Here is a 1,153,433-nt window from a genome sequence, read left to right on the forward strand (position 1 = left end):
CCTGTACGTAGGGAAAACAGAGAGAAAAGCTAAAATACGTATTTCAGAGCACAAGAGCACCATTCGCAATAAGAATGTAAATAGCAGCCTGGCAGTGCATTGGGACAGAAACAGACATACTATTGCCCAACTAAAATTCCAGATCTTAGAAATGGTGACCCCAACACCCGGAAAGAGTCTGACCAGAACTCTATTACAAAGAGAAATTTACTGGATCAAGAGGTTGCAGACACAAGATCCCAAAGGGATCAATGATCGAGTGGACTTTAGTTGTTATTTGTGATATTGCACTGATGAGTTCGCACAGAGGCCGATTGTTATGTGTCATTTATTATCATGTACCCCTATAACCTGTATTTCATATATCATACAGTATCATTTTCATTTTGTGATCGTAATAACACCACATTTTACACCACGTCAACATGGCGCCCACTGGGTTCTCACTGGAGGATCTTCACAGTTTCCCAGTCCATCGTCAGTTTTCACTTGCGCGCGTGATTGGCCCGTCAATTCTGTAGGTGGGTTTAATAGTCGCGGAGTAGGATTGTTTGGTTTACCGACTGCCGGGATTGTCACGAAGGAGTTGCGACCGACGGAAGAATTCAGAAGTTATAACGGAGTGGAGTATAGGTAGATACCTTTTCGAAACGAGGCCAGTAGGAAGATTTGTCTTTCGGTGTCATGTCTTAGTTTGAACCAGTTTTCTTTCACTTTTTGTAGCGGACTACGAGCGAGTCCGACGATACTGGCGATAGACTGTGTGTAACGTTAAAGCCTGCAGCGGCAGTAAAAGAGGTGCGTCTGTCATTGTGTAGTTGGTAACGCTTGGGTAATGTTGGAACGTTAATGCAATGGTGCACGTTTTTCGTCAAGTAGAGGTCAGAGTCACAGATTTTAAGTACGTGTTTCCTTATCCTTTGTAGTTTCATTGAGTGTACCCTTCGTGGCAAGTGGTTGATAACTCAAGTTCGGTGTGACCCGTTGCTATTCGTTACTTTGAAGCCGGCATCACCATCCGTGCGTTGACGAGTAAGTGATGAGGGACCCCCCATGCAGTTTCTGTCAATCTTTTCCCAAATGCTGTAACATGCCACTAAAGCGAACCATTCTTATTTTGTAGAAACGGAGGGAAGCTTCTACATTTACACACTCGAATTGCTTCGTCCTTTTCACCTTTATACTTTTGGGCTAAAGTGAGTATGATCACACAATACTGTTAAGAGATTTACAGGACATTCTAAAACCAGTGTATTAGTATGTTTAATGAATGCACACAGTGACTTGCGGTGTACTTTGCATATTTAAAGAACCTATTGCATTAGACTAAAAGCATTTATTTTTTCTGTTTTTTTAGGCATTGCCCCTGACGAAGGGCCGGGAGGCCCGAAATGCATTGGGCAGGGAATATATGACTAGTATCCCATTGATGAATTATTTCTTATTTCGAAATGAAGTTGTTTGAAATTTATTATTTTTTGTACTAATGAGAGTTGTACACTAAAAGAACGTCATGAGTTGATGTAAATGACATGTCAGTAAAATCAAAAATCAAACACATTTAACTTGCAGCGTGTTTTTGCACTTAAAATGTTTAGCATTTACATACATTTTATTCATTAATTCCACTTTGGGGAATTGCAACAGTGCGCAGAGGGCAAGCGGTTCTGCTTGATTTCTTTGTTTCAGTATTCAATTGATGGAGTTTGGACTATCCATCTCCTTCTGCAGCACGCATAGATATATTGGTGAATTAATTAACTGTGAATATTGTTAGCAACGGAGTGCCTTTCCCATCATTAACCTTTTATATGACTGTGAGCTGCCAGGTGGAAGTGAATGCTAGCCCAGGCACCGCTCGTTGCTCTGAATACACCGAGCAGCATGTGACAGAGATAGCAGCATCACTTCCTGGGTAAGGGATATATATGTCATGTGTATCCGGCCGCACAGCGGGCGAGCGCAGCGGAAGTTGCGCCAAAGTTAAGCCCGTCTGCGCCCGTCCGCGGCCGGGCGCGGTCCAGGGCCCTAACCCCTGCCCTTTCTCCTGCTGACCCAATAACCTATAATAGACAGGACCTATGGGACTTATGCCCGTCGATAAATGAGTGTTGCAGGCACAAAATGGAGGCTATATCTTCTATCAAATGCCGGCATTGCCCATTTAAAACCAGTAAACAGATAGGCAACAAAGAGCGAACAAGGGACCTCAGGGGAGGCTTGTTGAATTGTCGATCCCTCCCGAGACACGCCTTGCAAATTTGGGACCTGCTCTTAGAGGAGAGCCTTGATCTACTCTTTCTGACGGAACATGGCTGGGGGCAGATTCCGACCCCGAGATTATCGAAGCCCTTCCACCAGGCTATAGTATAGCCAGGGGGGATCGGCCGTCAGGCAGAGGAGGCGGGATTGTAGTGATCAGCAAGGCCCCCCTGGTGTGCTCCCTCGAACCTCTTGGGGTAGAGAATTGCGAGGCAGGCAAATTTGCATTGAAACTTGGCCCTCGGGACCATATGTCGGGTGTCCTCCTGTATAGACCTCCTGGGACCCTGGGAAATTTTAGGCAGAGTCTGCAAGAACACCTTGCTCACCTGGCGCTTAGGCATAGGAAGGTCCTGCTTCTGGGTGATCTAAATATTCATTTTGATGACATCCAGTTAAAGGAAGCTACGGAGATGAGGCAGGAATTACGAAATACTGATTTGGAAATGATAAATCAAACACCCACACATACTCATGGCCATTTATTGGACCCGGTGTTTGCCAACTGGGAGGGCATAACCACGAGTATTCCTAACCCACTTCCCTGGACAGACCATTTTCTAGTCCCTTTTGAAATTAGCACTTCAGGTAGCATTGACCCCCAGTTGGGAGGCAACAATAGTTACCCATACCGTAAATGGAAACATTTCTCACAACCTATCTTTAGCGAGATGCTAAGTTTAGGGGGGATGCCGGGAGGCACGGATAGTGAAAGTGCTAATCGAAACTTAGAAACCCGGATCCTTGATGCCTTGAACAGGGTAGCACCTTTATCTAAGGCCAAACAGGGGAACAGAGCTAGGAGATCGGCCCTATGGTACACGATAGATCTGCAGTCAATCAGATCAGAATGTAAAAAGCTGGAAAGACTTTGGCGCAGGGATATGAATGAGCGCAGTAAATTTCAGTATAGAACAGCCCAGAGAAGTTACCAAAAGCAGGTTAGAGCTGCTAAAGCCACATATTATGGAAACAGAATTAGTGAGGCGGATTGTTCGTCTAGAGAACTGTTTAAAATTTACAAAGAAATCTCAGCCTTGTCAAATTCCAATGTTCCGGAGACTGACTCCGTCTTGGAATGCAATAAGGTGGCAGAATATTTTGCCAACAAGGTTAAAAAAATCTACAGTTCTTTCTCCAGATGTCCTGCTGATGGAGAAACCTTCGTAGAACTGAAGGAAGTGGCACGGCTGAATTCTGAGCTGAGGTTAGAGTGTTTTACCGTACCGCCCAGTAAAGAACTTGAAACCATTTGCACCAGTATAAAATCGGGTTCTCCACGAGACCCCGCTCCCCCGAGGGTCCTGGGTGCAAGCATAGTGGCTCTAGAACCTTACATCCGCCATGTCCTTGTAACATCCTTTGACTCCCAGACCCTTCCGGTAAACTGGAAAAAGGCCATTGTGTTACCTATTAGGAAAAAACCTAATGTAAGCCCTGATGTCCTGGAGTACCTACGACCCATTTCTCTGCTACCCTATACTGCGAAAATTGCAGAGAAAATTGCAAATGTGCAATTGATGGCATTTGCGGAGAAGACTAATCTCCTGCACTCCTCCCAATCGGGGTTCCGAAGGGGTTTCTCTACTGAGACGGCCTTATTACGAGCCACCGAAACTCTACGTCAAGGGGCTGACGCAGGCCTAACCATGGCACTGGTTATGCTAGACCTTAGTGCAGCGTTCGACACTGTAGCACATATCACCTTGCTACAGTGTCTGAACAGAGGAGGTGTGACTGATAGAGCACTCGGTTGGCTAAAATCGTTTCTGACGGGCAGAAGCTTTCAGGTCCAGCGGGGCTCGTTTCAGTCTGAGGAGATGGTATTGGAACAGGGGGTGCCACAGGGCTCAGCTCAGAGTCCTACCCTTTTTAATCTATATATGGCCCCCCTGGCTGAGGTAGTCCAATCGTTCGGCGTAGAGATTGTTTCCTACGCCGACGATACGCAGCTACTACTCACCCTCACCCAAACACCTGCAGCTGGAGCCAATAACTTCCGAGCCTGCATGCAAGCATTGGCTACTTGGATGGATAATCACTGTCTAAAACTGAACGGCTCCAAGACAGTAGTCCTGGTGGTTGGTGGTTATCAACAGCTCTGGACATGTGACTGGTGGCCAAGCTGTCTAGGCTCTATGCCTACACCCTGTCCTGAAGCTAAGAACTTAGGGATATGGGTGGATCCCACACTCTCTTACGAGACACACATTAGTCGATTAGTGGGCAAGTGCTTTGGAGTCCTAAAGACTCTCAATAAAACCCTGGACCTCCTCCCCTTGGAGGCTCGGCGCAAAATGACCCAGGCACTGATTACGTCACGCCTCGACTATGGAAATGTCCTCTTCTTGGGAGCTTCTAGTAAAAGTATAGGACGACTCCAGATACTGCAAAACGCTGCAGCTTGCCTAGTACTTAGACTCCCAAGAAGAGCCAGGGCCGCACTGGAGACCCTCCACTGGCTCCCAGTGAAAAAATAAATAATGTACAAAGCCCTCCTAATATGTCATCGGATCCTTTGGCATAAAGCTCCCAGGTATCTGGCGGGTCTGGTTACCTGGTATGAGCCACGCAGACCGCTTAGGTCGGGCGGAATGGGCACGCTTGTGACCCACCGCTATAGGAGAGTAAAAATGGGAGGTCGGTCCTTTAGAGTGGAGGCGGCGATAGGCTGGAAAAAACTTCCCACCAGTCTCCGCCTGGAGCCATCTGAAACCAAATTCCGCCGTCAACTGAAAACACACCTGTTCTCCTTGTAAGTCTACATTAGTGTTTCTGGCCATGTACTGACCTCTCCTCTGGCGAGCTCCTTCTCTCATTAGTGCGGGGACACGCCGGGATGGCGTAACCATAGCGCTTTATAAATGTCTTTATTGTTATTATAGCCGCGGGATGCCATCAGATTAAACGTTAGGGGAAAAGGCGGGATGCCATCAGAATAAACATGAGGGGAAAAGGCAGGGACTAATGTAAAATGAACACAGAAAAGCACTCTAGAGAATAGAACTCAGTACCTCAGGTTTGAAACTGACGCTTTGCCCACTGTGCTATGAAGGCCGCACAAGCGAAAGCGGTATTCGTTGCATACCAAGGATGGTTCTGTAGTGCATTCTTTGACACCATTGACATTCCTTTTACATTTTCCTCAGTGCAACAAATATTACCTTAAACAGCGCCACAGCCTTGGCAACTGGTACATTGAGCAGAACTTTGTACGCCTGAGTGCTGTCAAAGCCAAGCTCACCTGAGTTTCTGTTCAGTTCTGATGGAGGTTAAAGACACTCCGACCCCACCCTGAAACTGCTTGTTCCAGCACACTAGTTTTAAAACAGTGCACTAAGAACCAGAAGCTCAAGGAAGGGGGGAAGTGGATAAAATAAAAAAAATTAAAAAAAGAGACAACACCGTTCTTGCGTTTCCACTGTAGAAGAGCTGCTAAAATCTGCGGCCCTCTCTGACTTCTGTAGAAACTGGTGCCTAATGAAACATAAACAAAGAACAGATAAGTGCAACCTATCCCTAAATGTGTTCCTGACTAAACCTTAATCTTATTAGAAATTCTCTTCTAAAAGTACCTCTTGGATCCTGGTCTCAAGCTTCTAGGTTTTGAATGTGTTACTGTTCTGGGATGTGCTTTCTATTACTGTAAAACTTCTGTAAAATCAAACGAATATCATTATCAGAACTACCAATGTCTAACATTCACCTTAATATAACTAAAGCCTAAATTCTTAATAGCAAACTCACTTTTCACACATTTCCAGACTTTTTATAAAACAAATACTGTACTTTTACATCAAAATATAGCAGGTAATTTGTGCAAGTCCTTGATTTACTGTTTGCCTTGCTGTCAATGGTTTCCTCTGTTCGATTCTTTAAAAAGTTCAATGTAAAACAATGTTTATTTCACAAAGTTCCACAAAGTATTCTTGTAACAAAGGGTTTGAACCACAAAGTTTGTGGGAGATATCTTGTTCCAAATTGTCTTTACATAAATCCAGAAATCGCCGATAAAGTTCTTTCAGGTAATAAAAGGTTTTGCACTTACTTGTTGCTGAAAAGGGATACTGATCAGTCTAACATTGACCTCTTTCTCTTTTGCAGGTCGATTACAGTGGACAGAAGAGGGGCTGAGGCAAGAAGTAGCCGGAAACCAGAAGAAGGAAGAGCCAGAAGCCGCGCCCGTTGAAGTCAATGAAGGTCTGGAGAGAGCAGGAGTGCCAGCGCCGAAGGATCTGTTCTCAGGTAAGTGGGAGGTAGACAAGCACAAGCATTGGGTGAGGCTCAGGGGCTGCCTTTTATAGACAGGGCTGGGTGTGGTTCGAAAAGCTGGATGTGGTTCGAAGAACTGGGTGTGGTTCTCACAAGCAGGTGTGCAGAGCTTCAGTTATTATGCTAATGAGTTGAAGTAACACATGGCCTAGGGAGGAGTGTTCTAAATAAGCCTTGGTAAAATCAAGGTCCAATGTTTTCTAAATAAGCCTTGGTAAAAACAAGGTCCAATGTGCAAACAAGACAGCAATGTCCAAACTTGTGAATACATTGAGCAACATACACAGAAGTCTTAGGGAGGGGCTGAGATAACAAGAAAGGCTTTCAGTAGTATGTTTAAAGAGAGCTATTACAGAGATCACTAGTGAAATGAGAGGGGACATGCTCTTTGCTGTGCACAAACCCTAACAGTCGCCTCCCTCAAAGGCCCTCCTACTGGACGGGGTTTCCCTGGATTTTTTAGATAAAACTGTCTAATCAACCGTGGGGCATGTACATAGGATGCTGGTTCCCATGAATTCTCAGTTTCGTCATATCCTTTCCATTCTACTAAATAAAACAGACGTCCTTGAATTTTTTTTGCGTCTTTTATGCTTTTCACTTCTTATTCTAGATTTTCCTTAATTGGTATGGGTGTAGGTGGTGGTTCGGGTCGGGTATTTGGGTTGTACGGCTTAAGCAAGGACACATGGAATGTAGCATGTACTGGGTATTCTTTTGGTAAGTCCAATTTTACTGTTACCGGGTTTACTATGGCAGTTATACTAAAGGGTCCAATGAAACGTGGTTGCAGCTTTCGGGATCCCTCTATATTTTGGTTCTTTGTGGAGAGCCATACTTTGTCACTGATTTTATACATTGGGGCCTCAGATCTGTGTTTGTCTGCTTGTCTTTTCATGCTTTCTTTGTACTTTAATAAATGTTTCCTGGCCTTGTCTTGTATGTCACCTAATCTCGTTAGTCTATCTGTTACTGTAGGCAACAGAGAATCTTCTAATAAAATGGGTATAGCTCTCGGATGATACCCCTGCATGAAATAGAATGGTGAGCAAAGTAGAGCTGCATGCACAGTATTATTATAAACAAACTCCGCTAACCATTCACTAGAATAATCAGCCAATAAACAACGTAGCGTTTGAAGTAAAGTTTAGTTCAGTCGTTCAGTTTGTCCATCTGTTTCTGGATGGAAAGCAGTGGATAATGCCACATCTATTTTCAGTTTTTCGCATAATTTTTTCCAAAATCTAGAGTTGAACTGGCTACCTCGGTCTGACACCACTTTACTTGGCAAACCATGTAAATGCACAATTTCTCTTATAAAAATATCAGCAAATTCTGCCGCAGTTGGCAATTTCCTTAATGGTGCAAAATGTGCCATTTTAGACAAACAATCCAGTATCACTAATACTGTTGTGAAGGATTATACTGATGGTAAACCTACAATAAAGTCTATACTCACAGTGTGCCAAGGTTGTTTGGGTGATGGCATTGGTATTAACAAACTGTCAGGGGCCTTATGAGAAGATTTATGTCTTGCACAAACTGGACAGGTAGTGAAAAATTGCTTATTGTCCTGACTCATAGTGTCCCACCAAAAGTGTTTTCGCACATTTTCCAGGGTTTTTACCCAGCCAGGATGACCTGCCAACGATGAGGCGTGATGCCAAATTATCACCTGTGTTTGTAATTCTGTGGTGGGCACTAACAGCATGTTGTCGTGATACAATAAACCTCGTTGTATTGAGTTATGGGAATCCTTTAACCAATCTTGAGGTGCCATTTGCATGTGTGCATTATATAGATCTGTGATGAAATCCTTCTGTTGTACTGGTGCCAAAAGTTTTTGGGGAGGAATAATGGGTTCTCCTATTTTGCCTTGTTTCATGTCTGAGGTATGTCCGTATCTGGATAACACATCAGATTGAATTTGTTGTGCACCTGGTCTATAGGTTATAACGAAGTCAAATGTACTAAAAAAAAATTACCAGCGCATCTGACGTGCAGTTAATGCTTTTAGTGATCCAAAGAACTGTAGGTTCTTATGGTCAGAAAAGATGGTAACAGGGTACTTGGCTCCCATTAAATGTGCCTCCATTCAGAAAAGGCTACTTTGATAGCTCATAGTTCTCTTTCAGCCACAGTGTAATTTTGTTCAGCTGGTAATAACTTTTTGGAATAGAAGGCTATAGGATGTAATTGGCCATCTACTGCATCTCGTTGAGCGAGAACTCCTCCTAAAGCTACTTGTGAAGCATCCGCTTCGACAAAAAATGGCAAGTCAGGATCAGGATGTTTCAAAATTGGGGCTGAAGTGAACTTTTGTTTCAGGAGTTGAAAGGCGTGAGCCGCCTCATCAGACCAAAGAAATCGTTGCCCTTTCCGCAACAAGATGGTTATTGGGGCCGCAATGTCTGCAAAATGAGAAATAAACCTCCTATAAAAATTGGCCAAACCCAGAAATTTCTGAATATCCTTCACAGGTGATGCTTCTGGCCAATCAGTAATATCACTAATTTTCTTTTTATCCATAATTATTCCTTGAGGTGACAGGCAGTATCCTAAAAAGTCCACTTTGCTGACATTAAAGGTACATTTTTCTAATTTAGCAAAGAGATGATTTTCTTTGAACTTTGATAATACTGCACAAACATGTTGGGTATGTTCTTCCGGGTTCTTAGAGTAAATGAGGATGTCGTCTATGTATACTATGACAAAAACTTCCAGGAATTCGTGTAGGACCTCATTTATAACGAATTGAAAGGCCGCAGGGGCATTACACAACCCAAAGGGCATTACTGTGTACTCAAATAGACCAAACATTGTCTTGAAAGCTGTCTTCCACTCATCCCCCTCTTTTATTTGGACCAGGTGGTAAGTTCCCCGCAGATCTAGTTTAGTGTATACAGTAGAATGTCTTATTTGATCCAACAACACAGGTATTAGAGGAAGAGGATATTTATTTTTTATTGTAGCCTTATTTAGTCCTCTATAGTTGATACACGCGTGCAGAGATTTATCCGGCTTCGGGATAAAAAAAAGTGGAGATGACACCGGAGATGTGGAATGTCGGATGAATCCAGACTGTAGTAGGTCATCTAGGTAGGTTTTTAAATATTTGGTCTCTTCGTCAGTCAAAGCATATACTCTGTTATTAGGTAAAGGGGCCCCTGGGATGAGATCTATACGGCAGTCATATGACCGATGTGGGGGTGACACACTAGCCTTCACTGGATCAAAAACGTCTTTAAAGTCAAAATATTCAGGAGGGAGACTTGGTTCGTCTTGTATAACACTAGCACAGTGTATTACTGAGCTCTGTTTTATACCTGCTTCTTGATAGCAATTGGTTTTACAGAATGAGGAATCCAAAGTAACTGTTCTGTTCACCCAATCAATTTTTGGGTTATGAGTTGTTAACCAGGGTACCCCGAGAATCAAGCCAAAATTAGGGGTATCTATCAGATCAAAGCTAATCATCTCTGTGTGCCCGTTTTGACAGACCATGACAAGGGGACTTGTTTGTTTTGTGATTAATCCAGAGGTCAATTCTGACCCATCCACTGCACATACTGCTTCTGGACAAGGCTTTAGGCAAATAGGAACACCTAATGTGTTAGCTAACTTATTATCCACAAACTTTCCTGTTGCTCCTGAGTCCAGTAGGACAGGGAGAGAATGTCTAACTTGGGTAGTAACAGTTAAAAAGATCTGAATTATGAAATGTCTAGGTATGTGCGGTACCATGAAGGCTGCAGAGTTAGAGGTTTGATTAAGATGTTTTCTCGAACAAGTAACCTCCCCCCTTGTCGAGCTTAATCGTTTCCCGACTCAGTTGTGGAGATAGAGGAAACAGTACCCTTTTGTGAAGTTTTAGGTTTTACTGGACATTCTCGGGCAAAATGTCCTGCCTTGCCACAATATAAACATAATTGAAGTTTTCTCCCTCTTTCTTTTTCCTCTGACGTGAGTGGACCTCTAAGTGTCCTTATTTGCATAGGCTCCGGTTCAGGGAGTTTATTATATGTGTCTTTCTTCTCATGTCTAATAAAAGTTAACCGCGATTCCAGTTTGGATTTATCTCCCTTTCTTTCTCCTAGTCTGTGTTCCAATTTCACGACTAAATCCTAAATCTACAAAGTCAGAATAGTCTTCTGGCAAATCAACTATATGAGCCAGCGTGTCTTTTAACTCGTCTCTCAAACCTTTATAAACAAGCATTGGAAATGCAATAGGTCTCACATTAGAAAAGTTGGAGATATTGGTCTTGTAAATGACAAATATTTTATTTATTTGTTGGTTTTTAAAATAGCTAAATTGATAGCTTTGACATTTACAATACCAATAGTTATAACTTTCGCGAAAGTGACACGTATAGCATTAGGAATACAACATGTTTTGAATTTACGTGACTTAGATGGCAGCTCTGGTCGTTAGGCCACATCTCTAGAGAGCAGGAGAGTGCAGCAGGGGAGAGAAGCACAGCAATGCAATAGGTCTCGCATTAGGAAAGTTTGAGCTATTGGTATTGTAAAGGACACATTTTTTATTTATGTGCTTGTTTTGAAAATAGCGAAATTAATAGCTTTGTTATTTACAATGCCAATAGTTTTATTTTTCGCAAATGTGACACCTATTGTAACACAATATGTGTTGTAGCGGTGAGGGTGTGAGGGTGAGGGGGTGTGAGGGTGTGAGGGTGTGTGGGGGTGTGAGGGTGTGTGGGGGTGTGAGGGGGGTGTGGGTGTGCGAGGGTGAGGGTGAAAGGGGGTGGTGAGGGTGAGAGGGGGTGTGAGGGTGAGGGGGTGTGAGGGTGAGAGGGGGTGAGAGGGTGAGAGGGGATGTGAGGGTGAGAGGGGGTGAAAGGGTGAGAGGGGGTGAGAGGGGATGAGGGGGTGTGAGGGTGAGGGGGTGTCAGGGTGAGGGGGTGTCAGGGTGTCAGGGTGTGTGTGGGGTTGAGAGGGTGTGTGGGGGTGAGAGGGTGTATGGGGGTGTGAGGGTGAGAGGGTGTGAGGGTGCTTTGTTTAGTTTTAACTAATCAGTCACGGATCATTAAAGCAGATTTAGACCACATTTTATACTGCTTTCACCTTACATTTACAGTTTTAAGTATTTATGAATCTGAGGCGAAAATACCAGCTTTGTGTGATTTTCTTCATTTTTGTACCAGACTGCATATTAAAAAACCGGCAATGCCAATTAAAAAAAGGCCAGGTGGCAAACACAGCCAGATCAAGAGTTGTGACCTCTGGGACCCTTTATTTCAACTAGCTCGCCTAGCGAAAATGTAGTGATTCTAGTTTTCAGCTGTTTGTTATGATATGAGCATTAAAAAACAATTTATCAAAAAGGTATCTGCAAATGAGCCCAATTGAAAGCACCACACTGCATATGGATACCAAAACAGATTTAAAAAAACAAAACTTATTTGCAGTGAAGGTGGGATACAACTCTCATTTTACTCATCAGAAATAAAACGGGTGGTGAGGCTGATCCACCTAATCCTCCCCACCAACTGCTTTACTAGTATCAGAAAACGAGTGAGAACAGAACAGATTTTAGATTTTGAGTGACAAGTTCTTGGACTAGCGGAGATTATACACAGTTGAAGTAAATCAGATCTGATTAGAATGTCGATTTTACCACTATTCCATTTTTTTATAGATACATATTCTGTACTTCGATGTTTTTTGCACACAATATTTTTTTAAGCAAAATAGTGGGGTACATTTTCCTGCATTTATCTGGGCCAATAAAGCACCATGGTTGGCACTTAACATACTGTATAGACCAACAACGGGAGGGGGTTTACCCTTGCCAGATGTGAAACATTATAATTTTGCACATTCATACTATCTTCTTCAAAACGTCATTCAAAATTCAATTATTTTAGAAGCCCGATGTTAGAGGAATATGAAATCAAGGATTTCTTGCGCTTGACTAAATCCCAAAATACGTTAGATACAAACCCCGCATTCTTAAATGATAATTATGACTGTTACTGAGGAATGTAAACCAGTTGCGAAACCACTGATAAGTAACCAGGCATGAGCACCGTAAGTAAAATGTTGCAACAAGTTCCATTGCAGATCATAATGTACCAAATGTGCTGATATAAAGTTTGCTATATGATGCAAGACCCAAAAAGTTGGGGGGGGGGGATACTGGACTGTTGCTGAACAGAAACCACAACCCAACATTAAACCGTACATCGGTGTGACATACACGTGCACAAACAACTACCTGAAACAGGCTTAGTGACCATAAATGTCTGATGAAACAACTAACAGTTACTCGGCAAAGCAATTGTGTGCATTCTCTGTAATGGGGGCCCGATCTCCTGTCCTATCCGAAGAGTAGGAATCAGAGATGCATGTTTTCTGCAGCTGATGGAAATTAAAAATATGCGTCCCCGTCAAAAAAAAACACAAGAACAGTTTTACAGCACCCAAAGAAAACATATGAAAAAAAGCGTCGCTGCATGTTAATGTATGGCGACATTTCGTTTCGACCACCTCGATCAAAGATTGCTGTCAGGTGAGAAATCGTGACTACCAAGCATTATGTGGCTGGTGTGAGGTACTTCGTCTTTATATGCGCTGATGCGTAGATGGACCTGTTGCCATTCGTAGTCCGTTTCCGAGTCTTTCAGTATAATGTACTAGGGACCTCCCTCCACATCAATACTTCATCTCCTAGCTACCTTTTCTCTATTTTAAGTCACTATCTAGCTCACGTGTACGTATACACACTGGCTTACAGGACCACAAAAAAGCCCCACGACCTATAGACACGATACACAACTAGTATCTTCTTTAGTGTATATCGAAATAATGGACACATAAGTAGTGTAAACATGTTGCCAATTCATATAGGATAAGTCACGCAAATAAATCATTGTCATAGTACATTGCAAATATAACCAGAGTACTTACGTTATTAAAGTATACGTTCTTTCCTCAATTACCACCTAATGTGCGAGAAACTCCTGCGCTTATATTAACCCATTTACCCTACAATTTTAAATCCGTTTCTGCTTTCTGTGCAGGAGTAGGCTCAATGTAAGTAAGGCGCTCTAGCACCTTTAGTGATGTCTGCGCAATATAACAAGAGTTACCAGTGTCAGGAGTGTTAATGCGGGCCCCTGGAGGGGGGAAGGCAGGCCTCTGTGGCCCCTGGGGGGCAGGTGTGCGGAATGGCAATAGCAGGGCAAGGGCTGTGCCCCTCCGGAGGAGAGACCTTAAAAAGAGACCACAAGAAGCACAGGTGGAGAAACCAAGGGGGCAGGGAGAGAACAGACGAGTGGAGGGAGGGAAGGGGTGTGCGGTGAGAGAAAGGGGAGAGCGGATAACTCAGAGGTAAGGGACATAGAGAAGTAGAGAACGGAAAAAATAGATAAAGGAGAGAAAGAAAGGAGTGAGACATATAGTGAAGAGAGTGAGGCGGGGGAATGGAGGACACACGGGGAATCGAGAGGGAAAAAAGAGATGGCGAGGCAGAGGGAAGGGGAGAGAAAGAGGTGAAGTAAGAGGGATAGAGAGAGAAAAAAGGAAGACAGACTGCAACAAATAAGACGGAGGGCATTGCTGTGGGGAGGGGGGAGGAGAAATCCGACACGGCCGCAGCAGGGGCGGAGCGGGGAGAGTGGCGATGAGGAAGAGACACTGCCGAGTGTGAAGCAGCAGGGGCCTTTGAAGTGAAGCTAAGCTTCACTTCAAAGGAGTGGGAGGAGTGCTGCTGGGGAACAGATGGCGATTTGATGATGTGCACGCGCATTTTAGGTCAATGCGCTTGCGCATTGACCTAAAAGTGCACGGGCACAGCATCAAATCGCCAGTCTAGGTAAACCTTGTTTAAGCGCCTATAGTCTCGCTCAATGCGCATGCGCATTGAGAGGCGAGACCTAAAAAGGGAGACACGCTTTTCTTCTGGCCAACGTGTCTCGTGAGTAAACGATTAAAACTAGTGAGATAGTCAATAAATCCTTGTTACCTTGTTTAAGATTTAAAAGCTCATTATCGCTTGCCTGCATAGAAGTGTGTTTTGCAAAAAGGCTGGTCATAGTACGTTTAAATTGATTCCAATTATGGAGGATGGGATCATCTCTATCCACGAAAGGAATTGACCAATTGGCTGCTGTACCACCCAAATAAGACAAGACGAATGCAACTTTCGTAGCATCAATAGGGAACTGTTGTGGTTTACAAACGAAGTGTAATTGACATTGATTGATAAAAACATGGAATTTGTTACTCTCTCCATGAAAACATTCAGGTGCTGCTAAAGGCACAGCATTAGGAACATTAACAGTAACCTCAACTGGGGGGGGGGGGAGTTGCATGTTTTGATCGCAACCCTGTCTCTGAGGTTTTAAACAAAGGCGTAAAAGCTGCGTTCCACTGAGATTCCCTAGGTTTATATCTGCTTAAATCCTGTTTTAAAAAGGTGTTTTCCAACTTTAATTTCTCTATTTCCTCTTGCATATGTTGCAAGATGCCAGACACTGATTCATTATGGGCCAAGTCCTCGTTTAGGGCCTGCCCCATATCCATGGCGTCAATGCCCTCTGTTTCTTCCCCGGCATTCATCGTCCAACAGAACTGAATATTTTAAAGGCTTGTGCTGCTGTCAAAGCCCAGCTCACCTGAGTTTCTGTTCAGTTCTGATGGAGGTTGAAGACAGTCCGACCCCACCCTGAAACTGCTTGTTCCAGCACACTAGTTTTAAAACAGTGCACTAAGAACCAGAAGCTCAAGGGAAGGGGGGAAGTGGACAAAATAAAAAATAAAAAAAAAGAGACAACACCATTCTTGCATTTCCACTGTAGAAGAGCTGTTAAAATCTGCGGCCCTCTCTGACTTCTGTAGAAACTGGTGCCTAATGAAACATAAACAAAGAACAGATAAGTGCAACCTATCCCTAAATGTGTTCTTGACTAAACCTTACTCTTATTAGAAATTCTCTTCTAAAAGTACCTCTTGGATCCTGGCCTCAAGCTTCCAGGTTTGGAATGTGTTACTGTTCTGGGATGTGCTTTCTATTACTGTAAAACTTCGGTAAAATCAAACGAATATCATTATCAGAATTACCAACGTCTAACATTCACCTTAATATAACTAAAGCCTAAATTCTTAATAGAAAACTCACTTTTCACACATTTCCAGACTTTTTATAAAACAAATACTGTACTTTTACAGCAAAATACAGCAGGTAATTTGGGCAAGTCCTTGATTTACTGTTTGCCTTGCTGTCAATGGGTTCCTCTGTTCAATTCTTTAAAAAGTTCCATGTAAAACAATGTTTATTTCACAAAGTTCCACAAAGTATTCTTGTAACAAAGGGTTTGAACCACAAAGTTCATGGGAGATATCTTGTTCCAAATTGTCTTTACATGAATCCAGAAATCGCCGATAAAGTTCTTTCAGGTAATAAAAGGTTTTGCACTTACTTGTTGCTGAAAAGGGATACTGATCAGTCTAACCTTGACCTCTTTCTCTTTTGCAGGTCGATTGCAGTGGACAGAAGAGGGGCTGAGGCAAGAAGTAGCCGGAAACCAGAAGAAGGAAGAGCCAGAAGCCGCGCCGGTTGAAGTCAAAGAAGGTCTGGAGAGAGCAGGAGTGCCAGCGCCGAAGGATCTGTTCTCAGGTAAGTGGGAGGTAGACGAGTACAAGCACTGGGTGAGGCTCAGGGGCTGCCTTTTATAGACAGGGCTGGGTGTGGTTCGAAGAGCTGGGTGTGGTTCGAAGAACTTGGTGTGGTTCTCACAAGCAGGTGTGCAGAGCTTCAGTTATTATGCTAATGAGTTGAAGTAACACACGGTCTAGGGAGGAGTGTTCTAAATAAGCCTTGGTATAAGCAAGGTCCAATGTTTTCTAAATAAGCCTTGGTAAAAACAAGGTCCAATGTGCAAACAAGACAGCAATGTCCAAACTTGTGAATACATTGAGCAACATACACAGAATTCATAGGGAGGGGCTGAGATAACAAGAAAGGCTTTCAGTAGTATGTTTAAAGAGAGCTATTACAGAGACCACTAGTGCAATGAGAGCGGACATGCTCTTTGCTGTGCACAAACCCTAACAAGGGCCCCACGCGATAAATGCCATTCCACGCAACGCAGCACTCGACAGCCCCACACCCGTGTTCTAACAGCCGTCCGCCTGTCCATACCAAGGCTAATCCGACTTCGCCTAATGTGAATTATTAAAATGTGCAAAAAAGAATTTAGAATGGAAAAAAGGCCCCCAAGGTCTTCCCTGCCCCTGGGACTCACCGTGCACGACGCCCGTCTGGTACCAGGTACTCGATAACCAAGGTGCGCTGCCAACACAGCGTGTACCGCAGGTGCAAAAGAGACTGCAACAATGCCACAACCGCCCGAGTAGGGACAACACTGCCCGAGTAGGGATTTGGCAGCATTGTTCTCTGAGGCAGGGGGCAATTTTTGCAAATGAGGTGTCCAGTGGCTGCTTTATTACTAATACAACTCCTACACCCCTTATCTCCCGTCCGCTAAGCGCCTCCCTGCTCGGAAGTGACGCATGCCTGAGGGACCCTCAAGGTTCCCCAACACTGGGAGGCTAACAGTGTGCCATCCTGTGGCACTAAGTGGGGCCGCCCTCTTAGAAGGGCCCCCTGCGCGGGCCCGGGGCAGCCCTGCAAATAACACCAGTTCTTATTTGATGAAAATAACCAGGATGAGATGTGTTCTAATGCTCAGTCTGGCAGTCCTGCCAAGTGCCACGCATAAGGCAGTAGACTAACACATTCTAGTACTGGTGTGTGCATCACTTCACTAGAATGCATTAGTCACACTAGTAGAGCTTCCTGGTACCCTCTGTGGTTCATAAGAAGCTTCAAAGGGCAGCCATGTGCACAGCACTTATTCTGTGCATTGCCACTCTGCCTGGGAAGCAATTTAACCTTCTGGTGGGCCTGGGAAACAGACTAATATGGTGACCCAGCCCGCACAGTGAGACACATTGTTTCAATTCTGTGTCAAAAAACAAATGATGTTCCTTCTGTCAGCCCCTCCCAGCCTCGTGTGGTTGCTGGACCATCCGGCACTGGTGGGGCTGCGAAACTCTAGACACTCAATGAGGGTGTGCTTTCTCTGGTCTTTGGCTTTTGTGTGAGGCTGCAGAGTGCAAAAAATCTATTGCGAAGTGACAAAGTGAGACACTGCTGAGCGAGGAGAGCTGCCTGTGACTTCCTCCGCTCGGACACAGCCTTGAACTGCTGCTGCAAGATGAGTTTCAGCTCGCGAGAAAGCAAGCAAACAAAGAGTTTAGCCTGGAAGACACACTCCCCAGGCACTTGTGGACTATCAGCCCTTGGGTGAGTCATGCAGTGTGTCAATCTGTCTCTCCAACATGTGCTAAACCTAAGCATACTAGGCCACAATAAAGTGTAATGGCCTTCGGGTTGACTGAGACATTTTTTATGATTTACGTTTTTACTTGTTTATCTTTTGCTGGAACAGAAATCTTCAATGCTGCATGCCTAACGTTTCACTCACTGTACTGGACTTGTTCCTATTTGTTTTGGAAACTTGTAATTTTAATAATGGCAGGGGAAACCTAAGAAAAGAAACCCTGGTGTCAAGAGCATGGCACTTTTACAGTGTTTCTGAATGTTCTACGACGGGCACCATCGAAAAGCATTAGAAAATGTGAGATTTCCCTTTCTGATTTAAAAAAAGGTTTATTCACAGAATATGAAGTAGAGGCTTTTTAAAGGAGGTTGGTATTTCTGAACTTGTTAAATAAATAATATCTTTTTGAAGTGCAGTTCTTCAATGCGCTTAAAAATAATAAAGTCGACTTCATATCAGCGCTTCTTCTCTTCTGCTGTGCAGTTCGGTAGAGCACCCTATGGTGCAGGGTGAATTGACGGTACTATCTAATAAACACGCTATTTCATAATTTATGCAAGGGCCCATAAGAGGTTGGGTAGGAAAGCACACTGTGTATAATGAACTGCTCTTGTGAGTAAAATCCTTAGCGAGTAGTGTAGGACAGCGTACATTTAGGAGAAGGCAATAGTAGAGTCAGCAATGGATATGAAAATATCAGAGGCATCCGAGATCTGAATAAGTAACCATTGCTAAGGCTTAGCGCACTGCGACAAGTGTAATAAGGCCAACTCGGGGTATATATGTGCACCAACTGAGTGGTGGAAGCATTTATCTACCTATGTAGTATTGAGGCCAATAAACTATAAGGATATCACCTTATCAGCGGAAATATGCATAAACACATTTGTCTTTTTTAACTGTTTCAAGGTCTACAACACGTGGTACATACATCTAACTTTAAACAATAAACAGTTCTGTACTTCTTAAATAAATATCTTTCATGCAGGATTAAAAGCACTGCACTGAATACAGCTATGCCAATGAGAGGCCAAATCATCAATGTGTCAATAGATTTGCCAATATTGGGGTGCACGCACATTCTATCAAGAAAGGAGGTAGTACGGGGCATGGCGTGGACGGCAGAGTTCATGGCTGCCTGATCCCATCGCTCTGGGCTACGAGGAGATAATTGACCTCATTTCTGGAGTTTAGCATGAGCAGAGAGGGAATGAATAATGAGCTGATCCTTATTAAGTGAAATGACATCAGCTTTTACACTCACAGGCAGAAGAAAACCGCTGTTTCACCACATAATCGGTCCCGACCCTGACGTGAATCGAGTAAGGCAACCACACAAAATGGCGAGGTAGGAACCCTAGCCACGGTGCTGGAGACGCCGCACTTCCTTCAGTACATCTACATGTTGGTCCGTCAGACAAGCGGAATGCTCTACCACCCATTGACCGAATACCGTACAGTAAGACTCACCAGCATTTTGTTTTAAAAAAGGTATAAAGTACCGCAACGCTAACTTCGTCACGAGCTGCTTGACCCCAAAATGGCGATTACATCACTCGTTACGGAGCAACTACCATAATTTCTTTCTCAAGTGGCGAAGCGAATTGTTTCAATGATATTTATCGATGTTTGTTCCTCAGCTCAAAGTCGATTTCTGACCTGCAATAACTTTGTTTATGTTTCTGGAGCGTCTATGCAGAGATTGCCACATTAGCACTGGCCTGACCTTAAAATGGCGGTGGCTCCAATCTTTTCTATGGAATCCGAGCGCGCCGATACTCTGTGCTGACCAGCAGATACTTGTATTGAGATACATACTTATGCTCCCCAAGGTCAGGTCAGAAAAATTGGGCTTAGGGGCTGCCATGCTATATTGATAAATTAGATTGCCAGCCCTCCTAGATGCTGCCAGAGCTACAATAGTTGCACAGCCATTTGAGTCTGGCACCAGCCTCGTGATCAACAATATACAATCTTTATGTCTCAACAACACCTCAACTGAAAATGATGCCCTCCATGGTGCTGTATAACTTCATAAGTGGTAAATAAAAATCTGGTACACTGCTGCCAGAGCTAGAACACTTGTACTGCCATCTAAGTCTAACACCAGCCTTTTGATCAACAGTATACAATTCTGATGCCTCAACAGTACCTCAACTGAGAATGATGTCCTACATTGTGCTTATATAGCTCCATAGGTGGTAAATTATTAGTTAGACATAAACACAGCCATAAAGTTGTAAAACACATGGAGACCACATTACTCAACACCCATTCTGACTTAGGGTGGGAATTGACACAGGGCCGCTTTGCCATACATCTTAGCTAGTGTCCCTGTATGCACCATATATCACTACACTGTATAGAATCTTCCAGGTTCTTAAATAACAGACAGATACCCAACAATAGGCATGTAATAGTCAATACTCTGTGCCACTAAACTGAAACCCTGATTACTGTGAGGGTTTGTCACTCTCACAGTTGAGTCCCCTCTAGGCACTATGGTGATAGGGTTATCGATCTAAACCTGTACCATCTCAAACGTAGTTATAGACCATTATAGAAAGAATATTACCCAAACGTACCTCTATCTAGTAACTACTATCTATCTAGGCACCCTATCTATTCACGTGGGCTGATTAGAGTCAAGATGGCGGATAAAGAACCCAGAGCGCAATACAAAAAAATCTAAGGCTGAGCCGTCACTATCAGATTCACCAATCAAGGCTAAAACAGATATAAATAGTACAATGGAAATGATCCTCAAGAAATTAGACGATGTCCATGATCTGTCAAAATCAACAAAACACAGACACCATGCAACTAGAGCTAACCGCCCGCCACACCTGCAGACATGAGCACAATTAACTCTAAAATCAATGACGCCGGACAAAGAATAAGTGACATGGAAGACACCGCCTTTCAGGCCAAAAAAAAATCAAGTCCCTTTTAGATATCACCAGCAGCCTTAAAAGACACATTGCCGACTTGGAAGACCTCAATAGGAGAGGTAAAATGTGAATTTTTGGTATTCCAGAGGGCTCGGAGGACTCCGCTGAGTCTTGTGTAGTGTTTCTGGAATCCTGGATAACCATAGTCATGGGCATAAAATTTCAGCAACATCTTGAACTGGACTGGGCACATAGAGTACCAACATTTAGCTCTTCTACAAGGAAAATGACCCATCCTATCATTTGTAAACCTCTGTGTTACCAACACACGGAAGCCCTCCTTAACTTTGCCTGGAAAAATCGCCAGGTCTCCTGGGAAGATCAAAAAATAACATTTCTGCAGGACGACTCAAAAAGCACCGTGGATATGAGGAAATTATTTCTTCTATTAAGGGATAAACTAAGGGATAAAAACATTCAATTTTCCTTTGCAAGTCCTGCAAAATTTAGAATTTTTGAAAATGGAAGACCACATTTCTTCACAAACCCAAATGATTTAGCAAAACACCTCGAAGCAACGACAACTCAGGACATGGATTTATCCACATCAGCCTCAAATAATAGAAAGTAATGATATCCTTTTTGATGGTCTAGACCCACATACAATGTACTATAAACTCTCAGGTTTATTAAAGTTCACGTGTGGTAACCAATAATACTTTTTTGGACATTATATTTTACTAAAAACCGATAGCTATGCAGACTAAAAAGTAATCACATGTGTAAGAGGACCCACTTCTCAGAGAACAGTTAAACAGTAGTACTTTCAGTAACATGCTTCCTGCCATCCTGAGTAAGTTCATATCTTAAGTTTTGGGTTCCAGTTGCATTGTGTGACACTCTGTCTTATGTATCACAGTAGCTCTAATAGTTCAGTTTATTTTGGTTAGGTGGAGGTTTTCTGATAGCCACAATAAGTTGAATTCAATAATACTACCGTTCATTAGGCTGTAATCTCTGTATTTTTCTTGTTCAAAATTAGGCGCTGACTGTTCCTATATGCAATTGCCTATATGCTTATACGTTATAGTTATAGCTTTCTACTGGCCACAGTAATGGTAGAAGTATAAAGAGCGCCTATTACCTTTGATCTACTGCAGATTGTTACTTACATTGGTATATCCCTCCATGCTGTCAGACTGAAGCTCCTGTAGTCGCACCTCCAATATTCGAATCCTTCAGGTAGGGGAGGGGGAAGAGGGGTTTGGGTAAGATTAGTTCTAGTTGTTTTTAATCTTCTTTGCTTTCTTTTTGCTCCTTCTTTTATTTTCCTTCTCGATGGTCCAGAGATCATATGTACTGCTTACTATACATATACTAGCAGTGCCATTGTCTGGTCTACTTTCAACACGAGGCACCCTTGTGTGTCTGGCACTCATATGGAGCTAAGCGCCCTGGTGTGTGGTTGATTATCAGACTATACTTATGCTATATGAGATCATTCATTACTATCTTCGCTAGTTTTATCAATGTCTTATAATAAGAGTTATAACATTACAGAGGACCTAAACTTTGTTTCCCTAAAAGTGAAAGGACTCAATCACCCAATTAAACACTGGAAAATCACATGACGATGAGGGAAGAGTAGTGGTTACATATCTGAAAAAAGGTGAAGACCTAATACACGTGATAAAGATATATGACCCTAATACTGACAAATCCAATTTCTGGGAAAGTATCTAAAAAATCATAGAAATTCTTCCCCAAGACGATCTTATCATAGTCAGTAGCGATTTTAATATTCCATTGGACCCTATAATTGACCGCCGATCCACTTGCAAGAACGATGTTACTAGGTCTCATGGAATCATTCAGAAAATATGCTCTAAGTTTAACCTCAAAGATTCTTGGCACCTTCAACACCCAGCCTCTCGGGACTATACTTTTTAGTCTGCCCACATAACTCATAAACTAGGACAGACTATATACTTATAGGTGGCTCATTTACACATCTAATTGACCAACAGACATTTCACCCAAGTTAGTATCAGACCACCTATGCATCAGTACCAAGGGGCAGATGTATCAAGAGTGTGCTTTGCGAATCTGTAATTGCGATATTTTGCAATTCGCAAATGCAGAATCGCAAAACGCGATGTATGTAGGTTTTTGCAAATAATTTGCGGATTGTTAAAAATAGCAAATCATTCTCAGAATATTTCGCGATTTCTTAATTTGCGAAATTCGCAAATTAAGAAATCGTAAAAAACGGGAATCTGCAATGCAGGAACAGGGTGATGACATCACAGTGAGGAAGTGGGAGTGATTACCTGCACCTGCTTGCCTGAGCCACACCCAGTGGCAGTTGGAAGACTGTTTGGAAGCTGAGCAGACATGCTTGAACTGACATGGAGTCTCAAAACCCACAGGAGGGAATGGCAGGAGAGAAAAGGAAGAGGAAGCACAAGTTCTCAGAAAAAGAACAGGAAATATTGATAGAAGAGATGGCCTGCAGCCATGAGTTGCTTTTTGGCAAAAAAGCACTGAAAGTGCCAGAAGCACAAAAAAGGAAAATTTGGCTGGACATACAGCAGAAAGTAAATTCAGTTGGTGTGACCAACCGTTCCATCGAGGAATTGCGCAAAAGATGGTATGATATGCGCCAGAGGTCCAAAGAAAGGGTTGCCGAAAGACTGAAGGAGGTAAACAAGACAGGAGGTGGTACATCATCTGCAGCGCAGCCTACTCCACATGAGGAGCTGGTGGAGGCCACTCTCTTGCCTGAGAGTGTGAGTGGTGTGGCTGAGATAGACAGCTCAGACCATTCACAGACTGCAAAAGGTAAGCTGCATGATTGTATGTGTCGAAAGTAGTGGGAAATGCATGTGCTTTATACTAGTACAAGTACACTGTGGTATGAATGTTCAAGTTCTGGTACACAGATGCACATACAGGTAGCAATGCATCATGGGAGTTGTAGTTTCCCTTTTACATGTTGATTTTGACATCAATGAAACACAGATTCACATAGTGCTGTTGAAAGGAAGACAGAAATATACTACCAGAGATGTTTAATTTAAAGTAGAAACACTTTATTATGTTCATAAAGCACTTCATACAACAAACTCATATGTCTCAATCTACATCCACAGCACATGCAAGACATTCCAGAGATGGAATTGAGGGAAATGAATCTCCACTGCAAGATGTTTCAGCTGCAGAAGGCGGTAGCAGTGATGAGACTGTGTCAACTCCCTTTGTCCGCAAAAAGCGCAGATATGTGGCCCCTCTGCCTCCATTAGAAGATGATGTAATTGATGAAGGTGGTGCAAGAGAGAGTGTTCTGGACACAGTGGTCCCTCATGTACCTGAAGAGCAAGGACATGCACAAAGGAGGCCACGTGTCTATAGTTTGGAGAGATCTAGGAGCAGCAGTGGACATGTGGAAACTCCTACTGTCTTTGCTGGGTTAGAACAAAACATGCTCCATGTGCAGCGCCAACAACACAAGGCCCTCCATTCCATCAATAGGCAGCTGTGCAAATTGAGTAAAAATCAAGAAAGCAATGGGAGATGGCATGAGAATAATGGCAGCATCTATGGACAGACTATGTTTGGCTATAGAAAACAGTGAAACATCACGCAACAGGGCAGCTCAATGTGCCCATGTTAGAATGCATGGGTACACAAAAGCCATAAACAGGTTATGCACTGTGACATGCAATTTCACAAGGCGCAGCATTAATATGCAAAGGGAAATTAGTGACTGCACGCAGAACATAGCCAAAGGACTAGACAAGGTCACATCTGCTGTAGAAATTCTCCAAACAGCAAACTCTGGCGCAAGCGCACTATTTGAAGGAGCAGACAGCCAGGATACCTCCAGGAGGAGTAGTAGGAACCCCACTCCTACATCACAGCTAACACAGCGCAGGAGTGGTAGGAATGCCGGAACTTCTGCAGCCATTGGGAGCATGGAATCTGTGCAGCACTCTGCTCAAAGCCGCAAGCGCAAAAAATCATATTTTGCTGTTAATAGTTTGTAGTTACACATTTACCAATTCTATTGTTTTTTTTCTGTTGATAACATTAACAGGTCATGTTACACTACATTAGTAACCTCAATGTTTTGGAATAAAAACATTTTCTTCCAAAGCCGATACATGTTTTGAAATACATTGTCTCACCTAAAAGTAATTGTGTGTTATCTCAGTACGTCTTAGACAGCCAGCAGCAGCTCCTACTCCTGCAGTAGCCCTTCTAGGTGGAGGTATGTCATCATCATCAGATGTGTCAGAGTCACTCACTTCAATTTCAGTCCCTTTTCTCATAGCCATGTTATGTAGCATTGCACAGCTACTTACAATTTTACAACATGTTCCAGGATTATATTGTAATGCCCCACCACTTTTGTGTATGCAACGAAAATGGCTTTTTAAAATTCCAAATGTGCGTTCAATGACGCCACGGGTTGACCGGTGTGCCCTATTATACCTTCTTTCATTGGCATTTGATAGATTCAAATATGGTGTCAGAATAAAATCACGCACTGCATAGGCACTGTCACCTGCATGATGAAAAAGAAGGAGTTACATCAAAGGTTAACTGTTGTGTGAATGACTGTAAGTTTCTGGTACATTTACCTAGTAGATATCCCTCTCCAAACTGTCCAGCACTTAGACGTCTATGAATTCCACTATGGCGAAAGATAAAGGAATCATGTGTGCTGCCTGAGTACTTTGCCACAATATCAGTGATAATATACTTTGAATTGCACACCATCTGAATGTTCAGCGAATGATAACTTTTCCTATTTCTATACACATATTCTGTGGCTGATGGTGGAGTGATGACAATATGGGTGCCATCAATACAATCAATCAAATGCGGGAAACGTGCAATTTGATAGAAATCCAGTTTAGTCTCTTGTATGGCTTGTTGGGTATTTGATAAGTAGATGTGATGTTGTAACCTGTTCATCATTGCATCCAGAAAGGCATGAAAGAAGCGTGACAGAGCACTCTGGGACACCCCACCAACCTCTGCAATAACACTTTGGAAAGATCCAGAAGCCAAAAGGTGCAGTGAGCACAATACCTGCACATGAGTAGGAATTGATTGTGTCTTGCCTGTTTGATGCTCCAAAAAAGGTTTCAATTCTGCAATGAGGTCCAAAATAGTGTGTGGGTGAAGTCTGTATTTGTCATAGATGTCCTCTTCTGTCTGCTGGAACAGCGTAATGCGCAGTCTGAATATTCTCTCCTGTCTCTGTCTCCTCTGTGCAAGGGCTTGGATACGCAGCCTCCTGGCTATCAGGTAAAGTCCCGCCATATTGGAAGTAAACATTGCATTGTGGGTTTCTTTTTATACTTTCAAATTAGTTACCACCTGCATGTAGTTGGTGGTAATTGCGATTTCTTAATGTGCGATTTTCATGTTTTCGCAATTTGCAAATTTTTCATACATGTCTTTGCGATTTCTTATTTTGCGATTTCTAGATTGCAAAATTCGCAAAAGTAGAACCATGCAAAATAAGGAATCGCAAGAAAATTCGCAGACTGTGAAATTTCGCAAAATAAGTAATTGCAAAAATAGCGATTACTTATTTTGCGATGCGATTTCCTACGTACATACCATTTTCCCATTTTTTGTCACCAACGCTGTTTTTTAGCGATTCGCAGCGTTTGCGACTAAAAAATTGCTTTATACATCTGCCCCCAAATTAGCTGGTAGCCATACTACACCTTCGCCCAAAAGATGGCGATTTAATAACGATGTCCTTTCAGATCTGGTTGACAAAAAGAAAATTGAAGAAGCAATCACGAATTATCTTAAGCATAACGATCTCCCTGAGACAGATGTATACACCCTCTGGGACGCATTAAAAGCAACCATTTGGAGAGTTCTAATGGGGATTAAAACAAAAATCAATAAAAAACGTAATTCTGAGCTTATTAATTTAGAACGTGAGAATAAACTCCTAGAAACCTCCCATGCCAATTCATTGGACAACAATGATATTCTTAACCAACTATCGGAAAAGAAATATGAATATAATAAAGTTTTAAGTAATCACACAGGAGTATGGATTAATAAATTCAAGGCCCTTACTTAAACTCTGCGAAGCTAACAGAGCAGGTAAATTACCAGCTTCATATCTTAAACTCAAACAGAGACAAAACACCATCTCATCAACCAAAGATACTAACAATAAAATGCAAACTAAATAAAAGGGAATTTTAAACACCTTTGAATCCTTTTAGGAAGAACTGTATAAGAGCAAACAAGATTTTAATTTAGAAGAGTACGCCACTTACGTGAACACATTGAACCTCCCTCGTCTGACTGAAGCAGATAAACAAGCCCTAGGGAAACCTATAAGTGAATTGGAAGTGGCAAACTCTATTAAATCCCTGAAAGACAATAAGGCCCTGGGTCCTGGTGGCTTCTCAGCAGCATTTTATAAGATATTTGCAGTGTCAATTCAACTGACCATGCTAAAAGTATTTAATACTAGAGCTCAGAAGGGATGAATAACTAACTCAATGAAAGAAACCAACATTATAGTTATACCCAAGGAAGGGAAAGATCCACTAGTGGCAAAAAATTATAGACCAATATCGCTCATTAATGTTGATTGCAAAATGTATGCAAAAATACTAGCCACCAGACTTAATGTAGTTCTCCCACACTTGATAAGTAATTCACAAGTAGGTTTTCTTAAGAATCGTATGTCAAATGACAACACCCGCCTGTTATGCCATGTGCTAGAAAACTCAACGTCGAAACCAGACCCGTCTATAGCAATCACCCTGGACGCAGAAAAGACGTTCGACAGAGTATCTTGGCCGTTTTAAAACAATGCATGCATTCATTTGATTTGGGGAACTCTACATTAATATGGTTATGGCACTTTACTCTGCTCCTACTTCCCATATTGCAATTAATGGAACACTCTCTGAATCTTTTAGTCTCCAACAAGGCACAAGGCAAGGATGCCCACTCTCTCCATCGCTCTTCCTACTTGCCCTTGAACCCTTATTACAGGACATCAAACAAAACCCAGATATAAAAGGAATAAGGTTCAATGACACTCAAGTTAAATTAGCCCCCTATGCGGATGATATCCTCATAGTGACGGAAGACTCGAGACCCTCAATTAGTGCTCTGATACTAACCATAGGGAAATATTCTATACACTCTGGATACAAATTAAACAGGGATAAATCAGAGGTAAAGCCCCTAAATGTCCACAGTACCAGAGCTATTTTAGGTAACGTAGGTCTTGCGTGGCAACCAGGCTATATAAAATATTTAGGCATAGAATTTGGTAGTATTATAATAGACACTCTACTCCATAATGAAAATCCACACTGGGAAAAATAAAGACACTCTAGACACATGATCCCCAAAATGTATGACTTGGTGGGGAAGAATTGAAACAATAAAGATAATGACCACGCCCCTAGTTAAATATTTTATTACCATGCTCCCTCTCATATTAATTGAAGACTTTCATCGTAGACGTCCTTCTATCCAAATTTATATGGCAAGGCAAGAAGGCTAGAATTGGTCTAAAAAAACTACGGTTGGACAAACCATAGCTGGAGTCATTTTAGCCGAGTCATTTAGCTTTCCTGGCGAAACAGGGCTCGTACTGGATTTCACCTCCTATCAATTACACCCCAGTGTGGCTTGAAGTAGAAAAATTCATCCTTAATAATCTTGAACCTGTTGCCCTGCTTACCTCTAACCACACAAATCTAATTAGATCAAAATCTATTCTTAAAAATAAAGACAGCTTTTCTAAAATTAGATAAGAAACTTGACTCCAATATAAGGCGTTCTAAATCGAAATCCTTATGGGACAACCGCACATTTTATACATAGGGAAAACAATGCATTATGATACCTGGATTGATAAAGGGATCTTCTTCCCCCATCAACTAGAAAAATCATCCTACCTGATTACTTTTAAAGAACTCCAATCTAAATATAATTTGGACGACATAGAGTTTTATAATTTTCTAAAAGTTAGGGAAGCACTGACAAAAGCCAACTTACATAATTCAACTCCATCCTTACCAGATTTCGTAATGAAGATTAATAAGTTAGGTCACAAAGTCTCTATGGTCTGTTTTAGACCTGGCACCATTGGCGTGGGTCTCCCTTCCATTTTTCACTTTTTGTCTCCTCTGTGTTTGCTGGTGTTAGACGCTCTGGGCGCTTTGCTACTGCCATTCAGTGCCACAGCGCAAATGCTCCCTAAGGTAAATTGACTGTATGAATTGGTATAATCCTAATTGACCCAAGGAACATGAAAGTGCATCTTTTAGTGACAATTATTTTTATATTCTGTGATTGAAAATACCACTTTTAGGAAGTAGGTATTTTCTTGCCTAAAGCTTCCACTGTGCTCTGCTGTTATGTGTATTGGTTGTCTGGGTTTGGAGGGTCAGGGCAGGCTGAGCCTGACCGGCATTGAATAGAGAGATCTGCAGTGGAGTATGGGAAGGGGTGACCCTTTGATCTGAGCAGGGCTGTGCCTGGCAAGGTGAATGATGGCTCCACTTCCCACTGTGCGTCTGATGACAGACCCCCTCTTCCTGAAAGGCAGGATGCAGCCTTGTGAACAAAGTGCTCCAGGGCGACACCAAACTGGTTCTAGCTGGGTTCAATGATTTGTAACTTTGTGAGAACAAAGACTTTGGGGGTATTAAGATCTGTGCTAAAACCCCTAAACGGTGTGTTATTTCTGGATGTCAAGATGAACCTCTGTCCGTGTAACTTGAGGGAAAAGACTCTGAAACTTTCATCCATCTTGCTGAAGCAATTACCCAAGGGCCTGATTTGAGATTGCCTCCTGCTGAAGTCTCAGGGACATTAGACTTCACCCATCAGCCATCCGGATTCCTATTTGAGGGGGATTCTACTAGCAGGTGAGGCCTCTGTTGAGAATTCCAGAGCCTCTGGTTCTACTGTGGGGAACGCGGGCTGAAAGTCATTGCATCGCTAATGTGGGCCGCCGCAGCTGAGGAGCTGTTGCTGCTGAGAGCCCGCATTTGCCTGTGTTACCAAAGTCATTGTTATCGCTGTTGAGGGCCGCTGCAGCTGAGATTCTGTTGCCGCTGAGAGCCTGCATTTGTCTGTGTTACCAAAGTCATCGTTATCGCTATTGAGGACCGCTGCAGCTGAGGAGCTGTGCCGCTGAGTGCCCACATTTGCCGTCCTACAAAAATCATCATTATCGCTATTGTGGGCCGCAGCAGCTGAGGAGCTGTGCCGCTGAGTGCCCACACTTGCCGTCCTACGAGAATCATCGCTATTGCTATTGTGGGCTGCTGCAGGTGAGGAGCTGTGCCGCTGAGTGCCCGCATTGGCCGTCCTGTGAGAATCATCGCTATCGCTATTGTGGGCTGCTGCAGCTGAGGAGCTGTGCCTCTGAGTGCCCGCACTAGTCCCCACTTTGAGGTTCTTGTTACCACCTGCGTGTGCTGCTGGGTGCCCGCCTTTAAGCCCCGTCCCAGGATTATCGTGAGCGCACGCCGCGGACCGCTACAGCTGGGAGCTGTGGCCTCTGCGAGTCCGCCTATCATCACCGCGGCTTCCTTGTGAGGCAGCGTGCAGTGCCCCTTTAAATCTCAGGTACATTGTGCACCACCGGTTCGCGTTGACGCCAATCTCGAACTAAGTTCGTTCCACACACTTTTTGAGTGCCTTTATTGCTTTTGAAGTTAATCTGTAAATATTTGCATTGTGGCTCCTTGAGCGCTTTTAATCCTTGTGTTCAGTCTATAAAAAGATAACTATTTTTCTATTACTGCTTCTGGTGTCCGGTTGCAGTGTCTTCCCTGCGTTATTGTGTATGGCCATAAATGCTCACACACTGCCTCTGAGATAGGCCTGTCTGCTCGTGCTACGTTACCACAGGGTTGAGAAGGGGTTATCAAACGTTATAGCCCCCTTACTCTGACTTAGGAAGAAGGATCCCTATTGGACCTCAGCGCCAGCCGCTGCCAACTAGAGATCCCCATTTCTAACAAGCTGTAAACGAATTTGCCCAAAATATTCAACTCTTAATAAAAACCTTATAGCCTTCTGGGAATCAGACTCCTCTAATCCGATACCCGAACCTAATTGGTCTCAAATATGGAGCTCTACCACCAGAAATAAAATATCTCCGGTCCTATCTCAAACAGAATTATGGCTCCTACACAAGGCCTTCTTGACACCGGCCTGATTCTATTTACAACACCTCCGCAATGACCCTATTTGCTGGAATTGTAAGGAGGAAACAGGCGACTTAGCCCATCTTATTCTGCACTGCAGAGCTGTAGCGTCATTTTGGGATAAGGTATTTGATTTTATTTCCAAACTATTTTCTTGTAATCTAAAAAGAGAACTATCCACTTTAAGAACCAGCTTTCTTGGCGTTGATGCAATAAATGATGCAGACAAAGCCCTACTAGACCTAATATTCATATCTGCAGTAAAAACTATCTCGAATAACAGGAGATACACTCACAAGGCATTATTTAAATGCTGGATGAACTGGATAATTCACCTTAGGGGCGCAGATATCGCTCTTCAAAACTCCCCTTGGAAACCCTCCACTAGACATATGTGAGATAATATCGCTCTTCAAAACTCCCCTTGGAAATCCTCGACTAGACATATGTGAGATAGTCTAGATGAATATACCTCAATATCCTGCATTCTTTTACACCGCAGGGAATCACAACACGGTTGTTACAACAACCGCGTTGAGATTCCGCATATCTTTACTCCGCAAGTCGGAACAACGACTTGCGGAGGGGGTGCTGGAAGTTGGAATAGTATAATTTACTATTCAAACTCCAGTAAGTGCGGACACTAGGGAAGGTGTTGGATTTTAAATCCAACACCTCCCCCCTCAGCAAGTCGTTGTTCTGACTTGCGGAGTAAAGGTATGCGGAATCACAACGCTGTCGTTATAACGACCGCCTTGTGATTCTATGCGTGGTAAAAGATTTGTTGTAAACGTCCATCACCAGTCTAGATACATATTTCAGTACATATACACATCTATAATTGACCTTGGGAAACTTCTCTACCATAGGCCCTTTTCTCTGACACACTTATTGGACAATTATCTGATATTAACAGATGTAAGCCTCTTAATTGTTCTGACCGCAATATTTTCTCTTCTCCTAGCCTTCTATCTGGTTCTTATTAGTCTTCTCTATTTTTCATCTTATATCTTTTCTCTTTTCTTATTTCTTGATTGTATGAAAATTAGCTATTAATGTACAGCTTGTTTTATCAATATACTTCATATTTTTCCCGTGACCTATATAGTAATGAGGTAAATAATCATTGCTTATTAGACAAACTGGAAATGTTATATACCGCCTCAATTGATGTATCAAGATAATGTTATCTTGCTCTACACCATATATCATTGCTGTTTTTTTCCTCTTTCTGTTTCTTTATTGAAAATAACTAATAAAAAATATTTGAAATAAAAAAAGAAAGGAGGTAGTACTTAATTTGACTTGCATCGGAGTGTGACAAATAACGTTTGGTTGCGGGACACTCTGCCTGTACTAGTGAGGCATTCCATATATCAAAGGGACCCTATGGCGTTTGTATACTTGTTATTTGAGAGCGCAGTGATTGTGCCTTCATCTGAAGCAGAGTAGCAGACCCTAGGATACCCTCTGCCCTATACTCACAGCTGTGTGAAAACACCACCCCTACTCCTTGCCTGGGCTCTAGATGTCAGGGGCTGTCTACAATGCTACGTGGTCCATCACTCTGTAATGCAGGTTTCTTAAAGGGTGCCTATGGTTTGACAGCAATTAACCAGGTGACAGAGGATTTGGAGAACTGTACAGCTGCTCCAGAACACGGCAGCAGTGTATGTCTTTGTGTGAAAACTGGGAGCGGTGCAATCTGTCATAATTCACATGTTTTTCACTGAGATGACGTAGATGTTCGCAAGGGCTCTGAAGGCATGGTGGCTGTGGAAGGCATGAGCTTTGACGTTCCAGGAAGGGGGATATTGAGGTGAGAGTATCTAAAGGGCTCTCTGAAATGTGCAGGACATAGAGGTGGCCGGGCAAGCCAAAAAAAAGCGTGCAAGATGCCTTACTCTGGCTCAGGTTGTAGTCTTCTTGAAACTTTGGACCTCATATCCCTACTGTATGATTACGAACCGGACGTTTTTGCAGAACTGCGTATTCTATTAGGATCGCTGTGAGATACTGCTTTTCTCACTCAGATGATATCCGTTTTGTTTACTTGTGGAACTTCTCTCACACACTGCACCTGCCACTCACCTGAGGGGTGAAATGTGCTTTGTTTAAATAACATGGGTTTAAAACCAACAGGCAGTGAGGCTGAATTCTTTGTGCCCAGTTTCCAAGCAACAATAAAAATGTCAAGATAACTCAGTTTAATAATGAAATGCTGCAAGATCAGTTTTTTGTATAGTGACAGTTCTCACAAAAGAACATGAATCACGCATATTTGCAAAACTGTATTTAATAAGGATTAGTTGTGAATTACTGCTTTTTACCAGGTTAGACCCCTTCCATTTCTGATACTTTGCGGCAGTTTTAAAATCTCCATGGAATTTCTTGTTGCTCAAATGCGTGTAATTTCTGATATTTATATGAGTGTCTGCACAGGCCTTACTCTGATGCGACTTCTCCGGGAAGAGAATCCAGCGAGGGCTAAGATGGTGGCCGGAGTCCACCTTTGACGAGAGACGGCTCGACCCCTCTGAACAACGTGACTTCCACAGACGCTTTGGACACACCGGAACCTGGAGGAACGCAGCGGTGAGCCCTGCAAAGCGTGCTCGGGGTTTCTGGAGGCAGTGGAGTCTGGGCGCTGTACATCCTCAATGCCTGACTTCAACAATCCAGCGAGGGACAAGATGGCGGCCGGACCCCGCCCATGATGAGAGACAGCCCGACCCCTCTGAGAAACGTTGCAACTACAGACACACCGGAATCTTGAGGATCACAGAGGTGAGCCCCGCGAAGCACGCTCTGGGTTCCTGGAGGCGGTGGAGTCTGCGGCGCTCTACATCCTTAATACCTGACTTTAACATGGCGGCCGAAATTGCCCTCAAATGTGCCTGGAGCTGAAGCTCCGTGTCGACCCTGCTCTCCAGGCTACAGAAGGGATCTTTGCAGCACCACACTCCGGAATAGAGAGCGTGTTCCAGCACCGGAATTTGGTTGGAGGTGCAGGTGCATGGGCATAATATCACTGCCCTAACTTGTATAGCTGGCCCCGAAATTTGAGTTTCCGGTTGCAAACACCGGTGAGCATGATAGCGACTGCCCCAAACTGTCTGGTTGCGGATTACCCTAAATTTCAATTTGTGACTTTGCCAGCGGCTGGTAGCTGAACCTTTACAAGCACCCTTACAAGCAGGCATCAGGCCTGACAGGGCACTCCTATAAGACGCTTTGGAGAATCGTATGACCACAATTACAGCTCTCGGTACGGGAAACTCCTGAGGCATTGCAATTGTGGACCACAGTCTCTCATGGACTTCTTTACTTTTCCCTTTGTCCTGCCCGCCATTTTGCTGCTGTTCTCGGACGTTTTTTCCCTGGTCCCCGACCCGTCATCTTGTCCATTCCCTCGTCTTTTTACCCTTTTCCCCTTTTTCCCCCTTGAGGATCCTCAAATGTTTCTTCCCCTCTCTGTTTTGCCTTTTCTCCATACCCTCGAATCCCTCCCACCCTCCATTGGTGTTGTGACTACGTCCCCCCTCCGACCCCACTTAATGGAACTCTGCCTGAGGAAATCAACTATGTTTGTATATATATGTATATAGGGATAACTCTAATCACTAGTATAGGCAGTAGACCTTTGTACCATCTACCATTCCTATGTGACTCTTAAAGTATATCCATTCATATCCCTTCCCTATGTATATAGAGATAACTCTAATCACTAGTATATGCAGTAGACCTTTGTACTCTCTACCATTCCTATGTGACTCTTAGAGTATATCCAGTCATATACCTTCCCTTTGTATATAGAGATAACTCTAATCACTAGTATATGCAGTAGACCTTTGTACCATCTACCATTCCTAAGTGACTCTTAGAGTATATCCAGTCATATCCCTTCCCTATGTATATAGAGATAACTCTAATCACTAGTATATGCAGTAGACCTTTGTACTCTCTACCATTCCTATGTGACTCTCAGAGTATATCCAGTCATATCCCATCCCTATGTATAGATAACTCTAATCACTAGTATATGCAGTAGACCGCTGGGCTCTCTACCATTCCTATGTGACCCTTAGAGTATATCCAGTCATATCCCTTCCCTATGTATATAGAGATAACTCTAATCACTAGTATATGCAGTAGACAGTTGTGCTCTCTACCATTCCTATGTGACTATTAGAGTATATCCATTTGTATCCCTTCCCTATGTATATAGAGATAACACTAAGCACTAGTATATGCGGTTGACCTTTGTACTACCTACCATTCCTATGTGACTCTTAGAGTATATCTAGTCATATCCCTTCTTTATGTATATAGAGATAACTCTAATCACTAGTATATGCAGTAGACCTTTGTACTATCTACCATTCCTATGTGACTCTTAGAGTATATCCATTTGTATCTCCTCCTTGTGTGACTTTACATCTTGTACATTTGCAATTTTTTCTGTTTGTATCATTTATGTAACGCATGTAATCCTAAATCCTTATGTTTCTCAACTGGTTCTTATGTAAAGCGCTCTGACAGCTTCGGGTAAAGTTCGCGCTATATAAAATCGCAGAAATACATAAATTAATAAAGATTATGATTTAACATCGTTTTTGTTTTGGGGTTGGAAAGGGGGGAGGTGTGTAGTATGGGGCTTGGTGGTTATTGCTTGTGTACTGCACTTGATGTTTATATTTGTTTATTATGTCATCATGCACATAGAAGTTCTGGAAGGGGAACGATGTGAAAACTCGGATCCCAAGGGAGCATTCTTTGCCTGGTCTTACTTGGATCGGATGTCCTTCACTTCAATCTCCTTCGTCGTAGGTTTTTGGCTGAAACTTGGAAGAATACATATTTCATTGAATATATCTTTCATGTTTGCACACCCAGCGCTGATTGGAAACAAACTAGTCCAATGTAATCATTTACTTTGTTCTGGAACAGTGTTGGTTTAAAAACAGCCGAAAACCATCAAATAAAGACATTGAAATAAATAAGGGACTAACCGTACCCAAAAACTATCGGGAATGTACACTAGTGGTGTACGAAAAAAGGCTTCAGATGAAACCAAAAAAGATAGAACTGTTGTAAAGGAGAACATAACAAATGTAAACGAGGGTGCTGCGGAAATGTAAATATCGTATGAGAACAACAAATAGTTTAAAAAAAAATAACCTATATCAAAATTAACAACAGCATTCATATTGTCATATTCTCACATTTCTGGATATTAGAATACATATGATGTTTTGTATTCCAAAGGTTTTCGTTCTTCCTATTTGGAAAAACGCTGTTCACAAAAAGCTACTTCGACTAAGTGAGTGGGTGCGTGTTGCCAGTTATATCTATTTCTATTCAAGGGACAATTTGTAGTCCTTCCTCCATCTCAGCAGTAGAAACCGTGATCCGAGGCACAGGCAACTTGCCGTAAAGCGTTTCTATTTGCGACAATTGTCTTGAATTGGTTTCTGTACTCCAGGAAAATTGACCTTTGAGAGTGGCTGACAGGGGTATGATCTGTTCTAGGGGCTCAATGTACGACAGAGCCCCCTCCTACGTTTTACTCTACGGGACACCACTGCTCTGCTAGCCTTACAATGGTAAGTCGGGTCAATGGATTTAGCTGCAACTTATCAGACCAAGGAATGCATGGTCTGTCAGCCTAGCATGTGGACTTGGCAAGAGACGAAGCATATACTTCTTTAAACACGTTAGTTTAATTACCACTGTGATTATTATTTTTTTTTTTTAGAATTAAACACACGATAATCGGTTTTCAGGCGTTAACCGCTTCTAGTACATAACTGTATGCGAGACGTTTAAACGAATCCTGGATTTCCCTCCCAAGGCAAACCATGCAGTCTGTGGCAAGTGCTTTTAGTTGACAACACAGATACCTTCCAAAGCATGAACAGTGTTTGCTTAAATACTAACACTTGCACAGAGATCAGTGTTCACGTGCAATTTTGAATCGCAAAAGTAAGTAAATAGTACCCTGGAATTCAAGTAGAAATGATTCAGTCGTGTTCTAGACCCGTCAGTAATTAATTAATGACTTTAAAGCGGATCAATTTATTACTGACTTTAAAGCGGTTCTCTATTCTGCCCTATATTCTCGTGACTAAAACTCGTTGAGACAACAGATTATCGAAAGTGCCGTTAAGGTTGCATTCTGTTGGAGTGTTGTTTTTTCCCCCGATGTTTATTTACTTTATCTTGCATTCTATAGGAGTGTTGTTTTTTTCCCCCGATGTTGTGTTTCTCAAATTTTTTCGTGCAACATATGACTCGTGAATGAGTGGCCTCAAGGTATCTGGGTAAATTCAGGCTGTGGCTGACATTTCAGGGCAAAAAAATGTTATTGGTGGAGCCGGGTGGTAGATGTTCAGCTCATCTATTAAACATCTTAGGGGCAGATTTAAAGACCCTTGGGACACTTTGCGCTGCCGTTGCGTCACTATTGTGACGCATCGGCAGCGTAAAAAATGCGCCACGTTACGACACATTTACATCGTGGGAGATGCGTCACGTTATGAAGCCCTGAACCACATTATACCTGCATCAGGCGTTCTGACGCAGGTAAGCCTCGTAAAAGTCTACAATCTACAAGATTTCACTGCGCCACTTCTACGACGCCACTGCATCAAAACCTTACACCTGCTTGAAGAGATGCGTCAGTTTCTTGTAAATCTGCCTCTGTTTCACGTTTTCAAGGTATTTGTGGTATAATTCTTGCAAGGTTTAGAAAGTCAGAGGGCACTGTGGTATCTTCCTGTTTATCACACGTGGGCTTCCTAGTTTACATGGATTAGTCTAGAATGTTATGGTTGAAACGGTCTGATTCGCTACTGGTCAGTTACTCCAGTGTTGCAGGCAGGCACTGGTCTTTGGTAATTGTTCTTCTTGACTTATGTAGACAGGAATTATTTTCCAGCAGTTGTGGCTTGCATGCCCGTACTGCAGATTATGTAGTGGCAGCGACAGTACCAGTCCTTTGGAATCAGCAATGGGAATGCCCAACAATTTGGTGCACTACGTCTTAGGTAGTTCACAGCAAGAACTGCAGCCGGATACAGAGGAACTGCTCACGCTTTGCATTAGTACCTGCTTCACTCTCTGTCGGCAGACACTCTTCACTATTTGGTTAGGCCGGCCAGATTTTTATGTGTTTAGTCCTCTTGAATTTCAAAAGTCAGCCCTGTCTCCATCTTCCCTCATTTCAGTTTCAGGATCTCTGCCATCCAGACACAGTAATGCAGGCAATACACATGCACTGTTTGTGATACTTCTGTCCTCGCTACTTCTTGTTCCAGGTGCTACCGAAAAGGGATATCACTGGTCCTAGTATTGTGATTCTTTCTATACAGAACCCTCGTACTTCTTAGCAGGTGTCTTACACATGACATATTTACACACTTGACATGCTTATGCAATGTCAAAGCAAGCCCTGGGTTTACATACAGAGCTGACTTTACACGAGCAGATTAGGTAGACTACGCTCTCTTTTGACAGAAAGAAAGGGTTCTGATCACACTAAAGATTCACAATACGTTGGTACACTTTCCCCAACACAACACCACACCACCACTCTATGGGATTTACCTATGCCCACTTTGAGAACTTGCTTTGGTGCCCCTTGAGGTCACGGAATCCGTTCTGGACTTCACGGTACCAGGGACAGGCCTAGGCCTCTGCACACACAGTAGAATAGCGTGCTGCCAGGGCAAAAATGTCACAGGGAAAGAAGTCAGCTTAAAAAGTGCCTGACCGGCACAAATACAAAGCATCTCTTCTGCCTTCTCTTTGAAGGGCTTTATGGGCAATGGAGTCTGCTCTGCTCCGTACAGCGAGAGGAGAGCGATGACAATCCCCTGATACTTAAACTAAAACAGTTGACTTTATTGTCCTTTGAGGCTTAAGTGGAGGGACATCAGAACCAGCTAGAAGTCACGAAGAATAGGAGAAATGTTAAGTGGGAGGTAGAGGTAGTAAGCACTTAACCCAATGCAGTTCCGGCCTTATAATTAATCCTTGCCACCCAAATAGAGACTGTGCTTGCTAACTGGGGACATAAAGCAACAATCTTGACTGATACTGTGTTCTTAAAATTGAGTGATCTTTTTACCTAGGGAGTCTTGGGGCAACTTAAATCGATTTCCTCAAAATGGTAGTTCAGTATGCCATGCAGAACATCAAAGACCAAGCTGCTGGAAGCAATATAAAATGGAGTCGCCCGGGACATCAGGGAAATCTGGGCCCTATACCGGTCCACTTCAAAGCAAGTCAAAGCAGAATGGGGAATTGAAATTTGATTAGACCTCTTGAATGCCTCAACTACTAGCAACCAGAAGAATTTCAGGTATTTAGTCAGGCTAGGCAGGGGGGAATTGAGAAAACCAGCTGAGTCTTTAATCCTACTCTGCAAATGGGCATTCTATTTCGGAAACCTGCACTCTACCCCGTAAGAAACAAAGCAGGTTGTCTCCCCTAGGGATGGCTAATTCTCACTTGCCCCCAGTAGTCTTCTCCCTAGAGGAAACTGCATGTGCTGTGGCCTCTTTCAGACATGGGAAACCACCAGGGTTTGATAAGATGCATGCAGACCTCTTTAAATCGGATAATTCTGTTTGGATCCCCTACATCTTCTCCAATGCAATTGTGGCGGTGGACGCAATTTCTACATCATGGAGGGGTGCTTGGATTGTGCCAATTTTTAAGAAAAGGAACCTCCGCATCCCTTCTAATTATCGCCCAATCAATCTTTTAGATAATTTACACAAAAGGTCTTCTGTAAGCAGGTTTTGGAGCGACTCTTAGATTGGTATGAGGCAAATCATATCCTCTCGAACATGCAAGCAGGTTTTGGGTATAAAACTAGTGTGCTTGACCAGGCCTTCCGATTTCTGTTGGCCAAATGGAAAATGGTAGACCTGAGAATGGGTGACATCCGTGCTGCATTTGACTAAGTGCCCCGGGGAAAGTTGTGGGGGGTTCTTCGGGGGATGGGGTCCCTACTAACTAATTGCACATAGTCATGCTCTTCCACGAGGGACGTTTTGCCAAGGTCTGGTGTGGTATGAGTTGGGAATTGGCTGAGGCTTTCCCAGTTGAACAAGGTGTATGTCAAGGTTGCATTCTAGCACCAACACTTTTCCTCTTATACGTCACTGATTGTGTCAGTTACCCAATGAACAACTGTGTAAATGATTCCCCTTCCCTTGCGGGCCACAAAATCCCAGCGCTACTGGCAGAAACGATGTGAGGCCTACAACTTCTGATCGACAGCTTTACAGTTTTGCATAGAGTATGATCTTGAAATTAACACCCCCCCAAAAAAATCTATGACCTACTCAAGGAGAGGTAGGGTGAGGGGTGTCATCAGAGCGAGGAATCGGTCCATGGTCCTGCAAACCACAGGTCTTAAAAAGGTCAATTGCGGTCAAACACAGAGCCGGGGCAATATGCAAATTTGCTTAAAAAAATATAATAAATAAATAAGTCACCTGTGCGCCCATTCTCCCAGCTGTGGAAATGTACAAGGCCCAAGCAAGGGGGTTAGACCTATACGGAGCTGAACTATGGGATCATTACAACATGGATGTCCTGAGTGTTGCTGAAAGCTATTTTCTCAGAGCTCTTACTGGCCTACAGATGGGAACACCATTAGTACCACTACACCTGGATCTAGGTATCCATGAAATAGCTGTGTTGGCTGCATTCAGGCCATTGTTCTACTGGATACGTATTTGGTGCACTAGTGAGTTTTGTCACTTTAGAGAGCGGCTAGCAGAAATGGTTGGGCTTTGTGAGGACCCACCGATTGGAAAAAACAGGGTTTTGAGAATATTGACACTTACAGGGAGCACTAAATAGATATGGGCAGTTTAACCAGATCCATCCTACTACATTGGTACATCAACAAACCCGAGGAATTGTTAGATTTTGTACGCCCAGTACGTGCACTTGAAATGTTTCTACAGTTTAGATATGGAATACTCCCATTTGCAGCCTTTACTGCTTTTTGGGTGGGCGCGAAGCCGGGGTCATGTATTTTGTTTTTGTTGTAAAAGTGTTGTTGATGGCATGCCTGATACGATGTGATGTTCGGTAGTGGGAGGGTGGCATTGCAGACCACATTGCTCTTTATGCAGATGACGTTCTGCTGTTCCGAAGCGACACACATTCCTCTGGCCTTAGATGCCTTGAAATCCTCCATCTTTATGGGGAGGCCTTCGGCTTGTAAATTAACATACACAAATCACTTTTGTGGTGGTAGCTGGGGATGCCACTAGGCAGTACTGGTGTCTTGAGATACCTATACGACGTAACTCCTTTAAATATCTTGGTATTCATGTCTACTTGCCTCCCAGATCTGAACTGGTCCCTCAATTTTCATACCTGAGCATCGGCCTTGGTAGATGGAATTGTGTAAGTGGGGCCGTCTGCCGTTAAATCCAATGGGCCGCATTGCTGTCTTCAAAAACATGAGTCTACCCCAATACTTCTATATTCTGTCAAACTCTCCCCTTCTGATCCCTTGGATGTGGTTTCAATCCGTGACTTTGAAGATGATGGCCTTTTTTGGGTGGGGCAACGCCGTGTGGCCTTTGCCTCGGTGTGAAAATCCCTGTTCGATGGTGGCCTTGGCATGCACTACATTTATAGCTACTACCTCGCTGCACATCTAGTCCCGATCAATGAGTAGTTTATGGAGGTATAAGGTGATCCGGCAAACCGGATTGAGCTGTACTTCATGGGTCTCAATGGTCTTCTTGGCCAGCTTTATGGCAGCCTGATACCTCCGTCAACTGCCTCTTGTACCCAGGTGACCCTACTTTGCTGGGGAGCGGCTTTCTGCTTTATGTACTGGGAATCTGCCTTACAGACTTGACGCTGCTGTGGCAGGGTACCTGATTCAGGCAGGTTTCGAATCTTTAGGGGTTAGCCCAATGGGACCGAATAGGAATCACATACTTGGGAGACGTTTGCCGAGGGGGCCGTTGATGTCCTTTCAGGAAATGTAACATCAATACAGTCTCTCCCTCACACAGTTCTTTTGCTCGCTGCAGATGCGCCATGCTTTTTGGTACACCTCCAAGTAGATGCCCAGAACCCCAAAACCAATCCCTTTGAAGACAAGCTTTTGATGGGGTGATTGGGTGATGGAGCTATATCAGTAATTTATGTCTACCTGTAGATCAACACGCCAGATCACTTCCTCCTCCTCCGGCAGAGGTGGGAGTGCTGTGTAGGTAAGCTCATTGATGATGACTGGAGGGAGGCATGCTTGGCCCCAAGAGATTTAGCAATTTTCTCAATGCTTCGGATGATATCTCCACGTGACATATCTGACCCCCCAGCGGTTGCAACACATGCGCAAGATGTTCTTTCCCCTGCCTCTGACTTCTTTAATTTGGCCTGGACATGCCCGGCCTTAACATCTTTCTAGTACGGGGTTGGGTACAAGAGCTCTGAGGTGCTCTGGCGCTGTGTAGACAGGAGTCCCCTAGTGCCCCTGCTGGGTCTCCTAGAGGAAGTTGGGGGGCCAAGAGCTGAAAGCATCTTCAAAGGCAATGTCTCCATAGTGGCCAAATGGGACATCAACCGAACCTGGAAATGGCCAGAGCCCCCCTCTCTCCTGGAGAAGGGGAGTTGACTGGTGTGCATGCCAAGAAAAAATAAGTTGAGGCAATAGGCTTCTCACAAAAACATGAGATATTGAGTGGATAGTTGGAATACCAGGGATTATCGCTGGGATGAGGATGTGGATGGGGATATTCATGACAGTGATTGTGCACTGGTTTGTTTTATGACACAGATGTGATGATGCTGTTTTCTTATTGGTAGACAATGCCTTGTGAAATTAAACCCAATAAAGTTTGGTTATTAAAAAAACTGTTGTAGAAACAGATGAACATTTGCTAGTTTTCTGTTACCTATACGCCAAAGCCAAAAACAAGCATTTACAATGCAATGGTCTCGGCATCATTAAAGGTAGAGCTACTGGCACTGCTCATGACATTTCTTTTTTTTTTTAAATCATCAATGGCATTGTCATTTACATTGGCAATAGCTTAATCGTTAAATAAATGGCATTGTCAATTACAATGCCAATAGCTACACCCTACACAGAGCCACCCTCACACAGACACACTCTGCACTTTGTACTGAACAGCACTCTGCACTTTGTACTGAACAGCACTCTGCAGCACACAACACTCTGCGCTCTGCACTCTACAGCGCTCTGCACTCTACAGCGCTCTGCACTCTACAGCGCTCTGCACTCTACAGCGCTCTGCACTCTACAGCGCTCTGCACTCTACAGCGCTCTGCACTCTACAGCGCTCTGCACTCTACAGCGCTCTGCACTCAACAGCGCTCTGCACTCAACAGCGCTCTGCACTCAACAGCTGTGAGTCTCCATTTGGTTACGTGATTTTAGTACATGTGTACTGTTTAGCTGCTTTGTGTGTTTTGGTAGGGACTTACTTTGGGTATCACTGTTTGTGACTGCATTGTGCAGACTGTGTGCTGTTTGTCTAGATCTACATGCGATGTGGTTCCTCTCCATGTTTTATGGTTGTTTTGTCTATGTTGGTGATGACTGATCTAGTCTGTTACAGTTTGAATCTGCATTTTCTTTTGCAGATCTTAGTGACCTCTCTGCAGTAGGCAGATGTTTGCATCTTCAGAAATGGTGGCTTTAGTTCTCTCCGATTCTCATTTCACCATAGCCAATAGACAAATATCAGCATGCCCAATCTCCTTATATGGATGAGGAGTTTTAGGTAGGAGTAATATAAATGGCATATTTTATTCTAGTGACAGCGCCCTAACAGCACATTCTATCTAAGTGGTGTACTGTGACTGCTGGCATTTGCTCAGGGTATTAATCAAAGGCTCCTCACAAGTCCCATGGATGACCCAGTCTTGAGAAATAACATGTTCTCTTATGATATACATTAGGGTATGGAACCAGCTACCCCTGATTGAGAACATTTTCAGCAGTTTTAAGCTCATTTGGCATTCTTTGATTCTCAAGCATGTGACTAAGAGTGTCAGATGCCCATGGGTCAATGAATGAATGAACCACCTTCTAAAGCTCAGCAGCTGCTCCAAACAGGAGCGTCCTGGTGCTATGTTGAGATAGGAAAGTAGGGTCCTAATTCCACTAACTAAACAGAAAAGTCTTCAAATAACACAATAATGTAGGGTCCGATTACACTTCTTTAAATAGGTGAGTCTTCAAATGAGTCTTAAAGACGGACTCTGAGGAAACACTACGAAGATGTTCTGGAATAGAGTTTCGCAGCCTGGGACCCAAAAATGAGAAAGATCTACCCCCAGCTCTCTCTTTATGCATCCTAGGAATGCATAAAAGGTCACCAAGATTATGAAGTCCAAGACTCAAAGGCAGCTTAAAAGAACAGTTGGGGCAGATGTAAGTCCCCCTTACCTTTAAAAGACAAGTGCGAGATGGCCGCATTTGGGCGTCTGGAACCCTATTAGGGTCTCCTTACTAAGAAGTATTCTTCCATCCATGGCTGTAGAAGAAAAGGCAGCATGACTGGCGCTGGTCGCATACTGGGCATGGACGGGCACTGCAGTCTTTCACTCGCTTGACCCGGCGCCGAGTGCCTGGAAGCCTTTCTTCTCTCCACTGCGCTAACCCCGAGGCCCGCCTCCGACCCATCCCCCCAGGGACCCTCGATGATGCCTGTCAGTCACAGACCTGTGGCGCATGTTAATGTAATTAATCTTTCACTCGCTTGACCCGGCGCCGAGTGCCTGGAAGCCTTTCTTCTCTCCACTGCGCTAACCCCGAGGCCCGCCTCCGACCCATCCCCTCAGGAACCCTCGATGATGCCTGTCAGTCACAGACCTGTGGCGCATGTTAATTTAATTAATCTTTCACTCGCTTGACCCGGCGCCAAGTGCCTGGAAGCCTTTCTTCTCTCCACTGCGCTAACCCCGAGGCCCGCCTCCGACCCATCCCCCCAGGAACCCTCGATGATGCCTGTCAGTCACAGACCTGTGGCGCATGTTAATGTAATTAATCTTTCACTCGCTTGACCCGGCGCCGAGTGCCTGGAAGCCTTTCTTCTCTCCACTGCACTAACCCCGAGGCCCGCCTCCGACCCATCCCCCCAGGAACCCTCGATGATGCCTGTCAGTCACAGACCTGTGGCGCATGTTAATGTAATTAATCTATTTTCTGCCCCGGGTCAGTTATTCCCTCTGCCGCATCGGTCAAGATTAATTAGCATCAGAAATGAGGCTTTAATGTGGCGCTGGCTAGGCCCGAGTCACGTTCACACTCACTCTCTTTCCCAGGCCCCCCTTTCCAAACACATTTAACCCCTGTTTGACCACGCGGCTCCCCTCCCCACGGCCTTGCGAGTGAACTTGAGACTACAAAGGGGCCCTTTGCTCTTTAAACGCTTTCCTCCCGACACTCACCTCCCCCGCCGCACAGGGGTGGAAGAGGTTCTCAGCTATACAGCGCTGAATGCATACATTGAGGATGCCCTGAATGCCAGGCCCCGGCGGTCTCACACAGGCGTGTGGTTGCGCGGCAATGGCCCGTTTTTCACACAGGATCAGCGGGAAGCGTGGGGGTAGCTGAGAGCCGCTCAGTTTTCAGTCCGCTCTGCCAGTCGGACACGGGACAGGAGCAAGGGTATCGCTCACCTTCCTGCATCACTACTAAACCAGCATCCCTGCGGCCCTACCGGCCCTGGGCGAGCTTCTGCCAGATTCGGAAGGGAGGGGGCGCGGGGGCGCCATGTTGATGCAAGTAAACACTAGATATAGCAGGTCAACCATCAACAAGAACAAGAAAAACGGCACTCACCGGCTGTTTGGGGAGGCGGCGGCTCCTCTCTGCCGCGGGCAGGGCTGCTGGGCTTCTCCGGTCAGCGGCGGCTGGGGACGGGCTTCTTCTCCTTGCCAGGCAGGAGCGCGGGGAGACCTCCCGTCCGCCTCCTGCCTAGCCCACTGTACTTCCGAGTCGCGGCTACGATTTTTGGGTGTCCTGGGCTGCAGCGGTAATGCGGGGCTGATGAGGGGTAGGCTCCCTCTTTAATTTAAATAAACAGCGGGGTGAGCACCCGATGGGGGGATCCCCATGCCGGGACTTCTTCCAGCGGCGGTCGTGGTCGGGCATAAATGGCTGCTTCAAAGCTTCCGAAATGTTTCGGATTTGGGGGCGTGTTTTGCTGTGCTGAGTGACGGACGACGTCACTGTCTAAAGAACAGCAAAATTTACGCCCCCGAATCCGAAAAAGACGGGGCTTGTTTGGAGTGACTCACTTCTCTTCCAATGGCTGGCCTCTGTTTAGGAAGCCAGCCAATGGAAGCGAACTGAGCTGAGAGGCGGGTCTAAAGTGCCCTACTAAGAGTCATTAAATCTCCTGACCGGAAGCTGCTTCACAGCTTCGTCCCCGAGACCTAACAAGTGGATAGTGCCCCTTTGTCCCACTTTGAACTGGGCGGAAAGAGGAGAAGCGTATATAATCTGTAAAAGTGACCCCTCAACATTAGTCATAGCAGCCATGCCAAAGTTTCTATGCACAGCTTGGATAATGAGGCAAAAGATTTTAAACAACATGATGAGATGAGAAGTTAGGAGGACTTAACTAATGCGCTTTTGCCTGTAAGGATTTGGAAAACATGCATACTTATGTTTTACTGTCATAACTTTTTTTTACTTGTAATTGTTTTTATGCCGTTGATAATGACATTTTATTTTGAACTGTCAATAAACTTGACTTGTTTCACGTGCAGTCTGTCACTCCGGGCCGGGGTATACGCCTGTTCATCATACAGGGAAATTCCTGTCCCAACATTACTGTTCCAACTTGGCCACCATGTTTAGAATCATCATGATGGCTTTCTTTGAATGGTATAATGATAGACTGTGCACAGTACACTCCCAAGATGGCATGCCAGTATGATGCTTAGTGAGCAGCCATCTTTAAATGCCTTTTTTCATAGTGTAACATTGTTTTACTTTCCACAACAGCTGCCATGTTTAGACGAAACGTGGAGGCTGCGTTGGAACTATTAAACAATGATACATGATGGAGAGTATCTCTCCAGGATGGACATCCACTGCTAGGTTTCATTTATTTTCTTTATTGTTTTTGCAAGGATATACCTGCTACGTTTAAGCAGCAGCATTTACCTACTTTTTATTCATTTAATTTACCTTGCATATGTTTCAAAGGTTGTGTATGTTTTAGGGTGGATTGGGGAGGAGTGAGCGGGCAAATGTAAGGATGAGTAACTGCCTGGAAGAATGGATTAATGATTGCATGATGAGTGACAAAGTAAATTCATGATGACTTCCTGAGTGCATAAATTCACCAGTGACTGAATAGGCACGTGTGTTACAAGCTAGACCCTAAGATGTTTCCAATTCTTGAAAAAAGTCAGTGTCTCCAACTTCATAAGGGGGAACTTGATCTGTAAGTTACATGAAATACGTGCCTGAAAGGTAAAAATAAAAAAACTAATATTCTTTCCTTTATTGCTTTATAGGCCAGTACTATGATAGCAGCAGGCTTGACCATCGCTGTCGCTGGATTTGCAGGTTAGAAGATGAAAATAGTGGCTTCTTTATATTTTGAACCTGCTAATGTGTATTAGTTTTAGTAATTGTGCTCAAATTGTTTTGCAGTTTGCAGATTATTCTTCAGAGAGATTTTTAAATGAGGACAAACAAACCATGCTCTTACCTTTGGAGCAGTCATAGTCGGCACACCAAAAAATAATGCGTTTTAGACGTTGTGGGTAAATGATTTAGAAGCCCTTTTGAGAATTTTGTGATCTAGTATGAGTTATTTTTTGGTCGCAGTCAGACTTAGGTGAAAATAGGTCCTTTGTGGTCACTTCTCTTGCACAGCTTCTGGTCACACTACAATAATCTTCGGTGGGCACATACAAGGAGCCCTAACTTGGTGAGGAAGCCTTCCCACTCCCTTTTCACTAAAATAGTAACACCAGAATCACTTAAATCAAATGGAATGAGTTGTGTCTTGTATTGGTCTCCTAGGGATCATAGACACTTTATAGAATGCCATAACTATTTTCTCACCAAAACTCCTGCGCTCCCTAGATGGGAAAGGCTTCAAAAGCCCCTGGTAGAGCTCGGTAGTACAATGCAATACAAAAGCACTTATAAAGTACACAGCTGCTAAACACTGGCCTCCTGGCACTACTTGCAAAAACATAGGCCAACCTCGCTAACACTCACTGGCAGAATACCCAAGTCTTAATTTGTTTTCTAAACTGAACTTCAATTTAGACTCTACAAAGGAAGGGAGGCTACTCATTCCATGCCTTGCTTTTGCTGGCCAGATACATGAAAGTGCAGTCACCATTGGATTTAAGATTAAATCTAGGGGTAAGCAGCAGTACCTCCTTTGATCTAAGGCGCAAGCAGGACCATAGGGACAAAGCCGTGTATGGGGGCACAAGAGCTCAGAACTCAACAAACAACAGATGCAGTATTATGTTATTTTCCAGCCCACTGCTCATCTTTCCTTTAAAATAAAGGAATTTAATCGGAGCAAAATGAAATACCATACGTTGCAAAACTGGAAGGATTACAGGGTTGCTATAATCCTGCAAGTCTAGTGTAATGCTGCAGTGCCGCCTTTGCTCTAATGTGAATGAAGAGGGTACATAGGGATAAAATGTAAATGTAGTGTATTTTGTAAAGCGCACAGCTGCCCCAACGGGGCGTCCCGGCGCTATATAACGCTGTGGAACCCTTCCTGGCTCTCCCTGTGAGATGCCCCTCCTGGGCACCCCCAAGATGAAGCCAGGCATCCCAGTGTTGTAGGGGCCGTTGTGGAGATTAAGCAAGCTATTGCCAAGAGTTGCAGCGTGGGACCCATGATTAGAGTAGGCGCCGAGGCGAGAATTATCGAGTCCGTGGACATTGAGCCCAAGACCCTGCCGCGTCGGGACTTTAACCCTGGTCCCGGGCCTGAACTCTGCTTCAGAGTCTGCCGCTCTATCCAGGAAGGAATATTTTTATCGACGAACGGCAGGTATGTGATACTAGGGGGATTATATCAATAGACTCTATTGAGTACGGGCGGCACTTTAATTTAACTGATCGTCTGACACCCTGAGAAGAAAAGGAAAGGTTATTTACCGCCTGTTGAGTTAAAAAGGGATTGGATTAGCGTGTTCATCACACCAGGGTTCTGTTATGGGTAGGAGGGAAGAGGAGGGTATGGGTTACTCTGTCATTTACTTGTTTAACAGTATATTGGTGCAGATTAAGAGAGCACACATGTTACAGAATGTGCACAAGGAGACTAGCGAGGATTGAGTGACAGAACATAACACGTAATTGGAGAAAGAGTAACGTAGAGGGAAGCGTTTAGAATACAGGTATGGGATGTTTGTTACTAAACCTCATCATGACATTTTGATACCGGGTGATTAACTTTTTATAAGTTAAATAATACAATGTTGTTGCATGACAAGTGTTTGAAAAATGTGCAAGTTAATGTCAACAGTTTGATAATTGGGTTGTCTTTGATTAATTCACAGTGACCCCCGAAGAAGGGCTTGAAGCCCGAAATGCATTGGGTTATTTTACTTCAATAAACATTGCTTTAAATGAATTTACGTATTACTCATGTTCTTGGAAAAAGTCTAAGGGACACCATGGAGCAGTAGAAACTTGAAAATGAATGTGTACACGGAGAGTGTGGCCCCGTTTCTAAAAGCGGATAATGAATGAAAAAATGGACTTTGATTACATGGACAAAAAAAGAGAACAAAAGGATGAAATTCACAATGATTGCAAAATAAAGGCCGAAAGTGGCACTTACGCTGTGCATTCTCTGGGGACTGGACACAGTCCCACGTCTTCTAATGCTCTAACCAGTGAGCCACACTTCTCAAGCAGTGCCTCCTTTGATGTACTTACTGTGAATGAAGCAGGTACTTAAAGCCATGTGTAGGGGACAAGACCTCAGAACTATTCAAACAACAAATGCAATATTATGTTATTGTCCAGCCCAGTGCTTGTCTTTTGTTAAAAATAAAGCACTTTAATCATCGAACAAAATGGAATGCCATACACTGCAAAGCTGGCAGTTAGAGGGTTGCAGAGTTACTTAGGAGTCATCCCATGAAAATAGCCAAAAGCAATCACCAGCGCTCTAAAAGTGATGCACTTCACAGTAGGGAGCCAATGAAATTCTTTGTGACGAACCGCTTTCGAGTGGTGTCTAGGAACACCTAATATCAGCTTAGCTGCGACATTTTAAATCAATTGCAAATTTTTGATCTGATAGCCAGGCAGGTAAAAAAATAGAGCATTAGCGTAATCCGATCTGGGGGTAATGCTACATGTACAATAGTTATCTGTGATTCAAAGAGAACATTGTCTAGTGTCTTCTTCAACGAATGAATCCGAGCAAAACCTATCCCTACTAGGGAAGTGATGTGGGGTCGAAATGAAAGCCTGTCATCTATTTTTACCCCAAGATCTTTTACCACACAGAGATTCGGCTGGGTCCAGTTAAATTAGCCACCAGTCGTTAGGCCTGCCAGTTATTTTGTGACCAAAAAAGAGAATTTCTATTTAGCAGAGTTACAACGTAAACTGTTCTGATTAATGTGCTTCACCACTTCGGTATACTGTGTTTAAAAGTCTCCTGCCAAACTGCAGGGTTGAGACTTTCTGTAATAATTGGGCCCCTAATTTGGTCTGGTGTTGAAGTGACCTTTTGTGTTTATTAAAATATTTTCTCTCTCTCTCTCTCTCTCTCTCTCTCTCTCTCTCTCTCTCTCTCTCTCTCTCTCTCTCTCTCTCTCTCTCTCTCTCTCTCTCTCTCTCTCTCTCTCTCTCTTCCTTCTTTCCTTCTTTCCTTCTTTCCTTCTTTCCTTCCTGCCTTTCCTGTGAGTGACAGCATTCTGCTCTTTCACAAGGAGCATATCGGCACACAAAGTAGTTTTGTTCAGTGCCAGTAACTACTGTGGCATTGTGTGCTTTTTTGAGACCAAAATACAATTTTCGCTTTTGCCAATTTTTGTTATAATGGTGAGGGTCCGACAGCTTCTACACCAATAAGGTTTTACAAAAACCATACCATAACATGTCACACATTGACAAAACTAAAAAGCTGACCACCAATTTCAGACCTACTGGCTTTACCAATGCATGTTTATTTTTGTTTCTCATAATCTTTTTAAAACTGGTTACACTGATTTTCCATTATGAATATTTTTGGGAAATACTAGCATACATCAACACATGTTACTAAATGATGCTGCAAAGAAATGGTACCTTACATTTTACAGGAGTTTAGCAGAATGTTTTTTTCCTGCTTTCAGTTTTTTTATGAACATTTCTTTGAAAGCAAAAAATCGTCAATCTTGCTTTCAAGCTTCTGCAAATATTTGCATCAAATCAGAGAGCATTCTGGGAGCATTATAGATAGCCTCATATTGTTAAACTTTGAAAACTTATGTGAACATTTTTATACTAAAACCACTGTTTGTCAGTAGTGCAGTCGGAGCTTACAATATTTACTTAGAGCGCTCACCCTAATAATGAAGGCGTTCAAATAATCAACCATAAGAACAAGTTTCAACAACATTAACATATGCCAAAAATATTACCGTAACTGCAGACAGTGCCCTTCCCTGATCCATAATGGAGTACAGCAAACTGGCAGCCAAAGGGTTTGTGCTGCAGGGGGTTGGGCCTGCTTGTCCCAAGGACAAAATACGCATGAAAACTTGTTGCCCTTGACCTCAAACAATATATCCTGGGCGTCGGGGTATAGGAGTTCCACATCCCTGCCCCTATAGAAAGAATAGGTTGTGCCATCCACATAGGAGATAACCTCAATGCTTCAATTATAGAAGCTAAAGGTGACATATAGTCATTATATAGAGTGGGACTTTGGGACGAACCCTGAGTAGCCCATAATTTAAGGGCTTTAGCAGAGGAGAGAAAAGGCTCCAACTGGACAGCTTGCCATCTATATGATCGGAGGAGCCGGATTCATTACAAAGCTGTAAACCGCCCCTCCTGTATTGGCTAGGTCTGTCAGTAGTATTTATTGTGAACTGGAATTGAACGCTGCTGACAAATTCAAAAAGATTAAGTCTGTGCCTTGGCCCTGGTCCAGGTAGCTCTTGATAGATTTAAAAACCTCCAGCAGAGCTGTCTCAGTACTAATTCTCCGACTAAATTTTAATTGAGAAATATTCAACAGCTCATGGTGTTCCAAAAAGTTATTTAATTGCTGATTAACCAACTTCTCAAGTATTTTAGATGTGACGGATAGCAATAAAAATAGTTCTAAAATGTTCCAATTTAGTGGGATTGGCCAAGTGTTATTTTAACAAAAGAATCTCAGTGGCTTGTTTCCAGACCTTATAAATCACTCCGGAAACCAACGAGCCATTTAAACTTTTGTTAAGAATTGGAAGTGTCTCCACCACAGACCCTGAAAAACTTGGCAGGCATGGACCCATTAGTGAACCCTGACCACAGTTTAAATTGGCCTCCTTGGATTCCTCTAATTAAATCAAGTTGAATCAAGATAGGAGGCCTAAAACTTTAGCTGGGGCAATTCTGTTTCGACCATGAAAGAAAAGGGAAAAGTTAACAACCCTCTCTTCCATTAAATAATGCTGAATGGAGTCTACCTTCTCATCAAAAAAAGATGACAGATTGTTGTATTACTCTTGGGTCTGGGGAACTCTTCAGATACAAGCTTTCGGCTCTGCGAAAAGCTTACACAACATTAAAAGTTTTCCTTCTAGAGTTATCAGCTTCTCTTATCTTGGTAGAGACATACACCACCTGTGGTCTCTTTGTCCTTTTCCTAAAATCTTTATAAATAACGTTATCACCCGGGTAGTAGTTTGAGATCCATTTACTTTCCAACTTTTTACAACGATTTTTATTAAGCAGAAGTATGAGAGAGAACTATAGAGCTGAGACGTAGCACCAAGGAAAGTGATGAGTTCTGCTCGGTGCAACTTTATCAACAGCAACCTGCACAAGACGAGGGCCCAGTCCTCTTCAGCACAACCTGTCAATAGAGGGCAGGAGGACTGTAGGGTATCCTGAAAATCTGCCTTGTTCGCTAACGTTCAAGGGCACGAAGTTCTTGGGATAACTGGCCCTTGAAGCTCGGTAGTTGTTACGGACAAGTGGAAAGGAATCAGCCAAAGATACGTCCAAGCCAACTCACAAGGATAGTCTAACTCAATGTGAACGAAGTATCAGAAAAACAAGGTTAATGGTTTCATCAGCCTTGTGAGAGGGCATTTATTGAGTTGCTGAAGATTGAGTGAAGCCAGCAAGCCAATCAAAGGGCCAGCCAAAGCATCCTTTGGATCATCGGTATCAATGTTAAAATCCCCCAGAACCAAAACATTGTCAGTTTAAATACACAAACGGTCTAGAACGTCACCAATAGATTTACAAAATCTACTCCCAGTCCAGATGGACGATATATGTGGGCCTCCTGAAATAGTGAAGTTAGGGGAGAACCCCTTCTCCTCCGCTTGCTGCAAATTCTCCAAAGGACCCTGATGTAGGTCTTGAAATATATTAGCCCCCCCTGTGACCAATCCTATTTAAATGGATAACAGGGTAGCTCGCAGGGAGAGACAATGCAGTCTCAGGATTTGAGGAATCTTGGAGCCAAGTCTCAGTGAGGACAGGTCAGCCTTAACATCAAGAAGAACATTAAAACTATCAACAATGTTGTGGAAGCAACCAAGCATTGATAAGGTAGACAGATAGCTTAACAGGGGTACAGTGAACAGACTAAAAACCTGTATTCCTTTTCTTCTTGTATGGTGTTAATTCTTGGGAATTCCCTGGCTTAAAGTTTAAGGGATATGAAGGTCCACCTTTCTAGTGCTTGACCCATGCCCCAGATGACTGTAGTAATGTGCACAAGATAACACTCCAAGTAATTTAATAACCTTCTTTTCTTCCCATAACAAGCACTATCTTGAAAAATAAAAACATTGTAACTAGCTATAAACTTGCATGCAAAACACGGACTATTAAAAAAAACATTTTAGATAGTTGGATCTGCTGAGGAGTTGCATCCTCTTCAAAGCAATGTATCTGTTTTGTGTAGAAGCCTTATAGCGTTGCTACCATTGTCTTAATTTTGCTTCCAACATACTTAATTAACATTAGTCTTATAATCAGTGATTGTTTCTGACAAAAGGCTATATTAGTTTAACAATAGGTGATTGCTACTGATAATCGACTATAGTCTTACACTTTGCCCTAGAATTGCTTTCATTGAGCCCTTCTTCTAGGACTACATCATGCCTAGAGATACTTTCTGATGAACAAACCCATTTTTCTTGTTTACAGTTCTTAGAATGACCTAAGACAAATACTCTCACTTTCTATATAGACATCTGGTGGTCATGTCATATAGTTCTGCCTCAAAGCAAACGAGGGTTGATGGCATATGGGTTTGCCTATAGAATTGTCGCAGTAAGTGTTTATTTATGTATGTTGATGTGCAAGGTCGGCAATTTTTTTTCTTGTGTTGTTTTAAGGTCGCTATGCCTTGCAGGCCATGAAACAGATGGAGCCTCAAGTAAAGCAAGCTTTTCAGAGCTTGCCTAAGTCTGTAAGTAATTCTTCTCAATATATATGCCAGTTGTTGCTAAATGTACATGTTCTGCTTGACTGGTTGGAGTGTTGCATTCATTTCTACCTTATTTGCCTGAACTTAACCTTGTGCACTTAGCATTCCTTTGAAAGATGGTATAAATCCACCTTACCTGACCGACCAGTTCAAGATCCCCTACAGTCAAAGAGGAGGAAGATTTCAATAAATCTCTTCTTGAAACTGAAGATATTAGAACCTCTACTGCTCAAAGCAACCCTTCTGCGATGCACCCCCTGCAACCTGGAGCTCTCCCTCCAGACTTCAGAACTCACTTCTTTAGACAAAACATATTGTCATTTTTTTTGCACAAATTTGATTAACTCTATTCTCATATGCTCTGTCTTTAATGTTCAATGCGCTTATTTAATGACAGGATTTTTTTTGTTCGATCTCGATGTATCTTTTAATTTTATAATGTTTCACTGTAAAGCACCCTAGTACAGATGACATCTAGGTGCACTATGCAAATGTTTAAAATAAATAAATATGTTAAAAGTTGTTTTGTATCAAAGGGCATTTTCCAGAATTACTGTTCCGATTAGAATAACTCTTAGGCTATGATTCCTAAATTTACTCGAAATACCTCTCCTGCAGAGAAATTATACTTCTCTTAGTATCCAGAAACCAGAAAGAATAAAGTTTTTTTTAATGAGAACAGAGTTCTCCTTTTGAGTTCCAGTGTTGTAAAGGCTTGTCACTTTCTAACTGATTCCATATACTTCAGAATCAAAAGGAAATTCTAGCCAAAGGTACACTGTTCTGGTATAGTACCAGTGCTGGTAATGCAAACCCCAGGCACTATTTGATTTTGCAAGATTGAGGCTATTTAAAGTGGCCTTCAAGAAAGCTTTGATATTTTAGGAGGGGGGAGAAAATCTAGGCACCTTCATTTTAATGCATTTTATGTTACTACGGTGTCTCAGCTGGAAGATGACAGGCGGGTGTTCTATTACATCCGAGCCCGACGTCAGGGTGTTGTTCATGTTAGAAGTGGTTACTGGAACATACTTGGAGGATTAGTTGTCCTAGTTCTATGTTTCAACATAATAGCTGTCATGAAAAGTTTCCTTTTACGGAATTGTAATTCATCATCATACTTCTCTTTATAAAAGATCAAATGCAGTGCAATCCCAGTCTCCTACTGATGCCTTTAAACATATTTAAACCTATTTGTTTTGAAGTGCAAACCAGTTTAAAGTCAAAATCAATACAAATATTTTACCATTTAAAGAAATACATGGTTTTTAATAAATTGCCTTTCTCCAACTTCAGAATAATTTTTCTATCTACCCTTCTAGATCCAGGGTGTCCAACTTAGGTCTGGGGCTGAATTCATACCAGGCTTTCATGACTACCCCTGACTCTAAATAATTTCGATTTCGATGAATTCTGTTTAAGTGTATTGTATGGATATCCTGAAAATCTTATATGGATCTGTCCCTCCCGGACATACTTTGTACTCACATGTGAGTTGGCATTTACAATTAGAGGTAAGAACCATTTCCTTCTCAGTCATGCAATCTTTATTAAAAGAAAACCTCTGGGATAGAATAGCAAGACCACAAGTGCAAGGAACTGGACAGAAACTGAATCTAGTACCAACACTGGCTTTTGAGAGTAGAAGCCCAATATGACCGTTTGTTTTAGGTAAAACGTTTTGCCACCCTTTGGTTTGATCTCCATGTAACAGCCTGCGCTGTGATAGCTGTTTAATCAACAGTAAAGGCAGATCAGCAGTTTCTTAGAAGTGGTGGGTTGGCATTTTCATAAACTAATCAAGAAGCCATCAATTGTCCATTGACCCCTTGATACAGGAGCATCTGCACCTAGAATGACAAAGGAACACTAGCTTTGTTTTGTTCTCATTTTACAATTACACCTTTGTCTTAGCTAAGCATTATACAGGATTCCACCAAACCTCTAGGGTAATCAAAGAAAACAACTGAAATAATTGGTTGTTTTAATTTGAGGCCTAAAATTATATTGGGTATGAAAAAGGTGAGAACAAATAACAAGGGCATCCGTATAGCAGGTAACTGTCTTCCGGGCGGCGGGGGGGGGGGGGGGGGTGGCTGGATTTCACCAACCCTCCATGTTCATAATCCAGGTACCAAGAATGTTAACTTCTGTGTTATATGTTTTAAGTTAGAATTGTGCATCAGGTTAAAATGAGGAATGAGGAAAACATCTTATACAGACCTTCTAAAAAATCTTCAATAACAGAAATAAATAAACTTGAATTATGCCTGAGGTTAGTAGTAGTGGCAGAAAAATTGACAGGTAAACAAGATTAGAAGCCTGTCCTGGCAAGATGAATATGCTTTTTCTTGGGTTTCCATATATATATATACCTTATGAAGAAGAACCTCTGTCGCTTAAAAAACAAATCACTTCATCTTGGGCATCTTCGTCACATCTTTTAAGACCTGCTTATAGTTTACAGGTAGATTTAGGTGACCATAACAGAGGACTTTAGGGGCATGTAAGATGACAATGTTATTTTGTGATAAAATGACTTTCCTAATTCACGGTAAGTCGGTTCTGCCTTCATCACAGCCTCTAGTGTGCCTGGGCTGATAATTGCTAATGTTAGGGTTAGCTACAGCTGGTGAGATAGTGGGCAGTTAATGTCATGTACTCGTGTGCATTCTTATATTCCTAAAAAGTCCTATGAGGAAAGGAGTGCATTGAAATCCATAACCATATCATTGACTATGCAGAAATATTGGTGCCCGGATCATTGTCTTCTGCAGCCAATACATTTGAAGGTGTTGGTATTTAAATAAGGTTATTAACAAATTGAAGATCACATAAGATGCAAATATATCATTAGAATTCATATATTTGCTTTTTAAATTCCTAGCAATTTTTTACAAGTGACCTTGAGCTTTCGAAAAATTAAGCAATTAAACTGTTTGTAAAAATAAGACTCCCAGGTGCTCTGGACCATTAAGATGTGGTTGCAAAGAAGCTGTGTTCTTAAAATATTTTATTGGCACAATAATTACGGTGCTAGTAAAAAGCAAATGTTCAACCTACGAATCAAAGGCAGAACACTTCGGCACTATTCGCTATTTTTGAGTATAATTAATACTCCAACACCTAGTATGCTTCTAACCAGAACATTTCCAACTCGCAGTTGGAGCAATTATTTAAAAGAAAGTTATTTGGCAAATTTTATAAGGAGTGACAAGATCATGTCAGTCTCAAGAACAGAATAACTTTCTCTGTGGACTTTTCCCCACAAAGTACTTCTGATCTTTGAAAGCACTCATAGGGCAAGCATCTGGTTTTCTCAAGGTATTGTAAGTTCACATGAATCCATTTGTTTTCAGATACTACCAGGAGACACTTGACATTTTCATTTCAGCTTGTCTATTGAGATTCAGCAGATGTTTCAGCAGATTTTCTGTCAGATTTTGTAAGGAACAGATGCCAAGATCAATTCTCAGAAGTTTGACTGTGACTTTTATGGCAAAAGCATGCCCAAATTTCAGGACATTTGCTTCTGTTCTCTAAAAGTGTGCTTTCTCATCAATTTAGAGTTTGACTGGTATATGGTACAATAATCAATGTCAGACCATAAGCTTTTCACCTCTTCTGTAAGGTATAGTTGCCACTAAACACCCACCAAGAGTAACCGCCAAATTTTCTTCTAGAATCTCATCCAACCCATCTTTGTAGAAGAGATGTGGCAAACAGTATTTTCCCAGCTCTGTTTCCGGAATAAGTTACTGACGACTTTAATTCCAGGATATTTAAAGTGGACTGCGAGTTCTCAACTTTTATCTCTACAACATTAGGGGGTCGATTATGATGCCGTCCGGAGGCTCTGGACGGCATCCGATTCGGTAGAATTCGATCTGTATGCCTTGTTTCTGACCAATTCGGACACATTACCGGACGACCGATCATGATGTCACAAAAGCGTCTGGATCGGGCCCGTGGGGGCACCCATGGTTCCCCCTTTTCCTGCATGCACAGTGTGGCAGGCACCATGGGCTGCCTGCCACTGGGTGCAAGGATTTCCCCAACCACCCCCTTTCTCAATGGGAGCCTGTGTTCTTGTTCAGAACACAGGCTCCCATTGAAGAAAATGGGAGTCCGATCGAAAGGTGTTCAGACACACTGTAATCTGTCAGTTAGACTCCCCAAACCCGAGTAGTTCGGAAAGCATTCCCAAACCGATTCGATTGGACTGCTTCCCGGACGACATCGTAATCGGGCCCTAGGTTGTTGCCATTATTTCTTCAGTAGCACATATTCATTTTTTTTCTAAAATAAATCTTCAATGATTCCATTCAATTCCATCAATTTGGCATGCACATTTTTATATTACATGCAGGAAAATAAGTTATTTGACATCCAGTAAATGCTTTAAAGGTATCCCAGCAAATCCCATAAACTGATGTTCCTCGGTTTCATTTATTAAGTGTATTGTGTTCTTTGTTAGTTTTGGATGTGTCATCAATTAGAAATTAATTGCCCTGCACTTAGGAGAGTCTGTCACCATCTTAACAACCTCCTCAGTCAATGTATGATCTAGACAATGGTACTGCCAACCGCCTAGGTTTTAATTGGTGCTCTGTAGTTGAAGAAACATAAAGCAAAATCTTGAACATGATCTCTGCCTATGTGCAAGGAAGGATATTCTGTCCAACAGTAATTCAAAACGGACACTAAGGGTGGAAAACATCTTGTGCCGCATTCAGGTGTATTCTCTTCCACAGTTCCTGTGAGGGTTCCAGACCAGTAGACTATTTTGGGATCAAGGATCTCTTTCTCTGATATCTATGTACCTTTTGATGATGGGAGTGCAAAAAATAACTTGAGATAGAGTAATGTTGTGTATATTATTTCCCAGTGATAATCGAAGCAACCTGAAGTTTTAGTTTGCTACAGCGTTCAATATTATTTTCACTTTTGCAGACATGAGCTGCGTTTCAGCTTATTGTTTTTAAAGTAGCAGTTAGTTGTACTTAAATAAAACAGATACTCCTTAGTTTTGTTAGGTCTAAGGCTTCTTTGAGGATGAATACTTCATGCATTTAGATGAACAGCCCTTGCTATTAAAGATTGAAACAGTGCACATACCTAAAAAATATTCTTGCCCAACTTGTTTCCAAATTAGAAATTCCTGATGCAACAGCACATGGTGGACCAAATTATATTATTTTAAAGCATGTTTATGCCTCGGATTTAAAACAGCATGCCTACTTATCTAAAAAGAAAGAAACCTATTTTGGTTATGTAGTTAGTTTCGTATATCGATAGTTGTTTGCAACAGGGTTTACGGTGCTATACATGTTCTTAATTTATGTTTTCTTTATTCCTTTAGGCCTTCAGTGCTTATTACAAAGGTGGATTTGAACCCAAAATGACCAAAAGAGAGGCTGCTTTAGTACTAGGAGTGAGGTAACTAGTTATTTTCTATAGAGCATCGCAGATGTACTTGCATGTAATATAGACCCTTTGGAGCTTCGCCTCTTCAATCTAGTTGGTCTGTTTAAATCTATGCGCGTCAGAAGCCACTGCCTTAAGACATGAGTTTAGCAGTCTGTACCATTTCCACTAAGTGACTTGATTTCACCTTTTTAAAAGTCGCATTGACAATGTATTTACTTGCAAAGGCCCTTTCTTTTATTTACAATGCAGTCACTATTTATGGTAGTCGGAAAGTAACAGCCACAGTAACTGCAATGTAATGTGTATGACGTAATTGCACTTGATTGTCAGAGCTTAGCAGGGTACACATCTGTACACTTTTCTAGTTTGTGTGTACGGCTGTGTAGGGGTTGCTCTCTCTGGTTTGCCTCTGGAAAATCCATTTGCCACAGATTTGAGAAATCCTTTGTAAAGCACTCGGGCTCAGGTCTAATTTCTGAGATGCACTGAGTCACTTCAGAGTAATCATTTATACTCGGAGAACTGACTGAAGGTCTTACTCGGTTCTGGGCCAGATTACACCTCTAATATTGTAGTCCTCAATGAGTTGAAATAGGGCTGTGTTCGTTGCCCTTGTTATTTTCCTTATACCTCGCTGATTGTCCTGATCTGATAAACAATTTAAATGTGCGCCCTCTGAAATTAGGTTCAAAACTAATTTCTGTATTAATCATGCCGACGATTTAACTTTTAGGCCTCTAAAGCCTGTTGGTGTTCAAAGGCAGTTCAGAAGCTTTAGCAGTTAATTAATCTAATCACAACTTGGGTGTGAACAAAGGTAGGACAAAAATCAAGGTGATGGGGGGGGGGGGGGGGGGGGGCTTGGGTGTGAAATCTCAATTTATATGGTGTTTTGAAGGGTCTAAACTAGAAATTGTGCATAAGTATAGTTACCGCAGAACAGTCATTACAAATAATCTCTATTGATCCAAACATGTAAAGGATCTAATTTCTAAATCTTCTGCAATCAGGTGGGTTTAAAGAAATGCTTGAATTTGGTAGAGGGTAGACACACCTCATTGCTATTAAAAGTGTATGCCCCCAAAATCCTGTCAGTGGTACTTTAATGTGGCTGATGCTCATCCAATAGCAGCTCTGAATAGTCCTGCCAGCATTGAATCTAAACTTGGGAAACATTACTCAAGTTTGGGGCAGTCGTCTTCCAGTCAAATGATTTTTCTAGAGCTGGCAATAACCAGTATTAAACATATGGCCCTTGGGTACATGTTTCACTATGCTTACAAGCTTTTTAAGTTGTCATGATGCTTTAAAAAAAAAACATGTGGCGTACATTTGTGCACGATTCTGAAAGAGTTTTTTTCCTTCTCTAAACTATTCTGGTATTCAATAGTCCAATTAGACATTTCAAAAAGAAGTCATTTTTGTGTAAAACTCGTTAAAAAATCAGTCTTTTAAAACTGATAAAACTCAAAAGTTATTAGTGCGATTTTTAGCACACTGCCAGCAGATTTCAAGAATACAATGGAGCTGTTATCTTGTCATCATGATGAGCTGCAATTTACCTAAGAGCAAATTTAGACCCTCAAGTGTGATCCATTTATATGAAGTTTAAATGTGGTCTGCTCCCTTTAAACATGAACCCATGGGCCAAAGTCAGAGGAGTAGAGTGTCCTTGAAATTGTCAATTTTGCAATGTTGTGATTCACAATTTAGTGCATGTGCTGTTATTCTGTCCAGGTCTACAAATGTTGACATCCAAAAATTTGGTAGAAATTCTCATGTGAGGCTAGTGATGAAGCATAATTTTTATTGTTCAACATCCTTCTGTAAATATTTGCTATGTTTAAAAAACTTTTTTATGCCATTTATATGATTTTAAGGAGGCTATTTGGACTAATATAAGATGGCTTTAGAATAATATACTCCATTTTGGGAAACAGCATGATAGATTTTATGCTACTTGATGACTTTTTTATTTAAATGTAATGTTTTTTAGTTCTTTTTAAGTATAGCTAATATAGGTTTATAAGGTCTGTCTGGAACACCTGGTATTCAGATAGAGGTCTCTGATTATTCCTACAACAAATTTATAACATCAGACCAGTACCACAGTTGAAATGGAAGAATCAACAGGACTCAATAATAGACTCAGACAGATTTAGATTAATTTGGTTATTGTATTAAAAATCAAAATTAATTAAAATAGGCAGTTTCTTAAGGACTTACGTAAAAAATATCACAGCTTGCATTAAAGCACCAAACATTTAGGCAAATTCTTATCAAGTGGTTATAAAGTCAGTTTGAAGAGTTACAGACTGCTAAGGCAGAAGGATGGTTCAAGTTTGTAACAGATCAGACCAGCAGGGGAAAGGGGAAAGTCCAGACTTAAAGTCCATTTGGGGAAATCCCATTAGTTTAGAGCTAAAGATATCAGGAAAATTGAAATGGTTCGTCAAAATAGGTGTCAGCCCATCAGCTACCAATTGCAGCATCAACAAACAGTCCAAAGTAAAAGATTGATCAGCATAGCACCCGGGTCTCCAGTATGAAAAATCAGAATGGTGGTTGTGTCAAGAAGCAAAAAAATCAATGGCATTCTGATGCCCCTCCTTTGAGGTTTCTTCTTTTATAGAGTTTTTGTAAGGGTGGGCAGTATGCTCCGCCGGTGGAGTTCGCAGAGTTTTGCCCACTTCGCGTGCCGCTTGGAACCAGGGGCGCAACTAGGTCTTAATTTCGGGGGGGGCTAACATGGCAGATGAAGGGGCGTGGCTGATGTAAATCAATGGGGCGGAGCAAAAATGGCAAATAATCAGGATCGGTTAATGCTCAGGTCAAGCTGATAAAAAAATGTGGTGAATTCTGCATTTGAAACTGGACAACAATTAAAGCACACATTTTTGTTAGTTTGATGCATTGCCCCCCAAAACCCATACTCACCCTGAATTGTAAAATTACCCCTAGCACACCAAAACACATACCCACGCTGAACCCTAAAATTAACCCCCTCACACCCTAAAACCCAAACCCGCCCTGAAATCTATAATTACCCCTGGCACCCCAAAACCCATACCCATCCTATCCCTAAAATTATCCCTCCCCGGCACCCCAAAACCCATACCCACCCCACACCCTAAAATTACCCCCTGGCACCCCAAAACCCAATACCACCCTGAACCCTAAAATCACCCCCCTGGAGCCCCAAAACCCATACCCGCCCTGAACCTTAAATTACCCCTGGCACCCCAGAAACCATACCCATGCTGAACCATAAATTCCCCCTTGCCCCCCAAAACCCAAACCCACTCTGAACCTTAAAATTACCCCAGGCACCCCAAAACCCATGCCCATGCTGAACCATAAATTCCCATCTGGCACCCCATAACCCATACCCACCCTGAACCCTAAAATTGCCCCTGACACCCCAAAACCCACACCTGCCCTGAAACCTAAAATTACCCCTGGCACACCAAAACACATACCCACGCTGAACCCTAAAATTAATCCCATGGCACCCCAAAACCCACACCCACCCTGTACCTTAAAATTACCCCTGACACCCCAAACCCCATACCCATGCTGAACCATAAATTCCCCCCCGGCACCTCATAACCCATACCCACCCTGAACCATAAATTCCCCGCTGGCACCCCATAACCCATACCCACCCTGAACCCTAAAATTGCCCCTGACACCCCAAAACCCACACCTGCCCTGAAACCTAAAATTACCCCTGGCACACCAAAACACATACCCACGCTGAACCCTAAAATGTCCCCTGGCACCCCATACCCACCCTGAACCCTAAAATAGCCCCCTGACATCCGAAAACCCACACCTACCCTAAACCCTAAAATTACCCCTGGCACCCCAAAACCCATACCCATGCTGAACCATAAATTCCCCCGGCACCCCATAACCCATACCCACCCTGAACCATAAATTCCCCCCTGGCACCCCATAACCCATACCCACCCTGAACTCTAAAATTACCCACTAGCACCCCAAAAAAAAAAATGAACACTACAAACTTACTCTACATTTGCATATTTGGAGGGGACTGTCCTCTTTGACGTTTCTATGTATGTAAGTCAAGAACAACATTCAAAGTAACCTAGACATGCAGGCAGTAGGTAATGCTGTGCTGAAAAATGCATTAAAGTTACTGGAACTTACACAAAAAACTGCTGCCTGCTCTTCCGATACTATACTGTGGAGTCTGGCTGATCAGCAGCAGTGTCCTGGCATCCAGCCCCTCCCGAAGGTCTCACTGTGTAGATCAATGTGGGTCAAATGCACAGACAGCAGGGGGAAAGGGATGGCCAGTGCAGGTGAAGCTTTTCCTTTGTAAATTAATTCCTGCTGGCGTCATAGCCAAGGGTTTGCTGTCTGTGCAATTGTATGGAATACACATCTATACAAGTACACAGACAGCACACCCTGTGCTAAGATGCCAGCAGAAATTCCTTTACAAAGGAAAAGCATCACCTTGACTGGCCATGCCTTCCCCCTGCTGTGCACATCTTCACACCCCATGCTGACAACCCATCAAGTGCTTAGGTGAAATCCCTGCCTTCAGGCAAGGATTTCACCTCTGCGCCACTCTAAAGTAAACACAAGAGGTCAGGGCAGGGGGGTCGGTTCACTCGCTGAAACTTTTCAGAGGCTCGCTGTCTGGCTCGGGCTGCTGGGCCCCTCTGAAATCATTAAACAATCACCTTCTCGGATCGGATGCGCAGCCTTCCTGCACCATTTCAGTGCGTGTGATCTCAGCCCGGGCAGAGGAGGCGACGGGGGGGGCTGAAGCCCGGTGAGCCCAATGGGTGGCGCGCCTGCTTGGAACACAGAGTGCAGCAAAAACTCTGCAGACCACCACGTAGCGGTGTTTACTGGTGCAAGTCGCTAAATTGTATGATAGACGGACTTTGTTGTTCTGTGGCAATGCTGCTGTCTTTTTTTGGCTGTCACTGTTTAATATAAACTGGTAGCTCCATCTAGTGGCCACATTACAGCATCTATTAGTAAACAGTAACACGCAGCATCCTTCGTTCTATGGTAGTGCTGGGGACTAGGACAGAGAAGGGCCCGGTTTCTAGGTTCAACTCGAAGCCATTCTCCACGAGTAATTGGGCAGCAGTCTTTTCAGGCAGGTGTCGGTTTATAAATTACTTCTTTTGTTTTCAGGGAGCGAAGCAGATAGGATTACCGCTATCAGTCACGAGGTCATTAGTCACCATGCCTCTTAAAACATGTGCAGGATGCGCTGGGCAGCATCTGTGCGCATAACGTTGACACTGTTACACACCACCATGAGGAGCTCTTCTCTGCTCGCTCTACCCCTGCAGCAGTGTAGCCCAGATATGCTGACAGTCTCGGTTTGTGGAGGGTGTCTGGTTTTCTGCATATTGCCTTCTGTGACCACAACGTGCAGGCTCTGCCTGTCTCATCGTGAAGGGCCCAATTTATCATGCCGTAAAGGGTCGGTACTGGCTGTCTAACATTTTGCTGAGTGTAAATATGCAGGTTGCTATGTGCAAAGCACACGGCGTGCGGCGTGTGTCGCATTATGTTTGTACTGGCTGCCTCACATTATGCAGGCTGCTTATAGTTTCTGGCTTGGATTGTGTAGATGCAGCCTGTGTGCCCACTATGATGGGTGTGGCTGTGTCTGATTGTATGGCTGCACAAGTTGTACATCATGCTGACTGCGGGGTATGCTGACTGCTCTAGATTATGTCTGTGGCATTGGGCTGTAAAGGGTGTTGCCAATGCTCTGGTGTATGGTGCTGCAAACATTGTAAAGCGTGTGAGTAACTGTCTGATTGTGGGGCTGCGCACGTTGTTCTTGTGGGTAATGCCGACTGTGCCTTTGATTGTGCGTTGTTGGACTGTGCATACTATGTGTAGGGTGCTGCTTGTGCTCTGGTCATGACTCGGTGTGCTGGCGGTGCATATTGTGGTGTGATTTTACTGCCTCAGGTTGTGGGAGTGCTCAGGTTGCATGGTGTGCTGGCAGTGCACAGATTGTGTGTGGCACTGACACTGTCACAAGTAAGCTCGCATCGAATGCCGTGCAGGACACCTGTCAGTCACAGATTTTCTGCCACGTGTTGTAGGCGCACAGCAGCGGCCCAGCTACCTTCAAAAACAAGACGTTGGTTTTAATTTTTTTGTGCTCCTCTGGTGGTGTGACAAGCCTGTCTTTAGTTTTAATACAACATAATAAATAATGCCATCTATCAGGCCTGTCGCTCTCAAAAATAGATTGCTCTTTGCATGTGCCCCAACCCCCCGATTGACCCAAAAGAGATAGTTGGAACCTGTCTCTTTTTTCTGTTTTTTTAGTTTTCGCCTGGGGCACGGAGCTCTCAGCTCCGCCCCCAGAGAAATCTGTAGTTTCCAGTATGGGTGCCTTGAATACGCCCCTCTGTTTCATTGGCTAGCTCCATAAATGGAGCCTAGCCATTGGAACAGAGAGGCGTCCGTCATGGCCGGACCAGATTCGGGGGCGTTCCCGAGAATTTTTGGCTTTTGGTTACGTCATGCGACGTCAGCCAAAAGCCGGGAACGCCCCCGAATCTGGTCCGGCCGGGCCGTGCTTGCTGCTGTCCTGCCTTCCTCCGTGTGCATTGAGAGGTGAGTAAATTGTCAGTAGGATGTACTTTGTATACTTTTAGTTATATTCTCGAGTTCTCAGTATGTAAACGGAAGTATACACCAACTTAGATGCACACAGGTGAAAACCCGACAGTCATGGCATCGTTTTACATGCATGTCTTCAGTGTGCTGTTTTCAACTGCATTGAGGTTGGCGCAGATTAAGCGACTGAAAACTGATTTTTTTTCAGAATACTTCTGAAATCACTGTTTGGGGGTTGCTCGAATTCGGTTGGTTTTTGCCGGAGGGTCAAATGCTAAATCTCGCCTTTTGAAGCCAAGGCTCGTCTTAATAGTTAACTAACTACGCGCTTTCAGATGAATGCGTCACACCTGTGACACTAACCACCGTCTGGACTGTGGTGGTGGTGCTTCTTCTGCGCGCCAGCTCCTGAACCGCTGGCATTGTCTGTGTACCCCCACGCCCCTCCCCGGCCGGGCAGGTTCTACTTCTTGTCCTCAGAGGGGCCACGGCCCCCTCCACCCCCAGAGACGGGGAGGCTGCCCGGTATCTGAGGCCGGCTCCGGAGACAAAGGCCTCCTGCGCGGCACCTCCTTTCATCCTGCCGGGGACTTCACACCTCAGTCTGGGGCATTGTCCGAGCGAGAGCAGGAACTGACGGGGGCCGAGACAAAGCGCCCGCCATAAAATGCTAAAGGCTGCTCTTCCTGCGTCTCTTTCTTCCTATCTGTCGCCCTCCCGTTCTTACTTTCTATCTTTCCCTTTTGCTTTTCATTCTTTAAGTCTTGTTCCTGGATGCGAGCTAACAGTAATGCTTGAACTTGTTTCCTGCTGAATATAGCGCAAGTTTCAGTGTTAGGAAAAACTTGGGAAAGCCTGATGACATCAAAAGATTTTTTTTACAGATGCTAGTCATGGAATAACAAGGCCTTTACCACAAGCTAAGCAATCTTTTACGATGCCTCGTGTTAATGACGCTTCCTCATTTTCCCAAATTGAGTGCCACAACAACAGGGGGGGAGGCGGGGGGGATTTGAACCCAGCCACCTATATAGCCTAGCCCCAGCTGGTGACGGCCGCTGCAGGCGGACTGCCAAAGGCACCCGGGGGTGTGGGAGGGGGGAATACTACCTTAGTTTACCTCCCCGAAAGCGCACACTCTCTAGTACGTAGCATAAACTAGGCCTGTAGGACAATAAATGGCTTTTAAGCTAGCTCCGCAGGTTGTCTGCAGTTGATCGGTGTAAACTGCTGGACACGGGTTCGAGTCACAGCTTTCATAGATGTAATGCGGGCGGTCCAACCAGTGCCTCGGTTTACCAAGACTCATTACAGCGCCAAGAAGGGATAGCGTTTAGAGTGCGATGCACATTACTACGTGCACGGCTCGTGCACCGTTGCTTTGGGTCTGTTGTAACCTGCCCTTTGTGCTCGGAGCCTGCCCCTCGTGCACTAACCCTCCCCCACTACAACCCTCCCTGCTTGAAAACTCGGATCCTTCAGTCGGCCACAGAATCCGCTCAGCCCGACTTGGCAATTAAAGCGCTTTGCCGGGCACAGAGTGGAGGAGATCCGTGGTGAACTTCGTTGTTTGATGCAGTGTCGGCTACAACTGCCCCCACCCTCCTCAATAGCTCACTTGTTTTAATTAATGTTCATTCGTTTGTATACTTGGGCAGCTTTTTTGTTTTTTGTTGTTGCTGTTTTAAATAGCATGAACTCGACCCGACGGTATTGGAGCGCTTTACACGAGCACCAGTTACCTTACACAAGGACTCGTTAATTTTTGTAAGCACGGGGAGATTACGTGATTTGTCCAGAGTCCCAGGATGTTGAGCCCACGCCGAGATTGCAACCTGGTTCCTCCGTTATAAAGTCGCCAGCTCTGGTTGTTACGCCGCACCCGCTCCCTTTGTTTTCTTTTTGCTGTGCTTCAGAGCGGCAGGAGTTAAATCCCAGACGGATGCTGCAGAAAGGTCGCCTGTTCCTCCGCTAGACTGCTGTGAACGGGTAGCACTATTAATGGGAAGAACTCGCATCACAACCCGATCAACCTTTATTTTACAATTTCACGAAAAATATGGTATGTCGCATCCAGATGCTTCAGAGCAAAACCTGCAAACTATTCATGGTAGAAATATAATATTTAGGAATGGGTGTCTGGCTCTGTGTGTGTGTGTGTCTTGCTTTGTCTGTGTGTCTGGCTCTGTGTGTGTGTGTGTCTGGCTCTGTGTGTGTGTGTGTGTCTGGCTCTGTGTGTGTGTGTGTCTGGCTCTGTGTGTGTGTGTGTCTGGCTCTGTGTGTGTGTGTCTGGCTCTGTGTGTGTGTGTCTGGCTCTGTGTGTGTGTGTCTGGCTCTGTGTGTGTGTGTGTGTCTGGCTCTGTGTGTGTGTGTGTCTGGCTCTGTGTGTGTGTGTCTGGCTCTGTGTGTGTGTGTGGCTCTGTGTGTGTCTGGCTCTGTGTGTGTGTGTGTGTGTCTGGCTCTGTGTGTGTGTGTGTGTGTGTCTGGCTCTGTGTGTGTGTGTCTGGCTCTGTGTGTGTGTGTCTGGCTCTGTGTGTGTGTGTGTCTGGCTCTGTGTGTGTGTGTGTCTGGCTCTGTGTGTGTGTGTCTGGCTCTGTGTGTGTGTGTGTCTGGCTCTGTCTGTGTGTGTGTCTGGCTCTGTGTGTGTGTGTCTGGCTGTGTGTGTGTGTGTCTGGCTGTGTGTGTGTGTCTGGCTCTGTGTGTGTGTGTGTGTCTGGCTCTGTGTGTGTGTGTGTGTGTGTCTGGCTCTGTGTGTGTGTGTGTGTGTGTCTGGCTCTGTGTGTGTGTGTGTGTGTGTGTCTGGCTCTGTGTGTGTGTGTCTGGCTCTGTGTGTGTGTATTTGTGTGTGGGGCTCTGTGTGTGAGCAATGCCAATAGCTCTAACTTTTCCAAAGGCGAAACAATTGCATTGTAAATGCTTGTCTCATTTCTTTGCCGGGATGCTTGATAATGGTGCTGTCAGGGTAGGATTACAGTTAACATGTTCACATCCGAGAGGTGCCTCGACCTCGCTTTTGGAAGCGCAGTGACTCGGGGTGGCCCCCACGCCTTCGAGCGCCTCTGGGGTGAAGTGCCTGTGGTGGGACGGAGCAGCAGTCATTCACCACACAAGCGCCACATTCCCTGCTGAGATCTCTACAGCTGACAGCAGAACCTTCGGAGACAGGACGGAGCTCACAAGAGCAGGCTCCAGCCCACATGCAGGTGACAGCGGCCGGGTTGGGCGGATGCCCGATTCCCGACCCGTCACATTCTTTGTAGCTCGGGGCTGCTTCCAATCCGAGTCAGGATTCACAAATACATTCCTTGTCACAAACAAGGCTGCTGTCGGGCCAGAAGGGCTCAGGAATGCCAGAAACAATATACAGTTTTGCCCCACTGCTGACAGGCAAATAGCTGCAGAAAGCCTTATAAAAGTAATCCTTGACTTCATCATCACGTTACATGTAAACACATGCAAATGAACGACAAAACTGTCTTGAAAAATGATATATGTTCCTTGCAGAATGCGACAACACAATAACATAAACAAACATCAACAAACAGTACTTTTGCATGGTTGTTTAGCACCATTTAGTGGATAGATAGAGAAGACTCAGCATTAGAAAATTATGATGATGATGATGATGATAATACTTTATTCGATATATTCATATCATAAAAGTACAAACATTTCCAGACATAAAATGTTACTTATAATTAATATTCTGGCTATTTCTTAGCATAAAAACGATACAGTGCTGCTGTCGGCCATTGGCCGGCGCCTCACCCGCGCACGAAAACGCCCGCACCGCGGCGGAATTACCGCCGCGGTTAACTGGTTAAAAAAGGATGGTTACAAGGGGGTAAAGTACAATCACAGTAATATACATATAAGTTAAAAATTGGGGCATGATCTCGTTTTTGTTTTCATTTAGCAGCCTTGTGCGTATAAACCAAGCACTGGCAAGAAACTTTGCAAGCCCGCATACAATATACAGAGATGAAGTATCTGTTAAGAGGATACGTAGGGCAATCCTAAAGTCTCTTATGACCAACTCCCTACATACTGGTTTTAGCCTCCTTGTTCTTGGCCTCTTGTATGCCTTACAAGCAAACAAGAAGTGGGGTAGGGATTCCTTCAAACATGGACATCCTGGGCAGGTGAAACAATGGTCCCTCATTCTTTTCCACCCCTCTATAAATTTATTAAGAGGGAGTATGCCATATCTCATTTTCAGATAGAGAGATCTATCTCTTGAGATTTGAATATAGTCTAGAAAGGGCTCCAGCTTTCTGTTGGGCTTATGTTCTAGGAATATTGTAGTAAGTACCCCCCACTCTTTAAATCCTTAGCCTGTACCCACTCCCAATAAAAAATGTTAATAATTTGCTTGTGAGGGGGAGACTGGAAATCCCAAGATTCGCCCATTCCTAAGCTCACGATCAGCTGCCTCAGTTTATTAAGCCACTGTATCTTGTTTGAGCTATTCAGGACAATCAATTTATCCAGGACCTTAGCATAGTTTTCCAGTTCTGGTGTCCTTCTCAGGTGCACCCAGAACAGCAAGGGTCGAAGGCGTACTATGTCTGCAATTGGGCGTTTGCCCGTATCAATGAAAAGGGGTTTCAAAGGTGTTGAGTGAGGAAGGGAAACTAAGTCCCTAACAAACTTGTTCTCAGCTCTTGTCAGATCCTTATTACTTTCGCAGCCCCATAGTTCAGACCCGTAGACCGCTGAAGCCAGCGCCTTGCCCTCGTAGACAGCCAGGGCCGGAGCTATGGGCCTGCTGACTGACATGCTCTGATTCCTCAAAATTGCTCCCAAAGCTCTTTTGAGGTTTAGGAGCCTTTTGGCGACGTGGGAGTCCCATTTCATCCTGCTATTAATCCTGACACCCAAGTAGTCCAATTCCTCCACCACCTCTAGCGGGGACCCATTAAGGGTCATGTGTACTCTCCTAGCTTTTTTTTGGGAAGATAACACCATCAGCTTAGTTTTGGTGGTATTTACAGTTAGCCCCCGCTCATCGCAAAACAGACTAAATCTGTCCAGCAACTTCTGTAGACCCGTGGGAGTTTTGGACATCAGGAGGGTGTCGTCTGCAAAGAGGAGGGTAGGTTTTTTCCTCCCCCCGCCAGTACTGGGGCATCTGCAGGGTCCTCCCTCAAATGGGCTACCACCCCATTGATAAAGAGAGAGAACAATGTCGAAGCCATCACACAGCCCTGGCGGACCCCCCTGTTCACAGGCACCCTCCCTGTTAACTGTCCTTGGGTCCTCCACCGGATTGTAGCATAGTTATCCTGATGGAGCCTTACGATAAACTCCAAAAGATAACACAGAAACCCCATATCTAGCAGCACCTTCCAGAGTTTATCGCGAGGAACCACATCAAACGCGGTTTTTAAATCAATGAAGGCCAAATATAGGCTGCCCTTAGCGATGGACACATTAGAAAATTAATAAAGTACTACTATACTACTTACTGGTAACGGAACTCCGCTGAATCTCGCTGAGTTTTTAGGTAACTCCACGGAGTATAATTCTGCGAACTCCGTCCACCCTTCGTTTTTAGCAATGTCTAGTGGTGTGGCATCACACCACCTTCGAAAGACCATTGCATGTCCATATTCACACTGTGTCACCTGAGATGGTTGAAACATAAAGCCGGTCTCCCAAGCTAGTGATGAGAAATGAGCGATTTGTGAGTCCTCACAGGCCTAATCGATAGGAAAGAAATACAAAGTTGCGACTTATAGCCATAGATGAAATTCTATTACCACAGGAATATTTCACTGTGAACATTGAAGAAACATTCAAGAATGTCAGGGTGCAACATATCACTTGCAAAGAACCATCCATTGTATTAAATCAGGACAAGGTCTTAACTAGAGAAAAAGCATTTCAAGAAAGCCTTTTAGTTAGCATTGCATGTTTAAATGAAAGGAGCTCTAACTTTTACTTCGATTATATTGAAATTAAATCAATTTATATGAAGAATATATATGTGTAAATCTTTCACAAATATTATTACATGGAAATGGATGTACCATGTTACAACGCATACCATTACAACTACCTACCGTTACAACGCGACCATTACAACGCATACCATTACAACGCATAGCGCTTTGAGGTGCTGGATAGTGGTAAGTATAATTTACTATTCTAACTCCAGTCCCCGTGGACCCTAGGGAAGGTGTTGGATAGTAAATTATACTTATTCCCTATCCTAGAGCGCCCCCCAGCGCAATGCGTTGTAATGGTATGCGTTGTAAAAGTCGAGTTGTAACAGTAGTGCGTTGTAACAAATGCGTTGTAACAGGTGTATACCCATGGAAATAGCTAATGTTAGAAATACCCTACTACCACAAAATTGCACAATATTCTTATCAATGTACGTTTTTCATATTTCATACTACAAAAGTCTCTAGTGTCATATTGCCATATATCAAGCTTGCACTTCATTGCTACACATTTTTGCACCAACTTTTCTAACTGGTGCATTCTCAACAAAGAGCATGAAAATCACTAGGCCACTTCACATTGCATCACAATTTTCATTAATATATGTCAATAAGAAATATAGGCATGAAAATTCATTATCACAACTCATTTATCTGTATTAGTGTTGTCTTTTCAATGTGTTTTCTTTATTTTACGTTTTAAAGCACACCTTTACGATTCTTCTACTACACTTGCCTCTGTTTCATGTGTCACTGTGTCGAACGTATGCAACATGTACTTTCAACCTTTTGTGTCTTCTATGTATAAACATGCCATGTAATATGTTTTTTATAAGTGTGCTGCATCAGAAACCCTATATTGAACAGAGTGAGGCCTTGAAATAACTCATTGCTCTTGTTATGCCAAAAGGATTTATTGAAGGTCAACCTGCTTTAAACTCTTTACTGGGCCAAAGTGAAGAGGAAAGTAATTTCCCAGGAATTAAATCCCCTTGAACTTTTTGAAGTGATGTAGGCCCGCACAACCTTTCAGAACCAGCTGTCAGTATGGTTATGACCTTTTCTTTTATGACCTTTTCAGTGTGTCTTTATTTTTCATATCACTCCATTGATGGAACAGCCTGAAATGCACGTTTTTCATTTTGTGTATTATTTTAGTAATCCATGAAACTGTGTGAGCAATATGTGTCTGGCTTCTGTTGCTAATTTTATTGAAAGTATAACCATCTCTCCCTAATCTGCTTTTGAAAAGTTGGCAGAGCATTTGCATAGAGGCCCAAGCATCAAGTGTGGTAGTCAGAGCCGTTCATGAATATTAATAAACCGCAATTCATATGCATAGAGAAGGGTTGGATGGAACTTGCTTAATTTGACTCCTCTTAATTCCGCAGAGTTACATAAAAACCTCGTGAGATGCTGAGTCAGGGATCTGAAATAGGTATGTCACACTACCGCTGTGATTTAGCATAGGTAGCGTGTTCAGCGGTGAAAAATCAGCACGAACGGCTGTCACTCCAGCAGATTTTCTACTCAAGCGGCAGCCTTGTGACTGCAAACTGTCACGACCACCCATGTAAGAAAAATCTCACCGGATGTTCTCCTAGCGTGCAGAAATCGTGCTAACTTGACCATTTACCATTCTGGAGCCGTGCACCACAAATAATTCCACCACGTGGAGATTGGCGGAATTTGCCCAGAACTAATTGCCAAAATGTTTCCATTTCCGCAGGCAGAACGGAATATTCCACCCACCCCTACTTGAGAGCACACATGTATTATGTAGGAGGGGACTGAGAGTCCCAGAAAGCAGAGTGTTGCTGGCTGAAAAGCCCAGACTGACTAAAGTTTTAAACATTACCTGGGGCAACCTGGCAAAAAATACAGTTACCTGTAAAGATGATCTCCGAAGCACAGGCAGATTTAGAGCAGAGTTGTCACATTTCAGCAGGTTTGAAGGAGTAAACAATAGTTGGCCACAGGTCAGGATTACTCTCAACTTGAAATAGGGATGAGTAAAGGTCAATTACATGACGGGTTTGCCTTTCGAAGACTGGTGATGGTGGTTCAGTAGACCAGTGACCTAGTTCTAGTGTTGGGTGCACAATCAGCCTCATGTCTCTTACATCTGAAAGCAGGTTGGAGTTGGGGAAAGTCAATTGCTTCCTTAGCATTCTCAGGCATCAGCCCGACGCGACTTCATTACATGATGGAACTTAGGTAGAAGTAAAAATAGAACAGGGGTGAAACTTTAACCTGGAGTCTTTTAGCGCAGTTGACATATAATGAATCATTGTATGTGAAGCAGCTTTCTGCATTTGGTTAATTAGTCCATTGAGCTACCTGCCCGGGTTTAATGCAATAATTTTAACAAATTGAAAAACTTGTTTGTTATATTTATTTTACTCCTGCTTCAACAAATGAAGGTCGATTGGAAGCCTATGAGATCGTATAACTTTATTACGATACTGCTGATTAGCTGAAGACCTCCAAAGTCTGAGCATGACAAGATGCCGTCTACCAGTCATCCAGGTAGGGATGTAAGGTGAACTTTCATGCTGCATAGGTATACAGCTATTCAGAGATAACATTTGGAGAATACTGGCATTGGGACCAAATAGATAGATCTCTCGACTTGACCATGGATGTTTGTCCATTAAACACTCGTTTGTGTATAGAACAGACTTACTTAATGGGAACCTAGGAGTTGACACTCCTCAATGAACAGATTGCATCACTAAGGAATTTATTCACATTGTGTAGGATTTTAGTAGATGTATGGAGATCTTTTGAAGCAGTTCTGATTTGACTATCCGAACATTTTAAGGATAAATTGTAATCATAGAATGAGAAAGACTCTTGTTTAAATCATGAGCACCCTAGGATTTTAGGTTATCTGTGACGACTGAAAGTAAACTATGTGCACTTTTCAGAAAACCTGCGCTTTTTCGGCGAGTAGCACACTACTCTGGAACCCATAAAGGATTAGTGTTGAATCAGTAAAGTGAAACTTGAAAGCAATGTGAGTGGTGGATACGTTAGTCAGTTATTTGGGCCAGCCGCAGCCGCTGCAGGTAAGAGAGGTGGGGCCAGCTGGGGGAGATTACGGGAGATGATCACGAGAGAAAATTAATTATTTATATATTTTTCTCTTGTGGTAGTCTCTCAATATAACCCCCCCCTCCAGCCGGCCCCACCGCTCTTACCTTCCGCGGCTGATTTGGATTCAGAAGGATAGGGGAACCCATAAAGGATTAGAGTTGAATTAGTATGGTGAAATATGAAAGTAATTTGAGTGGTGGATATGTTAGTCAGTTATTTGGACTCAGAAGGGTAGCGAAGGGATAGAAGTGAGAATAAGGTTTTCATTTACAGTGCGCTTGGTACCCCTTATGGGGGGTTTTAACGCTTTTTTGGCCAGTACTCCGGAACCCATAAAGTATTAGTGTTGAATTAGTATAGTGAAATATTAAAGTAATTTGAGTGTTGGATATTTTAGTCACTTCAAGGCTCGACAAATGTACACGACCGTTCGCAAATGCGAGTGAATTTCTTCAAGGGCGAGCCAGTTTTCAGGCCTACTTGACCAGCCTGTCGAGTGATATCTGCCGCTACAGTGCCAGGTGCCAGTTTGTGGTTCGAGTGCGATTGATATTAGGTCAACCTACCCGGCCTGCAGGTCAAGTAAATATTTTTAGATTTGTCGAGCCCTGAGTTGTTTGGATTGAGAATGGTAGCGGGAGGATAGGATGATGACAATATGAGGAATATTTGGAACAGACTCTTTGTAGTCAAACTGATTTCTCAAAGTTAGGATTGAAAAACTTTTAGGAAATTGTGGGCTTGGCCTTCTAACATTCAGCTTCTTTTTGTTAAGAGCCTTATTGTAAAATATGTTAAGGGCAAACAGTGTTGATAATTTGAAGATTTGACTGCAGCGGTAATGCACATTGCCAAAGACAACAGGTCTCTTCTTCGAAATGCAATTCAGAGCTGTTGTTGCATTAGAAATACGATTATGTACCTTATTTATACTTCCTGTGACTTGCTGATGAGAGTGCCATGCATATCGGTGATAGAGCTTTTTTAGAAGGGGCTTAGCTTTCTTAAAAAGGGCTTATGGGCACATGCATCAAGCTTTTTACAGGCCGCAAACTGGCCGATTTGGATAATCAGGCCTTTTGGACCGGTAAAAAGCCATTTCCGATGCATCAAACCTAAATGCATTCGCAGAATATGTAATCACAATTTTTGCGATTACCTATTTTGCGAATAGAGAAGTGTTGCTCAATGGTTAGAGCGGCAGACCCTGATGCAGAGGTCTAGCCCGGGACCAGGGTTCAATTCCCCGCCTCGGCGGGTCTTGGGCTCAAAAATTCCACGGACCTGATAATTCTCCCCTCGGTGCCTATTCCAGTCATGGAGTTCCACTCTGCAACTCCGGGCAATAGCTTGCTTAATCTCCACAACGGCCCCCACAACACTAAGGATGCCTGGCCTCCACCTTGGGGGTGCCCAGGAGTGGACGCCTCACAGGGAAAGCCAGGATGGGTTCCACAGCGGTATTCGTACAAGCGCCTTGAGACCCTTGCGGGTGAGTAGTGCGCTATACAAGTATCAATTTTGCATTTTAATGCATTTAGGGAATCGCAATTTGCGAATCCCAAAAAACATCTAAATATATTTCTCGCTAAAGTGAATATTTTTAAAGGATCGCAAGGCCCACCGTTAAAAAACAGTCCCGCTTGTACAATATTAAAATACACTACTGACTGGGATAAAAATTTCACAAGCTTCAGCTGTAATCTAGACACCGTATGGAACAAAATTGTGCTTTTTCATAAGTACAGACTCCACAGTATTTACACAACTGATTCATTTGGCTTCAAAACAACAGTTTAGCAAGACCACACAATTGCTGGAGAGATCTGTGTTTTCTCTCGCCACAGGTTTAAATCAAAGTAGCATAGGGGGTTAATATGTCTCCTGCGAATCACATCATGTGACACGCAGATGACACATTTTCACTCTATGTAGATTGGTAAGTGGATTACTGCTTTTAACACAAAGGTGCTTTTCTTACATACAGTTCATAAATTGTAATCCTCCTAATATAGCACAGAGAACTATGAAGGTAATGTAACTCCTACACCTTGTAACCCTCGCTATCCTGTGTAAAGCATCCTGTACATTGATTTACAAAGATATGATTTACGGTGAATATATATAATGGTTACGTGTGAGGTAAAGCACTCAGATGCCTTGGATTGGGATGGCTAGCGATATTAAAACGATTTGCGGTATTTAAATTATTTGTGTAATTGCTTGACAGACCAAGACCTCTGACATTCCTTCAGTGCATGCATATCTCTTAAATACATACCTGAATAAAATCAAAAGCATGTCTCTCTTAAGTACCTGTGAGGTAATAAGAAGCTGGGTGCCTTTGTTTGTATGTCAAGACCGGTAGCTAGCATTCTGCATTAATCTTTAATTGCTGCTCCATGCAGCACTTTAAAGCAACTTTTAGCCATACTTAAAATTCGAGAATTAGAACCAGTACCACAGTTCATATAGACCCAAGCCCAGCAGCCATCTTCCTCTTGATAAGGAAATATTCACACCACAGTTTACATTTATTTCAGTGTTTTATTTTTTACAGAGACTCAATAAAGATGGAAAACTTTAGTATATAAGACAAGATTGGAAGCTCTGCATGTTTTGGGATTTTTCATTACAGTTCAAGATTTATAGGATGATGATTTAGCCTTGGAGCAGCTGTAAAGAGGAAGATGGCTGGTGGGCTTAGGGTTTTATAGACTGAAGTATTGTTTCTAATTCTAGAATTTCAAGTGTGGTTAAAAGTTGCTTTAAAGTACTGCATGGAGTAGCAATAAAAGATGGATGCACAATGCTAGCCTTTGTGTTTGTAATAAAATCCAGATTCTCTGATCACAAAAATATGAGAATCTACATTCCCCTGCAAGGCATTTGCAGTTAGGTGTGAGGCTCCAGATAGCTCCCAGCCAGGATACTCGATCAAAAGGAAGTCTGATGGCCCCCTATCCTCTGCCTTTGATTTGGGCCCAGCTGAAATGTAAAATATAAAGCCCCCCACCTGCACGTTGCTGCCCATAATGAAAGCAGACAACATGCAGGCACTGCTGAATGTGTCCTAGTGTCTGAAAATTACATGGGGGCGAGTTCAGCATATTTCTGTGGGGCACAACTTCTTGGCAAAAAGTGTGGCTAGACCCTGCCTACCCGCATGTACCCTCGACTTGTACCCTGAATAATTATCTTGGGTATGTGCTCATTTTATCAGCACAACTGCTTTTCATTTAGTCTTTTTCTAATAGCCTACTCTTCGTTTACATTATTCTGCATACACTACCACAGACAACGAACATCTCACTCCATCATCTCATGGTGTCGGGTGATATGAGCAGCATTCACACTGTACTCACCATGTAGCACTGCCCGCAATGTGATGCTGCCCAGGGTGAGGGGCAGGACCGTGGTAGCAACACAGATACATTAATCTGAACCCAAAACTTTAAATTAGAAAATGCTTGAGGAGCAGGGTTTTCCCTTTACAATAGCAACAACAGACTGCATGAACGTTATCGGGGACTACAAGTGTTTAACCTCTTCGCTGCTGATGACGAGCTCAGCTCGTCATCAGCCACGGTAGTCGTGTGCTGATGACGAGCTGAGCTCGTCATGTAAAACGGCTCATTGAATTTTGCCGCACACAGCGGGAAAAGCTGCCGCAGCGATGCAGTTAATCCTTAGAAGTCTTGTAATTCACACCCTGTGCTTGACATTATTACCCCTTTCTCCTTTCCCAGTATTTTCTTGGGATGTAATGTAAACGACTCGTCCACTTGGAAAAGCAGTGCTACCCTGTGTTTTTCTTTTTTGCTGACCTACTTAGCCCTCCATCCTTTTTCAGGAGCTTAAACAAACTGCAATTTCAACTCACAGTGCTTTCCACTTTAATAGGAAATCGCAAGGGTGGCTACTGCCCCTTTGAACAAGGCTATGAGGGGGATTGGCGGCTGCAAATATTAGGCCTGGGGTAAAGGTCCTTTTCCCTGCATCCCTAGTGGATAAGCCTCCTACTGGCCACCCCTCTAAAGGTTCCAAGGCCCAAAATTGGGAGCTTTGAACTATTAAGTCTAAATGCCTTCCCTATGCGTGCATGTGCAGCATGGTGTAAGTGAGCCTTCCAAGTGGCCAGGTACCAATAGACTGGGACAGCTGGCTATTTTGGACACTGTTCAGGTTATACAAAATGGCAACTAAACTGTCTGCTTATATTTTTCCATTGTGGACTTCTCCTTTATCCTTTGCCACCTCCCCAAAACTTCTGGGCTAGGCGTACAATTCTCACAATCCCTCACATTGTAAAACCTGTTTACTTCCCCTCTGCCAAAACTGGCACTCCTCTTTTGTTGTGTTGCGCTGAGCCAGCAGCTAGAGCTCTGTAGTTTTACCAGTCTACCTCTACTCCACAAACAATTCTGACTACTTTACCCGTTGACCTACAATACATATCTAGAAAAACCTACCAATGTAAAACCAAAGGTCATGCATGTGGCTTCTCTTAATTGCAGGACATTTTTGAAGTTTAAAACAATCTTGAACATTGGTTGGCTCGGGTACTTTCTATGTGCCTAGCGGAAGGATAACAACAGATTTCTTCCAGACAGTAACTTCTGCGTCTTCTGATCTTCATGGAGATTTTGCACAGTGAGTAGATTAACTGTTTCCCTGTGTCAGGGCCTGCTGTTACCTGTCCTCGGGGAGGATGGAGTACTCTGGAAGAAACCTGTCTATGATGACTGGCTTGAAAGGGAACCTGAAATGCCCAGTATTCAGTATAGGGCCCCAAAGCATAAGGAAGATTTGGTCAGGGCATACTAGACTGAAGTCCTGCTTGAAGGCCACCTCGCTGGAGCGAGTTGCTCATAAGTCACATTCTTTGCGGAATAGCTGGCCATAGAGACTGAAGCAAAGATAATTCCCTGAGGTAGTGATACTGCAGTGTTGCTTTCCTGCAAACTTCTGTATTGAACCTGCATTGTCTCTTACCTATGGCTGACGGTAAGGAAACCAGAACATTGTCCCATGGGGTAATCTTAACTTAAGGCATGGTATTATTTCAAATATGACCCCTAGTATATACCCATTTAAAAAAAAGTTTGTTGTTCTGCCTCCGCTTCAGAATGTGATAACCCATTCTGATTCTTGTGTAGATTGTCATTTTGCCTCCCTTGTTGCAATTGCTAAAGTCCAATTTTTCTTTAAAGTTAAAGCACTGCCTGGTGACTAGGTTTGTGTGTTATTTACTAGTGTTAAGCTGTATCTGAGTATTTATCACCTAACACCTCTTGAGTAATCTTAACTGCTCTACTTTGCTTCCTCTGAAGCATGAAGTGACCAAGGAAAGCAACTCTGTTATCCAATTACAGTGTTGTCCAATAACCACTGACTGCCTCCTGGTCCCAAGAAAAGGCCTTACATAGATAGATAGAATTCTTGGTGGTGCTGTTGTGACAGGTGGCATAATGTGTAAAGTTTACATTGCTTTCAGTGTAACAACATTAAATATTTCTGTTGGATGATGATGTTAACCATCTTCTGGAGCAGTTGCCGTCTAATCCTTGGGCTTAGTTGAAGTACCCATGTGGAGCTTAATGTGATGCTTAGTTCAAGACCATTACATTACTTTCAGAGGGAATTGCAGCAACTGTCCTTGTGTTTATAACTTCAAAGGATCTGATTAACAAGAAGCACAAGGTTTTAATTAATTCATTGCATGCCTGGTTTGCATTTAAGATCGCGGGTCTCGAAAGTGATCAGTTAGGAATAGTGGAGGTGGCCTGGTGTAGAAGTAGTGCTGAATAATGGCTCCTGATGAACAACTATACCATATGGGTAGATCGATATTTCAATTGGTACCGATAGTGACTGGTTCCACTATTGCTTCTACAGATGACCCTGGTTTCAGTGATGCTAATGACAACAAGTTGCTGTTTTTTTTAGTGCGTATCCATGAGGTGGTGTAAACGGCATATTTTGGACTGTCAATTCCTGAACAAGCTGAGGAATTTCAAAGTTGTTTTACTGCTCTTTGGTAGCAAATTCTGGCGGGAAAGAGTCTATAGTTTGGAACCAAAATCCAGAGATGAGGAACAATCAACTTCCAAGAGAGAGGTTTCAGATAAGTTGACTCTCCTAGGAGTTTTGGCCAAAGCATGGTCCGCGTAGAGCATTTGTCTTCTAAACAGAGTGCAACTGGGTTGTGGCACATTACTTTTATTTTGAAAGTTAATCACTCTTCTAGTAGCATGAGAGTTTTATCTTTCAGCAAAGTGTTTTCACTCTGAGTTAGCAGTCATCTGGAGGGCAAATCTCCAAAACTGGAGAGTAAAGCATTCAAACACCGAGGAGGAAGGTGCATGCCTCACACTGATAGTGAAAAGTGAAGCAGATTCTAAAACCACATCCTCTTCCAGATCGCTCTAATCTGTGAGGGCTTGCACCGAATAATGAAATCGGTTGTTGCTTGGGATAGCTGACCCCCATCAGACCGTAGGATGCATTTTTTAACAAAACGAACAAGTAAACTGCTAGTATACGTATCTAAAGCAGGATATGCTGGCTTGCGCAAGTGAGTCAGTTCACCATTTGATGCCTTACCATATAAGGCTGCAGCGCTACTTTTTTCCTTAGGTTGGATGACATGAAAGGAAAAAAGGTTTTCTTTTGTACTTGTATCACATTCTGATGTAGGCCTACAAAGATCTATCCATCCTCTCCCAGCTGTTAAATTGACTCTCAGAGCTCATATACTACTTTCTGAGGACACACTCACATGTTCAGTCATCAGTTGGCCCGTTCTCAGTAATTATTTTCCATTCTCATACTTTCGTACAGTACCCAGTGAACAGTATTCTTTTCTCACCTTGGCACCGGACCAGTAGCTGACTGAACTCTTTTTCACTGTACTGTCCGCTATTAAAATGTAATTCTTAAGTTTTGTGTAATGTTTTTTCAGTGATTTATTTCTTTCCCAACACTCACTATCACTTTATGTAATCAGTTTTAGCAGACATATTGAACTTTCATGTTAATGTGTACAAGTTCTTGAAGTACCTCCTATAAGTGAAAATACAGATGCAGAAATGCAAGGAGAGCAAAGAACATAGTGGGAGCAGTTAGTGTAGAGAGTGGAGATTTGTTCAGACCGAAATAGGAAATATGTCTGAGAGGACTCTAGGGGATAGTATTTATAGACCAACTCGACTCCACACCCCTAATCACAAACATATATAACTATAGGGAGAAAGTCAGTCTGAAAATTGACAAAAAAACCTCGAATGCTCAAAATAAACTTCTCACCAGGTTGACATAGCTTGCCTAAACACTAGCTTGAGGAAAAGTGTCTCCATCAGCCCACCCATTTGGCGGAGCATCGTCATTTGGAGGACTCTGAGAGAAGGGTTAGATGTAGCCAGTGTTGCTCTAAGGCTAACAAGCATGGAAACTTGACCTAATGCTCTCAGTAGTTCTCAGCCACAATTTGTTCAAAGTATGAAGTCAATAATAGAGTGCAGTGCAAGTGATAGGTGTGTGTGAGATAAAAATGACTAAGAGGACAAAAATGATGTTTATTAAGTATTGTCCTGGTGTCATGAGAAAAAACCGCCTGATAGTATTGAAAAGAATTAACTATCTCCTGGCAAAGAGTGAGGTCGACATGTTTCAGCCGTGTGACCAACTTGCCCGGCTTTCTTCAGGACCTTATGATATTAGTTGCTACTGCAGGAAAAATAAAGGTAAGTGAACTGTACTGTACATCTAATTTCTCATAAAGAAGTAAACAGATCAGTGGTATATTACCACCCTACCAGGTACCATTCCAATCTACACGTGGATAGGATCTATCTCTTCATTCCTAAAAGTGAAAGGGAAGGTTTGGTGCAAAAACTAAATACAACTAACAAAAAGCAACATTCAGAGCATCGAGTTAAAAGGGTCAAAGGAGATCAATCATAGATTGTGATCGTCTGTGCCTATTCATTATATGGCATTGATAAGGCAATAGTGGTTTACAATATGCATAGTGGTAAGTACTCACCCTGCTTTCTGTGGGAGTATTCCTCCCCTCACCCGGCAACTGCTCGGTGGTTGAGGCCCGCTCTATTTGTAAGCAAAATAAGGGAACAAGTGGTAATGATATTATCCAACTTATGTCTCCCTATTATACTAAAAATCAAATATAAAAACTGATATTCAAAAAACCAAAAATCATTACATCCGTCACCATGTGAGAGGGCAAGCTCACGCTTTTACGAGGATGGTTCTCTGTTGAGGTGAATTAATTTCTTAATACAGTATTCTATGTCAAATGTTGATAATGAACCAACATATCAATTTTAAAATAAAAGAAAATGTACACGATATCGGCAACAAAAGGTGTTTTCTCTCATTGACATGCCCCTTTCTGAGAATATGATTGAATGGGAACAAATTGACTCGTAAGAAGGATGTTTTCTTCCTAAGTATTATCGGCTAAGAGACCTGTTTTTTGTATGTAAAACCTAGGTCTAGCCTGCAGCTTGAGTTGTAGTATTATCAAAACATTCTCAATTTAGTTTTACCCAGGGTACACTCAGACCTAAGGGCAAAACGGAAATTTGCAAGGCTTTGGCAAGAAATGAAGAGAATCAAAGTTCAAGAATAGCAGAACTGACTAGTATCGTCTTACCTGTCCGTCGGTACCTCGTAGCAACCCGGATGCAGTGTGGGAGGTACCAAGGAAGGTTCAACGTCCCCTTTTATATCAAGGCTAATTGGTTAATTAATATTTAACGGGTCTTCAACCAATCAGTGTTTGTTGTTGTACAATTGCCGCCTATACTGACTGAACTTGCGTCTTGATCGGACGCTAACCCTTTCCATCAGAGCACAATGCTCTTGCGCGAACAACCAAACATCCACCGGGCATGCGCAAGCATCAGTAGTGTTTCTCTTGTGCGCATGTGCGGGGCTGTCTCCCAGATGTCAAGTGTGCAAATGCACACAGCTTCGAAACTCTAGGGGCAGTGTCAGCACAAGTCGTAATCTAAGCTTGCCAAGTGGGACTCAACGAATGTAGTTGTTCGTTCATTAAGCTATAATGGAAATAACTCCATATATCACCCGCTCACCTCTCAAGACTAACCACAAGTCATGGGATAACATTATCAAGAAACTAATCTAATGTGTGGAGAGTATGCATCATTTGAAACTATGAATGTTGCATACAAGCTCAAAAAATGTCATGTCATATGGATGGATGTATTGTTTTTATGTGGGATGTTTATCATTTTTTTATGTGGGATGTTTATGATGTAGATACTTGATTTAGTTTTGGTCTGGTCGCACTTGTCATTTTCCGTGTGTTAAGTCTGAAATATATTTGTGTGGATAGTTTTGTAAAAAATGTTTTATAAATATGTGGATATATATACGTGTCTTTTCTTGCCTTAAAAATTTTCTTTTGAAAAATCATTAAATAAATATGAAATAATTGGTATAAATAAAAATACCTGGTCGATCTAGACAAACAGTGTTTTCGACATTCCTTAAGTGTGGATACAACTATAGGTGGCTAGGGACTTTCATGTGTTTTCTCATTTAAATAGGGTCCAGCCTACCCACCTGTCCTTAAGGGCCTGACTCCTTGGGTTTTCCAAGGTCCCAGAGAGAGGCATATCTGGAATACCAAGCCCAAATCTGCTCAAGGGTGCTTAAATACTCCTGGTAGCTTTGGGAGCTAGGACCCTCACCCACACTGACCGACCACCACAGAAACATCAGCATCATCCTGGACAGCAAGCTGACCAGAAAGTCCCAGATCAACGCAGTCTCCTTCGCCTGCTCCCTCGCACTGTTCATGCTACAATACATCTTCAAATGGCTTCCCAGGACACAAGACGCCCCGTCACACAGGCCCTAATCACCAGACGACTGGACTATAGCAACAATCTGTATGCAGCGATCACCACAAACCACCTACAGAGACTTCAAACCGTACAAAACACTGTAGCCAGACTCATCTTCGACGAATCCACATCACCCCACCTCAGAAAGAAAACTCCACTGGCTCCCCATACAGAAGAGGTGGCAATTTAAGCTGATGATCCATGTGTATAAGACACTACACAACCACCGCCTCTCCTACATCAACCACCGCCTGAGCTTCCACCAACCTTCCAGGAAGCTATACTATGCATCCCTCTCTCTCGCCCGCATCCAAGGAAGCAGAAGCAGAGAATGCTAGTTCTCCTACCTCGCGGCGAAGACAAGGAATGTGATTAGGCAGAGGGTGCAAGATTGATGAGGTCTGTGTGCTATTGACATCAGTCTGTTGAGAGAGTTGCATGGAGTGGCAGGAAGCATTTCTGCAACAGTCGCCAATGGCAGGAGAAAGTGTGGAAAGCATAATTTGTGAGCACCATGGGTTTGCCTACCCCTCTGGTCTAAGAAGTGACATCAACGTCCTGTGCACTCTTTTGATTGTGCAGAGCGTGTGGAGATCACTTCTGCAGCACTAAAAGTATTAGGTGTGGTTTCTATTATTTTGCCGTTGCCATTTGCTTAGCACACAGTCTGGAATTATCATAGCATCGCAGCTTTAAGTATTCTGAGGTAGACTTTTGAATGATTTTGTTGCTTCCATCGCAGGTCATGGAAAGATTCAGCTTTTGGAGATGGGCTGGTGTTAGGGAGGTTTTTGGTCTTTGTTGAATAAAACCTGTAGCCTGTACCAAATTATTAATGTTTCATATTGGTTGGTGTACATGCTGCCCATTTCCTAGGAAAAAACCTGATGAAATCAAACTTTCATCCCCCCCAGTCACAGATTTGGGTTTAATCCATTGGTTTTATCAGCCACCCCACCCCAGTTTGGACCCAGCCATAATCAAATCAGTCTTGACCCTGCTCCCCATGGGAACAGTCCAGCACGAACAGCCATGCCAGGTCTTACCCGGACCGTAAACTAGCATCATGGGACCGGTTTTGAGGTATCACCCCATATCAGCCAGGCTAGCTTGAATCCAGTGGCACAGTGAGCACGGGACACACGTCTGGGCGTACCCTTTCCACTTAGTGGACAAAAGCAAAAAGAACAGATGATGGATAGGGTTTTTGGTAGACTTTTCTGGTGTGAAAGTGGAGTAGAATGTTGGGTCAGAACATTGGTGGGTAAATGAGGTAAATATTCTGTGTTTGGCAGTTGCTGCATGACCATCGGTGCTGCTGGATGTAAACGCACCACAAACTTACCACACTGATTGTCTTCTTTGTAGATATGTTATAGGGTAGCACGGAGAATGCTAGTGTGAGCACAGTGACACACAAAAAAATGGTGCCACACCACTTGCAGCCATAATGTTGCTTCAGGGCATATACTCAAAGTGCAACATATCATAACTAAAATAAGAGTCTTGCACAAGTTCCAAATGTGGAAAATTCATGATGACTCTTACTGGTCTGCTTGCTAAAACTCTGGTACCATTTCCGTAGGAGCCATTCACATGCACTTTATTTTGTTTCTGCCATACTTTCTTTGAGCTTGATCCAAAGGTCTATCCCTCTCTGGTGGTGTATTTCAAGAAGACCTGTTGGCAACTGCAAAGGTTGTCAGTCTTCATTAATCTTCTTACCAAAGTCTCGGTTACATAAATAAATGTTACTTGAGAGACGTGCGTGTTTTATTTTATATTGAGTGGTAAATGTTGATATATTACAGTCTAACAATTAATGGGTCTACTTGCGTTGCATGAAATGTCACTCTTGACAATATTACAATTATTTTCAGTGTTACATCAGTGCAAATCCAACCCATTGTGACATTAATAACTAAGGCTACTCTGACGTCTCAAGACTTGCATGGTATTTATAAGAACACCCAAATGCATATACTTTACATTGAAAACACTTTTCTACTATATGTTCTGTTTTTTCTGATTTCTTTTAGCCCCACCGCTAACAAAGTAAAGATCAGGGAAGCGCATAGAAGGATAATGCTTTTGAACCATCCCGATAAAGGTAATGAAAGGCGAACTCCAGAGGAGTTAATGTCTTGCGTGCAAAAAATGAACAACTTTACGAAAATTGAGTATTTGATTTACACTTATATTACTAATGTATTGCTATACTACTACAGTGCAAAGACCGAATTCGAGTTTATTACCACAATAAAGAGAAATTGATGTGAGAAAACGCGTTTACCGTCTCATAGATTGCACGTTACAATTACTTTACACATGGAAAGAACTCTACTACTAGTTACAAGCCTCTTCAACGTGATTTTACCTTACTGCACACATTTAACCTCTTAATCCTAGCTTTGGTTAAATATCTTTTTTCAATTTAATGTACCTAATTGAAATGCCATGGCATAAACCTTATGTGCAGATGGACTGAGTGCAATATGCTAAGTAATATACTGTTGCCAAAATGGAGAGGCATCTTGACCCGCTCTCCTGAGAGATTTGCCTCTCGTGAGTCATGGTCCCTTCCCACCTCAAAAATGGTGATCAGTAGTATATTGCATGTTTCATCTATGAACCCCCCCCCCCCCCCCCCCCCCCCCCACACACACACACTTTTATTGAAGACACATTTAATTTTTCCTGCAAGTATAAAACAAAATTCCATTAATAGACTATACGAGAAATAAAAGAATGGAAAAAGGAATTCGCAAATCATCATAATACTTGATGGAAAACACAAGTGGCTCTAGATCAGTATGTAGATGATAAAAAGAAGATACGCTGGCCATCGGTTCCTGCAGTTAGTAAGCTAGTGAGAGGGGAGCTTTAATGAGCCACCCCCTAAGCCAGTGAGATCTGACGACCACCTTGCAGTAAATTTGAAGAGCATTGCTTTTGAGTTCTACAGTCAACCCTGAGGCTGCTCTAAATGTCTTATCCCAAATGAAAGATGTATTGCATGTTGAATTTATTTTATGGAATATCTTAGACTAGTAAATGATAACTTGCAAAAAAGTATATCAAATTCGCATCAGTGGTATTATGTTATGGGATCTCGATTTGTAGCGCACAGTTGATCACCCAGAAGAGTATCCAGGTGTTGGAGTAGTTGTGGGTCTGAAGAAGGGGGAGGGGGGCGACAAGAGGTAAGTGGGAGGTTGATTGAACAGCCAGGTCTTTAGGTTCTTGTGGAATTCAAGAAGCGGGGAGGAGACCCTGATGAACGATTAGATGTTGGCTTCAAGCTTTGATTAAATGGCTAGCGTTTCATATAATGCATTTTTGGAACAGTGCTTTGACATTATGTGTGCAGGTTAGCAGGTTTTAAAAAAAACACAGAATGTTACAAAAAGCATACTACATAATGGGATGAGAGGCGCAGAAATGTCTGATTTCCACTAAAGAGAGCGAAATGAAGCTTTATGCCCACAATAGTCATTTTTTGTGTTAATTTATTAAGCGGTTTGCTGCAAGCAGTGGGTGTTGATATGCTTCTTTTATCTCCCTTCCTTATACTATGCGGATGACACACAAGTGACCATCTGCTTCAATTACTGTATGTCTTCCTGAAGGTCTGGAAGCTGCAGGTTACTTTATGTGAACTAACATTTTATCGATTTTTAGAAAAAGATAATATGTTCTCTGTGGCTGTCTTGAGTGCTGTGCCCACCGTGACCATTCTCTGAGACCTGAAACAACTGCTGGTCTAAGAGAAGCAGGTAGAACCTTCTTTTTTGTAGCAAGGAACAGGAGGGTGTGGGGGCGAAGCAGTGTTTATAGTTTGGAACCACCGGAAATGCCCCAACCAAGCCAAGACTTCATGGACAAGTGGGTTCTCCTGGAAACCTCCTCGCCCAGCATGCTTATAGGTATGGCCCTGCAATGCTGGTTGTAGACTCCCTATTAAAATGCAGTGAGGAAGCGGATCGAGGGCGATCATAGAGTGCTGTAAAAGAGGGCGAAAATGTATCTCACAGCAAGATGATAGAGATGCAGTGTTAATGGCAACTAGGGCTGCGGTGAATCATAAAACATGAGGTAGGACTCTGGCCCCCATTTCACGTCCTTTCCTCCCTGAGGCAATAAAGTAAGTAAGTAAATCGTTTATTGTGATGATTATTTAAAATCTTACAATATTACACATCTCAGACAAAGACTAAAAACTATGTTCTCGAATAAAAACACTAAAAATGTCATTTTGTAAGTAATTAAATATCTACAATAGGCATTACATCTAATTTGCTTTTAACTATCATTAAAAACTTTACAAAGATAGCGTTTAAAATAATTTCGTTCGGGTTCATACAATTGATCAAGGCCTGTCTACATGTCCTTATGCCACGTACTTTGAAGGGAAACTTTAGTATCGATTTCCTCTCCTGTAAAAGCGTGGGACAGATACAGAGAAGATGAAGCATATCTTCCTCACCGTTGTCACAGTCTGCATTTCTTTTGCGTTTTCGGTCTCTCCCACGGGGGAAGGTGACATAGGCCTGGCATAGTTCCAAATCTGGCTTTGAGGAGGACCTGTTTTTTTTTCTGTCCATGGTGTTACCAGGTATTGTTGGATTTCCTTCTTTTTGTATCCATTAATTACCGTCCATGCGTGTTTTCTTTTGGTGAGGATAGCTGTATCGTTTAAGATGGATAGATGGCTTGCAGTTTTATTAATTATTTTCTTGAACGATGACTTGATTATATTGTTTTCCCATATTGGCGTGATCGCAAATTCCTTTATTGCCTCCCTTAGGTAGATCCATGCAGTGGAATTTGTATCCTTATTTATTTCTCTCCATAAGAGTTGCGATATTTCGTTTTGGTGGTCATTTTTTATGTGGCAATAAAGTGTAATTTCAACAGTATGAGGGAATGGGATTATAGCAAAAAAACACGAGAGGTACTCAAAGTCTGGGTAAATAGAAAACTATTGGAACCAGATGGTGTCCAATATATGTATTCAGATCACGCCGTTGATCTTGAACAGGTGACACTATTATGTCAAAGAGGTGAGATAGAGAAGATACAAAGTCTTTGAGGCTATGGGATTATATCCTTTTCCTTCCTCTCTTCATCTCTTGTTCTATCCTAAAAAATGTTGGGTCTCATTTTCAGTGAAAATTAATATTACTTTTTTTAAATCGGAATTATTTAAAGCAATACATTTAACTTAAATTAAGTATCGTTTTTAAATTGTTCTTTGCATATCACTTAGATTTTTGTATTTAACTTTGATTCTAGATAGATCCTAATTGAGTATGTGAAGAGCGTGTCTAGCCAAGGCTGAAAATCAATTGAACAAATGTGTGAAATCTTGCCTTGTACTATATCCTTAGAACCAGTGTTGGGATGGCCTACTTTCAGCTAGAGTCCCTCTGGGTACTTGGTTGTGCCCTTTGATACATGCCATATCTGCTTCCATGTTTTTTTAGTTATACACAACATAATGTTTCAGACACATTTTCTCTAATCATATATACCAATTTTCCCGTCTAAGGTCTGTGAATGTCTGTTTCAAGTCCATACCAAAAAATGTACTGATCATTCCCCCGGAGAATAACCACACCATCCGATGCTACTCAGTCTTTCATGAGTCCTAGATCCTGTGTAGCTTTTACTATAGTTCAAATAGGTCAAAAGCAACAGCACTGTACAATGAAGAATTGACTGCGTCAATAATTAAAGTCAGCTTTTCTCTCTCATGAGTATGTTTTGGAGAACCGTCTGTCTTTTTTTGTGCACCATGATCTTCGGTGTTTGAACTATTCTTGAACCAATTATTCAGGCCCAAGAGAGACTGGTTTCTTACATGGATCATTGTCTCTGTTAGAGAGTATGATGGTGACGTGATCGGAAAGCAGCCAGAATCTCCAGACTTCTTTATTTCTTATTAGAACCAATATGCATTCAGCTGGACTAGAAATGCACCAGGAATTTGTGAATAAGTCATTAATTATGTGAAATTTGCAATGCTTTTTTACAACCAGTTCATATCAATGATATGTTAAAACTCATTGAATTGTTTGATTGAAAAAAATTCACATACTTTATCATAATATTTGCTTGTTCTATTGTAGGTGGTTCTCCTTACTTGGCAGCCAAAATTAATGAAGCAAAAGATTTATTGGATGGTCAAGCGAAGAAGTGAAGAAGATTATCGCCTAATTAAAACATGATAGTATCCCTGAACTGCTGTAAACGTTATAGTAAACCACATGAAGAAAACGGATTCTTGGTTCCAGACAAGGCAATGAAGTAACATCAAGTGGTACTTCCTGTTACTTTGTAATGGATGATTCGTTCGGCTTGAGCTCCACTCAAAAACTGGCTTGCATACTGTTAAAGACGTTGATTTCGTTGTATTGGAGCTATTGTTTTTCTGACCAGGATTGCTAAATCCTCCTATCAGAGAAATTCAGATTTGATCACAGATTGGAGAATACAGCATATACAAACTTAATATAAAAGTCCAACTGCATATATATTTTTTACTGAGCCAATTAAAATGGAGACCCACGAGTGTGGAAATTAATGCTTTGTTGGTTCTGTGTGTTAATCCGAAGAGACGTCTCTTGGATGGAAAAAGCATTTTAATAAGCCACATTTTACAGGGGGTTCGTTTTTAAAGTTTTAGGAATTTAGGTTTGTGAGAGTTGGCCCTTTATTGGCAGACCTACATTTCGATATGTTAGAAAAGACAATCCAAATCCAATTTTTCTCCGAATCTTCCTACACTTCATTCTATTATCCACTCATATGATGTCTTGCAGCCATGACTGAATGGACCAATCGGCAAAGATGTCATTGACTGCAGAATTGATGATCTTTTATTTAAACCTGCATTTAAGGTGCTGAATAGTGAACTTTGTCGCATAATATTGGTGAGTGGGAAATGTCCTCCACAGAGGTCAAGTGTGAGTGTGATGTTTATCTAAGGGAATTTTAGGACTGCTGCGTAATGTAATGGAACAGTATAAACACGATGTGATAAACATTATGTGCCAGAAGAAGTACTTCGTATATAGAAAAGAGAGTGGCCAGGTAACAGAGGTTATATCCAGGAACACTGTATTTCTGGGATGAGAATAACAAAATTCACCCAGTGAAAAACTTGATTAAAAAAATGGCATTAACTTTGTTAAACCCAGCTCAGACGCAGAACTTTTAAAGCTACAAGATCTTGCTCGCTTTTCTTGGTGCCTTTTCAACTAAACAATCACTTGAAGCTTTACTGCCTGTTGTCCAAAACCCGGGGACAGGTTCCTCTCAGTTAAAGGATCACTAAGGTGTTCTGAATAGGATTCTGTTATCTTTTCTACATTCGGAATAAGAAGCACACATTGTGAAAATGTTAAGAAATTTGAATATGGGCTGAATAAAAATATAATATTTAGGCAGTCCAAGGTAAATAGGACTCCAACTGAACCCACTTCCCATTCTCACCCAGTCAGTAGCCCAGTGCGATCGCTGGATATATTATGGTTACCAAGATTGAAGAATTTGAATAGCAAAGCGAGAGCGAGAGGCGTTCATCTGGAAGGGGATATATTTTAAAATCTAAAAGAGAGTACATGTCGTTTTGTATGTGTACCAGGCTACCCAGTGTTTATGATTTCATTCTTGGCTTGGCTGCAAATTATAAATACGTATATCTTCTGATTTCTTAACGGTAGTGTAAGAAATGCAATTCAATTGAGTTTTGAATAGATGAATGAAACAGAGACCCGTTTTCAGAAATCTTCGGGGCTACCAGACCACCCATTGCACCCAAATCGTTGCAAATGCATCTCTTTTGTCTCTTTTCACATGACCTGAATATGGGGGTCTCGTAATCTAAAGCGATGCCGTCATGATGACTAATACGGCATCTCCCTTTGTGGTAAGAACTATTTGTTAACAAGGCTCGTCCCTCTAGAACTCTCTCCCTCCTCATCTACATAAGGAATCAAACGTGTGATCATTTTAGAAACAGTTGAAGTCCCACATCTTCCTCTAAGCGTTCACAATTGAATGACTCATTCCACTACCTCCTTTTACCCCTGTCCCATAATGATTGCATGATTAAAACTGTATACATTAATTAGAGTTTTGTACCCGCTTAACGGTCTGTAAGTGGTGACAGACCCTTTTATTCAACTGATAGTCCACTGGATGCATTTTAACTTTGTTTTAATTAATAAGAGGGACTGTCGGGATTCTCTTGCATCAAGGCAATCCCCAAAGCAAATTGTCAGTGGACTATTACAAATTTATGGCTAGGAACAGGCAGGAGGTTGCAGTTGCTAACCATGGCTTGCCCTTCGATACCTCTGGAATAGCCTTTGCTGCACCTAGTCTTAGTGGCCATGAAACCAAGAGCAAAGGTAAAAGGAACTCTTTATTTTCTGTAGATTTTAAATATTGTGTTTGGTACGGCTGATCCGCATCAAGTTGCTGACTTTTGACTAGCCTAGGGTGGAACAAGTGATCAAGCTTGTGATGTCACTGAGACATAGGAGGTATGACTTCAATTATGCTACCACTGGCATTCTGGTGAATCAAAGACCATGAATAAATAAATGCAAGGAAATAAAATAAATAATCCCGCTTATGGGAACGTTTAAAGTTAAATTCTTACAAGACTGAATTTCTACAGTTCCTCTTGGTGGTACCTGTGGTTTATTTATGGCTCTCTATTCTTTTTTGTGTTGTTACTGCCTCTGTGGTCATTCAGAGCTTAGTATGAAAGTTTATATTGCTAAACTTGTTCAATTCTGCAACTTTCAGTTGCGGTTAGTATACCAAATCACATTTACCAATTTTGATTTTAACCCCATTGGTTAATTTGGGTTGGGTGATAGTTTAATTTTTGCTCCAATGAGGCAACTCTCATTGATGGTGCTACACTGTTGCTGGTGAGTGTTAAATGTAGAAACACATCAGTGCTGCTACATTCTCACCTCACTGGCTTCCGGTAGACTTTGGCTCTTAGCTCCTATCATGAGGGCCCTAGTCTTTTCCCAACATGCTTTTTAAACAGTGCTTTGAGTACTCTGTAATGCAGATCCTCCGTTCACTGCCCTGCGTAACCGACACTAGGCCCACTGGTCCAGCAGTAATTAATGTATAGGAGTTCGTTGAATCTGGCCTGACCTATTGGAGACACCTCAGGAAAACCCGAGGAAACTCTTCACTCTTTCCCCTTATGGCTCCTCAGTCTAATGCCACATAATGTCTGATTTTTGGGTGGATTTGCGTTTATAATGGCTGCAAGGAAAGCACATATAAAACAGCATTTGGAAACCATACAGAAGACTTATCAGAGCATGAACACTATCCCTTTAAATGTTATCAAATTATTATCACTTTGCGTCATTTAAAATCTCGACTACCTTTAATATGTGAAAAAGATTGATATGACTTTACAATTGAGAAACTTGCTAATAAAGGTTCTTTTCACATTTCTGTGTGTGATAATATAATTTCATGACATATATAAAGAATGATAGCATAAGAGGGTAAAACTTGGTAAACAAATCTTTACACTTCTAGTTGTCCGTTTTGCTGCAGAGCAGGTATGATTAAAATATTTGTGCCTGCCTTACTTTTCTATGTTTGTCCATGCATCACCTCTAGCATTCACCATTGTTTTTCAGTAACAGAACAATAGGTGATAGCCAGGAATGTGTGATTTATATATGAACATGTATATCTATGATACGCATATTTATATAAAATAAGTATCTTTTGTACTTTGCACATCAGTTTTGATCATTTTCTTGTTTAACCATTCTGTGTGCCTCTGCCTGTTTGTGGATTGGCAGTCTGGTTTTGGAGTGACAGGGGCTGGGGATGTGCATTCATTGTATACAGCCACTGGGAGGTGAGGTGTGCCTGGCCCTTCCTGGGTGACTCAGAGCTGAGCTAAATGGGGCTTGGCTGCATTTTGAGTAGTGGGAGGAGATTTCCCTGCACCTTAATAAGGCCTGTCTCCCTTGCACAAGGCTGCTTCAACCCCCTGTGGTCATACTGCACCAGTGAGGGCAGAACTGTTTTGGACTGGTCTCCGAGACCCTTGCATAAAGAAGAACAAAGACCAAATTGGGCATAAGTAGTGGACCTTAAACCCCAGACCTTTAGATCTCTCCTAGACTTAGGAGGAACCTTTGCCAAGACGAGAGCTGGAGAGCTGTGATGAGGAGTACTGCCCCTTTGCTGTGTGGGGTTGGCCTGTAATTGCTGTTTTTGCCAAGTAAAGGACAAAGACTGAAACTTTGCTATGACCCCTGCTTGAAGAAGGGCATGTTTGTGCTGGCCTGTTCTGAAGTGTCAGGGACACAAAGATTTAACCCCCAGCTCCCCTAAACTCTACTGCTAAAAGCTCTGACCTGCCAAGAGGTGCCTGTTTTGGGCCTTTGGATGTTGTTACTGCTGTTCGGAACTGGAAGAACCTGAGGAAATCGACACATCTCCCTTCTTGTGGCTGTTTTTCGTACGCTGCCCCACCGTGCAGGAAGAATCTTCACGCCCCACCTCCACACCACTGCAGAGATAACGCAATGCCTGCAACTGCAAGAACCGATGCCTCGGGGTATTGCGGCTGAAGAAACTGACGCAGCGCCTCTTGCCGCTGCCGCATTGATTGCCAGCGCAATTCACATTTCTACACATCGCACCTGTGCGGCGAGTTTTCCCGACGTATCACCCGTGGACCAGAACGGTCTTGGAGTTGACGCATCACTTCCCCCTACAGTCCAGAAATGATGCATCACTTCTCCTGCGTGTGGCAGAACTGTTGCACCGCCTCCCCAAGGACTCAGGAGCTGACGCATACCTTTGCGTCTTAACGCTTCCCTTCTTTGCGGCTATTTGGCATTGTGAATTTTGATGCAACGTATGTATGTATGTATGTATTGTAAAGCGCACTATCACCTTTCAGGCATCCTGGCGCTGTATACCGCTGTGGAACCCTTCCTGGCTTTCCCTGTGAGATGCCCCCTACTGGGCACCCCTAAGGTGAAGCCAGGCATCCCAGCGCTTTCGGGGCCTTTGTGGAGATTAAGCAAGCTATTGCCCAGAGTTGCAGAGTGGGACCCATGATTAGAGTAGGCACCGAGGTGAGAATTATCGAGTCCGAGGACATTGAGCCCAAGACCCTGCCGCATCGGGAATTGAACCCTGGTCCCGGGTCAGACCTCTGCATCAGGGTCTGCCGCTTCTAACCAGTGAGCCACACTTCTCCAACTACAGGTACTTTGTGTGAAATCATGCATCCATAGTTTACTAGGGACCCAGTTGCTTGAAACCTTTTCAAAATCTTATTCTTATTACATGTATGTATGCTTTTGTTGTTTTGGTCTTGTTGAGTTTAGATAAAGATACTTTATTTTCCTAAACTCATGCCATAGTTTATATTACATTTGATATAGACCTTCACTGAGGTCAACAAATACACAAACATAATTTTAAAACATTTATAGTGACTGCCATAACATCACCTTTAAGCATTTACTGTTTTCAAATTCTGTAAGGAATTCCTTCTCTTGTTTTTACATATTCCAGGTTTTTATGGGTATAATATATAGACCATACCTTAAGATGGTGGGGATTTTCATACAATAGACCTCCAACAGAGGTTGGAAATGTCTATTCCCAGAAGAGGAATATAATTCCAGCATTGCTCCTATTTGGGCTTCTGCCTTACGGCCTATATGATGTAAATGAAAATTATTCTGTAGAGTTTGGGAGAAAATGCGACCGAGATAGTATATTCTTTGCCATATTCCAACGATTTTACCCGCAATGTCCAATTAAAAGGTTGTGGGCTCTTTTTTCCCCTAAAGGGTAAAAATTTAGTTTTTGAGATATTTGAGGTTAAGAAGTTGTCATCTGCATAGCTACTTAGTGCATTTAGGTTTCTTTGTAGCCCTATCGGTGTAAGGTCTAAGATCACAATATCGTCCGCGTACATTAAAATGTGTATGTCACTCAATGCCAGTTTGGAGGGAAATTTTTTACTTGAATAAAATGCTCTGGTAAATCGCTTAAATAAAGGGGAAAAAAGCAAGGGAGCAAGGAGCTAACCTTGTTTGAGACGGTTTAGCGTGGATATAGGTCTATTTAAGCCCTTTAATCCCCCCCAATTTGAACTCTGCACCTTGTTTCTGTGTGGAGGGATATAATTATGTAAGTAAATCTTGTGGGATTCCCATCCTCACACATTTCTTCCAGAGTGTTGGCCTCTCTACCCTATCAAAAGCCGTAGTAAAATCAATAAAAGCACAATATACAATTTGTGATTTTGACATGACATATTTGTCAAGTATCGTTTGTAGAATTGCAATATTGTCTATTACTGAATGTTTTGGGCAAAATCCTGCCTGGGACATAGGAATTACTCTGCTAGAAAAGGCCCAGTCTTCAATGTGTTCCAAGACACAGGCTGCAAAGATCTCTCCTGTTGCGTCGAGTAGGGATATTTGCCGATAGTTCTTTAGATCTGTTCTGGAGCCTTTTTTTAGAATGGGAACCACTATACCCCCGCCAAGATTTTGGGATATCTCCTGTTCAAAAACAGTGAAGAAATAGGGGGAATAGAAATTTGCTCCACTTCTCCGGATTTGATTGAAGAACCTTAATCGGGATCTCATCCGGTCCCATAGCTGCTGTGGATCTTGTGGCCTTTATAAGGTAAGCTATTTGCTTAGTTGTTGAGGCTATAACATCAATATTTGTCTGAACCTTTCCTTGAGGATGCGGTTGCCATTTTTCCACCTTCTGTGTATTCGCTTTATACAGATTTGAGATCTGGTTTTCCCAGACCAATGCTGTCACTGGGAGGGCTTGTGTTGTTTTCCTTATACCCATTTGTTTGGCAGCTAGGTTCCAAAATGCTTTGTTGTTTTTACTTACACATCCATAGTTTCCTAGGGACCCAGTTGCTTGAAACCTTTTAAAAGTCATATTCTTATTACATATATGTACGATATTTGTCGTTTTAGTCTTGTTGAGTTTAGATAAAGATACTTTATTTTCCTGAACTCGTGTGGTGTCCATTTGTGGTGTCACTGTATTACTGTGTATTTTGGGTACAAATACTTTTCACATTGCCTTTGGGATAGGCCTGTCTGCTCGTGCCAAGCTACCTAGGGGGTGAGCAGAGGTTATCTAAAGTGAGTGTCCCTCTTATCCTGACTAGAAGCAAGGGTCCCAATTTGGACATAGGTGCATACCTCTGCCAACTAAAGACCCCCAGTTCTCACAGTAACTAAATTATGCATGGCACTTACTAAAGTAAAATGCAACCTTTTACTTCAAACCTTGCATCAAAACGATGGCTTGGGAGGCGCCTTAGGGGGCATGTTATCACCTGTGCCCTTGTACCTTACAGATGGTACTTCTGAATATACAATTCTCATCAATACCATACTGAAATAATTTTGCATACTCCCAACATCACATATAGTCCTTTCACAAAGTGTATGAACGGCTCCCATACAATAGTTAATCAATTTATTGAGTAAGGTGGTTGGAGGAGAAAATATACAGTCTACTTATGATCCTAAGAAATGGGTAACATTGTAAACTCTATGTGACCATGAAACAAGCCACATTCCATCTGGCAGAGGAGAAAGACTAAGCGGAGGTAGCAGCAAAAAAATGGTGATACAGAAGATTTGGTCTGCCTCTGGATAATTGGGAAGAAAATATCCTTACTGAGCATCTTCTCTGTAAGAAAATGTGTGGTTCTGGTGGCACTGAGCCACTGCAAATATCTCTGTTTCCTCTGTGCATATGGAAGATGTTGCTTTGGTTGACTGCCTTCTGGTCTGTACGTATTAGTAGTTATTGATGAACATTCAGGGTATCCAGAATTATCAGACTGGAGGTTGTTATCATTTCGGTGCCTCTCTCTACCTAGGCTATACTTGTGGCAGTAAAATGAGGTAGAACAAAGCTATTCAATGACAGAGAGTTTTAGCACATTGCTAATCATCTAGGTTTACAACACAACAAAATTCCATCGAACTGGCACAAGGTTAAAGAAGTAGCTGAGTGTAATAGGGCTCTCTGAAGAAGGTTGTACGTGTAACTTAGCGCTCCAGAACAGTCCTATCACAAGTGTGTCTACAAACTTTGTGATTACTGTAATACCCTGCAAAGCACCATCAACAAGTACCCATACAGTCTGATGCTTAGTGAGTGACTCAGATTCTCCTGCTCACAGCCACCAGCACTAGGCCATGGGCTCATGATGAGGGTCATCATAATAAATAAATACATAAATAAATGGGAATTCAGAGCAAAGACCTTGCTGTCTCATCTCTCTTAAGGCTGCCAGCATGGGTTTGTGGACAAGACTTCTGTTCAAGAAGGTCAAGATCTTTTGACTGGCGGTGAATGTTTGCATTGTCAGCATTCCATCCATCATTTTGTTTGCTGTAACACTTTTCGCCCTAAGTGGGATGGTATGCCCAGACGTGGCCCCTTGCTCACTGTGCCACTGGATTCAAGCTAGCCTGGCTGAAGAGGGGTGACATAACCTGAAACCGGTCCCAGGATGCTTGTTTCCGGTCCAGGGAGGACCTGGACTGGTAGTTCAGTCTGGACTGTTCCCATGGGACACAGGGTCAAGGCTGATTTTAAGTTTATTTGATTTCGTTCTCGACTGAGAACAACAAATATTTAATACACAATATATAAAATTTAAACAATAGGATAATAAAAATGTGCGCTCTAATACAAAGGTTAAAAAAGATTTTTTAAATTTGAATAGATTGTAACATACAAATACGTTTGGCAGAACCTTACAAAGAAATCAAGTCCTGAATTGAATTAATTCTATTTATTATTAATTTTATACAAATTGGTTGTAGAAACCTTTTTCTTGCTTTGACGACTGTCGCATTTTTGCAAGTAAACAATATATGTTCCACGTCTTGCTCCCCTCCATTACATAAGTTACAGAGACTGCTAGATTTTTCTTTTGATAGCCACGTGTAGGTAAAAGAACTTAGAGGAAGTATCTTGAATCGGAGTAAAGCAATTGTTCTCCTGACGCCATGCTTTAGATTAAAATTAATATACCGTCGTGCTTTCCCGTAAACCATAGTTTCTGCGTATATTTTATATAGTGACAGTTTGGCGCAAAGCTGAAGATCGAGATCAAAACTTAGTCTTGGAGTGAAATGTTTTAAAAAGAGCTTGAGCTGAGCAGGAGTCCAGGATTGTATCAAATTGATATTAGCATTGGATAATTTAAAAGCAATTGAGACATTCCTACAGAATATGTATTTCGGTGATCCTTGTTCGAATGTCTCTGTTTTGAGTAAGGCTCTAGTGTTCCTTGTTCCGCATGGAGGAAGCTATATGCACATCTGATAAAGTTACTGATTCCTCTGGCATAAGAACTGACAAGTGAAAGTTCGAGGCGGAGAGCTTGTACACTGACTGCTTGAGACATCTTTGTGAGTTTCCGTAGGATCTTCCCTTCTTCAGATCTAGATGATTCCATTGACTTGATGGGATGTATTCGAGAGCATATGGCAGTACTGGCAAAATCTTAGCACTGTAAACCTGAAGAAACTAAGAAAAATGCCTTTGACCGGTCGGTGCATATAAAGGTGAGAGTTCCCCCAGGTGAACTTCGACTTTCCAGTTTAGATTCTATATATGAAGCACGTTTTGTAGAGATTTTGAAAATATTCTCCCTAGGTAGGTATACTCATTTGCCACTTCCAACGGTTTTCCCCTAGAGTCCAGTTACGTTCCCTTTCCGAATATGGAACTATTTTTGTTTTTGTGATATTCCGTAATAATACATTTTCTTCCGTGTATTTATGGAGTGCATGCAGACTCCTTTGCAGGCCAAATGGTGTTAGGTCTAAAATGATTACATTGTCTGCATACATCATGGTGTGAATTTTGGGAAGAGCAATTCGGGTGGTCAAATTGCAGATCTGTTTAAAACATTCAGGAAGATCGCTGAGATATAGGAAAAACAATAAGAGAGCGAGAATGCATCCTTGTCTGAGGCCATTTGGGGTCGGTATTGGGCTTGTGAGACCCTTCTCTCTCCTCATTTGGACTTGACACCAAGTCCCGGAATGTAGCAATGCTATCACATGGAGTAAGTGCTCAGGGATGCCCATTCTACTGAGTTTTCTCCATAACATTCCTCTGTCTTTCCTGTCGAATGCCGTAGTAAAGTCAACAAAAGCAGCGGACACGACCTGGGATTTTGAGGACACACATTTGTCTAGTATGGTTTGCAACACTGCGATGTTATCAGTGACCGAGTGCTTTGGTCTAAACCCGGCTTGGTATAAAGGAATTAAACCTGATGAAAAAGTCCAGTTTTTTATCTAGTACTACTGCTGCGAAGATCTTTCCTATTGCGTCCAGGAGGGTTATCTGCCTGTAATTACCAGGAAGCAGCCTTGAGCCCTTCTTGTATAGAGGGATTACAATGCTCCCCTTCCAAGATTTTGAAATTTCCCCTGTACAAAAATGTGGTGAAAGAGGGGAGATAAGAACTTGCTCCATGCTTTGGGATTACTTTGGAGGACCTTAATCGGGATTTGATCCGGTCCCGTTGCTCCTGACGTTTTTGCCCTTTTTATATATAGCTCAATTAAAAAGGGACTTGGTGCTCCGATGTCCAAAGTATATACTCGAGGAGTGCTAGCCAGGCTATTAGACCTTTCCGAGGTGGTATTTAATTTGTATAGGTTGGCTAGGTATGTTTCCCATTCTGCCGGTGGTACTTGGATAGCTTGTCATTATTTTTTTGTGCCTATTTCTTTGGCGATTATACTCCAATAAGCATGTTGGGTATTCTGTTTTGCTGCTATCTGGATGTCAACCCAGTTTTTATCCTGTTTTATTCTCTGATTTTTTGCTTTTTCTCTCCTGCTTTGTTTTTTCAATCTGTTGATTTCTAGTTGTTTTGATGCAGAGTATTCAAGAAACTGCGACCTTATCAGTTTATTTAATTGCTTTGTATTAGTATCTGGGTTCTGTCTTTTGTATTGGTTCTTTCTTGGGCCCATTTTTAGATTTTCCTGTAGTTTTTGTACCAGGTTTTTGACGACTACTTTGAAATTTTTGGTCGGATTTGTAAAGTGGATTATCTGTAAAGGTTGTACCGTATCGATTTTGTTAATGATTTTATTAAGTGTCCATGAATTCCACTGTATCCGTCCTTGGGCCTGGTTCACCATATTTGTGTTGTGAGAGTACATAATATGAGCTGGTGAGGCAAAATGTGTTTTCCACTCTGTAGCTACTTGCAGGATTGCGTGATCATTTCCCCGTGCAAAATTAATCTTGAGATGTGAAACTGTACTGAACAAATCCGCGCTACAGATCATGTAGTCCAGGATTGAGGAACTGCAGTTCCCTTGTCTTGTGGATGATGCTGTAATATCTCCTTCTACATTGCAGTTTAATATTACTTGGTTGAACATCGAGAGTGAGGCTAATAGGATGTTCCCTCTTTTATTAGCTTTGTTTTCTTTGGGAAATAGAGGAGTGGAAATTGCCAGGGCTTCTTCTTTGTCACAGTCTGCCACTTTTCAAGTAAATCGTTTGATATTTTTGCCGTTGAAATCGCCTGTTATGAAGAGTGACGGATAGCCTTGTCCAACTACTACCTTTTCGGTATCCTCGAGTATTTCTATTGAAAGTGCATCCTTTTTTGCTCCGGGGAGGGATATAGACATTGAAGATAAGGAGATCTTTCGGGGTTTCTAGTGGGTCACTCCCAAATTTGATCTTAATACAGTGGAGGTTCTTTGAATCAATTGGGATAATTTCTTGGGCCCACTTGTAATTTTCGTTGAGAAGAATTGCTATCCCACCTTTCGTGTGACCCCGGTTGACCTGTTCTGCGAGGATATCGCATACGTAGTAGTCTTCTTGGTCAAAAATTTCTATTGACCAGGTTTCTTGTAAGGCCACAATCCCTGGTCGGTCTTTTGTTATTACAGCTAATTTTTCCTGTGTTCTTCCAGCAATATTCCAGGAAGAGATGGTCAGTCCTGTGTTAAATAGGGGGTTTATTTTCCTGGTCCTGTTCACTGCGATTCAGATTCTATGCAATCCAAGCCCATGAGTAATCCATTGTTATTATTTCCCTTTTGAAGTATTTTTACTCCAGTTTCTCATTTCTCCATTCTTTGTGGATACAAATATGTTTTCCCTAAAGAGATTTGGAGGATTATTCGAGGCATTGAGATTTTGAATCGATTGCTGAGTTACCGTTTTAAAAGTTTCTTCTGATGTTTCCGACTTTTGGAATTCGCAATCTTGCACTGGCGTTAAATCATAGCGGTATTTGTGGAGGGTCTCGCTTTCCTTTAGTATTATTCCTGGGATTACTGGAGACCAGAATTCTACAATCGCTGTCCTGGTTTTGGATTTATCAGGGAAAGTTCTAGCTTTATTTAATTTCTAGCTAAAGAAAGTAACAGCTGTATCTTTTGTAGCAAATTAACGATTGGTTCACAGTTAAGTAGAATATCGCCCGAAAGAAATAGATCTGTGATTTCTAGATGACAAGACATGATCTTCACAGTTTGTGTGTGTGTCTTCCTGATGGAGGAGGTTCTTTGTGGGATATCCTTTAGGGCCGGCATCTTTGTTCCAAGATCTACTGCTAAGGAACTTGTCGCCCTTGGGTTAAGTTGGTTAGAGTTTACCCTTCGTACTTTAACTGGCGATTTCTGCCCTTTTACCTTCAGGTTCTGCACCATTCCTCGTCTTTCCTCTTTTTCTAATAGTCGAGTCGGAGAAGGGGAGGTATTTTGGAACCTTGTTTTCCGGACTTTCTTTTTCATGATCCTTCTTATCGCCCTTCTCTTTGTCCTTTTCTGTTTGATCTTTTTTTGTTTCCTTACATTATTAGGAGTTTCTTGGCCCAGTGAGACAGAAGTTAATAATGCAGTGGTATCTATTACTTTATGATTAGGTACTGTTGAGATACTCGAATTTGATTCTGATTTAATTTTTGTTTTGGTAAAGATTAGGTGCCGCTCGTCTTGAGGTTTTTCAGCGTTTCCAGCGTCCTACCTGCCATTCGCTACAGGAGTAGCCCAGCATCTCCCAAGCTCTTTGTTTTCAACGGAGGGAGGAGACAAACACCGGCGAGGCCGCAGAGGAGGCGAGAGGCGCGGCCCCGGGACTGCGAGGTACAGCGTCAATACCACCAGCTGTTTCCTCTTCCCGCGTGAGCCGCGCCCCCTCCCAGTGCCCCGCTCCCACCAAGGTGTACATAACCTCTCGCGGCCCCTGCTTCGCGGGTGCCGCTCGTCTTGAGGTTTTTTCAGCGTTTCCAGCTTCCTACCTGCCATTCGCTACAGGAGTAGCCCAGCATCTCCCAAGCTCTTTGTTTTCAACGGAGGGAGGAGCCAAACACCGGCGAGGCCGCAGAGGAGGCGAGAGGCGCGGCCCCGGGACTGCGAGGTACAGCGTCAATACCACCAGCTGTTTCCTCTTCCCGCGTGAGCTGCGCCCCCTCCCAGTGCCCCGCCCCCACCAAGGTGTACATAACCTCTCGCGGCCCCCACTTCGCGGGTGTCGCTCGTCTTGAGGTTTTTCAGCGTTTCCAGCGTCCTACCTGCCATTCGCTACAGGAGTAGCCCACCATCTCCCAAGCTCTTTGTTTTCAACGGAGGGAGGAGACAAACACCGGCGAGGCCGCAGAGGAGGCGAGAGGCGCGGCCCGGGACTGCGAGGTACAGCGTCAATACCACCAGCTGTTTCCTCTTCCCGCGTGAGCCGCACCCCCTCCCAGTGCCCCGCCCCCTCTCACCTCATCTTACAGAGTTTTAAGCAAGGTCACTAACGCGCATCGCGGGACGCGCGCGGGTCGGAGCCCGGGGCGAAGCCCGGGCAAAGGGCGGGCCCGTTTAAGCCCGTTCAAGCCTGTGCAAGCCTGGTCTGGGCCTACCCTTTTTATCTTGCCTTGTGACTTCCCTCCTTTACCCTGGTATTGCCTTTGCTATCACCTTTACTCCTACTTACCTACGCGTAACTACAGCGACATCATGACCACAAGGGGCAAGCGGAGCAAGACGGCTCAAGGCCTGGGTCAGGTTACTGGTCCAATCGGCCAATTCATCACGAAAGCTAATGATGCAATCAACCAGGGGATTGTACTCTAAGAAAGACGCGTTTCCCAGGACCTTGCAGCGGCGCGAAGATCTTCAATGGGCCTACTGGCTCTAGCCAAAACACCAATTCAACAAGGAACAAACGCCCCATTACTGCACGAAGTTCGTGCAGACTTACACACCATCCCTATGAGTGTTGACCTATCTGTCACTCGTCTATCTCTAGGGGAAGCCACCTTGGAAGACTTGGAGAAAACACCGACTTTGGTGATTAGTCCCACTCAAACGATCCCGCTAACCTTGATAGAGTCGCAAACGTTAGCAACCTCTCCAACTATAACTGACAAGGGGAATAGGGAGGGAGCAATTCCAAAACAAAACACTACCAGGCCAATAGATAAGACTAAGCAGAACTGTCCACCAAAGCATAAAAGGTCCAGAAAATCCCCTCGTTCCAATCATAAAAATAATTCTATTAACTCCCTATCTATTAACATTGATTACCCCTCTGCAACAGCCGCATCTCTGGTTGCTGCTGAGAGGGGATATGCTGCTGACAATACAAACCACCTCGAGCTTAATGCACAAGCGGTAGCTACAATTAAGGATCTTATAAAGTCCCAACTAATGCCAATCGAACGATCCTTAATTAACATCGAGAAACAAATTGCCAGATTTATCAACCTCACTAGTCACCAAAAACCTTCCACCAGCACTTTAGCTCCCCCAGTTTCCACTAATGCCAATCACACCAAGGCAGTCACTGCACAGAAACCTGCACCGCCACCTTTAATACCTAAAACTCCGTTACTTACAGGCAAAACTCCCACGGTTCCTATTAATACACAAGTGATCCCAATAGAGACTAAGGGTACAACCCAGCAAGCACAGGGAAAGACAGTAACATCCGCCAACCCTCCTAAAACTAAACCAAAGCCTCCTCCCCCCAAACCTCTAGATGTCCAACAGGCTGGTGATACCACAAAAAAACCAGTTAGACCAAAGAGGCCTATCCACCTCCCCCCAGAGGCAAGTCCCTACACTGTGATCCTCACGGGGGTCCCAGAATTGGAGGAAAACATGAGTGAATCTACCTGGTCCCTAAAAAACAAAGTCATGCAATGGCTCAATATCAACCGACCCCTTCCTTCACACTGTAATAGCAGACTCTCCATGGTACGTAGGGTCCCTTGGATCGGGGAAACAAGAAAAAGAATACAGGGGGACTGTATTATTATCAATTTTGATGATCCAGAGACAGTTAGATACATATGTTGTTGGTCAACCTTGGAGAGAAAGGGAGGTATAGACACCAACCGTCTGTCCTTTTTTTATCCCCCAAGGTTTTCTTACGAACAAGACTACCCCCTTAGCTGGAACCAATCTCCAGGGTGGAGCTGGTCCCAAGTAGATACACGTAACAGAAGAAGGGACTGGGAACATTACCCTTGGAACCCAAGAAGAGAGCAACCCTATGCAGAGGGCTGGAGAGGGGCACCGACTAGTAATCATTTCTCAGTTTTAGAAATGGTTGATTGACCATCAAGCAACCAAACATCTATTAAGAATAAGTCTAAAACTCCTTTGCCTCCTGTAAGCCCAGGGTCACTCCCAAGTCAAGCTGGTGAACTTTGTATGGAACAAACCACTGTGGCCCTCATTAATAAGTCCAATTCTGGGTCCACGAATGCACAAACTGACGGATCTCTGGCTCCCCTTCCGCACTCAATTCCCGATCAAACCCACTTTCACTCCTCATCAAACTACTCCGATTCTAACCAACATATGTCCCTCCTAACCTGGAACATTGCTGGTCTTTCCAATAAAGCAAATGACCCAACCTTCCTGAACTTCATAAACACCTTTGATATCATAGCGCTTCAGGAATGCTGGGATCTGTCACCTACTAACCTGGTCGGCTACAGCACACACTTTACTCCAGCCATTCAGTCCAGTAGAGGCAGACCTTCGGGAGGCCTTTGCTTATACGTATCAAATGGGCTCAATGTATCTTTAGAATGCGTTGAGCTCGCCCCATCCGATCTCAGATCAAATTCTATTGGTCTCTCTCTACAGGCCTTCAGAATGACTGGGAAAGAGGTAGTCAGCTCTCTCATCATAAACCTATATAACAATGCACGGAGAGGTGACCAATCAAAATTTACAGAGTTTCTGTCTAAACTTATAAAGAAGGGCATGGGAGGGTCTTGCTCAGATAGATATATAGTCATCTTAGGAGATTTTAACTGTCATCTATGCCCACACAGTGGAACTAGGGTCTGTGATCTAAGAGCCCCAAATGGCGAATACACCACCCACTTCGAGCACACAACCGTGGGATCCCAACTGAACAACCTACTTCATGAATGGGACCTGGGCTTCTTTAACGACTTAACAGTGCCCTCGACTGATTTCCAACCTACTTTTCTCGGAAGGGGGTCGCTCACGACAATAGAATTCATCCTGCTGTCCAATAGTCATCATGGCGACGCTCGAGAAACCAGGAGAGAAGACCTGGTCATGAGCTATCACTATCCAATTAGTGCTAAAATATATACTCCTTTCAGTGGTAATAAATCCGGGAGCACAACAGAAAATCTCCACTCACACTCTATATCCCTCTCATCGAGAAACGGTTATACTATAAAAGGGGCTAAAGTTGACACAACCAAATTCCTTGAAAAACTGATTATGTTTGACCCTGACTTATTCCGGACTTGCCTAGAATACCCTCCCAACCCACAAGAAATTATTCTTGCATTTGACCAAATCGCAATACAAATCAGGAAAAACTTGACCAGAAAACACAATAAAAGTAATGCGCCCAAGAGCCCTGGTGGGTTCGATCACGAATGTTCAAACACACACAACATCCTAAAGGCTACCCTCAACAAATCCCCAAAAAACTTGCTGGAAATAAGATCCGCTCGTGCTGCTTACAAACAGGCAATCAAAAATAGGAAAAAGGAACTGAAAATTGCCGCCTGGGAGGCATTGTTAAAAGCAAGCACCTTAAGGGACAACACTGCCTTTTGGAGGGAGGTCAACGCCCCTTTTTTCAATGATAGTTCGACTGACCTCATAGAAATCGCCATCACGGAGGAAGCCTGGATAAATTATTTCACCAAACTGTACAAATTAGATGAGCAGATTGAACCACTTGACCTGGTCACACTACCAATGGTGAGAAATGAGACTCAAAGAAACCATACAGAGTCCTTTCCGCTTTCCATTCACTTTAATTATACAGAAGTGGAATTCGCCATTCTTGAAAGCTCTAATGCCAAAGCCCCTGGCCCGGACGGAATTCCTATTGATTTATTTAAAGACAACATTCAACTGTGGGCACCAATTATTACAAACGTCCTTAACTCATATGCTCTCAAAGGATTCCCCGTAACGTGGCAAGAAGCTATCATAATACCTATTTTTAAAAAAGGTGAAAGAATGGACCCAAAATGCTATAGACCAATATCCTTACTGGATTCTATGATGAAGGTGGCTGGGAGAGTCCTGCTGAACCAACTGCAAGCACGGGCTCAGGAAAATGATATTTTGTCTAAATTCCAATATGGTTTCGTTTCTGGCCTTGGGACAGTGGAACAATGTCTCAATTTAGCTTTGATCACCGACAAATATTTAATGGCAAAGAGGAGCAACATATACATGACCTTCGTGGACTTAAGCTCTGCTTTTGATTGTCTTAACCATAGTATTCTCTGGTCTACCCTCACTGACATGGGAGTTGATCCTAACATACTCGCTTTCATAACAGAACTGTACCGAGGAGCTGGGGCCAAGGTTCGCTATGGAAAGGACGGAACCTGTACGAATAAATTTCCCATCAGAAAGGGGGTCAGGCAGGGCTGCATCCTCACCCCCTTTCTTTTTAACCTTTATATTAACAGTGTTGCTGACTGCCTGGCGAAACTGGACGTTGATTACCCTAAAATAAATGGCCACGCAGTCCCAATTCTTTTATATGCGGACGACGCTGTTATTATGTCCAGGACCCAACTAGGTCTACAAAAAGCACTGACAGCCTTTTCAACATTCATGGGCGTGAGAGGCCTTAAGATTAACGTAAGCAAAACTTTTACTATGTGTTGTAGCAGAAAAAAGAACACTTCTTTTAATACGTTCATTAATGCAACCAAGATTAGTCTTACGAAAACTTTCAGCTATCTGGGTGTACTTTTTAATAGCAAAGGGTCATGGAACAATGCCATTCATACTCGAAACTTGGCTTTTATCAGGCAAATTGGAGCCCTAAAGAAATTCGCCACAAAACTAGGTGGTAAACCGGTTGGGATTCTGTTGGACATATATGCAGCTAAATGTGTTTCCACTGCAACATATGGTGCTGGAATCTGGGGTATGGCGGACTGTCAAGAGATACAAACCAGCGAGAACGCTTTCTTGAGATACCTGCTGGCTGTCCCTCGATCCATCTCTACTACAGTCTGTCACAATGAGCTTGCCCGGGTATATATCTCGGACACAATCAAAGCCACACCAATTTTGCTATGGCACAAAATATGGTCTTCGGAAAAGACAGTCCTGAACCAAGATGTGATTAAGGACTGTATGGCCTTAACTGACTCAAGTAAAATACCTTGGCTTGCCTACGTTAAGAAATTTTTAACATCACTGGATTTAGCTGATCTGTATGATAACCCGACTCTGTTCCTAACAATTTCTAAAAAGGACCTCCAGGCCCGCTGTTTAGGTCTACTTGAAGACAGGCGCTCCTACTTTGAAGGCTATAAATCATCGATTGCTCACCATAACCTCCTACTTCACGATGCAGGCATCCCCTCTTATCTTTCCCCGACTCTCTCAACCTATACGAGAATCCTGCTAACAAGGATGAGGAGGGATTGCTTTTATCGTTTACTAACATTTCCCCTCACAAACGACTGGTCTACTAACCTGGTGGCCTGTCCTTGTGACAATGTTTCCAAGCAATCCAACATACACGTCCTTTTGTTCTGCAAATTTTATGACTGCGGAAGAAAGAAACATCTACTCCCGCTCCTGAAGCTGTGGGGCTTTAGACAGTGCAGGCCAGCCTTACTCAAGCTATATATGCTTGAGGATGAACACACAACTACTGCAGCTGCTAGTTTTGTGAAATTTGCAGTAAGGTGTAGAGCGTCTATGAATTGATTGTTTTCCGATTCCTGATACCTACGCTTTGTACAGCCCAAAAGATTCTTTTAATTCCCCCAGTGTATGCTTTATGTTTGAGTTTTTTTAACTCAATTTTATGCTGTATTAAATGTGCTTTTATGATTTTCTTTTGAAAAAAATCGAATAAAGCTATTATTGAATTGAATTGAATTGGGTAATATGCTGTGGATGGTTGATGAATGACCGGCTTGTTATTCTCCTTGAAGAGTTTTCTAAGGGAATAAATCTGACTGAGATCTTGTGCTCCTTTTTTTCCTTTGGTGGACTCCGACCATTTTGAGTTGCAATTGCTTTCCTCAAAGGAGGAAGCTCTTTTGTTGTAATTTCACCTTTGGGTTTGAGGAGGGTTTCCACATTATGTTTTTCACAGATTTCTGCAGATATTGGTTTTAATTGGTCTTTCTTTTTTTCTCCACTAGGTATTTTAACATTCCTATTTGGGTATTGAGCATCTGATTGGAGTTTTCCAATATATTCCCCAGATATGTAAGGATGGATTCCAAAATGTTTTGTAGGGTAAACAAAGATTTAGATACCGGAGTGTATTCGTTAGAGAGTCCTGTAACCTTTAAGAGTGAAAAGTCTGGTGATTGATTAAGAGATCCGTCTAGGTCGTGTGGTTTTTGTGACGTGCTGTTCTGGATAACCTGTGACGCCTGTTGTTCTGCCTTGTAAAAGATCAGATCCTTAATGTTGATATCTGGGCTGGTGACATCGTAATCTTGAGTTTGCTGTATTTGAAGTGATTTCAGTATTATTGATTCCAAAATTGTGAGGTTAGCGTTTGGTTCATCCGGGGTTCTCTGGGTACTTTTTAAAGATGCCTCTGGGGTTTTTGATTTTGATTTAGAGCGCTGTTTTGTGCTCCTATCTTTTCATCATGATTATACATCTTATTTTGATGGTCTTTTTGTTGATCTTTTTGTGTTTGCCCCTGATAGTCTGTACCTAGTTTTATCAAGTATTTTGTTATTCCAGGGGTCGTTCGAGATTTTCTTTGATGAACCAACTTCCCCGCACTCCTTCTAGATGCTTGTTCCGTTCCCATTCTTTTCATGAAGATAGTTCTTGATCTTAATTTTTTGTATGCCATTTGACAATGCAGATGTTTACTTGTATGTTTTGATGAATGATAAATGAAGCAATCTTTGAATGCTGAACGTTGGGGAGATCTTTCACTGTATCAAAACTAGCAAGCCTTGTCTGACAGCTTGTCTATGTGATGTCTCACTCTCAGGGAAGTAGTCTGACCCTGCTGTTTTTTTAATCAATGACTGGGAGTGTTGTGCTGACTGAACCCCCGCAAAGCTTCTTCTGCCCCTTGGGTTAGTTTCCACGTCGCCCCTGTTGGCCAAATTGGTCCATGTCTCTCCACTGGGTCAAAGATGGCTGCTTATTGAGGATGTCGGTCAATTCCCCGACCTAAGTTAGCTGAGATATGTCATGGACGGTTGATATTAGATAGCTGGAGCCGTAGGATAACAAAGAAGTTCAGGGCTGGGGCGGTGGGCAATCCAAGAGCAGGGCACACTAGGAGCACCGCAAGCCGTGCCCAACCTAGTTGGCCCACCTCAGCGTGCTCCCTGGGCTGTACACTCTGCAGCCGCGGCTAAAGGCAGCTGCGTTCTCACTTGCCCGCCCTTCTCCACTCCTCTCCGCACCTTCCTCCAGTTAATGCAGTGCAGTGTCTCAAACCGGGCAGGTCCCCCCGACACTCCTTGGAGCTGGCGCCTCTATGTAGACTGTTACCGCCGCCGCCACCACTGCCGCCGCCTCTGCAGCAGCACGGTTCTGCCCTGACATTGACGTTAACCAGTAAATCAGTGGAGAAAATCAATGGAGTGCTGGTCGGGCTAGTGGGGCCTGTATTCTGTCAATACCCTGGGCTCTCCTTCCGTTCCTTCAGTGCCCCTGGAGCTCTGCTGGAGCAAGCACCGACCTCGCATGCCGGTCTCAGAGCAGAGTACAGCGTGCTCTGTTTCAAGAGCCTGCAAGCAACAGGGGTTGTGGGGTTGCAGGAGCCACGGGAGCTGTGGGGGTCACACGGAGTAGCTCAGCAGGTTCATGAGGGGCTCGGCTCGGCAGGGCTCTGCAGTAATACAATGAAATGCCGGTAGAGCCAGTGAAGCAGATGAAACACCGATAAAACAGCGAGGAGCGGAGCAGCGTCCACCACCACTGCGCTCACACTCACTCGCACAGCATCTGGCTGAAACCTCACGAAAACCTAGACTGAGAGTTCCTGGCCTGTCAATTCGATCTGGACTGTTCCCATGGGGCACAGGGTCAAGACTGATTTGCATATGGCTGTGTCCAAACTGGGGTGGGTAGTGGGCAAAAGAACAATGGATTTAACCCAGATCTTTTGACTTGGGGAAAATGCTTGCATTGTCAGCATTCCATCCATCATTTGTTTGCTGTAACACTTTTCTCCCTAAGTGGGATGGATATGCCCAGACGTGGGTCCCTTGCTCACCGTGCCACTGGATTCAAGATAGCCTGGCTAAAGAAGGGTGACATACCCTAAAACCGGTCCCAGGATGCTTGTTTCCGGTCCAGGGAGGACCTGGCATGGCAGTTCGGTCTGCACTGTTCCCTTGGGGCACAGGCTCAAGACTGAGTTGCATATTGCTGGGTCAAAACTGAGGTGGCGTAGTGGGCAAAAGAACAATGGATTTAACCCAGATCTTTTGGCTGGGTAGAATGTTTGCCTTTTCAGCATCCTGCCCATCATTTGTTTGCTGTAACATATCAAGTTATTGCCATTATCTATTCATTGTCACTGATACCAAAATTATAGACATGTATTACACCATGGGGTTGATTACGATGTTGTTCAGAAAGGCACGACCGGCATTCAATTCATCCGAATCCGATTCAGAACCCGCCTTTCCTACCGACTCGTACAATTTCCGAACTACCAATTACGATGGCTGGAAAGTGTTCTGACTGTCTGATTCTGTTCCTAAAGGCCTTGGAAGTAACCGAGTCAGTCGGAATTGAAACGTAGAGGTCTACGGATCGCGTTTCCAGCCGAGCGATAAGGATGTCAGATTTGTACAGCCTTTCCGAATCAGTTGTTCTGACACGGATCGGCTGTCGGAATATGACTTTGGGGGCCAGTGGCAGGCCCCCCTTCACCCCGGGCCCTCCAAATCGGGCCTGTGGGGGTACCTAGGGGTCCCCTCTTCCCATGCATGCACAGTGAGGCAGGCACCAGGGGGTGCCCTCTACAGGGTGCTAGGTTTTCCCCAACCACACCTTTTCTCAATCTGCCTCTTAGTGAGAGTCCAGTGTTCATGATTAGTCAAGCAGAATAATTGTAGTTAGTCATGTTTGTTTCAGTTTGGTGACATGAATTTTCGAATATTCCCATCACTTAGATTAGTGCGAGGTTGAGCAAGTTTTACATAGGTGATTTTCACCCCCTGGATCCTTTATATTCCGATGAGATGTGACGTCATATTTGGGGAGGACTGCATCAGAAAAGGGTGAAGCTGGACAGTATAGTAGTTAGTGCGTCATGTGCCCTTGTACAAGGAAGAAAATTGGATCTCTGGCTACTGTTTGAATTGCTAAATACTTAAATAACAAGGGTTCAGTGTGCCCCTCAGTACTTTGGACCCCTGTGCCACTGTACCTGCTGCGCCAATGCAAGCTGCACCCCTGAAACTATATGCAACACTCTGGGGACACCATGGGCGGTTGAACAGGGAGCAGAGATGGTGCACCTGAGATCCAGGAGGGGACTATTGAAAAATAACCTTTTCGGATAATTGCAAGTCTTAATCAAAAATACAATTATTCCACATCAATAACAACAATACCATGATTCAAACTCTCGCAGCATAATTTACGTTGTGTACTCAGCCGCTACAAAAATATAGCAGAGAAGGGTCGTTTTCTTTTTAAATCTTCAAATTGCACGACGATACACATATCGGTTGCATTTGTTTTTAGTTCGTTTTCGTTAAGCGCTTAAAGTCCGCGCTATATAAAAACGCATAAATAAAATGGGTGGGCGAACATATGAATGAGAGAGGGCAGCAGTCTTTTACAATAGGCTCTAGCTTGCAGGCATCCGGACTACGTGCATTCTAGGAGTAAGCCAATGGGGGAAATCTAGGGGCTCTGGGAACACTAAACAGATGTTCAGCGGCATCGCTGCCTTGGGGGTAGACAGTTAAGTGCTTCAGCACCCGGAAGAAGGCTTAAGTGCTACAGCTACCAGTGGGGGTGGGTTGGAATTAAGGACACTTAAAAACGTAGGTTTAAATAGAAGAATGCAGCCTCTACATACATCGGTCCTTCAATTTCATGCTTACCCAAATTGGCCATGGTGTGGTTTGCTTAAACTCTACGTTGAAACGTAGTTACAGTTCTGTTTGACTGTTTCCTAAAAATGTGTTAAACAGCTGCAGAGTTCCAGAAGTCCCGTTTTTTTCTTTGGACTATACCACTCGGCTTGTTTTTAGCGGGGGTGATCTGATAGGAGTTTTAACCCCTGCAACGCCGTCTTTATATATCAGACGACGCTTCCCATCCATTTATAGATAAGAGTAAATTTCTTTCTAAGGACACATAACGACATCAATGACCCACGAGAATGATGTTTTACTGAACCAAAATATTTATTTTCCACCCCTCCCTGCCCTTCTTGGCTGTCCTGCATTGGTACGTTGTAGCCCATACACTGTCACTGACTGCTCACTAAGTCTGCGTGCATTGGGAGGGGTAAGTTGTGATTTCTTTCGGCTGTCGTTGTTTGTGCTGGTAACAAACCGTAATTTACTGGTTCTGTAACGTTTATATTGTGGTTCTCTGTTAGCTGGCTGGCTAATATTAGTGTAGGCACACGCGCAGAATCCCGATTTAAGAAGATGGCTGCGTCAGAGATGTGATGTTCACATTGTGGGCAATGAGACGCCTCAGCTTTAACGTGTTTTGCAGTTTTTTCTCACTTATTTAAAACCTGCATCTTATTTTAAGGGGCTTTCATCTTCAGAGCAAGAGACTTCTCTCTGACGTTCGTTTCTGGGGAATGTTATGCGCCCTGGGATACAGGACAAGGCAAAGAGCAAGCTTTATATTTCCAAATCGATGTTAATAGAATTCTGTGCAATATAGGGTACGTGAATGACGTCAGCTCCATTTTTTACGTACTGGCTATAATTGGCCTGGAGTAAATCAATCAAAAATGATTCCCAGGAACACCATTCAAAAATGAAATGCATTTATATGGGCACCGCACAGTGAGTTATACCATCCGTTCGTTACTGTTTTCTGTGTCCGGAAGTGCCGCACTTGAATAAGTTAGAGCTTTCAAGTTTTCGAGGTCCATGCCTGGGCACTTTATCCAGTCTGTGTTTTTGGTAAGCTTTGTGAGACTTGCAGTCCTGATTTTGCAATAATAGCCGAAATAGTTCCAGGATGCCAAGTTAAAATCTGACCCGGATGAGCTACTCGCCCATGAACCCAGGAAACGTCAGAGCGCTGATCATAATTTGGTAAAATCCTCTATTTTTAAACATGCGGATGCTGCCGCTGTTTGCTTTAATAAGGATTTAGAAGTAGCCTGACTAGATCAAATACATTTGACATGGTTTTGTAATGTGTTTGCTGCATTACATTTATATGTCAAAGTGAAGAAACTGTCTTTTACACATTTATTTTTTCCTTTTTTCTACCGTCATTTACATTAGTTTCTCCTATGCTACACTGCTATCAAGTTGTATTTGTTAGTTCTTATGTTGCAATATATATATATATATATAATTTGTTTATATATATATATGTGTGTGCAGGGTTTTAAGTGGGTTAAAAAACTGGTGGGTCTCGCAGAGGGGCGTGGTCAGTATAATTAAGGGCGTGGCTTAAAACTCGTAAGCTATAAATCTGTGCTAGGCACAGTGCGCCATTACATGTAATGGGGTAACCCTGTAACCCTCAGAACCTGGGTGGGTAATAGACAAAATAATAATGGTTCTGCCGGACAGAAATACACACTGCTTTAGTATTTCAATGTTTCCTTTTGCAAGTCTCGTTTCTAACCAGGATATCAAGACAGATGTACTAATACATTCACAAACGAACACACTGACCACAAAGAAAAAATGAAAGCAAATTTTTACTCAAATACTTTCACATGTGAAGACAAATTACTTCAATCACTGTCCCTAACGAATATTTAAAACATATATGGCACAAAAACTTTGTGCTAAAGCATAATACACACTAAAAACACCAAGTAAAATGTGTTACTTCATATACTTTTTGGAATCAACAACTGTTGGACCTAGGGAACGCCCAGGTCACATAGGGTAGCCTGGCACAGAGTGGAAACAGCTAACCTCCGAGGCTTTAGTGTAATGCTTACAATTCACTCACAGTGACTCAATGACCTACCACTAAAAATAAAGGACACCACACCAATTTTAGAAAAATACTGGTTCCTTTTATAAAACTCTTTGGTATATGTTTCTTTCCTTTAAGCAGGTTTGCAAATTCAGTTCAATACATCTCCTCACATTCAATTATTAGTTCTTTTCAAAGTTCATATGACAGTTCCAAAACTTCTCTTCCCCCAAATGTAAAGATCACATAGAAAACCCTTACAATTTAAATTTGCAATATTCATTCACTTCCCCGCTAAGGTATTGATGAACAATCAGGCTTCTTTACAGCAAATCAAACTGATACATTACATTTAATAGGATGCAGCTTTCCCCCACAGTTTCACACCTTCCCGTGAGGCTCTGGTGCAAGCAGTAGAGTAACTGAAGGAGACAAGGAAGTTATCACTTTACTGTGGCTCAATTCTTAAAACATACTACAACCTTGGAAAACTACTGGACCCCGGCAGAGTTTTCATAGGCCCAGATAAGCCTTCCGTCATCAATTACTCCCACCACCAAGGTTGCTTATCATGATATTAAGGATCTCCCCGCAACCTCCTGTGAACCCAACTTCACTCTTCACCTCAGCTCACGGTTCACTCTCCCTCCCCGGGCTTGGTTTGGGCTATCGATTTCACTTTTAGAGAGCCCCCTCCCCCAAGAGCGGATTGTCTCAGGTTCGATGATTCAAATGGAATTGTCAGTCATATAAGTTTACGGGCTCTTCAACAGTCCCCGCGCCATTCAGTCCGATGAGGGTTACGGCAGGGCAACAGTCTCTCCTCCCCGCCCGACTACTTTCCCTCGCTTACTTGGTTACTGTAGGTCTTCTCGAACCACTTGCGCTGCTCTTCAAGGTTGCCAACAACCGCTGACACACGCTTGCCTTGCTACCCCGGCTCTGCTACCACATCACGAAGCGTCGAGCCGTCGCTGGATCTGCAAGGGCGTTCTCCTCAGTCACGGTGGGCTCCTCCCACGTCCGGCCTCCTTCCGCAGACTCTCCGCCTCTTCCGACGTCACCTCAGGCGGACTCTGGAATGAAAACACGGATCAGCTGGGCCCGCTTCCTCCGACCCCACGACAGGGTTCTCGCACGGCGATGAGCGTTCACTTCTTGATGAGTTGTCAGCTGCTTCTGCTCACTGTGAGTAACTTTTCCTCATACACTGCAGTCGCGGAAGGTGGGACCTCAGTCCCCTGATTCTTGCTCACTCAAAGGTTCACAGAGAGGGTAACTGGATTCACTTCAGCCGCGCTCGTGCCCTCAGAGCAATTCATCACAGTCTCTTGGTAATCACACCGCTAGAGTCACCAACGGTTGTGAAACTCGTCACAGAGTCTTCTGGCCTTCAATCCGAATTCTGTGGTAGTGGGGTTTGGTTTTTTAAGCTTTATAAAAATTTATTCTGTCAATGCAGGGCTTAATACAGGCGTTGGGGCTTTCCCATTGTGCTCTTGATGTACAAAGCCCGCACATTCTGCCAGTTCTTTTTCAGCAGTGAGACCAAGAAGTTAATGGCAAGATGGATGTTGTACACCAGCTCATCCTCTGTCATTTTAACATGGCCAACAGCAACTGCGAGGCAGAGGACCTTCTTCATTTGAAACTTGATGGTGGATTTCACTTCATCAACCTTTGCCACCATGTTTTCATTGTGGGTCAAGAGCGAAGGGAATTTTCCAGCTTTGTTTAGACCAGGTCCCAGGATACGGGGTATCTGCTTAATCAGAGACTCCGATGCCAAGAAGGCATCATACTTCTTAGCCAGTTTTTTGACCATCTTCTTGTTTTTATTGAGCTTCTTCAGTGCTTCTATGTCCATGTGGGGCATGTCAACAGCCTTGGCCTCATCACAATGTTGCTGGTCTCCCAGGACGCAAACAGAGAACTTCGGACGGGGGCAGGACTTGAGCCTGACTGTGCCTGAGAAACGCTTGTCCTTCTGAGGGTCATAGTTCTTCAGACTAATCTGCAGCTCCACAGTTTCCAAGAACTTGCGGGGTTTCTGCGTAGAATTCTGTAGAAGTTCTTTCACCCCTTCGTACAGGGTGTCACGGGAGACTTTGCTACTCATCTTGACTCAGCGAATGAACAGAACAGGGGGGGTCACTTCTGAGCAGAAGAACAGCCGGCCCACAGGTCGATCGTGTCCCCACTAGAGTATTATCCTCCACCTTAAGTCACTTCCCTCCGCACTGGTCAGTTCTCTCACTGCACAAAATGGCTTCCTTGCCCCTGCCCTATTTATAGGCTGGCCACCCAGGGTCCAGCAGAATCCAGAAGATTCTAGAAGGCCTAAATGCTATCCTATGCGACAGGTCTCAGGTGGGACAGTTGTGACAGTTGAAAACCACCATTTTGTAGAACTGGGTGGATTCTAGTCAGAAAAAGGCACCTGGGCCTGAGGTAAAAAAACTATGAGGGCAAAAGAGCATCTATCCCCAGGACAACACCATAAAAATCTAGTGGACTCAAAAAGATAAAAAGTGTATGAGGGGCAAAAAGGGGGCAAAATAAATAATTAATAGGAGGGGCTACGCAAAAAGGCCAGACAGGTCTAACACGCGTCCCCCCCAGCTGAAAGTGGGGAGAGCTACCCAACCCCTTGGGAGTCCTCATCACTAAGGCGGAAATACCTAGAGAGACCGTCTGCATTGGCGTGGTCCACTCCAGGCCGATGTTCCACCCGGAAGTCCATTCCCTGTAGGGAGATGGACCATCTCAACAACTTGGGATTTTCCCCCTTCATCTGCATCAGCCAACGAAGGGGTCGGTGATCAGTCTGAACCAGGAAGTGTGAGCCAAACAGGTATGGCCGCAACTTCTTCAGAGCCCACACCACCGCAAAAGCTTCCCTCTCAATTGCACTCCACTTCTGTTCCCGGGGAAGCAGTCTCCTGGATAGGAAAACTACTGGCTGATCCAGACCCTCTTCATTAAGTTGCGATAACACTGCACCAATGCCATGTTCCGATGCATCTGTCTAGACAATGAACTCCTTGGAGAAGTCTGGGACCCTCAGGACCGGTGCTGCACACACTGCCTGCTTCAGTTTTTCAAAAGCTTGCTGACTAGCCTCTGTCCAAACTACCCGTCGAGGTTGTTTCTTTGAGGTAAGCTCTGTGAGGGACGCTACAATAGTGCCATACCCCTTCACAAAGTAACAGTAGTAACCTGTGAGGCCCAGGAAAGCTCGGACCTCAGTCTGGGTCTTGGGGGGTTCCCAGGCCATGATTGCCTCTATCTTTGCCTGGAGGGGCCGCACTGTTCCCCTACCCACCAAGTGTCCAAGGTACACAACCGACCCCTGCCCAATCTGACATTTGCTGGTCTTGATTGTCAAGCCAGCTTGTTTCAGGGCCTGGAGAACTGCTTGCAAATGTTGCAAATGGTCCTCCCAACTGCTGCTGAAGACAGCAATGTCATCCAGATAAGCAGCGGAGAAACCCTCCATTCTGGAGAGGACCAGATTCACCAGCCGCTCGCTGAAAAGTGGCAGGGGCATTTTTGAGCCCAAATGGCATCATACAAAATTGGTAGTGCCCCTCAGGCGTGGAGAAGGCTGACCTTTCCTTTGCTCCATCTGTCAAGGAGATCTGCCAGTACCCTGAAGTAAGGTCAAAGGTACTGAGATATTGGGCAGCTCCTAGCACGGTCAATTAATTCATCCGCCCTAGGGATTGGATGAGCATCAGTTTTGGTAACTGAGTTCAGTCCCCGGTAATCCACACAGAACCTCAGTTCTGGAGTGGTGCCTGGTGGAGCGGCTTTCAGCACTAAAACCACCGGACTGGACCAGGGGCTGCTGGAAGGTTCTATAACTCCTAGCTCCAGCATCTTGGTAACCTCACCATGGATGCTAGCCTTCACCTTGTCGGACAGCCGGTTGGTCTTTGACTTCACTGGTGGGCTGTCCCCTGTGTCCACATCATGGGTACACAGGTGAGTCGTTCCCGGGACAAGGGAGAACAACGTAGAGTACTGCTCCAGTATCTGGCGGCAGTCCTCCCGCTGTTCAGGAGTTAGGGTTGGAGAGAGAATCACTCCCTCCACTGACCCATCCTTTTCCTGAGACGAGAACAAGTCTGGGAGAGGTTCGCTTTCCGCTTCCTCTCCCCCATCGGTCACCATCATTAAGATGACCTCGGGCCTCTCATGGTGGGGTTTGAGTCGGTTAGCATGTAGCACCCGTAGGGGCTGTCGAGGGGTCTTAAGGTCCACCAGGTATGTGGCCTTACCCTTCTTTTCTAACACCACAAAGGGGCCTGACCAGCGATCCTGGAGGGCACTTAGCTCTCCAGGCTCCATCACCCACACTTTCTGGCCAGGCTCCAACTCCACCGGTTGAGCGTTGTGGTCATACCACTCCTTCATTACTGCCTGGCTGGCCACCAAGTTGTCAGAAGCTTGCTTCCACAACTTCGCCATTTGGCTCCTGAAGGCCAGCATGTAGCTCACCACATCCTGGGGGGGTTTCCTGAGAGACTTCTCCCATCCATCCTTCACCAGGCTGAGAGGACCGCGTACAGGGTGCCCACACAGAAGCTCAAAGGGGCTGAAGCCCACTCCCTTCTGTGGCACTTCCCTGTAAGAAAATAGCAAACAGGGTAGGAGGACGTCCCACTTCCTCCACAGGCTTTCAGGCAGACTTCTGATCATGCCCTTCAAGGTCTTGTTGAACCTTTCTACCAGTCCATTTGACTGGGGGTGATAGGGAGTGGTGAACCGGTAGGTCACTCCACACTCCTTCCACATTGCCCGCATGTATGCTGACATAAAGTTGGTCCCCCTGTTTGACACAACTTCCTTGGGGGAACCCACTCGGGTAAAGATCCCCATTAAGGCCTTAGCCACCACAGGTGGAGTGACAGACCTCAGAGGAATTGCCTCTGGGTACCGTGTGGCATGATCCACCAGAACCAGGATAAACCTGTGACCAGCTGTTGTTGGTGGATCCAATGGCCCTACAATGTCGATGCCCACCCTTTCAAAGGGGGTGCTAATGACAGGAAGAGGTTCCAGGGGAGCTTTCAGGTTCACCCCTGTCTTCCCACTGGCTTGGCAGGATACACATGTCCGACAGTAGGTGTTAGACGCCACTTTCATCTGAGGCCAGTAAAAGTGGGGGACAAGCCGAGCAAAGGTCTTGTCCTGACCTAAGTGTCCTGCCAAGGGTATTTCGTGAGCCAATTCCAGCAGAAAGGCTTGGTATTGTTGCGGGACTACCAAGGCCCTTGATGAACCAGGTAAGGGTACCTTGGGTTCACTGTAGAGGAGTCCATCCTCCCAGTAAATGTGGTAGTGTCCCGCAACGTCCCCTGCTGCCTGGGCTTCAGCCTGTCGCCTCAGTCCCTTAAGGGTAGGGCACTCCTTTTGGCCCTTACAGAATTCTTCTCTGGTAGGCCCTCCTTCCACATGCCACTCAGCAGGGATGGGCAGGTCCTCCATGGAAACTACTTCCCCCTCCACGGACTCCTGGTCCACCACCGCAAGTGGCCGATCTGTCACATGGGGTGTGGAAGCCGAAGCAGGATTCCCCTGTCTTTGGTTCTGTCCCATTTTGGCAGCGGGTTGGGCCATTGTTCCAGGCTCCAACCCAGGCGAACTCCCTCTCCGGGCAGTCACAGACCTTGTGCTTACACAGGCCCAGTCAGGTGTACCCAGCATCGCTGAATGCGTCCGGTATTCCACCTCTCTCCAAGCATTGTGCTCCATGTCATTCCCCAGCAGACAATCAACTGGCACGGCAGGGCTTACGGCAACTCAAAGTGAACCTGCAACCCCTTCCCACTCAAAGGGAACCTCGGCCACAGGGTAGTGGCCCATTCTGCCGTCAGCCATCGCGGCGGGGGGGAGTACATTGGGAATCACCTGCTCTGAAGACACCAGTTGACTTCTCACCATAGTCAAACTGGCTCCTGTATCTCTCAGAGCCTCCCCTCTCTGGCCATTGATGGTGATCCATTGCCCATACTTAGTAGTATTTGGGGGCACCTGGATCTTAGGAACCATCTCCCGTTCTCCCAGGGACACTCCTGTGCCAGGGCACAAAACAGAGCCTGATAGAGACCCGTTTCGAGGCCCCCTTTGAAAAATTGCCGGTGATCAGCAATGGTGAGACCCGGCCCACTTAAAGCCTTGTGTGTGTGTGTATATGTGTGTGTGTATATATATATATTTTTTTGTGCCGTTTTAGCCTTGTTTATTTGTGGTTGTCGGAATATCTTTATTAGAAACCTTATTACTCTTTTTATATACCACTACATGTGAACATCTGCTTGTAGAATAGGGGTGGTTGACTGAGTGGGGAGGCAGATGCCAAAGGACAGCAAAGATTTGGAATTATAAAAATATTGAACGAGGAGGGGTGTAGATCTTCAGTAGTTTGTAGTAGAAGGTGCCTAGGTTTATTGAAAGACCAATACTCACACAAACAGAATCAACGTAAGAGATCCATGCTTATATAATAGGCACTGAGCCCAACCCTCAAAAAGTAAGTGAAAATGCATTCAAGAAGTGAGTGAAGCTTTACCCTATAAAGTCCTTCACTGATTAATGAGGGAATTCGGTTATACGTGAAAGTACAATAATAAGTAGCAGTAGCAAACATATGGTTGCCATTTTGAGCAGTCATTTTATGAAACAACATTAAAAGGCATGTCACTGTCGGGTATTAGATTGTAGTATTTCTGTAACAGTCATTCAAGAAGTCAGGTTAAAAGTAATAGGCAAGATATGATGATTCTTTTGGTGGGAGATTTTAATTGTACTTTATGCAGTATGGTTGAAGATAATAGATGTGGAGTAGCATAGGAAGATGGCCTATGTCAATCACATGTTAATCACACTCCTCTGGGTGAACAGTTAAATGAAGTACTTAGTAACTTTGACCTGGGATTTGTGAATAAAGTATGTGTTCTACCACCCTCTTTACCCCCAACATTTAATGGTAGGGGCTCTACTATTGATTATGCTTTTGTAACTAATAATCATGCTGATAGAATTTATTCTTTTAAAGTCTCAGACAATGCATTAAGCGATCACTTTCCGCTTTGTTTGGGCATCTTAATGCCAATGAAGACCCTCTCAAGGAGCATTATCGAAAAAGATAGAGAGGGTGAAAATTTGTCTATTGGTAGTACAAACGGGTACTCGCTACGATGGGCCATGGTCGATCAAACCAAAATACTTAATACAGTAATCGGCAAATGTACGTCTGAGCTTGCGATTTGTTTGGGGGAAGATTCTACCCCTGAAATTCTCCTTGCCTCCTTCTTAACCATCACAAATGAAATTAGGAATTCCCTAACGAGACAGTGTAAAAATAATAGAGAAAAGGGAGGATGGTTTAATTCTAACTGTACTCAAGCTTATGCACTTCTAAAGAAAGAAATGCATAAACATCATAGAATGGAGGTGAGGAGACTTAGAAAAGAATATAAACTAGCTGTAAAAGATAGGAAGAATATGTTAAAAGCAGAAGCATGGGAAGCCTTGCATGTAGCTTCTGTAAATAATGATAGTGCAGGCTTCTGGAAGATTATTAGAACCCCCTTTTTAGTGGAAAAGACCGGGCCCAAAATAGAGATAGCAATCCCAGAAGCAGATTGGATTGGGCATTTTGCCCAGGTATATGAGGGAGAGGTATCATCAACTTCTCCTTGCTTTCCTATTCCCTATCCCACTTCAAGGAATCTGATGTTCACCTTGGATGAGGTTGAAAAAGCACTTCACGCAAGTCACTGTGGTAAGGCTCCTGGCCCTGACGGTGTCCCCATAGACATCTTTAAAGCTATTATTCATCTATGGGCTCCCCTTCTGGTCCAGGTGCTTAATGCAAGTTGTACTACAGGATTTTTGTCTACCTGGGTGGAGTCCATAATCGTGCCTATCTTCAAAAAGGGGGATAGACACGATCCGGGATGCTATAGACCCATCTCCCTGTTGGACTCTTTTACGAAGATAGCTGGGCGGATAATCTTGGACCGTCTTTTGGTTTGGGCCGATGACAACTCGATTTTATCTGACTTGCAATATGGTTTTCGGTCTGTCCTAGGAACAGTGGAGCAGGGCTTAAAGGGCCAAGAAGGGGAACCTGTTCCTGGCCTTTGTGGACCTCTCGGCCGCATTTGATTGTGTGGTTCATTCTAAATTGTGGATTCTGCTAGGACAGTTAGGGGTTGATGAAAATATTATTTATTTTCTTAAGCGTCAGCCCGCGTCCATTACGGCCTGAAGGGGGAACGCACGGCCAAAATCCCAACTAGGAGTGGAGTCAGGCAGGGATCTGTCCTGGCTCCATTCCTTTTTAATTTGTATATAAATGGTTTGGAGGGAGCCTTGTGCAGAAATAGCTCAGATTCCCCATACATAGCTGGCCGACCAATTCCAGCACTTTTGTACGCAGACGATGCTGTGTTAATGTCTCGTACTCAAGTGGGTCTTCAGCACGTGGTGGACAGTTTTGCCCTTTTCATGAAAGATCTGGGGATAAGGGTAAACTTGTCTAAAACATTCATCATGCGCTCTGGCAAGGATTGTAAGACCAAAAGGGCCATTTTTATTGCAGGACAGAAGCTTGAGGCAACCAAGCAATTTTCCTATTTAGGCATATTATTTGCTCAGAACGAGTCATGGGTTCAGGCAGTAGCAGCTAAAAAACTGGCAATGGTACATTTTACTGCTGCCCTTAAGACTTTTGCCAAAAAACTGGGTACATGACTGCCTGTTGAGCTAATTAAGATCTATAAAGCCAAATGTGTATCTGCTGCCACCTATGGGAGTGGCGTATGGGGTTTTGCTGACCCCAACCCCATTCAGGTAGCTGAAAACTCTTTCCTGAAATATATCTTCGCCTTACCAAATAGTACCTCTAATTATAACTGCCACGCAGAATTAGGACTTCAATTCATATCTGACCTGATCAAGCTTGAGCCTGTGCTTTTATGGCACAGGCAGTGGACTAAAGAAGAAATAAGCTGAATAGGGATATTGTGTCAGATATCTTGAAATTGGAAGGAGTAATGAAGCTACCATGGCTGAGCTATGTGTTTATGTTTTTCACGGACATTGGAAAGCCGGAATACTTTCTAAACCCTCTCACTATCTCAGCCGTTTCAAGAAAAGATTTGAGGAAGGAGGGCTTGTCTTTGTTGGATACCCTAAGAATAACAACAGAGATTCTAAAACCAACTGTCCTGCAACAGCAACTGTTATTAACTACTTTTAATATTCAACCCTATTTGGTTTGTGTTACTGGCAATTATGACAGATTTTTATTATCTCGCTTTAGATTTGGAATCTTCCATAGACTGGTTAGTTTTCCAATCGCAAATGACTGGTCGCATGATCTACAGCCTTGTCCCTGTGATGATGTGTCGCCCCAAAGTACTTTGCACGTCCTTTTATTTTGCAAATTTTATAGATTCATTAGGCGCAGTATCTTACTGCCCTTAACTGAGACAGATGGGTCTGCGCCAATGTCGTCTGGCCCTGCTAAGTATTCAATATTTAGATAACGAACGAAGTTTTGCAACAATCACAGTCTTTTTGAAAAGAGTGATATATTGCAGAAGAACTATGATTATGTAGTGCACTTTAATTATAGTAAGGTTGCCTTGAATTACATTTTCCCACAAATGAATTGTGTATATATTTTTATATGTTCTTTTTATAATATGGTGATTTTGTAAAATGAATTGAAATGTGATCAACTTTTATCATGTATGCTTTTATGATTGCTTTTAACAGTCGAATAAAGCTATATTTGACTTGACTTGACTTAAGTGGCCTGGTACGTAATTACTACATCTGTAATGCATGGAGTCAAGTCAAGTCAAGTAAGAGAATTTATATAGCGCACTACATACCCAGAGGGTCTCAAGGCGCTTAGGAATGGGAGGAGGATTACTTGTCAAATATCCATGTTTTAAGTTGCTTTCTGAATGCTAGGTGGTTCTGGGTAAGGCGAAGGTGAGCGGGGAGTGAGTTCCATGTTTTAGCAGCCAGGTATGAGAAGGATCTGCCTCCCATGGTGGTCTTGTTGATGCGAGGTACATTGGCGAGGGCTTGGTTGGAAGAACGTAGTTGGCGGGAGGGGGTGTAGAAGGACAGTCGTGAGTTGAGGCATTCCGGTCTGATGTCGTAGAGTGATTTGTGTGCGTGGGTTAGCAGTCGGAAAGTGATTCTCTTATTGACGGGTAGCCAGTGGAGGTCTTTCAGGTGACCAGAGATGTGTTCGTTGCGCGGGATGTCTAATATGATCCTGGCTGAGGCGTTTTGGATTCGTTGGAGTTTCTTCTGGAGTTTAGCGGTAGTACCTGCGTAGAGGGTGTTTCCGTAGTCCAGTCGGCTCGTGACCAGAGCATGGGTGACTGTTTTTCTGGTTTCGGTGGGGATCCAGCGAAATGTTTTTTTGAGCATGCGAAGAATGTTGAAGCAGGATGAGGATACGGCGCTGACTTGTCTGTTCATTGAGAGTGAAGAATCCAGGATGACGCCTAGGTTCCGTGCGTGGTCAGTCGGGATGGGTGCTTTTCCAAGGGCTTCCGGCCACCAAGAGTCGTCCCATGCAGAGGGGGATGTACCTAAGATGAGGACTTCTGTTTTGTCTGAGTTCAGTTTCAGACGGCTTTGTTTCATCCATTCGGCAACTTCTTTCATTCCTTCGTGTAGGTTAGTTTTGGCGGTGCTGGGGTCATTGGTGAGAGAAAGGATTAGTTGAGTGTCATCCGCGTAGGAGATGATGTTGAGGTTGTGTTGGCGGGCGATGGCCGCGAGGGGGCTCATGTATACGTTGAAGAGGGTGGGGCTGAGTGAGGATCCTTGTGGTACGCCACAGATGACTTCAGTGGCCTCGGACTTGAATGGTGGGAGGCGGACTCTCTGGGTTCTTCCGGTGAGGAACGAGGTGATCCATTCAAGTGCTTTACCTTGTATTCCGATGTTATTGAGGCGTTGTAAAAGGGTGCTGTGGCAGACTGTGTCGAATGCTGCAGAGAGGTCGAGGAGGATGAGGGCGACTGTGTCTCCATTGTCCAGTAGAGTTCGAATGTCGTCTGTTGCTGCGATGAGGGCGGTCTCAGTGCTGTGTTTTGTTCGGAAGCCGGACTGTGAGGAGTCGAGGGATTTGTTGGCTTCGAGGAAAGCAGCAAGCTGGTTGTTGACAGCTTTCTCGATTACTTTGGCCGGGAATGGAAGGAGCGAAATGGGGCGATAATTTTTGAGTTCGGTGGGGTCCGCTGTGGGTTTTTTCAGAAGGGCGGTGAGTTCAGCGTGTTTCCAGTCTTCCGGGAAGGTGGCGGAGTTGAAGGAGCAGTTGATGACGTCTCGGAGGTGCGGTGCTATAACGGAGTCTGCTTTGTTGAAGATGTGGTGAGGACATGGGTCTGTGGGGGATCCTGAGTGGATGGAATTCATCAGGCGGATGGTGTCCTCAGTGGAGATTGGATTCCAGTCGTTAAGGGTGTTCACGGGGGGAGAATGTTCAGCAAATGGTTGGGTGCGTTGGTTTCCGGGTTGGTGGTCGAAGCTGTTGTGGATGTCTGCAATCTTGTTGTGGAAGAATGAGGCTAGGGAGTCGCAGAGGGCTTGAGAGGGGGTGATGTCGTTGGAGTTGGCCGAGGGATTGGAAAATTCCTTGACGATGTTGAAAAGTTCCTTGCTGTTGTGGGCGTTGTTGTCAAGTCGATCCTTGAATGCTGTTTTCTTGGCCTTTCGGATTAGTTGGTGGTGTGTGCGGGTGGCGTTTTTGAAGGCGTCCTTGGTGCTAGTGGTTGGGTCTTTTTTCCAGGCCTTCTCAAGGGAGCGGCAGAGTTTCTTGGACTTCTTAAGATCATCGTTGAACCATGAGGCCTTCTTGCTGCCAGGTTTGCTTTGACGTTTTTTCAGTGGAGCTAAGGTGTCGGCGGTGTTGGATAACCATAGGGTGAGGTTGGTGGCGGCTTGGTTTGGGTTAGAAGAGTGGGCTGGGGTGTTTAGAAGGAGCGATGCGGAGATCTGGTCGGTGGTGATTTTGTTCCAGTTTCTTTGCAGAGTTGGTTGGAGGTGGTTGGTGGGTTTCGGCTTGTTGTAGGTGAAGTGAACGCAGTTGTGGTCAGTCCAGAGGAGATCCGTAGTGTGGCTGAAGGAGACATGATTGCTGGAGGTGAAGATGGGGTCGAGTGTGTGACCTGCGATGTGGGTGGGGGAAGAGACTAGTTGTTTAAGTCCGAGGTTGGCGAGGTTGTCCAAGAGGGTGGTGGTGTTGCGGTCGTTGTTCTTTTCAAGGTGAAAGTTGAGGTCTCCCAGAAGGATGTAATCTTTGGAGGGGAGCGCGTGTGGAGTGATGAAGTCCGTGATGTCTTCACTGAATTTTGCGCGGGGTCCTGGTGGTCTGTAGAGGAGGGTGCCTCTGAGTGTGGTCTTGGGGTCGATGTGGATTTGGAAGGGAAGGTGTTCGGAGTTGGCGAGGTTGGCGTCAGAGCTGGTTGAGATGCGGATTGATTTCTTATGGACGATAGCGATTCCTCCTCCTGTGTGGCCGGTACGGTCCTTGCGTGTGATCTTATAGTCTTCAGGGATGGCAATGGTGATGTCTGGGGCGGAGGAAGCGTTCATCCATGTTTCTGTTAGGAAGGCGACGTCTGGAGAGATGGTGTCTAGTAGATTCCATAGGTCAATGGCGTGTCTGTGGACCGATCGGGTGTTGAGAAGGATGCATTGTAGGTGGTTGGGGTCGGGAGTCTGTGGAGTGGTCGTAGCGGAGTAGTAGTCGGTGCCGCTGAATTTGCAGGAGTAGCAGGAGAAAGGTCCATGGGTGTGTCCAGGAGCGGCTTGGACGCAGTTGGGGGAGCGGCCGGGGTTAAGGGCTAGGAGGGTGGTGGCATCGTAGGTAATGCGGGAGGGCTGGGCGGCGCGAGGGGCAGGGGGTTTGGCGCTAGGCGCGGTCCAGGCGCGGACGGGCGTAGACGGGCTTACCTTTGGCGCACCTTCGGCGCGAATGGGGCACGGTCGCTGCGCGTGGACGCTGTTAGTGTTGAATTTTGGTGACGTTTGAGGACCAGAGAGTGTGCTCAAGAGTTGGTGCAGTGAGATGTAAGCACAGCATACAGTTGCAGGCAGAAGAGTGTGGTGTTGGGACCACAAACAGCATATACAAATCAGACCGTACTTGCTGGAGGGGAATCAGTTGTGTCTAATATTTGGAAAAAGGCAGGTCTATATTCCCCTACTAAGTAATGTCGAAGTAGACAGAGTGCATTAGCAGTGGTTTCTTCAAACTGTGTGGAACACAATTACAGCTTAATTGTTGAACCAAACTATTATCAGTTTTCTGTGACGCTAGTCACATTAATGGCAGAGAGCAAGCTCAAAACTTGGTGGTTGAGGTTGTCATTTGACCTGTCAATCCTGCGTACTCTCCTAAATCCCAGAGTCTCACTCTTTTGTCCATATCATTTACTTTTCCCCCCCGTGTCCCACATGCCCACTTTACTGGCCTCATACTGGTCATTGTTGCCTCAGTCCTACCTCTCCCTGCTGGCCATTTCCCTTCCAAAAATGCATTTTCCCCATGTTAATTTCCATAGAAAACTTTAGACATGGCTACAATCTGAACTGTTGAACAGAATTACACCAAATTTGGTGGAAAGGTAGCTGCTGCTCCAGAAAGCAATTATTTATGTGAATTGGTGTAAATCCGTTAAGTACTTGCAGAGTTATTTAAAGGTTTTTCAGATATACAACTGGGGACGTGGCGGATCCGAGACGCCTCCTGAGATCTTGTGCTGAGATCGGATTGGCTACTAACACTTCAAACCTGGACGTGTTGGCAGCCATCTTGTGACTCAGTTGAACCGAGTCACAGAAAAAAAGTGAAAAAAAGAAGGAAAAGGAGGCAGGGTAAAAAAATACCCTGACTCTCTAGACTTCTTTGTGGGTGGGGGGTGGGGACCCCTCAGGGCCCAAAAAGCATTAAAAAAAAAAGTTCGCAGGGAGTTGCAATCAAGCTGAAAATAACTAAAATAAAAAAAGAAGTGCGGAATTCCGCCCTGTGTTCCGAATCAGCCCCAGAATGGGCCTGGTCCCGGAGGCATTGTATAAATAAAGGAGGTGGGGCGCATGCGCCCCCCCATCCGGGCTTATTATGCCACATGGGCCAATACCCGACCAGGGCGTATTTTTAATAAAAATGTGCGGTTGCCATTTTGGCAATCCCCACCCCTGGGGACCGCCACCTCTCCAGGGCAAAATGTGAAATTTATGTGGTTCCGCCTTTGCGACCCGACCCTGGTGACCACCACCTCCCTGTGGCAAAAGACATTAATGCAGGGGGTGGGGGTGGGCTGGCTGTACACCTCCACGAGGACCGCTACCTCCCCAGGACTAAAATGAAATTAGTGCAAGGGCCCATAGGGCACCCCCACAGCCCTGGAGGCCACCACCTCCCCAGGGCCATAGTAAAGATTGGAGAGGGTCATGTGGTCCGCTCCTAGAGCCATAGATGATCTTGGGGACCACCACCCCCAAGGTCGGCTCCTGCTATGTCCCGCGGTCCCACCCCTGGAACATAGCTGTTTGCTATGGCTTAGCGGGAGCTTTTACGCTCCTGCCAAGCCATAACAAACAGTGCTCCCCTTTCAGCAATTGAGAACATTAAAATGCTCTCACTTGCTGAAAGTGGAGCAGAATTGCTTTTGGAAAGAGGGAGCTGCATGTTCAGCAGCTCCCTCTTTCTAAACGCAATGCCAGCTCCCGCAGGAAGCTGTGAACTGGCAGGGACCTCAGGGCGCTTGAGGCTCCCCCGCGGTCCCCAACGGAGTGGGTGCCCTGGGTGGGACCAGAGCACCAACAAGGGAGACCAGGTCCCGGGGATGAGGTCCCCGCGACCAAAATCGGCCTGGGGAGTGGAGCCTCTTGGCTCCCTCCCTTAAAATTATTTAAACATTTTTTTTTAAAGGCCAGGCCCCAGTGGATAATGGTTCTGAGGCTGAAAAATGCCACGCAGCCCCCCTTCCTGGATAAAAAAAATATTTAAAGAAAACATCAGCAAGTCGCCAGAGGCCACTTTCCCTTTCTCCAACCCTCTGCATCATGCCGCCTGTCACAGTACTGGTGGGGGATGAAGTCCCTTGGATGCTGAGGATCCTTGGGGGCCAACAAGCCCCCCTGTTAGTCAAGTCAAGTCATAACACTTATATAGCGCACTACATACCCAGGGGGTTTCAAGGCGCTTAGGAAGGGGAGGTGGATTATTTGTCAAATATCCACGTTTTAAGCTGCTTTCTGAACGCTAGGTGATTCTGGGTGAGGCGAAGGTAAGCGGGGAGTGAGTTCCATGTTTTGGCAGCCAGGTATGAGAAGGATCTGCCTCCCATGGTGGTCTTGTTGATGCGAGGTACAGTGGCGAAGGCTTGGCTGGAAGAGCGCAGTTGGCGGGAGGGGGTGTAGAAGGACATTCGCGAGTTGAGGCAATCTGGTCCGATGTCGTAGAGTGATTTGTGTGCGTGGGTAAGCAGTCGGAAAGTAATCCTCTTATTGACGGGTAGCCAGTGGAGGTCTTTAAGGTGACCAGAGATGTGTTCGTTGCGTGGGATGTCTAATATGAGCCTGGCTGAGGCGTTTTGGATTCGTTGTAGTTTCTTCTGGAGTTTAGCGGTGGTACCTGCGTAGAGGGTGTTTCCGTAGTCCAGTCGGCTCGTGACTAGAGCGTGGATGACTGTTTTCCTTGTTTCGGAGGGGATCCAGCGAAATGTTTTTCTGAGCATGCGAAGAATGTTAAAGCAGGAAGAGGATACGGCGCTGACTTGTCTGTTCATTGAGAGTGAAGAATCCAGGATGACGCCAAGGTTCCGTGCGTGGTCTGTCGGGATGGGTGCATTTCCGAGGGCTTCCGGCCACCAGGAGTCGTCCCATGCAGAGGGGGATTTACCTAAGATGAGGACTTCTGTTTTGTCTGAGTTCAGTTTCAGACGGCTTTGTTTCATCCATTCGGCGACTTCTTTCATTCCCTCGTGTAGGTTAGTTTTGGCGGTGCTGGGGTCCTTGGTGAGAGATAGGATCAGTTGAGTGTCATCCGCGTAAGAGATGATGTTGAGGTTGTGTTGGCGGGCGATGGCCGCGAGGGGGCTCATGTATACGTTGAAGAGGGTGGGACTGAGTGAGGATCCTTGTGGTACGCCGCAGATGATTTCAGAGGCCTCGGACTTGAATGGTGGGAGGCGGACTCTCTGGGTTCTTCCGGTGAGGAACGAGGTGATCCATTCCAGTGCCTTTCCTTGGGTTCCGATGTTTCTGAGGCGTTGTAAAAGGGTGCTGTGGCAGACTGTGTCGAAGGCTGCAGAGAGGTCGAGGAGAATGAGGGCGACTGTGTCTCCATTGTCCAGTAGAGTTCGAATGTCGTCTGTTGCTGCGATGAGTGCGGTCTCAGTGCTGTGTTTGGCTCGGAAGCCAGATTGTGAGGGGTCGAGTGATTTGTTGGCTTCGAGGAAGGCGGAGAGCTGGTTGTTGACAGCTTTCTCGATGACTTTGGCCGGGAATGGAAGAAGTGAGATGGGGCGGTAGTTTTTGAGTTCGGTGGGGTCTGCTGTTGGTTTTTTCAGAAGGGCGGTGAGTTCAGCGTGTTTCCAGTCTTCTGGGAAGGTAGCGGAGTTGAAGGAGCAGTTGATGACGTCTCGGAGGTGCGGAGCTATGACGGAGTCTGCTTTGTTGAAGATGTGGTGGGGGCATGGGTCTGTGGGGGATCCAGAGTGGATGGAATTCATCAGGCGGATGGTGTCCTCAGTGGAGATTGGGTTCCAGGCGTTAAGGGTGTTGACGGGGGGAGGATGGTCAGCTGATGGTAGGGTGGGTTGCCTTCCGGGTTGGTTGTCAAAGCTGTTGTGGATGTCAGCAATCTTGTTGTGGAAAAAAAGAGGCTAGGGAATCGCAGAGGGTTTGAGAGGGGGTGATGTCGTTGGAGTTGGCCGAGGGGTTGGAAAATTCCTTGACGATGTTGAAAAGTTCCTTGCTGTTGTGGGCGTTGTTGTCGAGTCGATCCTTGAATGCTGTTTTCTTGGCTTTTCGGATCAGTTGGTGGTGAGTGCGGGTGGCGCTTTTGAAGGCGTCCTTGGTGCTGGTGGTTGGGTCTTTTTTCCAGGCCTTTTCAAGGGAGCGGCACAGTTTCTTGGATTTCTTGAGGTCGTCGTTGAACCATGAGGCCTCCTGGAGCAGTAAATGACCCTGGAGACCGCCAACCCCCCTGGGGCCAGTTCCAGCATGTCTTGGGGTGTCCACTTCCAGAGCTACAATACTTAAATGCGGGGAAAAGTACCCCCCTGCTGCCCTCAGGACCACCTCATCCCTGTGGCTATTTTCAAGATGGGAGGGGGTGCCACGCGGCCCTCCTCCTGGAGCCGTTAATGGCCCTGGGGACCACTATGCCCCCAGGGCCGGCTCCAGCAATGTCCCGGGGGGCCCACCCTCGGGACACTGCAATTTGCTATGGGATAGTGGGAGCACTGCTCCCTCCATCCCATAGTCAATAGTGTGCTCCGCTGTGAACAAACAAGAGCATTTTGCGCTCACTGTTCGAAGCGGAGCACACTTTGTACAAGTAGGGAGCTGCATGTCAGTAGCTCCCTGGGTGTAAAAAGCAATGTCGGCTCTGTCAGGAGGCAAAGCCGGCCAGGATTGCGGGGGCTTCAGGCTCCCCGCGCAGTGGTTAATTTGTAAAATAAAAAGTGCAGGGGCTCTCCTCAGGAGGCAGCGGTAACAGGAGAAATGTGCTAGTGCAAACTCCCTCCTGATTAGAGCCCTGGCACTTATTAACCTGAAGACGACTTGGCCTAATGGGAAGAGCTGCCCAGTGTGAGTCTCGGTGTGGCCCAACATCCTGTAAGTCTGGGGAAAACTATGTGCCTTTTAAATCAGTGTGTCCTTAACTGGTGCTATAAGGACCGGTGCTGAGGATTAGGTGAGCACCAGAAAGCAACCGCTCAAATTAAGCACTGCCCCGCGGTCCCCAACGAGATGGCCTTGGCCCGCGGGATTGAGTTCCCAGTAGGGGGGCCACTCGACCCCCCCCCCCCCTAGAAAAAAAAAAGAAAAGGCTGGGCCCTGGGGTCTCCTGGGACGATATCGGCCTGGGGAGAGGGGCCTCCAGTAAGCCCACTCAGTGCAATTGCTGAGAGGTGGTCGGAGGCCATGCCCCCTTTATATACCACTCTGCAAGCACACCTCTCGGGCACTGCTGGTGAGGGGTTGATGTCCCCTTGCTTCCCGAGGGCCTCAGGACTAAAGTGTACTTCTTTCCACAAGCAGCAGTGTGCCAGGAGGCATGTTTTCAGAGTGATGGAGAAAGGGGGATTGGCCTCTGACCACCTCTCTGCATTCCACCGGTGTGGGCCTTACTGGAGGTAACAGGAGAGTCATTTGGCCCTCAAGGACCCATCAAGAGCCAAGGGGACTTCATCCTTCAAATAGTAGTGCACCTGGAGGCGCTTTTGCAGAGTGGGGGAGAAAGAGGGCATGGGCACCAACAACTTCTCAGCAAACCCACTGTGTGGGACTTGCTGGAGGTAACAGGACGGGTAGTTGGCCCCCAAGGACCCTCAATATACTTCATCGCCCTACTAGTAGGGCATCAGAAGGTGTGTTTGCAGAGTGGTGGAAAAAGGGGACGTGGTCTGCTATTAGATCTCAGCAATCCTGCTGTATGAGACTTACTGGAGGTAACAACTACCCCTCCTGTTACCTCCAGTAAGTCCCACACAGCAGGATTACTATGAAGTTGTCAGAGGCCATGCCCCCTTTCTCCACTACTCTTCAAACGTGCCTCCCGGTGCACTATTAGTTGGGGGATAATGTTTTCCTGTCTCCAGAGGGACATTGGGGTCCATGAAGCCCTACTGGAACCTCCTGTAAGTCCTACACAGCGGTATTCCTGAGAACTGGTCGGAGGCCCCAACCCCTTTTTCCGCCACTCTGCAAATGTGGTGGTTAGTTAAAGAAAACCTTTGAAATTCACAAACGAAAAAAAAGGCTACAGGGATGTTGTAGTTAAGGACTAGCATTTAAAAAACCTTAGGAAGTCACTGACAAAAAACCAAAGGTTACAGAGACGTTATAGTTAGCAAATACAATTTAAAAAAACATCAGAAATTCGCTAAAAAAAACAAAGGTTACAAGGGCGTTATAATTCTGATCAGATTTTACTCATACAAAACCAGAGAAATTCTGCCGTTATAGTTAGTTAGCCATAAGCCACGCCTCATAAATGCATTGTTTATGACCTCACATATTACATCACTCATGACATGGTCAGGGACATCACTCATGACATCACTGATGATATCAGCAATGACATTTGCCACAGCATCTCTGACCACTCACTCACCCCCTTTAGAATCTTTAATACACCCACTCCAATCCCACAAAACCATTCACAAATCCATTCACAGATCCATACCAGTACTTACACACCCACTCACTGATTCATAGATCTACACACACATCCACTCACTCACCCATACTGCCACTCATACATCCACTTACTCACTAATACAGCCATTGAAAATCCACTCATACACTCATACAGGGACTCGCATACTGAGTGAGTCAGCCATAGAACTACTCACACACCTAGACAATCGCCCATACAGTCAATCACACAGCCACTTACTCATCCAAACAGTTACACACACACACACTTGCTCATACAAATAGTAACACACATTCACCTACACGGTCACTGACAGAAGCATGCACTCATCCATATAGCCAATCACACATTCACTCCCTCATGTAAATTGTAAAATTGTAAATTGATACTTGTATAGCGCACTACTCACCCGCAAGGGTCTTAAGGCGCTTGTACGAATACCGCTGTGGAACCCGTCCTGGTTTCCCTTTGAGGCGTCCACTCCTGGGCACCCCCAGGGTGAATGCCAGGCATCCTTAGCGTTGTGGGGCCCGTTGTGGAGATTAAGCAAGCTATTGCCCAGAGTTGCTGAGTGGGACTCTATGATGGAATAGGCACTGAGGCGAGAATTATCAGGTCCGTGGAATTTTGAGCCCAAGAGCCGCTGAGGCGGGGAATTGAACCCTGGTCCCGGGCGAGACCTCTGCATCAGGGTCTGCCACCATTGAGCCACACTTTTCCACCTCATGCATACAGTCATTCATAAACCCTGTTACTCACCAATACTGCCTTTCACATACCCAGTTGCTTACCCATACTGACACATGCACTCAATCACCGACAGCCATACAGACACTCACTCACCCATTCAACTTCTCACACATGCGCACAGTACCCCATACAGCCACTGACTTACCCACTCACTCATCCATACAGGCAGTCACACACCACCTCACCCACACACACAGAAACCCGGACAACCATAGAGGTAGTCAGACATTCAATCAATCACCCATATAGCCATTCATATACCCAATAACACACTCATGCACCCACTTACACATCAACTGACAGATACATGCATCCACACAACCAGTCACTCACCTATACATTTACTGAGACACCTAATCACTCTTTTATGCACTCAGTCACGCTCCCACTCAGTCATTCATACAGTTACTCATACACCCACTGATTCACTAATACACCTTGGTATATATATTTAACATTCATTCACATTTTTAAAAGACTCAGTCACTGGATGATGTAATCACTGATGTCATTTGAGATGTCATCAGTGATGTCACTGACCATGTCATGAGTGATGTAATATGTGAGGTCATAAGCAGTGCATTGCGGGGGGAGTTAACTCAGGTAACTAACTGCTGGATTTGTCTGATTTTGAATGAGTAAAATCTGACCCTAATTATAACGTCCCTGTAACGTTTTTTTTTTAGTGTATATGTGTATATTAGTGCATATATATATATTGCAGACATCGCATCTTCCCACATAGAGTTTATGATATTTTAAAATCTATTTATCAATAATATTGTATTTATGTAAATGGCACTTAATTTGCTGATGGAAATAGACTGTGAGCCGATATTGACAGCAATAATTGATAAGGGATCTGTCAAGTTTTCCAGTTAATGACCAAACTGGTATTCATACCGTAATACAATTTGCACGTTGGCTGACACATTACTATGTATAGCTTATGTTTAATGTTTATAGCCTGACTGAGTTTTAGCATGTATTTATTTAATAATTGCACTGTCACTTTAACACTGCTTGAAAAAAATGGTTGAAAACCGGTACAAAAACAGTCAGATGACTTGCTTACGTGTCATGTGATCAAGGCTCTCTAGAGCCGAAACGTGTAATGGCCGATCGAGCTTGGTGAAAATAAACTGATTATGTGCACTAAGTTGTGGTCCGTGTTCTATCTTTTCAAGAATTGCAGCCGCTGGTGCAGTGGAGTTTTCAGGATATATATATATATATATATATATATATATATATACATATATATATATATATATATATATATATATATATATATATATATATTCACTGAAAAAGCCATAGGTTTCAGGCCTTATATAGTTAGGAATTAGCATTTAAAAAACCTTTGAAATTCACTGAAAAAAACATAGGTTTCAGGCCTTATATAGTTAGGAATTAGCATTTAAAAAACCTTTGAAATTCACTCAAAAAAATATAAGTTTTAGGGGTGTTATAGTTAGCTGGACAATTCACTCATACAAAACCATTGAAATTCCTCCTATATAGTTAGTTGTACTAACTATATTTCGCGCACCCGCAATCCACTGCTGATGATGTCACATATTAGATCATTCATGGCATGGTCAGTGACATCACTGATGACATCATCCAGTGAATGTGGTTTGCTTCGTTATTTAAATATGCATTATATATATAGCAATTTGCATTGAAGAATGAGTGGATATATAAAAATAAATATTTGGATGGAGGATTTAGTAGCAGTGTAATTGACTGTCTACTTGACCAATTTATAGTGTCTCACTAAATATAGTGGATAGTGACTAAACTGTGTGAATATCTGTATCACTTTGTCAGTTGTTGTGTAAACAGGTTCTCCAGATGGTTACTAGCTATGTGAAAGTCTATATTAGTTATTGATTAGTTAACTGAGTATTTGTATGGGAGAGCGAATGTGTGTGTGCTTCGGTGGGAGGGGGGGGGGTGTAACTGCCCAAAATTGTGTGAATAGTTGATTCAGTAGATATATGAAGTTAAAACTACATGTTTTAACAGTTGTTTGGGTGAGTGAATATCTTTATGGGTGTGGTGATGAGCAAATATATTTCTCAATGGTACATGTCCAACGAACTAGAAAAATAAAAGACCGTGTATGTGTCAGTTGTTGTATATCAATAAGTATACATAAGACTGAATGAGTGACTGTATGGATAGCTGTATACTTGTAATAATGATTTTATAATACACTAAGTATGACTTACTATCTAAATGAATAGATGAAGTGGTGTTTGTATAAGTGTGTAGCTAAGTAAGTTTGTAAGTATGATCCATTGTTTGCATAAGTGGGTAGGATGACTTCATAAGTGAATAGGATGTGTGCTGGTGTGTAATGTTGATATAGGTGTATAAGTATTTTTGATAGTGTTCTATTGTTCATTGACAGAATGTATGAGTGAATCTACAGGTAAGCGATTAGATGTGTGTATACATCTAGAAATCACTGAGTGGGTTTTTAGATACTGCTTGCTTTTTCAATGGATTCAAATATGATACTCTGTATTTTACAAAGAGTGATGAAAGATTTTACTAGTGTATGAAAAGGTGTATGTGATTGTCACGTGGATGATGTCATCAGTGATGTCACTGACCACGTCATGAATGATCTAATATGTGACATCATCAGCAGTGGATTGCAGGTGCGCGACATATAGTTAGTACAACTAACTATATAAGAGCAATTTCAATGGTTTTGTATGAGTGAATTGTCCAGTTAAATATAACACCCCTAAAACTTATATTTTTTTGAGTGAATTTCAAAGGTTTTTTAAATGCTAATTCCTAACTATATAAGGCCTGAAACCTATGGTTTTTTCATTTAATTTTGAAGGTTTTTTAAATGAAAATTTTTAAATACATTAATTGTTATTTTTTTTAATACTAATTTACTACATTTTTGCAGGCAGGTGTTCAGAGGGCAAGCCCCCTTTTTACAACACTCTGCAGCGCAACTCCATGGCGCTTCCTGGAGATACCTGTTGGACTAGTTGCCCTCTATGGGACCTCTGGATTGAAGCAGAATTAATTCCCCAACTTAAAACACGCCACAGGGAAGTGTAATGAAGCCACGCCCCTTTTTGCACCTCTCTGCAACGCAGCCCCCGGCGTGTTTGCAGAGGGGGGACTAATTCCCCTTGCATAATGGGGGTCCCTGTGGGCCAACTAGCCCACCTGGAACCTCCAGTATGCGCCAGGGGGCTTCGTTGCAGAGAGGTGTAATGAGGCCACACCCTTTTTTACACCTCTCTGCAACGCAGCCCCCAGGCGTGTTTGCAGAGGGGGAACTAATTCCCCTTGCATACTGGGGGCAACTAGCCCACCAGGAGCCTCCAGTATGTGCCAAGGGGCTGTTTTTCTTTGCCCCGGAGGGTGGCGTTCCCCGGGGCAGTGTGGGGGGATTGGGCACCCCCCATACTTCTTTATCACTATGCCCCCGCGATTTGGTCCCCCTGGGGGGTAATTTTTAAATAAACATACCAGGTTTTTTAAAAAAAACATGTTGGGCCTTGGGGGTCCTTGTGGGACCCCCTGAGCAGGCCTAGGGGGTCAGGGTGCTTCTACCCTGCCCCCTTTTTTTTCTACACGTTTGTTTTTCTGCTTTCATGTGCCTCGGTCTACCTAGCACAAGATGGATGCCAACACTTCCTGGTTAGAAGTGTTGACAGCCAATGAGCATGCTGCTTTCTCGGGAAGGCATGCTGATTGGCTGCCACTGTCTGTCAACACTCCAAATCAGGAAGTGTTGGCAGCCATCTTGTGCCTCGGTAGAACCAAGGCACAAGAAAGCAGTGAAACAAAGGTGGAAAACACGCAAAGGGGGCAGGGTAGAAGCACCCTGACCCCCTAGGCCTGCTCAGGGGGTTCCACAAGGACCCCCCAGGCCCCAAAATTTAATTTTATTTTTTTTGAAAAATCGCGGGGTACACGCACCGTACGTGTACCTCCGCTAAGGTACGAGTACGGTGCGCGCACCCCGCGATTTAAAAAAAAATAAATAAAAAAAATGTTTGGCCTGGGGGTCCTTGTGGGACCCCCTGAGCAGGCCTAGGGGGTGAGGGTGCTTCTACCCTGCCCCCTTTTTGAGTTCTACACGTTAGTTTTTCTGCTTTCCTGTGCCTCAGTCTACCGAAGCACAAGATGGCTGCTAAAAATTTCTGTTTTGGAGTCTTGACAGACATTGGCAGCCAATCAGCATGCAGCTCGCTCACGCGAAGGTCCGCGCACGTACGCGTACGGTGCTCGCTTATAGATATATACATTTTTTTCCTTTTGATTTTCACAGGAACTACTCTAGGGATTTACACCATTTAAGCAAAAGGGTGATCTGCGAACCGAACTCTACCTCTCTGCCAAATTTGGTGTAATTCCGTTCAGCCATTCGGGCTGTATCCGTGTCTAATCGTCCTATGGAAAATAACATGGGGAAAACACGTTTTGGGACCCCCCTTTTTTCTCAGCCCCTACTTGACGAATCCCCCCAAAACTTTCAGCGAAGGAGCAGAGCGGAGCGGGCCATCTTCTTTGAGAAAACCGCGAAGATTCACCACCGGCGCCAAAGTTATTCCCAATAGAATGTTGCGGATTTCCTATGGAAACTAGGTCCTAACTATATATACCTACTGGCAACCGCCAGTAGGTAATATATATATCATGGCTAGATCAAGGCTGCCCTGTTGCAGCCGAAACGCGTCATGCTGGGGACAGAAGAACAATAAACCACCCTTGAATTAAAACTAATCGCAGTGTTTGTGGTCTGTACCTACGTCGAGGACTCTGCACTTTTGCCGAGAGTAGGAGTTGGAACGGATATATATATATATATATATGTATACACACACACGCTTGATATTTAATGTATCCCCTTATTTTTAATTTAGCCTAAGCCACTTTATCACTGACCACCCGTAAACCCCACAATTACCTCCCTTTACAAATAAAAAAATGTACACAAACTTACCATGCATGGTGAAAGCATCTCCATGGTGAAGGATCTGCACTAAAGGCATCTGCATGGTGTAAAGTTTGTTTTTAGGTTCACCTCCTCACTGCGATGCCCTATCTCTCTACTGGTATATAGTAGTCCCTTCCTTTTGTGCCTCTTTTCAGTGTGCTCCAGTGGTGGAAGGGACACTGTGCTTTCCTTTGTTCGGAGTTGAAAAAAACCTTCTATCTGGAAGCAGTTTGATCTCATCTTTTATGGTATTACTCTGGGGGGTGGGCTCTAGCATGATTTATTTGCAAGGTATGGATGCTTAGATATAAACAAATATGTGATAGCAAGTCATCACTCTTTGCCTTTTATGTGATATAATTGGAATAGCAACCATATCCAAAAAAAATATTGTTTATCAAATTTTTGATAAATATCATACAAATTCATCAAGTGTGGAAAAATACATTTAATTCCACCATATTGGTTACATTATTTTTTTTTAAAAATAATTATGATTATTTATTGTAATAATTAGAATATACTTCTTAAAAAAATAACAATAAAACTATTGTAGTCCTCGTATATTGATACAGATTATATATAAGTAATTTTCACTTACAATTTCAAATAATATTGGTTGTTACATCTTTATAGGCAATGTATGTCATGAGTGAACATAAACACGATTTTATCATTCACATTCATCGTTGTCATATTCTTCTTCTGAATAGGTGTCCTCATCTGCATCTGTTTGATTTTCACAGGCGGGAAGTTGCACATGTCAGTGCACTTGAGGTCATTTAGACAGCAGATTTTGTAGCATTTGTCTTCACAGTTCGCAAACAGTGCTTTATTCTTACGTTTTACAAAATACTGTGGTTTCCTCCATTTGTTAACAAAAAATGTGATGAGAGTTTTATTATTCTTTACGTCACGTGGCTTTGGAATTTCTTCCACTGTCTGATAATCTGGTAAGGTGGGGTGCTCTGTAACTAGTGCTAGAGTTCTTACCCTCTGATTGTCCTTTCGCTGTTCTAAATAGACGTCTCATTGTGCGTATCAAACACAACATCAATCCTTTGACTCCTATTTACTTCCTATAAAGCCATGGACGAGACAGGCCTAGCCACCTCACCAAGGTTTGATTCCTTTCCTTTTATTCTTTGAACAAGGACTATACCATCAATCAGCGTGGCTGAATTTCCAGGTATTTCCTCAGCAGGGGAAACGCTTTTCTGCAAGTATGTTGCTAAAACAGCTTTTTTTTGTCTTTCGCAACAGACCTTGGTAAAGGTCCTAAGGGACGAGAGCGGCATTTGCCATTTGAAGGTTCGTATTTTGCGCTGTCACAATGATTTGTCCAAATAGTGCTTTGTCTGCTTTCATGATGATTGTCCTGCCATTGCTGTTCACTGCATTCTACTTGGACATGTTAGTGAAGGTTTTTAGTTAGTTCATTATCAGTGTGTCATGACACTTCTTAATAGCTGTATTATTCTCAAGTCGCTCAAGTTTAAAGTCTGTATAGCATTGTTCACCTATTTCATGTGCCTTCATTATTTTGGATATTATGTCTTGCATTGCCTTAATTGCTGTGGCGAGACTAATGAGATTATGTGGCCCAATAAATAGATTTATCCAGCTTTGAACCAGACTAACAGCTCTCGTAACAGTATCTTCATCTTTTTCAATTTGTGACTGATGTTGGTCTGCGCGAATAAGATCTGATGATGACGCTTCTGTGTTCAGCCATCATATAATATCTTTTCACAGCACCCGCCTTGAGGTTAAATGTCTCAATGTGTGTCTTTGTTGACTGTTACCTCTACCACTTGATCAACCGGAATTTACCCAAACGGATTAACATCTGTTGAACTGAAAATCATCTGCTGATGAAGCTGTGGTGCATCTGGATGTTTTACTGCAAGTAATGCCATTTCGACATAGTGTACAGGCATATATATAGCGTAGTTCATCCTGTCATACGCAAAACACCATGGGAGCATATGGCGGTACAATGTAAATGCCAGTTTCCTTCTCGAGCAGCACACAGCTGAGCCAGCAAGACATTTTCATCAATATCCACTTTAGGCATCCAAAATGAAGAGAGATCTACATTCTCATGACGAAGATATTCCAGGAATTCATCCCAAAGCTGTTTTACTTCGGCAAAGGCAGCATACTGATTGAAAAACCTACTTAATACTAGAAGCAAAGAGCCAAGTCTTCAAGGATTTCCTAAAACACAGTCTATTTGTTGGAGACATCAGAGAAAAAGGCATGGCATTCAGTAGCTTGCAAGCCAGGAGGAAAAAACTTCAGCCACACTTTTATTTTTATTTTATTTATTCCATTTGTATGGCGCAACAGCTACCCTGAGGGTTTCCCGGCGCCTTGGATCAAAACATTCCAGGGGGTCATAAGTTACTAGTTATCATTCTTGGTTGAAAAGCCATGCCTTAATGCCTTTTCTAAATTTCATATAGTTAGGTTCAAGGCGCAGAGTAAGCGGGATCGAGTTCCACAGCACTGGCGCCAAGTATCCAAAGGAGCGTCCTCGTAGTCGTGCTCGCTTGAATCTTGGGACAACAAATATCTCCTGATGGATAGATCGGAGATTCCAAGTCGGGATGTATTTGTGGACCAGATTACAGAGGTATGCTGGTGCTTCTCCTATGTATATTTTGAACATAAAACATAAAGCCTTAAATTTAGCTCTGTTGCCCATCTTGAGCCAATGTAGTATACGTAGATGTTCCGATACATGTGCTCGCCTCGGTAGATGGAGAAGTATCCTGGCTGCAGCGTTTTGGACAACTTGTAGTCGGCATGTAATTTCTTTGTTGGCCCCTAAGAACAGGATGTTACCATAGTCCAGCTATGACCCAATCAAGGCCTGAACTACCGTTCTCTGCGCCCCTACAGGGAGTTGCCACAAGATTTTTCTCAGCCATTTGAGAATTGCAAAGCAGACTGAGGCTGTTTTGGTGACCTGAGTACGCATTGTCAGTTTGTCATCTATTATTACTCCTAAATTACGAGCTGACGGAACTGCCGTCGGGAGAGGCCCCATTTCAGTAGGCCAATGAACTGGTCCCCAAAGATCTTTCTGATCACCGAATATAAGCAGTTCGGTTTTGTCTCCATTTAATTTTAATTTCTTGGAGTGCATTCATTGCGCCATGCTCTGTAATCCCGAGCGGAGGGAGGAGAGACTCTTTTTATTTACCTTAGGACTAACCACCAACCTAGTGGTAGCTGATCTTAAGGCACGTCGAAGGACGTACCATGCAAAGGTCTTCTGAAACACAAGGGGTCCAAATCCATGCTGTGCCTTGTGTACAATACGCAAGGCCCTAAATTTTACCCTATCCTGAACAGGCAGCCTGTAGAGGTCCCTAATGCTCTTCCGTATGGTGCTAAATTTTGGGATGTTTAGAGGCACACGAGCTACTGTGGAGGCTGAAGCTTTAATTTGAGATGTTTATAAGTTCCCAAATAAAGAGCCTTACAATAGTCAATCTTCGACAGAATCAAGGCGTCTATGACCGTTTTTTCCATGTCTAATGGAATGAATGGATAAACCTTTTAGGTATTTTCAAAAGATAGAAGCATGAAGATGTGATTTGATTGATCTGTTCGGAAAAACAAAGTTGATCATCAAATATAACCCCAAGAATTTTGACTTTTCGAACAGGAGATGGAAGCAAACCTGAATCAGCAGGCAACCAGGAATTGTTGGGAATGTAATTTACAATAGACTACCTCAATGTTCTCTTTGTAAATGTTCTCCATCCAGGGGATAAATTCCAACTAAGCCAGTCCCAACATTACTTCATACATGCACTTGTGTACTCGAAATGGACAATTGTACATATGACTTTCTCGTACTGATGATATTGATCCTTCTGCTATCATGTCTGCTTCAATGCAAAGGTTTCGAAGGCCAGCGTCTTGAATGATTTTTCCAAGACATTGCAGATGGTGTGAAAGGTGCCGATTTGAAGAATGATTCTGTTGCATGGTACTTTATGCTTCCACATGATCTGAGTTGCTTTTGTGTAGAGAGTTTGATCCATGATCACAAAAGGTTTAGCCAAATGAAGGGACTGCTTCAGAATTTCAGAAACAGTCATCAATTCAGTTGCTGGGGCAATAATGGTGGGAAAGCAGCCCGTGGACTCCTGTGATACTCTTACTAGTTCTCTAGTACTGATGTTAAATCCTGTCCAACTTGGTATTATCTGTGCGGGGCTCTTAGCTTGTCTTGTAACAACCCAGAGTATTTTCTTATTGTGTGCAAGTTTCACTTGGGCAACACATTCCAGCATGACTTTGATACTTGTCATTAATGGCTGAGGCCCAACTCTTTCACCAGAAACATACGTGAACAATTCATCAGTATTTGTAGTGGTCAATGTTCTTTGCTTTTGTTTCTTAGTGCATGGGAGAGGAGCTTTAAAAGGTTTTGGTCCAAACAACTTGGGCTGCCCAGCTATACTGTTGACTTGATGGATTGTCTCTTTACCAGTAATAGTATTTTCCAACCTATCCATGTTATCCCATGCTAAGTTAGTGAAGACATGAGGCTGAATGTTGGCTCATCTAAGGTAGCGGCTAGTTTCTGAAGACACAAGGCTGTATTGTTCTGTTTAGAGTGCATATGTTTCAACATTGCCTATCTACTCCACTCTAAGGCACTACTCCACTCTACGGCACTCTATGCCACCGCATTCTGCAGTACTCCAATCTCTGACACTCTTTGCCACTCCACTCTGACAACTCACTCTACACCACTCCAATCTACGCCTCCCCACACCACTCTACACCACTACCCTCCACTCCACGACACTCCAAAAAACCCCACTCTCCATCAATCCATGCCACTCCACTCTACTATACTCCACTCTACGCCACTAACTTGAACAGCAGCCAGGATGGTGTACAACATGGCTAAAACACATTGGTAAAACCAATAGCTGTTGCATAGGCAATACCTATTGGCTTACCAATGCTTGTTTTTATGCTCCTCTTGTAAACATGTGACTAGATATCTGCATCCTATTCAGAATGGGTTGTATCTTTGCTGTCTCTAAAGCACAATTCTTTCTCGTTAAGATCTACACTTTATGAATAAAAACAATAAAAATACAAAAGTAGATTGTGGCAATTTTGTTGACTAGTGAAGAGTAGACATACATTTTTTGAAATCACATTGTCTACCCTAAAGTCAAACTGCTTTCTTTTCATGCAATGTATGAGAATTGCTCATGCCTATTCATCTAATTTTGTATTTGTCATTTAATCATTACAGTGATGTCCACAGATCTAAGGCTTCGACGGAAGGAAAGCGAACAGAATAATGCTGCATCAGAAGAGAAAAGAGGCAAAGAAAAAAGTGAGGAAAAAAGATCATGGAAAATGTGTTCCATCTTCGTGCGCATCTTCTTTCTGTTTTTTCTGATTCTGGCCGTCATTATGGGCGTCAAGTTTTATTATGATGATCAGACTATTCAGCGGCATGAGGCAGCTCTGCGATCCTTGGGGACGGAAGGATTCTTCTTGTTCTCCTCTCTGGATGCTGACAAAGATCTCTACTTAAGCCCTGAGGAGTTCAGGTCAATAGCAGAAAAGCTGACTGGTGTTGCACCTGTTTCAGACTACGAAGAAGAGGACGTTCATGATCCCAGTGGGGAGACGCTGTCTGTAGTTGCAAATTTTCAGCCTCTGATAATGGAAACTATGACAAAGAGTAAAGATGGCTTTCTGGGAATTACTCACAATGCCTTGTCAGGACTGCGAAATTGGACAGCACCCTTGACACCTTCCAGTGTTTATTTTGCCAGTCAGTTCAGAGCATTCCTACCTCCAAAAAACAAGCTGAGCTTGGGTGATCCTTGGTGGGTAGTCCCCAGTGAACTCAACATCTTCACTGGATACCTTCCTAACAATCGTTTTTATCCTGCGACCCCCAGAGGAAAAGAGATTATTATCCACAAGCTCCTGAGCATGTTCCACCCACGTCCTTTTGTCAAAACCAGATTTGCTCCTCAAGGAACTGTGGCCTGCATCAGAGCTGTCAGTGACTTCTATTATGACATTGTCTTCAGAATACATGCTGAGTTTCAGCTGAATGAGCCTCCGGACTTCCCTTTCTGGTTTTCACCTGGACAATTCACAGGTCACGTTGTAATTTCTAAAGATGCTTCACACGTAAGGCAATTCCACCTTTATGTCCCTAATAACAGGTCACTTAATGTTGACATGGAGTGGTTGTATGGAACAAGCGAAAGCAGCAATATGGAAGTTGACATAGGATACTTACCCAAAATGGAATTGCTAGCTACAGGCCCTTCAATCCCTTCTGTGATTTATGATGAGAACGGCAATGCCGTTGATAGTAGCGACCCCTTGGGAGACCCAATTGAGTTTGTGTTTGAAGAGATACACTGGCAGTCGGAAATCAGCTGGACAGAAGCTGCAAAAAAATTGGAAGTGACCATGTATCCATTTAAGAAGGTGCCATACCACCCTTTCACTGAAGCTTTCAACAGAGCAGTTGCAGAAAACAAGTTGGTACACTCCATTTTGCTTTGGGGAGCATTAGATGACCAGTCCTGCTGAGGTTCCGGGCGAACTCTCCGGGAGACAGTCCTGGAAAGTTCGCCCATCCTCGCCCTGCTGAACGAAAGCTTTGTCTGCAGTTGGTCCTTAGTGAAAGAATTAGAAGAACTACAGAGTGACAAAGACAATGGCTTCTATGCAAAAGTGGCAAAATTGCACCTTGAGAAGTACAACTTCCCCGTAGAAATGATGATCAGCCTACCCAATGGGACAGTTGTTCACCATATTAATGCCAACTATTTTCTTGACATCACCTCTATGAAGCCAGAGGAAGCAGAGAGTAGCATCTTTAGTTTTACTGCTTCATTTGAAGACCCCTCCACTGCCACTTACCTGAAATTCCTGAAGGAAGGGCTGGAGAAAGCAAAACCATTTATGCTTACATAAGCTGCTGAGGAAAACAGTTCCAGAAAACATGTTTTGACTTTTGTATGGTCTTCATTTCAGCATCTTTTTCAAATACCTCTGCAGATTTGCACATTATTGGCCCAGTATTGACAAAGTGACTGCCAAAATATTTCAATATGCAAATAGATTTTAATCCGCTTTTTTCTTGGTCTACCAAGTACAATATGGCAATTTTAGTTTTGAAACGTTTGATGTTTCTCTTTTTGGTTTGATAAATCCCACATAATATCGAGTGTTTAAGTAAGCTGCAAACATGTATTGTAAATAGGAACATTACAACACAAATGTGATCATTTTGTTTTTATAGAATGATTTTGTCTCCAAGGATTGATGAAATAATGCAAGTGTCCAAATCACTCCCTTAGCCGAGCTGACAGCGATCTTTAAATTCCATAATTAAGTAATCTGTGTTTTCCATTTTTAGCCCTTTCCTTTGTGAAAACTGTGATCACCAGTTTTCTAAAATTTAAAAAGGTGTCATTTTGAACAACTCCAAGACTGTCCTTGGATTAGAGGAAAAGTGGACAAGTTTAACAAAAGAATGAAAGATGCACATATTGTTTGATGAATGATTAATCAATGTGGGTATTGAATACGTATCTGCAAAAAATAACAGGCCATTCAGGCTAAGGCAAAACAAAAATATATTTGGAAGAAGGGTATTTGAGTTGAGTTAATTTGATACTGTTTGAAAGGAAAATCCCAATTGTGAAGAAATCTCGACAACAAATTATGAAGTCTATTGAAAATGTGTGGTAAAGGGATGGCCTTGTCTGTAATTATTTCAAAGGACGTGGCACAATTACATTGTTCATCCAGTTCCAAAGCACTCGCAATTTTTTTTAGGTAGCAGGCACCAGAAGATGTCAGATTTTCCTAAAATCATAATTTCATCAAGTTTACGAGGCTACAGCAGGGTGGCATGTCTTCTGTATTCATGGAGGACACTTAGATTGAAAGTTTTTTGCTTCTTGTACGCTACAATTTTCCTGTTTTAGAATCCAGTCCCTATGTTGGATAGCTTGATGACAATAGGAGCAGAATATGTAAGGCAATGAACCTTTTGAAGCATAATCTGTGCAACTTCCAGCAACATATTTCTACAACTTCATGGACAATTCAAAACCTTGAGGAAGACAGTAGGCTCAGGAAAAGCTGAAAAGGCTTGCTTTGCCACCGATTTCCTCATGAATGGCGAATATCAAACATTGCCTTAAAACAAAACTTGAAAGGCAAAAACCAGATTACTGTGCATCAATTATTTTAGGAACTCACCACTCCTACTCCCATTCCTCTGAACAGTTATTTCGGAGTACAAAGGTTTTTTTAATTTTGAAATTAGTAAATGCTAAAAGAAGCTCGGCCCCATGACCTGCTCCTAATTTGTTGTGAATATCAGATACTCTATGCCTTTTTAAATCTCATAGTTTATGGGAAATGTTATCTTGAGAGAGTTTCAATTTGCTAACACACTGCCAGAAAAAAACATTCAGCAGAGGCAGCAGTACCAAGATCATTAGGTAAAGTGTCTGGAAAGGCCAGTAATTAATAGACCATTGCAAATGTTGACACATGCCCTCTTTACATTGACAGTTTGCTGATACTGATGCACAAAATGTAATGAAATTGAATTAATATTCTGTTAAATTGAGCAGGAGTATTGCCAGACAACTTAGAACTGATAGCGATTTAACTTCAAGCTCAGTTTGCTTTTCTTTCAGTACAATTTATGATGGGTGAACCAGAATGTAAAGCACTGTGCTGTGCCTTACAGTCTATTCCTGATGTCTTGGGATTATCCAGTGTTATTGCCGAATGTAACAGACCTATTTAATGGAGAATTGCCAACATTTGCTATATTTTGCTGGTGGTGGGCCAGAATGATTATAACCAGGCTGACCTGACAACGTGGGTGGGTACATATGGGAGGAACTAAAGATGCAGAAGTTAACTGGAGAGACATGGGCATGGCAGATGAGGCAGCCCATCACGGTTTGGCTCTACAATAATCACTACATTACTGAATTGCGTGAAGAAAGAGGTGGCGTGCCAAGTGTTAGAAAAGGCCCAGATCAATCCACACTGCAAGAGATCTTCATGGAAGCAGGGACAGAGAATGAAAAACTGCGTACAAGGGTTTTGTGGGCTATCCCTTATTTCTTTTTTCAAGTAAAAGATTTCATGCAAAACAGTTTGTGGTCCAATCGGGTACAATCCTGAAAGGGAAGGAAGACCATAGAAAGGTTCGACATTAACCCTCACCCCAAACCTGCATCTGGTCAGATTCAGACCCTAGCAAAAGTGGTGGGTGAAAGTGCCCTTTAATATTTGTACAAGAGGACAAGATGAGCCTTGTGGACCACGGCCGTTGTTAAAATTGTACCTATGAATATAGTAAGATCTGTTTTCCCACTTTAAATTGACTACTGTCTGCTTGCACTGAATTCTTAACTTATATACAAATGTTTAGTCGTTTCAAAATTAAGCAGCAGGTATTGACACACAAAAACTGTTAAGATGCCTCCACACATGATATTTAGCACGTGGGAAGACAGGCAGGCAGACAGAAAATACATTAATGATCAATATGACACCAATAAATCTTGGTTACATTTTATCCATAGTAGTTGTTCTGTAGTCAGTTAGTCAAATGAAAATGCCTGATTCTTGAACCATGCGTTATTCCATTGCTATACACTGTGTGTACCCATTTCTGTAACAAACAGTAACATTTTTTGTAACTAGTTAACGTAGTGGATGTTTATCAATAAGCTGAGCAGCTGTACCACAAAGTTCTTGTACACAGGAAAGTCTTAATCATTCTCAGAGAATAATACTTCAGTTGCCATATGTGACGGCTAATAGTTTTCCAGTGGATTAATGCACTCTTTCTGTTCATGTATGTCACAGTTTCAAGGTCAGAAATAACACCTGCTGATACTCGAATTCGAATACTCACTGCCAGCATATCCTCAAGCTTAGCATGTATAGGGAATTATAGTTTTCTATTTTTAACTCCACGTTTCCTTATTTTGACAACATGTTGGTAGTCGTACACAACAAATACGGAATGTGATACTAGAGAAAAAGAAATGCAGTACATGATTTTCAAGTGTTTTTGCTTTTTGACCTGTTGACATCGTGTCTGTACAGGGTATTACAGTTCTTCAAGTAAAATCTAATGTTTTAATTTGTTTAAAGCAACATAGCCAGGTCAGAGTCTGATGGCTGCCAAACATTTGACTGCACAAGCATAAGCAATTGTATACACTTTATTTTGTACTTGTTAACATGTTTTTATTGTAGTTAAGGACTTTTTAAATGTTGATCTATTTGTGAAGGAGGAGCGAAAGAAATACATTGTTTCTCTTGACAACCTGTTCTTCATGATGAGCCAGTCTTAAAGTTAAGCAAATAACAGGCCGGGTCTGATTTCCTGACAGTTGCAGTGCAAGAGAAAAATATGCTTCTGTCCCTCCTCTTCCATACATTCTTGCTATCGTCAGTGTTTTTGGTACACTGCCACTTCTGTTTTTCAGACCAAAGTTCTCTGTTTCATTTTAAACACGATCTCAGAAGGGTGTGGACATTCTGTACAAGAAATACGTTTTACTATCTAGGGAGCTATCAGAAATGCAATTGCACAATGAATAATGGAACGTTCTGGAAGCATGCATTTGTCGTAATTGTCCGACCTGCCTTTCCTTCGTCACGAAAGAGACTTTTGATTATTACTGCTGTATTTTATATTGCTATTTCTCTGCAGCAGCAGATCAAAACCCTTGAGCGACCAGGGCTTTTAAACGCAATTTTTCTAATAAAAATGCATTGGCACCAAAGTACAAACTAGACACTGACTAGATAGCTTGATTTTAAACCCAAGTTGTGGAAAGGCTTCCAGTTGATACAACACACCTATCATGCCAGAAAGTAGCATATTCATGACCACATAAGGGGGTGTTTTGCAACATCAACATTTGGCAGTAAATATCTATGGTGTGGATTATGTCAACCTGTCTAGTACTGAGTGCTTAGTTTATCTTTCCGTGATGCTCTTCTCCTTGGACCAGGACCAAATAAGGCGTCTGATTCATGCACATCACTGAGCAGACTTGGGCCGAACACAACAGTTGACTCAAGTAATGGAGAATCCGTTATGCTGGATTTTAATGACTCACTTCAAAATCGCCTTGTGATCAAAATGCAGTGGATTCACTTTGAGTCTGATTGAGACTGATGTAATATGGGCTCTTGCGGGATTTACAATCCTCCTGAGTATATATATGGGTTACCCAGGAAATTATGACCCCTGCGACAATAGCTGTTTGCATAATATTTTCAAGTATACAGTTACATTTCGGCAGCTCACACCTGCCAATATTTAACAAGTAAAAAATGCCCACTAAACCTAAAACATTGGGATTTCATTGAGGAAAGCACTAAAATCAGCATGTTTTTTCGCATTTAGATAATTAACAGTCTTAATAGATAGATATGTATTGGTTTCCATAAGTAACGTATCCACACTGGGCCTCTCGTAAAGAGGTCCAAAGTGTATTGTGGATCTAATAACCAATGTTAGACAACCAAAACGTATATTTTTAGACCGTTTGAGCTACACTTACTTTTGCACATTCAGCATTTGGTTTGACTTGAAGGGGATCAGGTGTTCTCATCCGCTCATTAAAATACCATGCAATTTAATTTTCATACCATAACTCCTTTTCACCAGTCCTGACTAAAGGAACTTGCTAAGTAAAGTTCACCTACTGAGATGCATTAAAATGGAAACTTTTGGTCTGAGACTCATAATCTTCGAAAGAACATCTCCTGCTTCCTTATAAACATCTAAAGCAAATATTCTGCAAATGAGTAAAATTAGCAACTGCTCTCTATCCATACTTCAGTTGTGGCTTGACATCGTATTTGTAATATGGGAAGTATTGATGTTGGCTGTACCTGCAAACGTCTCCTTTTTAGTGAACATTTTTGTGTTTATATTTGTATTACTTAATATCTTGTAGTCTTCCAGCAGGTGGATGTTCGCAACAGCTAGTGCCATTTATATGTGTACTGTTTTTATATTTTGTACCAGTTTCATAAAAGGATATTAAAGTATTAATTTTAAAACGTCATTATTTGATTGCTTACATTTTGCAGATGAAATCCGTTGTTCTGCCTCCCTTGGTCACCTGCACCCCATCCCATTTTTTCTTATTTTCAGTCACTCTCGATCATTCTTTGTCTGCGCTCTCACTCTCTCTACCTTCATTCTTTCTCTCTCCTGCTCTCTGTGACTTTCTTATCTCTCACTCCTGATCCTTTACCATCTTTACCCCCCCCCCCCTGTCTTAATGACAGGCCTCTGTGGTCTGTATGTGGTAGCCGCCGTTTCAAGAGTGGTAATAATGGCTGTGAATGTTGCCCTTACACAGGTACAATTGTGTGGAAGAAGGTTACTTTAATTGCCATTATGTACTGACAATTGGGATTTCATGGGAGGTGAAGGCAAGTGGGGAGATCCTTTTTTATTGGTACTGGTGGCGGTCTTGAGGCGAGGAAGGTTTGAAGTATCCTGTGAGGAGCCTTCTTAAATGAGCAGGATGGCTTGGTAAGTTGAACCGTCACTGGTTGATATGGTTGAGGCGCCTGTTGTGTACTGCGGTTGAAGGCAAGAAGTGAGATGCTGTTAGTAAAATGGGTGTTTGGTCCCACTATCTCTCCTTGTGCGACTTATTACAGTTTGGCCACCTGCTGGGCTGCACTGCCTTCACCTTGTCCCCATCTCCTATGCAAGACGCTCCTCCGAATTACTCCTTGCTCTGGATCGCGCTGTTGGGCCCAGACTGCTCATAGACAGGAGGTATTGAGAGCGTTTCTCCTGTTTCTAAAATCAGGCTGGGAAGTGAGCTGGAGGAGATTGGGATGCCAGGTTATTGGTGCAGCAGATCATGAGTTGTACCCAAACTCTCCTACTCTAAAACAAAACAATTATAAGTGCTTGATCATTTAGTGGCATAGGAATGTAACACTGCACAAAAAGCCTAAGGTTTCTGGAAGCGTGGTGGACCCTCGCTCTCTTGTGGCTCTGATAGACATAGGCTTGGCCTTACAAAGTCCACACTGCACTAGGATTGGCTTTAATGATTAAAAATATGTGGTCTTTGATGTTGATGTGTATCATTCCTCTTTAGAGCTCTTACCTTATTTTTAGAGGGACATCCCTGATGGTTGGCATGGCAGCGTAGGAGAATGTGGTGGATTTTAGAATGTACTGGTCTTGTCACCTTGCTCCTGCCAGTATCATCACCTGCTGTGCTAATACACTTAACCCTGGTGGGCTGGCTAACTGACCAGCTGTAAACAATATAGGTCACATCCAATATCCATCAAATTCTTACAGGGCAGAACAAAATGACTGAAAAGGGATACATTCCATTCTATTTTAAAATTTGCAGGTAGGCAGCGGGGGTGGGGAGTGGGGGATCCCTGTATTACTTGATTACACCAAACTAATTTTCACTCAAAAGACAATCTGCCAAGAAACACCTCCTCTTTAGCACTCAGAAATTCTTCACATCTTCATTTATGTTTTTTAACAAATCTCCTCCTGGTGTCCCCTGCCACAAACTGCCTCTTGGACCACTCCTCACCATTCAAACAATGCCCATCCAATGTCAAATGCATGTAGTACCCACAATGAAGTGGCCATCTTTCGCTTTTTGTAATCAAAGAGGCTAGGTATTAACCACTTCTAGACTATCCAGGTATGGGAGCTTGGCAGCCTAGATCGGATCTTAAACGGCAGGTGCACTCAGCCCTACACTCCTCAGATTTACCATTTAGGGCTTCTAACATGTACTATTTCACAAGTACTCATTGCCTCCTCACCCTACAAATTTCTGAACACCTTCCTTTCTCTTTATTTCTTTCTGTCTCCTTTCTCTCTCCACGCTCTTCTATGCCCTTCTCTTCCGCTTCTCTTTTCCACCCCTTTGCTTTTCTCCCTTACCTCATGCTTCAATGTACTACTTTGATTCTTTATTGATCCACCATAATGATGTAACACCCTTAATCCTCAATGAATCCACTTGTGCTAAAATGAACCCTAAATCGACAATAGCAAGGTAAAAGTCTAACACCCAAACTATGGCACATCTGGAATCCACATCCAGAAGTGTTTCACACAGTCTGTACATTGTACGATATAAATACACAACGTTCTACTTAAACGCCCTCCCCCTGAGTAGTAACTTCACATAGCCACCATGTAACACCCCAGATATTCCTATTTAATACTTGGGTACGCACAAACATTTGCCATGGGGCCACAAGTACAGTCTGTGGTGTGACCGAGCGCCCCACTAATGCCAGCAAAGTGGTGTTAGGGGGTCTGGGTGCGTCCGGGATTGTGTAAGGAGGTCTAAAAAAAGTTAAATAAATGGGAAAGCAATTATTTGCAGGTTAATACACACTTGCCTGTTTATTTAACATTTTTTATAAATATTAGTGTTCAGAAACTAAACAGCAGCTTGTGCTGCTGTTCACCATGGGGGCCGCATGTAAAGGTCAAGAGGGCCAAAAACAGACCCTGGACCGTACTCTGAATATCACCGATCCAGTACCTTCAAAAAACCTCTTTGTACCATTCTACTGTATTGAAGGATACCCTCCAAAGAAAACTCAATCCTGAACTCACTCCAGCTTCCTTATGAGCGCACACTTTGCTGTGCCAGGCTTCTAAACAATCATAACTTCTTTTTCTTCAGTAGGTGTTTTTTCCTGCTACTTGTGCTGCCCAACGCCAACAGTGTTACCTTTGTCATCCTCTTGACTATTCAGCCTTGTGCGCATCCGGGCAAAGAGAATGTTCAATGTCAGAAACTGGTAATGGCCTGGTTACAAAGATCCTGCTTTTTAAAACCCTCCTTTTCCCCAGCTTGTCTTCACCTGCTTCTTCCCTTTCTCAGTAATCCACATGCATTGCTTCCATAGTGATGCTAGGTTAGAGAGGGCCTGGGATCCCAGTACTGGATGGTATTGCCCAGTTTAAGAGTAAGTATTTTCGGAGGAGGTTTACTCGAGGCTCGGGACCTCATAGGCCTCAAAAGTGATTCATGCAAACTGTCTCTTGAGTTAGTACTCCTCCATTAAAGTTAGGAAAAACAGAGATAGGAAATCTCGATTCCTTTTTTTGTGAAACAACTTGTTATGTTTATTTTCAATGAGTCTTCTTTAAAAGAATCCAATTGATTCAGAAGCGCATTGATCAAAGGATGTCAGCCGACACGTGTCGCCTGTATGGTCAAGTCGACCAGGGCTTTTTGAAGGCTTATGTTATAATGTAGTTATGCATCATGAGGAAAAATCGTAGTCTCAAACAAATATTGTTTAGTCAGCTTTCAACGTATGCCAAGAGTATTATAATTTGTGTTTTCAGTCGGGGGCATGGTCTAGGGTCAATCCCGCGTCAGTGCTCCTCACCAGTAAATCAATTGGATTTTTTTAAAGAAGCCTTATTGAAAATAAACATAACAAGTTGTTTCACAAAAAAGGACACGAGTTTTCCTCTCTCGGTTTTTCCTAACTTTTATAGAGTACTAACTCAAGAAACAGTTTGCATGCTTCCATAGTGATGTAAAGTCCATATGGTCAGACTCATCTTGTGTTGGCCCGACTCTATTTTTAACAATCCGAGTCTCCATCTTCTCTATTTCTGCAGAATCTGTGTCATGTCTGTCATCGTCGCAGATGTCATTTGAACTTATCTTTCTAAGAACTGTCAGTGACAAATCATTCAGGCAGAGACATAGATAAAACAAACACCTAATACAACATCAGTCTGGAACAATCATCTTATTATCACGTCAAGGTCAAAACAGAACAATCAAAGACAGCTGTCAGTAGAGGTCCTTCGCCCACATTATTACACCAGATACTGCCGAAGACAGTCTTAACAGCTTTTAGCGCACCAAGAAGATACTGCATCACAACTGATGCAGATAACAATCTGAGTCCAGGAATAAGGTTGCTGCTGTGTGCTTTTCTTTCACAGGGAGCTGCCTTCACACCTCTTTAATAACCTCTGCTTTTGGTGTCAACAAGGTATGCAGTTTGTTGCTTCTCCCTAAGATAGTCTAGACTTCAAGTTCTACTTTCCATGCTCTTCTAGCGTATCACAAAGAAGTAGGTGTTTAAGCTTTAGATTACATTTTAACCATGTTAGAAATATTCATTTTATTCTTGTTGTTCGCAACGTACATTCGTGCTGTGTTTATGATGTTTTGTATGTGTCAGACTTTAAAGGATACAAGCCGGTTTCCACAGGAGCGAAGATAAATCCCCCTAACCTCCAAAAAACAGTACCAAGAATGCAATAGTAGACACACTCCTGATAGCTGTTCTCTAAAAGTATGGAGGAAAACCCCAAGGAGTGTCCACCACTCTCCCCATACAAGGGCTTAAACAACAGGGATGATGCTGGTCTGTCTGGTGTAGTCAATGCTGTAAAAAAAACAGGGCAGGTAGTAATACTACAAAACAATATCCAAAGTGCAACCAATTCTTTTACATTGACATGTGCTTAGTACAGAGGTTCACTTACCCCACTTAAGTCCAATGGTGGCCTTGATGAAGGGTGTCCTTGCAGAAAAGAATTGCCTGGAAATTCTGACACCAGGCCAAATAGGGCAGGACTCAGGAAAGGACGCACACATACAACAAACACACACTAAAATAAATGGGATATGGAATTGAGGTGCACTGGCCGGCTCTCCAGGGGGGAAAGAGTGGAGCAGCTACACGCTCAAGAAGATTGCTGCCCGGCCTGGGGAAATAATACCAAGCGGAGCGAGCACTCTCTCATCAGGGCATAAAGAAATAAATACTATGCAGAAATGACCGTCCGGTCAAACAGGAGCCCATAAACGGGGAAAATGAACAGCCCAAGTCAAAAGGTCGGAGAGAAAGACCTCTGAATAAACTCCAAGCTCCGAGGGCGGGGAAAATGGATTCAGGTGTGTACGGAGATTTCCGAGAAACCTCCTCGCAAGCTTTTGGTCGTGGCTCTGGCGTGTACGGAGATTTTAGAGGTAATCTCCGTGCTAGAAGTTTGTCGGGAGATTAAGGCGTTTTTCGACTAAGGTGGAATGTCGGAAAGCAAGGAACAGGATTACCGCAAAAGGCGCTGAGAAGGTTTCCTCCAGTGATAAAGAAGAAGCGGGAGCAAAGCAAAGATGCCGAGGAAAGGCGCTACTCGAAACCAGGAAGCAAGGATGGGGCATGGTACCGGAAGAGTAAGCCAAGCAATGGCTTACGTTCAAACGCGTCCCTTTACGTGAATAAGGGAGCGTCTCAAAAGAATACTATTGTGTAGGGAAGTTCAGTGAACGTTAGGGAGTGTGTGTAAAGGACATAGGGGGACCAAGGCTAAACACATGTCAAGGTCTTCTACGCAGCCCCCGCCGCAAAACCCTAACAGTATGGTTGTTTTAGACTTACTGAGCAACAGGTTTGCCCTGTTGCAATAAAATAAATGCTTTTAGTTACGTGTCTATTCTTCTTAGTACCTTTTCTGTGTGTTATATTAGGAAGAGCAAAAAAGGTTTGTTTTCGCCACCATGGTGCCCCAGATCCCAGTTTAGGACTTGTTAGTAACCCAAAACAATGATTTCACTTCAACAATGTATTGGATAGGGTTCTGCTGTGTTACAATAACCAGTCTTGCATATTCCGATCTGGTGCTTTGAAATTCACCTGTGAGACTCGTGGGTGGGAAAGCACACCTTGCAGAGCTACGCCAGAGTTGTGATTTACACAACAGTAGGTTCCAGACATCACCAAATCAGTGGCTTGAATCAGCTGCAGCACCTAGATTGAAACCGCACAGACCCTATAGAAGTGCCTGACATGTACCTCCACCACTGCTGTATGGTACACCATAGTCTGTCTAATTGTCAAAGAAAACGTTGTTACTCTGCATTTTGATTCAATTTGCAAAATGTATTCAATAAAAACTGTAATCACACAAATCGGGCAGCAGTCGCCAAAGAGGAGAGCTTCCAAAAGCAAGGTAACACATTTTTTGAGGTTATTAGAAACTTCTAGAATCAGGTCACAGGCTTGAACTTTCGTTACTTTAAGGCAAGTAGAAGAATACCAGCATGAGGAGCAGTGATACCTGAGACTGAGTGTCCTTTCATAGTGCCTGTTAGACCTGGCATCATTGATTTCCATGGTCGTTTTGCTTCTGGCCTCCTGTTTTTTTGACTGTGTGCTGCACTTCGTTTTTTGCTGGATTTAGGACCCTGGGCACCTTACTACTGCTGGCCCGTGCTAAAGTGAAAGTGCTCCATGTGTAAATTGTATTGGTGATTTGGTTCATCCATGATTGGCATATTTGATTTACCAGTAAGTCCCTAATAAAGTGTAACATGTGTGCCCAGAGCCTGTAAATCAAATGCTACTGGTGGACCTACAGCACTGATAGTGCCACCCACATGAGTAGCTTTGCAAACTTCAATTTTGACCTGGCTAGTGCACCCACTTGCCAGGCCCAAACGTTCCCTTTCACTTCATGTAAGTCACCCCTAAGGTAGGACCAAGGCAGATCCATGGGCAGGGTGCACTGTCATTAAAAGGTAGTACATGTGCTGTTGTGTTGTACATGTCCTAATAGTGAAATGCTGCTCATATAGTTGTTAGGCCGAGCGTAATGCAGCGCACAAGCGCTGCTTGGGAGATGACCTCTTGGAATCACTCAGGACTTTTTGGCAAATTCGTGCATGTACTGCACTGTTTCCAATGAGCACTCATGCATATATGGTGTTTACCTTGCGGGAGCGAGCAGCTGCACCATCTGTTTCCAATTATCGAGCCCGCACTTGTTTACATTTGCCTGTCTCGCAGTCGCGTTAATTGGAAACAGATGGCAGTCGCGTTCAACTTTGCCGCTGCTTGTTCTAATTCCCTTTAACTTTCATGCTTGTGCTTTTTCATTTCCTCGATCCGTCACTGCACCCCATAACCTATACTCCCTGCTCTGCATTTTCAAACCATATTTCCTCGTTCTCCACTACACCCGCTTGTTTCCTTTCTCAGTACACTGCTTCCAACTTTATCCTTGTCCCCTACCTCCCCACCCCTCTACACATAGCTGCGCAGTGCTCTTGTCCTACACCCTATCTGTGCCAATGCCATCCCCTCCGTAAGCCCCTCTGTCCAAATTTCACCCACTCATTTCCTTCACACTGCCTGTTCCCATGCCCCATAGTCTGCCTGTCCTCCTCGCGCACTGCTCCCCTCCCATTTATATTACGTCTGTGTCTAGTTCTATATTTTCTTACTGTCCACCCTCAGCTTCAAATTGTTTTCTCGCACTGTCATCTTCCTTCCAGATGATATTTTCGTATTGTATCCTTTCCCTTTCAATCATCTATTCTTCTCTTTACTTCTCTCCTAATTTTCATCAATTTCTCTCTAATCTGCTTTTCACTTTTCCCCCTACACTCTCCAATACATACCCTTCTATTACCTCCTCTCTCCACCCCTTTCTGCATTCTTTCTTCTCACCCCTTTCCCCACTACCGTTCTTAAGTTTACACCTTTTCCTATTTCTATCCATATCATCCCCAACCGACCTCTTACCACCCCCCCCCCCCCCAGCTCGTCTCTTCCATCCTACCACATATTTGGCAAATACAAAAAGCTCAGTGGGTTAATGCCTTCCCCTGCAGAAACTTTTGGATAGCATTCCAGCCACAGGATCACGTTTTAGGTAGGCCACTTTGCCTCCAATTCTTTTGGGGTCGGCAAACCGAGCCCCGTGACATGGGGTGATAACACCTGCTATTTACAGTGCACACCATACATAATTGGGCAAATAGTCAGCCCACTTCAGCCACTGGCGCTGTTCACTATAAGTGAGGGCATTTTGCTTCTCCATATGTGCACATCCACTTAAAATTTAGTGCACTTCGCTGTCAGCATCTGTACACTTATCTTTGCCTTGGTTTCATCACATTTCATAATTGTTACATTTATTTTTTAAAAGGTCATTTTTACATACTGTTTTATTTCAAACAAGGTAAAACCATTTTACATGGCACAATTTGGACTTTTATTACATTTAACGTTGTAATGCAAAAAGCATTTATTTGCCCAAAAATCTCACAAACCTATTGCCCATGCTGATACTTGATTTTAATTAAGGTGAGCTGTACTTGTCAAAAGAAGCATGCGTACTGTGATACTCTCAGGTTGTTCTGGAGCAAGCTATAGTCATTGAACTTGTCACAAAGATATTACAAAAAACAGTACAGCTAGTGACACTTTCCCACACCTTTTGTTCAGCATACATGTAAGGGCTACAATTTCACCACACTATAGCATCTAAGCTGGTGTTATAACCCCTTTTCTCACCATGGCTCCCAGAATTGTCTGTATTTCTAAGCTTACTTTAAAAATTGGAGAGAGGCATATAAAATACCCCTAAATGTTTGTGGAGAGGATGATTTACCATTTTAACTCTAATTCAGAAATATTTGGGGACAGTGTTTTAAGCCTTGCCATACTTCCAAAGTAAAGGGGGGAGTAAAAATACATACTAACACATCTTAAGAGCATCCTGCATGCAATACCATTTCTCAAACCGCTTTATGATAGCATCAGAAAGAATGTTATAGTTCTGTTAACTTGCATTGAGGCACTTGTCTGTGTGCTTTAAAGTGCCTTACAATGTGTCCATAACTGTTTACTAAAGCAAGTATATATTTCTAAATCAGAGTACTTGAACTAGTATGTAGCAGTTGTGTAACTCTTCAATTCCTGGCTCAACACCCAGAACAAGCATTTGAAATGCAATAGGTCTCGCATTTGCCAGAGTTTAAGCTATTGGAATTGTAAATGACAATGCCTTTTATTTATGTTTTAAAAACTAGAACAAAAAAATATATATATTATTATTTACAATGCCAATAGCTCAAACCTGCGTAATTGCGAGACCTATTGCATTGCAAATGCTTGTTTTTTTATCCTGGAGAAGAGGGGCAAATATACTGTACTGGACTCTCTTCTGATCCATTGGGTTAGAAAAAAACTCTATCCCTTTTTAATCCGGACAATTACAAAAAAAACTTTCTCCTCTCCGTGTATTATTTATACTTGTAATTCTGTCAAAAAAGACAGAGGTTGGGGGTGGGGCGACTGATTTAGACTTTTTTATTTATTTCATTTCTGATAGAAAGGCAGAAAAAGTAATTCTCTTCAAATTACCTCGACAATCTTTATGCCCTTCAAAAATCTTTCCAACACTCCCCCCCCTCTTTAAGAAGAGAAGGAAGGGGGGAAAAAAAGCTGAATCTGACATGAGGACAGATTTTTAATAATAATAACCTACCATTAGAATAATAATTTCATTTAAATTAAAACTGACTTATCACCTTTGCTAAAACGCGCTTAGGTTTTTTTGGCCCCCTTTTTAGGTCTCGTGCCTAGCGTTGCAGTGCGCAGTATTGCTTGCGCAGCACGAGACCTCTTGAAAGGGCTTCAGAGAGCTACCCACACGCTCGTGCGTGTGAGTTTGCATTCCCCGTGTGTAATTGGCATTAGCTTTTTTTTTTTTAAACGGCACGCGATTGGGCAAAGGCGGGCACATGTCCCGTCTTTGCTCCACCCATTCCCACCGGTGGCCAGCACGCGCATCAGCGCGCGTGCTGACCACCGGTGTGAATGGGCGTGCCTTTGCCCCTGCTCCTCTCTGATGCGCCTGCCGTGCTCCCCCCGCTCCTCTGTGGTCCGCTCGCACCACTAGTTGTTGAATCGCGGCACCTGCACCTTACTTTTAACATTAAAAGTAAAGCGCGGGTGCCATGATTATACCAAAAGTAAGGAAATAGATTTTTTTTCTCTTTCTTTACTTTTAGTATAATCGCGGCAGCCGCGCTTTACTTTTAATGTTATAAGTAAAGCTCGGGTGCCGCGATTATACCAAAAGTAAAGAAATAGAAAAAAACATCTATTTCTTTACTTTTGGTATAATCGCGGCACCCTCGCTTTTTACTTGCTCGTTTTCGAAATTATTTGGTGTGTATCTTTTATTGGGGCATGAGGTGCACTATTTGTAACATTTTCTATCGTCAGATTCTTGTCGCATTTAAACTGTTTTGGTCCACCTTTGTGTGCACTATTTCCTGGGCTCTATTTTGATGCCAGACGACAAGCGAGCGCATCAAATAAATGAAACGTGCCCCACTTCAGAATTTATGTAAATAATCTTTTTTTTTGCTAGAAAAAACGAAAAACCGAGACAAACTAAATCCTAGGCCTTCTGGTAAATTTACGACGTGACTGTAATCAGGCAGGCTTCTTTGAATATAACTGCCCCTCTGAAGCCGCACATCTTTTTTGCATATAACATTTCACACGGTTCCCAGCTAGAAAGTGGCGAGATTTGAGCACTGCAGTTTTATGCGAGGGCAGCCGGTATGTGCTCACTGTAGGAAGGAGCAGGGGCACTGGGCTTTACCATCTGGAAATCGTAAAAACAAGCGCAATACATAATTTTTAGATGGGGAGGGGCGAGGAGGGGGCGAGGAGGGGGCTAGAAAAACAAACTGCAGACTGTTGTCAGACCTTTCTGTCCCCGTCTTATCCTCCTGCAGCAGACACCTTCCAACAAGCCTGTTTCCCTCCCGGCTGGGTGCTGGACACCGAGGGGTCAAGAGTTCAGCTTGTTCATTTTGTTTGTCCCCTTCTCCGTGAAAGGGCTGGGGACAGGTAGGGCGTCGGGGAGTGCAGCAGGAGTTGTATAAATCAACATCCAGCATCAATCTCCAACTACAAGGCTTGAGCGAAAGCCAGAAAAAAAAACACGCAAAGTGAAAATGATGTCCTGCTGGGAGTGAGAGTCAGCGTTTCGGAATCAGTTGGAAAATTACCTGATGGCTCCGTGTGATAGGGAACAACACCGGGTTTCCAGTCCTGCGGTTACGGTTTACAAATCATTATTTGCAAGTGTTAATCAAGTTGGTGAATATGACATCGACAAGACAACAACTCCCACAATGCAGTAGATTCTGGGGGGAAAACGCTCAGGATTACAAAATAATTTCTCGCTGACATGCTGTCGCCTGGTAATCCCACATCTCGCACGGACTGGTCCGCTCTTATACTTGGTTTCTTGGGTGAGAGACAGCCTAGCTAGGTAAGCGTGATATGTATTTTCAGCCCAAGAAAATGACTAACTAGGAGATGCACAAATGGAGTGCTGTGGTTCAGTCGCCGTTAGTAAGCTGTACAAGGCCCCTCAGTTTTGAGTGAGATATGTACATGGGCATGTCTAGGTTTTGACAAGAAATTCAACAATGTGATGCTTCAGTTAATGTCAGTCAGAGAGAGGTCTGTGGTGTAGGGTATGCCACAACGTGGGTCCCGTGCTCGTGGTATGATTGGATTCATGTTGTATGTGGCAAAAGAGGCCCACATAGGCCCAAAACTGTCCGTTTCAGAGGAACAGGACTTGTCAATCCTTATCTGGAGTATAGCGTTTGGAATTACCGGCTGTCCAGGAGGAGAGTGACCTTGAGTGACCTGGACCCACACCCCTTCTACGAACAGGTATTCCGTCTCGAGACACGGGGAGCCGCGCTGGAGCGCATTTGCCGTTCTCTGTCTCTAGAGCCTTCTTGTATTAACACTACTAATCCTGATATCAGAGGGTGTACCTTTCATGAGTTCAGAAGGGCACTCTTTACTGATTTCAAGTTTCCTTTGGATTATATCGGAGCTCCGAAGACCCTTTTATTTTGCTGCTGTGCTGAAAACTGCTCAGTGATTTCCTTTTGTAGTGTGGGCAGGAGCGCCTGTGTGTTATCAACAATGCCTTGCTGATTTTGGTCCTTGCTGATTTTGATCCTTGCTGATTTGTTTTTTCTTGCGCAGGAGTGCTTCTTCCTAGTTTTGTTATTTCTCCCTGGACATTGGGTGCTAGTAACAGCGCAGGAGCGTTTGTGTTTATTTTGAACTCAGCTGTTTGAGATAACTATCCTCTGAGTAAGAAGGTTTCTTGCTTTTCCAGGAATTACTGCCATGTATGATTGTAAGTTGTGCGAGACTTCCAGCAATTGATTATGGTATACTTGTTATAGTTAGTTCCTAACCTATGGCTTCTTTTCTCCTCCTTACCAGCAGTTTCCCTTTGGTAGACAACTCCTAGTGCTTCTGTGAGGGTCTAGACTAGATGACAACAGAATCAGGACAAGAGGAGACGTCTCTCTGGCAGAAGTTTATTATTTTATCCACTTCCCTTTTCCCTGGGGTGCATGGACACATAGTGGTGTTAGCTTCACTCTGTGTGTGGGTGCGTCCTGGGGAAGAAGGAGGGATTACTGCATTTCATCATTCCTGCTGACATATTCCCGAGGTTAGTAGTTACATTAAGTGAATCCGCTGACACCGTGACAGAGAAAATGTAACCAAATCTCGAGATAGCCCCGTTTCACTCAGAAACACCTTCAGAGCGCGGGGAGCGAGAGAAAGGGGATATTTGAATTGGAAATCTCCTGCTCTACGAGGGAGGAGCTCAGGGATGTTTTTTGTGGAGTCAGGCTAAGTATACTAAAACCCCTATATGAGCTGGTATGTGTGTGAGAAAAAGGGTGCAGTGCTGTAATGTGAGAGGTTTTAACTTGCTACAGGGTTAGCTATATTGTGAAATGAAATGAAATGAAAAGTAAATTTATAAAGCGCGGTTGCTGCCCAGAGGCGTCCAAGCGCTAGAGGCCAGAGTGGAATTGCTTGACAAAGAAAAAGGGGGAAGTTAATGAGGGGCATTAAACAGAAAAGTCTTCAGCTGTTTACGAAAGGAGGAGAGGTTGGAGTTGGACCTAAGATGAAAAGGAAGTGAGTTCCATGTCTTGGCGGCGTTGTAGGCGAACGTCCTGCCGCCAGCTCTTACCTTTTTTATTCTGGGAACTATGGCCGTACATGCCTGGCTAGAACGGAGGTTTCTGCTGGGATGGTATTGTTTTACTATGTCCGGAACAATCATCGGTCCTGTGTCCCAAAAGGCCTGGTGAGAAATACACATGGTCTTGAAGGTGATTCTTTGTCGCACTGGTAGCCAATGCAGCTTGTTCAAACCAGGTTTGGCTGACTGTCTGCACGGCAGCTGGAGCCGTCTGGAGCATCTTCTCATTATTGACGCGCCTGTTTGTGAACTCGACTGTGCCTGCATTTGTTCATTCATTCTGATTGCTTGTGTTAATAACCTCATCACTTTCCCCCAACCCGGTCTGCACTCGCGTTGTAGCCGCCATTTTCTGTGTTGTTGTTGTTTTGCCCTGAGCCCGCCCCCTCCACCACGCACCCGCCTCCCAGCTGCTCCTCCCTCGCCCCTCCCCCCTCCCCACCCACTTATGACAGATGCTTTAGCGCGCAGCGGTCAAGCGCAGCGGTCAAGCGCAGCGGTCGCGCCCCATTGCGCCAAAGGTGCGCCAAAGGTAAGCCCGTCTACGCCCGTCCACGCCCAGCGCCAGACCCCCTGGCCTCCGCACCTTCCGCCCCTCCCGCTTTACATACGATGCCACCACCCTCTTAGCCCTTAACCCCGGCCGACTGCCCAACTGCGCCCAAGCCGCTCCTGGACACACCCATGGACCTTTCTCTTGCAACTGCTGCAAGTTCGACGCCACCAAGAACAACTCCTCATCCACGAACACAAAACAGATATCTGACACCAACCACCTACAATGCATCCTGCTCAACACCCGCTCGATCCACAGTCACGCCATCGACCTTTGGAATCTACTAGACACCATCTCTCCGGACGTCGCCTTCCTAACAGAAACATGGATGAACGCCTCATCAGCCCCAGACATCACCATTGCCATCCCGGACGGTTATAAGATCATCCGTAAGGACCGCACCAAACAAACAGGAGGAGGCATCGCTATCGTCCATAAGAATTCCATCCGCATCTCAACCAACTCAGACGCCAATCTTACCAGCGCCGAACACCTTCACTTCCAGATCCACACAGACCCCAAGACCACACTCAGAGGGTATACACCTGTTACAACGCATTTTTTACAACGCACTACTGTTACAACGCATCTATTACAACGCAGATACTGTTACAACTCATGTTTTTACAACGCATTTTTTTACAACGCAGGTACCTTTACAACGCATACCATTACAACGTAAGTATTGGTAAGTATATAATTATATTTTAAATGTTATATGTTTGGGGTAAAGGGGTATTTTTAGGGTTCAGGGTCAGTTTTGGGTTTTAGGGTAAAGGGGTATTTTTAGGGTTCAGGGTCAGTTTTCAGTTTTTGGGTAAAGGGGTATTTTTAGGGTTCAGGGACAGTTTTTAGTTTTTGGGTAAAGGGGTTTTTTTAGGGTTCAGGGTCAGTTTTTAGTTTTTGGGTAAAGGGGTATTTTTAGGGTTCAGGGTCAGTTTTTAGTTTTTGGGTAAAGGGGTATTTTTAGGGTTCAGGGTCAGTTTTTAGTTTTTGGGTAAAGGGGTATTTTTAGGGTTCAGGGTCCGTTTTCAGTTTGTGGGTAAAGGGGTATTTTTAGGGTTCAGGGTCAGTTTTTAGTTTTTGGGTAAAGGGGTATTTTTAGGGTTCCGGGTCAGTTTTCAGTTTTTGGGTAAAGGGGTATTTTTTAGGGTTCAGGGTCAGTTTTTAGTTTTTGGGTAAAGGGGTATTTTTAGGGTTCAGGGTCAGTTTTTAGTTTTTGGGTAAAGGGGTATTTTTAGGGTTCAGGGTCAGTTTTTAGTTTTTGGGTAAAGGGGTATTTTTAGGGTTCAGGGTCAGTTTTTAGTTTTTGGGTAAAGGGGTATTTTTAGGGTTCAGGGTCAGTTTTTAGTTTTTGGGTAAAGGGGTATTTTTAGGGTTCAGGGTCAGTTTTTAGTTTTTGGGGTACAGGGGTACAGGGTAATAATACATTTAAATTAATTTTAAATTAAATTAATTAATTGAAAATAAATTAAATTAAATTACATTAAATTATTTTTGGGGTTGAGGGTCAGTTTTGAGTTTTTGGGGTACAGGGGTACAGGGTAAAAATAAAGTAAAATTTATTTTAAATTAAATTAATTAATGGAAATTAAATTACATTAAATTACTTTAATTTATTTTTGGGGTTGAGGGTCAGTTTTGAGTTTCTGGGGTACAGGGGTACAGGGTAAAAATAAAGTAAAATTAATTTTAAATTAAATTAATTAATTGAAATTAAATTAAATAAAATTACATTAAATTATATTTTTGAAAATTAATTTACGATTATAATATTAATATTAATATATACTTACCAATACTTACGTTGTAATGGTATGCGTTGTAAAGGTACCTGCGTTGTAAAAAAATGCGTTGTAAATACATGAGTTGTAACAGTATTCGCGTTGTAAAAGATGCGTTGTAACGGTATGCGTTGTTACAGTCCGCGTTGTAACATCATATATCCCACTCAGAGGCACCCTCCTCTACCGGCCTCCAGGACCCCGTGCACAATTCAGTGACGACATCACTGACTTTATCACCCCACACGCCCTCCCATCCGAGGAATACATTCTATTGGGAGACCTCAATTTTCACCTGGAAAAGAGCAATGACAGCAACGCCACCACCCTTCTGGACAATCTCGCCAACCTCTGACTCAAACAACTTGTCAATACCCCCACCCACAATGCAGGTCACACACATGACCCTATCTTCACCTCCAGCAAACATGTCTCCTTCAGTCACACCACAGCTCTCCATTGGACGGACCACAGCTGCGTTCACTTTATCTACAAAAAGACCACAACCCACAACCATCCTCAACCTACTCTGCGAAGAAACTGGAACAAAATCACCATCGACCAGATCTCCTCATCGCTTCTTCAAAACTCCCCTGCCCACTCCTCAAACCCCAACCAAGCAGCCATTAACCTCACCCAATGGCTAACCAACAGCACCGACAACCTAGCACCGTTGAAAAAACATCAAATCAGACTAGGCAGCAAAAACGCCTCCTGGTTCAACGATGATCTTAAGAAATCCAAGAAACTCTGTCGCTCCCTCGAGAAGGCCTGGAAAAAAGACCCAAACACCAGCACCAGGGACGCCTTCAAAAACGCCACCCGCATACACCACCAACTAATCCGATCTGCCAAGAAAGCCGCATTCAAAGACCGACTAGATAACAACGCCCACAACAGCAAGGAATTATTCAACATCGTCAAAGAATTTACCAACCCCTAGCCAACTCCAACGACATCACCCCCTCTCAAGCCCTTTGCGACTCCCTAGCTTCATTCTTCCACAACAAAATCGCAGACATCCACAACAGCTTCGATAACCAACCCGGAGACCAACCCATCCAACCTTCTGCAGTACCTTCACCCCCCTTGAACATCCTTAATGACTGGAACCCAATCTCCACTGAGGACACCATCCGCCTGATGAACTCCATCCACTCAGGATCCCCCACAGACCCATGCCCTCACCACATCTTCAACAAAGCAGACTCCATCATAGGACCACACCTCCGAGACATCATCAACTGCTCCCTCAACTCCGCCACCTTCCCGGAAAGCTGGAAACACGCAGAACTCAGCGCCCTTCTGAAAAAACCCACAGCTGACCCCACCGAACTCAAAAACTACCGCCCCATCTCGCTCCTTCCATTCCCGGCCAAAGTCATCGAGAAAGCTGTCAACAACCAGCTCGCCGCCTTCCTCGAAACCAAGAAATCCCTCGACTCCTCGAAGTCCGGCTTCCGAGCCAAACACAGCACTGAGACCGCCCTCATCGCAGCAACAGACGACATTCGAACTCTACTGGACAATGGAGACACAGTCGCCCTCATCCTCCTCGACCTCTCCGCAGCCTTCGACACAGTCTGTCATAGCACCCTATTACAACGCCTCAGAAACATCGGAATCCAAGGAAAAGCCCTGGAATTGATCACCTCGTTCCTCACCGGAAGAACTCAAAGAGTCCGCCTCCCACCATTCAAATCAGAGGCCTCTGGAGTCATTTGCGGCGTGCCACAAGGATCTTCACTAAGCCCCACCCTCTTCAACGTATACATGAGCCCCCTCGCGGCCATCGCACGCCAACACAACCTCAACATCATCTCCTACGCTGATGACACCCAACTGATCCTCTCACTCACCAATGACCTGAACACGGCCAAAACCAACCTACATGAAGGAATGAAAGAAGTAGCCGAGTGGATGAAGCTCAGCCGTCTGAAACTGAACTCAGACGAAACAGAAGTCCTTATCTTAGGTACCTCCCCCTCCGCCTGGGATGACTCCTGGTGGCCAGAGGCCCTTGGAAAAGCACCCATCCCGACGGACCACGCACGAAACCTGGGCATCATCCTGGACTCCTCACTCTCAATGAACAGACAAGTCAACGCCGTTTCATCATCTAGCTTCAACATTCTTCGCATGCTCCAAAAAACATTTCGCTGGATCCCCACCGAAACTAGAAAAACGGTCACCCACGCACTGGTCACGAGCCGCCTGGACTACTGAAACACCCTATACGCCGGTACCACCGCAAAACTCCAGAAAAAACTACAACGCATCCAGAACGCTTCAGCCAGACTCATATTAGACATCCCGCGTAAAGACCACATCTCTGGTCACCTGAAAAACCTCCACTGGCTCCCCGTCAATAAGAGGATTACATTCCGCCTCCTAACCCACGCACACAAAGCACTTTACGAACTTGGACCCGAATGCCTCAACACACGACTTTCCTCCTACACCCCTTCCCGCCAGCTGCGATCCTCCAACCAAGCCCTTGCTACTGTACCTCGCATCAACAAAACCACCATGGGAGGAAGATCCTTCTCCTACCTGGCAGCTAAAACCTAGAACTCACTCCCCACCCACCTTCGCCTCACTCAGAACCACCTAGCATTCAGAAAGGAACATAAAACTTGGATATTCGACAAGTAATTCCCCACCCTTCTTCAAGCGCCTTAAGACCCTCTGGGTGTGTAGCGCGCTATATAAATTATTTGACTTGAGTGCGAGCAGCGCAATTCTGCACTATCTGTAGTTTGCGCAAGGTGTATTCCGGGGCACCGAAATAGAGGACATTATTGAAGTCTAAACGGGACTGAATCAAGCCTTGAATGGCCACCTGCTTTGCCTCCATGGGTAGAAGAGGGAGGACTTTCTTCAACATCCTAAGAAGTCCGAAGCAGGTAGCCGAGAGTTTTGTAGCCTGGGTGTTGAAAGAGAGGGTTTTGTCAAGCCAGACCCCAAGTCTCTTAATATTGTCCTTTGGTATAGGGGGGGTACCTAAACAAGGGAGCCACAAAGAGTTAAAAAGGGTGGGATGTGCGGGACCCAGGAGCATCAGCTCAGTTTTGTCCCCATTGGACTTAATGGAAGAGGAGGTCATCCATCCCTTTACTTCCTCCAGGCATTTTATTAGCCCACCTGAGGATGACAGACCAGCCTCCTGCGCCAGGGAGACCACTAGCTGAGTGTCGTCCGCATAAGAAATTATTTTAGCCCCAAACGGACGGACGACCTCAGCCAGTGGTCTCATGTAGATGTTAAAAAGCGCGGGGCTTAAGGAGGAGCCCTGTGGGACTCCACACCTCAGAGGCCTGCTTGTGGATACTGTGTCTCCATCAAAAACTTGGAAAGATCTGTCACTCAAAAAGGATTTGAGCCACAGCCATGCTCCTTCAACTATTCCGACACTCGAGAGGCGGCTCAGCAAGGTGTTGTGGCTGACCGTATCGAATGCCGCACTTAGGTCAAGGAGGATCATTGCCACTGATCCCCCTTGATCTAAGATTTTTCTGGTTTCCTCAGTGACTGCCAGAAGGGCAGTCTCTGTTCCATGTCTGGGTCTGAAACCCGTCTGGGTGGCGTCTAACAGCTGGTTGTTCTCGAGAAAATTCACCAGATGGAGGTGGATGTATCTCTCAAGAATTTTGCTTACCCATGGAAGTATGGAAATCGGCCTATAGTTACTGAAATCAGTCGGGTCTAAATTAGGTTTCTTTAGCAGAGACAACTTTATTTAGCTACCCAGTGTCAGGATTAAAAACAGTGAGAAGCTGAAAACACAAGTGCCAATCATTAGAGACAAATGTGTAGCTAGACCAACATGTTTCGGTCGAGGTGACCTAAATAGTATTGCGGTGTCAAGGCCTTGAATCCTCGGAGACGTACGATGCTCAAGGGGGTCCACCTCCCAATAGCCCCTTGGTCTGAATAGAACAACGGATGCAAAAGGGTGATCAGGCGAGGGAAGGAAAGGAGGGGAACAGCAGGGAGGTAGATCTGAAACAAAAGTAAACAAGCATAAGTATCTAATACCTCTTTGTACTGAGCAACACAATACTTCAGAATCTAGAACGTAACTGTAATACCTGTAAAGGAAAATAACAGTCACTGTATCCTAGCAGGGATCACAGGAATCAAAGTGCTACTGGATCTAAGAATAGACAAGGACGTTACTATACCATTCGAAAGAAAGCGGTTCTATACGTTTCCTTACATGTCTCCAGTAGTTATCAACATACCCAAAAACTTCACAAGAAACACGCAACAGGGGAATAGGAGCTTTCTTCACGATGAGCTCTACAAGCCCCTGCTGTGGAAACAGAGATATACAATCCACCATAAATACTTAGCACTTGTAGAGGTTATTATACACCATAACGCACCAAAAGAACTGGAGCAAAAGTTGCAATTGAACAAAGGTCAATGTTGTGATCCTGTTTTGCAACCAGCACAAGGATTATACAATAAACACAAAAGGTAGCAGGATCTTGCAGCGGTTTACAAAGAGTATAGCGCTCAGTTGCCTGCTTCAACGCAATTAAAGCATTGCGCTATCCTGGTAAAATTCACAGCGTTAATGAGCTATCCAATGGTCAGTAACTCAATTGCTCAGACGCTCCAAACAACAAATAAAGAGCCTCCTCAACCCCCCTGGGAATCGGAGAGGGCACGGAGGAGAAAATACAAAACCCCGCAAGAGCTGGTGGAGCTCGTCCAACGGGGTTAAGTGATTACAAGGAAGCCCTGCAAGAGCATGAGGACGGCTTGTCCAACGGGGCTTCGGAATACCCAATAATCCAAACAACTGGGCTGGACCAAGATACGGGGAGCAAGAAGGAGAGATGGTGCTAAGGCACCCCTACCATCTCTTCATTCTGCAGAACACCACAGAAGAATCCCAGAATTATCGGCACCCGATTGGTGCCATGGAAGCGTATTCATTCGCTTCCAGGCCACGTCGTGACGTCATCGGCGTCACGTTCCAGTGGCTTCATGGGAAATGTAGTTTTACTATGCAGCTTCTCGTCCGATCATGGAGAAGCCTTGCGCTGCAGTGTTACCCATCTACCCTGATGATGCGCCATGACACGTGGCGTTCTTCAGGGTCAATTTGTTCAGCTACTGCAGAAATGCGGTGTAAACATGTGAAAAACATGTGAATAAATCAAAAAGGTTTGATACTGAACCAGTAATCTGACTGTTCATTATGGACTACAGACAACCACATTGGGTTGCTCACTTCACTACATCTGCCCTGGCATATTAGCCATGTGGTACGTGCACCATAACCACAAATCTGTGGATCCCAGTCAGGCGAGCTGGTCCGGGACGTGAACAACCCAATGTGGTTGTCTGCAGTCTATACTGAACAGTCAGATTACTGGTTTCGTATCAAACCTTTTGGATGTATTTCTGTGTTTTCCCTGTTTTTCATGTATTTACACCGCATTTCTGCAGTAGCTGAACAAATTGACCCGGAAGAAGGCCGCAATACTCATTAGGTCATCTAGGCCGAAACATGTTGGTCTAGCTACACATTTGTCGCTAATGATTGGCACTTGTGTCATCAGCTTCTCACGGTTTTTAATCCTCACACCAGGTAGCTAAATAAAGTTACAATATAGCTGACCCTGTAGCAAGTTTTAACTTCCCACGTTACAACACTGCACCCTTTTTCTCACACACACACCAGCTCACATAGGGGTTTTAGTATACCCTGCCTGACTCAACAAAACAATCCCTGAGCTCCTCCCTCATAGAGAGGGGGCTGTAGCCCACACGAAGACTAGGTCTTTTGTGTGAGGAGGCACCCCCATGATGAAGCATGACACCTCTGGTGTGTTAGGGGAACCGTCCTTAAAAGGGAATCCCTCCATTCTGCATGACATTCCTCCTCTAAACAGATCACTGACCTCCTCCTTATCCGGACCTGTGGCCTTTGGAATTAGAATCTGTGATCTGAAGAGAAAATCCGCACATCGACTCTCAGTGCTAGTTTTCTTGAAGCAGCACTGTTGTCCGGCTAAAGAATCAACACATTGCCTGTTTTGCGGTTGAAAAATCACTGCAGCCCGAGTCCCGAGCACTGTGCCATCGACATCCGAGTCACCAGCTCCGACCACGACACAGCCCCTGCTTTACCGTAGAAGAATTGATTCATCACCTGCTTTCCGGCTGTGTAATCTAAGCAGCACCTGCTTCGCCACTGCTGCATTGATGCAGCGCGTCTGGCTTTTCGATGCATCATTCCTCAATGCCCATCTCTTCATCAACATTGCGCAGCAGAAAGGACCTGAGGTGCATGTCCGGAGACTGATGCATCACTTCCCCTTCCAGTAAGGAACCGACGCATCACGGGCCCTAACAGCAAGGAACTAACGCATTACCTCCTCTGAAAAGCAGTAAGGAACTGACGCATCATCTCCCTTGGCAGTAAGGAACCAGTGCATCACCTCCCCTGGCAGTAAGGAATCAGCGCATCACTTCCCCTGGGAGTAAGGGACCAATGCATCGCTTTGCTTTTCCGGAGCCTCACCTCCCCTGCGCTTGTTTAGTCTTTGAATTTTGAGGCACCTAATGTACTTTGAGCTAAAAGAAACGCAAACATAGATTTCTATAGACGTTTGAAAAGTGATATATTTATTTGTGTGTGTTGGACTTTAGTCGTTTTGGTCTTGTTTTATTCAGATAAACATTGGATATTTTTCTAAACTAGTGTGGACTCATTTTGTAGTGTTTTCACTGTGTTACTGTGTGTGTATGTACAAATGCTTTACACATTACCTCTGAGATAAGCCTGACTGCTCGTGCCAAGCTAATAAGGGGGTGAGCAGAGATTATCTTAGCTGTGTGAGTTCCTTACCCTAACTAAAGTCAGGGTCCCTACTTGGACAGGGTGTAAACCGCTTCCAATTAGAAACCCCATTTCTAAAAGTGTCTAAACAGAGCCAATAGCTATATGAAAATCACATCATAGATTTCAAAATGCAAATCCCTGTCTCAATACGAGTTGTGGGCTTATGAATTAACATGCTTAATAAAGATGACAACTGCAGGTTACATGGTTAATTGTTGGCATAACTATATTCACTTATGTGCTTGACACAATCTTTAATGCTTTTACATGTATTCAACATTCATTATCATACTTTTCTTTCCTTCATCTTGATCTCTTTCTAGATGCTTTACTCTTACATTTATGACCTTGTACTCTGAAATAAGTGACAAGGCCCTATTCCAAATAACATTTGAAACAGAAAATAAGTGACTAGTGTAGTGAAAATAAGGCTAGTTCCAATAATGTCTTACCCCAGTTGCCAAACCAGACCAAGCTTCCTACCATTTTTGATTATGTTCAATAATTTGCCCTTCTTTAATTGGCATCAGTGCTGCAGAAGATAGATCCACCACAGTGGCATTGCCCTAGTCAATTCTGGATATGATTGGAGCATGAGCTGTACTGCAAATATTGTGCTAGTATGATCCTGCTCAGCAGTACTCTTTTTTCCACTGTGGTCCGATGGAAAGCTAAGTTTGTTTTGCCAGTATTCATACCTACGATATGAAAATTGTATAAATATCTTACAAACAAGTGCTCAGAACCTCTAAGCTGCTTAGTGAATGGTTGGTTGTGGCAAGTGCAAGCAGTTACCTGTGACTGTCTCTGCTTTACCACTACCATCCGTTCAAAGTTTCTGACCTATGGGGTTTATCCTCTTTTCCAAATTTGACCAGAGAGTCTCCAAAAGGCATATGAATTAGTTACTCAGTTGATGATCGTACTCTGATAAGGATTCTATTCCTGGTTCCCTCACTTGACCACAAATGTGATCCAAAGCAAAGACCTTTACTTAGCTTAAATCTTACCATATCGACCAATATTAAAAGAAATTAGAGGGGGTCTAAATGCCAAAGGTTTCTAAATGAACACCACAAGGAAAATGTACATGTTGTCTAAATAAAATTGCCCATAGTGTCTGGTTGCAGGGGAACATCTTTTTGGTAGGTTGCTGCCCTGCCACTGCAAATAGGCGTCCACTCTTCAGAATTTAAAACAACCATCCTTTTCTCTCCTGGAAACAAGTTCCTGATCTTTTGGCACCAGCAGTGATAAATGTACTCCCTTTAAGGTTGCTTTTATCGTGTTCCGATTCCCTTCATGCAATTAATAGGGAAGGAAAATTGAGTCTTTCCTTAATTCAATCAAGCAGAATTTTTCAAGCGCAGCTAATCACCAGATTGGGTATACAGGCACTTGCAGATCCCAGTGCCTTATTCGAACAGCCAGGTCTTAAGAACTTTTCGGAATTCCTGATCTGTGGTCTGAAAAGTTATCGCTAGTAGATAGTTATGTTCAGGTCTGCTTTCAAGAATGTTTTTTGGATTACTAATTACTTTAAGGAATCTTCACGTACCTTTCTAAAAAAAGCGTTTATCCACCTTAGCCGCGTCCTGAAAAGTATTGGGGTGATCCATCCAGCGGGGCCAAGAAAAAAGGGAAGTCCCAAAACGCAAAATCCCCATACATTTCTGTAGACTTCTTTAGACAAGGCTACAGAAAAAAACTACTGAACGGAATTACACCAAATTCGTCAAGAAGCTCGATCTTGGTCTGCAGATTGTGCTTTTTGTGATTTGGTGTAAATCTGTATAGGTGTTTTTGAGATATTAGGGGTAAAAAATGTTTTATATTTTGCAAGTTGGGCTCACGATAGTCCCGCGTGCGTCCAAAAGAGCGTAAATCAAAAATGGAGGCCTGAGATTGGTCAAGAGGCCAATGAGTTCTCAATACACTCTGTTAGTAAGAATGCATATTTTGGTCCTTGCTTTTGAGAGGAAGTGTGTAAGAGATAAGTACTTGATTAGAATTTTAAATCTTTTTTTTTTAAACGTTACTATCTCACAAGACTCTTGCAGATCATGGAAGTAGGAAGGACTAGATGATGTTTGAATACACTCTGCTATTCCCTCTTGGTTCTGTATGAAGGAGTGTTGCTGGAGATGGTGTTTATTAGACTCTACTATTTATGTTTATTGGTTTGAAAAGAATTGTGAGTAGAGTTAATGCTCATCGAACACTCTACTACGCACATCCATCCGCTGAGATAAAGGTCTGAAAGGAGAGCCCAGACCCTCCCTACACCCTACTACGCACACCTATAATTACAGAGAAAGGTCTCAACAAAGAGGCCAGTCCTTCCACACACCCAGCATCTGAGAGAGGTCTGAAAGGAGAGGCCAGTCTCTCTCCACACATACTACTATGCACACCCATCATTACAGAGAGAGGTCTCACCAGAGAGGCCAGTCCCTCCACACACACCCCACAACGTGCACCTGTGATCTGAGAGGCAGGTTTGAAGTGAGAGCCCAGTCTCTCCCCACACCCTACCATGCTCACCTATCATTACAGAGAGAAGCTTCAGCAGGGACCACTATTTCCACACACCGTCATCTGGGAGAGAGGTCTAAAAGGAGAAGGCACACTCTCCCCAACTTTCTACTGCAAATATTTGTTATCTGAGAGAGAGGTCGGAAAGAAAATGCCAGTCCCTCCACACACCCTACTATGGATACCTGTCATCTGAGAGAGAGGTATAAAAGGAGAGGGCAGTCCCTTCCCACACCCTACTAAGCACATCTGTCATCTCAGAAAGGGGTCTGAAAGGAGAGGCCAGTCCCTTCCCACACTCTACTTCCCATGCCTATTATTACAAAAAGATCCCAGTTTGGGACCAGTCCCTCCACACACCCTACTACGCATACACCCATCTGAGAGAGGTCTGGAAGCAAAGGGCAGTCCCTCCCCACATCCTACTATGCACACCGGTCATCTGAGAGAGAGGTCAGTCTCTCTCCACACCCTACTATGCACACCCGTTATTACAGAGAGAGGTCTCACAAGAGAGCACAGTCCCACCCTAACCCTACTACACACACCTGTCATCTGAGAGAGGTCTCAGGAAAGAGGCTGGCCCCTCCACACACCTTACTATGCACTTCTGTCATCTGAGAGAGCAGTCTGGAAAGAGAGGGCAGTCCCTCCCCACAACCTACTATGCACACCCATCATTACAGAGAGAGGTCTCACCAGAGAGGCCTGTCCCTCCTAACACCCTACTACGCACACCTGTCATCTGAGAGACCGGTCTGAAAGGAGAGGGCAGTCCCTCCACACACCCTACTATACACAGCCAGCCGTCACATGAGAGGGTCATCCAAAAGGAGAGACCAATCCCTCCCCACACCCTACTGTGCACACCGGTGGGTGGTTGCATTTAAGTATGATAATTAAGTAATACTTTACATTAAAAAGAACCCTAGAAATTAACTGAAAAAAGCAAAGGTTAAAGTAATGTTATAAAACAAACAATATCAACGAGAGAGGGAGGGTATGAGTGACACTCCTGTACCCCTACTGATATATCTACGAACAACTAAGGAGTGACTCAGTGAAAAAATAGGAAGCAAAAAAACATGCCACAAAGTAAATATGTGATAGACTCTACTGGACCCCTACCAGGTTACGGTAAATCCCAAACTGGAAAACAAAACTCCAAAAATGGCAACCAGGAGGTAGCAACCTTATGTACTGATGCACTTACAAACATCAGATGGGGCAAGTCTACCTCTTTGTAAAAAGGACCCTCACTCACCACTGGTTGGTGACATGCTTCAACTTTGGGTCCCCGCTGGGGTGGCCGAGTGCCCCCCATTAGATGGAATAAACCCCTGGTTCTAAATTGAAAAGTACTGAAAATTGACTCTAGTACTAGATTTGAGAAGCTTTCAACAAAAATGTCTTTCAGTCTACCAAAGATGCATGAGCGAATACAAAAAACCTTTTTCTTTTCGGATGTCACAGGGAGGTGGCCTACTATAATATTACAAGGAATATTTCTTTGGTTCTTTGTCTCCAGTTGCTAATCACTTCGCTGTCCTGTTGGGCGTCACAAAGTTTGAATACATCAACCATTAATTGCCCAATAAGATAACATGTATTTCGTTCTCTGCTAGACACCTTATCAGTCCACGTTTTATTTAAAGTTCACTTTCTTGCCAAGCATCACATCATGGAATCTCATGCATCCATGTGACTGCCAGAAAATATGGTGCCATCCTTGTCAAAGCACCGTCCTCAACAGACAGAAGGACAACCATTGCTGTCCATGTATATCTTACCCTGGTTCTCCTTAACTAAGGGACAGATTCCTTCCAGAGTGCTTTATATTGGGGAAGGTTTAGGTGGCAATTGCAACAGTCCTCTAAAAATTTCCGCCTTAGCTGTTTCTAAGATGATGATGGAGGGGGTGGGTTCAAGGCTGTCTTGAATATTGACGTAGAAGAAACAGTGTTGTAGGCAAAAAGAATTGTGATTTGGGGGGAGGAGAAGTGCATGAAACCTTTTTATGTGCAGTCTCCAGTACTGACTTTAGCATAAACCTTTTTGTGGGACCTTATTGACCTGCAGTGAACCAGTCATTCCAGTTTGTAGCACAGTGGAGGCACCTCTGGGAAGTTTCTGTTGATGCTTATCTTGAGTGTCACTGATTACATCAGACTTCAAGTCTTGTGAGTCAAAGTTTGTACTCTGGTGAGATTATGTAATAATGGGGGTGGGCCTAAGGCTGTCTTGAATATTGATGTAGAATAAACAGTGTTTTCTGCAATGTTTTTGTGATTTGTTCTTGAAATATCAGAAGTGCATTCTCCAATACCGATTTTGGGATAAATCTTTTTGAGGGACCTGATTGACCTGCAGTGAATCATTCGTATTCCAGTTTGTACTGCAGCAGAGGCACCTCTAGGGATTGCCTATCAAAGCTTATTGTAGTGATGTCATGTTTCTTTAAAGTGGTCTTGTAGAATATTTACTACGTAATAGAATTCTGTATATGTAATAGAATGTATTCTCTTGTGCAAGTTACAGGAATGTTATTATACATTCTTTCCTAGACCAACTACTGGGCTGCATGCACTTTTGGATGTAACTTACTTTTTCACATTAAACTGTTACAACTAAATTTATAAGTGGATTCCTACACTTATTATTACTATACAATTTCGCAACACTTATCTTGAGTGCCACTGGTTACATCGGACTTCAGGTCTTACCCGTCAACGTTTTCACTCTGGTGGTATTTGGAAATGCTTGAGCAAGACGATGAGTCCCCTAAATGGGCGGGGCCCATTCTATCTGATGCCAGGTCTCGTACCAAAACTCTTCTACTCTGATGAAAAAGCCTGTGTCCTATGAAAACCCAAAGTTCATGTGTGGTTCTAGTCTCTTCCTCCAATGAATTTTGTTGTTCAGAGAACTCTGCTGCATTTCAGCACAAACAAACATTGGCAAAGCCAATGCCTCTTGCCTATTAAAGAACTATTGGCTTTGCCAATGTGTTTTAGCCATGCTGTACACCAGCGTGGCCGCTGTTCAGCATGGCTATACGTTAGTGGCATAGTGGAGAGTGGCATGTAGTGAAGAGGAGTAGAGTTAGGTAGAGTGGTGTGGCACAGAGTGTTGTGTATTGCAGTGGCATAAAATGGAGTGGACTGGTTTAAAGTGCATTGGTATTGAGTGCTGCAGAGTAAAGTGGTGTAGAGTGCAGCGGCATAGAATTCAGTGGTGCAGAATACTGCATCGTAGAGTGTAGAGTGTAGTGGTGCAGAGTAGAGTGGCATAGAGTGCAGTGGTGCAGAATAGAGTGGTGCAGAGTAGATTATATTGTTGTAGAGTGTAGTGGCATGCAGTGCAGTGGCGTAGAGTGGAGAAATGCAGAGTAGAGTGCCATACAGTGCAATGGCATAGAGTGCTCTGGCAAAGAATGCAGTAGTGCAGAGTAGAGTGGTATAGAGTGGCGCAGAGGAGGGTGGCATAGAGTAGAGTGCATTGCATAGAGTAGGTTACAGTGGACTGGCATAGAGTAGAGTGAACTGGTGTTGAGTGCACTGGTGTAGTGTTGCAGAGCACAGCAATGTAGTGCAGTAACATAGAATTCAGCAGTGTACATTGCAGCATCATAGAATGCAGTGTCATAGAGTAAAGTGGTGCATAGTAGAGTGCAGTGGTGTAGTGGTTGCGAGTATAGTGGTATAGATTGCAGTGGCTTAAAGTGATGTAGAGTAGAGTGTAGTGGCATAGCATGGAGTGCTGCAGAGTGCAGTGGAGTAGGAGCAGTAGTGCATAGTAGAGTGGTGTAGAGAGCTGTGGCATAGAGTGCAGTGACGTACAGTGCAGTTGAGTAGAGCCAATTGTTTCAGAGCAGAGTGAAGTGGCTTCGAGTGGAGTGGTGCAGGGTCAGGTGATACGGTGTAGAGGTGAGTGGAGCAGGGTAGAGTGCAGTGGTGTAGGGTAATGGCATAAAGTGGTGTAGAGTGCAGTGGTGAAGAGTGCAGTTGTGCAGAGTAGATTTGAGTGATGTACAGTAGAATTTCATAGAGTGGAGTGTTGCAGAGTGGAGTTGTGCAGAATGCATTGGCATAGAGTGGAGTGATGTAGAGTGCACTGGCAGAGAGTAGAGTGGTAAAAAGTGCATTGGGATAGAGTAGAGTCATGTAGAGTAGAGAGACGTAGAGTGCAGTGGCGTAGAATGAAGTAGTGCAGAGTGGTATATAGTGCAGTGGAGTGGTGCAGACTGGAGTGGCATGGTGTGGAATAGGCATGGTGTAGTAACACACTTACATTACGCACAACACATCTTCAATTGAAATCACCATCACATTTGCACAGACAAACAGTTTCACTGATAAAAGTATACAGCGAACAAACAATAATGTAGGGAAATGGCATCACCTAGTGTATTGACTTGTTTTGATAGTTTTAAAATATTTGTTTCCACCACACTTCAGACTTACCAAAAATGTGCTTTTCTAATTCTGAAATAACCGCACAGTTAATTTGCAGACATTTAATTTTTGTTATGTGCTAGGAAAGAAGTAACATTGTACACTCCCCAGAGCCAGCATAATTGTCACAAAAAGCCTCTAACTTTTTAAGTCATATAAAGAAAAGTAAACACCAAGCTCCCTGGAAGAGAGGGCCTTACATTTGACCTCTGTCTTTGAATGCACAGCAAATGTAACCAGATATGAACAAGATTTAAAGGACTGTTTACAGAAATTGAGCACTGGTGGACGTATAAGGTAAACAGGGCTCAGTCAAAGGGAAGGGACAACCTCGAGCTGGACAGCCAAAAATAAATAGAGCCAGCCAATAGAAAGCAAGCAAATGTGAATTACCAACCACAAGGACATTAGTAAACACCGGGCAGAATGCATTCCCAGGTAAGCTTTCCGAATGTTCCCAAGATGTTATTATCAAACCAGACAGCTGTGCTGTCTGATAGGCTTCGACCTAAAAAGGAACTTGCCAGATGAAGGTTTCCTAGCTGAGAAACACAAGATTATGTAGTTCAGTAGTAGACAGTTGGCCTCCACATCATTGCACAGCTCGAAAGCTGGTGTAAAATGTCATTAAGGGCCACAAAAGTGTCTGTGGCCCCTTCTGTAATACCAAAGTGCCCTGGGGGCTCACAAAGCGGGCGCTAATGCCCACTGCGCCCCTGGGGCACTTCCGCAATATAGGACCGTTGTGGGAGGTGTGGTTCTCTCCTACCGCCTCTTTCTATTCCTTTCCATGTTTTCTTTTTCTTTCCTCTCTATTCTCTGGCCATCTTTTCAAATCACCTCTCCTCAAACAGCTGGGATGTGTCCGTTCATTTCTTTCTGTTTGCTACTGTATTTATTATTTCCTGTTCCCTTTCATTACTGTTCCTTTTTCATGGTCCCATCTCATAATGTCTTTCCAGATTAATCTTTTTCTCTTGTTCACTTTCTTTTTCATGTATAGAAAGCTCGTTTGCCATTTAACTCCGCTCTTACACCTTTGTGCCCCTCATTCCTTCCGCTGTTACCTCACTTACTCTTTTATCATATATTCTGTCTCTTTACATCCTTAATTTATTTCCTCTTACCTCTCATGTCTTCTTACTTTTATGTTTCTAGCTCTCCATATGACCACACAATGTCTTTACTCTTTCTATCTTATCTTTCTTTCTGCTGCAGCTGGTCTCCTTTCAAACACTGCCATTACGTTTTAAACATTATTTTTCTGTCTTCTTCTGGCTTGCTCCTCTCATATATGCTTTCATAGTTCCTTTCGTATTTCATGCCTTCTATTTCACTAAGTTATGTCTCTTTTCAAATTCGTTCCATTCTATTTCTTTGTTTCTCCCTAAACCTTACCTTTCCTCCTATATATCTCACGCTCTTTCTATTAGTTCCATTTCTTCTGTTTTATTGACTCCCTATAAACATGCTTTTATTTTTCTTCTATCCTATGTTCTTGTACTTTCTATTCTTTTTCTCATTCCTCTCTTACTGTGTTCTCGTCGTTTTACTCTTCTCAAGTTATCCTGTTACCCAAACAAGGTAAACTGGCCCCTACGAAAATCAGGACATGTTCCTGGAAGCAGGTGCAATATGGAGGACAGTCCTTCAGGACAGAGACCTGCAGCAAGTTCTGCCATATTCCTACTCTCTTTTTGTTAATAAATTTCACAAAAATATTTTTTCGGAAGCTCATAATTTTTTGAACAGCTTGGTCCTCTCTGTTGGTCTGCCAGCTCTTAAGCTGGCCACCAATTAAATTTTTAGATCTAGCTTCAGCCATGACCATATATTTTCCAACAAATATATAAAAATGCATACATGAATACAGGGGCTTTCAGTCATCCCTCTGGCCTTTTGCAGTTCCATTCACATTTTGCTTCTGCCTATTACAGGAGAAGGCAATGGATCATCCCATTTCCCCTCACTGTAGGTTGCGACATTTTGCCTAGTGCAATCTGCACACAGGCAGAAACAGGTTTTATGTGAGGCCTTCTCAGCAAACCAGATATTTGATTGATTTTCAGGTGTCTTAGAGCCACTTTCTGTAAAATCAGGACAGCCCTACCAAAACCAGGTTTGTCAGATCAGAGACTGATGTTACCACTTTGACCCACTGAGACGCAACCCAAACGCATAGATGTATATAAGCACATTTTATTTGCTCTCGATGACAACCCATCATTTTATCAACCTTGGAATTCAAATTAAAGACAAAACCCACAAACCTCATTTTCTATGAGTTGTGTAATAACACTTATTAGTCAGTGGTAAGACTTTTGCTCCTTTCCCAAGACTTGAAAAAACCTTCGCATAAGCATACTACTTGTGCCAACTTTGTGAATGCAGCTAACCATTCCCCTACAGTTCATGTTCTGTTGGAGTATCAGCAATAAACAGATTTAGGGTTGTAAGTGGTGCTTCCTCTTTTTTTGCTTGAAGGGGCATCTTTTTTGGTCTCACATACGCTCTCACGTGCAGCAGATATTGTATACAAGGGGCTTACACCCCACCTATTGTTTAACATTTATTCGCTTCATTGTCACTCTTATTTACTACCTTCTAATTGGCCAACACGAACTGGCTTCACTTCCTCTTCTTTCGGTTGAGCATGGACCAAGTACTGATTGCTTCAGCTTGATTGCCTTCATTTCGCTGATCATGCTGTGATTGGAGTACTATTTTTATTTTGTCTTCTTCACTGTCGTTCTTGTTGAACATCTTGCCATTTGTAGCTGTGTGTTACTGTGCCACACGCACTTTAAAGAAGCCTTTTTCTCCTCTGCGCTAATGCACTTAAGAGAAAAAAGCCACACTGCAAAACATCTACACTGTACAGCATGGCTACACAACATTGTCAAAGCCAAAATTGCCCTCATAGGCAAGACTTTTACCAATGCTTGCTTTGCTATCCTGCTTCTAAAAGAGGAGTATTTTCAATGTACTCACTGTGGATGACCAAAAAGAAGTGAGCAGTAAAAAGCACCTAAAAGGTGGTGCCCTACCAGTGCGCACCATGATGGCAGCCCTCTGGTGGGGGGTATAAGGGTCCTATGGACTACCCAGACATCCCCTTGCAGACAGGTGAAGTCACTCACTGCACCTGCCTGCAAGGTGATCTCTCTCCCCTCTTGATAGTGCAAGTGGGTTGCTGCCTGCTCAGTGAAACACTGAGCGGCTATTTAAAAGCTGCTTCGTTTGTCAATTGAATGCACTAACCCCAGTGAGCATGACTTTGTGACTGCCTTAGGTGCAATGCTTTCAATGCAATAGTGTGCACTATCCCTGTTTGCACCCGGCGCAGCTCTTTTAAGGTGCACTGTGGCGCAAACAGAGAAAGTGCGCTCTGTATGAAATAGGGCCCCAGATGTTCTAATTTCTGCACAGCACACCGTCCTACCATGGGGCAGTAGTGGTTGAATATAATTTCAGCATGACAATCATGAGAACGTACCAAATAAATGTACAATCTCACTCCTAAAAGTAAATATATGGCAAAACTCCCTAGAACTGAGACCACTACATCGGCACTACATGTGGGCCTATACCTGGGTACATTTAAGGGGGAGATTTAGAATATAATACCTGGAGAACTCAAATTCCACATAACTACATTGAACTGCAGGAATCTGTAAGTAAAAAAAAGATAAAGTAAAGCTATTTTTAGCTTTAAAAATTGGTTGTTTCCAGCTTCAATCGAGCTAAGGATAATTATTATGTCTCATGTTCTAATCTATCCATTCTGCTTGCAGGCTCTGGGGTTTGTTTAGCATTGCTTAACTCCTGGCACCAGTGCAGTTTAACGTACTAACTCACGGGCGGGTGGTTATGTTGGGTGGGAACAGGTTGGCATAGCCCTTTAGTCTCAAGGTCAATGGCGCAACAAGAGTGTCAGGTGTCCTAATGCAATCAAGGACCCTCATCCCTTGGTTGGTAGTAAACAACAAATCCATAATGAGATTGCAATGTGTGTGTCCCCACATGGCTCGGTGCCCCTGCACGTGCTGTACTATTGGTAGGACATGGTGGTCCAGTTTGAACTTACCGTGCAAAGCATTGGACAGCCAGAGCAAGAGTACAGAGGAACAAGACTACACTGCCTTTTCTGAAACGAGAGAAACAAAATGATGGCCAGGCCGCTTGCCCTCCTTAAAATAGAGAATCAGAATGCAATGTAATCCTCAATTAAATTATCATGCGGGCATCTCTGCAGACAAATGTATTCATGTGCAACCGCGGGAGAGGATATCCTTACGGCTAGGGCTAGAGCTGCCGACTTTGGAGCGCCTAGGCGACGGCTGAGCATCCGAGGTTCGCGCCTAGGCGACGGCCGAGCATCCTGTGATTCTAGGCACATAATCTCCCCGTGCCTACCAAAAATGAATGTATCCTTGTGTAACGTGACTGATGCTTATGCAAAGCCTTCAATACCTTAGGGTCGAGTTCGCGCTATATAAATCAGCAAAAAATTATAAAACGCTACAGGAATCTAATAAGGACCTAGAAGAATGGTTAAATGCTACAAAAATACCGTGGGCGTAATTTTAAAGATTAAAACCAGGGTACGTATAAACAAAAAAATGGACACAGTTGGCTACATAAACATAAAACAGGTTGCGTTCTTGGTCTCTTCTGCTCCTTATCCCGCCAGCCCCAGCCTCGCAGCTGCGGCGGCTGTCTGACAGCATTCCCAGACTCAGACGGGCACAGTCAGCGAGGAGAGGGTTGGAGGAGGTCCCGCCTCCCGAAGGCCGTGCTTCCTTGGCAACGAAGCCATGACAACTCAACCGACAGCAGCCGTTTAAAGCTGCAGTTCGAAAATGTTTCCTGGAACACTGTGGTCTACAATGGCCGCCCCCAGAACTGGTTAGTCACTGGGCATGCCTTGGACGACCAATGTCACTGAACGAGGGAGTCCCGCACGCCTCTGGGGGTGACGATGGATGATGCCTTTGTGGAAGAGGTCGCTGCGTCATTAGTAAGAGAATTTCTTAGTAGGAAGGTACTGTAAGCTCACGTATTTTTACATTTCGCCACTCGAATGTCCTGTAAGGACACTGATAGATAACAGACAGGGAGTCGTAATACCACCGACCCCTCTTTACTCTAACAAACATCACGTGCAACCATTAGTCGTTATTTTCATATCTTTTGTAATTCTGTGTGTGCAACACTGTAAAACGATAGATGGCATGCAATGAGAGAGGCGACTACATCTCCCATAAGGCAATTTGGTTTGGCGACGAGGTGCGTACCTTCATAGTCCATCACAAAACGGGCTGTTTTTGTTTTGACGGGGCGCGCAGTTGTATTTGTAAAAGAAACTCCCTTAGCTGTACATGGAATGTGATTTTCTGTGTTTTGGCTGGAGATGTATTCAGATTAACATCAGTTGTTGACTCGTACATAACTAACTTCCCAAGAAATTTGCACCTTTAGGATCAAACGTTTTACCCTATTGTTTTTATTAGATCTGTCTTGCAGAACAGCTGTTTCGACCTCACATGATCAACATAGAAAAGAGCTTTCAGTTCTACCACAATGGGGTTTGTTTGGCTCAGCCTTGGTGGACAGGAGTACATATTTAGATTTGGCAGAAGGTCTGTGCTTCCAAAGAAAAAGGGCCTACCCATCAAAGCTGTAATCATTTATCAAGCTGTGTGAGCCTCAGCACTTTATCAAGGCTAGTGTATTACTACTTACTGTTAGTAGGCATTATGGGGTTATTCATCCGTGCAGGTTTCATTTTTAGAAACTCCAAAAGAAAGGGAGTGACCCCAAATGCCAAGAGAGGGGGTACCACAGGTAAATAAATAAAGCAACTCTCTTGGGTGAATTGTTAGTTGCACAAAAGTCCCTATTTCGTTATCTCATGCTTTCATACTCCTCCACGCACAATCAAAGACCCCCAGACCCCAAGACCCCACTAGTCAATCACCACATATATGATGAGAATGGCAAAGAAATACATAAAAAGGTTATTTTTATTATAAGTTCAATTTCTATATCACATTTTTCAGACAAAAACACTTCAATTTCATGAAAAATAACATTAAAAACAGTACATCATTATAAAAACTGTGAGAGACAGCACAAATTCAGTGTAAACAAATAATCACATCAGTGGTAAAGTTGTTTCCTATGGAATTCATATACTCATGTATGTTGGAGTCTACAGCCCTCTATATTCTATTAGACCCCCACACGTTCCCTGGATACAACCAAATACTGTAAACAAATGCTTCAACGCGTTTCGGTGGTGTTATTCTTATTGCGACCACCTCCTTCAAGACAAAATATATTATACAGTCTCCCTTGTAAAAGTTCCTATAAATATAAAAAAAGTGTATATAAATATAACACATTGAAAGCAACATATAAAAAATACTCCTTTAACTGTACTGTACATCATATGGTCTCATAACCTACGGGGGAAACCCTCCCCACCCATGTATTTCTGTGCCCGCAACCCATAGACAAAGAGGATATCTATATTACAAATTTCATTAATCATTGGAGTCCCAGATCGGTCCCAATTAGAACCCTCAATCAAAACTAATTAAAAACATTTGCCAAAAACATAAAGAAATTTTCATGCATAATGCATGTAATTGGCCACCAGGGTCTGACCCTTAGCATACATCCCTCTCACATTCATAACACTCGAGCTCATGGTCACACCCAACCCACCTGAGCTTTTCCCTTGGATGGACCTGATTATTCAATGTCCTCCGCTTGTGGTAGGCGGGGCTCATTTTGACTCCAAGCGCCTGCTATATAGTTTCTATTATACAATGGAATACAACAACATTAGTTTCCGCCCTATAGTTCCTATTCTATATATATGAGAGTTCATTACTCCCTTTAACTGTTTAGACCTACCCTGGGTGGGGATCCTGCGTTTATTTTTTCAGTTCTTATGATTTTCTCCATCCTTTTGATCCTATGTGGCAGTCCTGCATAATTGAGTAAGGATCATAGAGATCATAAATGGTATGTCTAACATTATGCATAGCTTCACCATCTCCACTGTGCATGTGGTGCCCATAGGTACACTCACCGTTATATTTGTGAGGATCTGCCCACTATTGTGATAACTCGCGCTGATTCCGCAGTTATATTATTTTCATGTGAGTGTTATCCCCAGGTGCCCTCATGAAAGATTAGGCCTATGAATGATTAATGTAATGGTTAAAATCATCGCCCCCCCCCCCGAAAGCAAAAAAGTAGTCTCAATTCTAAGCATTCTATTTAATCAACTATCACATACCTAACTACTTATGGGATGCATGCGGCATGGCGAACGACTTCATTCAAATTATCATAATAATGACCCTTATTATGTTATGGCTTGATATTGGTCATATATGCCATGGACTTCGTTTATATAAGATCATTTTTTCTTTGATTGTGCGTGGATGAGTATGAAAGCATGAGATAACGAAATAGGGACTTTTGTGAAACTAAGAATTCACCCAAGAGAGTTGCTTTATTTATTCATTTTTAGAAATCCTGCTCCATCACTAGCTATTGTTGTACAACAGAGCCCAACCTTTTGGTCAATCGCTTGCCACTGCAGTGCTATATGTCTCCAAGATAATTAGATAATAATGGTGCTGGTTCTTTTCTGGCAGCAGCATAGATGGGAGGAGGGCAGTCAGGAGGACTGTGTTGCAGTCCCATCCGTCTCCCCTTCATTTTCCATCATCAACTTCAGAGAAGGTCTTGTGAAAATTGTTTTTCCCTCTTATAGTTTTAAGATTTATGGACTGGAGAGACTTGTTTAAGCTCCTTGATTCCCAAACGTTAAGTTCATTATTAATTGTAATTTGATATGTTTTAAACATTACATTATTAATTAATTTACTTCAGATGTAATATGTTTATATATTAAATCATTTACTTATTTAATATACTGTTGTTTTAAATTACCCTTCCCTGATCCTCAAAACCCTTTGCTGCTGCTTAATGCAGCCCATCCCCTGAACCCTACAAAGTTCGTGTCACCTCTTAGCGCTACTTTTCCCTGATCCATAATACCCCTTAATGTTTCCCTTCCATGAACCATAAAAACTACTTACTACTTATTAGTATACTTAATCACCCATTGCTACCCCTCAATGATGCTCATCCGTGAACTCTAAGAACCCTTACTACCCTTAATGCTACTCTTCCCTGAACTCTAAAAATCCTTTGCTACCACTTAATTCTAATATTCCCTTAACCTCAAAAACGTTACTATCCCTAAATGCTATCCATCTGTGAGCTCTAAAAAAAACCTTACTTTTCCTTAATGCTACCCTTGTCTGATCCTATAAAAGGCCCTACCACCCCTTAATGCGACCTACACTTAAACCATAAAAACCCTTACTATTGCTTAATGCTACCCATCAATGAGCAGTAAAAATTTCTCACTACCCCTTGATACTAATCTTCCATGAAAATCTCTTGCTACCTCATAATGCAACCCACATCTGAATTCTAAAATCTCTTATTATCTCGGAAAGCTACCCTTCCATGATTCCTAAAATCCCCTTGATACCCACTAAAGCTTCCCTACAATGCATCATAAGAATCCTTTAATATCCCTTAATGATGCCATTCTCTGAGCCGTAAAACCCTCTTATAACCCCTTAACTCTACCCTTCCCTAGACCATACAACTTATTTCTACCCTTTACAGTTACCTATACCTAAACACTGAAAACCCCAAAGTACTTCTTAATGCTACCTTCCACTGAACCCAGAAAACTTACAACCTCTTAACAATATCCTTCAATAGGCCCTAAAACGCTCAAACGTCTCCTTAATGCTACTCATCCTTCAATCCTAAAAACATCATACTACCCCATAACGCTGTCCTTCCTTGAAATATACAAACCTATACTACCTCTAAACGCTACTCAACCCTGAACCATAAAAACCTTACTACCTTTCAACACTACCCATCACTGAGCCCAAAAACATTTACTATGCGATTATGCAACCCTTCACTAAACCCTAAAAATTCCTTACTACCCTTTAACGCTATGCTTCCCTCAAACTTAGAGAACCTTTTACTACCCCTTTATGCTACCATTTTCTTAAACCTAAAACCCCTTTGCTATCACTTAATGCTACCCTTCCCTAAACCCTAAAAAACCCTTAACGCTACCCCTTCCTGAATCTTACAACCCTCTTACTATCCCTTAATGCTACTCATCCCTTAATGCCACCCTTTCCCGAAACCTAAAAACCCCTTACTACTCCTTAATGGTACCCATCCCTGACTTGTCAAAACCTTCTACTTCCCTTTACCGCTACCCTGCTATTAACCCCAAACCTCCTTACCTTAATGCTTCCTTTTCTTTATCTCTACAAACTCATTGCCACCCCATAACGCAAAACCTTTCCCTGAACTCTAGAAAACCTCTACTACCACTTAATGCTATCCTTTCCTGAACCCTAAAAAAGCCAGACTACTCTTTGCTGCTACTCTTCTCTAAACCCCAAAAACCCATACTGCTGGTTAAGGGTCCCCTGAAGGAGCCAGAAAAACCTTCTACCAATTAAAACTATCCTTCCCCGAACCATAAATACTCCTTACTAGTCGCTAACAATACCCATTCCTGAACCCTAAATAGTCCTTCCTATCCCTTAACTCTGCCTTTCCCTGAAAACTACAAACCCATGCTACCCCTAAACTGTACTCACCCCATAACCCCTAATACCTTTACTACATCTTACCGATACCATCCCTGAACTCAAAAACCTTTTCTGTCCATTTATTGCTATGCTCCCTGAAGCCTAAAAAAACCATGCTAGCTCTTAATGCTAACCTTCCCTGAACTCTAAAAAGTCCTTACTATTCCTTGTCACTATTCTTAATCCCTAAAAACATCTTACTACCCCTTAATGCTATTCTTGCCTGAACTTTAAAAATGTCTTCCTGTCACTTAACAGTGCACTACTTTAACCCTAAAAACCTTACTTTTAGTAGTATAAGCTTTTTTCGAGATAACTTCTCATAAAAGCACAACATATAATCAAGTACAATACAGATAAAAACAGTTAATTCATTCATCATATACATATACATATTCTACAAGCAGTTGTACGAGCTCATACAATACTAAGTAATAAGAATTACACACAAATATAAAACCAGATTGCATTAAAATTACATTAAAAAACCCTACCTATCAACCTCCGCCTGATTGACCAAGCCCACCCCAAATATTTGGCCACTCCAAGAACAATCGGCTCATCAGTGGATATACATAGGATTCTCATAGCCACTACACTGCGTCGTGTGCCAAGATTTTTGCAAACTGGGGTTAGCCATACCCTCCTTGGTAACGAATAAGCATCACAGACAAATAAAAAATGGCCTAGACTTTCAGTAGCAGCATTGCACGCTGGGCAACATGTAGAGGTCGAACTCTGCCATCCTGCAGTTAATATTTTTAAAGGAAGGGATCCAGACCTTAACTGGAAGAATAACTTCCTATCCATTGGGGCAGTAATACTGTCCCAATAGTTTTCTAAGATAGGACAGATTTTGACTTCCAGAAAGCGGCCAGCCATAGAATCAGATCTCGTGCCCCTCAAAAGGCTGCTATCTACCCAATCCCAGTATTGGGACTTGAGGGCTTCTTTACTTGGAAAGACTTCCCCCTGGGGATTGGTCCAAAGATTAAGAAGGCCCAGTTTAATTAACATGGCCCTTAAATTTTTTAGCCAGTTGATCTTATGGAAATTATCTTCCTTGATTATTGCCAGGAATCCATCTGCGTATTGCTTAATCTCTGGAGTTGTCCAAAGACTTCTCCAGTAAAGAATGGGGCGCAATCGCGCTCTATCACTGATTGATCGTCTGCCTAGGTCAAGGAGCAGTGGAATTCGGGGGGTGCTCTGGGGTACACCCGTAATTCCTCTAAGAAACCTATTTTCTGATGTCTGTAAGGTAGATAACTTTTCCCAGGCCCACAACTCTGCACCATATAGGGCCGCACCTAGAGCCTTTGCATCATACACAATAAGGACAGGCTTAATAGGTTTGGTTTTAGATTTTCTATGTTCCCCCCGCAGTGCCCCTGAGATTTGCTGATGTTTTAGTGCCGTTTTTTCCAGATGATGTGACCAGCCCAGACCATCTGCTATTTGGACCCCTAGGTATGTGAATTCCCTAACCACCTCTAGCTTGGTGTTATTCAGAAATACCCTAGGGTGGGCTTTATGGCGCGGGGAAAAGACCATTAACTTCGTCTTGCCCACATTTACTTCAAGGACGTGCTCTTTACAAAAATCATCAAATATATTTAGGGCACGCTGTAGACCTGCAGGAGTCTTTGACATAATTAGTGTATCGTCAGCGAACATCAGGATCGGGACCCTGACGCCCGCTAACGAAGGTGCATCTACACTAACATCTAACATCCTCCCCACAATCCCATTAATAAATAGTGAGAAGAGTAGGGGTGCCATTGCACAACCTTGGCGGACCCCCCTTTCTACCGGGAAGTCCGATGATGACTCGCCATTCCCACCCCACTGGACCCTGGCAAAATTACATTCATGCAATCGCATGATTAGGGTAAGGAGTTCAGCTGGGATGGCTAGTTTTTTGTAAGACCATCCATAGCTTACACCTTGGGACCAAATCAAAGGCTGCCCGCAGGTCGACAAATGCAACCTTTGCCAAGCAATACCGTCCTCCAGCACAAAATGGTGAAGCGAAAAACTTGGTCGATTGTACTGGTGGCCCGCCTGAATCCTGCTTGGTAGGGGGAAAGAGCATTATTATCGTCCACCCAGTCCATAAGCTGATTTACAACCATTTTTCCCATAACTTTTTGTATGGTTGCAATCAAGCTTATTGGCCTGTACTTAGCTGGGAGAGACCGATCTCCTTTTTTGTAAACGGGTATGATAATGGCACCTTGCCACAGCTCAGGGACTACCCCTCCCTTGGCAATGGCGTTACCCAATAGTAAGACATACCTTGCCCACCTTTTCATGTCATGTTTAAAGACATCCGAGGGTATCCCGTCTAACCCTGGTGCCCTCCCCCCTTGAACAGAGCAAATTGCTAGTTCAACCTCCTTAAGGGAAAACAGGTTATCAGTAGCAAAAACTGGCGATAACACCTCCCCTATCCCGTCCTCCCTTACTTCTGCATATTGTGGTCTAAAGTACTCAACCCAGGCTTCTTCAGCTACGTTATTGTCAGGCCTATCAGGGGTACCGCCTCTACCCCACTTTATAATCTTCCAAAAAAGCCTGGAGTCCTTACTACTGGAAGCCTCCTTTAGCTCTGCCCAGTGCTCTTCATCCCATTTTCTCTTTGCCTGGAAGATGCTTATATTGTAGGATTTTCTGGCTGCACTAATTGCAGCCCTATCTCTTTTTCTAATAGCATGGCCCAGTGCCAATCGAGCTGACCTACACTGGCGGTTAAACCACCTGGCCGCTTTAGGAAGTTTTTTACCTTTAATATTTTGTGGTTGCATAAAGTGTGGTCTTAAGAGGCAAAAAAACTTATTGTGAATATCTGTAATTTCCCTGGAACGAGGGACTGTAGGTTTTGCCGCTTCCATAGAAGTAAGAGCCTTATCAACCTCATCATTGATAGTGGTCATGGATTCTTCATTTGCTAATACACTTGGCCATTTCAGCCTTCGCATGTCGTTGGCCATTACTGGAATTTGGTCATTTCTTATGTGCATGTTTTGAGGCCCAACACTCCACCATTTATGGGTCACACAAAGGGGATTGTGATCACTTTCCAATCTACCCTCAATGACCATATCAAGAACCCCCTGCCAGAGTGAAAGTCTACATATAACATAATCTATTCTGCTCCTACTATGACCATTGTCAAAAGTGCAAACACCCTCTTTGTCCCCTGGTGTCCTCCCGTTCAGGGCCCTTAGCCCGTGCTCCAAACACATGGCATTTAGTAGCAATATGTCCTTCGTCCACCGCTTGACAGGATCTATACTCAAAAATGGTACTCCCCAAAGCGTATCCTCATCCTGACCTAGGGGATCATTTGTACTGTCAAGTGGTTCAAAGGTCCTATTTAAGTCCCCAGCTACTACTACTCTGTTACCTAGGGACTTAGTTTCCAAGAAGGCGAACAAGGCCTCTAGAGTGGGAGAACTCCCCAAATTGGTACCTCTTGCATAGATGTTATACAGATCAATCACATCCCACTTTTCTGAGGACAATCTTAACATTTGTATGTCACTAAGACCCAAATGCAACACTTTAATAGAAATATCCAAGTCCTGCTTTATCCATACAGTAAGCCCTCCCATTGGCTGACCCCTAACCCCTCTAGAGGCTGGGATTGAAAAGTTTAAATACCCACGGAGGAAAACAGGGTTACAGGCCCATGTTTCTTGAAAACAACACACGTCGAACCCATTAATAAAGTCTAACCAGGTTTGTGATTCTAACTTACTACCCAGCCCAGCAATATTCCAGGATAGGAACTTCCCAGAACTAAACTCATCCTCACATACTGCATTTGCTATAGGACATGGTTGGGGATTCATTGAGCTTTCATCATTCCCGACAAGTCTCTCGATGTTCCTCGTGCTACCCCCATCCATATCATTATCGACATTTGCAGTTGGTGTGGGTAACTCCCCCTTTCCATCGTCAAAACACTTACTTCCCCACATCCTTCCTCCACATTCGCGATCTCATCGCCAATATTCATGACATCTAGCGTCACACCAGCATTTGAATCAAGTTTGTTACAATCCCCGTGTTGATTCCTTCTATTTCCTCCCTCACTAGTATTCATGTGATCAAGGGTTTGTCAACATCCCCAACCTAGATCTTGCCATCCAACCGGAAGATTATAGTTCGGGCCAGTAAGATGGTTTTGGCACTGTAGCAGTGGAACAGGTGGGGAAATCCTTGACCATGGAAGGTTAGAAGGACAGTTTTGCTCATTAAGCATACCAGTCAGAACACTAATAGGACGTGGGTAAAAAAAAGTAAGATCAACAATGTCGATTCCTCCATTGTTTGTGCCCCATCCCAGTCTTGTTATCCATCCTGCCACCCTTGGATCTTGAAAGTTAACCACAATGCAGTCCCCCCCCAAACTTTTGGGAGTACAGCCTATCCAGTCTATTCTCCTCACCCCCAATATTAATCCATCCACTTCCCCTGGTAGAGGCCGGTTTACCCTTAACCAGTGCATAACCTTATTTTTAAGCATCTGGAAGGTTTCTCTCTGTCCCATTGAAAGTGGTGGGACATTTGTGAGGACAACTACATAGGGAAAGGAATCTGGGGTAAGGTTCATTGGGGGTTTCTTTTGAGGTGGCTTTGTCAAGGGTGGTAATGACGGTCTGGAAGCTATAGGAGCAGGGCGAGGTGCAGGTTTATTTGCTAGGGGCTGGTTACTAGTTAATGGGGCAGTTGGTGGGGCAGTACCTGTTCCAGAACACGCACTACCTCCTGCCCCCACAGTAAGCGAGGGTTTTAAATTAGGCGGCTGTGGTTGCGCCACAATCTGAGCTAAGGTTACAATTTTAGGACAATTTTTGGCAGGGCCCGGTGGTGCTAAGTCGAGAGGCTTGGGTAGTCTCTTCCCAGCCGCACTGCCTGACTTAGGTGGCACTGGAGAATTAATTTGTTGCCTTCGTCCCTTGTCCTGCGGTACACATTGAGTATTATTCTGGGGCTTGCTACTTTCATCTAGCCTTACTTGAGTTTTTATCAGTGCCTTTGTTGAAAAAAATTATCTAGTGTTACCTGCTCAAAATGATCCAGCCGATCGGATAGCTTACCAATTCGTTCCTCTATTGGAAGCAAAATTGACCGTAGCAACCTTTCTAGGTCAGGAAACAGGTTGCAAAGAGGTGGCAATGTGCCGGCCATTGCCAAGTCAGTCACAGAAGAATTAATAATGCTAGGATCTGGGCTGTCTAATAACACAACATCCCCCTCTTGTATAATTTCCCTACTACAGCTTGCTTCAGTGACAGCCTTACTGGGGCACATACTTCTACTTACTTTCCTAAGTTTGTGTGGGGGTTTAGCTAGATAACATTTTCTAGGTGCAGTACTCCTTTTTAGGGCTCGGGCCTCCCCCACGAAGTGGGTGGAGCTTCCAAGCTCTTTAGTATTCGAAAAAAGAATTCAGAAAGGAGTCCAGGCTGGCACATTCCTTAGAGTTTTATGGCATCTGCCTAGTGATTCGTCTTCGCTGTGCTGTGTATTTAGTAGCGTTGACGTGATAGGCTGTATGTAATGTACGCGTGCCCGATTTGGCATATTGTGTGCGCGAACGAGCACGGAGAGTGATTAATCTTAATTAGGAGCTGTCAGAGTGCCCGTGTAATGCAATCCAGATGTTGTGCGCGCGTTCACCTCTCTTCCCGCGCCACGATTCCCCTAGGCTCTGCCCTGATCGCCTGAGCACTGCACGCCGTCGTTAGGTGCGCGATCGCCGTCGTTTTACGTTTGGAAGGTGAGTGCCATGCTCTCTGCCCCCCCCCCCCGCCCCGTCCCTGGGTTAAGCCCAGGTTGTACAGGGCCCGTGGTTGTATATCACTGGGGGGGGAGTGGACGTGGCCAGGCTGCGGTCTCACCGCATCGGGTAGGCGGGCGTAAACACTGATACTGCAGCGATGCTTAACGCGTGGTGTGCTAGGTTTCCCCGCGTTTCAGAGGAACGGGTTCACCGCCGTCGACGGCAGCGCGGCGAGCGGTCTAAATAGCGGAGTGAAGCTTCAGTCTATCCGAGGGTGAGTGTGTGCCCTCACTGGCTGCTAGTATGTTTTTGCACTGTCTGCCCGCCATTGCCCCGCATTATGGACTGCTCGTCCAAAGGGACCCCGTGCAGGGACGCATTGGTACAGTCGTCCTGCCATTTACCAAAGGAGGTGGACAGCACACTCCAGGGTAGCTGTGTTTACCGCCTTGTAGGGAGCGTGTCTGAGTGGTTAAGTCGCAGATTTAAACCGAGGGTCGATGGATGGGGGGGGGTGAGTTTGCCTTATTGTCTGCCACAAATGACTTTCCGACTCATCCCGCCATTTACTGTGCCGCAATTTCTCATTACTGTGGTTAGCTCGCTCGAAGGTAGCGTGGCATACCGTATCTTCCCGAGAATTGTGGGAAACCGGTTATATAAATGTGATTAACAGGGGCTAATGCCAAATAAATGCGTTTGTAAGGAACAAATAACAAACATGTCGGGCTAAACAACGAATATGAGACGGAGCAGATAAAAATGTACAGCAACCCTCCAGAAGGAGAATAATTATTGGCCTAATGTTGCACTCGTTGGTGCAATCTAACAAAATGTTTTAAGTGTAAAACTTAGTGCAATTTAACAAAATGTGTGAAACCTAGGCGCGCTTGATTCACAAAAGTAAAGCGCATGTAATGTGACGCTTTAGTGTGGTGTGTTTGTGAAGGTTACGCATGGACAACTCGCTCGAAGGTAGTGGTTTACTCCGTCGTCGAGCAGACGCCTGCACAAACCTCGACTCGCTACGCAGCAATTCTTACGAACCCCCTCAGTGACAATGTCGCTGTTTCAAATAATGCAGATAACACAGGCATACACAGCGGACGTACAAAGCAAGCTTTGTGAGCCGACGTATACACTCGTAACGGGATCTTCACTTGCACTAAGCTTGTTCGGCCCCACAGAGCATAGGTGCACAGGAATGTAACTCGAGGCAGTCGTAGGTTGACATGTTGCGTTAAGATTATAACAGGGAAATTGCCCCGCACACGCGACACTATAAATGCTGCAGGACGTCTGAGGTTCACATAACAGAACATGTTACACACCAGAGCGCCGTGTTCGACTAGAACGATATTCTTTCTAAGGTGTTTTACTTCTTAGTGTGTCTCTGAGGGGACTCTGCGAACTGGCACAATCCTTTGTGTGCTGTAGCTATGCAACCCTCTGTGAAAGCGAGCATATAGCGCAAATGACCAACATGAGAGGCATTTGCTACCCGAAAGGAGTAATAACAGCTACACAAAACTAGCATTGTGATCCTGCAATATAAATGTATGAAATAGTTTGGAGACCTTAAAATGATCAAATAGGACCTCTCTTATTAGAAGGAATTTTTTTAAGCAGGTTCCCTATTGCAAGCGTCCCTATAAAACACAGGTTTAAGTGCCTATTATTGACGGCTCAAAGGACTGGTCCCTGATGCACAAAGAGGGAACTGTTCCAAGGGACGAGAGCGGGTTTAAATTGCTTTGAAACTAGGCTCCCTTTTGGCAATGTGAATACAGCAAGTGAGGTCTGGAGCCTACATAGCGTTCATTGGACTAGTCTTCCTGTAATGTCATGCGATCGATCCTTTTGTATACATGGAAGTACATAAGTCAATTACAATGCCAGGCAATTCGCAGACGGTCAAGTGCGAGTTTGTGGGGAAGTAAGAATCACAGTATACGGAAACTGTTGTCATATTTCCCTTGACAATTGTGCCAAACAATTTACCTGTTTTCCCTCACCCTGCCACGCTTGGCCAAGGCGAGCGCATTGCAAAAATATACAAGGGTCGAGTAAACTTGGTCTGAAAAGCTTCTGACGCACGTGTCGAACAGGCTCATGTGTTGCAATTTCAAAACAAATGGCTGCTTCTAAAGAGCATTTTCAACTTTAAAAGTTACATTGGAAGAGACTTGCCATTGCTTCAAAAGAGCATTTTCAATTTTAAAAGTTACATTGGAAGAGACTTGCCATTGCTTCAAAAGAGCATTTTCAATTTTAAAAGTTACATTGGAAGAGACTTGCCATTGCTTCAAAAGAGCATTTTCAATTTTAAAAGTTATAGTGAAAGAGACTTGCCACTGTCCCAATGTCGATAAAATGAGTGCCATTGAGATGTTAACAATTTACAAGTACAGTGAAAGAGACTCGCCATTGCTTCTAAAGAGCGTTTGCAAATTTAAAAGTTACAGGGAAGGAGACTTGTCATTGTTCCGATGTCGATAAAATGAGTTCTATTGAGATGGTTGACGAAAAAAATGTATGATACGGTGCCAAGGTAGCCCCAAGTGTGAATATGCACGTTACACATGCACGCCGTTATGTTACCGTATGCTTTGTAATTTTATGATATGTGGTAGGTAAGGTTACAACCGTTCCGTCAAGTCCCATGACCGTGTTATCCATGCACCAACCCTAACCAGATTCTCAGCACAACAACTGCAGAAATGTTTATGCATGAACGAAGGCATTACTCTTCCTGAGAGGCCTCAGCCTCTGTCGCCACACCCACTACCCGCCCTCTGTCGTCAGCTAGGAATAACAACAACACTCACACGCTTGTGAGGGTCTGTAGGTACAGCGGAAACAGGATATTTAGTCTAGGTCGGTGTAAAAAGATACTGCACAAAAAATTAAGACACTCCTACCCACAGCCGAGGAAAAGTTCACACAAACATCATTGGTATTCTGATGACCCAGTTGTCCCTATTTAATTTCATCAGTTCCTAGTAATTCAAAGTTTGGATTTCGTTTCTATTCTTTGTTCATACATTGTTTAGTGTAAATCAGGGTGTCCTAAACTGATATGTTTTCTTGGCTACCATTGCAAGGACCGATTTCATCTTGTTTCTTGAAATGCCTAACATGCAGTGCTGTGTTTTACTGAGTGGCGCGGTGCTGTGTATATTGAAATGCAGTGTGCAGGCCTGTGTTTTCTTAAAGATTTCAGCAACCCCCTTTGACAATTTTTTTCTGTGAATTGACAGTGAATTTATTAAATATTTTAATTCCTTCTTCAAGTGAGTAGAGTAGTGAGTAGAGTAGTGAGGTGAGTAGAGTAGAGTAGTGAGTGCAGAGTAGTGAGTAGAGAAGTGAGTAGTGAGTAGAGTAGTGAGGTGAGGTGAGTAGAGTAGTGAGTAAAGTAGTGAGTAGAGAAGTGAGTAGTGAGTAGAGTAGTGAGGTGAGTAGAGTAGTGAGTAGAGGATTGAGTAGTGAGTAGAGGATTGAGTAGTGAGTAGAGTAGTGAGTAGTGAGTAGAGTAGTGAGTAGAGTAGTGAGTAGAGTAGTGAGTAGAGTAGTGAGGTGAGTAGTGAGGTGAGTAGTGAGGTGAGTAGTGAGGTGAGTAGTGAGTGCAGAGTAGTGAGTAAAGTAGTGAGTAAAGTAGTGAGTAAAGTAGTGAGTGCAGAGTAGTGAGTAGTGAGTAGAGTAGTGAGTAGAGTAGTGAGTAGAGTAGTGAGTAGAGTAGTGAGTAGAGTAGTGAGTGCAGAGTAGTGAGTAGTGAGTAGGACATCACAGGCAGCAGCTGTGCAAGCTTCTTACACTCACAAGGAGACCACAGGCAGCTGAGGTGCAATCTTCTCCCACTCACAAGAACGACATCACAGGCAGCAGCTGTGCAAGCTTCTTACACTCACAAGGAGATCACTGGCAGTACACACCACATGAACACACTCCATAACACAGAGCAACAATACATTGGCATTTACAATGCCATTAGCTCAAACTCAAATAAATCCGAGCCCGATTGCATTTCTAATGCTTGTTCTTTTTGATCCTGATTTGGGTTGTTGCAGAGAAACCGGGGCAAGTAATTCTGATGTACATATTATGGGGTCAGTATGGTTCACACAAGAAGATATTGATTCAACTACAATACCCTGGTTCTCCTCATTAGTGATAACATCATGACATATTTCAGCTACAACAGGCAGGTTTAATGATGATAAGGGCGTTACTATTGCAGGATAGATTTGTACTGAGCGCTTGTCTACAGGATTTTTGAGAAGTTCGATAGATAATCTACGCTCAGCACGCCTCTCTGCAAGCGTTATCTCTTTGTTGATGTCCTGGGTGGGCCGGTTAAAGTATTTATCTAAAGGTCCAATAACTACAGACCCAGCCTCAACCGGTGAGGTCATCGGAGTGATACTACTTGGAGATACAGGCATACTTTGTGGTCACCAACCCTTTTACAGAACTTAGAATTTAACACTTATCTGTCGCAACACTTTTCTTGTTACAATGTATTCCGTTAGGGGAAATGTCAGAGGGCTGGCCCAGCCCGGCCTCCCTCGGCCCCGGACGGCCACAGACGGTCCCGGGCTTCTCCCGGCGCGCTCCCGCTCACTTCCGCGCAGCGGTAAAGACAACTCCTAATAAGAGGAAGGAGGTGCTTAAGGGGCGGGGCAAACAGGGAGAGCGTCCAGGTGCAGGTGATGATAGCAGCGCAGGGACTCCTGGGCAATGGAGTCCCTGTCCCTCACCTGGCGCTCGCAGCCCTGCTCTTCCCAGTTCCAGCCCGCAGGATCCAAAGTTCGAGTCTTCAGAAAAACGAAGCGCCCAGGCACACGGGCGAAGCGGGACCCGCGCAGCGGGTACCGCGAGGTCTTAACAAAAAGCACACAGTCCTGGAAGCAAAAACGGCACACAGAGGGCTCTCCCGCTCGATAATCAGCAAGTGTCTCCCACTGGTCCAGGAGCTAGCAGGCACTTTTCAACCGGTGCTCAAGGGGCGGGGCAAACAGGGAGAGCGTCCAGGTGCAGGTGATGATAGCAGCGCCGGGACTCCTGGGCAATGGAGTCCCTGTCCCTCACCTGGCGCTCGCAGCCCTGCTCTTCCCAGTTCCAGCCCGCAGGATCCAAAGTTCGAGTCTTTAGAAAAACGAGGCGCCCAGGCACACGGGCGAAGCGGGACCCGCGCAGCGGGTACCGCGAGGTCTTAACAAAAAGCACACAGTCCTAGAAGCAAAAACGGCACACAGAGGGCTCTCCCGCTCGATAATCAGCAAGTGTCTCCCACTGGTCCAGGAGCTAGCAGGCACTTTTCAATCGGTGCTCAAGGGGCGGGGCAAACCGGGAGAGTGCCCAGGTGCAGGTGATGATAGCAGCGCAGGGACTCCTGGGCAATGGAGTCCCTGTCCCTCACCTGGCGCTCGCAGCCCTGCTCTTCCCAGTTCCAGCCCGCAGGATCCAAAGTTCGAGTCTTTAGAAAAATGAGGCGCCCAGGCACACGGGCGAAGCGGGACCCGCACAGCGGGTACCGCAAGGTCTTAACAAAAAGCACACAGTCCTGGAAGCAAAAACGGCACACAGAGGGCTCTCCCGCTCGATAATCAGCAAGTGTCTCCCCTTTAACTCTACCCATTTCGGAGCCCTACAAACCCCTTACTTCCCCATAACCCTACCATTCCATGAACTCTAAAACCTTTACCACTCTTGATACTGCTTATCCCTGAACCCTAAAGACCCTTACTACCCTTTAATTCTATAAATTCACGAACCCTAAAAAATCATTACTACCCCTTAACACTACCTTTCCCTGAACCCTGAAAATCCATTGATTCCCCTCAATGGTACTCACATCGTAATCCTAAAATCCCTTTCTATTCATTAATGTTAGCCTTACATGAACTCTAACAATCCTTTGCTAGTACTAACGCTACTTTTCTCCGCACCCTGAGAAAACATTACTATCCCTAAATGCCCCCCTTCTCTGAACCCTAACATCCTGTTCTTAATCTTTATCTTTACCCTTACCTGAAGCATAAAACTCCTTTCTCCCCCTTACAGGTACCCTTCCCTTAACGCTAAAAACCCTATTCTACCCCAACTAAACTGGTAAGACCTATGACCTCTTAATGTTACCCTTCATTTAACTCTAAAAAATCCTTAAATAGTCTGTAATGCTACCCATTCCTTAACCATAAAAACATCTTACTTTCCGTTAACACTGTCCTTCCCTCATAACTTCAACCCCCTACTATCATTTAATGCTGCCCATCCCTGAACTCTAAAAAAGCTTACTATCTCTTTTTGCTATCTCTAAACCCTAAAAATTCCTTACTACCTCTGAAACGTATAACCTCTTATTAACCCTTAATGCTACCCTTCTCCCTACCCTAAAACCCCTTGCTACCGCTGATTGCTACCCTTCCCTGCACAATAAAAACCCTTGACTACCCCTTAAAAATACTCTCCCTGATCCCTATAAACAACTTAACACTACCCTTCCCTGAACCCTACAAACCCCTTTTTATCTATGAATGTTACCCATTGTTTAATGCCACCCTTCCTTGAACCCTAAAAATCCCTCATTACCCTTTAACAGAACATCCCTGAATCTTAAAAAACCTCTTACTAACCCTTAATGCCTTTCCTGAATCCTATAAACTTCTTGCTACCTCTTAACAATACCCATTTTTAAACTCTTTTAAAAAAACAATGCCACTTAACACTACCCTTCTCTGAACCATAAAAAATGCTCACTACCCCTTTCAACCACTCTTCCCTAAACCCCCCAAAACATTATACCACATAATGCCCCCTTCCCTGAACCAGCAAACCTTCCTCCTACCCCGAAACATTACCTGTCACTGAACCCTAAAAACCCCTCACTACTCCTAAACACTATCCTTCTGTGAATCCTAAAACGTCACTACTACCCTTCAATGCTGAACTTCCTTGAAACCTACACACCCAGCTACTCTCTTTAGCTACACAAAAGACCCTTACTGATACATTTCTGAAACCTAAACCCTCCTTACTACCTGTTAACTCTACCTTTCTGTGAACCTTAACACATTTACTATCCTGTTCGACCTGACATCATTGGCCTGAGTCTCTCCTCCATTTTTTTCTGTTTGCCTCCTCTGTTTACGATGTTTTTGCTGGTATATTGCTTTGGGCACTGTGCCACTGCTGATCAGTGCCACACTGCAAGTGCTCCCTATGTTAAATTACTGTATCGATTGAATTCCATGTTTGGCTTATTTGGTTTACTGTCAGTCCCTAGTCTAGTGCACCAGGAGTGCCAAGGCTTGTAAATACAAATGCTGCTCGTGGGCTTGCAGCACATGTTGTGCCACCCACAAGAGCGGCCTAGTACAAGTATGTCTGAAGGTCTGCCATTGCTAGACCTATGTGCAGTCTGGTACTGTCACGCTGACTGCGCAAGTACACCTACTTGCCAGTCCCTAAACCTTCCCTTTACTTCATGTTAGTCACCCCTATGGTAGGCCCGAGGGCAGGGTGCATTGTAAGTATAAGGTAGGACAAGCCTGACCAAGTTGGCATGTCCTAATAGTGAATTACAGCCGTATTCGTTTTTCACTATTGTGAGGTTACCTGCTCTCCATTAGTTAGAATGGGCTGCCGGGGTTATTAATGCTTTAATCCTAGCTGGCTCGGGGAGCATGGTGCAATGTTGAGTTTGGTATCCCTGAACTCTGGGTTTAATAACGCATCCGCTTGTGTGGATGGTTTTTGGACTCTGGGTTTGAAAATAGCCCTTTTAGAAAGTGGCTATTTTCTTGTCTAACTATTTCTGGCTTCTGCTGGTTTTGGTGTGATTGTGACAGGGGCTGGGTGGCTCCAGAGTTCTGAATGAGTCAGTGTGGGGTGAGTGGTGCATTTGCATTGAGAGTAGGGGGAGAGTAGTTCCTGATAGCCTGTCCTGCCTGATACAATGCTGGCTCCACCTCCTGCCGGGCGACTGATAGCTCTGCTCCTGCCAGTAACAATACTTGCTCCACCTCCTGCTGGGCGTCTGAGGACCCAGCCCTGCACAGTGAATAGGCCAGGTGCCTCTGCCTGGCTACACCCACAACAAACCCAGGATGAGGGGAATCCCCCTGCACGGACAAAGGGATCAAAGCCAAAAAGGTGTATAAGAGAAGGACCCCTGAACCAAGAATTTTAATCACTTCTGACAAGGAACCCTGAACCAAGGACAAGAAGCCTGCTGATCCAAGGACTTGCCTACCCCTTCTGCCAGAGTGCTGTTTGCTGGGGGGAATCCTGCAGTTGCTTCTTTATTTTTGCCAAGGAACCAGGAGAGAGGAACTGAGTGTGTATTCTCAAGCTTTGCTAAAGAAAATCTCCAAGGGCTGGAAGAGTGCCAGCCTCCTGTTGAAGTCACAGGGCTAAAGGACTTCATTTATCTGCTAAAAGTGCTTGTTGCTGGAACCTGAGAATCCAGCACCTCTGAAAGAAACCAGCAATCTCGACGCCGACGGGCGCCGCCGAATCCAGCTCGACATCGTGAGTAACGGCTCCAGTGTCCCGCTTCCTCGACGCCGGCCGTCGGGCCCGATCGACGCCAGTAGCGACGCCAGTGAGTAGTGAGTTCGGGTCCAGCTCCAAGTGACCCCGTGTCTGCATCGCCGCTGATCGCATCGACTCCGAGCCCTCTCGACGCCGTGAGCGCTGCTCACTCTTGCAACTTCATCATCGACATCGACGACGCCGTATCCTGCTTCGCCTCGGAGCGCTGCTCCTGCCTGACATCTGTCGACACCGCTGCAGATCGCCCCGACTCCGAGGCCCGATCGAAGACGCAACGCCGGACATCTCGACGCCGCTGATCATCGTGTGCTTCGCTTTTCCAAGGTACTGTGTTGTGGGGGGTCCGTGTGACTCTGGGCTCAACGTAGCGCTCCTCACGGTCCACGCCGAACCTTTGGATTAACTTTGCCTCAACGTCGTGTGACTCCCGTGTGGGTTACATTGTTGCCAAGAACTGTGGTTTAAAGAAGAAGAGTTGCTTTTGTTACTAAAGACTTTGTGCTAAGAAGAAACTACACTTGAACTTTTATTTTTCCTTCCAAGAGTATTTTTTAAGATTGTGGTATATTGTTGTCGTTATTTGGTCTTGTGCTAAGCCTTATATAAAAATCCTTATTTTTATAATACTACTGTGTCGTGTCCATTTGTAGTGTATTCACTTTATTACTGTATGTGGTCATAAATGCTTAACGCACTGCCTCTGAGATAAGCCTGTCTGCTTTGCCAAGCTACCAAGGGGGTGAGCAGGGGTTATCTAAGTGTGTGATCCCCTTGCCCTGACTAGAGGAAGTGAGTCCCTATTTTTCAGAAGTGTATACCTCTGCCAACTAGAGACAGCTAAGTCTAACATTGGTGGGTCAGCGGTGAGGATTTGAACTTTGCATTTCTGACCCATGTGCAGTGATTAGTGTGCGCTACATAGTGAAAGCAGACCATAGCGCAGCCACAATCTATTTTGGTAGGATTCTATTTTTATTCTCCGCTTTTCTGAAGCCTGATTTTTTTAACACTGCCAGTTTTGACCATGAGTGATGCCGGAGTCACTACCCCTGTTGTTGTTGTGGAGGAATTTGATAGAGCAAAGATAAACGACTACAAGCTACATGAGCTGAAATCCTTTTGCAAGCAGTTTAAAGTTCCTTCCCCAGGCATTTCTAAGAAAGGGGAATATCTGAAAGCCTTGGAGGCCTGGTTAGAGGCCAGAAATCCCACTGATCCGGTGGTGGTACCGCCAGTGGAAGGGGAGGAGGAGGTGCCAGTGAATGGGCCCATGTCTCCTCCCGGTAGCAGTGTTTCCTCTAAAGGTCTTTCCCCTGAAGAAAGAGAAGAAAGGGCGAAGGAGCGAGCATACAGCATGGAAATGGCAAAACTTAAGATAAATGGGCAGTTGGAGATAGAAAATACAAGAGGTAGGAGAGAAGCTGACATGGAGATCAAAAGGTTGGAGTTTGAAAGAGAAAAGTTAGCTTTGGAGCATGACACAAGGTTGAGGGAGATAGAACTCCAAGCTAAAAGTTTAGAAGTGAATACCTCTGGTGGCAGCATCCCATCTGGGCCTGCAGAAAGTAGGTGTTATTTTCCTAAAGATGTGATCAAAGATTATCATAAGAATGAAGATATTGGCCAATGGTTTAAAGCGTATGAGTTAGCATTGTTGGCCCACCGGGTCCCTGAGAAGGATTGGGGAGCGGGTTGTGGGGTCGCTTTATGAATGAGGGGAGAGATACCCTGTTAGATATTCCTGTGAAGGATAGGATGTCGTATACTCATATAAAAGATGCTTTAATGTTGAGGTATGGCCTAACCCCAGAAAAGTACAGACAAGCCTTTAGAGATTGTAAGAAATTGCCTGGTACGACGTGGGTTGAATATGTTTCATTTTTTTGTAGAGCCATGGATGGTTGGGTAAAGGGCAGCAAAGTGGAAAGTTATGAAGCTCTTTATGATTTCTTTGCTTGGGAGTATTTGTCTAATAACTGTTTTCCAGAGCTGCGCCAGCACCTTATTGATAGCAAGATATCTAACCCTAGAAAACTTGCTGAGGAGGCGGACCGCTGGGTCAGTACCAGGGTCCACAAGGGTCCAGTGGGAGACTCAGCCAAAGGTGGGCAGGGTCCCCAGCAGAAGAGTGGGGGGGGACAAGGGTAAACAGAGGGAGTTCCAGAAAGGGCCCCAAAGTAATCCCCAAGGGAACCAAGGGAAAGGTTCCCAGCCTCCCCCTGTGAAGAAGCCAGGGGCCCGACAGGTAAACCTGTTCATAGGGGCCCAATGACCTGCTATGTTTGTAAGCAGGTGGGACATCGTTTTTATGATCCCCAGTGTCCCATGAGGGACTCTAATGCACCACCACGTGCACCCCCCTGTCAGTTGGCGAGTGTAGCCCTGGGAGGGGAAGAGATGGTTGCCCCTGGTGGGAGGGGTCCCGCAGAGATGTCCCTGGTCTCGCTAGGAGACATGGAAATGGTCCCTCCACCCCCTCTGCCTAGTAACACTAATAAATATAGGCAGTGGGTGACCATTAATGGCCATAGAGTGGAAGCTCTCAGAGACACCGGAGCGAGTGTGACAGCTGTCAAGTGTCACTTGGTGTCCAGTGAGCAGGTGGTTCCCCACGCATTCTACCCTGTGATAGCTGCTGACAACTCCCAGAAAGAGTGTGAGGTAGCTCAGGTTCCCTTTGAATGGGGGGCAGTTTTAGGTACTCTTCAGGTTGCTGTGAGGCCCGCCATGCCTGTTGATTGTCTCCTGGGCAATGATCTGGAAGACTCCCCTTGGGCTAAGGTGGAGCGAGAGACCCATTTGAAAATGTTGGGTGTGCCAGAGTGGGTGTGTGTGACCACTCGTTCGATGACAGCAAGTAAGGGTGTTGATGGGGTCCCGGAGCCTGAAAGTATGGCCCAGGACCCAGATGTGAAGAGAAGAGGCAGGAGTTGTGGGAAACCGGCCCCACCGTTCCCGTGGTCCAGGAGGAGGTAGACCCTGAGGGGGATGCCCTGGAGCCCACAGGGGAACAAGTTGCTGAACTGGGAGACCTGCCCGAGCTGACCCACTGGCAGGAGGATGGTGGTCCCTCCAGGGAAGAATTTTGTGAGGAACAGAAAGTGTGCCCTTCTCTTGTGGGTATGCGGCAGCAGGCCTCAGCCCAAACCGCAGGTGATCAGTCAGGGACGCATTTTGTCTACTGGGAGAACGACCTCCTGTATAGCGAGCCTAAGGCTGTTGAGCCTGGGTCAGCCCGTGTGCTGGTGGTACCCCAGCGCTTCAGAGCCTTCCTACTGGGTTTGGCTCATGACGTTCCGTTAGCTGGACATCTGGGGCAGGACAAGACCTATGACAGGCTTGTGACCCATTTTTATTGGCCCCAGATGAGAAGGGATGTAGACATGCATTGTAAAACCTGTCACACTTGCCAGGCAAGTGGGAAAAGCGGAAGGAAGCAGAAGGCTCCCCTCCAACCTTTTCCAGTCATCAGTACCCCCTTTGAGCGGCTGGGGATTGACATTGTTGGGCCCCTGGACCCCAAGACAGCCCTGGCAAACAGGTTCATCCTGGTCTTGGTGGACCATGCCACACGGTACCCGGAAGCCATCCCTCTCCGAACAGTGACGGCCCCCGTGGTGGGACGGGCACTGATGGGTGTATTCTCCTGCATGGGGTTCCCCAGAGAGGTGGTGTCAGACCGGGGAACCAATTTCATTTCCAATTATATGAAGTCTCTGTGGAAGGAGTGTGGGGTAACCTACAAGTTCACCACTCCTTACCACCCTCAAGGTAATGGGCTGGTTGAGAGATTCAACCGGACCCCTAAAGGCATGATCATGGGTCTTGAAGAACCAATGAGGCGTAAATGGGACGTCCTCTTGCCATGCCTGCTGTTTGCTTACCGTGAGGTGCCACAGAAGTCTCTAGGGTTCAGCCCCTTTGAGCTTTTGTATGGTCACCCGGTAAGAGGACCTTTGAGTCTGGTCAAAGAAGACTGGGAGCAATCTCCCAGGAAACCTCCCCAGGATGTATACAGTCGCATGCTGGCCTTTAGGAACCAGACTCAGCGCTTCAGAGATCTTGCTCAGGCAAATTTGGAGGCCAGCCAGGAAGAGATGAAGCGGTGGTACGACAGGAATGCCACTCTGGTCGAACCTCAGCCTGGTCAAGAAGTTTGGGTCATGTTCCCTGTGGAACCTTGTGCGCTCAAGGACAGGTGGACTGGACCATTTAAGGTTGTGGAGAAGAAGAGCGATGTCACCTACTTGGTGGACTTGAAATCTCCCAGGAACCCCTTGAGGGTCCTGCATGTCAACCGTTTAAAGCCCCACTTAGAAAGGTCCGAAGTGGGCATGCTCCTAGCTACAGATGCTGGAATGGAGGAGGAGAGTGAGCCTCTTCCTGACCTCCTGTATGCAAAAGAGCAAGATGGGTCAGTGGATGGTGTTGTCCTCTCTGACACACTGACCCTTGAGCAGCAGCAAGATTGTCGCCAACTGTTGGGACAATTCCCTGATCTGTTTGCCTTGATTCCTGGTGTCACTCATTGGTGTGTCCATGATGTGGACACCGGGGACAGCACTCCTGTGAAGAACAAGGCTTACCGGGTGACTGACAAGGTCAGAGCATACATTAAGGAGGAGGTCTCCAAAATGTTTGCCTTAGGGGTGGTTGAGTCCTCTAGCAGTCCTTGGGCCAGCCCAGTGGTCTTGGTCCCGAAGGCTGCAGCGCCTGGTGCTTCACCAGAACTTCGGTTCTGTGTGGATTACAGAGGACTCAATTCAGTCACCAAGACTGACGCGCACCCCATCCCCAGAGCTGATGAGCTAATAGATCGGTTGGGGGCTGCCCGGTACCTTAGTACGTTTGATCTAACGTCTGGGTACTGGCAGATCGCCTTAACTGATGGGGCAAAAGAGAGGTCAGCATTATCCACACCAGATGGGCTCTACCAGTTCCGGGTTATGCCCTTTGGAATGAAGAATGCCCCTGCCACCTTCCAGAGGTTGGTCAACCAGGTCTTGGCTGGACTGGAGGATTTCAGTGCTGCCTACCTGGACGACATCGCAGTGTTCAGCTCCAGCTGGGAGGAACACTTGCGCCAGCTCCAGGAAGTGTTGTTGGCCCTGCGCAGAGCAGGCCTCACAATCAAAGCCAGTAAGTGCCAGATTGGGCAGGGTTCAGTGGTGTACTTGGGGCACCAAGTAGGGAGCGGCAAGGTGGCCCCCCTGCAACCCAAGATCAATACCATCCTGGCTTGGGCACTGCCCAAAACCCAAACTCAGGTGAGAGCCTTCTTAGGTCTCACGGGTTACTACAGGAGGTTTGTCAAGGATTATGGTAACATTTTGCACCCCTTGACTTTGCTGACTTCCAGGAAGCAGCCACGAAATGTGATCTGGACTGATGCCTGTCAGACGGCCTTTGACACCCTGAAAACTGCAATGTGCACAGCACCTATACTCCAGGCACCCGACTTTTCTAAGGAATTTATTGTCCCGACGGACGCTTCAGAGCATGTCGTGGGGGCTGTTCTAACTCAGGTGAATGAAGAGGGCCGAGACTTACCTGTAGCCTTCATCAGTAGGAGGTTACTTCCCAGGGAACAGAAGTGGAGTGCGATAGAGCGAGAAGCATTTGCTGTGGTCTGGGCGCTGAAGAAGCTAAGACCCTACCTGTTTGGGACTCACTTCCGGGTTCAGACAGACCACAGGCCCTCAGATGGTTGATGCAGATGAGGGGTGAGAATCCAAAGCTGTTGAGGTGGTCCATTTCCCTACAGGGGAGGGACTTCACGGTGGAACACCGCCCTGGTACAGATCACGCCAATGCTGATGGTCTGTCCAGATTTTACCGCCTTAGTGATGAGGACTCCCTAGGTCAAGGGTAGTTCTCCCCACATTTCAGCTGGAGGGGACACGTGTTAGACCTGACATCATTGGCCTGAGTCTCTCCTCCATTTTTTTCTGTTTGCCTCCTCTGTTTACGATGTTTTTGCTGGTATATTGCTTTGGGCACTGTGCCACTGCTGATCAGTGCCACAGTGCAAGTGCTCCCTATGTTAAATTACTGTATCGATTGAATTCCATGTTTGGCTTATTTGGTTTACTGTCAGTCCCTAGTCTAGTGCACCAGGAGTGCCAGGGCTTGTAAATACAAATGCTGCTCGTGGGCTTGCAGCACATGTTGTGCCACCCACAAGAGCGGCCTAGTACAAGTGTGTCTGAAGGTCTGCCATTGCTAGACTTACGTGCAGTCTGGTACTGTCACGCTGACTGCGCAAGTACACCTACTTGCCAGTCCCTAAACCTTCCCTTAACTTCATGTTAGTCACCCCAAGTGACTAACAAGTTGGCATGTCCTAATAGTGAATTACAGCCATATTCGTTTTTCACTATTGTGAGGTTACCTGCTCTCCATTAGTTAGAATGGGCTGCCGGGGTTATTAATGCTATAATCCTAGCTGGCTTGGGGAGGATGGTGCAATGTTGAGTTTGGTATCCCTGAACTCGGGGTTTAATAACACATCCGTTTGTGTGGATTGTTTTTGGACTCTGGGTTTGAAAATAGCACTTTTAGAAAGTGGCTATTTTCTTGTCTAACTATTTCTGGTTTCTGCTGGTTTGGTGTGTGCGTGACAGGGGCTGGGTGGCTCCAGAGTTCTGAATGAGTCAGTGTGGGGTGAGTGGTGCATTTGCATTGAGAGTAGGGGGAGAGTAGTTCCTGATAGCCTGTCCTGCCTGATACAATGCTGGCTCCACCTCCTGCCGGGCGACTGGTAGCTCTGCTCCTGCCAATGACAATACTGGCTCCACCTCCTGCTGGGCGTCTGAGGACCCAGCCCTGCACAGTGAATAGGCCAGGTGCCTCTGCCTGGCTACACCCACAACAAACCCAGGATGAGGGGAATTCCCCTGCATGGACAAAGGGATCAAAGTCAACAAGCACTGGCGTTGCCAATAGGTCTCGCAGTAGGAAAGTTGGAGCTATTGGTTTTGTAAATGACAAAGCCCTTTATGTTTTGAAAATGAAAACAAAAATAAAAGGCATTGTTATTTGCAATTGTAATAGCTCCAACTTTCCTACTGCGAGACCTATTGGCAACGCCAGTGCTTGTTTTATATTGTTTGCACATTGCACTTTGGCCAATGCTATCTGCTATTAGGTCTTCAATTTGTCTGAAATGTGAATTTTTCCTGTGCTTGTTATCTGTATTTTTAAATGTAATTATATTATTCAAATGTTTTAATGAGTATGTGCTTTTATTAGCAAAACCTGTTTGCAGCATCCTGTATTACATAAGGAATAAAAATGGCGAAAAATGTTCACTGCATTATTTTCCAAGCACAAAAAATTACGAATGTGGGCCCGTTGAACATGGTGTGAAAGAAACAATGCCCTTTTTTTAAAGAATGATTTAAGTTTTTAAATGTGCGGACATCCATTTTAGTTCTGACTGCTTCAGAGCAGTGAAATGTTTCTTATTTTCCAGGCATAATGCATTTCACGAAACCATGCTCACGTTATTGCGTGCAGGAGACAAACCGAGAACAGCTGTTCCGCCCCCTTTTGAGTTCACAAATGCAAAGTTGTGAAAAGCAGCTACCTGGGGATGTGAGCCATGAAAGGATGCCGCTGCAGCATATCCAAAACAAAAGCCATGCGGGGCCCCCACCCCCACGGCGACTGGAGCAGGCGGGCCTGCAGCTCCGGCCACAGAGCTGTTTGATTGCTTAAGCCTGGGAGCGAGACAATAGGACCAGAAAGAATGGCCGCTTCCTTCCTTCCTGTCGAGGGTTCTGCCTGAATGAACAAACTCAATGGCGCTGTGCTTCACAGCAACACCAGGCCCTGGCGCAGGCGGAGATCAACAAAGGGCCCTTCGAGGGCATATCCAACTGCACCTAAGCCAAGCCGCTGAGCTGTGGCATCAGCCGGGGTGAGTGGAGAAGCCATCAGAACTCAGACACTGCTGAGAGGGTGTGTGAGGGGGGAGGGGAGAGGCGCACGAGGCAGTCAGGCGGGCACTGTAAACATCCAGGTTTGCTGATCAGAAAGTCTTGGACAATTGTGACAACTCGAGATTTCCGTTTGTGTGTTTTGTCTGGTGGCCAGTTCTCCATTGTGAACTTTGTTGTGATTATTTCGTTGGTCGGCGTCTAGACTTGGTACGCTTCCTCCACGGGAGAACTTTTGTTTCAGAACGGATGCGGCGTTGTTGGAGATTTGAAATGGTGGATTTATGTGTTAGAATACCTAGCGTTTCATTGGACTCCTCGGGCTGTCATATTTGCATAGTAGCCCCATCTCCAATGTGCACAGTCCGTCCCACAATCAGCTTCTGAAGTGCTTTTGCCCCAGGGCCTAGGGCACTGCACAGGCTGCAGGCATGATAACTACACCTAGAGGTGGGTGAGCAAACAAATTAACATGGCGAGCCAAGCCGGATCCGAGCCAAGGGTCTGGTTTGGCTCTTATTGCTTGTGCACTAGCCGAGCCCTGAAAACCATGCAACAACAAGACACAAAACAGCTAAAGTGTCGTCATAATTGAAAACAAGAAATAAAATCGAGAGTCCGGGGATGTGCTGGTGTGGGAGGGGGGAGGTGCTGGTGTGGGAGGAGTGCTGCTAGGGCAAGGCTGTGTTTGCGGAGAGAGAGAGCGGAGGTGGTGGTGTGGGAGGGGGAGGTGCTGGTGTGGGAGGAGTGCTGCTAGGGCAAGGCTGTGTTTGCGGGGAGAGAGAGGGGAGGTGCTGGTGTGGGAGGGGGAGGTGCTGGTGTGGGAGAGGGCAAGGCTGGGTTTGCGGGGAGAGAGAGGGGAGGTGCTGGTGTGGGAGGGGGAGTTGCTGGTGTGGGAGGAGTGCTGCTAGGGGAGGAGAAGCCTGATGACGGATGGGGGCGGGAGAGCCTGGGAATGCGAGAGGCTGGGCTTGCGAGAGGCTGGGCTTGCATGCGATGCACGTGCATGTACACGCGAACTGCATGAAAACCGCGGGGCTGAAAGCCCTTTGTTTTGACGATGTTTTCGCCACTTGAATTCTCGCTCCGCTCGATGCGCTTGCGCACATCGATAGGTCGCGAGACCTAAAAAGGGGTATAAGAGAAGGACCCCTGAACCAAGAATTTAGATCACTTCTGACAAGGAACCCTGAACCAAGGACAAGAAGCCTGCTGATCCAAGGACTTGCCTACCCCTTCTGACAAAGTGCTGTTTGCTGGGGGGAATCCTGCAGTTGCTTTTTTATTTTTGCCAAGGAACCAGGAGAGAGGAACTGAGTGTGTACTCTCAAGCTTTGCTAAAGAAAATCTCCAAGGGCTGGAAGAGTGCCAGCCTCCTGTTGAAGTCACAGGGCTAAAGGACTTCATTTATCTGCTAAAAGTGCTTGTTGCTGGAACCTGAGAATCCAGCACCTCTGAAAGAAACCAGCGATCTCGACGCCGACGGGCGCCGCCGAATCCAGCTCGACATCGTGAGTAACGGCTCCAGTGTCCCGCTTCCTCGACGCCGGCCGCCGGGCCCGATCGACGCCAGTAGCGACGCCAGTGAGTAGTGAGTTCGGGTCCAGCTCCAAGTGACCCCGTGTCTGCATCGCCGCTGATCGGTAAACATCGTTTACAACGATGTTTTCACAACGCGGTACCTTTACACCGCGGCTGTGACAACGCAAGTCGTTACCACGACTTGCGCTGGAGGGCGCTCAAGGTCTAAAAATAGTTAATTTACTATCCTAACACCTTCCCTAGGGTCCACGGGGACTGGTGTTAGAATAGTAAATGAAACTATTCGAAATCCGCGCCCCCCCAACGCAAGTCGTGGTAACGACTTACGTTGTCACGGCCGCGTTGTAAAGGTATGCTTTGTGACGGTACGCGTTGTACCGTCATATATCCCCGCTGATCGCATCGACTCCGAGCCCTCTCGACGCCGTGAGCGCTGCTCACTCTTGCAACTTCATCATCGCCATCGACGACGCCGTATCCTGCTTCGCCTCGGAGCGCTGCTCCTGCCTGACATCTGTCGCCGCTGCTGCAGATCGCCCGACTCCGACGAAGACGCGACCCCGGACATCTCGACGCCGCTGATCATCGTGTGCTTCGCTTTTCCAAGGTACTGTGTTGTGGAGGGTCCGTGTGACTCCGGGCTCGACGTAGTGCTCCTCGCGGTCGACGCCGAACCTTTGGATTAACTTTGCCTCGACGTTGTGTGACTTCCGTGTGGGTTACATTGTTGCCAAGAACTGTGGTTTAAAGAAGAAGAGTTGCTTTTGTTACTAAAGACTTTGTGCTAAGAAGAAACTACACTTGAACTATTATTTTTCCTTCCAAGAGTATTTATTAAGATTGTGGTATATTGTTGTCGTTATTTGGTCTTGTGCTAAGCCTTATATAAAAATCCTTATTTTTATAATAATACTGTGTCGTGTCCATTTGTAGTGTATTCACTTTATTACTGTATGTGGTCATAAATGCTTAACGCACTGCCTCTGAGATAAGCCTGTCTGCTTTGCCAAGCTACCAAGGGGGTGAGCAGGGGTTATCTAAGTGTGTGATCCCCTTGCCCTGACTAGAGGAGGTGAGTCCCTATTTGTCAGAAGTGTATACCTCTGCCAACTAGAGACAGCCAAGTCTAACATATCCCTTAATGATGCCCTCCATGAACCCTAAAACCCCATTGCTTTCCCTTACCATACCTTTCTCTGAACTTTACAAAGCCTTTAACACTTCCCTTCAGGAACCCTATACACCCTTTACTATACCACAATACTATTCATCCCTGAAACCACAACACTCTAACTGCTTAAAACACTACCTTTCATGAACTGTAAAAAATAGTTACTACCCCTCAGTGCTACCCTTCCATGAACTCTAAATCCCACTTAATGCTTACTCTGGAATTCAGCTTCTGAAAGCAGGGGGAGCCTAAAGTGAAATTGTGTGATGAATTGGGAGTCAAATGAGTGCTTCCTCCAGTAATATCTAATTTCTGTGGTGAACTTTAAAGTTCAACTTGTGATTTATTTCTAGCCCCACTTCTTTTCCTGCAGTTAGCAATGCCCCTGGTATTGGGAACTCTGGAGATAAGTTACTAGATGATACCAGGCACATGATTAGAAGGCCCTTATGGCTTTTGGCAACACAGAAAAGCTTACCTTTCTGCTGTTTATATAGAGTGGAGCTGTGCTGCATTGCCATTTGGAAGAAATGCAAACACAAGTAGAGGATGGACAGAGTGCTGAAACATTTCAGACACTCAACACACAGTCACAGATCTGGGTTGAATTCATCATCATTCTTTAGCTCGCTTCGCTACCCCAGTTCAGACCAGCTATATGCAAATCAGCCTTGACCCCAGGGCAGGATACGGGACTCTAGGGCAGTGCGACCGGTGCCATGAGAGGGGGAGGGGGAGGGGGGGACGTATTATGCTTTTAAAGCACCTACTGCCAAGTTCCTTTCCTCCTGCAATTACGGGGCCTCACAAAAATGTCAGGATAACTCCTGTGATTAATGGTCAGAGTTTTGTTTTTGTGTAGTTGAGGTTTTTGACTTATGTGAAGGTAGCAGAGGGTTAATATGCCTAATGCAAAGAACATGTGCCAAATTACAGAGTGCATTTAATGTAAATAGATCAGCAGGTTACTGCTTTTAAAAGATCCATCCTTTTGTTACCTGCAATTTATAACTTAAAGTCCTAATATAGAATAGTGAGGTATTAATTAACTTTCATCATAGAACTTCATACACTCTGCAAGTATAGAACATTAATTAATGTTGCAAAAAGGGTTCATTTGGGTAGAAATTGATTCTTATTATTAAAGAAAACTCCCAACTATGCTGTTTCTTATTTGACTCTGAGTTTGTGCTTCTCAACACCAAGCACTCCGAAACTATACTGCCTACCAGTATGGTTGTCATGTGACCCCTACTCTTTTAGGTCTTTGGCTTATGTAACATTTCCTATACAAAGTTCAAAGTTCAAAAAGTACTTTATTCGGTTAAAAAGACAATAACCATAAAAGCAACTAATTAAGATTCCATTTACAGTGAATAATAAAACCGTTTTTTTTGTCTAAGGAGAAGGAGACCGTTTTTTTTCTAATTTAAAAAGTTTAAAATTCATCCATACAAATCGATATCCGCAGTTTAAAAACATGTTTAAAAAACTCTGATAGTGATGCAACAATAAAAACAGTGCCATTCTTTGCAATTCAGAAAACGCTGGGCGACATCTATTTAAATTCATCTCTTTAAGGACAAGGACAATACATTTCCTGCGAGGCAAAGTGTAAAATTTACAAAAAAATAAAACATGAATATCAGATTGCAGGGACAATTCATCACATGGGCACAAAGACAATTCATTCGACCAACAGTTCATTTCTGGGAAGGTCTGTAACCTAAAAACAATATTAAATCTAAAACGTGTAAGAATAAATCTATCATAATTAGACATAGGAAGGCTTAAGTATGGCTGTAATTTACCTCCGGTTAAAATCAACTGGTGTGAGGAAACCGTCTTTTTCTTTGTTTCATCTGACAGTCTTTTTTCCCTCAGGTGTTCCATACACAGTTTTTTCAGTAATTTTCTAGAAATGTGTACCATTGTAGGTGGGTCCTCATAATATTGTAGGCGGTCAATTTCTGTCAGAAAAGTTTTAACATAATTTAACCACTTGGGGCCATTAATGTTTTCAAGTTTTAACACATCCTGGAGTATTGCGCAGTTTAATACACACTCATTTGTAGTCCATACCCTGTGCCACAGGAGAATGGGCTGGGTTCTAATTGTATCTGAGATATACGGCTGCCCCAGCTCCGCGTGACAGATAAGAGTAGCAATACTTTCCGGTATGGACAAAATATACCGCATAAACTTGTTTTCAACTAGCTGAATTGATTTTATGTTAGCATACCCCCAGAGTCCCGCTCCATACAAAGCCACCGTTAAACACGTTGCATTATAAATAGTTAAAATTTCCCTTATCGGTTTCATTCCCAGTTTTTTTATGAAACTCTTTAAGGCCATTGTTGTCTTCGAGAACAAGAGAGTTCTTGCCTTCACTGCACTTGTCCGAGAGCCAGTCTCGTGAAACAGGATGCCTAAATAAGGGAAGGTGGACGTTTTTTCTAGGGAAGCGTTATTTATGAACATCGTTTTCATTTGCTTCTTTGTTCGTGTGCCACAATTCATGGACAAAATCTTGCTACAGTTGATTTTTAAGTCCAAACTGAGCATATACTTGTTAAAGGATGTTATCAGATTTTGCAGGACCAAGGGGGTACGAGCCATTAAAACAGCGTCGTCTGCATACAAGAGTGCAGGGATAGATCTTTTACTAACCATTGGCATATCCCTGCACTCTTGTAGCAGACGAGGCTCCAGGCCGTTTATATAGATCAGGAATAAAAAAGGCGGCAGGACGCACCCCTGGCGTACTCCACGCCCTACCCAAAAGACCTACTGCATTCCCCCCTTTTCCATAACGAACAGTAGCAGTGGCCCCTGAATACAATTCCCTCAGGAAGCGAATGATCGGGTCTTCCATGCCCAGCCTTAGCAGCAGTTCCCATAATTTATTGTGAGACACACAATCGAAAGCCGATGTGAGATCGACAAACGTGAGATATAAATGCTCCCTTTTTATCGTTATATATTTCTGCTGTACAATAAATAAATTTAGGACCTGTTCAATCGTTCCTATTCCCTTTTGGAATCTGAATTGTAGGTCGCTTATTACCCCATTATCCTCTGCCCAGTTTTGTAATTTAGCTAAAATAACTCTACCAAGTATCTTTATAGATGAGTCTAGAAGGGATATTGGCCTATAACATACTCAGTTTTGTCTATCTCCCTTCTTGTAGATAGGAACGATGATCGATGTAAACCATGATGGACTCAGACCCCTTACTAATGCTGCGTTAAAAAGCTGTACAAGCATGGGGCCCCAGATGTCACTATTGGCTTTATACAGATCTGCTGGGATCCCATCTGGACCTGCCGCCTCTCCCCCCTTTGTGGCTTTCAAACTCATTAGAACTTCGGGCAGAGTTACCACCAGCTTTTGTGCAACGTCCCCTTTCTTGTGTATTAAGTTAGATCCTATATCAGATGTTTCCTCTAGGCACATGTAAAGAGTGGAGAAATGTGCAACCCAGTCATCTTCATTAATTGCAATTTCCATGCGGGCTTTGGTATTATCCTAAAGGAAGGGGGCATTTACCGCCCTCCAAAAATCCGATATATCTTTTGATTGTGAAGCTGCACATAGTTCTTCCCAAGCCACTCTCTTTATGGCGTTCTTCCTATTGATCAATGCCCGATTATAGCATTTCCTTAGATCTGTTATTAGAGAAGGGTCCCGGGGCACCTGGTGGATTGCATGTTTGAGCTCAGTAAGGGCCTTGGTGCAAGCCATATCAAACCATCTTCTACTATTCTTGGGCCCATTCCTTAACTCCACCCTCAGACTCTCTTTAATGGTAGATGATATAATATTAAAATGTTCTATTATATGTTCACTCTTGGAGTCTTCATCAAGGCAAATTCTGAAGCTATCTGTACAGGTATTCACCAGCTTAGCTAGGAATTCCTCCGGGACCACCTTACTCCACTTAAGTGTGTACACGTTTTGCCTCCCCAGCGCCACGTCCGGGGCAACCTGCGTAGGGGGCTGGTCATTTTGCCATACCACAAATGGGATATCAATCTCAAGTATTTGAGGGAGATGATCACTCATTGGTGAGTCAAGAATCTTGAGACTACCTATCCTATGACCATAACTATTTGAGCAGATGCTAAAGTCAATGGTGGTTGATGCTCCCCTGCCAATAAAGGTCGGGGCAAATGGTGTTGGACGATGGGCCATTTCATTTGCGTATCCCAAATCATAATTAAATAATATCTAATTTAACAGATCCCCGATTAGAGTATGGTTAAAATGTGTACGATTAATGTCCTGCTCTAACATTAAGCCACAAATGCCTTTTTGGCCCTTTTTGCAAAGTGGACAATTAAACCCCCCCTCCCCCCACAAAATCATTACTTCCTTCTTCTTGCTATCTATTTCACTTTGTAAATCGTTACATAACATTTTCAAAATATCCCGAATCGCATTACTTGGGATATTATTATAAAAATATATAATAATGACACTCGCTCCCCTTCTAGTATCTATCATCATCTTATGATAAAAACTACATTTGGAGTAGAAACGTACCCTCTCATATGTTAAACGGTTTGATAGGTACGTGATTAAACCGCCCTTTGGTCTCCCGTAAGCTCCCCCTACTGCCGGTGTACAGTAGGTTTTGTAGCCGTTTAGATGTATGGGATCAATGGCCTAAGTTTCTTTGAAGGCCAAGATATCCAGGCCATTTGTGACGGTTTCCCAGGAGGGATTAGTGATTTTCTGTTTTAGGCCTGCCATGTTCCAAAACATCAAGCTGCACATGTCTTTATTCTGGGCCACTGCTGGCTCGTCCAATATGACATTTCCCATTTCCTTCCCGTATTTTTCAGATGTAATTTTGCCATGGGTTTTTGTGGACACAGAGATTTGATTACTCTTACTCCTAGGGCCTACTCCCTTTTTGCATATATTAGTCTCCCCCACCCAAATTTTTGTCAAGTTTATAGTTTCCTTGCCATGTAGTGCCCTCTTATCACTTTTGCTTCTTGCACTCATGTCAGGCATTTCCTGTGGTAAGGTACTATCAGATGGTTTTGAGGGAATAGATAAAGGAGGGGAAGTCTGAAGAGCCTCTTCACGCTCTGGGCGTCAGTCGACAGCCTCTAGTTTGCTAAACCGGTTATAGCCTTTGATAAGGGGTGGAGCAAACTGTGGACCCAGCCATTCTCCACAGTGCTGTTGGTCACCATGATGGATTCTCCCAGCCCTTCATTGTATTACGGTCCATCCATTCTCTCCGCCTCCTCCCCTGCTATTTTGGTTTGGGTCCCTATACATTTCATGCCCCCTCCCTCCCCTGACGTAGTTGGTGACCCTAGTCCAGCCCCATCTGTTGTCTGGTTCCTCTACTGGCATATAGAAGTAGGAGAGGGCTCTGGCCACGATTGTTGATCCATGGTTTCTAGGTACCCCCAAACAGATATGTTCCACTGTTCGAGGGTCTTCGAAGGTTACAACCACACAATCCCCCTGAGATCTTTTTCTATTGTAACCCACCCAAGGAACACTCTGAACCATTAAGATGTTACTAGTTATTGTTGATGGTAAAGGATGATTGGAGTTCAACCAATGGAGCACCTTATTTTTAAGTGCCCAAAAGGGTTCCGTAATTTGAGATGCCAATTCTGGAACCCCAGTCAAGATCACCACGTAGGGACATGCTTCTGGTGGTAAATTGATGCTTCTACGTTTTTCGGTCCTTTCTTGTTGGGCTTTGTCGGGGTTATGAGTGGGTACATTGAGGCTAGCTGGTTTATTTGTGGTTGCCTCGGTAGCCGGAGTGGATTTGGCACAGGTTTTACTTGCTTCAGAGCAATTGGGGTTTGGCAATGGGGTTTTAGAAACAGTTTTTTTCTCTTCAGTTACACATTTATTAAGTGTTTGGGGTTTATTAGCCGGTAAAGTTACAAGGGCTACTCTTTTTGCCTGGGTAGTATACTGTGCTTTTATATCCTTCTGCAATTCATGGAGTTGGGTTTCTATCCCAAGAAGCTTCTCTTCTAGGGGAGTGAGTAGGGATTTAATTAGTATCATCAAGGTCGATATTAAAGGATCTTCCCTTTCTGCATTTATACCTGTGCTATTAGCTGTGGTACTATTAGAGAAAATGTCAGCTAATGTGTCATTTAGGGTGGTGTCATCTAAAATGGTCGTGGGGCGTGGGCATGGTTTTAGAACCAACCTCTACTTTCCCTGACTCATCCCCAGGAATTTCCCTCGCTGCTTCTTTAATGCTATCATCACTAATACCCCCCGCAATCACTGCTTTTGCCTTCTTGGCAGTGGAGTTTTTATTTTTAGTACGCTTATTTTTTGGGATTGCCCACTCCCTTTTCCCTCTCATTTGACTGTTGCTACTCTCAGCCCGGGTATCTGATTGTATTGCAGTCATAATGTTTCCCGAGGGTGCCAGAGCCTGGGGATCATGAGAGATCGAATCTTGAAGAGCAGGCTGGGTACAGGCGATATTATGAACCTCCACATGTGTCTGCAAAGAAATAGATTTACTTAGGGTGTTTTCCGGGCTACGTGCCACAGCAATGTGGCCCATGGACGACCTCTTAGCAAACGCTACATCTTGGGATACCCTTCTCTCCATGAGCACAATTCCTTGATCTATTAATGAATTTGTGCGTACTATGAAATCATCAAGTGTTCCCGTCAACTTTGTCCCTCCTGCCGCAGCCTTACTTCTAGTTTCGCGTGTCATTTTTTAAACTGCGGATATTAGGGCTCACCAGAAATAAGAGAGGTATCTATACTACTATTATAAAGAGAGAACTGTGTCCTTAGAGCCAGGTAAACTCGAAAAGTACACCACCAATCGCAACACCCAATACAGCGTTGGAAAGGGGAGGTCCAGTAGATGTATAAAAAAAAATATACGTTATTTAAAAAATTTACAATAAAAAAAAGTAGTCCCTTCGAAGTAGCGCCGACCATGTGCTCTAACCACATACGTGCTGACATCATCATCAGAGGGTGGGAGCGCGAGGAGGAGCTGCGGACAAGACCGCGGGGAGGAGCAGCGAACAACAGCGCGGGAAGGAGCGGAGAACTTAGCCACACTGGAGCGGCCTGAGGTACGTGAACTGCGAGGAGGAGCGGTGAAGTAAGGGGGACTGGACTGCAGCGGCGGCGGACAACAGCGCGGGGAGGAGCGGAGAACTTAGCCACACTGGAGCGGCCTGAGGTACGTGAACCGCGGGGAGGAGCGGTGAAGTAAGGCGGACTGGAGCGGGATGACAGGTAAACTTTAGCGCTGCAGCGGGGCGTGTTTAATGGCTTTGTTCGTTTGCAGCGTCGGATGCGTGGCCACAGTGTTAGGGAGCAGGGCGTGTGCGGATGATTGGGGGCACTGAAGGTGGCGGTGAACTTGGGCTGAGGAGGTGGTTGGGGGCTTGGGTTTCGGCGGCTGGGAGCAAGCCTGATTGCCCCGGACAACGTGGGAATGGAAGTGAGCCAGGGGTTAAGCAGAGTTAAGAATAAGTACCAGCGCCCAAAACTCTGCTTAAAAGTACGGGACCAGTGCAATTACATGTCGGCGGGTGGAATACCCGCAAGCCTAATTGCCCCCGGACAACGTCGGGGCGGGCTGCTAGTATTCTAATAAAGCTATTTTTTGAGCACAGACAAAATGATAGGCTCCAAATATATACAAATAGCTGGTACAGTCTACAAGATCCACAGTTCAGGGTTGACAAATGTACTTTTGGACAGTGTCAAGGACTCCCAAAGTAAAGGATTAAAATATACTGCAGAAAGAAGGGTTGCTTACAGTTCTGTAGTCCTCAGGCGAATTAACAACCAAAGTTTCTGGCCCAGCCTAGTCTACTCAGGCCTCTGAGGGCGTAGGAGGGCCCGCCCTTTGCCCGGGCTTCACCCAGGCTTGTCCCGCGTGCGTCCCGCGACGCGGGAGAAGCTCTACTGTTTTTGTACGCCTCCGGGCGCGTCCGATCAGGTAGGTGGACGGGACTACCAGTGGGTTGTGGGGGCTGTAATCCCCCCGCTCGGCGGCCGCTTGTGGTAGGCGGCGGCGGGGGTGACAGAATGCCAAAGCAACAGCGCTCCAACACCCAGGCGCTCCTCAGCTCCCAAGGGGTCCCCAGCAGATGGGCCAACAATAATCAATTCTCCGATTGAAATTTTGCCGTAGACAAACAAGGGTTCCCGCTCCCACAGCGGAGCTCTACTGTTTTAGTACGCCTCCGGGCGCGTTCGATCAGGTAGGTGGGCGGGACTACCAGTGGGTTGTGGGGGCTGTAGTCCCCCCGCTCGGCGGCCGCGTGTGGTAGGCGGCGGCGGGGGGGACCGAATGCCCAAGCAACAGCACTCAAACACCCAGGCGCTCCTCAGCTCCCAAAGGGTCCCCAGCAGATGGGCCAACAACAATGAATTCGCCGATTGAAATTTCGCCGTAGACAAACAAGGGCTCCCTATACACTGATTTACACAAGTATGATTCATTGTGTAATGTGTGTGTGATGCAAAGTGCTCTGACATCCTTTAGTGGTATGAGTAGCACTATAACTAATTCAAGACATCTGAGAGAGAGTGGTTATGGAGACTTGGTCACTGAGTGCTAGTGAGAGAATCCGTGGTGGAGGTGGTCATTGGGGGCGCCAACTAACATTGTCGCACTGGGCACCACCAGCTCCAAAGCCGTCCCTGCTTGTCCCTGCTTGACCTTGTGCCTCATGGGAACAGTCTAGCCCGAATTGCCAATCCAGGTCTTCCCTGTACCTGAAACAAGCATCCTGGAATCAGTTTTGGGGTAACACCCCATATCAGCCAGGCTAACTTGAATCCAGTGCAAAGTGAGCAAAGGACCCACGTCTGAGCATACCCTGCCAACTTAGGGCAAACAAAGCAAACACAAGGATATAAAGAACAGAGCGCGGAAACATTTTAGACACTCACCCCCAGTCACAGATCTGGGTTGAATCCATCATTATTCTTTAGCTGACTTCGTCACACCAGTTCAGACCCAGCTATATGCAAATCAGTCTTGACCTTGTGCCTCATGGGAACAGCCCAGCCCGAATTGCCAAGCCAGGTCTTCCCTGGACAGAAAACAAGCATCCTGGATGTGGGTCTCATGCTCTCCATTCCACTGGAGTCAAGTTATCCTGGCTGATGAGGGATAAAACACCGAAACCGGTCCTAGGATGCTTGTTTCCAGTCCCGGAAGGACCTGGTCTGGCAGTTCGGGCTGGACTGTTCCCATTGAGCACTGGGTCAAGACTGATTTGCATATGGCTGGGGTGAAACAGGAATGGCATGGGAAGCAAATAAAAGGATGCATTTAGGCCCAGATCTCTGTACTGGGGTGAATGCATGATATTCTTCTGCATTCTGTCCATCAATTATTCTTTTTGCATTTGTCACCCCTAGTGGGCCGGGTATGCCCAGACATGGTTCCTGTGCTCTCCATGCCACTGGAGTAAAGCAATCTTGGCTGAGGAGGGGTGAAACCCCGAAACCGGTCTTAGGACAATGGATTTAGGCCCCGAAACCGGTCTTAGGACAATGGATTTAGGCCCAGATTACTGAACTGGGGTGAATGTAAGACATTGTTCTGCATTCTGTCCATCAATTGTTCTTTTTGCATTTGGGCGAAATGAGAAACACCCAACTCATGGGAGTCCTTTACAGAATATCAGATGTTTTACTGTTATGCCAGAATTCGGTAATAGTATTACCACAACGAGTTATCACAACATTATTGCAAATTTGGAGATAAATGTGCAATCATTGTTCCTGATTCTTGTTTTGTCATTATTGGTGCCAAATTTTTGCTTGTGCTTGGATACTAAGGGGCTCAGCATGGCAAAGTGTTCTCTTAATTTAAAACAAGCATTGGCATAGACAATTGGTCTCACCTTTGGGACCTTTTAAATATTTAACCATGCAGTACATTATGCTGGGTGGTCCAACATCTACTGTTACTTTATGTGGCACTGGTAAACGGCCACAAACCCAAGGTTGGGCTTCTGTGCTATTTAATGAACACTGAAAATGCAATTTATCCCCAGGTAGGGCAAGTTTGTAACCTAAAGGAATTTAAACAATGAATAAAAGTAATGGTATTCAAATAATGCATTCACTAACTGCACCACAAACAGGACTTAAATGATGAGTAGTATAGATGGGGTGCTAGTAGGATAGTGGCAGTGGGGCTGGCACGGTAAAACTCTGAATGCCCTTGTAGCATGGCCAAGAATGAGGGGCTGTGGCTCTGCCTGAATTGCCCTGCACAAAAAACAAAGCGGGGTGACCATGTGTCCCTCAGAACCTGGGTATACAGTTATAGACAAAAAATTGTTCTGTCTGGTTCTCATAGGTTACTTATCAGCGCACTCAGTGTCACATGCCCCATGAGATAGTAGGGCATGGATACCACACACGCCTCAACACAGACGTACGATTCAAAATAATCACAATAATGCAATATGTACGTATTCACTGTACATTTTTATCAGAATTAAATCATTCATGTATGCTCACTTCTACAGTAGATACAAGGCTGTTCACAATGGGTGAAGTATACAAAGTGATCATGAGACATATGTGCTTAGTGATAAAACAATAGTGCAGTATATACAAGGTGATTCAGGATTTCTGTTCAAGGCAAAGGAAAAAGATTTGGTGGCCAGACATGGAACCAATGGCCCTGGTAGCTACTAGTGCTCCTTTTGGTCTGCAGAGCCTTGGTTGATCTGAGCCCTGTTGTGTCGTTGGCGTTTCAACCCACGTTGTGCTCGCTTCGGTAGTCACTTAGGTCTTCATCAGGACATGGTACGGGGGGGAGGATGTGGTGCCAGCCTGGTGCAAACCAGATGGGTGTTCTGGCTGTGTGTGCTTCTGAGTGGCCTCTTGGCGATAGAATCTGGAAGGACCCAGGCATATGATTTACTGCGGTCGTTGCGAACAGGTCAGACAGTCGGTGGAGTAACAGCAGGCATCAGTCCCGCATGATCACTGTGAATCAATCAAATCTGGGATCTCCTAGACAACACCACCCCGGACGTAGCATTCCTCACCGAAACCTGGACCAACACCACCACTGGACCGGACATCACCATTCCACAAGGTTACAAGATCTCCCGGGAAGGACCGCCCCACCCGCTTGAGAGGAGGAATCACCATTGTCCACAAATCCAACCTCCGCCTGAGCACACTCCCAGACGAGCCCACAGACATGATGGAACTCCTTCACTTCAAAATACAGGCCAGCCCTACCACCACCCTCCGGGGAACCCTCATCTACTGACCCCCTGGACCCCGTGGACCAAATTTCCAACTCCATCACAGACATCATCTCCCCACATGCCATCGCATCCACCAACTACACCCGGCTGGGAGACCTCAACTTCCACCTCGACAACCAACTAGACGCCAGCACCGCGTCCCTCCTGGACAACCTCCACAACTTTGGACTTCGCCAGATCGTGGCTGTACCCACGCACGCAGCCGGACACACCCTCACCCCCTCTGCACAACAGGAAACTCCATCACTTTCAGCCACACCACCGAAATCCCGTGGACAGACCATCGATGCATCCACTTCTCCTTCAGAACACCCAGCACCCACAGACACCATCACCTGCTCCCACGGATAAACTGGACCAAAATCACCAACGACCAGCTCACCTCCTCACTCAGCAACTCCACCACAACCACTGCGGAAGACGACGACCCCAAAACCGCCGCCCGAACTCTGCACAGATGGATCACCGACAGCGTCAACACCATAGCCCCCCTCAGGAAGAACAAAAACACAGACGCCAAGAAGGCCAGACGGTTTACTCCCGAACTCCGAGAGTCCAGGCACACCTGCCGCCGCCTCAAAAAGACATATCCACAAAGCCCACAACACCTTCAAAGCCACCACCATTACCCACCAGCAGCTCATCAGAAACATGAGGACAACTGCAATTGAAGACAGTCTCCACACATGCACACAACCGCAAAGAACCCTTCAACATCGTCAAGGAGTTCGCCCAACCCGTCAGCGAGTCGACTGACATTCCTCCCTCACAAGACATCTCTCAACAAACTCAGCACCTTCTTCCACCACGAAATCAAGAACATCTACGACATTTCGACCAAGACAACCAACACACGGTACCCCCACCAGCTACCTGACACCCTGAAGCCAACAATTGACAGCTGGACAGCCCTCACTGCCGGAGACAGACTGAAGACAATGAAGTCAATCCACTCAGAGACCCCCACGGACCCCTGTCCCCACCACACCTTCAACAGACGCCATCGCACCCATGCTTCGCCACACCATCAACCGCTCCCTTGAGAACGCCTCCTTCCCAGATGACTGGAAACATGCTGAGATCAACAGCCTCCTGAAGAAGCCCTCGGCGTACCCCACCAACCTCAAAAACAACATACCCATCTCCCTGCTCCCGTTCCCAGCGAAAGCCATTGAGAAAACCATCAACAGCCAATTTGCCACCTTCATCGAAGAGCACACTATCCTAGACCAGTCCCAATCCGGCTTCAGAAAAAACCACAGCACAGAAACCGCCCTCCTTGTCACAACAGACGACAACTGCTCCCTACTGGACAAAGGAGAAACAGTAGCCCTCATCCCCCGCGACCTCTCAGCGGCCTTCGACATGGTATTCCACCGCACCCTAATACACAGACTCCATGAAGCAGGGATCCAGGACAAGGCCCTCGACTGGATCTACTCTTTCCTCTCTGGCAGCGGGTCAGACTCACCCCTTTCCTCTCGGACCCTACACCAACCACCTGCGAAGTCCCCTAGGGGTCCTCCCTCAGCCCAACGCTCTTCAGCGTCTACATGGCTCCTCTCGCCCCATCCTCAGAACTTGCAGACTCAACATTGTTTCATACGCAGACAACACCCAACTCCTCCTCTCCCTATCCAACGAAGCCAACGCAGCCAAACACAACTTCCAAGAAGGCATGGAAACTGTCGCCAAATGGATGAAAAGCAGCTTCCTACAATTCAACACCACCAAAACAGAGGTACTCATCATGGGCCCATACCCTGACGCCTGGAACGACACCTGGTGGCCCCCGGCCCTCAGTAGCCCACCCACCCTCATGGACCACGCATGAAACCGTAGAATCTTCCTAGACTCCAAGCTCAAAATGGACCGCCAGATCAACTCCGTTGCATCCTCCAGCTTCCACACCCTCCGCCTCCTACATAAAACCTTCAAATGGATCCCCCTCGAGCACAGAAAACCATCACCCATGCCCTGCTCACCAGCAGACTCGACTACGGCAACACACTCTACATCGAAATAAACAAAAACCTCACCCGCAAGCTACAGAAAATCCAGAACGCCTCCACAAGACTGGTCCTCAACCTACTGGGACACTGCCACATCTCCCAACACCTGCGCACACTTCATGTCTCCCCATCAAGGCTAGAGTCACCTTCACATCACCCACGCACACAAAGCCCTCCACAACACTGGACCAGCATACCTCAACAGCTGACACAGCTTCCACGCACCCCAAATAACCCTACGATCAGCCCAGCTCTCCTACGCTGTGGTTCCCCCGCCAGAAAGACAAGATCAGGAGGCCACTCCTTCTCCTTCTTTGTGGCCAGAGCCTGGAACGCCCTACCGCTACACATCAGACAGACAACATAACTCCCCATCTTCACAAGAAACCTCAAAACTTGGCTCTTCAACAGGCCCCCTCCTTGATGGACTGGAACCTGCACCTCCCTTCCTCCCCAGCACCTTGAGACCCTTACAGGTAAGTAGTCGCTCTTAACACATTGATTGGTCCATTGGGGGCGCAAGGGCGGCGACCTCCCCATTGAGAGCACACAGGAGGAGAGAAAAGCTGCTCTGCATCTCCAGAAATGTAAACAAAGGAACAGACAGATTTGTCAGTTCGTTTTGCTTTAATTTCTGTGCAGGTAACAACGGAAGTGCACAGAGGAGCAGCACAGGGGACGTGCTCATCCCACTCCATGTATTACTCGTGTGCTTTTCATTTCAGCCCTCTTCATACATTTGCAACCTATAGACATGCTGCGCATGCCCTTTGCAGCACAGCTTGCCTTAGAATCGAGTCATGCACGGGCGGTGAGGCAAAAAGGCCCCGGCCCTATCAAGAGTCAGGATGGAGCAGGGGGAAAAAGGGTTAACCCTCTACTCTATATTGATTTCTGATACGGCTGTGACCAACAGGTTTGTGGTGTAGCAACAAAATGCTGAATGAGCCATCCAAGACTTGCAGAAACACGCAGGTAAGTAAACAATGAAAAGGAATCCTTCCATAGCAGAATTCAACTATATCGGGCACAGCGCCTACCTATATTTAGCACTAATTTAAAATGAAGCCTGACATAATTTCCCATTGTTGCCTGCAGTAAGGATTCATTTAGAAGTGTTTCCTAAAAGTTTACCCCATGCATGACTGTGCCCCTGTGTGCACGATAGATCTTCTGTAATAATTCTGTCTTGGTTTGCTTTGTCAGTGAGTAGAAGGGCTGGAATTGGACAAAAAACAAATAATCCAATGCGTGGAAGAGGAAAGGGGTTTACTTTTAACTCAAGAGGACCAGAGCTTGAAAACCAGAGTCTGACAGTCACTCTACAAATGTATTTCAAAATAAATCTGCTGCTATTAAATTGGAATCAAACACATATGTGACAGTAAATCTGTTCTGGATGACGTAACTGGTCACAAAGAGGGTGCTTTTCGATATATTTTACAGGGTTAAGACACCTGATGCAGAGATCTGTCTGCCCAGCATTTGTGAGGGCATTACACCGGTAAGATGACAATAGTGATTAACACAGCTCTGGGACGTTATTTGTTTTGCCCATTCACAGTTTTGACTCAAAGTAGTATAGAGGATTAATGTGTGCTGCAAGGCACACCGTGTAACATGCAGATCACAGATTATTTAGCTAGAAAAGTGGGCTACTGCTTCTGACACTGAGATCATTTTGTTAGTTCCAGTTCATAAGTTGAAATACTTTTAATACAGTACAGTGATACATTTACTGGCACCAAGGCGCTGCATGCAAACTGTAAGTCATGGGTTTACATCCTTATTTTTTCTCAATCCGTTGTTATTCTAAGATTGCAAATTAGGGTTCATTTGGGAAGAAATAAAGCCTTGTTAGTACAGACCATTACAATCCACTGCGTTAAGTTTTTCATTCTGACTTTGTGTTCCTCCCAGTCATTTACCCTTAATATATAACGGCTATGGATGGTATGTGATTCCTACACCCTATAAGACTCAATGTCTTGAGTAGCATTAACTGTACATTGATTTACACACTTGTATGATTTATTATGACTATCTGTGTGATGAAAGCACCCTGACATCCTACATTTAGATGAGTAGTGCTATAAAAGAATGAAACAAAATTTACTAGATGACAGTGAAGTCAATATCACACTAGTTAGTTAAAAAAAAAATATTTCAGTGTTTGAACTCCCTGACAATTCCCACCGGGAGTCAGGCTTGCTCCCTTCGCTTACTCCTATGATAACAGTAATATATTTTTACCTCACCACTTTCAAAATTCATCATCCACCACTCGGTCCAGGGAGAGTTTCTATATCTGCCTCTGCAGCTGAAAGCAGCAGCTGAAGTGTGTAACACGTACTTAAATCTGCTTCAAATTCCTGGCTCTGTGAATGTGCCTGTAGTGGCACCTCGCTACTGGCTTTAACAGGACATGGTAGCCGGCCATGTCGTGCTTAGTTGTAAATTGAAACACACCCTACTGCAGTTCTCCAATGCCTCTGGATGGAGGAAGACACATAGTTAAACCAGTTGGGATGGGTGGGGGGTGGTGAGAACACGGCACAGGAGAGGAAATGACATACAGATGAAGTGAAATACAAGCAGCGCCAAAGCTGAACATGCACCAAAGACACGAGCAGAAACATGCAGAGCGGCGGTGTTACAAAAGAGAGTATTTCGTTCCAGGAAGAAGAACAGCAGAATCCAGTAGGTAAATAAGACAGGGCTTTATTTCACAAGTCTTCGCCAACAAGGTCCATAACTGAATGCCCGTAAACCGTCAATTCCCCACACATAACTCACTCGGTCTCCATTCAAATCACAACACTCACGCGGGACACATAGTCTACATTTATACAGCACGCGAATAACAACATGCGTCACTCACACTTTCAAACCACAACATAAAAGGCATATTTTTTGTAGATGACGCACGTGCGGTCACACGCGTCATTCCAAACAATAACATACCACACACCTCCCTCCTTTTCTTGTTTTTTTTTTTAAGTAAGAACAAAATCTCTGAACCAATTTGGAGCCCTGCGACTCCTTGAGCTTCTCAATATTTATTGTGTAGCAGAATTACAAGAATCACCTGAAACAACAGTAGATTCAGACAACCCCAAACCATCAGTAGTGACATCCAAAAGCACATTAGATGAATCATCCTCAGAAATTTGTCTGCTGTTATTAAATTTTGAAACTCTACTAAATTCTAAACACTTCCATCCAGTACTCTTACAGCATTCCTAAATACCTCAACTACCTCAATTGGGTCAGACCATTTCGCCAACCCCTTATGTACAAAACTTCCCTTTTTTAATCTCACAGAATCCCCTACCTGAATAGGAACACAACTTCTTGTCCCCTTTTTTACAAGTCATTCTTCATTTTCTCTTTATAAGCATCAACTCTCTTGCGAATTTCTCTAAAATCAACTTCCGCAAAATCAATGCGACCACTATCCTTGTTCTTTAACCACCGAGGAACAAGATTGGTACTAGGTTTTCGCCCTCTCAACAACTCAAAAGGAGACAACAAAGTAACCGCATTATGAGCAGTTCTGTATGATAATAACATGGACTGTATCGCCTTATTCCAGCATAAACTACCTTTAACAGCCAACTGAATAGCTTCCTTGACTACTCTATTAAATCTTTCTATCTGGCCATTGGCCTCTGGGTGAAATACCGCTATTTTTTTGTGAGAAATGCCACACCTACTAAAATAACTTTCCATTTGCTTACTAACAAACTGTGGTCCGTTGTCTGTTACTACCTCTTGAGGGATACCCTCTCTACAAAAAAATGTCATCCATAAATTGTATAATAGCATCACTAGTAACTTCCCTAACCATTTTTATTTCCGGCCATTTTGAAAAGTAATCTATCAACACTATGCCGAAAGATTACTGTTGTGGCAGCACAATAAACGGTCTAATAATGTCAATACCAAGTTTGTTCCAAGGTGATGTAGGTAACTCCACAGGTTGTGGCACACTGGGCAAAGCCTTTGCTGTTTTATCACTATTGGCACATAATCCACATAATCTCAATTGTTGTTCTACAAAATAATCAATGCCAGGCCACCAAAAATTGTTTTTCAATCGCCTCCTGGTGATTGATATACCAAAATGCCCTTCATGAGCTAAATTTCTTCCTGAGACCAAAAGGTGGAATAAACTTGTCACCTCTTAATAAAATACCATTTTCTATGGCAAGTTCATCTTTAATTTTATGATAACTCATTAAACCACCAGTGAAATCTCCTCCTTCTGGCCAACCCTTCAATATATATTCTTTCACCTCTTTAAGTTCTAAATCCTTGTCCATTTCTTCATTCCATGATTCCTCTTGTACCACAGAATTATCTCCAAATACCAAATTAACATCACTAAAAACATGTGCAACTTCACACTCATCTTTGTCAACCACATCAAATTCTTTACACGCCCAAGGAAGTCTTGACATGCAATCTACATGAACATTAGATTTTCCAGGAATGTATTTTAAGGAATACTGAAAATTTTGTAACCTAGAAGAAAGTCTTGCTAACCTTGATGAAAGTGTACGCCCCCCACCAGGTGACAATATGTGCACCAAAGGCTTGTGATCTGATTTAATAATAAACTTTGTTCCCCACAGAAAAGGTCGAAAATGTTCCGCTCCCCAAACGCACGCTAAAAGTTCCCTTTCAATTACTGAGTAATGTTGTTCCGACTCTCTTAATGTCCTTGAAGCATACGCCACAATCCATTCTTTGCCCCATTCCTCCTGAATCAACACTGCCCCCAATCCACAATTACTTGCATCAACCATTACAATACATTTCTTCCCAATCACAAATGGTTTAAGACAAGGTGCTCTAATAATCATCGACTTTACAGCATTGAAAGTTACTGTCATAGACTCTGTCCACTCAAACTTAGCATTTTTCTTCAAAAGCATTCTAAACGGTTCCATCACAGTTGCATAGTTTTGAATAAACTTAGCATAAAATTCTACAAGCCCCAAGAAGGCTACCAACTGTTCCTTGTTTTGAGGAATAGGTGCTTTGCTAATATTTTCCAAATGTGAAGCTTTAGGTTTAATCCATTACCACTCATACAATGTCCAAGATATTCCACTTCCTCTCTTCTGAATTTACACTTGGAAGCACGAAGTGTTAACCCTTTATCTGACAATGCATTTAACACTTTCAATACATTTTTTTCATGTTCATTCCCATCTTTCCCAAAAACTAGAATGTCATCCTGAAATGCAACTGCTCCTGTTAGACCAACCAAAGTCTCTTTCATCAACCTATGGAATACCGCAGGCGCACTTGCCAATCCAAAAGGCATCATGCAAAATCTAAATAAACCCTCAGGTGTAATAAAAGCAGTTAAATCCCTTGAGTCTTCATGTAGAACCACCTGATGATATGCACTCGCTAAATCCAAGCAGGAAAATACATTGGCATTGTCCAATGTGGAGACCATTTCGTGTAGATTAGGTAGAGGATGTGAATCTACACAAATAGCATTATTTAAACTGCGTAAGTCTATGCATACACGAAGATCTCCTCCAGATTTAATTGAAATCACAATTGGTGAAACCCAAGGAGATGACTCAATGGGTTCTATTATTTTCTTTTCACACATATCATTGAGCAGTTCCTTTAACTTTAGTCTATATGAAAGAGGAACGTTCCTAACTTTGTGACGGATGGGCAATGCATTTGCATGTACTTTTATCCGATGTTCAAATCCTTTATATCTTCCTAAATCATTACAGAATAATTTAGGACATTTTTCCTTAATTTCTGAAATTAATAAATCCTCTTTTCCTTTGCTTAACGTAGAAATACTTGAATCAGAGTCAATAGAATAAACAGGAGGATCAGCATTTGGATCAAGCTTGATGCCAAGTTGTTCTTGGTGTGGCCAACCTAAAAGTGAATCACCAGACTTTGTAATATATATCTTTCCACGTGTAGAACGACTCTTGAAATTAAGTTCAGCTATAAAATAACCAATAAGTTGCAATTTATGACCAGTATAGCCACTTGGTGTAATGTCTGGTTGTATTAAATCAACATTAGACCAATTGGATCTAAATAAAATGTCAGGTAGCATGGTATACCATGAACAAGAGTCTACAAAAACTTTAGTAGGTACACCATTGATAATAATCTCACAAGAAGATAATTTTTTGACTTTTGGTTCTTTGGTTATGCACATTATAGTATTAACATCAAATTCACAGTCACTTGAACACTCTTGCTCCTGATCTTGAACTAAACTAACTTTCATTGGAGCTGATCTGCAGACTTTTGAAAAATGCCCCTTTTTTCACATCTCGAACATACTTTGTCTAAAGCCGGACATGACTTTGAATTCCCTAGATGGTAACCACTTCCACATCTAAAACAATACATATTGTACACTCTTGAGTCTGATCTTTGCCAATTATTCATCCTTTGATCTGGCCTTTGCCAACTGCTCATTCTCTGATCAGGTTTTTGCCATCTACTTTTATTTTCAACCTTATATTGATTGTCACTCCTTGGATTAATAGTCTTTTTATACTTATCTGAATCCTTAAATTTGTCATTTTCTTTATTAAGAATTAACACATCTGGTTTACTGTTGTTTTGTGATCTAATTTCATCCACAAATTTCTCAGAGTGTTCAATAGACTTTGCTATCTCAATCGCTGCATTAAGAGACATATCAGAAGTTGTCCATAACCTCTGTTGTATCTTTTTATTGTTGGTACGCATAAGGATTTGATCTCTTAGTACTTGGTCATAATTAATGTGTTCAAAGTCACATGTCACTGCTAATGCCCTCAAAGCAGAGACATAGTTGTCAATAGACTCATCACTTTGTTGTTTCCTTGAGTAGAATTTAAATCTTTCCATGACCATATTAATCTTCTTCCCATATCTAATGAAGAGTTGTTTAGATGCAATTTGATATACATTGAGATTAGAAGTATCACTTAAAGGAGGTAAACTTTTAAATTCTTTGAGTGCAATTCCTCCAAGACAATGCTTTAATAAAGCTAATTTCCTTTGTGCTCCACAATCTTCTTCCTCTAGAACTTCCACATAAGCTAGAAACATAGGTTCCAAATGTCCCATTCAATTGGAGGGTCACCTTTAATGGTTAAAAAGGATGGAGGAGGCTGAATTCCAGCCATGATTATATGAATATCTATATTAAAACAAGTTTATTCCCAAAAATGTTGATATACATTAAGTAAAATATTGTTTATTTATAATGCTTTTTCTTCCTTTAATATAATAAAATGTGACCCGCAGTATTTTTGTGTGCGTATCACAGAAGTTACTTACTGTTCATCAGATCGTGACAGTGAAGATTATCTGCATTTTTTCATCATATACACTGTTCCAACGATAAAAGTAACTGAATTGGTCACAATTTCCTTGTTGAAGAGTACGATGCAGCGATGGCCAAAATGAGAAGTCCTAACTGTAAACAGTGAAATACATATCCGATTTCTCACCAATACAGTATCACAAAAAACATCCAATGAGAAGACGTTTAAAATCCATTGTTGCTATCATCCAATACAAAGCAAGAACAACATCCAATGAAATGAGCCAAGAGCCACCTCCCAATGTTGAAGAGCAAATTATCAATAAAGTTGATAAATCTGTTGACTCCTTAGAATGTGCTGTAATAGTTAAAACAATCGGCAAGATCAAATTAAGTCCTCTAAAAAATACAGATTGAGTACACAATTCAAAGTTCAGTTACTTCATGTCTATAAGAAAGATAAGTACAAATAATTAAGTCTTTTTTCATGGGTCATTCTAACCTAGTCAAAGTAGGCTCCAACATTTCCAGTTTGGATAAGATGACATGTGGCATGCCACAAGGATCAATTCTCTCACCTGTCCTTTTTAACCTTTACATCGAACCACTGAGCTTACTGTTGGAAATGTCCAATATAAAACTACACCAATATGCATACAATACCCAAATCTACCTTATAATCTCCTCTCACAAAGATTTTAACGTACTCCAGGATACAGTCTTCCATTTCAAAGTACTTGAAATTAAACCCTAAAAAACCTGAGCCCTTGGTCCTTTCATGCAAATCAACCAATAAAGAGATCCCCCCATTTATCTCCCTGCCCACCTTCTCCCATTTATGTGGTCAAGTCCCTAGGATTTCCTATCTAAAGATAGCAAGCTCCCTCTCAAATCTCATGTTCGTAACCCAGCCCAAGCAGCAAACTTTCACCTAGACAACTAAAAAGAATAAAAACATCTTCTCACCAGCGATTAACTGAGAACTCTAGCCAAGAATTGGCGGTCTCCAGTATTAATGGGCGGAATGGCATACTCCCTGGGCAACCAGCAAATGCTTTCCGCCCACTGTAAGTGATTCTCCACTCAACAGCGCGCTGAGTCTAGGACAAAAAAGATTGACCACATTTCACCTATATTGAATGACCCACAGTGGCGTCCGTTAGAAGCCTGGATGCAAGCAACATTGGTTGCGTTACCTTTATAGCATTTCATTCATACAGACCAAGCTACCTCTTCAATCTGTTGAAATGTTTAGGGGGTATCAGAAAATCCCACCGCATAGTCTGCCTCCTCTTAGAACATTTGAAATTCAAAACATCTTTAGCTCATCTTTCTCCGGTACTGCTCCTACATGATGGAACAACTTACCCAACAAATTAAGACTTTCACCCATCCTTTCCTTCAGGATCAACATACGACTTTTCTGCTTAAACACTTGTCGGCCAATACTCAACAGCTATACCCCATTCCCCGTTATTTTCCTTCGCTTTACCTCAGTAGATCCATCAACCAACCTCCTAAAACTTTCTTCACAGTGTTAACCATATATATTTTTTTATTGGGAGAGACTCCCACCCCCAGCACCCCATTTTTTTTATTGGGGGTGATCCCCCCATAACCCCTCATCTTTTAAACTGATATTAAAATATATATTTCCTTTTTGAGGGGGAACCTCCCAACCCCCATTGTTTTGTAACTTTACCCCCCATAAACCCTATAAACATCCCCACCACCCTTTAACCTAACCAACCCCTAAAACACCCTTACCACCCAATATATTTACCCACCCCATGGCCCTAAAACACTCTTACCACCCTATACCCTTACCCACTTCTAAACCCTGAAAACATCCTTACCACCGTTTGCCGCTTCCCACCCCTAAACCCTAAAAACACCCTTATCACCCAACCTCCTTACTCGCCCCTAAACCCTAAATTACATTTAATATATATATTAAGCAGTGGCTGTCACCACTGGGTAGTTATAGTTAGGTCAGCTGTTCCATAGGAAAAGCATTTTTTGTGTTGCTACTAACTTTGCCCCCATTTGTTGAATTTCCATAAAACTTTCGAAAAAGGTGCTGCTTTTTAACTAGTTTGTGCATAGAAAGATTCGGGCTGATCCATCAAGCAAGGGCTGAGAAAAAAGGGGGTCCCAAAATGCTATATTCCCATGCATTTTACATAGACTTCTTTAGACCAAGATACAAACAAAAACTGCTGAATCATACCACATTTGGGAGGAAGCTACATCTTGGTATGCAGATTACGCTTTTCGTGATTTGGTGTAAATCTGTTAAGTAGTTTTGAGAATTTGAGGTTAAAAACAATATAGATATCTGAACGGTGGGTCAGTGAGAGGTTTGAGAGTCTCTCACGTGAGCGCCAATTTAAAAAGCGAAAAAGCGTTCCGATTTGCCCACTGATGGTTTTTCCCTTAGGCCGATTTGCTCCTGCAGGAGTCAGAGAGACACTGTCAAAACCCACCAGGGCCAAAAGCAGAAGGGCCAGCTGAGTATCCAACAGCAGCACCAACCTAGCAAGGAGAACAGCCCGTTGATGAAGCATGCCAGTTTGGTGGGTGAGGTCCAGCTCATCCAATAAAGGATGACCTCTGGACTGATTTTACGCCATTTACTTCAATGTTGAGTCGATGTAACAACTGAAAATTACACCTCTGTGTATATATAGAAAAATGAATTCCACAGTCTTGTATGCAGCCTCTGATGACGCAGGCTAAATGGATAATATATTCGATTGGAAACAACGCTCTGAGGTATCTTTTAAAGGTTGAAAACCCACTTTACAATCTGTAAGTTCCCTAGAGCTGGGCAGAAATGCCCTTAGTTTACCTTAAGCTAATTTTACTGTTTTATAGTGGCCTGGAGTCAAGAGGACCAAATTGCTATCTATTGCGGGCCTAGTATGGCGAGAAATAATGAGAGCATCTATTCTGTTTAAAGTATATATGTTATGTTAATTTAATTTGATATCACACACAAATCCCCCCTGGAGGAGTATTTCAGTGATGAGGACAAATCGCAGGCATAAATGTAACGCTAGGTTAAAACAGCACTGTCTTGAGAAGTTTCCTAAATTTGTTGTAGTCTGTACATCTTCGGATGTGGTATGGCAAGTTATTCCAGTAAGAGAGAGCCAGGTAAGAGAGAGAATCTTCCGCCACTTCTTGACCGTCAGATACGAGGGATAATAAGACTTTGTCCGTAGATCTAAAATAGTGTCTGAACTTCTGGTGCAGATAGCTGGGACCTTTCCCCATTAAAGATTTGTGTGTAAGGCAGCAGATTTTAAAGATTATTATTTTCCTGACAGGCAGCCAGTGTAAGGTTCTCCAAAAGAGGTGTGGAAGCCGAACCAGAAGGGAGATTGCAAATGAAACTGGTTCCTGTGTTTTGAACAACTTGTTTAGACAATGATGTCTCATTTGATGAAGCTAATAATGCGTTACCAATTTCTAATCTGTTGATAATGAGTGCCTGAACCAATGTTTTCCTTGGTGAGAGACGAAGGAAAGGAAGAGTTTTCCTTAGCAAGCGCATCATATGGAAGCAAGTGCTAGTGGTAGATAGAACCTGCTCTTTCGTAGTCAGGGCTTAGTCAGATCTGACAACAAGATTCTTGACTACTTGTCTGGGTGTGGGGCCATTACCTACTTCTGAAGGCCACCAGTCAGAAGACTAAAGCTGTTGGTCCTTTCCAAACAGCATAATGGTTTTTTTTTTTTGCATTCAACTGTAAGCAGTTATTGGTCATCCAAACTGCAATTGCTTTCATCTATTTGGAGAAACGTTCCTTTACTTTGACCAGGTCTTTGTCAACGGAGTAGACCAGCTGAGTGTCATCAGCATAGGACAGTATTTCAAATCCAAAGGATTTGATGATCTTCCAAAGTGTGATCTTCCAAAGTATGACCTGCATCGTAAGGGGGACCTTTAATTTTCAGACCAGCGTCTCTATATTTGAAGTGAGCTGTGCTACATCTGGATTTGGGGGTCTTCTCAGCGGTAATTAAAATTGCCCAATAGAAGAAAATGTTGTGATGAGTGCACATGGGTCGCAAAGTGTTCAGTTAAGCAATATCTAAAGTCTTATTTAGGTTATGGAGTGTGTTAAACAAGTGCTCCTTTCCAGCAGTCCTTACGGGGAAGTTCAATTTTAAAGATCCATAACTCAACCCAGTCAGTGTTTAAAGTGCTTATAACAGAAACTTTGACTGTGTCTTGGAAGACGATGGTGATACTTTTACCTGTCTTCCCTTCTCCATCAAGTCTAAACATACTATAGTTATATGGGAGTGCCAACATATTAGCAGGTAGATTGGTGGAAGCCAGGTTTCCGTGAGAAAACCGACCGCTAGTGATAAAGAGAAAAAAAAATGCCAGAGTTTGATTGCATGCTTTGGTAAAGACCTAAAGTTACATAGGAGGCTAGTGGGTCAGTTTGGACTCTGGGGGTGTGAGGGGTGAGAATTGATTGTGCGCATGCCGATGAGTGTTAGCTGTCTTTCATGTAGAAAAATCAGCCTACTAAACTCACAACATCATGTCTCTGGTGATGTTGTAGAGGTAGTTAAATTTACATTTTAAGAAGGCCACTCAGCCTTCTAAGTGGTGTGGGAGACGACTAGTACAATGTTTAGCTGTAGAGGTGGTAGCTCTAAGCAAGTTGCCAAATTTGTGTAAAGCCGCAGAGGAGTAGGTAATTCTAATAATCTAAAGCTGATGACTTTTATATTCTACTGGCATTTGTAAGTTCAATAGTGATCAAGTAAATGTGAAAGTTTAGAAAACAATGAAAATATTGTTTTCTATACTTTTAAGATCGCCTCCGCATTGTGTGATGCCACGTGCATTGCACAATAATGTCGCAGCAGCGCTCATGACGGCGCAGTGCATGTTGCATTATGCAACATGTCCGCCATCTTGAACTTGTAGAAAGCAATGTTCTCATTGCTTTCTATATTTTTAACACGGCTTGTTTGCACTGGCCAAGCCGATTGCTTTTGTCGATCGACCTTGACAAAGCGAGACCTTTGCCCTTGCATGTTTACATTAATTGCCTATCTAATGTCATGAGCTTCACTAAACCCCAACCGAATACATTGACAAACCACCACCAACTTACCTTTTAGAATTTGATAAGACAATATTGTCTAACTTCAAGTTATTCTCATTTTTTGTTTTTTGTGTCCTCATATTGCCAGTTCTCATGTTGAGACTCTTCCTATCCCTCTATGCTGATTGTGATGACCATCAGAGAGAGGAAGGAGTTCTACATTATGGAAAATGCCGTTTCTGATATCCGTTTACCATTTCTCTGTACCGCCCTTGAAAGTAAACACTGGAAACTTCGAAGCCTCCGGCAAGTTGGTTTAATCATTGGACCCGCTTGTTTTTTCTTTTCACTCCATCAATAAAGTCCAGGCCTTTTCTCTACTCCCTATATCACAGGCCATATCCGATTCACTCGTTATGATAATGTTTTTCAAAGTTCAGCAAAAGAAGGCGGGTCCTCAGACTTCCACTTCTTTTAAATCTCACGTCTTGCAAGTAACGTCACATAAAAAATAAGTGTAGAAACGGCACCTTGGCCCACCTCTTCCTCTGGCGAAAGCCCAAAGAACACCAGACAAGGGCTTACCTTAATATGTTTGCCTCCGAGCTCTCCCAGAAATTTGCAAGCCTCCAACCAGAATTTCTTAATTTTTTGACATTCCAGAAACGTGTCTGTCGTCAGCTTCTCCTGTCTTACATCTTGGGCAGAGATATTTACATTCATTGCTTATCTAATGTCATGAGCTTCATTAAACCCCAACCGAATACATTAACAAATCACCAACTTACCTTTAGCATTTGATAAGAAAATATTGTCTAACTTCAAGTTATACTCTGATAAAAATCATAAATATGAACAAGTGACCCTTCAATTATATGTTGTTGAACGCTTAGCTTATTGAGTTTTGTGAAGCTTTTATGCACTTTCGTTTTAGACAGATTCTTATTTTAACTGTTATTCAATAGCTCTGTAAAACCGGTTTGTTTGATTTATATAGATGACTTACTTTGGATGAAGAGTCGTTAATACACATAGGGGCCCATGCTGGGGGTAGCTACGGCCGGCCTGGCGGGGGCACTCCACCCGCCATCCGCACCTATATTCCCCCCCGCCATATTAGTATGGCGGGGGGACCCCGGCGGACGGAAAGACCGTCCGCCGCTATTACGCCCCCGGTCGCCTTGCGGCCGGGCCGGAAAAGGATTATTATGGTGGCGGTGTCTATCAGACACCGCCGGCCATATTACAATGGGCTCAGTTAGTTGCATGCGGTCTTCACTCTGGGGGCCCACACGGGGGGTACCTTTGGTACCCCCCAGCATTTGCATACACGAAGCGGCAGGCACCGCGCGGTGCCTGCCGCTTCGTGTATGCAAATGCATACATGCATTTTTAGCACACAATGCCACAATGTTAAAAATAAGGGATGCGCCCGCCACTGTGGCGAGCACGTCTTAATCTCCACCACGGGACCCCCGCCCTTATAGCGGGCAGTCCCAATCCCCATGAGGATGTCGGGCGGGCGGGCAAAGTCCGGCCACCATCCTAATGACCTCCATACTGTTCACATCCCTAGTCCTAGCAGACTTGTGGAAGATCTATTTAAAGTGTACACTGGCCCCAAGCAACATTGGTACCATGATGGAGGCTCTTGACAATCTCGAGTTTCGGTTCTTGAGAAGGTTTGTACATGTGCTATAAAGTACTTGAACATTGCTGTATAGAGATTAGTAACTGTTATTTAAATAGGTATAAATTAATGGGGGATTTCTAGAATACAATGATTATCAAATCAATTTCATTTTCGTTGTAGGCGCGATGCTAGTTTACTGTTTGGTTACGGATCTTCTTGTTTAAGGTGCTAATGTGCTAGATGTATTTATTATACTGTCACCTTGTATATTTTTATTTTGTATTTATTCTTTTGTGTTTGTTTGCAAAATTAGTTTTTTTAGCTAAACATTCATAAAATTGGATTGAATTGAATCACAGATTCACAACCATAGATCAAGCTGCCCAAGGAACCTCGGGCGAATCATCTCCTCTCAACCAAGTGCCCAATTTCCTCCTACATATCCCATCAGTCCTGTGTGCCGGACGGTGGTTCTCTATTGTAACTTCCATATCTGTCCTCAGCCAAGACTGTAACTTTAATGCTACTGCACTCACAGAAACCTGGTTCTGCTCATCCTCCATACCACAATGTTAAAACTAGGATAGAGTTTCCTCTATCCCCATATGAGAAATACAAAGAGTATGAGGGTTGTCTTTATGCACAGAGAGTCATGTGGATGAAAATTGATTAATCCCAAAAACAATTTATTATTCAAATAACCTAGTTGAAGGAATTACAAAAACAGCTAAATAGCTGAGGCCCAACATCTTATATTGCCCTGTAGTGTTTCATTGCACCGATCAGCACATTTTTGGTGATCATACTATCCTGGGAATTTTCAACTTCCACTGCGAAGAACACGAGGACATCCACACATCCACTCAAATCCTTCCTATCAGAAAACAACCATCTAAAATATTTTACATTTCCTATCTACATTTAAGGCTCTACTCTTAACCTGATTTTTATAAAGAAACATCACATACACATCTCTAAACCGCTCAATTTGGATTGAGTTTAACACTTTCATTTTATAAAAAATTCTGACCTTAGCGCACCCTGCACATACTAAACCGGAGTCAAATAAAATGTAGAGACCACAAACACATTGATAGCAAGTGTTGGCAAGTGATTATGTCTGGCTCTAATGTGCTAACATATGCAAATTCATGCATGCAAATGTGTGTAGACTATATAGTGATGTACAATGCAAATGATAGAACAGCGCTATACAAAGGCTGATAGCATAACAAAACATTGAATTTTGCCCTCATCTTTTCTGGTAGTAGAACATTTAGCATTGATCATTATTGTTGTGTTATGTTGGCGACTTAAAGTAGTACTGTACTTTGTATGATCAGTGTTCTCTGTGCAAGCTCCTTAGTTCAGCAAATGAGGGTTACAATGTAAACCTCTCCTAAATAAACATACACATTCTTGTACCATAGTTTTTTACTTTCCTGAAAGAGAGACTTCATGTGTAAAGGTTTAGAGATTGCTCAATCCAGTTTCAAGGAAAATCTCCCCAACGAAACAAGATTAACATTTTTTCAACTGTTCGAATTGCATACATGTGAATGGTTGACGAATATCCTGGGTGAAGGGTGTTTTGTGCTTTGCAGGGTTTAAAAAAGACTATTGGCATCATGGACCAAGAACTTCCACGTACAGATCGGAGCATCAACAACAGAAACGAACTTAGAAAACTGTTGAATTTGGATTCCCTATATAAACAGAACAAGGTAAAGAATATGCAGTTGGTAAATCTTCAAAAGTGTGTTTCCTACTAACATCTACATATGTGGTGGAAGGTTGACCACATGGTTCATACCTAGAGGAGATGTTTCTAAATCTAATTTGCTATATTTCCCAAGTATTTTATATTTTACACATCCATAGGTCTTCTAGATTTATTCAATGACAGTAGTAATATTATCTGTAGAAACACTGCATATCCAGAGATGTTGCTGTGTTTACAGTTAAGGGAATACCTCTATAAATTGCCAAAGCGAAGGCGAGATTAAGGGACATGTGTTTTACACATTAGAAAGAGATGATAAAGTTTGAATTTGTGTTCGTTGCTAATTTGACATATGGTTGATTTTGTTTGAATGTAACCCCTAATGAAGCTCGAGTTGTTCGTCATCTGTCAAAGATGAGAGAATGTGGTTATAGAGCACTCTGAAAAGTGTTTTTGTATCAAGTGATAAGCTCCCATGACATCTTAATATGGTTGTTAGTTTATTTTTAAAAAAACGTTGTCTTTTGGAAATTATTAAATCGGATAATAAGCAACTTATAGAGATGCTGTAGTATTCCCAAATAGTTTCCTACAAAGTGTGCATCATTGTTAATAGTCAGACGATGTAAACTATACTTCAAAGCAATATTTTCAAGCCACAAACTCCTATGTCATATTGAGATGGTCATACGTTTATTCAAAAACATTGTCTTACAGAATCTAAGGAACTGAGTGAAAACCAGCTTACTAAACTACTGAAGTGATCCTGATTAGATTCCTGCCCCTGTAAAGATGGATACTTGTATTACAGCTTCTGTATGAACTCTGGAATACGACCTAAAGGCTGAACACTGGTATCATTCATACATGTCCTCCACCCAGAATCTTTGATAGATGATGAGCACCTGGACCTTGTTTCCTAGAGAATGGCATTGCCCATATAAGACAAGTGCCAAAATACTACATGAAAGCATGGGCAAATAAATAATTCAAGGTACCATCTATGTGTTCATTATATAAAACCAGTATGGCAGAATAAATACAAATCATCAGCACAAGAGTGGGATTTCTGCCATGTTTGAGCTCTCTTGTTATGAATACATTTGATCATAATTAAATATTACTCAGAGAGTTTAACAAGGGACTTTGCAGCAAAATTATAATATGTTTTGCAGGATATCATGACTTACCTCTTTTTCACATGGTAGACAAGTAGGGCAGCGAGTCCTACATGGGTTAAGATTATGATTACTCGAGATGGACTGTTTGGACATCTTCTTTTCATTTGGAGAGTTCCCGTGCACCTTTCTGCATCTTTACCTGCTGCCATTCTGAACCTCACTGCTCTCTGCATTGGTGTCTCTCTAGAACAGTCCCTATTGGGTAGTTCTTGGTCTCTGTGCACATCTTTCACCAAGTGGTCATCTTCTTGGCAAGAAAATGGGTCGGTCCTGCGTTTCACAATTTCTTTGCCTTCTCTAACATTCAGTGGACACTTATAATGACTGCTATTTAGTATGTTTTACTTTATTTGGCAAGACTATCACTATTTTTCCTTGAGATCGGCGCAGGCTTGTTTAACAGTACACTTAAAAAGGAATATAGCACATGCACCCAATACAGCACAGATATTCCTTAAATTATGGTGATGGGGCACCGACAGTGCTCAACAATAACACAACTTTGACAGAACACATTAGCCAGAACTTTGAGAACATACAAAACTCAATTAGGTAGAAAACAAGTTTATTTAGACAATTGTCCACAAAACATTTTAAAAAGACATTTAACAGTTAAAATCAATTAAACCCCATCTTGACTACCCAACGCCCCCTTCATCTACTTTCCGTCAATAACACTATGTTTAACAGACTGCAAAAACCGAGCAATTCCAACTACCACATCTAAATAGCTTATTTCTGATAACAACTCCACAGCTTCTCCTATGGACTGTATCATATTTAAAAAAACAAAGGTTTTAAAAACGTAATACTTAAACACACAGTCTATAAGTATATGGAGTAGAGCACATTTTACATTCAGGGGGAGGGACAGATATCCCTGTTACCTTGGACCCTGGCCCAACATGGGCGGAATGAATGGGTTGGGTTGCATCCCACCCTAAACCTTGATATTTAATTTCGCAACCCAGGGTCTGGTAACTGTTACTGGTATGAAAAAACAGTGTATTGGCCTAAAGTAGAGAGTGAGAAATGAATTGATGGTTTCTTGCTCAAATAGGACTGGTGATTAGTTTCAGTCACAAACACTACAGACTCTTACAATGCCAGCTTGCCTGGGAAGGGGGACCAGAATGTGATTGTACCACTGTCTGAATGGAGGTTCTTACTCTAATCCTTACTTCCTTTGCCCATCTTCTTTCACTACCTTGAATCTCATCTTAGCACAATTTGGAAACTTTAGACACCTCATCACCCTCCAAGAGGGCATTCAAATATCTCAAGGCCCAAGTGAAGGCCTGCACTTTCCCGGAGACCAGATTGAACTCTCTCCTTATGGTCTGAACCATGGTACCTGGAGGGAGTGATAAAAGCCTTCTGAGAACTGTCACTTCTAAACGGTCCTATTCATAGGCAGGATCAAGGGAAAATACCTCTCCTCCAAACAGACCCAGCAGAGGTATCTTCCCTTCATAGGCTTTTAGTAGTGGAATATGGGATTGCCCCCCCATATTTACTGTTAACATCTTGAATGAATTAATATAAGTTTTGTAGAGCGTGAACTTAGCCCAGGGGCATCGAAGCGCTATGGAAGGAGTTCAGGGTAGAAGATGTCCAGGGATTTTAGGGCTTAGATGTTAGGACAGGTGAAAAGTCAGGTCTTCAAGGCTTTGCGGAATAGGGAGTGAGTTTCCAGAGTGGCAATTGGGGAGGGAAGGGAGTTCCATAAATTGGCCCCTATCAGCGAGAAAGCCCTGCCCCCACCTAGCTTTCCTGACCCTGGGAACCGTTACCAAGTTCTTGCTTGCAGATCTCAAGACCTTGCAGGGAAGGTATCTTTGAAACATTTTGTTAATGCCTTCTGACCCCCTATTGTGGACAGCCTTGTGAACCAGGCAAAAGGCTTTGAACGCTATTCTACTCCCCAATGGGAGCCAGTGAAAGCTTCCGATGGTAGCTGAGAGTGAATGGAATTTGGGGAGACCCATTACCAGCCCAGCGGTGGCATTCTGCACCAATTGGAGTCGGTGTAACAGCCCCTTGTTTATCCCTAAATAAAGGGCATTGCAGTAGCCTAATCTAGACACCACTAAGGCCACCACTGCCTGTTTCTGTGATGAAAGAGAGAGAAAACTGAAGATATTCCTGCGAGTCCGTATCATCCCAAAACAGGTAGAGGCAGTTCTATTTATTTGTGAGCCCAAGGAAAGAGAGGAACCAACAATGATGCCTAGATTCTTAGCACTGAGACAGGGGCAGGGACAGGACCCAAGAGATTAAGGCCAGCAGGCCTCCGACCAGATATCCAACTTGTATCCAAAGATAAGGACCTCCGTTTTGTCCCCATTCAGTCTTTGGAAGTTCTTGACCATCCATGTAGCCACCGCCCGCATGCAGTTTTTAAAATTTTCTGCAGAAGCTGAGACACTATCAGTGATGGAAATCATGATCTGTGTGTCATCAGCGTAGGTTAGCACTTCTAGGCCAAAGGACCTTATCACGGTGGCGAGCGGGGCTACATAGATATTAAAAAGGGTGGGACTCAATGAAAATCCCTGGGGGACTCCACAAAACAGTTGTTTAGGGGTAGAAAGAAACTGGCCCATCAGAAGGAACAATGAAAGCAGGCTAAGTGCAGAGTCCTCTATCCCTATTTCCCGGAGCCTGCCAACCAATCTACGATGAGAAATCGTATCGAAGGCTGCCGTGAGGTCCAGGAGGATCACTAAGTTGGTATGACCAGTATCAACCTGTTGTCGAATGTTGTTAAAGACAATGGTTAAGGCTGTCTCGGTACTGTGTTCACTCCTGAACCCATGCTGCGAGCTATCGAGCAGTTGGTATTCCTCCAAGTAAGAACTGAGATGCCGGTTAAGATGTTTTTCAAGGAATTTAGCTGGAACAGGTAACGGGGAAACAAGTCGATAGTTTTTTAATTCTGTTGAGTCCAGAGAGGGTTTCTTCAAGAGAGGTTTTACCACCGCCATTTTCCATGCGATGGGAAATTGGCCAGAGGAGAAGACGATATTAAGGATGGCAGTCAGAGGTGGTACAATGGCATCCCTTCCTAACTTCAAGATCTTGAGAGGACAGGGCTCAAGGGGGGAGCCAGATCTAATCCTAACTAACAACAAGTCAGTCTCCTCTTGGAGAATAGAAGGTAAGGAGCGCAAGCAGCAATCCTTCAGCGGTACAACCAGAGAATCCAAAAGAGGATCAGGATTAGCTCCCGCTGAGTTTAAGTTCTCCAAGGAGGAGTAGATGTCCTTAATTTTGGCATAGAAAAAATCTGCCATTTTATCACAAAGGTCCAGAGAGACCTCGGTTTTGAGATTGGTCATAGGGGCTAAAAGGGAATTTGTCGTGATGAAGAGTTCCCTAGGGGATCTAATGGATTCCATCATCATAGAACAACAGGAGACCTTTTCTTCTTTAATAGCTTGCTTGTATTCCCTTAACCTAAGTTTATGCAGATCCCTTTCAACTATAGTGGGGTCCCTACACCAATTTCTCCCCTGATGAATGCAGACCTGTCAGAGCTTTCTCAATCTCTCAGAGAACCATGGGGCTGAAGGGTGCTTTCTTGCCACATAGTGTTTCTTGAGAGGAGCAAGAGAATCCAGGGCTGCCTTCAGCCAGTTGGAAAATTTGTCATACACAGCATTGACATCAGTGTGAGGGGGGCAGCAAAAATTGCTGAGAGTATTGAAGAGATCCTCCTTACTAATCCGACTGAGGTTTCTCTTCAATTCCACCCTGTTCTTAAGATTAGAGTCCTTGTTAGAAACTAACATTTCCAGGATAAAAGGGGTGGCAAAATGGTCAGACCAGGAGAGTGGAATAGGATCCATGACCTCTATCCTAGGATCTATTGAAAACATCCCACCCAAAATATGCCCTGCCGTATGCGTGGGCCTCTTAACTAGCTGAGGGAAACCACAGGATTCCATAACTTCCAGGAAGGCCTGCGTTTCAGGGCGCAGATGATTTTCTTCAAGTGGAAATTGAAGTCGCTGAGAAACGTAACCTTGCAGCTAGCTAGAAAGGGCTCTATTCGGCTACTGAAGCTCTGGGGGAACTGAGCTCTGGGTCCAGGAGGCCGGTAGGTAACCACTCCAATGAAGGTTTTCATGTGTAACACCTTCAAAGAGAAATGAAGGGCCTGATAGGAATCTGAGGGAGAAGTAAGGTCCTCGGTAACACAGGAGTAGGTGTCTTTATTCATTACTCCTAATCCCCCACCCAACTTCCCTTCCATATCAAGTCTAGCAAAAAGATACCCACAAGGAGTGGCTTCCAGTAAATCAGGACCTGAGAAGTCTCTGGCACAGGTTTCAGTGATGAAGACCCAGTCAGGTTTACGAAGGGACACAAAGTCATTCAATTCCGTAGCATGTTTGATAAGGGATCTGGCATTAAGGAGATATCCCATGAAAGAGTGTTTCAGCGGGACAGGACTGGGCCGACAGCTATCCTCAAAGGGATGGAGGGCTGCACCCACCAAGAAAGATGCCTCACAGTTGGCACATTTAAACCTGTGGCCACACCCCGGGGCCTCAAGGTTCATAGGACAACAGTGCCCCTGATCCTGTGATTGAAGCTCCAGGAGCTGTTCCCTGGAGTAGACCAGGGGCTTACCAGGGTTTGGGGATGATTCACCAGGGTCTCTGGCGCATGACGCAGACCTGACGCGGACCAGCATGCTGCCTAAATAGGTGGGACCGGTAAAAGACTATAACGCCGCCTTAGTCTGTGACAGGACATGCGGGGGAGGAGCCCATATGACAACTTACTTCCCTCTAGTCAATCGGCAAGCCGTGGTGGACTGGGGAAGGAGCGAGAGACCCTCTACTGACCCCAAAACCCCAAAAAAATGCCCAGAAGAATGAAGTTCCCAAGTAAATTAAAATGAGAGTGAGGTAAAAAACAGTTTGTTTTTCAATTAAAAAGATTAAATTGCCCCAAACAACACAATGTAAATTCTAAACTCCCCGTAAAGGTAGGCACTGGTTAAGCAAACCGTGTGGCAACTCAAACAACTGTGATCTGCTTTCCGCTACGCGACCGACCCAGCATGCTTGACAGATAACTGGCCTGCAATAGAGCCTTCTGCCTAGTACTGTCCTAATGTGGTACCTTATAAAAGTCAACCCAAACCTCCTAAAAGTCAAACCCAAATATTGATATTGGCCAACTTGCTCCACCTCCTGTGTGTCTAAGTACCAGCTAAAATCTTGGTCTTTTCCAGATTGATGTGTAGCTGGTTCTGCTTGCTATAGGTTACTGGGGCATTTAATTTCCTCTGCAGACCAATTGGGGTACAGTTCAGTAATACTTAATCGTCTGCATAAAGGAGCCAATCAGTGTGCTGTTTCCCGACTTTAGGGGAGAAAGACTAAGCACAGACATGCCTTATATTTGTGTGTTCAAAATAGCAATGCCTCTAAAGACCTACCAATCCCCACCTTATCACAGCACACATTAACCACATCGATGCTACAGCAATTCTCCTGCTGTGCTGAAGGGTCTTCATATCCATTATACATGACGAGCTCAGCTCGACATTAGTGCAGCTCCACTGTGCCTCATGACGAGCTGAGCTCGTCATTAGCGTCGATGTGGTTAAGACATAAACCTGAACATACATTCAAAACAACCCAAATATGAAAATAATTGTCTGTCAGTGAGTACATTGCCACTGGATGATATGCATTAACCTTTTAGTACTGATCTCTCGTCTTACATCCCAAAAATATCACAAATATTTAGAACTAACATGCTGAGCATATTGACCATTCACTTCCACAGAACCAAATCAAAAAGCACTGTTTTTGAACCATTTGGAAAGCCATACACAGACTGGCATAAGGTGTTGTGGTTCAATATTAATAGTAGACTGTGCGGTATGCAAGTGCTAATTATCAGTGACAAAAACATTAAGTATTGGCGGACAGGAGAAGGGATTATAAGGCCTAGATTGAAGTCAATTTTTTTTTAAGTGCCACTTGTATTTTCTAAGGAGAATGATCTGGATATAGACATTTGCTTAGGTTCGGCCATGTCTTTTCAAAGATAACTGCAATCCTACTATACAACTGTACAGGAGTTCAGTACATACCAGCAGATGCTCCTTATTAGGCTGAAGCATGTTGCTAAAGACTCATTGGAGCCATTCTGAAAGCTGATCTAAGAATGTATTCCACCCATTGCTTACTATTGGCTTTGTGGTTTGTATCTCACATTTGCTTGCTTTCTATTTGGTGGCTATATTTGTTTTAGGCTGTCCGGCATTTCTTTGTCCCTCTCGTGGAGCATAGCCTGTTTACTCTATTCTTCCATGAGTGCTCACATTCTGTAACCAGGCCTTTAAATGTTGTTCTTCTCTTGTCCCATGTACTGTGTATTCAAGGACAAAATTCAAATGTCAGGCTCTGTAAAGAAGGAGCTTGGTGTTTACTATTTTCGCTGACTTCAACGTCAGAGGCTTTATCTGACAATCTAGGGATGTGATAGGCAAAGTTTTTTGTAGCTCACAGCAAAATTGTAATGTTTGTAAATTAACTGTGCCAGAGTCAGGTATCCTCATTGGGTTCCACACCTGGGTACTCGCTTACCAAAAGTATAACGTCTCCAACTGGAGGGAGAGTGGCAATAAACGATACTGGTGGGATCTCTGTAACCACAAAATTACCTCCTATACCTGGAGAGGGATTCTTTAATGTGGAAAAAAGGAACAAGGGTAAGATTAAAAACAAGGTGTGATGCCGTTCAGACGCATTACCAATTCTCTGCGTCTTCAGTGGTGGTCAACATGTTTTGGCAGTAAAAGCCTCTAAGGGTCTGTGGCCTTCATCAGGACTGATTTCGATGAGCTCCTTTCTCAATTGTAGTTGGACTTTTTGTACTTTTTTTTATAAACTCACTGCTCTTTGTTCTGATTTATAATGGATTGTTGCACCAAGCGGGGCTGTGGCCTGCAGCTAGAAGAAAGGATCAAAAAAGGGGCGATAAAGGACATGGAAACCAAGTACATATAGTTTCTAATTTTGTGGATATTGCCATATTGCCCCTGATATGTGCCAGTTTTTTTTCATGTAGCTACACTCTGGTAATACAAGGTGCGGCTAGCTGGACTCAGTATGTTTTGTGTAGGGATGCAGTGTCAGAATTCCTAAAGCAGGGTGCATCAAGCAATTGAAATCACAAAAAATTAGGAACGTTGAAAATAATATTGCGGACCTATGAGGCATACACAATATTCTAGACATACACAGTTAGGTACAAGAATATATATGTTTTATTGATTATTGGTTTTTATTTTATACCGTAATTACACATTAATATACTTAAAAAAACAGAAACTGAATATATGGTAGAGGCAGTAATAACCTCATGTTTAAAGGATGTTTAAACATTTAGTTTCATCATTTATTCTGGACAAATGTTCCATTATTCTAGACAAAAAACTATACAATAATAGATTTTTATTTTGTTGTTGGAATGAGGTACATATTCACTTGGGCATGGCTCTGGAGTTATAAAATCCTAGGCACATTTTCGGCTTGGAGCCTTCATCAGGACGCCATGTATGTATGCCATATATAACCTAAACAAGGTATATGTAAACAGAAACATATATCAGTGTTGCAACTTGGTCCTATTTACAAAAAATGTAGCCCCAAAGTGGGGTTGTAGCAAAAAAGCTTATCAATATAGTTAACATTCGAATTAAAACACACTAGTCCAAAAATTGCAGAGACCTGAATCTGGAAAATCTCTCTATACGTTGATGTGACTCTAGCACCTCGAAACCATCCCCAAGTGCACAGTTCCATGCAGAACTTGACAAATGTGATTAAAGCTGTGTGCTCAGAATATGAAGTAAGCAGAGAGAGGAGCAACAGTTATTAAGACTAATAACTGAAAAGATGTTAACTTAGTTGTCAAGATGAACATGTGGTATCCAGAATATACCTTTTATTGTTTCTTGGGTTCTTATGACCTTAAAAGGGTTTCAAATACAGTCAAAATCTAGTTTATGGAATTCTATGTTAAAAAAATTGTTAAAACAAATCTGGAGTTCTGAGCAAGGTACGCAGTTTGATTCTACGTATCCTATCATTACCTGAAACTAATTTCTAGTATCCAAAGCATAGTTAGTACATTTTCTATAGCGGTATCCGAAAATTCCTGCGTGTATATGTGGTCAGCAGATCATGATATATCCACTATACAAAATAGAAACATGACCATTCATGAAGATCATATTAATCCACTTAAAAAAGATGCAAAACAGATATACTAATGCTGAAATATCAGCAACATATACACAGCTTCAAATAAGGGCGGGTTCCTAATGCAGTCTAATTTATATCTGGGATGTATCCTAATTGGATAGAAATACATGGGTACTAAATGGTTGGGTCTGGACTACTACTCGAGTATTATAATCTCCCTACTGTGAAGCGAATTCCTTTTTATAACTGTAATGCCAACACTGCGATCTAAATGTGTTGGACACTGGGCTTAAGATGACTTTTCGGATATGTACCCTATTACTAAATAGAGCGCCATAGTTAGCCACATGTGGGATGGAAAAAATCTCATTCTGTTAGTGAGACGATAGTAAAAGATTTGAAAGTTACCTCGTATGTACTGCAACAATTAAGATCCTGGCAACATCTAGTATGTACGAGGTGGAATATGGTATGTAGTCCCAGCCAGCTACGAAAGGGAAAGCGAACAGACATGCCTTGTAATCTATATTGTATTAACCTACATTAAATGGGTGCACAGATGCTTACCCGCTAGGATCTCTTATTTAAGCGGTGTTATATCATGTTTCCCAACGCGTGTCTAAGCTTCATTACAACAATACAGGGACAGCAGCCTGCAGCGTTAAAGAGATTATATATGTATAATATGTACGGCTGTGAGAGGGCGTCCCAAAAAAACAACAATGTCCTATTCTATTATCTTACTCCGTAAATGACGCAGCTCGATCCACAGAGGAAGTCCGGATTTGCAGTGACCGCGGTGTGCACTGGTGTCGTCTGGCCTGATGGACACCATTGGTAATACTGTGTAGGGATGCATGCTTTTCTTGGTGTCAGGTGGCCCAGGGCAATGACTGTCAAACTATGTAAGACGGCGCTTGCAAACTAAATAAAACAAGCATTGGCATAGCCAATAGGTCTCGCCTTTGGGACATTATAAGTGTTAAGCCATGCAACAGTTGATGTTGCACCAAGGATATTGTACTGCGTAATTAAATACTTATAAGGTCCCAAAGGCGACACCTATTGTCTATGCCAATGCTTGCTGATAAAATGTTCCTGAAGTGAAAAGATGCTGCCAAAGTTAATAAATCACCACTGCGTACTGTGTCCAGGCAGCAGTGCTCCTTCTATTCCACTTGCTGTCCTAAACATAGTGCACTCAGTTTTGTCAGAATGTGCCACTTCGTGGCCGCTCAGGTCAGGTGTGGATATTTTTATGCCACGGAACCAGCATTTATGGCGAGCACAGAAACGAGACGAATGCAAAATAGACGGAGGAGAGTCTGAACTCTGAGCCCTTCATGGGCTGATGTTGCGCCTGTCGTGACATGCGGGGCAGAGGCCGCCTGGCTTCTGATCCTGCGCCTCGCTTGTCAAAGATCACATGTCTGAGGTGTACAAGCGCTGCGCTGTGAACCCCTCTCCTTGGCTCTCAGGGACACCAGACTCGACCGCTCTGTAAAGATGAATTATTCATCGGATCCATCGGTAGCATCAACACCGCTCCCCGGAGAGGAAATCCATCTCCCCAGGGAGGTCTGGGGGTAAATAGATTCTGTGCGGCGCAGGCGCATTAACATTCATGCTGCAAACTACCTGCATTTATTCAGAACGACCGCAGGAACCTGGACATGCAGGGGTGGAGGCAAGCTGAGGGGGGGGCTCGGCTCAATATTCACTACACGCCCCCCTGAGCTGAGTGGGGGGAAGCTAGGCGCGTGGGATGCTTCAAACATTTCTCCCATCACTTTGCAGTTTGTTGCAGAGGAGATTGTGAGAGAAAATAGGCACGGGCGCCAAAAAAGTGCCCCTCGTTAGCGAATTAGAAAGATAAATAAAAAATAAGTGGCCCATGATTACAAATTGGGTCGGTTTTAAACTTGTAAAAACAGTATTAGTGTTTTGCAAGTGTTGGAAGAATGCACAGGTTTGAGCTTCCGGTAGGCAATTGTTTGAATGTAAATCAACAGTAAAACAAGAAAAGAAGCGCTCGCGCGGCAGCAGGGGGGAGGTATTCACTCGCGGGAGCGATAATTGCGACTAGATGGGCCGCACGCTCCCGTGACTGAATCTCCTGACGTGCACGCGTTGCCATTGAAGGCAATGGAACGCGTGCACATGCTGGCTATAAAAAGGCCAAGCGCTCGGAAAAGGTCGTTTTCCTTTGCAGCGCATGCGCTGCGAAGGCTCGACCTAAAAAACGTGGGATGGGAGTATGTGGAAGGTTAAAAATCCCAGGTGATAGGGGAGATTTGTTATGGAGTCAGAGCCTGATATTATCAGTACTCGTATATGTGTGAATGGGAGTGATGGGCGTTTTTTTGCCTTATACAGTTTTTTCATGTAGTACAAATACCCTGCTAGTGTCCTGTCCATTCTGTAGAGGGATATGTCCAGCAGTCTTGTGGTGAGGCTGAGCTTGAGTTCACTTACAGCGGTAATGTTGGTACATCTATGCTTTCGGCCCCTGCGGCTGGCCCTGCTGATAGCTAAATGAAAAGGTCATTACTCGTTATGTCCCATACTTCTTTTTCAACTAGAAACATAAAAGTGTCATCACTATAATTTTGGCCTTAGGTACTGTCCAACTAGTTCTCTAGTGTGGAGCTTTGCTGAATAATAGGCTTAGGTGATAAAAAAGAAAGAAGAGCAAAGTACTTTTTATTTGGGGAAGCGTTGCTTCATAGTTAGCGTGGGAGGAATGGCACACTACACCAATGTACGAAATTTGGTTTTTATCTGTGTAGGGGCTCGGAGCATCTCAAAATAACTGTCATAATTGAAATCAAAATGTATACAAAGTTGTCTAAGAGGAAGTAGGAGCCCTCTGTTCATCACTTACTTGATATGATACGCACCCCCGTCTGTTGCGCCAAATCGTTCTCCCCGTCCTGCATCTTAGGGATAGACTGTCATGCCCCAGTATAAATAGACAGATTAAAGTGAATGGAGTCCTGAGCTAGATTACAAGTGTGTCACGTATATTCCTAGGAACAGGTCACATCTTGCTAGAAAATGACTCCAATATGGTCATACCAACACTGATAGTGTGGTGATACTGGCTTCATAATAGACATAGAAGTGAGCCTGATCGGGGTAATCTCTTGAACTGGAAATATCTATTACAGTCAATTCTGGTCAAATAAACCACTCAGTGTGGAGAACCTTTTTTTAAAAGTAAATTTTAAAAAGCTATGAATACATGTTTAGGAATTAACGATAGCACTAGTAATGTGCTTCAGTTTTTGACTAGCACTAGGTTCGAACATTGACAGTTTACAGAGAGTGCACTTTGGAGCAACTTCATATCAGAGCGTGCTAGAGTATACATGTTGGTCAGTCATATCTGATCGATCCCAACACTTAAGAGAAGACAACTGTTTTTGAAGATCGGGAAGAATGTCAATGTTGTCCACGCCGAGTGGTTTATCCACTTCACTTGGTGACACTCTACTCCAAGCTATGACACTCCAACTCCACTCTACAACATTTTATTCCACTCTACAACACTTTACACCACTCCACGGCACTCCACTCCGCAACACTCTACTCTATCACATTCCACTCAATGCCACGCCACTCCACTCTGCTACAACTCTCTATGACACTAAGCTCCCTCCACTCTACGACCCTCCATGCTATGACCCTGCACTTTATAACACTCCACTTCTGTCTACTGCACTCTACTCCGCTGCTACACTCTTCACCACCCTACTCTACTACACCTCCGTCACACTATTCTATGCCACTCTACACCACTCTACTCGCTCTACACCACTTTACTGTACTCCCCTCTACACCACTATTCCACTCCATGACACCCTACGACTCTCCATTCTGACACTCTATGCCACTCTACTCTTACATGCCACAAAACAGCAGCACTCCACCCGGTTCTACACCACTCTGCTACGACATTCCACGCCACTCTGTCACAACACTCTACAACACTCTACTGCACTATAGGCCCATCCACGCTACACCCGTCCACTCTACGACACCCCTCTCCACTTTGTTCCACTCCACACTGACACTCTACGACACACCACTCTACTTTGTGCAACTCCCTCTACTCCACTTCACCCTAATTTACTCCACTCTACGGCACACTTCTCCACTTTACTTCACTAGTCCACTCCACACCACTCTATGCCACCACATTCTACGACACTCTATGCCACTCCGCTCTATGACACTTTGCTCCACGACACTCCACTCTACTCCATGACACTCCTCGACACTCCCTCCACACCACTCTACGACACTCAACACTACAACACTCCACTCTGACATTCATGACATGTCTCAACAAACCTCCCACGACCCATCTCTCCACTCTATGCCATTTCACAGCACCACTCTTCCCCACTCCACAAAACTCTATGCACTCCACTCTACAACACTCCACTCTAGGACATTTCCCTTCACCCCATGCCGTTCTTCTCGATGTTACTAACCTTTAGTCATGTTGAACAGCAGCCATGCTGGTGTACAGCATGGCTAAAACAGATTGACAAAGCCAAAAGCTCCTGCATAGACGAGACCTATTGGATTGCCGATGCTCATTGTAGAAGTTTAACCTTCAGAATTTAGTGATCTGGGCATCCTTTTATCTGTTAGGCTGCCCTTGTTCACCTAATGTACCGGGTAAATGAGTTGAGATGGTTCACAAAGCTCACAGTTCATTTATTGTTCAATTAAGATTTTTTTTTGGTGGACGTTAAATAAGATGTCAAATAATATGTGACCCCGATCGCCCCAAAAATGAATACTGTAGACGAGCCCTAGATTGTGAGCACGAAGAAGATGCACAAGAATTTGTATTTTTGTTTTGTATTTGCAGACCAGGGAGAGTCCTTTAAAAACTGCGATTGAAATCATTACAAGATACTTCCTTGAACAATTTGGAAAAACAGCATTGTCGGGAGTGCAGAACTCAGCAACTTCTGTTCCACAAAAGAAAGCATTTTCGCTGAATGAACCAGCTAAATCTACCCTGAACGTTTATGATATCTCCGACAGTGAGGAAGGGGGAAGCACAGCAGTGTCCGAGACGAGCAAAACCGAGATCTACAGGTATTTTATTTTCTCCTTTTAGTTCACATTTACTGAGGCAACTGCAATTCAGAAAAAAATCTACTGACATGTTTTGTGTTTCAGAGTTCGAGCAAAATGACATAAGCTACTAATAAGTAATTGTTTTTTCATTAGTGCATAAAATAATACATGCCAACAATTGCAGAGACCAAAATAGAGTCAAGCGGTGAACAATCACAAATGTGTCCTTATCCACACTAAATACATTTAGATGAAATATGGACGCCAGATATGTTAAAAATTACGCAGGTATAGCCTTTTATCATGGTCTGAGCATGTGTTCTTATAACCTTCTTTCTGCGGGCAATCATTCTTAGGAAATCATTCAAACAGACAAAAATACGGTCATCTATGGACCTAGTAATAAAGTCAGTCCACATCTTATCTCAGGTACCTTTGGACCCCCGTCCCCCCATTGGTCGCTAATCAGAAGTAAACATAAGCATTCTGCCTTGTTAATCTCCACTTAATGTAGTGTGAAACCCGAAACTAGAAAAGCAGAATGCAAATGGCGCCTATATTACACATGGAACTGCAAAGCAACTTAAAAAATCAAATAGGCATTACCTCTTCCCTTAAAGAATATTACGCTCATTCCATTCTGTCCACCAGAAACAAGTGGAAAGACATATTTGCAGTTGTCAAGGAGCTTTCTAGCATTACCAACTTTCCTCTGCAAGCCTTGCCTTCCCAAAAACATGCTAGAAACTCTGCCCTTGATGCCTAACCCCAGTCCCATTTATTATTATTATTATTATTATACAGCTTATAGAGCACCTGGTTACTCCAAACGGAGTGTTCCCGCGCTAGAACACCAATTAGTATTCAGCAGCTCTGCGCAAGACCACTCCCCCCCCCCCCCCCCCCCACCCTGCGGCCAGAGCCCCCCTAAAGGACGGCTCCTAAGGCCTATTTCCATCCATCCGGGGGACAGCGGAATTGCCACGTCCTAAGATTGTTCCGAAACTCAGTCTCCGACTGGCACATCCTTAGATCATCAGGAAGGTTATTCCAGGCTTTCGCTGCAAGGAACCCGAAGAACTCCCACCTACCCGTACCTTCCGAACCCTAGGCACGATCAACTTTGCCATGCCCAAAGACCTTAGGCAACATGCTGGTGTATAGACGGTAAGAAGGGGGTGCAAAAAGCCAGGGCCTTGCTTGTTGAAGATCCTGTAGGTGAAACACAAGGCCTTGAACGTAACTCTGGCCTGTATGGGAAGCCAGTGTAATTTCCTTAGTGCCTCTCCAACCAAGGTCCGTCTAGGAATATTCAGAATCAGGCGGGCTGCAGCATTCTGAACCTTCTGCAGGATGTACCGATGTTTTTGGGACACCCCAGGTACAAGATGTTACAGTAGTCTAGACGCTACGTAACAAGGGCCTGTATAATAGTCCGTCTAGCCACTACTGGGAGAAGATCCAGAATTTTTTGCAGCATCCTAAGAATGCAAAAACAGGCACCAGCCACTGCTGATATCTGTTCGGAGAATGAAGGGAGTCCTTAAACCACACTCCTAGATTCTTAACCTTGGCCGTAGGATCGGGGGAGGTCCCAGCTCCTCCGGCCACCACAAGTGTGACCAAAGGGAGGGCTGCTTGCCAACAACCATCACCTCCGTCTTGCCCGCATTCAGCTGCAAGCAACTGAGCTTCATCAAGTTGGCAAGCTCCCCTAAACAGGCCTTGAACTTGGTAGCCGTTCCCGCTTCCTTTTGCTCCAGGGTAACAATCACCTGTGTATCATTAGCATATGATACCAGTTTTACCCCATGTCTCAGCACAATGTTTGCCAAGGGGCGCATATAAATATTAAATAGGGTAGGGCTGAGAGAAGAACCCTGCTGCACCCCTTGTGCCAGTGGGCAGACTCTGGATTCAAAAGGATGCTGTAGAACCTGGAAGGATCTATTCTCTAGATAATGTTTAATCCATCGCCATATCACTCCACCGACCCTGGCCTCCAGCAACCGTTCTAAAAGAAGGCCGTGGGAGACCGTATCAAAAGTGGCGCTCAGGTCTAGGAGGATCAGAGCAGTTGTTCGTCTCTCATCTGCAGCAGGTTTTAGAGCCTCTGAAGCAAGAAGAAGAGCTGACTCTGTACTATGTCGGGGTCTGAACCCTGACTGTGTTTCGTGCAGCACTTGTCATTCTTCAAGGAATAGGGACTATTGATTGTTAAGATGCTTCTCCGCAATTTTAGCCACATAAGGTAGTAAAGATAGAGGTCTAAGATTTTCTGTGAGTCCAGGGTCTAGGGAGGGTTTCTTTAACAAAGGAACCACCATGGTATGCTTCCACTTACTAGGAACCTCACCAGAGCTAAAAGAGATATTCAGGAGCGAGGTGAGAACTGGAGCATTTACTTCTTTCCCTAGCCTCACATATTTTGGGGGGATCATGTCCCGCGGAAACCTTGATTTAACTGCCTCCATGAGTTTGAGAACCTCACTTACTCCAGGCAAGCAGAAAGCAAAACTGTTCTCACTTTCTAAACCCTCTATTATAGGAGCCGGGATGTTGTTCCTGCCACTTTCTGGGAAGGCAGCGTACATTTTGTCAATCTTGCTCATAAAAAGTCTGCAACCTGATTGCAATAATCATGCGTAACAAATGTTACACTCTTCCCATGGCCTCGGAGGTAGATATAGTCAGCCTAATAAAATGCAAATTAGGCTCTCCATTACACCCCAGTCCTATTAAGATCTTGCACATTAAACTACCTAATCTAAAAGAATCCATATGGAATGTCTTGAATCTTGCCATGACCTTTGGGCATGTCCTGTTTTAAATGAAAGAGGAGATTGTATAGCTAGTTCTCAGAAAACCTAGTTTAGACTTTACCATTCCATCTAACTAGATCCTCATTCAAACAGTAGTAAACTTGAAGTCTGGTATGTCGACTCTTAAATATATAGTTTATTTAGTATCTATCCACATCCTGGATGATGTTCAAGTTTTAGACCCAACAGAAGCACAACATTGGCCTTCACTGTTGCAATCAACAATCTCTCTCTGCTTCTCCCTCTCTCTCTCTCTCATATATTGGGCTGAATGCAACAGCTCTGCAAAATTATACCTCCTTTCTCCATTAAGCTCCCAGACAATAACACTAGGATCATGCACACCATCATTACAAGGCGCTCCTACTGAAGTTCCACAAGAGTCTTTACTTTCCCCTTACCCGTTTAACATATGTGTATAGACTTTGGCAGCATAATCAGGGCCTTAGGAACCTTCTTCTTTCATTAAGCTGATGGCTCTCAATTTTTCAATTAACAGATGCTCATGCAAATTATCTTTTTTAAAGATCAACATGGACAAAACAAAGGTAACCGTTGTAGGGAAGCAATCCCTGTGTCTGTTCCTTTAAATCCTTGGCTCGTTTGTGCAGTTCCTGCCCACCTCCAAGAAACAGTGTTATAAAGTCTAGGAGTTAAAATATCGTCACAACTTGGAAAGGAATCTCATTCCTCAACAGGTATTTCCTCCTGTTCCTTTCAGATCAGGAAAATGAAACATGTCCTCTCCTTCCTTGCTCAGGAAGGCAAAGAACAACTATTTCGGATAGATATGAGCTTGGATTGCTACAATGCTGTTTATCTAGGCATTAACAAAACCCGTTCTATGTCATCAATCCATTTAAAACCAAGTTGCGTGACTTACTGTTACAGCTCCTCACTTTGCGAGAACCAACCCCTTTCTAACACAGCTACTCAGGTGTCCTGTGAATTCCAGGGCGCGATTCAAAATGTTATGCCTAGCCTACGTGTGCCTCTATGGAGCTGGACTTCCATTCATTATCTTTAAAATATTCAATTTATACCCTGTACAGAATCTCAGCCCCTCTCATCCTAATCTATCAGAAATACCCTCTTATGAAACGCCTCCTATGGGGAACATGCTGTGTCAGTACTCGTCCATAAACGTTGAATTTTTTTTTTACTAAGCAATAAAAATATCAACTCGAAGATAATATTCCGAAAAAAATTAAAAACTCCTCTATCCTAAATTCACTATTCCTTCAGCACCAAGAGATAATCAGGTGAAGTAGCACTTGTATAAATGCCACTTACCATAACACAATCCTTCATACGGATTTCCTATTATGAACCATCTTCCCAGATTTCAGAATTGACACAGGGGGCTGGGAACATCAAATTGCTTGGGAAGGAAGCTATGCATCATGACGTTAACACAAGGCCATCTCAGATGAGGGGCGTTTATTATTTTTCTTTCTCAGAAAGCAACATGCAGCACCACATGCCTTATTCTGCTTTGTTGCTTATTTCCCCAAAGCAGTATTGTTGCTTTTGGCACAGTATCTACCATAGACACAATCTTGAGTACTTACTAAAATACTTTCTACCAATGTGGCAGCCATTACTGTCTGACCTCACATAGGTAAATGAATACTGTTGTGATGTTTCTTTCACTCCACTGCATCAGCTCCCTGCAAAACTGTTAGCCCCCCAAAAAAATTGTACACACAGTGACCACACACCACCTGCCTCTCGAGGTCATGTATTGTGTTCTTTTTTAAGGTGTATCAGAGTAAGGAATTACATTTTGGGCCCTCCTTTGCAATTGGTTCCTGAATCGCATGATAGCATGTGATCAATAGAAGGATCTGTAGATCAATAGAGGGATCTGTACACATCTCGGTTCCCCATTTCTATTATGGCTGCTGTCAGGACGTTCAATAGGGAGTGTAGATGATGGGTCAATACTGTGTTTTCAACCGTCCATCCTTTTAATTGAAAGGCTGTTTCCAGATAACGTTGCATATTTCACTCAAGTGATTACGGAGACCAATTCAGGGCATTCTTAACAGAATTATGGGCCCGGCAAGGCAGTGCACTTGGCCCTGCGTAAACAACCACTCACAGGATTAAAAATGTTTAACAAACAATTAGTCCTGAATTCTGGTTTGCATGGGGCCCCTATGCCTGTGAGGTCACAGGGCAACTGCCCAACGTGCCCATGCATGAAGACGGCACTGTACCAATTGCCCATCCTGCACCTGGCAAAATCAACATCAAATCGCTCTCCACTGCCTAATTTTAGACGCCTGAGGACTTCCTTCTAGACCCATTTTCTTGCGCAGTCAACCATTCCAGATTATTGTAGTATATTCTTGTGGTGTGGTAAAGGACCAATCACAAATTGAAACATGCAGGCACATTTTTATGGAGACGAGCACATGAGAAAAAAGCTAATGTTCTGCTTTATAGTCTGTGATGGTGTCATGCGCTGAGGTGGGGAGTCAGGCCATTCCGTCTAAGAGTCTGTCGTTTTGTCAAGAGGAGGGCCCAAAGACAAATCCTCAGAGAGAAGAACTGCAAGGAGAGCGAGAACACAGCAACAAGCAACAAGTTCTTGGTATAGATGAACCTTGTAGAGTTTTATGTGCACCTAGATTAAACATAAATAAAGATATTGAACATGTGGCATAGTGTGTGATAAATATACCCAGTTCTTGCTACTCATTGCTGTCTATCTGTATTTTATTTCTCAGCTATTTGTTTTTTTTAGCCCTGAAAATATCTGAAAACAAGCTAAAAATACATGAGGCTGTTATATAATCAGTGAACGCTTCAGTGGTTCAAATTGAGGAAATAACACAGTAGCGGCCACTTTCCATTGAAAAGGCTTTTTTTGAATTTTCAATAACTGCTGACCATATGGACAGATTTCAACAGACTTTTACTAGTCTAAATAAAGCGAGGGAAAATGAAAAGCAGTAGGTAGTAAAAAGTTCACCATATGAGCTAAAACCCAATGAAAGGGGAGAATTGAAAAAAGTTTAAGTTGTTTTAATGTGAGCGCGAATGAACGCAATGTTTTCTGAGGAAACTAAAATTAAAATATTTTTTACTCACACATTTTATGAGGTTTAAGTAACACAGTGTCTTTAGATATTAAAAATATTACACACAGCCAGATTAATACATTACAGACTCCAGCACCTGACAGGGACTGCAAGTCACAAGATCCCTTTGCTCTGCCCAGGTAAGATGAGGCCGGGAGGTGGAACCAACTTCTTCAGTACTATATAGCGCTAGCTACAGTTCTGCAGCACGGGACTAACTTTCAGAGGTCAGCACCTGACAGGGATGTAAGTCCCAGGATCCCTTTGTTCTCCTCCTTGTTGGATGAGGCTGTGAGGCGGAACCAACTTCTTGAGCACTGTTAGAAATGGGGTTTCTGGTTGGTTAGGGCTTGCGCCTAAGCCAGGCAGAAACCACCACTCTAGTCGGGGCAAGGGAGTTACACGCTGAAGATAACCTCTGCTCACCTCCTTGGTAGCTGGGCATGAGCAATCAGGCTTATCCCAGAAGCAATGTGTGAAGCGTTTGTGCAAACACTCTCACACAGCAGCAACACACTAGGCACACTACAAAAGAGACTCCACACAAGGTTATATAAAAAATAGTCTTTGTATTATCCAAAGCACACTAGAATCATAATCACACATATACACTGTGCCAACTGGCACCATGTCATAATTTACAGGGGATTACATACATGACAGGGCCAATTGGGCCACTGTCAGAACCAACACAAAGCACAAGTAGTAAAAATAACACAAGCAGTAACTACTGGTAAAAATACTGTACTCCGCATTAGCAACATAAACAAATTTTTTCAGCATCACTTTGGGAATAAAACATATTATGCATAAACCTCCTAAGCATCAACACATTATGCAATAGGCATCACGTTAGTAATGCCCCACAGTAACTCTACACAGTTCATTCATCCTCTTTGCGCCCCCACCAGAACGCAAAATGGCAAAAACGTGACCCCAGGCCCAACTGGCCTTTCTCTGTGGCCTAATGGGCTATGTCAAATTTGTCAGGGCGTAAATGTAGGGCCTTTCACTGCCCTCTGGCTGCCTTGCAGCAAAACCACTGTGCGTCATGCATTGCTCCTGCCACAGAGGAGAAAGGAAAGTGCCCTGTGTTGCAGCTGCCTGCTCTCCTGCGGTGCAGTAGAGTACAAAAATGAGCCCTGGCACTAACTGTGCCACAGAAACCCCACTCCAGGACTTTTTAAAATAAAACGGGGCCCTTGTTGCAGCTGTCTGTGCAGTTGTGCAGCTTAGCTTTGGCACCAACACTGTGCCAATTCGAGCCCCACTCACCGGGCTCTCGGGGGACTCCTGCAGTCTCCTCCGCATCGGGGAAGGCACCGACAATGTGCCTCGGTAGCCCCACTCACCGGGATCTCCTTGGCTGATCCCGGTGTCTTTCTTGGCCTGACGATCCCCGGGGACTCGCCCCTGTGTTCATGAGTCTGGGGGGAGGCGGCAATGGAACCCACAAGGCTCTGACTCCTTTCGACCACACGCAAAACTCCCACCAGCACACAGGGGCTCGTCTACCTCCAGGCACGCTCTGCCTGGCTATTGATGACTTCCTTACTGCCGGCTGCTTATGCCCCCAACCAGGCACAGCCGCCTGGCATCCGGGTCGCTCTGCGGCGGCTCTCCTCCAGCTCCAAAGTGCGGGGTAGGCTCCCGGTGTGAACTGAATACAAATGGTTGTGGGCTCCCGCTTCATGAAACCCAGAATACTCCCGCCACGACTCCGGGCAATGAGTGGGAATCTCCACAATGTGGGGTAGGCTCCCACTCCTCTTCAGCAGCGCGGGGGAATCCCTATGCCGGGATTCCCTCCCAAATCCTTGGCCGCCCAGCGCTGCACGACACCAGCGCTCCTCTTGTCCTGGGACAAGGACACAGCGCTCACAAGCTGTTTAGGAGCCAGAGTTGCCCAAAATGACAAGCCTGGGCCCAGGCAGGCCAGCACACAGGGCCCTCCAGCAGAGAGGCAGTCCCTCGTGGTGGTTCCTCCTGAGGCCCAACAGCAGCAAATCCCCCAAGTCACAAGGAAGCACACCTTCATGGGTTCACAGACCCAATATTTATACTGCATCTCTTGTTTGTCTGCCCTGGCATAGCGCTTGGTGGAACCAGTCTCAACTGGTTCTGGGGGGTGCTGAAGCACTTTGCATACAGTGCTCCCACCCTCCTTTGTCAGGTTGGGCTCTGTCATCAGAATCACCACAGGGGGCGGAGCCAGCATTCACCCATGCAGGCACAGACCTATCCAGGGTCAGGGGACTACTCCCACTACTCCAAATGCAGCTCTCAGATTCAGCTGGATCAACCCTTTCTGGAAGATCGTTCCCAGGCAGTCCATATAGCCCAGTTTACGGCTCCCAAGTTAAGAATCACTTATGGGGTGACACAGGGCTCCTTGCTTTCCCCTCACTTGTTTAACCTCTACCTTCTCCCTCTGATTAGGTCCCTGAAGGTAAGGAAAGTGGCCACCTTTAATTATGCCAATGACCTATAATTAATGTTCACAATCGACAACTCACCACAATCAGTCTTTGACTTTCAGTCAACCTGCTGTTCATCCGCCACTGGATGGATTGGAACCACTTAAAGGTAAACCCAGGAAAGAACGAACTAGTCCTGACGGGTGGTAGCCACAACTGCTGGGGCCCACACTATTGGCCAAGGGAACTTGGACCCCCACCAAACCCCTCCTCCTCTGCCAAAAGCCTTGGTGTCATAATAAACAATGACCTATCTCTAAAAACACAAGTCGGCTCTGAAATCTCCACTTGCTTCTTCCAACTGCGTAAGATTAGAAAGATTAGCATGCTACTCGCCCAAGCAGCTTTGATACAGGTTTTGATAGCCATGGTTCTGTCACACCTAGACTACGCCAACGTAGTCTACCTCGGTATGCCACTTTTCCTAACCAAACGGTTACAGATGGTACAGTATCAAGCGGCCAGACTGATTTACCAGCAACATAGGTGGCAACATGCCTCCCCCGCCTGAGGAACCTGCACTGGCTCCCCATTCCTCAACGCTGCACATTCAAAGTAGGTTGTTTGGTGTTTAAATCTCTGCATGGCCGGAGCCCTAAATCCATAGACCGCCTTATCTCACGGTACTCCCCTTCACGCAACCTCCGCTTGGCTCACCTCCATCTTCTGGCAATCAATACATTTAGGCTAAAGCGAAAAAGGGAGATGCAGTTTTGCAACTCTGGCTCCCAGACTATGGAATTTCCTTCCCCTGGAAATCAGGTCATGTACCGATTTACTGAGATTTAGAAAATCCCTCAAAACATGCCTGTACATCCAGGCCTATGAATAAACTTCCGCTAGGTTTGGTATTTCCTAGATTCAGCGCCATGAAACCAACCTGTGTACAAGCGCTTTATAAAACCCTTATAACATAACATATAACAACATTCAGCCTAGCACTGATTCACCCTGCCCTCCCTGGAGCCAAACACACCTTTCCAGCCCCTTTCACTCCAGAGCAGACATGAAATACACATCAGGCAGGCAGACACATAGCACACAGAAATGCCAACTTCTAAAAGTGGCATTTCTAAAATAGTGATAATAAATATGCGCACATTATTGCGCAGCATTTATTATTACTATTCCAAACATACCAAACTTGACCACACTGCTCCTCTCAAAACAGGAATTACCACAGAAACATGTTTTAGGGAATCCTCACTGCATTTCTGTGAGAGGGCAACCTTGTAGCAGTGAGAAACCAAAATGCCTGTTTGTCGCTACCAGGACATGTCACATGCTTAAGGTACATGTCCTACCTTTTACCTACAATGCACCCTGCCCATAGGGCTAGCTAGGGCCTACCTTAGGGGTGACTGTCATGCAGTTGAAAGAGGGGTCATAGACATGGCACACACTTTAGGTGCCATGTCACAGCTGCAGTAACACTGCACTCACAGGCCCTGCAATGGCAGAGGCCTGAGACAGGTTTGAAAGGCTACTTTGGTGGGTGGCGCAATCAGCGCTGCAAGCAAACCAGTAGCATTTAATTTACCGGCCTGGGTATATGAGATAACATTCTACAAGGGACTGACAGGTAAAATAAATATGCCAAACAGGTGTAGACCAATCTTACCATGTTTACCACAGAGAGCATACACCGAACAGCAGTGCTAAAGTGCCCAGAGTCCTAAAAGTACCAACACCATGTCAGAAAAAAGGCTAGGAGGAAGGCAAAAAGGTCACGGATGACCCTGCAAAAAGGGCCAAGTCCATCAAGCGCTATATAGCGTCAGCTAAAGTCCTGAAACCGGGGAGTAACGTAGAAATAAACAGGGAAAGTAGTACAATGAATCCGAATTTAAACAATATATACAATTGCGTGCAAAAGGAAAAGGCCCTGCAAGCCTATATTCATACAATGAGAAGGTTCACCTGTTTATTTCTATATACTGAGTGCTTCTAGGTTGTTTCTGATCTCGCTTAGCACATACAGAAACATCCTCAAGATCTTCAAAATATGATATTTTAATTTTTTTAAGAAATCTGAGCTGGGTATAATGTATGAAGGCATTTACTTCACATGTTGTTGCTTGTTGCAAAATATAATCCATGCATTCTCCAACTGCTACAACTGATGTAACAACTGTAGTGATGAAATTATACATCTGCATGTAAGGTAAGCTAAATTTCTTTTTATTTTTGGCCATAAGTTGTCAAGACCAGATGTACTAAGATTAATTTGCAAGAAGTGGTCGTAAACAAATCACATGGGACTGCAAAATGAGCCGCCAAATTAATATTCACAAAAAACGATGCAATTTGTGACCCCTTATGACTGGCTACAATTACAGGGCTGGTGATCTTACAATCACATCCAAGGAACAGAAGGCCACCATACCTGTGACTGCATTACCAAACCAAAATACAAGATCACTATATGCAAACATTGGGGATTCGCAAAACATGCCTTTAAAATCTGGTTCCGATTGTAACAAGGACCATCTCTCTTGGATGATGGCTTTAAGCATTTTGGATTGGGTGAAGTAGGTGGAAACAAAAACTTCTCTTCTGGGAGAATCAGCTTTAATACCAGTTTGCTCATTGCATTAAGCGGATACACTCATATGAGCAAATTGGTATGCTGGCAATTGAGAAATTCAAAGATAAATACTTGTCAAGAGGGTATCCACCCTCAGTGATTCAGCAAGCAGCCGACAGAGCTTTGACCCTCAAAAGAGAACAACTTCTCACCAAGTCAATTAAAGCTGATTCTCCCAGAAGAGAAGTTTTCGTTTCCACCTACTCCACCCAATCCAAAATGCTTAAAGCCATCATCCAAGAGAGATGCTCCTTGTTACAATCGGAACCAGATTTTAAAGGCATGTTTTGCGAATCCCCCAGGTTTACATATAAACGATCAAGTAACCTGAAAGAAATCCTGAATAAATCACGAGCTCTAAAGTGGTATACAAAGGGATGCTGACCTGTATGAACTGTTCAAATTGCGGCAATATCATCAAAGGGAATGTCTACTTCATTAAGTGTCCATGCGATCTATTCTATGTAGGCAAAACGGAGAGAGCATTACGAACCCGTATCACTGAGCATAAAAGTCGCATCAGGACAAATACCACAAGCTCGCCCATAGCACAACATTGGCGCAACATGAGACACAACATTGCGCAACTCAAATGTGGGGTACTTGAAACTGTAGAACAACGCCCAGATCGAGACACCAGTAAATTTTTGTCTCCGCGTGAAACATACTAGATTTGGTTTATGCAATCACTCACCCCGTTAGGAGCAATCACTCACCCCGTTAGGACTGAATGACAAGTTTGAATTAGCATGTTTTCTCTAATTGATGTATCTGATCTGTTCTCATGTTTATTGATATGTACAGTTTATCTTTTTGATAAACGTTTTTCTTGTTCTCTTCATTATAACACAAGCCAGCATTATGTAATCTTTACTGTATCTCTTGCCCATTGGACTTTCATCTCTTCCTTTTGCTTACTCTTTTACACTTCGTTTTGAAGCTGTCCCTTTTGATCTCGAATTCTATTACTTCAAGATGGCCGATACCGTTTTTCGGGTCATAGTCCACTTTCTGTTTCTTTTTTTCACTCTTTACGGCGCCGTCTGCATGCATGGAGTTTGCAGAAACAGCTTCCGCATTTCTAACCTTGCCATCATCGGGTCCCCGGCACGCCTTTCTTACACACTCACTGGTGAGCCGTTTTCTTTTTCTTTTTATTTCACACAGTACGTACACTTGTTTTTCCTCTATTCTTATGCCTTGCATGTTTATTCCAGTGCAGAGCAACTTCCCCCTCCGAGTACGACTCACTTCCTGCTTTTACGAAGAGCGTTTTGCTAAGCCCTTGTTTGTTTAAGTACTCACCTCACTCCTGTTTATTGACCGACATGGGTTTTTAGGTCTCGCCTGTCAATGCGCATGCACATTGAGCTTGCAAGACTATGGGGGCTTAAACAGACTTTAACCAACTTGCGATTTCATGGCGATTCCTTGCAGTGCCCGTCAAATTTAACCTCAATGCGCAAGCGCATTGACATTAAAAGCGCGCGCACATGAAAGCGTGAAGGCTCCCTCCCACGGCTATCCCCAGCATGCGCTGTGCCTCAGGCATTTCTCCTCCCCTAATTTATTCACTGCCACGGCTTTCGCTTTGACGGGCGCCGGTCCGTTTCTCCCCTCCTGGCCCCCTCTCCCCTTTCTCTACCATGCCCCCTCTCCCCTTTCTCTAGCACGCTCATACAGTCCACAACAATAAACAAACGACTTCCACGGCTTTCGCTTTGACGGGCGCAGGTCCGTCTCTCCCCTCCTGGCCCCCTCTCCCCTTTCTCTAGCACGCTCATACAGTCCACAATAAACAAAAGACTTGAAACTGAAATCGCCGCAGGTCCGTCTCTCCCCTCCTGGCCCCCTCTCCCCTTTCTTTCTAGCACGCTCAGACAGTCCACAAAAACAAACGACTTCAAACTGAAATCGCCGCCGGCCCGTCTATCCGCCCCTGGCCGCCTCAGCATACATTGGATAAATTCATACTCTAGGCTCGCATCACAACTTCTAGTCACTGTAGGGGTGTATAACTTTCAGTACAAAATACTTGTGTACAAACAGGCACTGCAATACAGCCGTGATCACATTCAGCTGCATACATTACTTCATACCATTTCGCCACAACTTTGACAAACTTTATGTCTTTCAACAGAAATCAACCATCCTCTCACCCATTCATCAGCATACATTGGATACATTCAGACTCTAGCCTCAAACATACAGCCTAAAGAATTAAAAGAAGACGTGCAAATTCCTTTAATTCATCAACAGCCAGCCTCTATACCATTGAGTAGCATACACTCAAATATACAGCCCAAAAAAATGACAGAAGACGTGCTAACTCCTTTATTTCCTCTTCTGCCAGCCTCTCTCCCATTGAGCAGCATACATCTGCTCATACCATTTCGCAACACCCTTTTTTTACAATTTCGTGCAAAGTCCTTTACTTCATCATCAGCCAGCCTCTCTACCATTGAGCAGCATACACTCAAATTTACAGCCCAAAGAAATGAAAGAAGACGTGCTAACTCCTTTATTTCCGCTTCAGCCAGCCTCTCTCCCATTGAGCAGCATACATCTGCTCATACCATTTCGCCACACCTTTTTTTAACATTGGTTTCGGTATTTATACAAAAAACATCCAGCATCTCTCTCATTCAACAGCATACATCAGGGGTCTCCAAACCGGTCCTGGAGGGCCGGATCCATGCCAGATTTTTAAAATAACGACAGTGAAGTAGTGTGGCTCACTGGTTAGAGGCGGCAGACCCGAGAGCAGAGGACGGCCTGGGACCAGGGTTCGATTCCCGGCGCGGCAGGTTTCTGGACCAGGGTCAGCGGACTCGATAATTCTCTCGCCTCGGTGCCCACTCTGATCAGCGATCACACTCGGCAACTCTGGGCATTAGCTTGCCTCATCTTCACTAACGGCCCCACCAGACCGCCGGGGATGCCTGGTCTCACCCTGGAGATACCCATTAAGGGACCATCTCTCAGGGAAGCCAGGAAGGGTTTCGCAGCGGTCGAAGCGCCTTGGGACCCTACGGGTAAGTAGTGCGCTATATAAATGCCTATACATTTACATACATTTACATGTATCTCAATGGGGATATCCAAAAAATCTGGCATGGATCCGGCCCTCCAGGACCGGTTTGGAGACCCCTGGCATACATTCTCAACACATACATACATTAGCTCATACCATTTAGCCACACCTCGAACTACATTTAGGTCTTTATACACAAATCATCCAAGTTCTCTCACATTCAACATCATATATTGGGTGCATTCACACTCTACATTCCATGCTTGCATCAAAGTCCTTTACTTCATCATCATCAGCCAGCCTCTCTACCATTGAGCAGCATACACTCAAATATACAGCCCAAAGAAATGAAAGAAGACGTGCTAACTCCTTTATTTCCGCTTCAGCCAGCCTCTCTCCCATTGAGCAGCATACATCTGCTCATACCATTTCGCCACACCTTTTTTAACATTGGTTTCGGTATTTATACAAAAAACATCCAGCATCTCTCTAGTCACTGTAGGGGTGTATAACTTTCAGTACAAAATACTTGTGTACAAACAGGCACTGCAATACAGCCGTGATCACATTCAGCTGCATACATTACTTCATACCATTTCGCCACAACTTTGACAAACTTTACGCCTTTCAACAGAAATCAACCATCCGCTCACCCATTCATCAGCATACATTGGATACATTCAGACTCTAGCCTCAAACATACAGCCTAAAGAATTAAAAGAAGACGTGCAAACTCCTTTAATTCATCAACAGCCAGCCTCTCTCCCATTGAGCAGCATACATTTGCTCATACCATTTCGCAACACCCTTTTTTTACAATTTCGTGCAAAGTCCTTTACTTCATCATCAGCCAGCCTCTCTACCATTGAGCAGCATACACTCAAATATACAGCCCAAAGAAATGAAAGAAGACGTGCTAACTCCTTTATTTCCTCTTCAGCCAGCCTCTCTCCCATTGAGCAGCATACATCTGCTCATACCATTTCGCCACACCTTTTTTTAACATTGGTTTCGGTATTTATACAAAAAACATCCAGCATCTCTCACATTCAATAGCATACATTCTCAACACATACATACATTAGCTCATACCATTTAGCCACACCTCGAACTACATTTAGGTCTTTATACACAAATCATCCAAGTTCTCTCACATTCAACATCATATATTGGGTGCATTCACACTCTACATTCCATGCTTGCATCAAAGTCCTTTACTTCATCATCAGCCAGCCTCTCTACCATTGAGCAGCATACACTCAAATATTCAGCCCAAAGAAATGAAAGAAGACGTGCTAACTCCTTTTTCTGATAGATACATCTGCCGTGTGGATTCCTCACCTTGTGAATATCCCCCTTGCGTCAGCAACGTTCGGAAATTTTCTTCGTAGCACGCCGACGTGGGCGACGTCACAGGAGCACGGCATCGCGCGCGACTCCGTCTGACGTCACCGACCCCATATCAGGCCCACGCCGGCGTGATGACGTCAGTTCCCTTTTTTCCGCGTCTCCGATGCTAACGGTTTTCGGGATCTTCAGCGATACCTAGTATCTTTCTGTTAAATAATTGTCACTGTTTCTCTCTTACGACTTGGTTCTTCTCCGGAGATGTCGTCGAGGAAAACAGGCTTTAAGCCATGTAGGTCTTGTGCCCGCATGATGTCCATCACTGACCCACATAAGGATTGTTTGTGGTGTCTTGGTTCGAGTCACGACGTCAAGAACTGCGATTCCTGTTTTAAAATGAATCCAAAGGCGCTTCGAGAGCGTGAAGCTAAATTACTTTTGGCGAAAGTGAAACAGGATTCTGGACGACATTCGAGATCGACGTCACGAAGATCAAAGTCGAAGCAAAGGTCTCGGTCGAAGTCGGGCTCAGCGTCGAGATCCAGAGCGGGTTCGAAGTCTGGAGAGGAGTCGAGATCTAAAGCGAAGTCAAAGTCCAGAGAAAGATCTAGGTCTAGATCTAAGTCGGCTTCCGGTCATGCTTCGAGCTCCTCGAGGAGAAAGCATAAGAGGAGGAAGCACAGTTCGAAACATCATTCGGAGAAGGAATCCTCTGACTCGAAGAGAAGGTCTCACAAACATCGTAAAGACTTTGTCTCTCCTTCGCCTGCTTTGTCAAGAGAAGGTTCTCCGGCTCCGGACCCGGAGCCGGTATCCTCGGAGCATGAAGAGGAAGAAGAGGTGACTCCTCAAGAACCGGCTTCAGCGGAGACTCCTGTGAACCCAGAAGGTCAGGGTGAGGATGTGTCGGGGCGGCCTCCATTGCAACATCCGGTAGGTCCGTACCCTTCCTTTCCTGGTCCTGGACAGGATCCCTCGCATTTTCTCAATGCGATGTTTGGAGTATATTCTAGGGCAATGTACCCGACTGGAGCACCTGTTGGTCCCATGGGTCCATTATCGTACAATCTGGGTATTCCTCAGTCGTACGCCCCAGCTCCATTTATGCCTTTCATGCCGGCGCCGCTTTCACCATGGCTCGGTACGGCTCCACCGAGGTCTTCGACTCCGCATGCGGCTTCGCCGACTCCGGATCGACCTCGCAGTCGAGATCGAGGTACCACACCTGTTCATGACTCTCGTCCTGCTGCTCCGGCTCCTCGATCGACGTCGGAACCGGCTCCGTCTGAGTCGTTACCGGATCCGTCGACTTCAATTCGTTTGGAGTGGTCGAGGCGAAGAGCTCAGCGTCTTCTCGAACAAAAAGATGATGAAAGTTCTGATGTGGAAGAAGGCGAGCTTCCTGATCATGATGATGATTTCGATGAGCTTCGGGATGCTAGTGGTCTGGAACTCTCTCCCGAGTGGGGTCTGCCTTCGACTTCTGATGCTCCATCAAGGGACTTGGCACCCTATCACGTGGTTATTAGGAAGGCTGCTGACCTTCTTAGCTTAAAGCTGCCCACAGTGGAGTACAAGCCCAACGTCCTCACTGAAGTCTTGCATTCTCCTTCTTCGATTGTGGAGCCTACACTGCCATTTATTGATGCCTTGACGGATCCAATTAAGGAGATTTGGAAGAGGCCGTTGTCTGCTCCTGCAGTTTCAAGGGTTATTGCAAGGCGCTATAGGGTGGCTCCTGATGACCCTGCATTTCTTTCTACGCATCCATCTCCGGAAAGTCTTGTGGTTCAGGCGGCTTGCTCTAATAGGGCTGCAGGCTCTTTCCCTCAAGTGCCAGCTGACAAAGAGTCTAAGAAATTAGATCAGTCTGCGAAGAAGACTTTCTCTTCTGGGAGCATGGCTCTTAAGTCATCAAATGCTACTTGCCTTTTAGGTAGATATGTGCATGCGCTAATGGACTCAGTGAAGCAATTGTCATCAAAACTTCCTGAGGAGGATAAGAAGAACTTTAATGAAGTGGTCTCTGACACTCAGGCTGCGGCCCGCATGGTCATTCAAAGCGGCATGGACACTGTGGATTCTGTTGCTAGAATTATGGGCTCATCCATTGCGACCAGGAGAGCCGCATGGTTAAAGTCTTCTGATTTCTCAGCGGATGTGCAGTCTACATTGCTGGACTTACCCTTTGAAGGAACTGGCCTTTTTGGTAAGAAGGCTGATGTGGCCTTGGAGAGGTTTAAGGACAGCCGTGCCACTGCAAGATCTTTGGGTCTGCAGATGAGAGGGTCGACGACTAGAAAATTCAAGGGATTTGGTAAATCTTCTTTTCGTCCCTTCAAGCAGGGCCAACAACAACAACAGCAGCAGCAGCAGAACCCTCTATATAGGTCCTATAGAGGTAGACAGAGGGGTCGTGGACGTGGACGTCAAGTCTCCTCTTCCTCCACTTCCTCCAATAATGCCCAACACCCACCCGCATCAGCAAAGCAGCCCTAGATCCACCATTCTGGATCATGTAGGGCCAGTAGGGGGTCGGCTTACTCACTTTCTACGAGATTGGGAATCGGTTACATCAGATCTTTGGGTTCTCAATCTCGTAGAGAATGGGTATGCACTTCCTTTTCAGGAGTTCCCTCCCAATTACCCTCCTTGCCAAGGTTATTGTTCGGAGGACCACCTGCTTCTCCTGCAGGAGGAAGTCCTGGCACTGTTTCGAAAGGGTGCAATAGAGGTGGTTCCAGAGCAGGAGAGGGGTCAAGGGTGCTACTCCCGGTATTTCTTGATTCCCAAGAAGGATGGCAGGCTTCGGCCGATCCTGGATCTCAGGATTTTGAACCTCTATCTCAAAGAGGAGAAGTTCAAAATGCTCACCCTTGCTGAGGTTCTCCTGGCGCTGATGGAAGAAGACTGGATGGTGTCGATCGACTTGCAGGATGCGTATTTTCACATCCCAATCCTGAAGTCGCACAGGAAGTATCTCCGTTTTACGGTGGGATCGCAGCACTACCAGTTTGCGGTCCTCCCGTTTGGACTTACTACTGCGCCTCGAGTTTTCACCAAGGTGATGGCAGTGGTGGCTGCGCATCTCAGAAGGTCAGGGATTCCTGTATTCCCTTATCTAGACGACTGGCTGATCAAAGCAGAGTCGCCGGAGATGGTGCTCCATCATCTGCAGGAGACAACTCAGTTGTTACACAGGTTGGGTTTTTCGATAAACGTACCCAAATCTCACCTGGTGCCCTCCCAGCGCAGCCTGTTCATAGGTGCGGTACTGGACACTTCTGTATGTCGTGCATTCCCTCCACCTCAAAGGATTCACGACATTCAGGTAATGATTCCTTTATTCTACAATGGAGCGGTTGTTCCAGTCCTGAAGGTCCTTCGCCTGCTCGGTCTGATGGCTTCTTGCATTCTGTTGGTCAGTCATGCACGCTGGCACATGAGGGCGCTCCAGTGGTGCCTCCGCAGGCAGTGGTATCAGCACAACGGAGATCTCAGGGAGTCAGTGAAGATCTCCAGGGAAGCTGCAGCGGATCTGTCTTGGTGGGGCGTGGAAGGCAATCTGTCGCAAGGAAAGCCTTTTCAACTGCCTCCATCAGTGGCCACGGTGATAACGGATGCATCCATTCTCGGGTGGGGTGCTCATCTGGGAGACCTGGAGGTCAAAGGTCTTTGGTCTCCGGAAGAAAGGTTGTTTCACATCAACCTTCTGGAATTGAGGGCGATACGTTTGGCGCTCAAGGCCTTCCTCCCTTCCCTTCGCGGTCGTTCGGTTCAGGTCCTAACGGACAACACGACTGCGATGTGGTACATCAACAAGCAGGGAGGAGTAGGGTCGCAGTGTCTCTGCAGAGAGGCTCTGCGTCTCTGGTCCTGGGTTCAGGACCATCAGATTTGTCTGGTGGCAAATCATCTGGCCGGAGTTCTGAACGTGCGTGCAGACAGTCTCAGTCGGCAGTTCTCTGCCGACCACGAGTGGAGGCTTCACCCGGAGGTTGTTCACGACATCTTTCAGATGTGGGGGACTCCTCGGGTGGATCTATTTGCCACTCGCGAGAATGCTCACTGCCTTTCATTCTGCAGTCTCCAGTATCCGATGCAAGGAGCATTGGGGGACGCGTTTCAGTTGGGTTGGGGAGATCAACTCCTTTACGCGTTTCCTCCCATACCTTTGATTCCTCGGGTTCTGAGGAAGATTCGTCAAGACCGGGCCCAAGTCATATTGGTTGCTCCGGATTGGCCAAGAAGGGTGTGGTATTCGGACCTACTCCGCCTCTCCTCTCACCCGCCGCTCCGTCTCCCTCACAGGGCAGACCTCCTCTCTCAGATGGAGGGGCAGGTTCTACGCCCCCACCTCCAGACATTACACCTTCATGCCTGGAGATTGAACGGGGCAACTTGAGTTCTTTTTCTCTCCCTCACGAAGTGGTGGATGTCATTCTCTCTGCCAGGCGTGACACCACTAAGTCCATTTACTCCTATAGGTGGTCAAAATTTGTTTCTTGGTGCAGGGAGAGGGATATTGACCCTTTGAAGGCTCATTTGTCTAATATTTTACAATTTGCCCTTTATCTGGCACAGCAAGGTTTGGCTGTGGCCACGGTCAAGGGTTATCTTTCGGCCTTATCAGCGTTTCTTTGTTTGCCGGATCAGCCTTCTCTCTTTAAATCTCCGGTGGTTTTGAGATTCTTGAGGGGTCTCATGAATATGTTTCCTCCTACTGCTTTTATTGTTCCTCATTGGGATTTGAATCTTGTGCTGACCTTTTTAATGGGTTCTCCCTTCGAACCCTTGCACAAGTGTCCATTGAGGCTTCTCTCTTTCAAAACTATCTTCCTCGTTGCAATCACCTCGGCAAGGAGGGTAAGTGAGCTTCAAGCTCTAAGTTCCAAACCCCCATTCCTGACCATTCATGCTGAAAGGATGGTTCTTAGGACCAGGGCTGCTTTTCTGCCTAAGGTGGTGACTCCTTTCCATCTTGGGCAGTCCATTACCCTTCCTACCTTCTATCCTCCCCCTCACCCGTCTAAGGAGGAAGAGAGGCTGCATCGCCTGGACCCTAAGAGGGCGGTGTCTTTCTATCTGGACAGGACTAAGGACTTCCGGATGGACGACCAGCTGTTTGTTGGCTTTGCTGGCTGCAAGAAGGGCAGAGCGGTGCACAAGCGCACTCTTTCCAGGTGGATAATCCTGTGCATCAAGATCTGCTACTCCCTTGCGGGTAAGGACCCTCCTGAGGGTATTAGAGCTCATTCAACTAGAGCAAAGTCTGCAACATCTGCTTTGTCTAGGGGTGTACCTGTTGAGGATATTTGCAGGGCCGCGACTTGGGCCTCCCTCCACACTTTCGCGAAGCATTACTGCTTGGATACCGAGGTGAGGAGGGATGGCCACTTCGCGCGCTCTGTCCTCCAAGACTTCCTGGTGTAGCAGAGTGGACACCCTCCTCCGGGAGTGGGGACTGCTGTGGGAATCTATTCACAAGGTGAGGAATCCACACGGCAGATGTATCTATCAGAAGAACAAGTTACTTACCTTCGGTAACGCTTTTTCTGGTAGATACTATATCTGCCTGTGGATTCCTCACTGACCCACCCGCCTCCCCGTTGTCCACTCTGCTATACCTGGTCTTTCTGTATATATGGTTTATTCTATTGTATTGATTTGGTTCTATATGTACTGTGTACATTGTATATTTGCATCTTTGCTATCGTTGGTCCGTCCGTGTGCCTCGAAGGCACGGAAAAAAGGGCGGAACTGACGTCATCACGCCGGCGTGGGCCTGATATGGGGTCGGTGACGTCAGCCGGAGTCGCGCGCGATGCCGTGCTCCTGTGACGTCGCCCACGTCGGCGTGCTACGAAGAAAATTTCCGAACGTTGCTGACGCAAGGGGGATATTCACAAGGTGAGGAATCCACAGGGAGATATAGTATCTACCAGAAAAAGCGTTACCGAAGGTAAGTAACTTGTTCATTTCCGCTTCAGCCAGCCTCTCTCCCATTGAGCAGCATACATCTGCTCATACCATTTCGCCACACCTTTTTTTAACATTGGTTTCGGTATTTATACAAAAAACATCCATCATCTCTCTCATTCAACAGCATACATTCTCAACACATACATACATTAGCTCATACCATTTAGCCACACCTCAAACTACATTTAGGTCTTTATACACAAATCATCCAAGTTCTCTCACATTCAACATCATATATTGGGTGCATTCACACTCTACATTCCATGCTTGCATCATAAGGGAACAACTTTAAGTCACAGTAGGGAAGTATACGTTTCTGTACAAAATACTTGTGCACAAACAGCCACTGCAATACATCTGCTCATACCATTTCCCAACACCTTTGTATACATTTTGGTATTTACACACAAATCAATCGCCATTTCTCTCATTCAACATCATATATTGGATACATTATTTACAATCCTAATCATACAGGCTCTGTCCCATTCAGCAGCGTACATCAGCTCATACCATTTCGCCACACCTGTGTCTAGAATTCGGTATTTACACACATCAGCCAGCATCTCTCTCATTCAACATCATATATTGGAATCATTATTTTAAATCCTATTCATCCAGCCTCTGTCCCATTCAGCAGCATACATCAGCTCATACCATTTAGCCACACCACAAGCACAAAATTGAAAGCAAGTTCGAGTCACAGGAGGGATGGCTAGCTTTACTTTAAACATACTTGTGTACAGAAATAATAAAAGATACAGACTCACCCCCATTCAGCAGGCCTACTATTTCCCCCCCTCCTTCTACAGCGTGCTACGGAAAATTTGGGGATTGTATCTCTAGGCTTGAACCTAATAAACATTTCCTATGTTGCCATCATTGGCATTACGTTATTATACCATTTACAATGCTTGGGAACAATAAATACATGAGAACATTTACAGTATGTCTGTTGGATGATAAGGGAGATTGCTTATTAAGAACGAAACAAACACAGAGCCTCTCTCCCATCCACTTGACTAAACACTCCCCCCAAACCCCCCAACACCCACCAATACGTCTGTACCGCTCGGACCACTCTTCAATTCCATTTACATAAACACACAGGCCCCAGACTCCAAGGCTTTCGTAAACAAAACTACAGGATGCTAGAGTACTTTAAGCGCCCTCGTCAAGATTCTAATCAGTTGTCAAGTTGCTTTTGGGATATGCTAATTTGAACAGCAGGATGCGAGCCGGTTGTTAGCCCTACAACCCCAACAAAACAGAAAAAAGGCACATCCCACTGAAAGAAAAAAAAAAACACTGGAAACGTGACGTTTTTTTAACAAAACTCCTATAGTTCACATTTTGCACACAGACTTTAAGCTTACAAGTTACTACTTACGTTCTCTTAGGGTACAGACAGCCTCAGTCCCATTTACCAACACTCTGTATCTTTCACGCACTCTGTATCTTTCACGCACTCTGTATCTTTCACGCACTCTGCATCTTTCACACACTCTGCATCTTTCACGCACTCTGCATCTTTCACGCACTCTGCATCTCACACTCTGCATCTTTCACGCACTCTGCATCTTTCACGCACTCTGCATCTTTCACGCACTCTGCAACTTTCACGCACTCTGCATCTTTCACCCACACAGGATCTTTCACACACTCTGGATCTTTCACGCACTCAGGGTCTTTCACACACTACAAACATCATACTATGCTTCTGACAGCCAAACAAAACAACTGCTAATGCTTGCTTTAACGCCATGCAAACACAAAAAAAGTCCATCCATGCAAGCTTACACAGGGCACACACAACAACAGACACACTACCATCATGCATCAACACAATTAAAACATCCATAACAGTAAGATACATCCAATAGCAACAAACATACACAAAAAACTAACATACACAAGCATCACTAAGCATGCTCAATTATGCAACAGTGGTGGACAGTGATGCTGTTGTCGTGCAAAATGTTCCTGTTATACTGTTAAGTGATGCTGAGCTGATGAATAGTGAGACTATGGTAGGAATGTGTGATGCTGTGGTGTTGCTAAGTGTTGATAGGGTGGTGGGGAGTCATGCTGCATGTGTTGCATAGTCATGCTGGTGTCGCTCTGACTGATGCTGCTGTTGCACTAAGTGTTTTGGTGGTGCTAAGTGCACAACCACAGGAACACCGTACATCAAAACAGCATCAAACAGCATCAAAAGAGCACAGCTCAACAACACAACAACACTAATAACCACCACCCCAACACCACGAATCAACACAACATTATCACTCAGCAACACCACATTAACACAATGCACCAACACAACTACACTCAGCACATTAACATTATCACACTGCAACACTACAACATCGCTCAGCACCACCACAACATCACTCAACAACACCACAACATCACTCTCAAGCACCACATCATCAATCACAAACACCACATTAACACTACACAGCACCACACCAACACTCCAAAATACAACAGTACTCAGCACCATCACAACACCACTCAGCATCACCACATAAAAAGAAACAACACCACAATGAGAGTATTGTTTAATAATTGATGCGGCTGTGTTGGTAAGTGTTGCTAGGCTGCTGGAAAGTGATGCTGCATGTGTTGTTAGCTATCTCCCTCAATATACCTATCTAACTATCTATATAGATCACAAATTAACAACAACATCTATACAATAGATAATTCGTTCACATAATTATGTATTGAGTATTAAAGAATAAACTTACCAGTCAAACGACGCAGGAACAAGACCAGGAAAACAACGCCTCTTGCACACGCAACTGTTCACAAACATCTAGGAAAGTACAAAAGGAACAAAAAACATCCAAACACGTATCCCTTTATGCCCATAAATCCAGTCCAAGCCGCACTCCATCCTGGATTTACAGGCTATTGTGTAATGCAATTTTTAGGCACAAATTGTTGTCCTGATGATGATTCCTTTTATTTTATGTTATGGAATTGAAACGCCGTCGACCTACTGTTACACCATATGTGCAATGTATACCGAATGAGACATGCAATCAATGGTGTAATTGAATTTCTGTTATTTCATCATTTTTCAGAAATCTCTCACTTTTCTGCCTAAACCACTCTCTTGTTTCTTGCCTCTCCTTATCTTTCTATTTTGCCGATTTTTAAGCGTGAGGGCACAGGCTTGTGTCTCACTCTTTGTGAATGTAAGATATCCCTTGTGTAGAATTTTCTTAATAGTAAAAATTTCTGTGATCACTGTCCGGCTGGATAAATCACACCAACTAAAATAGCTCCATTGTGTCTATATTTATTTCACTTGCCACTCACCTACACATAGGACCACTGTTGATAAATATAAACAGAAATTGGAAGCAACACCCTTATTCTCACTGTTGCATACATGAAACATAGTTGACATACACTTTCTTATCTAACACATAGACAGCTAAACACCAATAAACACGTTTGGAAAAGAAAATAGACTTCATACACTACTACAAAGTCACACATATTGTGGGAATGGACCGCCACAGATTCCGTCCATAACTAAAAAAAAAAAAAAAAAGAATGCAAACACATTCGCAACATAATCTATATTCGATTACAATTTATAATGAACTGTCAAACGACGCAGGAACAATACAGGAAGAACAACGCGACAGTTCACAAAGATCTACAAAAGAGAATGTTGACGGACGACAGACGCAACGCCACGTCACAAAACAGAACGCCACTATTGCCTCAAATTTACGTCATACCTCACATAATAACACAGTTTCATCATAAACTAAAAGGCTACAACAATCAATGCAACACATCGCGTACGGCATTTCTTACAACAACAAAAATTATTAAATAGCGGTATAATATTATACATTAACACGCTGTGAAAACACATACTATAAGAAATACACCTTAACGTTCGAAATCATACAACAAAGCAACACGCTCACACTGACATGTCTATTACTAGTCCATCTGTTCCTAATTTATACTACAAAAGCTGGGTTTTATCACAAACACAAGTGCGCATTACAAGGTAGGATTGTCACAAACACATGCTGGAAGTCAGCCTCAATCACTCTAACACATCATCACACACCCTCAAACTCCCGAACGCTCACATGCACTCACCCTCACAATCACACCGTCAAAGTCCACCCTCCAACTACACCCTATAACTACAATACCACAAAACAACTATACCCGACAAATACAACTCCACCCTCCAACTCCACACATAAATAGCGTTAAGCAACAATTTTATAAATACGTACAAATAGGATTACACACTTGCAGCTATTCTAAAATGCAAACTTAATGCAACTCAATGACAGTGCAGAAATTAATACACAAATATCCAAACAGGGATTGGAAAATAAAACATTTCTTTTACAAAATACATAAAATACACACATTACATCACTGTGCATCCTCTTAATACATTGCAATGGAAAATAACATCAGCAAATAAAAAAAAGGATCCTATAATACATCGAATAGCTCAATAACATATAATCCGGCAACTTCAGCATCATAGGGACAAAACCATGCAAACACAACATACATAAATCTACTCGAAACAAAATAGCCCTTCAAAGTTCCAAAAGCAGGTCATGTACGTCAAATTACAAACAACAGCTACAAAAACATTACATTTGAGTTTTCGAAAAGATATACATTACATATCGACGGTTAAAAACAAGACTTTAATTTGAATTAAATAAAACAAAGTTAGAAATAATAAAATCGATAACAAACAATGTCACCAGTTTCAAAAATACACTCCTATTCAGTCCTTTGTTTAACCATACTATAGATACTACATTACATTAAAAATCAATTAGGAATAAAATCTTACCTGTCAAACGACGCAACAACAGCACACGAACAAGAACACGCCTTCCGCGCACCAACATTCTCGATCTTCTGGGAAATTCCAGCGCTGACGAATAAACGTCAATACAACGTAAACAGTGACAACAACAAAAATAATAGGACGCTGACGTAGGTGGCGTCAAAGTGACGCAATCCGTCGGCCATTTTTCAAATAACACATTTCAAACAGCAGTCAACAAACACAAAACACACACTTAACACAACACATATTTACATACACACACACACTTTCATTACATATAAATAATACGCATAAGGCAGGAGAATTCAAAAGGGAAGATATATCACTTTCAATTTAATACAACACATCTTCAAAAACATACAAACACATTTAAATTACACATCACTATACACACACTCACAGCATCACCCTCATACACCCTAACTCTCACAATCCCCCCCTCACACACCAAAACACACCCACAAGCACCCTCACACTACATCACCCTCACACAACAAGCACACACAACATCACACCCCCACACCCACCCTCACACACCCTCACCCTAACACACCCTCACACACACTCATACACCTCACCCTCTCACCATCTACACCCCTACCACTCACACACACTTACCCTCATCCAATCACCCTCACACAACCTCAGTCACACTCACACCCTCACACACCATAACTATCACCCTCACCCACTCACACACCCTCAGACTGCTTCACTCACACACCCTCACACACCGTCACACACACACACCATCACACCCCCACACTCCCCTTCACTCGCCCTCAATAACACTCACTCACCCTAAAACTCACACAACGTCACACAGCCTCAGCCTAACACACCCTCACTCACACTCAAGCACCCTCACACACCATCAAACACACTCCGCCTCACACCCCCTCACTCACACTCACCCTCACACACACTCACACTCCCTCTCCCGCACACCCACTCACACTTACACACCCTCCCTCCACTCACACCCTCACACCCCTCACAACAATGTCACACTCAATACACCTCACACACTCATCCTCACACCCTGTCACTCACCCTCAATCACCCTCACTCACAATCACTCACACGCCCTCACCCTCACACCCCCTCAACATCACACACCCTTACTCCACTCACACCCTCACAAACCTCTCAACACTCTCACCCTCACTACACCTCACACACTCAACATCACACACCCTCGCACACACTCACCCACTCTCACCCTCGGAAATTCACATCAACAACACCACTCACACTCACACACTCTTACCCTCATCCCCTCACCATCACACACTCTCAATCAGCCTCACACACCCTAACTATAACACTCACCCACTCACACACCGTCACACTCCCTAACTCACCCTCAAACACAATCACCCTCACACACCTTAAGACACCAACACACTCAAACTCCCTCACACACCCTCACTCACCCTCACACACCCTCACCGTCACACTCCGTCACACTCCGTCACACACACTCACCTTCACACCCCCTCACTCATCCGCACCCTCACACTCCCTCTCCCTCACAACACCTCACGCTCACACAACCTCGCTCCCCACACAACACTCACAACAAACTCACACTCACTACACCTAACACCCTCACCCTCACACACCCTCACACACACTCACCCCCCTCACCCTCACACACTCTCACCATCAACACCCCTCACCCTCATACACACTTACACTCATTCCCTCACCCACACACACATTTTTAGTCACCCTCACACAATCTTACTCTCACCCTCACCCACTCACACACCCTCATACTCCCTCACTCACCCTCACACAACATCACCCTCACATACCGTCACACCCCTCACAACACTCTCACACTCACTACACCGCACACCTCACCCTCACACAATCTTACCCTCATCCACTCACCCTCAATCACCCTCAGTCACCCTCACACCCCCTAAGTCTCAGACTCACCCACTCACACACCCTCACAATCCCTAACTCACTCACACACACACACCCTCACCCTCACACCGTCACACACCCACACACTCCCTCACTCACCATCAAACACCATCACTCACCCTCACACACCGTCACACACACTCAGTCTCACACCCCCTCACTCACACTCACCCTCACACACACTCACACTCCCTCTCCTTCACACCCACTCACACTTACACACCCACGCTCCACTCACACCCTCACACCCCTCACAACAATGTCACACTCGACACACCTCACACACTCACCTTCACACCCTCTCACTCACCCTCAATCACCCTCACTCACACTCACTCACACACCCTCACCCTCACACACTCTAAATATCACACACCCTTACTCCACTCACAGCCTCACACACCTCTCAACACTCTCACCCTCACTACACCTCACACACTCAACATCACACACCCTCGCACACACTTACCCACTCATTCCCTCACCCACACAAACATTTTTAGTCACCCTCACACCCTCACCCTCACACAATCCTAATCTCACCCTCACACACCCTCATACTCCCTCACTCACCCTCACACACCCTCACACCCCTCACAACACTCTCACACTCACTACACCGCACACCTCACCCTCACACAATCTTAGCCTCAACAACTCACCCTCAGTCACCCTCACTCCCCTACGTCTCACACTCACCCACTCACACACCCTCACACTCCATAACTCACCCTCACACACCCTCACCCTCACACCGTCACACACCCATACACTCACACTCCCTGACTCACCATCAAACAACCGCACTCACCCTCACACACCCTCACACACCGTCACACACCCTCAGCCTCACACCCCCTCACTCACCCTCACCCTCACACACACTCACACCCCCTCACCCACAAACACCCTCACACACCCTCGCTCCCCACACACCCTCACACCCCTCAGAACACTCTCACACTCACTACACCGCACACCCTCACCCTCACACACTCACCCCCCTCACCCTCTCTCACCATCTCTCACCATCAACACCCCTCAGCCTCACACACCCTTACCCTCATCCCCTCACCCCCACACATCCTCATTCACCCTCACACCCCGACCCTCAAACACCCTAACTCTCACCCACACACCCTCACACTCCCTCACTCACCCTCACACACCGTCACACAACCACACACTCACTCACCCTCACTCACCCTCACTCACTCATACTCACTCACACTCACACACCCTCACCTTCACACACCGTCACACATCCTCTGCCTAACACCCCCTCTCTCAGCCTCACTCCCCATCACACACCCTCAGCCTCACACCCCCTCACTCACCCTCACACACACTCACACCCCCTCACCCGCAAACACCCTCACACACCCTCGCTCCCCACACACCCTCACACCCCTCAGAACACTCTCACACTCACTACACCGCACACCCTCACCCTCACACACTCACCCCCCTCACCCTCTCTCACCATCAACACCCCTCAGCCTCACACACCCTTACCCTCATCCCCTCCCCCTCACACACCCTCAGCCTCACACCCCTCACTCACCCTCACACACACTCACACACACTCACACCTCCTCACCCGCAAACACCCTCACACCCCCTCACCCGCAAACACCCTCACACACCCTCGCTCCCCACACACCCTCACACCCCTCAGAACACTCTCACACTCACTACACCGCACACCCTCACACACTCACCCCCCTCACCCTCTCTCACCATCTCTCACCATCAACACCCCTCAGCCTCACACACCCTTACCCTCATCCCCTCACCCTCACACTCCCTCACTCACCCTCACACACCGTCACACAACCACACACTCAGTCACCCTCACTCACCCTCACTCACTCACACTCACTCACACTCACTCACACTCACACTCCCTCACCCTCACACACCGTCACACACCCTCTGCCTAACACCCCCTCTCTCAGCCTCAATCACCCTCACACACCCTCAGCCTCACACACCGTCAAACATCCTAAAAGTCACACCTCCTCACACGCCCTCAACACCTCACCCACTCACACTCACACACCATCACTCAACTTCACACCCTCACCCTCACACCCCCTCACACACCCTCACCCTCACACACCATCACCCACACACACTCAACCTTCAAACACCCACACACTCACTCACCTTCACACACACGCACCCTCACAACACTCACCCTCCCTCACCCTCAAAGTCTCACCCTCACTCACCCACACCTATCATCACACACACTCACACCCCATTACCCTCACCCCCTCATCTTCAGACACCCTCACCCCCTCACCCTCACAACACTCACACCCTCACTCATACTCAGACAGTCACCCTCAATCACCCTTACACGCCATCACACACCCTCACACCCCCTGACCCTCACATCCACTCACCCTCACACTCACACCGTCCAAGTCCACCCTCCAACTCCACCCTACAACACCACCCTACAACTCCACCCTCCAACTACTACTCCACCCTCAAACTACTAATCCACCCTCAAACTACTAATCCACCCTCCAACTCCAAACGTAAATAGCATTGGGCAACATTTAATTCAATAACTAAACATTGGATTACACACTTGTAGGTATTAAACAATTAAAACTTAATGCATCGCGACAACAGTACACCAATTAATACATAAAAATGCTAATAAGGATTGTGAAATATAACATTTAAAAAAAAAATTCCTAACAAAATAAGGAAACAGCTCAATACACAGAGAGTAATAGAACAATTTAAAAGGAGGAAATGACATCTAAAGGTCACAAATTCACAACAAAAACCAGTTACTAAACTAAGGGAACATAAATAAATAATTACACAATGGCGGCAAGAATCCACAAAACAAATACAGTGCATGATCACAAGAGCACGAGATCTCACATCCTAATTGCAATTCTTCCAGAAATACAATACAGTATTCCACTCAAACTACAAAACAAAAAAAAAACAATCTTTAAAGGTAGCTTCATACTTATACTTTGCCACAATTAATACACATCTGTAGTACAAAATTAAAAAGGAGGTAAACATTGTCTCAAATGAGCAAAAACAGACAATATAAGTGCGCATCTATGTTAATGCAAGCCAAGCTTTTAAAGTGCAAATTGATGTGTCCCTTACAAAAAAAATTATAACTTTTTACATGCATAATATAAAAAAAAGAAAATGATGTGTTGGATTTGGCATTCAGCGTTAACAACTGCATCAATCACCATTACATAGGTATTGATTCAAATCGGAAACAACGCTTCACAACATTAAGACATTTCAAGTGCACAATATTCACGGAGGGAAAATGAACACTTATAGGCATCATCACAACAACTCACACCCTCACCCACCCTCACCCTACATCACACCCTTACACTCTCAGAACCTCACACACCCTCATTCACACTCATACCCTCACACACCATCACTCACCAACACACGCTCAGCCTCACTCAAAACCTCAACACCCTCACCCTCACACACCCTCACACTCACCCACAGTCACACACTCAACCTTCAAACTCGCACACCCTCACTCACCTTCACACCCTCACAACACTCACCCTTAAACTCTCAGCCTCACTCACCAACAACTATCATCCCACACTCTCACACACCCTTACCATCACCCCCTCATCCTCACACACACTCGCAAAACTCACACCCTCACTCATACTAAAAAAGTCACCCTCAATCACTCACACACCATCACACACCCTCAAAAATCCAGACACTCACATCCACTCACCCTCACACTGTCCAAGTCCACCCTCCAACTACACCCTATAACTACAATACAACACTACAACTCTACCCTCCAACTACAACTCCACCCTCCAACTCAACACATAAATAGCGTTAGCCAACATTTACCCTCACCCCCTCATCCTCACACACACACTCACAACACTCACACCCTCACTCATACTAAAAAAGACACCCACAATCACTCTCACACACCATCACACACCCTCAAACAACCAAACACTAACATCCACTCACCCTCACACTCACACCGTCCAAGTCCACCCTGCAACTACACCCTATAACTACAATACCACCCTACAACTCAACCCTCCAACTACAACTCCACAATCCTACTCCACACACAAATAGCGTTAGGCAACATTTATTTTAATACGTAAAAATAGGGATACACACTTTTAGCTATTCAAAAAATAAAACGTAATGCAACGCAAGGACAGTGCAGAAATTAATACACACAAGTGAAGAAAAGGATTGTAAAATACAAAATTTCTTTCACAAAGATCATAAATGCACACAAAAAATGCAAACATCTGAATACACAGCAAAAAATACGATTTACAAGTGGGCAAAGCGAGCTAAAGCAAAAAAATTCACAACATAAAGCACTTACTAAAGTAAGGGAAGAAAAACCATTAAACAATGCAAAGAAAATTCAAAAACACAAACAAAGTGCGTAATCACAAAAGCACGACACTTCACAGCCTAATTGAAATTCGTCTAAAACTACAACAAAGTCTTCCACTCAAAGTAACAAAACTAATCTAAACAATGCATTTAAGTTTTCCAACAAATAAAGGAAATAAAACGCATACATAAATATACTCGAGACGAAATCGCCCTTAGAAGTTCAAAAAACAGTTCATGTACGTCGAATAACAAACAAGAGCTAAAACACATGAAATTACAGTTGGCGCTAACATAAACATTACATATCAACGTTAAAAAAATATTTACATTTTCATAACACAAAAAAGTAACACATAGTACAATCGCTAACAAAAAGTTTCACGATTTACATAAATACAGTACACTCATAAACATGAATTAATTTCTACAGACTATAGATACTACATTACAATACATTAAAAAACACTTAGAAATTAATTCTTACCTGTCAAACGACGCTGCAACAGCACCCGGACAAGCACACGTCTTCCGCGCACCACAAATCGCGATCTTCTGGGGAATTCCACCGTCGACGTAAGCAAATCGGAACGCTACGTCAAAAACGTAGCGCTCCGATTGGCTACAAATAAACGTCAATCAAAATTAAACAGTGACAACACAAAAAAAACTAGAACGCTGATGTAGGTAGCGTCAAGGTGACGCATTGCGTCGGCCATTTTAAATTTAATACAATTAATACGGGAGTCCACAGACACTCAAACAGACATAACACTACACATATTAATAAAAAAAAACAGTTTCATAACATAAAAACATACACATAAGGCAGGACAACTACAAAGGGAAGCTCTATCACATTTTATTTAAAACAACACATATTAAAAAAAACATTACTTTTAAACATACACACCTTCATACCCTCACCTGCACACCCCAAAAATCTCAAACACCTTCACACACCCTCAATCACTCTCACACAACATCACCCTCACACAGCATCACACACCCAACACCTCATACCCCCTCACTCACACTCACACATCACACGCCCTCAGCCTCAAACACCCTCACACACACTCACAAACAATCACCCTCACACCGCCTCACCCTCACACAACCTCGCTCCCCTCGCACACCCGTCACAACCCTCTCACACTCACTTCACCTCACACCCTCACCCTCACACACCCTAAATCTCACCCTCACACACTCACACACCCACAAACTCCCTCAATCACACTCACACACCCTCACACTCACACACCGTCACACACCCACACCCTCACACCCCCACACTCACCGTCACTCACAATCACTCACCCTAAGTCAATCTCACTCACCCTCACCCTCACACACCGTCACACACCCTCAGCGTAAAACGCCCTCACTCAACCTCACTCACCCTCACAAACGGTCACACATCCTCACCCTCACACACCCTCACTCACCCTCACCCTCACACACACTCACACCCCCTCACCCTCACACCCCCTCAGCTTCACACACCCTAGCTCCCCTCACATCCTCACACCCCTCACAACAATCTCACACTCACTACACCTCACACACTGACCCCCCTCACCCTCACACCCTCTCAACATCAACACCCCTCAGCCTCACACACCCTTACCCTCATACCCTCACCCTCACACACCCTCTGTCACCCTCACACCCTCACCCTCACACACCCTAACTCTAACACTCACCCACTCACACTCCCTCACTCACCCTTACACACCCTCACCCTCACACAACGTAACACACCCACACCCTCACATCCCCTCACACCCCCTCACACACCCTCACTCACCCTCACTCACACTCACCCTCACACACCCTCACACACCGTCACACACGCTCTGCATAACAACACCTCTATCATCCTCACTCACCCTCACACACCCTCACACTCACACACCGTCACACACCCTACACCTCACACCCCCTCACTCACCCTCACCCTCACACACACACCCCCTCAACATCACAGCCCATCACCCTCACACACCCTGGCTCCCCTCACACCCCTCACAACACTCACACTCACTACACCTCACACACTCTCAGCCGCACACCCCCTCACTCACCCTCACACACACCACACCCCCTCACCCTCACACCCCCTCACACTCACACACCCTCACTCCCCTCACACCCCTCACAACACTCTAACACTCACTACACCTCACACCCTCCACCTCAAACACACTCACACACACTCAGCCACCCTCAGCCTCGCAACCTCTCACCATCAACACCCCTCACCCTCACACACACTTACCCTCATCCCCTCACACTCATTCACCCTCACTCATCCTCACACCCCCTAACTATCAGACTCACCCACTCACACACCCTCACACTCCCTAACTCACCCTCACACATCCTCACCCTCACACCGTCACACACCCACACACTCGCACTCCCTCACTCAACATCAAACACCCTCACTCACCCTCACCATCACACACCGTCACACACACTCAACATCACACCCCCTCACTCAACCTCACCATCACACACACTCACACCCCCTCACCCTCACACCACCTCACCCTCACACCCCTCATGCTCACACCACTCACCCTCACACCCCTCACCCTCACACCCCTCACCCTCACACCCCTCACCCTCACACCACTCAAGCCACAGATGGGTGTGCGATGGGAGGACGCTCAGCTTGCAGGGCTGTGCTTCTCTCCCCTGCTGCACTCTCATGCTCTCTAGAGATGTGGCATAACAACAAAAGCTGCCATGAAAGTCACATAAATACAAATCATGTTGCATTCCAAATGCTATAGGTGTCACATTCACAAAAGTTAATAATATTGGCGTTGTGAATGACAAAGCTATCAATTTAGCTATTTCACAAATAAACACAAATAAAAAAAAAATGTACAAGACCAATAGCTCCTACTTTTCTAATGCGAGACCTATTGCATTTCCAATGCTTGTTTATTATTGATGCTTTTTTCTTTGTTAGACCACGCATTTATGCTGTCCTCTTGGTTGACCCTTTGGCATTGATACTATGAGCCTCCTGCTCTGTTAAGTAAGTTCATATACATGCCATCTCTTTATATACTTCCATTAAAACACGCGTGCATGATATCTTTTTCACCGGCTTTCATTCACTTTCATGTTTATGTAACACCGAGCACCACTAATCTGCTTTTTTCACGTTAAGGGATCGATAAAGTTTCTCAATGCTCGTTCACTAGATTCTCAGTGTTCGTTCACCCGCTTTTGCACTTCGTAGTTCTCTCATTTAATCCTGCGCCTACGCACCACAGAGCACCACTATGTTGCGTTCGTCATTTCAAGATGTTTTTCACTGCTTGCTCACTAGTTTTTACTGCGTGTTTACCCGCCTTTGTATTTCTAAAGCCTACTCACCCCATCTAATTTCACTCTTTGCTTCAAACTCTCCTAGCTTGTCTTCCTCGCATCCTCTTGTGCTGATTAAATGTCTGCCTTCAATATACCTCTATTAAAATATGATATTGTTTCCCTAGATACCCCTGATGAAGGGCTGTCCCTTTAGCCCGAAATGCATTGGGATTTTTAAACTGAATTGCTTTTGAAGAATTGCTTCAATACTCCACGTTGGGATTATGTGAACCTTGAACATTTCCCTGGATAACTTTTGATTTCATATAAAGAAACACTACAAAAAAACAAGAACTTGACGTTGTTTACTTTGATGTTGTCCATACATCGTGTTTAATCACCGATTGACTTGTTTAACTTTATTGACAATTACCAAAGACTCATGGATTCACACTCCTCTGAGTGATTAGAGCAGTGCATTAGGCCGTCCAGATCAGTGTCTGGTGAACCTTCTCTCTGTATGTGCTAAGGGCATAATGCCACTATATATGCATCATATATGCACATAACATACGGCATGGTAAAATAAAGTGATAGAAGGGTCTCTATTAAATTATGGTTTAAGTCAAACAAATGAATTATTCCTTTTGTAACTGCTAGGATTAACTTTATACTACAACTGTGTTAGATAAATGAATGTTTTTCTGAGTTTCATAGACCTCTATGGGTTTGATGATTGCAACAATGTATGTCTTTTTTTTATGAAGAAATTTGAGGAGGTGTATATTTGGAAAATCCAAAAATGGCAGCAAGAATTTAAGAAAATGTTCTGGATTATTGTTTGATTTAAGGAATGCATTCTTTTTGTGGCAGTATCCATATACAAAAAAGCAAGGAGCAAAAGAATCTTATAATGATTCATCAGGGCCTAATGTACACCACGTGTCAAAATAGTTTCCCCTCTCAGCAATATATAAGGAAATTCCAATAGAAGGTTCGTATGAAAATATAGTACATGCTTTGGATTATGAGAAGGTAACCGACATAGTGCAGCTCCCCTATCAGTAGGTCAGCAGCTCTATGCAGGTGAGTGATATAATCTGGCATTCTCACATCACTCACCAGTCTTACTGTTGCTACCAATGGAAATATAGCACCATCACTAGTCTCAATCTCCCTATACATCACACTCTGAAATTACAATAGTCTCACTGTTGCTATTCAACTATTGAGCCCCCTTTTGACACAAGGAAGTTATAGTTCTCTATTACGGCCGTGAGCGTGGTTGCTGTGCCGCACCCTTACCAAAACAGTAAAATTGCAATGTTGCTATAAAGCAGCGAGCTCAGTGGTTCTTTGAAGCACTGTGACACAGTGAAATTGTACAACTATTGTGAGTGTGTTGCTGTGATCTGCACCCCATTTACACAGACGATGCAGTGATGCTGTGAAACCTGTTGCTCTGGACTGCATTAAACTTACTCAATGAAGTTGCAGTGTTGTGCTGCTCTGAATTCACTTGTTCTTTTCTGCACTTCCCTGACCCATGAAATAGCAGTGCCTTTGAGTATGCATGTTGTGAAATGCACCCCTCTTACACCGTGAGGTGCTGTTCCTGAACTCTTCATCACTTCTTGCTAGTTTGTTTTGGCCCAGTGCATCTCACACACTGAGTTCCTATTTTAGGAAAGCCTGCAACTCCAAACATAGCTATGTTTATTAACCTCCTGTAATTGTTTGTTCAAACTGGGTCTTTAGGGTTAGTAGGCATCACTCTTGGAGTGTCTTGCCTGGCACATGGGTCTGCCCCTAGAGCTCCTTTCTACCCATTTTGTTCCCTAAGTTGTACCAAAGATGCATAGCATTAACACAATTAGGGGTACTGAAACTTTTAACAATCTTAAAGTCCGGGCCCAGTTGGAGGCTTGACTTATTTTGTTACAGAAATAAGTAATTTTGGCTTGAACCAAGCACTGTTTATAGTGTTTTAGTTGATTCCAGTGGCAGTTCACCCTTCCTAGAAATAATCTGCCTTTTCAAACTTAATGGTGGGAGCAAACCGTCAGCTGGTACCATTTCATATTTTTCATATAATTCCTTTTCCTAAATTCAGGGAGGTTGGTCTGCTTTTCGTGCAATTAAGGTCACTCTTTTTGCCGCTCCGGACACCTGATCCAAGAATAGCGCCAAAATGGTCGTTCTTGCTCATTGTGCTTCAGGGGACACCCCGTTCTATTGTAGGGCTGGGGCTGCCTGACTTCAAGCATGGAGACGCACATTGCCAATAAAATAGGAATGTGTTGGTGTGCCGGGGGTTTATATACTCTGCTTCAAGATTCCAGATTGGAATATGTGATTTATGATATGATGAGATGAAAGCAGGTGGCAAACTGAAATGGATGAGATGCTGGCTCTGGAGTAAAAGAGTCTGGTTCATGGGAGGAGCACGAAGGAGCTGGATCCTAAAACCCAGCATGCAGCAGGGTCCAGCAGCAATGTTGGCAGTGATACCCCAGGGCCCATTGGGGACAGGAAGGTCACATCCCCACTGGCCTGGTGCCTAACTTTGTTGTGGGTGAATGTCATAAATAAGTGGTATGAGGCCTTTGAAGTTGCCCTAGTGATGCACAATGTCCCTGTAGAGGACTGGGGTGCCAGTCTCTGGAGGCACATTCCAAATGAAGGGATGGATGCACTTTTAGCCCTGGGGAAAGGGGACATGAAATATCCAGTCATAAAGGACACTCTTACCAGGAAATATGGTCACACACCTTAGAAGTACTGTCAGTAACTTGGGAACAGCCAGAAGTTGCCCCATCAGTCCTTAGTGGATTATATGGATTACTTTTGTAAGGCGCTTGATGGCTTGGGTGAAGGGCAGTATTGTGTGAGCAATTACTAAGGGCTGTAACAATTTAGTTACCAGGTAGCACTTGTTCAGCAATTGTTTTCCAGAGCTGCGCAAAAACCTAGTGGACAGTAAGCTTGTTGACACCAGGGAGCTTGCTAATGAGGTGAACCTCTGGCTCGTCACCAGGGGCCACAAAAAGGTATCCGGGGGGTTGGGGGGCGGGGGGGGGGAATCACCCAAAGGGTTGACAGGATTCCCAACAGAAAATAGAGGGGGAAAAAAACTTAAAAATAAGGAGTTATTTTTAGGCCCCCAAAATAGTTCCCATGAGAAAGCTAGCGAGTCCCAACCTGATCAGAAGAAAAAGAATTTCGTAGAAAACTAGACAGGGAGGTTTGACCCTCCAATGTATTGAGTGCTACAAGTATAGGCACATGAAGGGAGACACTAAATTCCTCAAGAGGGCACAGCCCCCTACTAGTGGGTAGACACAGGGTTTGGCCAGTTTAACGCCTGGGAGGAGGTGGTCTCAGCACGTTGGAGATAGCAGAGGTACCTTAGTGTCCCTGTGTGACAAGGAGATGGTGCCCTCAAATACTTCCAAGTACCAGTGGCTGCTCCAAGGCACAGGGTGGAGGTTCTGAGGAACATAGGAGCCTGTATCGTTACTGTAAGTTGTCCTCTCTTGTCCTCCGAGCAGGTGATACCCAACTCATTCCAGCAGGTTGTGGTAGCAGACACCCGTGAGATTCACTATCCAGTGGCTCTAGTTCCCTTTGAGTTATGTGGGGGGTCTTAGGTTCTCTAAAGGCAGCTGTGAGACCTGCCATGTCTGTAAATTGTCTGTTAAGCAATGATCTGGGGTACACTGTCTCAAAAGAAGTGGAGGTTAGGTCACACCTGGAGATGTTAGGGTTGCCTGAGTGGGTGTACATGACCACATATTCCATGGCTACCCAAAAGTGGAGTCAAGTAGGCCTGGAGCCTAGAAAATTACTCCAGACTGCTTCCAAAATGAAGAAAGGTGAGAGTGTGGGAGGCAGCCCTTGAAACTCATATGGTCGAGGAGGAAGCAGAACCCAAGGGCGCCACCCTGGTACCTACCAGGGAGGACATTGCCTCACAGGAAGACCTGCCTGAGCTTGCTGGATGACAAGTTTAGGGTGGACCCACCTGGGAGGAATTCTGTAAAACACTGAAGGAGTGCTAAACTCTAGAGCTCTAGAGGGGTTGCGGCGGCAAGCTGAGGTCCAGGCAGCTGGTGACATCTCTCTAGATCACCTGAACTATCGGGAGAATCTCCTATATAGCGAGCCTCAGTTTTCATGGGCCTGGGACAACTCATGTGTTGATGGTTCCCCAGTGCTGTAGACACTTCCTACTGGATCTGCTTCATGATATACCCCTGGTAGCTCATTTGGGGAAGACCAGACCTTTGCCAGGCCTATCGCCCCGTTTTAACGACCCTGGATGAAGACCGCCTCCGGTACCTTCTGTGGGTCATGTCCCACCTGTAAGGCCGGTGGGCGGACCGGGACAAAGCTAAAAGCTCCCCAGCCTGTCATTAGCACCCCTTTGAAAGGGTGGCCATCGACATTGTTGGGCCCCTGGACTTCAAGACTGCCTTAGGAAGATTTATCCTGGTCTTGCTGGACCATGCCACCAGATACCCAGAGACCACACCTTAGAGGTCTGTGATTGCACCCACAGTGGCTAGGGCCCTGATGGGAATATTTATCTTAGTGGGGTTCCCCAAAGAAGTAGTGTCTGACAGGGCCCCTAACTTCATGTGTGAGTACATATAGTCTATGTGCAATGACTGTGGAGTAACTTATAAGTTCTCCCCAACCTATCACCCTAGGACAAATCGGCTTGTTGAGTCAGTCAACAAGACCCTTAAAGGGATGATTATGGGCCTGACTGAGCCCATGTGGTGGAAGTGGGACGTCCTCTTACCATGCCTGCTTTTTGCCCACATGGACACCCCACATAAGGAAGTTGGGTTCAGCCCTTTCATGCTCCTCTATAGCCACCCTGTTAGGAGACCTCTCGGTTTGGGGCAGGAGGGATGGGAGCAAGCTTCCAAGAATCCCCCCCCCCGCCCCCCAGGATGTAATCAGTTGCATGCTGATACTCCGAAACCAGATGCAGCTCTTCTGGACGAAGGCCACTGCCAATCTAGAAGCCAGCCAGGATGTGATGAGGTTCTGATGGGACCAGAAGGCCATTCTGGTTGAGTTGCAGCTTTGCCAAAAAAAGTGGGGGTTATGAAGCCCATGGACCAAGTTCCATGGACCAAGTTAATCCACTGATTGTCTGGGTCCTACAAGGTGAAAGAGAGAAAGGAGATGGTCACCTACTTGGTGGACCCCGGGATTCCCAGGAACCACTTAAGGGGGCTCCATGTAAACTGGCTCAAGCCACACTACGAGAGATCTGAAGTCTCCATAATCCTGGTGACAGATGATGGGATGGAAGAGGAGAGTGAACTTACCCCCGACCTCCTATCTTCCAATGAGCAGGATGGCTCAGTAGAGGGTGTCAACCACTCCCCTACCCTGACCCCAGAATAGCATGTGGACTGTTGCCAGTTGTTGGGGCAATTTGCCTCACTGTTCTCCCACATCCCCAGGCTTAGTCATCTGTCAACCCATGACATAGATACTGGAGACAGCACGCCTGTAAAGAGCCACATTTACAGACTGTCAGACAAGGTGAGGGCTAACATCAAAGCAGAGGGATCCAAGATGCTTGACTTGGGGGTGATTTAACACTCCAGTCCTCCCTGGTCTAGCCCAGTGGTGCTGGTGCCCAAAGTCACCCACTTGGTGCCACCCCAGAACTCATGTTCTGTGTAGAATATAGGGGCCTCAATTTAGTTACCAAAATTGATGTTCACCCTGCCCCCCCGAGCTGATGAGGTAATCAGCAGACTGGGGGCTGGCAAGTTCCTGAGTACCTTTGTCTTGACATCGGGGTATTGGCAGATCTGACTGAGGGGACGAAAGAGAAGTCTATATTTGTGACCACAAGGGGCCACTTCAGATTCAGGGTGATGCCCTTTAGGTTGATGAATGCCCCTACCACCTTCCAGAGATTGGTCAACTGGGTCCTGATAGGATGGAGGCATTCTGTGCCACCTAACTGGACCTACCTGAACGGCTTGGCTGTCTTCAGCTCCGGCTGGGATGAACACCTGTTTCACCTTCAGGAAGTGCTTTAGGCCCTGCAACAGGCCAGTCTGACTATCAAGCCAGGATGTGTCCAATAGGGCAGGGATCTGTGGTGTATCTGGGACACCTGGTGGCTGGAGTAATGAACAGCCCCTCCAAGCCAGGATAGAGACTATTCTGACATGGGATCCCCCTAAAACTCAGACTGAAGCAAGGGTCTTCCTGGATATTTTAGGAGGCTTGCCACGGGATATGTCACCATTGTTGCCCTCTAGACTGAGCTGACTTCCAAGAAGCAGTCCAAGAAGGTGATCGGGCCTGCCAGTAAGACTTTGACACCTTCAAGGAAGCCATGTGCTCGACACCTGTGCTCAAGGCTCCTTACTTCTCCCAGCAATTCAACTTGCAGATGGATGCTTCAGAGCATGGCACCGGGGATCTACCATGACAATCAAAAGAGGAGGGCCTCGATCAACCTGTAGCCTTCCTCAGTAGGAAGTTACTTCCTAGGGAACAGAGGTGAAGTGCTATCGAGCAAAAAGTAATTGCTGTGGTATGGGCACTGAAGAAGCGATTCGGGACTCACATCTGGATTCAGACAGACCACAGGACCCTCATAGGGCTCATGCAGGTGAGGGGTGAAAACCCCACATTGTTGGAATTCTACTCTGTACCTGACCATGCAATGATCTTTCACTTTAGTGATGGAAACATCCTTAATGTTAACTCATTTTGTGTATCTATAGGGGTATTTTACTATGGAAATGTGCTTAAGAATAAAGGCGTCTTTTACATTATAGCTGCAGATGTGTTTTTTATAATTCAGCCATTTTCCATATAGGAATATGTACCTCTACGTAAATTATTTTGCTCAGCTTAGCATGAAACATTTGTGCCAATAAGATGGGATGGGGGCCTGTAACATCCACCCTTGTGTGGCATTTTTTATTTAATGACCGAAAGCATCACCTTTGTATTTGATGTCTCCCTGTTTGGCAGCAATGCTCAATGGGGGTAAATAACCTGTGCTTAACCAAAGGGTTAAACACAGGTTAATTTAGTGAAATTTTGTGGTTCACTATGTGAAGGCTTGTTGCTGTTGCTTGAGAAGAGCCCACAACCCCCTCAACCAACTACCCAATTTCTCACATCACCTGAAAGCGCAGATTCAGTATTTCACAAAATGATGCCAGGCTTTGATACTATTAGGTACATCAGTTGCTTGATGTGCCCAGAAAACAGTTTTGCAGTGTATCACATATTATAGCAGTAGCAATAAGATGACCGTCAGACACATACATCTCCTTTTGGTGACTTTATCATGAAACTATGTGACCACTTCATGTGTCAGCTGCTTTTCCACAATATGGAGCAGAATGACCATTCACCATTGCACAGGGGCTTAATGACACCATTGTAGGTAGGAAGCAACACCCACGGTCACAGACCTGTTTGTCAGCTGCAAGGAACCAGGCCTGTCTTTACAGGATGCCAGCTTCATCTGCCCCAGTCTAAGAGGTGCCTATGACGCTCCTAGTCCACTGGCATGCCAGTTGCATGACTTGGGGAATGCAATTTCTACACCTCTCCCAAACTGGACTGTAAAATATGTTTCGGAGGCATTGTTTACTGTAGTGGCATAAAAGTCGGACACCCTCGAATGAGAACACACCCCAAAAAATATCAATATGCTGTACGACTAATTAATGTTGAATTCAGTATTGTGGACCATCCTGCACCTTGTGCGCAAAGAACAGGTACAGAATGGCAAATGTATTGGGTTTGTTCTTAACTGCATGTTCTGTATCATCCACCTCCATAATCATTTCTAATCTGCTCTGTACTGACAAGGAACCCTTGAGTACACTAGTAAAGAGACAATCAATATGGACAATTTGAACTTGTTAAATGTCTCATCTTTTTTGTAATAGATCTGTTGGTGATATTTCAGTCCAGTCATTGAAACACCATGCTTCAAGTAAAGAATCTACAACTGGTGCAGTAAGCAGTGGCTCATCCTCAGAAGGAGAGACAAAGGAGAAAACCAACTTCAGAAATACTGCAGAAGATAAAGTGAAATCTACAGAACCCTTAGGAGAGATGAAGACAGCAGATATTTCCAGGCCGAGATCTGGCCGAATCGTTCGGGGAATGATGGCAGGCCCCATTTCCAGTTCACAAGAGGTACCCATTTTCTCAAACTTCATACAACCACTTGTACAGTCAGTGTGGCATTTTTACTGTTGATCTATTTGCCGGATCTAGAACCTTTTGTTTCGAAACGATACACCCCATCCCTAAAATTCATGTCTTCACCTTGGAGATGCACTCCATTGACTTTGTGGATAGCGGCATGGGCGTAGGAACTGTGGGGGACGTGGGGAACATATCCCCCCCAGATTTTGGAGTGGGGGGACACGGGGGACAAGGGTGGGGGGGACGAGGGGACAAAAGAATTTCCCCTCTCCCTTCTGTTATGCACAGGGCTATTAGGGCGTGAAAGCGCTACCTAATGGCCCTGTACTTGACGTGTGATTCACCTGCCTGCAGTCAAAGAGGCCACCCGCCCTCTGCCCTTTGTTATTCTGCCGTAAGGCTTAGCCAGTCTGGGAAGGGCAGAGAACAGAAAAAACTCTTGTCTCTTTTCCGTCATTCCCAGAGAAGGCAAGGGCAGTGTCCGCTTCTCCTGCTCAGCCTCTGGTAGCTTCCCTCCTCCCCCCCTCCCCCCCCTCTCTCTCTCTCTCCTTATTCCTCCATCTCTTTCTGTCGCTGTCTCGCTTATCTTTGTGTGGATTTCAAAAGACAGCTGTTACATACGCTCTCTTGCCTCTCATTTTCTTTATTTGTTCCCCCGTGAAATGGATCCAAAAATGAGCAGAACACTTTAGCTGGAAATGTCCTCATTTTCTGACAGGGTTCTATTCCAAAGTACAACCTCGGGATGGAGAGAAAAAAGTATCAAAATAAGAAAAAATATTAAATAACCAAATAAAGAAATACAGAGTGGTCAGCAGACAGGCCAGATTGTTATTCACACCCATGCACCTTAGCGCTGCTTTACAGAGTTTTCCAGTGAAGCGCTAGTTTCTTTTTATCTTCTTTCTTTGAACAACATTGTTTTCTCAGGGTGGGGAAGTGCACCATTCATAAAGGGACTGCAATACCTGGTGGACTGGAAAACGTTTAATATGAGTGTTTTCAACTGTTTTAATTATTTTAGCCTATAAAATGTGTACCATTGCTCTATTTTAATGGATTTGGTCTTTTATAAACCAAACTGCTTATATTTTATAATAATATAAGCAATGGACATTGAAACGGCCCTTCCTAGTCCTGTAGTCCTGTCCAAAACTTTTCAGGTATAATCACTTACTGATTTCTGAATAATGAGTTTAAAACATTTAAGGTAACCTTGTTGTTCCTGCTTACATTTCACATGCTTTGCTCATCCTTGCATTCAGTGTTTGCTTTTTACAGGGTGTTGTTACTTTTTTTCAGGCAGCATTTTACTCTTGTCCAATGCATAATTTGAATTGAGTCTCAGCACAATTGAGTTGTAGCTGAAGGCAGTGCCAGTTTAACCCAGTAGGGCAGTATGGTGTTCAGTGGGGGACAGGATGTGGCACTCTGGCCAGAGCTGCCAAATTTGGAACTGGAGCACCATTTTCAGCCTTCATGACCAGTTCACCAGTCCACACTCCTGACAGAGCTCATTCCGATGCTACACCTTAGAAGGCCCGATAGACCTTAGAAGCCCTGGTGTCTTAGCAGCAGCAGGTGGACCCTAACGGTGACAAGTGTGGGTTAACCTTGAAGGCCTGTCCACCACAATCCATGCAGTTCATCTCCAGTCTTGCGAGCAGGCATACGAAGAAGCACACACTAGAGCGACAGTGACTCTGTCACTGAGGTCACAAGACCCTTGAGGCCAGTCTACCTTGTCATTGGTACCTCCATTGGACTTTTTCAGCACTAGTAGTGCAACTTACCAGGGGTTGGTAATGTTGGATTTGCATGCACATTAAACTCAGGGGGTGATTATAATGGTGGTGGGACTGCCACATCACTGCATCGTTGACAGTCCCACCATCATTGATGACTGTATTACTGCCCGCCATATTCCAATGGCGGGCGGTTCCCTGGCACTCGGAGAGACCGATCGCCACGCACACTTCTCCCTTCCATAGGGAAGGGAGAAGGCTAGGATCCTTGTGTCTTGCAGAAAGGAGAGAAAAGGGTCTATCTGCTCTTCAGGAAGGATATACAATGCAGAAAGGGCCGGAATAGCCACTCTGGCATTTCCTTTGTGGGCTGCAAGCTAATGATGCTTAATTTAAGTTGGTGTCTGCAGGTGAGATGAACTGTATTCTTTGTTAGAGACCGGTACATTATTTAAACCATCAGACTGTAAAACTGAACAAGAGAAAGGCATCAAGAGTTGTTGGCAGAAGGAGGAAGGGATATATGGAAAACAGAGAATAAGGAGAAAGCAAAGATGAGAAAGAACCTGGAAGAGTGAGATAATGTGGAGGGAGAGTATGTTGGTGGATAAAGGAGGCAGGAGATGAAATCCGATAGACAGCCTTAGTATTCAACAACCCAGCTCCGACACAGATTCACTCACTACCACCCTTTAATAGTGCTGCCCTAGTCTCCATAACTACTCTCTCAGAAGCATTCAATTAGTTCTATAGCGCCACTCATACCGGTGCAGGGTGTCAACACTTTACATCATTCACATTACACAGAGGCAGTCAATTATAGGTGTGTAAATCTGTGTATAGGAAATGTTAAATAAAACTACAGGGTGTAGGAGTCACATGTCATCCATACTTGTAGACATTATTGTTTAAGAGTGCTTGGTCTGGATGTTGGAAAGTGGGTTAATAGTAGGGGCAAATGTATATCTGTCCCCGGCAATAAGGACACTACCTCAATATATAGCGCCATACTAGTCTTTGAAAATTATTCTCATGCTCAACCCTTGCTAGCTTGGCTGTTAGCAGGTATGTAAAGCATTTAAAAACACCAATTCAGTAAATAATTAAGACACAACACAATAAAAATCCAACACCAATTTATAAAATTAAAAAATATATTTTTCTTTAAAATGAAAAAGTCCAATGCAGGGAAACAGGAATATGACTTTTAACATTTTTTGCACGATATAGCACATAGAACGTATATCCCCTTTTGGTACATCTGGTCATGCTGGACCTGCTCAAAGTCAAAGTTTTAGGCCGACCACGATGAAGCCCTGCAGGGGCTACTCCTTGCGGTAGGTCTCGGTCAAAGTTTTTACTTTCTGACTTAGAAATTTTTCTGGAGCTTTTCTTCACGGGGTCCGTCCAAGCTCTCAGCCACCCCTGATTCTGTGAGGGTTCGCCAGCTTGTCTTGCAACGAACTCCCAGTCAAACTTATAGAAGTCCAACCTGCGGAGCTTTCCAGCGGTACGAGCTAGGGATGCAGGCTGGCACACAGTTGATGGTGGGTGGCTTGGCTCTCATGGTTGGCCCAGTCACCTTTTCTAAGTTCAGAATTAGAAATGTTTGCAGAGCTTTTTCTTGCAGGGTCCCTCAATGCTTTTCACTAGGCTGTATTCGGTGAGGGTTGGCCAGCTTGGGTTTCTACCTATGCCCGATCAAACTGTGGAAGTCGGACCCCGTGGAGCTTTTCAGCCGGAAGAACCTGGGCGGCAGGCCAACTCATGGTTGATGGTTGTCGGCTTGGCTGTCCAGAGTGAGTCGGTCCACTTATAGAGCTTTTTACGAAAGTTTCTCCAAACTTCTCCAAACCTCTGGTACTTCTTCCTTGAAGTTTTCCAAAGGGTCTCAAAGTGTCCAAAACTTACTCCACGGGTCTGGAATCTCCAAGATGGTCCTTGAAATGGACTTCAGTTACCACAATCCACTTGGACAAAACCCTTTCAAATTCACTGGTAGTTCTCTAGGCTGGGGATTCTTGGTGGGCCAGGTTAGCTCTGTTAACCTTCAGCTTGCAGGGAGTCCACTCTTTAGTCCTTTTGAAGCAAGGTAGTCAATAGGACTGTAATTCCAGATTGTGCAACAGGCACAATCTTCAGTCCAGAGCCTGGTTGGTTCAAATCAAACTCCTCAGCAGGGACCCTTCTTCTCCCAAGTTTGAAGCAGCATCATCTGAGAGGCTTTGTCCCTTTCATATACTTATTCCAAGTTCTCTGGGTCAAGAAGGAGGACACTCCTGTCCAATGAGGTGCAGGGCAATGCTCCAGGGTATGACCACATCCTCTAAAGTGGGGCATTATTTTCCCAAAGAGAGCATCATTTCTCCAAAATTCATCATGGCTGATTTTCCAGCAGAGGGAGCAGAACTAACTCAACCAGCCTACAGGATTGCTTCATATACCTAGGTCCACTCCCCTTACATCTGGGAATTCATCCTTAATCCCCCCATCCGGCTGTGGGAGAGGTGTAAATGAAAGTGATTTTTCCAGCTTGTCTCCTTCTCTTGAAGAGCATTGTTTACTACCACTCCCCCTGGCTCTGGCGTTCCTATGCCCAGCAACCTCTACTCTCAGCCAGGCCACCTAACTCCAGGGGTTATTTATCACCTCTTCAAACAGCCAGTCCAATCCATTTACCTCTGACAAATCAAGGCAGGGCACTAAGGGTTGAATTGTGGCTTGCAGACAAGAAAATCTTATAACTTCTTGTCTGTACATTTTTGAATAAATTTAACAATACCACATTGTTGCATTTATCATTAACATTCTTCTGATTCCTTTAATCCTAGTTGTATGGCTTTCCTTTCTCCAGTTATTAATTAATAACATCTTGCAATGTTAACCTATGGGTTGGGGATCTGCAATGGAAAAATTGACTGGCCAATTTCTCCAATACCAGGGCCTGTATAAGGATCCTCCTTATATCTACAGGCCCCCCACCCCTAGAATACATAGGAAAGACTTTAGGGGTTCTGATTATATCAAAATATTACAGATCCTCACTTCACAGTGCTCCTAGCACAAAAACCGATTTTGGGAAGCACTATACTACAATGTAGGCAGTGAAATGTGCAATTTCACTAAACCCAGGGCATATAACACTCATTTTATAAGGGCCCTCCTTGTAGATACCTGACCTCTAACCCCTAGGTCACCTAGGGGAACCCCTGGGGATACCTAATGTGCCCCAACATTGTAGTTTATCAATTTGTAAGTGCCCTAAACCCAAAAGTCAAGATTGGGCACAATTTGCATTTTAAAAGAAGTCCTCCAACACGGGTCTGCTTTTAAACTGACCTCAGGCTTCAGCAGTGCACACATGCAAGAGCAGGAAGGGATTCTGGCCTCTAAACCACTATATCCTAGTATATACTAGGGACTTAAAGGTAGTTTCAATCCCCATGCCCTATTATGTACTAGGGCCGTATAGGAGAGGTCATGTCAATCATGGAGGTACCCTAACCCATAGTGCACCCTAGTGTATTTAGGTGTTTTACTGTATTTGTAAGTGTCTCTTTCAACATAGCACTGGCCCTGGGCTTGGTTAGTCAGAGGCCAGGGTCAGTCAGAGTCCGGTACCACCAGTACCAGTCAGCAAAAAGTTGGGGAGTGCCCAGGGCACAGATGGCTTTGCAACACTAGAGAAGCACAAACCCAGAATTTAAAACATAACACCATGGTTGGGGGTTCTCTTTAATAATAAGAATTGATTTCCATCCTAATGAACCCATTTTCAAACTTTAGGATAATGAAAGGCTGAGTAAAAATCATAACTTTCTAATCTATACCTTGCAGTTTTCATGCAGCTCTTTGATGACGGTTAATAGCTCACTGTTCAGTGTTAGGATTTTAACTTATAAACTGCAAATAGCAAAAGAATCTCTCAGACAAAAGCAGTAACTCACTAACCTATTTACATTATATGCATTTTATGATCTGCGTGGTACACGATCTTTGTAGCGGGCATATTACCCCACTGTGGCTACCTTACCCTGAGTCAAAACTTCCAGTACTCAGACCTCTGATCTCTCTCAATAAAGATCATCAATCACCGAAGTTATCTTCACATTTTTATTGTTGCCTGAAAATTTCTGGAGACCAAGAATGCAGCAGCAGGTACTTTTCAAGCCATAATGCACTTACAACCATGACGCCCTCACCCAAAGTCAGCATCATTTTTTGCTTGGTCCATGAAGATGCAAGATTCATATACAATTTTTTTAACATTTGGTCTGATTACTATGTGAATGTAAACAACAATAAAGCATACATGCAAAATGTGACTACATGCCTGCTTTTCTCAATATTTCACTTCAAAACGATGCAAATGTATTTGTTTAACGGGTGGTGATTTGTATAGGGTCAATGGAAAATCCACAAGGTTGTCCCTGTCCCCCCCCAGAATTTTAGTGTCTCCTACGCCCCTGGATAGCGGCTACTTTAGATCCTCCTGGATGAAGAAAGTATTTTCTGTTTTTTTTACAAAACTAGTCACAGCTTTGCCTTTTATGACATATTTACAGTTATCTCTATATAGAAAATGAGTTCATCTATATTTGCCCATTTATTGCTGTACATATTATGATGTAATTTTTTTAACATATTTTTATATATGCAGTGAAAGCGCTTCTCATGCTATAATGGCTAAATAAACACAAAAACTTACTGAGCATCTTTTCACTTGGCGCTGTGGGCATTCTTGCTGCGAGGGTGAACATTTAGCTAAGTGTATATTTTTGGGTCCTGATCTTGAATTTCCTTTAATTTTCCCTCTTCTATCCTTCTCAATCCAAAGAACTGTCTAACATATCCACCACTCAAATCACTTTCATATTTCACTATACAAATTCACCACTAATCATTTGTGGGTCTGGAGTAGCAAGCTACTCACCGGAAAAGCCTGTATTAGAAAGATTTGCCGTGTCTTTCTGTTGTAGTACTACTGACTTACTCCTGAACTTCAAGAGCAAGCCTGGAATTCAGGAATAAGACAAGAGTACCTCAAGAAAGAGTCACACATGGTCATACCAAAATGTTTGTGAATCCGTCTCATAGTGTTGGTAGGCGGTTGCACCGGGCAGGGTTGTACACACTGTCACCTGCTGACATCGGGATTTTAGGATTACCCAATATTGCATTATTTTTTCAGTTCTTTTGCCAAGACTATTTCAGCAGGGACGTTTTAAGGAGTTTGGGAGCCTTGGGCCAAATGTATTTTTGGACCCTTGTTCGGAACAACTTTTACTTTATGATCTAGTTTCAGCTCTTTCATGCCCTCTTCGTTCAAATTCTAAATGTGTTTACATCTGATATTCAGGGATATTGACGGGTGTTTTCAATATTGTAACACAACATCAGTTCACTAATATTACTGCAAATAATCTCTGTCACACCCTCCAGTTTCTCATATGTGAGGTCCTGTACTGATCTAAAATAAACTTTTTTTTGGATGTTGCATGAAACATAAACTCATTTTGTCAGCAACATTTCTGTAATAGACTCTCACACATCTATAAATATAAAAATGAAAGAATGTCTGTGTGTCCTTTATGCATTACTACACCATTCATCCAATCGGCATGAAACTTTAGAAAGTTGTTGACTACGCTCCCACGAAGGTTTCTGGCAAAAAGAAGAAAAAAATAGACAAATGTGTTAAATATCGGCCCTCCAGGGCCCTCATAATCTTTCAAATAGTGAACGTTTACAGTTTCCGGTGCGACTCGCTTTTGCAATGACCATCAACAAAGCACAAGGACAATCGCTGCAAGTGTGTGGAATAGATTTGGAGTATCCGTGCTTCTCACATGGACATTGTATGTGGCCAGCTCACACGTCAGAAAACCTTCTTATTTATTGGTGTACGCACCAGACGGAAAAACAAAAAATACTGTGTATCCACAAGCACTCTAATAAATACACAGAATTAAAACAACACTTTAAAATGTTTTCCATATTAAAATGAATGTTTCAATAAAAATGACACAATGTAAATTAAATGTTATCATAACAAGTTTCCTTAAATTTCCTTTCTTCTGAGATCGCAGCAACCAGTAAGCTAGTTAAAAATAAATTATAGAAAAATGCTATTTACAACAATTTGTTTAAAAGTGATTCAAGGTAATCAGGGCTAGACTCTCTGCAGAACATAGCTGGCTCCGTCAGGGGGCCTCCTGAAAGGCTGGGGCCCTGAGCCAGAGCCCACTTTGCCCATGCCTTAAAACGTGTCCGGATTTCAGAGCAGACGATCAAAAGACATAGGTAACCTTTATAATTTATTGTATCCAGCTTTAAATTATTCATTAATAGTTCATTATTGTAAACGTTTTTTGTTATCTCCTGCAAATGTAATTAATGTATTATGTACAGTCGGAGTGAAGAGATAGTTCAGTCGTCTTTTTTTACATTTGTCTATCTAGGATTCCTTAAAAAAACGGACAGTAAGAAGACCCCCGAGTGCCACGTGCATCACACCTTCTAAATATGAAGCCCCATTAAAAATGAATCAGGAGGGCCCAGTTGCGAATGTTCAGGATCGCGTGGGAAGCTCCAGCCATGGTGGCAGCTCCGCAAATACTGCCTTGAACCTCGGCAAAGATTTTGCGGCCAAAGTCCTGGCAGAATCCTTATCCTACAGTCCCACAGACAAGACGCGAAGAGTTCCTCTGGGGAGAGAGGATCCGCTTGGGAGAAAAACATCTGAAAGGGATAGAAATGTTACTGACGATTTCCTCATGAAAAAACTTGATCAGACAGAGGTCAATGAGAGAAGTTTCAAATATAGTTTCTCACTTGAAAGTGCTGGAGATGGACAGGAGAAAAGAGTCAGAGGAAGCAAAATAAATGAGAGGTGAGTCTATTGCGTGGTACATTGTTTGAAGTTGTAAGACTGCCTATATGCATACAATAAAGAATGTCCTTTTGACAAATAGTTCAGAATGATCTTCTACCTATAGTTTTACTTAATCAACACTACTTGTCCTAGGTTTTAGAAGCTACTCATTATAATCGGAGGCAAGATGGTGCCGGAGTGAGCAGTCGCATCGATCCTGGTCTGAGGACCTGAAATCTTTTCGGTGGTGATGGCTGGTGCCGTATACTGATAAGGGGGAAGCTGAACGGCAATTGAAATTGCAAATCCTAGCGTTCTAACCTTTGTGACGATACTCTCATATGGCAAGTCTCCTTCACGTCTATGAGAAGGGTTTAGTTCGTGCAGAGAAAAGGATTAGCAGACTTAGGCTTGAGGGGGAAACTCCGGAACCCACGAGCTGAAATTCAACTCCAAAAAAAACCGAAGTGACGAGGAAGATACCCTTCTGATATCGTTTTAGGATATCGTTCGGATGAATCCTGGAATCCTGGAACCTAAGACTGCTGCGGGAGCATAGGATATTTTTGGTGGCTTTGGTAATAATTGGGAATATCGCTAAGGGTGCGACGCGACGCTACGGACATGGATACAGATTTGTAGACCGTGATATCCTGGTCAGCGCTGCAAACCTGTGAGTGATTTCCCGATTTCGCTCTCTCTCTCGTCCCCTCCCGGCTCTCCCGGATTCACTGGGTCCCGTACAGACTAGGTATGGAATGCGCCAGAGTTTGAATATTACGTGGCTTTCAAATTTCTCACTTGTAGTACTTTACCTTTATCCTCCTGGCCGTGTGCGAAGGAGGGGTAGGGGCCGCATTCAGTTGCGTCTGAGCCGCTTCTGGACTTCCATTTGTGCTGTGTCTGGTTTCCCTCAGCCTGTCGCGGGCTGTGTGAGACGTCATCGGAACACTGTTTGCTGGGAGCTGTATAGGGAGATCGCCACACCCCAGGTTGCAGGTCTTAGGGAGCGTCTACAAACTATCTGCAATTATCTGCTGACATAGGGATTTGTGGAGTAAGATACGAAGGCTAAACAAACTGATTGTCTATATGAGCACATTTCAGTTTATCCACGCTAGAAAACCGGGGGGTAAGAGTAAATACAAGGAGAGCCTTCATATAAAAATATATAAAGATAAAGATAAGCATAGACTGTGGCAAAGTTTAAGACAGTTTGAGTGGAGGGTAAAGCCATACAGGATCACCATAAGGCTCATTTTTAAGGAAAATCAAGAATGGGACTATAATTCAGGGTTTTATGATCCTAATGAACTTGAAAGTACCTGTATGGAGGCAATAGAGCTACAAACTCAAATACAAACTCAAACTCAAACACAAATCACACAGAAAATGTCTCAAACAACCCGAGCAAATCAGTGAGTAAAAGAGAGGCCCAAGAAAATCCTGAGGTGCTCTCAGAGGATGAAGCAATTGAATTGACAGAAGCAAATGAAGCGGCCAAAATAACTGCCAAAAATATATCAGTAACTTTGGATTATGAAAGTAGCTTAAAACAAACGATGAGCTGCCATTTAAAAAATAATAGCACCATTAGAAGGACAGAAACCAGAGGACTGAAGGCACAAGAGGTTAAAGAGGCTAAAAATGGAAAAGAAGGTATCGAGGATAACGCTAATGGCAAAGCAAAACATAAAAAAAATATGGAGAAAATCAAAAGCAAAACTGTCATAAAAACTGCTGAGAAGGAGAAAGAGAGTGAGAGGGGAAAACAGAAGAAACAGGAACAGATAAATGAATGTTACCCCGAAGAAAAATTCGACGATCAAGCTTATGAAAAGGCGGAACATTTGGTTAAAAAGGCTAAGAGGTTGCAAACTATTAAAAACCTGAAGGCAGCAGCAAAACTAACTGGATTGCGGGATGAAACACAACCAAGGATCTCTAATATATTCGTACCAGTCTCAAAGGAAGCTTTGTATGAAGGCAATAAAAGTGACAATAGCAACAGCAACAACAGCAACAACATTAAGAATGGGGAGCTACTGGTTGCAAAGAAGAATAAGACTAAGACTACCATAGATGAAATAACTGTAAATAGAGCAAGCGCAGAAATGGCAGCAGATTTGGATAATCAAGTTCTGGAGCAGGATCCGGACTATATGTCCGCTACTGGACAAACCATAGCTGGAGATAAAAAGCTACAAACTGGGAGTGAAGAATCGTCAGAGGAATCTAACTCTGAAATCTATGAAACTGGCTTATCAATTTCTAGTGAAATGGGAGACACAAGTGCGATTAGCGAGGACGAAAATTTACCAACAGCCAATCTTGAAGTATTCGATCAGACATATCAGAGAGATACAAAGAGCAATGAAGAATCTGGTCGGGATTTGATATCTAAAAAGAAGGTGGAGAAAAAAAATCAAAACATAGAAAACTTCACAAACCACTGGATGATGAAACAACGGATCAGGGGAGCAACCAGGACCAAACAAAGAAAAAGTCTGGACACTTCCGGAAAAGCCTGACTCCCACATTTATAGGAGACACAGAACTTAAAAATCCGAACAGTGGGACAGTTGAAAAGGGCACGGAAAGACATCATCGCGATACTGGCAAACTAGGATTTTCTGTAGAACCATCGTTGAGTGAGGTCCTGAAGACCATAAAGGATTTTCACTCAGATGTTAAAACGGATAGCCAAAGGAATCACAATGCTATCCAACAACTCCAAGGTGCTATCCAAAAGGTGGATAATACTTGTACTGAGATAGTGGACTGAATGGCTTCGGTGGAAAGTCGCACAGAAAATCTGGAAGCAAATGTTATTAAACTTCAAAGTAGAGAAAAGTCCCAAGCTGGTATTATTGAAGATTTAGTGACAAAGGTGGAGGATCTCGAGAACCGGGGGAGAAGAAATAACCTCCGCTTCTTGGGAATTGCAGAAGGTACAGAGGGAAATGATCCGAAGGGATATATTATCAACCTCTTAAAGTCTACTATGCCTGAACTTCAAACATGGGAATTGGAACGTGAAGTTCAACGCACTCATCGTTTTCCACTTACACTCCCCAAGCAATCTCTAAAAGAAAACCAGTATCCAAGATCTATCTTGGTTTGCTTCGGAAATTTTCTTTTACGTGAAGCGATCTACGACCTGGCCCGACCGACGAGTAAAAAAGAATATCAAGGAAACAAGTTCTTTGTTCGTCCGGTCGAACGCCGCTGGAGGTTGAGGCAACTCTTTGCCCCATTTGAAAAGATTGGAGCAACTGTTTAGCTGATAAATCCAGCACGCTTAAGAGTACTTTACAAAGGAACAACAAGGAACTTTACAAGTGAGATCCAAGCGGAGGTCTACCTGCATGAATTCTCTGAATCAAGAAAATAGGAGGGAAAAAGCTAGCCATCTGAGATGTTATATGTTTAATGCTTTTTTATAATTCAGCCGATCGAGCAGACGGTGATACTTGGATCACTCGGACGCCCACACCTGGGGACCCCTTCTGTCCCAGGATGCCTCAAGAAATGTTGGGGGGAGGGAGGGGTGAGAGGGGGGTATGTTCTGCTACGGGGGGGGGAAAAGGGGAAAAATTCATCATCAGGAAAGGAGGAAACTTTTGTATAGTGGTGGTGGGAGAGAATTTCAGACACTGAAGGGAAAATGTAGATGGTTTACTAAACAGAATAGGGACAAAAAAGAAATAGAGAAAAATATGGTTAAAAAATCTAAAGTGTTTGCGCATAGTCACAATTAATGTTTGTGGTTTAAATGATGCGAAGAAAAGATGAGAGCTGAAAGAATACTTCAAAACATTGCAAGCGGATTTAATATGCCTGCAAGAAACGCATGTCGAGTTTTCGCAGAAATATTTACTGGAGCAATTGGGTTATTTGGTACTGGCATGCACTACCCAGGGTACGAGGACACGTGGGGTAGAGATATTGGCTCGAGGAAATAGTGTTAAGTTGAAAAAACAGCAGGTAGACAAATATGGTCGATGGGTCCTGGCTGAACTACAAGCACAAAATTTGAATTTTACTTTATGTTCAATTTATGCACCTACGGTGGATGATCCTGATACTTTCATCCAAATAAATGAACGGCTACCTAGCTGGCCACTTCCGATCATATTGTGTGGTGATCTAAATATAAATGGTCTTGAAGGGCTGTGGAAGGATGATGCGGGCAGGTTTAAAGGGCGGAAAAAAAAAGTCATAGAGCCTTAGTCAGTCTTATGAGAGATAATGGCTTAACTGACACCTGGGAGCAGCTTATGGGAGAGGGAGGTAGCACATATTACTCTGCCCCTCATAAAATAGTAGCAAGGCTTGACTATTTTTTTATTTCACCTGCACTGTTACCGATGGTTACAATAAAAAAACTACCAAGACTAATGTCGGATCACAACCCTTTAGCCCTGAAGGGTGCTCTGGCAAACGCAAAGATAAATCTAACTTCTTGGTCATTTAAGAGAGCTTTATTATATGATGTTGAGTATGTTTCCCTTATGGAAAATTGGTTAAAAGAATTTCTGGGGCATAACAGGGGCACGGCACGACCTTCAATTGTAAGGGACGCGATGAAGGCTGGTATAAGGGGAGAAACATTAAGCTACTCTCTCAAACGTAATAAATTGCAAAAAGAACTAATAGAGAAGAAGATAATGGCTGTGGTGAAGTCGGAGGAAGACCTGATAAAGATTCTAGTAGCTAAAGGGGATGTGACAGAGGTGACTCAAAATTTAGCCATGGTTAAAGTAGTAGTAGGGGAAGTATACAGTGCAAGAGCAGCCGAGAATTTCTTAGCAAGGAGGGAAGAGCAATATGAATATAATGAGCAAGTTGGACGCACCCTGGCGATAAGAACTTGACAGGCAGCTACTAAGGGACAGATAACAGAAATGATCACAGAAAGAGGGGTGGTAGTTAAAAACCCAAAGGAAATCTGTGCAGTGTTTCAGAACTTTTATAAGAAACTTTATGAACAAGAGGGAGAAGACCCAAGAACGAGGGATATAGAGAGATATTTGGAAGAGGCTTTATTAGATAAAATTACAGAGGAAGATAGAGTTAGCTTGGAGACAAAGTTTACCCGAGAAGAAATTCAAACGGCCTTTAGTGGTCTGCCATCAGGGAAAGCTGTAGGACCCGATCTTATACCTTTCGAATTTTATAAGAAATTCTTTGTAATATTAGGGGGGAAATAAATACACTTATGGTCTTGATCCAGGAAGGAGCTGAACCGCCTGGATCCTGGAGCGAAGCGACAATGGTGGTTTTCTTAAAAAAGAATAAAATTTCTACCGATCCCGGGTCATATATACCGATCAGTCTGATGAATAGCGATACCTAGGCCTACTCGAAAATATTGGCTAATAGGCTTAGCTTGATAATCGGAAAAGTGATCTCACCCCGCCAACACAGGTCCATTCCAGGCAGGGGGACAGCCGATCATATTAGAAAGGTAATTACCCTGTTTGATGGAACGAAAGCCTCACGAGACCCTATGTCTTTAATACTTTTGGACGCAGAAAAAGCTTTTGATAGGGTCTCGTGGGGCTTTCTTTGGACAACAATGTATAAACTTAACTTTGGGCAAAAGTGTATAGGGGGATTGAAAGCGCTATATAGAAGCCCGGTCATAAAGGTCAGAGTAGCGGGGAAACAGAGTGAAAATATTAACATCAAGCAAGGAACTAGGCAGGGTTGCCCGTGTTCACCACTGCTCTTCGCCTGTTACATTGATTCTTTTATAAGACATATAGAAAGAAACGGGCTCATATGTCCTATCGTATTAAATGGCTATGAGACGAAAATCCTGGGTTATGCAGATGACCTAGCAATTGCGTCACCTACCCCAGCAACAGCGTTAGTGGAAATAGAAAAAGAGGCAAACAAATATGGGCTTTGGTCTGGGTATAAACTGAACCACACTAAAACACAGATAGTTATTAACCAATTTGCCGCAATAATTGATGAAAGAGTCACAGATTCAGCTGTTTACTTGGGCATAACTATAACATCTAATTTATCTAAGCTGGTCGAGGAAAACCTGACTCCGGTGATCAGAAAGGCCAAACAAGATCTAGATAGGATGGATAACTTACATCTTACAATAATTGGACGCTGCAATATAATTAAGATGTTACTTCTTCCAAAAATGTTATATTTCTTTCGAACTATTCCTTTAATATTTCACAATAATTGGTTTAAGGATATTGAAAGGGTCTGCAATCGATTTATATGGGCAAAAGGTAAAACTCTGAGGTCCATAAAAATGTTGGCACTTTCTAAGGAAAAGGGAGGTTTAGCGGTTCCAGATTTTAAAGGATATTATCTAGCAGCATCCTTGCAGTATCTTAGAGGACTTCTTGGGGGAAACATTAATGATAGATGGCGGGATGGTCTTGGTATACCAGATACATATGACTTACTAGTAAGAGATTCCAATAAAGGACTACTTACATTTAAGGAATTTAACTATTACAAAAGAACAAAGTTCAAGGTTTTTGCAGCAGCTATATCAGTATGGTCTATGGTCCGGAAAAAAATTAAGTTAGGACTGATGAGCTTCTATACACCTCTATATAAAAACGAGCTTCTCCCTGAAGTGTTTCATGATCAAGTTATGAAAAGATGGGATAGTTCTGGGGTGCGCATTATAGGAGACATAATAGATGATTCTGGTATAGTTTCATTTGAAAGGGCATGCCAATTATATAAGTTAGAACGTAGAGACTTTTTAAAATTCCTGCAGATTAGGTCAGTAATACAAAGGAAATTGCCTGGGGGAGCTAATTTTAAAAGAGAGAATCTGATGGAATATATCCAAAATGAGAAGGGTTGCTCAATCTCACAATTGTATGGGGTGTTGAGTGAATACAAAGAAGACAATAGGATTAAAGTTTTTGATAAATGGAGGAGGAAGTTAAATCTATTGGGAAATTAGGGGGAAAATCGTTGCAGTTTACTAATTCTATTGTCAAGGTTGCTAATCTACAAGCACAATGTTATAAAACCTATTATGAATTATATTATACGTCATATAAAATAGAACAATGGGGGGGAATCGGTCGAATATCCTGCCCCAGATGTCAAAGTATACAGGCGGATACTATTCATATGTTCTCAGCATGTCCAAAATTAAACCCTTTTATACAGGCGATCGAAACATTTTTTAGGGATGAACTAAGGATATCAATTAGCTACACAAATGAGATTATGATTTTGGGTGTTGGGAGAGAAGGGCAGGATATCCCCCATCAAGAATTTATATTTATTGCAATGGCCATAACTCTGTATAGCAACCCTGTGGAAGGATCCTAACCCCCCGTCATTTAACCAATGGCTCATAAGAATGTTATCAATGTATACACTGGAGAAATCTCTGTATGATAAAAAAAATGCCGTAAAGAGATGCAGTTAGGTAAACGGATCTGGGCACCGGTAGAGCATTGGAAATTAAGAATAGAGGGGTAATCTATTCTAAAATATTGTAATAATTCTTTCTTTTGGTTTTTTCGCTCTCATTAACCTTAACTTGTTTGTGTAAAGATTTATATGACTTGGGAATTTTTTTCAATGATGTATACTTGTTAAATGGAATGTGTATATGGAACGAAATAATTGGTTGGAACCGTGTGGATTTGTATTTTCTGATGATGAATAATAAATAAAAAAAATAAAAAAAGGAAACAAGAAGCTACTCATTATACATTGATGGATATATAAATATACCTACCCCTTATACATGGATATATATATATATAAATTACGTCACGAAGGTCTGATTCTGATTGGTATTCAATAGTATAACAGCATGATGAATGTACAGTACCTCTAGAGACAGGTGTTCTATAAAACCACCAAATATTAAAATAGTATTAATGTAGATCAAGTACTCAGTCACCAAGGCACCTCTTCTTTTTTTTCTTTTCTTTTTGTCAATCTGATTATTATGGCCAAGTTCAGTAGTAGTACTGAGTCCCAGAGATCGATGTGTGCTCTGCACCGTCACTTAGCGGCGTGCCACTGCGCTAGATCCAGACTTATTACGAATGGTGCCAAAAATCAAAATGCGCTGCCGAGAATCATTTATGTATGGATGATGATGTTTCCTCATGGCATTTAATTACATCTCCAACAAATGTTCGGTGTCTGGAACAGAAGTCGTTTGTAAGTGCTCGCGGATGGCGGACACTAGTATCGCTATAGTGAGGCCTATGTCATGAAAGGTGTTGACCAGATGAGTGTCTCCGCCACATATCCTGCGCCTTCTTTGTCAATGTGATCCTTGCATTGTCTCACTAAATACCGGCAATTCTGCCAAATTGTGCAGGACTTTCATTGTAAATACAAAAATCCATCTGAGCAAGGCAGAGAGACCAAAATATATTTGTTTCCATGCACTGATTACAGCATACTGATCTATAAGCCGGTATGTTATATGCAAAAAGTCAGATGAAAAATATTTACAGACATGCCAATCCTCCCGATTCAGGCGTGAGACTACCGATTTCAAGGCTAGTCTCCCGCCTCCCGATTCCTGCAAGCAAAAACCCGATTCCTCTGGGTTTCAGCTGACAGGGCTTGGTATTGTGTAAAGTGCCAATTCTTCCAGCAATAGTCAGTGGCCATGCATGGGCTCTAGAAGTGGTGAAAAACCAACAAAGCGTAATTAACAAGGGAATGCTCTCTTAAAGACCTGTGAAGTATTGGTTGGGGGGGGGTCTGTGTGTGTGCACAAGAAGCTGTTTTAGCCAGGGCTGTCACGCGGCGGGGGGGCATGCACTGCCAGCAACGTGTCAGGCCAGTGCACAACACTTGCATCACCCTCTCTCTGCTTGACATTGCGCTCCATGCTTCTGAAAGGTATGAAAAAAACATGTATTTGTGTTTGAAATGTCAAATCCTGCAGCAGCACACTTCCAAAGCCCATACATGCCAGTAACCCGATTCAAGGCCCCATTCTCCCGATTTTTAGGTCTTGCAGAGAGACCTATTGGGGTGAAACCAGAAAGTTAAACAGTGCGGATTTCCAACAGTTCACGTGAAATCACGTGACCACAAGCACGTGCATTTCCCCACCTCAAAGCCTCAGCCTCCCTCCCACAGACTTCCCCAGCGCGGTTGCCATCATTGCATCAGACCCGACCGTATCATTTGCTCCTGTGCTTCCCCGCCCACTGCTTCACACTTGCCTTGAAGGCAATCTGCTTCTCCGCTCTTCAAAGGCTCTGCTCCCCACCCCCTCCCACTCTGCTCCCTCTAACGTGACTCGCATTTCTCCTCCCCCCTCCCCACAGTGATTCACTTGTTCTTTCTTGCTTGTTTCCCACCAACATCATGTTCTCGGCCCTTGTCGACACCCAAGCCTGCCGTGATCTGAGCTCTGCTGTGACACATTCTTTTTATGGTGCTGGCTTTGAAAAGTTAAATAAGGCATAAAATAATCTAACATCGAAGAGCATCAGAGGAGCCATGTCATTCGACTTAAACCGCAGCCAAGGCACGGTTGTGCTCCATAATAGAATAGCCCCCCCCATCCATCTCCTCCCTGATCCATTAAGCAGCCCTGCCCCAACCTTTGTTGGCCTGGCTGTGCTTTCACTTCTGCTCTTTTCTTTTAGGACTGCTGCCCTGGGGCAGTGACAGAGATGTCCCTCTGAGACAGAGGCGTAGTTTCATCTTCAGAGCCTGCCTGTGCTGCTCTGTCCCACTCCGCATCATTTGGGTTCAGGCCTGAGCAGGAATGCACCCCGCAACAGCTGGAAAGGATCCCAAGCCAAGTGTGATACAAGAACGTATCTAGCCATGTGCAAGCTGGCCCCCGGCCCAGGGCGCCTTGCTTCTGAGGGGTGCACTGACCTTTAAGAGAAAATAGTTTGCGAGTTGTCACTGGATTGTTGACTTCACCACTTGGCTGGCCTTTTAACATGCTTCCGGGTCACAGCTAAATGGCATAATGCCTCAGCTTGCATTGTAACTTTCCTGTTCAGATCTCGGCTGCTATTTGTCCCTGTTTACTTTGTTCCCTCCCGTTATCCGTGTTCACTTTGCTCCGGCCCCCTTCCCGCGGTAGTTTGTGTTGCCTTTCCAGACCACCACACCTCCCATTATCCGTGTTCAATTTCTCCCACCCTCCCATTTTTGTGTTGTCTTTACTCCTGTACCCCTCTACCCCTCGCGTTTTCAGTGTTTTCTTTACTCCCGCCCCTCACGTTATCTGTGTTGTCTTTACTCCCTCTTCCTCCTGTTGTCTTTTTTTGTGTTTACTCTTGCCCTCTTCCGTTGTCCGTATTGCCTTTACTCCTGCCTCCGCTCCTGTTGTCTGTGTTGTCTTTTCTCCTGCCCCCTCCTGTTCTCTGTTATCTTTACTCCCCTTTTCCTGGTGTAAAAATGCTCGTCCTCTAAATATACATCATTTATAAAGTTCTTTAAACACCCTGGGCATATACTCGAATTGCAAGCCGGCCTCTGCTGCAGGTTCTCCTGAAGGTTGGAATCCTGGGAGTGAGTGAGCTCTGGTAGAATCTGGAGCAGGCCTTTGTCTGACTAGGGATCCTGACATAACCGATTGATTCTTTTTTTCACTGTGGAGGGTCAAACTCCTCTGTCCAAAGGGAAGGAAGTCCACCTGACTCCCCATATGAAGCCTGGGTCCGGGGTGCTCCCCTTGGGCGGCCTGCAGCTGGCTGGCATACTTGCTAAAAAACTGGGCGCAGCAGATTTTTCAATTTCATAATGTCTTTAAATCGAGATTAATTTCAAGACAAGCTGTGCCTCGCTCCACTCTGCTACCTGGAAACAAAACCCGTCAAGACCTTGGAGCTACCCACACGGTCAACTCGCTGCCCCCACACAATACCCTAACTAATACATTCATATATATGCTATGCCAATACAGCTCCCACGCCAGCACTGGCTGCAGTCAGGTAATATGTTGGCAGTGTTTCTGTCCAGACCTAGGCTGGTCGCATGCTGGTATTGTTGCTCTTAACAGTATGCATGATCACAACATTCCTCCTTGTATTTTGGTAATGTGTTTTTGGCTTTACCCCTCACCACACTGTGAACAGTTACACACACTTAAGGTTTTCTCAGCAGTATGTTTCCAAAACACGCAGGACTGATTTTATGAGGGTGGCCTCTCGTTGCGGGGCACATGGTTGCAGCTGAACTGATAACATGAAAATGTATGCATTCCATTTCCGTGCTCCTAATGTTCATCAACAACAGCTGCCTTGTAGTTTCTTTTTATTTTGATGGTTAATAATGCATCTTGTATCTTTTACCTTTTGGCCTTTCTGGTCTGTGTATTAATTGCGCTCCAACCTCTTCGGGTCAAGTTCTACTCCATAAAACTGAAAAAAATACCATCGCGATCATCCTACCTGAGACTGCTAGCCTTCTGATAGCAAGAGGGTATGTTTTTTAGGTCGAGCCTTTAGGCAGCGCATGAGCCTGTAGGCAGCGCGTAAGCGCTGTTGCTATGGCGACGATCAGTTGTGTTAAAAAAAAAATGTCAGAAGGGGCTTTTAGCACGCCCGCGCTCCCCATTGCTCAATAATCAGTCTCCTTTGCTGCCTTCCAATTAGGCAGAAGTCGCGACACGTCACTTCTTGTGGCTTATGTGGAGCACTGCTCAACTACAAATTAATTATACTTAATTAGTGTCCCTCCCCTGCAAGCGTAGTGATTGAGGTACTACTTTGTTTGTGAAGTCTAATACTAGGACACCTTTTGTTTTTTACCTCTGCTTATGCATTGTAGTGATCGTGTTTTTTAACTTAGTTCAGGCTTTAAAAAAGAAACTTTTTCACTTGTGTTTAATCTTTGGCAGCAAACTCTTTTGTTTTCTTTGGGCCGGCACAGTGTTTTTGCTTCACCCATCTTCCTCCACGTTAATCCCGCCTAACCTCTCCCCCACCCCAGTCAGTTTACCTACTGCTACATTTGAAATGCTTGCAAATTTATGTATGAGCTGGGTGCAGCTTCTGTAAATACAATAGTTATGAAGCTTGGCTGTTTGTTAAATCCAGTTTCTACCCATAAAGTAAAAGAACGTCAGCTTCATAACTATGAAAAAACGTGTCGATCGTGTGGCAAACCCCTCCATCCCTACCCCTCTTCCTCTCTGCTCACTCATTGTTTGGAGAACATACCACATCTTACTTATACGTAAACCACACAGCAGATTTGTATCAAAAACGCATCAATAGCAGAGTTTCTATCTAGGTTGAGGACAGGGACTGTATACATGCCGACAAGTTGCTCTCTGTAAAAGGCTAGCAAAACCCCGGGCTGCGCAACGTGTTTGTTCTCTGTTCAACCAGCATGCACGTCCAAAAAAAAAAAGTAAAATAGCAACCAATATGAGTGTGCCAGCAAGGTATTTGTAAACGCATCAAAGAGCACACAGTGACACTAGTACTGCACCTTTCTAGGTCTCGACTATTCTATCCCGTAAGGGATAAATAGACCAGAGTATTGAGGGCAAACCAAGCTCTGAAACCATCGCACCGCTCAGCACCACCACAGCACCACTCAGCGCCACCACAGCACCACTCAGTGACACCACAGCACCACTCAGCGCCACTCCAGAATCACTCAGTGCCACCGCAGCACCACTCACCACCACCACAGCACCACTCAGAACCACCACAGCATCACACAGCACCACTCAGCACCACCACAGCACCACTCAGAACCACCACAGCATCACACAGCACCACCACAGCACCACTTAGCACCACCACAGCATCACTCGGCACCACCACAGCATCACTCAGCGCCACCACAGCACCACTCAGCACCACCACAGCACCACTCAGCACCACCACAGCACCACTCAGCACCACCACAGCACTACTCAGCGCCACTCCAGCACCACTCAGCGCCACCCCAGCATCACTCAGCGCCACCCCAGCATCACTCAGCACCACCACAGCACACTCAGCACCACCACAGCACCACTCAGCGCCACCACAGCATCACTCAGCGCCACCCCAGCATCACTTAGCACCACCACAGCACCACTCAGCATCACCACATCATCACTCAGCGCTACCCCGGCATCACTCAGCACCACCACATTATCACTCAGCACCACCACAGCACCACTCGGCACCACCACAAGACCAATAGCTCAAACTTTCCTAATGCGAGACCTATTGCATTGCAAATGCTTGTTTTTTTTAAATCTCCCTCTTTGCTCTTCTGAAATGTTGGCATGTATGTATTTATGATGCAAAACCTCGATTTATTTTCAGTGTACACTCTCATAATTTGAAAATGTTAATTATTCTTTGTTTTATCCAGCAATTATTTTTCTTTATAACATTTATATAGCTTTCATTACCCCTATGAGGGATGTTGAAGTGCTTGCCTACATGGATAGCACACTACACCGTGTAGCGTATGTGGTTGGAAGAGTGTTGTGTTTGCTTTGACTCTATTTGGGAAATGTTTCCAAGTCGTGCAGTGTGACCATCGAGGTGCCATTATCATGCTAGTTAGGGTCATGACCTTCTGTAACCTATTTACACCCCCCATTTCAATCTTTCCTTTGTCCCTTACTTTCTTGAACTACAGCAACTTTTACTATTACACACTGTCCCCGCTCATTTCTACTACAGCTCTTGAATGCCTCTCTGGTGCAATTCACCTGGAGTGATACAATTTTGCATTTCTCATTCTGGATTGTGCTGCTTTTTAGGATTGAAATGGTTTTTTAACTGAGGCACCAATCACTGTTCTTTTTCCACCGTTTTTGTTAAGCGGTGTTGTCTCTTAGCATAATTATTTAAATGTAAAAACAAACATATTACTGTGCATGAATAAAAATTACATATGGAAAAAAGCAGACGTTGAGTGCCAAATTGGCAGATGATTCTGAAAGCCAGTTTTTTTTTAGAAAGTGTCACTTAGCTTGAAGAACTTTCTGTATTTGTACATGATATCTAGAACACTTGTTGTGAACGTTGAATTTCTCCACTCAGTTGTATTGTACAGCTGGGTGGAGAAATGGCACGTGCTCCCAGTCTCCTAGTGAGCGCCTAACTAGGCTGCGCAGACCAATACAGGCACTGCTCCCACAGCAAGAGAGCAGTGTCTGGACTGGGTGGGGAGTCTGGGAGTCTGTGCTGGCCAAGGGACTTCTGGAAGAGTAGTGCCCGGATGTGGCTGGCAGCGGCAGAAGCAGGTAAGTGCATTTGTTTTTATTATTTGTCCCCATGCTGCTCCACCATTTTATTTTCGCAGCAGCCACTGCTGACATCACCCCCTTATATTGTGTCTTATTTGAGGTGCATAACATGATATTAGGGTGAGGGCGTCCTGGGGTTGTGGACTGTTACAAGAGTGTAACCATACATTTTTCCACCTGCTTACTTGTACATATATGTACATGAATGCGTAGTGTGCACATAAAAAACACTTTTCCGTTTTCATTAGTAACATTTCTAGTCAATGATTTATTGGGTGTTGTTTGTTGCAAACCTGTTGAGTGGGGGATTAAATTCCACTATTTCACCCAAGCACGTCTTGGACTACTCTGCCTTGATACCTTGAGCGAGTGTGCTGCAATGGAACACTTGGTCCCAGTAGATGGAAGGTTGCAGACTTTTCACCTGAGAAGACTCACACCTTTCCAAGTAATAGCCCACTTACCTGCATTGGTGGGGGTTGGGTGTCCTGCGCCTAACCTCCGCTGTGCCCGGGAGGTCGGGGGGAGCTTGGCCGCAAGTTGCTGAGGGGGTTTGGCATATGCTCAATTTAGAATTTGATAAGAAAACACAGAAATTCACTGAAGAAAACAAATGTCATAGATAGGTATGGTAATAAGATCTTAACTTACATTTAAAAAAAGAAAAATGAAGTTTACTGAAAAAATACAAGGATTGAAGCACCAATATAGTTATTTATTCAAATGAGATAAGAACAAATGTTAAAAAATTGATATAACCCTGAAGTTAATCAGTTATAGTTTAGTGAACTAACTAACTTGCGCTCCCGTCCTGCACTGCTTATGCCCTCACATATTATATCACTGAAGTCATCTCAAATGACATAATTCATGATGCTGTTATTCACATCACTCCATAAGCCCTTACCTCGTTTAAAAAAGTGTTAGCAAAAGGCCTATAGTCTTTTAAAGCAAAGAGTTATGCTATGTACACATGTGGGTGCATGCATTGGAAATAGCATAAACCCTGAAGGCAAGTATGGTTGTGCTTATTTAAAGTTATATGTCACACCCTTTACAAACTAGTAAAGTGTTTGGTTGTTTGGTGCAAGTAGTGTGTTGAACACAGTAAAGGCTGAACACACTTGATGTGAGTCAAAGAGGCATATTTCAAACTAGATTGTGGCTTAACGCTAAATCATTTTGCAAAAAATGTGTGAGAAAAGCCAAAGCATCTGTTGAGAATAGATGATTCACCAGTGGATGTCTGGGCACATGTTGAATAGTTGTAATATAGTGCTATAAATAGATTGCATGTAACAAGGACATTTATAATTTGTGGATGTTTATTTCCAGAACTTCGCTGAAGATTTAAAGGCATTGCAGATTGTTGAATAACATAGAATAGAGGCTAGACCAATTTGAAGGTGGTTTAACTCGCAGTGGGGTTGTAAGCATGGCTGTACGTTTGTATGTCATTGTACACATCTCCGAACTATGTGTAGTATATTGTACAAAACTATGGATGGTTGTCCATAGGACCTTGCAGTGGCAAATGCATACTTGTCAACCTCTTTACTTAAAATTGTGGATCATGTAAAGTCTTTAAGAGAGAGATTCTGTTAACCACATCGCCGCGGCGCGAATTCGGCCGTGGCACAGGCGGGGCTATAAGGGAACGCGGGGCTCCCTCACTTAAGATGACTTCACACCATCATGAGTCACGGGCTTCGTGTGCTCATGACGGTGTGGAGCCGTTATGACCCCGCCCACTCACTAATTTGCCCGCACAGGCGGAGCGGCAGTTGATGACGGCTCCACGCCGTCATGAGCAAACGCCACCCGTGGCTCATGACGGTGTGGAGCCGTCATCAGCATCGAAGTGGTTAAGATAAATAGAGTACAAACAGGTTTTTGGAGGGTGTTCAATGTTTCGAAACAGGGTGACCTCCGCAAGGTCTATGGAGGCACTTCGTTTATTTGGTGGGTAAATTCCAGTACGAAGACGGAAACACCCACCAAATGTGGGTAACTTGACAGAAATGCAATGTGTCCAGCATGTGGTCAAAGGTTATATCATTTATTACTTGATTGGTGAGATAAGTGGGCGGTCACAGTGGAAACATAGAACTGTGCAGAAGTATTTTTTGTTCTTATAAATTGTGACTTTAAGAGTTATTAATACCATCTCTTCTATAATAAAACACCTGCCGCCTTCTTTTTGACAATAAATATTGTTAAGCCATTCTAGAACAGAAAATAAGGCTTACTTCCTCTGCAAAGTGGATAGAATATATCATTTTTAAGTCCTACTCTTTTGATACCTGGGAAAATTAATCAAGAGTGAATACAGAGTAAGCATTAGCAATTCTGCAGTTATTGTTAGGTCCGAGATACAAAATTCACCTAATTTGGATTTAGCATGCCACATTTTGTGCAGATCCATCAAAGAGCACAAGGGAAAGCATGGGGAGGGGGTAATCATGGGGGTGTCAAAGTGACTTTTCCCATTTTAACTCCCATCAGAACTTTTCTCACTGCAACAAAAAAACACTAAAATTACACCAAACTTGGAAAGTAGTCCTTTACTCAAGCAAGTGCAGTTGTTTGGTTTGCTGTAAATTTGTTCAGTAGTTTTCAAGATATTACAGTTTAAAACTGTTTTAGACTTTTTTCTCTAAAGAAAACAATATAAGACACATAAGTAAGCGCTAAAGAAAAGTGCAACCATGCCGAAGTAAGAGGATGGCAGGCCCGGAAACATGCGGAGAGGCGGGAGCATTGCAATCTCCGGTGCCACATTGATGCTATGTTACTATTCGCAGGCGTGGCCCATGCAGGTAATAGCTGTAGGGGAGTGGGGCCGGGTGGGTTGGGATATTGACAGACAACAACAAACTAAATAAATAATTAATTTTCCCTCCTCGTCGTTTGTCGAAAATAGGTATAGTCTGTACAATCATACCACTTATTGAAACACGTCAAAACTCACTCACGGATTTAAGGCAGTGATCCTTGAAGCTGCAGGCTCAACTCAAGAATATCCTCTAATGCAAAAAACACGGTGTGGTCCTCTGCAGTGTGTGTGTGGGGGGGGGGGGCAACCAATCATGGCTCGAGGCTGGCCTGGTTCACGTGTCTGGATCTGCATTAGGCATTGGGACTGATGAGCTAAAAAAAACTGTTGAAGCAACCAAGGCAGGGGCCATTCTAAGATTTTTGGGGGCCCGGGCATAAAGGGAATGTATGTGGCCCGTCTAATTTGCATGCACCCTGACACATTCACAACTGTTTGCATTGCTATTGACGACCTTGCTCCTGAAGCTGCTTTATACAGAACCCTTCTGAGCTGCAGCCCTCCCTATCTGCCACCTACAAGCACCTCTTGTACAGCTCATAAAGGGCAGAAGATGTGACGTTTGCTTGTAGTCTAAGAGGATTAAAACTGCGGTGGATGGGGGGTGCTAAAATGTTGGACAGTGGGAGTCTCGTGGTGATTTCGTATGGGCAGCAGGGTAGGAGGCCTGATAGCAGGGGAAACCTGCAGAATGTGTCAGCTTCAACTGGGACCAAGCGAGAGGGGGAGGGGGGCTATCCCCTAGACCTCACTACTCCATAGCATCGAGTCGCAGGTGAGGGGGGACCTCCCTCCCGTGGACACAACTGCAACAAGCCACCTTACTCCTAATTATATGAGCAAGAGGACCAGTGTGTCGTGGCCTAATTGTGGCATACTTGTGTGGGTCCCTGTGCAGCTGCCCATGCCTAGCACTCTTTTACTCGGTCGTTGGAATGGAGCAACTGTTAAATGGAGCAGATTAATCGAATCTAAAAGGGTGTTTTTTCTGCTGTACCTGAAAGCAGAAGATGGAAGTGTATGTCAGAAGCTATCTGCTCTTCGCATATGTATCATGATGGCCTCCAGCCCTAAGAGCAGTTTCTCTGGGATCTACAATGCCGCTTTATTTAATCAGGGCATTGTGCTGCTCCTGCAATCGGTCTGTGGATGAACTAACCAATTCTAACAAAAACAGAGAGAAAATTCTCTGCAAAGTCCAAGAGCACAAGCAAACCACACATTGCATCCTCCACTATTTGAGTTGTAGCTGTTTCAACAGTTAACCCCAATTAAAGCCCAACTTATAGGACAGGTATAAATAAAGCTAAGGTGCTTCGCATCTGTTATAAAGACGCCTGGAACAGGTAGGTGAAGTTCAAGTAACTCTTTATTACGGCCTCCACTCAGGAACCTCTAACACGTCGCGCTGCAAGCCCAGCAACTGCCAACTATGCCAGTCAGGCTGCCTTCTCAACATTCTAAGGCAGCCTCTGGCGCAAACTGTGGGAACATTCCAAGGGGTGGAGAAGGGAGGTGGAGGAGAGAGAGGGAGAGACCACAGAAGGGAAGTGGCATATAATAAAGCAGACCAAGTAAAGTAAGGGAATTATAACGCATCTTCCCCTCATAAAACAATGTAAGAGAGAAGTATAACGTTATTGCATAATAAAGTCTTTATGCCATTTGGGTGAAACAGTATGTCTTCTGGTACTGCTCCTGGGAGGCGTGACAGGGTCTTCAGGGCCCCCCGGTGACAGTTAGTTTTCATGAGCGGTGTCCTCTGGGTTCGGGCATTTAGCAAACCGGTCCATGCTCCAGTTTTGCCCATCTTCAAGGACCACAGTGTTGTTTTTGATGTCCACTATTCTTCTGGGTTCAAAGAACTTAGATTAATGATCTCCCGCTAGTGAGGGTTTTTTCACAGCCACTCAATCGCCTACAGACCATTCTCGATTCTTTGTTCCATGCTTTTGATCGCATCGGCCTTTGTAGTTGGCTTGATGGGAAGCTATGTTGGGTTTGGCCTTGTCATAAGAGTGTGCTGTTAGCTCTCCACCCCCGATCCAGTTGGGGAAGAACTTTGTACTGGGTTTTCTTCTCTTGAGTGAGGAGAATGGGGATATGCCAGTGACCAGGTTGGGGGAGGTGTAATATGCCCATAGCATATCTTGAATAGAGCGTTCGACAGGTATGGAAGCAAGCTGTATTTTCTCTTTTACCATTCTGTTTACTCTTTCGACTAAGCCGTTGGCTCGAGGACAGTACAGAGCTGTTTTCAGGTGGGTTATGGCTAAGCTGGTCAGGAAGTTGGACATGGCTGACAAGGTGAATTGAACACCATTGTCCGTGACCAGGGTGGTCGGAATTCTTCGGTGACGAAAGTATCTTGTTGGAAGTTGATCAGGGATTCAGTAGTTATTTGGTGCACTATTTTACTGACTACCCAGTGAGAGTGAAAATCCGTCAGGACAAACGCAAATCTTTTAGTGACACCTCTCTTATTGATCGGGCCGATGATGCCCAGAGCTAATTTTTCCCATGGCTTGTCCAGAATGGAAACAGGGGAAAGAGGTGCCATCTGGGTGCGTTTAGTTTTGTCACTATTGGCGCATATAGTGCAGTTCTTGACTTTGGTCTCGACCATAGAGTCCATGTTGGGGAACCAATAGTGCTCTCTGAGTCCATAGACTCAGAGAGCTCAGACTCAGCAGGTAAGGCTTCTCCCTAGGTGGCCCTCATGAACCATGTCTATTAGTTTGTCCTTCAAACCTTCTGGAGGAATGATTTTGTTGTTTCTCCATATGTAACCATTGTTCAAGTTAATCTCATGTCTTATTTCCCAGAATTTGTCTAGGTCTTGGCTGACACTTTAACGTGAAGCTGGCCATCCTTGAAGGGTATACTCTTTAAGACAGGAAAGTGTGGCATCTTGGTTCATGCTCTCCATCCATTCATCTTGCTTTATTGTGGAGGAGTGGACCTGTAAGATGGGAAATTCAGATGTTTCAAAGTTTTCAGATAGTTCTAATGGTGCCCTCGAAAGGAAGTCAGCTGCAGTGTTGAGATCGCTCGAGACATATTCAAGTTTAAAACGAAGCTTTCTAGGCCTAGTACCATCTAGCTACTCTGGGTGTAATGTTAGCTGAGCCTTTAGAACTGAACATGTAGATGAGGGGATTGTGATCGGTGCGAACAGTGAACTTTATCCCCCACAGGTAGAACTTGAAATGTTTAATCACCCAAAAGCAGGCCAGGGCTTTCCTCTCTACGACCGAATAGTTTCTTTCTGAGCTGTTAAGGGTGCGGGAAGCGAAAGCGACAATGCGTTCTCTCCCACCGATAACTTGAGAGAGGGTTGCTCCTAGGCCTTTGTTGCTGGCGTCGGGGTTAGAATGGTCTTCCAGGAAGGGTCAAAATTGCATAAGTGAGGGGCATTTAAAATGCTTCTTTTAATGTTGTCATAGGCTGCCTGGTGCACTTCTAGCCATTTAAAGGGAGTATGGTTTTTAGTGAGTTCCCTAAGGTCATTGGAAATATCAGAAAAGTTCTTGACATATTTGGCCATGTATTCTGCAAGACCCAGGAAGGATAGTAGTTATTGTTTGGTAGTGGGTGCATTGGCTTTTTCAACAGTATCAAGGAGGCTTAATTTGGGTTTAAATCCATACCTTGATATGGTGTGCCCAAGGTAGTCAACAGTTCCTACCCCAATTTGGCATTTTTCTTCTTTACGGGTAAGACCCACCTTTTAGAATCTCTCGAGGACAGTCCTGAGAGAGGAATCATGTTCCTCCGGTGTTGCTCCGTAGATCAAGACATTGTCTTGGAAGCACATGGTTTTGGGGACCCCTTCAAGTATATGCTGCATTATCTTTTGAAATACTGCTGCCGCCGAAGTGAGTCCAAACGGCATTCTGAGGAACATGTATGACCCCAGAGGAGTGGTAAAAGCAGTTAACTCTCTGGAGTCGGGGTGTAACTCTACTTATTGGTAGGCATTGGAACGGTCAAGTACATTAAAGCAAGTGGCTTCCCCCATGGTGCTTAAAACCTCGTGGACGCGTGGAAGTGGGTGTCTTTCAATTATGACGTTATCATTAAGGTCTCTGAGGTCGATGCACAATCTAATGTCTTTCCCCTGGGCCTTCTTAGCCATAACCACAGGTGCGACCATTGCAGTGCAGTCCACAGGTTGTATTACACCTAGGGACTGTAATTTGGCCAGTTCAGTTTTAAGGGGTTCCCACATAAGGTGTGGTATGGCTCTCGTTTTGTGTGCAATAGGTTTGGCTTGCAGTATCAACCTTATTTTGTGTTGGAAGTTCTTGAGGAGCCCTAAATTAGAAGTGAAAACATCCGGAAACTCTTTGACGAAGGTTCTACCCTGGGTGGATAAATCAATGATAAGAATTCGCTCTGGGTTATTGGGGTCCAGTTTTATGCCTAACTATTTTTTATGTTGCCAACCAAGGAGATTGGACCCCTCCTCCACTACGTAGACTTTCCCAAGGGTGACGCGATCTTTGAAAGAAATGTGAGTTTTAACTATGCTCTTCAAAGGAATAGTGTCTCTGGTGTAGCTGCTGGGAGAAATGTCAGGCTTTATTATGTCACTTTCTTTAGTGAAGTTCATGTTATTAAAATCAGTAATGTTCACAAAAGTGAATGAGGAACAGGAATCCGCAAACATGTTGATTTTCTTGCCGCCCAACTCAATTACGCATTGTGGGTAGTATATCTGATTGACAGTGCTGAAGTCTTAAACTAGGAAGATCATTTTCTTAACTGATTAAATGTTGGACTCAGGAGTAAACGCCGCACTGTTCTGTTTACTGTGGCAAACTCTGGCAAGGTAGCCTTTCTTATTGCACTTCTTGCAAATAGCTGATATGACTTGGCAATTAGGATTATTGGCAAGGTAGTTGCTACTACTGCAACGGTAACATTTGAGTTTGTTATGGTTGTTGTCACGAGTCAAGTTGGGAGTTTTGGCATTTTTAATTTTGCAATAACGTTATCATTGATAGTATCAACGAGTTCTGATTGCACAATTTCTGACACCTGGCTCTGGACTGAGTGGAAGTGTGCGGGTATAACAGGATTGGGTCTTATCTCTTTCATGCAGAGGGTGGTATGTTCAATAGATTTAGTCAACTCAATCGCTTCTTGTAAATTAGGTTGTTTTTGCTGCAATTTTTCTTGGATTTTACCATTGGTGCACCTCACCATTTAGTCCCTAATAAGGGAGTTTTTGAGGTCCCCGAATGTCAGGCTTCGTCTCTATCTCTTCGGAGCTGTGGTGCAAGACCTCTACCTTCCCTCGAAGAACCACCCCAACGCCTGAAGTATACACAGACCATTAAGGTAGTTCCCCCAAGGAAGGAAAGGAAGGGAACAGCGGGGAGGGAGACCTGAAATGACAAATGAACAGATATTAGAGGAAAGCTCCCCCCATACCCGCTGACTCTAATTTCCTTTTTTCTACCAATACTTTGTCTAAGAATTAGCCTTTCTTTCCTACCTGAGGGGGGGGGGTGTGTTAGGGAGTAAATGCGAGGAGAGGAGACTTTGAGGCAATACCAGGGATTCTGTTTCACTGCAGAGAAGACAAAGGGAACCAGTCTGAACCTGAATGTGAATACAAACTATGAACTCATTCATACACAGACACGTATTCCTTCTCAGAACAGCTCACCTTACAGCACAGGATCCCTACTTATGGTACCCCTCTCTCAGTTCTCCTGCATGTTAAGATAAAGCAAAACAAGGTTGTAGAAACAAACAGAAACAATATCAAAACAGTGTTAATACTCCTTAACACTGTTTACAGTGTAAATAGTCACAGTGATTCTTACTCCCTTCAGTACTTGTTGCCACTGCCTGCAACTCGGAATAAAGGGCAAGGTGGCAATCCTTCTTGCAGCCTCACCACGCTCTTCTACTGAGCAATGTTTTTCCCTCCAGCCTAGAGTTCGTACCGCTGAGGAAGAAAGTTCATGAGGGTCCTGAAACACACGCAGCCTGCGTGCAGCTCTGCTCAAAGGCAAGGTGGCAATCCGTCTTGCAACCTCGCATAAAGTATCTTGTCTCACACGCTGCCTGCATGTTAAACACCAGACCCCGAATCTCCAAACGTTCTGGGGATTCCTTATACACACGCAGCTTGCGTGTGCCACACCACAACAGGCTTCTCCCCCGCACCCACGAGGGGAGAGAAGTTCAATAACTCGGCTTACCGCTACCAAGAACCGCACCATCCAAGGCTCCGTGATCACAGAATAATCGGTGCAGCTGCTGGCTTCCGCGTTCTTTTTGTTTCCGTGTGCGCACCTGATCAGCGTCTCCTGTGCACCGCTGAGAATGGCCTGCCGGGAAGTGTAGTTTTACCGCCGGCGGTCTCGGACTTAATGGGTTCCCCGGTATTACCCCTCACAAGTGTGTACCGAGGGGGAAGGGGGTTCGAGGTCTGACACCGAATTGGCATAGTTCACTTAGACCCCTCAGGACAGCTACGTAGCTTGAAATACTCTCACGTTTCCCTTGGACCCTACAAAAGAACTTGTGGCATTCCAGCACAATGTTGATTTTGTCTCCGTAGTGATTTCAAATTTTAGTAAAGATGTTTTGACCCATTCTTTCCAAGGAAGGTTGGTTTCCCCACATTCAGTTAGGAAAGGCTGGGTCATGCTTGCAGCAGCCATGTTGGGAAGCACAACACCGAGAGGAAACCCCAGGGGGAAGAGGAACTTGCCAGAAGTGGATTACTGAAATGGTCTGTTGTCGAGACTAAAAGAGACGATGCTAAATGTATGCAAACAAAATAGGTATACAATGGATGGGTGTGCGTGTCACCGGAAATAGTTGTAGCAGGTAAAGTAGGAGATCCCAGGAGATGAAACGCAAAATACTATGAAGTGTGCGTATCACTGCAGAAAGGTTAGCATCGGGGAAGAGCAAGAGTGTGCGGATCGTTGTGAGTGAAAAGGAGAAATAAGGTGAGTGTGTCACTGAAGAACTTGAGGCACACAAAATGGTGTGCGCGTCACCGGTGATGTAAATGGTAGTATGGGCAGCTGAGCTTAGTAAAAGAAGTAAAGAGACAAGGTGTGAGCAGTGCCATTCAGCAGTGAGCGCACTGGCAGAGAAACCCAGGTAATGTACATCCAGCAAAGGAAGAACAAGGTTGATGAAAACACTTTGTACAAGCTTTGCCTGTCAGCTTGGAAGAGGCTGGGAGGCAAATATTTCAGTGGAAGGATTGAAATGCAGCCCTTAGAAAGACTCCCCCCACCGCTGTGAAGATTAGACCCTGCGACACCGAAATTACTACTTCAAACAGCAGAGAGGCTGAGGCAGGGGAAAAGTCAACAAGCCTTTACACCAGCCGAGGGAGTTAAAAGCAGCTGAGAGGCTGAAGCAGGGGGACTGTAAATGCGCTTCTGATAGATACATCTGCCTTGTGGATTCCTCACCTTGTGAATATCCCCCATGCACCAGCAACGTTTGGAAAATTCTTTGTAGCACGCCGGCGTGGTCGACGTCATAGGAGCACGGCATTGCGCGCGACTCCGTCTGACGTCACCGACTCCTCATAAGGCCCACGTCGGCGTGATGACGTCAGTTCCCTTTTTTCCGCGTCGTTGACGCTAACGGTTTCTGGGATCTTCTGCGATACTTTGAGTATCTTGTTGCTATATGGTGTTACTGTTTCTCTTTTGAGATTTTCTTCTTCGTCGAGGATGTCGTCGAGGAAGACGGGGTTCAAGCAGTGTGGTTCCTGTGCCCGAATGATGTCGATCACTGATCCGCATTCCGACTGTCTGTGGTGTCTTGGGTCGGACCATGATGTTAAGAACTGTCGTTCCTGCTTCAAGATGAACCCCAAGGCCTTGCGAGAGCGGGATGCGAAGCTTCTTCTTGCGAAGGTGAAAGAAAGAGAAGCTGGAAGGTCTTCGAGGTCGGTTTCCAGGCACTCGAAGTCGAGGCAGATGTCGCGGTCGAAGTCGAGGTCAAGGTCGGCTTCGAGGTCGAGGTCCAGAGCGAGGTCGAGATCCAGAGAGAGGTCGAGGTCTGGATCCAAGTCGGCTTCGGGCCATGCTTCGAGCTCCTCGAGGAAGAAGCATAAGAGGAGTAAGCATCGCTCTAAACATCACTCTGGCAAGGAGTCTTCGGATTCGAAGAAGAAGTCTCGTAAACATCATAAGGACTTTGTGTCTCCTTCTCCGGCACAGTCTCATGTAGGTTCCCCTGTTCAGGAGCAGGAACCAGATCTGGAGTCGCACCATTCTTCGGTGCATGATGAAGAAGAGGTTCCTCGAGCTCCGACTGCGGATGTGGAGCCTGAGAATCAAGAGGGCCAGGGTGCACCTTTGCCGGATCAGCCTCCTTCGGAGCGGCCGTTGGGTTCGTACCCTCCCTTTCCTGGTCCAGGTCAGGATCCCTCGCAGTTTTTAAATGCCATGTTTGGTGTTTATGCGAGGGCAATGTACCCCACTGGCGCACCAGTTGGTCCCATGGGTCCATTGTCTTTTAATTTAGGTGTGCCTCAGGCTTATGCCCCGGACCCCTTTATGCCGTTTATGCCGACGCCTTGTGCTCCTTGGCTCGGTACGGCGCCGCCGAGGTCGTCGACTTCGCATGCGGCTTCGCCGGCTCCGGATCGACCTCGTGGTGATTCGGATCGTGGTGCTTCCTGTCCTCAAGCTTCTCGTTCGACGTCGGTTCTGGCTCTGTCGAAGTCTTTGCCGGATCCATCGACTTCGGTCCGCATGGAATGGTCGAGGCGCAGAGCTCAACGCCTCTTGGAGGAGAAGGAGTATATGGATTCCGAGGTTGAGGAAGGAGAGCTGCAAGATCAGGGGGATTGTTTTGAGGACCTCCAAAGTGCTAGTGGCCTGGAACTTTCTCCTGAGTGGGGCTTGCCATCCGTTTCGGATACACCATCCAAGGACGTTGCACCCTATCACGTCGTGATTAGGAAGGCTGCGGATTTGCTAGGCTTGACTTTGCCCACTGTTGAGTACAAGCCCAACATCCTCACAGAGGTTTTAAATTCGCCTTCTTCTATTATAGAGCCTACTCTTCCTTTCACTGACGCATTGACTGAGCCAATAAAGGAGGTTTGGAAGAGGCCTTTGACTGCTCCTGCGGTTTCCAGGTCGGTGGCAAGGCGTTACAGGGTGGCTCCTGGTGACCCTGAATTTCTTTCCTCACATCCTTCTCCGGAGATTCTGGTGGTGCAGGCCGCTTGTTCCAGCAGGGCTGCAGGTTCATTCCCTCAGGTGCCGGCAGACAAGGACTCTAAAAAATTGGACCAGTCTGCTAAAAAGATTTTCTCCTCAGGTAGCATGGCTTTAAAATCTACTAATGCTACTTGCCTGTTGGGGAGGTATGTTCATGCATTGATGGACTCTGTGAAACAACTCTCATCTAAGCTTCCAGAGGATGACAGGAAGAACTTTAATGAAGTGGTCTCCGATACTCAGGCTGCAGCCCGTATGGTAATACAGAGTGGCATGGACACGGTGGACTCTGTTGCCAGGATTATGGGCTCTACTGTTGCTACCAGAAGGGCCGCATGGCTTAAATCTTCTGATTTTTCAACTGATGTTCAGTCTACCTTGTTGGACTTGCCATTTGATGGGACAGGCCTCTTTGGTAAGAAAGCTGACGTGGCCCTGGAGAGATTCAAGGACAGCCGGGCGACGGCGAGGTCTTTGGGCCTTCAGGCAAGTAGTTCTGCAACTAGGAAGTTTAGGGGATTTGGCAGATCCACTTTTCGTTCCTATAACCAAGGTCAGCAGCAGCAGCAGCGACAGAATCCTCTGTATAAGACCTACAGAGGAAAACAAAGGGGCCGAGGTCGTGGACGCCAGGCCTCCTCCTCCTCCACTTCCTCTAATAATCAACCCCCTCCCTCTACAGCAAAGCAGCCCTAGATCCGCCATTCTGGATCATGTGGCTCCAGTGGGGGGTCGGCTTACTCATTTTCTACGGGATTGGGAATCGGTTACATCAGATCTTTGGGTTCTCAATCTCGTAGAAAATGGGTATGCCCTTCCTTTCCAGGAGTTCCCTCCCAATTACCCTCCTTGCCAGGGTTATTGTTCGGAGGACCACCTGCTTCGCCTGCAGGAAGAAGTCCTGGCTCTGTTCAGAAAAGGTGCGTTAGAGCTGGTCCCGGAGCAGGAGAGGGGTCAGGGGTGCTACTCCCGGTATTTCCTGATCCCCAAGAAGGATGGCAGGTTGCGTCCAATCCTGTACCTCAGGATTTTGAATCTCTACCTCAAGCAGGAGAAGTTCAAAATGCTCACACTTGCGCAGGTTCTTCAAGCGCTGTTGGAAGAAGACTGGATGGTGTCAATCGACTTGCAGGATGCGTATTTTCACATCCCAATCCTGAAGTCGCACAGGAAGTATCTCCGTTTTACGGTGGGATCGCAACACTACCAGTTTGCGGTCCTTCCGTTTGGTCTTACTACTGCGCCTCGAGTTTTCACCAAGGTGATGGCGGTGGTGGCAGCACATCTCAGGAGGTCGGGGATTCCTGTGTTCCCCTATCTGGACGACTGGCTGATCAAAGCGGAATCGCCGAGAAGGTGCTTCATCACCTGCAAGAAACATCGCAGCTGTTGTACAGGTTGGGTTTTTCGATAAACGTGCCCAAATCTCACCTGGTGCCCTCCCAGCGCAACCTGTTCATAGGTGCGGTACTGGACACTACTGTATGTTGTGCATTCCCTCCACCTCAAAGGATTCGCGGCATTCAGGAAATGGTTCCTTTATTTTACAATGGAGCGGTTGTTCCAGTCCTGAAGGTCCTTCGCCTGCTCGGTCTGATGGCTTCTTGCATTCTGTTGGTCAACCATGCACGCTGGCGCATGAGGGCACTCCAGTGGTGCCTCCGCAGGCAGTGGTATCAGCACAACGGAGATCTCAGGGAGTCGGTGAAGATCTCCAGAGAAACTGCAGCGGATCTGTCTTGGTGGGGCGTGGAAGGCAATCTGTCACAAGGAAAGCCTTTTCAGCTACCACCATCGGTGGCCACGGTGATAACGGATGCGTCCACTCTAGGGTGGGATGCTCATCTGGGGGATCTGGAGGTCAAGGGTCTTTGGTCTCCAGAGGAAAGGTTGCTTCACATCAACCTTCTAGAGTTGCGGGCGATACGTTTGGCGCTCAAGGCCTTCCTCCCTTCCCTTCGCGGTCAGTCGATCCAAGTCCTGACGGACAACACGACTGCGATGTGGTACATCAACAAGCAGGGAGGAGTAGGGTCGCAGTGTCTCTGCAAAGAGGCTCTGCGGCTCTGGTCCTGGGTTCAGGATCATCAGATTTGTCTGATGGCAAATCATCTGGCCGGAGTTCTGAACGTTCGTGCAGACGTTCTCAGTCGGCAGTTCTCTGCCGACCACGAGTGGAGGCTTCACCCGGAGGTTGTTCACGACATCTTTCAGATGTGGGGGACTCCTCGGGTGGACCTGTTTGCCACTTGCGAGAATGCTCACTGCCCGTCATTCTGCAGTCTCCAGTATCCGATGCAAGGAGCGTTGGGGGACGCGTTTCAGTTGAGCTGGGGAGGTCAGCTCCTTTACACGTTTCCTCCCATACCCTTGGTTCCTCGGGGTCTGAGGAAGATTCGCCAAGACCGGGCCCAAGTCATATTGGTCACCCCGGATTGGCCAAGAAGGGTGTGGTACTCGGACCTTCTCCACCTCTCCTCTCACCCGCCGCTCCGTCTCCCTCTCAGGGCAGACCTCCTCTCTCAGATGGAGGGGCAGGTTCTACACCCCCACCTCCAGACATTACACCTTCATGCCTGGAGATTGAACGGGGCAACCTGAGTTCCTTTTCTCTCCCTCTCGATGTGGTGGATGTCATTCTTTCTGCCAGGCGCGACTCCACCAAGTCCATCTATTCGTATAGGTGGTCTAAGTTTGTCTCTTGGTGTAGGGAGAAGGATGTTGACCCATTGAAGGCTCATTTGTCTGACATTTTGTTGTTTGCTCTTTCTCTGGCACGGCAAGGGTTTGCTGTTGCCACAGTCAAAGGATATCTTTCGGCCTTATCGGCATTTCTCTGTTTGCCGGATCAGCCCTCTCTTTTTAAGTCTCCTGTAGTATTAAGATTTTTGAAGGGACTCACTAATAAGTTCCCTCCTTCTCCCTTTATTGTTCCTCATTGGGACTTGAATCTTGTGTTAACTTATCTGATGGGTTCTCCGTTTGAACCTTTGCATAAGTGTCCCATGAGGCTTCTTTCTTTTAAAACGGTCTTCTTGGTTGCAATTACCTCGGCAAGGAGGGTAAGTGAGCTTCAGGCTCTTAGTTCCAAGCCCCCGTTTTTGTCCATTCATGCTGAAAGAATGGTTCTCAGGACCAGGGCTGCTTTTCTGCCTAAGGTGGTAACTCCCTTCCATCTAGAACAATCCATTACCCTTCCTACCTTTTATCCTCCCCCACACCCTTCCAAGGAGGAGGAGAGGCTTCATCGCTTGGACCCGAAGAGAGCGGTTAGTTTCTATCTCTATAGGACTAAAGACTATCGTATTGACGATCAGCTCTTCGTGGGTTTTGCTGGCTGCAAGACGGGCAGAGCGGTGCACAAGCGCACACTTTCCAGGTGGATTATCCTCTGCATCAAGATTTGCTACTCCCTGGCGGGTAAGGACCCTCCTGAGGGTATTAGAGCTCATTCAACTAGAGCGAATTCTGCAACTTCTGCATTGTCTAGAGGTGTCCCTGTTGAGGACATTTGCAGGGCCGCGACATGGGCCTCCCTCCACACTTTTGCGAAGCACTACTGCTTGGATGCTGAGGTGAGGAGGGACGGCCACTTCGCGCGCTCTGTTCTCCAAGATTTCCTGGTGTAGCAGAGTGGTCACCCTCCTCCGGGAGTGGGGACTGCTGTGGGACTCTATTCACAAGGTGAGGAATCCACAGGGCAGATGTATCTATCAGAAGAACAAGTTACTTACCTTCGGTAACGCTTTTTCTGGTAGATACAGTATCTGCCTGTGGATTCCTCACTGACCCACCCGCCTCCCCGTTGTCCACTCTGCTATACCTGGGTTTATGTGCAAATGTATTTATGAATTTGTATTTCTGGTATTTTATGCTTTTGCACTTTTAGTGTTTTTGGATTGCGTGTACTGTGTACATTGTATATATGTATATATTTGTTGGTCCGTCCGGGTGCCTCGAAGGCACGGAAAAAAGGGCGGAACTGATGTCATCACGCCGACGTGGGCCTTATGAGGAGTCGGTGACGTCAGACGGAGTCGCGCGCAATGCCGTGCTCCTATGACGTCGACCACGCCGGCGTGCTACAAAGAATTTTCCGAACGTTGCTGGCGCAAGGGGGATATTCACAAGGTGAGGAATCCACAGGCAGATACTGTATCTACCAGAAAAAGCGTTACCGAAGGTAAGTAACTTGTTCTTTTCCGCCAGCAGGGTGGGGTTCCAACACAGCTTAGGGGCGGAGACAGGAGGAGTGTTTACGCGCCTTCCCACTAGCTGAGGGAGGAAATGTCAAAGTGAATACCTCACACTTGAGGAGGCTTCCCACAGGGATGACAATAATAAATTATGCTGGGGAATCTATGCAGGTTGGAGCTGTCGGAGCGGCGCTGCACTTGACAAGATACTCCAGGCTGTGTCGCTTGACTTGAAAGAAGAACAGCGGAGGCAGCGTCAGTAGAAAATAAGCTCCCGCTGTGATGAGTAAACCAGCCGCGGGGCGGGTTTCCTGAGGGCACAGACACCACTCCACAAGCGCGTCAGCTCAAACAAGCACCTGCTGTGAAGCAAAGTCCAGCCGCAGGGCGGGTTACTTGAAATGCGAGGCGGAATGAAAGAGACAAAGGCTGAGAGTTGTAGACACATGGCCACAGAGAGTAAGAAGACAGTCCACTGCGGCGGGGTTAGTCCACAATAAGGCGCATGGCAGGAGGAGGAGCAGTTAAAGACTGGGGCTACCGCTGTGAGGAGGATTCCAGCCTGATTAAGAAACGCTGGTCACCAGATATATCACAGCAGCGATACTGCCCAAAATGTCTCTGTAGTGAGGCAAAAGCTGTGCCTGTCAGCGCAGAAGTCAGCTGGCAGGCGACACAATCAGTATCCCACTCTGAAGGAACGATGGGAAACAAAGTTCCAGGGTAGTAAATCATGAGGAAAGCTGATCGCTTGGAGCAAATCTTCACAGCATTAAAGTTGGCGAGAGGAAAACAAAGCTCTGGGTGAAACTGCTGAGAAACAGTACATCAACCTTGTGGGCCACAAGGTATATATTATACTTGACGTTGAGGATGAAGGCAGAAGGGAAGGAGCACTGTCCCGCTCCCTTACGCAGACCAGTCGTCACCAGTGTTATAAAGACTCTTGGAAGAGGTAGGTGAAGTTCAAGTAACTCTTTATTACGGCCTCCACTCAGGAAACTCTAACTCGTCGCTTTGTAAGCCCAGCGACTGCCAACTCTGCCAGTCAGGCTGCCCTCTCAACATTCTAAGGCAGCCTCTGGCTAAACTGTAGTAACATTCCAAAGGGTGGAGAAGGGAGTGGGGGGGTGGAGTAGAGAGAGGGAGAGACCACAGAAGGGAAGGGGCGTATAATAAAGCAGACCAAGTAAAGTAAGGGAATTAGAACAGCATCTTTCAAAATACTTGCAGAGAAAGCAAAATACAGTCATTAGGTGGCTGTTTTCCAGGTCGGAGCATTCCAGTATTGTTTTTATGGTCTGGCTTGAGAGCACAGCTGTCACCAGAAAAATATGTGAGAACCGCCCAGATGTTTTGAGCCAGGAGCCATGAATTCATGTTTTGATTAGCCAGAAGTTGTGTGCTTCCACAAAAAAGTGATTTCCCTCTACAAAGTTGTGATCATTTAGTCTATACATAGAGTTGCTTGAGATAGAACTTACAGGGGCATGCAGGTGACTCTGAAATGCTATTAAAGTGTCTTCTATAACTAGAAAATGTATAGTGTTTTTCTGTGGCAACAACAGATATGGGAGGAGGGCAGTCAGTCACCTACATGGATAACAGCTATAGACTTGATTTTTGTGCATGGAAATGTTATGCCCATTGCCATATGTTTGGCCTTTTTTATTATGAAAAAGCTACTACAAAGGCAGCAGGCCTGTCTTATTTATTGTGAACAGCCTATGGGTGAAGCCAGTAGGCCCCTAACAGTGGATTATCGTCATATTATGTTACAGACCATAGAAAGGTATTTGGTTACTTGCAATCTCAGAGATCACCATCGAAGGCACAGTTTATGGTGTCGGGTACCCACTCTGACAAACCCCGGGAGTCGAATTTCACTGGATGACTTTTGTTATTCCCTAATGAAATGGGGCGTATATTGTTTTCCAAACTTTAATTTTGTACATCTTTGTAGTTTTATAAATGCCAGATGGTTGCTAGCTTCTGCGCACTTCGGTGAACCTGGGTTGTATATAGTGTCAAGCCATTGTTAAAGGGTAGCAGCCTTATCAGTTTCCCGGCGAAAAGTTGTCAGATTCCTTAAGTGTGATCTGTTTATAATGGAAAGTCATGCCAAAGCAAGTAGGCCTTGCTTACTCAGTGTGAAAGTATGTGTTAATGGTAAACAGCTTTCACATGTTTATTGTTATTACACTGTGCTAAAGGCTGCACGCAGGCATTTTGTTACAAGGAATCTGGCAGATTGCTGCAGAAGGCAAGGATTTTGGTGCTGGTGACCCACCTGAACAAACCATAGGGATAGAAGATTTACACTATGATAATCCTTTTTAGGATCTATTAGTAGGGAGTATTGCTTTGACAACTATTTTGTACATATTAGTCATTTTATTACAGTATACCTGATTGTTGCCTTGAGGGAAGGCTTCGTAACCAACACAGTAGGTCCAAGTTGCTCATGATGAGAAGCCAATAATAAAGGTTATAGGCTTGATTATTTATTATAAAAAAATACAATAAAGGCTGTACGCCTGACATATCGATTGTGAAAAGCATATGGCAAAGCCAATAGACATTTAAGGGTAGATTATTATTACTCTGCATTAAAGCCTGCAGGTAGGCATTTTGTTACATGGAGTCTCACAGATTACAATTGTAGGCAAGCATTTCGGTGCTGATTAATCCCTCGGACAAACCCTGGATTTAGAACAATTGTTCTGTCAGAAGTCTTGTGAGGCCCTCTTAGAAGAAATAGTACTTTGATTTACCAGCTGTAATTTGGTATTCTATGTAATTTTATGTTCATATGCCTGATGGTTGCCTTGCAGGAAATCTAATGCTTTGGACAGGAGGCGTCAGTTGGTTATAGTGATAAGCTATTGATAACAGCTACATGCCTTTGGGTCCACTCTGTTCTGACAGTGGTATGTCTGAGCGTCATTTACACTCTGCTTCCATCAATGACTGTGATCTGCATCATTCACTGACTCCTTTGCCCTGTGAATGATGGCATTTTCTGATCACCTGCGTATAGCCACCTGAAAATGAATGTTCTTCGGTAAAGAGCTGGTTGGCCAGTCCTTTAGTTTTGAATTTTCAGCTGTTATAGTTTGACTTTAATTTCTTTGCTTCACCTCTTTTTATTTTAATGTTTCACAGGAGAATACTACAGCTCGCCAGGCAGAGCTACCAGGATGCTTGCTTGTTTCTTTTTCCATGTTGGCACTTCTTTTAAACAGGAGATTATTATGGAATGCTGTTGTCCATAGTGTGTCACTGTTTTACCATTACAAGATAGCCAACACGTTGGCTCTAAATGGAGCTGCTATTCTTGAACTTTAAAACAATGATAGACTATTTACAATACCTTTACAAGACGATCGTCTGCTGCAATGTTTAGTTTTGTACATATGCCCTTTGTATTTAGAAGGTAGCATGTTTTCCTTTTTTTCTACTTGCATTCTTCTGATTGTCTTGGATATGTTGTTGAGTTTGTGTTTTTTTTATTGCGGTGGTGCCAGAGGGTGAATGGAAGGATGACTCAGTGAACTGATAAATATGTGCATCAGTGCAAAAATGAGTGACAGCGTATGTGCATGAAGAGTAGGGTTTACACCAATCATTGACACAAAGGGCACTTTTATTCATAAGCCGGACCTATTCGCATAGCTAAGGCCTGTTTAAGAAGGGTATTGTCCTGATTAGACTTATACACATAAGAGATATATCCATTTGCCAAAGAGGTGTTAAGTAAAGGGAGAGAGGTAAATAATTTGTAGAATAATAGCTTTTGAGACTTTTACGGGAATATGGCCAGCACTGTATAAGTTAGCTTTCGTAAAAAAACAGTGCGAGGATAAAGTGAGACGAAAGTAAAACAATCCTTTTAAAAGAGAGCTATTCTCCATGAAAGAAATGAAAGAGGGCCGGGTAAGGGGGAGCACTTAAATTCAATTTATTTGAACAGAATTATTACTTTTTGAACAGATGATTTTGCGGGCTGATTTAAGATAGTAAATCCGGACAGTTGGCTGGTGTGGATTTAGACAGCAGTTGGCAACTAAAAAAATGCTCTAGCTCAATTCAAATTAAAAAAAATGAAAACTTTTGCAGTCCAATTTCAATATACTTACTCCACAGACAAGAAAATGTAGAACCGCGTTCACACCTCTCAGCCTTTTAATCAGTTAAGCGTGCCAACTGCTTGGAACATTCATCTGCCATTGAGCTGATGGCCCTCCATGCAATTTATACGGCTTTTAATAATAAGGTTTCATCTGCAATGATGAAAACTGCTTTTTGATATGGTCATTTGGCCCATAGGAACTAGCTGAAGACCCAAGGCCATTAGAAAGGAGACACACTTCGACCCCTTTGTAACATTTAAACCTACACTACAAGGAGATGCAATTCTTCTGGCGCTTTCCCAGTGATAGGAGGGTGGAGTAAAGGTGGATCTAAATGGTAATGGGTTAATCATGTTAGTCAACCCATACATCTTCTGTCTGATGCTTGTAAATTGGTTCTCTTCTGCTTGATGCATCTCCACTGGTCCCCAATTGTGCTATGAGTGGCATTCACTTTGTCTTGTTTAAAAATGTTGTGGCACAAAGTTCTGTATGATCTAGGATCCACATTCCATACCATGGAGATGGAGCTAAACCTGTTGGACAGATGCCAAAGTCTGCTGCTTATGGCAGACATTGGAGCCAGTTGCCAAGAAGCAAGAATTCAGAAAACGACTGAAAGTTCAAATGCTTCGATGGTTTCAGTAGACTTTATGGGTTAACCTCTTGAGCTCCAAAGTGGCAGATAACCTCCTGACAAAGTCAACATTTCTTGAAAGGACTTTTTATGGAGCAGAGTAAAAAAAAAAATTGGAAGGTGCATGACATTCGTAGTTTCCGAAATAGATACAAAGTTTTTTTCAAAGGCCGTTTTGAGACCAACTCAAACATGGTCCTTTTTGCGTTTGTTTAAAATGCATGGTTAATCATTAAGTAGGAACTGGATATTCAGCAGCTTATTACTTGGGGGAGAACTTGCCTGTCACACCAGGAGATAGGCAGCATTGGAGTGAAACAGGAACATTAAAATTTAAATTAGAATACATCTCCAAATGATTGAAATGATGAACGCATGCTAAGACAACAATGTGCTGAGAGTAGTGGCCTCGAGGAGTGGCAACATCTGATCAGTTTTATCTTCGTCAGCGGGGCATTAAATGGGTAGTAGTGGCCATCTCTTATTAACGTGCTAATTCAGTTTTGAGTAGTGTCCTTTCTCCATGTCTAAAGAATGCACTGGTACACAGATCTGTATGGAACATGTTCCTGTGGTGCAGGTTACGGGTTTAGCCAGTGCTTTAAATAGAAAAAAATAAGTGCATGTACTCACCAAATTAAGATATGGACTAGGTGGTGGGGTTTGGGGCGGGGCTACATGGGCTATGAGCAGTGCTATGGGACCCGGCCAGGGGCACACATTTAATTTAACTGAGATTTAATTGGTGTGCAGATGTGTATAATGATACTAAAGCATTTCGGGTATCTCTTGAGTATTCCTTCCCCCTTATACGTGCAAAAAGGTACATTTATTATTAAAGTGGGTTTCTCATGTAGCAACACCTAAATCACATATAACTTGCACAATATATTTTCCTTCATATTTTTGGGAAACATTTAACTATGGTTAACCCTCTTGCCACCTAGCAGACATCATCCAGACCCCCCACCCCCCACCCCTAGACGGCATAGCTGTGCCTCAAAGCTCCTTACTTGTTCTAAAGTGTGATTCTCTCTTTCTGGAGGTGGGCAAGCTGCTGAAATATCGTGCCAGGATGGCTGGCTCTGGCTCAGTTCCAGGTCCTCTTGCACCCTCATGCTGAAAATGCACGTAACTTTGATGTTGCATCTGCCTGTCAACCAAACTCTAATCTCATGTGCAAACAATGAAGACAAAATAGTGAACTTTATTGTAATACAGCAGAGAAAGAAAGATACAGCCTCCTAGAGGCTGAATTGCACAAAGTGAAAGCAGAAATTTTGGGAACAATCACGGCTTCCCCACTGACCAAACTGTGTGATTCCAGATAAATATATTATCTCACCAAGCCTCCATTTTCTTCGTTAACACGTATGATAGATAGTGTATTCAAATGCACAAGTTTCAGATGTGTGCTGTAAGAATAAAATCTTGTGTTAGATTTAATACACTATAATGTTGCTTCATTCATGAAAAGAAAATAGGCCATACATAATGTACATATGAAAATCACCTTGCTTCCTAGTTCACTAATGGCAGTGTTGTAACCGTGAGAGCAAAAACTCCTCTCAATGCTGTGATTTAGGCTTTTGCACCAAGCTGAAATGCTTTCATGGGATGTTTTCAGGCTCCACTTATGCACAGGCTTTTAAGGCCAAGCCAGAATTTGTGGTTCGGCTCTGACTGGGCTCTCGTTGTTAACTTGTTGGTTCTCTCGCCTCTACCCTTCCCAGAGCCCCTGTATTTTACCCAAGAGAAAACTGCTATCTAAAAAACAAAATACAGTTGTGCTGAAACTGTGGCGAAAACAGATCTGCACTGGAGAGAAAGTGGCCTAGCACTTGCAACGTGCAGACTCTTTCACGTGCGCTTTATGGGCAGAGTGTGGTAATTCAAGGCTTGCAGCTACATATCTGGTGCTGGACCCTGCAGACAACATGCACTCATGCAAGACACACCCGCAGTGACATAGAAGCACTGGTGCGTGCAGACAGGACATTCAATACGTGTTTTAGAAAATGCTCACGTTCGCTGACATCCACCTTATTAACCTTGATTCCCACTCTGCTTCTGTGTCACTATCTCCACCTTCGTCCTCAGTCTGGCTCCAAACAAGTGCTACTCTACTCTGCTATGCCCGCAAGAACCTTCTTTCACGCTGTGTGATGGCTGTTAGAAAGCCCTGCTCACACACATACTGTGCTTTTGATTCCAAGGAGCCTGGGTGGACCCTGTGTCAATAATGGCAGCGTGACTCAGGCCCCTCCCAAACTTCCTGCCAGCCCTGAATAAATGAATACGGACCGAGATGCTCAATTAGCACCTTGAAAGCGTAGATTAGCACTCGATTATCAGAGTGCTTGAACAAAACTGTCCGACTCGCCTTCTGTCACGCTTCCTTTTGTAAATGCCAAATGTCAGAGTTTGAATTGCTGCCTTATGAGCAGTGCTTTAAATGGGCCAGTACTCACCGGTACTGAGTACCGGCACTTCTGAATTTTCAGGCCCTCAGTACCAGCACTTTTTTATTCGCCAGAGAGAGTACTGGTACCCTGTAAAACGGGACTGCAGGCTCCGGTTATGTCTCCCCTATTGCACAGGATAGATGATGCCATGCTTCTCAGGAGCTTGTAAGGGCGCCAAGCCTCTTACAGAGTCCCTGCTGGTGATTTCAGCAGCGCCCATGTGAATGGCATTAGACAGCAGGGGGCTAATAGGGCTTGCCTTGCGTCACGCTGTGATTAACAGTGCAGGGTCTCTAGACAGACCCTTCCCTGTTGATCACATGCGCAACGACAGTTCAGCTGAAAGGGCTTTAGCCTTACCCCCGCCCCTCTCAATCAGGTGTGTAAATGGGTTCAGAAGACAGCCAAAGCCTGGTTTTCTTTGCATTTTTTTGTTCAGGACAGGAGCTGCTTCTCTTTGTGAGCCCCTCCAACATTAATCACTGTGGTAATAAAGTATTTTGCATAATCCAAGTGCCTTCTTCCGTGTCCGTGCTGTGAAAAATAAATACAAACTTGGTGAACATTATCGGCGCCATCTTGCCCCTTTCCAGGCCCATTCGTGCGCGTAAGCGGCAGCCATTTTGAGCACCATGGCCTCCCTGCCCCTCACTAATAGCCAGCGCGTCTCTCTCTCTCTTAACCTCGCAAGCATCCCCCCGCACGCTGACAACCCCCCCGCTCTCTCATGCCTTGGGTCATAAACCCCTCTCCAGCGCAGCTTCACCACGGAACCCCATCCTGTTCCCAGCGCGACACCTCCCTTCATTCCTTTCATGGCCTCAAACCCTTTTGATGCAAACCCCCTTTTTCCTGTGTCCCCGTTTGTCTTCCTCGTTCCCAGGCTGCCACCTGACCCTGCGGATACTGTTTATTACCCCGTACAGTAGGAAGCTTCCCCTCCCCATCAAAAGACCCCCGAACCGATCAAAGCCCCCACCCCATGAGATCCGATCAACCCCACGCATTCCGTGAATCGGCGGAATGCCCTGCTGTGCGACCACCATCACCTGTTGTGACCGGGGTGGGGAATCCAACTGTAAATGTATGTGGGAACGGGTCTGGAGGGGAGATTCCGAGGATGTTCTTTCAAGTATTAAAATATTACGAGAATGTGTTATGTGCAATAAAGGTCGTAAACTCTAGTATAAGAGGCCCGGCCTCAGAGATGTGGTTAGAGCACCTCGTGACGATACTTGCTGTCTGAATTGATGTGTTCTCCTCCGGAGAGAATAAAATCCTCGTTTCCCGCCTTCCAGTCTCCAGCGCCTGCTTCTTCATTGATTAATAATTGGTGGGTCATAGAGGCGATACCGCCGGGCAACATAAAAGGGTCTTTGGTTACCGGTTGTCTTTGGAACCCTTTTTAACAATTGGCGTCCCAAACGTGGGGCCCATCAGCGACTCGTGGATCCAGTGGGAGAGGTCCTGACGACAGAGTGAGCGACTGCAACGATCGGAAGGTACCCTGTCCGATAGACCCTCGTCTGACAGCCGATCATCCGAACTTCACTGGTTCCGAACAGACCTCTCCCGAGTGATCTGCGGTCCTGACTGGGAACCATCAGGAGTGCCACGAGAAGTACGAAGAGAAGAGGACGATCGGGCGCTGGATTCGGAAGACGAGAAACTGTCCATGCGGTCCGGGTAAGGTCGTGTAAACACGACGAATTGCGAAAGTGATAGATAATTGAAAGAAATTGATAATTGTTGTGAAAATACTAGTATTACTCTTTGTTAATTTATTGGAGATTCACTGTCTACAAACGGAGAAACAACAGGCTCTCCCTTTATAAACAGCGAAGGATAGGTACGCACCCGTCGGACCTATTTTTCTCCCCCACTGAACAATTGCCCCTTCGCCCCATTGATTAACTGTTATAGATTGTTTTCTGGAGATTCTCTGTCTGAAAACAGGGAAGATTAGGTCCCCTCTTTGCAGATAGTGAAAGGGTAGGTGACGCGAACCTTTGCGAGCCTACTTATTCTCCCCATTGACCATATTGATTTTTTATTTTTGACCTAACGTTGATCGATTGCTCAGAATTGGTTCATGAGGTATTCACTACGTGCAAACAACGTAGAATAGAAATATTCTGTCTAGTCTTTGCGCGCAGTGATAAGATAGGTAGTGCTGACTATTATCCCATTGTGATCCGTCATGCCTGTCTTCTCCCCACTGGTCAGTAGCCTGTTTTACCCGGACCGCTTATTAGAGATGAACCATCCGGCTCCGCTGGAGGGCACCCCTAATAAGGACATGTTCATGAAGCATGGATTAATCGCTATAGCCTACAGTGAGCTGTGGCATAAATATACGAAAGAGGATCGAGAAAGACAGTGGCCACTGAGAGGATCCTTTGATCTCGACAAAATAGAAACAGTAGAAATAGCCCTTCGTAGGAATGAAACAACACCTATTATGCTCGATAGTCTCGGTATGTGGCGCAAAGAAGCCACGCAACGAAGGGAAAGCGACGAATTTAGAAAAGGTGAAGGGACACGACGGACAAACCTCCAAACGTCTAGTAGGCAAAGGGAAGGGCCAGCGATGGCACAGCCCCGAGGAGTAGACATGAAAAGCGAATGGTGTAAGGGGATGTGCCGACAAGCCAACCCCGGAACACAACGACCTGAAGGTAATCCCCCGACATTACGCACAGGACGGACAGATTTAAAACAAAACCAATGTGCTTTCTGTAAATGTCTTGGACACTGGAAAGCCCAATGCCCGACTCTGCAAAGCATAGGTAAGAATGAAGGGGTGACAGAAAGGACGGACCGACAGAAAGGAAAAAGACGTGAGATAAAAACCAATCAGACTAGTGCAGACAGAACAGACAGGACCACCCCGTTCGATTATGCTCGGTGGCACAGATTTCGTCAGACAAATTTTAACGACATGTTGGAGTTCTGGGACTGATTGCTCTCTGTTGCTCCCCCACACTGAAAAACAAACACAACTGCAGGTCAGTGTAAACAACCCCCCGTTAGAGAAAGGACTCAAGAAAGCCAAGCGTCTATTATATAACTTAGGATTTAATTACGGTAAAACACACAACCAACAGTAAATAGAATAACTAGTAGAACTCTCTAAAAAGCAAACTTGACTAATAGGAAAAATACAAAACATGTTATGCTCACTCCGGAAGTCCTCGAAACGTAATGGCCCTTTCGATGGTCCCGCCCATCCGAAACACATAGCACGTGTGGGGCGGGGCCTGCCAGCAACCATGGGCCAAAAAGAGATCGCTGGCGAGAAGGTACTGGAGACTCCACCAAGCAGGCAATGAAATGGTCTTCCCATACTGCCCTTCCAGGGATGGCGTCCCCGGGGCCGCGAGTAGGGAGGGGGCGGATGAAAATGACCCCCTCCCTCATATCTCCTGGTCCGGCCATCACGAATTCCTCCATCGAACGGATGCAGGGTGGGCAGGGAGGAAGAGGCGACGCGGACGAGCCTCTTCCACCTCCACAGGTAGGAGGCTTCCCTGCCCTGGCCCGACGCCGATGTCCTCCAGCCGGGCGACGGCCATATACCTACGCTGCACAGGAAATATAATGTCCGGCTGGTATATTTCCGCAACACAGGACATACAATGCCCGACTCTTATATTTTCTCAGTACAGGACATACAAGACCCGGCTGGTATACTTGCGTAGTACAGGACATACAATGTCCGACGGGCATATTTACGGAGTACCGGATGTACAGTGGTCCCCCAAGAGTCGGAATCAGGGGTGTAGGGTGGTCATCATGTGCGCCCCTGATTCCAAGAGACGGCGTAGGATGCACCGGGAGAGGAAGACGGCACGGTGAGCCTCCCTCACCTCCCCAGATGAAGGCTCCACTGCTGCACCCTGGCGCCCCGAACCAAAATGTCCTGCTCCAACCGCATGATGCTCTGTTTTTCGCCATCACAAGAAGTTTTCGTCCACTCCTGATGGATACGGCAAAGGTGACTGCCACAGGGTCTCAAAATGGCGTCTGGGCCCTCGAAAGGCGGGTCTAGGCCGCTGGAGTAACTTTGTCCGAAATTGCAACTCAGGCACTTGTCCACCTGGGCGCAAGCCCCCACCATCGACGAACATCCCCTCGACTTTGAAGATTCTACCAAAGTCCCAAGAGCCCTCGGCCCCTTCAGGCTTCCGGTGAGGAACAGTTGCATTGATCTCAAATGAAATAACCACGGCACAGCAACAAGATGGCGGTGCCCTCGTGTCTGCATCAGCTTCCGTCTGAACCACCCAGGAACATTATGGGCTAACGAACTCGAGCAAGTTCCGGCTGAACATCAACATGACCCGGTAAGAGAGACTTTACCCCCTCCCTCTCTTGATTGACGGTCCACACCACCAGCCCCTTTGTTAGCACAGTTTTCTTTTGGACTACCGAAAGGGACTCTGGTCCAACCGCCAATTGTCGGGGATATTTTGCCCCTGATGCTACTTCCGGACTAAACCGGCCTCGCCCAAAATGGCGCTGGTATCAATGGAACTTACGGGTGCCTCATGGTGTTCCTTAGCTAATGAAACTTGATGTACTAAGATATATATGTATATATATATGAACCATTGCGCACTCAATGTTAAAGGGAGGAGGGTGCACTTGGCAAACATTTAAGAAGAGGTTCTGTAAAAATGTTGATTTCAATGAACAATTTATTTTTGATATTTGTTGTAACTGATACATAACGTCGCTCATGATGCACGCCCGCGGTTTGCATTTAGGAAATGTGATTACGATGAGCTTGACTGTGTTTCCATCTATGAACTGAAATGCCCCTGATTCCTTCGTCACGCAATGAAATGTTTTTGGTTACTTACAAATAATTAATTAGACCTTTTTACATGTTCTTGTACTACAAAATAACCCCCTACTGTATGTGCTTCCATCGACGACATGTCAGGCCAAAATATGAATTGCGCTCTCACCTTTTACGTACTGAATAATTCTACAAATAAAAGTCTTAGAAGCTATGGATAGGCTCCGCGTACTTTTGTAAATACGGGTATCGGTGGGAGGGTTTTTCTGTGCGCAACTGTTCTGCTCTCTTTTTAAGGTTATCCGAGAAATGGTTGTTCGGCCCTGGGTTGATGGTCAAAACGAAGGTATGATACACTGCTTATGAAGAAGGACCTCGACTTCAGAGAATGGGTAAAGTAAAATGGTGTGATTGATAAATTGCTATAAGGATATGGTGGTCGAAGGTACTAAGGTACAGGGTTGAACAAAGAACTGGTATGCCTTAAGAACATCACAGCTTTGGGAATGATTTTGGGACCCCGATGACCGGATACATCTACGAAACCGGGTACCTCGCGCTAGGCACCTCTGATTCCTCTTTTTAGCGTTTTTCACTACACACGATCCTTAACGCCATCCTCGAACCTCCCCATGAACCACCTATCACATTGCCTGCCCCCATGACTTTAAGAAACCAGAACCCTAAGGGATTATATCCCGAAGAGACAAGTACGAGTATGTGGTAAGTAAAGGATTTTCGTGCCCTTACATTTGATGTGTTCGAATGTTGTCCCCCTACCTCCCCTTTTTCTCCCCCTTTTTCCCTCTGCAGGTTACATTAGAATCCCGATTAGAGTATCATAAGGGATCTGGAACCACGTCACGCCCGATGCATGAAGACGGACTAGCGCTACAAAATGGCACAACAAGGACGCTCTCACGACCTTTTTACCAAATCTAACGCTTTTCTGTCCCAAAACTGCATGCTTCCCACCTCCTAACACAGACCCGAAACGTCTAACGTTGGGTAACGCACTGAATAGCCCAAACAATACACGGTCATTCTCTATGTCACACGTGTACTGTTCGGCCTATTGTCTCTCTCTCTCTCTCTCTCTCTCTCTCTCTTTCTCTCACTCACTCTTCCACCCCTCCACACTTTCCCTCTTCCTAGCAACTGGCACCTAATTGGCGAACCTGGTGCACCTCCTGATTGGCCCCAAATACCACAAGTATTTGTGCAAATCTGTCCTAAATAAAATTGTATTGGTACCACGTTACTACCTCTCCTTTTCTACTAAAATATGGATGAAATTTAAATTGGCCGATAGGAAAGGGACAGGTAAGACGACTAAGGTTCCCTAAATTTGACCCACTCTCAGGGAACTCTTTGTCAGTGGCTCCTATGATAAAAATGTGTCTGTGATGATGCGACCATCCCCATTGAAAATTGTCTCCGTACCCCAAGCTGTAAGAAATGATCGAGACACCCCCATCTACCCAAAATGCCCCCAGTTTGGTATCCATCAGATCCCTCCTTCCCCGAGGATAAGTTTAATAATTATTGCAAACCACCCCTCCCGAGTTTTTGTAGTAACCAGGTTGCGAGGATTTATATAGAAAGTTAGAAGGATGTGTGCAAAGTTGAAAATTAGATTGAAAAACGAAAGAACTTGTTGCAGTAGGCATGGTTGAAAATAAGATGTTTTTATGTAATGCAGACTCGTTTAGCCTATGTTCATCCCTCAGAAGGATGCTTATCAGACTATGGTGAATAGCACGTTGCACTTTTTGTAAAATACAAGGCCCTGAAGACTAGCCTAGCCTTGCAAGACTCGTACTAGAGAAATGGGTCTCTGCCAGAAGAACTGACATCTACTATAATAGACATATGACAAATGAACGTAATAATCATCAAAGCGTCAAAGAATTAGCCAACAAAAGGAAGTTGCAAGGAATCCAGCAAACCCATCATCAATTGTTTATACGTAAGCCGCAAAAATCTCAAATGTAGCGAGTGCTTACGCTAGTCGCTTGGTGTTGGGAAAGAAAATAGATTCATGTAATTACCTTTTTCTGCAAAATCTCTAAAGACTGTCTTTTCAACACTCATTTAAGGATATCACTGTCGGAGGAGAAAGAGACCGGATGTGGGAGCACGCGGCCTGACTGCGGATTGTGGAACGTCAGCAACGGAGGCCAAGGCGAGACCACGGCAGTAAGGAGTCGCAGGACGGGGCACTGTTTCAAACAAAGCTAAGGAAAGGGCTGACCTGAAGCCCCTGCTCTATGATCAACGTGTGCCAAAAAGCCCCCGCTCTCTGAACATGGTCTCGGACTCGCCTGACGCAAAACTCTCCGCCCCCCCCCCCCTGATCTGTTCCCGACTTGGCCTTGCTCCATCCCCTCTTCCTCCGACCTACCATAAGGACTGTTCACACCCGCACCTTTCCACCCGAACTCCCAAGTTCCTCCAAATCCTACTGAGCTACCCAGAGAAGAGTACTCCCTACGTCAGAAGGGAGGGAGCTCCGACTAAGTAGACCACGAACTGTGTTAAATCCCAGAACGGTGACCTAGAACTCCACCAAGGGTCGCCCCCGAAGAAAAGATAAACAAAGTCTGTGGTTCTGCCCGCTACCAAGCACCTTGGAGATGATGGAAGCAACAGGAAATGCCCACCACAGAGACTCAAGAAACGAACTGATCTCACAATTACCCCCAACGACTCGATCCACATGAACATTTCTGTTGATAGGTAATCCAGGTGTTCAACAGTGCCGACAGAAGACGACAAAAGGACAACGAAGAACTCTGATATTTTTACTGTATCTCCTTTCTCTCCCAATCACCATTGGACTGACTATGCACCCACCGTATACAAAAAGGACTTATTTATATGATAATTTACCAGTTCTTATTCTATGATCTGTACCCAACGCCCTCGCTACGTGATTCTAGTCTGATATTGCATTACGATGACTTTTTCCTGCAACCAACTTAACAATGAACCCGCCTACTGACTGATGAGATTTTTCAATATGATGTTTATAATGTGATGTTTACGTACAGTTCTTTCACCCAAGCCCCCTCTCCCTTACTTATGATCACTGCATATAGGGGTAGATAGGAAATAGGCCAGCAAGATGTCTTGGAAATGTTAAAGGGAGGACTGTGAAAAATAAATACAAACTTGGTGAACATTATCGGCGCCATCTTGCCCCTTTCCAGGCCCATTCGTGCGCGTAAGCGGCAGCCATTTTGAGCACCATGGCCTCCCTGCCCCTCACTAATAGCCAGCGCGTCTCTCTCTCTCTTAACCTCGCAAGCATTCCCCCGCACGCTGACAACCCCCCCGCTCTCTCATGCCTTGGGTCATAAACCCCTCTCCAGCGCAGCTTCACCACGGAACCCCATCCTGTTCCCAGCGCGACACCTCCCTTCATTCCTTTCATGGCCTCAAACCCTTTTGATGCAAACCCCCTTTTTCCTGTGTCCCCGTTTGTCTTCCTCGTTCCCAGGCTGCCACCTGACCCTGCGGATACTGTTTATTACCCCGTACAGTAGGAAGCTTCCCCTCCCCATCAAAAGACCCCCGAACCGATCAAAGCCCCCACCCCATGAGATCCGATCAACCCCACGCATTCCGTGAATCGGCGGAATGCCCTGCTGTGCGACCACCATCACCTGTTGTGACCGGGGTGGGGAATCCAACTGTAAATGTATGTGGGAACGGGTCTGGAGGGGAGATTCCGAGGATGTTCTTTCAAGTATTAAAATATTACGAGAATGTGTTATGTGCAATAAAGGTCGTAAACTCTAGTATAAGAGGCCCGGCCTCAGAGATGTGGTTAGAGCACCTCGTGACGATACTTGCTGTCTGAATTGATGTGTTCTCCTCCGGAGAGAATAAAATCCTCGTTTCCCACCTTCCAGTCTCCAGCGCCTGCTTCTTCATTGATTAATAATTGGTGGGTCATAGAGGCGATACCGCCGGGCAACATAAAAGGGTCTTTGGTTACCGGTTGTCTTTGGAACCCTTTTTAACAGTGCCCCCCATGATAATCATCTATAGTTTACATTTTTTTATTCCGTTTGCATATATGCATATGATGTCTGGCACGTCCCGTGGATACGTCTTGTTAATAAAGTAATTAGCATAATCCAAGTGCCTTCTTCCGTGTTCGTGCCCCCCCACATGATAATTATCTACAATTGAAATTTGTATCCCGTTTGGCCCCGTCCCGTGGATACATCTTGTTAATATGTAATTTGAATAATTCAGTGACGTCATCATGTCGTGCTGTCATCTTCCGCGTTTGTGCATCCCATCTCCCATGGCTAATATTTTAAAATGTGCATCCCATCTCCCATGGCTAATAGTTTTAAATGTGATCCCTGTTATAAAGTAATTGGCATGATTCCGTGACGTCATCATGTCGTGCTGTCATCTTCTGTGTTCCAGCATCCTATCTCCCATGGCTAATATTTTCAAATTTGCCTTCTATTTGCATAATCCAAGTGCCTTCTTTCGTGTTCGTGCCCTCCCATGATAATTATTTACAGTTGAAATGTTTATCCCGTTTGGCCCGTCCCATGGATACGTCTTGTTAATAAAGTAATTTGAATAATTCCGTGACGTCATCATGTCGTGCTGTCATCTTCCATGTTTGTGCATCCCATCTCCCATGGCTAATAGTTTTAAATGTGATCCCGGTTATAAAGTAATTGGTATAATTCAGTGACGTCATCATGTCGGGCTGTCATCCACCCATACACACAGATAGATACAGACGGACAGACACACACAGACACACCCACACACACAGACACACAGACGCAGACACACACACGCACACACACACCCAGACACACGCACACCCAGACATTAGGGTGACCAACTGGCATTGGTGCAAATTCAGGACGGTGAGTGTAAAAATTCAGGACAAAGGGTCAAAATTCAGGACACAAATTCAGGACAGGAGGTCAAAATTCAGGACAAAACTTCAGGACAATTGGATACGTTTTACAGACACATCAGAGGTCGCGCAATGGTATATAAGTAAGCCCAGCCATATCCAAACATATTCAACCATTTGCAAACCTTTCCATCATGTATCCTTCCATCTATCCTTTCACTCATCCATCCCTTCTTTCATCCTTTATCCATCCATCCACCCTTTCACCCTAGCCATCTGTACACTAATCCATCCACTCTTCTACCCATCTATCCATTCACTCATCCATCCACCCAGTCACTCATCCTTCCACCCATCCACCCTTTCAGTCATCCACCATCCTCCCTTCCTCTCTCCATCGTCCCTTTCACTTAGCAATCCTTCCTTCCATCCATCCACCCACCCATCCATCCATCTACCCATCCACTCATCCACCCATCCACTCATCCACCCATCCACTCATCCACCCACCCATCCACTCATCCATCCTTTCTCTCATCCATTTATCCTTTTACTCCTTCACTCATCTATTCATCCTTTAGTCCATCTACCCTCCTTTCCACTCACCCATCCTTAAATCCACCCTTTCACTCATCTGTCCATCCATTCACCCTTGCACTTATCAATTCATCAATCCATCCATCATTTCACTCATCCATCCATCCACCCACCCACCCACTCATCCACCTTTTCACTCATCCATCCTTTCACTCATCCATCCACCCTTTTACCCATCCAGCTACCCTTCCACCCATACATCCAGCTATTTACCTTTTCTCCCTTCCATCCTTCCACCACTCACTCATCAATCCATCCATCCTCTTTTATTATCCATCTATTCAATCTTTCATTCATCCATGCACCCTTTCACGAATTCATCCAGCCATCCACCCATCCCTTCACTTACTCACTCGCCCACCTTTTCATATTCATTTTGAGCTGAGCCTTTTTGAGCTGCAGACGTTATTCCTGGACTGGGACAGAAGCCACCCAGGGCAGAGACAGGATCCACCACAGGTGGGGGGCAGGGGGAGGGACAGGAGACATCACTGGGGGGAGGGGGGTGGGAAGGAGGGGGACCAGGATCCACCAGTGTGGGCACCCGGGTGGGCATGCAGTATCCTAGTATCATCTTGGTCTCGTCCAGGGTGGGGTAGGGCTCCTCACCCCCTCCTGGAGAAGACAATGAGAAGTCAGTCTCTCTTTCCAAAATGTTACTTTTACCAGCCCCCACTGTGAAGTACAGTACTTAAAGGAGATACTCCGAGAGAACTGATTTAACTGATTGTCCTCCTTACTTTGTTAATCAGTGTGGGTGCGATTGTGCCATTTCTTTATTTTATTACATTAAAGACTGCATGTTTGAAGAATCGAGGTTTGTTTACAATTTAGTGACAGTTATTAAGCTCTGTCCTGTGATGAGAACCACGTGCTGCCTCGGTGTAATCCAGACCGGTTGTAGGATGTTTGGGGCCCTGGGCAGAAAGGGAATGTCTCACACACGTCCACGGCACTCTCTCCTCAGGCTCTGAGAGACTTAGTGGTGGCAGCAGGACTTCCTGCACCCTTTGTCATGTGCTTATCTAGGTTCCTGATCGATACTGTGACCTTATGCCCCTATTCGGCTATAAATCCATTTATTCCCTATATTGGCATAACCGTTCAAGTGCGATTTTCTGTAAAGTCATCTCTGGCCTCACACGAGCAGAGCCACAGAGCCACATTCCAGCATGACTCTCTGCTACTTCCTTTGCGACCAATTAGTGCAATGACAGAGCAGCAGTCACTATCTGATATTCCTAGATAACACTCCGAGTTCTTCAACAAGATAAAAACTTAGCAAACCTGGAAATCCCCGCTTGCTATGTTTTGATTAGTAATGGAACTCTAATGAGCAACTGATAGCTGCCACTTCCTAGTGACATCTTTAATTGACGTCTTATGTCCAGCAAACTTGCGTCAAACCCGGCACCTGTCAGGTATAAATATTACCAACGTTGCCTTAAGCAATACGAAGCTGTGAGCTGTGAGAGCGAAGCTAACTGCTGTTGAGCGTTGCCTGTCGCTGCAGCCTGCTATCCTGTGGTGGTGAAGCTACTGATTACCATTATCGCCGCTACAGCGCGACCTATGGTGCAGTACGCTTGAGGAGCCGTGCAGCCGTCCTCTGCGAAGACATCCAGCCCAGCTGCCCGCGGACGCTGTCACCCCTCCTTCCTCCAGACGCGCTGAGAGAAGCCGCTGCCTTTCTCGTGCAGAGAAATCCAGTCCCGGCGCTTCCAGTTTACCCTCGCAGGTGACTGGGATATCGAGAGAGACCCCTGAAGGAGATACCAATCCTCCATCATTCTATTCAGAGGTATGGTGTTGACTAAACCCTTAGACGAGAATTCTTGAAACAAACCTTGGCAAAACCAACTTAACTTAAGCTACTTACTTACTCCCCCTTCTCACGTGTTAGGCTTAGGTCAGGCACACTGGGGTAGGCTTAGTTAGAAGCACCAGTTGAGTATGTTAGCCTAATGTATATATGACTGTATATATGTTTTATTACTTTTAAACCATTGTATGGCTAAGAAACCATATCAATGCTTTTACAGTTCTATTTTGCTATTCTTATCTTACTGTACGTACTTTTTATAATAACAGTTATTGCAATTGTGGCAATACATTTCTCTTGTATGAGAAGAAAGACTGTTCAATAAATGTTCACCTTTATTGATACACGCCCGTCTCTCTATTCTCTACATACTGTGAAAGTAAACTGCACTAGACTGACTGAGTGAAATCTGTGTCTATTGTTTCACACGACCCTAGAGATCGACTCTTGATCTGAGGAGCAAAGTTGTCATGTTGCACGGTTGTTGGAAAACTGAATCCCTTCTTGTCTGTGCCAAGGAAGCTGATCACTTCCTATGCAGAGAAGAAAGTTTCCAGTGACCTCTGAGCTAGTTGGTAACACAACCCAATTAAGTTTAGCATAGTCAGTGGAGGCCTGGAATATAAGCAGTTCCACGTCGATACTACTGTTTATGTTATTCCAATGCGCAGGGCCTAGTGGGAAACTAGGAACTACACTACATGGCGCCTAACGTTTGGTAAGGCGATAAACTAACGTAAGACTTGTAGAGTAACTCAGTCGTGCATATTTCACACCCCTTTCTCCCGTAAATACTCTAATAGACGTCTGGAGTGGGTGAAAGGTTAAAATCCGCCCGACCTTAGTAGGAAGAGATTCCTATGTAAAGCTCTGGTTTATTCAACGTTGAAGGATACAGTGTTCCAAAATATTGTGCATCTAATCTGTGTCTCCTTGGAGACCTACTCTGCAAAAACTGCATTTATACAATGTCAGTAGAAAACAACGGCACCACTGGGGCCGCAGTAGATGCGACTCAGCGAGGTCCCGAATACACAGACCCGGGTGCTATTATCATCCCGGTCCAGTTAAGAAGATCTATAACTTTAAAACTTATAGAAAACGGACTGCCACCTCAAGGTGGTACAGTAATTTTCGTGATAGAGGCTCACGAGTATCGGCAGACAGAGGTATTCTATTCGTGGATAAACTTTCCAGCGGTAAACGCTATAACACAAGAGTTTCACTATTACAAAATAGAGGAACCTCCGGAAGAGTACGCTCCTTTCGAGGAGGTTGAAATTCCACTTAAATTTCAAGAGCACCTGCTCTGGTTTAATGGCGCCCTAAAACACAATGATCACATAACCAGGCTCGGTCCACTAGGTAGACCAGGAGCCACGTGGCCGGTTCTAGCCAGCTACACACCACATCCTGACATTATAAGAATGTCTAGAGAAGAGCTGTTAGCACAGCTAAACACATTAATAAAAATACATAGGCAATTAGTCCAATATGTAATACGGACTGCTACAGTCCAGCCAGCTGTTAATACACCACAGCTGACCCCTCATCAGGGGAACACAAATAAAATTACACCACAGAACATACAGTCATGTCTTGGTAAAACACCCGTAAAACGGGAACAAATTCCTTTCTGGTTAGCCCAGAAAATCACTCAAATAGAGGCAGTATTTCCTGATACTACCCCTATTGAGAAACACAGAATCTTGATCATCTGCCTTCCTATGGGAATCGCACCACACGTGGAGGACTGCGACACTTGGGGTACAGTCTTTGCTTCCATTTACACAAAAACACACGGTGTTCCGTCTATGGCGGTAATACCAGAAGTGCTAAAACAGATTCAAAATGAATTCGGTCCAGAACCAGCTTTAAATCTAGGTATGAAATTACTGAAAGACTTCAAGCAGGTCACGGCTATATTATTAGCCAACATAAAGGGAGAAGCAGCATCTGTGGCGATCCGCCAGAAGTTGAAGGAAACAGATATAAAAGATCCTGTTGAGCTAGCAAAAATCATAGAAAAATGCTATGAAGAATTAGGTAGAGACAGCTTGGGTGGGAAACCAGTTAAGCCCCAACTGCTCGAAAATCCTGAAAAATTATTTATTAAAAATAATTTAAACACTCCTAAAAAGAGCTGGGATGGAAATAAACAATCCACTCCCAAGGAAAAAGTTTTCCAGTCCAGAGGAAGGTCTCCTCGACGGAGGGAGAGAACTCCGACTCGAGAACGCCAGTCTCCCCAACGGGAGCCCTCTGAGAAAAGATATAACCTTAGAAATAGGGATAATATAAAAAAACCTGATAGATATCAAAGTATTGATACACGTCCCTCTCGATCTTTTCCACAGAATTCGGAAAGAAGAGGACGGTCAGACCCAGGAGAGCACACCAAGTCCAAAGACAAGGAACCTGCTCAGAGTAAAAAATCTCAATTTCAGAAAAAGAAGGTAGCCAGTATTAGAGTAATCAACCATGCCGAGAATACTGAGGACACAGTTGAAAAACGGGGAGTGGGCATTGACAATGTTGGACAGTGCAGCAGAGATCAGTATAGCGCGCAAGATCTTGATGAGTCATCTGGAGACAGTGGACACGAATGAATACATTCAGGTTGAAACTGCCGACGCCAGACTTAGCGAGCCCCATAAAATATACGAAATAACATTACGTATAGAGGGTGATAAGACTAGGAAAATTAAGGGTCTATTTTGGGATAAGCTCTCAAAAGGCTATGATATTCTGTTAGCTGAAAAAGATTGGCCCCCGGAGTTTGTCAGGGAGTGCCCTCGTGGCGAAGAAGTGATTATGCCTGCCTTCTCGAATCACATACCGATTCACAAAAAATACACATATGCAAGGAAATGGGCAGTAGCCCAGGCACCTGCATTGTATAAAAATCATGTAGGATGGGATGAGGATTCACCGCCTCACAAAATCCAACTAAAAAGTGAACCAACTGCCCAACGGCAGTATCCCATAAAGCAAGAAGCTAAAAAACAGGTCAGGGAGATCTTAGATCAACTTGAGTACCAGGGGGTGATTGAAACATGCACCTCTCAAATGAACAATCCTTTGTTTCCTGTCTCCAAGCCAGACAATTCATATCGTCTAGTTTTGGACTACAGACACCTTAATACATGTTGCAAAACTTTTGCAGTACAAAACTCGCATAGTGCAGCCCTAATGAATAACATAGTTAGGAAAAAATACAAAACGACATTAGACATTTCTAATGGTTTCTTTTGTCAAAACATTGCACCAGAAAGCAGATACTTGACCGCTTTCTCCGCATTTGGGTCACAGAAAAAATTCTGTCGACTCCCACAGGGGTTCAAGAACAGCCCAGGACTATTCTCAGCTAGGGTAACAGAGTTATTACAAATCTATGATGATGAAGCATTGTCTTACGTAGATGATATTTATCTCACAGACGACGACTTGGATACTCACTTAAAAAGAGTGAACACCATTATACTTGGGTTCGCAGCAGAGGGTTACAAATTCAACTTTAAAAAGTCCCGAATTGCCCATCTGACAGTACTATTTTTAGGGTACGAATTATCAAGTGAAGGGAAAAGCCTAGCGGACAACTTCTTAGAGAAGTGCGCTGTACTCCAAGCTCCAAAAACGCTGAAGAATTTACAATCAATACTAGGTTTTCTGAATTTCGGAAGAACTTGCATACTAAATTACGCAGAGAGGGTTAAACCTCTCTACGAACTAATAAAACCTGATTTAAAACAAATCAATTGGACTCAAAAACACACAGAAATTTTGAGATCACTGCATACAGACATGTTAGCAAAAACAAAATTAGATACACGTGACAACACGATCGATCTTGTAATCCGAGTCATCCCAGGAAAATGCGGATTCACGTACCTAACCTCCAATGAGGGAGAAAAGGTACCAATTTCAATTAAATCTCACTTGTACACACAAGCAGAAAAAACATTCAGTCGCACAGAAAGAACTGTGAACGCAGTGCAAATCGCATTAGCAAATGAACGAGAACTAGCACACGGCAAACGGATTAATATCCTTACAGCGGAATCCGCCTTCGAGGCGCTATTCAGCCCAGTAAACCTGCCTACAGTGTCACTGGATCCGAAATGGATACAGTGTATAGATTCTCTAGGAGCGGAAGACGTGAAATACTATTTCGCCCCGCAATTTGAAGAACTGAATGATTTAGAATATGAAGAAGAATATCCTCTGCCAATCGAGATCCTGCCTCTCCCACAATACGCCTGTATAATCTATACAGATAGCTTTGTACAGCATTTCAACGTAGAGAGTAAATCCTACAATACAGCATGTGCGATCATTAAAGGTCGTTGGCTGTGCGGTAAATTCAGACCGAAAGTAACAAAAACTGAATCAGTAAAGTACTGTTCGGTTCAAAGAACTGAAATCAGGTCTTTAAAGATGGCGCTAGAAAATGCAGAACGCGAATTCCCCACACTTATAGTGTGCGATTCTCATTTTTGCGTCAATTCTTACAACAACAAACTGCAGAGTTGGATCGAAAACGACTACAAAGATGACACAGGTGCCACAATAAAGCATAAATTGCTTTGGAACGAGGTAGCTCTTTTAAGTAAAGAACTACAAAAGACTCACGTGATTCACGCACAGAGTCTTCAGCGTGATGGCGTTCACGTTGCAGGGAATTCATTGGCTAATACAGCCACCGCGGAAGCAACTAACCCGGCTTCCGTAGCCACAAAAAAGCGTACAGATAAGTACATAGACGGGGAAACCATGCTGGCAGTAAAAACGACCGTAAAAGGCGACTGTGCAGCACTACCCGTAAACTATCCACTCAATTATGCATACATAATCGATGCAAACTCCGTTCCTTTTGCTCGAATCCCCGGAGTGGGGGATAGAGTAATTCCAAACAGGAGCAGGAGGGGCTTCCTCCTACTGGAAGCACACAGGGGGTTGGGTCTGAAACACCAAACAATCAAAGCCTCTCTGAAAGAATTGCAATCAGAGTACTGGTGGCCAGGAATGAGTATAGATATTCAATGTTTTGCTCAAAAGTGTGAAGACTGCAACAGAGATCGCAGTAATGAACAGGCCAGTGTAGTTTCAGGATCCCTTCTAGACAGCATAAGGCGGTCTATCTGCGCAATCAAAGAAGAGAAGCGCGTCCCAGTGTACAACGTTTAAGACGAAAAGCACTTAAAAAAATGAGGCCACCAACGCTCGGCTGACGCTAGAACGGTTATAAAAGATTTGCGAGTCCATATCGGCACATACGCAATTACCACGTTCCATTCTGACCAGGGTCCTGCTTTCAGCTCTCGAGCTTATGAGGAGGCCATGGCTAGCATGGGAACTGGGTTGTGGTATTCTTGTCCGTCGCACAAGTGTGATAGAAAGAAAAAACCGGGACATAAAGCAATCTATAACAGCGAAGGTATTAGGTTCAGGCGCTGGGTGGGTCAAACATTTAATAAGTGTCCAGACTAGTCTTAACAACATGCCAAGAAATTCTCTAAAAGGTTTCAGCCCATACGAACTATTGTTCGGAATTAGAATGAACGTTCAGGACCTCGATAGTCAGATGTCAGTGGTACAAGAAGAAACAAAGCAGTTTGAAGTAAAAGACCGTTTGGCTGTTTTACAGGAACTGAATGAAACAAGAAAATCATTAAGCAACATAAAGTTAAAGCAACAGCCAAATACCACTGACGAGGCACCACCCGCAACAGCCCCAGCAAGGCCTGTCTGGATTCCAAAGATTGGGGATCTAGTCAGAGAAAAGATCGCGGTTAAGAAGGAATTTGGGCCTTCTTACAGAAAAGCAGTACCTGTCTTAGCAGTCACCGGAACAAGATCAGTTGTGCTACCGCCCCTTGCTGGTAAAAAGGAGAACAGAGTCGTGTCCATCGACCTGGTAAAACCACAAGCATGTGGCCTATAATCAACAATAGGCCCAGTGGACTCCCAAGAAACAACAGAATACCCAAACTTGCAACAATCCAAGAGGTTCAAACTGAAAGACTAATCACATTCGATCAGCCTGCAGTGCACAATGAAGGACTATGCAATAATGCCATGGAACTCGTGCCTCTTGAAACACAGATTGAAACAGTTCGTCAAGAAACAACACCAGTCTACAATAATGTGGCATCAGAAAGTGCTACCGAGAGACAGATTGAAAGAACAATCCCATCAATTGACAGAACTGCCTCTGGTTATTTCATCAACTTCGACAACTTCTCTGATGATGAAAATGAGCCCGAAGTGATGCCAGAAACAAAAAAGTCTTTTAAAGAAAAAGCAACGGAACTCTTTCATCAACTGAAGGAAATCTACCTAATTTCCCCTTGGCTAGAGTTCTGGTTCGGTCTAGGTGTATTTTTCCTCCTGCTTTGGCTCATCATGGTACTGTGTTTGGGAAAATTCATTGAAGGAAAATATATTACAATGGACACAGCAAGTCAGAACATCAACCTAGTCCTGAAACCACACAGATCATCCCACGTGAAGAAAAGAGAACTGTCAACAGTAAATGTCACAGCAATTCCAATACCTGGTGGGGTAGTATGGGAGAAAACAGACTATGAGATCTATGGTCCGGTCGAAATCCTGAAGTATCCTCATCAACTAAAGGTTTCCTTAAGTGACTTTGTTACACCTAGTACATTCTCTGATGATTGGGACTTTAACAGTATTAATGACATGATGTCTGATTTAGTAATGTCAGCTAGATTCACAGATCATGATTATTTACAAGGTTCATCTAGTTATGAGCAGTTATTCTGTTACACCCACTATGGGGATCATTACTTGCATAAATCTGCACAGCCTAGAAATGTTTTTATGTATAATCAATGGGAACATTGTTCTACACCGCCTAAAAGCAGTTCTAAAGCATTTTTTGAGAAATTCAAATATTTTTCAGGGTTTAACACCAGTGATGCAGAAACGTTTTATTATAAACTGTTAGATAAAACAGGCATGAAAACAATGCTGACAAATTCTAAATTGATATATTCAGAAGCATTTTATGACAAAATGATGACATTTGGTTTTGATTATTGGAAAAATAATATTGAAACAAAAACGATTTGGGGTACAAAAGATTGGCAGGTGCAAGGCATAGAAGCACTGTTTAGAACCTGCATGATACCAGAACAAATGTTATTTTTAAATGACACTGTACACCAAACATCTTGTCTTGGCCTAGCTAAGAACAAAGAAATGAAAACACCGTCTATACCAAAGCCAATAGCTGAGAATACAACTGCAGATAATGAGTTAGACGTGTCACACATTTTACATTTCAACAGAACACATCCTGATTGGAAAAAGTGGTTAATCTGGCCTACAGACACAAATAGCTGTCAAGATAGATTCCTGAACAAAACACAGGGTTTAAAAATGACCAGATTAGACCCTAGATATTCCCAGAGACAACATCCAGGAATTATAACCACATACAGTGTAGGTAAACTCTGCCTAGAATGGCTAACTTCATCCACACTGGCTGAAATTAAGCAACACTTGTCTTTATTAAAAGATGGTGCTGATTTGCGCGATTTCATTCTTGGACCACGCAAACAGCGTCAAAAGCGTTTCATAGCGACCAGCATCTATGCTGCTTACAACGAGGCTTGGAAAGTAAAGCAAATTGAAACTGCTGAAAAGATACGAGAAATTGATCGTATTAATTTGGAAAAATCACTTTCTGTAGTAGACAATGGGTTAATGACTCTGTCTTCCAGAATATATTCTTTGGACAATATTGTATCCTCTGCCTTTGATGTGATAGACAGAGATTTGCTAATGTTACAACATGGCCAGTCTCAATTACGCTCTATTATAGAATTAGGCTGGACGCTGCAAAATCTTCGTTCAGGCTATGTGCCTTGGCGTTTAATCAACACAACGTCATTATTTTCCATTTTTAACCTTACTGATAAACAGATCAGTTTGGCACAGAAAGGAGCAGACTATACAATCTTGAGCATCGAGAAACTCGAGAGATTACCATTGACAATGTCAGAGAGCCCTGTCATTGAATGGATAATACACGGAATTATCACAATTCCGATAACAACTTTCCGATTTCATAAATGCCTTGAATACATACCTGCTGGCCAGTATGAACAATTGGGTAAGGGATATGTTAAATCCGAATGGAAATTACCATACACTCATTCTTGCTATAGTGACAGCGACAAAAATGTATTTCTTAGTGGTGACAACTGTAAACACTCACTAAGCGGTATACTTTTGTGTCAGGGTATTAATTTACACGGAGCATGTGATGGCAATTCAAACAACCTTTCATGCCACCAGCTAGTCACACCTGCAACTCAGATAGAGCCCTTCTTTATGCAACTCGCAAACGGGAGTTACATTCTAAGAACGGATCACAGGTGCTGTGGCCTCGCGCCCGGACTAAGTTATCTAGTAGAAGTAACGTCCATGGTCAAATGTTGTATGCAAGCATTGTTCCCGAGCGGGCCTCCAGACACAGTGACTCCCCTCTGGCCTCGTCTGAATCTCTATTCTATACGAATTGATACATTAAGCAAAATGAAATCTGTGCTTTTACAGACAACAGTGCCTATAACGTCATCTAAAGAGACGTATGATCTTCTAGTCGCAAGGACGGCTACTGAGGTCCATGACCTTTTATCAACAAATTGCCCCGTGCATTTCGTACAAATGCTCGACGAACTCCTTAACATGTCTAGTGCTACAAGCATCCCAGGCATATTTAAGACAGTCTTTACGGGACTGCTAACACCCTTCCAGGCAATTTTGGGAATCTTTCCTAATTTTGTGCACTCCATCTTTGGTGGTATTCCACTATTTTTTGGACTCATCGCAGGGATTCTATTTTTGACCCTTCTGCTACGTTATGGCAAGCCTCGGCTCAGACATAGCTCCCATGGGAATGGAAGAAACAATCCTAGCAATGCGCTACAGGGACAGGATAACTAACGTCCTCGGATTGGCCAGGCTGAGAGATCTAAACATGACCTGGTTCCTTTCATTCAGACCGATATGGCAAAATTGCATTTTACCTGTGCTACGGTGTATGCTTTGCGGCGATGAATGCGTGTTGGACATCTGTCTTTCACTTCCATCAGCAGTACCAATGGACGTCGATACTTTGCTCAGTCCAATAACGGCTCACGCATTGTGTTGTCCCCAGCGGCTACCAATCCTGATGACGGCATTCGTGGAGACTCCTGTACTACAGCCAAGTGGTAACAGTGGAGCGAGTGACAAAAGCAACATCATCCAGGTACAACGTTCTGTGAGCATTGCTGGTCCTGTCTTCGATGACAGCAATCATTCTCACACCTGCCAAGTTACAGCGCTATCTAATTTGGTTGAACTATCACCTGATTTTGTAGACCAATTCTTTGCGAGCCTGTCTGATACGATGTTCTCACCCACAGAGAAACAATAACTTTTGAGAAGCTTTCCGGCACACAGCGTTCCCATGAACTCTGTCTTCGGCCTTCAGTTTTGATCAACATAAAACTGCCAGGAGCTTTGGTAAACTGATTTTTCTTTGAATTGGACAATTTTTAAAAAAAATATTGACCCTCTCTTTTTGGCACGAACAATTCTTTGCTTAACGTAAAAACTATTCTTAGAGAACAGAAGCTTCACACTTCTATTTCTAAAAAACACATCTAGAGACATATTAACATAACACCAGCCTCTAGCACACATATTATTACAATGCATTTTTATGTGATGATTTATCTCGCATTTCTTCTGTCAGAGGTACTTCATGTGTAATTCTTTTGCATAATCGTTCATTGACTTCATATGCAATACCTTTTGAATGATTACTATGCTTTAAAAAACGTACAGTACCTAAATTCCATGTATTACAAGTACGCCTATTTCGAATGCATTTATGTATTTTGGGGTGGGCTATGTTACACAATGTTACACATACATCTAAATTGCTTAGTTTTAGTAATTTTGATGGACATGAATTCGTGGAGTGGGTGTCATGTGCTTATCTAGGTTCCTGATCGATACTGTGACCTTATGCCCCTATTCGGCTATAAATCCATTTATTCCCTATATTGGCATAACCGTTCAAGTGCGATTTTCTGTAAAGTCATCTCTGGCCTCACACGAGCAGAGCCACAGAGCCACATTCCAGCATGACTCTCTGCTACTTCCTTTGCGACCAATTAGTGCAATGACAGAGCAGCAGTCACTATCTGATATTCCTAGATAACACTCCGAGTTCTTCAACAAGATAAAAACTTAGCAAACCTGGAAATCCCCGCTTGCTATGTTTTGATTAGTAATGGAACTCTAATGAGCAACTGATAGCTGCCACTTCCTAGTGACATCTTTAATTGACGTCTTATGTCCAGCAAACTTGCGTCAAACCCGGCACCTGTCAGGTATAAATATTACCAACGTTGCCTTAAGCAATACGAAGCTGTGAGCTGTGAGAGCGAAGCTAACTGCTGTTGAGCGTTGCCTGTCGCTGCAGCCTGCTATCCTGTGGTGGTGAAGCTACTGATTACCATTATCGCCGCTACAGCGCGACCTATGGTGCAGTACGCTTGAGGAGCCGTGCAGCCGTCCTCTGCGAAGACATCCAGCCCAGCTGCCCGCGGACGCTGTCACCCCTCCTTCCTCCAGACGCGCTGAGAGAAGCCGCTGCCTTTCTCGTGCAGAGAAATCCAGTCCCGGCGCTTCCAGTTTACCCTCGCAGGTGACTGGGATATCGAGAGAGACCCCTGAAGGAGATACCAATCCTCCATCATTCTATTCAGAGGTATGGTGTTGACTAAACCCTTAGACGAGAATTCTTGAAACAAACCTTGGCAAAACCAACTTAACTTAAGCTACTTACTTACTCCCCCTTCTCACGTGTTAGGCTTAGGTCAGGCACACTGGGGTAGGCTTAGTTAGAAGCACCAGTTGAGTATGTTAGCCTAATGTATATATGACTGTATATATGTTTTATTACTTTTAAACCATTGTATGGCTAAGAAACCATATCAATGCTTTTACAGTTCTATTTTGCTATTCTTATCTTACTGTACGTACTTTTTATAATAACAGTTATTGCAATTGTGGCAATACATTTCTCTTGTATGAGAAGAAAGACTGTTCAATAAATGTTCACCTTTATTGATACACGCCCGTCTCTCTATTCTCTACATACTGTGAAAGTAAACTGCACTAGACTGACTGAGTGAAATCTGTGTCTATTGTTTCACACGACCCTAGAGATCGACTCTTGATCTGAGGAGCAAAGTTGTCATGTTGCACGGTTGTTGGAAAACTGAATCCCTTCTTGTCTGTGCCAAGGAAGCTGATCACTTCCTATGCAGAGAAGAAAGTTTCCAGTGACCTCTGAGCTAGTTGGTAACACAACCCAATTAAGTTTAGCATAGTCAGTGGAGGCCTGGAATATAAGCAGTTCCACGTCGATACTACTGTTTATGTTATTCCAATGCGCAGGGCCTAGTGGGAAACTAGGAACTACACTACACCTTCAGAAGGAGATGCTATTGGCTATGTAAAACGTCCGCCCAGTCTACCTTAACCGGGGTCATCTTCCCTCTACACGTAAGAGCCAGGTTTGGAGAGTGCTCCTACAACTGTGAATGAATGGGAGGACTTTGAATTTAACTGCCTTTGTACAAGGTGGCATCTACTGGGCTCTACGCCTGGTTGTAGTTTGCTTTCAAATTGGCGGATGACCTCCAACAGAGACTACACAGTTCCAAAAGGGGCCTGGGAGTCTGCACATTGACATTTTATTTCCTCCTGCCACTAGTACAGATGTCCCTGTGAATGTGCTGGGTGAGGGGAGAGTCGAGGGGCTGACCATTACCCCTTGAAGTGTCTACTCTGCAGGTGACATAGAGCTGCTTGCTCCGCACCCTCTTCATCCCTGTTGAACCGGACCCCTCGTCTGGAGCTACTACCGATCTCAGCCTCACGAACCAGCTGAAACCGTCCCATGGAAGCTACAGTTGTTCATAACTCCTGAACACCCAGATTATGCAGCCAACCAGTGTGCGCACACCGTTAGATTGGAAGATCCCCCAGGGGCTCGGCACACACAGGGCAAGGAAATCTTCTCCCCTGCACAGTACATCGTCCACTGACCCAGAACATATGCAGCACGGATAGCAGAAATACAAACTTCCTCAGAACAAGCACATGAAAAGCAACAAGAGGAACAACTTTGCTCACACACAGAGCACACCCAGTATATAAATCAACAATGCAATCTCCTTTCAGTCTCAAAAAATGTCTTGTTTAGAAAAAAAGTGTAAATGCATTTTTGCCAAGCAATTTTTGTGTGAATAAATGTGCACTATCCACACCGGAATTATGAAAGGAAATTTGCAATACAAATACAAATTGCAGATACAAGACGCATTCAGGGCTGTTTGCATCCAGTGCTTTAAATGGGAAAAAATAAGTGCAGGTACTCATTAATATGAGCTAGAGGTGTGGCAAGTGGGCGGGGCTAGGGGCGGGGCTAAGAGCAACATATGATGATACATAATGAATTCTGTACCAGTTGCAGCCACTATAAAAACACATGAAAAATATGTGTATGTAAACGAAACAGGTTAACTCGTTACACAAAATGAATTCCAAACAGGATGATATGTGAACAGTTCCTCGTTTTGTAATATTTGCTGCTTTTTAATGCCATACTGCTTTTTTGTTGTTGTTTGGCACAATACTATCTACTCTCAGGCATACACACACACACACGCACGCACTCACATACACACTCACACTCACGCACACACTCACATACACACTCACACTCACTCACACTCACTCACACACACTCCCTCTAAAATCTCCTGAGTGTCCTGATTCTCTCCCTCTTTCCCTCACAGAAAAACAGGCACACACAAGTCGGCAAGCACACAGACATAAGCAAACACTCACAAAAAGTCTCAGGTGGGATTAAAGCCATTTTAAACTCCTTACCTCCCATGACTTTCTAAATTGCTGCTGTCCATGTTCTGCCTCCATACCTGTGTTTGCCCAAATGCACACAATACTGGAAATGTGATTAACAACACAGGGCCTAAATGGGCCCTCCACTGTCAATACTGTGTGATGGTGAACACAGCAACATCATGCAAATGATCCCAATCTGAATAGTTCAACAGCGCTTCTGCTCGGGACTATAGAAGCGCTGTGGCTGTCAAATAGGTTCCAACCACGGCAGCCTCGTGCTCACCAGCACTAGCAGCCAGTGAGCCTACCTTTCATGAGTATTGGTACTCTCCTGAGCAGTAGAGACGTGCTACCACACACATTTAAAACAATGCCACTGCCCTTTTCCCTACGACCAGCCTCTTCATGGTTCCATGCCTTTACATAGGCATGTCCTCTCCATTCCCCTCTCATCTTTACCCAGCCTCTAAGCTTATCTCCCTAGTTCTGCTTCTCTTCTTCCCACCTTTTGCTTACTCTCTCCACAAGTCTTCAATTTCCTCACTGTTTATTTCCTTACTTGTCTCCTTTTCTCCCCTCCATTCTGTACTCATCCCCTAAGTTTACCATCTGGCCAGTATTTTGTTCTGCAGTGTGTGTGTCTGTGTGCGTCTGCCTGTGTGCGTCTGTGTGTGTGTGTGTGGGTGTGCGTGTGTCTGGGTGTGCGCATGTCTGGTAGGGTGACCAACCGTCCGTAAATTTCACGGACAGTCCGTAATTTCGGCCGTCTGTCCGTTGTCCGTGAAGGATTCTTTAACGGACGCCATTTGTCCGTAATTTTAACCGGGCACGGTCGCACATCCCTAAAGCAGGCACAGCTTCCACTCACCTCCCTTCTTGACTTGACATGACGCATTCAGGGCTATTTGCATCTGAATAGATGCCCCTGCTCCTGAAGCTGCAGCCCCCACCTCTCACACCTCCAGCCCATGATGAGCTGTTAAGAGGTGCTTGAAAGTGGCTGAGAGGGAGGGGTTGCAGCTTCAGGAGCAGGGGCATCTATTGAGATGCAAACAGCCCTGAATGCGTCTTGTATCTGCAAGTTGTATTGCAAATTTCCTTTCATAATTCCGGTGTGGATAGTGCACATTTATTCACACAAAAATTGCTTGGCAAAAATGCATTTACACTTTTTTTCTAAACAAGACATTTTTTGAGACTGAAAGGAGATTGCATTGTTGATTTATATACTGGGTGTGCTCTGTGTGTGAGCAAAGTTGTTCCTCTTGTTGCTTTTCATGTGCTTGTTCTGAGGAAGTTTGTATTTCTGCTATCCGTGCTGCATATGTTCTGGGTCAGTGGACGATGTACTGTGCAGGGGAGAAGATTTCATTGCCCTGTGTGTGCCGAGCCCCTGGGGGATCTTCCAATCTAACGGTGTGCGCACACTGATTGGCTGCATAATCTGGGTGTTCAGGAGTTATGAACAACTGTAGCTTCCATGGGACGGTTTCAGCTGGTTCGTAAGGCTGAGATCGGTAGTAGCTCCAGACGAGGGGTCCGGTTCAACAGGGATGAAGAGGGTGCGGAGCAAGCAGCTCTATGTCACCTGCAGAGTAGACACTTCAAGGGGTAATGGTCAGCCCCTCGACTCTCCCCTCACCCAGCACATTCACAGGGACATCTGTACTAGTGGCAGGAGGAAATAAAATGTCAATGTGCAGACTCCCAGGCCCCTTTTGGAACTGTGTAGTCTCTGTTGGAGGTCATCCGCCAATTTGAAAGCAAACTACAACCAGGCGTAGAGCCCAGTAGATGCCACCTTATACAAAGGCAGTTAAATTCAAAGTCCTCCCATTCATTCACAGTTGTAGGAGCACTCTCCAAACCTGGCTCTTACGTGTAGAGGGAAGATGACCCCGGTTAAGGTAGACTGGGCGGACGTTTTACATAGCCAATAGCATCTCCTTCTGAAGGGTGCAGGAAGTCCTGCTGCCACCACTAAGTCTCTCAGAGCCTGAGGAGAGAGTGCCGTAGACGTGTGTGAGACATTCCCTTTCTGCCCAGGGCCCCAAACATCCTACAACCGGTCTGGATTACACCGAGGCAGCACGTGGTTCTCATCACAGGACAGAGCTTAATAACTGTCACTAAATTGTAAACAAACCTCGATTCTTCAAACATGCAGTCTTTAATGTAATAAAATAAAGAAATGGCACAATCGCACCCACACTGATTACCAAAGTAAGGAGGACAATCAGTTAAATCAGTTCTCTCGGAGTATCTCCTTTAAGTACTGTACTTCACAGTGGGGGCTGGTAAAAGTAACATTTTGGGAAGAGAGACTGACTTCTCATTGTCTTCTCCAGGAGGGGGTGAGGAGCCCTACCCCACCCTGGACGAGACCAAGATGATACTAGGATACTGCATGCCCACCCGGGTGCCCACACTGGTGGATCCTGGTCCCCCTCCTTCCCACCCCCCTCCCCCCAGTGATGTCTCCTGTCCCTCCCCCTGCCCCCCACCTGTGGTGGATCCTGTCTCTGCCCTGGGTGGCTTCTGTCCCAGTCCAGGAATAACGTCTGCAGCTCAAAAAGGCTCAGCTCAAAATGAATATGAAAAGGTGGGCGAGTGAGTAAGTGAAGGGATGGGTGGATGGCTGGATGAATTCGTGCAAGGGTGCATGGATGAATGAAAGATTGAATAGATGGATAATAAAAGAGGATGGATGGATTGATGAGTGAGTGGTAGAAGGATGGAAGGGAGAAAAGGTAAATAGCTGGATGTATGGGTGGAAGGGTAGCTGGATGGATAAAAGGGTGGATGGATGAGTGAAAGGATGGATGAGTGAAAAGGTGGATGAGTGGGTGGGTGGGTGGATGGATGGATGAGTGAAATGATGGATGGATTGATGAATTGATAAGTGCAAGGGTGAATGGATGGACAGATGAGTGAAAGGGTGGATGTAAGGATGGGTGAGTGGAAAGGAGGGTAGATGGACTAAAGGATGAATAGATGAGTGAAGGAGTAAAAGGATAAATGGATGAGAGAAAGGATGGATGAGTGGATGGGTGGATGAGTGGATGGGTGGATGAGTGGATGGGTAGATGGATGGATGGGTGGGTGGATGGATGGAAGGAAGGATTGCTAAGTGAAAGGGACGATGGAGAGAGGAAGGGAGGATGGTGGATGACTGAAAGGGTGGATGGGTGGAAGGATGAGTGACTGGGTGGATGGATGAGTGAATGGATAGATGGGTAGAAGAGTGGATGGATTAGTGTACAGATGGCTAGGGTGAAAGGGTGGATGGATGGATAAAGGATGAAAGAAGGGATGGATGAGTGAAAGGATAGATGGAAGGATACATGATGGATAGGTTTGCAAATGGTTGAATATGTTTGGATATGGCTGGGCTTACTTATATACCATTGCGCGACCTCTGATGTGTCTGTAAACAGTATCCAATTGTCCTGAAGTTTTGTCCTGAATTTTGACCTCCTGTCCTGAATTTGTGTCCTGAATTTTGACCCTTTGTCCTGAATTTTTACACTCACCGTCCTGAATTTGCACCAATGCCAGTTGGTCACCCTAATGTCTGGGTGTGCGTGTGTCTAGGTGTGTGTGTGCGTGTGTGTGTCTGCGTCTGTGTGTCTGTGTGTGTGGGTGTGTCTGTGTGTGTCTGTCCGTCTGTATCTATCTGTGTGTATGGGTGGATGACAGCACGACATGATGACGTCACTGAATTATACCAATTACTTTATAACCGGGATCACATTTAAAACTATTAGCCATGGGAGATGGGATGCGCAAATATGGAAGATGACAGCACGACATGATGACGTCACGGAATTATTCAAATTACTTTATTAACAAGACGTATCCATGGGACGGGCCAAACGGGATAAACATTTCAACTGTAAATAATTATCATGGGAGGGCACGAACACGAAAGAAGGCACTTGGATTATGCAAATAGAAGGCAAATTTGAAAATATTAGCCATGGGAGATAGGATGCTGGAACACAGAAGATGACAGCACGACATGATGACGTCACGGAATCATGCCAATTACTTTATAACAGGGATCACATTTAAAACTATTAGCCATGGGAGATGGGATGCACATTTTAAAATATTAGCCATGGGAGATGGGATGCACAAATGCGGAAGATGACAGCACGACATGATGACGTCACTGAATTATTCAAATTACATATTAACAAGATGTATCCACGGGACGGGGCCAAACGGGATACAAATTTCAATTGTAGATAATTATCATGGGGGGGGGGGGGGGGCACGAACACGGAAGAAGGCACTTGGATTATGCTAATTACTTTATTAACAAGACGTATCCACGGGACGTGCCAGACATCATATGCATATATGCAAACGGAATAAAAAAATGTAAACTATAGATGATTATCATGGGGGGCACGGACACGGAAGAAGGCACTTGGATTATGCAAAATACTTTATTACCACAGTGATTAATGTTGGAGGGGCTCACAAAGAGAAGCAGCTCCTGTCCTGAACAAAAAAATGCAAAGAAAACCGGCTTTGGCTGTCTTCTGAACCCATTTACACACCTGATTGAGAGGGGCGGGGGTAAGGCTAAAGCACTTTCAGCTGAACTGTCGTTGCGCATGTGATCGACAGGGAAGGGTCTGTCTAGAGACCCTGCACTGTTAATCACAGCGTGACGCAAGGCAAGCCCTATTAGCCCCCTGCTGTCTAATGCCATTCACATGGGCGCTGCTGAAATCACCAGCAGGGACTCTGTAAGAGGCTTGGCGCCCTTACAAGCTCCTGAGAAGCATGGCATCATCTATCCTGTGCAATAGGGGAGACATAACCGGAGCCTGCAGTCCCGTTTTACAGGGTACCAGTACTCTCTCTGGCGAATAAAAAAGTGCTGGTACTGAGGGCCTGAAAATTCAGAAGTGCCGGTACTCAGTACCGGTGAGTACTGGCCCATTTAAAGCACTGTTTGCATCTCAATAGATGCCCCTGCTCCTGAAGCTGCAACCCCTCCCTCTCAGCCACTTTCAAGCACCTCTTAACAGCTCATCAGGGGCTGGAGGTGTGAGGGGTGGGGGCTGCAGCTTCAGGAGCAGGGGCATCTATTCAGATGCAAATAGCCCTGAATGCGTCATGTCAAGTCAAGAAGGGAGGTGAGTGGAAGCTGTGCCTGCTTTAGGGATGTGCGACCGTGCCTGGTTAAAATTACGGACAAATGGCGTCCGTTAAAGAATCCTTCACGGACAACGGACAGACGGCCGAAATTACGGACTGTCCGTGAAATTTACGGACGGTTGGTCACCCTACCAGACATGCGCACACCCAGACACACGCACACCCACACACACACACACACACACAGGCGCACACAGGCAGACGCACACAGACACACACACTGCAGAACAAAATACTGGCCAGATGGTAAACTTAGGGGATGAGTACAGAATGGAGGGGAGAAAAGGAGACAAGTAAGGAAATAAACAGTGAGCAAATTGAAGTCTTGTGGAGAGAGTAAGCAAAAGGTGGGAAGAAGAGAAGCAGAACTAGGGAGATAAGCTTAGAGGCTGGGTAAAGATGAGAGGCGAATGGAGAGGACATGCCTATGTAAAGGCATGGAACCATGAAGAGGCTGGTCGTAGGGAAAAGGGCAGTGGCATTGTTTTAAATGTGTGTGGTAGCACGTCTCTACTGCTCAGGAGAGTACCAATACTCATGAAAGGTAGGCTCACTGGCTGCTAGTGCTGGTGAGCACGAGGCTGCCGTGGTTGGAACCTATTTGACAGCCACAGCGCTTCTATAGTCCCGAGCAGAACCGCTGTTGAACTATTCAGATTGGGATCATTTGCATGATGTCGCTGTGTTCACCATCACACAGTATTGACAGTGGAGGGCCCATTTAGGCCCTGTGTTGTTAATCACATTCCCAGTATTGTGTGCATTTGGGCAAACACAGGTGTGGAGGCAGAACATGGACAGCAGCAATTTAGAAAGTCATGGGAGGTAAGGAGTTTAAAATGGCTTTAATCCCACCTGAGACTTTTTGTGAGTGTTTGCTTATGTCTGTGTGCTTGCCGACTTGTGTGTGCCTGTTTTTCTGTGAGGGAAAGAGGGAGAGAATCAGGACACTCAGGAGATTTTAGAGGGAGTGTGTGTGAGTGAGTGTGAGTGAGTGTGAGTGTGTATGTGAGTGTGTGCGTGAGTGTGAGTGTGTATGTGAGTGCGTGCGTGTGTGTGTGTGTGTATGCCTGAGAGTAGATAGTATTGTGCCAAACAACAACAAAAAAGCAGTATGGCATTAAAAAGCAGCAAATATTACAAAACGAGGAACTGTTCACATATCATCCTGTTTGGAATTCATTTTGTGTAACGAGTTAACCTGTTTCGTTTACATACACATATTTTTCATGTGTTTTTATAGTGGCTGCAACTGGTACAGAATTCATTATGTATCATCATATGTTGCTCTTAGCCCCGCCCCTAGCCCCGCCCACTTGCCACACCTCTAGCTCATATTAATGAGTACCTGCACTTATTTTTTCCCATTTAAAGCACTGCTTATGAGTACTAGTGCTCTCTTTGCACAAGGAGAAGTTCTGGTACTCAAACATAGAAAATGTAGAAGTGCCGGTACTAAGTACCGGTGAGTACCGGGCCATTTAAAGCACTGGGTTTAGTCTTCTAGATGCCTGTCGCATGTAAATGCATAGTCCGGCTACAGGGGTGCAGTGATATTGCGGGTCTGAGTAAACCGCTTACAATGGGGGTCAAATTGAGGAAGGAGTGCACACATTATCTATAGATCATGATAAACTGAGCAGCTCCATGGGTGACGGGGTCAGACTTACAAGGAGAAGCAGTGTAGTGAGGTCATGCAAGAAGGGATAGCCAGAAAAGCTTAGGCAGAGCATGAGTAAGGACATGGAAAGAAAAGAAGTAAGCAGTGAGAAAGTGCATTACTCATATATGTGTTTAAATACCCTTATGTTTACTATGAAAATGCTAATGCTCATGTTTGAGTTTGCTATAGTTGCGTGGAAAATAATAATTCCCTTAGACGCATCCTCTGGATGGTGCCTTCTCTTTTGTGACTAAACTTGGGAATTGACGAATTCTGATACTCCTACTAGGCTTCTCTCTCATCTATTGCATCCTATCTCAAAAGGCCGCTTAAAAAGGTTGTAACTAGGCTTTTCCATGCTTTCATACATTTACTTTTTCCTAAAATCGTTGTTTCTCCTTAGTTTGGTCCTTGTATTTTCTATGCATCAGAATTTTCGATCTACTACTGCCAGTGACACGGAAGGATTGGAGATTGCTAAATATTCTCTTGTACAGAACCCTTCGCTACCTTTTTAATGACAATTGCCATTTGAACATTCCTTACATACATTTGTTATCCTCTGAATTCCCATTGAAACTAGGACATTAATATTTTGATTTCCCATCCTAGACCTCATGCCTCCGCAGAGAGGGAACAAGTTCCTTCAGCATTCCAGCAGTGTAACCTGTACTTAGGGCCGGACTGGCTACAGGGCAGTTTGGAATGCTGCTGAGCTGGGGGCTGATTGGTTCATGGAGACCTGTGGGTGCTAAGCGAAATTTGTTTAGCTTTAATTATTTCGAAGCACACGCAAGTCTCCATGAACAAAATCAGCCCCCACCACAGTGAAATCAGCCCCCAGCTCGACAGCATTCCAAACTTGCCTAGTAGTCAGTCCGGCCCTGCCTGTACTAACCGTAGTCTTGCCCCTGGCAGCAAGGCAGTCAAGGCTCGTGTTGCCAGGTGGCTTGTGAAGTCCTATGACGTTAGAGGAGTACAGCCTCCTGTAAGCATTGCTGTTCATTATTTAAAGTAAAGGTAGTATTGATAAATGTTCAAAGGCATTGACCTCTCCTAGAGATGAGCAGCATAGCTACAGGCTACTTTCCTTGCTTTAGTGAACATTATCCCCATGATGCTTCTTCTCATAAAGATGCAGACTTTGGTCAGGAAGTTCTGAGGAACCTGTTTGCTGAAGCTCGTCCACCGTGTTCCGCATCCAGCACATTGCAGCTGTGAAATCAAATTTCCAAACATTTTAGAAGGATGAGGAGAACGACAGAGAAAAATAGTGATTCCAACTTGCATCTTTATTATCACATTGGAATAGTGGGAACTCCATTGAAAACAATGGAGTGCTCTGGGCTGCTAATGGCCGATAGAAGCCTGGTGCTCCAACATTCCAAAGTTTGTTCACAGTTATTGCTGTGAACAAAAGGCCTCTAGGAGTCCGGCTCTGTGAGGACTTTGTTTTACAAATTAGAACATTCTTCCAGCTAGAGGCAGAATGTTCTAATAGCCTTAGAGCCCTCTGTAGTGGACTCTACCAGCCATTAAACATCTTCTCCCTTGTTAAAGGCCCACGCCTTCGGCACAGGCTTTTAACGCTGGAGTGGGCCTTTAAGGCTATAATCTGAAACTTTGCTCTTCCTCTGTCACAACACCAAATCAACCAACTGGATGGTAAGCATGTCATGTGCTAACAAGCATGTCAGAAAGGCATGTTAAGAGCTGGGAAGGAGTGGCTGGTGATACATAGGTGCAGCTGGACATAGCACGTAAAAGAGGGCTATCATGCTGGGCTCAATCTGAAGTTCTTAAAATGATTGCACATTTTGAAGAAGCCTTTCCCACTCCTTCCTGTGGAGCAGCCAATACCAATCTACTTGTGTAGTATATAGAGAAAATGTAAGTGTGCCGGGATCACCATAAATTCCCGTTTCACACTAAAAACATGAGTACTGTTGGAAGGGTTAGGATCCAAATGTTGGGAGTGGAACAGATGCTGGGAAGAGGAAGGGGAGTGAAGTCAGTAATGAAATGTGAGAAGAAAGAATGAGCATCACTAATGCACCCTTCTACCCTGTTCCCTCCTTGACTACGGGACTACCGGAAATCAGCTCTGTGCAGTATGAGTCTCAGGCTGTGGTTCAATCCATTTTCTCTTCGTTGATGGGACCTCGATCTGGAGACACAGGAGAGAAGGCCCTTGGCATTAAATGGGTTACATTCTCTTCAGAGGCTCATGAGGGGACCTCTATGCGTATTCAGACATAAGAGAGAGAAGATGCAGCCGCATGGGGTCATTATAGGTTTACTGCAAGGGGTCATTATAGGGTTTGCCCCTCTCCCAGAGAAAAATACCAGCCATCTGTTCATGTTTTAAGATTCTACAAAGGCCCGGGCGTAGTACTGAAGTAGAAAATTATATGACCTCGTCTGTATTAATTTTTTACCATGGCCTTTCTGTCGTTGTTTACTTTAATTATCAGGTAGGTGTCATTAGGGTAGATCTAGAATACATTCTAAATTGTTTTCTTTGTATATTTGCTATCTTAAGTATGTATTACTAAGGGGAAAAATACCAGCTTTAAGTGTTTTTTTACAATGTTTATACCCGCTGAGGTTTCAGAATACTGTTCTTGCCGATACAAAAACCGGCCAGGTGGCAACCCTATTTCTACCCCAGTGCCAACATTAAACTAAACAAAAGGGTACATAGTCGATAGCACGTCAAAAGGCTGTTTGCCCTGGGCACAGTATTTAGAAGTACAAATTGAGCAAGCATGCAGAGAATGCATTTCGTAGCAGAGGGGATGGTCAAAGCCTGTGCACATCGCTTAATGTTTACTGCTGGTTAGAGGTGGTGGGCGCCTGAACCCATTTTTGGGGACAAGGGCGAATTTTTCATCATCAGACTTTTGGCTCGGAACAAGAGACAGAAAGGAATGGGGAAGAAAAAAGTAGAATAACAGTGACACAAGGAGGAGTGAGCGATAAAAAAGAACATTGCAAGAGTGTTGATAATGTAAGCATCTGTCTGAGTTGAGTTTTCAACACTGCACTTTAATGACTACTGGGACAATTACCAAGAAAATAAAGGATGATGCTATTGTTGCTCAAACAGCTTCCAACCCCTAAACTGCTTCAAGTGTGCAAATAATGATGTGAACAGCAGGTGGCAGCACTTCCCCACAGATTTAATATTGATGGCTTATAAAATAGAAAGGAACAGTTTATCCATCCATCTGTTCGTAAACTGAAACATGCATAGCAATGCGAACAAAAACGTTATACATATACGTATGTATATATGTGAAATAAACAAAGAATACAGAGCGGTTATAGTTAGGCTCAGATTTAACTCGTACAAAACCATTGAAATTCTATTCAGCAGTTATAGTTGCCTGAGTTAACTATAATTTATGCTCCTGCAGCCACTACTTATGACCTCACATAAAATCACTCATGACATGGTCAGTGACATCACTCATGACATCTCAATTACCTGGGAATTTATTATTTCCAGGTCCTCCCTCTGTAATGCTTCATTTTGTCCCTTGTTCTACCCAGAGGTTTCTGGTGGGTTTAGTAGCCAAAATCGTCAGGTGAAACTAAAAACTTTTGCCGTTTTTCCATATCTCATAATTTCGATGGCACTGGCAAGTATCGTTAGAAAGGACCGAGTACTGAAGCCCCAAACCTCTTATTTTCCCTTGCCCTTTTTTTTATACACCTATTTTGTAATGTTTATTTGTTGTGTACGACTTATGTATGGCGCACAGTTTTCCTTTAATAGATCCTATTCAGGCTATCGTTATAAGATATTCCGACTGTGAAATATTCCTCTGATTATTTATCGAAGCTGTGGTTTGGGTATCCTCTGATTCTAAATAAATCAAATGAATTGATGTATTTCAAGAACATTTGTAAACCACTCTGTTTATGGAAACATCTTAAGGCATCTAAATCCATATAATTTCTCAGTTTTTGCCTTTCACTTTTGTGTTTGTACTTTTTCAACTTATGGACGGTGCTGTGCCATCTAGCGAAACCTTTTTTGAAAAACATTTAAATTAAATAAATAAATGTAACAGAATTTTCTCTGCGCTTATTTATTTGTGCACTTATTTATGTTATTTTATTTAATGCACCCCTTCAGAACACTGTGGGACTGTAGAACGTAAACCACTAAACAATTTGTAGTTGATGATAAAAGGACTTGCACAAGTTTTGAGAATGGTGGCTAGGGAGGGCGTGAAAGTGGTGACAGGTCTTACTCATGGGTATGTGTTGAGTTGGTGTTTCAACGGCTTTTTAAATTTGTTTCTGGAAGGGTCACTAGTTTGCTGGATTGTCTGTTTATTAGTTTGGCCTTGTATACACACTCGAATGAAATGCAAACCTACTTCTTTGAAAACAATCAGTTTAGGAAACATTCCAAGCAGGCTGAGCTGCCACAAATGTTGCCTTGTGCCATTTAAGTCCTGTAGGCCCAAATTAAAACACAGGGGCTGCTTTCATTTGAATCGAAAACTCCCTTTTGCCCCCCAAATAAGATTATAGTCTGGTGATATTTGCCTATCGACTAGAAGCAAACATAGCTGCCAAAGTTTCAGATTGCTATGTGTGACAGTTTCATCATTTCAGTGTAATTATGAGTGACATTTCAACAACTATGAGTGACACTTTCTCGCTAGCAAAATCAAGCAACGAAGACGAGGGAATCATGTAAATATTGGAAAGTACATCCATTTGAGTATAGCTGCTAATGTTTCAGATTGATTATGTGTGACATTTTCATGGATTCAGTGGATTTAAGTGAGTCTGGCAACAACTAAATATGTAATACAGAGTGGCACTTTCTTGCGATCAAAATCATGGAATGAAGTCATAGGAAATAGACAAATACCAGAAATTAACCTCATTTGAGCAACAAGGATGTCGAACTCTGCAGCAGGTGCTTTTAAAGCTATTACTTAATTTCTAAACAATCAGCACCCTCCACCCCAGGCTCTGAAGTACCACAATGCAGCACCCCTGAGTCAGGGCGTGATCCCCTAACGTCTGCTTCCACCCCTCCTAAGCAGCAAGAACACAGTGCAAAGACTCTCAAGTACAGTGCACCGGGCCACAGAATGAACCCCAGGGAAGAGTAAGACAGAACCCCCACCTGACTTCTGGTCCCATGGAAAAAGGCCCGGTACTACTGGATCTGTACGATAATTCCTGATTGCAGGTGCTAAACTCTTAAAAGCTGGAATTTCTTAGATTCCAGCTCCTTGGTACCTCTGCACCAAGTTCCGTCTAACTTATAGGCTGGCTCTACTTGTTACTTTGCACGCTTTTATAACTTGCACGCATGCCACTTTTCCTCCTGTAATGCGTTTGCTATCTTTTGTACTTTACTTGCTCACGATTGTCACTTTTGCCTCATGTAACACGTTTACTTTTTGTGTAATTAGTTGTCTCTCATAATTTTCTCCTTATGTATCAGTACTGTCTGTTCCTATATTTGTGGAGCGCTCTGACACGTAACTGTTTGTGTGACGAATAACATAAAAATAAATAAAAACCTAATGACACCGGCGTCGCGTGCGCAGCGTGGACACTGACTCTGACACTTACTTATGTTAGCGATGATCTGCTGCTGCCCACCCAGGCAGCCACGATGTGCACTGGCCACTCGGACTCTGCCAGTGCCTGCTTCATGAGGCTGCTCCAGTCGATGCGCCGACAACGGACACACTCCTTGGCCGCCACCGGGCCCTGGGCCCCAGGCCCGGCGCGGTCATGCTCGCAGTCCTCCTCTTGGAGAGCAGAGTCTGTCGCCGGCTCTGCTGAGCTGCCAGGTGGTGGTCAAGGTGCGGCCTGCAGCATAGTTTAGCGGGGCGCAGGCGGGCGGCCATGGTGCTTAAGAGAGACAGCGTCTCGTGTGCAGCCTGCAATCTAATCTCCCGCCGCTTCTGCACTTGACTTAGTTCCTCCGGACGTGACGGCACTACCGCGGCCGGCACATCCAAATTTTATCCCGGCCCCCTTGTGCGCCACACGGTGATTGACAGCTCTGAGCATCGACTCAGAGAGCAGCCCGGCCCCCCTGCAGACACTGTAAGGAGTCTGAGAGTAGCCGCGCCGGCGCCGCACCATTATTTGTGCATGACTGTTTCCAGGGCAACACAGGAGTCGGACAGCAGGCAGCTCCTGGGCAGAGACCAAGATACCTTGTAGCACGCGTTCTACTGTCTCTGCAGTTAACTGTTTAGGCACTCGGGCTGAGCAGAGCACCTCAGAACAGCAGAGAGAGCCCGGGCACAGGAGCGCCGCTGGCTCGCCTGGCACAGGTCGAAAATGCGTGACAATGCATTTCAGTGCGGTGATGCGGATCACCGCACTGAAATGCGTGAGCGTCACACCTGTTGCGTGACGCTTGGCAGGACTGAGCAAACACGCTGTGCACCAGTGTGCAAATTATACATCCTTCTGTATTTGCCCAGAAACATTCTGCAGGTAAAACCTGGAGAGAATCCTGTATCAAATAGCATGCACTCCTAATTTGCACACACTGTAACGTGTTTTAGGGGATGCAGATTGAAATTGTGTACCCTTGAATGATTTCAGTGGGGCACAAATGAGAATTTCACTCTATTTGTAAGACAATCACAATTAGTGAATGGGCAACTACCTCCTGACTTTGAATCCCGTTTCCGGTTCAAATTTGAGAATGCAGCACGGAATGAGCTCGGTAGTTGTAATCAAGGCCGTAGTAAATTCAGCTACCCCTCTGTAACTACAGTCCTAATTATTACAGGTGTGCACCTGAATGAATGCGGCCCTGAATCTGAAGGAGAATTACCCCAGCTCTGTGCAAGCTTATATCTTTGTGCATTTAGTGTAAAGTTAATGCTGCAAGTAACTTCACATAAGGATTGTGAATGCTATTTTCTGTTACTAATCTATCAAAGCATCAGTAGTTGTGTAATTTGTATAGAAATCACAATACACTACCCATGGGCCCATTATTACAGTTAGTGCTAATTTTCTCAGGCTTGTCAATGCCAAGGTGGGTAATGTTATTACAAGCATTACTACTCTTGTTAATATCATGAAGTAATTCAAGAAGGTGATGAGGTAACTGTACAGCTGGTTCATTAAACCGCGAATTCTGCTCGTATTCATACACGGTCTACGATTAGTAACCCAATTGACATTAATGGCTTACACATATACTTGGTTTGAGCTCCTAGTGAACTTTGCATCTTCTTTCTGGTGCCATGGCACAGTGTCCTGGTGCTAGACACTTTCACAATACAGATACTGAAGACCAAGAACCCAGACCTGGAACTGCCATGCGCACACTAGTTAAGACAGATCCCAGCATTTTAAAAGAAATATCTTCTTGGTGCTTCGCCCTTAGATGATTGAGAAATGTTTCAAAGTTCTTTAATGCATTCTTGTGCCTTCGTAAATAGCATCTTCAATACTCATTAGATGGACGTTTTGATTTATATTATATGTTTCTTTTTGCATTACACACACCATAAATTTAGTGTTCAGAAGCTTAATGCATTCACATAGGAGCCTTTCGAAGTTGTTTTTTTATCTTTCTGCGAGTACACGGAAAGAAGGCAACAATGCAACCCCTATTAAAATAAATAAATAACCGCAGTGCAAGAAATGTATTGGTTTGTCGCACTGTAGACCGTCTATAAATTGATGGCGATGAGTATTGAGAGGATGTCAAGCTCACTTGTTCTTCTCAACTTAAAGGGGAAGAGGAGCAATTTAAGTGCTGTAGCCGTGTGACATGTAAGAAGAGACAATACTCTTGGTATTGTTAGACAAAACCATCTTATACTTTCCTGAATGCTTGGCGATTACATGTACGTAGCTTGTAGACGAGGAGCTCAACCCAAGAGAAATGTAAGGCTAACAAATTTGCTAAATACTGAGCTAAATGGCAGCGAGGTGGAAACGCAGTTTGATCCTTACAAAATCTAACATGGAGTAGAATTCTCTCAATGCACATGCAATAATTGCGTCCAGGCACAGGTGTGACCCATGGGTGAAAAGTGAGCAAAGCAACAGTCTATTCTTTATTTCTGTTTTAGACATTGCCTTAGGAGAGAGAGAAAAGGGACTCATCTGTTTGGGGGCAATTTTAGAGCAATGTGTATGCTTATGTGTGCATCCATTGCTAAGATAAAGAAGTGACCCCATGGGGGTTGTTTATGATCAATCTGCAGTGTCTGAATTGACAATATATGTATTTGTATTGTGCTTCTTATATCCTCATTGCTTTTGGAAATGATAATCTATCTCCACCCAACATGTTTAATTGTGTGTTAAAACATAACCCTAAATCTTATATTCGTTGCAATAAAACACAAGGAGCTTCTGGAGGTTTGTCTGAGAGCCATTGTATGTGTAAATATTTTCTAAGCTTATGTCTCCATTGCATTTGAAGCTGATAATATATTCTCAGTCCTGTTAACCTAATCATAATCAAATCCCCACCTAAACTGACCAAGAGATGTTGAAAGTTTTCCATTTAGCATCAAAAACCTGGGGTCTTCCCAGTATTCTGGGAGGAGGATCCTGAGCAAGAGGAAAACCATGGAAAAACCATGTGGCTGCTGCATATAATTATGCTGAAGCAAGCATTAATGAACAGGTTCTTAAGTTTCTTCACAAACACAATTACATTGTTTTTCCATCTGCTGTGACTGTCCCACAATTTAACAGTCTTTTTAGATGCATTTCTGACCACATTTATTGAGCTTTCCAGGAAATCTTTTTCGGTTTTTATTTAGGATATTGTGGTTTTCCATTTGACTGCCTTTAGTTTCGTGGAAAGCAGACGAAGACAATATGGATTTTATATCAATAATTATTTATCTGTTATTGTTATCAATAAATTACAATTTCTTAGGCAAGTATTTCAGTGCAGTGTTTGATTTTGCCTGGAGCGATGGAAAAATAAATTTAAAATAAACTGTACTAATTTCACTATGAACGTGTTGTTTAGTACACACAGTGAATGTGGCCACTGAAGTGAAGCAGAATTAGCTGTCAAGTTTCGAGGCACAGTTATTTCTCAGAATGGTCTACTCCCTGTTTGGCAGAAAAACAGAGGTGGTTTATCTGTTCAATATTGCTTCCCTTATTTTAGATGAGAAAATGGAGGCTATCAAAACTTGGTTAGTAACAACGCTTTCCTGTTTCACCACACCAACTGACTGTTACTTTGCTGTGACTTATCCATGTGATTGCAATCACAACCTCTGGAGGCCTCTTAATTACAGTGGGCACAGTAACCTAACTTTCTGGGCAAATTTGAATTTTGAGTTTAGCAAGAACATTGCTGCTTAGTAGTATTTCACCCAGACAAGTCACATGCTGTAAACAGGTGAAGTCTCCTGGTGGAATACTGGGTAAAGACATGCATTGTTAAGCGCTGGACACAGCGTTAGCTTCACAGAATATGCTATGGATTCTCATGCCTTCTAATAGCCACGTCCCGGTGATTATTATCTGGAATGAAGGGCCACAGACTGGATGAAAATGCCATCCGGCAGGAAGATCCTCCAAGAAGATGGAAACAAAGTAGCAGAAGAAATGTCTGTAAGGACTCAGGGCTACAACAGTTCAGGAAAACAGACTGAAGAGAAACTAACTCCAGGGTGCAACAAACTGATTCAGAAATACAAGAGTCAAAAGGAGAAGTGATATGAACAGGGGAAAAAAACTCACTCCAACTGTGTTCCAACTCTATGTATGCTGGTCTCCAGCTCTTTATATAGTGGTAGGGCAAATAACAGGAAACTGAAGGCCCTTCATTGGATTGGGAAGCAGAACTAAGATGCAGTAAAGAAAGCCATCTTGGACTGAATTTTACTCTGAACTTTCTGTGATGAGAAAATGAGAAAATGAAGAACCGTCATTTTAATTATAGTAGGGGTCAACATGTTTCTAGAACCCTTGCTGCCAAAGCCACGTGTCCTCCAGCAAGACACCTTTACATGTTGGAGTAGAAGCCCCACACATGCCACAGAGGTCGAAACAGACTCATACACTAAGACTGGCACGAAGGAGTGCCACAACCTGCCATGCAGAAGAATTCGGACACACCCCTGCAAGTCTTGAAAGGTCTCTACACTTTCAGACAGCAGCATTGCGAGCCATCTTGACCCAAAAGATAAGCCCAGTAGTAGCAATTCGCCTCAACCGCTGCTAGTCAGGGTGCACCCCTCTGTATGCCTTTACGGTACAACATGAGTAAATTGGCATGATAAGTGGGATATCCTATTTTTATCCCCCATGATCTCCATGATTGCTGCTCAGAAATTGTTAAGACACCTGGAAATGGTAAATCCAGTGGGAGGGAAATTACAAGAAATGTTTACAGTGCACTCCTAATGAGGGCCTAAGTCTGACTCTTTAGGACTCATTTCATGCTAAAATAAAGCACACAATGATAGTTTTTCCATTTTGAGTAATTAGTCGTAATTTCACTTCATTTTGTTGAAATTCTCCATACTTACAGAAAAGTTAATTACATGAGTTCTACACACCTCTGATCTAACTTGCATTAGGACCAGAGTATTTACATGTTGTTGCTGATAGTCATTCTAGCCCTACACTAATGCCTGTGTTCGGAAACAATGTAGTTCTTGTAAGTACAGGTGGAAGATTGGTACTATGTAGCAGAAGGTACTTTCGTGGATAGCGAATTCTTCATTGACATAATAATATCCATGCTCCCCTTTGTGCTTTTGTGACCCAGGAAAAGACAAATGTGGCTTCCACAACCTGGTGCCTTGCTTCACTGGCGACAGCGTAGCCGTCTCTTGTTTCTGGCACTTAAACAGTGTCCTTAAATAATGTAGGACTATTTGGGAGTTACATTGCAGAGGGATGTTTGACTGCAATCGCCTCTAAGGCAGTTGCCCTCAGTCCATACCAGGCAGGCTTTAGGAAAGGGGTATCGACTGTGGACCAGGTCTTTAGATTGAATCTGGTCTACTGGAAGACAGTGAGGTTCGAGGGTGGCAGTTTGTACACGATTTTCGTGGACCTACGAGCCGCCTTCGACCTCGTGCCCAGGGGAAAACTCTGGGTCATTCTGGCAGGGATGGGCGTACCACCAGACATCTTATTGACCTTGCAGACGCTGCACCATAACAATTATGCCCAGGTGAGGTGTGGGAGGTCGGGGGAGCTGACTGATAGATTCCCCGTGGGCAGAGGGGTAAGACAGGGCTGTGTGCTGGCGCCGACCCTGTTTTGCCTCTTTGTCAACGGGGTAATCGCTCATCTGAACGCCACCGACTACACAGATGCCCCCAAACTAAATGGCAACAGTGTGCCCGCAATAATGTTTGCGGACGACACGCTGTTGGTATCTAAAACCCCCATGGGCATCCAAAGGATACTTGATGCCTTTGTGGCCTTCTGTCAGGACAGAGGACTGGAAATCAATGCCACAAAAACCAAATATATGGTATTGAATCCAAGCCCCAAACAGCGCCCGAATCCCCTGCTGGGAGCAGCACGGCTGGAAAGAGTAGCCACGTTTGAATATCTCGGCGTGACACTCAACGAAGATATGACCTGGGGGACCCATCAAACCAGAGCTAACCTTAAACTAGTACAAATCACCGGGGGTATCTCCCGGATGATGACCGGCTCGACCTATCGCCCATTGGGGGCCCTAATTCAGATATATAAGGCACAGGCCAGGGGGGCGATCCTGTATGGGGCTGAATTGTGGGGCCATACTCCATGTCGGAATCTGTCATCCACGGAAAACAGATTCATAAGACAAATTACCGCACTTCCTTCTAGCACCCCACTTCTCCCTCTGAGGCTTGATCTAGGGCTACGGCCTCTCGCCGACGAGATAAGTCTAAGACCCATTGCCTTCTGGCGCAGGCTTTGGAGCAGCGACGATCTCGCCGACTATAGGGCGGAACTGGTCGAACTATTAAAACACCCCAAGGCGCTCAGTATCCCCTGGGTCCAAAATATCCAGTCAACTTGCACAGTCCTGGGGCTCCCCGAATTGTGGACTAAACCAGCAGATACAGCACCTAGAATCTCTAAGAGACTTCTGGCGAATCTGTATCATGAACACAAAAGGGTAAGGGCTTTAGCTACCCAGACAGAGGGGTCCCTTTCTTCCAAATTCCTGCAAAATAAGGATCTTTACGCACTTGAAAAGGCTTTTGACCCCATATATCCCGTACTCACTAGAAAGTTATTTCTCCAGTGGAGATACGGTACATTGCCTTTGCGCTCCTTTTCTAGCACCTGGTCGCAAGTCCATTCCACCAAGTACTGCCCCCTTTGCGTAGACAAAGAGGAAAATGACTTGCATGTGATCTTTTTCTGCCCAGCATATATGGCAGCCAGAAAGTACTGGCTGCTGCCTTTGATTAAGAATTTGGGTGGCAGGGAATACATACCTATGTACAGGATTTTAAAATGTGATGTTTCCGGCCCAATTGTTTTTGCGCTTGCCAAATTTTTTACAAATGTGTGGTATACGCGTAATCGTCTTTTAAAAAATGCTGGGTAGTTTGTAGAATTGCTTTATTTTTAACATTGCTAATAATGTTTTGATGTGGATTTTTAAATCATGCACTGATGTTTTATCAATTGTGACAGAATGTATGTGATTTTAATGTATGTGTATCTTTTATGACCAAATGGTCGAAATAAAGATTGAAAATGAAGTTGCCTTCAAACTTCTTAATGCCGCGCCCCTGTGGGAAAAGTACCCCACATTGGGAGCCCTTTGAAATTTTTCACAATTATTCTATTAAACTGGCGATATTTATGCCTAGACTTATTTAAACATTTCAGTTTAAGTTCTGTACTGTTTTAAAAATGCAAGATCGCTGAATCTGATATTCTGGTCAGGCATACCTTACTGTGTAAAGGTCTCCACAATGTGATTATTCGACATGGGGGTGGGGGGGGGTGAAGAATATATGGAGTCCCTTCCCTTTTGACACCTTTTCCCTGGCAGTATATGAATGACAAAAGATGTTAGAGATAGCCCATTTCAGAGTGCGGAGTACTGCCACACATCTCCCCCACCTCCACCCGCTCCTCGCTGAACACAAAGCACTGTTATCAGCATAATGCTTCTTTTCGCCAAAGCCTGGCTCCCAAACATCCCCCCCCCCCCCAACGTGATCACTTGAGGCCCCCCAGTTTGAAGACCCCTCTAGGGTGAATACCTTTAATATTTGAGTTCTTGAGAAATGAAATTGAGAACACTTACCGTATTTTCCGGCGTATAAGACGACTTTTTAACCCCTTAAAATGTTCTGGAAAGTCGGGGGTCGTCTTATACGCCGGGTACCAAATTTGACGGTATGTTTTCATGCGTTTTTATATAGCGCGGACTTCACCCGAAGGTGTCAGACCGCTTCTCAATAGGAAATGGTGCAGCTTAACTTTAACAGAAGACCGATGCTGTTTTTTTCTGTGGCAAGAGACAGGATTTTCAGTTGCCACATGGTGATGTCCACCTGTGCATGAGCATTCGCAAACTTGTGCCAGGTACATAATATGAGGCCATGTTGTTTGCAGAAGTTCTGGACAAATAACGCAAGTCTCTGGAAGCCTTATTATTGGTCCTCAATAGCATTAAGTATTCTGGGGAACTATGTGCTACTAGCTTGTTTCCTTTTTCACTGATGTAATAAAGTTCAATCAACAGTATGTAAGAAGAGCATGTGCCTCATTTACCTGTCCGCACAATGTGTGTACAATGAAATATGACAGATTAGAACTAAACCTTGTACCTAATGCCAGTGGCAACACACATCTGAATCTAAGCTTATATACACATCCTGCGTTGAGCTGCGCTGGAAGTGGGGGTAGTCTTATACGGCGAGAATAGCACGAAACCTACATTTTATCACAAAAGTAGGGGGTCGTCTTATACGCCGGGTCGTCTTATATGCCGGAAAATACGGTAATATTTTTGGCTTCAAGTTATCCTAATGTTTAGGAGAATACCCCCTGGCGTTTCAAGGTCTGGAAGATAACAATTTGATTCATCAGTGAAATTAAACGGTGTGTCTTGATTCATCCGTGAAATTAAACAGTGTGTCTTGTTCAGATGCTCCGTCCATCACCACCCCCTTTTGTTCCACTTTGTTCGCCATAAATTGGCAGGGTATGCTCAGACCTGAGTCCCTTGCTCACTTTGCCACTGGATTCAAGCAAGCCTGGCTGAAGACGGCTGTAATGGCAGAAACCGGTTCTAGGAAGCTTGTTTCCGGTCCAGGAAAAGCATGGCTTGGCAGTTCGGGCTGGACTGTTCCCATGAGGCACAGGGTCAGACTGATTTGCATATGGCCATGTCTGAACTGGGGTGGCAGAGTGGGCTAAAGAACGGTGATGGATTAGACCCAGTTCTGTTGACTAGGTGTGAGTGTTTGATTGGTTCAAATGCTCCGTCCATCACCACCCCCTTTTTGTAGCGCTGTCTTGTAATCTAACAGAAATTAAAATTCCTTTTGGCATAAATATACATTTGATATTTGAAATGGATCGTATGGTACAATTGTCGTTTTGATAAGATTACAACAGCAGTTTGATAAAAGTATGACAGTGATGGGAATGCCTACTTACTTGTCTAGTTTTTTCTTTGTTGTAGCCACACTACTTGTTATAAATATATTGGAATTAAATGCATGCACATTCTCCAGCACAAACATTTGTATCCTTTTTGATAGGTGACCGTCCTGGAAAGAAATACAGGACCATTTTCAACTGATTTACCTATGCTATTTTTAGTTCATGCCTACAGAGAGTAATAAACCTATGTAGTTATCACAACATATTTATAGACCATAACAGAATGGGGTTTGTGCAGCCATCTTCAGCCATTGTCTGTTGCCAGGATTTCAGCATTGGTTGGTTGCATTTGTTTTTTAAAAGTTACCTTTGGCCTGGTGTAATGTCCTTAAAGCCATAGCATATTGTGAAATATTACATGGCGCTTTAACTTAGGTCCCTGTGGGAGCCTCTCCCTTTTGTTGGCATCCCCCATTGTCTCTTTTTTCCACTCCCACCTCCTTCCAAATCCCACCTCTGCAGTGCAGGGTGTGGTCCTGGCTGCTACCCCTTATTGATACAAGCTGCTTGCACTCACTCCCATGTATTTTAGCTTCGCAAGTGCTTATTAAATTGATTCACAAGCATTGACAGGTATGCACCTGTTACAACGCATTCGTTACTCCGCACTACCATTACAACGCGACTTTTACAACGCATACCATTACAACGCATTGCGCTGGGGGGCGCTATAGGATAGGGAATAAGTATAATTTACTATCCAACACCTTCCCTAGGGTCCACGGGGACTGGAGTTAGAATAGTAAATTATACTTACCACTATCCAGCACCCCAAAGCGCTATGCGTTGTAATGGTATGCGTTGTAATGGTCGCGTTGTAATGGTAGGTAGTTGTAACGGTATGCGTTGTAACATGGTACATCCGCATTGACAAGACAAACCTTTCCTGAATGGCCCAAGACATGCGCATACGCACTAACCCTCTTTTAATAGAGATTTAAATATGCATGCTGCTGCCATGCATCTAAAGTAGTTATTTTTTTAAACTCTAATATAAGATGGCTACCCTGCATTTGGAGACAGGCAAGGCCGAAATCTTGTAATGGAGTTTAAAAAAAAGAAGAAATTGTACTACAAGAAGGCTGTCGTGTAAGAACTTTGGGGGTGGGGGAGAGTTGATAGTCTTGCTTTTCCTATCAGGTACCAATCTAATTGGCTTTGCCAATGCTTGTTTTGCCTTTTATTGGGGGGGGGGGGGATATCTTACAAACAGAGCTTCTCAATGACCCTGCACACAGGGCAGCGACCCTCATTCTAACCACCCAACATCACAACATCACCGCGTAGGACCGATGGAAGAAATGTGTTCCCCACTCAGCCGGACCAGACTCTAGTCAATTATATCAGTCAAGGTCACTGGTTTGATATTAGGTTAACAGTTAGGAAGGCTACCTATATATAAGACTTGATCATCTTGTTTCCCAACATCTTCTAAGAGAGTTTATTTTAGTGAGATTTGCTTTCATGGATAAGTTATATCAGCACATATAACTAGCTCAGTAAATGAATATCAGAAGTCGGGCATTAGGTGTTTTCAAACACTGAACTTTTTCATATGTTTACTTTTGAATAGAAGTACTGCTTCCCTAGAATGGTTGTATAGCCAACTGTCACTTTTGAAAGATAAGCTTTAGTTTAATTTTGAGCTCTTGTAAAGTAGACTAGCCACATCACACAGGTAAGTGCTGTAAAATGGTGTAAAACTTTGTATATTGGATTTAGGCTTATATTTTATTTGTTTTAGTGTTTTTGTATTTGAGACCGCCCCACAAATTCACTTAAAGCCACTCCAGGGAGCTTTTGAGACACTATTATTCTTCTAAGCCAGCTATACGGGGATGTGCACCATCGATTTTGTAAGTGCTTGCAATACTGTACTGCGAATAACATTAAAACGTTCTCATTACAATTTAAGCGTCTGTTGTTATATCTAGCAGCGGGCTTTTAAAATGCGCGTGTTGTTTTTAAACTTTTCTTGCTTTATCACTTGCCTCCTCTGTAGGCAGTTCCTGACTAGCACTTGATGCTCTGTCTTCCGTGAGCCTTGTCCCTTCTAGTAAAAAAAACTACACTAATCCTGCTTTTGATTAACAGCATGTTAGTGGAAAGCCTGGTTGTCCTTCTGGACTCAACACTTTCTATGGAAACAATATTCTTAAAATACTGCTGTGATATGTCGGGTGTGTTCTGATATTGAATCTAATGTTGAATTACACTGGAAAACAGTCTTCTTGTTTTTAAATTGTGGAGATTAAAGTTACATTTATATTGCTTTTCTTTTGGTGAGGGACCTCAGGAGTTCAGGTGACATATGGTATAATACCTTGCCTTAAAGAGTTTCAGCCATTCGTGTTGACCTCTTTCCAAACCAATGTTTTGACCTGGCTAAGCTCTGGATTGTTAACTAATCTAAAGTTTCACTGAACTCTGACAAAGTTTACATTTTTTAATCCAAAATATAATTTTGATAATAATTTTTAGTCCCATGCATTTGGAACAAGAATGTCCCCTACATGATATACGGGCATGTTCCCCTGCCCTGAGGGCAGGACTGCATGTATATCTGGCATTCTCACCTTTATTTTGGTCCTGGTGTCATGCTAATCTTTGGTGTGCGCTGAGGCCTAGGCCTATCCCAGAATATGCTAAGTCCTTGACTTGTCCTGTGACCTGAAGGGGGTTATCACACACAAAGGGATGATGGCAGCATGCTGTGTTTTGGAGTTTGATAATAAGGCCAGTCCTTTTTTCTGTGTTTCTGAAATTGGGGCCTAGAGGCACCTCTTGTGTAAAGTTCAATTGTTATGCCCAGAACCTTGTAGTGACATCCTATTTGTATTTTGAGTGTGTGCATTGTACTTGTGCGGTCGTAGGACTTTGTGTGTGAGTGAGCTGGATTATTGAAGTCAGTGGTCCCCTGCTGGGTCACCTGACTTGGCATGGCACAAGTTGGATGATGAGGATAGCTTTCCCCAGATAATGGAAGTGTATTACTTGTATTTCTGTGGCTGGAGGGTGGGGATCCAGCCACTGAAGTGAGCAGAATGGAGACCGGACTTTCCGTTGATTTGCTATGAGGACTTTATTTTAACAAGGGACTGCTCATTAGTTCTAATTGCAATTTAAACAACAAAATACTTTGTATCCTTGTCACTTAAGTGACAAGGATACCAAGTATTTTTTGTTGTTTAAATTGTATAAGAAGGCCCTACTTGGTTTCGGTCGGTTGGGCCTATCCTCCCCTTTTTTGTAACTCATTAGTTCTTCCTGAGCACTAACATTTGGTTGATGGTGGTGTGAGGGGCGGGACTGAAGATTCTATTGTGCAAGGCGTGGAAGATTCTATATTGGCTTTGCCTCTTTTGTCTATGGTGGATTACTGCTTCAGAGAACCTCACGACAGCCAAGTGCAGAAACCTTACACTTCATTGTGCTTGCATTGTGGGTGCTCTAGTTTTCAGTTAAACAAAGGTTGTATCCCGGGTATGATCCTTATGATGCTCAAACTATCAAAAGAGCTATCTCCCTCTCATTCACTCTTGCTCAGTGCTCCTTGGGCAACACATTCACGCTCAAAGGACATTATTTTTACTCCCAGCCTAATTGAAAGTAGAACCAAAAAAAAGAAATATATTTTCACAAGATTTAACCTGACAATGTTAATTGCGTTGTGTGTAAAAAACATGGCATAATTTTGACAAAATAATTAGGGAGAAAATGCACAAAGGAACAACAAAAGCCCCAATTTTTTTTTTTAAAAAAAAGCTATAAATCATTTAATAGGTATACTCATATACATGTTAAAAACAGTTGATAAAAAAACATAAAATCAAACAGAGTTTTATAACAAACAGACATACAATTTTCATTCAGTGCATAAAGATAATGTAATAGGTGTTCTAACAGTGGCAATCAATATTGTTCGGCGCGCGTTTCGGCGTTATGGGGAACGCCTTCCTCAGGAGCCACAAATAAAATCTACGTACAAGTCATAAGGACAGTATCTTAAAAATAGTATTATCTCTCTCTTTATGTGTTTTCTCTCCGGTTCGTTAAAATCTTAGTACATTAACGACACATGCCCTTAAAAGGTTAACATCATCTAGAGGTGTCTTTACTGAATCTTATATCCGGAGGATCGACTTTCAGCTGATATGTCAAACAAAATAGAATCTAAATCGATTATTTAGATATTTGTTGTGTTCCTGTAGTCACAGGGCTACTATATCTATTGGCATCATAAAGCTGCAAATGATTGTATCTTCATCAAAACCAAAATTCTAGCTTTGTCGAGAGAAACGAAACGAAAGAGGATACTATTAACTCTTCGGTTCCGTCAATGAAAAGCTGCTGATCTCTGCCGGTATATGTGTGGCTAATGTTAATTGCATTTACATTCTTCTTTATTAAAAACAACACAATTTCCAATATACATTAAAAGAAATTTTAAAAACACATTCTTGTATGTATGTCTGGTGCAAAACCCTCAAGGGATTTTTCGTATGTCGACGCGTTTCGGTGATCCTGCTATTTATGCACCACCTTCCTCAGGACAATTATTAAAAACACACAATATTCTTCAATGAAGCTGTTATGTCTCCCCTGTGTTCAATCTCGTTCCCATATGCTCATTCGTAATGGCTGCATCATAGATCAGGGGCATTTTGCTGGGCCTGTTCATAGAAGTATGCGGCTTAGAAGCATGGTTTTTGTATTGCTGCCATTCTGTTAAAGCACTTGCCTGAATCCATCTCCACTCAATTTTGAGACAGTCTGTGACTGCCATTCCATCCCTTAAAGAAAGGCTGTTATTAGCTCTTGTTATAAGTAGTGTTGTCCGATGGATGCAGAAAAAAATCCTTACATTGAATGGTGAAAAAACAGAAGTTCTGTGGCTTGGCTGGCAATCCTCTTAAGGACGCCATCCTGGTGGCCCATTGACCTTAGGGATCAAATGGTACCTGCCTCCTCAAGCAAGAATGTCAGAATCATATTTGAATCAAGATTTCTATTTTACCCTTCAAGTTAATCTAGTGGCAGGGCATTGTTTCATTCTTTTTTGGATGTTAAGTATGATTGTGATTCTTCTCCCTTCATATGCCGACAATTCAATGTTCCACTGTTGGATTACATTGTTCCTCATTTGCGGCAATACCCTATACCTGGTACTCCACAACTCTCTCACTCAGCACCTTCAAATCTTTAAAAATTCTGCTGTTCCACTCATTTTGAACCTTCCTACTGCTGCTTCCATCTGTTCACATCTAAATGACCTTCGTTGGTTACCCATCAAACAATGCTCCTAATGCAAAGCCCTATGCTTAGTTCTTATAGCTTCCTATGATATAGGACCTTCATACCATAGGAAACAATTCCAGCTCCATCTTTTGCTCACTGCCTCTGCTCCTCGTTAGCTAAGTATATTTTGGTCCCTCCCATCAGGAAAACACGCCTTTGCACCTGTCCCTTTTTGTATTTAGCGATCAAGCAATGGACTCTCTCACTCTTTCCTTAAAACTAAATTAGACTTCCTTTCCATTCCACAAAATACTCTAAACCCTCTTTTTTTCTCCAATACGATTCCAATTCCTGAGATCTGCCCTAGTTCCCTTTCCCTTCCTTTAGTGCCAGAACGTCCAGTGAGCATTTGCCACGCCCTGGAAATTCTAATACTAATGAAAAAAATAATTAAATAATTAATAACAAGTGAAGCCTCTTTCTTCAATGACCTTTGGCATAAGTGAATATATACACATAAAACAATAGAGAGTGGAGTGCAGTCCACCCCATGCCACACTAATGATTTTAACCCTCAGCAATGTAAACTTTCCTTCTTTCATATGTTGCCTCGTAGCTAAGTTACTGAGTAGCACTTTATTCTTTTTATTAAGCCACTGCAGCAAGACAAAATCCTAAGTTCAGGCCAACCGCGATAGAGTGCAGGCCAGGCATAGGACCAAAATTGGGTCGTACCCTATGTCCTTTGGTCCGTGGTCTGTGCGGTGTTACTTTGCAAGGATTCAGATCTTCTGTCAGAAGTTTTGAAGGAGAGGTGCGGCAAGGCTTTACATTTCTCAATGTCAGTTCAAATGAAGCTTTCCACCGTGCGGCAAGACTTTGTCTCACTCTGTGTTGGTTCAGATGAAGCTTTCAGCTGAACGGTGAAGAATTCCATGACTTTGTGTTGCTCGGCGTCTATGCTGATGAAGCTTACAACTGTGCAGCAAACCTTTGCGGGGCTTCATGTTGCTTTGTTCCGAAGTTGATAAAACCTTCATTTAGACCAGGTGGAGTTCACTGTGATTGCTGGCAAGGGTCCAGGACCTGGAAGGCACCACTTGGTGATCAGGAACTCACTTGCGTGGAGGCCAACAGGGCTCAGCCAGGTCAAGTTGCAGGTCCAGTGCAGCAGTGCAGCAGATCAGCTGGGTAGTTGCTAGAATGCCTCTGGAGCTTGCTGTGTCCCTGTAACTCAGAACAGGAAGTCAGCCAGCTGAACCTTGGTGTCAGTCAGGTAGCCTAGGATGAAGGGAGAAGGTCTAGCCTTCCTTCCCAGAGAACAGAGCAGGCTTATAGCAGCAGGGCAGTCCTTCTTCTGTAGTGTCCGCAGGTACAGGAGTGTACTGAATAGTTGATCTGAGGGCCCAATATTTATACCTGGTGCCAGCTTTGAATTGGGAGAAGTTTCTTGACTCCCTCCAACATCTAGTTCTGGATTTTCCTTCCTCCCCTCCCTGGTTCCAAGACATCTGGGGTGACCTAAGGCTAGTGCGAAGTTCTTTGTAAGTTTGCTGTGGCAGCTCCTTTAATGTGCAAGTGATTGCACCGCCCCACCCATCATGTCAGGATGGCCCATCTAGCTAACACCCATTCCCCCCTTTGTGACTCTGTCTCGGAGGAATACACAGAACCCAACTGCCAACTATACCTAGTAATGTGACCCATGACCCAGGCTGCAGGCACCAAATGATTAGGACAAGAAAATGCTAACTTTCTAAAAGTATCTGAGCTGTTGGAATTATCTTTCAACAATCAAAAGGGAATTGGTTCCTTTCTGTGGTTCCTAAATTAAAGCGCAAAACGCTTTGAGGAATAAGACACCAAAAACATTTCTGATCTCAATGATGTATATCCTGATATGTTCCACAATTATCTCAAAAAAAACATAATTTTCATTAAAATCAAATTTATTAAAAACTTAGTCAAAAACCAGCATGATATATAATCAACAGTTTTGCATGTAAAAACAATCACAATACATTGACATTGAGCACATGTACAAATTCACAATAGTTAAAAGTAGTCAAGTTGTCGACGCGTTTCGGTGTTTAAGATTGATGGTACACCTTCCTCAGGACTACAATCAAATTTCTTCAATTCAATTAGCAGTATTCAATTTGCGGTGTCAGTCTAAATCCTGGGGATAGATAAATCGTATCCACTCTTATGATTCTGGTTTGTTCCTTTAAAAGACTTTGTATTTTATGGTAGGAGCCTTAAGGTTTTGTTTTCAACCATATGGATATGTTTCTTTTCCACTGTTAATAATCAGGATGGTTCCTTAAAATAGCTATGTAGCTGGTAATAGGAGCGTTAGATTTCATTCGTTATGTGGAAGACTCAGGGTGAACCTCTGATGGGCGTATTTTCCACTTTTAGCTCTTGCTTTAGTATGAAGGAGATGGAGTACTTCTTTTTAAAATTGAAGACGATTCCTTTTATCTCTGTGATTTAAGCTCCTCGCCGCCTGCCTGGTAACCCGGTCTCCAGCGTCTTCCACATAACGAATGAAATCTAACGCTCCTATTACCAGCTACATAGCTATTTTAAGGAACCATCCTGATTATTAACAGTGGTAAAGAAACATATCCATATGATTGAAAACAAAACCTTAAGGCTCCTACCATAAAATACAAAGTCTTTTAAAGGAACAAACCAGAATCATAAGAGTGGATAAGATTTATCTATCCCCAGGATTTAGACTGACACCGCAAATTGAATACTGCTAATTGAATTGAAGAAATTTGATTGTAGTCCTGAGGAAGGTGTACCATCAATCTTAAACACCGAAACGCGTCGACAACTTGACTACTTTTAACTATTGTGAATTTGTACATGTGCTCAATGTCAATGTATTGTGATTGTTTTTACATGCAAAACTGTTGATTATATATCATGCTGGTTTTTGACTAAGTTTTTAATAAATTTGATTTTAATGAAAATTATGTTTTTTTGAGATAATTGTGGAACATATCAGGATATACATCATTGAGATCAGAAATGTTTTTGGTGTCTTATTCCTCAAAGCGTTTTGCGCTTTAATTTAGGAACCACAGAAAGGAACCAATTCCCTTTTGATTGTTGCTATATTTCCCAGTCCTTTCTGGGTTTGTTAGGGAAAACTCTCTCTTTTGTTGGAATTATCTTTCAGACTTAGACGCTTTGGTAAGAGACGTTTTGGTTCAGGACATTTCCTCAGTAAAATTTCTTTTTGAGTTAGCTCATTAGTTTCTCGTATTATTTAATGGTTTCTCTGCCGATTCCACTGGTATTGAGAGTCGAGTTTTAGTACTCTACCATTTGAGGTATGCCTCATTTTTATCCGTGGAGTATCACTTCGGCCAAAGCTCTGTGTGCACTTTGGTTTTGTTTTGCTTTATACGGCATGATTAATACTTCCCACCGAATCATTTGTTTGTTTTGCCTCGCATGTTTCTATTCACCATGCGCACACATTTACGTTGTGTCTTCTACTTCCCACTTTGTATTTGAGCATTTTAGATTTTGTTTTCCATCCGATTTGAGCACTTTTTATTTTAAATACGGGGTACAGCATGAGGTTGAATACTGAGATTACTTTTCTAGCAATAAAGCACATTTGCCCTGTCCTCTATTGAGCCCTGTTGTTATCTTTGATAAGGTTTTGTAACAGCTATAAGATTTAGTAATTTAGCTCATTAATTCAATACAGAGTCCCTTGATGAAGAGCTTGTATTATAGCCCGAAATTAATTGGGAAATATTATGTTATGTTATGTTATGTTATGTTATTTATTCTTTTGTATAGCGCACGGCTACTCAAAAGGAGTGTCCCGGCGCTTTTGGAAAAGAAGGGCTGCAACACAATAACATAACACCGTTAAAAAAAGAAAAGGACAGAAGGCCGAACGAGCACATACAGAAAAAACAGGCTACTGGGTAAACAGTCAGGTTTTAAGGCCTTTTCTAAAGGCAAGTAGGCTGGTAGCTCCCCGCAGAGTAAGCGGCAGAGAATTCCACAACTGTGGCGCCAGTAGTCCAAAAGAGCGGCCTCCCAGGCGAGCTCTCTTCACACGCGGGACAACCGCCAGAAACAGGGATTCCGACCTCAAAGAGCGAGTCGGTTGATAGAAGGCCAGTCTCTTTTGAAGATACTTTGCTCCCACCGCGTGGAGGGCTTTATAGGCCAGAGTCAGAGCCTTAAAGGCAATCCGTTTCCGGATTGGAAGCCAATGCAAGGTTTTCAACAGGCCCGCTGCACTGGCCCGTCTATTTAAACCAAAGATTGCTCTCGCGGCAGCGTTCTGCACCACTTGGAGCCGCTGCAGCAGATACTCTGGCAGGCCCAGGTAAAGAATGTTAGAATAATCTAACCTGGACCCGATCAGAGCCTGCACTGTCAATTTCCTATGCTCCTCAGACAGCAGGGGAAGGAACCTCCGCAACATCCTAAGGATGCCGAAGCAGGTGCCCGACACCCCGAGGATCTGGGATTTCAACGTTAGCCCCTTATCCATCTTGACCATGTTGTCAACTCTTTTGCTGATTTCAAGCTCCTTTGATTTTTCTCATGAACTAAATCTCATCTGCAACTAACAAGAATAAAGCAGATTGAATTACGCTTCGTGCCTGATGAATCAATTGAAACACTGGATGCATTGATAAGAGGCGCAACTAAGCCAAATTTCAGGGGGGGCTACTAAAAATTTCGGAAGGGGGCTGATTCTTCCAGCAATATGCAGAGTGGAAATGCAGGGGCTCTAAGAAGGGGTGAAAACACAGCAAAGCCTCGTTAGCAAGTAAATGGTCTTTTAGAGACCTGTGAAGTACTTAGTGCGGCTGTGTGTGTCCCGGGAAGCTGTCTCAGCCGCCCTGAGAAAAGGCTAACTAGCTAACTACTGCAGTCCCACTAGTAGCATTTATTCGACAGGGCCTGGGTGCATGTAGTACTTCTTTACTAGGGACTTATAAGTAGATTAAATGTGCCAATATGGTGTAAGCCAATTTTACCATGTTTATAGGAGTTTAGTACAAGTCCTTTAGCCCTGGTTAGCAGTGGTAAAGTGTACAGAGTCCTAACTCTGATAAAAATGAATTTCCGAAAAATAGGAGGGGAGAAGGCAAAAAGTTTGGGGAAAGACCACCCTGCGACTTGCCATAAACATCTGATGTAAAAGAACATTGCTGGAGCTAGTCAAATAAGATGAGTGCTGTGGAATGACACTGGTCCAGCCAGGACAACATCTATTCACAAATGTCTGAGTTGGTTTTGCATTTTTTGGGGGTTAAAGCATGAGTGACACACATGTTATTGATACCAGGTCACAGGAACGAACTGAGTCAGTCACTAAATTGAGCAGTTAGAATTAAAGATGGAAAGAAATGTAAATCTCACGATGAATGTAAATTATTCATTAAAGGACTGAAGCCAAATTGGCCTGAATACAAGACAAAACAGTAACAAAATGAACTAAATAAATCGATGTAAAACATCATTTAGCATTTTTAAGTACAATATCTAGGGCATGCCTAAAGCAGAATACATTTGAATGTAGTGGCAGCAAATTGTTTTAAATCACTAGAATACTAGCTATTTGTGTTTCCTTTGTGCAGCTGCTGTTCATCAGAGAGCTATTACTATTCCAATGTCTTTATCTAGAACTCTGCAGAATGTCAACATATATTTTTTAAAAACCTTGTTGATTCGTAAAAAAAAGAAACATAGACACACAAATTGTTTATGGCTAAATATTTGTATTTTTCAATCCTTTTAAATTTGATCACATGAAAGTTCATACTGCATTAATTCTGTGAGGCATACGGTTTTACTACCGTTAGTAATGTCTTCAAGTTATGTAATATCTTAAATTCCACCTATAGTGTTTCAAGAGTGATGACACACAACCGTGGGCAGTAACCAGCATAATTCTTTCAAATGAGAAAAGAGACCAAGCCTGGACTTTCAGGCATGTGGAAGGCTCCTTTGAAACAACAAGCAACTCTCACTCTTTCAGCCCTTGATGAGCTGTGAAAGAGATGCTCATCAGTGTATGGGAGGGAGTGGTGCTGCACTGGAGGGGTCATGCGCTATGCAGGTTCAGAATCACCTTCAACAATGGGATGCAAATAGGGTTCCCATCTTTCCAGAAATCCATTTGCACTGTAAAGAAAATCGTATATATTCATTTGTAACCAGCCGTTTCTGGTTTTATTTAATTAATTATTACCCAGGGATCAAACGCAGCTCTAGGACACTTTTAAAAGTGTTTTTGGTTTATTTTTGCTATTTTGATTATGTACAGATAAAGGCTAAAAGTAACGGCTTTAAATGATTTGTGTATTTCTATTCTGGCCGGGACATGAAACAGAACAGACTGTAAAAGTAAGCCAGCTAGGTGGCAACCCTAGATGCATACAGCTTTGAATGCGGAGTGAAACCCATTTTTTACAGTTTTGTATAGAGCAAACTACCCGAAATTATTGGAGCGCTTTACATGAGAACCAGTTGCATTACACAAGGACACATTCTTTTTTTTAGGCATAGTGAGATTACAGGATTTGCCCAGAATCTCAGGATCTTGAGCTGAAGCCATGACTGGAACCTGGTTTCCAGTTACAAAGCCGGCAGCTCTAGCCGTAATGCCACATCCTGGTTTGACGGAGGGTGGCAGGCAAAAGCCACATAAAAGCTTTGCTCTTTATGGGCATGTGGTTTAAACTAAACCTCGAGCTGAGTCAGAGCCAAGGAGTAAGCCTTTGGTATCTATTTCTCACATTAAGAATGCTTCGAAGTACTGCTGTATTGTCAGATGAGTGGACAAAAGAATAGGGAGAATATTATTTGCCCAAGATCAAACAGTTTGTTAAATTAGTAGACCCAGTATGGCAGTACACTGCTACCTGGTACAAAGGCTATATATTTACCACTGTACTACATTTAGGTGACTATTACATATGGCAGCAAAGCGGTACAAAAGGGGGTGGCGAGGGACGAAGCATCTGAACCAATCAAACACTCACACCCAGTCAACAGATCTGGGTTTAATCCATCACCATTCTTTAGCCCACTCTGCCACCCCAGTTCAGACATGGCCATATGCAAATCAGTCTGACCCTGTGCCTCATGGGAACAGTCCAGCCCGAACTGCCAAGCCATGCCTTCCCTGGAACGGATTCAAGCTTCCTAGGACCGGTTTCTGGCATTACAGCCGTCTTCAGCCACGCTTGCTTGAATCCAGTGGCAAAGTGAGCAAGGGACTCACGTCTGAGCACCTACCAACTTATGGCGAACAAAGCGGTTCAAAAGGAGGTGGTGATAGACGGAGCATCTGAACCAATCAAGCACTCACACCCAGTCAACAGATCTGGGTTTAATCCATCACCGTTCTTTAGCAGGGTATGCTCAGACGTGAGTCTTTTGCTCACTTTGCCACTGGATTCAAGCAAGCCTGGCTGAAGACGGCTGTAATGCCAGAAATGGTCTTAGGAAGCTTGTTTCCGGTCCAGGGATGGCATGGCTTGGCAGTTCGGGCTGGACTGTTCCCATGAGGCACAGGGTCAGACTGATTTACATATGGCCATGTCTGAACTGGGGTGGCAGAGTGGGCTAAAGAACGGTGATGGATTAAACCCAGATCTGTTGGCTGGGTGTGAGTGTTTGATTGCTTCAGATGCTCCGTCCATCACCACCCCCTTTTGTACCGCTTTATTACATATGACCGGGCACCTCCCTTATCTCAGAAAATATTCAATAAGTGCAAACAAATGTCAGTGACTTGATGTTTTCACATTGAATCGAAATACTCCTAATCTTGCCAAAAAGGGACAGCAGGGCAATAAATAGGGCCACTGGAATTATATTGCGGGGAGGGTCAAATTATGTGGCAGGGATCAGTAAATTAAGCACCAAGAGAAGGCATATTATGCAGCTTAATTTGGCACATTTAATGATAGTATTACTTTACTATATTGTAATTTTTTAACTTGTTAACACTGCCTGGCATTGGTTGCATGTACCTGTTTAACATCCAAATAGTAGCAACAAGCAACAGAAAGGTAACCAATCTATTTTTCCAAAGGATCTTTGGCTGTGCGGCAACATGCCTCGGTGTGGTATTAGTTACTTTTAATCCATTTGAGCTAGAAACAAAACATTTTTGTGAAAACCTGCAGATTATTATGCAGCCGATGATGGATTTTGTAACAAATGTGGCAAATCTTTAATAATGTGAAAAATGCATCAGCCACACAATGGCAAAATTCCAGAGGCCCTGCCAAGAAATTCATAAAAGTGATAGCTCAAGAGCACCCAATTGGCCAAGTGGGAGACCAGGATTAACAAACGCATCTCCTGGTTCCATATCTTCAACTAGTCCACTATCCCACAACAGGGGTGTCAGTGATTCTGATGGCAAGGTGAAGGGGCTGGCCCTGCCAGAGAATCAATTATTGGCCCTGCTCAGCTTTCGAACGGGGTGTTTGATTCCATCATAAAGCAGAGATTAGATTTCAAATATCCTAGTTCCATGGTTAAAACGTACCAGTTGGACCAGGTTCTGTGGCAGTGGGTACTTACTGGACAGTATGCGTGGTAGATACTGATATTTACCACAGGTGTTTCAAAGCTCAAGACTATCCCATTCGGTTTGAATACCAGATGTAACTTTCTAAACTTGTTGCTCAAAATTTGCATGCAATTGAGAGTGGTCAAGGCTTACTTTAGGAGATGGTGTAATGTAATGTGTAATGTAATGTAAAAAATATTTCTAAAGCGCAGCTAACACCAGACGGTTTCTTGGCGCTCGTGCACATGGGGGAAAACAGTCCACAGGACAAAGGGTGTTAGTGATAAACATTACAGAACAAATGAGTTTTGAGAAGGGACCTGAAACGAGTGTAAGAGGAAGCAGATCTTATACCTAGAGGGAGCGAGTTCCAGAGGGAAGGGGCAAGAAAGGAAAATCTCGAACCGCCGTGTTTCTTACGTTTAAAGGTTGGAACTTTAAGCTAGGCAAGATGGGAGGAACGGAGGTTACGGGAGGGAACATAATGGTGTATTAGTGAGGAGATGAAGGACGCACCTGTTCCGGCAAGCGACTTAAAAATAGTACAGCCTAGTTTGAATTTGAAGGGATGAAGGTGAAGGGATTAGAACTGAAATATAGTAAGACGAGTAATCCAGCGGCGGCCAGCACAGGTGAGCGCGGTGAGGCAGTGCAGGGCGCGGCAGGGGGGAAATCGACGACGATGGAATAGATATTATTCATTTATTAATTAAAACTAGTCTGTCGTCTGTCGACTCCAACCCCCTCCCACCCCTCTCCGCCCCCGCGGGACTGCCCCAACTGCGTTTACCTGTGCCGGCCGCCGCTGGAGTAATCCCGTTCGAGAAACTCAATATTCTAGATGAGTTATCTTTTAACATGACCTGTTTTAGAGGGCGGATTTAGAATGAAACTCAAAAAATCTGCTATGTAACTTTTAATTCCCCTGCTCCCCATAAACATCTTCCGATGTCTCATCACACAAAATGTGTCTCTACACTCACAGTGTTTCTCCAAAGGCATAAATAATCCCGTGACGTGATAATGGAAAATTGTCTACTCCACTTGGCTTGTGCAACAACTGCTGGGGACTATGGCTGTAAGGCCCTGGGAAGGGGACTCTCCTTCCCTGGATCATGCAGCACCAGACCACGGATTGGGAGGCCCATGCAGTGTGGCCACATCCCACGAGCCTTGCAGCACTACAGCATAGCTGTAAAGCCAGGGAATTGGACAACGCCTCCAAGGGCTTTACAGCTGTGGGTCATGGTAGGGTGGCCCATAGGAGGGAACACCCTTCCCCTGAGCTTGCAGTTCTACACTATTGTTGTGAGGTCAAAGATGGAGGGCTCTTCCATCCTGGGTCCCCTCTCCTGGCCTTGCAGCGCTAGACTATTGTTGAGAAGCCTAGTGGTGTGAGGCCCCTACCCTATGCCTCATAGCCATCATATAGCATTGCCAGGCCATTAGAAGGCCTAGCACCCATGCTAATGTGCTGTGAGGCCCATGGGTTAATGGGCTCCCTCCCCTAATCCTCCCAGCGCTACACCATGTATGATAGAGGTCCAGGAGGTGGGGGGGCTGGTGTGGGCCCTTCTTGTGGGCCCCATTGAAACTGTCTCACAGCTCTATAACATGGCTCTGTGCATAGGTCGATATCAAGGTCTATGTCTTGTGATTTCATTTCCTGTGATTTCATGTTGTATGCAAATTAGTGGGGTCTACAACATTCCCTTTCTGCCCGGGCATAGCCATCGGTCAGGGGCATAGCCATTAGTAGTGCAGTAGGTGCACTGGCCCCAGGGGAATTAAGTAGCCAATGGTCCCAAATAATGGCTTTATTTTACTGTGCAGTTTGAACACAAGAGTGAGGGGGCAATTTTACTTTACACCCAGTACCCATGGCACCATCGCTGTGCTACGTACATCTCTTCCATTAGGCATTGCAGCCATGTTCTGGCAAGATGGCCGCCACGTGAGGAACTCCAGCAGGGAGCTCCCGGCCAGGGATCACCATTTTCGGCCAAAATTCCCTGGTTTCCACTTCCTCCTGGACCCTTTTGCTCACCTGATGGTCGTTTTGGACGGCGGTCTTTGTCGCTCCTTTCCTCCCGTTTTTGGTCTCCAAAGTGTCGGATGTAATCAGGTTCATCGCTTGAGCCGGCGGTGCCCGAGCAACATGGCGGATGCCCGGTGGAGCTGCATCAACGGCTATAGGGGAGATTGGATCCGGCACACCGCCATGGCCATCACCTACCCAGTCGGACATCAGACATAGGTCTCATCATTTCTCCACTGCTGTCTCCTCCCTCCCCTTGCCTCTGGACGAAGCGTTGTTTGTCGCCTGTCGATGGAGCCCCTCTCAGCGGTGCTGATGCCTGGTTGAGTTCTCCTGATGGCTTTTGAGGTGCTGGGAGGAGGTCCACCCCTCCTGATCTTCCCCCTGCCATTTTGAGCACAAATGCCGGAACTTGCCCTGCTGCCTGCCTCCTTTTTTCTCCTGTGGGATGTTTGGTCCTGTGAGTCTTTTGCCAGGTACGAGGGTTCAGGGGTGGAGAGCTTTCATGGCACAGCAGTACAACACCCCTGGGCTTTCCGTTGCCGCCTGAGCCTGGAGGCGCACCTGGGCTTCGCCGCTGCCTCCCTTTCTCCAATTCTTCTCCCTTACTCCCAGGCAGATTTCCCCTGATCCACGTTGTGCTGATTGACAACCCTGATGCCCTCGCGGTAAATGTGCCTGGCACGCAAACAGCCGACATTCTACTGCCCTCCGCCCTCCCTTGGTGCTGAAGCTGCGTCCCCCCTCCGACCCTACTCAACTGAACTCTGCTCTCTTTGTTTTTGATTTGTATGTATCCTGCCATTTTTAGATGGTTTCCTTAAATGCCTACAACCCGGATCCGCCGCTTTGTTGATCTTTGTCCTTTCCTTCGTTCTGCTGGACTCCCGGCTGCCGACCTTCAAACATTTCTCTTTTACTGGACTGTCTCATCTCTAACTCCCCCTCAGGTTCCCCTCTCACCTATCTCAGCCTCCGACTCTTGTCCCCCCACCTCTCTCTACCCCTTTTGATGTTTTATTTCTCTGTTCACTCCACCTACTAATAATGCACTACTTCTGCAGTAATTATGTTTTCATAACTTACCCTTATTTGCTATCCGGTAGTAACACTTGTTTTTTTTCTGTGTTATCATTCTGAAACTAATGTGTAATTATTGTACATTGCAATTTCGCTGTTCCTTGTGTAAAGCGCTCTGATACCTTCGGGTCTAGCCAGCGCTATATAAAACTCATCTAATAAATAAATAAAATGTGAGGCCCTCCCTCCCCTGGGCATTGCAGAGCAGGAATATTGCTGTGAGGTTCATTAGGGGCCTTTTCCAGGGGTGTAGCCATCAATAGTGTCACAGGTGTTTTGGTGTAAAATTTCCGTGTAAATTGCCCCCGACAACCGCAGTGAGCTGCTTCTCCATGCAGAATCAATTGCCTGATACGGAGCCGTTCTCAGGGCTCCCGGTCACTTTTGCAATCCCCCTCGAGGCGCAGAACTACGGGCGCCATCTTGGAACGGGGCCTGGACAGCGCTCTAGTGGCTGGGCGATTTGGGCCCACTCGCAATAAAAGAGCCTCTCACTGTCCCCTCCCATATTAGTTGATTGCACAAACTCCTGAGGCGGAAGCCGGGAGGTTAGAATTCCAGTAGCAGATTAATTGTTACTTTACTTTTTAAGCACTGCACTTTAAAACGAATAGTGCTTTTAATATTGGCATTATTGCATTTTATCGTGTTTTGGTGTAAAATTTCCGTGTAAATTGCCCCCGACGACCGCAGTGAGCTGCTTCTCCCTGCAGAATCAATTGCCTGATACTAAGCCGTTCTCAGGGCTCCCGGTCACTTTTGCAATCCCCCTCGAGGCGCAGAACTACGGGCGCCATCTTGGAACGGGGCCTGGACAGCGATCTAGTGGCTGGGCGATTTGGACCCACTCGCTATAAAATTAAGCCCTCTTTCCATCCGCGCAGCGGGCGGGCGCAGCGGGCGCGCCAGAGGCAAGCCCGTCTGGGCCCGTCCGGGCCAGGCCGGGCACAGGGCCACCCACTATGCCCATTTTACTTAATCATAGGATCAAATATTCACGAGACCACCTTTTACAATACAGCACAGCTGCCTCCCCCCTCATCCCACCACCTTCGCTTCAGGGTGAGTCCATTTGGAAAGCTAATCGCCATATACCAAAACATGTCAGCCTTGCTCTGCTTAACTGTAGATCTGCATCCAAACATTCCATAGAGATCAACTTGCTGATCCAAGACATTAAGCTAGACATACTTTTCCTCACGGAAACTTGGTTGACGTCTCATTCCGAGGCAGATATTGTCAACATGTTACCCCACGGCTATCTAATACAGTACCAGAACAGAACGAAGGGAAAAGGAGGTGGTTTAGCGATCGTGCACAGAGACACCCTTACATGCAGGATACAAGAGGGAGGAATTGAGGATTGCGAAAGCGTCCACTTTTCCTTCCAAATCACTCCTAACAAATCCCTCTTGGGTATTCTTATATACCGTCCGCCCGGAAGTCTAGGAAATTTTGTCGGATCACTGCTAGAGTCCACAATCTCCTCCTGCACCTCGGCCTCCAATTTCATCCTACTAGGAGATTTAAATCTCCATTTTGAGGACAGCACAGATAAAATTGCAATTGACCTCATTTCAGAATTAAAAGCATTCGACCTCTACTTAAAAAACTCAGAGGCAACGCATGCCAAAGGACACCTTTTAGACCCAGTTTTCGCCAACTTCCCTAAGATAGAAATTTTACCTTCACTCCCTCTTCCATGGTCTGATCACTTCCTTATTCCATTCACATGGCAAACCAATCTAGACACCCCCCAAACTCAAATTTCTAGAGAGCAGGATAGAATTTGGTCAAAACTCTCACTCGAGAACTGGACCCAGGAATTAATACACTCTGCCCCTCCCGCTGACCCTGACCCCGTGAAAGCAGACGAAAATTTTACTAGATGGTTCACCTCCACCCTGGATTTAGTCGCACCCAAGAAAAATCTAAAGAAAAAAAGCAAAACCTTCAAATCTCCATGGTACTCCCAAGAATTGAGGAACCTAAGAAAAATCTGTAAAATCCAAGAGCGAAAATGGAGGAAAGATTGGGATCCCCTCAACAAAGAGGAATACAAAAAAGCAACGAGGACCTATAAATCAGCCCGAAAAACAGCCCAAGCCTCCTTCTTTGAAGAAAAAATTAAATCTGCCTCTAACTCGTCCCGGGAGACCTATAAAATAGTCAAAGAGCTACTTAAAATTCCCAACCTCCCTTCAATTCAGGAACCCACAGTTGCTAGGTGCAACCAAGTAGCAACCTTCTTCCAGAATAAAATAACAAACATCTTACAAACCCTTCCACCAAAATCCGACAATAATCCCCCTGCTGCCCTGCTGCCCTCAACCATTGGCCCGACCTTGGACAGTTTCAACCAGCTGTCCAATGAAGACTTCCCGAATGCTGTATCAGGCATGAAAAGTGGTTCACCAATTGACCCAGCCCCTATTAACATCATCAAACTAGTCGGACCTACCATCTCACATTTGGCCACTAACCTTATAAATGCTTCACTTAGCCAAGGAGTGGTCCCCCCCAATTGGAAACACGCAATAGTTAAGGCTTTGCAGAAAACACCAGGACTTGACCCTCTAGACCTTTCTAACCTTCGTCCAATCTCTCTTTTGCCTGGCATAAGTAAGATTGCAGAGAAGGCTGTCAATCAGCAATTGTCGGCTTTCCTTGAATCCAACAATCTCCTTCGCCCCTCACAAACAGGTTTCCGCCCAGGTCAGGGGACCGAGACCGCTCTTCTGAAAGTGGTCGAAGAAGCCAGGTGCATCTTGGATTCAGGAGGATCGGCTCTACTGATCCTCCTGGATCTAAGTGCTGCATTTGACACGGTGGAACACAAGATCCTGATCCAGCGACTCCTTAACCTAGGGGTGAGAGACATGGCACTATGTTGGCTCACATCCTTCCTCAAGGACAGAACCTTCCAGGTCTGTGAAGGGATTGTGCGATCCAATTCTTTCCCCCTCCAGTGTGGGGTCCCTCAGGGCTCTTCATTGAGCCCTACATTGTTTAACATATACATGGCCCCCCTGGAGGATGTGGTCATTCCCTTTGGGATCAAAGCCGTCACATACGCTGATGACACCCAAATGGTTGTTTCGTTCTCTTTAGAAAGTGAAAAACTTAGAAACCTCCATGACTGTCTGGAAGGAATCCATAACTGGATGTGTGACTCAAGGCTTAAACTAAATGGCTCTAAAACTGAGCTTATGCTGCTGGGACACCAAACAACATCCCTCCCCATTGCTATGTGGCCATCATGCTTAGGAACCCTTCCTCAACCCAAGACAGAACTCAAAAGCTTGGGTTTCTGGCTGGAGCAAGATCTCTCTCTGAAAACGCAGGCCAAAAAAACTGCTGGTACCTGTGTGGGCCTACTCCGCTCTGCCAGGAAGATTCTTCCATTACTCCCCACACGGTCACAAAAATTGCTTATTCAAGGTCTAATCTTATCCAGATTAGACTATAGCAACGCCCTTTTCTTGGCGGCCCCAGAATCCACTATTAATACTCTTCAGCGAACACAAAACGCTGCAGCAAGGCTTCTGACTGGCACCCCTCGGAGAGCTTCAGCTAAACCAGCCCTTAAGGCTCTCCACTGGCTACCGATCCGTGAAAGGATCAAATTCAAGGCCCTGTGTACTACTCACAGAGCTTTGCAAGACCAAGGGCCCCCCATGCTTAAGACCATGCTCTATCCATATAAACCTAACAGGTCCCTGCGCTCCTCCCAAGGTAACCTGGCCACTGTCCACAGAGTCAAGAAGGCCCGCACTGGAGGGCGACGCTTTTCGGTCACAGCAGCAACACTATGGAATTCCTTGCCAACCCAGCTGCGCGCTGAACCAAACTACATGAAATTCCGGAAGCTACTTAAGACCTACCTTTTCCCGCAATAACTTTAACTCCCCTCTTCTACCCCTCTGTTTTTTCTTCTCAGTTGTTAATTGCAATCTCAGCGCTGGGACGCTCCCGGGCAGCCACGCGCTATATAAATCCCTTTTCATTTCATTTCATTCATTCATGTGCAATGGCATCGGACCATTGATGTTCTGGACCCAGTTCACCCAGATTATGATTGTGTTTTACTGTCCGACATCATTTTCTTGCATCGGGGGCAATGACTACATTACTATGCCACTGGTCCCTTCTCTCATGCATCACACAGGCATGATCCAGAGCTGCAAAGGTCACGAAAGGTCCATCCTTCCCTAGGCCTACCAGCCATGATCCAGTGCTGAGAGGCCCAAGGGAGGAAGCCTACTGTCCTGAGCCTCGCAGCACTGGTCCAGGACTGCAAGATCCAGGACAAGAGGCCGCTCTGAAGGGCATAGCTCTCAATAGTGCTACACGTGCAATGGGACCGTGGCCTTGTGTGGTTATGGGTCCAATGCCCCCAAATTATGGCTGTACTTTACAGTTCACAAAAAAGGTATACAATAAGTGATGGATGGAATGCTTGAATTAATAACGTTAACTGGTCCATCGTTATTTTGCACTCTATACCATCTCAGTTTAGACCCAGCAATATGCCAATCAGTCGATCCTGCTCCAATGGGAGCAGTTCAGACGGAATTACCAGGCGAGGTCCTTCCTAAACGTGAACACAAGTGACACAGGACAGGAATTGCCCTAGTTAGGGATCCTCAGCCAGGTATAGTTTGGTTCCAGTGATAGTGTACTCTGGAACCATGTCTGGACATGCCCAGCAAACTTAGGGAGACTCACTAAAGTATACAAAATAGTAAAGGATTGAATGCTTCAATGATTCTCCGCCACTGCTGAGGCGGATGCGCTGCTATGAGAGATTGAGGTCCACCAGGGGAGCTTCGCCCCAATTTGAAGTCTTATGTGTAAACTATTTGACTTTAACGTTTGTGCACTTCCAATTTGAGAAATTTTACCTAACTGATAAGGCACAGATATTTTTTTCTATATTCTTATATCCCTAGAAGTTGTATTCAGATTATTTGCTTTTTTGCTCTGTTTTAGACATGAGAACACTATCCATGACCATGAAATACTCACCAGACACAACTCTAGAGGCCTGGCCTCTCTCCCATGGGCCTTGCAGCCATAGTCGGGCACTGTATGGCCTAAGGAAACGGGCTGGGTTGTTGGCCTGACTTTCAGCATTATTTAATTGCATTTAAATGTGTGCTTTCAGGTTTTGTTCAAAATTTGGAGATATCAGATGAGAGAAGATTTGTTAATTTAATCTGGATCCTGCTAATTTACTAAATGAAATGTACTCTGGAATCATGTAAGTGTATACTAATTATTAGTATCAAAACATTTAAAGGCATCAGACGACATTGATAGGGGTGTTGTAGCCATGGCTCATGACACATGACATTAAACCCACTTTAGCCTACATATACTTGTATTCTGGTAGTTTCTGGTTCTCGTGTTTTTCAGTGATGCTATTAATATATTTTTTGAACATACACAGTCTTGCACTGGGTATCTGGGATACCATCTTGGAATTGTAATCGATACTGGCCCCCTTAAGGGCATTCTGCATGCTGCTGCATACCTCACTAGGGCATGAAGAAATATGACCACATCATAACACTGTGATGGAACTCCACAGGTCCTCTTTGACGGCCCACACCATCTTCAAGCTCAGCTGCATATCTGCAAAACGTTCACAATGCATTAACAGTCCACAAACCAGCTACCTTTCACATCAATCCATAACGTTATGCTTGTCATTGACCCTGTACAGTTCTCTGCTGCTTTTGGCTAGGTTTGCTGTATACGACTGACACCCCTACCTTCTTGCATGGGAAGCTCGCCATTTCCAGTGGCTCTCTCCATACCCACAGCAAGGACACCTTCAGACGGAGGAAGATGTGCTAAAAAGAGAAAAAACAAGAAAAAGGCCTTTGCCATCTATGCTCCAAAGATCTGGAATGTTATTCCCATATCCCCCGGGAAGCCCCAATTTACAAAACAATGAATACTCAACTTTTAAAAATAAATAAATCATGATTCAGTCATGATACACTATCACATGTTGACATTACCTTTGACCCGGTACCATGCTTAGCAGCCTTTCGGCTTGGTTTGTGCTATATAAATACTGCACATATACATATCTAATGCACTAGTCTGGAAATAAATTGTTAAAATTTGATTGAACGTATCAGTTTTGGAGAGACCTAGGCCATACCGTCCAATTCATAGTGACTAATTTAATGCAAATCAACGATGGGAGCACACTGCTAGCCTCTCCGCCGGATCGCCCCTCTGCATTCCGGTATATGCATTGCGTGTGACTTGAAGAGTTGGGAAAAAGTTTGTGAGTATTTCACCAAGGTTGGTGCAAGTAAGTACTTGATTTTTCCAGTATCTCTAGACACGAGACATGGCTCGTGTTTCGGGATAGTATCCCTCATCAGTAGAGAAAAGTTCTGGGGTAGCAGAGAAGGCCGCTAATTTAATGCATTTTCCCTTAATCGAAATTTAAAATCCATGTGTTTATTTTATAAGTATTAAAATTACCGTTTTTGTTTTACTGATATCTGCACCAAGAAAATAGCTTTTTACAAAGTAGCTCAACAATAGTCAAATTGGGGGGACACATTTCTTTTCTGCCCAGGGCCCCAAAAGACCTAGGACCGACTCTGTCTGTGTTCAACCCCTGTTGCTTGCCGTTGTTTAAACTATGAACAGGTATGTGTTAGGTCAGCACTTCAACAGGAGGAAGAGGGTAGCAGTGGTCGACTACAGACATGATGCTGCGTGACTTAACTTGGCACACGTTCCGCCTCAGCTGATATTCCCGGTGCTCTCTTTTAAACAATGCCCACCCGGCATGCGCTGACTTATGGCACAACGGACACATTTGCCTTCAAACTGCTGCTATTAAAAGTTAAATAAGATTGTGGAAACGCCACCTGGACAGCTCGTTAAACAATTGGTTAGATTCCCCTTGTGAATACATGCACGTGCTTTCCAAAATGGAAACCTCAGGACGGTGCCACAAAGGAAACTAAACCAGGGCGGTGTTGGTTGAAAAGCAGTGGAACCGCATGATATGTTTTGAAACGTTGTTCTTCAATTTTAATTAATTGTACAACAGGGCTGCGTGAGTAACATATAGGAAGATCTTAATGTTAGAAAGTAGTCGTGTGAATTTAGACTGGGCGCTGTATAGTGTTTTTTTTTTGGGGGGGGGGGGGAGTTTTATATAGTGCGAACTAGACTCGAAGATATTGGAGCACTTACATGAGCACCAGTTTGTTGCAGACGGAAGCATTCATTTTGTTAGACACGGGGAAATTAAGTGATTAGCTTCGAGGTCGACCGCTTAACCATTAGGCCACATCCTCGCCTACATTTGAATTGGATTAAGGCGTAGCGACTTACAGGGTTGGGTTTTAAGCCCAGCTATCAGTGCGAGCCCTCAGAATATTGGAACAGGTGCAGCATTAAGTCTGGCAGGCTCTGGGGTATGTATAGGTGCATGAGTACAGGAACGTTTGGAAGTGGGTGTATGGTTGGTGTGAGATAAATGCTGTCACCTGTAACTGCGATATTTTCTTGACAGTGAAGAAACCTGTAAACCAGAGTTTGCCATGCCATAGCTCAGGTAAGGAGCCCTTTTGGCATCTGAAAGCTTGGTTTAAAAAAAACTGCGCTATGTGTAGATGCTGCCTATATGTGCTGATACTTTTGAAGGGGATCTGTTTTGGGTTTCTCCAGCTACCCTTAGCTCATCCCTGCACTTTCCCATTAGAGTGGTGAATCTAATGAACATTTGGCCAGTTTTAGAAACTACTGAAATGGGTATAGACTTGTGTGCTGCCTCTCCTCTGGGACCTTGACTTTTTGGCTATTGCCCGGGGATCCCATGCTCAATTTTTGAGTCGTGCCTTTTTAAGAAATACACCTCAAAACTGAACCTAAAGCTGATTACTGAAGTTTTCTTTGACTCTGGGCTTTAAAGGTGTTGTAAAACATGCATGTGTGTATGACTCTGCTATTGCCAGTAAGGTTTGCGGTATGAGCGAGTGGTCGTGTCCGAGGTCCATATGGAGCCCAGCAGATTTGTGGTTTTCTCACACCTCCAATAAATTGGGATGCCCTCCCTCATCTGCTGAAAGCCCCATTTGAAATCCACCCCTGCACTTGGCTGTAATTCTGAGCACTGGTGTTCATGGATGGGTAAAATATATGTTCAAAGAATCTTATAAAGCACACTCTCACCACAATAAGTCTCCTGGAACTGAGGTACAGTTGGAAAGCTTGTGAAGGGTCAGTACTCCACCCTATTCCTGACACAGAGAAAAGGTCTGGTCACACTAATGATTCACATAACATGGTACGCTTTAGCAACCTATAGTCCTCTACAAACCATGCACCCCTTCCTGCACCCCTTCAGTTCACATAACTGGTTGTAAACTTTGCATTGCCAGGCAAAGGCCTGGCCTCTGTGCACACACTACATTAGCATGATGCTAGAGCCAAATGAAAAGTCACAATACTAGTTTTACATGCAGTCAGGAATTCAGGGCGTGGGGTACCCACATGTTTACCATTCAGGGTATATTCCCATCCCAAAGGTGGGTGTTGCTGCTAATAATTCTGAAATAGGGCGATCTCGCTGTGTGCAGACAATCTTTGGATGACATTTATCCCACCCCTGTAAGTGATGTGGGTTGTAGCTATACCTGATGCCAGGTTGGCACTGAAAAGTGTATTGAAATAAATAACTGACATACTGTAAATGATCTGGCAAATTTACTGTTGCAACAATACATAGTAATTAAACTAGGGAGTACAATATGGTGTGTAATCATCTAATGTGCCTTGATAGATTCTTTCAGCGCTGACAGTATGAGGGTTTTTCTTTACAAAACGCTGGGGACTGTGGCAATGCTCTTAAATGATTAGGCCCAATGTAAGAACGGTCCTCTTGGACCCCCCTGAAAAGCTTGGTCACCCTAAACCAAATATTTCAGGACTTCTATTAAATGCCATTGGTGTAGATGAGGAAGGTCCACAAGTGGGATTGGTTTTAGAATTTCATAGTTTCCATTGTCCAGTGACATGATTGGAATTTATTTTGAAAACTTCCTGGAAAGCCCTAAATCTTGTTGAAGACTTGAGGAAGTGAGCAGAACAGATATCATTCCCTGCACACCTGTGGAAGAAATACTTGGGATTTGTTCGACTAACCACTTGAATTCTTTTCCCAGAGTGACCTTACTCTAGAATTGGAAATCACCAACCTCTTGAAGTTGCATGGGGGTAATGCTGAGGTCTGGTGGCAAACCTGTTTGTTTACTGGTGGACTCAGATTTGCTCTCGGAAGCTGCATGTTGGTGGAGGTCCTGACCGGTGCTGGTTGGCCAATTAACTGGAAGTGCTATAGTGCCAAAGTGGACGGTACTCTCTTGCATGGGAGTAAGCTGGTCCACTAGGTCCTTGGTTTCCGTGCTTACACCTTTTCAACCCTTCCAGTAAGCATATAGATTGACTGAAAACCTGCCCTGTGGATTTCAGATAGAAAACAATTGGAATGCCTATGGTATAACAACCGAGAAACAGTGCGCATCAAGGTAACCAGCTTCTGACCACCCTTTGGCCAAGGTTCCTGATTAAAACAACTCGTTGCTTCACCGTGCTCTGTTCGCCATACCTGGTCAAGCCATTGATACTGAGCGTCCATTCCTTTCAGCTTCTTTGTATTAACTTAGAGAATTTTTATTTTGACTTTCAGACGTTTTATGCTGTGTATTGAACATGTTTAAAGCCAAACAGATTAGGAGATATTTATCCCTGGACAAAACTAGTTTTCTTTCTTTCCCAATTTTCTCTCAATTTAGTTTGTTCCATTATAATTGAACCCTTGTTCGGTTTTTCTTCATTTTGTTTTCTCATTTCATTTTCCAAGTCTTAGTGGAACGTGAGAGATATTGTAAGGTCTGTATTTCTTAGTGCATTATTAGGTTTATTGCGTTTTTCATCTTCTATGCCCACACAGTTTGTCTGAGGCTTTCTTTGCTAATTAAGTCAATTTACATAGGCGGCAAAAAGGTGTCCTCATTGAAACCTCTTCACCCATATATACCTGTCTTTGCCCATCAAATCAATTTCTCATGGGTATGCATCATAATCTAATGGGATCCTAGCTAGCACTAATTAACAGTGGAGCTCCTACTGCGAACATTTCTTTTCCACAGAAACCTCTTAGACACACGTTGCTGTCCACATAAAATTGTTTAGTGTGGCAGATTACAGAAACCAGTTTTTTAAAGGGTCGTAAGAAGAACGTGTAGTAAGAACATTGCTATTTTTTTTAAAAGTCATTACAAACGGATTGATGCAAAGTGTGGACCAGTGAGTTGTGGGCCTTCTTTGGTTCTTAGGCCCTATGTGCTTTCATGGTTACTGACTGTCGGCATAGAGGCTCCAGCCTGTGCGGTCGCCATTGCTCATATCCAAATGTGCTGGCCGGAAGCTCTTCCACCATTGCAGCCTGGTGCAACCAGTAGCGCACGGTTATTCCAGCATTGATGCAAAAAATCATTTAGCGAGCCTAATTTGCCAATAGATCTTTGCTCACCAAAATGAGGCAGCAATCTTGCAACTGAACTGCGATCAACACTGACTCTCGACATCGATTTTCAAACTCAATATAGAGAAAGTAGTGCTCTAAGTACGAATGATTACATATGTATTAAAACTATATTAATAATATATATTTATAGAACGAGTTGCCTGATTCAGAAAATTTAGATTTTGACATTCATGTTGCATGAGATTCATCCTAGTTTTGTTGGCGCTTGGTGCATAGTTTTACACGAGCCTAAGTGCATGTGCCCGAGTATCTGTTCATGAACCCAACTAAAAAAGCTGTTTTGCTGTGTTGGCGAAAAATGTTTACTACTGACCTTGGGCTTGATGTGCACGCTCATTCTAATACAAGTTGACGATCTGAGATGCCTTCATGGTTCAACGTTAGGATTTATCCCAATATAAAAACTTGGCTCTACCTGCAGTGCTGCAAAAACCTGAAACTGAAGAAAGACTGGGCAGTCGGTGCAGGTAAGCGCAGTCGGGGAGGGGTGGAGTCACAGATGATGGAATAGGGAAAATGTAATAAATAAATAAATCCATCCTATTCTGTCGTCTGCCGACATCCCCCTCACCCTACCTCGCCTGACCACCCCACCGCGCTTACCTGCACCGACCACCCGCTGCTTGAGGTACAGCAATTGCCTAATCCCACACTTATACATACCCTGGTGTGTCATAGTCTAACTAACATAGATTTGATCACTGTTTCCCAGGAGATACTGCACCATCTCCTCTTTATAAAAGTCCCTCTTATGTCCAGAGAAAGAAAACACTTAGTATCATTCTTGCAAACTGAGTCTTAACCCATGGACCCCAAAGTTACTCAAAGGCATAAATCAAACATCGAAAGTGTGGTTCTGTGGTATCTTGTCTATCAGCTGATGAAAGATGGCCATTGCGTCTGCCTGAATGCACCTCCTGCATGTCGGCATCCTGCTCCTCATCTTTCACCTCTGTTGCATCCTGCTTGTAATTTACCGGTGCCCTGCATGAGTCGGACACCAATTTTCACAGTCATAAGAAGCCTGGACCTTTTATGAACTGACTTCATTAAAAATCATTAGGGCTCATGCTTATTAATGATCGCCTGAGCAAGAGGGTGCCGGTAATTTCAAACACTTTAAGCAAGGAAGTAAACACGTATGTGAAGTGTTGAATGTGCTGGAGGTCATCATATATGCTCCATCTGGTATGTACTTGTTATGTTAGAAATGATATGGACCCTTTAGCCTGAACTTGGAATATTACATTCCGATTCTGTTTTGTGGAATCGGGTGTTAAACCTGAGCTTTCTCCAAAAGTTTCAGGAGGGGAAACCATTGACTTTTTCTAGCACCCAAGTAGGCACCCCATTCTTGGCCCTGCATTGATGCGCGCCTCATCATGGTCAACAAGTGGGCTTTGTTCAGATTATGGATGCAACCCCACACTAAAGGAAAATTATCTGCTATGTACTTGCCAAATAACCATCATCACATGCTTATGAATTTGCTGCAGGTCTTGAGGCACATCTATTAGACCCTCACAAAGTGTACTAATATGGGTAATTATTTCAAAAAAATTTTTTTTAGAAGATGCTTCTGGTGCCTCTTACGCATCCATTACATGGCCCACTGCCACCTTAAACCTCTTCAGTGCTTGCACTGCTGCCACCATGCCACCGGTAGTTTCATCTGGCAGGAACTTTGATTTTCATCTGGGTAAACCTTTTCTGATGAGATTCTCCCAAGACATACATCCAGAAGGTGTGGTCCACATTGAGGTGGTGCACAGTCAGCCACCTCCAACCACACCCCTTGGGCCGAGAGAAAGGACGACCCAGTACCATCCAGGCATTCCCTACAGGATGGTGCAGTCATTCTGCACTTAACTGCAGGGGGATCCATACCCCATTACAATCTTAGGCCAGGTTTCTGACTGCAGTGAATGTCAGACCAGTAGCTTCAAATTGCCGTTCTACCTTTCGCAAATATTCTGTTCAAAGTCCAGGCACGAGTTTGCATCAGTGATCTGGACAGCTCATTGACTTTAATCAGGTACCCTGTCTAAAGTCTTCACCTGGTGTACCCAGTTAAGGGTGTGAAATGGGGCAGAGTGGGACTGTCTCCCTGTCCATAATAGGCACCCAAATGCTCAAGGCCCTGGTAAAATATATCAAGATCTTCAGTTTCGAGAATGCTGAGTCCCTACCAGAAGAAGATGGATTTTTGACCCGATTCTGCCTAGTGGAATCAACAAATGTCCTATTACTTACGGTAATCTTCATTACTCCGGGTCCCGTAGTCCTCAACACCTTCCATACAAATGAGATGTTTACTATCTCTGACAGAAAAAAGAAAAAGAAGGAATGCTGGACCTACCCTCCCCCTCCCGCCGGGAGTACATAAGGGTACATGTCCCAGCATTCCCTCTGAAATACCAAGCCAAAGGATGAAGGCCGGCAAACAGGGAGGGAGGGAGGGAAGGAAGCCATGAAGGTGTCGAGGACTACGGGACCCGGAGTAATGAAGATTACCGTAAGTAATTGGACATTACCCCCAGGTCCCTACGTCCTCGACACCTTCCATACAAATGAGACATACCAAAGCAAACTCCGGCATTCATCCCACAAAACACAACAAACAACCTGTACAGCAAAAACCAGGCATTTATTGAGCACAGAACAGAAATCATGGGCGAACACAACCCAACACCCCCAAAGCAAAACCGCCCTCATCACACAACAAATTGAGGAGACGGTAATGCCTGATGAAAGTATTAGAAGAGGCCCAAGTGACCGCCCTACAAATCTCGGAAAGAGGGACACCCCGGATCTCAGCCCAGGAGGCCGCCACCCCCCTCGTAGACCGACCTTGAACACCCACAGGAGGAGGGGACCCAGAAAGAGAATAGGCCAAGGAAATGACCTGCTTCAGCCAGCGACCAATGGACACAGACGAAGCCTTACGCCCCCGGCAAGCAGCCCCAAAAGAGACAAACAGGGAGTCAGTCAACCTAATAGCCGCTGTGCGCTCAAGATAAACACGCAAAGCCCGGCACACATCCAACAAGGACCAACAGGGACCACCCGGGGAATCCAGAACAGAACCCAACTCAGGCAAGACCAACTCCTGGGACCGGTGAAATTGAGAAGCGACCTCAGGAACGAAGGAGGAATCAAGGCGGAGCACCACCCCGCCCTCCGAAAAGGACAGGAAAGGCTCCCGAGACATCAAGGCCCCCAACTCGCCAAGGCGCCGGGCAGATGTGATGGCCACCAAGAATACAACCTTCAAGGTCACAAACTTCAAATCCACCTCCGACAAAGGTTCAAACGGAGGACCAATCAAGGCCCGAAGGACCAAGGGCATATCCCACAGGGGAAAGGAAGGCCGGGAAACCGGACGAGAAAGAGAAAAACTGCGGAGTAGCCTGGAGACCAAGTCCTCATCATCAGAAAGATTACCCCACGGGGAACAAAAAGCCTGGACAGCCGCCCACTGGGCACGTAAGGTGGACACAGCCCAACCCTTCTCAAAACCCTCCCACAAAAACTGAAGCACCGCCTGTAAAGAACAGTGCAAAGGGGAAAGGTCCAAGGCTGAACACCACCGACTGAAGTTACCCCAGTGGCGATCATAGGACAGGAGAGTGGAAGGCCTACGGGAACCCTGGATGGCAGCAGCTAAATGCTCCGGGAACCCGCGCCGCCGCCACCCCTGCCTCTCAACCTCCACACCGACAGCCGCAAGCGGAGAAGAGACAGTGGCGGGGAGGACCGCAGGGGAGACGGGGACAGAGGGAGGAACCAAGGGCCCCGCACCGCCAGAAGACGAACCGTCGGAAACCAAGACCTCCGAGGCCAAAAGGGTAGAACCACAACCACCTCCCGATCCTTGAGACACAGACGGGACAGAAACCTGGGAATCAGCGCCAGGGGGGGAAAGGCATAGAGCAGGCGAGACGGCCAGGGAACCGACAGGGCATCCACCCCCCAACAACCCTCCTGCGGAAACCTGGAGCAGAAGCAAGGAAGCTGCGCATTCAGCCGGGAGGCAAAGAGGTCCAGAAAGGGACGCCCAAACTTCCCGCACACAAGCCGAAACGCAACCCGGGTGAGAGACAACTCCAGAGGAGCCGGAAAGCAGCGACTCAGGACATCCGCCGCACAGTTGTCCACTCCCTTGATATGAATCGCAGTCAGAGACAGCAGATGACCCTCCGCCCAACAAAACAAAGGAACCACCACTGCGTTCAAGGAAGCCAAATGAATCCCCCCTTGATGGTTGAGATAGGCCACTGCCACCATATTGTCCGACCTCACCAGGACGTTCCTGCACAGCAAACACACCCGAAAACCCATCACGGCACGGGACACAGCAGTCAACTCCCGCCAGTTGGAAGACCTGCGACTCTCCAGCCGGGACCAGCGACCCTGAAGGGACTGAGAACCCAAGGTCGCCCCCCACCCCAAAGCGCTGGCATCAGTCGTCAAAACCAGCGACGGAGAAGGCTGCAAGGGGAGCCCCTGAGACAGATGGACCGGATCCGACCACCAAAGCAGAGCAGGCAGAACTACAGGAGACACGGGCACCAGACACTCCCAATTGCGGGACAACGGATCCCAGAGAGACAGAAGGTAACACCGCAAGGGGCGGAGGTGAAACCGAGCCCAAGCCACGTAAAGACAGTCGCCGCCATCAGACCCATAAGACGCAACCAGAGGCGCACTCGAAAGGAACCCCCCGCCCGGAATCTTCGAGCAAGGGACAACAGGGTCACAACCCGAGGATCCGGCAGGAACACACGGTTGAGGTCCGTGCGAAACCGAGCCCCAATGAACACCAGATCCTGCGAAGGAGCCAGGCGGCACTTCGGCAGATTGATCAGAAACCCGTGCCGCCGCAACTCCGAGCACACCAACTCTCTCGCCTCCAACAACAGGACCCGAGAGGGAGCATGGATTAACCAATCGTCTAAATAGGGATACACCATCACCCCCCGGAGATGAAGCCAGGCAACCAAGGGGGCGACAACCTTCGTAAAAACCCTCGGGGCAGAGCGAAGGCCGAAGGGCAGAACCTGGAACTGAAAGTGGCACCCCTGAACACAAAATCTCAGGAACCGACGGGACCTGGGATGCACCGGGACATGGTAATAGGCGTCCTGCAGATCCAGGGTACACATGAAGTGACCCGGCAGTACCAAAGGAACGATCCGCTGCAAGGTCTCCATGCGGAAGGGAATCCTCAACACCCACCGGTTCATGACTCTCAAATCCAGGACCAGGCGGAAACCCCCGGTATTCTTGGGCACCAGAAAAATTAGGGAATAGAAGCCCGATCCCACCTCCGAAGGAGGAACCGCCTGTATAGCGCCCTTCCGAAGAAGATCCTCCACCCCTTGAATCAGGTGGGCCCTCCTGGACCGGCAAGCAGGCCAGGGAGTCGGGCGGAGGCCGGAATCTGGAGGGGGAACAGAAAACTCCACCTCGTAACCCTCCCGCAGAACATCCAACACCCAAGCGTCTGAACATGACTGAACCCAGGCATCTAGGAAGAAGCGCAGCCGCCCTCCTACCAACAACCCGGGAACCACAGCCAAAGAGTCAGGAGCGAGGTTTCGGGGGAGGAGGAGACCTAGCCTTACGGTCCCGACCCCCGCCAGAAGAAAACCTCCCACGGCCCTTCCCAAACTTTCCACGAAAGGAAGGCCGAAAGAAAGATTTAGACTTAGAGGGGGCAGAAGAAGCAGGAGCAGAAGCAGAACCCTTAAAAGAAGAAGAATGTTTCTTTTCCTTAAACAGCTTGTGCAGTTTGGTCTCCAACTCCCCCCCAAACAGCATAGAACCCTGAAAGGGCAAACGCAAGGCACAGGCCTTCTGCGCAGAGTCTGTCTTCCAGTCCTTAAGAACAAGACTGCGACGAGCCGCCACACAGGCCCCACCAGAAAGCGCAGCAGCTCGTACCACATCAAAAGACACATCGGACAGAAGTTCAACCTGCCGCTCAATGTGTTCAAGAAGACCTGAACAGTCCGTGGCATCGTCCATTGACTGGTATAGAGACTTAATGTCCGACAGCAGAGACTGCGACAAATAAGTACCATAAACACCGGCCCTCAAGGCCAGATGAGAGCCAGAATAAACCTTCCTCAGAGCCCCGTCAGCCTTTTTATCCACAGGGTCCTTCAGCACAGCGTCCTCAGACAAGAAAGTGCGACCCACCAAACTCGCAACAAACGAGTCAATGGGGATCGAATCAGGAAGATCCGTAGCCATATCCCGGAGGGGGTAAAGACGGGTCATAAAGCGTGGAACCATAATGCGATCCGGATCCGCCCACTTCCACTTCAGGACATCCTAAATAAAGGGATGAACAGGAACATCCACCGCTGCAGAACTCTGGAAATGGCGGAGCAAAGAACCCCCCGAAGTACTGGGAACAGCGTCATCAGCAAAGCCCATATTCTGCTTCACGTGCATCAGGATACCCGGAAGAGCGTCCTTTTCAATATACTTCCCCTTCAGCTCAGAGTCTCCAGCCCCAGCCGACTCGTCACCAGAAGAAGCAGAAGCACCCGAAGCCGCAGCAGGCACCTTGCGTCCGGCACCACCAGAACCCATTTCAGAAAGGGTCTCCCTGATCAAGCGCTTCAAGCGCGCATCCCCACCCCCACCACGGCGGCAGGAGAAGGAGAACGTGAGACACTGGAAGAAGAAGAAGAAGAGGAGGACCTCTCCCTGTGACGCCTCTTCCTCGAACTCTTCCCCATCCTGTACAGCAAGGAACAACACAGGAGGCAGTAGCAACCAGCAAACAGCACAGGAAAGAAACACCGCTACGCGGTACTCACCAGCTGCCCTCGTTTTATAACCGGGAAAAAAAACGACCGGGCAGAAGCGCCTGACCATGTCCCAAACCGGAAGTCAGGCAGCGTCATCACAGGAAGGCATCTCCCAACCAGCCAACCCAAGACGCGAAGGCGGCCGCGCCCCCTAACAAGCCCGGCAGGCAGGAGGGGCGGCCATCGGGCAGACGCGAGGCCCACGCGGTCCAACATCTCAGGGCGGCCCCGAGGAGCGTCAGAAGTAGCCCGCGCCACTCCCCCCAAGCCCGGCAGGGAGGGAGAGGCCATCCACGCCGCCGAGGACAACGAAGCCCCAGCGGAGGTAAGTTCGGCGCAGGAGCCGATTCCATGCTCCACGCGCCACAGCAATCCCTGTCAGAATGACAGAAAAAAGAAACAGAGGGAATGCTGGGACATGTACCCTTATGTACTCCCGGCGGGAGGGGGAGGGTAGGTCCAGCATTCCTTCTTTTTCTTTTTTCTGTCAGAGATAGTAAACATCTCATTTGTATGGAAGGTGTCGAGGACGTAGGGACCTGGGGGTAATGTCCTTTATAACTATTAGGCTGACAAGTACAATTTCATCCACGCCAAACAGTGGCTCAATGACAAACAAAGCAACTTGGAAGACATTTTAAAGCAGCAACTTTGATTTTCTGACACAAACCTGAATCTAAATGTAAGGCCTAAATCACCATGGCAGCAAAATCATTAGGTGTAAAAGGAAATGACCATAGAGAAGGATAAAATAACCAGGACCCTAATAGTTGACATGAGAAATATGGTCCTCCAAGAATATGTCAATAAGCAGGCGGCATGAACTTTTAGGAAGCATCTGGTGCAAGGCAAGGAATGCTCTTGTGTTGACTCACACAAGTGACCTTAAAGCTTAGAAGCGAGTTGAAATCCTCTTCCAGGGTCCTGTACATGCTAAGTTTCTCAGGTTTTGTTTTTGGACATTGGTTAGGGATATCAACAGGTTCACATGCTCAGTAGATACTGTGAAATGCATTTCACATCATTTGACAGAAATGCAGGAGGACACCTGCAAGACCTACATAGTTACTTACAGGAACAGGCCTGATGAGGCCTTCTTCATGGTAAACCATCTCATCAAGAAACAATCTGACTGACCTGATGCTTAAGACCTGCTGTTGCCTTCTGGCTTCTGAAAGTGGTTCTTGCTGACTTGATGTACAAGCCGTTCAAACCAATGACTCTTGCAACTCTGTTATTTCCATGGAAAAATGTTTTTTCAGTGACCACAACATGAGCCATCTCAGTGGTACTAAATGTACCCAGGACCAGTAAATTAAAATCTACTAGCAGGCCTGCAATTCTTATTGTGCCACCCACTTAAGTGGCATTTTAAAAACCTGACACAGGCCTGGCATTGCATCCTGTATGCAGTGTTACAGCGTCAATTGGACCGGGCAAAATAAGCTTTTTGCCAGGCCCAAACTTTCCTTTTTAATGCCTTTAAGCCACTCCTAAATTATAGCCTTACCACCGCATAGTGCATGGAGCATTGTATTCAAAAAGTATGACATGTTTTTTAAATATTTTACGTGTTCTGGTAGTGAAAATTTCCTAAATTAGTTTTTCACTACTGTAACGCCTACCTCTCCCGTATTATCATTGGGTTACCTCATTACATTAAGTAAGTGCTAACGTTTGATTGGGAGTAGGTAGAAATGACATATTTGGATTCCAATGAATTGTAATGTAAAATACTCTTTATTGGTAAAGTAGGTTTTAGATTACAATTTTGAAAATGCCACTTTTAGAACATTTACATGTTCCTGCCCTAAACTTTCTGAGGCCTTCTAGGAGTTTCCAGCAGCCTGGGTCTGTTAATTGCCCTCTCAATCAGGAATGCATATTGGGATAGACAATGAACAGTAGGACCTGGGTGTAACTGGGAGAGGACCATCCTGCCAGAATGGGAGTTGTGGAGCTATTCCCTGCCTGATTTACATTTCAAAGGAGCTGCTTCCGCGTCGGGTGAAGACTCCAGAAGTTTCTTTCACATCAAAGATGGCACCGGTTATAAATTGTGGACCCTCAGACTTACACTTCAGGTCATTCCTGGGCCAGTGGAAGACTACAGAATGACTGCCTTGTACTTCAGAGAACTGCCCTTATGCCTGATGCCTGCATTGTTTAACAGAGGACTCCCCTTCTGCTTGACGACTGCCTTATATCTTAGAGGACTGCCCTGCTGCTTTAGGCCTGCCTTGTTCTTCAGATTGTTGCCCTGCTGGTTGAGGCCTGCCTTACTGCTTGAAGAAAAGAGGACTATCTCCTTGAACCCAGGACTACCAGACTGACTCCAAGTGTCAGTTGGCTGACCTCCTGTTCTGAGCTTCAGGGACACAACATGCTCCAGAGGCCTACCTACAACTGCCCAATTGCCTTGCTGCAACTTGCCCTGCCTGGTCCTGTAGCTGGACCCGTCTCACCCCTGCTAGCCTCTGCTGAAGTGAATTCCTGATCTCCAAGAGGTGCCTCCCAGGGTCTTGGACTCTTGCCTGGCATCAGGGGAGCGCGTTCTGTGAAATCCTGAAATGTTGAGTTCTGCGTGCCAGACTTTGAGAAGGAAACTGTTTCAGCATTACAAACCTAATCCCTGTATCCCGCTTACACTCCATCATGGTCGACCTGAGCTTGTACCTTTGTCCCAGTCTAGCGTAATCACATACCAACAATTAGTGTTTTCTGCATTTTGTTGCTATATTTACTTAAACCTTTCAAATTCCATATCTCCGGTTCTACTGAATGGGGTTGTGGCACTTTGTTCTCATTTTATTTATTACATTCTACTCTGTTTTTTTTTTTAATTGATGTGGGATTTTTCTTGTGTTTTGTTTTCATTTTATTACTGTGTTACATAAATACTTAATACAGTGCATCAAATTTAAGCCTGACTGCTTTTGTGCCGAGCTACCAGAGGGTTCAGCACAGGTTAATTTAGTGACTTTTGCGGTTCATCCTTACAAGGATTGTGGTTGTTGCCTGAGAAGCGTTTTCACCCTTCTCAATCAAAAAAACCCAAATACTCATAAACGCTCTTTATCAAACAGATATAGAACATTTCACTGCTCTCCTGTAGCTGGGAGAGAAACGGATAAGCTGATAATGGGAAAAAACCTACAAGCTGGACCCGCAGACTATTGGTGAACGGTTTGTAATCCCACACGTCATCGCCCATCTTTATATTACAATTGGTATAGAACTATGAACGGAAATGTCTATAGCCACTTACTGCTGGTTGGGGTTATTGGTTTATTAATAATCCGTTCAATAGTCCTCATTATATTGACCTCAAAAGGATTTAAAGTTGAACCGCTGGATTCGATTTTCTAATCATTAGATGCCACAAAAGCCTTCTGCCCCAGCAATCTGAAACCTTTTGTGACTTTTGAAAGCTTCATGCCTTGGACATCTGCAGACAGTGAAAACAGCCTTATTGTTTTATATTTTGGGAAAGTGCAGGTCTGGAAACATAGTTCCCACGCCCAATATGCGTGAACGGATGAGTTCGATCTCTTAGGAATCACATACAAATGAAAAGGGGATTTAGCACACGCTGCCAGTACAATTCGTGCTTCACACGTTTCCTTTGTGGGTATTTTCGGCCTGGAATACCTTGAGGGACACATAAGGAAAACGATCTGACACCAGACGTCGGTATCTGTCAACACAATGACTGATGTCCCGGAAGTCCCCTGTAAACTGCTCCCGCCATAGCACCGGTGAGATTACTTAAATACACGCTGGAAGGACCCCTTCCAAATGTCTCCTTTACAAGAGTGTTATCTTATTTTGACAAGTATGACTTGGCGAGATAGATAAGCATACCCCCGCGCTCCAGCGTTTGTTTTTTGTTCTGTGTTTTTTTTCAAAATGATGATCTGTTTGCCAAAGTATAGTAAAGATGCATTGTTTTCAGTGCATTCGCTCCTGTGCTTACAGGAAACCTCTGTTTGGCTATCCCACAGGGTGGGGAACAGGGAATTTTCCCATATCCGTTAGACAAAGAAGCATTGCACAGGATCAAATAATGCCAAGTGCATGAAAGTCTCTCGAAGAAGAACGTTGGCGGCATTATTAAAAGCTCCATGACATGCTTTTCAAGAAAGGATGGAGCGGCAAAGGGAAAGGTCTTGTAATATATATATATATATATATATATATATATATATATATATATATATATATATATATATATATATATATATATATATATATATATATATATATATATATATATATATATATATATATATAGGGGCAAATAGAGATAGTGAGGCTTTTATTCAGTACAAAGTCACCAAGGTATTTTAGAAGAGCTGGAGAAGACACAAGTATCAGCATGATTTGCTAATGTTATATTACATTTTTTTGTAACACTTCACTTGTTAGAGCCTAACACCCTGCTCACAACGCATTAACCACCTTTAATGTAAATTCATCAAGGTTTTACATTTCATCAGCTAAAAGGGGACCAGTTGACTTTTGCGATGTGCCTTTCGTGGTGTTGTCTTGCGGTTTTAACAACTTTATATCCATAATCTTTTAACAAAAGTTTTCAAATTATGTAACAAATGGTGGCTAATGTGGGAAGTGCAGCATATATGGAAAAACTTCAATTGAAAAATAGCATAATTAAAGTATGCTTGCAGATCATATACTAAACATATGTGAACAGTAATAAGCAAGGCGATGTAATAAGCAAAATGGTTTGCATGCAAAACTTAATAATCTCTAAGACATAGGTAATGAGTGAGGTTCAATTTTTCGGCAGTATAAAATGATATATGTGTGGATGTTTTCTTCTGCGTACTTCGCTCATAGTTGTAGCATTATGAGTAAAGATACACTTAAGCGATGTATTTGTTGAAGAGTATCTACTAATGAAATACACTTACTGACAGCGACTACTCGCACTGGTCTGCGTCTCATACACTACAAAAGTGAGGTATGATGCGAAACACCATACAAACACTACACGTCACACGGAACATCATCGTCAAACAACACATCGCCACACTGAATCATACTATAATTACCACACTATATTTTACTATAACTGCCACATCATACGTTAACTCACAATATCACATCTCTCAACACCCTGCCATGAAACACATAGAGCATACCACAACCGTCTTTAGGGGGCTCGCTCATCCTCTCTAATTTGAGAATACTTAACATTCTGTTGACTTTTTCACTTACCACCTTATTTGTCTCACATATTATTTTAGAGGGGGGATTGTGAGATTAGAATTCGAACTCGAGACTGGCAGTTTTAAGCATGTTTTATGCGACTGCTGTATGTTTATTGCTATAAAAATATATTGTTCCTTTCTGTATCTACAGTTAGTTTTTTCTTCAAGGTCTGTTTTTTCTTCTCTTTGGCTTTTTCATCTTTTATCGTTGTTTCAACTTTTATCTTTGTTATTGTATCATCCAATAAGTTACCTAGGCCTGTTTTGTGAAACAAATAAAAAAATAACTTACGAAAGTATACACGCTTGCACAGAACATTGGTACACATTGCCTGTCCTCTGGGTTGGACTCCAAATTACTTCTGGGCAGATTCTATAGAATTTATTTTACACTTCGCCTGCTATTTAGTGATTTGCACTTGGCCTACTTTTTTACCCCCAAAAATAAGCATGAATTTTGTAACATTGACATTTAGCTATGTGTTTGATGGGTTTAGCACCTCAGCAATGGTGTGCCTGCATGCCTGGAGTGAGAGCTGGTGGGATTTCGACTGAAGCATACAGCGTCGTTCTTACTCAACACCAATCAGCACTTCAAACTGCCAAAGATCACATGCGCACATGGTCAGCGACTGGCTACCGCCCCCCCCATCTGAGCACACCACCACCTGACACATGAACATGATACCTGGTTGTCTTTGGAAGGCGGGAGGCCGCGGGACCTCCCGGCCGTATTTATTAAGATATGAAATTAAAAAAAGGTTTTTTAATTGCAAGATCAACAGTTTATACAAAAATCAGCAGGACATTAGATACAATATTGTCAACAAGTTTGAGAGGCTAACCTTAACAGAGACTCTAATACAGATTGTTTCCTAACCGAAGCTAACATCCTCATCTTGATTTTTGTATACTACATTTCTGGCCATATGGCAAGGTCGCTAACCGGTGTCAGGTCCTACTAGCTGCGCCTTACCTAGTGATGTGCGCATGCGCAGCCGGTCCTGGTAATTAACCCGGTCTACGCCGTGAACTCCATTTACCCACTAAAGGAGGGCCCTTACTCTGCGCCATCCAGTGACGTCATAAGTATGCGCGCGCGGGGTGGCTACCAGCCTAAGGAAAGCGTGACTACTCCAACCCGCGCCCCTTTGAAGCACCAGTTACCTTGCCCCTGGAGTTCTTGGAGTGGCCAATGGCCCCTCCCCCTGGACGGGAACCTCCCATGGATGATGCCCGCCCCCTCAGACCTTGAAATAGCTGCTCACCGGTCATGACCTTACCGCATGCCCCAAACCTAATAAATACGACGACCTAGGAGAAAAAATTCTAATGACAACTACTCTACCTAACACATCAAAACATCAATTTAAAGCTACAAAGGGAAAAAAGTCCTAAGCACAATTGCAATAGCATAACATGTTTCATCATAATTCACTAAAAGGGGAAAAAATTCCTAAAGAACGCATCATCAGCATAATATACAAACCAGAGACGGATCATTGATGCCTACCAAGGATCTCAACAAGCGACTACAGATTACACTTAAACTAGACTAAAACAACCTCAATCGTTCAGTTCCAGGGATGGTGGGTGGGAAAACAAGAAGCCCCGAGCGCGGGGCACGACACGTTGTGTGGGAGCGTCCAGGGAGAAGAGGGTCTCCCGGGCGCTCCCCGCTTCTTTATCCCCGAGGGGCTGGGTGGGGGTGGCTACGCCCCCACCCAACCCCTCCCGGCACGCCCGCCCCTGACCCGGACGTCCTACTAAGGTATCCGGGTCAGGGAGGGCACCAGCCAATCGGTGGTGGGGCGCGCCCAGGAGGGCACGCCCCACCACCGAGAGGCACACAAAGGGGGGGGGGGGGCGACCGCCGCGCCGCCATGCGGGCGGGGGGGCCAAGAGCCCCCCCTTCTCACATGGTCAGCGACTGGCTACCGCCCCCCCCCATCTGAGCACACCACCACCTGACACATGAACATGATACCTGGTTGTCTTTGGAAGGCGGGAGGCCGCGGGACCTCCCGGCCGTATTTATTAAGATATGAAATTAAAAAAAGGTTTTTTAATTGCAAGATCAACAGTTTATACAAAAATCAGCAGGACATTAGATACAATATTGTCAACAAGTTTGAGAGGCTAACCTTAACAGAGACTCTAATACAGATTGTTTCCTAACCGAAGCTAACATCCTCATCTTGATTTTTGTATACTACATTTCTGGCCATATGGCAAGGTCGCTAACCGGTGTCAGGTCCTACTAGCTGCGCCTTACCTAGTGATGTGCGCATGCGCAGCCGGTCCTGGTAATTAACCCGGTCTACGCCGTGAACTCCATTTACCCACTAAAGGAGGGCCCTTACTCTGCGCCATCCAGTGACGTCATAAGTATGCGCGCGCGGGGTGGCTACCAGCCTAAGGAAAGCGTGACTACTCCAACCCGCGCCCCTTTGAAGCACCAGTTACCTTGCCCCTGGAGTTCTTGGAGTGGCCAATGGCCCCTCCCCCTGGACGGGAACCTCCCATGGATGATGCCCGCCCCCTCAGACCTTGAAATAGCTGCTCACCGGTCATGACCTTACCGCCACAGGCCAGCATTGTTAACCGACGATCTGGCCTCCCCCTACCTAGACCCACTTCAGCAATCTTGTTTAGCAAAACCCTCTAACCAGGCCCAGACATTGTTAGACCACAAGACATTCCCCGCCTCAGTCAGGTGTACTCCATCCCCTAGGTAATATTGTTCGCCCCAGATACACCCATGTGGAATCGTCTGCAACCGGGGGGCCCGAAAAAGTTTGTCCAATTGCGTGTTGATCCTCTTTACCGAGTGATTCAACGCCCTAACCGAGTCCCCCCCTCGCCACTGCCACCGAGGGATAAGTTGCGACCATACTACCGTGCAACCCGGGCAAGTCCTGGCCACCCACCCCGCAGTGGAGATGATCTCCTCAATAAGGATGCGTCTCCCCAATTTGGCCAAATCATTCTCCCCCAGGTGAAGTATCACCACTGACGGGGGTGCGGGCTGTTGAGCTAAGAGTCCCTGGAAGAAGTCCTTAAACTGGGTGAGACATAGACCCCCTCTCCCGAAAAATGCAATGTCAAACCCCTTTTGCGCAGCCCGTTTTGTGCGGTCTCCTGAAAGAAAAACACATTTAGCACGCCTCACATAGGAGTGCCCCACGATCCAAACCATTTTCTTGTGATGATCCCGATGCTTGTTCCGTGATGGCGTGGGTCGTTGATGCCCGGTGGAGAGTTCCTCCCCTGCGTCACAGGTCTGAGAAACTGCAAAAAACCAAAACAAACCGGGTGTGAGCACCATTCTGTCACAACATGGCAACTCGCACATATCTTTTATAACATTCAGAAGACCATCTCCCAATTTCCTTCACACTTTTAACCGGGAGGCCTCTTGCCACTGCTTCGGTTGCTGCCCCAATCCTAAACGAGTGGGTGCCAAATTCCTTGGGGTCCAGACCTGCCTGCCTGATCGTCAGCTCCAAGACCCTTCTAAACTGGTACCTGGTCAAGGGCGTACCATCGGCGTGACACAACAGTGCACCTCCCGCCGTGCCCCCTCGCTGTTTATGGAAGATTTCCACATGAGAAACAGGGCAGCAAGGATTGGCACGGGCTCGGTGGAGCACTATGGTGTGACCCCGTGACTCCTGGTCGGTTTTGGATTTCTGAATTGTCACCCACATGGTATCATCCCTGATTTTTACACAGGCCCCTTGTAGGCCGCCCTGCTGGTCCTGTTTGGACGCTGCTACCAACTCACCAATTCTCAAAGCCCCATAGAATGCCAGGGAAAATGCAGCCTTGAACAGAAGTACCTCCCACTCCGAACTACAGACATTGTGCAGTGCCATCAATAAAGATGTCAGCCGTGCTAGCCCAATGGGCCTTCTTTTATCAGCAGGGTGACCCTGTAAACGGCGCCAACCCCTCAAGGCCTTGCGCACCATAAAGGTGTTAGTGGGGTCTCGCATGCCCTTAGCCTGTGCAAAAAAGGAGACCGCCGCCCTATGCTTGCTTGCAGCCGCTACGGAGCGACCCTCCCTGTGCATCCCCTCTAAGTAGGCTGCAAAGCTGTCCTCCTGTGCCCATCTACCCTCCCATTCCTGTCCCAAGAAAGTACGGTAAGACAAAAACGCCCCTTCGTAAGCTGTCTTGGTCCTGGGGGCTAAGCTAGCAACCACGAGGTCCTGTAATCTGGGGCACCAATCTGCCAAAGTACTGCCGGGAAGTGAGCCGGAGAGGGGTCTGCTGCAGGAAGATGTTCCCTGAAAACCTGCATTTTAAAGCGAGAGAGGGAGTCAGCTGCATTATTGAGAATGCCAGGGACATGCTTGGCTTTGAAGACCACATTCATTTTCAAGCATTGCAACACAATCTCCTTTATCAGGCGCAGTATGAAAGGACAGCGCGCCCCCTGATGATTTATGCATTCCACCACGGTCATGTTATCTGACCAGAACACCACTGATTGATTACATAGGTGTTCGGGCCAGACCTTCAATGCCACCCAGATTGGGAAGAGTTCAAGGAAGCCAATATTGGTGGTCAAACCCCATGCTCTCCATTCTTCCGGCCAACGTTGGGCGACCCACTTGTTGCCTAGTATGGCGCCAAATCCCACACTACCAGCCGCGTCCGTCCATAAACCCAACTCAGCTGATGTGGTGGGGGGACCGGGCCACACTACCCTGCCATTGAAACCCTCCAGGAACGCCATCCATATGAGCATATCCTGGCGAACCTCAGATGACAACCTTGTGCGGTGATGTTTCTCCCGTAATCCCCTCATTGCCTGGGCAATGGAGCGTGAGAACGGGCGGGCCATAGGGATAACCCGCAGGGCGAAGTTCAGCTGCCCCACCACCTCCTGTAACTGCTGCAAGGAAACCTTGTGTTTACGTAGGCATTGTCGCAGCGCTGCTCTAAACCTAGACACTTTGTCCTGTGGCAACTTGAAGCATCCTTCAACTGAGTCAATTTCGATACCGAGAAATTCCAAGCAGGTGGATGGCCCAACCGTCTTCCCCGGCGCTAGCGGGACCCCAAAAGCCCGCATGAGCACGCAAAATTCCTGCAGTGCCCAGGCACACTCCTGAGAGCCCGCCGCACCTAAGAAGAGGAAATCATCCAGGTAATGCATGACCTGCTGATGGCCAGTCGCCTGTCTCATGACCCATTCTAAAAAGGAGCTAAACGTCTCGAAATATGCACACGATATAGAACAGCCCATGGGCATGCATTTATCCATGTAAAACTTGTCTTCAAAAGTGAAACCTAAGAGATGATGATCAGCTGGGTGGACTGGGAGGAGACGAAAAGCAGATTCTATGTCTGACTTCGCCATCAGGGCCCCTGGCCCCAGGGCACACAACAGGTCCACCGCCTGGTCGAATGAGGCATATTTTACACTACAAATCCCTTCATCAATCGCATCATTTAAAGACGCTCCTCTGGGCGCCGACAGGTTGTGGATCAGTCTAAACTGGCCCTTTTCCTTTTTGGGAACTACTCCTAGTGGGGAACACACAAAGTTGGGGACGGGCACCGTCACAAATGGGCCAGATATCCTGTCCAGAGACAATTCTTTGCTAATCTTTGCCGCCACCACTGTATGGTTGAGTTTTACTGACAATTGATTCTTGCAGTGGGCGCTACCTGTGTACCCCCCCGCCGGGATCCTAAAGCCTTGGGAGAAACCTTCCTGAAGTAGTGTGGCTGCTGTGTGGTCCGGATATCTATTTAACCATGGGATCATTGCCAGAACATCAACAGGCGTGGGGGTAGCCAACTTATTTGTACTACACTGGCTTCCCTCTTCCCCTCTGACCGTGATTGCCCTGCTTGGACCTGCAAGATGCTTCCGGATGTGAGGGGTGGCCACAGGCCCCGCATGCATGTTTAAATCTACAGGTGCCCGGGGCCCTGGTGCAGGTGCGCCTATTAAAATCCCAGCACACCCCTTTTTTCTCTGACCCGCCGCCCCTATTCCTACCCGGGACCTCGCCCGCTTGGGGTGGCCGAAAGGGCTGTTGGGGTCTGGCGGAAAACACCTTGACTGCACTGGTGGACTGATGGGGGGGCGAGCTCTCAGAGAATTGCTGATGCCATGACATAGAGTCAACCTTGTCCCATGTCAATGATGGATTAAATTCCAAGGCTTTCCTGAAATTGACATCATACCCTTTCCACGCATCCCCAGAGTACTGCTCACTCCACCCCACAATCCTGCTCTGATAGCACGCTAATGGTGCCTGCACATTGGGGGGTCGTTCAGCCTTGATAGCTGTGAACACTGCAAAAGCCCTGATCCAGTTAAGCAGAGTTTCCTCCACCCTAAATCTAGAACACTGCGCCCTCCATTCACTTGGATGCATCCACTCCTTTAGAGTCTTTGCATGCTCCATTTCCCTGTTATCAAGCAGTAATGAATAAATGTACACATATTTATCCGCCCAAATCATCTCCTTCACAGTCTGTGACACATGTTGTGCTAGATTCTCACTCCTGGAGGGTATAGAACCATCTCCCAAGAGAGGCAGCGCCACCTCCTTACCATTTCCAGACACCTGGGCCGGCTGCCCACCATCTCCGTTCGGTTGGGCGGGACTGGAACCTGCGAGGGAAGAAGATGAGGGCACTGCAGTACTGTCGGGCACTGCTGAGGATTTAATCCTTTCTACCAATTTTGCCGCTTCGGCGGCATGATCCGACGAAGCCGGTAACACCCCCCCCTTCTGTAGCCACGGCATCAAGGCCGTTATCTGTGATAAAAGTTCTGGGGGGACCGGGTCTAAATTGCCTGCTGGGACTGCCGGTGCCACCGGCGGCATAACCGGCGGCAGAGGTGTAGGAAGCAAGGGGGCTGCCGGTGGCGGTAAACCAGTAAGTGGGATGGGCGCCACGGGTGAAGGGGCAGGCGCGGCAGGGGGGGGCGCCGGTGGATTGACAGGGGCTGGCGCTGCAGGACTAGGAACAATTGGCGTAGGTGCCATGGGCGCTGGGGCCGCAGGGACGGGTATAATAGGTACCGGAACTACCGGCTCTGGGGGGGGAGGCGCAGAGTACCTGGGCTTTTTGGCCTTAGACCTCTTAGGCGGGGTAACAAAATCCCCCCTTGGCAAAGGGGCCGTCCTCTGGCGGACAGGCCTACCCGATGGGCCAGGAGCCTCCTCAAACCTCTCATTAAAGCGAGCCTCCAATTCATCAATTTTCCCCAGTCGCTTGTTAATGCTGCCCATTTCAAGCATCATGGTCCGCATCATAACCTCCATCCTGGACCCTCCTTTACCACCCCTTGGCCCTGGCATGTTCAAAAATTACCAAGGACTGCCTACACTCCTAGTGATACAATTATGCGTACTCGCGCTTTGTACCTTCACCAGATGGAGGGTGTCCAGGGGGCTGTAAGCACCATGCAACGGCGGCCGCAACACCACCGGCTTGTCCGGCTATGTTAGGGGTGAGTAAACCTAGTGTAGGCCCACCCGGCGGCAACCTGAAGCGATGAAATGCTAGCCCCCCGTTCTCCTCTTACCGACCCGTCCAGCGTACTCGCCGCCAGTGTTGTCCGCAACCGCGTCTTACGTCCACCTAATTGCGCTGATCAAATGACTGCAGCAATGTTCCCTTCAATTGCCTGCAATAGAAAATTTGTTAGTACCCGGGAGTATGAGGCTAAGGCAGTTGTTGAGACCAGCGCTCAAAGAGGGTTGCAATAACCTGACCCCCCCCAACACAACACTCTCCTGCCTGTATGTCTTTAACAATTTACCTTAACACCCCAAGTGTCTGTTTTAAAAGGAGAGCACAGTCAATGTACAAGATCCTACAATTGCAGTCATTAAATCAATGGCGTTCCAATAAATTCCAAACAATACACATTTCCCCACAAGTCTCCCATTCAGTTGCTGCCCTGATCGACCCTGCTTCGCATTATCAACTGAAAACTTGCCGTGTCAACGTTCGAGTAAAATCGGCCCGTATATTCAAACCAAACAGTTGCGGTGTTGAGCGCGCGACACAAAGAATGCGTGCGGCGCTTCGGAGACCTAATGAAAGAACCCCCGACCCGCGTTGTCCTCTGCACACGCAACCCCAACGCTACACAATGCGCCGCAGCGGTCGTGCCCCTTTTATGATTACCGCACCCGAAACTGTGCCGAACCAGGGATTGAACCTGGTGAAAATACCCCGCACAATACCTCCAACTCGACCGACTCAACCTGGCGACTTGGGCTCGACGGCGGCTCCTCCTTCTGCCGACCGCTTGCTCGTCCCCTGACAATACGACCACTGCAGCCACCGGGATGATAACCGGGTCCCGCGTCGCAATGCGCGGCTCGACTCGCCGCTCCCGTCCACAATCTCGTGTCCGTCGGGGACCTTAGCCTGCACCAATAAGAGAAAAATTAAAAGGCTCCCCGGCCCTGGTGAGCGAAGCTGTTGCCTGACCCGAGCTGCTCTGGTGGTCTTCGTTCGGGACACAGCGATATGATGGACCTGAAAAAGAAAGCGAAAATTTTAAACAAAACAAGAAGCCCCGAGCGCGGGGCACGACACGTTGTGTGGGAGCGTCCAGGGAGAAGAGGGTCTCCCGGGCGCTCCCCGCTTCTTTATCCCCGAGGGGCTGGGTGGGGGTGGCTACGCCCCCACCCAACCCCTCCCGGCACGCCCGCCCCTGACCCGGACGTCCTACTAAGGTATCCGGGTCAGGGAGGGCACCAGCCAATCGGTGGTGGGGCGCGCCCAGGAGGGCACGCCCCACCACCGAGAGGCACACAAAGGGGGGGGGGGGGGGCGACCGCCGCGCCGCCATGCGGGCGGGGGGGCCAAGAGCCCCCCCTTCTCAGAATCTCACAATACTACTTCAAATCACCCATAATCTCCTGCTACTCTGTGTCGCGACAGCCACACCAAGAGAATATGTCCCCATTCCAAACAACACTAAATCAATTGAAACATCCTCTTTTGTCTGCACCAGAATAATAATTTTTTCTTATTGAAAGAATGTAAGGGGCACTTTTTAGATTCAACCAAGCATGCCTAAACCACGCAAGCCTTAACAACGTGGTCTGAACTACGACCGCGTCTTTGTCACGCATGCCTTTACCGAGCATGCCTTTGCACGCATGATTGCTAAAGGAATATGTGTGTTAAATTGCATATTTCAGCCCTCCTGCCCTGTGCCCTAACATCCGCTACCCCTGTCCTATAATCAGCCCCACCACAGCCCTTAAAACTAACCTGCCCTCTCACCCTAAGTACTAACACTCAGTCCCTATCCCAAAATCTACCCAACCTACCCCCAGCCCTAAAACTCTGTCCCCTACCCTGGCCCCCCATCCAGAGCCCTAAAATCAACCCGTCCTGCCCTTAAAATGACCTCTTTCCCTCACTCCACTCTGAGGCCTAAACCTCTGCCCCCGGCCAAAAACTACCCTGAGCCCTAACAACCACCCCCTAGACCTTAAAACTACCCCAAACCCCACCCGCCAAGAGCTCTAAACTCTGCTCCCTTCTAAAACAAGCATTTACAATGCAATGGTCTCGGCAATATTATAGGTAGAGCTATTAGAATTGCTCATTATTTTTTATCTTTTTTGTATCCCTAAATGAATGGCATTGTCATTTGTATTGGCATTAGCTTTGTTTTTTGCATATGTGATACCTATTGCATTAGCAGAGAGAGAGTGAGGTAGTGAGATAGAGAGAGCGAGTGAGGTATTGAAATAGAGAGAGAGTGAGGTAGTGAGAGAGAGTGAGGTAGTGAGATAGAGAGTGAGGTAGTAAAGAGTGAGGTAGTGAGGGAGAGGGATGTTGTGAGGTAGTGAGATATAAGCATAGAGTGATGTGATGTAGTGAGATAGAGAAAGAGGTAGTGAAAGAGAGAGTGAAAGTGAGCTAGTGAGATAGATAGAGTGAGGTAGTGAGATAGAGAGTGATTGAGGTAGTGAGTTAGAGAAAGAGAGTGAAGTTGTGAGGTTGTGAGCTAGAGAGTGAGGTAGTGAGAGAGTGAGGTAGTGATGTTTTGAGAGAGAGAAGTTGTGAGGTAGTGAGATAGAGTGGAGTAGTGAGTTATGTAGTGAGAGATAGGTAGATAGTGAGGTAGTGAGAGACAGAGAAAGTGAGGTAGTGAAAGAATGAGGTAGAGGGATGTTCTGAGGTAGTGAGATAGAAACAGTGAGTGAGTTTGTGAGGTAGTGAGATAGAGAGAGAGTGAGGTAGTGAGAGAGAGTGAAAGTGACTTAGTGAGATAGAAATAGAGAGAGTGAGGTAGTGAGAGAGAGAGTGAGGTAGATAGAGTGAGACAGAGAGAGTGAGGTAGTGAAAGAGTGAGTTAGTGATGGAGAGTGATTTTTGGTGGTAGTGAGATAGAAACAATGAGTGATGTTGTGACGTAGTGAGATAGAGAAGGATTGAGGTAGTTTAAGAGAGAGTGAAAGTGACTTAGTGAGATAGAAAGAGAGAGAGTGAGTTAGTGAGATACAGAGTGACGTAGTGAGTTGGAGAGAGAGAGTGAACTTGTGAGCTAGTGAGATAGAGAGTGAGTCCGCAAGAGAGTGTTGTAGTTATTTTTTGAGTGAGTGACTTGTGTTATAGTTAGGTAGTGAGAGTGATATCGAAATAGAGTGATGTTATGGAGAGAGTTAGTGAGAGAGAGAGTGAGATAGTGTTATAGATTTAACTTGAGTAGTGATGTAGTTATTTTTGTTTTGTGGGAGAGTAAAGTAGATATAGAGTGAGGTAGTGAGAGATAGAGAGAGTGAGGTAGTGAAAGAATGAGGTAGTGAGGGTGAGAGTTATTGTGCTGTATTGAGATAGAAACAGAGTGATGTTGTGAAGTAGTGAGCTAGAGTGAGGTAGTGTATGAGAGAGTAAAAGTGAGTTAGTGTATTTGAGAGGGAGAGAGTGCGGTAGTAAGATAGAGAGAGAGTGAAGTTGTGGGGTAGTGAGAGAGTGATGTAGTGAACTTTAGAGAGAGTGTGTCGTGATATAGTGAGAGAGAGATAGTGAGATAGAAATAGAGTGAAGTAGTATATAGAGAGAGTGTGAGGTAGTGAGATAGAGAGAGTGAAGCAGTGAGTTAGAGAGAGAGAGTGAAGTTGTGAGGTAGTGAGAGAGTGTTGTGAATTTTTGAGAGAGTGTGTCGTGATATAGTGAGGCAGTGAGAATGAGATAGTGAGATAGTAATAGATAGAGTTAGGTAGTGATGTAGAGAGAGTGAGGTAGTGAGATAGAGAGAGTTAAGTTGTGAAGTAGTGTGTTAGAGAGATAGTTCCTGTGGTAGTGATATTGTGATGCTGTGAGAAAGAGAGAGTTGAGTAGTGAGGTAGAGATTGAGGTGGAGAGAGAGTGAATGAGAGATAGTGTAGTAGTGTGAGAGATAGTGAGGTAGTGAGAGAGATAGTGAGTTAGTGAAAGAGAGAGTGAGGTAGTGATAGAGAGAGTGAGGTAGTGAGAGAGAGAGTTCGAAGGGATGGTATAGTGGAGCTGAGGAGAGAGTGAAGGGATGGTGCAGTGAGAGGCTGAGGAGAGTGCATCAGTGAAGGGACGGTACCATAAGATGCTGAGGAGAAAGTGCAGCAGTGAGTGATGGTGCAGTGGAGGAGTGAGGGCTGCAGCCTGGATGGGGGGTGGGGCTGAGCAGAGAGTGCAGCAATGAAGGGACGATGCAATGGGGGGCTGAGCAGAGAGTGCGTCAGTGAATGGATGGTGCAGGGAGAGGCTGAGGAGAGTGCAGCAGTGAAGGGACGATGCAATGGGGGGCTGAGCAGAGAGTGCATCAGTGAAGGGACGGTGCAAGGAGATGCTGAGGAGAGTGCAGCAGTGAAGGGACAGTGCAGGGAGAGGCTGAGGAGAGAGTGCATCAGTGAGGGGACAGTGCAGGGAGAGGCTGAGCAGAGAGTGCAGCAGTGAAGGGACGGTGCAGGGAGAAGCTGAGGATTGTGCAGCAGTAAAAGGACGGTTCAGTGGGGGCTGAGCAGAGAGTGCAGCAGTAAAAGGACGGTGCAGTGGGGGGCTGAGCATAGAGTGCAGCAGTGAAGGGACGGTGCAGTGGGACTGAGGAGAGAGTGTAGCAGTGAAGGGATAATGCAGTGAGAGGCTGAGGAGAGTGCAGCAGTGAAGGGACGGTGCAGTGGGGATGAGGAGTGAGTGTAGCAGTGAAGTGACGGTGCAGTGAGAGGCTGAGGAGAGTGCAGCAGTGAAGGGACGGTGCAAGGAGAGGCTAAGGAGAGAGTGCAGCAATAAAGGGGCGGTGCAGGGAGAGGCTGAGGAGAGCGTGCATCAGTGAAGGGCCGGTGCAGGGAGAGGCTGAGGAGAGAGTGCATCAGTAAAGGGATGGTGCAGGGAGAGGCTGAGGAGAGAGTGCAGCAGTGAAGGGATGGTGCAGTGAGAGACTGAGGAGAGTGCACCAGTGAAGGGACGGTGCAGGGAGAGGCTGAAGAGAGTGCAGCAGTGAAGGGACGATGCAATGGGAGGCTGAGCAGAGAGTGCATCAGTGAATGGACGGTGCAGGGAGAGTCTGAGCAGAGAGTGCAGCAGTGAAGGGACGGTGCAGGGAGGGGCTGTGGAGAGAGTGCATCCGTGAAGGGATGGTGCAGGGAGAGGCTGAGGAGAGAGTGCAGCAGTGAAGGGATGGTGCAGTGAGAGACTGAAGAGAGTGCAGCAGTGAAGGGATGGTGCAGTGAGAGGCTGAGGAGAGTGCAGCAGTGAAGGGACAGTACCGTGAGAGGCTGAGAGAGAGTGCAGCAGTGAGTGATGGTGCAGTGGAGGAGTGAGGGCTGCAGCCTGGATGGGGGGCTGAGCAGAGAGTGAAGCGATGGCGCAGGGAGAGGCTGAGGAGAGAGTGCTGCAGTGAAGCGATGGTGCAGTGAGAGGCTGAGGAAAGTGCAGCAGTGAAGGGACGATGCAATGGAGGGCTGAACAGAGAGTGCATCAGTGAATGGACGGTGCAGGGAGAGGCTGAGCAGAAAGTGCAGCAGTGAAGGGACGGTGCAGGGAGGGGCTGTGGAGAGAGTGCATCAGTGAAGGGATGGTGCAGGGAGAGGCTGAGGAGAGAGTGCAGCAGTGAAGGAATGGTGCAGTGAGAGACTGAAGAGAGTGCAGCAGTGAAGGGATGGTGCAGTGAGAGGCTGAGGAGAGTGCAGCAGTGAAGGGACAGTACCGTGAGAGGCTGAGAGAGAGTGCAGCAGTGAGTGATGGTGCAGTGGAGGAGTGAGGGCTGCAGCCTGGATGGGGGGCTGAGCAGAGAGTGAAGCGATGGCGCAGGGAGAGGCTGAGGAGAGAGTGCTGCAGTGAAGCGATGGTGCAGTGAGAGGCTGAGGAAAGTGCAGCAGTGAAGGGACGATGCAATGGAGGGCTGAACAGAGAGTGCATCAGTGAAGGGACGGTGCAGGGAGAGGCTGAGGAGAGTGCAGCAGTGAAGGGACGATGCAATGGGGAGCTGAGCAGAGAGTGCATCAGTGAAGGGACAGTGCAGGGAGAGGCTGAGGAGAGTGCATCAGTGAAGGGACAGTGCAGGGAGAGGCTGAGGAGAGAGTGCATCAGTGAAAGGATGGTGCAGGGAGAGGCTGAGGAGAGAGTGCAGCAGTGAAAGGATGGTGCAGTGAGAGACTGAGGAGAGTGCAACAGGGAAGAGACGGTATAGTGGAGCTGAGGAGAGAGTGAAGGGATGGTGCAGTAAGAGGCTGAGGAGAGTGCATCAGTAAAGCGATGGTACCGTGAGAGGCTGAGGAGAGAGTGCAGCAGTGAGTGATGGTGCAGTGGAGGAGTGAGGGCTGCAGCCTGGATGGGGGGGGGCTGAGCAGAGAGTGCAGCAGTGAAGCGATGGCGCAGGGAGAGGCTGAGGAGAGAGTGCAGCAGTAAAAGGACAGTGCAGTGTAAAAATAAAAATATGCCTTACCTCTAACATAAACTAAAATCAACATACATACCTGTCTGAACAACTCCGTGCACAGCGGTGCACATCGCTGAAGGGAATCGCCACGGGCCATGTTGAACCTAGAAAAGAGAGAATAAACATAAGATTAGCAAAAAAAACAAAATGGCTTACCTCTGAAAGAAAACAGAGACAGAGAGTGAGGTAGGGAAAGAGAGTGAAAGTGACTTAGTGAGATAGAAATAGAGAGAGTGAGGTAGTGAGAGAGAGAGTGAGGTAGATAGAGTGAGACAGAGAGAGTGAGGTAGTGAAAGAGTGAGTTAGTGATGGAGAGTGATTTTTGGTGGTAGTGAGATAGAAACAATGAGTGATGTTGTGACATAGTGAGATAGAGAAGGACTGAGGTAGTGTAAGAGAGAGTGAAAGTGACTTAGTGAGATAGAGAGGGAGTGAGTTAGTGAGATACAGAGTGACGTAGTGAGTTGGAGAGAGAGAGTGAACTTGTGAGCTAGTGAGATAGAGAGTGAGTCCGCGAGAGAGTGTTGTAGTTATTTTTTGAGTGAGTGACTTGTGTTATAGTTAGGTAGTGAGAGTGATATCGAAATAGAGTGATGTTATGGAGAGAGTTAGTGAGAGAGAGAGTGAGATAGTGTTATAGATTTAACTTGAGTAGTGATGTAGTTATTTTTGTTTTGTGGGAGAGTAAAGTAGATATCGAGAGAGGTAGTGAGAGATAGAGAGAGTGAGGTAGTGAAAGAATGAGGTAGTGAGGGTGAGAGTTGTTGTGCTGTATTAAGATAGAAACAGAGCGATGTTGTAAAGTAGTGAGCTAGAGTGAGGTAGTGTATGAGAGAGTAAAAGTGAGTTAGTGTATTTGAGAGAGAGAGAGTGCGGTAGTGACATAGAGAGAGAGTGAAGTTGTGGGGTAGTGAGAGAGTGATGTAGTGAACTTTAGAGAGAGTGTGTCGTGATATAGGGAGAGAGAGCTAGTGAGATAGAAATAGAGTGAGGTAGTATATAGAGAGAGTGTGAGGTAGTGAGATAGAGAGAGTGAAGCAGTGAGTTAGAGAGAGAGAGTGAAGTTGTGAGGTAGTGAGAAAGTGTTGTGAATTTTTGAGAGAGTGTGTCGTGATATAGTGAGGCAGTGAGAATGAGATAGTGAGATAGTAATAGATAGAGTTAGGTAGTGATGTAGAGAGAGTGAGGTAGTGAGATAGGGAGAGTTAAGTTGTGAAGTAGTGTGTTAGAGAGATAGTTCCTGTGGTAGTGATATTGTGATGCTGTGAGAAAGAGAGAGTTGAGTAGTGAGGTAGAGATTGAGGTAGAGAGAGAGTGAATGAGAGATAGTGTAGTAGTGTGAGAGATAGTGAGGTAGTGAGAGAGATAGTGAGTTAGTGAAAGAGAGAGTGAGGTAGTGATAGAGAGAGTGAGGTAGTGAGAGAGAGAGTTCAAAGGGACGGTATAGTGGAGCTGAGGAGAGAGTGAAGGGATGGTGCAGTGAGAGGCTGAGGAGAGTGCATCAGTGAAGGGACGGTACCATAAGAGGCTGAGGAGAAAGTGCAGCAGTGAGCGATGGTGCAGTGGAGGAGTGAGGGCTGCAGCCTGGATGGGGGGTGGGGCTGAGCAGAGAGTGCAGCAATGAAGGGACGATGCAATGGGGAGCTGAGCAGAGAGTGCGTCAGTGAATGGATGGTGCAGGGAGAGGCTGAGGAGAGTGCAGCAGTGAAGGGACGATGCAATGGGGGGCTGAGCAGAGAGTGCATCAGTGAAGGGACGGTGCAACTAGAGGCTGAAGAGAGTGCAGCAGTGAAGGGACAGTGCAGGGAGAGGCTGAGCAGAGAGTGCAGCAGTGAAGGGACGGTGCAGGGAGAAGCTGAGGAGAGTGCAGCAGTAAAAGGACGGTTCAGTGGGGGCTTAGCAGAGAGTGCAGCAGTAAAAGGACGGTGCAGTGGGGGGCTGAGCATAGAGTGCAGCAGTGAAGGGACGGTGCAGTGGGACTGAGGAGAGAGTGTAGGAGTGAAGGGATAATGCAGTGAGAGGCTGAGGAGAGTGCAGCAGTGAAGGGACGGTGCAGTGGGGAGGAGGAGTGAGTGCAGCAGTGAAGTGACGGTGCAGTGAGAGGCTGAGGAGAGTGCAGCAGTAAAGGGACGGTGCAAGGAGAGGCTAAAGAAAGAGTGCAGCAATAAAGGGGCGGTGCAGGGAGAGGCTGAGGAGAGCGTGCATCAGTGAAGGGCCGGTGCAGGGAGAGGCTGAGGAGAGAGTGCATCAGTAAAGGGATGGTGCAGGGAGAGGCTGAGGAGAGAGTGCAGCAGTGAAGGGATGGTGCAGTGAGAGACTGAGGAGAGTGCACCAGTGAAGGGACGGTGCAGGGAGAGGCTGAAGAGAGTGCAGCAGTGAAGGGACGATGCAATGGGAGGCTGAGCAGAGAGTGCATCAGTGAATGGACGGTGCAGGGAGAGGCTGAGCAGAGAGTGCAGCAGTGAAGGGACAGTGCAGGGAGAGGCTGAGGAGAGAGTGCATCAGTGAAAGGATGGTGCAGGGAGAGGCTGAGGAGAGAGTGCAGCAGTGAAAGGATGGTGCAGTGAGAGACTGAGGAGAGTGCAACAGGGAAGAGACGGTATAGTGGAGCTGAGGAGAGAGTGAAGGGATGGTGCAGTAAGAGGCTGAGGAGAGTGCATCAGTGAAGCGATGGTACCGTGAGAGGCTGAGGAGAGAGTGCAGCAGTGAGTGATGGTGCAGTGGAGGAGTGAGGGCGCAGCCTGGATGGGGGGGGGGGGGGGCTGAGCAGAGAGTGCAGCAGTGAAGCGATGGCGCAGGGAGAGGCTGAGGAGAGAGTGCAGCAGTAAAAGGACAGTGCAGTGTAAAAATAAAAATATGCCTTACCTCTAACATAAACTAAAATCAACATACATACCTGTCTGAACAACTCCGTGCACAGCGGTGCACATCGCTGAAGGGAATCGCCACGGGCCATGTTGAACCTAGAAAAGAGAGAATAAACATAAGATTAGCAAAAAAAAATGGCTTACCTCTGAAAGAAAACAGAGACAGAGAGTGAGGTAGTGAAAGAGAGTGAAAGTGACTTAGTGAGATAGAAATAGAGAGAGTGAGGTAGTGAGAGAGAGAGTAAGGTAGATAGAGTGAGACAGAGAGAGTGAGGTAGTGAAAGAGTGAGTTAGTGATGGAGAGTGATTTTTGGTGGTAATGAGATAGAAACAATGAGTGATGTTGTGACACAGTGAGATAGAGAAGGACTGAGGTAGTGTAAGAGAGAGTGAAAGTGACTTAGTGAGATAGAAAGAGAGAGAGTGAGTTAGTGAGATGGAGAGTGATGTAGTGAGTTGGAGAGAGAGAGAGAGTGAACTTGTGAGCTAGTGAGATAGAGAGTGAGTCAGCGAGAGAGTGTTGTAGTTATTTTTTAAGTGAGTGACTTGTGTTATAGTTAGGTAGTGAGAGTGATATGGAAATAGATAGAGTGATGTTATGGAGAGAGTTAGTGAGAGAGAGAGTGGGATAGTGTTATAGATATAATTTGAGTAGTGATGTAGTTATTTTTGTTTTGTGGGAGAGTGAAGTAGATATAGAGTGAGGTAGTGAGAGAGAGTGAGGTAGTGAAAGAATGGGGTAGTGAGGGTGAGAGTTGTTGTGCTGTATTGAGATAGAAACAGAGAGATGTTGTGAAGTAGTGAGCTAGAGTGAGGTAGTGTATGAGAGAGTAAAAGTGAGTTAGTGTATTTGAGAGAGAGAGAGAGAGAGAGAGTGAGGTAGTGAGATAGAGAGAGAGTGAAGTAGTGAGTTAGAGAGAGAGTGAAGTTGTGTGGTAGTGAGAGAGTGATGTAGTGAACTTTAGAGAGAGTGTCGTGATATAGTGAGAGAGAGATAGTGAGATAGAAATAGAGTGAGGTAGTATATATAGAGAGTGTGATGTAGTGAGATAGAGCGAGAGTGAAGCAGTGAGTGAGAGAGAGAGTGAAGTTGTGAGGTAGTGAGAGAGTGTTGTAGTGAATTTTTAAGAGTGCCATGATATAGTGAGGCAGTGAGATAGTGAGATAGTAATAGATAGAGTGAGGTAGTGATGTAGAGAGGGTGAGGTAGTGAGATAGAGAGAGTGACGTTGTGAAGTAGTGTGTTAGAGAGATAGTTACTGCGGTAGTGATATTGTGATGCTGTGAGAAAGAGAGAGTTGAGTAGTGAGGTAGAGATTGAGGTAGAGAGAGTGAATGAGAGATAGTGTAGTAGTGTGAGAGATAGTGAGGTAGTGAGAGAGATAGTGAGTTAGTGAAAGAGAGAGTGGGGTAGTGAGAGTGAGGTAGTGAGAGAGAGAGTTTGAAGGGACGTATAGTGGAGCTGAGGAGAGAGTGAAGGGACGGTACCGTAAGAGGCTGAGGAGAGAGAGCAGCAGTTTGTGATGGTGCAGTGGAGGAGTGAGGGCTGCAGCCTGGATGGGGGGGCGGGGCAGCTGAGGAGAGAGTGAAGGGACGGTACCGTAAGAGGCTGAGGAGAGAGAGCAGCAGTTTGTGATGGTGCAGTGGAGGAGTGAGGGCTGCAGCCTGGATGGGGGGGCGGGGCTGAGCAGAGAGTGCAGCAATGAAGGGACAATGCAATGGGGGGCTGAGCAGAGAGCGCGTCAGTGGAGGGATGGTGCAGGGAGAGGCTGAGGAGAGTGCAGCAGTAAAGGGACGGTGCAAGGAGAGGCTGAGGATAGTGCAGCAGTGAAGGGACGGTGCAAGGAGAGGCTAAGGAGAGAGTGCAGCAATAAAGGGACGGTGCAGGGAGAGGCTGAGGAGAGAGTGCATCAGTGAAGGGCCGGTGCAGGGAGAGGCTGAGGAGAGAGTGCATCAGTGAAGGGATGGTGCAGGGAGAGGATGAGGAGAGAGTGTAGCAGTGAAGGGATGGTGCAGGGAGAGGCTGAGGAGAGAGTGTATCAGTGAAGGGATGGTGCAGGGAGAGGCTGAGGAGAGAGTGTAGCAGTGAAAGGATGGTGCAGTGAGAGACTGAGGAGAGTGCAACAGTGAAGAGACGGTATAGTGGAGCTGAGGAGAGAGTGAAGGGATAATGCAGTGAGAGGCTGAGGAGAGTGCACCAGTGAAGGGACGGTGCAGGGAGAGGCTGAGGAGAGAGTGCATCAGTGAATGGACGGTGCAGGGAGAGGCTGTGGAGAGAGTGCATCAGTGAAGGGACGGTGCAGGGAGAGGCTGAGGAGAGAGTGCAGCAGTGAAGGGATGGTGCAGGGAGAGGCTGTGGAGAGAGTACATCAGTGAAGGGACGGTGCAGGGAGAGGCTGAGGAGAGAGTGCAGCAGTGAAGGGATGGTGCAGTGAGAGACTGAAGAGAGTGCAGCAGTGAAGGGATAGTACCGTGAGAGGCTGAGAGAGAGTGCAGCAGTGAGTGATGGTGCAGTGGAGGAGTGAGGGCTGCAGCCTGGATGGGGGGCTGAGCAGAAAGTGCAGCAGTGAAGCGATGGCGCAGGAAGAGGCTGAGGAGAGAGTGCTGCAGTGAAGGGATGGTGCAGTGAGAGGTTGAGGAGAGTTCAGAAGTGAAGGGATGGTGCAGTGAGAGGCTGAGGAAAGTGCAGCAGTGAAGGGACATTGCAATGGGGGGCTGAACAGAGTGCATCAGTGAAGGGACGGTGCAGGGAGAGGCTGAGGAGAGTGCATCAGTGAAGGGACAGTGGAGGGAGAGGCTGAGGAGAGAGTGCATCAGTGAAAGGATGGTGCAGGGAAAGGCTGGGGAGAGATTGCAACAGTGAAAGGATGGTGCAGTGAGAGACTGAGGAGAGTGCAACAGTGAAGAGACGATATAGTGGAGCTGAGGAGAGAGTGAATTGATGGTGCAGTAAGAGGCTGAGGAGAGAGTGCAGCAGTGAGTGATTGAAATAAACATAAGATTAGCAAAGTAAACAAAATGGCTTACCTTAACTGAAAAACAGCAGCATACATACCTGTCTGAACCACTTTGTGCACAGCAGTGCACACAGCTGCACGGAGACGACACGGGCCATATTGGACCTGAAAAACAAAGAAATAAACATAAGATTAGCAAAATAAACACAATGCCTTACCTTAACTGAAAAACAGCAGCATACATACCTGTCTGAACCACTTTGTGCACAGCAGTGCACACAGCTGCACGGAGACGCCACGGGCTATATTGGACCTGAAAAACAAAGAAATAAACATAAGATTAGCAAAATAAACAAAATGCCTTACCTTAACTGAAAAACAGCAGCATACATACCTGTTTGAACCACTTCCTGCACAGCAGTGCACACAGCTGCACGGAGACGCCACGGGCCATATTGGACCTGAAAAACAAAGAAATAAACATAGGATTAGCAAAATAAACAAAATGGCTTACCTCCAACAGCAAAACAGCAGCATACATACCTGTCTAAACCACTTCGTGCACAGCAGTGCACACAGCTGCACGGAGACGCCACGGGCCATATTGGACCTGAAAAACAAAGAAATAAACATAAGATTAGCAAAACAAACAAAATGGCTTACCTTAACTGAAAAACAGCAGCATACATACCTGTCTGAACCACTTCGTGCACTGCAGTGCACACAGCTGCACGGAGACGACACGGGCCATGTTGTACCTAGAAAAGAGAGAAAAAAACATAAGATTAGCAAAATCAAAAAGATAGATTACCTCAAACTGCAAAAGAGCAGCATATCAGGACCAGTTCGTGCACAACGGTGCACACAGCTGCACGGAGACGCCACGGGCCTTATTGGACCTGAAAAACAAAGAAATAAACATAAGATTAGCAAAATAAACAAAATGGCTTACCTCTAACAGCAAAACAGCAGCATACATACCTGTCTGAACCACTTCGTGCACAGCAGTGCACACAGCTGCACGGAGACGCCACGAGCCATATTGGACCTGAAAAACAAAGAAATAAACATAAGATTAGCAAAATAAACAAAATGCCTTACCTTAAATGAAAAACAGCAGCATACATACCCGTCGGAACAACTTCGTGCACAGCGGAGCACACAGCTGCACGGAGACGACACGGGCCATGTTAAACCTGAAAAACAAAGAAATAAACATAAGATTAGCAAAATAAACAAAATAGCTTGGACCTCTAAAAGACAAAAAAAACATAAGATTACTGCAAAAGAAAAGATAGCTTACCTGAAACAAAAAAAAGCCGCGGATCGGAACCATTCCGTGCACAGCGGTGCACATCGCTGCAGGGAGACCCCACGGGCCATGTTGGACCTAGAAAAAAGAAAAGAAACATAAGATTAGCCTAAAAAAACAAACATGGCTTACTTTTAGACGAAAACAGCAACAACATACATACCGGTCTGAACAGCTTCGTGCACAGCGGTGCACACGGCTGCAGGGAAACGCCACAGGCCATGTTGGACCTACAAAAGACAAAAAAAACATAAGATAATTGCAAAAGAAAAGATAGCTTACCTCAAACTGCAAAAGAGCCGCGGATCGGAACCACTCCGTGCACAGCGGTGCACATCGCTGCAGGGAGACGCCACGGGCCATGTTGGACCTAGAAAAAAAAAAAGAAACAGAAGATTAGCCTCAAAAAACAAACATGGCTTACTTTTAGACGAAAACAACAACAACATACATACCCGTCTGAACAGCTTCGTGCACAGCGGTGCACACGGCTGCAGGGAGACGCCACGGGCCATGTTGGACCTAGAAAAAAGAAAAGAAACATAAGATTAGCCTAAAAAAACAAACATGGCTTACATCTAAACGAAAACAACAACAACATACTTACCCTGTTCAAGAGCTTCGTAACAGCGACTTCTGGCAGAGACGATCAGGGGAAAATGGCATTTAGAATCCTACGGCCATTTTCGGACTTGGGGGCGTGGTTTTGAAGTTCTGAGTGACAGACAACGTCACTGTCTAAAGAACATCAAAAATTACGCCCCCAAATCCGAAAAGGACGGGGCTTGTTTGGAGTGACGCATCTCTCCTCCAATGGCTGGCCTCCGTTTAGGAAGCCAGCCAATGAAGGAGAGATGGGGCAGGGAGGCGGGACCTTCTGCGCTACTGAGAGTCATTAGATCTCCGGCCTAAGACTGCGCAAGCGCAGCCTTTTAGGCCTTCGACCTAAAAACGACCCCATCCCCTCCCTGAGCCCTAAAACTGCTCTGGATACACCATACTACAATGGCATGCCTACCCATAGATAGATTTATCTTTTTTGTAGGAAACAAGATCGTTTGAAACCATTAACAAATATGTACGTTGAAAAAGCTGGATGCTTAGCTTTAGGTCTGTAAGCCTGCATGAGGGTTCATCAGAGACTATAGTTTTATGATGCTTTAAAATAGGAGAGGCTGGAAAATTGCTCTAGACAGGAGAATATTGCCATGCTCGCAGAGTGGGACTCTCTCTGTAGTGTGCCAAGGCAGTACGGGGAAACTTGAGGAAACAAGATGTAGTGTATAAAGTAAATGATTTAGAAGTGGAAAGAAATCCTGCAACCACATACTAGAACACGCGTTAGCCGAGCTACCAGATTTGCCCTTGGCAGGCTGGTGTGATGCGTTTTTTAAAATTTCAAACGTATGCCACAAAAAAGAAAACATACTACCATGTAAATGTGACCGCCATATGCTTGCAATAAAAACTATAAATTAAAAAATCCACTGATGTTGTCGTTTTAGTAATGATGTTTTTAAACAATAAGCCTTTCAGGTTTTCCATATCACCAGCTAACCCAGTATTCAAATACAGGCAGCTACAATGCAGCATGAACGCCTTTTAGCAGCAACTTTTTTTGAGAGCTGGAAAAATAATCATCATAAGTTTGGGCATCAGAAGTATAGGCAAAACAAATGGACATTTATATAAAATTTAAGCCAGCTTTGCCAATAAAGAAAAATTAACTATTTCTTGGTAGTTGTGAACAATGTACACAGCTTTTTACAGTCACTCAAAGTGAAGATAGTCAGTGGTCCAAGGAGAAAGTCCCCTTCCCCCATGCTGTATCCTGTAGTGGGCGGATGGAAAATATGGATGACCATTTAACAGAGTAGTAGATGAAGCATGCTGGCCCAAAGACCCTTACTTAATATATATGATGGCTTTTTTTGTATTAAAATATAAATCTAGAGTGACAGCAAAAAATGTGCCGGAGGCCACACATAACAAGCATTGGCAATGCCCAATAGGGTTCGCCTACGTGAGACCTACTGGCTTTGCAGATGTCTTTTAGCGATGTTGTACAGCAGCTAGGACTAGAATGCTGTGGAGTGGTGTAGAGTAGGTTGGAGTGGCGTACAGAGGAGTGACTCGGTATAGAGTGGCCCGGACTGGCGTGGAGTGGCGTAGAGTGCTGTGGTGTACAGTAGATTGGCATAGAGTAAAATTAAGTAGAGTAGAGTGGGGTAGATTAGGCTGATTGAGAGTGGAGTGGCGTAGAGTAGGGTGGCATGGTGTGAGTGAGTTAGAGTGACATGAGTGGAGTGTAAGCCTGGGTAGAGTTTGCGCCAAAGCTCCGCAAAGTGCCCAAAATACTCCACCATGCTGCGCGAAGTTCCACGAGTGGGCGGAGTTTTGCTCGGTCATGTTTTTGAACGTAGAGCTCCTTATCGACCCGTTCCAAAGTCTGTTCTAATTACTAATGTCTTGGAGACCTGGAATAACCCTTCTCACTTAAAGCCCTGTTGTTGAAATTCAATTGTTACAAAATATCCACACTTTGACTCTAGCACGAAGCGCTCTGATGTTGTGTGGCATGCAAGGCGCTATATAAAAGTACAAATTATTAAAGTATCAACAGTTCAGTGGCAGAGAGGCTGGCTCTTCAGAGAGCCTTGTTTCACTGCTCTAGACCTTGCAGGTACCAAACCTCTTGATGACACTCCTGTGTAATCTGTTTTGCAACATCATCACTGTTCCTGCAGGAGGTGCAGGCTCACATGTCAGCGGCCACAGTGAAAGATTGGGACAAATGCGGAAGGAACTAACGTGCCAGCACCACCATCAGCGCTGTCAATCTTGGGGTAGCATGTGCTCTGAATTATACATACATCCTTTTAAAGGGTGAGTGTTGGACTTGGCCCTTTTTGCAGGGTCATCCCTGAACTTTTTGCCTTCCTCCTGTATATTGTCTGACCTGTTTTTGTTGCTTTTATGACTCTGGGCACTTTACCACTGCTGATCAGTGCTAAAGTGCATATGCTCTCCCAATTGTAAATTGATGTATGGATTAGTGATTCCATGATTTGCGTGTTTGGTTTACTTGTCAGACCCTAGTACAGTGCACCAGGAGTGCCCAGGTCTGGTAATGCAAATGCTGCTAGTGGGCTTGCAGCACTGGTTGTGCCACCCACAGAAGCATCCTGTAAAAGTGTGTCTAAGGCCTGCCAATGCAGAGCCTGTGTGCAGTCTGGTACTGCCATGCTGACTGGGCAAGTGCATCCACTTGCCAGTCCCTAAACCTTCCCTTTTCTTCATATCAGACACCCCTATGGTAGGCCCAAGGGCAGGGTGCATTGTAGGTAAAAGGTAGGATATGCCCTGGTGTGTGTGGCATGTCCTAATAGTGAATTACAGCCATTTTCGTTTTTCAGTATTGCAATGCTACCCGTTCTCCATAGGCCAGAATAGGCAGTTAGATTATTACATGTTATAATCCTAACTGACACAAGGAACATGGTAGAAATTCGAGTTTACTATGCCCGAACTCAGAATGATAAAATACATCTTTTAGTGAAGGTGGTTTTAACATTCGTGTTTGAAAATACCACTTTTAGAAAGTAGGTCTTTTCTTAACTAACTATCCAAAGCCTGCCTCTGCTAGGTTGTGTATTCCTTGTCTGGATTTTGTGAGACAGGGCTGTGGGATTCCAAGAGACAGAATGAGTCAGCCCAGTGGTGAATACAGAGATCTGTATCTAGATGGTTGGGAGGAATTGCACCTGGGACCTGAATAGGACTGTGCCCGCTCCCCACAGTGCTGGCTCCAACCCCTGTGGTGCGGCTGATGTCTCTGCCCTGCACTGTGAAAGAAGAAAAGGAATCATGTCAACAAACTGCTCCAGGATTGTGCTTCCCCACCACAATGCTGGCTCCACCTCCTGTGGGGCGTCTGATGTTTCTGCCCTGCACTGTGAAAGGAAAGAAGAAGTCTGGTAAGCTGAGTGCTTCAGAACTGGTTTGGACTGGGCAAAGGCCCCTCTCCCCTCAGAGGACAAAGGATTTTGGGGTATAAATATTGGGAACCTGATCCCAAGAAATTAGATCACTTTTGGACTACAAGAAGAAACCTTTACTGAGGAGAGGAACCTGAAGAAACTGAGGAAAGACTATTCCTAAGCTGAAGTGCTGCTTAGGGAATTGGCCTGCAGTGGGTGCCTTACTGCCAAAGGAAGGAGAAAGGAACTTTGTGTACTTTGCTTTCAACTTGTGAAGGATGTCCAAGGGCTTGGAAAAGAGCTTGCCTCCTGCTGAAGTCTCAGGGACAACAGACTTCAACCCCCAGCTCCCCAGAGTTCTTGTGGAAGTGCCTGCTACTGTTTTGGGCATTCTGAGGAACTGTGTGTCGCAAGGAGCTGGAAGCACGATGCAACGAGATCGAAGCGTTTCGCCGTCGCTGCTGCTGCTGTTGTCGCACTACTGAACAAGGGTGTCGCCGCTGGAGTTGTCGCACTGCACCGCATCGAGAGAAGCGTGCCGCAACGAAGAGGCAGCATGTTGCCGTTGCTGCTGCTTGCCGTCGCACTTCTAAACAAGGGTATCACCGCTGTACTTGTCGCAATGCACGGCATCGAGAGAAGAGTCTCACAATGAGGTAGAAGTGTGTCGCTATCGCTGGGCCTGCCATCGCACTTCTGAACAAGGGTGTTGCCGCTGGAACTGTCGCATTGCACGCATCGAGGAAAGCGCCTCGCATCCCCGAGAAGTGCGCCGCCGTCGGAGCGGCTGCTGTCGCATTTCTGAACAAGGATGTCGCCGCTGTAGTTGTCGCATTGCGCAGAAGCTTCACCCATCGTGGGAGAAGAGTGCCGCAGTTGGAGCTGTTGCTGTCGCACTTCTCAACAAGGGTGTCGCTGTTGCAGTCAGGCATCGAACAGAGAACTTCTTGCATCTCGGGAGAAGTGTGCCGCATCTGCAAGATCTTCACGTCTTTATTTCTTTGCACCTGAACTTTGCCGCATTTCCCTCGCTGCGACATTGCTTGTCGTGGAAGCGCATCGCATTGTAAGGTACATTGACGCAAAGTGTCGCATCTTAAGAAGTGAACTTAACTAAGCTAAATCTACCATCTTAAAGTAATAGTATTGTGTATTTTTGTTGTTTATGGTCTTGTGGTAAATCTATATAAAGTTTACTTATTTTTGATATACAACCTTGTGTGGTGTCCATCTGTAGTGTTGTCACTGGGTTACAGTATGTGGTCACAAATGCTTTACACACTGCCTCCGAGATAAGCCTGTCTGCTCGTGCCAAGCTACCAAGGGGGTGAGCAGGAGTTATTTTAGGAGTGTAATCCCCTTATCCTGACTAGAGGCAAGGGTCCCTATTTGTCTCAAGTGCCTACCTGTGCCAACTAGAGACCCCCAAATCTAACAGTAGGCGTGGGCCATCTGCATTTTTAAAGACCAGAGCTAAATTAATTATAGGAAAACACAACAGCTGACGTAAAGCCACAAGTACCGGAATAAAAAAACACAAATTACATGATTGTTGCACACAGTCACAGCCCCTGCAGGTAAGAGTGATGGGGTGGTGGGAAGATTTCGAGGAACGATGACGAGGGAAAATTAAATAAATTATTAATTTAGAGGGCAATGGTGCAGAGTGGAGTGCAGTGACATAGAGTGTACTGACATAGAGTCAAGTGGCATAGAGCTGAGTTAAGTAGTGTAGAGTGTAGTGGCCTAGAGTAGAGTAGTGTGGTGTAGAGTGCAGTGGCATACAGTGCAGTGGTGCAGAGTAGAGTGAGTGGTGTACAGTAGAGTGGCATAGAGTGAAGTGATGTAGAGTGGTGCAGAGTAGAGTGCAAAGGTGCAGAGTAGAGTTGCATAGAGTGCAGTGGCATATAGTAGAGTGGCACCGAGTAGAGTGCAGTGGCGTATGGTGAAATGGCATAGAGTGACTGGTACAGAGTACAGTGGCCTAGACTGCAGTGCTATAGAGTATAGTGTTGCAGAGTAAATTGCAGTGGTGTAGAGTGATGTCATAAAGTGCAGTGGTGTGGAGTGCTGTGGCGGAGAGTAGAGTGCAGTGGCATAGAGTAGAGCGATGAAGAGTAGAGTGTTCTAGAGTGCAGTGCTGTAGAGTGCAGTGGTCTAGAGTAGAGTGGTGTGGCATAAAGTCCAGTGGTTTAAAGTTCAGTGGCCTAGAGTACATCGATGCAGAGTAGTTTCGTAGAGTGCAGTAGCATTATGTGCAGTGGTGTAAAGTGCAGTAGTGTCGAGTTGTGCAGAGTAGAGTGTTGTAGAGTGCAGTGGCATAGAGCAGTGTAGAGAAGACTGCTGTGGCGTAAAGTGCAGTGATGTAGAGTGAGGCAGAGTACAGGAGAGTAGAGTGGTGCAGGGAAGAGTAGAGTGGCGTGGAGTGCCGTGGCATAGAGTAGGGTGGTGCAGAGTAGAAAGCAGTGGCATAGAGTATAGAGGTGTAGAGTAAAGATTAGGAGGGGGGGAGGAGTGAAAATAAAGTACATGGAAAACACATCGAGTGCTTGAACACAAAGAAAAAAGTTGCTCCAAAACCGGGATTTGCATTGTTCACCCCCAATAACAAAGATCTGGGTTTAATACTTAGTTATTTTGCTCACCAAGCCAACCCAGTTTGGACCCAGCCATACACAAATCAGTCTTGACCCTGCTCCTCATGGGAACAGTCCAGTCTGAACTGCCTAGCCAGATCCTCCCAGGACCGGAAACAAGCATCCTGGGACCGGTTTCGGGGCATCTCCCCTCATCAGCCAGGTTAGCTTGAATCCAGTGGTTCAGTGAGCACAGGACCCACGTCTGGACCTACCCTTCCCAATTAGGGCAACAAAAGGAACAATTGATGGATAGAATGCTGAACAATGACAACATCACTAAGAGAAGATTCATGTCTAATTTTGACCCTCTGTTGAAACGTTGTCCTTAAATCTCCCCGGCTTTTGAGAGCTTGAGAAACACCAATATATGTTTTAAATTACCTTGTGGTATACAGTGATACTTTTAATTCTACTCTTCCTAAAGTAAAGTTCAAATCAAAGTGGGATACCCAGGGGTAGAAATTATCCTTCATTTCCAAGGTCACTGCTTAAGCCACTTTGCAAGCCAGAAAGGGAATCCTTGGATTTCTTCAGGATCGAGGTCCCAACTGCTATCCTTATCAACTACACAAGAAAGTATGTTTCTAGGTGGAGGAGACTACTGAAGTAATGTTTCCAGAAATTCTCTGACAAAACCTATTAACAAAATAGGGAAGAGAGAGGATGCCTATGATTATAAAAATAAAAGGCCCTATTAGGTATGCATTTGCTTACAAACTAAACTGATATAACATGTGGATAACAGCCTAAGAGGATTACATTGAAGCGGCAGCTCCCCCACTCTCTGACACATCCCATTCCAAAACAGACAGAACACTGTTAACGCCTCAATAAACTCCATTATTAGGCCTGTTTTTTACACTGGATTTCACCCGCTATGACAGGTAATCTGTGCTATAAAGCATCCACAGCCCGAAACAGTAACCGCCAGTGGTGGGAGGGCTGCCGGGCGCTGAAGTGGTGCGGGGGAGGGGCAGGGTGGGGGGTAATAAAATCCAGAATACGGCCAAACAGAGGTAAGTAAACGAATAAATAATAACTAACTTTGTTGAACGCGCTGCATCACATTCGGCAACAGTAGGGTAAGTGTTGGATAGTGTAGGGGTAAAAATTACCATTTCCAATTACTTACCTTATAATGCATTGTAGTGGCATGTGTTCTAATGGCTTGTGTTGTAGTGTCATGCGTTGTAATAGCTGCGTTGTAATGGCATGCGATGTAAAGGATGTTGGTTTTAATGACTTCGTTGTAAAGGTAGTGCGTTATAATTACTACGTTGTAATGGTTGTTTCTCTCTGCTGTGAATGGGCTGCTTCAAAGTATTTTGTTGATGCCATAAATAATGTGTGCTGAGTCACAGAAATAGCTTCACCAATTTATTGTATACCTTACTGTGAAGGTGGCCTAGCCTCGCCTTGAGTGGTGCTGTCTGCTATGGGATCAAGCCATTACAAGATTTTCCATTCCAGGATTTGCTAGAAACTTCATGTCCTAGCTGTGTGTCCTGACTGACAGGGGCCAGAGTGGGTTTATGGGTCCTAAAAGATAGAACTGGCGTAATGGGGAGAAGTCATGGTATACTGAACTCCTTGTACAGAGCGGCGAGCCTTCTTGGTGGGAGGAGAAAATGGCTGAACTTGGGAAGCCCTTCTGTGAGATATTTTCCAGGTAATTAGGCCATAGTGGTTAGCAGCATATTTAGAAGAAATGCAGGGTCTTAAGCTAATTTATGAACTTAAAATGGTCTATTTCCTTTTGAATAGGACATATTACTTTCGGTAGTCTTTGATGCAAAACATGGATTTATTCAGCCTTGGAATTTCTAGTTTTGATAAAGAACTTCGGAAACATTTGACTAGATTGCAATCAAGAGTCACGTTCATAACAAATATAGGGTCTTTTTCACAGGTGGTTACATGTCACATTAAAAACTATTTGGATAGGAGGGAGATATAGTACTCATTCATGTGTGCTCGGATATGCTCTCTAAATTTATTGTTGGACACTTAATGAGATATTTTGTATCATATTTAACTTTTTAGAATAACTGAGGAAACCTAATATGTGAAAAAGTGAATTAAAGTTTTGAAACCTAGGTATATTTGTACGTGAAAAGTATATATAGCTTCAAAGGATGCATTTTCAAAGTCAACAATGGCAAAAAGCAAAGGCTGCTATTTCCTTTTATGTGTATGTGTGCATTTGTTGGGATAATATAGAGGGACTGAAAGCCTACTGAGCTGGGGTAGTACAGTGCTCTAAATATTATCCATCAAGTGGGGAGAGGAGACGGAGGGCAAGAAGAGTCTCCATTGTACAGTGCGTGGATGGAGCTTGGTTTTTCGGCATGCTGACATTTAATATTGCTGACTGCGGGCCTCTAAGCAGAGCTATGGGCACCGGCACTCATTGTTTTACAAATTAAGCACTGGTATGATTAAGAGTCTTAAGGTCAACAGGAGCCAAGCTTTGCCGATGAGTCCATTGTTATATGAAATGACTCATAGAAGGAAAGGGAACAATGGCTGAGCCCACACACATCTTGCCCATCTCGCACAGCACTATGCAAGGAAATAAGATCCTAATCTCTGTTTATGAAATGTCAACAAGAAGTAAACACAATCTTCCCATTATCAAAAGGCAAGGAAGGGTACACTTTTCAATGATGGAGTCACGTTTCCTTGTTTATTCTGTGAAAGTTGACTAAAAAAAGTCGTGGTTACTTAACAAATTATGATGAAAATGTAATCATCAAGTTTGTTTGCCATTTAATATATTTGTGCAGATTCTCCAGACCGCCCCTTTGATGAAAACTCCTTCATTTTGTTTTCTTCACGTTGCTAATTCATAGCGTTGATTTTTGCTCACATCTCATGGATTTTAAGCGGCTCATTACAACTTTAGAGGAAATCCTAATTACGGTAGAAACAAACTTTTCCCCTCCAATCGGTGTTAAGATTTTCCAAGGAAAACCTGACACCTTTAAATTTTCTGCAATTTACTTTAGTCAGTGAAAACTTGACACAATGACCCTGGTGAAAGTGTTTGGAATGCGGGTAAACATGCAGGAATGGGTGTACAAACACTGATTTCAGTACTTAATCCTTTTTTGATGATTGCATCTCATAATCTGGAGGGAACCGAGAAACCTCTTATCACTGGGTGAGAGGTTTTAGACCTGATTACCTTCAATTTTGTTTCTTTTCTAACCCTAGCCTGTGGGTGGTTGTCAATGGCACAGGAACTAGGATGTCGACTTAATAATGTCTGACTCAGGAGTTGTGAGTAACTCTGGGTGGTGACATTCGCTCCACTCGCGGAGTTTGCAGTTTTCTGCACTCCGCGTTCCGCAGAGCTTGCAGAGTCCCGAAACACTCACAGAGCGGAGGATTTTTCGTTGTTTGCGCTAGTCAGACAAGTTGGCAAGTACGAGCAAGGAAAATACACCTCTCGTTGAGATTTTTCCTCGCTCACGCACAATAATGTCTAGTTGGCGATCGCGAGCGAGCAAAAACAACCTCCTGGTGAGATTTCTCAATGCAGGTGGTTGGATTGCTCAAAGCGAGTGGTTGCATACACTCGCAACCACTCACGTTGAGAAACCTTCTGTTGTCGTTGAGAAAGCTGCAGCTCTAGTAGAAAATCTACCTGTATAGCAGAAAGAAAGTGGCGCCTTCTAGCGCTGCACATGGTGCCGTTCCCGATGATTTTCCAGCACGAGACAAACACCTGGTGCTGAAAATCACCGCAAGTGCCATGACCCTAACGCACTCCACCGCTTGTGGAACTACGCGTAGTGTGGCAGAGTTTTTTTGTCACTTCGCTGAGTTCAGCATAGCTGAACTCTGCTTAGTTGTGAGTAGGGAGTTCATCCACCGTGATTATTTCACCATCGATATTACTTATCTGAAAAAACTGATGAAGGCAAGCTAATTCTGTACTGATTGTTGTGGGACTTGTATGGGAAATAAAATAAGAGAATGTATGTAGCAGGCTCTCTCGTTGTAGGACGTTGGTGAGAGGTGTGAATCCCCAGAAATAGTCATTTTAGTAGACATAATGAAGAATGATGCATCTCACCAAGAATGGTTTTCCATATACTGTTAATATAGAAAAATGGGGCCATATGAGCCTGATAAATGCAATAGAAATAACATTTCTATTTTTTATCTAACTTTTGTAGCAGTTAACACCTTAAGTAAAATGACTACAGTAGACATTACTGTGTGATTTGTTTTTAGCATGTTTTTCAGTAGAACCCATATTTCTATTTTGGAAATGGTTGGATAATTATGTCAATGTGTCTCTGTCTACAATTGCAAAGGAAAGCATCCAGAGCCCCCCTATAACCTTCCTTTTTCCCAGCAGGAGTCTCTTGGAGGTCTATTCCTAGCTATGTGTTAAATCGTCTACCCCCAGCCTACCCTATGCATTATGGCACCAAAGGCAATCTTAAATGAGATTTTACAACATGAAAAGATTAAATCTCGTACAATCTTTGTCCAATGCCTAATGTCTGGCATCCAGAGGGGTATGAGAATGCAGATATGGTTGGGAAAACTAGAACATGCATGACGATGTACCAGGTAAACTGTGACCTTTCGGTTGCTGTTATGTCAGGGTACGAAAATAGACATGCGATAATGTAGAGACAGCCAAATATGAAATCACACCTTGGAATAGAGAATTTAGGAGATGCTTCGCTTTGATGGGGCATTACATGATAAGTGGGATGCGTATTTCCTGTACATGATCCACGTGAGAGTAAGAAGCATTCTTGCTTTCAGAAGAAATGGTATTTAGCCTTTGATGTTACACCTTTAACCTTAGTAGACATGACTATCCTGCTAAAGGTACCCTTTCATTTGTTGGGGTGTCCTTTTCCCAAACAATGAATGGTGTTTGCAGAGTGCACCTATGACTTCTAAATCAGACATTTGGTTGCCCAGTTATGTTAGGCAAATACATGTTAAACTCCACCAATAGTATAGCACTGGAGTGACCAACCCACGCCACGACTGCAGACCTTGAAGATCAACAAATATTAATTTTGGTCTATTGAACACACTTCTTAAATATTGCCCTAAACATTATCTAGTATTCCGATGCAAACTAGGCAGTTCTAATTCTTAACTTTGATAAAACAATAATTTATTTTCTGATAGATACATCTGCCGTGTGGATTCCGCACCTTGTGAATATCCCCCTTGCGCCAGCAACATTCGGAAATTCTTTTTCGTAGCCTCGCGCCGACGTGGATAGGACGTCACAGAGAAACGGCTCCGCTCGCGACTCCGCTGACGTCACCGACGCCTATAATAGGCCCACGCCGGCGTGATGACATCAGTTCCCTTTTTTCCGCGTCGTCGACGCTAACGGTTATCGTGAATCTCTGTAGCCTACTGGTACATTGTTGCTGTTTTGTTGCTTAATTCTGCTTCTCTGTATCCTGTCTCTTCGAAGATGTCATCCAAGAAGACTGGCTTCAAGCCCTGCAGGGAGTGCGGTAAAATGATGTCCATTACCGACCCCCATGAAGACTGCATCTGGTGTTTAAGTTCCGACCATGATGTGGAGGATTGTTCTTCATGTCGGAAGATGAATCCGAAGGCCCTGAGGGAGAGAGAAGCCAAACTTCTGGTTGCTAAGGTGAAAGCTGGAAAGGAGAAGTCGTCGAGGTCTCGTTCTCGAAGGGCGAGGTCGAAGTCCAGGGCGAGGTCGAGATATGCTTCTCGAGAGAGGTCGTCTTCGAAGTCGGCGTCGGATCATGTTTCGAAGTCGAAGAAGAAGCACAAGAAGAGGAGACATGAGTCCCGACGTCGGTCTGGTAAGGAGTCGGGCTCGAGGTCGAGGTCACCGAAGAAGGTACGTTCGAAGGTGGTTACCCTCGAAGTCTCTGAGCATGAAGGTGAGGCCTCACCATCTGAGTCGCGTGGGCGGTCTCCACCTCCGGCTCCGAATGCTTCTCCGAATGCTTCTCCGGTTCCGAATCCGTCTCCGGCGCCGTCCCCGGCCCGAGAAGAGAAAGAGGCCCGGGAGGATGTGGATTCCGCGCCTGTCGAAGAGCCGAATCCGATCCCTCCTCAGGACCGGCCTGATGGTTTTCAGCCACCCTTTCCTGCTCCAGGCCAGGACCCTTCAGCGTTTCTTAACGCAATGTATGGTGTCTTCTCAAGGGCGTGGTACCCCTCTGGTGCACCTTCGGGTCCCATGGGTCCTTTGGCATTCAGCCTGGGAGTTCCTCACTCCTATCCTCCGGCTCCGTTTATGCCTTACATGCCGGCTCCGACGCCGCATTGGCAATTCCCGGCTCCGCCGAAGTCGTCGACGCCGATTCCGGCGTCGCCTGCTCCTGATCATCCTCGAGGGCATTCTTCTGTGCCGTCGGATTCGATACCGGCGCCGGCCCCGAATCCGTTGAAGCCGCAGGTGGATCCGGCTGCGAGGCGTGTAAAGGAGAGGTCCAGAAGGGAAGCTCAACGCCTTTTGGAGGAGCAGAGATACATGGACTCACAGTCTGATGTTGAAGAAGGTGAACTAGAGGAGAGCTGTTTTGAGTAATTGGCGGATTCAGGGACTCTTGATTTTTCTCCAGAGTGGGAGTTGCCCTCAGGCTCGGGTGCTCCCTCTAAGGATATCCAGCCTTACCATCTGGTTATGAGGAAGGCTGCTGAGCTTCTTCAATTGACTCTGCCTACAGTGGAGTTCAAGTCTAATATCCTCACAGAAGTCTTGCATTCACCGAATTCTGTGGTTGAGCCTTTACTTCCATTCAATGATGCCTTGACTGATCCTATTATGGAAGTGTGGAAGAAACCTTTGTCGGCTCCTGCGGTTTCAAAGAGTGTTTCAAGGAGGTACAGGGCTGCTCCTGAGGACCCAGCTTTTCTGTCTTCACATCCTTCGCCAGAGAGCCTGGTCATTCAGGCTGCCTGTTCAAAGAAGAGTCTTAGTGCCTTTCCTCAGGTTCCTTTTGAGAAGGAAGCAAAGAAACAGGACCAGGTGGCAAAAAAGACCTTTTCATCGGCTAGTATGGCCTTGAAGTCAACTAATGCCACATGTCTAATGGGAAGGTATGTGCATGCCTTAATGGACTCCTTGCGTATCCTGTCTCCAAAAATTCCTGACGCCAACCGAAAGGATTTTGAAGAGGTGATTTCTGACACTCAGGCAGCAGCCCGCCAGGTTATTCAAAGTGGTCTGGACACTGCTGACTCTGTGGCTCGTATTATGGGCACCGCTGTTGCCACTAGGAGGTCAGCCTGGTTGAAGTCATCGGACTTTTCGGCTGATGTTCAGGCGACTCTGCTTGATCTTCCTTTTGATGGCTCAGGTCTCTTTGGGAAGAAGGCGGATGCGGCTCTTGAGAGATTCAAGGATTGCAGAGCAACAGCGAAGTCTTTGGGCCTCTAGATCAGGGGCACTTCTTCCAGCAGAAGGTTCAGGGGCTTTGGTCGCTCCTTTCGGAATTTCCGGCAAGGCCAACAGCAGCAGCAGCAACAGCAGCAGCAGCAGAATTCAGTGTACAGATCGTACAGGGGAAAGCAAAGAGCGCGTCCTCGTGGACGTCAGCCCTCCTCTTCCTCCACCTCTTCCAACCCCCCTGCCGCAGAAAAGCAGCCCTAGATCCGCCATTCAGGATCATGTGGGTCCGGTTGGGGGTCGGCTTACCCATTTTCTACAGGATTGGGAATCGGTTACGACAGATCTTTGGGTTCTCAATCTTGTAGAAAATGGGTATGCCCTTCCCTTTCGGGAATTTCCCCCTGTTTGCCCTCCTTGTCAAGGTTTTTGCTCCGATGAACATCTGTATCTTCTGCAGGAGGAGGTTCTAACTCTGTTACGAAAGGGTGCGATAAAGGTGGTCCCAGAGCAGGAAAGGGGTCAGGGATGTTACTCCCGGTATTTCCTGATCCCCAAAAAGGATGGCAGGCTTCGTCCAATCCTGGATCTCAGGATCTTGAATCTCTATCTGAAGCAGGAGAAATTCAAGATGCTCACCCTTGTTCAGGTTCTTCAAGCGTTGATGGAAGGAGACTGGATGGTGTCGCTCGACTTGCAGGACGCGTATTTCCATATACCCATCCTGAAGTCGCACAGGAAGTATCTCCGTTTCACGGTTGGGTCGCAGCACTACCAGTTTGCGGTCCTTCGTTTGGTCTTACTACTGCGCCTCGAGTCTTCACCAAGGTGATGGCGGTGGTGGCAGCTCATCTCAGGAGGTCGGGGATACCTGTGTTCCCTTATTTGGACGACTGGCTGATCAAAGCGGAGTCGTCAGAGAAGGTGCTCCATCATCTGCAAGAGACAACTCAGTTGTTGTTCAGGTTGGGTTTTTCGATAAATGTACCCAAGTCTCACCTGGTGTCCTCCCAGCGCAACCTGTTCATAGGTGCCGTACTGGACACTACTGTTTGTCGTGCATTCCCTCCACCTCAAAGGGTTCGCGACATACAGGAAATGATTCCTTTGTTTTACCCTGGAGCGGTCGTTCCAGTCCTGAAGGTCCTTCGCCTGCTCGGTCTGATGGCTTCTTGCATTCTCCTGGTCAACCATGCACGCTGGCACATGAGGGCGCTCCAGTGGTGTCTCCGCAGGCAGTGGTATCAGCACAACGGAGATCTCGGGGAGTCGGTGAAGATCTCTAGAGAAACTGCAGCGGATCTGTCTTGGTGGAGCGTGGAAGGCAACCTGTCGCAAGGGAAGCCTTTCCATCTACCTCCATCGGTGGCCACGGTGATGACGGATGCATCCACTCTAGGGTGGGGTGCTCATCTGGGGGATCTGGAGGTCGAGGGTCTTTGGTCTCCAGAGGAAAGGTTGCTTCACATCAACCTTCTAGAGTTGCGGGCGATACGTTTGGCGCTCAAGGCCTTCCTCCCTTCCCTTCGCGGTCAGTCGATCCAAGTCCTGACGGACAACACGACCGCGATGTGGTACATCAACAAGCAGGGAGGAGTGGGGTCGCAGTGTCTCTGCAGAGAGGCTCTGCGTCTCTGGTCCTGGGTTCAGGACCACCAGATTTGTCTGATGGCAAATCATCTGGCCGTAGTTCTGAACGTGTGTGCAGACAGTCTCAGCCGGCAGTTCTCTGCCGACCACGAGTGGAGGCTTCATCCGGAGGTGGTTCGTCACGTCTTTCGGACGTGGGGGACTCCTCGGGTGGACCTGTTTGCCACTCGCGAGAATGCTCACTGCCCGTCATTCTGCAGTCTCCAGTATCCGATGCAAGGAGCCTTGGGGGACGCGTTTCAGTTGAGTTGGGGAAATCAACTCCTTTACGCGTTTCCTCCCATACCCTTGATTCCTCGGGTTCTGGGGAAAATTCGCCAAGACCGGGCCCAAGTTATATTGGCCAAGAAGGGTGTGGTATACAGATCTACTCCACCTCTCCTCTCACCCGCCGCTCCGTCTCCCTCTCAGGGCAGACCTCCTCTCTCAGATGGAGGGGCAGGTTCTACACCCCCACCTCCAGTCATTGCACCTTCATGCCTGGAGATTGAACGGGGCAACCTGATTTCCTATTCTCTCACACCTGATGTGGTGGATGTCATTTTGTCTGCCAGACGTGACTCCACTAAGACTGTCTATTCGTATAGATGGTCTAGGTTTGTTATTTGGTGTGGTGAGAATGATATTGCCCCGTTGAGAGCCCATTTATCAGATGTGCTCCGGTTTGCTCTTTCTTTGGCGCAACAGGGGCTAGCAGTTGCCACAGTTAAGGGCTATCTTTCGGCGCTGTCGGCTTTTATTTGTTTGCCTGATCAGCCCTCTCTTTTTAAGTCTCCTGTAGTCTTGAGGTTTTTGAAGGGTCTTGTAAACAAGTTTCCTCCTACTCCTTTTATTGTACCTCAGTGGGACTTGAATCTTGTTCTGACTTTTCTGACGGGCTCTCCCTTTGAGCCTCTTCATAAATGTCCTATGAGGCTTTTAACCTTTAAGGCAGTTTTCCTAGTTGCAATTACCTCGGCAAGGAAGGTGAGTGAGCTTCAAGCTCTTAGTTCCAAGCCCCTGTTCCTGACCATACATGCTGATCGGATGGTTATAAGGACCAGGGCTGCTTTTCTTCCTAAGGTGGTGACTCCTTTCCACCTTGGTCAATTCATTACCCTCCCTACCTTTTATCCTCCCCCACACCCTTCCAAGGAGGAGGAGAGGTTGCACCGTCTGGACCCTAAGAGGGCGGTGTCTTTTTATTTGGACAGAACTAAAGACTGTCGCTTGGATGATCAACTCTTCATTGGCTTTGCTGGCTGCAAGAAGGGAAGAGCGGTCCATAAAAGAACTTTATCAAGATGGATCGTTCTGTGTATAAAGATCTGCTACTCTTTGGCCGGTAAGGAACCTCCAGAGGGTATTAGGGCTCATTCCACTAGAGCTAAGTCGACAACCTCAGCTTTGGCTAGAGGTGTTCCTGTGGAGGACATTTGTAGGGCGGCAACCTGGTCTTCCCTCCACACTTTCGCGAAGCATTACTGCTTGGATACCGAAGTCAGGAGGGACGGCCACTTTGCGCGCTCTGTCCTTCAGGATTTCCTGGTTTAGAAGAGTGGACACCCTCCTCCGGGAGTGGGGACTGCTGTGGGACTCTATTCACAAGGTGAGGAATCCACATGGCAGATGTATCTATCAGAAGAACAAGTTACTTACCTTCGGTAACGCTTTTTCTGGTAGATACTATATCTGCCTGTGGATTCCTCACTGACCCACCCGCCTCCCCGTTGTCCACTCTTCTATGCCAGAGTTATTGTGCTGTAATGTATGTGTGTTTTGCCTTGATTATTGTGTACTGTGTATACTTTGTATATATCTACTGTCATTGGTCCGTCCGTGTGCCTCGATGGCACGGAAAAAAGGCGGAAATGATGTCATCACGCCGGCGTGGGCCTATTATAGGCGTCGGTGACGTCAGCGGAGTCGCGAGCGGAGCCATGTCTCTGTGACGTCCTATCCACGTCGGCGCGAGGCTACGAAAAAGAATTTCCGAATGTTGCTGGCGCAAGGGGGATATTCACAAGGTGAGGAATCCACAGGCAGATATAGTATCTACCAGAAAAAGCGTTACCGAAGGTAAGTAACTTGTTCTTTGGGCACCCAGGTTATTGCATGTTATAGGAATTGTGTCCAAACCAACTTTATTTTGCTATGTTCTTTACATTCCAAATACAGGTTGGGAAATCTTAAGGAGTGCATGCGCATTTTTTGAGAAAACTAAAAGCTATTATTAAACAACCAGATTGTCCAACATGCTACTTTCTGAACCTATAGATTCTGTTTCCATTTAAAGTAAATGTAATATTGCTAATTGAATATATCTATCCAGTGGAAACAGGGTTCTTTACACTTGTCCACTTAGTAGAAAATGTGAGCTAAGTTAGCTGCAGGGACTAGTCTAAATCAACTCCTAGCATAGGCTTTAATGCTGACATCTGCAGCCTAAATTGCCCATTATATAGAAAGTGAACGATAAGGAATGTAATTGTCGTGGCCCAGTAGACACTGCTTGTACTAGGGAATCTAAGACCGAGTGTGTCGCCATTTTTCTTGTTGATGATAGAAGCAGTGTTGAGGGAATTGAATGGGCAAGCATGGTCTGATTAACCCTTTCGATGCTCATGACGGAACGGTTCCGTCATGAGCATCGGTTGGGCTGTGGTGCTCATGACAGAACCGTTCCGTCATGACCACACCCATTAACATTGGGCCCCAGCACCGGCGGTAAATCGTGGCAGCACGGATGAGGTTAATCCACAAAGGCAACTTAGAGGACACCTATAGGATCAGGCGCTATTGATTATATATCAGATTTCCACCTTTTCATCTGCCAAGGAATCAGTTACATACATTTTCATATCCTGAGGAAGCCCTACCTATGAAAATGTTAATGGCCATGAAAAGTTGATCCCCGTGGACGCAACTGAATTGGTCCTAAATTATTGTCCATTAAATTTGCTTGTAAAGATCTGCTAATATGTGAAGTCAAAGCATCTTTCCTTAGGAAAATACTGTTAAATGGGTCTACATAAACAAAACCACCACATTTTAATTAAAAACGCAATTTACAAAGCTAGGCAAAGAAAACAAAATAGCAAACAACAGCAACTTGTACTAAACACCACTTGCGAAATTCCTTCAGAAAATAACTTCCTCTGAGTAGCAGTATCACTATAGCTGAGATCCATGGATATGCACTGTGTACTAAACACTGACTAGGTTGCCTGATTGTCACTCTTAAATATAGAAAGAGATCATTCTCAAGCCATCTGTTAGCAATGAGATTGACAAAATCTGTAAAAATACTGAGTAGTTTCTGAAGCAATTGGCAGGTAAAAGCAATTCTTGAAATGACACCTGCAGATTCATGCACTGCTTCCAGCGGGCGTACTATATTCCATGCACTGTTTTAATTAGCAAAAACAACAGTTGATGGACAGAATGCAAAACAATGTCATACATTCACCCCAGTACAGAGATCTGGGCCTAAATCCATCATTTTTTTGCACTCCACACCACCACAGTTCAGACATGGCCATATGCAAATCAGCCTTGACCCTGTGCCTCATGGGAACAGTCCAGCCCGAACTACCAAGCCATGTCTTCCCTGGACCGGAATCAAGCATCCTAGGACCGGTTTCTGGCTATCAGCCGTCATCAGCCAGGATAGCTTAACTCCAGTGGTGTGGAGAGCACGGGACTCACGTCTGAGCATACCCATCACACTCTGGGTGACAAATGCAAAAACAACAGTTGATGGTCAGAATACAAAATAATGTCATACATTCACCCCAGTACAGAGATCTGGGCATAAATCCATCGTTTTTTGCACTCCACACCACCCCAGTTCAGACATGGCCATATGCAAATCAGCCTTGACCCTGTGCCTCATGGGAACAGTCCAGCCCGAACTGCCAAGCCACGTCTTTCCTGGACCGGAATCAAGCATCCTAGGACCGGTTTCTGGCTATCAGCCGTCATCAGCCAGGATAGCTTAACTCCAGTGGTGTGGAGAGCACGTGACTCACGTCTGAGCATACCCGTCACACTCTGGGTGACAAATGCAAAAACAACAGTTGATGGTCAGAATACAAAATAATGTCATACATTCAACCCAGTACAGAGATATGAGCATAAATCCATCGTTTTTTGCACTCCACACCACCCCAGTTCAGACATGGCCATATGCAAATCAGCCTTGACCCTGTGCCTCATGGGAACAGTCCAGCCCGAACTGCCAAGCCATGTCTTCCCTGGACCGGAATCAAGCATCCTAGGACTGGTTTCTGGCTATCAGCCTTCATCAGCCAGGATAGCTTAACTCCAGTGGTGTGGAGAGCACGGGACTCACGGGCAGTTCGTGCTGGACTGTTCCCATGAGGCACAGTGTCATGGCTGATTTGCATATGGCCATGTCTGAACTGGGGTGGTGTGGAGTGCAAAAAAAATGGATTTAGGCCCATATCTCTGTACTGGGGTGAATGTATGACATTGTTCTGCATTCTGTCAATCAATTGTTCTTTTTGCATTTGTCACCCCGAGTGGGACGGGTATGCTCAGACGTGAGTCCCGTGCTCTCCACACCACTGGAGTCAACCTATCCTGGCTGAAGACGGGTGATATCCAGAAACCGGTCCTAGGATGCTTGATTCCGGTCCAGGGAAGACATGGCTTGGCAGTTCAGGCTGGACTGTTCCCATGAGACAGAGTGTCATATGGCCATGTCTGAACTGGGGTGGTATGGAGTGCAAAAAAACGATGGATTTAGGCCCAGATCTCTGTACTGGGGTGAATGTATGACATAGTTCTGCATTCTGTCCATCAATTGTTGTTTTTGCTGTTTTAAGTAGCAGCACATGGTTTACATTTCTGTCGCCACCAGTGAGGCAGTGTCATGACAATATGAATGGTGAATGCCAGATCCCATTAGACTATCCCAGGCGTTGGACCGGGGTGTTTGCTTGCCCCTGTTTTTATGTTTTGCTGTATATCAATGGGCTTGAGAGCACCCTCATTAGGGCGGGTATGGATATGCCCATGGTTAAGAGTAAGGCTGTTCCTGCATTACTCTATGCAAAAGATGCTGCCTTGCTGGCCCAGAAGTTTGTTGACTTTATGGACAAATTAAATCTAGAAACCAACTTAACTAAAACCTTTGTTATATTATGTGTTGTCCTAATCTCAAGTCCCACAGTCTAGCCATAAAAAGTACACCCATATCTAGAACTCATGAATTTCCCTATTTAGGTGTAATCTTTGATACAAAAGTGTCTTGGGCTTATTGTCTAACCAAACGTATACTGAAATTCTCAAATGCTGTTGGGTTCCTATTTAATCTGGCATTGGAATGAAACTGATTAGACCACTTTTAGAGGTGTACAAAGAGGTGCACCTTTTCTAACCTTTGGCTCAGAGGCGTCGGAATATAAGACTGTAAGATCCCTGCAGACAGAAGTGTCTGTAGACATATCTTAGATTTAGCAGTTAGTTGTCATACATAAGCTGTTAACGAGAAGCTAGGCCTTATACGTGTGGAAGATTCAATTAACCTTCAATGAATGAATGAGATACTTATATAGTGCACTGTCACTCCAAGGGAGCATCGGGTGCTGGATGGTAGTTAGAAATGCCTGCTTTGCAAGATCAACTAGGCAGGAGATCAGAGGATGAGTGAGTAACCTAGGGAATTAGGGATCCTGAAAATCCATGTTGTGAGTTGTTTTTTAAAAAATGGGTTCTGATTCAATAAATCTAAGTTGTCTAAGGAGAGCGTAGCACGTCTTTGAACCAAAGAGTGCAAAAGATTTTCCGCCCCTCATTTTAAGTCTGAACGTACGGGGTATACGGAGGTTGTCATGTGATGACCTGAGCGTTTGTGATGTTGTATATTGAGTAAATCTATCGATGAACTATTTTGGGCTGGATTGCCTATATGCTCAGAAAGTAAGTAGGAGAATTTTAAACAGAATCCTCTAATGGACAGGCAAACAGTGGAGGGTATTCAGGGCTGCTGAAGCAGAGGAAAGTCAGGGGAGTTTCAATACTACTCTAGTAGGGGCATGTTGAACCACCTGTAATATTTGAATGGTCTGTTTTGAAGAACTTGCATACAGACCGTTGCAATAATCAAGTCAGGATGTTATTAGGGCAAAGGCCACTGTTTTCCTTGCCACTAAAGGGAGATAATCGAATAACTTTTTTTCTGATTTTATTAAACCAACACAAGATCCTGCTACTGCAAGGGCTTGTGGACGTAATGTCAGAGAAATGTCGAATTTTGCTCTGAGGTTTTTTACCACCTTTTCTATTTCTGGAGGAGGTGGAGTGAACTTAGACTACCACAAAGCTGGATCAAACGAATTGGACTTCCTGAGCAGCATAATCTCTGTTTTGTCAGCGTTCTATTTTAAATGATTCGATTACATCCACCAAATTACTTCACTTTGGCAGTGTCTGAAATTATGTTCTGTTCCAATGGAAGCTCTATCCAGTGACAGGACTAACTGTGTATCATTGGCATAGAAAGTGGCTTCAATGCCAAAGGAGGTGATCAATGATCAGGGGAGCATATAAATGTTATAAAGTGCCGGGCTAAGCGAAGAGCCCTGTGGTACCTCAGAGGTGATCTTTCGGGGGATACAAAAGGTCTTAACATGACTGGTTGTCCACAGTAAGAGAAAAAGAATCTAATCCACGACAATGCCAGATGGGAAATGCCACATATCTCGATGCTTTGCAAGAGGATATCATGAGAGATGGTATCAAATGTGGTATATAGATCTAATAGGATCAGCACTGTTTTTTTCCTTCATTCAGTGTGAGCTTTAATGTGTCAGCAACCTCTAACAGGGTGAATTCTGTGGAATGGCTTGGAAAACAGCCAGACTGCTGAGCGTGAAGGATGTCTGTCTCCTCCAGGAGAGTTGTCTGCTGGTTATTGACCAATTTTTCAATTATCTTACTCAGAAGTGGGAGAAGACAAATAGGACGTAGATTGTATAGCCTTGAAGCATTGGGTACCAGTTTTTTCCTGTAAAGTTTTGACAACTGCTATTTTCAACTCTTTGGGGACCTCCGCAATGGACAGAGAGGTATTGAAAATGTCATTGATCGGTTGGTTTACTATGTCAATAAATTTGTGAAGTATGGAAGGGGTACAAGGATCATAAGGAGAACTGGATTCACAAGAGAGTATGGCCTGCTGTGACCGTGCTTGGGTAATACTCTGAAAGGTAGCTGGTATGCTGTTGTTGGGTGATTCTGTCGATCACCTTTAAACGGTGGGATGGAGCTGATACTTTAAGGGATGGAGAGTATTTTTCTCAAAAAATGAGGATATCTCATTACATAGTGTTTGAGAAGGAGGCATCTCTCTGGACAATATGAGATGAACAGGGTCACGCTATGCTCATTATAAATATGAACTGACCCCAAAAAACACTAAGACGCAGTTGGTAGGCCATAAAGATTACTCAAGTGTTGCCTATTTCCAGATTGTTTTCAGTATTTCAAAATTGCTTTCGTAGCCCCCAAATGAGGATTGATTATTCGACAGTTTCTTGATGAACCCCTGATAATGTCCTGAGAAAGCCTAGGGGTCGGAATACTGGTCCATATTACAGCCATTGCTCATCATGGTGAAAGGATTAGATATTGTGAGGGGATTTTTGCCTAGGAAGTCATTATTACTTTTAGTGTTGACTTTAGAAGCCCTTTGCCTTAAACCAGCAGCTAGTTTAACATCTGGTGTAGGTCGAATTGACCAAAACATGAATAAGTAGTACTCCTTACAAAGTGAGATGGAATTAGAGCTCATAAGACACTAGCATTTCTACATAAAAGCATTCTTCCAGATGTGTAGCACATTGTTAGTTTGTCAGCCATTGTTAGTTTGTCGCTACAAAAGGGGGTGGTGATGGACGGAGCATCTGAATCAATCAAACACTCACACCCAGTCAAAAGATCTGGGTTTAATCCATCCCCGTTCTTTAGCCCACTCTGCCACCCCAGTTCAGACATGGCTATATGCAAATCAGTCTGACCCTGTGCCTCAAGGGAACAGTCCAGCCCGAACTGCCAAGCCAAGTCTTCCTTGGACCGGAAACAAGCTTCTGAGGACCGGTTTCTGGCCTTCCAGCCGTCTTCAGCCAGCTTGCTTGAATCCAGTGGCAAAGTGAGCAAGGGACTCACGTCTGAGCATTCCCTGCAACACTTATGGCGGCCAAAAGCGGTGCAAAAGGGGGTGGTGATGGACGGAGCATCTGAATCAATCAAACACTCACACCCAGTCAAAAGATCTGGGTTTAATCCATCACCGTTCTTTAGCCCACTCTGCTACCCCAGTTAAGACATGGCTATATGCAAATCAGTCTGACCCTGTGCCTCATGGGAACAGTCCAGCCCGAACTTCCAAGCCATGTCTTCCCTGGACCGGAAACAAGCTTCCGAGGACCGGTTTCTGGCATTCCAGTCGTCTTCAGCCCGGCTTGCTTGAATCCAGTGGCAAAGTGAGCAAGGGACTCACGTCTGAGCATACCCTGCCACACTTATGGCTGCCAAAAGCGGTAGAAAAGGGGGTGGTGATGGACGGAGCATCTGAATCAATCAAACACTCACACCCAGTCAAAAGATCTGGGTTTAATCCATCACTGTTCTTTAGCCCACTCTGCCACCCCAGTTCAGACATGGCTATATGCAAATCAGTCTGACCCTGTGCCTCATGGGAACAGTCCAGCCCGAACTGCCAAGCCATGTCTTCCCTGGACTGGAAACAAGCTTCCGAGGACCGGTTTCTGGCATTGCAGCCGTCTTCAGCCCGGCTTGCTTGAATCCAGTGGCAAAGTGAGCAAGGGACTCACGTCTGAGCATACCCTGCCACACTTATGGCGGCCAAAAGCGGTACAAAAGGGGGTGGTGATGGACGGAGCATCTGAATCAATCAAACACTCACACCAAGTCAAAAGATCTGGGTTTAATCCATCACCGTTCTTTAGCCCACTCTGCCACCCCAGTTCAGACATGGCTATATGCAAACCAGTCTGACCCTATGCCTCATGAGAACAGTCCAGCCTGAACTGCCAAGCCATGTCTTTCCTGGACCGGAAACAAGCTTCCGAGGACTGGTTTCTGGCATTCCAGCCGTCTTCAGCCCGGCTTGCTTGAATCTAGTGGCAAAGTGAGCAAGGGACTCACATCTGAGCATACCCTGCCACACTTATGGCGGCCAAAAGCGGTACAGTTTGTCAGCCTCACCTTCCTTGTTGGGCTTTACATTAATATGGTCAAAATGAAAAAGTACATCATTAGTTACTTTTCCCATAAGCATTTAATATGATAAAAAGGAATAAGTGGTTTGAATGGGAATGTAGCCTGACAAAAACTCTCTGCCTCTCAGTCCTAACTCAATCATGGTCTGGTGGTGTAGAGATTATACCCTCCCTAAGGAAACAATATATTCAGGTCATTGAAATAAGGCATAATGAGCATCAGGAGAGAGACTGGCGAGATCAGAAATATCCCAATATTTTTCTCTAAAGAATTGTTATGATGGGTTGTAAATGATCAGCAAATCTGTGTAGAGCTATACTTGGCTAAAATAGGTATTATTGTTAGAGCATGGTATGGAGTTTTTGCATGTAACTGTGTAATAAAAAATGATGTGGTAAATGCACAGTAATCCTTTAGGCCCTGGTTAAGAGTACTCTGGAATGGGCTGATGTATTTACCAACTTCAAAAAAATACTGCATGAGGACGTGGTATTTAGCAGGTTCAGGAAATGCCTCCTATTCTTGATTGACATTAGAAAAATGGGAATTACCACCCAAATCAGAGTTTATCATCCCAGTTGTAATCATGAGATTCGTAATGTAAAGTTGAACATTATTTTTCAGAGTAGATTTTGGCTAGTAAGATTTTCATCCTTGAATGCATTAGCTTACACTTAAGCAATCAACTCATATCACGTCATACCAGTCTTTTAGAGTAGAACATTTCCCTAGTTGAAGTTCTTGAATTCTGTTACAGTTTACATGTGTATCGCTCTGTGTCTGGTTAATCCTAGTAAGAGAGGAGCCATATTTAGGGGTTCAGGAGTAACACGTGTGGAGTGGACACACTCATGCCTTAACTTGTATTCACAAGTGTAACTGACCCAGCCAACATTGATAGCTGCACCTAACAATTGTCAAACACACTTGCTGAATTTTGAAGTACTCACTGTTTTCATTAAAAAAACAATAAACTAAAGTTCTAATCTCCCTTTTTTACTGCTCATTGGTAAATTGAGGAAAAGGTTGTTTATCATTCAGAAGAATGCAGTAAGTGTATTATCTCCCATCTCTCTTCACCTTTGACAGTTGTAGTAAAAAGGAAACTGTAGAGGAAACATGCTTAGTACGTTCCAGCATTATGATCTTTCCATGTGTTTTTAAAGGACCTTGTTGAGCTCTTCAAAAATGCATTCAGTGTCTAAAGTTCAAAATGTGTTTTGCTATTATTAAGTCCAAATGCAGCTTATTTTTTTTAACATAATAACAAACTAGGTATTAGATGTTGGAAGCTGAGGTTATCAGAATCTTGATCCGGATTCAAAACTACTTCCCTTTAAATCCAATTAAGTAACAATGATATTTCCTTAAATCTTATAAACAGCAAGTAGGTGTTAACGTGCCTGTTACCAATTATTGGGAATTCCTGAAGGTTTTGTCATTAGCACAATTTTAGATCTCTGTGTTTTTTGTGTGGAGATTAAATAGTTTAGGAAGCTTTGTCGATCATGTCAAAAAATGGTAGGAAAAGATCCGAATAGTCGGCTGTGTGGCTCATTCGTGGCTGTTGAACCAATGTTTTCTTACTACTGGAGTATGCCTGTTAGGATTGCATGAGAAATGTACATATTCACATGGTTAAACCATAAACCGTTTGCAAAAAAAACCATTAGATTAGATTCATGGTTTGCACACCATTAGTCCAGACACTGCATTTCCTTTATATGTGTAGCAGTCACCTACAACCATACCTCATTACCAACGCTTGGTCAAAACACTTCCAGTACATTACATTGATTTGTCCCAAAGAGGCAAAACTTATTTTAATTTGCCTGACATCTTTGAAGGTTGTTTGTCTTTGACAGATAGTTTATCAAGTGAAACACTTCTGACCACTTACTTGAATTCTTTGCTGAACCTACACTTCTTTCTGGTTGTTTATGGGGTGAAATATCTGGTTGTAAACTTGTACAATGCTGTAAGGTGGAGATGGTCATTTGAAAAAACGTATTAAACCACTTCGTATTTTGCAGTGGACCTATGGATTTCCTCATCAAAACAATTTGCTTTAGCTAAGGGAAATGGTGAAGATATACTGGCTATTTCCTGCTGCAATTGTAAGGTTATCCGGACGAACAACTTACATTTTAAAAATATCCAGAAAGTTTTTTTTTATTTAAAAAAAAAAGAGAGAATAAATGACAAAAACAGAAAAAAGTGATGCAAATATTTTCGGTATGCTTCTAACATAATGGATGTTCTCCTCAATAACGGTAAAGTAAGTGGGAGTGTCAATGTACAGATAAATTCGAAAACAAATAGAGAGAGAGGGCAAGAGACACTCTCAGTTCCCCGGGTTGAATGTTTAAAACAAAGAAAGAGTGTCATGCGTAGAAAAGGTCTGTGTCTGAGCACAGAGGCAAAGACTGTAAGAAATTCCCTTCTAAGGACACACTGGAGCCCTTGTAGGGATTTTTTTAGAAGCCCTCACTCACCAACCTGGTTGGTGACATGCTTCATCATCGGGCCCACCAGGAGAAGCCGAATGCCTCCCTGGTGTGCTACAACGCCAGATTACTGCGGAGCTGGATTTTGTGACAGTGATGTGAAAAAGTGATTTAAAAATGTCTGTGACTGTACCAACCAAAAAATCGTGTACCTCGGAGGTGTGGGCGCCCTAAGGCCCACCCTAACCAGAGGGCGTGAAAGTTAAAATAATGCTATATGTGTAAAAAATAAGTGCAAAAAAACAAACCACAAGTTGTGGGAATTACCTCAGTTTTGAGGAACCTGTGAAGTTTGTTTTTTTAAAAATCCACGCCCCATGGGTCTCGGGAGGGGGTGAAGGCGACACCGCCCGCAACACCTAGCACCCGCTCGGCACCTAGCTGCTCCTGCTCCGGACCCCGTGGATTCGGGGTCCGGCCGAGGTACACGATACACGGTCCTGAAGAATGACCAGTAAATCATACACTTAAAAGGGCAGAAACATGTCGACCCCACTCTAAGTGGAAACTTCCATCATAACTTATGGTAGTTCTCCCACACATATCTTTTAACCATGTCTAGACTGACCAGTGAATAAATGTTTTGGTTGGTACAGTCACAGACATTTTTAAATCACTTTTCTTACAGTCTTTGCCTCTGTGCTCATACTTAGACCTTTTCTGCGCATGACACTCTTTCTTTGTTTTATACAATGTACAGATAAAAACAGACCACATATTTGAGAATCAGCATCTATGGAAAATATTTGGGAAGAATTTATGAGGACATGTGCTATAGTTAAATGAACTAAAACCTAGGATTTCATCCTACAGATATACTACTCTGTGCCTGCTGGGCTCTGCTTGAATTGTTAGCATTTAATCGACCAGGGAGCACCCTAAAAATCCAATCGCTTCTCGAATTGAACAGCAACTACATAGCAATAGATACATCAGGTATTAAATGTGGCCAACAGTTGAGCGCATTGTGTAGGCTTCATTATCAATCCAAACTCACAAAAAGGGATGTGACAGATGGTTGCAATTTGTCTAATCAATGGCAATCACGCTGGGTGACATCCCAATCTATTATTCTTTTGCTTACCATTCCACGTCAGTTTTGACCCAGCCATATGCAAATCAGCCTTGACCCTGCTCCTCATGGGAACAGTTCAATGCAAACTGCCAGGCATGGTCCTCACGGAACTAGAGCGCAAGAAACCTAGGACCAGTTACACCCTGATAAAGGCTCATCAGCCAGATATAGCTTGGTTCCAGTAGCAAAGTGAGCAAAGGACCCACTTCTGGGCATACCCTTGTCACTTATGGCTTTACATCAATTACACAAAAGGTGATTTGAGGAATGCTTTCAATCTGTCTAACAGCTGGCAATCGCTTGGACTAGCATTCCAACCCATCGTTCTTTTGCTCACTATGCCACCTCAATTTCGACCCAGCCATATGCATATCAGCCTTGACACTGCTCCTCATAGGAACAGTCCAACTAAACTGCCAGGCCAGGTCCTCGCCGACCCAGAATGGATGCAACCTAGGACTGGTTTCACCCTGATAGGGGCTTTTCAGCCACGAAAAGCTTGGTTTCAGTGGCAAAGTGAGCACAGGAGAGAAAAAAGAGGTAGGTAGATGGGATATTTGCCAATTTTTAGCCTATGTCTTTAAACCACCCACCTCTAAATGAGACCCTTTATCAATGTATTTGCAAAGGTGATGGTTTCTGGTTTGTAGAACCTTTTAAATAATTGCTACTGTTCAAATATGTCAGTTTACTAATATTTTTAGGAATAAATAGGGAATATGTCACAGTTTTATGTCCGTCTACAGTGAAAAAAAATTTAAAAACAGAAAAAGTATGCATTTCTTGGTTGATTTTAGAGGTTCTCAAGTATTATCCGTTGAGTCCTTGTACTCACTGGTCCACAACTTTCCAAAACACTATATTAAATGTTTTAAGTTTTGGCTTTCATGTCATGTTAGAACATTTTATTGCTAATCTGTTGGATGAAAAGAAACAGTCGGGAGTTAGCTTGGAATAGAAAGTTGGTGGCTTTGTCATTTAAGGTTTGTATTTGGTGCGGCCTGAGATAGTCGAGAAGAAATAGTGTTTAGATACGACAACATAATAGTATGGGATCTCGTTATGCCATGTATGCGTTACCTGAAAATAGTTCCTGTCCTAATAGTCTGCCTGATAGAGTGAGGTATTTGTTGTCATTTTTCTGTGAAATGTATATCCTGCCTGCCTGGCTGTAAAGAAGAAAGGTGTGTGCTACAATTTCCAAAGCCTGTTTTTCTTCGAATAAAGTCTTCCCAATCTGTTTTTTAAGATGGTAATTGTTCACTGCAAGAAATTCTCTTAAAGGGATTATTAGCACCAGAACCCGTTTTTGAGTTTTTCACTTATTAGTGAATGCCCCTAAATACAATTTACCTGAACTTCATGAACTGTAACAGAATGCCAATTTAGGAGACACACTATAACAATTAAAAGTAACGATTCAACAATACATTAACAACAGAATCAATAATGAATGTATTGTTTTTTAAAAACAAATCCAATCATATGCCCATAAACCACATCAGTGCACCCATATATGTTTTCCACATATTCATCCATGCAGTCATTAGCCCATTGATCCACACTCAGGCATCCATTTCACAGAGTACTTTTAGGTAAGTTGTGTGTGCTTGTTTACTTGCTTGGACACTGTGCATTGACATATGTCTCTTTATTGCACTGCACGTTCCTCTGTGTTTGTTTATTGGTATGTGTTTGCATGGATGTCTTTAGCTTTGTCTCTACTTGTGTGTGTGCACAGTTTGTCTTGTGCGCATGCCCCATACAAAAGTCAAACCTTCTACCATTGTCATTGAATGTCTGCTTTAATATGTCGGTTTTGTTGATTGGTCTGGAAAATGGTGGGGGCGGGGGAGGCGCCATTTACAATTGATTAAGCTTGTGATGCTTGTGGAGATAGAAGACCTCTCCTTCAATGGATTTGGAGATACCACCACCATTACCCTGGTTTGAAAAACCGAAATGTAGTTGATGACATTTAAATCTTCACTTTTTATCGCTTATTTTTAGCCCTTCTTTAAAATGAAACACGCATATCTATTAGCAGAGTGTAAGATTTATTGCAGTAGATTTTTCTTTCAATTTAAATTCGCATGTTGTTTATGTCTATTACTGCAACAGGGCTGATTGATCTCTTCTTTATCATCCATCAGTAGTGAAAAGCCGCACCTGTTGTTTTCTTCCGAGTTGTCAGTGGGCAGAGTTGGAGATAACAAGCCTGAAAATATTGTTTAGGAGACACAAGACTTGAAACTAAAAAAAAACTCAGTAGGTTTGGTAAAAGACACGAGGCAGGAACTGCTGCTGATTCTTTAAAGATAACTTTCCCTGCTGTAGGCACTCACTTCACTTCACACGTCCAGAGGAGGAAACTCGTGTAATGGAAAGTGTTCCTCAGAGTGGGTATTGTTGCTTCAACAATATCTTGGGTTGGAGGGTGTTGCTGGGAAACTGACTCTCCATCAGGTTTATACACATTAGTATATACAACAGAACCATTTACAATAGGTGACAAATTATTAATGATGTTAAATTGTTTCAGTGAAATGTTCATGTTCCCTGTAATGTGACAGCACAGATCAATCACATCCTGACATTTCAGAAAGCTTATGTATACATCTTTACATTTTGTATTTTTTTTATTTTCTGGATAACTTTCAAGTGAAGCAGGATGCGCACAACGTAAATAGCAACTTTTCAGTCAGAATTCAGTCTTTTTGTGCTCCGTTCTCATGAATTTATGTTGTACTTTTTGCAGTGGAAGAAAGGGTGAGCATAGCAAAAGCAAAACGAGTACAGTTTACGGCAGGTGTGTCTTTGAAACATTTTGTTTAATGTGTAAGACTTTATCAGCTATGTTTACCGATTCCAGAAGGTTATTTTGTACAGTCCTCCATATTGATTTGTATCCACCCCATGGATTCCAGTTTCACCTCATGGAGACTTTCAGGTGAAGTTAAAGTTTCTCATTTCGCATAATTCTTCCAGGCAAAGGCTGCGCGCAAATGCCCCCCCCCTCCATCTACCCCCCTTGTGAATAACAGCAATCCACTTTGGTTAGGGTCCCTGTATCTTTATGGCCTCTAGGGTGCTTTCTGCAGACTGCCCCTCAGTTAGGGTGAATGATCTGCCATTGTGAACACAATTTGTATCACCTTATGTTAACGTGCACGGTGTCTCATTCCCAAATGTAAGGTTCTCTGTGTTTTTTGTGTGCAGGTTGACTCTTAAACGACAGCTTATTATCAGGTTTCAGCTGCAGACTGCTTTCGCTGTTTTTTGGCAATATCCATTATTTCCAAATCATATAATGTACACAGAATGAACTATGAGTTGGCCCCTTGCTCTTGACTGATTAGCTTTGTTGTCTCTCTTACATCCAAGCTACTGATTCAATGGCCGCCCCCCCACTATTCTCGTGTTTGTCACACCCAGGAGTATTTCCGTCTCACAGTGCTTTCCTCGGCTGATGTTTCCTTCCATTCCTGATGCCAGAGCTTGGTTGTTTGCAGTCCAGAGGAGGGACTACTTCCTCTTTTTTCTCTCCCTGCTTACCCATCCCCCTCCCTGTCCCCCATTCCCCACCTAGTGTCCTCTGCCCCTTCTAGTCCATTTATTGCTTTTTAACTTTGTTTTTGTTGTTCTTGCGCCTGCCGTGCTATTGACCACAGTGGGTGCACAACCATCAATGGAGGCCACCTTTTAATACATTTTTGGACCAGATGTATCAATGTTAGGAATAGCGATTACCTAATTACGGTTTTCTTCAAAATGCAATTAGGAATTCACTTTTTTTAATGTACTAAACTCAGAGTTTCCTTTAGGGATTCGTAGTGTGTCCTACCTCATGAATATTAATGAGGTAGGTTACAATTTGCGACCCATTAGGAATCAACGCCATCAAAGGGATGGTGACCTGTTGAGGTCAGCAGACCACCACGTCTATGATTGCTTTTAAATAAAGCAGTCTTTTTTTAAAATACAACCCATTTTCTTAAAGGAATTCCTTGATGCATTTAAACAAAAAAGATTCTAAAAAAAAAAATGGTATGTTTAAGAAGATGCAGTGGTCCTGTGGACCACTACCTTCTCTTAAACAAATTTTCTTTTTACATTCATAAATGGAAATGGGTCTCGAGGGCACCCCATACCATTTGCAAATGCATTATCACTAAGCTTCGATAATTGGTAAATTAATAATGTTTTGCAACCAGAATTCGGTCGCAATACTTTAATACATACCTTTCTGATTCGGTATTTGGAAGGGACACCCCTTCCAAATACTGAATCGGTATTTGATCGCAAACCAAAATTGCTCTTTGGTAATGTCTTACCGAATCACAGTTTGCATTTATACTTACAGAAATGCTTTTTTGCAGTCGAAAACGGGCCGATTTTGCAAATCAGCCCTATTAGGACTGGAAAAAAGCTTGATACATGTGACCCTTTGCTAGGTTTTATAAACTCATTCTGAGATGGTTCCACCAGATGCCTGCATATTTGGAGCAGCTGTCTAAGACAAAAAACATTGACAATTGGCTTTGACAATGCATGTTTCTGTCTGGAGGCTCCCTCCTTTCATATTGCATAGTATAAATGCCCTTGTGAGAATATATCTGACCAATCTACATTGCACATGTTATTCTTCTGCAGATTTTACTCAGCGGAAAGGGCTAGATGGATAAAACCTTTTTTAAATCAGGTTACATGGCGTCACTGCCGTCCCGCTCTACGTCTTTTACAATTTCTGAGTGATATGTATTGTATTGGTATAATAATTGTTTTTTTAAATGTAACCTTGAGGAGAAGGAAAAGTTTAATAAGTTCTTAAACACTTTTATGGCTTAGCATTAATTGTAATTTATGGAACTGCATTAACATGTGTATGAAATGTCGCTTTTATGATTTTATAAACTTTTGGAATCAAATAATGCTTTTCTACCTACCTTCCATAGTATTTACCCATATTGGAGACTGTGTCACTCACTCAAATTAGGTTGTCTATGATACAGGCTTGTTTTGCAACCTTTAGTGTCCTTCCTTTTAGGATCAGAGTTTCTTCCTTTAGTGTTCACACCTATGTTCCTCCTGGTAGGTGGTTATCCTTGTAGACTGACACTTTACCTTCATGCAGGTTTTCACACCAAGTCCCTCTTTCCATCAGTTTTCATCTCTGCGTGAAAGATGGCGAGTGGAGATGATTAGGCAGCAGTTGTTGATAGGGGGTGGGCAGTGAAGTCTGTATATGTCATCTTCTTACATCCCCCTATGACTGGGAGATGAGCTGTTGGGCCACAGAATCTCTCTATGCTCTCTTAAAGTGGCAATAAGTTTTCCCAGTCCCTATTCAAGATCCTTTTGTGGTAAACAAACTCCCTGTTCGGTTCTCCCTCCACTGCCCGGACCTGTTCCCTCCCATGTCTTCGCTAACACCCCATCACCTATATCTGCCAGCTGTACTCTTACTATCCTCTACCTGAACACGCGCTCCTTGGTGAAACACCAACTAGAAATCTACTGCTTACTAGAAGATACTAATGTAGACATTCTCTTCATATCTGAGACTTGGCTGACGGAGGACTCTGCACCCGATATTTTGGCCGCCCTCCCCATCGGCTATTACATTCTTCATGTTAACCGCCCCGGGGGGCAAGCTGGCGGAGGAGTAGCAGCCATTATTCGCAAGGAACACGTATTTTCTACCTTAAACTGCACTCCCATTCCCAATTCTCAAACCCTCGTTATCCAGCTTCGCTCAACCACTACCTCCCTTATCTGTGTCCTTATGTATCAACCTCCCACCTACATGCCGGCTTTTGCTGAAGCTGTTGGGGAACTTCTCTCCCAGCTTCTTATAAATCACTCCAGAATTCTTATCTTGGGAGATTTTAATTACTGGCCCACTGACCCCCAAGAATGCCGACTCTCTAAGCTGTTCTCAGACACCCTCACTAGCCTGAATTGTCAGCAATTGATCTCTGCCCCCACCCACTGTAAGGGTCATATACTCGACCAGGTTTGGACTGCCAACCTCGATCACTCACCTCCATTGGTCACCCCCTGCACTTGGTCTGACCATTACTTTGTCTCTTTTTCCATTGATCTTCCCAGTTTTTCTCGCCCCCCGCGCCCCGCTAGCATCACAGCTCGCAACTGGAAGAATGCCGATATGTCAATACTTCATTCTCTCCTGGCGGCCTCAGTCCCTTCAGCCTCAGAATCAGTCTCGGACCAAGCCTCCGCTCTCGAGTACTGGGTGAAGACAGCTGCTGATACTGTAGCCCCTTTAAAGGCTATTAAAGTTTCACGTCCCCACGACGCCCAGCGCTGGTTCACTGACCAGCTGAAACTAGACAAATTGGCTCTTCGGCAGGCTGAACGGCGCTGGCGCCACAAATACGACCCAGCACTCAAGACTGAATTTACAAGCTTACTTAGCAAATACAAATCCTCCATTCTTGAGGCTAAGACTTCCTACTTCTCTGGTAAAATCTTGGCGTCGGCTTCAAAAGCCAAAGACATCTTCTCAATAGTCAACGAGCTTTCCCTTCCCGATCGTGTCACCCTCCCACCTGTTCCCACTCAGGCTCTGTGCGATGAGCTCAATGCTTTCTTTCAAGATAAGATCTCCACCATCAAAAACAATATCTCTCCACCTTCTCCTTCCAAATCATTTCCCCTCCCCCCGGAAAATTCTCAGAAATTTCTATCTTTCCCTCCCATTTCCATCACTGAATTCAACAGTCTCCTTCACAAAGTTAGCTCCGGGTCCCCGAAGGATTGCTGCCCCCCACATATTTTCAAAGAAATCTTTATGCACTGCCCTGGCCCCGCTCTAGCCCTTCTCAACTCCTCTTTAACATCAGGCGTCGTCCCAGAAGCTTTTAAGCAGGCGGTAGTGTTACCTATCCTGAAAAAGCCCAGTGCAGACCCCCTAGTGCTAAGCAACTATAGACCTATTTCCCTTCTTCCTTTCCTGGGAAAGATCTTAGAGACCTACGTCACTAAATGTTTGAGCGCTTTTATTGAGTCTTCCTTCTTCCTTGATCCCCAGCAGGCGGGCTTTCGCCCCCTGCATTCCACGGAGATGGTGATTGCAGCTGTGATGGACACACTTCGAACTGGGGCAGACAACAATATCCCCCAAGCCCTTGTTCTGTTAGACCTGTCGGCGGCTTTTGACACGGTCGATCATACTATCTTGATCGACCGTGTCAGAAACGCCGGCATCCGGGGCACTGCCCTTGACTGGGTTTGATTCTTCTTGCAGGACCGCTCCCAGGCAGTCCACCTCTCCACCTTTTCTGCTTCTTCTCTCCCCCTCACTTGTGGTGTTCCCCAGGGATCTGCTCTTTCTCCTCTCCTCTTTAATCTTTATATGCAACCACTCATGGCTTCCCTTCGTCATTCCTCTGCTACAATATACAATTATGCCGATGATTTACAACTGATTTTTCCTTTGGACGCTACACCTTCCTCTTGCCTCAACTTCCAAACAACCATGTTACTCATCTCGGACTGGATGGCTCACAGCCAGCTCAAGCTGAATCCGTCTAAAACGGAACTTGTCCTGATGGGTGGTCCGTCCAACCCTTGGGATGACAACTATTGGCCCCCCTCTTTGGGTCTCCCCCCCTGCCCGGTCAGCTCTGTGAAAAGCCTAGGAGTGATCATCTCGGAGGATCTCTCCATGAAACCTCAGATCTCAGCGGTGACAGCATCCTGCTTTTTCCAACTACGCAGGATTCGCAAGATCTGTAGATTTCTAACCAGAGAGGCACTCATTCTAGTAACACTGGCTCTGGTCATCTCCAGAGTTGACTTTGCCAACATCTTGTATGTTGGGATTCCTGTCTATCAGCTTCATAAACTTCAGCTGATCCAGAACCAGGCAGCACGCCTGGTGTACCACCAACCCAAACACCAGCATGTCTCCCCCCTCCTGAGGAGCCTCCATTGGCTCCCTGTGGCTAAACGATGTTCCTTTAAGCTAGGCTGCACCCTATTCAAATCTTTGCATAACCAGGCCCCTGAGTTTATTTCCTCCAAACTTAAGCGTTATTCTCCTACCCGCAACTTACGATCTTCTGTCAATAATCTCCTTTGCATTTCATCATTCCGCCGAAAAAAACATGGAGGATTATGCTTTTCTTTCCTAGGACCTTCCTACTGGAACTCCCTCCCTTCTTCCTTTCGCCATTTTACCTCATATGAGTTGTTCCGCAAAACCCTAAAAACACACCTTTTCAAGGTGGCTTTTGAGTAACTCTCCTGCCCTGGCTAGCTATGTTTGTTATGAGCGCCAAGAAACCGTCTCGGTGTACGTGCGCGGTATAAATCTTTTAACATAACATAACATAACATACATGTCAACCAGTAGGGAGGTGACCTGGTACCTATTGATGGGTTCAGTTACAGATGCTGTACTTTTGCTTTTCTAATCCCAGCCTTTGAGGCCAATAAACTCGTTGTTACTCTGCAACACCATCTTGCTTCCTGGTTCTACTTTTCAGTTTCTTGTGGAATTCCTTATTGTCATGAGAATTCAAGCATGTATTTATAGTCCAAGTCTAAAAATGTGTTCCTTCGCTCAAGTGATCAGGATAAATAAACGATGTTTCACTAATTAATGTAATCTCCAAATAAAAAAAATATTGTGTTTTTATTCTTGCATTTACACTGATAGAATTTCCTCTAAATCATTCAGTGTCTGCCAATGAGTTTACAAGGAGCATAAAGTCCATGCAGTGTCAGGTAGAAAAAGAGCACACTGGCTGCAAGGAAGTTCTTGTGACCTGTTTAATTTCTTAAAAAGCAATACTCGATCCAGTGTATATATGTGAATGTGTTGAAGCCTACTGTGGTGATGTGTAGGGAGCTTGTTACCAGAGTGAGCTCTTGAAGCCAGTGTGCCTGAGACCTTCATGGCAATGTTTGTATTCTGAACCTGTACGAGTTAGAAAGAAAAGGCAAGGGAAACAATTATTTTGATTATGTAGAAGAGATTAATTAATTTTACTAACTCCGTTCCTGACAGTCAGTTACCTGATAGGGACTTCTAGCCACAAGTTCCTTACCTTTGAATGTCCCCAAGTGTCAGACTACATCTGGAATATTTTTGAACAGTACCACTGCCCTTCAGTAGGTGGCTTTGTTTGGTTCTGCATCGGCCTTGTCAGCTCCAGAAGTGATGTGCGTAGTACCTATATAGACGCCACCATGGCGTGCTAAAGTTAGTTCTTTCCTTTCTGCACCAGATAGCGCTGATCCGGATTGAGCTACTCTCTCAATCACTTTTTAACTGGTCTTTTTTACTTTTTGACTCTTTTTAAAAAAACTTTTTGCTGACATTTTTGAGATTTAATCTCCTCAGTCTGCCCACAGACCATCATGGGCACCCAGTGGGAGGCAGGGTATACCATCACCTTCCCCACTGGGGGTCACTAACAACAGACCTTTGGGCACTCCAGATAGTCCAAAGGGGCTACTCCCTCCCCTGTATGACACCCCCTATATCCATGCCACTAACGTACGATCGGCTGACTGAGGACAGTCTCTCATTGCTCTGTCAAATCCCTTTGGATTATCTGAAGTACCCAATGGGGTTTCTCCTTGCCAATTGAGACACTCCCTTCACCCATGCCACCCACTTATGATTGGCTGATGGTGGAGAACTATGAAAAAGTGCAGGCTCTCTTGGTCAAGAAAGCCATTGAGAGGGTGCCTACATCAGAAGTAGGTTGTGGTTGTTATTCCTGATACTTTCTGGTGCCAAAGAAGGCCAGTGGACTTTGTGCTATCCAGGATCGGCAAATTCAAAATGCTCATGCGCGCCCAGGTTTTATCTGCCCTAGAATTGGGAGACTTGATGGCAGTGTTGAACTTGCTCATATATCCACATACCTGTCATGCCAGCCCACTGATGCTATCTACGGTTCACGGTGGGCCATGAGCACTTTTAAGTTTGCTGTGCTACTTTTTTGCCTAAAAAAAAGTCCCTCGGGTGTACACAAAGGCGATGGTGGTGGCCACAGCTCATCTGCGGAGGTTGGAGGTTTCAGTCTGCCTCTACCTCGACGACTGGTTGTTGAAGATGGGCTCGCTCCAGGCAGTTGTCACCAGCCTTCAAACTAAGTCGAACCTCCTGCACACGCTGTTGTTCACTATCAACATGTCAAAGTCACACCTGATTCCCTCTATGACGCTTACTTTCATCCAAGCTGTTCTGGACACAGTGCAGTTTCGGGACTATCCTCCCAAGCAGCGAGTCAAGAATATTCAGGCAATGATACTAATGTTTCAATCTCTATCCTGCATTTCGGTAAGACTGACTATGAGGCTGTTGGGCCACATGGCCTTCTGCATCCAGCTGGTGACACATGCCCGCTGGCATATATGGGCTCGGCAGTGGGACTTGAAGGCCCAGTGGTCGCAGCATCAGGGAAATCTCTCTGATATGGTCCAGATCTCAGAGGGAACTGCAAAAGACCTGCAGTGGTGGCTAACAAACAGTGATTGGGTCAGTGAAAGGCCCGTCCCCCTTACCCAATCAGATCTAATGGTGCTGACATATGCATCACTCCTGAGCTGGGGTGGCCATCTGGTAGAGGTGGTGATCAGAGGACTTTAGTCTCCGGCAGAGTCTGAGCTTCACATAAACCTGTTGGAGCTTTGGGCTCTTCACTTAGCGTTAAAAGGCTTTCTTCTTTCGATCAAGGGAAGGCTGGTGCAGGTGCTCACGGACAACACCACCACTACCATGTGGTACTGCAACAAACAGGGCGAGATGGGGTTGTGGACCCTGTATCAAGATGCTCTGCACCTCTGGACATGGCTGGAATGTCAAAGCATTTCCCTGTTGGTGCCGCATCTGGTGAGATCACTGGATGCCAGAGTAGACTAACTCAGTCGCAGATCACAAATGACATCTCCACGTTAGGTGGTGCAAGGTCTCTATCAGCAGTGGGGAGAGCCTTGGTTAGATCTGTTCGCCACATATGAGAATCCACAAGTCAGCAGTTTTGGGTGCTGGAGTTTTCAAGGCTACTCTCGCTCGGAGAGGCTTTTCATCTTGAGTGGAACTCCAGCCTCCTCTATGCCTTTCCACAAACACCACTCCTATTTAGAGTTCTCAAAAGATCAGGAACGACCGGGTCCAAGTCACTCTTGTGGCTCTGGAATGGTCATGCAGAGTCTGGTATACTGAACTGTTGAGCATGATCATCGTTCCTCCTGCCAGGCTGCCTCTTCGGGAGGATCTTTGTCACAGGAACAGGGGAGGGTTCTGTAGCTGAAACTGCGCACCCTCCCACTACATGTGTGGAGAGTGAATGGTGACAGTTGACAGCATTCAAACTTCCTCCTGAAATCTGTACTGTTATCCAGTATTGGGGTATCTTTCATAGATTCACATGCCTGAATCATTCCCCGTCGTCGAGGCGGGAGTCCCACGGTAAATTATATATATATAGCAGTGCCTAAAAACCATTAGTAGTAGGCTAAAAAAGGATATAGGCCCAACTAGGCCCAAAACTTAGCAGCCTATCTACCTCATTATGTAAAAAGAACTGAAAATGTAGCCTCAGCCAATCAGCTAACCTCACCCTCTAGAACCTTCCCAGCCCAGGCAGTTCTCCTCAGATTTTCACCGCACTTCGTGTGTAAGGGAGTCTCCCTAGTGCCTACTCAGTTTTCTTCAGAAATTTCTTCAATTCTTTCAAGATGTCGGAAAAGAAGGCTTTATTCAAGGCCTGTGCTTCATGCTTCAAGAAGAGAGTTCACGTGGACGACGAGCACTCGGACTGTATTTATTGTTTGCATCCTTCACATGTTGTGAAGGATTGCAGGATATGTCGAACCTTCCCTCCTAAGACCAAAAGGGATAGAGAGGCGAGAGTTCTTTTGTGGCTGAAGTCGTCTGTCAGAGATGACGAGGACAGAGCCTCTACTTCAAGTAAGAGAGCCAGTTCCAAAGAGAGGTGTTCCCCTGAGAGATTGAAAAAATCTAAGTTCTCTCATAAACCCTCTGAATCCACAAGGAGTGCTGCGTCAACAGAGTCTTCTACTGTGAGTACAGTCCGCACTAAAGCTGTCACTTTAGTGTCTTCTCTCACTGTTACCACCTATTCTACGTCTTCTACTTCTTCAAATACTGTTACCACCTCAGCAATTACTTCTCCTGTGATGTCCGTCATGGCCTCTTCTTCTGAGACAAGATCGTCAAGGAAAAGCGCGTCGTCGACGAGTCTACCGTCGACGACCAAATCACCATCTTTGAAGCGCTCGTCATCGCTTCCGTCGACGCTCTCGTCGACGGCTCCTCCGTCGACGAAGACTTCAACTATCCCGTCGACGAAGACCCAGTCGACGAAGATCCCGTCGACGAAGACCCCGTCGACGAAGACCCCGTCGACGAAGGCCCCGACGACGGAGGGCCCGTCGACGGAGGGCCCGCCGACGGAGGGCCCGTCGACGAAGCGCCCGTCGACGAAAGGCTCGTCGACGAAGACCCCGTCGACGACAGGCCCGTCGACGACAAACACGTCGACGAAGATTTCAGCTCCGTCGACGACTAGCTCGACGACGAGGAGTCCTTCGACGGATCCGTCTACTAGGACGCCTTCCAAGAAGTCTTCATCCATGATTACAATACCTGTGACGATACCGTCGACGACAATATCGGCAACTCACACATCGGTTTCACTTTTGCCATCGACAGCAGCGCTGGCATCTTTGAATGTGCCGTCTACGCATTTGTTGCCCACATCTCCGGTTAGGGTGCAGTATACCCATTTTCAGATGAAATCTTTTCAGAGACAGAGTTACTCTCATTTGTCTCCCCTCTTGCCTTCGCATATCTTGGAAAATTACGTGGAAGCAGATTCGGATAATGAAGAGGATGAGGATGATGATGATGATCCTTTTGGAGTGGCCCATCACCCTTCCCAGTTGCACATAAAATATCAAGAGGATGAGGATGATGATGAGGTTCATTACTATCAGGAAAATTTAGCTACTCCTTATCATCAGGAGCAACAACACACAGAAGACACGACTCATCTTCCGTCTGTTCTAGTACAGGATTTGCAGGCCATGCTGGCCGATTATCGTCAGAGGTTTCCACCAACTCTGCCTACTCCAAATACTGTGCCAGAGGACAGGCCAGTAAATCCACCGCCACATCCTTCACATTCTCCAAGGCAGGATGTTGACCCCGGGACTGGAGGTCAGGATGTTGACATCTCATCTCCAGATGAGGATGAAAGAGAGGATGGGGAACTTCCGGATTCCACGCCTACGGAACCATGGAATGATTACGTCATTCCTATGCCCTCTCCTAATCTGCCAAAACCTTCAGATTCTCCGCCAGAAGACATAGGAGGTTTTCATAACATCATGCACCGGGCAGCTGCTCGATTTGCAATCACAGTTTCGGTTGAACAAACCGACTGTTTTCTTCATGATTTCAAAGAAGGGTATAGAAGGGTGTCCAGATCTATCCCTATCATTGATTATATCTGGAAAGAAGGGATTGATATTATGAAGACGCCAGCTTCCATCCCGGCGGTTATTCCAAGAGTCGACAAGAAGTACCGAGCACCACCGGACACTCCTTCATGTTTGATTGGTCATCCGCGTCCTGACTCAGTGATTTCACAAGCGGCTCAACAACGATCCAAAAATCCGGTTGCACCTCTTTCAACGCCTCCAGACAAAGAGGGCAGGAGATTGGATGCAATTGGAAAAAAGTTCTCGGCTAATGCCGCTGCTACTGTCAAGATTGCTAATTCTTTGGCAATTTTAGCACGGTACGACAGACAAATGTGGTCAGATCTGTCGGAGTTCATCAATTTGGTTCCCGATGACCGTGTTGAAGAGGTCAGGAAGGTTGTCTTGGAAGGCGAGCGGGCAGCTTCTGAAATTATCGATTGCGCCCTCGACGTATCTAATACAGCCTTTAGACAATTGGCCGGAGCGGCAGTTCTCAGACGGCAAGGATGGCTCAAGGCGACTTCTTTCAGACCTGAGGTCCAGACCAAAATACTGGACATGGCCTATAATGGCGAGTTATTGTTTGGCAAGCACATAGATGAAGCATTGCTTGCGATAAAAACGGATACTGATACGGCCAAATCGCTTGGTGCACTACAGTATAAGCGAGGTTTTTTCAGAGGAGCAAGAGGCCGTGGTTTTTCATCAAGAGGACATTATCAAAATCAGCAAAACCGTCAGTATCAACCTCAAAATAAACCGTACTACCAACAGTCCTATCGGCAGTCATCGTCAGCGGGTTTCTCTCGTCAAGGAGGGAAACGACGTTCTAACTACCAGGGACGTGATTCAAATAAACGCCAGTGAGTTTTGCCGGACACCATCCTCCCTTCCCTCCCTCCCTGTGGGCGCCAAGATTTCCGCCTTTTATCAACAGTGGCGGAAGATAACTTCAGATCAGTGGGTTCTGGACATAGTCAAACACGGACACACTCTGGAGTTCTTGCAGAAACCTCCAACATTACCGCCCAGGGGTCCCTCCCCTCCTCGTCTTCATTTGTTATACATGGAAGCCATGAAAATGCTGCACAAAAATGCGATAGAGAAAGTCCCAACATCCCAGAAAAATCAGGGGTTTTATTCTCGCTTCTTCCTTGTGGAAAAGGTTTCAGGAGAGTGGCGTCCAATTCTGGATCTACGAAACTTAAACACATATCTGAAAAAGCAGAGTTTCCGCATGGTGACACTCACGGATGTCCTCAATTGCCTCATGGAGGGAGATTTCATGGCTTCCCTGGATATGGAAGACGCCTACTTCCACATTCCAATTCACCCAAATCACCGCAAGTATCTGAGATTCACAGTGGCTGGTGTCCATTTTCAATTCAAGGTGCTCCCTTTCGGCCTGAAGTCTGCACCAAGAATCTTTACCAAGACTCTAGTCCCAGTTGCAGCTGCGTTGAGGTCACAGGGAATCCAAGTATTCCCGTACCTCGACGATTGGTTAATAAAGAGTCCGACGAGGACTTCGACAAGGCAATCGGTCAAGAGTGCTCTGTCAATGTTCTCGAATCTGGGTTTGACCCTCAACGCCAAAAAATCTCAACTTCAACCCAGACAAATTCTGACGTTCCTGGGAGCAGTACTAGACACTTCTCAGTGCAAGGCTTTCTTAACCCAAATTCGTCAGGACAAGATCACAAGGCTGGCAAGTCAAATACGGTCAAAAAAGTCTCTTTCGGTCCGACAGTTTGTTTCCCTGCTAGGGATGTGTTCCTCCGCACTCCATCTAGTTCCACTGGCTCGACTCAGAATGAGGCCTCTCCAGGAGGAATTGCATCGACAATGGCGGCAGATAGACGGATCTTTCGAGGACCGTATCAAGGTCACGCCCAAGATAAAACAAGCTCTTCTGTGGTGGGCGGCAAAGAACAATTTGTCTCCGGGGCTCACTTTTCTTCAGACTCTACCGGAATTTACTCTAACGACAGATGCCTCCATGGAGGGTTGGGGAGGTCATCTCCAGGACCTTCAGGTGCAGGGACGGTGGTCCCATCAGTACAAGCACAAACACATCAACTGCCTCGAGTTGAGGGCAATTTTCCTGTCCTTGCGAGCCTTCCTGCCAAGAATTGCAGGCTCTGCAGTACTGGTGCGCACGGACAACACCACCAGCATGTTTTACGTAAACAAGCAAGGGGGCACAAAATCTCTGGCCCTGTCTCTTCAAGCGCAGGAAATGTGGGAATGGTTACTCCACCACAAAATTTCCCTCAGAGCGGAACATGTTCAGGGAATTCAGAATTCTCTGGCCGACGATCTCAGCAGATCGTTCACAGGATGTCACGAGTGGGAACTCGAACAACGCCAAGTGGAAACAATTTTCCAGCTCTGGGGCACACCAACGCTGGACCTGTTTGCCACGCAGCAGAACAGCAAATGCATATACTTTGCCAGCAGGTTCCATCAGCAAGGATCGAGAGGAAATGCCCTGTTGATGAGGTGGACCGGAATCTTTGCATATGCCTTCCCGCCGATTCCTCTCATCCCAAAGGTTCTACAGAAAATGAAGAGAGAGCGTTGCTCTCTAATCCTAATTGCTCCTCGCTGGCCGAGGCAGTATTGGTTCCAGGAGCTTCTGATACTCTCCCATCAACCTCCACTGCGCCTCAAGCCGACACTTTCAATGCTGACAAGGGAGGAAGGACAAATACTTCATCCAGATCCTCAGTCGCTACACTTGCACGCCTGGCTCCTGATTTCTTAGAGTTTAAGGACCTAGAGATTTCTCCAGACTGTAGAGCTGTTCTATCTCAGGCTCGTGCACAGTCTACCATCAGAACCTATCGCTTCAAATGGAAGAGATTCTGTTTATGGTGCGGAGAGCATGACGTCCATCCACTACAGGCTCCTCCAGAGAAGATTCTGCCTTATCTGCTGTCTCTAGCCAGATCAGGTCTCGCTTTTTCTTCTATCAAAGTTCACCTTGCTGCCATATCCAGATTCAGGAAGAGTTACAACAAACCATCTTTGTGCTCTTCTTCTTTAATTAAACAGTTCCTTAAAGGATTATTTCGAGTTTTCCCTCCAGTGCGGCCTCCTCCTCCTGAGTGGGATCTCAATATTGTGTTATCTCAGTTGCTGAAAAGGCCTTTTGAACCAATTCATAAATCGGAACTTAAATTCTTGACTTGGAAAGTGGCTATTCTTTTAGCCCTCACTTCAACCCGGAGAGTAAGTGAGATACAAGCGTTCACTATATCAGAACCTTTCCTACATTTTTCAAAAGATTGTGTGACACTTAGAACTCATCCTAAGTTTATTCCCAAAGTTCCGACCCAGTTTCACATCAACCAACCGGTGAAACTCAAGACTTTCTTTCCAGACCCCAAGACTCCAGCTGAAAGGATGCTGCATTCCTTGGATGTCCAAAGATGCCTCAAATTCTATTTACAAAAGACAAAAGATTTACGCAAATCTACCCAACTGTTTGTGGCTTATGGACAAGCTACACGTGGTCAGGCAGTGACGAAGGCAACTATAGCCAGATGGCTTTCCTCTGTCATCGTCTTCTGTCATGAGAAAGCGAACAAGCCCCTGACAAGAACGGTTAAGGCGCATTCCACCAGGATGATGTCAGCGTCTACAGCCCTATTTGCAGGGGTGTCCCTGGAAAACATCTGCCGTGCTGCTACATGGAAAAGTGTGCATACTTTTACGAAGCACTATTGCCTGCAGCCGGTACTACATGGAGATACGTCAGTGGGAGAAGCAGTGTTGCAGCATCTTCTTCACTGAGGTCAGCCTTTTATGGTTTTTTCTTTTCTATTGCTACATGTTTACTAATATACTGTTTTAATGTTCTATATATAGATACATGTTATATGAAGGTGTTGTCATGATTTTGCATATGTATTGAGATATGTTATTGCTCTAGTACCTTCCAGGTTGTGTGGGGATATATGGTTTGGATTGTCTCCCACCTTCCTCTACCGACAGTTATGGTTGTTACTGCTTGCTACTCTGATTCAGGCATGTGAATCTATGAAAGATACCCCAATACTGGATAAGAAAACAAGTTACTTACCTGTAACTACAGTTATCCAGTATTGGTATCTTTCATAGATTCACATGCACCCACCCTCCTCCCCGGCTAGGCAGTTCTTATATAGGATACTACTTCTCACTTGTGCTGGGAAAATCTGAGGAGAACTGCCTGGGCTGGGAAGGTTCTAGAGGGTGAGGTTAGCTGATTGGCTGAGGCTACATTTTCAGTTCTTTTTACATAATGAGGTAGATAGGCTGCTAAGTTTTGGGCCTAGTTGGGCCTATATCCTTTTTTAGCCTACTACTAATGGTTTTTAGGCACTGCTATATATATATAATTTACCGTGGGACTCCCGCCTCGACGACGGGGAATGATTCAGGCATGTGAATCTATGAAAGATACCAATACTGGATAACTGTAGTTACAGGTAAGTAACTTGTTTTCTTATTCTGCCCGACAGGCGCCCCTTCACCAAGTCGGTATACACCTGAAAAACCTCCACTGGCTCCCCGTCAACAAGAGGATTACTTTCCGCCTCCTAACCCACGCAGACAAAGCACTCTACGAACTTGGACCCGAATGCCTCAACACAAGACTCCTTCTACACCCCCCCCGCCAGCTACGATCCACCAACCAAGCCCTTGCTACCGTACCTCGCATCAACAAAACCACCATGGGAGGCAGATCCTTCTCCTATCTGGCAGCTAAGACCTGGAACTCACTTCCCACTCACCTTCGTCTCACTCAGAATCACCTATCATTCAGAAAACAACTTAAAACTTGGATATTCGACAAGTAATTCCCCACCCTTCCTCAAGCGCCTTGAGACCCTCTGGGTATGTAGCGCGCTATATAAATACTCTGACTTGACTTGACTTGACATTGCGAGAAGTTTGTGTCATGGTGTGCTTCCCACAACGTTGATACCCTATCTGCACCTTTCTCATGAGTTCTCTTGTTTGCATTGTTTGAGTTCCGGGTAGACTATCAACTCTTTGTGGACTAAGTGGGATCAAAAAAGGGGAAATCTGCACAGAAGAGAACCATCTCACAATGGATTGCCTTGTGCATTATTAACTGCTACGCATTTGCATAGAATCAACACCCTTATGGCCTGCCGGCTCCCTCTACTAGAGCCAAGGTTGCGACCACTGTGTTAGGGGACAGCGTTTCTCTCCGGAACATCTATCAGACAGTGAAAGGGGCATCACGGCACACGTTCATAAAACATTACTGCCTGGACAGTTAGGTCCATTGGGACTGGCCATTCGACTGTTCAGTCCTGCAGGGCTTTTTGGTTTAATCGAGTTCGCAGTCCCGCCTCCGGGGAGGTATGGCTTGGGTATCCAAAGGTAAGGAATCTGTGGCTAGAAGTCTCTATCAAGTGAACAAGTTACTTAACTTCGGCAATGTCATTTTTTGGTAGAGACTCTATCTAGCCGCAGATTCCTTACCATCACACCCATCCTCCCTGCTCTGCTAATCGGTTCAGGAGTCAGGAACTCCCTTTTCAGGGCCTTAGTGTTTTCCACAGCAGTGGTCAGTTATCATCGTGGCTGCAGCGACTAGTGTTTAAAGTAGCAAAAGTAACTGAGGTCAGCGCCCGAGGTGGTTCCTATATAGGTACCGCGCACGTCACTTCTGGTGCGGATGAGGAGCAGATCATTGCCACCTATCAGTGCCCAGTGGTACTACTCGAAGATCGTCTAGATTCAGTCTGACACCTGGGGATATTCATAGGCAAGGAATCTGCAACTAGATAGAGTCTCCAGCAGATGAGGTGTTACCGAAGGTAAGTAACTTGTTCGTTTCTACTTACAGTTGTTAATATAGAAATATGTAGTTCCCGATAGACAGAAGGGGTACCCTTTCATCTATTGATCCTACATCTATTCATTGAAGCAATACTCATTGATGGATTTTTTTTTTTTAATACTTTTACCCTGTGCTCAAGAAACTATTAAAGCTTTCAACTGTATGTAAATAAGAAGGCTTAAATGTTTTTTTAATCACCAACATTGAGATGTTGAACATGACTGCACTATGTGTCAGCAGGGCACTCATTTAAATCAATGTTTTTCTTAGCGATTAGCATTTGTTAATAATCCAAAATGTTGTTTAAAGAAGAAATAAACAATCACACACCCCTAAGTTGTCTTTGTGATATTGTTCCATATTGTTTGCCTACGTTGAATTCTTTTTCCTCACAATAACATTTTTAGATGTTTAAATTGAAGTCTTAATGAACGTGCACACATGTGATCCTTTATGTTTGAACAGTGATGTTAACGCAGTATTGAAAATTTATTTTCTTATTTGGTTTAGAGTGACCTCTATTTCAATTTCAAATGACAGACGGAAAGAGGACATCAAGCTAGGTATGTGTTTTGCATGACTGGGGTGCTTTCTTTTATATTTAAAATTATGTAGTAAATAAAATAATGTATGAGTTTGAACTTTTTGGGAAGTGATTCAGGTACCAAGCGAACGATAAGGACTATGGTATGGTAAGGTTTTCTGCTCTTGGTTCGTCTGTAGCAGGTTAACTTGGTGCATCTTTTGCTTCAAAAAGTATCTGTTTGCATCCTGTGTTTTGATTAATTTAGACTTCTTTCTTGTGCATCAAATTGAGTGCAAAACCATATGATTTAAAAGCAACCCCTTACACGTACATACTAACCCAATGAGCCACCATCTTTCACTTCCTGGTTTAGCATTCTTTGATTACTCTGGAAAGCAGTATACCCGTTTTTGGATTCCCTGACGTGGTCCTGATCATCGGGGTGGCTCCTCCGCTATGGCGGAGGAGCGTCGCCCCACTGCTTTTAAGCAGTGCACTGCAAAGGAAACATAAAATGATAATGACTTTGAGTAAATGATAATAACTTGGAGTTATTATCATTTTATGTTTCCTGTTGCTTTGTGGACAGGCTGCTGGGCAGGGCTGCTCTGCTCTCGGAGCAGGGCAGGGGAGGAGTGGTTTGCTAGTTGGCCCACTCCTAAGTGCGCAGTGACTGTTTGGTCAGCCGTCTCGTGCCGCCCAAACCAGTCATGCTCACTTTCCCTTTTCTCCATGCTGGCTGCATTACAGCCTGCTAGTTGAGCGTAGAACCAGGACACTCAAAACCAATCAAAACACTGCATTGCAGCGTTGTGATTGGTCAGGGGAGTATTCTCTGTGCTTCCTGTGCCTCGGAGAGCAGACAAGCGGGACCGGTAAGGTAAGTGTTTTTTTTACCGTTTCCCCCAGTGTGAACCAGCCACCCCTCCGGCCGTGAGCCACCTCGCCACCCGCGAACCATGCCGGCCGCCACTGCTGATCATCTACATATTCTTTGCAATGTCTTTCCTTGACGGTGTAGCCTGGTTTTGTGCCTGGATGATGATGGTGTAACCTATGTTGTAGAATGCTCCAATTAGTTACTCATCGTTTTAATTTCCCTTATTCTCTTCCTTCCTCTTCACCATTCTCTGTGAGGTGAGCCCACCTTGCATGGCAGGTGCCTAGTTAATACAATCCTAAATCTCTATAATAAAGCCACTTGCTTTTCAGGGAGTGGAGGTGAACGCTAACTTTTCCTTCAGTTTCACCGGATTATTGGCTGTGCACTTTACTCTGCTTAAAATGCGGGGAACTGTCTTGTAGGTGGGCCATTGGGTCGTAAGGACTCTGATAAGGGTTAGAGAATCAGAGAAATGATGATTAGTGGCAAATAATCCTACATTACCTCCTCATTCGTTCCCTGTCTCAAACATATGCATCTGTGAGGACCTACTTAATCAGCCTTTCCATGCTATTGTACTTTCTTAAAGTGTGGTACATCATGATTTATGTATCAGCACATCTTCTGCTTTTAGATACCACCTATAGCTTCTTTACACGAGAAGCCCCACAAACTTCAGGAAGAAGTTATCCCATTATCTGGCACTGGCATCAGCCACCCTTGCCTACTTTCACATAATGGAACTCCACAGTGGCAGGTCATGTGATGACCAACTACATACTCAATGACAAACACGGAAGTATTCCCCAGTGTCTGGAGCCATTTCATGGCCTTCAAGGGTGGCACCTCCTGGCCCCTCTATCCCTCACATACCCACAGTAGCAAGTATCCCTCTCACATTCTCACGATTTGCAGAAGAACGTCAATCCACACTGGCTGCTGCCGCTATTATTGTTAATTTTCTATTAGAATGTTTATCTGTCCATCGCACTCAGGGCGTCTTACACACAATTGGATTTCCCTCACTCCTTGACCCCAATCCACCCTTCCCTACAATCCCACAGAAGGATACCCCTCCCGCATGTACTCCCTTGCATTGGTAATGTTGGAGGTACCATCCCATAAAAGCACGAATTTTGCATTGTTAGTTCATGCATCCTCGATGTTGTCTCTTTCCTGGTTTTGTATCCCTTCATTTTTTCTGAAAAAAATGTGAAATAAATACTGCAAAAAAAAAGAAAGCAGCCATCACCTGAACAAGATCGATCTCTCCCTGCTTAAAATATCAAATAATCAAGGGAAATCACCATCTTCACCCATGTTTTTCATGTCTAGTTGGAAGACTTGGACCCTTTGTTCCACACCATAAATAATATAATGGCATTCAATGTGTTTGAACTGACCTGATCATTCCGTATAAATAGTCATTAACCTACACCAACAATAATTAAATAGCGATCAATGTATTTATACTCACCTGATCTTTCCATATAAAGAGTCTCTAACCTGCCGATTCCCGCAGGTTAAAAAAGGAACTCTGCTTAGATTCATTAGGAAAACGCAAGTCTTATTTTGTTGGTGAAAGGAAGAGGTCACCTCTGATGTCTACTTCTACCTGCAGATTCCTCACCTCTTGAATTTCCTTGAGGTGCCAAACTGGATCTAGAGAAGCCAAAATAACTCTCTTGCTCCTGGAAATGATACGCGATTTCATTGCCACACTGAATAGCACCCTAGATATGACTTCACCAAAGCCATATAAGTGCCAACCTGCCGCACCAATGTCAGTTCCTTTTTTTCCATGCCCTTTAGAGCAGATCTGAAGTTCTTTCCATAGAACACTTCTTTCCTTTTTCCTCTTGCAGTGTTTGCAAGTTGCCACATCGCATGAACTCTGGATTTTAGCAGTGCAGTCCTGCCACAAGCATATATCCATCCCCAACGCTTTTGAGGTGTGGTTTTGGTACCTGAAGCCTGAGCACAATTCCAGGTTGTGCAATATACACAGCCACGTGCACAAGAGCGCTATCAAGGAGCATGAGGTCAAGCTGTTTATGGTGACAACCACTGGGTTCGGCATCCTTCTAGCTCAAGGTCTCACTCTAGGTCTGTCGACTTGCCATCAACCAACAAATTCTCGAGGGTCAACCCCTAGTAAAAGCTCAAAAAGTGCTACAAATCGGTGGCAAATCTGTGCTTCAATTCTGCAGTAGGTCTGCAGGTTGTCACTATGTTTCCCTAGCAGGATTATCAATGGAGCATGATTTTGTCGATGTCTCTGATGGCCCTGACACCAGAGCCAAGTCTGCACAACTCACAGCCCTCAGGCAGCTATGCTAGCCTTGTTCCATTAAGACTCCATGGAGCCATGGTGTTTCCTGGCTGGATGTCTGCCAGCTGTGTACTCCGCCGTCACCACTCTGCCCCACGCAGCCTCTATTCTTTGATGTTCTGCAGTTCCCCCGAAGCAGTTCCTCCACCAAAAAGCCTCTCCAGTGGTGTGGACACAGTGCTTTCTGTTTAGTCTCTGGTACCATCTTTAAAGCTATTGCATGTCGCAGTGGAGTTTCCAATGGCTATGGCCATCTTAATGTCTTCTCTAAACCAGGTGCGGAATCTGGCAGATGAATCTCAATATAGACCCCTACCTAGGGATGAATAATCTGAGAGGATGCAGGTTCAGACTAATGTCTGAAATGTGTCCATCATGATGACGATGACCGCAGTGAGGCAGGTAATATCTCTCCTGAAAACATTTACTTTGGGGTCAACTGAACCCTAAAAAATGCCAATCAGATTAATACTCCTCCAGACGATGAACTAGAGTGTTTCTTGGAACCACCCTCAAAGGAATTGATGTCATTCATATCGGTCTTGAAGAAGGCAGCTAAGGTTTAGGAGCTGCCATTGCCTACTGGAAAACAAGGCAAATATTTCTACATAGATATTGTAGCAAGTATCTTTGACCTCAATGACGTTGCTTTCCTTCATAGAGGCCTTGATGGAAACCTCCTGGTGGCAAGGAGCTAGCCAACTTCTGTGTTAGAGGTTAACTGTCAGGTAATCCATCTCCATCATCCAGCACATGGGACCCTACAGTTTTGATAGCCCATCCTTCTCGGAAGAGTCAAATGGCACAGGCATCATATAGCTCGAATCTAGCATTTATCCCTACAGCTAACCACCCCTAACACAATCGTTAGTCTAAAAAGATTGAGGCTATGCCAAGCACATTTCTTCCCAAAGAGCCTTCTTTTCGTTCCACAAATATGCCTTTTTGTCAGGAAGGCTGATGTGGTCCTTAAGAGGTTCAAGTAGAGGCGGTCTACTTCTTGTTCCCTGGATATGACCTCCCTTGCGCATCAGTTACACAGGGAATACCTCAGAGTTCATAGATACTTCAGTATAATGCCTTTTAAGCAGCACCAGTCATTCCGGCTAGTAAAACAACCAAATAAACATCTGCACCACAGAAATTATAGGAGCCTGATGCATCACCATAGCCAGTAATAGTCTTCCTTCTTCTCTCCTGCCCAACCCGCAAAAACGCTTTGGCTCACTTCCAAGGGAACATGTGTAGCCAATTGGAAGGAGGGCTTCTTACCATTTATCGATTTGGCTGGCCATCACTACGGACTATTGCATTCTGCAGATAGTTAGCAGGGTTCTCACTTCCATTCCAGAAGTTTTCCCCATCACTTCTTCTGTCCTATCAGCCACTCTGGTTAATCATGCCTGCATTCTGTAGGACGAAGACATAATTGTGGTGAACAAAGGAGCCGTGGAACTGGTTCCAGAGCTCAAGGTCAGGCAGAAATTTTACTCGTATTATTTTCTGGTCCCCAAGAAAAACAAGATCCTTCATCCCACTCTCGACCTTCCATCTAGAACGCCTCTTCTTACAAACAAAATTGAGATGCTTTCTTGCAGGTTCTGTTGGCTCTAGAGCTGGGTGACTGGATTGTGCCCCTCCACTTTCAGGACCTTTTATTTTCAACTACTGACCCTTAAGTCCCATAAGAGGTCCATGCATTTTGTGGTAGGCTCCACCCTAGTACCTATTTGCTTTTGGGTTAACATTGACACTTCAAGTCTTTAGCAGGGTAATGGTGGGGATTGTGACACATCTTTGCAGGGTGGAGGAGGGTGCATGTTTCTGTACCTTGACAACTGCCTGTGGAAGGTGAACTCTCTGCAGCTGGTGTCAGACCACCAGAGATCCACAGCATGTCTGCACCTTCCAATGTCCATCGAAGGGAGCTCTAAAGTATGCATTTGGTCTGAAATAGGATTTTCCACTCCTTTATGTGTTTCCTCTCATCCCTCTCATTCCTTTGGTTCTAAGGAAACTGAACCAGGACTGTGCGCAATTGATCATAATCACATCAGACTAGTCACGGAGAGTATGGTATGCAGTCTCTTTACCTTCCTTTTTACCTACACTCTGAGAATACCTCCTTCAGACAGAAGGGAAGAGATTACATCTCAACTACCAAAGCCTTCGCTTTCATGCTTGGAAATTAAGTGGGGCTACCCGAGTTCTTTCAATTTACCTTCATAGGTGGCGGAGATCCTCTTATCAGTGTGTCGCCCATCTACCAAACCTGTTTACTCTCAGTGTTAGTCGTGCTTTGTGTCTTGGTGCACTGTAGGGGAGGTTGATCCCCTTAAAGCACGTGTTTCGGATGTGTTGGTCTTTGTACTTTCTTGAGGGTTTTCTTAGCCCAGAAAGACCTTGCAGTGAGCACATATAAAGGTTATCTTTGGGCCCTTTGTCTCTGTTGGCCTTTCTTTGCTCACCTGGCAAATCTTTGTTGATCCCAAATGTCATGAGGTTTTGTAAAGGGTTTTGTTCTTAACTGTTCCTAATGTCTCAGTCATACCTTAATTTGGTACTCACTTTCCTCATGGGGTATCTGTTCAAGCCAAAGCATAGCTGAATATTGTGACTGGTGACTAGTAAGGCAGTGTTTCTGATTGGTATTTCCTCAGCTTGATGGGTTAGAGACCTGGAGGCCTTGTTTGAGTAGTCGATTTGTAAACCATGGATGTTTATTGATATATTAGCAAAGTTACAAACTACAATCATTCAAATTAGTCACAAACCAATAATAAAGCATATTAATATAATGGTCGTTATTATTTAGAGGAATTCAAAACAGCAAATACAAAATAGATTGTTTAAAGTTGTTATAAGCAAGTCAGATGAGTTTCAATTCCCTCTGAAGGGAATATCTATGACACACTAAATTAAGGGGCCAAAAGAATGAGGAAACAGGGTAGAATGTGTCATCAAATAAAGCCTTTAAAGGCACAATCAAATGAAGATTCGGTCAAGTAAATGGAACGGTTTTGCTCATGAGTCTAACTCTGTGAGTGAGACCATACGTCTCCAGAGAGTGGGAAGGGGCACCTGGTCTAAATCAAGTACGAAGGGCATCTCTAACTAACTCAGCAATGCACAATCAAAGCATGCAATTCTCGACACTCTGCTACTACACACACACACACACACACATTTCTCAGGGAGAGGCAACCAATCCGACTTCAGCATTAGTGATAATACATTTGAAGTCTTCTTCCCATGCATCACACAGTGGAAGTGTTTGCCTGTGTGACCTTCAAGAGATATCTTGTCACAGGGTTGTCCCAGGCACAGGTGTGGATAATCACTGTTCTTTCTATGCAAAACACTTCTGAAAATCTGTTCCCACAGAACCTAAACAACTAATTAAACCAAACTACAGCTTAGGGCTGGGCTCTGAATACTCGAGAAAGAGAGAGAAAGAATTTAGTGGTTAAACGAAGGCCTACATTAACTTTGGCTAACTTAACTTGAACACACTTTAACTATGTTCAAATAGAACATGAAAATCACACTTTGATCATATAAATATAATGTGCAGATTAGTATATATTAAGCAATGCAAAACTATTAACAAAGCGTCACCACTGTTCTGCATTGGCACCTTGCGGAGTGCAACTTTTTTTATCAGGGACATTTGTGCCTTAATATCAACTTTGGTAAACATAGTTTACCATGCATGCGATACAACGCATGCCATTACAACGCGGTCATTACAACAACCGCGTTGTTACATCGCATTCCATTACAACACAAGTCGGAACAACAACTTGCTGTAGGGGTCAATAGGTGTTGTATTTAAAATCCCACACCTTCCCTACTGAAGTTGGAATAGTAAATTATACTATTCCAGAATCCAGGGCCCCCCTCTACAGCAAGTCGTTGTTCCGACTTGCGATGAATGGTATGAGATGTAACAACATGGTCGTTGTAATGACCTCATTGTAATGGCATGCGTTGTGTATGCATGCGATGTAACATGGTCTATTCTCAACTTTGTAAATGATAAAACGATGTTCAGAAACCACTCTTCTGCCCTGTTCCTGTAAAAATTAGATAGCATAGCTTCTGTTTTTAACTCCTTAATCCTGTCTCTAGTGGGTATTGCTGAACTATACAACTTGGCACTGATGTCTTCTTAGTTAGTCCATTTTCTGAGGCAGCATCTACACTGATGGAGCCAGCCACTCGGAGTGTGAGGACTCTGCAGCAGATGTGCACATGAGTAGTGTGGCTGGTCAGGATACTTTGGTCCATCCTGTTCTTGTTTTGCATCCTTCGACTTTTACAGTCTGAGTTTGGCCTGTGTTCAGAAAAATGTGGTGTCGTTTGTCAGCTTTTTTCCCCATGCTGAAAACTCTCTCCTTCTCAGCAAACAAGTGGCTGTAGAATGAGAGAATATTTTACTCAACTCGGCTTTAAATGTATGCGCCTTACTTTAGGTATCTCAGCCACTTTTTTTTCTTTTTTGCAGTTTTAAGAACTCGACCCAAAGGTATCAGAGCGCATTACACGATTACTAGTTGCATTACAGGCAGGCATATTCATTTTTAGGCACCGGGAGATTAAGAGATTTGCTTAGAATCACAGGATGTTTGAGCCTGCAGCAAGACTCAAACCTGGTTCCCCAGCTTTAAAGTTGACCGCTCTATCCTTTAAACCACCTACTCTTCAGCAGGAGAGTGGACAAACTAACTGGGCATTGTAGAGTTAGCTAAGCTCTGACACACATGCATTTCCTAGGTTGATGCACAGCCCAGCCTGCCTTGTGGAATCCAGCGTCTTCCCCATAGCAATGACTGCACTCCGCTCTGGAAGGGGTAAAATGCTGGGTCAGTCACGGCAGAGGAGAAAAGCAGGGGTGATGTAGGTCTTGTATATTGTTTATCACCCACAGCTCAGCCACTCTTTTTTCTGCTCTTGATGTGCATGCTTTGAATGGTCTGCTCATCGTGCTTTACCTAGGCCCAAGATTCACAGCTTCCCTAAGAGCAAAAGCAATTACTAAAGAGCCCAGTGTCCAGCTGGTGGCCCAGTGAAAACATACTTCTGAAGTACTATTCTTCTAGACCTTCTCCGAAGAGATATAGAGTAAACGTCCCAACGAGAAAGCCAACTATTAGTTGGGATGGTAGGAGAAGGGTCAATCAGGCACAAGCGTCAACCTTTTTTGCGAGTGCAAACGGTGCGATTCGCAAAAATTGTCCGTTTGCGCCTGCAAAAAGGGCCTCTGCGATTCATGAAACTGAAAGGCTCTCGCAATTTAAGAAATCGTAATTTATTGCGATTTCTTAAATTGCGATTGCATTTCGCTAATAGGGGGCGCAAATTACCATCAATTTGAAATTGATGGCAATTTGCAAAAACGTTGAAAAATGCACTAAAGTGCATTTTTCAAAGTTGTAGGTTACCCACACACATGCCCTTGGGGCATGTGTGTGTGCAACATGTTGGCACAGTTGAATTTCAGGGGTGCAACAGGGTCTCCTTTTGACACCCTTGAAATTGCGCATGCCATCTCCCATTCATTCCTATAGGCCTGTAGGCCCTTAGGAATGTATTGGAAGGCATTCCTTAATTGCGAGTCGCAATTTGGAAGTCGCAATTAAGGAATGTTTGGGACTCGCTAATTTTATAGCGATTCCTACATGCATAGGCTTTTGCAAATCCTTAATTGCGATTCCTTAATAATCGCAATTAAGGAATCGCAAAAGCCTTCCTTCATGCATGTGCCTCATAATATGGCCCGTTCTTTAAGAAAGAATGCACCTGAGATAAAAGTTGTTATTTTAAAACTTTGGAGTATTTGATGTAGGGTTCATTTCTTACAAAGTGGATTTAACTCAAATAATTGGAACTGAGAGACAAAGAAAGTAATAACGGTGTGATGTGTTGTATATGACTATTCTGTTTGCCTTGCAGTTGAGAGTTGAAAGCTGTTGCTAGAAAGAGAGGATTCACACCCTTGGTTGGACATGCTAGTAGTATGATATCCATATCTATGAATAAAAATCTCATGCTATCATGTACTGGTTATTATGCATTTATAAAGTTTACATTCCTGAGTGTTTTCTACCTTTGTACTACCTCAGGTACCAGGTTCGTCCATGCATAGTAAGGACGAACTTGGATTCATCTTTAGGAAGAAAAGTCAGGAGTTAAGTATAGCAACTAATGGAGCCAATGGTTTCCGGTGATTGATTTGATCTGAAGTCCTTATATCAATAATGGGCATGCCACTATGTTTTGGGATGTAATAGAGCTTGGCAATTACGAGATTGGTTAACCTGTAGTACATGTTTCATCCTAGAATGATGAGCATGATCAAAGAACACGAGGGTGGATGAAATTAATCACAGCATGTTCTGGCCACGTTAAGATATTAATTGTAGTATGTTACTAGTGGTTTTCTGGGGTGGTCTTCAGAAACAATGTAGTGCCAAATTAATCAATGAAAGTTGCCAGCTGAGCTAACCAGAGACTGAAGTTAACTGTAGGTATCCGGCCATTGAAATTTAATTGTGGTTAATCATTAAATATTAATAATTTGAATCCATGCTTTGTTTATGTTTATTCACCCAAACCAATACAGCTTTACGACAGAATTGTATGGTCTTAAGGAGTGGTATGGTCAACTAACCCTCTCTGTACCTTGACTATATCCAGAGTGCGCCTGCACATGAACATCATTAGCATTTATTTTTGAAGTTTAGGCTCATCAGACCTCAGCCATTATTTGCAAATATGAACTAACTGAAGTGGAGACAGTGAGAACCCTTGATTGGTGCCACAATCCATTATTTGAACCAGTCATAGAAATGAGTTTGACTGAACATTGACACGCATATCCTCTTCAGTCCAGAGATCAGTATGCCCCTGGCTTTGACATCTAGTGCCATAAGCTCGCTCTCCAAATTGTTTAGTTAGTGTTTATACTGGGTCCACCAACAGTGTTTCGAATTGGGTCTAATTGTACAAACTATATACAAAACACTGGTGATCCCTCCTCTTCATCAAACCATAATCTGTTGTCTCAATTATCTTTTATTTTCTAGAAACCCCCCAAAAAACTATCTCTCCCGACACACTGTTGAAAGCATTTCTGGTGGGTTACTCTTTCCTTACCCACCTTTTTGGAATATCTCATTTGTAACTTTCATCTTTTGGGCTTGGGCCTAGTGTAACACTGCGTAAGCAGTGTGGGCGTGGCCCAGAGTCCTTTTCTCAGCGTTTTGGAAATGGACCTTGCATTCCACAATGCTCGTGCCTTTGTGGAATGCAAGGTCCAATGTAATTGGCCTTCGGGTGCGTGCTGTTTTGAAACAGAACACGCAATAGGCCATAGGCGGTTGCGTAGCTCTGCCTATGGCCTATTGGTGTCTGTTACGCGCACCAGAAGGAACTTCCAGATACACGCCGACCCAAAGACGACGCTCAGAGGCACCCTTGTCTACAGACCCCCGGGACGACGCACTCAATTCAGCGACGACATCACTGACTTCATCAGCCCGCACGCCATCCCCTCCGCTGACTACATCCTCCTAGGGGACCTCAACTTCCACCTGGAGAACAACAAGGACCGCAACACCTCCGCCCTGCTGGACAACCTCGCCAACCTCGGACTCAAGCAACTGGTCAACACCCCCACCCACTACGCCGGTAACACGCTTGATCCCGTCTTCTCTTCCAGCAAGCACATCACCTTCAGCCACGCACAGGACTCCACTGGACCGATAACAGCTGCGTCCACTTCAGCTTCAGAAAAACAACGTCCCACCACCACCCGCAACATGTCCCTCACAGGAGCTGGAGCAAGATCACCACCGAGCAGCTCACCACCTCCCACAGCCAGAACCCACCTGCCAGCACAACGGACCCCAACGAAGCAGCCCGCAACTTCACGCAGTGGCTGACCGCCTGAGCCAATGACCTCGCGCCACTAAAGAACCCTCCCAGCAGACCCAGAAGCAAGAAGGCCTCCTGGTTCACCGACGAACTCAAGGACTCCAAGAAGAACTGCCGCACCCTCGAGAAAGCCTGGCTCCACGACTAGACCACAGACAATATGACCGCCCTCAAACACGCCACCCGCAAGCACCACCAGCTCATCCGCACCACCAAGAAGAAATCACTAAAGGAACGACTAGACAACAACACCCACGACAGCAAGGAACTCTTCAACATCGTCAAGTAGTTATCCAACCCCAGCACCGGCAACAACGACATCACTCCTTCACAGGATCTCTGCGACTCTCTCGCCTCGTTCTTCCACCGCAAGATCGCCGACATCCACAACAGCTTCAAAGCACCATCCACGCTCCCCACCGTCAAACCAACGCCCCCCACCACCACCCTCCGCACCTGTACCACGGTGACCACCGAAGACACAGCCCGCACAATGAGCACCATCCACTCCGGTTCTCCAACGGACCCCTGCCCCCACCACATCTTCAGTAAGGCCGAATCCACCATCGCACCCCAAGTCCGGGACATCATCAACACCTCTTTCAACACCGCCACCTTCCCAGAGAGCTGGAAGCATGCCGAGCTCAGCGCCCTTCTAAAGAAACCAACAGCGGACCCCACCGACCTCAAGAACTTCCGCCTCATCTCGCTCCTCCCTTTTCCTGCCAAAGTCATCAAGAAGACCGTCAACAGACAGCTTGCCGCCTTCCTCGAGACCAACGGATTCCTCGACCCCTCGCAGTCCGGCTTCAGAGCCAACCACAGCACCGAGACCGGCCTCATCGCAGCCACCGACGACATTCGAGCACTGCTCGACAACGGGGAAACAGCGGCACTCATCCTCCTGGACCTCTCTGCAGCGTTCGACACTGTCTGCCACCGCACCCTAGCTCAACGCCTAAGCAACATCGGTATCCAGGAGAAGGCACAGGAATGGATCACCTCGTTCCTCGCCGGAAGAACACAGAGTCCGCCTCCCCCCGTTCCGATCCGAGGCCACCAAAGTCATCTGCGGCGTCCCGTAAGGATCATCACTCAGCCCCACCCTCTTTAACGTCTACATGAGACCTCTTGCAGCCATCGCACGCCAGCACAACCTCAACATCATCTCCTACGCCGACGACACACAGCTGATCCTCTCCCTCACCAGAGACCCCGACACCGCCAGAACCAACCTACACAAAGGGATGAAAGACGTCGCCGAATGGATGAAGAACAGCCGCCTGAAACTCAACTCAGAGAAGACGGAAGTCCTCATCCTGGGATCTTCGCCCTCCGCCTTGGACGACTCCTGGTGGCCCCCCGCCCTGGGCACCACTCCCAAGCCTACAGACCACGCACGCAACCTGGGCTTCATCCTGGACTCCTCCCTCTCGATGTCCAGACAAGTCAACGCCGCCTCCTCATCGTGCTTCAACACCCTTCGCATGCTCCGCAAGATCTTCCGCTGGATCCCGACCGAAACCAGGAAGACGGTCACCCAGGCACTCGTCACCAGCAGACTGGATTACGGAAACACCTTCTACGCCGGAACCACAGCCAAGCTACAGAAAAGACTCCAACGCATCCAGAACGCCTCCGCCCGACTCATCCTGGACATACCCCGACACAACCACATCTCCGGCCACCTGAGGGACGTGCACTGGCTCCCCGTCAGCAAGAGTATCACGTTCAGGCTCCTCACCCACGCGCACAAGTCTCTCCACGACCTGGGCCCCAAGTACCTCAACGACCGCCTGACCTTCTACACGCCCACCCGCCAGCTACGCTCTACCAGCCTTGCCCTCGCCGCCGTACCACGCATCCGAAGAGCCACCGCCAGAGGCAAATCCTTCTCCTACCTGGTGGCAAAGACATGGAACTCCCTCCCCATCCACCTTCGGCTGACCCAGGACCATCTCGCCTTCAGAAGACTACTCAAGACCTGGCTGTTCGAGCAATAGCAGACCCCTTCTCCCTAGCGCCTTGAGACCCTTCCGGGTGAGTAGTGCGCTATACAAATGTTATGATTGATTGATTGAATTATCGTGGCGCATCACTCCCCTTCCCTTGAAGCCAGCTGGCTTTTCTTCCCGATCTTTCCTCCGTCTGCACTCCTCTTCTCTCTCCCAAGTCACATTGACCCTATCTCTCCCTTGTCTTGCACTCTTCTCCCAGCTCTCCCCTCCCGCCATGTCCCGGCGCTCATCTTCTATACGGGGTTTTCAGTCTTCCCTCCTGCAGTACACTCTGCCCAGCCGTCACCCAGGCCCCGGCTCTGTTCTCCCGCTCTCTCCCTGGGCTCCCAGTCCAGATGCGGCGCATGAGGCTCAGACAGAAACCGCTTGCACGCGACTATGGAAAAATGTGCTCGCCGAGTGATAGGCAGGCCCTGAAGGCCCCCAAAAGAGCACGATAAATAGATTTGGGACAAAAATATCCATCATGTGCCTAGAGTGTGCAGGATTTTTGCTGTGCCCCTCTGCCCCCCTGCTTATCCCTCCGCACACCGCACCTGCCTCACACTGATAAACTATTCTCGCTGCTTTGCTGATTGTCTGTGGCACCTGCACATAAATCATTCGTTTTAAGATGTTCTTTCTGCTCGAAGTTCTAGTTATTGTGAGACGAAGACCCGGGGTTAGCACACAGCAGGCTGCACGCGACTGCCTGGGGGGACGGACGAATCAAGAGTCTGATCAATTCCTGTGATCCAGTCTGGTGACACGCCAGGCCGGATCACCGAAGGCGGGCCTGAGAAGGCACAGTGCGCTCTTCAGGAAGACACGACTAGGACAAGATGGAAACTTGGGTAGTGGGTAGGCAGTGGTTTAACATAAGCTCCCGCTGTGCGGGGGAGGGGGACTGGGATCAAAAATCAGCCTGGGCACACCCAAAAAAAGTGGCCCATATTTGAGTTTTGCAAAAACCACAGTTGATGGACAGAATGCAGAACAATGTCATACATTCACCCCAGTACAGAGATCTGGGCCTAAATCCATCGTTTTTTTGCACTCCACACCAACAAAGTTCAGACATGGCATATGTAAATCAGCCTTGACCCTGTGCCTCATGAGAACAGTCCAGCCCGAACTACCTAGCCATGTCTTTCGTGGACCGGGATCAAGCATCCTAGGACCGGTTTCAGGCTATCAGCCGTCTTCAATATGAGAAAAACAAGAGCCCCCTGAGCAAAGATTAGTACAAATCCTAGGACAGGGAAATCAATTATGTGTATAACATCCTAGGCATTGTAAGAGATAAATCACAATATCAAGGGACTCGGGGAGAACAGTCAGAAAATCAAGTAAAGCAATATTAAAAACATAAGCTTTTTTAATTCGTTCTTCGTACACAATACATTCTTTTATAAAAAAGAGAGATATAAGCATAAATTTAAAATAAAACCGTTGTTTCAAGGAACAACCACAGAGTACAATTATTATATTAAAAACATTTGAACAATTAGTGGCATTATGTATTTTTAGTCGACGCGCGTTTCGGCGTATAGAAGACACCTTCTTCAGGAGCCACAAATTTTATTCGTTTCTGAAACATATAAAAAATAAAAACCAAATAAATCCATAATTCATAATGTTATTGAGGCAATATCAATTTCTAACTAATACAGAATGATCATAGACTTATTATTGTACATATTCCAATTGTATCTCCACTTTGAGTCCCTAGTTTTTTCTTTGGCAGTTAATTATGATACAGATAAAACAGTTACCTGAGTATTCAATTACACTCTGACATTTATTGACCTTTCTTCAAATAATCAACTATAAGGAACCATATGAGATGGCACTTAGAGGACATCACTCTAATGTCTAAAGCAATTCTTCCATATTATAGTGCATTTAGTCGTATCTTCCTATAGTTATTGTTTAAAAAGATGTTCATACAGTGAAAACATGAGTTTGAATCACCAAAAGTTAGATTAAAATAGAAGAAAACACTTACTAGAAAGCGGGCAGTGTAGGCATTGTAATGTAGAAGATTATTGTAGTATAAAATTCTATTTCTTAATACATCTGTGTGAGGCAAAGTTATATACAGCCATTATATTTTGTTCGTTTCTGTTAGTTTAATATTCACATTCTATATAGTGCTATTCGTATATACTCATTAGGGATTTTTTTATACATATATAAAATTTATCGTTGGTAATAAAGGGGACGGATTATGTTTCTATTATTTATAACATGTTCTATCCAGTTTTAAAATTGAAGAATTTATGGCAACTTATATAAGTTTCAAGGACATCTTTTAACATTCAATCCTTCTTTAATAGATAACACTGGGGGACTCACCATATGTTGCTGTTATATTGATGCACACTAAACGTATATTTCTTTTATTTTGTCCTTAGTTACGAACTGCAATCATATAGTTGCGAATTCTCATTATATTCCCGGATCCTATATAGTAAGAAATACGGCATAATATAAAATCTCTTAGGCTTATTTGTTCTGATAGTTCTAATCAGCAACTGACTTTTAGGCGTTTCTACTTACCAAAATTATTTGTATATAATGGAGTGAAACAGCGATATATGTCGTTGAATTCTACGCACTTTCTGTCCGTAGTCAAAAATAGTCACAGTAGTGCAGGATATAGCGAAACTAAGAAGATAAAATATGAATTGTATTAGCCCTATACAAAAGTTTTTAAATGGGGTAGGTCAAAGTAGACTTTGGTAACATCCGCTCACCTTTTTAGGACAAGTTTAGATGACTTTTATAAAGATGTATGTCGCTGAAGTACGACGCTTATGTTACATCTTGATAGCCAGATATATCAGGTCAAGAAGTTGCTGATATTCAATCTAGAGATGATATGAAAAAACAACAGAAAACGGGTAGGTAAAATTAATATAAATCCCGTAGAGATGTTTTAAAAAGCGTGTTTCGCTAAAAGAGATAGTCTCCGATGTAGCTCACTTACCAATTGATGAATGGCCGGATATGCCAAGGAATGGAGGTCAATATCAAGTGTACCCACAAGGGGTTAAGAGGCGCACTCTAATTAATTCCTGTTTCCTGAATGGAGGTCGCAATGGATCAGAATTACGGCGTCCCTCGTCCGTTACACAGGGTATCAACTAATCGAACCCCGGGCGATGTTTTAAATGGAACGCGAAGCTGGTCATATGACCGTGATTACGTGATCACATTCCGACATATAGTTTGCGATTGAAAGATCGTAATATAATTAGTATAATTTCCGAATAATTCTAAGTGAATATGTCTAAAGAACGATCTATCAGATTGTTTTCATAATACTTAATAGTAAAAACGGGGTTATTAACATATCGAATCACAGCGGAAGGAACAAAGATGTGTGCTAAACATGAAGAAGGGACTAATTCTCACAATTTCATGCCTAACCAAGATGGAGGACAAATGTATGAATATAGAAAGAGGACCGTCAACTTGTATAATTAATATACCATTATATCGCCAATATATATCTATTTTAATCAATCAATTTCATGCCTAACCAAGATGGAGGATAAATGTATGAATATAGAAAGAGGACCGTCAACTTGTATAATTAATATACCATTATATCGCCAATATATATCTATTTTAAATACAGAATATATCAAGTTCATTTCTTTAAATTAATGATGGAAAACTGTATTATTAATAGATGAAGGTATACATGTATAAACTTATACATATACATCTCATAAACGAAGTTAACAAGCCACTGATCAATTAGAATATTGTGTTCTCCCAAGGAATTTTGCTGTTGAGCCCATTCTTAAATGTGCCCAACACGAAAATCGAATATACTTCTCTTTTTTTTCGAATTGAACTTCCTCCCTGGCTGTCTGGTTTTTTTATTTTTTCTAAAATCCGCCATTTTATTATTTTTCTGGTTTGTGGTTCATTTCTTCATAGTGTTTCACTAAAGGTGCCAATGTCTTGCCAGTTCTTATAGCTGACCTGTGCTCTGTTAAACGAGTTTGTATGGGGCGTGAGGTTTCCCCCACATATCCCAAATTGCAGGGACATTAAATGAAGTAAACAATATTGGCTGTTTTACAATTCCAAAAATCATAAGCATTAACATTAATACCATTATGGTTGAAAGATTCACCACCTATAATACCATTGCAGGATTTACAAGAGGAACATTTAACTGTACCTCTTGTGGGCAGATTATTTAGTAGAGATCTTTGGTTTGATTTCTGGGAATTAGTTTTATTTTTTAATCTAGAATGTACAATTAGATCCTTTATGTTCTTGTTTCTTTTATGAGCAAACAAAGGTTTTGCCAATTTCTTAGTCTGGGTGGGGTTACAGTTAAGAATATGCCAACTGGCATTGATAATCTGTTTTACCGGATTGTCTAGGGTCGAATGTCTCGTGATACAGACAAGTTGGTCAGTGTCCTTAATTGTTTTTGGTCTTAGTAGGGCGTCACGATCAAAGAATCATGCTCTCTTGTAAGAATCTCTTACCAACCTATGTGGGTAGCCTCTGTCCATAAATTTTTCCCTCATTATTGCAGCTTGTTTGTCAAAATCTATCAAATTTGTGCAATTCCTTCTTATCCTAAGGAATTGAGAAAATGGAATGCTTTGACGTTGACTCCTTGGGTGAAAACTATTAAAATGGAGTAACGTATTGCGTGCTTTTGGTTTGATGAAAAGGTCAACTTCCAATTTGTTGTTGTGATTTTTTATGACCAAGTCAAGAAATTCCACTTTTTCGGTGTCATATTGGGCAGTAAATCTGAGATTTGTATCCACAATAATAATCCATTCTAGGAATTCCGTTAATGAGTCAGACCCGCTGGTCCAGATAAAAAAGATGATATCAATATATCTGGACCAGTGGTTAACCGACTCATAAAAGGGGGCAATTTCATTGCAAATAAACTTTTTCTCAAAGGAAGACATGTATATGTTAGCTATTGACGGTGCAAATGACGCGCCCATGCTAACTCCCTTTGTTTGGCGAAAAAGGGTGTCTCCAAATTCAAAGATGTTCTCAGTGAGAACAATATATAGACAGTCAATTAAAAAGGATTTAGGACAATCTATCCTAAAATCCTCGATAAATTGGGCAGTAGCTAAAATAGCTTAATTCAGAGGAATATTACTATAAAAGGGACTCAATGTCCATTGTCACCAATATATCTCTGTTGGGATTAAAAGAGAGGCTCTCTACTTTATTGATCATCTCACCTGTGTCTTTAATATAAGATCTAATTTTGGGTATATGTGGCCTTAGATGAAAATCGACATATTTGGACAAAGGTTCGGTGATACTTCCAATGGTTGACACAGTAGGTCTATACGGAGGATCTGCTAGATTTTTATGTAGCTTAGGGAGACCATAGATACAAGCAGTTTTGCCTTTGTTCGTATTTAAAAAGTCATATTCTTTCTGTGAGATATCACCATTGATCATAGCTTCCTTTGTCAAATATTGGATTCACCTAAAAATAAGCTTTGAAGGATCAGTCATGATTTTAGAATAAGTTGAACCATCGTTCAGCATAGAATTCATTTTAGATTCATATTTGTCGGCATCTATGACGACAATCCCACCTCCTTTGTCACATGCCTTGATCACAAGATTCTTATTGTTGGATAATTCTTTTAAAACCTGTGCTTCACTTTTATTCAGATTATATTGAGGTTTGGGTATAAAACGAAGATTCCTTTCTAATTTCTGGAGAACAACTAGTTCAAATGCTGTAACTTCAGGTTCCATCTGATCTAAAGACGGACTGAAAGTAGAGGGAAGTTTGTAACTGTTTTGACAAAACATTTTGAGAGTCTGACTCCTCATTTATCTGAAAGAATTTCTTCAAACGAATTTTACGAAAGAAAGAAAAAATATCTTGATATAGTTCAAACACATTAGCATGTGCATGAGGTACATATGATAATCCTTTAGAAAGTAGAGTCTCAATATGTGTATCCAGATCAGAAGAAGATAAATTGAATATGGGGATTACATCCCCTGTCCCTAATACTGAAAAGTCATCGAAACTTGTCCTAAAAAGGTGAGCGGATGTTACCAAAGTCTACTTTGACCTACCCCATTTAAAACCTTTTGTATAGGCCTAATACAATTAATATTTTATCTTCTTAGTTTCGCTATATCCTGCACTACTCTGACTATTTTTGACTACGGACAGAAAGTGCGTAGAATTCAACGACATATATCGCTGTTTCACTCCTTTATATACAAATAATTTTTGTAAGTAGAAACGCCTAAAAGTCAGTTGTTGATTAGAACTATCAGAACAAATAAGCATAAGGGATTTTATATTATGCCGTACTTCTTACTATATAGGATCCGGGAATATAATGAGAGTTCGCAACTATATGATTGCAGTTCGTAACTAAGGACAAAATAAAAGAAATATACATTTAGTGTGTATCAATATAACAGCTCCACATATGGTGAGTCCCCCAGTGTTATCTATTAAAGAAGGATTGAATGTTAAAAGATGTTCTTGAAACTTATATCAGTTGCCATAAGTTCTTCAATTTTAAAACTGGATAGAACATGTTATAAATAATAGAAACATAATCCTTCCCCTTTATTACCAACGATAAATTTTATATATATATAAAAAAAACCCTAATGAGTATATACGAATAGCACTATATAGAACGTGAATATTAAACTAACAGAAACGAACAAAATATAATGGCTGTATATAACTTTGCCTCACACAGATGTATTAAGAAATAGAACTTTATACTACAATAATCTTCTACATTACAATGTCTACACTGCCCGCTTTCTAGTAAGTGTTTTCTTCTATTTTAATCTAACTTTTGGCGATTCAAACTCATGTTTTCACTGTATCAACATCTCTTTAAACAAAAACTATAGGAAGATACGACTAAATGCACTATAATATGGAAGAATTGCTTTAGACATTAGAGAGATGTCCTCTAAGTGCCATCTCATATGGTTCCTTATAGTTGATTATTTGAAGAAAGGTCATTAAATGTCAGAGTGTAATTGAATACTCAGGTAACTGTTTTATCTGTATTATAATTAACTGCCAAAGAAAAAACTAGGGACTCAAAGTGGAGATACAATTGGAATATGTACAATAATAAGTCTATGATCACTCTGTATTAGTTAGAAATTGATTTTGCCTCAATAACATTATGAATGATGGATTTATTTGTTTTTTATTTTTTATATGTTTCAGAAACTAATAGAATTTGTGGCTCCTGAAGAAGCCGTCTTCTATGCGCCGAAACGCGCGTCGACTAATAATACATAATGCCACTAATTGTTTAAATGTTTTTAATATAATAATTGTACTCTGTGGTTGTTCCTTGAAACATCAGTTTTATTTTGAATTTATGCTTATATCTCTCTTTTTTTATAAAAGAATGTATTGTTTACAAAGAACGAATTAAAAAGCTTATGTTTTTACTATTGCTTTACTTGATTTTCTGACTGTTCTCCCGGAGTCCCTTGATATTGTGATTTATCTCTTACAATGCCTAGGATGTTATACACATAATATCAGCCGTCTTCAGCCAGTCCATCTACTGTGGTTTTTGCATTTTCCACATTTGAGTTTTGCCTTTCCGTAAACACTCTTCAGCACATTTTTATGAAAAGAAAGGCAGTGGGAGGCATGTTTTATTAACTTCACTTAGATACAAAAAAATGCACAGATTAGTTCACACTGCTGACAAAGTGCTTTGACGTCTTGTCAGGCGTAGTAAACACTATATACAGTGCTTAATTTGTGCCGGTGAGTTCCAGTGCAAAACATCAGCACTTTTTTCTCAGGGCCAGGTCTATTGTAGGGGTGGGCAGAATGAATCGTTCGTAAACATTCAGGCACAGGACCTCACTGTGAGGTACAGAGAAAACACTGCTGCCTCCGGTGAGGGAACGGGTTGCATCTGAGGGAAGTACTTAGAGGATAGCGCTGCGAAGCAGGAGGAGGAGCACTGTGAGGTAGAGAAAGAAATGAAGCTCCCCTGCTGTGTGAGATTTGTAAGGAGGAGCTGGGAGGATAGTGCTACAAGGCCGCGCAAGCCGCTCTGTACCTATGTGGTCATCTGAGGTACGGGAGCATCTCTGTCTGGTACAGTGAGCAGTGTTGTGAGGTACAGAGAGAGAAGCTCACCCTCCAGTGGGAGTCTAACTGGTTCTTGGAGGAGGCGCCTAGAGTATAGCGCTGAGAGGCGCAGCAGAAGCGCACTGTGAGGTACAGAGGGAGCAGCAGCGCCAGGTGCAGCCAGGTAACAGTACTGTGAGGCACAAACATAGAGCAGCCTGTGGCGTAGATGGTGCTTCACTGTAAGGTACAGAAAAAGCATCAAACTCTTCAGCAAGTGTCAAAGATATACCACGAAGAAGCACCCAGAGGATAGCGCCGAGAGGCGCAGCTGTAGCGCACTGTGAGCTACAGGCAGCGGGAACACTGGTGCGAGGTACATGCAATACACCTGTGAGGCGGCACTGGGAGCCTGTGTCATACATGGAGTAGCGCTGAGAGGTATGTGGGTAGCACTGTGGCCTCCAATGAGGCGCAGGCTTGAGGTAGAGTTGCACATGGATGGTGTACTCAGAGGACAGCGCTGACAGGCGCTGCAGGAGTGATGTGAGGTACAGCGGGAGCAGCAGGGCCAGGTCCAGGCAGCTGTCCTGTGAGGTACATAAGTGGAGCAGCTTGTGGCTCACAAAGAGCGTGGAAAGCGAGTAGCACCGTGAAGTAGAGATGGTAAAAAGGCAACCTCCAGGGAGGTGTGTAATAGAGGCTGAGTTGTGTAAAGAGACGAATTACGCAGAAGATAGAGCTGAGAAGCGCAGCACAGTAGCACGCTGTGAGGTACAGTGGATGTGAGGTATATGCAATAGTCCTGTGGGCTGTGCACAGGGAGCCTGTGCTGTGCCTGTAACATACATGATGCAGCACTGAGAGGGATTGTGGGTAACACTCGCAGGATAGTGCTGAGAGGCGAGCAGGAGCAGCGCGGTGAGCAGCAGGGTCGTGTACAGGGGCAGCGAGGTACACAGGGCGTGCGTCACGCAGCCAGTAGCATCTCTGGGCTCTGTGAGACCTGATTTTAGAGCAGCTGTCGGAGCCTCTGTCAGTCTGTCTGGAGCTCTGTCCGTGTGTCCATCCATCGCCTTATCTCGTCCAGTCACCTCTTTCTTTACCTCCCATCAATCAAATGTCGTGCTTCAGGCCCCCCTCTCTCCTCATGTCTCTGGAAACTATCTCTGCTCCTCGCTCTGTCTCTGCCTCTCCACCCCGTGGGCTCCTCTGTGTGTCTCACTACCTCGGGCGCCCCCTGTCTCGCGGTCTTATTTACCATTTGTGCCTCGAGCTAAAGCACCCTGCAAACACAACACAACATAACACAAATAACATAATGTAACCTAACAAAACATGCATATTTGTTAAGCACACGTTCAGCCTTGGGTATCTTGGCGCTGAATAACAGATGTTTATTGTTACCCAACTCAATGAGACTCATTTTATCAATCTGAGTGTGAGTAAACTGACAGTGTCTAACTGTATGACCGTGCCTTGGGTCTCATAGTGTCTGCAAACTGTCTAGTTACCTCAGTCTGTGTCCGACCATACTGTGGGTCTCAGAGTATCTGTAAACGGTCTAGTAATGTCTGACTGTCTATGTCTCACCCTGCTGTGTATCTCGGAGTGTCTGTAAACTGTCTAGTTAACTCTGTCTGTGTGTGCTGTGGGTATCTGTGCAGGGTGAGCAGTGTGTGAGTATGCATGGTGATCAGTATGTGGGTGTCCAGGGCCAGCAGTTTGTGAGTGTGCAGAGTGAGCAGTGTGTGAGTATGCAGGGTGATCAGTATGTGGGTGTCCAGGGCCAGCTGTGTGTGAGTGTGCATTGTGATCAGTATGTGGGTGCCCAGGGCCAGCTGTGTTGAAGTGTAGTTCCTATTTTCCCTATAGGCCATTGTGCATTGGAATAACATAAACAGCAGTGTAGACGTAGGACTGCGGTCTTCTAGGTCTCTACTGACTATGTTAGACTTTATTTAGGTTTGCGCCAGCTAGCTCAGAGGTCACTGGAAACTTTCTTGACTGAATACGAAGTGATCCGCTTCCCTGGCTCAGACAAGAAGGGATTCAGCTTCTGACAACCGCATAAACATGACAACTTTGCTCCTCAGAATAGGAGTCAATCTCTAGAGTCGTGTGAAACAATAGACAGCTATTTCACTCAGTCAGTTGTGCAGATTTTACTTTCACCAGGATGCAGAGAATAGAGAGATGGGCGTTTTCAATAAAAGATATTATTTATTGAGCAGTCTTCCTTCTCATGCAAGAGAAATGAATTGCCACAATTGCAAGACTTGTTATTATGAAAAGTGCGTATAGTAAAAGGAGTATTACGAAATAATACTGTAAAAGCATTGATATGGTTTCCTAGCCATAAGATAGTTAAAATGAATAAAATATATGCATTCATATATACATTGGCTAACGACCTCAACTGGTGCTTCTAACTACGCCTACCCCGGTGTACCTGACCTAAGCCTAATACATGAGAGGGAGTAAGTAAGTAGCAGTTTAAGTTAAGTTGGTTTTGCCAAGAGTTTGTTTCAAGAATTCTCTCTAAGGGTTTAGTCAGCACCGTACCTCTGGAATAGAATGCAGGAGGTCTGGTATCTCCTCTCAGGACCCGATATCCCAGTTACCCGCAAGGGTAGGCTGGAAACGCCGGAGCTGGATTTTCTCGGCAGGAGAAAAGACAGCGTCTTTCTCAGCGCGTCAAGGAGGAGGAGTGGCAGCGTCCGTGGGCTTCTCGCATCTGCTGGGCTCTGCAAGGGGACAGCTGATCTGCTCCAGTACTCACCACCACCGTGTGCTTGCTTAAGGCAACGTTGGTATATTTATACCTGAAAGGTGCTGAGTTTGACGTAAGTTTTTGGACATATGACGTCAATAAAGATGTCACTAAGAACTGGTCGTTCTTGCAGTGCTCGCAGGAGTTCTATTACTAATCAAAACAAAGCAAGCGGGGCTGTCCCAGGTTGCTGGGGGGTTTGAGATGTCGAAAGAACTCGGTGGGTTATCTAGGAATCTAAGGAAGTGGCTTCTGCTGTGTCATGGACTGTCATGAGCTGCAGAGACGAATTACTGAAATATGGTTCTGATCGTTTATGCCATTATAGGGATATGTATTGATTATGCCTTATAGGGGCATGAGGTTACAATATTGATCGGGGTCCTAGATAGAACATAACACCCACTCCACGAATTTATGTCCATCAAATTACTAAAACTAAAGCAATAAGAAGCACGTGTATTCATACCCACCCCAAAATACATTTTGCATTTGAAATGGTGTACTTGAAATACATGGAATTGAATTGGTACTGTACGTTATCAAGCATAGTAATCATTCAAAAAAATATTGCATATGTATTCAGTTGAACGACTTTGCGAAAAATTACACATGAAATGTCTCTAAATACAGAAAAGAAGGGCGAGACTATTTCATCACATATAAATGCAATTGCTGAAAAATGTGCTAGAGGCTAAGGTAAAATTTTGTCTCTAGGTCTAATAAAAATAGAAGCTCTGTTCTTTATGAATAGTTCTACTTTAAGCAAAGGACGTGTGCCAGGAAAAAAGGTAAATATTTTGGAAAAATTAATTTCATGGTGAGCGGGGAAAAGTAGTTCAAAATGCTTTTCACTAGCTTTTTTTGTTCAAAGCTGAAGGCCGAATTCAGAGTTCATGGGAACGCTGTGTGCCGGATTGTTTTCCCAAAAAGTTTTTGTTTCTGTTCAGGAGAGAACATCATTTCAGACAGGCTCGCAAAGAATTGGTCTATATATTCAGGTGACAGTTCGACCAAGTTTGATATTGCTGTAACTTGGCAGTTGTGAGAATGATTGCTATCATCGATGTCAGGATCAGCAATGCTCCCACAAGGTCGTACCTGGGTGATGCTGCTTTCATTTCTTGCTTTACTGACACCACCTAGTCGTAGTGTAGGAGTCTCAACGAATGCCGTCATCAGGATTGGTAACCGCTGGGGACAACACGATGCGTGAGCCGTTACTGGACTTAGCAAAGTATCGACGTCCATTGGTATTGCTGATGGTAGTGCAAGACAGGTGTCTAACACGCATTCCTCTCCGAATAGCATACATCGAAGCACAGGTAAGAGGCAGGTCTGCCATATAGGTCTGAATGAAAGAAACCAGGTCATATTCAGATCTCGTAGCCGAGCTATCCTAAGGACTCTAGTTATGCGGTCCCGGTAGCGAATTGCTAGGATCGTTTCTTCCATCCGTGCTGGAGTCATGTCTGCGTTTTGGTTTGCCATATCGGAGCAGGAGAGTCAAAAATAAAATGCCTGCTACGAGTCCCAAAATTAGTGGTACGCCGCCAAAAATCGAATGTACAAAATTTGGAAAGATACCCAGGACCGCTTCAAATGGTGTTAACAGTCCCGAAAAAACTGTCTTAAATACACTCGAGATACCACTGGCATTCGACATATTTAGTATTTGGCTGAGCATTTCTTTGAAATGCACCGGGCAATTTGTTGATAAAAGTGCATGTATCTCTGCCGCCGTCCTTGCAACTTGGAGATCATACGTCTCTTTGGATGACGTGATGGGCACTTTTGTCTGCAAAAGCACAGACTTCATTCTGCTTAAAGTATCAATTCGTATAGAAGACTCTTTCAAATTAGGCCAAATCAGAGTCACTGAGTCTCCAGGGCCGTTTGGATACAATGCTTGCATACAGCAAGTGACCATGGAACTCACGCTTAAGAGATATGCTTTCCCTGGCACTAAGCCACAACAGCTGTGATCTGTTATTAGAACCTAACTCCCCTTAGAAAGTTGCCTAAAGAATGGCTCTATTTGTGCTGCAGGTGTGCCATGCTGGTGGCATGAAAGGCTGTTTGAAGTACCCTCACAGGCCCCATGTAAGTTAATACCTTGGCACAAAAGTATACCGCTTAGTGAATGTTTACACTCATTACCACTAAGAAATACATTTTTGTTGTTCTCACTATAGCATGTGTGTGTATAAGGTAATTTCCATGATGACTTAATGTATCCTTTACCCACCTTTTCATACTGCCCTGCCGGTATATACTCAAGGCAATTTTTAAATTGGAAAGTTGTTATCGGAATTTTGATAATCCCGTGTATTATCCATTCAATGACAGGTCTTTCTGACATTGTCAATGGTAATCTCTCAAGTTTTTCGATGCTCAGGATTGTATAGTCTGCTCCTTTCTGTGCCAAACTGATTTGTTTATCAGTAAGGTTAAAGATGGAAAACAATGACGTTGTGTTAATTAAACGCCATGGCACATAGCCCGAACAGAGATTTTGTAACGTCCTTCCTAGCTGTACAATAGAACGTAATTGGGACTGGCCATGTTGTAACATTAGCAAGTCCTGGTCTATTATATCAATAGCAGATGATACAATACTGTCCAGTGAATATATTCTGGAGGACAGAGTCATTAACCCATTGTCCACAACAGAAAGTAATTTTTCCAAATTAATACGATCAATTTCTCGTATTTTCTCGGCTGTTTCAATTTGAGTTTCTTTCCAAGCCTCGTTGTATGCCGCATATATGCTGGCCGCTATGAAACGTTTTTGACGCTGTTTGCGTGGTCCCATAATGAAATCACGCAAGTCAGCACCATCTTTAAGTAAAGACAAGTGTTGCTTAATTTGTGCCAGTGTGGATGTTTGTAGCCATTCAAGGCAGAGTTTCCCTACACTGTATGTTATTACTATCCCTGGATGTTGTCTCTGGGAGTATCTAGGGTCTGGTCTGGATATTTTTAACCCCTGTGCTTTGTTCAGGAATCTGTCTTGACAGTTATTTGTGTCTGTAGGCCAGATTAACCACTTTTTCCAATCAGGGTGTGTTCTGTTTTCATTTAAAATTTGGGATACGTCTAATTCAATATCTGTGGTTGCATTATCAGGTATTGGCTTTGGAATAGACGGTTTATTAAGGTCTTTAATCTTAGCTAGGCCAAGACAGGTTGTTTGTTGAATTGTGTCATTCAGGAACATTATTTGTTCTGGGATCATGCAGGCTCGAAATAATGCTTCTATGCCTTGTACCTGCCAATCTTTTGTACCCCAGATGGTTTTTGTTTCAATGTTATTTTTCCAGAAATCAAAACCAAATGTAATCATTTTTTCATAAAATGCTTCTGAATATATCAATTTAGTATTTTTCAGCATGGTTTTCGTCCCTGTTTTATCCAACAGTTTATAATAAAATGTTTCTGCATTACTTGTGTTAAACCTTGAGAAGTATTGGAATTTCTCATAGAATGTTTTTGAACTGCTTTTAGGTGGAGTAGCACAATGTTCCCATTGGTTATATTTAAAAACATTTCTAGGTTTAGCAGATTTATGTAAGTAGTGGTCGGCGTAATGTGAAAAACAGTACATCTGTTCATAATTAGATGAACCTTGTAAATAATCATGTTCTGTAAATTTTGCTGACAGCACCAAATCTGACATCATATCATTTATACTTTTAAAGTCCCAATCATCAGAGAATGTACTTGGTTTTACAAAGTCACCTAATGAAACCTTGAACTGGTGAGGATATTTCAAGATCTCGACCGGGCCATATATTTCATATTCTGTCTTGTCCCAAACTACCCCGCCGGGTATTGGAATGGCTGTGACATTTACTGATGATAGTTCTCTTTTCTCCACGTGAGATGATCTGTGAGGTTTCAGAACTAAGTTGATGTTCTGACTTGCTGTGTCCATTGAACTGTAATACATTTTCCTAAAATTAAAACTAAAATCAGGCATAGTAGGAGTATAAGTACCCCTGATACAATCCAATGCTGCATTCAAATATGCTTCATTGATTTGATGAAAGAGTTCTGTTGCTTTTTCCTTAAAAGTCTTTGTTTCTGGCATCACTTCAGGGTCGCTTTGATCTTCAGAAAAGTTGTCGAAGTTGATGAAGTAGCCAGATGCAGTTCTGTCGATTGTTGGAATTGTTTTCTCAATTTGCCTTTCATTAGCACATTCTGACGCTACATCATTGTAGAATGGTGTTTCATGACAAACTGTTTCAATCTGTGTTTCAAGAGGGACAAGTTCCATTGCATTTCTGCATAGTCCTTTTTTATTCACTGCAGGTTTATCAAATGTGATTAGTCTTTCAGTTTGAACCTCACGGATACTTGCAAATTTGGGTATTCTGTTACTTCTTGGGAGTCCACTGGGCCTGCTGTTGATTATAGGCCACATGATTGTTGTTTTACCTGGTCGATTGATACAACTCTGTTCTCCTTTTTACCAGCAAGGGGCGGTAGTACTACTGATCTTGTTCCGTTGATTGCTAAGACCGGTACTGCTTTTCTGTAAGAAGGCCTAAATTCCTTCTTCGCCGCTATTTTTTCTCTGACCAGATCCCCAATCTTTGGAATCCCGACAGGTCTTGCTGGGACAGGTGGTGTGTCTTCAGTGGTGGTTGGCTGTTGCTTTAACTTAATGTTGCTCAGGGCTTTTCTTGTTTCATTTAAGTCCTGTAAAATAGCCAAACGATCTTTGATGTCAAAGTATTTATTCTTATTTTCTACCACTGAAGCAAGACTATCTAAGTCCTGAACATGCATTCTAGTTCCGAACAATAGTTCGTACGGGCTGAAACCTTTTAGAGAACTTCTTGGCAAGTTAGGACCATGTTGGACACTTATTAAATGTTTGACCCACCCATCACCCGAACCTAATACCTTTGCTGTTATAGATTGCTTTAGGTCTCGGTTTTTTCTTTCCACTACGCTATTTCCCTCAGGATGAAATGGACAAGAGAATCGCAATAAAATGCCCATGCTGGTCATGGCCTCCTTATAGGCTCGAGAGCTAAAAGCAGTACCCTGGTCAGAATGAAGCATGGCAATTGCTTATGTGCCGATAAAGACTCGCAGATCTTTTATAACAGTTTTGGCGTCAGCCGAGCGCTGGGGCCACATTTTTAAAGTGAGTGTAGTCTTAAACAATTAATAGGACGCTGGATTGCATGTGTAGATAGCTCTTATGCTACCATCATACATGGCCATGGCATTACTCTGCTTGACTCGCTACTGCGGTCTCTGTCTCAGTCTGGGCAGTTCTTTACAAATTTATAATGGTGCAGGCTCATCCCCGGCCACCAGTATACTGTTTGTAATTCGGTCAGAGATTCCTTCATCTGTTTGTGCCTTGGACCTTCACCCATGTGTGCGTCTGCTATTAATAACTTTCTCCGATTCGTGTTTGGAATTACTCTATCCCCCACTCCAGGGACTCGAGCAAAAGGAATGGAGTTTGCATCAATTCCGTATGCATAATTGAGTGGATAGTTCACAGGTAATGCTGCACAGTTGCCTTTTGAAGACGTTTTTACCGCCAGCATGGTTTCCCCGTCTATGTATTTTTCTGAACGCTTTTTTGTGGCTCCGGAAGCCGGTTTACTTGCTTCCGCTATGGCTGTATTAGCCAATGAATTCCCTGCAACCTGAACGCCATCACGTCGTTGACTCAGAGTGTGTATCACGTGAGTCTTTTGTAGTTCTTTCTGTAAAAGAACTACTTGTTTCCAAAGCATCTTATGCTTGATTGTGGCACCTGTGTCATCCTTGTAATCATTTTGAACCCAGCTCTGCAAATCATTATTGTAGGAGTTGACGCAAAAATGCGGATCGCACACGATTAGTGTCGGGAATTCATGTTCGGCATTTTCAAGCGCCATCTTTAACCCATTCGATGCTGATGACGAGCTCAGCTCGTCATCAGCCACGGGGGCGTGTGCGGATGACGAGCTGAGCTCGTCATCTAACGCGGCTTTTGAAAAAAAGCCGCACAGCGCGAAAATAACTGCCGCAGCGATGCGGTTAAAGATCTGATTTCAGCTCGCTGAGCTGAACATTTTCTCAGTGATTCAGTTTTTGATATCTTCGGTCTGAATTTACCGCAGAGCCAGCGACCTTTAACAATTGTGCAGGCTGCATCGTAGCATTTATTTTCTACATTGTAATGCTGTACAAATCTGTCTGTATAGATTATACAGGAATACTGTTCTAGAGGGAGAATTTCGATTGGCAGAGGATATTCTTTTTCATATTTTAAATCATTCAGTTTTTTCATGTGCGGGGCGAAATAGTATTTCACGTCTTCTGCAGCAAGAGAGTTTTCCCACTGTATCCATTTCGGATCCTGTGACACTGTAGGCAGGTTTACTGGGCTGAATAGTGCCTCGAAGGCGGATTCTGCTGTGAGAACAGTGATCCTTTTGCCTTGTGCTAGTTCTCGTTCTTTCGCTATAGCAGTTTGCACGGCCTTCACAGTACTTTCTGTGAGACTGAATGTTTTTTCTTCTTGTGTGTACAAATGTGATTTGTAAGCTATTGGTACCGTTCCTCCCTCATTAGAGGTCAGGTACGTGAATCCGCATCTTCCTGGGATGACTCGGATTACAAGGTTGCGTGTATTGTCACATGTTTCTAATTTTGTTTTCGCTAACATGTCAGTTTGCAGTGATCTCAAAATTTCCGTGTGTTTTTGAGTCCAGTTGATTGGTTTAAAATCAGGTTTAATTAATTCGTAGAGAGGTTTAATCCTCTCTGCGTAGTTTAGAATGTAAGTTCTTCCGAAATTCAGAAAGCCTAGAATCGATTGTAAGTTCTTGAGCGTTTTTGGTGCTTGGAGTACAGCGCACTTCTCTAAGAAATTGTCCGCTAGACTTTTTCCTTCACTTGATAATTCGTATCCTAAAAATAAGACTGTTAGATGGGCAATTCTCGACTTTTTAGAGTTGAATTTGTAACCCTCTGCTGCGAACCCAAGTATTATGGTGTTCACTCTTTTCAAGTGAGTATCCAAGTCGTCGTTTGTGAGATAGATGTCATCGACATATGATAATGCCTCATCATCCTAGATTTGTAGTAACTCTGTTACTCTGGCTGAGAATAGTCCTGGGCTATTCTTGAATCCCTGTGGGAGCCTACAGAAATTTTTCTGTGACCCCATTATTGAGAAAGCGGTCAAGTATCTGCTTTCTGGTGCAATGTTTTGGCAAAACAACCCATTAGATATGTCTAATGTCGTTTTGTACTTTTTGCGAACTATGTCATTCATTAGTGCAGCACTATGCGAATTTTGTACTGCAAATGTTTTGCAACATGAGTTAAGGTGTCTGTAGTCCAAGACTAGACGATATGATTCGTCCGGTTTGGAGACAGGAAACAAAGGATTGTTCATTTGAGAGGTGCATGTTTCAATTACCCCTTGGTATTCAAGTTGATCTAAAATCTCCCTGACCTGTTTTTTATCTTCTTGCTTAATTGGGTACTGCCTTTGTGCAGTCGGTTGACTTTTTAGCTGGATTTTGTGAGGAGGAGAGTCCTCATCCCATCCTACTTGATTTTTATATAATGCTGGTGCCTGGGCTACTGCCCATTTCCTTGCATATATATATTTAGTGTGAATTGGAATGTGATTTGAGAAGGCAGGCATAATCTTTTCTTCGCCATGAGGGCATTCCCTGACAAACTCTGGGGGCCAATCTTTCTCGGCTAGCAGGATATCATAGCCTTTTGAGAGGCTATCCCAAAATAGACCCCTTATTCTTCTAGTCTTATCTCCCTCTATACGCAGTGTTATTTCGTATATCTTATGAGGTTCTCTAACTCTGCTGTCTGCAGTTTCTACCTGAATGTATTCATTCGTGTCCACTGTCTCCAGATGACTCATCAGGATCTTGCGAGCTATGGTGATTTCTGCTGCATTGTCTAGCATTGTCTGTGCCCACTCTCCGTTTTTCAGCTGTGTCCTCAGTATTCTCGGCATGTTCGATTACTCTAATACTGGCTACCTTCTTCCTTGGAAATTGTAATTTTTTACTTTGAGCAGGTTCCTTGTCTTTGGACTTGGTGTGCTCTTCCCTTGGGTCTGACCGTCCTCTTCTTTCTGATTTCTGCGAAAAAGATCGAGAGGGACGTGTATCAATACTTTGATATCTATCAGGCTTTTTCAAGTTATCCCTATTTCTAAGGGTATATCTTTTCTCAGAGTGCTCCCTCTGGGGAGACTGGTGTTCTCGAGTCGGAGTTCTTTCCCTCTGCCGAGGAGACCTTCCTCTGGACTGCAAAACTTTTTCTTTGGGAGTGGATTGTTTATTTCCTTCCCAGCTCTTTTTAGGAGTATTTAGATTATTTTTAATAAATATTTTTTCAGGATTTTCGAGTAGTTGGGGTTTTACTGGTTTCCCACCCAAACTATCTCTACGTAATTCTTCATAGCATTTTTCTATAATTCTGGCAAGCTCAATTGGTTGATCTGTTATATCTGTTTCTTTCAATTTCTGGCGGATCACCACAGGTGCTGCTTCTCCCTTTATGCTGGCTAGCCGAGACCTGCTTGAAGTCTTTCAGTAATTTCATACCAAGGGTTAAAGCAGGTTCTGGACCGTATTCATTCTGAATTTGTTTTAGCACATCTGTTATTACCCCCATGGACGCAACACCATGTGTTTTTGTGTAAATGGAAGCAAAGACTGTACCCCAAGTGTCACAGTCCTCCACATGTGGTGCGAACCCCATTGGAAGGCAGATAGTCAGAATTCTGTGTTTCTCAATAGGGGTAGTATTCGGGAATACTGCCTCTATTTGAGTAATTTTCTGTGCTAACCAGAAAGGAATTTGTTCCCGTTTTGCAGGAGTTTTTCCAAGACATGATTGTATATTTTGTGGTGTAATTTTATTTGTGTTCCCCTGATGAGGGGTCAGCTGTGGAACATTAACATCTGTTTGGACTGTTGCAGTTCGCATTACATATTGGACTAACTGTCTGTGTATTTTAATTAGTAATTTTAGCTGTGCTAAAAGTTCTTCTCTTGACATTTTTTCAATGTCTGGATGTGGTGTGTAGCTGGCTAGAACCGGCCACGTTGCTCCTGGTCTACCTAGTGGACCGAGCCTGGTAATGTGATCATTATGTTTTAGGGCGCCTTTAAACCAGAGCCGGTGCTCTTGGTATTTTAATGGGATTTCAATCTCCTCAAAAGGAGCGTACTCTTCCTGTGGTTCCTCTATTTTGTAATAGTGAAGCTCGTGTGTTGTAGCGTTTGCCGCTGGAAAGTTTATCCAAGAATAGAATACCTCTGTCTGCCGATATTCGTGTGCCTCTATCACGAAAATGACTGTACCACCTCGTGATCTCAGTCCGTTTTCTATAAGTTTTGAAGTTATAGATTTTCTTATGTTTGCCGGGATGATAATCGCACCCGGTTCATTAATCCCTGTAACATCGGGACCCTGTTGATTCGCGTCTACTGCGACTTCATTGGTTCCGTTGTTATTGCCATTTTCTGACATTGTATTAATGAAGGTTTGCAGAGCAGGTTTCCAAGGAAACAAAGATTAGGTGCACAATATTTTGGAACACTGTATCCTTCAACGTTGACTAAACCAGAAACTTTACATAGGAATCTCTTCCTACTAAGTTCCGACGGATTTTAACCTTTCACCCACTCCAGACGTCTATTGGAGTATTTACGGGAGAAAGGGTCTGTGTGAAAAAGCACAACTGAGTTACTCTAACGTCTTGCGTTAGTTTTATCGCCACGTTGGGCGCCATGTAGTGTAGTTCCTATTTTCCCTATAGGCCCTGCGCATTGGAATAACATAAACAGCAGTGTAGACGTAGGACTGCGGTCTTCTAGGTCTCTACTGACTATGTTAGACTTCATTTAGGTTTGCGCCAGCTAGCTCAGAGGTCACTGGAAACTTTCTTGACTGAATAGGAAGTGATCAGCTTCCCTGGCTCAGACAAGAAGGGATTCAACTTCCGACAACCGCATAAACATGACAACTTTGCTCCTCAGAATAAGAGTCAATCTCTAGAGTCGTGTGAAACAATAGACAGCTATTTCACTCAGTCAGTTGTGCAAAATTACTTTCACCTAGATGCAGAGAATAGAGAGACGGGTGTTTTCAATAAAATATATTATTTATTGAGCAGTCTTCCTTCTCATGCAAGAGAAATGAATTGCCACAATTGCAAGACTTGTTATTATGAAAAGTGCGTACAGTAAAAGGAGTATTACGAAATAGTACTGTAAAAGCATTGATATGGTTTCTTAGCCATAAGATAGTTAAAATGAATAAAATATATACATTCATATATACATTGGCTAACAACCTCAACTGGTGCTTCTAACTACGCCTACCCCGGTGTACCTGACCTAAGCCTAATACATGGGAGGGAGTAAGTAAGTAGCAGTTTAAGTTAAGTTGGTTTTGCCAAGAGTTTGTTTCAAGAATTCTCTCTAAGGGTTTAGTCAGCACCGTACCTCTGGAATAGAATGCAGGAGGTCTGGTATCTCCTCTCAGGACCCGATATCCCAGTTACCCGCAAGGGTAGGCTGGAAACGCCGGATCTGGATTTTCTCGGCAGGAGAAAAGACAGCGTCTTTCTCAGCGCGTCAAGGAGGAGGAGGGGCAGCGTCCGTGGGCTTCTCGCATCTGCTGGGCTCTGCAAGGGGACAGCTGATCTGCTCCAGTATTCACCACCACCGTGTGCTTGCTTAAGGCAACATTGGGATATTTATACCTGAAAGGTGCCGAGTTTGACGTAAGTTTTTGGACATAAGACGTCAATAAAGATGTCACTAAGAACTGGTCGTTTTTACAGTGCTCGCAGGAGTTCTATTACTAATCAAAACAAAGCAAGCAGGGCTTTCCCAGGTTGCTGGGGGGTTTGAGATGTCGAAAGAACTCGGTGTGTTATCTAGGAATCTAAGGAAGTGGCTTCTGCTGTGTCATGGACTGTAATGAGCTGCAGAGACGAGTTACTGAAATATGGTTCTGATCGTTTATGCCATTATAGGGATATGTATTGATTATAGCGGTATGGGGGCATGAGGTTACAATATTGATCGGTGTCCTAGATAGAACACAACAGTGTGTGAGTGTGAGTATGCAGGGTGAGCAGTATGTGGGTGTCTAGGGCCAGCAGTGTGTGAGTGTGCAGGGTGAGCAGTGTGTGAGTATGCAGGGTGAGCAGTATGTGAGTATGCAGGGTGAGCAGTGTATGAGTATGCAGGGTGAGCAGAGTGTGAGTATGCAGGGTGAGCAGTATGTGAGTATGCAAGGTGAGCAAAGTGTGAGTATGCAGGGTGAGCAGTATGTGAGTATGCAGGGTGATCAGTATGTGCGTGTGTGACACCACCATCCATCAGTGCACGGTTCCACCAGGCACATACACCACCAGCCATCAGTGCACAATTTCTACAGGCACACACACCACCAGCCATCAGTACACACATCAATTGTTAACACATCCACAATTAACTGTTGTAGCAATTGCAGTATTGCACACTTTACTGTTAAACATAGTCATCTAAAGCGCAGCATGCCACCATTGCTACAATTCCAATCCAACCCACATAATTCCACTACACACCACATGCATACACTCCATAACACATGGCGAAAAGACATTGCCATTTACAATGCCATTTGCTCTAACTCAAATAAATCCGAGACCTATTGCATTTCCAATGCTTGTTTTCTATTTTTCTTATCACCACTTTGCAGGGACACCTACATTCTTGTCTCTTTCCCATCACTATGCCTACAATACCTTAATAAAGTCAGAACCGCCTGACTGCAGAGCACTGCTGGATACCATTTTTATAAATGGGGTGACCCAGAGAAATGTCAGAGGACCTGGGTATCAATTGGTACAGAAAACAATTGGTCCTAGACAATATTGTTAAGTAATACAATCAATGATAATCCTGTTTCTTATTCATAAATGTTTAAATCCTGAAATAAAAAAGAGAAAAACAAGGCCAAATACATTCAAAATGAGACAGTACCCACTGGTATAATTATGCCGAAAAAACAATTAATTTATTTGTAGGCAATTATCCATTGTTTAATACAGAGCATACATTTTACTTGAAGACAAAAAGGGGGGGGTTACTACCAGGAAGTGTGAAGAAAGGTGAAGAGTTGGTGCTCATGTGAAAGAAAAAAGAGTCAAAATAATTGAGAACACAATATTTTTTCAATATATAATATCTGCTAAGGCCGAAGTCCTTAGGTTTAGCAGGCCTGCCCCTACTGTCATTCAAAACTTAGTTCTTATTCTTTAGTCACATCACAGTGATACTTCACCTGTGACCATGGTAGAGGGGTGGGGGTACATAGAGTACAGGCCAAATGGGGGGGAATTCGTCGACATTTCGACCCAGACGCAAAAAGGGTAAGTAGTCTCCTCAGCTACGGGTCTTACTCAAGACAGGGATAAGGGAACTTAAGTTCAAGGATGTAGCGCCCCCAGCGATAGGGTGGGCAACCCGTCAATGGTGTGCCATAACCCACAATGACAAAGTCAATTTCAAACTTGTCGTAATGAAAACGTCCAAAGAGAGGGATGATTACCTTGATAGCCGCTGTGATTTAGCGGCGAGACACTCTCTTAAGTGAAGATTAGTACGAAGTTCCACCATTCGTGTATGTTATGCCTTTATTAAATCAAGGCGCGTCCTCTTCAGTGGGAGCCTTTACTGAAGAGGACGCACCTTGTTTTCAAAAGAGGATGAATGGGCGTGTGTGATGTGGGTTCATTAAATGAATGGAACTATATCAAGGCAGGTATTACCTGTTAAGCTCACAGCCTTTTTCGGGCTTTTTTCACAATTATTATTAGTATTACAATTATTGTATGAATGTAAATTTGGTTTAGATTGTTCTTGTTGACTAGAGACAACCTGGTTTGAAGATTTCTTTAGAACTTGCAGATAATTATCCTGTGAAGAGGTCGCAACTGCGTAGTAGATTCTAATGGGGACAAAGTTTTTGATTTTGCTCTATCAAAGGTAATATTACACAGGGTCTAAGTTGTTGGAAGCTGGAATCTCTTTTGCTTTGAGAGCTGATGTGGGTTATGAAGAATGAAGGGAGGAAATAATCACACCTGGAAGTTGGGCTATTCGAGAGGTGAGGCTGTGTGAAAGTACAAAGTCCAATGAGCAGTCGTTCAAGAAAGTGGAGTTTGGATGCGGCTTAGGAAGTTGAAGTTGTTCATAACTTTTAAAATTCCGAGAGGGTAGCTTGTACATGCAACCTAATGTTGAAATCACTAATGATTAGAATTTTACTGTGCAAGGAGATATTGTTTGTAGGTGTTTAGTAAGTAAGTAAGATGTTTATTGTTCAGTTAATTAAATCCTTAAAAACATTTTCGAGTAAAATATCAGTTCAAAGACAATAAAAAGTAAGACTTCCACATTTTTAAAAACTAGATTTAGTTTTCACCGTTTGCTTACACATTCACCGTCAGAGTTCCTTATTGAGTTTAAAGTGGCTGCAACCACCGACTACGGTATAAGTTTCCAAGCTCGGTCGAAGTGTCTAAGAAATTTGAGCTGCCTACAGTTCATTTGCGTATCTGTTGGTCCTAGTTCTTTCATTATAGCAACTCTACAGGACCTTATTCCTCTGTCAATGAAAGCTTTTCTTATTAGTGTGGGTCGAGCTGACTGTAGTTTCGGGCAAATGTATATTACGTGTATGATCTTCTTTTTTGCTGCCGCAGAGAATGCATGCTGTTGACCCTTTGTATATCCAGCTTGGTTGGTCCACTAAGGACGGGCACTTTCTGAAGCAGAATGCCATCAACTGTTTTTTTTGGTATGCCGAAAATGTAAGAATTAGGTAGGCTGTTGGTGTAAGGGCTTTGTAATTATTGATCACCATCCAGGCGTGAGATCTATGAAAGCTGCAAAATACCTTATCTGAAAGAGACACGTTAGTGATAGATTCCTTACCTTAGAATATCCCCAGGCGTCAGACTGGATCCGGAAATTTTTGCGTAGCAATACCCCTGCGCGCTGGTAGGCGTCGTCTGCGGCTCCGCGTCCGTCGTCGGCGTCGTGAGCGCCGGGATGACGTCGTCGGAGTATATAGACGGCACCCATGCGCGCTGACGTCAGTTCTTCTTTTTTCCGCGCCAGCTAGCGCAGATCCGGAAGAAGCTCTACCCCCAGTCACTTTTTGACTGAAAACTTTTTTGATCTTTTCGATCCTCTATTTAGTCGATTCTAGACTATCGGTGCCAGGGATGCCCGGGTTCAAGCCTTGCTCGAAGTGCGGCCGACTCATGTCGGTCACGGACCCCCATCGCCGGTGCCTGAAGTGCTTAGGCCTCGACCACGACGATCGAACCTGCTCCGACTGCCGGGCCCTGACGTCGAAGGCTAGGCGGGAGCGGTCCCGCAAGCGTCTCGAGCTGAGGCAGTCGGCCCCGCGCCGCTCCAGGTCCCGGTCCCGGTCCCACGGGAGGTCGAGGGACAGGTCGCGAGGTCGGAGTCATCGACGTTCCGGGAGTGGACACCGATCGTCTGGTTCCAAGTCCTCAGGTAAGAGGCATGAGAGGTCGGAGCGACACCATCGATCCTCCGACCCGCCCCGTCGCTCGCTCGATGCGACCGGGGACTCGGGCGACACCGCCCACGCGGCTCCGCGGGAGTCGCAAGCGTCGCCGCCTGCCCCACACCTTCGGGTCCCTGGGCACGGCGCGTCGCAGGAGGAGGTCGAGAGGTACCTCATGGCCATGAGGGCCCTCCCTCCTCAGTCGGTTCCCGTGGCGCCTTCGGGCCGATCGGCTCCGTCTGGAGGTCCTTCCGGGTCGGGTGCTTCGGCCCCGACGACGTCGGGTACTTCGGGCCCGGCGCCGCTGGCGACTTCGGTCCCGGCGCCGCACGACCTCGCTGGATCCGGCTCCGGATCCGGGACCTCGCCGGTCGACCCTACGACCTCGCCGGCGCCGTCCCTTCAGGTGTCGTCCCCGGCAGCCGATGTGGTTGCCGCCCCCAATGTTTCCTACGGTCCTCCTCAGGAGTCGGAGGGGCGCCGCTGGGCGCCGATTCCGTCGGCCTTCGGAGAGTTCTATCTCTACGAGGAGGCCCTGGCTGTTAATCCTGGTCTCCAGGAGCCGGGTGACGAGGAGCAATGGGAGGGGTCCGAGGACCCTCTGGCACGAGATTGCCAGTCACATCAGGACTGGACATATGAGCTTGGGGAGGCCAGTGGTATTGACACCTCGCCAGACACTGGATTTACGTCGCCCCCGACTGTGGCTTCGGAGGCGGGTTCTGCTTACAGTGTAGTGTTGACGAAGGCAGCTAAGGCCTTAAACCTTCAGCTCCCCGTCGTGGCCGTGAGGACTAATCTCCTCACTGAGGTCCTCAAACAGCAGTCCGGCTCCGCGGAGCCCCTCCTGCCGTTCAACGAGGCCTTGTGTGACGTTCTTCTGGGCACTTGGTCCAAGCCCGCCACAGGCCCCCCTGTGGACAGGAACGTGGCCAGACGCTACCGCCCGGCACCGGGCGACCCTTGCTTTTTGTCCACCCACCCCACCCCAGAGAGTCTGGTCATCCAGGCCTCCAACTCCCAGACCGCATTCCCGTCGGCCCCGCCCGACAGGGAATCCAAGAGATATGAGCAGTTCGGGAAGAAGGTCTTCTCGTCTGTGAGCCTAGGGCTACGGTCAGTGAACACCAACTGTCTCTTGGGCCGCTACACCCACACTCTGTGGGACACGGTTGCGGAGGTGCTGCCACAATGCCCTGAGGAGGTCAGGGCTAAACTCAGCCAAACCCTTGCGGACGGCCGAGATGCGGCACGTTTTTCTATCCGGTGTGGGCTGGATACCACGGACTCACTGGGCAGGGCGATGGCAACGACGGTGGCGGTTCGACGCCACGCCTGGTTGAGGTCCGCCAACTTCTCGGCCGATGTCCAGGCCACACTCCTGGACATGCCGTTTGATGGCCGTCGCCTCTTCGGCGACAAGGCAGACCATGCGCTGGAACGTTTCAAGGACTCCAGGGCCACGGCCAAGTCCTTGGGCCTTACGGCCCCACGCCAGCAATCGGGTGCCTTTCGCTCCTTTCGTGGCCACGGAAGGGGCGCCCCGCCACGGACCGCCAGCCACACGCCGCAAAATGTCCAGCAGCGCGGTGGCGGACATGGGAACCGCCGCGGCGGTGGTCGGGGTCAGCGGCGAGGCCAGTCCACACCTCCCTCAGCAGCCCCCGCCTCAAAACCTTCCTAGTCCGAGTTTTCAGGCCCATGTGACGCCTGTGGGAGGCAGGGTTCGCCATCACCTCTCCCACTGGCATACAGTCACTTCGGACAGGTGGGTGCTGCAAATTGTCCGAAGGGGTTTCTCCCTCCCCTTCGAGTCTTCCCCTCCATCCATGCCACCTCAATGCCACCGTGTGTCGGGGGATCACTTGCAACTTCTGCAAGAGGAAGTTTCGGCCCTCTTGGCCAAGAGGGCCATCGAGCGCGTTCCTGGGCCAGAAGTAGGACGTGGCTGTTACTCCCACTACTTTCTGGTACCCAAGAAGGGCAAAGGGGGCCTACGCCCTATCTTGGATCTGCGGAACGTCAACGGCTTCCTCCGGACGGAGAAGTTCAAGATGCTCACTTTGGCTCAGGTCCTGGCTGCCCTGGACCCAGGAGACTGGATGGTAGCGTTGGACTTGCAGGACGCCTATTTCCACATCCCCGTCCTGCCGGCCCACCGGCGTTACCTACGGTTCATGGTAGGCCAAGAGCACTTTCAGTTTACCGTGCTCCCCTTCAGCCTTGCCAGCGCCCCACGGGTGTTCACGAAGGTGATGGCGGTGGTCGCAGCCCATTTGCGCAGGCAGGGGGTATCAGTCTTCCCCTACCTCGACGACTGGTTGTTGAAGGCGGGCTCGCCCCAGACAGTCGTCAGCCACCTCCAGACTACGGCCGACCTCCTGCACTTGCTGGGGTTCTCCATCAATGTGCCGAAGTCACACCTGTGTCCCTCTCAAAAGCTCCTCTTCATCGGAGCGGTTCTCGACTCGGCGCAGTTTCGGGTTTACCCACCCGAACAGCGGGTTCGGGATATTCAGGCTCTGATTCCTGTCTTCAGGCCGTTATCCCGGGTCTCGGTCAGGTTGACGCTGCGGCTTCTGGGGCTGATGGCCTCCTGCATCCTTCTGGTGCGTCACGCCAGGTGGCGGATGCGGGCTCTGCAGTGGGACCTGAAGTTTCAGTGGGCCCAGCATCAGGGCAACCTGTCCAATCATGTCCTGATCTCAGAGGGCACTGCGAAGCAACTGCAGTGGTGGCTCACGGACCGCGACTGGGTCAGTGGCAGACCCCTCTCCCTACCCCAGCCGGAGCACGTAGTTGTGACGGACGCGTCCCTCCAGGGCTGGGGAGGCCACATGGGAGAGGCGGAGATCAGAGGCCTCTGGTCTCCGGCGGAGTCCCGGCTCCACATCAACCTTCTGGAGCTGAGGGCGATTCGTCTTGCACTGAAGGCATTCCTCCCCTCTGTCAGGGGGAGCGTAGTGCAAGTGTTCACCGACAACACCACCGCCATGTGGTACTGCAACAAACAGGGCGGTGTGGGGTCGTGGACCCTCTGCCAGGAGGCTCTGCGCCTCTGGCAGTGGCTGGAACATCAGGGCGTGTCCCTGGTGGTTCAACACCTGGCAGGCTCTCTGAATGCAAGGGCGGACGAACTCAGCCGCCGGTGCATGATGGATCACGAATGGCGTCTGAACTCGGACGTGGCGCAAGGTCTCTTTCGACAGTGGGGAGAGCCTTGGTTAGATCTATTCGCCACAGAAGAGAACGCGCAATGTCAGCAGTTCTGCGCGTTGGAATTTCCAAGGCGGCACTCGCTCGGAGACGCTTTTCGTCGCGAGTGGAGCTGCGGTCTGTTGTACGCCTTTCCGCCTATACCACTTCTGCCCAGAGTGCTGAAGAAGATCAGGCGCGACCGGGCCCAGGTCGTCCTTGTGGCTCCGGACTGGGCACGAAGATACTGGTATCCCGAGCTACTCAGCATGTCAGTCGATCCCCCGATTCGTCTGCCTCTTCGGGAGGACCTTCTGTCGCAGCAGCAGGGGACGGTCCTGCACCCGAACCTGTCCAGTCTCCACCTACAAGCTTGGAGATTGAGCGGCGGCAGTTGAGGCCATTTGACTTGCCTCCCGAAGTCTGTGATATCATTCTGGCAGCCAGGCGTCCCTCCACAAAGTCGGTATACGCCTGCCGGTGGAACAGATTTGTGGCATGGTGCACAGCAAAGGCTGTGGATCCTCTCTCTGCACCCCTTTCGGAAGTGCTGCTCTTTCTTCTTTCCCTTGCCCAGCAGGGCTCTGCTCTGGGCACTCTTAAAGGGTACCTTTCTGCTCTATCAGCCTTCTTGAGGCTACCAGATCAGCCTTCTTTATTCAAGTCCCCTATTGTAAGTAGATTTCTGAAGGGCATCACGCACATGTTCCCTCCTGTTCCCTTCGTGATGCCCCAGTGGGACTTGAATCTTGTTCTCACCTATCTGATGTGTGCTCCCTTTGAGCCACTTCATAACTGCCCTCTTCGTCTCCTTACTCTAAAGACGGCCTTCCTGGTTGCCATCACCTCTGCCAGGAGGGTGAGTGAGCTCCAGGCTCTTTCTTCTTCTCCACCTTTCCTGTCTGTTCATCCTGATAAGGTGGTGTTGCGTACACGGCCTTCCTTTCTGCCCAAGGTTGTCACGGCCTTCCACATCGGGCAGTCCATCACTTTGCCCACCTTCTTTCCGCCTCCGCATCCCTCGAAAGAGGAGGAGAGGCTCCACCGTCTGGATCCAAAACGTGCGCTCTCCTACTACCTAGACCGCACTCGCCAATTCCGGGTGGATGACTAACTCTTCGTTGGTTACGTGGGCGCGAAGAAGGGGAAGGCTGTACACAAGAGGACCATCTCTAGGTGGATCATCTTGTGCATCCAAGCATGCTACTCCATGGCGAGGAAGGAGCCCCCGGCTGGATTGCGGGCTCACTCCACTCGGGCCACGGCAACGACAACTGCCCTGGGCCGCGGTGTCCCCCTGCAGGACATCTGTCAGGCAGCCACGTGGGCCTCGCTGCACACGTTCGCAAGACACTACTGCCTGGACAGTCAAGTCCGGAGGGATGGCTTCTTTGGCCGTTCCGTCCTCCAGGACTTTCTGGTGTGATATTGGTTCGCAGACCCACCACCGGGGTTGGTGTTGCTGGGGTATCTATTCTAAGGTAAGGAATCTATCACTAATGTGTCTCTTTCAGATGCACAAGTTACTACTTGTGTAACGATATATCTGTAAGAGACATTAGTTAGTGATAGATTCCTTACCGCCCTCCCATCCTCCCCGTTCTGCGAACCGATATCTAGGGTTAAGGTCATCCCCTTTCAGGGCCCTAGTTTCATGGCACCAGTGTTAGTTCTATCATGGCTCTGCGTATCTGGCGCGGAAAAGCTGTGTTATCAGAACTGACGTCAGCGCGCATGGGCGCCGTCTATATACTCCGACGACGTCATCCCGGCGCTCACGACGCCGACGACGGACGCGGAGCCGCAGACGACGCCTACCAGCGCGCAGGGGTATTGCTACGCAAAAATTTCCGGATCCAGTCTGACGCCTGGGGATATTCTAAGGTAAGGAATCTATCACTAACTAATGTCTCTTACAGATATATCGTTACACAAGTAGTAACTTGTGCTTTATGTGCTATGACTAAACTATAACCCTGGGCGTAGTTCGCGAAGTAGCGCTACGCGTAGCTAAGTGAAGTGCACTTCGCACTACGCAAGCTACACGAACTGCGTAGTGGACTGTGCAAAATGCTGTTCGCACTGATTCCACAGTGCTGGATGCTTGTCCGCACTGTGCAGTCATTGCAAACTGCATCTTGCACAGTGCAAGCGGTCGTTTTCTGCCGCTCGAGTAGATTTCTACTCGAGCGGCAGCTTTCTCAACGTGGACTGGTAGTTTCTCATCATCAGCGGTCGCGAGCATACGTGACCACTCGCAATAAGAAACCTGACCTCCCCGCGTTGAGAATCTCGCCAGGAAGTTTATTTTCCACGCTCGCGATTGGCAACTTGATGGTGCTGATCGCGAACGAGGAAAAAGTCTCGCCGGGATGTCATTTTGCTTGCTCGCGGTAGCCAACTTGACGTTGAGGACCGCGAGCAAGCAAAAAATGACCGCTACGAGTTTTTGCACTGTGCTACGTGCAGTTCGTGTAGTGCGAATTAGCGCAAACTATGCGAGCATAGCGTAATGCTTTGTCCAGGGTTACTAAACTCCCCAATATTTTGTCATGGTACCGCAAATCAGTGGCTGATAAAGTATTGTTTTCTTTCTGGCTGATGTGTGATAAGCGCAATACTTACTCTTATAGGGGTGCTGTGGAGAAGGGATTCAAGGAACAACAAATCAATATATAAAGAAGATGGTTAAATCAATGAGTACTGCTGAATCCAACCTTAGTTCATATATATTTGCCAAATAACTACCTCAAATGTTATCCTAGGGGCAAAAGTCAGAGTGTCTGACAAATGTTGCAGAGGGGTTTTTCAACTGTGTCTTGTCGCTAATGTAGGCTGGCAGGCTTGGACGTTGGCCCAGTGAACAGTTACCTTGGGGTTTAGGGGTTATTTTGAAGCTGCATTAGTGGCGAATAATCTAAAGCTGCATCTCTTGAGCGTTTCATGAGATCAGACAGACTGGTTGAGAATGTGTGGTAAATAAAAAGAAAATAATAATTTAAAAAATCTATGCTGTACAAAATGCCATTTGATTGTGGATGTTGAATGCAGTGCCCTCGATTCTTCAAAGCTAATTCTCTCAGGCAGTTATTGTTTAGCAGGACGTTGATCTCACTTGCGGCCCACAGTGACATATAACACCTAGGAGAGTGTGCTCTGAGAACAATCAACGCTGGCAAAGCGTTCTGCCAAGGTATTAATTACCAAAGGCTGGGAAGGTTGCCTGCTTCATGGACTTAAGCTTTACTGCACCCCACATCCTTTAATCATTCAGCCTCTCAATATTACTGAATACCTTTTTTTTAAGAAATCCTGAAGTTGTGATTTTGTTTGCATTATTAATTCAAATCTGGAAGGACTCCTCCGGCAAACATTCAATGCCACAGTCAGGCACAAGGATTTCAAGCAAACTCCTAGCTACTTGAACTGTCTACTGATTTTTATGTTTTTTTCTATATGCCTTTACTTAGCAAATAGATCATAAATGTTTTTTGAAACTTGGGGCACCAGATTGTGAAACACCCAACTGGTCCCAAGGGTCAGTTACAGAGGGGCCTTCCAACCCCTGCAGTCCAGTTCAGTCCAGGAGCTGAGAGAACCTTTTCTCTTCATCTTAGTCCAGGTATTCAGAACTGAATTTAAAATTACTTCAGTTTCAGTGGGAGCAAGCTTGTTCCTATGTAGGGAAATGTGCAACTTTGATTAGTGGACTTTCCCAACATTATGTACAAATCTTAAGCTGTTTCCAAAATGGTTAAGTTGCCAGAGGCAAGGAATGTTCTACATGCTTCCAACGTTAAACGTTATCAGAATATTAATAGTCAGGTTAGTATAGTAATTCCTTCTAGTGATCAGTCACAGCACATTCTTCAGGTGATGATGGTAAATGCTTGGAGAAACTCCAGATTTGAATCTTTAATCTCCCAAACCCATGCCTAAATTTTCACGCAGATGTTCTATTCAAGTTCTTGAAACTTACAAATTGGCACATTCTTGGTTGCCTGCGAGACCAACACCCATTTACACATATTTGAAGTTTTCCACATGAACATGTTAACAACAAATGTAATATCTTAACTATAGTTCAAAATGGACATACAATGCTCAGCAGTAAATAATTTGCAACACCAACTATGTTGTCTTCTTAGACGAATGTGAATGAGAATTTATTTATGCTGGCTGCACATTTTGGCCGCTTAAAGCGCGTTGGATGTGCAGTCGCTGCTGCTACCTAGAAGCATCAGTAGTGGGGGTGAAGGGGCAGATGGGGGGAATCAGATTAAAAAAACAAAATCACTTACCTCCTGGCCGGCCATCTGGCCGGCCGCCACCGCCTCTCCTGTGCCCGACCTCGTTTCTGGCTTTTTGTGAGGAAGCAGGAAGACCCAGTGCTCCCATGCTCCTCGCAGCCAATGACAGTGCTGCAATGCAGAGTTGTGATTGGTCTGAGCGCTTTGACAAGGCGCTCAGCCTGGGGCTGGAGGTGGGCTTGTTCTCCATGCAGGCTGTAATGCAGCCTGCATGGAGGACAGGGAAAGTGCACCTGACTGTTTTGGGTGGCCCGAGAGGGCCGAGTAAACAGTCATTGCGCACTTAGGAGAGTTGTACAACTCCTCCCCTGCTCTGCAACCTCCTCCCCTGCCCCTCACGCATGCTTCTGCAGCAGGAGGACAAAACAAAATGATAATAACATTACGTTATCCAGTATTAGGGTGTCTTTCATAGATTCACATGCCTAAATCATTCCCCGTCGTCGAGACGGGAGCCTCCGGTAAATAAAAAAGTAATGTCCTATAGACATACATAGAGAAAATAGGCCTAAGGGCCTCCCCTTAGTAGCCTTTCTTTGTCCTTATGTAAAAAGGACCAAACTCTCACAGTCAGCCAATCAGCTCCGACCTCCCTCTAGAACCTTCCTGGGAGGAGCCTCAGTCCCTCAGATTTTCTACCGCACGTTGTGCTATGGAGTCTCCAGCCTGAGCTCTCCTCAGGATTCCTCAAAATCATCTAACTTTCTTTGAAAGCAATCTCAACTCTTCAAGGATTACTTCACTACACTGTTCTGCAGTAAGTGTTTTCTTTCCACTACTTTCTTCCATGTCTGAATCGCAGCAGAAAGCCCTTTTCAAGGCCTGTTCTTCATGTGGGAAGAAAAGGATCCATGTGGATGATAAGCATGACCTGTGCTTATATTGCCTTTACCCGGACCACGTCTCGGACAAATGCAGAATATGTAGGGCTTTCCCTAAAAAGACCGTGAGGGACAGAGAAGGGCGCCTTCTCATCTGGCTCGACAGGCTTAAGGACAGAGACACTCTGGAATCATCTGAAGGCAGTGTTTCCAAGTCCTCAGAAGTCTCTAAAAAGAGGCCTAGGGTAACTTCCCCTGGCCCCTCAGACACTCTTCCTAAGAAGGCACACAAGAAGTCTTCAGAGGCAAGATCCACGACATTTTCAGTGTCTGTTCAGGAAGATCAAACCTTTAAAAAGCCTGCTCCGTCATCTACCAGACATGCCCAGAGGACTACCTCAGTCACTACCACTGTGTCGACGACATCAGCGTCTTCGCCTTCAGCGTCGACGACGACGACTACATCCTCGTCATCAGGTAGACCTGTCTCCTCTATTATTCTACTGACATCGTCGTCGACGACGAAGACCCTGTCGACGACGAGGACTACATCGTCGAAGACACCGTCGACGAGGAAGACGTCGACGAGGGAGTAGACGACGAAGACACCGTCGACGAAGACACCGTCGACGAAGACACCGTCGACGACGGGCTCGTCGTCGACGAGTGCACCGACGACGACAACATCGACGTCGAAGTCGTCGTCGACGACCAAGGTACAGTCGACCACCCCACCGTCGACGGGGACACCGTCGCCATAAGACTCGTCGTCGAAGATGGCACTGTCTGAGCCATGGAAAAAGTCCAGACTTGTGGAGGTGTCGGCCCTCGCGCTACCGCCGTCGACGACACCCTCGACGACGACAGGGTCAAATGCTACGTCTGGCAAGACTACCAAGCTGCAAATTACCCCGGAAACAACGTCTCCGAGCAAAGTTGAAAAGCAGCCACCTTAGGAAATCTTCCAAAGTGAAGAATCTGAAGAGGATGACCACCTGGGTCCCGCTACTTCTATCTCGGACCTTAATGTCAAATGCCAAAGCACCGATGAGGAACAGGAGGAGTTCACTTATCAGGAACACTCCGTCCACACTAGTGTCCGCACGGAGGTCACCCCCATGATATGCCTACCGGCGACTCTCGTCAATGACCTCCGGTACCTTGTACAAGATTACAAGCAACGCTTCCCGGATGCGGACAGTGGGAATCAGACACCTATGGTACATACACCAGCGTCCGCCCCAAAACAGTCTCAACCTCTCCCTCAAACCCACCGTGACAAGGCCCAACCTCAAGTGGTGGACTCCTCAGACGAAGATGAGGATGAATAGGAGTTAGAGGAAGGAGAAGTCCAGGAGGTCCACTCGGACCACGACGAGGAGGAGTATGTGGCGTCATCCCCTGCTTCACCACAACCACGCCAAGCGGAATCACCGCCTGTGGACATTGGCGGCTTCCACAAACTTGTGGAAAGGGCGGCGAAGAGATTCCATATGGTCGTGGAATCAACTGAAACGGAATGCTTCTTGCACGATTTCAAAGAGCAGCCGCAAAAGTCGACTAAATCTATTCCAATTATAGAGTTCTTATGGGAGCAAGGCAAAAAATTGATGATGACACCCGCTTCTGTGCCCGCGGTTGTTCCACGCCTGGACAAGAAATACAAAGCCCCACTTACAGCGGCGGCTTGCCTCAACGGACACCCCAAACCTGATTCGGTAGTTACGCAGGCGGCCCAGAAGAACTCCCGCAACCCTTCCTCCCCGCTGTCCGCCCCTCCAGACAAAGAAGGCAGGAAGCTTGACACGATTGGGAAAAGATTCACGACAACATCGGCCATGACCATCAAGATGGCCAACTCCATCGCCTTGTTGGGACGTTACAATCGCCAACTTTGGGAAGACATAGCCCCTTATGTAAAGGAACTGCCTGACACAGTCCAGGGTGAAGTCAAGGCTCTCCTTGTAGAAGGTCAAACTTCAGCTGCGGAAATAATTGACTGTGCTATCGACGCAGCCATGACTGGCTTCCGTCAGCTTGCTGGAGCTGCTGTTCTGCGCCGTCAAGGGTGGCTGAAAGCGACGTCGTTCCGCCAGGAGGTACAAGCGAAGGTGCTAGACATGCCCTTCGACGGCCAGCATCTTTTTGGGGACAAAATCGACGAGGAGCTGCAAACCATAAAGAAGGACACCGATACTGCCAGGGCACTGGGTACTTTGCAGTCGCGAAACCAGTCCTTTCGAGGCAACCGATCCAGAGGTCAGTCCTCTTATCGAGGTTCCTATCAGAACAGGTCCTCGTATTCCTACAATAACAAGAACCAATACCAACACAAGCAACAACAGCAAGGTCGTCAGTCTTCATACGGAAGATCTAACTTCAGAGGCAAGAATCCCAAGAGGGGCCCTGTCGGCCGCCAGTGACCGATTACTCCAACCAGTCCTACCACCCTCTCCATCCTTTCAAATTGGAGGAAAGTTGACCCATTTCCTCACCAATTGGCAACTCATCACCACGGACCGGTGGGTTCTCCAAATGATACGATTCGGCCATTCTCTCGAATTCACCACCATCCCTCCCAATACACCTCCCCAAAAGCGAGCGCACAAACACCTACGCCTGCTTCTCCAGGATGGTGACGATCCAGGAAATCCTGGGCACTCTGGAAAAAGAAGATTTCATGACATCCTTAGATCTCCAGGATGCCTATTACCACATCCCCATCCTCAAGCGCCACAGAAAATTCCTGAGGTTCGAGGTTGCAGGCCGACATTATCAGTTCAAAGTCCTGCCGTTTGGCCTCAAATCCGCGCCGCGGATTTTCACAAAGTGCCTTGCACCGGTGGCGGCCTTTCTACGTCAGCTGGGTCACCAAGTCTTCCCCTACCTAGGCGACTGGCTGGTGAAAGCACCCTCACCAGAAGGCGGGGCCGAATCCTCCAGCGCCTGCACCAATCTTTTTCAGAAGCTGGGATTAACCCTCAATCTCAAAAAGTCCTGCATTATCCCTACGACAAAAATTACCTTCCTCGGGGCTACCTTGGACACGGAGTGCACAAGAGCCTTCCCCTCGAAGGAAAGGACGGACAAGATATTGTCCCTAGCCACGGCTGTGGCAACAAAGACACACCTCAAAGTCCGGACTTACACATCCCTACTGGGAATGATGTCGTCCTGTATACTTCTCATCCCTCACTGCAGACTCAGGATGCGCCCGTTGCAGGAAGCTCTCACGAGCCAATGGACTCAAAGTACTGGCTCATTCGAGGACATTGTACGGATAACACCAAAAATAACCAGAAGTCTGGAATGGTGGAGGCGTCGCAAAAATATAACCATAGGATTACCGTTTCTCCTTCCGGCGACCCCTCTGATCACCACGGACGCCTCCCTGGAAGGATGGGGCGCTGTTCTCCAGGACCTTCGGATCAGCGGCAAGTGGAACACACAGGAAAAGCTGCTCCATATAACCCTCTTGAAGCTGAGAGCTGTCTATCTTGCTCTACAGGCCTTCCTACCGCGCATCCAGAACTCCCCAGTGCTCGTCAAAACAGACAACACCACGACGATGCACTATCTCAACAAACAGGGGGGAACGCGTTCTCTCTCTCTATCACGCGAATCGCAGAAAATCTGGAACTGGCTGGTGATACACGGAATCCAGCTCAAAGCGGACTATGTACCCGGAAAAGACAATACCATCGCGGACGCCCTGAGCAGACAACGATCCCTCTCCCACGAGTGGGAACTGAGCGACAATGCTCTGGCTCACATCTTCTCTCAATGGGGAGTCCCAAGAATCGACCTGTTTGCCACCAAGGAGAACGCCAAATGCCCAAACTACGCAAGCTGGCGTCCCCAACAAGGGTCACTGGGAAATGCTTTTTCCATCGGTTGGTTCAGCGTGTTTGCGTACGCTTTTCCTCCGTTTCCGATGATCCCGAGACTCCTCAGGAAGATGAAGGCGGAGCCCTGTACCCTGATACTGATTGCCCCGTTCTGGCCGAGGCAACACTGGTTCTCGGATCTGCTTCGACTTTCCATCAGGTCTCCGATTCGTCTGAGGCAGCACCCGAACCTCATAACGATGTCCAACGGGCAGGTACAGCACCCGAACCTCCAATCGCTCAAGTTATCGGCCTGGCTCCTGAGCACAGAGAGTTCTGTGACCTAAACATCCCACAGGACTGCAGGGATGTCCTAGCAAAAGCGAGAGCGGACAGTACAAACAAAACCTACTCTCTCAAGTGGAAAAGGTTCTGCATTTGGTGTTCAGGCCAGGGCCTACAACCGCTCGCTGTCACCCCTGAACAGATATTACCATACCTTCTACATTTGGCACAGTCAGGACTGGCACATGCATCCATTAAGGTTCACCTGGCAGCTATCTCGAGGTTCACCAGAACTTTCACAGGACCTTCTCTGTGGTCAAGTAGACTTGTCAAGCAATTCCTGAAGGGGCTCTACAGATCCTTTCCGAGGCCTCGGAAAGTCCCTCCGACATGGCAACTGAATCTGGTGCTCAACCAACTCATGAGACATCCGTTTGAACCCATTCATCGGGCATCTATCAAATACATCTCCTGGAAAACGGCACTCTTGCTCGCCTTAACATCAGCCAGGAGAGTGAGCGAGCTACAAGCTTTGTCCATTCAGGAACCATATCTGCAGTTCAGACAGGACAGGGTGGTACTGAGACCGAACCCTAAATTCATACCAAAAGTGCCTTCGGACTTTCATCTCAATGAACCAATTGTCCTTAGGTCCTTCTTTGAGAACCCTTCCACAGCAGCAGAAAGAGCTCTGCATTCTTTGGATCTCCAAAGATGCCTCAAGTTCTACCTGGATAAAACTAAGGCTATCAGGAAATCTTCACAACTGTTCGTGGCATACAGCAGTCCAAGAATGGGCCTGCCTCTCACGAAGCAAAGCATCTCGAGATGGATCTCCTCGGCGATTGCATTCTGCCACGACAAGGCCGGACGGCCTTTGACTGATCATGTTACTGCTCATTCCACCAGGGCAATGTCCACGTCAGCAGCACTGTTCGCTGGGGTGCCAATCTTGGACATATGCCGTGCGGCGACCTGGAAGTCACCGCACACTTTCTCCAGACACTACTGCCTGGATATCGAATTTCAGAAGGATGCGGCAGTGGGCCAGGCGGTGCTTCGCCATCTCTTTCAGTGAGGTGAGCCTTCCTACATCCCGCCATCCAGGTATGCACATTCTTTGCTCTTGTGGTATTTTACTTATGCTGTCATTCCATGTTATGTGATAATATATGCATTGTCTAACATGACTGCAGAGCGACATTACATCACAAATGTGCATATCTAATTGCTAGCTATTCTGATTCAGGCATGTGAATCTATGAAAGACACCCAAATACTGGATAAGAAATGCGTTACTTACCTGTAACAGCAGTTATCCAGTATTGGTGTCTTTCATAGATTCACATGCAACCCTCCCGCCTCCCCTGGAAGGACTCACATCCCTCTCGGACAATATTACGCCAACCTAGCTGGGTGCGTACGAAAATCTGAGGGACTGAGGCTCCTCCCAGGAAGGTTCTAGAGGGAGGTCGGAGCTGATTGGCTGACTGTGAGAGTTTGGTCCTTTTTACATAAGGACAAAGAAAGGCTACTAAGGGGAGGCCCTTAGGCCTATTTTCTCTATGTATGTCTATAGGACATTACTTTTTTATTTACCGGAGGCTCCCGTCTCGACCACGGGGAATGATTCAGGCATGTGAATCTATGAAAGACACCAATACTGGATAACTGCTGTTACAGGTAAGTAACGCATTTCTTATTATCATTTAATTTTTTTCCTTCTTCTGGTGCTTCATGGCAGTGGGTCAACACTCCTTGTCCTTAGCAGAGGAGCCGCCACTGTGGAGGTGTACAATAATGCATGTATTGTTATGCATTTGTTGTACAAGAGGGTCTACCATACTTTTAGTATAATATGACTATAGGGTAAGTCATGCTTTGTTGAATGTGCATATTTATTTAAAACTATTGTACTTTGCAGCTTTCAACAGACCACTGTCTGTAGTCGCTGTTTCTGTCCTTTCTTTTCAGCCTTAAGAAAACATCACTTTTATGGTGAAACACATGTCGACTGATGAATAATAATGTAGAGCTTGCTTTCACTTTGGATGTTAAATTCCAAAAGAAGTGAAGTAGTACAGATGATATCTGTTTTCAATAGCTTCTAAATTAGAAAGATTTAATTTACAAGGTGACATCGTATTTCTGGAATGATATTGAAAAATAATATTTGCATCGAATTCCCTTTTACAGTGTGAAATTTCATTTTTTCTTTACCCTTCAGCAATATTCCTTACCCCTAAAATGACCTATACCCACTTTTAATTCAGATTGAAAATTAGGTAAGTCGCTTCTCAAATCCTGCATATAATTTACTTAGAAAACCGAAATTACAAATATTTCGTGCTAGGAAGAGTTGTCTCTTTCCCTTGTCCACCCTCCCCTTGTACTTCAAAGGGGAGGTCGCTGAAAAGACTGAGTAGGGGATATCATTGGATCTGAGAGGATACTGTCCTTTCTTTTAGAACAATATCTCTGTACCTTGGCCAGCTTGAAAGCTTATGATTTCGTTGTAGGTTGCCATCAGGTGTTCTGCAGAGAGGCAGCAATATAGGTATACAAAAAAATCCCCCCTCGGCCAGTTCCTACTTCTATAGCTAATTGCATCAAGTCAATTTATTTACCTTCTGTAAAGCATAGGTGAAGCAACAACAAGAGTTTCATTTTATATATTTTGTTTATTTTCTTTTTTTAAAAAGAGTATCAAAAGATAAATATATATTTTTTTACTTTTTTGAATCATTTTTTTGTATATACTTCAAGTCCATAAATATCATTTTAAATTCAATTCAGTTACAATTATAATCTTCACAGTGTTGTTAGAATTCAATCCTTAATATAAAACAAAAACAATACAACCCTGCCATCCACACATCAACCAACAATCACACTAACACATTCATACATTTTCCACATTTATTCCAATCCCAACAAAAAGGCTGATTCTAAGGTTTTGAGTGACACAGATGTTATTCGTGTCTTGTCCACGCCAGGTCTACGCGCGTTTCGGTGGGTTGAGACCACCTTCCTCAGGACCAGACAAGAAAGAGTATTTACTCTCTCTTCCTTACGTGTGTGCAGGGTACCTGAAATTAAAAAACAAAATATAATATACCCATGCCTTAAACTAGACAAGAAGGACATATGATTTAATCACCAACACTTAATACAATTATTACATTTTTACATAGGCTGTGAAACGCCACATTGCATCTGGGGTGGCTGAGTGTGCAGAAATATATTATATTATCCGGGTTTGTATGACTCCTGATGAATTTGAAAGGTGATGAGTCAAGTACAAAGACTTGGGTGTTTGCAGATAGGTATAACAATCACCTTGGGGCATGGCATAAATGCTGCTGGGGTAAATAAAGGCATAACACCTACTACAGATGTTATTTGCAGAGAGAATCTCACCTTCAGTTAAGATAGTAGCCTGAACTATCTGGGTTCTCTTGTAAATAAGCTTATTTTCACAGTCAATTCAGTAAGGAGATCTAAAAGGGAGAAAGATATTGCAAGGGTTGGGGCCTCTGTTCACAACTTACTTTAACTAATGGGCGCAGATAATAACATAGAAAGCATTCTTACCCCCGAGTTATATCATGAGTACCTCACTCAGGGAAAGTTTCTTATCTTGAGTTGTAGAGGTGAGGCAAGCACTACGTTGTTTGGCTTTTTTGGAGAGACGTCCTAAACAGGGTAAATGCAGACTGAGTCATATTGCTCTATATATCCATTGTATACCTATATTTTGCATGAAGTTACATAAATAAACTGACCTGATTTTTAAAACGGGAGGATGTACTTCTCAGTCCTTTATTTTGTAAATGATGCCTTTTTCAAACTAGTTTGGTTCCTTTCTTCCTTGGTAGCTGCAATCTATAAATAAAACTATGTCTTAATAAGCAGTCATCTCAGATTCTGCCTTGCTAATTATACTGCGATCCCCTGTCTACATTCCCTTTCTTATACGTCATCTATCTCCAGTTTTTGCTTTATTTGTTTGGCATGTATTTAAGAAAGTCGCATGCCAGCCAGCAGTAAAGATACGAGTTTATCGTAATCAGTCCCCAGCTAGTGAACATAATTTGCCAAGTTTACCGTGTACAGTATTAGGTGAATGTCACGGACTAAATGCCAGCCTGATCTAGTCAAAGACAATTGTCCTATCCCGTAAAAGCTAACTGCAAGTCAAACACACTATTATCAGCAGTATTCTTACTCTGTAGTACCACGCTCACACTAAACTATTGTATAGAACTATTTTAACTACTAGCTACCGGTGCCGAGCCCTAGGAAATACGATTACTTAACAGTGGCAGCACTCGCCTCCTACGATGTGCGCTGTCAGCTCAACGTACCTTGCTGAGATGTGATTTGTAGTCCGTTCGGTCGTCTTGCCTCATGCCGCTCGTGCAAATTGATGTAGACCAGGATTACTCAAACCCCTGAGTTAAGTAGTCGCAAATACGCGCGATTTGTGACACTGGCGTTCTGTGAACCGGAAGTGATTCAAGTTAGCAGCTCATTTTCGATCCTAAAGTGCGGTCGCCATATTTTAACGGTGTTATCTTGGTGTTCTCATATAGCAAGTGCGTTTTTTCGGACAGAAATAAAAAAGGTGAAATGTGGAAAAGTGTCAGAACACATTATATATTTTATTATAATGTGTGAAATAGTTTTTGTCCGAATATAAGGTCTAACACGTATATATCTTTATAATGGACCATAGACTAACACTACTAATGTATTTGTAGACGCCATTTGTAAATGGAGTTCAATTCTGTTCATACCTGAAGAATCAATAACTAAGGGACAAAATCAAGGGAGACTGGATTCTTTTTAAACAGCGTTTCTCATCCAATCCTCGATGTTGTTTACTTAAAGTGCCCAGTTTATAGGTGTTTCGTGACAAACCACGCTATATTCTCATTGAGTCCTCGACGTACACTATCAAATTGGAAAATCCAGAAACTCTCCCGTTTTCTACGGGTATATTCCATCGGCTGACCTGTTTTGTGTTGTACCTTTTCTAAGATGCACCATCGCAATTCTGTCTCATTGTGATTCAGGTCTATGCAGTGTTGCACTAAAGGTGCTGAAATCTTCTTCAATCTCACTGCCGACTTATGCTCGCTGAATCTAATGCGGAATTCTCTCCCTGTCTCACCAATATAGGCAAGATCACATGGGCACAGGATAGCGTAAATGACATTGCTACTCCTGCAATTTGTCAGTGATCTTAGAGTTACTTTGTAGTTGTTATAGTTTATGGAATCAGTTGTGATTGCGGCATCACAAGCATGGCATGATCCGCATCTATGGTTACCCAATATTGGATTCTGCCCTGTTATGGATGTCTGTGTATTGCCCATTCTCGGTTTGTTCCTAGTATGGACTAAGTGGTCCTTTAAGTTTTTATTTCTTCTGTAAGCCACTAGCGGTTTCGAGGTAAAAGTCTCACTCTCTTCTGTTTCCAATATACTCCAGTTTCTGTTAATTATATTTTTGATCTTATAGTTTAGCGATGAGTGATTGATGACACAAGTTAATCTCTCTGTGGGTTTCCGTTTGGTGCCACTCAAAAGAGAGTCACGGTCGTAGTACTTCGCTCTTTTGAAAGCTTGCCTAACCAGTCGATGGGGGTAACCTCTGCTGATTAGTCTAGATTTCAATGCTTCTCCATGACGATGATATTCCATTAGATCAGTGCAGTTACGGCGTATTCGAAGGAATTCGCCGAACGGTATAGAATCCTTCTGGCAGTGTGGGTGGAAACTGCCGAATTGAAGGATTGTATTTTTTGCAGTTGGTTTTCGAAAGAGACTTACCTCCAGTGCTCCATTGTTTACCTTAATCTCTATGTCCAAGAATTCTACCTTATCTATATGGTAGTTAGAAGTAAATCTCAGATTTGGGTCACTAGAATTTAACCATCTTATATATTCCTGCAATAGGACCTCCGTCCCGTGCCAAATGAAGAAAATGTCGTCAATAAATCGACGCCATAGGCGGACATTTTCAAAAAAGGGGGCGACCTCATTGTATATATTTCTTATCTCCCACTCGCCCATGTAGGCATTCGCTATGCTGGGAGCGCAAGAAGCCCCCATGCTGGTGCCCTTCACTTGTTTGTAGAGGGCACCATCATAGTCAAAAAAGTTATTTAGAAGTACAATTTCCAGGCACTGTAAGATAAACCCATCTGGTCTATTCCCAGGATATCTACGTAGCAGGGATGACACTGCCTGCAACGCTTGACATTGAGGAATGTTGGTATACAAAGCCTCAATGTCAAGCGTTACTAGGATGTCTGTAGTTATGTCAAAGGTCATCCCCTCTATTTTGGTGATCATGTCTCCTGTATCCCGGATGAATGATTCATATTTTTGTGTTAAAGGGCATAAGAACTTGTCCACGTATTTGGACAGTGGTTCCGTATTGGACCCAATCGTAGAGATAATTGGTCGCATAGGTGGACTGATTTGATTTTTATGGGTCTTAGGTAGACCATACAGTGCTGGAATCACTGGACAAGTTTTATTGAGGAAGATTAACTCATCTTCACAGATGAATCCCTCTTCAAAGGCAGTGTTAGTGACTTCTTTTATCGTAGTACTAAGCCGTTGTAACTCTCTGGGATGGGCCAGCCTGTAGTGCTCCTCAACCATCAGCATGTCTAGCATTTTTTTGTTATATTCTTCTTTATCAAAAATAGTAATACCCCCGCCTTTATCACATGGTTTTATGATCAAATTTGTATTTCTCTCGATGTTTTTAAGGGCTAGGTTTTCCTGTTTTGACAAATTAAAGCTAGATTTATTCACACCTGTTAGAAGACGTGTGATGTCTTGTAGTACTTTACGCTCAAAAATTTGCACTTCGGGTCCTACCATGTCAAGGGTAGGTGTGAAAACGGAAGGTGGTTTGCAACCCGATAGATTGAGATTTTCTTCTTCTTTTGCTCTATCCTCAAAATATTTCTTGAGTCTAACTTTTCTGAAGAATGCAAACAAGTCCTCATGGAGTTTAAACTTATTAAGGGGGGTACAGGGTACAAAGGACAACCCCCTACTGAGAAGTGATGTTTCTTCATTGTTAAGATGGACAGACGATAGGTTATATATTGGTATTGTGTCCATAAGTTTATCTGCATTTGTCTTGTCAGTTGGGGCTACCACCAATATTGCTGGTTTCGTGTCTTTACATATTGTTGCTGAGGTTGAGGGCTCATCATTTGGTGTCCTCCCCTGTCTTGTTGCCAGTGCACATTTTTCCCCCTGTATGGGCCTCTCGATAAAAAACTTCGGGTGTGGGTATTTTGGAATCCTTGTCTACCTCTGAAGGGAGGTCTGGCATTGTAACGTCCCCTTCCTGAGTCTTGGTAATTGTCATTCTCAGAGTCAGAAGAACCAGTATCTGAGAAGTTTGTGTAATTTCTTCTATAGGTGTTATCAAAGTTGGGGTTATAACCTGATTGATTGCCTCCTTGATAATAGTTGGGGTTCAAATAAGGGTAGATTTTTTCTTTCGCAAACCAACGTACATCTTTTTTTAGTTTTTCGGTTTTCTTATTGGTCAGGTAAGTGTCAAAATCTTTCATTTCTGATTGTATCTTTTCAAGTTTATTTTTGGCATCATCTACAGCACTAGAGGTCTGTAGTTTTTCTTCTAACTCTTGAATTTCTTTACTGAGGGCTATTAATAAGTCTTTCGCAGTCTCTATGATTAACATCATCCAGTCTCTGGAGCAGCGGTTTGAAATCAGTGACCACCGCTCCAGAAACTTGCGAACCTCAATAAATAGGGCGGGGGCATTGCGAACCCTAAGGCCAGATGGTATAACTCCTTCTTTAAGATATGCAAGCATGTAAAATGCATGTGACTCTATACGTTTCATTTTTTTCTTTAAATTTAGTAGATTTTGCCACTCACTGTTATCTCCCAATGTAGTTGGGGCAGTGTTATTCCCATCCGTTACCAGACCCAATAGGGAGGTTCTGCAGAGAGGCTCCTTGTCATTTCACTACTACCTTTTAAAGTCAGTCTCTTGTAAACATGTGTTTGCTGTCTCGATTGAAGTAATGTTTTAGAAATTCATATGAATCTCAAATTTCAAAATTGTATTTTACTAAACTAATAATTTCAAAATAATATTTTACTAAACTAAACATGAATTTATAATTAAAAAAAATATAAAAACCTTGTGGTCTTTAGCGTACTTTGTGGCCCTGTGCAGAAAGGGTCCATCACGATTACAAAGATGAGCCACATCAAGAGAATTCAGTCTACTGAAAAAATGAGCCCTTTGATGTGATCTGTACAAGAGGAAAGAAGTGGGCTCTTTAAGCAGAAGCACAACAAGGTACAAGCCATTCCTGTTTTAGGGAATTGCTCTAGGGCAGATAGGAGCAGTAGACATGCCGAAATGGACTGTAATCAACCTTTTGCTGAATCTCTCCCTCAGGCCCGAAAGATCTGGCGAAACCATCTGCACTGGTGTGGTGAATTCCCAGGCTTGTGTTCTACAGCTATGTTTACATTTTTGACAGATGTGAACTACATAAAATGACTTGCACCTTCTGCCTTCATCTGCTCAAGCCATAGCATGGGTCTGTAATGAGATATAATAGTGAAGTGGTTGCAAAACGGATATACTAAACTTTTTCAAAGAAAGAAATTGCAAAAATCATTTTTTCTCAATTGTGCTACTTTTTCTTGGAAATACCAACCTTTTATTATGATGTAGGGCAGTATCTTTGCATACCCAACTTAGTTGATTAAGTAGAATGCGGCCCTATCTGTAAATTACTTGCCTTTGCGATCAGGTTAGCTTTTTGAAGTTATTGGAAGGCTTTCTTTAGAGGCATTAAGGATACTCACAGGTGCCACTGAAGAAAGCTAGTATGCAGCACAAGAAGCCCTCCAAAACTAGCATCTAAAACATGACAGAGAATGTTATAATTTATAGGATTACTCCAAAAATGAAAGTGACTCGCAAGCATTTGGGAATGGTGACCGCTCCGTGAAAATTCCTTTGGGCACTAGTTATTTTGTGGAACCTACCTGTTGTTGTGGGCGTTATCATCTCCTGCCTGCTTCCTGCGCTGCTGTACCGGGCTTCGGGCTGTGACTCCCGGTCTCCCCCGCCGCCGCACCCTCCATCTGTGCGGCCGCCTGGGGGGGGGGGACCATAGCCCACAGAACGCACCGCGGGCATCAACCCGCCAACCCACGGCCATTTCCGCACCCGGAGGCGCTTAAAGCACCGGAACTCCTGCCGCGTCGCGGGACGCGCGTGGGCGGCGCCGGGCTAAGCCCGGGCAAAGGACAGGCCCTCTTAGGCCAGAGGAGGCCGGGCTGGGCCCACCTCTCTTCGACCCTTGGACTAACATCAGCCGACCCTTCTACAAGTGAGGTGTGAGACATTTCTTGGGCCATTGAGATTGAACAATTTACGTTAAAGAGATAATTGTTGATAGTAAGATTTAACTAATTGTTATTGCTAAAACTAACTTCAAAGCGTGTACCGGGGCTGGGGGTGTGGGGACTCTTGAGACCTTCTTGAAATGAGCAGAATCTGCAGTGGCTAAAGAAATTGAGCTAGTAGAGAGGAGATTGTCCCTGGGCCCACTTCGGCAAACAGTCTCTCCGTTATTGAACTCGGAGATACCCGCTCCTATTGTTGCCCCACCAGATTGTATGCACCCCTATCAAGTTCCCAATGGGTCAGTACTAATTGATAGTGTAGTTCCGTGAGTTCGTGGGTCTGGTTCGGTGGTTCCGAACCCGTACAATAAAGGTCGTCGGAAATAGACGATTTTGGTGTCAGCAGACCGCAAATGACGAGTGTAGCGTGTACGAGTGTTTTCGCATGAATCGATCTATGAGAACACTATGTATTTGGGGATTGCGTTCGAACCTTCGGGTTCCTTTTTGTGTACGGCAGCCATTTCGTATGGTTGCCCTCACATAGGCCCTGACTGCGGCCGAACGAGTCCTTGAGACACGTATGCCCTAGCTGACTTTTCAATGACCTGGCCGAACTGACTCCTTGCCCGAGGCTGACCTCGTCAAGCCAGTTCCTTGTTAAGCAGCTGGTCAGATAAAGATCAAAGAGCAGGACATGCCCGAGTTTATGGTACACTGCTCCCACCCTTCCATCTCACTTCCAATCTGTTTCTGCCTTTCCTTTACGACATAATCACGGTTTTATGATGGGTTTGTCCGGCATGATCTGACAAGAAATCTGGAATGTGCTTGGTCATTTCTGGTGGGCTGGACAACGGAAAGTGGGATTGTCGTCATGCGCTACTTTTAAATTGTCACACTGTCATTGGTCTATTTGTATGAACTCAATGCTAATTTTGAATGTTGCCTGAGGCTTGATTTCTGGCATAAAAAACCATGCTCCGCTCATTGAATTTGTGCAGTCTCTAGCGAACCACCCTTGTGTGCTTCGTAGATCTCTGTTCCTGCCGATAAACTTTGGTCTTTGACGTCATCAAGAAGTATCCCGTGTCTCTGTTTGCCAAAGCAGGGGAACTCGAAGGCATCGGGCGTTCTCCCTGACGCCGCTGGGTTCTAAAACCCGGTCCTTCAGTTGGCGCCCAACGTGGCACGACTTCAGCGGTACCGGTCCAAGCCCGAAGATCATGAGGAGCTTTGTGTGAAAATTCTGGAGGAAGGCCTACCACTTCATCGACCCCTGTATGTCGGCGTGGTCCGAAAGTCTTTGCTGCGAGGTTTCCCGCTTTCCAACGGCTACGAAGGACTGCTGCCCTGACTGTCGCCCTGTTTTGGACCCTTAGACGTTTGTTGAGCGAGACGACTGACGGGTCTTCTTGTGACGCCATCGACATTTCAGTTAAGTATGAGTGGAGCGTCTCCTAGTCCTTAGTTTGTTTTTGGTATCCCTTTAGTGGATCGCTTTGATTTGGTACCTGCAGGCCCCAAAGCCAAGGGACTCGTGTATTCGCGAGACTATCGTTTTGAGATTTCCCTTGTTGTTTGAAGCTAGACTAGTGAGCAAGATGCCTGGTCTTAGCAGACTTGGAACAATATTTGGTTGTGGTTGTTCTAAGGATTCCCGGTTAGAGGATTCGTGTCCGATTCCTCCAATTGGAACTCCTACATATGAATTATACGTGAAGCATGGTGTAGGTCCTATTAGTTATAATGAGATCTGGGTAAAGTATACGAGAAAAGACGGTGTCCTACAGTGGCCCCGTTACGGTAGTTTTGAAAGTGAGATTTTAGATAATCTCGAAGCGAAGCTGTTCAAGAAGAAAGCCCGGCCGGCAATGTTTGACTCTTTCCGCATATGGCGTAAAGAAGCCAAACATAAAGAAATTAAATTAGCGAAGAAGAATAAAAGAGAACGGGGAATGTCAATGGTACAAGCTGCTGTTGCGTTTAGGGATAATGAGGAAGAGCGAGAGAGCGAATAGATGCTTAGAGCGAAGAAGTTAGCGGTAGATAGATGCTACCCAGTTTTGCCGCCTAAAGAGCAGGAAGAAAAAAAATATCTTGTGAAAGATCCTTTGATGTCGCATCTATTGAGTTTGCCACCCCCTTATGCACAGAGTGCTACGGCACCACCGCCACCAGTTGTGGCTGTGCAACATCTGATTGTTGTGCCGCCCGTAATTCCTCCACCGCCAGCTCCTCTTCCGTTGGCTACTGTTCCTTTGGCGCAGCCTCCTCAGGGGCCGCCAACTTTGCCTCCCCCTTTGTCTGCTACTCCTACGCCTGTTTCTAATACTCCTTCTGCTCCGACTCTGGATTCTTCTACTGTTGTTCCGTCTTCCCTTATTCTTCCATCTTCTCCTTCTACTAGACAGCTGCTTTTTCTGGTTTTCTGACTCCTTTGTTGGGACAATTGGGTATGTCTCCGGTGAATGAGGATAGACAATCATGTAGTCAATTGCCTGACACAGATGAGAGTGTAGTTTTGGATCACATGGCATGTAGCTGGGTTACGTACACTTCCCTGTATGATCTTGAAGGTATTATGGACATTTTCCGGCAATGGAAAGCACAAAAGCAACGGTACATTTTTGAAATGATGTGTGTGTTCCTCCATGAACAATGGATGGACGAAGTGGGTAAAGCGCCTGAAGAATTATATCGAGTGCGTTCCGAGTTTGCGAAAGGGACGATTGTGAGTCTTCCAGACGTTGAGAGAGCAATTGCGACATTGTTGTCGTTTCGTAATATTGCTCCTGAGCAATTGTTTGAGCCTGATTCGTCGGTTAGGAGAAAAGCGAGTCAATATCCGATGCGTGAGGTTCCTCCGGTATGGAAGGAAGCAGTACAGGCTGATGTTGGATTGGGTATTGTAGCTGCGCCTGCGCAATTTCAGCGAGTATGGGTACATGTTCCTTGGAAGCGTGTTGAAGTTCTATCGATTAAGCAGACTTTACCTGATCCGCGCAAAAATCCGGCGGGATATTATAAAGAGCTCACTCAAACTGTGGGTTCGTGCGTCATGACTTTAGCAGACATAGACATGTTGTTTGGCAATGTTGTTCCACAGCCTATCTGGAATGTGATTCGGCATACGGATCATGATAATGAATTGGGTGATACATGGGTTAATATTGTTGCTGCAAATGATAGACAAGTTGGAGGTGCTAAACCTGAAGAACTAATTGCTCAACTCCCTGGTAGGATTATTAATTTCATGAAGACTTTGATGCCAGAAGTGCGTGTTAATTGGGACAAGTTGTCTGCATGTAAGCAGAAGAAAGACGAGACTGTGTCTGATTTCTTCACGCGGTTTGAAGAAACCTTTGTAGATCATAGTGGTCAGGATATGGCTACCGAGGGTGGCCAGAAATTGTTCGTTGACAAATTCGTGCATAATTTGCTTCCCGAGTTGTGCACTAAGTTGAAGGATTCCGAGAGTGCTTGGGCCGTTTCCACGTCAGCGCAGATTTTAGCTACGGCCCAGTACTATGAAAATAGGCGAAAAGATGAGTTAGAGAAAGCGGATAAGAAGACTAAGGAATTGAAGACTAAAGTTCTTCTACAGCAAGCTTATCCACCCCGTACTAATAATCAGCGCGATTATCAACAACCTCAGCAATATTCAAGAAACTCGCAAAAGAACGAGTCTTCTCAACAGCGTTTCCCGTATGGGCCTAATCAGTGTGCATATTGCAAAGAAGAGGGTCATTTCAAGAATAGTTGTCCGGTTTTGTTACAGCGCACGAATGGTGCTTCTAGTGTACGAGGTAGAGGTGATCAACAAGTGCCTAGAGGTAGAGGTCGCGGACAGAACGTACGTGCTTTGCCTCCACAGAACTCGATGAATAGTTTTGATCAGCAGCAAGGTTCGTCTGGTAGGACAGCACAGTACTATATGGATGATTATTATGTTGAAGGTGACAAAGTAAATGGTAATGATTGTTAGGACAGCCATGGACAAAGAGAGGGAGTTGTTTCAGTTCCAGTAGATCAGAGTGGACCCTATGTTGAAGTGATTGCATCAGGTGTGTCAGAGCCTTTTCTGCTAGATACTGGTGCTACAAAGAGTTCTATTATGCACTCTAAACTCCCTGGCGCACCTTTGTCTGGCTTTGATAATGTGTCTGTAGGTTTTTCTGGCGCCCCCGTTACGAATCCGATTTCTGCTCCATTGTCTCTTTCTGTTGGACCGTGTAAGATCGAAGCACCCCTTCTTTTGACTACAGGTTGTAATGAGAATCTGTTGGGTTTGGATTTATTGAAGAGATTGTATGCGACACTGTATTGTTCTCCGTCAGGAGTTCATCTTACTTTGGGTGAGAGAGTGATCTCTCCGATGTATATATCGAAAGATAGTCTTCCATCTGAATTGTCTTCTTTACCAGATTAATTGTGGGTTACTGGTCCGAATGATGTAGGTCTTTTAGAGGTACCCCCATATGTTGTGACACTGAAGGCGAATGCTAAGTTACCGCGCATTCCACAGTACCGTATCTCGAGGGATGTATGACGTTAGCACGCATACTATTACCACGCATACCTTTACAACGCGGTATTTACAACGAATACCGTTTCAACGCATAGCGCTTTGAGGTGCTGGATAGTGGTAAGTATAATTTTATATTCCAACTCCAGTCCCTGTGGACACTAGGGAAGGTGTTGGATATAAAATTAAACTTATTCCCTATCCTAGAGCGCCCCCCAGCGCAATGCGTTGTAATGGTATGCGTGGTAATGCCTGCGTTGTAATGGTAGTGCGTGGTAAAAAATGCGTGCTAAACGTTGTATACCTATCTCGAGTGATGGTGAGCGTGCACTTTTAGCGATCATTTATGATCTGATTGACAAGGGTATCATTGAGGAAATAAGAGGTAATGTGTGCAATAGTCCTGTTTTGCCTGTTCTGAAGAGAACTGATTCTTCACAGCCTCCTGTATATAGGTTTGTCATCGATCTTCGCGAAGTGAACAAGATTGTTGTTCCACAATTTCCTGTTGTGCCAGATACCACTGCCTTGTTGACTCTGATTCCGGCTACAGGTACATGGTTTTCGGTGATTGACTTGAAGAATGCTTTCTTCAGCATCCCGATTGCCATAGAGAGTAGGGATATCTTTGGATTCTCTTTAGGAGGACGCAGTTTCCGCTTTAAGCGCGCTCCTCAAGGCTATTGCGAGAGTCCATCGATCTATAGTCAAGCTTTGAAGACACAACTTGATCTGTTGGTTTTACCTGATGGTGCAGCCCTTATTCAATACGTTGATGATTTGCTAGTGGCCGCTGATACTGAAGATATTTGTAGGAAAGCCACTTTGTTGTTACTACGCCATTTGTCTGATTGTCATCACAAAGTTTCTCTCTCCAAGTTGCAATATTATCGACAAGAAGTAACCTACTTAGGTCACCTCTTATCGAAGGAGGGAAGGAAATTGACCCCAGAGAGAATTCAAGCTATTGCGAAAATGAGTGTGCCTACCACACAGAGAGAAGTACGTGCGTTTTTGGGTATTATGTCGTACTGTAGACAGTGGATTCCTAATTTTTCTTTGTTAACGAAGCCTTTGATAGCTCTTACTGGTAAGGATACTCCAAAATTTTACTCTTTGGACTGACGACTGTCAAAAGAGCTTTTCAGAATTACGCAATGCGTTGTGTTCGGCTCCTGTGTTGGGTACTCCCGACTACAGTAAGCCTTTCACATTGTATATCCACGAGAGAGAGGGATTTGCATTGTCAGTCTTGACTCAGCAGTTTGGCGATAAGCAACGCCCATGTGCGTACTTTTCGTCGACTTTAGATCCGGTAGCTAGAGCGTTGCCGAGTTGCTTGAGAGCCGCAGCGGCTGTTTCAATCCGACAGTCTGCTGGTTTAGTTATGGACAACACGTTAGTGGTTATGGTTCCACATGCAGTGGATACCTTGTTGAACCGTACCAGGACACAGCATTTAACTAGTGCTCGGTTGTTGGGTTACGAGTTGACGTTGTTAGCGAGTCATGTGCACATTAAACGATGCAACACGTTGAATCCAGCCACGTTGTTGCCAATTTCAGTTGAGACAGATGATAGTGAAGAACAGCATGACTGTTTTCTGAGAACTGAAGAAGAAACGAAAGGGAGAGTAGATTTACGAGACATTCCTCTTCCTGAGTGTGATGGTACTTTGTGGGTTGATGGTTTGTGTTTTAAGTTACCGAATGGTGATACGACTGTGGCATATGCTGTTACGACTTTGCATACGATTGTTGAAGCTGCACGTATTCCACATAATTCAGCACAAGCAGCAGAGTTGATTGCATTAACGAGAGCATGTGTGTTGGCGAAAGGAAAACGAGTGAATGTGTATACTGATAGCCAATATGCCTTTGGCGTGGCTCATGAAGTTGGTCGCGGAAATGCTTTTGCAGATGAAGTTGCGAAAGAAACTGCGAGAAATGTGATGAGCCGAATGTATGTTGCGGGTCCGGCGGTATGGGTTCCAGAGAAGAGTATGTGTGAAGATACGATTGAGAGTGTGAAATCCATTCAAGCTGAAGCTACAGAGAAAGAGTTGAATGAATGGAGAGAAAGCAAGGGTAGATTGGATTAGGATGGTTGTTGGACTGATTTGTCTGAGCATCAAAGATGGTTGTTGCCTGACGCGTATGTGCTTTCGGTTGTTACAATGGCTCATGGAATGGCACATATCTGCATGAAAGGGATTTGCAAGTTGTTGGCTCTGGTTTGGCAGAATGCGGGAATTCCAAAATGTGCAGAGAACTTGGTTAAGAACTGTATGGTGTGCTTGATGTACAATCCTGGTAAGGGAACTCCAACACCAGCTGGTCATTTTGCTCCTCCTATGTATCCGTTTGAGGCTTTGCAGCTAGATTTTATCCACATGGAAAGATGCAACAACTTGAAATATGTTTTAGTGGTTGTTTGCTCTTTTTCTAGATGGGTTGAAGCTTATCCCCTTAAGGACAATACTGCCTTGTCCACAGCGAACGTTCTGATAAAAGAGTTTTTCCCTAGATTTGGAATGCCGAGAATTATCTGGAGTGACAATGGGAGTGAATTTGTGGGTCAAGTCATGAAGAGAGTGTGTGCAGGACTAGGTATTCGGCAGAAGTTCCACGCTGTAAATCACCCCCAATCAGCTGGTTTAGTTGAGTGCTATAACGGCACTCTTAAATTGAAATTGGCCAAAATCCAAGCGAGCACTGGTCTACAGTGGCCAGATGCTTTGCCTTTTAGCGCTCCTGTCCACAAGAATGACTGTGCATTCAAGAATGGGTCTGAGCCCTTATGAAGTTGTCTTTGGTCGCCCAGCTAATATTTGGGGTGTGCCAAGGCCAACTAGATTTAGTGAGATTGAGTACCCTGTGTTGCTTGACCATTTGCGCGAACTGACGACTAAATTGCGTGTCTTACACCAACAGGTACATGAAAGCCTACCACAAGCTTCAGAAGATCCAGGCCATTCTATTGAACCTGGAAGTTGGGTGTTCGTCAGAAATTTCCAGCGGAACAAGAACGATCAGCCCCGCTGGACGGGACCCTTCCAAGTACTCCTGTCTACACGTTCTGCAGTCCGAGTACAAGGCAAGCGAAACTTGATCCACAGCGTACACTGTAAGCGAGCACCTTTGCCCTTACCGTACGATAAGTGGGTCCAGGAGGGACTTCCAGACTCTGAAACAGAAACTGTTCCACGATTTTTGCCATTCAGCGATGCTCGTCTGATTGGTACGAACTCTGAGAGACAAAGTGACAATCTTTTACAAGAAGCTGTGCCACTTTTGAATCGATTGAACACTACTGAGCCTGATTTGTTGTTTAAAGATCAAGAATTGCCTGGAAGAAGCCACTATAATTTGCGACCGAGAGTCATGGACAAATAAAAAATAAATAAAGTTTTTATGATTTTTTTGTTTGCAGGTTAACTCTCCACCGAGGATCTACTCATTTTTGTTTTTCGAACCGCCATCCGGGTTCAGCTGTAGGGTCGCGGTTGCCGAAAGTCTTTGGAGTGCAAGCCTGAGACACTAGGTCGAGGGTTCTGGTTGGCCTAAGGGAGTTGCCCTGGGTTGACAGAGGCATTCCTTAGCATAGAACACCCTACCATTGCGAGCAGCATATTTAGTTTAGGATGGATTTCTTCGAGTTGGAGAGACCTGCAAGGACAATGATTTTTAGAAAGAAGATATGTAAATTAATCTCAAAGAAACGTTTTCTAATACCGTGTGTATTTTTGCTATTGAGTTTGATGACATTCATAATTCGTTATGTGACATTCTCTTTTAAAGTAACGTTTGTTCCCACTGTGCAACCTACACATCCACCTACTATTTCTTCTCATTCTTTTCACCCTTTGCCTGAACATGAGGTAGTTAGACAATTGGAATTTGCTAATAATTCCTTTATTCAACTTTTGCACCAACACCAGTTAGTTATGAACACAACAAACTGTTGGATCTGTGGTCTAATGCCCCATACGACTGATAAGGGTATTCCGTATTTAGTTTTGCCTTTTAGTTTAAATGGTTCGATTTGGGCTTACAGAACGATGTTTATTTATGCCCATAGTGTTTATCCGTTACGTTCACCGAAGGACAATCCGAAGAATAGTGCTGGTGCAAGAGGCATAGTCGACATGGTTAAAGGGACTAATCCCGTTGAAACTATTCTGATAGATGAGAAGCAACCCTATAGTGGTTGGGATATTACTGGATATGGAGTTAGTCTGAGTGTTAACCAGCGAGCGAAGAGTTCTCCACCGATTTGGATAGTGTCCCATCAGGGTCGCTATTGTCTGCAGGGTAATGGCAAGAATCCGAGAGCTCAGTTAGGGAAGAGCGTTTGTACTGATACTTACGTATATACGTCTCAGTCTTCCCCAGCATTTTTAGCTGCTAAGGGTGCCTACTTTGTTTGTTATGACAAAGCGTATACATGGTTGCCCCCTGATTTTTTGGGCACATGTTTTGTTTCTTTCCTGTTGCCTCCCACTTTTACAGCTGCGGCAGATTACCATAAGACGAGAGTTGCTAGAGGTGTCTTTAGCCAAGAAGACACTGCAGGGCAAGAGTTGGGAGATTTCTTTAAGGGTTTTCTGCCGTTCTGGGGACCGATGGCTAATAGCAGGAATATTCGCCAGTTGACGAGAGTGGTTGAGTCCACCATAGTCGAAACTGCTGGTGCCCTAAGTAACTTGACTGCTGAGCTCCAGTCGGATAGACTTATGACACTCCAAAATAGAGTTGCCCTTGAAGTCATACTAGCAGATCGAGGTGAAGTTTGTAAACTGATTCAATCGAGCTGCTGCGTTTTCATTCCAGACAACGCTCTGCCAGTTTTCCAGGCCATTTCCAAGCTACATAAGATCTCCGATTCTGTCCATTTGGACAAAGGAGATTGGTTGTTGATGGGATGGTTATGGGGATTGATATCCACTTGGGGTTGGAAGATTCTGATGGTCATTGGGATGGTCTTAGCTATCCTTTTCATGTTCTGTCTCTGTGTACAGTGGGCTCCTGCAATTTGTGGTCTTTGTGCTACTGCGTGTGCAAAGAGACCTGTCCAGAGAGAGGTACTAAGTAATAGGATGATACTACAGCAACATATCGATGATCTGATGAAGATAGATCCGGATTCAGATTGACATGGGTTTGGGTCTGTTGCCTATGTAAGGGCAAAAGGAGGGTCTGTAGTTCCGTGAGTTCGTGGGTCTGGTTCAGTGGTTCCGAACCCGTACAATAAAGGCCGTCGGAAATAGACGATTTTGGTGTCAGCAGACCGCAAATGACGAGTGTAGCGTGTACGAGTGTTTTCGCATGAATCGATCTATGAGAACACTATGTATTTGGGGATTTCGTTCGAACCTTCGGGTTCCATTTTGTGTACGGCAGCCATTTCGTATGGTTGCCCTCACATAGGCCCTGACTGCGGCCGAACGAGTTCTTGAGACACGTATGCCCTAGCTGACTTTTGAATGACCTGGCCGAACTGACTCCTTGCCCGAGGCTGACCTCATCAAGCCAGTTCCTTGTTAAGCAGCTGGTCAGATAAAGATCAAAGAGCAGGACGTGCCCGAGTTTATGGTACACTGCTCCCACCTTTCTATCTCACTTCCAATCTGTTTCTGCCTTTCCTTTACGACATAATCACTGATTTGGGTTGAGGGTTTTATGATGTGTTTGTCCGGCCTCATCCCACAAGAAATCTGGAATGTGCTTGGTCATTTCTGGTGGGCTGGACAACGAAAAGTGGGATTGTCGTCATACGCTACTTTTAAATTGTCACAGTGTCATTGGTCTATTTGTATGAACTCAATGCTAATTTTGAATGTTGCCTGAGGCTTGATGTTTGGCATAAAAGACCATGCTTCACTCATTGAATTTGTGCAGTCTCTAGCGAACCACCCGTGTGTGCTTCGTAGATCTCTGTTTCTGGTTGCAGTCAATAAACTTTGGTATTTGACGTCATCAAGAAGTATCCCGTGTCTCTGTTTGCCAAAGCAGGGGAACTCGAAGGCATCGGGCGTTCTCCCTGACGCCGCTGGGTTCTAAAACCCGGTCCTTTAATAGTTTATCTATTTCTTCCGCCCCTTCACCTGTAACTAGCCTAGTCCCTTCCCCCACGGTTACATGTACCAGGCAGGTAAGGGCTAGGCCGGATAGGATGGCTAACTGCAGTACAACTATCTCAGGGAAAAGGAAGGCTAAGAACACCCCCAAAGGGAGTCGTCAACAGGCCAAACAGCTGAGGAACATCAATATTGCATCTGGGTTGGGTCGTAAGGGAACTAATGCCTCCCATCAGGGTGCTGAGGACAAGGGTGCAGGAAGAAACGAATACACTGCTTCGGATGAAGAAAATAACAGGGGGGAAAGATGTCCGACTTTATGAGACTTATGGAAGAACGGCTCAGGCTATTTACCTCTCCACTAATGGATAAACAAGAGCAAATAGATGGCCGACTTAACGTAATTGAAAAACATCTTAAAGATTACAAAGGCCTAATGTCGGGGTCCAATCCACCTGTAGTTCACTCTTTGACTGCAGTCACAACCTCTGTTAACAATTTGTTGGATTCCATGATCACCCCACTTCCCCAACCTGTACCACCACCCGTAGCCCCGGTCGTAGTACCAAATATTTCATCTGTAGCCTCAGGAGCAACGGGAGCTATGCAGGGAGGGAAGCAAGGTCCTCGGGGTCCAGTGGGGAGATTAAACCTTCAGGCATCGCCCCCTAAAAGAGAGCTGCCATTGCATCTACCAGCAGAGGCATGCCCTTACACAATAATTCTGGCCAATGTCCCAAAAATCCAGGATGGCCATAACGAACATTGGACCACATTAAAAAATAAAGCCCTTCACTATTTGTCCAATAAAACAGTGTTAGGTGATCACCTGCATAACAATTTCAAAATGATAAGAAGGGTGCCTTGGTTGGCCAAGGCTAAGAAAAGTTCTGAAGGTGATTGCGTTGTCATAACTTTCATGTCCCCCAGATTGGTTGATGATATACTAAGGCAGGCTGGGTCAGTTAGAATACAACATGAGTATGTAAACGTACTGCCATTGGGATTTTTTTATCCCCCTCACAATAATGGGGCAGCGCACAGTGACCCATTAAAGGGGAAAAGTCTATATGAATTCTCTGTACTAGTTTTTAATAGATTTGATACTTTTTCAAATTTGGAAGATAACGAGTGACTAGGTATCCCCGAAGTTACCCTTACCTCTGTCACCCCATTTATAGCCCTTAGTTCGGATTGACCAGTAAGCAAAACTTGTCTCTTAGACGGGGTGGCTCAACCAGCTATGGGTGCAAGTATAAAGCTTGCAACCTGGAATATCGCTGACCTTAAAAATAAAGTAGATGACCCGATCTGGAGAGAATTTATAGGTGTGGCTAACATTATTGGGCTGCAAGAAACATGGGATACAGGGAACATTTTTAGCTTAGATGGTTATTCTACCCACTTTATCCCTGCAGTAGCATCCAATATGGGAAGGGCGAAGGGTGGGCTGCTTACACTAATCTCGGCTACCATCCCTGGTACCCATACCCAACTAGACACAGGATCATCACACTGTTTGGCAGTACAAATTGCTTGCAGTAGAGTGGGCAGCATCTTAATTATTTATTTTTATAATTCGTTCGATAGAGTCACCACGACTTATCATCTGACCACGATAGATCTTTCTTTGGCAGATTACAAAGAGGTCAATAAAAACCAATGTTTCATCATAGTTCTGGGCGATTTTAATATCCATGGTTGCCCAGATAAATGTCTGGCATTAGATCATTTAGGCCCAATAGAGCAAGGGGATACCCATTTTGAGCCCTCTGCACGAGGAGATCTCCTTGAAAAGATTTTGGCAGATAATGGTTTAATGCTTCCATCTATGGTGGATGAGGAGATACCTACTTTCAAAGGGAATGGAAGTCATTCAATTATTGACTACATCTTTATTAGCTCAAAGCTGGGGTACAAGATCCATGGTTACTCTGCGGTATGGTCACATTTTAGTGACCATAACCCAGTGGCGCTTAGTATCACGGACCTGATCAAAAAGCCAGAGACAGGCCATAATAGGACGGATAAGTCTGATAACCGCCCGACAGACCAGGCCCGTAGAATTGGATGGACCAGAGTTGTACCTGGAGACTTTTCTAATAACCTATTAACTAAAGTAGGAACTGAGCTGCACACGTGTATGAATGTGCAAGCAGGGAAAGAGGAGGTTCTAGAGGCATATTCAAAAATGTGTACCCAGGTCGCAGCCGATCTTAGACGACCAGATAAAGCGAAGGACCCTGCTGGGATGGGCTGGTTTGACCAAAACTGTTCATCAGCTAATCAAAAGCTTATGGCCACCCTGAAATGTAAACCAGTGGATAAGGCCATTGTGGCCTCATTAAGGAAAGCCTATAAAAATGCACTGGAAGTCAGAAGACGGGAAATTAGGGAAGCGGCCTGGGAAGAATTAACCTCTATAGATGTGCTTAAGAACAGCTCCAAATTCTGGGCTGTTGTAAATAAACCCTTTTTCCATGATCCTTGTAATGACCAATTGGATTGTGGCATACAGGAACAGGTGTGGTGCTCTCATTTTAAGTCAGTTTATGAAGGGGAAAACTCAGGGGAGGTGATTATACCTATCCCTATTGTGGATCCCTACACTTTAGTGGTTACTGAGAGACAGAGGTGGCAGACGCCATCAGGAAGATGACAAGTAACAAGGCTCCGGGCCCTGATGGCGTTCCAGCCGACCTCTTTAAATCAGACGTCAAGACCTGGTCTAGAGTTTTAACCAATGTTTTTAATAGGGTATGTAAATCAGGTATTCTGGGTACCTGTTCTGAATCCGTCATTGTACCCATTTTCAAGAAAGGAATCAGAGGGGAACCTAGTTGTTATCGCCCGATTTCTCTCATTGATTCTGCAGTGAAAGTGCTAGGTCGGGTGGTCTTAGGTAAAATCACAGATTGGTTGGCTGAAACAAACACCCTCTCAGGCCTACAATTCGGGTTTAGGAAGGGACGAGGCACTATAGATCAAAGCCTTAACCTTCAACTATTAATTGGGAAATACACAATTGCCAACAGGGGTACGCTATATTTAGCCTTCATGGACCTTTCCTCGGCCTTTGTCCGTGTGAATAGGTCCAAACTATGGGGGTTGCTTCTTAAGCTTGGCATCGAAAAAAATATTCTGTACTTCCTGGCTGATCTGCATAGGGACCTCTCGGCCACAGTCAGATATGACCGTCTGGGTAATTGTACGGGTAAGATTGGGATCACTAATGGGGTTAGGCAGGGCTGTATTTTAACCCCCTACTCTTTACCCTCTACATCAACGACCTAGGTACTGTTTTAACTGAGGTGTGCAAGGATATACCGAGGGCAGGCAAGCATTCCATTCCGGCATTACTTTATGCGGATGATGCCGCTCTTATAGCACGCACAGCAGTAGGGCTGCAATGTCTTTTAAATTAATTTGCTGATTTTATGAAAGCGCTAGACCTCAGTGGGAATTTTTTGAAATCGCATGTAATGATTGTGGGCAGGAAACCTAAAGGAATTAAGACTTTGCACTGTGAAGGGAATGTTCTGTCCAGGGTTTCAAGATTCCCATATTTAGGGGTTATTTTTGACGACAAGTCTACATGGTTGCCCCAACTGGTTGTAAAACGCAATGCCTTTGCTAGGTCCATTTTGGCTGTCTTGGGTTTTGCCCACAAATTGGGGGTGAAGCCGTTGCAAGCTGTTTTGAAGATATACAATGCCAAATGTGTTTCATTAGCTATGTACGGAGCTGATTTGTGGGGGTTTAAAAACGTAAAGGCCATGCAGATGGCAGAGGATAAGTTTTTGAAATCCATCTTATCCGTCCCCCAGTCAACCTTCAGCTACATTGCTCATCAAGAGATGGGGTAGAATACCTAGAAGATCGTATAGCCATAGCCCCGCTATTAAAATAGATCGTAATCTGGCTGAACCCCGAATTGGAGTTGAACCATGAGATTCTCAGGGATTGTCTAGCCCTTGAGCATGGTAACTCCATCCCCTAGCTGAACTATGTTAAAAAACTAGCAGTTAAACTGGGTCGCCCAGAATTGTTTGATCAGCCGAATAAATTATTGAAGGGGGATGTAAAATGGGTGAAAGACACATACAAGCTGATGGCATGTCTGACCAGAGAAGATAAGGAGCTGGGTAAACCAACAGTAAGGGCTCACCAGCTGTTAATAACCTCAAGTGAAATAGAACCCTATTTAAGAATCGTTAATAATACTAACCATTGATTCTTATTGACAAAGTTCAGATTGAACAAATTCTATCTTCTTCTTACAGAACGCCCAGGTTGGACTAAGGAGATAGATCTGGAGATTTGTTCTTGTGACGGATTTTCCATTATGGACACTGTGCACTTTATCTTCTTTTGTGAACATCTTCGCCCCATTCGCAAAAGGTTCATTATTTCTCTTATTATAGACAAGGGCTTTAGACAAGTTAAACCTGCTCTTTTGTACCTACAGCTGTTGTCTAATATTTGGGAGATTTTTAACATAGCGAATTTCTTGACAATAGCTATGAGACTCAAGAGGAAAATTAAGTGGACCTATTGTACATAGCGGTAAACTTATGAATTGTAATCGAGCACTTTGTCTTCCTTTTTAAAATTGTTCTTCGTGTTTTAATGGTCTTTTTATATGATAGCCGCAGATATTTTCCCTTACCTATATCGTTAGTGTATGTTTTTATATATGGATTGCTAATTTGCACAATTTTCTTTTGTATTTAATTGTGGTCTTGACTTTTGATGTTAAGCATACTTTTATGGTTTTTGCTATGAACCGAATAAAGTACTTTTGACTGACTGACTGACTGACTGACCTCTCACTGGAACTTTCACATAAAGCATTCTGTCAATTTCCAGAGTCATATCGAAGTTTCCAGGAAATAGGTGATGCTCAACTTGATATTGTGTCTATGAGGGGGTTGTCTGCCTTGGTGCCTGTTTTTGACAGAATGTCATCTACATGGTTGAAGACGTGAACCCATGCCCTGAGTGACCAGCTGTATTGTTGTCTGAATCCCTGACGCTGATTTTTTGTTGTAAGTGAACACGGACCATGCTTTTGTGCCATGACTTTGGCCTGTCTCACAGATTGCAGTTTGAAATAGGCCTGTCTCACGGATTGCAGTTTTGTTGGACAAGGAGAGGCGCCAACAGCACTACCCTTATATTGTTGGAAGGCTACCTCCTTCACCAGGAGTTAAGCAGCTTGAGCACAGTAGTGACAGTACACAGTTTAGTGACTATTAGTAGTGAACAGGACCTTTTTACCCTGTGTCACTGGAGTGAGACCTACAGGCCCATTATCATTTTTAAAAGTACTACTGCTATGTGCTTAACTCAACTCTTGGCCATCATCAGGTAGATGTGGAGTGATGTGCAGCACAGGAGTAAGGACTCGGCACTGGTTGTATGTGTGCCTTGGAAGAGTACAGGATAGGGATAGGGCAGTACTATGCAGCGTGTGTGTGGTTAGTGCACGTATTGGGAGTATGTATGTCTGTAATGAATACAGGGCACAAGTGACGGTAGTGCTCTGCAGTGCATGTGCAATGAGAGCATATGCTGGATGTATGTGTGCTTGAGTGACGTACAATACTTGATGGGTGAAGTGTTGTGCAGCACGCACAGGGGAAGTGTGTGTGTGTGTGTTGGCAAATGGCCCACCCAGGTTAAATATAAAAAAGCTTCAGTGCTGAAAAATGCACACAAACTGAGTGTGTGTGCTGAATGGAAATCACATGTAAAGGTACATTGATACATTGCTTGGAGGTACACCGGACAGTAAGTGTGCTGTGAATGTAGACCGAGTAAGTGTGCCTGCAATTACATGGAGGACCCTGGGCTCCATTTTGGAAAGCCCAGACCTGTCTGGTGAAGACATGAGTAGGAGAGAAATCCCACAGACAGAAAGGCGTATTGTTTCATTCTTGTTAGCTCGGTGAGACACGCACTGCAGGGTAAAAGGAAGAGTCTGCTTTTATACTTCAAAGAACTGCTCTTTGATTCAGTGACAGATCACAAGAAAATGGCCAGGACACATCTCCGGAAGGGATATGGGGGCTGATAAGGCAATCATGAAGAGTAGGGCTGGGGCCTGGGAATAATTCTTTGACACACATATACCTGTGGCTGACATCCAGCTGTAAACTGTGGTCACTTTTATGAATTGTGTTATTGGACAATCATCTTCAGAGTGTGACAGACAGTCTTTCATGAGGAAAGTAGAAAAGGAGAAGTGTCCACTTCAAAAGTAGCAGAACCTCAACATAACACTTCAAAGACTCATACCCTAAATGACATTTTGGTGTTTGAAAAAGGACTATAAGAAGGAGAACTTTCTTATAGTCCTTTTCCAAATTTTCAAAATGTATCCTCTGCCAAGCAGCTAGACGGGCTGTGTGAGAAGAGGAAGCTTTGCAATACTTCTGTCTGCGATTAGGACTAGGGGCAAAGGCTTGCTGGCATCCCTGCTGGGTGATGGGACTTCAGTCAGGATACCAAGATCACATGGAACCTGAAGCACCAACCCCTTGCCTGATTGCCAAGACCAGTGTGCCATTTGAAGAAGAGAGAGGAAGTTCCAGTGGGGAGCCCTGTGAGATGATTCCCTGAGCAAGGTGTGAGGTTTTGTTCCTGGTCAGTCAACTGCTCCCCCGCGTAGCTCCCACAAGTTGCTGCCCTGCAGACCCACTGACCCTTGCTGGGTAGTGAGTTTGAAGCCCTACTCCATCTGCAGGTGGCCCAGTGGTAGAGCACCTACACTCTGCTGCTGTTTCTACCCTCTGTCCCTGTGTTTTCAGCTACTTATTACCTTCTCCTTCCTTTTGCTCTGCTATTTTGCTTTTGCCACTTTTTGCCAATTTTTCTCTGTTTCTTTTTGACTTTCACTGTACTTCACCCTTTTCGCACTGCTGCGGACCGCCACGGCCAGCCCCTTTCCAGCACAGCGTTTCCACCGCCCCTCTTCGTGCCTTCCTGCTGTCTATCGGTGGATCCGCAACCCCCCAGCGCCTTGAGATCCTCACGGGTGAGTAGTTGTGCTTTAGAAACCCCCGAATGATTGATTGGGTCGATGCTAGTGTGCCGTGTTGGCTCTGCAACTCCTGTATGCAAAGAGAGGGCTTCTGGATACTGAGCCCAGATTAAGCGCTGCATGGATCTGGGCTATCCCGTACCACTACACTGATCCATATGCCAAAGTGGGACCACCGGCAAAGTTATCACTGCTGAATCATTGAGACTCATGACTTTGTCGGCGTGGGCGTTTGCACAAAGAGATTCTGCACCTGTGTTGTCGAAAGACCATGGAAACCTTTATGGCAGGAGGGGCTGCCGGTACCACCATCCCATAGAATTTGTGCTGTTACCTGAAGGAGAGACTGAGGCTACACTTCGCAGGTTGGACCTGCACTGCAAGGGAACTGTGCCTGACAAAGACGCTGGGGATGATGTCGAACCCTCGCTGAGCCCCAGTCAGGAGTGAAGAAAAGATTCACCCCCACCCAGGGAAAAGCCAACTTACCATGTCTTCATAACCTGGGAGCTACTACGACAACTGAGAAGGACTACGGCAGGCATCGCTCGGGAGAGAGATCCTATGTCATGGGTGCTCCCGCATGGGCTGCGAGCAGCCCAGCTTCTCCAAACTGAGCATGGCTCACGTGTGCTCAATACGAGGGCATCTACTCCTCTGCCAACTCCTCGGTTTTGCGATAGTGGGCAAGATGTGAACTGGGCAAGTATAGCCCCGGGAGACTCGCTGCTAACAGTGCTGCGGCATCCTCAACCCTTTTTCCTAAAATCCTTAAGAGACAAAGGGGAACTCTCGAGTATGGCCTACTAGTGTGCATTCCCTAGGTGCAGCTATCTGTGAATCAGGAATAACCCCGAACACGTTACATGAAGGAGGAAGGGACAGGGATTTGCCTGACTGCTACTAGAGCTCCGATCTCAAGGGGGGATGTGTTGTTGCTTTTCATTGTCGCATACCTTTGCATGTGGAAAGTCTGAAATAAAAGACTTCTTTTTCGTATAAAAACAGGTATTTGATTGGATATTTATTTATTGTTCGATATTGATGTATTATTTGTGCATTAAGAGTAAAAGGCCTCAACCACCGTATTTGGGCCCAGTTGCCCCTGCGTGCCCCACAGGCCTCTGAAATTGATTATGACAATGTCATTTACACTTCACACAGAATTGTAGCTCTGTGTTCCATGCTTTAACAACAAGAAGCATTGGTAACTTCAAGGACCACTTGAGAGCCCCGTCATCTAAGCTCAAAATTTTGACTCGCTACACTGATGATGTCTGTAAACATATTGGACATCTGCACTTTTTGTGTTTGGCCCACTCCCCCCAGTGGCTATGTCATGATTCATCAATGTGTCAGTCCTGTTGGTAGTGATAAGTAGGAGAACTGCTGCAATAACTTCCAACTGTTCCTCAGCTGTCTTGAGGTCAGCTGGAAGAGAGAGCCATCCTAATATTTCCTGTGCAGGAAGTCAGGTGAAGCATTCATTCTCCACTTCCACTTCAGCTGCTAAAAGAAAGAACACCAGATCTGCATGATCATGGTGAGGTTTAGGTTGCTTACATGCAATATCCTGTGGGGTTACCCCAGAAGTATGTAGATCAATGAGGTAAATGAAATCGCCAATTTATTTAAAAACTTTAGTATTTAGTTCCCTTAACCCAAATGGCCTAGAAAATCAAAACATAGACCATTCAAAACTCTTTTTCCTGGTTATTCCTCTTTCAGGGAGTTTTCAATCAATCAATCAGGGGAATTGAAGGTGCGCTATTCACCCGAAGGGTCTCAGGGTGTTGGGGGGGGTGGGGGAAGCAGCTCCGTTCAGTCAAAAAGCCAGGTCTTGAGCGTCTTCCTGAAGATGTTCGGGGGGGCACGTCTGATGTCGATCTGGAGCTCTTTCTAGGTCTTAGCCGCGATGTAGGAGAAAGTTCTTCCACCCGATCTGGTTCTGCAGATGCGCAGGGTTTCAGCGAGGGCAAGGTCGGCGGATCGGATGTTTTTCTTGGGTACGTGGAAGGAGATTCTCTTGTTGAGGTATTGGTGCCCGGTGTTGTGGAGGCATTTGTAGGCATGGGTGAGTATCTTGAAAGTGACTCTCTTCTCAACGGGGAGCCACTGGAGGTTCTGTAGTTGTTGAGTGGTGTGTTCGTATCGAAGAACACCGAGGACGAGTCTGGCTGCGGTGTTCTGTATGGTCTTGAGCTTGCGTAGCAGAGACTTGTTGATCCCGGCGTAGAGGGCGTTTCCGTAGTCCAGTCTGCTGGTTATGAGTACGTGGGTGATGGCCTTCCTTGATTCGGGGGAGATCCACTTGAAGGTCCTTCTGAGGATTCGGAGGGAGTTGAAGGAGCTGGAGGCAACGGCGTTGACCTGTCGGGACATGGAGAGGGAGGAGTCGAGTATGATGCCGAGGTTTCGGGCATGGTTTGTGGGGGTGGGGGGGCTGTTGAGGGCAGTGGGCCACCAGGTGTTCTCCCATATTGAGCGGGAGGGTAGGAGGACTTCTGTCTTCTCTGAGTTGAGCTTCAGGCAGTTTCTGCTCATCCTGGATGAGACGTTCTTCATTCTTTCCTGGAAGTTGAGTCTATGGTGATTGGATCCTTGGTGAGGAAGAGGATGAGCTGGGTGTCGTTGGCGTAGGATACTATGCTGAGTCCGTGCTGTCTGACGATGGCGGCCAGGGGGGGCATGTAGATGTTGAAGAGCGTGGGGCTGAGAGATGATCCTTGGGGTACTCCGCAGTAGATTTCTGTGGGTTCGGAAAGGAAAGGTGCAGTCTGATTCTTTGGGTTCTGCCGGTGAGGAACGAGTGGATCCAGTCGACGGCGGTTCCCTGAATGCCAGCATCATTGAGTCTGGCGGTGAGTGTATGTTTGGAGACAGTGTTGAACGCTGCAAAGAGGTCACCTAGGATCAGGGCCGCGGTGTGTCCTTGGTCGAGGAGGGTGCGGATGTTGTCTGTGGCAGCGAGTAGAGTGGTCTCGGTGCTTTCCAACCTCACCAGTGTTTGGTCAGTTCTGGAGTGGCATCGAGATTACATGTAGCTGTCTTCAGGCTTTACACAATATTAGAATGGGAAGTGATAGTTTTCAGGATTTGCTATCCTACCCTTCTTTCACAAGTCTACAATATCATCAGGGATTGCACTGAGGATCAGAGCACAACTCATCATGTCAGCACTCCCTGTTGCAGTCCTAATCTACAGGGGCTATTGAAATTCTGAATCCACCTCTAGGGTTAAGTTGCATCCTGCTTGGTGCAGAAGAAAGCCGAGACTGACAATGGAATGTGTTCTGCCTGTTCACGAACCACTGTCTTTGAACTGACGTCCCTAGTGATGCAATAGTATCACTACTGGAATATGTACGACTGTATGGTATAGTTGGAAGAAACAGTAGAAATGACTAACTTGTGGCTGTTTTTCTGGATCATTCGTGTTTTGCAAAAGCATGGGTGTAAGATAATTTGTGGAGTTCATTAAGATACATGAAATAATATGCATCCAGGAAACATGATGCACATAGTTAATTATGTTTATTCAGTTTATTAATCTGAATTTGTATGTCCCTGTGGCTAGCCACACAAAAAAGTTTTATGATAAACTCCCAATTCAGTCAGTCTTGTACTGCAGATTGTACTCAAATGTGTTTTATTGAGGTGCACAACATTAGTAGCTTCATATATTGATTCAGAAACATTATTTCTGCTTATGACATAGATGTTCTTGTTTGCCTCACAGTTTGAAAAGGAAAATAAACAGTAAACAGAAATAGGTCACCCCACGCACAGTAACAGATAATCACAAAGTGAAGGTCCTTGGAAGATGTAAAATATGTGCTTCTTTGCCACAACATTAATACATCATTGGCCCATGTGCAGTATGTTTTGCAAATCACGGATCTTAAAGTAGGACCGGTGCTTGAAAACTACATGCATATCTTTTACATAGAATGCTTGTTTGCCCACTTTCCATGGGCACAAGAACATGCTACCTTTTGATTGTTAATATAAACCTAGATGTTATGTGCACTATATGTTCGTTTCAAAGATTTTGCTACACCTGATTGATTGATCAAAGACCAGGGATAAGATACAGGTGAAAGGTGATGGCCTAGACAGAATCATATAATATAAAATGAGCTAGTATAATGCAGCTGGCTGCATTTGATGAGCTTGCCACATGGGGCATATAATCATGCTCTGAGCAATTAATAATAATAAGGGTCACCTAAATGATTTGTGTAACTCGTCTGTGTTATGTTTCTGTCACAACCCATTTCAGAGGGCCACAGGCATGCAGGGGCTACTGGGCCCAACCGTGGGGTTGGATGCCTTTTGCTCCTGATGGTCCAGCGCCCAACCTACTATGGATCCTGAACAATAGGGCCAAGTACCCCTTGTGCACTTGACTCTCAGTTGTAACTCTGTATAAGCAGTCAAAAGCTCCCTCGGGGGCAAGGTGGAGCTAGTATAGATTCAGGTAAGTAAACAAGACTTTTAACTCAAACTGCACGTAGTATAAACAATAAATCAGTGCCCAGACAAATTCTTGTTTTTACAAGAAAAATATTATTTCATTTCTAACTCGATACAGTCAAAGGAATGTAGACATTCATGAGCAATAACACAATCCCCTTGAGAGCGTGGCTCTAGTAGTTGTCAAGCACACCTGTCTCACCCTCTAGCTTATACCGTGGTTAGGAGTTATTCCCCATTCACTGGTAGCCGAATCCAGAGAAGGCTCACTAAAATCTCTCACTCAAGACTTACCTTTAACTCTTCGGAATTAGTTAAACGTGTCTATGGTGCCACAACACCTTTATCAGTGAACCCTCTGGAGCCCAGATGCCCAGTTTAACTCTTAGCCACTCCTACAGCACAGAAATGTGCAGCGGTATAACAGGTGCCCGAGCGTGGGCATTCATGAGTTAAGATCTTGCTTGGACAAGTCGAACAACATGCTGTAGCACTTGGCAGGTGCCATCTCACTCTCCTGAGTGAAGCAACCAGTTCTCCCCAGCAACTGGGACAGCTTCCAGCTCTCAAAAACGTGGGAAGTTCATGGGTCCTCAGCAATGGGGGAGGGGAGCACTTTTCCATCCCAAAAGCTTCATTATTGGAATTTGTATTGTGGACAGTGTGCTATTTGTTTGTTCCCTTAGGACTCTCGGTTATCTATATACGCATTTGCAAATGGTACTCTTGTCTTCAGCTAAGACGAGAGCCTGATTTGTCCTATGGTGTAATTTTTCTGGTATTGTGTGCTGGTGTGCCTCCAAACCTAAGACTGTGTCATGTAACCTAAATGATGTGAAGGTGGCTATTGAATTCAGATGTAATAAGGAGACTTGTGGCCATGTTACATGGTCAGGGTATGGACTTGGCTGTGTGTTTCAGCACTTAAATGGTGTTTGCCATTTTTCTTACACATTTTTATGTTATTAGTATGCCTGCTGCTTAGTGGTTAAAGATAATCAGAATATAGTAATGTTTTTTATGTGGTCTGTCTTAGTGTGTGATGCTGTGACTAACATTGTCTTTGAGTTTGGGACGAGGATGTCGTAATAGCAGTTAATGCTGCTGATGTGTCCATCCTGTGTGTTAAACAGATATATCTGTCAGCCAACAAATGTGTTGTGTATGCCTGTGACATTTCATAGTGGATAGTGGTATGTTGTTGTGTTAGGGGTTAGTGTTTCATTGATATGCTATTGGTATTTGTAAATCTCTCTATTACCTGTAAGGGTATCCTGTTGTTGAGCATGTGTGTGTGCCTAGCCTAGCCTATCCTAGGACTGGTATGGGAATGGATTATTCAAAAACCAGCTTCTGGCAGAGTTCAAGAAGAGAGGAGGAGGCTCTGATGTGTAGTGGGAGTTCACTGCATGGATTGTGTGTGACGTACTTAAAGACCAGGCCTTCAGATCTGTTTCTATCTTTATGAGGGGTGTGTGAGAGTCTGGAAGTATGGAGGTGTCTGCGTTGTTAGTGGTTGGAGAGATGTGATTGTTCATGTAGTTGGGACCTATGTTGGGAAGGGCCTTGAATGTGAGAGAGAGCAGTGTGAATTGAGTATGTTTCTGTATCGGGAGCCAGTAGACCTCACTGAGGTGTGGTGTGATGTGTGTTCTTCATGGGAGATCGAGAATGAGTCTGGCTGCTGAGTTCTGAATGGCTTAAACTCTTTTTGTGAGATGCTTGGTGATTCACCTATAAAGGGTGTTGCCGTAGTCTTGCTTGCTGGTGACAAAGGCGCGAGTGACCTTGTTTCTGATGTTTCTAGGGAGCCATTTAAAAGTCTTCCTCAGCATCTTCAGGGGCAAGCATGAGGCAGTGAGGGCGCTGTCTTGTGCAGAAATGTCCAGTATGTTGTCAGTGATGATTCAGAGGTTCCTGGCATGGGTGCTAGGGGTGGGTGTTGGTACAAGGTTCAACCATTCATCAGGTGAAGTCCCACCATGAGGAGTTCTATCCAAAGGTAATTATTTCTGTATTGTCGGTGTTGAGCTAAGGACATTTTTACCTCATCCAGTTGGGGACTTTGGTCATGTAGGAGATGAGCTTGTGCCTTGTGCCATGGTGGATCCAAGAGGGAGAGTATGATTTGAGTGCCATTTGCATTGGAGAGAATTTTGATTTTGTGTTGGCTGATGACGTTCGTCAGATAGATCATGTATGGGTTAAAAAGGGCAGGGAAGAGGACGATCTGTGAGGTACTCCACAGATAAGTTTACTGGCATGCGAGGAGTACGGTGCAAGGCAGCCGCGGCCCGTGGATGGAGTTTTGTGGGGCAGGGAGGCGGTGCGGTGGAGGGGCAGGGTGGTGGGTGGTAAACGACGGAATATGGATAATTGCAGGTAAGTAAACAATTCAATAAATAAAACGAATTTCGGAGCTTGCGCTGCATCGCATTTTGCGATGCAGGGCGCGCTACGAAATTCGTAGCCCCACCGAACTCCATCCACGGGCCACGGCTGGTGCTAGGCTCACTGTTTGTGTGCTATCCAGTACATCGAAGCAAATCCAGCAGATGGCGGGCCATGGATACCAATCTTTCGTAGGCGTTTGATAACGATAGGGTGTGAGACTTTGTAGAAAGCTGCAGAGCGATCCAGTAGGATGAAGGCTGCTGTGTCTCCTCTGTCCAGGATCATGCCAATGCCATTAGTTTAGAGCTTATTGACCTCATAGCTTACTAAATGGATCATCTGTACTTTGCTGAATGTAATTTAAATGTTCTCTCTAATGTGTTCTCCAGTATTAAGTTACTGAGCTTTTCAATATATTTCTAAAATTTTCTGTGGCATATTTGGTGTCTAGTACTGTTCAGAATAAAACTGTAGCTACCACTCAGTGTTGAACTGAATCTACGTAGAATGTGATGTCTAATCATTTCTGTGTTATGTCAGTATGTTGCATATCTGGCTGCAAAGTGCTGTTGGAAGTCACATGACTACGTGGTATCGGGGCTGTATTGAATGTGGGTGAGTTTTTCTGGCTATTCAGTTCTGCTGGACTTTTGCATGTGCATACTTTGGGGGAGTGTGCTGCTGGGAGAAATGTGGTAGTCGATTATAAGCCAAGTCACTAGAATTGTGTAATTCTGCAGCTAATACATGAGTCATATAATTATGTATCTAGGACACTTGCGATACAATTTACCATCTGCTGTATAATTGGCAGATTTCCTTTAAAAAAAATGTGTTTCTATCTCAAACGGATAAAAGAGTGACTAAAGGCAGAAAAACACATAGGGCCTGATTTTGACTTTGCGGGTTGATGCCGGTCCGCCCCGTCGCTGCACCACCAAAGCTGTGGTCACAGTGGCCGCCAGATTAGGGCTTTCCTCCAGTCTGGCAGGCTGGTTTTTGGCATTCCCACAGGATTGCCTCAGAAAATGGGCACCACAATGGGAACACCAAAAACAGTTCCTGCATGGCATAGGCTGGAAAGTTCATGCCATGCAGGTACTGGGGTGCATGCACACAGGGGGGCACATGTTGTTTTCCCCCTTACATGCATCCCCATGGGCTCCTTTTGTATCCTCTCTGTCACTGTGCTCGTAGAGTAGGAACCTCCATGACACCTGCCAGCAGAGAGAAAACTCGTAATGTGCTTGGCGGGACCGCGGCGGTCCCATCAAGCATATTGCGGTGACTGCTGCAACACCTCCAGGGAATAGCAGTACCCTGGCGGCTGTAGGGGGCAATGGTGGTTCGACTGCCCTAATCGTAACAGGGCCGCCAGGAGACTGCCACCGCTGCGACCCCCGCCAGACTCCTATTTGGGACCATAGTGTCATGCAGTGAGAAAACATTTCAGAAGGTTAACTGGTCTCCTTTAGTTGTTGTTTGTTATACTTGGCAGTTAAACTGGGACTAGTCAGGTGAAATGTTTATTCAGACAATATTATTGTGTGTTAAAATAAAAATTGTGAAGTAATAGGGCCACAGAATATTCAACATTGTGCAGTATAATTTCCCTTCTCTTTCTGCATAATTTAGTCAACCCTGCTGCATATTTTAGTCAACCCTGCCACCTAATTTGGTCCTGCATTGCTATATAATTTTCATGGCCTTCATTATGTGGCATATTGGTGCTGTTCTTTTGAAAGATGGACATTCTTTTGGGAACCAAGGAAACAATGTGAATTTTACATTACCTAACCCAGATAACTGTAACTTAACTACTATAACCAACTGATGGAAAACAGTTAAATATGATCAGCCCTTGTTCTTCAGATATGGGCAGTTGAATGGAGACGTGCACTGGCATACAGTGATGCTACATGCCTGGAAAGCCAAATGATGTCATGCACAGTTTAAGTTTAAATTGCATCATACTGACTGGGCACTCATTTTCGCAAAGTGCTCCTTTACACTGCGGCTTGTGGTACGGCCCAGGAAAAGGTCTGCAGCACAAGCTGCTGTGTAAAAGAACACTTCATGCACCTCCATGCACCTTGTACTATGCACCATGTGGTGCATGGCACACAGTTTATGGGGGGTCACTGCATGTGCCCTGAGGCCCACGATGGAAAGGGGCCCTCCTTGGGGCCCCCAAAATCTGTATTAAGAGCCTTTTCATGGCCGTCTTTCTGACATGAAAAGGCTGTTGGAAAGGGACGGCAGTGCCTATCTTGGCACTGCCTCCATTCGGCAGTCCTCCACTCCCCGGTAGCTCTGTCAAGAGTCTGGGAGTTCTGATCAGCAGGGACGTATTCATAAAACCCAAATCAGCGCAGTGGTCTCCTTGTTTTTACCACCTTCGAAAAATCTGCAAGATCAGCAGATTCTCTTCCAGGGGATACTCATTAATAGTCATAAGCACTGAATTATCTCCGCTCATGAGCGGGAACCCGGAACACATAAACAATATACATATATATGTGTAAATATAACCAAAAGTACATAGTACTAACTAATTATACACATATACATGTATAATAACCATAATATGCAGCCTAACATATATACATAGGCTAATAAAGCCAAACCTTACACACGTTCGGAAGCATGAAAATATGCTGTATATAAATGCAATAAACAGGCATGAGCCTAAAATGCATTTCATAACCATGAAAAACCTTTTATTTTCATCAAAGAACCTGCTGTAAACAGTTATTAGCCTACAAGGCTGCATATGAAAAAATGTCTGTGTACAGAAAATCAGACTGGCGCCCTGCCTTTAAGGCCCCAGAGAATCTGCACACTTTGCCTTTAAGGCCTCCAGGAGAACTCTGTTCCCATCGTGCACCACAGGTGACAGTTAGGTCACTTCTTTTTTCCGGCTTGTTCTGTGAGGAACCTTGAACTTGAGCTCTGCTCATTTGTAGTTTTTTTCTGTCAGAAGTTGGTTTTTCTTGTCTTTTTTGACAATATATTAATTTGGTGGTGGCTTGATATCTTTTTCTGACTAAACTGTTGGTCAGCAGAGGAACCAACAGACAAATTGGTCTTCGCAAAACCAAGGCCAGAATCAACAGAGGTCGCAATTCCAACAGCGACGACCTGGACGAGGCAGAGGCAATGGAAGTAGGCAGCAGTCATCTGCTACCAAGCAGCCTCAAAAACAATGAACGGAGGCTTCCTCCGCAACCGTGTGCCACTCCGGTTGGAGGAAGTATTGTGTGTTGTCTGGACGAGTGGAAACAGATCACAAAGGACAGATGGGTACTGGGTATCATTCAAAGCGGGTACCTTTTGAGATTCAAGAAGCCACCCCCTGTCATACGTCCTCTAAAGAGGTTACAGTGGAATAAAAAGCGTTTACAACAGGAAGCGAACATCCTTCTGAAGAAGAAGGCCATAGAACCGGTACCATCTCAGCAGAGATGTCAATGCCTGTACTCTCGAATTTTTCTCGTAAAGAAAAAAGGTCCAGCTACGGAGTTCAGACCCATTCTGGATTTGAGACGGTTTAACAAATTCATTCGAAAGGAGAGGTTTCGAATGCTGGCTCTTCATCAGATCTTCCCTCAGTTGCACCAGGGGGATTGGATGTGCTCCATCGATCTGAAAGATGCTTATTTTCATATTCCGGTATCCAGAAAACATCGCAAGTTTCTCAGGTTTCAAGTAGCTGCTCATCATTATCAGTACGCAGTGCTCCCTTTCGGCCTGAGATCAGCTCCCAGAACATTTTCAAAATGTATGGCGGTAGTTGCGGCTTGTCTTCGAAAGAGACGGATTTTCATACATCCGCACTTAGACGACTGGCTTCTGAAGAGTTCATCCCCATCGCTACTGAAAGAACATATATCGATATGTCTCCAACTCATGTGCAAGTTGGGTCTTCAAGTCAATTACAAGAAGTCCATAATGAACCCCACCCAGAAGATCCACTACCTGGGTGCTCAACTGGATACGGAAGAAGAAAGCGTGTGTCCTTCGGAGGAGAGGTGGTCATCCATCAAGGCGAAGTGTTTTCTTCTCCTTCAGTCTGCACGTCCGACAGTTCCGCAAGTGCCCTCTCTCCTGGGGTCCATGGCATTGTGCATCTTCATCGTGCCAAACGCACATCTGCATATGCGTCCTCTACAGCAGTGTCTGGAAGATCAGTGGAAACAGAGGACGGGATGCTGGGAGGATCGAATCCATCTCCAACATTCTGCAAGAGATTCCATCCGGTGGTGATGAAGAAGGCACACTTGATGAAGGGAGTTCCTTTTCATCAGGACCCACCAACGCAGACTCTGATCACAGACGCCTCTCTCCAAGGTTGAGGGGTGCATATGGGCCCTCTGCAGGTACAAGGGTTATGGTCAGACTTCGAGAAAGGATATCACATCAATCTACTCGAACTCAGAGCGGTCCATCTTGCTCTCAAGTCCCTGGCGCCATCTCTACAGACTCAGTCCCTCCTGGTGCAAACAGACAATACGACTACAATGTATTACTTAAACAAGCAGGGGGGTACCAGATCCAGGACTCTGTCCATAGAAGCCCAGATCATCTGGCATTGGTTACTTGCACAAGACCTGTCCATAACAGCGATTCACCTACCAGGGAGTCTCAACTCACAGGCGGACGACCTCAACAGAGACTTCGTCGAAGCGCACGACTGGGTTCTCCACGAAGACGTCGCCCACAGCATTTTCCAGGCTTGGGGAACACCAGACATCGATCTGTTCGCAGACGCGGCAAACGCAAAATGCCCCGTCTTCGCGTCCAGGTTCTACCAGAAAGGGTCTCAAGGAAATGCCCTTTTGATAGACTGGTGTCAAAACTTGCTGTATACCTTTCCACCGACACCATTGATACCAGCAGTGATCAATCGGTTGTACAAGACTGACTCCAGAATGATTCTGATTTGCCCAGAATGGCCACGCCAGTGGTGGTTCCCAGATCTCCTCCAGTTGTCAATAATGCCACACAGGAGATTGCCGTGTCGCCCGGATCTTCTGTCCAAACAGGAGGGGCGAGTGTTTCATCCCAATCTGCCCTCCCTGAGCTTGGCTGCATGGCTCCTGAAGTCATCCAGTACGGGCACTTACAGCTGAATCCGGAGTGTATGAACATCCTTAAGGAGGCAAAGCGACCTTCTACAAGACAATCCTACGGATTTAAGTGGAAGCGCTTTTACCTTTGGTGTCAGAGTAAGGGTTTTGACCCTATTCATGGTCAAGAGCAGGTGATCTTGCCTTATCTACTTTACCTTACTGAATCTGGTTTGCAGTTTAGTTCCATCAAAGTCCATCTTGCTGCAATAACTGCTTATAGAAAATCGCCAAAACAGATATCTTTCTTTCGGATGCCTGTGGTGAAGGATTTTCTGGAAGGGTTAAGGAAGGTGTATCCTCCAGTCAGGTCTCCTTCTCCACCTTGGGAGCTTAATATGGTGTTGACTAAGTTAATGGGTCCCCTCTTTGAGCCCATACATAAAGCGTCTTTACAACACTTATCTTGGAAAGTAGCGTTCCTGGTGGCCATCACTTCTGCTCGTAGGGTGAGCGAAATCCAGGCTCTGTGTTGCAATGAACCGTACACTATTTTTCATGGAAACAGAGTGGTACTCAGAACTCATCCTGCTTTCCTGCCTAAGGTGGTGTCGGATTTTCATATTAATCAAACCATAACATTGCCTACTTTCTTCCCAAACCCTTCGAGTCCGGCTGAACGGGCTCTACATTCATTAGATCTGAAAAGGGTTTTGAAATTTTACTTGGATAAAACAAAGTCTTTGAGGCACACGGACCGTCTTTTTGTGAACTATGGTCCTACAAATACTGGTTTGGCAGCGTCCAAGAGATCCATTTCTAGATGGATAGTTGTCATGTATCCTACTGGCTTTTCAGCTATCCCACAAGTCTTTATCAGGTAGACCTAGGGCGCATTCTACGAGGGGGAAAGCTTCTACCACAGCGCTCCTTAGGAATGTGGCTATGTCAGATATGTAAAGCAGCTACTTGGCGTTCAGTGCATACGTTTACACGCCATTAGTGTCTAGATTCTGATGCGCAGTTTGATGCACAAGTGGGACAAGCATCCCTCAAAAATTTGTTTGCTAAGTCTAGCTAAATACTATGGTTTGAAAGTGTAGCTATGCAGTTATGTGTTCGCTCACTTCTGGTGGGTATGAGCTTGCTACTCTATTCAGTGCTTATGACTATTAATGAGTATCCCCTGGAAGAGAAGGATTAGTTACTTACCTGTAATCCTTGTTCTCTTCCAGGGGTATACTCATTAAAGTCATAAGCACCCTTCCGCCTCCCCGGGCGAGCAGTAGCATTGAGGTTTTTTCCTTTTCAATTTGTATTATGACGTTTTTAAGTGCAGATTCCTGCTAAAGTTTACAGTACCGTACAAAAGAACTGACCTAACTGTCACCTGTGGTGCATGATGGGAACAGAGTTCTCCTGGAGGCCTTAAAGGCAAAGTGTGCAGATTCTCTGGGGCCTTAAAGGCAGGGTGCCAGTCTGATTTTCTGTACACAGACATTTTTTCATATGCAGCCTTGTAGGCTAATAACTGTTTACAGCAGGTTCTTTGATGAAAATAAAAGGTTTTTCATGGTTATGAAATGCATTTTAGGCTCATGTCTGTTGATTGCATTTATATACAGCATATTTCCATGCTTCACAATGTGTGTAAGGTTTGGCTTTATTAGCCTATGTATATATGTTAGGCTGCATATTATGGTTATTATACATGTATATGTGTATAATTAGGTAGTACTATGTACTTTTGGTTATATTTATACATATATATGTATATTGTTTATGTGTTCCGGGTTCCCGCTCATGAGCGGAGATAATTCAGTGCTTATGACTTTAATGAGTATACCCCTGGAAGAGAACTAGGATTACAGGTAAGTAACTAATCCTTCTTGACCACTGAGTCCTTGACTCTGGTCATGTTAGCACTGGTAATCTCACGCATCGACTTTGGTAACTCACTATATGCCGGTATTCCGGTTTACCCACTGCATCTCTTACAGTTAGTGCAAAATCAGTTGGCAAGGCTGATTGCCTGTCAGCCTATGCAACATCATGTCAAACCCCTTATGAAGAGAGAGTCTACACTGGCTCCCGGTGGCCAAACGCTGTGCCTTCAAGCTAGTATGTACCATCTTTAAAGCCTTAGCCGGGAATGGCCCAGACTTTATTTCCTCGAGGATCCAGCACCACACACCTTCTCGCAATTTGCGATCCTAACCCTGCAATTTTGGAACTCGCTCCCTATGGAAGTGAGGTTGGTAACCCCTTATGAGCATTTCAAAAAATTGTTAAAGACCTTTTTATTTTCTCAGTCATATCAGTAAACCTACTGTGCTGTAAATGCTGCTTCTTCCATTGACCTCAGTGCCATGAAACCGCCTGATGTACGTTTGCTTCACAAGCACTTTTAACATACCATAACATAACATTGTGATTCCGCCTGCCGCCCTGATGAGATCACGGATTCTGTCGGAGGAGGTGGTCTTTCCCTCAACCGTTTAGGGTCCAACTGCCTGGATTTACGCTGTTCCTTATTCAATTTATAAATAACTAAATTATTCATTATTATCTTATTAATTGCTCATCCTTTAAAAGAAACCTATCCAATGTTTTCAAGAAGGATTTTACTTAGAAAGAAGAATTCAATTGGGAACTTCGAGGGGATAGACTATTATGTCTTTTTTTCAAATTCCAAAATGAGTGTTACGTATTAATACATTACATCATATTTTGCAGTGTTCTTTGTGAGTATTTAAAGATGAAGCACTTAGACCTGGTGCTACACAACCTTAGTTTGGCTTCAGCTAATGATGAATTCCTATTTGCAGTGATTCATTTAGAGAAATAGAATGCATTTTTTGTTGGTCTGCTAGTAATTAAAGAGGTGTAAACGGCACACCACTTTCTTAATCATTAGGATTTTATACTGTTTCTGTTCACTTTTTTTAGGACTAAATATATGAATTGCATAATTCGGTACACGAAGTGAGCTTTCGCTAATACAGGATGTTGTTTTTCAGAAATTATAGAATACATTAAGAGTAACTGTGGGTCTTAGACAAAGAGAAGACTAGGTGTGTGTGAAGATGACTATGTGTATGCTTTCAACTTAGAGCAAACAACCGGACATTTACCCCATGTGAAAAATGTCCATCAGTTACTTTTCCTGTGCCGCCCAATTCATCATTTGGTCTACCTCACATAGTAGGCAATCCGTATTTTTACCATCTCTTGAGATATTAAAATGAGATGGATGGTTCTGGTGATGTTACTGCCCAAGATGATTGGTGGATGTTGTCTATTTGTATTTGTGTTTATGGGTCCTGAGGAAGCGGCAGGCACCATTTTGGGTCTTTAAATGTCAGCAGAAACATGTCAACCAGCAAACCCAGTCAGAAGTTATTTGTTTGAACCATCTGACTTTTTGCACTCTTTTGTTTTTAGTGTTGGAAGTGTACGACTCCAGAATAAAATTAATATTGCGCACACTCTCCAATTTTAACACGAGCACACTTTATAATTTTTTTCACAAGTCACATATGCACTGCTTTCAGTTACAAATAGTAACTGATGGACATTTTTCACATGGGGTAAATGTCCGGTTGTTTGCTCTAAGTTGAAAGCATACACATAGTCATCTTCACACACACCTAGTCTTCTCTTTGTCTAAGACCCACAGGTACTCTTTATGTATTCTATAGTTTGTTAGGGGGATTGTAACTGTGCTGAGGTCGTTAAACATTCCCTCTGACCCTCCACCCATCTCTTTGATTGTTGTTGTTTTTTAGAAATTGCCAAGTATTGCTTGGAGGTAACTTAGTTATTGGAGAAACATGATATCCAATAGTACATGGCTTTGACCTATATGATTATGCATTCTCATCAAAGGCAGAGTTTGAATTTGTGTCCTTACACAAACATTATAGAGGGTCCCCCAATCTTTGTGAAATTTTTAGATCTGCCTCTGTTTTTTGTCTGTTACCATAGCCATACATTCATCTGTCCACTCTTTCCATCTTGGGACTGAAGGACACACCTGCCCCCGTCTCCGCTCGCCTTGCGATCCTCACCTCAAGGTAGCATGATGTGTGTTTGGGTAGATTAGCTTAATTAGAATATAATATAACCAGTTACCCCTACCTTAACTGTAAATCTACTTCTTTAACCCTTCTCCCATCTTGTTTAGCCAGCTCTAACTTCAAGCCTACCCTTAACCCAACCCCTTAAACCATCACATACACAACCTATTTACTCTTACTGTAGCCCTGACCCAACCCTTTAGCCATGACCTAATCCTAACCTCATCTCTTAGCTAAACCCTGTCCCTTACCCTCAGTTCTAACTCTTACACATTGCTTTACCTTGTCCCTTACTCTAATTGTTGCCCTAATTCAACCCCTAAACCTAACCTAGCCAAACCCTCACACCATCCCTTGACCCAATCCTAATCCTTAACCCTTTCCTCATAACACTGCTTACAGCACTATTACTATTATTTCATTTATCAACAACTTGTTGACATTTTTAAGTGAAAAAAGATTTAAAAAATAATTGTATGTTTTCTCTTTCAAATGTTCCAATTCCTAACTGTAAACCAGCAAAGCCACAATCTGAACAATCTGTCTCAAGGCCTCTGCACATTAAATACCAGGAATACAAATATGTTCCCAGAAGTGCCGTTGGTACTCACAACGCACACTACCTGTGTGCAGTAGTTATAGTAATCATAATATTAACCATAATAATGATAACTCCCTTTTCTTGACTTGAAGTAACCGGTATTACTACAACCCAATTTACAGTAGTACTGACCCCAGAACGAAAAAAAGCTGACCACCAGATCACACATACTCTAAAAGCAAGCACTTTATTTAGGGTGCCATCTCGTATGATTACTGCTTCTCCAAGGCGCAAAGCCATGTGCTTGTAACTGGACAAGGAAATTAAATAGCTTGAGTCCTATGGAAAAAGAATGGACCTTAAATAAGGTTTCTCATAGAGGCAAGCCAGTGCTAGTGTGAACATCTCAAACCACCTTTGGATTGAGTTTGATTGCTGTTCTTCCTCGGTCATAAACTATACCCAGGAGAAGTATTGGTTTATCCTTTAACTAGGCAAGGGAGACGCTGTGTCACCTTGCTCCACAACAACACCACTGCCTGAACCATGATCAGATATCTTTGCTAGCATTGGCAAGTATGTCGGGTGTCTTCAGACATGAAGTCAATAGCCCAGGAGAAAGTCATCAACTTCTTTTGACAGCAGAAATCACTTTGCTCTAGCTAATGATGAGGTCTCCGAGCAGTACAATGCCATCAAAGCGGTCAGACCACCATCAATTGAAAGCTTTTTCTGGTTTTCAAAAGCATGGTCGTTTTTCAACCCTTCCTCTGCCAATCACCTCTTTTTCCTTAGGCTTGCATTCACCTTCGAAAGCAAAACCCATTAGAGCAAAGTCCAAACAATTCCTGTGGACCTGTTCAGGATCAGAGAAGTTTTAAATGTATATAACCTCCGTAGGTGTCTGTCGTCTTCCTCTCCTCCATCTGAGGTGGCTACCTTTCTTCCAATAATGAAAATTTCTTTCCTCCATGGCCATCATTTGACCCAAAGCACCACTGATTCATAGGGCCTCTCAGTGGTTTGTGACAGAAGCATGGCATAGCTTCTCTTTCTCCAGCCATCTTCATCTAGAACACATATGTCCCAGTCATCATATTAGAAACTTCTGCAGAAGACGAAGTAGGCCTTTTTTTAGGAACCATTCATGTACTTGCCCACCAGGAACATAGAACATAGCTCCTTTTTATGGTGGAAAATCAAGTATACTAGTATAAGCCCTATCTTCCAGCTTAGCAGAGCACAGCTCTGGATTTTCTTTAACAATTTAGGCTCCAGAGGCTGTTTTAATGTAGCTACATTTCCTACTCCTAACTGCATCATTGCCTCATTAGGGATTTGGGAAAGTAGCTAGCGGAGTCCCATCTGGCACAGGTCCTTATGGCTGTGTTCATGGTTAAGGTTTCTGGTGAAGAAACCAAAATCGTTCCTGATACCAGAAAGGAGGTTCAAGCTCACCATGGACATTCTAAACTTGCAAACAGAACCTACCTTCTCCTTCCATCGAGAGTGTTGGCCATTAATCTGTCCATTGGACCAGTTGCTGTGAAGCCTGGCATAGGAACTTCTGTGGCATCAGGGACTACAGCCATTGTTTATGGTGGTGGTTTCTGAAGAACCACTCTTGACATACATGTACTTTTTGCATCTCTGCCTGGTAGACCCCTGTGAACTATTGCTGGACAGTCGGTGTGAATCTTTCCCAGGCATCTCTGACTATTCCTGAGATGTTGGGTTCCCACTTCCAGTTCTTAGCAGGCCCTGTTCCACCTATCAAAGTAGTAGATAATAATGTCATTTGAGATGTCATCAGTGATGTCATCAGTGATGTCACTGACCATGTCATGAATGATGTAATATGTGACATCATCAGCAGTGGATTGCGAATGCGCGAAATATATAGTTAGTTCAACTAACTATATAGGAGCAATTTCAGTGGTTTTTAATATGTTAATTCCTAACTATATAGGGCCTGAAACCTATGGTTTTTTCAGTGAATTTTCAAGGTTTTTTAAATGCTAATTCCTAATTATATAAGGCCTAAAACCTATGGTTTTTTCAGTGAATTTCAATGGTTTTTTAAATGTTAATTCCTAACTATATAAGGCCTAAAACCTATGGTTTTTTCAGTGAATTTCAAAGGTTTTTTAAATGCCAATTCCTACCTGAATAAGGCCTGAAACCTATGGGTTTTTCAGTGAATTTGCAAGGTTTTGAAAATACAAATTCATTCCTGACTATCTCCCCCTGCGAGTAAGAGGTTCAGCGCTGGGATACCCTCGGGGTGACTACGCGCTCTATAAAACCATAAAATAAATAAATAAATACAAATAAATTAGCGGATAACGTTTAAATATGTTAATATCCTTGTGAGACCACCTGAGCAGCCCTAGGGATCCGATTTTTGGACCGGAGCAAGATGCTCTCTGATTGGGCCGTATTTCTTTCCTTCTGCCCCCCTGATTGTGCCGTATTTCTTGGCTTCTGCCCCCCTGAATATGCCGTATTTCCTGCCTCATGCACCCTGATTGTGCCATATTTCTTGCCTTCTGCACCCTAATTGTGCTGTATTTTTTGCCTTCTGCTCCATGATTGTGCCGTATTTGTTGCCTTCTGCCCACTAATTGTGCCGTTTTTTCTTGCCTTCTGCCCACTGATTGTGCCGTTTGTCGGGCCTTCTGTCCCCTGATTTTGCCGTTTTTTGTGCCCCTGCCCCCCTGATTGTATTATCTTTGCCAGTGTTGGTTCGCTGCTGGTATTGCCTTTGTCCGTTTTTTTTTTTGCTGCCGTTATTGTCTTTGCCTTTTTTTTCTGCTGTTATTGTCTTAGCCAGTGTTTGTTTGCTGCTGTTATTGTCTTTGCCAGTGCTTGTTCTCTGCTGGTATTATCTTTGCCAGAGCTGTGTGGGCTGTGAGAGCTGTGTGGGCTGTGAGAGCTGTTTGGGCTGTGAGAGCTGTGTGGGCTATGAGAGCTGTTTAGGCTGTGAGTGTGTGGGCTGTGAAGGCTGTGAGAGCTGTGTGGGCTGTGAGAGCTGTGTGGGCTGTGAGGGCTGTGTGGGCTGTGAAGCCTGTGAGAGCTGTGTGGGCTGTGAGACCTGTGGGGCTGTGAGAACTGTGTTGGCTGTGAGAGCTGTGTGTGCTGTGAGGGATGTGAGGGCTGTGTGGGCTGTGCGGGCTGTGAGGGATGTGAGGGCTGTGTGAGCTGTGAGAGCTGTGAGAGCTGTGTGGGCTGTGAGAGCTGTGTGGGCTGTGAGCTCTGCTTCTTTTGTGTCTCGGTCTACCTAGGCGGGCTGTGAGAGCTGTGTGGGCTGTGAGAGCTGTGTGGGCTGTGAGGACTGTGTGGGCTGTGAGGTCTCTGTGGGCTGTGAGAGCTGTGAGAGCTGTTTGGGCTGTGAGAGTGTGAGCCATGTGGGCTGTGAGAGCTGTGTGGCCTGTGAGAGCTGTGTGGGCTGTGAGAACTGTATGGGCTGTGTTTGCTGTGAGAGCTGTGAGGGCTGTGTGGGCTGTGAGGGCTGTGTGGACTGTGAGAGCTGTGTTGGGTGTGAGAGCTGTGTGGGCTGTGAGAGCTGTGTGGGCTGTGAGAGCTGTGTGGGCTGTGAGAGCTGTGTGGGCTGTGAGCTCTGCTTCTTTTGTGCCTCGGTCTCTCTAGCACAAGATGGATGCCAACACTTCCTGGTTTGTAGTGTTGACAGCCAATGAGCATGCAACTTTCTCTGGAAGGCATGCTGATTGGCTGCTACTGTCTATCAACACTCCAAAACAGAAACAGTTGGCAGCCATCTTGTGCCTCAGTAGACTAAGGCACATGAAAGCAGGAAAACAAATGTGTAGAACTCAAAAAGGGGGCAGGGTAGAAGCACCCCGACCCTCTAGGCCTGCTCAGGGGGTCCCACAAGGACCCCCAAGGCCCCTAAAAATTATATATTTTTTTTTTAAAAATCGCGGGGTGCTCGCACGGTGCGCGCTTATAGATATATAATTGATTTCAACTTGAATTTTCTCAGCAACTACTGGAGGGATTTACACCATTTAAGCAAAAGCGTGATCTGCGAATCAGACTCTACCATTTTGCCAAATTTCTTGTAATTCCGTTCAGCTGTTTGGGCTGTAGCCGTGTCTAAAGGTCCTATGGAAAATTGCATGGGGAAAACACGTTTTGGGACCCCCCTTTTTTCTCGGCCCCCGCTACACGAATCCCCCCGAAACTTTCAGGGAAGGAGCGGAGCGTAACGCGCCATCTTCTTTGAGAAATTCACATAGATTGATCAACCGGCGCCAGAGTTATTCCCAATAGAATGTTGCGGATTTCCTATGGAAACTAGGTCCTAACTATATATACCTACTGGGGACCGCCAGTAGGTAATATATATATAAACCGGACACAGTTGAGCCTGAATGCTTCAGATTAATTACAGGATTCACTAGACAACACCAGCAAATAAAGAGTATAGTGAATAAACACTGGCCCATTGTGCTGAGGGATAGTGTTATAGGCAAGAGTTTACCCAAGTCTATCTCTGTGACCTACAGCAAAGCCCCCTCCCTAAGGGACCACATAGTCAAAACCAACCCGGACCCTTTTACTAGAACAGAGTGGTGGCAAAGTAACAAGGGCTTCTATAACTGTAAAGTCTGTAAAGCGTGTACCCATGGTGAAAACACCAAAACCTATAGGGATGGGTTCACAGGCAAGGAACATCGTATAACCCAAGTACTCACATGCAAGACAGAATACGCCATATATGTTTTGCGCTGTCCCTGTGGCCTACAGTATGTGGGCAGCACCAGGAATGCTGTCCATAAACGCATTTTGCAACATCTGCGAGCAATTACAAACATGGACAGCACATATCCTGTTGCACGCCACTTCAAGGACCACCATCAAAGCAACAATAGTGGTCTCAAATACTGGGTTATTGATTCTGTCATCAACACCAAAAGAGGCGGGGATAGGGAGACCAAGCTTAGAAAGCTGGAAACAAAATACATCCTCCTGCTCAATACCAAGGTGCCCCATGGGTTGAATGTGACTGAGGATCTCCACACTTGCCTGCTCTGAAAGACTTTGAATATTAGGAATGTGTACTCTCCCCCACGTGGATAATGTCCATGGTACATACCCGGCTGGGAAAGTGCTGGGACAGATCCCGTGGGGGCTGCGAGCAAACACAATTCCATATGAATCTTCACTGAGAATAATAATGCTGCTATAAGAAAACTATTTATGTTTAGTTATTATTGTTTTTCACTGTGCACGTTTTTTTCTAAACCAGGTTAATTACCAATGATATACGATGAATTGTATAGGTTTTTTAACATTTGGTTGTTTATTTATTTATATTTTTTGGATTACTTTGGTGTTGGGTTACAGGCCCCTTGTGGACCTGGCGTATTTGTCTTAACTCGTTCTAGCACATATATATTTTAAACATGGAAACCTTGGCACTCAAGCAGTGATTTTCAACATGAACTTGTATGACTAATGTATGACGTTGGTAAAGTAAGACGTACCCGTTTAGGATTGGAAGCTTTAGCAAAATACACTGTATAGAGCCCTGTATGAGTAGGGATACAGTAATTGTCTCCCCACCAACATTCGATATATAGGCAAATGTTCCCTGTACTTAAGTGGAATGAATCAGGACCCCAGCATATTATATTATAAGCATTTGCACATTGCCAATTTTGCACATATTGATGCACTTTTCAGGCACTCCATGCACTTTAATAAGTTAGCACGTAGCACTTTATATGTATTTTATACTGGGATTCCTGAATTGGAAAACAAAACTGTTGATCTTTGTTACAAGTTTGCAAATATAATGATCGGGGTTTTTATCAGTTTATATCCTGTAACCATGGTTTTAAAACGGGTCAGTGTAATAGATTTGTGTATTTTACCTCAATACTTTATCAATTAATTCTGTTATTTAATCTGTTGAATATCATTCTTAGGAGATTTGAATCTAACTGTATTTTACATTTATCAAGAAATCCTAAAGATATCTTATTGTATTTTACATCTATTTAGAAACCTTAAGAAAACATGCTGCCGAGTGTAAAATGTAGTATGTCTTCCATGTTTATTAGCAAGTTTGCACAGGTGTTTTACGTTAATCACTTGCTTTCACTATAAAAGGTGTACCCAGTCAAATGTACGCTGTCATGTGATCAAGGCTCCGTTAGAGCCGAAACGTTGGTGACTCTTTCTGCGTGAATAAAGCTGCATATACCTCAAGGTCCGTGTCCGGAGTCTGCTTGCTGTGTTTGCGCGAGCGTGCGAGCTGGGAGACAGACGGTGCACAGGATATATATATATATATATATATATATATATATATATATATATATATATATATATATATATATATATATATATATATATATATATATATACTTTGTTGCAAAGGCACAGACTTCTGTTCTGAATTCCTTTTTTGGGACACCTTCTATCAGTACATTTTCGTCTATATTGGTCTAGCTTAAATTCATGAAGACCCAATTTAATTTTCTTTGCATTAAAGAACCCATCATGTGAGAACAGTACATTTGAAACTTGCTCATTACTCGTTCTTTTTTTCAACAAGACTGCTACACAAAGCAATCCTTTTTGCTCATCTTTTGTTTAGTTAGCTCAAGTAATACTCAAGAATCCAATGGATGTGGGTGGGTGTAGTTGGTTAGGGTAGGTGTATACTTATCAATGGCTACATGCTTTTCTGAAATGACAGAGTTATGTAGCTGCACATAATGGAAGCAAGGCTAGTTTGGGGAGCTGCACAGAGTACTACCAGCTCCGTGGATAAGTTTGTCTTTAAAAACAGAAAGCAAGGTCTGATCAGCAAGGTATTGGACCACAGAATCTTACCTCACCATGTGCGCCAACACTCTTTCATCTGTACTATGGCAGGCACAATATGAACTAAGAAAGACGAATGGATTTATAGATCTTTCAGTAATGTTTGTCTGCTCAGTCCGTACGTGTGAGTTTCTCTGTGAACCCACTGGTATCATTTTCTTTTACTAGGCAATTTCAAGCTGATAATTTCAAACAGCAGCACTCTGTATATATTACAAGAAATATATATTGTTTTTCAGATGATGTGGATGATGACATTTTAGCTGGGGAAATTCATAGGACCCCAGTCCATTTTCCAGTCAGTAAAATTAAAGTGGAACCAAAGGCGATTGACTTTTCCCAAGCGAAGGTGAGAGATGTCTGTGAAGGTGTAATGAACCTGTGTTCAAACTTGATTGCTTTCCAGAAGAAACTTCTTATATCTGATTACTTTATATTTTTTAGAAGAATGCAAATGTAACTCCAAGCCTTGTTTTGTTTTGTTAGGTTGCAGAGTTTCCAACAGGCAAGTATTGCTGGTAACAGCCTGGCCGAAAATGGAGCCTGCCTTGTGTGGAGATTAGTTCTCATGACCTTCAACTTCAGTGTTTTTGTGCTTGTACCTCCATTAAATTGAGATCGTTTTTCCTTTTTGTTTGACAATTCTTACAAGACTGTGTATTCTTGTTCTTGTTCACTATGGGCCAGATGTACGACCAGCAAAATTGTGCCTCGCAAATTGCGACTCATTTGCAAGTTGCAATTTATGAGGTGCAATTTGCCATGTACAACAGTGTGTTTAACACTGTTTGCGATTCCCAAATTGTTAGCCCATTGGGAATTAAATAAAGCAGTTTTTTTTTTAAATGCAGCCTGTTTCACTTAAAGGAACACAAGATACATTTTTAAAAAAATGCAATGCAATTTAGGGTTGTACATCTGGCCCCAAGTGCTTCTTGTCTCCCTGTCTGTGATGTACCGGTTGTGGGTTACCATCACTGATATCTTTGGGGCTGGGGGCAGATCTACTGGTCTTTTGACTTATCTCACAACGATAAAGAAATGTTTGTACTGATGTATGTTTCTAATTTTTATAACTATCTCAAAACATATTGCATATTTACAAAATGTTTTTGTGATTTAGAAATGTGGCCTTTTATCCTTTCATATTGAATAATACAGAAACAATTCTAGATAATTCATAATTACTATACATTCAGTTGTGTGAATTTGCCATGCAGAAATATGTCCAGGTCAGTGTAACAATTTTCAATCTTTAAGGAAGAAGATAAACAAGTAATATAATCCATACCACTTAATTTTATTTATGTTGCTTCTGCTCATCTCGAATGATCTCACAATATCAGCAGCTCCATGAGAACCTTGAACATTTTCAGTGAGATTTTTGTTTGGAATCTCAGAATTACTCTCCTGTTTGTCCAGAAGACCAGATACATGGTTACCTCTTCCTGCCACCAGCGAGGGGTTTGGTCTGTAATTTTAAGCTGAATGATTGGTTTCATGCAGAAAATGTAATTAGTCCTCCATCATGTCTCTCTCGATTCTATTAGTGTTGATACTGTGCCTCTTCATAGCAGGGTGTAACTGATAAGGCTACACGTTTCTCATGTGCACATCCTTCAAGTCAATGCATAGCTGCTCGTTGCATCTTCTGACTCTAAAGACTGTCCTCCTCATTGCGATCAAATTAGATTGTCATGTGAAAGAACCTCAGACACTGCCAGTGCTACCGAGTTACACCACCTCTTGTCTTGACAAACTGGTGCTGAGGCTTGGGCGGCCGAATTGCCTAAAGTTGTGACTCCCTATTGTGTTGGAAAATCCATTACAGTGCCAGCATTGTTCTCCCCATCTCACCACTGGAAAGAGGAGCAGAGACTTCATTGGCTGCACCTCAAAAGGGCTTTAAGCTTTTACATTGAATAATCTTTATAAAGTGAATACTCCTCTGCATTAACATCTGATATGCACTGGCCAAGAAACAATCTCGGGAAGGACTGAGAGCCCAATTCACCATGAAGTGCCTGTCCTTAAAATCTGCCATGATGTTATGTGGGCTTTGGTGCAAATGTTTATAAAGTACTACTGCTATGACAGCCAGAGCCAATGGGAAGAGCATTTCACACATTTGGTCCTGCAGAATATTGTGGTCTGCTCCACTCCAGAGTGGAAGGGACTGCTTTGGTGTCTATTTGGTATCTATTCTAAGGTGCAGCATCAACGGTTAAAAGTATCCATCAGAACTAGTTTACTACATTTAGTAACACTCTTTCTGGTTGATGCTCTATCTAACTGCAGATTTCTCACCTTCCTCCCACCTACTTGTTCTGTAGAGTTCCCTCTTTTTAACATCTAAAAATGCCCTAAATTAGGAATTGGCACACTGATAACAAATATTTCACACTTTGCATCTGAGGAAGCAGAAAGAGTCAAGCAAGAAACTGGTGTTATCTGCCAGGGATGGCTCTTATATGTTTTGCCACTCTGTCTGTTCCTGGGCAGTGCAAAGCGGCATGTTGCCACAAAGCACTGTGCTTGAGCATTGCAGAGAAAGGTTCTGTATCCAGTCCTGCTCCTGGGGAGTATTCTATGGTGAGGAATATGTGGTTATATAGAGAATCTACCAGAAAGAGTGTTACAGAAGGTAAGGAGCTTGTTTCTTTGGGTTAGCCAAGGAAGGATATTGAAAACTTACAAAAAGTTCCAAATGCACCTGTTGGACCTGGCCCTTTCTGCAGGGTCATCCCTTACCTGTTTGACTTCAACCTCCTGTTTTTTAATCCAGTGTTTTGTTGGCTTTAGGACCCTGCCAGATTTTACCCTGCTAACCAGTGCCAAAGTGGTTGTGATCTCCCCTTGAAACATAGTAGAATTGGCTTCCAACCAATTCACATATTTAATTTATTTGTAAGACCCTAGTAAAGTGGTACAACATGAAGTCAAGGCTTGTAAATTATATGGCACTAGTGGCTCTGCAGCACTGATTGTGTGAAGTGAAGTGAAGTCATTTTATAAAGCGCTCAAAACCCGAAGGTGTCTTAGCACTAAACGAATCAAGAACATGGCAGCCATCAGCCTAAGGGGGTATCTTAGGTTTTGCTCAGTGACTTATTTTGAAAATAACCAGGTCTTCAGACGTTTCCAGAATTGCTGCAAGATGTTTTTTGAGCGAAGTGTAAGAGGCAGGGCATTCCATAGCTTCCCACTACAGTATATGAGCGTTCTTCCACCCCATTTTGCTCCGTTAATTCTTGGGAGCATGACCATACTTGCTGAGCTTGATCTGAGGTTCCTGTACCAGGAGAACCGATCCTGAAAAACAGACGGACCGGTTCTGTAAAGGGCCTTATGGATTAAACACAGAGCCTTGAAGGAGATCCTCTTCTCCACCGGCAACCAATGAATGCCATACATTAAATGAGAGATTAGTTTGAACTTGGGGACCTTCAGTAGCGTTCTTGCTACAGTGTTCTGTAGGGACTACCGTTTTTTTTATCAAGTATTTGCAGATACCTAAATAGAGGGCATTATAATAGTCCATCTTTGAGGAGATGAGAGCCATCATCACCTTTTTCTGTCATTCAAACGGAATGAACGGGAGAATTTTCTTGAGAACCCTCAGCATTAAAAAACCTGCTGCGGCCGCCGCATTAATTTGAGCAGAGAAACATAATTTGATGTTAAAAATTACTCCCAAGTTTCCTGCCTTCTGCACTGGTTTTAGTAAAATACCCAGCTCCGAGGGCCACCAGGATGCATCCCAAAAGGAGGTCTCTTTTTCAAAAAGCAGAACCTCCGATTTGTCCGAATTTAGCTTGAGACAATTTCTCTGCATCCAGCCCGCGACCGCGGCCATGCATCTTTAGAAATTGTTTGCATCTTTTTCCACCTGTGAGGAAATTCATACCACTATCTGTGTGTCATCCGCATATGATAGTACGGCCAGGCCAAAACTATGAATAAGATTGACCAAAGGGGTGACATACACATTGAATAGGGTGGGGCTAAGCACAGAGCCCAGAAGTACCCCACAGGGAAGAGAGAAGGGTCTAGACTTTGCATCTCCCATCTCTACCCACTGTTAACTACCATCGAGAAATAAGCACAACAAGGTTAATGCAGTATTCTTAAAGCCGAGTGATTAAAGTTGTTAAGCCACTTAAGTAGCACTTTTAACATGTCTCAAGCCTGCCATTGCAGCCTGTGTGTGCAGTTTTAAACTGTCACTTCGACCTGGCATAATGAACCTTTTGCCATGCCAAACCTAAGTCACCCCTAGGGTAGGCCCTAAACAGCTTTACACTTTGGACCTTTGATACGAGTGGAACTACTCCATGAGCCAATTATGAATTGGCTTCAGGTTATTGCCTTTCTTATCTCTTTCGGAGATTTGTGGAGTATAGCCCGATTTTAAGTTACTAACTGGTCACATATTTTAGATTATAGATCGATGTTACGTTCTACTTTGGATCTATCAGGACGTCATTGACGGAAAACTTACACACCCATGATTTCGAGATCGCAGTAGGTTATTACCTACTTTAAAGTGTCATTTGTCTCCATTTCCCTGTGGCTCTGACCCTAGACATTTAATGGGTTGCATGTAGCCTTGTGGCTTGGTCTTTTTCTAATTGTTACCTCTCCTGTCGCAGCTACACGGCCTGTCTTTGGAATTGTTCACCTTTTTCATTATTCGGGTGCCATTCCTCTCATGAGATTCATCACCACTTGACAAAATGCCTGTTCTTGAACGAATATTTCTGTCTAGTATGGTTTTCTAATCCTTTCAGATTCCGAAAAAAACTCATAGTTTGGCACTATGGTGGGTGATGTTCCGTTTCGGTCTACTGCAGACACACTCTCTGATTTACTCAGATTCCGGCAACTACTCCCTACCTGACGCATTGGTGGGTGATGGTTCTTTTTCGGTCTGCGTTAGATAATTTCATGATACTATGTATTTGAAATTACAGACCTGAAGAAGTCGAGGTATATAATAACTATGACGAAACACGTGTTGGCTTTATCAAGATGTATTGTTGAAGAAACCTACAATTATCACGTGGATTGTATCATATGGATTACTGGTTGTAATAAGAACTGGACTAAACCTTGATCCTGAACTGGTATCTATGGATTGAAAGTGGACTGAGATTACTCTTGTGAACTTCAGATCATTATTGACAGTCTTATTACTCCAATGTGTGCTCGGAAAGGACCTCTGTTGTTGCTCTGTTCTCCTTTTTGAAGGGACAATTAGGGTTGAATTGGTAACCGACCCTTCCTCTCCTAGTAGTACCACTTTACTATTGTGTAATACACTTCCCGATACGGACTGCAGAGCGCCCTTTGTTTGTGTCTATACCTGATTACTAATTCTGTTTTTTCCAGTCCCAAGAGGAAGGGGATGTTTGATACTTCAGGTGGGTGGAAACCTCTAGAAACGTCTCCTACTTCAGGGTGGGCACCAGGTATGATTATTGGACCTTATACCCCAACTCCCCAGTACGCATCTGGACCTGTGAACTCTATTAGGAGGGACTGCCGTGCTGTTGAAAGGACTGCCACTCCTCTTGGACTGCTCCCCAAAAGGACTTGTGCCCTATTGTTCTGACCTGCTGCCCTCTTGCCTGGATGAGAAAGACTGGACCTGCTTCCATAAACCCAGGACAACAGAGTGACTCCAAGAGCTAGTTGGCTGACCTCCTGATTAAAAGCATCAAGGACAGAACAGGCTTCCAATAACTTTGAAGCCAGCACCCGAACTCTGTCATGGGTGAGTCCTGCCCTTGGAAGTGGTGCCACCCCAGTCCTGGACCTCGGACCTGGTCCTGAAAGATCTCTAGCAGACCATCTATGGATTCAGCAGAACTGATGCATCTCCACCGCGGTGCATTGCATCTCCCTCCGAACCAGCTCATTGCCTCTGCCACTCGATGCCTCACCCTTGGAACCAACACATAGCCTTTACTGCATGGACTTCCTCAATCGCATTGTCTCTCCCAACGTAGCTATCAGACCTGCCGCTGCACAATGCATCTCCATGTAAGAAATCACCTTGCCCAATGCCATCCATTGGGTCCGCTGTTGCACAACCATCGCCACATAAACACTCAACATCGCCTCAGCATTCATCTTCGACGTCTCTTCACAAACTATATTAAGGAAGTGTTCGAGGCATATTAGCTGCAGATATCACACTGTGAATAGATCTCCATCTAGTGTTGGGCCCGGATGTTTGCACTTGTTTTTGTCCTGAAAAGGACTTTGGAAGTCACAAGATAGGTGACTCCTCCTTTGGATCACATTGCGCATGGGCATCGGCTCCATCCTCAGATTGTTTTTTTCCGCCATCGGGCTTGGATGTGTTTACTGCGCTCCGGTTTGGAACGGAGTTTTCGTTCAGCGCGCAATCCCTCACCCATTTCCGACGGTATTGTCTCGAACGCGTTTCCATCTCCACGCAATCTCAATAATTTAGAAGTCTTCGATTCTGGTCATCGACGAAGACCTTCGGGCCTACATAGGCCTTATCTTCTGGCTCATGGAAAGGACGCCATTCAAGAAGTGTCCTCGATGTGGGTCGAAGTTTCCCCACACCGATCTCCATGAGGTTTGCAACCTTTGGCTCTCACCGGAGCACGAGGCCAGAGACTGTTCAGCTTGTGCCTCCTTCCGCTCCAAGAAGACAATCCGGGACCGACAAGCTTAAAGAACAATGGCTCGCTCGTCCGCTTCGATTCCCAACGACTTCTTTGAAGAGGGCGTCAACGTACCAGAACAGAAGAGGGCCAAAGAAAGCACCAGCTACTCCGATGCCGATGACTCAGACGTCGAGGACATCACTCCAGCTCAGCGGGTCGTAAGTACACACGTCGGCCCGACCCTTCCTCGACATATCCAAAAAGGCTTCAGTCACACCCTCGCCTTCGGGTCCGGGTGCACACTGTGAGACTGCTTCCCATGCCCTGCCTTCGGGCTCGGCAAAGAAGCCTACCAAGCCTTCAGGCGGCTTGGGCTAGAGTCAGCCTACTCCCGGTGCCGATACACAACCAACACCGAAAAAGAAGCCATCATCTTCCTCATCCACGCCGACCGCTGCTTCGACATCCAAGCACTCGGTGCCGAAGACTGGCACCGGCTCATCAACGCTGAAACCGCACTCAGAGCCGAGCAAATAACTGTCTAAAGGCCACAACTCACATGCTTTGGAGCCGAAAAAGGCCTTGGAACCGAAAAAACACCACGTTCCGGCCAACGACACTGCAAAAGGTCACAGTTCTAAGCCAAATGACCCTAAAACAGCTACAGAGTTGATGCCGAAAAAGCCTCCAAAACCCAGAACTTAGATACTGAAGGATCTGCCTTCCACAGAAGAGCTTTTTACACAAGATCCTACTCAAAAGACACTTGTAAAGGATCCTAAGACTGGACAATTGGCTCTTAGTTCCAAGAGGAGACCACTAGATGCACCTGCACCTGCTCCTACTCCTAAAAAGAGAGACATTGCAACCTTTTCATTAAGGATCCCTTCTCCACCTCCTCCCTCTACTCCTCCTCCTCTTCCACCTCCTTGCCCACCACATCACTCTCCTACACCATCCCCTATTCCAGATGATGATGTAGATACAGATTCTGATGATACAGGTGGGGGTGCAGATGAGCCATCAGGGACCAATAGTCTCCCTCAGTCACCTAACCCATGGGATGAATATAACACCCTTGACGTCCCTTACATTCCTCAGGATTATGTATATCCCTCCAGGCCTTCCCCTCCAGAGGACACTATAGGTTTTAACCTACTTGTCCATAGGGCTGCCCAATACCATGGGGTTGGCCTACACACAGACACTGTGGAGGAAGATTTCTTAATGGACACACTTGACACCACACAAAGGTCCACTTAAATTCTGCCAATGCTTAAGGGGGTCATTAAGCATGCACCAGAGGTATTTAAAGATGCAGTCCGGGTTAAAGTCCTCAACCACCGAATTGAGAAAAAAATACAAAGCTGCCCCTACAGATCCAGCCTATATTAGAGGCCCGCACTACTAGACTCCCTTATAGTCTCCAATGCACGGAAACTGGCCAATTCCCAAACATCAGGTGAGGCCCCCCCACAAGTTAAGGAGTCTAAACTCCTTGACGCCTCTTATAAACGAACGGTGTAACAGGCAGCAAACATATGGCGCATCGCCAAAACTCAAGCGCTGTTAGCAAGATATGACAGGGCAGATTATGATGAGCTGGAATCCATAATGCAGCATCTACCAGACAAATATAAAAATAGGGCCAATGAACTCATACAGGAAGGCAAAACTATCACCAATACCTCCATCCGTTGTGCCCTAGATGCCACAGATACTGCTTCAAGGGCAATTAACACCAGCATCCTTTTGGGTAGGCCTGCCTGGCTATGTATTTCAGGTTTCAAACCTGAAGCCCAGAGTTCCATCCTCAATCAACCATTTGATGAGCAACACCTATTTGGGCTTAATGTCGATGTATCCCTGGAAAAGATTAAAAAAGATACCGACACAGGTAAATCTATGGGAGCCTTGCACTCACGAGCTCCCAGACGTTCCTTTTGTCGCTCATCCTACAGAGGCAACACAAGAGGCTACTCTTCCGATAGCCCCTCCACTTCTTATAAGACCCCTAGCCAATCCACCTTCACTAGGAGCTACCAAAGAGGGGGTTACATGGGTAACAATCACAAAGGCAGAGGCAAAACTAACAACTCCCGCTCTGCCTCCACCCCTACCCAATGACATTCCTCCACTTCACCCTGATCATTCCACTCGAGCGGGGGAAGACTACAACAATTCCTTCCTTCTGTACCAACATCACATCAAACAGGTGGGTGCGACAAATTATTCAATCAGGTTACTGTCTCGAAATAAAATCTACACCCCCAAACATACCACCCAGACAGCGTCCAATGTCACAAGAGAATCTATTACTGCTAAAGCAAGAAGTAATATCCCTACTAGAAAAAAGTGCAATAGAACCAGTTCCTCTGCACCAATAAAACAAGGTAGTTTACTCCCTATACTTTCTTATCCCAAAGAAGGACTGCTCTCTAAGGCCTATTCTAGACCTCAGACCCCTAAACATATACATGCAGTCAGACCATTTTCACATAGTCACACTCCAATAGGTCCTTCCTCTTCTTTCACAAAATGACTTCCTTGCTACTCTAGATCTCAAGGGCGCATACTTCCACATTCCCATTCACAATGCTCACAGGAAGTATCTCAGATTTGTAATAGACGGTCAGCACTATCAATTCAAAGTACTCCCATTCGGAGTCACGACAGCACCAAGAGTATTCACCAAGTGCCTAGCAGTAGTGGCAGCACACTTAAGAAGACAGCACATTCAATCAATCAAATAATCAATCAAAGCATTTGTATAGCGTGCTACTCACCCGGAGGGTCTCAAGGCGCTAGGGGGGGGTCCGCTACTGCTCGAACAGCCAGGTCTTGAGCTGTTTCCTGAAGGCGAGGTGGTCCTGGGTCAGGCGGAGGTGAGTCGGGAGGGAGTTCCAAGTCTTGGCGGCGAGGTAGGAGAACGACCGTCCCCCTGTGGTGGATCTTCGGATGCAGGGGACGGCGGCGAGGGTGTGGCCGGTTGATCGAAGCTGGCGATTGGGAGCGTAGAAGTTGAGGCGGCTGTTGAGGTATCCTGGGCCTTGGTTGTGCAGGGCTTTGTGTGCGTGGGTGAGGAGGCGGAAGGTGATTCTCTTGTTGACCGGGAGCCAGTGCAGGTCTTTCAGGTGTCCGGAGATGTGGCTGCGACGGGGGATGTCCAGGATGAGCCGAGCTGAGGCGTTCTGGATCCGCTGGAGTCTCTTCTGGAGTTTGGCGGTGGTTCCGGCGTAGAGGGAGTTGCCGTAGTCCAGTCGGCTGGTGACAAGGGCCTGGGTGACCGTCTTCCTGGTCTCGGTGGGGATCCACCGGAAGATCTTGCGCAGCATGCGAAGGATGTTGAAGCACGACGAGGAGACGGCGTTGACTTGTCTGGTCATGGAGAGGGAGGAGTCCAAGATGAAGCCCAGGTTGGGTGCGTGGTCTGTTGGTTTGGGTGCGCTGCCTAGGGCGGGAGGCCACCCGGAGTTGTCACAGGCGGAGGGTGAGGATCCCAGGATGAGGACTTCCGTCTTGTCCGAGTTCAGTTTCAGGCGTCTGTTCTTCATCCATTCGGCTACCTCTTTCATCCCTTCGTGTAGGTTGGCTCTGGCGGTGGCGGTGGCGGGGTCGTTGGTGAGGGAGAGGATCAGCTGGGTGTCGTCGGCGTAGGAGATGATGTTGAGGTTGTGCTGGCGTGCGATGGCTGCGAGGGGACTCATGTAGACGTTGAAGAGGGTTGGGCTCAGCGAGGAGCCTTGAGGAACGCCGCAGATGACTTCGGTGGCTTCTGATCTGAAGGGGGGGAGGCGGACTCTCTGTGTCCTTCCGGCGAGGAAGGAGGTGATCCATTCCAGTGCCTTCTCCTGGATTCCGACGTTGCTGAGGCGCTGTACTAGGGTGCGGTGGCAGACAGTGTCGAAGGCCGCGGAGAGGTCTAGGAGGATGAGGGCCGCTGTTTCTCCGTTGTCGAGCAGGGCTCGGATGTCATCGGTTGCTGCGATCAGTGCGGTCTCGGTGCTGTGGTTGGCCCGGAAGCCAGACTGCGAGAGGTCGAGGGATCCGTTCGACTCGAGGAAGGAGGCCAGCTGCTTGTTGACGGTCTTCTCGATGACTTTTGCGGGAAACGGGAGCAGCGAGATGGGACGGTAGTTCTTGAGGTCGGTGGGGTCGGCTGATGGCTTCTTTAGTAGGGCGCTGAGTTCGGCGTGCTTCCAGCTCTCCGGGAAGGCAGCGGTGTTGAAGGAGGTGTTGATGATGTCCCGCAGGTGGGGTGCGATGACAGCGTTGGCCTTGTTGAAGACGTGGTGAGGGCAAGGGTCGGTCGGAGATCCGGAGTGGATGGAGTTCATCGTGCGGATGGTGTCTTCGGTGCTGATCGGGGTCCAAGCGCGGAGGGTGGTGGTGGGGGGCGGTGGTTCGGTCGTGGTGTGCGTTGGTTGAGTGCTGAAGCTGTTGTGTATGTCCGCGATCTTGTTGTGAAAGTAGGAGGCGAGGGAGTTGCAGAGGTCTTGCGAAGGGGTGATGTCGTTGTTTCCGGCATTGGGGTTGGAGAGCTCTTTAACGATGTTGAAGAGTTCCTTGCTGTTGTGTGCGTTGTTGTCCAGTCGTTCCTTGAATGCAGTTTTCTTGGTGTTGTGGATCAGTTGGTGGTGTTTTCGGGTGGCGAGCTTGAGGGCAGTCATGTTGTCCGGTGTTGGGTCTCTGCGCCAGGCTTTCTCACGGGCTCTGCAGTTCTTCTTGGAGCTCTTGAGTTCGTCGGTGAACCATGGGGCTTTCTTGCTGCCGGGTCTGCTAGGCGGGGTCCTCAGGGGGGCGAGGTCGTCTGCGCAGTCGCTGATCCACTTCGTGAGGTTGGTGGCAGCTTGGCTGGGGCTCGTTGCGCTGGTGGGTGGGTTTTTGCTCCGGGAAGTCGCGAGCTGGTCGGCTGTGATCTTGTTCCATCCTCTGTGTGCAACCTGTTGCTGTTGGTGGTGGATCGTGGTCCTTTTGAAGCTGAAGTGGACGCAGCTGTGGTCCGTCCAGTGGAGTCCGGTGGCGTGGCTGAAGGCGATGTCCTTGCTGGATGAGAAGACGGGGTCGAGTGTGTGTCCGGCGTAGTGGGTGGGGGTGGTCACCAGTTGCTTGAGTCCGTGGTTAGCGAGGTTGTCCAGCAGGGTGGTCGTGTTGCGGTCGTTGTTGTTCTCCAGGTGGAAGTTGATGTCCCCGAGGAGGATGTAGTCAGCGGAGGGGAGGGCATGCGGGCTGACGAAGTCGGCGATGTCCTCGCTGAATTGTGTGCGTGGTCCCGGGGGTCTGTAGATGAGGGTGCCTCTGAGGGTGGTCTTGGGGTTGATGTGGATCTGGAAGTGCAGGTGCTCGGCGGGTGCGAGGGTGTCGTCGGTGTTGGTTGTGATGCGGATGGAGTTCCTGTGGATGATGGCGATGCCTCCTCCGGTCTGGTTGACGCGGTCCCTCCGGATGATCTTGTAGCCGTCCGGGATGGCGATGGCGATGTCGGGCGCTGAAGAGGCGTTCATCCAGGTTTCCGTGAGGAAGGCGACATCTGGGGATGTGATGTCGAGCAGGTTCCAGAGCTCGACGGCGTGTCTGTGAACGGAGCGGGTGTTGAGCAGGATGCACTGCAGGTGGCTGCTGCTGTTGCTTGCCGAGGTCTTGGGCACTGCTGGAGTGGTGCAGGTCCGGATGCAGGAGAACTTGCAGGCGTTGCAGCAGAAGGGTCCGTGGGTACGTCTCGGGTGGCTTGGTAGCAACCCGGGAGTCGGTCGGCATTGAGTGCGTTGAGTTCGGTGGCGCTGTAGGTCCGGCGGGTGGGCTGGTGTCTATGAGGGCCAGAGGTCCTGGCCCTGGGCGCCGTCCAGGCGCGGACGGGCGCAGACGGGCTTACCTTTGGCGCGCCTTCGGCGCACAATCGGCGCGCCCGCTGCGCGTACGCCCAGCCACTATATATGGCGAAGTGGGAGGGAGGGCGGAGCAGCTGGGAGGCGGGAGCGGGGAGGGCACAGAAGGCAAAGGGGGCGTGGCCGTGAGCACGGCGGCGGGAAGCGGGGAGCGGGGCGGGGGTCATAGGGGCAGAGCGAGGTGATCGGCGCTGGGGGAGAAAACACAAAATAAATAAGCAGTCACACAGTGAAACTATGGACCAAGGACGGGGCACACAGGTACAGCAGACAGCAAGTAAAGCACACAAGTAAGCAGACAATCAGACAGGAAAACGGCGGCAGGTGTAAAAATGCGGGAGATGCAGCGGGGGGTGCGGTCCACAGGGCGGACTCAGCGAGGCTGAGGGCGGCAGCGGGAGGGAGTAGCACACGCTACAGCTGGTGGCCGTGCGGCGCGGGAGTGTCCTGTAAACACTCACGTCTTCCCATATATAGACGACTGGCTCATAAAAGCCAGCTCCTACAACCAGTGTGTACAACACACTCATGCCACTATCCAACTACTTCACGACTTGGGATTCACAATAAACCACACCAAGTCCCATCTACAACAATACCTCGGTGCCACAATAAACACCTCAACAGCGCTAGCTTATCCCTCTCCGGTAAGAATAGCGAACATGCAAACTCTTCTCATGAAATTTCAACCACAATACTCACTTCCAGTTCGAGTGTTCATACAGCTCATAGGGATGATGGCCTCTTGCATTTTTATAGTGCCCTATGCAAGACTACAAATCCGTCCTCTCCAAGAGTGCTTAGCACGCCAATGGAACTAGGCTCAAGGTCAATTGACAGATATAGTGTTGGTAGACCGTTGTACTCAACGCTCTCTGCAGTGGTGGAACACCAAAAACCTTTCCAAAGGGCGACCGTTTCTAGAGCCAGTTCCTCAGATAGTCTTGACAGCCGACGCATCGCTCTCCGGCTGGGGAGCCCACCTACTGCAACACACCATGCAACGCAGGTGGACACCACAACAAAAGTTACTCCATATCAACCACCTGGAGTTACTAGTCGTATTCCTAGCATTAAAAGCATTCCAAAAGCAAATATCAAACAAGGCTGTCTTAGTCCGCACAGACAAATTGACAGCCATGTATTACATACAGAAGCAGGGCGGAACACACTCCCTGCAACTCTCTCAGCTAGCACAGAACATATGGTGGTGGGCTATACCTCAAAACATATTCCTCTTAGCCCAACATGTTCCAGGGGTGCAAAACACCATGGCAAATCTGTTAAGTCATCAAACACAACAGATCCACGAGTGGGAACTTCATCTGCAAGTTCTTCAACCATTCTTTCAGATGTGGGGACAACCTCAGGTAGACCTCTTTGCCACCCACAAAAACACCAAATGCCCAAGCTTCGCCGCCAGATATCCACACCCACAGTCCAAAGGCTATGCGATGTGGATGAACTGGTCAGGCAGATTTGCGTATGCTTTTCCGCCTCTCCCACTCATGCCACTAGTAGTGCGCAAACTACAGCAGCATTCTCTAACCCTCATCCTAGTTGCTCCAACATGGGTCAGACAACCGTGGTACACCACACTGCTAGAATTGTCTGTAGTACCACACCAAAAACTATACCTTTCTGATAGATACATCTGCCTTGTGGATTCCTCACCTTGTGAATATCCCCCTTGCGCCAGCAACGTTCGGAAAATTCTTTGTAGCACGCCGGCCTGGACGACGTCAAAGGAGCACGGCATTGCGCGCGACTCCGTCTGACGTCACCGACTCCTCATAAGGCCCACGTCGGTGTGATGACGTCAGTTCCCTTTTTTCCGCGTCGTCGACGCTAACGGTTTCTGGGATCTTATGCGATACTTTGAATATCTTGTTACTTTTTTGTGTTACTGTTTCTCTATTGAGTGTTTCTTCTTCGTCGAGGAAGACTGGGTTCAAGCAGTGTGGTTCGTGTATCCGAATGATGTTGATCACTGATCCGCATGATGTTTGTCGGTGGTGTCTTGGGTCGGACCATGATGTTAAGAACTGTCGTTCCTGCTTCAAGATGAACCCCAAGGCCTTACGAGAGCGGGAGGCGAAGCTTCTTCTTGCAAAGGTGAAAGAAAGAGAAGCTGGAAGGTCTTCGAGGTCGGCGTCCAGGCGCTCGAAGTCGAGGCAAAAGTCGCGGTCGAAGTCGAGGTCGAGGTCGGCTTCGAGATCGAGGTCCAGAGCGAGGTCAAGATCCAGAGAGAGGTCGAGGTCTGGATCCAAGTCGGCATCGGGTCATGCTTCGAGCTCCTCGAGGAAGAAGCACAAGAGGAGTAAGCATCGCTCAAAACATCACTCTGGCAAGGAGTCTTTGGATTCGAAGAAGAAGTCTCGTAGACATCATAAGGACTTCGTGTCTCCATCTCCAGTGCAAGCTTGTGGAGGTTCCCCGGTTCAGGAGCAGGAACCGGATCTGGAATCGCACCATTCTTTAGAGCATGAAGAAGAAGAGGTTCCTCGGGCTCCGACTCCGGAGGAGGAACCTGAAAGTCAAGAGGGTCAGGGTGAACCTTTGCCGGAGCAGCCTCCTTCGGAGCGGCCGTTGGGTTTGTACCCTCCCTTTCCTGGTCCGGGACAGGACCCATCGCAATTCCTAAATGCCATGTTTGGTGTTTATGCGAGGGCTATGTACCCCACTGGCGCACTTGTTGGTCCCATGGGTCCCTTGTCTTTTAATTTGGGCGTACCTCAGGCTTACGCTCCGGCCCCCTTTATGGCTTTCATGCCGACGCCTTGTGCTCCTTGGCTCGGTACGGCGCCGCCGAGGTCGTCGACTTCGCATGCGGCTTCGCCAGCTCCGGAACGACCTCGTGATTCAGATCGTGGTGCCTCCTGTCCTCCAGCTACCTCGGCTCCTCGTTCGACACCGGTTCCGGCTCCATCGGAGTCTTTACAGGATCCGTTGACTTCGGTTCGCATGGAATGGTCGAGACGCAGAGCTCAGCGCCTCTTGGAGGAAAAGGAGTACGTAGATTCAGAAGTTGAGGAAGGAGAGCTTCTAGAACAAGGGGATTGTTTTGAGGACCTCCATAGCGCAAGTGGCCTGGAACTTTCTCCTGAGTGGGGTTTGCCATCTGTTTCGGATGCACCATCTAAGGACGTGGCACCCTATCATGTCGTGATTAGGAAGGCTGCAGATTTGCTTGGTCTGACTTTGCCTTCTGTTGAGTACAAGCCCAACATCCTCACGGAGGTTTTGCATTCGCCTTCTTCTATAATAGAGCCTACTCTTCCATTCACTGACGCTTTGACTGAGCCTATAAAGGAGGTCTGGAAGAGGCCTTTGACTGCTCCTGCGGTTTCCAGGTCGGTGGTAAGGCGTTACAGGGTGACCCCAGGTGACCCTGAATTTCTTTCTTCTCATCCTTCTCCGGAGAGTCTGGTGGTGCAGGCCGCTTGTTCCAACAGGTCTGCAGGTTCATTTCCACAGGTGCCAGCAGACAAGGACTCTAAAAAATTGGACCAGTCTGCGAAAAAGATTTTCTCCTCGAGTAGCATGGCTCTAAAATCTACTAATGCTACTTGCCTGTTAGGGAGATATGTTCATGCATTGATGGACTCTGTGAAACAATTGTCATCTAAGCTTCCAGGGGATGATAGAAAGAACTTTAATGAAGTGGTCTCCGATACTCAGGCTGCAGCCCGTATGGTAATACAGAGTGGCATGGACACGGCAGACTCTGTTGCCAGAATTATGGGCTCTACTGTTGCAACCAGAAGGGCCGCTTGTCTAAAATCTTCTTATTTTTCAACTGATGTACAATCTACCCTAATGGACTTGCCGTTTGACGGAAAGGCTCCTTTGTAAGAAGTTGGATGTGGCCTTGGAGAGGTTTAAAGACAGCCGGGCAACGGCGAGGTCTTTGGGCCTTCAGGCAAGGGGTTCTGGTACTAGGAAGTTTAGGGGATTTGGCAGATCCACTTTTCGTTCCTATAACCAAGGTCAGCAGCAGCAGCAGCAGCAACAAAACCCTTTGTATAAGACATACAGAGGAAAACAAAGGGGCCGTGCTCGTGGACGCCAGGCCTCCTCCTCCTCCACATCCTCTAATAATCAACCCCCTCCCTCAACAGCAAAGCAGCCCTAGATCCGCCATTCTGGATCATGCGGGTCCGGTAGGGGGTCGGCTTACTCATTTTCTACGGGATTGGGAATCGGTTACATCAGATCTTTGGGTGCTCAATCTCGTAGAAAATGGGTATGCACTTCCTTTCCAGGAGTTCCCTTCCAATTACCCTCCTTGCCAAGGTTATTGTTCGGAGGACCACCTGCTTCTCCTGCAGGAAGAAGTCCTGACTCTGTTCAGAAAAGGTGCAATAGAGGTGGTCCCGGAGCAGGAGAGGGGTCAGGGGTGCTACTCCCGGTATTTCTTGATCCCCAAGAAGGATGGCAGGTTACGTCCAATCCTGGACCTCAGGATTTTGAATCTCTACCTCAAACAGGAGAAGTTCAAAATGCTCACACTTGCGCAGGTTCGTCAAGCGCTGTTAGAAGAAGACTGGATGGTGTTGATCGACTTGCAGGATGCGTATTTTCACATCCCAATCCTGAAGTCGCACAGGAAGTAGCTCCGTTTTACGGTAGGATCGCAGCACTACCAGTTTGCGGTCCTCCGGTTTGGACTTACTACTGCGCCTCGAGTTTTCACCAAGGTGATGGCGGTGGTGGCTGCGCATCTCAGAAGGTCGGGATTCCTGTGTTCCCCTATCTGGACGACTGGCTGATCAAGGCAGAGTCGCCCGAGAAGGTGCTTCATCACCTGCAAGAGACATCGTAGCTGTTGTACAGATTGGGTTTTTCGATAAATGTGCCCAAATCTCACCTGGTGCCCTCCCAGCGCAACCTGTTCATATGTGCGGTACTGGACACTACTGTATGTCGTGCATTCCCTCCACCTCAAAGGATTCGCGACATTCAGGAAATTATTCCTTTATTCTACAATGGAGCGGTTGTTCCAGTCCTGAAGATCCTTCGCCTGCTCGGTCTGATGGCTTCTTGCATTCTGTTGGTCAACCATGCATGCTGGCACATGAGGGCACTCCAGTGGTGTCTCCGCAGGCAGTGGTATCAGCACAACGGAGATCTCGGGGAGTCTGTGAGGATCTCCAGAGAAGCTGCAGCTGATCTGTCTTGGTGGAGCGTGGAAGGCAATCTGTCACAAGGAAAGCCTTTTCAACTACCTCCATCGGTGGCCACGGTGATAACGGATGCATCCACTCTAGGGTGGGGTGCTCATCTAGGGGATCTGGAGGTCAAGGGTCTTTGGTCTCCGGAGGAAAGGTTGCTTCACATCAACCTTCTAGAGTTGCGGGTGATACGTCTGGCGCTCAAGGCCTTCCTCCCTTCCCTTCGCGGTCAGTCGGTTCAGGTCCTTACGGACAACACGACCGCGATGTGGTACATCAACAAGCAGGGAGGAGTAGGGTCGCAGTGTCTCTGCAGAGAGGCTCTGCGTCTCTGGTCCTGGGTTCAGGACCATCAGATTTGTCTGATTGCAAATCATCTGGCTGGAGTACTGAACGTTCGTGCAGACGTTCTCAGTCTGCAGTTCTCTGCCGACCACGAGTGGAGGCTTCACCCGGAGGTTGTTCACAACATCTTTCAGATGTGGAGATCTCCTCGGGTGGACCTTTTTGCCACTTGCGAGAATGCTCACTGCCCGTCATTCTGCAGTCTCCAGTATCCGATGCAAGGAGCATTGGGGGACGCGTTTCAGTTGAGTTGGGGAGATCGGCTCCTTTACGCTTTTCCCCCCATACCCTTGATTCCTCGTGTTCTGAGGAAGATTCGCCAGGACCGGGCCCAAGTCATATTGGTCGCCCCGGATTGGCCAAGAAGGGTGTGGTACTCGGACCTTCTCCACCTCTCCTCTCACCCGCCGCTCCGTCTTCTTCTCAGGGCAGACCTCCTCTCTCAGATGGAGGGGCAAGTTCTACACCCCCACCTCCAGACATTACACCTTCATGCCTGGAGATTGAACGGTGCAACTTGAATTCCTTTTCTCTCCCTCACGATGTGGTGGATGTCATTCTTTCTGCCAGGCGTGACTCCACCAAGTCCATCTATTCGTATAGGTGGTCTAAGTTTGTCTCTTGGTGCAGGGAGAGGGATGTTGACCCTTTGAAGGCTCATTTGTCTGACATTTTGCAGTTTGCTCTTTCTCTAGCACGGCAAGGATTTGCTGTTGCTACGGTCAAGGGGTATCTTTCGGCCTTGTCGGCTTTTCTCTGTTTGCCGGATCAGCCCTCTCTTTTTAAGTCTCCAGTTGTGTTAATATTTTTGAAGGGTCTCACTAATAAGTTCCCTCCTTCTCCGTTTGTTGTTCCTCATTGGGACTTGAATCTTGTGCTAACTTATTTGATGGGTTCTCCGTTTGAACCCTTGCACAAGTGTCCCATGAGGCTTCTTTCTTTTAAAACGGTCTTCTTGGTTGCAATTACCTCGGCAAGAAGGGTAAGTGAGCTTCAGGCTCTTAGTTCCAAGCCCCCGTTCTTGTCCATTCATGCTGAAAGAATGGTTCTCAGGACCAGGGCTGCTTTTCTGCCTAAGGTGGTAACTCCCTTCCATCTAGGACAATCCATTACCCTTCCTACCTTTTATCCTCCCCCACACCCTTCCCAGGAGGAGGAGAGGCTTCATCGCTTGGACCCGAAGAGAGCAGTTAGTTTCTATCTTGATAGGACTAAAGACTATCGTGTTGACGATCAGCTCTTCGTGGGTTTTGCTGGCTGCAAGAAGGGCAGAGCGGTGCACAAGCGCACACTTTCCAGGTGGATTATCCTGTGGATCAAGATTTGCTACTCTCTGGCGGGTAAGGACCCTCCTGAGGGTATTAGAGCTCATTCAACTAGAGCGAAGTCTGCAACATCTGCATTGTCTAGAGGTGTTCCTGTTGAGGACATTTGCAGGGCCACGACATGGGCCTCCCTCCACACTTTTGCGAAGCACTACTGCTTGGAGGCTGAGGTGAGGAGGGACGGCCACTTTATGCGCTCTGTCCTCCAAGATTTCCTGGTATAGCAGAGTGGACACCCTCCTCCGGGAGTGGGGACTGCTGTGGGACTCTATTCACAAGGTGAGGAATCCACAAGGCAGATGTATCTATCAGAAGAACAAGTTACTTACCTTCGGTAACGCTTTTTCTGGTAGATACAGTATCTGCCTGTGGATTCCTCACATGACCACCCGCCTCCCCGTTGTCCGCTCTGCTATACCTGGGTTTATGTGCTTATGCATTTATGTACTTATATTTCTGGTATTTAATACTTTTGCTATGCACTTTTTGTGGGTTTTTGGATTGCGTGTACTGTGTACATTGTATATATGTTTATATTTGTTGGTCCGTCCGGGTGCCTCGAAGGCACGGAAAAAAGGGCGGAACTGACGTCATCACGCCGACGTGGGCCTTATGAGGAGTCGGTGACTTCAGACGGAGTCGCGCGCAATGCCGTGCTCCTTTGACGTCGTCCACGCCGGCGTGCTACAAAGAATTTTCCGAACGTTGCTGGCGCAAGGGGGATATTCACAAGGTGAGGAATCCACAGGCAGATACTGTATCTACCAGAAAAAGCGTTAACGAAGGTAAGTAACTTGTTCATCTCCACACCTTTTTAACCCAGAACAATGGAGAGATCAGACACCCAGACCCAGCTCAGCTCAACCTTGCGATCAGGCTCCTGAAATCCTAGAATTAGGTTACCTTAACCTTCCTCCTGACTGCAAGAACATTATAAATGAAGTCCAACCACTAGAGCATGCTATGCAGCCAAGTAGAAATGTTTTGTAATATATTGTCACAACAACAATATCAATCCCCTAGATGTGTCTATTCAACACATCATACGCTACTTATTACACCTACAAAGATGTAACTAAGCCTACACGTCTATTAGACTGCATCTTGCTGCCATAGCAGCATATTTACAAAATCGACAGCATCTATCTCTTTTCAGAGTGCCTGCTATAAAAGCCTTTATGGAAGGCCTTAAGAGAATAATTCCTCCCAGAGTACCACCTTCACCGGTGTGGAATTTGAACATTGTTCTCACACGGCTAATGGGACCTCCCGTCGCACCTTTACATAAATGTGAACTACAATTTTTAACATGGAAGGTTGCGTTCCTAGTAGCTATTACTTCTCTACGGAGAGTTAGTGAACTACAAGCACTAACCATTCAAGAACCTTTCCTGCAAATGCATCATAATAAGATCGTTCTCCGTACTAATCCTAAATTCCTGTCTAAAGTCATTTCTCCCTTCCACCTCAATCAATCTGTGGAACTGCCCGTTTTCTTCTCGTAGCCACAAACAGTCGCGGAAAGAGCTCTTCATACCATAGATGTCAAAAGAGCATTGCTATACTACATTGAGAGAACACCACCCTTTTGTAAGACCAAACAACTTTTCGTGTCTTTCTCACCACCACACAAGGGCAACCCTTCATCAAAATCTGGGTTAGCTAGATGGATTGTCAAATGTATACAAATTTGCTACCACAAAGCTAAACGTACGTTATCTGTTCCTCCTAAAGTCCACTCCACAAGAAAAACAAGGGCTTCAATGTCATTTTTAGGAAACATTCCCTTAGATGACATCTGCAAAGCAGCTACATGGTCTACACGCACACATTCACAAAACACTATTGTGTAGATGTGCAAACTAAACAACAAGCTACTGTGGGCCAGGCTGTACTCAAAACACTAGTTCAAACTACTGAAACAGATACGGGTGGTCGCCTGTAAGAGTGGGTACTGCTATACAATCTATGCACAGTGTGTAATCTGCAGCTCATATGCTTCGAATGGAAAATGCTACTTACCAGTATGCATCTGTTCTTAGCATGTAGAGCTGCAGAGTTGCACATGCCCACCCGCCTCCCCAGCTACTTTTATCTGTTCCAGCATTATCTTAATTAGATATAGCTTACATGGACATCCTTCCTTTTCTTGCAAAGCTCCATCATTTCCCTAATGGCGAAAAATAATCTGAGGATGCAGCCGATGCCCATGCGCAATGTGATCCAAAGGAGGAGTCACCTATCTTGTGACTTCCAAAGAACTTTTCAGGACAAAAACAAGTGCAAACATCCGGGCCCAACAATAGATGGCGATCTATGCACAGTGTGTAACTCTGCAGCTCTGCGTGCCAAGAACAGATGCATACTGGTAGGTAGCATTTTCCTTATTCAGAGGACTTAAGTGAGTCCCTGTAGTCGGCACAAGCTCCATCGCTGTCAACCTGAACTTGTGACTTTGTCCTGGTCTGTCAAGACCAGATAGCCACAGTTGGCGCTTCGTGCTTTTTGACGCTATGTTCTCTGACATATTTTAACTTGCGGCTCTCCGGTTCTACTGATTGGATGTTTGCCGTTTTGGTCTCAAAGTGTTTATAACATTTTACTCTGTTTTTTAATTTGGTGTGGGAGTTTCCTTGTGCAGTGGTTTCACTTTATTGCTGTTTAAAGTGCTGTGTAAAGAATTTATACATTACTCCAAGTTAAGCCCAACTGATCTGTGCCAAGCTACCAGAGGGTTGCACACAGCAAATTTGGGGGTTTCTTGTGACTACACCCTGGCAAGGATTGTGGCTGCTACTTACATAGGGTTTCACTCCCCCTCAGCCAGAAACCCAATTTCTTACACCGCTATTTCAGATTTTATTAAAAGTCAATTTCAACTTGTCTTCTGCTTTAGAAATTGTGCATTGGTTACGTGCACTTAAACAGAGAGAAATGGTAATGCCTTGAATTGGTTATAGTGCTTATTGTGGAATCTGAACATAATTCCAGCGGAAGAAACTTATTTAATGAACTCTTCTGATCTTCAGCACACTTCGAGAGGACAGATTCTTGTTATAAACATGTGGCAGTATATCAGAGAGAGTATTCTGGCAGTTGAGGTGACATTGACCAAAGCCTCCTTCGATTAACCTTCATGATTTTCCTTGTTTTGGAACAAGGTGTGAGATTCCTAGGAGAGTGTCCCGTTAAAGTTTCTCACAATGTTAGTGTGCATAAGTAGGGAACGTTTTCCCTTGCAAAAATTGTGGGGCCATGAGAAGTGGGCTTCCAGCCAAGAAAAGTATCTGCCTATGACACTCACGTTTCTGTGTGCAACTGTAAAGAGAACTAGATATGTTGCACTTTACAAGCCTTTCTACGCAAGAGGCGTCCCTCATTCTACCACCAATGTGGAAGCAAGGTTATGAGGATTAGGTTTTGCAGCTAAAACTCAAGATCGTAATTGTATTGTAATTGCATTTATATAGCACTTACTACCCCTGACGAGGCATCAAAGCACTTTTTCAGTGAGTAGCACGCTACTCATGAACTCATAAAGGATTAGTGGTGAATTACTATAGTGAAAATTTGAAAGTAATTTGAGTGGTGGATATGTTAGTCAGTTATTTTGATTGAGAAGGATAGTGGAGGGATGGAAGAGGGAAAAGGGTTTGCATTTATATAGCGCTTGCTACGCTTGATGGGATGTTGAGGCGCTTTTCCGGCAAGTAGCACGCTATTCGGAACCCAGAAAGGATTAGTGGTTAATTAGTATAGTGAAAATATGAAAGTAATTTGAGTGGTGGATCTGTTAGTCAGTTATTTGGATTGAGAAGGATAGTGGAGGGATAGAAGAGGGAAAAATGTTTTCATTTATATAGCGCTTGCTACCCTTGATGGGGTGTTGAAGCGCTTTTTTGGTGAGTAGCAAACTACTTAGGAACCCAGAAAGGATTAGTGGTGGAAGATGGTCGAAGAAACATATGAAGTCCTCAATTCTTATTTGCAGCTTAAACAAAGGATGACACCAAGTAATACGATCAGGTAGAGAATAGGAAAAATTGATCTCCAAGACTCAACTACATCCCTTACTGTAGTTAGCACCACAGTATCCAGGCCCTGAGCAAAACATTCCCACTATACATAGACAACTACACCATACAAACCTATTCTTCGCACGGAACAGGTTGTTAGAGGAATGACAAACTCAGCAGTTTTTTTAATTTATTTTTTATTGAGAGTTCATTGACAATAAATAGACAATACATGGCAATTTTGAGCAATAAGATTAGTAAAGTGCCTAGTGCAATATAAATAAAATCCAATACACAAACTAAGTAACTTCATTTAAATACAGAATCATATTCAAATTTAAAATTTAAGAATACATAAAAAAGTGCAATGTGCATAGTACAATGTAATAACAATAAAACAGACTAAGAAAGAGATTAAAAATCTATGTCCAACCTAATAAATCTAACATTCGAACATACTCCAGTATTTATCATATTTTTTAATGGCCCCTGATCTCAATGCATACTTTCTTTCCCTTCCCTGAATCCTTGCTAATTTTACTTTCCATGCATTTAGCGTTGGTACTTTCTCTGATTTCCAACACTGCAAAATAAGCGATTTTGCTACCATTGATGCTATGAACAAGGATTCATCATAGGGAGTTGAGTTTAAGGAACAGCCAAAGACTGAAGGTAGTTCATCAAAAGTAATATTGACTTTGGTCAAATTACTGAGGTATTTTCCTATCTCCTTACGACGCTCCTGTATTTTGAAACACTCCCAGACTATATGTTTCCAAGTGCCCTTTTCCTCACAACGGAAGCACTTATCCTCAACCTGAGGGTATATACTATGGAGAAACGAGGGCGTTCTGTAAATTAACCATGTGCTAATAAATTGCATTCTCTTAAAATTGGCACCTCGAAAAGTACATTTGTTAAATTTATTCATTTTATCCCAAGTGAGTTTGTTCATTTCAATGTCTTCCCTCTTTTTCCACCTATCTCTGGCCCTATTATATAATACAATTGAATTATCATCCTTGAGATTTTTTTATCCAGGCACTAGTTTTCCTTTGCTTCACGATATTCAGCGCTTCCGTTATAGCACTTTTATGAAATTAATTACATATGTCTAGCTCTCTGAGCTGAGCATAGAGAGCAATAAAGGACCATTTCAAAATTGTATTCGAGAGGTGAATCTCCCCAGAAAGTTTCTCCCAAGATTTCCATCTATTACCTATAAGAAAATCCTCAATTGTCTCAAAGCTGTTTTCCTTCCAGAGGCATACAATATTTTTATCCAGACAGCCCCTCCCCCCAAAAGCTAAATTGAACCGTAAGTCGAGCTACTTATTCCAAAAATATCATAATATTTCAGGAGCTGGGTTCTCTGTTTAAATAACCACCGCAAAGACTTATAACGTACCTTCTTTGGGTATTTCGTAATTCTTACTGGATCATAGATTTTAGATTCCAACAACATCTTTCTCATAAAAATATTGTCTGCTTCATGATCTTCTACAAAAAAAAAACTAAAACTGTGATCTGCGAAAGAAGCAAAATAATAATCTCTAATATTTGGTAGAGATAACCCTCCTTGTGCGGACAGGAGATACAAAGTGCTAAGTGCTAGTCTTGGTACTTTATTTGCCCATAGAAAAGAGGAGAACATGGCATCCACTTTTTAAAAAAATGAGGCCTGAATTGGACATGGGGCTGCGCTAAATAGGAAATTAAACAGTGGTAGAATAGACATACGAATAAGAGCAACACGTCCCATTATTGATAGCGGTAATTGGTTCCAACGATCTAATTTTGAACCAATCCTTTTTAACAAGGGTATATAATTTAGCGTATATAAGTCTTCCAAACTTTCAGAGATGAATATATCCAAATATCTCTTAGGGTTAGTATTTAAAATCTGCCTAAATTCTGATGATAAAGTGTCTACCGTGCAGTTGGCTAAAATGATTTCCGTTTTATTAACATTTATTCTATACCCCCCTAACTTCTGAAAGTCAGAAAAGATTTTTTAAATTTCTACTTGCCTTGTAGGCTTTGAATTTAGAAACAAGACAAAGTCATCGACATATAATTTTATGTAGACAAACTCTGTTTTATGGATAAATGAAAGTAGGGTTAATATCGTTCCCATCCCTAAACTCTAAAAACCAGGTATAACAGCATACCCTTACACATCCCAAAACTCTTAAACCCCAAAGGCCCCTTACTTTCTCTTAATTCTCTTATTAAAATGTAATTTTAAAAAACGCTTACCTGCATGGTAAAGTCCTGCATTGTAAAGTGCCACAAAATGGCATTTGCCGTACATACATCCATGGTAATGGCCACATTGTAAATGTAACACATGGTAACGGCAACGTTGTAAAGACTGTATACCCTTTTGTCTAGCTGCTTAAATGTTAAATTGTTGCTTGTTGACATTGTGTCAAAATATATATTTGTGTGTTTTCGGAGAGAATGAGGCAGAACATATTCATATAACTGATACTCATACCTAGCAATAGGAGAAAAACTTTTTTCCGAGTTTAGGTAAATTGTGGGGAATTATGTAATTTTATGTAAACGATTAACGGTTTGTTTTGTTTTAGGAAATGAAAACTCTCCTTTTTGGATCCAGCCTTTGCTGCTTCAACGAAGAATGGAAAATGCAAAGTTTCACATTTAGTGAGAGACCTCAGTTAAAGTACGGAATTGTCCAAAAAAAGGTACAGTATAGTTTTATATCTTTTTCAACAAAATTACTATTTAAAAAAAAAAACATAATGGCCCATAGAGAGCCGCATTCTGTGCAGGTAACAGCGGTGGGGCGGCGGGGCCAGGTGGGGTTGGGGGCCCATGGGGAATTTCGAGGAACGATGGAGAGGGAAAATTAATTATTTATTTAATTTCCCTGTGCCTCTTCCCTCAAAGTCCCCCCCCCCCCGCCCCCACATGGCCTCACCGCTTTTACCTGCACGGACCGCAGCTGCCCATAGAGATTATTCAAAAGGGACATCTACTTTTATGATGCCCCCCTCCCTTCCTCTCCTAACACCTTGTGATGGGACTAGAACCTGCCTTCATAGTTTTAAAGTGTGAGATCAGAGGATTTTCTAACAACCTATACCCTGATCATGGTTCGTTGAAATCTACTGTGATCACCCTTCTGTTTGGAAATGTTGGTCAGTAGATAAGGAATACTGCTGCAGGTGCTTTTCACCCAAAATCTTTTTAAATGTTTTGTTATTTTGTTTTTGCAGCTTTGTGGCAAAGCTTATGGTACAAATATTAAATGTGCATTGCCCAATTTTTTTTCCAAGCCTATTGAATACTCTGCCTTTGCCCCTCCATGGGCGAACAAAGTGCAGACCCGAGTAATGTTAATGCTTGGTGAGGTAACAGTAATGATGAACTCGCCTTTAGCTTCTTTCACCAGTTGCAATCTTCACCAGATCAGCCTAACACAACATTCGTATGAAGGGACATATTATGTATTGTGTAGTATCTTATACTATAGTTTAAATTCCTTGCCGTGACCTCTTTGGATTGCTCCGACCACTTCTGAGGCTTAGGTGTGACATTTATTGTAGCACTTACTACTGAAGGACAGTTTACCATCAGTTAGCAGAGGCGTTAGATGAGAGGAAACTTGCCTCTTACCGCAGATTATCATGTTCATGTGGAAGTAGACGTGCTCTCTGTCTGTTCTATTGGCGCTGATTTTGCAAGCCTTAGTTGACTTTGTGGATAAGCTGGTCTAGCAAGTTACTGAGTCGCCACTACATCTTACTTGTAGGAATGCTAAAATTAATATGTCTCGTGAATGGTTTAACGATGAGCTGAAAGTAAGACAATAGCTTATGAAAAAGTTACTGTTACACCTACATTGACACCAAAATGACTTTCCTAAATTATTCAGTTAGTGAAACCAGTCTAGCTGTAAATGTTTCCAAGATGTGAAAACAAGTAGAGAAGCCACCTACCGCTGCTCTGCTTTCCTTTAGTTCAGGGATGTGGCGTGACAAATTATAGTTCCACGTTTGAGAGAAAAAAAGAAAGGTTTGGAGTTTGATTGAGAGGTTGTACACAGTTAATTTCACTAAAATGAGTTTATTCTTCTCAGCATATGCATTTCTGAATACCAGGTCACTGTCATAAACAATGTGGCTTTTGCCCTGCTGATATTTGTCATACTGATATTTGTCATACTTCAGCTATGAAAGAGCTTACCGCTGTTTGTCACATCCATTTCTGATTTTATCAATGTTTCTTTAGAACTGCCAGCATTTCAGACTCCTTGAAGACGTCTTAGATTATTTCACTGCTGAAAAAAGAACCCTCCTTGAATGTGGACCGGCTTGTCAATTTTGAGTTGAGCGCCAATATTATATTTTTAAGTTAAGATCTTGGAAAAAGTAAACTCCGTTTAACTATAGGCCAATAGTTCACATTTAGATCTGCTTCAGAATCTCCGTTGGGGTAGCATTCCAGTACAGACATCAAGACCAACCTTAGATTACTTAACTGCTAAAAAAAATCCTCCTTGGATCTAATCTACACTGGTTTGGCAGTTATGGTCCTAACTCCCAATATTATATTTTTAAGTTAAGCTCTTGGAGAACAAGTCAACTGTCTGTCGGAAGCTGGCTCTTTATGTGATATATCAATAATCTGATATACCATGTAAAGAGTCCAGGGTTTCCCTTATAAGTGGACAGGGGCTAGCTCTAGCAATCTCATGGTTCTCTATTAGGGGTAGTGTGGTCGAGCAGCCTTAGTCTTAACCGATAGGAGTGCAAGACATCTGCAAATATACACAATGATCAAAGAATGACACATACGACTCTAGAAGGAGAGTCAAATCAATTTATAGAAATAGCACATATATTTATATAGGTTTAGGCATCAGAGTAAAATCGTCTTTAAATGGAAATACATTTATGTTCAAAAAGTGTACACTGCAATTTTTGAGTTCTGCAAAGTTATCATATCGAAGGAAGAACAAGTTCTGCAAACAGTTATAGTACAGCGGCTTACAGGACCATTCTACAGGAGTGAAGGTGAGTGGTGGGCAAGGTCAAAGGCAGCACCAACAGTACATCACCAGTGGCATGAAGGTGGTCGGGTACAGGGTGCAAAACAGCGTCAAGAGCCCAATGTTATTCTATGGAGATCGTTCTCTGTGGCAATGGGTGCAGGGGTGTCCTTAGGCATTGGGTTTTTCCTTATCGGAGCAGTCGTGTTAGAGGGGGCTGCATGCAGAGACTACAGGCGACGTCGGAAGGTTCACGAGGAGTGAAACTATGATGGACTTGGGCTCTGGAGGGCTGAGGGACCTTGATGATACTGTTAGCCCACTTCGACTCAAACTTGGATCGATGGGTGCAGTGGTGGCATCATGTGTTTAGTTTTGGCGGTTCCGGAGGCCTCAGGGTCTTTTCGTTTTGAGGTGCTGGGAGATGCAGGGAACAGTTCCGCTGTGCCATGGGAGGTCTTGGTTCTTTATTAAAGGCAGGCAGTCCTCCCAAATTTCTGGAGTTAACAGCTGCATGATGAGTTAACTTTGGCACTGTTTTCGATGAAGGATGCACACAGGCCGGCGGGGCTGGTACCAGGTTAGTTGCTTCTTCTCTCCTCTCTGCTTTTGTGGCTCTTTGGTTTCCTCTCTCTTCTTAGGTCATCAGGATCGGTTTCTCTTGTGCCTGGGACTCCTCTAATTACTGAATGTAAGGGTGTTAGGGGAGTGTAGGGTAGTACCCAATGGGCTACTGACCCTTGGGAATACTAAGCCTCCTATATGACCACTTCCTTTGGGAAGTGGGCATAACCCTGTCCCAGAATTCCTAACTATACCATCACAAAGACCGCTACTCTGAAAATTGTGTCCATCTCAGTGTAGCCCACCTTAGGGGTAATACTAGCCTGGATGTGGCACGCCTACCTGACTAGCTAATTGTCCTACTTGTACAGGTGCCAAGGGGTCCTGGACAAAGGGGTGCAGCTTAACTTTCCTGTGACAAGAGCCAGACTTGCATTCCAAAGATGGCAGCTCTCTGAAGCTTGCTGGCCTGGGTAGGCTAATCAGCAGGTCACCCTGTGTGAGGGGATGTTACACCCTTCCTGGACAGGCCTCTTGTTCTGGGCCTCCTGAGAGCAGAGGTGTAGGGAAATGCCTCTTTTGACAGCATTAGCCTCCACTTTTTGCCTGATGTCTGCTGTAATTTCAGACTGTAAGTGCACAGGTCCCTGTTAACCAGGCTCCCAGTGCCAGATTACTTTCTCCAAAAACTCTACCACGATTGGCACCACTTCAGTTACTCCTGTAAGTCCAGAATAACTAGTAACCCATGTACCTAGAGCATGGGTACTGAAGAGGTTCCTCTGGGGTGCAGTACTGGTTGTTCCACCCCAGCGACCCCTCACCAAGGCTATGAACTCTGCCATGGCTGGGTGCGTGTCTTGGTGCAGAGTAATCTTAGGAGTCAACTTGGCACACAACCCTGTTTGCCGTGCCTCCCATACACTGCATGAGATATAGTTGTCACCCCTACTGCAGGCTTTAGCCCTAAGGCAGGGTGCACTATATCCTATGTGTGGGCATATCAGCATGAGCAGATATGTCCCTACAATGCCCATTCCATTCTTGGATGTTGTAAGTGCTGAGGGAATACATGGGCTGGGTACTTGTCAACACAATTATCCTAACTCCATAATGGCTGTGCTGATTTCTAAGGTGTATGGTACCAAACATCTTGTCTTAATAAATCCTCACTGATGCCAGTGTTGAATTTATTAATAAATTCACACAGGCGACCTTTTTTGAGGGTCCCCTGAAAACCTACCAAGCACTGATGTGGTTCCTGACTTGTTTTCTACAGCTTGCCACTACCAGACATGTTTCTGACATCATGGGGGGAAAGCCAGTGCTATCAGAGGACAGACACAAAGCCAGCTCTGGGTGGAGGTGCTTCACACCTCCTTCAGGACAGGATGGCCTTCCTCCGTCATCGCACCCCACCTCCGAGATGTCATCAACTGCTCCCTTAAATCCGCCACCTTCCCGGAAAGCTGGAAACACGCCGAACTCAGCGCCCTTCTGAAAAAACCCACAGCTGACGCCACCAAACTCAAAAACTACCGCCCCATCTCGCTCCTTCCATTCCCGGCCAAAGTCATCGAGAAAGCTGTCAACAACCAGCTCGCCGCCTTCCTCGAAACCAACAAATCCCTAGACTCCTCACAGTCTGGCTTCCGAGCCAAACACAGCACTGAGACCGCACTCATCGCAGCAACAGACGACATTCGAACTCTACTGGACAATGGAGACACAGTCGCCCTCATCCTCCTCGACCTCTCCGCAGCCTTCGACACAATCTGTCATAGCACCCTGTTACAACGCCTCAGAAACATAGGAATCCAAGGAAAAGCACTGGAATGGATCACCTCGTTCCTTGCCGGAAGAACCCAGAGAGTCCGCCTCCCACCATTCAAGTCAGAGGCCACTGAAGTCATCTGCGGCGTGCCACAAGGATCTTCACTCAGACCCACCCTCTTCAACGTATACATGAGCCCCCTCGCGGCCATCGCACGCTAACACAACCTCAACATCATCTCCTACGCTGATACCACTCAACTGATCCTCTCACTCACCAAAGACCCTAACACCGCCAAAACCAACTTACATAAAGGAATGAGAGAAGTAGCCGAGTGGATGAAGCTCAGCTGTCTGAAACTGAATTCCGACAAAACAGAAGTCCTTATCCTAGGTACCTCCCCCTCCGCCTGTGACGACTTGTGGCGGCCAGAGTCCCTTGGAAAAGCACCCATCCCGACGGACCGCGCACGGAACCTGGGTGTCATTCTGGACTCCTCACTCTCGATGACCAGACAGGTCAACGCCGTTTCATTATCTTGCTTCAACATCCTTCGCATGCTCAAAAAACATTTCGCTGGATCCCCACCGAAACTAGAAAAACGGTCACCCACGCACTAGTTACAAGCCGCTTGGACTACGGAAACACCCTATACGCCGGTACCACCGCAAAACTTCAGAAAAAACTCCAACGCATCCAGAACGCATCAGCCAGACTCATACTAGACATTCCGCGTAAAGACCACATTTCTGGTCACCTGAAAAACCTCCACTGGCTCCCCGTCAATAAGAGGATAACATTCCGCCTCCTAACCCACGCACACAAAGCACTTTACGAATTTGGACCCGAATGCCTCAACACACGACTTTCCTTCTACACCCCCTCCCGCCAGCTACGCTCCTCCCACCAAGCCCTTGCTGCTGTACCTCGCATCAACAAAACCACCATGGGAGGAAGATCCTTCTCCTACCTGGCAGCCAAAACCTGGAACTCACTTCCCACTCACCTTCGCCTCACTCAGAACCACCTAGCATTCAGAAAGCAACTTAAAACCTGGATATTCGACAAGTAATTCCCCACCCTTCTCCAAGCGCCTTGAGACCCTCTGGGTATGTAGCGCGCTATATAAATCATTTGAATTGAATTGAATTGGATGGGAAGCTTCAAAGGCAATGCTGCTTTTGAAATCCAATCCAGGAACCTCCAGAAAGTAGTGGAGGCCAGGCCCTCTTCTCTGCTCCACGTTTGGCAGGAAGAAAGGCAGGAACATTAGTTAGATTAGCAGGAGGGACCCAGTTAGCCTGCATCACCCCTAGGGCAGGGAAGGCGAGGTGAATCCTGCTCCTGAAATTCCACCATCTTTGGATGGTGAGAAAACCACAGGGCTAGGGTATTGCCTCTTCCCACAGGATGTGGTCACTAGAGAGTGTAGACACCCTAAAGGAAAGTAGCCCATTGGCTACAACCTGTCTCCCATTGTACTGCCCATAAATTCAGTACTTGGAAAGCAATCTGAGACCTGGAGATCAGATTCAATAGACTGGAGAAGACCAGGACAAAGAAGACCCGCTGCTCAAGAACTGAAGCCCTGCTGCAGAAGAAAAAGGTGCCAAACCATGACTACTGCTCCTAGGACTCAGAAATCACTGCTGCTGTGTCCTCCTGAAACCGGACAGAACCGTGGAGCACCTCCAACCTTCAAGAAATCACAGTGAAGCTCCCTTGGAGGAAGGTATTACTCTCCTGCACAATCGCAGGCACCGATTCCCGTTAAGTGCGGTTTGTCGATGTGCTCCTTCCCGACTAGCTCGATGCAGCACCGAAGCAAGAAAAGGTGCAACAGCTCCGGAGGCTCAGATCTGTCTCACCGCCAATTTTGGAGATACCAGGACCTACTAGAGCCGCTGCGTACCAATACCTAGGGTACCGCACCCCCAACAGCAAACACCAAGAAGAAGAGCCTTCTCCGGACTTCCAAAGCACCGTAAGCAAGCACCCATTGAGGGACATTGAGGTACCTGAGACCCACTTACTGTGTGGCCCAGCTGTCCTGAGATAGCTTCCCTAAGTTGCCTGCTCCTGACCGCGAGGATCGCAAGGACTCACAGCGCCTGGCTGACCTGTTACCCGGCCTCACTGGCTGCAGCATCAACCAATCTGCCCTTCTCCCATGGTTCCCGGGGCTTTGCGACTTCCTCCATTTAACTAGATCCTCTGCACTTATCTGTAATTCTTTCTGTGCAGTGCTTTTTCAAGCGCCCCCTATGTCTTTGGACATCAGTTTCCAAGACCTCAGCACCTTTGCTCCCGGCTGATCCAGGATCCTCCCGAACTCCCCCAGCTGGAGATTTGAACCTGATTTTGACATTGACCTAAAACGAGATCATGAACTTCATGGAAACATTTCCTGAATTTCTATGCATTTTTCAGCTTTCCCCCCCCTTGTTTCCTATGGTGCGTAATTGCACATAGAAGTGATATATTTGTCAAAATCTGCAACATCGTATCTCCGAAAGTACTTATCTCTTGAAAATTATATAAAGTTTAAATTATATTTACAGATTGGTCTCTGATTTAATCTTGTGTGTGTGTCTCCTGTATTGCCTCTGTGAGTTCAACAAATCCTTAATTCTACCCTCTGATAAGCCTAACTGTTCGCCCACACTACCACAATAAGAGAGTTAGTATTATTTACTTTTACCAACATTGTGTACTTCATTTAGTACACAGAGGCTCTCACCCTAGGAAGTCAGAACAGTGTCTGGGGTGGGAGGCTGGCAGGAACCAATCAGGGAGCACACCAGAAACTGGTAGGTTTTAAGGGGACACCTCTAAGGTGCCCTCTGGGTGCATGTATTGGTAAATCATTCACTGGAATCTTTATGGGTTGATCAATACGAGATGTTTGATTATGTAAATGTGTAAATGTAAATGTGGCGTATTTGTATAGCGCGAACAGTGACCCAGAGGCATCCCGGTGCTTGTACTCCTACCACAAGGGAACCCCTCCTGGCTTTTCCTTGTGGGGTGTCCACTCCTGGGCATCCCATGGTGAAACCAGGCATCCCTTGTGTATCAGGGGGCCTTTGTGGAGACTAAGCAAGCTATTGCCCAGAGTTGCAGCGTGGGACCCATGCTTAGAATCGGCACTGAGGCGAGAATATCCGGTCAGAGGAATTTAAGCCCGAAACCCGCCGAGGCGGGAATCGAACCCTGGTCCCTGGCCAGCGTTCTGCATCAAGGTCTGCCGCTCTAAGCATTGAGCCACACTTCTTCACACAAACATCTTTATTTTCAGTAAAGCCATCATGTAGCTGGGGAACTCCTTTTCACCAGTATCCAGCACATGTTTTAAAATGGCGTCCCTGTCCACTTGCACTGGCAGTAATTGGACTGCCCAGCACAGTGGCCTATCTGCTCATGCAGGTATGCCCTCATATGTAATATTCAGCACCCTGCCTTCGGGTGGTCAGACTTGCTGTAGGGGTGACTTACAAATATCACAAGCAGTGTTAGGGGACATGGCACCACTGGCGTAGCTAGGGGGGGCTGTGGGGGCGGTCCGCCCCAGGCGGCACTATTTTGGGGGCGGTGGGCACATGTGCTGCGGCTGTTTCTGAGCAGCCAGTCCGTCACTGCATAATCTGCTCACAGGGATAGCATGCGTAAAATCAATTTGTGCAACTCGACTCTAAAGAAGTAATCTTTAATTGTCAAACTCGGGCGTTCTATATTACTACGAGTTTCGATGCCCAGCATTATACATCTCTGTTCCTGTTGCTGGTCTCCTGCGAAAATGAATGCTCTGCACTTTGGAGATAGTTCTAAATAGAAAGCAAACGGATGAAATTAGGAGGGCAGCCCGGTTATATTAAATGGTGAGTGCAACAGATCTTGTTCTGCTGCGTTTAACAAGCTGGTGATATTGGTATATTGCAGATGCTGGCTCAATGGGTCATTTGTACTGAAGCTGCACGATTTAAATGGGGAAAAAGTGACGCTCTGGCGGGAAGTACGTCTTTATGGTGCAGATCATGTCTGAGATGCCACTAAAATTGTGCAAGCTGCAAAGCATATGATCTCTTGCCACTCAATGTGTGCTCCCTTTGGCCAAAGGCATGGCGCTCATGTTTGTATTATTGGATTGGATGCTGTCAGTTGCGGGTTACATGCAGATCTTTACGGCAGGTGCATTAACTCACGAAGTTGTCTTCCTAGACTTCTAACCTGCTGCTGAAGGTGCATTAACCTTCTGAGTTGTCTTACTGAAAGTCCAACCCTGCACTTTCGGGTTTTCATCTTCTTCCTAGAATTCTATCCTGCAGCCTGCAAGTTACGCAGAAATCTCTTTGGCGGGTTGGTGAGGCCTATCAGTTGTCTCTTTCAGTTTTAAAACGTGGTTTGAAGATGAGATACGTATGTCTGCAACTGCAAGTCACCAAGGAGTTTCCATGTACGTATAGAAGGAGAAGGTTCAGAGCTGAATTGCGCTATGAAGTCATAGAACTCTGATGTGATCTGCAGCATTCTTATGGTGGAGGGTAGTTTATTTCTCATAATACATGGCCACATCTTTCTCCTTTTCCAAAAATATTATGATTGATAATATGAGAGATGAGAAATAAAACACACCAGTATGAACACCAATATAAAGTTCATAATTTGTTGGACAAATATGTTGGAAGCAGTTTTATGTGAGCAACTTCCTAAAATTATTGTATGTCAGAAACCCATTTAATTAATTAATTAATTAATTAGTATAATGCAAAGACAAGCCTGGCTTTCACTTAAAAACTCTGGCCCGGCAACACAAAATAACACTGCCATATGTTTTTGTTCTGCTAACTGTTATTTGCAGTGTTGGCATGCAGAAGCATGCACTCTCTCTATCCTACCACTACTCTAACCGCACTGGGCCCTCCTAAAACTAAACTCTATCTAACCCTGAGGTGACAGTCCTCTGCTGGATCTTTCTTTTGTTTTAGAGTTTTATATAGCGCGAACTAGACTCAAGACATTAGGTAGATAGGAATATTGTATTTTTTCAACTGTAAATACTGGAATGCAATACATTGACGCCCTTGCATCCCAGATTTAACTGAGAGTTTCCGCCATTAACATTACCTGTAATAGATGAGGCTGTAATCATCCCCTCCACCACCCCCTTTCCTCATTGTTTTCTTGTTGGTGACCCTCAGCCAGGAATGGGAACAGTGCTTTGTGTGTGAAATGTTCCCCTGCACCTGGCTTTCAGTTTCCTCACTGCTTTCTCTTGATGCAGAAAATACTAATTTCATAGCGAAGATATTAACCCCCTGAGTGTGAGGCACAAGAGTATATGGGCTGAGAGGAAACCTACAGTGAAGTAGAGAGTGGTGTTGTAACTTAAGCCCTGCCAGTCCACCCCTGCTGCTCGCCGTCCTTTTTCCCCAGCCATGGGCGGCAATCTGAGGGATAGCCCCGGGCACCAGAAGCTCTAGCTACGCCACTGCATGGCACCCCTTTGTCTACACAAGACCCGCAGCCTGTAATGGCAACCTTGCATGTGATTGGTGAGGGGATTCCTTAGGGTGGCACAATTTGTACTGCTGCACTTAGGGGCCCTTTTTAGTAACTCAGGACAACTTTCCAAGCCGTGAGGTGAACGGCCAGCGAGCAGAGTAGTCAGTTTGACTGCGCCAGGAACACTAGCGCTACAGCGCCCTACCTAACGACGCCGTGAGGGAAACGGCTAGCCCGGCCAGACTACAATTCCCAGGAGCCCCGGCGGCGGAAGTGACGCCGCACGAGCGCCCGGAGGCGCTTGAAAGAACGGAGCGCCCTGAGCTCCAGTGGGACAACTTTCCAAGCCGTGAGGTGAACGGCCAGCGAGCAGAGTAGTCAGTTTGACTGCGCCAGGAACACTAGCGCTACAGCGCCCTACCTAACGACGCCGTGAGGGAAACGGCTAGCCCGGCCAGACTACAATTCCCAGGAGCCCCGGCGGCGGAAGTGACGCCGCACGAGCGCCCGGAGGCGCTTGAAAGAACGGAACGCCCCTCGCACCCGCGAGTCGCGCGCGGGAGCGCCCGGGGCTAAGCCCGGGCAAAGGGCGGGCCCTCTACGGCCCTCATCGGCAGGAGGAGGCAGGGGCAGGGCCAGAAACCCTGCAAGCGTGAAGACATCGATCGTCCCTCAAGTAAGTCACGTACATATATTATACAGCCTGAGCAATGTCTAAAAAACCTGTAGTAGTGCAACAAAATAAGATAAACAACTACATGGTCCAGACTGTTCAGAAAATAAACATGCAAAGGAGGGAGTCATTGGGGTTGAGCCTATCACCTGACTTGCTATGCCCATCACCACCTACATCCGCTTCAATCCTGCTCGATGGTACATTAACTCAGGACATTCATACTGTAGACTCTACAGCTGATTTTATACCCCAAGTTATATCGGGATCACCGGAGAACGCAATTCCGGCTCTTGAAGGCTTGCCTACCGATGTTATTATAGACACTGACATTGATCAAGACCCAGAGCAGGATACACAATCACAGGTCTCCGTCCTAGATCAATCCCTTATAGGACACGCTGGTAGACCTAAACGTCAATGCACTAAGAATCCTTCCAAGCGGGGGGGTTTACGCTCAGGGACTAAGCGGAAGAGGGCTACCACTCCAAAGCATAAACAAATGACTCTTGTTGAGGAACACCCTTTTTGTTCCTCCGAGGAAGCCCTCCTTGATAAAATCGCTGATCTCATTGAGATGAAAATCAATATCATTGTCAAACCTCTCATATCCAAGATCGATAAACTGCAAGCAGAGGTCAAGAAGTTGGGCGCACTTCAAAATACAGTTGCAAGTGGTATTGAGAAATGTACTACGCTAATTACTAATCTGGATAATAATCCTAGAGGAGCTGAAGCTGGAAGTAATACGGATGTTGGAGATGAAATGGAACTGCTTGGGCCAAATCCAAATCCAACGCAACAAACACTATCAGTAGCATTTGAGGGCTCCATACCAGCATGCTCCACATCAGACCCAACTCCTTCGCTTAACATTCCTCCCGCGCAAATACAAGTGCAACCTCAAACTCATCCCACGGACCCCTTGCAATTTATTGTTGAGGCCACACCCGTGGTTTTGGTCCTCGCAAACGTACCCCCATTAGAAGGGGGCACAGCTGAAACTTCAACTTCACTCTGCAGCAAAGCCCTACACTGGTTAACTACCAATATGCGACTAGCACCAGGTGGGAAACACCATCTTGCAAGTGTGATTAAATCTGCAACCAGGGTTCCTTGGCTGGGAAACCGGCCAAAAAAATTTAAAGGGGATTGTGTGGCAGTGAGCTTCTCTAACCCAGACGTTCTTCCCAATATTCTTACAAATATTTTTCCTCCCCAACGAAGAAGAGGCACTGTGGTTCCACTTACTTTGAAATTTTTTTATGGAGAGCAGCAGAATGTCTCTTTTCCAAGGACTCCCGCCCCAGGGTGGGATACCAACTGGGAGTCTCACTTTAGATGGGGGCAAGACCTAAGGAACAACGCCTCAGTTCACCGTCATCAACCTCCAACGTTTAACCCTGTCATTCAGCCACTTGAACTTTTTAATCGCTTTGCGCCTCTTTCATTCATGGACCAAAATGATTGACTTTTGCCAGCCGGAGAAGAAAATAACTCAGAGGGTTTACAGCCAGCTCCTGGCCCTTTGGCTCATTCTTCAGTAAGTGCTGAGGTTCGAAGAATTATGAGCTGGAACATCGCTGGGCTTAGAGCTAAATTTAAAGATAAGAACTGGCTGGACCTAATTAGAAACTATGATATCCTTGCATTCCAGGAAACTTGGGAAACATCAGCGTGTCTGCCTATAGATGGTTATTCACTTTTTTATGTACCTGCAGACCCCAGTAAAGCAGGAAGAGCAAGGGGTGGGTTGGCTTTATATATTTCACTTGATGTAAAAGGAAAAGCAAGGTATATTAAGTCTAACACTAAAAATTGTTTAATGGTGGAATTGAGCTCATCAAACTCCCATCCTATTTTACTCATCAATTTTTATAATTCCCCAGCCAGTCAATTTCCTACCGAGCATTTAGCATCCCTAGAGGACCTCCTATCGACTTACGATACAAATAGTTCTTATGGGTACGAGGTGATCCTCATGGGAGATTTTAATATTCATCCTTGCCAGGCGGGTTGCCAAAGAGAAACAGAGGAATCTTTTCTATATTCTTCCACGCCGCATTTTGAACACACACCTAGTGGCGAGGCTCTGGAACTGTTTTTGGCTACCTTCAACCTCTATGAATTTTATACTTGCTCAAATGACTCACGGTTACCGACTTATGAGGGCAAGGACCGAGGCACAATCATTGATTATATTTTTGTATCTCTTAGACTTTTATCTGATGTATTTGTTTGCAAAGTTTTAATCTCTGTTTTTAGCGATCACAATCCTGTGATTTTAGAGGTTTTAGCACAGGGAGCTTTGGGTAATAGAACCTCTGATAATTTTTGTGCAACAAACCTTGCGCTGAGAGACCAAAATCGAAGGCTTAAATGGGACAAAGTTACCCCTATAACCTTCTTACAAGATACACTGGCCAAGGTAGAAGGTGAAGTTGCCATATGTCTAGACAACAAAAATTCTAGCACTACTCTGGTTGAGGCCTTTAGCACTATTTGTCAACAAGTCAATCTAGATCTGACTGTGAAGGTTAAATGCAATAAGACCATGGGCCCCAAATGGTTCGATACAAACTGTTCTAAGGCTCATTCAATTCTACTTAAAGCCTTAAAAAACAAACCTAGAAACAGAGTATTGGTAGCATCTCTAAGGAAAAAATATAATTTGGCTATTAGAAAGAGGAAATCCGAGATAAAAGATGAAGCTTGGAATAACCTGTTACTGCCTGAGACACAGAAAGATAGTGCTAAATTTTGGGCAGTAATAAATCACCCGTACTTTGTAGGGTTAGATCATCAAAGAGCGGATTGTACCATCCCAGACGAGCAATGGGTGACACATTTTAGTAATATTTATCGTCACAATGACACGAGCATAGAACGGGTACTTCCTCTTTCCCTAACGCCAAATCCCATCTCTCCTTTTACTCAGGAAGAGGTGAAAAAAGCTATCAACGATACACTCTGTAAAAAGGCACCAGGTCCAGATGGGGTTCCGGCAGACTTTTTCAAGAGTGCCCCTGATTTTAGCTCGACAATTTTAACTAATGTTTTTAATGCAACACGGGAATTTATTTTCCCCTCTAGCTGGGCAAACTCAACTATAGTGCCAATTTTTAAGAAGGGTCAGAGGACAGACCCGGCTTGCTATAGGCCAATTTCTCTTATTGACTCGAGTGTAAAAATTATGGGCAGAGTCCTATTATCAAGACTGACCCTTATTTTAGAAAGTAGGGGTATCTTATCTAATGCACAATATGGTTTTAGATCCAAGAGAGGAACGTTAGATCAGTGCCTAAATTTAGAATTAATTTTAAATAAGTATGTAATCGGCAGGGAGGGGTCTTTATACATGGCCTTTATGGATCTGTCATCGGCTTTTGACCTGGTCAACAGGGCAAAGCTGTGGCGGATCCTTTTGGCCATGGGTCTCGACCCCCCCTTGGTCGAATACCTGGCCGAGCTACACAAGGACCTTCTGACCTCGGTCAGAGTTACTCGGGAAGGTAGATGCTCTTGTCACTTTAAGTCGGAGAGGGGGGTTAGGCAAGGGTGCATACTTGCTCCCCTCCTCTTCACTTTATATATCAATGACCTAGAGGCAGTAATGATAACAGCCCACAGCGATATTCCGCGCGCAGGGGAGACAAAGATTCCTGTACTCCTGTACGCGGATGACGCTGTCCTCCTGGCACGCTCCGGAGTCGCGCTAAATAAACTTCTTGCATCCTTCGGGACTTTTATGTCATCTTTGGACATGAAAATTAACACAGACAAATCACACGTAATGATCGCTGGACCCGCAGGAAGGAAAAGAAAGTTACTAACTTTTTCCTGTGCAGGAAAGGAGGTTAAGAGAGTTTCCTCCTTCCCATACTTAGGAGTCACTTTCGACGATAGGGGTACTTGGGGCCCTCAGCTTTTGGTCAAAAGTAGCGCTGTCGCTAGAGCGGCCGCAGGGCTGCTGGGTTTTGCCAAAAAGCTGGGTGCCCGCCCCATGGAAAGCATCATTAAAGTTTATAACTCCAAGTGTTTGTCAGTTGCCCAGTATGGCTCGGTAATCTGGGGATATACCAGCCCAGCTAAAATACAGATTGTAGAGAATACATTTTTGAGATCCTTGCTCTCTGTCCCCCAATCAACTTCGACCTTTGCAATACATACAGAGCTAGGTGTGGGCTATATCTCAGACTTATTAAAACTAGCCCCAGTGATTGGCTGGATAAAAACATGGCTCAATCAGGAGCTTACTTTAAATCATACCATCTTAAAAGATTGCTTAGCCCTGGATAGAGCCCTCTACATTCCCTGGTTGAGATACGTTAAAATGCAGCTTACCCTGGCAGGTCGTCCGGAGCTCTTCTCTTCTCCAGAAGGGATAACTTATGGCGATATAAAATCAGTCAAAAACACCCTGACAAATTTATACGCCATGGAAAGGGAAGAAGTAGAGCTAAAAAAGATTATGGTGAGGAAACATTGCACGCTCTCCTTAGCTCCAGGAATGGAACCTTATCTCCTTTTTACTACAAATTCCTATCATCGCTTTCTCTTAACGAGATTCCGCTTTGATCTAATTCATTTTGTACTGGGTAACTTCAAATCTTGGTCGCGACCCGAGGATGCCGATCCATGCGACTGTGATCACTTCTCGACACAGGACACGATGCACTTTATTATGTTCTGCGGACATTACACTGAGTTTAGGAAAAGTTATCTGCTCCCTATTTTACGCCACCAGGGCTTCATCCAGGTTAAACCAGCCCTGTTGTTCTTGCAGCTCCTCCCCAATGTACATGTAGCTTTCTCAGTGGCTAGTTTTCTGGTTGCAGGTGCACGTCAAAATAAGCACCGCACAAGGCACAGGCACTTTATCCTTGACAAATGAATTTCCTCTCTTCCTCATTTCCTAAATGAATTGTGCTTAATAAACCCTTCTTTTTTAGCTTTTTTAGATATTTATGTATGTTGCATTGCAGCTTATCTGTTTTTATAATATTGATTGAATGTTTTAGATTTGTTAAATTGTTTTTGTGCTTCAATGAAATGTATTGTAACCATGTTATGCAAAATGCTTGCTCTTTTATGATTTTAAATAATCGAATAAAGAAAATTGACTGACTAGTAACTCAGGCCCTTGATACAGCGTTGGGAAAGAGCTCTAGCATTGGGGACCTTGTTAGCCGGAACCCAGTGTACTCCCTGTCGAAATCACATTAGTTACCAGACAGAAAGTGGGTGTGACCATGTCAAAAAAGGCTACTTTCCCACACTGTCAAACTATAGTTAAGACCTGCTTAGGAGTCTTCATTTGCGGTTGTATTCCAGTAGAGGCAGCACGAACACCCTGGTGGATATGCAGTTGCCATTGTTAAAGGATTGGGGTGGGATACTTTAACCCTGCTCAAACTCTTGGACCTCCTCTAAGGTTCTCTCACTCTGGAAGCTCAGTCCTAGTGGACCTCTTGAGTAAGTAATAAGAGCACCAGGAGTGTTTTTGGGATTCTCTTTGTCTGGTCACTTCAGTTGTGTGGCATGGATGGTTTTACCTGTAGATGGTCATGTGTAATTTTAGGGCTAGTGCAAGTGTCTTGTCTGTTTCCACCATTGTATAATACCTAAGTGCTAAGCCTTCCATGAGTTTCTGTAGTCACTAGGCATAACGTTTCATACTTTAACTGACAACATGCAAATTATTTTTAAACTCATGTTGAGAAATTCCCACCATGCTTTTGAGGTTGTAGAATATCTAAAAAGAAATTTGGTCTTGGGTGAAAGGAAATTGACTTACTATAAACACTGTTTTAATATAGTTAAGACTGTGTGACTCCTCAAAGTCTGCCACTAATGAAAGAATTCACCCTGTGACAGCAGTGCAGCTTAGTTATATCCTTGCAATAACTAATGATAAAACCTTGGTACCCTACTCTGACTCTTGTGCCTCAATAAAGGCTCAGTTTAATCTGGTGGTGATTGCCAACATGTACAGTCTCAAGTCCTTTGCTAAGATCATATATTTTTTATGAGTGATCCTTTTAGCTTTGGTAGTTTGTTTATTGTTGGTATCCAGCTTGATGCTGTGTAGCAGTGGTCTGTGGGCCAGGTACGGCATTGAAGCCTGAAAATGTATGATCATATGAGCCCAACTATGTTGAAATATCACACCCTCTTCCCTAAACTCTGTATGTTCTTCAAGACCTACTGCATCACCTATAAAACCACCATGCATACCTGGCTAACACATAAGCCATATAGTGCCACATCAAAAGCCAAGAAAATGCCTGACTGGAAACTTGACATATGAAAGAAATAGAAGTCTAAATTCTGTGTAATCTCTCGAGGGATCTGGAACAAGATTCCATCACCACGAGAAATACCTTAATTTTCCTGCAACTCATTAAGATCTTGGTGACCCACCTCTTCGGAGACTACCATAGCAGAACACTATGGCTTCATCACCCGTATATATTCTGTCTCGTTGTATGCAATCTAAATCTTGCCCCTGAGTCCCTGCCCACTTTCAACGCTCTGCTGCTCTCCAACTGGTTTGCACCTATATACATAAATATACATAAATTAATCATACGCTGCACAGCCTGCAGTGTCCAGAACCAAGCAGCTTAAATTGTAACAAACCCGTCCCTCACACATAGGCCACCTGTGTTGCAGGGACTTCAATGGTTCCCTTTTGAGGTGCGCTTTTTGTTGAACATTTCTGTATATGACATCTCACTTTACATAGCGATGCTTCATTCTACAGGAACAATAGAATAATCTCTTTCTATCAGCCTTTCAAATCTTTTCACTGCAGAGACAAGTATCCATATAGCAATTGTAGAGAGATAACAATTTTATGCCAGAGCAAGCGTTACACTAGGGCTGGGCATGGTCGTGCCACCAATGCGCATAATATAAAGAGAATTGCCAACATGATACCAATGCAAGCATTGCAGCAGTGTTCGGTAGAGGAAAGTCCATTATACCTACCTACAACATATAAACAATATACAGAATTATGCTTGGTCAAGCGTTACACCAATTCTGAGCAATATTGCAGCAGCAATCTTTTCAGTACGTCAAGCATTAGTGCCACCATGCATTCACCCAAGCCTGGAGAAACCCATGGATTGCCCTGTCTCTCTGGCCTTCAGAAGACTCCTCAACACTTGGCTCTTTGATCAGTAGCAGCAACCCCCCCCCCCCCTCCCCCCAGCGCCTTGAGACGCTCACAGGTATGTAGTGCGCTCTATAAGTGAACTGATTGATTGATTGATTGAGATGCCACTGTAGCGTCTTTATACAGGGTATGGTTCTCTTTTCCAGAAATAACACAACTTAATCAGCTTCTTTATCCCTCATTACGAGTATCGCGCATTTAATGCTGGTTACCGGTTTGGGTCAGAATCTACAATTTGGGCTGACATTCTCACACCAAATTCCAGTGATTGTGAGTTTTTTGGCCCAGAATGTGGACTACCTGCTCAGACCTAGTGTATCAGCGCTTTTCTGGGCAGTTTTTTCCTATTAGCAGATGAAAACTGCCGACATGTTCTGCCTTCTGTGAGTGGACTGAAAGCGTCAGTGGGAGGACTGATGGGGACGTTGGGACATGTGCAGGTTTCTGTCTGACCGAGCATTGCCTTCTGCCCTGTAATACTGCAGGGGGCTGGAATGGGCTAAGCTGTTATCAGGCCTGGTTCTAGCAGGGGGGCCGGGTGGGCCAGGTCCACCCAAACATGACCTTTGGCCCACCCAGTCACTGCAGAAGAAGCCACACAAAAGGCACCTCTTAAGTGCTGCCTCAATTTCAACGTCGGAACGTCGTTCTGTTTTTTCCGCTGTCTTTAAAACTGAAATTGATTGGTGTGTTTTGGGGGTAGAGGTGGGCGAGAAAACAGATTAACAGGTAGAGCCGAGCTTAGACTCTAGCTTGGCCCTTGGAGCCCAGGCTCAAGCCGAGCCCTGAAAATGTTTGCTATGTGAAACATACAACAAACATCATGTCAAATATGATACAGTGTCTTCAAAATTAAAAAAATTGTTTCTTTAACACATAGAAGCTTTGAAATTTGTCTCACAATATAGCGCTGCACTGAGAGGTACTTATTAAAAGTGATAGTTTTAAACATGTCATTCTTACCCCATCCTTACACTGGTAACAGTGCCATTAGTGAACCAAGAGGCAAGACAGTTGTCATGTGGACCTTGTAGGTGGCCCAGATTAGTATAGAGCAACATTAGTCTATTAAATCAAACACAATATGTTTTTGTATAGTTGCTTTTCTGATTCATGTATTTGAATGGGCTTTCACGCGCAAACATGAAGAAAAACTACTTTTGATTAAATAAAATATTTGCCCAAGCACATACAATTCAAGCGGGGAAGTTCCAAATTATCCAGGTTTTATTTTTTCACTTTGTACAAATCAGCCAATAAATGGCTATCTATTTGTAACTCCTTTTTATGTTAATGCTTTGTTTTTACTACTTTGTGCAGTTTTCTGCTGTTTTTATATAGTGTGAACTCAACCTGGAGATATCGAAGCGCTTTACATGAAAACCAGTTACCTTGTACAGGTCACCTTCATTTGATTTAGGCACTGGAGATTTTGCCCAGAATCACAGGATGTTAGGGCAACCTTGTTACTCAAACCTACCTTATTCAGTTCCAAAGTTGGAAGATCTTGTCGTAATGCCACATCCTCGGTAGATTGAGGGTGGCAGGCAGAGGTACATGAAAGCTTGGCTTGGCTCATTATGGGCTTGAAGTTCCAACAGGAACTAATGCTGAGTCAGAGCCAGGCTTCAGGCTCAAGCCCGGATCAAGCTTTCAGTACCAGTCTTCCTAGTGCAAAATGTCAAGGCTTCGTTGTGGTAAAAGGGTCCTCCTTAACCTTGAACTACTATTACACTCTGCTTGGAATCCTGGTGCTGGTGCTAAAGCCTGGCCAGCTGGATATTATAAGAGTTGGGCTGTTGAGTATAGACATCAGCTCTTACTATCAAATAACTCTCTAAATGCACTGTATGCCTGTTTGGAAGAAGATATAATGAAAATCTTGGGTTTGTAGGCTACCTACAGAATTGACAAAAATCGGGGCCGCATTGGCCCACCCAAATGTCCCTTGGCCCATCCAGATGAAAATTCCTAGAACCGGGCCTGGCGGTGATGCTGCCAGCATCCGCAGACCCTACAGCACCAAAGTGAGGTCCAGAATCTTGAGGCCCGGAATTATTGTATGCAAAGTTTTCGGACCCTTTATTTCTACGCCCAACGCGACATGAACTTGCAAGACGTGAAGTTACTGCTCCGGGCAAAATATCACAACTTGTAATAAGGGCCTGAGAGTCGATATCATTTATTATTTAAGACAGCTGTTTTAGCTGTCTACAAGCATTGCATCATGGTAGTGTTTGCACCACTAACAGACGAACTTTCGAGCACACATACAGTTTGAGATCAGAGTACCATATAATTTATTTAAAACAATTTTATTTTGCATTTCGGATGAAAACAGTTAACAAGACACATTGCAGAGAAATGCCCTAGAGCCTAGATAATATATCAGACTCACACAACATAATTAATTAATCAGTGCTGGCTCTGCATGATATTGTTTTTTTAAATTGGGTGAGATGAATGGAACTATTGTGGTATATTTTATAATGTTAGTACACAACACCATTGCATTTCCATCACTTCAAATCTTTGCCCCAATTATGAAATCTAGCTGGACACTGTCTCGTAAGGAGGAAAACTATGGAAAGAAGCTTACTGAATACAGTGGCATGGACAGCGAGGCACTTTAGCACCAGACAAGCATTGTTGAATGCGAACTATGATTGAATCTTTCCCACCTGTTGCAAATACAGACCACTCTGATAAAGAGAAAAGCACGAGTACAGAAGTTCTTTAATATTCGGTCCTAAATAATAGACTTCCCATACATCTGTGTAGAGCCTAGAACATACTTTTAGATTTCTGCATTTCATCTCATCAACATATTTTAGCAAGGAAAAAGTGAAAACAATTTTTTGTAACATTAATATTACTCTCAATTAATGCAAACCAGTCGTACTAAAATGTTGAATGTCATCTCAACTCCATAGCAGCATTTTAAAAGGAAAATAGAAAATAGGGAAAGGTGCTTGTGCTTTAAAATTTAAGAAAAGGATGTTGGCCTTTGATGGCAGGGTCCCATCATGCACATCACAATCAGTTAGGCAGTACCTTTGTGGGGCTCAGTTATTTAAAGGATCTATTCTGATGGGTACATCTGTCTGTGGATTCAGACCTATTAGACTTGATGTAGAATTAGTATTAAAAAAGTCCATCCTAGCATTCTTTCAGAGAATCATAAATTGTAGAATAAAGTAGCAAATGTATCCACACAACTCCCTGACTTGTCTGGTTCTTCTTTCAATCTCCCACTTCTCTAGAATGTTCCTTTAACTTCACCAGTGTTATCGCAAAAAGTTATTTTATCCCTTTAAACTAACCTTAGTCCGTAATATACTCCGTTCTAAGCCTGTAACATGATTTCCCATTCAGCTGAATCCAATGCTTTTTCAGAACACAGCCTAGTCACAACACAGCCTAGTTGTTAGCATCTCTGTTTCCTAGGCAGCATGCACTAAGTGCCACACATCATTGGCCCTGCTTCGGCAAGCCTGGTCGACTAGTCCCAGTTTCACCATGCACTGTAGTCCTTGACTTCACATCTTCAAAGAGGCTGTTGAAACTGCAGTGACAAGCGACAGAACACTCTAGGCTGCACAGCCTCCTGGACTCTTCACGTTGGGCAATGAAACATCCATAGTACCAGCATGGTCTGTAGAAGAATTTGCTTTCGATCAACCAGTCAGTATTTGTAGTTCAAGTTTGACATTTGTATAGCGCCCTATATACCCAGAGGGTCTCAAGGCGCTTGAGGAGGGGGGGTGCTTTATTTATCGAATATCCATGTTTTAAGTTGTTTTCTGAAGGAGAGGTGGTTCTGAGTAAGGCGGAGATGGGTGGGGAGAGAATTCCACGTCTTGGCCGCTAGGTAGGAGAAGGATCTTCCCCCCATGGTGGATTTGTGGATGCGTGGGATTGCGGCGAGGGCTTGAGTGGATGATCGCAGTTGGCGGGTGGGGGTGTAGAAATACAGGCGAGTGTTGAGGCATTCGGGTCCTAGGTCGTAGAGGGCTTTGTGTGCGTGGGTAAGGAGACGAAATGTTATTCTCTTGTTGACGGGGAGCCAGTGGAGGTCTTTCAGGTGGCCGGAGATGTGGGCTTGGCGGGGGATGTCTAGTATGAGTCTGGCTGAGGCGTTTTGGATGCGTTGGAGTTTTTTCTGTAATTTGGCTGTTGTTCCGGCGTAAAGGGTGTTTCCGTAGTCCAGTCGGCTGGTGACCAGTGCGTGGGTGACCGTTTTTCTTGTTTCGGTGGGGATCCAACGGAAGATTTTTTTGAGCATGCGTAGGATGTTGAAGCATGATGATGAGACGGCGTTGACTTGTCTGGTCATCGAGAGGGAGGAGTCCAGGATGAAGCCCAGGTTACGTGCGTGGTCCGTAGGTATGGGTGCGCTTCCCAGTGCCGGTGGCCACCATGAGTCGTCCCAGGCGGAGGGTGATGAACCTAAGATGAGGACTTCTGTTTTGTCCGAGTTTAGTTTTAGACGGCTGTCCTTCATCCATTCGGCTACTTCTTTCATCCCTTCGTGTAGGTTGGTTTAGGCGGTGTTTGGGTCTTTGGTGAGGGAAAGAATTAGCTGGGTGTCGTCTGCGTAGGAGATGATGTTGAGGTTGTGTTGGCGCGCGATGGATGCGAGGGTACTCATGTATACGTTGAAGAGGGTGGGACTGAGTGATCATCCTTGTGGTACGCCGCAGATGACTTCGGATGCCTCTGATCTAAAAGGGGGGAGGCGGACTCTCTGGGTTCTTCCGGCGAGGAACGAGATGATCCAGTCCAGTGCTTTTCCTTGTATTCCGACGTTGCTTAAGCGTTGAATAAGGGTGTTATGGCAGACAGTATCGAAGGCTGCGGAGAGGTCAAGTAGGATGAGGGCGACAGTCTCTCCGTTGTCCAGTAATGTTCGGATGTCATCTGTTGCTGCGATGAGGGCGGTCTCAGTGCTGTGTTTGGCTCGGAAGCCGGATTGTGAGGGGTCGAGGAAGCCGTTGGACTCGAGGAAGGCGGCGAGCTGGCTGTTGACGGCTTTCTCGATGACTTTGGCGGGGAATGGGAGGAGCGAGATGGGGCGGTAGTTCTTGAGTTCAGTGGGGTCTGCTGTGGGTTTCTTCAGGAGGGCGCTGAGTTCGGCGTGTTTCCAGCTTTCCGGGAAGGTAGCAGAGTTGAGGGAGGAGTTGATGACCTCTCTGAGATGGGGTGCGATAATGGAGTCTGCTTTGTTGAAAATGTGGTGAGGACATGGGTCGGTTGGTGATCCTGAGTGGATGGAGTTCATGAGGCGGATGGTCTCTTCAGTGGTGATTGGGTTCCAAGCGCAGAGGTTGTTGACGGGGTGTTTTAGTTCGGGGGTGGGTGGGGTGGACTGGGTTCCGGTCTGGTTTATGAAGCTGTTATGTATGTCTGCGATTTTGTTGTGGAAGAATGAGGCTAGGGAGTCGCAGAGGTCTTGGGAGGGAGTGATGTCGTTCGTGCCGGTGGTGGGGTTGGTGAATTCTTTGACAATGTCGAATAGTTCCTTGCTGTTTTGGGCGTTGTTGTCGAGTCTGTCCTTGAGAGCTGATTTCTTGGTGGATCTAATCAGTTGGTGGTGTTTGCGGGTAGCGTTCTTGAAGGCTGTCTGGTTGTCGGTGGTTCGGTCTTTTCTCCAGGCTTTCTCGAGGGTGCGGCACACTGTCACCTCTAGGGGCATCTGGGTTCTTAGGTCCCTTGTCTCAGTCGAAAAAGCCAGGTCTTGAGCTTCTTTCTGAACTCTGCCAGGGAGGGTACTGTTTGGAGGTAGAGGGGTAGGGAATTTCAGGTCTTGGTGGCAATGTAGGGGGAGGAGCAGCCGAGCTGTGGCTGTGATGGATGCAGGGGTTGTGTGCCTGAAGGCGAGTGAGGCAGAGTGCAGGTGTCTTCCAGGCAGGTGGAAGATCAGTCGATAGTTGATGTAGGATGGTCCGTAATTGAGTAGTGCTCTATAGGCTAACATGATGATTTTGAACTGACATTGCTTCTGGATGGGGAGCCAGTGGAGTTCCGTGAGGTAGGGTAGATGTTAGTCCATTTGGGGAGGTCCAGGATGAGTGTGGCTGCTGTGTTCTGTATGGTCTAGAGTATTTTTAGGAGTTGGATGGAGATTCCATCATAGAAGATGCTGTCCGTAGTCTTGGCAGCTAGTGACGAGGGCCTGCGTGATGGTCTTCCTGATATCAATAGGGATCCATCTGAAGATTCTACGGAGCATGCAGAGGGTGTGCACATGGTCTGTCTGAGTGGGGGTAGGCCTGAGTTCTGCTGGCCACAAGTTGTGGTCCCATATGGAGGTGTTTTTCCGAAAGATCAGTACTTCTGTTTTGTTGGTGTTGAGCTTGAGGCAGCTGCCTTTCATCCAGTTGGTTACGTCTATCATTGCACTGCGGAAGTTGGTTTTGGTGTTGGTGGGGTCCTCATTTGAGTGAGAGGTTTAGTTGAGTGTCATCGTCTTAGGAGATTATGTTGAAGCCATGGGATATGATGACATCTGCCAGGGAATCATGTTAATGTTGAATAGGGTGTGGCTGAGGGAAGATCTTAGGGTATGCCATATGTGATGTCCTGGGGTGTGGAGGAGAAGGAAGGCAATCAGATATTCTTTATTCATCCTGAGAGGAAAGAGGCAATCCATTTGAGGGGGTTTTGATGTATGCCGGCAGTTTGGAGTCTGTTGATGAGGGTATGGTGGGAGAATGTGTCAAATGCAGCAGAGAGGCTGAGGATCAGGGCCACGGTTTCTCCTCAGTCAAAGAGAGATCTGCTGTCATCTGTGGCGGTGATCAGCATGGTCTCAGTGCTGTGGTTCATTACAAACTAATGGGGTAACTCAGAAGGCCAAGGGACCTGGGTACACTTCGATACAAACAACAATTGGGCTTATTGGCAAGGATAAAAAAATAACAAGCAGGGTATCCAATACCATATCTTCATCAACATAAATTGATTTAAAAAAAAGTCATCCAATGACAATGGTCTATGTAAATCAATTCAATTCTTTATATTTTCCTTATCAAAAAATACATGCAATCAATAATTACTTTCTGGTTGCTCCATGAAGTGCAAAGAAAAAGTGCTCATAGGAGTGCTCAAGTGTGGGATGCAATGAAGGAAGAAAGAATAATTAATCTGGAAGTTGCAGGAAACATTAAACACAGTGGCATGCAACGTGCCACTGTGATCAGCCTGCCAGGAAAAGTCTCTCAAGTAATCGAGGTATATCCATATATGGTCAGTTGGCCGATGAATTGAAGCACATCCATTATTAGGATAATGAGAACCAATCCAGGCTTGTATAATTGTGTTGACGTTTCGACCCAGATGATTAATATGGCAATTGAAGACATCGATAGCGGATCTTCATCAGGACTAAAAGAAAGTAATGTGGGCAACCTTCAGTGGTGTGGTAAGACTCTGTACAAAATCAAGTGCATGAAAGGGCCAATAGGCTCCTGGTCCAGCCTTACATATAGGCAGAAGACTTAAACAATATAGTGATTACATCCAAAGGTACCTATTGAACAAGTTAAAATTAGTATGAAATCAGGGGTGCAGGAGCCATAATTGAGTAAGTCAGAATGGGTCACTGGCTTCATAATGCTGAGTCACGTTTAGAGGTGTCCCTCTTTGATAAATCAAAAATGGGTCATTCACTTAGTAGCACTGTATATAAGTGTATATTTTCCTCGCTTGGAAACAGAAAATTTTCTGAGCCGGTGCTGTATTTGGTGCAGAATCCAGATTGTGAGGCGTCGAGCAGTTGGTTGAGTTCCAGGTATCCAGTGAGATTTTTGTTGGTGGCTTTCTCAAGCACTTTGGCTGGAAAAAGGGGCAGGGAGATTGGTTGGTAGTTTTTGATGCTGGTTGGGTCGTCTGAGGGCTTTTTCCGGAGGGGTCTGACCTCTGCGTGTTTCCATCCATCTGGAAAGTTTACTGTGGAGATGGAGGTGTTGAGGATGCTGGTGAGTTCCGATAGGGTTGGCTAAGAGGTTGAAGAGATGGTGGGGGCAGGAGTTAGTGTGTGCCCCAGAGTGGATGGACGACATGATGGTAGATGTGGTCTGCACAGTGAGTAGAGACCAGGTGGTGACTGTTTGACCGGTGTTTGCTGGTTGCTTGAGGTTGTCAAGGCTGGGGGTGGTGGGTTTAGAAGCAGAAGTTGTTGTTGATCATGGCTATCTTGCTGTGAAAGTAGTCTGAGAGGGATTAACAGAGTTTTGGGGAGGTGTGGATGGTGTTCTCTGTGGCTGGAGGACTGGCACATTTCATGGCAGTCTTGAATAAACCCTTGGTGTGGTGGTTGCAGTGTCTATGCGGTTGGTGATGGCTTCTCTCTTGGCTTCCTTGATGCACCTGTGGTAGATGCTGAGAGCTGCTTTGTGGATGGCTCTGTCAGAGGGGTCCTTAGAAGCTCGCCCTCGCTTCTCGAGTCGGTAACAGTTGTACTTGGTGGTTCTGAGCTCTGGGGTGTACCAGCTGGCTAGTTGTGAGGCTTTGTTGGTTTTGGGTGGTTTATGCACGGCAACTTTGTCAGCGCATTTGGTGATCCAGACTGTGACGATCCAGCTGGCTTGGATGTGATCTGCTGAGGTTTCGGATTGCGAGGTGCTGAGGGATTGGGTCAATTTCATCTTGGTAACTTTTCCCCAGCTGCTGTGGGTGCCCCTGTGGTGTTTGGTAGTTGTGTTTGAGCTCTGCCGGAGATGGTAAAGTGGACAATTTTGTGTTCGGGCCAGGTGAGCTATGCGGTGTGGGCAAATTTGAGTCTGTCACTGGAGATGAAGTTGGCCTTGAGTGTGTGTCCGGCTTTGTGCATGGGTTCATTGGGGGTGGCCAATGTTGTTGAGGTTCTCTAGGTGGGAGGTGGTGTTGGTGTTGATGGGGTCGGTGATGTGGAAATTGAGATCACTGAGCCATTAGCCCTAAGCCACCTAGCCATTGTGCATACAGCAACCCTCACCTTCTTGGGTGTCTGGGATTATTCAATCTAGCCCTGGTGTCTTGACTGATGCTTTCATCACTTGTTCCCTTTGCTCTCTGCATAGTACTTGTAACTAGGTATAAAGTTCTCTTTCGTGTCCTTAAAGAGCAACCTTTATCAGCAGAGTCTGCTGCCAAAATAAAGTGGTGGGGTAGCAAGGGGCAAATAAATAAAAAAATCCCTAACCTGCTACTCTGGCTGCCGGCCGCCTCGGTGCTCCTCTCTTCCATAAGTCTCGGGGCCAGCACATTATTCCTAACTGCCCACCCAATTCAGATGAGAGAACAGCGTCTGAATTGGTCTGAGCGGCCAAGTTAGGCGCTCACTAAGAGACTGGGAGCCTGTGTCATTTGTCCACCCACTATAAAATACAGCTGGGTTGGAGAAATCTAAGTGACATGTCGACAAATGGCCAAACTGACATGCACACCTACAAGTACTGTGCACTCCTCCACCCAGTCAAGAGAGGATTCCCTGGCCCCGTCCTAACTCTGCAGCATCAGCTGCCAGTGAAAAATTCAATGATAGGAAAAATGTTTTATTACTGTTTTATATTTCTTTCTGCAGTGGGGCAACGCTCCTCTGCCATTACGGAGGAGCCGCCGCTGACCTTTATACTGCTGTTTGTGTAAACTGGTGCCTCTAGTTATCCTTAGTTTGTCGTAGTGTTGTACTCCCTATAGTCAAAAGCACAAGGGTCCACTGAAGGTAGAGTAGAGCCCATTTCGGACTTCAGATGGGTGTTTCCCAAGAATACTTCTGGGAATATTTCAAAGATGTGTGCCATAAAAATACCAATAAAATATTCATCAACATACAAATAAAAACAAAACTGTTGCAAACGGCAGGTTAAGCAAACTGTTATCAGCACAGTTGGAACATCTAAGGTCTGGAACAGAGTATAATGTGAATGTTCTCAGTCTACCTTTACTAAAGATATACACCACAAGCTCTTCTCTTCACGGGGAAGAGCCGGCCTGGGGATCTGGGGCCTCTCTTGAGTGAAAAGGATGCCCATACATACTGTGATTGTGCGGTTTATGATGCCCTCATTTTTAAAAATATTCCACTCAAGTCTTCCTCAGTATATGCACTCTTAGGGCCTCATTAGGCCTCATTAGGACCCCAGAGCAGGAGGGAACCTCCGCATGGCATGCGGAGTTCCCTCCTGTGCAATTAGGATGTGACCGCCACCCTGGCGGTCACATCCTCTATTTTTAACATTGCGGCGGGTGCGGCTTCAAGCTGCACCCGCGGCAATGTTAAAAATGCACGCATTGCATTTGCATGCAGTAAGAGGCTGGCACCGTGCGGTGCCTGCCGCTTTCTGCATGCAAATGCAGGGGGGTACCATAGGAACCCCCATGTGCACCCTCACCCCTCCTTCACCTAGGGGGCCCGCGACGGGCCCCCGTAGTGAAGTTCCGTATGCTTTTCCACGGCAGAAAACCCGCCGCGGAAAAGCATAATTTACAGGCCATCCTAATATGGTGGACGGTGTCTGGAAGACACCGTCACCATATTAGAGCTTTTCCGCTGCGGTTGTAAGCCGACCGCAGTGGAAAAGCTGCGGACGGAAACCAGGACCCACCAGCAATCCTAATGTGGCGGTGGGTCTTTGGTCAGTCCGCTGCGGTTTTTCCGCATCCTCTGGGCCGGCGGTGGCTTCCGCCGGCCCCGAGGATGCGGAAAAACCGCAATCATAATGACCCCCTTAATGCTTATGCCCTCTCCGACCATGTTCATGGCTTCAAGTTTATTCCCTGATACTCCGAGTCCTTTCAGTTTTCTGACGTAGTTGTACGAAAAGTTTCAGATGATGCAGCCATCATCCAATGGTGCCTTCTCGTCTAGTTTCTGTTTGGATGCACCAGGAATCCCGATTTAGGTATGATTGGAATATATGTATAATACTGGAAAGGTGGGATTTTTACTCTAGAATCCCGCCACAGGTCGACTAGACCTTTTTACCTGTCATAGAGTGTAGAAGGCAATCTTTTTCAACACATCAATTCGAACTACCTCCATAGCCTTCCCCAAAGAACCACTGACAAAAAGTCAAGTTTGAAGATTTATTATAAAGCCAAAAGCAGTTGTGTATATAAACACCTCAGTAAAAGATTCAGTATATATACGGGCACTAATACAAACATAATCCTACGGAAGAGTCTCAGTCGACTAAGAAACAACACAAGTATAATTTCCAAAACCACTAGACTTGCAAGGATTGCTATAATCTGGGTCTTGGTAGGCATCGAAGAAAAGGAGAAATACATCCAGATTAATCTGTCCCTACACTATACTAAGTGACATCCTACTTAACAGAGTTCCCTCCAAACAAAGGTGTCAGCCGTGGTGACTTCCAAAGAAGTTCACTCACTCAATTCGGACTTAGCCTAAGGACTCATCTCGCATAGCAAAGCTCTCTGCCTACCCAGCATCTTTCTTCGCCCTCGTGCGCATCTGCTCTGCTCTCCTCCCGGGGTGCTGTCCCTCATACGAAACTCACAATTTGGACGACACGCCCTAAGGGACGCCCCTCTCAAAGTATTAATTTTCAAAGTAACTTCATTACGACATCTTCATCCTTGTTCGTTGAAAAACGGCCTTCGATCCCAGAGTCGTCTCCTCTTGAAGTTGCTTCCCTAAAATTCCGCAGCCACTCCTCCAGGTCTGGAACTACCGTCCTAACGCTCATACACAATGGGCCCTTCTCTACTATCTCTGGTTAACCTTGCACCTGCAAAGGAACGCACATAAATCGGGTCACAGTAACATGCTACTTGCAATTAATTCTCTAAAGCAACCTTCTAGGAAAAGACATTTCCATGATTTAATGTTAAAAGAAACATTCTTAGTTCGGCCTACACAATCCTCTCTCCCCACCTGGGCCTCTGCACGTTTTCGAGATGTCACCCTCTAACATTGGCAAACAGTTTCGTTCATTAGGCCTACATCATTATAGCAAAAAGAAAGAATACATTTTCTAACTAAACACTTCTATGTCGTTACATGAAATACAATAGTGAATTTCTAAACATGCATTTAAATACATCAATGCCTATTTAAGCATCCTTTAACTGAATTAGTATTACTCTACAAACACATTTCTAAGTTAACATGACATTAGTATTTCAAAAGCACTTTACATTACAGCTATGTAAATTCTGGTACATGAGTTCATAGCTTGTGTCACATTTAAACATGATTATAAACCTCTATATATGCGGGTGCTGATTACTCGTGAATATGGTGCACCCCTAAAATTTCTAACACGGTTTTGCGCTCTCTCAATACTACAGTGAACAAAAAATGGTGGAATAGAATCTACGCAAAATACCAGGTGTCAAGTTTTTCAAGCATGTTTATCTTCGATTTTTTGCTATTCTCACTTTGGATGTTGAACAATGAAAAAAGTATTTTCTGCTTATTGTGGGAAACAATCCTAATACCCGTATCAATCTTTGGATTCGGAAGGTCTACTTGATTGGTGTTTCAGCTTCTCTTTCTCAGTCTAGTAACTATCTGGGATTTATCCTAGATTCTTGCTTTACCCCTTACAAACACGTTGTCGTGTTTATAATCTGAACCAACAATTATCGCTCTCCTTTTCTATTTTTCCTTTGTTCTTTTACATTCCATTTCAGAATTCTCCCTTGGGACATCTTTTTTAATCAGTTGACGCACTGTGTGATTATTTTGATATGTTGCATGTTTATTTTGAAGAGCTACTCATTCTATTTTTCTGAGAGGAGGTCGAGTGGGTGTTTCTAAAAAAAAATAATAGGATTACAATAAAATCATCGGTTTATTCATTGCTGTCAGTTCTGACAGCTGTACAGCTGAAGAAACCTAAACTTGAAAAAAAATCAAGCCTGTGTCCGTTAGCACAACCCTGCACCTAGAAATTGTCTTTAGAGTGAGCATTCCACTTTTTTAGAGTAACCAGCGATGGGCAAATGCTCGTTAATTTTAACCATAAGGAAAACCTTTTATTACCCATCTGGAAAATATTTTTCCTGGTGGAGAAATCATTCCAGTACTCTACCAAACGTATGGAGGTGTTCCTGGGCCTCTTCCACCCTAATTATATTTCTTATGCCCCCCTTTCTTAGATATAAAGGTACCTGTGCCTTGTAGGTTGGAATTATATTGTATGACTACCCAGATTTACAACTTTGTCATTGTTCACCACTTAAGAACTACGGGTGAAACTGTGAAGATGGAAAATATTGTTTATGTTTAAATGAAATGCTCCTTGTTTTGAATGGAACTATTCCTCTGCATTTTAATTTTACTCCGGAGACAGGAATAAAGCTTGCAGTCAGAGTATGTAGTTTTACTATTCCAAGTTCTTTCCCCTCTGCATCTAAATATAACTATTTCAAAAGAACAAGAGCAACCCATATGTCCATGCGAACTTGGTGTTAAGCTAAACTTATAACAAGTGTTCACATGGAACTCATTTCTGAAAAGAATTTCTTACTACCACAGAATATTTCTGTGTGGATTAATCAAACAAAGAGACATGAATATTTAAACACAACACGTCTTTTATAAATGAATTGAAAAAAGATTTATGTAGCCCAATTATTGCTGTCACAGAACTCAGTTCAGCCGAACTGAGTTATGTATTCTCGTATTGCAAGCAGGGTTGAAATGTCGTTGACACCAACTAAATGAGGAAGCACCAGAGAGCAGTCTGGCTGCTCCTTTTCCATTGTAAAGTGATCATCCAGATGTCCTTGTATATAGCAGTAACCTTTTCAAAAACAGAGTCACGTTATTGTCACCTCCTTTCTACATGTTTGGTTAGGGTTGCTTAACTTGGGTTTCTCTATCACTTAATTCTTATCACTAATAACTTAAACAGTATGCGCCTATGGGCTAGATGTAGGTAATTCTCATTTACCAACTCTAGAATACCGAATTTTACCGATTCGGTATTCTTGATTTGATAAATGAGATGTAGTTAAAAATTCGGTATTTTTTACCAATTCTGTAGGATTCGGTAATTGTCATTGATTCCTATGGGCCTTGAGGCTCATAGGAATCAATGTTAATTACCGAATCGGTAAATACCGATTCAGTAAAAATACCGAATTTGCAAGGGGGACAGGGTGCCACTTTGACACCCTGATGCACTCCTGATTCTGGCTTGTGTGCCATGTGACACACATACATGCCCTTAGGGCATGTATGTGTGCCACATGGCACAGGTGTACATGCACAGATGTGCATGTACACAGGAATTCGTTATTTACCACCAAATAGTATTTGGTGGTAAATAACGAATCGGTAAGGGCCTGTGGCACTGGTTACAGTGCCACCTACATGTAGATTTTCCGATTCGGTAAATTTACCGATTCGGTATTTTACCGAATCGGTAAATTTACAGATTCGGTGTATATACCGATTTCTTACATTTTCAGGCCCCTACATCTCCATCTGCAAATACCGGTCGGTAACGGCCGAAATCGGCCGTTACCGACCGGTATTTGCCGTCCTACATCTGTCCCCAAATGTTTTGTGTGAGAACGAGAATAAATAACTCAGCTTGGCTGACCTGAGTTCTGTGACAGCAAATATTGGTTGTGAGAAGTTGGCCTGATATATGAAGTCTCCAATTCTGGGGACACCTTGTATCAGTCCAAACAATCCTTATGGTGTTGGTTGTAAGTCAACCTTATAGACAAGCTATCCTAAGGGTAGCATGGACTAAGCAGCCTTAAAGGCTTAACTCAAGAGGGCATGTGAAGCCAGCTATTTTACCAATCACAATCCTGTAATATCAAATGAAAGGACACCACACAAGTTATATATTATAAAAATATATGTATTTATTACTAGAATAATCCTCTGTACTCTTTATGAGTGCAGAGGCACAAGCGTTTAAACAAAAGCACAGTTAAACATATAAAAGTTGCACAATTATGGATGAGGCCGGGGGGCCACGCAAACCATATATTAAAAAAGTGGTATAAGTATCACTAATCGAACAGTGGTCAGGCCTAGGGCCTGAGGAATCGCTGGGACCAATCGGGACTAGCAATGCTGAAGTCGGGAAAAGCCCGCGGGAATCGGGTGCAGTCTTGAAAGCACACATATGCACCAATGCAAAGTCAATGGTGCGTAAAAGTTATCGAGTTACTGTTTTAAGAGTCTTCCGACTGGACTAGAAGTACAAAACTTTAGACTTAGACACTAGAGGTGTATACCACTACAGGAGCACCGGCGTTCAAGAGTTACCTCACCCACAGGAAGCGGGTGCACAGGTGCAAAGTCGTGTCAGCTTTTGTCGTGTTGATCTATGGAGCCTGTAGATGATGATGCTGCAGGCGGCCAGAAGAGAAGTGTCCGGTGCGATCCAAGGGTGGATCAAAGATGAAGAGTACCTGAAAGCAGAGGGGACAGAGTCTGGGTCACTCCGCAGTGACCAGGGTGGAACCAGGAAGGAACCAGGCAATGTCGGGCGCAATCAGGTGGTTGTCGTGAAGCTTGTCTGCACTGCCACGTGGACTCTGGGGCACCGAGGATGTCCAGGAGTGGATCACGAGCTGTCCCATGAAGGCTCTCGCTGTCGGCGGTGTCGGCTTCCGGATTGGAGCAAACAAACCTTGGCAAGCGCAACCCACGCAGGATTCGAAAATCGCTACTTACTCGGACCAGGAAGGTCAGAGCGGGTGCTCCTTTTCAGGGTAGCAAGGGTCAGCCCAGAGCAACTGGACTAGCAGAGCAAATTCAAAGGTTCGTTGGTACTGGGGCCGCTAGCCAACGGGCAAGCGACCGGACCAACGCGTTGAGCAGGAAAATGCAAAAGGGCCCCACGCAACCCTCGTCGAGTGTGGAGGGGTGAGCTTCGTGCAAAAGCTGCTCAGGGCTGGGGCTTCTCAAACCCCAATGCACTGCGTCGAGGGAGCCTCGGGAGCTGCACGGTCAGCACTTCGTGGTTTTTCCAAGATGGCCGGCCCCACGCTTCAGGTCACCTCCACGGGTCTCAGATTCGCTGGGACTGTGGATCGGGCTGTTGGAAGGCAGGAACGCTGGGTCTTGTCGATCTCTGTTGCTCGAGTTCCGGCGGGAACTGCAACAAAGCAAATGGTGATGCGCTGGATGGTGCCTGTTTGCACAGGGTGGTCACTCCTTGACCACAAGGGAGATTCTTCAGTCTTCTACGTCGAGTAGGATGTCGAAGGGTCCAGAGTTTCGTTTCATAAGTTTCAGTCAGGAGAATCTGATGTGTGTTGGCACTGCTCCCACCTTTATTCCAAACTGGGGGGCAGGATTACCTGCTAGGTCCCTCCTATGGGTGGGGCCCAGGAAGGGGGTGGTTACACCCCTTTCCCTTTGTCCAGGGTCGTGCTGGGACTGGGGCTGGAGTACCCCAGAACCGGTTTGACTGGAATTTGCCGGGGACACCTTGTTGGCCCCAGGCAGTGTCTAGTTTCTTTCAGCCCTCCCTGCTCCAATCCACTATCACCTGTCTGGGGAGGTGTAGCACCTCCCTGCGACAGGAAACCTATTGTCCAGGCCTCCCCTGCCAAGTTTCGGTCAGCAGTAGGAGGCAGACTTGTGTCTGTGGCAGCAGCATCCATTTTGTGATGCTGAGGCTCTGGCTAGGATTAGCCGCGTTTTAGCGAAGTAACATGTCTTTCTCCCTCTAGAAGGGTGGAATGCTACCCCCGTCACCAGGACTGGCGAGGGGGTAGTATTCCAAAGCGTATGACACCTTACACGACATGTTTTGATAAAGCCAAACCAAAGTTTTGCGAGGATTATAATGCACTTAAGTGTATATGGTATGGCATTATCCCGGAACAGCTAAGGGAGTTGGTCCCGACAGCTGCAGACAGGCTCAGCTCATGCTAGAGCACCATCTCACATAAAACCAAGCACTCTGCCTCCAGGATTGTTAAGGCCTGCCATAGGAGTGACTTATAGGTACATATGTGTCCAGATATAGGTTTAGATATAGATATACTATATCTAAGTAAGGGGTGATTACACCACCTTGCCCCAGCTGAGTGATCAGCCAGTTGTGTCAATTTGGATAGCCAGCCAGGGATGGCAAAAGATATGCTGCAGCCCCTGGTAGGCCTTGGATGCATCTATGCCCTGGGCACCTATAGTGCACTGTACAGGGGCTGATAAGGTGACCCAAGCCAATTTAGTTATGCACCTAGGGTACATGGAATCCATTTTATAGAGAGAGCAGACAGCCTGGGGCCCTGATTAGCAGGGAACCAGGCCAACTAAGTCGAAAACCAGCTAAACACAAGGCAAAAAATCTGGGGTAACCATTGTCAGGTATCCACCTTCCTACATTGGTGTAACTCTACATTAGGAAATGGTGAATAGAACAAAATTGTACATTTACACTTATATGCAACAGTGCATTTACACGTGGAAAATCTACCTGTGTAAATCTATCTTTGTGACTAGGGATTTTTCATCTTTACAGTTACTTCTTTACCCCTACGGAACTAGTTGTCACCTAGTTGTAGTGTAGGGGAGGCGAACTCTGTTGTTTACCTCTATTTTCCCCCTTTTTTATGTTCAACACTTCAATATGCATTTCCATGACACCACACATCTTCCTACAATACTTACAACCGCAAAAAGTCCAGGCACCTGGCTTATTGTCCACTGTGGTTGGTGCCTTCTGATGCGGTGATGGTAATTATGTGGATTAGGATGTGCCATTTGTCGGCTCATCTGACGCTTGGGGCTCTTGGTGTCCCGCTATAACATAACACATGTTGTGAACGAGGCTGAATGCGAAAACACAGAGATCAAAAGAGATGCATAACAATAAACTGAACACATGCCACAGCAGCGTGACTATTTCTCCCTAGATACCATGTGTTTACTGTGTAATCCAGCTGTTCTCTGGTCCTCTTTTAGGGTGGCCCATGTGGAGTGTTGGCCGCGGTTCAAGGCTGTCTCTTGCAACGACTTATCTTCGGAGAAGGCAGCGATTCTCGGTAAGTCAGCGTAATATTCCAGCAGGACTTGCCACAACTCAAGTACAAGTAGCTGTTCTTGAACCTGGTAAAACGAGTGACCTTTAGAACGAGAAAACCACTAGCATGGCATTTTCAGTGCCTGTGAAATTGTTTTAGCTGATTTATTCATGTTCATTTGGGCTAAACGAATGTGCCTTTTAACTCATAGATTTGAATGCTTTACCTTTCCACCTTGGAGTCCCGTGACCACATAAACATTTTTCCCCACATTACTTGTATAAAGGGTGTCCCATGGAGAAAAGCAGGCTTCCAAAAGAATGCAATAAGGCATGGAAAGGCCACTGCGAGCATGGGGTCTTTCACAGAAGATAATACTTGTGAAGTGCATACGTTGCATGCAATGTTTTAAATGTTTCTTAGTTTAGCAAATCATTTTGCACTCCTGAGAATTCTAAAATATTCCTAGCTAAAACATGTTTGAAGATTTAAGAGCACTATTAACATATTGTTAACAAGATTTTTTAATTAAACACGTTTATATTTGTGTTTGTCTTTCGTCTGTTGTAATAATTCCATAAATTAGTCCCACAAACAAAAATCAGTTTCCATGTATAAAGTATCCTTCCGTCAGTTTTGGATTTTTTACGTGAGAAACAAAGGAAAGAATGTGGAATGTGTCACGGTTGACAACATTGTCTTCAAATGACATAAAAACTTTAAGGTCCAAACCAAGTCTAGCTAAAAGATAAAGATTACATTAAAGTAGGAACACAATCAGAATTGGATCAGTGGATCAAGAGTTAAAAATAATCAAAACAACTCTCCCCAAAAATAAATCATGCCTCCTTGAATCTTTATCTAAAGTGCCTTTGAATCGGTAGTTGTATCTCGTGAGGCATATTCCAGCCAGGCGATGAGCATCAAATCAAAGAATGTGGGAAGCTCCTGCAGATTATTGAATCAGTCATGAAAGTTGTCAAGCTACTCCGAACTGGTTTGAAGTGTGGAAGTGTCTGGAAAGTAGAGTTGATCTGGGTAATTCAAATGTGGTTTTATACATGTCACACCATGTTGAAGTCCTTTGCTAGCAGTGTTAGTTTCCCTTGAGCTTTCACCTTGTCTGGATAGTGAGGGTCATTCAAGCTTAAGGTCCTGAGCCTGAAAGCTGAGTGTCGAGGTCTTTTGAGCCAGAAGCGCGGTTTGAGTAAGCTTGCGAAGCTGGCTACTGCCAAGGTGCATGAAACTGTTTTTGAAGGTCTTAAGTCAGAGATTTGATCTTGTTCTGTTCCCCGGAGAACCAGTGTCAAAATTTGGTACAGTGACTAGACGTGATGAAAAGTTGTACAAGTGGTTAAACGTTGCAAGGGCTACCCACCTACTCAGGCTTATAGACTCTTTCTATCAGCATCGTGTTTTTAAGAATGGAGGACCTCAACAGAGGCATGACCTCAATTCAGCCCACTTTAAAAGACTTTTTCACTTCTTTCACCAGTAAACATTGGGAAATAGACAATACGATGTAGATGGGGACCTCCCCTCGATATATGAGCTAGCAATAGGAATAAAGTCACAGGGAGTGCTTCTCCGAAAGATAGAGGCTACCTATTACAAAAAAATTAAATTTAAGGTGGTAATTGCAATATGGAAAAAAATGGTAGAGCTTGTGAAAATACCCATATATAACAGATATACGCCACTGTGGCGATCTCCCCTTTTTCCTATATCAATGTACGATAAATTAGCTAGGCAATGGGAGGAAAAGGGAATTTTGAGACTGGGGGACCTCTATTTAATTGAACAAAGTTTGTCGTTCCTTGAGTTACAACAAAGGTACGGTATAGATGCCAGAACATATCTTGAATACAGACAGCTTACCAGCTTTTTAAATAATGAATAGAGACTATCTGTCAGCCAGTGACAAAAATTAAAAACATATATAAAATGTTGATCGCTACACTCCCTGATGATCTCGAGGTAGTAGAAACTAAATGGGCTACAAAAATCGGAGACCCTGACATTGATTTGTACAGCTCATTAGCTTTAGTTAAAGGGACATTTCTGGCAGCTACCCTGAAAGCCCAAAATTATTATACGATATACGACCTCTACTTTACTACCGCAAAACTACATCGATGGGGGAAAAGCGAGGATGATAAATGTCCCCGATGTGATCAAGGGCCAGCCGATACAATTCACATGTTTTATGGCTGTGATAAACTGGATCCTCTGATAAAAACAAATAGAGGCATTCCTGACAATATCTATAGAGTATAATTAATTTAACTCCAACCCTAATGCTGCTAGGGTGCAATGAGAAGGTACAATGTGATCACCGTAAGAGCAAATTTACCTTCATCGCAATAGCTCTAACCCTACTTCTCATTGCTACTCACTGGAAAGATGCAGACCCTCCTCAATTTCAAGCCTGGCTAGGTCGCTTGCTGGCCATATATCACCTCGAGAAATCATTATATAAATGCAAAGGCTGTGATGCAAGCAGAAGAGGTAATGGAATCTGGGCTCCCATGAAGAAATGGATTATAAGGCAATCTGCTATGTAACGAGACAGGCTGAATCATGGTTTTCAGATCTTGTGACAGGAAACAATTGATCTGGGATCGAAGATTTTTAATTTACTGGCTCTGCATTGTAAATATATATGAAATACTGAATAATAAACTCTTGCTGGATCAGATGCTAGTTATATTTATATATGTGAACTAGCAACCCGTCCCGACGTTGTCCAGGTATGAATTTCTGCCGGCCAGTAGTATATTGTTTTGTAGGATTTCGTTTTGATAGCATTTCTTATCTGTGACAGGCCTGTGAAACGCTCTGATTCACAGTGCACTGCTGATGCACTTAAGAGTGCGCGGTCAGTAGTGTGTGAACTCGAGTTTCCCTACTTTATTTTCCTTGCAATATTATATAGCGCAAACTCGACAACATGGCATGAGCACAATTTACATTACAGAAGAACACATTAATTTGTGGTAGGCACGGGGAGACAAAGCGGTTTGCCTGGAATCACAGGATGTTGAGCTGATACGAGATTCGAACTTAGCTCCCCAGCTCTAAAGTTCTCAATTCTAGAACTTCTGGTGGGAGTAGTGTCTAAAAGTGTATGTTGGTGCTGGCCATCAATGAGAGAGACCAGTGCATTTTTAAAATGGATGGTGAAAAAATATGAGTATGTTGCTGGAGATGTTGGCCGCCGTGCCACCAATCTACTTACCGGGGGAGGGAAAGTCCTTTTCTTGCTATTTTCGTGGAGGCGGGCCTTGTGTCCGGATGTAGGTGGAGCGAGGCCTGTGCGCAACAGAAGTGGAAAATCTCCAGTGTGCGCTTCAGGCGTCACCTGAAGTTAAGGCGAGATTAGATTTCCTGCACAATGGCCGCTGTTTGCGCTCCTTTCGGCCCTTGGGAATAGCGCCATGCCTGACCTCCATACAGTAAAGCAGGTGCACGTCGTTATGTCCGACCTTACGTCAATCCAGGCACCTTCAAGGTATAAATATGCCTACACTTGCCCTAGCAAACATACGGTGGTATGGAGCAGTTCGACTATCTACTTGCTCAACGCATCTCGCTACAGCAAGTGCCGAAGGAAGCCTATCCTCCAGCTGACGCACTGACCGAGAGGCTGCCTTTCTCTCGCTGAGAATCTAGCTCCAGTGTTTCCAAGCTCCCTTTGCGGGGTGTTGGGAAATCGAGTTCGGAGACAGAGATACCAGACCTCCTTCATTCTAAACCAAGGTACGGAGCTGATTAGACACTAAGAGAAATATTGGATAGGTTCTTGGCAAAGAAACTAAACCTATGCTACAACTCCCTTACTTGTGCTTTTCACAGAGACCCCTTTTTCCCTTAAAACACTCCAATAGACGTCTGGAGTGGGTAAAAGGATCAAATATCCGCCATAACTGAGTAGGACGAAAATCCTATGTATTAGTTTTTGGTTTGCTCAACGTTGAAGGATACAGTGTTCCAAAATATTGTGCACCTTATCTTTGTTTCCTTGAAACTTGCTCTGCAAACTTTGTCAACAAAATGACTGAAAACGAGACCGGTAGAGCTGCAGCAGCCCGACCGGGTTTAGACGTTACAGGTTTCCAACAAAAATTGACCCGGATGCTATAATCATCCCGGTAAACTTAAGGAAAACCTTCACTATAAAGCTAAAAACAAATGGCCTATCATCAAGAGGTGGTAGGGTAATTTTTGTCATAAAGATACATGAATATCGGCAGACAGAGGTATTCTGTTCATGGGTTGTCTTCCCTGAAGCAAATCTAGTAACACATGTGTTCCACTACTAAAAAGTAGAGGAACCTCCAACGGAATACGTTCCTTTTGAGGACATTGAAATTCCATTACCTTAGCAAGAGCATGCGCTCTGGTTTAAAGGCGCCTTACAACATCAAAATCACATTACCAGGCTCGGTCCACTAGGTAGACCAGGCGCAACATGGCCGGTACTAGCCAGCTATGCACCACATCCTTACATTGAAGAAATGTAAAGTGAGGAACTATTAGTTCAACTAAAACAACTAATAAAAATCTCATAGACAATTGATACAATATGTCATGCGGACTCTAACAGTCCAACCTCCTATAAGGATTCCACAACAAACCCCTCAGGCCTGGTCGCCCCCACGCTCCTCTGCCGCTTTTGCCTTCTGCTTGACTCCCGGTTCCTGTGTCGGGCGACCCAGCCGCCGCTGAGCCGCCCGCCCGCACCAGCCGCTTCCCGCCACTGCCTCCCTGCAGCCCCGCCTCCCGCCAGCCCATTCGCCGCCCCGCTCCCGCCAACCAGCTGATCCGCCCACCCGGCTCCTCACTTATGATGCTCACGCGTACGCGCAGCGGGCGCGCCGATTTTGCGCCGAAGGCTCGCCAAAGGCAAGCCCGTCTGCGCCCGTCCACGCCTGGACCGCGCCCAGCATCAGGACCCCTGGCCCCCGAGAATGCCAGCCCACACGACGGACTTACGACCCCACAATCCTCAACGCACTCAATGCTGGCCGGAACCCCGCCTGCTACCGAGCCACCCCGAGACGCAACCACGGACCCTTCGCCTGCCAAGCCTGCCGATTCACCTGCCTCCGGACCTGCACCACCCCCGCCAAGCCAGACACCAGCAACAACCACCTCCAGTGCATCCTGCTCAACACCCGCTCCGTCCACAGGCACGCCATGGAATTCTGGGACCTGCTCGATGCGACAGCACCAGACGTTGCCTTCCTCACCGAAACCTGGATGAACGCCTCCTCAGCGCCCGAACTCGCCATAGCCATCCCGGACGGATACAAGATCACCCGGAGGGACCGCATCAACCAGACGGGAGGAGGCATCGCCATCGTACACAAGAACACCATCCGCATCTTGACTAACTCTGACGAAACCTTCACCGCCGCCAAATACCTCCACTTCCAGATACACACCGACCCCCAAGACCACCCTCTGAGGCACCCTCATCTACAGACCCCCGGGACCACGCACACAATTCAGCGAAGACATTGCAGACTTCATCAGCCTGCACGCCCTTCCCTCCGTCGACTACATCCTCCTAGGGGACCTCAACTTCCACCTGGAGAACAACAATGACAGAAACACCACCACCCTGCTGGACAACCTCGCCAACCTCGGACTCAAGCAACTGGTGAACACCCCCACCCACTACGCCGGCCACACGCTTGACCCCGTCTTCTCATCCAGCAAGCACATCTCCTTCAGCCACTCCACCGGACACCACTGGACCGACAACAGCTGCGTCCACTTCAGCTTCAGAAGAACTACGACCCACCACCAGCGCAACAGGTTCCCCGCCGGAGCTGGAGCAAAATCACAGCCGAGCAGCTCACTGCCTCCCTCAGCCAGAACACTCCCACCAGCACAACGGACCCTAACGAAGCAGCCAGCCACCTCACCAAGTGGCTGACCGCCTGTGCCGATGACCTCGCACCACTAAAGAACCCTCCCAGCAGACCCGGCAGCAAGAAAAACCCCTGGTTCACCAACAAACTCAAGGACTCCAAGAAGAACTGCCGCACCCTCGAGAAAGCCTGGCAGCTCGACCAGACCACAGACAACAGGACTGCCCTCAAGCATGCCACCCGCAAACACCATCAGCTGATCCGCGCCACCAAGAAGACGGCACTCAAAGAACAACTGGACAACAACGCCCACGACAGCAAGGAACTCTTCACCATCGTCAAAGAGTTCTCCAACCCCAGCGCCGGAAATAACGAGATCACTCCCTCGCAAGACCTCTGCAACTCACTCGCCTCGTTCTTCCATCACAAGATCGCCGACATACACAACAGCTTTGACGCACAGACCACGCACCCTACCACCGAACCAACGCCCGCCCCCACCACCCTCGGCAACTGGACCCCAATCAGCACGGAAGACACAACCCGCACAATGAACTCCATCCACTCCGGATCACCAACCGACCCCTGCCCACACCACGTCTTCAACAAAGCCAACGCCATCATTGCACCCCATCTCCGGGACATCATCAACTCCTCCTTCCACACCGCCACCTTCCCGGAGAGCTGGAAGCACGCCGAGCTTACCGCCCTCCTGAAGAAACCAACGGCGGACCCCACCAATCTCAAGAACTACCGTCCCATCTCGCTCCTTCCTTTTCCTGCCAAAGTCATCGAGAAGACCGTCAACAGACAGCTCGCCGCCTTCCTCGAGACGAACGGATCCCTCGACCCCTCGCAGTCCGGGTTTCGGGCCAACCACAGCACTGAGACCGCCCTGATCGCAGCCACCGACGACATCAGAGCCCTGATCGACAAAGGGGAAACAGCGGCCCTCATCCTCCTGGACCTCTCTGCGGCGTTCGACACTGTCTGCCACACACAAAAACTCATGGTGTTCTGTCTATGGCGGTAATACCAGACAAAATGAATACGGGTCAGAGCCTGCTTTGAATCTAAGTATGAAATTACTTAAAGATTTCAAACAGATCTCCGCTATAATATTAGCTAATATTAAAGGTGAAGCAGCATCCGTGTGCGATCCGCCAAAAATTATAAGAACTTGATGTAACTGAGCAACCATATGAACTAACAAGAATAATTGAAAAATCCTATGAAGAACTAGGTAGAGATAGTTTTGGTGGGAAACCAGTAAAGCCCCAACTAACAGAAAATCCCGAAAAGGTTTTTATTAAAAACATTCTCACTACTCTACTAAAGAAGTGGGAAAATACTAGACAGACACTTCCTAAAGAGAAGCGTTCTCAATTCAGAGGTAGGTCTCCTCAAAGGGAGCCCTCTGAAAAGAGGTATACCCTCAGAAATAGGGATAATTCGAGAAAACCTGATAGATATCAAGATACGTTCCTCTCGTTCCTTTCAGACTTCCTCACAGAAATCGGAAAGAAGAGGACGGTCAGAACACAAGGAAGAACGCGTGAAGTCCAAAGACGATCAACACGTTGAAAAATAAGAAAACACAATTCACCAAAAAAAAGGTAGCAGGTCTAAATATCAGACATGCCGAGGATCTTGAGGACACAACTCAAGAACGGGGAGTGGGCCCAGACAATGCTGGACAGTGCAGCAGAGGTCACCATAGCTCGCAAGATCCTGAAGGATCATCTGTAGACAGTGGACTTGAATGAGTATATTCAAGTTGAAACTGCTGATACCAGGGTTAGTGTACCCCATAAGTTATATGAAGTAACACTCCGAATGGAGAGGGATATAACTAGAAAAATAAGAGCACTCATTTGGGAGAAGCTTTCTAAGGGTTAAGACCGTCTTCTAGCTGAAAAAGACTGGCAACCAAAATTTGTCAGGGAGTGCCCACATGGTGAAGAGAGCATTATGCCAGCCTTCTCCAATCATATTCAGATTCATAAAAAATATACTTATGCAAGAAAATGGGCTGTAGCCCAGGCTCCAGCATTATATAAAAATCATGTAGGATGGGATGAGGATTCTTCTCACCATAAAATCCAGTTAAAAAATCAACCAACTGCTCAGAGGCAGTACCAAGTTAAGCAAGAAGCTAAAAAACAGGTCAAGGAGATCTTAGATCAACTTGAATACCAAGGGGTGATTGAAACATGCACCTCAACCATAAACAATCCTTTGTTTCCTGCCTCCAAACCAAACAATACATATCGTCTAGTTTTGGACTACAGACATTTAAACTCTTGTTGCAAAACATTTGCAGTACAAAATGCAAAAAGTATAAAACTACATTAGATATTTCAAACAGTTTCTTCTGTCAAAATATCGCACCTGAAAGCAGGTACTTGACTGTTTTCTCAATTATGGGGACACAGCGTCACTTCTGTTGTCTCCCCCAGGAAGTCAAGAATAGTCCAGGGTTATTTTCAGCCAGAGTAACAGAGTTACTACAAACGTATGATGATGAGGCATTATCTTATGTCGATGACATCTATCTTACAGACGATGACTTGGACAGGCACTTGAACAGGGTGAACACCATAATACTTGGTTTCGCATCTGAAGGGTACAAATTCAACTTTAAAAAATAAAAATTGCCCACCTCAATGTCCTTTTCTTAGGATACGAACTTCCAAGTGAAGGCAAAAGCCTGGCAGCAAACATTTTAGAGAAATGTGCACTGCTCCAACCTCAAAAAACACTGAAAAACTTAGTCAATTCTAGGTTTCCTGAATTTCGGAAGAAGTTACATTCTAAACTACGCAGAAAGGGTTAAACCTCTCTACGAATTAATCAAACCTGATTTCAAACCAACTAATTGGACTCAAAAACACATAGAAATGTTGTGTTCAGTGCAAACGGACATGTTAGCAACAACACATTTACAGACCTGCGTAAACGTATGCAACCGTGTAATCCGAATCATACCAGGAAGATGCAGATTCACGTACTTAACCTTTAATGAAGGTGAACAGTACCAATTGCTTACAAATCACACTTGTACACACAAGCGGAAATGAAATTCACTTCAACAGAAACAATTCTGACAACGGTTCAGACTGCAGTAGCAAAAGAGAGAGCACTCGCCCAGGGTAAGCGCATAATGGTCGTTACTCCTGTACCTGCCTTAGAGGCAGTGACAAAAGCAAGCATTCCGAATGCAAAGGCTTTACATCCAAGATGGATACAATGGGTTAACTCTCTTGCTGCAACATACGTTAAATACGTTTTTGACCCCTACTTGAAAACTCAAGAATTTTTACAATATGAACAAGAATGTCCTCTGCTGACTGAAATTCTCCCTCTGGAACAGTACAAATGTATTATTTATACAGACGGATCAGCACAGCCCGCAATTGGGGGTAAACAAGCTTATAGTGCTGCGTGCACGATTGTTAAAGGTCGCTGGCACGATGGTAAATTCAGACCTGTGGTCACAAAAACTCAATCCCTAGGAGATTGTACAGCTCAGCGAGCTGGACTACAGGCATTTAGGATGGCACTGGAAAATACCGATTCTGAATTCCCTACACTCATAGTGTGCGATTCATATTACTGCGTTCAATCTTACAATGACTACTTGCAGAACTGGGTTCAAAACGGTTTCAAAGATGCAAAAGGTGGCACAATCAAGCATAAGTTGCTTTGGGAACAAGTAGTTCAATTCCAGAAAGAGCTACAAAAGACTCATGTGATCCATACACTGAGTCACCAGTGTGATGGCGTTCACGTTGAAGGGAATTCATTGGCTGATGAAGCTGCGAAGGCAGCTGTGCAAACGGCTATTGTAGCTGCAATCACTCATTCGAAAACAAGAATAGACGGCAAAACTATGCTAGCTGTCAATGCCACAAGCAAAGGCGGGTAAACTCGGGAACCACAGCGCCAATCCACACACCCGATACATCGTTGTAATCGTCAGTGTATGCAGATGGACATAGGCTATATAAACGTAATAAATATACGTTATTTACCGGAAAAAAAAGTAGTCCCTTGGAAGAAGCGCCGGCCGCGACGTGCGTGCCCGACGTGAGGAGCGCGGGGAGGCAAACGGTGCATTACAGGAGGAAAAAGTTACGTGTGCAGGTTACAAAAGCGTACATCGTGAGCAAGAGGAAGCAAACGGAGCATTACAAAAGTGAGCCAAACGGTGCATTACAGGAGGAAAAAGTTATGTGTGCAGGTTACAAAAGCATAGAAAGTAAACATAGAGGTATAGGAGGAAAAAGTGACGTGTGTTGGTAGCAATAGGAAGCAAACGGAGCATAAAAAAGTGTGCCAAACGGTGCATTACAGCAGTAAAATGTTACGTGTGCAGGTTACAAAAGCGTAGAAAGTAAACATAGAGGTATAGGAGGAAAAAGTGACATGTGCAGGTAGCAAGAGGAAGCAAACGGAGCATTAAAAAAGTGAGCCAAACGGTGCATTACAGGAGGAAAAAGTTACGTGTGCAGGTTACAAAAGCGTACAAAGTAAACATACAGGTATAATACTGCAATATATGGAGGAAGGCTCCGGGGTACCCACGGACAACGTCGGGGCGGGAGGGGGCCCTGAAGCCTAATTGCTCCCGGACAACGTCGGGACGGGCTTCTAGTTCATACATAATTGATGCAAACTCCGTTCAATTTGCTCGAATCCCTGGAGTGGGGGATAGAGTAATTCCAAACAGGAGGCGGAGAGGTGCTTTAATTCAAGAAGCACATATGGGAGAGGGTCTGATACATCAAGAGATCTCTAAATCTACACTAGAATTAAAAGACACATATTGGTGGCCAGGAATGAATGCCTACGTTCATGAATTTGTAATTAATTGCACTGACTGCAACAGACATCACAGCAGAGAAAGCCACCAGATACCTGACTATAGTGTTGCCAGCCCAGAACAGACACCATTGTTAGACAGCATTAGACTATCCACATGCAGACGTCAGCATGGACGAATGCGGTCCCACAACTATTAGGACAGATTCATTTGGATGTAGCCTCAGTGCTCAGCTGGCGCCCGAACGGTTATAAAAGATTTACGGGTCTTTATCGGCACATACACAATCGGCATGCTACATTCTGATCAGGGTCCTGCGTTTAGCTCTCTAGCTTACAAGGAGGCCATGGCCAGCTTGGATGTTGCATTGCGGTACTCAAGTCCATTCCATCCTGAGGGAAATTTGGTTGTGGAAAGAAAAAACTGTGACATAAAGCAATCTATAACAGCTAGGGTATTAGGCTCGGTGACGGGTGGGTCAAACATCTAATAAGTGTCCAATATAGTCTTAACAATCTGCCAAGAAACTCTCTGGGTGGAATCACTCCATATGAGATCCTTTTTGGTACTAGAATGATTGTCGAAGACCTCGATCGTCATACTTCAGTGGTAGAACAAAAACCCTTTGATATCAAAGACCATTTGGCTGTTTTGCAGGACTTAAATGAAACATGAAGAAGTCTAAGCAACACATTACAGAAGCCAACGACCACTGAAGAAAAACCACCTGTCCCAGCAAGGCCTGTCTGGATTTCAAAGATTAGGGATCTAGTCAGAGAAAAGATCGCGGATAAGAAGGAATTTGGGCCTTCATATAGAAAACCAGTTCCTGTGCTAGCAATCCACTGATCAAGAACAGTGTTACTGCCGCCCCTTGCTGGAAGAAAGGAGAACCGGTTCGTATCAATTGACCTGGTAAACCCACACCATGTGGCCGATAATAAGTAGTAGGCCCAGTGGACTCCAAAGATGTTTCAGACGGCCAAATCTGGCTACTATCCAAGAGGTTCAAACTGAGAGACTCATCACCTTTGAAGAATCTGCAGTAAGAAAAGAAGGACTATGCAACAAAGCAATGGAACTTGTGGCTCTAGAAACCCAAATAACAGTTCGTCAAGACACTCCTGTCTACAATGATATAGCCTCTGACTATACTAATATGACAAGGGACCAAGCTGCTCCAGCGATTTCAAGTAATCCGGATGCAATACCAACAATTGACAGAACTGCCTCTGGCTATTTCATAAATTTTGATACGTTTTCTAAGGATCCCATTGAGCCCGAAACAATGCCAGCAAACAAAACTTTTAAAGACAAAATAACAGCACTTTTTCAGCAACTAGAAAAGACTTATCTGGTTTCATCATGGGTTGAATTTTGGATTGTGTTAGGTGTACTTTTTCTCCTACTTTGGCTCATTCTTGTTTTAAGTTTGGGAAAGCTGACAGATGGACAATATAGTCAAATGGACACAGCAAGTAAGAACATCAACTTGCTCCTGAAGCCACACAAATCATCTCATCATGAACAAAGAGACCTGTCATCAGTGAACATCACAGACGTTCCTATACCTGGTACTATTGCATGGGACAGAACTGATTATGACATTTATGGTCCTGCCGAGCTGTTGAAGATTCCACATCAATTCAAGGTTTCCTTGAGTGATTTTGTTTCACCTAGGAAATGTTCTGATGATTGTTAATAACATGATGTCAGATTTAGAGATGTCTGCAAAATTTACAAACCATGAATATTTAGAGCGCTCATCAGATTATGAACAAATGTATTGTTATAGTCATTTTGGTCATCATTACTTGCACAAATCTGCAAGCCCTAGAAATGTTTATACTTTCAATCAATGGGAACACTGTCCAACGCCACCAAAAGGTAGCTCAAAAGCATTTTATAACAAATTTCCATACTTCTCAGGTTTTAATACCACAAATCCGGAAACATTTTACTTTAAAAATGTCAATAAGACAGGAATGAAAAGTATGTTAACAAATACAAAGCAAATGTATTCAGCAGCCTTCTATGCCCAGCTGTCCTCATTAGGCTTTGACTTTTGGAGTGAGAACATAGAAACAAAAACTGTCTAGGGCTCAAAAGACTGGCAAGTACAGGGAGTAGAAGCTTTATTTCGAGCCTGTATTATTCCTGAACAAATAATGTTTTTGAATGACACTGTTCAACAAACATCCTGTCTTGGACTAGCCAAGATAAAAGATTTAAACAAACCGTCCATACCTGTACCTACAGCTGATAGTAAAAACACTTCAGAGGAAGGGGTCGACGTATAAACTATTTTACTTAAAAACAGAACTGATCCTGATTGGAAGAAATGGTTAATATGGCCGACAGACACGAATAACTGTCAAGATAGATTCCTGAACAAGACACAAGGGTTTACAGTAACTAGGCCAGACCCATGATATGTCCTGGGACAACATCCAGGGATAGTAACAACTTACAGTGTAGGAAAACTGTGCCTCGAGTTGCTACAAAAATCTACACTTACAGAGGTAAAACGACACTTAACTTTACTTAAAGATGGCTTTGATTTGAGAGACTTCTCACTATGTCCTCATAAACCACATCATAAACGTTTCATATATGCCAGTATTTATGCTGCTTATAATGAAGCATGGAAAGTCTAGCAAATGGAAACTACAGAACAAATACGAGAAATTGATTGTATTAATTTAGAGAAAGCTCTCCCTGTAGTTGACAATGGGTTAACAACTCTGTTATCCAGAATGTATTCTTTGGACAGCATTGTATCCTCTGCGATAGACATAATAGAACAGGACTTGCTCATGTTACAACATGGACAATCTCAATTGCGTTCTATAATGCTGCTAGGCTGGATGTTACAAAATCTTCGTTCAGGTATATGCCTTGGCGCCTGATCAACACCACCTCATTGTTTACTGGATTTAATCTTACAGATTAACAAATCTCTTTGGCATAAAGGGGAGCAGACTATATGGTGCTGAGCATAGAAAACCTTGAAAGATTACCTGTTGGACTTGGCCCTTTTGGCAGGTTCACCCCGAAACTTTTTGCTTTTGCCTAGCCTGTTTCTGTAACCTGGTATTGGTGATTTTAGGTCTCTGCGCACTTTTTCACTGTGGTCCTGTGTAAAGTGCGTGCGCTCTCTGTGTGTGTGGTGTGAGTGACCTGCCCTCCCATAGGAATGCATGGGGAATATGTGTGACCATGGTAGTTCCTGATGTGTGGGGAGTGCAGGGTCGAGTTTGGTGTGTGCGAACTCATGAGATTGAATGCTGCGCAATGATGTATGCGGCATGATTGTTTCTAGTGTGGAAGTGCCACTTCTAGAAGTTGGCATGTTTGTGTAATTTGTGTCTGGCGTGTGATTGGCTGGAGCTGGCTGGTGAGCCTGGCTCCAGGAGTCAGGATAGGTCTGCCCCGGTGGTGAATGGAGAGATTAACATGCTGATGTGAGGGAGGGGTACCCCTGGGACCTGAATAGGGCTGGGTTTTCCCTCCACAATGCTGGCTCCACCCCCTGTGGTGCGTCTGATATCTCTAGCCTGGCCAGTGAAATGGAGTTCCCCATAACCAGTTGTAGCTGGTTCTCCCATTGCCTGCACCTTGTAGACAAAGGACTTTGCTGTATAAAAAGGGTGCTGTGACACCCTGAAGATGTTCTTGTTTTCACACTTGAAACTACCAGGGGCGTGCTGCTGCTGGGGCCCAGGGGAAGGCTTGCCTCCCTGGGTCCCGACCTGCTCCTGGATGCCTAGAAGATTTATATTGCTGGGAGCTGTTGTGCTCCACCTTGATGCTTCTGGGTCCTTTTGGTGCTTCTATTTCTTTGCACCCTGGGAGTGCTTTATTCTCCCTACAGGACAGTGCTCTGATTGCCAGGAGGAGCACTTTATTTGTACTTTTTATGGCCCTAGCGCCTGGTGAGTGCTGTAGCTGCAGACTGCTGAGAAGCGCTTTATTTTTTTATTGGCAGAGCGCTAGATTCAACTTATCCCCCAGGAGAGGGGAGACCATGGGCTGCGCAGCGCGGTGGCTGCAGCCCTTGTAGAGGGAATCCCGACGTGAGGGATTCCCTCCTGATGCCTCTAAACGCAGGTGCCCACCCTGCATGGCCGCCTTTCTGATGTTTATTTTAATTGGCACGGGTGCCACCCCGCGGCACACCTTTAAAGGATGGAGGGAACCTACCCCTCGTTGTGCCCCGAAGAAGCCTGCTCCTGGCCGCTGTAGCGCGACCAGGAAGTCAGGCACGATCGTGAGGGACATGGGCTTGGCTTCCAGGACGGAAGGAAGCCCCGCAAGAGAGAAAGCTGGCTGGAGAAGAATGGCGCCTGCCTGTGCGGGGCTCCCATGCGGAGGGAGAGCCCCGCAGGCGCCAGAGAGTGCAACGCTGAGGAGGAGGGGGGCGCGAGGCACATTGCTGGTGCCTGGCCCCCCACCGCAGGGTGAAGATGCGAGGCCGGTCTACGGGGCTCTCGTGATGGAGAGAGCCCCGCGATGAGGAGAAGCCGTCGCTTACAATGAAGCCCGACCCGGTGAGTCAGGGCTGGGCCGGGCGGCGTGGGGCATATCTGCTTTTGCTCCCCGGGTGAGCAGAAGGAGCCTAGGGGTACCGCTGGGAGACAGAGTCAGGGCGGCCCCGGTTGTGCAGTGGGCGGCCCCAACGTGGCACAGTGAGATGGCTCCATTTTGAGCGGCCCCGTCTGGCAGCGGGTCGCTCCACCGATCTTTGGGGCATGTGTAGTTTAAGGCCATAATTGTTAAGAGAGTCCCACATTTTGTTGTTTTATGGGCTAGAGCCATGTCGAGGCTCATTGTCGGTGCCCGCCCTCCCCCCATACCCATAACAGGGCAGTGCCCGTTTTCAGAGCTGGCCCGATGGCAGCGAACCACTCCAGCCTATGGGGGCATAATTGTTTTAGGGCTGTGTGGCTCCCACGAGGTCCCCATTGATTTGCAGAGTCCCCACGAGGGACTTGGGACACATTCGTTTTAGAGCCAGAAAGCTCCAGTTTTGGGGGCACTTTGTATTTGTTTAGAGAGCCTGTGTGGCTCTGACTGGGTGCACAATTCATTTAGGAGCTGGAGTGCTCCTAGTGGCATATTTTATTTCCAGAGCCTGTGTGGCCCCAGCATTTGGCGCAGTGTTGTTCCAGGGCTAGTGAGAGCCCATGCTGCAGTTTTACTGATGTCTCAGCTGCCCAGCAATTAGTGGGCAGCTGCACCGTTTAGGCTTTCTTTCAGGGGACCTGTTCTTGGTGAACTCAGGAGTGAGTCGCACTCCTTCGCCCCTACCTTGGCCTGTCACAGCTGCGCAGCACTTAGTGCCAGCTGCAGCGTTTAGGCCCTTGTGATTGTCATCAGCTGCTCAGCAAGTAGTGGGCAGCTGCAACGTTTAGGTTTGCGCCGGTGGCGCACCCCTGGCTGGCGCTACAATGGCAGCGCGCCCTGACATTCTGGACACACGGCATTTGAGCCCCTTCTTGGGATGGCAGTTGGCCAGGGGGCTGGTATGTGGATAGGGCGCAAGGCCCTAATGGGATTTTTGCGCAATGTGATTACTAGGTTTGTGATGATTGCCTAATGTGATTCATGTGCTTTAAATGTGGTGCTAGGAAATATAATGCATTTAGTATATTTTATTCACCATGTATTGATGCCTCTAGAGATGGTTAAACCTATGGAGGTTTATGTTAGTGAGATTATGTTTCACTGTGAGTTACGCCCCTAAATGTGATTTATTCTTAGGAGGCAGAGTCTAATGTGTTTAAACTAGTGAGAAATTGCCTCCTGCAGTTATACTGTTTAGGTCTAAATGTGATTGCTGCGTAATGTGCTTTGTCTTTATGCTTGTGTTATACTTCAAAAGGTGCTCATGCTTAGAAGTTTGTTTTGCCTAGTATGTTATACTAGAGAGGTTATGTGTCCATGCGTGATCTATGCCTATGGTTATTAGTATTGCGTAGTGTGTACCTACCTGTTACCAGTGGTTACTGGTTGTGATCTATAATCGCTATTTGGTGTGACAGTTATTCTAAGTGCTCGTTCGAATAAGTGTTGATTCTGACAGTGGCCCACATGGCCCTGTCCTGGTGTAAATAATCCCTTGTGAATATTGCCCGTGCCAGTTGGTACAATGTATATTGTGTGATTACTATCTGATGTGTTTTGACAATACAAAAGTTATTTTTATATAACCTTGTGTGGAGTTCCTTTTGTGGTGTGCCTAGGATGTTGTTGCTGTTGGTTGCGTGCGCAAATGCTTTACACATTGCCTCTGGGATAAGCCTGTCTGCTCGTGCCAAGCTACCAAGGGGGTGAGCAGGGGTTATCTTGGCGTGTGACTCCCTTGCCTTGACTAGAATGGTGGTTTCTGCCTGGCTTTGGCATACGCCTTAGCCAACCAGAAATCCCAGTTCTAACATTACCATTGACTGTTTCTGAGAATCCAGCCATAGAATGGATAATACATTTCACCATTACGCTGTCAGTGATGATTTTCCAGTTTCAGTATTGCTTTGAAACAGATACCTTTGCAAACAAATCTGTCCATCAAATTGTTTTTTGTAATTTTCTCCCTGAGTGTACTGGGGTAGCTCAGACGTGGGTCCCAGAGCCTCCACACCACTGGAGTCAAGCTAGCCGGGCTGATGAGAGGTGTTACCTCGAAACCGGCCCGGTCCTCGGATGCTTGATTCCGGTCTGGGAAAGATATGGCTGTGTAGTTCGGACTGGACTGTTCCCATGGGGCACAGGGTCAGAGCTGATTTGCATAAAGCCATTATCTAACCCAGGGTGGTGTGGAGTGCAAAAAACGATGGATTTAGGCCCAGATCCTTGTACTGGGGTGAATGTAAGACATTGATCTACATTCTGTCCATCAAATTGTTTTTTGTAATTTTCTCCCTGAGTGTTCTGGGGTAGCTCAGACGTGGGTCCCAGAGCCTCCACACCACTGGAGTCAAGCTAGCCGGGCTGATGAGGTGTTACCTCGAAACCAGTCCGGTCCTCGGATGCTTGATTCCGGTCTGGGAAAGATATGGCTGTGTAGTTCGGACTGGACTGTTCCCATGGGGCACAGGGTCAGAGCTGATTTGCATAAAGCCATTATCTAACCCAGGGTGGTGTGGAGTGCAAAAAACGATGGATTTAGGCCCAGATCCTTGTACTGGGGTGAATGTAAGACATTGATCTACATTCTGTCCATTAAATTGTTTTTTGTAATTTTCTCCCTGAGTGTACTGGGGTAGCTCAGACGTGGGTCCCAGAGCCTCCACACCACTGGAGTCAAGCTAGCCGGGCTGATGAGAGGTGTTACCTCGAAACCGGTCCGGTCTTCGGATGCTTGATTCCGGTCTGGGAAAGATATGGCTGTGTAGTTCGGACTGGACTGTTCCCATGGGGCACAGGGTCAGAGCTGATTTGCATAAAGCCATTATCTAACCCAGGGTGGTGTGGAGTGCAAAAAATGATGGATTTAGGCCCAGATCCTTGTACTGGGGTGAATGTAAGACATTGATCTACATTCTGTCCATCAAATTGTTTTTTGTAATTTTCTCCCTGAGTGTTCTGGGGTAGCTCAGACGTGGGTCCCAGAGCCTCCACACCACTGGAGTCAAGCTAGCCGGGCTGATGAGAGGTGTTACCTCGAAACCGGTCCGGTCCTCGGATGCTTGATTCCGGTCTGGGAAAGATATGGCTGTGTAGTTCGGACTGGACTGTTCCCATGGGGCACAGGGTCAGAGCTGATTTGCATAAAGCCATTATCTAACCCAGGGTGGTGTGGAGTGCAAAAAACGATGGATTTAGGCCCAGATCCTTGTACTGTGGTGAATGTAAGACATTGATCTACATTCTGTCCATCAAATTGTTTTTTGTAATTTTCTCCCTGAGTGTACTGGGGTAGCTCAGACGTGGGTCCCAGAGCCTCCACACCACTGGAGTCAAGCTAGCCGGGCTGATGAGAGGTGTTACCTCGAAACCGGTCCGGTCCTCGGATGCTTGATTCCGGTCTGGGAAAGATATGGCTGTGTAGTTCGGACTGGACTGTTCCCATGGGGCACAGGGTCAGAGCTGATTTGCATAAAGCCATTATCTAACCCAGGGTGGTGTGGAGTGCAAAAAACGATGGATTTAGGCCCAGATCCTTGTACTGGGGTGAATGTAAGACATTGATCTACATTCTGTCCATCAAATTGTTTTTTGTAATTTTCTCCCTGAGAGTACTGGGGTAGCTCAGACGTGGGTCCCAGAGCCTCCACACCACTGGAGTCAAGCTAGCCGGGCTGATGAGAGGTGTTACCTCGAAACCGGTCCGGTCCTCGGATGCTTGATTCCGGTCTGGGAAAGATATGGCTGTGTAGTTCGGACTGGACTGTTCCCATGGGGCACAGGGTCAGAGCTGATTTGCATAAAGCCATTATCTAACCCAGGGTGGTGTGAAGTGCAAAAAACGATGGATTTAGGCCCAGATCCTTGTACTGGGGTGAATGTAAGACATTGATCTACATTCTGTCCATCAAATTGTTTTTTGTAATTTTCTCCCTGAGTGTACTGGGGTAGCTCAGATGTGGGTCCCAGAGCCTCCACACCACTGGAGTCAAGCTAGCCGGGCTGATGAGAGGTGTTACCTCGAAACCGGTCCGGTCCTCGGATGCTTGATTCCGGTCTGGGAAAGATATGGCTGTGTAGTTCGGACTGGACTGTTCCCATGGGGCACAGGGTCAGAGCTGATTTGCATAAAGCCATTATCTAACCCAGGGTGGTGTGGAGTGCAAAAAACGATGGATTTAGGCCCAGATTCTTGTACTGGGGTGAATGTAAGACATTGATCTACATTCTGTCCATCAAATTGTTTTTTGTAATTTTCTCCCTGAGTGTACTGGGGTAGCTCAGACGTGGGTCCCAGAGCCTCCACACCACTGGAGTCAAGCTAGCCGGGCTGATGAGAGGTGTTACCTCGAAACCGGTCCGGTCCTCGGATGCTTGATTCCGGTCTGGGAAAGATATGGCTGTGTAGTTCGGACTGGACTGTTCCCATGGGGCACAGGGTCAGAGCTGATTTGCATAAAGCCATTATCTAACCCAGGGTGGTGTGGAGTGCAATAAATGATGGATTTAGGCCCAGATCCTTGTACTGAGGTGAATGTAAGACATTGATCTACATTCTGTCCATCAAATTGTTTTTTGTAATTTTCTCCCTGAGTGTACTGGGGTAGCTCAGACGTGGGTCCCAGAGCCTCCACACCACTAGAGTCAAGCTAGCCGGGCTGATGGGAGGTGTTACCTCGAAACCGGTCCAGTCCTCGGATGCTTGATTCCGGTCTGGGAAAGATATGGCTGTGTAGTTCGGACTGGACTGTTCCCATGGGGCACAGGGTCAGAGCTGATTTGCATAAAGCCATTATCTAACCCAGGGTGGTGTGGAGTGCAGAAAACGATGGATTTAGGCCCAGACCCTTGTACTGGGGTGAATGTAAGACATTGATCTACATTCTGTCCATCAAATTGTTTTTTGTAATTTTCTCCCTGAGTGTACTGGGGTAGCTCAGACGTGGGTCCCAGAGCCTCCACACCACTGGAGTCAAGCTAGCCGGGCTGATGAGAGGTGTTACCTCGAAACCGGTCCGGTCCTCGGATGCTTGATTCCGGTCTGGGAAAGATACGGCTGTGTAGTTCGGACTGGACTGTTCCCATGGGGCACAGGGTCAGAGCTGATTTGCATAAAGCCATTATCTAACCCAGGGTGGTGTGGAGTGCAAAAAACGATGGATTTAGGCCCAGATCCTTGTACTGGGGTGAATGTAAGACATTGATCTACATTCTGTCCATCAAATTGTTTTTTGTAATTTTCTCCCTGAGTGTACTGGGGTAGCTCAGACGTGGGTCCCAGAGCCTCCACACCACTGGAGTCAAGCTAGCCGGGCTGATGAGAGGTGTTACCTCGAAACCGGTCCGGTCCTCGGATGCTTGATTCCGGTCTGGGAAAGATATGGCTGTGTAGTTCGGACTGGACTGTTCCCTTGGGGCACAGGGTCAGAGCTGATTTGCATAAAGCCATTATCTAACCCAGGGTGGTGTGGAGTGCAAAAAACAATGGATTTAGGCCCAGATCCTTGTACTGGGGTGAATGTAAGACATTGATCTACATTCTGTCCATCAAATTGTTTTTTGTAATTTTGAAACAGATACCAGCAGGCCTGTATGAAAGGTTGGGTAAAGAATACATAAAGTCAACCTGGGATTTACCATGAACACAAAAATGTTGGAGTGGGGGAAAAGAAGTATTTCTTAGTGGTACATAATGTAACAGCGCATTAAGCGGTACACTTTTATGTCAGGGTATTAATTTACACAGAGCCTGTGATGGTTCTTTGACCAACTTATCCTGCTACCTGCAAGGTTCTCTGGCAGCAGTGATGGATCCAATTTTTAGACAGCTGTTGTGGAATGATGCCAGGAATTGCCTATCTCATGTGTCAGCCAGGGTCACTTGTTGTATGCAAGTATTGTTTCCTAAAAGCAAAACAGAAGGGGAGTCGCCGTTATGGCCTTCACTGAACATCTCTTCAATTCGAATTGATACTTTCAGCAGAATGAAAGCCATTCTTTTACAAAAAACGGTGCCACTGACCTTGTCTAAAGAGACGTATGATCTGAAAGTTGCAAAGTACTCTGCGGAGATACATGCCTTATTATCAACAAACTGCCCCATACATTTCGCAGAAATGTTAGGTTGTAGCTTAAACATGTCTGATACCAGTGGTATTGTACATGTATTTAAGACGATTTTTTCGGGACTGTTGGCACCCTTTGAAGCAGTCCTGAGCATATTTCCAAACTTTGTGCACACAGTGTTTGGCGAACTGCCTCTCGTTTTGGGGCTCGAAGCAGGAATTTTATTTTTGCTACTTCTGCTTCGATATGGCAAGCCATCCAACAACGACGCCCAGATTACCATCGAGAGCACTCTCCTGGCAATGAAGTGTCGTGAGCGCATAATCCAAATTTTGGGCTTGGCTCGTTTAAGAGATCTGATACCACATGGTTTCTTTCATTCAGACCAATCTGACAAGATTGCATCTTACCTGTTCTACAATGTCTGCTATGTGGAGAAGAATGCGTGCTAGACATCTGTCTAAGACTTCCATCAGCACTGCCAACGGATGTTGACGCTTTGCTCGGTTCGGTAATGGCTCATGCATTGTGTTGTCCCCAACGACTACTTATCCTGATGACGGCATTCATGGAGGTCTCACCAGCACAACCAGCTGATGTTGAGATACGTGGACCGACAGGCACACAGGTACCATCTACTGTTAACATTGCTAATGAGACTGGCGCTGACGGCGATGCTTGTCATCTGTGTACAATTGATCTGCTTAACGAGGCAGTCCAACTTTCACCTACAGTAGTAGACAAATTCTTTTCAAACTTAGAAGATTTGATGTTTTCTCACAACAGCGAGAGTGACTTTTGAAGTTAGCACACAGCGTTCTGATGAACTCTGAATTCGACCTTCATTTTTAAAAACAAAACTTCTAACTTTACAACTCTATTTTTCTTCGAATTAACTTTTTCCAAATTGTATTTTTTTTTTTGGCACAAAGTAATCTTCTTAAAGTAGAACTATTCTTAGAGAACAAGAATTCTTTGAACACTTCCAAAAGACAATATTTGACCTCGTTCACAACCAAAACAGTTTTTATATTCTGTCATGAAATGGTCTCGACCTTTCTTCTGTATTTCAGAGCCATTTCATAAATATTATTTAATGACTCATTCTGATAAGTATTTTTTCCAATGTCACACTACATGCTTTGAATGAAAATAAAGCTTTTTAAATGCGTGCAGCAGAAATGCTTGTTTTCGTGTACAACCATTTTCGAATGCATTTTATGTATTTTGGGTGGGATTGTGAACACATGCCTTAGATATGTTTCTGCTTAGTATTTAGTAATATCAAACATAAGAAAGTGGAGTGGGTGTTGTATAGCGTTTTAGGACCCTAGTGTAAGTTTCCTGATTCATGCTCTTATATAGGTATAATTCACATTACCCTCATATAGACATAGAGATCATACCCATATTTAGACATAACCCATCCAGTCCAAATACGGCATGGCTACTTCCACTAGTTCCAAAAATCCACAACGATTTCTTGGAAAACTCGGCTTTAGCAGTCAGGGACATCCCCTTTCTTGAATATTGATTTATCCTAGAAATCATGGCGTTTTCAAAGAACTACCGTTCTTTGGTGACATTATTATGTCCGACCTTACGTCAATCCAGGCACCTTCAAGGTATAAATATGCCTACACTTGCCCTAGCAAACACACAGTGGTTTGGAGCAGTTCAACTATCTACTTGCTCGACACATCTCGCTACAGCAAGTGCCGGAGGAATCCGACTCTACAGCTGATGCACTGACAGAGAGGCTGCCTTTCTCTCGCTGAGAATCCAGCTCCAGTGTTTCCAAGCTCCCCTTGCGGGGTGTTGGGAAATCGAGTCCGGAGACAGAGATACCGACCTCCTTCATTCTAAACCAAGGTACGGAGCTGATTATACCCTAAGAGAAATCTTGGATAGATTCTTGGCAAAGAAACTAAGCCTATGCTACACCTCCCTTACTTTTTCTCTCGTACTAGACTTAGGTTAGGTACATTGGGGTAGGCGTATTTCAGAAGCACCAGTTGAGTACTTTTAGTCTTTGTTATTTATGTATGTATTTTATAGCTTAGAAACCATACCATACTTTTACAGTATTATTTCCTAATACTCTTCTTGCTGTACGCATTATACTTTACAGCCAGTATTATGATTGCAGCAGTTAATTTCTTTTGCATGAGAAAGAAGAATGTTCAAAAAATACTTTTATTGAAAACGCCCGTCTCTCTATTTCTCTGCACCTCTGATGAAACGAAGCATGCATGATTGACTGAGTGAAATATCCATCTATTGTTTCCACGACTCTGAAGATCAGTTTTATTCTTGGGGAAACAAAGTTGTCATGTTTATGCAGTTGTCAGAAACGAATCCCTTCTTATGTATTCGAGAAAGTTTCTAGTGACCTCTGAGCTAGCTGGCACTCACAATTAAGTCAAATATATTTGATAGAGACCTAGTCGACTTAAGTCCTAAGTCACATCTATAGGATATATTATTCCAATGTGCATAGCCTATTGGGAATATACAAACTACACTACAATGCAGTATCTGTAAATTTGAAAAACTTGCAGGAAGTGTTTCACTTTAGCACATCGGATTAGATCACTGCATAAACAAAACAGACATTTATTAAAAGTGATACATTTTTAAATATGACCTAAGAAACATGATTGACTCTTCCCCCTCAACGACAGCAACATAGTGCAAATAGGATGTCTCTGGTTGTCACTAACAGTCCCAACATAGCCCGCTGCACATTTCACACTGGCAAAGGCAGCGACTGAAACCAGGACATGGCCCATGAACACAAAGAAGGGAACACCACAGTACATACAGTGGAAAAAAAAAGAAGAGGGCAGACTAGAGCAGGAGCTGCGATCTGACGAGAGAAGTTCACAATTTTGGGGACAGATTGCAATTGAGCCCTGACAAAAACATCAAAAACACCTAATGCACCAAAAAATGGAATACTTTGTACATACAATGCATGTAGGAGTATGAATGTGTAATGACTTAAGGTATATTTCTGATGTACAATAGCCCTCCATGCATTGCAACACCTTGTGAGTTGGAATGATGCACCAGAAAGCCCAAAGCATATGGTGAGAGGGTAATACCCAGCTGTGCCTACTGTATATTTATTGAAGCATCCCCCACCACAACTGTGCTACTCCTGTTTGTGTTACAGGGAACATGAGTAGAAGCTACAATGAAACAAATGGGATTTTGCTTGAGTACAGGCTCATCAGCAGTTATTTCCTATGTTGAGGTAAATCCTACACTGCACTGTGTATCTGAAAGGACTTCACCAAAATGTGCTTGCAAGTTCAGACACTACTGTTACTCCCTTGTCTCTCTCCTTGCATTAGAAGCTGTGACACAGATTTGGGGTCGTAGTGTAATGCTCTCTCCTGTTCCCCATCAATTGGTAACCTATCACTCCATGGCAAGGGGGTAAAGTGCTTTTCAGAGCTGTAAACCAAGGACCTCTTTACAACTTTTTGTAGCCCTGCCCTGCGTTAAAAGGAAAGGACAGGAATGTGCAGTATTAATGAAATACGGCGAATTCCTGTCCTTTGTGCCTGTGCCAGTGCACAATTTGGTGCCTAGCTCCAACGCAGACACCGTAGTACAAGGGTATCTGTTTTGTTGCCATGATTGTTTTTGTGCAGGAAGGGGCATCTTCCTGCACAAAAACAACCCAGAGAGGCGTTTTCCTCATTCTATATATGCTGTAGAATGCAGCACACATGGAAATATGAGGCCTCGTTACGCTTACTCTGAGAAGTCGTAAGCGTTTCATGCTGCCCCAGGTTTAAGTGATTTTGTAAATCTGGGGCAGCGTCAAACTCAATGGGTGTTGAGTGGGAACACGCACCGCAACGCCTCCTTGACGCAGAGTAAGGCAATGCAGCACTTCGCGCTGACTTGCCTTACTCCATATTAATGAGGCCACGTAAAGCCTCACAGGGTGGCTTTGTGTCACCTCATAGATATAATTGAGAGGCCTGCGACAACGGAGTGTCAAGAAAACGGACGCTTCGGCTGTGCAGACCTCTTGTAAATAAGCCCTCATAGCTGCATAGAACCCACTGCAATGCATAAGTCCACACACCGCATAAGGCCACGCTAATCGCCGAGGCCAGTGCGCCACCGCACCAGAAACGTCTCTGTGTCTTGTTCTGGCTGCTGGTAGAATAATTTTTCAGAGCTTTTTGGAGGTGAGAAAGGACCTTAGAATCAGATTAACAGTATCGCCATAAAGGTGACCTCCGAATCCTGCATTCTTGTTCTCTTCCCTGGCAATGAGTAGATGCCCCTCCATAGGAGGAATTAGAGGGGTGAGTTGAGAAGGGGAGCATCAAGCAGCAGAATTTAACATCCTTAAGATTTTGTGGACAAATTCTTAATGTGTCCTCGAGGACACATTAAGAATGTAGTGCATACAGAATACATGTAGGATAGCCTGTGTATCTCTCCTACGTATTCTTTAATATGCCCATGTCCAGAATATGCAACTGAAGCCACCCCAGCTGTGTCGAGTTTGTAAATTGTTTACAGGAGGAGACGACTTATGCAACTGATAGTAATGCTCAGTGTGCTTTATTATCCAAGGGCACTTAAAGGTTCTTTTTTGGGACATGGGCCTCAGGCCTGGTCCAACCCCAGTCCCACAATTCAACTCCAGATTCCTCCCATACAGTGAAAATAATAAGGTATGGACCTGTTTTAGGCAGCCATGCAGTAGGGTATTTTTTGCATGTGCTAATCGGGTAATTACAGCAGGAGGGATGCTGTGTCTGAGTCACGTTTGGAATGTGCTTTGGCAGACATTTTCATCATTAAGGTGCGTTCGATCCTGTAACTGTGATCACTTAGAGTTAATAGTTTTATATTACCAAACACTGTCTCTGTTTGCTGTGCTACTTAATTAAAAATATTGGTTTCCTACCTGGGTATAAAATCAGATCAAGATATTAGCTTTGTTACCAGCGTCCCATTTCAAGAGAACGCTTTAGAGTGAGGCACCTGTTCAACAAAAAGCTCCTGAACTTTCACATTTTTTTCTTTAAGGTTTTTTTTCTGTTTGTAAACGACTTAACTTTAATGTGTTCTTTTACAGGTGTTTAAAACCTTCAAATCACCAAAGAGCAAATTGCCTTTCGATAGCCATTGCTGATATTTTGTGGCGTGCAGGGAACAGAGACCATGCAGTTGTTGCATTGTGAGTTAAATACAATGTCTTCACAAAATGATAACGGTGCATGCATGCATTTTTATAAAACAATTGTGTGGCCTTCCTAAATATTCAGTGCATTTTTCCGTTTGTCATTTTGTGGCATCTTCCACTTTTTTGTATTTTTGTATTGTTGTTATTGTTATATCAATTTGATATGTACATTTGAGTGTATTATGGGTTGAAAACATTCATCTATATTCATCTTACAATCCTAAATAAAAATAATATGAACAATTGATTTATATTCATACATATGGGTTAAATCCTAAATCATTCACAGATATGCAGATTATCGTAACTTTTTATCTGTACATTTAATCTTGATGTTCTCAAGACATATGATATATTCTGTAGGTAGATATCTCTTGAGACTTAGGGCCTTATTTTCATTTTGACGGTCTGATGAAACTGCCAAACCGACGAAGGTGGTGCGGCTCCCGTCGCAATGGTGATCCAACTGCCCTATTACAAGTTGGGCGATTGGACCTCCATGGGACTGCTGCTGACGCCAGGGATCCAGGATCCCTGGTGGTTTTGCAGTGGTCTGAGGCCCCTAATAAGCTCGTGGTGCCGCTGCGGCACTACCAAGCATGTTAGGAGTTTTCTTGCCGGCACACTTTTCATGGCAGTGAACCTGCCATGAAAAGTGTGGCATTGAGGAAATGGCTCCCTGTTGCCTCAGCTCCAGGGGATTCATGCAGGGGGCACATAGTATGCCCTACCGTATGCGTGTACCCCCAGTTCCTGCAGGGCATAGACTTGACAGCCCATGCCCCTCAGGAACATTCAATGGCGTTCCCATTGTGGTGTCTTGCTAAGGCACTGCACCGCTGTGCACCAGCCGCCACAGGACTGCCCAACCTGGATTCCAGTCCTCCATTCATTTCAACTCACTGTTGATGAAGAAGAAGTCCTAACTGCATCAACATCAAGAAAATTGATCATCACTCGGGAATTCAACTTGAGAGGCGTGTGGGGCACTTTAAAAAAAAATCAAAACCTACTCCTGGTTCAGTTGCAGAGAATCCATGTTAACAGGGTGGGCAGATACCTCACACATCAAACACATCCTAGCGAAAAAGGAGTGTTTTAAGAATGGGGCAGCCTCATCAGTGAGCCATTGACAGAAAAGTACCTCCACGTCTTGATAAAGTGGCAAAATGCCCTCACAAAGCAGAAGCATGCCTAGAGAATGCTGAGCGGAACAAAGCAAATAACCACCCACGTATGGGAAAAAAAGATCACAGTTCACTTGACAAATAATCGGGGGGGGGGCCATCAACTGGCGCTATAATTAGTATCACTTCCCGCAATGAGCAAACAAACAGGGGGTGGCTTTCCACTTCCCTCGCAACCAAGGTTCAGCTTAATCCCTACCAGCAGAGGAGAAACAAAAAAGGCAGTCAGATCAACAATCAAAATATTAAGCTGAAACGTGGCAGGATTAAACACCTTGCTTGACAATAAAAGCACTCTTGAATATTTAAATAGACTGGACATCTTGTGCTTCCAAAAAACACGGGTCATCGCACCCATTTCCATTCCAGGGCATCACACAATTCACACAGTAGCACAGAAGAAAGATGTGTTTGGGAGATCCAATGGGGGACTTTCCACCTTTGTGAAACTTGACCTGCAGTTAAAAAGAAAGGAATTATTAAACCTCATGAATGATTGTTGGAAAGTGGATTATTGGTAGGGGCAAATGTAGGTCTACCACTGGCTATAAGGCCAATAACACGGTATAGGGCTCAGAATAGGTTTTAGAAAATCATTCCTATGCTCAGCCCTTGGTAGCTTGGCTGCAAGCAGGCAGGCTTAACTTCAAAGACAGGAATGTAAAGCATTTAAAAACACCAATTCAGTAAATAATTAAGACACAACACATAATAAAAATCCAACATCAATTTATAAAAATAGTTCATATTTTTATCTTTACAATGGCACCAAAACAACAAACGTTCAATGTAGGGAACCGGAGATATGAATGTTCAAAGATTTAGCATTATATACCACCCAGAAACTTATAGCACCATATTGGGATATCTGGTCACTATAGACCGGCTCAAAGTCAAAGTTTCAGGCCAACCGCGATGGAGCCCTGAGCGGCTACCCCTTGCGTTAGGTCCCGGTCACAGTTTTTACCTTCGGACTTAGAAACTTTTCTGAAGCTTTTTCTCGCGGCTTCCTTTGGTGCTCTTCACCAGGCCGGATTCGGTGAGGGTTTGCCGGCCTCGGATTTCTTCTACCCCCGGTCAAACTGTGGAAGTCGGACCTCCGAAGCTTTTAGCGGGATGAACCTGGATGGCTCCGCCGGCTCTCGGTTTGAAGGCTGGTGTCTTGGCTGGCCAGGTTGAGTCGTTAACCCTATGGAGCTTTTTTCCAAAGTTGCTCCAAAGTTATCCAAACTTCTGGGACTTCTTCCTGAAGTTCCCCAAAGGGTCCCAAAGCGTATCAAGCTCCCTCCAAGGGTCTGGAAGCTCCAAGATGGTTCTTGAAAGTTGAGGACTTCAGTTCCCACAATCCACGTGGACAAAACCCTTAGAAATAGTTCTCCAGGTTGAGGATGTTGGTGGTGATATTCCAGGTGAGCTCTGTTAACCTGTCGCTTGCAGGGAGTCCACTTTTTAGTTTTTTTACAGCAAGGTACACCACAGGGCTGTAATTTCAGCTGGCGCAGTCTTCAGAGGGCAGGCCTTAGAATTTGCACCCCAACTTCTCAGCATGGCAATGTCTTGCTTTCTTAAGTGTCAAGCAGCAGATCTGAGAGACTCTTCCCCTCTCAGATACTTTTTCCAAGTGTTCTGGGTCAAGCAGGAGGTCACTCCTGACCAATGGGTGCAGGGCAACTCCCCAAGGATATGACCACATCCTGTTGAGTGTGGCATTATTTTGTCCCAGAGTGCACCGAATCTTCCATATTCATAATAGCTGATTTTCAAGCAGAGTGGTAAGAGCTGGCTAAACACACCCCTAGGATGGCTTATTTTCCATAAACACTCCCCCCTGCATCTGCTCATTCCTTCCTTAATCCTAGCTCTGGCTTTGGGTCAAGAGAGTAGAGTTGTAAATGACACTGAGGCCGTCCCCTTCCCTTTGAAGACCATGGTTTATGACTCCTCCCCCTGCTCTGGCATTCCTGTGTGGCAGCACACTGCCCTCCCAGCAGAGCTGGTTAACCCCAGGGGCTCTTCATCACCTCTTCAAGGCAGCCTGGCGAATCCACTTAACTCTGACCTATCAGGGCAGACCACTGGAAGGCTACATCTGGACTTACAAACCAAGAAAGTCTTATAACTTCTTGTCTGTACATTTTAGGAGAAATTCAACAATATGATATTGTTGGATTCATCACTACCGCTCTAGGAAGTCTTTGAATGGAAGTTCTATCATTCTCCTATCAGGAGTTATTAGTTAATAACTTCTTGCCATGTTAACCTATTTGGCATGGGATTTGCAATGGGAAAAATGACTTGGGCCATTTTTCCAGCACTAGGGCTTATAAAAACATATTTTAGAAGTACTTCACTTATATGTACAGGACCCCCAATCTATATAAATAATGCAGATCCTCCCTCCACAGTGCTCCTAGCATCAAAGTCGAATTTGGGCAGCACTTTATCACAATGTATGGAGTGAAATGTGAAATTTCACTTAACCCAGGGCATATAAAACTCACTTTAGAAGGGTCTACCTTATAAATACCTGACACCCCCCCCCCCCCCACCACCCCTTGGACACCTAGAGGGTATCTAATATGCCAACACATTGTAGGTTATCCCTTTTAAGTGCCCCTAACACCAAAGTCGAGTTTGGGCAAAATTTACTTTTTAAAAGCAGTCCTCCCACCCAGGGCTACTTTTAAAGTGACATCAGGCTTCAGCAGTGCACACATGCAAGTGCAGAAAAAAGGTTCTGGCCTCTAAACTGCCATTCCCTGTTGTGAACTAGGGACTTCTAGGTAGTTTTAATCCCCTTGCCCTATCATTTAATGGGGTCTGATAGGGTAGGTCATGCCAATCAAAGGGGTACCCCATACCATAGTGTACCCTAGTGTATTTAGGTGTTTTCACTGTTTTCTAAATGTGTCTCTTTCAGCATAGCACTGGCCCTGGACCTAGTTAGGAAGAGCCCAGGGTCAGTCAGAGTCAGTTACCACCAGTACCAGTCAGCAAAAAGTTGGTTGGTGCCCAGGGCACAGGATGACTTTGCAACAATGATGTACAGGCTCTTGATCTGGAAGACCTGGCAATGGATGGGAAAGCCACTCCCATCATGGTGATTGACCTGTACATCAATCTACGTAGGGAGGAAAAAAGAAAGGTTGTTACCAACATTTGTGACCAGATGCTCCATTATGAATACCCAGGGCATAAGTGCATTGTGCCTGGCAGTTTCAACTCACGCTGTGCCATCCTGGGGGGTACATGAGGCTATGCATCGTAACACATTAGAGGACTGCATCAGAGAGCTTGACCTGAGCTCCTATGATCAGAAAGGCACCCCGGAGGATAAATCTAGACCCACATTCAGAAATATTTCATCACTGGGCTATATTTTTCTGAGCAAATACCTTCTGAGCAAATGTGAAGCATACCAGGTTCCAACTAGAACTGAAAGAGACCATCATCCGCTCTCCATCACGGTCAACATGAGTTCTAAAATTTACATGTCCCTCAATCTGGCAGTCCAACTGCTTCCAACTAACGCTGGTCCACTTAAAAAAAGAATAAAGTGGGGTCCAGCAGCCAAGCCTTATACCAAAAGTGGAAAGCAAAGTTGACACCTCCCACCCACCCCGACCATACAAATGAATCTAAAAAGGAAAAACTGGGGTGCCACAACAAGAGAACTAGATGCGGCTTTAACCTCCAATAAGGAGCAAACCAAACCTTGCCTGCCCATAAGACACAAGTCCTTCTCATACCCTGCAAACAAAGAGTTCAAGCTTAGTTAAAGAATGCGTTGTTTGGCTGAACAAAGACACAGAAGGGCCCAACCACCGAAAGAGCGCTAAAAGAGGCAAGGAGAAAACAAAAAAGCAGTGTAGGCTTTAAAACTAAAATATATAGAGGAAGAGTGGAAATGCATTCACGCTCTGCTGGCCCCAAGCAAGTCACAGGAATTATGTGGCTACAATAATGACTTGACAAGCAAATTGACGTGCAAAGAGGACGCCATCCATGCAGAAAAATGGGTCGACCATGTGATAAGCCTCTACGTAGACACATGAAATCTAGGGCCACTTCGGAGATCCTAATTGCTCGAGCCATAGATGGCCTAGAGGAATCGTCAAATGTAAATACTGAAAAGGAGACAGTAACCATCTTGAAGACAATCTGCAAGGATGGAGCTACAGGACCAAATGGCCGACCTGGGAGAATCTTTAGTGCGGATACCTAGCTGTGGGCACCTTATATGTCCAAACTCTTATCCAACATCCTGGAATCATGGAGTCATGGAAAGGCTCAATCCTGCACCTAATACATAAAAAGGGATCATACACAACATCAGGAAATTCTAGGCTAATAGCACTCTTAGTTGAAGATGAAAAAGCCTTCACGACAGTGCTCTTGCGTGAACTGGAGAACTGGATCAGGGGCAAAAACATTGTTTGCCTTAGCCAAACTTCACCACAATTTACAGAGCCCAAAAGCAGAGGTGATTTGAAGTGCCAAACTGCTACCTACAATACGTTATGGGCATCTTGCATACCATGGGATGATCACAAAGCTATTTGAGCATCTTCATGTAGCTGCTTACTGAAAAGATGTGGTCTCCCTAAAACAACTAGACACACACTGATTCGAATGGAATTTGGGTTGGTAAACATGGACATTGAATGCAAAAAGGATGTAATCAAATACTACCACCAAGTGGCTAGAGCCGACAAAGACTCCCTGAAAGGAGACCTGGGAATAATATTTCAGGACGATAAAAGCGCATGGGCAACAGTACTATAATTACATAAACTTTGAGCACAGAATGCCTCATGAACCCAGTTGTCACCCTACAGCACATTAAGAGCACTTGAAAGATGCAGAGCAAGCTCCTGGCAGAGGAACAAAATCTAAATCAAATAAGGCACACCCCTGGCGCCATCGGTCTAGTTAAATCCCATGAAATGTTCCCTGCCAACCATACTTGAGAGCGGCCATGGGAAGACAAGCCTTGAGGACCATATTGTTGACCAGACTCCAGACACTGCCTATATGTTACCAAAGGGCCCATTGGAAAACAAAATCTCCAGGGCAAAGGCAGTGCACCTTGGAATCCGTAGAACCCCTAGTATGCTGCTGCCCAGAGTTGCTTCCCCTAACGCGAACCCTCTTAAGGCGTCTGTTTTTGCCGCACAGCATAAGAACGTGCAGAGAAGCTGTGGCTTACGTTTTCTTGTCCGATATCCCCATGGAGCTAGTACGATATGGCAAGTTCTTTGCTACAGTGGGAAGGATGCTAAGGAACTATATCTTCCAAGTGCATGTATATCAATCGGGCTGCACTTATTATGAACTTGTATGATCTCAAACATAAGCCCACGGACTGGCGGACTTGCACACTTCTCATCCCCCCTTTTTGTCCCAGTTGTATTATAACTCTGGACCACCCATGTATGCTCTGCAGGTCGCATCTCGCGCTACTAGATCACTCTTTGCTAGGGCTCACACTGCATTGCCTTAATCCCTTTCATTGCTCCTCTTACAGGGTGGTTGTGCTTAAACTCACATTTTACGTGACAGGCATCGGTTCTCTTTCATGGCACTTTGCACTTTGAAACATATTTGCACATACTTATTTGCAAGCTTGCAGACCTGGGGACATGCAGACTTTTTATCGTCAGGGGCTACATAGTGCTGTTCCTACTGCTTCTTAATGCCCTTTTGGCCCAGCTGCATTTTGCTTGCTTGCTGGCACTTTACACTTTGAATATATTTTTAGGTCTCGCCTTTTCCATTCCGAAGGAATGGGAAATGGCGAGAATTCAAGTGCTCAAAATACTCGTGAAACCACAGGTTTTTTCGTGCGGTTTTCTTCGAGTTCACGTGAATCACGTGACCAAACAAGCACGCGCATCAGCCTCCCTCCCTCCCTCCTAATTGCATTTTTTCACGGCCGCCACCACATCAAAGGGCTTCTCCCAGCGTGTGCTCTGCGGCTTCTCCTCCCCTAATTATTCATGGCTGGCCAGTGGCCGGCCGTACTTTCAGTTTCCCTGCCGCTCTTGTTCTTTGTTCGATTTTTTTCTACATAACAGTTCTTATTATGCGTTACTTGTCATCAAAAGGTAAACACATTTTTTTCTAAGAAGGTGGTAATCCTACATGAGGTTCACTGAGTAACGGTTTACATTATTAAAAGCGGTATTTGCATTATAAGCAATATGCTCTCTAACATGCTCTTGCTTGCTGCATGTTCAAGTCCAACCACAGCTCGTGACCATCCCAAACAACAGGGTCTCTTGTGGTTTACATCTTGCGGGTTTCATTTCCCTGCACTCAGCTCGTGACAGTCCCAAACAACAGGGTCTCTTGTGGTTTACATCTTGCGGGTTTCATTTCCCTGCATTTCCTCCGTGCCATGACCACAGCGACATCTTCTGGTGGCCGTGAGACTGCACCTTACGGAGCAAATAAACGTAGCTCGTTGCGAGTCTGATGAGTAGAGGAAAACGGCAACAGCACGAGACTATGAGGAAATGTGCTTCTCACGTGGGAAAAAATCCCCATAACAAGCAATCCCTACAATGCATCAATTAATGTTACTGTGGGAGGATGTGAGAAAAGAGTGCTTGCTATTCTTCTCAGGACTGTTTAACATAAAAATCAGCTTTCTTAAACCTGCTGATTCAAATATAGTTTGATGTGGGTTTCAATTACGACGCAACGTGTGCAGCTCATTCTCCTCTGTTCAATCCAATCAAACTAAAAACAGTTTTGATCCCAGTGTCCTCCAGCACGATACAACTACAGAGGTGTAATAAACCAGAGGCAAGTTTATATTGATGTCTCTTTACTATGGGTGCTTTGTAGAGCGCTATGATGTTATCTGCCACTTCTGAGCGCATAGCCCGATGATAAACAAGTCGAAGGTCATGGCCGAGTTATAGAGTTGATATAGTCCGAGCGGAATGAAGGCTGTGCCATAACTCTCGATATCTCCACACCGTCGAGTGCTTAGAAGCCAACATGAAGCGCTGTGAATTAAATACCACAAACTTCCCACTGACGTGCTAAAAATATTTTCTTTCACATGTTTCGCGAGAGAAGCATGGGTAAAACGTCAGGTGCTGCTTCTGTTTCTTTAAAGCAAAGGGCTGGACCTCTCAGTGCTGATGCTTTTACAATATAAGGTTCTTCCTCTAAATTGTTGTCAGTGCTCCTTCGACCATCCATTCAAACATGCCTGACTTCCACACGGTGCCGCGGTCCGCTTAAAAAACACAAACGGGGACGGGACAGGAAAAAGGAGAGAGGAGACGGAAAACAAACAGCTGTGTGTGCCAGATGAATCCGATGCTTTGGAATTGCTCAAAAGCGGCACTGTTTGTTTAACCGGAAGCTCTCCACAAAAAAACCCCGCTGCCCGAAACTCGCACGCAGCGTGTGACTCGGTGTCTGGCAGCACTTGTTACAAACTGTGGCCCCCTGGTTACGTGTACGCAAGAGTGTATCCTCCCTTAAAATACACGGCCTTACGTGACGCTGCGGCATTTACGGGACGTAACGGGGGCACAGACAGCGTGGGATTGGTAACGCGGGCATTTGGGCTATCCCCGAGGGGCCGGTGTCCGAGTGCCTGCTTTGGGCTGCTTTTTAAGTCTCGCCTTTTCCATTCCGAAGGAATGGGAAATGGCGAGAATTCAAGTGCTCAAACTACTCGTGAAACCACAGGTTTTTTCGTGCAGTTTTCTTCGAGTTCACGTGAATCACGTGACCCAACAAGCACGCGCATCAGCCTCCCTCCCTCCCTCCTAATTGCATTTTTTCACGGCCGCCACCACATCAAAGGGCTTCTCCCAGGGTGTGCTCTGCGGCTTCTCCTCCCCTAATTATTCATGGCTGGCCGGTGGCCGACCGTACTTTCAGTTTCCCTGCCGCTCTTGTTCTTTGTTTACCTCATTCCGTCCATTTGCAGTCCCTCACCTTTCATGTCTTTACGTACAGCCCTAACCAGACCAGCTGACTTATGTAGATGTAATGCAGAAACCTCTGCGCGGTCCCGGCTTTGTCACCCCTGACCGGCCTGTGAGCTCCTAGGCAATTATTTTATTTTACTGTGCCTCCCTTTCGATATCACTGAATTTGACGGCACCTTTAGTACATCAGATCAGCATATGTGGGGATTGAACCGCGAGCCTTGCGCTCCGGACTCAGCAACTCAGGGCATGCGCCACACCTCTCCCACGCTCTTTTCATTTAACTCTATCCTGTTGCACTCAGGACATGGTAAAAGTCTTTGAGGCTACCTTCTGCCTATCAAATCCCCCTCACCGGGAGATTAAGTGGTTATACCCGACACTCAGGAGATTAGTATGAATCTTTCCACTCCTTTTCTTATTTTTTTTTTTTTGCATTGTAGTCTTACCTCCAATGCGTAGGAGTGCACAGCTATATCTGGTGTGGACTCAGCCCGCGGGTATGAAAGCATTTTTTTTTTACGCGCACAGCAGCGTTATAGAACGGGGGCACCTTCCTTAGTGTTAGTCCCGTGGGTGATTACGTGATTTGCTCCTAATCACTGGGTGCCGAGCCAAACATGGTGGATCAAGCCTGGTTCCCCCGCTCCAAATGCATACCGAAGGGGGGGGGGCGCACGTTGCATCACCGGCATCGTCTATCCTGTGCTACCTTATATGGAAGCTGAGTTGAAGTCTTTGAAAGAGGCGACTGGAGCCCAATCTCGGCTCCATCGCCTGATCGATCGTCTGGGAACCTAGGCACATCTCGTATGGCGGTTCCTAAATCTAATTTTCCCTTACTTGCTCATTATCCTGCCAGTATTTCTTGCAGGGGTGGGGACGCTTTCCTCTATTTGCAAATACCGTAAACATATATATCTAACGCTCTACGGTCCATTTCTTATCCTCATTATGTTTAACATATACCAACCATATCTAACTGGTCACACCCTCATCCCCCTCACAACCCTCTCACCCTCACTCAGCCTCACACCCTCACCCTCACACACTCTCACCCTCACACCCCCTCACTCACCCTCACACACTCACACACCCACTCACCCTCACACCCCCTCACCCTCACACCCTCACACCACTCAGTGCTACAACACATATGTGTGTGTAGGTGCAAATGCAATGTTCTTGGATTTTCGTCACAATAAAATACACTGAACATAATCTTCACAAAATGTATTTACAAACGTTTAAGCTATTGCCATTATAAATTACAATAACTTTTATTTAAGTATTAATTATTTACAAAATTAAAAGCCATTGTTATTTGTAATATCAATACATCTAAGTCACGTAAATACAACACACATTGCATTACAAATGCTATAGGTGTCACATTTGCGAAAGTTAAAACTATTGACATTGTAACTGACAAAGCTATTAATTTTGCTATTTTCAAAACCAACACATAAATTAAAAAGTGTCATTTACAATACCAATCGCTCAAACTTTTCTAATGCGAAAAGTTAAAAATATGGGCATTGTAAATCACAAAACAAAAAAATAAAATGTCATTTAGAAAACCAATAGCTCAAACTTTCCTACTGCGAGACCTATTGGCAACGCCAGTGCTTGTTACTATACTTACCTATCTGCATGTTGTACCTTGGAACCTCAGACATGGCCTCGTCATGGCCAGCGTTGCACTGCCTCAATTGTTTTGATCAAGCTTTGTTGCACTTTTATTAACGGCACTATGTGTCAGTCAAAGGGCAGATCACATTTCAAGCCCTATATTCTGGCAAAGGTCCTTACCCCTACTAAATTTGCTCTAAGTTGGCAGGCCATGCCCAGACGTGGGTCCCTTGCTCACTTTGCCACTGGATTCAAGTTAGCCTGGCTGTTGAGGGGTGTTACCGATCCAAGGATGCTTATTTCTGGTCCAGGGAGGACCTGGCCTGGCAGTTCGGGCTGGACTGTTCCCATGAGGCACAGGGTCAAGAATAATTTGCATATAGCATGGTCTGAACTGGAGTGGCGAAGTGAGCTAAAGAACGATGATGGATTCAACCCAGATTTGTGACTGGGGTGAGTGTCTGAAAAGTTTCAGCACTCCGTCCATCATCTCCTTGTGTTTGCTTTGTTCAAATAATTTAATACATTTTATTCATTTTTCGAAATTGCTGTGGGGTTTTTCTTGTGCTGTATTTTCACTTTATGACTCTTTGAAGTGCTGCATAAATATATTATACATTGCTTCCAAGTTAAGCCTGTATGCTTGTGTGCCAAGCTACAAGAGAGTTGAGCACAGGTTAATTTGGGGTTTGCTTATAATTAACCCTGACCGGGATTGTGGTTTCTGCTTGATTAAGGTTTCACCCCCCTGAATCAGTAACCCAATTATCAACAGGCACTAAACTTCCTTTTTACATTATATCTTAGGGACTTTTAGACATCGAAACCAGTGAAAGTCTTTGTTGAGACTGGCAGGATAAAGCCAGGAAAAATGCTAATCCCTATGTTTGAAATATTGGCTTTAATTTGGTCTCCTTTCTTTAAGGAGGGATCTTAAAACACATAATAACAGTTTTAGTACATCAGATCTTTCAAGGATTCACATTGTTGAAATGTTTCCTCTCACCATACTGGGAATCTCAGGTACCCAGAATTAACAGAACGGTGTCCTATTCACTTCAAATAACATTGAAGCATGCATAGTCTACTTCATGCCTCTTATGTGACTGAAAACAGGCACTGAGAGGAAGGGACCCAGAGCTGCAATTCACCACAACGGCTGAGTGGTGCAGATTTTCTTTCATAGTCAAATTACAGGTAGAGAATCCTCACATCTCTACTTTTCTGGGACTTCTTCCACTTTGTTTTGGTGGTCTTCACAGGGTTAGGCATCTTTCTCACTTTTATCTATAGGAGGTAAGCATTTTTAAAGCCTCCCCCACTGCCCGTTTGGTACTTGGCAGCCTGCCAAGCCCTTAACAATTGGCTGATACTCCTAGGGCTAGACCTATATTTAAGCCTTTTCAAACCTGTGGTGCCAGGACGATTTATTATGACAACCCCATAGGAAATGCCTAATGTCTCTTCACTGATCCATTACGTGTCATGGGGATGTATGATCATTGATCTGCCAGACAACCAGTCATAGTCCCCTGAATGCCTTGACAGCTGCTACTATTTTGGGGTGATGGGGCAACATGAACTCGGGGGAAGGGTTAGGGGAAAATAATTAAAAACAAGCATTTACAATGCAATGGTTTCGCTTTTGGAAAAGTTAGAGCTATTGGCATTGTAAATGACAACATTTGTATTTATGTGTTGGTTTTGAAAACAGATAAATAAATGGCATTGCCATTTACATTGCCATTAGCTTAATCTCTGCAGTCACTCTGCAGTCACTCTCCACTCCCTAGTCACTCTGCACTCCCTAGTCACTCTGCACTCCCTAGTCACTCTGCACTCCCTAGTCACTCTGCACTCCCTAGTCACTCTGCACTCCCTAGTCACTCTGCACTCCCTAGTCACTCTGCACTCCCTAGTCACTCTGCACTCCCTAGTCACTCTGCACTCCCTAGTCACTCTGCACTCCCTAGTCACTCTGCACTCCCTAGTCACTCTGCACTTCCTAGTCACTCTGCACTCCTAGCACTCCCTAGCACTCTGCATTCCCTAGCACTCCCTAGTCACTCTGCACTCCCTAGTCACTCTGCACTCCCTAGTCACTCTGCACTCCCTAGCCCTCCCTAGTCACTCTGCACTCCCTAGCCCTCCCTAGCACTCTGCACTCCCTAGCACTCCCTAGCACTCTGCACTCCCTAGCACTCCCTAGCACTCTGCAGTCACTCTGCACTCCCTAGCACTCTGCACTCCCTAGCACTCTGCAGTCACTCTGCACTCACTAGTCACTCTGCACTCACTAGTCACTCTGCACTCCCTAGTCACTCTGCACTCCCTAGTCACTCTGCACTTCCTAGTCACTCTGCACTCCTAGCACTCCCTAGCACTCTGCATTCCCTAGCACTCCCTAGTCACTCTGCACTTCCTAGCACTCCCTAGTCACTCTGCACTCCCTAGTCACTCTGCACTCCCTAGCCCTCCCTAGTCACTCTGCACTCCCTAGCCCTCCCTAGCACTCTGCACTCCCTAGCACTCCCTAGCACTCTGCACTCCCTAGCACTCCCTAGCACTCTGCACTCCCTAGCACTCCCTAGCACTCTGCACTCCCTAGCACTCCCTAGCACTCTGCACTCCCTAGCACTCCCTAGCACTCTGCAGTCACTCTGCACTCCCTAGCACTCTGCACTCCCTAGCACTCTGCAGTCACTCTGCACTCACTAGTCACTCTGCACCCTCGACTCTGCACCCTCGACTCTGCACTCTCGACTCTGCACTCTCGACTCTGCACTCTCGACTCTGCACTCTCGACTCTGCACTCTCGACTCTGCACTCTCGACTCTGCACTCTCGACTCTGCACTATCGACTCTGCACTCTCGACTCTGCACTCTCGACTCTGCACTCTCGACTCTGCACTCTCGACTCTGCACTCTCGACTCTGCACTCTCGACTCTGCACTCTCGACTCTGCAATCGGATCCGTTACAATTAAAATAAAATAAAACGATGTGTAAAAAATTATATGAAGTAATCTTCCTCAAGTTTTTCTAGCACCCGATTCTCTCCCTTCCTTCCCCCTTCTAGCTCCCCACCTCACCTTCTGCCCACACTTTTTCAGATTATGCTGTGAATGGGTGCAAGTATTTATTTTACTTAATGCAGTTTTATATAGCGTAAACTTTTCTAGCACCCGATTCTCTCTCTTCCTTCCCCCTTCTAGCTCCCTACCTCACCTTCTGCCCACACTTTTTCAGATTATGCTGTGAATGAGGGATGGCGGGCAAAAAGAGATGGGGTGAAGGAGGGACGAGGGGGTCGTAGGGAGGGGGGTGGGGCGCCAAGGACGGATGGTGGACGTGGTATACAAGGACGAGGGAGGGATAGAGTTATTGGGTGTAGGGATAGGGAGGGTCGTAGGAAGTGGGTACGAAGGAAAGGGGCCTGAATGGAAGGGGGTAGATGAGGGAGGAGATGAAGAGAAGAAAGGGCAGGAGAGCTGAAGGAAGGGGGCCGGACAAGCTGGCTGCAGAGGGAAGAATGGCTGAGTGAAACCGGGTAGTGGAGAGAAGGAGGGACGAAGTGAAGGAGATGTGAGAAGGATAGGATGAGAGGGTTGGAAGGGAGCCTGGCTGAGGCTCGGCAGGGGCTGGAGCTGACTGAAACCGGGTAGTGGAGAGAAGGAGGGACGAAGTGAAGGAGATGTGAGAAGGATAGGATGAGAGGGTTGGAAGGGAGCCTGGCTGAGGCTCGGCAGGGGCTGGAGCTGAATAACAGACGGGATGCAGCGGGGGTCTGTGTGGAGTGATGGAGGGGTAGGTGAGGCGAAGGGTCGTGAACTGATGGTGGGAGGAGCGAGATGGGGCGGTAGTCCTTACGTTCGGTGGGGTCTGCTGTAGGTTTCTTCAGAGGGCGCGGAGTTCGGCATGCTTCTAGCTTTCCGGGAAGGTAGCGGTGTTGAAGGAGCAGTTGATGATATCTCGGAGTTGGGGTGCGATGATGGAGTCGGCCTTATTGAAGATGTGGTGGGGGCATGGGTCGGTTGGAGATCCGGAATGGATGGAGTTCATCATGCGTATGGTTTCTTCGGTGCTGATTGGGGTCCAGGCGCGGAGAGTGGTGGTAGGGGGCTTCAGTTCGAAGGTAGGGGGAGAGGACAGGCGGTCATGTTGTCTGCGGTTGGGTTTTTTCCCCAGATTTTCTCGAGGGTGCGGCAGTTCTTTTTGGAGTTCTTAAGGTCGTCATTGAACCAGGAGGCTCTTTTGCTTTCTGGTCTGATGGGACGGTTTTTCAGGGGTGCTAGTACGTCAGCGCAGTGGGTGATCCATTGTGTGAGATTAAAGGCTGCTTGATTTGGGTCCGTAGATCTGGCGGGAGGGTTTTGGTTCAGTGATGAGGTAAGCTGGTCGAGGGTAATTTTGTTCCAGTTTCTGCGGGGAACCTGTTGTGGCTGGTGGTGGGTCGTTGTCTTTCTGAAGCTGAAGTGGACGCAGCTGTGGTCCGTCCAGTGGAGTCCTGTGGTGTGATTAAAGGAGATGTGTTTGCTGGAGGAGAAGATTGGGTCGAGCGTGTGTCCGGCGTAGTGGGTGGGGGTGTTCACCAGCTGTTTGAGTCCGAGATTGGCGAGGTTATCAAGCAGGGTGGTGGTGTTGTTGTCATTGTTATTCTCCAGGTGAAAGTTGAAGTCTCCTAGGAGAATGTAGTCCTCGGAAGGGAGGGCGTGTGGGCTGACAAGGTCGGCGATGTCTTCGCAAAATTGTGTACGGGGTCCTGGGGGTCTGTATATGAGGGTGCCTCTGAGTGTTGTCTTGGGGTCGGTGTGTATCTGGAAGTGGAGGTGTTCGGTGTCTCTGAGGGGGTCGTCGGAGCTGGTCGAGATGCGGATGTGTTCTTGTGGACGATCGCGATGCCTCCTCCTGTTTTGTTGATGTGGTCTCTTCGGATGATCTTGTATCCGTCCGGGATGGCTATGGCGATGTCGGGTGCTGATGAGGCGTTCATCCAGGTTTCCGTGAGAAAGGCGACGTCTGGAGTTGTGGTGTCAAGTAGGTTCCATAGTTCTATGGCGTGTCTGTGAACCGAGCGGGTGTTGAGCAGGATGCACTTCAGGTGGTTGTTGTTGGAGCTCTGTTTGGTGTTTGTGGTTGTAGTGTGGGTCCTGATGCAGCAGAACTTGCAGGATTGGCAGGTGAAGGGTCCATGGGTGTGTCCTGGGGTAGCTCGGTGGCAATCGGGGAGTCTACCGGTGTTGAGGGCATTGAGGGCTGCGGAGTCGTATGTTCTGCGGGGGGGATGGTCACCGCGGGGGCCAGGGGTTCTGGTGCTGGGCGCGGTCCAGGCGCGGACGGGCGTAGACTGGCTTACCTTTGGCGCGCCTGCTGCGCGTGAACGCTGCGCGTTTGCCACTCCGCCATAAGTGGAGAATGGAGGGGGGGGCGGAGCGAGGGAGGAGCAGCTGGGAGGCGGGAGCGCAGTGGGGAGTGGAGGAGCAGTGATGCAGGAGGGAACGGGGGTTGGGCTGAGCGGCGGCAGGGAGCGGGGTGGAGGGGCGCAGGGCACAACAACAGGAATACTACAACAGAAACCGAAACCGTAGAGGCACAGCGGCCAGCGGTGGTGGCAGCAATCAGGGGGCACAACAATCACAATACAGAGCAAGAACGAAACAGGCACAACAATTACGATACTGGGCAATATTTCAAAATATACAATTATGCACAAGACCAGATCCTTGGCGAGCTCAGGGGCGCAGCAGCTCAGGGGCACACCAGAGGCACAGCGGGCAGCGAAGGCGGCAACACTCGGGGGTCAGGCACGAGGCGGGTAGCTACCTAGCAAGTCACATTCCTAGCAAGGAATGCTCACCCTTAAAGGAGAAGATACAACAGATTCCTTTTCTCATATGGTTGAATCAAGATGTATTATTATTTCATACTCAGACATTTGTCTTTGTCCGCAAATTTTGTGGTAGATCTCATTATACCATGTACACTTACTACATATATCAAATCTCAATCAACCCGACATTGTGAAATATATAACATTAAAAAGACAAACTAAACACATGAATCATAAATAGCAGGTTGTCAACGCAGAGTTTCGGTGGACTTGACTCAATTTAACCCCCTTCTTGAGGGCAAGCTAATTTTAAAAACAATATGTTTCAATCTATAAAAAATATAAAAAAGCATATCAGACATCTGTACTCAAGGTCAAATACAGTATACACAAAACAGGAGACTGTCCTTAGCATCAAACAGTCAGTCAGCCAAAAAAGACTGTGCCTTTCATTTTCATTTATTCTATTAATCCAGAAAGAAATAATATTCACTCCCAGAGGTAAAAGTAACCCAATCATGACTCTATTGCAGATAGATATTCCTTCTATCAATTGCGAACCATTCCACTTCATTCATTCAATTTTAGTCACTCATGATCTTTGTGCAAACTCATTATAATAATGCGATACACTTACGTGCAGAGATACTCTTTGGGCATGTAAGTCTTACTAAGACTCTATAAATAGAAATCTCTAAAGTCATAGAGATCTCTCCGAAATAGAATATACTGGAGATTTCTTGCTTTTCTTTCTATGTTAAAAAAGATGTACATATCCCTATTAGTATCAAACAAAAACTTGGCTAAAGCTGCTGCAGACCAGCAAATCAAATAACAGGAAGTTCTGGGCAGAAATAAACAATATAGCAAATGACTCATTCCACCTTCATAATAAAAATATCCTAGCTGCAGATTGGATAGCCTATTTAAGTCAAAAACAACAAGCATGCAATTATGAAAACCTATCAGCAAGCCAAGCTCGTCCCGACAAATGATCACGTCAAAATAGATAACAAGGGTATCAAATATGTAGCCATGAACAAACACCAGCTCGCCTTGCAACAATCGGAAAACCTCTACGCTGAACCGTGTCTGAGGGTAATTGGATTCGAATCAACCAAGTTAAGACGGTCCTAAAAAAAACTTAGATCTAGTGGAGCACTAGGCCCAAACAGACTGCCAAACTAGCTCTTCAAACAAGATACAACTTTCTGGGTGGAATACTTTACACCACTGTTCAATTAAGCTTTCCAATCAAACATCATACCCGCATCATGGAGAAGCAGAGTTCTCCACCCGATATTCAAAGCTGGAAACCAGATCTGACCTGGCGAGCTATAGATTAATCATGCTCATTGACGTGGAAGCCAAAATATATGCATCAAATCTTCTCATTGAGCTCGAAGGTTGGGTCACCTCTAGCAAGATTCTTCCAATTTCTCAAACAGGTTTTAGACCTGGCTCTCTTGCGTCTATTGGCAAAAAATGGGGTATCAATATTTGCTCATACGAAGAGGAAGCCAAAAATAGGCTGCATAACTGTCTGTCAGAGCTATCTAATTGGATACATAGCCACTATTTGAAATTAAAAGCCGACAAATCAGAAATCCTTCTGTTCGGTGGATCCCAACAGCTTTGGGATAACACCTGGTGGCCTAATACTCTGGGCACTCCACCTAATCCAACCCTGACTGCTAGAAATCTGGGAGTTCATATTGACACTACTTTGTCTATGAAACATCATGTCACCACAATATGTGGCAAAGGCTTTGCTTTATTAAAAATGCTAAAACGCGTTTTCCCATGGATTCCTATCGAATGCAGACAGATCTTAGTCCAGTCATTACTGATAAGTAGGCTGGACTATGGCAATTTGCTGTTTGTTGGTATGGCAGATTATCTATTTACGAAACTACAACTTGTCCAGAATGCGGCAGCAAAAGCGGTCTGTAACAAGAAAAAATATGATTCTGCTAAGAACTGCTTGAGAGCTTTACACTGGCTACCCATGAGGCAAAGAGCATCTTTTAAAATGTTATGTATTGCTCATAAAACTCTGCATAAAACTGGTCCTAATATCCTGCAGAATAGAATCAAGCTTTATGCACCGGCTCGGAACTTGCGTTCACAATCTACAGCCAAAGCAGTCACTACACGAGTAAAAAGAGCCAGAATAGGCGGGCGCACTTTTTCGCACTTAGCCGCCAACATTTGGAATGATCTGCCAATAGATCTAAGGCTCACGCAATGTTATCCTACTTTTAGAAAAAAACTAAAGACAGGACTGTTCCCTAAAATAGAATAAAGATTAGCCTCTGGCATTTGCTCACAATTTACTGTTCAATCTTAGCGCCGTGATATCCTGCTAGGATGAATGTTGCGCTTTAGAAGCACTAATAACATAACATAACATGAGTACAATGTGTAACCTTCTAGCCCTGAACCTCCTCGGCGAAAAAGTGCAGCAAAAGCCCATCAAACTGTACACGTGTTTTGTTCATCTGAAAGCAGCATTCGACATGGTACCCAGAGAACTCCTGTGACAAAAGATGGAAAAATTGTGCTTCCCGCCACGACTACTACGGGCCATAGTCAACCTGTACTCTGCGACTTGGGTCCAGATAAAATTAGGAAATGGGGAAAGAACCACAGCGAGGATACCAACACACATCGGTTTAAAACAAGGATGCGTGCTAGCTCCCAGCCTTTTCAACATATTTACTGCCGATCTAGATAAAAGGCTTACAGAAGTTCAAAGCGACCCTCCGAACCTAGCTAACCGCCAAGCTCGAACCTTGCAGTACGCAGATAATATAGTCCTATGTAGCCAGACTCCAGTAGGCTTACAGCACCTGGTCACAAAGCTGTTGGAATACACAGAGGAGCTCGGTCTATCACTAAATTACAACAAAACCAAGGCACCAAAAAGGATGATAAACTACCTGAGGTATTGCTGGCGTGGGGAGTGATGGTTCAGGAAATACCGGGGCAGGCCTAACAATCCACACAGGCGTCACGAGAGGGGACGATTTCCAGCGGGGGGATGGCCCCAGCTAGGAGGGGAGAAATGTGGAGACCCAAAACGAGCATTGAGATACATGGACCTTTACTTAGATAGACCCGGCAGGGGGTGGAGGGTGGGGGGGGGTAGAGGGGGGTTGTTGGGGGGGATCTGGTGGGGTTAGGGTTAGTTTTGGTTAAGGTTAGTTTATATGACACGAAACAAGAGAACAAGAAGTAAACCATGACAGCTTGGAAAACCTTCATGGGACTGCATATAGGACTAAATTCCTGAGTTCATTGTTGGGCTGTTCTGCTGCCTCGGCGGAGGTGAAAATATGCTGTAATTTTTTTTTTTTTACATGAACGTGATATGCAGGTTGGAAAAACAACTAATAAAGAAATAGTAAAAAAAAAAAAGAAGAAGCCAATGGTTGAAAGGGGCAGACCCAAAGCCCACTCCATGTATATTGTAAGCAGTAGGTCTATTTTATACCTGTCCTGGCAAAAGCTAGACTTGAAATGTAAGTTAGCACTTGCCTGAAGAACATGCAGCTTCTTTCCGTTATGTCAGCTAGGCTGCAGAGGTGTGATAGTTCTGTTTTGGCATTCCTTCCTAGTCTGTGTTAGTATTTCATCCCCAGTCCACACACTGGCCTTCTTACCGTCCCTGAACAAATTCATCCCTGCCCACTGTCAGGGGGTCAAGGCTTACAAACCAGGAAAATACAAATGTCTGTCTGAATAAAGATGCAACATCTGCAAAACACCACATCTGATTTGGTATCGTTTTAGAGAAATCGTACATGGCCTTGGTTCTATATTGTTTTGAAATATGTATGTTTAAGCCTTGACAAAATAAAACATTTTGGTGTGACGTGAAGCAAAAAAAAACCCACAAAAAACCAAGGTAATCCGTTTCTCAGCAAATACCGGGTCCAATAGGAAAAAGTACAAGTGGGACGCAGCAGGGAACAGCATAGAGCAAAGTGGCTCCTACAAATATCTGGGAGTATTGGTTGATTCAAGATTTGCACTCAAAGAACATCTAATTAAAAGAAGAGCACAGGCAAGCAAATTACGCTTCACACTAAATACTCCAAAGCAGAAACTAAAGTGTCTATCAAACTCCCATTTATTAAAAGTTATTGCTGCCAAGTTCCTTCCAACTTTTACTTACTGCTCCAAATTACTTAAGGGCCAAGATGCAAAGTTTCTGAATCTCCATCAATCAAGCCTCTTTAAAGTAGTCTTTCGGATTCCGAAATTTATATCTCAAGCACAAGTGCACCTGGAATTCGGGTTATCAAACCAAATCCAGGTAAGGCAAGCAGCGATAATACAATTGTGCTGGAAACTAAGAGCAGCCCAAGAAGAGTCCTTGCTTGGGCATTGCTGGACGGAACTGAAGAACCAGCCAAAAGGGAAGAAAGACTGGCCAACAGCTCTGGAACAGGTATTAACTATGCTAAATCTGCACGAAGCCTGGAAAACAAACTATAGCTTCTCAGCGTAAAAAAAATACCAAACAATGCTGCAAAACAAAAAGCCTGGCTAATGGATAAAGCTGTCCTAACAAATAAAAAATACGGCTGTATGGTTTTATCTTTATATGAGATCCGGACACCACAGCCGTACCGTGTCCAACACATAACTCCATATGTTCAGCATTTTCTACTTTTGATTAGACTGGGAGCCTTTTGCTCAAAAGACCTGGTCCCAACATGGAAACAAACATGGCCGACCACCCAGTGCAGACTATGCGAACAGGCGGAAGAGACACTCGTACACCTTTTGTGTATTTGCCCAGCTGTGAACAATTTGAGACTGCATTTTCTACTCCATGCTTTTCATTCTCTTCAAGTCAGATCATGCTGACCAGCCGTAATGGCATTTTTAAGCCACACTTCTTGTAGGGCAACTAAATTCTTGCACCAAGTCAGCACATTATTCCATTATCATTTGCACTTTTGCACATTAATTCTAACTATGAAATTGAGGATGATTAGTATCCAGCACCAACCAGTACATAGTTTATATTTCTCTTGGCTTTGTAACTTTTTTTTATATTGAAAATGTAGATAGGAATGTTTGTCAAATTGATGATTTTAAGGGAAAATTGTTTTGTTTTTAACTAACTATACACAATAAAATAGTTTACTCCTGTGTCTTTTAGGGCCAGTATAGTTGGATGATCTTTTAGACTGTTGTTAAAAATCTTTTTATCTATTTGTTAAAAAGTAAAAGATTGGGAATAAACCCATGAACGTAATTGGGTTTGAGAATGTTATAAGCTAATGAAACAGTGTTCCTACACTCAAATCATTTTTAGGCATCGGAATAGGCAAAGATAGGACATGTATAAATACCTCATTCCTATCATCGAGTGAATCTGTCATTTCAAAATAACGAAGCAACAACAAACAGATGGAATGGGCACATATTAATAATAATAATAATAAAAGTGTAATTATGCCCTTGTGTAAAATAAATGTAGAAATTGTCACTTGATTTTGAATGCAAAATAATCTCCTGATAAGCAATTATAGCTGAAGAATTTATTGACTTAGCACATGATTTGGTAGGCAGAATACGGGGTGAACTATTTTTAGAATAGCAATGGGATAATTTTGTGAGTATAAAAACCGTCTGAGGAAGAGATGGAAAACAATCACTGATCCGGGTGCTATTTTTGAAATTATTATAGAGCCACCAAAGTGCACCCAAAGACACTGAATAGCCCGGAAAATACCAGGACAGTGGAATCTATATTCTAACTAAGGAACACAGTTCCTAGATTGATGATAGGAAACTGTGGATAGAAGTTCTGAAAGAATTTTGGGTTCAGAAGGGTAAGCGAATTTGTGCCTCCCTCTCGTCTATCAAAAAGCATTTAAATACTAATAGGGATATGTACTTCATTTTTTAAAATCGAAAGAATAGCAATAAATCTCCAGTATATTCTATTGTGGGGAGATCCTATGACTTTAGAGATTTCTATTTATGGAGTCACTGTAAGTGTATCACATTATTATAATGAGTTTGCACGAGGATCGTGAGTGACTAAGATTGAATGAATGAAGTGGAATGGTTAGCAATTGATAGAAGGAATATCTATCTGCGATAGTCATGAATGGGTTACTTTTAACTCTGTCAGTGAATAATATTTCTTTCTGGATTAATGAAATAAAGGCGAATGAAAGGCACAGTCTTTTCTGCTGACTGACTGTTTGATGCTAAGGTCAGCCTCCTGTTTTGTGTATACTATATGTGACATCGAGTACAGGTATCTGGTATGCTGTTTTATATTTTTTGTAGATCGAAACATATTGTTTTTAAAATTAGCTTGTCCTGAAGAAGGTGGTTAAATCAAGTCAAGTCCACCGAAGCGCTTCGTCAACAACCTGCTTTTTATGATTCATGTGTTTAATTTTTCTTTTTAATTTTATATTTTTCACAATGTTGAGTTGATTGAGATTTGATATATGTACTAAGTGTAAATGGTGCAATGAGATCTACCACAAAATTTGCGTATAAGACAAATGTCTGAGTATGAAATAATATTAGATCTTGATTCAGCCATATGAGAAAAGGAATCATCTATAACATCTTCTCTTTCATGTTATACAATTTTATCTCAATGACTTTGCATATGTACACATATATGTTTTGATATTTTAGCATTGTATGTTATTGCTGTAGTTGCAACAACATTTTTAATATTTCAACTGTCATAAAATAAGGCGATACTTTCTACAGAAAACAGGAGTGATTAGCATGATTTGAATGGGTAGGTATGAGTAGAAAGAAGTGGTCTCTGACACAAATATGAATTAGCACAGAGGGAAAAAGTTTTCTTGTAAGGTTATCAGTACCTGATTCCCTTTGTTACACAACGGGTTACTCTCCTTTCTTCAGAGCATTTACAAATCACCTAGCACTTGATGAATGAATGAGTGCATCCTTTTATATAGGGGCAGTTATTCTCTAGGGCTATGAGCTTATTTAAGCATGCAGGTAAACTAGAAAGTCAAAACACTAGAACATTTACTACAAATAGCAGCAGGTCCTGCCACAAAACTCCAGTGGTGGGGGGGGGAGGCGGGTAAAGAAGATATCATTTTTAAAAATGCCCATGTCCTGTTGCTGACGCGTTGGTGCTCCTTTTCTTTCCTGATGGTGTACCAGCAGTCTCTGGCACACCCGCACTGGCTCTCCACCTAATCCAGCGCTGCTCTCATAGCATGAGAGTGGCGCCAGGATTGGTCTGAGCGGCCTCGTTTGCCGCTTAGACAGTGCCTTAGTGCTTGTGGCGTTTGTCCAACCAAGATTTGCAACACAGCCGGGTTGGAGAAACCTAAGTGTGCATGTCTGGCTGGCCTAATACGGCCAGCCAAACTGACAAGTGCACTTTACAGAGCACACTACCCCCTCCTCTCTACCAAGTCTGGCCCCGCCCCGCCCCAATACTCCCTGGCTCAGTCGGTCGTCAGTAGAAAAAAAGTGATAATATTGCTATATTATTATTTTATTTTCCTCTGACTGACTCAGTGGGGTGACGCTCCTCCACCATTACGAAGGAGCCTCCTCTGACAAATAGCAACTCAATTTTTAACATGTCATTAGACTAAGTACGTCCACACTGCTCTAGCCAACTGAATGCTGCGCAGGAGGATTAACAAATATACCTAAATCACATTAACCAAATATATTCCTCCTTTTTCCCCAATTTTACTTTTATATTGCTTCATTCAAATGTGTGTTAATATACTTTTAAAATAAATTAAAAAATTAAATGCTGCACTGTGCCATTTTACATAACCACACTTCCACAATTGTCTAAAAGAGCAAAGCTTATTGGCTTTGTTACTGCTTAACTTACTTAAATTAGACCAATTTATCATATGAGCACTTTCATGTTTTCGATTGCACTGGCAAACTGATGTTGTGTTTCTAATCCATACAGATATTCAGGACGACAGCAGTTCAGCCCTGCCGGGAGGTACAAGGCAGACGGAATCTTGGAGACGGTGAGCTGTGCAACTATACTCTCAAAGTAACTTTTAAGCTCATGACTAACTAGGGAGAGGATATGTAGGCAAACAGCTAGAGCTGCTGACCTAGGAACCTGTGGACTCAGGTTTGCATCCCGGCCTCGGCTTTGGCTTCCCTTAGTTTGATTCTTCGCAAGTCACTTAATCTCACTTTCCTTAAAATGAGCATTATAATGAATGAATTGTATTTAGGTATTTCCGCCTTAGGGACTGATTACAAGCAAAGAAATTATTTAACGCCCCTGATAAATAATGATTCCACAGGGTTCGTCATTTATTAGGTGCAATAAATAATACCTATTATGAGTTCATGGGACTAACGTGGATTTTGGTGTTTAGTGCACCAAATTCTGCATTTTATTGTATGTACCGTATTTTTTCCTCTCTTAAATTTCAACGAAGGTTGAGCAATTCAATGTATCCAATAATTATCAGATGCGTTAAATGCCTACCAACTTCTAATTCCGACCCATGCGTAAACAGCATGGGTCAGAATTTTAAAAGGAACTCATGATCAGGCCCTTAATATACACAATCTTGTAGATTGTCTTCCATTCCCCCAGTGCTTAAATTGTAAAATAATGAGTGCCAGTGGCAAAAAGTCTTCTCACAAGCCCACAGCCAATGATATTAAATGTCAGCGGCCGAATACCAAGGATGTGTCCTCTTGCTTCAGCTCATGTCTCTTTAATGCAGTGCCAGACACTCCCTGCTCCTTTTTCTCACTCTTGCAAGATCTGTTTCTCTGTTTTTCTCTTTCTATGTTATCACTTTCTTGGTAAACATCTGAAATGGAAAAGTCAGTTCAGGCCCCCCCCCCCTCCCAAAAAAAAGTGATGGTGCCTGCCATCTGCAACCACCGGCTCAAATTAAGCACAGCATTCCCCTATCTAATGTACAGCACTCTGTTGCTTCAGAGCTAACTTATCGCTATATAAATGCCAATATGTAATGATTACAACCTATCATTGTCAAAGTTTTTGTAGTTTGGAATATTTGGTGTCTTGCGTGATGAGGATCATGGGTTAATTTTTTTATTTCTCAAAGAACAGCGTGCTATTTGCTGTAAAATACTGTCTCAATTACACCTTTCAACCACACCCCTCGGAAAGCTGAGCCACTGACCCAGCGCATCAAAACATTTTCCCAGGGAACCAGGAACTAAGGCGTTGGAAACCCAGTTTCATTTCAGACCAGATGCAAGTTGGCCCAGGTGCAGGGTTAATAACAGAACCTGCAGGGAAATGAACAAATTTTATGTACTTAATGTAAGTGGAAAAGCTCGTTTTAAAAGGACTATCCAGGATAACTCAAAATATCAATTGATTTCCAATAATATGTGTGCAAGCTTATTTGTGATTTTGTGGGTATGTGTATGTAATATGCTCAAGTCCTCCTTGAAGGTAGATCTTTGCTATAGAAAATACATAAAATAAAGTCAAAAGAAAAAAATGTGATGTAGTCTTGGTAAGTGTTTAGGTTTGGGTAATGACTGTTATCTTATCAGCCATCATATACGTGAAACTGAGTTACTTACATGTCCAGTCGCAAGAGAGTCGATAGCAGCCAGAAACGGTAAATAGGAAATCAGGGGATACAGGGAAACCCCTTTTTGGCCCTATGTTGATAGGTATTAACGTGTAATATAGCCTGAGTACAGAAATGTTAAGTTTTACGTTTGACTATGAGTAACCTTTTTCATCAAACACGAGAAAATGGCTTTTTTTTGTGTCATAATTTTTTATTGGAGTTCAAAGATAGGCAATTTCATAGGCTACAAAACAATATAATAAATATAAATCAGTATGTGACAAATTATATACACCTGTAATATATTAAGGAAGAGGAAAAAAGGAGGGAAAGGGGAAAAAGGAGAAGGGAAAAAGCTATATATAGGGAGGGAAAGAAAAGAGAATTCGAATTTCAGGAATCGCAAAGAAAGGGAGTCCACACCTGCTGGAATATTTGTTCTTGGTCTGGCTCTTTTGAGGCACTTTTACAAAACAGTTTGTATTGCTGCTAAGTTAAACATAACAATTGTTCCCAAAATATATATGGATGGATCCCAAAGTAAAACTGTTTTTTTAACCGTCCCCAGATAAACATGACAAGTGTTTTTGAAAGTATTCATTTTTTTTCTTGAAAAATAAATACGAGATTTATATTCTACTTAAACACCTCTATTTGGTTCCCAATTGCATACATCTAATCTTTTCCAGAGTAGCTCAGTTTCTTACCTTTATCTGAGGTTATAATCTGCTTCAGGGTTCCAGAATATTAGGGTTCCATTTAAATTGCTTGATTTAATTGTACTGCTCTCCTTCTTAAGTGTTTGGAAGTTTCTTCCTAATCATCCCTTCTTGGGACAGGGTACCATTATCCCCTCTGCTCTTTTTCCTGGTACTCCTCTGATGCCTCACTAGGTAAAATTGAAGGTGGGTTGAGCTTAAGTAATAGTATCTTTCTTCTACCTCACTTCTATTGGCAAAATGTTTCTCTGTCCTCTTTATCTCGTTTTTATTATGTAAATTGTTATTTGTCTTTCATTACTATCATTTCTTTCCATTCTCGTCTACCAAATCCGGTCCTTTCTCCTTCTGCTCCTTGCACGTATTTACTTCTTTCCTTGACTTTACCCCTGCCAAAGTCCTCTCTGCCTTTCATTTTGTATCTTATTTCTTCCCAGCGTATTTCCTTCTTTTTCACCATCTTCTCTCCTCACCTACTACCCTCTGTTCACTTCCTCTGTCAGTTGTTTCCTAATTTTGTTCTTAATTTCAAGACCTATCTCAGGCTGCCTTCGATGTGTAGATTAGCGGCTCAAGCAATTACCGGATTCTGAGAACATTCTTTATAGGATCGTCCTAGTCTTCCTTGCTACAGTGTTAGAGGGATACCATCTTTTATAAATCAATGGCTGGTTTGAGGGTTTTGTTTGTCATTGAATAGACAGCTAGTTTATAGCTAGCCATCGCATGATGACGCGCAATGAGATATGGGAAAACAGATAATAACCATTGGAGTTGAGAATATGGCCTGCATCCAAAGGTGTCTGAGCACAGCATAAGGCTATGCTCACTGGGATCTTTTGGGAGGGGTCATAATCACAGGCCTTGCAACCAGAGATAACTTGACAACGATGAAGGCCATGTCCAGAGGGTGTAGAGAGCTGACACCCAGATCTCAGAGAATATTGCTCAGTCAGCTCTAGGACTAAGTCTATTGAGCACAGGATGCACGATTGGCTACCTACAGCCTTTTGGGCACCCCATAAATGGGTTTGTGGCTCTGCAACCTTTAACGCTCAATCCAGGAACTCTTTGGGCGCAAAGGTGCTGCTAAGTGGCGTTTGGAGCTCAGGAGGCTTGAACAGCTTCACTGATATCATAACTAATATTGATGGTGATGTAATGTTATCAGTGACGTTGTTGATTATGTCGTTTGTTATGTCATCTATGACCGTGTGGGAGGTCAGGAACAGTATATTTTGGAGAGGTATCGGTTGTTTGTGGTTTTAGGTTTCAACCAGAACCATATTAGCTCTCCAACTGAAGAGATTTTGGGCGAATTTCCTAAAATTAAAGTATATGTACAAGTATAAGAAGAATATGCAGGAAGGGGGAGTGCAATAATGTGGCATTTGTGTACTGTAATAAGGATGGAAGTCAGATTGATCTACGTAGTTCGGAGAAGGTTTACAGAAACGTTGTTGCAATTAGATGGCATAAAAGTCATTTACTGACATTGTTTCAAATGTAAGGCATCACATATGGGGACAGTTTGTACCCTGAATAAATTCATGTGGTTTTCATTCAATTGTTTACGGTCTACCAAAATTAAACAATTAGAGGCATTGACTTGCTGTAGTGTGTCATTTGTTATTAAATGATGTGGGACTCATATGCAAAAACATTTCCTAGCTAATCATTCATAAATTTCATTGAATACATGTTATCTGTGGTCAAGCCTCCTCAACTTCTTCCTCTGCTTACCCTACAGCCAGTCATATTGAGACCAGAATAATACATTTGTGAGTTCCTAATGTGAATTGGGAATAGGTGGTACACAGTTGTTGTGAGGGTTACCTTTAATTCATTTGACCATTATCAGTTAGTACTTTCTGGGTGAGTTGATCATCGCATGTATACTGTGTTATGTTTTTACATGAAAAAATCATAAAAACATTTCCTGGTAACACTGGCTCCTTTGACACTGTTTTTAATTTAACTTAAAGTGATGCTCAATGCAGAACAGGGATCAAATCCAAATGTATTGACTTGAATAAGAAACTTTAAATGAAAGGGATGCGGGGAAAAGGTTGTATCCACTAAATCATATATTTAAACCGTGTTTGTCTTTTTTCAGATTTTATTGTATACATTAACCAAATATGAAGATCTGAAATGCTTTCTTCAGCAAAACATTCACCAGGTATGATCTTTGCTCCATCATCTTCTTCTACAATCTCAGCTTCCTTTTAACTTTTATCCTCCTGATCCTTCTTACTTCCAATATTGTCTCACTTATGTATGTTCAGTCAACCTATTCTTCTCACCCTATGCCCATAGATCCTGTTTCACTCCGATATATTTAACCCCTAGCCTTATCCTAATCCTCTTTCTTTTTAGGATGTAAACTTTAGACTTATTTTATTCTGTTGTTCTATGCATTGTTGCAGTATATAACCTCTCCTTATTCTACGTACAGCACACTAATACTCTTAGGTAGCAGATGTTTTATAACAAACATACATGAATACATCAATAATTTCCTACATATAAAGTCTGAACTGGGGATCTGAATCTGAAGAGCACATTTTATTTTCGGTTCAAAGTTAATGTTTTTTATTTCAGGAAATTCACACCCGAAGTCCGTTCTTAACATTGTGTAAATATAATTTTTTGCTTGCTTTAATGTATTTCAGTGCATCAAGAGTTTTGGAAGACTTTATGCAAAATAAGTGTGGCAATAGATAAAAAATAGTATCCTGATTTTGCCATTTAGTATGGCTTTCATTGATTGCAGCAATCTTGTAGAACTAAGATCACGTTTTTCGATGCGTAACTTTCTAAATAAAATAAAAACTGTCATTGAAACATATTCCAACATGTGGAGAGTTTCAGGTGACACTAATGTAGAACGCACAAGAATAGGTAAAATAAATAACTAAGGGCCCCTTTTGAGGCAATAATCGATGTTTTAACTACTGTGTGATGAGGTATTGTGGGCTAGCAGAATGAAGGTGCAAAACGGGAATCAACTCCATACAATCCATTCAGATCAATCTTTTTGTTATCGCAAAAGTATCCCTATGCAGATCATTCAGCATTCTAAGGGGGAAATTTACAAGCCCCTTGCGCCACTATTGCGTCATTTTTAACATGGGAAAAGTGACGCTAAAGTGGCGCAAGTGGCTTGTAAATCTGCCCCTAAATGTTTAAGGTAAAATATGGTTGTAATGGATCATGCACTTGCATAATTTGTATGATTTGAAGGTTTAAAATAATGCTGTAGAAAAGCTGCACAAGTTTTAAAAATGCTTCAGTCAATTTAAAGTGCAAACGTTTAAAGTCATCACCTGATCAAATATGTTTTCACTGCTATCTGCCATTGTTTAATGACGCTCAAAAACTTCAAAGTCATTATTCCACATAGTCTGCCTTTATTCCATCATTAAAATATTTCTCATTCACTGAAAGGGTTTCAAATTCAGGAGCCTCCAATTAATTGAGGCATTTAAACTTGAGTGAGTTTCTTGAAACAGCGTGGAACCCTAAAGAGATTTTCTTTTCCATGTTGTTTCAAGTCTTTAACTCTGTCTGTGGATCAATAAAGTCCTATTATACGTAAGTAATAGGTAAAATTAGTACGGGATTGATTTCTATAGGTTGCTTTATTAGAAAGTGCAAAAAAATCAGTTGTTGGACTTTTAAATAAATCCTAAAATTACTCTCTTGTTTTCATGCCTTAGGAAAAATGCAAGAGTTTATAGTTCGGGTCAACTCACATTAAATGCTAATATGTTCTCTTCTCACCTGTTCTGTGATTATTTTTTTTGTCTCCATCCTAATGTAAATGTAAATTGATACTAGTATTTTCATTGTGAATACATTTTTATTAGGATCTTTTCGTAGTTGGCCCACATGTCAAAAAAGTATTTTAGAAACATTTATGAAGTCTTACTGTGCTAAAGTATCAATTTAACAGCCCTAATTTTCCTAAAATAAATTTACTTTGGTATCTTTTACAGTTTGAAATTGGTCCTTTCGGATGTATTCTTCTCACTTTCTCCGTAGTCTTCTCAAGATCCTTTGGTTTGTAAGTATTCCCTCGTTGCATGTGTTTGTAGCCCGTCGAATGTGCTTAACCTGAAAATAATATTGATTGTATAATCCGAATAATGGTACTTGGTTTGTTCCATACACACTACTAGAAATAGTAAGATGCCGATTACCTTTCTCAGAAAACATTACCTCTCTGCGGTCAGAAGGTCCCACAGATTCTGGGCAACATGAACCTTGCTTCCATCTGCAAGCAAATTATTTCATTTCATTTCAAAAATCTTTATTTCGATCACAGATCATAAAAGATGCATAGCATTTATACACAATTAAAAACGAATTAAACACAATGTGATCCAGTGATTAAAACATTTTAAAAACAAGGGGTGCTGCGAAAACAGTATATAATTTTCGAGGAGTCTTTTATACAAGTCTTTTGACCAATCGGCTTCGGGTGAACCACATAGAGGTTAAAAATTTCGAGAGGGCAAAGACTACAGTGGGTGAGAGGTCTGTCTTTAAAACTCTGTAAGCAGGTTGAAAAGATCTAAAACCCAAGTTCCTTAGTAACGGGACTAACCAGTATTTCCTGCTCCTCTCATAGCCCTTGCAGAAGAAGACAACGTGAACATCATCCTCCTTCGGATGAGCACACACTGGGCAAGTTTCTATGGTGGAGCGGGATGACCAGGACACTGTAAATGATGCTAGGGGGAGGCTTCTGTATCTCCATTGTAAAAATAATTTCCTCGTTAATACAGGAGACATAGCGTCTAGAGTACTTTCGAGACAGTAGGAGTCTTTCGCTTTTAGGAACAGATGTGTCAGGGATCCTTCTCGAGTGGCGTCAATAGCTTTTGTGAGCATCAGTTCTTGGTATGCTCTCACAAGTACCTTTTTTGGAGTCTTTAGACAGGTGTTTGAAGGATCCGTCTATAGTTCCGGGTAGCCCATCTCCTCTAGCATTCCCTTGACGTAAATCATCCACGGGATCCTCTTGGCATTCCGTAACTCCAGGAATTCCTGTAGCTCCTCTCTATAGCTTATAAGATCTGGGCTACACCACAAACGCCTCCAAAATGTTAGGGGTTTAAGTCCTAGCTCTTCCGTTATTGGTCGAATTCCCAAGTCTAATCTAAGGGAAGTAGTGGAGTGCTCTGGGGGAGGGCAACGACCTGTCTCAGAAATTTGTTTTCAGTTGACTGTAATTTAGGGAGTTGAGAGTGTCCCCACAGCTCACCCCCATATGTGACACCGCACGGGCTTGAGTTTTGTAGATATGAATGATTGGGGTTAGTGGGCGATAGGAGGATTTATTCGCCAGACGCATAGTGCCACCCGCCAACTGAGCCAGTTTGATGGTCACTTTAGTCTGGTGAGACGTCCACGTTAGATGTTCATTTAAAGTAATCCCCAAGTATTCGATATTGTGCACACGTTCTAGTTGGACTGTGCCTAGCCTAGGTGGGGCTCGATTATGGGGGTTGGGATTCAAAATCATGAATTTAGTTTTCTGTGGGTTGATTTCCAAACCTCGTTCAGAGCAGAACTCTAGAAAACCATCCAAGATGCGTTGGATCCCCATAGGGGATTTAGACAGCAGCAGGGTGTCATCTGCAAACATAATTGCAGGCACCCTGCTGCCTGTCAACTTTGGGGCATCAGTGTTGGCAATCCTGTTTAGGTGGGCAACAACCCCGTTCACAAAGAGGCAAAACAGGGTCAGTGCAAGCACACAACCCTGTCTAACCCCTCTGCGAACGGGGAACCTTTCGGTTAACTTGCCACCTTTGCCACTCCTTATGCGGGCGTAGTTGTTATAGTGTAGTCTCATCAGGATTGCCAAAATATCACCAGGGACGTTCAGCTCTTCCATAACTCTCCACAGCCTCGCTCTGGGTACCAAATCGAAGGCGGCACGTAAGTCTACAAAAATAGTATACAGAGTGCCGCCCTCGATTACAGCTGTTCTCCAGTAGAGGAGATTTAGCCTGAACATTTGGTCTATAGTCGATACACCCTGCCTAAATCCTGCCTGATAGGGGGACAGGATGTCCATCTCTTCTATCCAGGCCTGAAGCCGATTCAGAATAAGTCTACCGAAGAGTTTTTGGGATATGTCGATAAGACTGATGGGACGATAGTTGGCAGGAAGCAGAGGGGATCCCTTTTTATAAATTGGGACCACCTCTGCTCCCATCCAAGTATCGGGTACCTCCATTCCCCCCAGAATGGCATTGAATATCAATGTAAGATAAGGTGCCCATATCCCTGGTTCCTGCTTAAACAAGTCCCCGGGCACCCCATCAAGCCCCGGGGCTTTTCCAGCAGCTAGGCCTTTAATGGCCTCCCTCACCTCTTTTTCAGTAAAAGGAACCGCTGTGGGACTAGATGTCTTTATGATACCAGCCCTATTTTGATCCCCTCCTCCCTCCGCATACAACGCCTCGAAGTGACTCTGCCATACCGTAGGGGCTATGTTAGGCTCTATTGCGGAGGATAAGTCCTCCGTGCCGTTAGCGACTACGCGCCAGAATTTGCGGGAATCTCTGGTTGTTAGTGCTCTAACGAGATTTTCCCAGTAATCATGGTCCCATTCCGCCCGCGCATTCTCCAGGAGGTTTTTGTACGATCTTCTCCTGGCACGGATTTCTTCCTTGCTAAGACGTCCCTTTATAGCAAGTAACAAATAGGCCTTGGCTTCCCTGCAAGCGACGTTATACCAAGACGTCTTGGGCGGAGGGCCTTTCCTTTTCCCTGAGGATGAGAACAGATCCTGCTCTAAGGTGTTGATGATGTCTGCGTGTATTTGTGCAAGCTTTCCTCTGCTGGCATCATCTTGCACCTCATTTCCTAACTGGAAGGCGCTCTCCAGAAATGGGATGATCCTTTCATATAACTGCAGTATTCTATCTAGACTATTGGCCAATTTCTCCCACTTGACTTTCCTCCGATTATTTTCAAGTAGGAGGCCCGCCTTATCTTTGTTCGTTCCGTGGGATGTATCCTCACCCCCAGGCAGGAAATAAGTCATTTCCAAGGCATTATGGTCACTGTCCGTTCTTTCAGTGACTTTGAAATCGACTATTGCTGGCCACATGAACAGTTTAACCATAATGTAGTCCAGTCAAGATTCGCTACCTGTTTTGTTATAGGTATGGATACTGGGTATGTCTGATTTGCAACGGCCGTTGCACGCCCTTAGACCTAGGTTGAGAGTGAGGGCAGTTATCTGCAAGGCCAAAGGAGTCCAGGCCCTTGGGGGTGGTGCCACCGTCTCAGGGACGAACCAGCATGAGTCTTCCTCGTAGGAAGGGCCATCGCGTAGTCCAGGCAGTGGTTCGTAATGAGAATTAAAATCACCTCCCACCAGGCAGGCGAGTTCACATGGAATGCCTTCTAAGAGCCCAGCTAATTCATCTATGGTGCCAGATTCTTTGTGCATTGGTACCGGCCTTGAATAAATGTTGATGACTAACAACTTCGTGGAGTCTGGCCACTCAAGTAAAACAGCCAATATGTCATCTGAGGCGGTCTCTAGACAGGTAGCTTGACAACCTAGGTCCGTTGCTACCCAGGTCGTGAGTCCTCCTGACGGCCTACCCCTTCCCCCCCATTTAGCGGCTTTGGAAAAAGAGGCAAAACCCGGAAATAATATTTCCTCACGTGCCCAAGTCTCTTGGAAAAGGAGTATATTTTTGGAGCTGATGTAAGAACCCCAATCTGTGCAATCTATTTTGTTGGCTAGGCCTGCCACGTTCCAAGATATCACTGTTATATGTGACAGTTGGGTAGTGGCTGGGCCTATAGAAAGGGAGTTGTTGGGGATAAGCTCAATGGGCGCCAGTTAGCTTGTGGGGGAGTAATTCGTACCCGAGGGCGTATTAGCGGGGGATGAAATAGGGTCCGTCATGCTTGGGACCTGACTAAGTTCAACTATATTGGATGCCTTAGTATATGTATCTGGGGCTGGGAGTGTATTGATCTCGATCGTGGGAGATACTTGTGGAACACTCCCCTCTTCAGCCACTTGTCAGTCTACCGTTTCTAGACTACTGTATCTATTGTGGGTAGATAGATAGGCTGGGTAATGTGTTCTGTGTGGCCCAGGGATTCCTCTCCTATAGCCACCACCCCGCCCCCTCCTCCTTGTAACAGTTTCCCAGCCAGCCTCATCCCCATAGAAAGGGAACTGCTCTATTAGTCTTCCCCTGTGTTGTGGGTGGACATTACTCTCCCTAGGGCAGTTTTCCCAGCCCTCCAGCAGCTCTTGGTGGTGCCCCCATCTGTGGTCCTCTAAGTTGTAAAGGCTTGAGGGGTAGAAAAATGAAAGAGGAAGTGGTTGAATATTACTGCCAAAATCCTCATCGGAAGCCCAGGTGCAGATGTATGCGGCTGTATTCGGGTCTCTGAAGGTGACCAGAATACAGTCTCCCCTGATGGATTTCCTAGTGTAACCCACCCACGTTGCCCTCCTAGCCATGGAGATATCACTAGTTGTTCCTCTCGGGAGTGGTCTATTTACAGAGAGCCAGTTAATGACTTTGTTCCTAAGTGAGGTTGTGGATTCAAATGTAGGAGATTTTAATTCCGGGACCCCCGCCAGAACTAAGGTGTAGGGTGCTGCTTCTGGGGGGAGGTTTATAGGCTTATGTCTGCGGTTAGTATTTGATTTCTCTCCAGTTAATGGTGGGTCAACCTTGGCATTAGTCGAAGGCAGAGCATTGTCTTTCGGTGGGGGGATTATTTTAGGAGTGGCAGTTACTGTTTGCTGTGTTGGGATAGGGGCCTTTTTGGCATTTGGTGGTTGCGGAGTAATGTTTGGTATGGATTGTAAAGGTTTGGGGTTTGTGGGTGGAAGCTTATTGTTTGTTGCTATAGGAGGTCCATTGCCCTTAGTGGGCTTTGGTCCTAGTCCCTCTTTTACTATTTTTGATCCACTATTATCGAGTTTCCTTGAATCGGCAAGTTGCACAGTTGCCTTTTCGATGATAACTAATCTGGCTTCGATCTTAATCAATCTAGCCTCAAGGGGACTCAATAGGGACCTAAGGAGTGTGCCTATGTCCTCCAGTGTGATGTCATCGGAGGTGATATCTACTGGCGCGGTGTTAGTGGGCTGTGGTAGTGAGGTTAAGTTAGTAGTTCTAGGGGGAGTTGACATTCCCGACCTCTCTAGCGTAGTGGCAGAGGTAGCTCCTTTCCCCCCTTTACCTCTAGGTTGTTTGGGTTTGGGAGATTTAATCCTATTATCTTCTTTATTTTGGGGCCCCACTTCTTTTTTTGTATAGCCCCTTCTCTAGCCCCCCTATTACTATCTATGTTAGGTTCTATGACTTTGGCTGCCTCAGTATTCTCTGTTGATGTTGGTTGGGGGATTTGGGTATTGGGTAAGGCCATGAGGCTCATATCCTCAAGTCACTCGGGACCTCGATGGTGAACTCTGGGTTAGTAGTAGAAGTGCCTGGAAATGGACATGTTGCCTGGTCAGTGCTACCGCTAGTTGGTAAACCAGATCTATCTTCTGGGGTTCTAGCTTGGGCCATTGGGCCCATTGAAGATCTCCTTACCCAGTCTATTTCTTGGGAGATTCTTCGCTCCAGGACCTCGATTTCCTCAATCAGGAGAGAACCAGCTTTAGCAAAGTAGGTGTTGATGGGGCCTTTGACTGCTCCGGCCGCGGCTAGGGAGGATGTTTTACTTCTGGTTTCCCTGGTACTCATTTCACAGGTGTTTAGAAGTCCTTGGTGTGGCAGACAAAGAGACGGGGCACGGACCGGACTCTCACGTACTCGAACGGCCTCAAACGGCCCGCTCTTTGCCCGGTCTTCGCCCCGAGCTGCGCCCCGCGACGCGGTAATGACCAAGCCTGTAATATACGAGGAGGTTGGTGGCGTGGCCGCCGGGGGAAGAGGCACCAGCTGTGTAGAGCTGAGGATGCTGGTCCTCGCAGTCCCCCGGTAGGCTCCACGCGCTGACTCGCACTTTGTGGCTCCCACCTGGCCCGTCCTCGGCTGGGAGCGCGTGTGCTCTCCGCCGACTGCGGAGCCGCTCACACCAGAGAGGAACGGCCTTAGGGAGCAGGTGAGCGGCACCCGCGAAGCGGGTGTCGCGAAAGGTGGAGGGCGAGCAAGAAGGCAAACAGGCTGCAGCAGAAGTCTCTGGCAGTCCTCGTGGCAAAAGGGAAATCCGGTAAGAAGCACCCACTCAGCCGATGTTGTCCGCGTTAATGTTTGCTGGAGGCTGGGGGCGTGGCCGCCGGGGGAAGAGGCACCAGCTGTGTAGAGCTGAGGATGCTGGTCCTCGCAGTCCCACGGTAGGCTCCACGCGCTGACTCGCACTTTGTGGCTCCCACCTGGCCCGTCCTCGGCTGGGAGCGCGTGTGCTCTCCGCCGACTGCGGAGCCGCTCACACCAGAGAGGAACGGCCTTAGGGAGCAGGTGAGCGGCACCCGCAAAGCGGGTGTCGCGAAAGGTGGAGGGCGAGCAAGAAGGCAAACAGGCTGCAGCAGAAGTCTCTGGCAGTCCTCGTGGCAAAAGGGAAATCCGGTAAGAAGCACCCCCTTCTTTACATTGACCAGGCATAGGGGCATTCTGGCCACTGCATTAAAAAATAAAAATAAAGGGTACCCAGCTGGATTGTGGTGCACATCACCTAATTTATTTTTATGAAATATTGTTGAAATATGATTTCTCTTGTCAGACATTAAAGGTTGGTTCCCAGGGAGGAATATGGTTTGGCAGCAGATAGTTTTTTTTGTTTGTTTATAATTCACAATTAAAGGACCAAAGTCTGTGGGGTGGCCATTATAGTTGTAATTGTCTAGATGCAATCAAATGGCCAACACGCAAGAGCCAAAAAGGAAGAGCGATTTACCAGAAGAGTCAGCTTTTTAGATTTTTCTGGAAAGGCAACAGTGAGTGTTTACATTTGAGTTGGAGTTGGAAGCCTTTATAGAACCTACAATCCAACACTGTGAATCTTTGATCACCTTGAGATTCACATTTAGATCAAAGTATTGCTAGGAGACCCAAAGCAGCTGACCAAAATGGGAGGCTGGGCTAATGCTAGACGATCTTCTATGCAAGAGAAGTTAAAGTTCTGTTGCAAATTCCACCACGAGTCTTCCGCACTCTTGATACGCTTCTCACGCCCCTGCTCTGGGTGGGCCCGCGCTTTGGGGTGGCTCTGCACACCGTTGTCCGCAGCTATGAGGAGGGGGGTCTTGCAGGCCCGCGCTTCAACCTATACTATTATGCGGCCCAGTTGCAACATGTGGCCCATTGGTTTACAGACACTGATAATTGGGAGACGCGCCTCCTCTCTGGTAGGTTAGATTCCCAAATGCTACAGGTTACCCAGATGCAGGGTAAGGGGGCGGACGCGTCCCTTCCATATGTGGTGCGACACACGGCTAGTGTGTGGCAGTGGTTTGTGGAGAGAGTCTTGCGGAGGGCACCCTTTCACAGGGAGCTCCGGATTTGGATACTAGCCCCCTTCATCGATATGGGGCAATGCATGTCCTTTCGTTCCTGGAGGGAGGGAGGGAGACTGCGAAGTTTTGGCTGACCTTTACCCTAATGAGTCTTTTCTTACTTATGAGCAGGCGGAAGAGGCCTTTAGTCTTGGATGGGGACAATACCTACATTTCGGGGGCCTTCAGGAGGTGGCAAAGTTCACCTGGCCCCAGTACCCAGATGCACCGCCACTGACCCACACCTTAGACATCCTCCTTTCCTGTGGCAAGGGGCGTAGGCTGATTTCACTCCTCTATAAGGCCATGAAAAGGGACTCGACCCCCCCCCCCCAACCCCCGGTGCCACTATCCCGGGCAGCCTGGGAGGCGGATCTCGGCGCTCCACTGGACCAGGGACAGTGGACGCGCATAGGTACCCTCATCTGCAAGGTCTCCTGCAATGCAAGGTTTAAACAGACGCACTTCAATTTCCTACGCCGCACATACCTCACCCCAGTATCATTGAAGCGCATCTCCGAGGATAGGGGAAACAGTTGCCCTAGATGTCACGCTGAGAAAGCTGGCTTCCTGCACTTAGCCTGAGACTGCCCTTTGGTTAGGCAATTCTGGGTGGGGGTGCTGGAGCGAATAGTCCCAGCCACGGGCCTTCGGTTAGCGCTCGAGCCCCTGCATTGTCTGCTTGCTCTGGTCCGGAAGCCCAAAAAAAAGAATCTCTCATACAAATTCCTCCAATTAATGTTGGTGCTAGCCAGGCGCATGGTGGCAATAACTTGGATGGGGCAAAGGGCCCCGAAGGTATCCACTTGGCTCAGAGATGTAAAGGAGTGGTCATTGGCCGAGGAAATTCACATGCAACTCACTCGGAGGGATGAGAAGCTGCAGGATGATCTAATGGCCTGGTGCGTAATGTGTGCATCGGGGCTGGTGGAAGAGGAGCTCTCCTCTTGCGACACGGCTGAAAGTGGGGGTGGTGGGTTGGATGAGCCTGTTGGGGTCTGTGTCTGACGTGGAGCAAGGGCGTGGAGCCCAGTGATATTCACCGCCTGTATCAGCGCCATGCCTGGCTCCTTCTCACTGTGCTATTATTCTGTGCTTTTGTATTCCTTCCCCATGAGTCAGTTCCCTCCCTGATGCCGCCTGTAGTCCTAAGTGCCGCTAATGAGGTTGTCGATCTGCGTACATACACTGAAAGGATGCCAGTTATGTGTTATTGTTATAATGTATAAACTGGAAAAAAAGAATTAAAAAAAAAAAAAGTTCTGTTGCAAATTATTGTCATAAACAATTAGTAAATTGTCAATCACAAAATCAAGGGTAATATGCCGTATCAATGTTAATGCCATAGAAACCTAATCTTTTTGCATTGTTTAACCTGTGTTATTTATGCTCTGTAGCCAATATTTGGATGTTTGGCCTAAAGACCCTGCTCAACAGTACCCTACTGCTGCATGTGCCTCTATGCCTAAAGCATGGAAATCAATTGTGTTATTAAATTTACTTATTTGTCATTTTTGTCAGTCAGCTACTTATCAGGCACAAATCGCTCACTGTGCTTCAATGTCAAATTCCAAAAGTGCATCTGCTGGAAATATTTTATCTTTCATATTTGGAGCAATTCCTACAATCTGATTTTGAGAACGTCAATGAAACACTCAAGTCTAGACCTGGAAATTATAAGAAAAAGTTAAACCCTTTTTTACATTAAATACCTGATTCTACACTTTGTAAGTTAGCTGTACTTGGGCTTTGTAGAAGCCATGTCCAGTGTCCTAGTGCTTCATTAGGAAATGTAAGCTGTGCGCACACTACATTTGAAGAGGTAACATGAGTTTAAGTACAGTGAGTAAATAGGTAGAAAAGTCAAATTAAGAAATATAGAAACATATTTCAATGTGGGTTTTTATTATATATGTTGTAATATTGACTTTTCTAAGTTCCTATTTTTAAAGTAACCCATTTGTGTTGGTGGCTTGAGTGTCTTTCCTGTAGTGGAGCCCTTTTGGCTTCTTGATTATTAGACCATTTTACACCTCCTCACTTCCTGGAAAAGGAGACTGATCGACATTGATTAAAATGTCCTCCTATCATAGTACTTCCGATGCTTCATTTGCTTTTTGTTATGACAGCCAAAAGTTATTTATAACAGGACAGTTACACTTGCTTGCACAGCCGGAATGGGAATCACCAGATCTGATAAAATCCATGCTCATCCACCACTGTTTGCCTTGCCCTGCTCGTCAATTGTGACTTTCAGACTCCAAACTAAGTTGAGAAGTGCATTGGCGAAGTTTCTATGTATTTAAGATGACCCTGAGACTGTTGTGTCCTATACTTAATAGATGCTTTGAAATGGGTGCATGAAAGCTTGTGTGTTATAAGATATTCCACAATGGAATGTCATCATTCAGGCCCTTAATGTGAGTGGACAATCTGTAAATCCACTGTTGCTCCTTTTCAAATAGGATTTGTTCCAGATTTCTGGTTTCTGCAGTTACTTGTTCCAGAATGACCAGTCTGAGGTCTTTCAATGTATGTTTCATGGTTATATCATGTTCAGGCATTTTGGTGTGTCTGCAGCAAATATGGCTCCTATATTCACCTATTCTGGTGCTCACCTTCCTAGTTGTCATCCTTATGTACTTTATGTTGCAGGGACTGTTTATCATGTAATCACCTGCTTGGTGTTGCAGTTTGTGTGCTTACTTAGCTGCCATGGGGAACGTAGGCCACATCAATTTATTTTGTGGGTCTTATAAGGTAACATATGCTACAGTGTCCACAAGGATAGTGACCTGTCACCTCAGGTAGATCCAATGCATTCTGTATGGTATTGGATGGTCTAGGGTTGGATTTAGGTCTAGAGTATACCAGTGAGTCTCTTAAACTTCTTGCTCTCTTAAGGGAGAACAAGGGATAATCCCATTGCCCAGTGCCTGTGTTGAGTATACACCAATTGTATTTAATGATTTTCTTAATATGGTCAGATGCAACGTTATATGTGGTCACACACACAAGGAGAGGTTCTGCCTTTTGTCTGACTGGGGTATCAAGTAAAGCCTCACGGTTCTGGTTTCTTGCCCATGTCTTGGTTTTCTGAATTATGTGTTGTGGATAGTTCCATGCTCTTAATTTGTCTGCCAGTATCTCTGTCCGATGTTTTGAAATTGTGAATCCAGCTGCAGTTCCTTCGAAGACGGAATGAACTGTCTGTAAGGTAGATTTTCCCGTAAAGGGCGAGGATGAAAACTGTCAAACCTCAAAAGATTGTTTTTGGCAGTAGGTTTGTGGAAAGAGTCTGTAGTTTGCCCGTTTTGTGAAAGATGGTTAAATCTAGAAAGGTGAGAGTATTTTTACTCAAGGTATGGGTGAATTTTAGATTCTTGTCTTGGTTATTTAACCATGCCACAAAACTGAGAGCTGTCGTTTGGTCACCCTTCCATACTATACGTCAGACGATTTGTTCTACCCTCCACGTCTGAAGATGTGGAAAGAGAAAGATATAAAAAGCTGACATCAGTGTGGAAATGTGGCATTTACGTAAGGCTTTGCTCCATCACTTCCAGGACAGTACGGATTCACATGGTGGAGCCACATGGTGACACATCCTGGCACCTGGCAGCATTGTTGTAAAAGGATCCATATCCAGTCTGGTGCCTTGGGGTATGCTAAAGGTGAGGAATCTGCTGTTAGATTGAGTATCCACCAGAAAAGGCATTACTGAAAGGAAGCAATTCGGTCTTTTCTTTTTTTAACTGTTCTTAACTTACTTTTCATAGAAGGGAGATGGCATATCTGCCTACCAGGTTTCACGAGGCTGGCTTTTTATTACTTGTTTTTGACAGCTGCAATTGGCATCCCTAATGTAACCTTGCAAATACCATGATGATATAATGGTATCACACGTGCCAAAGATGTGAACATCAGAGTGACAGAGCGAACGAACATCCCTTGCTCGTGACCATGATGACAAAGGAATGCTGTCTCTTTTACAGCATATTGCATTCATATTCTTCATAATATTGACACATTCTCATGTGAGGGATCACAGTCATGATTACAAAGTATACCATTCAAGTGTGCATTTAAATCTTTCTACATTTTTATATTCATCAGAGCGAGGCAGCATTCCTAATCTTATACATAGCATACTCCACTCATATTGTATGTAACATTGACACACTGTCATACTTTGATTACAAAGGACTCCAAAATAGTGTGTGTTTTAATTCCCCAACATTATTCATCGTCATCAATGTGAGTCATATGCAGAAACGTAACCACAGCTCCAGGGTCGGCCTTTGCTCAAATAGCACCATGGGCGGAAATAAATATTCCACCCTCACTCTTGGTAAGCGGTCCTTTCCACAGTCACTTAATGGCTAAAACAGGGATATTATTCTGAACACAAACATCTCCACACCTCCACCTACCTTACCAGAATCGATCGAAGCTTAGCTCCATCAGGCTGGTGCCAAGTTGTTTTTGGGGTGGGGAAGGGGGTGTTGGGGTTTGGTGGCAGGGGGTGAGAGGTAGATGGTAGGGCAAGAAAGGGCTTGATAAGGTGTCAAAAAACAGGGACTGCAGCACGTTATAAATGATAAGATGCTTTAAACGGAATCACTGGAGCCAAGGCAGAGGGACTGCTGTTTGCAGAACCTTAGTGCAGAGATGTCAGTGATCCCCTCTAAAGTTTGGCGCCCTGGACCCATCCCGCCTATGCCAAAAGTCGGCCCTGCACAGCTCATATTAGTGCTTTAGTTATAGCCTAAACTGTTTAGCGATGAAATTGTGTCCCAAATCATGAATGGGGGAAATACTCACTAGATATTCGTGTGCATCAGAGAGTGGATCAGATGACACAATATTTAAAACTCATACTTTACTATAGTGCCCTCATAGCTTACTGATTTGCTCTCATCTTGCACCCATTAGCTCTCTGTTCAGTGTACCCTAGTTCAGCTGCTATATCTACCACTCCTGATACACATCGACATGAGTTCCCTACATGTTCTGTTTCACTGTTTCAAGCATGGCTCCATGAATTTTGCGGTTGATGCGGATGCATCTGTGTTACTCTATGGACTGCCCCGTCTTCCCCATCTCCATGGAAATAGAGATAGAGGAGTTCAACCAGACTGTCTCAATGTAAAATGTAAAATACAGCCTTGTAGGACAGAATAAAACTCAAATGATTGAAGATATCACCAACTTCAGGGTTTACGATCACCTGCTAAGCAGCCAGAACAAGGCTTAAGTTAAATAAAGGCAACAACATCCATGCAGCACTACTGCGCATAGAGTAGTTACTGGCAGGGCAAGGAACCAGGAGCCAGATGTAGGTCGCCCAATAACTGTAGGTAACTCCGGCAAATTTCATCAGAATCCCTTTTTAGGAAAGCCCTGAAGACCTGGGTCATCACGCTTACCGATGCTGCCTGTAGAGCCTTAGTGTAAAGGATATAAGTTCCTGGGAATTGCTCCAGCTAGCAACCCTTTCCATTCTGGGCTGGTATTAAGCGCCAAGATGCTCCTTGGAGTGATAGAATGCGCTATAGAAAAATTGTTTTACATTACATTAACGGCCGAAATTACCGAATTTCGGCCGTTACCGACCGGTATTGGGTTTGTGAGATGTAGGTGGCATTTTTTAAGGATTCGTTATTTTACCGAATCGGTAATTTAAGTATTCGGTAAAATACAGAATTCTTAACATACCGATTCGGTAAATTACCAAATCCAGGATGTAGGGAGCATTCAAGTTAGTGCATTCCTCAGTTAAGGATTCGTTATTTACCACCAACTAGAAGTTGGTGGTAAATAATGAAAACCTTTGAAAAAGCATTTTTTTTTATTTTCCAACAGTGCCATGTTGTAGACATACATGCCCTTAGGGCATGTATGTCTGCAACATGTGCACCAATACCCAATTGAGGGGTGCAACAGGGTGTCAAAGTGACACCCTGCCACCCTTCAATGTTTCCCCCTTTTACCGAATCGGTATTTACCGATTTGGTAATTGACATTCATTCCTATGGGCCTCCAGGCCCATAGGAATGAATGGCAATTACCAAATTGGTAAATACTGATTCGGTAATTACCGAAACTTACCGATTCGGTAATTTTTAACAAAAAATTACCTACATCTCCTTTACCTGTTCGTAAATACCGAATCGGTATGATTGGGTATATAAGAGTCGGTAAACTGGGATTACCTACATCTGGCCCCAAGTTTGAACTCCTTCATGTGAAGTGTAAGTACACCAAGGGTGCAGGCCCAGATTACCTTCAAATTAACTTCCCATGCAGCACTCCTGTACGTATTGATCTGTTTAGATATTCCCTGATAATATGTTTGCACATACACAAGAAAGGAAAACAGAGGTAGCACTTATTAGGAAAAAAGGTCACAACTTTTTAATGTCCGAGATTCCAATTTGAGATGCCAAGCATACTACTGGCCGCTTAGGAAGTATCTAAAGGCAGCTCTATTCACACAGACCTATGACACATAATTGGAGAGAATGAGTGACCAAACAGGCTCTAGCGTTTCCTCACTTCTTGACAGGTAATACTATCTTTCAGAGACTTTGGGCCGTAAATCGACAGTGATCCTGCCACACCAAATGTACACATCTCCAGTTTTATTTGGGGTCAGGGGAAGTGCATGGTTTCGGTCAGCAGAACCTCCGATGGCTCTGCCAGTGCAAACATCTGACATGGATGGAATCCTTTATGCCAAGGTGCCTCCAGATCACGCTGACGGTCATCCTGCTCTGAGGGTGGGGTGCCCGCGGTGCCCCTCCCTGCCTGCCATTGCAGCCATGAGGAACGCAGGTCGAAAAAGGAGACATTAGGAGTTTCTATTCTCAATATGGAATCCTTTATGCCAAGGTGCCGCCAGATCTCGCTGACGGTCATCCTGCTCTTATGAGGGTGGGGTGCCCGTCCTTGGCCCCTCCCTGCCTGCCATTGCAGCCATGGGGAACGCAGGTCGAAAAAGGAGATATTGGGAGTTTCTATTCTCAATGCAAAACAGTTTTCCAAGCGTTGGCTTTAAACATGGCGTCCCCTCAGCAAACGTTCAGTGATGCGAAGGGAACAGCTGCGGCCGCCCTCACTGCAAGGAGACACTTTCGGGCAGGAGGGGCTCTTCAAATAGGGAGGACGACCCACGTACTCTTGAAGGAGTTGAGTTTCGATTAAGCCGTCATCCGTTCACTGAATTTGGGCCAGGTAAAGATTTTCTTCAGGAAGGAGGTAGTCTGATATTTAGTTTCTGGGCGGACCAGATGTTATAAACTGAAGACAATAAACAACTGACATACTCTTATTAACCAGAAATGGAAGCATTTGAAATATTTGCTTCTTCTTAACAGTGGTGCCTAATGTGCAAATATGTGATGGCCCTCGGCGGGTGGATGAATTTGTGCTGAGGAGACCTCCTCTGAACGCCTGCGCTGATTAGATAAAGTGCTTTGTAGACATTTTTTTTAATTTCGTTTACATACCTATCAGCTGCTATAAGTTGTCCCGTAAAAGCTTGTTCTCTTTCTGACACGAAATCAGACCCATTTCCATTGAGTTTCTGTGCCAGTTAGTTGCTGGTACAGGGAAAGTCAATGGGTTTTGTTTACATACCCGACATACTTCTGGCTTCACTTGAAACATCTGAAAAGAACACTCATGTTCCCTTTGGTTCAGATTTATTATTTGTACAACGGGTCAGGCTGCTCGTACGCATTTATTAAAAAGACTCGCACAACAGACTAGCGAAATGGTCCATTAATTTCTTCATGCTTTCAAAATATATTTTGATTTCAAGGCATCATTTGAACACTCAAATAGCAGTATTTTTTCTTTTAATTAGAGTTCTTGGTTACCTTAAGTGAACCTTTGGTTTTAAGCCAGTTATGGGCGTTGTTTGTTTGGAAAGAAAATATGAAGAGCGTGGGGCACATTACAAATAAGCACTGGTAAACCGTAAAACCAATAGGTCTGGCTTTTTAAATAAAAAAAATGCATCTTCACTGATTGACGGTTTTGCATGTGTAGTTTTGAACAGAGTTGTTTGGAAGGATGAGTGAACCAATGGGAAAATAAATAAACTGTTGGATTTGATGAACGAGTGCACTGTTAGAGGAATGTGTGAGTGGCTAAGTGCATGCAAGTGAGTGGATGGATGGGTGAGTTCATGAGTGAATGGTTGAATTGGTGAGAGTATGAGTGAATGGGTGAGCGCATACATGCATAAATGGTTGTTTGAGCGAATGGGGAATATCAGACAGATTATATCAATGTTACAGCTGACACCTCAAACAACAGTAATGATACGGTTATAAACATTCTAAGAATTACCAATATTATGTCTATGCAAGCATTACACAAGGGCAGGGCACCACTGTGCCAAGAATTATCGCAATATGTGAAGAAGTACTATTGTTATAACACCATGCCTGGACTGCTTTTAATATGTTAAGAAATACCTCCATCATGCCAGTGTAAGAACTGCACAAAATAATGCAAGAATTGTGTATGCTCATATTTGCCCCTTTACTCAGTAATCATGAAAGCATCTTTGAATCTTCATCCCGCAGGGTTGTAAAATAACAAAAAAGGAGAACTGTGACCTTCTGTCCTGTATATAGTTTACAAAAGTTGCCCTTTCATCGAGTGTTATACTTTTAACCAGTACCAGCTTTTCTGATGAATACTTCTAACTGCAGGTTTCTCACCTTTTGGATTTGCCCCGGGCACCAGACTTGATCTGGAACTCCTTTAAACATTTGCCCCAGTGTAATAGCAGGTGACATTATTAGACTCCGCTGCGACCCCACAACCTCTCTGAAAGTGACCATGACGTCCGTTCTTTTCTTTACATGCCATTCGATATGGATCCAGAGCCCTGCTCACAACTTTTGTCAGTGTTTTAACAACTCCAAGAGCATTTCTAAAAGGTACTTGTGAGAAGTTGGCCTGGTATGTGATGCTCACTAATTCTAGTGATCACCTTGTACCATGCCAAGCAACCCTTATGATGATTGGTTGTAAGTCAACCTTATAGACCAGCTATCCTAGTAGCGTGGACAAAGCAGTCCTAGGCTAAACTCTGTACAGGCATGTGAAGCAAGCTGTTTTACCATACACAACCCCCTTGAATACCAAATGAAAGGACACCACACAGATATATATTGAAAATATATATATATTTATTTACTACAAAATCCCCTATACTCTTTATGAGCACAGAAACAAATGCTTTAAAACAAAACACAGTTTAAATATACAAAAGTTGCACAATATGGATGAGCCCTAGGGGCCACCTAAACCATATACTAAAATAGTGGTATAAGAACCACCTAGCTGAAAGGAAGTAGGCCTAGGGCCTTGGGAATCGCTGGAGCTGTTCGGGACTAACCGTGATGAAGTCGGTAAAGGCCAGCGGGACTCGGGTTCAGTGCGGAAAGTGCACGCATATACCAATGTTAAGTCAATGGTGCGTAAAAGTTACAAAGTTAGTTATTAAGGAACCTTCCGAGTGACCTAGAGGAGTGAAACTTTAGACACAGACACTAGAGGTGTGTACCAGTGTAGGAACACCGGCGTTGTTGAGTTACCTCACCCACAGGAAGCGGGTGCACAGGTGTGAAGTAGTGTCGGGTTTCGTCACGCAGGTCGATGGTGCTTGGAGATGAAGATGCTGCAGGCGGCTCTATGTGAAGAGTTCCGGTGGACCCAAGGGTGGATCTGAAGTGGTGAAGACCTGAAAGCAGAGGGGACAATGTTCAAAGTCACTAGCCAGTGACTAGCGTTGAACCAGGATGGAACCAGGCGATGTCGGGTGCAAACAGGCGATGAGGTGTAGCTTCTCTCTGCAGCCACGTGGACACGAAGAGGTCAAGGACGTCCAGGCGTCGGTCACGAGCTGTCCCACAAAGGCTCTAGCTGACGGCGGTGTCAGCAACTTGATCGGAGCAAACATGCCTTGGCTAATGCAAGCCACGCAAGAATCGAAAAAGGCTTATCACTCGGACCAGCAAGGTCAGAGCGGGTGCTCCTTTTCACAGGAGCGAGGGCAAGACTGGAGCAACCAGACCTGCAGTGTAGATTGTAGGTTTCGTCGCCAAGCTGGCCGCTGACCACGTGGCAAGTGGCCGGGATGGCGCGTCGAGTGGCACGATGCAAAAGGGCTGCTCAGTTGTAGGGGTTCTCAATCCCCAAAGCACAGCGTCGAGGGTGCCTCGGGCGCTGTGCAGTCAGCTTTTCGGGGGTCTTCCCAAATGTCCGGTCCCACGTCTCTCGGTGCCTCCACGGGTCCCTTCTTTGCAAGGACTGTGGGGCGGGCTCTGGGCTCCGGCTCCGGCGGGAGGCGGCGGCGGCAAAGCAGACGACGAGTTGCTGAATGGTGCCTGTGTTCACAGGGTGGCCACTCCTAGGCCACAAGGGAGATGCTCTTCAGTCTTCTGTGCAGCAGAATGTCGAAGTCCGGCGTCTTAATAGTTTTAAGTTGATTTCAGGATCATCTGAGGTGCTATGGCACTGCTCCCACTGTTATTCCCAATCTGAGGGGTGGATCACCTGCTAGGTCCCTCCTCTGGGTGGAACCAGGAAGGGGGGCGGTTACACCCCCTTTCCTTTGTCCAGCTCCTCGCCAGGCCTGGGTCTGGAAAGACCCAGGTCCGGTTTGGACTGGCTTATGCACGAGGACACCTTGTGTGCCCCGGGCATGTCTGATTCTATTCAGCCCTGTCCTACCCAATCACAAAATCCTGTCTGGGGTGGTGCTCGCACCTCCCAAGGCAGGAAACCTTTTGTCCAAGCCTCCCTCGCTGGAAGGACTCCCAGCAGCAGGAGGTCAGACTTGTGTCTGTGGTGGCAGCATCCATTTTGTGATGCTGAGGCTCTGGTTAACTTTAACCGGGTTTCAGGTTATGTACATGTCTTGTCCCTCTAGATGGTTGGAATGCTATCCCCGTCGACAGAACTGTCGCGGGGATAGTATTCCAAATCGTATGACACCTTACTCGACATGTTTTGATAAAGCCAAACCAAAGTTAGCATATAACCGCGAGGATTATAATGCACTTAAGAGTATATGGTATGGCAATATCCCAGAACAGCCAAGGGAGTTGTTCCCGACAGCTGCAGACAGGCTCAGCTCATGCTAGAGCACCATCTCACATGAAACCATGCACTCTGCCCCGAGGATTGCAAGGGCCTTCCATAGGAATGGCTTATAGGTTAACATGTGTCCAGTTAAGGTTAGATATAGGGATACTATATCTAAGTAAGATGTGATTACACCAGCTTACCCCAGCTGAGTGATCAGCCAGTTGTGTCAAAATATGGAGGCCTGGCCAGGGCTGGCACAATACATGCTGCAGCCCCTGGTAGGCCTTGGCCACATTTATGCCCTGGGTACCTATGGTACACTGTTATAGGGGCCTATAAGGTGAGCCAGTTCCAATTCGTAATGCACCTAGAGTGCATTGGCAATAATTTAGAGAGAGAACAGCAGGCTGTGGGTCTGATTAGCAGCGCCCATAGCCACATTAAGTCATAAACCAGTGAAGCAAAAAGCCAAAATTTGGGGTGACCATAGGATAGCAGACCCTACTCTCCTACAGTAGTGTGCAAGGGAAAATGTCTTACCTACAGATAACAGGCTTCAAGCCATTCCGCAGAGGTCAGTTACAGATCCACACAATTGAAGCCAGTGGTGTCTTTGGCCTAAGCACAACATAAAGTCCTGCAGCAAACGCTTCCTGATGAACCAGAAGGCCATCAGGGAGCAGGAGATGAAACTAGATGTCCCCAAGCACAATAAAAGCATCACATCACCCATCTCAAAGCAGACCTGCTCTCAGACCTGCTCTCTAAGTCGCAGGCCTGCTCTAGGTTCTGGTCCTGCTCAAGGTCCCGGTCCCGCTTGGAGCGGACCGGGATTGTCAAGGGACACGTCCCGGTATACATAAAAGATGTCCAAGCGGACATGTTCCATCCCTTCAGTTCAGCTCCAGAGAAAAGTCTCACAGCCAGCACTGAGGCACCTATCTCCACCCCCATCGTCTAGCTTGGAACTTGCTCGGAGATTTGTCCCAGTACATGCAGAGTTCCATGCACCATTGTCAACCCAGCAACATATAGAGACTTTCAGGGTAGCCATGCAACAACTTCTCCAGATGAGTCCAACTCCCTCTGGAGCACCTATGCATCCCATGGAGCCTTAGGGGCCACCAGGCTAACTTCTGCTGGGGGGGTCCTCCCCTTACTAGGAATGGCCTCCACCCAGGCCCCTAGCGATGCTGCCTCATGCCGCTTCTTTTGTAGCAGATGCCTCATTGGTTCCACCTGCTCTTGCACCATCTTCAACTTCAGTGGCACCATTCCAGGTACAACCCTGAATCTTGTTTCCAATCTGAAGCTGACGTTTTTTCACGCTAGGCCTATGTTTTATGAGATTACCCAGATTCAGCCCTAACTTTTCAATGAATTCCAGCCTCTACCTTGACAGCAGTACTACCATAGACTGGAAACCATTTTTGGGATCGGATTGAGATATAATTCAAGTGCTTCAAAATGTTCCACAAAACAAAGATGACGAAAAGGAGGCCGATACATTTCCCCCTCCACATCACACTGATGCTGGCCTTTATTCAAGTCTTCAGAATGCAAGTGGGCAGCGTATTTCCAGTGAGAGCAAGTTGGACTTCTCGCTGGGGCCTCCCACAAAGAAGAGTGCTCTTTTTTTTGTGTTCAAAAGTTTTTATTAGGAGCTTAAGAGGTATACAGCTGAACAGAAGTTATTAACAGAATAAAGAGTACACACATATAGGGTAGAGAAAACAATAATAAAAGTTGGCATATGGAAAATACACATGAGTCGTGTCAGCACTTTTTTTACAGTAAATTAAGTAAATCATAAGTTATACATTAAATTATACATACAATTATACATAGGAGAGTTGCATCTATTATTACATGACGGTAGGCATACAGAGTCATAGAGTGATAACATTACCACTACAGCATGTTAATTAGGAAGGTGGAAGTACGGGATGGTCGCGAGGCCATCATGTATCAAGGAGGCTTGTGTAGATCAAAGTATTCATCTAGCGAGGACCAGAGTTTTCTGAGTGGCGGACGCCACGGGGTTGAGGCAAGGGTTATGTTGGCAACTCCTCTTAAGTTGGTGACCCAGTAAAGCCAATGGGGGAAAGAAGCTTTGTTTGTGCTTTTCCAATTATTAAGTATGATTTTAACCGCAGCCGTCAGCAATAGGTCAAGTGGGGCTTTATCATTATCATTGAGTGTGGCGGCTTTGGCGAATCCAAAGACGAGCGTTGAGAATTCCCTTGGGAGGGTGATATGTAGGGCTTTGGAAATGAGATCAAAGACTCTGTCCCAATAGGAGGTGACACATGGGCACCTGAAAATTAAGTGTTCAAGGTCCCCTCCCTCACCATTGCAGTTCCAGCATGTGTCATCGTGCCTGATTTTGTGCAGAAAGAGCCTCCTAGGTGTCCAGAAGGCCTTGTGAAGTAGCCAGAACTTGGTTTGTGAGAGTGTAGGGCTTATTTTGTGGCGAGTGGTGGACTCCCAGGTTCTGGCCCATTCTGCCTCTGAGGTAGGTGTGGTTGAGAACGAGTCCCAATAGAGCTGGTGTGATTTGGTTAGGGAGGATGATTGTGGGCGAATAAGTTTATATATTCTAGAGACTTGGTGGCCAAGTTTGTTAAGTGAAGTGAGGAATCCAGGGAGACAGGGGGTGACGTCCTTCAGGTCCGCTTTCGCTAGCGCTACTTTAATATGTAAAAAGTTATAGAATTCTATGTGGTGTAGGTGGAATCTGTTCTGCAGTTCACTAAAGGTGAGTGGTAGTGAGTTTTCGGCGAGTTGGTGGGGGAAGAGTATACCTCTTTCTATCCAAGAAGAGTAGTTTTGAGGTTTCCCTTTGTATGTTAAGGCGGTATTGTGCCAGAGCGACTCCCAATTTGAATGCCGGAATTGATGTGGTAAATGTTTGCTGACTTGGAGAAGAGCCATTTTGGTGTTTTTAAAGATAGAGCCCGAGCCTAAGTTGGGACGGAGTTTAATGGTGAGCAGGGCGCAGGGGTCGAGACCTTGTAATATGGACCTTTCTACAGCAAGCCACACCGGGGTATACTCTGTCTGTGAGGTTAGCCAGTACGATCCTTGTTTTTGCCAAAAAGGCAATTTGATATAGCTGGAAGTCCTCCAAGTTGACTCCCCCTAAGCTTTTAAGTAATCATAATTTCTTTAAACTAATACTGGCTTTCTTGCCCTGCCATAGAAAGGAAGAGATCAGTTTGTCTAATTTACTATGGAACTCTTTGGAAAGTATAAGTGGAAGCATTGTGATGAGGTAGTTGACTAAGGGGGATATCATCATTTTTATGGTTTCTATACGTCCCCACCAAGTGATGAACCGGGGAGGCCAACCGTCAAGCAGTCGTTTGATTTTGGCCAGGGTCGTGGTCTCATTGTGTTTAAGGGTACTTAGAAGGTCATCGGTAAATTCTATCCCCAAGTATTTCATCACGTTAGTTTGCCAAGTTAGGCCAGAGTCGCCTAACACTTCTCTAGAGGTGTGGTCATTTACAGGTTTTACCTCAGATTTTTCTCTGTTTAATTTGTAGCCGGATAGGGAGGAGTATTTGTCAATTGAGGACATAAGCCCAGCGATGGAGTTAGTAGAGTCTTCCGTTGTAATTAGGATGTCATCTGCATACGCTGCTAACTTAACTCGTGTGTCCCCGAAGGAAACACCCGCTATGTCTTTATTATTTTTGATGTCTGTAAGGAGGGGCTCAAGGGCTAGGAGGAAAAGAGCTGGGGAGAGAGGACAGCCTTGTCTGGTTCCCTGGTGAAGTCGGAACGGGTTGGATAGGGTACCGTTTATAGCTATCCTGGCAGATGGGGCCATCACCATCTTGGCAAAGGAGTCGCCAAGGTTGAAGGTGTGCATGCATTGCCGGAGGAAGGACCACGAGACCTTGTCAAAGGCCTTTTCCGCGTCCAAGGTTATCGCTACCATTGGGGAGGAAGAGGCTTTTGCTTTCTCCAGAAGGTGGCACAGCAGTCTTGTATTGTCGTTTGACATCCGGTGTTTTAGGAAGTCAACCTGCGCAGGGCTAATTAGTTTGTGGAGGACGGAATTTAGTCTGGTCGCCAATATTTTTGCGTATATTTTGCAATCAAGGTTTATCAAAGAGATGGGGGTAGTAGTCCGCATAGCAGCTGAAGGGCTGGGCCTTCAGCTACTAACTATAGAGACTAAGGCATATCTACTGATGAAAATCTTACAACTTGGGCCGTTACTGCAGAGCCCTTGCTTTCCTTAATGAGGGATCGACAGAAGCATTGATGGTTTTTTGATGTAAGCCCTGTTTGGCTCGCCATTAGGTTGTCCAGTGGCTAGGCATCATAGGCCCGCTTTTGTGGACCTGGCGTTTCTCACCCAGCCCCATTACTTCTGAGAGCTTGGTACTTCAATATTCCATCAACAAAGTAAACCCCAACGTGCTCCTTCCTGACTGTGCCGACAGACTGCAATCAAAGCGCATTGATTCATTTTGGAAATGGGTTTTTTCTTCAATTATTTTGTCTTTGAGGTCCCTGAATGGCATCTGTCTGATGGGATTCTGTACACATGCTCTTTGTGATATGCCTATCTAGATCTTATCACGCATTCTAGTTAAATTCAAGAATGCTTTTGCTCAAACAATACGAAACAGGCATGGCGTGGTTAAGTATTTAAGTGACGGTGTAGACACAACAGACTGTGTAGATCATGATATGGGTCCCAATCTAGTGATTAGGGGTCATGCCTGGATGCACACCAAAGGATTTTCAAGGGAAATGTAAGTATCCCTTATAGATCTGCCATTTGATGGTTGCAGTCTCTTTGGTGAAAAACCTGACTCTCCATTGCAGCTCTTCAAAGACAGCAATTCTACAGCTTGGTTTCTGGGATAACTATTCCTGGCCCGTCAATTCCACTAGCAGTAATGAGATCGTACCTCTGTTCTTTACCAGAAAGTTCACTCTCTTCTGGTGAGAGATTCCCAGAGGTGGAGAAGGGCAATGGCTAGTAGTACCGATATTTTTTGCTAATATAGAAAGACAAACAACTCAGACAGACCGATGCAAGACCTTCAGCTTGTCATCACCTTCCTTTGGAAGAACAAGTTGTTAACTTTGAACCAGGTTCTATCTCTCATGGATACAGAAGTCTGGATGGTGTCCATGACTTGCAAGACTCATACTTTCATGTACCCGTCCTGCAGTCCCACATTTGCTTCATTTGGTTGGGAGCAGGGGTCTGAGCACTTTTCAGTTGCTATCTGATCCTTCCCTTAGGCCTTACCTCATCCCCTGGGGTGTTTACAAATGTAAAAGCAGTGATTTCGACCCATTGTTACAGATTGGAGATGCATGTATTTCCGTAAGTCAATAACTGGCTATTAAAGGCCGGCTTGCCCCAGTAAGCTTTGGACCACCTGTAGACAACTGTTACCCTTCTGTTCTTCCTTGGGTTTTCCATCAACAAGCTGAAACTGCCCCTGCAGTCTAGGCAGAGGATTCCTTTCATAAGATTCACCCCGGTGAATGTGGTATCCAAAGTCTTTCTTCCCCTCAACAAGTTTGGGCTATTCAGATTATGAGGCTGATTATGAGGCTGATATTTTGGGTTCACTCGTAAGTTCAGTTGAAGACATTTCGTAGGCTTTTTGGCCTCATGCATCTGGCTGCTTCATCCTTACTTTGTGCAAACGCGGGCCATGCAATGGAACCTCCACCTGCAGTGGGCACAGCACATGGGGCTGTCTCTTGTATAACATCTGTATCTCAGAAGAGACAGCTTGGAACCTTCGATAGTGGCGGGCAGGCACCATCCTGACCTGAGAAAGGCCTTTGGCAGAAGGACTAGGACCCTATCCAGAGCTCTCAGTGGTTATGAATACATTGTCACTACTCTGTGGTAGGGTCCTGGGATACGTTGAAATCAGGGGTGGTTTGTTCTTGTTAGAGCAGAAGTATGATAGCAACCTTCTGGAGCTTCACACAATTCCTTTGGCACCTGATGGCTGTCCTCGGGTCCATGAAAGGGAAGCCATTCAGGTCTTGATGGGCAACACAACTGCCATGTGGTACTACAATAAGCAGGGCGGTTTGGAGTCGCTTGTCCTGTGCCAAAAAGCAATGTGACTCGGAAGGTGACTACACCTCCAAGGGATATATCTGATGGGCAATTATTTGAAAGGATAGCTGAATGCCAGACAAGACGAGCTCAGCAGATGTTATCTGGTAGGCCACAAATAATGTCTTCATCCAGAGCTTGTTTAAGGTGTCTTCACACAGGGGGGCATGCGTTGGCTGCATCTTTTCATCATCTCCCAGAATATATAGTGTCGTGGGTACAGAGCTCCTGGAATTTTTACTTCAAGGTTCCCTGGGAGACACCTACACTTGCAATGAGACTCTGGTCTTCTGTATGGCTTCCCATCCCTGCCTCTTCTGCCCTGGGTTTTGCGGAAGATGAGAAAAGACCACGCTCAGGTAATCCTATCAGACCTCAATTGGGCCAGGAGAGTACTGTACTCTGATCTACTGAGCCTGAGAGTTTGCACTCTTGTCTGTCTGACAATTCAGGGATCAGCTGAGCGTAACTGGGCAAGGTTCTGGACCCAAATCTCAACAAACGACAACTTATTGTATGGAGATTGAGCAGCACCAACTATTTGAGTTTGATCTGCTTGCTGAAGTGGATGATATTATTCTTGAAGCTGGATGGACCTCTACCAGATCTATTTGTTCAATTAGCCTAAGTTCATGGCCCGATACAGAGCCCGTCAAGTTGATCCTCTTTAGACTAAACCCCTGCACCGCTAAACCTGTGGTTGAACCGCCCTCCAGATTAGGATTTTCTCCTGTCTGGTGGGCGGTTCTTTGACATTCCCATGGCGGTGCCTATGAAATAGGCACCGCAATTGGAATGTCAAAATCAGTACCTGCACGATATTCACTACTACAGTCCATGCCGTGCAGGTACTGGGGTGCATACACACAGGGGGGCACAACATGTTTCCTCCCCCTGCATGCACACCATGGCACAGAGGCACAATGGGCCCTGTAGGGCCTCCTCTTGCTTCCTCACACCTCACTTTTCAATGAGGTCGAATTGTCATGAAAAGTGTAGCGGCGAACAAACTCTTAATATGCTTTGTGGGGCCTAAACGGCCCCACCAAGCATATTGCTGCCTCAAGACCGCTGCGCATCCGCCAGGGATATCTAATCACTGGTGGTTGCAGCGGTCCCAACGTGGCCCAGCTGCCCTGGTGGTAATAGGCTGGTCAGAAGACCACCCCCACCCCTCCCCTGCGAGTCTGGCGGTCCGTGGACCGCTAGACTCGTAATAAGGCCCTTAGTTTGGTCAAGCTGCAAAGCTGGGATTGAAACCGTTTTTTCACATTTTTTCATCTTCTGCTTTGATGACATTTTTATTATTGAATCAAGAAGGACGTCAGTTGTCTTGTGCCTCCTATATAAGGTCTTAATTGTTATAGCTGGAGTAACATTAAGCACTATTAAACCATTTAAAAGAAAGGAATTTTGTACAGTGTGCATCCTGAACTGAATTATCTCAAGGCACTCTTAAATGTAATGATAATGGAAAAGGAGTTACAACGAAGAAAAGCAATTATCTGAAAGAAACAGGTTAGTATTAGATTCCTTACCTTAGAATATCCCCAGGCGTCAGACTGGGTCCGGAAACTTTTGCGTAGCAGTACCACTGCGCGATGGTAGGCGTCGTCTGTGGCTCCGCGTCCATCGTCGTTGGCGCCGGGATGGCGTTGCCGGAGTACTTAGATGCCGCCCTCGCGCGCTGACGTCAGTTCTTCTTTTTTCCGCGCCAGCAAGCACCGATCAGGAAAAAGTAGTACCCTTAGTCAATTTTTGATTAAACTTGTTCAATCATTTTTGATCATCTTTCGAAGTTGATCGACTCCGACGGTGCCGGTAGGGATGCCCGGGTTCAAACCCTACGTCGACTACAGCCGACTGATGTCGGTTACCGACCCCCATCGCCGGTGCCTTCACTGTCGGGCCCCGACCACGACGAAAAGGCCTGCTCCGACTGCCGAGCCCTTATGTCCAAAGCTAGACGGGAGCAGTCCCGCAAGCGACTCGAGCTCCGGCAGTCAGCCCGTCGCAGCTCGAGGTCCCGGTCCGGAAGGAGGTCGAGGGACCGGTCGCGGGGTCGGAGTCACCACAGCTCCGGGAGTCGTCATCGGTCCACGGGCTTGAAGTCCTCAGGTAAGAGGCACAAGAAGTCGAAGAGGTGACATCACTCTTCTGACTCCCCAAGACACTCGCGAGATGCGGCCAGGGGTTCGGGCGATACCGCCCACGCGGCTCTGCCGGAGCCGCAGGCGCCACGGCCTGCTCCATAACCCCCGGTCCCTGGGCAGAACGCGACGCCGGAGGAGCTCGAGGCCTTCCTCATGGCCATGAGGTCGCTCACTCCTCCGTCGGGTTCCGTGGCGCCTTCGGGACCTGCGGCCCCGACTGGGGGTCCAGCGGGCTGGGTGCTTTGGCCCTGGCGCTGTCAGGTGCTTGGGCCCGACGCCGTCGGACTTCGGTCCCGATGCCACAGGGCCCCGCTGGAACCAGTTCCGTATCCGAGTCATCGCCAGTCGACCTTACGACCTCGCCGGCTCCGGCCCCTAGGGTGTCTTCTCCGGCCTGGTCCCTGGTCCTATCCTCGATTTGATTCTACGCCGCTAGGAGATTTCTACTTCTATGACCCGGCCCCATCCTTTGACCATGAGTATCAGGAGATGGGTGGCGAGGAGGATTGAGAGGGGTCTGAGGACCGTCTGGCCCTTGAGTGTCAGTCTTCTCAGGACTGGACAGATGAGCTAGGGGAGGCCAGCGGTCTGGACACTTCGCCAGACACTGGTTTTGTCTCCCCTCCTACCGTGGCTACGGAGGAGAGGGCTGCCTATAGTGTGGTGCTGCCGCGGGTGGCCAAGGCCTTGAGCCTTGAACTCCCCGTCGCGGCCGTGAGGACTAACCTCCTCACTGAGGTCCTCAAACCGCAGGCAAGCTCGGCTGAGCCTCTGTTGCCGTTTAATGAGGCCTTGTCTGACGTTCTTCTGGGCACTTGGTCCAAGCCCGCTACAGGTCCCCCTGTAGATAGGAACGTGGCCAGACGCCACCGCCCAGCTCCCGGCGACCCTTGCTTCCTGTCCACCCACCCCACCCCCGAGAGCCTGGTCATCCAGGCCTCTAACTCCCAGACCGCATTCCCGACGGCTCCCCCCGATCGGGAATCCAAGAGGTATGAACAGTATGGTAAAAAGGTGTTCTCCTCACTGAGTTTGGGGTTGCGTCAGTCAACATCGCCTGCCTCTTGGGCTGTTATACCCACTCTCTGTGGGAAACGGTCGCGGCGTGCTGCCACAATGTCCGGAAGAGGCGCGGACTAAACTCGCCCAAGCCCTTGTGGAGGGTCGAGATGCGGCACGGTATTCCATCCGATGTGGGCTGGATACTACGGACTCGCTGGGCAGAGCGATGGCAACGACGGTTGGCGATTTGTCGCCACGCCTGGCTGAGGTCGGCCAACTTTTCGGCTGATGTCCAAAACATCCTTATGGACATGACGTTTGATGGCCGTCCCCTCTTTGGCGACAAGGCAGACAGTGCGCTTGAGCGCTTTAAGGACTCCAGGGCTACGGCCAAGTCCTTGGGCCTCTCGGCCCGGGCCAGCAGACTGCTGCCTTTCGCTACTTTCGTGGCCAAGGAAGGGGCGCCCCCACACGTCCTGCCAGCCACAGGCTGCAGACTAACATCCTGCACGGTGGCGGACGTGGTAACTGCCGTGGCGGCGGTCGGGGACAACGGCGCGGCCAGTCCACATCTACCCCTGCAGCATCCGCCTCAAAGCCCTCCTAGTCTGAGCTTTCAGGACCATGTGACGCCAGTGGGAGGCAGGGTTCGCCATCGCCTCCTCCACTGGCGCACTGTCACATCGGACAGGTGGGTGCTTCAAATCGTCCGAAGGCGCTACTCCCTCCCCTTCGAGTCGACCCCTCCAGCCAAGCCACCACGTGACAGGGGATCACTTGAGTCTTCTGCAAGAGGAAGTTACGGCCCTCTTGGCCAAGGGGGCCATCAAGCGCGTTCCTAGGCCAGAAGTAGGGTGTGGTTGCTACTATTGTGTTTTTATCTAGGAACCAGAATCAATATTGCTATTTTATGCCCTTGTACGGCTATAATCAATAATATCCCTATAATGGCATAAGAATCAGATCCATATTTAAGTAAATCGTCCTTGCAGTTCAAGGCACGGCAAAAGCTACTTCCTTGGATTCCTAGAAAGCACAACGAGTTCTTTCGACACACCAAACCTCCAGCAACCTGGGAAATCCCCATTTGCTTTGTTTTGATTTGTAGTAGAACTCCTGCGAACACTGTAAGAACGGCCAGTTCTTAGTGACATCTTTATTGACGTCTTATGTCCAAACCTTACGTCAAACTCGGCACCTTTCAGGTATAAATATACCAACGTTGCCTTAAGCAAACACACAGTGGTGCTTTTGGAGCAGAGCAGCTATCTACTTGCCCGAGAGCCCAGCTGATGCGAGAGCCCACGGACGCTGCCCCTCCTCTTTGACGCGCTGAGAAAGATGCTGTCTTTTCTCCTGCCGAGAAAATCCAGCTCCGGCGTTTCCAGCCTACCCTTGCGGGTTGCTGGGATATCAAGTCCTGAGGAACGAGATACCAGACCTCCTACATTCTATTCCCAAGGTACAGTGCTGACTAAACCCTTAAAGAGAATTCTTGAATCAGATTCTTGGCAAAACCAACTTAACTTAAACTGCTACTTACTTACTCCTTCCCACGTATTAGGCTTAGGTTAGGTACACCGTGCCTTAACGTCATCAAAGGAAACGTATGATCTTCAAGTTGCAAGGACAACAGCAGAGATACATACACTTTTATCAACTAATTGCCCCGTGCATTTCGTAGAAATGCTAATCCAAATTCTAAATATGTCAGATACCAGTGGCATCGCACATGCATTTAAGACAATTTTTTCAGGATTGTTAACACCCTTCGAAGCAGTTCTGGGCATCTTTCCCAATTTTGTCCATTCTGTCTTTGGCGGCCTACCACTACTTTTGGGACTCGTAGCAGGAATTTTATTTTTGACTCTTCTGCTCCGATATGGCAAGCCAAAACGCAGACAAGACGCCAGCAACAATGGAAGAAACAATCCTAGCTATACGCTATCGGGACCGCAAAACTAAAGTCCTTGGTTTAGCCCGGCTAAGAGATGTAAATATGACCTGGTTTCTTTCATTCAGACCTATATGGCAAAACCCCAACCGGAGCACGTAGTTGTGATGGACGCGTCCCTCCAAGTTTGGGGGGGCCACATGGGAGAAGCGGGATCAGAGGCCTCTGGTCTCCGGCGGAGTCCCGGCTCCATATCAACCTTCTGGAGCTGCGGGCGATTCGTCTTGCACTGAAGACATTCCTCCCCTCTATCCGGGGGAGTGTAGTGCAGGTGTTCACGGACAACACCACCGCCATGTGGTACTCCAAAAAACAGGGCGGGGTGGGGTCGTGGACCCTCTGCCAGGAGGCTCTGCGCCTCTGGCAGTGGCTGGAACATCAGGGCGTGACCCTGGTGGTTCAACACCTGGCAGGTTCGCTGAACGCCAGGGCGGACAAACTCAGCCGCCGGTGCATGATGGATCACGAATGGCGTCTGAACTCGGACGTGGCGCAAGGTCTTTTTCTGCAGTGGGGAGAGCCTTGGTTAGATCTATTCGCCACCGAAGAGAACGCGCAATGTCATCAGTTCTGCGCTTTGGAATTTCCAAGGCGACACTCGCCCGGAGACGCTTTTCGTCGCAAGTGGAGTTGCCGTCTGTTGTACGCCTTTCCGCCTATACCACTTCTGCCCAGAGGCCTGAAGAAGATCAAGGACGACCGGGCCCAAGTCATCATTGTGGCTCCGGACTGGGCATGAAGGTACTGGTATCCGGAGCTACTCAGCATGTCAGTCGATCCCCCGATTCATCTGGCTCTTCAGGAGGACCTTCTGTTGCAGCAGCAGGGGACGGTCTTCCACCCGAACCTGTCCAGTCTCCACCTCCATGCTTGGAGATTGAGCGGCGACAGTTGAGGCCATTTGACTTGCCTCCTGAAGTCTGCAATGTGATTCTGGCAGCCAGGCGTCCCTCCACAAAGTCGGTATACACCTGCAGGTGGAACAGGTTTGTGGCATGGTGCACAGCAAAGGCTGTGGATCCACTCTCTGCCCCCCTTTCTGAGGTACTCCTCTTTCTTCTTTTTCTTGCCCAGCAGGGCTCTGCTCTGGGCACTTTCAAGGGCTACCTTTCTCCTCTTTCTGCCTTCTTAAGGCTACCTGATCAGCCTTCTTTGTTCAAGTCCCCAATAGTAAATAGGTTCTTGAAGGGCATCACTCATATGTTTCCCCCTGTTCCCTTCGTGATGCCTCAGTGGGACTTGAACCTGGTTCTGACTTACCTGATGTGCGCTCCCTTTGAGCCTCTTCATAACTGTCCTCTTCGTCTTACCCTTAAGACTGCCTTCCTGGTTGCCATCACCTCTGCCAGGAGAGTGAATGAGCTCCAGGCTCTTTCATCTAAGCCTCCTTTCCTTTCCTTTCCGTCCATCCGGACAAAGTTGTGTTGCGGACGCGACCCTCTTTCCTGCCCAAGGCAGTCACAGCCTTCTACATCGGGCAGTCCATCACCCTGCCCACCTTCTTTCCGCCTCCGCACCCCTCAAAAGAGGAAGAGCGGCTCCACCGCCTGGACCCTAAACGTGCGCTCTCATACTATCTGGATCGCACACGCCAGTTCCGGGTGGATGACCAACTCTTTGTTGGTTACGTGGGCTCCAAGAAGGGACCGGCAGTGCACAAACGAACCATCTCTCGGTGGGTCGTCTTGTGCATCAAGGCATGCTATTCTTTTTTTTTATATAAACATTTTTATTTGCATTTTATTATAACTCAACAGTACATTCATGTCATCATCTGCTCGCATTACCCTGTCTCCCACCCTCCTCCCTCACCCCCATACATTTCTGGTAAATTTCACATCAGTCTGACCCAAGTTCCAAAGTGTCGTGGTGCAATAGTCACTTATTTCCAGCCGCAAGAGCCTCCGGTGGGAACAGTTTGATGCGTTTATCACTATTGTTTGTGTGGATCTCTCATAGGCCCCCATCCAGCCCGTGGTATTTTCTCCATTTGCCCCAGACCTTACGAAATTTCTTCGGGCAGCCCCTAGCCTTGTAAGTGACCCTTTCGGCGGCCATGTAAAGATCCAACTCTCTCCTCCATTCCTCCAATCCTGGCGACTCTGGAGCACCCCAGTACTTTGCTATGTCCCTTTTTGCTATCACTAGTGCCAACACCAGAAAGATCAGTTGGGGGCGCGCCAAGTCTACGTCATTTGTCATGCCATGTAGAGCCAGCCTGGGTTCCGGCCGGAGAGAGGTCTCCAGCACCTCACCCAGTTCTTCAAACACCTTACCCCAGTAGTCCTGTATCGAACTGCACGCCCATATGATGTGGAAGAAGTCGCCTCACGTGCCCCTACATCTAAGGCATCTTGTGTCGTCCGTTCTACCCATTTTATGTAGCCTCACTCTGTTGTAATATTTCCTGTGGAGGACGTTAAATTGAATAAGTCGCAGCCTAGACTTAATGGCCACGTCCCTGGGGTGCATTAACACCATGTCCCAGTCAATATCTTCCATGTCTCCCACCTCATTCTCCCATGTCGTTCTAAGTTTGCCCAGGTCACCCAGCATGTTATTCGTCAACGTTTTATACGTGAGTGAGACAGCTTTTTCCGGTATCTGTTCCTGCAGGAGCATCCCCTTCAGAGGTGCGTAGTCTGAGAGCTCATCTACCTGGATCTTTTCCGCCCGCCAAGCATGTCTCAGTTGTGCGTACTTATAAATTTGCGTGCAGTGAAGTCCAAAATCCGACCTCAGCGCCGTTCACAGCCCGGCAGCGCTCAATCTCCGATCATGGGATGGGCCACCGAGGTCTTCCGCTCTTTACTCTGTGGCCCCTATCAGCAACCCAAGGTCGTAGGGGACTGCAGGTTCCTCGCGCCTGCCCCAGTGGAGCCTCCCGATACCTCTCCGGCGCCTCCCGGGTTACGCTTCAGGGCGCCGCCATTTTGGATTTGTCCGGAGCCGGGCCCTGCGGGGGAAATAATCATCCGAAACCCGGTTCTTGGGGCTTGTAGGCGAGATATTCTGCGTCCCGGATTGTTACAGGACCCTCATGGGTCCGTGCAGGTCAAATTCCGGTCCTTCGGACGCCGGATTTGCGGCGGATTTTTATCGGCTGTGGAGAGCTATTGAGGGTGCCGACTCACTCAGCCATGCTTCAAGCCACGCCTTCGAGTATGCTATTCTTTAGCTAAAAAGGAGCCTCCTGTTGGGCTGAGGGCCCATTCCACTTGAGCCACGGCCCTGGGCTGGGGAGTCCCCTTGCAGGACATCTGTCAGGCAGCTACGTGGGCATCGCTGCACATTCTCGCAAGACACTACTGCCTGGACAGCCAAGTCCGGAGAGATGACTTCTTTGGCCGTTCCGTTCTCCAGGACTTTCTGTTGTGATCATTGGTTCGCAGGTTGGTATTGCTGGGGTATCTATTATAAGGTAAGGAATCTAACACTAACCTGTTTCTTTCAGATGCAAAAGTTACTTACCTTCGGTAATGATATATCTGTAAGAAACAGTAGTTAATATTAGATTCCTTACCGCCCCACCCATCCTCCCCGTTCTGCGAACCGATATCTAGGGTTACGGTCATCCTTTTTCAGGGCCCTAGTTTCATGGCACCAGTGTTGGTTTTTATCATGGCTCTGCGTTTCTGGCGCAGAAAAGCTGTGTATAAGAACTGACGTTAGCGCGTGAGGGCGGCGTCTAAGTACTCCGGCGACGTCATCCCGGCGCCAACGATGCCGATGACGGATGTGGAGCCGCAGACAACGCCTACCAATGCGCCTGGGGATATTCTAAGGTAAGGAATCTAATACTAATTACTGTTTCTTACAAATATATCGTTACCGAAGGTAAGTAACTTGTGCTTCAGGGTCATACATTTTGATCAAGCTGGGAAACCCAGACTCTGTTGGTCAGGTCGCCACAACTAGTTTGTGTCTTGGGCCCACAAAAGCATCTGACTACCCTGGACTGTTTACACAATTGGCGATGCAGAAGTACTGATTTCTCCTGATAACTGTCTGGTGATGCAACAACAAAAGAGAATGTTTCTGGAAGTTAAGAAACTACTCTCTTAATCACACCTCAAGTGCTTGTTATCAATCCCAGCAGACTTGAAAGTCCTGCACAATAGGAAATCTCACTTCTTCACTGATGCGTCAGCAGAGTGAATATGGGCTAAAGCACTGACAGACTGTGGAAGACCTATGCACTAATCCCAATACAGGCCAAAATTATGATCGCAATGAAGGGTAAAACTGCAGTTGCTTGGTAGACCATCCTCTACTCTGCACAAGTTAAGAGGGTTGCTGCAGCAGTGGTCGCACCCAATGAATCATTGAGCTTGAGTAGCATCAGTGATCCAGGAGACAGCTCATTGGGAAATTGTGGTTACACAGCCATTCCTAGAGACGTCCCTGCAGTTGAGACTAGTTGCTGTAGCTGAGTACCATTGCTTGCTCCTAGTTACTCTAGCGCCTGTTGTACGCTGCCCATGAGCATTCCCACGTAGAAACTGAAGGCGGCTGAGCTGCAAGATGCAGCTTTTCGGGGTACTGTGAGCCAAGGTGGACTATTACGGAGAAAAATTAAGAGAAATCAAGAAGCTTGCTGACAGACTAGGAAGTGTTAAGTGTTTTCATTTGTCACAAATTGTTGATGAAACTAGAATTATATCCTGAAATGCCACATTATACTAGCTAAACCTGTTTAATGTGTAGTAAAATACATTTATCATTAGTTCTGCTAAAACTCCTTTAATGACAGGTATAATCTTCCTGTAAAATATGTTAGCTGCCCAGTGTGCTTTAAAATGCATTATCTGCCATGAATTGGCCACACAGTGAACCCTATGAACATTACTACAATGACTAGAACAAGGCGATGATGTGGCATTAAGTCCAGAACTGCTGACTTAGGAACTTGGGGAACCAGGTTCGAGTCTCCGCATCGGCTCAACACCCTGTGATCCTTTCTGGGCAAATCACTTAATCTCCCCATGCCTCAAAAAAATGATGTGTACTTTTGTTATGTAACTGGTGAACATCGAAACGCTCCAATACCTTTATGTCGAGTTTGTTCTACATCAGAGGAGCAGACAATCTGGTGTTGCATTATTCTCCCTGGAAAGCGTTATCCAGGGGCTTGTGGGAAACCCTGGACAAAACCCTGGTCCCATACGACCTGCCATAAAAAACCGTCCGGCACTCGTTTGTGGGCAGTGCAGCTTCCTAAAGTGCAATGGACATGCCTGGAACTAGAACATTCTTTTGCCAAGTCAGAATGGTATATCTAGATGTCTGTCCGTCCTATCCTTCTCCTCCGCTTATTCCTAACTTTCCTCTATTTTCCTATCTTAAACCTACTTCTCAACAAAAAATATAGCCAGCAAAGGGGGACCCGCGCAAAATGTAGTTATACTCTGTCTACCCCAGCGGTGGTAAACCCCTTTAACAAATGATTTGTATTATGTGTATAAAACTCATTAAAAAAAAAAAATAAAACTGCAAAATAAATAACTGGATCACCCACAAATTGTTTTAAGCCTAAAGCTGAATTTGTGTTCGCTTGCAGCTTTTTAAGTGTCATCCTTCCCCGAAATTTGGGTCAAGTTGCGCCCCTGTTAAGCACTACTTGCTAATTCAATAACAAACAGCAGTCCTTACTGCAGATATATACCACAGAACCTCTAGGGGCTTTCCAAGGGCAGCTGACGTGATCCAATGGCTTTCCTCAGAACACCCACTTACCAAGACCTAAATACCTATGAATATTGTTTGCTGTATAATTGATAGCGCTGTTAGGGAGGGCACGTGATTCAGAGTTCATTAGGCTTCCATCAACATTATCTTTTGGCGCGAGTAGGTACCAAATGCACCCACCGCTGATGGTGTGTGGTGAGATTGTAATAGGAGACCTGGGCTGGGAACATTTACAAGAACAAACTGTGCCAATGAGTGAAAACTGAAAAACAGGGAGGCTTTCAGGACTTTAATTCTTTTGAACATACCAGGTATTAACACATTGCGCAAAGCGAGTTCAAGTGAAACAAAGTAACGCAGCATATTTAATATTAGGAAATACTTTTAGCGAACGTTGTTTTCTAGTCTCGTTAAATTATGTGCGATGTCTCGGAATGTTATTATCAAACGGGAAATTACCTGGCCACCAAATTAGTATCCTGCTAATTTATTCAGCAGATTCAACATACAACACATTTAGTCATTGTATCATACTTTAACAATTGTACCTGATTCAAATCATTTTTAAGCAACACTTATTCATATATGATGCATTAAAAGACTACACATTTCATTCTTCATTGTGTGATTTTCTAATCTTATAGAAGAGCATATATTCATAAACTAATAGCAAAAAGAAGAAAACGAAGAAACAGTAAAAACAAATCATTATATTACGCCAGTTGATACTGTAAACTGACTGCCAGCGCTGGGACTATTTTCCTTGTTCGATTTTTAAAGCGCAAAGACAGCCTTACTACAGGGAATATACTTTTTCCTGGCTCTCTCTCGGGGTATATTTGATATAATAACACCCTCACTAGAGTCCCAATTGATGTGGGTCCCTCGTAGGCGAATATGAAAGAGCTGACGCGTTTCCAATCCCCCTCTGCTTTAGGGGATTATCATCAGGGCTTGGACCACGGTGTAATCTATATAATTAACAAAACAAAAATGGGGAAGGTAGAAAACCAACACCATAAATTAAAAATCTGATCAACCCTTCTTACTCTACATCTAGCCCTTTATTTAGGGAATGCATTTGGAGTACCTTATATCTTCAACTCGGTTCACTCTTGCAGTGTTTTTTTTTCCTTTTTTTCCCTTTTTTCTGTGGTGGAAGTGTGCCTAAACCTATTCAAATTGATTGTATAAGTATACGAGTCTGTGAATTGCAGACAATTGTTATCACAATAGCTTTGTTTATGGACTTACTCAATATCCTCACATGTGTGTATTGATGGATTCCAACTTGTTTCCTTGTTCTTTATCAAATAAACTGGAGGTTTTTTGATCCGCCCTGCAACAAATGCATTGTGTTCAATTAACTGATTTGTTACCCGTCTGTTTTTGCCATAGATAGAGCTTATTGCGGCGTTTCTCTTACTTGAAAGTGGTTTCCTCTTCCTTCAATGGGTGTTTCTCGCTTTCACATGCTTTCTAGATCCACTCTTTTAGTGTGTAATCTTAATGGCCTGACAAGTTCAAAGATAATTGTCATTCAAATGTTTCTTGCGATCTGGATTCCATATGCGGTCATTAGTGTTACATTGGCTTAATTTTATATGCGTTACATTATGGCCTGTGCTTTGGGTCATTATTTCCTTTCTATGGCTCCATCACGTGAAGTGAGGCTTTGAAAAGATTGTTTATATGACCACGGCTTTGTTGTGCCATCATGCTTTGCCTTTCTGTGTGTGGTGTTCACATATCGGCTGAATAAACATTCATTACATGCTTTGACTTTCTGTATGTGATGTTCACATATCAGCTGAATAAACGTTCATTGCATTTAGTTTTATTGGAATTCTCAGCAATCCATTGCAGCTCCATTAATCCACATTTATCATCGCTCAACCGTCAGTTATCAACATGGCGCGTTGTGCGTACTGAAATTCGGCTACATTCGTACTCATTTCACCGTCCCTCTCACGTCCGTTATATTCACGGGCGGCGTTGCGCTGTACCATTTCTCATTGCTCTAACGCTCTCAAGCGTGCTCGCGCCTTTCTTTTTGTTTAAATGACACTGGTTAACGATGTTATCACAACTCTTTCGGTCTGAGGCTAATTACGCATAGAGTGTTATGGCCACTTACGTTGTGGGAGCTTCACTTGGATCACAGCTTGTCGATTGTGCATCCGGATGGACACGCATCACTTTGTGCTTGTGCTGACTCTTCTTTTCACGTGTTGCCCCTCCTATCCCTGGCTCCGGGGGATTCTGGGACTTGTAGTGGCATGGAATTTAAGTGTTGCTCTTTCTTGACCCATAGTGTCATTTCGCTTCATTTTCCGAGTTTGTGGATGTGTCAACTTGTAGTTCTTCTCCATCTATCATATTAAAGCTTGATTCAGCTCGGTTAAGTTGTTTAACCCTTTCGAAGTACAATGAAACTTTAGGATTAAATAAGCTTCTTTTTTTGCCAAGAGACTTTCTAAGTTCCCTCCACGTGGAGGCGACTTGACGCCAGATAGGACTGTCCATTCGAAGTCTCTTTCAGAATGGTTATATTGCACGAAGTGTTGAACCATCGGGCCGTCAATACGCGACCGATGCTGCACAATTCTCTGATTTACTTGTGTTGTTTTCCCGATATATATAACATGGAGCAGGGACATTTGATTCTATAGATGGTATTTCTTGGTTTGCAGTAGGTAAATTCCATGTGGATCCATTTAATGGAGTCATGTGCAAACTCATGGCCCTCAATGGTCATGCTGCAGACTGAGCAGTTCCCGCACTTGCGGTGACCTTGCATTGAAGGTAAATTCCATTGTGTCCTTAGATCATTGACTTTAGGTGATGTTGAGACCATTTCTGCTCGAATTATTTTCTGTCCAATGCTTTTGTTCTTACACATGGCAAATAAAGGTCTTTCCATTGGGCATTCCAAATCCGTTAGGAGAAGCCAATTTGATAAAATTATTTTCTTGTATTTATTAGTATGGGGGCCAAATGTAGATACACATACCAGTTTTTTTCATAGGATGTTTTTCTCTTTTAGTCATCAATATTTCGCGTGGGGTGCACCACTCTCTCTTGACTGCATGTTTCAACAGCTTGCGGGGATAACCCTGTTCTCTTAGTTGGTCACAGAAGATGGTAGCATTTGCCATGAAGTGTTCTTTGCGTGCACAATTATGTCTGATTCTCAATAGCTGTCCATAAGGTAAATAATTTTTTAGGTTGCTGGGGTGAAAACTCTGATAATGTAATATTGTATTTCTGTCTGTCGGTTTACGGTGTAGAGTTGTTGTAAGTTTTTGGTCTTCTTCAAATATTTCTCCATCAAGAAATGTGAGTATTGATCTGCTTTTTGTCATGGTAAACTTAATGTCTGGATGTCTTGTGTTTAACCATTTGTAAAACTGTTCTAATCGGTTTTCCAAACCACTCCATATACACCAGATGTTGTCAATGTATCTATACCACTGTATGATACATTCACTGAAAGGAATTTCGTTATCAATAAATCTTTTCTCGAACAATGCCATAAACAAAATGGCCTATCAGGTGCAAAAGGACACCTTATGGCTGAGCCTTTGCCCTGCATGTAGAATGTATTTTCAAATCTGAAGTAGTTCCGTTTCAATGCAATACGAGTCAGATCTAATATGAACTCTGTAGGTACTCTTTGTGGTTTTATTAGAGTCTCTAAATAGACCTCCATTGCTTCTAAAGCTTCGTCTTGAGGAATTTGGGTGTGTAATGATGTTACGTCAAAGGAAACTAACCACTGTGTGTTTGCATCAAATGTCTGTCCTTCTATTTTGTTTAGAAAGTCTGTAGTGTCACGTAAATACAATGGTACTTGATTGACAAACTGCTTTAGAAAAATGTCAACATATTTGGCGATCGGCTCTAACACTGATTCACACGCAGGGACTATCGGTCTCCCCGGTGGTTCTGCCATGTTCTTATGAATTTTCGAGAGAAAATAAACCACTGGGGTCCTGGGATACGATTTATTCAAAAATTCATATTCTTTGGGTCCTAGGATCCCTTCCTCCAGTCCCCAATTGAGCTTTTCTTTTATTTCCTCTTCGATGTGACGCGTGGGATCTTCGCTTGGTTGCCGGTACCATTCCTTATTCAAAATGTGTTTATTTGCTGCGGCTACATACAGGTCTCTGGCCCACACTACCATGGCTCCGCCCTTATCGGCAGGTTTTATAATAACGGAGTCTTCTTTCTGTAGGCTCTTTATTGCTTCATGCTGTTGTTTCGTGATGTTTATTTTGGCAAATTGTTTCTTTTACTCAAGGTGACAAATTGAGGACAAAACTGCTTGTTCAAAAGCAATGACTTGTTTGGGCATCATGTGTGGTGGAGGGGTGAACGTGGATTTCTTAGCTAGACCAGAAGCTTCGGTGTTTCCTTGATATTCTTTTCCTGAGAAGAAAACTTGCAATCTAATCTTGCGAAAAAAATCGAGAGTCTCTATTTTTAAATTCGCAAAGTCTGTTCGAATGGAAGGAACAAATTTAATACCCAACTCAAGGACTGATTTCTCAACTTCTGTCAATCTTCTTGGTGATAGATTCATTATAGTTGTAGTTTTCAACTCTTGTAATAATTCTTGCGAGTTCTCATTTTCCATTGGGGTTGTGGTGGTTTGAACCATACTCGGTTTCTCGGGCCGCCTTGTTCTAAAAAAGCACTCTGTCTTTTTGACAGACCTTCTGGGGGATTTGTGTCTCCAGAGGAATCAGAGGAGGATGACTCGGAGAAGGTAGTAAAACTATTCTTTGATCTCCCTTGATACTGTGTTAGTGCTCTGCGTGCCTCCACTCGGGAGTAGTAATCTTCCTTAAGGTAAGGGTATACGGTTTCAATATTAACATTTTTTGTATCTTTTTGAAATTTGTTTGTCTTGAAGTTGATTGTGGTGTCTTTAAATGTCTGTATATCCTTATCTATTTTCTCCAGTAGGGCTTTAGCCTCAGACTCAGTATGGTTATTCTTAATTGCTTCAATTAGACTCTCAAGCTCTTCAAGTTCCTTTTGGCAAATACGTGCTGCAGTTTCTATAGTGTGGACCATCAGATCGCGACTACACTTTGTGCTAATGAAGCTAAATATCTTTTTGTATTCGGGGTCTTCAGTGAAAACTACAGGGACATTTTTGACTTGCAGCCCCCATGGGTTAGCCCCTGCCTTTAGATGTGTAAGGAGAAAATGCCTGTGAAGCTAAGTTCTGATATGTTTTTTATTTAGGCGAATCAATTTCTCAGACTCGTTTTGCTGTCGTGCTTAGAGTTATAGAGGAAAAAGAGGTAGGATTGGACATTAAGCTCTGAATGTGTGCTTCAGAGTCTGAAAGGGTATCCTTTTTTGCCATTTTGTGTTCTAGGCACGACCGAAGTCGGTCTAACACAAAAATAAATTTAAATGACGTAAAAGCTTATTTGTTGCTAATTCCCACGCCGGAGGAACCCGCTCTAATTGTTTTTAACTATAAGGGTCACGTCCATTATGGGGGCCCGGTAGGACGTTTTAAACTGTTATCAAACAGGAAATTACCTGGCCACCAAATTAGTATCCTGCAAATTTATTCAGCAGATTCAACATACAAAACATGTCTCGGAATGTTGGCACATTCGGCGTCTCAGAGCGCCTTAAAGCAAGGTTTCGCAACACGTAGATCCTAACGAGTGGATAGCAAAACGTTAGAATCAGCACACTAGTTTGAATAATTTAAGACAACAAGAGGTGGCACGTCATAGACCTAACAGCTTGAAGGGGGCGCCAAATCAGATAAAAAGAGCTTCAAGGTAGGCTGCAGGGCTTGTGAGGTGAAAAAATCGATAGTGAAAGCGTGAAATTGTTCCAGAGTTTGAGGTGCAGCAAGAGGATGGCGATAACAAGTGACTATAACAGTGAGAAATGGCACATGAGGATGGGGTGCTTGTGAGGGGGTGAGCATGTGATGGCACTGTAGCTTAGAGGAGTTCTCAAGATAGTGGAGTAAAGCTGTTGAGGAGGTATTGTTAAAGGTCTCACTTGAGTAGTAAGATTCAGGAGGTGGTCTCTCTGATGTCCGATGGAACAGCATTCCAAATCCCGAGGAGTTACCCAAGAAAGAAAGTCAGTGAGGGAGTCTTCTGAAATCTGGGTGCCAGTCTGGAGCAAGACATGACTGCTCAGTACCACTACTTTAAACAAAGACCCTTGATGTATCACACACATTTAAGTATTCAATACATGGGTTCCCCTAATCTATATTTCGGGCAGGAAAGGCACTGGTCTGTATCTAGGAACATCCCCAGTATGTGTGTTGTATTCTCAAAGACAGGTCCTGTGCCTAGGGCTAAGAGAAAAACCCCACAAGTGAAAAGATATGTGAAAATGTATATACAAAATATAGGAAAGCTCTCAATTAGGCAACCCCAAAGGAGCGATTGGCAGGTTCTCACCAATTTGCTCTTTCTTATCATCCAGGTCTTTCCTTTATATGAGGGAGCCAACACCAGAACAAGGTCAGAAGAATGTTGTATATGTGTGTTGCCTATATAAACCTGTTATGTATGGCATACATTTCAAAATGCCCCTTGGGTCCCCATAAAGTGAGGAGAAAATTGTTTCTCACAGGAAAAAATTGTGAATAACAATTGTAATGTAATGTAATGTATAATGTAATGTAATGTATAGGCATTTATATAGCGCACTATTTACCCGTAGGGTCCCAAGGCGCTTCGACCGCTGCGAAACCCTTCCTGGCTTCCCTGAGAGATGCTCCCTTAATGGGTATCTCCAGGGTGAGACCAGGCATCCCCGGCGGTCTGGTGGGGCCGTTAGTGAAGATGAGGCAAGCTAATGCCCAGAGTTGCCGAGTGTGATCGCTGATCAGAGTGGGCACCGAGGCGAGAGAATTATCGAGTCCGCTGACCCTGGTCCAGAAACCTGCCGCGCCGGGAATCGAACCCTGGTCCCGGGCCGTCCTCTGCTCTCGGGTCGCCCGCCTCTAACCAGTGAGCCACACTACTTCACTGCAATTAGCAAGTGTCTTTGATTGTTTATGACTGAATTCATGATTTATTTTAATGCTTCCTAAATTTTCTGTTTGTATCACAATGAATTCAATAAGAATACAGCCCTTCAGTTTTACAATAAAAAAATGCATAGAATAGTCTGTATGCAGTGCCAACGGTGCTTCGCTCTTGTTCACATAATACAATCATCATCTTCAGCACAAGCTTATAAGCCTGAGTAATTAAATATTTTCAGGATATAGGTGAAAGAATTACATTGTAACTGGGAATGAATGATCCCATTCAATTTGGAGTATGGGTGAAGTGGTGATGAATTTAATGAGGTGTAGTGTCAAGCTGTGGTCGGTCCGAGGCAACCTCTAAACGGATGTCCATTTTAAGAAATGAAAAAGCAAATAATCAATTCAGCCAGAAGGCTTAGTAAATACAAATAGAGTTCCTTCCGGTGCACTTGAGACTCTTAGCTGTGCAAAAGCCACCAGGGACCAATATTGAGAAGGCAGGGTGGATGAGCTCACCCGGTGAACACCTTATGAACTAGTGATGGCAACTGAATCCAAAGGTGGCACAGGACATCTTGAGCCAAAGGAGAGCTCCCTGGCTTGATCTCTTTGCCGCTGCCGAGAACATGCAGTATCAACACCTGCACGCTGGAGTTCCCAAAAAGAGGCTCTCTTGAAGGTGCATTCTGCATAGGGTGGAGCTCGGAACTCCTGTACGCCTGCCAATGGCAATCTCTCCTGCTCTGAAGAAGATCAGTAATAACCAGGCCCAAGTTATTCTAGTGATTTAGGATTAGGCCAGGAGAGTGTGGTATCCTGAACTTCTGGGCATGAGCATCTGTATCTGTCTTCCGATCAAGCTGATGCTTCAGGAGATGTTTTTATCGCAGTAGCAGGGCAGGGCCTGCACAATCTACACCTGTATGCTTTGAGATTGAGCAGCAGTAGTTGACTGGATTTAACCTGCCTCTGAATATAGTGGATGCCATCCTGAAATCCTGGCTTCCTTCCACAAAATCCATTTACGCAGGATGATGGGACAAGTTGGAGGCTTGGTGTAGCACCTATAAACCATACCCATTACAAGTCGAACTGTCGGATTTGTTACTATTTGTTCTGCCTTTAGCCAGCAGTGCACACTGGCAAAGGTTATTTGTCTGGCCTTTCAGTCATTTTGCATTTTCCGGACCAACCCTCCTTATTTAAAGCACCTGTTGTGAAAGGTTTTCCCAAAGGTTTGGTCCACATGTTCCCTCCAAAACCTTTTGTGATGCCACAGTGGGGTCTGAAACTCATCCTTACTTTTCTGATGCATACTCTCCTTGAAGTGCTACTCAGCTTTACCCTACTTCTGCTGTCTCTGAAAAAAGTCTTCCTAATCATAATAACATCAGCTCATTGTTTGAATGAACGTCAAACTTTTTCAATTCAGCCGCCTTACACCACCTGCTTCCTGGGCAAGTGGTGCTGAAGACCAGAGCGACTTATCTCCCAAAGGTGGTGACCTCTTTTCATGTCAGCCAATCCATCACTCTTCTGGTGTTCTACGTCCCTCAATACCCATCGAAAGAGGAGGAGGAGAGACTCCACCAGCTTGATCACAAAATGGTGCTAAATTTGTATAGCGATCATACCAAAGACCATCGAGTTGATGAACAGCTTTTTATGGGGATCTCTGGAGCAAAGGAAGGCAAAGCAGTGCAGAAGCTGATCTTGTCCATATGGATGTCCTCTGTAATAAGATCTGCTACGCAATGGCAAAGACGCAACCTCCATAAGGGTTGAGGTTCCTTTTCACGAGTACCAAGGCTGCTACCACTGCTTTGGCATGCAGAGTACTTGCCCTGGAAATCTGTCAGGCTGCAACTTGGGTATTGTTAGACCTGCCAGCCTTATGGTGGGATTCCCCCCATCTTTTTGCCTACTGCCTCCATTTTTCTGACCTAGTTGTTGGCTTTAGGACTCAGTGCCCTTTATTACTGCTAACCAGTGCTAAAGTGCTTGTATTATCTCCCCTAAACATGGTAATATTGGCTCATTCCCAATTGGCATATTTAATTTAACTAGAAGTCCCTAGTAAGGGTACCACTTGTGTTAGGGCCTGTATATCAATCCTACCAGTGGGCCTGCAGCACTCATTGTGCCACCCACTTAAATAGCTCCCTTACCATGGTTCAGGCCTGTCATTGCAGAGCCTGTACGTGGCATTACACTGCCATTTTGGCATGGCAACTTAAACCTCTTGCCAGGCCCAAACCTTCCTGTTTTATACATATAAGTCACCTCTAAGGTAAGCCCTGGACCACCCAAAGGGCAGGGTGCAATCTATTTAAAATGTAGGACATGCACTTTTAAGTTTTACATGTCCTGGTAGTGAAAACCCTCAAATTCGTTTTTCACTACTTCAAGGCCTACTTCTCCTTTAGAATAACTTTGGGATTACCTTATTTCATTTTATAAGTGTCATTCCCAATTGCAAAGAAATAGACTTTTCAAGTTTGGTATCTCCAGGCTCACAATTTAAAATCACGACTTGTGGTAAAGTCGGATTTGAAATTGCAAGTCTGATAATGCCACTTTTAGAAACTTACTAACAACAATAGGGGCTGAGCCCAAAGGACCAGTACAAGGTAGGGCTATTCAAAATTCAAAATACAACACGAACACCTGGCTCTGTACTAGCATACACTCCTACTATTTATGGAGTAACAGGCAGACTATTCTTTTATCTGTCCGAATAGAATTGTTATAAAGTAGTCTTTAAACTGGTCTAAAACAATTTTTTCAAAAGACTGAAAAAGAAACTCATATTTCTCAAATTGACACATAAATCATCACATATAAATACCACAATTCACAGTCAAAAACAAATTGAACATATGTCAAAATAAGAATTATTTGCAACAAATTACAACAAACGACAAGATCATTGAATGAATACAAACATGAAACAAATACAAAAAACATTTAAAGCTTGCATCATCTATGAAAAACACAAAAGTATTTGTGAAAAGTGTCAACTTTTATGGACTAAACTTGTTATTTCAGCAAGAATATCACAAAAGTGCTAGAAATAATTGATTAAACTTTAATACATCCAACACTAAACGCATTTAGATTTAACTAAATGCCTCTCGAAATGCCAATGCGTTTCAACACCTAGGCTGGATAGTACTGGGACTCTCGTCAGGGCTTCAAACAAATGATCGGGATATTCTAAAACAACAAAAAATTAAAAACTTGATGCAACAACAGCATCAACCCCAAACTACCTTTCTCTCTCATATCTATTGCTGATTTGTTGTGTACCTGATTTTTGGAGTAGGAGCAGCCGCTCCAGTTCATTGATTCTATAGGTCAGTGGACCCGTTCTACCGTAGCTTTAAAGCGCCACGTGCGCACTTTTAACTGTCTATAATTCTGCAAGAGGAGATCATTCATAAAATGTAAACATCTACTCTATTCTCTACTTGCCTCTAAATCTTTAAATGCCGGTAAAAATAATTTGTTTAAATTTACCTTGCACAAAGGCTGCGGAGCATGTACCAGAACTATTCAAAGGGGGGCTCACAAATCTACTAAAAGGGGAAAGGATGTTGTATTCATTAAAATAAATGTTTATTAACAGGCTGCACTATACGATTTAAAATAAGTTGTCATGTGGACTTACTATATGTGAGTTTGTCCGATAATAGACTCTGCAAAAGGCAGGCTTTTCTTCTGCTCAAAAGCGAGCGAGCAAGCTCGCATTCACCGGAAATGTTTCTAGAAAAGCAACCGTGAAGGCGTTAGGCTTGCCATCATATATTAAATTAATATTCATGGATTCACTTGTGGTCAAAGAATTGCAGTGAAGATACAAACAAACTTACTTGTATCGACTTCATTAGACAAACTGGATTAACTCTCATACTGCATCTCTCACTAGAGCACTTCCTGGTTGTGAAAGCTATGAATCAACTCTTTCAAGAAATCAAAACCTAGCACTATTGCTCATTTTGTGCATGGCAAAGCATTGCATTGTGGGACATGTCGTAACTAAACTAAATACTACTTAATTCAGTCATGCCATTTAACCCAGAGGAAGCACTATTGAACTTTAAAATGAACTTTAAAATGAGATAGGCTTCCTTTCTCAACAAAGCAGCGTTGATGTCAAAATGATGTTTAGATATGTCAATGCAAGACAACACGGTCCATTTAAAATCCTGTTCTCAGTGGGATTTATCAATAAAATGTTGCACCATGACAGCGGTCAGAAACTTCTTTTTCTGATCCTTGAGCGGTGATGGGAGTTCTTTGATTTATCTGTTGGTTTGTTTTGCCTATATACAGCAAAGCGCATGGACAAACAACCACATATACAATATTTTTTGATTTACAGTTTGTAAACTCCGAATGTCGCCATTTGATGCCATTATGGAAAAATTCAGCGCCCTCGATTGTAGAATCACAGGCCGCACACAGGTGCCGCATTTATGGTGGCCCTCAATAGGTTTTAAATGCTATTGTGATCTTAAGGAATGTTTGTTTTGAATAGGAACAATGTCAGCCCGCACTAGTTGTTGCCCAATGCTTTGGTTTTTTCGCATGGCAAACAGAGGTTTTGGAAAACCACATTCCAACTTTCCTCCATGGGTCAGATAATTCCGGCTTTCAAAGCCAACCTGTGCTTCCGATGGCTTCTGTTTTCTGTGATGTTAGGGTTTCTCTGTGGTTGTGACGGTTGGTCACGCACTGTATTTGGTTTTAAGATTACAAGGCTTGAATTTGGTCCATGAGCTTTTTTTCTGCTTTTGAGCTAATATATCAAGAAATAGACGTATTTCTTTTCAGCAAGACATTTAACACAACATTTCACCTCTCAGTAAAATAGAAAGACAGGGCCTGTGAATATCAAAGTCATTTTATCTGTACGTATATGATTGTGGCCGAAAATATCTTCATTTACATCTGCCAGGAATTTAAGGGATACCTGACAGTTGTAAATGTTTATACTAATTATGCAGTTCTCAACCACAAGTACATAAAAGTTTTGCCTTATCATTCGGTAAATGCCCATAAGCTTGTGAGTTGGTGTACATACACACATTCTGATCCTACCCTTTCCCACTATAGAAATGCTCTACGTTTTACTTCAGCAAAGGGTTGAAGTAGCCTCTCTACCAGGGTGGGGAGGGACCCAGATAATTTCCAAACTTGGAAGGGATGTAGGGGCAGGTAATGCTACATGGGATAAAAATGTTTCATGTAAGATCCTGGTTTTGAGTTGGAGGAACACGCAGGACTCAGATTAGATAGTTAAAGTCCAAAGTTTAATCCAAGACATAAAGAAGCACATCCAGACCTCAGCCTGAATAGGATAAACAGTCACAGGTTTCAAAAGATACATTCTAACCCACAAGCTGTGATGTCACACATTGATGTCACAGAATAAGACATAATCAGCAGTAGAATGAGGAAGGAAAGTGTAGAGAGTAAAACAGAGCAAATGCAGAATACCACACACCTTCCCCCATAAAAGCACCAAAAAAAACAAGGTTAAAAAAAAACTAAAAAAAACTAAAAAATAAAAAATCACATAATGTAATCCTTCAAATGCGAAGGTTTCTTAACAACTCTAGTAGAAGAACGTAAAGAAGAACCTCCCTTCACACCAAGAGAAGTGCTCCCCTGCCCACCAGGATCCTTGGTCACAGACTTCTGAAAATCACACAGGCCAGAAAAAACACAAACCCTATTCAAGTTCCAGATTCTGTGATCCAAGGTCTTGACAGCATTCTCAAAAACCTTAATGACCTTGATTGGCGAAGAATATTTCACCTTAGCACCTGGAAGCCCCACCACCACCAAATCACCAACCTTCACAGGAGTGTTCTTAACAGAATGTCTCGAATCAAACTGTACCTTCCTCTCCAAACATTTTTTCTCCTCCTGCTCTCGCCAACTCAAGTCTAGCTTACGAGGGGAATCGGCATCAACCTCAGAACCTACAAAGCTTTTGCCTAAGTCTCTAACCCAAGTTGGCTCTAAAAAGGTACAAGGCAGCCTACCTTTAAAAAGAACAAAAGGGGACTTGCCAGTAGAGGAATGGGGGGTAAGTCTATAACACTCAATTTTCTTCAGAACTTGTTCCTTCCAATTTAAACCCGCACCCTTAGCCCACGAAATGGTCTCTTTTAACACCTTATTAAACCTTTCCACCATTCCATTGGTTTCAGGGTGATACAGCGAGCATTTTTTATGTAGGATACCTCTTTCCTTTAAGAATGTCTCCATCTCTCTAGAGACCAATTGCACACCATTGTCAGTAAGTATTGATTGCAGAAGACCTTCCCTTGCAAACACAACTTCAAGAAATTTAATGACAGAGCGAGACTCAATACAGGAAGTGAAATGTATTTCAGGCCACCTCGAAAACCAGTCTAGTAAAACTAGAATGAAAATCTGCTGCCCATCAGAATAAACAGGACCTAAAATGTCAAAAGAAATATCGGTCCAAGGACCAGAAGGAAGATCCCTAATGCACATAGGTTGAACTCTTACCATCTTGGATTTATCACTCAGACTGCAAATGCCACAATCCCTGATTATTCTCTCTACATGCAAGTCCAACCCAGGCCACCAGTATGAGGAACGAATACGTTCCTTGGTTTTCGACATACCGGAGTGGGATTCATGAGCAAGATCAATGATATTCCCACGCAGCTCAGAAGGAGGTATGAGTTTAGTCCCTCGGACCAGCAAGTCATTGCAAATGGCTAATTCATCCTTGACACCCCAGAACTTAGCACATTCCACAGAGGCCTGTTTCTTAGAATGCCAACCATCACGCACAAGAGCAGAAAGCTCACTCAAAACAGGATCAGAGTCTAGTTTAAGTCTCCATACAGATTCCTCAACACCTACTACAGAGACTGGACAAACCATAAAGTTGTCCATTTCACCATCTTCAACATCATCAACCTCATGTGAAACATCTACCAATCTTGAAAGTGTGTCAGCAACACAGTTGTCAACACCAGGAATGTACAAAATTTCAAACTCATACTCTTGCAAAGCAATGACCCATTTAGTTATTCTGCTGGAAATAAAATCAAGTCCTTTCTTTGTGAACACCTCACACAACGGTTTGTGATCCGTTTTAATCACAAACCTGGACCCCAAAGAATTTTTTTAAATGTCCTAATCGCCCAGAAAACCGCCAAGGCCTCGCGTTCAATCACCGAATAACGTGTCTCAGGATCTTTAAGACCACGAGAAGCAAACAATATTGTTTCCACTACCCCATCAACATCCTGCTGAAGAACAGCACCAAGACCTTTCACACTGGCATCGGTGGTAACAACAGACAAACGACCAGGATTAAAACTTTTCAAGTTGGGCGCAGACTCAAGCTTTCCCTTGAGAGAATCAAATTCCATCATGCAATCATCATTCCACAAAAACTCAGAACCCTTCTTCAGACCTCTCAAATGCGCACAGTGATCAGCAAACCCCTTCACAAACTTATTATAGTACTCAATCATTCCAAAGAATTTCATGAGTTCCTCTCTGGAAGAGGGAGGTGGCATGCGTGTAATGGTACCAACCAAATCAGCTTTGGGAGCAATGCCATTCTTAGAAATAGTAAGACCTAGATAGTGGATTGAAGACAAGCCAAAATGACATTTCTCAAGTTTAACTGTGAGGTTTGCCTCTTGTAAGGACTCCAATACCTTGTCAAGAAAACACATATGTTCCTCATCATTCTTTGCAAAGACCAAAATGTCGTCTTGATACACACAAACCCCCCTGCACCCCTTCAGTACCCTTTCCATAACACGCTGAAAGGTTGCAGCCGCAGAAACAAGCCCAAAAGGCATCCTGACAAATCTATACGTCCCAAAAGGTGTAACAAAGGACGTATAGTTCCTGGACGCCTCCTCGAGCTCGATCTGATGGTATGCAGATGCGAGATCAAGCGTACTGAAAACCTTAGCACCATCAAGCATTGTCAACAAATCAGCTATAATTAGGCAAGGGATAATGGTCCACAATAACACACTTATTAAGTTGCCTTAAATCAATGCATAAGCGTAAGGACCCATTGGGTTTGCGTGCTGCGACTACAGGGGCAAGCCAATCACTACCAGTGACTTCTTCAATTATACCACCCTTCTTTAACTTTTCAAGCTCACGGATCATCTCTTCCCTCAATGCCAGTGGAACGCCTCTAGCTTTACAGGCGTAAGGAAGAGAATTTTCACGTACAGGAATTTCCAACCTAAAGTCTTTGAGACATCCCAACACTTCTCTAAAGACCCTTGGAAACTTCCTTTTAATGTGCTGTACAAGAATGGAGTCAGAAGCAACAGAAACCTCATTAACCCTCTCCTTAAGAATAATGGGGTTAGGGGAACTAGGATCCAACATGATGTTGAGATCCCCCTGATGGAACCAGCTAATGATGCTGTCTCCTTTATGTGAGACATAGATTTTGCCTTTGGCAAAACGGTCCTTATACTCAATTAGGCCTGTGAATAACCCAAGCAAAGGAATCACCTCTCCACCATACCCCAAAGGACGAATATCAGGCTTGGATAGCTGAACCTTAGAGGAAAGACTACCTAGGTAGAACTTTTTGGACACAATGGTAATCTTAGCCCCTGAGTCAAACAAGACCTCCGTAGGTTCACCTTCAATGAAAATTGTATCTATAGGAGATGAGGAATTATCAGGAGTAGAGGTCACTTGTACCACAACCTGCCCACATACAAAATCTTCCTCTACTGATTCTTCATCAACAGACTTCACCAAATGACTCTGAGGTTTGCTTTTACACAGGGTAGAAAAATGACCCTTCTTCTTACACTTCGAGCAAGTTGAATTTAAGGCTGGACACTTCTTGTCATTAGCATAGTGGCCCATCTTATCGCACCTAAAGCACTTAGGAACAAAAGTTGTTTTTTTTAACAGTAAGAGGAACAGAGTCTTTTGCAAAACTCTTTGTATCTTGCCTGACCGCCTGAACTGAGCTTTGTTTATCCTTTTTTAAAGTGTCAACACATTTAAGAGAATGCTCAATTCTTTTTGCGACCTGCAGTACCTCGTCTAGAGAAGGCTCATCCTTCATCCAGAGCTCTTCCCTGACCTTTTCAATATTGCAACCGACCATAAACTGGTCCCTGATTCTCTCCTCAAGGGCATTGTCAAACTTACAAGAACTTGCCAATTTCCTTAATTGAGTTACATAGCCTTCAATAGATTCTTCCTCGGTTTGCAGTCTCTTGGCAAAATGAGATCTCTCTAAAATAGTGCTAACCTTTGGCAAGTAATGTAAGTCCAATTTCCTCAAAGCAATCTCAAATTCATTAAGATTTGCTTCTTCAGCCGCAGAAAGCTCCGGGAGGTGATCAAAAACATCTTGCCCTTCAGAACCTAAACAATGGAGTAGAAGAGCTGTTTTGCGTTCAGCACTTAAACTGACTCCACATACCTTAGCATACCTTTCAAAAACCTTTTTCCATTTCTTCCACTTAATGGGAGGTTCTCCAGCAGAGGAAAGGAAAAAAGGAGCAGCTGTAACGTTTTGCATGCTTTAAGAAAAACAAAAACACAAAACCAAAGGAAAATGATAAATTAAAACAGCAGATTTTGGCAGCCTGAAAAGGAATGAAACAGGTGAAATATGGAGCACTGGGGCGCTATGTAAAATCAGTGTGTTGTAAAACAACAGAGTCTTTGTGCACCGCAAAAGCTAAAATGATAAATTAAAACAGCAGAGTCTTGCAGCCTAAAAAAGAATAAAACAGAAGAAATATGAAGCGCTGGAGCGCTATACAAAATCAGTGCATTATGAAACAACAGAGTCTTTATACACTGCAAGAGCTAAAATGATAAAACAAAACAGCAGAGTACTGCAGCCTGAAAAGGAAAAAAAAACAGGAGAAATATGAAGCTCTGGAGCACTATACAAAATGAGTGCGCTATGAAACAATAAAGTCTTTATGCACTGCTGTTAAAATAAAAGTGAAATCCTCCTCTTCATGTACTGCTGCTGAAATAAAAGTCAAAGCTTTTTATGCACCGCTGTTAAAATAAAAGTGAAATCCTCCTCTTCATGTACTGCTGCTGAAATAAAAGTCAAAGCTTCCTCTTCACAGTCTTTAAGCACCGCTGTTAAAATAAAAGTTAGACCCTCCTCTTCACGCACTGCTGCTGAAATAAAAAGTCAAAGCCTCCTCTTCACACAACAGAGCAAGTCACAGTCACAGTCGAGGAAGAGGCAAAAACAAGTAGGCAAAACCGATTCTACTCTCCTTACCCCGAACTCGTACTCGTGTCAGTCAGGGAGGGCTGAGAGACAGAGGATCAGCCAGATATCATGAGGCACAGTGAGACGGTAGAGAGTGATAAACGGAGAGGAAGGACGCTCTGAATCTTGACGCTCTGACAGAGAGGAACGCTCTGACGTAGAGCGCTCAACAGTTGCTAGGAAACAGAGTGAAGCGAAGAGAAGAAGGCGGAACGAACTTCCTGAAGTTCTGACTCAGCAGCACGCCCTGACGTGGAGCCTTGTAATCACCAATACCCCGAGAGCATTCCAACACGTCATCAGACACTTGAAGACATCCAAAGGAGTGGATCTTGGGGAAGATTAGACCGTTGAAATCAATCAAGGCAGAGGGGACCCAGAAGGTAGGCACTTAGGAACTGTAGAACAATGAGAGCGCTATGAGAAAGACCAGAACAGCGCTAGCGCTAAAAGAGAACTAGTGAGATTAGCGCTATGAGAAATAGTATCCTCGTTATTTAACTCCTTCGACGCTCATGACGAGCTCAGCTCGTCATGATGTACACCTCCATACACTCATGACGAGCTGAGCTCGTCATGAACAATGGAAGAACCAAAAGGTCAGCACAGGAGGAAAATAACACTAGCATCGATGGTGTTAAGAGCCCAGAAATGTTTGAAAGAAAACAAAAGAACAGCTCCAGATCCAGGACACAAGTATTAGAACCCAAATTGGAACAGCAACTGTTTGTGAAATCTTTAAAAGGTGAAGCAAACAACTTAAACAGCCGCTGGTGCAATCAACAGCACAAGGGGTGAACCAACTGCCGCTGGTGCATTCAAAACACAGAGAGTACAGTGAATTTACAAGAGAAAAACCATAAAAGGTAAGTTATAAAACAGCCGCTGGTGCAATCACAAGCACAAAAGGTGAGCAAACAGCCGCTGGTGCAATCACAACACAATGACAAAGAGGGTAACAGTACCTCTAGTTGAAAAGTAGTAGAAAATTTCCAGTTGAGATTGTTGTGCCTTTTCAATCTTGCCTTCCGACTACGCCAATGTAAGATCCTGGTTTTGAGTTGGAGGAACACGCAGGACTCAGATTAGATAGTTGAAGTCCAAAGTTTAATCCAAGACATAAAGAAGCACATCCAGACCTCAGCCTGAATAGGATAAACAGTCACAGGTTTTAAAAGATACATTCTAACCCACAAGCTGTGATGTCACACATTGATGTCACAGAATAAGACATAACCAGCAGTAGAATGAGGAAGGAAAGTGTAGAGAGTAAAACAGAGCAAATGCAGAATACCACATTTCCCCTCAGGGAAAAACGGAAATAATACACACTTGCATACCGGGCTGCATTTTCCAGTGTGTAATTTTGGACCATTAACAATCACCCACCGAGAACAAAGGGGCTCATGAAATATGTCACATCACATTCCCAGTAACATATCTTGCAACCTGCACATGGCTCAGCTTGTAAGTGTACTATTTGGAATGTTTGTGATTTGCAAAAAGTGTAAAACTACTTTCAAAATTATTCACACATACTTGCCCACTTGATTTTGTGAATCGAGCCCAAGGACTATAATTCCGTACAGTGACATTTTGTATAGTAAAAATGTGTTCATTGTGTAATTTTAAAATATAAAGGTATAGTGTTTAGTTTATAATAGTCTCAATTACATGTTATGAGTCCTTACCATCATATCCGAGTTTTTAGGTTTGGCAGCAGGGAGGTTTAATTGTACGATAAGATCTCATTCCTCCACTACACACACAACATACAAGACGAAACACACACAGACAGAAACATAGAAAGGATGCTCTGGGTCACCCCTCAGTAGTCATTTGCTTTTTTGGCTGAGCCCCCATTGGACATTGGCTCAATAGGCCGTCCATTACGTTTTTGATTAGCCATGGGCATTTTGCAGATGTTTCCATTGTCACACAGGAGTCCCTGTTTGTAATTACAGCTAATGAGGGGAAAGGGCCAGTGCTGAGGAAGCCAGCCATAGCCACAACCTATGATCATTGGAGAGCGGGCAGCCCGCAGTAGCGTGGAGCCTCTCTGAAACGTGTTTGTGAATTGCATTCAAGGGTGGCAAGAGGCCATGTTGTGGCACATTGTGTGTGTGTGGTTATGTCAACCAGGAATACATTTATGTTCTCATGCTTCATAAAAGAAAATCCCGTTACTCTCCAGGAAGTGCTGCTTCAAGGTTAGACCGGTATGAGTGCTCGACCAGAGGCTTCGTCGCCATTATAGAGGACTACTTTGGCCCTGTACCACTTTCTTTTTTTTTTTGTTGCAGATTTTATATAGCGCGAACTCGACCCGTAGGTATTGGAGCGCTTTACATGAGCACCGTATTTACATTACACATTCAGGCACGCGGAGATTAAGTGATTTGCCCGTAATCACAGGATGTGGACGCGACCTTGAGGCTCGAACCCTGGTTTCCAGCACCAGCGTCGGGCGCTTCATTGGCCCATCTCGTGCCAGAATTTGCTATTATGATAGTGCACCAGAGCAGCAGCTATATTTTGGTACTTGCAGGCAGAGCTGCTGAGCCACTCATGCCTTCCTTCATCTAGGGCTGCAGTTCACTGACTTTGTGGTGCTGCAAAAGGCCGGCTTTCAAGGCTCCTCAAGCAGGCCTGCGCCTGCCCGCTGGTAAAGTGATACATATGAGTTAGTGCCCCGGTGATAGGCTTCCAAGCTGGTTCTGCTGACCAAGCCCACTGGTAGCTTGCTGGTTTGCAAGGGTGGAGCGTATAGTGCAGCTAGGTAATGGAATATGTTCAATTCTAATTCTAACTCATGCTCTCTCTCAGCAGTATTGACTTCTTGCAGTGAGACAGTGTAAGAGCGTCTATCACTCTGAAGTCACATCAATTCTTGGTGGCGCCCTGTCCTTGAATAGAATCTCCAGACACTCATGTCCCTGAACCACGTGCCTAGGGCCTGCAAACACGGTACAAAAGGGGCTGGTGATGGACGGAGCATCTGAATCAATCAAACACTCACACCCAGTCAAAAGATCTGGGTTTAATCCATCACCGTTCTTTAGCCCACTCTGCCACCCCAGTTCAGACATGGCCATATGCAAATCAGTCTGACCCTGTGCCTCATGGGAACAGTCCAGCCCGAACTGCCAAGCCATGTCTTCCCTGGACCGGAAACAAGCTTCCGAGGACCTGCAAACATGCACCCCATCTCTGTCTTGTACACTTCCCGTCTTTTATACATTAGCTGCCACGTTCTCTCCTGATTTATCCATAGTATTTTTTTCTGTGTCTCTCTTATTCTTCTCTTTTGTCTTCACTTATCTGTTTGCCCTTCCTGTATCTTACTCACTCTATGTTCCATGTACCTCCTCTTCTTAAGTCCGTTTCTTCCTAGCATCTTCTGCCTTTCCTTGCCTTTTTCAACTTTCTGTTCTTGCCTCCACTATATTTCAGACTCAGTAGTTTACATCAGCCTTCACTCTATATTTCGGCCCTTCTTTCTCTGCAACCATACCTCTCAAATCAATCACCTTGTGTAACATCCAACGTGGAGGATATTACGCCTGCCTACCAGCCAGCCTCCCACTTTCACCCGCCATACTGTTGGATGAAACAGGCTCTTGCTTGCAATATCAGCCAATAAGCAGCAGCAGTCTTTAGCATATGCATTTAATGATAACTTGTGTTTTATATAGTGCTTCCTAGGTTGTAGATATTATGGTACTTAATTTGCCGCCCTATGGGAGGATAGCACACTAAGTGGGCTCTGCCGGGATTCAAACTTGTGAGCAGCAGCTCACACTTTCGTCATGGAGTGGCCACTCAACTCATTGAGCTATTCCTATATCATGCTAATCATAGTTGTTTCACAGCAGGGAGAAGAGCACTACAGAGCCCATGTACACAGTAACACTATTTCGTTAAATGTGCACTTGGATCGCTGTTCATCCAGTTTGTTATAAACATACAGAACCAAATATACAGTTGACAGGTAAAATAGTGTCATACTTTGTTTAAAAGAAATTGGGGGTCCCCTGCTAAAATTGGTAGTCAATAAGATACTACTAAAGGTTGAAAGGTATTGAATCAACCATTCTCCTCTCTCCTCCCAACCCTTTGTCCCCTCTCTACCTGCTGGCGACTCTAACACCCTTTGGCAAGATATTCCAAAAACTTGCAGAAACGCAGCACTGTGCATGAGGAGAAGCGTAGATGAGAGAGAGACAATTTGAGATTAGGGATGCCTTTGCTTGTAGAGGGGATTAAATGTGCTGAAGTGTGTGGGGCACGAATGGGAGGAACAAGATAATGAGATGTAGGGAAGGAGCGCCGGAGATCAGTGCTTGCATTTAATGTGCAGGAGTATTGAGGTGGAGATAGTTATGGAGGGAGAGGCACAAGAAGGTATGAGTTAGAGAACAGATACTTAAGGGGTACTATCCAAAAGGAGATTTTACCGACTGGGCGGGCGCCTAATGCTGCTCATAAGGAGCTGTTATAGCCTTCATGTGCCCAAAGATTACTCTGCCTGTAACTTCACGTAGTCTTGACAATGAGACTCTGCCCGACCCCTCAGATACTCTGGCACTCTCTGAAGGAGTCAAACTGGGGTCTCAAAGACAGCCCTGGCAAAAATTCTTAACCATCCTGAATCTTTCTTTCCTTGTGCAGTCTCTCACTTTCCTTTCAGCCTTTCTCTCTTCTCGTTTCTCATCCCTTTCTCTCTAATTTCCCCTCCCTTTCACTGTCTCTTGAAGCCTCCCGGTGCCTGCTGGAATTAAACTTAAGGAGCTATGGAAAGTGCCATAGGCACCATGAGCCCCCCAGGCTTTCAAAACATGGCCTCCAAGGGCTCCAGGCCACCAGGGAAAGCTCGGTGGAATAGAAGGCCTGCCTATCTCTGCTCCCTGGGCCTGTAACAGCTTACTTTATCAAGGGAAAAGTATTGCAGAAATAAGCCTAAGATTAATGCACCTTGTCTGTCCCTAAACCCCTCCATAAATTTACCTAACCCGCTCCCATTTAGTAGCCAAGTATTCCCCATTTTCCAGCCACTGCGCTCTGTCCCTCCCACATTTAGTGCTAAAACGCATCTATGTGTGTGGAGATCTCTGCTCAGGAAAGGTTGGAGAGGTAGAGTTCTCCAGCCCGAAGTTTGTGAATAGCATTTTGTAGTACATGAGTAGTACTACTTTACGTATTGTAAAATGCAGTTTGTGTATAGATCATGGTGGAAATTGGGTTACTTGTTGACGGGGGTGAAACCATACTCCAGCATCATCCACAGTTATTCTCAGGGTGAAGTCACAAGAAAACTTGTCATACAGTAGTCAGGGTTAACGTAGAGGCAATGTGAAACGTATTTCTGGAGCAGTTCAAACAGTAATAAAGTGAAAACACAACACAAGAAAAATCCCACACCATTTTAGAAAAATACTCCTTTTTAATTAAAATTTTAAGACCAAAATGACAAAAATCTAATCAGTGATACTTAAGATATACAATTTTAAAGATGTAGGTGGAATAGCACAAATCGCCAACTGCGGTTATCTGGTTGCGCTAGACCAGGACAAAGCCAGAAGCTCAGGACGCCAGCGATGGAGTGCGGTCCGGCTGTAGGGACCCAGTTAGGCCCTTTGAACGAGGTACCTTAAATCCTTCTTGAAGAGTGATGCGGAGTCCTGTTCAGAGGAGATGTTGCTCACCAGAGGCAATGTGTGGTCCTAGTGTGGAGATGCATCACACACTACCAGCTATGCAAAGCTGTGTGGCTACGATGCAGAGTCCTGCACCAGGAATGCATTATGTAGCAGTTCGGTTGCAATGTATTGCAAAGCGATGCAGTGTGCTGCGTCTGTCATGCTTGGAGCACCTCTGAGCAGGCAGAGGACCTTCAGGCCCACTTCCAAGGATTCAAGACTTGGGTGACTCCACTGGGGAGGGCAGGATTCACAGCTAGCAGAGTCCAGGTGCTGGGTTCAAAATTATTGGAGCCTTTTCTGTCCCTGAGTCTCTGACTAGGAGACCAGCCAACTAGCCCCTGGAGTCACTCTGGAGGTCCTGGGTTTAAGATGCAGGTCGGGTCCTTCTCACTCAGACAGGAGTTCATCAGGGCAGCACAGTGGCTTTCCTTCTTGCAGCAAAGCAGCACAGAAGTCCTTCTTTTAAATCTTCCACAGATCCAGGTCGGTAATAAAAATTTGGGTCTGAGGGTCCACTATATATTCTGGCTGCCAGCTTTAAAGTAGAAGGATTTGGAGGTTTCTACCCAAAGAGGTGTTTGGAATTACCTGCCTCTATGCCCTAGCTCTAGCTTGTAAGTACATTAAAGATGCTAATTGGGTGTAAGCCAATTTTATCATGTTTAAAGGATAGAGCACAAGCACGTTAGCATTGGCTAGCAGTGGTAAAGTGCTCAGAGTCCTAAAAGCCAACAAAAAGGGTTTCAGAAAACAGGTGGATGAAGACAAAATGTTTGGCGACGACCCAACAGGCCATATGTGTTGAATCTACTTTATTTATACATTAATTAATTTCACACATAACTGACAATACGAGTGAAACAATGTGAAGCTGAAAAGATACATTTACCACAAAAATTATTACCTCACCACTCCCCTACCTGAGTCCCTCAGGGATATAACCATTTAATCCAAGTGCAAACAGAAACAGTGTATTTACCTCATGGTGAGGGGCTGTCTTTAGGTGAAAACTTAGTGCTTGTCAACTACATGTGTTTGTGAGCCAGCATAAGTGCTCAGTGCTGTCTCCCACACCTGTGGTTCTTACCCTGTGACCAGGCCCGGACTGGCCGTTGCGGGCACCGGGCAATCCCCCGGTGCGCCGCAAGGGTGGGGGGCGGTTTTGGGCCACTGGGGGCCGTTTCTTTTGTTACAGGGACGTTTTTTTTGTTACAGGGCCGTTTTTGCAGCAACGCTGCAAAAACGGCCCTGTAACAAAATCGTCCGAAAACCGGCCCCGGGAAAAAGCGCGGTCGCAAACCCAACCTTCCCTAGGGGGTGGGGGGCCGGCCGAGCACTTTGCCAGGGCCGGTTCTGGTTCCCAGTAGTCCCATGACACATACCCAGAGGGTCTGTGAGTGTTTAGGAAATTAAATAACATATGCTTATTGATAAGAAATTTATAAAGGAGCAAAATGGAAAATCTAAAATTTTAAAATGGGTTATATATGTGCAGGAATTTAAAGCTCAAACTTAAGTTGATATCCTTAGTATGAACAATGAGTGGCCTCAATTGAAACACAGACAAAAGAAAACATGTATGAAAGCAAAAAGGCCCAGTGATATGTAAGACTCTACCATACCATGAGGTCTTTTAGAATTAAAAGTCCAACCAAGACCTCCCCATTAAAATTACAATTTAGATCTTTTTATATTTGTAAATGAAATAGTATTTCAGAAATTCTGTGTTTGTTTGATGTATGCTTGTTTCTGTATTTTTTGTGTATTGTTTTGAAGTTAAAATTGTAGAAATTGGTGAGGCAGGGGTCCCCCACTTCCAGAAATGACTCAGCGGGGCCCCTCAAATTCCAGTAATGATTCAGTGGGGTTCCACAGAAGTGAAAGGCCCTGTTTATGGGTTTAGTGTTTATTTAATGCACATGATGAATAACAATACCCATAGAATACATTATTTATTGTGTGCGATAAATAACACCTATCATGAGTTTGTGGGGAAATGTATCCAGATTTTGGTTGTTAACGCACTAAAATCCGCATGGTACGGTGAATACCATCATTTTCCCCTGTTTCATATTGGCAGGTTTAACCTGCAAAAAATGTAATGACTGCTGAGGTATTTAAAGCATCTGATAATTATCAGATGTGTTAAATACAGCCAAACTTGTACATTCGGACCTGTGCATAAGCAGGGGTTTACGCACAAGTCAAAATTTACTGGCCCACTCATCAGGGCCAAAAAGTTAAGAACTGCTGTCCTACACTGATTGTAGTGGGAAGCTTAGGGGCTACTCTTCATCCCTTTTACGGGGGGGCAGTTCCAAATATTCACTTGTACACTGAAATAACTCGTACTACATCACGATATGTCAGTTAGAATGTTCTTGTGTAGACTGAGGTGTCGTTGCGATACTCAAGGAAATATGGACAATGCTTGTCTAGGGTCTCTTCCGTAATACTAATCAGGCACTGTAGTTGCAGCAGTGTGTATACTTTGAGCCAGTTGAGAGGAGGGGGATTTTTACGCCGAGAATATGCCCAAATCTACAAAAACATTTGTCAGACTGACAGTATAGTGGTATGATCTAAGTGCTTTCTACAGATATCGAGTATGTAGGATGTATGACGGTATAACACGTGGTATTACCACGCGTACCATTACCACGCAGGTTTTACAACGCAAGTCGTTACAACGACTTGCGTTGGGGGGCGCTGAATAGTGAATAGTTTCATTTACTATTCCAACTCCAGTCCCCGTGGATAGTAGGGAAGGTTTTGGATAGCGCCCTCCAGCGCAAGTCGTTGTTACGACTTTCGTTGTAAAACCTGCGTGGTAACGGTACCGCGTTGTAATAGTTCCGTTGTAAAGGATGTTCCCCGAGTATGTAAAAGCTCTTATATCTTTACAGTTCCTTAGATGATGAATGTATGCAATCTCTTATGTGCAGCGCGTACAAAGGCAGAAATACAGAATAAAGGGAGAGATATATCAATTTTGGGAATAGTGATTACCTAATTGTGATTCTTTGCGAAACACAATTAGGAAATCTCTATTCCTAATGTATGACACTTATAGAGTTTCATTTAGTGATTCCTAGTGGATGCAAATGTACCTACCTCATGAATAATAATGAGATAGGTCACAATTTGAGACCCATTAGGAATTGCTAAAATTACAGGAATAGTGTCCTGCTGGGTCAAGACGACCATGTCTGAGAATGCTTCCAAATAAAGCAATATTTTTTTTTTAATGCAGCCCATTTTCCTTGAAGGAAAACTGGATGTGTTTAAAATAGACAAATGACAAGTTTTTCTTTTCATTTTTTAGGAGTAGGCAGTGGCCTGTGGGACCACTGCTTGCTCTTAAAAATCGGTTTGTTGAAAGTAGGTGGTAAGGATGCAAATGTTTGGTGAATACATTTCGATTGTTAAATGTTCTTACGTACCACTCCGATTCAGTAGTAGGAAGGGGCGCCCCAAAGACACCCTTTCCAGATACCGCCTCTGTATGTATTCGCAATTCCAAACTGCGATTTGTAACATGTTAACAAATCGCAATTTGGGAATGATACAAAAATGCATTTGTCCTGTCAAAACGGCAACCAGAAAATGGTTTGATACATCTGGCCCAAAGTGCTATTAAAACTCTATACTATTATTTGCTTATATCGGCCGTAGCTTTAGACCAGTCTGGGCTAATAATCCCTTACCAGCACTTTCACCCAATGGAAAAGCTCAAAAAGCTTTATTTTGAGAGGAGAGTGGTCGCTTTTAGAAAACAAACTAGAAATCTTTTTCGATAAGTGCTGAAATACTTCAGCAACTTAATGCGCTGGTATCAAGTCTCTGTCAGAATCTTGATGCGGCTGGGTCAGCCATTCACCTATAAGAGGCAGTTTAACTAAGCCCTTTTGAGTGCGAAAACTAACACTTTTCGCTTGACTGTGGCAAGAGCAGCTCTGAGGGCTTGAAGAAATAGTCTTAAAAAGATATCCAGACTGTTGTGAAGGAGTAAGGCTCTCAGAGGCGTATATGTTGCTCCTTGTGTGACTTTATAACAGCAGGAGCTGAGAAGGAATCTGTTTTAGAACGACAGAACGCATCAATTAACTCCTAAACTGCAGTCGTTATTTCGGCGCAGTGCGGGCGTTCTCAAAGGTGGGCGGGGCCGCGTCGGCCGTTGGCCGATGGCAGCACTAGCGAGGTAGTGCAAGCAACGGGTTAACTAAGTGAAAAAACTCTACTTTTTCAAAACACTTACCTGATGACTACAGCACACAGGTCTCCTCTGGTTTTAAGAAATTGAAAATAAGCCCTAAACTTTTCAGTAGAAAGGAAAGTCTATTGTAAATGTCTGAGTTAAGCTCAAGATTAACAAATAGACAAAAAAGACATACAACATTTTTCTCTCTTTGAAAACGACAATGTAAGGATATTTGATCTAAACAAAAGTTTGCATCTTTGAAAACTTGTGAAGTATTCATGCTGAGGCTAATCAACTGGGAGAAAGACGGTACCATAGCCTCAAGCTACCAGACAGAGTTTGAGATGGCTGTGACCAAGGATTATGCACTGTAGGTGCCATTTTAGGGCCATCCGAAGTCGTAATTATGACCGACTATGATTTCACAAGCAACCTTTTTAGAAATCAGTACTAGGGCCTAGGCCGCCTACTATTGAATACTCTTTGTTAATATGTCAGTTCTGCATATGCTATCATTAATAATTGTTCAATAATAAATATTCTTAAAGTGGTTTCTTAATGTATTTGCTATATTAAGTTTATTGTTCAAAGAGGGAAAATGCCACCTTTGTGTATTTTTCGATTTTTTTTTTACCATCTTATACATAAACATTCTCTCCCTGCCAGTAAAATGCTGTCCACCTACATAAAACCTAAATGGAAAGATGCCTTAAACCTATCTCAGAAGCTAAATCGGGCTGATTTTGTCGCCTCACCTGAAAATCTTGCAGCCTGGGTGGAATCCCTGCGTGGCCCAAGTGACCCTGTCCCGGCAACCGTCTCCTCTACTGCCACTTGCCCATCATATTATTCCCTCATGACTCCTCTATATTCTGTGGCGGGAGTTGCTGGAATGCCAGGTCTAGCTATGAGCCTTGTGAAAGCCAATAAATCGCTTTCTAACTTGACGATGCATGCCAAAGCAATTGGTTTTGCCACTACTGGTTGTAATTCGCCTTAAGACCCTCATGGGTGAGTAGTGCGCTGTACAAATCCCCTGACTGATTGATTAAATTCGATTTCAACCAGGTTCTAAAGGCCCAATGTTCTATGAACAAGATGTTAGGGCTTAAATGCCACTCCAGGAACACAGATGTTGTATTTAACGTGCTGTGCTGTTCTTTGGATCCATGGTTGCTCTATAACAAATTAAGAAAATAAAAATATACCCTTGTTGAAACAGTCAAAGCCATTTGTAACTATGAGGAATGTTTACACCTATTTACTCATTAGTTGTGAATGGTCCAAACGTATTCCTCAACGGAAAGATTACAAAGTATTATCTAACCCCGGGCAGAGTTGGCGTAGTGCCACTACGCGGAGGTCAACAGAGTTGGGAAAAAACTAATTTGAACTCCGCCTTGCCACCCGCCTCATCTCCCCCTAATAAAAAAGACTTTAAAAGTAATTTAAAAAGAAATAAGGTCACATTCCTGTACTGTGGCATCCCGGGATGTCCTCCTCGCCATACATCTTGTGAGAACTGTGCATGCTCGCATGTGCAGTTCTCTCAAGATGTATGGCAAGGAGGAGGAGGGCAGCCCGAGGACGTCGCTGTACAGGTATTTCTTTTAAAATTACTTTTTAAGTATTTTTTTATTTGGGGGTGGAGGTGGGGAGCCAATTTAGCGGGGAGGGAGGCTGGCTAACTCCGCTCTGCTGTGGAGTCAGAGTTTTGCCCTATATTTATTTATTTATTTATTTATTTATTTTATTTTATTCAATTTATATAGCTCGTTATAACCCAGGGGTCTCTAAGCGCTTTGTCAGGTACGCACAGCAGAAATTCCTAAAAAACCCTACCAGGAGTTATAGCCCAACCCAGGCCTTCTGAAAAAGAACAGTTTTCAACTTCTTCAAGAAGGACATCAAATTGGATTCCTTCCGCAAATCCGCCGACAGATTATTCCAGACTGCTGGGAGGGTATTGGAAATGGCGCGGCCACCCACTGTGGCCAATCTGAAGCGTGGTTGGGTAAGAAGGGTTGCATTCTCGGCAGAGTAGGCGAATCTCTGCACACTCCGCTGGCGGAGCGGAGTTCTCTGCCCGCCCTTAGTCTTGTCAAGGCAACCAGATATAGGGGAGGATATATTTACTAGTCTTAACTCTACATCTACTTACCTAGAAGTGATTGTGAAGTCGATGTAAGTGCAGATCTATATCAAAATGTTAATATTCGGTGGAAACGCCCACTGATTCTTCACTGAGTTGCCATTGAGAAACCTTGTGTTCCAACCCTTGTTTCTGCTGCCAGAAACACAAGACCTTCCAACAGGTTGACATGCCATCACCCCTTGTATTTCCTGCCTGCAGTGTACCAAAACCAGATTTAGATCAACAAGCACTCTTTAGTCAGCTAGTCTGCTTACCCTAAAGGACGACTGGCAGACGAGAATGATTTATGCTCTTGATATAGAAAAAAAAATACGAAGCTTCTCATTGCTAATGAATGAATATTCGGAGAAACAAGGAAGGGACTGGGCTTACGATAACTAATAAAATAGGACTCGTAAAATGTAATGAATTAGAAGCAAGCTATTTCAGTGGATTTTTAAATTATAGTTTGTTGATCAAACTGTATGTGTCCAACTGCGATCTACTCGTGTTAAATTACATTAATTATTATGTTATGATATCTAACATTCATATAGCGTGCTACGGCTGCTCCTAGTGTTGCATTGTATTACATATGCTCTGCAAGCTTAGATGCCTTGTATTTCATGTATTACACAACAGATGTAGTTAGTGGTTTGCAAAAGTGTTGTTGTCCCTGTGGGATTTTGCCACAATATAGACCTCGTCCACAAAGGAACACTTACACTTTGTAGTAAGTTTACTACTGTTTTTGATATTCACAAACTACAGGTGTAAGTTCACTACTAGTAATGTTGCAATTGTGGTGTCTACCATGAGTGCTCTTTCTCTTAAAATTCCTAGTAGCAACATTTCACTTGTAGATTGTGAACACCAAACCAGTATTAAATTACTACAAAGTGTAAGTTTTCCTTTGTGAATCAGGCCCTGTATATTTACGGTGACACCAAATGGTATAGTATACATGTTTCATTGCATTGTGTAATACAGGGAAAATACTGCTTTGCCGTGTAAGAGGCCAATCGCATTACCTATGCTGAGGAGAGGATATTTACATTGCATTTCCTTTATTGAGCGTGTAAAGAAAGATCTACTCTAGCTGCAATTTTATTTTTTCCCGTATCATAAAGAGAGTAAGGCCACAGGTGCTTAGTTTTAGTGCTTGTGGGTACCACTGACCTACATCTTTCAGACAAAATGCTCTCAAGATATGTGGAAGCTGTCCAGCACACATCCCTTCTGCACTGTTTCTGGTTGCTATCTTCTCTGAACAGAGAAAGGTTTCAGAAAATCAGTGGCGGCTCCCACAGGTAACGCTGTGGAGTGGCGGGGCAGGGTTGGGTGGAGGTGTAGTGGAGTGTGACATACGACGGGAAAGTGGAGAGTAAAGAAATAAAGAAAAGCACTTACTTTTCGCTCGCAGCATCTCTTTCCAGTCGTATGTCATGCTCCCATATCCCCCCACCCAGCCCTGCCTCGCAACTCCACAGCGTTACCTGTGCGAGCCGCCACTGCATAAAATGCTAGGTGGTACTTTGTCTATTTACGTTTTTATGCACATTGCAAATTTGTGGTAGCACCCTTATTACCAAAAGGGTCCTCACGGCTGGTGTTCCATCAGGAGGAATTATTTTGCATTCAAAATTATTATTTTTTCTCTCTGCTGCAACAAGGAAATTACATTTCCGAGAACTACAGCTGATCTATTACAGTACTCAAATAAAAGGGAAACAAAGTATGTGGTAGCCAATCATAACACACCCATCCACTGCCAAGCCAAGAAGCACCAGATCTTAAAGGCTTTTTTTTAAGTATTTAAAACACACAAGATGTGGGATGAAATGTTGCACATTGGCAAAACATTCACCCCCAGTCACAGATCTTGGTTTAATCCATCATTATTTTGCTCACCACGCCACCCCAGTTCAGACATGGCCATATGCAAATCAGTCTTGACCCTGTGTTTAATGGAATAAAGCTGTCCTGGCTGATGAGGGCTGAAAGTTCGAAACCGGTCCTAGGATGCTTGTTTCCAGTCCAGGGAGGACCTGGCTTGGCAGTTCGGGCTGGACTGTTCACATGGGGCACAGGGTCAAGACTGATTTGCATATGGCTGGGTTAAAACTGGAATGGCATGGTGAACAAAAAAACGATGGATTTAGGCCCAGAAATCTGCACTGGGGTGAATGTATGACATTGTTCTGCATTCTGTTCATCAATTGTTGTTTTTGCATTTTTTAAGTATTCACCATCACATCCCCAACTACTGTGTTGCACATGTTTCCTTTCCAGTAGTGTGACATAAATCACAACTTACCATAAAAATCAGTATCATATGAAATCACAGTTTACTATGTGGACAATGATGGCTATACCTGCCTGTTCCTCTCCTTCCAAGAAACTCAGCATCACTTCCAACCGTGAGCCGCAGACTCTGCAACAAACCATAGACCCTCCATTAGTCACATGGACCACAGGACAGAAATGGCCACCGAGTAAGCTACGGCAACACATTGTCCTAAAAAATATCTTTCCTGACCACAGTTAAATATATTCGTTATTGTTCTACCACGCTGTAAAGTATTATGAAGCCACCTTCAGGGAGAATGACGTGTCCCTGTCTATGTAGTAGTAGTGATAAAGATGACATTCACTGTTGAAAAGTCTCTCACTACATGATGAGATGAACATAGCATATAATAAAACCACATACTGCACAGTAAATATTTACCACCACTTCATGCATGTGGCAGATAGTGCCCTCTTGAAACCAGGAAACGTTCAAAGAATGGAGCTCCTAGAGAATTTTTGTTCTTTCATTGACTAGTTGATGGTTCATGATATATTTAATTTTGGAAATAAATGCAGTATATGCTTGATTGCTGCTTCCTTTAGTCCGGGTGTGATTTGAAAGGCAGCTGTAATTTTTATTGTGTAAATTGGGCTGCCCTTGTAATACCTCCTAATGCTTTTACCTAATGATGCAATTAGGACTTCCTTCCATTGTCTACTTTGTTTTTCCCTCTGCTCCAAATTGATGCATATCTCCTTTAAATAATCCATAACTAGGTTACTCGTTTTTCAAAATACAAGTTCTTCCTTATAACAAAAAAGTGGCCAAACTCCAAAGATCAGAATCTTGAGGAGAGCATATTCTTGAAGTAAGTAATCAGATCATTCGCTTGTATTCATATTCAGGAAGTTCTTATTACAAATTTGGCGTTGCCCCACTAATGATAAGAAAGGCATTCATAATTTATGACTAATCAGCTGTCTAGCTTGTCTTTCTCAAATGCCCATTGCGTTTTCCCGTGGGTTTGTAATTGTCACATGAAGAGCCGGGTAGTCTCAGCTCCTAGACACTCTCTTTAACTAGATTAGCATGTGGGCGATACAGATCACCATTGTTTATCTTCTCATAGTATGTGACCTGAACTGATTATTGAATGAACTGGTTCCAATTCTTACCACATCAGTCTTGTTTGTATATTTTTCACATTCCATAAGAGCTTTGTTTTTGTCCTGTTTTGGCTCAGCCTCGAGGTTTGGCGAGTTTGTTCTGGGGCAGGGGAGTTCTGTCACCTCTTTCTTGGACATGTTTGTGTGGGGACACTTCTGGGTAACCAACCCATCTTACAATTTTGCGGTACGGGTTTCAATTATGGAAGAAGCCGGTCATATCAGGGAATGATACTAGAGCAAAACTAAGTTTTGTGGATTTAAGGGTTTCACCTCCAGTCACTACACAATTTGTAATTTAGGAGGGCAAGGTCCGTATGCGAGAACCATCTTATCTTTTGTTAAATAGATGTTTTATTTGGCACATTAGTATAATAAATATTTGATGGGACTGCATATTTACAAATTCTGCAAAGAGGAACCACATAGTGCTTGGGGAGTGTTCCCCACAAAAAGTGAGAACAATGTCACTTGTCCCCCTTTAGAGTGGAAATGGAGGGAGAATCATACTTGTATCATTGTATTTCAAAGCTCTTTTGAAACATTCTCTACTTGAAACTAGCACTTATCTAGTGAGACTAAATTCAGTGCTCCTCAGTGAATAGGGCAGCATGGGGAGTGGTATAGGGTACCTCGGTATACTTCTTGTGTGCAATTGTTTCTGTGTAATTTTTTGCTTGCTGTTGGAGCATTTGTTAATGTATGTCATAGAAATGTAAAACACGATTAGATCAGGTATTCTTACCTGCACAAACCAAATTACAATTAATAGAATGTTTATGTTTTCTTTTTCATTTCTATCTTCTTGGTAGTTTCGAATGAATAATCGCTTGAAATACTTTATTCTCTATGTCTCCCTTAGTTCTTATGGATGATGACCCTGCCAATCTCTGGTTTTTAAATGTAAGACTGATCACCAGTACTCCATAATTACACCGCAGGATTCTGTTTCCCAAATGTATTGCTTCTATCTTCGTTGCCCCATGAGAAGGTCACCATTTTCAAGAGATTATGTAATCGCATAGTGATTAATACAATCAGCACGATGTTACAATCAATCAAGGGTTGGTAAAGCGCAACTACTCACTTGTTAGGGTCTCAAGACGCTGGGGAGAGGTGGGGAGCAGATCCGTTTTAACACCTCCTATGCCCATGACAAGTTCAGCTCGTCAAGAGGCACGGTGCTCATGTGCTCATGACGAGCTGAGCTCGTCACGAGCCGTGGAACGCTCACACGCGGGGTTAATTCCCCTGCTGTGCTGAACGTTCCACGGAAACGGGTGTGGTCATGAAAAGCTCAGCTCGCTGAGCACACGAGCACTGTGCCTCATGACGAGCTGAGCTCGTCATGAGCACGGGGGCGCTGTGGCATGCCCCCCAGCACAGCAGGGGAATTACCCCCACTGCAAAGGAGTTAAGTGCTGGGGTCATTCGAAGAGCCAGGTTTTTAGGTACTTCCTGAACTGGAGTAGCATGTTACATACATTTATTAATCTCTGTGGTGGACTTTACCCATAGAGCTTCTCTCTCCATATCACAATCGAGATAGTTGTCCCAGTCTTTGATTGCAACCTTGAATGATTGACAGTGAGGGTATTCATATATTTAATCTACTTAACCTGTTTTGTGTGAAGTTCATACAATTACACCCCAGTGGCAGGATGGGTTTATTTATGAAGTAATATGGGTGGTGATTTTCAGCAGGAAGAGTTTGTACCTACAATTAAGCGATCTCTCTCGGTCACCAGGATGGAACCTGCTGATTGTTTCTCAATCACAAGACTTTTCTCAATAGCTTGATCACTTGATGTCTGGGAAAGCAATGTTTTTTAATTATGTTCTATGCACCCAACAAATTAAAAGTATGTTCATGTTTTATATGTTGTATCTTATTCCAAGTCCTACCACCTACGATTGCAAAAGCTTTTTTTCAAATCCAGTTTGTGTGAAAACTGTAACTGCTAAAAGATTCAAACTCCTTTGACTAGACTGTAGTGAGTAACAGAATTTCAAAGTATAATAGAAGAATGCCACGCTTGTGTGCCTCATTCCAAATCCATTGATTTTTTTGTACCTTTTTTTATTGCCATTTGTCATAATTACAGACAAACAGATATGGTCAGTAGATTCCATGTTGTTTTCCTTCGTGATACAAAGTACTACGCAAGCTGTGCATTCTTGCCTTCTCTCCTGTTACTATCCTTGTGTCTAACACATACAACGGAAAACACTGCTACTACTTTATAAAACGTGGAATTGATCCGTTCTGCCTACTGAACACTAACTAGGTCCAATCTCAACAATATATATTCCTATATTCATGTGTCTATGTATATTTTGTGCCGCAATCTATCTTGGGTAGGAGGAGCTCTAACGGGGAGATCTCGCTAATAGTGCCCCAATTTTTTATCTTTTTTCTTAAAAAATTAAAAGAACGGAAAACAAAAAGGTTTATCCATGAACTGGGACAAGTAACAAACAAATGCATGGTGGTCCGATTACCTACAGGAGCTAAGAGCTATTTGATCACATTAGGGGCAACACTATGTGGGCGGGGGGGACAGAGGGGATGTTCGGCTTTCTATCTACAACCCCATACTGTCCGAGTAGTATAACCAATAACAGGACTTCCAGGGACTCCTATTGTTTGTGCTCATTCTCACGTTTTGGTCTACTAAATCCTTCATCAGGTGTCTACCATATTCACCGCTTATTCCCATATCTTAATAGGGACCAGCTCTCCACCCTAACTCCCTGGTTAAAGGCCCACTTCAGTCACTAGTCTGATAGCCATCTCTTTGGCTGACCTCAGAATCTTGGTCCACCTTGGGGTGCTCCCAAGCAAGCAGGGTCTCGCTCCAATGCTCAGCAATAGGGCGCCTCTGCAGGCCTCTCGCTTCTTCCCTGGTCAAAGCCCTCCCTTCAGCTCCAGACCTTTGTGCCACGTCTCATCTCCAGTCCTCCACCCTTGGGCCCATCGCAGACTTCCAGGCCATGGCTATTCTCCTTTTAGCTAGAACTAAAGCCAGATCTAGAAATCAGTTCCTGACTTTCCGTTTAGGGGGCTGTGGGAAGAGTCCGAGTAAACAGACCTCAACATTAGGAGACAATGTGCGCCCAGGGTCTCGTTTACGGCTGCCACCAGTGGCTGCCAATACGACCGCAGGCTGGGGCATGCCCATGCCCATGTAATATGGACAAAATCTGCATCCTCATAATCAAATCTAGGGCAACCTTGGGCACACTACCATAAACTACTCTTAGGTTGTGGGCGTCATGTATGTCATGTGCAATTAGTTGAATTGTGTATATTTCAATCTGGAATTGCAGGAAATCGTTCTATGGTGTGCAAGCATTCTGTCCACTCTGGGTTAGATAGCTCACTTTTCAATATCGTCTCCCAGCGCTCATGTTGCGTGCGGTGTTATAGGTTTACAAGATTCCTCTGATAGTGAACAATACAACCACTTCACTAAGTGGCCATCCGAACCCAAGGTTAACACAGAATGCAACCTCCCCATAATTCCTGAAATGTGTGTATTAGGGCCTCATAGTATAGGAACTGACGAACAGGGAGTTCTCCATCCTCCCCTAAATCTTCCAGGGGGATAAGAGTATCCTGGTGGAAGAGGTCCCCTGCAGTAGGTAAGCTCACCTCGGTCTAGGCTCTCAACTGTTCAGCTGACAATATAGAAATTGGGTCTCCGTGCGTTAGTCTGATCAGTGGCAGTACTGGAGAATACAATGGTATGCCTGTCATATTAACCAGCCCACATTGCAGAGCCGTCACCAATAACGGAGATTGGCACAGGACCTCCACAGCTGGATTAAGCAATTTAGCCAGGAGCCATGAGCCCACCTCCCTCCCTGTCTTGTCTATGTCGTCCAACAGTATCCCAACTAACCACTGGGTAACCGACTGCAGTTGGGAAGCCAGGAAATAAAGTTCAAAACTGGGGATTCCAAGTCCTCCCTCACTCATAGGGCATTGCAGAGTCTATCAAGGATACCCTGTATCGTCCTGTATCCCAACGGAGATTCCTCAGTAGAGAGTCAAGCTGACAAAACCAACTAACCAGGATTGTGATCGTAAGGTTAGTAAAATAATATAACAAACGCAGAAGGATAACCATTTTAGATAAGGAGATCCGGGCCTTGATAGGTAGGCGCAAGGGGCACCAGAAGGGGACACGACCTAAGGGACCGAAGTGCCCTCCCAAGATTGCCCTCTCTGAAGTCTTCCAGGGAGTGACAAATGGGAATTCCCAGGTATCTAAAAGTGGGTTGAGCCCAATTAAGTTCAACCTGGAGTTCCTGGGGTCTAGAAAATGAGGGGTCGACCAGGAATAATATGACTTGGTTCTATTAACTTTTAAAAACGGACACACTGTCAAATTTCCCCAGCAGTTCAAGTGCCAAGGTAGTGCCTGTCATTGCATCCCCCAGATATATCAGAAGTTCATCCACATATAAGGAGTTGATATGCTTATGTCCTCCCAGGGGTATCCCCATTCCCTCCCCACCCATTCTGACAGGACAGCTAGCAGTTCAATTGCAAGAGCAAACAAGAGTGGCGATAGGGAGCAGCGCTGGCTGGTCCCCTGGAAAATACCATACAGTTGGCATACAGTCCTGCCTGGTCTAACCCTTGCCGTTGGGGCCTCATACAATAACTTCATCCATTTCAGCCAATCATCCCATAGACCCATCTGTTGCATGGTTTCAAACAGGTAATCCCACTGCATGGTGTCAAAGCCTTTGCCTTTTCCATCCTGATTGACAAAAAAGCTGCCTGCGGAAGGGCCTGGACCTTCAAATGAAACAAAAGAGAGTACGATTTCTGCAAATTAAGGGATGTATTCCGAGAAGGGATAAAACCGGTCTGGTCAGGGTGAAACAAAGTAGTCATGGGTGGAAGTAATCGAAGCGTCCTAACCTTACTAAGGATTTTAAAATCTATTTTAAGCATGGAGAGGGGGCGGAAGTCTTGCGGGGAGGCCCCAGGGATAGTCGTTTTGGGGTGAGGGATCACCACTGCATCACACAAGGAATCTGGAGGTCGCCTAAGTATTAAATGTTCTGCATATAGTGTAACTAATTTGGAGGTAAATACAGGGGCATAGGTCGAGTAGAATTCTGCTGAAAGGCCATCTGGTCCCGGGGTCTTCCCAGTAGCCATGCTTTTAATGAAAGCTCGGACTCCCTGCACCATCACCGGTCCGCCCAGCGTCTTCCTAGACTGGGGGTCTAATGTTCGGAGTGGTAACCCTTCCAGAAAGTCCCTCTGCTCGGTCAGTGGGATCAGGGGTGCGTGTCATACAATTTTCTGTAATAATCACAAAAAAAGGACATTTATTCCCTCAGGTCATATACAATGCCACCGCTTCCATCCTTCACCTGTGTAATCGGGGATCCTCTGCCGTATCAACCATGGCAGTAATTTACCTGGTCTCCCCTCTTCCTCCTGTACTCTCATGTGATATTCTCTGAGATCATGGCACCGTAACCGCTCTCAAGCTTTGTTATAAAATTAACGCATCTCTCTCAGATCCTCTGGCTCCTCAGGCTCTGTTCCCCTTGTATTTCCCAGTTGGTGTAATCCATCCTCTTGTGTCTGTAATTCTAAAAGTAATTCCTATTGTATCCCTATTGAGCGACCTAGGCAGTGTCCACATGCCACTGTCTTAAATGCATCTCAATCTAACAGTCCTGTGGATGACATCTGCATATTATCAGTGAAATAATTATTGATGGGGAGCTGCAGGGTTTCCTAATAGCAGACATCTCCCAGCACCTGTATATTGAGCTGCCACAAGAGGACCAGGGGGCCAATCCCTAAGGATTTAAACTCTAATAATAATGGACAGTGATCCAACATTGTGCATCCTAAGTATGCAGTGCAGCAACAGCATTACCAAGGGCATGGAGCACAAAAAGGTTCTAGGCGTGTGTGTACCTGATACATGGGCGAGTAGAAGGAATAGTCTCTTAAAGAGGGGTGCGTCCTCCATATATCTTCCAGTCCCCAGTGTGTCATCCAATCACGTAACCCTTTAGCATTATGACGGCTTAAGCTCCCGTCAATAGAGGAGTCCATAGATTTAACAGAACACTGGCTACACTATTAAAGTCTCCCCCAAGGAGTAAGTTTACTGCTGCTAATTCGCCCAGAGGAGCTAATAGTTTATGTAGGAAGGGGGCCTAGTCCTGATTTGGGGCATACTCAGTGCCTAGTGTTACCTCACATCCCCATAGTTTTCCCGCAACCATGATATAACAGCCCTCTTTGTCAATGAGCTGAGGTTCAAATGGGACTCCTGCCCTCACCCATATCAGCACCCCTCTTGCATATGCCGAAAAGGAGGTGGCAAATACCTGTCGCTTCCACCGCCTATGCAGGTTCTCCACTTCACTTTGAATAAGAATGTGTTTCCTGTAGTATGGCTATCTGTACTTCTCCCCTACGCAAATATTGATGGATGTTGTGGTGTTTGTTTGCCAACCACAACCCCCTGATATTCCATGTCATGACATTTAGCGTGTAGGATGGTGTAGTCATTGTGAATCAGAAATTGTTAACCCATCCCTTCCCCCACCCCAACCCAATGTAACTTATCGGGCCACTCATGCATGTAAAGCGAACAGATGCAACATAAGATATAAGACATCCATAAACTATAACTCCCCTTCCCAAGAGCAGTCTGGCGACAGCCAGCCGCCCAAACCGTGAGTGAACTATGATGATGAATCAGAAGACCCAAACCCAAGTTCAGATTGAGTCCTCCAATGGGGGGCAGACTACACTTCTAGAGCAGTATTTCCTGATCCAAATGCATCGGGCCAAGCCCATATTAGTCAGCCAACAATCACTCCTTGACCCTTATTAGGATATCATGTAGACAGGTGGTTGCAGCTATTTTCTTCCATCTTCTCATTAAATGATGTCATCAGCTGTCCTGGGGGTCCCCTCTGGCATCTGTGTTCTGTCCACTCGAGAAGACTTGGATTCAGAATCCCCCATTCCTTTCACTGAAGGAGAGCCAGACTCCAATATATTCTCCGATCCCTTCATGATCGATGCCACTGCCTGAAGGGCAGCCGCTCTTTAGTTTTCAGTTTGTAATGGGCTGGGTGTTTTTGCTGGGCCCTCTTGGTTCATCTCCTTGGTCTCTTTCTCCTCTCCCCTGCTTTTGTAAGTTCAATTCTGTCTTTAGGGGGTTGTGTCCCGGTCTTATAGGATTCAATCCAGTCCCAGGCCGCTGCCGGGTCTTCGCAGAAATAAGTCTTGCCTTCCAACATCATCCAAAACCTTGCAGGAAACATCAAGGAGCATTCTAGGTCCTCCTCCTAAGGGTCTTCTTGACTTCGAAAAAATATGTTCTCCTCCTTTGTACTTCCATCGTGTAATCAGGGAATGTGGAGACCTTTCTGTTATTAAATGTGAAGGGGCCTGTAGATCTAGCTTTATGGAGCATTAGGTCTTTAGAGTGAAGGAGTTGTGCCACCACTGGGCATGGAGGGCAGCCTGGTGCCTGCAGGCGGACTGGCACTCTATGTGCTCTTTCAAGTGTGTAAAAGGCAGAGAGGCCTTCCAGTGCCACACTGATTTAAGCCAATTTTCCTAATAGGTGACCATGTCTGTGGTCTCCACACCCTTGGGTAGCCCAACCACCCAGATTTTGTTGCGACTATTGCGCCTTTCTGTGTCTTCCACTCTGCGTTCAAGCGCAAACCCTGCCCATAAGTTCTGTATCTGGAGGGAAGTTGTTACTTGCACAGGGTGGAGATCAGCAAGGGAGGATTCTGTCACCTTAACTCTGTCTGCTAGCATGTGGTGTTCTTGTCGAAGTAGACCCAGTCCTACAGACATTCTGCTGATGTCCTGGCATAGTGTAGCGATGGCCTCAAGGATTTTAGTCAATTGCTGCTGCATTGGATCACTGGAGGTCCCTGGTTCCTGTTGTTGTGCATCTGAGGTCTCCCCTTGGTCAGCATGTATTTCTGATGGCTTAGCCCTGGTTTTGCCCATTCTCCAATCAGATTCATGAAAGTCTCTTAGCTCTGATCTCTCAAATCGGACATTGGGGAGATAATCTGTGGCCAGGCAGGGGAGATCTGAGAGAGCCGGTAACATTGTCCGGTAACACGATGCACCATTTAAAGGAGTCTTGCCAGCAAGTGTAGGGTTTTAAGAGGGCTTCGGGGTGGGGGCATGGCATTAATTTGGTACTCAACCACTCACTGTTTCGCCTCTTACACCATTTAGACACATCACTGTTCAAGAACGTAGCTGTCCTACTGTGTGCGGGCACCGTCTAGTTACTCCTTCGCATAGTCACTTCTGTTCGTTGATCCTCATTAATACACAGTGGTATCTCAGCACGGCCACCAGGTACAGTGTTTTCACCAATGCACAGCACTTGCTCAACACGGCCTGGGTTTCCTGCTTAGAGCTCCACTGCTCAGTCTCCAGGGTCTAAAGGTTGCTGTTCCTAATATGCAGCCTCAATCCCAGCAACCTAAGGTGAATGAACCGAGCACCCAGTTCTTCTCCACTACAATTGCCCACCTCAGTTAAACCACCGGCCAGGACCCAGAGTTTCCTTTTCTACCGGTGCTTTATCTCTTTTTATCACCAGAAGCTCCCTGCCCAGGCCCTCTGAGCTACATCCAAACCTACTCTATCTTGCAGGAGTAAAGGTCTTCTCACCGTCTCAGCGGCCCCTGCTGGCAGTCACAGGCAGTCGGTGTTCCATCCTGGGGGGAGGCGGTAGTCCGCTCCTACCTGTAAGCAGATCATCCTCTCCTCCGGTCTCCGCCTTGGTGTCCTCTGCACGTCCCCTGGGTCGCACTTCTCTCTCTGTCAGAAGCTCAAGCAGGGCTCCTCCTCTCTTCCGTGGCCAATGTAGGCCCAGGGCGATCGTTCACATGGACTAAGTCTCGATTCAGCTGGTAAATGGCAGTCATTGCAGTGTCCTCTAAGCAAGGGAAACGTGTCAAAATGATCCATGCCTCCAAACCTCTCTGGGTTTACTCTTTTATCTTCGGAGAGTTAAAACACCCACAGTGATGATTCACAGTGTTAAAAGTGGCATCAGCATCCAAAGCTAGTTTTCTAAGTCACTGCCTCAAATACATTATCCAGCATGGTAACCAGAGCAGGTTCTACCCCATGTTGGAGTTGAGGCATCGCTCTCCAACATACAACATAAAAAACCTTCGCTATGAAAAGGCCTTTCAGGTGAACTTGCAACTTTGTACCTCCTTCATATAAATGTTAGTTAGCTAATGCAGTTTGGTCTATAGTTGGTATGTAATTATTACTTTAGGAAAGTTTTTAAGGTGTTAACTTGATCAAATGAGAGCTTGCTTAAAAGATGCCATGTGATGTGTCTTCTATGGGGAAACTATTCACTGTTGCTATTACCGCTATGGAATATTGGGCAGGATATGTTTGTAAGAGCAGAAGTAAGGAAGTGTTTGTTGGGCGGAAGGGAGGTTTCATTTCTCCTAGAAGTGCTATTTCTTTTTACTAAAGCATGGTAAAAGTAAAGTTAGAGAGTTGTTGTCACGGTTATTGGCTGCGTATTTCAGGTATAGTTCCTTTAAATTAGTAGGTACCTCAGTTGGAGGTACCTTAATACATTTAGCTTTGTGTCAAAGATTTCTGGTAGCAAATCACCAAGGTTATTGACCACGTGAGTATTTAAAGGATGTCATGCTACCTTTTAATCTCAAATATAGATTTTAATAGTTATTGTTGGTCAAATCTAGACTACTTTTTGCAGAAGAAACAGCAATTGTAGGAGCTGCATGAAAGATTTTCTTTGTACCGTTTGTTATACAGTCCACCATGATCTTGGTTAGGTGCCTACATGTTCTCATAAATCCCCAAAAATCTAATACAGCTATTCAATTCTTGGACTGTTATATAGATCCATAAGGAGTCTAAAACTTGTAATTCCTTTGTTTACAGAGTACGTGCGGATTTTGATGTACCAACTAATTGTTTGATTGGAGCCCATGGATACTGCACGCAGGTGAGCATACATGGTGTGCTATATATTTTATTAAAATAGTGATGGTTTTAGCATAATGCCATATTTTGCTTAGTTGACAACTGTTGTGATCTTAATAGCTATAGTTCTTCCCAGTACTTATATACGCATGCTCAGCTCAGCTCGTGTTTATACCTGTAAATGAATTCCAGCCCTACTCTTCCTCAAGATATCAGACTGCATTTCATGCACAGATCTAATCTACTCCTGAAATGAGAGTCCTGCCATATGGACCCACTTTGGTCATAAACACATGGATTTATAGAGTTATGCAATAGTGACAGGATTCCTTTGAAGTGCAAACAACCATTCATTTGTGCTATATGTCTTTGTCATCAACAAATGATTGACCTCTGACATTTTGTACAAAATATGCCTCTCCAAAAGTGCCTGTGCCTGTGGTATCCCCATTAGCCAGGTGTGTGATTGTCCAATGCAAAACCACAGTCATCTATGACACTGTAATATATCTAACTTTCAAAACCAGAAACAATATACTAAGACTACCCTTGATAGCCTATTATGGTGTCATCTCAAACTGAAAATGATTCTTACGCTTTGGTGATTAATTGCTGTATTTCATTGCTGCATGCAATTGCTTCACAACTGACCCACTGCCTTTGTAGATGTGTTTGTACACTGTAATCAAATGCATGTCCTCCACTCATACTATTAACTCAGTATCCCATGTCTCACTCTAGTCGTCTACAAATCTCTAGTCCAGCACCTCAAAATGCAATGGGAGCCTTCATCTACCACTTCCTTGGTCAAATATATCTTCCTCCACTCTTATGCCGCTTCCACCAATAGATTCAGTGCACCCGTCCAACACACAGCACCCAGACGATCCCATCCTATCACCTTGGTCCCCATTGTCCACCGCTACACAGGGATTCCGATATGGTCTCCTAGCCAAAGGCTCAGTCTTTTCTCTGGATCCTTTATTCATATCCTGATTTCTGACTATTGCCTTAAGTGCTTCTTCTTAATTGAGATTTGGTTCACACTTATTTCTGCACCTGTTCATGCCATCTACTGCTTTAAGATACAAAACAGCCTGGTTTTCATATAGATGTTGCCATAATTTACACTGTCGCTATAAGAGTCACTTCTGATAGATACATCTGCCGTGTGGATTCCTCACCTTGTGAATATCCCCCTTGCGTCAGCAACGTTTGGAAATTTTCTTCGTAGCACGCCGACGTGGGCGACGTCACAGGAGCACGGCATCGCGCGCGACTCCATCTGACGTCACCGACCCCATATCAGGCCCACGCCGGCGTGATGACGTCAGTTCCCTTTTTTCCGCGTCTCCGACGCTAACGGTTTTCGGGATCTTCTGCCATACCTAGTATCTTTCTGTTAAATAATTGTCACTGTTTCTCTCTTACGACTTGGTTCTTCTCCGGAGATGTCGTCGAGGAAAACAGGCTTTAAGCCATGTAGGTCTTGTGCCCGCATGATGTCCATCACTGACCCACATAAGGATTGTTTGTGGTGTCTTGGTTCGAGTCACGACGTCAAGAACTGCGATTCCTGTTTTAAAATGAATCCAAAGGCGCTTCGAGAGCGTGAAGCTAAATTACTTTTGGCGAAAGTGAAACAGGATTCTCGACGATGTTCGAGATCGAAGTCACGAAGATCGAGGTCGAAGCAAAGGTCTCGGTCGAAGTCGGGATCGGCGTCGAGATCCAGAGCGGGTTCGAGGTCTGGAGAGGAGTCGAGATCTAAAGCGAAGTCAAAATCCAGAGAAAGATCTAGGTCTAGATCTAAGTCGGCTTCCGGTCACGCTTCGAGCTCCTCGAGGAGAAAGCATAAGAGGAGGAAGCACAGTTCGAAACATCATTCGGAGAAGGAATCCTCTGACTCGAAGAGAAGGTCTCACAAACATCGTAAAGACTTTGTCTCTCCTTCGCCTGCTTTATCAAAAGAAGGTTCTCCGGCTCCGGAGCCGGAGCCGGACCCGGAGCCGGACCCGGAGCCGGTATCCTCGGAGCATGAAGAGGAAGAAGAGGTGACTCCTCAAGATCCGGCTTCGGCGGAGACTCCTGTGAACCCAGAAGGTCAGGGTGAGGATGTGTCGGGGCGGCCTCCATTGGAACATCCGGTAGGTCCGTACCCTTCCTTTCCTGGTCCTGGACAGGATCCCTCGCATTTTCTCAATGCGATGTTTGTAGTATATTCTAGGGCAATGTACCCCACTGGAGCGCCTGTTGGTCCCATGGGTCCATTATCGTACAATCTGGGTATTCCTCAGTCGTACGCCCCAGCTCCATTTATGCCTTTCATGCCGGCGCCTCTTTCACCATGGCTCGGTACGGCTCCACCGAGGTCTTCGACTCCGCATGCGGCTTCGCCGACTCCGGATCGACCTCGCAGTCGAGGTCGAGGTACCACACCTGTTCATGACTCTCGTTCTGCTGCTCCGGCTCCTCGATCGACGTCGGAACCGGCTCCGTCGGAGTCGTTACCGGATCCGTCGACTTCGATTTGTTTGGAGTGGTCGAGGCGAAGAGCTCAGCGTCTTCTCGAACAAAAAGATGATGAAAGTTCTGATGTGGAAGAAGGCGAGCTTCCTGATCATGATGATGATTTCGATGAGCTTCGGGATGCTAGTGGTCTGGAACTCTCTCCCGAGTGGGGTCTGCCTTCAACTTCTGATGCTCCATCAAGGGACGTGGCACCCTATCACGTGGTTATTAGGAAGGCTGCTGACCTTCTTAGCTTAAGGCTGCCCACAGTGGAGTACAAGCCCAACATCCTCACTGAAGTCTTGCATTCTCCTTCTTCGATTGTTGAGCCTACACTGCCATTTACTGATGCCTTGACGGATCCAATTAAGGAGATTTGGAAGAGGCCGTTGTCTGCTCCTGCAGTTTCAAGGGTTATTGCAAGGCGCTATAGGGTGGCTCCTGATGACCCTGCATTTCTTTCTTCGCATCCATCTCCGGAAAGTCTTGTGGTTCAGGCGGCTTGCTCTAATAGGGCTGCAGGCTCTTTCCCTCAAGTGCCAGCTGACAAAGAGTCTAAGAAATTAGATCAGTCTGCGAAGAAGACTTTCTCTTCTGGGAGCATGGCTCTTAAGTCATCAAGTGCTACTTGCCTTTTAGGTAGATATGTGCATGCGCTAATGGACTCAGTGAAGCAATTGTCATCAAAACTTCCTGAGGAGGATAAGAAGAACTTTAATGAAGTGGTCTCTGACACTCAGGCTGCGGCCCGCATGGTCATTCAAAGCGGCATGGACACTGTGGATTCTGTTGCTAGAATTATGGGCTCATCCATTGCGACCAGGAGAGCCGCATGGTTAAAGTCTTCTGATTTCTCAGCGGATGTGCAGTCTACATTGCTGGACTTACCCTTTGAAGGAACTGGCCTTTTTGGTAAGAAGGCTGATGTGGCCTTGGAGAGGTTTAAGGACAGCCGTGCCACTGCAAGGTCTTTGGGTCTGCAGATGAGAGGGTCGACGACTAGAAAATTCAAGGGATTTGGTAAATCTTCTTTTCGTCCCTTCAAGCAGGGCCAACAACAACAACAGCAGCTGCAGCAGAACCCTCTATATAGGTCCTATAGAGGTAGACAGAGGGGTCGTGGACGTGGACGTCAAGTCTCCTCTTCCTCCACTTCCTCCAATAATGCCCAACCCCCACCCGCATCAGCAAAGCAGCCCTAGATCCTCCATTCTGGATCATGTAGGGCCAGTAGGGGGTCGGCTTACTCACTTTCTACGAGATTGGGAATCGGTTACATCAGATCTTTGGGTTCTCAATCTCGTAGAGAATGGGTATGCACTTCCTTTTCAGGAGTTCCCTCCCAATTACCCTCCTTGCCAAGGTTATTGTTCGGAGGACCACCTGCTTCTCCTGCAGGAGGAAGTCCTGGCACTGTTTCGAAAGGGTGCAATAGAGGTGGTTCCAGAGCAGGAGAGGGGTCAAGGGTGCTACTCCCGGTATTTCTTGATTCCCAAGAAGGATGGCAGGCTTCGGCCGATCCTGGATCTCAGGATTTTGAACCTCTATCTCAAACAGGAGAAGTTCAAAATGCTCACCCTTGCTCAGGTTCTTCTGGCGCTGATGGAAGAAGACTGGATGGTGTCGATCGACTTGCAGGATGCGTATTTTCACATCCCAATCCTGAAGTCGCACAGGAAGTATCTCCGTTTTACGGTGGGATCGCAGCACTACCAGTTTGCGGTCCTCCCGTTTGGACTTACTACTGCGCCTCGAGTTTTCACCAAGGTGATGGCAGTGGTGGCTGCGCATCTCAGAAGGTCGGGGATTCCTGTATTCCCTTATCTAGACGACTGGCTGATCAAAGCAGAGTCGCCGGAGATGGTGCTCCATCATCTGCAGGAGACAACTCAGTTGTTACACAGGTTGGGTTTTTCGATAAACGTACCCAAATCTCACCTGGTGCCCTCCCAGCGCAACCTGTTCATAGGTGCGGTACTGGACACTTCTGTATGTCGTGCATTCCCTCCACCTCAAAGGATTCACGACATTCAGGAAATGATTCCTTTATTTTTCAATGGAGCGGTTGTTCCAGTCCTGAAGGTCCTTCGCCTGCTCGGTCTGATGGCTTCTTGCATTCTGTTGGTCAGTCATGCACGCTGGCACATGAGGGCGCTCCAGTGGTGCCTCCGCAGGCAGTGGTATCAGCACAACGGAGATCTCAGGGAGTCAGTGAAGATCTCCAGGGAAGCTGCAGCGGATCTGTCTTGGTGGGGCGTGGAAGGCAATCTGTCGCAAGGAAAGCCTTTTCAACTGCCTACATCAGTGGCCACAGTGATAACGGATGCATCCACTCTCGGGTGGGGTGCTCATCTGGGAGACCTGGAGGTCAAAGGTCTTTGGTCTCCGGAAGAAAGGTTGTTTCACATCAACCTTCTGGAATTGAGGGCGATACGTTTGGCGCTCAAGGCCTTCCTCCCTTCCCTTCGCGGTCGTTCGGTTCAAGTCCTAACGGACAACACGACTGCGATGTGGTACATCAACAAGCAGGGAGGAGTAGGGTCGCAGTGTCTCTGCAGAGAGGCTCTGCGTCTCTGGTCCTGGGTTCAGGACCATCAGATTTGTCTGGTGGCAAATCATCTGGCCGGAGTTCTGAACGTGCGTGCAGACAGTCTCAGTCGGCAGTTCTCTGCCGACCACGAGTGGAGGCTTCACCCGGAGGTTGTTCACGACATCTTTCAGATGTGGGGGACTCCTCGGGTGGATCTATTTGCCACTCGCGAGAATGCTCACTGCCTTTCATTCTGCAGTCTCCAGTATCCGATGCAAGGAGCATTGGGGGACGCGTTTCAGTTGGGTTGGGGAGATCAACTCCTTTACGCATTTCCTCCCATACCTTTGATTCCTCGGGTTCTGAGGAAGATTCGTCAAGAACGGGCCCAAGTCATATTGGTTGCTCCGTATTGGCCAAGAAGGGTGTGGTATTCGGACCTACTCCACCTGTCCTCTCACCCGCCGCTCCGTCTCCCTCACAGGGCAGACCTCCTCTCTCAGATGGAGGGGCAGGTTCTACACCCCCACCTCCAGACATTACACCTTCATGCCTGGAGATTGAACGGGGCAACTTGAGTTCTTTTTCTCTCCCTCACGAGGTGGTGGATGTCATTCTCTCTGCCAGGCGTGACACCACTAAGTCCATTTACTCCTATAGGTGGTCAAAATTTGTTTCTTGGTGCAGGGAGAGGGATATTGACCCTTTGAAGGCTCATTTGTCTAGTATTTTACAATTTGCCCTTTATCTGGCACAGCAAGGTTTGGCTGTGGCCACGGTCAAGGGTTATCTTTCGGCCTTATCGGCGTTTCTTTGTTTGCCGGATCAGCCTTCTCTCTTTAAATCTCCGGTGGTTTTGAGATTCTTGAGGGGTCTCATGAATATGTTTCCTCCTACTCCTTTTATTGTTCCTCATTGGGATTTGAATCTTGTGCTGACCTTTTTAATGGGTTCTCCCTTCGAACCCTTGCACAAGTGTCCATTGAGGCTTCTCTCTTTTAAAACTATCTTCCTCGTTGCAATCACCTCGGCAAGGAGGGTAAGTGAGCTTCAAGCTCTAAGTTCCAAACCCCCATTCCTGCCCATTCATGCTGAAAGGATGGTTCTTAGGACCAGGGCTGCTTTTCTGCCTAAGGTGGTGACTCCTTTCCATCTTGGGCAGTCCATTACCCTTCCTACCTTCTATCCTCCCCCTCACCCGTCTAAGGAGGAAGAGAGGCTGCATCGCCTGGACCCTAAGAGGGCGGTGTCTTTCTATCTGGACAGGACTAAGGACTTCCGGATGGACGACCAGCTGTTTGTTGGCTTTGCTGGCTGCAAGAAGGGCAGAGCGGTGCACAAGCGCACTCTTTCCAGGTGGATAATCCTGTGCATCAAGATCTGCTATTCTCTTGCGGGTAAGGACCCTCCTGAGGGTATTAGAGCTCATTCAACTAGAGCAAAGTCTGCAACATCTGCTTTGTCTAGGGGTGTACCTGTTGAGGATATTTGCAGGGCCGCGACTTGGGCCTCCCTCCACACTTTCGCGAAGCATTACTGCTTGGATACCGAGGTGAGGAGGGATGGCCACTTCGCGCGCTCTGTCCTCCAAGACTTCCTGGTGTAGCAGAGTGGGCACCCTCCTCCGGGAGTGGGGACTGCTGTGGGAATCTATTCACAAGGTGAGGAATCCACACGGCAGATGTATCTATCAGAAGAACAAGTTACTTACCTTCGGTAACGCTTTTTCTGGTAGATACTATATCTGCCTGTGGATTCCTCACTGACCCACCCGCCTCCCCGTTGTCCACTCTGCTATACCTGGTCTTTCTGTATATATGGTTTATACTGTTGTATTGATTTAGTTCTATATGTACTGTGTACATTGTATATTTGCATGTTTGCTATCGTTGTTCCGTCCGTGTGCCTCGAAGGCATGGAAAAAAGGGCGGAACTGACGTCATCACGCTGGCGTGGGCCTGATATGGGGTCGGTGACGTCAGATGGAGTCGCGCGCGATGCCGTGCTCCTGTGACGTCGCCCACGTCGGCGTGCTACGAAGAAAATTTCCGAACGTTGCTGACGCAAGGGGGATATTCACAAGGTGAGGAATCCACAGGCAGATATAGTATCTACCAGAAAAAGCGTTACCGAAGGTAAGTAACTTGTTCTACTCAACTAAATATGCATTCCACACCTCAGTTGCAAAGCATAGCTCTCTAGATCATTCTGTTCCTCTCCTCCACTTTAGAATCCCTCCTCTGTTTATGCCCCCATAGCACATCAGACATTTCTTATCCCTTCTCTCACATGTTCACCATAACTACTGGCCAAACCATAGTTTACCGTGATTTGAGTTTCAGTTCTCGTTTCACAGAACTCATCTTGTATCAGAATTTAGGACGCCATCCTCCTTAATCTCTTAACCTTTGATCTTCCATATACCAAGCTTTGCTCCTGGATATTATCTTGGAGGTTACGCTGCAAGTCACTTTAACTCTTTTATAATGACATGCACAGATCACTTCATTTTCTTCTTGATTATTAGTTATCTGTTTCTGTTTTTTATCGTTCACTTCCCCTTGCTTTCTTTTCTGATTTTCTTTCTCCCTCCATCTTGCTGTGTGTTAAAGTATGATCATAAAAATGTGGCCCTGGTCCCTAAAAGGAATGCTGGTGCTCATGACTTTGAGACCACTTTCACTGGCTGCCGGAAAAAGGACCTAGTTGCCCATCAGGGCTTGGCTGGTTGGTCAGGGGTGCTTTTTGTACATCATGCTCAGAGTAATTATTTAATGGCAATACTTTTTGACTACTCTTAAACTGTGTCAGAGTAAATACCCAAAAAGTATTGTACTTTTTAACATGTCGTCAAGCAATGAGAAATAAGAAGCATATATTTCAGCTAATAAAATAGTGAGAACAACAAATCTTTGGGCCTATTTGCCACCTGCACTTTGTAGTACATAAAGTTGCACAACATTAGTAATACTCGTACTACAAAATAGTATTCACAAACCTGCTGTTGGAGATCCCCTGCCTCCACCTCTTCTATTTTTTATGTTTAGAGGTCTCCACCATGGTGGCAGAAATCTCTACACATATAGGCATGCTTTTTGTAGTATATGTCGGAGGGACCAGGTAGCATGGCTGAAAAATGGGAAATACTTACTACTAAATGTGAGGAGTTCAGGGAAATTTAAAGCAGGGTTATGGAGAGACATGCTAATACAAACACACGCCCACAAAACAGTAAGATGATTTCTACTCACAAATTACACTTATAAAGTTAGAACACCACTAAACGTATACAACAAGCTCAAAAGAACTCCTACCCCGTCTTGGAGTAAGTCAAGCACTGCATATGGCCACTCATGGGTATTGCAACAAACTCCCATAAAAAACAGTGGAGGCAGGGAAACAAAATAACACAACATAGGAACTAAAGTTAAATTAATTAAATTATTTTGACCTTTACATTGTGTATGTCCGTGTTGAAATTATCAAACTGTTATTGTATTATTTTAAAATGTAACAATCATTTTCATTATAAAAAAACAGATTTTAAACAGTTATTAAAATATTAAAACTAATTTAAATTGACTACATATTAAAAATAAAAAAAAATAGTCGTTTTATTACTGTTTATAGATGATTCATAAAATAAATTAATATACTTAGAATATTTCTTTAGGGATCATTATTTGAGGAGTTAATGTGCTGTACTATTTTACTTTTATTAGGTCTTACCAATACATATTTTAAATTAATGTATATTTATATTATACATTATAATATTTTTAATATTGTTTAAAAAATAATACAGTTTCTGGATATGCTCTAAACTTTCCCATAGGGAAGTCTATGCCACGGTAGTGGAAGCCTCCACCCACTTATGCAAAATTACTAGTAGTAACTTTAAACTCATAAATCCTGCTCTCTGATGCTCCACCCTTGATTTGCAAGGTTGGAGATGTGTAAAACAACATATAGTCGTAACTCTACACTCGGAAATGGTGAACAGCAGACAAGTGTAGATTTACACCTAGGTGTATTATTAAATGTGCACATACTAAATATATAGTTTTATATTTACCTTTGTGAATAGACCCCTTGATTTATATCAGTAGAAGTTACTGAAAACAATCTGTGCTCTTCCAAAATGTTCACACCAAAGCTGTCAACTACTTTTCTGCTTTTCCTTTAATAGCTGGCTGCATTTTAACATTGTCAACTACTTTCCATGTAAACAGGAACTTGTGAACCTTGTGCTGACCGGCAAAGCGGTGTCTAATGTGTTCAACGATGTGGTGGAGCTCGATTCTGGGAATGGCAATATTACTCTGCTGAAAGGAATTGATCTTCGCAGTGACATCGGTTTCTTGTCTCTCTTTGAGCATTACAATGTGTGCCAGGTACAGTGCATTTATATTTCGGAAGAATTTATTAGGCTATTTAAAAAAGATTTGCGGAGAAGCAGAACTAATGAAATGCCCTGAATTACGGTCTTTATCCAGTACAGCAGCTGACTGCACGTTATGCCATTTATTAGGTATATAACAAAAAATGCAGTTACTGCAAAAAAATTCTTTGCGAGGACTGCTCATTTATATAATTATTGGTTATTTTGCTGCAGCGGGGAAAACTTGTGCAGTGCGAAGGGGAACATGAAAAAAACAATATCTTCTGTTACCTACTCACCACTTGAGATTGAAGCCAAGAAGATTCATAGCAATGATATTTCAACGCTAATCTGAGAAATGTGAGCCACTTCCTGTTTGCTACAATGTAATGCTGTAAAACCATACTAGTTAGTGAATTTCCTTGATGCAAATATGCAATGTTACATTGCCTGTGGTGCAACGCATGCGATTAAAACGTGTTCATTACAACAATAGCAATTTTACAACACCTACCATTACATCGCAAGTGATTTCTACGACGTGCTGTAAGCGGCGCGCTAGATTTAGGTATAGTATAATTTACTATTCCAACTCCAGCCTGCACAACAGTAGAGAAGGTGTTGGAATAGTGTATTATACTATTCCTTAGTTTAGAGCGTCTCCTAGAGCAAGTTGTTGTAACGACTCGCGTTGTAATGGTACTGTGATGTAACAACGTGGTCGTTGTAAAGACCGAGTGGTAATCGCATGCGTTGTACCGCATGCAATGTAAACTCTGCCCATTCTCCGTGAGCATCCCTGCCACATTTTGAAACGAAGTAGCCAATTGCTACTTGTCTGATCTGATGCAGTTGAGGAGGGGGAAAATGTCTTCTATTGTTACTGTGGTGAAGTAGAGCTATTTGGTTGGTACCCTATGCGAAATAAGTAAACCGTTTTTAATTGGCTGTTTCCTTATGTACCGGAAGATAGGACAGGCTTGTTAATTCTTGTGGTTCTGATTTGTGTAGATCTTAGCTTTTTTACCTGACCATATTAAGGAGCACCTGGGTGAGACTGTACAGTTTTCGTTCAGGGAGTGTGGGTGTTTCACCCGTATGATCTTTTCCTTGTCACTTTTACAACAGCATGCACAGTACCGATCCAAAACGCAGACTTGAGATTAGCCTCATTGTTATTCACAAAATGTGAATTTGCATTTGTAAATACATTTTCTAGCACTTTTATATTTCATTTGTGAGTACATTTCTCCTGGGCCTGTCATGCTCATTCGAGGATGAGGACACCAGTAAAAATTGGAGACAACCTATAAGCTCTGATGAATAGTAGCTATTTGCAGACCTTTGCAGGTAGTATCTCACCCTGAAAATGATCCCAATTTTAGTTTTGGTAAGGGCAAGTGTAAATTCATATTTAGGAGAAATATTGCTAAATTAATGTTTATTAATGTCTCTATTTTTTCACGATTCCTTCAAAAGGAGCCATCCCAGTCAATGCAAAATGCACTTGAGCCTTTGAGGTTCTGCAAAATTTGCAATGTGGCTTTTAGTTATCAGGTGGTTCCAGGTAGTCATGTTTACACCACCTAAAAATTGAAGACATCTTTTTGGTTTCCAGGCATTCTAAATTGGTCTAATAAAGCCTATGCCTGCAATGGAGGGGGTGATTTCTTCTTCTGATTTTTACATGTCAGTTGTCATACTAGCAATCATATATAAACAGCAATTCCAAATTATCCATGAGACACCCAAAAGAATTAAATAATCTCAGGTGTGGACATCTGACGAGCACATTCACAGTATCTGCATCTTTCCATACAATCTGCAGTATTTTTCTGGTGATATAGGATCCAACTTCAACAACTTATGTCGGCTCCAATACAGCCTCTAACCCATGAAAAATGGTTCCTTTTAAATGTGCCTAGTTGTACATTCGTGCACAAAAAATATATTGGTGCTTGACATAGTTTACATTCTTCCAGCACTGACATGATCTTTCCCCAAATGCCAGCGGGAGGATCCAACTTAGCTTTTTCATACTATGAAAGGTAAATATAGCATTCAACTGTTTGTCAGAATTCAGTGTTGCTTTGAACATCCCCATAGAACTATAAATATATTGATCATACATTGGACCCAATATAAGAATTCCAAAAAATCAATTTCTCCTCATCTTAGAAGTTGACTGGGTGAATCTGATAAACATTCAGGTCAGCTTGGGGAGCTCCACAGTGGTCAATAAATGCCGACCTTGCTCCTAATATTAGATGACGGTCTAGGCCTAGAGCCTGTTCTGTAAACAATAAAACATTTATACTTAGACGTGCTGTTTGTTGGAGTATGTGATGGATCTTAAAAACACCAGAAGCTTTTGCTCCCCCCAAAAAATGCTCAAGTCCATTTAGTATGGTAGGCCCAATACCATCACTGAAGGTAACTTTAATTTTCTGCCTTCAGTCATCTGCACAGATTCTTCGAAGCCAACTTATGTCTTTTTAATCCCTTACAAACGAGAAAACTGCAATTTTTCTATGGCTTTCATCACAATATGCAGAGTAATGCTATCAAACACGACACTGATTTATTTCTTCAAGTGTGATTTAGACTATTCTGTTAATCTCAATAAGTGTCTCTAAATGAGGCTTGACAGATTACAGGTTACTGTACTCTAGATGTCCAATGTGTTGCTAAGCATATGATGAACTGCTATCACTACTCCATACCATTGTCTCAGAATTGTTGGTATTTACTTTATAACCTAACACACATCCAAACTCTAGTTATGCTCTCACGTTCAGGTACATCAATCTCCACGTAGATATGTGCACCCCAGGTCATCTTTGTACAGGACAAGCTTGTTTAAATAGCCATTAAAAATGAATAGTTGCATCACCTGTTCTCTATTTAGCTTGCAAACTAAAGTCTAGGGAGACAGGGCAGTCAGGGCTTTTGTCACACACTATATTCAACTCTTGAGTAAATTCTTGATTATTCGCACCTTCACAGTGGGGTTGGAATAGCAATGTTTCCCCTATGTACATTCTCCCAAAAGTCAAGTTTCCATAAACCTTCCAGAGATAGGCTCAGTCAACTTTATCGAAGGTCTTAGCCACTTTAACTGGGCAAATGATCAATGGTAGGAAATTTACAGTTGCTAATAGTGGGTTTTAAGAACAGAGTTAGATGACATGCGCTAGGTTTGATGCCCCAGATCTGGGACTGCAGCATGTGTTATGAAACTGCGCACAGATCCATCTTTTTGGGAAGCGGTATTGTGGAGTCTTGAGGAAGTCACAAGCATCTTAAAAGTTCTTGGAAGAAGAAGACGGTGATCTGTTTTTTAAATCTCGCCTTCCTCCTGGTCAAACGATCCATTACAATGAGCTGGAAGCTCCTTACACCTCCATATTTGGAAGCCTGGGTTCATACTCTTATGAAACAGACATAATCAGAGGCAACAGCACTTCATTGAGAGGAAGTGAGGTGTCTGTGTCGCTCTCCAATAGCCCAGGACCTGTAAAGTGTGTTATCCCGACTTACAGACCCTCCACGTTTCATTGATTCTTCAGTCATAGCAACTAGCCTGGATCCACCCAGCTCAGATGCTTGGGATGCACATCATCCCCTTTGAGACCCCCATCCACAGTGGCCATTCTTTCCTGCATTGCTTCTCCCAAACGACAAAAGACTCCCATATTAGTCACTTACCCTGCCCCCCCAGTCCTTCCCCCAGTTCCCCGCTCTATGGTTTACTCTCCGGTTCTCCCTTTTATAGCTAAACATGAGTGTGAGATGTAGAATTACATCCTCCTTTAACTGTTTGTATATCTCAAATAGTAAATCGTTAGATTTGATACCTTGCGTAACTCACGATTATTAATTGATGCCCATGATTTCTATATTTTAATTTCACTGTTTGACTCATCTAGTAATGGGAACAGTACTGGTAAGTGAACTTCCTGCTGCCATCTTTCCTGCCTCCCTAGATTTTCCACTAAGTATTCTAATTATTGGATGAAAGCCTGAAAATTTGATGAATTTAAGAATTGCATTACTATTTTTGAAAAATTGAGCTGAAATGAACATGCATGGGCTAGTTTTAAAATGTGAGTGTGCTATATAAGGAGGAATTAAGAAAATAAATACAGTGTGCAATAGGAGTAAGGACAGTCAAAATATCCAGATGATGGCAATGCAGGAAACAAATGAAGATGATTGAGGCGATGTGAGCTGATTAAACTCACTTCGATTTTATGAGACTCAATTTCATCGATCCAGTCCTCTGTTGCACAGAGGCACTACACAGGTCATGTGTGCTATTGAAAGATGAGATCCTAATCACTGTCATCACTGTGCTAACGGATGGAGAATTCTGAGCCTCACACCATGTCCTTAAGCAGCTCAGTATGCAAATTAAAACTGGTGGGGAAACGATGATACCCTTAGACACATCAAAAAGAAGGGACTCGTTTGCCTTAACTTTGCCAAATTGTGTACAACTGTAAAGAAATGGGCAAATTAATCCAGGACCTTCTTCCTCAGATCCATCCATAAGATATCAGAAAGTGTCCCTTGGTCCACAATATCATGCCAGATAAGGATCATGTATATTGCGCCATCAGCCATCTTGATTGTGGCCTGTCTTTATACCACTGATAAACCTAAAACAAGTTTGACATGAAAAATGAAGCTGGTTACTGGCCAAGTAATACTCTAATGAGTCAGCTAAACAACTGTTAGTGCTTTGTTAAGAGAAAACAGCGCACTTATCAGATTTACATTTTCTAGGTTTGCCAGGTCTAGAGCGATTTTTTTCAAAGAAGAACATATTCAGCCTTGCAAACGGTTTGGGAGACATTCCTTTCACCAGCGATTAATTTATATTGGGTATCCAAAGTTGTTGATAAAATGTTGTTTGACAATGATAAACAAAGTAAAACACCTTTCATGGCCTGATGAATACATACAATTCCAACTCAGTTAGCAATTTAAATTTGATCCAGAACTATACTATGCTGGCATAAATTAAAAAGAGAACAGCAGGCAAATTGTGAGAAAACGTAATTACTTTCTCAGAAGGAGAGAACTGACTTATTTGAGCATATTTCTATACATAAGCATTGAACTATAATTAATACCATGTATAATACCTGGAAATTGAGTAACTTTAAACTGCAAAATTGAATAGATTATATGCAGCTTTTCATCAAAGTTAATTTGTTTTACACGCAGTATGCTAGTAAATAACTTCAACTTTCTGTGCTCTTTATTCTCTGAAATTCCTAGATTTGATGTTTCAGAGTGCAGAAGATCAGTTAACCATGAGTCTGAAGGATACCTCTAAGATTTAATGTATTTTATGCAGAAGGCAGAGGTGATATTAAGTAACATAATTAGCTGAGCACATTTAATGGGACTGCTAGTTTGGAATAAAACTTTTTAATTGAATTAAGAAGTTATGTGGAGAAGGGAATTAGGATTGAAAGATAGTTTGAGTCTCAACAAAAAAATCAGCTCTTTAACTAAAGTGAATGTTGCCCAAGATAAAGGTTTATTAAACACTTCAGAATTAATTGTTATATTCCATTGGACATTGGCATCACTTAGAAATATTTAATGGATGTAAAATTCACTGTGAAACATAATTCAAGAAACTGCTAGAGCACTGAGCCCTCAGTCCTATTTTCCATGCAACTGACCTTTTTTTTAGGATTCTAAGAAATAAAAGATAGTTAACCTATTCACAAGTTCAATTTATACAGTGTAACCAATTTTGGCAAAACAGTGAGAGCCCAAAGTCGGTTGATAAGACTAAGTATGGATTTATTACGATTGTATTACAAATTCAAAACCAAACTGACATACACTAATCTCAAACATACATTGAAGAAATTCAGTTTCACTACTGGCAGACCAAATCATTTAACAAAGTTAAGTATCAGCAACAGAAAAGACACAAGAAACTCAATAATGGCAATGCAGAAAAGCCGAAACAGGATCTGATGATTAGAATATGATTTGGGTCTCTCTTGCCTTGGTATGAGTAAATCTAAGTTACCTAAAGTGATCTTGCTCTATGTCGCACTAATTGGGAAACCCCTATTTAGATCCAGTGAAGCAGAAAGATGGCAGCATTACAGAGACTTCTATAAAAGCTCTCCGAAATCAGTAAGATTACTTAGTATAAGGCCACTCAACAGAGAAAAAGGAAAGAGCTCTATACCCCTCTAAATATAAAGGGAATCTGACTAAAGCTGAAGTGTGATCACCCATTAAAACCCACGAGAGAACATTCAAGAATCCCCTATCATGTGTCTTATTACTTTACATCTTCACACGGTAAAACTTGGCAACTATACTTGATTTGCACATCAGAACCTCCTTGGATTCCTCCTATCTGCTAATTCCACACAGGCAATAGTCCTCCCTTTGTTCGTTAAGGCTTCTCAACCTTGCCAAAAGTTCTTCTCCCGAGCCTCGCTATCTCCCATACACAATGTGCCTTTCCCTATTCATTAGACCATATGACTGCACCTGCAGAGGAGCGCAAAATATTGCAACCCAATCAAACGTTCATGTTAAAGGTTAAACATAAAATTCAAACGCTAAGGCCTTTGGTCAAGTTAACATGGCAAGTATCTCAGTACACATTTAAATGCATGGTTATATATACATATTTGGTTATAAAATAATGCAGAATGCTATTCAAAAGAGTTTGTGAACATATAAGAATTAACAATGACGCAGTAAGGAAAACATTTGTATGCACACTCAAAAAGAGATTACAGAGCAAATGCACTTTTTGTATTTGTTCAAGTGCACTACATTGCATTAATGATGTTAGATTATTTATTTATTTAGTGTATTTTGATATCGCGCACAGATACCCCAACGGGGTGTCCCGGCGCTCCTGTGTGATCACATGCTGGCTAAGATGTTTTTAAGTAGAGAAATGATCAAGAAAACAGGTGGGTTTTTAGGGCTCTCCGGAAAGGTTGTTCGTCCTGAATCAACAGAATGGCATTTGGTAGCTTGTTCCAGAGGGCCGAGGTCAACACTTGGAAAGTTTTCCCGCCTGAGCGAGTTTTCCTAAATCTGGGAACAGTGAGGAGATTTTTTAAGGAGGAACGAAGAGTCCTAATGTTGTTATAAGGAATCAAACAGGTGGAAAGATAAGCAGAGACCTTGCCTCTCAATGCACGGTGAGCCAGTACCAGAGCCTTGAATTCTGCCCTTTTATGTATCGGCAGCCAATGAAGTCTACGACGGTGGGGCGAAATGTGCTCACGCAAGAGGATACCACCAACCAGTCGGACTGCAGCATTCTGGACTGTCTGGAGGCGATGACAGAGCCCCACAGACAGGCCAGTATACAGGTCGTTGGCGTAGTCCAGGTGCGAAGTAATCAACGCCTGGACTAAAATCTTCCTGGTGTTGCTTGGCAAGAAGTGGATACACTTTTTTACCATTCTGATCTTGGCGAAGCATGCAGCGGAGACTGTGTGGACTTGATGGTGGAGTGTGAGGTTGGAGTCCCATCTAACCCCTACATTTTTCACAGAGTCTTTGGGCAGAGGGGGAGCACTCAAATCAAGAGGCCACCAGATGTTGGGGTCAAGGGGAGACGGCTGGTGGAAGAAGAGTACCTCCGTTTTTCCTGCATTTAGCCTTAAAAAATGGTTGTCCATCCACTGGGCGATTGTGCGGAGGCAGTTTTTTAGGGGATCAAAGGTTGTGGGGGTAATACTGTTGAATGAAAACAAAAGTTGAATATCATCGGCGTAAGATGTGGCCTTTATTCCTGTTTGGGCGATGTTATCGAAAAGGGGTGAAAAATAAACATTAAATAGGAGGGGGCTCAGCGAGGAGCCTTGAGGGACTCCCAACCAAAGCGGGCGGCTATCTGAGGTGAATGGGGGAGCGAACACTGCCTGCGTACGGTTGGACAAAAAAGATGAGATCCATTTTAAGGCCGTACCCTGGATACCCTTAGATTGGAGGCGGTCTAGGAGGAGGGGGTGGGAGACGGTGTTGAATGCTGCTGACAGGTCCAGCAGCACCAACACCGCTCTTGATCCCTCGTCCATCCTCCATCGTACTGCATCTGCCAACTCGATTAGTGCAGACTCAGTGCTGTATCCTGGCCTAAAGCCGTGCTGAGAGTCATGGTAGGCACCTGATGTTTCTAAAAAACCCGCTAATTTTTGTTGAGCGAATCTTTCGAGCACTTTAGCGGGGGCTGGTAAAAGAGAAATTGGCCTGTAGTTGGAGGGTTCACTAGGGTCGGCGTTAGCTTTCTTGATTATGGGGACTAGTCGCGCATGCTTCCAGGAATCAGGGAATACTCCCATCTGTAGCGAGTCATTACAAATCCCATTCAAGGTGTGATTAAGAATGGGAGCTAGGGACTTGTATTGCTTAGCAGGCCAAGGGTCAAGTGGAGAGCCGGATTTGCTTTTTAGAAGTTCCATAAGAGATTGTTCCAGAGTAATCTCTGAAAAGTCGGAGAACGTACACCCAGGACCAGGGATAGGAGAGTTAGTGGAACTTATGTTACATGGGTGTTACTGGGTAAGGAATCGTAAATGGTGGCTATTTTATTCTCAAAAAAATCAGAAAATCACACATACATGTGACCATGTGTACGTATTTATGTCATGGTCAAAACATAAAGGGTGGAGCTAAAATTATGCTCCTCCAATACTTTAAGGAAAATGCTTTTAGGAGGCGGTGTATTATATGCACAAGTACATGTAAAAATGAGTTAGTGGAATTCACATATGAAAAAATGAATTGGAAAAAGGATGAGTTTTTTGCCTTACTGATTAACAGACATGTTTCATTACCTGTACATAACTGGATAAACAATGTTGCTACGCCATGCTAACAAACACTCAATATGACAAAAAAATCTCATTAAGTACGGTTTATGGACAGCCCCCTCTGGCCCACCAAAAGTTTTTTTATTCTGATTGGATCCATTTTATAGGAGTTACTAACTAGTATAACAATAATGGAAGGTGACTTTAAGGTCGGATGCCTTATACAATAGATATATCTACCCCACATTGGCAGTGGTTCCTTAGACCTCATCACTAACGATTTGCATGATACATGGGATTCAGTGACACTGCTGCCCCCAGGAGGCTGTTTTCTCATTTTTCTCTGGTGTGCATAGATCATTCTGACTTATCAATTACTTCCTAATACCCACTTCTGGCTTGACAACCATTAAGGAAATTGACCTGCACTCTAGTCAATTGTCCAACCACATCAGGGCCTGACTAGGAGTCCAAAGCAGCTCTGGCAATTTTGTCAGACCAGGCCCCTTTGAAGCACTGCTGCTTTTGTTACTGAGGGCCACAATTGCAGCACTGCTGCAAAACTAGCCCCCAGTAACAAAACCGGCCCCCACCGCTGCAAAATCATCTTCCAGCCTCCCAGGGAAACGTCCAATGGTCGCTACGGCCAGTCCGGCCCTGGACCACCTACCAATTGAATTACAATTTTATGCAGACCACCTGAAATCCAAATACCATAGTGACTTAGCCTTGGTGGTCCGTGAATAAAGATTCAGAGATGCTGCATTGGAAGATATAACACAATACTTTGAAAAAAACTTAACTTTGTTTCGAAGTATTGTGTTATATCGAGGGTCTAGGATAAGTTCAATATTGGGGAAAATTTTGGTCGTGCTGTAAGACTTTTATACTCTAAGCCTTCAGCTTGCGTGTTGGTGAATGGCAAATTGTTGGATTCCTTTCCCATTACTAGGGGAACCCGTCAGGGTTGCCCTCTTTCCCCTTTATTGTTCGATCTATATATAGAGCCCTTTGCCCAGCGGTTGAGGGAAGAGGAGATTATTAAGCCATTTGTCTTTGAAGGGTGGGAAAGGAAAGTGGCTTTGTATGCCGACGACATTTTGTTATTTTCCTCAGATATAAGTTCAGCCTTTCCAGCAGCCATTAATCTTGCTTTAGAATTTGGTGAAATATCTTGCTATGAGGTTAATGCCTCCAAGACTGAGGTAATGATCTGGAACGATACAGATAGTGTTTTGGAGGTACAGCCTACTACTAGTCTTCGGTATTTGGGTCTGAATATAATCAAAGACATTGATAAAATTGCAACAACTAATTTCACCAATGTTGCAAGGGAATGCCGTAATCTCATGCAAACCTGGTCACATCTTCCGTTAACCTTGTGGGGGCGAGTTAATTTAGTTAAGATGACTATTCTGCCAAAGGTTTCATTTCTTTTTAATACTATACCTCTTTTCTTTGATCCATCATTTATTTCTAAGTTGCAGGGAGATATAACATCTTTTATTTGGGATAAGCATATCCCAAGGATTGCATGGAAGAAGCTCAGGCGGCGCAGGGAGAAGGGGGGCTTGGCTGCACCGGACTTACAGGTATATGCCTGGGCTTTCCAACTTAGCCACACTCGAATGTTGTTAAAGATGCCTGTAGATCACGGGGTTGGCAGTCTGTTTTTAGCTATGCTTAAAGGAGAAGCGGTAGCACAGTCAGGTTTTTTGTTTAAATTTGGAGACCCTAAATTCTTTAAGAAAATTAAGTTGAAGGTTTTGCAGGGGATGGCGAAAATGTGGTTTAGGGTGAGGACTTTAGTAAAGCTTGGTTACTTTTCTAGCAGGGCCCCGCTCTGGGAATCTCCTGGAAGTCCTGAGTGGTTGAAAGACAGCTTGGCTGCTCTTTTGCGGGTCGGTGGCCTGGAGGTATGGGGTGACATATTTGTAGGTGGAAGCGTGTTACCATGGGAAGTTCTAAATATGAAAATAGGATCAAACCTCAAAATTTAAATATATTCAGAGCACCAGCTGGATGCAGCACCATACCTCACAAACCTTAGTTCGAACTGGAACTCCAGTTGGGGGTGGCAACCAACTTGAGGCTCTACTTTTAGACAAACCATCTGGCAAAAAAGAGGTATCAGTGTGGTATAACTGGATATTGGAGGAGTCTGATGGAGAATTCCAACTCCCAGAGTTGTTGTGGGGCCCTGCCCTTGCCTGTCCTAACCTAATTCAACTGTGGTCTATATCATTTCAAGTCCTATGGGATATTGTGAAGCCTGCATGCCTGCGTAGAAACCACCTTTACGTGCTTCATAGAGCATATTATTCACCACAAAGGCACTCAAAATTTGCCGAAGGTTCCCCGGTGGCTTGTGCTAGATGTGGCCTGTTGGAGGCCACCGATGTGCATATGTTTTTTGAATGCCCCAGTATCTCAGCTTTTTGGGACTCTATTAGTAATTTGCTTTCTGACTCTTTGGGTTTCCAAATTTCTATAGACCTACCTCTTGTCATTTTGGGAGTGAACGATGGAGTTCGAAGTCCAGCGAAAAATCTTCTTTTCTATTCTATTTTGCTGGCAAGAAGGGAGAACTGTTTTAAGTGGAAGGACCAACATCCACCATCGCTACCTGACTGGCGAGCTTCGGTCTTACAAGTATCTAGACTTGACTTGGCAAGAGCTGGTAACCGCAATAAAAGATCATTTTGGCATTTACTGAAATGGAACTAGCTGTCCGGGTTTTTTTTTTTTTCCCCCGGTCCAATGATTATGCTGCTATTATTTACCCCCCTTTATTCACCTGGTACTGTTTTTCTGGTTTTGTGGCAGTATCATCCACGACTATACGGTTTCTAATCGCAGGCTTAAGGTATTCCTGCTATGCTGAAGGGTTGCGAAATTGGAACAGTTTATAACCCTTGCCAGTCATGCACTGAGACAGCATATGGTACTTGAATAACCTGTAATATTTGAAACCTGGTGGAATATGAAGACAAAACCCCTCCCCCAAAAATCCATCGTTTGTTTGCACTCCACACCACCTCAGTTCAGACATGGCCATATGCAAATCAGCCTTGACTCTGTGCCTCATGGGAACAGTCCAGCCGGAACTGCCAAGCCATGTCTTTACTGGACCGGAATCAATCATCCTAGGACCGGTTTCTGGCTATCAGCCGTCTTCAGCCAGGATAGCTTGACTCCAGTGGTGTGGAGAGCATGGGACTCACGTCTGAGCATACCCATCCCACTCGGGTGACAAATGCAAAACCAACAGTTGATGAGCAGAATGCAGAACAATGTCATACATTCACCCTAGTACAGAGATCTGGGCCTAAATCCATCGTTTTTTTGGCACTACACACCACCCCAGTTCAGACATGGCCATATGCAAATCAACCTTGACCCTGTGCCTCATGGGAACAGTCCAGCCCGAACTGCCAAGCCATGTCTTTACTGGACTGGAATCAAGCATCCTAGGACTGGTTTCTGGCTATCAGCCGTCTTCAGCCAGGATAGCTTGACTCCAGTGGTGTGGAGAGCATGGGACTCACGTCTGAGCATACCCATCCCACTCGGGGTGACAAATGCAAAACCAACAGTTGATGAACAGAATGCAGAACAATGTCATACATTCACCCCAGTACAGAGATCTGGGCCTAAATCCATCTTTTTGTGCACTCCACACCACCCCAGTTCAGACATGGCCATATGCAAATCAGCCTTGACCCTATGCCTCATGGGAACAGTCCAGCCCAAACTGCCAAGCAATGTCTTCACTGGACCGGAATCAAGCATCCTAGGATCGGTTTCTGGCTATCAGCCGACTTCAGCCAGGATAGCTTGACTCCAGTGGTGTGGAGAGCATGGGACTCACGTCTGAGCATACCCATCCCACTCGGGGTGACAAATGCAAAACTAACAGTTGATAAACAGAATGCAGAACAATGTCATACATTCACCCCAGTACAGAGATCTGGGCCTCAATCCATTGTTTTTTGCACTCCACACCACCCCAGTTCAGACATGGCCATATGCAAATCAGCCTTGACCCTGTACCTCATGGGAACAGACCCGCCCGAACTGCCAAGCCATGTCTTTACTGAACCGGAATCAAGCATCCTAGGACCGGTTTCTGGCTATCAGCCGACTTCAGCCAGGATAGCTTGACTCCAGTGGTGTGGAGAGCATGGGACTCACGTCTGAGCATACCCATCCCATTCGGGTGACAAATGCAAAACCAACAGTTGATGGACAGAATGCAGAACAATGTCATACATTCACCCCAGTACAGAGATCTGGGCCTAAATCCATAGTTTTTTGCACTACACACCACCCCAGTTCAGACATGGCCATATGCAAATCAGCCTTGACCCTGTGCCTCATGGGAACAATCCAGCCCGAACTGCCTAGCCATGTCTTTACTGGACCGGAATCAAGCATCCTAGAACCGGTTTCTGGCTATCAGCCGTCTTCAGCCAGGATAGCTTGACTCCAGTGGTGTGGAGAGCATGGGACTCACGTCTGAGCATACCCATCCCACTCGGGGTGACAAATGCAAAACCAACAGTTGATGGACAGAATGAAGAACAATGTCATACATTCACCCCAGTACAGAGATCTGGGCCTAAATCCGTCGTTTTTTTTGCACTCCACATCACCCCAGTTCAGACATGGCCATATGCAAATCAGCCTTGACCCTGTGCCTCATGGGAACAGTCCAGCTCGAACTGCCTAGCCATATCTTTACTGGACATGTGCCGACCCCTTCCTATTGTACATTGGATGAGATAGTAATTTCCGCTGTCTTAGCTGTTTTTTGCCATGGACATAGAACCTTTGAGGAGAAGAATTAGACAGGCTACACAGATTACTGGCTTTCGATTGATTGACCACTGAGTTTGAGGATAATATGTTTGTATATGCCAAGGACCTCCTTAGATACATGAGCCCTGCAGTAATGCAGATACTAGATAAATTCAGATGTTATTCCAGGTTGAAGTTCAATTAAACCCAGAGAAGACTCCTCCACCTGTGGCCCTCAGATATATATTGTGATTTGACATACTTCACTGGCATGCAGTTTAACACATGAAATATTAAATATCCCGGCATACAACCGACACATAAAAATGACATTGCCTAGATGGATAACATCCATCCATTTGAAGAACCAGATTAACCCACTTACAGGGTCTCGGCGGCGTGGGAACCGCCCAAATCTTCCATACCCTTCATACGTAGTAAAAGGAGACACAGGAGCCTTCGTCTGCAGGAGGAACCCAGATTTATTTCAATAGCCCGCGCTATGGAACAGAGTCCCTAGCTAGTCAGAGACAAAACCCAGGAGGCCGCTACTTTACTCTGTAGCTTACAAGCCTTTTATACATTTCTCATACCATTCTTTTGGCTGTCAGTCCATTGTCCAATCAGGGCAGTGTTTGTAGTTGATAGCTTGATCAAGGCGATGCTTGTAGTTGGTGACCTGGTCAAGGCTTGGTACACAGAGCATTGTCCACTCTGCTTTGATCAGGGCTCTTTCTTTCAGGTCATTGTTCAATTGCCTGATCAAAGCCTGGTCTTTCAAGTCATTTGTTTATTTACCCTGATTAGAGTCCAGCAGTCAGACCATTGTCTAGATAACCTGATCACTGTGTCAAGGATGTTTTTTCAGGCTGGGAGCAGGAGAGGAAAAATTAATCATTCACTCGGGGTGAGGGCCATGTGGCTTTCTGATGAACTGAAGAGAACAGGGGGTTGGACGGGTGACAGTTCCTGGGCAGAAATGCAGACCTGCAAAAATTGATTTTTGTCGTGCTGATAGAATTTTCCTCTGACTTCAGGAAAAACGACCAGGTGGGTTCTGTGAAAGTGTTTGCCACGAGATGGCAATGCAAAAACCAATGGAGTCCTGTTAAAAATGATTGTTGATCGAAAAATTATTTTCCTCACATTGATTGACCGGGTTTGCAGAGACTCTCAAAGCTTGGTTGTCTTTACCTCTGTCTATGTTAGGAAAATCTTTTCTACTGAAAATGATTACCTTCACCAATACCCTTTATACTTTACAAAACCACCCCTTTTCTCTTCCTGCCTTATCATCTTTTATGAGAACATTCCCATGGAATGATAGATACCTTAGAACAGGTTTCTCCAAAGTCAGCCATGGAGGGTCAGATCCATGCCAGATTTTTAGCATATCCCCATTTAGATAAATTTAAATATCTTAAAAATCTTGCATGGAACCAGCCTTCCAGGACTGACTTTGGAGAAGCCTGCCTTAGAATATCACTAACCAAATGTTGTAAGTCAGCATATGATGGAGGACTGGGTATTATAGTAGTAGTAGTAGTAGTAGTAGTAGTATTTATTTATTTGTTGATTAATTAAAATCATTACAAACAAGAATAGATAAAAGCAACTCACATAAACAAACATATACTATGCACAAAGTTATAATCATATTAAAATAATCATCTAAAATTGCATTAATACAGTCAATTCCATAATAATGTTTAAGCGTTTACACACTATTAAAATACAGGTATTAACTAGAGTACAATATATTAGCAGCAATCACTATTATAGCAGCATTTAACTTAAAATGACAGTGTTAGCAGTAGGAAATACTAGTATAATACATTTTTTGCTATTTTCCATTTGCTAGCTATAGTAAAGTGCAATATGCATAACTATAGTAAATTAAACTAATAGACCCTTCAACTGGCATACATTTTGATTTAAACAATTCCTAAAATAGGTTTCATTTATTTTTTTTTTTTTACTTTGGATTACAATAAACCGTTATTTACTTGTTCTTCGTCTTTAAGTTTCTTCTCAACAATAATAATGAACTTAACAAAGTTGTAGGTAACTTTGATATTGGCCCCACTCAAACAGGTAATAATTGCTTGCCTGCATGTTCTAATTCCTAATTCATTAAAAATTGGTTTTAGGATCAACTTCCGAGCCTCTGCCAAAGCTGGACATAAGGTTACGATGTGTGTTAGTGTTTCCTCCCTTTGACTACAAAGCCTGCAGATGCTAGATTCCCATTGATTTTCCCATTTTGGTATACCATCCTTTGTCGGATATCTTCCCAGCCTTAAATACATAAATTTATTCTTAAGCCTAGGTTTTAAATGATAAGACAAGTAAGATTGAGGTGACAGCCTACCGAAAGAGTTTGCAACTGTCCAGAAATGACTTCTTTTTCTTAATTTCTCCTTGTCCGCTATAGTCGTTAATAATGCAGCCATTTGATTCATCTCTTTTTTAAAAACGATCCTGCTCCTCAGTTCATCAGCCAAATTAGAGCAATCAAATTTACTTATACATTCATTAAAATACAGCTGCCAATTTTTTGAATATTCCCCTTCTGAGATTTCAAGCCAGCATAACTTTGCCAGTGAGCCTTCCTCTGAACGGACTAATGTTAAAAGAGACTTCAAGAATGTAGATTGACGCGCCAGAGATTGTTTTTTCAAACCAAATTCCAGTCTTATGTTTGCTCGACTAATATATTTGGGGATTTTAAAAACAGTTTTATATATTCTAATCTCTATATCATCGAGCACTTTGGCGTCTTTGCCCCTGAAGATGAATGAGCAATATTCCAAAGATGGCATTAATTTTGCTCGCATCACCTTTATCAGATGGTCGTAATTGGGGCATAATAGTTTGTCTCTTAATTTTCTAAAAGCAAATGCAAGAGAGCAACCCCTAGCTTCAAGACTATTAAAATGCTGTCTAAAAATCAAACCATCGTCAAACATGATTCCAAGGTATTTGTATAATTTCACATTTTCAATTATCATACTGTTAATATTCCACTCATTAATCCTAGGCTTCCCTTTTCCCATAGTCATTATCTTTGTCTTTTTTATATTAATTGTCAGACCATTTGGGTATTATAGTCCCCACATCGTACCATGAGGCTGCACTTTGCTGGCAGTGAACAGTTGGATGTATATTTCACATATTGGTTTCTTTAGTGGCCTAGCATATGTGATGGAGCCATCGGCCAAGGAAACCCCACCCAAGGAAACAACCAGCCAGAGGCATATCTTAATGATGTTCAGGAGTGTGAATCTCAAATTCCCCAACTAAAAAAGTAGTAGGCTGCAGGCAGCAAACATTCATTCATTCACCTTTTGAGTGTGTGATTGCCAGTAGTATGCCTGTAAAGTTGAGACTGGTGCAGCTCTCCAAACCTACTACTGCCAATATTTGTGAATTCCAAAAGTAGTACATTTTCACCCATTGAAGAAGTACTTCTGTAGGTGCAGAAACTGGTCACTAAATATATTTAAGATCCTGATCCAGTTCAAATCTCAAACCTCTTTGTGACATGAGAACAACAGACACAGAACTAGCAGACCATTCTCAGAGCTACCAGACTGATTTATCAATCCCAAAAAATGCATCGCCTTGATCAAGATATCACACCACAATCATCCTGCTGATGCTATGTCCATGCCCGTCCCATCTAGGAATGGTAGTTCTTTCTGGGAACTCCTGGCTATGGTCACATACAAGAGAACTCTCTGGAGTCCTTGCCCTGGGATCACATATTGTAAATGTAATTTCACTGCACTCGCTCTTTTTTGTCTTTGCTATAAGAAGCCTTGATGGTGGGGTTGTAAAGTAGATTAATTTGGACAGGTTTAAATGTTTTAGTCCTTGCCTTATACAAAATTTTATCAAGTAACTGATGGTCCCATATACTAAGCCCGAGTTGCAAATAAAGGAGGGTGCACAGTGTATTCAACTTGGCAGCCACACTACATTAACTATAACTTGCCACTCTACCATGCTCTGTGTTCTCACAAGAGATTTAAGTTGCGATGTCATACTGTTGTAAATACTATTATTTTACATGGTATAAGAAAGAAAATATAGAACGATAGAATCAGTGCATGGAGAAGGCAAAGGTTAACTTAATGAGTATTTGGCCCTTAGTTATATATTGTAGCGTGATAGGTCCCCAGGATATCACAACACATGTGCATGATGAGGCAGTATGTGATTGGCTAATGGCTGTGTTTACCACACCTAAAAGGCAGCCATGTCATTTTCAGCATATTTTGTTAGCGTTTCGATGTGTTCAGGATTTATGTTCTTAGATCTAGGCAACAAATAGGTTTTATTGTTGTTTCCTACCTATTACCGCTTTAATATTTTATGAAAGTGTTAATAGTTAGAGAAATGTATTTATAATTTTCTACATATTTATTTTTAGAACAGTTTATGTAGAACTGCTCATTTTGTAAAAAAGACTTTCATGTAAGCAGTAATTTGTGGGTGTTACTGCTGTACTTTGTAAACTTTTTAGTGAAGATTTAAATATGTTAAAAATTAAAAATACATTGTAGTACCCTACATTTGGGAAATATAGGGTACTACCGTGCATTTTGTATTTTTAACATATTTTTGTTCCCATTTATTTTTAGTAGTAGAGGTAGTACCACTCTACTCTGTCCAATTTTTTAAAATATAGACATGTATAAATATTATCCCTGCCTATTTTCACCTTAAGAAAGTGGTGATAGGTAGGGGAAAATGTCAAACCTAATACTTACCTACATCTAAGAGCAAAACGCAGAACACAGGCAAAGTGTACCTATACCAGCATGACTGCCTTTAGCTTTTGTAAAGGCAGTTATTATCCAACTCGGCGCTGGTGGAGAGGGGGCTTCCGCGACCATGCCTCCAGCGCTGGACACCAGGCGGATATGAGACGGCACTTCGAGGACTGCGGGCACAATTCCGGCCACGGCGCCGAGAGGGAGCGGAACACGGCACCGAGAAGGAGCGGAGCAACATTCAGAAAACGACAGGCAAGATACCGCCCGATCGCGCGCCCGATCGCGCGCCCCCCCCCCTTTTTCAATACAATCATAGAAATAACCCGGGGGAACTAAGAGGAGAATGAGAAAGCGGAACGCCTGACTATAAAATGGCGGCCACTTAAGACAAGTCATTTTCTCACACGATCCGCGCGCTACTGCCTAGTATCACTGACTAGAGACACAGCCTGGATAGAACAGCGGAGGGGGCATGACATTAAAGCACATGTGTAGAGCAAAAACTGACCACGCGTAATTAGGAGAAAGAAATGATCCAACTTACTGATACATAGCCAGCTAAGAACAACAACACAGGGGCATAGACATTGAAAGGGGACTACGTACCCATCGCTCCCAACACAGGAGCACTGAAACTGAAAGTGGTCTGTGTACCCATCGCCAGCAAAACATCTACATGTGCTACCTGAGATAGATTATTTATAATTAGACCACGGGATAGATCAATACATCACTGAAAGGGGGCTGGATATATTACAAAATGAAAGTGGTCTTATTGCAGAAGTGAAAACTTAGATATTGCCCTCCCCCACAGAACAACAATAGATACTAACACGACGGACATCCTGTAATGGCTAGTCCCACACAAGACTGCTCTTAACTCTTTAAGGGATAGTGAAACTAATTCCTTCGACATGGTAACGGAACTAGAAAGGTATAATTGAAGTTCAACAGAGGATCTGCACCCTCCACGAAATTTTGAAATTTGGTACGTGATCTATCTGCCAATACTGGGATTACCAATTGTTCACTGACAAGGGATCAACTCTGATCAACTCAGATCAAGTCTTCATAGTCTGACAACAGCAATTGTAATGGATGTAAGAAGCCGAATGACAATAGGCCCTAAAACACAGAGTATAAAATATCCTCCGACTCTATCCAAAAATGCTGCTAAAAAGTTCAAACATAACACACTGAGAAAAAACCCGGACATATTGTTCGCCGACCCATACTTTGATATGGTTAAAGGCACCTTAATGAATGACTTGACTTTTCACACAAATAAAACAGCGAAATGGCGCAATGCACTCACAGAAATGCTGGTCATAATAGATATGAAAAACATCCCTCATGGCACAAAAATCTTGACTTCCCCATCAAGAAGCTGCAATGCTGAACTATGCATCACGTTATATAAAACGGGAATAGTGTTGATACAAGCAGCCAATAGGGACCTTGAGGAATTTGAGAAGACTTTCCTAATAATAAAAGAATCTCTGGAGAGACCAAGATACCAACTACCCATGACCCAGCATGAAGTCACGCGGGACAACAGTGTCAATTCAACTAGGGACACCTTCCAACCAGGGGGCAACAACTCTCAAACTCCCAACCTTAGAGATATAGCGGAAATTGAGAAGGTAACCTTGGAGAATAGGACTGAAAGAACAGGGAGGTCTTCCAATCCGGCTAATGAAGAGCAGAGCCTGACCCACAAGGATGAAATGATGCAAGTAACCAACAGAGAACTCGAGAACTCTGAGCTAACCTTCCAAAACTTAAAGGACTACTCAGAAGGACCAAACTTTCAACAATACGTGACACAACCAGATATCACACTTGAAAACATCGACTCCAATACTAGAGACACCAATCCATCAGATGGCCAGAACAACCAAACCGCTAACACTGAAGATTTAACCGTAAATGCGATGATAACACCAGAGACTGAGAGAGAAAGGATAACGATGGCCACCAACCTTGGAAACAAAGTGAAGAATCAGGTCCCAAGGAAAGAACGGGTGCCGCTAATGCATGACACCACTGCGCTGGAAGGGTATACCCCAGCTCCAAGCGAATCCCTCTATGAAGCCAAGGAAATGAACAAAGTGGATGATACCGACCTTCCCGTTCCTCCCTCGGATTCGAAACCGGAACCCTACAGATCCCTATCCACAAAAACACCCCTTACCAAGGAAAGATTTGTGGGAATGAGATCATATCAGTTGCAGAGAAGAGCAAACTACAATACTCATCCAGCCAGATTTACCTCACACAAGAACTCATCCCGAACACAGAAAGAAATCAAGGAGTTACAGAAACTTGTAGATAACCTGGCGCATAACTCGATGAAAGTCTCACAGACAATTGGAAAAATTTGGGAGATGACGATAAGCACGCACACCAAGGTTTCACACATCTAGAATCTGGTATTTAGACACAACAGACCTAACAGGACAAAGCCCTTGTCGAATGAAGAAACTCGGGCCTTACTCAGGTCCTATGAACAACCTGCACGTAGTATGGAGGAAAATATCAAAACTGTACCTATTGACTCTAGTAGAACGGCCAGAAAGAATGATAGGAAAGCAATCCACCAAAATCTACAACATATTCAACTTATTGCATCCGAATCGGATAATGGAAAACTCGTTAAAGCACAGAAACCCCTGAACTGCCTCCTACTTAATTGTCGTTCGGCTAATAAACATGCAGCAGACATAGCCACCCTCATCATCAATAAGGAAATTGACCTGGCCATCCTCACGGAAACATGGCTCAATGAATCATCATCTCCTACCATGGATCTCTTAGTACCGCCACAATATAACATCGTCAGGCTAGACAGACCAAGGAATGTGGGAGGAGGCATAGCTTGCATTCACCGGTCGGAGATCGAGGTCTGCCATTTCCAATCTGACCCCTTAGAATCCTGTGAATACCTTGGTCTTAATGTGAGAACACCTAAGAATCAAAGCTGCAAACTGCATACATTCTACCATCCACCAGGAGAGAACGCTAAGTTCACAGAACAACTGATGGAGATCATAACGACCAATTCTAACTCGGACGCCAATAACATATTCCTAGGTGACTTTAACCTCCATTGGAATGACGGCGGTGATAATCTGGTCAACTCACTTAAAGACTTCCTCAATGAGCTAAAGCTTGTACAAGCTTGCAACCAACCCACTCACTCACAAGGAGCGACATTAGACTGGATTATCTCAAGAAAGGATGAGACATCTATCCTTGCTATAGACCCGTGCGACTGGTCTGACCATCACATCATAACATTCACGATACCCACAATGACAAAGGGTAGGACCGTGCAACCACGCAAGCTCAAGAAGCTGATTCGTGACACAAAGGAGGCTAACACTGAACTACTGGTTAAAAGGTGTGAGAGAGACCTGAAGCCACCCAACAATAAGCAAAAGGTCAATGAGTTGACGGATCACTACATAACCTCAATCGGTAATATCGTCAACGACACCATGCCCCAAAAACTGAAAAAGGTATCAGAGAAACCAAAAAATCCTTGGTTTAATGAATCATTGAATGAGGACCGGCGCAAACTGAGAATGGCCGAAAGGAGGTGGAGACAACATCCCTCCTCCCCTGAGCTGAAAGCACTCAGAAAAACAAGAAAAGAATACAACAAAAAAATAATCAACTCCAAAAAAGAATTTATCAGGGATGAATTGGACAGTGCCAGAAACAGACCACGAAAACTCTTCGAGATTCTAAAACAACAGTCTAATAAACTAGCCAAAACGGTTTTAGAGAATACAATAACTCCCATAAGCTGCGAGGAATTCTCCTCATTTTTCACGGAAAAATCTAAATTGCTTGAAGATGACCTCACAATTGCAGCAACTAACCTTAAGGCATTGCCTCCATCCAGTAACGAGTCCAATTTCTCACCAGAGAGCCTCCAAACTAAAAATAAGGCAAAATGGGACACATTTGAACTATACGACCAGGAAAAGATCGCCAGAACGCTAGCGGAACTTAGACCGAACAACCACTTTCAAGACCCATTACCAGGAAAGTGTGTAAGAGAAATCAGCCACACTCTAGTTCCGATCTGGACCGAGATAATAAACGCCTCACTTACACAAGGAACCCTCCCTGACTGTCTCAAAACAGGGCAGGTGATGCCCATCCTCAAAAAACCGACAGCTGATGCTAAAGACCCGAACAACTATCGACCAGTGACCAACATCCCTCTACTGGCTAAACTCATTGAGAAATGCGTGCAGGGCCAACTAAGTCAACACATCGCTAAATTTTCGTTACTGGATGATTGCCAATCAGGATTCAGGACAGGGCACAGTACCGAAACTGCGATCCTGCACATTGTCGATGACGCCCTACAAGCCCTAGACCGAAATCAATCTTGCCTACTGATCCTCCTAGACCTATCATCAGCATTTGATACGGTAAAGCACGAAGTGCTTATGACTAGACTACAAGACAGGATGGGTTTGTCTGGAAACGTGCTGAAATGGTTCAATTCTTTCTTACAGAACAGGACTCAGCGATTCCTAGTCAACCAAGCAATCTCTTCCCCGAGCCCCAACGCAATAGGGGTTCCACAAGGCTCCACGCTATCCCCAGATCTATTCAATTTATATGTAGAACCTCTCACGGAGATCCTTCAAAAATCACAGGTATCCTATCATATGTATGCGGACGACACGCAATTATACATAAAGATCGCCTCCCTTGAGGATATTGACTTAATGAACAAGACACTAAAGAGTGCTTTGCGATGGTTAACAATGAACCATCTGAAACTAAACGCCCAGAAAACTGAATTCCTGCTAATCTCACCGACGAGGAGCCAATCTGAAGTCATAGAGTGGACTAAATTGGTGACAGCGCTTGACTGCACCCCGACTCTAGTTAACTCTGCCAAATCACTAGGAATTACACTAGATAAGAACCTCGACATGAAAAACCACATTAACTCAATGGCCAAGAGCGCCCGCTTCCACCTGAATTACTTAAGGAAACTGAAACCCTTTATCACCGAGACAGACCTAAAACTGGCTATACAATCACTAGTCATCTCGAGGATCGAATACGGCTGCACCACATTAGCGGGCCTGCCAAAAACATCAACAGCACCTCTAAAAGCCTGCCTCAACGCAGCGGCGAGACTCATTACGGGAACGAAGAAATTCGATCACATATCGCCTCACTTGAAAACACTAAACTAGCTACCTTACGAGGCCAGAATTCAAATGAAGATGGCCTGTATTACACACAAAGCAGTTCACTACAACACACCCAGATACCTAGCCAAGAAACTTATGATCTCAGGAGGTAACAGAACAACTAGAAGCGCAGGAGATTTGCTATTACGACCAGCCTTTTTCCACAAGAAAAAGACCTACAACCGAGCATTCTCCGGAGCCGCCCCCAGAATCTGGAACTCACTCCCTCCTAACATCAGGAAGATTCAAAATACAGTAACATTCAAATGAGAACTGAAGAGCCACTTGATGAGTAAATACCCTACTTAGAGAAACTTAAGGATCACTGGAATGGATCAACTACGATAACTGAGAGCCGCCCACTTCATGGAAAATGGGAAGATCTTCATCGGACAATGAACTGTTGCCGTGCGCAAGCCGAGGCTTGACACATCACTGCTACCTCATATATGTGTGAACTTTAACTATATCTCACAGTCATACTATATAACGTCTATCTCACTTGATTTATTTATCCATATATGTGGAACCTTAACTATCTATCACAATTATTATATATAACTTCTACCACACTTGATTTATTTATACTTATTATCATGGATATGCACTGGAATGCCTTATAACCCTACCTCAACGGGCATGGTTAGTTACCATGACACAAACCAATCCGTGCCCGCCATATAATGTTAATTTGCGCAGTCAATATGAATATATATTTTTATTCTTGACCATACAGTATATTGCCTTCTACCTCACTATTCTCTTGTTGTTAGTACTGCTTTTATTATCTATATATGTAATTCTTTCCTTGTTAAGCGCTCTGATACCCACGGGTCTTGTCCGCGCTATATAAAACATTATAAATAAATAAATAAAAATAAATAAAACCACATAATGACTTGTCCTTGTTATGTACTGCGGCACTTCACAAAAGTTCACTAAGTTAAAATTCCTTATAACTTAAAAATACTTACCCTACTTACATGTAGTACTCAAATGATTCTCTGCGCACCATAATGGCTAATCTTTCCAAATTTCATGTAAATCCGTTCAGCTGTCTTCTAGCTACATGAGATACAAAAGCCTATGGAAAATACACTGGTGGAAAAGCACATTTGGGACACTCCCTTTTATCTTTGCAGCCCCTTGACCAATCATCATAAAATTTTGTGTTTGTGGAAACTTGTCAAATGGGTTCAAAGTTATTCATAGTGAGAAATCCTAGCTATAAGTTTAGACTGGCTCTGTGTCTATCTATCTATCTATCTATCTATCTATCTATCTATCTATCTATCTATCTATCTATCTATCTATCTATCTATCTATCTATCTATCTATCTATCTATCTATCTATCTATCTATCTATCTATCTATCTATCTATCTATCTATCTATCTATCTATCTATCTATCTATCCATCCATCTATCTATCTATCTATCTATCTATCTATTCACTAAAAAAACAAAGGGTAAAAGGGACGTAACGGATAGGAAATAGTAATTTAAAAAAACCTTAGAAATTCTCTGAAAAAAACAAAGGTTACAGGGGCATTATCATTAGGGTCAGATTTCACTTGTACATATCCATAGAAAATCTGCAGTTATAGTTACCTGAGCTAATTATAACTTACGCAATGCACTACCTATGACCTCACATATTATATCACTTATGACATTGTCAGAGACACCACTGATGACATCACTGATGACATCTCGAATGACATCACTGATGAGATCACTGATTACATCATCCACAGAACCACTCACACAACCACTCCTACACCCTCTCACACAACCACTCACATATTCAATTGCTGATCCATACAAGTACTCACACAACCACTTACTCATCCATAGAGTCACTCACACACCTATTCACTCACGTATATGGCCATTTACATTCTCCCAATACAGCTACTCATACACCCACTTATTCACTGTACAGCCATTCACACACCCACTCAGTCACCCATAACGCCTCTCAACACAGCCACTCACTTACCCATTTAACCACTCAGATTCACTCAGCCACTTACATGCCCAATCACACATCAATACAAGCACTCACACATCCACTCACTAGCCCATAAAGCCACTCTCACAGATAGCCACTCCCCAATACAGGCACTCACACACCAACTCACTCAACCAAATACCCACATAAACACGTATTCACTAACCCATACAGCCACTTACATACCCAGTCACTCACTCATAAAGCTATTCATACACCCACTCACTCACTCACCCATACAGTCATTCACACACCCACTCCCCCACCCATAGAGCCTCTCACTTACCCATATACCAACTGACACACCCAGTCACTCACCTATACAGCTATACTGGCGGAGGGAGCGGGGGCCGAGTGTGAGTGTTGCCCCACGGCCCTGGGAGCTGCAGTGGTGGAGCGGAGGGAGCAAGCTGGAACCAAGCGTCGGCGCCTGGTGAGTCGGAAAGGGCTGCGGATCAAGAGCTGCAGCGGACCGGGTGAACTACAGGCACTAGAGGATCGAGGCTCCTCAGGCGTGCATGGAGGCTTGATGGAGCCAGATGCTAAAGACATCCGCGAGAGCTAAGCATACTTTAAGCTCAAACAAGGTATTTATTTGAATTTGCCAGTACACATTTTTAACTCTCCATTGTTCAAAATGGCGGGGGGCCCAAAAGCTAAGGCAATAAATCACCTCCTGCGCCCACGAGGCTCCTGCAAGATAAGACTCCCACACAGCAACTTAGAAGCTGGGCTAGCATGAAAGTGAAACTGCCCTCCCTGATCACAAAGCATCCACAATAAACAGAGGACTACTGACTCTTTCCCACCTATGTGGCGGCCATTTTGTCCAGTCTCTCTCTCGGGTGGCCATCTTGGACTAGTCATTGTCGCTGGACTGTTCATTAATTCTCACTATATGAACTGACACTAAGAACTCACCACCCCTAGACCAAACTCAACTACCGTATTGTGGTACACACCTATCTGTCTCATGTAACTGATTGCTTTGCATATGTATTCTGCTCTTATATTTCATCAGAATTATACCTACAATTGTATTCTGCACTACTCTGCAAAACGCTGCAACCTGCACCCATTTCTCACTTTCCTCTCCTGTATTTTACCGACTGCTACCTCAAGTATTTTGGTCGCTCACTAGTGTCACGTAGGCGCACTAATGTCACGGTGGCGCCCTAGGGGCACTTTGGAGCCGTGTAACCTGCTGTTGGCATTTGTAGCGTGCATTCAGCACATTTATTTAACCTGCAACATGGATCTCATCGGCAAGCACACATACAAAATCAACTACCCACCCTTGCTCACCAAAAAAGCCGCTAAACGCTTCAAACACGACTTCCTTAAGTCCCACCCAGAAACCCCCTTTGCCGACACCTACTTCTCATCGGTCAATGGACCCTTGAACACCGATATCATCTTCCACACTACACGCAGAGCTCAATGGAAAAAAGCGTTCCTCACCCTACTCAACGTATCCACCACCAGGAAATCCACCCATGGCCTAACACTCTCCATCACACCATCCCAACTCTTCCCAGGCAGAACCACCATCACTATTTACAACAACGGGATTTTCCTATTTCAATCGACGACAGGAACCTGGAACTACTTGACAACCTGTTCCCCACTTTCAAAGAGCACCTATCCAATCCTCGGACTTTCACTCATATCACCTCCTGTCCTACCACCCCTGACGGCACAGCACCCACCCTTAACACCCCCAACCCAGTTCAGCACCAGAACGACACTCACCTCACCCTCACACCCAGCACCACAGGCAATTACGCACCTGCTGCAGCTACCCCGCCCCACCCCTCAATCTCAGACAGAGACCCCGCCCCCTCATACACCACCCGCTCCCCCATCCCCCCTACCTACCCTCGTCTCGCCGCTCATCATCCCATACCCCCCCCACACTTTGCACTCCCATCCCGTCCTCCACACCAATCTTCTCTAAACACCCTTCCTTCCCCAACTGCACTACACACAACAGGTCTCTCTCCCCGCCTATCTCCCTCTCCACACTTAGCATTCCCGCCCCGTCTTCCACATCAATCTTCTCAGAACACCCCTCTTCCCCCAACTGCTCCCCACACAACATTACTCTCTCTCCGCCTATCTCGCCCCCATTCTTAGCACTCCCGTCACGCCTAGCCTTCACCCCTCCTTCAATCTCTCACCCCCCACTCTCACCCCCCACTATCCCACCTCCTCCCCCGCTACCACCAGCCTCCACACCACCCCACACCACACACAGAACACCCTCACTTCCCCCGTTCCTCCCTCCCCCCTAGCACTGATGCCCTTCCCGATAACGCCAACACCATCCCTAACACCTATCCTCTCTCTAACACTTCCAACCCCTTCACCAGCTCCACCTCCGCACACCTATCCCCACCCGTCTCCAGCAACCTATTCGCAGGTTCATCGCCCCTCCCCAACTCCGCGCCCAACATCATGCTGGACATGATTATGTCCTCCCTCCTCCAATTGAAAGAAGAACTACACTCCATCAAAGAGTTGCTCATCACACACCCCAGACACCCCCCTCCCACCACCACCTCTACACCTAATAACACTTCCCCCGCGCCTCCTACTCACCTTACCACACAACATGGCCAACACCGGACTTCTATCCCCTCTCGCAATACCAACAATCACAATACCAATCGCAATCGCATTATACTCCCTCTACACCTAACAACACTTCCTCCTCACCGCCTACTCGCCTTCCACACAACACGCCCCACACCGGACTTCTATCCCCTCCCGGCCCCCCAAAATCGCCTAGCCACCAACCACCTGTCCATCCCAACGATTATCTCTAACCCCCTCAGGCACCAAAAGGATAACAACAGAGGCGCCGTCCCCAACAACCTCACTAATGTGCCCATCGCTATAGAACCTTCCTCCACCCTCTGCGCCCCTAGCCTCAAATGCATACTTCTCAATTGCAGATCGGCCCAAAGACATTCTGCGGGGGTCGCCGAGCTCATCATGTCTCAGGAACCGGATCTGGCCATTCTGACTGAAACATGGTTGTCTGATTCTTCTACACCTATCTTGGATATCCTAGTCCCCCCCAACTACTGTATCATTAGACTTGACAGGCCCAAAAAGACAGGCGGGGGAATTGCCTGTATCTACAGAAGCAACCTCTCAGTTACTAAAGCGTCCGCCCCTTCTCTTACTTCCTGTGAATACCTCTGCCTTGATGTCATCAGCGAAAGCAAACCGGTCTGCTCACTTCACATCATATACCACCCACCTGGGGACAAGCTCTCCTTCTGCCAACAACTCATGGACACAATATCAACCAATTCAGGACGGCAAAACACCCTAATTTTCCTTGGCGACTGCAATCTCCATTGGAATGACAGCAGTGACACAGTGGTAAATAGCCTCAAAAGCTTCCTCAACGCCCTTGATCTCACCCAAATATGCAATAGCCCGACCCATGAGAAAGGTTCTATCCTCGACCTTATCATCTCCAAAGAGGTCGCTATTCAACTGGAGTCAATCCAACCTTGTGACTGGTCAGATCATCATATTGTCTCCTTCCTTATCAATGAAAAAATTAAATTTAACCCAGTGCAACCCTCTAAGCCCAAAGTCTGGAAAAGGGACATGAAGAAACTCAACCCAAACTCCTTACCGCCTAACAGCTGCAATCTCCTACTTCCCCCGTCCGGCGCTACGGACGTTCAACACCTGACTGACCACTATCTAAATGCTATGTCCACAATAATCAATGAGGCTGCACCCTTGCAACTGAAAAGAGTCTCGTCCAAGATCTCCAACCCCTGGTATGACGGGAGCCTCAATGAGGATAGACGGGCCATGCAAATGGCAGAGCGCACTTGGAGGTCAGCCCCCTCTGCACTGCACCTAAAAAGCCTGAAGAAACAGAGAAACGCCTTCTTCAGAAAAATAAAACGCTCAAAAAGAGATTTCTTCAGCCTCCAGCTCGCCCAAGCAACAAACCGCCCAAGGAAACTGTTTGAGTTAATCAGAACACAATCCAAAGAACAACCCCAGACAATCAGCCCCATGAGCATCACACCTTCCTGTGAAGACTTCTCTGCTTTCTTTAACCAAAAAACCGACAACATAAGAAGCGATCTCCTCAATGACGCAATCCTTTACTCCAACCCCCAACTCACAGCAGCGCCTGAACCAAAGAACAACGCTACATGGTCATCCTTTGGCACCTACTCCGAAGAAGAAATTGGCAGATTGCTCAGCACCCTGAAACCATCCAATCACCTCACTGACCCCCTTCCTGCAAACGCGGTAAAAGACTTTACCCCTTTGCTCCTCCCACTCTGGACTAAAATTATCAATAGCTCTCTTCAACAAGGATCCATCCCTGACGCCCTCAAAGTCGGACAAGTCACACCTCTACTAAAAAAAACAACAGCAGACCCCTCTGATCTAAACAACTACCGCCCTATTACAAATATTCCCACCCTCGCTAAACTGTTGGAAAAATGCGTACAGCTACAACTGACTAAACACATAGACAAGTTTGATCTCCTCAATGCTCATCAGTCAGGCTTCCGTGCAGGGCACAGTACCGAAACAGCCATGACTCACATTGTGGACGACGCCCTCCAAATCCTAACCCAAAATGATACCTGCCTCCTCATCCTTCTGGATCTCTCCTCAGCATTCGACACAGTTAAACATGAGAACTTACTCGAACTGCTAAACACAAGAATGGGCATATCAGGGACTGTTCTCAAGTGGTTCACCTCCTTTCTACACAACCGCTCACAAAGATTCAAAAGCAACAACCTGATGTCCTCTCCGGTACCTGTATCGCTAGGCGTCCCCCAAGGATCCTCCCTCTCCCCAACACTGTTCAACCTAGTTATGGAACCTCTCACTACTTTGCTACAGACATCCAATGTTCACTTTCACATGTATGCCGACGACACCCAACTCTATCTCAAAATACAATCCCCCAAGGACATCATGCTTCTGAACACCACAATCAGAAACACCCAATCCTGGCTTGCAGAGAATCACCTCAAACTCAATGCACTGAAGACTGAGTTCCTCCTGATCTCACCTCCCGCAAAAATCTCTACGGCTCAAACATGGCTTAAGCACTTAACGGCTTTAAATGTACAACCTACCGTCGTAGACTCAGCAAAATCCTTAGGCATAACACTTGACGCCAATCTCAACATGCAGCAGCACATCAGCAAGGCAACCAAAGGAGCGAACTTCCAAATCAATACCTTGAGAAAACTTAAAGCCTTCCTTCCAGCCAAAGACTTCCAAACTGCAGTAAATCTATAGTCATCCCGCACATAGAATACGGAAGCACCGCCCTCTGCGGGCTCCCCCTAACTACAACGGCACCCCTAAGAGCGTCCCTTAACGCTGCAGCGAGACTCATCACTGGCTCAAAAAAACACTCGCATATTTCCCCTGACTTTAAATCCCTGAACTGCCTACCTTTTGAAGCCAGAATACATCTGAAAATCGCCTGCATGACTCACAAGGCTGTACACATGAACTCACCCGCCTACCTCACTCAAAAGCTGACAATCTCGGGTGGCTCTAGAACTACTAGAAGCACAAACAATCTTTTGCTGAAACCTCGAAGATACAGGAAGGAAAAAACCTATAAACGGTCCTTTTCAGGAATGGCACCCAGGATCTGGAACTCACTCCCTCCGGAAACCAGGCTCATCTCCTCCAACAAACTGTTTAAGAAAGAAGTAAAAGCGATCCTCATGGCTAAATACACATGATCTATTATCCTGTAGCTCTCATGAATCCGCTCCCCTTGGTCTACCTGTACTACTTGTATCATGACTTATTTGATTGTATATGTTCCCTCTTTGTATTTTGATGTATTGTTAACGCACCTGTCTGACTTTGCACACTGTACCTACACCACCTCAACCATACCTACTTTTGTACTACTGATGCACATGTGTGACTATACATCCTGCACGCATCTACCTCAACTATGCCCACCTTTATGTTATCTCCAAAAACACTTGTAGCACGCTTAAACAAGTATATGCTTATTTTTGTACTTTTATATTATTGGCGCAACTGTTTGACTATGCACCTTGTACTACCTCACCTATTATCTACCTCCTGTTTTTTGACCTACCTATGTAACTATGCACCTTGTACCTAACTACCTCAACTATTACATTCTATTACTCCATTTCCCCCGTGCCCTTGTAAAGCGCTCTGATATCTGCAAAGATCTTGTTCGCGCTATATAAAACTTTCAAAATAAATAAAAATAAAAATAAAAATTCACACAGTGACTAAGTCATCCACACAGCTACTCACACACTCATGTATACACTGATACAGCCACTCAGAAACCCATACAGGCACACACACACACCCACTCACACATAGATACGCACGGGTTCTCACATAATTTATGTTAAAAAATAAAATGGAATCACTTAGTAGTAGTATAGAAAGTATACTAATTTAACTTTTGTGTTACCTTAGTATATATGTATAACATTCATAAACTTTTAGAAATCATTCACAATCACTGAATGATGTCATCAGTGATGTCATTTAAGATGCCATCAGTGATGTCACTGACTATGTCATGAGTGATGTAATATGTGACGTCATGATCAGTGCATTGCAGGGGCATGGGTTATAGTTCGCTCAGATAACTATAACTGCTGAATTTCTATGATTTTGTTCAAGTGAAATCGGACCCTAAATAACTTCCCTGTACCCTTTGGGTTTTTTTCAGTGAATTTCTAAGGCTTTTTTAAATACTGTTTCCTAACTATAACATCCATGTAACGTTTGTTTTTTTTTCAGTGAATTTCAATGGATTTTCTAATTCCTATTCTAAAATATTACGTCCCTGTAATATTTCGTTTTTTTAGTTAATTTATAAGGTTTATTTTTAATACTTAATGTATTACAATGTATTTTATTTTGGTTTTTTGTACTGTAAACATTCTATCTTCATAAACGTTTAAAAAACATAAACATCACATATGTATTTAATGTAAAATAAATTAAGTGTTTTTATTATGATTAAACATGTTTAAAAAAATATATATTTTTGGGCTACCACTGTACTTTTGCGGGTCAGCAAACATAGACGGACTACTTCTCTATGAATTTTACTCCCGATCACATGATTGGAATTACTCTGTGACTCTGAATTTGTGGATTCGCTGACAATTTTATGAATTATTGCATATATGTACACCACTCCATTGTCATTATTGACATCAGTGTGAACATATTTACAAGTATATTTAAACTACCTTATATCTGTTTTTCAAAAAAGTTACCCATTTTACAAGTTTCACAAATCCACAAATTTACGGACTTGATTCTTGAATTCACTCAATTACACACCCAAACCTTACATTCTGATTGGATACATTAAGACCCCACCCTTGCACATGGAAAACTGCACCTAAAAGCTGTTACTTCGCCAGTGAAGTCTCTAGAAGGAGGATTGAAAACCAGTGCTACTCTGCTTTTACACAATGGCTGAAGCTGCATCGTCTGTCCAAGATTAGCATCCACAACCTGTTGAGGATGAGGAGGAAGACACACCACCTTGAAGAAAAGAAAGTGATGTGTGGAAGCACTTTACTATATCTTCCAGTGAAAAGAAGGTAACAACAAAATGTGTGCAGTGCAATATTTGTGGCAAGCAGTTATTTAGAGGCACTGCAAAGAAGTATTCACATGGGACAAGTTTCATGTGGAAGCACATAGAACAATTCATGGAAGGGACTACAACCAGATAATGCTAGAGAAAGCAGTTGTAGCAGGAGCCTTGGGAGAACCATCAGCAGCTGCCTGCGAGGAATTGAGGGATATGGTTATTCACTGCATGAAATGTCACTAGCTTGCTGTAAAAGTGTCTTCTAGGTGTGCATTCTTGAATACAGTGAAGAATCATTGCTGTTAATTGTTTTTATGCTTTCAGTGACTACATACTGTTTGTTGAAGAGTGAAGCCAGTCGCTTCTTTGTATTTCCCATACCTTGCCCTTTTTACTACCCTATTCACTTTTTGAAGAAAAAAAACATTGAAGAAAAAAATAAAAATCTGCTTGTGGCTCTTGTTAGAACCACCATATACTCAAACAAGAGCTAACTCTGTGTTTTTGATCTGTCAGCGACTGTATCGATGGGATATTGTGTGCGTCCGTTTGTGCAAGCGTGTATGCCTGGGTGTGTTATTGGATGAATAAGTGTTTCACTGGGTGTGTCAGTGCCTGCTTTGGTGTATGCCTGGCAGTATCAGTGTCTGCATTAATGTATGCCCAAGTGCGGCAGTTCATGAATTAGTATCATCCTCTGTGTGTCACTGTGTGTGTCAGGGTGTGAGGGTGTGTTATTGGATGCATTAGAGCAAGATTATGTGTGTCAGTGTCTGTATTGGTGTATGCCGGGGTATATCAAAGCCTGCTTTGCTGTATGCCTGGGTGTGTCAGTGCATGCTTCACTGAATGCCTTAGTGTCTTATTCGATTAATACGTGTTTGGATGGGCGTGTCCGTGTCTGCATTGCTGTATGCCTGGGTGCTTTAGCGCCTGCAGTGGTAAGTCCCTGGGTGTGTCATTGTGTGCATCAGTTTGTGCCTGTGTGTGTTATTGAATGCATTAATATTTGGTTGGGTGTCTCATTGTCTGCATTGCTGTATGCCTGGGTATGTCAGTATTAAGGGGGCAGAATTTTTAAATCTTCTGGTGGAATTGGAGGAATTTAGCAAATCCGTGTTACTTTTTTAATGCATAATTATCAATAAATTCCGCCCCTTGCCGGACGGAATTAATCAGCACTGTATAAACTTGCTAACCCTTACCACCCACTAAAGACAAGCTGACAGGGCTGGTCTGGCAATCGGTATTGTTTGTGTTGTTAATAATAGAAGGGATGTTTCTGCCATTGCTATAGACAGGTTTTCCCTAATGACTATAATTAGATATGAGTCAACCTACATTTTGCATTGCAGAAGATAGTTCTGCTGTGGGCCTCCTCAAAAGTATAACTGTCTGATCGGTTGCAAACTCCCAAGCTATGGCCTTTAGCGGAGGCATATTGTGGAGCATGCTGCATGAGTCGGAAAAAAGTAAAAACCATAGAGTTAAGAGTAGGCGACATTGAAATTGATTCTCTCCACAGGAAGAGTCGCAGGGGAAGAGTGAGGAAGATGGTAGCAAGAGACCAGTGCCCTGAGTCATAACTTGAGGGGGGCTGTAGGTGAGTCACATTGGGGTATGATAGAGGGTCAGGAAGGAGCATCGGCGAGGATTCCATATATCTCTGGGTGTTAGAATCTCAGTAAATGTAGGGAGCTGGAAACAGTACATATTAACACCTTGGCTGCTAATGGTTTTCCCCTCCTGTGCGATCCTGATAGAACCCCATTGTTCATGACGAGCTCAGCTCGTCATAAGCACAGCTCCACTGTGCCTCATCATGAGCTGAGCTCGTCATGAGCATGGAAGGGGTTAAACTAGACATGCTGCTGGTTTGAGTTTATGTTTTTCTTTTGTTGCGTGGTCAGGAGAGTCAGTATGTCTGTTCCTGTTGCACACATAGAATTACAAATACTTGAAGAGCAGTTTAAAACCAGCTTTGTTTAAGTTAAGTGGGTGAGGCAGAGCACCTAGAGTTGGTTGTAGAGAATCACCTCTCTGTAGGGCTATGGCATCTCCCAGTAGATGGTGTTACTTTCACCACACTCAAGTGCACTTTTTCTATCAACTTCACAAGCATAGAAGGCTGAGTCGCCCTGCGAGATGTGTACATGCCATTAAACACACAATTCTAGAGTGAATGATTTATTTCAGTTAGTGGTTTATAAATTATGATGGCTTGTACCGACGTACATTCCTTAAGCGATACAGTTTGTCATATGTCATGAGTTTTGTTATTACGGTTGCTGATATACTATTACTAATTATTACTATATCTATTGATAGAAGTATTGCATGGTAACTGTTTATTGTTCAAGGTTGTTGAAGGGCCAGGATATTTTCTGTTATAAAAGCTGAGCTGATTCAAAAGAAATTTAAAAAACAATAATGCTATTTAAGTTCAAGTATATCTATGTCTCCTCTTGAGTTGGGATTACAATTTATAATATTAACTGATATATGGTAGCAGGAGTTTTCAGGATTCAAGTTAAAGAATTGATATTTTTGGTCAAAGGTTGACACTTTGAAAAACGAATGAGAGGCGTTTCTTCTTTGAAAATATCTTTGATCCATGGTATAGGGGGTACCTTTACTCTTGATAAACATTTATTGATCCCAGTCCCCTAGGTCCACAATAGGATCACTCCCCGCCCCAACAGACGTACACAATCTTCACCGCTGGCCATTTCTGCTTGACTACCCTCTCACCAAGTTTGAGGCAAGTATCCCTCATGGAGACTGCATAACCCAAACCCCTGTGCACTACATACTTTTGCAAGTGCATATGCTTGTTGGCGATTCCCGAGCTTGTGCATTGGACTCTGTGTAGTCATGACCCTGAGAAGTATTTCCACCAAAGAACTCCGGCCTCCTCACACTGAGTGCTCCGTGGGCTGGTACTTTGTGATCTTGCTTGAGGTCTCCTAGCGACTCTTGGTCATTCAACCTGTGGGTCCTCTTGAGGGTCATCTTGATTTCTGTTGGGCTTTCCTGGTTGCTTGGAGACTCTGGTATCCACAGTCACGGTGGCTCTCCAACCTCCTAAGTTCCAAAGGATTTCCTCAAAGTCCTCTGTGAAGGGTCCTTAAACTTTAAAAGTTTAACCGTGATGTTCCCATAGAATTGTACGGAGCCCGCAGTCGTGTTAACACACTGCACCTGTCCTCCGTGGGTCTCTTTCTACTCATCTTGGGTGGTTCCTTGATGTCCCAGCGATTCTACGTGTTCTCGAGTCAGTCTTGTCACCTGTCATGGTTCTTATACCACTATTTTAGTTTATAGTTTGGTCTCCCCCGGGAGCCCACCGTGTATTTTGCTACTTTCAACTGTTTCTTTGCTACAGTATTGCTTGCTTTGTGTTGTATCCTCGTGTAGAGGTTACTAGAGATTGTTATATAAATAAATTCATATTTTTATAACTACTGAGTGGTTCTCCTTTCATTCAGTTAATACTAAAGGTGATATTCTGTTAAAACAAGCATTACATTCCTTCAAGATTAAGCGTGAAGGCTGCTCTCCACAGCTACCACTAGGATAGCTTTCTAAAGGTTATCTTTGACCTCATACATCATAAGAGTCATTTGGACTGGTGCAAGGTGCCCACTTTAATTAGTAGACAGCATATACCAGGCCAACTTCTCACACTTACCATTTCATGAGTGATGTAATATAAGAGGTCATAAGCAGTGCATTGCGGGTGCGCGAGTGATAGTTATCTCAGCTAACTATAACGGCTGAATTTTACTGGTTTTGTACAAGGGAAATGTCAGACTAACTATAGCGTCCCTCTAACCTTTGTTTTTTTCAGTGAATTTCTAAGTTTTTTTTTAAATGCTAATTTCTAACTATAACGTCCTTGTAACCTGTGTTTATTTCAGTGAATTTCTAAGGTTTTTTAACTAGCAGTCACGTTTGCAGAGTGATGGAGAAAGGGTTCTGGGCATCCGACCAGCTCTTACTTAGTAATTCCGTTGTGTACGACTTACAGGAGGTACCAGGAGTGCTTCTTGGCCCCCAAGGTCCCTCTGGAGTAAAGTGGACTTCATCCCCCAACCAGTAGTGTGCTAAGAAGCGTGTTTGCAAAGTGGAGGACAATGGGGGATTGGCCTCTGAAGACCTCTTACCAATCATTGTGGGCCATCTACCCCTCCTATTACCTTCAGTAAGTCCCACACAGTATGATTGCTGAGTTCTGATAGCAGGCCACACCCCCTTTGTTCACCACTCTGCAAACACGCTTCCTGGTGCGCTTTTGGTTGGGGATGAAGTCCCCTTCGCTGCTAGGGTTGCTTAGGGTCAACTACCCTACCTGTTACCTTCAGTAAGCCCCATACAGTGGGATTGCTGATAGGTGGTCGAAGGCCATGCCCCCTTTCTCAACGACTCTGCAAACACGCCTCCTGGCATGCTCTTGGGTGGGTATGAAGTCTCCTTGCCTCTTGAGGGTCCTTGGGGGCCAACAAGCCCTCCTGTTTCCTCCAGTAAGCCCCACACAGCTGGATTGCTGAGAGGTGGACCGAAACAATGCCCCCTTTCTCCACCACCCTGCAAACACACTTCCTGGTGCACTGCTGCTTGGGGATGAAGTCCACCTTAGTCCTGAGGCCCTCAGGACACAAAGGAACCTCATCCTCCCACCAGCAGTGCGCCAAGAGGTGCATTTGTAGAGTGTTGTAAAAACCCCACTGTGTGGGGCTTACTGGAGGTACCTGGTGGGCTACTTGGTCCCTAATGACCCTCAGCAGCAACAGGGACTTCATCCCCCAACAAAGTGCGCGCCAGGAGGCTCGTTTGCAGGCTAGTAGAGTAAGGGGATGGGGCCTCCTACGAATTGCCGAGTCGTATATATTTTTCTTTTATTTAGGAAAGGGCGCTGTGTGGCCCTTCTTCCCTTGGCACTTTTGGGCCCTGTGGACCCCATTCAGCGGGGCCTGATCAATTTTGTTGTATTTTATATTGATTTTTATTTAATTAAAAAGGGATGGGGTCCGCGTAGTCCCCCTCCCAAGGCCGATATATATGCCCAGGGACCACATCCCCTGTTTTTTTAAAAATATATGTAGTATTTAGTATATCCATTTTTGCATGTCAACCGTTTTGGAACTTTGTCTGTTATTGTATTAGAGAAACATTGAAATCATGAAATAATAACAGCATTTTTTTTTCTCCAGCCAATAATATGCACATTTTCTTATGTTACAGGTCGGTTCTTACCTGAAAACCCCAAAGTATCCTATATGGGTAGTGTGCAGTGAAAGCCACTTCAGTATAATATTTTGTTTGCGGAAAGAACTAATGAATGACTGGAAAATGGAAAGGAAGTTTGATCTTTATTACTATGATGGCCTAGCAAATCAGCAGGAAGAAATACGGTTAACAGTGGGTAAGTACTAAATGGCAAGTTCTCACTTTTCGATCTATAGATTGTATTTCCGTCATACATTGGTAAACCACTGAGATAAGTGAACACTTATGGGATTGTTAAGTCTGTTTGAAACATCAAAAAACTACAGCCTATAAGTGAAGCTAGAGAATTGCAGCTAGAGAAGTGTACATTGACTGGTGAACATTTGTCAAATCTTTTAATCATAAGGTGAAGTCAATGCTGTGCTGGAAGTGGGGTGCGTTGATACAGGTGGGCACAACATGTGCCCCCCTGCATGCATGGGGCAAAGGGGACCCTCTAGGGCCCCTCTTTGTTTCCTGACCACCACCAGTTACATGGAGTAAGAACCTTCATGAGACCACTAGTGGTCAGGAAACTCGTAATATGCATGGTGGTGCTGCAGCAGCACCGGCAGCACGTTGTGAGCCCCTGGCCACTGCCAGTGAACGTGGTTCCCTGGCATTTGCGGCGGGCCAATGGGTGTGCAACCGCCAAAGTTGTAATACGGCAGCCAGACCCCCGATGCAGCAGTGGCTGGACCGCCACCTCCACACCACTGTGAGTTTGGCTGTCCACAGACCATCAAACTCATAATTAGGCCATTAGAGTTGATGGTCTCTGACAGAAATACATCCTTTGTGTGTGGCATTTTATAACTCAGCCTCGATTGCTTACTTTACATCACTCTACCGGAGCAATGTGGCATTTTCTACACTTCCCAACCAACTCCTCCTGTGTCTCTGGTTAGATAACACAAGCTCAGGAAGGTTGAGCTGCCAAAGGTGCATTATGTGGAGTTGAATACAAATAGTGGATTGGGCCCAGTTGGTTCTTACCTTACTGACTTAGAGGAAATATGACGAAAACCAGGCAAGGCTACAGGCAGTGTCCGAGGAGGCGGCTTTGTCATTGGAGAGCTGCTGGACGAAGTTGGGGTGAGGATTTCTTCATTCAGACTTAGGGCCTTATTTAGATCATGGCTGATGGAATACTCCCTCACAAACATGACGGATATCCTGTCTGACGTATTACGATCTCCGTAGGATACATTGGGATCGTAGTACAGCAGACTGGCTATCTTTCACATTTGTGATGGAGTATTACTCTCCCCCAATATCTAAATCAGGCCCTCAGTCTCTTTTTTGAAAGTTGAAAACCTCCAGCGGGAATAGGCTGGAGGTTGTAGCTGACAAGAGTTCCATGAGGCCTGATACCTCTTTTGTGAAGGACTGCTGAACAGGATTTGCTGCTGCAGGTAAGAACGTAGTGGGAGCTTCCACGAAGTCAGGCTGAACGGCGATTCACCTTTGGTGGCTAAATAAGCAGGTTAGAACTTGTCTCCTCTTGGTTCTCAGAGCAGTTCTTAGACAAAAGTTCCCAAGTATTGAATTCTCTCCATCTGGGCACCTTTAACACCACAACCAAGGGTCCAGGACTGGATGGACACTACGTGGTTGGGGGGGAGAACTCACTCAGACTGGGTCCAGGTGGGAGTTCCAGATGGTTGGAGGTTTTTCTGTGTATGAGTCTCTGATCAAGAAGCCAGCCAACTAGACTTTACGCCACTCTGGGTTCAAGAAGTGGAACAAGGCTCAAGCAGCAGGGCAGGTTTCAGGCAGGAAAGCAGTCCTTCCAGGTGCAGCAAGGCAATCTTCTAAAGTACACAGCAGCAGGCGGCAGTCCTCTGAGAGTCCTTCCTCAGGTCTAGAAAGTGAACTGAAGAGTGGGTTTGAGGGTCCTATCTTTATGCTTGTTGCCTTTGTTGAAGTATGAGAAGTTTCTAGAGAATTCCATTTTAAGTGCTTGAAGTTTCGTGCTACTCCTGCCCTGGCTCCAAGCTGGTTGTATGAACAATGTAGGGGTGACAATTCATTTTTGTGAAGGCAGAGCACAGCTTATTCAGTTGCAAGTGGGGCTGTGCCCAGCTCTACCCCCATCCTGCCATTGATGGCTCACACCTAATCCCTCTATTGTGTGGCTGTCTGGGAGGAATAAACCAAGTCCGTCTGCCAACTATTCCCAGTCATGTGATCCATGAACAGGCTGCAGTTACCAAATAGCTAGGACAGGAAAATGCAAACTTTCTAGATTTGGCATTTTTAAAATTGTAACTTACCATTAAAGAGGGTTTTCTGATAGATACATCTGCCGTGTGGATTCCTCACCTTGTGAATATCCCCTTGCGCCAGCAACATTTGGAAATTCTTTTCGTAGCTTTGCGCCGACGTGGACTTGGACGTCATAGAGGCACGGCATCGCTCGCTACTCCGCTGACGTCACCGACGCCTATAATAGGCCCACGAGGCGTGATGACATCAGTTCCCTTTTTTCCGCGTCATGGACGCTAACGGTTTTCTAGGGATCGTCCGTAGCTTTCTCAGTAACTTTTTTACTTTACATTCTTAGTATTTCTGTATCTCCTCTTTCGACATGTCTTCAAAGAAGACAGGTTTTAAGGCCTGTGGGGAATGCGGAAAGGCTATGTCCATTACGGACCCGCATGAATGCTGTTCGTGGTGTCTTAGCTCCGACCACGACGTCGAAGACTGCAGTTCCTGCAGGAAGATGACTCCTAAGGCCCTCCTGGAGAGAGAAGCTAAGCTTATTGTTGCAAAGCTTAAAGGAAGTAAGGAGAAGAAGAAATCGAGATCGCGGACTCGACGCTCGAGGTCAAGATCTCGCTCGAGGTCGCGTTCGGATTCGTCCTCGGCCCATGCTTCGAGGTCTTAAAAAAAGAAGCATAGGAAAAGATCTCATGAATCCCGACATCGTTCAAAGAAAGACTCGGGTTCTAAGCCGAAGTCGCAGGTGAAGCTGGTAGAGAAAGAAGTGGTGTCTTCGGCTTCTGAAGAGCATGACGCCGGAGGTGCGGCGTCGCATGCGAATTCACCTGGTTCGCCGAAGCAGGCAGCGGTTCCCTCTCTGGATCCAGCAGGTTCTCCGGATCGGGAGGATGAAGGTGAGGAGGAGATAGTTGGAGGGGGTGAGGCTCCGTTGCCCGAAGGCCTGTCGACTCAGGTGCACCAGCCTGAAGAGGAGGTCGACGTCGTATCGACTCCGCGCCCTCGAGATCCACCTGAGGGTTCGTTTCCATCCTTCCCGGCTCCAGGTCAGGGTCCGTCGCATTTTCTAAATGCGATGTATGGTATCTACTCCAGGGCTATGTACCCCTCTGGGATGCCTGTTTGTCCCACGGGTCCGATGGCATTTGGACTGGGTGTCCCCCAAACCTATGCCCCTGCGCCCTTTATGCCGGCTCCGGCGCCGCATTGGCATCTTCCGACACCGGCGAGGCCTTCGTCTCCGAAGCCTTCGACGCCGAAGTTGTCGACTCCGAATCCTTCGACGCCGGTTCCATCATCTCTGATGCCGAATCCAGTTCAACGTCGTGGAAGTCTTCCTCGCCCGGCGTCAGGCTCGGCGCGGGCTCCGACTTCGGTGGAGCCGACAGTGGATCAGACGGCTTCGAGGGTGAAGCACATTTCGAGGCGTGAAGCCCAGAGGCTGAAGGAAGAAGAGAGCTATCGTGAGGAGTATTTGGAGGAGGGTGAGCTACAGGATCCTGATGATACTTATGAGGATCTTTCGGTGGCCAGTGGTCTTGAACTGTCCCCTGAGTGGGATTTGGTTTCAGTATCAGATGAACCCTCTAAAGATGTGGCTCCTTACCATGTTGTGATTAAAAAAGCAGCAAATTTGTTGAACATTGCATTACCTACTGCTGAGTTCAAGTCAAATCTACCTCACGGAGGTTCTTCACTCTCCTTCATCGGTGACTGAACCATTACTGCCATTTAATAATGCCCTAAGAGATCCTATTTTAGAGGTTTGGAAGAAACCTTTATCAACTCCAGCTGTGTCTAGAGCTGTTGCCAGGAGGTACAGGACTGCTCCAGATGACCCAGAATTTTTATCTACTCACCCTCTTCCTGAGAGTTTGGTGGTACAGGCATCCTGTTCCAGACGATCATCAGGGGCTTTTCCTCAAGTTCCGGCAGAAACGGAGTCGAGAAAGCAGGATCAGGCTGCTAAAAAGATTTTCTCTTCTGCTAGTATGGCACTTAAGTCCACAAATGCGACCTGCCTGATGGGTCGTTATGTTCACGCCCTTATGGATACTGTTAAACAGTTGGTACCCAAATTACCTGAGGAGGATAGAAAAGACTTCCAGGAAGTTATCTCTGATACTCAGGCTGCAGCAAGGCAGGTGATTCAGAGTGGGTTGGACACGGCGGACTCTGTGGCGAGGATCATGGGCTCTTCTGTTGCTACGAGGAGAGCTGCATGGCTGAAGTCTAGTGAGTTTTCTACAGATGTCCAATCTACATTGTTGGATCTCCCTTTCAATGGTTCTGGCTTGTTTGGCAAGAAAGCTGACGCTGCTTTAGAACGTTTTAAGGACAGCAGAGCAACAGCCAAGTCATTGGGCCTTCAAACTAGGGGCACTTTTGGAAGCCGTACTAGAGGTTTTAGCAGATCTCACCCTTGCACAGGTTCTTCAAGTGCTGCTGGAAGAGGACTGGATGGTGTCGATCGACTTGCAGGATGCTTATTTTCATATTCCCACCTTGAAGTTGCACAGAAAGTATCTCCGTTTTACGGTTGGGTGCAAGCACTACCAGTTTGCGGTCCTTCCGTTTGGTCTTACTACTGCGCCTCGAGTCTTCACCAAGGTGATGGCAGTGGTGGCAGCTCATCTCAGGAGGTCGGGGATTCCAATATTCCCGTATCTGGACGACTGGCTGATCAAGGTGGAGTCGCCGGAGAAGGTGCTCCATCATCTGCAAAAGACAACTCAGTTGTTGCACAGGTTGGGTTTTTCGATAAATGTACCCAAGTCTCACCTGGTGCCCTCCCAGCGCAACCTGTTCATAGGTGCGGTACTGGACACTACTGTATGTCGTGCATTCCCTCCTCCTCAAAGGATTCGCGACATACAGGAAATGATTCCTTTATTCTTCAATGGAGCGGTTGTTCCATTCCTGAAGGTCCTTCGCCTGCTCGGTCTGATGGCTTCTTGCATTCTATTGGTCAACCATGCACGCTGGCACATGAGGGCGCTCCAGTGGTGCCTCCGCAGGCAGTGGTATCAGCACAACGGAGATCTCAGGGAGTCAGTGAGGATCTCCAGAGAAGCTGTGGCGGATCTGTCTTGGTGGAGCGTGGAAGGCAATCTGTCGCAAGGAAAGCCTTTTCAACTTCCTCCATCGGTGGCCATGGTAATATCGGATGCATCCACTCTAGGGTGGGGTGCTCATCGGGGGGATCTGGAGGTCAAGGGTCTTTGGTCTCCGGAGGAAAGGTTGCTTCATATCAACCTTCTAGAGTTGCGGGCGATACGTCCGGCGCTCAAGGCCTTCCTCCCTTCCCTTCGCTATCAGTCGGTTCAGGTCCTTACGGACAACACGACCGCGATGTGGTACATCAGCAAGCAGGGAGGAGTGGGGTCGCAGTGTCTCTGCAGAGATGCTCTGCGTCTCTGGTCCTGGGTTCAGGACCATCAGATTTGCCTGATGGCAAATCATCTGGCCGGAGTTCAGAACGTTCGTGCAGACAGTCTCAGTCGGCAGTTCTCAGCCGACCACGAGTGGAGGCTTCATCCGGAGGTGGTTCGTCACGTCTTTCGGACGTGGGGAACTCCTCAGGTGGACCTTTTTGCCACTCTAGAGAATGCTCACTGCCCGTTATTCTGCAGTCTTCAGTTTCCGATGCAAGGAGCCTTGGGGGACGCGTTTCAGTTGAGTTGGAAAGGACGACTCCTTTACGCGTTTCCTCCCATACCTTTGATTCCTCGGATTCTGAGGAAAATTCGCCAAGACCGGGCCCAAGTCATATTGATTGCCCCGGATTGGCCAAGAAGGGTGTGGTACTCAGACCTTCTCCACTTCTCCTCTCACCCGCCTCTCCGTCTCCCTTTCAGGGCAGATCTCCTCTCCCAGATGGAGGGGCAGGTTCTACACCCCCACCTCCAGACCTTACATCTTCATGCCTGGAGATTGAACGGGGCAACCTGAGTTCTTTTTCTCTCCCGCCTGACGTGGTGGATGTCATCTTATCAGCCATTCAGAAAAGGGGGTGGTGATGAACAGAGTGTCTGAATTAAGCAGACCACTCTTACCCAGTCCAAAGATCAGGGCTTGATCCATCACCGTTATTTATCTCACTGCACCATCCCAGCTCAGAACCTGGCTATATGCAAATCAGTCTGTCCCTGGCCCAGTGCATCATGGGAACAGGGCAGACTAAACTACCAAGCCAATTCTTCACCAGAAAGGAGACAAGCTACCGGGGACCGGTTTCTGGCATTTCAGCCTTCTTCGGCCCGGCTTGCTTGAATCCTGATGGTGCAGTGAGAAAGGGACTCATGTCTGAGTATACCCTGCCACACCTATAGTGGCCAAAAACGATTCAGAAAAGGGGGTGGTGATGAACAGGGTGTCTGAATTAAGCAGACCACTCTTACCCAGTCCAAAGATCAGGGCTTGATCCATCACCGGTATTTATCTCACTGCACCATCCCAGCTCAGAACCTGGCTATATGCAAATCAGTCTGTCCCTGGCCCAGTGCATCGTGGGAACAGGGCAGACTAAACTACCAAGCTAATTCTTCACCAGAAAGGAGACAAGCTACCGGGGACCGGTTTCTGGCATTTCAGCCTTCTTCGGCCCGGCTTGCTTGAATCCTGATGGTGCAGTGAGAAAGGGACTCATGTCTGAGTATACCCTGCCACACCTATAGTGGCCAAAAACGATTCAGAAAAGGGGGTGGTGATGAACAGAGTATCTAAATTAAGCAGACCACTCTTACCCAGTCCAAAGATCAGGGCTTGATCCATCACCGTTATTTATCTCACTGCACCATCCCAGCTCAGAACCTGGCTATTTGCAAATCAGTCTGTCCCTGGCCCAGTGCATCATGGGAACAGGGCAGACTAAACTACCAAGCCAATTCTTCACCAGAAAGGAGACAAGCTACCGGGGACCGGTTTCTGGCATTTCAGCCTTCTTCGGCCCGGCTTGCTTGAATCCTGATGGTGCAGTGAGAAAGGGACTCATGTCTGAGTATACCCTGCCACACCTATAGTGGCCAAAAAGGATTCAGAAAAGGGGGTGGTGATGAACAGAGTGTCTGAATTAAGCAGACCACTCTTACCCAGTCCAAAGATCAGGGCTTGATCCATCACCGTTATTTATCTCACTGCACCATCCCAGCTCAGAACCTGGCTATATGCAAATCAGTCTGTCCCTGGCCCAGTGCATCGTGGGAACAGGGCAGACTAAACTACCAAGCCAATTCTTCACCAGAAAGGAGACAAGCTACCGGGGACCGGTTTCTGGCATTTCAGCCTTCTTCGGCCCAGCTTGCTTGAATCCTGATGGTGCAGTGAGAAAGGGACTCATGTCTGAGTATACCCTGCCACACCTATAGTGGCCAAAAACGATTCAGAAAAGGGGGTGGTGATGAACAGAGTGTCTGAATTAAGCAGACCACTCTTACCCAGTCCAAAGATCAGGGCTTGATCCATCACCGTTATTTATCTCACTGCACCATCCCAGCTCAGAACCTGGCTATATGCAAATCAGTCTGTCCCTGGCCCAGTGCATCATGGGAACAGGGCAGACTAAACTACCAAGCCAATTCTTCACCAGAAAGGAGACAAGCTACCGGGGACCGGTTTCTGGCATTTCAGCCTTCTTCGGCCCGGCTTGCTTGAATCCTGATGGTGCAGTGAGAAAGGGACTCATGTCTGAGTATACCCTGCCACACCTATAGTGGCCAAAAACGATTCAGAAAAGGGGGTGGTGATGAACAGAGCGTCTGAATTAAGCAGACCACTCTTACCCAGTCCAAAGATCAGGGCTTGATCCATCACCGTTATTTATCTCACTGCACCATCCCAGCTCAGAACCTGGCTATATGCAAATCAGTCTGTCCCTGGCCCAGTGCATCGTGGGACCAGGGCAGACTAAACTACCAAGCCAATTCTTCACCAGAAAGGAGACAAGCTACCGGGGACCGGTTTCTGGCATTTCAGCCTTCTTCGGCCCGGCTTGCTTGAATCCTGATGGTGCAGTGAGAAAGGGACTCATGTCTGAGTATACCCTGACACACCTATAGTGGCCAAAAACGATTCAGAAAAGGGGGTGGTGATGAACAGAGTGTCTGAATTAAGCAGACCACTCTTACCCAGTCCAAAGATCAGGGCTTGATCCATCACCGTTATTTATCTCACTGCACCATCCCAGCTCAGAACCTGGCTATATGCAAATCAGTCTGTCCCTGGCCCAGTGCATCATGGGAACAGGGCAGACTAAACTACCAAGCCAATTCTTCACCAGAAAGGAGACACGCTACCGGGGACCGGTTTCTGGCATTTCAGCCTTCTTTGACCCCTATAGTGGCCAAAAACGTTTCAGAAAATCATTTTGTCCACCATAAGCGTGGAAGGGTATACTCAGATGTGAGTCCCTTGCTCATTGCACCATCAGGATTCAAGCAAGCCGGGCCGATGACGGCTATAATGCCAGAAACCGGTCCCCGGAAGCTTGTTTCCTTCCCAGTGAAAGAATTGGCTTGGTAGTTTTGTTTGCCCTGTTCCCATGATGCACTGGGACAGGGACAGACTAATTTGCATGTAGCCAGGTTCTGAACTGGGATGGTGCAGTGAGCTAAAAAACGGTGATGGATCAAGCCCTGATCTGTTGACTGGGTAGGAGTATTCTGCTTAATTCAAAAGCTCTGTCCATCACCACACCCTTTTCTGAATCATTTTGTCCACCATAAGCGTGGAAGGGTATACTCAGATGTGAGTCCCTTGCTCATTGCACCATCAGGATTCAAGCAAGCCGGGCCGATGACGGCTGTAATGCCAGAAACCGGTCCCCGGAAGCTTGTTTCCTTCCCAGTGAAAGAATTGGCTTGGTAGTTTGGTTTGCCCTGTTCCCATGATGCACTGGGACAGGGACAGACTAATTTGCATGTAGCCAGGTTCTGAACTGGGATGGTGCAGTGAGCTAAAAAACGGTGATGGATCAAGCCCTGATCTGTTGACTAGGTAGGAGTATTCTGCTTAATTCAGAAACTCTGTCCATCACCACACCCTTTTCTGAATCATCTTATCAGCCAGGCGTGACTCCACTAAGTCCATCTATTCTTATAGGTGGTCGAAATTTGTCTCTTGGTGTGGGGAGAAATGTGTAAACCCTTTGTGTGCCCATTTATCTGATGTTCTTCAGTTTGCCCTATCTCTGGCGCAACAGGGGCTTGCTGTTGCCACAGTGAAGGGTTATCTTTCAGCGCTGTCGGCATTTCTCTGCCATCTCTTTTTAAATCTCCTGTGGTTTTAAGGTTTTTGAAGGGCCTCACGAATAGGTTCCCTCCTACTCCTTTTATTGTTCCTCGGTGGGACTTAAATCTTGTTTTGACCTTTCTGATGGGTGCTCCCTTTGAGCCTCTTCACAAATTTCCTATGAGGCTTTTGACTCTTAAGACAGTTTTCCTCGTTGCAATTACCTCGGCAAGGAGGGTAAGTGAGCTTCAAGCTCTTAGTTCTAAGCCCCCTTTCTTGTCCAATCATGCTGATCGATTGGTTCTTAGGACCAGGGCTGCTTTTCTGCCTAAGGTGGTGACTCCTTTCCACCTTGGTCAATCTGTTACCCTCCCTACCTTTTATCCTCCCCCACACCCTTCCAGGGAGGAGGTGAGATTACACCGTCTGGACCCCAAGAGGGCGGTGTCTTTTTACCTGGACAGAACTAAAGAATGTCGATTGGATGACCAGCTCTTCGTTGGTTTTGCTGGCTGCAAGAGAGCAAGAGCTGTCCATAAGAGAACTTTATCAAGATGGATCGTCCTCTGTATAAAGATCTGCTACTCTTTGGCCGGTAAGGAACCTCCAGAGGGTATTCGGGCTCATTCTACTCGAGCTAAGTCATCAACCTCTGCTTTGGCAAGAGGTGTTCCTGTAGAGGATATTTGTAGGGCGGCTACTTGGTCTTCCCTCCACACTTTCGCGAAGCATTACTGCTTGGATTCCGAAGTGAGGAGGGACGGTCATTTTGCACGCTCTGTTCTCCAGGATTTCCTGGTCTAGAAGAGTGGACACCTTCCTCCGGGAGTGGGGACTGCTGTGGGACTCTTCACAAGGTGAGGAATCCACACAGCAGATATATATATCAGAAGAACAAGTTACTTCCCTTCGGTAATGTTTTTTCTGGTAGATACAATATCTGCCTGTGGATTCCTCACTGACCCACCCGCCTCCCCGTTGTCCACTCTTCTAGGTCAGAGTTTCTTTAATGTATTATTTTATTGTCAAGGAGTTGTTTATTTCAAATGTTTTATTGCATTTGCTTCACACCGTGTGTGTTACCTTGATATCTGTACTGTGTATATTTCTACTGTCATTGGTCCGTCCGTGTGCCTCGAAGGCACGGAAAAAAGGGCGGAACTGATGTCATCACACCGGCGTGGGCCTATTATAGGTGTCGGTGACGTCAGCGGAGTCGCGAGCGATGCAGTGCCTCTATGACGTCCAAGTCCACGTCGGCGCGAAGCTACGAAAAGAATTTCCGAATGTTGCTGGCGCAAGGGGATATTCACAAGGTGAGGAATCCACAGGCAGATATTGTATCTACCAGAAAACGCGTTACCGAAGGTAAGTAACTTGTTCTTTAATTACAATTTTTCAGACACCAAACATGAAATCTTTATCTGTTCTCAATCAAATGTTAGCACTTATTAAATATAATAAGGCAACACAATTTTATCCTATGGCAGAGATAGGCCCCACAGTAGTGAAAAACGAATTTAGGAGTTTTAACTACCAGAACATGTCAAACTTAAAAGTACATGTCCAAAACCTGAGAGGTTTTTTAAAGTTATTGTAATCACGCTTTCTCTTATTTCTGTCCTTTAAAATATGCTTCGAAAGACATTTTTAAAATTCTTACTCGCTAAAATCCGTGTCCTACTTTTGGGGAGTGGAATTTGCATAAAGGTTTGATGGCTTGTAGAAGATTACTTTTGTGGTGGAGTGTGTGGCACTCCGTGAAATGGATCTTTCCCTCACCGTGAGGATCGCGGGCAGCCATTAGCAAGTTGCCACGCGCTCTCTATGGTTAACGCACTAGTTTTTGCATGCTGTCCTGCCATTACCTCATAAAATGGCACGCCTAAGGCAAGCCTGTCTGCGCCCTTCCACGTCCGACCGTGGCCAGGGTACTACGATCCCTACTCCCATCAGGAGGCCATCCGTAAAATATTCAAAGGAACAGTTGTTGAGCCTTAAAAGCGCTATGCTCCTCGAGTGTAGCTTTTAAATCCTGAATCCTTGTCCTTTAACTGTCCTTGTTGCAGTGCTGCATTTAACATGGACCTATATAAAGGTTATAGCTCGCCTGTTGCCCCTTTAAGGTTTAATAAGGCCCAGGTTAAGGTGGATATGAATCAGCACAAAAATTACATAATGATTATGTATTCTATAACATAAACTGTCGATCACTCCCCAAACACAAGTCAGACATTTTGGACCTCTTGGTCAATGAACACCCTGATGCCATTTTTCTCACGGAAACATGGTTACAGGAGTGTTCAGGACCGGGCATTGCGTTTGCTTTACCTCCCAACTATTTAATAGTCAGGAGAGACAGTATTTTAAAATTGGGTGGCGGTATTGCAAATATTTATAAAGATTGCTACACTTGCAAATGTGAACACTTGCCTTTTATTGGCTGTGAGGCTGCATCATTTAAACGTATCATTAGTCCTCAGGTTACTTTTTCTGGCATCTTGCTCTACCGCCCCCCGGGACCTGCAGGGGTATGGGCAGACTCTTTTCCTCATCTAGTGGCTCCATATCTCCTGGACACCGCTAATTTGACTATTTTGGGGGATTTTAACATGCATTTCGATGATCCAGCATGCTCCATTAGCACTACACTCATTTTAGATCTAGCAGCTATGAACACTTCGCTATGTAATTCGGGTTCTACTCACGTTGCGGGTCATTTTTTGGACCCATTTTCTCTAACCTACTGAACATTAGTTTACTTCCAGCACTTCCTGTTCTCTGGTCGGATCACTTTCTGCTGAGTTGTCAAGTCAGTAAAGTTTCTCCAAGCCCTGCCCTCAATATGTTTAGTGACAAGGGAAACTTTAGAAACTGGGGTAAACTAAACATGGATACCTTTAATAAGATTTGAACTGAGTGTCCCCATTACCAGCCCACTTTTGTAGCTAATGTGAATGTAATACATAATTGGCTACTTAATTCCGTTGATGTCTGCCTACCATTTTCAGGCAAAAAGATGAAGAACCACCGGCCCCCTGGTTCTCTGAGAATCTAAAAGAAGAAAAAAGCAAATGTAAAGCATCTGAGAGACACTGGAGAAAGAACTATGCCCCTGATACTAAATTAGCCTATAAATTGACAAAAAGTGACTATCATGCACTTTGTAAAGCCGCGCGAGCTGAGTATGTGACATCCACTATTACTAAAGCTCAAAACAAAGCCAAAATACTTTTCAAATTTGTAAAAGAATTATCGGGGGCAAAGTGCGTGCCTAAATCTCCTGATCTCACTGAATCACAATGTGATGAACTTGCCAAGTTCTTTCTCAACAAAGTAGAAAAAATCTGTTACACTGAAACTAGTCTGACCAGTTGATAGCTAACAGTAAATGACGACTCTCGATCAGCCTATTATAAGTATTATCCCTCAGGCTAGAACATCTTTGACCGCCACTAGCAATCTAATAACTTGGACACCTCTAGACATCAACGCTTTTAGGCAAATTTATAATAGCTTGAAATCTGGTTCCCCTAAGGACCCTGGCCCTCTTTCTGTGCTCCAGAAATTTGAAACGTCATCCCTGATGCTAATTATGGAGTTGCTTAATGCCTCCCTAATGGAAGCCAAGGTACCATCTATGTGAAAAGAAGCAATGGTTCTTCCACTTTTAAAAAAAGTTAATGCTGATCCTACACAACTATCTAATTTATGGCCCATGCTCCTTCTTGAAAATGTTGGAAAAACATGTCAACATTCAATTATCATCTTTTGTTGAATCACATACTTTCCTACATAGCTCACAGTCCGGTTTTCGACCAGGCTTCTCTACGGAGCCCACCTTATTAGGTGTCACAGAAATGTTACGCAACCGTTTGGATAATGGTGATACCGTGGCACTTATACTTCATGATCTAAGTGCCGCGTTTGACACGGTCTCTCATGCGCTGCTCTTGCAAGCTTTACAATCTTTGGGAGTGACTGGTGTAGCACTCAACTGGCTAAAAGGCTCTCTGGTGGATTGCACCTTTCAAGTTTTCTCTCCTACATCTAGTTCAAACAGTACTCTTCACCCTATGGTGTCCCTCAAGGCTCTATTCTGAGCCCGTTGTTATTTAATATCTATGTTAGGCCTAAGACGCTTATTGCTGAAGAATCGGGGCTCTCCCTTTTCTCCTGCGCTGATGATACCCAGATTGTCTTCTCTCTATCAGCTGATAGAGCATCCAACCCATCCTCCCTCCAATTGGGTTTGAGAAATATCGCAGGATGAATGCAAACCAACCTGCTTAAACTAAATGGAGAGAAGACTGAGGTGCTATTACTGGGCTAGAAAAAGGATTTATGGGGCCCCCGACCTTGGCCATCTGAAATGGGTGTCCTACCCCTACCCCGTCAACAGGTTCGGAATTTAGGGGTCATAATCGATGAACAACTTTCTATGAGGCAGCAAGCGCTGAAAGTGTCGCCCACTTGTTTTACCATCCTTAAATGGCTCAGAAAAATCCTCTGGAGGATGCCATCTTCCACACAAAGTGCTGTGGTCCATGCCCTTATTACATCTAGGCTGGATTACGGCAACATTCTATATCTTGGAGCCAATAAGGATGTAATGTGAAATCTGCAACTGGTCCAAAATGCGGAGGCCAGGCTGCTCTGCAAGATCCCCAAAACATCTCTGTTTCAGGCGCTCTTCGCGACCTGCATTGGCTCAGGGTTGAGAACCGATTAAAGTTCAAAGCCTTGAGCTATATGTTCAGAATCAGAAGTGGCAAGGCACCTCAATATTTGAATACTTTAGTTCATCTTTACCTTCCATCACATAATTTACGTTCAGCCACACAGGCTAACTTCACTGTGCTGAGGATCAGGCTGTCCTGCATGGGCGGCCGGTCATTTTCTTATCATGGCCCACTGATGTGGAACTCCCTTCCGATGGCACTACGGACTAAAACCAGTTATGCGAACTATAGTAACGGTTTAAAAACCTGGCTGTTTAATATGTAGAGCCTATCTTCTTGTCCTTCCTCTGCCCTGACAGGCGGCGCCGAGAAACCCTTGGGTAGTTGTGCGCCTAACAAGACTAAATTAACAATAACAATAACCTTTTAATTTCAGTGTACCCTGCCCTATGGGCTACCTAATGCATACCATAGGTGTCGTTTATATGTAATAAAAGGGGAGTTTAAGGCTTGGCAAGGTGGGTATTTTGCCAAGCCCAATTGGCAGTTTAAAACTGCATTCAGGCTAAAAGGGCAGGCCTGTGACATGTTATTCAGGGGCTATTAAAGTGGGTGGCACGATTTGTGGTATAGACCCACTAGTAATATTTAAGTTACAGGCCCTTGGTATGTGACATACCACTTTACTTGGGACATATAAGTAAACTGATTATATCAATCAGGTGCACACCAATTTTACAAGCGCTTTTTTACCAGTTAGCAGTTCTAAAGTGCAGGGGGGCCTAAAGCCCCCCCACCCCAAAATTCAGACAAAATAGGAGTGTGAAGGAAAAAATGTTTATGGGTGACTCTGCAGAAAGTGCTAAGTCAACATTATGTTTGCCCAAGTGTAAGAAAAAAAGGGAAAGTGTTGAACTTTAGAGGGTTAGATTTACTCTTCCCATTCCAATCAAAGCAACAGTAGGGAAAATGTTAGTCTTTAGGGGAATTGATATTCTATTCCCATTCCTAAACCATTTATAAAAAATACGTAACAAAAAAATATTTAAACATTTTTAAAATAAAAAATAATTGCGTTGTAGATTAATGCATTTGAATGCAATAGAAACAAAATAATTTCCTAATACAGAATGAATTTTAAAAATATAAAACAAGTTAAACATTTGTAAAATATGCTTCCCTCCCTACTATCCAAAAAAATCAAACAAACAAAAAACTAATGATATAAGTGAAACATGTTTAGTATTAAATGAGTTATTAAATTAACCATATACAATTAAAACAAATACATTCAAAACTCATGTACAATTTGTTTATTATATACACTGATTTACAAATTATTTAAAAAACAAGAAAGACATAAAATATCAACTAATCAATTAGATAATTTACAAAAATAACTATCAGCTAGTATTTTAATAAAATTCATTAGAAATAAAAAGCAATTATATGTATTTTCAATACCTTCCCATCCTAATCCCCCCTACAAGTCCAACAACCCACAACTAAGTAAATAATTACTAATTAAATGTTAGAAAATGCAAATTACACACTAAAATCACCCACTATACTAAAATAATTTAAATTGCAAACAATCAATTAAATAATTACATATATCTGTTAATTATTAATTTCATTAACAGAAAAACAAAAAACAATAATTTCTATTTAAAATAACGTTCCTTCTAATCTGCTACAAACCCAAACAACCAGCAACTAAATTGAAAAGTACTAGTTAGATGTAAAAAAAAGAAATTGCATATTACAATTTAAAACCATACTACATTTGTTTGGAAAAAATCATAATACTGATGCCTAAAACAATATAATACCTAAAAAACAATAGGATAACTAGTATATATAATGTTAATTAAAAATTAGATTTGATACAACTATATTAAGCAATATTATATACAGCAATAGTTTGAAAAAACTATATAAATTACCTAAAAAAACAATATTCTTAGCTCGTATATTATGTTGAACAATATTTTTTACTTGATGATATTTTGACATGATATTCTTATACCATGATTTTTATTCCTCTACAATTTGGTAATTCTTCACTGCAGGTAGCTACTGCTCCCTGCTCCTCTCCACCTTCCTCGTGACCAAAAGATATAAGAAGCAAATGCTCTCCCCAATTTTGCTCTTGCGCCACGCACACCCAGCCAACCGCAGCTTAGCCATCAGAAAAGTCCAAAAACTAATTTACCACATGCTTTTTGCAGCTGGTACTGGATGCGGTGATATTCCCCTTTCCGAGGGTAAATAACTGGTGAATCCTGGAATGAGCACTTGTAGGATGCTCGCATGAGCACAGTCGGAGTTTGGCTCAGTCACAAGCATCTAAAAAACAGAACTGGTCAGCATAATTTGAAACCAAATTTCATTAAAATGATTTTTGTTATGGATTTCTGTAAAGGAATGGCCTAATAGCAACATATATATATATATAACATGAAGAAATTTGCCACCACAAACTGCTCCTCATACAGCAAATGACGATGAGCGACCCAAGGTTTCTGGTGCAAAATTAAAGTGCCTTTATTGCGCCCAGCAAATTCGCCATAACGCGTTTCACTTCTCAACGAAGCTTGATCACATGACGTATTGTGAGTGATCAGGACGGCTTTTAAAGTGCTAGTTACAGGAAATGGCCATAGTCAGTGCATGAAAGGCATAAACATAAAGGACATACTACAAATACAAATAACATTGCGGTACAGTGATTCATTATTGCTAAAATCACAGGGCATAAATATATAAAGTTGTTAAAATTCCAAGGTTCTAAAAAAACATCACATTTGATTATTTCTCTAAAAGAACCCCACAAGAATAAATAAATAAATACAGCCCTGTAGCACATTATTGTATAAATTCCTGCACAGTGCACAGTAATCACTTTTTTCCTTATAACTTATTTTTGCCTAACAAAAATGCCTTTAAACCAATAAAACCCAAGTGGGCCAATGAAATGCACTGCCATTTGGTTTCATCCTGAATTGTAAATGTAGCCCTTCCTTCAAAGAATCGTGTATATAGAACATTGTGCAAAAAACTGTGAGTGCATTTTGTTATCCTAAAAATAGAATCAACTCTTGCACATTATAATTAACTAAAACCCAGGGAACAGAGGCAGACTTTCAACAGTTTCATAGTGTAGTTACTCTCAATCATGATGACACCTCTCGTATACCAGTTCAGTTTTGTCCCAATAAAACACACATAAAACCCAGACAAGCACTTGAGCAATGGAATCTAAAGACATGTGTACAAATCCTCACTAGTGTTTAGCCCTTTTGGATTTTTGCTGTCAAGCTCCAGTATGTAACGAGTCTCGAGTAGACGTAATTTAGCTTCACGGCCCCCCTCGCTTTAATGGCAACAGCGTATCGATGACAAAATACTGGAGATGATTTGGATTCCCTTCATGCTTTGACTCAAAGTGCCTGGCAACTGGGTATGCCTGATCTTTACACGTGATTGCCCTGATGTGCTGGAGTATCCGTTTGTGGGCGGGTAGCTCAGTCGTCTGAAGCTGAACTCAGACAAGACGGAAGTCCTCGTCCTGGGACCATCTCCCTTTGCCTGGGACGACTCCTGGTGGCCCCCTGCACTGGGCACCGCCCCCAAGCCAACGGACTATGCTCGCAACCTGGGCTTCATCCTGGACTCCTCCCTCACGATGTCCAAGCAAGTCAACGCCGTCTCGTCATCCTGCTTTAACACCCTGTGCATGCTCCGAAAGATCTTCCCGTGGATCCCCACCGAAACCAGGAAGACGGTCACCCAGGCCCTCGTCACCAGCCGACTAGACTACGGTAACACCCTCTATGCTGGAACCACAGCCAAACTCCAGAAAAGACTCCAGCGCATACAGAACGCCTCTGCACGACTCATCCTCGACATCCCCCGTCACAGCCACATCTCTGCACATCTGAGAGACCTGCACTGGCTCCCTGTCAACAAGAGGATCACGTTCAGACTCCTCACCCACGCACACAAGGCTCTCCACGACATGGGCCCCAAATACCTCAACAGTCGCCTCGCATTCTACACACCCACTCGCCAGCTTCGATCCGCCAGCCTCGCCCTCGCCACCGTCCCACAAATTCGCAGATCCACTGCCGGAGGAAGATCCTTCTCCTACCTGGCGGCCAAGACATGGAACTCCCTCCCCACCCACCTACGGCTGACCCAGGATCATCTCGCCTTCAGGAAACAACTCAAGACCTGGCTGTTCGAGGAGTACCGACTCCCCCTCCCCCCATCGCCTTGAGACCCTAGCGGGTGAGTAGCACGCTCTACAAATTTGCTGATTGATTGTAGTCTGGTGCTTCCAACATACCTCAACCCACAAGGACACTCCAGCACATAAACTGCGTGATCAGTTTTGCAAGTTTGTCTTTTGGTGATTTGGATAGGTTCCTTTTTAAACGGGCTGCTGTAGTGGGTTTTATTACACCCAAAACTGCACGCTTTGCACTGTGGACACTTTTTGAAACCCTTACTTAGAGCCATCCATGTACTCAGAGTTGATGTTACTGGGCTGTTGCTCACCAGAGCCCTACCCATAGACGGTGACCTTCTAAATGTGAGTGCCGGTTTGTTAGCTACACTCTGTCCAATTATGGGGTCTCCCTTGATCAGGTTCCAATTCTTATAGAAAATCTTCCTGAGTTCCGAGTGTTGCCTGTTGTATGTAAGGATGATACGTGAATGGATACTGGGGTCCCTAGTTGTTTCTGATCTCTGTTTGACTTTGGGGATTAATGCCTCCTGCCTCGTCAAGCCTTGTGTACGCTTAATAGCCTTGTTGAGAACTTGATCAGCATACCCCCTGGCTAGAAAACGCAACCTGCTTGCCTCCTGTGCGATTGCACATTCAGCATATGAACTGCATATCCTCCTGATACGCAGCATCTCCCCATAAGGGATGCTGCGTATCAGGTGGGGCCGATGATGACTCACCGCATGCAGAACAGTATTCACTGCAGTAGGTTTCCTGTATAATATTGTAGCCAGGTTATTGTTCTCTACATATATTTCTACATCAAGGAAGCAAATAGATGTTGCATGTATAGAGGATGTAAACTGTAAATTTAAGCTGTTGTTGTTCAGCTCATCCACAAAAACCCTGGCACTGTCTTCCGAACCCCTCCAGAGGAAGAACAAATCATCTATGTATCTAAGGTACATAATTATGTGCTGTTCCATAATCTCTCTGTGATGCCCAGTGAGGACCTGCTCCTCCCACAGCCCCATGTGCAAACATGCGTAGCTGGGGGAGAAGCAGGCCCCCATCGCAACTCCCCTGGTCTGTTGGTATGCTTGGTTGTTAATGAGAAATAAATTCTGCTCCAAACACATCTGCACCATAGTAAGCAACATTTTGTTATGCAATGAAAAGTTCATAGGACGTCTATTCAGGAAGTGCTCAACCACTTTTAGTTCATCACAGTGCCTTATTGATGTATAAAGGGCAATTACATCCAAAGTCATTAAAAACATCTCAGGGCCCCATGTCACACGATCAATTTTACGTACAAAATCAGAAGTGTCCTGCACATAGGATTGTAATCCTTTGACCCAATGTTGTAAAAAAAAGTCAATGTATCTAGATGTATTTTCCATTGAACTATTTATGGCCGAGATAATCGGTCTACCCTGGGGTTTCTCTATGTTTTGTGCACTTTTGGTATCAAATAGAAAGTGGGGATGACAGGATGTTCTTTTCTCAAAAAGCGGTATTCTTCCTCTGAAATCAAACCCCCACTTCTCCAAGCCTGAAATTTCGAATATTGATCCATCGATACAGCTTTGATTGTCTGGATGTTTCCCCCAATTGTAACTCTGCTTCCACCAGGTACAGTTGGCGAGGCCACAGGACAAGATTTCCGCCTTTGTCTGCTTGTCTGACTATAATATTGCGGTCAGATTCCAACTTGCTAACTTGCTAATCAGCTGTTTGTAGCACCAATTTTGTTTGCTGATTGCAAAACATTTTTTGTTGGTGACGGTGTATAATTTCTTTAAGCCCTGAATGACCATATCTTGATATACATCCAAGTTATCATGCAACATGAAAGATTGATTTTGGTTTGAAAGGGGTTCTCCATTTACTTATATCTCCAGCCAATGGTGGTTCCTCCAAGTTTGCTGTTTCCCCTTGTTCATTTTGTAAAGACTGAAGACCAAGCATTTTCAAAGAGCTAGCGATCACCAGCCGTTAGCAGAGAGGGACTTGTCATGATCTCAGATTGTACTTTCTTCTTTGGTTGCAAACAATGGTAATTACTCAATTTGAGTTTCCTTATAAATCTGTAAATGTCCATTCTTGTGTCTGCATAGTTGAAATTACATGGAAGGCAATAAAATAGTCCTAATCCTAGGATTGCTTCCCCTCCTGGAGTCAATTTTACATTAGTCAGGTTTATCACTGCTTTGGGGTTTTTGATTGGACCAGGTTATGACTTTGGTATCGGTTCCATCGCCCCCTCGCCACTTTTTTTCCTCCGTATTTGCTCTCTTTTGGTAGCATTTGCGTCTCTGGCTTCTTTCGAAATTTGCTCTTTGGTTTTGTTGCCAGTCGGTACTCGTGGTCTTAACGTGTCCCGTCAATCCTGGCACAGTCAATTTACTTCTTGCGCCGGGGACAGCTTGGCAAACCCCAAGCTTTGAGCTCTAGTGGCGTCTCCTTCAGGATCGCTTTTTGCGGCGGAGCTTAGGTCCGAAGCTGACATCGACATTGTAGTCGCTTCACTGCATTTCCTTTGGGTTGGTCTATTTACTCGCGCTTTTACTGCATCATACCTGCGAGCAAAGGTAAAGACCTGCCCATTCTGGTAGTCCGCTTGATCCCTCTTAAATTTAAGAGTTATGATTCTCATTATTTCCCCACAAAGGTATTGTATGTTGTTGAGCCATAAGCCCAATCAGCCAAGCAGAATTGGAAGAACGTTAGTTTTTTTTTTTTTACATTTTTGGCTGATTGGGCTTCCCTTTCAGCAAAAGCATGGGAAGGAGCCCAGTTTGCCTTCTGTGAACTGGCGACTCCTTTAAAGAGGCTGATGGAGTGCTGCTGGGGAATGATGACAGGTTGTTACACAGTGTTCCCTTTGTGTGTCTGTAACCGTAGCATATCTGCAAATGAAATATTCCAATTGACTGTCAAGCTGCCTATGTATCATCCAGGGTGCTAGTTTGGTTTTATAGAGTGCTCCATACCACAAGCCTATAAAAACAGATTGTACTTTTACCCTGATTAATGGTACTCAATTAACTGATCGTTGAAGGATGGTAGGATGATTTACCTTACTTGCAGACAACTTTACATGTCAGTGGCTAGTGTTAATTCACAGAGTCATCTTGCCAATAAATATTTTTATATTTGACAGTGAGTGATTCTGAAGTCAAATTTTCATTATGCTAAAGAAGCCCAGGATATGGGGAATGATAGAATGATGATAATGTGCTACATAATCACCAATCAGATTGTATGGCAAAGAGGAGACATAAACAGCAGCCATGAATACCAGGGAGGGCATGTTGCTGGCTGTAGATAATAAAAAGAAAAGTACCTCAATACTGTTGAACTTGTGGACAACAGGCCATTGGCCATGATATACTGTTGGCCAAACCAATCGATTTGGCTGAGGTAATAGATGATGCAACAGGTTGTTTAAAATCTGGGATTTCCTAATATAAGTTATCTGTGATTTAAAACTGATCAGGCCATATCCTAGTTTAACCAAGTGTCCTGCTGCACTCCTCAAGGATCAGGTTTGTACATGCATTTCTTTAACATTTACTTGAAATTTTGATGATTTGATTTGATCCTCTGGCTCACAATTAATAATACAGAAATCTAGAAAATTCAGACTGTTATTGCAAAATCAAAATGTCTTTCAATGTGCAAACTGAAATGGAGGTTTGCCTATTGGGAATCTGCAAGTGGGTGTCTAAGGGCCTCATTATGATGACTAGCATCCAACCGCCATCGTATTGGGATGGAGACCGCCCTACATGTAGTCTCCACCCGCCTTATTACGATCCGACATCCGTGAAGGCAATTGAAAACATGCTTGTGCTGCGTCCCGGGAAAAGGCCTCAGCACAAGCCACAATTGAAAAAGGCATGTTTTTAAACATCCATGCACTCTGTGCCAGGCATCATGTATGGATGTTTAGGAGGTCACAAGGCTCTGCTAGGGGGTTCCAAAGTCCCTTTCTGTCTGACTTTAAATGGCGATCGGACTGCCATGTAAAGGTAGAGGGAAAGGGGACATTATAATCCTTATGGCGATGCCTCTGTAGGCACCATCCCCATTGTAGGGATTACGGTCGGGCTAACAGGTTCCTTGACCTCCGACCACTGTGCTCTGAATGACTGCATCATAATGCAGTGGTCGCTGGCTGTCGGGCGGACCACTACCCACGCGCTGTCAGTGGTGGTCCACCAGACATCCTTATCGAGCCCTTAATGTTGGCCCTATCTGAACACTGCAAACTCGGTTTTGCAAGAAACAACTGGAGACATGGCTCTCTACTTTGAAACCTAAAGTAAACCTGGTGAACATAGGACATTAAGCACAATTCCTTAATTATTAATTTAATATCATGCCTCAAAAAATAATGCTACAAATATGTTCATCACAGTCCTCAAGTAGGCCACTGGCTATGAAAGTCCGATTTTATCAGGGCGAGCTGTTTTTAGGGCCTACTGGCCTGTATGGCAGGAACTCAGGTGGCAAAGAATGTGTGTTTTGTTCATTCAGAAAGTAAATAAGCAATAAAAATACCTTTAAATCCTGTAGCATTGGTTGTGCCTTTGAAGACCGAGATCAAATATCAGTTTATGTCTTCTGACAGATTGCTGTTTTTTTTATTCTGGAGATTGGAGGTTCCTTTTCTTTCTCTGACTGCAAAGTTAGATATTTGGTAAAGTGAACTGTCTGAAAATGATGCTGGACACAAAACATATGAGTAGCTTGTAAATGAACTATATAAGTATTTCAAAATACATTTCAGTAGTTAGAAAGCACTTGTATGTATTTCTGAAGGGAGGTAAGCGCTAAGATTTTCATAGGATCAAAACAAATCAGAATACTTTATTTGATGAAGTGTTAATAATAAATATTTGCTGACATCCGATTTCCACAGGTAGTTTGGAGGCTATCTAGTTTTGTTTGTAAAACTACATTGAAGTGGGAAAGTTTGTGGCCATTTCAAAGGAAATATCTGTTTGTAAATGACAATACACTACCACATCATGCTTTATTAATGTTTATTAAATTTGAGAGTTTTTAAATATGAACCAAGAATCATTTTTGCATCTGCTCTGTAGAAGATAGCTTGGTCAGTAAGATTGGGAGGGGAAGGTGTAAGTTTCAGATTTCCCACCAATCACGCTGGCATATCTTTTTAGAATACATAATGAGAAGCAGGACACGAGCATCGCTTAAGAGGCAGTGAAAAGAGAGAGGAGTGCTGATTGGTAGGGGTATTTAAAACAATTGTTTTCAACCAAACCAAGTTTTTCGGCAGAGACGGGAGTGTGTGTGTGTCCTTGTGTGGTTTTTTCTGTGTGTGCATGTAAAAATCCAGAGTGAAATCCGAAAAGACACCTCACCATGCCTCACTGAAAGCACCAGTACACAACTATTTACTAACCGGAATCGGACGGCATGGTCGGCGTGTGCGGAAGACGGCCGGGGGCCGTCTGAACCGCCCACGCGTAGAAATCTTCAGCACAGCGGGGGAATTCCGGCTGTAGCGAAGCGGTTAAAGAATACATGTTTTAGTGGGGTGTAAACCCCAAACACATCACCTGAAGTTACGACCCTGCCACTATGAGGGATGAGGCAAGTCGGGAGTCATGTTTACCCTAAAATGAGGGCTATATTTTTATTATACATGGAACAGAAGTTTAGTCTTTTAAATCAAACTAACGAGTTTTTGTATTGCAGACATTCTAAACTCACATATTTGAAGGATCTCTCCTTTTTAATAAAAAAAAGCTACCTGGTGAAATGAAATATTTGCCCAGGAGTACATAATTTGAGACAAGTTTATTGGTCAAGCACGTTATAGTTAGGTCGAGATTATACAAGTTACTAGACATTCAGGTCTGGTAAAATGTTTCTGATTTTTGATTACATATAGGTAGGAAAAAATATTCTCCCTGTTTGATTGATTCATCTGTGACATGACAATAATGTCAGTCATTCTGCTGAAAAGCCAAGAATGGTGTGGCTTGCCTAGCCCTGGCAGACCATGTCAGTCGCTTGTTTGAGTAGTATTGCACCTAGTTAAGCACTGTTCAAGGTGCTCTTCATCATTCAGTGTTGGATCTGTGATATATAGCCCAAACAATTGAGAGGAAGGTTGATTCAGTATCACCCAGCCACATCACTCAGGCACGTCTGTCTCACATCATAAGCTGCTTCTGCTGACAGTTAAGAGAGAACAGATACTTACGTAGACAGTTCTCACCTTTCATCCTTTGTAGTTTGTGATTAAAACGTATTTTTTAGTAATACATGTTGAATGAGTGTCTTTGTTTAAAGTAACTTCAATTTTAGAAAACCCTGTTAAAAAGAGATTTGGACTGCTATCAGAATAAGGAAGGTATTTGCCCGTGTACCATAACACTCATTCTGCCGTGTTTAGCATAATGTCAAATATCACTTTCCCTTCTGCATTTTCCTAAGTACAGATTAAGTTTACCCATTCTTTTTAATATTAAATATGTCCATCTTTTGGTCAGGTTACTCCGACTAATTCTGATTCATTACAAGAGCATTATTTTATAAGCTTATGTTTCACTTGCTACAATAATGTGTTCTTTATGTTTGCAGACACTACAGCAACCTATGAAGAGGGTAAAGATGATGAGCTAATTCCGCCACTAGATCACTGCATAAGGACAAAGTAAGCCAACTTCTTTCAGACCCATGTAATGTTTTGCTTTTTATGATTAAAAGAGTGCCTCACAGGCCTGACATCTTTGGCAAGTTTTACTCAGACTGCATACTGATTTTTTTGAAGAGAGAAAATGTAACTTTTTCCTATAATCTCTTTATTATTTTATAAGAGAATAAATGTAGACCAGGAAACTGAATGTTTTAGTGCATAGTAGATGCGCAAACACTATATTGAGTGAACTCTTGTAAACACTAGGCGTCACTTGTATCCCTAGTTTGATTCACTCGTACCACATTGCAGCTTCCTCACAGTGTAGCTCTTATACCATCGCCCTTACCCTCCCCACCGCCCTATCGTCTCTGATTTGGGCTCATTTGGATTTCTAATTGATTGGACTCCTGTGTGCTGGAGTGGCTAGAGTGGCTTCATGCGCTCCCTACTGTTCTTACCTCATGTGCTCTCCCTTTGAGCCCATGCTCAGTTGTTCTCTTTGTTTCCTCACTATCAAGATGGCATTTTTCATCACCATAACATCGGCAAGGCGAATGAGTGAGCTTTAGACCTTGTCAGTGGTTCCTCCTTATGGATCTTTTTTCCCCAGACAAATTAGTCTTGCGGACAAAAGCAACATTCATGCCCAAGGTAGTGACACCCTTCCACCTAGGGCTTTCACCTTGCTAGCTTGCTATGCACCCCACCACTCTTCAAAGGAGAAAGAACAGCTCCATGACCTTGTCACTAAGAGGGTCTTTAGCTTTTACGTAGACCGAACCAGAGACTACAGACAGGAGGGCGATATTTTCATTAGTTCCTCTTGGGCTGAGAAAGGCTAAGTAGTGCTAAAGAGGACCACCTCGAGATGGATTGTATTATAAATCAAGATGTGCTATGAGTTGGCCAAGAAACAGCCACTGGAAGGCTTGCATGCTCACTTGCCCAGGAGCAAAGGCTGCTACCACTTTGTTCCAGGTAATGATGTTTACGAAACACTACTGCCTGGATAGTCAGGTGCGGTGAAATCTGCACTTCACCCTATCTGTCCCACAGGATTCCTTGTCTGAGCCAATCTACAGATCCACTATGAGAGTTGATACTGCTTTGGTATCTATTCAGAAGGTGAAGAGTTCTGCGGTTAGAAGTCTATAGTGGAAGAAAAAGATACTTAGGATCAATACACCTTTTCTGGTACAGACTCTATTGAACCACAGCTTCCTCACCAACCCACCTTCCTCCTCATTCTGTGGAATGGACTCATACTGTCCATTAATAAGGTGCCAAATCTAATCATCTTCACACTGCTCTAGCTGATTACCATAGCTTTGTGCGTAATAGTGATTAGAATGAAATTGACACCAGCACATATAGGTGCATATACATGGTGGCCAACGTCATATCTGGAGTGGAGAGATCCAATATCTAGTATTGGGGTATATTTTATAGATTCACATGCCTGAATCATTCCCCATGGCCGAGATGGGAGTCCCACGGTAAAATACAAAAGTAGTGCCATAAGTAATAAATAGGCAAAGAGAGGCCAAAGGCTTTATCTTAGAAGCCTATCTAAGTCCTTATAGTAAAAGTACCAAAAGTCAATTCCAACCAATCAGCTATCAGCACCCTCTAGAACACTCCCAACAGAAGCAGTTCTCCCCAGATTTTTGCCGCACCTCGTGTGGAAGGGAGTCTCCTTGAGTGCTACTCAGTTTTCTTCTCTTCAGCTCTTCAAGCAAGTATGTCTGACAAACAGGGCCTCTTCCGCTCCTGCAGGACCTGTGGGATGAAGAGGGTCCATGTTGATTACCTTCATAAAGATTGTCTTTATTGCCTTTACCCAAAACATGAGGCTAAAGACTGTAAGACCTGCCGTACCTTTCCCAGCAAGACTCTAAGGGACAGAGAGGCAAAATTACTCGAATGGCTCAAGTCTAAAGAACATCCTCCTCCTTCTTCGGCTAAGGAAGAGGACCGAACGTCCACATCTAGCAAGAAGAGGGCTAGATCTCAAGAAAGCTCCTCAGGTGAGGGAAGGAAACATCTTAAAACTTCCCTGGATAAACCTGTTCATAAAGAGAGGAGTTCTAAACATTCCTCTGAGCCAACATCGTCGCCGGCCTTCTACTCCACTTACAGAGCATCCAAGATCATCTTCTACAGACTCTGTAAGTAGAAAACACCACAAAAAATCTATGTTGACTACGACTGTTACCTCATCGTTGAAGATATGTGTTACGTCGTCGACGCCATTGTCGACGGCAACAGTTACAACAACAAATTTCCTCTCCTATCTCGTCGACGAGGGTCACTATTACGACAAGACCATCGTCAAAGTCCGTCGACGACCCACTGTCGACGCAGAAACCATCAATGAGGCTACAGTCGACGAAGATTCCAACGACACCGTCGATGACAACACCGCAGACGGAAGAGACATTGACAACGGCACCACCAACTTCGAGCCCGCAGACGACATAGTCTATGATCGCGCCTGTTGTCCTACCACCGTCGACGACAGGACCGTCGACGAGAGACCTTCCTACCATACTTATTTCTGCACTGTTGACACCCCAGTCAATGAGAGTCTCTCATTTAAAGACATTTCAGAGGCTTTTACAACAACCTATTCAGAACTATAGTAGTGTCTCCTCTACTATCATCCCACCTTTTAGAGGGCTTCGTATAACATGAGGATTATGATGATAAGGAGGATGAGGGTCCATACGGAGTGGCTCATAGTCCATCTGAGTTCAACGTTAAATGCCAAGACATTGATGATGATAGCTATCAGGAAGAGCATTATTATCATGAACTATATATGGCTCCACGTCCACGTAGAGAAATGGCTCATCTTCCTCCAGCACTTATTCCAGACCTATAGGCTATGTTGGCGGATTATCGTCAAAGATTTCCTCCTCAGCAAATTCTGATGGAGAACCCACTTCCACAAGTAAAGGTCCTGTTCCAGTACCAGAGCCTACTTTACCTGGTACACCGGCTCCTCCACAGGGTCCACCTGACACTGGACACCAAGACACTTCCTCCTCGGATGAAGACGTTGAGGAAGGCGAGTTGCCTAATCAGGCAAATGCTCTAGATCCTTGGCACGTTTATATAATTGAAACACCATCTTCGCACTTACCCTCTGATTCTCCTCCTGCAGACATCGGAGGATTTCATAATTTGATGCAGAGAGCAACCACTAGGTTCCAGCTCCCTATTACTGTCAAACAAACAGACTGCTTTTTGCAGGACTTTAAAGAGGATACTAGAAAGATCATACGCTCTATTCCGATCATCGATTACATCTGGTAGGAGGGCGTAAAAATCATGAAGACGCCAGCATTCATACAGGCAGTGCTACCTCATATAGAAAAAAAATACAGCGCCCCAGAGAACAGTCCATATTGCCTCGTAGGTCACCCGAGGGAAGATCCAGTCTTATCACAGGCTGCACAGAGGCGTTTGAAAAGCCCTGAAACACCTATTACCAAGCCTCCAGACAAAGAGGGACGTCGTATGGACCTTATGGTGAAGAAATTCTCATCTATGGCTGCGGCATCAATTAGAGCTGCTAATAATTTGGCAATCATTGGCCATTATTACCGCCAAATGTGGTCCGATGTAGCGAGATTGATGAATCTTATCCCGGAGGAACAAAGAGAGGAGGCCCGGAAGATTTTATTAGAGGGTGAGCGAGCTGCCTCCGAAACAATTGATTGTGCGTTGGAGATCGCCAGCACAAGCTTTTGGCAATTAGCTGGGGCAGCAGTTCTTCGACGCCAGGGTTGGCTTAAAGCGTCCACTTTCAGACCTGAGGTTCAGACGAAGATCCTGGACATGGCATACGATGGGGATTCAGTGTTCGGGTAACATATTCATGGCGCACTTTTAGCAATAAAAAATGACACGGACACCGCAAAATCCTTCGGTGCTCTACCATATATAGGCATATACCTTTCAGAGGAGCCAGAGGGTGAGGATTCACTACATATCGGGGCAGCTATCAGTCGAATCAACAGTATCTTCAATACCAGCCTCAATATCGCCAGTCTTACAACCAATCGTCTTCCCATCAGTCTTCTACGGCTGGTTTCTCTCGCCAGCGAGGCCATAAGCAAACACAGCAACAAGGCTGTGTCTCTGCCAGGAAACAATGGGCTTCTCAGGGTGAGAGTCAAATTTACCTCCCTACCCGTGGTTGTGAAAAATTCTACTTATGCACAGCGGTTGTACGAGATCACTTCAGACCGCTGGGTACTTGACCTAGTCACCAATGGTTTAATAGTTCAGCGAGGGGCTATTAGTGTTCAGAATAGAATGGCGCACAACATGTAGTGGTTGAGTAGTCACAAAAGAGGTAACTTTGGTTGGTGTTGCTTGTACAGAGAGAACCCTAAAAACTCTGAAACCAAAGGGTGTAGGAACTAACTCTTATGCAACGTCAAACAGCCAGTCAAGCGCACACAACAGTTGTAAGGGTATAAGTAATCAAGGTAAGGTGTTCAAGGATAAGGTCACACACGATGTTCTTTCTATCTTAGTTTTAATTGGTACGTGAATGGTCCTCCTGTCCAGGAGACACCACCGAGAAAGAAAACCAGCCAACACGTGTTTCGTTTCGTCAGTAAGGGTGTTAACCCAATGACTCTTCAGGGCTGGAGGTAATACAAAAAGGAAGGGGATTGGGATTGATAACAATGAGAATGCCAAAGAACACATAACTAATAGAAAATCAATGGAAGGGGAACCTAGTGTTAGTGGAAACCTAAAGAAAAGAGTGAGGAGGGATGCTGGAAGTGACTGTCAAATCTGTAGATAAAACACCTAAAGTGTGAAAAAAACAGTAATGTGCCCTCATAGTGATGGGTGACTTAGTGTGTGGAAATTGGCTTAAAACAGCGTGCGGAGTACAGAGACAATAAGGGAAAAGCACAGTTAGGAGGGAAGAAACATAGAGGACCTAGGTATAATAGCTAACTAGTCACAGCTCTGAGTTATATACCTGTAAAAAAAAAGGAGAAAAATGATAAAAGTGATGCAAAATTCACAGGTGCGTGAGGTGATGTGAGAGCCAGTGCTCAGAATCAGTTACTGACTGATAATCATAACAAATCTTTGAAATGTGATACATATTTGGTTGTTTCTGTTGCAAATAGAAAGAGTAGCCTGCAGCCTAGGGAGAGAAAAAATGGCAGTATATGCGTTTTGAACAAATGCAAAACCTTAATGTTATAGGTCAATATGCAATTTAGAAGTTGGCGTATCAATTCATTCACCTAGTAGGGGGGAGAAAAGCAAAAAAAAACCTGCATAGTTTCTGCGAAATGGTAGATTTACAGGTTTTCGAGCGTACTGTGGCATCACAATTGGCTGAGAGAACATATTGTGTTGACCCAAATTTCACGACATAAGCAGTTTGAACAATAGGATTATAAAAATAATAGAGATATGGCACCCGCCGTGCGCAGGATCGTTCTAGAAAAACAAAAGTGTGTTCAGAGTTCAGAGGTGACAGAAAGAAAAAGTAAAGGAAAAGTTAGACAGAGACAGTAGGAATCGTACGAGAGGGGGTACCTGTTAGGGTGTGAGATATCGTCGTATCTATAAATACAAAGTGATAAAGGTTGTGTCAGAAAACGATGAAAGCACCCGAATGCATTGTGCCATGACCAAACCTCGGAGAAAAATAGAAAGTCGGGGTCTAACTCACCGGGGGACCGGTGATAATTCCAACCCGGTCCTGATCGGGTGTTTCAAGAAAAATGACAGCGGGTCCGCACAAATTGCAATAAAACAAAGGGTACAAAGCTCGTATTTATGAAAAGGCGGGTATTGCCTTTTGTTCGGATCACGAGCGGCTGCATGAGAAAAAGGAATAGGGGGTAACTAAGTGATGCCAGGATAATGGTATTAAGTAGAGAATTTCAAAGAGAATATTTCATCCAATGGTAGTCTTACTGGTACGCCGAGTAGTAGAAGTGAAGGGTATTGCCGGATACAGGAAACACCCAGAGTAGTGCGTGGAGCGTAATTTATACTTCAGCATGCATTGCGTTGTAGGATATAGACTGGAACGTCCACCACCACGAACGTTTGCGTGTGTGATGGCTCTAAATAGACAAAAGACTAGGCTTCAGGATTGTGAGTCCGTAATAGAGGAAAGACTGATGTTTGTAGGGAATGAGAGCGTGGCTGATAGACAACAAAATTAAAAGTAAAAAGTAGGAGGGACGTTATCATTCTAGTCAGATGTCTCCTAATAAAAGCATCGAATTGTTGACGGGCCAAAGAGGAGAAAGAGAGAAAAGCGTTATTGCGCTAGGAGCTGGGCTCAAAACTAGTAAAGAAGCAGAGTAGAGCAAGGAAGGAAGAGTGAAAATAGAGTGGGTGGAGGGTACAGAATAAAATTATGGCAAAATCACAGGGATAGAAATAGAAGAGGAAAGGTGGGGTGACATGGAATATTTATACTCAAGGTATTAGCCAATTTGTTAATACAGTTTATCCACCCAATATTTGAGTAGGAGCAAAACAGTTCGTCATTTGTTACTGCTCAAGGTCCTAGAAATTAATGTAGCTCATCATCAGTGTTTTGTCCGTACTTTACTGATTGAAGGCGCATGATCCAGGTGGCCTCCTGGCGTCTTAGTTTCAGTTCTCGATTGCCACCTCTCACATTTGCATCTGTTACATCAATCCCCAAAAAAGTGAAATTCTTTGTAGTGCCTTGTGAGGGTCAGGCGGCCATGTGTGTTGCCATTGGATAACGAGCATCCTGTTGTAAAATGGTCCGTGCATGTTCTCTGATTCGTTCTTTCAAAGGTCGAATGGTGCTACCAACATATAAACTGTTGCACGTGCATTGGATGATATACACCACATATCTGGAATTGCAATTTATGTTAGTGTTAATGGTGAATTGTTGTTCATGGAAACCACTGAAGGTTTTGACGCCATGATTGGCCCATCTACACATTCCACAATTCCCACATCTATAGAAGCCATTGGATCTTTCCGTTAACCAACATGTGTTTCTTGTGCCTTGAGGAACTGTAGGGCATAGTCTATTTCTTAGGTTTCTTCCACGTCGATAAGTAATCTGGGGTCTGATTGAGATTGCATCTTTCAATGTTCTATCTGCTAGTAGGATGCCCCAGTGTCTGTTGATGCTTCTTTTTACTGTTGAGCTTATTTCATTGAAATCCATTACTTATCTCACAGGTTGTTGTGCATCGGTTTCTGTTCTTTGATTAGTGAGAGTGGCTTCTCTATTGATTCGTTTGATTCTGTTTCTAGCTTTGTGTAGAACTTGCGGCTTGTATCCTCTTTTGGAGAAGCGTTTGGTCATATCTTGGATGCATAGGTCAAATTCCATATCGTCACTGCAGTTTCTTCTGGCCCGGATAAACTCTCCATATGGTATTGCGTTGATCTGAGGAGCAGGATGAGAGCTGCCTGCATGTAACACCGCATTGCAAGAAGTTTCTTTTCGAAACAGACGACTATGAAGGGTATTGTTACTGATGTAAAGTTCGACATCTAGGAATGCGACATTGGTGGTACTTATATGACTGGTAAATCTCATATCCATGTTGTTTCCGTTCAGATATTTACAAAAATCCTCAAGTTTTTCTTTTGTGCCGCACCAGATAAGTAAGCAATCGTCTACACAAAGCTAGAAACAGATCCAATGGCTTCTATAGATGTGGGAATTGTGGAATGTGTAGATGGGCCAATCATGGCGTCAAAACCTTCAGTGGTTTCCATGAACAACAATTCACCATTAACACTAACATAAATTGCAATAACAGATATGTGGTGTATATCATCCAATGCACGTGCAACAGTTTATATGTTGGTAGCACCATTCGACCTTTGAAAGAACGAATCAGAGAACATGCACGGTCCATTTTAAAACAGGATGCTCGTTATCCAATGGCAACACACATGGCCGCCTGCCCCTCACAAGGCACTACAAAGAATTTCACTTTTTTTGGCATTGATGTAACAGATGCAAATGTGAGAGTTGGCAATCGAGAACTGAAACTAAGACGCCAGGAGGCCACCTGGATCATGCGCCTTCAATCAGTAAAGTACGGACAAAACACTGATGATGAGCTACATTATTACTTTCTAGGACCTTGAGCAGTAACAAATGTCGAACTGTTTTGCTCCTACGCAAATATTGGGTGGATAAACTGTATTAACAAATTGGCTAATACCTTGAGTCCAAATATTCCATGTCACCCCACCTTTCCTCTTCTATTTCTATCCCTGTGATTTTGCCATAATTTTATTCTGTACCCTCCACTCTATTTTCACTCTTCCTTCCTTGCTCTACTCTGCTTCTTTACTATTTTCGAGCCCAGCTCCTAGCGCATTGACGCTTTTCTCTCTTTCTCCTCTTTGGCCCGTCAACAATTCGGTGCTTTTATTAGGAGACATCTGACTAGAATGATAACGTCCCTCCTCCTTTTTACTTTTAATTTTGTTGTCTATCAGCCACGCTCTCATTCCCTACAAACATCAGTCTTTCCTCTATTACGGACTCACAATCCTGAAGCCTAGTCTTTTGTCTATTTAGAGCCAAAACACACGCAAACGTTCGCGGTGGTGGACGTTCTAGTCTATATCCTACATCGCAATGCATGCTGGAGTATAAATTACGCTCCACACACTACTCTGGGTGTTTCCTGTATCCCGCAATACCCTTCACTTCTACTACTCGGCGTACCGGTAAGACTACCATTGGATGAAATATTCTCTTTGAAATTCTCTACTTAATACCCTTATCCTGGCATCACTTAGTTACCCCCTATTCCTTTTTCTCATGCAGCCGCTCGTGATCCGAACAAAAGGCATTACCCGCCTTTTCATAAATACGAGCTTTGTACCCTTCGTTTTATTGCAATTTGTGCGGACCCGCTGTCATTTTTCTTGAAACACCCGATCAGGACCGGGTTGGAATTATCACCGGTCCCCCGGTGAGTTAGACCCTGACTTTCTATTTTTCTCAGAGGTTTGGTCATGGCACCATGCATTCGGGTGCTTTCATCGTTTTCTGACACAACCTTTATCACTTTGTATTTATAGATACGACGATATCGCACACCCTAACAGGTACCCCCTCTCGTACGATTCCTACTGTCTCTGTCTAACTTTTCCTTTACTTTTTCTTTCTGTCACCTCTGAACTCTGAACACACTTTTGTTTTTCTAGAACGATCCTGCGCACGGCGGGTGCCATATCTCTATTATTTTTATAATCCTATTGTTCAAACTGCTTATGTCGTGAAATTTGGGTCAACACAATATGTTCTCTCAGCCAATTGTGATGCCACAGTACGCTCGAAAACCTGTAAATCTACTACCATTTTGCAGAAACTATGCAGGTTTTTTTTTGCTTTTCTTCCCCCTACTAGGTGAATGAATTGATACGCCAACTTCTAAATTGCATATTGACCTATAACATTAAGGTTTTGCATTTGTTCAAAACGCATATACTGCCTTTTTTTCTCTCCCTAGGCTGCAGGCTACTCTTTCTATTTGCAACAGAAACAACCAAATATGTATCACATTTCAAAGATTTGTTATGATTATCAGTCAGTCACTGATTCTGAGCACTGGCTCTCACATCACCTCACGCACCTGTGAATTTTGCATCACTTTTATCCTTTTTCTTCGTTTTTTTTACAGGTATATAACTCAGAACTGTGACTAGTTAGCTATTATACCTAGGTCCTCTATGTTTCTTCCCTCCTAACTGTGCTTTTCCCTTATTGTCTCTGTGCTCCGCACGCTGTTTTAAGCCAATTTCCACACACTAAGTCACCCATCACTATGAGGGCACATTACTGTTTTTTTCGCACTTTAGGTGTTTTATCTACAGATTTGACAGTCACTTCCAGCATCCCTCCTCACTCTTTTCTTTAGGTTTCCACTCACACTAGGTTCCCCTCCCGTTGATTTTCAATTAGTTATGTGTTCTTTCGCATTCTCATTGTTATCAATCCCAATCCCCTTCCTTTTTGTATTACCTCCAGCCCTGAAGAGTCATTGGGTTAACACCCTTACTGACGAAACACGTGTCGGCTGGTTTTCTTTCTCGGTGGTGTCTCCTGGACAGGAGGACCATTCACGTACCAATTAAAACTAAGATAGAAAGAACATCGTGTGTGACCTTATCCTTGAACACCTTACCTTGATTACTTATACCCTTACAACTGTTGTGTGCGCTTGACTGCCTGTTTGACTAGTCACCAATGGTCACACACTGGAATTTGTCCAGAAACCACCTACCACTCCACCCAGGAGTCCCCCTCGTCTTCACTTATTGCACAAAGAAGTCTTGATCATGCTCCTAAAGGAAGCGATAGAAGAAGTACCATCCACACTGAGAGGAGCAGGTTTCTAGTCTTGTTTCTTCCTCATCAAAAAGAAGTCAGGAGAATGGCAGCCGATTCTGGATTCCCGCAAACTCAACAAGTTCCGGATGGTAACACTTTCCGATATTCTGGGATGCTTAAACTAAGGGGATTCCATAACTTCTCTTGACATGGAAGACGCATACTTTCATATCCCCATCCATCCAAAACATCGAAAATATCTACGATTCTCAGTGGCTGGCACCCACTATCAATTCAAGGTGCTCCAGTTTGACCTAAAATCAGCGCAACAGTTTTTCACAGAAAGTGCTTAGCACCAGTAGCAGCGACTTTATGATCCCGGGGGATGCAAGTTTTCCCATATCACAACTTGTCTTTATCTGTTCAGTACCCTAGGGCTCACTGTGAACAAGGGCCAATAGAAATTTGCTTCCAACTCAGAACATTTTATTCCTAGGAGCGTCCCTGGACACCATCCAGTGCAAAGCATTCTTGTCTCAAGACCGTCAAGTGCCCCTTCAAAAATTGGTGAGAACCATTTAAAAAAGAATGTCAGTTTCTGTTTGGATATTCAATTCGCTCCTAGGGATGTGCTTTTCTGCATCAACTTAATCTCTTCAGCGTGGCTCAAGATGAGACCTCTTCAAGGAGAGTTACAGAAACAATGGCATCAAGCGTTGGGATCTTTTGAGGATGTTATCCAAATAACAGCACGTATGGTGGACGCACTCCATTGGTGGGCCCAAACAGCAAATCTTGCCCAAGGTCTCAGCTTTCTGCAAAACATCCCGGACTTCGTATTGACTACAGACGCCGCATGGAAGGATGGGGACGTCATCTGCAGGATTCACAAATCCAGGGAAAGTGGTCTCAGATACAGAAGCAGCAACACATCAACAGTTTGGAGCTCCGGGCCATATTTTTGTCTCGTCAGGCTTTCTTTCCAAGGATAGCAGGTTCCTAAGTGCTGGTCCATACCGACAATACGACCAGCATGTACTACATAAACAAACCAGGAGAAACCGGGTCTGTGGCGTTTTCCCAGGAAGCGCAGGAATTGTGGGAATAGACAACGTTCCACGGAATATCCTTGAAGGCCGAGCATGTCAAGTGTCTGCACAATACCCTAGCAAATTCACTAAGCAGGTCTCAATCCGGCTGCCACGAGTGGGAGTTGGAACAAACTCAGGTGAACAAGATCTTTTGGACATGGGGCAAACCAGCTTTAGATCTGTTTGCATCACAGGAGAACAAGAAATGCCAATATTACGCCAGCAGGTTCCCTCAGCCGGGTTCAAGGGGGAATGCCCTTTCAATGAGATGGTCCGGGATCTATGCCTACGCTTTCCCCCCATTCCATTAATCTCCAGGGCGCTCAAAAAATTGAAACTGGAGGGCTGCCACCTGATTCTGATTGCACCCTGTTGACCCAGACAGTATTGGTTCCAGGAGCTTCTTCTGTTATCACAAGACAGACCCATTCGCCTTCATCCAACAACGACCATGTTATCACGGAACAGGGGTCAGGTAATCCATTCGGGTCTGCAATCTCTGCACTTGCATGCGTGGCTCCTGAATTCCTAGAGTTCAAAGATCTCAATATTTCACAGGACTGTCGGGACATACTGTCTAATTCTCGTTCTGAAAGCACTATCAAAACGTATCGTTTAAAATGGAAAAGATTTTGTTGTTGGTGTGAAACCAATAAAGTTCATCTCGTTCAAGCCTGTGCTGAACAAATTTGACCTTATTTACTCTCACTGGTCAAATCTGGACTCACTTTTTCGTCAGTCAAGGTTCACCTGGCTGCTCTTTCAAGGTACAGGAAATCTCTGCATCTTCCTTCTATATGTACATCTTCTCTTGTAAAACAATTCATGAGAGGACTTTTTTGTGCGTTCACCTCCCCCGGAGTGGGAACTCAATGTGGTTTTAGCACAACTGATGAGGCGACCGTTTGAACCGGTCCATAAAGCAGAACTCCAATACCTCACATGGAAAGTAGCCCTCTTGCTGGCGCTTACCTCTGCAAGGAGAGTTAGTGAGATTAAGGCTTTTACGATCAAAGAACCATTCTTATGCTTTGCACAGGACTATGTAATCCTTCGGACTAATCCTAAATTCACTCCAAAGGTACCCAAGCAATTTCACTAAATGAACCAGGAATGCTACAAACTCTCTTCCCGAAGCCATCCAGTCCAGCTGAAAGGACCTTACATTAATTGGATGTAAAAGGGTGTTTGATGTTTTATCTTCAATAGACAAAGGTTATTAGAAAGACGGATCAACTGTTAGTGGCCTACGGTCATGGACAACAGGGTACAGCTGTAACAAAAGGCACAATAGCCAGATGGGTCGCATCTGCTATTCAATTCTGTCATGAAGATTACAACAAACCTCTTAAGGTGAAGGCTAAAGCACATTCCACCAGGACTGTTGCTGCATCTACAGCTTTGTTTGCTGGAGTTACATTGGCCAAGATATGCCGTGCTGCGACATGGAAGAATGTCCACACGTTCACAAGACACTACTGCCTCCAATCTGCACAAAAGGAGGATGCAGCGGTCGGACAAGCTGTTTTATGCCATCTCTTTCATTAAGGTCAGATTCTTTACATTTCTTCAACGATTATCTATTATTAACTTTCTTTACTGCTTCATTGCCTACAGTGTTCATGCTCCCACGTTTCTCAATTTATACGTTTCTCATAATGATATCCATTATTTTTTTTATATGATTATTGCTTTTATGATTTGTCATTGCAATGTTTCAAGGTTGTGAATGTATATTGGGAGTTTTAAATTACATGTCTCCCACCTTCTGCTAACGACAGTACAATTGGGGTACTGCTTTCTATTCTAATTCAGGCATGTGAATCTATGAAAGATACCCCAATACTGGATAAGAAAACAAGATTCTTACCTGTAACTACAGTTATCCAGTATTGGTATTTTTCATAGATTCCCATGCACCCACCCTCCTCCCTGTGGAACCAGTTCTAAGTTATTTGAGGGATATTTACTTCCCACTTGTGCTTGGAAAATCTGAGAAGAACTGCTTCTGTTGGGAGTGTTCTAGAGGTTGCTTATAGATGATTAGTTGGAGCTGACTTTTGGTCCTTTTACCTGTAAGGATGTAGATAGGCTTCTACGATATAGCCTTTGGCCTCTCTTGGCCTATTTATTACTAATGGCACTACTTTTGTATTTTACTGTGGGACTCCCATCTCGGCGATGGGGAATGATTCAGGCATATGAATCTATGAAAGATACCAATACTGGATAACTGTAGGTACAGGTAAGTAGCTTGTTTTCATACAAAGTCACACAACACCATCTGTCGATGTGAAAGGGAATTGCTGAAAAGTTTCTGGATTCACTTTGGCTCCTGGCTAAATTCACTTGGTGAGGAATCGGTGGTAAGATAGTCTCTACTAGACAAGGTTTTATCAAAGTAAGTAACTTGTTCTTTCATGGTATCACCATAGATAAATCTAAGTACTGAATAGAACAGCAAGTACATACCTTCAAAATATGGTGGAATAAAAGTGAAATATCATGTTCTGCTCAAAGTGGTTTCCCCAGAGAAGTCTGGCCCACTTCAACATCAGAGCTATAGACTATGACTTTAGACAATAGTGTTTCGTTATTGTGTGGACTGACCTTCAGTTACTTGCTTTGTAGAACTCTGCTTATATTCCTTATTAAAGTAGTAGTTGCAACTTTACCTTCAGCATAGTGAGCTTTGGGCCTACCCTTTATGGATTTGTTGACTTTATGACAGCAAAACAAAATTCAGGAGATAACGCATCTAGAAATCAATTGTTCTGAAGTGGAAGTTCTTTTTTAAACTGGTCCAGAATACACTAAAATATAGCCTCATATAACTTCCTATTGTTTAGATTTTAACTTGGCCGTTTTGTGTATGGCACGTTTTTTGACTTTCAGCTCTGTTTTAATTCTCCTGCGATTGGGTACTTAGTCTTATCTTACACTATGGCCGCCCGTATAATTTTTGCAGCACTTTAACAACTTTTCTTATTCCACTTTCACATCTATTTGGCTGGGTCGCATCTACAATGCTCTCCATTAATTTCTTGGACACGGATGTAGTTATTGCACCCCAGCAACTTCAGTGCTTCAATATCAGTGGTTAAAGAAAAATGGTGAACCCAATGTACCCTTGTAGGCTTGGGCAATAAAATCAATCAAAGTAACAATGTCTACAAGGGATTTCACTTGAAATCAAAAATTTTTTACAAATTCAAAATTATTTCTGAGTCAGTTGCAAACAATCAGACTCACAGGTGTCCCACTAGACAACCAAGAACAATCTAATTTGTAAGGCACAAAGAAAAAGAAACAGAAAAAGAAACACAAGGCACACGGAAAATCCTAGTTGTAGAAAATAAATTTATCGGATTTTTGCATATATTTTTTTTAGAGAATTTGAGAAGGGTACAATTGAACAAAGTAAATATCAGCAGGTAAAGTTATGATAGAGATGTACAAGTAAATTTGGGCATACAGTTCATAACCAAACATCAGCTCCTGAATATGACAAAGCAAATATTATCACAAAATCAATAAATATTGCTTGAAAAAAACTAATTTTTCTTGGAGTTGACGGTACTATCGACGTTTCGGTCTATGTGGCTTCAGTCCATAAGACCATCCTCAGGACAAATAACTTTATGCAGGATATATAACCCTAAACAAATATAACAATATGTTTATCACATCACATACCATTATTACAACATGAATGTTATTACAATTGAATTAAACTAAAGACAAACCATGTGCAAGGGAGGGAATAGAGAGGGACGAGAGGAAGGAATATGTGTCTAAAGATCACATTTGTGCATGGTCCAAAGAGTGCCAATGAATCAATGGGAACCTTAAACCATATATGCATAACCAAGGTGAATCATAGCGAAGCCATCGGTAGCTTGGACTTACTTCTATATTGGACACAAGGAAAACAAGTTGACCTTGAATCGGAGTGTCGATTGTGAAAATAGCATGAAGATCACTGTCAACATAAGTCAAGAGAGTACTCATTACTCAACCGATCAAACATGTATTTGATAATAGAGAACACAACCATTCAAATGCATACCTCTTTGTATTGGGCAAGCAAGAATGTTAATAGTGAAGCCACCAGCGGGTCTTCCTATGTTCTTCGAAGGTGAGGGACACTTCGATTTCTATAGAAACATGTGATAAAAGCGTGTCATAAACCGTTCATATAGCTAAAGCTTTAGTCAAGGCTGTTCATGGAGAAGACTCAGTTGAACAGAAATATAATCAGTCTGCTTGCTATAAACTAGAAGTCATGTCAAAATAATCTAGACATAAAGATAACACATCAAGTATTTGTTCTATGACACACCTAAATACGCAAAATCTAGTACTTAAGGACAAGATTGCTATCCTATTGAAGAAATTAATATCTGTGATCCTGGTTAAAGTTGTGTAAATCTGGATACAGCAAATAATGTGCATAAATCCCAGGGAAGTACACGGGTAGTGCAAAGCAATAACCACAGCAAGAAGCACGAAACATATCAAGGAGCTGTGGAATATGTACAACTTGTCAGTGCACAAACTAATTAGAAGTGACTCTAAACATGCTTGGAATCGAATAAATCTTCAAATCACACCAAGATCATGTTGAGACACGAGGAAACATGTATCGTAAGGACCCAAATGTAGAAGATGCTTGTCCAAATGCCAGCCGAACGACAGTGTGACAGGATGCCACTGATAAACAACTTTTGTAGTGATAAAGAATGTAAAAAGCATGTAATCCACTGAACACAAAAACGGGATTAAAGCATCAAACCATGGTATGGAATTGAACGAGCCCTGAGATGCTAAGTTATGTATGAACCGTGGTTCAACACTTGGGGTTCGAGATATTGGCCACGTAAAAAGATCTGGTGTGCACAATTACCCCAAAGCCTCTCTCAAGCAAAGCAACAATACTAAAATATTAAAAAATAAGGGGATCGTATAACACATGCATCAATCATGTACTAACAAACATTGACACCGACCTAACAGTGCTTAGCGATACTTACAATTGACTATACAGCGCCACGTGCAGCAGGACGCGAATTTCCTGCAATTTACTTCCCATTTGCCACGTGCAGCAGGACGCGAATTTCCTGCAATTTACTTTTACTTCCCATTTGCGACTGCATTACCACCTACTTGAAGTAGGTGGTAAATTGCGACTGTTTTACCACAATTGCAACCTCACGGGCTCAGAATCGCAATTAGCAAAGGGACGCCCTTGAAAGGCCCTTTCCTAATTGCGAGTCCTTAACGCTATTTAGCGAGTCATAAATAAATTTCGACTCCCTAATTAGCGTTTGTATATGGTCCTGTAGAGTTTTTGCATGTGCAAATGGGTTGCAGACCCGTTGGCGCATGCAAAACAGGTCATACATCTGACCCATAGTGTGCTATCCTTCATCCTTGTTGACAGTGTAGTGTTTTCTTCCCATTAACTTATCCAATCCTCCGGTCCTTACTTGGCATAATTAATTCACCTTATATTTGTACTGGTGTACATCTGTATATATATATTTCGATTTTCTTATTTAGACTACTGGGGTGGGGCAATTTGCAGTTATCTATACCTACAGTCCTGACGATGGTCTCGCTTATTTATTATATGTTAGACTGAAATGTCAACGCACCTTTCATATCTTGCTCAGCACGTAAGGAAGTGCACTGCTAACCCATCAACTGCTGAAGCTATTTAAGAATATGAGCACACTATGTCAAGCAAGCGTGAAGTAGCACATATTTGCCCCTATGCATATTGTATATTAACATTCTACACTCTGCTGTTATTTGTGTTTATCTACCCAAGCTCGCAATGGGTTATTGAGTTGCCACTCCTTTATACTGGCTCATGTGAAAGTGTGCATTTCAAATAGAAATAAGCGTGCTGCTGTGGAGTTTAACCCCTTGGCTGCAGGGCAAATTCCACCGCGGTGCGAGGGGGGGGGGGGGGCTGGGATGGGCGTGGCGCTCGGGTACTCAGGACGACTCCCAGCCGACATGAGTCACAGTAGGCGTGTGCTCATGACGGCCAGGAGCCGTCAGAACTCTGTCCACTGATTAATTCTCCCGCACAGGCGGGGAAATAATACCGCGTAGGTGGAGCGGCAACGTTCGGGCGGCTCCCGGCCATCATGAGCACACGCCTACTGTGACTCATGACGGCAGTGAGCCGCCATGAGCACTCAAGGAGTTAAGGAATACAATGTCCGTCGAGCTGAAGAATTAATTATTTTCTTCTGATAGATACATCTGCCGTGTGGATTCCTCACCTTGTGAATATCCCCTTGCGTCAGCAACATTCGGAAATTCTTTTGTAGCTTCGCGCCGACGTGGACCTGGACGTCATAGAGTCACGGCATCGCACGCGACTCCGCTGACGTCACCGACGCCTACAATAGGCCCACGCTGGCATGATGACATCAGTTCCCTTTTTTCCGCGTCGTTGACGCTAACGGTTTCTGGATACTCAGTAGCTGTTGGTAACTCTGTTACTGTTTTTCTTTGTTTCTTTACTCTCTTGCCACTTTGTCTCCTTATAATGTCGGCCAAGAAGACTGGATTTAAACCCTGAAGGGAGTGCGGGAAGATGATGTCTGTTACAGACCCACACCAGGACTGTATTTGGTGTTTGAGCTCCGACCACGACGTAGATGGATGCTCGTCGTGTCAAAAGATGAACCCAAAGGCCCTGCGTGAAAGGGAGTCCAAGCTTCTTGTGGCAAAGCTGAAAGCCGGTAAAGGAAAGAGGTCTTCAAAATCCCGCTTGAGGAAGTCGAGGTCGAGGTCAAGATCAAGGTCTCGAGAGGCGTCGGCTTCGAAGTCTTCGTCGGATCATGCTTCGAGGTCGCGTAAGAAGCATAATAAAATGAGGCATGAATCTCGACGTCATTGGGGTGAGAAGTCGGACTCGAGGTCGAGATCGCCCAAGAAGGTTAAATCGAAGGTGATCCCTCTACAAGAGGATTCGGATCGAGAGGGCGAGGCCTCGCCTTCGGGGTCGCAGGTTCAGTCTCCGGTTTCCAATCCGACTCCAACGCCGTCTCCGGCTCCAGAGGAGGTCGGTGAAGTTCCAATTGAGGAGGAGGAATCGGCTCGTGTTGATGAAGCAGATTCGAATCTGCCTCGAGATCGGCCTGAGGGTGATCATCCACCTTTTCCAGTACCAGGTCAGGATTCTTCAGCGTTCCTGAACGCTATGTATGGAGTGTTCTCGAGGTCATGGTACCCCTCTGGTGCACCTTCGTGTCCTATGGGTCAAATGGCATTTAATTTGGGTGTGCCTCACTCTTATGCCCCGGCACCTTTCATGCCATTTATGCCGGCCCCGACACCGCTGTGGCAGTACCCGGCTCCACCGAGGTCGACGCCGATGTCGACGCCGGCTCGACCGAAGTCGACGACTCCGGCTCCGGCGTCGCCCGCTCCAAGCAAGTCTTTGGAGCATCCTTCTAAGCCTTCGGATTCAGTACCGACGTCGGCTCCAGCGCCATCGGAGTCGACAGTGGATCCAGTTGCAATCCGTGTTAAACAGAGATCTAGGAGAGAAGCTCAACGTCTCCTGGAAGAGCGGAGGTATTATGAGTCTCATTCAGACTTGGAGGAAGGTGAGCTGGATGAGAATTATTTCGAGGAACTAGCTAATGCTAGTGGTCTTGATTTTTCCCCAGAGTGGGTGTTGCCATCAGGTCCGGATGCGCCCTCCAAGGATGTTCAGCCATATCACGTGGTAAGGAAAAAGGCAGAAGGATTTTTAAACTTGACATTGCCTACTGTTAAATTTAAATCAAATATGCTAACAGAGGTTCTCCATTCACCGAGCTCGGCTGTGGAACCGTTACTCCCTTTTAATGAGGCGTTAACAGAACCTATTTTGGAGGTATGGAAAAAGCCTCTTTCTGCTCCTGCTGTCTCAAAGAGTGTGGCTAGGAGATATAGAGTGGCTCCTGAAGACCCTGCTTTTTTATCATCCCACCCTTCTCCTGAAAGTCTGGTGATTCAAGCTGCGTGCTCAAAAAAGTCAGTTGGTGCTTTTCCCCAGGTGCCTGGTGACAAGGAAGCTAAAAAACAGGATCAGGTGGCCAAGAAAACATTTTCCTCTGCAAGTATGGCGTTAAAGTCAACAAATGCCACTTGTCTTATGGGGAGGTATGTGCACGCTCTTATGGACTCAATGCGTTTATTGATTCCAAAGGTTCCGGAAGACTGCAGAGGTGACTTTGAGGAAGTTTTATCTGATACTCAAGCGGCAGCTCGTCAGGTTATCCAGAGCGGTCTAGATACTGCAGATTCTGTTGCAAGGATCATGTGCACTGCCGTTGCCACAAGACGTTCAGCCTGGCTAAAATCCTCGGATTTTTCTGCAGATGTGCAGTCTGCGTTGTTAGATCCACCTTTTGACGGCGAAGGGCTCTTTGGCAAGAAGGCAGATACAGCCTTAGAGAGATTTAAGTATAGCAGGGCAACTGCTAGATCTCTTGGTCTTCAAGTAAGAGGTTCAACGGCCAGAAAGTTTAGAGGTTTTGGACGCTCTTCTTTTCGTACCTGTAGACAAGGTCAACAGCAGCAACAACAGCAGCAGCAGCAGAATACCTTGTATAGGTCATACAGGGGAAAACAAAGGTCCCGTCCTTGAGGGCGTCAAGCCTCTTCCACCTCAACCTCCTCTAACCCCCCAGCCACAGAAAAGCAGCCCTAGATCCGCCATTCAGGATCATATGGGTCCGGTGGGGGGTCGGCTTACCCACTTTCTACGGGATTGGGAATTGGTTACATCAGATCTTTGGGTTCTCAATCTCGTAGAAAATGGGTATGCCCTTCCCTTTCGGGTATTCCCTCCCAATTACCCTCCTTGCCAGGAATATTACTCAGAGGAACATCTGTTACTCCTACAGGAGGAAGTCCAAACTCTTTTGAGAAAGGGTGCGATAGAGGTGGTCCTAGAGCAGGAAAGGGGTCAGGGATGCTACTCCCGGTATTTTCTGATCCCCAAAAAGGATGGCAGGCTTCGTCCAATCCTGGATCTCAGGAACTTGAATTTTTATCTGAAACAAGAGAAATTCAAGATGCTCACCCTTGCTCAGGTTCTTCAGGCTCTGCTGGAAGAAGACTGGATGGTGTCGCTCGACTTGCAGGGTGCGTACTTTCACATCCCCATCCTGAAGTCGCACAGGAAGTATCTCCGTTTTACGGTCGGATCGCAGGACTATCAGTTTGCGGTCCTTCTGTTTGGGCTTACTACTGGGCCGCGAGTCTTCACCAAGGTGATGGCAGTGGTGGCGGCGCATCTCAGAAGGTCAGGGATTCCTGTATTCCCTTATTTGGACGACTGGCTGATCAAGGCAGAGTCGCCAGAGAGAGTGCACCATCATCTGCAGGAGACAACCTAGTTGTTGTACAGGTTGGGTTTTTCGATAAATGTACCCAAGTCTCACCTGGTGCCCTCCCAGCGCAACCTGTTCATAGGTGCAGTACTGAACACAACTGTATGTCGTGCATTCCCTCCTCCACAAAGGATTTGCGACATACAGGAAATGATTCCTTTATTTTACAATGGAGCGGTCGTTCCAGTCCTGAAGGTCCTTCTCCTGCTCGGTCTGATGGCTTCTTGCATTCTGTTGGTCAACCATGCACGCTGGCACATGAGGGCGCTCCAGTGGTGCCTCCACAGGCAGTGGTATCAGCACAACGGAGATCTCAGGGAGTCAGTGAGGATCTCGAGAGAAGCTGCGGTGGATTTGTCTTGGTGGGGCGTGGAAGGCAACCTGTCTCAGGAGAAGCCTTTTCAGATGCCTCCTCCGGTGGCCACAGTGATAACGGATGCATCCACTCTAGGGTGCGGTGCTCATCTGGGGGATCTGGAGGTCAAGGGTCTTTGGTCTCCAGAGGAAAGGTTGTTTCACATCAACCTTCTAGAATTGCGGGCGATAAGTTTGGCGCTCAAGGCCTTCCTCCCTTCCCCTCGCGGTCAGTCGATTCAAGTCCTGATGGACAACACTACAGCGATGTGGTACATCAACAAGCAGGGAGGTGTGGGGTTGCAGTGTCTCTGCAGGAAGGCTCTGCGTCTCTGTTCCTGGGTTCAGGGCCATCAGATTTGTCTGATGGCAAATCATCTGGCCGGAGTTCTGAACGTTCGTGCAGACAGTCTCAGTCGGCAGTTCTCAACCGACCACGAGTGGAGGCTTCACCCGGAGGTTGTTCACGACATCTTTCGGATGTGGGGGACTCCTCGGGTGGACCTTTTTGCCACTCGCGAGAATGCTCACTGCCTGTCTTTCTGCAGTCTCCAGTATCCGATGCAAGGAGCCTTGGGGGACGCGTTTCAGTTGGGTTGGGGAGATCAACTCCTTTACGCGTTTCCCCCCATACCCTTGATTCTTCAGGTTCTGAGGAAGATTCGCCAAGACCGGGCCCGAGTCATATTGATCGCCCCGGATTGGCCAAGAAGGGTGTGGTACACAGATCTTCTCCACCTATCCTCTCACCCGCCGCTCCGTCTCCCTCTCAGGGCAGACCTCTTCTCTCAGATGGAGGGGCAGGTTCTACACCCCCACCTCCAGACATTACACCTTCATGCCTGGAGATTGAACGGGGCAACCTGAATTCCTTTTCTCTCCCGCCTGACGTGGTGGATGTCATCTTGTCAGCCCGGCGTGACTCCACCAAGTCCATTTATTCATATAGATGGTCAAAATGTGTTACTTGGTGTGGGGAGAGATCTATTGACCCATTGAGAGCCCATTTGTCTGATGTTCTTCAGTTTGCCCTCTCTCTGGGGCAGCAAGGACTTGCTGTTGCCACAGTTAAGGGCTATCTTTCTGCACTGTCGGCTTTTCTCTGTTTGCCTGACCAGCCTTCTCTTTTTAAATCTCCTGTGTTTTTGAGGTTTTTGAAAGGCCTCACAAATAAGTTCCCTCCTACTCCTTTTATTGTGCCTCAGTGGGACTTAAATCTTGTCTTGACCTTTTTAATGGGAGCTCCCTTTGAGCCCCTTCACAAATGTCCTATGAGGCTCTTGACTCTAAAGACAGTCTTCCTCGTTGCAATAACCTCAGCAAGGAGGGTAAGTGAGCTTCAAGCTCTTAGTTGCAAGCCCCCTTTCTTGACCATTCATGCTGATCGAATGGTTCTTAGGACCAGGGCTGCTTTTCTCCCAAAGGTGGTTACTCCTTTCCACCTTGGTCAATCCATTACCCTCCCTACCTTTTATCCTCCCCCTCACCCTTCAAAGGAGGAGGAGAGATTACACCGTCTGGACCCCAGGAGGGCGGTGTCCTTTTACCTGGACAGAACTAAAGACTGTTGTCTGGATGACCAGCTCTTCATTGGGTTTGCTGGCTGCAGAAAAGGAAGAGCGGTCCATAAAAGAACTTTGTCAAGATGGATCGTCCTCTGTATAAAGATCTGCTACTCTTTGGCCGGTAAGGATCCTCCAGAGGGTATAAGGGCTCATTCTACAAGAGCTAAATCTTCGACCTCTGCCTTGTCTAGAGGTGTTCCTGTAGAGGATAATTGTAGGGCGGCAACTTGGTCCTCCCTCCACACTTTCGCAAAGCATTACTGCTTGGACACCGAGGTGAGGAGGGACGGCCACTTTGCGATCTCTGTCCTTCAGGATTTCCTAGAAGAGTGGACTCTCTCCTCCGGGAGTGGGGATTGCTGTGGGACTCTATTCACAAGGTGAGGAATCCACATGGCAGATGTATCTATCAGAAGAACAAGTTACTTACCTTCGGTAACGCTTTTTCTAGTAGATACAATATCTTCCTGTGGATTCCTCACTGACCCACCCACCTCCCCGTTGTCCACTCTTCTATGCCAGTGTTTTCTTTGTAATGTATTTATTTTATTCTCAAGAGGTTGTTTATTTCGAATGTTTTATTGCATTTGCTTCACACTGTGTGTGTTTTTCTTGGTATTTGTGTTACGAATACTGTATATATATCTACTGTCATTGGTCCGTCCGTGTGCCTAGAAGGCACGGAAAAAAGGGCGGAACTGATGTCATCACGCCGGCGTGGGCCTATTGTAGGCGTCCGTGACGTCAGCGGAGTCGCGTGCCATGCCGTGCCTCTATGACGTCCAGGTCCACGTCGGCACGAAGCTACAAAAGAATTTCCAAATGTTGCTGACGCAAGGGGATATTCACAAGGTGAGGAATCCACAGGCAGATATTGTAACTACCAGAAAAAGCGTTACCGAAGGTATGTAACTTGTTTTTTAGCAGCTAGAAGATAGTCTTGATTCAATAGAAAACATTTGTATCGTTTGACTGAGCAATATACTCCCAGAAAAAGAATGGTTTGGTCTGTTGTTTAGGTTAATTTGGCATGCTCGACTTGTGACCCCAGATGAGAAAGAGTATCAACTGTTAGATAGAAGTGTTAAAGATGGACGTTTTAAAATGTCTTCTACATTGTCCGTTCTTCTTAATTTTTCTTTTTAAAAATGGTGTTCTGGCCACTTTCTTATTGTTTAAGCGCGGCTACTCACCAGTGAATATCTCAAGACATTGGGGTTGTGGGGTTGGGTGGGGGGTTTGCAGGTCTGAATGGGCGCTGTTGTTCATTCAAAGAGCCAGGTCTTGAGTGCCTTCCCGAATTTGTTTAATAAAAATGTGCTTTTTTTTAAAGAAAAATAAAGACATTTGCAAGTTTCCAGAGAAGTAGCTTTGCTAAAGAAAAGTTTAACTTTTAATTATTTTATAAAAATTGTTCCAGGATTTCACAGGCGTGCACGACTATTCAGTGACTATCACTTGGCTGGAGATTACCGTTATTGAGAACCAATATAACAGATTAGTATTTTTTACTTTTATTTCTTACGGGTTGGATCATTGTGTGTTCTTTGTCGTTTTCTTAGCTAATTGGGTCGATGTTTTTTTGCAGAAGCAGTTTTCTACTTTGTGTTCTCAATTTGGATTGCAAACAGCAAATCTGTCATCATTTATAAACTGTTGTTTGTAAAATGGATCATTAGTGTTGTAACTCAAATTTGTTTATTGGTTTAGGTAATAGCACTGCTTGTTCCTATTATAACCATATGTATTAGTATATTGACTGTGTATTAATGTATTGTTTATAGAAAAGAGCAGTGCTGCTGGGCATTTCTTCTGAATTGCAAATCTTATGACAGTCATGCAGTAGCTGATTTCTGCCTTGACTGCTGCACGAAGCTAACATGGAGAGTCAAGTAGTCAACTTTGCACTGTAGTCCCAGTATGATGATTAGCAGAGAACACCTACAATGTCAACTTTTATACTGATAGATTCTTTCTTCGATCTGTAATGATCAGTGAAAAACCTAACAATCCTTTTTGGACTCACCTATTCCTTGGCCGGTGTTTTCCATGGATTACATGTATGAAAGAAGATGTGAGGAGGCCAAACCGTAAATGTGTAAAAGGTGTAAACCTGACACAACTGTGAGACATAGGATACACATGAACACAGGGATTACGTGACGTTCTCCTCCACTGGCTTTAAAGATTGCAAAGTAAATATTTAGGGTCAATATATTTTAGGAAAGATTTAGTTCCATTCTTCATATCTCACAAATCCCTTATCTACATTGACAACACGTCATTTGTTTCATTATTCATGATACAGTTACTGTTAAAAAAAGGTTTCACAGTGCATTGAAGAATAACTAAGTATTAGTCCTACAGTTAAATACACTGTGGTCATGTGCAAGGGATTATAGACATTGGTGAGATTACAAGGGCATATTAATGTATAACCTTTCAGCTATATGTTTTTCTCATTGGTTTTCATAGCAATAATAATTACTAAGGGAAATGTTGATGCCTATGTTGTGCCTATGTTGTGCGACTATCCCTATTTTTGGTAATTCATTTTTCTTATTGCTTACTCAGATGGAAAGGAGCCTCTGTGGACTGGAATGGCACAGAACCTATACTATGAATGAACAGATGGGTTTTGTGAACCGATCAAGACGTTGTTCCAGGACATACCTGCATTCCAGTGCATGTTTGAAAATATTCCTGTACAGCTTCTTGAATGCTGATATTACGGAAGGACTATCCAAAGCATCCTAGAATTTCATCCAGTGCTACAATTATTTATTTTTTATGCGATCACACAATCGACCCATGGAACTCATTTGTTTGAATTATGTAACTGTACATTCTGGACAATTGAGGTATCTGAAGAAAAGATGACACCGCACTGCTACTCACTTTTGGATCCATTTCCAGAAGCTTTGGGTGTCAGTGGATTTGACAATATTAAGCTGTTGTAAACATCGGCATCCTGTTGATATACGACTGCCTAATCGTAAAGCCAAGAAGAGAAGACAGGCGGTTTGACTTCTTAATAAATATATTTAAAAAAAATATCAGTGTTTCATGGAACTATATTTAGAGTTACTCAACTATGCCCTGAAATGTGCATTATCATAGACACATGAAGAAAAACACAATGGGCGCAATTTACAAAATGTTTGCCAAAACACACCTAATGAATTCTTTTTTTTGGTGGTTCATAATCATTTAGGATGTACTTGAAACAATAGTAACTTCAAAGACAAAAATGGCCATAGTGGAAAAGGATTGGACTCCGAGGGCATTGCCTAACCCTAGGACATATATGTATCATATACATTGAGTATGCCTAGATTTAGAGAGATTTTCCTAAATGCCTATACATTTACAGACAGTTCACAAAATGTGTACTATACTCGAGAAATGGCCCAATGTGTCAGCTAACCAGTTGATGTTTAATATAGGGATAAGCATGCACATTATTTAAATTGTTATTTTTTCTCTACCTTGTGTGAATCGTTCCAGATGTTTTTAATTCTTGGCAGCAATACAATGTGCAGTATCTTCCAGTTAATTTGGTGTACATATCATGGTTCAAAACATGAATTCTGTTAATATATCAGCTAATAATCAGTGTTTGAAATGACATGCTTTTACAATAAATTCCTATGGCTTAATAAAAACCAAACATGTTATCACAGTTTTAAAAACTGTAAAATTAATATCCTAAAGCACACAATGTTTCTAAAAGTTCTCCAGCATTCTACCTGCTTTTGCCTGCCTGCCCTCTGTTCACTAACATACAATACTTTCCATAGTTACATACCCAACACAAACTAATGCCATGGCCTCTCTATTACAGTGCTGTCAACTGCTACGTAAGCTCATCTTCCAGCATAGAAATGCGCACTTCAGCTTCATTTGCTCTCTCCATAAATTCAGAGTGTGATTTGGCCAAGCGTCTAACAGAATTTTGAAGTTTTTTACACGAGTTCTGAACTCTCAAACTGTCCTGCCTATGCTTTTCTCTGTGCAGCATCATAGTCTTATATATTAAACCAAGTGAAATATCTTCAGTTTGCTTCTCTCCTGCAAAAGACGCTCCTGTAGTACAACTATTCCTTCCTTTATTTCCTTCTATGTTGTCTCCCTCCTGGGTTAACCGCAATCTACGAACTGTTCCGCCATCCTGAAAGTCAGAGCCTTGATCTTCTGCTTCAAAGCTACTATGAAAACTTCCTTCTTCCATACTCATGTGCGTAGCATATTGCTGCCAAGATCTTCAATGGATGACGCTGAGTGTTCTGACAAAGAGTAAAAATCAACAGAATCTGTGCTCTCTATGTTCTTGGCCTGAGTAGAGGTTGAGGTTGAATTCTCATTTAGAGTCGCCACTGCTTCTGACTCTTTTTCCCGCACTTCCACCGCATTCCCCACAGTCTCTTCCTGTTCGCCTAGTTCACTCAGGTGAGCGCCATTAGGTATCTCTGCACGGGACCCGTTTGAAATATCCTGACTCATATTTCCGGCCTCTTGTCACCTTCCTTCCAGACCTTCTGAGAATGCCTCCAACCCCAGCCTGTTCTCGACCCGCTCAATCAATGCCTCTACAGACTCAATAGGCACAGAATCTTTAGCATAGTCTATGGTCAAAGCGGACTTAACAGATTTAGCAGCTTCCTTATTTTTCATTGAGAAAAATAGCTCAGGAATACCTTTAGTGGTCTTAGTTACCTCCAGCGCCGAGCTCTCCTTCATTCGCGATGCAGCTTTCCCTGCTCTGTCCGGCTCTTTGGCGCGTGTCTCCCCACGAGTAGCTTTCTTCATTGAACTTACTGCTGAAACTGAAGCCGGGGTTGGGGTTGCAGCATTGCCCATAGATGCCGCAGCCGCGACTGAGTTTTGCGCTAATTCAGGTTCCCCCTGTGTTTCTGGACCCCCGGCCCCTTGACCGCGTCCTCTCCGACCTTTGGGAGGCATTCCCGAACAGTACGCCGACTTTCCGGACGGTGAATCAGCCAAAACGCCAGTAGCCGCGACGCAGTTGTACCAGGTGAACCGCCTTGTGAGAACCGCCCACAGCCTACACCGCTGACTCTGCAGATGCCACGGTCTGGCTCCGATCAGTACAGCGATTACAGGTGAGCACATTAGCGTTTCCAAAGCGTTATTTTTCCGCTTTTACACAAAAAAAGAGAAAATGCTGGGTTTTCTCCTAGCGTATACAGAATCCGGCAGCTTCTAACGTCCGTCTGCCCCTATTTCAGCGGTTAGACGTCCGATGCCCGTGTGGTCCAGCAGGAGGAGCTTGCTCTCGCGACCAAAACGGTCACCATCTTGCCTCCTATCAGCACTTCCCTGCATTAGGTGTTTTATCAATGTCATTGTCTGGATGATTGACACTTTCACAGTTTTTTCAAAAGATAAGGACAGATGGCATCTACGTCACAGTCAGACATACTGGTGATCAACATTGAGTTTTGATCTTCTCAAAATGAAGCCTGGCCTTAGGGCTCTTTATTTCAGCCCTTGCTTGTACATCTGAATATGAAGTATTTTATTTGTTTTATAACAGTGTTTTGACTAAAATCCATGCTCGCAGAATGGGAAGATATAAAACTATATCTAAGATAATTTTATAAAATTCAACATAAATATAAAGCAAGAAGTGAATACATGTGTAGAAATTCATCACAAGTAAAAAAACATTAAAAAGTATGAAGTGATGCAGTAAGCTTCGCACGAATACTTCTACTAAGCCTGGCATGTTTCAAGAAATAAAATAAAATAGTATGTTTTGAAAAAAGACCTCATATTATGATATTGATACGTGAGAGATGCTTTTTGACAACTAAGCAGATTTTTGTAGGATATTGATTATGCAGAATTGAAAAAAGAAATAATGCAGCTATGAAAAGAAAAAGAAAAATGTCCATTTAAATGTTCCTGTTTTCGACACAGTGTTTGTAATAAATACAAGATTCTTTGCAAGCCCTATGGCAAATAATGGTGGTCTCCTAGTTCATCATCAAAGATAGTTCAATAACCTCGTATTCGTATGTAGCACATGTGTGGTGGTAAAAAACAAACAGTCAACGAGTGCATTTTATTATTGGCTGATGAAGTGGATGGGCAAGTAAGTGGTTGTAGCTCTAAAGCACTCATGGATGGTGAGAGTGCCTTGTTCGGAGGCTCAAAAGACAGCAGTGATCCAAGCCAATTGTCAGGAAGCTCTTCAAAGATTGAGGCAGGTTATATTGATCCATATGAAGAAAGAAAGGATTAGTCTGTACCTCAAATTATTTACAAGCATTTACAGTTTCTGCCTAATGGCCAAACACATTTCTTTAGGTTTGTACCAGTATTTTATGTATACCTTTTACTTTTCACTTTTATATTTTTCATTAAATCATTTCATCATGAAAAAGAATTGTCCAATCATTTGTACATTCCATATATAATCATTTGACAAAACATTTCAAATACACATAACTAATACAATGGTGGATAGTGCGTGAGGAAAAGGTTTAAAACCACACTTGACATATCCAATGTTTTTTTTAGCCATTACCTGTCCTCTATTAGTAGTCAATGGACAGCCTGTACTTCAAGCGGCAAACAAAAACAGTTCAAACGATTGGCCATGGGCAATAAAAAACAGTTCATGCGTCTTTGCCGCACGTGTAGTCTCTCTGTTAGAGAGCATCGACCCTGATGCGTACTCATATGGTGATGATATTTATCTCACAGACGACGAATTGGTGACAGATTGATTCCCAACGCGGACCGCAGGCAAGCCTTGATAACAGCCCCTCATGAGGACATGGCCTCGGCTCATGCCGGCGTCTCAGCGACTGTCTCTATCTTGCAGCAACGTTACTGGTGTACAAACAGACAAACAGACTTGTGAATATGTCCACACTTGTGACATTTGCCAGCAGAATAAACCTTCAACTGCTGCGCGTCCACCACAAACACAGCTGTACAGATACAAACACCACTTGGTGTGTTTATTTAGATCACTGTGGTCCTTTCTCTTCTGATACTGCGTATAAGTTTATCTTAGTTACAGTGGATTCGTGCACACGTTTTTTATGGGTCTGGCCACAACGCAGCACTGATGCTCAAACTGTCATCAGGGATTTGCGTGTCTTTGTGGGAATTTTTGCATTCGGCACCCTCCATTCTGACCAGGGTCCAGCGTTCGCCTCCAAGGCGTACAAGGAAGCCATGAGGTCTTTGGGGATGCAGGTCACATTTTCATCTCCATACAGGCCTGAGGGCAATTCGGTTATGGAATCAATGAAACATGACTTAAAGCAATCCTTGATAGCTAGGGTTTTAGGTACTGGAAGAAACTGGTTTGCCCATTTGTATAGTGTTCAACTTGCACTTTATAATCTCCCTAGAAGGTCTCTGGATGGGCAGACCCCATACGAGATGCTCTTTGGCATAAAAATGTTTGTTCCTGACCTTGAGGGTCTAGACATGGCGGCGTCTGCCGCACCCTTTGACATAGATGATCATTCTGCTGTATTATGTAACCTACAAGAGTCTCAAGACATTCTTGCAAAGGAACACTTGCCATTCACAACTAATGCTATGCTTTAGATTCCTGTAGTTGTCTGGCTACCTTGAGTCAGTTACCTGGTCCGTGAGAAGGGAGAGAACAAGAAGGAGTTCGGCCCTTCATATCGTCCACCAGTTCCTGTGCTTGGAGTGCAGGATACAATAACAGTAATTTTACCTCCACTTCCTGGTCGCAAGGATAACAGGTCAAATTACAGCGAGAGGCCAATTCTTCTTAGTATGACTCCAGCGCTCTCTTGTCCAGCAATGCTGAGAAATTCTATTTTGGCCTCAGCAAATACCATCAGGCCTGACGTTGCCATTGTGATGAACACAGTTACTAATCCATTACTGAATTCACCGGCTGGTGATCCTCATGAAGATACTGGGTAGACTTATCCCACAGATGTGTCATTGCCTCGTATGCAAACAGGTGCAGGTAACGAATCACGTTTTTCATTTGACACTAACTCTACAATATCGAGTTCTCCATTGAAAATTTCTATTTTTGCTGTTTGGGTTAAGAGTCATTTTTTGATACCTCCTTGGACTTGCATTTGGCTGGTGCTTTTTTTGATTTTTTCATTCTTGTCAATTGGATTTGTAGTTGTATGTTTTTTGTCTAGTGAATGGACATTATGTTATAGAAAGATCTTCAATTAGGTTAATTGATGGAACTTTGGCACCCCACTCCTCGTCCCACATCATGAAACTGGACCAGACTTTTGTCAACATCTCGGCATGGCATGTGTTAGATGGTATTGTATGGGATGCTGTTAAATTTCAAATACATGGCCCTACTGAGGTTATAAATGTCCCGAATGTACTTCGTGTTTCAATGGGGGATGTTGTAAAACAAAACATAAGATCTGACGATTGGGATGTCAAAGCCGGAGAGGCACTTTTTTCGGATTTGAAATATTATGCTGCTATTGATGCTGAAGATTTGTACTTCGATTCGGCTAATTATGCAGACTTATTCTGCTACCAACACTATGGCAATCATTTCCTGCACAAACCAAACACATTTAGAAATGTGGTTAATTATACACAATGGGAACATTGCCCAGCACCCATTGAAGGCAGTACGAAAACTCTTTTGAAGAAGTTTACATATTTTACTGATTTTAATCAATCCAATCCTGACGCCTTTTACTTTAAGATGACTGCTAAGTCCTCTTCCAAAGTTAGACTCACCCACACTAAGTTACTGTATTCGATATCCTTTATCGATCAATTAGATATAGGGGGCTATGAGCTGTGGAAAGATACTATTGATCTGAAATCTGTTTGGGGTTGTAAAAGCTGACCAGTGCAAGGCACTGAAGCTTTGCATCGTGCACGTCTCATCCCGAACCACATGTTGTTTTTGAATTCGACAGTTTCACAAACTACTTGCTTTGGATTGGCTACATCTAAAAAATTGATTGCGCCTTCCATTCCTGATTTAGGGGAATACTCAACATGGTACAATCACACTGATAGGTCCCTTTATTAATTGCGGTCCCTAATTACAAATTCCTCCTTTAATATTTCCAACTTGGATCCTGAAGGTTGGTTATTAAGGCAGAAAAGTTCAGATTCACGCCAACATCGTTTTCTGGGTCTGGCCCCTGGCTATACACAGGTTAGGGTGGATCCCGGTTTTGATCATTGCCGATTCTGTTACTACCTATTCAGTAGGCAAATTATGTCAGAACTGGTTTAAACATTCCACTTTAGCGTCAGTTAAACTTCATTTGTCCAAATTGACTGATGATGTTGATTTAAATGACTTAGTTAAAGGCCCTGTAGGAGGCAGGTCCAAAAGATGGGTATATGCAATTTACAACGAAGTCTAGAAACTGTCCCAAATTGGAGCTGCTTTTAGATTAAGGGCAATTGATCAAGCTAATTTAGAAAAAGTGCTTGCTGTCATTGACAATAGCAGTAATACACTGTCTTCCAGGATTTACACTTTAGATAACGTTGTTTCATCTGTTATGGATATTGTACAGGATGAAGTGTCTGTGTTGTACCATGGTCAAAATCAATTGTGTTCCATAATGCAGTCTGCTTGGACTTTACAAACTTTAAAATCAGGGAAAGTGAATTGGGACCACATGAATACCTCTTCTCTATTTTTACCTTTTTAATTTCACTGAAAAACAACAGTTTATGTCGAGGAAGGATGCTGCATATTCACTTTTGCATATGGAAAAATTAGAACCTTTACCATTTTCTGTTGCTGAATCTAATTCAGCTGTATGGCTCATGCATGGGGTTAATAACACTGCCCTTCCCTTTGTTTAAATTTAATTATTGTATGAAACACTATGCCATATACAGATATGAACCATTGGGAAGCGCCTATCTCCATGAAGTTTTGTCTCTGCCATTCACTTATAGGTGCCTGCTGGAGGCTAAAGAAGTTTATTTAAAAGGCGAGGAGTGCACTTCTACACCTGAACACTCAATTGTGTTTGCAAGAACATACAATTGCAGGGCTCGTGTAGCACACAAGTGCTAAATTTGGCCTGCATTTTGAAGGGTAATCCAGTGCCAGCAATAACACCAACGTTCTCGCTGCTAGCTAATGGTAGCTATTTACTTTAAATAATGAAGTTTGCTGAGGTATGTCGGCAGGGATTCCGTACATTGTGACTGTCTCCCAACGTGTGGTTTGCTGTAACAATGTGCTCTTCCCTCCTCCGCATGGGAGGCTCGATGTGTCCATCTGGCCTTCGCTTCTGACCTTGAAAGCAGAGTTCAATAAAATGAGTAGAATAAGGGCTTTATTGTCCCAGAAAGAAGTCACCCTTACTTCATTTGTCCTTCACATGGCAAACACCCGCACCGAGGTGCATGCGCTTTTAAATACTGATCTCCCACTACATTTCGGTACTTTGATTCACACAATATTCAATGCCTCGTCAACAAGTGGCTTGGCGCATTATTGTAAAGTAGTAAGCTCTGGCCTTGTGACTCCATTCCAAACTATGGGGCTCATTAGGATTACGGTTAATCCGCATCCTCCTGGCCTGCGGAAGCCACAGCCAGCCCGGAGGATGCGGATTAACCGCTGCGGACAGAAAAAAGACCCCCCGCCAGATTAGGATGGCTGGGGGATCTTTTTTCCATCTGCGGCTTTTCCGCCGTGGTCGCCTTCCGACCGCAGTGGAAAAGCTCTAACATGGCTGGCGGTGTCTATCAGACACCGCCAGCCATATTAGGATGTCGGCAGTCCTATGCCTTTCATCAGCGGCATTTCCACTGTGGAAAGGCATACAGACCTTTCTTTGGGGGCCCATTGTGGGCCCCCAGGGGTGAAGGGGGGGTGGGGGGTGCACATGGGGGGTACCTATGGTAACCCCTGCCTTTGCGTGCACGAAGCAGCAGGCACCACGCGGTGCCTGCAGCTTCGTGCACGCAAAGGAAAACATGTTTTTTTAACATTGCGGCGTGTGCTGCTTCAAGCAGCACCCACCGCAATGTTAAATATACAGGATGTGACCGCCATGGTGGCTGTCACATCCTAATCAGCACGGAGGGACCGCCGCTGCCCCTGCGGACGGTCCCTCCTCCTCTGGGGTGGCGGACGGACGCAGGTCCGTCCGCCATCCTAATGAGGCCCTATATTTGGTGTGATACCGGCATTTTTTCACTCTATTCTTTTCCAGCATCTTCAGCGGTTACCAATAATTCTCGCCTTGGCTGCTGGTTTGCTACTGTTGATTTGCTTGCTCAGAAGTGGCTGCACAATCTGCGTCACAAGACGGCCTGCTCCGGCTGCTCTACCTTCACAACCAGATGCTTGAATACTACGGGACGCTACCACTGGCCACCTTGAGTGTAGCATATGGATTGTCCTTCTGGTTCTCCTACTTTACATGCGTGCAACCTGTTTTCCATTGCCTGGATTGCTGCTTTGAATGGGCTCTGGATTTGCGTCTCTGCAATACGGTGTCTCCTGACCTGAATTATGATCGACTGATGAGTCCCTTAGTAGCTCATGAGAAAGCAGAAAGAAAGTAGAAAGAAAGCAGAAACGTCACTCGCTGTAGTCCCCAGCTGGGGATATTTGAGTGTACTGCATCTCCAGCATTGCAGAAAGCAATGGATTCCATGGGCGAATCTGATGCCACCATCATTACAGTTGCAAATGTTCCAAGCAACACCATGGTATATTATGAATCTCCGCATAGCTCAACATTGTTTGAAATGCCGCCTTTTCAAGATACAATGCTTTATGCGAATGAATCTGCATTCTGCACACAGACTTTTTCATCACGCTCCACAGTCACTCTATGCCAATAATTTCTTCTAGCTTATCATTGCTTTCGTGACAGGTATTTGATACCGCTGTGGTCCTATATTTGGATTGCTACAGCAGTGTTTCTTTTCATTGTGTGGCTGATGACCCTGACCGTTGTCACTACAACCGAATGGACATCAATTCCCTGGAAGAACTGTTCTATAATCCTTGGTCGAGAACTTTAAACCCATCTCTCATCCCAGAGAGATTAATGAGAGCTCTATGGTGTAATCATTAGAGCTTATCCTGTGCCTGACAGCACAGTTTAGGAATAGGTTACGTATCAGAATATAGGATCAACAGAGACATTGTAATTGCCATAAGTGTTGAAAGTTTCAAAGAATTATGGCATTATTCCTGGTACTGTTTTAGACGACTGGGATACTGAAACTGTAAAATGTATGATTTTTGATTTGCAGGCCTATTCCACTTTATACAATGTAGAACCTTATTTGAATGCATTGAATTATTAGGACATGATTTTTCTGAATGAAACTATCCAGCAGACTACCTGTCTGGGATTTGGAACAATGAAAGACCTTAAAAATCTTGATTCCAAAGGGTAATTCTGCACAATCCACCAATTGGCAATCACACATTTACACCCCTAACTCTGACATCAACTTTATGATTCAAAATGGATCCTATAATTCCTCCCAGTTCCCTCTTGAAGGTTTAGCCCTATGGTCATATGATTCCAACACATACATTTATTTATTTATTCATGTTAAAAGTTTTACATAGCACGAACATGACCCAAGCGGGTATCAGTGTGCTTTACATAGGGGTTGTGGCAGACATAGGTTGATAGCTGTTGGGGGTAAGAATACCAATACAATATACAACAGAAACAAAAATACATAATGGCGGGCAACACGTGCCTTAGCAAATGTCAGGTAGTGTCAAAAACAGCAAAGCAAGATCGTAAGCAAGAGGAGAAAAATTGGTAGTTCAGCACATTGTTCATTTGTAGAGCCTTAACTTCCCTTTTGAAGGTAAATGATGAGGGAATCAGTCTAGTTTTCACTGGTTGGAAGTTCCAGATTCTTGGGGCAATGCCAGAGAATGTGCAATTGTAGGTTTTCTGTTTTTTTATTTTCTTCGGTTTAAGCAGCAGTGTGCTGGTGCTCCTTGAGGGCCGTTTGCCGCTGGAGAGTTCAAGCTTATTTTTCAGGTAGAGTGGGGTATTAAAGTGTAGGGCTGTATGGGTCATACAAGCAATTTTTAGGTGGATCCTTGCCTCAAAAGTTAGCCAGTTGAGCGATTTCAGGTCTGAAGAGATGTGCTTGGTTTTCTTGGAACCCGCGTTGGTCTGGTCGCAGAATTCAGTAAAGCTCTGAGGGGGGCTAAACTGAGCTTTGGTAGTCCGCAAAGGGTAGCACTGGCGTATTCTGGTCTAGGGATGACTAGTGCTTGCACTGACGATTTGAAGTCATCATGGGGAAGGTACGGTTTGAGTTTTCTTAGTATACTCAGTTGGAAGTTTGCTCCTTTGGTAGATGCTCTGATGTGATCTTGCTTGTTTAGGTTGATATCCTGCACAATTCCCAGTGATTTCGTGGAGTCAATGATGTGTTGTGTGCAGTTGAGAGCAGTGAGGTTACTTAGATATTTCACAACAGTGGGTGAGATGAGGAGGAATTCCATTTTTAGGGCGTTTAGCTTGAGGTGGTTGGTTGTTAGCCACTTTAGGGTTTTGATTAGGAATCCATTGAGTGAACTGATGTCTTCAGGGGAGGATATTTCATGTACAGTTTGGTGTCGTCTGCATACATGTGATATTGGATAGAGTGAGATTGGATTTCACTCTTTGCGTTCTGTTGTTGAGAAAAGAGGCAAACCATTTAAGGACTGTGCCTGGGAGCCCCATCCTGCATTCCAAGAGGTTATGTAGATTGTCATGTTTGACAGTGTCAAATGCAGATGAGAGATCAAGTAGTATCAGTAGGCAGGCTTCATTCTGGTCAAGCAGTGTGAGAGCATCGTCCACTATATGGGTGATGGCCATTTCAGTGCTGTGGCCCATGCGGAAGCCCGATTGGAATTGGTAGAGAAATTAGAATTGCTCAATGTGCTTGCGCAGTTGTTCATGAGCACATTTCTCCAGGAGTTTTGCAGGGGTAGGGATGTTTGTGATAGGTCGGTAATTGTTCAGGTCATCAGTGTCTGCCATGGGTTTTTTGAGAATAGTGAGCACAAGGCCGTCAGGGATCTCCCCTTGAAGAAGAGAGGCGCTGATGATCTTTGAGCAGAGTGGGACTAGAGATCCTATCATTTCCTTGAAGAGGTTTGGGAGCAGGGGGTTATTGAAGGGATTAGAAGGCTTCAGGGTCGTGAGTAAGTTGAGGATGGTAGTGTCATTGAGAGGTGTGAATTGACTCCAAGAGGCATTGTTTTGGGGAAATAGACAGGGCGGTGTGGGAGGGGTCGTGGGTAAGGAGGAGTCGGGAGATGGTGAGAGTGCAATTAGAACCAACTTAAGATCAGATTTGATCTTGCTCGCCTTTCCTAGGAAGAAGTCAGGAACAGCATCGCAGTTTGGCTGAGGGCAGGCGGTGTGCGAAGATAGAATGGAGGTGTTATTGGATTGTGACTTAATTAGTTCAAAAAGCTGTTTCGGGGGACTTTTGGATTTGTCTAGTTGGGATTTGAAGAGGTTTTCTTTTGTGGTTCTAATGAGTTTGTTGTGTCTACTTCTTTTTAGGTATAACGATTTTAGAAGAGATGTGGATGTGTTGCGGGGATTCTGTGTGGGCCCAGAACTGTGCACACGAAACCAGGACCTCAGTGACTTGTGGTGTACCAGAAACTTATCTCAATACCCAGAATTCCTACCTGATTAGCATCAGCGTCTCATTACCTCTCCGTCCTATAGGTGAGCTACCAATGATTAGACAACCCAGATCATGCGACTTAGGGTACTCTCAGGAATGGTGGGAATCAAGAACACTCTTTCATTTTTATTCACATACCAGTCCACAACATGAGTAATAAGAGACACGGAAAAGTTTAAAATGTTTATTTTAACGATGTGCTCTAAGATATAGTATTTTGGCTAAAATAAGCAGGCATATGATTAGAAATAATACGATCAGCATTATTACAATTCAATAAAACACAAAGGGAGAAATCATGTTATAATGATAGTGGAAACAGGTCATATAGTGCCTTGTGAACCACCCTCCCCTGCTAGGAACAAGGTTTTATAATAGCAGAAGGTCTCTTAGGCTTGAATGGGGAACCCCATACCTCCAAGATCAGCAGTGGTGAATCACATCACAGGATCAGCAAAGCTCTCTCAATGGAAAAGGTTTTTCTCCAAGTGCCCAAATCATGCATTCAGTGCAATATTAAAGGCTCTAGAATATCAGTTGGTTGGAGCTGTGTGCGTGTTGTGTCTAGGGCAGGGGCCGCTCAACCTGAATAACAGCATGCATTGTTATGGGGACCTTGAAGAATTCTGCACGTCGTGTACAGACTAAGGTCGCGATGTAAGTCTAGGGATGTGAAAAAACAGACCGTTCTCATTCGAGGAATGCAAGCAGTCTAACTTACAAAAACAGTTTCATGTAGTGTTGTGTGCAAATGCTGCAAAGTGGCAAAATGGCGTTTAAACTTTGAATACGCTTATGCTAACATAGCAATGGGTGTAGGCAGGGCACTGTCTTCACTACACCTTCCCCTGATTGGACCACGGAAAAGAAGGGAAGAAAATAAGGAACGCAGAGTTCAAGTTCGAGTGAGACAGAACCAAGTCCATAATTTGCCAAACTTGATAATTGGAAGTGATAAGTTCGAATTGGTAAGGAAAAAGTAAAAAACCAGGAAGGGTCGGTAGGCTGCCAATCATTGAAAGAAAAATAGTAAAAAATTGTTTGCGGACTGCACGCGCTGGAGATGGACGAGTGCCAAATTAATCCATCAGCGTTTAGGCTCAGTATGTTGCAACAGCCTCCAAGAGGAAGTCATTGTTCTCATCAAAAAATAATTCAGCCATCTAATTTAATAAAGTGAAGGAACATACATGTTCTTCGACAGGTGGAGCCTCTAGCACCATCGGAGGACAACTTGCGTGTACTTTGAGATAACTGCGTGCCAGGAAGTCATGTGCAGCCGCACATATATTCCAGTTCCCTAGGACTCCATGCGCCACTGCGCTGGCCATAACTCAACTGTCCAACTCATGAGCTAAGAAATATCCTGCCTCCTACTCTGGGTATAGTAACCACAGGAGTGCTAACTGAAACAAGGGTGTAGGAGTATTTGAGAGAAAAGCTTTCTGGAGCTGTTTCACTCTTTGTGGCTGCCTGATTTGCTGTTAATATATCTGTTTTGAGATCTGCTAAAGACTGCTACCTTGACAGTTTGTACTGCATCCTTTGCAGCTAAGTTGGTTGCACGGTTCTCTTTGGCATGAATGCTGTAATGCTGATGGCCCAAATTGTGCTTCACATGAGCCAATGGAAGCTCATCTTGTAAGACTGCTACCTTTACCCAGAGTTTATTCTTAATAGGTTTTCCCTTTTGAATCGGTGATTCCATTTAGACAACATTTTTCTAAAATCTACATTGTAACCCTTCAAGCAGAAGGGTCACATCAACACTATTAGTGTAGGAACTGACCGGTCAAGCGTCTGTATGGCAAGTACCAAAGCATGAATTTCTGCATGTTGTGTGGTGCCGTCACCAAGACGTTTGGAGGGTGCGCTGTGGATTGAACTCACTATTTTTCACTACACCCTGCACTGCTTCACAAGCTGTGGATTACTTATGTGTGTGGTCTAGGGCAGGTTGTGCAGTGCTGTCTATGTCGGACACACGCTGATATCACTCAATGGGGAAGTCTGAGGGAGTTGGAGTGACATTCTGTTCATATTGTTGGAAAGCTTGAGTCTGAAGTGTTGGATCATAATGAAATTTAACATCTATTGCACTTAAGGAAGAGGCCCACTGCACCCTTCTCATGTGTAGAGCTCGAGTATTAAGAATGCTTGCTTTAGTGGCTGCCTTCAGTGCCGCTATGAAAGAACCCACAATTATTAGTTTTCCCAGTGTTAAGGCGCTGTTTTAAAATAGATGTTTACACAGCTGCAAGAATCTTCTCAATGGAAGCAAAACATGTTTGAGCTGGAGAATACCAAAGTGGCTTGTAGGCTAAAGGAATCATCTGTCCGTCATTATAGATTACATATATGAAACCTGAGTAGCTTGGTAGAACTCCTAACACTAAGTTTGTTTTACGATCCCTACTTTGTAAATATTTCCTCTCAAGCATGTCTGCTTCTAGCACATGCATCAGCATCAGTGTGTTTGTTTGCTCTTTTTTAAAAAAGAAAATGTGGTAGAAATTAAATCATACAAGGGCTTACCTGTCATAGTGCCAAGCAGGTTTGCCCAAAGTTAAAGGAATTACAACAGGGATTGTTACTTCTTCAGTGAGCCGGGAGGCTACAAGGTTGCACATTTATGAAGGAAATGATGTACCAGACTCTTGCTCTCCTTGTATAACTCACACTTAAGAAAAGTTACCATCAGGTAGGCAATTTTAGACTTTTTAAAGTTAATCTTATAACATTGTGATGTTAATATTGTCACTATCTTGTCCAAACTTGTTAGGTGTGTGTCTAAATCGTCATCGTTAATATATATGTCATCAGTGTATGATAGAATCTTGGGAACTGATTGCAAGATCTCTATTATGTGTTAAGGAAATATGCCAGAGCTGTTCCTATACACCATAGGCAATCATTTGAAAAGTACTGCACCCCATCAAACCTGAAGGCAGTTAGATACTTGCTTTCGGGCACTATATTCTGACTTAAACACCTATTTAACATATTCAGGGTTGTTCTGTACATCTTTCATACTGGGTTTGCTACTAAAACTGTGCTGTTAGCATTTTGTACTGTTTAGATTTCTATAATCTAAAACTATTCTTTAGGATTCATCTGGTTTTGAGAGGGAAACAATTAGTATTCATTTGAGAAAGACAATGTGCAATAATGACTTAATATTACAACTGATTTAGTATTGCTTTTATAATCATGCTTTCCTTCTGGCTTCAAAAGGTATTGACCCTGACTTCAAGGGATGATGAGTAAGGGAATAGAATAGTTAGCATGTTTATCCCACCTGTTTGATTTCTGTGTAGAGCTGCAGCATATCTAACAGCCCACTCCCTAGTGCAAATTTCCCTGATATCCTCAGGTGCTATGGGGGAGAAGGCTACTTGTATTACTTCCTCCCTTTGGGGTGCTTGGATTATGAAGATTGGAGGCCAATTATCTTCTGCTAGTATAATGCAATATTCTTCAGGTAAATGCAGCCAGATGACTGCTTCACTAGTTTACGGTATAACCCCTTTAATCTGTATACCTAAACTGTAAACCCTATCTGGAGGATTAAAATGTTACACTAAAAGATGATGGATGAATGCTGAACATTGTCAAACATTACCTCCCAGTCGCATATCTGGGTTTAATCTATTGTCGTTTTGCTCACCACGCCATTCCAGTTTAGACACAGCCATATGCAAATCCGTCTTGGCTCTACTCCCCATGAGAGCAGTCCAGCCCGAACTGCCAGGCCAGTTCCTCCTTGGACCGAAAAATAAGCACCCTCGGACTGGTTCAGGGTATCACCCCAGAACAGCCAGCCCAGCTTTAAACCAGTGGCATAATGAGCACAGAACCCACTTCTGGGCATACCCTTCCCACTTAGGGCGGAAATGCAACAAAAAAATATGATGGTTGGAATGTTGAACATTGTCAAACATTCTCCTCCAGTCACAGATCTGGCTTTAATCCATCATTATTTTGCTCGCCACACCATCCCAGTTTGGGTCAAGCCTGATTTTTCATTTGGCTGGGTCTGATCTGGGGTGGCATGGTGAGTAAAACAACGATGGAGTTAACTCAGATCTCCCTCACTGGAGGTGAATTTTTGATTAGTTCTGAATTCCATCCATCATTTCTGTGTCTTTTGCTTTCTCACACTAAGTGCACTGGGTATGCCCAGATGTGGGTCCCGGACTCACTGTGCCGCTGGATTCAAGCTAGCCTGGCTAATGAGAGGTGATACTTCCAAACCGGTCACAGGATGCTTGTTTCTAGTCCAGGGAGGACCTGGCTTGTCAGTTATGGCTGGATTGTTCCCATGAGGAGCAGAGTCAAGACTGATTTGCATATGGCTGGGTCTAAACTGGGGCGGGGGCATGGTGAGCAAAAGAATTATGGATTTAACCCAGATATCTTGACTGATGGTGAATGTTTGATTTGTTCTGCATTCCGTCCATCATTTGTGTCTCTTTTGACTTAAATTTTCATCAGGAGTGTCGATCTACACGATCTTGTCAGTTGGACTCACCACTAGAAAATTCTGAAGAGTCTAATGCACTATTGTCACTTCTGCTGTGTTGTCTAGAAGTGCTCTCGCCCATGTCCCGTTCCGCAGAAATATCCATAGCTGCTATGACATGTTTCTTAGAAAGTCCTACCATCTTTTTCTTTTTAAATTGAGTTTTACAGTCCAGACCTTTCTTTTCCCTCCTTACGCCTACCTCAATCTCTTGTCCGGTTTCACCTTTTTGCTTGCTATATTCTTCTTTTCTTTGGTGCTCGGTCTGATCCCCCTGTCTCGGCTCATTTACTGTCAGAGTCCTTAAAAGAACAGGAAGAGCAGCTATTAGAATGCGGATACCTTTCCAGCTTTTAAATTTCGTTGCAGTCTGTTAAAGTTTAACCACCCTGAATACCACTTTTCTCTCTCCCCCTCTGCTTCTTCTTATCTTCTGTTACAGGCCTTTCCTTAACAGAACCCGAAAGGTCACTTTTAGATCTAAAGCACTTCGAACTGGATGGCCTTGCGATCGATTCAGAAGGCAATTACGCTATGCCTCGTGGGCATCTTTCCCATGATAGTGTTTATCATCGGGGCTGAGCACTTGTGCTAAAGCTGGACTGCTGAGCATGGTTCGTAGCACATAATGAATCAGTTTCCTGTATAAGTAGACTATATAATTCGAGATCCCTACAACATAAGTGATGGGTAAGGTCTCATGACATGGAAAAGATGTGCATCCATCTGGTACTGGTCATTTAGCCCTTTCATTCCTCAGGGTACCAATCTAACATTCATGTTTTTGTGTGGTCTAACCCACAAGCGAACCAATTTGCATGCTTTTGGTAAAGTCAGAGAGATTTTGGATCCTGGTATTTTTTTATAGTGTTTAGGGGGGCTGCCAGTTTGTACGCCTAAAACTACCCTGAGGCAGCATCTATAGTCTTGAACTCTACCTGTGAGCAAAATGTTTCCAGGGCTTACACTGCATGTGCAGCTGTTTGAAAATGTGACTGCCCTCCCAACTGCATCAGGGACACCGCTATTCTTTTTAAGTTCAATAAAAAGTTTGTTAAGCATAATATAAAAGGTATCAATACATAGTACAATAAAAGAATTATGGGGAAAGGCGGGGAGGTAAGAGGGAGCAGGGTAAGAAAAATCAGAAGAAACATTGTTATTGAGGAAAGGATAACCACCCTATCATGGGCCTTAATAAGCAAAAAGAAGGAACATAATGATTATACATCAAAGCAAATGCAAATGGGAGTATGCAGGTAATAATGATGAAAAAGAAAGGGAATAACAAGGGCATCAAGGAGGTTTGGAAAGGGACACCGCTATTCTTGAGTTATTGCGTGTCTACCTCTGGGTAGTGACTCCTATCGTAACAGGAGACACCATGTTAACCAGATTCAAAAGTCATTGGATTCATAAGACGCAGAAAACCCACAGATGGGAATAACCTTTTAAAAGTCAACCTTATTCCCTGTACGAGGTAACCATGATTTCTACTGACATCTCCATATATCTGTAATGATGGTTTTTCTTTGTGTGTGCATATTTAAAGACAGGGTGATGTAGCCCCACACAACCCCTGCACTAAGAGAAAATACATTTTATATGTAGAAGTGTGTTATTTCACAGTCTCATCCTGTTGCTTAGCACATGTACGATATCTCACAGAATATTATTAAAACAGCTTGATGCATGTCACTGACAACAAGAATAATATGAATGTTTCTTACATACTCAAAATGTCATTTGGAAAAATAACATTACTTCTATGTGCTATACTACGAGACGATGGAGTAGCTTAGCTTGCATCAAGAATTTCTTTGAATTTAGTGCGTTACATACCAGTTTAAAGCATGAAGCTGTAATTATCAGTGGCTGAGAGAGAGTGTTCCCTCTAAAATAAGACCATCAGCTGAACTCATCTCCTCTACTCTTAGACTTGGTTCGGTATCAGCTCTCAGCGTAGGACTGGATGTTTCAGCAGTACAGAAATCCGGCAGTCTCTGTCAGGATCTCAACCGGTATCTTGTGGATCTGATTGGCCACTTGAATGAATCTCTCATGCTGTTAACCACTGATTCCCAATCTTATCTTGTATGGAGAATTTTTGAGGAATTTGATATATAACCAGTAGGCATCAATGCTAGTCTTAAGACACACTAGTATAAACCAGTATGGTAAAATATGTCAATTTAAACTACATTGTTTATGTAATTTTCATTATTTGACCTTGAAGTATAGATAACAAGGAAATTGTCCCACACTGATGTTGCATTAGCTGTCTTTTCAATGTTATTGTCTGGATAATTTTACACGTTCACAGCTTCTTTGAAAGATAAGGACAGGTGGCATATATGTCAAAGGTAGACATGCTGGTGATCAGAACATGGAGTCTTGGCCTGCCCAAAATGGAGTCTGCCTTTAGGGTCTTAACATCAGACTTAACCAGTTTAACCTGACGATGATGATGGGGATAATTTATTCCCACACTATGTTGACCATATTTACATGGGCTTGGAGGAGACCAGTGAGGGGATGCCTCTTGGGACTCAGGGTTGGTGTCACCCCTTTGATCCCCATTGGAGGACAGCTCATCATTTTCTGTGGTATTTAGATCTGCAGCGCAGGTCCTGGATTTACAGCTATATTTAGAGTTATTCATGCCAAGTGTCCTTGCGGAGGTTGTGCACCAGGGGCAGGCCTCTTCTGAGCACTTACTTCCATTTAATGAAGCTCTGACTTGACACCCTTTGGGGTTCTAGGGTGAAGCCGTGCTCATGCCCACATGTGAACAGGCAAGTGGCCAGGCACTATAGACTGGCATTTGGTGACCCTGACTTTCTTACTCAGCAACCAGTTTCTGAGGGTTTCGTGGTTTGAACATCTGCCAATAAAAATAACCATATTGTATTCCCTGCAACCCCACAGGACAGGGAATCTAAATGTATTGAGGAATTCAGAAAGAGGATGCTTTCCTACATTAGCTTGGCATTGAGAATTGCCAATGCTTTACACTTATTAGGCCTTTATACAAGCACCCTTTGTGACATCACCAGCAAGATCTTGCTGGGAATTTTGGTCCTCTTCGACTCATACCATTCAGGACTGTCAGCATGCAGCAAAATATGTCAGTAGGGTAGGCCTGGATATGACTTACTGGTTGGGGCATACGGTGGGCATTAGCATGATATTCTGCCACCACACATGGATTTGATGCACTGGCTTTTCTGGGGATGTGTAGGAGTCTCAAATGGATATGCCATTTAATGGGTCCTTCCTCTTTGTTGAATAGGTTGATTCTGCCCTCAAACGCTTTAATAAAAACAAACCAATTGCGTGTTACAAGGGCTTTTCTACCCCTGTCTGGTAATTTCCTCAGCAGACTAATCCAGAGGGCTGCTGTATAGACATTGTCAAGCCCTGTCACCACCACAACAATCACCCTTGTCCTTTTGGGCCAAGGATTGGGATCTGACAGACATCATGCTGATCATCAAGGATGCCTCCCCACTCGGTCCCCTATCCCTTTGGCATCAGCCTCCAAACCACTTTAGTTGGCCCTTAGTGGTACAAAGCCACCCCATGGAAGGCAGGATTAGACATTTTCTCCCAGGGTGGCAAGCCATGAAATCTGGCAGGTGGTTCCTTCGGGACCTGTGTTTACTAACTTTAGTAAATAAGGATTTGTGTCAAAAGACATGGGTGGATGCAAGGAAATGCCCATGCTCCACCCTTGTACTGCCTCTTAATCTTAGTAAATCTGGGCCTTTATGTGAAAGCACAAAATATTGACAACAAAAACATAGAAGATCACAATATCATGAGATAGGTAAGTATATCAAATTTTAAAATGAATACACTACATTAACGGGGTTCATCAACAGGGAGGGATGAGGAATTACTGTGTCCGTTTCTTTCCCCGGGGTAGGAGTACAGGTTTATCAAAAATGAAAAAGGACACTTGTTACACCTTACAACCTTGGGTTCAAGGAAGAAGAGTACCCTCAAAAGACTCAATGCAAATCTGAGTGCGGTATATGTGTTTCATCCGCCCCGCATTGAAGTTCTGGCAGTTATCATTGGGATTTCTTCAGTGTGTTTGCTGCCAGCCTCATCCAGAGGCACCTCTGGGTTGTTTGGTGCAGTGTCCAGAGATAGAGGGTTTCCCCACTTGCAATGTGAAAAAAGGAAACTTAAAGTGCAAGAAAGTGAATTAAAAAATGAGAAAATAACCCCAAGGGTTTATTGGGGGGTAGATTCCCAGTTAGTTTAAAAGGGGGTGGTACTTACTGCAGACCGAGTTACTGGGTCTGTAAGTATTAATGTTATTATGAAATCGTCGACATGTTTCAGCTCCTTAGGCCCGAGGGGTCTGTGAAGCTTTCGTCATGTTATCGATATGTTATCCAGGGGCAGAGCCAGCACCAGTCAGGAAACCCTCCACACGCGGCTCTGCGCATAATAAGCGACCTCCCCCGCTGAAGCAACAAACTGTTCAAACTCAGAAAATTGGACAATTGCTCCTAACTTGAAATGACTAATCTGATACTGCACAAATAGTGTGAGTATATCTTTGTGTTTTTTGTAAGTCCTGACGAAAGCTTCACAGACCCCTCGGGCCTAAGGAGCTGAAACATGTAGACGATTTCATAATAACAATACTTACAGACCCAGTAACTCGGTCTGCAGTAAGTACCACCCCCTTTTAAACTAACTGGGAATCTACCCCCCAATAAACCCTTGGGGTTATTTTCTCATTTTTTAATTCACTTTCTTGCACTTTAAGTTTCCTTTTTTCACATTGCAAGTGGGGAAACCCTCTATCTCTGGACACTGCACCAAACAACCCAGAGGTGCCTCTGGATGAGGCTGGCAGCAAACACACTGAAGAAATCCCAATGATAACTGCTAGAACTTCAATGCGGGGCGGATGAAACACATATACCGCACTCAGATTTGCATTGAGTCTTTTGAGGGTACTCTTCTTCCTTGAACCCAAGGTTGTAAGGTGTAACAAGTGTCCTTTTTCATTTTTGATAAACCTGTACACTACATTAACTTCAAAACATCTATTAACTTTCAAAAGCATATTACACGTAAAATATATACTTATAAAAATAGACTTTCTAGTCCCACTCCAACCTGAGCAGCCGTAGGAAAAGTGTTGGACTTTTGAGAGGTTAGATTTACTAGTTCCACTCCAATATTAGCAATAGTAGAGAAAGTGTTGGACTCTGGGACTCAGATTTACTATTTCCACTCCAATGTAAGTAAACAGTGGGCAAGGTGTTGAACCTTGGGGTGGTTAGATTCACTATTCCAACCCTAACTTAAGCAACAGTGCTGGATTTTTTAGGGGTCTGATCTACTATTCCCACTCGAGCATAAGCAAAAGAAGGGAAAACGTTATACTTTACACAACTCAGATTTAATTTTCTGTATCATAAATGGTAGAACAAAAATACATGTATATAAAATAAATGAACATAAAATATATTTCCATAAACATTAAATATTTGTAACCTTATTTAAATTATTAAAAAGTAAAAACGTGATTAATATATACAATAACCCATAAAATATATTTAAAAATTATATCAATTAAAATGTTTTAAGAAAAAGATGTATCATACTTCCCACACGATTGGCTTAGCATTTGAAACACCACAAAAACAATCAAATTAATAGAAAGAAAGTTCAAATTCGGGAAAGAAATTGAATAGCTCTGGGTTATGGGACAGTGGAGTGAAATAGGGAATCGGTCAGGTTCTGCAACTATGTGCTAAATTGAATGATTCCATTCTTACGGAGATATTCCAATCTGGAGTAGTACACAGTCAATTCCCAGGTCTTCCCTGCTTTGATACACTAGCGCACAAGGACATATGTATGTAAAGGAGTAGAAATAGCCTATTGCGGTGACATCCTCAAGACTATACAAGAATTCTATTCTGCAGTTTTTGTATTGCAAATGGCTAACAGCAGGCCTTACAGCGCTGCTACCAATTCCGTAGAACATCAGGGACTGAGAACTTTATTCTCTGAATAGCCAGGTCTTCAAGGCTTTGCGAAAGGTGATTTCTTGCTCCAGAAGACATAGTTCGGGAGGCAGGGAGTTTAGATGCCAAAAAAGATATGGAGCTTCTACCCCAACTTGATCTACCAATCCTGAGGACCTTCAGGAAGTGAGAAGAGGCTGATACAAGAGGTCTCCTAGGCAAGTAAGGTAAGGCTAATTATCGAAGCAAGGAGGGGCCCCTATTGTTGATTTTCCTGTGCATGATGCAGAGAGATTTAATCTGAATCCAGCGTTCCACCGGGAGCCAGTGAAGATCTCTAAGAACCCTAGTAACTAACTGATATTTGTGTGTGTTTGTAAGAAGTTCTGAAACATGTTCTGCACCATTTACAACTTTTTGACCACATAACAGGCCAAGCGAAGGTATAGGGTGTTCCCATGATTAAGATGTGCCAACAACAAATACAATATTAAATATTGATTTTTGTTTAACAAATTTGAACAATGGGTGGCCTGGAGCTCAGTGGACAGCAACTGTACTAGAACTTTAACCTCTATCTGAGACAACTGATTTTTTTCACAATGTAGGTGTCAGTCAGTCAATTTAGTTTATTTTGTATGCAACCCATAAAACATATAACTTGGATAATAAAATCCAAAATCAAAATAATGGTGTTGCTGCTGCTGCCACCACATATTGTATAACAGCCAAGAAATGTCAAGGCTTTAAAATAAAGCTTTGAATGGAACAGTTCCTTTTATATAGGTCAATATTTACTCCACACAATGCAGGTTACAAGGCATTTACATAAATAAGCCAGGAGGGGTTGTATTTACAGAAGGAATAATAGTTCAAAATTTAAAGTTTGTTTTCATATAGCTAGTAACAGTACAGTTTTAAAAGAGTGTAAAAAAAGCAACTTTGGTAAAACATTGCACCCTAGCATAGTGACCCTGAACTGTACACAAAATGGAAGTTGAAATGTAGAAATTACAAGCTTCACCTAAGCAAAGTGTCAGCGGGAACCCATGTAAGAGTCACACTGAAAGTGGTGTCTGACCAGAGTGTGGTCTTACCTGTTTTATTAAAGCAACTGATTAAAGAGGCAGAGAGAGATCAGCACAAAAGCAACTTAAGTCTGACTCTAAGTTATAATGTTTTTTTGTGGTTGAAAAAGCTTGATCCTTTTACATTTGTTCAAAGCACAAATTGTGATTCGGGATAATGATGACAAAGTGCAGATTGTGTTTGCGATTTGGTATTTGGAAAGGGTGTATTTTGGGCACCTCTTCCAAATACCGAATCCAAAAGGAATGTATTCATGTTTTGCAACTAAATTCCTGTTGCATAATACTTTACCGACTCTTGAAGGAGGTGATAACCCATTCACAAATGGGAAGGGGTATGAATAGGACCCCTTCCCCGTTGAGAATGGATTTTTTTTTCTTTTAAACACATCACGGTTCCTTTTAAAGGAGACGGGCAGCATTTAAAAAAAAGAAAGATTGCTTTATTTGAAAGTAGGGCTCCCAGTTTTATGGTATTTTTTTTTACATTTCCGTCTGTATTTATCCATAATTATTTTTTGTCAACTTTAGCTGTATTTATCCATATTTATTATAGGTTTTGTGAAAAAATAAAGCTGAAACTGGTATATTTACACATTTATTTAACCAATAAATATGCATTCATGCTTGAATGCCTGCCAGGTTTCAGTGATATGAACAGCCGTGACAGATAAATCAATCCACTTATATGAAAATATGCACATTTCAGTATCAGCCTTGTGCATATCTACTGCTGTTTAAGCCTCTTTACTAAAATTATTTTTTTCTTAACCCCCTTACCTATCAATCCACACAGTTGTTGGCCTGGCAGTCATGGCAAAGTGTATTTAGAATCTCTCAAAAAGCAACCAATTTCCGTTTTTATCCGCATTTAAAAATAAATACAGACAAGAAAATAAATGCTTCTCTGTCTGTATTTATCTGTGAAAATCAGTAAAAACGTAAAACACTGAGCCTTATTTAAAAGCTATCATAGACATGGTGGTCTACTGACCCCAGCAGGCAACCATCCCTGTGATGACTATAGTTCCTAATAGGTCGCAAACTGCAACCTACCTCATTAATATTCATGATGAATCACTAGCTAATATTTGCAAGTTTTCTTACATTAGGAATTGAGATTTCATAATTGTGATTTGGTAAGAATCGCAATTCCTAATTTGTGTACATGTGGCCCTTTTATTACTGAGGCAGCACCCCATTGCCCTCTTTTCCAGCATTACTGCTTGGTAATCTATTAAAACACCATGTTATTCATACAAATACAGATAAACAAGCTGCTCACACTGTCTCTCAGTAGAAGTGATGTGTTATTTATTTTATTTTATTTATTTAAGTTTTGCGCTGGCTTCACCCAAGGGTATCAGAGCGCTTAACATTGTAGGTCTGATAGTCACTAGAAATTACAGGACAAGTGTATCAAAAAGCAATCAACGAAAATACACAGAGTTAACATAAGAAACATAAAAGTTATTGGAGAGATCTGTTAAGGGATGATCCTCAGGAAGATATAACATTAAGAGGATGTTGTAACATAATATTATACTGTAAGCATTCAACCAGGTTAGTTTAAAAGGCTAAGGTTGGCAGGTACGGTTCATGAATAAGGTGAGATTAGAGTTGAATGGAGTTGCAAAGATAAGGGAAGATAATGAAGAAACTGCCCAAAATGGTGCCTGGGTTATTCATTGCCGGTGACTGTGGATGAAAGTAGGCTCTGCTAAGTGTAGGGTTATTTAAGTGTTTTGTATGCCCTAGAATTCCCAGCTCGGCTTGAGAGACTATTCAAATCGCAAGGAAATCTCACTAACGAAATTCTATATATAATGGTAGGTGATAGTTATTTTATTCGGAGACCTAAGTTTGTTAGGGCGCACATGCATCAAGCCTTTTTCCGTTTACAAATGGGCTGATGCCCAGAATCGGCCCGTTTGCGAATGGAAAAAGGCCTTTTCCAATGCATGTAGGTTTTATCATTCGCATTTATGTCATCGTAATTTTTTGCGATTACCTACGTTGCCAATGCATTTAGGGAAACGCAATTTGCAATTCCCTAATACCGATGCATGTAGCCTTTCCTAAATACAAACTGTACATTTAGGAAACGCTAATTACCATCAACTTCAAGTTGATGGTAATATCAGGATGTTTTAAATCTACAGATCTCCCCTTGCGTCTGGTCAGATCATTTTTTAATTTTTTTTACCGTACCCAAAAATCCAGCTTCTAAAGTATGTCTTACTGAGCCTCCACTGATCCTCAATTGGGGCCGAGTAGATATCCCTTTGCTATGTCACTCGCTGGCTTTCACGATTCCTTCCCCTCTTGGGCCATCAGGTTCTCTTTTGTCTGTTCATGCCCAGGCCGATAATACCTATACCTGGCTAGCAGAAGCCCGGGACTCCTTTGCCCCATTAAAGAAACTTAGAAACAAATGCCCTCATGATGCTCAGCATTGTTTTTCTAAGGACGGGATAGATATGAAGCTTGCCCTTCGACAAACTGAGCGCAAGTGGAGATCGGACTATTGTGCTCTTAAGAGACTGGTCTTTCATGCCCCTCTGAAAGAATATAAATTAGCTATCCTCGGGGCCAAAACTAAGCATTTCTCGGACAAAATTCTTAATTCTTCTAATAAATCGAAGGATATCTTCGCCATAGTCGCCGAACTTGCCAAACCTGACCGTGTCACGATGACCCCTTCTTCCTCTCAGCATCTCTGTGATTCTCTTAATAATTATTTTGTTGAGAAGATAGCTCTAATTAAAATGAGTATCCCTAAATCTGATCTGAGCTTTAATACAGGTAGTATCCTTATTAACCCGTCCTCATTTTTTAATTTTCCCCTGATTACACAAGAGATGTTTTTCTTACTTCTCAGCAGAGTCCGCTCTGGCTCTCCTGTGGATAGCTGCCCTGCTCACATTACTCGTGAGATTTTCCTTAGTCTTCCTGATGCTCCCCTCTCCTTGCTCAACAACTCCCTTGACTTCGGGGTGGTCCCCAGCACATTCAAGTCTGCGGTTGTTGCATCCATCCTCAAGAAACCTGGGGCAGATCCGGCGACTTTGTGTAATTTTCGCCGAATATCTTTGCTCCCTTTTTTGGGGAAACTTTTGGAGGCCCATGTTTCCAGCTGCCTCGGCTCTTTCATAGAAAGCTCACAGTTCCTGGATCAACATCAGACGGGTTTTAGACCCCAGCATTCCACCGAATCTGTGATCGTGGCAGTCCATGATGAACTTAGAAAGGGGGCTGATCAAAATATCTCTCAGGCCCTGGTGCTCCTTGACTTGTCGGCAGCGTTCGACACCGTTGATAATTCCATCCTTTATCAGTGGGTCGAGAACGCCGGCATCAGGGGCACCCCGCTCAAGTGGCTTGTCTCATTTCTACATGATCGTAAGCAAGCGGTTCGTCTTGGCCCTTTCCTGTCTGAAGCCAAGGGCCTGACCTGTGGGGTCCCTCAGGGCTCTTCCCTCTCTCCATTATTATTTAAACTTTATATCTTTCCCCTCATTTATAAGCTGCAGGAAAGATCAGTGGTCATCTTCAATAATGCGGATGACCTACAGCTTATTTTTAACATTGATTCCTCTCCCGCTTTCATTGAGAACTTTCAGTCGACTATGACATATATCAGCAGTTGGATGAATGCGAACCAGCTCAAGCTAAACCCGGATAAGACTGAGCTGGTTCTCACTGGACCCCCGGGCAACCCCTGGAACTCTAACTTCTGGCTGCACTCGCTGGGCAATGCTCCTTGCCTGGTGAACTCGATTAAGAGCCATGGAGTCACCATCAGTAAGGATCTGTCCTTGATACCTCAAATTAAATCTGTGATGCCGGCGTGCTTCTTTCATCTACGCCGCATCAGAAAGATCGGCAGATTCATTACTTATGAAGCCCTGGTCCAAGTCACGCTGGGTCTGGTGATTTCCCGTGTCGACTATGTGAACTCATTGTATATTGGTATTCCTCTCTACCAGTCCCATCAACTTCAACTCATCCAAAACCAAGCAGCCAGATTGATCGTCTGGCAACCTAGGACTAGCTCTGTTAAACCTCTCTTGAGGATTCTGCACTGGCTTCCTGTAATCCAGCGCAGCCTCTTCAAGGTGGGCTGCTTGACTCACCAGGCCCTCTCTCATCAAGGCCCGGCCTTCATTGCCTCTCGCCTTCATCGCTACATTCCTTCCCGTGTCCTTCGTTCTTCTGGTTCTAATCTGTTGTCTGTCTGTCCTTTCAAGCATAAAAGGCTTGGGGGACTAAGATTTGCTTTCTAAGCACCTCAGTTCTGGAACACCCTCCCTCCTGATCTCCGTCTTATCCCTTTGTATCACTTATTTAGGAGAGCCCTGAAGACTTGGTTGTTTTACCAAGCCTTTGATTAATTAAGGTAACCTCATTGCAGTCCTGTCCTTTGCCTGCCCTAAAGCGCCAAGAAGCCGTTGGTGAACGTGCGCTGTATAAATTTCTTTTTCATACCATATCATATGTGCATGCTTTGAAAAATGCACAAAAATGTATTTTTCAAAGGGCCATGTGCTTTACATGTGTAAACTTACCTTTTTTGTGGAGTGCTTCAGGGGGTCCTTAGGCCCCCGGGCACCCTTGGATTTGCATTTGCTATTTGTGATTACCAGTTGGTAATTGCAATTAGAGAATGCAATGCCATTCATTCCTATGGAAAAACCACAGTTGATGGACAGAATGCAGAACAATGTCATACATTCACCCCAGTACAGAGATCTGGGCCTAAATCCATCGTTTTTTTGCACTCCACACCACCCCAGTTCAGACATGGCCATATGCAAATCAGTCTGACCCTGTGCCTCATGGGAACAGTCCAGCCCGAACTGCCAAGCCATGCCTTCCCTGGACCGGAAACAAGCTTCCGAGGACCGGTTTCTGGCATTCCAGCCGTCTTAAGCCCGGCTTGCTTGAATCCAGTGGTGTGGAGAGCATGGGACTCACGTCTGAGCATACCCATCCCACTCGGGGTGACAAATGCAAAAACCACAGTTGATGGACAGAATGCAGAACAATGTCATACATTCACCCCAGTACAGAGATCTGGGCCTAAATCCATCATTTTTGTGCACTCCACACCACCCCAGTTCAGCCCGTCTTCAGCCCGGCTTGCTTGAATCCAGTGGTGTGTAGTCTCTGTACTGGGGTGAATGTATGACAGCGCTTAGATACCTCGGGTGATAAGGCGCTTTACAAACTTATAATAACATAACATAACTGTGGTTTTTGCATTCATTCCTATGGGCCTGTAGGCCGATAGGAATGAATGGAGTCACATTAGCGAAAAGCGACTCACAATTTCCAATTCGCTATCAGCTAATGTTAAGAAATCGCACATTTCTTTGCGATTCCTACATGCATGTGGATTTGTGATGACCAAATAGCGATTCCTTAATAATCACTATTTGGTAATCGCAAATTGTAACTTTGATGCACGTGGCTCTTAGTCACAGTGCCTGTATAATCACCATCCGTTCCCACTGGCTCTGGGCACACACACCACTTCTACTCATGGCATGAAACAGGACTTCCTGTAAGGAAGCCACAGTGCAATGGGCAGGTGAGGTGGAGTTAGAAGAAAACAATGAAGTGGAAAACAAAATTTCCCAAGCAACTGTAGGATTTCATAAAGAATAGATAAAAGTGCTTTTTTTTTTAATATGGTTCCTCTATAATATTGTTTTTCTTTTGCAACATGCTTTTTGCATTGTTCGTAGGAGCTATATATGACAACTTTGCAACTGAGTACTTGCATTATTCTTTGTCAGTGTATCACTTTTTACTGTATTTAACTATTTAAATGTCCTTTTTATAAATTAATAAAGATATTAGAACAAAAAAAAGTGCTTTAAGGGGGGGAACTATCTTGACCAGTATCGAGGAGGCGGTGGTCCCTGCCATATAGATATGGACGATTAGGAGCGAGTTTAAGAACCAGATTAATGGTAATTAATGAAACCATTAATGCAGATCGTGTTTTCGTTTCCAAACGTGAAGTTTTCCCTGGCAACACCACTGAGTGATGTACTTTCATCTCGTGCCCACACTTGATTCCACTGGCTTGCAAGGCCTTGCTTATCTGCGATGATGCAATTGGGTACTCGGGCAAAACAATATTGCTAGAATCCCACTTGTTTCCCGATTTTGAACCTTGTCTGGCACGTTACATACTTCGGAGACGGGAATGATTTATTCCAGGCGTTAGAACACCGTGTCCCAAGACATTACAAGCACGTTTGTTATTTCAGGAAACTCGAAGAAAAAGGGACCCGGGGATATTGTAAGGATACATGTTCAGCCCTTAATGACTTCCGGCGTGATTTGACGCGGTGGGCAAGTACAAATGCATTCCTTAATTTTTACAGTTGGTCATGCCAAACAAAATTAATTCCTACTACGAGGGCGGGAGTCCGCAGTGTGGCTTATAAACTGCTTTGAGGTAAACTACAGTTGCTTTTCACAGCAGGGTTGCTGTAAAAAGACTTCCTTTACAGTACATTATGATTTTTATGTATTTGTTTTTATTGGCTTGGTGATGTCGAGTCCAACTGTGAATTCCCAGCCCGAAACAATGAAATAGCTTCCTTTGTATTACGCATAAGGACTCTCACATCGACGCCATGAAGAGGGGCACGCACCTTTGATGGTCTGTTGATGCCACAATGCAAGGTACCGTGTGCATTTTAGGGCTGCAGCGAACTATGACGTCTGCCTTTTCTACCTTTCCCATCAAATTTTAATATTTAAATTTTACTTTAATCATTTATTATTTAATAGTTTAACATTTAAATACGTACTTGCAGACATCATGCCAGGGCTGGCCAAGATTTATTTCTGGTCCAGAGTTGGTAGAAATGTAGCATGGATTCCACCTCCCCATAACGTTAAATGGAAAACAGCAAGTGCCTTCTTGTTTACGCTAGAAATTATCATTTGTTTAAAAGTTATTTAAATTGATTTTTCAACATGATTAGTTGGAACTTGTCAGCAACAGTGTCCTGGAATGAAGAATAAGTAGCTATACAAGACAGTCCATACATTCCAGACATGTGCAGTCAGTACTAATCCTTATTATACTTTATACAGTTATATGCATTTCTTTATAAGACTGCCCGATAGCCCAAATTTGTGTCCATTTTCTGGGTGAAACTGTGTCTTCGTTGACCTGCTTCACAGCCCACATGCACCAATCTATGTCCTCCTTCCATGTTTGTAGATGTGGTTGCTCTCTTGCACTTCAGTGCCTTGCAATGTTACGCTTTGCAACTATCAGGCCGGGAACCAACCAGAGATTTGTGGACTTGTGTAAGCCCCGTCTTCCTCCCCTATATTTAGTAGAAACAGTTACATGTAACATGCACTCTCCTAGTACTGCTGTATTTCAGGACAGAACCAGAAGATGTGGAAGAAGGACCACCACGTGAGGACACTTATCCGTTTTGCCCGTCTGTTTTTGCACAACCGAATGTCTAATTATATGAGCCTAGACCCTGTTCTCATTGCCACTTCTCCAGGAGCTCCCCACACCTCTTTCCATTCTTCCTACCCAAGGGCACAGACATCCACCTCCTAGGTCGCTTTACATTTCTGCATAGTGTCCGGAGAGTTAGTGATTATTATCTTGTAAATCATGGAAACAGCTTGTTTATGTAGCGAGTCATTTAGTACTCTGTCTCCTAGCAGAGAAAATTTGTCGATTTGTGTTACCCTTTTAATGAGACACACAGGCATGTTTAAAGTATTGGTATAAAAAAGACTTTGAATCCGCCAGTTGGAATTCTCGGTGGAGATTGTGTAGGGAGGTAATCTCATTGCCTGACCAAATATCTCCTAACTTTCTGATATCTATGAAGTCCCATCTAAGAAATCCCTTGAAGTTGCCTATATCTAGCAGAGCATAACTGTCCCATTACGGAGTCTCCCTGGTGAATGTCGCCTCTCACCCTAGAAATTGTGTAGCTTCCTTCCAGACTAACACTACTGTTCTGATGGAGACATCTGCCTGTGGATTCCTCACCTTTTGAATATCCCTGCACCAGCATTCCACTGAAACTTTTTCCTAGCTCTCCACGCTGACGAGGTCGTCACAATGCCATGGCTCTGCTCACGACTCCTTATGACGTCACTGGAGCCATAAGAGAGCCTCGTCGGCGTGATGACGTCAGTTCACTTTTATTCTGCGCCATTGACGCGTAACGGTTTACTGGGACTCTCCATACTGGCCTAGTAATGATTGGAAATATCTGGGAGTACTATATCACTATCTTATGCCCCTCTTGTAAATTTATTAAAGTCTATATGAAGTGTCTTTCCATTCCATAGCAGCAGGCGAACAACAGCCTCCAGTTTCTTGAAAAAATAATCTGCTGGAATTTTGAACTGGGTACCTTGGAGAGCATACAGAAATTTGAGCAGGGAGATCATTTTGAACATGGTCACCTTGCACATCAAAGAGAGCGGCAAGGCCCTCCAATGTTTGACATCATTTCTGAATTTATCGTGGATTGTGTTTATGTTTCGGTCAAGAAAAGCATCTACATGCAAAGTTATGTATATTCCAAGATACCTGAAGCCCTGTACTGAGATTTGTAATGGGCAGTTTGTTAGTAATTTCCGTTCCCCTCACTACCTCTGTTAAAGGATCTAGGTGGAAATTACTCCAGTTTATTTTGTATCTGGAGTACTTCCCAAATATATCAGATACCTGTAGCATTCTAGGGATAGTTCATTCTGGCTGTACCCCGTACAACAGCATGCCATCTACATATAACAAGATTCTGTTCTCCCATGTATCCTCCCATCTGAGACATTTTATCAAAGGGTCTGCCCTGACCCATGAAACAATGGACTCCAGTGCCAAACCGAAAATGGGTGTAAGGGTGCAACCTCTTTCCAACCAAAACAGATTAAATCGAGTGCCATTAAATCTTAGTCTGCCCATCAGTAGTCTATATAGGTTCTCCAGCCACTTTCTGTATTGAGGCTCAAACCCCATCCCTTCTAGTACTTTGGATAAGTACGTCCATTCCAGGGTGTCAAACATCATTATGGCATCTAGCGACATCAGAATAGTCAGTTTGGTCATGTCTTCTGTGTATCCCATTCAGCCAGTTAGCTTACCTAAATTGAGCATTATGATCTTTCAATGCGGAGGATTTCTGACTTGCACTCCTTCCTTTCTACTGCCCTGCAATTATTGAGATTGTTTGTCACCTTACTCTGGGTTATAGTCTTACCTAGGGCTGGGCGTAGTTTGCGAAGTAGCGCTTTGAGAAGCTACGCGAAGTGCACTTCGCACTACGCGAGTTACGCGCAGCACTACGCGAACTGCGTAGCACTACGCGAACTGCGTAGTAGCATATTCGCACTGTGCAAGATAATGTTTTCAATGATTGCACAGTGCGGACAAGCATCCGGCACTGTGCAATCATTGAAAACGGCATCTTGCACAGTGCGAGCTGTAGTTTTCTGCCGCTCGAGAAGATTTTTCCTTGAACTGCAGCTTTCTCAACGCGGACTGGTAGTTTCTCATCGCGAGCGGTCGCGAGCATACGCGACTACTCGCAATGAGAAAACAAACCTCCCCGCGTTGAGAATCTTGCAGGGAGGTATATTTTCCACGCTCGCGATTGGCAACTTGATGTTGCTGATCGTGAACAAGGAAAAAGTCTTGCCAGGATGTCATTTTGCTTGCTCGCGGTTGCCAACTTGACATTGAGGACCCTAGCAAGCAAAAAATGACCCCTGCACTTTGCTTCGCATGTTCGCACTGTGCTACACGCAGCTCGCGTAGTGCGAAGTTGGGCAAACTTAGCAAACTACGCGAGCGTAGCGTAGTGCTTCGCCCATGACTATTCTTACCATAGTGTGGTATGAAAATTGGCAGGGACCTTGTTTTCTTTAAAATATTGCTTTTAGCTTTCACTCAATTTCTCCATTTCAAAATACCATATAGCATATTTATGAAAGGTGACGCAAACTTAAGTCGGATTTATCAAGCCACGCAAGGCCACCTTGAGTGGCCTTGCATGGCTTCATAAATCCAGAGTAACGCAACGCAGAGCAAATCACTGCGTTGCGTTACTCTGCCCACGGAAGGCATTCCATGGGTGGAACGTGGATGTTCCTATGCATCCACCCATGGATTTTGGTGCATTCCCAGATTTCATAAAAACTCAGAAGGTGTGAGAAGACTTTTATAGGGGTGACCCCTCCCTCAGCTTCTCAAACTGTAATCTAGAACTAACTTAAAGGAGAGTACACCCAATTCTCCTATCTTCCACCTACTGTAGAGTGGTATGCGTGAATGTTCACAATATCACAAGCGAGTGTGAGGATGGCACTCAGATAAATTAGTGCCCACGCCACATTTCTTGCATATATATATATATATATCCAGGTCGTGACCTGCATCTCTCCCTGCTTCCAGTAACATTTAGAGAAGCAGGGAGAGATGCAGGTCATGACCAGGGATGCACTCCCTTGATGAATGTGTGACTACAGGGGCCGTCCTTCCCTGCATACCCTTTGATGCCTTATGAATAAATAAGTTATCCATGGCCATACCGGGAAAAGGTCATAGTAGTACGGCATGTATTTGGCATGCATGCTTCTTTCAATAATGTGAATGCATTAGAGTAAGTTGAAAATCAATCATATCATGCACGGTAAAGAAGAATTTGCATACTTAAGAAAGCCGATTGACCCATACTGGCAACTACACGGCTGAAACATGTCAACCTACTGATGTCAAGAATCATCAAATGTTCATGGAATCCCACTGTTTTGAATATTGCCATAGACTTCACTCATTAAAATACCACTAGAGGATCTATGAGTATTTTTACAGCACTCTCATAATCCCCTGCACTCTCTTCTAAAGATTTACGCTAACAAACGCGTAGAGCATGCCTACTCACATTAGGTGTTATTGGTGTGGGTCCTACGAAGCAAGCTGTAGGTGGTACCTGTGGTTGAGGACCCTAAATATATATATATATATATATATATATATATATATTACCTACTGGCGATAGCCAGTAGGTATATATAGTTAGGATTATTTCTCTATGGAACTTTTGAAAATTCTATGTCTAATAACTTTGGCGTTTGTGGACGGAATCGGCTGAAATTTTCAGGAAAATGGCACATTTTGTTTCTGAGCAGCCCCTGAAAATTTGGGGGGGGGTTCGTCAAGGGGGGGCCGAGAAAAAAGGGGGTCCCAAAACGCGTTTTTCCCATGTTAATTTCCATAGGGCGTTTGGCCTCACTTTTAGCTCGAACGGCTGAATGGATTTGCACGAAACTTGGCAAAATTGTAGGGACTGTTAGCCCCATGTGCCTTTGCTGGGTCTCAATATATGTGCTCCAGTGGATTTTGAGAAATTAACGTTTAAAAAAATTTATATATCTGTGACAGCGTCCCAGATAGCGCTCCAGATCGCGTACTTTTCGCGTCACGGAGCTTTGCGAAGCGATGCTGATTGGCTCTCCGGTGTCTGTCAACATTCTAAACAGTCCGGAGCGGCCGCCATCTTGTCTCTCGGTGGGATCGAGAGACAAGAAGAGGTGAAAAACGAAGGGGGAATTTAATGAAAGGGGGCAAGGTAGACCCCTCTTGACCCCCTAGGAATGATGTTGGGGTTATTAAAGGGTTCCGTGGGGAAAATAAAAAAAAATTGATTTTTCACGGTAGAAGCGGTTCTCGAACCGGGTCGCAAACTAACGGCTGAATGGATTTGCACGAAACTTGGCAAAATTATAGGGACTGTTAGTCCGATGTGCCTTTGCTGGGTCTCAATATATGTGCTCCAGTGGATTTTGAGAAATTAACGTTTTAAAAAACAGATATATCTGTGACAGCGTCCCAGATAGCGCTCCAGATCGCGTACTTTTCGTGTAACGGAGCTTTGCGTAGCGAAGCTGATTGGCTGTCCGGTGTCTGTCAACATTCTAAACAGTCCGGTGCGTCCGCCATCTTGTCTGTCGGTAGGATCGAGAGACAAGAGGAGGAGAAAAACGAAGGGGGAATTTAATGAAAGGGGGCTAGGTAGACCCCTCTTGACCCCCTAGGAATGATGTTGGGGTTATTAAAGGGTCCCGTGGGGCAAATAAAAAAAAATTGATTTTTCGCGGTAGAAGCGCTTCTCGGTTCGCAAACTGGTAGCAAAACGTGAATTTGCCATTTTGTGTTTCGATTTCATTAAATTACTAGGTATAAGGGGGTACGGGAGACGTATCCTGACCCCTTTTGTTTTCTGAGGGTGGCTGAGGAGGCTCATATATGTTGATACATGTCTTCCAGCGGCTGTGCGTGAGCGTTTTTTTTTTTTGCTGCGTGACGTCTGTTAACGTTCGATTCGATGGAAATCAGGAAGTGTTGACCGCCATTTTGTCACTGCGAGTAAATATTTTATTTGTTATAAATAAATCATTATTGATAAACATTGTCTGCGCCATCTTGCCTTTTTTGCAATGCCACACTTTTGTCGAGCACAGCAGCCATTTTAGATGTCTTGACCAGACCCACTGTCTGCACCCTCGCAAGCATCTCCCCCACGCACTGGTCACTCCCGCTCTCTTTCTCATGTATGGGCTAGAAACCTCCTCCCATCTGCGCTGTTCTTCTCTGAGAATCACACCCTGTGCCCGCCCGACACCTGCCTTTCACCCTATTCACTACCGCACCCTCTGACACTCCTCTTCCTCTGTGTCTGATTGTCCAGGCCCGTCCCAGGCTATCACCTAGCCCTGCAGATGTAGTTTATGGCCTCAACTGTAAAGAATCACCCCTCTTCAAAGAAGTTACAGTAGATCAAGGCCCCCACCCGATGAGATTCGTCACACTACACGCGTTCCTGCAATCTGATAACCATCCTGTATTGTGATTGGAGAGGGGATTCTCACTGTGAGGGTGTGTGGGACCGAGCCTGAAGCGGAAGATTCCAGGGATGCCTTTTTGTACATCAAAGTCTTCACAATTATGTGTCACATTAAAAATATATAGCACTCACAAAAAAGTAGAAGGAAAATAACACTTTAATAACTTATAAATATATACATCGCAACAAAAACAGTAAACACCTTAAAACATTTTTTAATAAAACAGAAGCAACAATGGTCAGTAGCGGTCTGTTGTGCGAATAGTCCCAAGGCAGCATATTTACCTAGAGTGGTGCTGTGTAGGACATTCTGAATGGAAATTAACCAGAACTATAACCATCTACTTCCAATAATATAACTTTTATGCCCAAATTACGCAAAGATTTAGCTAATCTGCTAAAGGGGGGAGTCGCCATTTCTTTACAATAATCAATAATGAAAAATCAACATCAATAGGGTTGTCCGTATTCCCGATGCAGCACTATAGTGCAACATACACAGCACCTGGGGTGTCAAGAGTGAACAGGTCCTAGCTGCTTAACCAATGACTGACAAATGCTATATTAAACACTTACTATGTATAATACTTGCGTTCACAATAGTTTTACTTTACAAAACAGAACAAAAGATGTCCCCTGTAAGTAAACCCATATTAGCTGTTTCAGTTATTGAACATCCTAAGGTTTTATGACATGGGGAACAGTAGTGATATCCTGGGCGGGTGATGGAACTGGGTTTGTTAATGGAAAAACATCTACAGAGAAAACTATTGGTAAATTATACTTCTCCGGAAATTTAAAACTCACAAATGTTTCATTTGTGTAATCGTTTTATGAACATGTACATTAAAAAACTAAAAGAAATGCCAAGAACGTCCCATGTGAAAGTGAATTTTATCTGGCAATTTTTTTCTTTTCCTTCTCATGAAAAGAAAGTTAAAGCCAGGTTCGTTACCTGCCTCATCTGCAAAAAAAAAACTCTCGAGAGGGACCGAAAAAAAATATTGCTATGGTAATCATACCATGCATCGGCACATGGAGAGGTGGCACCCTTTTAATTATTCTAAAGCACAACTTCGAGATTTGGGGGATAACCCCCGACCGGCAAAAACATCCACCAATGACTTAGCAATAAGTGAGTCAGAGGCAAGGGAAACGGTCCCAAATCTGCAAAAGAACTTTGGGCAGATGAGATTGACTTGTGTAGCATGTGGAAAATTAATTTCATGCGGAGAGATCAGTATTACTTCAATAAATACAGTAATCAATGATGCATTAGAACTTAATATCAATTCATTTTCCGAACGTGTAATCAGTACCTGTCCCATGTCAATTCATTGTTCGAACGTATAATCAATACCCATCCCGGATCAATTCATTGTCCGAACATATAATCAGTAAAAAGTGCGACAAAATCATATCGATAATTCATTGTGAGCAAGTACCAAAAGTGTCGACAATTCTAACCTTCAATAAATACAGTAATCTATGATGCATTAGAACTTAATATCAATTCATTGTCCAAATGTGTAATCAGTACAAGTCCCATGTCAATTTATTGTTCGAACGTATAATCAATACCCATCCCGGATCAATTCATTGTCCGAACATATAATCAGTCTTATCCCATATCAATTCATGTGCTAAAAACTGCATACATATCTCATGATATCAAGGCTGAGCAATCGGGGCACAATAGTTTCATTTGTACCGGCGCCATTTTGGGTGAGGTCAGGAAGGTCCAAGTATAGTCAAAATGTCTCCACCAACTCGTGGTTGGACCGGGACCTCTTTCGGCAGTCTAAAAGTTTTCGTTGAAGGGTAGTAGAGGGGACTGGCGACATGAACCATCAGTCAAAGAGGGGTGGGAGGCAAAAATCTCTCCTACCGGGTCATACTGGTGTCCCACCGGAACTGATCAAGTTGGTAGTCTTGCAGGATTTTGGTGATTTCAAGACTGAGGCCGACGCCGGCATGAGCGCGCCGACGTCCCGCGGCTACGTCGTGGTCGTTCCGTGGGTGATCATGGCAGTCATTCCCCATCGGGGGTTGGGGGCCCCCGTGGCTCTTATAGAATCTTCAAAGTTGAGGAGAACGTTTCTGGATGCAGGACTCATTTTCTAGTTGAACTCAGAAGCGCCGTTGCACTGCAACAGTGGACAAGACCCCCGCTGGGTGAGCGGAGCATCATTGCCTCGCAATAGTGGACGAGACCTTTTGTCGGGTGAGTGCAGCGTCGCTGCATCGCAAGAGTGGAGGAACCCTTTTGTTGGGTGAGTGGAGCGTCGCTGCATCGCAAGAGTGGACGAACCCTTTTGTTGGGCGAGTGGAGCGTCGCTGTATCGCAAGAGTGGACGAACTCTTTTGTTGGGTGAGTGGAGCGTTGGGGGTGCAGCTGAGGGGCCCCCACCTGGGGGGGGGTGGGAGAGGCCATGGATGAGTGACAGTCTGTGAGTGTCTGTTTACTCTGAGTGTATCTAAGGTTATATTAGAGTCTGAAGAGGTTGATCGTATTATCACATGATTGATGTCATCAGTGATGTTATCAGTGATGTCATTTGAGTTGTCATCAGTGATGTCATCAGTGATGTCAATGACCATGTCATGAATGATGTAATATGTGACATCATCAGCAGTGGATTGCGGGTGCGCGATATATAGTTAGCGCATCTAACTATATATGCGAATTTCAATGGTTTTATGCGAGTAAAATAAGGTTTTGTAAATGCAAATCCCTAACTATATATGGCCTAAAACCTATGTTTTTTTCTGTGAATATATATATATATATATATATATATATATATATATATATAAAGTCAATGTTCTCTTCCAAGTAAGTAGACAGCGCGACACAACTCCGGGGAACAAGATATGGCTTTATTGATTTTTCATGCGCAAAGGAAAGCTGTCCCTGAAACGCTCGGCATACGCGTTTCAGCCTTCAAACGGCCTCGTCAGTGCCAGTCTCAAGGTATCTTTGGAGTTTCTGGGGGATCGAACGGTGTTATGCTGTTCCCAACACCACTCCCAGTCAGTTGGTTTTGTGCTCCTCCTCCGCTCAACTATGTTCAGCTGTTTTGCTTGCATTCTCCTGCCCGGTGCATGCCGGTCTTGGTAGTCCGTTGAGGAAGCCCATTAAGTAACAGGGCAGACCTTGCACCATGTGGTACCCCAATAGCGATTGGCACCGGGTCGCAACACCATCCCCGGGTCCTGGAGGGTCAGGCCATACCTTTGTCCTCTTATCAGGCACACAGTGATGCCTCCTCTCTCCCTTTGCATCCCAATTTGCACCTCGTGGTCTTGACATTCTGGGGGGGTTTTCGCGGAAACAATCAACACTCCAGGTGCAGGCTCACCGCGGAACTCCAGAACGAGAGGGCGCGTCGCCATCCAGCACCTGCTTGCTGGCGACGTGCCCTCTCGTTCTGGAGTTCCCCGGTGAGCCTACACCTGGAGTATTGATATATATATATATATATATATATTCAATGAAAAAACCATTGGTTTTAGGCCATATATAGTTAGGGATTTGCATTTACAAAACCTTATTTTACTCGCATAAAACCATTGAAATTCCATATATAGTTAGATGCGCTAACTATATATCGCGCACCCGCAATCCACTGCTGATGATGTCACATATTACATCATTCATGACATGGTCAGTGACATCACTGATGACATCACTGATGACATCTCAAATGACATCACTGATGACATCTCAAATGACAACATCCAGTGACTGTATGTTTCTGTAAAGTTAAAATATGTCTTACATATTGAAGAATGAGTGGATGTATAAGTGTCTGGATGAAGGATTTAGTAGGTGCATGACTGACTGTTTTAATTTGTGCATCATTATATCTGTTGTTCTACAAACTGCTGCATATGTTGATCAGTAGCTATATGAGTAACTGTATGGGTTATTGATTGGTTGTCCAAGTATTTGTATGGGAAACTGAGTGTGTGTGTATGGGTGGCTGGGAGGTGTGTGACTCTGTACATAGATGTGTGAGTAGTTGATTCACTATATGTATAGATTCAAAAGTGCATGTGGAAACAGCTGTATGGGCGGTTGACTGTGCATGAGAGTATTAGTGAGTGAATGGATATCTCAGTGCTACATGTCAAAGTAAGTACATATGTAAAACACAGTACATGTGAGAGTTGACATATATAAATAACTGTACATAAGAGCCAGTGAATGTGTGAGTGGCTGTATGGATCATTGTGAATAAGTATCAGGGATTGTATAAGAGAGTAAATATGTGTTAGTATATGTTTGAATTAGTAAGGTGTGTATAACTGTATAGTTGAGAAAATGGAGGTGTGATTGATTTTTTGCATAACTGACTAGGTGTGTGAGTAACTCCATGGATGAGTGACAGTCTGTGACTGTCTGTTTACACTGATTGTATCTAAGGTTATATTAGAGTCTGAAGAGGTTCATCGTATTATCACATGAATGATATCATCAGTGATGTGATCAGTAATGTCAAATGAGATGTCATCAGTGATGTCATCAGTGATGTCATTTGAGATGTCATCAGTGATGTCATCAGTGATGTCACTGACCATGTCATGAATGATGTAATATGTGACATCATCAGCAGTGGATTGCGGGTGCACGATATATAGTTAGCGCATCTAACTATATATGGAATTTCAATGGTTTTATGCGAGTAAAATAAGGTTTTGTAAATGCAAATCCCTAACTATATATGGCCTAAAACCAATGGTTTTTTCATTGAATTTTCAAGGTTTTGTAAATGCAAATTCCTAACTATATATCGACTATAACCCATGGTTTTTTCTGTGAATTTCAATGGTTTTTTAATAGCAAATATCAAAAGCTGTCAAATGTCAAGTACGTGATAGGTAAAAACGTTTTCGTGTTTATGCACGCTGATGTGCTTTGAACGCTGCCCCCCCCCCTCCCCTCTTTTCTCTTAGTAGCACTCTCTCTTTGCAGATAGTGAACGGTAGTTAACGCAGACCTTTACCCCTGTTGTAATCCGTCGTACCTGCTTGTCTCTCCATTTGATTGATTGTTATCCAAGCATTTACTGTTTTAGAATTGGTTCTCTTTGGATCATTCTCTATTTACAAACAAGCACAAAGTCGCAATACTCTGTTTAGTGTTTGCAGATAGTGAAAAATCGTGTAAAAAAATAAAAGTAATCGAGCAAAATCAGTAGACCACTAATTCGATCTCTTTTTGACCTCGGTAAAATACAAACATTAGGAACAACCCTTCATGAGAAATACGAAAATAGTGAAATGAACTGAGCTCCACACCATGAGGGCTGCAAGACAGCTCGACTCCGCCACCCACCCCGCCCAAAATAACGACAAACCCTATGCAAATATTATAAATATAGACAACACACCAGCAAAGAAACAGGGTAAAACATTTTATTAAATAACTATTTACATAACTATTTTATACTTTTTATTGCCCGATCCGGCTAGCTCAATCGATCGAGCATGAAACTCATACACTGATAGCAAGCGTTGAGAGTTTGTAGAACGATGGCTTCAGATTTTCCACATACGGTGTAGTGGCGCGAACTGGGAGGGGGCGTTTGGATTCTACACCTTCCCCAAATAAGATTTTCATACGTGAATGTTCGTTCATGCTTTTTGTCCCTGAGTTGCTTCCATATCACTGCCTTACACAAATGGCATAAGTCCTGGTTGTTGAGTGCCATACTTCAGAGTTCTAAGCAGCTCTTGTAACACTGTTTAAACCTTATTTGCACCTGCTGCAGCTTCACTATTCAAAGTAAGTGGGGTCCATTTGTGGACCTGACTGCATTGGAAAACAATGTGATACGGTGCCTCCCTAAACCGCTTGACGGAGGCCCCCGAGGGGCAGTGAGATGGCGCGGACTGAGAGGGGGCGCTTGGCTCCTGCCCCCTCCCCAAGTCGTGTTGCCCTGGTGTGGCCTGAGATCGCCCCCGACATGGGCGGCCGGCTCCCGGGGTCCGGCGGAATTTTTTCCCTTTTAATGACTCTTCCATTCTGGACCTTGTCCCACAATCCGTTTGACCTGAAGATACTCTGTCGTGGGGCGCCTCTTTACCGTTTTAGTTGCCATTCCGCCAGCATTTGGTACCCTGTGCCTCTTCCGCCATTCAGCTGTTTACCGCCCGCTCACCATGTAGTTGAGTTGCTCCCGTTCTTAAGATTTAACCGAACTTTTTGGACTGCTGAAAGCGGTTGTATTCCGACCGCTGGTTGGTGGAGACATTTTGACTATATTCTGGACCTGCATTGTCGCGTAATGCGTCATATGACGCGACGCGTTAGCGCACCCGGAAGTGCTCCGGTGCGCAAGGCGCAGCTTCCCGGAAACGATCCAGAGCGCGCCGCGCAGCGCGTAACGTAAGCATAATAGGTCATGTGACTTGTTAATAAAACTTTTCATTGGTTCATTTTACTTTTGTTTTCCTAATGATGTAAGACTAGGTCATGTGACCTAGAAATAACACTTTTCATTGGATTAAAACATTTTTTTTCCCAAACGATGAAAGCCCCACCTTGTTTCTGGATGTTTCAGACTGAAGCTGGCGTCACCATGAGAGCACCACCATCTCGTAGCTCTGTCGTGGCCATTCCGCAAGCAATCATGGCAGCCGCTCCCCACCGGAAGCCTGCGGGAGTCGACGGCCCCCAAGACTTTTGTACAATCTTCAAGGCTGAGGGGACGCTTTCGAGAATGGAACCCAAGCCCTGGCAGACAAGCGTCCGAGTTCCAAGGTGTCCCAGGGCCATTTTGCTGGACCAGGCCCAAATCCGAAGAGCCGGCCAACATTTTAAGAGTCCTGTGGAAGCCGCCTATCGCTGCACCGCAAGAGTGGGAGCAACTCAACTACATGGTGAGCGAGACGCTGTAGCCGTAAGAGCGGGCGCTAAACAGCTGAATGGCGGAAAAGGCACAGTGTACCAAAAGCGGGCGGAATGGCGACTGAAACGATAAAGGGGCGCCCCACTACAGCAGACAAGCCTCCGCCATGTGCTTCAAAACTGCATATGTATCTCGTGATATCAAGGTTGGGCAACCAGTACACAACAAGCAGTTACGAGTCCCATTTACACCGGCACCATTTTGGGCGCGGCCGGGCAGGTCCACGATCTAGTCAAACATAACAAATGAGGCTCACGTCTCTGAAGCAGTTGACGAACAGCAGGACATAGCAAATAAACATGAAGTCTCTAAAGCTGTTAACTCACTGCAGGACAAAACAAGTAAACCTGAAACCTCTGGAATAATTGTCGCTCAAAAGAACAACACACAAAACTCTGTAGAGCCTGAAGAAAAAAAAACAGAAGGGCACTGTAGTTTCAGACACACTTAACACTAATGACTAAACAAAGATATCGTCTGTTTATGAAACAGTTATCATGTTCACAGAATTGACAAAGAAGTGTGCAGACACCAATGCTATTAAGAAACACAAGGAAATCCTAACGCATCAACATTCTCGGAAGAGGTTGACACAGATAACATCTTAAGGAACAAAGAAAGACCTGTTCACTCTTGACACCCCAGGTGCTGTGTATGTTGCACTATAGTGCTGCATCGACAAAACGGACAACCCTATTGATGTGCATTTTTCATTATTGATTATTGTAAAGAAATGGCGACTCCCCCCTTTAGCAGATTAGCTAAATGTTTGCGTAATTTAGGCATAAAAGTTATATTATTGTTGTTGTTGTTGTTATCGTTATAGTTCTGGTTAATTTCAAAAAATGGTTAAATATATTTACAGTTTTTGTTGCGTTCGTTATATTTAAAAGTTAATAAAGTTATATTATTGTTGTTGTTATCGTTATAGTAATAGTTTTCTTTGTAGATGTTTTTCCATCACCCACCCAGGATATCACCACTGTTCCCCATGTCATAAAACCTTAGGATGTTCAATAACTGAAACAGCTAATATAGCCTTATAGCCTGCCTTAGAGGGCTATACCAGCTATTAAAGGCCCTCTCCAGCGTTAAAGGCCCCGAGCCGAAGGCGAGGGCCTTTAACAAGGGAGAGAGACTTTAATAGCGGTATAGCCCATCTACGAAGGGCTATAAGGCTATTAGAACATTCTGTCACTAGAGGACAGAATGTTCTAACAAAAAAAACAAAGCCTTTTGGGAGCGTGAGGAGATTGGAATCCCCCCAGGTTCCCTGAAGCCTTTGTTCACAGCCAGAGCTGTGAACAAAGAAACATTAGAACATTGGAATGTTGGGAGCTCCATTGAAAACAATGGAGTGCTCTGGGCTTATAATGGCTGGTATAAGCCTGGAGCTCCAACATTCCAATGTTTCTTTGTTCACAGCTCTGGCTGTGAACAAAGGCTTCAGGGAGCCTGAGGGGATTCCAATCCCCTCACGCTCCCAAAAGGCTTTGTTTTTTTTGTTAGAACATTCTGTCCTCTAGTGACAATGTTCTAATAGCCTTATAGCCCTTCGTAGATGGACTATACCGCTATTAAAGTCCCTCTCCCTTGTTAAAGGCCCTCGCCTTCGGCTCGGGGCCTTTAACGCTGGAGAGGGCCTTTAATAGCCGGTATAGCCCTCTACGGCGGGCTATAAGGCTATATTGGAATGTTGGAGCTCCAGGCTTATACCAGCTATTATAAGCCCAGAGCACTCCATTGTTTTCAATGGAGCTCCCAACATTCCAATGTTCTAATATGGGTTTACTTACAGGGGACATCTTTTGTTCTGTTTTATAAAGTAAAACTATTGTGAACACAAGTATTATACATAGTAAGTGTTTAATATAGCATTTGTCAGTCATTGGTTAAGCAGGTAGGACCTGTTCACTCTTGACACCCCAGGTGCTGTGTATGTTGCACTATAGTGCTGCATCGAGAAAACGGACAACCCTATTGATGTTGATTTTTCATTATTGATTATTGTAAAGAATTGGCGACTCCCCCCTTTAGCAGATTAGCTAAATATTTGCGTAATTTAGGAATAAAAGTTATATTATTGTTGTTGTTCTTATCGTTATAGTTCTGGTTAATTTCAATTTTTTTTTAAATATATTTACAGTTTTTGTTCCGTTCCTTATATTTAAAAGTTAATAAAGTTTTAAAATCCAACTTTGTTGGAGTGCTATATATTTTTAAAAAATCGGGTGAATGGGGCCTTGAATCGGGTTATTGTCATGTGTGGGCTTTGCAAGTGTACTGCTACAGGATCGGACATTTCAAACTCAAATGCACGTTCTTTTTCTTACCTTTCCGAAGCATGGAGCGCAATAGCAGGCAGAGAAAGGGTGATGCACGTGTTCAACACTGCCTGGCCTGGCAAGTTGCTAGCAGTGCCCCCCCGCCCGCTCCTGAAAGAGGGCACACACACACCGCCGCCCCGAGTACTTCACAAATCTTTAAAAGAGCATGCGCTTGTTCATGAGGCTTAAATGGTTTATCACCCCTTCTAGAACCCCTGCATCGACCCTCTGACGTTTCCTGGAAGAATTACCACGTAACACAATACCAAGCCTTGTCAACTGAAACTCCTGAGGAATTGTGGGGCATATTATCAAGGGGGTTTATCTCCGCTTTTTTGGCTTTAAAAGCCAAAAAAAAAGAGATAAAATTATCTCCCTATTACCAAGCTGTCGCTACCACCAGTTAGTGACAGCTAAAAGGAGATAGCGACCATCTTGGGCCCCGCTTTGCATGTCAGTGATATTTATCACTAATGACATGCAAAGTGGGCGTGCCAAGATTTTAGCGACTGGAAACAGTCCCTAACCATCGCTATCTCCTATTACCAACTTTTGGAGATATTCGCGCTAAGCGCGAATATCTCCAAAAGCTAACACCTGACCTGAGCAGTTCTTAGCCATGTTATCCAATGGGAGGTGGATAACATGGCTAAGAGCATTTGCTCGATAATACATGAATATCGCTGACTTTTCAGCGATATTCATGCATTGCGGCCGTTTTTTATCGCATTTGCGATAAACCTTGCTAATAGCAAGGTTTATGTGCGATAAAATTCGCCGATGTGCGGCGATAATTTTTGTCTCTAAACAAGTTAGAGACAAAAATTATCGCTAGTTGTTGGTAATATGCCCCCGGATTTTTCCTTGCAGGAATCGGGAGGCGAAAGACTAGCACTGAAATCAGTAGTCTCACGCCTGAATCGGGAGGGTTGGCATGTCTGCATTCTCTACAGCTGGGGCCATAAACTACATCCGCAGGGCTAGGTGATAGCCTGGGTCCGGCCTGGACAATCGGACACAGAGGAAGAGGAGTGTCAGAGGGTGCGGTAGTGAATAGGGTGAAAGGGAGGTGTCGGGCGGGCACAGGGTGTGATTCTCAGAGAAGAGCAGCGCAGATGGAGGGAAGTATATGGCCCATGCATGAGAGAGAGAGCGGGAGTGACCAGTGCGTGGGGGAGATGCTTGCGAGGGTGCGGAGCCGTGCTGAGAATCGACGGCGTGCAGAGAGTGGGCCTGGTCAAGGCATCTAAAATGGCTGCCGTGCACGACAAAATTGTGGCATTGGACAAAAAAGGCAAGATAGCGCAGACAATGTTTATCAATAAGGATTCATTTATAACAAAATATTTTATCGCAGTGACAAATTGGCGGTCAACACTTCCTGATTTCCATCGAATCGAACGTTAACAGACGTCACGCAGCAAAAAAAAAAAAAAGCTCACGCACAGCCGCTGGAAGACATGTATCAACATATTCGGAAAACATAAGGGGTCAGGATACGTCTCCCGCACCCCCTTATACCTAGTAATTTAATTAAAACGAAACACAAAATGGCGAATTACCGTTTCGCTACCAGTTTGCGGCTCGGGAAGCGCTTCTACCGTGAAAAATATATATTTTTTTATTTTCCCCACGAGACCCTTTAATAACCCCAACATCATTCCTAGGGGGTCAAGAGAGGTATACCTTGCCCCCTTTCATTAAATTCCCCCTTCGTTTTTCACCTCTTCTTCTCTCTCGATCCTACCGAGAGAAAAGATGGCGGCCGCTCCGGACTGTTTAGAATGTTGACAGACACCGGAGAGCCAATCAGCTTTCTGCGCGCAAAGTTCCGATACGCGAAAAGTTCGCTAACCGGATCGCTGCCCGGAGCGCTGTTACAGATATATATCTTGATTTAAACGTTAATTTCTCAAAATCCACTGAAGCACATACATTGAGACCTAGCAAAGGCACATCGGGCTAACAGTCCCTACAATTTTGCCAAGTTTCGTGCAAATCCATTCAGCCGTTCGAGCTAAAAGTGAGTCCAACCGCCCTATGGAAATTAACATGGGAAAAACGTGTTTTGGGACCCCCCTTTTTTCTCGGCCCCCCCTCGACAAAACCCCCCCAAATTTTCAAGGGCTGCTCAGAAACAAAATGTGCCATTTTCCTGAAAATTTCAGCCGATTCCGTCCACAAACGCCAAAGTTATTAGACATAGAATTTTCAAAAATGCCATAGGGAAAAAATCCTAACTATATATACCTACTGGCGACCGCCAGTAGGTAATATATATATATATATATATATATATATATATATATTACCTACTGGCGGTCGCCAGTAGGTATATATAGTTAGGATTTTTTCTCTATGGGACTTTTGAAAATTCTATGTCTAATAACTTTGGCGTTTGTGGACGGAATCGGCTGAAATTTTCAGGAAAATGGCACATTTTGTTTTTGAGCGCCCCTGAAAATTTGGGGGGGTTTCGTCAAGGGGGGGGCTGAGAAAAAAGGGGTGTCCCAAAACGCGTTTTTCCCATTCATTTTTCCATAGGGCGTTTGGCCTCACTTTTAGCTCGAACGGCTGAATGGATTTGCACGAAACTTGGCAAAATTGTAGGGACTGTTAGCCCGATGTGCCTTTGCTAGGTCTCAATATATGTGCTCCAGTGGATTTTGAGAAATTAACGTTTTAAAAAACAGATATATCTGTGACAGCGTCCCGGGTAGCGCTCCGGTTCGCGTACTTTTCGCGTAACGGAACTTTGCGAAGCGAAGCTGATTGGCTCTCCGGTGTCTGTCACCATTCTAAACAGTCCGGAGCGGCCGCCATCTTGTGTCTCGGTAGGATCGAGAGACAAGAGGAGGCCAAAACGAAGGGGCAAATGACCATAAGGGGGCATAGTAGATCCTCCCTGACCCCCTAGGTTTGATGTGGAGGCTTTAAAAGGGCCGGTTTTTTTACGTGGGGTGCGCCCGGTACGCGCACCGGAAAGCGGTCTAGGGAGCGTACTATAAGGAAACAAGAATGATAGACTTTTTAAATATTGTATGTTTATTGATTGTTCGTTTTGTTGTTTTTTTTGTTTTTTTTTATTTACGTAGCAACATGTAGGTACCAATGCGGAGTCTAAAAATAAATAAACGCCGTCTCCTTTGTAGATATCTTGCAAGTTGTTTCAGAAGTTATTGTGGTATATGGAATTCATACCATAGTCTGTCTGGAAAGCCGAAACAATATGGAGGCAGGAGAGGATAAAGAGATGTTAAATACACATTGGAGATAGTATAGTTGGGGAAAGGAAGTAACTATGAGCAAATTTACTATGTAACACAAACAAGTTGTACAGTATATTTTAAGTCTCACTTTATATTATATCTATTTTGGTACTATTTCATAATTTACATATAAAAAAGAATAATGTCTCAAACAATTTTTAATTTTAAAATTTAAATTTATTGTTCAGATTTTTCAAAATCTAAAAGAATTTGTAACATCAATTCATCAGGTATGTCCTCCTTTTCATTCCATGATTCATATTCTTCTTCACATTCAATTAATTCTTCGTCTAATGTGTCATCCAAAAAGTCATTTTCATCCTTTTCTTCATTTGGATTGTTTTCAATATTTATTTGAAAGGAAATATTATTTTCTTTCTGTTGTGCTTCCATTTTCTTGCTGTAAATTGCATAAAAAATAAAAATATCAGTAGAGATAGGTTACTGTTGGGTTAAAGTTCAGGCAGGTACTTGTGAGTTTTTAACAGTGAAGAAATCTTTGGGCACTGTATGGATTCAGGCAGGAAGTAGAACTATTAAAAAGTGCCTGAGATGAAGACTAAGTAAATTCATAATTATACCATAGAAGCCCAACTCAATCCATAATTATAACAGAGAAGCCTATCTCAATCTCTAACTCTTACAGCGGGACAGTATATAACTATCTGAAAACGTTTTCACAAATTATCATAACATAGTTCTCATTTCAAATTTTTAAAATAACTTCTTACCTTTCAAAAACAAGTTTAAGTTGTCAATGAAAATGGTCTTCAAATGTACTTCAGGAAGTAGTAGTCAAAATGGCTGTGTTTCTCTCTCTTTCTTTATATATATTCAGGTACATAACCAATCAAATGTCATGATATAATAGTAAAAAATGAAAGTAACATTTTAATTGGTTGTAAATTCCAACACTTCCGATGTGTTTTGTGAAGTAATTTACCTCAGGGAATTTAGAGAGGTCTACATGCTAAATGGCTAAATGGAATTCCAACCAAATTTGTGAAAATGGTAGGGATTGGTATGTAGTATGAGCTAATGTATATTTGGTGAAAGTGTCTCCAGTGGTTTTTCTGTAAATTACTTTCCCACCTTTTTTGAGCGAGTGCTTGTCAGTGCGTGTCCCGGTACGCGAACCTGCAGCGTTACGGGAGTCCTCCATTTTGTGTTTCAGTAGAATTGAGATACAAGATGGAGGGTAAATAATGTTCAGAATGGGTAGAAGGGGGCACGGTAGACGTATCCTGACCTCCTAGGTTTTCTGAGGGTGGTTGAGGAGGCTCATATATGTCGGGAAAAAAATTTGCATTTTTCGCGCGGTTAGCTGCCGGTACGCAAACCGGGAAGCGAACATAAGTGAAAATTAGTGAAAAAAGGTACATTCGAAATTTTAAAAGAGTAATTAAAGTTAAGGTAGCTCTGAAAAGAGCTTTTGGGTTCTGTGTAAGTTCTAGGTACTTATAAGTAGGTACCAATACACAGTCTTAAATTTTGTATGAAAACTCTGTTTCCCTCATCTGAGAAGTGCACACCATCTCCTCTGTAGATATCTTGCATGTAGTAACGCAAGTTATTGTTGTAGATGCAGCCCATTCCATGGTCTCTCATGTAAGCTGAAACAGACTTATTTACATACTTCCTCGATTTCTCAATTTGTGGACAAGATTGATTGGACCACTTCCATTTTTGTCTTTGGCATATATTGGAATATACCAAGGTAGTTTGAGGAAAAAGTGCCATCAATTGCTCAAAGGTGTCCTTTAAGAGCATTTCCAGACCTACCCCAGTCAAAGTGCCCAAATCATTTCCTCCACAATGCACTATTATGAGGTCAGGGTTTGGCAAATGTAAAAAGGTTTTCACCAATGGTATCAATTGGTGACATTTCAATCCTCTTTGGCCAATCCATTTGATTTCCACATTGGGTAAATTGAGGTTGTGTAAATTTCTGTTATCAGCATACCTGTGAGCCCAGTGAATGTAACTATGTCCTAGAATCCAGACAGAAAACATGGCGAGAGGAGGTTCTGCTGCAGTCAGATGAAGTGTGGGAATGAAATGGCAGTTGAAACAGTAGAGTTTGTAAAGAAAAAAAACTGTGGAGTTTGAGTGCTAATGATTCATTAGCAGTGATTGGTGGATTTCCATTGCTGAAAACAGAAAGTTAGGGGCATGGATGTGTTCTTTGAAAGATGTAATTTGAATGGTTAATAAAAAATGATGTTATGAAAGATTGCAGTGGATTAGCAGGTGTACTGAGAGTTCAGAGTTCATTTGAAACATTGTTGTGTGAACTTGTAAACATGAGAGGTCTGGCAGGAGGTAGTTGCTATGGAAAAAGGGCAGAAAGGGCAGAGGGGGGAAGGGTGTTGATTTGAAAAAAGTGAGGGAAGAGTTTTGATTGGCTGACATGAGAGATATGTGTGATGAATATCAGCATTTCAGTGCCTTTGTTGGTTCCAGCCTCTGGAGTGCATACCTTTTGTTCTGCTAAAGAAAAATTGGTGTGTTTCTGAGACTGTTTTGAAATTCAAAAAGCATTTGTTAAGGTGAGATATCGTTTCTTTATTTTAGATAGAGACTAGTATGCTTTTTTGAGAAAATAAGAAAGCCAGCTGTGCATTTAAAATGATGTTTTGAGTCAAGTGTTTGCATTATGTTTTTAAAGAACATTTTGCATTCTTTTACCAATTGTAATTGCAGATAATGTAAAGTATTAGTACTGACAAGGTGTGGTTGTACATAGGAGCTGTGCTGTGTTTTCAAATTATGATCAGAAAATCGTTTTTAAGGAAAAGGAATGCTTTAAAAATGTATGAGAATGTATTTACTTGCGATGTGACTCCTGCAATGCGTCGCTTTTGCAGAACAGATGCATGATGCATCTGTGTTGTTTTTGCCCCATGGTGCTCCACAGTGTACATGTTAAAAGTGATGCATAAGTGGTGCAAGGGCCTTGTAAATACACCCCTATGTGTGGTTGGCCATTTCAAGTCACTTCCCCCTGGTTCAAGGGCCTTGTAAATACGTCCCCATGTGTGTTTGGTCATTTGTAGTCACTTTCCCCGTGGTGCAAGGTCCTTGTAAATACGCCCCATGTGTGCTTGGCAAATTTTGATTTTGATTGTTTGAGTTACATAGCCATGGTAAAAGTGATGGAAAAAAGGTGCAAGGACCTTAAAAAAACGTTTTCATGTGTATTAGGGCATTTTAAGTCAGTTCCCCATGAATGTAGGTATATAATTGTTTTACATAAAAGGTTTAAAAACGTTTTTTGAAATCAATTAGGTTTCTTGATATGTACTGCTAGTGTTTCATAGGTTGTTTGGGGCATATTTACAAGGCCTTTGAGTCCCTTTGATGTAATTTTTCCAATTTTAATTTAAGACATTTCCCCTGGAGCAAGGTCCTTGTAAATACGCTCTCATGTGTGCTTGGGTAATTTAAGTATTGATAGGGTGTGCTTCTACATAGGACGTAGAGTACATTTTCACAATGAGATAAGTAAGCTGAAGAAATACAGGTGATGTGATTGTTAAATGTGCAAAAATATTTGCACGTTTTTCAATTATATCACTTGTGTTTCCTAACATTAAGAATCACATTGTGCAGATGAGGTTTAGGCATGTTCAGGGAGATAGAGGAGGTCTGGCCTTTGTTCAAGAGTGCAGTGGACATGATTCACTTCATTGGTAGGTCTGTACATGTATTATCACCTCTGTACTCTTCAACAAGCCTAAATTTCATCTGCAACCCTGAGTAGGCCTCACCTCAAACAAACTTCTAGATAGTCCACACCTTATCGTCATCCTGAATCAATCATTTAAAGTGTTAGGGGCAGATTTATGATGGCTGTGCGCCTATTTTGTGCTGCTGTTGCGTCACTTTTATAATGCAGGAGAGATTTTCAAGATGCACCATGTTGCAAGATAGCAGCCGCGGGTCGTGGAGGGAGTTACGGTGGGGCAGGGAGGCGGGGAGGGGGAGGGGCAGGGTGGAGGGACCTAAACACTGGCATATGGATTATTGCAGGTAAGTACACAATTTAATGTGCGTCAAGTTTCATGTGGGCTTTTTGTTGCAGGGTGGGCAGTCATTTGCATGAAAGCCCTGTAAAACTATCACAGTAAAATTAAGAAGATTTCACTGAATCATCTTTATGGCATTGCTGAATCAAATCCTTACTGTTATTGATTTACTGTTTGGTAATAGTGGTTAATAAAATGTTTTATTATATTTTACCACAGATTCAACTGCAGATTATTTAGAAATTAGACAATGCCGTCTAAGGATAGAACCGAAAGGCTACGAAACGTCAAAGACAGCAGATTACTAAATGCTTGCAGCAGTCCTCTACATTAAAATCTCGTCAACGCACAAAGAAAGCTCCGGGTAAGAGAACAAAATCATTCCTTAGAAACATTTGTAGAAACAAAAGTATAACTATAGAACAAGTTTTAGTCCTGAAAGAGAGAGCCAATTTAAATGGAAAGGAAAGGCCCGTCAAAAAAGTTTCTGCTAGAGCAGGAGATAACTCTGTGCATGGCAGTAGAAGGGAAAATACATTCAGGGACATTCGTAGGTGAATGTTCCGCAACAGGGTAATTGTCAATTTGCTAAAACAATTTAAGAAAGGCCAACAGAAAGTGGCATTTTATAAGAAAAAGAAAAATGTAGAGAAAATTATTGATCAGGCTTTCGAAATTAAGCGAAAGTTATTTATTTTGGTAATTAATAGAATTAGGAAACTAAACAAGGTAATTTATGTTTTCAAATCAAATAGTAGATGGAAGAGAGTAGTTAATCGAAGTAATTTTTGTGAAGTTTTCTCAGGAGAATGGATGCATAGTTCAAATAGTGAGGCATTTTTTAATGAGGAGAGTTATTTTCAGGACAATGATTTGCTGCATGCAGTTGACAGCAGTGGTCGAGCATATGAGGTAAAAGATGGTCGTCCGGTTGAAAAAGAAAAACTTGTGTCTGCAGATGCAGAAGAGGTGTTAAGTGATGAGGTTTTAGGGAGACGTCCTAAGGGACCAGTGTACACCTGGAAGTGTAGTTCTATTTGCAGTGTGCGACAGGATTCCATCAATTTGCTTTGTAATTTTGTACGGACATTTAATAAGAAAAGTTTAAAACAAAAAATAAAGTTGTTGCAAGAATTAGATCCTTGCAGAGTGAGACAAGTGACAGGTTTGCATGGTCATTCACTGGCTTGTCTTTCCAGGAGAGTATGCCAGAGTGTTTTTCATCATTTCAGGATGCTAGCAGTGCACCATAATAAAGTGAGGAAATTAGTTAGAATGTTGTATCATGCTAAGAGTCCAGCAATTATGCTTAAACAATTAAGCAGTGCTCTTTTGCATGGTTCTGAAGTAGATGTGAAGAATATTTGTCAAGAAATTGAGTTCTGTTACTTTGCTGGTAAAGAGAACAATGTTGAAATTGACCCACTAGAAGAAGGTAATGTGGAAGAGAGTGTACAGATTTTCAGTACACATAAGTTTCACAAGGAAATTTCCACGTTTATGGTGAAATCAAGTGAGAGGCCTAATTTCACTTGTGTGTGTTGTCGACGGACTTATTATAAGAATCAGACTAAGTTAGTGGATTTATATGCAAAAAGTGATATGGAAAGCAATAGTGAATGGAAGGATTTTGCCACATACTTGATGGTAGAAAATTGTTTTGATTTGGGAGCGGACCAACGTATGTGTACTTATTGTTATAACAAATTAAACCAAAACCAGATGCCTGCTAGAGCGGTTTATAATAATCTAGAATTGGTTGACATTCCTTCTGAATTGAAGGATTTAAATACTTATGAAACTATTTTGATTCAAAGTGTCCATCCCTTCCAGGCTATTGTACGAATGGAGCCAAAGACAGGGAAATTGCCTCCATCAGATTTACAGAGAGGATTAAAGGGAAGAGTTGTTTATTTGCCTTTAGATTTGAAGAAAAACATTAATACAATTGGAGTAGAGAAAGTGGAAGAGGAACCTCTGGTTATCATAGTTAATGGTGTTCCGACAAAGAGTAAGAAAATCTGGCAAGATTTAGTGGATGTTAGGAAAGTCAAAAAGGCAACATTGTATTTGATCAAAAATAATGAGTACTACAAGAATGTATGTGTTGCAGAAGAGGAAGTAAGTGAAGAAGAGGACAGCGATTTGTGTGCTGGACAAATTGAGAAAGTAGAAGCCTCTAAAAATGATGAAATATATGAACATTATAGTGTTCATCCTTTGCATTCCAAGGAAGTCATGGGGAATGCTATTGAGTTGTTTCAAATGAAACAAGCCAAAGGGAGTCCCATTAGTGTTTGGGAGGAAAGTTTAGAAGCTCGATGTTTCCCACAGTTATTTCCCACAGGTCGAGGAGGACGATATGATGAGCGACCTGTTCAAATTCCTGCTTCAGAATACCGGACTTTACGATTGTATGCAGAAGATCCTAGGTTTCGTCAATGCATTCCCTATTTGTTTCATCTACTGTTTGAAAGTGATCTCTCTGGATTGTCTTATGCAGTGAACCACATCTTGAAAGTGGTGTACAACTGTGAAATATCTCAGCAAGGGACTTTATGGATAAAGTCAATGTGCAAGACAGTATTTTGGATTCTCACCTGATTAATCTCATGGCTTGTCAGCGTGGTACTAATGAGTATTGGTACCGCCGTCATGGTGACTTAAAATGTATGCTGAGGAACTTAGGAACTCCCACCTGGTTCCTCACTCTCAGCTGTGCTGAGTATGGCTGGGAAGACTTACTTGAATTTCTACGAGAGGCAAATGGAAACATTGAAAATATCGAATTCAAGACACCCGGAGAACTGTGCTCTTTGGATCCAGTGAATGTATGCAGATACTTCAATCATAGATTTGAAGCTATGATGTCTTTCATCATGAACAAGAAAAATCCACCTCTTGGAGAGGTGTTGGATTTCTTCTGGAGAAAGGAGTATCAAGCAAGAGGTGCTCCTCATATACATATGCTGCTATGGATCCAAGATGCACCTACATTTGGAACAGATCCGGATGACTTAGTGATGAGTTTCATAGAACAGTATGCTACATGTGCTGTTCCAAAGACAAACGAAGATAAAAGTCTAAGAGAACAAGTTTTACGGTTTCAAAGCCATCGTTGTGGAAAGTACTGTCGTCGTAAATTCAGAAACAAGGACAAGTACTACACCAAATGTCGTTTTGCATTTCCACGGTCGGTGATATCAAAAGGAAGAGTGAACAATTTGATGTCTTAGCTGCGACATAATGTGACGAGGAAATCACCCAAAAACACATACAATTTGAAAAGAAACGAAGAGTCCAAGTACATTAACGACTACAACCCAGTGATTTTGTCCATGTGGAATGCTAACATGGATATACAGTTTGTGGCTGACAACTGTATGGCTGTGGCTCGGTATGTGACGTCTTACATCACCAAAAAAGAAAAGACAGAACTGAAGGATATGTGGGAGGATATTTCCCATGAAAAGAGCCTCAGTAAGAAGTTGTACAGTTTCAGTCTGAAGATGTTGTCGCATCGAGAAATCGGAGCTTACGAATGTTCTAACCGGTTATCTTCAGCAAGTCTCTATGCCAAATCTAGGAGTATCATTTGGGCGAGTCTTGGTCTTGCTGCAACGCGTAATCGAGTTCTGAAACCTGTACGGGAAATATAGTATTTGGCGGAGAAGGAGCCAAGCAGTACAGATATTTTGAAGACCAACATGTTGGATACATATTATCCAAATAGAAGCAGTCACCTGGAGAATGTTTGTCTGTATGATGTTCTACAAAATTACATTTTCAAGAGGAACATCAAAGAAGATATTGATAAAGGAGTGTATGCTGTAATTGGAAGTGAGGGATGTCTGGTCAAGCAAAGAAAATGTCATTTGGTAAATCATTGAAAATTGAATTGCGAATCTCCAGAAAGAAAAGAGTTTTTCTATTGAGCTCTTTTGCAACTTTTCAAGCCTTGGCGTGCAGAAGAGGAACTGCTTGGAGATTTCCTCTGTTACGAAGACTCTTTTAATGCAGCCAAGGAGTCCATAGAATGTCCTGTTTTTCCAAAATATCTAGAAATGTTGAATCCAGAAATCGAGCAGGAAGCAACAATTGCAGCTGAGATTGCTAGAGACAGTTCTCAGGACAGTCAGAGTTCTGTTTCATTGAGTCAGGATCCACTAGGAGAACCAGTTATCGAAAATGAAGCTGCCACTGCTATGATTGAAGTGGAAAGAGCCATGGCACATGCTCAGAAGGATGCGGTTAACTTAGAAGATTTGGAAAGACAACTCAACGTTGAGCAGAGGAAAATATATGACGAAGTTACCAACCAAATTGAGCATGGATTAAGTCATGAGAAGAAAGAGTGCTCATGTACGTCATTGAAGCCTGTCCGACTGTACGTGAGTGGAGAAGCAGGAACTGGAAAAAGTTTCCTCATTAAAGCAATTTCATGTTATCTGCAGAAAAGGACTGAGTCATCGCTGTCTTGTGTTGTCACTGCTCCAACTGGACTGGCAGCACATAACATTAAAGGGATTACTTTGCATCGGCTACTGATGCTGCCAGTGGAGCATGATAACAAATTACAATACCACAAGTTATCTGGGGATGCTTGTTGTGAAGTATCTAGAGTCCTGAAGAAGATGAAATTTCTTATCATTGACGAAGTAAGCATGGTTTCCAATGTCATGCTTGCCTTTGTGCATTTGAGAATGCAGGAAGTTCTTAAAACAGAGTATGATGTGTTATTTGGTGGCAAACACATCATTGTTTTCGGTGATCTTCTGCAGCTGACACCAGTGAAAGGACAACCAGTGTTTAAACTGCTTACACATGAAGATACCAAGAAGTGCCTAGGGAGCATTGGCAGCGTTAACATATGGTTAAACTTCAATTATGCTGAGCTGCGTGAAAATATGCGTCAGGCGAAGGACGAAGATTACAAGAATATTCTACAAGATGTTAGAATCGGGAAAGTGACTGAGCGTGGGAAAGAAGCTTTACATGCACCATTACTGTCAAATTTGTATCCAGAAGAAGACGTTCTGCCAGAGGATATTTTTCAGAAAATTACTGAGAAAAAATCTGGAATATGTTTGATGCCAACTCTTGCAGAATGTTCCATCTTCAACAACAAAATGTTGAATTTAGAAAACCAAGAGATTGTGAAACTGGAAGCTATTGACAGAATAGAGCATATGGGTACAACAATTGTTTTGTCTGAGAATTTGAAATCTAAATTGGATTCATTAGAGAAGACTCTATCTAAAACTGCGGGTTTTGAAAAGACTCTGAATGTGTGCTTAAATTGCCATATCATTTTGAGAAGAAATTTACATGTTGAAAGAGGTCTGGTAAATGGATCAATGGGTAATGTTGTTGATTTTGAGAGATACAGAAGTAGAGATGGAATTGAATTTTTAGAAATTAAATTTGATGGCATTGAGGAAGTACAGCTAATTGGTCGTTGCACAGCTAGGTTTTTGCTTGTAAAAGACCTATATGTTCGCCGTAAGCAGTTTCCTGTTTGCTTGGCATATGCGGTGACAATTCATAAATCGCAAGGTTTAAGTGTAGACACTGCTTTAGTGAATATTGGCAGTTCTGTGTTCAAAGAGGGTATGGCTTATGTAGCATTGTCATGAGTCAGAACTTTATCGGGATTGTACTTGATTGACTGTGATGTCACAAACATTTGTGCGGATCTAGATTGTGTTAAGGAATACAATAGGTTAAGAAGAGAGTATGCGCCACATTTGCCTCAATATCCTTTGTTTGAGAAACGTGTGGTAGGCCCGAAACGAAGAAATATCAGTAATAGTAGGGAGGTTGTAGCAAAAAGACCAAAAGTCGATGAACCAAAAATTGTAAGCAGAAATAAAATGAATTCTGTTGAATATGTTGTTGGTTTTCAATTTGAAAATAGTTCTGGTGTCAACTGCTATGCTAATGTAGTTGTTAATGTTCTCTTTTCACTAGAGACTTTAAAAGAACAGATTGTGATCAATTCGGAACAAAGTTTAAGCTGTTTGTTGAATTCTGTGTTAGAGAAATGTAGCGCTGATAGAACAAGAGTAGAAAGTGTGTCTGAAATTCGTTATCTGTTAGACGAATGTTCAGGTCAAACACAATTCTCTCAAAATATTCAGCAGGATTGTCAGAAGTTTTTAATATATATGCTTGATGTATTGCAAGATGAAGGTGTAGATGTAGATTATCTGTTTGGCCTTTCTTATCAATGGCAGCATGATTGCGAGAACTGTAGGCTATCAAGTACTACTAGTGTAGACTCAGAAAGATTTATATATTTACCTTTGCCTGACAGTAAATCAGTATCCTTCAATAAGCTAGTAAAGGCAGCCGATCAAAACATGGAGTGTAGCCATTGTAAGTCTGCAATGCTGTCCACGTTAATTATACGAAGTTATGGCCAGTATGTCATTTTAATGTTCCAACGATGTAGGCCTGATGGAACTAAATTGACAACTTTAATTAATAATTTTGTGGCTTCGCAGTTGTCAATATCAGGAAGGACTTTTGTAACTACAGCAATTATATATCATGACAGTCCTTCAACTACTTCAGGACATTACACAGCTTATTTAAAATCTGGAAACGGCTGATCATTCTGCAATGATTCTGTTTTAACTTTCAAAAAAAGATTGCCTTTCCACCTTCAAAATTCTTACCTGGTGTTCTTACAACCAACATTTTAGAAAAGGAATCTTGGGATTTGTTCTGAGGAATTTCAAGAGGTTCTAATGGCTCCTACTCTATATGGCCTAGTGGATAAGTGTAGTACAGAGCGAAAACTGTGTTTATAAGCTAATTCAAGCAGCAGATCAAAACAAGGAGTAGAGGAAATGTAAGTCTGCAATGCTGTCCATATTATATATGGAAACTTATGGGTGAAATGTCATTTTACAATTTCAACTACATAAACTGGATGAAAAAAAGTTGTTAAGTCTAATTAAAAATGTTTTGGCTACACAGTCATCCATTTCAGGAAGAACATTTGCAACTGCAGCTATTATATTTTAAGATGGTCCTTTGACAACATCAGGATATTACACAGCTTATTTGAAATAAAAAAAAAAGGCTAGTCTTTCAGCAAACATTACCAATTGAGTATGAAGCAATGTTGCCTTTTGACTTGTTTTCTGAAGTGAGAATTTAGGGTAGGTAACTGGACTATAATGATTCTAGGTGTTGCTGTAATTTAGTGTGCTGTTTTAAATTGCTTTGTATGTCTCATTTTTCTTAAAACGATGGAGTTTATCTTTCAGAAAGTGGCGGGCAGAAAATAGTAACAGCACAACAGAGTATAAGCTGTTCATAGGACATCCTTTGACTTCATAGAAAGTAAGTTACTTTTGAGGAGTTTTTATTTCTGATTGATTATATTTTAAGGGTTTTTTAAACACAATCATTTTGATTATGTTTTTTTTTCCTGCTGTTATATGATGAATACCTTCAACTCACTGTTTTCAGTGAAATTTGATATATTCTGAGAACAGCAAAAATAAACCATTAAATATGTATAATTCATTTTGTACTTTGAATTGTGATTTATAATATGTATTCATCTTGTCTCATGCTCACTCTTTTTTTACTACCTTCTATTAATTTAAAATGTTTTGTTCTTTCTTACACAGATTAAAAGTATAAAAATTACAATTGACTAAATTAACGACAATTATAAGGTAAGTGTTTAGTACTCTTTACGTTACATCTCTATCAAATTTAACTTTTATTAGTGCCACTGCTTCATTTCTTTAACCTTCAGTTTCCTGTGTTTGCTACTTCCCTCATTTCTTTTTCTATTACTTACTTATACTACTCTTTCCACTCCTTTTCTCAGTCCCTCTTTCAACAGTAACTGTGTGTTACTCCCTCTATTTGTCTTTCTTTTAACATTACTCTCTGTTTACTTACTCTTCTTTTTTAAAAAAAAAAAATTTTTTTAGTTCGCTTCCGGTTCGCGTACCGGCACGCGAACCGGGAAGCGAATCAAAAGAAATAGAGGTTGCTAGAGTGCTAAACATTCTAGCAATTTTTCATAAAGGAAAGGTAGTTCTGAAAAGAACTTTTTTTTATTATTTTTGTTGTTTTATATTTTTTTTGTTTTTTTTGGGGGGGAAACAAAAATGATTCATTAGAAAGGGCTCGACAGGAGCAACAAAAAAAAAGAAAATTTAGTTTCTGGGACGTTTTGTACATTGATGATGTTCAAAAGCTCTATTTATTAGAGTTACACTCCTCTCTCCACAGGAAATTAATTTGCCGCAAGTTAAACATGTTAATTTCATTTGGCCAAAGTTCTTTTGTAGATTTGGGACCGTTTCCCTTGCCTCTGATTCCGTCACTGCCACTTCATTGGTGGATGTACTGGCAGGTCGGGGGTTATCCACCAAATCACGTATTTGGGCAGCACTGTAATTTATCGGGTGCCACCTCTCCATATGGCGATGCATGGTATAATTACCATAACTGTATTTTTGGTTTGGCTTTATCAAAACATGTCGTGTAAGGTGTCATACGATTCGGAATACTACCCCCTCACCAGTCTTTGTGACGGGGGTAGCATTCCACCCCTCTAGAGGGAGACGACATGGTACTTTGCTAAAACGCAGTTGATTTTAAAAGAGCCTCAGATCCAGAAAATGGATGCTCCTGCCACAGACACAAGTCTGACCTCCTGCAGCTGACTGAAACTCAGCCAAGGAGGCCTGGACAAAGGATTTCTTGTCACAGGGAGGTGTTACGCCACCCCAGACAGGAGATAGTGGATTGTAGCAGGGAGGTTTGAAAGAAACCAGACATTGCCTGGGGAGCACAAGGCTTCCCCTTGCATAATCCGGCCAAACCGGTTCTGGGGCAGACCAGCCCCAGTCCCAGCGCAGCCTGGATCAAAGGAAAGGGGTGTATCCACCTCCTTCCTGGGTCCCACCCATATGAGGGGACCTAGCAGGTAATCCAGCCCCCTAGATTGGTATAAGAATGGGAGCAGTGCCAACGCACTCAGATTATCCTGATGAAACATTTGAAACAAAACTCTGGACCCTTCGGCATCCTACTCAACGTAGAAGACTGAATAATCTCCCTTGTGGTCAAGGAGTGACCACCCTGTGCAAACAGGCACCATCCAGCACCTCGACATCTGCTTTGTTGCAGTTCCTGCCGGAACTCGAGCGACAGAGATCAATGAGGTTAAGCTTGCCTGCCTTCTTACAGCCCGATCCACAATCCCTCCATAGCTGAGACCCGTGGAGGCGACCAGAAGCGTGGGGCATGCCATCTTGAAAAGACCACGAGATGCTAACTGTGCAGCCCACGAGTGACCCTCGAAGCTGTACACCGGCGTTTGAGAAGCCCTAACCCTGAGCCACTTTTGCACCGAAGCTCACCCCTCTACCCTCGACCAGTGCTGCGTGAGGCCCTTCTGCTTTCTTTGGCTCGACGCATTGGCCCGGTCACTTGCCAGCTGGCTTGTGGCCCCTGTGCCAGCGAAAACCTAAATACAACTTGTGATTCTGGTTGCTCCAGATTTGCACCCACTCCTCTGAAAAGGAGCACCCGCTCTGACCCTCCTGGTCAGAGTGAGAAGCAATCTTCCAGTCCTGCGTGGATTGCTCTTGCCAAGTGTTGTTTGCTCTGATCTTGAAGTCGACAGCGCCGACGGTGAAAGCCTTCGTGGGACAGTTCGTGACCCACTCCTGGACATCGCAGATGCCCCAGAGCCCACGTGGCAGCAGAGAGAAGCTCCACGACAACCACCTGATTGCGCCTGACATTCCCTGGTTCCATCCTGGTTCCACCCTGGTCACTGCTGAGTGACCCAGACTCAGTCCCCTCTGCTTTCAGGTACTTTTCTACTCTGATCCACCCTTGGATTGCACCGGACACTTCTCCTTCACATCGCCTGCAGCATCTTCAGCTTCAAGCACCAACAACCTGCGTGACGAAACCCGACGCCACTTCGACCCTATGCACCCGCTTCCTGTGGGTGAGGTAACTCAGCAACACCGGTGTTCCCACACTGCTACATACCTCTAGGGTCTGTGTCTAAAGTTTTGTCCTTCTAGGTTCAGCGGAAGTATCCTTAAACTCTATTTGTGTAACTTTTACGCACCATTGACTTTGCATTGGTGCATGCGGGTACTTTAAGCGCTGCACCCGAATCCTGTAGGCATTTCCCGACTTCAGCATTGCTAGTCCCGACTGCTCCCAGCGATTCCCTAGGCCCTAGGCCTAACCACTGTTCGATTGGTATCTCTTATATCCCTTTCTTAATATATGGTTTGAGTGGCCACCCACCCTCATCCATAATAGTGCAACTTTCATATGTTATACTGTGCTTTTGATTTAACGCTTGTGCCCCTTTGCTCATAAAGAGTACTGGGGATTATTTTAGAAATAAACACATATGTTTTTATAATATATACTTGTCTGGTGTCCTTTCATTTGATAGTACAGGATTGTGATTGGTAAAACAGCTCGCTTAACACGACCTCTTGAGTTTAGCCTTTAAAGCTGCTTAGTCCATGCTACCACTTGGATAGTTTGTCTATAAGGTTGACTTACAACCAGACACCATAAGGGATTGTTTGGACTGATACAAGGTGGTTCCTGAATTGGAAACATCATATATCAGGCCAACTTCTCACATTGGTGCGCAGAAGTGCGGATTTGAGCTTGCTGTTGTTTACCATTGCAATCTTTTTATCAAATTGAAAGATCACATCAAGTACCTTAGGTACATATAAATCAAAAGCTTAGCATATTTAAGTACTACTGAACTTAGTAGTTGTAGATTAAAGGGATTAGCTATACTTTATACTTAATTCATATCATAAGCAACAGTACAGGAGGCGTAACAGTTGAGAGGAGACAAGATAACAGTATACACGTGGTACTAGTACGTAATCAAGAGGCGTGAACTGGAGGTGTGTGCTAGAAACGTCACTGATAGGTGACGCAGGTGGGTGGCACCAAGCAGAAATGTGGCAATGTCAGCAGAAATCGGAAGCTTGGATGCGCGCGCAGCTGCATGACGTGTGATTGGAGGGGTGCAGGGGACTTGACATTTACACTGACGGAAAGAGACAGAAGTCTGGCATGTCAGATCAACTTGTACTTCTATCATATCTGATATCTGATGTTTAGGAACCATATTATCTGGGCGGAAAGGTCTCTAGGGCAGAAGCTATTCTATGCTAACTGTGGATGCGTGTATAAGCGCCTAAGTGTCTGCATGAGAAGCGTGGGGGCACGGGGCCTTCCATGGAAGCATGGTAACAGAGGCTATGAATTACTTGCACTGAGACGGGTCGGCCCTTTGGCTCTGCAGCTGGGGAGGATGTTTACTGAAGCTGGTAGGCAGGAATGCATTTTCGAGGAGCGGAACAGATAACTCGAAGGTTATAGTCAGTCTTGGCAGAAAGCAGGCTGAGCTGAGCGCAAGGGGCCGCGCTGGAAGTAAGTCAGAGTTCACGGGTACAGAGGCAGCCTGGGCTGAGGCCGTCATAGTCAGAAGCCAGAAAAGAGGCTCGATGGCAGAAATTCAGGGCCTACTTTGCCAGAGCAGGAAAAACATGTAAAGTACACTACAAAAAGACGTTGGCATAGCATACTTAGGAACGGACTATTTAACCCATTCAGGGTGGGTCTGAAAGAGGACAAGTTAACGTTGGACGCAAATGTATTTGCGTCTTCATAGCTGGCACAGGAGGGAAATTACATGCACTTTAAGCTGGTACATGGAGTCGGTGGGGTACGCGCTAGGGAACACAACTTGACCATAAAATTTATATTTCCTCAACACCCTGACTACAACTCACTAGCAAGGTACAGTAGGAAAACACTTAGTGTAGGTAAGTGCACCACTTGCTCCTCACTAGCAGTCATGTCTGACACAGGTGTAGCCTCTGGCTCTCAGCCTGTGACAGTTGACCTTACCAAGGTAACTTCCAGATATGACACCCTCAGCCACAGAGACCTGAGTACCTTGTGTGCTGTAAGGGGGCTGAAAAAGGGTCACAACCCTACCAATCCTATCCTGATAGCCATCCTGGAGAAGGATGACCTTGAGCAAGATAGCATAGCTCCCTTAAGATCAGGAGATAGAGTGAAACCCCAAGAGAATGAGAATAGCACCCCAGAGAATGAGGTGGACCCTGAACCACATAATGATGAAGATTCAGATCAAGGGGATATCCAGGTACATGTGAGGAGGCTTAGCCAAACCAACTTGGACCTACTTGGAAATGGAGAGGGCCAGCACCTCTCCAGAGTACAAAGCAGTACTGTTCCAGGCAATAGAAGGGTGAGATCTCCCTCAGTGGATTCTCACATTTCTAGTGTCTCCAGAACCTCTCAAAGGGGAATGACTTCCCCCCAGAGAAGAGAGCATAAGGCCAGGATGAGAGCTGTAGAACTCCAGATAGAGAGGGAAGAGTTAGCCCTGGCCCAAGCTAAACTTGCTTTAGCAAGGGAACAGAAATTGTGTGGCTTAGATGCCACTGGTGGCAGCAACAATATTCCTAGAGAGAAAGACAGGTCCTATAATACTAGAAACCTGACAAAGATTGTGCCCCCCTACACAGAAGGGGATGACATCCACAAGTGGATAACTGCTCTTGAGAGAGCCTGCATGGTACAGCAGGTTCCTGAGGAACAGTGGGCAGCAATCTTATGGTACTCCTTTTCAGAGAAAGGGAGAGATAAGCTCCTCACTGTCAGACACGAGGATGCTAAAAACTACAAAGTCCTGAAGAGTGCTCTAATAGATGGGTTTGGCTTAACCACTGAACAATACAGGTTAACGATCAGAGACACCCAGAAAACACAGACACAGGACTGGACTGATTTTGTAGATTGTGCTACTAAGGCTCTGGAGGGTTGACTACATGGCAGCAAAGTACATGACTTCACAGGATTATATAATTTGATTATGAGGGAGCAGATCCTAAGTAATTGTCAGAACCAGCTCTTGCACCAGCACCTGGTGGACTCAGATTTGACCTCTCCCCAAGAATTGGGAAAGAGGGCAGATAAATGGGTCAGAACCAGGATTAGGCCTAAGAATCGGGACAATAACCAGAAGAAGGAGTCTACCAAGCCTCAAGATAAGGGTGGGGATAAACGTAAAGAAAAGACTTCCCCAGGGCCCCAAAACTCCAAGGATGGGGGTGGGTCCCAAGACACTTCATCTACCCAGAAAAAGCCATACTGTCATGTCTGTAAACAGACTGGCCATTGGAAATCAGACAGCTGTTGTCCAAAGAATGGCAATAAAGAAAATATACCTCCAAAGCCAGCTCCAACACCTCCTGTTACTGTCAGCAGTAATCCCCCAGGAAGTGGGAGCACACCCAGGAATCTGGGTGGGTTTACTTTTGGAGCACAGGTGGACCCTGGCCTATCCAGGTCCCCATCACCAAATGATCTTATTTATGAGACTGGCATGGGGTTTGCCAACTTCTCTGATTGCCCAAATACCTTGAGCAAATATAGACAAGAACCCATCATCAATGGTTTGAAAGTTGAAGCCTTTAGAGACACAGGGGCTAGCATCACCATGGTGGCTGACTGTATAGTCCCCTCTAACCAACTTTTACCAGGTGCCACATACCAGGTAACAAACATTGATGGAATACAAACCAGTCATCCCATGGCAGTAGTAAGTCTCAGCTGGGGAGGTGTCACTGGCCCAAAGAGAGTGGCAGTGTCACCAAACTTACATGTAGACTGTCTACTAGGTAATGATTTGGAAATCTCAGCCTGGGCTGAGGTTGAACAGGAAATCCATTCTAGAATGGTAAATGCCAATGGAAAGGTTAGTGGGGCTGTAATGGCTACAGCCCCAACCCAAGATGTCCTTCCTGAAAAGGTTGGTAGGGCTGTGCAAGACTCAGCCCCATCTTTAGCAGAAGCTCTTCCTAAACAGAATAGCAAAGCTGTTATGATACCAGCGGAAACCCAAACTGAGTCTCCTCCTGAAAAGGTTGGTGGGGCTGTGATGGCCACAGCCCAAACTCAAACAGATATGTGTGTTGTGAAGCCTGAAAAGATGGATCACTCCACCCAAACTGAGAGCATGGAGGAGGAAGAGAAATATCCCCCTCACCAGACATTAGGACAGGATCAGCCTCCTCAGGGAACTGATCTTACCCCTGATGAAGGAACTGCCCCAGAGGTTGTTAGGCCTGGCCTGACAGAGCCTCTGATGGCAGTGGACCCTTCTCAGGGGGGACCCAGTCTGGAGCAGGTAACCTGCCCCTCTCTACCTTCCCTTAGTCAGCCCAGGGCTGCAGAGGACAAGAAGGACAGTGAGACCCAGAGGGCCCCCTGTCAAATAAAGCACCCCCATCAACAGATTAGGGACACCAAAACTAGTAGCCCTAGTAAGGTGAAAACTTTAAAAACTCCTGAGGGAGCCCCCTTAAAAGTAGTTAGGGACCTCCCACAGATGGATTCTGTTGGGCACAGCCAAACCTGGGACCCAAAGGGCCCAAACCTGAACTGTCCCTCCAGTAAGCCAAAATAAGGGACCCAGCCTCCAGCTTTAGGTAGCCAGAGGTTGACCATGAGAGCACAGTGCAACTCAGTTGAAGAAAGAAAGGCACACATGGTGGAAGATAATTGGAGGAAGCTGAGCCCTAAATTAATGGAGCCTCACTTTAATAATACATATCCAAACCAGCCTTTAACTTTGCATAAACATACCCACGGTAGTGATTCCCTATGGTGGAGACCCTCTAATACCCCAAGGGTGAGGGACTGCTTAGTGGACCATGAGACAGGGGGTACCCATGCTAGTGCAGGTACTTCCTTATATGGCCACTCAGGCAATATAGGCTTACCTGGCCAAGGATAGCCTTATCTCCTTTCGTTTGGGGGGGGGGGGTTGTGTAGGAAGGTGGCTACCTGACTATGGTTACCCCAGATTTTTTGCCTTGTGTTTAGCTGGTTTTCTACTTAGTTGGCCTGGTTCCCTGCTAATCAGGGCCCCAGGCTATCTGCTCTCTCTGTAAAATGGATTCCATGTACCCTAGGTGCATAACTAAATTGGCTTGGGTCACCTTATCAGCCCCTGTACAGAGCACTATAGGTGCCCAGGGCATAGGTGCATCCAAGGCCTACCAGGGGCTGCAGCATATCTTTTGCCACCCCTGGCTGGCTATCCAAAATTGACACAACTGGCTGATCACTCAGCTGGGGCAAGGTGGTGTAATCACCCCTTGCTTAGATGTAGTATGCCTATATCTAAACCTATCTGGACACATATAAACCTATAAGCCACTCCTATGGCAGGCCTTAACAATCCTGGAGGCAGAGTGCTTGGTTTTATGTGAGATGGTACTCTAGCATGAGCTGAGCCTGTCTGCAGCTGTCGGGACCAATTCCCTAAGCTGTTCCGGGATAATGCCATACCATATACTATTAAGTGCATTATAATCCTCGCGGTTATATGTTAACTTTGGTTTGGCTTTATCAAAACATGTTATATAAGGTGTCATACGATTTGGAATACTACCCCCTCGCCAGTCCTGGCGACGGGGGTAGCATTCCACCCCTCTAAAGGGAGACAACATGGTACTTTGCTAAAACGCGGTTGATTTTAAAAGAGCCTCAGATCCACAAAATGGATGCTCCTGCCACAGACACAAGTCTGACCTCCTGCAGCTGACTGAAACTCAGCCAAGGAGGCCTGGACAAAGGATTTCCTGTCACAGGGAGGTGTTACACCACCCAGACAGGAGATAGTGGATTGTAGCAGGGAGGTTTGAAAGAAACCAGACACTGCCTGGGGAGCACAAGGCTTCCCCTTGCATAATCTGGCCAAACCGGTTCTGGGGCAGACCAGCGCCAGTCCCAGCGCGGCCTGGATCAAAGGAAAGGGGTGTATCCACCCCCTTCCTGGGTCCCACCCATAGGAGGGGACCTAACAGGTAATCCAGCCCCCTAGATTGGTATAAGAATGGGAGCAGTGCCAACGCACTCAGATTATCCTGATGAAACATTTGAAACAAAACTCTGGACCCTTCGACATCCTACTCAACGTAGAAGACTGAAGAATCTCCCTTGTGGTCAAGTAGTGACCACCCTGTGCAAACAGGCACCATCCAGCACCTCGACGTCTGCTTTGTTGCAGTTCCTGCCGGAACTCGAGCAACAGAGATTGACGAGATCAAGCTTGCCTGCCTTCTTACAGCCTGATCCACAGTCCCTGCAGAGCTGAGACCTGTGGAGGCGACCGGAAGCGTGGGGCACGCCATCTTGAAAAGACCACGAGACGATGACTGTGCAGCCCACGAGTGACCCTCAAAGCTGTACACCGGGGTTTGAGAAGCCCCAACCCTGAGCCACTTTTGCACAGAAGCTCACCCCTCTACACTCGACGAGTGCTGCGTGGGGCCCTTCTGTTTTCTTTGGCTCGAAACGTTGGCCTGGTCACTTGCCAGCTGGCTTGTGGCCCCTGTGCCGGCGAAAACCTAAATACGACTTGTGATTCTGGTTGCTCCTGACTTGCACCCACTCCTCTGAAAAGGAGCACCCGCTCTGACCCTCCTGGTCCGAGTGAGAAGCAATCTTCCAGTCCTGCATGGATTGCTCTTGCCAAGTGTTGTTTGCTCCGATCTTGAAGCTGACAGCGCCGACGGTGAGAGCCTGCGTGGGACAGCTCGTGACTCGCTCCTGGACATTGCAGATGCCCCAGAGCCCACGTGGCAGCGGAGAGAAGCTCCTCAACAACCATCTGATTGCGCCCGACATTGCCTGGTTCCGTCCTGGTTCCACCGTGGTCACTGCTGAGTGACCCAGACTCTGCCCCTCTGCTTTCAGGTACCTTTCTACTCTGATCCACCCTTGGATCACACCGGACACTTCTCCTTCACATCGCCTGCAGCATCTTCAGCTTCAAGCACCAACAACCTGCGTGACGAAACCCGACGCCACTTCGACCCTATGCACCCGCTTCCTGTGGGTGAGGTAACTCAGCAACGCCTGTGTTCCTACACTGGTACACACCTCTACTGTCTGTGTCTAAAGTTTTGTCCTTCTAGGTTCAGCGGAAGTATCCTTAAACTCTATTTGTGTAACTTTTACGCACCATTGACTTTGCATTGGTGCATGCGTGTACTTTAAGCGCTGCACCCGAATCCCGCTGGCTTTTCCCGACTTCAGCATTGCTAGTCCCGACTGCTCCCAGTGATTCCCTAGGCCCTAGGCCTAACCACTGTTCGATTGGTATCTCTTATACCACTTTCTTAATATATGGTTTGAGTGGCCACCCGCCCTCATCCATAATAGTGCAACTTTCATATGTTATACTGTGCTTTTGATTTAACGCTTGTGCCCCTTTGCTCATAAAGAGTACTAGGGATTATTTTAGAAATAAACACATATATTTTTATAATATATACTTGTGTGGTGTCCTTTCATTTGATATTACAGGATTGTGATTGGTAAAACAGCTCGCTTAACACGACCTCTTGAGTTTAGCCTTTAAGGCTGCTTAGTCCATGCTACCACTTGGATAGTTTGTCTATAAGGTTGACTTACAACCAGACACCATAAGGGATTGTTTGGACTGATACAAGGTGGTTCCATTATTGGAAACATCATATATCAGGCCAACTTCTCACATATATATATATTCACTGAAAAAACCATAGGTTTAACACCAGTTATAGTTACCTGGAAATTTTACTGACATAAAACCATTGAAATTCCCACGTTATAGTTAGTTGGACTCACTATAACTTGCGCGCCTGCAATGCACTACTGATGACGTCACATATTACATCACTCATGACATGGTCAGTGACATCACTCATGACATCACTGATGACACCATCCAGTGAATGTGTGTCTTTCTGAAAAATATATATATATATTTTTTTATATGTATTTGTAAAGTACGATGCAAGAATAAATGGTTAAATAAGTGTGTAAATGGATGTTTGTTTTTAAAAGAATTGATTGGTTAACTGCCTTATTAAGTGTATCTTAGTGAATACATATATTAGCAAGTAACTTTTATATATTGAAATGTATGTATCAGTGTTTCACTTTGTGTATAAGTGGCTGTATGGGTTGGTGACTGACTCACTGTTTGTATGTGTTTTGAAGACAGCATATGTACAGGACTGTATGGATGTATGAGTGTGCATATGTGTATGTTAGTGAGTAAACGACTGTCTCACTATTGTCTTTTTCAGTAACGACATATGTTTTAATCTAGTATATGTGAGTATTGATTTATAAAACTGAGTATATGTGAGAGTGAGAGATTATAAGAGTTCCTGTTTAAATTAGTATGTGTTTATATAAGTGATTGTTTAAGAGAGTAAGTATGTGTAAGTATTCTTAGAAGTAAAGTGGTAGTGTGTGTATAGCTGTATATGCAAATAAATGAATGTTCATTAGTTTTTTGCATGTGTGAATATGTGTGTGAGTAACTTTTGGATGACTGTCAGTGTGTAACAGGATATATAGGTGTATCACTACATATAATGAGTGAGTATATGTATGAATGACTATATAGAACTGTTTGTGAATGAGTGGATGTGCATATAGATGGTGGAATTACTGAATTGTTTGTTGTAACTGGTATGGGTATCTCCACTTTTTTGAAAATGTTAAATTCTATTCTTGAATATGTGTTTCAAGACTTATATTACACTGAAAGGAGGACTCTCACTCTGTCACAAGGATGGTGTCATCAGTGATGTCATGAGTGATGTAATATGTGACGTCATCAGCAGTGCATTGCAGGCGCGCAAGTTATAGTGAGTCCAACTAACTATAACGTGGGAATTTCAATGGTTTTATGTCAGTAAAATTTCCAGGTAACTATAACTGGTGTGAAACCTATGGTTTTTTCAGTGAATTTAATAGGTTTTTTAAATGCTAATTCCTAACTATAACTGGTGTGAAACCTATGGTTTTTTCAGTGAATTTCATAGGTTTTTTAAATGCTAATTCCTTTCTATATCGAGTTTCTAACCTATGTTTTTTTTTACAATTTGCTGTTTTGTGTAAGTATTAATTTTTGAGTTTTTTTTATATCATTTTTTCCTGGGGCGCTCTGGGTGCGCGCTCCGGTAAGCTCTCCGGTAAGCTTTCCGGTAAGCTCACCGGTAAGCTCACCAGAAAGCGCACCCAGAGCGCTACTTTCGTTCGTGAAAAAAAATATGAATGAAAAGTTAATAATAATGCAAAACATTTCGTACCATACAAATAAAATCAGTTTTTTTTTATAAGGAAAATGATTATGCATTTCCGTAAAAGTATGATGACGTCACTTCAGCGCGCAACGTAAGCGCCCTCGGAAGCGCCTACGTTCGCGCGACGTATACGCCCCCGGAAGCGCCTACGTTCGCGCCACGTATGCGCCCCGGAAGCGCCTACGTTCGCGCCGGGTGTGCGCACCCGGAAGCGCTCCAGTGGGCGTAGCATAAGCGCGTCGGGTCATGTGACCTTAAAATAACACTTTTCATTGGTTGCTAACAGTTTTTTTTACAAAGAATGAAATCCCCACCCATTTCCTTCACTTCTTCTTTCACTTTTGTGACTGCAAGACCTGCCTTTTTGCTCCTTGATATTTCTTGGTTTTACAATGGCTGCCAGACAATCCAGCAGTGAGGATGAACTAGAATTCATCAATGAAGAGCCTCCTCAACGAAAAGTTAAGGAACATTTCATTTGTAAATTTTTTAAAATCCCACCTGACCAAAAAAAGGTGAATGCTCCAAAAGTGGAGTGCAGGATCTGCAAAGAAGTGCTGTCGCGGGGTAACCCCTTAAAAAAGTACTCATTTGGAAACTTCACGATGCTGCGCCATGTCCAGAGGAAGCACCCCCAGAATTTTGCCCGGGAAAGTGTCAGGGCTCTGGCACAAGAGGTTCCCAGTGATGGGGCCTCTACATCCACCGGAGGAGCAACTTCTTCTGGGAGGGGGCAATCGCAGGAGCAGGTGCCAAACATTCAACCTGCATTTAACCATGGTGTCCTCAGATGCAGATACTGCAATCAACTCCTCACCTACTCACCTATGGGGAGCAAAGTGTCCAGCTCATGGTTCGAGCATTGGAGAACCATCGCTGCCCTTCCCACCCCTAATTTTTTTTGGTTTTTTTGCTCCTGTTGAGCAGTTTCCATTCCCTGTTTTTGTTCCTGTTTCGAAAAAAGAAGAAAACAAAAAGTTCTTTTCAAAACTACCTCCAATTCTCATCAAAGAGCTATATTCTTAAAAAAATGAAAAAAGAGTAAGTGAAATAGAGTGCATTGATAATGGAAAGGAGAATGAGTAAGAAAGAACAGAAAGGTATGAGAGGAGAAAGGAAGTGAAGTAGGAGGACTGAAAGAAGGTGAGTGTTAGGAAAGAAAGTAAGGAGAAGAAGAGTGAATATGGGGAATGTTGATATTCAAAGAAAATGTTGAAAAGGAACAGGGGTGTGGAAGGATAAGAAAAGATGCATTCCTGGAGTTGAAGGCAGAAGGCCTCATTTATGAAGCCATGCGTCACTTTAACACCACCAAAGCATCACTTTTTGTGACGCATCAGTCCAATAAAAAATGCACCTTATTTATTCATATTTACAAAGTGGCGTTTCTAGGTAAATACGTCACTTTGTAAACCCCTGTGCCACATTATTCCTACGTCAGGTGTAATGTATGCAAAAGGGACGTATTGACGCAAGAAAGGGTTGTAGAGGTGACACAATGAATAAACTGGAGGCCTCATTTCTGAAACGTGACGCATCGCTACGTGAAAACAGCGATGCGTCCCTTTTCTGTGCGCACTCCTTATGACATTCCAGATGTGTCATATTTAATGTATGACGAATCAACTCGCAAGGAGTTACAGATACGTCAGTATTTCTGACGTATCTGTAAACACAAAAGTAACGCATTACTGGAGTGTGTCACAAATGTAACACAACTCCAGTAATGCGTCCTTTCACATAGGGAAAGCACCATGTGAAAGGTCTTGCGTCAGTCTTACACCTGCTGTGAGGCAAGATTTTGACGCAACAGCATCCTAAAAGTGACGCAGTGAAATCTCATAGATTTCACTGCGTCGCTATTACCAAGCTTTTTGCGAGGGAACGCCCCCTCTGCATACATTATACCTGACGCAGGTATAATTTGGCGCAGGGTTTTAAAAAGTGACCCATCTACCTAGATGCGACACTTTTTAAATATAGCGCAACGAAGCGCATTTTTTTACACCGCTGGTGCGATGCGTCACTTTTCTGTGCGCACTCCTTGCGACATTCCAGATGTGTCATATTTAATGTATGACGAATCATGTCGCAAGGAGTTACAAATACGTCAGTATTTCTGACGTATCTGTAAACACAAAAGTGACGCATTACTGGAGTGCGTCACAAAAGTGACGCAACTCCAGTAATGCGTCCTTTCACATGGGGAAAGCACCATGTGAAAGGTCTTGCGTCAGTCTTACACCTGCTGTGAGGCAGGCGCAAGATTTTGACGCAACAGCATCCTAAAAGTGACGCAGTGAAATCTCATAGATTTCACTGCGTCGCTATTACGAAGGTTTTTGCGGGGGAACGCCCCCTCTGCATACATTATACCTGACGCAGGTATAATGTGGTGCAGGGGGCGCAAAACTGTCACAAGGCCTTCATAAATATGGTCCTGGATTTTCCCTGTGCTTCGCTCCCCGGTGCGCTTCCCGGTGCGTGTACCGGGCGCTCCCCCCGCGCAAATCGAAAAAAAATATTTTTTTAAAATGCCCCGCGGGACCCTATTTTAGCCCCCACATTAAACCTAGGGGGTCAGGAGGGGCCTCATTTCTGAAACGTGACGCGTCGCTACGTGAAAACAGCGATGCGTCCCTTTTCTGTGCGCACTCCTTATGACATTCCAGATGTGTCATATTTAATTTATGACGAATCAACTCGCAAGGAGTTACAGATACGTCAGTATTTCTGACGTATCTGTAAACACAAAAGTAACGCATTACTGGAGTGTGTCACAAATGTAACACAACTCCAGTAATGCGTCCTTTCACATAGGGAAAGCACCATGTGAAAGGTCTTGCGTCAGTCTTACACCTGCTGTGAGGCAAGATTTTGACGCAACAGCATCCTAAAAGTGACGCAGTGAAATCTCATAGATTTCACTGCGTCGCTATTACCAAGCTTTTTGCGAGGGTACGCCCCCTCTGCATACATTATACCTGACGCATGTATAATTTGGCGCAGGGTTTTAAAAAGTGACCCATCTACCTAGATGCGACACTTTTTAAATATAGCGCAACGAAGCACATTTTTTTACACCGCTGGTGCGATGCGTCACTTTTCTGTGCGCACTCCTTGCGACATTCCAGATGTGTCATATTTAATGTATGACGAATCATGTCGCAAGGAGTTACAAATACGTCAGTATTTCTGACGTATCTGTAAACACAAAAGTGACGCATTACTGGAGTGTGTCACAAAAGTGACGCAACTCCAGTAATGCGTCCTTTCACATGGGGAAAGCACCATGTGAAAGGTCTTGCGCCAGTCTTACACCTGCTGTGAGGCAGGCGCAAGATTTTGACGCAACAGCATCCTAAAAGTGACGCAGTGAAATCTCATAGATTTCACTGCGTCGCTATTACGAAGCTTTTTGCGGGGGAACGCCCCCTCTGCATACATTATACCTGACGCAGGTATAATGTGGCGCAGGGGGCGCAAAACTGTCACAAGGCCTTCATAAATATGGTCCTGGATTTTCCCTGTGCTTCGCTCCCCGGTGCGCTTCCCGGTGCGCGTACCGGGCGCTCCTCCCGCGCAAATCGAAAAAAATATTTTTTTAAAATGCCCCGCAGGACCCTATTTTAGCCCCCACATTAAACCTAGGGGGTCAGGAGGGGGTCTACCCTGCCCCCTTATTGTCAATTCCCCCCTTTGTTTTTGCCACCTCTTATGTCTCGATTTTACCGAGACACAAGATGGCGGCCGCTCCAGACTGTTTAGAATGTTTACAGACACCCAAGAGCCAATCAGCTTTCTGTGCGCAAGTCGTGTGGCGCGCCCGGAGCGCTCCCCGGAGCGCGTACCGGAGCGCGCCTATAGATATATATTTTTTTTTTAACCTAATTACTCAAAATCCACTGGAGCACATATCTTGAGACATAGCAAAGGCACATCGGGCTACCAGTCCCTACAATTTTGCCAAGTTTGGTGTAAATCCATTCAGCCGTTCGAGCTAAAAGTGAAATCGACCGCCCTATGGAAATTAACATGGGGAAAACGCGTTTTGGGACCCCCCTTTTATCTTTGACCCCGCTTGACGAATCCCCCCAAACTTTCAGGGACGTCACTGACCATGTCATGAATGATGTAATATGTGACATCATCAGCAGTGGATTGCGGGTGCGCGAAATATAGTTAGTACAACTAACTATATAGGAGCAATTTCAATGGTTTTTTAAATGCTAATTCCTAACTATATAGAGCCTGAAACCTATGTTTTTTTCAGTGAATTTCAAAGGTTTTTTAAATGCTAACTCCTGACTATATATGACCTGAAACCTATGGTTTTTTAAGTGAAAAAAAATAAAAAATAAAATATATATATATATAGGTAGGTATAGTTAGGACCTAGTTTCCATAGGAAATCCGCAACATTCTATTGGGAATACCTTTGGCGCCGGTTGATGAATCTCTGCAAATTTCTCAAAGAAGATGGCCCACTCTGCTCCGCTCCTTCCCTGAAAGTCTCGGGAAGGTTCGTCAAGCGGAGGCCGAGAAATGTTAATTTCCATAGGACCTTTAGACACGGCTACAGCCCGAACCACTGAACGGAAGGACACCAAACTTGGCAAAATGGTAGAGTCTGGTACGCAGATCACGCTTTTGGTTAAATAGTGTAAATAGTGTAAATCCCTCCAGTAGTTGCTGAGAAAATTAAAGTTGAAATCAATTATATATCTATAAGCGCGCACCGTGCACGCACCTTGCCGTGCACGAGCTTTATGCTGATTGGCTGCCACTGTCTGTCAACACTCCAAAACAGAAATTGATGGCAGCCATCTTGTGCCTCAGTAGACTGAGGCACAAGAAAGCAGAAAATAAAAAGTGTAGAACTCAAAAAGGGGGCAAGGTAGAAGCACCCGACCCCCCAGGCCTGCTCAGGGGGTCCAACAATGACCCCCAAGGCAAAAAAAGAAAAAAAACAAAAATTCGAAAAATCGTGGGGTGCGCGCACCCCGCAAATTTCCCCCCCAAAAACATTTTTTTTTTTGCCTTGGGGGTCCTTGTGGGAACCCCTGAGCAGGACTAGGGGGTCAGCGTGCTTCTACCCTGTCCCCTTTTTGAGTTCTAAAACTGCTCGAGCACGAGCTGCATGCTCATTGGCTTTCAACACTTCAAACCAGGAAGTGTTGGCAGCCATCTTGTGCTCGGTAGACCGAGGCACAAGAAAGCAGAAAAACAAACATGTAGAACACAAAAAAGGGGGCAGGGTAGAAGCACCCTGACCCCCTAGGCCTGCTCATGGGGTCCCACAAGAACCCCCAAGGCCATAAATGTTTTTTTTTTTTAAAACGGTATGTTTATTTAAAAATGACCCCCCAGGGGGACCAAATTGTGGGGGCATAGTGATAAAGAAGTGTGGGGGGTGCCCAATCCCCCCCACACTGCCCCGGGGACCGCAGCCCTCCGGGGCAAAGCAACGCAGTACCCTGGCGCATACTGGAGGCTCCTGGTGGGCTACTTGCCTCCCAGGGACCCCCAGTATGCAAGGGGAATTAGTTCCCCCTCTGCAAACACGCCCGGGGGCTGCATTGCAGAGAGGTGGAAAAAGGGGCATACCCTCATTACACCTCTCTGCAACGCAGCCCCCTGGCGCATACTGGAGGTTCCAGGTGGGCTAGTTGGCCCCCAGGGACAACCAATATAAAAGGGGAATTAGTTTCTCTACTGCAAACGCGCCAGGGGGCTGCGTTGCAGAGAGGTGTGAAAAGGGGGATAGCCTCATTACACCTCTCTGCAATGCATCCCCGTGGCGCATACTGGAGGTACCAGGTGGGCTAGTTGGCCCCCAGGGACCCCCAGTATGCAAGGGGAATTAGTTTCTCCTTTGCAAACGCGCCCGTGGGCTGCGCTGCAGAGAGGTGTAAAAAAGGGTGTGGCCTCATTACACCTCTCTGCAATGCAGCCCCCTGGGGAATACTTGAGGTTCCTGGTGAGGTACTTGGCCCCCAGGGACCCCCAGTATGCAAGGGGAATTAGTTCCCCCTCTGCAAACGAGTCAGGGGGCTGGGTTGCAGAGAGGTGTACAAACATTTTTTATCAATTTATATTAAAAATATGTAATGTAATTTAAAAAATAATATATCTAAAAATAAAAAAATTATAATAATGTAGTAAATCAGTATAAAAAATATAACAATTATTACATTAATATGTGACATCATCAGCAGTGCATTGCGGGCGCGCGAGTTATAGTTAGCTGAACTAACTATAACGGGGGAATTTCAAAGGTTTTATATGAGTGAAATGTCCAGCTAACTATAACATGTGTCAAACCTACGTTTTTTTCAGTGAATTTCAAAGGTTTTTTAAATGCTACTTCCTAACTATAACGTGTGTGAAACCTACGGTTTTTTCAGTGAATTTGCAAGGTTTTTTAAATGCTAATTCCTAACTATAACATGTGTTAAACCTATGTTTTTTTCAGTGAATATATATATATATATATATATAAACATATCTTCAATTCTGCCGAAAAGAAGTACGCCGGACCAGACTTCAGGAAATAACTTGGACTTTAATTTCACAAAGAAGCAGCTTTGGTAAAAAGTCCTTACGCGTTTCAGATACATCGGTAGCCTTGATCACAGGTGAGCTGCATACATGAATTTGGGGCGTTACTCCGTGGTTTACATGCCTTCAAAGGACTACATCTTTGCGCAGTCCTTACTTACTCCAATTCACAGGTTGCACTCTGAATGTTAAAAAGTCTCACACTCTTTTGGTATTTACGCTGTTATTCATTTTCCCATCCTGTTTATTAAATACCGGGTATTTTCACAGTGCAACATGCAACATTCTGAGTTCATTCAAAGTGATATTAATTTGCTCAATAATCATGCTGCTGTTCCATTTTTTTCAATTATACGTAGTACCTGAAAGCCTGAAGTCCGTACGTGAAGAACAAATGTGCTTCACCTTCCCTTGCCTCACGGTGTTTACCAAAGTTCCTCGGCTGGGATACTCCATGCCATTTGCTGTTTTGGAACACTGCAGGCGGGTCCCGCTTCATTATTACAAATCCAAACTCATTTGTCTGCAAAAGCATTGACCTCTTCCAGGGTGGTCTTGGCGCTGGGGGCAGACAACCACCATATAAATCCAACATATCTTCAATTCTGCCGAAAAGAAGTACGCCCGACCAGACTTCAGGAAATAACTTGCACTTTTATTTCACAAAGAAACAGCTTCGTTACAAAGTCCTTACGCGTTTCAGATACATCAGTAGCCTTGATCACAGGTGAGCTGCATACATGAATTTGGGGCGTTACTCCGTGGTTTAAACGCCTTCATTGGACTACATCTTTGCACAGTCCTTACTTACTCCAATTCCCAGGCTGCACTCTGAATGTTAAAAAGTCTCACAGTCTTTTGTTATTTACACTGTTATTAATTTTCCTATCCTGTTTATTAAATACCGGGTATTTTCACAGTGCAACGTGCAACATTCTGAGCTCCTTCAAAGTGATATTAATTTGCTCAATAATCATGCTGCTGTTCCATTTTTTTCAATTATACGTAGTACCTGAAAGCCTGAAGTCCGTACGTGAAGAACAAATGTGCTTCACCTTCCCTTGCCTCACGGTGTTTACCAAAGTTCCTCGTCTGGGATACTCCATGCCATTTGCTGTTTTGGAACACTGCAGGCGGGTCCCGCTTCATTATTACAAATCCAAACTCATTTGTCTGCAAAAGCATTGACCTCTTCCAGGGCGGTCTTGGCGCTGGGGGCAGACAACCACCATATAAATCCAACATATCTTCAATTCTGCCGAATAGAAGTACGCCCGACCAGACTTCAGGAAATAACTTGCACTTTTATTTCACAAAGAAACAGCTTAGTTAAAAAGTCCTTACGCGTTTCAGCTACATCGGTAGCCTTGATCACAGGTGAGCTGCATACATGAATTTGGGGCGTTACTCCGTGGTTTATATTCCTTCATTGGACTACATCTTTGTGCAGTCCTTACTTACTCCAATTCCCAGGCTGCACTCTGAATGTTAACATACATACCTGGGAATGCGTCAAAATGCTACACCTCCCAGGTGAGGCATAACAAGGAGAAATATCTTCTCCTCATTACTTCTTCTTTCTATGTTTGTTGCATTCTGCTGGCTTCTACCAGCCAGTAGAAGCATGGAGCACTCCATTGTCTTCAATAGAGCGATTAACATTCTGATGTTCTAATAAACGAATAAAGGTGGTTTGTTTGCATAAGGCAATGACATTGTACAATAATGGATCATTAAGTTCCACTATTGGAATACTCCAGCAGCATTTGCATACAAGTAAGAAAAACCAAACACTACTTTAGTTTGATCATCTGGAAATGTCAAAGGCTTACATCAGTAATGTAACGTACACTTTTTAAAGAAAAGTGAACATTTCCTGGGATCTCTGGTAATTCTCTTAGGAGGTGCGAAAGGTACTACTGACAGGTCTTAAGAGTACAAATGAACCTATAACTAAACTTTTTTGTGGAAGATGGTGGTAATGGCCAATAGTCAATGCTGCCAAGTTCTGTAGGAAATAGTGCCTGAATAGCATATGTCTTGCTATGCTGTCATAGAAAAGATATTTCTTGTTTAATCTGCATCAATTCCTTTTCTAAAGTTTTATTCTCAGACCTCACTGAACTGACCTACTTTTGTAGCTTGTTTAAGCTTGTCTAAGATGTGAGACAGATTGGTATATGGTATATGCGGCCCTTCCTCAGGTTGGAATGTTAATGTGGGCTAGACAATCTGTCAAGTTACACTAACTTTGCAATCTGGGTCCCACAGGAGCACGGTGTGCTTCCATCTGTCACTGAATATGGGACCTGCCATACACTAACAATATATGGTTAGCGTACGTCTCTGGAAAGGGGAACGGGAAAAATTAGAAAAGTAGTTTAAGTAGATAATATCAAATTGCCTGAGGTGCACAGATGGACTTGGTCTACAACGCAGGAGCATCGATATCTAAAATCGATATCTAAAATCAGGAGGATACTTACAACTGTACTGACTCCAGGTCCTCACGTTACAATGTTCTCCATCTTGTTTCAACCTCATCTAGATCATGTGACAATTCTTGTAGTTTTCTCTGTTACATGTACAGAATTGCAACACTTACACTAACAAACTGAAAAACTGTTCTCAGATATGGATTGACCATAAAAACAATCATTCCTACCATCTCTCTATCTAATATGAACACTCCTGACGATATGAACCAGATCACACTATGTTCATTTCTAGAAATCAGGGAGGTAGCCTTCACGAACCTACTGATGAAAGTATAAGTATATGCACACAGACTGTGATTGTGGCCATACTCAGATACTCAGGCACTAGTCCTCCTTGATCTCTTGGCGGCCTTCGACACAATGGACCATTCCATCCTGGTGGACCGTGTCAAGGCCGCTGGACTGAGGGGTTCAGCATTCAATTGGATCATATTCCTGAAAGACTGCTCACGGTAAGTCCAGTTAACTTCATCCTTCTCTTCCTATGTCCACCTTGACTATGGAGTCCCACAGGGATCATCTTTATCCTACCATTTATTTAACATATACATTTGCCCCCTGGTCCAAAATAAAAAAAATATGAATTGTGCTGTCTACAAATATGCTGATAACAAGCAATTACATTTTAGGCTTGACCACACCCATGAATCCAAGGCATATTTTCAATCTAACATGCTGTACATCCACAAATGGATCAACAGCAACCATTTGAAATGTAATGCGGATTAAACCGAGCTTGTTATCAGCAAAAACAAATTTGAATACTTGACCGACTCACTTTGGCCTACTGAGTTGGGAACACCCCCATCTCAAGAGAAGCAGTAAAAAGTCTTGGAGTTATCATTGATGCCGACTCTCTACGAAGACTCAAATTGGCTTAGTGATCTCCTCAGCTTTTCTCATGCTGCGTAAAATCAAGAAAATTACCTAATTTCTTACCTTGGAGGCCCCCATCCAAGCGTTTGTTGCTCTTGTCTTTTCAAGGATCAATTATGCCAACTCCTCTATGCTGGACTACCTAAATGCCTTGTTAAAAGGCTCCAAAACGTTCAGAACCAGGCAGCACGTCTTATCCATAAACAACCTAAATGATATGATATCACTCCACTCATGAAAAATCTCCATTGGCTGCCTGCAGAACAAAGAACAATCTTTAAATGAGGATCTATCCCTTTCAAAGCCTTCTATAATAAAAGCAATTCTTTTTCCACCTCCCAACTACATAAATACACCCCTATGCACTCCTTACTATTCGGCCCACGTGAACTATATGTCTATTCCTAAGTTCAGGAGGACAAGACAGGGCGGAACCAGTTTTGCGGTCATTGCCCCTAACCTTTGGAACTCATTCCCCACTGAAATAAAATCAGCATCTTGCTACTTAAAATTCAGGAAACCGTTGAATACCTGGTTATTCAGGCAAGCCTACTCTTAACTGATGTCCTTGTATCTTCTCCTGGATAATAGTATTCCATTCTTGTTGCATCTCTGTTCCCCATCCATGAGACCATTCTGGTGACCATGCACTTTACAAGTCTCATTAACATAACATAACACACCACAACACAACACAACACAACACAACTCTTAACTGTGTTCCAAGGATCCATCAACTGTCCCAGGCTATGTGCATACAATGTACCTAATGGACTACTGAACCAACTGTGAGAAAGTCTGCATGTTCAATGTAATGTGCTCAAGAGAAGACCCTCAAATGTATTCTGTTGTTAAGTTTTTCTTGTTGCCTGTTCCTATTGGTGCATACCCTGAGAAAGTTGTATTCATGTAGAATGTAGGACTGTCTTTGTTTTAAGTCATATAAAACTTAAGGGGAATGAGAGAACCCATTTCTACACTCTTAGAAGGCAAATGTATGCCGTATTTTTATTTAGAAACATACTGAGCTTGGTCTACTTATGATTTATATGCTTTGCAGCCAAATTGCCTTAATGATATTTTGTTATCACAGCCACAGGAGGTGCCACATATCTCAGAACACAACAGGGCTAAGGTTGAGGCCCCTGTGATTTTCCATAACTATTTGTAATCAGCACTATAAAGAGCACTTTCCTGACCAGCTGCGCAGGATGCTGTAATCATAGCCACAGGAGGGACTACGTGTCCCAGAACACGATAGGGCTAAGGTGTAGGCCCATGTGATTATCCGCACCTGTTTGCCAACAGCACTTCAAGCTCACTTTCCTGACCCGCTGTGTGGGACGCCGTTATCTCAGCAACAGGAGGGACTACTGTTCCCACAACATTACTGGGCTAAAGAGATGGCACCTGGGGGTGGGTCATTCAGTGCTCCGTCCATCATCTCCTTGTGTTTACTTTGTTCGCCCTAAGTTGGCAGGATATTCCCAGTCGTGGGTCCCTTGCTCAATTTGCCACTGGATTCAAGCTAGCTGTTGAGGGATGTTACCCCAAACTGGTCTCAGGATGCTTGTTTTCGGTCCAGGGAAGACCTGGCTTGCTTGGCAGTTCGGGCTGAACTGTTCCCATGAGGCATGTAGACTGATTTGCATAAAGCTGGTTCTGAACTTGGGTGGCGAAGTGAGCTGAGGAACGTTGATGGATTCAACCCATATCTGTGACTGGGGTGGCTGTCTGAAAAGTTCCAGCGCTCAGTCCATCATCTGAGACCATCATAAGCACAGATAAATAAAGAGGAGCTTGAAACATGGAGAACAGGGGCTGAAAGAAAGAATAAGAAACATAGTTTAGAAAGGATAGTGTTACGGTGTGAGATGTAAGCATTTAATATAGAGTATTAATATAAATGCCAGCATTTGTAAAGCGCACAGCTACCTCCGGAGAGGTGTCTCGGCGCTGGGGGCCCTCGGGAAGATTAAGCAAGCAATTGCCCAGAGTCACAACACATGGTGCTGGCCTAACCTACCGCTGGAGCCAAGGATCGAACCATGAACCTTGTGGTCCAGAATCAGGCACCCTGGCTGCTGCGCCACACCTCTTATACAATCGCAGAGTGAAAATGTAAAGCTTCTATGAGGAAGAAAGGCGGTCTTCCCTAAAATAGTTAGCTGCCCAATAATAACAAAAATTACAGAAGTGAGGAGAACAAGCTCTGCCTGAATCCTGGTAGGTCAAATGAACAGGTAACAATATTGTAACTGTGATGTTTGTACCACTGGAGTATGGCTGAAAAAGACAAATATAAGAAAAGAGGGAAAAGGTCTTCGAGTGCCCTGAGGGAAGAAGTGTGAATAAAAAATGTATAAAATAAAAAAAGGCCATCCCTTTTAGATTTTCCAGAAGAAAAATTATAGGGGTGGGAAATGCTACTGACTCCTTGATATCAGAGATAATGTGGGGTTACAAAAGTCCTTACTGTATTTTCACAGTAATTGAGAAAGAAAGCCAGTCTATATTCACACAAATATTGTACACACTGTGCCGCAGTGCGTGCGAGCACAGAGTGCTTTTCCTTGCTTGGAAAAAAAAGAGAATTCCCAAAGAATGGTCCATGGACAGCAGGTCTGCATTCCAGTCTGGTAAATTCCGATTAAGGGAGACCTATGCTTGCCTATATTGACAGAAGTGTCTCTTACTGCACATTCTTAGTGGGGAAGACCCACAATGCCATGGTACAGTAGTGGAGGGCAAAGAAGGACTAATAAGTAAAAGGGGATAAGTGGCCGCCACGTTGGAGAACACAAATTGTCTTATGGAAAGGTCACTGGAAAGAAGAGTAGGAAAAAATAACTAAATCAACAGATTAGAAACAGATGTATTGTCAGGCAAAAGAAATCAACAGAGGTCATGTGCAACACAACTATATAGTATACATGATGAATGCAGAGAAAAGTAATTTTAAACCTCTTATTCAGTACAGACGCACATTAAAGTAATACCAGTCATCATATACAAGGTAAAATCAAGAGAGGAAAAATGATGGTGTCTAAAGCAGTCAAGTTGAAAATCCAGAACTGATATCAGCATAACTAAAGGGTCCATAGTGAAGATGCAGATTAGATTATCACACACTGGGTAATGCTCAAATCAAATTACTCTGTTCATCCATTCTTCCTGCCTATTCAGGACGTCCTCATCGTGTCATTCTGAGAATCTATTTTTAATTCCTCCTAAATGAGTAGCTGCTACAAATTGACACCTCTTTCATATAATTTTATGGCAAGACCGGAGGCTCCTATTATACTTTTCTTATCTTGCTTTTATTCAATAGCAGCCACGATAAGTGAAATCTACAGTTCCCAGGGGCCCAGGTAAACAGACTGGCCAATGGGAACAAAGAAAAAACAATGCATGGTAACCAATCATGACCTAGCAGTGTGTATAACGTCACATCTGACTGTGTAGCTTCCTCTTTTCTTGCTGCTCGCAGTCAGATAAGAAACATTATCATTTGCTCCCACTATTTACGTGATTTATGTACTTGTGTTTATTGCATTTACTGCTTATTTATTAATTTATTGTTCCGGTGCTTGTCGCGCTCGATGTCAGCGCTTCTACGCTCTAGCACGACCTGACTCCGTACCCTGCGCTCAGTGTTCCACTTGCCTCCCACCCCCAGTGGGTGCCTCGAGTGGTTCGGCCGTCGCGCCCTGCAGCTTCTCCCTCTCACGCTCACCTTCATTCCTACAGCTCTTCAGAGCCTATCCAGGGTAATGAAGAAGCCAACGCCTTCAAACACGACCTAAATACGTTTATTAATTCCTCTGTAGAAAATGCAATGGACGTTTCCATGAGACGAATGTCCAAAGGTATGGAGAATTCTATGTTAAGTCTCCTGTCCAAGGCTCTGGCGCAGTCTGCAGGGGATAGCAGAAAAAGAAAGGTGCTTTCCTCTGCTTCATTACATGCTTCCAAAACTGTGTCTTTGTTGAACAGCGAGTCCTCCTCGTGCATGACTGAGGACTATGTGCCTCCCAGGCCTCCTTCAAATGAGGGGTTTGCAAGTACGGAGGGCAAATGAAAACAACAAGTGAAGCACGCAGAGTTACCAAAGAAGCTGGTTATTTCCACCATCTTGGACACGGATGACAACATGAATGACGCAGATGGCCTCTTCGACATCTTTGATATTTCTGCACCCCCCTCCCCCCTTATAAAAAAACCTAAGTCCGATTCTTTCACTTTTGAACCAGTCCTTGACTCCAAAGGGTTGCCTATGTTTGACCCGTCTTCTATTCGGCATCCCAATTCGACAGAATGGTCACCATCTGCCCATGTGGGGGAATACATCTCGGCTCGGCTTTGTCTGCCTCTGGAGACCTCTGTTAGGTCCAGATTAAAATCAAAGTGTCCCAAGCCCTCTTTGCCAGACAAGGTTACCCTAGTCCTGGCCATCGACCAGCCGCTTCTGACCTTCTTTTCCAAATTCGGCAAAGATCCTCGCAAGGGGGTGGACACGGCCTGGTCCACCTGCTAGGATAAGTTACTCGATGTTGTGGGTCCTTTGGCAAACATCTTTAACATGGCTGAGTCGCCTCATCTTGATGCCTCTTATTTGTCCGCTGAAGACATCTCCTTGTGGGTCCAATGAGCGCTTTGCTTACTGGGGAACTCTAATGCTGCTATTACTCACGAATAAGCATGGGCGAATTTTGCGAATCTCGCGTTCGCGAATTTTGCGGATTTGCGAACTCGCAATCCGCAAAATCCGCGAATTCTCGCGAATTTGCGGATTTTTTTTTTTTGTGTTCGCACGGGTTTCTGCCAGTTCGTGAGGGTTTTGTACAATTTCGCAAACGCAAACTTACCTGTCGGGTCGCAAGTTTTGCGAACTTGTTGTTTCTACGTGTCCAGCCTGTTTGGGACACTCTTCTTCATCACTGCCACTCTCTGTCACCACTGCCACTCTCTGACTACTCATGCCACCCTCTGGCCCACCCATGCCACCCTCTGTTTCATCACAGCACCCTCTGGTTGTCCAGTGTACATTATTGTGGCAAAGCAAAGCACACCTTCCCTGCCTCAAGTGACCTGAATTAATTTGGGGCTGATTAATGTGTCACAGAATATTTTTTTAGCTGGCACCTGCTTCCTTAGTGCTTCCTGATTAGTGATCTTTTGCACTTGCTAAGTGCTTTCATTGTTGCAAAATTAGTTACAACACCTGCCCTGCCCCAACTGACAATAATGAATTAGGGGCTGATTAATGTGTCACTGGATTTGAACTTCCAGCCTGGCTCCTGCTTGTCTGCCTTAGCTGTAATTCAGGACCTTTGTGTAACTATTCTGAGGGTCAGAGCAGGGTCACATAATAGTTGCAAGTAGGCAACTGAACTCTGGAGGGGCCCCTCAGGAAGCACTACAGGAAATGGCTACTAATGATGAGCTTGAACTTTTGAACCTGGTAAGTAGTTTCAGTTTTGCTAAGATCGTATTTCTGCAATTTAGCGCTTATTCGCGGGGCGTGAAGTTGAACTGGGAAGCCGCGAACTCACGCGAACAGTGCCAGCAAGCCATAAAATCCGCTGCTCGCGGATTTGCGGATTTTGCGGGAAATTCGCGAATCTCGCGGATTGCGAATTTACCAAAAATCCGCAAAATCCGCGAGCGTAACGGATTTTCCACCCATGCTTACTCACGAACACCGTAAGTGCCTTCTTATCAAACTGGATCCCAAACTAGCCAACTTAGCTCCCCAAGATCCAGGCAGTAAGGCGAATGGTCTTCTCTTCTGAGAAAATTTAGTCAGGGATCTCAGCAGATTTGTGTCAACCTTTGCATCCTTGGACAAGGCACAGCAGTTCATCAAGAAGGTTTTTCCCCCCCAGGTTTTTGGACGGGCCGGCAGAGGCAGGGGCTGCTCTTCCGGCCGTCCCTACAACAACCAAGGCTCCAGAGGGTCCTTCAACAATTCCTCTCAGGACTACAAACCTCATTTCTACCCACAGCGGGGTAGGGGCTTCTGAGGTCGAGGCCAGAAGAACTATCGTAACAATACCAACAACCAGCAAGGTAGGTCTTTCTTCCCCGCCGCCGGTGGGGGGGGCGTTTAAAACAGTTTCTGTCAAAATGGCAAACTATCACTTCAGACCCTTGAGTTCTAGACAGGATTCAAGGCTATCTTATAGAGCTCTATTCTCAGCCTTTCCAGACTACGCTCCCCCTCCTCTGTTTTTTTCCAACGACATGGCTCTCCTAATCTCGTACGAGATCCAGTCCCTTATCCAGAAGCAGGCCATTCAGATAGCCCCTTCGATCCCACAAATTTCCTAAGCTCCATCTTCCTTGTCCAGAAAAAGAACAAAAAATTGCGTCCAGTGATCAACCTGAAATGGTTCAATCAGTTTATGGTGTACCGCCACTTCAAAATGGAGACTATTCTCCACTTAAAAGATACCCTTCGTCCACACGACTGAATGGTTCGATTGGACTTACAGGACGCTTATCTCACGGTTCCCATTCATCCTTCCCATTCCAAGTTCTTACAATTCCAGTGGTCGGGCGTGAATTACCACTTCTCTTCTCTCCCCTTCGGCCCTTCCTCAGCACAATGGTGCTTTACCAAACTGTTAAAACCGGTGGTCGCCTTCCTAAGATCTCTGGGGATCAGACTGATAATATATTTGGACGACATTCTGATAATGAATGCAGACAGACAACTCTTCCTGTATGAACTGGGTACCACTAAGTCTCTTCTCCTGGATCTGGATTTCCTCGACAAATCAATGCTGATTCCATCTCAGACCATGGAGTTTTTGGGCTTTCTTGTAGATTCCGCTGCAGCCTCCCTTCGTCTTCCGCAGTTGAAGGTCACCACAATCAAAGCAGAGATTTCAGGCGTCCTTCAGACCTCCCTTATATCTCTGGGGTCTCTTGCGAGAATAGTCGGTCTTCTCTCCTCTTCAATTCAGGCCATGTTTCCAGGCCCTCTGCACTATTGGGCTCTTCAACGTCTAAAAATCAGACACTTGAGTCAAGGCTTAGCCTACGCCGACCTTATCGCCTTGGACCAGTTTTACGCGATGAGGTTCAATGGTGGATCGACCATTTAGATGCCTGGAGCGGGCGAACTATTTTCGCTACAGCCCCAGATCTTGTGCTAGAATCAGATGCCAGCCTGACGGGTTGGGGCGCCCGCTGTGGTCCAATATCGACTGGCGGTACATGGTCTCGTGAGGAGTCCAGATTGCGCATCAATTGTTTAGAGATGCTTGCAGGCACCTTTGCATTCCAAAGCCTTTCAAAAAACAGAGTCCGTTGTTCCATTCTTCTCCGCATGGACAGTATTTCTGCGGTTCCTTATATCAACCATCTCAGCGGTACCAAGTGCAAACCTCTGGCGGAACTGGTGAAGAGCCTTTGGGGAAAATTGTCTTTCCAATCAACTCTCTCTGACAGCGGAGTATCTTCTGAGAGATCTCAACTCGGTGGCAGTTTGGCACTCTCGATACCTTCGAGACTCCAGTGACTGGAAGCTTCTTCCATCCGTTTTCCTATCTCTTGCTCAAAAATGGGGTCCTTTTTATATAGACCTTTTTGATTCTTGTCTCATCTCCCAGTTGCCCCGTTTCTTCAGCTGGAGTCCAGACCCTTCAGCTCTTGCGACAGACGCTTTCCTTCAGGATTGGTCTCTCCATCTCAATTATGCATTAAACGTGTTTCTGATGTCAAAGCATTGGATGTTTCTTCTCAACAGTTTTCTCCTACAGGTGTTGTGTTCCAGATCCATAGACAAACCAAAACTAACTTGAATTCTGTGTTCTATCCTTATTTTCCCTCTCATCCTAAGTTATGTGTAGGCCAATGTTTAAAAGTGTATGAGCAGAGAACTTCTAATCTCAGAGCGTCCTCTCAGCTCCTTATCTCCTTCTGCAAGCCTCACCTTCCTGTCTCCTCCGCCACCTTGGCCCGTTGGGTGCGCTGGGTTATGTCCCTTGCAGGCATTGACGTCTCCGTTTTCGGAGCTCTCTCCACTCGGGGTGCTATGGCGTCTAAAGCCTTTTGGACGGGCTCCCGCCTTGAGGACATTCTGAGATCAGCAGACTGGACTAATGATAATGTTTTTCGTATGTTATATTGTAAACCAATTAATACTGTGGCTTCTGTAGTGGTTGATATGCTTTGAATAAGCATAATAGGAACCTCCGGTCTTGCCATAAAATGTAGATTTTCCAAGTTGTTTTGACGGAAAGTCTTAATTTTATTAAAGACACGGAGGTGTGTATTATCCCACATCTTCACCACTAATTTGTGTTCTTTCTCCCTTCAGCAAACCCGGCCGTGCCGCCTGCATCTTCGTGAGGATCCGGCTCACCATCGGTTATGGTCTTCAGGCATTCAGATCACCTCTGCTTCCTGCTCCAAGGTGTATGCTGTGGTTCATGCGGCTCGTTTCTCCTGGATTCCTGTAGCTCAAGAAGTTTGTTCCTGGACTTTGGCTCTTTCTATTGTTTTAGCGATTATTCCATTGTCCTCTGAGTTTATCTGACCTGCTCATCAGCGAAAAGAGGAAGCTACACAGTCAGATGTGACGTTATACACACTGCTATGTCATGATTGGTTAGCATGCACTGTTTTTCTTTGTTTCCATTGGCCAGTCTGTTTTCCTGGGCCCCTGGGAACTGTAGTTTTCACTTATCTTGGCTGCTATTGAATAATAGCAAGATAAGAAAAGCATTATACTCACTTACGTGTCTTTAATAAAATTGACATTCCATCATAACAACTAGGAAAATCTACATTTTACAACATTGATCACCTGCCATCTTATGTCATTCACTATATGGCCTTCAGCGAAAAGTGTTTTACCAGGGTACACTGGGGATCTTGCAGCAAATGTGACTCCGATGTTGACAGATACGTATTCTAAATTGAGGGTGGTTTGCCCAATATATAGTTTATCGCATGGACACTTTATACTGTAGATCACACGCAGGGGTATCCCAATATTGGCATGTTAAATTGATTTAAATTCTATATAGAACTGCCACACACTACACTGGCCACATTTAAAGTGTCCAGATGGTACACAGTCAAAATATCGAGTAGGAAATATCGACCTACCATAATATCGAGTATGAAATATCGAAGGAGCAGAATATCGAAGTCAAGAATATCGTAGGAGAATATCGACCCTAAGGTAAGTAATATCGAAATTCTTTATATCGATGTAAGTAATATCGAAGTTAGTAATATCGATAGCATATATATCGATGTTACTAATTTCGATGACACTAATATCGATATTTGTATTATTTTATAGTTTTTTATTATGTATGTGTTATATGTTTAACTTAAGTATTTAAAATAATTACTATTAAATGTGTATTAATTTTATATAATAATAAATTAATTTATAAGAAAATTGTATGTTTTAGTACCGGAGCGGGCTGTGGGTTTATAGGGGAATAGGGTGGGAAGTAATTTAATTATGGTAAGTTGATTAATAATTAGTAGGATTTATTAATTAATTATAATTAATTGCTAATTAATTTTAATTATTTGGAAAAAAAATTAAATTAATTGATTAATTGATATATATGTTCTGTAGCGGGATTTGGGTTTATAGGGGAATAGGGTGGGAAGTAATTTAATTATGGTCAATTAATTATTAATTAGTAGGAATTATAACATAAATGTAATTAATTGGTAATTAATTTTAATTAATAGTTAATTAATTTTAATTATTTGCTAAATAATTTTCATTAATTCATAAATGGATAAATGTGTTATCTTGTGGGTAGTTGTTTTATAGGGAAATGTGGTGGGAAGTAATTACAATTTAATTAATTAATAATGTATTAACAATAATTGTATTGTTAATAATATAAGTGTTAATTAATTATTAATTGGTAATAAAATATTATTAAATGGTATTATTTAAAATTTATTTTAGGTTAAATATATATCGCTAATCATGTATTTTATAAATATGTATAGGTATTGTATATGGTTTATATTTATTTAATAGTTTATATTTTTATAATTACAAAAATCTTTTCTTTATAAGTATGTTATTTTAACCCTTATACTATCCAACACTTTCTCTACTGTTGCACTCTCTGGAGTTGGAATAGTATTTTTTACCCCTACACTATCCAATGCTTTCCCTACTGTTGCACTCTCTGGAGTGGGAATAGTAATTTTAACCCTACGCTATCCAACGCTTTCCCTACTGTTGCACTCTCTGGAGTGGGAATAGTAATTTTTACCCCTACGCTATCCAAGCTTTCCCTACTGTTGCACTCTCTGGAGTGGGAATAGTAATTTTTACCCCTACGCTATCCAACACTATCCCTACTTTTGCACTCTCTGGAGTGGGAATAGTAATTTTTACTCCTACACTATCCAACGCTTTCCCTACTGTTGCACTCTCTGGAGTGGGAATAGTAATATATACTACTACGCTATCCAACGCTTTCCCTACTGTTGCACTCTCTGGAGTGGGAATAGTAATTTTTACCCCTACGCTATCCAATGCTTTCCCTACTGTTGCACTCTCTGGAGTGGGAATATTAATTTTTACCCATACGCTATCCAACGCTTTCCCTACTGTTGCACTCTCTGGAGTGGGAATAGTAATTTTTACCCCTACGCTATCCAATGCTTTCCCTACTGTTGCACTCTCTGGAGTGGGAATAGTAATTTTTACCCCTACGCTATCCAACGCTTTCCCTACTGTTGCACTCTCTGGAGTGGGAATAGTAATTTGTACCCCTACGCTATCCAATGCTTTCCCTACTGTTGCACTCTCTGGAGTGGGAATAATAATTTTTACTCCTACGCTATCCAACGCTTTCCCTACTGTTGCACTCTCTGGATTGGGAATAGTAATTTATACTACTACGCTATCCAACGCTTTCCCTACTGTTGCACTCTCTGGAGTGGGAATAGTAATTTTTACCCCTACGCTATCCAATGCTTTCCCTACTGTTGCACTCTCTGGAGTGGGAATATTAATTTTTACCCCTACGCTATCCAACGCTTTCCCTACTGTTGCACTCTCTGGAGTGGGAATAGTAATTTTTACCCCTACGCTATCCAATGCTTTCCCTACTGTTGCACTCTCTGGAGTGGGAATAGTAATTTTTACCCCTACGCTATCCAACGCTTTCCCTACTGTTGCACTCTCTGGAGTGGGAATAGTAATTTTTACCCCTACGCTATCCAATGCTTTCCCTACTGTTGCACTCTCTGGAGTGGGAATAGTAATTTTTACTCCTACGCTATCCAACGCTTTCCCTACTGTTGCACTCTCTGGAGTGGGAATAGTAATTTATACTACTACGCTATCCAACGCTTTCCCTACTGTTGCACTCTCTGGAGTGGGAATAGTAATTTTTACCCCTACGCTATCCAATGCTTTCCCTACTGTTGCACTCTCTGGAGTGGGAATAGTAATTTTTACTCCTACGCTATCCAACGCTTTCCCTACTGTTGCACTCTCTGGAGTGGGAATAGTAATTTATACTACTACGCTATCCAACGCTTTCCCTACTGTTGCACTCTCTGGAGTGGGAATAGTAATTTTTACCCCTACGCTATCCAACGCTTTCCCTACTGTTGCACTCTCTGGAGTGGGAATAGTAATTTTTACCCCTATGCTATCCAATGCTTTCCCTACTGTTGCACACTCTGGAGTGGGAATAGTAATTTTTACTCCTACGCTATCCAACGCTTTCCCTACTGTAGCACTCTCTGGAGTGGGAATATCAATTTATACTACTACGCTATCCAACGCTTTCCCTACTGTTGCACTCTCTGGAGTGGGAATAGTAATTTTTACCCCTACGCTATCCAACGCTTTCCCTACTGTTGCACTCTCTGGAGTGGGAATAGTAATTTTTACCCCTACACTATCCAACGCTTTCCCTACTGTTGCACTCTCTGGAGTGGGAATAGTAATTTTAACTCCTACGCTATCCAACACTTTCCCTACTGTTGCACTCTCTGGAGTGGGAATCGTAATTTTAACTCCTACGCTATCCAACGCTTTCCCTACTGTTGCACTCTCTGGAGTGGGAATAGTAGTTTTTACCCTTACGCTATCCAACGTTTTATATAATTAATTGTTAAAAAATTAAATGTTTATTTAATTTTTTATATTAGTTACATTTTATTTATGTTATTGTTTTATGTTTGTAAATGTATTAGTAATTTAGAATATATTTTATTAATTTATAAATTAGTAAAATAATAATTAATACTTATTGTTCAGTACATATATATTATATATTTACTGTATATATTTAATTAATGTATTATTAATATATAAGTATTATTTAGTAATTTTAAACATTATTAGATACTTTTAACTATGTAGATTTTATTTATTAGTGTTATATACTTTATTTTACATTTATATATTAAAAGAAAAAAAAACGATATTTTTAACATCGATATTTTTGACATCTATATTATTTTTACGATATTTTTGTACTTACCATGTTGTAGATAGGATGTCGATATTCTTGCTCTCGATATTGTTGACTCGATATTCCTGTAGGTCGATATTTAGGAGTTCGAAATTCTGTCAGTGATCCGTCCAGATACCGGGGGTAGTGTCCAACGATGACTAAGGGTTTCAGGCTATTTTTCTGGGGTGAGTGTGGCTCTTTGTGAGAAGTTGGCCTGATATAAGATGTTTCCAATTCTGGAACCACCTTGTATCAGTCCAAACAATCCCTTATGGTGTCTGGTTGTAAGTCAACCTTATAGATAAGCTATCCTAGGGGTAGCATGGACTAAGCAGCCTGAAAGGCTAAACTCAAGAGGTCCTGTTTTACCAATCACAATCCTGTAATACCAAATGAAAGGACACCACACAAGTATATATTATAAAAATATATGTGTTTATTACTAAAACAATCCCCAGTACTCTTTATGAGCAAAGGGGCACAAGCGTTAAATCAAAAGCACAGTATAACATATGAAAGTTGCACAATTATGGATGAGGGCAGGTGGCCACTCAAACCATAAATTAAGAAAGTGGTATAAGAGATACCAATCGAACAGTGGTTAGGCCTAGGGCCTAGGGAATCGCTGGGAGCAGTCAGGACAAGCAATGCTGAAGTCGGGAAAAGCCCGAGGGATTCGGGTGCAGTGCTTAAAGCACACACATGCACCAATGCAAAGTCAATGGTGCGTACCAGTTACACAGTTAGAGTTTAAGGATACTTCAGCTGAACCTAGAAGGATAAAACTTTAGACACAGGCCCTAGAGGTGTGTACCAGTGTGGGAACACCGGCGTTGCTGAGTTACCTCACCCACAGGAAGCGAGTGCATAGGGTCGAAGTGGCGTCGGGTTTCGTCACGCAGGTTGTTGGTGCTTGAAGCTGAAGATGCTGCAGGCGATGTGAAGGAGAAGTGTCCGGTGTGATCCAAGGGTGGATCAGAGGCGTAAAGTACCTGAAAGCAGAGGGGACAGAGTCTGGGTCACTCAGCAGTGACCAGGGTGAAACCAGGACGGAACCAGGCAATGTCGGGCGCAATCAGGTGGTTGTCGAGGAGCTTATCTCCGCTGCCACGTGGGCTCTGGGGCATCTGCGACGTCCAGGAGTGGGTCACGAGCTGTTCCACAAAGGCTCTCACCATCGGCACTGTCGGCTTCAAGATCGGAGCAAACAACAATTGGCAAGAGCAATCCACGCAGGACTGGAAGATTGCTTCTCACTCGGACCAGGAGGGTCAGAGTGGGTGCTCCTTTTCAGAGGAGCAGAAGCAAGTCTAAAGCAACCAGAATCACAAGTCGTATTTCAAGTTTCGTCGGCACAGGGGCCACAAGCCAGCTGGCAAGTGACCGGGCCAACGCGTTGAGCCAAAGAAAGCAGAAGGGCCCCACGCAGCACTCGTCAAGTGTCGAGGGGTGAGCTTTGGTGCAAAAGTGGCTCAGGGCTGGGGCTTCTCAAACCCTGGTGTACAGCTTCGAGGGTCACTCGTGGGCTGCACGGTCAGCGTCTCGTGGTCTTTTCAAGATGGTGTGCCCCACGCTTCCGGTCACCTCCATGGGTCTCAGCTCTGCAAGGACTGTGGATCAAGCTGTAAGAAGGCAGGCAAGCTTGATCTCATCGATCTCTGTCGCTCGAGTTCCGTCGGGAACTGCAACAAAGCAGACGGCGAGGTGCTGGATGGTGCCTGTTTGCACAGGGTGGTCACTCCTTGACCACAAGGGAGATTCTTCAGTCTTCAACGTTGAGTAGGATGTCGAAGGGTCCAGAGTTTTGTTTCAAATGTTTCATCAGGATAATCTGAGTGCGTTGGCACTGCTCCCATTCTTATACCAATCTAGGGGGCTGGATTACCTGCTAGGTCCTCTCCTACGGGTGGGACCCAGGAAGGGGGTGGATACACCCCTTTCCCTTTGATCCAGGCCGCGCTGGGACTGGGGCTGGTGCGCCCCAGAACCGGTTTGGCCGGATTATGCAAGAGGAAGCCTTGTGCTCCCCAGGCAGTGTCTGGTTTCTTTCAAACCTCCCTGCTACAATCCACTATCTCCTGTCTGGGGTGGTGTAACACCTCCCTGTGACAGGAAATCCTTTGTCCAGGCCTCCTTGGCTGAGTTTCAGTCAGCTGCAGGAGGTCAGACTTGTGTCTGTGGCAGGAGCATCCATTTTGTGGATCTGAGGCTCTTTTTAAAATCAACCGCGTTTTAGCAAAGTAACATGTTGTCTCCCTCTAGAGAGGTGGAATGCTACCCCAGTCACCAGGACCGGCGAGGGGGTAGTATTCCAAATTGTATGACACCTTACACGTCATGTTTTGATAAAGCCAAACCAAAGTTAACATATAACACAAGGATTATAATGTACTTAATAGTATATGGTATGGCATTATCCCGGAACAGCTTAGGGAATTGGTCTAGACAGCTGCAGACAGGCTCAGCTCATGCTAGAGCACCATCTCACATAAAACCACGCACTCTGCCTCCAGGATTGTTAAGGCCTGCCATAGGAGTGGCTTATAGGTTTATATGTGTCCAGATAGGTTTAGATATAGGCATACTATATCTAAGCAATGGGTGATTACACCACCTTTCCCCAGCTGAGTGATCAGCCAGTTGTGTCAATTTTGGATAGCCAGCCAGGGGTGGCAAAAGATATGCTGCAGCCCCTGGTAGGCCTTGGATGCACCTATGCCCTGGGCACCTATAGTGCTCTGTACAGGGGCTGATAAGGTGACCCAAGCCAATTTAGTTATGCACCTAGGGTACATGGAATCCATTTTACAGAGAGAGCAGATAGCCTGGGGCCCTGATTAGCAGGGAACCAGGCCAACTAAGTCGAAAACCAGCTAAACACAAGGCAAAAATTCTGGGGTAACCATAGTCAGGTAGCCACCTTCCTACACTCTTACTAAGTGGTCTTTCATATTTTTAATCCTTTTGTAGGAGAACGTTGTAGATTCCAAAGCAAGATCTCCTGGAGCCAGTACCTTCCATTGTTTCCCAATGACTTTAGAGACTAAGCTAGAAATTAGAAAGAAAGTAGTCATACATGTAAGTTTTTTAGACATTTCGTCCTTGATTTTTGGAGTGAGTAACGTCTCCCCCGGGCTTGATTAACCATTTCAGCAAAATAAGCACGTACTTAGGGCATCAAGTGAAGGGGGGCACCACAGAAATTTTCCATTTCCAGATTTACCATGGACCATATGGTATAAAACTGCAAATGGTGCAGCTGAACCTATAAATAAAGTGGAAGTACACAAAATAAACGTTATCTTCCATCTTACTTTAAGTTTTGTTTCAAATGGAAAAATACATTTTTATTTTAATGGTTTATTATTCTTTATATTTTTAATTAGATATATATGTGGGCACTAACATCTTTTAGGTGCATAGGGCCTCTAAAGGTCTTACTCGTCCCTGTATCTCCGTGGGGCAGTACCATGCCCTTTTCAGAGAGCGTTTAACAAGGCAATTAAGATAACCCTCAGCCATGAGTTTTTCACACACTGTGGCAGCTTCTCTAAAGAAATCAGATCTGTGATGCAAATTTCTACGTATCCTTAGGAATGGACTGTTAGAAATGGGGACCTCTACTTAGCAGAGTTATGCACCTTGTCGAAGTAGGGACCCTTCCTTTCTTCTAGTCACACTTTGGAGAACCTCTGCTCACCCCTTTAGTAGCTTGCCACAAGCAGACAGGCTTATGCCAAAGGCAATGTGTAAAGTATTTGCACCCAGACACACAGTAAAAACACTACAAATAGACACCACATCAGTTTAGAAAAATAAAAGATCTCTACCTAAACCTTTTCCTGTCATCGGACTTGGAGGATAGCAGGAGGCGACTTTGAACGTCAGGAGCAGGCTTGGGACCTTCACCCCACGACTTGCCGGACCCGCTGCGCGGGTCCCGCTGCGGAAAAGGTCACTCTGCGGGGGAGCCTCAACCGACCAGGCATCTCGGTCACCGGCAGGGCTGCGAGCAGGCGAGCAGGGACTCCATTGCCCAGGAGTCCCTGCGTGCAACACCTGTGGCCGCTCTCCCTGCCGGCAACGCCCCCTGACAGCGGCTCAAAACTGCAGCGTTTCCCGTGCTGTAGTGGGAAACCTTTTCCTGTCATCGGACTTGGAGGATAGCAGGAGGCGACTTTGAACGTCAGGAGCAGGCTTGGGACCTTCACCCCACGACTTGCCGGACCCGCAGCGCGGGTCCCGCTGCGGAAAAGGTCACTCTGCGGGGGAGCCTCAACCCACCAGGCATCTCGGTCACCGGCAGGGCTGCGAGCAGGCGAGCAGGGACTCCATTGCCCAGGAGTCCCTGCGTGCAACACCTGTGGCCGCTCTCCCTGCCGGCAACGCCCCCTGACAGCGGCTCAAAACTGCAGCGTTTCCCGTGCTGTAGTGGGAAACCTTTTCCTGTCATCGGACTTGGAGGATAGCAGGAGGCGACTTTGAACGTCAGGAGCAGGCTTGGGACCTTCACCCCACGACTTGCCGGACCCGCAGCGCGGGTCCCGCTGCGGAAAAGGTCACTCTGCGGGGGAGCCTCAACCCACCAGGCATCTCGGTCACCGGCAGGGCTGCGAGCAGGCGAGCAGGGACTCCATTGCCCAGGAGTCCCTGCGTGCAACACCTGTGGCCGCTCTCCCTGCCGGCAACGCCCACTACCCTACCCTATATCTTAAGGCAGAGCATCCGCTGCGCGGGAGCGCGCGGGAGCGACCGGGGCGAAGACCGGGCAAAGAGCGGGCCGTTTGAGGCCGTTCGAGGACGGAGAGGACTGGACTGGCCCACCCTCCATCGCTTTTTCCTTACAGGCAATCATCCCCTTGTTCCATAAGAAATGAGTACCAGGGCAACTCGGAGCAAGACCTCCAAGGCAGCCTCGCAAATTAGCGGCCCAATGGACGATTTTATCACCCGTACTAACATAGCCATTGATAATGAAATATCCAAATTACAAACCCGGGTGTCCTTAGAACTGGGTGCTGCCAGAAGACTGTCACAAGTGATAGCGCTCTCAAAAAAATCCTCCCTAGGCCACATAGCCACCTCGGTTACTCCGGAACGCCCTGCCATCCCTCAATGTGTAGTTACACAGGTTGATGTCCATCGGATCTCTACCAACTCCACCCCCTCTCCATCGCTAGAGCGATATTCCAACGTAGATGAAGCCAACCTCCCAGTTGCATTTTGCGCCCAGAACCCGACCCCTAACCCTCAGTTATCCTCAAACCCCACTACTGGTAAACCACCTAAAAGGAAGCGTCGAACAGGCACTGCTTACGCACGCAAAAAAGCGAAAATTGTGCTTCCCCAAAACCTAACCTCCACAAGAGCACTGTCACCTAACGTGTCACCTAACGTGATTCAAGAAAAAAGCACGGGGTCTCAACTCCCTAGGGAGGGAGGTACAGTGGATTCCGATGTCACCCCACCTAGTATCGACCAAAAGACTGAGGGCTTGCAGACTGAAGGGTTGGGCAACAATGAAAGGGAATTCATAGATCTAGTCTGGTCATCCCTAAAGAAACTTCTTTCCCCTCTTGACCTTAGACTCTCGAGAATAGAGAATAACCTGCTCGAGATGGAAAAAAGTATTATTGCTCTGGCCACTCTTGGTTTGAGAACTCTTGAAAACCAGGGGCACCCTGTGCCAGATATAACACCTCCAATTCCCACCATTCAAGTGCAGGATGTCCCACCCTCAAACCCTGCCACACTACGGCAGGATGTCCCACCTCCTGCCCCACCCCCCTCACGGCCGATACCCAAGCCAAGGTCTGTGGCGGTGAACCAAATTCCCCTTGCCGCTAAACCTAAGGCTCCTCAACGAGCCCCAAATTCCCAATTAGGAAAGCCTAATCCTGGCGCCCAGTCCAAACCTACCCTTAGTACCGTACAGGACCCTCCTTCAAAGGACAACTTCAGAGGGGGGTATATTGACCTTCCCCCTGAGGCCAACGACTATGTGGTGGTACTAACGGGTGTTCCCCAGATTGGTGTAGACCAGCATGAGAACCACTGGTCGTTGAAGAATAAAATAATGTATTGGCTAAATATTAATAGACCTATCCCCAATGGCCGGAGAAGCAGAGTCCTGATGGTTCGAAGAACTCGCTGGGTGGGCCCAACAAAGAAATCCAGTCCAGGGGACTGTATAGTGGTGACCTTTGAGGACCCGCATACGGCACAATTCATCTGCTCCTGGCCTGGTTCTGAAGGGTCCCCGGTCATACCCAGACCCCTGTCTTTCTTTTATCCACCCCGTGTCCAGCATACCCCGGCGGATGATTGGTCCTTAGTTCAGCACCAACCTTGGAAAAGCCACCCTAAAGCCTATAACCAACTCCAACCACTTTGGAACGGCTTTCCTACCTCAAACAGATATGGTGGCTTGGAGGAGGTGGATTGACTTTCTAGCCAACACACTCAACATAACCCTGAAAAATCTTTTTCCCTGCACACCCGAAGCCCATCTGAGCACGTACCCCCAGATCTCCCAGCGGACCTAGTGGGATATACAAATGGCTTAGACACTAAGGAAGGGTTGATGTTTCCTGTTATTCCTGACCCATTCGTCTCGGAAGGCTGCTCAGTTTCACCTACTACGACTTCCCAACCATTAATCCAAGGGGGCGCAGCAGAGGCGAACTGGATTGATACAACCAAGGCTCCTTCACCGCAGCATTCTGACTCCTGTGTAAATGTTTCCAGAGAGGCTGCACCCGAAATTTCTCCACCTATTTATCCCTTTTCACAGCACACCTCTGGAACACCGTTAATAAAGATCCTGAGCTGGAATGTGGCTGGGCTTGTCCGCAATCTTGAAAATCCAGATTGGATTGCCCTTCTAGAACCCTATAGCATCTGCCTTTTTCAGGAAACCTGGTGCCAAGAACCAAGGCACAGAGTGGGGTTCACGACCTACTTTGTTCCAGCCGTACAACAACCTGGCTCTAAAGGTCGCCCTTCAGGCGGTCTATTGATTTGGATTAGTATTGCCTTAAGGCTAGGTGTTACCCAAAGGTCTACTAAATCTCCTGACCTACAATGGCTGTCACTGCATCACAAAGGAGGGAGGACCCTAGAAGTCTTTAACATTTATCTGAGGGGCTCTAATGGTGGGCCTTCACGTTTATCATCAACAGGCCTAAGCAATGAACTAGCCTCTTGCAACATTGATTCTTATGTCCTTCTTGCGGGTGATTTTAACTGTTGCTTTGAGCCATTGTCTAGGGAAGACATTCTGGATACCCTTGAAGAGGACTCAAGGAGAGGTATCCCTATCCTAGCCATCGATCCGATTCCCAAATGGACACAAAGCGCAATAGATATCAATGCCCTTTGTCTGGAACATAATCTGAGACCAGCCAACGGCCGTTCCAAATCGGACCCTATGGGAGCCCATACATATAACAGGACTGGGCGAACTTCCAGAATTGACTTTGTCATGCTCAATTTTAATCTGTGGACTTTCCACCAAGATATGGAGGTCATTGTATCCAGTGACAGTGATCACAACCCACTTTCTCTTTCGATCACCAGTCCATGGCAGGATGGGACCTATGCTAGCTCAGACCACAAGTGGAAAACCTCACGTGAAATCGCTCCCTCTAACTGTAGTAGGCGCTTGAAGTGGGCAAGAGTCTCGGCGGACGAAGAGAGGCTATCACAAGCTGGGTCTATTCTGCTAGAGGCTGATTCCAAGCTCGATACATTAAGCCCCACGGGTAAAAAGACCCTACCTTTGTTTACAAAGACCATAGAGGCTCTGAGTGATTTGTTTCTTATCTCCCAACCGAGCACCAAGGTGGCCCAAAAAGGCGCTTCCACGTCCAGAACCAAGTGGTACTCCTCGAAATGCCGGGCAGCGAAGGGGGCTCTTATCTCGGCAGTAAAAAATAATGAGCCAGATAATGTAAGGGCTGCAAGGAAGACTTATAAAAGAGTTGTGACCGAAGCTAAAGAGGCATATGATCTAAACTTCTGGCGGGACTTGGCCGAAGCAAGCAAAAAGAAAAACGCCAAGGAGTTTTGGGATCTGCTAAGAGCCAGGGAAAAGCCCATTGATCAGCAAATAACCTGTAACATCTCCGGTGCTGTATGGTTGGAACATTTCTCCAAGCTGTATTCCATCCCACTGGGGGTTTGTCATCATATCTTGGCTCCTTTGCCTTGCCCTACAACTGTCCTCATGAGTAGTGATGGTCCATTTTCCAGACAGGAGGTAGAAAAGGCAATTAAGGGCATTGTTTCCAACAAAGCTGCTGGCCCTGATGGGATCCCGGGCGATTTGCTAAAAACCTACCCGGCGTGGTGGAGCAGACTGATCACTTCCCTCCTAAATGAGGCCCTGCTAGGAGGCTCTTTCCCTGACTCCTGGAGGGGAGCGGAAGTGGTCCCTATTTTTAAGAAGGGCTCCAGAGACGATCCGGCAAATTATCGCCCCATCAGCCTGCTGGACTCAACTCAAAAGGTGGCGGGCAAAGTTGTTCTAACCAGGATATTGCAGTGGGCAGAAGAAAATCAGATATTGTCCAACCTCCAAGCAGGCTTCAGAACGGGGACTGGCACTATTGAGCAGACATTTCGCCTCCTTATGCTCTATTGGAAAGTTGTGGTGTTGGGGGGGGGCAGCTTGTACTTGGTCTTTATTGACCTACGCACAGCGTTCGATCTGGTCCCACGAGCTTTATTGTGGAATGTTCTTAATGAGTTAGGCTTACCACCCTACCTGTTAGCCTTACTGATAAAATTCCACGATAGCAATTTCGCCCAAATTAGATGGGGTTCACAGGGCAAAAAAACACCTCGCATTCCGGTGAACAGGGGCGTCCGCCAGGGTTGCGTGCTTGCCCCCACTCTGTTTTCTCTTTATGTTAACGGAGTGGTGGAGCATCTCTCACAAGATCCATCTGATGCGCCGACCCTGGCGGGGAAGAAAATTCCGACGCTCCTGTTCGCGGATGACACCCTTCTAATTTCTAAGACTCCAGTGGGCATCCAAAAATTGCTATCTAGCTTCAAGTCCTTTTGTGATGACAAAGGCCTGGCCATAAATATAGGAAAGACCAAGTTCCTTGTCCTTAACCCCTCCAAAAAAACAGTTGTTTCCCCCGTTCTAGACTCTGTTCATTTAGAGAGAGTCAAGGAATTTGACTACCTGGGTATACGGTTATCCGACTCTATGAGCTGGAGGGCACACCTTCAGAAGGTGTTTCTTGCTCACAAGAGGGTAGCTGGAGCCCTGCTCAAACAACAGCGAGCTTCGCCATTGAAACCCATCGGGGCAGTCCTAGATATCTACAGGGCAAGGGTTGTAAGCGCGGCATTATACGGCACGGAACTGTGGGGCTCACAGAAAATTGATACCTTGGCCTCCCTTGATAATAATTTTCATAAAGATCTCTTGAGGCTGCCCCACAGCACTCCTACAATCCCCATTTTGCTAGATGCGGGTTCCCGCTCAATATGCGACCAAGCAAAACTACGCCCTCTTTTATTATGGTCTAGAATCTGGAATGTCCCTGAACTCCACAGCTACGCAGATGCTTTGGAAGATCTTCTGTCCCTTCCAGGATGCCACAAGATCACCTGGCTTAGGGATGTTAAGTCCCTTCTTTACAAACTGGGGATAGGAGATGCTTGGGATAGTAAAACAGCCCCCTCAAAACAAGTAATAAAAAAAGCCTTCTGGTCGTGGGTGGACAACGAAAGAATCTGCAATTCTAATCACTGTAAATCTGTCGCCCAGTTCTTGTTAATTAAAGAACTCCCTTTTAGGGAACCCTATTTGGACTCTATCCACAACTCTGGTGATAGAGCACTGTACATTAAATTCAGGTTAGGTGTACTCCCTCTTGGTCAATGTACCTCAACCTGGAAACCGCCTCTACAAACTGTGCCATTCTGTCCCTTTTGCGAAATGAGGGTTGAATCTGTAGCACACTTGTTGTTCGAATGCAACACCTATGTAGCACCTAGGAAGTTGTGGTTGAGACCATTATGTAGGAGTCTGGGAACAAGATCTCATTTAGAATCCCTGCGCATATTGTGCACTGACGCAAGACCCTTTTTCGCCTGCTGTCTGGCAAAATTCTTAGGCTGGGCCTGGCGCTTAAGAACTGCAAAAAAACTGTTGATACAGTAGTATGCTTTCCCCCTCCTCTTTCCTCCCTCTTAAAAATCCATTTGACTATTTGGATTGTTTTTTATACTGTATATTGCGAATATGTTGTTACTGTATTGCATGTGCTAAATTATGTTTTTTATTATTGTGAAATGCAGCTTTTATGATATGTTTTTATATCGAAATAAAGCTTATCTACAATCTACAACCAAACAAGACATAAGTGACAAAAATCTAATATACACAATTCAAAATATGACTTTTAAAAGTCTTTAGGCAATTCTGTCCATAGAAATCTATGTATTTGTGATTTTACACAATGTACATTTGTAATAGATGCGTCAAAATTTAAAAGGCCAAACAGCTGCGGAGAAGGGAAGCATAAAAAAACACAGCAATACTTTAGTTCCTGAGGCCTTGGGAGGCGATGCAACATTTTTTCTGCATGCAGAAGAAGTGATGCGCCGAACCTGGACTGTAGGGGGAAGCAATGTGTTAATTCCAAGACCATTCTAGTTTGTGGGTGATGCGTCGGAAATATTGCCACACAACTGCAATGCGTGGCAAACAGGCACTGCGTTGATTTATTGAGCTGTGGTACCACGTTTCATCAATTCTTTCAGCTGCTCAGCAGGGCCTGCGTTGGAGTTGGTGCAGTGATCTCGGACTTAGGAGGTGGGTGCACTGGACCCGGGGTGCAGTGGATTTTTCAGCCGCTGACAGGTGCTGTGTCGATTCTTTGCCTTCACGGCTGCGGTGCATGGAAATTCTTCCCACACGGTGGTGATGCATCGGAAAAACATGTGCTGGAAACGCTATGCATTCATTTTCTTGGTTTCTTCAAGCGTTTTCAGCGCCCAGCAACATGAACAACCTCCAGAGGCCAAGAACTGAAACAGGTTCCTCCTGGCAAGTCAGAACTCCCAGCAGTGGTGCAGTTTTTGTGTCCCTGAGACTTCAGAACAGGAGTCAAGCACACACAAGCCCTTTGAGATTTTCACAAGCAGGTTCACAGCAAAGTTCCATTCATTCTTCTCTCCTTGGCCAAAGCAGCAACTACAGGCCAACCCAGCAAAGCAAAACACAGCATAGGAGTAACCTCCACCTCACAGCTCTTCAGCTCTTCTTCCTTGGCAGAGGTTCCTCTTGATTCCAGAAACAATCTAAAATTCTGGTAAGTTTAGTATTTATACCTCATTTTCTCTTTGTAGTCTTTATTGCAAGAGTCTATGTCAGTAAAAGCAGGTTCTGTCCTCCCTTTTCCAGCTTCACTACAGGAGGTGAAGACAGCATTGTGCAAAGCAGACACAGCCTATTCAGGTGCTAGTTAAATCTCCTCCCACCACTCTAAATGTAGAAAGGTCTATTCAGCGTAGCTATGAGTCACCCAGGAAATGCAAAACACACCCCAACCCCCCCCCCCGTTGACTGTCTTGAGTGAAAGCACATCCCCAGCTCCTATCATTCCAACACAAGACTGTGAATACATAAACAAGTAGAGGCACAAAGCATTGTTAAACAAGAAAAGGCCCACTTTCTAAAAGTGACATTTTCAAACACACAATTTAAAAACTACCTTCACTAAAAGGTGAGTTATTACATTCCGAATTCAGAGAGCCTAAACTCCAAATCTCTAACTTGTTCCGAAGGAAAGTTACACTTGTAAGATGTTACAAGGCAGCTTCCATGTTAAGCTATGAGACAGAGAGCCTCTCAATGGGGAAAAATAAAATGCACACTATTTCACTACCATGGCATGTAAAACACACCAGCATATGTCCTATATTTCACATACTCCGCACCCTGCCAATGAAAGTACCTTGGGCCTACCTTAGGGGTGCCTTATCAATAAAAAAGGGAAGGTCTGGCAAGTGGGTCAGGGCATTTTAAGAACTGTATGCAGACACAGCAGTGGCAGGTCTGATACCTATTTGAAAGGCTACTGGTGTGGATAGCAGGATCAATGCTGCAGGCCCACTAGTAGCATTTGGTTTACAGGCGCTGGGCACACACAGTGCACTTTACTAGGGGCTTACCAGTAAATCAAATATGGCAATCATGGATAACCAAGAGGAGTCACAATTTACCCAGGGAACACTTTAGCACTGATCAGCAGTGGCAAAGTGCTCAAATTACCTAAACCAGCAAAAACGAAATCCAGCACACAGTCCAAGGCAAAAAGACTGTGGAAACCTCACCAAGGGTGCAAGATCTAACACTGAATATAAGGTAAAGAGTTTTCAGTGAGTGAAGGCATTTCTTTCAGTGGGTTTGTCGCACAGTGTACTGTATAGAGTGTCATTATCTACTTTGACAATCACATCTAGAAATGGGATCTTTTCATTATTACTTGTCAAAGTAAAAGTCATCAATAGTAAATTTAACCAGGTATGAAATATTGTCAAAGCCTCAACGGAACCTTTCCAGATCAAGAAAATATCATCAATATATTGTTTCCATGTTATAATTGGTTCTTTGAATGGATTGAATCAGTGAGAATAACAGAAGATTCAAACTGTCCACACAGGATTGCAAAATCGGGGCCGAAAATTGCTCCCTTAGAAGTGCCCTTTATTTGTATGTAAAAGTTATTTCCAAATTTGCTGTTTTTTTAAGTTCCAGGGTGAGTAAATCACTTATGAATGCCTTCGGGCCTGATGTGCTTTAGGTCTATTATTAAGTAGGTTTCTGATAACCTGGATCCCTTCCCATTGTGGTATGTTAATGTATAGAGACCCAGGGGCAGATTTAAAAGCACCTTGCAGCACTTTTGCGCTGCCATTGCGTCACTTTTTGTGATGCAGCAGCAGCAGCGTAAACAATGTGCCACATTGCGGCCCATTTAAAACATGATGCATCTAGCGAGATGCGTCACCTTGTAAAACCCTGTTCCACATTATACCTGCATCAGGTATAATGTATGCAGGGTGGATGTTCCCACGCAGCAAAGCCTCGCAGAAGTGATGCAGCGAAATCTACAAGATTTCACTTTGCGACTTCTAGGAAGCCACTGTGTCAAAACCTTATGCCTGCTCCAAGCAGACATAAGGGGTGATGCAGCACAATAAGTATAGGCCTCCCCATGCATTGCTGGAGTTGCGTCGTACTTGCGTCACGACTCCAGCAATGCAGGACTTTTGTGCCAACAGATGAGTCAGAATGTCTGATGCATCTGTCAATCCTTGCGCGATGGTGCGCCATATTGTAAATACACCGTATCCATGGTGGCGCAAGGGTTTCCCATGGAGGTGCAGGAAACTGGCGCATCTCTACTGATGCGTCAGTTTCTTGTAAAACTGCCTCCTAATGTCCATGGTTACTAACAGACATTCTGGTTGTGAGAAAGGAGTCTCTTCAATTAAATCAAAGAAGTCCATAGTGTCCTGTATGTAGCAAGGTGTCAAGGGCGTAAAAGGTTTTATAAAGATATTGTCATTGTCATGGGTCCCAGTATAGAACCACACCTTTATACAATGGGTCTGCTCCGGGGATTGGATGCGTTTTTGTGCACCTTGGTGTAAATCACTGGGGTGAAAGGTTTCTTTATATTCAGGCAAAGGAATTAATTTTTGCTGAGGATCCTTCTCCATTAGCAACTGTCATGAGTTTAAGAATCTCCGCCTGGATATCACTGGTGGGGTCCTTATTTAGCCTTGCATAAGGATCTTTATTAGATAATTGCCAATGTGCCTCTGACGTGTACGTATTCCTATCACGTAATATGCTGCTCCCTTTGTCAGCTGATTTGATTATCGGAGATGCATTGGTTTTGAGATCATATATAATCTCACGTTCATCTAGAGATATGTTGTATGTTGTAAAGATTTTTCTTTGCTAAAGGTCATGAATGTCTTTTAAGACAAATTTCTCAAAAGTAAGGAAGATTTTAATAGGGGGCTACCGTGTGAGGGTGAAAATGTAGAAGCAGGTTGGAGTCCTGTGTCATCTGTGCAACAACGTGATTCTGTTTCCTGAAAGAAGGCTCTCAGTCTGATCTTTACGAAAAAATCTCAGTAAGTCAGTTTGCAAATCTAGAAAATCTAATCTTTCCATAGGTGCATATGAGAGTCCCCGGCTGAATAAGGAAATAGCAGAGGATGACAAATTATGTGTCAATAAATTAAAATTGGAAATTGGCAGGGGTTCAATAGTTTCTGGGGAAGTCCCCATTGAAGATGCTTTCATTGTGTGTTGCTCTGCCCAAGTGTTTTGTTTTGCAATTTCTGATTTCTGATTCTCCCTCTTCCCCTCCAGTTGGGTTATGGTTTTCCTCTGCCTAAAGAACGTTCATGTCCTTTCTGCGTGGCTGTCCCACTTGTCCCTTCTCCACAGTCTGAGTTGTCTTTTAACTCTTTTGATGTATCCGAGAAGGATACAAACTTGTTCTACTTGTTGTATCATCCTCAGGGTATATTGAGACTCATATGCCTGGCAGATCTGTTAGTGTAATATTTGTCTGCAAGGTAAAGAATGGTTCTTTCTACCGGATCACTGAAACAATATCGATGTAAAAAATATTGAGTTACAAAAATATTGAGGTAAAAATATAGAATACCAAAATATCGACTTCCTATCTCGAAACAGGTAAGTACAAAAATATTGAATCAAAAATATCGATGTAAAAAATATAGTTAGTCAAAATATCGAATTTTTAAAAATGCTTTAAATTAATTAAAAATTAATTAAATAATAAATATAATTAACTTAAACATACTTAACCTACTAAAATACCTTAAAATTAATAATTAATTAATAGAATTTAAACAAAAATGTTTTACAAATTAATTTGTTAATACATATATATATATATATATATGTCCAAAAGGTCGCCGTAATTCACTCTGCCTCCCACGCAGAACAACGAAGAAAGCGAGACCACAAGATAAGTGCAGTTCCTCAGTGCAATTTAATTTCGTGCCAAAGTTACAGCCTGCAATTCCGCCATGACGCGTTTCACCTCAAAAGAGGCTTGTTCATATATATATAAACATAATATTAATAAAATATTTACAATATTTTTACCGTAGGTTAGCGGAAAGTGTAAAATTTACTATAACCACTCCATTAAATGCAACAGTAGAGAAAGCGTTGGATAGCGTAGGGGTTAAAATTACTATTCCCACTCCAGAGAGTGCAACAGTAGGGAAAGCGTTGGATAGCGGAGGGGTAAAAATTACTATTCCCACTCGACAGAGTGCAACAGTAGTGAAAGCGTTTGATAGCGTAGGGGTAAAAATTACTATTCCCACTCCAAAAAGTGCATCAGTAGGGAAAGCATTGGATAGCGTAGCCGTAAAAACTTACTATTCCCACTCCAGAAAGTGAAACAGTAGGGAAAGCGTTGGATAGCGGCAGGGTTAAAATTACTATTCCCACTCCAGAGAGTGCAACAGTAGGGAAAACGTTGGATAGCGTAGGAGTGAAAATTACTATTCCCACTCCAGAGAGTGCAACAGTATAGAAAGCGTTGGACAGCGTAGGGGTAAAAATTACTATTCCCACTCCAAAGAGTGCAACAGTAGGTAAAGCATTGGATAGCGTAGCAGTAAAAACTTACTATTCCCACTCCTGAAAGTGCAATAGTAGGGAAAGCGTTGGATAGCGGGAGGGTTAAAATTACTATTCCCACTCCAGAGAGTGCAACAGTAGGGAAAATGTTGGATAGCGTAGGGGTAAAAATTACTATTCCCACTCCAGAGAGCGCAACAGTATAGAAAGCGTTGGATAGCGTAGGGTAAAAATTACTATTCCCACTCCAAAGATTGCAACAGTAGGGAAAGTGTTGGTGAGCATAGGGGTAAAAATTACTATTCCCACTCCAATGAGTGCAACAGTAGGGAAAGCGTTGGATAGCGTAGGGGTAAAAATGACTATTCCCACTCCAAAGAGTGCAACAGTAGGGAAAGCGTTGGATAGCGGAGGGGTAAAAATTACTATTCCCACTCCAAAGAGTACAACAGTAGGGAAAGCATTGGATAGCATAGGGGTAACAATTACTATTCCTACTCCAGAAAGTGCAACAGTAGGGAAAGTGTTGGATAGCGGGAGGGTTAAATTTACTATTCCCACTCCAGAGAGTGCAACAGTAGGGAAAGCGTTGGATAGCGTAGGGGTAAAAAATTACTATTCCCACTCCAGTGAGTGCAACAGTAGGGAAAGTGTTGGATAGCGTAGGGGTAAAAATTACTATTCCCACTCCAAAGAGTGCAACAGTAGGGAAAGTTTTGGATAGTGTAGGGGTAAACATTACTATTCCCACTCCAGAAAGTGCAACAGTAGGGAAAGCATTGGATAGCGGGAGGGTTAAAATTACTATTCCCACTCCAGAGAGTCCAACAGTAGGGAAAGTGTTGGATAGCGTAGGAGTAAAAATTACTATTCCCACACCAAAGAGTGCAACAGTAGGGAAAGCATTGGATAGCGGGAGATTTAAAATTACTATTTCCACTCCAAAGAGTGCAACAGTAGGGAAAGCGTTGGACGACGTAGGGATAAAAATTACTATTCACACTCCAGAGAGGGCAACAGTAGAGAAAGTAAATACTTCATATATGAAAAAACAAAAAATAAATATTAATAGCAAATACAAATTAATTAACAATAATTAACAATGTTATATAATATATTAATTAATCAATTAAAAATACCCAAAAAATAATTATTACAAATATTTACCTATCAATACAAATTATTTAACAATTAACAATTAATTAATTACCAATCAAAAATGTATTATTAATTACAACAAAACAAAACTAAAAATAAGTAACAATATTTATTTATTTACAATTAAATTACTTCCCACCCTATTCCCCTATAAACCCACAACCCACTACAGAAAATAAATTAATACGATATATATAATTAACAATTAAACTATTAATTAAAATTATTTATCAATTATATTTTAATTAATTACCAATTAAAAATGTATATATCAATTAATTCCAAATAAATACCAAAAAATAAATTCAAAATGTAATTAATTATAATTAATTTACTTCCCACCCTATTCCCCTATAAACCCACAACCCGCTACAGAAAATACATTAATAACATTTACATAATTATCAAATAATCAATTAATTAAAATAATTATCAATTATATTTTAATTAATTACCAATTAATTATCAATTAACTATTAATTCTAAATAAATACCAATAAATTCATTAAAACTTTTAAATAATTAAATGTAAATTACTTCCCACCCTATTCCCCTATAAACCTACAACCCACAACAGAAAATACAATAATAAAAGTAACATAATTAATCAATTAATTAAAACAATTATCAATTATATTTTAATTAATTACTAATTAATTATCAATTACCTATTGATTCTAAATAAATACCAATAAATAAATTAACATATTTAATTAATTATAATTAAATTACTTCCCACCCTATTCCCCTATTAACCCACAACCCGCTACAGAAAATACATTAATAAAATTAACATAATTATCAAATAATCAATCAAATAAAATAATTAACAATTATATTTTAATTAATTACCAATTAATTATCAATTACCTATTGATTCTAAATAAATACCAATAAATAAATTAACATATTTAATTAATTATAATTAAATTAATTCCCACCCTATTCCCCTATAAACCCACAACCTGCTACAGAATTATATTACGCAAAAATGAAATACCATAAAATTAATGAATTATAATAATTTATAAAACATATATACACTTTTCACACGTATACTAAAATAAAATATACTTTAAAAAATTAATATTAACTTACTTACCTCAAATTCGATATTTTTGTTGTCTATATTCTGTCATTCTATATTTTTGTTGTCTATATTCTGTCATTCTATATTTTTGTTTTCTACATTCTGTCATTCTATATTTTTGTTGTCTGTATTCTGTCATTCTATATTTTTGCTGTCTATATTCTGTCCATTCGATATTTTGTCCATTCTATATTTTAAACTTGATATTATTGTAACTCGATATTAAAAACTCGATATTTTGACTGTATACCCTTTCTACCTTATAGAATTGTATATCATTCCTTACATTTTTGGATATCTTGTCTTCCTCTGTACGGGTAAACTCGGATATGTTTTTTTTAATTTTGTCACAGTGGCAGCAAGGTACATCTCTGAGGGAACAGCGCAGGCTTCAGACAGCAGGGCAGTCCTCTTGGAGAAGCAGGGCAGTCCTATAACATACATAGCAGGCCACAGGCAGCACTCCTTTAAGAGACATCCTCAGTGGCGGCTGCCACCAATTGAAAGTGGTAGGGTGGCGCAGGGTGGGAGGTAGAGTTGGGGAATTAAAAAAAAATTAAAATCTCTTACCTAATGGTCTGCTCCGCTCCCGCTGCTGCCGCCTCGTTGCTCCTGCTTCTCTTCTCCTCCAGAAGTGGATGGGTCTCAAAGCACAGGCTCACCACCCAATCCAGCAGCTGCTCTCATGCTGTGAGAGTAGTGCCAAGATTGGTTTTAGCGGCCTGGTTTGCTGTTCAGACATTATCTAGGATCTGGGTTGGAGAAATATGAGTGTGCATGTCTGTTTGGCTGGCCTAAGACGGCTGGCCAAACTGACCTGCAGACTTATAAGTGCACACTACTCCACCTTTCCATGGCCGGTCTGCTACTCCCACTTCATGTAAGCAACACAGACAGAGATGAATAAAAAAATGATAACAATGTTTTATTATCATTTTATTTATCATCTGCTGGCAGTGGGGTGATGCTCCTGCACCATTTCATAGGAGTCGCCAGGTCCTCCTGCATGCCCAGATGTGAACTGAAGAGTGGGTCTGAGGGTTCTATTTTTATACTTGTTGCCAGCTTTGAAGTAGAATAAATGATTGGAGCTGCCCTCACAGAAGTGTCTGGAATTTCCTGCCTCCGTGCTCCGGTACCAGGATGTCTGAAGTCACAAAAGGCTAGTGTGAGTTATTTTTGTGTGTGGTAAGGTAAGTGTCTTTGAAGTGAAAGTGGGGCTGTGGACAGCTCAATTTCCCCCCCCCCCTTCCTGCCATGAACACCTTGTCCAGGTATTGTCTGGGCATCTGGGAAGAATACACAAAGGCACACTACCAGCTACACCTAGTTGTCTAACCCAGGAAGAGGTTGCTTGAGACCTGCTTTGTTGCTTGAACCCAGGTCTACCCGAGTGACTCCAAGAGTTAGTTGGCTGACCTCCTGATTACAGCTTCATGGACAGAAAAGGCTCCAACCATATTGAACCTGCACCTGGACTCAATCTGAGAGAGTCCTGACCCTCCAAGTAGTACACCTCCAGTCCTGGACCATTGGAAGTGGTGTTAAAGGTGCCCAGAGACTCCAATTCCAAAACTTGAAACTTGGAAAACTTTCTGCCATAAAGTGCTCAGAGAACCAAGAACAGACCGGGATCTACCTGCTTGCTGATCTACCCAAACTGGCCTGACTTTACGGTAATTCCCACTATATTCTTCTCTACAGCAGCAAAATCTGTTCAGCAGCTCCTCGCAGATGGGGTATACAGCCTCATGGGGCCCTCATCGGCTGAGTCAGCAGCGTCTTTCCACTAGAGATCTCGACTTCCAAAAAAGATAATAAATCTTCATTGTGACTTCCGCAGCAACTCCCCAATAATTCCTCCTCCTCAGATACTGAAGACCCACTGAACTATACCTTCACATTTTTCTTCAGCATTTCTTCTAAGTCTGAAGGCAAACGGAGACTGGGCCCAATTCATTTTATGTATCTCAATTGCGTTCCATTGCCGTCAGCCATAATTTTTTACTTTGCCCAGGTATCATGCAACTAGATATCTGTGGTTGGCACTTTGATCTTTTAGGGGCTATTTTTCACATTAAACTTTTAAAAATCATAACTCCGGTTTTATTGATTGGATTTTTGTCATTTTGGCTTCAAATAATTTATAAAAATGTACTCTCTTTCTCTAAATAAGTGTGGGATTTTTCTTGGGTTGTGTTTTCACTTTTGTACTGTTTAAGTGCTGCCTAAGTACTTTGGGCTAGATTTATCAAGGTTTTCTTTCTCCCTTGTGCCACACAAGGATATGCACGTATGACTCAAGACCTAAGTGAGATTTCCAGCGTGGCCCTGCATGGCTTGATAAATCTAGAGTCATGAAAGGCAATGTAAATCGTTCCCTTGTGTTACCCTATCCCAGATAGCCATTTTATGGGCGGAGTATGGGTGTTCCCACACATCCACCCATGGACTTTGGTGCTTTCCCAGATTTGCCATTAGTAGTAGATCTTGGAATGCGTCAAAATGCTACGCCTCCCCAAGGATTGTAGGTCAACCCACCACCCAATTTATCACATCATGCTATCAAGCACGCTATGGACTATGAGGAACATATAATGTAAATAACAAGGACCCCCTGTTTAGGAAAATCAATTCGTGGTACAGGGAAATAAACAGTGTAAACAATATGGCATATTACTAACATGTATCAAGGGAGAAATCGCAAGAAAGACACACAACTAAGTAATTAAGAAACTAGATTTCATTTAATATATTAATAAATCTTGACGTTTAAAAACAATTCATAAAAATACATAGTGTAAGTCAATTAAACAACAAAATTACTCAATCAACATATACTATATAAAAAGTGCATACAAAAGAGCTTCTACTAGTGGCAAACAATATTATTCTATTCGACGCACATTTCGGCGTTTTTGGGAACGCCTTCTTCAGGAGCCACAGTAATATCTGAAAAACATATTTAATACAAGAATAAAAAAGCAAATTTAAAAAAAAAGAAAGAGTCACAATCTTTAAATACATACAAAAATAACAGAAACAATGTAGTGCCTAGATCACAATAACTCCCTACTTATATAGCTAGTAGAATGTTGCTATATAAGGAACAAACTAACATAATTATATTTTGAGCAGTGGTAATTATAAGAAAAGGGAACGGAAATATCTGAAGTCATATAATAATGACCCTTGTATTTGAAAAACAAATTTTCATAACTATTCAGTTTAGAGAAACCATTCTCATTTCAATGTAATGTAACTTTTATATATTCCAGGCATGACGATGTACACATATTCCACATGGAGCGGGAAGTCTGTACTGAGGACTCCAATGTTTAAAAGAGGTCTAGTTAGTTAACGCTACTATTAATCATTGGTAGTCTTCACATTAGCTGTTCTAACTCAATGTGCCAAGTATGAATGGTCAAAAAGGATTTCAAGGATAAACGGTTGAAGAAGCCCAAGTTTAGGATATTAAAGCTTACTTACCAAAATCACAAGACTATGAATGTGAAAAAATAGGTTTGTCTTCCTTTGTAAGTCAATGTCCGTGGTTTGTAATCTAAGATAAGGTTTTTCAATGGAAAAAGGTAATAGAGAAAGCTATCAATAATGAACTTTATAAAATAATGATACAGACAGGGATTTGCCAAAATTGCTATCCTGATTCTAGTAGATTCACTATCTATATGGCACATTTATCCTATTTACCACTCTGATACAGACAGGGATTTGTCGTAATTACTATCCTGATTCAAGTCGATTCACTGTCTATATGACACATTTATCCTATTTACCACTCAGGGATCCTGCTGTTCATATTCCAAAAAAGAAAGGTTTAGCGGACGTGCATGCATCCACTAAAGTCTAAAATGAAGGTAGTCCCTGGTACTAGGAAGCAGAAAACCCCTCTGTGTACAGTATAGCATAAGTAATAGCTAATGCTTACCTAGATAAATCTTCACTGGCTATTCACATTAAAAGGACCCCTTTGATTGCAGACGTGATAGTGGCTTTTCTATCCGACCAGCTGGTCTTCAAGCATGCAAATCTGAAAATTTAAAAGCGATGAATGATATAGTATATTGTTGACCCAAAAGGTAAAATCTGAAAATTACATCGATGTGGGCTTGTAGATACCGCAACTAACTGGATGTTGTCAGTTGTTCCAAGGTCAATCTACTGATAATAGTTTTTGAAAAAGTGGGGGAATGTAGCGGGTTTAATCCAGGTTCGTTTGTGGCTCCCGTTTAGTGATTATCTGTGTATTTTAAAAGAACGGCAGAGATTTGACAGGCTTGAGAGGTGCCATTCCGCAAACGTCTGATCTTCAATTGAACCATGGATCAGGTTACAGGTGATATTTAAGAATACACAATATTCAAATGTGCAGAGCTCATTGTACAGGTAAAAATTCTTACCAAAGAGACCCAGCAAAGGAAGATGTTTTGTGTTCTAGCATCAACAAAAGAAGGACGTGGATGTTGTCCAGTTTTGTATTTGTCAGTTTCCAAACGATGGGGAAAGAATGAAATCCCTTGCAATACTAAAATATAAAAATACAATATGTGCCTATTTAGAACAAACGCATTTAAAGGCTTAAGACGGTCATGCAACACTATTCGAGACTATTAAAGCAAGTTAGTTCCAAGCGCATTGCTTTACCCGAAACGCAGAATGCGTGTAAGTGCCGTCTGCACATGTATAAATTAAATAAAACGGTTCCTATTATCTGCCGTCACGAGTCGGCCAAAGGGAAATAATTTGCCGTACCGCTTTATGGTATCTAGGTAAAAAAAAGGGGGGGAAAAGAAGGAATTAATTAGATTGAAACCATATCGGTTTCTAGAGGCTAAAGGATGTATACTTAGATCTAAAAGAATGGTATGGGTCCAAAGAAAGACGAATCTTACCTAAAGGGTACCGATATGTCCGTTTATATCAACCCGGGGGAGCCGCGCTGAGAAAAGCTGCTGGCGTCCCACAGCCGTTGGAAGAAAAGAGTAACTCGGTAAGCACGTCCTTGAGTCCTTATGAATGGGCAGCTTGAACTAATTGATGTGACGTATGGAAAATGTGGTTCCGCCTATTTAAAGGGGAATCCTTTCAAGTTGAAGTCAGTCCACCACGTCACTCATGGGAGGTGCCGAGAAAGGACGAAAGGACCTATGTATTCAAAGATGTCACTATGAACTTATCACCTAACTAAATAAAACGAAACCGGCAGTCCTGTGTCCATTAGTAATGAGAATCACGAATTTTAATACCGTCAGCGCGCCTTGCAGATCACGCGAACCGGGGGGAGGATAGGGAGGGAGGATGAGGGGGCGGGGGAAAATTTGAGAGGGACTTGGAATGGATATGACATCGTGCCTGAAATATTCAAAATATTTGTGGAAGATGCCGTAAAGGTATATGTTTCAAATCTATGAATTATAGGTTATAGACTCTTATTAATAAATGATTCCCGATTATGAAAGTTGCATGCGGCTGGACGCTGTTCGAGGTTGGGAGCACCGAGATTTAATAATGTGCTGTAATACCAACTAATGCCAGTTTAATATTTGGTGAGACAAAAGGTGGTCTCAAGAAATATTTCTGAAACTGGCACAGTCTCAAGAACATGATTACAATACATGGTAAATATGTAGCGTTGGACGACGGCAAGAATCTAGAAAACTAAGGGATGAGTAATATTTGACTACTCGAGGCAAGTCCTGAATAATGGGTATTGTAGGGAGAGAGAAATTCTTAATTGCTATGGCATGTGCAGCATATTATCTACAGTTTAGATCTAATTAGTGAATCTTGCCAGGACATAATATAGTGAGAACGCTTCACTGTGAGAAGAGTTATTGTATTGCGTTCTCCCAGGGGATTTTGCTGTTAAGTCCCTTTTTATATGTGTCCAAAACGAAAATCCGGCACCTCCCATGAGTGACGTGGTGGATTGACTTCAACTTGAAAGGATTCCCCTTTAAATAGGCGGAACCACATTTTCCATACGTCACATCAATTAGTTCAAGCTGCCCATTCATAAGGACTCGTGGACGTGCTTACCGAGTTACTCTTTTCTTCCAACGGCTGTGGGACGCCAGCAGCTTTTCTCAGCGCGGCTCCCCCAGGTTGATATAAACGGACATACCGGTACCGTTTAGGTAAGATTCGTCTTTCTTTGGACCCATACCATTCTTTTAGATCTAAGTATACATCCTTTAGCCTCTAGAAACCGATAGGGTTTCAATTTAATTAATTCCTTCTTTTTCCCCCCTTTTTCAACTAGATACCATAAAGCGGTACGGCGAATTATTTCCCTTTGGCCGACTCGTGACGGCAGATAATAGGAACCGTTTTATTTAATTTATCCATGTGCAGACGGCACTTACACGCATTCTGCGTTTCCGGTAAGGCAATGCGCTTGGAACTAACTTGCTTTAATAGTCTCGAATAGTGTTGCATGACCGTCTTAAGCCTTTAAATGCGTTTGTTCTAAATAGGCACATATTGTATTTTTATATTTTAGTATTGCAAGGGATTTCATTCTTTCCCCATCGTTTGGAAACTGACAAATACAAAACTGGACAACATCCACGTCCTTATTTTGTTGATGCTAGAACACAAAACATCTTCCTTTGCTGGGTCTCTTTGGTAAGAATTTTTAGCTGTACAATGAGCTCTGCACATTTGAATATTGTGTATTCTTAAATATCACCTGTAACCTGATCCATGGTTCAATTAAAGATCAGTCGTTTGCGGAATGGCACCTCTCAAGCCTGTCGAATCTCTGCCGTTCTTTTAAAATACACAGATAATAACTAAACGGGAGCCACAAACGAACCTGGATTAAACCCGCTACATTCCCCCACTTTTTCAAAAACTATTATCAGTAGATTGACCTTGGAACAACTGACAACATCCAGTTAGTTGCGGTATCTACAAGCCCACATCAATGTAATTTTCAGATTTTACCTTTTGGGTCAACAATATACTATATCATTCATCGCTTTTAAATTTTCAGATTTGCATGCTTGAAGACCAGCTGGTCGGATAGAAAAGCCACTATCACGTCTGCAATCAAAGGGGTCCTTTTAATGTGAATAGCCAGTGAAGATTTATCTAGGTAAGCATTAGCTATTACTTATGCTATACTGTACACAGAGGGGTTTTCTGCTTCCTAGTACCAGGGACTACCTTCATTTTAGACTTTAGTGGATGCATACACGTCCGCTAAACCTTTCTTTTTGGAATATGAACACCAGGATCCCTGAGTGGTAAATAGGATAAATGTGTCATATAGACAGTGAATCGACTTGAATCAGGATAGTAATTACGACAAATCCCTGTCTGTATCAGAGTGGTAAATAGGATAAATGTGCCATATAGATAGTGAATCTACTAGAATCAGGATAGCAATTTTGGCAAATCCCTCTCTGTATCATTATTTTATAAAGTTCATTATTGATAGCTTTCTCTATTACCTTTTTCCATTGAAAAACCTTATCTTAGATTACAAACCACGGACATTGACTTACAAAGGAAGACAAACCTATTTTTTCACATTCATAGTCTTGTGATTTTGGTAAGTGAGCTTTAATATCCTAAACTTGGGCTTCTTCAACCGTTTATCCTTGAAATCCTTTTTGACCATTCATACTTGGCACATTGAGTTAGAACAGCTAATGTGAAGACTACCAATGATTAATAGTAGCGTTAACTAACTAGACCTCTTTTAAACATTGGAGTCCTCAGTACAGACTTCCCGCTCCATGTGGAATATGTGTACATCGTCATGCCTGGAATATATAAAAGTTACATTACATTGAAATGAGAATGGTTTCTCTAAACTGAATAGTTATGAAAATGTGTTTTTCAAATACAAGGGTCGTTATTATATGACTTCAGATATTTCCGTTCCCTTTTCTTATAATTACCACTGCTCAAAATATAATTATGTTAGTTTGTACCTTATATAGCAACATTCTACTAGCTATATAAGTAGGGAGTTATTGTGATCTAGGCACTACATTGTTTCTGTTATTTTTGTATGTATTTTAAGATTGTGACTCTTTCTTTTTTTAAAAATTTGCTTTTTTATTCTTGTATTAAATATGTTTTTCAGATATTACTGTGGCTCCTGAAGAAGGCGTTCCCAAAAACGCCGAAACGCGCGTCGAATAGAATAATATTGTTTGCCACTAGTAGAAGCTCTTTTGTATGCACTTTTTATATAGTATATGTTGATTGAGTAATTTTGTTGTTTAATTGACTTACACTATGTATTTTTATGAATTGTTTTTAAACGTCAAGATTTATTAATATATTAAATGAAATCTAGTTTCTTAATTACTTAGTTGTGTGTCTTTCTTGCGATTTCTCCCTTGATACATGTTAGTAATATGCCATATTGTTTACACTGGCTATGAGGAACATATACAGTAGCACAATTTAGAAATCTTGTCAGAGGAACATGCAGTTATTCATCCCTTTTTTTGCGTGTTTAGAGTAGCACATTCATCGAAGTCCTAATGTCTTTTTCCTGGTGGTACACACACTCAGCGCACCCTGCCAGCCTCTTCTACTCGTGAAGACTTGTGGAGGTTTTTTTTTAATAACAGATGTTGTTTTTTTATCTTAGTAAAGACCCATAACTTCCCTTTAACATATTTTTCATCAATTGGTTTGGTTTGAGTAGGAAATACTTTGTGCCACTGGCCAAAGTGTCCACTGCTTGAAGTGTAGCGCACTAGGTCACACCCACCACTCAGTCCCCTTGCCCACTTGCATTTATGGGCGAGGTCTGTGCCCACACACCAAAAGGTTTAGGTGCAAATTTAGCCCTACATCCCGTTTGCCATGCCTACCAGGCTCCAACACAGTGTCCAGCCTTTCATCATGCCTGCGAGTGCCCATCCCACCACCAAAAACATGATCTGCTGTAGCAAGCAAACTCAGGGCCTTCATATGTGAGGTCCCGTGCAGCTCACTGGGTAGACTTATGCTTCCAATGCTCACCATAATTTCAAATTTGAAAGAAGTTTATGTATGGTATTGTTATCAGATCATCTCTAAAGCTGAAATTAATTAGATACACTTCTTTAGGTTTATATTCTGAACTTTATATTCTCTTCTGGGTAACTTGCTTTTAGGGAGGCCTTATAAACATGGCATTTTAGCGTTTTAGACCCTGGTTCATTTATTTATTTTTCATCTGGGGGACTCTAACTAGCGGCAAGACACCCTTAGGTAACAGCTGCACTTTACAAATATATTTAACATAACATAACGTAAAGAACTCTAACTTCCTTTTAACAGTAGTTTTTTCAAATACTTTTTTCAAATTTATTTTTATTTTATTGCCCTGGCCGCAGGAGCAACCCATGCTCATGTCCATCAGCTGACCATGATGTCATTTTGGCTCAGGATGTAGCCTCAGGCCATGCCCGTCTGCAACTAAAATACAATCAGAAAATAATGTAGATGGGCTTTGGGCATGTGCAGTTGGGCTGGGTTTGGACCATTGTGCCTTGAACCTTCTTACTTGAGCATCGCTCTCTGGACTTGTAAGCTCATCATCACAGTGGAGAAAGCTCCCAGAATACAAAGTGATGTTAAAAGCCAGGACTGGCTGAAAAATGTAATTGGGGCAATCTGGACTTCCAGGTTTAAAGGACACTTGTAACCTCAGATCACAACTAAAATTGTTTGTTTAGACTGTGAAGTGATAATTCGAACAGCATTTGTTTTCAGAGTAAATATCTTGAACACAATCAATGCACTTTATGTAAGTGCTGCAAACCACTGTGCAGATAATGCTGGTACAGCCCGGGCGATACACAATTTAATTGAAAGTTTAGTATGTAAGTGTTATTGGTCCATCCATATAGTCATACATAATTGATGGCCCAGTCTGGTCAACTGCTTTTCACACCACCATTTGCTAGAAGATTCTTTGCTTCAGACATACACTTGCATCTCATTGGCAATGTTCTCTAACGTCCTTAACTTCTCCGATCCATTCGGAAAATCAAGTTCCCCTAATGCTAGTTTGCAAGAAAATGTTTAAGTATTTCCTCCTGACAGCATAAAGAATATGTCTACTTGGAAATCAGAGCATATGACCTGATCCTTACCAGCCCTTCTTATTAAGTGGATATCATAGATTCTAAAGGGTGGGCGGGGCTGCGTCGGCCGTTGGCCGACGGCAGCACTGGGGATGGAGAGCTCCTGTCGGCCAACGGCCAACGGGAGCACGGAAGGGGTTATTTTTGGATGCCACCATTCTGTCTTCTGGTTGATGGAGTACCTTGTATCACATATGGAAGTGTCTCATAACCACTCTGTGCAAAAAATATGCTTTGCTATATCTGCTGTAATATGATTCAACAATGTAAGCATAATTCACAGAAAAAGCATTTTCAGCATTGGGGCAGAAGTACAATTCCATAATATAAATTATTTAAAGATGAGTATTATCTCAAGCTCAATAAACCTTTATTCAATTATTGAAAAATAATCGCAAAACAATAAAATACAATGTAATTTCATAAAAATCCAATTTACAGATAACATGTAACTATTATTAAAAACAACATAGTAATAAATATACAATCTCACCCTTGGCCTTCAATTCAATATCAAAATTCATGAGGAAACTTAATACAAAGAATATCAAGAGAAGAAGTTGTCTTAAGGAAGTGCTAAAAACCGTTTTCTAGGAAATACCCACAGAGTGGCATACAGCAGAGTCGGAAATCATGCAGAGCAAATAAAGTGCAGGTCTATATTGGCAAAGCCGTATTTTTTAAAAAATGGTATTACATATGTATATCTAAAAGTCTCACAGTATTTATGCCAACAAAAAAAATGGTCTAGTGTTTGAGGTGATGTCTCATTGCAGGGGCAGATCCATATACACAGCAGGCAGTATCACCATAGGGGAAAAAGGGATGCTTCTAATTGAATCTACACGAAATTTGGTTAGAAGTGACCTTTCCCATGTGTTTTTCACCAAAGAAGGATAGGACTCAATCTTCCCACATATTTTAAGAACTATCTGGCACATGCATCAACGTAGGCTTTTGCGATTCATTTATTACGATAATTAAGGAATCTCAATTTGGGATTCCTTAAATGCAATCACAATTTAAGGAATTGCAATTTAGAGATTCCTTAAATCGCGATTTTTGCATTTGGGATGATGCATCCCAAATGCAAAAATAACGGTCGCAAAGGGGCAGATTCTGAGAATCTGCCTGTTTGCGACCAGTTTTTCCTTTGATGCATGTGCCTGTAAATAATCTCTCAGAACCAGTTTTTCCAATTCCCTGTTCTCCCTATCTTCAGATGCCAACTCATAAAAATCTCCTTTACCCTCGCTCTTTCGCCCTAGCTCAACGTATAGGGTGACGAATAAAAGTCTGGTCTTCCCAGTGCTTCAGCAGTTCTCTTCATATAGCTTAACCACGGAATCTTGTACTCAAAATCGTAAGATAGATAATCAGTATTAACATCACGCTGATATGAGGCGTGCTGGCCTCCCCATAACACTATCCAAAGGAGGAGAGTCACAAGTTTTATACAAACTTCCACATAGGTTAGACTCAGTTCCTCGTGAAGAAAGTAATGGGGACTACATGGGGCTACACCTAACAGCTGCTTATAAAAACGATTCTCTTCCAGTTGTAATTTTGAACATTCTTGATACCTTCATATGGCAGTCCCAAAGGTCAAAACAGGAAGACATTTTAGTTTGTAGACTTCCAGCAATGACAATATGGGCTTACTGCCAATATGGTCACCAGCCTAAATAGTGTCCCGACAGAGTGAGTGAAGCGGAGGCACCAGTTTTAGGTGCAGGGGAGCTAACTGCTATAGTAATCAAAAGTTATCCACAGATAGAAAAAAGAAATCATTGACCCTTGTGATATGTTTCTGATTGATTGAGATTGGTCTAATTTTACAGTTTTGATGACCACTAGCCATGTATGAGTTTTTCCAATGCTGGTTTCCAGGTCTAAATTGTCCATAAACATCACATAAGACCTATCTATAAGACCATTTGCTGTGAGGGACAGCAGGGCAGCATTGTCAGCATAGAGAAGAGCAGGGACAAAGGAGGATTTCACCTTGGGTAGATCCTTGCCCTATGAGATTAAAAAATAATTCAGACCATTTATCTACGAGAAATATACCATACGCCCCGGAATAGGCCAAAAAGTTTGGGGTCTTTACCCCCTGCTCCATATCTAACTGATGTGGTGACCCAGTGGTGCAGCAGTCTTCAAACCTTTCAGTGCCTTTCAGCTTCTCTCTGTCAGTGTCTGATGCACCCCCCGGGGACCACTTAAGACCCCCAAGGGGGGCCGTCCCCCAGTTTGAAGACCTCTGCCATGGTGTAATGCATGCCAAGATTCTACCAGAGGCTGGGGCATACCTCTGCATATTAAAATATTCCATAACTTGACGTGATTAGCGCGATCAAAGGCGATGCAACGATCCATGAAGGCACGGAAAAGTGTCAATTTTTGGCAATTCTGTACTTCCCTATAATTAGGTATAAATTCAAGCACTGTTCTTGTGTCCTTAACCATCCTCTAAACCCGTACTGTACTGATCTTAGAATACCATTTTGCTGCACCCAATTCCCAGTCCTATGTAGGATAGTGCCTCCCACAAGAATCTCAGAATCTAGCAGGGATAAAGTGATTCAATTACAAGGAGTGGACAGGTCTAGGACTTTATGAGTAATACAGGCCATCTAAAGTTGTTTCATCAAGGCTTTAAAGGAAAACCGTTGGAGTGTTATAAGACAGGCATGATATGGTCAAATTTCTTGCACTTGGAGGCAGTGAGCAGCAGCAGGTAACATTGAAGCTAGATGAATTGATAGTCATCCAGTGAGAAGCAAATTTTGATAATCCATACCTAACAGTGTTGCATGAAACCTTGATAAACGAGGCCCCGGAAGTTAAAATCTAAAACTTAAGGGACTTCATTTATCAAGGTTTTATGCAGCACAGCAAGCCACCTTGCTGCGCTGTGCTGCGTGAAAGGGAAAAGGCAGGAATGTGCTGTATTTACAATTATATGCCTCATTCATGTCCTTTCCTTGAGCTGGTTCCCTTTTGGCTGCTAGAGCTAATGCAGGCACCCTTGCGTCAGGCTGCCTGCATTGTGGGCAGGATTGTTTTTGTGCAGGAAGCACAAAAACAATGTGCTTCCTAGCACATTGGTAGCTTGGCAAGAGCAGACAGACTTATCTCAAAGGCAGTGTGTAAAGCATTGGTGAACACATACAGTAATACAGTAAAAACACTACAAATGGACACCACACCAGTTTAGAAAAATAGGTAATCTGTATCTAAACCAAAACAAGATCAAACAACAAAAATCCCCAATACAGTAATAAACATATGGCTTTCAGATGGCAGAAATAGTTCAGTTCTAAGCAAATTGCGGATACAACACTTTTCTCACAAAGTACCTGGGTTGTGACATGCAAACAAATTAAACAGGCCTCAATTGAAGGTGATGCGTTATTCCTTACACTCAGGAAAGGTGATGCATCGGCTCCGTGCTCTGAGGGAGGTGATATGTAGGTTCCTTAATGCAGCGCAGGGGAAGTGATGCATCAGTTCCTTACCGGATAGGAGGTAATGCGTTGGTTTCTTACTGCGTCCCCCAACGATGCGACAAACTTGGTGCCTCGATGCGATGCGACAATCCGGGACGATGCATGAACTCTTGCAGCTACGCAGCAGGCCTTGCGTTGAAATCGGTGCTGTGATCTCAGACTTTGGAGATCAGTGAAGTCAATAGGGTGTGCAGCGATTTCTCGAGCCCCGGACAGGTGCTGCAACGATTTTTTCGGCGATGCATCGGAAAAAGTTGTGAATGCCTATCGGTACTTGAAGTTGCCTTACTTTTCCAGCTCCCAGTGGAAAACAGTCTCTAGAGGTCCAAAACAACAGCAGGCACCTCTTTGCAGGTCAGAACTCCCAGCAAGGCAGTTCAGGGGAGCTGGTGGTGAAGTATTTGTGTCCCTGAGACTTCAGAACAGGAGGCAAGCTCAGTTTCAAGCCCTTATTGATCTTCTTCAAGCAGGGGACACAGCAAGCAGCAAAGCCCTTTTCTACCTTCCTTGGCAGGAATTAGCCATGGCATGCCAACCCCAGACAGAAAACAGCACTGGGGCAGCATCCCTACTCAGCTTCTCCGGCTCTTCTCCTTGGCAAAGGCTCCTCCTGATTCCCAGAAATGATCTAAAGTTCTGGGGTCTGGGCCCCAATGTTTATATCTCAAAATCCTTTGTTCTCTGGTGGCAAAGAAGCCATCTCCTTGGTCAAAACCGGTTCTGTCCTCCCTGGTGCAGCTTCCTGGCAGGAGGTGGAGACAGCATTGTGGAAGGCAGACCAGGCCCATTCAGGTGAAAGGAAATATCCTACCCCTATTCTAAATGCAGCTCAGGTCTATTCAGCCCAGCCCTGACTCATTGGGCTCTCTGGAACCACTGCTCCTCCCCAGCCCCTGTCGTCCAAAAGCCAGACATGCAATACACAAATCTAGCAGAGGCACACTGGATGGCTAAGCAAGAAAATACCCTCTTTCTAAAAGTGGTATTTTTAAACACAGAGTGTAAATATCACCCTCACTAAAAGATGCATTTTAACATTCTGAGTTCAGGCATATATAAACTTTATTTCCCTACCTTGTTCCACAGGGTAATTATGTTTATAAGATGTTATTAACAAACTCCCCATTCTATCTTATAGGAACAGGTAGCCTTGCATTTGTGAACAACGAAATTGGTAGTAATTCACATGCCACACACATCAGGGCATGTCCTACCTTTCACATAGACTGCATCCTGCCCAGAGGGGTACCCTGGGCCTACTGTAGTGGTGACTAACATGTACGAAAAGGGAACGTTAGGTCTTGGCAAGTGGGTACACTTGCCAAATCGACATGGCAGTACTAGACTGCACACACAGGCCCTGCAATGGCAGGCCAGAGTTACATTTACAGTCTGCTTATGTGGGTGGCACAATCAGTGCTGCAGACCACTAGCAGCATTTGATGTACAGGCCCTGGGCATGCACAGTGCACTGAACTAGGGACTGACCAGTAAATGAAATCAGCCAATCATGGAAACACCAATACATAACAACAATTTACTAAGAGAGCACTTGCACTTTGGGACTGAACAGCAGTGGCAAAGTGCTCAAAACATCTAGACCAGCAAAACAGAGTCCAACACACAATAAAAACACAGGAGGCAAAGGCACAAATTGCATGGGAGACCCACACAAATGGTGCCAGGTCTAACACGCCTCACCTGGAGAGGCGTAGCATTTTGATGTATTTCCAGGTCTGCCCATAACGATAAATCTGAGAATGTCCCAGAATCCATGGGCAGCCTTGCGTGGCTTGATAAATCTTAACCTCCACTGGCTCCCCGTCAATAAGAGGATCACTTTCCGGCTCCTAACCCACGCACACAAAGCACTCTACGAAATCGGACCCGAATGCCTCAACACACGACTATCCTTCTACACTCCCTCCCGCCAGCTACGATCCTCCAACCAAGCCCTTGCCACTGTACCCCGCATCAACAAAACCACCATGGGAGGTAGATCCTTCTCCTACCTAGCAGCTAAAACTTGGAACTCACTTCCCACTGACCTTCGCCTTACTCAGAACCACCTAGCATTCAGAAAACAACTCAAAACATGGATATTCGACAAGTAACTCCCCACCCTTCTTCAAGCGCCTTGAGACCCTCTGGGTATGTAGCGTGCTATATAAATCTTTGACTTGACTTGACTTGACTTTAGTGTTGCATCGCCCTTGCCCCTCTCTTGTGTGTTTGAAGGTGATGCAACTTACTCCCCCCCTCCAGATGTTCATCACTCACTTCAGGAAAAGACACTATTAAGCCATGAATCCAAGAAGGATGCACTCAATCTTAGTCCAATTTTCATTCCATTAGTTAACCCATCCCCAATCTCTCCCCAATGACTTCTGCCTACTTTAAAAAACTGCCCAATCACTGCTTAATATCCTTCTCCTCTTTGCAATTAACTAGTGGCATTATTAATAAACACAAACCTGATGTACTATTCTTAACAGAAGCATAATAAACCTGTTTGATATGTTAATGTGAGACTGCAATATCGAAACCTCGAAACAAGGAGGTACCCTAGTCATTATTAACATTTCATGTCTGGAATGCACAAGCATTGACATGCTCACATTGTGTGTATAGCACTCCATCTCACTAGTGATCTCGTCCCCCAAATCACCCCTAGGCCCCTCATTCACAGATCATCTGGATATGGAAGCCCCTTCCAAGAAAGGTTTGTAGAACTATGCATAATGATGACTGTTCACAACTGCAACAATCTCTTCATAGGCTAACTAAATATTTATTGCATTCACCATGTAAGTACAATGACTACTTACCAGGAAAACTGGTGAGCGTTTTTATTCATGAATTAGGACGTTATGTGTGAGACAGCAATAAAACCCACTGAGAATTGGCTTGACGTGACCATTCTGAGCCATTACAGCAACATAAGTATATCACTTTTATGCACAGTTATGTGAGACAGAGAAAGAGCTAGGGGAAAAAGGCAAAGTGCCCTGATCAATGACAAATGTAGGTAAATGCATCTATCTCTGTTCTGAAGAATCTGATCATTCTGCTTTGAGCCATATGGACATGTTCTTAAAAAAAATGTTTTAAGAAATTCATTCTTCCAAAGATTAGAGCGTACTGCCTGTGTATGTCTACATGCTCAATCCCAGACTAGTTAACTTATGGCAGAAGCAAACAAAGAATTGACTTCTGTGTAGATATTAAAATCGATCCCCAACATATTAACATCTTTCAACACTGTTCATTCCCAAACATTAGCAAAAATAAAAAAAATTCTAACACCTGCTCAATAATGTGAAACTGGAACAGCTACAGAGCTATTTTCTTATCTGTCACCCACCATTGTCGTGAAATTTATTTTAAGAAGAAGCAAACTAGATACTCACCTCTCTATAAAAGCATTAGACCCCTCTTGTTAGATCCATGATACGTACAGTCAGACAATCTTTCAAGCTCTAAAGCAGGGGGCTTAATGAACGTGTACATAGAGAAAGCCATTGGCTCCTGTAGTTCAGACGTCCCTCTAGAGTGGTATGTAGCTATAGGCAAGACTTCTTCCAATTGAGTCTTGAAGAATCACCTGGAACAGAAACCTGTCTGAGAAATTGTGGAACATTGGCATTTTTCAGAAGTCAGAATCGACCTTTCAACTCCAAAGCTCCAGAGACATCTCTCATTGAGATACTAAAAAAAACATAACCTTCATACTTCAAGAACAAGACTAATTCATTCAGCAGGACTCAGCAAACCTCTCTTCAACTATCAAACACTCGGTGAATCCACACAAACCTTTTCCACTTCCACAATCCCTAACAGTCCCACATCCCCGCCATTCAAACAGACACCTACATTCACTGAAGAGTCACTGACCTCTGACTCTTTAGTCCGCCAGAGAAATTGAAGCAAATTATTTGACATCTCAGCTTGATGTCTCCTGAAAATAGCTAATACCTTCTAAGAGTACCTTCATATTTTGAGTACCTTAATTTTATAGGCACCAGAAGCATCAGTAGTAAAAGCTGATACCATTAATCCCCATTCATGACCGGAAAAGTGACAGGTCCCCCCTAGGGCCCCCGCCCCCCTCAGTGTGACCGGAAAAGTGAGTGGTTTGTCCGAAAAAGTTGACATGCATGGCCGGAAAAGCTTTGTGTCCTTAAATATGACAGGCCTCAAGTCCCTGGAAATACAAAGGGTGCAGCATGGGGTCCTCAAGGGGGGCGTGCAGGGGGCGGTGCTTCTTTTGGAGTCCTCGGCGAACCATAGCCCTATGACTCGTGTATGACATAGTTGTGGAGTAGAGGGTACGCCCTTTTTTGGGGGCTGTTTAGGATACATATAAGGCCTCCTTGGGAGTATTGTACAGCAACCGGAATCCTGAATACGTCGCAGTTCCCACAGCAAGAAAAAAAGAAAAAGGAATGAAGCGATACAACCCCGTCGTGAAAGGCCCTATGTCGGGTAGGTCCCAGACCACTATCAATAGATATTACAGCTGCTTGCCACCCCCTGTGGTGGATGAGAATGCTCAACAAGAATCACCTGGGGATCAGGGCAGCAACGTTACTGGTTTTGACGCTGACCTGTGTCGGAGTATGGAAACCCCTCGTCCCAAGGCTTGCGACTGTTGTATATCCCCTATTAAGGGCGATAGCAGCGGGAGTGATGACTCTTGTAATGACAGCGCGTCTGAGGGTTCGAATTTGTGGAGTTGGACAGCTTGGGAGATCCGGTAGTTCTGCCTGCCACACCCATCTATGAAGACCTTGGTTTTCAGGAGGATGCGAATCCCAAGAAGGACGTCATGCAGCCGTCGGGTACTCCAGTCGAAGATGATGGGTTTTCGGAGGACATTAGCGACTCTCAGGATTTCAGAGCGACAGCCGAGGGATGCGCCTACGGCATAATCACTGTTAAAAAAGCTGTAGAACATCCTAAAACACCCGTCTATGAAGACATGGATCTTCGTGAGCAGACAGCTGTTGAGAAGGTCGTTCTGCAACAACCTGGCACAAGCGTTGAAGATGATGGGGGTTCACAGGGCGGCTGTAGAGAGCTCTGAAATCTTGAAAATCGCTAATGTCCTGCGAAGCGGCGAAGATGATGGGGCTTCGCAGGACATTAGCGACTCTCAAGATTTCGGAGCGAGCGCAGAGAGCGGTGAAAATGCGGAGGTTAGTAAGAAAACTGTTATGCACCGGCTGGTACGTACTGTTGTATTTTATTTCTCCAGCTAAACTAATGATCCGTCAATCTTTCTTCTTTTACCCCCTGGGCGGAACCCCAAAAAAGAACTAAGGTCGGGGAGTCTCCTACAAAAACGAACAGCATGAATTTTTACTGTCTATGTTGTGCAAACCAGACTGAAAGTTCCACAAGTCAAAGTGCTGATGTTCCTGTGAAGCGGGCCGTTGCCTCTAAGAGAGACGCTGTTGTAAAAGAAGTTCATGCAATATCCTACGACGATTTGAAGTCTGTTAAAGGTTTTGTAGTGGCTGTGGTGCAAACGTGTGTCAAACATGACTATTACGATCTTTATTACGGACATAAGGTGACTGATCCTCGGCAGGACGCGCACGATTGTCTGCTCGATGCATACAGAGACAGGGTAAACCGTGATATATGTAGTGCGTTAGACCCTCACAGGGTATATAAACTGCTAAGGGTAGTTTACGGGTTGGCAGCTGAAAAGAAATATGTTCACCCTGCTATGGTTAAGATCATCACGGCAACACTCGTGGAAGCCCAACACGACCCTCATCCCGATTTAAAACGGCTGTCTATGCTGGCAGTGTGCATGGTTAATGATGGAAAGATGATAGAAAGACTCATAGAAAGACGGGTGTGTAAGCTGTATAAAAAAATATAAGAATAAGGCCGCTGGCTCCTCGAAGACTATTTTAAATAAATCATGTCACACCTAACGGACCCTGATAGAGTGTTTTTTAGAATGAAGTAGTAGAATGTTACACCTCTAGGTGACTAGGGTTTAAGCAGTTCTTACACGTTTACTGTGAAAATTTAAAATACCTTCTGTTTATGATTTGTTAAGATTCACTATTTTTTTAATAAAATGTCCTTACGCAGAACAAGTGTCATTCATTGGCTGTGGTGTAGCTGTTGATATCATGCCGGGGGAGCGGTTAAGAAAACTTTATTACGATACTGGCGGGGTGGGCGGCTTGGGAAGCGCCGAAGCTCTATATAGAAGGGCTGTAGCTGAAAACAAGCATGTAACAAGAGCCCAGGTCAAGACGTGGCTTTCAGGAGAAGAGGCGTATTCCCTCCATAAACCCACCAGAAGACGTTTTAAGAGACGCCCAGCAATCGTTAATGCACAATTAGATTATCAGTGGCAGGCTGATATCATAAGCCTTCAAGATATAGCAAAACATAACAATGGCGCCCAGTATATATTAACAGTCATAGACGTGTTGTCCAAGTACGCCTACGCAGAGGCGTTACACGATAAAAGTGGTACGAGTGTCACAGCCGCTGTTAAAGACATCTTCGCTAGGGGACGAATTCCTCAAAAACTACAAACAGACGCCGGCAAAGAATTCTTAAACAAGACATTTCAGAAATTATTAAACCATCATGGTGTTCAACATTTTGTGACACACACGGAGGTAAAAGCTGCTGTTGTAGAACGGTTTAACAGAACTTTAAAGTCTAAGATGTGGAGGTACTTTACGGCCTGCAACACCTACAGATACGTGGATGTTCTTAAGGCTTTTTTAGATGTATATAATGCCAGTTATCACCGGACCATCAAAACAGCCCCCGCAGAGGTGACTCCTAGTAATGTTTTAACTGTATGGAGAACGGTGTACGGGCGCAATTTTGCTACAAAAGTCAAGAAGCTTATTTTTAAAAAAGGAGAGCACGTCAGGATTTCAAAATTGAACGGTGTCTTCATGAAGGGCTACCAGCAGACATTTAGCGACAAGATATTTATAGTGGAAAGTGTGGAGCTCAAACAGGGTCTGTATATTTACAGGTTAAAGGACTACGCTGGGGAAGAGGTGTCGGGTATCTTAGAAAAGGAAGAGCTACAATCGGTACCTGATGAGCCGAACCGTGTGTATAGGGTTGAAAAGGTTCTGAAAAGGAGGGGTCGAGGGGTTAACAGTCAGGCATATGTCAAATGGAGGGGCTGGCCTGAGAAATTTAACAGTTGGGTGTTGGCCAGCTCTCTGAAGGGCGTTTGAGCTAAGGCCCTGTTACAAGCAGCTGAGAAGATGGAGACAAAGCCCTTTTATATCACCTTGCCATCCAACTCTTCTAAGGTCATGTTCCCCGACAACCAGATTTCTAACTACATCGTGAAATTGGCAAAGCAGGTGGACCTGAAAGGGGATTGGGAGGTGGCCCTAACAGAAATACAATACCCTAGAACCTGGAATACCTTGACATCGAGCGAAGCAAAGTTTTTCATAAAGCGTGAGGACAATGTGAACATGCACTAGATCACGTCAGAAGGAAGGTGTTTCTTAAAGCCCTGACTCGCGGCACGTTGTTTAACTGCTCCAGTAAATTAAAAAGGGTTTTAGGCACAGTGATGAATGCAGCTTCGAAAGGCCTGGCGGAACAGGATCAATCTTGTCTCGATATTAACGGAGGGTTCTATACGCTCTATGTATATAGCGATATAGTAGAGGCCCAGAGGATCGGCAATAGCTACTCGCCGCTGTTAAGATGGGTCCAGGTACAAGGTGAAAATAATGGGATGGTCAATATCCAGTTTCATAAACCCGACTACGTCGCAGTTTCTAAAAATCATTTTGACACTATTTCAATTATGATCTACGATGATCAGTCTGAGCCGGTTGGGTTTAAATATGGGATAGTTATTGTCAAGGTTCATTTAAGACCGAGACACGACAGCGGCTATTAAGCAGGCATCATGGTTGTCGTGAAAACATACGGTGACCCTTCTATGTACCGAGACTATTACAGAAACCAAGCCGGCTATGGAGGGCCGCCGTACTTTCAAGGATCACCGGTTATGTACGGGGCTGGTTTAGGGGGATTCTTCAGGAGTCTGTTTAGAGAGCGATGCCCTTCCTGAGAAGAGGCTATGAAATTGCAAAACCACATATTAAGACGGCAGCTACGAGCATTGCCGTGGATGTGGTGGGGTCTGTTACTTCGGCAGTTGCAGAGCGCATGAACAAGCAGCCGCTAGAAGGATCGGGGCTGGTGTACGCAACGCGTGCGCGTGTTAATAGGAAGTATCGCGCTTTGAGCCGCAGGGGCCCGCCGGCCCCCTATAAAAAAAGAAGGAGCTCTTCAAAACGCACTCAGAAAAGAAGAGCTCCAAGATGGAAGAGAGCTGTGAAGAAGAAGCGAAACGTCACTAAACTGAATATTTTTTAAAAAGCCTCGTAAACTAAACCATGGCCTTTGTACATTGCGCATCTGGCGAGTGCGCCAAATCTGAGTTAAACTTGTTCACTCTAAAACCAACGCAGACAAGCATCGAAAACAGCTTCCTCATGGTGGTATCGCCTTTAGCCGCATTGACGCCTCTGGCACCTATAGAGTTTTATGTGTCAGGGTCCACGGATATGTATTTGGATCTCAACAACACGTTGCTGCATCTCGTCTGTAAAATCATGAAAGAGGATGGGTCCGACATCGCAGCAGCCGCTAAAGTGGCTACGATCGCTTATCCCATAGCTACAATGTTTAATCAGGTGGACATCACCCTGGGCGATCGGCTCATCACGCAGAACGAAAACATGTACGCCTACAGAGCCTACCTCGAGAGTATTCTAAATTACAGCAGCGACGCCCTTGACACCCAGCTTTCAACGGGTCTCTTCTACAGGGATACACACGCCCAGTTTGAAATCACGGCTCTGGACGGCACCAATAAGGGTTTTGGAAAAAGAGCGGGGCTGGCAGCAGGCAGTCGTAACTTTGACCTTCTGGGACGCATACATTCAGACCTATTCTTCCAAGATAAACTGCTCATCAACGGAATTGATCTTAAGATCAAGCTCACCCGTAACAAGGACTCATTCTGCCTCATCAACGGGGATGCGGAACAGTACAAACTGGACATACTGGCAGCAAGTCTGTTTGCAAAGAGAGTGAAAGTATCCCCGAGCGTTAGGCTAGCGCACGCCGACGCTTTACAAATATCAAACGCCAAGTACGCTGTGGAAAGAGTAGCTCTGAAGGTATTCAGTATCCCAGCAGGTACCCGCTTAACACAGCAGCAGAACCTATTTCTTGGGCAACTACCCAAACTCATCATTATCGGTTTTGTGGACAATACAGCCTTTAGTGGTACCTATGCCTCAAACCCCTTCAATTTTAAACACTACAGCATCAACTACGCCGCGTTTGTCCACGAGGGCAATGTGATTCCCGCAAAACCCTACACTCTCAGTTTTGTAACCTCCAACTACGTCAGGGAATATCAGGGGTTGGTTTCGATAACAGGGAAGCACCAGAGGGACTGCGGCGTAGCCGTGTCACGCGAAGGCTATGGGGCTGGATACACGCTGTTCGCATTCGACCTGACCCCCGACCTGGAAGACGGCGATCACTACAACCTGGTCAAAAATGGAAATCTAAAAGCTGAAATACGATTCAGTAATCCTCTACCTACGAATGTGAACATGGTTGTATTCTCTGTATTCGACAGCACCATCCAGATCAACCACGCCAGACAGATTTTGTTTGACTATCTTTAAAACATTGGAGAAATGGACACTGTGCAGATATGTGACGTCTTAAGCAGGCATAAACACGCTATGAAATACTTTTTAGGTGTTTTCCCCAGCGGCGGGTTCCCTGCTGAAATAGGAGTAGAAAGACCCTGCACCTTGGTATTTAACACTGATCCTCACTACAAGGGTGGAACACATTGGGCTGCCTTGTTTATAGAGAATGATCAGGTTATAGGGCCCGATTCACAGAACTAACTTAAGACAAAATCCTAAACTTACTACTTTTGGTATTCACAGAAGTTAGGATTTTGTCTTAAGTTTGTCTTAAGACAGACTTAAGACAGACTTAAGTTAGGATTTTGTCTTAAGTCTGTCTTAAGACAAACTTAAGACAAAGTTTTAACTTCTGTGAATATCAAAAGTAGTAAGTTTAGGATTTTGTCTTAAGTTAGTACTGTGAATCGGGCCCATAGTGTTTGACAGTACAGCAGAGTTCCCAGAACACCGCCTATATACACAACCCATATTCAAGTTTGTAAAAAAAGTTTCAGAGCGTGTGGTGTATAATAAGGTGCGGGTACAGGATTCTGTAGCCATGACATGCGGGGAACACTGTATTTATTTTATCAGTAAAATGTCAGAGGGTGTTTCGTTTAGAAATTTCTTAAATTTATATTCGAGGGACCTTGTTAACAACGACAGTATAGATTTGAAATATGTAAAAGAAAACACAAGGGTATCGGTCAGACCTGTGAAAACAGAATATGTAGCTTGTCAAAATTGTAAGGGCTTATAACCTGCGTGCGTATTTAAAGATGACCGTCTAAAAATTAAAACAATATTTTTTTTAAAAAACAGGCCTTCAGACTCTGTATTTTATTGCTTATACATGCACCAGAATTTAGAAACAAAAAGTTTTTAAAAATAGGAGCGGGAGACGGGTTGAAAAGTTATAAAAGTGTTTATTACAATCATGAATGTAGGTTGAACATTACAATGACAAACTCTGGTGATGAAATATAGGAAGAAAAGATCATGCACGCTTATACACATAAATGGTACATTTTTATTTTAAAAACCTTAAGGATTAATCCATGTGAGGGCTCTGCCAAAAGGAGTTTTTCGCCGTACTGATGACACCATTGGCGTACTCCAGGAGGGTGATAACAGTGGATTGTCAGAGCCTTCAGGCGTTGGTGGGAGGGGTGTCTTAAAATCTTCAAGCATACGTCTGTGTTCGTTATTGCCCACCAGCGTGGATGGGATGTTGAGTTCAGCAGCGGCTCGTAGAAACTGCTCCCAGCCACGTGGGGTATTGTGAGGCGTCAGGATTCTGGGGTGTGTGAGACCTTTGACTAGATCATACATGTGCGAACCTGCAATCACTGGCCCCTGTAGAGAAATTCTCCTCGATCATTCCAGGATGTTAGGTCTTTAGAAGCGGCTAGTTTACTCATCAACATTTGCGCTGCCCCTCGATGCCTTTGACTTATATTTTGTAAGAGGTCGTCCACAAAGGTATCTGAGGGTGGCTCAGAGTCCGGCGGTTCTTGTAGGGGTTGAGGGGCATTCGTAGGGGCTGCTGGCTGCTCAGAGTCCTGGCTGTATAGAGTTAGCTTGTTTTTCTCGGTATTCCACTGTTTGTAGTAGCTTAAAAAGTTTTTAAGACTGCTGGTGTAAAGGTTGGCCTTCTCGTAGGGGTTTAGATCAGTCCGATTCAATATAGCCTTAATTTTAGCATCCGACGGTAGAGTCTCATTTCTGCGTATTTCCCATACATTGTCCGTGGAAAAGCCCAGCTGTTCCATTTGTTGTTTAGGAACCAAATACATTTTTACGGCATACTCCATCAGCGTGTCGGGAGGAGGCTTGTGATTACAGGTATAGCTATACGCAGCAAAGCGCCTATAAACCCCCCAGACTGTTTCACCAGCTTCTTCTTGGTGATGAGTGAGGCCCTTTTATTACTGAGCTTCTTGATAAGACCCCTCTTCTTCTTCAGAACCTGTAATTGACCCCGTGATATAGGGACGTTGCCTTTTAGGGTATTTAGGGCTATTTCTGCAATGACAGACACTAAGTCATCAGAAGCAGCGCACAGGATGGCCTTTCTGTGTTGGGGACTGGCGGTAACAATAATTTTCAGGAGAGCGAAATTACGTCGTAGACGGTCCGACATGGTCAACACCTTGTATTATGAAGTCCTGGCTGTAAATGTCTCTAAAAGTCATCAAACCTGCTTTTTATAGGACCTGTTCTTGACCCTTGGCGTGTAAACTACGGGTAGCTCGGGGGGGGGGGGAAATATCAGCCCTCAATCTATAGTCTTCTAGAGTTTCATTTTTTAAGTCTATCAGTAGGTAACCGTGGGGTTTTGCTGTCGCATCGTTAAAGGCTTCCATGAAGAAGTGAGTGTTTCCGGGGTACATCTGTTTAGCTATGACGGATATTTGTTGTTTGTCACAGGGGTTTTTTAATAAAACAAGGTACGAAGCGTTGAGAGCTATAGATCTGCTGTTCTTACCCTTGTAAAACAAGTTCTGCACAATATAACAGATACTTAGATTGCGATGATGTGAATATTGAGTAAAAGTTCTCTCTAACTCCGGATGATTGCCCCCTTCACGCATAAGGTCATCTACAATTATCATGTTTACCCTGGTCGGTGGCAGTAACTCATCATCGTTGAGATTATCCGGTATACCCTCTATAAATCGGATATGGGGGAAACTGCGGGCCAGGGCTGTATAAAGCGGCTGCCAGCATGAATAAAGCCATACAATGTTATTATGGGTCTGGGATAGAACAGAGGCTGCGTTTTCTAAGAGCTTTTTTATATAGTAGCTCTTACCGCAGTTTGAGGGCCCTGCTAACACGCAGGAGAATAGATGCTGTAATCTGGTGTCCATGTTGTGGGGTTTGTCTCTCTAATGGATCTAATACCCGTACGGCAGCGTTTTATAGTCGGTGGTCCGGACCTTTTTATCAAAAACAATGCGTAAGGTTTTATGTAGGGGCTGTGTTGTAATTTCCCACTTCTTTTTGGATCTGACTATGCAGGGCTGGTTCACAACTATAGTTTTTGCATTTTCGCAATCGTCTGATGCCGCGTATTTGTGCACCAGATTCTTTAGACTGTCGAAATTGATTTTTAGGGTGTTGTTGATGTTTAGGGTTATGCCTTTGACCTTCATACACACTTTGTTCTTGTTTGTGCGGTAGGAGTATGTTTTAGGCCCGGATGAGTATATTCTATTATATGCTCATACTTATCGAGCTTGCTGGTCAAATTACCAAGATAATCTCCAAGGGGAGGGTCTTCATCCCCCGGCTTACTCACAAAAATTACAGAGTCGTTATCGTGATACAAACAACGGTCCTGGAGTTTATCCATAACCCTGTAAAGCTCTAGACGCGCGTGGGCTGTCGTGAAGCTTGCTATGCAGATGTTTATGTTGTTACACGTTGTGGGGTATGCTTTTGTGTATTTCCAAACAAAACAGGTGATGGACAGAATGTGGATCAATGTCACACATTCACCCCAGTCCAAAGATCTGGGCCCAAGTCCATCGTTTTTTTGCACTCCACACCACCCTGGGTTAGACAATGGCGATATGCAAATCAGCTCTGACCCTGTGCCCCATGAGAACAGTCCAGTCTGAACTACAAAAGCCATGTCCTTCCCAGAACGGAATCAAGCATCCGAGGACCGGACCGGTTTCGAGGTAACACCTCTCATCAGCCCGGCTAGCTTGACTCCAGTGGTGTGGAGTGCCTGGGACCCACGTCTGAGCATCCCCAGCGCACTTATGGCGGCAATTGCAAACAAAACAGGTGATGGACAGAATGTGGATCAATGTCACACATTCACCCCAGTCCAAAGATCTGGGCCCAAGTCCATTGTTTTTTTGCACTCCACACCACCCTGGGTTAGACAATGGCGATATGCAAATCAGCTCTGACCCTGTGCCCCATGGGAACAGTCCAGTCTGAACTACAAAAGCCATGTCCTTCCCAGAACGGAATCAAGCATCCGAGGACCGGACCGGTTTCGAGGTAACACCTCTCATCAGCCCGGCTAGCTTGACTCCAGTGGTGTGGAGTGCCTGGGACCCACGTCTGAGCATCCCCAGTGCACTTATGGCGGCAATTGCAAACAAAACAGGTGATGGACAGAATGTGGATCAATGTCACACATTCACCCCAGTCCAAAGATCTGGGCCCAAGTCCATCGTTTTTTTGCACTCCACACCACCCTGGGTTAGACAATGGCGATATGCAAATCAGCTCTGACCCTGTGCCCCATGGGAACAGTCCAGTCTGAACTACAAAAGCCATGTCCTTCCCAGAACGGAATCAAGCATCCGAGGGCCGGACCGGTTTCGAGGTAACACCTCTCATCAGCCCGGCTAGCTTGACTCCAGTGGTGTGGAGTGCCTGGGACCCACGTCTGAGCATCCCCAGCGCACTTATGGCGGCAATTGCAAACAAAACAGGTGATGGACAGAATGTGGATCAATGTCACACATTCACCCCAGTCCAAAGATCTGGGCCCAAGTCCATCGTTTTTTTGCACTCCACACCACCCTGGGTTAGACAATGGCGATATGCAAATCAGCTCTGACCCTGTGCCCCATGGGAACAGTCCAGTCTGAACTACAAAAGCCATGTCCTTCCCAGAACGGAATCAAGCATCCGAGGGCCGGACCGGTTTCGAGGTAACACCTCTCATCAGCCCGGCTAGCTTGACTCCAGTGGTGTGGAGTGCCTGGGACCCACGTCTGAGAATCCCCAGCGCACTTATGGCGGCAATTGCAAACAAAACAGGTGATGGACAGAATGTGGATCAATGTCACACATTCACCCCAGTCCAAAGATCTGGGCCCAAGTCCATCGTTTTTTTGCACTCCACACCACCCTGGGTTAGACAATGGCGATATGCAAATCAGCTCTGACCCTGTGCCCCATGGGAACAGTCCAGTCTGAACTACAAAAGCCATGTCCTTCCCAGAACGGAATCAAGCATCCAAGGACCGGACCGGTTTCGAGGTAACACCTCTCATCAGCCCGGCTAGCTTGACTCCAGTGGTGTGGAGTGCCTGGGACCCACGTCTGAGCATCCCCAGCGCACTTATGGCGGCAATTGCAAACAAAACAGGTGATGGACAGAATGTGGATCAATGTCACACATTCACCCCAGTCCAAAGATCTGGGCCCAAGTACATCGTTTTTTTGCACTCCACACCACCCTGGGTTAGACAATGGTGATATGCAAATCAGCTCTGACCCTGTGCCCCATGGGAACAGTCCAGTCTGAACTACAAAAGCCATGTCCTTCCCAGAACGGAATCAAGCATCCGAGGACCGGACCGGTTTCGAGGTAACACCTCTCATCAGCCCGGCTAGCTTGACTCCAGTGGTGTGGAGTGCCTGGGACCCACGTCTGAGCATCCCCAGCGCACTTATGGCGGCAATTGCAAACAAAACAGGTGATGGACAGAATGTGGATCAATGTCACACATTCACCCCAGTCCAAAGATCTGGGCCCAAGTCCATCGTTTTTTTGCACTCCACACCACCCTGGGTTAGACAATGGCGATATGCAAATCAGCTCTGACCCTGTGCCCCATGGGAACAGTCCAGTCTGACCTACAAAAGCCATGTCCTTCCCAGAACGGAATCAAGCATCCGAGGACCGGACCGGTTTCGAGGTAACACCTCTCATCAGCCCGGCTAGCTTGACTCCAGTGGTGTGGAGTGCCTGGGACCCACGTCTGAGCATCCCCAGCGCACTTATGGCGGCAATTGCAAACAAAACAGGTGATGGACAGAATGTGGATCAATGTCACACATTCACCCTAGTCCAAAGATCTGGGCCCAAGTCCATCGTTTTTTTGCACTCCACACCACCCTGGGTTAGACAATGGCGATATGCAAATCAGCTCTGACCCTGTGCCCCATGGGAACAGTCCAGTCTGAACTACAAAAGCCATGTCCTTCCCAGAACGGAATCAAGCATCCGAGGACCAGACCGGTTTCGAGGTAACACCTCTCATCAGCCCGGCTAGCTTGACTCCAGTGGTGTGGAGTGCCTGGGACCCACGTCTGAGCATCCCCAGCGCACTTATGGCGGCAATTGCAAACAAAACAGGTGATGGACAGAATGTGGATCAATGTCACACATTCACCCCAGTCCAAAGATCTGGGCCCAAGTCCATCGTTTTTTTGCACTCCACACCACCCTGGGTTAGACAATGGCGATATGCAAATCAGCTCTGACCCTGTGCCCCATGGGAACAGTCCAGTCTGAACTACAAAAGCCATGTCCTTCCCAGAACGGAATCAAGCATCCGAGGACCGGACCGGTTTCGAGGTAACACCTCTCATCAGCCCGGCTAGCTTGACTCCAGTGGTGTGGAGTGCCTGGGACCCACGTCTGAGCATCCCCAGCGCACTTATGGCGACAATTGCAAACAAAACAGGTGATGGACAGAATGTGGATCAATGTCACACATTCACCCCAGTCCAAAGATCTGGGCCCAAGTCCATCTTTTTTTGCACTCCACACCACCCTGGGTTAGACAATGGCGATATGCAAATCAGCTCTGACCCTGTGCCCCATGGGAACAGTCCAGTCTGAACTACAAAAGCCATGTCCTTCCCAGAACGGAATCAAGCATCCGAGGACCGGACCGGTTTCGAGGTAACACCTCTCATCAGCCCGGCTAGCTTGACTCCAGGGGTGTGGAGTGCCTGGGACCCACGTCTGAGCATCCCCAGCGCACTTATGGCGGCAATTGCAAACAAAACAGGTGATGGACAGAATGTGGATCAATGTCACACATTCACCCCAGTCCAAAAATCTGGGCCCAAGTCCATCATTTTTTTGCACTCCACACCGCCCTGGGTTAGACAATGGCGATATGCAAATCAGCTCTGACCCTGTGCCCCATGGGAACAGTCCAGTCTGAACTACAAAAGCCATGTCCTTCCCAGAACGGAATCAAGCATCCGAGGACCGGACCGGTTTCGAGGTAACACCTCTCATCAGCCCGGCTAGCTTGACTCCAGTGGTGTGGAGTGCCTGGGACCCACGTCTGAGCATCCCCAGCGCACTTATGGCGGCAATTGCAAACAAAAAAGGTGATGGACAGAATGTGGATCAATGTCACACATTCACCCCAGTCCAAAGATCTGGGCCCAAGTCCATCGTTTTTTTGCACTCCACACCACCCTGGGTTAGACAATGGCGATATGCAAATCAGCTCTGACCCTATGCCCCATGGGAACAGTCCAGTCTGAACTACAAAAGCCATGTCCTTCCCAGAACGGAATCAAGCATCTGAGGACCGGACCGGTTTCGAGGTAACACCTCTCATCAGCCCGGCTAGCTTGACTCCAGTGGTGTGGAGTGCCTGGGACCCACGTCTGAGCATCCCCAGCGCACTTATGGCGGCAATTGCAAACAAAACAGGTGATGGACAGAATGTGGATCAATGTCACACATTCACCCCAGTCCAAAGATCTGGGCCCAAGTCCATCGTTTTTTTGCACTCCACACCACCCTGGGTTAGACAATGGCGATATGCAAATCAGCTCTGACCCTGTGCCCCATGGGAACAGTCCAGTCTGAACTACAAAAGCCATGTCCTTCCCAGAACGGAATCAAGCATCCGAGGACCGGACCAGTTTCGAGGTAACACCTCTCATCAGCCCGGCTAGCTTGACTCCAGTGGTGTGGAGTGCCTGGGACCCACGTCTGAGCATCCCCAGCGCACTTATGGCGGCAATTGCACAAAACAGGTGATGGACAGAATGTGGATCAATGTCACACATTCACCCCAGTCCAAAGATCTGGGCCCAAGTCCATCGTTTTTTTGCACTCCACACCACCCTGGGTTAGACAATGGCGATATGCAAATCAGCTCTGACCCTGTGCCCCATGGGAACAGTCCAGTCTGAACTACAAAAGCCATGTCCTTCCCAGAACGGAATCAAGCATCCGAGGACCAGACCGGTTTCGAGGTAACACCTCTCATCAGCCCAGCTAGCTTGACTCCAGTGGTGTGGAGTGCCTGGGACCCACGTCTGAGCATCCCCAGCGCACTTATGGCGGCAATTGCAAACAAAATAGGTGATGGACAGAATGTGGATCAATGTCACACATTCACCCCAGTCCAAAGATCTGGGCCCAAGTCCATCGTTTTTTGCACTCCACACCACCCTGGGTTAGACAATGGCGATATGCAAATCAGCTCTGACCCTGTGCCCCATGGGAACAGTCCAGTCTGAACTACAAAAGCCATGTCCTTCCCATGCCCTTATCCATAACCCTGTAAAGCTCTAGACGCGCGTGGGCTGTCGTGAAGCTTGCTATGCAGATGTTTATGTTGTTACACGTTGTGGGGTATGCTTTTGTGTATTTCCATCATAGTGCCGCGGTATCGTCATCGATAAACTCGCAGCTGGACACCTCGTAACAAGGGGCAGAGAGGTACTTAAACAGTTCGTCAGGATCTGTTATTAAGGTCGTGTTTGACAGATTTGTACGCTGAGCTGATTTTCCCCATAAGGAATTAAGACAGAGCTTGGCTAACTGTCGCCGGGCTGGGTTGACCTCTATCAAATGGGGTCGTAAATGGATACCCTCGTGAAGGTAGTAGTCATCGATGTACTTCTGCTTTGCATCCTGACTAGTACACCATTCGGGATACCCAGAGGCTTCCTGCTTGTCTCTGAGAAACAGATTAATGTACGGGGTAAAGAGGCTTGTAGAGGTCCTCTTAAAATGCCACACCTCATGAATCCTCCCGAGCCTGTAACCTTTCTCTAAGGCAGCTTCTACCTCGATGCTGCACCAAGTCCCTGTGAGCATCCTTTGTTCCTCGGTGTGCCGACAATAACTACACTCTTTAAACACAGCACATATTCGACAGAGGGGGAACATCAGTTTACCATTGACTCTGTATGGTAACACAGGAAAGTAAAGCTGTCTTGGAGGATAGATTTCACATTTGACTAGCCCAAAGTATTCGGATATGGGCTTAAAATCTCTATATATGATGGTGGGATGACCTATGGGGTATACCTTCATCTTGTTCACAAACGGGTACAGACTGGTGAAATCGTAGTAGTGCATTTTCTCCCCATCACCCGCTGCCCTGTACAATTGTATGGCATTTGTACGACCTCCGAATAAGGCGTCGCGAGGTTCCAGGGTTTCGGGTAAAGCACGAGTCTGTAGGAAAGAACAGAGCTTGGTGTCGGTTGCTAGCATCTCTAACCATTCGTGCTCCCAAATAGCCCTCACAGCATAGCCACATTTTTCAACATACTGTGCCTTCAACAGAGTACGTCTGCGTAAGTGTTCAAATTTGGCACCCAGCAATCTGTTAAACTCGTGAGGCTTGTAACAGAGAGGACACCCGTGGTAAAAACAACCGTTGTATTCGAAGGCCGTCGGTACTTAATTACAGCGTACCCATCCAGGTAGTAGGGACCCACACGGTGTTCAGCCGCCCTGTAAGGCGTGTTGAATCTGTATGTCTTCCTTCTTAGAGACGTACATGAGCCAGCGGATAGAGGGGGTTGAATAACGTTTCTGTTTGCCGTTATAGAGATCTGGAGGGACTAGAGCGATACTTTCTGGTTTTAAAAACATGTGTTTGTAGATGGCCATACACATGGAGGCCAGTGTGATGTTTTGAAAAGGGTCGATGTATTCGATCTCCTTTGGCGACTGATCCTTCTTGGGTTTCAAAGCCTTGCTTTTCTTTACCGTTTGAGGCTTCTTGGGTTTCATAGCTCTGACCATCGTTGGTCTTTGAGGCTTCTTTGGTTTTAACAGCTTGACTTTCTTAGTCATATCCACCACAGCATCTCTGAAGAGGTTGCACGCTTGTCGCAGGATCATTACATCCGCCTGGCAATAAGCTTTCAACTCTGTTTTAAAATGAAACTCCTGTTCACGGTTTTCAGAGTACCATTGTTGAAAGTTCTCTTTCTCTGCAGGCATCATGTATTCAACCCCGTAACTGTCAGGAGGGGGCATGGGACCCACATAATCCTGGTTAGCCCAGGTATTAAAAACCTTTACACCCAGGGAATCCAAAGGCTTTTGGAAGCTTACTCAGTTTCATGGGTAAAAAATTCAAGATGTCTATAAACCTTATTTGTAACTGGCCAGCTGTTAACAGCAGCAGCTTGAAACCCTGAGTGATGAGGTCTACTTGTACCTTTTCACGAATCATATTTTGCAAAATAAAGAATGAGTCGTAGGCTTTTGAATTGTGGGCCAACATGGTGTAGCCTTTGAATTCTGTTTGAATGAAGGTGTTAAGGAAATCACCAACGCACGTTCTAGCTTCAAACTCCCAGCTGTCGTCGGAAGTTAGATGGTGGGCGTAAATATAGTTAGGCTGGTGTACTCCAGTCTCCTGCGTGCACTCTATATCAAACACGATGTATGCTTCGGTCTTGGTCTGGGGGTCTGCCTTTAAGCATGTAGCACTGATGGTTGGTACCAGCATCAAAAGACACCCGACTTTAACAACAAAAAAAAAAAGAATTTAACAAAAAAAAAGACACCCGACACCGGGGGCATTTCATACCCCTGCATTTGTGATCATCAGCCACATACCGGCCACACTCAAAACAATCCATTTTAGGGCTGCATCTAGCAGCTTTCCTGTGGATGTTCAAACAGTCTTGAGAGCGACAAAACCTCTTACAGGTGCAACACCTCACCTTCAGGACTGAGTCTTCGACGTAGCCATCCCTCTGGCACATTTTACAATGTATTTCACACTGAGGACGTTCCATATTGCTGTATATGTGGTCGCAATGTGTACACACGTATCGGGCTCCCAGAAAACCTTTAAGGTTCAAGGTGCCGTAAAAGTGTTTGTCATGGTGAAGGACACCTACAGTCTTGTTCCCCACACTGGCCCCAGTTGTAAAGTACTTCCATGAGCCGTTGTGATAAAGAACTTTAACAGTCACCGATAAATAGTTTTCAAAAAGACTGATGTCACCAAAGCCGACCAGCCGGTCTGGAGGTATTTCAAGAACCTTATGGGCTTCAGACGCTCTAGCCAGGATGACAGCGTCGGGGGTGTCGCGCCCCATCAGCAACCCAGCGATGCTGGCAGCAAGACATGTGTTGGTTGTGTCATTGTTAAAGTCGAGCAGCCAGCGCTGCTTCTTGCCTATTATCTGGCTGTATAGCTCGCTCTTTAAAGGGCGGGCAATACCCCCCTCACGGCCCCGTACAATGAGGGCTATGACTCTGAAAGTGCCAAAGGTGACTAGTTCAGCCTTGCTCTGTAAAAGCCGCAACAGGTTTTCTAAAAAGTCTACGGCGTCAAACACATCTCGTGATGCCCTTCTGGTGAACAGCGGACTATCAAAACCCTGCCCCTGGAAACGTAGCTGGAAAAAATAATTGGGCCCCACATCGCGTAACAACCTTTCAGTGAGCGCTTGCACCGCCTGATGTGTAGCAAAAACATCGTGATCGGTGGACGTTATTCAGTGTAGGTTGCAAACCTAAACTCTTCATAGTGCTCGGTGGCCTTAAATCTCTCCACATTGCGCCTGTAGCTTCTAACGCTCTCTAAAAAGACAACATCTGAATCCTCATCTTGAGGGGTTTGACTTTCTGGGCAGCTTGTTGCTGTATCATTTTGAGGGTTCTGGTTTAGTAGGTTATCTTGTTGTCTTTTAAAGCGCCTTGTAGCACATATTCTGGCTTTCTTTAGCTTCCTGATTAAAACTCTGCGTTGTTTAGCGCTATTGGCCCACTTTTGTTTTTTATGGGGCCCTGCTTTTCTAGGTTCCAGACCCCCGCCTATTTGAGCAGTATGTACTGTACCTAGGTGTGGAGTGTTCCTTGAGGCCTCTGCTATAGAACCACGCAACGACTCCTCTAAGGGTTCCGGTTAGGGTTGTGTTGGGGTTCTAACACCAAAACCCTTCAACTGGCCGCCCCTAGGGCTGTCCTCTCCCACGCAAGTGTTCTGGTGTGTGTCTGGTATCGTGGTATATGATTCGGACTTGGCTTTTGAAACAGCATGCCACTGTTTGCGGTGTTCTATACACTTTTTATGATCGCGTAAGCGTAAGAAACGCAGGGATTTTGTTAGAACTGTTTGGACCTTACAGGTATATTTTGAGGTGCGTATTTTACTAACCCCGGGGGACTGACGTTTCTTTAGGAGCTGGCGGCGTCCTAGTCACGGTTGTATAGTCCCTATGTCTGATCCTGCTTCCTGACAAGTTTGGAGGATCACTCTTTTACAGAGGTCAACCCTTTGCAATATCTTCTGTTGTGCCGCCACCATGGATCTGTCACAGCTACCCCCCAATCCCCATTTTAAGGTTGCGGTGACCGCTCGGCGCTTTAGTTTTCTGACAGCCAATTGTATATCCTTTACATACGCATCTAGTACCAGTTTTGGATTTATAGAGTCATATTTTGGAGGGTTGGGGGTAAATACAGGGCTTGTGTGTGTAGCAACCTCTAACGCGCCAGGGGCCTCTCTAGTGTCTTCAAAACCCCCACCATTGTGTAACTGCGGGCCTGGCGGGATCATGGAAACAGGGTCCCAGTGCGAACACCCCGGGGCATCTGGGGGCGGGATCATACTAAATGCCCCCTCCATACTATGATTTGACCATTCGCCCGACCCTGTACTAGCAGAAGTGTATATTGCTGGGGGTGTCGCTGGGCTGGTTGGGTCGTGAGGGGGTATAGGGGACATAAGAAGGGGTGCGTGTAATTGACTGTCGCAATAATCAAGGGTGCCACAAGCTAAGACCCTATAGTAGGGTTGGGGAGGCGTAGGTGTAACGCACGTTTGCAAAACCACATTGTTGTTGTTAGAAGGGCCCTCGTACGCTGCTTCTGAGGTTCCCTCAAGGCTGTCTACCGTTCCACCTAATGGTTGCCCCTTTTCAGACACTTTGTCCCTAAAAACGGATGGAGCGCCTATCAAAGTTTTTAGGGTTTGGTCTAGGGGACACGCCTCTGCATGATTTGTTAGTTTGTTTGAAACTCCCTAAGGTTTCATAGGCGGATAAGGGGTCTGAGGTGTAACAGGTTTGCTTAAGGGGACCTCAGGTGTTTCTACTTCTGACTCATCTAACCTATGCTTATTCTTAAGATATTTTCTTGAAAGCCTGCTGACTTTAGGGGTTTGTGGTTGTAACAGAGTTTCTGCAACAGGCGTCGCTGGCGATGGGTCCTTAGAGAGCACCGGGGTAGTGGGCTCGCTCCCTGCTTAACAACATTTTTTAAAGATAGATCGAAAGGAGGCGTCAGGGGTTCAGAAGCCACAGGTTTCTTGCTGAGGTCTAAGGGACCTTGTTGGGACATATGACCGCCCTTCGTCTTCTTGAGGTTTATGGGCCCGGTATGGGGTACGGGTTTCAGCTGCTTTTTGTTAAGGACAGGCTTGGTTGTGATGAGCTTCCCTTTTGAGGCCTTGAGAGGTGTCAGATCCGCTGAGGGTTTTTTACACAAAACTGGCTTTACAACGGCTGGGGTTGTGAGCACTACTCCACGGTTGCCACCCACCCCTGGTAAAATAGACTGTCCTGTAAAAGGGTTCAACAGTTTGGTGGTGGGCTTGATTTGACATTTCTGAGATGTCCCTGTTCGCTGGTGTATATGGTTGTAATAAGAACAGAGTTTATCCTGGCGAACACGCCTACTCACACCTTTTGCTGTAGGCCCCTTGTTCAGAACGATCTTTGTGATATCGGCCAACGGGTTCGTAGCTCTCTTAGCCTTATGAGTATCAGCGCAGATGTTCTTTAGAGCTGCTCCTAGAAATGTAAAATAAAAAAAATATATATATATTAGAAACACACAGGTATCTTGTATAAGATGCTTTCACTACCCTCCGCAGGACCCCTGGTACTCAAAGTCTGAGGCCCCTTTGTTTTTGAGAGAATAAAACCCAGAGAGTTCTTTTTTGTTTCACACTCTTTTGTAAAAACACACCTTTTAGATGACTTTTCCCAGATCCTTTCTTTTTCACAGGTCCATCTTTAGATGCTGTAGCTTTCCTTTTCACAGTTGTTTCTTTTGGGCGTTGAGGCGACTCTTGCACAATCACGATGTCCTGGCATGACTCTGGGGGACCTGTAAAGAAAAAATAAACACATTTGTAGTATAAGCCAGACCTTAGCAGACCCCTCCGAGGTTCACATTTGTTTTTTAGGGGGTACTAGACCCGCCTCCCAGGTCTTAAACCTCTGAAAACCACCGCCCTTTTGATTTACCTGTAGGAAGGGGATTAGCCTGTGCACTCAGCGACACGTCTTGAGCCATGGGTAGGCGCTGTAGTTCGTCAAGAATCCTCTGTAGTTCGGGATTCATAGCTATAAAAAGCATACATATGTGAGAACACATTAGGAAAGCAGGGCTTCTAAGATACAGGGGTGTGCAGTAACTCGGAAGTAAGATTCTATGGTTTGCATTTGCGAGTCTGTGGGGATTCATTCCGCCAGGTCCGAGTTTGTGAGGGTTAATACAGGCAGGTCTGAGTCTGTGAGTGTTAATACAGGCAGGGCTTGTGGCTGGGGTAAATATATAAAATGAAAAAGGGGATGCTTTAAAACAAACCTCATAAACACTATGTTACAGTTACATACCTCATAGAAAAACACATATCACACCTTGAAAATCAACACATGAGTATTAGCGTTTACTTATGGGCAGCTGCATAAAATAAACAAACAGCGACTTTATGCGTGTATATAATATTGAAAAAAGCATCCGTTTAAAACCATTGCCCAGGTCTTCAAAACTGACCTAAAACCTCCTCCTTTAACCTCCTTCAAGGGCACTTCCTAATTTAATTCACACCCTCTATATAATCTGAAGGAAGACCTGCCATTATAGGGAATTCTGTTCTACAGGGCTATAAAAGTGTCATATTAGGGGTTCTGCCCATTTATGGCGTTATTATCCTTCTACATGTACTTTGTACGCTTTTGTAACATAAACACATGTTGCTTTATTCCTCCTGTTATGAATCGCTTGCTACCCCTTGTAATTTGTATGCTCTTGATACATGCACAATTGTCATTATTGCCTTATGCACCGTAACGTTTGCCTTTTGTAACATGTTGCCTTGTATTTATTTTTTTCTCCTCGTGTATCACTACAGTTCCTATTGTGAAGCGCTCTGACACCTTCAGGTAAAGTCTGTGCTATATAAAAAGGCCTTAAGTAAAATTGAGTTATCCCCACACACTTCCCCTCCGGGACTACGGAGGTAGGAACCACCCCTCCAAGGACATCATCGGGACTCCCCTGATGTCACTGGAGTGGCGGGCCCTACCACAGCAGTCCCGTAGGGGAAAACACCATGCAGCCGCCATCGGGACCTTCGTGGGAGCCTCCAAACCGCCGGCATCCGCCCCAGCCGCACCTTCTACACGAGTGCTCTGTGGGGGGCTTCATTTTCTTTATGTTTTGTTTTAAAATGGGTACCTTGGTGCCCGAGGTCGCAGGCACTACCCCACACCGGCCATACATCCCCGGAGCTCTGCATGAAGCACAGCGGGCTCCAGGGGCTTGATTTTTTTTTTCAAACGAGGGCCTAGCGCCCCAACCCACACACCCCTAGGGCAGAGGAGCCCTCACCACTGGCGCACACACCCGGAGCCACGCATGGAGCACCGCGGGGCTCCGGGGTAATTTCTTAAAAAAACAATACTTGTGGCCTTGGCGCCCGCGCCCCCGGCGCCCTTGTAGGACCCCCTCCCCCGCCACTCAAACCCTGGAACTGCATGGAGCACCGCGGGCTTCGGGGCATTATTTTTTTACAAACGGGGCCGCTAGCCCCACATTGACCCGCGACCCCACGAACCAGCCCCTAAGGCCTCATACGCCACCCGGAGCTCCGCATGGAGCCCAGCGAACTCCCGGGGTTCATTATTTTTTGAAAAAACGGGGCCTCACGCCCGCCACGGAACACCAAGGGCTCGGGAGCCCACACCACATCTTTAACACCCCGAAGCCCCGGCATGGGGCACCTCGGGCTCCGGGGGTTTCAATAAAAAAAAAGGGTCCTGGAGCCCTCACGCACCACCAAAAGCCTCGCAGACCCACCGGAGCTCCGCATGGAGCACAGGGGCTCCGATGGGGCTTCAATTTTTAAGAACAGGATGCCTCGAACCCCCTCACGCCTCCAGGGCCACAGGTACCTCCACCCCAAGCCACAGAAGACAACCGGAGCCCCACACCAGTGCCAGACAACCACCCCTTACCGGCACTCCAACCCCAGGGACCAGGACCACTACGAGGACTTGCTACAGTTTGGGCCATGGACGCCATCAACACCACAGGACCAGCCCCCCAGTGTGTGAGTACTTTAAAAGTTTTTTATTATTGCTAAATTGTTTGGGTTTATTTTTGCAACTTCTGGGGACTCTAAAGCCGTTGGCAAACATTTAAAACTGTTGCTAGACACTGTTAAGCCTTAAAATTATACCCACATTTTACATACCCCCTCTCTTGACACTAAGCAGTCTATCCACACTCACATTAAACATTAATTAAAACAACGTAAACATCCTCACACCTTGCTTTAAACAGCCTTTAAAATACACCCGTGTTTATATTAAATACAAGCCCCGGGCGTTTTTTTCGCCGATTAAAAAAAACCTCATTATTATAAATGTTTCACATTCCCCATTATTCCCATTTAAACAGCATAACACATAGCCTTAAACATGATTTGTAACTGCGAGCACCGGCCTATATAGCTAAATAAAAAAAACATTTTAAAATGCAACTCTGTTCACTTAAATGCAACCCCCATACATTAAATAAAATCAGCATACACCAACCACCCACACCCTGCCCCTTATTTATTTACCGTGCTAAAGTTGTCGCAGGCAGCGTTAATCTGGTCTAAGTTGCTCTGATCCATTATTCCCTTTAAAGTCCTGGGACGGGTCTGTACCACTGCAAATCACCAATACTACCTTCCAGAAGTGTGGCCTCTGTATGTGCTTTGTGTTTGAGACCTGTATTTGTAGGGGGTTTATACTTTTGAATGGTCTGCTCATTATACATGCAGCCTTTGTGGAGGTGGGCTCCTAATGTGTGATAGTGCATTGTTTTTGCTGCTTCATTTCCTGATACCTGCCCTGAGGACATACCTTTGAGGCCCTCTTACGGGCGCTTCACATGGTCCTAAGGGTCATCCTTTTGTGTTCATCTTATCACGGTATCTGTGGCTAATTACATTTCAGGGACTTTAAGTTGCTGGCCTTTGTGCTCATTTTGTCCTCGGTCGTAATTATCTTTCACATGTTCTAGGGCGTCTCCTGCGACAGTGTGACTTTTCCCCGGGACCTCTGCTAATCTGTCCCTTCAATTATTTTTGTGGGGGTCGTGTGCCCTTGCAACTGTGTTAAATTACATTTCATGCCTTAGGAGAATCCTTGTCCTCCTCTTTTGCAGCTCCATCTATGCTTAATTACTCTTTACAAACCATTCTTTTAAAAACGCCATATTTAACTCTCTGACACAAACCCCATGCTGCACCCTTTGTATTTCCAGGGACTTGAGGCCTGTCACATTTAAGGACACGCAGCTTTTCCGGCCATGCATGTCAACTTTTCCGGACAAACCACTCACTTTTCCGGTCACACTGAGGGGGGCGGGGGACCCTGGGGGGGACCTGTCACTTTTCCGGTCATGAATGGGGATTAAAGGTATCAGCTTGTACTACTAGCATCTATTTGGTTCAATCGCTTTATTTATGACCTAATGGATGTTTGCAGAGTCAATCTCAGCTCAGATGGTAATGGCTTCAGCTGCAGAAACAGCCCAAATTACCACTGATTTGTCGAGAACACTTTGAATAGGTCAAGAGGCTACACTTCACCTTCCTGTAACCTGAAAACGTGATTCTGACTGTATTTTTGATAGCAAATTGTAAAATTGTTACACATTATTATTATTATTATAGTCTCTTTGAACAGATTATGCTTTGGGAATTCTTTATCATATATATAGGATCTTTTTTCTTTTTAAATTATGTTAAGAGATGGGCTTCCAATAATGTTTGTGGTAGGGGAAGAAGGAAGGGTTCATGTGATCTGCCTGTAACAGAAACAAATACTTTATTAAAAGTACCTTTGTTAGAACTGGAAACACATCAAGAAATATTCTGTAGTCTACGTGTAATACTTTGGTCTTGGCCAGATGTTTTCTTTGCATTCTAGGACTTATAGCCCAGGTTTCATAGTGGAACAAACAATTCTACAAGTACCAGAATGGGAAGAAAAAACCTGGACTGGGTGAGAAAGTCACAGTGGACATGGGGAACTTGACAGAGCCACAAAAACATAGCTTATAACGGAAAAATAAAAACAGTGTTTGGAATTTTGTGACAGGCACATCCTATAGAGGTGCCAAGTTGTGTCATGAATTTTGCTTTGCTTTCTAGGACTGGTAGCCCGGTTAACTTGAAACCTCTTTATAACACAACAATAAAAACAGAACTGAGCACTTCTCTATTAAACTCCTGATTGCCAAGAAAATAACATGTCCTTTGTACCGCACACCTGAACCGTGCATCCAAAATTGTAATTTGGTTCTACAACAGCCTTCCAATGGCCTTGAACTATATGTACGGGACTACCCGCCTTTCTACTTTTGTGGATTTACATTCAATAATTTATGGCAGCTGAAACACCACCTTATGATTTGTCACCCCCTGATACCCACCCACTGCTTAAATTGAGCGGGTAGTTTCTGATGCTTGGCACCAGCACTAAATTGTCAACACCACTCTTATGAGAGTCTGCAGCATGGTGGCGCTCTTTGTTTTATTTAGAGATACACACAACTACAGCTGTTTATTCATTCAATATATATTAAATATGACCAATAATACCTGCCACCCATGCCATTCTTATAGCTCTGGGGGCCTGGAATAGTCTGAATTGCCTTCTTTATAAAAGTGTGATTGTTTGTAGTTGTGTTGATACTGGTCCTTCCAGCCCTGCCAGGGACACTGGGTGGTGTAAGGCGCAGTGGGCTTTCAAGTGTGGCCCTGGTACTTTTTATTTTACAAATTAACCACAGTACCCGCCCCCTGATCATTCCTTTGCCGTTACTTTCTTTTTCTCACCAATGGAATTGCTAACAGATGCAGTAATTCACCTGTACTACTTTCTGTTGATAGGCCAATGAATGGAAGGGTGGGAGGATCTCATTTCATGACAAATTCCACCCCTATACTTTTGTTCTTGTCAATCGACCAACCTTCCTATAGGCATGTGCATGATTCATTACCTTTATTCCTTTTAACCGCGTTGATTGATTTATTAATTCCTTTTTAGGGTTGTCTTTTCACCCTGTGACTTTTTTCGGTATATTTGCAAAACTGTGCTGTAAAATGTGCTGCTTGGCCTCCATTTTCTAATGTTTTACGGAGGAGGGCGCACTGCAAACCACACATGGGCCTTATTTATGAAGGACTTGCGCCGCCGGTGCGTCACTTTTAACATGGGAAAAAGTGACGCATCGGCGGCGCAAGTGCTTCATAAATAAGGCCCATGGAGAGGGACTGGTTCGCTCCCTCACTGGGTGCTAATGGAGGTTTGATCATTTTTATCAGGGCCGCTTCATCAAAATCATCAACAAAGCTTTATTCGGCTAAAAGCCCTAAAAGGCAAATAAAATGCAAACACAAATTAATACATTGACAACATATCTTCACAAAAGCACAGCACTAAAGCAGCATTCCAAAATGAATCAGTATGTGGGAGTATAAAGTGTTAGGTGCATTAATTTTCAGGTTACAAGTTTCACGTTTATTTAGTATTGCATGACTATTTAAAACCTTTTGCAACCAAGAACAATGATGAAACATGCTCAAACAATTCAAATATCAATGTCACCATACAATGATTACAGGGTCACCACACTTTACTTATAGGGTTGAAAATATAAGTTCTCAGTTTGTGTCATGTGAACGAGGCAACAAAGAGTATCAACGCTTCTTACAAAACCCTAAAGAGAGCGTCATAAAGTGTCATGTTAAAAGACAGTGAGAAATATCGACATAGCACAATCAAGGAATCTAAACATGTGGGCAATTCCAATTATACACATGATCATGGTTGTAGATCACGGAAAAGAAAAGAAAAGAAATGAAAAGAAAAGAAATCACATTTCCATTTAGTTCAGCCCTACTCATTAAATTGTATGTCTCAGTTGGGCCGACTTTAACTAGAGCAGGAAAAACTTCAGAGATACTGAAGATGCTTTTTTCGAAGTTTATTGTTTTGAAAATGTTACTCAGGACGGTTGAACAGCTATTTTATTGAAAACAGTTGCAGAGACACGATTGAAAAATAACATTAAACATAATACTTTAAGGGCCAGATGTATTAACATTGTATTTTTAGAGTCCCTAATAGCACATTTTACCGATTTGCTATTATGGACTCGCAAACTGCAATGTATGTAGGATTCGCAAATAAAATTGCGAATCCTAAGCATTCCTTATTTGTGACTCACAAATTGATGTGGAGTCGGTCGCCATCTTAGAGAGAAGCGAGTCCCGTTCCAATGCAACGGCCGAGTTCCAGCCATTTTTGGATGGGCGGAAAGAGAGCAGCAAATTCACACAGTGGCGCTAGTGAGCAGAGCACAGAGCACAGAGCACAGAGAGGTGAACACAGAGGCAGCAGCAGCAGGACGGGCTGGACGCCATCGCCGGTGCCGTCGCCATCTCAGCAGATCCAGCTAAGCTGAGCTGCCAAACCAATCTGCTCAATTCAGACACTCTGTTCATCACCACCCCCTTTTGTAAATCGATTTTGGCCACTATAGGTGTGGCAGGGTATACTCAGACATGAGTCCCTTTCTCACTGCTCCATCAGGATTCAAGCAAGCCGGGCCGAAGAGGCTGAAATGCCAGAAACCGGTCCCCGGTAGCTTGTCTCCTTTCTGGTAAAGAATTGGCTTGGTAGTTTAGTCTGCCCTGTTCCCATGATGCACTGGGCCAGGGACAGACTGATTTGCATATAGCCAGGTTCTGAGCTGGGATGGGGCAGTGAGATAAATAACGGTGATGGATCAAGCCCTGATCTTTGGACTGGGTAAGAGTGGTCTGCTCAATTCAGACACTCTGTTCATCACCACCCCCTTTTGTAAATCGATTTTGGCCACTATAGGTGTGGCAGGGTATACTCAGACATGAGTCCCTTTCTCACTGCTCCATCAGGATTCAAGCAAGCCGGGCCGAAGAGGCTGAAATGCCAGAAACCGGTCCCCGGTAGCTTGTCTCCTTTCTGGTAAAGAATTGGCTTGGTAGTTTAGTCTGCCCTGTTCCCATGATGCACTGGGCCAGGGACAGACTGATTTGCATATAGCCAGGTTCTGAGCTGGGATGGGGCAGTGAGATAAATAACGGTGATGGATCAAGCCCTGATCTTTGGACTGGGTAAGAGTGGTCTGCTCAATTCAGACACTCTGTTCATCACCACCCCCTTTTGTAAATCGATTTTGGCCACTATAGGTGTGGCAGGGTATACTCAGACATGAGTCCCTTTCTCACTGCTCCATCAGGATTCAAGCAAGCCGGGCCGAAGAGGCTGAAATGCCAGAAACCGGTCCCCGGTAGCTTGTCTCCTTTCTGGTAAAGAATTGGCTTGGTAGTTTAGTCTGCCCTGTTCCCATGATGCACTGGGCCAGGGACAGACTGATTTGCATATAGCCAGGTTCTGAGCTGGGATGGGGCAGTGAGATAAATAACGGTGATGGATCAAGCCCTGATCTTTGGACTGGGTAAGAGTGGTCTGCTCAATTCAGACACTCTGTTCATCACCACCCCCTTTTGTAAACCAACCGCCAGCGGACAAAACGATCCTCTTGAGAGTGAGATAACCGGTACGAGATAACCCGGCCAGCAGCTGCTGTGTAGCGAAGCGGCGAGACGAGGTGAGGAAAAGTGAGCGTACTGGGACGCTCTGCCTTAGCCTTGGTCAGCCTCGGTCAGCCCCTGGTACACGGAGTACGGGCGCTACCCCCCCCCCGCCAAAGCCCCCCCCGCGAGGGAGTTGGGGAGGCGACTGAGTGACCTGGTTGGCGACCGCCCAGACTACGGGCAGACCACACGGATAACTTCAGGATAACTCCAGATCGCCGCAGATCATTAAATAACTGACTGACAAGTGCAGCGGGACCCGATGAGTGGGATATGAGTTGTACGAGTCATCCCTTATCCCGTCGTTGAAAACCAATCCCCGCTGGCATTTTGACAGTTGGTGGTCGTTTTTTTCGACCTACTGACCAGGAGGACTGTCTGCAGCCAGTGACAGTGACCAGTAGAGTGTAGCAGAGAGCCGAAGTGATAGCGAAAGAACTACAGTAATAGAGACAAAAGCGTTAAAACGACAGCCACAGCAAATCAGCAAATCAGGCCACGGACCACAGACACAGCAACAGTATTCCGAACTACACCAGACCCACGGGTGAGAGGTTCAGTACCTGCCCTATCACTGACAACATTTAGGATACGTTAATAAACATTTTAAATACTTTCATAAACCGTCATTTAGATGCCTATTTGGATAAATATGTGAGGAGAGGCGTATGAGCTTGTGGGGACTGAGCCTGTGCCTGAGTGTGGGCAGGATCCCGGGACCTGTGATTTGTGCCTAGCCATTGGCGGCCAGCGGTAGCTGGGTGGAGCTGCAGCTGAAGCAAGGCTAGTGGTTCAGCAGTCCAGTGGGAGACTTGTGTGCCTACCTGTTACTCGTCTGACCTGTCTGACCTGCCCGTCGGAGATGAGATCTGGCAGGGTGAGGACAACGGCTCCCCAAAGGAAAAAGAAAAGCAGAGGCAAAAATGCGAGAGAAATCTTGGACCCTGAGCAGTCACCCAATCTGTTGCTGAGCGACTCTGACACCACAATTGAAACAACGTCTCAAGCCATCATGAAGTGTTCTGGCACGGCGACCTGCAAATTTTTTGGTAATCAACCAAAGATAACTAAAAAATTCAAGTATCTAAAGGACGTTGGCAAACGGTCTTCTCTAGCAACAAGAACATTACCGGCCTCCCAATCCCCCTAAGTCCACTGGTGTCCATCATCAAGGGCAATGCAACAAACGGGGCATCATGGAACTTCCAACATTCGCACATGTCAGTCACTGCTACTACTAAATCACCAATGGTAGATGGAATCGGGGCTGAGGGGAGCCCAGGAAGGAAGTCTCCCTTAACAGAGAGAGCGCAACGGCACAACTCTGCACCAGCTGGAGTCACCAATCCCAGTGTGGCACTCAATACTCTGGACTCACAAATTATGAGTCGCAAATTAGGAATGTCTTCCCATTCATTTCTACGGGCCTAGAGGCCCATAGGAATGAATAGGAATTGCATGGGCAATTTGGGCGTACCCAATAGGTACTCGTAAATTGCGCATGCAATTTCAAGGGTGCAAGGGTGCCATAAGCACTCCCTGTTGCACCCCATAAATATGTATGTGTGCACATGTGGAGCACATACATGCACTAGGGGCATGTATGTACGCTATAAGGATCTTAGAAAAATGCAAACATTTGCATCTTTCTAAGGATTTGCAATTTACCACCAACTTGAAGTTGATGATAAATTGTGATTCCTTAAAAAGCAGGGTCTCAATTTGAAAAGTGCATCCTACATTGCATTTGGAGAATCACAAATTGCGATTCTCTAAATGCATTTGCAAAGTAGGCAATCTCAAAAATTGCGATTCCTTATTTTGTGTATACCTTTTGGGATGATACATCCCAAAAGGCTTTTTCAAGGGTCGCAAACGGAAAAACGCTTGATACATCTGACCCAAAGAATCTGTTCGAAAACACACTGTTTCGCATTTCAAATGTTGTGATTTCTTTCTCATCTTTCCCCCTTGTGCGGTTTGTTAAGTTTGTTAACTATGCCAGTATGTGTTGTGATTAATGATGGTATTTTGCTTTCTGCCTCGCCAAAGGCAGTCTATCCTGGCTGTACTTTTAACTCCTTTTACTGGCTGAACTTCACAATGCACTTAATTTCATCCCCCACAGAAGTGCTGCATCAGGAATTCGTGCAAAACTGGCCAAACTGGCGATTAGTTGGAACATCTTAATTCTGCGGGTGTGGTCTCTGCTTTTAATATAGTGTTGAATATCAGTCGTTCTATGTCATTTGAAAGCTATGTGAAGAATAAGTTAAACTTTTAAGTATTTATCTGGAGAAATAGTGCAAAAAATACAGTTTGGACAAAAAAACAAATATCCTTTCAAAAGGCATGCAAATGTGTTTAGGAGTTAGTGGGTATGTGCAGAACAAAATAAATAACTTTTAATGTTTGTTCCGGATGTTAGAATCATCAACCGAACTATATGCTCCTCCAGCATCGCCTCCCAAACTAAATTCGAAAAAGCACAGTCTGAACATATCCATAAATAAAATTCACTGTTCTGCACTATTGTACGTTCAGTGAATACACACCCGTTGCTGCCTGTGAACTTGTGAAAAGGTCACTGGCAGAAAAATAGCTGAAAAGTAACTGGAGAATTAAAGACATGTAAGGAAGTTGCAGGATTCTGAGACTTCACAAAACCCAAATCTACCTATTCCCAAACCTTGTTAGTGTAAAAGACTCTTAAAGGAACTTTTGGCTCTCCTTTGGATGGAGCTTAGCTAAACTTTAAGGAGCTGCAAATGAGAGTGTGAGCTGAATGAATCAAAAACACAATGCAATACAGTCCAAAGACTGACCATACAAAAAGCATTTATTAGAATTAATGATTCCACTCTCCATTGCGGCCCACAGGGAAAGTGAGGTCGGCAGACCAGTCTTCCCCAGGGGAGTTTGCACGACACAGGACAGGGTGTTAGGTAGTGTAGGGGTGGGTTAGAGGTGGGGTTTAGGCTAAAGGTTACATAGGGGGGCAGGAGAGGAAGTCCTTCCTCTTCCTGTCCCCAGCGCTTCAGGGTGCAGGTTAGGAAAGTTTGAGAGGAGAGTTCGAGTGGAGGTTGGATTAGCAGAGATAGTTCGGGGTTAGGAGTGTACCGGGTCGGTCGGCTGGGCTGCAGAGGTGGAGCCGCTGGTGCCCCGGTGTGCTTTCTTGTCCAGGGCGGTGTCGGCTGTAGAAAGGGCCTCGCCGACGTTTTCAGGGCAGTGCAGGGCGCCTGGAGGCGGGGCCACGGTGGCGCCTGTTGTGGCGGCGGTCCGTGCAGCGCTACTGGTGCTGGGCCAGGCTAGGAGGTCCGATCTCCTTCAGCTCGGCGTCCTGGATCAGGCATGGGTCGGGATGACCCGCAAGCTGCAGCTGCGGTGGCGGCGTGTCAGGAGGAGCCACCACCACCCAAGTCAGGTATGTCGGGGAGGGGGCGGGGCAAGAGGTAGGCAGAGGCTTCCGAGCGCGGCGGTCGGCAGCAGAGCCTCCCCGCGCGTCCCTCTAATGTGCTGGTGTCCCTGGAAAGGCCTGTCAGTACGAGCAGGGGGGCGGGCGGCCCAAATCACTATCGCAGCATCCATGGGCACACAAGGGCCTACAGGCCGTTGCGCTGGGCTTGGGAGTCTTCGGGGGCACATCTGGGGAGTCCAGTGATGCTAGTGGGGGGAGGGTGAAAGTGCCACAGAGGAGCCTGCAGGGGAGGAATTCACATTGTTCCTGTCGGATGGGGATTCAGAGGAGGAGGAGGGGGGGGCCTTGGGCAAGCAGCTAGTGGACTTGTCTTGCAGGAAGAAAGGAGTAGTCAAGCCCCATAGTTCAAAAGGGAAGGGCCCCTTGAAGGCCCACACTGCAAAGCCTGCCTGGAAGCCCCCAGAGGGGGGCACCCCGGCCCCTCCCCAGAGTGAGGGGCGGTTTTCTGCATTAGCAAGCCAGGGGTCCTGGTATGATAAGTGGGAACGCATGTCACTGGAGGAAAGGATTTGCGACCAGCATTGCGTCGTAGAGGAGTCGGAGCGGAGATGGCAGATTTTGTGTGCTGCCAGGGAGACAGGTTGGGGGTATGCCCGGGGGCATGGTGCCCCCAGAGCCTGGGCCCAAGATTGGAGCAGGTAGGGGTCAGGTCAAGGGGACCTCAGGGTTCCGTGGTGAGTGGGTCTGGCTAGAGGGGGCAAGGACTGCTTTGGCAGCACAGAGACCTGAAGGTGCTGGGGCCTCCTCAGGCGCAGATGGCCTGGGCGGGGGGAGCAGGCCAGCAGGGTAAGCTGGCAGAGGCAAGGGTGGGCCAGCGGGGCACAAAACGGCCTCAAAGCGCTGAAGCAAAGCAGCAGGGGGGTCCGTGGCGGCCTGCCCTCCACCGAGGGAGCAGACAGCAACTGTTCTGGAGTGCGAATTTGTGCCTGGGTTGAAAGGGAAAGGTGCGAAGAGAGTGGCGAGTGAGGTGCGGAGAGCGGTTGTGGAGGTAGTGGATGAGGAACAGCTGGACTATGATGAGGATGGTGAGGACTTGGAAGAGGGTGAAGTGCGTGAGGAAGGATGTTGGGGAAGAGCACGGCGGTGACAGAGAAATGTGGTGTTTTGCAGGGGGCGCAGGCCAGAACCAGTCAGGCCCCGTAGGTGTGTCAGAAGCCGGCGGATGCCAGGAGGAAGGACCGGGAGGTGCCCACAACGCTTTCAGGTGAGGGTGCCTTGTGGGATGCGTGGGATGACGGTCCAAAGGGGGGGCGTAAAAAGGCCTGCCAGTCGGTGGGTGTGGGGGATGGGTCTGTCAGGGATGCGGGGGAACAAGGGGATGCGAGGGGAGCTGCAGTGGAGGGGAAGACACAGGTTGTGGCAGCCAGTGTGCAGACTGACAAGACTGAGGAGCAGGGTGGGAAGGAGGTCGGTGGGGACAAACATCGGAAGAAGTTTCCATATATGGGTTTGGCGATGCCACTCGGGTCTCACTTGTCCGAGAAGACGAAGGCTAGGATTTGGAAGCATGAGTACGTAGATGTTTTCAAATTGTTGCATAGGGAGATTCAGGCCAAGGAAGGTTCCAAGGAGGAAGAATGGGAGTTGACAAGGCGGCAGAGGGTGCCTGTTACTATGGAGAATTGGACATCGGCGTTTTTTTATTGTGAGAAGCATCTGGACAGGGCAATAGCTCTGTTTAAGTATATGGATGTGATCAGAAAGGCGCAGATGCATTTTGGGGGGTTAGCCTGGCTCGGTTATGATGAGGAGTTTAAGGCCAGGATTAGTGTTAACCCGGAAAAGGCGTGGGGGGACATTGATCAGGAACTTTGGGTACAGTGGATGTCCTCTACGCAGGCGGTGGTGTCTACGCACAAGGCAAGTGGCTTCCCGGTCGCCTATCGACCGTTTCAGTCGTGTCCCGCCCAGTCTGGGGCGGGTGGGCAAGGATCTTCCGCCGGATCAGGGAGTCAGGATACTTACACAGGAACCGCTGGTCAGCAACCCAAGCCTGGGGGAGCTACCACTGGGGCATGCTGGAACTTTAATAAAGGTTTCTGCATGCGACACCCTGCAAGTTTAAGCACGAAGTGTTCCAAATGCAGTGGACGCCACCCAGTCACACAATGCTTTACGCTGGCCAGACCCTCTGAGCAGTGGAGGATTACGAAGGGACGGAGACAAGCTGGGACAAAGGGCCCCTACACCGGTTGATGTGGTGGCCATGAGTTCATGGCTCTCTCGGTACCCTGATAGAGAGGCAGCGTTGAAGTTGCATTGGGGGTTCACGGAGGGGTTTCGGGTAGGTTATCAGGGTCCACGGGAGAGGCGATGGGCGGAGAACTTGCGATCTGCGAAGGAATTACCAGGGGTGATGGCGAAAAAATTGCAGAAGGAAGTTTTGGAAGACAGGATTGTGGGCCCGTTTGACACGTGGCCAGTGCTAGACCTCATTATTTCACCGTTGGGTGTGGTCCCTAAGAAGAAGCAAGAGGAGTTCAGGCTGATTCACCATCTGTCCTGGCCGGAGGGGAGTTCAGTATATGATTTCATTGCGGAGGAGGACTCCAGGGTGTTGTATGCTTTGGTCGACGATGCCATTGGGCTGGTACGGGTTTGTGGTAAGGGGGCGGAATTGGCAAAATGTGACATAAAGTCGGCCTTTTACCTCATTCCCATTCACCCGGCTGATTTCTCCTTGTTGGGGATGCAGTTTGAGGGGGCCATTTTTGTAGACAGGGTCCGGCCGATGGGTTGTGCGATTTCCTGCTCGCTTTTTGAGACCTTTAGTTCCTTTTTGCAGTGGGCCTTTGTGGACAGAGTGGGCATCGGCTGGTGTCGCACTTTCTTGATGATTTTTTGTTTGTGGGGAAGGGACAGACGGGGGAGTGTGGGGCGGCTCTGGGGCAGTTTCAGAGTTGGCTCATGACTTTGGAGTTCCTTTGGCACCAGAGAAGACGGCAGGGCCCAGCTGCTGCTTGCCCTTTTTGGGTATTGAGCTTGATTCAGTAGCATGGCTGGCACGTTTGCTGGAGTAGAAGGTGGCAGAGATGCAGGTTTTTCTGTTCCATGTGATCGGAGTCCGCCAGATTGACATGAGGTCCGTGCAGCATCTCCTAGGGTTGCTGAACTTTGCTTGCCGGGTGGTGTGGGCCAGAAGGACGTTTTGCAGGCGCCTCGGCATGGCAATGTCAGGGACAGTACTCCCTCACCACAGAGTCAGAGTCACGCTCGGGGTCCGGTCAGATTTGCGGGTGTGGCTAAGTTTCTTGGAGGATTTCAATGGCGTGTCCCTGGATTTTGCACACAATAAGACGGTCTAGCAGGTGCAACTCTATGCGGATGCTGCAGGTGCGGCCGGTTTTGGAAACTTCTGGGACGGGCGATGGTGCGCAGAACAGTGGCCGGCTCATTGGTTGCAACAGGGCAGGAGCATTGCTTTTCTTGAATTCTTCCCCTTATTAGTGGCATTGAAAGTGTGGGGTCCTGAATTTCAGAACAGGTCAGTTTTGTTTCATGTCGACAACAGGACAGTGGTGGACCTGGTAAACAACCAGAAGGAAAAGGACCTGCGCGTGCTGCGCCTGTTGTGAAGTTTCATGCTGCTTTGTTTGCGATTTAATGTGCTGTTTCATGCGCAACATGTCCCAGGGGCGAGTAATGACATTGCGGATGCGTTATCTCGTTTGCAGTGGCAGTGTTTCAGGAGGCTGGCACCGGGAGCAGAGGCTTGCAAGACCAAGGTGCCGGAGTGTATCTGGGCCTGGGGGGAGTGAGAGTAGTGGGTTTGGTGGAAAAATCTATAGCGGAATCCACGAATCATTCCTATAGGTTGGCGTGGTCTGAATTTGGTGCCTTTTTGGGTTGGAGCAGGGATGCCTTGCGTATGCCCAAGAGTGACTGTGAGCAAGGGGTGGTATGTTTTGTGTTGGATTGCATGGACAGGGGCTTGTCGCAGACTACTATTTCTGGCAAACTGGCAGGGATTTCCTTTTACTGCATGTTATATTTGGGCTTTGATCCGGCTAGGAGGGATTTGCTGAGCAGGATGATGAAGGGTTGGGGACGGGTGAGGGCGGAGGTGCCTCGAGATGCAATTACGTTTGAGTTGTTGCGGAATTTGTTGGCTGAGTTGCCATGTTGCTGTTATGATGGGGACGAAGTGGCTTTTTTCGTTTGTGCATGGTTTTGATGTTTTTTGAGGCTTTTAGGGTGGTGGAGTTGGTGGGGACAAGGGGGGCACCTGGCAGGATGTTTGGGGACGTGCGTTTGGATGGGTCCCGGCTGGGTATTTGGTTGGGGCGTTCCAAGACGGACCAGGTCGGATTGGGCAGGTGGGTTTGGCTGAGAGAGAGTTGTTGCAAGGACGTGTGCCCGGTGCGTGAGTGGAGGGGGTTTTGTGGCAGGGTACAGAGGTCTGAGGGGGAGATATTTTGGCATGCCTCTCAGAAGCATTTGACATCCTTTCAGTTGTTGGCAGATGGCACTGAGGATGGCACTGCGGCGAGTTGGCAGGGATACAGCTCGTTATGGGACGCACTCGTTTTGGATAGGGGCGGCCACGGCAGCAGCAGGGTTAGGATGGTCGTGGGATGAGATTAGGAGGATTGTGCGTTGGAGGTCTCGCTGCTGTGAACCCTGTGTGTGCAAATGATGATGGGGATGTGTTTTGGGTAGGTAGGGCTGCTGCTGGTGCGTTGTACTGCCTTAGCTGTGGTGCTAATCTCTTTTTTTTTCGTAGGTTGCGTTCGGGAGCCGGGAGCCAAGACGGTTACCTGGATTGTTGGGCACTCCTTTGTTCACTGGGCCTCAAAGTAAGCGGACAGACAGGTGTACTGTCGTAGCCTAGGCCTGTGAAGCAGCCATCATGAGGTTCATTGGAGGGGTAAGAGCGGGATGTGATGGCGTGCTTTGTTGCCCTGGTTGACAAAGAAGATGGCTCAGCTGGGCTGCCCGGACATGATTGTTATCCACTTGGGAGAAAATTACTTTGTTAAGCAGTCAGGAGTGTCATTACTACATTTGATGCAACGGGACTTGGAAGCAATAAGGAGCAATCTGGCTGGTGCCTGCATTGATTGGACTGAGTTTGTGCCACGACGGATCTGGAGGGGGCGTTGAAGCCTGCATCCATTGAAAGGGCGAGGCGAAAGTTGAATAGGGCGATGAGACTTTTTTGTGGTGACCATGGGATCAAAGTGATTGCTCATGTGGGGCTGTGGCTCGAGGAGCCCCTTCTCTTTCGTGACGACGGAGTGCACCTTTCGTACATGGGGAATGCATACTATTTGATGGAAATGCATGATACTATCAGTCTGTTGTGGAACGAGTCTATCATGATGCCAACGAGAGTGAGAACGAAAGTTGCACTGGTGGTGGGGGGGCAGGTAACCGCCCTCCAGGGGTTCCCTGGTTGGCAGGACTTAGGAGGGGTGGGGAATCCATGACGGGCATAATCACTCTTCCGGGGAGGGGGTTACATGTGAAGGATGGGGGTGTGGCAGACGGGAGTGCGATGGCTGGAGATGCTGGAGGAGGTTGAAAGAGAAGCCTGGAAGTGAATTATATAAGAGGTTGTGGTGTGAATTGGGAGTGAGTAATTGGAGTACGAGAGTGGATGATGGTTGGAAGACATGAGGTTGGGGATTGTTAACTGTTTATTGGTGTTATGTTTAAATTGGTTGTCATACCCAGTCTTAATAAATGGCCTTTTACGCTAAACCAACAGCGTGGAATGGTTATTGCGCGATAAAATGATTCTGGCCCTTTTTGCGTTCATTTTACATTACCCCTCGTCTCATACCTCCTCGTTGCTGTGTTCAAATAATGAGGCATCGCTGCCTCAGACAAAGAAATTAACCACGGTTTAGATAGGCTTCTTCTATGTCTATATCCAACCATATAAGCCCCTCCCTCCAACCATACATCCTGTTTTTATCTCTGTCCTAGGCGTACTAGGTAACTAAGCCATGCTAACAGTATTTACCATTTCCTGTGTTTCTTTATGCTTGCTGATGATTGCGGCTGTCCCTAGGTGTGGTGGTTTGGTGCTGTGCATTGGCCGCCAGTGTGTTTTCCGCCCATATGCTGAGCTGAGGTGGTGAACAGGTTATACACTGGTGTATCGGGACGCTCGGGAGCCTATTCTAAGCGAAATCTCAGTCTGCATCTTGTGCACGTGTCACGCTGGTGTTGCAGAGGCTAAAAACATTTCTAGCTAATTCATCAAGAATTTTCAATTCTAGTTAGGATACGAAGGCAAGGATTATGCTTCTCCTTCTTTGCTTTTTATTAATACAGTTCTACAGCAGCCAATGTAAAACAGGCTTCTTAATAAACTACATTTCCCATAAAACCAAACATGACATCAAGCCTGCTGCACCAATCACAGTCTCTGCTGATATAATTTGTATTGTTGCCATATTGACATCCTCTTTCTTTGCCTCATCGGCTGAACTGAACTCTGGAAAACCGCCTTGCATCAACTGGATATCATTACAGCGCCATGACTGTAAAGAAACTTTGGAGAATAGACGCAGGAACCGGAGTCATCCATGAGACCAACAGAGCCTCGAAGAACCAAAACTTGGGAACACCTGTTCATTTACAATGCTTCTGATCGGAATCTGGGAAGAGAGCAAAGAAAAGCCACCATAATACCCAATGCCGTTCATGGGAAAACATAACATCTGAAAAACTCAATACGCGAGGGATAATATAAAACATTTGAACACTGCAGTGTGATAACAGTAGTATGTAACAAATAAGCATGGGATCATCATTGCCTCAGTGTCCTTAATAGAATTGACATTTCTTGACATGTTAGCTACATATTTTTTACTCTCTGTCAGGACTAGAGTGCTTGTTCAAAGCTGCTGTAACACAATTGAGGCACATCTAGAATAAAATGATTTGAAAGTCGAATCAGCAGGCCAGTCTGCTGCTCTCATGATGTCCTAAAGGTGAGAACCCAAGCTGAAGGATTTCAAAGCCATGGCTCCTCTGACTGAGTGAGCCTCAAATTTAGAAGTGTCAATATCTGTATCTGAGAGAATCCATTTTACCCAGCGGGCTAAAGTAGCAGAAGAGATGGGTGGAACTGACCCCCATTGGATTGGCGCAACTCCCTAGTACAATCTTCATATTCTTTCAGACATTGCACAATGCGCAACCTGGGGTTGACTGGAAAGCTAGGGTAAGTAATCTACCTAGAAAGGATCTTTGTCAGTCTTGTGATAGTAAAGGATACACTACCTAGGGCTTACATCCGATGGCTTTCAGCAGGAAGCTAAACATAACAGGATGATTAACTTAGCTGAATGTTGCTTCCTGGGTAAATCAGAGTTGGTGGGTCATCGCTGTAAGAATTTGAGGATGATGTTAACATTCCAAAGGACTGAGAAGCACACTTAGAAGGATGTGGCAGAGCGCAGCGTTAGCCTCCTTGGCTTAAGGCCACACTCTGCCACTTCTGAAACCTATTTACAACAGCATGAATGTGAGCAGACCCCTCCCGGTACACCTCAATAACGAAATCATTATGGTGAGAAGGGTGCCTTGGGTGGGCAGAACAAACAAATCTATAATAGGGGATTGCATCCTGGGGAGTTTTCGAGACGCTGGGACTGTTATTCATATATGTTGAGGGAAGAATAGATCATTGGAATCAACAATTCAGACCCTCCATGTGTCATTTTTTCCCCCCCTATCCCAATGCACCCCAATCAAGCCTATGACAACTGGATGAGGGTCAACCGGAGGGGCAGACACCACGATTTTAACGCTCGGCCAGTCTTTCATCGCCGGAGTTACCCTTCCACAGCTTTAGAGACCTGAACGGACTTGAGGGGGTCGATTGACACACGGGCAGATATACCAACACAATGGGAACTGTATCTCCAGGAGTTGTAAAAACAGGGAACTCAATACTGGAATCGGAGCAGCAAAGCCCTCTGGTACAACAAACTTCACCTAGTAGGGTTAGGAGGATTGAGGCAGAGGTGCCCATGATTACAGCTATCGAACTTACAGGGGGAGGAAACGGGCTGGAAATGGGTCGGGTGGAGACTGTGGAACAAACTGAGCTTAATGGGGGAATAGAGCAGGTCAACGAGGTACTGAGAATCATCTCCTGGAATATAGCAGGTTTGGCAGCCAAATTTAACAACAAAGAGTGGCGCAATTATATTAGTAATTTTCATGTAATTAGCCTCCAGGAGACATGGGCCCTTGATAATAGCAACTTCCATATGCAGGGGTATAAATGTTTTTTTGTTCCGGCGCAAAAAACGAGATCGGGGAGAGCCATGGGAGGACTATCCATATATGTAGATCTAAACCTTCTGGGCAGCTGGTCCACTACAGACTGGAAACCCCATGCCATACAAGCAGTACGGTTTACCGGGAAGGGGCTAAGACTCACTGTTTTTAATATTTACAACAATAGGGCAGGGGGAGACCATACCTCATTTGTAGGAGAATTGGATGACAGATTGGGTCAGGAAATTATAGCTCAGAAAACGGGGCAGGTACCTGCTCTGCTGGTCATGGGAGACTTTAACTGTCACCTATGCTCGGCACTGGTCCCAATAGATGCAGAATGGTCTCATTGCCCTGTAGAGAATGGGCCGCATTTCTCCCACACGCCGGATGGGTTAGCTTTTAGTAAGCTCCGGCTTAATTACGATCTAGAGCACACTATCAACATGATGGGTGTGCAGATGGATGGCAGCCTCCCGCCTATATTCAAGGGCAGAGGATGTTCATCTATTATTGACTATATCTTAGTTTCTAGATTTTTAATAAATAGAGTCATCAGTGTAGGGATAGAGTGGAGTAGTTTTAGTGATCACAACCGAATCACTGACAGAATTTCGACTTCAAAAATATCGACCTACAAGAATATCGAGTCAACAATATCGAGGGCAAAAATATCGACATCCTATCTACAACATGGTAAGTACAAAAATATCGAAAAAAAAATATCGATGTTAAAAATATCGATGTTAAATATATCGTTTTTTTTTTTAATATATAAATGTAAAATTAAGTCTATAAGACTAATAAATAAAAGAAACATATTTAAAAGTATCAAATAATATTTAAAAGTAATAAATAATACATATATTAAGAATACATTAATTAAATATATACAGTAAATATGTAATATATATACACTGAAAAATAAGTATTAATAATTATTTAACGAATTTATAAATTAATGAAATATATTCTAATTTACTAACACATTTACAAACATAAAAAAGTAACATAAATAAAATGTAAGTAATATAAAAAATAAAATAAATATTTGATATATTAACAATTAATTAAATAAAACGTTGCATAGCGTAAGGGTAAAAATTTCTATTCCTACTCCAGAGAGTACAACAGTAGGGAAAACTGACCCTGAACTCAAAAAACACCCCTTTACCCAAGAACTGAAACTGACCCTGAACCCTAAAAATACCCCTTTACCCAAAAACTGAAAACTGACCCTGAACCCAAAAAATACCCCCTTTACCCAAGAACTGAAAACTGACCCTGAACCCAAAAAATACCCCCTTACCCAAAAACTGAAAACTGACCCTGAACCCTAAAAATACCCATTTACCCAAGAACTGAAAACTGACCCTGAACCCTAAAAATACCCCTTTACCCAAAAACTGAAAACTGACCCTGAACCCAAAAAATACCCCTTTACCCAAGAACTGAAAACTGACCCTGAACCCAAAAATACCCCTTTACCCACGAACTGAAAACTGACACTGAACCAAAAAATACCCCCTTACCCAAAAACTGAAAACTGACCCTGAACCCTAAAAATACCCCTTTACCCAAGAACTGAAAACTGACCCTGAACCCAAAAAATACCCCTTTACCCACGAACTGAAAACTGACACTGAACCAAAAAAGACCCCCTTAACCATAAACTGAAAACTGACCCTGAACCCTAAAAATACCCCTTTACCCATAAACTGAAAACTGACCCTGAACCCTAAAAATACCCCTTTACCCATAAACTGAAAACTAACCCTGAAACCAAAAAATACCCCTTTACCCAAGAACTGAAAACTGACCCTGAACCAAAAAATACCCCCTTACCGAAAAACTGAAAACTGACCCTAAACACTAAAAATACTCCTTTACCCAAAATTAATTATTATTATTTAATTAGCAATTAATTAATAATAAACAATGACAAATAAAGTAAATATATTATCACATTAGCTGTAATTATTATAATGTAATAATTAATATTATTTTTTCCAAATTAATTAACAGTAATAAAAAATTATATATCAATAAATAACTCTAATTAATGTAACTTATTAATATTATTTAATTACCAATTAATTAATCATGTAAAATATGTACAAAATAATAATAATTAATTAACTAATTAATATTAATTATTTTCCAATAAATTAAATATACATTTATAAAAACATATATTAATTAATTAATTATTATTAATATACTCCCCACCCCATTCCCCTATAAAACCACATCCCGCTACAGAAAATATATATCAATTAATCAATTAATTTTTTTCGCAATTAATCAATATTAATTAGCAATTAATTATAATTAATTAATTAATCCTACTAATTATTAATTAACTTACCATAATTAAATTACTTCCCACCCTATTCCCCTATAAACCCACAACCCGCTACAGAACATATATATCAATTAATAAATTAATTAAAATTATTTTCCTATTATTTTCACATAATTACCAATTAATTATAATTTATTAAAAAATCCTACTAATTAATAAACAATTTACCATAATTAAATTACTTCCCACCCTATTCCCCTATAAACCCACAACCCGCTCCGGTACAAAAACATAAAAGTTACTTATAAAATTATTTATTATTAAATAAAATTTATACACATATAATAGTAAATATTTTAAATAGTTAAATTAAACATATAACACATACATAATAAAAAACTATACAATAATACAAATATCGATATTAGTGTCATCGAAATTAGTAACATCGATATATATGCTATCGATATTACTTACTTCGATATTACTTACATCGATATTAAGTATTTCGATATTACTTACCTTGGGTCGATATTCTGTCCTACGATATTCTTGCCTTCGATATTATGCACCTACGATATTTCAGACTCGATATTATGGTAGGTCGATATTTACAACTCGATATTTTGACTGTGTACCATCACAACCCCCTTGTATTGGGGTTGTTGTATCTGGCGGGCTCAGAAAGTAGATACCAAGGTATAATCAATGAGAAGGTAACAGACCAGGGTAGGAGACTAAGGTGGCCTAAAATAGATGGGGAAACCTTTTATAAATCCCTGATGGACTCTGGTAAACCCGCCATTGATGACTGTTTAGCTATGGATGTCCAAGGTCCGAGGTTGCTTGAAGCATTTGGCCAGGCCAGATTGCTGACCTTATAGACGGTCTATTAAAAACTAGTGCGCCCACAAGGAACCACTGTAACCCAAGTTGGTTCGATAGAGACTGCTCAAAGGCTTTGAGGGAGCTCAAAAGCAGCCTTAAAACAAACCAAGGGACACCCTACAAATCATGGTGTGTAGGAATAAATACAAGAGGGAGATCAAGAGGAGGAAATTAGCTCTACAGGGAGAAGCATGGGCAGACCTAAGAGAAGCGGGGGGAAAAAAGGGACATGTCCGGGTTCTGGAGAATTATTAACAAACCTACTTTCCAGGAAAATAACACCCCGGAGATAGGATCCAATATCCTGCCAGAACAGTGGGTCTCTCACTACAAGGGGCTGTACAACTACGAGCCAGGAACCACTGAAGAGCATCCTGAGATCTTACATCAGGGCTCCACAGTAGTGTTCACCATTAAGGAGATCACGGCTGGAATAGAGGGATTGACAAAAAATAAAGCCCCTGGCCCTGACGGAATCCCCCCTGATTTGTTTCTGAGCTGTGTAGAACTCTGGGCTCCCATAATGACCAGGGTCATAAATACCGCCATCACTTGTGGCCCCCCGCCGTCCTGGTCTAAGGCCATAATCGTCCCTATTTTTAAGAAGGGCAATAGGGATGACCCTAAGTGTTATCGCCCGATTTCCCTGATTGATGTATCTGCCAAACTTCTGGGAAGGGCGATCCTTAATAGACTGTCCGAGTGGACCGAAGAAAATAACACCTTCTCGGACACTCAATATGGATTCAGGACGGGGAGGTCCACCAGTGATCAATGCCTGAACCTCTATATGCTGACAGCCAAATACACCATGGCCAGCAATGAAGCCATTTATATGGGGTTCATGGATCTGGCAGGGGCATTCGATCATGTTAATAGGGAGAAACTTTGGGTCATGATGTCTCTCATGGGGATAGAGGTTGGCCTAATTAATATCTTAAGGGAACTTCACAGTGATACCTCTGCTAAGGTCCGTTTCAATAGGGAGGGAGGGCTGACCGATTCATTTTCGTGCAAGAGTGGGGTACGGCAAGGCTGTATTCTTGCCCCATTTTTATTCTCCCTTTATATAAACAATTTGGAGCAGTTTTTGTTAAATCTAAAGACAGATTGCCCAAGGGTGGGGACGCGTCATATCCCCGTTCTGCTTTACGCAGACGACGCGGTCTTGCTCGCACGCACGCCTAGGAGCTTACAGATTCTGATTGATGGATTTGTTAAATTTATGGGCTCCCTAGACCTTTTTGTCAATTTGGGCAAATCATATGTGCTGCTGGCTGGTAACAAACCTTTCACCAAATTTATGTACACGATAGGAAACCACAAAATAGAAGAGGTTAAAACATTTCCCTATCTAGGTGTAATTTTTGACGGGGCTTTACAATTTAATTCCCTGGTCGAGGAGCGCTGTAGCAAAATGATCGCTACCAATGGGGCAATAGCAAGTTATGGTAGGAGGGTAGGCAGATGGAGCCCTGAACAGGTGATGAACCTGTATAGCTCCATATGCTGCTCCAAAGTGATTTATGGGGCAGAGGTATGGGGCTTTGTTAATACTGCAAAAATACAGCGGGAGGAAAATAAATACCTAAGAACCATCCTGAGGGTACCCCCAAGTACTGCTGGTTTTATAGCACACAGGGAACTAGGGAGGCCTTACCTAGAAGATCTGGTAAAACTTAGGCCATATGGCTGAGATACCCGCCACCCCCTCTCAACACAAATCCCCAAGAATGGGAATACGGAAACGGTTCTGAACTTTTTGGAAGGCGGCAGGGAGTTACCCTCCCGGCCGTATTTATTAAAATATGAAACAAAAATTAAACATTAAAATAACAGTTTCATATCATGTACAATTTCATTTCCACATTACGATGTTCTTGGCTGACCTTAACACATCTCTAATACAAAGGTTCTCCTAGCCGATACTAAACATCCTGCAAATGCATTTCTCAAAATTGAAATTGTACATCCTAACATTACGGGCCAACGGCAAGGTCGTAACCGGTGTCAGATCCCTAAACCAGAACTCCCCCTCACTTGTGAGGTGCGGTCGCACAGAGGACTGTACCTTTGTGCCTATTTCCAATTTCCCTTGTCTTGACGGGGGCCCCGTGTTAACTCGACGCCATCTTAGTGGTCGTCCGAGGACTCGTGTGAGGTGTCTAGAAGGTATCGTAGACCCCCCTCCCACCCCACACAACTTACCACATCTGCCGTCGCAGATGTCCTGGCCCCGGGAAATTCCCAGGAGGGGCCCGCAGCCCCTCCTCCCCAGGGAGGGGCCTATGGCCGCCTTCCCTTTCGGCGTCCCCATCCTTAGAGGGGACCGCCTCCCCGTTTGAGGGGCCAATGGCCGCTCCCCCCGGGCGCTCCCATCCATAATGGGTGATGCCCCACCTCTAGGGATCTACCAATTACTGCTCACCGATCATGACCTTACCGCCTGACCAAAATAAATACGACAATCTAAGACTAAAGAGGAGAAAAAGGCAAATATACTTAAGAAATTCAAAGTATAAACTCTACAGAACATCACTGTTCAACTCTGGTGCAACTACTTTGCTTAATCAAACATGCTGAAAAAGAAATTTTATCAACTTTATTTCATACCAAATCACCAACTTTATTCAAAACAACCTGTAAGAAAAACAATACCACGTCACACGACTTTATTCAAAACAACTCGCTGTCATCAGGGGCTGGTGGGTGGGTCAAAATTGGCTCTTCGTTCCGTCTCGAGCTCACGTGCAACGGGGAGGTGCAGCTTCAGAGCACAGGAACAAGAGGATGCTTTCTTGGCTTGTCGCTCCTTTTATCCTTCTTCGGGCGGGCGTGTACCCACCTCCACTCTGCCTCCGGGGCGTGGCTATCGGCGTCAGTGTCTGGGACAGCCCACTCTTGGGCGGGAAAAGGCGCGCCCCAGCTACGCCGCTTCGGGCATACCAGCCGAGACTCGCCTCCCGCCCAAAATGGCTTCCCGGGGAGATCGGGGTACTCCACCATACCTTCGGGGGGACCGAGTGGTCGCCCCTTTCCATATGGCTGAGATACCCGCCACCCCCTCTCAACACAAATCCCCAAGAATGGGAATACGGAAACGGTTCTGAACTTTTTGAAAGGCGGGAGGGAGTTACCCTCCCGGCCATATTTATTAAAATATGAAACAAAAATTAAACATTAAAATAACAGTTTCATATCATGTACAATTTCATTTCCACATTACGATGTTCTTGGCTGACCTTAACACATCTCTAATACAAAGGTTCTCCTAGCCGATACTAAACATCCTGCAAATGCATTTCTCAAAATTGAAATTGTACATCCTAACATTACGGGCCAACGGCAAGGTCGTAACCGGTGTCAGATCCCTAAACCAGAACTCCCCCTCACTTGTGAGGTGCGGTCGCATAGAGGACTGTACCTTTGTGCCTATTTCCAATTTCCCTTGCCTTGACGGGGGCCCCGTGTTAACTCGACGCCATCTTAGTGGTCGTCCGAGGACTCGTGTGAGGTGTCTAGAAGGTAGCGTAGACCGCCCTCCCACCCCACACAACTTACCACATCTGCCGTCGCAGATGTCCTGGCCCCGGGAAATTCCCAGGAGGGGCCCGCAGCCCCTCCTCCCCAGGGAGGGGCCTATGGCCGCCTTCCCTTTCGGCGTCCCCATCCTTAGAGGGGACCGCCTCCCCGTTTGAGGGGCCAATGGCCGCCTCCCCCCGGGCTCTCCCATCCATAATGGGTGACGCCCCACCTCTAGGGATCTACCAATTACTGCTCACCGATCATGACCTTACCGCCACAGGCCGGATAGTTGACCGGCTATCCGGACCCCCCACAAAAACTCCTACTTAAAGGTCATGGCTGCAAACTCTTTAACCAGGCTACGAGGTCTCCTATGAGTAACAAATTCCCCACCCTGGACAAATGGACCCCATCTTCTAGATACATATGGTCCCCCCTGATACATCCATGAGGAATCGAATGCAATGTACTTGTACGGAACAGTCTACCAAGTTTGTTATTCACTTTCTTCACCGAGTGGTTCACAGCAGACACAGAGTTAGCCCCCCGCCACACCTTCCGTGGAATCATATGGGACCATGCAATCGTGCACCCCGGCACCCTTCTCGCTAACCAACTTACAGTGGATAGTATCAACTCGAGAAGTACTCGTCGACCAGTGGTCACCAAATCATTGCCCCCCAGATGCACTATGATTACAGATGGCGGTGACCTTGTCCGCCCTAACAAACCCTCCATAAAAGTTTGAAACTGGTCAATACAGAGCCCGCCCCTTCCGTAGAAGGTCACCCTGTACCCGTATTCCCCAGCCATGTGAATCATGTCACCTGCTTTGAATACGTCTGCGGCACGCCTCACGTATGAGTGGCCCACGACCCACACCACTCTCTCCTCAGCCGGCGATCTTTGACCGCTGGTTCCCAGGTGTCGGGTCGACTGCACAGTCTGCCCCGCCTCGTAAGCTTGCGAAACTGTAAAACCAAACAAAAACAAGAAGCGTGAGTGCATGACATTAGCTTCACAACATGTGCAACCGCACATACCTTTTATAACAATTCGAGGACCAACGCCCCAACTGTTTCACTTTTTCAACACTCAGACCCCTGGCTGTAGCCTCTGTAGCAGCCCCTATCCGGAAGGAATGGGTCCCAAAATCGCACGGGTTATAGCCCGCAGCTACCACTGCCATTGCAAGCACCCGCTGGAACTGAAACCTAGTCAGTGGGGTGGCGTCGGCGTGCCTCAGCAAGGTTCCCCCCCATGATGCCGCCCTCTGCGCCAAATACTCCTCAACGCATGCAACCGGGCACATGGGAGATCCGGGAATCCGCTGGACTACTACACTGTCCCCGATCGCTCCCTGATCGGTCTTGGACCTGGCAAATGAGACTACCATCGTCTCCCCCTTAATTTGGATGTGCTCTCGGCACAGACCTCCCCCCGTATCCTGCTTGTTCCTCGCTACCAGTTCGCTTACCCGCATAGCCCCATGGAATGCTAATGCAAAAGCGGCCCGGAATAGCACCGTCTCTGATTGGGATGAACATGTTGCAGGGAGTACGGACATTAACAGGGCCAACCTTTCCAGACCTATCGGGTGCCTTTCATCCACTCTGCGACCCTCAAGGCGTTGCCACCCACGCAGCGCTTTCTGTACCACAAAAGACGCTGTGGGGTCCTGGATACCATGAGCCCGTGCCATGAAAGAAATGGCGGCCCGGTGCCTATGGGCCGTAGCCACTGATTTGCCTGCCTGATGTAACGATAACAGAAATTTCAGGACATACTCCTCCTGGCCCCAAAGCTCCCCCCTAGCAGAACCCAAAAAGGACCAATAGGAACGGAACGCCCCTTCATATGCCTTCCTTGTCCTGGGTGCTAGACTCTCTCCCACGAGGTCTTGTAGTCCGGGGCACCGAGAGACCAGAGAGCTTCGGGAAATGGTGCCGCCACCGGGTCCGCTGTGGGCAGAAAACCCCAGAAGGCCTGCATGCGGGAACGAGAAAGCGCATCAGCTGCCTGATTTAACACCCCTGGCACATGTCTTGCCCTAAACTGGACGTTTAGTCTCATACACAGCAGTACAATTTCCTTCAGCAATCTCAAAATCCATTTGTAGCGTGCTGCCTGACTGTTGATACACTCAACCACGGTCATATTATCAGACCAGAACACCACAGAGCGATCACGAAACCCCTCAGGCCATGTTTTTAAGGCCACCAGAATAGGGAACAGTTCGAGAAAACCAATATTACCTGTGAGCCCACTCACGTGCCACCATGACGGCCATGTTCGTGCTGACCAGTGATTACCAAATATGGCACCAAAGCCCACACTCCCTGCCGAGTCTGTCCACAACCCCAGCTCCTCGGAGGAAACCGCTGGTTTGTTCCACACGACACGACCGTTGAAATCCGCCAGGAATGCCAACCATATGCGCATGTCCTGGCGAACCTCTGCCGAGAGCCTTGTGCGGTGGTGCCCTTCTTTAAGGCCAACCATGGCTTGAGCAATAGAGCGGGAAAAAGGGCGAGCCATTGGTATCACTCTAAGGGCGAAATTCAGCTGACCCACAGTCTGCTGCAACTGATGCAAATTTACCTTCGTCTCGCTAATACATGTTTCCAGCGAGGCCTTAAATTTCGTTACCTTTTCCTTGGGCAACCGGAAGCACCCCTCTTCGGAATCGAGCTCTATTCCAAGAAACTCGAGCGAAGTAGACGGCCCCACTGTCTTACCTGGTGCCAATGGCACGCCAAAGCGCCTCATGAGGTCACAAAATTCCTTCAAAGCCTGTGCACATTCCGTGTCCCCGGCTGGCCCCAGGAACAGAAAATCGTCAAGATAGTGCATAACATGCGCAAACCCCGTTGTTCTTGTGAACGCCCATTGCAGAAAACTACTGAATTTCTCAAAACACGCACAAGAGATGGAGCAACCCATTGGCATACATTTATCCATGTAATAACGTCCCTGAAACATGAAACCAAGGAGACGCTGATCATCTGGGTGTACCGGGAGCAACCGGAACGCTGACTCAATGTCTGATTTGGCCATCAGCGCTCCGGGCCCCAGGCGATTCAACATGGCGACGGCCTCATCAAAAGATGCGTACCGCACCGAACAAACGCCCGGGTCAATCGCATCGTTCACCGAAAGACCCCTCGGGGCTGACAAATTATGTATCAACCTGAATTCCCCTGGGTCCTTTTTGGGGACTACTCCCAGAGGCGAGCAAACAAAATTAGCAACTGGCGGCATGTCATATGGTCCGGCAACCCGACCCCGAGTCACCTCTTTCCCAATCTTTGCTTGTACTACTGCCGTATTCTGCAGAACCGACAGTTGGTTCCTACATCGTGGTTCACCCTGAAAATCCCCCGCCGGGATGCGGAAACCATACGAAAAACCATCTCGCAACACCCCAGCGGAGCTATGATCCGGGTACTCGTTCAGCCAAGGAATCATTGCCATGGTATCAACAGGGGTAGGGAGAGGCGCCCCTCGGACTATTTCAGACCTGTTTGGCGCCCCCTCTACTTCCCGTGTCACCCGTTTTGGCTCTGCACATGGTCTCGGGATGCGAGGACTGCCCGCACCCTGTACATTCATGCCTAAACTTGCATGACCCCTGGGGCCTAGTACATTTGCCTCTGTTAAAGCTCCAGCATGCCCCTTTTTTACCTGAATTGCCATTATTCCTTGTGTGCTGATCATTGCTTAATCCCGCCCGAAAGGGCGCCCCAGACGAATGGCGGGAAAACTCGACCCCGTTTCCCCCCAATGATGGCGACTTCGCCATGCCTGACTTCTCCATTTTCTGCCAGGAAATGGAGTCGAAACAATCCCACGTCAGAGATGTGTCGTACTCCTTGGACTTACGAAATATGCTATCGTAACAAAACCATTGATTACCACCATATGCCTCAGAAAATTCCATGATCCGTGTCTGATACACAGCTAATTCCACCAACATTTCGGGCCTACGTTCCCCCATAATTGCAGTAAACATTCCAAACGCTCTGCCCCAATTGCCTATCGATTCATCAACCCTGACAGCAGCCATCTTGGCGCGCCAAACACTAGGGTGCAGAAACTCCTTTTGACCTTTTATATGCTCAATCTCATAGTGATCGGTCAGTAAGGAAAACATGTTTACATATTTATCAGCCCATATCCTTTCTTTTACCTCAATCGGGATATGCTGAACAAGTTTCTCCCTCCTTGAAGGTACCGATCCCTCCCCCGCCATCGGCAACGGCTGCTTACCTGAACTGGTAGCCGTGACCGTAGTCCCTGCCGAACCAACGCCCGATACTGGTTGTTCCACGGGAGCCTGCGGGGAAACAAGAGGACACGGTGCCTTTGCAGCATCTTTCGATTGCCGCAACTGCTTCATTATTGCCCTGGCATCTTCAGCCGTGGCCCCCTCGTTCTCTTTGCCCAACCATGCCGCCAACTGGGCAGCCAGCTCAGGAGGCATATCCTCCCCGTTCACGGGAGTGACTACCACAGGGATTGGTTGCCCCCCGTTCGGGACCGGGGTCGGGGCCTCGATTGGTGTGACCGGGTGCGCCGGGGGTGCTTCGGGAACCGGGGCCTCCCCACCCGACGCTCCCTTCTTGGCCCTTCTACCTCTCCCGTTAGGGACCACTCCCGGCAATGCTGGTCCGACGACTCTCTTAGGTCCGCCCGCACCATTCATTGCCGCCATCTGCTTCTTCATCTCCGCCATGTCCTTTACCAGCATACGAAGCATCTGATCAGTTCCGACCCTCTTTCCGACCTTCTTGCCAGGCATCGTCCACGTATGATCTTCGAGGTCCAAGGCAAGAAACTCCAATTCACTGAAAGAATAAACACAAAATTAAATCCATCAAAATTGGCTCTTCGTTCCGTCTCGAGCTCACGTGCAACGGGGAGGTGCAGCTTCAGAGCACAGGAACAAGAGGATGCTTTCTTGGCTTGTCGCTCCTTTTATCCTTCTTCGGGCGGGCGTGTACCCACCTCCACTCCGCCTCCGGGGCGTGGCTATCGGCGTCAGTGTCTGGGACAGCCCACTCTTGGGCGGGAAAAGGCGCGCCCCGGCTACGCCGCTTCGGGCATACCAGCCGAGACTCGCCTCCCGCCCAAAATGGCTTCCCGGGGGGATCGGGGTACTCCACCATACGTTCGGGGGGACCGAGTGGTCGCCCCTTTCCAATAGTGGCCTGGTTAAAAATTTGGGTCAATCCTGACGCGTCTCTAAGCAGAGAAATTTTAAATGATTGCTTAGAAAGGGATAAATGTATGAGAATACCATGGCTCAATTATGTAAAGAGTACCTTAGAGGCCCTTGGCTACAGGAACCTTTTCACCAACCCTGTAGCAATTGTATCCCAGCACAAGATGTTAGTAAAAAAAGCTTTTTTAGAGCAAAAAGCACAACAGAGAGCTGAGGCTGAAGGGCTCAAAAAGACAGTGAGGGCCCACAACTTGGTCAAGAGCGTCGAGGGAATGGAGCCATATTTGTACCTCATACACAATGCTCAGGACAGATTTCTGATGTGTCGCTTTAGATTAAATTTACTTCCATACTTACTGGCATCACCAGCAGGGTTCTCAACAACAATTGAGCAGAAGGGATCCTGCGGCTGCCACAATAGGTCTCCGCAGGATTCCCTTCACTTTGTACTACTCTGCCCTTTTTTCACCATGCCTAGGCGCAGATTTCTAGTGAAAATTTTAAAACATGCCAACTTGGAACATGCTACAGAGGCCCTAATCTACCTACAGAAAGCATCTGACCCTTTAACATTGTGCTGCATAATGAATTTTATTAAAGTGGCGGTTCGTTTAAGGGCAACCAGAGGAGAGGAATGATGTCTAAAAATTGTTATTAATCTTTTTTAAAAGTGTCATAATCCCCTTTACCTTTTTGTAACATGTAAACAATAATTATTATAATCGGGATCCTGAAAATGATTTAATGAATTTTTTACTTATGTATATATGTATGTGCTTTTATGGTGATTTTTCATCATCGAATATCTATCCTTGAATTGAATTGAGTCTTCTGAAACCTAGAAACCTTATGGACCGAAAGGGAACGTGAATGGATTTCTTGTCATTGTCCAGGAAGCCTAGATCTTGGAGTAGATAGACTGTCCATCTCAATTGATGGAGTAACACCTGCTCGTCTCGCACCATAAGAATAATTACATCTTAGTAAATAATCAGCTAAATACCTCTGGCGCGAAAGCTCTTGACAACAGTGCGCAAGACATTGGTAAAACACCAAGGGGCTGATGATAGGCTGAAAAGGAGTACTTTTTTTCCTCTGTGTTTTATATAGCTCAAACTTGACCCCAAGGTATCTGAGTGCTTTACATGAGCAACAGTTGCGTTACAGTCAGACTCATTCAGTTTGGTAGACACCGGGAGATTATGGGGCACATGCATCAAATTTACAATTTGTGATTACCAAATAGTGATTATTAAGGAACCGCTGTTTGGTGATCGTGAAATTCCTATGCATGTAGGAATCGCCCAAAGATATGTGATTCCTTAGCATTAGCTAATAGCGATTCGGAAATTGCGTATTGCTATTAACTCATGTGACTCCATTCATTCCTGTGGGCCCATAGGAATAAATGACATTTCCTTCACTAATTGCGATTACCAAATTGGTAATCGCAACTAGCGAAAACAAATTCAAGGGTGCCCCGGTGCCTAAGGCCCCCCCAGAAGCACCTCACAAAAAAGGTAAGTCTGCACATGTAAAGCACACACATGCCCTAAGGGCATGTGTACGCTACATGGCACTTTGAAAAATGCATTTTTGTGCATTTTTCAAAGCATGCACATATTACCATCAATTTGAAGTTGATGGTAATTAGTGTTTCCTAAATGCACAGTTCGCATTTAGGAAAGGCTACATGCCTCAGCATTAGGGAATCACAAATTGCAATTCCCTAAGTACATTCGCAATTTAGTTAATTGCAAAAAATTGTGATTACCTAAATTGCGAATGACAAAACCTACATGCATTGGAAAAGGCCTTTTTCCATAGCAAATAGGCCAATTCAGTTAATCAGCCCATTTGCGAATGGAAAAAGGCTTGATGCATGTGCCTCTAAGTGATTTGACCAGAATTTCAGGATGTTGGGCGTCCCTGCCGAGACTTAAACCTGGTTCTCTAGCTTCGAGGTCGGCCACTCTACCTATTAAGCCACATCCTCTCCCCATTGAAGCTATGCCATTGATTGTCCCACATAAATTGAAGGAACTTTTGGTGAGGAGAAAAAATGTGAATATTGAGCTAGGCATCCTTCGAATCAAGTAGTACAATCCAATCCTTTTCCCTGATATGATCTCTAAGAAGATGAAGCCATTCAATTTTGAAATGGCGGTAGAGAATCCATCCATTCAACTCCTTCAGATTGATCACTAACCGGGAACACCCGCCCCATTTGCTCACTACAAAAATGTTGCTGCAAAAATCAGAGGGATCGGGTTGATAAGTACAAATTATGTCCTCTGAACCTGTCAATCCCTTTTTCGGGGTCTTTGGTGGAGCGCTTTAGGAAAGTGACAATTCCATTGCTGCCTTTCTTGATAAAGGTTCTCTATTATCTTTCAGTAAATTAGAGACAAAAGGATCTTCATCACATTTACAGAAAGAGGCCAAGGTGACTTGATCTTTCTATCCAGTTTTGCATCATTTTATCCCGAACGAGTTAGAAATATTTTCTGGGCTGAAAAACAAGAACAGAACTTGTGGTCAATCATGTTAACACCCTCTCAGTTTTTCTCTGATAGTTTCCAGTAGGCCAAACCTGCGAATATTCATTGTGGGAAAAGTTTCAGAAAAACTGCAAACCATCCCGAACAGAATTTTGTTTGTTAAAAACAAATTGTGCATGTTATGCATCTTTTTAATGTTGAAAACCTGGAATATGAGATATTTACCACACCTGGAAAATACCCCACCCTTGTGTGTGGGAAATATCCCACCTTATTCTGCCCAATTTTAAATTAGGGCTTAAGGGGCAATACAGGTGTGGAGGAGGTAAGGTAAGACACCATTTTAGCACAAGGATAAGTATAAGAAGATGTAACATGAATTACCAAATGGGACACCTCTAGCATTATCATTCTTCCTGGTGTGTCTCATTCTGTCCAGGTGGTGCTAAACTCTTTACTTACAACAGACATTGTCCCATGTGGTGTGAGGAAATCATAATCATACCCTCTTAAGATACTTCAGATGGACCTCTTCTTCATGTCTAACTATTGTTGAACGGTTCATACTATATCAGTAAAGACTGTGCGTTTGGACAACATAAACCTCAAAACTGTGCAAGAATGAGTCCAAACACACCATCCGGATATGTTGGCCTTAGTCCTGACTAGCTCACAGTGCACCATCTGGACTGCTAACCTTACAAGGTACAAGGTACCAGATGGTATGGGCAACCTCAGAGCCTGACAACTCTGACTACCCAAGACAAGAAAATCATGGAAGTAGATAAGTCCCTTTCGTTAGTAACTCATGCATGCCCAAAGGGAGACACAAGAAATGCTCGATTTGTCATTTCAATCATTTATTAAAGCAAAACGATTCTTGTGTAAAATACGTGTGCTGCAATGATTAATAGAAGGAAACAAAACAGAGTCATTAGCATTATGAGAATGGTAAAGAAGATAAACAATTAAACCATTGTGCTGTTACACTGATTATATGTATGCATATATAATCATATCTATATTCCTACCTTGCGCTTTCTAACATATTGGGCTTAGGGTGTGTGAATCTGCCAGAATACCTTAGGGTGATATAACCTGTTGGCATGTTCATTCTGTGGAGTGGAGAAGTGTGGCTCAGGGGTTAGAGGCGGCAGACCTGGAGCCTGAGTTTGGCCCGGGACCAGGGTTCAATTCCCCGCCTCGGCGGGTCTTGGGCTCAAAAATTCCACAGACTCGTTAAATCTCGCTCCGGTGCCTTCTCGACTCACTGGTTCACACTCTGCGATTCTGGGCAATAGCTTGCTTAATCTCCACAACGGCCCCTCGCGGTGGGATGCCTGGCTTTCACCTTGTGGATACCCTGCCAGGGTATCTCACAGGAGAATACCAGGACGGGTTCCCTAAGCAAGCGCTGAGATGCCCCAGGGTAAGTCGTGCGCTATATAAGTCTCATTCATTCTGGGAGCCCATTCTTGTGCCGAGTAGGTCATCGTCCTCCTCTGGAAGGTAAACCAGATTAAGCTGGGTTGGAATTCCGGCACGGGGAGACCTCAACTGTGACTGCGAAATGATCTCCTGTCTAATCAAAGGATTTGTGTTGTTTATACAATTAACTTCACCCATGTTACCATGATGGAGCTCTAGTCAAGCCGTCATTTATTGCACCTTTGTAGGTATGTTGCCAAGCAGACAACAACAAACATCCACAATTTGCGCAGTGAACTTAAGCCTGTACAGAATGTTCACGGTCCTGATAATATGCCTACGAAGAAGTGTAAATGTAAGGAAATCTATTTCAGAAAATAATATCACATATGGGCGCCCATGCAAATGTGTGTCAAGAGTCAACGTTTAAGAAAGATGTCAACTTTAAACATGAATACGTGAAATGGTGGTTTTCCCTCTCCGAGGCCTATGTAACTGCATAACACCCACTCCTTGGACGTAAAGCAACTGAAAGCTTCCCAAAAAATTTGCTAAAATATCAATTCAAATCTGTTATTTAACCCTAAAATCTCAAAATCAATTTACTCTTTAGAATTAGAAACATAAAGAAAGCCAAAAACTGATTTAGAAGGGAATACTAAAATCACTTATAAAGACAGCATTAAAAGCAATTTTGCAAGTCAAAACATTGCTGAATAAAAATAATCTTCACTGCTCGAAACAGCCAGTTTGTTTAAATCAGGAGTCTCCAACCTTTTCTGTAGCGAGAGCTAGTTCTGATCAGTGAAAACCAGCATAAGCTACTGTAGGCTTAACAACTAGTGCATGCTCTCCGAATCCTCTGACTTGATTACCGACCTTTCTAATTTAGGTCTAGAATTACAAAACCAAGGTCCCACTCACAGAGGAGGACATATGCTGGATTTACTTTTTACCAACTGTGCTAAAGTTATCTGCTCTCCAGCAAAAGAAATGACATGGACAGACCACTCAATATTAGAATTTTTATTAGTAACACCTCCAAGTACTGCAAAGCGCGTTTCTCTTCCCTCCATCTGGCGGCGAAAATGGCACAAAGTCACTATTAATAAAATCCAGGAACTTTGGAAAGATCCGGAAATTATGATAACAGACACAGCCGATACGGCTCTAGCTAAACTCAACACCTCTATAAAGCTAGCCCTTGACATTGTAGCCCCCTTGAAAAAGCATAAGCAGTATCCTTTATCCAAACAAGATAGCTGGTATACCTCCGAACTGAGAGCAGAAAAACAAAACTGTAGGCGAGTTGAGAAAGCGTGGAGAAAAAGGAAAACTGAGAGTAACAGAACAGCTTTTTTAAACGCTCAATCAAAGTACTATAAAAACATTAAACTTGCCAGAAAACAGCATATCACGCAACAGATATCACAAGCAGGCAATTGTTCTAAGGAACTTTTTAATATTCTTCAGAATTTTATTAAACCGACCGCGTGTGAGAGCTCAGAGGACTTCTCACAAGATTTATGTGATGAAGTATCGACTTTTTTTGAGGATAAAATAAATAACATATATGGAAAAATAGTGGCAGCTAACAGCGCCATGAATAAAACTATCAATAGTAATCCTCTGACCCCGACAACAAACAACAATAAAACACCTCTAACAGCCTTTCCCTCAATTTCTAACACAGAGCTTCTCTCCCTTTGCGGCCAAATCAAATCAGGGTCCCCAAATGACCTTATTCCCGCCAAGATGATCGGCCCCATGATCTCTCTCATGGGTCCCTCCATATTAGAACTGGTGAATATTTCTCTAACAAAAGGTCAGGTTCCAGCAGACTGGAAAAAGGCGGTGGTGAACCCGATTAGAAAAAAGGCATCTTCTCCATGGACAGACCTCTCCAATTTACGACCCATCTCTCTCCTACCTTACCTGGGCAAGGTTACGGAGAGGCACGTGAACACCTATCTTTCTCAACATCTTGAGGCGACGGATGGCCTGGACCATTCTCAATCAGGGTTCAGGCCAAACCACAGCACAGAATCAGCTCTTCAGACAGTGACCAACAACATCAAAATGGCACTGGATGATGGCAGCTCAATGATTCTGGTGCTGTTGGACCTCTCCGCCGCTTTTGATACGGTGTCTCACACGGTGCTCCTCAACCGCCTAGGCGAGGTGGGAGTAGAAGGAGTGGCTCTGGCATGGATGAAGAGCTTTTTGACTGACCGTCATCAAGAAGTTAGGCTGGGCTCCCACAAATCCACCCTTAGGGAGCTCAACAAGGGAGTGCCGCAAGGCTCGTGCTTGAGTCCTACACTCTTCAATGTGTATGTGGCCCCCCTAGCCAACTTAGTAAGATCTTTCGGCTTCACCCCTGTGTCGTATGCCGACGACACTCAACTCCTTTTTCCCTTTAAACATCTTACACCTGCAATAAAAAGATCTTTTGCAGATGGCATGAGAGCCATTGCAGAGTGGATGTCATCTAACTGCCTGCAGTGTAATGTAGGGAAGACGGAGGTCATGTGTTTCGGACAAGCGGCGACACACTGGGCACCCGATTGGTGGCCACTAGAGCTGGGCCCTGTCCCTACTCCCAAGAGTTCAGTCAGGAACCTGGGAGTACTCTTCGATCAGCAGCTCACTTTCAAGGGCCATGTTAACCAAGTCGCTGGTAACTGCTTCCGGGCAATTGGTATGTTAAGGCGTGTTTTCCCCTACATACCGGATCATCATAGAAAGACGCTTGTACAGGCTCTTGTCATCAGCAGGATTGATTACTGCAATGGTTTGCTCCTTGGAGCAAACGAAGAACAACTCAGTAAATTGCAGGTAATCCAAAATACAGCTGCAAGGATTATCCTGAACGCCCCCCCAAGGACACCCTCACACCCCCTGCTGATGAGACTCCACTGGCTCCCTGTGAGGAAGCGAGTCCAGTTTAAAACACTGTGTACTATTCATAAGAGCTTGACAGGGGAGGGTCCAAAACATATGACCACTATTTTTCAGCCCTACGTTCCCGGACGCCTTTTGCGCTCCAGTTATCAGCAGCTACTGCAAGTACCCAGAGTAAAAAAGACTAGACAAGGTGGCCGTGCATTAGCTTATGCCGGACCAATACTCTGGAACTCGCTGCCCCCGGAATTAAGATCTCTTTCCAGCCACTTGACCTTCCGGAAAACTTTAAAAACTTACCTGTACCCTACTAATAATGCCCTGTAGTTTCCCCTTAGGCTGGACATTCAATTTATTTGGAACCCTTCTTGTTACAGCAATAGCGCGGAGATACCCCTTCGGGGGTCTAGTCTGGCGCTTTACAAGAATATAAAATAAATAAATAAAATAAATTGTTACCAGACACCCCGACGTACAGTGTTATTGACTTTAAGCCTAATGTCCATAAACTCAGATACTATGATTTGAGCAAAATATTTTGACTCGGGGCACTATCACAGGGCTGCCATAAGTGTCAGTTAAGCGTAGGCGTAAAATTCGTTTCGCGGGCGAATATGCAGATTTTTGACGATTTCGCGATCCGCGAATCATGCGATTTTACCCAATAATCCGCAAATTAGCAAGCTACAAATTATTTTGCTTGGTCGCTCTGGAAAAATACAATATCGCACGCGCGGCGTTGACTTACCGTGATTCTGAGTCCGCCGAGTTGTTTTTCTCCCGGTTTTGTGTGTGCTGCGCCATTTTCGATCTTGCTGCGTGATCGCGCAAGAGTTTTTCGAATGCAATTACGTTATCACGGCTTGCCATCTTGCACAGTGAGAGTTTGACAATGCGAGTACGTCATAAAGGCCCGCGATCATGCATTGCTGGAGTAAACAATGCCGAACACGTAGATGTGGCGCACAGCTGACTTCCGGCGGGAGATTTGAACAGCTCGCATTCCCGAAATTGCAAAAATTGCAATTCTGCACAAGAAACCCACCGCAGGAAGCATAAACCTTGTGAAAATGTTGATTTTGATCAGAATAACTCCTCAGATTGACATTTGGCTGCACATTTTGGTGCAGGAGTCCATTTTTTGGGGTGGGGTGGGGTGGGAGGAAGGAGGTGCCCCAGAGTCTCCAACTTCCTGTTCCTGTCCAGCAGGCTCCTCCCAGTGCTTTGTCCATGTCCCGGTCACTTTTCATTTGGCTGTGGAGCTGGAAGGATTACTTTTTGTGACTGCTGCTGGATATTTGTATTTGAGGACTATTTGGAGTTTGGATCACTTTTGGACTTGAGATTTTACAAGTAAGTTGGTGTTGTTTGTTTGGGGCATTGCAGTTGAGGCAACTACAGTTCTAAAACTTTTTCACAACTTTAACAAAATATATATTGTGGTGGGTAGCCACAGTATCCAGAAGGCCCAGGGTTAGTCATGGGTGCATGATTTTAACTTAATTCTCATTTATGTCATGGAATTTTAGCTCACTGTTATATGTTGATTTTTTTTTAATTTTGGGGTGCCTGTAAAGCCTCACTAGCCAGTAGGCCCAGGTGTAGTGAGTGGTGCATGGGCCTAGTCTTTCTGTGGGGTGTCTTGAATTTAAACATCATTGAGGGCATGGATGGCATGGGATTGTGGTGATTTTTGAGTGTTTTTCGACTTTTTGGGGTGTTGTTGGGGCCTGGTCATGTGGGTGGGGGCCATTTTGAGGCCTGGTACAGGCAGGGCCTCGCCATCTGGGAAAGGTCAAGGGGCTATTTTGAAGCCAGGCAGTGTGCTCAGGCCTGCACCCAGTTTGCCTTACTTTCAACCATTATGCCCAGGGGTACTCAGTGGTGCATGGGCCTAGTTTTTCTGTGGGGTGTCTTGAATTTAACCATCATTGAGGGCATGGATGGCATGGGATTGTGGTGATTTTTGAGTGTTTTTCGACTTTTTGGGGTGTTTAACTGATGTCCCTCTGGCTTCCATTGCTTTTAGGTGCACAAGAGAACCATCAGTGCCAGGAAGAAGTCCTGCAGCGGTGTGCGCAGCACAACGTCACATGACGTCACGTGTGGCCACAGACAAGACAACTCTGCAACTCATGCAACTGCGGCCTGCTGTTCTGACATCTCAAGAAGATGGCCCCAAAGAAAGTTGGCCGTAGCGCTTCAGCGAAAAAAGTTGCCAGTGCCACTGCCAGTAAGAAGGAGCAGAAGAAGCAAGTGGCACCACCTACCAAGGAGACTGGTGTGCCCACTGACACCTTTTTAGGGAACAAAAAAACTATGCCTGCAGCAGCAGCGGTGTCCGCCGGGGACCAAGCTGGAAGCAGCACCTCCGCTTCATTGGGCTCAGTGCCACCACCCCAACTTAGGTCCAAGAACATGAGTGCTACTGCGGCAGCCGTTGTTCAATCACCATCGACCAGTGATCTTGGCTCATCACAAGAAAGTACCATCCAATCAACGCCGGGTGTAACTCAGCTGACGAGTGTTCAACAACCACATCCACAAACACAGGTGCAACTAGTACAAGCGCAAGTAAATGGGCAAGGAGAGGTGCAATTAGAGCCGCAAGGAGAGGCGCAAGTAGAGCCGCAAGGAGAGGCGCAAGTAGAGCCGCAAGGAGAGGCGCATGGACAGGTGCATGGAGAGGTGCAACTAGAGGTTCATGGAGCGGCACAACTGCCTACAACGCTTGTTCCTCCAGAATTAGGGGCACATCAGGAAATTGATATTCAAGAGGAGGTATCATCCGAGGAAGCCACTCCTCCTGATGATGATTATCCATTGTCTTCCAGATCCCCAGCAAGAAAAAGGTCAAGGAGGGATACTACTACTGCTACAAGTTCTTCTTCAAGCCCCCTTTATTCTGATGACCTTGATCATGATTGGAACCCAGCCATGCAGTTTGAGAGTGAGTCACGCCATGAGCCGACAAAAGTAGCTAAGCCTAAAAGGAAGGCTCCTGCAAAGCTTCGACTTATGGGTGATGACGTCGAACAAGAAGTGGTGTCTTCTGCTGCTGATGAACAGTCTGACGACGACCCAGTCATCACAGTCATCAATCCAGCCCCAGCGGGCATGCAGCAGACACACATTTTGACCCTATCCCGAATGGCTGCTGAGCGGGATATGGGCGGCGTGGCACTGGTACCACCACCGTTAACTACAACACCAACACGACCTACAGCTTCCATCTTTTTTAGTCAGAAGGGCCGGCATGGACCCTCATCCAGCTCGACCTCAAGTAGTGGTGCTGTAAGTGAACAACAGAAACGAATTCAGCCACGCCCATCCTCCACTTCATCTGTTATTGAAAGTCAAAGTAGCACCTCCACCTTCAGCAGACATCACCAGTCCCCAGTTTAGGACTTCTTTACTGTTAGACCAAAGGCGGAAAACATGGTCGTTTGTTCGATTTGTAAAGCATGCGTTAGTCGGGGTAAGCTTGGTACCAACTATGGTACCGGAGGCCAGAGAGGTCATCTCAAGCAACACCACACTATCATTTGGAAAGCACACATGAGGAAGATCGAGGAAGGCAAAAGAAAAACAAATCCAAATGTATGCCTTGATATTGCATCTGATGATGACGAGAGGCTGATCGTGCAGGGGGGAAGTGAAGAAGCTACAGACATTTTTTCTGGTACACCCAGTTCTGCTGGCAGCGGCACTGCAGTGGTATCACCCACACCCTCTACCCCTGCAACATCTATGAGGCACACTAAGAGTGTTGGAGAGCCACCAATGCGAAAAACTACATCACTGTGCCTAACTAGTTTGAAGACGTCATCATCATCATCATCACGGAAAATGATCCAGCCCACCATTCGCGGAATGTTGTGGTCGGAGACGCCATTTGAACGCAACTACCCAACGGTACGTCTGTATAACGCAAGGCTGGCTAAAATGCTAGCGCTGGACCTTCTCCCTTTTTCTTTCATGGAAGGGGTGGGATTTCTAGAATTAGTGGCAACAGTCTGCCCTAAATGGAAGGTTCCTAGCCGGTCCTATTTTGCCAGAGTTGCGGTTCCAGCACTACATCAAGATGTGCTGGAGGTGATTGGGGCAGCTTTGCAGAAGAGTGCTGTTCACACTATCCACTTGACAACAGACATGTGGACCAGTTGGCAAGCCCTTGATTACATGTGCACCACTGCACACTGGGTCTCTTTTGCAGGGTCTTTTGCAGGGGTTAGAGACAAGTCAAGTGCAGTTGTTGACCTGGACACAGTTTTTCAAGCTACTCGGAAACATGCAACATTAGCCATGTTTGCCATGGAGAAAACTCATACTGCAAAAATCATTTAGGAGGAGTTTAACAGTAAGGTCTCTGAAGGTCTGCAACCAAGAAATCGCATAGTTGGTTATGTTTCCACGGATAATGGCAGTAATATAGTTAAGGCCATGCCGGAAGGTGAATATTTCAGAGTGCCGTGTTTGGCGCACTGTATAAACCTGGTTGTTCAAGATTTCTTGAAAAATGAAAACCCAGTCAAGAAGTTACTGACCACCTGCTGACGAATCTGCACACATTTCAGCCATTCTTTTAAGGAAGAAGCTGGAGCATGCAACATAAACGTCAAGTGTCAGTCAAAGGACTCATCCAGGAGGTGGCAACACGTTGGAACTCAACCTTTTACATGCTTGAGCATCTGTTTGAGCAGTGCATGGTAATCAATGACCATATCTTTTCACTAGGTTCTGCTATGAAAGACATGAGGCTAGAGTTGGAGGAATGGCAGCTAGTTAAAAGCCTGACAGACATGCTTCGTCCTTTTGAGGTCTTCACGCGTGAAGTCAGCAGGGAGGACTGTTCTTTGAGCAAAGCTATCCCATTGTTGGTCATGCTAGAGCACCAACTGAAGGCGGTTTTTTCAACGTTCAGAGATGATGTTGGAAAGCAAGATGCATATCTGTTGGCGGAGAACTTATTAAGCCGCCTAGTTGCCAATGAAAGGCTTCAAAACATACATACAGAACAACATTACATTTGTGCCACTATTCTGGATCCACGGTACAAAATTGCAGTGGCCAGCAAAGCATTCATTCCTTTTGATGAAGCAGATGTTTCAAAGTACAAACATTGGCTAGATGTGTCAGCCAGTCGGTTCGAAAAAAATCAGCAGAAAATTCAAGGAGCCGTCAGAAGTCCAACTGAATCAGCAGGCGATCCAGCGTCAACTTCCACTTCTGAATCTGTGGGCAAAGGGAGTCACTTTCCCTGACAGCCGTTAACGACACCAGCAGCAACCGTATCATAATCCCCACCTGCACCAGGCCCAGCCATAATATTGTTGGACCATTACCAAGACAGGGTCTGGGCTCACTGGCAATAAGGACAAGCCTCACAATCAAATAACTATAAACCAAAAAGAGCACCAATATTGCCACACTACTTAAACTTGGATCAATGATGATCGCTCGAATCACTGAACTAAACAGTAACTCTCGGGAAATGTTTTATCCGGAATAAATCCAATGGGTTTTATTAGTTTTGCGTCAAAAATATCATATAAATGAACAATTTTTCTTGTTTAAATACAAACAACACTTATTTGACTCCACGTCACATATGAAAAGGCATTTTTTTACAAACAAAAAGACAGTTTTATGCAAACTACCAGCTTTCATTCAAACACTCATACACAACAGCACATTGATATATACACACACATAATAATTATACAACAATATTTACAATTTCGTGACTTAGAAAACATAGCATTGGAATGGGCAAATGGAAAGTTTTGAAATGCTTGATAATCAATCGGATATTCCTAATGCTGGGTAGAGGAGGTCTACGCGTTTCGATAACCCCTTGTTGTGGGGAAATCTCATCAGGACCATGTGCCTGTAAATGGAGAACAAGAATGAATCAACCGGGGGGAAAAAACCGGGGGGAAAACATGCCTCTTAACACTACAGTGGGGGGTGGGAAAACTAATCCTACCTCTCGGGTGCTCGGTTCTCTCTTGCTTGATGAAACTGTAACAAAAATAGAGCCTCTTTAGCCTCTGATTCAAAAAGGCACTTACACTCTCTTCATTAGCACACTCATACGTGAATACTCACATATTTTTACGCATGCCGCGATTTAGCGAATTCCATGTTTTCACAAATTTGGTGGAAGTGGAGATCTAAAAGAATAGAAGGGCTTGTCAGAGTGCGGTGGCGTTTTTGCTGGCTCCTGCAGCTGCTATGGATGAGACGGGGACGACTTACTTGTTTTCAGCGTGTATGTCAGTCGGGTGGTTGTTCCCGGGTATGACGGCGAATCTTCTCGTTTTAATTTTCTGAAAGAAGGGGGAGACTTGTGTCAGGTCTCTATTTGTTCGATCATTTGCCTCGCAGTTTTGGTCTATCATGGCGTTTTCAGTTACCTGAATGATTCTTTTGCACTGAGTTCATCAGGGGGTCCACGCTCTTCGGTCTCTGTCAGCAAATACAGCGGCCGGCACCATCCAGTCGGTGTGACTGATCTTGCGTCTCCTAGTTTTACTCACTTCCTGGTTCCAAGAATTGTGGGGATTGTAGTTTCATTGTCGGTCATCATGGAGACGATATGTGTTTCGATCCTGTGGTCAAGTTGAATCGGACCTTGTGCAGCTGACCTCGCAGTCCACAGCGGGGGCAGCAGACCGATTAAGAATGTTTTCATGTTCATTCCTGGATCGATAGTATTGCGTCTGGGGTATTTACAAGCGGTAAATCTCGGAGAGTTCATTCAGACCACTTGTCGCCATGTTAAACTTAACAATTAGCATGGCTTCATTGCGTGATAGCTTTTCCTCAATATCACCACCTCTGGAGTCTTTTTCAATTTTTGCGATTACTGTCCATTTTAAATCCTCTAGTGTGTGCTCATGATTCTTCCAATGATTAACTAGTGGAGCAGTTGTCACATTCTTTTTTATTCGCGATTTATGTTGGGTAATACGGCATCTCACCTCCTGGCTTGTTTTGCCGATGTACAACTTGTCGCAAGGGCATCTTATGCCATATATGACGTACCTTGACTTACAATTCGTAAATTTTTCATGTTTCCAGAAATGTTGCTTATGTTGAAACAGGCACCCTTCTTCCGTACTTGCACAACAAATGCAAGACCCGCATTTGTGATGTCCTTGGATTGGTGGCAATCCTAGCATCGTACCAATTGTTGGTGTATTCTTCTTTATTGCTGCGCGAACTAAATGGTTAGCGACGCTTTGGTCTTTTTTAAAGGCAAACAGTGGCTTCTCTTTCAGTGTCTCATCTACATTTTCCACCAGATGCCAATTTTGTAAGATGGTTTTCTTAAATAGGTTGGAGTTAGAACAAAATGTAGAAACACATACTATCCTGTTAAGAGTTGGTTTTGCCTTTTTAACTAGAAGTGTGTCTCGAGGAATCCACCACACTCTCTTCATTGTTCTTCTTAGTAATTTTCTGGGGTAGCCTCTTAAAGATAAATTGTCTGTCAGGTTCGTAGCGTGGAACATATATTCGTCCTTGAAATGGCAGTTTCTTTTAATCCGCAGATACTGTCCAAATGGGAGGTTTTCTTTCAAATTCCGCGGGTGATTGCTTTTAAAATGTAGAGTCTTGTTTCTGTCTGTCAGTTTCTTATACAGTGTGGTCACCAAGCCTCCATCTGTTGGATATACCTCGACGTCGAGGAATGACATTTTCACTTTAGAAAAGCTCATGCTGAATTTAATTTCCTCTGTTCTTGAGTTGAGCCACACATGAAATTTCTTTAGATCTTCTTCGGTCCCTTTCCAAGTCAAGAAGACGTCGTCGATATATCGACTCCAGCTGGTGATTTGTTCTACAAATGGGTTTGACTGGTAGACAAATCTCTCTTCGTATAATGCCATAAAGAGTACAGCCAATTCTGGGGCGAAAGGACACCCCATGGCTACTCCGCTTGTCTGATAGAAAAATTCTCCATTAAAGTTGAAATAGTTCTTCTTTAAAGCCAATGATGCTAACTGCATGATAAAGTCAGTAGGTACTCTGGTGGGTCTGGATCTTTGGTCCAAGAAAAACTGAATTGCATCCAGACCGTCACTCTGGGGGATCTGGGTGTACAATGAACAAACATCCATTGTTACTAAGAAATCTTCATTTTGTTCAAACGGAATGGTGGGGAGTTTATTGATAAAATCAGTTGTATCACGGAGGAATGATTTTACTTCGGACATAAAAGGTTTCAAAAAGAAGTCCACAAACTTGGACACTGGTTCAAATAGTGACTCACAACCGGAGACCATTGGTCTTCCGGGAGGGGCGTTTATGTCCTTATGGATTTTTGGTAAGACGTAAAACAAGGGTATTCGTGGATTATTGCATTTGAGATATTCAAACTCTTTCTTCCCGATAATTCCCTCGATCAAGCCTTTCTCCAAAATTGGGTTCAGTTGTTGTTGCAATTCTGTAGTGGGGTCCTTCGCTATTTTCCTATAGCACCTAGGGTTGTTGAGTTGACTCATCACTTCTACTATATATTTTTCAGTGTCCCATATAACAATCGATCCTCCTTTGTCCGCCTGTTTTATTATAACGGACGTGTCCTTTTTGAGATTCTCTAAAGCACTTTTTTCCGCTTGTGAGATGTTAAATTTTGTCCAATTACGTTTTCCTTCCATTTTGGTTATGGCCGATAGGAAGGTTTTTTCAAAAGTAATGATTTCTTTTTTCTCAGTCCTGTGACCTCCAATGGTGGGTTCACTGTTGTTTGTGCAAAGAAAGATTTTAATTTGATTTTTCAACAAAATTCAAGTGCTGTCGACCTGGAGGCAGAACTACAAGAACTGGTAGTCTCCCCGATCTTCAATTTGTCAAATAAAGTCCTCACTTCATCAGAAACTAGCATTTTGGAAAAAGGTCTCTCCTTTGTCCCCATGCGACATACCAATTTTGTGAAACTCAAAATGGAGGCACTTGAATTTTGTCGAAAAATCAAATTAAAATCTTTCTTTGCACAAACAACGGTGAACCCACCATTGGAGGTCACAGGACTGAGAAAAAAGTCAACATTTTGCCCACCAGGAAATAAAGTTGCAAAAGAAATCATTACTTTTGAAAAAACCATCCTATCGGCCATAACCAAAATGGAAGGAAAACGTAATTGGACAAAATTTAACATCTCACAAGCGGAAAAAAGTGCTTTAGAGAATCTCAAAAAGGACACGTCCGTTATAATAAAACAGGCGGACAAAGGAGGATCGATTGTTATATGGGACACTGAAAAATATATAGTAGAAGTGATGAGTCAACTCAACAACCCTAGGTGCTATAGGAAAATAGCGAAGGACCCCACTACAGAATTGCAACAACAACTGAACCCAATTTTGGAGAAAGGCTTGATCGAGGGAATTATCGGGAAGAAAGAGTTTGAATATCTCAAATGCAATAATCCACGAATACCCTTGTTTTACGTCTTACCAAAAATCCATAAGGACATAAACGCCCCTCCCGGAAGACCAATGGTCTCCGGTTGTGAGTCACTATTTGAACCAGTGTCCAAGTTTGTGGCCTTCTTTTTGAAACCTTTTATGTCCGAAGTAAAATCATTCCTCCGTGATACAACTGATTTTATCAATAAACTCCCCACCATTCCGTTTGAACAAAATGAAGATTTCTTAGTAACAATGGATGTTTGTTCATTGTACACCCAGATCCCCCAGAGTGACGGTCTGGATGCAATTCAGTTTTTCTTGGACCAAAGACCCAGACCCACCAGAGTACCTACTGACTTTATCATGCAGTTAGCATCATTGGCTTTAAAGAAGAACTATTTCAACTTTAATGGAGAATTTTTCTATCAGACAAGCGGAGTAGCCATGGGGTGTCCTTTCGCCCCAGAATTGGCTGTACTCTTTATGGCATTATACGAAGAGAGATTTGTCTACCAGTCAAACCCATTTGTAGAACAAATCACCAGCTGGAGTCGATATATCGACGACGTCTTCTTGACTTGGAAAGGGACCGAAGAAGATCTAAAGAAATTTCATGTGTGGCTCAACTCAAGAACAGAGGAAATTAAATTCAGCATGAGCTTTTCTAAAGTGAAAATGTCATTCCTCGACGTCGAGGTATATCCAACAGATGGAGGCTTGGTGACCACACTGTATAAGAAACTGACAGACAGAAACAAGGCTCTACATTTTAAAAGCAATCACCCGCGGAATTTGAAAGAAAACCTCCCATTTGGACAGTATCTGCGGATTAAAAGAAACTGCCATTTCAAGGACGAATATATGTTCCATGCTACGAACCTGACAGACAATTTACCTTTAAGAGGCTACCCCAGAAAATTACTAAGAAGAACAATGAAGAGAGTGTGGTGGATTCCTCGAGACACACTTCTAGTTAAAAAGGCAAAACCAACTCTTAACAGGATAGTATGTGTTTCTACATTTTGTCCTAACTCCAACCTATTTAAGAAAACCATCTTACAAAATTGGCATCTGGTGGAAAATGTAGATGAGACACTGAAAGAGAAGCCACTGTTTGCCTTTAAAAAAGACCAAAGCGTCGCTAACCATTTAGTTTGCGCAGCAATAAAGAAGAATACACCAACAATTGGTACGATGCTAGGATTGCCACCAATCCAAGGACATCACAAATGCGGGTCTTGCATTTGTTGTGCAAGTACGGAAGAAGGGTGCCTGTTTCAACATAAGCAACATTTCTGGAAACATGAAAAATTTACGAATTGTAAGTCAAGGTACGTCATATATGGCATAAGATGCCCTTGCGACAAGTTGTACATCGGCAAAACAAGCCAGGAGGTGAGATGCCGTATTACCCAACATAAATCGCGAATAAAAAAGAATGTGACAACTGCTCCACTAGTTAATCATTGGAAGAATCATGAGCACACACTAGAGGATTTAAAATGGACAGTGATCGCAAAAATTGAAAAAGACTCCAGAGGTGGTGATATTGAGGAAAAGCTATCACGCAATGAAGCCATGCTAATTGGTAAGTTTAACACGGCGACAAGTGGTCTGAATGAACTCTCAGAGACTTACCGCTTGTAAATACCCCAGACGCAATACTGTCGATCCAGGAATGAACATGAAAACATTCTTAATCGGTCTGCTGCCCCCGCTGTGGACTGCGAGGTCGGCTGCACAAGGTCCGATTCAACTTGACCACAGGATCGAAACACATATCGTCTCCATGACGACCGACAATGAAACTACAATCCCCACAATTCTTGGAACCAGGAAGTGAGTAAAACTAGGAGACGCGAGATCAGTCACACCGACTGGATGGTGCCGGCCGCTGTATTTGCTGACAGAGACCGAAGAGCGTGGACCCCCTGATGAACTCAGTGCAAAAGAATCATTCAGGTAACTGAAAACGCCGTGATAGACCAAAACCGCGAGGCAAATGATCGAACAAATAGAGACCTGACACAAGTCTCCCCCTTCTTTCAGAAAATTAAAACGAGAAGATTCGCCGTCATACCCGGGAACAACCACCCGACTGACATACACGCTGAAAACAAGTAAGTCGTCCCCGTCCCATCCATAGCAGCTGCAGGTGCCAGCAAAAACGCCACCGCACTCTGACAAGCCCTTCTATTCTTTTAGATCTCCACTTCCACCAAATTTGTGAAAACATGGAATTCGCTAAATCGCGGCATGCGTAAAAATATGTGAGTATTCACGTATGAGTGTGCTAATGAAGAGAGTGTAAGTGCCTTTTTGAATCAGAGGCTAAAGAGGCTCTGTTTTTGTTACAGTTTCATCAAGCAAGAGAGAACCGAGCACCCGAGAGGTAGGATTAGTTTTCCCACCTGTTGGACCCGGCCCTTTAGTCAGGTTCACCCCTAGACTTTTTGCGTTTTCCTAGCCTATTTATGGAACCTGGTATTTGTGATTTTAGGCCTCTGCGCACTTTTTCACTGTGGTACAGTGTAAAGTGCTTGAGCTCTCTGTGGATGAATGGTGAGTGACCTGCCCTCCCATAGGAATGAATGGGGAATATGTATGCCCATGGTAGTTCCTGATGCGTGGGGAGTGCAGGGGCGAGTTTGGTATGAGAGAAAGAATGAATGCCGCAAAATGATGTATGCGACATGGCTGTGTCTAGTCTAGAAGTCCTACTTTTGGAAGTTGGCATATTTGTGCAAGTTGGTGCTAGCGTGTGATTGGCTGGTGAGCCTGGCCCAGAGTGCATGGGCCTGCTTGTGGATTGACTGTCTGGTTTGAGGATGACAGGGGCTGGAGAGCCCAGGAGGTTGTCTGAAGTCAGCCCATGGATGAAAGGCAGCATCTGCTGCCAGGGAAGTGGGAGGAGATGGCACCTGATAGTGAAGGGCTGTTCCTGTGTAACTACAAAGCTGGCTCCACCTCCCGCTGGGCGACTGACACCTCTGTCCCTGATACTGAAGGGGACTTCCCTCTAAACCAGTCCAGCTGGTTCTCACACTGCCTGCTTCAAAGAACTTCAAAGGTTTTGCACTGTATAAAAAGGGGTTGTATCCCCTTCCAAATTGTTCTTGTTTTCAACTTGAATCTGCCAGGGGCTGCTGCTGCTTGAGCTCAGGGGAATCCCTGGCTCTGCCCAGCCCTGGACACCTGATGGACTCCTGGGGGACCCCTCTGCCTTGCTGGGCTGATGGGGGGGACTTTGCTTTGCCCCCTGAGACTCTGGAGACCTTTTGCTGGGTCCCCTCTACTCCCCTTTCCTGAAGGACTCTGCTGGACTTCTTGTTCGTGGCGCTGGGGAGCGCTGTATTTGCCCTTGAGAGCGCTTCGTTTTGTCCATAGCGCTGGGAGCGCTGGATTCCTGCCCCTGGCGCTTGAGAGCGCTGGTTCATGGCCCTTCTAGCGCTTTGGAGCGCTTTATTTCCCCCTAGCGCTAAGGAGCACTTTAATGGCGGTGTCTTTGCCTGAAGCGCCTGGCAGCGCTTCGTTTGCCACTTGCAGCGCTGGGAGCGTTTGTGTTGGTGGCCCGATCGAGTGCCCACCTCGATTCATTGTTTTGGAGAGGCCGGTGCCCAGCCGGCATTTGCCACCACTTCACCGCCGCTGCCCGGGACGAAGGAGAAACCGAAGGAAGAGAGCCCTGGTTGGCTCAGCGCGACGAGCCCCCTCAGTAAAGGCCGCGCTGTGATTGGTGCAGCGCTGGAGGCTGTCCCGACGAGCCGCGCTGGGATTGGCCAGCGCCTGGGAAGAGGTGAAGAGAAGATGGCGGCGGCCGCTGTGGGGCTCCCGTGACCAAGAGGGAGCCCCGAGAGAGTGAAGCCAGGGACGTTTCCTTCCGGTCTCCCATGAGGAGAGGGAGACCGGAGATGCCCGCCGCCGAGAGGAGAGCGGCAGAGAGCAGCTGAGCTTGCAGGCGGGGCTCCGTGGTGGAAGAGGAGCCCCGCGCTGCCCAGAAGACGAAGCCGCCGCCCAGAGGAGCCCCGCAAAGGAGAGCCCGGTGAGTCGAAGGGCTGGGGGGCTCCGTGTGGGCCACTGTGGGTGCCTGCTGAAGGCACAGTGACGGCGAAGAGCGGCCCCACTTGGCAGCGGGCCGCTCCAGCATTTGGGGCATGATTTCAGGAGCTTGAGAACTCCGCCACGGCAGACGTATATTCCGGGCGGCCCCAGATGGCAGTGGGCCGCCCCCGATTATGTCAATGGCCCCTGTGGCCCGTGTCTTCCCCCAGTTGTTTCGAGAGCCACGGAGGCTCTTGGGGGGCACATTATTGTTGGAGTCTAGAGGAGCTCACCGCCCACCTGATGTTTTTGGGCCCAGTGAGGCCCTTGGGGGACACGAGTGATTAGAGCCTGTGTGGCTCAGGTGGCGCAGATTTGTTCTGGGGGCTACTGAGAGCCCTGCCACAACTTTTTGATCCCAGCTGTCCAGCACTTTGTGGGCAGCTGCCACGTTTAGGCTTTTTGTACTTTGGACTGGCGCTGCATGGCAGCGCGCCCTGACATTGGACACAGGGCATCCTTGCCCCAACAAGGCCGGTTGGCCTAGGGACTGCCACAGGTAGTGGCTTATGTAGTGTAGGCGCAAGGTGATTTCTATGCTTTTAAATAGTTATTGCTTGTGTGAGTTTTTGCGCTATTGACTTATTAGGCACCTCTGAATGTTTATGCATTATGTGTCTTCCTTTCCATGCGCTGCACCTCTGAATGTTTAGTCATCATGTGTCTTCTTGCGCTGCACCCCTGAATGTGATTTTATTGCATCATGTGCTCTATTCTTAACACCTCTGAATGTGTAGTCATCATGTGTTTCTCCTTATTACTCCTCTGAATGTGTTCATACATCATGGGTAAGGTGTTCTGGTTTATGCCCCTAAAATGTGGTTATTCTTAGGTGGTTGTCTTTTCTACTCCTCTGAATGTAGGTTTATTGCATCATGAGTAATGTATTCTTTCTTAGACCCCTAATGCTGTGTGATACTTAGGTGGTTCTTCTTTCTTAGTACAGGTGGTCCTAGTAAGGTCCTGGTTCCTGTTACCAGTGGTTACTGGTTGTTATCTTTGTGATTACCATTTTATGTTTTACTATTTCATTCTAGAAGTGATTTTATATTCTACATTTTATCTAGAAGTGCTATATCTGAATATGACAGTGGCCCTTGTGGCCCTGTCTTGTGTACATAATCCCTGTGAATATTGCCTGTGCCAGTTGGCACAATGTATATGTGTGATTTTATCTGATGTGTTTTTACAATACAAAAGTTATTTTTATAATAACCTTGTGTGGAGTCTCTTTTGTGGTGTGCCTAGTATGTTGTTGCTGTTGTGCGCTGGCGCAAATGCTTTACACATTGCCTCCGAGTTTAGCCTTACTGCTTGAGCCAAGCTACCAAGGGGGGTGAGCAGAGGTTATCTTGGCGTGTGACTTCCTTGCCCTGACTAGAATGGTGGTTTCTGCCTGGCTATGGCGTCAGCCTTAGCCTACCAGAAATAGCCAGTTCTAACATTGGTGGGTCAGCGGTGCGGATTTTGGACTTGTGTTTGCGCAGTGCCATAGCGACAACTGGCTACATTACAAAACTCTACAATTGTTTTTTTTCAGATAGTCACATGTTTGGGATTATTGTTTTTGAATTTTTTTTCCTCGAGTGTCATTTTCAAATGTGTTTCTGCGCTTTATGTTTAGTGGCAGATGAGAGAAAGTGACAGGGCGGGACGCCATTAGAGGGGGGAGGTTCCCATAGATTAGGAATCCCTTGCTGGGTCCCGTGTCCAATCCCAAATCCTGTCCCTGTGTGGGTAGATGGAAGAGAGGGAGTGTGAGGAGAAATGACTAGCTCAGGAGGGTGGTTGTTCCCTGAGTGTAGTGTGTGTGTCTGGATTCCCCAGTGTGGTAGGATCCAGTGGTGGCAGCTTTAATGTGTCCAGTGTGTTAATTCCCATTCCCCGCTCCCAGAGTTTGGTACCTGTGTCACGTGTGGTCAGGTTGAGTGATCAGGGGTGGTGGAAACTGCCTTACCAGTCCGAGGGGGGGGAGTGTGCGAATGAATGATGTGCTGAACTGGAGGAGTTGGTGTGAGTTTTCTTTTTGTTAAAGAGCTTGCATGAGAGGTGTACCTCTGGTGGTGTGCACTGGACAAGAAGGTGGATGTCTGGCGGTGTGCTAGATGTCTTGCAGAGGCATTAGGGAGTGGTTCCAAAAGGAGTGGCTTGTGTATCTGATGATCCTGTAAAGGGAAAGAGGTTCATGTGTAACCCAGCTTGGTCCCAGTAGTATGGTAGGGGTGTAGGGGCTCACGCCCTGTCTTAGTGGAGGCGGAGTGAGTGTGGGACGGTGTGTTCCACGTTGGCCTGAAACCCTATCTAAGGGCCTGGAGGGTTCCTTAAGGGAGCGCCAGGTCAGGGGCCTAAGCTGTACATAGGTCATTTGAGGAGGATCTTCCTGTGTCTAGAGGACGGGGAGTGTCTGTAACCAGAACTCCGGCGGTCCTAGTGTTGGGCAGTACCGCTCCTAAGTGGAGGGTGCAGAAGTCCTGGCTCGCTGAGCATTTGACTGTCTAGAGTGCTTGACCATTTGTGGGGCCTCTGGAGGTCGTTCCCCGAGGAGGGGGGAAAGCCAGGTTGGGGTGTGGCCTGACCTGAGAAGGAGTACTGGAGGAGAGTGTGTCGCTGATACGCCGCTGGCGTGTGCTCTGTCTAGCCTGAGACATACTGGAACTGGAAGGGGGTGCAGAGGGACGGTGTCCTTACTTCTGACCCCGGTGTAACCTGAGGGTTTAGATCTTAGGTTGGGAGATTAGGAAACTTCTAGGCCAAGAGGAATCTCTACCAAAGTGGATCAGCTGAAGAGACTGAGGGGGCTGCCCTTGCTGTGTGTTCTGGGGCTCACCTGCAGTTTGTTGTTTTCACTAAGGTAGAGGAAAGGGGGCTTTGCTGTGTGCTGTGTCCCCCCACCTGCTTGAAGAGGAACTGTGCTGTGTGCTTTGTACCTCAGAAGTGAAATAGTTTCCAGGTGGTAGACCAGTGATGGAGTGAGGTCCTGATCTGGTAGGAGAATTGTGTTCTGGTGAAGTGCTTTTCTGTGAGGGTGCGGAAACCCAGAAGTAGAGGTAGGGTGGGGCATTCTTGCCCGTGACCTCTGGTCAGCTGGAGGGTATGGTCCCTAGGTTGTTGGATCAGTGGTGGTTGTAGCTACACTGAGAGAGAGAGTGGAGCATGGCTATTGTGTGCCAGGGGTTACTACCCCCCACTCTGTGGATTAGTTAGGACCTGTGATTTGGATGGCCTATGGCCTGGTCTTGGCTGTGGATGACTAGTGTGTACCAGTGGGGTACCCTAGTTGAGTCAGAGAGTTATTATTTGGAGGAAACCATGTAGGTTCAGAGTGGCGCAAAACTGGACGGTGTCCCTGCAGTGCGAGGCCGTGTCCGTGGTTTTGTCGCCCAAAGCAGTGAAGCCCATCAGTGGTGTGATTGGTCTACCCTGCGTTTTGGCTGGAAGGGGGTTGTGTTGGACCCGGCCCATTAGGCAGGTTCACCCCTAGACTTTTTGCGTTTTCCTAGCCTATTTATGGAACCTGGTATTTGTGATTTTAGGCCTCTGCGCACTTTTTCACTGTGGTACAGTGTAAAGTGCTTGAGCTCTCTGTGGATGAATGGTGAGTGACCTGCCCTCCCATAGGAATGAATGGGGAATATGTATGCCCATGGTAGTTCCTGATGCGTGGGGAGTGCAGGGGCGAGTTTGGTATGAGAGAACTCGTGAGAATGAATGCCGCAAAATGATGTATGCGACATGGCTGTGTCTAGTCTAGAAGTCCTACTTTTGGAAGTTGGCATATTTGTGCAAGTTGGTGCTAGCGTGTGATTGGCTGGTGAGCCTGGCCCAGAGTGCATGGGCCTGCTTGTGGATTGACTGTCTGGTTTGAGGATGACAGGGGCTGGAGAGCCCAGGAGGTTGTCTGAAGTCAGCCCATGGATGAAAGGCAGCATCTGCTGCCAGGGAAGTGGGAGGAGATGGCACCTGATAGTGAAGGACTGTTCCTGTGTAACTACAAAGCTGGCTCCACCTCCCGCTGGGCGACTGACACCTCTGTCCCTGATACTGAAGGGGACTTCCCTCTAAACCAGTCCAGCTGGTTCTCACACTGCCTGCTTCAAAGAACTTCAAAGGTTTTGCACTGTATAAAAAGGGGTTGTATCCCCTTCCAAATTGTTCTTGTTTTCAACTTGAATCTGCCAGGGGCTGCTGCTGCTTGAGCTCAGGGGAATCCCTGGCTCTGCCCAGCCCTGGACACCTGATGGACTCCTGGGGGACCCCTCTGCCTTGCTGGGCTGATGGGGGGGACTTTGCTTTGCCCCCTGAGACTCTGGAGACCTTTTGCTGGGTCCCCTCTACTCCCCTTTCCTGAAGGACTCTGCTGGACTTCTTGTTCGTGGCGCTGGGGAGCGCTGTATTTGCCCTTGAGAGCGCTTCGTTTTGTCCATAGCGCTGGGAGCGCTGGATTCCTGCCCCTGGCGCTTGAGAGCGCTGGTTCATGGCCCTTCTAGCGCTTTGGAGCGCTTTATTTCCCCCTAGCGCTAAGGAGCACTTTAATGGCGGTGTCTTTGCCTGAAGCGCCTGGCAGCGCTTCGTTTGCCACTTGCAGCGCTGGGAGCGTTTGTGTTGGTGGCCCGATCGAGTGCCCACCTCGATTCATTGTTTTGGAGAGGCCGGTGCCCAGCCGGCATTTGCCACCACTTCACCGCCGCTGCCCGGGACGAAGGAGAAACCGAAGGAAGAGAGCCCTGGTTGGCTCAGCGCGACGAGCCCCCTCAGTAAAGGCCGCGCTGTGATTGGTGCAGCGCTGGAGGCTGTCCCGACGAGCCGCGCTGGGATTGGCCAGCGCCTGGGAAGAGGTGAAGAGAAGATGGCGGCGGCCGCTGTGGGGCTCCCGTGACCAAGAGGGAGCCCCGAGAGAGTGAAGCCAGGGACGTTTCCTTCCGGTCTCCCATGAGGAGAGGGAGACCGGAGATGCCCGCCGCCGAGAGGAGAGCGGCAGAGAGCAGCTGAGCTTGCAGGCGGGGCTCCGTGGTGGAAGAGGAGCCCCGCGCTGCCCAGAAGACGAAGCCGCCGCCCAGAGGAGCCCCGCAAAGGAGAGCCCGGTGAGTCGAAGGGCTGGGGGGCTCCGTGTGGGCCACTGTGGGTGCCTGCTGAAGGCACAGTGACGGCGAAGAGCGGCCCCACTTGGCAGCGGGCCGCTCCAGCATTTGGGGCATGATTTCAGGAGCTTGAGAACTCCGCCACGGCAGACGTATATTCCGGGCGGCCCCAGATGGCAGTGGGCCGCCCCCGATTATGTCAATGGCCCCTGTGGCCCGTGTCTTCCCCCAGTTGTTTCGAGAGCCACGGAGGCTCTAGGGGGGCACATTATTGTTGGAGTCTAGAGGAGCTCACCGCCCACCTGATGTTTTTGGGCCCAGTGAGGCCCTTGGGGGACACGAGTGATTAGAGCCTGTGTGGCTCAGGTGGCGCAGATTTGTTCTGGGGGCTACTGAGAGCCCTGCCACAACTTTTTGATCCCAGCTGTCCAGCACTTTGTGGGCAGCTGCCACGTTTAGGCTTTTTGTACTTTGGACTGGCGCTGCATGGCAGCGCGCCCTGACATTGGACACAGGGCATCCTTGCCCCAACAAGGCCGGTTGGCCTAGGGACTGCCACAGGTAGTGGCTTATGTAGTGTAGGCGCAAGGTGATTTCTATGCTTTTAAATAGTTATTGCTTGTGTGAGTTTTTGCGCTATTGACTTATTAGGCACCTCTGAATGTTTATGCATTATGTGTCTTCCTTTCCATGCGCTGCACCTCTGAATGTTTAGTCATCATGTGTCTTCTTGCGCTGCACCCCTGAATGTGAGTTTATTGCATCATGTGCTCTATTCTTAACACCTCTGAATGTGTAGTCATCATGTGTTTCTCCTTATTACTCCTCTGAATGTGTTCATACATCATGGGTAAGGTGTTCTGGTTTATGCCCCTAAAATGTGGTTATTCTTAGGTGGTTGTCTTTTCTACTCCTCTGAATGTAGGTTTATTGCATCATGAGTAATGTATTCTTTCTTAGACCCCTAATGCTGTGTGATACTTAGGTGGTTCTTCTTTCTTAGTACAGGTGGTCCTAGTAAGGTCCTGGTTCCTGTTACCAGTGGTTACTGGTTGTTATCTTTGTGATTACCATTTTATGTTTTACTATTTCATTCTAGAAGTGATTTTATATTCTACATTTTATCTAGAAGTGCTATATCTGAATATGACAGTGGCCCTTGTGGCCCTGTCTTGTGTACATAATCCCTGTGAATATTGCCTGTGCCAGTTGGCACAATGTATATGTGTGATTTTATCTGATGTGTTTTTACAATACAAAAGTTATTTTTATAATAACCTTGTGTGGAGTCTCTTTTGTGGTGTGCCTAGTATGTTGTTGCTGTTGTGCGCTGGCGCAAATGCTTTACACATTGCCTCCGAGTTTAGCCTTACTGCTTGAGCCAAGCTACCAAGGGGGGTGAGCAGAGGTTATCTTGGCGTGTGACTTCCTTGCCCTGACTAGAATGGTGGTTTCTGCCTGGCTATGGCGTCAGCCTTAGCCTACCAGAAATAGCCAGTTCTAACACCACCCCCCACTGTAGTGTTAAGAGGCATGGTTTTCCCCCCGGTTTTTTCCCCCCGGTTGATTCATTCTTGTTCTCCATTTACAGGCACATGGTCCTGATGAGATTTCCCCACAACAAGGGGTTATCGAAACGCGTAGACCTCCTCTACCCAGCATTAGGAATATCCGATTGATTATCAAGCATTTCAAAACTTTCCATTTGCCCATTCCAATGCTATGTTTTCTAAGTCACGAAATTGTAAATATTGTTGTATAATTATTATGTGTGTGTATATATCAATGTGCTGTTGTGTATGAGTGTTTGAATGAAAGCTGGTAGTTTGCATAAAACTGTCTTTTTGTTTGTAAAAAAATGCCTTTTCATATGTGACGTGGAGTCAAATAAGTGTTGTTTGTATTTAAACAAGAAAAATTGTTCATTTATATGATATTTTTGACGCAAAACTAATAAAACCCATTGGATTTATTCCGGATAAAACATTTCCCGAGAGTTACTGTTTAGTTCAGTGATTCGAGCGATCATCATTGATCCAAGTTTAAGTAGTGTGGCAATATTGGTGCTCTTTTTGGTTTATAATAATATTGTTGGAAGTGGATTGGCTAGCTCATCAAGGGTTTGCTCGTTCCAGGGCTGAGAAGGCCACAGATGGTACGCAAAGTGGAGCAACCGTGGAGAACCTTGAGTTGATGGTGCAGGCCTATCTGGATGACCCAACACAGGTCTTTGTTAATACGAACCCATTGCTGTGTTGGTACAAGAAAATGGGTCTATGGCCACTAATCACCAACCTGGCTTTAAATTATTTGTCTTGTCCACTCGCAAGCATGTCTTCTGAACGTGTTTTCAGTGCTGCTGGTGCCATTGTAACTTCAAAAAGGACCAGCCTCTCGGCCAAAACTGTGGAGAGGTTAACACTGATCAAGATGAATCAGCACTTGATACCACCAGATTACAAAGTACGTGAATGCACACAGGAAGAAGAGGACACCGACTTAGGTGACGGAAGTTCTTCTCTGTTACCTGACCTACTCCCGTCTCAATTCATGGAGTTTGAGGACGAGCTCTACTTCCCTGACACCAAGCCCGTAAAAAATGACTTTCTTTTTTTTCGTCCTTATTCACTTTTATTCCTGTGTGTCTTTCTTTGTTTTGCAACTTTTACCACAACAACACTCTAATCACCTAATCACAACAAGTCAATCAGCAGCACTGTCTTCATCTTATATTCCTTATTGATTTGAAGGTGCAGCAGTCTGCATTCCGGAGGTTCACAAGTTCACAACTCAATCATGCTCCATTATACTCCTCCTCCAGACTCCTCCTATCCATTTCCCTCAAGGCAGATGGATAGATTATGACGGGTCCCCTCAAGTGGGACTGAAATTACTGACTGACTACAAGCTTGCTGATTGCTGACAGAGTTACTTCTGATATTGACAGGAGAGGCTGCTCTGTGGACCCTCACTTTCCGAAGAAGTTGCGGACAAAAGTAGAACAGGTAATGAATAATTGAGAAGATGGCATGCAGTGGACAGCAATGGCTCTGATGAAACCAATTGCTGTTTGTTTTTTGTGCATGAAATGATGATTCATATGTCTTGTCTTAGTTAATATTTAATCTTTCACACAGTAATTGTAACTCATGTCAACAACTCTGTTTTTTTACCTTGTTTAATTAAAATTGTATGCAGCAAGCCACATAGCCCCAATTTTACATGAACTGCTGTCTGGAGTGGACTCTGCCTGGCATAACAACAACAGTACACTGCCTCGCCCTCGACCAATACATACCACGAATAGACAGACATGTAGTCCTGCTGTAGTAGTTGTTGTAGACTGGTTTACCTGTTTGCCACTCACGAATTGGCCATAGTTCTTCCGTAAACCGACGCTGATGATCCATCCATCCCAGTGAGTGACTGTAAAGAAAAAAGATATATTATTTATTCAATCATTATGGTATATTGGCAAGTGAGTCCGCTCCAAGGACATTTTGTATATTTTGTGAAATGCAATATAATGGCCTCTGAATTTGAAGTACAATTAGATATGCTTTGTTTGTCTTACAAAGAGCCTAGGTATGCTACATCAGGTTGCTTCACTCAGTGGTGCCTGCCTTGACCCTCTGCATGGCACTGCCTCAAGCTTGGGCCAAACATCCGTTATGTTTGCAAAATATGCTGTTTTTCGGTATTTCACAAATCTCGCGAAAGTACAGAAAAATCGCAAATTCTTGAACAGAACAGATTTTTGGCCCATGCTTGCAGCAGGGGCATGCAGACGGTCAAGGCAGGCACCACTGAGTGAAGCATCCTCCTGATGTAGCAAACCTAGGCTCTTTGACACAGACAGACAAAGCATATCTACGATTTAGGGTTCAGTGCGATTTACTAGGTTTTTTGGGTTTAAGTTGGTATGGTTCACGCTGATTCTAGGGCTCGGGCCCGATGCAGGCTCGTTCATAATGATGTTGGCAATGTTTTAGGGGGTTTTGGTGTTCTTTGGTCCAGAATTGGCAGAATTTTGGCCTTTTTGGGTGTTTTGCGGGCGCATGTGTTTGGGTGAAAACTAAGTGAAAACTAGTCATATACCTTCTTCTTCTTCTTCTTCTTCTTCAAAGAGCGCAGTGGTTCGATTTTGTTCTGCCTTGCTGAGATTCTTGTGAATCGCTGGAACAAGTGACTGTCTAGGTGAGTTTCAAGAGGATCGAAGTAGTGGAAGTGCAGAAAACAGCAATGTTTTGTGAACAGCGCAATTTGTCATGTTCTGAATATACCAGTATTGCATGTTTTTGGGGGGCTGTTTGGGGTGTTCAAGATTTGTGGGGGAGGGTGTGGGGGTCTGGGAGCACCTCTGGGATAGCATAATTTTTATTGGAAGTGATTTGAAGAAAATCCATGGTGGGAAAGAGGAGTTAGGGCCTAGCTGTAGAGCGCGTTTGGACCGATGTTGACTGGTTGGCTGAAAATTTTCTAAGTATGAGTTTTTGCATTTTTCCTTTTTGCCTGTTTAGGGGTGTTCTGCTTTTTTGCGGGTGGCTGCAGGGGACTGGGGGCATAGCTCGGAAGGTCTAATATTGGAATCAAGTGTTTTGGACCAAATCCATGGTGAAAACGTTTTTGCGTTTTTGCTCACTTGCCTGTCTTTGGGGTGCTGTTTGGGGGGCTTCTAGGTTTTTGTGGATGGGTTTTGGGGTCTGGGAGCACTACTGGCAAAGTCTAATGTTGATTGCATTTGTTTTTCAGGAAATCAATGGTGGAAAAGGGGAGTTAGGGCCTAGCTGCAGAGCGTATTTGGACTGAATTGAAGGTAGGCCCTTTTTTGCTTTTTGCCTGTTTGGGGTGTTCTGCTTTTTGGCGGGTGGCTGCAGAGGTCTGGGGGCATAGCTCGGAAGGTCTAATATCGGAATCAAGTGTTTTGGACCAAATCCATGGTGAAAAAGTTTTTGCGGTTTTGCTCACTTGCCTGTCTTTTGGGTGCTGTTTGGGGGGCTTCTAGGTTTTTGTGGGTGGGTTTTGGGGTCTGGGAGCACTGCTGGCACAGTCTAATGTTGATTGCATTTGTTTTTCAGGAAATTCATGGTGGAAAAGTGGAGTTAGGGCCTAGCTGCACAGCGCATTTGGACTAAATTCCAGAAATTTGCTACGTCTCACTTTTTGCAGTTTTGCTTTTGGGCGGTTTGGGGGTGTTAAACTTGTTTCTGCCTGGGTTGACGGGTCTGGGGGCATTGCTGTGAAGGTCTAATACCGGATAAAAGTGGTTTGGAGAAAATCGGAGGTGAAAAAGTTTTTCCATTTTCAGGCATTTCGCTCACTTTAGCGTTTTCGGGGGGCTGTTTGGGGGGCTCCTATTTTTGTAGGGGGGTGTTGGGGTCTTGGAGCAATGCTGGGTAGGGATAACATTGATTGCAAGAGGTTTGAAGAAAATCCATGGTGGCAAAGGGGAGTTAGGGCCTAGCTGCAGAGCGCGCACAGAGTGATCTGGGAACTATGCAGAAATTTGTCAAAGTCCCCATTTTTCCATTTTTGCTTTTTGGCTGTTTGGGGGGGGGGTTAAACTTGTTTTTGCCTGGGTTGACGGATCTGGGGTCATTGCTAGGGAGGTCTAATACCGGATAAAAGTGTTTTGCATAAAATCCATGGTGAAAAAGTTTTTAACTTTTCAGAGTTTTTGCTCACTTTTGTGTTTTCGGGGGCCTGCTTGGGGAGTTCCTTGTGTTTGTGGGGGGTTTTGGGGTCTTGGAGCAACGCTGGGTATGGATACTTTTGATTGCAAGAGGTTTGAAGAAAATCCATGGTGGCAAAGGGGAGTTAGGTCCTAGCTGCAGAGCGCGCACGGAGTGTTCTGGGAACTATGCAGGAATTTGTCAAAGTCCCCATTTTTCCATTTTTGCTTTTTGGCTGTTCGGGGGGGGGGGGGGGTTAAACTTGTTTTTGCCTGGGTTGACAGGTCTGGGGTCATTGCTAGGGAGGTCTAATACCGGATAAAAGTGTTTTGCATAAAATCCATGGTGAAAAAGTTTGTAACTTTTCAGAGTTTTCGCTCACTTTCGTGTTTTTGGGGGGCCTGCTTGGGGAGTTCCTTGTGTTTGTGGGGGGTTTTGGGGTCTTGGAGCAACGCTGGGTATGGATACTTTTGATTGCAAGAGGTTTGAAGAAAATCCATGGTGGCAAAGGGGAGTTAAGTCCTAGCTGCAGAGCGTGCACGGAGTGTTCTGGGAACTATGCAGGAATTTGTCAAAGTCCCCGTTTTTCCATTTTTGCTTTGTGGCTGTTTGGGGGGGGGTTAAACTTGTTTTCGCCTGATTTGTACGGGTCTGGGGGCATAGCTAGGAAGGTCTAATACCGGATAAAAGTGTTTTGTATAAAATCCATGGTGAAAAAGTTTTTAACTTTTCAGAGTTTTCGCTCACTTTCGTGATTTCGGGGGCGTTCCTTGTGTTTGTGTGTGTGTGGGGGGGTTGGGGTCTTGGAGCAACGCTGGGTATGGATACTTTTAATTGCAAGAGGTTTGAAGAAAATCCATGGTGGCAAAGGGGAGTTAGGGCCTAGCTGCAGAGCGCACACCGAGTGATCAGAGAACAATGCAGAAATTTGTCAGTCCCCATTTTTGCTTTTTGGCTGTTTGGGGGTGTTAAATTTGTTTCCGCCTGGGTTAACGGGTCTGGGGGCATTGCTGTGAAGGTCTAATACCGGATAAAAGTGGTTTGGAGAAAATCGGAGGTGAAAAAGTTTTTCCATTTTCAGGCATTTTGCTCACTTTAGCGTTTTCGGGAGGCTGTTTGGGGGGGTCCTGGTGTTTGTGGGGGGGTTTTGGGGTCTTGGAGCAACGCTGGGTATGGATACTTTTGATTGCAAGAGGTTTGAAGAAAATCCATGGTGGCAAAGGGGAGTTAGGGCCTAGCTGCAGAGCGCGCACAGAGTGATCTGGGAACTATGCAGAAATTTGTCAAAGTCCCCATTTTTCCATTTTTGCTTTTTGACTGTTTGGGGGGGGGGTTAAACTTGTTTTCCCCTGGGTTGACAGGTATGGGGGCATTGCTAGGAAGGTCTAATACCGGATAAAAGTGTTTTGGATAAAATCCATGGTGAAAAAGTTTTTAAGTTTTCAGGGTTTTTGCTCACTTTTGTGTTTTCGGGGGCCTGCTTGGGGGGGTTCCTGGGGATTGTTGGGGGGGTTTGGGGTCTTGGAGAAACACTGGGTATGGATACTTTTGATTGCAAGAGGTTTGAAGAAAATCCATGGTGGCAAAGGGGAGTTAGGGCCTAGCTGCAGAGCACGCACGGAGTGATCTTGTGGTAAATATTTTACTGTATACTATTTTTGCCATATAATTTCAGACAAGTTACAAAAGAATAGCTCAATCAAATGAGAGGCAGAGTCCGTGGTGTCTGAGTCATAAGGGCTTTAATCATAAATGACTAAATGACTCGAGTCAATGGAGATCTAGTCCATCAATACAAGGGTTCGGGTATGCAATGATGGCAGGAAAAGATGTCAACGATTTATTCACAGTACATGACATATATAGTAAAATGACACAATAGTATTGAATACAGTAGGCGTGACAAGTGAAATGTATATGATAAGAACACATGTGCGTAGCAAAAAGGCGTGAATATGGGTGTGCACAGAGGCGTGAACTAGAAACGTCACAGAAAAGTGTCATAAGTGGGTGGATGCTTAGAGAATTCCTGCATAGTCAGCTGAAACCTAAGGCCTGGATGCGCACGCAGCTAATATGACGTATGATTGACGTGCATCTGGAGGAAGCTAAGAGTCTGACTTTTAACACTAGTAGAAGAGACAGAAGTCTGGCATGTCAGATCGACCTGTTCCTAAAACATATCTGATATCTGGTGTTTGGAGGATGTTTATTCTGGAGTAAAAGGTCTTTCGGGCAGAGGCTATTCTATACTGAATGTATGCGTGTCTAGGTGCAAATGCTCGAAGACAGGGGCCTACCATGGTAACGGGAGCAATGAATTTCATGAGGGAGGACAGGAAGGCTTGGCCCTTGCTCTGCAGTCGGGGATATGTTTTCGTATTTCACTAGACAGGAATGTGTTTTCGAGGAGCTGAGCTGGCTATGCTGATAACTTGAAGGCGAAATACTGTTTTTGGCAGGCAGACCAGGCCGAGCCGGGCACCGCTCGCTTGGCAGGAAGTAAGGCAGAGGTCAGGGATGCATCTCCATGCTGCAGCTTTCAGAGGCAGAGGCAGAAATGGCTTGAAGACAGAAATCAGGGCCTAGCTCGGCAGAGCCAGGAAAACGTGAAAGTGCACCACATAAAGACGGTGGCACGGCATACTTAGGAACGGAATTATCGATCCATTCATGGTGAATCTGATAGAGGACATGTTAACGTTGGACGCAAATGTATTTGCGTCATCAGATTCGGTTGTTGAGGGAAGTTACATGCACTTTAAACTCGTACATGGAGCCGATGGGGTACACGTTAGGGGACACAATTGACCATAAAAATTCCAATTACCTCAATCTGGGAACTATGCAGAAATTTGTCAAAGTCCCCATTTTTCCATTTTTGCTTTTTGGCTGTTTGGGGGGGTTAAACTTGATTTCGCCTGAGTTGACAGGTCTGGGGGAATTGCTAGGAAGGTCTAATACCGGATAAAAGTGTTTTGGATAAAATTCATGGTGAAAAAGTTTTTAACTTTTCAGAGTTTTCGCTCACTTTCGTGATTTCGGGGGCGTTCCTGGTGTTTGTGGGTGGGGGGGGTTTGGGGTCTTGGAGCAACGCTGGGTATGGATACTTTTGATTGCAAGAGGTTTGAAGAAAATCCATGGTGGCAAAGGGGAGTTAGGACCTAGCTGCAGAGCGCACACCGAGTGATCAGGGAACTTTGCAGAAATGTGTCAGTCCCCATTTTTGCTTTTTGGCTGTTTGGGGGTGTTAAACTTGTTTCCGCCTGGGTTAACGGGTCTGGGGGCATTGCTGTGAAGGTCTAATACCGGATAAAAGTGGTTTGGAGAAAATCGGAGGTGAAAAAGTGTTTCCATTTTCAGGCATTTTGCTCACTTTAGCGTTTTCGGGAGGCTGTTTGGGGGGGTTCCTGGTGTTTGTGGGGGGGGGGGTTTGGGGTCTTGGAGCAACGCTGGGTATGGATACTTTTGATTGCAAGAGGTTTGAAGAAAATCCATGGTGGCAAAGGGGAGTTAGGGCCTAGCTGCAGAGCGCGCACAGAGTGGTCTGGGAACTATGCAGAAATTTGTGAAAGTCCCAATTTTTCCATTTTTGCTTTTTGGCTGTTTGGGGAGGGGGATAAACTTGTTTTCGCCTGGGTTGACGGGGCTGGGGGCATTGCTAGGAAGGTCTAATACCGGATAAAAGTGTTTTGGATAAAATCCATGGTGAAAAAGTTTTTAAGTTTTCAGAGTCGTCGCTCACTTTTGTGTTTTCGGGGGCCTGCTTGGGGGGTTCCTGGTGATTGTGGGGGGGTTTTGGGGTCTTGGAGCAACGCTGGGTATGGAAACTTTTGATTGCAAGAGGTTTGAAGAAAATCCATGGTGGCAAAGGGGAGTTAGGGCCTAGCTGCAGAGCGCACACCGAGTGATCAGGGAACTATGCAGAAATTTGTCAGCCCCCATTTTTGCTTTTTGGCTGTTTGGGGGTGTTAAACTTGTTTCCGCCTGGGTTAACGGGTCTGGAGGCATTGCTGTGAAGGTCTAATACCAGATAAAAGTGGTTTGGAGAAAATCGGAGGTGAAAAAGTGTTTCCATTTTCAGGCATTTTGCTAACTTTTGTGTTTTCGGGGGCCTGCTTGGGGGGTTCCTGGTGATTGTGGGGGGGGGGTTTTGGGGTCTTGGAGCAACACTGGGTATGGATACTTTTGATTGCAAGAGGTTTGAAGAAAATCCATGGTGGCAAAGGGGAGTTAGGGCCTAGCTGCAGAGCGCGCACAGAGTGATCTGGGAACTATGCAGAAATTTGTCAAAGTCCCATTTTTCCATTTTTGCTTTTTGGCTGTTTGGAGGGGTTAAACTTGTTTTCGCCTGAGTTGAAGGGTCTGGGGGCATTGCTTGGAAGGTCTAATACCGGATAAAAGTGTTTTGGATAAAATCCATGTTGAAAAAGTTTTTAACTTTTCAGAGTTTTCGCTCACTTTCGTGATTTCGGGGGCGTTCCTGCTGTTTGTGGGGGGGGGGGTTGGGGTCTTGGAGCAACGCTGGGTATGGATACTTTTGATTGCAAGAGGTTTGAAGAAAATCCATGGTGGCAAAGGGGAGTTAGGGACTAGCTGCAGAGCGCACACCAAGTGATCTGGGAACTATGCAGAAATTTGTCAGTCCCCATTTTTGCTTTTTGGCTGTTTGGCTGTTTGGGGGGGGTTAAACTTGTTTTCGCCTGAGTTGACGGGTCTGGGGGCATTGCTAGGAAGGTCTAATACCGGATATAAGTGTTTTGGATAAAATCCATGGTGAAAAAGTTTTTAACTTTTCAGAGTTTTCGCTCACTTTCGTGATTTCGGGGGTGTTCCTGGTGTTTGTGTGGGGGGGAAGGGGGGGTTGGGGTCCTGGAGCAACACTGGGTATGGATACTTTTGATTGCAAGAGGTTTGAAGAAAATCCATGGTGGCAAAGGGGAGTTAGGGCCTAGCTGCAGAGCGCACACCGAGTGATCTGGGAACTATGCAGAAATGTGTCAGTCCCCATTTTTCCATTTTTGCTTTTTGGCTGTTTGGGGATGTTAAACCTGTTTCCGCCTGGGTTGACGGGACTGGGGGCATTGCTGTGAAGGTCTCATACCGGATAAAAGTGGTTTGGAGAAAATCGGAGGTGAAAAAGTTTTTCCATTTTCAGGCATTTCGCTCACTTTAGCGTTTTCGGGAGGCTGTTTGGGGGGGTTCCTGGTGTTTGTGGGGGGGGGGTTCTGGGGTCTTGGAGCAACGCTGGGTATGGACACTTTTGATTGCAAGAGGTTTGAAGAAAATCCATGGTGGCAAAGGGGAGTTAGGGCCTAGCTGCAGAGCGTGCACGGAGTGATCTGGGAACTATGCAGAAATTTGTCAGTTCCCATTTTTGCTTTTTGGCTGTTTGGGGGTGTTAAACTTGTTTCCGCCTGGGTTGACGGGACTGGGGACATTGCTGTGAAGGTCTAATACCGGATAAAAGTGTTTTGGATAAAATCCATGGTGAAAAAGTTTTTAACTTTTCAGAGTTTTCGCTCACTTTCGTGATTTCGGGGGCGTTCCTGGTGTTTGTGGGGGGCGAGGTTTGGGGTCTTGGAGCAACGCCATTTGCCATGCAGCCAGCCCTGTGCCTAGTCCTATTTTCAAACACCAATTACAGGTAAGATAAGCGTTTGGGGGAGGAAGAATAATGGAGTAGTATGAGAGACGAGAGACTGGCTGTAGTACTAGTAAAGTCCTAGGACAATTGAATTCACTTACTCTGTGAGAGGCACTTACTTTTGTAAACATTTGGGAAATTACTTACACAATTTGAATTAAGAAGCCATTTAAGTTTCTGGAAAACAAACTTACAGTTAACCCCCTCCCCCCCCCCTCTAGCCTCAACTGCAGTAAAAACACGTATGCTATGTTTAAGTTGAAAGTAAAAATTATTTATATCCCTAACAAAAATAAACTATCCCGCAAGACCCGACCCACCCCCCCACCTAACCCCAAAGAATGTCCATTAAATAAAAAGTCCCCAAAGTCCAAAAAACCCAACTCCCAATTCCCACCCCCCAAAAGTATTTAAAAAAGGGTGTACTTTTTGGGCCAGGTGGTCATGCTCCTTGTGGAGGTTCTTGAGCAGGATTCTCAGTTTCTTGTTCTCCTGCTCAAGGTAGGACACCCTGAGGGTTAGGCGTTGCACGCGTGCCTTGCACCTGCTGTGGGGGGCAGCTGATTTTTTGGCTGCTTGGCAATGGCGTGTGGCTGCGGTACCACGGCTCCATACCGCTGGAGGCCTGCACTGACTGGCTGACCCAGGGAGCGCGGAGGAGGATGAGCTGTCCCTGTGGATGTTGTGGTGGTCTGCCACTGCATGTCCTCCTCCTCCTTGGCCACCAGCCGGCGATATTCGGTGACAGTCGCCTCCAGTTTCCGTTGCCGGGCCCGTCTAGCCAGCTCCTTCCGTGACAGTTTGGAAAGAGCATCTATATGAAGAAAGAAAAACATAGTCTGAAGCCAATGCTCTTTAAGATGAACATAAAATAATTCAGCAGAAAGTTGTGTCACAGTAGAACTAGCAACTTGCAAGCACAGTACATAACATTTGTGGCCTGTATCTATCTAACCTCCCACTTCTTCAGCCTTGCTCTAACATTAGTGGGAGTTTCAGGAATCAATTCTATGAGCACTATGGACTCACTACATTAGAGTCGACTATGACAGTACACCAGTCTTATTCTTCTTCTTCTCTCTTGTTTAGCCAAATTGGTACGTAAACTTCTGGAAGCCGGCATAATGCCAGCGCAGTCAACTTGCACCCGAGAAAAACAGACGCACGCCATGACACAGGCTTGCGTTACTGTACCAGTCCAGTACATGCAGGTGGTGAAGCTCTTACTTTTCTATCATGGGTGGCACTGAGAATACTCTGTTACAAGGGCTACTGCCTAATTAATTTAACTTTCACCCTGCAGTGCCAATGACTACTAGAAAAGGAAAATGAAGATGATAAATAATATGATTATCTATCCCTTCACAGGCTATGTATTTGATTACATATGGGATGACTTTAGGTGCTTTGTTTTTTATTGAGTGAACACTGATAGGTCACACATGAATGACAGAGTTGTACTAAAATTATTAACAGAGGTAGTGAGTGGCCCCCGTAATCGCCGAATATATGCTGTGCTTGCAATACAAAGTACTGCTACTATTCATGGTAGTATTCGGAAAAATTACGACTTCTTTTCCTTGCCTTTCAAATCAAATCAAAAAAAGTCTTTATTCGATTTTCATCATAAAAGACATGCTAGCATACAAGTAATACAATTTCATTAATAAAAACATCCCAATTATATTATCACCATAAAATCCATTCAATAAAATCCTATGCTAGTGATGTACATAATAATAACATTCATAAATATATAAACATAGATAAAAAAGTATTACATCCAAAAAAGACTTTACAATATATGTTAATAAAAACAGATGACACAATGGTGCTAGAGAAAAAAACTATTCTCCACCCGGGGCGCAAGGGACCATTCTCGGGCAACCCTACACCGGATGATCCATGTCCAACTAATGTATTTGGCTACCCCAGTCACTACTACATTGGAAGTGTCAGTTTTCAAGATTCTACTAGCTGTTAGAGCAGATCTTGTACCCAATAGACAGCATACTGGACGCAGCCACTTCCGCCTCGGAGCACAATACAATGGGCAAACAAAGAGGAAAGGGTCTAATGTTTCATCCTGGTCAACACAAGACAAGCATTTGCTACTGCCCCCCCCACCCCCCCCCCCCCCGCCCCAGGATTTGGTTAGTTCCCTTACGGGCAATGAACCAGCTCTAAATTGATGGAAGAGCATACGATCAAAGCTCTTTGATATAATGCCCCAGTAGTCCTCCAAGAGGTAATTATCTTTGGCATTTAGAAAGCTAGCAGTAAGAGAACCAACAGCGACACTAGAGTGACGTCTGCATGTTATCCACTTCCAGTATTGTTCTTTCATTACCTTTTTGGGGGGGAATATCGCAGTTTCGGGATTAAACCACAACTCCCCCAACCCCATTCCAAGTAACAATGACTTGACTCCATCGAGCCACACGATCTTATGGGAGCCCCTTTGTTTTATAATCTCTAACAGACCCTTTGCGTACAACGACAGTTCAGGTACAGTCCACGCGTGTCGCCAAAACGCCAGCGGTCTGTACTGAATTATGTCCTCTACAGGCTGGCAACCCAGGTCACATAACATGGGTATACGGGGGGAAGATTGTGGTAAACCCACTGCCGATCTTAAAAATTTGTTTTGGACAATTTTCAGGGCATCCACATTACCAAAACCCCACAACTCTGCTCCATACAGTACTGCTGGTAAGATTTTTGAGCTATAAATTTTAATAAGTGGAGCCAGTGGTTTCGTGAGGGATCTTTTGTGCTCCCTAAGTAGGGCCCCTCCTAATTGGGTATGTTTAAGGGAAAACAGGTCAATTTGGGGCTTCCAGCTCAATGTCTCACTAAAAGTCACACCCAGAAAAGTGAAGATGGGTGTTTGTTCGAGAGAGGTGCCTCCCATAAATACACTTGCTTTTATTGGTCTTGACCCCCTCAACACCATAAACTTTGTCTTCCCCACATTAACCTCCAGCTCATGCTCGCGGCAGAACAGCTCAAACTGCGCCAGTGCCTTCTGCAGCCCCTGGCGAGTTTTGGATATTAAAAGCGTATCGTCCGCGAACATGAGCAGAGGTATCTTCATTCCCGCTAAGGAGGGGGCATCAGTAGGGTTATTAGTAAAATAGTTCATAACCCCATTAATAAATAGGGAAAATAACGTGGGGGCCAGGACACACCCCTGTCCTACTCCCTTTAACACCTCAAACCTGGCTGTCACTTCCCCTGGCTTACCCCATCGGACCTGTGCATAGGTGTGTTCATGTAATTTAACTAACGCCCTCACCAGACCTACTGGCATCCCCATTTTTAATAATGTTTCCCATAATTTGGCCCTAGGGACCAAATCAAAGGCGGACCGAAGGTCCACAAAGGCAGCAAAAAGCCGCCCCCCACCTAGGAAAAACTCCTTCCAAAACAACGTAACAAACCTAAATGCCTGGTCAAGCGTCCCCATAGAGGTACGAAACCCTGCCTGCAGAGGTGTCAGGATGTCGTTATCTATAATCCAACCCTGAATCCTACCAAGAACTAGACGTGCAATGATCTTTTGAACAGCATTGATCAGGCTGATCGGCCTGTAGTTGCCTGGGGCCGATCTATCGCCCTTCTTATAAATTGGCAAGATTTCAGCCCCAAACCACGAATCAGGGACTGGTGCACCCTCCGCAATAGCATTAGCCAGACGGGTTAAATAGGTGACCTATAAATCCAACTGATGGGTAAACAAATCCGCTGGGACACAGTCTGGTCCGGGAGCCTTCCCATTCGGAATCAGTTTTAAAACATGCCTAACCTCCAGCTGGGTAAACTGGAGCTGTTCGTACACAGCGGGGATGTGAAAAGGCACATCTGAGGTCACGCATGTTTTAAACTGTTTCTCAAAAAAAGATACCCACTGCTGAGGTTCGACATTCGCAGATGAACTCTGGGCCTTCATTCGGTCTCCCCTCTTTAACAAATGCCAGAACTGCGTCATGTTTCGACCCGAGCACGCTGCAGAGACTTCTGTCCAGCGCTCTTCGTCCCAGCATTTCTTATCTTTGAGCAGGGCTGCCTTATAATTCACCCTACACCTTCGCACACTACTAGGCGATTTAGATTTGATAGCCATGAGAAGCTCTCTATGGGTGGTCCTGCAACTGGCATCATACCAAGTGGCTTCCCTAGGTGGTTTAGGTTTACCATTATTTGCTATTATTTTTACGAATAGCTTTCTAAGCTTCTGAAAAAGGTCACTATGAACCAAGGAAATCCTTTGATGGACCTGATCCTGCAATCCACAGCTATCAAGAGCCATCATAGATTCGTTAACTAGGGACCTAATAGTTACCATGGCTTCCTCATTTGTAGACAGCTTTGGCCAGCGAACCCTACGCTCGTCATTCGTAAGGGTGACTAATGCCTGGATCTTTTCAGTGTCACCATCGGTTGACTTTCCCTTAAAACAATCACCAAGGATATTCATAACCAGAGGGTTGTGATCAATTTCCAGTCTAGATACGACCACCATGTCGACAATTTCGGACAAAGATTCTACTCCAACCAAAATATAATCAATACGGCTAGACACTCTCCCATTATCGAAGGTCACCTTCCCTCCCCTATCTGATTTTACCCTCCCATTTACAGCTCGCATACCCAAATTAAGACATAATCCCTTTAGGTACAGGGCTGCTTGCGTCCATTTGTTAATAGGGATTAATTCTAACTGGGGAATACCCCATGCCGAATCCTCAACTGCAGAGGGTTTACCATCGTCTATGTCCAAGGGTTCAAAGCAGACGTTAAAATCACCAGCGACCACCTTGCGACCCTTACACTGGATGGTACTAAGGAAATGATCCAAAAGCATAAGTGTTGGGGAGGTTTTACCACCAGGAAGCCCTCTTACATAGATTTTAATCAGCAAGAGGGAAAACCCCTTTGTAGATGTTAGCTTCACAACCAATATGTCAGGGCTATTTATCGACATTTCAGCCACTGTCATATCCTCATGCTGTCTTACCCATATCGTTAAGCCACCAACCGATCTACCCCTTAAGCCAGGAGTCTTTAAACTGTGGGGCGCGACCCCCAGGGGGGCCGTGGAACGATGCAAAGGGGGTCGCGCCTTCACAGTGTCACTTCTGCCTCCAGGGCTTCAGCCCCCCTTTTCCCTAATCCTGTGTCTCAGCCCGGGCTGCTGCAGTGCAGCTCGCGCTCCTGGGGCCTCGGCTGGGCAGTGTCTGGAGTCTTATCTCCCCTTTTCACAGGTCTTTAAAGACCATTAGCATATTTACATGCCTTTTGTTAACTGATTACTAAAGATTCGTTTTTTTATGGTTCCAGTACCCCCTGGGCCCCCACTCTGCCTATTTCTTACATTTTTATTGTTACACTTACTGCTGTAGTGTGAGAATGCATTTAATGAAAAGAAATATAAAGGGTTGCCAAAAGAAACATGCCTGCTATGTGTTGTTTAAAGATCCTGCAGAGGCCTGCTCTTGACACTAAATTGAGTTATAAATAAAAAAATATGTATTAATTAGGTATGTGACTGTTCTGTCTTTATTCTCTTTAATTTTTAGTCATGGATCATTAAGGCATCCCTAGAACACAATTAAAAGTGCTTTCTATTTATATTTGCTGTTCTAAGTATTCACAGATAAGTGCAAAAAATACAGCTGTAGGTGACTGCTTATTTCTGGGCCATCAAAATAATGAGCTGGTAACCCTAATCATCAGACTGGACGTTTGTTGCAGGATCAGCACATTATTTATTTCCTCCACCCTCGAACCCTGATTAATGCCATTATAGTAATAATGTAACTTTAATCCGAAACCCTACGCTTCAAGTTTTTGGGAATGCACCCTGCTTTCAGACTGCTCACTTCTCATTCTCGCCTTCACTTTCACGTTCACCCTGCACTCCCAACGATCACAATGCACTCACACTGATCACCATGCACTCATAGCGATAACCATGCACTCACACTGATCACAATGCACTCACACTGATCACAATGCACTCACACTGCACTCACACTGATCACAATGCACTCACACTGATCACAATGCACTCACACTGATCACCATGCACTCACACTATTCACCCGCTCACCCTGCACTCACACTATTCACCCGCTCCCCCTGCACTCACACTGATCACCTTGCACTCACACTGATCACCATGCACTCACACTGATCACCATGCACTCACACTGATCACCATGCAATCACACTGATCACCATGCACTCACACTGATCACCATGCACTCACACTGATCACCATGCACTCACACTGATCACCATGCACTCATAGCGATCACCATGCACTCACACTGATCACAATGCACTCACACTGATCACAGTGCACTCACACTGATCACAATGCACTCACACTGATCACAATGCACTCACACTGATCACAATGCACTCACACTGATCACAATGCGCTCACACTCATCACCATGCACTCACACTATTCACCCGCTCACCCTGCACTCACACTATTCACCCGCTCCCCCTGCACTCACACTGATCACCATGCACTCACACTGATCAACATGCACTCACACTGATCACCATGCACTCACACTGATCACCATGCAATCACACTGATCACCATGCACTCACACTGATCACCATGCACTCACACTGATCACCATGCACTCATAGCGATCACCATGCACTCACACTGATCACCATGCAATCACACTGATCACCATGCACTCACACTGATCACCATGCACTCACACTGATCACCATGCACTCATAGCGATCACCATGCACTCACACTGATCACAATGCACTCACACTGATCACAATGCACTCACACTGATCACAATGCACTCACACTGATCACAATGCACTCACACTGATCACAATGCACTCACACTGATCACCATGCACTCACACTATTCACCTGCTCACCCTGCACTCACACTATTCACCCGCTCCCCCTGCACTCACACTGATCACCATGCACTCACACTGATCACCATGCACTCACACTGATCACCATACACTCACACTGATCACCATGCACTCACACTGATCACCATGCAATCACACTGATCACCATGCACTCACACTGATCACCTTGCACTCACACTGATCACCATGCACTCACACTGATCACCATGCACTCAAACTGATCACCATGCACTCACACTGATCACCATGCACTCACACCGATCACCATGCACTCACACCAATCACCATGCACTCACACCAATCACCATGCACTCACACCAATCACCATGCACTCACACCAATCACCATGCACTCACACCAATCACCATGCACTCACACCAATCGCCATGCACTCACACCAATCACCATGTACTCACACAATTCTCCTGCTCACCCTGCACTCACACTGATCACCATGCACTGACACTGATCACCATGCACTCACCCTTGCTACTCCCGGCCATGGCCAGGTGAGCTTCTAATGTGGCAGCGCGTATTCCTGTGGATTGGGAGGCCCTTCACAGAGGTTGACTAGACATCTTTCTGATGTTAATTGCTGTATTTTGGTTATAAACTGGTACTGATGGGGTGAAATCTTTCCTCAGTATTACTGTGTTTAAAAAAATTCTAAATAATAAAGCAATGCTGCCCCAAAATACGCAGCATCACAGAACATTATTTACATTTTCTACTCACACAATTTAGTCAAGCCTGTCACATAATTTGGTCCTCACCTTCCTCATAACCTAGAGGTTTAGAAATTTTTGTCAGGAGGGGGTCCTTACGCTTGAAAATGTTGACAGGGGGGTCTCGGCATCCAAAAGTTTGAAGACCTCTGCCTTAAGCCCTTTATAGCTGGCTTATGAAAGTTAAGAAATCCAGTACGGAACAATCGTACAACCACCCAGGTCTCCTGGAAGGCCCAAATATCCCCTTGTTCAATGAAAGCCCCCCAATCAGGTGAATTCAGTTTGGAATGTAGACATGCTATATTCCAAGAACATAGCACCACCTGTCCACCAGTTCTATCTGCCATAGGCCTAGCCTCAATGTTAACAACCCCATTGGGGGAAATAGATAACTGATCTCCACTATACACCTTTGCAGTATTAACATGTGCATTGGCCACTGTACCAGGGGTTTCTATATTCACCTTATAAGTCATAGCTTTGGGAGACGGGAGGCTATCTAAACTATCTACGGTCGGTTTGACCCATTCCTTCAACTGTCAATCCACCCCCCCCCAAACTGGACAAAGGCTCAAATCTGTTACTAATAGGGGCACCAAAGGAACACCCTGCTAAGTATGTATTAAGGGGATTATATTGCTGGCAACATCTGATTAAGTTCCTTTCTAGCCTATTATTGGAGTAATTTGTAGTCAGTGAACCGGTATTCCCAAAGCGAGGATAATGGACGCGCTGCCAACCATGCGTAGTAGTGACACTTGGGTAGAAATAACTCAAGTCTAGGGTAACAATGCCCCCCAGACTGTCGGTATTCTGGAAACTGCTAATGAACTCTGTAACTTCTGGGTTTTTAAAATTCACTATTATGCAGTCTCCGTCAATGTTCTTTATATTAGGGCCTACCCATCGTGTTCTCTTAACATTTAAAATTTCGCCTTGCATTGTAGGTGGGAGCGGTCTATGTTTTCCCAACCAATACATGACTTTATTTTTAAGGCCATAATAGGTTTCATCTCTTTCGTGCTTCCACTCGGGGACCCCAGCCAGGACAATAACATATGGAAAGCATTCTGGTGGTAAATCTACACATTTCCGTCTACCAATATTTGGGGGTCCATCAGATTCTAGTCGTTCAGCCACTGCACCTGTTTTTCCGATACTCTTATTGGTGGTCTTAATAGGGCTAGCTGACTGAAGAGACCTTGCCACAGCTTTTACTTGCTGCAGCACCTTACAGGTCGGCTTACCACTTTGGAGATTGGATTTTCCTGTTTCCTTGGGACTAGTTTTATCACTAACTGCAGGCTTCGTAAAATTGGAGGTAATACCAGGCTCACTAGGGACACTAGGGTACACAGTAATATTCTCTGAAATCCTCTGTAAAGTCACGGTGTTATCATGAATAAGCTTCTTGAGGGCTTCTAGCTGAATACCAATCCATTTAGTCCATTCCACTAAGGGAAGGACCAGGGATTTTACCAGGGATTCAATGTTTTCAAGTGAGCACACCCTCCTCTTATCAACTTTGGGAGATAAATCAATTGTTACAGCATTTGGGGCAGTTTGGCCGGGGCGAACTGTCGCTGTCTCAGACTTTTTACTTTCGTTATTTGGTTTTACAAACATGCTAATCTTTGGTGGGGCAACCTTAGACTTTTTCAAGTAACCTGGCCTCTGTTGCTTCCCCCCACGTTTACGCTTTATACTCACTGTGGGTCCTGAAGCATCATCTGGTAGATTGGAAACTGTACTTGGAATAGTGACAGACTGAGTATCCTTAGTGGTGGTCGTCTCTACACTTGGATAGGTCATGAAGGAGTCCAGACTAATACTAATTCCACTAACGTCTAGTATAGTGGGTAAATCCAAAGGGGTTTGGGAAATAGGGGCAGATTGGGTAGAGCACAGTTCGGGAGATGGTGCTAAAGCTATGTTCCCAAGAGATGATCGCCTAAAAAACACTGGGTCAAGAGACAGGCGTCGTACAGTTAAGTCTATCCCTTTTTCCAATGCAAAGGTGGCCCTTGTAATAAATGCATCTAGAGTGCCCGAAAGTTCACCTCCCCTTCCCCTGCCACCTAATTTACCAACATTTTGGTTTTTGGCCGCCATCACAGGCTAATACAACGCTAGATTAGAGAGTTACTCTACCTCCCATATAATTAACAATAAATAAAAATGAAGAGTGTACTAGCTAACACAGTTCGAAAGTCTTACTATAAGGAGAATTTAGGGGGGTGGCCCAGTCCAGTCTCTGTCGGTCTTTGACGGGCGCGGACGAGCCCACCCTTGCCCCGGGCACACCCGCGCGCGTCTCGCACTGCGTGAGGGCCGGGCCGAATTTGAAGGCCCCCGGGCTCCTCCTGATGACGCTGTGGCAGGTGCGCCACACGCAGCCCCCTGGGAGTTGAAGTTTGGGGGCTGCGCGCGCAAGGGGGCGATGAAAGTCTCAGAGCTCAAGGCTGCACAAAGGCCGTTTCCCTCACGGCTGTGTCCCAGGCAAGAAGTTGGCTGAAGTAAGGTGAGCCCAGAAAAGCGTCCCCTTGCCTTTCCTACACTGGAACGGACGTGCAGGTGCGGTGTTACATGCTTTTCAAAGTAACACTTAGTTCATCCAGTGACCGTCTATACATATGCTATCTATGAGTCAGATAGTACCATGATCCAGGCATCCATCCATTCAAAGTAAATGTCAATCATTCTTCTTAATGTCTCAAGTAGACAAACCTTACTTTTTCTCACGGGAAAACAACATTTTCATTTTATTTTGGAAACCGCAAGCCATGCATCTGTGCTTGACTTGCATTTGAATTTCAACCAAAGGATATATTTCGCACACATACACTTTCTGTTTCACCCACCCAGGCAGTCCTCTTTCCTTTCTCCTTCCACCCATCCTTGCTTCATCCTTCAACCGGATATGCATCATATTCCCAGCCACCCCGGGCAGCATTCAAAAACATGTATCATTCTTTGCCAGTCATCATTACTTTTAACTTGCTCGTCCTTCCACATTTACTTACACCCTTCTTTCCCTTTTCGTCCATCCCATCCATTAAGTTCATCTCTGATCTGACTTGGATTCTCGAAAAAACTTTCACAGCTGAGTTGAAGTCAATTTAGAGGAGGCTACTACCTGGTTAATAAAAACGTAGTTCTAAATTTGTAAGTCTTCTTAACAGTATAGTATACTTGTACTGTACAACATATACACCCGTGCAGAGAGCACACTCTGCAGTCTGCTATCACAATAAGTAAGGAATATAATAGCTTACCACTGTCTGCCGCTACTGTGGCATCCCCCACAGCAGCTTCCGCTGGCTGTTGCACCGCCTCCGCCCCAGGAGTACCCACCTCCGCGCTGGCCCCGGCACCAGTGGATGGTTGCGCCGATGCTCCGCCTAGAAAATACATTTTAGATTGTTAGATGCCATATACACCACTCCCTAGTATTTTGTCTAGGAATAAAAAAAAATGTCACTACGACTACACAAACAAATGCAATAATTTGTGACTGTCTAGTCAAAACTAAAAATTGCACTTTTTTTCAGGGAAGGGTGTTGTCTTGCTACACTTTTTGGCACAACTGATGAATGCTTGCTTTTTAACATGCACCATTTTTCTCATAACAGACGGAAGCTTCCCTTCTAAGAACAAGAGCAACATCAGATCATCATCACTAGGACGGAGTCAGCAACGATTCAGTACCACAAAGAAGATTTGAAGTTCCAACCAGGTGAGCGCTCGCCCACAATTAATGTGTGAGATCACTAAGCACTTTTCCATTTTCAATCCACCGTTTATGTTGTATAATGAACTTGATTTTAATAAATGTTTTTAATTTTCATAAAGCTTTAAAACTTACATAGACTCTGTGGGTTTTAGTCATGAGTGAGTGAGCGAAAGGGTTTGCAATTTGCAAGCATGAGTCCGTGGCTCTGACAGTTCTGGACTCTGACTCCGTAGTCTTATGTCCTGGGTTGGATAATCATCATTGGGGATCAATCATCGATGATTTAGGGAGCTAAATGACTCTGTCACACTAGCTAGTCAGTAAGGAGATGGGGGTTCAAATTCTGTTATGATTGAGGTATGTGGAGAGTCTAACTGCGCTTATTATAATTGATAAACAATGCACTATTTAGTGTCCATAGTTCTGTTTGTGCAGAATTTTCCCTGCAACAATAGTAGTATGGATTGTCCTCCTATCCAATCAAAAAGTAAACTAGTATCTTATTCTTTCTTGGTGGTCATTGACAGTTTATTGTTGGGAATTGTTAAAGCATAAACATTTAGAAGACTTCAAAAGACATTATGGACAACCCAGAGGACTGCACTCAGTGCATAGAGCTATTACTGAATAGAATGGGAGTTTCGGTTAACACCTTTTGCCAACTGTGCAAGCTTAGTTAGCTACACAGACAGACTAATAATAATAATCTAGTAGTACCACAGGGATTCATAGTAGAGGCAGGATAAGAATTTAGAAACAGTCTACAAGAAGATCAAAGACGATGTAGGAAAAATCGAATGAGGAACGTTAGTAAAAAATAGGTACTCTAAAAGATAGGGAGTATAATTATTAATATTAACATGAAAACTTACTGGGGATAGCAGAGGAGCCCTCGCCGGAACGATCCTGGCCTTCCTGGTCCTCGTCCACCGGCGCTGCTACCTCCTCCTCTGTCCTCTTGTGTTGGACAGGCCACATGACGGGCCGCTCTCCCCCGGCTCGACCAAGCCCGAGCCAGTCATACAAGCACCACACACCACCATTGCACGTCCTACGTCCCCTCAGGGACACCTGCCCTCGAGCATGATAACCTCGTGGGTCCGATCCACGGCCGACCCACGCGCCCAGCCCGGGCCGCCATCTTGGACACTTCGCCACGAGGCCGCCTGGCCCCCGATCGACCTCAACCCTGGGCCTAGCCCGGCCTCAGACATTCCGGCACCACCCTCCACCCAGGAGGCGAGCGAGCTACTTGGCCAGTCAATGGGAGAAAGAGGTGTCGATGGTCCTCCCCCGGCCAGTGCCGCTCGCCCATCGCCTCCCCGGGCGCTGGCTCCACCCCCCTGCTGGGTGTCTGGACTCCCTCATCCCGGACCTCCCGACCTCCAAGTGCGAGGGTCCGGACATCAAAGCACGCCAGCCCTATAACTGGGGCAGCTCCAGAACAGGAAGGCAGTTGTATCTTGGAGTCGAGAGACGAAAGAAGAACTCATCCTGGACGGACTACTGGCGCTGCCGTAGCTCTGTCCTGTGCACCATCATCCTGCCTGTTGGCGCTGCCACAGCCGTCGTAACCTTCATCCTTCACCGTCGTCCGGATCTGCTGGCGAGGCCGCGGACCGTTGTAACTGTCATCTGCATCGGGACCTGCTTGGCTTCTCCACGGCCCGTCGACCATCCTTCATCCATATCGGGACCTGCTTGGCTTCTCCACGGCCCGCCGACCACCCTTCATCCATCTCGGGACCTGCTTGGCTCCTCCACGGCCCGATCAGCAACCACGCCGAGCTCGAGGATTGAGAGCTATTGAACTCATTGGTAACTAAGACTGTCCCGCTACCCTTTTCCTCAACCAGAGATCAGAACCGAGGGGACCCCTGAGTCCAGACCTCCTTGTATTATATCAACGTAACCTAAGAAGTGCATATAAAGTCTCGTTAACCTTCAATCTTGTGTGGTGTCCGTCTGTGGGGGGGAAGTTACTTATCTGTACAGTCGTTGGAGACGGCTCTCCCTGGAGACCTCTCCCCGTAATCTCGGCCGACCCTCCCGGTCCGTCTAACATTGGTGGCCAGCGGCGCGATCCGAATCACCGCATAACGTACAGAGAGTAGCTCACCCCACAACGAACAACAATGTCGACTAAAGAGAGCGGATCAACTGAGAAGTTCCAAATGGAAAAGCTAGAGGAATACAGCCATCGTGAACTAAAGCAGTTCTGCATCGAACTAGGTATCGCTACCACCGGACTAAGTACCAAGGACGATTTTAAGCATGCCCTAGAATCTTGGGCAGAGACCGGGGATGTCGAAGCCCCGGAGCAAAGCACCGCGAAAAAAACCAACACGGCCCCTGAAGAGCAAAGAACGGGTCTCTCGCAAGACGAGATCCAAGAAAGAGAAAAAGCCCGACTACACGAACTTGAAATGGCCCGACTCAAGATGGACATAGAACTCAAATTGGCCGAGCAAAAAATAAACTTAGAGCACCTTCGCCTCCGAGAAGAAAGAGAGGAGAAACAGAGGCAAAGGGAGCTCGAGGAAAAAAGACTAACGTACGAGCACGAGCGGAACCTAGCCGAGATCAACCTGCGCAAACAGAATAAAGAATTAGGGGTGCCCGACAGACCGTCCACCCCCGGGACCACGGACAAAAAAGTGCACATCCCCAAGGATGTGGTCCGAGAATATTTTCGAGAAGACGACATCCAGCAATGGTTTAAGGCATATGAAATCGCGATGACTGCGCACCGGATCGATAGAGCCGACTGGGGAGCCGGCCTATGGGGCAAATTCCTCAATGAGGGCCGCGATACTCTGTTACAGCTCCCAGACCACCAGATGACCTCCTACGACCATATGAAAGCGGCCCTCCTCACTCGCTATGGCCTCACGCCCGAGATGTACCGTCAGAGGTTCCGAGACTGCACACGCATTCCAGGTACAACTTGGGTGGACTATGTAACGTACTTCAGCCGAGCCTTCGAAGGCTGGATCAGAGGGAACAACGTCACGACCTACGAGCAGTTGTTCAATCTGATGGTATGGGAGCATCTGTCCAACAACTGCTTCATTGAACTACGCCAACACCTCCTCGACAGCAAGTTAACCGATCCCCGGCAGCTCGCAGCCGAAGCTGACCGGTGGGAGATCACCCGAGTGGGCCGGAATGGGTCCTACGAGCAGAACAGGAACAACAATGGTCACCACCGATCCAGAGGAGGAGGAGGGGGCCAAGGACGAGGAAGAGACAACACTCCGGCCGCCCCCACTACCAGCACCACCCCCCCGGCCAACCGGGGCAGCACCCCGGCGCGACCGGGATACAGAGCCAATGTTACATGTCACCGATGCCAACGAGTAGGCCACTATGCAAATGACCCAAGCTGCCCGCAGTACCCGAGCCCAAGACCCCGCCAGGTGGCCGCCGCGGCACTAGGGGAAGAACAGATCTCCGAGGAACCAGAAACAGACGAGCAAGAGTATCAAGGGTGGGAGCCAGCCGCCATGACTCTCGCGTGCTTAGGGGGAAGAGACATGGTCCCGCGGGTCCCCCTACCCGCTAACACCCAGAAGTACAGCCAATGGGTGAGCATCAATGGACAACGGGCCGAAGCCCTTCGAGACACCGGGGCCAGTGTGACAGCCGTCCGCTGTCATCTGGTGACCCCAGAACAATATCTACCGAACATTCTCTGCCCTGTACGATCAGCCGACAACTCGGAGAGTCTGTGTCGGATGGCCTGCGTCCCCTTTGAGTGGGGAGGGGTCTCCGGCATGTTGAAAGTAACGGTCCGAGACGACGCCCCCGTGGACTGCCTCCTCGGAAATGACCTGGAAAGCTCCCCGTGGGCAGCCGTGGAGCGAAAAGAACACTTGGGGATGTTGGGCGTCCCAGACTGGGCGTGCGTCACCACCCGGTCTATGGCCGCCCGTGCCAACCATCACCCGGAAGAACCAGAATGGCCGGCGCCTCCGCCTCCGGTCGCCCCCGCCGAGACCCCCGACCAGGGCATCCCCCTCGAACCTGCTCAACCTTCCGACCTTGCTAATCTCGACCAGTGGGCTCAAGAAGGGGGGCCCACACAAGAACAATTTCGTCAGGAGCAGAAGACCTGTCCCTCCCTTGAGGGACTCCGACAACAAGCGCTCGCCCAAAGCGCAGGGGATACCTCCGGAACTCATTGGGTCTACTGGGACAATGACCTACTGTACAGCGAGCAACGAATCGCCGAGCTGGGGGCCAACCGAGTACTAGTGGTGCCACTCCGCTTTAGAGACTTCCTGCTAAATCTGGCCCACGATGTCCCCCTGGCAGGGCACCTGGGACAAGATAAAACCTACAGCCGCCTAGTGACCCACTTCTTCTGGCCAAAAATGAGAAACGATGTGCACCAGCATTGCCGATCTTGCCCCACGTGCCAAGCCAGTGGGAAGAGCGGCCGCAAATTAAAGGCCCCCCTGCAACCCTTTCCCGTAGTCACGACCCCATTTGAGAGGGTCGGAATAGACATTGTGGGACCCCTAGACCCACGTACAAGACAAGGCCATCGCTTCATCCTAGTACTAGTGGACCACGCCACCCGCTACCCTGAGGCTATTCCTCTCCGGACCGTCACAGCCCCAGTGGTCGGCAGGGCCCTGATGGGGATCTTCTCCCGTGTGGGGTTCCCCCGAGAAGTCGTCAGTGACAGAGGCACGAACTTTATTTCCAAATACATGAAGTCCCTCTGGCGACAGTGTGGGGTCACCTACCGCTTCACGACCCCCTATCACCCCCAAGGAAACGGACTTGTTGAGCGGTTCAATCGCACTCTAAAAGGGATGATCGGGGGATTGGAAGAACCCCTCCGTCGCCAGTGGGACGTGCTACTGCCGTGCCTCCTCTTCGCCTACCGGGAGGTCCCACAGAAGTCCCTAGGCTTCAGCCCATTCGAGCTGCTCTATGGGCACCCAGTACGGGGGCCACTCAGCCTGATCAAAGAAGGCTGGGAGTTGCCTCCGGCCAAGAGTCCTCCAGATGTCTTCCGGTACCTCCTCACCCTCCGCAACCAGTCCCAGCGGTTCAGAGACCTAGCGAAAGCCAACCTAGAGGCCAGTCAAGAGGACATGAAGAGATGGTATGACCAGAACGCCTCATCTATTGAATTCGAGCCGGGGCAACAGGTCTGGGTAATGTCCCCCACAGAACCGTGCGCTCTCCAAGACAAATGGACGGGACCCTTCAAAGTAATCGAGCGCAAGGGACCCGCCACCTATCTGATCGATATGGAGTCCGCCCGGAATCCGCTCCGAGTCCTCCACACCAACAGACTGAAACCCCACTTTGCACGAACAGAACTCAGCCTCTTGATGGCCACAGACAACGGGGTTGAGGACGACTCCGAGCCTCTCCCTGACCTCTTGCGGACCCAGGAGCAAGACGGCTCCGTGGATGGGGTCCGACTCTCGGAGACCCTCTCCCAGGAACAACGCCAAGAGTGCCAAGCCCTCCTATCACGGTTTGCCAGCCTGTTCTCCCTCACCCCAGGTGTCACTTCCTGGTGTGTGCACGATGTGGACACCGGAGACAGCCCTCCTATCCGCCACCGGGCCTACCGCGTACCTGATCGGGTACGGGCCTGCATCCAGGCGGAAGTAACTAAGATGCTCACGCTCGGGGTCATCGAGCCCTCCGACAGTCCATGGGCCAGCCCGGTCGTACTGGTCCCCAAAGCAGCCGCCCCCGGAACCACACCCGAACTCCGGTTCTGTGTCGACTACCGGGGCCTGAATGAAGTCACCAGAACGGACGCACACCCCATCCCCCGGGCAGATGAACTGGTCGACCGAATGGGCGCTGCCCGCTACCTCAGCATCTTCGATCTAACGGCAGGATATTGGCAGATCGGCCTCACACCCCGAGCACAAGAACGTTCTGCCTTCTCCACCCCCGATGGCCACTATCACTTCACGGTCATGCCCTTCGGCATGAAAAATGCCCCAGCGACGTTCCAACGGCTCGTCAATCAGGTCCTGGCGGGGCTCGAAGAGTTCAGCGCCGCCTACCTGGACGACATCGCTGTGTACAGCCACCACTGGACCGAGCACCTCCACCACCTCCAAGTAGTGTTGCAAGCCCTTCAGCGAGCTGGCCTCACGATCAAGGCCAGCAAATGTCAAATTGGACAAGGGTCAGTGACCTACCTCGGACACCAAGTGGGAAGCGGTCTAGTGGCCCCTCTTCAACTGAAAATTGCCGCCATCCAGAACTGGCAACCCCCTAACACTCAAACTGAGGTGCGAGCCTTCCTGGGCCTCACGGGCTACTACCGAAGGTTCGTGAAAGACTATGGTACCATCGTAGGGCCTCTCACCGAACTCACGTCGAAAAATCAGCCCAAGAAGGTGAACTGGACCCCAGAGTGTCAAGCGGCCTTCGAACAGCTAAAGGCCGCCATGTGTTCCGCTCCTGTACTCCAGGCCCCAGACTACAGCCGGGAGTTCGTCGTCCAGACGGATGCCTCCGACCAGGGCATTGGGGCGGTCCTGTCCCAGGTGAACACCGAAGGCCTTGATCAACCGGTGGCCTTCATCAGCCGGAGACTCCTACCACGGGAGCAACGCTGGAGCACCATAGAGAGGGAAGCCTTCGCTGTGGTATGGGCCCTCAAGAAGCTCCGACCCTACCTTTTTGGCACCCACTTCCGGGTGCAGACTGACCACCGACCCCTGCAGTGGTTGATGCATATGCGGGGGGAAAACCCAAAACTGCTACGCTGGTCCATCTCCTTGCAAGGTATGGACTTTACCGTTGAACACCGGCCTGGGTCTGACCACGCCAACGCGGATGGCCTGTCCCGGTTTTTCCGCCTCGACGAAGAGAGTCCCCAAGAGGATGGGTAACTCTCCCCGCCTTCAGCTGGGGGGGACGCATGTTGGACAGGCCACATGACGGGCCGCTCTCCCCCGGCTCGACCAAGCCCGAGCCAGTCATACAAGCACCACACACCACCATTGCACGTCCTACGTCCCCTCAGGGACACCTGCCCTCGAGCATGATAACCTCGTGGGTCCGATCCACGGCCGACCCACGCGCCCAGCCCGGGCCGCCATCTTGGACACTTCGCCACGAGGCCGCCTGGCCCCCGATCGACCTCAACCCTGGGCCTAGCCCGGCCTCAGACATTCCGGCACCACCCTCCACCCAGGAGGCGAGCGAGCTACTTGGCCAGTCAATGGGAGAAAGAGGTGTCGATGGTCCTCCCCCGGCCAGTGCCGCTCGCCCATCGCCTCCCCGGGCGCTGGCTCCACCCCCCTGCTGGGTGTCTGGACTCCCTCATCCCGGACCTCCCGACCTCCAAGTGCGAGGGTCCGGACATCAAAGCACGCCAGCCCTATAACTGGGGCAGCTCCAGAACAGGAAGGCAGTTGTATCTTGGAGTCGAGAGACGAAAGAAGAACTCATCCTGGACGGACTACTGGCGCTGCCGTAGCTCTGTCCTGTGCACCATCATCCTGCCTGTTGGCGCTGCCACAGCCGTCGTAACCTTCATCCTTCACCGTCGTCCGGATCTGCTGGCGAGGCCGCGGACCGTTGTAACTGTCATCTGCATCGGGACCTGCTTGGCTTCTCCACGGCCCGTCGACCATCCTTCATCCATATCGGGACCTGCTTGGCTTCTCCACGGCCCGCCGACCACCCTTCATCCATCTCGGGACCTGCTTGGCTCCTCCACGGCCCGATCAGCAACCACGCCGAGCTCGAGGATTGAGAGCTATTGAACTCATTGGTAACTAAGACTGTCCCGCTACCCTTTTCCTCAACCAGAGATCAGAACCGAGGGGACCCCTGAGTCCAGACCTCCTTGTATTATATCAACGTAACCTAAGAAGTGCATATAAAGTCTCGTTAACCTTCAATCTTGTGTGGTGTCCGTCTGTGGGGGGGAAGTTACTTATCTGTACAGTCGTTGGAGACGGCTCTCCCTGGAGACCTCTCCCCGTAATCTCGGCCGACCCTCCCGGTCCGTCTAACATCTTGCCCCTGGGGGGAGCTGATGTACAACATGAAAGAAAGACCCAAACATGGATGATTGTTGTCAATCAAATCAAACATTTCAAAAGAACAATAACAAATTATTTCGGGGAAATAGCAAATAGACAACAATTGCACTACATTTATTGACCTATCTGATGTGGTCTACTAGGATATTAGTATTGCTGGATTCGCGGACCATCGACTTGGAAAGTTATGTAACTCACTAAACCAACTACAAAAAGGTTCGACTAGGACTGGCAGGCAGCACTACGCAGCACGCAAAGTGACAGACAAAGTCTATCGTGATTGCAGACCAGTGAGAACACTAAAAAGTAAGGGGCATATTACCAAGCAATAGCGATAATTATTGCTATTGCTTGGTTAGAGACAAAAATTTACCACTGAGCTGCAGCGATTTTTATCGCAGATAAACCTTGGTATTACCAAGGTTTATCGCAAAAGCGATAAAAATCCGCTGCAATGCATGAATATCGCTGAAAGGTCAGCGATATTCATGCATTACCGAGCTAATACTCTTAGCCATGTTATCCACTTCCCATTGGATAACATGGCTAAGAACTGCTCAGGGCAGGTGTTTGGCTTTTGGAGATATTCGCGCTTAGCGCGAATATCTCCAAAAGTTGGTAATAGGAGATAGCGATGTTAGTGACTGTTTCCAGTCGCTAACATCTTGGCACGCCCACGTTACATGTCATTAGTGATAAATATCACTGACATGCAAAGTGGGGCCCAAGATGGTCGCTATCTCCTACTAGCTGTCGCTAACTGGTGTTAGCGACAGCTAGGTAATAGGGAGATAATTTTATCTCCGCTTTCTTGGCTTTTAAAGCCAAAAAAGTGGAGATAAACCCCCTTGATAATATGCCCCTAAGTTTTCTACTACATAACTAGTCATTAAAATACTCAAACTATCAATCCACCACCACTATCTCTTCTTAGTGGCAGGTGTACAAAGGAAGGACTGGACTTGAGTCTCTAGGGGCAGATTTACAAGTCATTTGCGGCTCTTTTGCCCCGCCGTTGCGTGACTTATGTGAGGCAGCGGCAGCGCTAAAGAGGCGCCATGGTGCAGGGTATATTAACAACGTGACGCATCTGGGAGATGCATCACGTTGTAAAGCCCTGCGCCATCAGGGGGCGTTCCGGCGCAAGGGAGTGCGTTCCTGCGCAGGAACGCATCCTAAAAGTGGCTGAGTGAAATCTACAAGATTTCACTCAGGCACTTTTAAGCCAATGCTGCGTCACTCAAAACCCTGTCCCTGTTTGAAGCAGACGTATGGCTTGACGCAGCATTGGGGAGATAGGGCACCCCAGAGCATTGCTGGAGCTGCGTCTCGGTTGCGACGCAACTCCAGCAATGCGCTGCCTTTAGGGCACAGATGCGTAACGCTTCTGTGTCGTTTTTGCCCCATGGTGCGCCGCATTGTAAATGCGGCGCACCATGCTAATTTGCAGGGATGCCCCAGTAATTGTAAATCTGCCCCTTAGTGTACAGCATTACGCAGTTCTGTACAGTACACTCATACATAATTACTCAGGCTAATGAAATGAGCAAAAAAAATCAAAAACAAATAAGCATAGTAGCACCACCACTGAGCAGGAGAGCAGTGCATCTCAACAAAAGGAGAGAGAGGGTTTTAGGGCACTCTTAGTCCCCAAGCAATATACAGGTAATCAAAAGAAGAGTGACCATAAAGATAAAGTATATGACAGAGGTGGGTGTCGCACGTGAAGTCTGAGGCCAGTTGTAAGTGGTCCGATGGTAAGACCAAATTTCAAGAAAAAATACACAGTTTTTTCAGGAAACCCTCACTCACCCTAGTGGTGACATGCTTCATCATCGGGTCCACCGGGAGAGATCGAATACCTCCCCGGTGTGCTGCGACGCCAGGAGACTGCGGAGCAGGTTTTTGTGAGAAGATGAAGTGTGAAAAAATACTGAGGTTTAAAAATGTCAAAGGTTGTACCAAAAAAAAACTTTATTCACTGGTCAACCTGACATATTAAAAATAAGATATGTGAAGGGAAACTAGCCAATTACTTTATACTGGTGTTTACCCTGTAAAGAAGGTCAACATGTTTCTGCCCGTTTTTATGTGTTACTTTACTGGGCTTTCATCAGGACCGGTAAGCGAGTGTGCCAATGACAGGAGGGGCGCGCTAAGGCCCGCCCTGCCAATGGTCGTGAAAGTTAAAAATAGCACTATGTGTAAAAATGGTGCAAAAAGAAAGAGAAACAAACTCATAAGTAGTGGGGTTTTACCTCTTTTGCGAGGAACCTAGGAGTTTGTAAAGAGATAGATCCACGCCCCATAGAACACAGGAGGGGGGTGGGAGCGACAATGGCACACCGCCCGCAACGCTCAGCACCCGCTCGGCACCTAGCTTCACCCTCGCTGGATCTCGTGGATCTATCTCTTTACAAACTCCTAGGTTCCTCGCAAAAGAGGTAAAAAGGTAAAAAGAGGTAAAACCCCACTACTTATGAGTTTGTTTCTCTTTCTTTTTGCACCATTTTTACACATAGTGCTATTTTTAACTTTCACGACCATTGGCAGGGCGGGCCTTAGCGCGCCCCTCCTGTCATTGGCACACTCGCTTACCGGTCCTGATGAAAGCCCAGTAAAGTAACACATAAAAACGGGCAGAAACATGTTGACCTTCTTTACAGGGTAAACACCAGTATAAAGTAATTGGCTAGTTTCCCTTCACATATCTTATTTTTAATATGTCAGGTTGACCAGTGAATAAAGTTTTTTTTTTGGTACAACCTTTGACATTTTTAAACCTCAGTATTTTTTCACACTTCATCTTCTCACAAAAACCTGCTCCGCAGTCTCCTGGCGTCGCAGCACACCGGGGAGGTATTCGATCTCTCCCGGTGGACCCGATGATGAAGCATGTCACCACTAGGGTGAGTGAGGGTTTCCTGAAAAAACAGTGTATTTTTTCTTGAAATTTGGTCTTACCATCGGACCACTTACAACTGGCCTCAGACTTCACGTGCGACACCCACCTCTGTCATATACTTTATCTTTATGGTCACTCTTCTTTTGATTACCAGGAGAGCAGTGCACCTGAAATGCAATCAATGAACATTTTGATACATAATTTACCTACAATCTAATCGGCAGCATTATTGCTCTTCGGCAAAAACTAAAATTTTAAAAGTAGAAGAAAACACAAAATATAGATCTAGAAAAATAGAGGGATAGATAATAAGTAAAAAAGATCAAAAAAACTTCAAACAAACAAAGGATGGCAAAGATTGAAGCAGGATAGGAAAAGCATGCCCAGAACCATAGCAATGAATGAAAAACAAGATGGCCGCGCCCATTGAGGACCGCATGGGTAGATTTGCGCGGTATTTTCCCCGCGAGTACGCAAAAACACAGGCGAACTTGTAATACCGGGCCGCAGACAACTCAAGATTGCCAAGTCCCCGGAAACGCAAATACGCAACGCGCACAAGATAGCCGCGGCCATCTATGACTGCATGGGTAACTTCGCGGTCGTTGCGCAGCAAGTGGCCTGTGAAGACCCAAAAAACCAGGGAAGACACCAAAAAAAAACAATCCCCAAAGTTGCACGAATTTGCGGATTGCGAGTTTGATTTCGCGCGAATTCGCGCCCCGCGAATATCGCGAAATTGCAGAAAAACGAATTTTGCAAAACTGAAAGCACTTAGCAGGTGCAAAAGTTCAAACTAATTTGTAACCATTCCCTGTAGTGCTTCCTGAGGGGCCCCTCCAGAGTTCAGTTGCCTACTTGCAACTATTCTCTGACCCTGCTCTGACCCTCAAAGCAGGGTCAGAGAATAGTTACAAGTATGGTACAATGCTCCTGTAAAAAAAATTAAACTGCAACAGGAAGCACTTACAGCTAAGGAAGCAGGTGCCAGACTTGAAGCTCAAATTCAGTGACACATTAACCAGCCCCAAAAAAATTAATCTCAGTTGAGGCTGGGCAGGTGTGCTTCCCCCCCATAATCTACAGTGGTGAACCAGAGGGTGTTGTGATGAACCAGAGGGTGGCAGTGCTGAACCAGTGGGTGGCAGTGATGAACCAGAGGGTGGCAGGGATGAACCAGAGGGTGGCAGGGATGAACCAGAGGGTGGCAGTGGTGAACCAGAGGGTGCTGTGATGAACCAGAGGATGGCATTGATCAACCAGAGGGTGGCAGTCTTGAACCAGAGGGTGGCAGTGATCAACCAGAGGGTGGCAGTGATGAACCAGAGGGTGGCACTGGTGAACCAGAGGGTGCTGTGATGAACCAGAGCGGGACAGTGATAATCCAGAGGGTGGCAGTGGCAAACCAGAGGGTGGCAGTGATGAACCAGAGGGTGCCAGTGATGATCCAGAGGTTGGCAGTGGCGAACCAGAGGGTGGCAGTAATGAACCAGAGGGTGGCAGTGATGAACCAGAGGGTGGCAGTGGTGAACCAGAGGGTGATGAACCAGAGGATAGCAGTGATGAACCAGAGGGTGGCAGTTTTGAACCAGAAGGTGGCAGTGGTGAACCAGAGTGAGGCAGTGGTGAACCAGAGGGTACTGTGATGAACCAGAGGGTGGCAGTGGTGAACCAGAGGGTGGCAGTGATGAACCAGAGGGTGGCAGTGATGAACCAGAGGGTGGCAGTGATGTACTAGAGGGTGGCACTGGTGAACTAGAGGGTGCTGTGATGAAACAGAGGGGGGCAGTGATGATCCAGAGAGTCGCAGTGGCAAACCAGAGGGTGGCAGTGATGAACCAGAGGGTGGCAGTGATGATCCAGAGGATGGCAGTGGCAAACCAGAGGGTGGCAGTAATGAACCAGAGGGTGGCAGTGATGAACCAGAGGGTGGCAGTGATGAACCAGAGGGTGGCAGTGGTGAACCAGAGGGTGAAGAACCAGAGGATAGCAGTGATGAACCAGAGGGTGGCAGTCTTGAACCAGAGGGTGGCAGTGGTGAACCAGGGGGTGCTGTGATGAACCAGAGGGCGGCAGTCTTAAACCAGAGGGTGGCAGTGGTGAACCAGGGGGTGCTGTGATGAACCAGAGGGTGGCAGTGGTGAACCAGAGGGTGGCAGTGATGAACCAGAGGGTGGCAGGGGTAAACCAGAGGGTGGCAGTGATGAACCAGAAGGCGGCACTGGTGAACCAGAGGGTGCTGTGATGAACCAGAGGGGGACAGTGATAATCCAGAGGGTGGCAGTGGCAATCCAGAGGGTGGCGGTGATGAACCGGAGGGTGGCAGTGATGAACCAGTGGGTGGCAATGGTGAACCAGAGGGTGCTGTGATGAACCAGAGGGGGACAGTGATGATCCAGAGGGTGGCAGTGGCAAACCAGAGGGTGGCAGTGATGAACCGAAGGGGGACAGTAATGATCCAGAGGGTGGCAGTAATGAACCAGAGGGTGGCAGTGATGAACCAGAGGGTGGCAGTGGTGAACCAGAGGGTGATGAACCAAAGGATAGCAGTGATGAACCAGAGGGTGGCAGTCTTGAACCAGAGGGTGGCAGTGGTGAACCAGAGGGTGCTGTGATGAACCAGAGGGTAGCAGTGGTGAACCAGAGGGTGGTAGTGGTGAACCAGAGGGTGACAGTGGTGAACCAGAGAGTGGCAGTGGTGAACCAGAGGGTGCTGTGATGAACCAGAGGGTGGCAGTGGTGAACCAGAGGGTGATAGTGATGAACCAGAGGGTGGCAGTGGTGAACCAGAGGGTGGCAGTGATAAACCGGAGGTTGGCCGCGATGAACCACAGGGTTGCAAACAGGCTGGACACGTAGAAACAACATGGTCATGACCGTTGCGGCCACACAAGTAAGTTTGCGTTCCCAAACTTGTAAAAAACCCTCACGAACTGGCAAAAACCCTTGCAAACATGCAAAAAAAAACAAATCCGAAATTCGCACAAATTCGCGGATTTTGGGAATTGCGAGTTCACTTCTGCACGAATTTGCTTAACGCGAATTCGCAAATTTTGCCCATACTTAGTGTCAGTGAGAATGTAGTCTCTGGGGATGTATGAACATATGTGTGTATGAATAGGATATACTTGTATGGGTGAATGAGAGCCTGTGTCATACCTACAGCACATGAAATACCTTTTGCTATATATATAGCCAGTGAAAAAGGATGGGAAATGCCCGAAATGAGTCTGGCTGGACATTTGTGCTCTGTGTGTATCAGGCAGAAGGTTTGTGTAACCCACAGAAAAAATGGGTTTACTCACCGGGAGTGGTCTCTTCAATTTTGTGGCAATTGTTTCTTCCTGTTGAGCGGCCCGTCCAGTTCGCAAAGAGCCCCACTGCAGACTGTGCGGGACAGCAGCATCAGAAACAAAAGGATGCTGCATGTGCCGGAAGTCTGTTCTGAGGGCGTATACTGGCACAGACTTGATGCCCTGTACACTGTGAGCCTGCCCACATGGGGAGGATGTTTTATTTTACTTCAGACAATCAGCGGCACCCACAAGGGTTTCATTTTGAAAGCGGACTACGAGGACCATGATGCACTCGAACACACGCCCACTGGGGCGTGCTATTTAACTGTGTGCCGGTGGTCCGCTTGATGTCAAGTGTTCTGGGGCCAGTGAACAACGGTGAGATATGCCAGAAAAATGCCTGGCTGGACATTTGTGCTCTGTGTGTGTCAGGCAGAAGGTTCGTGTAACCCACAGAATAAATGGGTTTACTCACCGGGAGTGGTCTCGTCAATTTTGTGGCAATCGTTTCAGAATTGTCACAAATTTATTATCGTTTTAAACAGAAATTAGGACACGTTTCGGCATCGCGCCTTTTTCTACTGTTGTTTGCACAATATGTTTACACGTTGTTAAATAAAGTAAAATAAAGTTACACCATGAATTCAAAATGATGTCACATCATCTAAATAATCAACATAAAAGAAGGACTTCAGTTCATTCTATTATCGTAGCGGCCATCTTGGAGTGTACTTTCATTATGTACATTTGCTTCTTCGAAGACATCAATTGCATCATGAGGCATTGTCAGTACAAATTTTGATGGGGGCTTGAACCTGGTTACTGCTTTGGTTTGTGTTATGCCAAACTGTTCTGTGGTTTCTGTTAGTTGTGGATCAGAGTCACTCCTTTGACTAGCCATTACTTCTAAGAGATTCAAGTCATCAATATCAAGATTTGTAGTTGAATTGTTAGATCATCTTGGGAAATCATCTCCTGTTGCCTCTCTTTCTTCTGGTTTGGGTGGCCATGCCTTGATTGCCTGATGTTGAAGCGCATTAATTGAAACTCCTCGCGAAAATGGGACTGTGAGGAAGTTGTTTGTTGTGTTGCTGTTCTTTCATCGCCGGACTGTTCAGTATCAGTTACATCTGATTCTGATGTTTCTGCAACTAGAACAATTTTCATATTTGCTCCACTTCTCAGGGCTTTTCTTGGGGCATCATATTTGCGCGCAAATGTCAATATACCTCCTTGTGCGTAATCGCGGGCATCTCTTTGAAACTTTGTTTGCTTTAGTTTCCTGATTTTGTTTTCATACGCCAATAGCCATTTTTTCATTGCTTCGAGTAGCTCATCGCATTGGGCGGAATTAGGATCCTGCGCTATTATGGCTTCCAGTGCTTCAATTTCTTTTTGGCACTTTGCCCTATCGCTCCACGCGAATATAATCAAAATCTTTAACATGCCTCCGGACCTTTCAGATTTCCTAAGTCCTCCTTATGCGTGGGAGTCCTGCTTGAATGACTCCGGCACCTGAGGATAGCTCAATGGGCTCGTTCTGCACAGAGAAATGACCACCTCTTACTTGTACTAACTGTTGAACCTTAAAGTAAGACTGCAGGGAAGGAGTGACTTTAATTTTTTGATTCGAGGTGAGCTTTGGTTTCATAGATCTTAGTTTAACATTTTCAGATAGATCTGCTAATTTGAGTAACACTCTCTGCTTTCGTTTAGTAATTCTTGGGGACACACCTTTTTTTTGCGGTTCGAATTGTTGCACTAATTTTCGATTACTTAAGCAGTAAGAGGATTTCCCTCCCCCTTCCAGATCTTTGTCTTTTCCTGCCTCTGTTGTTGTGTTTGTTTCAAGTTCTTTTCCTATTTTCCTGGATCTTGTATCATATACATTCACATTGGGTTGTGTTTGAGTGTGTCTCCCTTCTTTGCTACTTCTAGTGTCCTCCTGCTCAAGGCAACTTGCAATTAAATCTGGCGCTGTCTTCTCCACACTACTTGCTTTACCTCTAGTTAATTTTTTTGAGATAGCAGTATTCTCTGCTTTTTCCAGTGTTACTGGGTCTCTTTGCTCACTCTTAGATTCATTAATCGTGGATGTCCTAATTTTGCAGTTTCAAAGGCAAAATTATGCTCCTCGATTTTCTCCTGCAATTCTCCTACCACTCGACTCCGAGTCTGTCCGCTCGATACACTTCTCAATGCATCCCCCAGTTCGCCAGTTACCTCCCCGCTGACCCTGCTACTCGTGCCCCGGAACTGGAAGGCAACTCTCTGGAACGCCCTCCGGCAGCTCCGCGTTGCTCTCTGCGCACTCACCCAAGCTCCGGTGCATGAGGGAAACTGCTGCGGGAGTCCAATGTCCAACGGTACGTTTATTCTTAGCTTTTGAGACAGCTGGGTCTCGTTTACCATAGTCTCCGTATCTTGTCATTGGGAATCGTTGAAAACCGTTGAAAACTCTTCGATCGTTTTCTCCGAGTGCTTTTCCTAGATTCGGGCTGTATCAGGTAGTTGTACCAAGCAGCTTCAAGTTACTTTAAGTCGCATTCTTAAAAGGACTGTAGAAAACGTTTGTGAAAGATTAATCTCCGCTTTTCATTTAGTTGGTGAGTCGGAGCTCCCGACCGAGCGTGTTGGCCGGCCGCCATCTTCCTCATCCACCTGAGCGTCATTTTTTTGTCTGTGTGCAGCATAATCATTCTTTTTTATAATATATTTAATTGAGCTTCAAATAAAACTTCAAACAAAACACACCTCAGACTTACCCATCCTCCCCTGTCTAGGAGGAAACATAGGCAATCAAATGAAACACATTTCTCCCCATTACCGCATAATGTTCTTCAAACCATGGTAATTTCTGCAACTCCATTGGTCCGTGGGTAATTACACAGTCCTTTTTTCTCAATGTCATCATGGGGAACATCACCATGGTCCATCCACTACAGCAAACCCCCTCCACCCCCAAAAATCAGTCCATACCCTCACATCGGGCTTTCCACACACCCCAGATGTTGGCAAACTTGTTTGGACAGACCCACACCTTCTCGATTTGTTCCTCCACTCTCATGCACCAGTCCATGTTGCCTTCCCAGTCCTCCACAATTGAAACCCTAGCACTGCTCCATTTCTGGATCGCATCACGCCTAGACATCATTATGGCCACAGTACAGAATAAATTAGTACATTTGTCCAACGATTGCTCGCCCTAAACGCACAATATTAAAATTTCAGCATGAGGTCCAGTGTTGTGTCAATGACCCCAAACACCCTTTTCCCCACACCCATCCAAAGGGGCCGCAACTTGGGACGTCCCATAATGTATGAAGTTGTGCCCAGGTGTGAGCATCCATCTGAGCACCTATCTGACGTGCATCTATTCATGAGGAAGGGTTGGGTCCATGTAAAGTAGTCCTT

General features: G+C 44.7%; 4 protein-coding genes across 5 annotated transcripts; 3 read left to right on the forward strand and 1 right to left on the reverse strand.

Moving 5' to 3' along the window:
* The first annotated feature begins 36,455 nt into the window (after positions 1–36,455).
* On the forward strand, positions 36,456–95,206 carry DNAJC19 (DnaJ heat shock protein family (Hsp40) member C19). Its single transcript, XM_086940891.1, has 6 exons — positions 36,456–36,631; positions 47,574–47,625; positions 54,612–54,685; positions 60,066–60,142; positions 87,752–87,822; positions 91,844–95,206. The coding sequence occupies exons 1-6, from the start codon at positions 36,629–36,631 to the stop codon at positions 91,912–91,914; spliced, it is 348 nt and encodes a 115-aa protein (XP_086797017.1). The 5' UTR covers positions 36,456–36,628; the 3' UTR covers positions 91,915–95,206.
* A 20,463-nt stretch (positions 95,207–115,669) lies between these two features.
* SELENON (selenoprotein N) lies at positions 115,670–154,733 on the forward strand. Of its 2 annotated transcripts, XM_086940894.1 has the most exons (3): positions 115,760–115,786; positions 143,848–143,895; positions 147,881–154,733. In XM_086940894.1, exon 3 carries the CDS (start codon positions 147,883–147,885, stop codon positions 149,575–149,577), a length of 1,695 nt encoding a protein of 564 aa, XP_086797020.1. In that variant the 5' UTR covers positions 115,760–115,786; positions 143,848–143,895; positions 147,881–147,882; the 3' UTR covers positions 149,578–154,733. The 2 variants fall into 2 exon arrangements, with proteins under 2 accessions (XP_086797019.1, XP_086797020.1); XM_086940893.1 differs by lacking the exon at positions 143,848–143,895 and having other exon boundaries at positions 115,670–115,786.
* Positions 118,826–119,544, reverse strand: LOC147685001 (large ribosomal subunit protein uL1). The gene has a single exon (XM_086940892.1). The coding sequence runs from the start codon at positions 119,523–119,525 to the stop codon at positions 118,872–118,874; it is 654 nt and encodes a 217-aa protein (XP_086797018.1). The 5' UTR covers positions 119,526–119,544; the 3' UTR covers positions 118,826–118,871.
* A 33,816-nt stretch (positions 154,734–188,549) lies between the features above and the next one.
* On the forward strand, positions 188,550–907,035 carry MINDY4 (MINDY lysine 48 deubiquitinase 4). The gene is made up of 18 exons (XM_086940895.1): positions 188,550–188,798; positions 247,414–247,533; positions 261,836–262,068; positions 305,889–306,141; positions 314,360–314,790; positions 508,016–508,068; positions 609,850–609,959; positions 635,594–635,710; positions 671,618–671,697; positions 698,186–698,287; positions 722,866–722,929; positions 727,319–727,384; positions 729,204–729,271; positions 807,535–807,598; positions 816,850–817,011; positions 855,523–855,703; positions 880,540–880,612; positions 905,940–907,035. Exons 1-18 carry the CDS (start codon positions 188,736–188,738, stop codon positions 905,986–905,988), a joined length of 2,289 nt encoding a protein of 762 aa, XP_086797021.1. The 5' UTR covers positions 188,550–188,735; the 3' UTR covers positions 905,989–907,035.
* The last annotated feature ends 246,398 nt before the right edge of the window (positions 907,036–1,153,433 follow it).

Source organism: Lissotriton vulgaris, chromosome 10 (genome assembly GCF_964263255.1).
Source record: "Lissotriton vulgaris chromosome 10, aLisVul1.2, whole genome shotgun sequence".
Lineage (NCBI taxonomy): Eukaryota > Metazoa > Chordata > Amphibia > Caudata > Salamandridae > Lissotriton > Lissotriton vulgaris.

What these genes read in the sequence shown, in the direction of transcription:
- DNAJC19 (XM_086940891.1), top strand. An exon ending in CGCTGTCGCTGGATTTGCAG is followed by an intron (nt 47,626 to 54,611) that starts GTTAGAAGATGA and finishes TGTTGTTTTAAG; the next exon opens with GTCGCTATGCCTTGCAGGCC. An exon ending in TTCAGAGCTTGCCTAAGTCT is followed by an intron (nt 54,686 to 60,065) that starts GTAAGTAATTCT and finishes TTATTCCTTTAG; the next exon opens with GCCTTCAGTGCTTATTACAA.
- MINDY4 (XM_086940895.1), top strand. Translation starts at nt 188,736, where the DNA reads ATGGATGATGCCTTTGTGGAAGAGGTCGCTGCGTCATTAGTAAGAGAA. An exon ending in CCATTTCCAGTTCACAAGAG is followed by an intron (nt 306,142 to 314,359) that starts GTACCCATTTTC and finishes TTGTCTATCTAG; the next exon opens with GATTCCTTAAAAAAACGGAC. An exon ending in TTCTCAAGATCCTTTGGTTT is followed by an intron (nt 729,272 to 807,534) that starts GTAAGTATTCCC and finishes CTTTGTTTACAG; the next exon opens with AGTACGTGCGGATTTTGATG.
- LOC147685001 (XM_086940892.1), bottom strand. Translation starts at nt 119,525, where the DNA reads ATGAGTAGCAAAGTCTCCCGTGACACCCTGTACGAAGGGGTGAAAGAA.